General features: G+C 42.5%; 9 protein-coding genes across 15 annotated transcripts; 4 read left to right on the forward strand and 5 right to left on the reverse strand.

Moving 5' to 3' along the window:
- The first annotated feature begins 7,765 nt into the window (after positions 1-7,765).
- Positions 7,766-28,486, forward strand: PSMD12 (proteasome 26S subunit, non-ATPase 12). Its single transcript, XM_054573057.1, has 11 exons — positions 7,766-7,960; positions 14,940-14,999; positions 15,096-15,224; positions 18,249-18,356; positions 19,946-20,050; positions 21,471-21,620; positions 21,720-21,854; positions 22,451-22,563; positions 23,113-23,287; positions 25,008-25,085; positions 26,091-28,486. Exons 1-11 carry the CDS (start codon positions 7,853-7,855, stop codon positions 26,298-26,300), a joined length of 1,371 nt encoding a protein of 456 aa, XP_054429032.1. The 5' UTR covers positions 7,766-7,852; the 3' UTR covers positions 26,301-28,486.
- Positions 28,487-68,464: 39,978 nt separating this feature from the next.
- HELZ (helicase with zinc finger) lies at positions 68,465-206,108 on the forward strand. 7 transcript variants are annotated; one of them, XM_054573059.1, is made up of 36 exons: positions 68,465-68,530; positions 69,826-69,881; positions 70,835-70,913; positions 74,013-74,069; positions 74,249-74,319; positions 94,687-94,914; positions 97,201-97,237; positions 106,821-106,945; positions 109,167-109,223; positions 111,284-111,335; positions 112,741-112,816; positions 114,818-115,016; positions 115,472-115,579; positions 116,643-116,940; positions 122,888-123,155; positions 129,306-129,639; positions 130,463-130,593; positions 135,822-136,001; positions 136,538-136,642; positions 145,744-145,922; positions 148,988-149,106; positions 150,236-150,381; positions 151,662-151,809; positions 158,926-159,109; positions 160,722-160,950; positions 169,514-169,718; positions 175,041-175,092; positions 175,837-176,027; positions 177,739-177,946; positions 182,793-182,872; positions 186,792-187,362; positions 187,766-188,006; positions 188,815-189,331; positions 201,169-201,421; positions 203,365-203,460; positions 205,571-206,108. In XM_054573059.1, the coding sequence occupies exons 6-36, from the start codon at positions 94,705-94,707 to the stop codon at positions 205,906-205,908; spliced, it is 5,937 nt and encodes a 1,978-aa protein (XP_054429034.1). In that variant the 5' UTR covers positions 68,465-68,530; positions 69,826-69,881; positions 70,835-70,913; positions 74,013-74,069; positions 74,249-74,319; positions 94,687-94,704; the 3' UTR covers positions 205,909-206,108. The 7 variants fall into 7 exon arrangements, with proteins under 7 accessions (XP_054429034.1, XP_054429033.1, XP_054429037.1 ...); XM_054573058.1 differs by lacking the exon at positions 74,249-74,319; XM_054573062.1 differs by lacking the exon at positions 74,249-74,319 and having other exon boundaries at positions 136,541-136,642.
- Positions 206,109-208,802: 2,694 nt separating this feature from the next.
- Positions 208,803-755,565, reverse strand: PRKCA (protein kinase C alpha). Its single transcript, XM_054573066.1, has 18 exons — positions 755,157-755,565; positions 751,963-751,994; positions 608,260-608,342; positions 507,839-507,950; positions 504,576-504,704; positions 477,993-478,149; positions 476,792-476,926; positions 476,461-476,557; positions 447,827-447,958; positions 446,918-447,091; positions 444,728-444,819; positions 442,376-442,438; positions 441,482-441,620; positions 424,470-424,550; positions 416,154-416,261; positions 414,582-414,722; positions 397,136-403,497; positions 208,803-208,818 (listed from the first exon to the last, which is right to left on the reverse strand). Exons 1-17 carry the CDS (start codon positions 755,327-755,329, stop codon positions 403,333-403,335), a joined length of 2,013 nt encoding a protein of 670 aa, XP_054429041.1. The 5' UTR covers positions 755,330-755,565; the 3' UTR covers positions 208,803-208,818; positions 397,136-403,332.
- CACNG1 (calcium voltage-gated channel auxiliary subunit gamma 1) lies at positions 222,946-234,250 on the reverse strand. The gene is made up of 4 exons (XM_054573069.1): positions 233,834-234,250; positions 225,359-225,433; positions 224,191-224,328; positions 222,946-223,703 (listed from the first exon to the last, which is right to left on the reverse strand). The coding sequence occupies exons 1-4, from the start codon at positions 234,066-234,068 to the stop codon at positions 223,477-223,479; spliced, it is 675 nt and encodes a 224-aa protein (XP_054429044.1). The 5' UTR covers positions 234,069-234,250; the 3' UTR covers positions 222,946-223,476.
- Positions 235,999-236,304, reverse strand: LOC129070176 (cytochrome c oxidase subunit 6B1-like). The gene has a single exon (XM_054572990.1). The coding sequence runs from the start codon at positions 236,302-236,304 to the stop codon at positions 235,999-236,001; it is 306 nt and encodes a 101-aa protein (XP_054428965.1).
- Positions 244,659-297,023, reverse strand: CACNG4 (calcium voltage-gated channel auxiliary subunit gamma 4). The gene is made up of 4 exons (XM_054573067.1): positions 296,804-297,023; positions 253,095-253,178; positions 247,786-247,926; positions 244,659-245,368 (listed from the first exon to the last, which is right to left on the reverse strand). Exons 1-4 carry the CDS (start codon positions 297,021-297,023, stop codon positions 244,830-244,832), a joined length of 984 nt encoding a protein of 327 aa, XP_054429042.1. The 3' UTR covers positions 244,659-244,829.
- CACNG5 (calcium voltage-gated channel auxiliary subunit gamma 5) lies at positions 347,477-377,955 on the reverse strand. Its single transcript, XM_054573068.1, has 6 exons — positions 377,819-377,955; positions 353,410-353,664; positions 351,198-351,284; positions 350,109-350,249; positions 348,601-348,746; positions 347,477-348,385 (listed from the first exon to the last, which is right to left on the reverse strand). The coding sequence occupies exons 2-6, from the start codon at positions 353,603-353,605 to the stop codon at positions 348,128-348,130; spliced, it is 828 nt and encodes a 275-aa protein (XP_054429043.1). The 5' UTR covers positions 353,606-353,664; positions 377,819-377,955; the 3' UTR covers positions 347,477-348,127.
- A 28,840-nt stretch (positions 755,566-784,405) lies between the features above and the next one.
- Positions 784,406-796,276, forward strand: APOH (apolipoprotein H). The gene is made up of 8 exons (XM_054573070.1): positions 784,406-784,563; positions 784,941-785,117; positions 786,389-786,485; positions 788,013-788,089; positions 790,112-790,318; positions 792,682-792,861; positions 794,497-794,694; positions 796,125-796,276. Exons 1-8 carry the CDS (start codon positions 784,500-784,502, stop codon positions 796,178-796,180), a joined length of 1,056 nt encoding a protein of 351 aa, XP_054429045.1. The 5' UTR covers positions 784,406-784,499; the 3' UTR covers positions 796,181-796,276.
- An 11,574-nt stretch (positions 796,277-807,850) lies between these two features.
- CEP112 (centrosomal protein 112) lies at positions 807,851-1,118,977 on the forward strand. The gene is made up of 27 exons (XM_054573071.1): positions 807,851-807,966; positions 814,290-814,403; positions 817,154-817,344; positions 819,011-819,183; positions 835,999-836,092; positions 837,939-838,016; positions 848,659-848,706; positions 848,959-849,036; positions 864,199-864,285; positions 866,768-866,867; positions 869,698-869,816; positions 874,211-874,354; positions 883,986-884,140; positions 884,467-884,596; positions 885,427-885,519; positions 886,669-886,728; positions 893,671-893,750; positions 917,672-917,807; positions 931,410-931,517; positions 948,749-948,931; positions 985,720-985,950; positions 1,033,854-1,033,916; positions 1,039,998-1,040,147; positions 1,077,408-1,077,497; positions 1,114,261-1,114,362; positions 1,118,017-1,118,081; positions 1,118,908-1,118,977. Exons 2-27 carry the CDS (start codon positions 814,298-814,300, stop codon positions 1,118,909-1,118,911), a joined length of 2,868 nt encoding a protein of 955 aa, XP_054429046.1. The 5' UTR covers positions 807,851-807,966; positions 814,290-814,297; the 3' UTR covers positions 1,118,912-1,118,977.
- Positions 1,118,978-1,140,109: the final 21,132 nt, after the last annotated feature.

The following is a 1,140,109-nucleotide window of genomic DNA, read 5'->3' on the forward strand; positions in this document are numbered from 1 at the left end:
CATCTTTTCTCTGAAAAATATTCATGCTCGGAAGTCCTGCAGCTACTCATAGAGCTTGGATGGCAACACAGATGGCCTCAATAGTATAGTATTTTAAATTAGGATTAATAAATAATTATCCAGTATAACTATAGTGGGCGGTGGCAAAAATCATCCAGATGGCTGAAGAGAATTTATAACTGTGTGAACATGATACAAAGCTTGATAGAAAAATGACACCCTATATCTAGCTTACATTTTAGTGAAAACGCTTTTCTAGATAAATGTTTCCCAGACTTGGCTCCAAAATATTCATAGCAACTAATTAAAGCTAAACGAAATTCCTCGAGGTGGAAAATCTAAATCTGACACTGTAGTGTTGAATAATAACACATTGAAAGCCTGTGATACAGAAAACAGCTCAAGCTGTTTTTGCTTTTTCAACTTGTGACTTGAAAACAAGTGTAGAGGCTTCATTTCTGACACTCTTCCCAGAAGCAGCGAGGGAATGTACTGGCCAGCCCCATGGACACGTGCACGCAAGGCCTCAGACTATGTGGGTATATTCCTGACTTTCCCGTTGTTTCCTGACATTGATTCTGTAACTAAGTATTTTACTGATGAACATTATGGTTGAGGAACTACTTCTGTGATTGTTCCAAACCGCAAATCAGCATGGCTACACCTCTTCTCTTAGCCCTCGTACATGCTGACTTCTCCACTGAACTCCTTTCCACTCAGTCCATCTGCCTGCCTGGTCACATTAATCTTGTTCAAGCACAGCTTTAATCCTGCAGCCTTCAAAACCTCTTAGTGATTCTCCATGGCCTATTGAGCAAGTTCAAATTCCTTGGCAGGAGGATCAAGGCTCTGAATTTACCTTTCCCACAATAGCCAGTCACCCTTCCCCGACACAAATCTGTCAGCCACTGAGGCCTCCACTGCACTGTGCCTGGACTTTCCTGCTCCTGTGGTCGCCTTCACAGAGAACCCCCTCCTCGGGGCTCCCACCCTTGGTCCCCCAGGCACCACTTTCCACTTTTCAGCAGGGCACTGACAATCTGTTTTTGGAAACACAGATGGCAGCATGCTGGATGGGTTAGGACGGAGGGACACCAGAGGCAGGTTATCATAATATTATAGGAGATATATGGGAAGGACTTGAAATAGCGAATGAAAAGAGGATAGGGATGGATTTGTTTTTCACTACAACAGCGCTTGGCAGCTTACTCATTCATAACTTATCCACACAAAGGGAGGAGCCCGCCATCTACTGGTAAGACACATTTTAACATGTTTTAAATCACCTTAACAAATCTGCAAGAATTTTATCTTTCATTTCACGCAATGGAGTTTCCAGTGTCTATTTCCAAAGAGCTTTGTAGGTGTTGCTATCATTATTGTGGATGGTATGTTGTTCCATTAACAACAAACACACCATCTACAGCTACTGATCATCACATATTAAAAAATGGAGGTGGACACAAAGGACAAAAAAAGGACCAAAAATTAAATTTACCAGTGAGTAATGATGTGACCAAAAGGAAAAGAATATTAGCCTATGTATGTCTGTGACAGCATTTATTCTCAAATGAGTAACAACCTATGAAGGCAGGGGCCCTCAAAACTCGAGATGGAGGAGGTACACATCGAAGTCAATCATCCTAGGAGCTTTCAACCGTCTTCACCAGAATTCTGATGATGCACCACCTAGTGTTGAAATCTCTTCTCAATTTGTGTGAAAAAACTGTAAGAAGGTCCTACCCACCTCTTTAAGTAGCATCTGAAAGAAGAGTGTACTAAGTCTTTCTGACTATTCAAATTATGTTTTATTCCTAGAATACCCCTGTACTTCTAAAGTAAAATACACGGTTCTTCCCGTTTCCGCTTTCCCACTCACTATATGTAAGGCCTGTGGGTCCATCAAGGCCCATTGAAAATCCTCTCCCTCCCAATAAACTCATTTAAAAAAGAAAGTACTGTCTCCTACACAGAGCCATTTTAGATGATTCTTTATCTTTCTAGACAACCCAAATAACTTATCTGAACCATTCGTTTTGATTCTTGTGTATATGCAAGTGTGGCCTTTATATATAAAATGCCTTATACAGTACCGTGTTTCACCTGTTCTCCAATTCCCCAACATGATGGTAAGCTTCCAGAAGAGACAGAACGTGTCCTATCTATGTCATCTGGAACCTGGAGCCTGGTGTGAGGGATAGCGTAGGTACCCAATAAATGTCTATTAGATGTATGCATATATTAGTTTAGGGTTCTCAACCTTGGCACGATTGACATTTGGTGCCAAATAATTCTTTGTTGTGGAAGTCACTGTAGGATTTTTAACAGCATCCCTGGTCTATCCACTAAATATGCAGCAACTCCCCACCCCAACCCTCAGCATGCGCACACATACACACACACTACCAAATACAGTGCGGGGTATGGAGGGCGAACTCCTGCAATGGAGAACCACTGTATTAGTGTAACAGTCATTAATCTCATCTAAATGTTTAGCTACTCCAAGAAGTTTTTGGAGAGATTGACTTCCAGCTTGTCAAAATCACTGCTAAGGAGAAAAGGAATAAAACAGAACTATTACATCAGAGTGATGTAAAGATTCCCATGCTTTGCTTTATATTACCAAAATAGCCCTTGATAAAGGGCTTGTCCTTAACCTTGATCACTTGTTTAAGGTAATCTTTGTCAAGTTTTTCCATTATAAAGTTACTATTTTTCCTTTCCCATACTTTATTGTTTGGAAGTGAGTCATTAAGTGCAGCCCACACTCAAGGGAGCCCCACCTCCTTGAGGGAAGAGTATCTACATGCACGGTATGGAATTTGGCAAGATCTGTCCCTCTTCCCTCATGTAATTTTTCATTCAATTATTTGTTCATATCAGTGTACTGATGCATATTTATGTTATACTTGTTATAATTCTATATTACATTAATTTTGTTGCTCGTATGGTTCTGGCTTTGGACATTGGTTTGGACATACTCTTGCTGTTTGGCTCCTGTGCCCTTTTGACATGCCCCGCTTTTTAAAGGAGACTTTTGAAAATCAAATGTTATCCTCTGCAATTAATTTTTGTCATATTACGGACAACAGTGTGATGATTGCTGGGGGAAGGGAGATATAGGGGACTAAATGGTAATGGAAAAAATACAATAAAAATTAAATTTAAAAATTTTGTTTTATTAATTATTGTTTAATTCCAGCGAAGTATGTCTATGTATGCCTCTGTGTGTGTGTTTTAAACACTGTATGTATGGCCTTGTTAGGTGCTAGGCAAATGTTAAATTCATTTTTCTTTGAAATATTTTAATTTATTTTTGGAGAAGGGGAAGGGAGGGAGAAAGAAAGGTAGAGAAACATGGATTGGCTGCCTCTCACAGGCGCCCCAAACAAGGACCAGGCCCACAACCCAGGCACGTGCCTTGAATGGGAATTGAACCCAAAACCTTTTGCTTTGCAGGATGATGCCCAACGAACTGAGCCACACCAATCAGGGCTAAAGTAATTCTTAATGAAAGTACACAAAGCAAGTCCTAAGGCAATTCTTATGTGTAGATCCATGTATCAGGCCTCCATTAAAAACAGAGAATCTCTTTGATGTATAATTGCTTGTACTGTGCAATAAATGCTCATAAAATAAAAATTAATTGACAATAATGTGGGACAGAATGCTTCCCAGAAAAAAACCTGAATGATCTGTGGTCCAAGTTATAGTTTTGTCTTTCCTTAAATAAATAAGCTAATAATAAATTTATCAAAGTTTTACTTTTAATTGCATTACCTATTTACAGAAATTGGCAAAACACTGGAATGTTTTGAGATGAATTATGAGACTAACCTGTACTCACTCGAGAGAAATTTTAATGATGAAAGAAAATATTGCCCTTGATCCTGAGTGTCCTTTAAAAGAAGGCAACTGTGCAACCGTAATTTATTGAATCAATAGTTCTTTAATGCCAAAGCATATTTAACCTAGTATCATAAAATGATGTTGGCACATCTGGAAATACTATTTCTTACTTATGCAATGACTTTTTGAGAAACATTTTCAATGTTACTAGATAGAAAAATAGAGAACTAACTTTACTTATTAAGCACATATACTCATTTATATCAAAATCCCATTTTAAAAATTGCTCAGGTGATTGTAGTTAGACTGAACACTGGCCCCCAAAGAGATCAGGTCCTAAGTTCTGAAACCTGAAAATATCACTTTATTGGGAAAAGGGTCTTTGCAGATATGATTAAGTTAAGGATTTGAGATAAAGACGTTATCCTGTACTATCTGGGTGGGCCCTAAATACAATCACAGGTGTCTACATAGGAGAAAAGTAGAGGATGATCTGACACACACAGAAGAGAAGGCAGGTCTCAAGATTGGAGGCATGAGGGAGGCCACAAACTAGGAATGGCCACAGCCACCAGAGGTGGAAGAGGCAAGGATGGGTCCTTCTCTAGAGCCTCCAGAGGGAGTGTGGCCCTCCCACACCTTGATTTTGGCCCAGTGATACTGACTTCAGACTTCTGGGCTCCAGATTGCGATAGAATCAATTTCTGTTGTTTTTAAGCCACTAAGTTTGTTGTTATTTGCTACAGCAGCAAGAGTAAATGAATATAATGTTTTAGCAATGACTTCCTTTACCTGGCACTAGACATGAAGAAATGCTACACAGGACTTAGAGGTTTACTCAAAAGATAAAACACAGTATATCCTTATTTACAAAATGATTCACAATAGCCTTGAAAATACCAAATCCTCCCACTGCATTTAAAATAGGCAATTTACAAAAACAGGTATTTTACATATGTAAGAACGTTTCTGTAATGTAAGCCCATCAATACGCTAAGGACTGCTAACTTCAAATCTCTCGCCCAAATGACTCCCCTTAATCTGACAAGTGTATATCCACTGACCTTGTCAACATTGTCACTTGGATATCCAACAAGCACCTCGAACTTAACATATCCCAAACTGGGCTGCTGCCCTCTTCCCCGACTTGCTTGTGCTAATCTGCTCCATTTTGGTAAATGACAACTCTGTCTTTTCAGACAGCCAGGTCAAAAATCTTGATGGCATGTTTAACCCCTCTCCCCTCACGTCCCGCAGCAATCTTGGCTCTATCTTCAGATTATATTAAGGATCTAGCCACTTAATCACTCCTACGGCCTCCACCCTAGTCCAAGCCATCCTTGTTTTCCTCTTGGATTACTGAACTAAGCTTCCAGCTAGTCTCCAGCTTCTGCCTGGCTGAGTCACCACACAGCAGCCAGAGCAATTCTTTTACTAGGTGAGTCAGCTCATGCCATTCCTTTGCCCCAAACCTGCACTGGCTTCCCCTCTTACTCAGGTTAAAAAAAATATTCCTTATAATGGCCAAATTGCCCTGGACCCTATATCCTACAACTCGAACCTCCACTCATTCTAGTCTTTAAACAGGCCAGGCATGATCTGACGGCTCTTAACCCAGGGTTCTTGCTCCTGCCTCTCTCTGCCTGGAATCTTCATTCCCCCTCCCCCGCCCACTCTCTGCAAGACCCTCTTACTTACTTGAGGTGTTGGCTCAGTAGTGTTGCCTTCCTTGACCACCTCCCAAACACTATCACCCTCTGGGACACATTTACGTATGTATCTGTCTTCCCCCCTCATTAGAACGGTCACATCACAAGGGCAGGAGCTTTGAGTCAGCTATGTGCACCGCCTGTAAGCTGAACATGCCAGAAATGCCAAATCTGATAAAAAATATACCAAAAGTAGTGATAGGCACATTGTTTTCAATAATTAGTATATAATAATTAGTATACATTACCAATCTTCTTTCTGAATAAATTTTTCCAATCAGTATTTCATCCTACCTTTTACATTCTTTATTCTTCCACTGTCAATTTTTCTCTTCTAAAACCAAATTCTTTCTAACAAAGTCACAAATTTAATCTCAGACTCACCCAAATAAAGGATTTATAAAGAGTCTTTCTGTACTTTGATGCTCTTATATATTTTCTCTACCCATTGGTCCAACTTTTACTTAGTTCCTTCTTTATTTACTTCACTTTTAATTTTTTGTTTCCTTTGCAGGCTATCTCTTAGATTTCAATTTGTTTTCATTTTTTGTTACTTCCAAGCTTAGGGAGGAAGGGCTTCAGTTTGGTGTGGGAGGCAACTAAAGTTTTCTCTACCCATTTGCTTCTTTCTTAGACCCACTCACACTCTTGCTTTTGAGATCTGAACACCATAACTCTGTTTATTGAAACTTTGTTACCTTTTGTCTTTTCAAATTTTTCTCACAAAATGTACACCTCTTAATCCTTTTGTCTATTCTAATCAAACCAACTGCACACCAAACACAGAGCCAGAAAAGATCTTAGCCTACTGCATCTCAACCATACTGGCTCCTAGAGTGTGTTTTGAAAAATCTGCAAGGGAATTTTGGGTTGTCACAATCATTGAAGGAAGAGGGTTATAGAGGGATGTAATTGGGATGCTAGATATCTGCAACGCAACAAACCTACACAATAAAAATATTGTCCTACGTTTCATCAGAATTTTCAATGTCTTTCCAGACACCTACTTATGTGTCTAAAGCCTAGACTCTATCTCCATTTTACTTACGCCAAGCTATTTTTTTTTTTTGAAGTTTCTAGAGGGACTAAAATTTCTAAGAATTCTTCTGTGTGAAAAACAATGGAAGATTATACTTTGATATAGTCAGAACTTTACCAAGAAGTTCTACAGTATTTTGGAAAAATTATGCCACTGACAGAAAGCCCCAGTGATGCTTGAGGAACCAACAGAAAACACCAATTGCAACTGTAGCTTTTGTATTTATAGTTATTGTTTATGCACACAGGCAACTGACACTTTGTATTTTCTACTATACACGTTTCAGCTTTTATATTTTGAATTATATATTATTTGGCAAATTATATTTTATATATTCTTTTACATTAAAACTTGATTTTTTTTAATTGTGTGTAGATGGGTTACATTATCCATGGTTTTCATTACAAAACAATGATTTTAAAAGGCTATTCAGCATACATTAAAGGGAAGCTGGTGCTGATTACACTGACGTAACAGATAGACCACTCCAAGATTTCCCGTTTGCTTCCCAGTCTACTGGTGACACTTTGACCACACCATAAAGGCCCTCATTTTCATTTTCAAGGATCCTAAGCTTTTTCATAGGGACCCTAATGGTGCGGATGATAATAAATAAAACTTGTATGGTCCTTAAGAATTAAAATGAGTCTCGCATACGTGATATCGTTTGATATTCACAAGGGTCCTAGAGAGAAAGCAAAAACGGCTAACGATTTTGTAGTGTATTACAGTAAAAACGAAAACATACCAAAAATACTTTACTTTAGCCGCTGCCATATCTTCTTTTATGAGCTTTCAGAAATCCCACATATTAAGCCACCAAGATTCTCAACCAGATGAGACCTCAGAACTTTTTTCTTTAGGATTTATTTCAGCCTTTTCCTATAGAGATGAGAAAACCCAGAGTTGAGAAAAGTTAAGCGACTTGATCACGGCTCTGAAATATCATAACATTTCAAAACAGGGGTGTAAGAATACATGGGACTGCCCATTCTATCACACTGGGTTTTCTCACCGCAAATTTTCGATGAGGAAACTGTCACCCAAGGCAAAACCGGACGTGGGCTGCAGAGCGAGCTCCGCCCTCAGGACTGTCCGCGGCACTGCCTGATTGACGGCCGGCTCAGGGGGCCTCGCGGGGTCCTTTGCGCGGGCTGCCGACGCACTGCCTGAGCGGGTGGGCAAGCGGCTTCCGGTAAGGGTAACGAGAGGTGGCCGAGGCAGGGGGACATCAAGGGACGTTCAGGCAGGGACCATGGCGGACGGCGGCTCGGAGCGGGCTGATGGGCGCATCGTCAAGATGGAGGTGGACTACAGCGCCACGGTGGATCAGCGTCTGCCCGAGTGTGAGAAACTAGCCAAGGTGAGGGGAGGCTGGTTGTCTGTTGGCGGGCGCCACGGGCTGAGTCACGGCGCGGAGCCTGCTTAGGCCTCAGGGGGCCTGAGGACTGGACCGCGCATCCCCAGCCTCGGTTGGGCCTGCCTGAGTAGGACACCCCAGGTCGGCCTGATCAGGGAGGCGCCAGGCGGGGTACGATGATGCATACAGCTTTCCAGACCCTCCTCAAGACAGATGGTCACTTCCTCCCCATAGGAGTTGGGGCCGGATAGTATTTTTTTGCGTTTCCTTGGATACTGTTTAAAGTTTACTTTAGTAGTTTCCCAGGGGTTAAGGCCGCTTCAGCATCTAGGCTAGATCAGGGAGTTTCGTTCCACTGCTCTTGCTTAATCGGTTTATGTCAAGTTCGTGGATCGCGGCGATGTGCCTGGCCTTTGGCCAGGAAAGGGGGCAGGAAAGTGGTAGTACGGGGTGATTAACATAGGATTTCTGTCCGGAAGGAGTTCGTATACGTAACGAATTAGACAAGTCATGCATGGAGGTGGATGCCCTACAAGAATGAATAAAGTGTTATTGTAATACAGAGAAGGAAGCTCTTCATTCTTACTGGTGAGTTAAGGGAAGGATTTACAGGGAAGCGCATGTTCGTGTTGGGCCTTTAAGAATGAGTAAGAGTGAGTTGGGAAGGAGCCATTCCTTTAGCGGGAACTACATAAGTAAAGACAAACAAGCACTAAAGTGCAGAACAACCTAGTTAGAGGAGGACTTGAACAGTAGATTAGCTCCATTGCTTATCTCCTATAGGATAGAAATTTAACTTGATCCAAACATTGATCCAAAATTGCTACGTGTCAGGCAATTTTGTGTATCATTTTACATATAAAGAAACCAAGGCCCAGAGTTACCTCTCCAACGTTACAGTTATTAATAGGTAGAACCAGGGAATCAAAACTTGGTTTACCTGACTAGGGAGGGTATGGGTGGTTGTTGAATCAGCTTCATCGTAGGCTGTTGCTAAGGCCTCATTATGCTTAGGCCTCATAAATTCCTTGATCAGTCTCCAGCTACAGACATTTATTGCTGTTCACCTGGGATGCATACGCTAACAGGGTTGTTTCTGTCCCTAAAGAGCTACATAAGTACATTAAAGTGTAACAGATTCAGGGGCAGAAGGAGTAACAAGTAATACTTCACATGTAGTCTTAGATAGAAACCTTTTGAATGCCTCCCCCCTGCCAAAAAAAAAAAAAAAAAAAGAATTTAATGGGGCTTTACAAAAAACAAGGATAGGGAAAGATGATGGAGTTGACACCCTTGTATTTCTTATGCTCAGTACACTTGATGGAGGGGAGCCATAAACTCATCTCTGAGATTTCTAGCTGAGAGCGTAAAGAAACATCATCAGTTACTTAAGGGTTGGAAAATTCAAACACCTACAGTGCCAGAGAGATAACAACTGACATTGATTGAGTAGTTTCTGCAGGGCCAGGCACTCTTCTAAGTGCTTACGTGCATTAACTTATTTGCTCTTCACCTTAGCCCTGTGTGATAGGCATTACTATTCTTGTTTTACAGACAGCAGGCTAAGAGGAGTTAAGTCACGTGCTCCCTGGTCATACAGCTACTAAAGGGATGGGGCCAGGATGCAAACCCAGGCAGGCAGAATTTAGACCCTGTGCTCTCACCACGCTGTCTTGCCTAGTGAACCTCCTGGAATTTCTTAAACACCTGCCCAGGGAAAAGGGCAATAACTCTTCACCTCCAGTTACTCTTAGCCATTTGGGGATGAAGGCCAAGCCTTGCTAACTCTTCTATTTTGAGGGAGACAATCAGGAATATGGATTTTTATATGAAATGCATCAATATTTAGAAACTGGACACTAATCTGTTTTAAAACACTATCTGAGTTAATACCATGTAGATCAAATAAAACATACTTACAGGCCAGAGTCAGCCCCTGAACCACCACTTTGGAATTGATAGAGTTACATTGTCCGTAAGGAAGAAACCAGTTGCTTTAAAGAAGTACAGCTATCCTAGAACTGAGACCCGGGAGGGGGAAAAAAAACCTTCCCTTTACCCACTTATTTTGATAGTCTACTGTGTGCAAGACCTAGTCAGTGCTAGATATTGTGGGAGGTATAAAGATTATTAGTCAGAGCTCTTGCCCTCAAGTAGGTTATAGGCCAATAAGAAAAAAAAATATTTCACTGCTGATGTTCTAATGATTACATGAATAGATAGCATTTATTCAGGATGTTGTTATGTTTAAGACAGTTCAAAGATTTGCAGCTCAAATGCCAAGTGCCTTTTTAGTTGTCAAATGGAATGGAAATGTTTATGCAGAATGGCAGGGCCAGTTAAACTAAATAAAATGAAAGGCATTTGGATTCTGATTTGTTTTTTAAGCCAGCATACCAGTAGGGCAAAACAAGGTGTAGGTGTGAATTGCTTTTGTGGAGGTGGGGGGGTGGGCTTAGAGGTGGAAGGGTAGAAGTTTTTTATTTATACAGATCCACAGTTTTAAACCTCTGGATTAGATGGCTGTCTTATCGTCTCAGTTAACTTTTTAAAAATTATGTCTCTGACTTGCTATATATTCGTTTTATTTTATAACCATTCTGTGAAACATAAGAAAATATTTATGTAGCACTGCATGTCTACATTGGAATATATGGGATATGTTAGCATATATTGTTTTATTTTTTATTTTGAACCCAGCAATAAAACTGAAGAAAATTTTATGTTCATTTTACTTGTGAGAAAACTAAGGTTCAGGAAGCTTAAGTGGTTTACCCAGGGACTGCAGCAGAGCCAGGTCAAGCTCAGGTCTCCTGGGAGCATGTAGAGTGTCCTTTTTGCTATATACCATGACTTCTTTAAGGGACTATCACTTCTATGCTTACTTTCCTTAAACCTTTTATTTTTAATGTAAAAGACATTTGAAGATGAAAATTATGTGTATAGAGACTTTAATAAGGATATATCAGGTAAAAACACACAGACACACACACACACACACAGACACACACGCAGACCACAGACACACACACACACACACACACACACACACACACACCACCCCCACCCCCCACCCCCCCGCAAAAGCCTTCCAAAGGCAGACTGAGGTCTAGACCTGGGTGTTCAAATTCTCAAATCGAAGCAGTTCAGATCTCCTACGATCATAACCTAATACAATTCTGTTTCTGTGTCCTGACGCTCACCTAGCAAATAACAATAATAACTAATATGCATTGCTACGCAAGTTCTATATAATGTTAATTATTATGATGATGATCATGTTCATACTGTGTTCCAGGCATACCTTCACAGTATTTCTTTAATCCCTACACCAGTCCTATGGGCCAGGAACTATTACTGTGCCCATCTCACTAAGGAGAAAACTGAGCGTAAGACAGGGTGTCTTGGTCAGGGTAACACAGTGGTAGCGCGGGGATTTAGACCAAATCAGAGCCGGGTTTTTAACCAATACATGCTGCTTGTGTCTTTGATTGGTATTTGAGAACCCTGCATTAGGTTGGTGAGATAATGAAAGTGACACTAGTTTTTGCTAATGTTTATTGCTTCAACCTTGTTTCAGGGAGTTAAAAATTAATCTAAGGAGGGCCTTTTCTGAACTGTAAAGATAGAGCATTTAGCAGTTCTTAAAACACAGAGGATTCCCCCTCTCCTTTTTGATTATGATGTATTTGCTACATGGTAAGTATTGAGGAATATTTACATTATTAAATTAAGTTTATCCTTTGGTTCTCCTTTCTCTTGATGTCTTTTCATTTCGTTTGGTCACTTGCAGCCTCTTCTCAAGGTTAGTATTCAAAATAAAGAGGAAGTGAAATGTAAAAGAGTTTACTGATGATTAGCAGCTTGGACAAAGGCCCACTTAAGAAATAGTTCATTTAAAGTATTGGATTGGCATTAAACTTCAAATACTTGTGATACCTTCTTATTTGCTGTTTCTTACTTGTTTAGATTGTTTAGCAAATCATTAAAAGATTGGATCCATTTAGGAATTAAAGGATGGACACAGAACTTATTTAATATACAGAACTTAATAGATACTTAGCATGTACTGATGTTAAACAAACTCCGTAGTCATTTACCTCATTTGCAAAGATTGTTTTAATGAGAAAAGTGATTCACAAAAGTCACATGTTCCAACAAGTTGGTTTTGGTAGCTCTGGCCATCTTTCTCCTCTGAGTTGAAAGGCAGCATTGAGGAGGTGGAGTTTCAAGAACTGTCAGATTAGATAGGGAAAGAAGATGTTTAGCCATAGGATTGAACATGGAAGATGGGAGGTGGGGTTAGAGAACTAGGAGTCGTATTTAATGAAGTTGATGGTAGTGTCCCTCAAATAGCACTGAATTATTAGCCATATAACTTGTTACATCCTACTTACTGTGGCAGTAAGACTCAGGAATTTTAAGCCATTAAGATCAACTGATTAGTTCAGTTCAGTGTCAATATATTCTGTGTATACTATGTGTAATTGGTGCAAGGGAAACAACAATTAATTAAACAAAGTCCAGCCCCAAAAGAACTTACCACTTAGGAGGCAAAACATACACATTAATAACGCACAGGTCTGAAGGGATGCACCATAGTATCTACAGAAGCAACATTATGTGCTCATCCAGATGCAGAGCACCGAACTACAGTGATGAATAGTATAGACACTGCCCCTCCTCTTACAGAGTTTGCATTCTACAAAGACAGTAAACATTAAAATAGAACAAAGTTTGGGGTCATTGCAAAGCAGAAAGTTAGTGGGCTTGCGTGTTAGAGGAGGTGCTGAGTGACTTGATTTTAGAGAGCATTATTCGAGAACATCTTTCTGAGAAGGTGACATTTAATGTTTCATTGATACATGCAGCCCATTGCTCTAGAAAAGTGTGTGATTCCTTCACATGTAGGGTTCAGTTCTTTGAAAACCATAGTTCTGAATTTGGCCTTGGCTGGTGTGGCTCAGTGGATTGATACCTGGCCTGCAAACCAAAAGGTTGCTGGTTCGATTCCTGGAGAGGACACATACCTAGGTTGCAGACCAGGTCCCCAGCTGGGAGTGTGTGAGAGACAACTCAAATGCATCCTTGTTTTTCACCCTCTCTTTCTCTCTCCCTTCCTCTCTAAAAATAAATAAAAACCATAGTTCTGAATTTGATTGTTATATAAATTACACTGTGTTGATCAGTCATATGACTAAGTAATTGCAAACGTGACAAGAAGTGACCATGAATAAACAGCTCTTTTGCATTTAAACTATTTTGCACTACATTTTGTTGTCAGATGATAACCATTTTCCTCTGGAGATTACTTTGATCAAAGCAAAGGTGTGATTTAAACTAATAGTTTAGTGAGGGGAAGGGAAGTTTGGACTAGCAAGCAAGGGCCCTGAGCCCTGTTCTGCTGGTTGGTTTTGTGGCTGAGTTGTTTGGTCTTTGGTTCTTTTACTCGCTGAAGTAAGATGATTGAATTCAATAATAACTAGCGGTCTTTTCAATTCTAATTGTGTGTGTGTGTGTGTGTGTGTGTGTGTGTGTGTGTGTGTGTGTGTTATGGTTTATTAGCCTTTACTTTGAAGAATTTATAGATTTGGGTTTTTTTGTTCTTTTCCCCTGATGGATATTTAGCCAGCATTTATTGTACATATGAATGTATAGAGCTTTCAAAACTGGTTGCTCCCCTTTGCATAGGAAACGTTAAAATGTTAGTAATCATATATGTTTCAGATTCAATTAAAGTAAATTCAAACAGTGGCTTTTCAGAGTACATACTCTGCTGCATACAAAATTCATAGTTTAGCTCTGGCTGGTGTGGCTCGGTGGGTTGAGCACTAGCCTGAAAACTGTAAGGTTGCTCGGTCCATTCCCAGTCAGGGCACAAGACGGGATTGCCGGTCAGGTCTGGAGTTGGGGGCGTGAGAAAGGCAACCATTGATAGATGTATCTTTTGCACAGGTCGATGTCTCTTCCTCTCCCTCTCTTTCTCCCTTCCTTCCCCTCTCTTGAAAAGTAAAAAAAAATTAAAATATTTTAAAGGAAATTCACAGTTTAAAAGTTGTCTTGGCAAATACAGAAACAATATTTTTGAAAAGTCCAAACATTATTTGTGCCCTTAATTTAGAAGCTGTTTAATTAATTTCTTTCATCAGTAAAAGAGTGCTGTCCATGAATGCCATTAAAATAAAAAACTTTTTTTCATTTACAGTTAGAAAAAGAATTTCTAAATAAAACCCTCCTCATAGGTTCCAGTTCAGTCACTGTAATTAATATCAGTATTTGAAATGCAGTTTTTGTGCTCTGTGTTGGTTTTTTTTAAATGTGTTTCCTAATAAAATGGCTTATTGTAGTCCTGGTGTATTATCATTTAGGTTTACATTGTTTGAATTTTATTTTCATTTCTTAATATGTCCCAGGGAGAATGTTTTGTTTTTGCATATGAGGTAGAGTTTATTATTAATAGGCAAAAGGGTATATTTCATTTGGATCAGTATCTGCTTAAGAGCATGACTTTTGGTATAGCAAGTGGGGCTATTGCCAAGAGGCCTTCATTTCTTTTCAGCACAATTTTTTTTTTTAAGTCACTGATAATTTAACCAGGGTGTCCTTCCTTTTTACCACTAGCTATCCTTTTTATTTCTCCTCAAAATTTCATGTTTTAAACTATCTGTTATGGTAACTTACAAAGAAATCATTTCTTTTCCCATTTTTATTCTTTAAAGACTCCTGTGACTGCCAGTTAAGAATATCTGTTTTAGAACAAGATAAACATATTACTTCGCTGAGTTGATAAGTTAGAATCCAAAACAAACACTTGATGTTCTGCTGAGGTGTTAAATCATTGTTGTTCTGTATTTAGGTTCCCTTAGGTATTTTGAAATGTTAAAGATAGCTTATGGGCCCCAAGATGGAAAATTTTAGACTAGTTATTTGGTTTTGTGTTGGTGGTGATGTTTTCATTGTTCATTTTAATATTTTGTTTTAGGAAGGAAGACTTCAAGAAGTCATTGAAACCCTGCTCTCTTTGGAAAAACAGACCCGTACTGTGAGTAGATTATAGTGGAAACCTCAGTTACGATAGTTACCAATACTTTCATTTAATACGCTTCCCTTAACTTTCAATACATTTTCATTTTTACAGGCTTCTGATATGGTGTCTACATCTCGTATCTTAGTTGCAGTAGTGAAGATGTGCTATGAGGCTAAAGAATGGGATTTACTAAATGAAAATATTATGCTTTTGTCAAAAAGACGGAGTCAGTTAAAACAAGTAAGTTCATGATTGCTCAAAAACAAAAAGCATTCACATTTAAATAAGGACTTTTAGAAAAACCTGTGAACCTGTTTTAAGTCTGCTAAATCAACATAGCATTCTAGAGAGTTTTTAAATATTATATCCATATTCTTATAATTGTTTTTATTTTGTTTCTTCTTCTAGTCTGTATTTATTTGGATATTTTTATAAAATTGTAGTGAGGGTGTTCAATTTCCACATTGTTCCATAACTTCATCATGTTTATTATTTTAAGTGATATAATCCATCAAGTTGATAATCTATAATTTACTTAATCATGTGTCTTTTACTTTATTTTTTGTTTTTAATATGTTCTTTCAACTTCGTTGAGATCATCAGTATCCTGGACACATTTGCCATTCTTAAAAATCAATGTAATGTCATCCAAAGGTGACGTTCACTTTAATCCTGTTTGCCTTCACACTGTTGTCGCAAGCCTTCATTCCAGGCCACGCAGACAAAGAGGGCCCATGCCACGTGAGTGGCAACCACTGCAACAAAAGCAGCATAAACATAGCTGTCCCTGTTGGAAATCAAAGGCGCCTTCTAAAACATAAGATTTAGTGGTGAAATATAACCCAGTAGGTACAGTGATGATTAAAGTTGTGAAGAACAGGAGAGTCTTCAGGGCAGATGCTAACGAAATTTCATCTCTGACATTGGGTAGGGGTTCAGCGCCACTGTATCAAGGCACTGCGTGGCGCTGCCACCTGCAGCAGGGCCTTGCAGGGGGACTGGGCTCGGTGGTCACTTTCAGCTGGCTCAGTGAGTGACCAGAAGCTGTTCCTGAAGTGCCTGCAAGCCTCATGTGTCTTGCATTAAACACTTAATATTAAAATTACTTTTGAAGCCATTTCAGATACTCTTGTAACTAATTTTGTTTAAAGATTAAGTACATTTTCTTAAGGTATTTTTATGAAGCTAGGTTTTTCTTTATTGCTCCCTGTTCTTTTGCTTGAGATATATTTAACTGGTCCTTTGTAGAAGTAGATTCCACTTTTCATATTTCCCCCTCATTTTAAAATGTTGTTTGTTTCCTGAGTAGCTTCTGGGTTTTTAGTTTTTGCTTTCAAATGATAAAGGTAATGACACTGTAAAACAGGTTAGTAGAGTAACCAAAAACAGAAACATAGGGCTCTTGTCCAAATCTCTTATTTTTTCAGTCTGCTGCTAGAGTGAGCTTAGTGGATTAAACTAGTTACTGCAAAAAATAAAGTTAAAGTTACTAGAATTGTTTTTTGTTTTGTTTTTAGGTAAATTTACATGCATATAATATTCACTGTTAAAAATTTAATAAATTTTCCCTGGCTGGGTACCCAGTTGGTTACAGCATCATCTCAATATTTCAACGTTATGAGTTTGATCCCTGGTCAGAGCACACACAAGAATCAACCAGTGAATGCATAAATAAGTGAGACAGCAAATGATGTTTCTCTCCCTCTCAAACAATAAATACGATCTGACTGGTGTGGCTTAGTGGGTTGGGTGTCGTCCTACAGACCTAGAGGTTGCCAGTTCGATTCCCATTAGAGTCACATGCCTGGGTTTCACGCCAGGTCTCCAGATGGGGACGTGCAGGGGTGTGCAGGGGGCAATCAGTAGTTCTCTCTCACGTCGATGTTTCTGTCTTTTTCTCCCTCCTTTCCCCTCTCTTTAAAAATAAATAAAAATCTGCCCTGGCTGGTGTGGCTCAGTAGATTGAGTGCTGGCCTGAGAAGCAAAGGGTTGACTGTTCAATTCCTAGTCTAGGGCACATGCCTGGGTTGTGGGCCAGGTCCCCAGTATGGGGTGTACAAGAGGCGACCACACATTGATGTTTCTCTCCCTCTCTCCCTCCCTTCCCCTCTCTAGAAATAAATTAACAAAATCTTTAGAAAATAAAAATCTTTTTAAAAAATCAGTAAATAAAAATTTTTAAATCATTTAATAGATTTAATTGAGGCAATGTAGTACATGTCAATGTGAAATTCATTTAAATATGCTTTTGGTGCTCCATTCTGTGTTTTGAGAAACCATCACAGAGTGGTTGAGAGATCAACAGATATACCATCATCTTCCTGTGATTTTCTAAACTTCCTTTCTGTGGGACGATTTTGAAAGGGCTACTTAATTTCTAAGGCTACTTTTCCCTTAGTTTTGGGAAAACCTGGATTAAACAAAAATATGTGTTTTATATAGTATTAATACAGTTCAAAGCATGTGTCCTCAAATTCAAATTAATTTCATAGCATCATAAAATTTCAGGGCTAGTATAAGGGCAATTTAACTGTTACCTTTCTTATGGAGTAACTGAAATTTATATATATATACAGCTCTTGAAATATAAAGAAACATATAGTACAGAATATAAATCAGAAGTAATCATAGTACATCTTTAACAAGTGTCCTGAGATTGATTTTTTTTAAATTATACATGACAGTATATAGTAAGTGACCTAAGACTAGTGAAAGGTAAGCGATATGAAAGGAGGCAGAGAAAGTTTTCAATTAGGTTTATGAGGAGGTTTTCGGGAAAAAGAGGAATTTAAGACTCAGAGCTGGCAAGTGATGTAACCAGAACTGGAATCGGGGCTGCTCCTTTTTTTGTCCTTCCTTCCTTCCTTCCTTCCTTTTTATTTATTTATTTTACCTTTAGTCTGTTTTCATTTCTTCCATGAATTTCTGCTTGGCTTCAAAAAAGCTAGCAAGCAGGCCTCCTAATAGATGTTGCCAGACATGCCTCTTCCCCTTTCCTTTCGTCTAATTAGTTCACCAGTTGTCGTGGGAGAGGGGCAGTCTTACACCTGAGGGTTTCCTACCCTGTATTGATTTATTCCTGGTTATTCAGTACTTCTCAGCTATCAGGGATATAGGGCATTCTTTGATGTTCTTGTATAGACGTTTCAGTGTGTAGAGTTGCTTGGGACCACCAAATTTGACCACAGCGCTTCCATAAATAATATACTTTGTTTTCCTGTCTGAGGAATGAATTTTGCTTATGAGTGATTTTTATTATTTTAGGCTGTTGCAAAAATGGTTCAACAATGCTGTGCTTATGTTGAGGAAATCACAGACCTCCCAATCAAACTTCGATTAATTGACACTCTACGAATGGTTACAGAAGGAAAGGTGAGTTGTCTGTTGGCATAACTCATAGTGATAAATACTCTTATTTGTATTCAGAGATACTTATATATTTAGACATTTTATGTTAGTATATAAAAATAAGGTTAATTCTTAGATCTTCTTGAAAAGTCTGATTGGAATAAATAAGATTTCACTGTAATATTTAAATTATTAGAATACTCAAAATGTGAGGTTAATTTTCAAAATTTCCCTCTCTTGCCAGAGTCTGTCTGTGTTTATTTTGTATTTCTCCCCGCTGCCCCCGTCTCATGTTTCTCTAACAAGGGCAAGTACAAAATCATGATGGTGGTAGATGTTTTTTTCTGGATAGATGTTTGTGGTTTGAAGACAAAAACTCAGCTTGTATTTTTTGTCTCTTTAACTGTCAGTTCCGTTCAGTAAGTGTCACGGAGTACCTGTGTTGTGATAGATTCAAAATGTGCAAGACACTATTATTTTACCTCGCAATGATCGATCACAGAAGTAATTCCTGGGCCGTCATGACAGAGGCAGTGCGCCGCCGGCCCTTGCTGCCTGGGGGTGGGGCGGGGGGCGCCGAGGCGCCAGGGAAGCCTCGGAGAGCTGATGGTGGCCCGGCGGGCTTTTTAAGAAGGAATAGAAATTCTGCAGGGCCAGCAGGTATGGAAAAGTTATCAAAGTAAGAAACACCTAGTTTATTTACGAAACTGTAAGTAGTTTGTTAGTTTTGGAGATTAGATTTGGTGGGGTGGATGGGGAGCAGGGGTTGCTGCAGAGCAGAGGCTGAACGGGCCAGCCTGAGCGTGAAAATTAGCTTCCTGGGCCCTGTGAGCTATATAGTTAGGTTATTAATATTTAATTTGTTGAAAGTCACAAATCCACGGATACTATTTTAGGTACAAAAAGTGCTAGTAACTTTGACGCTTAGAAAGATCAGATATTTGTAAAGAAAGTAGCCTTGTATTTAAAGATAAACCAGAATTAAAGGATTGGTTGAATTGTAGCTACTGGACTGCATATGCTGTTTGCAAAAGGTGTTATTTTTCAACTACTCAGTACTTTTAAAAATATTTATTTACTTTTAGAGAGAGGGGAAGGGAGGGAGAAAGAGAGGGAGGGAAACATCAGTGTGCTGGAGACACATCTCTCCATTGCCTCTTGCACACCTCCAGCTGGGGATCCGCCCTATAACCCAGGCATGTGCCCTGCCTGGGAATTGAACCGGTGACCCTTTGGTTCGCTGGCTGGCACTCAATCCACTGGGTCACACCAGCAGCCAGGGTTCAATTTTTTTTAAGGTACTTTCCATTTTTTGTGTCAGTTATGCAGCAGGTGGTTCTGTTATTCATGAAGCACAGTGATTTCATATTTAGGTTCTCAAAGCAAAGCTGCAATATATGGGTAATGTTTTATAGGAGAATTTTCTTAAAATTTATGTGATTGTGGAATGTAAAATGTCACACAGCTCTGTTGCACATGGAGGATAAAGTATTACACAGTAACTCCGGAATAAATACTCTACACCTAGTTTGAGTAAGAGTTCAGTTCTATCTTTTAAATTTTAATACATTTCTCTAGGAATTTTGATAATAATAAATTTATCGTAATTGTAGATTTATGTTGAAATTGAGCGTGCTCGACTAACTAAGACGTTAGCAACTATCAAAGAGCAAAATGGTGACGTCAAAGAGGCAGCCTCCATTTTACAAGAGTTACAGGTAAGGTGTTACATTTTAGAGTATGTGAAACTTTGTATTTAGTCAATAATATTTTCTTGTGGAAATAGCTTATTTTGGCACCTTATTACTTTTTTCTTAACCAAGATTAAGAGTGAGTGCAGTAGAGTGTGAGGTTATTCAATTAGCTGGCAGTAGAGTAATTGTGGTCCCAAATAAATTAAACTGCTAAAGAAGTTTGGAAGAAAAATTAGGATCAATAAGTTAATCTTGATTTTGTGCTCTTATTTGAACATTTTAATTCTCCGCAGAATTTAAGTAAAATCAGTAATTCACATAGTATTTACTTATGCCTTAGGAATTTAAAATTAATTATTGGCTTTGTTCTTAATGAATGTTTTGATTGGTAGTCAATTTCTAGGCTAAATTGGTTTAACAAAAAATTGCCTCATAATTTTCCATGTTTCAGGACTTTTTGAGAGACTTTAAAATGAGACTTAGCAAAGAGCTAAAGAAGTGAATTTAAAGGAATGAATTATTGACGTACATAACATGAATGAGCCTTATTCTTCAAAGCTTTATGCTGAGTAAACAAAAATGGTCTCACAGTGTTGCATACTATACTTAACATTCCTGAAAAGACAAATCTGTAGCGATGGAAAACAGATCATTAGTTGTCAAGGGTTATGATGGGGGAAGCATGTGACTATAAAGGAGTAGCAATGAGAGAGTTTTGAGGGGATGATAGAATTTCTTTTTTTTTTTTCAAGATTTTATTTATTCATCTTTAGAGAGAGGGGAAGGGAGGGAGAAAGAGAAGGAGAAAAACATTGATGCACAAGAGATACAGTTACCTCTCACATGCCCCCAACTGGGGCCTGGTCCACAACCCAGACATGTGCCCTGAGTGGGAATCAAATTGGCCACCTTTTGGTTCTCAGGCTGGTGCTCAATCCACTAAGCCACACCAGCCAGGGCATGAATTGAATTGTTCTATATCTTGACTGTAATGGTGGTTACACAAATTTATAAATGTGTCAAAATTTATAGAAATTCACTCCAAAAAAACCCCAGACATTTATTTTATCAATACTATATAATTTCCTGGAGGAAACTAGCTTTTTAAAAAATTGATCACAGAGCCAGAGAGAAACGGATGAAGTAAGGGGCTGAGGGGGAGGAAGAGAGAGAGAAACACCGATTTGTTCTTGTTTGTACATTCATTAGTTGCTTCTTGTACATGCCCTGACCAGAGATCAACCCCACAACCTTTGGGTGTTGGGGATGATGCTCTAACCAACTAAGTAACCCAGCCAGGGCAAGGTAGCTTTTTATATCATCGTCAACACTCCCAGAATGCGTGAAAGTTGTCATTATTTATTAGGGGTACCTATTTAAATATGTATTTACTTTCATTGCAGTTTTAAGTATTATAAATTAATTTGGGGGCTTAATCTGCTAGGTGGAAACCTATGGGTCAATGGAAAAAAAAGAACGAGTGGAGTTTATTTTGGAGCAAATGAGACTCTGCCTAGCTGTGAAGGATTACATCCGTACACAGATCATCAGCAAGAAAATTAACACCAAATTTTTCCAAGAAGAAAACACAGAGGTACAGCACACACATCTCTTACTATAATTTTATTTAAAAGTGTTTGCGGGGAGAACCCATAAACCCCAATTTATTTTGTCAACTTCTTTTTTTCCCCAGAAATTAAAGTTGAAATACTATAACTTAATGATTCAGCTGGATCAACATGAAGGCTCCTATTTGTCTATTTGTAAGCACTACAGAGCAATATATGATACTCCTTGTATACAGGCAGAGAGTGAAAAGTGGCAACAGGTAAGAATACATTCTTTTACTTTACATTAATACTTATGGACAATTTGCAATTTTAAATTTATTTTTAAATAATTTTAACTTCAGTAATTATATGCAATTTTATAATGCTGCTTTGCATTCATCATGTTGATGATTCATTTTATCCTGACTGAGACAAATTGTGGTAATACTCTTACTATCAAAATGTCGGCTTACTATCAAAAATACGTATAGCTGGTCACCAACTAACAAAGATAAAGACTGACCATTCCTTTGGAAAATTATTTTTATAAAAACTTTTAAATAGCTTATATGTGTATTGCATATTTATGTTGCTAACTTGTTATAAGAACTATTTTTATACATTTGTGTAAAAAAAAAAGCCCAAATAGTAATTCAAATTAGCAAACATTTACTGTAATAATTTTATGAAAACTAAATATTACAGAAAGATACTAGGAAAAGAGCAGCGTGAGACATTTTTTCTCCTAAGGCTTTTGTATGCAGTATTAAAAATGAACTTAGATAACTACTCTGTGATTTTTCAGTTCCTGCCAAAGTTTCCATTTTTGTTTCTGATCTTGCATATAACCTATTGTATCATACAACTTTTTTAGGCTTTGAAAAGTGTTGTCCTGTATGTTATCTTGGCTCCTTTTGATAACGAACAGTCAGATTTGGTTCACCGAATAAGTGGTGACAAGAAATTAGAAGAAATTCCTAAATATAAGTAAGTACTTTTATAATTAATTTAGTAGACATCAATAGAAGCACTGTTTTCAAAGAAAATTGGTTAACCTAAGTGAACGCTTCTTAATTGGTTGCTGATAGATTGTATTAGAGAATAAAATAGCGGTAATAGTGAAATTTTATTTATAGTAGTACATTAGAAGCTAATGAGATTATTACACACTTCATTCTAAACCACTTATCAAGTACAAGTTTTATTTCAAGCTAATCTTAACTTTTGTTTAATGAACCATTTGGTGAAGTTTTTATCAGTAGTTAGGCGCCTTGTGATTTTTAAAACTTCATAGTCATTAGTTCATAGATTGGCAAATATAGGGAAGAGCAGAATGTTAAGTATGGGAATGCTGTATTCAGAATTACTGTGGGGAAAAATGGTAGTAAAATTGGTAATAGTAATAATAATCCACTTGACTCTCATTCTGCAAATAAAAATTTATTAAAAATGCAGTCTTCATTGATATTTAAAACCTTGCTATTAGATGAATGTTATTTTACAGATTTGGAATATTACGTTTTATACCGTTTATAGGGATCTTTTGAAACTTTTTACCACAATGGAGCTGATGCGTTGGTCTACACTTGTTGAAGACTATGGAATGGAATTAAGAAAAGGTTCTCTCGAGAGCCCTGCAACTGATGTTTTTGGTTATACAGAAGAAGGTGAAAAAAGGTGGAAAGACTTGAAGAACAGAGTTGTTGAACATGTAAGAATCTGTCATGGTAGAGGTGGTAATTTAGAAGTAAAGTTTGGCAAATTTGAGCATAAACTTTTATGTTTGATAATCAGTTATATTAACATGCTTCATTTTGAGACGACTTTGCAATAATACAAAATTTTATAACACATACACCAGAAGGAATTTTTTTTTAAGATTTTATTTATTTATTTTCAGAAAGAGTACGGGGGAGAGAGAAAGAGAAAGAGAGGAACATCAGTTTCTCATGCACACAACCAGGGGCCTGGTCCAGAACCCAGACATGTGCCCTGACTGGGAACTGAACCAGGACCCTTTTGTTTGCAGACTGGCGCTCAGTCCACTGAGCCACACAGCCAGGGCCAGAAGGAATTTTTTAATGGGAGGGATAACAGGAGTGGGGAGAGTGTTTTCTATCTGATACTCACATGGTAATTTTAGATTGGGTAACATATCTTAAACCTGACCTTTGACCTTCTTGGTATCACTACAAATTGAACTATGTCAACATTCATTCATATAGCAAACACTTTTTTTCTTTAAGCCTCACATGGGGATATGTTTATTGGTTTGAGAGAGAGAAAGAGAAACAGAAACATTGATAAGAAAGAGAAACATAGATGGTGTGCCTCCCACATGGGCACTCCAACCAGGGATTAAAGCTATAACCTAAGTATGTGCCCTGATTGGGAATCAAACCTACAACCTTTTGATATACCAAAAACTCTTCGACCAACTGAGCCACCTGGCCAGGGCACAGACACATTTACTGTGAGCCTTCCATGTGCCAGACAGACACTACAAAGTGCTGGGACACATGGGAGAATAAGACATGATCCCTACCTTCAATTGTCTTTATGTACCACGGTTGTGGGTTTGATCTTTGGTCAGGGCACATGCAAGAGTCAGCCACTGAATGCATGGATATGAGGGACAGTAAACTAATGTGTCTCTCCTGCTCTCTCGTTCTTTACCACCCCTCTTCCTCCCCGTCTTTCTCTCTAAAAATGAATTTAAAAAAATAGTAAAGGTGAGTCTCTCTAACTTTGATACCATTTCCAGTGAAAATTAGGGGATTTAATTTCTAGTTACATTTAAGTGGCTAAAATGATGATAAAGTCATGTTTTTAGATCTCAATTTTTTATATTTTTAACCTTTTAGCCTTGGCTGGTATGGCTTAATGGATTGTCAGCTTATGAACTAAAGGGTCACCAGTTCGATTCCCAGTCAGGGCACATGCCTGGGTTGTGGGCCAGGTTCCCAGCAGGGGTCTGTGAGAGGCAACCACACATTGATGTATCTCTCCCTCTCTTTAAAGAATAAATAGATCTTTAAAATAAAATAAAAATTTTAACCTTTTAAACATTTGTCATAATTAGAAAAGCTTAACTTTAGTTTCTTGTGTTTAGCAAAAATATTTTAGTTCAGTTACAATTTTTAATCACTTATTTAAGATAAGCCTATATTTTGACTATATATTTTAAATAAAGAGTCGTGGGGAGTACTCAGAATAATCTCCAAATAACTCTAGAAATCAAAATATCTAAATATTTAGTTTTGTTAGTGAAGTTTACAACAAGCATCGTTCCATTGGTGAGCTATGGAAAAAATAAAAGCTCTGAGTCTGACATTTCAATGAAACCCAAATATTTGGATATGAAAACAAATGGACTCCTAGCCTTGCTGACAGCTGTTATGTGTCCTTTTTGCCTGCTGTCCTCCCTCCAGAATATTAGAATAATGGCCAAGTATTATACAAGGATAACAATGAAGAGGATGGCACAACTTCTGGATCTGTCTGTTGATGTAAGTAGTAAACCTCCTTGTTAGAGTTATTTGTGGACATTTATTTTGATTATCATTCGACTTATAAAAATAGTGAGAAAATCAGTTTTGTTTTAATTTTAAGTTTAGGTAATAGTTTCCCCGAGCTACCTTATGTACCAAAAAAGCGTGTAAATATCAACTTACTTTAATATTCTTTATATTAGTTAAAATCTTCACTTAAATATGTTAGTTTTTCAATGAATAATTTGAAGCCCAAGGTATATATTTTATAATAAATGTTTATTATATTTTAAATATGTTCCCAAAAGTGAACTGTAGAGATAAAAGATACGAGGGAAACTTGACTGCAGTTCACCTAAGAGGGTTCCAGGATGTGTCAGAGAGGTTTTGTACTCAAATTTGAGTTTCATGGTGATAAAATGTACAGCACCAAAGAGATAGGAGATAATGAGATGTATAGCAATGATTTGAAAAGCCATTTCTGTTACCGCAGGCAGCCAGGACAATTTAGTTAAAAAAGAAGCAGCATGGAATGTTAGAATTCTTGATCCTTGGTTAGTTCTTTAGCTCCTCTCTTTTCTGGATGAGAGTACTAGAGTCCTTCGAAGCGGAGTGCCTTGTCAATGGCTACGTATTTGCCAAGTAGCGGGGCATATATTCTAAACCAGCATTTCTGGAAACAAGTTGATTTTATAATACTGCTTTTTAGGAGGAAGTATTGTAGAAGAAAGTAGATCAGGTTGCTGCTGGTAACAGGCCCTTTCCCAGGACCAGCAGTATTAAGATTGTAGGGAGGCAGATTTAAACTTGGCCCTAACTCTAAGTGGACTCAGATGCTACTCATTCCCTAGCCTCTCAGTAAAATAAGTATATTATTACAGGAAATCAGTAGTTGCTAACTACTAATAATTAATTTTAGCCCTGCATATTCTGGAATGAAGGGTTTAGAAAATGCCTGCCTTAAATTCTGTTTATGAGCTATAATTATTGGGCCTTAATCCAATTTGTCTTTCTCTGTTACAGGAGTCAGAGGCTTTTCTCTCAAATCTCGTAGTAAACAAGACCATCTTTGCTAAAGTAGACAGGTTGGCCGGAATTATCAACTTCCAGAGACCCAAGGATCCGAATAACTTATTAAATGACTGGTCTCAGAAACTGAACTCATTGATGTCTCTAGTTAACAAAACTACACACCTCATAGCCAAAGAGGAGATGATACATAATCTACAATAAGGGTCTCGATGCCCTTAATACTTTTAGAAAAGAGTTAAAATTGGAAATCATTAAAAAAAAAAAAAAAAAGACTGTTATGGTGTATATGTTGGGTTATTTTCTTTTGTATTCTCAGCTTCTTTGTCTAAAATTTAAAATATAGTGAATATGTATGAGGCCCCATGCGCCCTTCCAACTCCCCGATTTCATTGTTAACTTTTCATTTGCAGTTAGTACAAAAATACACATTTACACTGTCCAAGTGCTCAAAAAATTGTGTCATGACTTACCCAAATGTTTTTCTATCATTGGAAACCTTTTTAGTTATTATTTGTTTTCATTCAACTAACAACCATAATTATAATAAAAGCAGTATATGCATGTTTATTTTCTATGGTTACCTGTGTTTCTGAACATTTTACGGGGTAGTGATTTAAGTGCTTTTAAAAAAATTTTTTAAAGTGTTTTTTAAATAAATTTTGTTGTAAATCTATGAATTATTTAGTAGAATTTTAAAAGGAACATAGAGCATATAAGAACATTTGGGATAGAGTTGTGATTTTTGAAGAGTTTATATTTTAGTATGGTGGCAGAAAGTCTCTCGATTGAGTATGTATGGAGGAGCTATATGGTAGACTATAGACTTTTTTCCTCTTTTTTTCTATTTCTTTTTTTTTTTAATTTTTGAGTCAAACTGGTTTTAATCACTGTAGCTTATTTTTACCCCCTTCCCTTGGCTTGACCAGTTGCCGACAAAATCAAGTGATGTTGTGTTGGCACAATTTAACATCACACAGCCATTTTTATGAGACTGTGGCTTTAACTTACAGGTCTGGTTACATCATTAATGCTCCAAATTCATTAGATCCTTTTGAACACTGGATAACAACCTAAAATGCTTTAAAAATGACCCCCCAAAAGACTTCAGGCCACTCACTTAGCAAATGGTATAATAGTATTAACATTTTTTTTTTTTTCAGAATTAAACAAAAGTAGTTTTACCATCAAAAGGAACATCTGAGATTAATTAACGAGCAAATTTGGAAGTTTTTAAAATTTAATTTATTTCAGAGAAAATAGAAAAATGAAACAATGCTAGGTTATTCAAAATGATGTTTAAATGAATAAAGTATGAGGTCTACTTTTTCAAAAATACAAATGTAGAGAGAGGAAAAACATTTCTCATAATACATTTTCTGTGTAATGGTCACTAAATTGTCCTATTTCATGATCCCATGGCTGGGGATGATTCTGGGGCCTCTACTATTTATGCTGAGTCATTGTGAATAATAATATATTAATCTAATTTTATTCTTAGAAATTAATGTATTGGTCACATTAATAACATCAACATCTGCTATCACTTATCTTTCAAAACTAACCAAAAATACGGCAAGCTGAGAAACATTAGTTCACCCTAGCAGTAAGAATATGGTTTTAATTTTCTTTTCAATGAAAAGGATAGAAAATACAATTTTTTTTGCATTGTTAATTTGTAAATTGAGTTGGAGCTCATTTGAATTTTAACTTCTCATTAACTTCATCTTTCTGGGGACTCATTCCCTTGTATCTGCCAAACCTGGACTGTTTGGCCAAATGTGTTGCTGCAAAGACCTTAGATGCCCCTCATTGGTTTTTATTAACATGCTTACACTCAACTAAGCTTTTGGTGTGTTCCGATTTGCTCCATTTGTAACTGTCCCAGTGACCGAATCCCAAGCAAATTTAACAGTACTGCTAACTTCTTAGTGTTACACAAAAGAATCCATGAGCCTAAGACGGTAAAATATTTGAGATTTTTTTTTTAACCTAAAATCCCGTCTATCATTTCAGACCTAAAGCCAGCATTCAGGAAAAGGACAGAATCCCTTTACTGTAAATATGGAGACAATAATACTTGATTCATTATCATTTTCATTAGGTTACTAACCAGCAGGAGAGGTAATGAGCCTCTGATTTTTGTTTTTTTTTAAATGCCTTTTTCCTTCTATTTCTATATAACTTATGTTTTTGAGTTCAATAGCTATTTCTGAAATTATCCTCAATTTCCATGTGCTTATTACTGAATCATTGGAAAACTTTTAAGTTCATGTTGTTTCATTCTCTCTCCCAAGTATGAAATATATGATAAAAGTACCTGTATTGTTTGCAATTCCTGGACATAGCTGCAATAAAAGCACTGATTGTGGGTATTTAAAAAAAAACACTTGGAGAATAAACTCATACTTTAAAAGATTACTTCTCTTTTTAATTCTCTTACTGTTTAAAACACAAAAAGCCATAGATAATTTTAATTTTTCTTTCAAAATCATGCTCTCTCTCTAAACCTGTTTTGCACGTTAGTTTCAAACCTTAGCTGGTTGGCTTTCCCCCCTGAGTTCTTTCTAATTTAGGATTGGTGACAGGCCATGCGTGCGTGTGCTCTTGACCAGTGGTTTTCCAGATCATGGCACAGCAGGATCACCTGCAGGGCTTGTTGCAACTCAGGCTGACCCCACCCCAGAATTTCTCATCCAGTAGATCTGGGGTGGGGCCTAAGGATTTTTGTTTCTAACAAGCTCTCGGGTGTTGCAGATGCGGCTGGTTCCATGAACTACACTTTGAGAATCACTCCTCTTGACGTCGTAAATGCTAGAAAAGAACTATGCTGGCTTTGCAAAATATTTTTCTGAGAAAAAATAACCGAGTGAACATGAGCATTGTGGTGCAGTGTGATACTTATCCAGTGCCTTTGTTATATCTTCAGAGATGCAGAGAAATGCTCTTGCTTTTTCTGTGACTATAAAACAATGTCCTTTACTTGGAGCTAAATATTTACTATGTTGAAAGAATGGAATGACATCTCTTGAAGTTTACAGAAGTTTCATCATCATGCTGTTTTTTTTCTCTGTAAGATTAGGAGCCATGTTTACCTTTCCCAGCCCCAAATAACTTCATTCTGTCTCTAAATTTGCCTACTCTAGTTATTCACGACGGGAATCATACAGTATTTGTCCTTTTGTGTCTGGCTTATTTCACTTAGCATAACGTTTTCAAGGTTCATCCATGTTGTAGCATGTATCAGAACATTTCTTTGTATGGCTGAATAGCATTCCATTATCTGGATATACCACATTTTGTTTACCTGTTGATGGTTACTTGGGTTGTTTCCACCTTTTGGCCATGGTAACTAGTGCTGCTATGAACATGGGTGTACCAGGCGTGTTTTCAATTCTTTTAGTTATATCTTCGTATCAGGTTTAAAAGAATAGATTCAGCCCAGGCGGGTGTGGCTCAGTGGATTAAGCGCCAGCCTGTGAACCAAAGGGTCGCCAGTTTGATTCCCAGTCAGGGTACATGCTTGGGTTGTGGGCCAGGTCGCCAGTAGTGGGGTGTGTGAGAGGCAACCACACATTGGTGTTTCCCTTCCTCTCTAAAAATCAATAAAATATTTCAAAAATAAAAATATATATTCAGAAAAAATTAAAAAGATTGTGCAGAGATGGTCTTTGTACCTTTCACTCAGTTTACACATTGACCTTTAAAACTGAGAGGATGTTTTATGTACAAAGGAATGATGTGGTAGACCAGAGAGGGACCAATTCCTGGCAAAGCAGTTAATATTTTAAATCTGATCCCTGTGGCCATAATAAAAATTCCAGAAGAACTCCTGTTGTACCTACTGTAGTGAAGGGGACCCACAGTCAGTAGACTAGAATCCACTTGTGGCCAGTTATCAGACCAAGTTTCAGCCACACTGAGCGTGTTACCATGCGTGTCAATCCCAGTGGAGCGAGTGACAGTGAAGAAGGTGTTCTATCTTCATTGCAGGTAGTCTTGTATCTGAAACTCGTTAAGGGCTTTGTAAGGTTTTAGAGCCAAAAAATCTACAATTGGCTTTACTGGGACAAATGAAGATTATTAGTGTGAATCATCAAAGTAGCTGTATAGATACTATTTACACATCCACAAAAAGACATCTGGTCCAAGTTTTCAAAACTTTATTTTTAGGCTGTAGAAATAATGTTCTCCACAGGGGCAGCTTTATCTCTAAGGAAGAAGGTAGGTGTCACAAGTACACCTTTTAATTTTCCTGTATTGCTGTACATACAGCCTTATTATGTTACGAGTACCAACTATGCAGTAAACATCATCAAGTTTTAATATTCCTAAATGTAGTACCCTGTTTATATCTTAACTTGAAGTTTTGGCATTCTCCTTAAATTGTGAAAGAAAACTCTGGTTTCACAATGCCTTTTTAAAAAATGTTTAAATGTCACTTGAAAGTGTAGCAAGTAAAAAGCTTAAAGTAATATGATGCAAACTAATTTTACTTGACCAAGATTTTAGTATTATTTTCATTTAAAGTTTTTGAGTATTCAAAGAATTAGATAACTTTAAAAGAGCTAACTAACCTTCTGGAAAAAGCAAAGAAAATGTCAGGATGGAATAAGACGTTTCTTAAAATGCATATCATGTCTGCTACTGCTGAACACACAACATAATGCCTCACTACGGAATACTAAACAGCTGGTTTCCTGATGCCTTCACATTGATTTTTATTGTGCGAAGAATGCAGGGCAGATATTTTATTCAAAGTGTTTCTCCTTAATGGAAATGCTATAGAAGACCACATTTCCCTCACCTTTTAGAATGCAAATCTCGAAAGAAGGATAATGTGATTTTCTTCTGCTGTCAGTACTTAGGGATCACGGTCAGAGTTTGGAAATAAATTCTTCCTCTAAGACTGAGATAATATCAACATATTCTGGACCAGAGGGGATAAGCAAATATATAATGGCTCTGTGGCTGGCAAAACCTGACTCCAAGAAGGTAACTTTTGAGAGGACAACTTTTATAGCTTGTGGACAACTAAATGCCCAACATCTGGAATGGTGCCTGGAACATAGTTAACATGTACGGACTTTGAAGAATGATCAGATAACTTTAACTTGAGTATCTTTGAGATAAATGACTGAAGAAAGAATATGTCAGTCCAGGAATTAGCCTCGAAAAATGAACAAGTGAGAATAACGAAAGGATACATTGCTGGAGAGAGGTCCTTAGCGAACCAAATCCAAGTGTTTGGGACTTTTTGGTGAGGCCACCCTAGCCATGAACATGGATGCAGGAGTTATAGCCAAAACCCCCTGATCCCCTGGTTAGAAACACATTTCTTATGAAATTGAAGCAGCATATAAAAATAGCCTAAAATCATATAATGAGCTCACCTTGATTTGACCCCGTAGCTCAATAAGCAAACTTATGATGATTTCACTTACATTAAGTCCATTATAACTACCAAGTATCACTTGATGCTTACCAAGTATTATTTTCAAAACGGTAAAATTGAATATAAAATAGTTGAGTCATGTGGAAAAGTTTGGTGGATCCTCAAAAACAGATTGGTAGTTGCCAGGGACTAGGGAGAGGTGGGAATGCAAGTAGCTAATAGATAAAAGATTTTATTTTGGGGTGATAAAAGTGTTTTGGGACTAGAAAGATGTGGTGGTGCTACAATATTGTGAATGCGCCAAATTCCACTGAATTTTTCACTAAAATAGTTAATTTTTAAAAGATTTTATTTTATTTATTTTTTTGGTGAAAAGGAAAGGAACTATTTATTCAAAAGTTTTACAGGTTTGATTAATGGCTAAATGTCACCCTTAAACCTCAAAATCCCTTCAAAACAATCACCAGCACACACCCCCTCCTGCCTTCCCCTCTTTGCCCAGTTAGGCCAGTCAGGCCAGTCAGGGTATCGTCCTTCAGAAGAAAAAGAACAGAAGTCCGGGGCTCGGCTAGGCAGGCCTCTCGCGGGTCTCAGCACCATCCGCTGTGTCGCCGCGATCTCCAGCTCTTAATCCATAACCATGTGGCACCTTCTCATGGCCCACCAGCAAGAGTCCTTTCTCCCCTCTTTCTTCCCACGTGGTCTTCACACTGTTCCCCAGAGTCTGTGTCCCTTTGACTCTCCTGCAGGCCCCTATCTCTCCTCTCTTAAAAGATTTTATTTATTTTTGGAGTGAGGGGAAGGAGACAGAAAGGGAGAGAAACATCATTGTGTGAGAGAGAAACAGTTGCCTCTCATACTCCTCCAACTGGCAACCTGGCCCGAAACCCTTGTTTCTGCATGTGCCCCGACCAGGAATCGAATCAGCGACCTTTGGGTTTGCAGGCCAGTGCTCAATCCACTGAGCTACACTAGCCAGGGCTAAATGGTTAATTTTATGTTATGTGAATTTCACCTTTTTAAAAAAAATTCCTTATTTTTCAATGACAGTTGATTACCTTAAAAGAATAAAATTGCTAGTTAGATATAAAATCGATTAATGTCCAACAAGACCATGCACTGTAATGTCTTGAGGTCATCTGTTTTGCCAGACAGGCATTATTTGCATGTCTACTGAACAAAAATCTATAAATTAATCTTGGCTCCTACAGAATTCTAAAATAGCCCAAACAATGGAAAGTCAAGCTCAGTGCTGCACTAAAAGAAAACCCAATAATCTCATTTATCTATTTCCAAATTTTAAATACTTTTTCTGACATTGTACATGACTGTCAACTGGGAGAGGAAGGGTTGATTGTGTGGATTCTTAAATGACAGTTAAATTTCTCATTAGTGATGAGTAAATGCTCATTCTGGTTTTATATGTGGATAACATACGTCCATCTCTCTGAAAAACAGATCTGCTCTTTGAGCTGAAAACACTGGCTTTCTGTTCCTGTGGGGCCAGAGGTCAGACTTGGCCTGGAGAAAATTCACTGAGGTAACAAATGTGATCCAGTGAAGTCTTCCTTTTCTCTTTATTTATTTTTGTTAAAGTCTTTCTTTTTAAGGATTTTATTTATTTATTTTTAGAGAGGGGAAAGGAGGGAGAAAGAGGGAGAAAAGCATCGATGTGCAAGAGAAATATTGATCAGTTACCTCTCCCAAGCCCCCAGCCAGGGACCTGGCCTGCAACCCAGGAATGTGCCCTGACCAGGAATCAAACCAGTGACCTTTCAGTTTGCTGGACAATGGCCAACCCACTGAGCCACACCAGTCAGGGCTAAAGTCTTTCTTGACAGACCATATTTTGTCTTCTCCCCAAAGAGAAGCAAGTCCTTGACTTACGTTGAACTTCAACAATTTCATTTTTGGATTGAACCATTTTTCCCCCCAGATCTTGAAGTTAAATGTTTAATCATGTATATACTTCTCTGTTTTTTATTTTTAATTCATTTTTAATTAGTTTATTTTTCAACCACAGTTTATGTGTGCAACAATATACTTCTCTAGTTTTTGAAATGCAGTGTATTGTTGAAATAGATTTGTTAAACTCCAATTCCTTTGAATATTCACTGGTCTATTCAGACAAATCTTCACTACTTGAAGTTATTCTCAGTACTTATATACTCAACTGCCAGATAGGAGTTGGATGGGATACAAGTGAACACAGAACACTTGTGTCTGCAAGGAAGTTATGTTCCCTCCCGTGAGATAAGGGTCACTTGTTTCCTTCCTGGTTTTTAATTCCCATGCTATTTGTGAATGTTGATGGCAGGGTTATATGTTGAAAACATCTGCCAGTAGGTATTAATTACATTCAAGGCTGTTTCTGTATAAAATATTTTCAAACTCTTTATTAGTCATAGTCATTGCACTACAACTTGGTAGAGTTGCATTAGATGCTTTTTTTTTGTGATGGTAGCATGATAAAATGTGTATGTTTATGAATGACCTTCTTCTCCTATGGTAAACTGTCAAAATGGTTTCCTTGGGATCCTGGGGTAAAGTTAAACTGGGAGATAATGCTGAAAACGGCCTTTATTTCCTTCTTTCGAATGCACCCAGAAATACTTAGTCACCTGGTTATTTTCAAAATTTATGTCATATAATATTGCCCATCACTTTGGGCAAGAAAACGATCGCGGCCATACACACACAAACTGAACCAAGATAAAGTCACGGTGCACTGATCCCCCCAGGAAAGAACCCGCACAGACGACCAGGACTTGGGGACTCTCTCTGCCATTTACTGATGTGGACATGATCTACTGAGCTGTTTCGCTGCCAATGCTGTGGGAGACTCAAAAACAAACTAGAGGTACATTTTCCTCTTTCATTCCAAAAAGCGTCTGTTTCTGTGGCCTCTCCGCCCTCCCCTAAAAGGCTCCCTGGTGTGGGCGGAGAAGAGAGGTCACGAGGATGCTCTCTCCTCTGCCCCTGGGTTTGTCTAGGAATCAGCAGTTTATTCAGGAAGGCACTTGTGCTCTCACAGACTGTAAGAGATAAGAAAATTGTATTGGTTAAGCCAAACAGCATATCTGTTTTTTGTTGTTTTGCAGCCCCAAACACCCTCACATGCCCGCCTGTATAAATCCGTTCGCAAGCAAACACAGAAGAAACTAGACTAGGCACAACTGCTCTGCACTTTGCCTTTTTCAGATGGTGTGTCTTGGGGATGTTTCCATGTCTCCTTGTAGAAGAAGGTCTATGTTCTTTTTAATCGTCACATAGATTTTTCAGTGTATTCAATACCATAATTTATTAACCAGCCCCTCCCCCCACTGATTGAAAGGTTGTTTCCAGGTTTAAAATTTTTTTAATTTTTTATTATTATTATTATTGATTTTCTTCTCTCTCCAGCTCTGCTGAGATATAATTGGCAAGTAAAAACTGTGTACATTGAAAATGTACAACATGGGCCCTGGGTGGGTAGCTTAGTTGGTTAGAACATCGTCCCGATATGCCAAGGCTGCGGGTTTGATCCCTGGTCAGGGCACATAGAAGAAACCACCAGTGAATGCAGGGGTAAGTAGAGCAGCAGATCAATGTCTCTCTCTCTTTCTCTCTCTCTCTCTCAAAACATTTTAAAAATAAAAAATAAAATGTAAAACATGATGTTTTGATATATGTATACATTGTAAAATGATTACCACAAGCAAGCTAATTAACATATTTATCACCTTACTCATCAGGTGAGTCTCTGACCAATCTGAGAAGGGAATTGGGGAGTTGCTCCCTTCCAGTTTCTCCCCTCTGGACAGACTGTCCTAAGATGCAGGTTCTGTGGCTGCTCGGAGGTCAGCCTCCCGGGGTTGAGCAGTGGCAGGTGTAATGGGGTGTCTTCATTCTGGTAGCATGTGCCCCTCTTTCCTGGCCTCCTTCCCCTAGTCCCTCACTCCTGCTCCCTGAAATCACACTCCCTGACAAACGGGTCGCACATAAACATTTGCCTCAGGCTGTGCTTTCTGGGGAAGCCAGGTAAGACAGTTGGTATTTCCCACCTGTTTCTACTGACTTTGAATAAGGCCATCTGTAAATCTTCCTAGTGATCAAGGTTGTCACGAACACTGAGTTCTTGGGATTGTCAAGTAGAGTAGATAGCAAATTCTGACCTGTCCCCTGCTCTTGGATGAGCGGTGTAAGGTGTTAAGGAATGAGAAACGGGCAGAGGCTCTGACGCGAACATTCCCTGACCCTTTCTCACTGTGTCTGCTTTCTCCGCCTCCTTTATCTCCTCAGCACACTGCGATCTGTTCATCTCTCCCGTTCTTCCGAAATGGCCCTTCCAAGGACAGCAGTACCCTCTCATGTCATATCCAATTGCAACTTTACCTGGTCCCCGGGTGGCAGTTGGCTCAGTTAAGTGCTGTTTCTGAGACACGCTCTCCTCTAGGCTTCCATGCCACCGTTACCTCCACACCCTACCTCAGTGGCTGCTGGCTGTTCATGGGGGGTGTGTCAAGGGCTCCTCTCAGCTTTCTCTTTCCCATCCATGCTCCCTGGCCAGATAATCTCATCCAATCCCACGACTTCAGATATATCTTCAGGCAGATGACTTCCAAGTCACTATCCTTGACCCTTGCCTTTCTCTGGAACCTCAGGCTCCAACTATCAACTCTTTTTTACCTGGAGATCTAAAAGGAGACTCAAACTTAACATCAAGAGTTCTAACACAGAACTCCTGACTTCCCCATTAATTTGCTTGCCCTGGATCTTTTGCATCTCAGAAAATGATTCCACCCTTCTTGCTTGGACTACAGGACCTCTGAGCTGGCCTCTCTGAGACTCTTGAACCCTCCAAATGCAACCAGAGTGATTTTTGTAAAACTGAAGTATGATTATATCTCATTCCTGCGTTTTAAAAAAAGTCTTCCAACAACATCCCTTGCAAGGTCCTACCTGACCTGTCCCCTGTTGACCTCCCTGATCTCCTGTCTGGCTTCTCTCCCTCCTCTTTCTGGGACTTGAAAACAGGGAGTTTGTCTTGAGTCAGCATCTTCACATTCTTCACATGTGGATCTCTCTCTTCCCCAGATCTTGACATAGGTGGCTCTTCCTGGCCTCCTTGTTATCACTTGGGTCTCAACTCAAATATCATTTCTCCAAGGGAACATCCCTGACCTCTCTGAAAACGTGGTCCTGGCCATGAGACCTACTCTATCAGTTTTATTTCAGCCACCTCACCTATTACTGTCTGAAGTTATCACAGTTTACATTCCTTTTTCCTTATTCCCTCATCTAAGCACTGACTTTTTCTCCTAGATAGTCAAAGGTGGACCTTTGTCCTGCTCCTTGCAAGATCCCTGGAGTTTAGAATAGTGCCTGCGACACTATGGAAACTCCTGTTTGTGGATATAGAATACATATTTGTTGAATTAGTGAACAGTATGTGGTAGAATTCTGGGTTGGTTATTTCCCTTCAACAGGCTGTTTAAATGGCTTTGGACAAAGGAGACCAGAGGGTTGTTTGCAACCTTCAAAAATAACTGTCTTTTCTGCCTGTTAAGAGATAAATTTCCCTGGCCTTTCTTTCATTACACTTATAATTATTATTTTTGCCCGAAGAGTCAGGGTCACCAAAAGCTTATCAGACCATGAGAACCAAAAGTCACCCTGCGCCTCCCCTCTGTATCTCATGGGCTTGGAGAGTGTCACTTTGGAAGAGGGACCTAAGGCATAAAGGATAGAACGTGTGGTGAGTCAAGCAGGCAGGAGTATCCTGAGAACCCTTAACGTCAGTGCTGGCTGGCTTAGCACATGGAGCAACACGTGGTCCTTTCTCTGGAGCTTGGAAACAGATCCAGGCTCCGGACTTTCTGATTGAATAGCTCTGTGACCCCGAGGTAAAGTCACTCAACCTCCCTGTACTCCAGTTTCCCCAGGTGCATGGTGATGATGATGATGGTGATAAATGCCTTTGCCTAGGGTTTTTATAAGGAGTAAATAAATGTATCTAGCTTGCAAAATATTTGGCACAGTGCCAGGCTGGCTGGGTTTCTAGCTAGTTTGATAAAAGGGGCCAGCCTTGAGGTGGCAGAATAAATGATCTTACGGTTCTTTTAGGGGAATATTTAACTTTGCCTCCTGTCTATTAAATCGATCAAAAATTCCCCCAGGCCATCCTGAACCCCTCTCATCTTATTTCTATCTCTACTTTCCTGTGTCTTTTTCTCTTCCTCAGAAGTCTAGGAGAAAAGTGGAAGAAATGAGAAAATGAGCACTCCGTCAACATTTAATTAATTTAATTTCTATTAGAAGCCACTAGGGGGCAGCTCTGCTCCCAGGTCCCAGCCAGTTCTCTCATCACAGTTACAACGCTGCATGTAAAAAAGTCAGAGATCCTTTCCACTTCGCTCTTGTTCTCTTTCGAAGGATATCCTGGGCATGTGCTGGGCACGCTCTCAAATCTCTGAAATGGCAGCAGGAAACACCTGCTGTCTCCTTCTTGTGGTCGCCCAGAGCCTTGGTGTCCATCTCAGGAACTGCAGCCCCAGGAATGAATGGGGGCTGCCGGAAATGCAGGGCCTGAGCCCTCGGGCATTCTTGTTTGTGACATGGAGGGACAGGACTGGAGGAAACCAAGTGGAAGCACAGGAGAAAAGTAGGCAGAGGAGTGGACATCTCTCCCTCTTTCCCAGCACCCACAAAGTCAAGTTTATCTCCAAGGTGAGACCCAAGGACAGGGTTGGGGCGCTGTTCCCACTCTCCCTCCCAAGCAGGGAATCAGAGAAGGCAAGAAGTTCTCAACAGAACCCTGCCCACCCAGTGGAGGGGGAGGGGAACCCCACAAGGGGGGGCTGTCCCCTCTGCATGTGGTGTTGTCCCAAGATGGAGTCCAGAGGCCACAGGGTCTGCTAAGGACTGTGAGTAGCTTCTTGGGACTGCAGTAACATAATATCGCAGACTGGGTCGCTTAAACACCAGAAGTTTATTTTCTCACAGTTCTGGAGTCCAAGATCAAGGTGTGGGCAGGGTTGGTGTCCTCCGCGGCCTCTCTCCTTGGCTTGCAGAGGGCAGCCCTCCTGCGGCCTCTTCAGTCAGCAACACTGTGTGCACCCCTGGAGCCTCGGCCTCTTCTTTCAAGGACACCGGGCACAGGGGATTAGGGCCCCGCCCTAATCGCCTCACCTTAACCTCTTTAGACACCTTAACTCCAAGCACGGTTTGGAGGTGAGGCTTTCCTCATATGAGCTTTGGGGACACAATTCTGACTCAACTGGGCTAAGATTTCAGAGATTTCACATCCCCCTGCTGGGACGACAAAGGCAAGGAGTGGGGCTGGAGGTTGGCGCCCCGCATGAGGACAGCAGTAGGCTGTCTTTTGGTGGCCAGTGGCAAGGCCGGGGAGAACTTGGAAGGTGCTGATTGAGGGAGGCAGGGTGGTGTGAATCATGCCCAGCTTCATGTGGTCAGTGCCTTGCTGTTGGTGGCCGTGGCTGGTGGGGGCAGGGGTCTAGGGTGGGGGGAGGAGGGAGGGAAGCCCCAGCAGGGACACAGGGCATGACCTTGGCGGGGACTACGTGCAGCTGGTCTCCTGAGTGCAGAACACTGTTCCTTCTCAGTCTTACCCTCTAGCATGAGGCCCCTTTGTGTGTCTGGAGAAGGAGGAAGAGTGAAAACCAGATTCAGGCCAAGGGACGTTTGTACTGCCCAGGAAGGGCCCAGGTATGAGCGGAGAGTCCGGAGAACCAGGACACTCTCTGAGCTTTAAATCCTCCTATTGACCTCCTTCCTCCCTTCCCATCTCTGGAGCTTCACCTCAAGGCAGTCTCCAACAGGGTGGTCTGAAGACGCCACCCCTTCCCACCAGCTGTGACCTGTGTGTGCGCGCGCCACTTGGAGGCAGTAAGGGCTGCAGTGGGCAAGCTTTCCAGCTCCCCTCACCCCGCAATCCTCAAGCTGGGGCCGCCCTCTAGCACTCACCCCGCTCCAGGTGTACCTGTATCTCCTCACTGCGTTCTCCACTGTTCGACCATCCCCCAAAGCACTCGAACCATCCAGAGCTGCATTCTAAGGCTCCATCCAGCCCACCCAAGGACAAGATGAGAATTCTGGGAAAGCAACTTGAAATTCATTAGGGCAGAGGGCATGATTTGGCTATCCTGAGGTGGCTGTGATAGTGCCTGACCTTAGTGTTGATGTGAGGAAAATTTGTTCTTTGGGAAATAAAGGGATACAAGAAAAAAAACAACAAAAACCCCCCAAACCACCTAATAATAAAAGGGGAATAAAGGCCAAGAAATAGATTTCTGCAGGATCCAGAGATGACTACATTCTGTATCGTCACCAATTCTTTCCTTTTTCTTGGGATGAGCTCAGTTTTTCCTTTCCAGGGCCATGCCAAATGTTTCCAGAAGACAAACTATCTATGTCATTTTCCACAGCAGTGGCTGGTGTGAGCAACGTGGTCCCAGCACGGCTGAGGGGGCAGGAGGGATGGTTTAAATGGAAGCAGAAGCGGCCTGGGGCCGGAAACAGCAGCACCGCCCCCCTGCCCCGCCCCCAACACACACACTCTTCGGTGGAGATCTGAGGATCTCTGCAAGCGGGAAACCCTTTGTGGGAGTTTTTTCTGGAACGTCAGGTGAGGGGTGTGGGGCAGGGAGCACAGGCAACAGGTTAATTCTGCTCTGGAAGTTTGGGCTACATTTTCCTAAATAAAATAATATAAAATAAAAATCTGCTACTGTGTTTCTTTTTAAATAGGCCCACACTCAGGGAAACCAGAGTCGCTTTAAGAGAAACTATAAGGGAAAAAAGCAAGGGGAGTGTGTTGGGCCTGGCCTTCCAGACTGTTCCCCTCTGCAGCGAGTTTATTGCAACTGCCAAATATTTCCAAGAGCGCTCCCCACCCATTTTTCCGTAGCCCACACCTTCCCCCATGCCGAGGGGCTACTGGATTGGTGGAGCTCGAAATGTGTTTATGTCTATCAAATAACACATTCTAGTTATACGGGAAAATTTAAAACCACACAGAAACATAAATAAGAGATAAACAGTGACCTGTTATTCAATCACCCAGAGGACATCACTGATATTATAATTTCCTCCTGGTCTTGTTTTTCTTTAATTTTATTTATTTATTATTATTATTGAGAGAGAGAGGAAGTGAGGGAGAAGGAGAGGGAGAGAAACATCAATGTGTGAGAGAAACATTGATCAGATGCCTCTCACATGGCCCCAGCTGGGGACCTGGCCTGCAACCCAGGCCTGCACCTTGACCAGGAATTGAACCAATGACCTTTTGGTTCATAGGCCAGTGCTCAGTCCACTGACCCACAACAGCCAGGGCTGGTCTTGTTTTTTCAATGCATGCTTTAAAAAAAAATTCAAAACATAGATAACATATATTTATATTATATGCATATATTGTGTTTTATATGTGTGTGTCTATATAAATTCCTTTTATTCTGAACTTTCCATTTGACATTATATCATGAGATTTTTTTCCATGGCTGGCATTCTTCTGCAAGAATTCTTCAGACACAGAGAAACCCGCCAGGGAGAGCCTGTGGGGACAGGCCGCTCTGTGTCTCTCTCACTGAGAAAGCACAGGGGGTCGGCAATCAGGACCCAGCAGAGGCCTGGGCCTTCCCCCAACCTGCTGCTCCCTTCCAGGGTCGCTGGGCTGTTTGCCTGCCCATGCCAAGCTTCCTCCCATGGGACCTTCCGAAGCTTTCCCCAGCCTCAACATCAAGGACACTTCTGTCTGCTCCACTTAGGGGAGAGGGCCAGATAGTCTGTTTTTGTGTCCTTGATGGATGCAGCCCAAGTACGAAGGACCCATGTACTTGCTCAGTTTCTCTAGGTGGCTAGGCTCCAAGAACAGCTCAGAAGCCAAGGAAACCAAAATCCCTGCCTCTGCAGGCAAAATGGACAAGCTGTTTCCCGATTATGTGTGTGTGAGTGTGAGTGTGAGTGTGCGTGTGTGTGTGTGTGCGTGCGTGCGTGTGTGTGGTGAGTCCCAACCTGTGATTGCATTTCTGTGATAGTAGGCAGCAGTTCTGCATAGTACAGCACTGTTTTCTCCCTGGCTCCCTCCCCCCCACCATGCAAATAGATGATCCAGCCCTCCCTAGCTGACTCAGCTGTAAAAAAGAGTAAGTGTCTGTGAATGAAATTTTTGCAAATGAATCCAACCAACAGCTGGAGCAGAGCTTCATTAAGGATGAGAATAATCCATGTTTTAATAGATGTATAGCTTCCTCAGGTGCATTCCTCACAGGCGGCATGGGGCTGGAAAACAACCTGCCCCCTGCCGCCCTGGCCCAACCTGAGTCACACTCTCAGATGCACCAAAAGATGGAGATCTGAGGGTCTCTGCAAGTGGGGAACGCTTTGTGGGTGTGTTTTTTGAATGTCAGGTGAGGGGTGTGGGACAAGAAGAACACCCCCCTTTTCTTGTTCCTTGTAATGGTTAAGTACTAAGGTTTGCAACAAACTTTTTTTTTTTTTTTAGTTTATTGATTTTAGAGAGAGAGAGAGGAGGGGAGGGAGGGAAGGAAAAGGAGGGGAGAGAGAAAGAGAAACATGGATTTGTTATTCCACTTACTGATGCATTTATTGTTTGCTTCTTGTGAGTGCCCTGACCAGGAATTGAACCCGTAATATTGGTGTATCAGGGAATGATGCACCAACCAACTGATCTACCTGCCAGGACTTAACCATTTTTAAGTGTACTGTTCTGTGCCATTAAGTACATTCACATTGTTATTCACATTATTGTACAACCATCACCAGCCATCCATTTCTAGAACTTTTTCATTTCCCCCCAAATGGAAGTCTATGTCCATTAAACAATTAAACCCCCATTCCTCCTCCCCTGGCCTCTGCCAATCATTGTTCTACATCCTGGACAGGACTTACTTTTCATATAAGTTAAAGTGTATTCTAGGTTATCATTATCATTCATGTTCATTCATTCATTCTTTTAACAAGTATTTATTAAATGCTCATGTGTGGTGAATAAACAAAACACCTGCCCATGTGAACATAAATATTTAAATTGACATAAGACAGACTGACAGGAGAAAAACAAATGTTTAATTTCATACATGCAGGAACCACATAAAAATATGAAACCCAGGGGCAAGTCAGACAGTTGAGGCTTAAGTATCATCTGAGTTTAGGAATGGGATAGGGGCTTGGGGCTTCAAAGCGGGGGACGATAATTCACAGGAGAATAAGAGCAGATGTTTGGTAATTAGATGTTCTCCCTGCCATACAGACAGGTCATTCAGATTAGTCATCTCTCAAAGGGGTCCAGCATCTTCCTTTTCTTAGTCCAGAATGGCATGCAAGCCTCAACTGCCCAGTGCGTTTTTGGGTCTCAGATTCTTAGGGAACCCTGTATGTGCAAAAGTAATAAATTGGGTTATTGTCTCCTGTTAATCTGTCTCACGTTAATTTATTAGTGTAGCCAGAAGAACAGAGGAAGGTAGGAGGGAAAATTAATTTTTTTTTGCCTTTACACTAGTAATAGCTCTCTCTCTGAGCCAGTCCCTCTATCTAAATTCTTTTTAGTAGTTAAAGAAGAGGAAAAAGTGTTTCTGGAGTTTGCTGGGTCTGCCTTCAGCTCAAAATAATCCGCAGGCCAAAGTGGCACATTCTGGGGTGGCTCATCCTGCTCCCTGTTCAGAACGCTTCAGCCGTGACGTTGAGGACGGGGCGCTTTCCAATTTTCCAACATTCCATTTGGCCATGCTCAGCTTGTCAGCAGCATCCCTTCCTCATGGTCAAAAGACAGGCGGCTGAGCAGTTCCAGGCATTGCAGACATGCACACATCAAGCCAAGAAAGGCATTTCCTCCCATGAGTCTCTGCCTTTGGGGGAACTCTTTCCCAAAGCTTTCCTGCAGGTCTTGTTGGCCAGGATCAGGCTGTATGCCCACATCCAGCCTTAAGGAGGCTGACAGGCCGATCTTGGCATTTCAGTCTATGGAAGACGGGGTGGGGGGGAGAGGGTGAGGGTGTGGTTCTGCAGCAGAAAAGGCAGAGAGAGACCGAGCCATTGGGCTGGACCCCTGGGAGGGTTTGGCTATTGGAGAATCAGCGAGCAGGCTGGTGTGGGAGCGTGGGAATCCTGTCGGTTACGCGTGTGGAGAAAGCAGGGAGGAGGCTGAGGTCCGCTCCTTTAGCGTAGAGTTGTTTTCATACCTGGGTCCTAGGTTGACCTGGGCCCTATGCACGTTATGACAAAGTTCAGGCAAAGGCAAGAATGAGGTCCAGCTGTTTTGCTAGATGCAATCATCATACAAATTTGGAATCCAAGTTCCTTAAAATGTAAGCCATAAACTCAGCAAGTTAAATATTTGACTTTTTGTGATGTATTTGAATGTTCTCACCAGTCTTTTAAATAAAAGGTTATCTGATTGATGGAGGGGGGGCAGTAAAGGGCTTGGGGAAGTGTGGGTAACACATTCTGTAAGGAAGGTACCAGTAGCAGCGAGGCTTTCCATCTGGAGAGCAGGGGCTGGCAGGCAGTTTCTTACATCTCCAGCTCTGTACCTTCCCTGGCAAAAGGCAGAAGGGCAGGTGTCCCTCAAGATAGGCTTCCTATGTGCTGTCCAGACACTGTGATTGGGACTGGACTCCAAAAATCCCCAAAACACACCCAAGCCAGATGGACCACCATTTCACTCGCCCTTGGTATGGATGATGTCATTTCCCTCCAATGGTTGTTTTTTTTTAATAATCAATTAAATGCTTATTGATCATCACCTGAATCCAGGGATAGGGCTGGTGAATTGACACCTGGCACAAAAATAGAATAGATCAGATGTCTTAAGGTAAAAAAATGACCAAATAAAAAGTTTTCATGTCCTTAAAAACCTGGGTTTGCAGGTAGAGTTTCATTCTGTTCAGTCCTGATGGCCCAGTTGCCCTGTATCTAAATATTTCTGTTAGATGTATTTTGCTCAATTGTGCAAATATTCTCAAAAGGGCAGTCATGGGCTTTCAAGACAGGAGTTCTGACTTTGATTTAACAATGATGACCTGAAAATGGGAATAGTAAGGTGGGTGTGTAGTCCAGAAGCAATACAATAAAGTCTGTACAGTAACTTGGTTGTTTGGCCTAATCTAGATAATAAAATATAGCCTGGACATACAGATTTGTTGTCGTAGTTATTGACTTTTTTTTTTGTAATTGAAGTTCTATTTATTAGAGATTTACTAAGGTCAGACATTTGCTGACTCAATTTTTAAAGAATTTGCAAACATCGCTTCCTTGGGTTCTCCCAGCCAGGGGGAAGGGGGAGGGTACAGAGGCAGGAATAACAGCTGTGATTGTAATGAGGCTGGGAGAACTGAACTTTTATCTTGCCCCCATTCCCAAGGCGCCAGACCTTTGTTCGGAAGAGAGGAACTTCCTAGCAATTCGGGCCTGCCAGCAATCTTTGTCAGCCGAGGTAGGATGCTTTGTCATGCAACTGTGGGCAAGGAAAATGTGCATGCTCACGTAGCACGGGCTCAACAGATCACTTTAGGGAAACAGTAAAAGTGGCGTTAATAGAAGAAATAAATTTCTTATGTAGTCCAGACAGGAGAAGGTTTGGGAAGAAAATTAATCCCCATCAAGGCAAGATGTTTGATTTTACATACCCTAGGAGAAACCAGCTGCAGCTCCAAGAGGACCCCGCCCCCCCAAACCATCTTTGAAACCAGAGCTCAGTCTCCCTGGGAAAGCTTGGAAGTGCTGAGCTCCTGGAGCCTACCAGATGCTCTGCAGAAGCAGCAGTAACAGTAGAGGGGAAAAGCCATAAACATCCTTTTGACACCAGAGGCTTGTGAAATTTGCAAGACAGAGAGGGAGAAGGAGGCAGAAAGGCTCCATCATTTCTGTAAGAAGGGTGATGGATGGGGGAAGGGTCGGGGAAGGGAAGGGGGCTTAAGGACAAGGGAGTGATTTGCAAGGAAAGAATTTTCTTTCTACTATATCACAGAATACTCTGGATGCTGTTTCTAAATTATCAAAAGAAAAAGACTGAATTATATTCAGGATTTTAGTAAATTTGGTGTCTTACATGTAGCAAACAGCTAGGTGTTTGCAGTGAGGGCGTGAAGGTATAAGGAAGGACTGACAAATTGGTATAAATGTTAGTTATAACCTTCTAACCTCTAGCAAACATCAGAAATACCTGGTTCAGTACAAACCCCAGAAATTCCCTAAGAGAAATGGTGAGACTTTGCAGAATGAAGAGCTGAGTTAGCCTTTTCCAACAGGGCAGCTTCTGGGCCTAGCCCCTGAGCCCGGGCCACTCTGAATGTCCTTTTCAAAGGTGGAAAAGATGGAACACCAGCGGCGGGAGGGCCCATCCTCACCTCCAAGAGAAGAGCAATAGCAACTGCCACACGGATGAGATCAAGGGAGGTAGCAAGGGTTCTTGCAAAGGCACAGTTTGGGAAATTGTCTGACTTTCTCTCCATAGCAAATCAGGCCTTAGATTCAAGCCCAGGCCAGAAGTCTGGGAGTCAGGGCTGGGCTTGGGAAAGGATGTACTTGGCTGGTAGTCAATGGGGCAATGGGAGGAGAGAGAAATCAGGTCCTGAGCACGGGTGGGTCAGGCCTGTGTGCTGGGTCACGGTGCAGTGGGGAACTGGTGTTTGAGGCTTGGGACAGGGCAAACTAGGAAGCAAGCCTGGACTTAAAAACATCAAGTCCGAGGCCGGGATTTGAAGGGGCTGGTTGGCGGCCTTGAATTGGCTAGAAGATGTGGCTGGGCTGATGAGCTCAGGACTTTCTCAGCTGAAAATATACACAGGCAAGAACTTTTATGGATGGAATGGGTAGAATTGTTGAGAATCAGCATGGGGACGCGGCTCTTGGAAAACCAGAATGACAGCTGGAGAGAATGAGGGGATGCTCTGAGATGCTTCCCTGCGGCGAGCGGGAGGGCACAGTCTGTTTGCAGTCACAGGACCCCCGCCCCGCCATCAGGCCCGGTCCTGCTCAGTGCCATACGGCTCCTCCAGGTGTTCTTTGTGGAGCCAGTGACTGGGCAGGCCTACTTGGTTGTGCGCTCACCCTTGGGTGGGTGCTCTTTGCTGCTAATGATCCTTGAAGAGGGGGTTGCTGATGCCTGAAGGGGATCTTGGACAAAGGAGCCACCCTCTGCCAGCTCTAGATAACTCTGTGCTGGCCTTCCTCTAAACCAAATACATACTGAGCCCTAATTAGCATGTAAGCAGCTCTTTTGTGAAGGGTAAAGAACAGAGGCAAAGCTCAGTGGAATGGGGAAGAGTAGGGTATTTGGGAGCCATATCCTTGTCTGGCTCAGTTTTTTGCAAATGGATAAGACCCAAGGCTCTCCTTTTAACCAAATATTTTGTAATGTCCTCTCTATTCTCCTGAAGTAAATAAAATTCATCTATAAAATAACCTACCTACATACATTACTCCAAAAACAAAGCAAAACACCACAATACAAAGCCCTGATATAAAGGAGAAATAAATGGAAAGTGATTTATAATAAAATAATATAAATAAAATGTTTTAATATGTAAGTGCTTGGGCTTTACTACACTAGGATAGATACTTGTACCAAGATATTGAATCACCATGAGTGGGACACCGTAAAGGCATGCTGATGTATTCGGAGGTGTTACTGACTTAAAATATGACCAGCAGCAAGGCCATTAATGACATTCTTCACACAAGGGAAAACAACTTTTGGGAGAGTCCTTTGTGATAGTCTGAAAGTTACTGTTCTCCTCCCCTCCTACCACGTTCAGAATGTTGAAAATCTGATGCCCAAGGTGCTGGTATTAGAAGGTGGGACCTTTGGGAAGTTATGAAGGGGCCCTTATAAAAGAGACCCCAGAGAGCTAGCTTGCCCCTTCCTCTCTGGGAGGATAAAATGAGAAGTCGGCAATCTGCAACCCGAAGAGAGCCTTCAGCAGAACCTGACTGTGCAGGTATCTTGATCTTGGACCTCCAGCCTCATGAACTGTGAGAAATAAATCTCTGTTGTTTATAAACCACCCAGTTTATGGTGTTTTGTTATAGCAGCCTAAAAGGACATATACAAAACCAAGCACAATCATCCCTGAACTTATGTGACAATTGGATCCCCTAAACTTTAATTTTTATTAAAAATATGCTAAGATACTTTATGATTATATGTGAAGCAGAGTTAGGTTCTAGTCTGAGACAGAACCTGCATGATAATTAACACTTATGTAATAGTTTTTTGCCTCTGTGGATATCCAGTGGGACATTCAAAATTCCTGTGCTACCATGTGTTTTGTATGATTTCTAGCCCCCCGGTCTCCAAACATTAAATAGCATTCCCCATTGATTAAAAAATCAAAAACATCCCTATAGATTTCCAAAGTCTTGTAGGGATCAGTGCTATCTCTTAGAGAATCCATGGTCTACCTACAGATCTCCCCAACATGGGACAAGCCTGGCTGCTTGAGTCTTTGGGACCCTTTGGAAAGTGATGCATTAATACTTCCTTGTTCCTGCAATGGTTAATTTTATATGTCAACTTGAGTGGGCCACAGGGTACCTAGACATTTGGTCAAACATTATTCTGGGTATGTCTGTGAGCATGTTTGTGGTAATGGAGGTTAACATGTGGATTGGTAGACTGAGTAAAGCAGATTGCCCTCCCTAGTGTGAGTGGGCCCCATCTAAACAATAACAAACCTGAATAAAGCAAAAATGTTGAGTAAGAGGGAAGTCCACCTGCCTTAACTGCTTGTACTGGAACCTCAGTCTTCTCCTGCCTTCATACTGGAACGTGTACCATAGACTCTCCTGGTTTTCAGGCCTTCATACATAGACTGGAATGGTACCGTTGGCTCTCCTGGGTCTCTGGCTTGCTGATTGAAGATATTGAGACTTTTCAGTCTCCATAATTGTGTGAGCCAATTCTTTATAATAAATCTCTTTAATATATAAACATACATACACATGCACAGAAAATCGGATATATGAGGTCTGTCCACAAAGTACCCAGCCACGTACTATGAAAAATATAGACATTTATTGAAGAAGACACAAGATACAAGAAACACTTTACAAAAGACAATGATGCCTCAGCCCCCTTCAAAGTAGGCACCTTGGGACCTCACACAGTTCTCCCAATCACTACCAGTTGCCCTGTCATATTTTCTTGAATCTCATCAACGATCTGAAATCTCTTCCCTTTTAAAGGTGATTTTAGTTTTGTGAAAAGCCAGAAGTCACAGGGCACCAAACCAGGGCTGTTGTGGGGCTGAGTCACCTGGGCGATTTGATGTTTTGCCAAAAAACTCTGTACAAGATGTGATGCATGAGCAGGCACATTGTTGTGATAAAGCTGCCAATCATCAGTTGCTTGTAGCTGTGGCCTTCTAGATCATCCGAATAGTTTCTGTGGAGGAATGTTCTAGCTTAATGCAACATTTGATGCAGATTTGCTCTACTCGCTCAGTCATTTTGAATGCAACGGCCACACAGTACACATGCTCACTCAGTGGCATCTACTGCCCCCACTGACTGGTACAGTGAAGTCGTCATTGTTCACACATGTGCTTTCCAGTCTACTCTCCTTGGCTGCCATGTTACACCGATGTCACACAAACCATTTTGGTACTTTAACAACGGCTGAATTTTTTCTGGATAGACCTTGTATGTACACACACACACACACACACACACACGCACGCACTCACGCATGCACGCGCGCGTTCTGTTACATTCCATAATGCATGTCCCTAATACATTCCATAACTCCTCCCCTTCTCTCTCACTGCTTGCACTCCTCTTTAAGTCCTCCTCCAATGTCCCTTTCCTATCATTCTACCTACAGAAATAATCCAGTTTCAGCCCTTTTAATTCTCCCTGTCAATGTGCCTCTGAGTCTTCCATAATATAGAAGAAAAAGGCCCAGCTGTGAGTAAGAAACTTGAGTTGTAATCCTGTGCTACCATGTGTTTTGTATGATTTTTAGCACCCCTGGTCTCCAAACATTAAATAGCATTCCCCCATTGATTAAAAAATCAAAAACATCCCTATAGATTTCCATTATGAGCTGTTTTGACCCAGACATGTTGTCTCTGAACCAGGGCTGGTCATTGATTGCCACTGTGGTTAGGCTGAGCGGAGACTTCACAGTCCTAGGACCTGTGTCAACCCTGGAGACATTATGAGCCAGCTGCCTTTTCAGGTTCCTGAGAGCAGGGTTTGTCTTACTCTGACAGTAGTTTCTACCTCCAGGTATACATGTTGTCACTGAGGCTCATAGTAGGCACTCAGCACTCATGTTCCTTGTGTCAGGCATTGTCACAAGCACTGGCTTTAAGACCCGCTGTGCCAGCTGCAGAGAAGAGCACCTCTGAGCAGAATACTTGGAGTTTTTAAAAGGCTGGCTCATGGGAGGGTCACCCAGTTGGCCTGTAAATCTAACGACGTGATTAGTTAGGCTCCCAATCATGTTACCCTTGGATTCTGTCTCCAGTGTCTCATTTTTACTACACTCCTGATTTTAATGTCTCTATTGTATTCTGTCTTCTTGGATTCTGACATTTGGCTCCTGATATATCTCTCTGTTTCATTTCTGGGTTTCGTCCATTTATGCTCTTTGGCCTCAAGTTCCGGATCTAAATTCCCAGCCTTGGTGTCACCTGCTGATTTCCTCTCCTGTTGTTAGGCCCTTGCTAGGTCCTGACAAGCTGCATCACCAGGAAGAATGCATGGGGCCTCACTGTACATTGTGTACTCATTTTGGTGTCTCATACTTTACCAGTGAGTGACTACAGTTATGGTCTGTTTAAATGAATGTCCAAATCTCAGTTGCTCTGAGCTCTCGCCTTTTCAATCTTTTATAGTACCCTCTCTGTCTTTCACAAAATATCTTTAGGAACTATCAGAGTAGTTAGATATTCATAAACCAGTACTGGTCATTGGTTGCCATTGTGGTATCTGAACTTGGACCTAAAGGACCCAAGCCTTGACAGTTGTACACAGTACTGCTCTGTGGGTAATATTTAGATTCCATTGCTATGATCACCATCTAGGTGTTGATGGACTTGGAAACCCACCATGCGCAATGCCAATAAAACTGGATACCACTGGTAGTCTAAAAAACCAGAAATCCTTCTTGTCACCTCAGGAAGCAGAAGGCTGCCATTTTTTTTCACAAGATGGATAGGTTCAAGCCCTGGCTGGTGTGGCTCAGTGGATTGAATGCTGGTGTGTGAACCAAAAGGTCACTGGTTCGATTCCCTGTAAGGGCACATGCCTGGGTTGCAGGCCAGGTTCCCGGCTGGGGGCGTGTGAGAGGCAACCAATTTATGTATCTCTTGCACATCGATGTTTCTCTCTCTCTTTTTTCCTCTCCCTTTCCCTCTCTCTAAAAATACATAAATAAAATCTTAAAAAGAAAAAGACGAACAGGCCTCAGTAAGCCCCCTCAACCCCTGTACCTCTTGCTAATTGACTCCAGGCCTGGCACCAGCAGTAGTCAGCCTAGATTCACAGCTTAGCTTCACCTGGGAATCTCCAAGCCCAGCACAAGTAGCAGCCGTTTCAGATTTCTTTACAGCCCAGGCAAAACATAGGTGGTAGCTGACCTTGGCTTGCACCACCTGGGAAACCCCAGAGCCTGTGTATCCAGTGGACAGCTACAGGCCATGTTGGAGCACCACCACCCTGACCCTGCACAGCTGATCCTCCATGGAGGGTGGAGGTTGGTGGTCAGTGGTCACAGCCAGTCTTTGCAGCTGACTGGCCTGAGTAAATCCCTCCCATTGACCTACCAACAACAGTCAAGGCTCAACTACAAAAGGATTGTGTACTCAGACCACACAAAGGATGCACCTTGAGTACTCAGCTTGAGTAATAGGGGAGGCTGTGCCCCTGGACCCTACAGGGCATCTACTACATTAGGCCAAGCTGCCATGACAGGGAGACATAGCAGCTTTACCTAATACATAGAAACAAACGCAGGAAGGCTGCCAAAATGAGGAGATAAAGAAACATGGCCCAAATGAAAGAACATATCAAAATACCAGAAAAAGAGCCAAACGAAATGGAATGAAGCAATCAGAAGCAGAGTTCAAAACACTGGTTATAAGGATGCTCAAGGAACTCAGTAAGGACCTCAAGAGCATAAAAAAGATCCAGTCAGAAATGAAGGATACAGCAATTGAAATAAGGAACAGCTTACAGGGAATCAGCAGTCAAGTGGATGAAGCTGAGAATCAAATCAATGACTGGAAACATAAGGAAGCAAAAAACAACCTTGCAGAACAGCGAGAAGAAAAAAAGAGTCCAAAAAAACAAGGAGAGTGTAAGCACTCTCTTGGATAACTTCAAGAGTACCAACATTTGTATCATAGGGGTACCAGAAGGGGAAGAGAAAGAACAAGACATTGGAAATGTATTTGAAGAAAATAATGAAAGAAAACTTCCCTAATTTGGTGAAGGAAACAGACATGCAAGTCAGGAAGTACAGAGAGTCTCAAACAAGATGGATGCAAAGAAGCCCGCTCTAAGACACATCATAATTAAAAATGTAAAAGGTTAAAGATAAAGAGAGAATCTTAAAAACAGCAAGAGAAAAGCAGTTAGTTACCTACAGGGGAGTTCCTATAATACTGTCAGCTGATTTCTAAAAAAAATTTTGCAGGCTTGAAGGGTTGGCAAGACATATTCAAAGTCATGAAAAGCCGGAATCTACAGCCAAGGTTGCTCCACCCAGCAATGATAGCATTTATAATAAAAAGGCAGATAAAGAGCTTCCCAGGCAAGAAAAAACTAAAGGTGTTCATCACCAAACCATTATATGAAATGTTGAAGGGACTTATTTAAGAAAAAGATCAAAACTATGAACAATAAAAACCTATCTATCAACAATTGAATCTAAAAAAACTAACTAAGCAAACAGGAAGAACAGAGACAGAATCATGGATATGGAGAGCATTTTGATGGTTGCCAGATGGGAGGGGAGTGTGGAGGAGTGGGTGAAGAGGTGAGAGGATTAAAAAGTACAAATAGGTAGTTATAAAATAGCACGGGGATGTAAAGTACAATATAGGAAATGGAGCAGCCAAAGAAGTTATACTCAGGACCCATGGACAAGAACTTTGGGTGTGAGGACTGCCTGAGGGAGTGTTGGGTGGGGGGGAGGGGGAAATAGCAGCCTAACTGTAATAGCATAATCAACAAAATATAATTAAAAAAAGAAAACAGGAATAAATGTCTAAGACCTTGCTAGGTAATGGTTTTTTAGATACGACCCCAAAAGCACAAACATTAGAAGGAAGAATTTATAAATGGGACTTTATCAAAATTTAAAACCTTTATATTTCAAAGGACATCACAAAGAAAGTGAAAAGACAACCCACAGAATGAGAAAAAATATATTATATAACTGATAAGGGACTTGCATCCAGAATATATAAAGAAAGAACTCTATATATACTCCAACTAAAAATGGACAAAGAACTTGAATAAACATTTCTCAAAGAAGATATACAAATGCCAGTAAGCACATAAAAAGATGTTCACTTTTTGTGCCATCTTGGAGCCTGAGGAGGCTGTTGGAAACAGGACTTCTGCAACATTGAGTATGTCTCGAAGGCTGTGGTCCAAGGTCATTTTTGCTGACTATAAGCAGTTCTCTGGAACCAGAGGGGGCACATAGCTCTTCTTAAAATTGAAGGTGTTTATGCTTGAGGTGGAAGTGAATTCTGTGCCAGAATTATGTCTGGGCAAGAGATGTGCTTATGTGTGCAAAGCAGAGAACACAGTGATTCCTGGTGGTGAACCCAACAAAACCAGAGCATCCTGGGGAAAGGGAACTCGTGCTCGTGGAAACAGTGGATGGCCCGTGTTAAATTCCGAAGCAACCTTCCCGCTAAGGCCATTGGACACAGAATCTGTAGTGTTGGGATTTAAACTTATTGAAAAGCAAATAAACAGCCCTGACTGGTGTGCCTCAGTTTGTTGGGGCAGACGATCCTCTGGCAAAGGGAAGGGTTCCTGACTGGGGCACAAGGCTTGGGTTGCGGGTTTGGTCTCTGGTCAAGATGCAAAGAGGAGCCAATTGATGTTTCTTTCACATGTTGATGTTTCTCTTCCTCTTTCTCCCTCCTTTCCCTCTCTCTAAAATAAGTAAGTAAAATAAATCTTTTTTAAAAGGCAAAAAAAAAAAAAAAAAAGATGTTCAATATCATTAGTCATTAGGGAAAGGCAAATTAAAACCAAAATGAGTTACCACTTTATATCCCCAAAGATGGCTAATAAAAAGTGCCAGTAGAGATGTAGAGGAAATGGAGCTCTCATTCACTGTTGGTGGGAATGTAAAATGGTGCAATCACTGTGGAAAATAGTTTGGCAATTTCTCAAAATGTTCCCACATGACGCAGCAATTCCACCCCTAGAGAAATGAAAAAGTGCCCACACAAAGACTTGCACAAAACATTTATAGCAGCATTGCTCACAATAGCAAAAAAGTAGAAATAACTCAACTGCCCATCAGCCAGTGAATGGATAAATAAAATGTGTTATATCCATACAATGTAATATTAATCACTAATAAAAATGAATAAAGTAGTGCTACATGCTACAACATGGATGAACCTCAAAAACACCAGGCTAAGTCGAAAGAAGCCAGTCATGAAAGGAAGATCACATACTATGTGATTCCATTTATATGAAATATCTATAAAAGGCAAATCTATAGTGACAGAGAATAGTTTAGTGGTTGCCAGGGCTGGAGGAAGGATGGGGAGTGACTTTAATTGGGTATAAGGTTTCTTTTGGAAGTGATGAAATATTCTAAAATTAGATAGTGGTGATGGTTACACAACTCTGTAAATGTCCTAAAGACCATAAATGGGTGAATTTTATGGTATATAATTATATCTCATTAAACTTTTTTTTTAAAGAGGTAAGTTTGATTTGTTTATAGACATTCGTCTCTGAGATAAAGTAAATAAAACTTCTTTCTACTAAAAAAAATTTCATTAGGTACTTTAGGTACTGTTACTAGGATCTATGAGCTTTGCTGGAGCCGAAAAAAGATTTGAGATGTCCCCCAAAATGTATTGGCTTTAAACCATAGAAATGTATTCAAAATAATGCTGATAAAATGTCAACTAACCAATAAACACCAACTGATATAAATACACATAAATTGATGTAATACGGTATGTGGATGTATTTCATATTTGACACGTTGTTGGGTGACACCTCCAAAAGTAGGGTGCTGAGACTATGGAGGTCTTAGGACGGGCAGGCGGCCTCACTCAACTAATTCTTTCTTTCCTTAAAGTGAGACCTTTCTTAAGGCCTCTGTAGTCTTGCCTCTGTCTGGGCACCCAAGTTCCTCAGACAGGCCAATGACAGAAGACAGGGTCCAAGTTGTTGCCTCCTAGAAAGCTCCTTATCCTACGTAGAAATCAGTGGTGCAAAACAGTTTTGTGAGAGAGGAACGTGGGACTCCTCAGTGCACTCCACAGAGGATCCCTGTTCTTGCCAAACAAGGCACCTGGTTCTTTAAACAAAAAAAAAGAAAAGAAAAGAAAAGGAAAAGGAATGGTATACTTTCCAACACATATCAGTCTTTTTCATTTGAGGAATAAATTTTGTTGCTATATTTTCCCAGTTTTATCCCCTCCTTTTTTCAATTTATTTATTTATCTATTTATTTATCTGTCTATCTATTTATTTATTAAGTGGTATAGTGACGCAGTGCTGCCAGGTGTCCTAAGCCTTTTGTTTTATTCCCATCCCCTGACCCCACTTCCTTTGGCAACCATCAGGTCATTCTGTATCTGTGGCTCTGTTTCTGTTTTTATTCATTTGTCTTGTTTTTTTAAAGATTCTACATATAAGTGGAATCAAGGCACCTGTTCGTGAGCCACCCTGGAGTGGTTCTTACTGTGTTGTAGAGTAGGTATCTGTTGAGACTTGTGTGTGTATATTAGATCTGCCTCATTTGCTTTTTTTTTTTTTAAAGATGCTATTTTATTCATTTTTAGAGAGAGGGTAAGAGAGGTAGAAACAGAGGGAGAGAAACATCGATGTGAGAAACATTGATCTGTTGCTTCTTGTACATGCCCCGGCCGTGTACAAAACTGCAATCCAGGCATGTGCCCTGACCAGGAATTAAACCAGCGACCTTTTGGTCTGTGGGACGACACTCAAACAACAGCCACATCGGTCAGGGCTGTCTCATTTGCTTTTGAATCCCAGAGTCCAACGCAATGCCAGACATGCTCTGGGCTCAAAAAAGAGATTCCTTAATATGTAAATGATTTTTATTAATAGTGTTCATGGAGACAATCCCAACATGCCTGTGGTTTTGTTTTCATGTTCTAAATTTTGGTCCTATGTGTCAGTAAGGTGGTTTAACAAGTAAATAAATAAAAAACAACAACAACAACAACAACAAATTTCAGCCCTCCTTGGAAAAGCACACACAAGAGAATGTGTTACAATATCCCTATTGGTCAACCATCAAAGTAATAATTGAGCTATGCAAAAATCATCAATACATGATAAAATTGGTGGGTGAAAGTTGAAGGATTAAACTGGATAGTACACATCTCAAAATATCTCTCCACAAGATACTTAATAATTGTACAAAGAGCAAATAATAACTTTGAATGGAGAGACCTGACAGACACCATTCAGACCAATGATCAAAATTAATATCACCAGTAATGGGACAAATTGCCACGATATGCCTTCTGATACAATGTGCTGAGAATAACAAATGCACAAACTGAATCCCATCATGAGAAAAGCATCAGTCATACCCAAAACGAGGGACATTTTACAAAATAACCTACTCCTCAAAAATGTCAAGGCTATGAAAGGGCAAGAGAGAACATTTTTCCACATCGAAGAGGACTAGAAAGACACAATAAAAGAATGCAACTGACAAAACCTGAAACTACTCTATAGGTTAGCTAATGGTATTGTATGGAGGTTACATTTTCTTTTTATTTTATTTTATTTATTTATTTTTAGAGAGAGGGGAAAGGAGGGAGAAAGAGAGGGAGAAAAGCATTGATCGGTTGCCCCCCGTGTGCCCCCAGCTGGGGATCTGGCCACAACCCAGGCTTGTGCCCTGACTGGGAATGGAACCAGCAACCTTTCAGTCCACAGGCTGGTGCTCAGTCCGCTCAGTACCATATGACTTACTAATAGATAATCTCAATGTGGTTATGTTGTCACATGAACCCTTGTCTTTAGGACATACACCCTTAAAAGTGTATATGGGTAAAGGGGCAGTGTATCTGCAACTTATTCTCAAATATTTCAGAAAAGAAAATGATATACAGAGAATGATAAAGTGAATGTGGTAAAATGTTAACATTTGGGAAATGTAGGTGAAGGTTGTATGGGACCTCCTTGTATTATTCTTGTAATTTGCTGGCAAATCTGCAACTATGCCAAAAAATTTTACAAAATATTAAAATATCTTTTGCCTCTGGATATTCAAGATATTATTGGATGTCATTTGTGGCACTGAGGGGGTCCCATACACAGGTGAGAACTGGTCAAAAGGATTTTGAGTCATCAGAATTTCCTACCTTTATATTTGTTCCTCTACAAGGTGCATCCTTTTGCACAGGTCTAGGTGAATTTGATTTCTGTGCAACAGTATTATAAATTTTATATTTTAGAGTGTGCATTTCGTTATATATCTTTCAAAAATAATAGTCGCTTAAATGTGATAGAAGTTTAGTTTCTTCTCAAGTAACAGAACTGGGATGTAAATCCAGGGCTTACATGGAGAACCTAATCAACAGAGACCAAAAATGCCTCCAGTCTTACTGCTCTGATATGCTCAGTGTACATCCTCAGGATCCAGGCTGGCTGAGCAAGCACCAGATAGCACATCCATATCTTTCTAGCCAGTAAGAACTAGGAGGATCAAAGAAGGGTACCCTATGCCCTCTTTACGGACATTTCTGAACATTGCACACAACAGTTCTGATTCTATCTCTTTGCTCCAGGAAAACTTCCAGCTGTATGACCTACTGTAATTTGCAATCTGGGCAGCCTTATTCCATCCAAAAATCAAGAAGGAAGAGAATGGCTATTTGGGTGTGTTAGAAGCCCTTATTCCAAAGCTAGATAAAAATAATAAACAAGGAAAATCTTGCAGCTATTACTCAAGTGACAATATTGGGGCTGTTTGGTGGCATAAAGGATATTAAATTTAGGGGTGGGTGGCTTAGCTCATGGAAGTGGAGAAACAACCCTGAGAATGCTCTAGAAAGTAGGGTGAAATAACAGTTAAGACCTCTGCTTAAGGGCTGTGGTATAAGTGAGCAAGACCCCCACTGAAGGGGGAGAAAGAGAAGAGAAGGAAGACAGGAGGCAAGCAAGGGTGAGAGGGGCCAAGCAAGGGAGAGATCAGGAATAACAGGATGATCAAGTTCAGCAGCTCCAGCCTGCCTGAGGCGCCCAGGTCCCTGGGGCTGTGGTGTCTTGCTTATCTGTAAAGGGAGTTCTGGGAAGGACAGCTTTATCTGATGCAAGTGCTGGAGACTCTCCTGACCTCAAATAAAGCCTTTCTGTAACTAAATCAGGTGGACATGGTACAAGGGCCAGAAAAAAAGTTAGGCTACCCTGAAAAGAAATACAGCTGTGGGCAAGGAGGAATTTAATAACTCATGACCAACCAACTCATGGCTTTGCGGCTGTCTTGTGGGACATAGTGGCTGATTACTATTGGAGGGCCCATTGCTGTGGCTCTGAGGAGGTCTGCTGAACACTGTAAAGCTGGCCATAAGGCTTTTGAGTCAATAGATTTTTTTTTTTAGGCCCCTTATTAAAAAACAAACAAACTGCCTTACATCCAATAAACACTTGGTTCTTTTCTTGTGAGGAGAATCATGAAGGATATTTACCTTTCAGCCAAGCCTTTGGGGTAGAAAGATGTGTTTAGGTAAAATTATGCATTTGAAGTTTTGGAGGGGATGGGCAAGTTTGTTCACAGCACTTCATTTATAGTAGAATGTTTACATTACAGCATCCTAGAACTGGAAGAGACCTTTCTCTTTGGGTATAAATATTTCTACAGAAGGCTGCAGAGACTGGAGTTTGCTTTGTTTATAGAAATCTGCTCCACCCCACTCATGAGAATGTCACGATTGTAGACCCTGGCCTGTGCCAAATAATTTCAAAATCTAAAACTGGTGAATTTTTGTAAGTTTTGAAAAATATTTTGCAAATCTGGATGCAAATGCCTTTGACAAGGAAGGGCCTGTGGCTGACCTCAGGAAATCGTTACTTTGTACCCCCAAACTGTTCTTTGGAGAGACGAGGGAAACCAAGATGCTAACCATAGCAGTGACAAAGCAGTGGGAAAGTTCTGGTGTCTCTGAGTCTAGACCCAAGCACAGCGATCAAACAAACTGCTCGGCCTATTAAAAACATACTGAAGGCAACGCATTTTTGTGTCGTAACATGTGAGAGGGCAGGTTGCCAAGTACTTGGTTATGAATGTGGAATCCATGGAAAAAAAAAAGCCTTTGCACTTTGTCACTCTCTTCGTACTGGGTTAACCCTATAGCATCAGAAAGGGCAGGAGATTTACTCAAGTCATTTGAACAGGGAGTTTTCTTTCTTTGCAGAGCCTTCATTCTTTGCAGAGCCTTCAGGTAAAAATGGCAAATGGGCTTCAGGGAGTCTTATGTATGTAGCTGGTCTGTAGGTAGAAAGTGTAAAAAACCTTCCCCAACCTTTCTACTGAAGAGAAAGATTAAAGTTAAACTAAATAGAACAGAAAATGCCAGAGGGTTGTTTTTCCCCTTAAATTGAAATTTGACTTGTAATTAAAACATACTTTGTTTTTTAAAAAGAAGGACCTCAAGGGCCTATTTTTTTCCCCTAGCTAGTTCTTAGCCCAAACCCTCATGACTACTTTGTTGTTTTTATTTCTGTGATATTAGAAGAGCAAAATCCTTAATCACTGAATCGAAAGAACTTTAAAGACCATTTAGTCTAACGCCCCAATTTGATGGGCAGGAAGACCCAGGGAAATGAAGTAATTAGCCCAGAATCTCATGGCATACCAAGTTCATGTCATGTATCTTTGAGTCTGGGCTTTTGCAGTCCATCCTCACACTCCTAGAAAGTAGGCTTACCTTCTTTGTGAGGATTCATCACTGAACTATGTACTTCTTGCTGATACTGCTGAATGCAAGGCCCTACTCTGAACTTTCAACTACATGGAAATATGGGAGTTGGGCTTATGGTCCCTAAATGCCACTTCTAGTTGCAGTAGAATGTGGGATGAAAATATACCCAGACACATTATCCCATTTGAGTGCCTCTTTCCTGTGGAAGAACTCTTGGTCGAATTGCAAATGTCTCATATAGACCCCCAGGGTGTTTCTGGTTTGCTTTGTTTCTTTGTTTGATATGAGCTATTAACTGGATTATGGGAGATGAAAGGCAGGAAGAAAATAATGTTTTTTAATTCCTCATTTTAAAACCAAAACCTTTGAAAGTAGTAAGAGCTAATCTTGTGGCAGACTTACTTTATCCAAGCCATGGTTTGAGATGTCTCTAACAATGAGTGGGAAGGCTATTTTACCATTCCCATTTTAGAGATGGGGAAACTGGAGCAGAGGCAGGCAAGGAACTTGCCAGGGTCACTTGGTTATAGGAAATCGCACTGCTGGGGCCTTGCTGCACTTTGTGCTTTGCTGACAATGGGACCCCAGGCACATCATATGTTGTTCTTTTTCTAGATCTATCTTTAGAAGTATGGATTCTGCCTTCGAGTTGGCTTCTTCCTCTTCGACACTTCTGTGGCCTTTGTTTCCTTCCTTCTCTGCTGATTCAGAACCCCAGGAAGCCTACTTCCTGTCATGATCAGTTTGAGAACTGTCTGCAGAAATGCAGACTCAGCAAAGAGGCGCCTGCAAAAGGTCAGAGAACCGGAGGCAAAGGCAGCCCCACAGAGGTGCCTGTGCACACTCGTAGGCAGACACACACGGAAACTATCTGACTCGGGCAGAGATGGAAAGGGGGTGAATCTAAGAAAGGATGGAAAAGCAAAAACAATGTGGATGGGCCTGGAGGGCATTATCCTACGTGAAATAAGCCAGACCCAGGAAGACAAATACTGTATGGTCTCACTTATGTGTGGAATCTGAAAAGAAGCCAAACTCCTAGAACCAGAAAATAGAACTATGGCTGCCAGGGGCTGAGAGGTGGGGAGAGATGGGGAGAGGTTGTCAAGGGTACACCCTTCATTTATAAGGTGAGAAGTTCTGGGGAGCCAATGTATGATATGGTGACTATAATTAACAATACTGTATTGTATACTTGAAATTTGCTAAGAGAGGATATTAAGTGTTCTTACCCCGCCCCCGCAAAGAACAATTACATCAACTATGTAAGTTGATGGATGTATTAATTAACTTGATTGTGGTAATCATTTCACAATGTGTGTGTGTGTGTTGTGTCATCATGTTGTACACCTTGAGAAATCACTTTGTACAACCTAAAAAAACCAGCAAGGAACAACTACTTCCCGACTGACTTGAAAACTACCTTTTTTCCCTTATTTTTAGCTTAATGGCATCATTGTCTGAGAATGTACCTGTATGATTTAGATCACTTGAAGTTTGTTGAGACTTGTTACATTGTCTAGTATTGTCATAAACATTCCATGTACCCTTGAAAAGAATGTGTGATCTGCAGTTGTGGGTGCAGTGCTCTATTCAGTGGGGCAAAAGTAGGTTACAGTTGGGAGGAGGGGAAACATAGAGTTTATTCTGGTATTATAATTAATTATTGTATTACTTTTCATATGAACTGTAGACATATTTTTGCCCCACCCTGTATATTAGGTAAAGTTGGCTTATCCAGTTGTTCAAATCTATTTCTTACTAGTTTTTCATTTGCTTGTTTTAACAGTTATGGATAAAAAATATCCTCCACTATTGTTATAGATTTGTCTCTATCTCCTTGCAAGTCTACATTTTTTGCTTTTTATTTCTAGTAGGCTTTTTGTCATAAAGCTACTTCCTTTTAATTTTTAATTTGTCGTTTTCCTTTTTAAAAATTTTTATTTACTGATTTTAGAGGGAGAGGGAGAAACATGAATTTGTTGTTCCGCTTATTTATGCATTCATTGGTTGATTACTGTATGCACCCTGACTAGGGATCGAATCCACAACCTTGGTGCATCAGGATGATGCTCTACCTGGCCAGGGCATGGTTTGGCTTTTTAAATTTTTGTTTTTACTTTGAAAGTTTTGTTAAAAAACACATAACATACAATTCACCACCTTAATCATTGAATTTATTTTCACTTTTCTTTTTATTGTGGTAAAAAACATATAACATAGAATTTACCATTTTAATCATCTTTAAGTGTACAGTCGGTAGGATTAAAGTACTCATATTGTTTGCAATTGCTCTCCAGAGCTCCTTTGGTCTTGCAAAGTTTAAAACTCTATATCCATTTAACAATTTCCCATTCTTCCCTCCTTCCAGCCCCAGGCAACCACCCTTCTCTACTTGCTATGAATTCTACTTGCTATGAATTGACTACTCTAGGTACCTCATATAAATTGAATCATGGAGTATTGTTTTCTGTGACTGGCTTATTTCACTTAGTATAATGTCCTCAACTTCAGCCACATTGTAGCCAGGCAGCATTTCCTTCCTTTTTAAGGCTGAATAACATTCCACTGTGTGGATATACCATATTTTTTAATTCATTCATCTGTTGATGGACATTTGGGTTGCTTCTTCCTTTTTGCTGTTGTGAATAAGGCTGCAATGAACATGAGTACAATATCCGTTTGAGTCCTTGCTTTCAGTTCTTTTGGGTGTATATGCCGAAGTGGGATCACTGGGTCATATGCTAATTGTTTAATTTTTTGAAGAATAGCCATAGTGTTTTCCATAGCGGCTGCAACATCTTACACTTCCACTAGCAACGTGCACAGTTCTGACTTCTCCACACCCTTGCCACCCTTTTCTGCTTTCTGTTTTTTGGGTAATAGCTATCCTAAGGGGTGTGAGGTGACCCTTACTCTTGATTCAAGTTGTTGTCAAAAGCCCAGGGCCCTAGGGCACAAGAACCCCAAATTTCAGAATCACCTCTTTGTTTTGTCTACTCCCGGTAGTTTTTCACTTTTGTTAACCTTCCAGATGTGTTCAAGCAGATGTTTTGGAGATTGTATTGTTCATTTTGTTTTAGTTGTCTTCATGGGAGGATTAGTCTGAAGCACCTGGTCCACCATCACTTCTTTTCTATATCTGAATCAGAAATTAAGCTAAAAAAGTAGCTCCAGCTGGTGTGGCTCAGTAGATTGAGTAGATTGCTGGCTTGTGAACCAAAAGGTCTCTGGTTCAATTCCCAGTTAGCACATGCCTGGGTTGTGGGCCAGGTCCCCACTGAGGTGTGTGCAAGAGGCAACCATGTATCTCTCACACATTGATGTTTCTCTCCCTCTCTTTCTTCCTCCCTTCCCCTCTCTCTTAAAAAAAAATGCACCCCAATGTTCATCGCAGCACAATTTACAATAGCCAAGTGTTGGAAGCAACCTAAATGCCTATCAGTAGATGATTGGATCAAAAAATTATGGTACATATACACAATGGAATACTACGCAGCAGAAAGAAAAAAAGAACTACTAAACTTTGCGACAGCATGGATGGAACTGGAGAGCATTATGCTAAGTGAAATAAGCAGGGGGCGAAAGACAAATACCATATGATCTCACCTATAAGTGGAACCTAACCAACAATACAAAGATGCAAGGAAAATAAGACCAGCAACACTGAAAGGAAAATAAATCAACAGAGACAAGAGGGAAGGAGGGAGGGGGGGCGGGGACAAGGAAGGGAAGGGAAAAGTCAAGGAACATATAGCAAGGACTCATGGACAAAACCAAAGGGGAAGAGCTGAGGGAGGGAAGAAGGGAGGGGGCAAGGGAAAGTGGTGGGGGGTTGGCAGAGACAAATGTATTTGAAAAAATAAATTAAAATAAAATTAAAAAAAAATTCTCCAAAAAAAAAAAGTAAATACAAAAAATCTTAAAAAAAATAAGTTAAGCTAAAAAGTCGATGGGGAGTGTAAGATTCTAAGGATTTAATATATATTTTTTTAAACTCATGTTATTGCCCACTACTACATTTTAAGTGACTTAGAGTAGATTTCTTAGTTGAGCACTTACAGTGGCTTAAATTAATAGGCAGTGAATTCTCGTTAGATTAAGTGAGAAGAAAAGGAAACCCATGAAAGGAAAAAAGAGTAGGAAAAGGAAAAAGAGAGAGTGAAGGAGGATTTGAAGGGAATAAAGACTTGAGAAGAGGTTGAAGAAAACGAAAAGGAGAAAACAGAGAACAAAATTCAAAGGAACTTCCTTTAGTTTTACCAAAGTCTTGTTTCCAATGATTCTTTAAAAACCCACAGGTTCTACTTCTTAACCACAACAAAAACCCTTTCTTATTGTCCTTTCTTTGCCAATCATTCACTAATTTTCATGATTGGTAGTGGAAAAAGCAATTCATTCATTCACTCAACAAATATTTATTGAGAGAGAGAGAGAGAGAGTTTTGCCAAACTGTTCTGGACACTGAGGATAGACACAATAATGAACAAAACCTACATAAGTCCTTGCCTTCATTGAGCTTCCATTCTAGTGGGCTTGAGTAACCAAGATGTAGTAATTAAGGTGCTAAATGCAATAACAAACAGATCACAAGTTCTCAGTGGGTTAGCATACTAAATATCTATTGTCTAATCAACTTAGGGCCCAACACATGTATTTTTGGTCAGGCACATTTCCCCATGCCCACTCAGAGTTGCACTTTTGCTTTCACTCCATTTGCAAGAACTAGTCACGTGGTCCCAGCTAGATGCAAGGGCACAGCTGGAAAATGTAATTCTCAGCAACAAACACAAGCCTTTGGTGTTCCGCAAGCTGACACTTCACAGGGAGAGAGACAGACAAGAAACTGAGTAACTAAACAAATTGCTTATTATGTTAGGAGGCAATAAATGCTCTGGATAACAAAAAAGAAGGGGAAGAAATAGAGAATGTTTGTTAAGAATACTGAAATTTGAAATTGAATGATGAGAAAGGGACTCACTGAGGTGAGCAAAGCCGTCAAGGAGGTGAGGGTATGAGCCTTATGGATATATTACTGCAGGCAGGAATTATCAAAAAGGAGCCCTTTATGGCTGAAGCGAGCCAGGGGGAGAGAGGTGGGAGATAAAGTCAAAGAGATGAGAAGAGGCAGATTGTATGGGACTCAGGTTTCTCCTCTGAATGAGATGAGTGGAAATCAGAGAGTCATGTCCAGAGGAGGTATAAGATTTGATTTAATTTTATCAAAACTGCTGTTGACAGCTATGTGGAGACTGTGTTGAATGGGGGCAAACGAGAGGAGACTGTAGTGAATTGAACTGGAGTGGCCTCAATGGAGGTGATGGAAAATGGACAGATACTGGGTATTTTAAAGGCAAAGCAGGATTTGCAGATGGATTGGAGGTAGTTTGAAAGTCAGGAGGGAACGTGGCCTGGGCAATTTTAAAGATTTTACTTATTTTTAGAGAGGGGAAGGGAGGGAGAAAGAGTGGGAGAGAAACATCGATGCATGAGGGAAACATCAATAAATTGCCTCTCATATACTCTTCGACTGGGGACAGAACCTGCAACTCAGGCATATGCCCTGACCAGGAACTGAACCAGTGACTTTTCGCTTTGCAGAAAGATGCCCAACCAAGCCACACCAGTCAGGGCAGCCTGAACAATTTTATGGGTGGAGTTGCTAATAACAAGACTGAGAAAGACCATGGTGGAACATATCTGTGGGGAGACCAAGGATTCATTCCTGGACATGCTGAGTTTGGGATGTGTATGAGACAGCCTAGTGGAGATGCCAATAAATTGTTGGATAAGAGTCTGAAGCTCAGGAGAAAGCTATCAGCTAGAGCTATAGGTTTGGAGTCTCTCCTCACTCAGGGTCATGGGGAGGGAAAAACAAGTTAAGAGCAAGCAGAGTCATTGAGGAATTACTAATATTTGGGGCTGTGTGTTCATCAGATCAGAATCGGAATGAGGGCAGCATTCATGTTGGCCAAGTGGCTATTCCCCCACAGCTCCCTTCCTATCTGCCCACATCTAGCTGTGCCCAGTGGGAGTGATCTGATGAGTTGAAGGATAGGGCCCTTGCAGTTCATTCCAGGCTTCTTCAGCACCCTCTTTCATCACCACCCTGAGCTCTGATAAGTTTGGCCATTCATTCAACAAATATTTGTGGAGCATCTAATTATGTGCCAGGCCCTAAGTGAACAAGCGAGACAACCTCTGTGCCCTTATGGGGTTTATACTCCAATGGGGGTGGGGGTAATAAATAGTCAACAAACTGATAAGAGAATTTCTAACCCAGGGTTAAGAGAGTAGAGAGGTGACCTGCTTTGGTTAAGGGAATCACAAAAGTCTTCTTTGAGGAGGTGACATTTGAGATGAGACCTGAGTGCTGAAAAAATGATCATCGGAGCTGGGGAACGAGGTTCCTTCTGGAAGGAAGCTGGGGTGTTGCAGGGGAAGAGAAGGCTAGTGCTGGGATCATGATGAGGAAGGCGAGACAGAAGCCACCTCATAAGGGGCTTGTGGCCACAGTTAGGAATTTGTGTTTTATTCTAACTGTGATAGGGACACCTTTGGTGGGGTTAAGCAGAGGAGTCATGAAATCCATTAATATCACAAATGTTACTGGGCTGGTCAGATGGGGAACAGACTGTAGGGGTCATAGTGGAGGCAGGGAGAAGCATGAGGAGGCTTTCTAGCTCAGGCAACTCGTGGTACTGGGAGGAAAGGACCAGGATGCACCGTGGAGTGAGTGAATGGGTCAGGCCCGCAGAAAAATGAAGCGCTATTTCGGTTTAAGGCCTGCGGGCAAAGAAAGGGACCTACTTAAACACTTGGGAAGCACAGTCCTTGCCCTCAGTATATTTAGTGTTTAATTACAGGAAACTGACCACACACCTAGAAATATCTTGTAAACACAAAGCAACCATTAAATCAGTGCACATTTGTGGCTGAAGGGGAACTGGAGAAGGAGCAACCGGGGAACCCCGCAAAAAGGAGGCTTCAGAGCCTTCGTTAACTGGGCAGCGGACTCTGATCAAGAGTCCGCTGTATCCCGGATCTCTAGTCCACGGCCCCGCGTGGCTGCCTGCGCTGGAACCTGACTCCAGACTCCAGTTACCCAACTCACTCGTAGCTCCGAGAAAACGGGTGACTCAGGGGAGGTCCCTCCCCGGCACGCCGCGTTCTCGGCTGGGAGTGACTCACCACCTCGCTCCCTCCCTCACGGCTGACCCCGGGCCAATCCCTTAATGAGTCTACACCTCACTCTTCCCATCTGGCAGGGACAATTGCCTGGTGGAGTTTTTCGCTCCCCGGGGGCAGGGCTCGTGTCAGTGGCCGACCAGGTTCCTCGAGAGAGGCTTCTTCAAGGGTCTGGTGGAGCGTACAGCCCTTGGGTAGTCCCACGGCCCTAAGCCCTCCCAGTGCACCGAAGTTGGGGGTGGTTAATGCCCGAGCATTCCTCTAATTTCAGAGTCATTCAGCATTTTGTACCGAGTGCAGTTTCGCAATCACTGATGTCCTGGGGCATATTTCCTTTGGACACCTCTTTAAAAATTTGCTTGGAAAATTAAGAAAAGAGCAACCAGAGCAGGCCCCCAAAGCCTGCAAAATAGAGACCAGAGGCACCGGGAAGTGAGAGAGCGAGGGGACTGCCCAACGAGCGCCAGGGAGACTGCGCCAGGGCACCCAGCACAACCAAAAGCCTGCGGCGAGTGTCGGGGAGAAAGCTCGGCTCTCCCGCAAAAAGCCCGCTGGCTCAAGCAGAGGCCCGGGCGGCTGGCACGGGCTGGCGGGGTCGCTCGCCGGGATTCCCCGCCAGCGTCTGGGCGCCCCCTACTTCCAGCGCCCTCAGTTGCAGCCTGGAGACCGTGCGTTCCTCAACAACCCCTGGGCGGGAGTGGTTCCCGCAGTCTACCCTACGTCGCCTGGGCTTAACACCCTGCTGGGGCTCGGCAGGTGGCCCCCGGCGGGCACACCCTCCTTACCAGCCCCTTTCGGGGGCCTCCCGCGAGTGCTGGCGCGCCTGTGCGCGCGAGCCGGAGCTCGTGCCCCGAGTTACCTGCCCCGAGAAGTCACGATCCGCACGCACCCCGGGCGGTAAAAGTGTAGAATCGGTAGAGCCCACATTCCTAGGGGAGGGGTCCCTACCTAGATGGTCGTGGATCACATTACCGGCCGAGGGGTGGAGACGGAGGGAGAGTAAACGGGGTAAAAGTTACATTTTGCTTATTATTTCCCCCTATCCCCCCCAAATGCGCTTGTACTTTGGTTGACTCGGGGACACCGTGTCGCCAGATTCTGGAGCCCGACGGCTCCGGAACCTTTCGGCCCACGAATGCAGGAGTCATAGCGCCGGCTGGTCTGCAGGTTTGCCGGGCCCTGAAGCGACCCCCGGCTTCCCCGAGCGAGAAGTGGGTCGCAGGAGCCCGCCGCCGTGCACCGAAGATCTGGAGCAATAACAGACACATAATGCGCATAAATAAATCAATGAGCAACTCTTTGCTGCCAGCAGCAGGGAAACCTCGGGCTGATTAGATGCAGACGTGGGGTGTCTGCCAGGGCAGGAGGGCGGCGGGGCAAAGGGAACTGGCGAGCAGGCGAGGAGTGGGGGGAAGGGAGGCCAGGGGTTGGAGCAAAGAGAAAAACCCAAAGCTACATTTAAAAAATGGGGGTGACTTTTAAATGCATACGTCCCAGAGGAGGGAAGTGGGCCGGGCCGAGGGCACCCTGGCAAGCCTGCCACCGGGGGCAACTTTCCGGGCTGGAGGTGCGGCCCGAGGGGCGGCGCCGGCGGCGGAGGCGGGAGTCGGGGGCCGAGGGGTGGGGGGGAGTCACTTTAAAGGCTCTTTCTTACCCATAATGCTTTGTGGGGACGTTGACAAGTGGATCCAAGATGGCGTAGAAAGTAATGACAGGTAAGTCCTGACTTCCCCCTTCTCTGCTGCTGGGACCGCTCTGCGAGGTGCCGTAGCCCTCCGAGAAGGGGACCGGACTCCCCTCCGCTCCCCTGAGCCCCGGGAGGGGCGGCCCCGGGGCCGGCTGGGGGCCCCGGCGGCCCGCGGCGGGGCCTGAGAACCAGGGCTTTTCGAGGCGAGGCCCGGACGATGAGGCTGTTTACAGCTTCTTCCCCATCTCGGTCCCCTTCCCCTCCGCTGGGGGCCGCGGCGCCCTTGGCCCGGGCGGTGGAGGGGGCCGTGCAGACCCAGGCCGCGAGCCGGCGGGAGGTCTCTCCAGCCCCCGGCACTCCGCAAGGGGGAGTCGAGCCTCCTAGCATGCCTCCCTCCGGGTCGCGGCTGGGGGTGGGGAGCGTGCGGGCCTCCCACGCCCCGCTCGATCGCCCCCTCAGGGCTCGGACTTGCACCCGGGTGGGGCGGGGGCCGATGGGTGGGCGTCGGGAAAAGTGGGTCAGGGGTGCGCCCCCTCCTTCCTTCGCCGAGGGCTCTTGCCTGAGCTTCACTTTCTTCCCCCCTTTCTCCGCCCCCTCCTCGGAAATTCTCTTTGGGCCACAAGCACATCCACACAGATAAATACAGACTATCCTTTCCTGGAGGTTCCTATAAGGCTCCCCTTCTCTACGGCTCAGGGAGTGCAGTTTTATCTAGGGACTTGGATTCCTCTCCCCCTCAAATTATTTGACCCTTCTACACCCTCCCCTTTGCTGAGGGCCCTTCAGACAGGGCTGGAAGCCAGGGTCTAAGGATTCTTTTTGGATTAGGTTCCTTAGGTTTTGTTTGAAACTCCAAATGGTTATTCCTTCTCCTTCATAACTTACACTTTTCAGGCAAATCATTAATAGAATATGTATAACTCCAGACAGTGGATTCCTGGGCGGGGCGGGGGAGGGGGGCAGTTGTCCTGGCTAGTTTGTTCTTAATTTTACCCTCTCGGCTCATATTAATAAGGTTTATTCTCCTTCATTTCTTCTTTTCCTTTTTTTTTTTTTTTTAAGTAAGGTCAGTAAGTGCTGAAAGAGGTGACTTTTTTTAATGTTGTGGATTTTAAGAACATTTTGTAATCTCTTGTATCACACAGAAGGGAACTATTTTTGTTTTGAAGTAAGACTTATTTACAGAGCCTCATACTGTACCATTTTGGTAACTTTTTCCATTTGAAATATAGATGCCCTTTCACTTCAGGCTGCTAAAATGTTTGCTACTGATTATGACTATTACTGATGTATAGACACATTTTACTTTTCTATTTATCTCAGGAGTTGGATGAAGTAATTGATCACTAAAGAACGACAGTGCTGGTGAGATGTGTAAGGTGAGACTGCAGTTAAACATGATTTAACCTTTTTTCCCCTTCTTTATTTTAATCAATTCATAAGGGTGAGGCTGAGACTAGTAATTTCATGGGTCCATCTTTATTTCCCAAATAACTTACTTAATCAGATGGGGGTATAGCAGGGCTAGATTTAGAAAGGGAAAATATGTCAAATGTACCAAACTTTTCAGTGGCTCCAACATACTTAGCCATAGAGGATCTTACCCAGAGCCAAAAATTATTTGCAGCTATCCTTGATCAGTATCTTCACCAGGGGTAATTATAGTTTGCCTATTTAAATTTCCTTGTGTAACTTTAATCAGATGTCTTAATTTTGTCTGTGTGTTGGTGTCCGTCACTCACTCTGTCTACTGTCAGTGATTATGTGTGTGGACTTTGTGTGTCCCCTGTTTGTGGAGCTCTTGTAAAGTACACCCTTTCCATTGTAAAGAATTATTTTAGGCAAATCAGTCACTCCTGTTTTTATTTTCTGAAAAATGGAATGGTACTTGTCTCTTTCCTAGTTATTTTTGAAATAAAAAATGATAGTGTTGAATTTTCTTCAGCTTATTAGGGATAAGCCTGGTTATTATTTTCTGGTCACACATGGTGTGTGAATTAAAAGTGTTGCTTTATTTAATGTAACTTCTAATGCTTTGGATTTAAAGGACTTTATTGCTATTGTGTTGAACAGTATTTAGTACCGAGGAGAAGGAGAAAAGTTTGTTGATTTTACATTTTTCACAAGCAATTTTCTCAACTTGAAACATGTTCTACCATGGTTTATTGAGAAAATTAAGTTATGGTAGATTGGTTACTGCAGGGTTTTTTTTTTTTTTTTTTTTTAACACATCTGGGTAGCATTTGGATTTTGAAATCGTCTCACAAACTTTTTCATATCTATCACAACATCTGTTTAAGAAGAATAAGCTGTGCTTTTTATTTTTTTCCAGATTGAGGCATACAATTGACATTTTGCCTTTAAAAAAAAACACTTGGGAGAGGAAGGTGGACATAAACCAAGATCCTTTTGTAAGTGCACACACCACATTTGCTTGTGTTTGAAACTCAGCAGTGCTTGTGTGTATTGCATTTATTTTTATTCTTGGCAGAGCAAATATGGATTTTAAAATTTATTTATTTTCAGCTTACAGATGGAGTCATATTCATGCCTTAGACTTCCTAATCTGAACCTTTTATTTTTTATTTTTTACTTTTTAAGTTTATACATTACTTTGTGGAAAGGAACCAGTGATCTGCTTTTTGGCCTATGGAGAAGTTTGTTTGTAGTCTAAAATTTAGTATTTAGAAATAGGTAATCTTGTGTGGCTAGTGTTTGGCCTAAATTGTGTCAAGATATTTTCCACAATTTCACACGTGTTGACCATGTGAAGTGTTAGTATTCACTTCAAAGTGAAGTTAGTGGTTGGCCACCAAACAAGTTGTTACACAGAGTCTTCTAAAATAGGAAATACCATAGTATTGAAGGTTGTGGTGAAGTAGAAGTCTGTGTCTTTGAGCTCAATAAAGACATAGCTTTTTTAGCCTGTCCTTTTGGCTGGGAAGCTAGGACACTATTTTTAGGTAAGGCTGTAGTTTTTGGGAGCCAGTAAGTACCTCTCTATCAGCTGGTAAGCTTGACTTTTGCAATTATTAGCAAGAAGTTTAATTTTTCTGATACCATAAATATTTAATGTGCATTGTTTTAAAGTTCCTGTACATTTATGGAGTGCCCAGTGTTTTACTGAAGAGGGGAGTGATGCTAAACAACAGAAATCATTCCTACTTGCAAAGGACCTTGTGCAGTTTAAAAATATACAGCATGTTCATGAAAGGCTAAGAATATATCACAGAAGGACCTACAAATAAGTAGACCAGATCTTATACATGCATTTTTGTTTTCTCTGTACTGGGTAGGCTTGGTATTAATATTAAATGCAAATTAGCCTATAACTGTCTGTCAGATTATATTTAAGATCCAAATATAGGCTCAGTACAAGAAATAAGGTCCTTTGGCTATTGTTTCAAATGAATAGAAGATTTAGGGCTAAGTTTATCAACTCACAAGGGGGGGAGGGGCTACTTAAAAATTATAAGCAAATTGTTCTGGCTGTTTATTTACATAAACTTAGATAAGTGCACACATAGATATACTTTGATTTCTAAGGAATATTTTGGAATGTTTTCTAGGAGAGAACTATGAAATGTGTGGCATGTGGCCACATCAGCTTACCGTTTATTTAAATTGGTGGGAGTTGTCAGGATTATTTCCATTGCATTGGCTAGAAGGAGCATAAAACACAGTGATCTGTAACTTTAAGAGTGGCTGGGTAATACTTTTGAGTAATCCTGAATTTAATTGAGTTAATATTCCTTTTAAAAAATAATAATGTGCATGTAACATGAAGACTTTGAATTTACATATAAATTTTTTTTAAAGCTATCAGTTATTTGAAACAAACTGAAAGCTTTTCAACATATTACCAAAGAGTCATACCAACTTGTTTACTTGTGTAAATTTTACTGGATCAGTTTCTCCAAGAGCAGAAAGTTGTCCAGTAAAACCAGAGTTTGTGTATTCATCTTGCTTTTGAACAAAAACAAATAGAGAAGCAAAACTGATTGATTCATCATATTCCTAAGGAATGCATTGCATATTTAAAAAAATATTTTTATTCATTTATTTTTAGAGAGAGGGAAAATGAGGGAGGAAGAAAGGGAGAGAAACCATGTACAAGAGAAACATACATCTGTTGCCTCTCACACGCCCCCAGCTGGGGACCTGGCCCACAACCGAGGCATGTGCCCTGACCAGGAATGGAACCAGAGACCTTTCAGTCTACAGGCCAGTGCTCCATTCACAGAGCCACACCATCCAGGGCCCTAGCGTATTTTTTGACTGAACCGTTCCACAGCGTGAATGCTTGTGATTTTTGTTATTCCAGGGCCACATTTAAGGTGTTCTTGGCACAACTGAATTTGCCTTCTTGCTTTCTCCTGTGGAAATTCTTGTGAAAATAGTTCTGTAAGGCAACTTTCCTATCAATAAGCAATATGTGTAACTAATACTGTTTTTAAATTTTTACCTTTATTCATTTATTTTTATGCAAAACTGATGCATGCTATGGTAAGCAAATTTGAGCAGCACTTAAGTGTATGAAGTAAAAAAGAATAAGAAGAAAAACCTGTTCCCTTTCCTCCACCTTTAGTCATGTTCCCTGAGCTGACCATGGAAAACAGTGGATGGCATTGGGCTTTTGTGAGGTCTCTCTGTTGCTGAGCTATACTGGTAGCAGTGAAAGCAGGGGGAGAGGTGAGGAAGGTGTGGCCCCTAAATCAGTTTAGAGGTTATGCTATTAAGAGGTTATTAAGAGGGACTATTCCACTCTTATTTCCTGCGATGTAAAGTAATAGTGATAATTTTAAACTACCATCAGTTGAACATAACTTTATTTGAATTGTTAGTGAAACACTCAAACAATTCATTCCATTGTCAGATTAGTAAAGTTTTTGATTTATTGACATTTTAAGAATATAAATATTTGTGAATTGAAGGCATGTAAGTTTAGGGCTGGGGTAATGGTGATAATTACCATCTGTGGAATTATATGATATGCTGCACAGTATCCTTACCATTGGCTTTTTATAACTCGTCTCTCCTTTAATTCTCATAACAACTCCAAGGTAGTCTTTGTTATTTACATTTTGCAAAGGAGGAAATTAAGACTAAGTGTGAACTAACATAACGTCACCAGATTGGTGAGTGGTGGTGCTGGTGTTCTGTCTTGGAAAGCATGTGCTCTTTCCATTGTAATATGCTCTCCCACTTCTGTCTAGCCTGCCTTTATTTTCCAGACAAGGATTTTTAGGCTGGAGAAGCCAGGTGACTTGTCCAAGGTCACACAGCTAAGTAGTAGAAACATTAAACCAAACTTACTATATTTCTGGACTCTTATCTCAGGACTCTTGGTCCTGGCTAGTTATGCTACATTTTATTGAAATACTATGGACCAAAAGACCATATACTGGGTACATGTACATGTGAATACTGGGTACAAATATTTCAGAACTGATATATTAGCGATGGTATTTTCTACTATCTATTTAAATGCTCCCTTCTCTCTCTTTCAGAAATTATAAAGAGCTCTGATGGGCTATTTGGGTGATACCCAGTGCAGTGAACTGCAGGTGAGTAAAGTTTAGGGGAGCCTTATTTAGAAAACAAGAACTTGGTAAAACCTGAGAAAGAGACAAGAAAGATTTAATCTAGATTAGAGTTTCTGGCCAGAAAGTAGGAGGTGGGACAGGGTGGAAGAATGGTAACCTGAAGATACGGGTCTTGACTGAAATGGCTCCTTCTGGAACAGACTGGATGATGCCGACCAGACTCCGAAGAGACTGCCTGCCACTGTGTCAGTTTGTTTGAAGAGAAGTGAGGGTAGGTTAATCTTCCACTTCTGTTCTGAATGAGTAACTGCACGGGGGCTCAGCCTATCAGCATGACTGGAACTGGAGAGGTCCTTCAGTTTTTGTGTCAACATTCTTGAGTGGTAATCACCTTATGCTCTGATGAACTTGGTTAACTCTTGAATTGTTTGTTTTCCCTGTTATCTGCTATGTATATATTGTCATGAATAACTATATATCTGCATTTTTGAGGATCTAGAAACTGAGAACAGTATCTAGATTTTGTTTCTATCAACAGAAAAAGTTTATGCTTTTTTCCTAATGATTGTGATCCCTCCACACAATGGTTGTATTAGTCTTTCAAATTATTTATCTTTTGCTGAAGTGCTCTGCTAAGTAAAGAAATATCTATTGTTTCACAATAGTTTATCTTCTCAGTCCATGGTAGTGCTTTGGTCTTTCATTATTAAACTTAGAAAGTGGTAATACTACAGAAAGACAATTAGAAGACTTTTAATATTGTCCTTGTGGGGCATCAGTGCTAAAGGTATGTTTGTAATGTGTTTTCAATACTAGTCTTTTATTGGACATCACCAGCTGCAGAAAGCTTCATGTGTTAATAAAATACTTGCCATCCTGCCTTTTGGACTCTAGCTGGGTAAGATTTACAAGACATTGCCTGCTACTTTTTACCCATTTATTTTAAGATGGAATTTTTAGTTTTTTCTTTCTTGTAGTTAAAATAACACTTTTTCCCTTTTTAACTGTTTGGAGGTTTCCTGGCCACTAGATCTTCGATTTATCCATGAGTCCATGCTGCTTTTTAACTGTGACTCAGTCTACCACTGAGTCTGCAGGTTATTTTAGAATCCCAGTGACTTTAATGTGACAATACTCTATACTTTTAGGATTTATAGTTGAATATGGGCTTGACTACTTGCTGATTGCTGAAATAATAAGTTGGTTGCAGGGACTCTTTGTTTCGTGAGTATATGTTTGTTTTACATGATTCATCTGCAACAGGGCCATGGGGATGATCACAAGACGGACTGAGGTGGTTTGTTGTTTTGGAAAGCGAGGGTCTGGGGGTGTCATAGGTCATCATGACAAGGAGTGCCGGAGAGCGTTCAGTGAAGGCCAGATTGAACAGTACAGGGAGGGGGGGACCTCTTGAGACTGTATCAAGTTTGTGTCCTGGAACCCCTCTGTTTCCTCAGTATGGTGCAACTGTCTGTCTTAAATTATGATATTAAATAAATTGTTAAAATTGGGGTTATTCCACTAAAATAGTTGATTTTCTTTAAGCATTCCACTGAGATATATTTTTCTCATTTTAACTTACGATGCATATATTTTGAATTTTTTTCTATGTATTAAATCATGAAACATTTCCATGTTAAAGGTGTTGCTATTTAATTTATATGATAACATTTGAAAGGCTGCAAAATATTTCATCATCATTCTCTCATAATTTATTTAAATCTTTTTATGTTAGGTATTTATGTTATTGGCTGGTTTTCGGTTGATGCTTTAACCCATGTTATTGTAGATGTTAGTGTATTTTTTTCCTGAGTAATTACTATCTCTAGGATAAACTTTTTGAGTACATTATTGTTTACATGTTATGAAAGTTTTTATGGCTTGCCATAACGTTTTCCAAGAATTTTTTTATCAGCTTGTATTACTAACAGATACATGGATATTTCTGTTTTACCATAACTGGACAGAAATACATTTTTTTCCTTAAAAGTTTTTGCTCATTTAATAGTGTAAAGTGGCATTTGTGTTTCTTTTTTTTATAATGTTGAACTTTACTCTTTGAATCTCTTCATGTTGAATTGTTTGTTCATATTCTAGGTTATTTTATGCATTAAACTATTGATGTAGGCTTTGGATGGTAAGGCAAGTATAACCAGAAAATAAAGAGGTGATTATTAAAAAGATAACTAGAACATGTCCATGAAAATGTTCAAAGAGGGTCTGGTTTATATGTTAAATGATCTTGGGGATAGTGTTTGAAAGGGGAATAGGTACAATTTTGCAAATACTTATTGGGCATCGGCTATGTACCGTGTGCCGGTATGTCTTCTGAATGCTCCTGAAGTCATCATAATGGCATCTGTCTGGTTGAGAATGCTTGAGGCTTGAGCATTTGGGAACTCTGGCTGCTGAAGTCCCTTGGTGGCTGCTTGGAGGGCTGCAGAATCACTGTCTAGACGCAGGGGTGTCCCGTCTAGGCTGCAGGCTGCATGTGGTCCAGGATGGCTATGAATGAGGCCCAACCCAAAATCATAAATTTACTTAAAACCTTTTTTTTTGCTCATCAGTTTTCATTAGTGTTTGTGTCTTTAATGTGTGTCCCAAGACAACTCTTCTTCTTCCAGTGTGGCCCAGAGACGCCAAGAGGTTGGATGTCCCTGGTGGAGCACCTTTAATTCATTCATGGTATAGACCACTGTGCCGTGGCACTCTTCTTAAGCAGCTCTGTTCCGAGGGATACAAAGATGAATAAAACATCATTCCTGCAGACAAGGAAGGAATCCTCTAGTAGGGAGAATAGGAGCACCCAATGAAGTGAAAGAACTAATGGAAATTTGATAGGTGCTATAAAAGGGATTCAGACAAACTGCTTAGGCTGTAAGTGAAGGGAGTGATACTGCCCCCTTGGGGATGTGGAGGAACACTTCAACGGAAGAGGCGGCCTTTCAATTGTGCCGCTGCTGATTAGAAGCAATGGGAAGAAGAGGGCATTGGGAGGGTAGGATAGCTTGGCCAAAGGCTGGGGGGTGGTTTTGGAAATGAAGCAGGTGTCAGGAAACTGCGTATCCAAGTTACCTGGACCCTGGGATACATAAAGGAACATAGTGGAGGGTGAGGCTGCCAAGTGGTCAGGACTGGGTTTTGGAAAGATCTTAAATGTCAGACTGAAGATCGGTATGATGGATTGGTAGTGTGAAGAAACCTGAGACAGGGAATTTAGTTTGGTTCATGGTAATAATCCAAGTGAGGGATGATGAGGGCCTGAGTTGAATTGGTGGTCTTGGGAATGGAAAGCAGGTAATGGATTCAAGAGGTATTTTGACCCTGGCTCAGTTGGATGGAAAACTTCAAGGTTGCCAGTTTGATTCCTGGTCAGCGCACATGGCTGGGTTTGCAGGTTTGGTCCCCAGTCGGTTGGGGTGCATATGGAAGGCAACCAATTGATGTTTCTCTCTTTGTCTTTCTTCCTCCCTTTCCCTCTCTCATTTGAGAAAAAAAGATATTTTGGAGGCTGAACAGAAAGATTTGCTGACTGATTAGAAGGGTAAGGGAACAGTCAGGTCTATGTCTCAAGTCAGAGATGATGTTGAAGTTTTTATGGTTGGGTGGCTGGCAGAACAGGACATCAGGAATAGGGAAGTTGGGAGGAAGAACAGGTCTCAGAGGTTTCGAATAGAGAACGATGAATTGGGCTTTGTGTTGAGATTAAGGAGCTAGTAGAAAGTTGAAATCAGAATTTTAGTCCTTTAGGAAACTGATGAGGAAATTAGGACCCGGAGAAGTTAGATGGGGGGATGAGGTCTCTCAGCCAGTTAAAGCGGAGCTAAGACAAGCTTCCTGATTCCCAGCACTCTCTTCCCTGCCTCAGACTGAGAAGTGCTGCAGGTTCTCAGCTGTGGTGTTTCCCCCACACCTGGGTGTGCTCAATAGAAAGTTGGAAGTGAGAGACTTTATGTTGGGAAATAAGGTCTTTATTATTAATTAACTTATTAAAAGATTTTGTTTATTTATTTTTAGAGAGAGAGGGACAAAGAGAGGGAGAGAGGCATTAATGTGGAGTTGCCTCTTGTGCACCCCCTGCTGGGGACCTGGCCCGCAGCCCAGGCATGTGCCCTGACCGAGAATCGAACTGGTGATTTTTTGGTTTGGAGGCTGGCTCTCAATCCACTGAGCCGCACCTGCCAGGACTAAAATTTTTTTATTATAGAAAGTTTCAGACATACAAAAGTGGAAAGAAGGCTGTAATCAATCCCACTGACCCATTGTCCAACTGCAAAAGTTTTTTATTTTATTATTTTTATAATTCTCACCCGAGAACATGTTTTAATTGATTTTAGAGAGAGAGGAAGGGAGAGAGAGTGGGAGAGAGAGAGAGAGAGAGAGAGAGAGAAACATTGCTGTGAAGAGAAACATTGAGCAGTTGCCCTCCTGTACATGCCCTGACTGGGGATTGAACCTGCAACCTAGGTATGTGTCCTGACCAGGAATGGAACCCTCAATCTTTGGGTGAATGGGGCGTCACTCCAACTAACTGAGCCACCTGGCCAGGGCCAACTTCAGTGGTTTTTAATGTTATTTCATCTCTTTTCTTCCTTCTCATCAATTACATTGAAGCTAATGGGAGGTGTTTTGGTGACTTTAAACTTTGTGTATTGGCAGGGAAGGAAAGTTGAACAGTTTAGTAGGATACATTCCCAGCTTTTTGGGGTGGGGTCTGGAGTAAACAGAAGTACAATATACTTCAAGAATTCCTGGGCTGCCTCAGACCTTGTTTTGGGCAAATCACTTAAGTCTTTCTGAGTCTTAGTTTGTCTGTGCGATGGAGATACCGGCTTCAGTGGATCACTTTAGATAAGGTACATAAAAACCCTCTATGAACTCTAAACGTTGAGACTAAAGTAGTATGGAGATTTCAGTTGTCAGTAGTGCTGTTCATTCCTTTGGGTTTCTGTGGTGCAACGCATGAAGTTCATATTAGTCAACAGATTTTTAATATTCAGCAAATATGTGTTATGTCTGGCCCCTGAGGCTTCAGTAGTGAACAAAACAAAGTCCCAGCTCTCGTGGAGCTTATGTTCTAGATCCAGAGCATAATAGTTTTATAGTGATTAGTAGCTACAATAGCTAATACTTTTATAGTGATTAGTATAGACCAGGCACTGTCCTAAGTGATTCCATATTTTAACTTACTTAATTTCTTGCAACAGTCCTGTGTGGTATGTATTGTTATTATCTCCATTTCGCAGGTTTGGAAATGAGACAGATTTTTATGCAGATTGCCGCAGGTCCCAGTGCCAGTACTCAAATTCAGGCAGATCTGGCTTCAAGCTTACACTCTTAACCCCTGTGCCATAGAACATCTTCAACTCAGTCACAGCATACTAGTATTTGATACACATAAAAAAGTTAGGTCCGAATTGAAATTATTCCTAAATCAATAAGCATTCTCTTCTTGTAAAAGACAAAATAAAAACAAATGAAAAAAAAATGGCAGTAGTTCTCTGCGGATAAAAGCGTATTAATTCTTTCATAGAACAATATTTTCTCTTAACTTTTAGATAGGCTTCACCAGCTTTCTTGGTTTCTTTTTTAATTTTTTTTTTATGTATTGATTTTAGAGAGGGAGGAAGTGGAGAGAACGAGAGAGAGAGAGAGAGAGAAAGAGAGAGAAACCCATCAACTTGTTATTTTACTTATTTATGCATTCATTGGTTGACTATTGCATGTGCCCTGCCTAGGGACTGAACCCACAACCTTGGTGTATCTGGACAACACTCTAACCAACTGAATTACCAGCCAGGGCTTTCTTGGTTTCTTTAGATACAACTGGCCACCTCAGTGGAAGTCAGTTATTTTTCTGCTGGCCCTTGAGCAGACTCTCTTCTTGAGTAAACCCCCTTCTTGTTTATAATTCTCTTTTCCCTTTCTCCCTAGTCCCCTCTCTTTTCTTATCTTGGGGTAATTCCCTTTGCTGATCTCTTCTACTCTCTGTTCTTGCTTTTTCTCCTAGCTGTGCTGTGCCTTTCCAGTGTCAGCTTTTTGCCTTCTCCTCTCTGCCTGCCTCTGCCAGCCACTGAAAACCTTACACTGCGCTTTGGCTTTTCTCAGTTGATTTGGGGGGCTAATGTCGGGACCGGTTCCCCGCCTCTGGCTCTGCTTTGTCAGCCCAGTCCTCTTTCATGGGCAGGGCATATGGCGAAGTGGGCAGTGAGCATCTGCGTTTGCATCTGGATGAGAACATGGGCCTGGCTGCTTCAAGGAGGGTATTATGGCTTGTATACTTGAAATTTTTTTTTTAGAAAATCTACATAACATAAAATTTACCATTTAGACCACGTTAGCATATAATTTAGTGGCATTAAGTATATTCAAACTGTGGAACTATCACCGCCATCCATTTTTAGAACTTTTTCATCCTCCCAAACTGAAACTCTTTAAACAGTAACTCTCCATTCCACCCTCCCTCAAGCCCCTGGCAGCCGCCATTCTACTTTCTGTCTCTGAACTTGACCTCTCTAGGGACTTCATATAAGTTCAGCAATACAGTATTTGTCCTTTTGTATCTGGCTTATTTCACTTAGCATAAAATCTTCAAGGTCCATCTCTGTTGTAGCATGTGTCAGCATTTCCTTTTTAAGGCTGGATAATATGCCATTGTATGTAAATACCACATTTAAAAAAATCCATTCATCTGTTGATAGACAGTTGGATTGCTTTTACCTTTTGGCCCTTGTGAGTAGTGTTGCTATGAATTTGGGTGTACAGATATCTGTCTGAATGCTTGCTTTCCATTCTTTTGGGCAATATTCAGAAGTGGAATTGTTGGGTCGTATGTTAATTCTATAGGAGGAATCATCATATGGTCTTCCACAGCAGTAGCACCAGATTATGTCCCTCCAGCAATGCATAAAGGTTCCACTTTCTCTACACCCTTGCCAACACTTGTTATTTTCTGTTTGTTTTTTCCTATAGTAGCCATCCTAATAGGTGTGGAGTGATAACATATACCTGTTTTAAAGGTGTCTTATGTAGAACAATAGAATTTCAGGACTAGAAATAATAGTAAGGTTTCTAAATCTACTAGCAGTAGGCAGCAAAGAGTGTTCTCCTGTGCCAGCATTTCCACTCCTTTCTCACCTGGAGAAAGGCATTTTGGCCAGATATGTCTATACCGGATCCCAGGCTCAAGGTGAGCTTGTGTTAGGGTATATGCAATGCACTTTAGGAGAGATTTGCTTTTCTGTTTTCTCAGTGACTCTATTTCTTATACCTCTTTACAGTCTCCACCTGTGTCTTCTGGGTTACTTAGTCTTCTTTCCAGCTTCTTTAAGGAATAGGATAATTGTACTCAAATAAATATTTATTTTAAAAACACTAGATGTTAGAAATTAATGAGCCCAAGATCAGTATAAACAGCCTACCTCATTAAAAAGACTATATTCACTATCAATTTGAAGGGCACCTAAGTATTACTACTGAATGTTAGCTGTAATTTCTTATGTGAAATAAATCATCCCTTTCAATCTTTTTTTTTAACTTTGAAAAGATAAATTAAGCAGTACATAAAATTAGAATACATTTTATATTTGAGAGAAAATTATAACTTCTAGATTAATTTTGGTTTTGAATCGCTTTAACTTAATGAAGACTGTTTAATTTATATTATAAAAATTTTTAGGACTGTAGTAAGTTGAAAGCACAGTATAATCAGCAGCACCCAGTTGTTATTCAGCATTTTGCCATAACTTACCTTTCTCTTTCTCTGTCAGAAATAGATAGGTAGAGCTTTTTCCCGAGCCAACTGAAAGTAAGAAGTGGCGGACATCTTGGGTATTGGTACTTCATACATATTTCAATATGTATCTCCTAAGAATGAGGACATTTTTCTTCATAAATGTAATAGCATTGTCACACCTTAGAAAACAGTGCAGTAATGCTAATGGTAAATATCAAGTATGGTAAATATAAATCCCCACTTGTCCCCAAAGGTATTTTATTTCTCGAGTTTATTACGTCTCGTTAATTTTTTAAAATCTTGAATAATTATCCCTCCCCCCCTTTTAATCCTTACCCAAGGATATGCGTATTGACTTTAAAGGAGAGAGAGAGGAACGTGGATGTGAGAAACATTGATTGGTTACTTCCGGATTGGGAGTCAAACCCACAGCCTAGGTATGTGCCTGACCGGGAATTGAACCTGCAACCTTTTGGTATATGGGACAGTGCTCCAGCCAACTGTGCTACCCAGCCAGGGCCCCCTCCCCTTTTTGTTTTTCGTGACAGTAAAGTATGTTGTTTGTTGAAAAATTAGGAAATTCGGGTTAAAAAAAAATCTATAATCCACTACTCATAGATACCCACTTTTACTTTTTACATTTTTAATTTTGGAATAATTTTAGACTTTCAGAAAAGTTGTAAATGTATGTCAGAGTTCTCATATACTCTTCACCCAGTTTCCCCCATTGTTAACATCTTACATTTCTATGGTACACTTACCAAATCTAAGAAACCATCATTGGAACATTAATGTTAAGTAATTTTCAGATTTTGTTTGGATTTCCCCAGTTTTTTCATTAAAGCCCTTTTTCTGTTAAAGATCTATCCAGGAATCATGTTGAATGTACTGTTACGTATTCTGGGCTATGACAGATTTTTGGACTTTTCTTGTTTTTCTGACAATTTTGAAGAATTCTCGTCACTAATCATCAGAGAAATGCAAATTAAAGCCACAATGAGCTATCACCCCATACCTGTCAGAATGGCTAGCATCAATAAAATAACAAACAAGTGTTGGTGAGGATGTGGAGAAAAGGAAGCCCTCATGTACTGTTGGTGGGAATGCAGATTGGTGGAGCCACAATAGAAAACAGTATGGAGGTTTCTCAGAAAATTGAAAATGGAACTGCCTTATGACCCAGTGATTCCACTCCTGGGTGTGTATCTGAAGAAACCCAGAACACTTATTTTGAAAGAATATATACACCCCTATGTTCATTGCAGCATTATTTACAATCGCCATGCTATGGAAGTAACCCAAGTGCTCATCAATAGTGGATAAGAAGGCTGTGGTACAGCCCCGGTTGGTGTGGCTCAGTTAGTTGGAGCATCATCTTGTAACTGAAGGGTTGTGGGTTTGATTCCTGGTGAGGGCACCTACCTCGGGTGCGGTTTGATTCCTAGTTCAGGTGCATGCAGACACAGCCAGTTGATGCTTCTTCTCTCTTGCATTGATATTTCTCTCCCTTCTCTCTCTGGAAGCAGTGAAAGTGTCCTGGGGTGAGGATTAAAAAGAAAAAAAAAAAGCTGTGCATATATGTACAACTGCATATTACTTGGTTATAAAAGAAGGAAATTCTTTTTCCTTCCAAGCATTTGCAGCAGCATGGATGGACCTAGAGGCTGTTATGCCAAGTGAAATATGTCAGTCAGAGAAAGACAAATACCATGTGATTTCACTTATATGTGGAATCTGAAGAACAATATAAATGAACAAACAAAACAGAAACAGATTTATAAATACAGAGAAGGGACTGATGGTTGCCAGTGGGGAGAACGGTTGGGGGCCTGGGTGAAAAAGGTGAAGGAATCGAGAAGACCAGATTGATAGTTCAAAATAGTCATGGGGATGTCGCTGTATAGCAAAGGAAATTTAGTCAGTAATATTGTAGTACTTACGTATGGTGCCAGGTGGGTACTGAACGTATCAGGGGAAATTTGTGAAGTATTTGCTTGTCTAACCACTATGCTGTACACCTGAAACCAATATAGAATAGTATTGAATGTAAACTGTGATTGAAAAAAAAGGGAGTCCTCGTCAGGTATTTCATAGAATTTCCCTCGGTTTGGGTTTTTCTGATGTTTTTCTCATGATTAGACTGGAGTTACGGGTTTTGGGAAAGGAGATAATTAATTTTTAATATTTTGTTCCATATGTCTGAGTTTTTTGTGTAAAATATTCAGTGCGCACAGATACACATTTTATACAAATGGGATTATTGACTATATTATTTTGTAATCTATTAATTTACAAAATGGGATTATACTTATAAACATTATTTTGTAACTTGCTTTTGTTACATCTTTCCAATAACCTCTGTTTTTAACACAGTTTCTGTAGGAAGCTGTTCTGAGTTTCAAACATCTGATTTGAAAATACAGTTTTAGAACATAGGCTATTGGTAAATTGAAGACAGCCTTTAAGAGGGATCATGATGATGGTGGTACTGTTTTGTTTTAATTATGCAGTTGGCTTTTTTATATTGGTTTATGCTTTATTTAAAAAGGTCACCTGTTCTGTATGATGATGTGTTTACAAGTGTAAACAAATAACATGGAAGGAAAAATGAAATGCAAAAAATGGAAACTATTTTATAATAGTTTTTTTGACAAGCACTAACCTTTTCTAGAATTCGGTCTTTTAATATAATTTTCTTGCTTTGTAAATATGGGTTTTAGTTTTTTCATATTTTTTTTGATTAATAAGCATATGAAATGATTTGGGAGGTTTAAACTTGTCAAAAAATAATTTGGAATTATTGAAACTAAGCAGGCTATCTCCGGAATTGCTGGCAGTTCTAAAATGGATCAGGGACAATCAGAGTAATAAATGGGGAAAAAAATCTAAAATTTAGCTGTTGATACAACATTCTAAAAATATATTTCTTACTTTTATCATTTTAGTAACTGAAACAGATGATAGCAGATCCATTGGGATATTTCTTTTATGTATATTTTGCATTTTTATTTATTAATTTTAGAGAGAGGGGAAGGGGGGAGAGATAGACAGACATTGATTTGTTGTTCCACTTATTTATTCTTTCATCGGTTAGTTCTTTTATGTGTCCTGACCAGGGATCAAACCCACAACCTTGGTGTATCAGGATGATGCTTAAACCTGGATGATACTTAAACTGAACAACCAGGCCAGGGCTTCTATTATGTATTTAAAGCATTTACTTTGCTATATTGAATTTTATTTATTCTGGAATTTAGGAGAGTTTACCTCTTTATGAAGGAGATTATTCAAAATATAGTAAAATTGATGATCTTAGTTTCTAGTTTTCTTCTCAATAGGCTTAGCCTTTTTTCTAATACTTCTTGCATAATCAGTGATTTATGAGATTTTTAGGAAAATGCAAGTCTGGCTGCATATTAACATAGTACAAGAAATAAAACTTTATTACTTTGCAGAATATTTTGCTTGTGTATTCCATACAACCATCACAGATTCCAGTTTTGGACAAAAGCAGATTAAAGATAATACAACAGTGTTTTTTATGACTTGGCATTCTTATGAGAACTGAATTTGGTACAGGATAGTTCTTGGAATGGTTGGAATTTAGGTTATTTTAGGTCATCTCTTTGGGAAATTCAATTGAAGTATTTATTGAATGGTTCTAGTGAATTAAATGCTTGTCATGGGGATATAAATGATATAAATCATATTTATAAGATAGTTTGTGTTGGGCAGTTAAGGCATCTGACATGAAATATTTAATCCAAGATAGTAAGTGATTAAGAGGCCAGATCAGTCTGTAGGAAGCAATACTGGTTTTGGGAGGATAGCATTTTAGAGAAGCAGGCTTTGAAGTGTTCATTTAAAGCTGGGTAGGATTTAGGTCCAGAGAGAGGAGCGTAAGAACATTCAGGCAAGAGAAGGACATTGTCAGAGACTCAGCATCTGGACTGTGCTCAGGGTCTGCTGGGGGAATGTTGGGAAAGTTAGGTTGTAACCAGACTGTGGGTAGCCTGGATATCTAGTAATGAGCTTTGAAGTCATTTTATTGGCATTTGGAACTGCCATGCCATCTCCAGAGTTTTGGAGTAATGGTTCTTTTTCCTCTCTGAGGAGGAGGTATGATACACTTTGACTAGCAGCACTTTCTTACTAAGGCCATGCTGCCAGGGGGAGGGGCGGCGTGTTGGGGGGTGGTGGTTGTCGGGGGGCGTGGTGGTGCGGCGTCATGTTCTGCGACGCTTTCCTTACTCCACTGTGCTTGATCCTGTGGGTAATTTTCAGAATGTATCCATCTGGCTTTTTTTTCTTTTTGCCACAATACATTTACTACTTTCTATTATAGTCCTGTTTTCAGAATAATAATGGAGTTTCCACAGGGAAAGTAACATACGAGGCAGATTAAATGCAAATTACTGACATTTTAAACAATGTGAGAAAGGAGTGAATGAACTAAAAAGAGGCAGGTGAACTTGTTTGCAAATGGGTGAGTGTAAAAAAAAAAGTAAAATATAAAATTTTACAATGCCAAGTATCATAAATGATGCCTGGGAAATGGATCTTTGAAGCATTGCATATCATTCCATGAAAGCTTCATGCTATTGCAGAAAAATGACACAGAATGATGGGCATTTCTGGGGAGAGCGTTACAAATTAATCTGAGCATTACAAAAGCAAAACTTTTAATTTTAAAAGTCACACGATCCCAAATTTGAATTCACTGGATGTATTAACCACACCTGTAAAATTTCATTATTATTCCAGTGTTGAGTGTCTATGGGACAAGTATAATCTAGCTGGGAGTCTGGGGAAATAGAGGAAATAAAAGGAAGTGTGTTAACAAAAGTCAGAGATGAATAATTTTCAATCTCTGGCTTCAAAGAACTCAAAGTCTGTGACGGAGAAAAAATAAAAAAATAATAAAAAATGTAAATTTTTTTGTTCTTTTGTTAAAATTTTTTTTGTTATATAAAGAAACTTACTGTATGTGTCTTTTAAAGTTTTCCTATGGTTTTATTGTTTAAATAGTTTAATAATTAAAGATAACTTGGGGTCTAATCAAGAATACACTGTGGTTGTGACTTCTGTCAAAGTAGATAGTGGTAATGTTTAGCAAAACTCATGTTTTCTGAAATCTTTACAGATTCATTTCACCCAAGTTAATTACTATATATATATATTCCCCCCTCCAGTGGAGACAGATATATAAGACAGATACAGAAATCATTTTCATTTTAGATTGAAATTTTTGTTACTACTCTTGGCTTCTGCTATTTGATCGCAGTTTAATTTTGTTCTTTGAAGTCTGTCTTAATCAAGTAAGATTTAGATCCTTTGAAATAAAAGGACCATGACTACATTAACAAGAAAAGTTAGCTTACCAGTTGGTTGGAACCTTGTTCCGTCCACCAAAAGGTTGCTGGTTCCATCCCGTCAGGACACGTACCTAGGTTGTGGGTTTGATCCCTGGGCAGGGTGAGTACAGGAGGCAATCAGTAGATGTTTTTCTTTTTCTCTCTCTCTCATCCTCTTTCTCTAAAATCAATGAATGAACATTCTCTTGGGTGAGGATTTTTTTTTTAAAGTGCATTTTATGACTTGATTTTAAGGTGGTCTGGTGGTTATTCTCATACTTTTACAGAAAGAAGTCCACAGTGGAAGAAGAATGATGCTTTTTTCTTACCATCCGTTATTGAAACTTAGTCCAGGTCAACCAGCCAACCACTTGTTTGGTACTGTTGATTTCATTTTTCTTTCAGTATTTACTTTTGGTCCTGGACCAATTATCTAGCTACGATGGAATTCTTCAAAAGGATCCTGCATTTTGTGCCAGGTGAACTCCATGATTTCTGTTTGGAGGCATTCTTTCTGAAGTTCCATTCTTGCCTCTAAGACATACATGTGTGGGAAGGGAAATGTCTAAGTTTCCATTTATTAACAACAAACTTATCCTTCTGTATCTATTTCAGGTTTTAAAAACCATATCCAGCCTTGGCTGGTGTGGCTCAGTGGATTGAGTGCTGGCCTGCGAACTGGGGGGTCGCCAGTTCAATTCCTGGTCAGGGCACATGCTGGGGTAGCAGGCCATGTCCCTGGTTGGGGGCGTGGAGGGGGGCGGCACCGCGCACGAGTGGCAACCACACGTTGATGTTTCTCTTGTCTTTCTCCCTCCATTCCTCTCTGTCCAAAAATAAATACATAAAAAATCTTTAAAATATTAAAAAAAACCCCCACGTCCATTGTGACATTGAGATTCGTATATTTAAAATAATCTTAAAAATTATCATACAGTAAAACTAAATTTTGGTATACAGTTCTATTAATTTAACACATGTATATAGTTTGGGTACCCATCGCCACAATAAAGGTACAGCGTAGTGTCGTAATCCCCGAAAATTCCTTCATGCTGTCCTTTAATAGTCACCCATCTCCACCCCGTAACCCTTGCAACCACTGACCCTTTCTCTGCCCCCATGGTTTTTTTTGAGAATATCATATAAATGGAATCATAGAGTATGTAAGCATTTGAGACTGGGTTCTTTGTCTTTGAGATTCACCTATGTTATTGCATGTATTGAAAGTTTATTTTTATTGCTGAGTACTTTTCCACTGTCACTCATTACAGGACTTGGGGCTTGTTTCCAGTGTTTAGCAGTTATGAATAGAGCTGCTAAAAACATTTGTGTGGACCTAAGTTTTCATTTCTCTAGGATATCTGTGGGGAAAGGGGATTGCTGGGTCATATAGTGAGTATGTTTTTAACTTTATAAGAAACTGTCAACCTCTTTTCCAGTGGCTGTATAATCTGTATTTCCAATAGGAAAGTATGTGATTTCCAGTTATTCCATATCACTAGTATTATCAATATTTTAAATTTAACCATTCTGATAGGTATGTAGTACTATCTAATCATGGTTTCAATGTGGATTTCTCTGCTAACTAATGCCATCTTAACATTTTATCATGTTCTTATTTGCCTTCATTATATCCCCTTCGTGGAGTGTCTGTTGCCTGGCTTTTAATTGGTTTTCTTTTTGCGGGAGTGGGGGGGGTGGGGGGCAGGGGGGTTCTGAGAATTTGTTACATACTCAGATACAAATCTGTTTTCAGGTATGTGATTTGCAAATAGTTTCCTCTCGGTTTTTATGTTGTTTTTTTCATTCTTTTAACAGTGTCTTTGAAAGAGCAAAAATGTTTAAGTTTGATAGTGTCAGATTTATCAACTTTTGTTTTTGGATTGTATTAAGGTAGATTTTAAAACAGATTTCTAAATAGTGTGAGAGCTTAAACATCTAAATAAATAATGAAATGCGAAAACAACAACAAAAACACAGATTTCTATTTTATAAAACTGGTGAGAAGTAATTTAGTGACAGGAATGTTCTCATATAGTTGCTTTTTTGTGGAAGGTGCAAAACTTAACATTTTATGGAAAGGTGGTGCTCATTAATAGACTTTCTAGTCCTGGGGACACATAATGCTTTTGCTTAATCAAAAGAGGTGATTAGGTTTGTGAGATTTTTTGCAATTTAAAAATAATATTTATTTTCAGAGAGAGGGGAAGGGAGGGAGAAAGAAAGAGAGGCAGAGAAACATCGATGTGCGAGAGAAACATATCAGTTGCCTCTTCCACGCCCCTAACTAGGGACCTGGCCCACAACCCAGTCATGTGCCCTGGCTGGGAATTGAACCAGCAACCTTTCAGTTCACAGGCAGGTGCTCAATCCATTGAACCATACCAGCCAGGGCAGTTTTTTACAATTAAAAAAAAAAAAAGATTTTATTTATTTATTTTCAGAGAGAGGAGGAGGAAGGGAGAAAGAGAGGGAGAGAAACAGATCATCAATGTGTGAGAGAAATACTTATGTGTGAGAGAAACATCAATTAGTTGCCTCTTGTTCTCCCCAAATGGGGACCCGGCCCACAGCGTAGGCATGTACCCCAAAAGGGAATTGAGGCAGTGACCTTTCAGTTTGCAGGCTGGTGCTCAATCCAATAAGCCACACCAGCCAGGGCAGTTTTTTTACAATTTTTAAAAATGACAATCACTAGCATGGCTAACATGCATGCTTTTATAATACAGAACTATGTAGGTAATTAAGTATTTTTTAAAATTATATTTTATTAGTTATGTTATTATAGTTGTCCCAATTTTTCCCTTTTTGCCCCCCTCCACCCAGCACGCCCACTCCATCAGGCAGTCCCCACACCATTGTCCATGTCCATGGGTCATGTGTGTAAATTCTTCGGCTGCTCCATTTCCTATAGTGTATTTTACATCCCCATGGCTATTCTGTAACTACCTATTTATACTTTTTAATCCCCTTACCTCTTCACCCTCTCCCACACAACCCCCTTCTATCTGGCAACCATCAAAGCACTCTCTGTATCCATGATTTTGTCTTTGTTCTTGTTTGCTTAATTTGTTTTTTTAGATTCAATTGTTGATAGGTATGAATTTATTGCCATTTTATTGTTCATAGTTTTGATCTTCTTTTTCTTAAATAAGCCTGTTTAACATTTCATATACTAATGGTTTGGTGATGATGAACTCCTTTAGTTTTTTCTTGTCTGGGGAGCCTTCTATCTGTTCTTCGATTCTAAATGATAGCTTTGCTGGGTAGAGCAATCTTGGCTGTAGGTCCCTGCTTTTCATGACCTTGAATGTTTCTTGCCAATTCCTTCTAGCTTACAAAGTTTCTTTTGAGAAATTGTCTGACAGTCTTTAGGAAACTCCTCTATAGGTAACTAACTTCTTTTCTCTTGCCGCTTTTAAGATTTTCTCTTCATCTTTAACCTTGGTATTTTCATTATGATGTGTCTTGGAGTGGACCTCTTTGCATCCATCTTGCTTGGGCCTCTGCTTCCTAGACTTGCATGTCTATTTCCTTCACCAAATTAGGGAAGTTCTCTTTCATTATTTTTTCCAATAGATTTCCAATTTCTTCCTCTTTCTCTTCTCCTCCTGGCACCTCTATGATGCGAATGTTGGACCTCTTGGAGTTGTCCCAGAGGCTACTTATGCTACCCTTGTTTTTTGGATTCTTTTTTCTTGTTCGGATTGGTTGTTTTTTCTTGCTTGTGTTCCCAATCATTGATTTGATTTTCAGCTTCATCCACTCTGCTGTTGTTTCCCTGTAAATTGTCTTTATTTCAACTAGTGTATCCTTCGTTTCTGACTGGATCTTTTTCTTCATGCCTGGCAGAGCTGGTGACATCAAGTCAGCAAGAGGGATCCTCTGAAGCAGTATCGTGATTATCAGGTTAAAGGACTTTAGGTTTCCTCTGCCCAGAGTTTCTGCTCCCTGCTCTGAGGGTGATGATATCTCTGGGGAGAGGCTGCAGAAGAATTCTCAGTGTCTCGTCTTTGGACCGTTTTAGTTGTCTCATTAATGGTAATGCCTTCTTCTCATCTGTTCTTTGCAGGACTTATATATGATAGGTTCCTTTTTCATTTAAAGACTTTCCATCATGTCTGGCTATGGAATAAAACCCTCATTTCTTGTGGCCTTTGAGGCCGCACAGCTCGAGTTTAAGTCATGTACTTTCTCCTCTTGTCATTTCCCCTGAACTCTTCTCTTTGGAAAGCTTGCATATGCTCCCCCTATCATTTCTGCATGGGGAACTTCTGTTTGCTTTTGAGGCCAACTCATGCCACATGGTTTTTTGGCAGATGGAGTAAGTCTTCCTTGTAATTGTTGATTTGTGCTTTGCTTTTCTTGCTGGAATCTGAGTTTCTCTCTTTCCTTTTTTTTTTCCTTTTTTTACGTTGAATTTATTGCAGAGATATTGATTAATGAAATTATATAGGTTTCAGGTATACAGTTCTATAACACATCATCTGTATATCGTATTGCGTGTTCCCCACCCCAAGTCAAGCCTCCTTCCATCACCATTTATCCACCTTTACCCCTCTTCTACCTCCCTCAACCTTCTTTCCCTCTGGTAAGCACCATCCTGTTGTCTCTATCAGGGTTTTTTTTTCTTTCTTAATCCCTTCACCTTTTCACTCAGCTCTCCAACATCCCTATGCTCTGACAGCTGTCAGTCTGTTCTCTGTGTCTATGAGCCTGTTTCTATATTGTTAGCTTATTTTATTCATTAGATTCCACATATAAGTGAAATTATATGGTATTTGTCTTTCTCTGACTGGCTTATTTCACTTAGCATAGTACTCTCAGGTCCATCCGTGCTGTAGCAAAAGGTAAGATTTCCTCCTTTTTTATGGCCGAGTATTATTCTGTTGTGTAAATGTACCACCACTTTTTTATCCACTCATCTACTAGTGGGTGCTTGGGCTGCTTTCAAATCTTGGCTATTGTGTATAGTGCTGCAGTGAACATAAGGGTGCATATATTCTTTCAAATTAGTGTTTTGGGTTTCTTTGGATATATTCCCAGAAGTGGAATCACTGGGTCATAAGGCAGGTCCATTTTTAATTTTTTGAGGAGCCTCCATACTGTTTTCCACAGTGGCTGCCGCATTCTTCCTTACCACCAACAGTGCGGGAGGGTTCCCTTTTCTCTGCACCCTTGCCAGCATCTGTTGCTTATTGATGGTGGCCATTCTGACAGGGGGGAGGTGACATCTCATTGTGCTTCTAATTTGCACTTCTCTGATGATTAGTGACATTGAGCATCTTTTCACGTGTCTATTGGCCGTCTGTATGTCCTCTTTGGAGAAATGTCTGTTCACGTCCTTTGCCCATTTTTTTTAATTGGATTTTTTGTTATTTTGGTGTTAAATTTTGTAAGTCCTTTATAAGTTTTGGAAACCCCTTATCAGATGTATCATTGATGAATATGTACTCCCATTCAGTGGGTTGTCTTTTGTTTTTTCTTGTGAATTTGTTTTTATTAGGATATAAGGGATGGGTCACTGGGTGGTTTCACCCCGCCAGGGTACTGTCCATTGATATTCCTGGGATAGTTTTTGGAGCTTTTTCTTTTTCTTGGAGCTGCTGCTCTTGCTACCAGCAGCTTTATCAGGTCCACTGCTGAGTGGCTCCTCTTTGTAAGAAAATTTCCTCTTTTTGGGGGGATACTCCTGTTTCTTGCCTCTTCAATGTTGGTAACTGGTTCCTCTTTGTAGTAAGATTTCTTCTTCTTGGGGAGATTCTCACTGCCAGTTGTCTCCTCAAGATCACTAATAAACGCTCTGGCTGGATGGCTTAGCTGGTTAGAGCATCGTCCCTGGACATCAAGGTTGTGGGTTTGAACTTTGGTCAGGGCACGTGCAAAAATCAGCCAATGAATAAATAAACAAGTGGGACAACAAATCAGTGCTTCTCTCTCTCCCCTCACCTCCTTCTGCTCTTGGTTTAAAATCAATAAATTAAAAAAATAAAAAAAAAAGATCACTAATAACCAGCTCCTCCTCAGAAAAAAGATCTTTTTCTTGGATTTGGATAAATAAGACAGGTGGGTCTTCCCTTCCATTCTCCTGAGGAGCCTCCTGGAGCTTTTGCTTTTTCTTCTTTTTGGATTTTTCACTTGTCTTCTCACACTGCTGTAGTATACTGCTGCTGTTTTCTGAAGATGCGAGGGCCGCTTCCTCTGCCTAAACCATTGCCTTCTTTATGACCTCCAGATTATTCTGTGGAATCTCTTCAGTCTCATAGAAGGATAACTGCTTCTCCACTTGCTCTAGAAGCTTCTCCCCAAATATACTTGTGGGTATCTCAGAGAAGCAATCAGTTCATGAGGTAATACTGCATTTATTTGCCAGGAATTGGGAGATGCGGCCTTTGTTCTTGGCAGCTGTTTGGTCAGTGAAAGTGGAGTGGGAAATGAGTCCATATTTTGGGGTGTTACCTCGTGTCTTCAGGGCTCTGGAAACTTGGTCTCTTCGCTGGGAATCACTCAGGCACACGGACTGGCCATAGCGAGTTGTCTTATCATTTTTCGACGGTTTCCTTCACTGTGCAAAACCATTTTAGTTTGATGTAGTCCTTTTTGTTTATTTTTTCTTTTGTTTACCTTGCCTGAGAAGATATATTAGAAAAAATATTGCTACAAGAAATGTCAAGAAATATTTATGGCTATGTTTTTTTCTAGGACTCTCACGGTTTCAAGTCTACCATTTAAGTTTTTAGTCCATTTTCAGTTTATTCTTGTGTATGGTGTAAGAAGGTGGTTTAGTGTTGTTTTTTTTTTGCACATATCTGTCCAATTTTCCCAGCACCATTTATTGAATAGTCTGTCTTTACCCCATTGTATGTTGTTGCCTCCATTGTCAAATATTAATTGACCGTAAAGGTGGGGGTTTATTTCTGGGCTCTCTATTTTGTTCCATTGATCTGTATGTCTGTTTCGAATCTATCTTTCTCAAAAGCAGTGATGACATCCTCCGTCTTTGAATTCTGTGCTTCTAGTACAGAGCCAGGCCTGAGGAAATGTTTGCTGAAGTGAATTAATAGGCAGTTCAAACTTGTGTTTTAGCTAGTTTTTTATTAAAAAATGATGGGAAAAATCCTACACAGTATAGATTTTGATTCTCTGGAATCATAGTCACAGAATTAGAAGACTGAAATTGTGAGATTTGGATATGAAATGTTTCTATACCTTCTGGTTAAAAAAATAGAAGCCGTTATGCTGTATTGCACTTTGCAGTATTCAAAGTCATGTTTCATTTATAAATTTATCTCATTTATAAATTGGATGTATTGTTGGTATGATCCTGACTTATGGTTGACATTTTGCTTGGATCTTATTAAAGACTTCATAAAATATAAAAGAGAAGTGTGGGTTTGCAGCATCAATAGCTGCTCAGCTGTGACCTTGATCAAAAGGCTGGTTGAGAGTAACTATTCAGATAGATAATTAAGCCAGCTGAGCTGGGAATGGGGCTAGAATTCATAATTAATAAGTTTTAAAACCCTTCTCGTTCTTTCCTCATCTTTAGGATTTTTGTCCCTGAGTCATGGAAGACAGAAGAGCTGAGAAGTCATGTGAACAAGCATGCGACTCACTCAAGAGGCAGGACTATGAAATGGCCCTGAAGCACTGCACAGAGGCCCTCCTTTCTCTGGGTCAGGGCTCCATGGCTGACTTCACGGGGCCGTGTCCGCTGGAGATAGAAAGTATCAAAATTGAGAGTCTTCTTTACAGAATTGCCTCATTTTTGCAACTGGTAAGTAAACAGTGTCAACAAATCCATGCCTAGACATGTAAAATGGCCTTTTCCATTGAATGGACACTGTTGCTGATCACTCCTTCTCCAAATCAACTAACTGTGGGCTGAGGAGGTGAACGGAGTGGCTGGTGATTGCTGAATATCTTTTCTGGCAAGCAGTTGTATTTTTAAACCTTGGAAATTGTACTGTTACGTAGCACTTTGGATTATTCATTCACTTAACAAATATTTATTGAGTGCATACTATGTACTAGACACTGTTATAGGTGCTTGGTATACATTGGTGAAAAATAAAGAGAAATATCCCTTCATCATGGTGCTTTTTCTAGTAGGCAGACAGACAATAAACACTAGACATTATAAATAAGTAAACACTTTAGATTGTTAGAAGGTAACAGCCTGCATGAAAAAAAGTAGAACAAGGCAAGGGATATTGGGGTTACTAGGGTTAGGGATAGGGTTGCAGTTTTAAGTTGGGCGGTCAGGTAGTCCTCATTGATAAGGTGAAATGAAGGAGGTAAGGGAGTGAGCCATGTTGAAATCTGGAGGAAGAACATTACTGGCAGAGGGAACAGTCAGTGCAAGGACCCTGAGGCAGAAGCATACCTGCCGTATTCGAGGAACAGCCAGGGAGCCCGTGTGCTGGGGTATAGTGCATGGGGGCGGCGGGAGGAGAGAGGGTAACAGGGCTAGATCCTCTGGGACCCTCCAGACCCCTGGAAGGACTGGTTTTTATTCTGTTTGAGGTGGGAAACTATTGTGGAATTTTGAGCAGAGGAGTGGCATGATCTGATTTAACAGGAATTCTTTGGCTTTTGTTTTGAGAATAGACTATAAAGAGGCGACAGTAGATTCAGGGAGACTAGTTTGGAAGGTATTGGAATAATCCAGGCCACAGGTGACTGTGGCTCAGACCAAAATGGTAGCAGTGGAGATAGTGAGAAGTGGTTTGGTTCTGCTTATAATTTAAAGGTATAACCGATAAAATTTCCTAATGTATTGGATGTGGGGAGTTAGGTAGTCAGAACACTCACAGATTTCTTATGTTACTCTTTGTGTCTGAACATTTGCAAGGATGGTCTTTTCTTCAACTGAAATGAGAAGGCTATAGATGGGGAGCAGGTTCTGTGGGTGAAGAGTTCGTTTTGGACACTGAGTTTGGGACATCATTTAGAAATACAGGCTGGACATGTTGAGCAAGCAGTCAGATATACAGGTATGGAATTTGGGAGAGAAGTCTGGGCTAAAGATACAGTAATTGAAGAGTCTCGGACTATTGACACATAAAGTCTTGATCCTGGTCACATCACCAAGGGGATGAGTGTATTGGTAGAGAAGACGAGAGGACCAAGGACTTAGTCTTGTGGCTCCACAGTGTTGAGAGGTTGGGGAGAAGAAGAGGAGCTGGCAAAGCAGCCTGAAGGGCAACCTTGAAGTAAAGGAAAACTAAGAAAGTACAGTGTCCCGGTAACCAAGTGAAGAAACTGCATCCAAATGAGGGAATGTTCAGCAGTGTCCATTGCTGTTCCAGGAAGTGGTGGCTGACTGTCTGGGTAAAAGAGCACTTACGAGAGAATCAGGGAAGGAATTTAAATGCATGATTATAGGCAATTCTTGAGGAGTTTTGCCCAGAGAGGCACCAGGGAAAAAAAAAAAAAAATGGATGGAATGGTAGCTGGTGAGAGAAGTGAAGTCAAGAGAATTACTTTTTTTTTTTTTTGATGAAAGAAATAGTAGTATGTTTGTTTAAAGGACTGAACTGATAGAAAGCAAAAAATTAATGATGTAAGAGAAACAGAGGAGGCCTGCTGGAGTGAGTTTCTTCAGTGGACCAGAGAGCGGATCTCCATGGTGGGTAGGATGGACTTTGGACAGGATGTGGATGCTCTGTCTGGTCACAGGTGGAAAGCAGACCGTTCTGGCAAGCGGGCAGATGTGGTGACAGTCTACAGAAATTTTCTTCTTTGTACTTTTGGTTTTCTCAGTAAAGTCACTAGCTGAGAATGAGAATGGAGGCTCAGGAGGTTCTGGTGATTTGAAGTTAGAGAAGGTGAGAAGTTAGGGGTGTGAGTAAATGGACTTGGAAGTATATCGTGGTATTTACTTGTATAACGCTCAGAGAACACATGGATTAGCTTTGCTCTGTGAATATTAAATTTGCAACATTAATGCTTAAACTTTGAAACAAAGCCAAGCTTTTTTTTTTTTTTTTTTAATAAAACCTCTTTTTAAGCAGACCTTGAACTACTTAATAATATTTATCTTGTATCTTTTATTTTGCAGAAAAAGTATGGGCAAGCTGATGAAGATTGTAGGCATGGTATGTGTAAAAATGGGACTCTTTTCTGATTTGAAGACTTTGAATTATGTGATTGAGTAATGCTTAAGATTTAATTTTTTTCCATTTGCTAATTTCAAAAGTGATTATAATATTTAAAGAAACCCACCTTGCTGTGGTGACGAGTGACTAATGTGGTTGTTGACTTTCCTGCATTGATCGGTGTGTGCATGGACATTGTTGCTAGCCACTCACGAATGTTGACATTGTGGTCACTCCCTTGGGAACACTGATAGTGTCCTTCTAAAGTATGTGTGAGTATTTGAGTCAGTTAGAGCCAAACTTTAAGAACTGTAACACACATTGATTAAAATGTTAAGCTTGGATAATTTGAAAGGCTGGGGCTACCCCTCCCTCCTAAAATGTTTTTCTCCTTTAGAAGATGAAGAGACTGACTAGAATGCTCTATAGTGCTTTTTCCTATCTTTTGGGAGAGCAGGAAATTGAAAAAGATTCTTGATCTTTGGCTACTCATAGAATAAGAATCCTTTTCCATGTGATTGCTGCGAATTCACTAGGCCAAGCATAGGAGTAAGTGGGAGAAGGGTTCAGTGTTCATTCTCATAAACTCTTGGTGGGATTTTTTGTACTGCTCAGTGATTTGAATGATAGAATGTTTCATTAATCCCGAATTTGGGTGGGGAGTCAGGTGTTTGACAGAAGTTAATTTTTTCTATATGCACCTTTATGTCAAAACTATTAAAAGTACATATTAGTGATTTTTGTTGTAAACCTTACAAAACTATTCTACATACTTTTATGGCATATTGGACATAACCATTAAAGATTCAGCGACCTTTTTGTGAGCCTCGCTTCACAGAATTTTATGCTTTGAGAGTTAACTGGAATTTGAAAGCTATCTAGTACAATAATTCTTTAACAAAATTCTTACTATCTGTGAACATAAAACAATTACCAACAAGCCAAATAAGAAGTCAAATAACATCAAGGAACATGAAGAAGAGAATCATTTCTACTTCTTCCTCCTTCCGAAAAAATCATTGTGTTTAGTTTGCTGTATCTTCCTCGCTTTTCTCTGTATAGATAAACACAAATGCTTACAATACATAGATAGGGTTTTTTTCTTTAAGAATTAAAAGATTTAGCCCTGGCTGATGTTGCTCAGGGGACTGAGCGCTGGCCTGTGAACCGAAAGGTTACCAGTTTGGTTCCCAGTCAGGGCACATGCCTCGGTTGCAGGCCAGCTTCCCAGTTGGAGGTGTGCAAGAGGCAGCTGATTGATGTTTCTCTTACACAAAGATGTTTCTCTCCCTCTCCTTCTCCCTCACTTAATCTCTTTCTAACAATAAATAAAATCTTTAAAAAAAAGGAATTAAAAGATTTATGTGATCATGACAAAGCAACTTGTTTTCTTACATACCATAAATCATGGATTCTTTCTAAGGCAACATACCTGCTCTAATTCTTGCTTACTATTCCATAGTGTAGATATGTTATAATTTACTCAATAATTTCCATATCAATGGACATTGAGGTGGTTTGGTTTTCTAGTTTGTTATTATAATCCATCCTGTAATAAATACACATTCTTTCTTACTATTGTCTTCATTTCTATAGGGCAGTCTTAAAAGTTGCGTGTCTAGGTTAAGGAGTTTTAAAAGGTTGGATATCTGAGTTAAAATTATAAGTATTATATACTCATGAGATTAGTTTCAAATGTACACACTGCCAGTAATATGTGAGAATGCCTGTTCCCTGTAATCTTGCTAACACTGGAACCAATCAGTCTTGACATTTTGCCAATTTCATATGTGAGAAATGATCCCTCTTGCTTTAATTTTCACTTTCTTGAATTCTAGTGAGGTTCCTAACTCTTCTCATTTTGGAGACATGCAATATTCAAAAGGTTAAATGACTTGTGAGAAGTCACAGAAGAGTAATTGTTGGTGAAGGAGCATATGAAAAAAAAATTTCATTTTCTATTAATTGTTTTTCTTAGCATATTAAAGTTAGACACTGTTTTACAGTTACTGAATCACCAAAATAAATGTTTAACTAGGAAATAAGGTTATGGATATATTTATTTCCTGTATTGTGGTGATAGTACCATGAGTATATATATACACATATGGCCAAACTCACCAAATTGTATACAGTAAATCTATGTAGGGTTTTTGGGTTTGTTTTTTTTTTAGTATACCAATTACCCCTTTATAATGTTGGGAGGAAAGTTTAACCAATGTCTAATATAAAGTTGTAATGAAATGACTATGCTCTTGTGCTGTTGGTGGAGTATGAAGCAAAATGCAGCTTGTTAATATGTTCGTACCATTTGACCCAGTAATCTTATTTCTGGGGTACAATTCCAAGTAAATAATCCAAAAGAAGGAAAAAGTTGTATGCAGAGTGGTGTTCATGGCAGCATTGTTTGTAAAGGTGGAAAATTGGTTAGCTTCCAGTAAGGGAGGAGTTTATTAATTATATTCTATCCATACCTTGTTACCATTTAAGTGATAAATAAACATGAAAAATGCTTATATAAATGCAAAAGTAGTGTATATAAAGTTGTTCATTTGGAATAGACATTTGGGAATATTGGCTAGGTTTATATGTATATATTACTAATGGTAAAATTTTGCTTTTATATATATTTTTTTCTTTTAGCTTTTGGTAACCTTATTTTTTTGTACGATAAAGTACCAGGGTTAGAGGCAGTTAGTTAGTAATAAAAAGCAAGACGAAAATCTCAACCTCTGTTAATTATTATACTGCTATGTAATGCCAGATAGCCATGGAATAGCCCCTATCTTAATGTCCCCAGACTTTATGTTTGCATTTTATATACAGTATTGTCTCGACGTCTGTTCCCTGCCAGGCTATCAGTTTGCATTCCTTGCAACTCTCAACATGCCTCTTTGTAACTACCCTTCTCTTCTCCATTTGCTGCTTCAACCTGATTGCATTCTCTCAGGCAGGGCTAGGAAATCGGGTAATCCTTGTCGTGGAATTTAAAGAAAAAAATTTTTTCTTATGAAAAATTTAAAACACAGGAAAGTAGAGGAAATAGTATAATAAATATTCATATTGTCAAAACTTAAATATGGTAACATTTTACCATATTTACTTCACTTAGTTTTTCCAAAATATTTAAATCTAATTACAGGCATCATGATATTTATCCCTAGATACTTTAGTGTGTACCTTTAAAAAGTAAGGCCATAACTGTACAACCATATTATTATTAACCTGATAAAATGGATAGTAGTTGCCTAATATCTAAAACTCATTGCATAATCAGATTTACCTGGTTGTTCCTACAGTGTTTTTTATGGTTGATTTGTTAAACTAGGAACTGATCAGAGTCATAAATTTTAAAGTTGCAATTCTACTTCGATAAGAGTAAACAGGCTCTGAATTGAGGACTCGAGGGCATCTCAGAAATAAACTACATAGGCTGTAAGTTCATGGAATTTAGTTCTGTTTGTTGTGTTCTGGTTAGTCAAGGTTGCCAAACTGGTGACCGCTGGATAGATAGTGAGGTGCTCAAGTCTGTTTTCATTATCTGAACATAAGTTGTATTGGGCATAACAGGAAACCTTTCATGAAATAATGACTCTTCTTTGTCCTTTCATGTATTTCTTATATAGGAAACTGAGGTAAATGGAGAAAGTGAAGTCAAAAGAAAATCTTAGCAACTAAAAGAGTATTGTATTACATGCAGTATGTAGGACAAATTCAATCATAAATATCAATGAATATTTTTCATAAGGATGCAAGTTTTTTAAACCCTGAGAGCATTATTAATATAAGAAATCATTACAAATAAAGAAGTGTGGGGCATCTATTGACATTTATTATAATGATATTTGCCCTGTTGAATAGATGCTGAGTGTATTAAAAAAAAGGTGAACTGATATGTGATTGATTGAACTTTCTACTTTCCCCTTGGGGGAGAAAGTGGCATCTGTTACCCACCTTTCTTCTTGGAAGACTTTTGACTTTAGTGGTAATTGTTTTATTTAAAAAATAGATAGTTAGGAATGGTTAACACTATTTATTCAGAATTATCTCTGGGTCAGGCTCTCTGAAATACCATATTTTATTTAATCACACTGTAATATCATTCCAGTTTCACAGATGAGGAACATGCTTTGTGAGATTAAGTACTCTGCTTCAGAGTGCAGAGCCAGTCCAGTGTGGAAGAATGGCTTTGAAGTGAGGTCTTCCTGAAAGGCTGTGCTTCTTCTCTTTGTCCTAAACTCTTGCCTCTGTATTCTTTAGGGTTTTGCAGACTAAACTTGGAAACAAGGGCAAACGGGTATCTAGAAATGAAAACACTGAGTCTAAGGATCACTTAAATAATAATAACTAGTGGAGAGTGGACAGGAGTTTGGGTCTTTAAGTCCCTAGTTCATCCACTTCTCTTTCCTGTTCACCAGACTTTTCAACTAGGGATGCATTCTAATAACATGTTAAAATTGTTCTTTAGATCCAGTTTTGCATTAACTATTAAAAAAAATTTCATGTGTACAACTTTATTTTTCAAACAGGAATTTTTAAGAACTACTCATTTTGAAATAATTATAGATTCGCAGGAAGTTGCAAAGATAACAGAGAGAAGTCCCATGTACCTTTCCCCTACAGTTTACATCTTTCATAACTATAGTATAATATCAAAACCTGGAAATCTAATCATGTTTAGATTCATGTAAGCATCAACACAGTCAAGATACAGAAATGTTTCATTTCCACAAAGATCTCCCTTGTGCTATTGCTACTCTAGATATTCACTCACCACTTTCCCTCTTCCCCCATCCCCAGTCTCTGGCCATCATTAATCTGTTCTTCATCTTTATAATTTTGTCATTTTGAAAATATTATATAATGGAATTATACTGTATATAGCCTTTTAAGATGGCTTTTTCCCCTCACCATATTTGAGACCCATTCAAAGTTGTGTGTATCCATAATTCATTCCTTTTTATGACTGAATAGTATTTCATGGTATGGCAGTACCACATTTTGCTCTTTAATGGAAACAAGACTCTGTGGAATGGGAATTTTTTTTTTTTTAAAGATTTTATCTATTTTACGACAGAGGGAAAGGGAGGGAGAGAAACATCAGTGTGTGGTTGCCTCTCCCATGCCCCCTACTGGGCACCTGGCCTGCAGCCTAGGCATGCAGCCTGTGCCCTGACTGGGAATCAAACAAGCAAGGCTTTGGTTTGCAAGGCCAGTTGCTCAATCCACTGAGCCACACCAGCCAGGGCTTGGAATGGGATCTTGACTTTCACTCTTCATTCCCTCATAATTCCTATCGAGTGTTTTAAATATTTAAGTTGACAGTAATAAAAAGTTAAATTATAGATTACTAATTTTGGGACAATATAAATCAGGGGAGTGAGTGTTTATTTAATATTTAAGTTTAAGGACTGTTATTCTGTAAATATGCAAACCCTTTTTTGTGAGTTTTAAGTAAGCGGTAAAAATTACGTTGAACTCAATTGCAAGAGTCTCGTCATGGCTGTATGATTCTAGACATTTTCTGATTTATTCAGGGTGTCCGCTATAGTCATGAGTGCCATTTAAAAATGTACTTCATGTTGTTTTTAATTCACAGAGTAAATATTTGTTAGCATCAATTTTATATTAACTGAAACTATATTTATACAAAAGGAGAGGGTTTAATGTGAATGGTACCCAGTAAATAGGGTACCAAAGGTGAACTGAAATTAAGGTTATTGTGAACAGCTGAAATCACAGCTCAGGGTTTTTTGTTTTGTTTTGTTTTGTTTTTTAAAGATTTCACTTCTTTACTTTAGAGAGAGGGGAAGAGAAGGAGAGAGGGAGAGAAACATCAATGTGTGAGACACATGGTTGTCTCTGGTGCACCTCCACGGGGACCTGGCCCACAGCTCAGGCATGTGTCCTGACTGGGAATCAAACTAGCAACCTTTTGGTTGGCAAGCCCCTGCTCAGTCCCCTGATCCACACCAGCCAGAGTGTAGCTCAATCTTTTAAGGCAAAGTAGAGTCACAAGAATAACAAAATGTCAGAATTTTTCTCAGTTAGCAAATTAACCATGGAAACAATGAAGTACAGGAGTGCCTTAACAGCGGATTTGAAAAAAACCTTGATTGTGGAACATGGAAATGATGGTAGTGGAAGAGTTTTAAGATAAAAAAATGCAGTTAAATGGATTTTGTTTTAAATGAAAAACAAAATTAACTTCTTAATCCAGTTATTGAACAGTTAACGGAGGTTAACTTTACTGTAATTATATAGCAAATATGTCTCGGAAGTTAGGATTCTTTGTAAAGAGGAAGTTGGCTCTGCAAACAGCAAATTCTCTCTCGTGCATATGCAGTGTACAACAGGCTACTTTTGCAAATACCATTTTAACAATGTCTTAAGTAAAAAGTTTATTCAAGCGTGTAGGTGATAAAAACTTTTTATAATGGTCTGAGAATTGGGTTTCAGGTTCATTTTTATGTTTAGTTGTGTTGTCAGCTTTTTACTATGTATAATTATTTTATATTTGTATAGTAAGGAGGAAGTTGAGGGACATTGAATTAGTTCTAGAATTTAAACTGGAACACTGAAAATAAACCAGGAGAAATGACCTATGTTTCTGAAGTATGAAAATAATTGAGAAGGAAGGAGTACAAGCTTCTTTACAATGAACTGTAACTGAAGGGAAGAGTACTTCCAAAAATATGCAGTAAAAGCTTACTTTTAAAGCTCATTGCAAACCCAAGGAGATCATTTGTGACCCGATTTTTGTGACCTGATTAAGGACCAGATATTGAAAGGAGCAAGGTAGGGGGGATTAAAAGAAAGCAGCAGCAGCAGCAGCAGCAGCAGCAGCAGCAGCAGCAGCAGCAGCAGCAGCAGCAGCAGCGTATTCAAGTGTTTAAAGCTGAAATATTCAGAAGGGTCTAGGCCTGGATAACATTGAATAGTGTTGGGCTCTTCGTTTTCCAAAAGCATTTTATAAAGGAAACATTTTATCTATAAAAGACCTTGGTAGGAAGGGCATAATATGCCACAACAGCTGCAGCCCACATGTCCAAAAGTGTTTGTTTATTACAATTGGAAGAAAGGCGAAGGCAAGGGGGAAGTGTGGAGGCAGAGGAGAATAGTGTTGGGGAAAAACCCTAATCTGGCCAGATGGACACGGGTGGGAGATTTGCCACAGTGTTCTTATTCTGGTTTATGTTTTACTTCTTCACGCTTAGAAGAAATGAACATTTTAATCTCTGGTTAATACGTAGATTTAGGCCTTCCGCTGTTTGGGATCTGCTTATATACTACTTCTTCCACCCCAAAATACAGTTTTGGAAAATAAGTTTATTGCCAAAAATTAAATGGTTGATATTTAAGAAAGGAATTTATTTATAAATTATGAATTTATGTATTTATAAAAGTAATCTATTTTCATTTTTGATTCTCTTCCTGAAGTGTTGGTTCAGAGAATGTAATTGTATCAAAGTGGTGAATGATTTCACTTTATTGATGACTAAAGGATTTAGTTTTTATGGTCATTAAAATTTTTGTTTTGAAAATTTGGGGAAAAACACCTTGATTGGGCTAAGCTCTTCAAGAAAAGATTTTAGAAATAAATAAGGACTTGATAAAAGAAATAACCTAATATGGTCGTGTTACTAAAACAATATAGAATAATATTGAACATTTACTGCTTCAAGCTTGATTTAAATTACCTTTCTTATTGCAGGTAATGCTTCACAAGCAAGAGGAAATACATTTTAGTTGTTAATTTCCTTTTGGTAGCCAGAGACTATCAACCACTAACAGCCTGTTTTTGTTTGAACAAAACCACTTCTGGTCCACACCATTCCAAATAAGCATATTTCAAGTGTTAGAAAATATTACAGAAACTTCAGAATGATAAGAGGTAGAGACATGAATGCGGCCACACAGCTAAGCTGTTCAGATCCCCTCCTTTATAATCCCCAGTGGCTACGAAGGAGCACTTCAGTTTGGGGGCAGGTGTGTGCCCGCAGTAGGGTTTCACTGACAGCTGATGGGAAGAGAATTTATTTACAGGGAATTGTAGCTTGTTTATAATTGCTCAGGGTTAGATTATATTTTTAATGTCATCTCTTTTGGCAAGTTCAATTATTATAGCTGAGGCAAGTTTCATAATACACTAGGCCATACTTTGTTTTCTTCCAGCTTGTTCAAGAAATTAAAGATAATAAGGGGCAAGATTGGCAGCATTGTAATTGAATTTTGTCATATGATGCAGTAACAGGAAGGGTTTTTATTTATAACTTTTGACTGTTTCTTTGCCATCGTTCTTTATGTGGGATCCTCCAAGATATAAACTGAATTGTACTCAGTCTTTAAAGGCAACACTTGGAAGAAATTATGTCAGTACTGCTTCTTGTCTAACGAAGAGAAAAAAAGAGGGAAACATAATTTTGACAAGTACTGAGACATTCAAACATCAGTATAATGGGAGAACTTTTGCAAAATAAGGTTTAGCAAATTCCTTGTACAAAACCAAAGACCTATGAAAAGTGTTTGTAAAATATGATATAATACTTTTTAAACACTACATAATCACCTGACTTTGAAATATTCTTAGATTTTTTTTGTTTACTTGAAACATTATTTAGCTCTTAACAACTGTAGTGCCTTAATATCCCAATTATTGAAAAGGAACTACGATAAGGTAGTTGAATCATTACCAGTTGCTGTGAGAAACTATCTCAAATGACATGGTATATAAATGAGTATATTCTGTATTGTTAGAAATATGTACTCATTGTGATTGTAAAAAATTAAATCTGTCAACACTTGAAAAAGTTGGGTAGTATTTTCTTTTTTTTTAAGATTTTATTTATTTATTTTTAGAGGAATGGGAAGGGAAGGAGAAAGGGAGAGAAACATTGATGTGCGAGAGGAACATCAATCAAACATTGATCTGTTGCCTCTTGCATACTCCAATCTGGGGATCGGGCCACAGCCCAGGCACGTGCCCTGACTCAGAATTGAACCTGTGACCCTTTGTTCTCTAGATGACACCCACGCAACTGAGCCACACTGGCCAGGCCTGGATAGTATTTTCAATGGCCATTTGGCACTTAGGTTCTTAGTTAATCTTTTTGGTTCTGATAAAGGTTAATTCTTTATTGCCTAGGAATATTAAATGTTGAAGTTTGCAGTTTCTATTCTTATGCATTTTAATGACACTTGGTCCCTTGTGTTACTGTCAAAAATGTGAGAACTTTATTCATTGAATATACATCTGCAGTTTAAAAGCAATCTTTGTACCCAGAAATCGTAAGTTTGTGAGCTTTAAGATTAATTCTTCTTCCCCTAATTTTGGTGGGATCCTACTGGCTCTAGGCTGTAGTGGGTTAGATATGTAGATTGTCCTATGTTTGTTTGTTTTTCCTTGTCTTTATGCATGTCTTGGACAGAACTGAAACACATCTGCTTTCCTCTAGTGCTTGATTTTTTTTTCCTTTTAGCGTACGTATAAGAAGTCATGCTTGTGATAGTGTGCCAATATTAAAATCAAGAAAAATGAGTATTAAATGTCACATGATTAATGATGACTGTTCTTTTCTGACAGTGCTGGGAGAAGGCCTGGCCAAGGGAGGTGGTACCTTTCAGACAGTGCTTTGCTGCATGCAACTGAAAGGAAAGCTCCAGCTTGTTTCCAACATTCTTGCCAAGTCGCTGACAGGAGAGTCCCTGGTATGTTGATGAGCTCAATTTTTTTTCAGTGCTTTTTTTAAAAATTAAATTTATTGGAATGATAATGGTTAATAAAAGTATGTAGTCTTCATGTGTGTAATTCTATGGTACATCGTCTGTATATTGCATTGTGTATTTAGAACCTGAAGTCAAATCTCCTTCTGTTATCATATATTTGACCCCTTTTTTTCCTTTACTACCCTGTCCACCCTATCCCTCTGGTAACCAGAATGCTGTTTGTGTCTGTGAGTTTTTGTTTGATTGTCTTCTTTGTTCATTTATTGCTTTCAGGTTTTTTTTTTTAAAGATTTTATTTATTTACTTTTAGAGAGAGGAGAAGGGAGGGAGAAAGAGAGTGAGAGAAACATCAGTGTGTGAGAGATACATCGATCAGTTGCCTCTCATATCCCCCAACTGGGGACCTGGCCCGCAACCCAGACATGTGCCCTGACTGGGAATTGAACCAGCGACTTTTTTGTTCATAGGCCAGCATTCAATTCACTGAGTCACACCAGCCAGGGCTATTATTTTCAGCTTTATATTCCACATATGAGTGAAATCATGGGGTGTTAAACTCTAATTTTGAATGTCCAAAAACACATTCATTTATTTCACTCCTTAAGAATATTGTGGGGAAAAAACAATTAGTGTCCATTTTTCCTCTTATTTTCTTCTTCCAGAAATTAAAGTTCATCAGTACCTTGAGAAAAATCTCTTCTCTTCAACGAACTGATGTTTAATCAGTGGGTTCTTGTAGTTTGTGATAATATATATGTCTAAAAGAATTTAAGGGATGCCCTGGCTGGGAAGGTCAGTTGGTTGGAGTGCCATCCCATATATCAAAAGGCTGTGGGTTCGGTTCCTGGTCAGGGCCCATACCTAGGCTGCAAGGTTTGATTCCCCGTCAGAGTGTGTATAGGAGGCAATCAGTTGATGTCTCTCTTTCCCCCCACCACCCACTTCCATCCTGTCTCTAAAAGTAATAAAAAACATATTCTTGGGGTGAGGATTAAAAAAAAAAAAGATTTGCACGTACTTTTAAAAACTTTGAAAGTATAGGATAGCTAAATAATTTTCTTTTTTTAAAAGTAGTTTATTTTTTATTGTATTTTTACCATTACCATTTATCCCCCTTATACCCTCTTCCTCCACCACCCATCCTTGAATGATTTTCTTTAAAGATATAATTTAACAGAACCTGGAAATATTTTTGGTTTTGTTTATATTTTAAATATTTTTTAATCTATTTTATTTATTCAAGTGCCATGATTACACATGTCCCCTCATTTCCTCCCCTTTGGTCCCCCCTCCAGGCCTATGTTTTATATATTTTTTAAAATTCTCCTGTGGATATATGATTTTTTAGGTTCCTTAAATTCAGCCATTTGTTTCATAAAATGTTTCCACTTATCTAAAGTAAGTAATAATTACTTTTGTTTCTGAATATGGCATGTGTGTAAGTTGATATTCATGACCACTCTGATGGAGCTGTTGAATTCTACTCAGACTTTGGGATTAATTCTTTTATGTAGCATTTAATTTTCTAGAGCTTTTTGTTTGAGATAATTGAAAGACTGCTTTTTGGAACTTTAGAATTGGCAATCTATAGAAATTGGAAGACAAGAGATAATAAAACTCCTCTCAACAGTTGGTAACTATTATACAATTCTCCGGTGTTTTTTAGGAATCATAATGAAAACTAGTGAGAGCAAGAAAGTATATGTATGGTTTGCTATACAGCATGAACTCCCTATTTTATTTTATTCCTTTATTCTTTTGAATTGCTATAAATTGTGAACATTTGGTGCAAAGTTATGTTTTCAATGCAAATAAATATATTTGGTTAAAAAAAGGAATCAGGAAAGTACTTGGTATACTACTGCTAATTGTAATATAATGACCTATCTCAGAGGACAGATTAGTTATTTTCCAAGGACTTATTGGGTAGTGAATTGTGTAATTGGTTTAACAATTGTTTTTTATTTTATCATCTTATGGAAGATGATTACAGTGTTTAATGGCATACTGTATATTTTGTCCTGTTAAATTAACCTTTTTAACTTTCCTTATAGATGGTTGGCTTCAGGGTAGTGGGGGCGGGAGATGAGGGTAGCATTGTTTTCTTTACAGATAAACCTTAGAAACAGCTGAGGAATTAAAGTCCGCATAGTAAAAAACTAATATACTAATTGTTTTTTTCCTTTTTCATTTACCCTTTCAGAATGGGATGGTAACAAAAGATTTAACAAGACTAAAAACACTTCTCACAGAAACAGAGGTAAGACTATTTCAGTGGATCTCTTTGGAAAGAGTTTAACTCAGTCTTGCCTAGTAAGTGTTTTATATTAAAATTTGGCCAGTCATTGGGCATTGGCTAAGAGCAAAGCTCACTGTAAAGGCAGAGACTACCGCAGATGCTGATGCTGGAAGCACACCACATGTTTTCCCTTATAATAATTTTAAATGCTTTAACTTTCATTTTTATGATCATTTTATTCCCATCTTTTTGCATATTTGATAAATTCATTTTGATAAATTTTTTTAGAGGGGTTACTTTAAATTCGTACATGGAGTCAAGTTTTGGCTTTTATATTTATACATTCTGTGTAGATGGAATCATTTTTTAAGGGCTAGTGTGGGACCATGGCACTTAGAGCTTGCTTATACAATTTAAAGAGATCTTTTAATGTATCTTCTTTTGTAAGCATAGAATCCTTGCAATGTGAAAAATTAAACTGATTTGTTAACTTACATATTTTTATATACAGTCCTCATTATACAAAAGAATAGGTTGTCTTTAAAAACTTATTAGTAAGTAGTTTGAGAATAAGAAGACATTTTCCGGTAGAGTTATTATAGTGATTTAGTTCCAGCCCAACCTAAAAAGTCCAATTTAATCAACAGCATATGAATTATAGTGATATTATTGTGTTATATCCAATTTGAATTTATGATATTTATTCTGTGGTACAAGATGTTCCAAATTTCACCTTGGGATACCATTTCCTTCTTCTGATTCAGCTCAGCATTTACTGTGTGCTTGTGCTGTGCAAGGTTCTGTAGGCTTTGGAAAGCTGAGATATTCATGAAAAACAATCTGGTGGGCCAGTCCGAGATGCATATAACTAGTATACCCACAGGGCAGCCCGAGTTAGTAATTACTGTGATGGAAGTACAGTCAGGGAAAGGAGATGTTAACACTTTGCAGGGAAACCAGGGAGGCAGGAGTGTGAGGTTCAAGGGTGGGGTTGGCTAAGTGAAGACGGTCAGAGGTTGGTACAGCATGGCAGTCAGTTGGTACAAGGATAGATGATACAGGTAGTAATGGTCACCTAGGACGGCGGTGGTGGGAGCAGAGAGTAAGAGACATTCCACGCGTGATTGGGCGGAACTTGGAGAATACTCAGAGCAGGGGGAAGAGGAAGAGGTCAAGATGGTTTTTATAATTTCAGCCTTGCTCTCTTTGGGGAAGATGAATCTATTAACTTGATATAAGGAGTGGTGAAAGAGGATATTTGCAGTAAAGTTGATGAATTTTGTTTTGGACATACTATATTCAAAGTGTACCCAGCCATTCATCCTTCACTTACTGAGTACCCAGTTTGTGCCAGATCCCCTTGAGGGGCATTATGGAAAGGGGCAGTTGCGGGCTGTTGACAGTGGGTCTGTAACATGGCTGACAGTGATCCGGCGTGTAAAATGCTGCGGAGTAGTTCATAGACAGTGCTGTGGCTGGCACTCAGTTGAAATTGTGGGTGTGGAGCTTAGAGTAAAGTTAGGGCCAAAGGGACAGAGTGGGGATTTATCTGCACCAAGGGAGTCAAGAAAACCAGGAAGTCAGAGTGAGAGGGTCCCCACCCTGGTCTCCATTGTGGGAGAAGGGCTCATCCCGGAGCGAGAGGATGAGAGGACGAGGCAGAACGTGCTTCCAGGCCCCCAGGTGGTGGTGCTTCCCTGGATACAGGAGAAAAGGCACCTGGCTAGCTGGTGGTTCTCCGGGTGTTAGGATGAGGAGAGTGAAATGCGTAAGTGCGCGGAAGGTGCTACTCCACGGGGTTCAGGGCTGGGGACTTAGACATCTCTTCTTTTGCTAGCAGGTAATTTTTATGTAGGAGATCTCTTATCAGTTTCCTTAATGAGGGCCATACAAGGACTTCTTTTTTGTGTTTAAATATAGTTTACCATAGAGCAAAGAGCAAAAAATTGTTTGAAATATTAATGTTAAAATTTTATAAGTATTCAGACTCAGGCTTTAAAAAATACTGAAAATGTCCAAGTTTAATTCAACACGCAACTGGATATTTATTATAAAAATATCTTTCATTTGAAAAATTGCAGACAGCAACTAGTAACGTCCTCTCTGGATATCACATAGAAGACTTAGAAGAGGGTAAGTACCAAACTCTGTAACTTCTGGTAGCTGTGATTCTGGGCATTGCTTTTTTTATTGATTACTGGGAGGAAATTAACTGAGTTATAGCACATGTAAGTGGAGGTGTAGGAGACAATATAAAAATACAAAAATTTTACTTTAAAAAATAGGTGTGGATGAAAGCAAATTTTTCCCACTGGCCCCCTTTTTAGAATAGTGGAGTAAGGGTGGTGGGAGCCATCTCCAGAGGTCGTCTGTTCCATCCTTTTGCCCCCACGCAGTTCTAAATTTAAAATTCATTCTTAGCAATCCTTGGGGGTGGGGGGTGGACTTTCCTCACCTCTCTCTATCCCAGGCAAGTACCATGGCTACTTTTTGAAAGTTCTGATCTGTAAACTGAGTTGTTTCTGCTGCCCTTATAATTATCTCTTGCTAGAGAAAAGGGAAGAGAGACCAGCATTCACTGAATGCTCCCTAGGTACTGTGCGCTGCTGTGGTGACTTTCACAAACATGTGTGCTGACTTCTTACAGCCCTTCTCCATCCTTTTGAAACGTGGTAAAACTGTTATTTACTAAGGTTCAGGAATGTCCCCAGTCACATAGCAAGTAAGGGATGAAACACAGCTTTAAATTCAACCTGGCTGAATATCTTTATTTTTTGGTGTGGGCAGGGAGGCACAATAACTTGTTAGGGGACAGAAAATTGCTCTAAGGTCCTTGAAAACTTGCCACTGCTCAGCCTCTGTAACTCTGTCTAGTCTTTTCTCTTTTAAGCCTCATTTTCCCTGGCTTATTAGGAATCTTTTATCTAAATGAATCTCAAAACTCATTGTATTCAGAACTAAAGAAATGTTATTTTTCAGCTCCTACCTCAGAATTCAACTTTTTGACTTTTATTTCAATTATAAAAAAGGATTACTTTATATAATGATGTGTACGTGTCAGACAGATCCTAAGGAACCTGGATAGTAATGTGGGGCTGCTTCTCACTCAGTATGCAGCATTGGAATTTGTTCTACAAGATTTCCTTTCAAGATACATAATTTTCTCATTCCTGAGGTATTGCTAATAGAGACACGTCTCATACTTAAGAAATGACAAGCATGCCAACCCCCCTTCCCTACCCACCCCTATAGTTATTAGAAAAGAGACTGCACTGGAAATATGCCCACCCCTTGCTATGATAGAATCAGGGTCATAGATTTGATTTAGCTGCTTGGGAACTGCTTCTTCAGTGATTTTTAAGTTTCATATGATTAATTTAACTTGATTGGTCGATTACTTTTTTTGGTAGGGGCACATATTTTTTTTACATCATCTGGGATGATGTGTGTGGAGGGTTTATAGAATTTCTTACACATTAAAATATCAGAATTATTAGCAAGCCTCAAATGATAAGACTATATCCTGATTACTCTCTAGGATCTTGTAATGGTTGGCATTTCCGCCCACCACCTAGGGGAATCACAAGCAGCGAGGAATATACTTTGTGTAAAAGGTAATGTGAAATTTTTTTTAAACCCATGACATGTCTTTATTCAAAGGATAGTTAATTTTCCTTCACTTTTTAAAAGACGAGAATATGTGAAGGAAGAAGCATAATGATTGAGTAAAATGGTTTATTTTCAATTTGAAACAGAAGCCATAAAAAAATGGTCATTATCATTAAATAATAAAAGTAAAAGCCATATTGATGAGCCTTCTTTTAATTACAAAAACAATGATATAAATGGAGATTGTTAAGACTTTGTTTATAAGTCTCTTATAGTACCAGTTGGATTAATGTGATGAATTTAATTGCTAGACTCCTGCATATGTGAAATTTACCTAACTTATTGTAATTGAAATCATATAAACTGCAGTAGAAGATAAAATAGATGGAGAAATGTTAAATTATTGTAATAACTTTTCTAAAAAAATCTATTATTCATGTAATTCTTACTGAATAATTTATATTTGAAGGTCTAACCTTTCATAATTTAATAATTATGTATTAAGATGGAAATAATTATTAGTCAGATTTAGAAAGGTGAACTCTTCAGTTCTTTTATAAGAGCTAGTAACTAGTGGAATTTTAGATATAAAATTTTATTGCTGTAGATTGCTTTTGATAATGAGGGAAATTTGATATGTAGTTTTCATGATTGAATAGCTAAGACACCAGATTAGATTTTATAGTAGAAATAAACTAAGTAGTGAATTCTGAAAATCCTGGAAGCATCCTGTTGTAGGAGAGGTAGACTGTAATCTGGTTATGCAAAGGAAATAGAAGAAAATTTATAGTCCAAATGAGAATACCCAACCTTTAATTTTTAGGAGAATAATCTAAAAGAAAACAGAGAAAGACTAAGAAATATTTGGCTCATAAGACATACTTAAGAGAAACATAAATGATTTTAAGCATGTTTTGTGAAACATAAGAGAACTTAATAAATAGTATAATTTAAGCTCAAGTGCTTTGTGTATGTTCATCAAGAAGAACTTTATATACACTCACATTTTCAAATAGGGTGAGCCATTTGTTACTTTAAATTGTGCTGTGGTTCATTTTGTATTTCCTACTATCCATATTTTACCAGTTGAAAAACTACCTATGATCTAGTATCACTCTTATCTCCATTTTGCTAATTATAGTTTAATTTTGATTTTTAAATCATAAATTTTTTTTTTATTTTATGCTTCAGTTGTTTAAAAGTTGGCTGGACCCATAATTTTGCAGGATATTTAAAACTTAAACAAAGTAATGATCAGTCTTGCATTTTTATCTGTTTTTACTACTGAATTGTCAGTTGAATTTTCTGAGTCATAAACACTGAGAGACCATTAACTCTGTAACCTTTAAACTGAACAGTTTTGAATTTACCTATTGAAGAATTAAAGCTATTGTAATTCTAATACAAACCTTTTATTTTTATTTAAAAACTTCAAGCAAATTAAGACAGCTTAATATTTTCAATGAAATATAGGTAATAGTAATATAGAAAAGAGTAAAGGTGAAAAGTAGGAGCCTTAAAAGTGATAATTTAATAATATATTAAAGTTTTTTCAGAGTGAACTTCTTTGTGGAAAATTTCTTTTAGGTCGTATCATTTTGGGAAGTAGGGTATACCTGTGTTTGATGAACTGATCCACTTGATGTCAGTGTTGCTGTAAAAAAATTTTGCTCTAAGAGGAATCATCTGATAGAGTTGTTATGTCACGAAGGAATCTACCTTTTCAGTGGGGGTTTGTGAGTGTGGGGGTGGTTATTATGCTCTGCTTTAGCACCCCCTTATTCCAAAAAAGAAGGTCAGTGAATGTGGGGAGTTGCTGTTTTGACGAAATGTTGTAAATGTTCTTTAAACTTCTTCTTCCTCCTCTGTGCAAGACAGTATGATAAATATGGCCTTACAGGAGATTGAGTTTTGTTATTGAAGAGTTGGAGGGCAAATGCTGAAAGTTTATCTTTTAAATGGTCCAACAAAGTATATGATAAAACAGTCTTTCCTATTCTACTTAGATTTTTAGAGCAAGGAATCTGTAGGTATGGTGCCCAGTGTACTTCAGCACATTCCCAGGAAGAACTAGCAGAATGGCAGAAAAGATATGCTTCACGGTTGATAAAATTGAAACAGCAAAATGAGAATAAACAGTTCTCAGGCAGTTACATGGAAACCTTGATAGAAAAGTGGATGAATTCATTATCTCCTGAGAAAGTGGTGAGGAAAATAAACTGCATTTTTTGTTTGTTTGTTTTACATAATGACCTTGTTTGAGTCTTGACTTTATTTTGTGCTATATTTTGGTTTATTTCATTATCCTCTATATAAAGACCTTGATTCTTGATATAAAGTGTTTTTAGTAGCAAAAGTAGAGCAATTTGCTAAATAAAGAGTAAACTAAGCCATTTCTTTGGAGATTTGCAGGCACTATATTAATTTATTTTCATTCAGGGAGTGTTTACTGCCATTTTATTATTGAGTAGTTTCTTAATGTCTCTTATTTTACCGTTATTATGTTTTGTTATACAAATAACTGCAAATTAATGTATAAGATATCTTGCTTTGTAAACAGTTCCATCACATCTTACTGTTGAAATTTATTTACTATGCCAGAAGTTTTGTATGTGCTTTTAGGAATGAAAATGTAACATTGGTTGCTCTCTGATTTTCAGCTTAGTGAATGTATAGAAGGAGTAAAAGTAGAGCATAATCCTGATTTGACGGTTACTGTCAACACCAAAAAGTCTCACCAGACATGGACCTTTGCTCTTACCTGTAAGGTATGAATTTTGTGCTACTTAAAGAAAGTAAATTTTTTCCAGTTTTCTTAAAGCTTTTTTGGACCTTTAAATCTCTGTGTTAAAAGACCATTGAGGATGTTTTAATCTAAATACATTTTAATGTAGGTTTTCTATATTGGGCTAAAGTGTACTTCTGTATTTTGATCATTAAAGGTACAATTTTTTTTAAAGATTTTGAGATACAATTTTTGTAGATGTTTAGATGCTTGCTTGCTTATTTATTTATTTGGTAAAGAGGTCTTCAAGATGTTGTCTTCCAAATTTGAAACACAGGATGGGGTTCATGGCTTATAATTATTTAAAAGTGGAATTGTTTAATCTGTCAGTGCTAAGATTTTTAAACAGTGATGACTTGCTTTTATATTTGATGAAATCATAAATTCTGTAATAATGAGGTTTTAATATTAGACATTTGGCAGTACTTCCCATCTTGAGTTATAATATTCAAAGTTTAAGAATGAAGCAACGTAAAAATTTCTGTGAATATATACAGTGGAAAAGCTTTGTGTACTTTTTTGGTGGTGTTCCTTCCACTGTACCATCTGCATATTGGGATGAAAAATCTGGAAACTTTAGCTTCAGCCTTGAACCCAATCCAGTACTTTCAGGGGTAACTGCCTGTCTGTGAAAAGAATTCCTGCTTGAGGCTAGATAAAACGTTTTTAGGCCAAGGGTACGTATGGAAAGTTGGAGGTCGTGGTCATACAAGGTGATAGCCTTTGCCACAGTGAAAGGTGAATGAACATATCACAGAAAGAGCAGGGGAGCTAGTGACATAGCATAAATATATCACTTAAAAAAATTTCAGTTTTATTGAGGTATAATTGACATCATAAATATGTCATTTTAACAACAGATTTTTTTTAACCGTTCTGATTTTTTTTCTTAAATGGCTTATGAACACAATTTGTATTTTTAACATAGTATCTTAGAGGCATGGGAGAGTAAAAGTCCCTTATGGAAATATTTTCATTAAAGAGCCCAATTACAATTGGATTTTTCACCCCCTTGTACTCAATGAATTATTTTAACTTCCTTGTAGCCTGCAAGAATGCTGTATCGTGTAGCATTGCTTTATGATGCTCATCGTCCTCATTTTAGTATCATTGCAATATCTGCCGGAGATAGTACTACCCAGGTATCACAAGAAGTCCCAGAAAACTGTCAAGAATGGATAGGAGGAAAGATGGCCCAAAATGGATTAGATCATTACGTGTATAAAGTCGGGATAGCATTTAACACAGAAATATTTGGAACTTTTCGCCAAACCATAGTTTTCGACTTTGGATTGGAACCAGTACTCATGCAAAGAGTAATGATTGATGCAGCTTCTACAGAAGGTAATATTTAGACTTTTTTCCCCTGATACGGTGTATTAGAAGGCACTATCATAGCAAAATTGAAAGATCTGTATTGGCCCCTATATGTTCCATGGATAGGTAGGGCATAATAAAGAAAAAAAATCCCAAGTTAATCGACTCATTTACTGTATAATAGGATTAGAATGGTTCACTTTCTCTTCATACAGTCATCAGGCAAAGCGCATTTTGAGATTCCCCAGACTTGTATGAGTAGATGATCAGGTCTGTTTTGGTCTACCACCTAAGTTCATTTTTAAAGTAAGATGATTTTAGCACAGTAGAACCTTGTTAATATTAGTTTGGGTAGAATATCATTTTAATGGTAATTGTGAGTACACCTACAGTATCTACTTCCATGTCTGCCTGACTGTCCAAATAATGTCGATGGTATTAGTGCATTATCTCTGAGTGAAAAGTCCTAAATATAAGCTTTCGTAAGTTGGTTTTGTACATTCCCTGGTATAAAGGAGACCCAGGAGCTTTTAATAGAATCTTCTCTGTGTCCTTGGGAAGAAGTCCCTTGTTTCAGCATGTAAGCACCTGTAGAGGATGATGAGTTTCCTTGTATGTTGTTGTATTGCTGCATATCCCTAAATTTTATGCAAAGATCCAAAGGGACAAGGAAAGGCCATGTTAGCCTACATTTCTTTGGCTTTTGGTTGGATTTATAGGTACTTTATTTTACTTAATGAACACCACGTATTTAGCAAACATTTCATATGGTAGAGCTGTATGATACTTGCTTTTGGATTGACTATAAGTCACCACATTGGGGAGGATGTTTTTTCCTTTGTACCACACTGTCCCTTTTATAAGAACCAAAAGTTGTTTTTTTTCATGAGCAAGTGCTAGGATTTAATTTTTTGAACATAGTATACAGGTGGGACTGGTTCTTTCTCCTTTTTTACTTGAGCTGCTGGTTAGATTAAAGCAACATTTGTGTCCAAATTGAACAACTATGCATGACTTTCTTGTATGTATGCTAATATTATTCCCCAGACTTCATTTTACTCTCATTTCTCACTTTGACTTCTTTTACTTGTTTTTATTCCGTTGTATTGTTTTTGTCATCTTAGTACTCTTTGAAATCAAAATGTTATTTCTTATAACCAAATAGATATGAAAATGGACAAAATGATAATATTTGGTTTATATTTACCAATATAATTGTTTTTCTGTAAAGGGCCAGTTACTAAATACTTTATGTTGCAGGGCAGATGATTTCTGTCACAATTACTCAGCTTTGTATTGTAGTGACAAAGCAACCATAGACAATATGTAAGTGAATGGTCATGACTGTTCCAATAAAACCTTGTTTTCAAAAACAGCAGTAGACTGGATTTGTCTTGCATGCCATGGTTTGCCTATTCCTGTACTATTAAGTCACTTTTAGAAACTATGATTTAAGACAACTTGAAAGCAACCTTTTTTAGTCATAAGGAGATTTAAATCATAAAGAGAGACCAATATGCATCCCCTCCTCAAATAAAACTCTGAAAAGATGTTTTGGCTTACATGTGGGTTTTGTTTTAAAAGTTTGCTTTTAGATTGATGGATTATAACTCATGACTCATACCCCATAAAAATAACGTGTGCAGTCAAGAATCTGTACTAGTCAATAGAAGGCTATTTAATAATATAAAATGTTAAATGTGTGCAATAAAAAAGAGCAAATGATACTGTTAAAATAGATGATAGTAAGAGATAATAAGAGAAAATAGTAATGAAGAGGATTTTAGGGCACCCTCATTGACCTGAGAGATGTTATTTGGCTACTTTTCCTCAGATATGTTCTACTTTTCTAGTTGGGAAAAAAGAGTAGTGAACAGACTTCATAGTCAAGTAGAATTGGATTTGCAACCTGATTTTCTCTTTATTACTTTTGTGACCATGGGCAGAGTACTTAACATCTCTGAGCTTCATGTGGAAACATCTGTAAATGGGGCTAGTAATATCTACCTCAGAGAATTGTTGTGAGAACTAGAAATAAACCTTGCATAATATCTGGCACGTAGCAGGCATTTAGTAAATTGTAGCTATTATTTTTATCATTAGCCATGATTAGGATAATTTCTGGCTTACAAACAGAATGAAGAAAGGAGGGAGAGAGGAGGAGGAATTTTTTTTTTTTTTTTTTTAAATTAGGACTGAGTCTAGTGCTAGCAGAGGGGCTAAAAAGCAGAGATGAAGAACCAAGTCATTAAGGCCACAGTGCAATATAGGGAATGGAAGAGAAGTTGTCCAAAATGCCTGACAAGAGTCTCATTTCTGATGTTTCTAATAGACCAGTTTGAAAACATAATACATTTTATATTTCATTCAGATATGGTAGAGGGAATTAATGTAGACAAGGATAACCCCCCATTTGGAACCAATACTGTGCCCTGCTCCTTTTTTATAATACTCTATGTCTTATATTAAGTGACCTCTTTGCAGTTTAATATATTTGCTTATTTTTTTAAACAAGGTTTTACTTTTATGTAGTTACATTATAGAAAATAATTGAAAAAAGTTAAGCATTTTCTTGAACTAATTTGGATATGTTAAAACAGTTTTACATAGTGAAATTTGCTTTTCAAGGACAGAGGAAAAATAAATACTACAAGAGAACAATAGAAAATGTGCAAAATATATTTTATGATATGAGATTTTAACATTATAAAAGGAAAACTTAAATCTAGGTTTAGGCAAGCTAGATGACATTTGGTTGGTTACTTTCTCATTACTTAAATTACCTGACCTGTTGTGCTAATTTTTAATTCTATGTCAGATATTTCTATGCTCTAAAAATCGATGTCATTAAATATCTTGATGTTTTTGTTAAGTCCTTAAATTTTGTATTGTGCAACTATATTTGTTTCAGTGTGACCGTGTCCAGAGTCCCAACAGAATTTTGGAGGAATGAAAGTAGGATATAAACAATATTTGTTTCCTGTACTTATCTTAGTACTAGTTAGTGTTTTCTGACTGTTAGAGTGATCGTGAGCAAAAAAATTGAGGGCGAAAGATTGTTTATGTGAAAGCACAACTTTATAAAACATTCTGAAATAATGAAAATGTAAAATATGAGCTTCCCATTTTTGTATTTTCGTGGAATATTTGTGTGGATATCATTCAGAGACATGAGAGCAATGAGAACAAGAGAACTTCTTTGTTAAATTGGTGACAGTATAACCGACAATCTGGCTCATTCCACCTCCAGCCTCAGCCAGTTCATTATTTGATCTTTGTTGGCCTGGAATTAGGAGAAAAGTGTTATTCCATGTACAAGTTGGCCTAATGCACGTGGGAATAGGGGAATTAAGTTAGGTCTGGCGCGTTATCATGTTTCCATATAGTTTTGATAACATTATGAATTATTTCACATATAATTTGGTTTATACACAAACACACACAAAATGTGGTGATGGTGTGAAACTAGAATTTGAATAGGAAATATCTTTATCACTTCTTCTACTTGATTGTTTAAACTTTTATCCTTAAATTTCTGCTGGGAATATGTATTTCTCTTTGGACCATGGTGGATCATCTATTAGCTCAATGTTTCTACAACTGTGTTCCATAGAAATTAATAGGTGTTATACACATTAATAATAAAGTGTTACATGTTCAGACACATTTTGGAAATGGTGCATGCCTTATTTACCTCTTAGAGATTCACAGTGCAACTCAGTAATTAAAGGCTCAATGTCTGTCAGACTGATTTGATCATGGAACCTAGTTACATTAGTATATTATCCTTGAAATAAAATCAAGTTACATAGCAGACATTTGTAATTTATTATTCGTTATTGAACTAAAAAGCCTACTTACTTTAGGTAGTTCAGGTTTAAATTGGGAAAAAACACCACAGGTATTTTTATTTTTTATACAAAGCTTTCAGACCTTTTTGTTTTTGCAGGTCATGAATGAATTTGGCAATCCTGCAAACTGTTTGGGAAACATGTATAACTTTAACTTAGTTTTGTTCAATTTTTTCCCTTGTTGGTGCCATTCAGATTCTAAAAAATGTTTTTGGACTGAAGATGTGCCTCTCAAAATTAACTTACAAAAGGAGGAAGTTAATGACTTTTCCCCTTGCTTAGAAAACAAATTGCATTATAATACTTTATAACCACAACTTTGGTTGATGGAAAATTTTTGCTTGGCCAAATTGATTTGGAATTCTGCTTTGAATACCTGAAAGCTACATGTTGAAAATGAATTCTTATATTTAAGTTTGGAAATTTGATATTATACATTTCTCTACTTTGAGTCTAGCAGTGTATATTAACACTAACATTAAAATTTAGTATGTCTTATGACTTAAAAATTATCTCCAGCTGCCAAAGTAGTTGGTAAATTAAGGGCATGTTATTTATATATATATGAAATATATATTTTGTATATTATATACTGTATTCTTAAAGTAAGCTAGAGGAAAGAAAATGTTAGGAAAATCATGAAGAAGAGAAGATAAATTTATAGTATTTATTGAAAAAAAAATCTGTGTGTAAGTGGATCTATACCATTCAAACCTTTGTTCAGGGTCAGCTATACTTGCGAAGCTATTGCAAAAACAGACCATCATTGTCTCATCAAGAGTATTTTAAAAATGCAAAATTTTAATGAGCAGACCATCTTTAGAGCTTGATGATTGTAGTTATATTTATGTTGCCATTGAGAAATGATGAAATTGGCATGTAATAAAAATACCTTTTCAAGGAGCAAAGGTTAGAAACTAGGGCAACTACTTTTTTTTCTTGTTACTTCATTTTTACCTTTAAATTAAGGCCTTTACATCTTAATCTTTCTTAAGATATTAGGATAAGCTGTTTTCTAATATTGAGAAATTTCTTTTGGTGGATGGCTATATGTTTATAATTTATATTTAACATTTAATGTAGCAAAAACATAGAGCAAAACATGCCTATTGTGCATTTATGCTCTCATTTCAAAGATAGCACAGGATCACTTGTCTTTGTACTTTGGAAGCTAACTGATTTCTGTTTAAACTTTATTTTTTCTTTAAATTTTAACTTGAGATGTGAAATCATCTTTTCAATTACATTATGTGAAAACTGGATCTTGGCCTGATTAGACAGTGAAGCAACTTTTTTTCCTTTTGTTTAAGTTTCATATTCATAGATCTGTGTGTGTTCCACCAACAAAAATGTAGTACGCACTGCAGGCAGCGTGGGGCTGCCCAGTGCGCAGAATTTACGTTCCGACATCTTCCACCCTGGGCTGGTATTCTACATTTTTTCCCAGAGACGTCAGACTTGAACAGTCATTCATTTTGACAGTGTGTCCTACTTACAATATAATTCAATGGAGGCTAAACTGGCTTTTTTTTTTTTTTTAATGGCATTTGAATGGTACATCATATTGCATTTTGATGTGGAATTAGCAGTGTTTTCCATGAATATTTTCTAAAAAAGTTTTGCTTGTTTTAAGTTGACTTTCAGTTTCACTGTGCTTTGCCACACAAGAAAAGATCTAACCTTTCACAATTTTCTGCTCCTCTCTTTCTGTAATGGGACAGGTATTAGTAGGAGGAGGAGAAAAGTGACTGTCACCTGATAGATTTTTGTCTTATGAGGAATTAATTGTATCTTTTTTCTGCAGATCAGATTTCTCTTGATTGAGAATTAAGTTCTAAATGTTAAATCCATATTTTTGAACTGTTAATAATGATTTCTGGTATGTCCTAGCCTGATGTAAAAAAAGATGTTTTTTATATGGATTCCACTTTGTTACTTTGTTAAGCTACATAAAAAGTATTTCTGACATGGGGACAATACTCTGTCAAAGGGGTTTTTATATTGTTCTGTTTTTAAGAATTTTAGCTTTAGCATATAAAATGCTCTTACCAAAATGTACAATGCATTATTTGAGAATTTTAATGTTGTGTTCTTTTATAAATGTGTTTTCTGTTTCTACCTAGATCTTGAATACCTGTTGCATGCAAAACAACAGCTAATAACCACAGCTAAGCGCTGGGATTCTTCTTCTAAGACTATTATAGATTTTGAACCTAATGAAACTACTGATTTGGAGAAGAGCCTTCTTATCAGATACCAAATTCCTCTCTCTGCTGACCAGCTATTTACCCAGTCTGTTTTAGACAAATCACTGACCAAGACCAACTATCAGTCACGGTTGCATGACCTTCTTTATATTGAGGAGATAGCCCAGTATAAAGAAGTTAGCAAGTAAGTTACCTTAGAAACACTTTTTTCTTTTTTCTTTTTTCTTTTCTTTTCTTTTCTTTTCTTTTCTTTTCTTTTCTTTTCTTTTCTTTTCTTTTCTTTTCTTTTCTTTTTTCTTTTTTTTGGTTAGCCTCCCCTTTGGATGTTATCTTTCGGTTTGCAGGCCAGTGCTCAGTCCACTGAGCCACACCAGCCAGGGCTGGATGGTATCTTTCATTTTGAAAATGGAGGTGTTCCTCTGTGAAGACAGGTAGTAAAATGGTTGTTATTCAGTGACTGTTATTCAGTAGCTGTATGTGAGCTTCTTAAGGCAAGAACTGTGTCTTGCTCATCTTTGCAGCCCTAGTGTTTAGTACATAGCCATTTCTACAAGACTCTGCCAGGTGCTGGGAGTATAAACATGTGGCCCCTGCTCTTCAGGAGGTTTCTGTTCATGGTAGTCAGAGCAAGCACTCAGTGAACATTTGTTTAATAAATGTACAAAGACTGAAAGATACCACATATTTTGAAAAGTAATTTTAAGAATGAAACAATTTAAATCTTCAGGAAAACTATTTGATAATAATAAAATACATTTTAGCATTTTATAAATGCTTTAACACATTTTACATTTTATTCATATCCCACAGGTTAAGGCTAAGTGTTAAAATAAAAAATTTATTTGAATCATTACAGGAAAAGTAATCTGAGAAATGAAAGTTTGAGCAAAGGAGGATGTTAATGAGATAGTTGTTATACTTGGTAGTAGCATTCTGCTTTTTAATAAAATGGAACTAGCCTTAAAAATTGAACACATTTTTATAAGTAGTTTTCCCTTTAATTACAGCCTAACCAACATATTTTTCTTTCCTAAGGTGCCTTATTGGTACCTTTTCATTAGTATTATTAATAGATATTGAATACTCATTGAGGGATATATTCAGAAAAGGAAAAGTGAAAATTTACGAGTAATTTGTGTTACTCTATGTATAGAGTAAATATGATTTAGCTTTTGGAAAGTATTTTATTCAAATTAAATATATGTAAGATTTACAAAGTCAGATAGAATGTCATAGCTTTCATTACTCTAAGACTTTAAATTGTGGCCTATTGATGGTCTTTTAAAAGACTTACCGAGTGTGTCTACAGACAGTTCTAATGAAATGGTCAGTTATTAAATAACAAGGATGGTGGTTTGTATCATGTGCATTATTCATATTATTAATGTGCATGTATTTTATTTGTAGTGGTTTCTTTTTCCTTGTGAAAGAACGCTCTGTCATTAGTAACTGGGGTGAAACAGAGCTTAAAAGCTTAGAAGACTAAGGTCAATAAGCTTATGGATTTTGTTTTTAAAATAGTATTTTAAGTAGAAATTTGAGTGAAAAAAGAATAAACCCTATAAATTTGTGGAAGTCAGATTCTGATCAAGAAATTAAGTGGATGGAAATTCACTCCAAGAGCACCCTGGAAAGGCTTCTAAAGCCGTAAGAGGGGCTTAAAAATACCTGCAATATGAAATGAGCGCAGGTGGCCAACTAGGTTGGTGTACTTCTGGAGGGCTATTTGCCGTTTGTATTAAGGGTCTTTAGAAGGGTGAACCTTTTGGTATATTAATTCTACTTAGGAGGAGCCATCCTGAAGAAACGATCGGAAGTGAAGATAAGATGCCTGTACACAAGTGTCTTTCAAAGAGTAGTGAAGAATAAGTTAGGTAAATTATGATATAGCTACATTGAGATTGTGTTCTTGAAGTTTTTTTAAAACAGTGAAGATTGTCATGATAAAATATTAAGGGGAAAGTATGCTAGTTATGAAACCTTTTGTACTGCATATAAGATAGACACATATATATGAATGTATTTGTATGTAAAATATTGGAAAGAGTTAAAGTGATTTTTATGTTCTAATATGTAGTTTTCTCTGTTTTTCAAATGGTCTACAATGGCCATGTATTACTATTATAATAAGGAAAACACAAACAAAGAGAAAGGAAACTAACACATCATTGCATTACTTGATGAACATCGTGTATTATCCTTAGACATGAAAAAGAAAGATTGTGGTAAGACAGAATGTAGAAGGTGTGGTAAGATAGAGCCGTCTTTTTATAGGAGCATCTGAGCTTTTTCTCTCTATTTTTCATCTCTAAAATTAGATCATAGTTATTGACTCAAATAGAGATATTTACAAATTGAATATAAATTTGTAGGATAACTTTTGATGTGTTATATACAGTAGAACCTACTTTTGCCCCACCCTGTATGCTAACTACACAAGAGTTTTAAAGAATCTTAAAGATAGAAATGAGAATTTTTAGCTACATGTCTAAAGAGACAAGTAGATAGTTAACTGTGTCAGAGAATTCTGGAAAATTTCCAGTGATTCTCTCACCCAAAGGCAACCCTGGATGTGAAGGCTAGTAAATTATGCTTCTGAATTTGGCAGGCTTGTAAAATTGAGTGAAGTTCATACAGATTTGGTGCACATATAAAGAAGCAGATCCTATTAATTGTTAGATAGAGCTCCCTCTGAGAATAACTAGGTAAAGTTCTCAGAGGGGATCTGTAAGCAGGTAGACGACAAATACATAAATTGTAAGGATTTTCAAAAGTCTTTGATAAAGTTTCATGTATTGCTTAAAAAACAGATTATTTTTTGTTTTCTCCTTTACCCTTTAAAATTGATATTTGTATGCATTTTAATGTTGCCTTGAACTTACCTCACATTTGATTAATTCTTCAAGCACAAATACCATAACTGAGATATATCTTAAAAAACGGATTTTGGGAAGGTCCATATGCAGCTAGTAAACTAGTGCTCTAGTTTAGGGATCAGCAGACTTTTTCTGGAAAGGGCCAGTGAGTAAATATTTCAGGCTTTCTGGACTCCATACAGTCTTTGTCGCATATTTTGTGTGTTTTGTTTTTTTGTTTTCCTAAAAATCACTCTTAGTCAAGGGCTCTACAAAACAGGTTTGAAGGTTAGATTTGGCCCTTGGGCCATGCTCTTCTGAGTCTGATTAGGTGATGTTGCTTATCTCTTCAAGCAATAGCAGTCATCAAAGCAAAATCAAGCCACCTTTAGAATGATGAAGAATGTTTTGTTGTGGGTTGAGACCCATTTTAAAACCATAAGACAATGGTATGGGTGAGTGGACTTGTTCCTCGAAGTGAGTTGGATGTGTAGTGACAGTAGTAATGTGTTCTCTGTGCACTGAAATATGCCTCTTTGAGACTTTGTAGTCAGTCCTACCGCATGACTGATAGGATATTTCCCAAGGTCCGGAGAGCAGTTTGAGCAGAGTATTACGAATCATGGAAGGAGTACCAAGGGAGGTCTTACAGGCTTCTTACATTTTAATTATAAGGGTTGGGCTGTATTTTTACCTGGTCATCTTAGCATTCCTTTCTTAAAAATAGAATGAATGAAGCCCCTCAAGATTAGACAAAATATATTTTACCTTAAGGCTACAGTTAGTAACTAAGTTTATCTCTTTTTAAGAAAGAGGTGGTATTTCAAAGCAGTCTAGAAATTAAGGTTTCTTTTCAGTTAAGTTTTGCTGTGAGATGTGTGGAGGTGGTAAGGATAATATTGCATTAAGTTTTAGAAAATGCTTCTGAGGTCTTTCAGAGATTTTTTAAAACTGCAGTTGGCCTCAAATACATATTGACACGCATTCTATCTTGAAGTAAAATCTATTTCATTCTAAGATACACATTTCAAAAGAAATTGACTTGGGCTGAAGCTATTGTGCCCATTAAACCGTGTAGTGGCATGCTTAATCAGGTTGTTGTGGCCTCTCAGTGCTAACAGCTGGCAGGACAGGCTGTTAAGGATACACATTTCATTGTTAAGGTGGTGACGCCGCTATCGGTTATACCTTGGTTGTGTTTCGGTGCCTTAGTAAAACCAGGGTTTGGCTTATTACCTTGGTCGATTTTTGTTTTGTTGTTCATTTAATCAGAAATTATATGAAGTGAAATTCACTATGTAGCTTTGAAATTTTTTAAAAGTTATACTCAAGATCGATAGAGCCATATTTCTTTTAGCTTGAAGTGTGGTTTTAAATTGGTTGGAAATTTAGCTGGCTACCGGTCTACCATTTCCCAAAGGGTCAGGAATTCTATAGGCTTTAATGGTGATTTCAAATATGGCATGCAACAATGGAAAGATGGTTTTCATTCTTATTAAGAATTATCTTTGTTAATTGTAGGATGTATTTTCTATTTTTGGTATTTCTTTGTTACTAAATCTTAAAAATACATACTGTTTTAAGTACTTAAAGCTTACTAATGTAATTTAGTTTTAGCCTATTAATCTTTTAGAAAACATTTAGTAGCTGTTGCTTCTAGAAAGTCTATACTGTCTACATCTTGAATATATAATAAATCTTCTATGGGAAAACTATATTACTCAGTACTTTTATTTTCTAGTGACTCTACCCAAAGAGAGTTTTGTTGCAAGACACAAGTAAATGTCATAAGAGGATTCTCTTATTGCTTTAAAACTGTGACATTAATTTTGTATGCCTGCTAAATTGTGATCAGGTGTTTTGGGATGGCAAATTCTAAAATAAATATAACAGTAAAACTTTAATACAAATATATTGTCCAAGTTAGTTGAGAAAATATTACAGGATTTCACAAATTTGTTGAATAATATAAAGCAGTTGAAATGAGAATATGGTGCCTGTAAAAAATTCAGATTATTATAAATATGTAAAATTACTTAATGCACAAAATTTACTCAGTATTCAAAGTGTTAGGTTCTAGGCTAGTTACTGCTAAGCAAACATATTTTCTTGTTTCCGAAAGGTTTGTAATCCAGTAAGGGAGACAGATCTATTAAAGTTTTCTTTCTTAAGAATTTATGACATTCTTGACATCATGTATACAAAGATGATCTGAAAAGAAAACAATTCATTAGTACCATTAAAATGTATCCTTTTCCTGCTCTGGCCAGGACTCAGCTGGTTGGAGTGTTGTCCCATACACCCAAAGATTCAGGGCACATACTTAAGTTTCTGGTTTGATCCCTGGTTGGGGCACGTACGGGAGGTGTATCTGGTCTATGTTTCTCTCTCACATTGATGTCTCTCTCTCTCTCTCCTCCTCTCACCCCTTCCCCCTTCCTTCCTCTCTAAAATTAGTAAACTTATCCTTGGGTGAGGATTTTTTTTAAAAAGTAGCCTTTTCTACAAGTGGATATATAGATTTTAAAACAACTTAGTATTTTCATTCAAATATGTTTACTACCTCTGACCTGCCCTTAAATAGAAAGGTCATGAGTTCAATTCCCTGTCAGGGCACGTGCCCAAGTTGGGGGTTCATTCCCTGGTTGGGGTGCATAGGAGAGGGCAACCGGGTGGATATCTCTTTCTCTCTCTCTCTAAAAGCAATGGAAGAAATGTCCTAGAGCGAGGATAAAAAAAATGTTTAAAGCTTCCAAGAGAAAATACAAAGTGTTCTCATTCTTACCACGTTGTCTTCTGTCTTAGCACCATTTTACAGTGCCAAAGGAGAAGAGCTGTCAGTTTAGATTAGTTTCTTTGACTTCATATTATGTGAGTGTATGTAAATTAATCTTGATTCTCTGTGCTTCTTTCATGCACATATTCTCTTTACTTCTGCATGAGATCTGCCTTGATGTAGCCATAAATGGAACTTTATTTTGGATGCTATTCATTAACGATATTGAAAGAGAAATTTTATGGTTAGAATTTTTTTTTGTAAAATCTACTTGGAGAACATCAGTTTAATAAGAGTCCATTGTAGTTTTAATGCAGTGCATTTCCTTCTAGTTCTAGTTGATTGTAAAATCTTATTTTTCCCAATGGTGTGGCCAAACACTTTCATACTAATTATAGGCTATATTTCATTTTATTAAAAAAATCATACTTGGCATCATTTTAAATGCTCATACTTTTAAAAGTATGTGTATTTTTCAATACAGTTTAGTATGTGTCTTGTTACTGAATGGGAGTTTTGTTTTTGTCCAGCTTGGATTAAAGGCAGACAGATAGTACATAGTTTATAGCTCAGTGGAGTGGAATTGATAATGAAGTTTTTATTTTTTGTATGTTTATATTTGATTTATTATTTTGTTTTACTCTTCTAGTACTCAAGTTTTTTTATGTAAAATATTCAAGCTCACTTTCTACTTCTGATTTAGGTTCAACCTTAAGGTGCAGTTGCAGATTCTAGCAAGCTTCATGCTCACTGGAGTTTCTGGAGGTGCAAAGTATGCTCAGAATGGACAACTTTTTGGTCGCTTTAAGCTTACTGAAACACTTTCTGAAGATACTTTGGCTGGACGGCTGGTGATGACCAAAGTCAATGCTGTTTATTTATTACCAGTCCCTAAAGAGAAGTTAGTACAGACCCAGGGAACCAAAGAGAAGGTTTATGAAGCTACTATTGAAGAAAAAACAAAAGAATATATATTTTTAAGGATATCCAGGGAATGCTGTGAAGAACTCAGTCTTCGGCCTGATTATGACACACAGGTATGTTTTGAAAGTGTGGCAACCGTCTCCTTATCAGCTGACGCTCTTCTGGTTTGGTTTTCCTTCTTCTGACATACCCCCTAAGTGTTAAACTGATGGGTGGGGAATTGAACCTTAGGTAACTTTCAGAGAAAATAGATTCTCTTTAATGTAAGTAACAGCTGAAATGTTCCAGTTTTATACAAAGTCATAAAGAACAGCTTCTTCATGGCTATGGAAGCTATGGAAGAACAGATTAAAAGAAACTAAGTTACATCCTGGGACAGTTCTCATCTAAAGTTGTATCTGTTCCTGTTCTCTTTGTGGATTCTCAGGTGAACTGTGTATTCAGTCTGCCATACTTAACTGGGAAGCTAATAGTTTTTCTTTTTAACCATGAAATGGTGACTATTATTTATTCATAGTAAATCGATAGTATCTTAGGGTTGGTTTTTATCACTCGAGAGATATTTCACAGATGTTCTACTGCTTCTATGAAATGTATTCTTCATAAGAATGGTATAATCAGATAACTTTTATCTAGAGATTAATTTGCAAGTGCCTCAGTTTCTTTAGGTATAAAATCACGTTAATAATAGTATATACATCATTGGTGCTGTTAAATGAGATAATCTATGTAAAGTGTTCATTATAGTGCCTGATGCTAAATAAACTAAGCAGATATTAGCTATGATAATTATTATTAGAATATAATTGTACTGTAAAAGAATTTCTAAACTTGGTCTTCCTTAAAAGATTGTCTCCACAGAGTCTCCTAGTGAGCTGCAAGTGTTGATATTTACTTTAATGCTTTAAAAACATTTGTTTTTATCTTGTATTTCAGGTTGAACTTCAGTTTCAATTAAATCGATTACCCCTCTGTGAAATGCATTATGCGCTAGACAGGATCAAGGACAATGGGATTTTATTTCCAGACATCACTATGACTCCAACCATACCTTGGAGTCCCAACAGGTACAAAAAAGAGATACCTCATTAAAGGAAGATATGTTATATTAAATGAGTGTAGCACATAACTCAGGCATGCTTTTGTAAGAAAGTTGCTCTCTGTTCTTCAGGAGACATTTTATTAGTTGAGAAATGAGAGTAAGAACCCTTAGAATGAAATATTTGAGGTTCTTCATCTATTTACTTTTCTTTAGAGTCTAAATGAATTCTCTTGCTTTTCTCAACAGCCTTAAGTTGATAGGATGTCAAGCAATTTAGGAATATTTCAAAGTAGAAGTTGAATGGGGAAATTAGGGCCTTTCTACAGTGTTTCAAATAGTTAATTTCAAGTAACTTTTTTGGGTTTTTTTTAACCTTTTATAATTTCAATTAATCTTTGAATATAGAAGACTTTTTATAGGTTAGCAAAATGGAGAAAGTATCATAAAAGATATCACTTCAGAAACTATTCTTAAGTTAATGGTTGTGTAAATATTTTTCTGCTTAAATTCTGTTTGGCACATCTCTACATAGTATAATTAAATATGATACTTCTGTTTTGTTTCCAGAATAATAGCAGTGATGCCTGCATGGCTAAATCTTTTTTTTCATTCTTGTCACTGGGTTTTATCCTCTCGACCCCTCCCCCTGCTTAGCTCACTCCCATCTTTTTTCTTTTTATAACTCTCAGTTGCTTTATACAATATTAGCTTATTTATTTATCACTCGTGTCAATCAAATCATGGTAGGGTGGCTCTCTTCTGTCTGTGATGGGGGCTCTGGTATCGTCAGTAAGTGGTTTCCAAGGTCTCCCTGAGTGTTGGCATCCAGCTGGCAGAATGAGCCAGAGGATGAATGAGCACAGAGCACCGTGCAGGAAATGTTTATGGGCCAGACCCAGATTTGGCATATATCGCGTCCCCTCACGTATCATTTCTTCTGGTCCTAAAAACAGAACAAGACAAAATATGCCTTCCAGCACCAAATAATTTCTCCCTTGTTTTCACTTACCCTAACTATTCTATCCCCATTTTTCTTTTTCCTGCCAACATTCTTTAGCAGAAATAGTCTACATATTTCCAGTATTCTTTTTTATTCTTTCTGTAATCTGTTTTTCACTTCCTCACTCTCCTGAAAGTAAGCACTGATTTACTCATCGTAGAAATCCAGTAACATCTTCTCAGGTCTCATTTGATTCAGCTTTTCTGCATCTTTCCCTTCTCATTCTTACAGCCTGTGCTTAATTTAGAGCTGGACTATTTCAGTCCCTTCTAATTGGTCTTTTGGTCTTGCTGTCTGTGTCTCTTTTCTCTGGGCCAATTCTCATATTTCTTCCAGAGTGAGTTTGCTAACATAATCATTCATTTCCCTGCTTATACACCTCTGAAGGTTTCTTTTTGACATGTAGATAAAGTTAGAGCAGCCTGATACCAAACTTATTGACAGCAATTGCCAACAGTATCTTCTCAGTTTCTTTTGCTTTTATCCATTTGACACCCTCTTTGTCCTGCTAAATCCTCATGCTCTATTCATACTGAATTGCCCTGAACTTTGTTTAATTTGCCCTATACTTATTTGACACCTTGTCTTCTAAAAAATTACTTGTTTTTTTAAGTTCTGGTAAAACCTGCATAACATAAAACTTACATCTTAATCATTTTTAAGCGTACAGTCCAGCAGTGTTAAGCACACACACATTGTTGTGTGATCAGTCTGCAGAACTTTTTCATCTCGCAGAGCTGAAACTTTATACCCATTAGACTCCACATTTCCCCCTATTTTCTCTGTGAAATAATCTTTGCTCAATATTGATCTATTGAAGGTCTGTCTTTCAAGATTTAGTCCAGTCAAGTACTCTTCTTCAGGTAGATAAATCTTACCCTTTCATTTCACTATTTCAAGAAATATTTATTGAGTGCCTGCTATGTGCTAGGTTCAGTCAGTTTTGTTTTCGAGCATAATTTCTCTCAAATTAATTTCTGTCAACTGTGTACATTTCTACTGTTATCATTAGATTCTGAACTTCTAAAAATTTTTATTACTTTTAAATTTTTCAATTACAGTTGAAAGTCAGTATTACATTAGCTTCAGGTGTACAGCATAGTGGTTAGACATTTATATAACTTATGAAGTGATCTCCCAATAAGTCCAGTGCCCACTGCATGTAAAAATTTTTTTTTAAATCTTTATTGACTTTAGGAAAGGGAGAGATAAACATTTATTTGTTCCAGTTATTTATGCATTCATTGCTTGATTTTTGTATGTGCCCTGACTGGGGGTCGAACCCACAACCTTGGCATATTGGTACAACCCTCTAACCAACTGAACTACCCGGCCAGGGCCCCACTGAGTTTTTTAAAGGAAGAGACCACATCATATTTATCTTTGAGTTTCCAACAGGATTTTGCACATTATTAATATATGACATGTTTAAATATATAAGAATTTCAATTTAAAGAAAAAATTAGGGTTTCAAATGTGAGGCCATGCCAATATTAGGCATTTACTCGATATGCTTGCTTCTGAAAATTATATAGTATTTATCAGTGTATTCAAATACCCCTGACTGCAAGTGTTAATTATAAAGTTAACTAAGAAAACTCCAAGTAGCAGAAAACTTTTAAGAAGGAACAGGTTCCATACCACTCTACTTATAAATAGTAATTGAAATGTATCTGGGTCTGGGAACATACTGAGAAATCATTAGCCATTTAAAATATTTTCTAGAATAAGGTAGAATGTAGATAGATAAATGAAGTTGAGAAATTATTCTTGGGCATGTAGTATGTAAATTAATTGTAACAATGCATTAGAGCAGGAAAAAAAACTTTTTGAATTAATTTGGTTTAGGGAATAAAATATCACTTACTTAGAATAAACTTGAAGAGACTTTATACTGTTTTAAATTGTGAAAATCAGAGATGACTTATCAGCATGTATATTGTACACCTTCTTTCCCTTATTTAGTAGGTGGCACAATAAATAAAGACATTATGTTTTACTTTTTGGCTTTCTATGAATGTTCATCTATCATGACCAGAAACTGTAGAGTGGATCAGCATTATTAAAATTTCTGATCTACTCTGAGGCATTTATTTACATTGAAACAATTGAGAAGTAGAATTAGCTGTATAAATAAAGAAATATTGACATATTTTAGAATTATACTCATAAATCTGTCATCAGCCTCTTAGATTTATACTTATATATCTAGTCTGATGTCTCTTCATAATAAGTTCATTCAAGTCCTCAAATTTGAAAGATTACAGATTGTTTTTAAAACTTTTCTTTGTTTTTTGCAAGTTGTACTGGTCAGGTTGTATCTCATTTCTCTGAAATCCTCAGAAAAATACAATAAGCAGCAAACATTAATTGAGCACTGAACAGCTTGTCGGCATTATCTCATTTGATATTTACAATAATCATCTGATGCAAGTATCAACATTTCTATGTGCAGATAAAGGAACCATGAAGTCAGGTATCAGAATCATAGTAATCAGGTGTTGATACAGGTAACAGTTTACTGACCTAAGTGTGGCTTCAAACATGTAGAGATGGAGGCGCAGAGGCAGGCGGTCCAGGGCTGGTGCAGGGGCTCGGCAGTGCCAACAAGGACCGCCGGTTCCCCTCCTCCCTGCCACGCACAGCATGCTGGGTTCCGCTTGATTCCTGTCGCCTCATGAGTGTAAGATGGCTGCTGCAGTTTTATTTACCATGAGCTCATTTCAGCCAGATAAAGAAGAAGGCAAAGCAACAGAAAATGCTTTTTTCTAGTGAGGCTTTGTTTTTCTTTTATTGGGTATAGAAGCCCTTCTGATGAACTTCCTCCTACATCTTATTAACCAGGCTTGGGTCTCCTGTAGAGGAGGCTGGGAAATGGAGTGTTATAGCTCAATAGAGAAAAGGCAGAAAGGGTACTGTGGGTGATTTGGGGGTGACCATTCCACAGTGCCTGCCACCTGTATTAGACTTGTACTTAGCAGTCACCTAAAGCAACTTCCTTTTTTGTACAAGGTGAAACATTGCCAGGGACTGACAGGATCATGAGCAAATAAGCTGGTTAATGCTTAGCTCTTCAGAGTATAATGCTTGAGTTTTAGTGACCGACTTCCAGGATATCTAGTGCCACTCTTCAGAGTCCCTTTGTTTTTTTACTTAGAAAATTTTAAATTTCAGGAAAATAAGTAATGGCATGTTTATGTGACCGATGTTTGTTTTCTAAAGTTTTACATTTTTGTGGGGATTTTGTTTGAAATTATGATAATTTTTTAAAACCGAAAGTGTTAAGAAAATTTTCCATGACTAACTAGCTTCTGATTTAAGTAAAGTACAACCTCATAGAGAGGGAATTTTCACTATACCACGTCCTTCTATTTCAGGGTTATTTTGTAGGCACTTTGCAAATATTCTAAATCTCTTTACACACCCTTTCTATTTTGGTTCACATCTCTGTCATTTTTACCATAGTTGTTGCGATATTTAGTATTTTAATTGTAGTTGTGAGAAAGAATGCTGTTGATTCTCCACTTGGTTTGATCCCTTTCAGCATCTGCTGTCCATTTAAATCTTCAAAACTTAGCCAAGTCATAGAAGGGACACTAGGAGGCTGGGTCTCATTACAGCAGCCATTTGTGCTGCCATGACAGGTGTTCTGTGTCCGAAATATATAACATATGTATATTATTTGTGCGTGTGAAAATAATAGAAAACATTTCATGTTGTTTGTCCTTTAAAAAAACTGCTAGTTTCTGAATAAAAACTTTGTAAAGTTTGATTTCTCTTATCCAGGGGCATACAAGTTGTTTCTTTCTTCCTTATTTTCAACTTTACAAAGAGATCTTTTAATGGATTAGAATTTGGAAATCAGTTTCCCTTTTGAATTTTATTTGCTATGCAAAGAAACTAGCATTTCATTATTGCCAGAAAAAAAGTTAATTGATGCTTTTACGTTTCATTTTAGCAACTGCATTTTAGAGACATTGTCATTACTATATATAGAGTTGGCAGAAACTAGACTAATACTATGTGATGTCTTTAGGTTACTTATCAAAATTTTTTTGCACATAGTAAAAGTATCTTATACTGACTCTGCTGGGTAACTTTCTAAAAAGTAGTTTTAGAGTAAGCTTTTATTTTTATAGATGGTATTTCAGTATTTTTAATGGTTCAGTGAAGTTCCGGATACTTGTATGTTATGCTCTGTTTATTAATAAGATGCATTTGTTTAAAATAGCTTAAATTTTTACTTTCTATAGACAATGGGATGAACAGTTGGATCCTCGACTAAATGCAAAACAGAAAGAGGCTGTTCTGGCCATTACAACCCCACTTTCAATACAGCTGCCTCCTGTTCTCATCATTGGACCCTATGGGACAGGCAAAACATTCACGCTAGCTCAGGCTGTAAAGCACATACTCCAGCAGCAGGAGACAAGGTGAGATGGTGGTATGTGTACTCTGGTCTCATTGGTAGGGCACGACCTTTGTCCTTGTTGTGAACACAAAGGGATGGCTAGCAAGACAATTTTCATCCAGGTTGAAAAAATTTTTTAAAATAAGAAAAAAGAGAAAAAGACCCATACTCAAACCCCAAACCACTAAAATTTGAATTGCCTTAAAACATACTGTTTTTAAAAATTGACAACATAGAAAATAAAGGCTTTTAAATAGTCAGCAAAACTCCAAGTCTGCTAAGGAATTGGGATATATGTTAGAGCCAAAGAGCTGGGTTTTTTAAAAGTAGTTTTATTTATATGCTAGATTCAGTAATAATTTTAGGGATCTTATTTCCTTTATAGCATAAAGAGTAATATAATTTACTAAAAGCGTTATTTAATAATATAATAGAGGTTGCTGAGTAGGTTTAGGAAAATGTATGTTAAGATGGCCACTGCTTTTTTTTTTTTTGGTATTATACTGCTTGAATAGTTTTGTGTTTTATCATTCTTTTTATTTGCACCATTTATTTCAGCAGGATTCTCATTTGCACCCATTCTAATAGTGCTGCTGATCTCTACATAAAGGATTATTTACATCCATATGTAGAAGCAGGCAATCCCCAGGCAAGACCTCTCAGGTATTTTTTTAAGGCTTATTATGTATCTATATCATACTTTATTATTCTTAAGAAAAGGTGTCTGTAAAGTATTAGTAACTTTCAGAATACTAAAAGTCTTTAACTCTGCATTGGCATTTGGAGGTTATGCCTTTTGAAGAAACCATTTAAATTAAGGAAAAATTGAAAAATATTCAACCATTCACATCTTAAACATTAAGAGAAAGACATCCTTTTTTAAGTTTTGTATGTAAAAATGTTGTTATAGTCTGAGCTGATTTTGGTGTGTACCTCTAAAAGCTACTATGATGAAGTAATATAAATACAATTTACATAAAATTTAATTGAAATTCTAGCATATTTTGCATGGCAGGGTAGTCATGCAGTGATAGTTCTTTATGGAAATAAGATTTTGACTGTGATCATAAAGGTAATTTCATAAAAGCTGCACATTAGAGAAGCATGAAATATTGAAGTGATTTCTGCAACAAAATGTAGTTGACTGGTATTTACAACTTTTTGCTATCATTTAAGACATGAAGTGTCCGGGAAAATTTAAAGTTGGTATAGAAAGGTTCTTTAAGTGTATGTGGATATAAAATGTACTTAAATACAGGATTGTGGGGTAATAAAATCCTTTTCTTCAGAAAACAATAAAGAATCATTAAATGGTTGTTTATTATACCATTTGCTCTCATTGTTATATGAATTAATGTTTAGTTTTGCCATTTTACAAACTAATATATCATGCCCTGTGTTGTTTGAATACAGTTATTGTTTACAGATTAATTTCTAACCACACTTTTGAATCATAATTCACTAACTTTTTATTTCTTGAGCCTAGGCATGGCAAAATGAGATTTTGCTATTTAATTCTTTAATAATCATAAACAGAGCCATTTCAGTGATTTTACGGTTGCATTAAAAAGAACAAAAGAGGCCCTGGCTGAGTGGCTCAGTTGGTTGGAGTATTGTCCCATACACCAGCTGGTTGCAGGTTCAGTTCTCAGTCAGGGCACATACATAGGTTGTGGGTTTGGTCCCTCATCGGGGCATATATGGGAGGCACCCGATTGATATCTCTCTCTCTAAGATCAATAAAGCATATCCTCGGGTGAGGAATAAAAAAAAAGAACAAAAGAGAAAAAAGTACATGGCCTGTGAACACAGGTTATTATGTTATACTTTGTTTTCACTCTGGAAAATTAGAGCAGAAATAATTATTTTCAGTATAAGCCAATTGTGTTTAATAAGAAAACATCACATGTATACAATCAATATAAATGAAAATGTGGTATTCACCAGTGGATAAACTTATCAATAACTAGTTTGCTTCAGATTCTAATCTTTTTTTAGCTCACAAGTGAAAATTGGGTAACTGGTAGCATTTTTGCTTGGGTGTTCTTATTTTAATGGAAGTGTTCATTTGCTCTATTGGTGGAGTGTGTGCATGTGTGTTTATGTTTGTGTTACGTAGGAACCGTGGCAGCCTCAGTTATGGTGTACTTGGCTTGGAAACAGCAGAGTAAATGCTTCTCAAATCTTGGGCAACCCAGCATAGGTCATTTGACATGGGGCAGGAGAGCTGTTGTTGGTAAACATTAAAGTCCATCACTTGACTAGCATTATCCTTAGCTTTCCCTCATAAAATTATAATTCTTGGTGGTTATAATTCAACATGTAGTGCATCTAAAAATGTAGACTAAGTTATGTTCCAGTACAGTTATAGGTAGAGCTGTAATGGCCCAAATTCAGAAACTTGCCCTCTCGCAGAAAATCTCACCTCTTCCCAAATTCCAAGAGTGGTTCAGTCAAGATAGAAAAATATTTAAGTACAAATTTTATGTTATTTTATTTAGTAAATGGAATAAAATAAGAGAAGGCTTGACTTACCCAAATATTTTTTTATGTGGCCCTACATTTTCACAGTAGTTTTTCTCAACAGGAAAGGTGTTAACTTGTGAATATATTTCCTTCGTGGATTAATGTATTGAAATGTTAGGGTTTATTAGCACCATCTATTATTACATTAACTCAGTTCAATTTATAATTTTCCTAATGGACAATAAACTTGAGAGGTATGGGAGACAGAATAGAGAAAATTAAACTGGCTGAGCACTCTGGGGCGATCATCGTTACCTGAATTGTCCAAGGATGCAGGGGGAAAGGGCACAAGAAGGCACTAAGTGCCTGCGTATGACCTTGAAAATGTGGTGCCTGTATGGAGTAGGACTGATGAGGAGTTTGTCTTTTTCACAGTGTAGTTTAGAGCAAGCCCTGGTAAACATGATAAAGTATGAAAGTCATAAACATTAAATAGTTAATGTAGTAAATATACAGTCTTGTGGTTAAAATGCATAAAATTCTATTAGTTGCCAGTATTCAAGCTTAGAATATTTGGGGTGGAGGTTGAATAAACCATTTTATTTTTTCTGGCTTTTTTATTATTATTTTTTTAAATTTATAAATCATGTTTATTCTATTACAGTTGTCTCAATTTTTCCCCCTTTACCGTCCTCCACCCATCCCACCCCCACCCCCCGCTCCCACAGTCAATTCCCACTCTGTTGTCCACGTCCATGGGTCATTCATACATGTTCTTTGTTTAGTCCCTTCCTCTTCTTTCCACCATTGTCCTCTTTCCCCATCCCCTCTGGTCACTTTCAGTCTGCTCCATGTTTCCGTGCCTGTGGTTTATTTTGTTCGTTAGTTTATTTTGTTGAATAGAGTCTACTTATAGGTGAGATCATATGGTATTTGTCTTTCATCAGCTGGCTTATTTCACTTAGCTTAATATTCTCCACTTCCATCCATGTTGTCATAAAAGGTAGGAGTTCCATCTCCCTCCCCTCTTCTCCTCCCCCTCACCCCGCCCTTCCTCCCTTCCTCCTTCCTTCCTTCCTTCCTTAAATGCAGATTGATTTTATTTTTTTAAATGTCAAAGTTAATTATAAAATATTAAAAAATTTAAAACCATTGTAAATTCTCCGCAATTAAACCAACATGATACCAGCACAGAAATAATCAAGTAGATCAATGAAATATAATGAGCATTCTAGAGACAAACATATATATCTGTCTAACAATGTAATATATGATTAAGTTGATATTTCAAATCAATGGGTAAAATAGGACTTATTCAACAAATAAGGTGCATGGGCCACTATTGAAATAAAACAAATGTCGAGCCCTATTTTATACATTATACAAGAAATACTCAAGTGAGTTAAAAATCAATATTTAGAATCTAAGGAGTTTTAGGAGAAAATACAAACTAATATTTTTCTTACCCTGAAGTAAAATATTCAAACCCAGAAGCTATAAAGTAAAATATTGACAATATAACTATATTAAACATTTAAGACTGTACAGTAATATACATATAAAAAAAGTTAAAGGACAAGTAATAGAATAGGAAAGTATTTGCAACACATCTATAAAAGGGTTAATGGTTTGTTTTTGTTTTTGTTTTTTCCTAGGGAAAAAATTCTACAAACATTTAATCAAAAAATGGATAAAGAATACCAAAAAGCCATTTAAAGCTTTTTAAAAATAATAGAAATAGGCGAGAAATATACAAAAATACGTTTAGTTTCAACAAATAATAAAGGAACAATTAAAATAACATCATTGTCACAGCCAGATTATTATGTATTCAGAAATATTGGTAATATCAAGTATTGGCAACTGTGAAAGGAACTGGGTATTCATAGACTCTTTTTCTTCATCTTAAAACAGCCCCTTTAGCATATTTTGCAGTGCTGGTTTGGTAGAGGTATATCCTTTTAGCCTTCTTTTGTCTGGGAAACTCCTTATTTCACCTTCCATTTTAATTGAGAGCCTTGCTGGGTAGAGCAGTCTTGGTTTCAGGCCTTTGCTTTTCATAACTTGGAAATTTCTTGCCACTCCCTTCTGGCTTGCAGTGTTTCTGTTGAGAAGTCAGCTGCAAGCCATGTCAGGCCTCCCTTATATGTTACTACCTCTTTCTCCCTTGCTGCCTTTAGGATTCTGTTTATCTTTGATATTTGCCATTTTAATGATGATGTATCTTGGAGTGGGCCTCATTGGGTTCCTCTTGAGTGGGACCCTCTGTGCTTCCCAGACTTGTGTGACTTTTTCTCTCCTCCAATTAAGGAAGTTTTCCATCATGACTTTTTCAAACAGGTTCTCTATCCCTCGCTCTTCTTCTTCACCTTCTGGTATCCCTATTATATGGATATTATTACCTTTCAGGTTGTCCTGCATTTCCCTAAATGCCTCTTCATTCTTTTTGAGTCTTTTTTCTTTTTCTTGCTCTTTCTAGGAGCTTTTTTCTGCTTTATCCTCCAGTTCTCTAAGTTGATCCTTGGCTTCATCTAGCCTGCTTTTGATTCCCTCTGCTATGTTCTTCAATTCAGAAATTGTATTCTTCATTTTCTCTTGTCTCTTATGGATAGTTTCTATGTCCTTTTTCATGCTGATATAGTTTGCAGTAAGTTCTTCATGGTTTCCCTGTAGTTTTTTGTAATTCTCTCTGAGATCACTGAACTCATTGAGCTTCCTTAGAACTGTTGTTTGGAACTCAATATCTGATAGTTTACTTGCCTCTATTTCATTTAGTTCTCTTTCTGGAGGTTCCTCCTTTCCCTTTGAGTGGGGGGTATTTCTTTGTCTTCCCATTATTTGTGAGACTCTTCTTTTTTGCTTCTGCTTCTTAAGTTCATCTGCTTGATTTCCTGACTTTGTGGTGTGAACTTCTGTGGTAGGAGACTGCTTTTTTTAATTCCTAGAAATGCCTCTGATGATGTCAGATGTTGTCCCTGTCTGACCTTAGGCAATCTGTTCAAGACTTCTAGGAATCTACTGTCTGTGGCTGTCTCCCTCAGCTATTAACCTAGTCACTCTCCTCTCAGCCGGCAGCCTTAGACAGCTCAGGGTGGGGCAGAGTCCCTCCTGGCGGCGGAGTCCTCTCACACTGCTGCCGTATCGGGAAGGAGTCAGCACTGGGATCCCACCGGCTACTCTCTCCCCCCAAAGCCTCAGTCCCCAGTCCCTCCTCAAGTGTCTCCAGACCTCTCTGTGCCCCCTTTAGCCAGGGATCTACTATCTGTGGCTGCCACTCTGCACTCAGCAGGCAGCTTAGACAGCACAGGGCAGGGTGGAATCCCACCTGGGGGTGGGGCTTTTGGGTCCTCTAATTCTTCTGCTGCTCAAGGGGAGTGGTCTTTGCCTGAGCAAGATGGCTACTGCCGCATGGGGGATGAGTCAGCACTGGGATCCTGCCAGCTACTCTCTCAGTTCTCTCCCTAAAGTCTCCTTCCCCAGTCTCTCCTCAGGTGTCTCTAGCCCACTCTGCCCCCACCTTTGCTGGAGACCAAGGTAGGTGGCTATAAATAAAAATTAATGCGTTGGCCCTTTAAATGGTTCTTTGCGTCTCCAGACACCAGTCTCTGGCAAAGAGCAACCCTGCCGCTTTTCACAGCTGTCTGTTCTCTGTGTACTTTTTGGGCTCTGGCGCTATAGGCTGGAGATCCTCGCTTTTGGTTCAGACCTCGTTCTTCTCTGGGGGATCCCACTGGCTGCTTCAATATCCTTCTGGTGCTGCCGCCTGTGGGTGCCCTGCCTGCATTCTCAGATCTGTACTGCAGTCCTTACCAGTTAGATTGTGCTAAAGCCGATTCTTCTGTCTCCGAGGTTACAAGGCTCCTCTCTCACTATTGTTCAGTTGTTTGTTCCAGGTGATTTCTCCACAATTTAGTTGTAATTCCAGGTTGGTCCTGGGAGGAGTCAGTGTGACTTCCACTCAGTCCTCCGCCATCTTGAGTCCTCTCTCTATAAACCATTTTAGATTACATTTAGTTTCAGTTCTGACTTCTTACTTCCTTAGAATTAGAAGATTTTCAATTGGAATAGAGAGGAAAGCACAGTTGCATTCCATGTATGATTCTGAAGATCAGTGTATCTGGTTCTGGCAACGTTATCACTTAGTGGGTAGATATTAGGGAGAAAGTGTGCATTTACTGATTTTGTGCAAGTAGAAGGTATATTTTGTTTTATACAGATCTTTAAAGAAACAGATTTTCTTCTGGAATCAGGTCTTCCTGATTTTGTTGTATCTTAAGTAATAACTATATGAATAAAATTTCAGTGAATTAAAATTTTATAGTACTAGACAATCTCCTATATTAAGTATCATTATACTTCATGTGGGATATGTGGATGGTTTGTTTCTAGAACTAAGTAAGTTATTTGCCTGGTGTCTGTCACACTTTATACTCTGAGCCTGTAAGTGTCGCTTGTCACTATTCTCCAATTTTGGAAAATGTTCTTGGTTGTGTTTTAAATAATCTTATCGACAATGTCTACCTTAAGTGTTGCACAAAATAAAGTATTGAGAAAATATTTAAATCTTTTTGAAGTCAGCACAAGAATATTAGGAAATATAGACCTATTGATCAAACTTTGTATTCTTACTAGCTTCAACATGAGATAGCTTTCCAAGGCGACTAAGAGAGTCAGTAGTGAGACTTAGAACTTTAACTCTGTTTTTTCTTTGAGGAAGAAACAGTGCCTTGGAGTTTGATCTAATGAGTAATTTGAAAAATCACTTTTTCAATTTACACAAAATGTTTAAGAAAAGAGAAAAGAACAAAGAAAATAAAATTTATAATCTCATAAGCTGAAGATAAATCTACTAGCATTTTAGAGTTTAATTTCTAGTAATTTGTATGTTTAAGTAGACATATTTTAATTAACATAAATGGAATCATAACTTGTAAGTGATTTTTTTCAGGTAGTTGGTAAAATGAAATTTTTCATATATTTAAAAGTAAACTCTGCTGATGTGAGTAACATTTTAAAAATTAACACTTAAAGCATGTTGTTTAAAATTTATGCATATTTTAGAAGTGATATTGGTTATTTTCACCAAGTTCACAGTTCACAGTTCTTCCTATCATAGTAATGTTTTAAAATACATTACTTTACTTTCCTCTATTATAATTTATAGGTAGGGTTGATTATTAAATCTTCTTCTTCTTCTTTTTTTTTTTTTGCTTTGTTAAAAAGAAGACAGCCAGTTTCAGTTTTAAGTGCTTCATGGAGGGTTACAACACATGTTACAAGGTCATGAGATTAATTTTTGTGCATTTTACATTTGTGCTACTTGTGAGATAGAGGAGACAAGTATTAGGTAAAGGGTTAGATATGCATACAGGAGCTCAGAGGTGAGGTCTTGGCTGGAGAGAGAGAAAAATGTGAGTCATTAGGATATTGAAGCCAAGGGCCTGGGTGGGATTGTCAGGGAAGAGAACAGAACTTGAGGAGAGCGCCAAGGCGAAGACTTGAACCCTAACCTAGTGAGGAAGAAAGAAAGCAGGGAGCGTTGGGTAATAGAAGCTGAGGGAATAGAGTGTTTCAAGGAGGGAGCAACCACAGACCTGGATGTTACTGGTAAGGCAGGCAACTGGATGGGCCTGAAAAATGATTTAATGACATACAAGTTCATGTCCCTTGATTGGACCCCCACACTCTCTTGAGTTCTTTCCCATTTTTGACTGCTCCTTCCTGGTTTCCTTTATTGTATTGCTCTCCTTTTCCCAGTCTCTCTAAATGTGGGTGTGGCCATCAGTCATTCTTCAACTGGTGTGTTTTTAGTCTACACTTAATATTCAGGTAATCTCATCTAAGTCTCAAGGGTTAAATAGTATTCCAATTGTTTATTTCTCATCCCAGGTGTTCTCCTGATCTCTAAACTTAAATATACCCCTGCTTCCTGGACATCTCCGTTTGGATATATACTACTGAAGTATGTCCAAAACTGAATTCTCAGTTCTCACCCCAGATCTGTTCCTCCCCTTCACCACCTTTGTAAACACTCCTGGCATTCATCTAGTTTCACAGACTTGGAACAACCCTAGCTCTTAAATTTTAAATCTAGTTCATCAGCAAATTCTGTCAGTGCTACTCTCCAAATGTGTAGTGAATCTGACCATTTTCATGTCTCCATTGCTACCACCCATTCAAGCTACCGTCTTTGTTGTCCAGACCCATATAGCAACTTCCGAACTGGTCCCCCTGCTTACGTGCCCTGCGCCTGCCTTTGTTCCAGTCAGTGGTATGTCGCAGCCAGCTCTACTGGCCTGTGAGAGTCAATCGTGTGCATGTCTTCCCAAGTTCATATTCAGCGGCATCATTTTGGTAGCTTGAAATTGGCCATGGTGTAGTAGGTTTTATACCACAGAAATCAGCAAACTACAAATCAGTCCCACCCTAAACCCGGAGCTGGTTGTTCAGTGTTTATCAGCATACCACTGTCCAAATCCTCCTTCCCCCAAACTGTGTACTCTGTCCAGAGAAACAAAGTGGTCCTCTAACTGCATTAAGTCATGTCATATGACTGCCCTGTCAGAACTCTGCTGGCTTTCCATTTAAAATCTAAAGGCTCTGCGACAGCTTGCGGGCCTGTGATTTGCCTCTGTGCTGGAGCAGACACCCAATCGACCTTGTTACATGAGTGGGTGTGGGTGGGGTGGGTGGAGAGATGGAAAGGTTTATTTTGTACTATCTTAAGTAATCTGTGGCATGAGGCCTACTAATATTTTTCTTTTGCAATTAATAGAAGAGATCATATTTCCTAAGATTTTCTGATTGTCCAAAATTTATATTGATTTTATAATTTTTAGAACATTAGAGGTCTATTTAAATATAGGTATAAAAATATATTCTAAAGTGAAATGTGACAACTTTTTAATTTGTTTTAAGTATACAAGTCTGTTTTAAGTTATCATTGATAATTAAAATAGAATAAGTATATTTTTCTAAGAATTTTCTAAGAAAAAGTAATCCCAAATGGAAATGCTTTGAACTTAAAATATAATGCTTATGAAACTGCGTGTCATTCTATTGTAAGACCCATCTGAACACAAAAGTTGTTTGTTTATGGTAGTGCATATACTTTATGTTTGAGTCTTTTTTGAAAGGGAGAATCTGTTAAATTCTAATCCAGTAGAATGTTAATGGTTATCAGATTTATTTGCTAATTTCCAGATATTGTAGTCTTAAATAATAATGTCAATGTTTTGATAATCAGTACTGGTAAGATCTTAATAAATACAAATAGGAAATATTATCTTCTTTTATAGGGTATATTTCAGAAATCGCTGGGTAAAGACTGTTCACCCAGTTGTGCATCAGTACTGTTTGATCTCAAGCGCACATTCCACCTTTCAGATGCCACAGAAAGAAGATATTCTTAAACACCGAGTGGTGGTGGTTACGTTGAATACTTCCCAGTACCTCTGTCAGTTGGACCTTGAACCTGGTATGCTGACTCATGACACAGATAGGCGGTCTCTAAATTCTTAGGGCTTCTGCATTCAGTTTAGACCAGGGGTTGGCAAACTACAGCCTGTGGCCTGCTATCTGTTTTTATAAATAAAATTTTACTGGATGGAACACAACCAGGCTCATTTATTTACCTATTTATTACCTATGGATGCTTTTGTGCCACAACATCTTAGTTGAATAGCTGCAACAGGGATTGTATGGCCAGCAAAACCTAAAATACCTGTATATGTTGTTTGGCCCTTTAAAAAAAAACCCAAAAATTGTCAGCCCCTAGTTTAGACATTTTAGTAACTGCTATCCTATTTATTCTCTAATTGAGCAGATGGTATTTATTTAGTATTGATCATGTAAAAATTCAAATTTGGACAGTGTTGGTGTTTCTTACAGCTTTCTCAAGTTTTTGTTTTAAAATACTTTTGCGTTATATAGTGTAGAGACAAAAGTCACAATAGTTCCCCTCCCCATACTACTGTGATTGTTGTAAGACGGGAACTATGTAAAATTAAACTAATGTTATACAAAGTACAGATATAATGTGACAAGAAATTCTGATAAATATGGCAGAACTTAACCATCAAAAAGTGGTATCACTTTGTTAGTTGTTTTGGAAGAATAATCATTTATTACTGCCATATTATAATTGTTGACATTGTTCAACACTTTTTGCTCTCTCCTTTTCGAATTGCTTTCAGAGCCAGTGACAAATTCTTTTGAATATCCTGGAAGGTAGAGACTGTTCTGTTCACCTGGTGTTCCTGGCACCCAGCCCAGGGTACGGACACCTGGAGGCCCCTGATAAACCTCTCTTTATCTGAAATGAATGAATGGTGGCCGAACTTTCTTTTCTGAGGGTAGATTTAATTTTAGAAAACCTTCAAAATATTTCTGAGACATGTCTTTTTGAGACTCTTAAATAGGATAGGCAGGGGATTAAACCGAGCAATACCATTAGGGGTAAAAAGATAAAAAAAAAAAGAGAGATGTGCCTCTCAGTAATGAGACTTATTTTCTTGTGCATGCAGCTCATAGCTGGCTGGTGAGGGCAGTTACAAAAGCAGAGTTTCAAAAATGTTTTGAACAGTGACTGCATCATTGGAATGAGTTTTATTACCTCCCAGCTGACTTCTTTGAATGGAACAACACTTATTTGAAATGTAAATTTTGGTATGTTTATTTAACAATCAGTCTCATTACTTTATGATTATACCCTGCATATTTGCCATATAGATTAAATACCCAAACCTCCTAAACAGTATTTTGTGAGAAAGAGTAAAGAATGGCTTTGAAGAGCAAGGGCTGAGAAGAATACTTAATACAAATTGACAATGCTTTGTTCTGGGTGTTTATACTTTATTTCATTTCATTCTCATATCAGCTCTGTGGAGGGTTATTTTACAGATAAGAATACCAAGGCTCAGGCTAAATCAGTTTGATTAATTTAAGTTACCTTTACTAGCTTAAGCAATAGGTGTAATAATTTCATGCTTTATCCAGTTCCCAATTCAAGCCTACCTCTATTTAATTAAAATATTATCTAATGAAAAAGTAGACTTTTTCAGTAGTCTCAGTTTTTTTTTCCCAGTTTAATTCTGTGTTTTTATAATCATCTTTCTTTATTAGTCTTGTGGAACAAAAAGCACAAATTGTCTCAACAGAGGGAAAAATGAATGTGTCCATATCTGGCTTAGGCCACTGTGGGTAAATAGATGACAGTTATTAATACTTGTACTGTCAACTATAGCTATTTGCTTAAATGGATGATGTTGGGCATTATTACTGCCCTTCAGTAAGATTTAGAAAGTTTCCTACCTAAAAATAAGTTGCATTAGAAAACTGTATGAACAAATTGTTTGGAACTTGTTGATATTTATAGAAATAGGGATGGAAATAGAGGCTAGATTCTTGGGCCAACTCACAGTAGGCTGATTAATTCAGAGAGTTTTATAACTTGTCATTTTGTTGAGAAACTACTTTGTGTTCTTTGCTATGTTAGTAGAAAAAGAGCCCCCTTCCTGTCTTGGTGAGTTGGTAGTAGGGGAAAATTTTTTGGTCTACACATTGAGATAGCAAGGAGATTTTTGCCTCCCGCCCCCACTTTAAGGGACAAAGGGACTTTTCCTCTTTTCTGTACATTTCTGTACACAGAGTTCTGTACTCCAGTATGAGTGGCAGCAGCAACCAGAGTGTAGGATGCTTCCCACTGTAGGTGTTTGCATTTGGGGGACTTTTGAAAAGGTACATTTTTAGTATTTATTAGCTGTTCCTTTTTTTCCCCCAGACTGGTAGTCTTTTTCAGGGTGGGTCTTAGACTAAAAAAAATTACATACATTTTTATGTATATACAAGGTGGAGCAAAAGTAGGTTTGCAGTTGTTCGTATGGAAAATAATACAATAATTGATAAATAATAATATAAGGATAAACTGTGTTTCGTGTATTCACAGTTGTAACCTGCTTTTGTCCCTGTGTACACACACACACACACACACACACACACACACGTATACCTAGATAATTAAAGCAGTGAATATGCTGATAATAACCTTGGATTTCAAAGGTGGATTATAACTTTCTCCTTTATATTAGATTTTGGGTATTATTTTCGTTATTTTAATGTCTAATACGCATATTTAGGTTAAAGTTACTTACCAGCTACCATTGCTTTATTTGTGGTGTTTCACCAGATACATAGTGAAAGGACTTTGGTCCTATCAATATTTAGTTAACAGCCTTTCTTTTTTGGTGAAAAACCACTATCTGGTACTTTAAAAATATTTTTAAATATGACGATTCAAGTGTTAGTCTTGGGGGCTTTAAACCAGATGCCATTTATGTATCTGTTATTGGATAAAATAGTTACTCCTTTTAACCTCTAATTTTTAAGTAATAATTTAAATTAATGGTTGCCATTAAAAGTACTCACAACTCTTCAATTAGCACATTAAAGTCTTTCCTTAGCAGAAATGAAAAAATAACCCCACTACTTTGACCTTTATTGTTGCTCTAATATGCTTTACTGTGTTTACACTGTAATTTGTAGGGTTTTTTACGCACATTCTGTTAGATGAAGCTGCCCAGGCCATGGAGTGCGAAACCATTATGCCTCTAGCATTAGCAACTAAAAGCACTCGGATTGTCTTGGCTGGTGACCACATGCAGGTAAGTGCCCTCTGTGTCATCATAGAGAAAGGAACTTTGAATTATATTTTGATGTTTAATATTCTGTTTTCAAAAACATCCTTTGAAATTGGCCATACTTTAAATATTTCTCTGTTAATAGTAAAAAATGCTGGTATTTCTTAAGGAAAATTACTATCCCACTACTTTTTTTACTTCTTTGGATAGTGAGTGGAATTGAATGAGCTTAGCTTGTAAATATCTGATAGCATTTTCATGTTTGTTAATTTGAAGTTCAGTTCTCTATAGTATAAATATTTGATTCTTTATAAAGCAAATTTAAATTTAAATAATTTTTTTTTACAATTCCCCAAGTTGTGTTCTAATGTTTGTTTTTTGTTTTCCTTAAAGTTTATTTTTTTGCTATCATAAGAAAAATAAAAATAACTAAAAATAATGGTCAAAGTCTCAAAACATGTCTGATTTTATGTATTTGCATACCTGTGCATGAAAGAGAAATGTAACTTTTCTATTAAAATCTGTTTTACAAATCTCTTCTGTCATAGTTAAGGTTGAACCTATATAATATTGTAGCTGTCAAGACATCCAGGAAAGAGTTGACCGTGTAGAGGAATAAATTTTGTTTTCATTTCTTTGCAAAATAGTTTAATTTTGTTCTTTAACTGTCAAAGATGCAATCAAGAATGGTTCCTTGTACTTTATTATGAGAAAAAGAAGGTTATTCTGCTAATTATTAAAAAAAAATTTATTCATGGGCAAAATATCCTCCCAGCTTACCATTTTAAGTAGTTGATCAGTTTTAGTGAAATAACTGACTTACTGACTCCCCCAATGATGTAGTGGGTTGCATTCCTGAAATTACTGAATAGCAGCTATTTATTATGTTGAAGGAGCCCTTTATTAACCTGTGTCTAGAAACTCGAGGTCAGTGTTGGTAGAGTGAAATGAAAAGTTAGAAATTTTAGCCTAGTTCTTTATGGTAGTTAAATTGCGCATAGAAAGTATGTGTGATTCTGTTTATTCTGGCTTTCATCATGTTGAGGTTTTTACTACATCAGAAGTTTCAGCATAGTGGATTTTTTAATGAGTAGGTTAAAAAATATTATCTGTATATTTAATTTAATTTTCTCTATTTGTTTGTCTGTTACAGCTGAGTCCTTTTGTTTACAGCGAGTTTGCCAGGGAAAGAAACCTTCATGTTTCGTTACTGGATCGGCTCTATGAGCATTACCCTGCCGAGTTTCCGTGTAGGATCCTCCTCTGTGAGAACTACCGCTCCCATGAAGCGATCATCAAGTAGGTGTGAACTGCCCTCTGTCTCAGCTTCCTGTGGTCTGGTGGGAAGGGACTCCTAACGGCACTGTTACTAGGGTCACATTAGTCCCAGCGGAGTTATGAGGACTCTCTCGTGTTGCAAATTATGTTTACTTTTATGTTTGTAAAAGGAAACTTCCAAAGTCAGAGCTGTAATTTTTCACAGACTAGGACAATTCTGGAAACTAAAACTTTAGGCTCTACTAGCTATGATACATTTTTCTGTGACTAAATATATAGTATATATATGAAACTACTTGATGTAATAAACAATTACGTTGACAAACTAAATAATAGTTTGCTTATTGTGCCTGCGTTATACGAGGAATCTGTTAGAAAAGAAAGGACAAACTAAATAATGGTTTGCTTATTGTGTCTGTGTTATACAAGGAATCTGTTAGAAAAGAAAGGAAGGAAAACCATGAAACTTAGTAATAAAGTTTTTAAAGGGTTCTATTAAATATAGTATGCATCCATAAACATAAAAAATATCGTGTCATTTCAATGAATAGTTATAAACTGAACACACCTATGTAACTAGCCTCCAGATCATTAAACAGAACATTACCAGCACTCTAGAAAGTCCCTACTTCCACCAAAAGCTTATAATGTTTTAAAGTTCAATGTCATTTAATAATGTTGATTGTGTCAGTCATGTGAAAACCGTTTTTAGGTTTCTCTGAAAGTAATAGCATAGATATAAAAATTTAGATTTAGCTGTGGCTTTGTTAATGTCTCAACACGTGATTCCTCTTTTGTTGTTGCCAGTCATTTGCTGCAGTTAATGATGAATCAAGTGCTAGATACTATCTTCATCAGCAAAGAGTATTCATTTTATTAAGAATTGAATGTCCTTCATTTGTGTGTATTGTTGCAGTATCTGTATATCCTTGTTTGCATGTGTATGATGTACATGTATAATAAAATGTATTAACTAAGAAAACATACTAGCTGGCACATTTTCTCATAGAACAAGATTCCCATCTGGTATTGAACTGTCATAATTTCTTTCTCTTTCTGTATTCTGGCTTTGTACCTTACTTAAATCAATTTGTTTAGCAGTGGTATATGAGTAGCCTACTCTGATGTTACTGCTGTAATTTTGGAGAAAATCTTGGCCTCTTTGGTGTTAGATGTCAGATTAAATTAATCATGGACATAAAGCAACATGATTAGAATTGGCTGATTTTTTTCTCTTATGGATGAATTTAATTTTGATGAGAGATTACTCTTTATTTATTTATTTTGGTCTTTTTCTGCAGTTACACCTCTGAGCTCTTCTATGAGGGCAAACTGATGGCCAGTGGAAAACAACCAGCACACAAGGATTTCTACCCACTCACTTTCTTTACAGCACGAGGGGAAGATGTACAAGAGAAAAACAGCACAGCTTTTTATAATAACGCAGAGGTACCTTAGTTCTTTTGCAGTTGCTAATACTATGCAGTCACATAGCCTGGTCTTACTGAGCCTTATTTAAAATTTTGGGTTGATATCATGTATTGACTTCATTTACATGAAAATAGTACGCAAAGTTTATTCTTTCTTGTGTAACTGATTTGTTTACGTGAATCTCCTGTGGGAAATAAAAACTTTGATTAACATTTATGATAAAAAATATGTGATAAAATATAAAATACATGACTTCATTGAAAAGTAAAACTAGTATTATTTTATATAGATTATTGTTGTTAGCCATCTAAAATAGGCTATGATGTCATTTCATAGTGCATACTCAAATGAGGTATCATTTTAAATGGGTAAGACTTGAATTGCAGAATCCTCTGCTCTAGAGAGATCATACAGACCGAAATAATGATGTTGCTAAGCCATTATGTGCTGCAACTTGTATGGTTCTCTTGCAGTTTGACTTTTTAATTTTTGAGAGAATGTGAATAGTATGAAGGGCTAGATCAGCAGCAGACGCAACACCTGGTGAAGTCTTTAGGGGCCAGCAGGCCAGAGACCCTTTGGATAAGTTCTAGTCATCACAGAGAGTGGCGATTAGGACTTCAGGAAGCCTGGGGTTAGCGGTGTACGTGGTTGGTCACTGGGCGACTAGTTCTTGGTCTATCATATCTGCCTTCCTTTGTTCTTGGATTCCTGTGCTTCACTCATTTTATTTTCAAAGAGATGGCTTTTATTATGTAATAGTAATTCAATTTTCCTTTAAAAAATTGATCAGAGGCCTGCAGTTAGAAGTTAGTCCAAGAAAATCAATAGTACCCACTTGATAAAATCCTAGCCAAAAGCAAAGAAACTTGACATTTTAGTTAGTCTGTGTCATTTAAATTTAAGAAAGGTAAACTTTTCTTTAAATGTTTGAATATTGACAAATAACTCTAGGGCCTCCTTTATTACTTTACACTCAGGTTGGAAACCACTGGTCTGGAAACTATGAAACGGGCTGTCGTAGGGGGTAGTGCTGACAGGGAGAAGCAGGCCTGAAACCCAGAAGGTTTGGGGGCCCTGCTGCGACCCCAGGATTCAGAGCTGAGGTCGGCCATGACCCTGAGGGGCTTGGCGAGCCACGCCAGAGGCTCCGCTTCTCAGCCTGGGCTCTTGTTCCTTCATGGTGACATGGTGTGTTTCCCAGGAAACCTACAAACTGCGGGGCAAATAAGGAGCATCATTCTGAATTGTCAATTTTACTAAACATTTTTTGGGGGGAGGAAATATTTTTCATATTTAAAACACGGAGATAAGAGTTGTGTGAATTTTAAATACTAAACATGTAACTTTAGAGAAATTTGAAGCCACCTTAAACTTCACCACCAGAGTATGGTTGGTCATTCACTCTCCTCAGCCCTATGAATTACTCCAGTGAAAAACTGTGAGACATATAGCCCCAGGAGCTCTTTCTGCAAGGGTCAAAACCTGATCCTTGTTCACTGGGGCTGATAGAGGGGATGCAGGTATTGTTTGGGCGGGAGTAGATGCTCTTTGGTTTATAGGCAAGATTTTCCAAGTTTTGAATACCAGGGTAGACAGGTTTGGACAGTAAAATGTTTTTAGAAACTCTGGACTTATCTAGAGAGTAGAGCATTTACAGGTGAAACTCAGATCTATTTTGCGTAGTAGAGCAGTGATTTTCAACCTTTCTCATCTCATGGCACACATAAACTAATTATTAAAATTCTGCAGGACAGCCAAAAAAATATATTTTGTCAATCTAAAAAATAGTTATAATTTTGATTCACATTAGACAGTTGTGTTGGCTGTTGTTATTTTTTTATTTGACAGTTCAAGGGAAAAGAGATCAGTGCTTCTGACCAAATAGTTAGGTATTGCAGGTTTTAGAAATTATTGTAGCACACCTTTTGAAAATCACTGTTCTAGAGCTTTTTTTCTTTTATAAAAGTTCTGATTAAAATTTAGGAGGACATTATAAGATTTGAGAATGGTTTAGATTTCATTATTATGAAAATAATTTGGTCTCACACAGACTTACAGTCATAAGGAACTTAGAACAGAGACTGAAATGAAAAAGAAAAATGAAAGAACCTGGAGCTGAATACTCATAGCACTTTAGCTGTGTCTAATTGTCCTTTGTTTAGGGAACATGCATTTTGTTTTAGATCATGTGTTTGTCTATCACCTGAATTTGTGTCTTTGATTTGCTTAATATGGTAGAATGAAAGAGTGAGAAAGATCATTCTTTTTTTTCTTGATTCTGACTGAACTCATAGCCCACAATAATGAAATAGTCTCATCTATAATACCAAGTAGGAGAGGGGGCAGAATTTAAATACTAAGCACAAGACTCAGTTCTTAACCTTGAGAAATTCAGTATGAAGAGAGGAGGTATGGAAACAAGTAAGGATGGTAGAATAAGTGAGGAGTAGACAGAGTTGTATAGATACTAAAAAATGAGTCCATGAGGTATGATGGAACCTGTGGCAGAGAAGAGAACATGGTTTTTGCCTCACATGTGCCTCACTCTGTAGTTCGTTGTTTCATATATTTAGAGTCTTAATATCTTCCTAGTGTGTTGCCCTTTTTTCATTATAAAATGTCTCCCTTTGTTTCTGGTAACATTTTTTTTTGGTTTTAAAGTTAATTTGTCTAATATTAGTATAGCTACTCCAGCTAACTAATAGTTTCTCTTTGCATGGCATATTTTTTCCATCCTTTTACTTTCATCCTTTAATTTCTACCTTTGAATCCAAATAAAATCTCCTGTAGACCACATCATTGCATCGTGTTTTCATGTTTCTTATTTTAAACCCAGTCGAAAAATAACTGTCTTTTGATTGAATTGTCTTATTTACGTTTAATGATCATTTGTTTTCCATGTTTTGTGCTTTTTGACCCTTTGTTTCTCCTTTAATATCACTGTTTGCATTGAGTGCATTTTTTTAGTGTCAAGTTTTAATTCCTTTAATTATTATTAACTATTTTTTTAGTTGTTTTCTTAGTGGTTTCTCTAGGGCTTACAGTATCAATCTATTTTTTTTAAAGATTTTATTTATTTATTTTTAGAGAGGGGGAAGGGAGGGAGAAAGAGAGGGAGAGATACATCAGTGTGTGGTTGCCTGTCGCACACCCCAATCCTGGGAGCTGACCTGCAACCCAAGCGTGTGCCCTGACTGGGAATCGAACTGGTGACCTTTTGCATTGTGGGATGATGCCCAACCCACTGAGCCACCGTGGTCAGAGCTAAAGTAACTTATTTCCAATGAGATATGGAAACTGTACTTCTACATTTATCTATTCCTTCTCTTCCTTTTTGTGCTATTATTTTTTATAATACATATAACAACTCAACAATACATTGTTATAATTATATAATTTATGCCTTTTAAGGATTTTGAGAGAAGGAAGGGGGCAAGTAGATATTTATAGAGTTTGCTGTATTAACCTTCTTATTTACTCTTTTTGCTTCTTTCTGTAGATTTGGGTTATCATCTGGTGTCAGTTTTCACTCACCTTCTTTGTGCTTTTATTGCCAAATATATTATATTCCTATATGTTGTAGACCAATAGTACAATTATATACATGTTATTAGTATATTAGTATATTAGTATGTAGTGCTATTAAAACCAGTTAAGACCAATAAGGCAAAGAAATATACCATTATACTGTCCTTTATAATTAACCACATATTACTTTTACCAGTGTGCTTTGTTTGTGTGGATTTGAATTACTGTCTGATGTCACTTGCTTTCAGCCTGAAGAACTTCCTTTAGTATTTCTTTTAGAGCTGATCTGCTAGTAAGGAATTCTTTTAGTTTTTGTTTAACTGGGAACATCTTTATTTTATTTATTTTTAGATTTAATTTTTATTTATTTATCTATTTTTATTCCTCACCTGAGGATATGTGTATTGATTTTATAGAGAGAGGAAGGGAGAGAGACAGACAGAGACAGAGACATAAACACTGATGTGAGAAAGAAAGAGCAATCAGTTGCCTCCCATACATGCCCCGACTGGGGATTGAACCTGCAGCCTAGGTATGTGCCCTGACCAGGAATCAGATCCACTACCTTTTGGTGTACCGGATGATGCTCCAAATAACTGAGCTGCCCGGCTAGGGTGGGAACATCTTTATTTTGTTCTCACTATTTGAAAGGTAGGTTTGCTGCATATTAGGTTATTAGTTGAGTTATTTGTTTCAGCACATTGAAATATGCTTTCCTACTGCTTTATTGCCTTCAGTGGGGTTTTTTTGGTATATTTTATTGATTATGCTATTACAGTTGTTCCATTTTTTTCTCCCCTTTATTCCCCTCCGCCCTGTACCCCTCCCCCCATCAGAATCCCCTGCCCTTAGTTCATGTTCATGGGTCGTACATATAAGTTCTTTGGCTTCTCCATTTCCTATACTATTCTTAACCTCCCCCTGTCTATTTTGTGCCTACCAATTATGCTTCTTATTCCTGTACCTTTTCCCCCATTCTCCCCTCTCCCTGTCCCCACTGATAACCCTCAGTGTTTTTAATGAGAAGTTATCTGTTGATCTTATTGGAGTTTCTTTTATAAGTGATAGGTTGTTTTTATTTCGCTGTGTTCAGATTTTATTTTTGTCTTTGACTTCCAACACGTAGACTATAATAGGTCTAGGTGTGGATCTCCTTGCAGTTATTTTACTTGAAGGTCACTGAGTTTGATGTGTAGATTAATGTTTTCATTAGATTTGTAAAATTTTTAGCCATCATTTGTCTGAATATTTTTATGTTCCTTCTGTCTTTTCTTTGGGTTCTCCCATTATATATATGTTGATGAGCTTAATGGTGTTTTCCATTTCTCAGAGGCTCTTTTCATTTTTCTCCTTCAGCTTGCATAATCTCTATCTTGGCATTTGCTAATTTGTTCTTCTATCAGTTTTGGATCTACTGTTTAGGCCCTATAGTGAAATTTTTATTTCAATTACTTTAGAATCCATCTCCCTGGGGCATAAATTGCCCACAGTGTGATCCAATTGAAGTGGACTTCTTGGCAGAGTCAGTGTTGCAAGGTTGTGAGGCTTACTCTGACCCTCTTCGGGGGTGAAACTTACGGAGCAGTTGCTGTAGGAGGAAGGGAGCTGGCTGTTCACCAGCTGTCCCAGCCACACCAGCCCTGTGCACCAAGAGCTCTGCGTGTGTTACGCTGTGTGCACTCTGTGCCGCCGTCCAGGTGCTGCCGTCCCCCTGCTGCCACTGCCCAGTGTCGATCTTCTGCAACCTCGAGCTGGGGAGGTTGGGATCTGCTGATATTCACTGACTGCTGAATCTACCCAGAATAGGTCTTCTGTCCCAGGAAGCTGGGGGAAATGGCAACTGTCACTTGGCTGCAAAGCCCAGTGGATCAGCTCTCCTACAATGTATCCTATGTGGGGAAGGGAGACCGCTGTCTTTGCCCACTGTCCCACTCAGACCCTTCCTACATAACAGGAGATTAGGGTGAGGGAACAGGCACCACCCAGTTGCTGCTAGCTGTTCAGTATAGGCCTTCTGCAGCCAGAGCTGTGGAAAGTGGGAGCTGTGCTGTTAGCCAGCCGCCAAACCCACCTGGAATAGCTCTTTCACCCCAGGGAGCTGGGGGAGATGGGAAGTGCCCATCTGTAGAGAGAGTTGTGGGGGGTGGGTACGGTCCCTAGTTGTGTGCCCTGGCCTCTCACTCTTCTGAGATTCTGGAGGTTTTATTGGATAGAGTAAGTGCTTCCCAACTTCTTAAAAGCTCTTTGATTAATCTCCAGAGGCTTTCAGTGATTGCTTGCTAATTTTGACCACCTTTTTAGACGCCTGTCTGGAAGAGAGGTTTCCCCATTTCAGGATCGTGTATTTTGACTGCAGTTTTATACTGCCAGACTATAAGGGTGTGAGCAGAAGGATGAAGTAGAGAAATGGTTATGTGTTGCTTAGGGATAGAAACTCTGTCTATGGAGGGGTAGCAGAGGTGTCTCCCCTACTTTCATCTACCCCCATGTCTAACCAAGTGAATAAATACAGCTTTGCTTTGTTCCTCATTATGGTAGACTCAGACCCACCTTTCTTGTTCATTATAGTGAGAGCACCATGTCTTCAGTCCAGTTTGCTCTTGAGAATTCTCGGACAGTCTGTATATTTGATGCATTTGCTGTTATATCATCCTAACAATAGGTTGACTCTCATTCATTGAATTTGTATCTGGAAGTAGGGACTGCATCTTAGCCAATAGTCCTTAAGTTCTTGAAAGGAATAAAAACTGTCAAATGTTATTAAGCGTATGTGATACTGTAAATTTAAGTAGATATTATTAACAACTAGTAAATTAATAAGTGACATATTTAAAAGACATTAAAAATTTTTTTTCTTCCTTACTAATCATTGTATTTCCCACTGCACTAAGCATTGAAATTGTTTGATCAATTCATTGAATTAAAATAGATTGAACTACATGAAAAACCCAATAAGTGGCATCTGAAACATTCAGTTGGGTAAAATATGCTGTTACTTTATTGCAAGGTTAATGAAATGGTTTGGGCAAACTTGTACCACTAGATGACAGTGAATTCTGAAAGTCTGTTTCTCTGATCCAAATTTGTCTTAGTCCCAGCAGTGGTTTGGTGCCTGCTGTTGGCTGCTCTGCTTAGTTATATCTATGGGGGAGGGGCTGTGCTAGACCTTGTACTGCTTGCTGAGACTTAATGGTGGGCGCACTCTAGTAATCTTCTAGTTGATTGGTTAGTTTCATTGGCCTGATCTGGAGAGAGTGGAGTGAGAACCACTGGGAATGTTGAGACTCTGTTTCCCTTGATGGGATTGCCAGTGTTATGGCCATATCCCTGTCCTCCTTCCTACACAGGAACTTGTACCTCTCCCCACTTAAGAATGGAGGAGACTGGGTAAAGGGTGGGGGCCAACTGCCAATTACATTGTCTCTGATTTTCATGTTTTCACTGGGTGCATTACTGTAAAGTTTACTGTTTGAAATGTAAATAGAGTATTTTTATTCTTACTGTGTTCATAAAAACAAAGCATTCTTCTCATTTCCAGGTAATTTTAAAATGACATTTGCTGAAATGGAATCCTTCATTATGTACATGTGTGTTTGTTTAAAGGTATTTGAAGTGGTGGAACGCGTGGAAGAGTTAAGGAGGAAGTGGCCAGTAGCGTGGGGGAAGTTAGATGATGGCAGCATCGGTGTGGTGACGCCATATGCTGATCAAGTGTTCAGGATACGTGCTGAACTTCGAAAAAAGAGATTATCTGATGTTAATGTAGAAAGGGTGCTAAATGTTCAAGGTGAGTATTAACTGAAATGAACTCAGTTATTCAGATGTTTAAGTCTTAAAGTGTGTGTACATTGGAGTTCTAATTCTCAAGATCTCTTTCCTGGACAAGTAATTATGTCTTCATTTCCTATCAAGTTCCTTAATGCCAAATTTGTCAATTAAAGGTTGAGCTCATTTACATGTTCCTTAAATTTTTGTATCCAAATAAAAGAAGTATGAACACATTAACTTTTTCAACAACTATAATTGTATAAGTGCCACACATGATATTTATAGCATACAGTGCTTATTGTTGTTATACTGTATCTGAGGACTAGTTTGTTATAAAGATATTTACACACTTGTACCTGTCAGGCAAGTTTGGTTTAAATGCATTTTTAAAGGCACAGCTGGTTTTTCATCTATAGACTTTCCTAAGGGAATATAGTTACCAGCAACAAGTTGCTATAAAACTTGTGCTTTTAACTATAGGAAACAACACTATGATGTAAATGCTAAAAAAGCCCAGTACAATCTTAGGTTTCATGGTAATATGCAATAGTTAGAGTAATACAATTTCTAAATCATGGGGAGAAAAATAGCTTTACTATACCATGTATTGCCCAGATCACCCTGAATTTGAGTGTATTTTAGAAGGAATATTACTAGTAAACTAGGAAACACACAAAGGAGATGTAATTAATGGTCTAGAAACTTCCACATGGGTGTCAGGAATGGTTGAGAGAACTAGGATTTTTAGGCTTAGAAAAAAGAAGACTAAAGACTGACATGAAAACTATATTCAAATATTTGGAGATCTGTCATAGACTGAGGGAATAAATATATTATTTTAAGAAGGAGCATTAAAAAAATGTTGTACAAACTAGACTCTCTAAGCCTTCCTTATGGAATCAGCTGTGTCGGCCTTGGCCAGCGAGAGGCTAGATGACCCTACTTCAAAGAAAGTATTGAGTGGGACCTTGGAATAGATAATCACTAAGGTTGGTTTCAGCAATAATACCAAAATTTTTAAAAATAAATTTTCCCTTTTAACCGTTTTTATGTGTTCATTCCACCACACTTCTCCCAACCCCTGGCAACCACTATCGTACTTTTTGTCTATGAATTTGACTGCCCCACACACCTAATGTAAATGCAGTTATGCGTTATTTATCCTTTTGTGCCTGGCTTATTTCACTTAGCATAATGTCTTCAAGGTTCATACATGTTGTAGCATGTGTCTGAATTTCTTCCCTTTTTAAGGCTAAATAATATGTATATTATTATTATTCGTTTATCTGTTCATCTGCTGATGGACTCTTAGGTTGCTTTCACCTGGTAGCTATTGTGGACATGGGAGTACAGATATCTGAGTTCCTGCTTTCAGATCTTTTGGGTAGATTTCCAGAAGTGGAATTGCAGGATCATATGTTAATTCTATGTTCACTTTCTTGAGGAACTGCCATATTTTTCATAGTATTTTATATACCATTGTACATTCTCACCTGTACTGCATGAGGTCCAGTTTCCCCACATCCTTGCCCATAACTGTCATTTAGTAATAACATTTAAAAAAATGAAATGCTTTTATCAGTGGTTCAGAGTAACAAATCTTAAGTCTTCTTTTTAATTTTTTTTAATAGGAAAGCAATTTAGAGTTTTGTTTCTTAGCACAGTACGTACAAGGCATACGTGTAAACATAAACAGACACCAATTAAAAAGAAAGAGCAACTGCTGGAAGATTCCACAGAAGACTTAGATTATGGTTTTTTATCCAACTACAAACTCCTCAACACTGCCATCACCAGAGCACAATCCCTCGTCGCCGTGGTGGGTGATCCCATTGCCCTGTGCTCTATCGGAAGATGCAGGTAATTACCGATTGAGACTTTGAAGGGCCAAATGTAGAGCAATTTGCATACCTATGTGTACATTTATTTATATGACCTTTTGGCTAATTAAAATCCAGTTTAGTTTTAGCCGAGGGAACACAAAAACATACTGCTTCGAGTGTATTACAAGTGTGATTATGCATGCATTCATGCGGTTGTCACCCAACGGGTTCGTTCCAGGGTGCTTACTATGTTCGAGGCGCTCTTCTAGCTACTGAGGATAGATCAGTGAACAAAATAGACGAAAATCTTTGCCTTTGTGGGGCTTACATTTTATTGGGGAGGAGAAGATTGACTATGAGGGGGTCCCCCCCAAAAAATAAAGAATTATTTTCTGGAGGGTGGGCCCCTTATAGTACAGACTTCCCCTGCTATGTGAGTGTCCTAGGAACCCATCTGTATCAGTGCACCAGCTGGCATTGTGAGAGGCTGTGTTTGGCTTCCGCTTCAGTGAATTTTTTTGAAGATTCTTTCAGCGTGTTTGCCTATTTCCTGATGGGTGATTTGTGAGCACACCTGCCCACACTGTCTGAATGCTCAGCAGTTTTTGACCAAAAACGGTGTGACCCCATGCCCAGCCCTCCCTATTCACTCAGTCTTGCCCTGAGCGACCTTTTTTTTATTTCCTCGCATGAAAAAAGTCTTCAAAAGTAAATGTTTTGCCCACGTAGAGAAGTGAAACAAAAAATGGTAGAAGCACTAATAGACATCAAAATCAAAGAGTTCAAAAACTATTTTGAGCAGTGGAAAAAAGTCTTGAAAGGTATATTGAAATGGAGAGTACTTTGAAAGTGACTGAAGTTTAAACGTAAGAATAAATATACAATTTTTTACGAACATATTCCAATTTTTAGAGTCCCCCCCTCATAAAATAAGATACAATGTCACATTTTACATGGTAAGTTCAATGGAAAAGAAATATAACATTAAGGGAATTTGGAGCGATGGGTGAGGAGGGCTGGTTGGTTTGTGACTGTCACAGTGCAGTCAGAGTGGGCCTCACTGAGAAGCTGGCAGCGCAGGTGAGGGAGTGAGCTGCGCACATCCCTGGGGTAAAAGTGCCCCCGAGAGAGGAAAGAGCTAACGCCAGGGCCCCTGCGGGGTGTTGTATCTGTGTGTCTCTTTCATGGAAATGACATTTTATATTGATGCTGCATTTTTTCCCCTTCGTTATTGCTTTAGCCGGTTTTTGATGAATTTCCTTCTCCACTCATTTTCTCTCAAGGCTTCTCAATGTCAGTAATTCTTGTCTGGTTAATCCAGAGGCTTTGAAAATCAGGGGTTTTACAAGTTGTTGCTTCTTACCTTTGGATAGCATTGTTAGTATTGCTTAGATTGTAGTTGTAGGGACTATTTCTACTTAAAATACCAACGTAAACTAAGAATTTCTGTATAAACTTTTGATTTATACCAGTTAATAGAGATTTTACCATTACCAGCTTGAAGCCAGCCATATAAGACTTGGCCTTTGCAGTACTTAAAAACTATGTTAATATTAACGAAAAACCAGTAAAATAGAAATTTGTAATAGTCTTTTGTGAAAAAGAAAGAAATATGCTAGGATTACTTACAATTTTATAAGTACTGTAGTACCTGTCAAATGAGTTCAGAATAGTAGAAAGAGATGTTGACAGTTCCAAATATTCCTTTTTGATATGTTAGAATTAAAGTAAACAGAACTGTTAGGAAGCGGCCACTTTAAACCAGGTTTTCTGTTGCAATATAGATATGGCAGTGTTTTATTGTCTTTTTTTTTCCTGAAACAGGAAAAAAGTATTTTATGGAAAGGGAAACGATTTGGGATCTTTAACAGTAAGCTCCATGTATTAGAATTTAAGACTCTAAAAGAAGTTAATATTCTTTATAAGGGGAAGACCATTAAAAAGGAGTCAAGTGGAGCTTTAATTTATAGTTACATTATGAAAAACAATGTTTAAAAAAAAACTTGAATGGTTTATGACTCTATATAGCTAACAAATTCTGTTGTAAAATATTTTTAATTATTTAAAAACAGATTTCATTCATTTTTAACCATTAATGACAAAAAAATTGGGGAAGGGAATATATTAACTTCAAGTTACAAATGTATACAACTGAGCATATTAATTTGGCCTCCCTCCTGAGAATTCTACTTTAGTTACTTTATTGCTTATTTTATTTTTTATTTTTTAAATATATTGTAATGATTTTTCTATTACAGTTGTCCCAGTTTTCCCCCTTGCCCCACCCTCTGCCCAGTACTCCTCTTCCCTCTAGCAATCCCCCACCATTAATTCATGTCCGTGGGTCGTGCATGTAAGTTCTTTGGCTTCTCCATTTTCTATACTATTCTTAACCTCCCCCCGTCTATTTTACTAATTATGCTTCTTAATCCCTGCACCTTTTCCCCTATGTTCCCCCTTCCCCCTCCTAGCTGATAACCCTCCAAATGATCTCCATATCTATAATTGTATTCCTGTTCTGGTTGTTTGTTTTGTTTTTTTTAGATTCAGTTGTTGATAGTTGTGAATTTGTTGCCATTTTAATGTTCATAGTTTTGATCATCTTATTTTTCTTAGATAAGTCCCTTTAACATTTCATATAATAAGGGCTTAGTGATGATGTACTCCTTTAGCTTTACCTTATCTGGGAAGCACTTTGTATGCCCTTCTATTCTAAATAATAGGTTTTCTGGATAGAGCAATCTTGGTTGTAGGTCCTTGCTTTTCTTGACTTGACTTTAAATACTTCTTGCCTGCAGAGTTTCTTTTGAGAAATCAGCTGACAGTCGTGTGGGAATTCCTTTATAGGTAACTCTGCTTTTCTCTTGCTGCTTTTAAACTTCTCTCTTTATCTTTAACCTTTGTCATTTTAATTACAGTATGTCTTGGTACAGTCCTGTTTGGGTCCAACTTGTTTTGGACTCTCTTGTGTTTGTTGGACTTGTGTGTCAATTTCCTTCACCAAGTTAGGGAAGTTTTCTTTATTTTTCCAAATAAGTTTTCAATTTCTTGCTTTTCCCTTCTTCTTCTGGATTTCCATGATTCAGATGTTCATATGTTTGAAGGTGCCCCAGAGGGTCCTTATACTAGCCTCTTTTTTTTTTTTTAATTCTTTTTTTATTCTTGCTGTTCTTGTTGAATGCTTATTTCTTCCTTATGTTCCAAATCGTTGATTTGAATCCCGGCTTCCTCCCCTCCACTGAGGGTTCCCTGTAGATTTTTCTTTATTTTACTTAGTGTAACCTTCATTTCTTCATGTTGTTGCTAATACTCAGTGAGTGCTTTGAGCACCCTGATCACTATTGTTTTGAACCCCGAATCTGATAGGTTAGCTATCTCCATTTTATTTGTTCTTTTTCTGGGGGTTTTATTCTGTTCTTTTATTTGGGCCATATTTCTGTCTCCTCAGTTTGTCAGCCTCCTCAATTTGTTTCTGTGTATTAGTTAAAGCTGCTTTGATTCCCTGCCTTAGTAGAGTGGCCTATTGTAGAAAAGATACCTGTACATTTTGTGGGGCTGAGACTTAGGTGATCACTAGGGCAGGGCAGCCTGCTTCACTGCTTTGTGGCTGTCGGGGGGAGGGCGGGCGTGCTCAGAGAAGGGACAGTGCTGCCGCCTGGCTCTTCTGGAGGTTTGCCCAACACTCACTCCATTTCCGGTCGCTTCACCCACTTCCAGTATGCAACTGGTGCCCTTCCAGCTGCTACCTGGTGGTGAATCCCAGAGTGGGTGGGTTTGCATATCTTCTAAGTTCATGGGAGCCCTATAAGCTGAGTCTCCTGAAAATCTGTCAGTTTCTCCCACCGTCCCAACCCCCACTGATTTTTATAGCCAAAAGTGATGGGGATTTATCTTCCTGGCCCTGGAGCCCTGGGCTGTGCAGTCTGGTCTGTGACTGGGATCGCTTGCTCCTGACATACCCCTCTCGATTTTTATCCACCACACAGGAATGTGGCATATATGTCCCGCTGCTGCCTCTATATGCCTCGCTTCCTGTCTACACAACACTGCCCCTCCTACCTGTCTGGATGAGTGCAGCTTCTTTAAATCCTTGGTTGTTGGACTTCCATTCAGTTTGATTTTCTTACAGTTCTGGTGTTTTTGTTTTGAGATCTAGTTGTAATTCTTTCTGTGGTTGCACGAGGAGGTGAAGCGTGTCTACCTACGCCTCCATCTTGACTGGAAGTTGGTCACTTTACTGTTTATTGAAAGTATATTTGCATAGAATGTTGCTGTGATATTTTACCATTTTTGTTTCTGTTTATCATTTGATAAATGTGAGAACGCATACAGTTTGATTAGAATTTAATGGATAAAAACATATGTGTAAAATAGGACAACTTGTATTTAACTAGAAACCACTGGGGGAATGAATAGGTAAAATAATAGTTCAAGCCACACTAGTTTTGGACTCTCCTTATAAATAACTCCAAGCATTACCAACATGAATTTTTTTTTTAAACTTTATCCCTTTCTGTAGAGTACTGTGAATTGCATGAGATCAGCATTTTCGCCCCTCCTCTAACATAAGCCATTACTTTCTCAGAGCAAAACGGTGAATGGCTCTGAGACCATGTTGTCAGAATTACCCAGGGCTAATCTGTAACTTTAAGCCAGCTCCACTGGTTGCTAATTTCTTACTGCTGACCTGGGGTGTGCCAAGGACTGCAAATTAATTTGTAAGCTAAGCAAAATATTTTCAGAGAGGTAAATATATTGTATCATGTGACCCATAGCTAAATGGGAATGTTGATTATCTATGTTACTTGGACTGTTTGATCATGGCTCTAACCCAAGAGCTGGTAGTTGAGGCTTATGGATATTTATGCTTTCATCTTTCTAATGATTCTTATGTAAGAATCACATAGTGATTCTTAGGTATTATAAAAATGGAGGCATGCATTTTTTGTAGTTTGAGTTAATCAGAAACAGTCCCTCCCTTATGTCCATTCAGTATTTTCAAAAACTGATATTTCCAAACATTGATCACATTTTCAAAGAATAATTACTGTGTATCCACTACCAGTTTAGAAGGCAACTAGTTATATAATCTTTTTGTTGTAAAGTACTTTTAAATAGAATTTTTCTATTAACCTGAAATGAATATAGTGAACTTCCCCTCCCCCACTTGCCAAACCTACAACTATTAATATAATACCTGCTGTTTATTGATAGCTTTCTCTGTGCCAGGTGCTAGGTTAAGTGTTTTGCACACTTTGCCTTGTTCAGTCGTCCAAATAACCCTCCAGTGTGGGTATTTTATTTGCATTTTAAATGGGCAGCCTGATTCGGAGAGCTGAAATTACTGCCAGGATCACATAGCTATTAAGTGGTTCCTTCAAACGGATGTCAGATTAACTTCAAAACCCAAACTCTTCTCACTGGGTTACCCTGCGTTTCCCAGAATTGATAAATGTACGGACAGACCTGCACTGAATGGGGAGTCATACCTTTCCTCAAAGTGTCTGGGGAAGGTCTTCCTTTTAGCAGAATTTCTTTTTTTGCAAATTGCATTTACTCTGTGATATAAACATTTCACGTATGTGTAGAGATTGCGTATATGTGTCTGTACACATACACACACACACACTTTCTCCCTGTGACTTAAGGACATCTAGTGATTTTTCAGTGTTTTATCAATGATCCTACAAGCCTAAAAACAAAACCAAATTTTGTATTCATGTAGTGATTAAAAGTAAGGTTATGTCCTTTGAAATACTTATAATGTAGAGACATACACTTGGGTTCTCTAACCAACATTACTAGAAAAAACTGTTAATATAGTATGTTCACATTTTAGGGAGGGGGCTGAGAATTGTGAAGCCTTTAAATAAGAGTAGTGGTGAATTCTTTTTTGTTTATTGATTGATTGATTTGAGAGAGAGGAAAGGGGTGAGGGGGGGTAGTGAGAAAACACCAGTTTGTCGTTCCGCTTATTTATGCACTCATTGGCTGGTTCTTGTATGTGCCCTGACCTAGGGGGTTGCACCCGCAACTTAGCGAATCAGGATGATGCTCTAACTGACTGACCTACCCTGCCAGGACCAAGTTGGTGAATTCTTATTCTTATTTTGAGTATAGACAAAATTCTCAAGTGATCTTCCAATTACTGTTCAGAAATGCCTTATAATGCCATACATAATATTTCATTAAGTATTGGGGAGTTCAAGGTCAGTGTGAATAGTCTTTGAAAGAGCTTTCACAAAGCGAGAAAAAAGGCACATTTTTAGTTTTAAAACTAATAATTTTTTAAAGAAAAAGTAAGGTTCTCTGAAAAGTTTAAAAATGAAGTCTTTTCAATAATACATAATAACACTGTCAATAATAAAGAACTTATTTATTTCAATAATACAATACTTCAATAATAAAGTATGATGATAATACTGTTGGTGCCCTATTTCACACATGAGAAAACCGAGGTACAAAGAGAGGTTAAGTAATTTGCCTTAAGTTCCACAGCTACTGAGTGAATGACAGCCATACTGAAACCCAAGCAGTCTTCCTCTAGAATCCTTGCTCTTGGCCATTTTGCTGTATCAATGGGGCAATTAAAAGAGAAGGGAGATTTCAAATGGAAATTTTAGGTTACTTTCAGAACTAGTTTAGCTTGATTAACTTACAGTAAATGTTTAGAGTTAACTTCTGAAATGGCGACCTGTAGCTCAAAGGCTGCTTCTTTGAGATCCCTGGGGTCTTGTAGACAGAGGCTGTCCGGGGAGCTACTAGCTTCTTGTTCAGTGGAGGTTGTTTGAAGGTTGCTTCCACTGTTCAGTGCAGTTGAGGTCAGTGAGGGCAGTACAGGAACAAGGTGTGGAGTTTTCAAAGGGAGCTTGAAAATAGAGCAGGTTCTAGCATTTCTGTTACGTAAGCTGAACATGAAAATATGTTGTAAGAAATTGATATTAAAAACTGAGCTAGAGTAAAAGCCAATCCGCGCTCTTGTTGTTTTGCTGTGTCTTTAAGTTTAACACAAATATGCAATGCCACTCTATGAAACTGATACTTTGTCAGTTACACCAAAAAAAACTTCATTTTGAAAAGAACATGTAGTAGAATTGTGTTGGTAAATATTTGTACAGTTGAATAGCATGCCTTTTTAAATAAAAAGGGTGGGAAAGTATATGGATTTTATATCCTGACTGCTATATCAAAGATAGTCCTTCCTTAGCTATTAGACTATGAGAAAAAAACTTGATTCCTTCAGATGAGTCCGTTAGTGTGCATTTCTTAGCAACACACCCTTCCTATAACTGAATGACTATCTTGTTAGCCTTTTTGTCTTACTGTCAGGAATATGTAATGATACCTTGTAGCATTTTTACTTTTCCTATTGTTGGCATATAGGCCTGAAGTTTTTTCTGGTCCCCTTTTTTTAAAATTCATCTTTAAAAAATTAGGAAAGACGGTAGAAGGCATGTGTAAGAGACACATAGTTTGAAATTAAACTGCAAAGTTTTATGAATATATTAATAACCCAATTCCCATTCACATACTAACTTTTATAATATAAACCTTTTCATTTATGCTTCTTGAAGCCATCTTGATTACCTGCTGTCCACCTGGACACAAGGATGCCAACTTGGGAAGAATCCGTATCACATATCTTTTATAGCATAATAAAACATTATTTGAACCTCATATTAAAGATAGGTATGCATATTTATAACAGTCATTTAAAAATTTTAAACTTTTTATATGTTGTCTTTTTTGTAATATGTATTTAATATTCTATTTACATTGGAGATCAATTTCCAAACCTTTAGGAGCAACAATATACAACTGCAACAAGTTTTGAATGTATTTTTCTTCTTTAGTATTTATTTATTTGATTAGGAAATGAAAAATCAATATTAAAATTAACATTTTAATTTCCTGTATTTTCCATAATTAATTTAACTCAGTTGATGTTATAACTTGTGCTTGTGACAAACATCTGTTAAGTAAGAGAAAAATACAGGAGTAGCTAGTTATTTCTTAAGAATCCTTATGAGGGTGTTTATCTACTTTGTGGCTTAGATTTATGTCCTGAGTTGACCTTTCTTTGTCATCCAGCACCAGGTTACTTTGGCCCCATAATTCAAATTAGTTTAATCTTCATGTGCGTGTTTGCATGTGTATGTGTGTAATGTATATGTGTGTATACATATGATTTGTACATGTGTATATAATATATATGTATAGATAAGTATGCCTAGAAGTGCAAATCTTCTATAAAATAAGTCATTGTGAAATCTTTACTTATGTGTATAACAAAAACTGTTATTCTAGGTTAGTGTGGATAGTTGAACATTGACCATGTTGCTTATGATTGATCAACCAAAATAAATTGAGAGCATACTTTGTATGCTCCACAACACTAGACATGACTCTCATTTCAGAATCAACTTCTGAAGTTTTGTGATGTAGTGGGAAGATTATTTATTTCTGAATCATAGGTGAATATTGGACCTGAGGAGTTAGGGTTGGGGGAAGAAATTTGAAATAATCTTTAGTTGCTTATGTTCATTTCTGTGTTTTCACCCACTGAAATTATAAACTGATCTTCTAAATCTTTTCTGTAGGAAATTTTGGGAGCGGTTTATTGCCCTATGTCATGAAAATAATAGCCTACACGGAATCACTTTTGAACAGATCAAAGCTCAGCTAGAGGCTTTAGAACTGAAGAAGACATATGTGTTGAATCCACTGGCACCCGAATTTATCCCGCGGGCTCTAAGACTGCAGCATTCAGGAAGTGCCAACAAGCTGCAGCAGTCACCTCCCAAGGTAAAGCCTGCTAATGAAATTGGAGAGGTTAAAGGGAGAGAAGAGAGCAGAAATATCAAAGGTTTATTGGGCTGTTACTTATTTTAAGTATTGAAGGTTACATTTGGCAGCAAGCAGTTTCTGCAAGGAAGTTGTCTAATGTGGACCTGTAAGTGGAAGTACAGGGTGGTGTTTAGCCCTGCTTAATGTCATGATCATCCTCAAAAAGTTTTCAAGTGCCTGATTTCTTCTTGTGTCCTTTGAATAACATAACCTCCCAGTCCTTTCTACTGATAGACTTGTTTTAGCAAGATGTGAATAAGACAGAGAAGTTTAAAAGACTAGACTATCACTTATTAAAAGCGTATTATTTAAAAGGAATAACATGATAACAATATTTGTAGAAAGAAAATAGTTCTAATCCTTTGTCAGTCGCCAGTTCATTTCAAATGGTATTTGACACAGAAAATTGGCTGACTTCTTGAAGTTGATTTCAACCTCTGCTTGTTGTATAAGAAGTAATCCAGTCAGGGAGTGGAGATAGGAGAGTCAAAGCCATTGCTACTTTTGAACCATAGTTATTTTGGGCAGAGACAGCTGGTTTATTTACTAGAGTGCCTGAAAAAAAATGCTTGCACTTAACATCTAGAAGAAAAAGTTATGAGAATGACATGTTTAGTACTTGTTCTAGTGTTTTGGTGTGTTTATATTCATCACCATGGTATTAAACTTATTGACATAAGTTAATAGAGTGTGTCAGTTTTGGGCTTCATTTAAAAAAATGTAAGACCTAATGTGTAAGCAAGCATTAATGGTTTAATATCTTGAAAACTTTTTAGCTAAATAGGTATTAAACTGAGAATAGAAAACTACTTTCTATGTTAACATACTGTTGTATATTCTTAGTTTAATAAAAATGAACCTAATGTGCAATAATGCTTTAGTGACTTGGAGTTACTAGGGGATTAGCATTTTGTATAAATTAATCTTCCAGATTTCTAAAGCTTAAACTGTTAAAAACTGTTTTGATATTATTTAAGTTTCTCCTACATGCTGTGGTGGGTGCTAGAGAAGCAGAGGTATGCGAGTTAGCCCCCAGTTCTTGTGTTGGAGAGGGGATAGTCAGAGGCAGGATGTGGGTTTACGGCAGTTTCCACCACATAGATCTGTTTAGGAGTCCACAGTGGAAGATTGGGGAGACATGTCAAAAACCAGAATATAAGCTCCATTAGGGGAGAGATTTTTGCTTGTATTAATTGCTGCTCTAGCCTCTGTGCCTAGTACATCTGGCTCATCATAAGTGCCTTGAGGTATTTTTTAGGTGATGAGTGGAGCTTAAGAAAGAGCTTATGCAAGAGGCTTTATAGGCTCTGCAGGGAACAAGCAGCTTAGGGTATGTGAGTAGAGTAGAAACTTTTAAATGTTATTGTTACTTCAGATGTTGAAAAATCATTGTACCCTTTGCACATTCTTAAGTACAATAGAATAAGTACAATAAAGTCTTGTAAAAATTTTTTTTTAAATTTAGAGAGAGGGGGAGGGAGGGGGAAAGAGAGGGAGAGAAGCATCAATGTGTGATTGCCTCTCACATGCCTCCCCACTGGGGGCTTGGACTGCAACTCAGACATGTGCCCTGACTGGGAATTGAACCAGTAACCCATTTGGTTCACAGGCTGACACTCAAACCACTGAGCCACACCAGCCAGAGCTAAACTCTTCTTTATTTAATTGAACAATATGAGCATCAATTAATGTGCTGTAAATGCAGCTAGATTGGAGCCATGATACCAATTGTCTACTGATCCTAAGCAAGATCCTGCAATTTGCTTTTTTTGTTTTTGTTTTAAAGATGAAGAAAATAATGTTGAATCCACTTGCTTTTCCAAAACCCTAAACTCCCTGAAGACAAAAATACTGTTCTAGATTCTTTTTATGGCCCCTAGCGCCTAGCCCCACTCTTTGCACATGGTGGGTGCTCAGTAAGTATCTGATGAGTAAATAGTGGTTATGATTCATCCAGTAGTGTGGCTTTCTTTTTTCAATGAGAAGATCATGTAGTCAAAGGCAAAGCAAACATCTCTCGAATTTTTAAAAGCTTTTAGGAGAATTTTCTTCACGGAGCCAGTAGATATCATCTGTTATATTTATGTCAATAACACAGTGTTTCACCAAATTATCTATCCACCTGATTATTTTGAATTATTTTTTATATAATATATAGTAATCAATAATATTAAATAACTGAGATATTTTGAGCCAAAGGTTATTTCTGTCACCTTATCCCCTATGTCTTCCCAGTATTTTTCTTCATTTCCATGAAACTGTTTTGAGGTTTGAATTAGTACTGAAATCTTTTTTTTTTTTAATTTAATTTTCTATTGCAGAAAATGTCAAATATTTACTTAGGTAGAGAGAATAGTATAATGAATTCCCTATCATCCAGCTCCATTACTTACCAGCTTAATCAGATAAAGATCAACTTGTTTCATCTACATCCCACTTTCCCACTCACCACCATCAGATATACACACTGGAAAGCTTGGAAACCAATCCCAGATATTTTATTTTATATGATGGAGTCTGATAAAGGGGAATTTATTTCATTAATAGAAAAAGGTGATATTTTTGAAAATGTGATACTAAGACATAAGATTTTCCCCAGGTTTCCTTAATGTTTACCTTTCAACACAATTCTTGGCATAAGAAATATTAGAAATTAGAATTGTTAATGTTAGACTAAAGCCTAAAATCCCAATAAGATTCACGTAGATAAATTCATCAGAAGACTGGATTGTGGTTAAACATGCTCTAGGACCTACGGCCTCAGGGCTGTTTGTCAACAAAACATACCTCTCGCTATTTAGCAAATAACTTTATTCTCCTCATTAATACGTCAGTTCTGTGATAAGGTTTAGTGAAGGTACACAAGTTAGGGGATCCAGGAGCGGGCAGTCCTAGCCAACTCTCAGTGCCTCATTCTCTCCAGGTGGCATGTATAACAGTGCCTGTTTCATGGACGCCTGCAGAATTGGCACAGAGAAAAAACAGTACGCCTGTCTTCATTCTGCCTACTCCTGGGGCACTTGCTGGGAACAGTGTCTGGAAGCTGGGAAAAAGTGGAACAGAGTCATTTGCATACACTATAAAAACTATTTAGAGGATAGATGGTGAAAACTCACAAACTAAAATCTATAAAATGATGCTCTGGTCTTTTCAAATGATCCATTTCTGAATATTACCTAGTCTCCAGTTCTTGTGCATGACTCTTCCATCTCAGAGTCATCTGTGGCACATCGAATCCTTCTCTCCCTTGGAATCTCTCTGACTTGCCCTCCCACCACATCTCTTACTTCCTGTTTGGCTGCATCTCTGACTCCAGCTGGAGAAATTTCTCTGCCTTTAGGGCTCATGTGATTACATTGGGCACATCCAGATGATTCAGGATACTCTCTGTAAGTGCATAACTTTAATTGTATCTGCAGGGTCCGTTTTGCTACATAACACAACATACTCAGGGGTTCTAGGGGTTAGGGCGTGGACATCTTCAGGGCACCGTTCTGCCTCCCACACTGCCAAAATCACTGTTTTCTTCACATCTTACACAATTGTCCCTAGTTGATGGGTCCTCGGAGACTAGGAAATCTAAATGGTTTGCTACCCTCTTAGAACTACCTTCTCTTCTGACTCTCATCCACTCTCCGTTCCTCTGTCAGTGTATGTGCCCCTGGCTGCTCTTGTTGTCACTTCTAACTGCTCCTGCTTCTGATCTTCCCACCTACTTCTGCCAACTCTGCTGCCTGCCATTTTCTCCTTTTCACTTTTTCTTCTTTCTTTTGCCTGCTTTTCTTACCACTTCTCTCTCCTTGGAAGTTTGTTTTTCATACCTAGTGCCAGTCACTGTGAAGCTTCCCTTATGGCTAATAGACCAAATATGATGATATTTTGACTTTTTAAAAAAACTTTTTAAAGTTTGGCTTAGCTGCCCTTGTCCACCCATAACTAACCAACTGACCTTGATGTTTAGTGCTCATCTGAATATTTATGTTGCTGACACGGAGATAAATGAAGCATCACTGATGTACTTTTGCTCTGGACAAGAATGGAGTTTTCTTCTTTCTCCACTATATGCTATAGACATTCTCTCCCCCTTTAGTTTTCCAATGTAATGTAGAAATAGCAAATTTATACGTGTCTAGAGGTAAATTTTATAATGTGCTACCTGAGTTGTACAATGGCTTTATGTATTACATTTAGCCAATGGAAAGAGAAAGAAATTTTTTTTTTTAGTTTTGAAAAATACAGTTTATTCATGACTATAAACAAGATAATGTATATATTTGGTTACTTAATTATCATTTTAAGTATATCATACAGAGGCACATGATTAACATTTAGTGTTTTTCAGAGGGGATGATATAAAGTCTGCTTTTATTTTTGTCTTTATAGTAAAATTATTGACAAAATAATGAAACAGAGGTATGTTATTCTACACTTGGAGAAAGAAATTTTTTAAAGTCTGCAAATTAAGAACCATTATCTCTTCAAATACTGTTTCTGCCCAAAAGTCATCATTTTTAATGGTAGACCAGTATACCATTATGTGAATCTGCCATTGCTTACTTAGTAAATCCTCCACTGATGGACATTTAGGTTGTTAACATACCATCACATGTATAAACAACGCTCTGATGAACATCTGTGCCCAAATTCATTATTATACCATTGGATACATTCCTGAAAGTGCAATTACTGGGTTAGGGTGTATGTGCATTTTTGATGCTCTCAGTAGGTACTGCCCAATTGCTTTCTGGAAAATTTGTACATTCTCTTAAGCAAATTGTGACTGTATCTTTTTCTGTTCTTTCAGTAAATTTTATATTTCAAAATGCCATGGTTTCTCAAGTTATTCTAAATCCCAAACTGTATTTACATTCATGCTATTGTTTTAAAGGTTCTTATTCTCAATAATTGAAGACTACTATTTTTCTCTTGAAATACTTTTACGTTTTATTATTTAATTCATGGAAAATTTATAGAGAAACTGCAAAGGACAAGAATTTAGGTTTTTGTCACATTGATTCCATATTTCTTTTTTATAAGAATTACTAAAACAGTTTTAGATATCTTCAATTTGAGGCTGAGAGCACTTAAGGTCTAGCACCATGACTTAATATTTGAAAAGAAAGGTGGTTCAAAGCCATCTGATGGTTATTAATTACAGGCTTGTAGTCTTTAAGTTATAATTGTTGTTGTAAACATTTGATTTGCATAGAATTTGGAAAATGGTTACTGTTTTCTAAAGTTAAATATGTTTGTTATACATTGGATTTTTTTTCTGTAAAGGGGAAAAGCCTCCACCATACCCAGAATGATCATTTCCAGAATGATGGAATTGGTAAGTGGAAACCTTAGTCCTCTGAAAACTCACTTTTATGATATAGGTTTACCACAGACTTCATCATTTGAAGGAGGAGGGTGGGTAGAAGGACACACACACACCCAATCACTTTAGAACTCACTTAACTCTTCTATTCATGTGTCATTTCTTAAAAGGGGTGGTTTTGTAAGTACCAAGGTATATATCCAGAAACTTTGAGGCAAAACTTTTAAGCCTTCTATTCAGCATAAGTTTTTGAAACATACTTATATTCTACAAATGTTGGGTCAAACAAATTTCAAGATATGGTTTATTTCAGTTATTTAAAATGTTGCAGAATTATGCTTTTAAAATAATAATTGTTTATCCTTTACTTTGTATGTGGCTTTATTACAATTGCAACTCAAAACTTTATTCTGAATAATTGTATATATTTTCCTAGTCTTGGCAGAATGTTTACTGAACTTGTATATGGGTGTATGGTTTTCTCTCTTGAAGGACACATTTCCAGCCTCAGAAGATTTTTAAAAATATGTTAGTTTATAAAAGGAATACTTTGCGTATCTCAGGCTAGTTTTAGGGAACATTTTTAAACGGTTATGGTTTCTAAATGTACTTTACTCTTCCACACAATAATTCTTTGATTGTGAGATATCTTATAGCAAACGAGGGAAATATATATTGCTGTCGGGTGATGTGAATTATTTTTGTCTAGGTTAATATGTACAGCTATTGAATATATTCTTTCTCTTTATTTTTCAGTTCAGCCCAATCCTTCTGTACTTATTGGCAACCCCATTAGAGCATATACTCCTCCACCCCCTCTTGGACCTCACCCAAATTTGGGGAAATCTCCAAGCCCTGTTCAGAGAATAGATCCTCATACTGGGACAAGTATTCTTTATGTACCTGCTGTCTATGGAGGGAATGTAGTTATGTCGGTGCCTTTACCTGTAAGTGGATGTTTGAGATACTTTTTATTGAATAAAATAAAATAGGCTCCATTAAATTAGTGACTATCCCAAATGGTGTCATACCAACCTTTTTAAAAAAAAGTTTTCGATAACTGTTTATTTCTTTTAAAGCAGTTCTTACCTTTAATCTTCCAATTTTGAAGTGATCAAAGAAATGTGCATTGTTACTTATAATTTGTTACTAGGTTGTCAGTAGCTCTGAGGAAATCTGTAAATTGGATATTTTGATTGAGAAGGCTTCGTATTGTTTTAAAATATTTTTACTGGAGAAATTGGGCTGAAAGTTATCAGAGATAGTAAATTGGTCTCTTATTTTGTACGGTGGTGTTTTTCTTTTATCTTTTGCATTTTATTCTTGTATAATTCACTAACCCTTCCTAAGAAATACAGTTCTTTGGAGGAGGCAAAGAGGCTTGGATTAGTCTAACTCCCTTGGATCTAAATTTATCTGAGAAGTTCCACACCTTATGAAATCTTACTAGTATACTTCAAAATATTATTAAATCCTTTCTAAGACTATGATTTTTAGAGGGCTTCCATCTTGTATAAAACCCATTTTCTTTCCTTTAAAATATTTGAATATTTTGGTAATTTTGGTAATTTGCTGATATACGTTTTCCAAATTCAGGAATTTTAGCCTAGAAGGCCTTTCTTTCACTTACGGCAAGTACTGTAATTTCAGGCAGAGGTGATCATTGCCAAGGATCTTTGGTACCCCTGCCCACATCCCCCAAATTGAGAAATGCCGAGCTGCAAGCATGCTTCAGCCACACTGATCAGGATAGTGCACAAGCACAGCAGCCAGTGAGAATAACTGTCAGGGAGGAATATGTAACTCATGCCCACTCCCCACAGACTTTCAATTTTAGCTGAGTTATGTCTTCCCAGACAGCCTGGCAACATTATACATCATCTGCTTTAAATAGTAAGTCCCTTAGGATTTATATTTCATTTTACTAGGTCAAAGAGGCTTTTATTATATAAGATTTCTAAGAGTCTGCATTTAGCACTTATAATAGGGGCAGTAGCTGAAGTATCATTGTATTTATCTCTTTTTATGTTAATATGCATGGATTATATATATACACACAACAAAGAAATTTTCTGTTTCTGTAATTTAAGGGAAGAGATGAATTAATCAAAAGCATTAATTTAAACTAATGACTTTTATGAATTTTGCGTCTCATAAATGAAGGAACATGGTTTGGTTATTCATATAAAGTTGGAATACATATTTTTTGAGTTGAGGCTCCTTAGACTAAATTGTTTCTTAATTTTTCCCCTATTATTCTCTTATTCAGCCGATTAAACTCTCTATACACTTAGGACTTTAAAAAAGATAATTTTCATGGTAATTTATATACATTCATATTGAGGGGAAATGATTCAAGTCTATAAAATAATTTAATGCTTTAAGGAATAATTACCAATTTTAAGTCCTCAATTTCTTCCTAACCTGTAAAATGATCAGTTTTCCCTTATACACTAAAGCTTCAGGGAGCCATTTGAGGCCATTTGAGATGTATCAGTAATTCTATCAGTTGTTATCGTTAGCATTGACTTTGTAGTTACTCATTTCGATAAAATTAACATCTCCGTGTGTGTTTGCTTTTTCCTAATTACAGCACTGCAGCAGTTTGCCTTTCAAAATGTGCATAGTACAATTATTTTGTTTTTTGTAATAACTTAGGTACCATGGACAGGATACCAGGGTAGGTTTGCAGTTGATCCTCGAATCATTACGCACCAGGCAGCGATGGCCTACAACATGAACCTCTTACAGACACATGGACGGGGGTCTCCAATACCTTACGGCCTTGGGCATCATCCACCCGTCAGCATAGGGCAGCCACAAAACCAGCATCAGGAGAAGGATCAACATGAGCAAAATCGAAATGGTGAGTTGCTTTTCTGTTCTCATGTTTCTAAACTGATGATATGCCAAGTTGTATCAACATATATAAAGTTCCTGTAACAGTATGATTGTTAACTTGTTTATAGATCATAGACCTCTTTGAGAAAACAATCTGACATAAAAACTATGAATCTTCTCTCCAGAAGATAAGATACGTACACATATACAAAATTTGTATGTAACCTACCACTTAGGATTGGTTTTACCAATTTCCTGAAAAAATATTAAATTTTAATATTTAAAGTGTTTTACTTTTCTGAAGGAGAGAGAGAGAGATTACGAGACACATCGGTTTTTGTTGTTCCACTTATTTATGTATTCATTGGTTGATTCTTGCATGTGTCCTGACCAGAGATTGAATCTGCAGCCTTGGCGTATCGGATGCTCTAACCAGCTGAGCTACCTGCCAAGGCCTGTACTTAATGTTTTAAGTGGTAGTCATTTAAAATTGAAACAGAAACCTCTCTTTTGCCAAACATTTTTGTTGACCCAAAATATTTTTGTAGTATACAAAACATTAATGCTCTTGTGGCAATATTTGATGTAAAGTAGTTTCTTATGCAAGTCACAGTTTCTTGTCTTTTAGAATTGTAAATAAGAGAAAATTACCGACTACATTTTTTAAATTTGGACTTATTGAGGTATAATTTATATACTGTAATATTCACTCTTTTAAAATGTACAGTTGTTTTCGACAAATATACAGAGTTGTTAATCACCACCAAATTCAGGATACATATTTATATGACCTCAAAAATTCCTTCATACCCCTTTGTGGTCAGTCTCTTCCAGTCCCCAGCCGCCCTAGGCAGCCACTAATCTGACTTTTGTCTCCAGTATGTCATAAATGGAATCATAGAGGATGTAGCTTTTTTTGATTTGGCTTTGTTCACTTAGCTTAATACTGCTTTCGAGATTCATTCATGTTGCCTGTGTCAGTTGTTCTTTTTTACTGTTCATTAATATTCCATTACATGAGTACACTACCATGTTTTTATCTGTCCGTCAATTGATGGACACCCTAGTTTAATTTCTAATTTTTGGCTCCTAAGCTGCTATGGATATATGTTTGAACATATATTTTCATTTCTCTTGGGTAAATACCCAGAAATGAAATATTATAACTATAAGGAACTGCCTTACTGTTTTTTAAAGTGACTGGACCATTTTTCATTTCTATGTAATGTATGTGATTTCCAGTTGCTCCACATTCTTATTAGCACTTGGTATTGTCATTCTTTTTAATTTTACCCTTGCTAGTGGGTATCTGATAGTATCTGATCATGGTATTAATTTGTGTGTTCCTAATGACTAATCATGCTGAGTGTCTTTTCACTGGGCTTATTTGCCATCTGTGTATCTTTGATCAAGTGCCTATTCTGATTTGTCTTACTATAGCATAAGAATTATTTATACATTCTAAATATACATATTTAATTAAATGTATGTTTTGAAAATGTTTTTGCTGAGGATATGGCTCACCTTTTCTTTTTCTTAACAGTCTAAAAATTTTTGCCTAATTCAAGATCACAAAGATCATCTATTTTTTTTTTCCTAGAACTTTCATAGTTTTAGTTCTTACATTAGGTTCATTATGAGTTAATTTTTGTATATGGTATGGGGTAAGGATGAAAGGGTTTTAGTTGTTGTTTTGTTTTTGCATATGTATTTTCAGTTGTTTCAACACCATTTGTTGAAAACCCTGTCCTTCCTCCATTATACTAACTTGGTTTCTTTGCTGAAAATCAATTGACCACATATGTGAAGACTTTTGTTCTATTGATGCATATGTTTATATTTGTGCCAAATATGCTGCCTTGATTACTGTAGCTTTATAAATATCCTGAAATCTAGTAGTGTAAATCTTTCGACTTCATTCTTCTTCAAAATTGTCTATTTCAGGTCCTTTGCATTTCAATATACATTTTAGAATCAGCTGTGAGTTTCTGCAGAAAAAACCCTGCTGGGATTTTGATTGGGATGGTGTTGAATCTGTAACTCAGTTTGGGGAGAATTGTCATCTTAATAATATTGAGCGTTCTGATATATGAACAGGGCATGTCTCTCTTAAGGTCTTTAATTTCTTTTTTTTTAGCTGAAAGATTAATACACATATTTAGTGTTATAATTTTCCTCCTTAGTAGTATGCCACAAATTCCAATGTTGTTTTTTTTATACAATTATATACACTTTCTAATTTCTCTTGAAATTAGATCCATGAATTATTTAGGAAGGTGCGTTTTATTTTTCAATTATTGGGGATTTTCTAAGAAATTTTCTGTTACTGATTTCTGCTTTAATTACATTGTACTAAGAAAATATGTTTTGTGTGACCTGAATCCTTTTGAATTTACTGAGATTTGTTTTATGACCCAGGATATGGTCTCTCTCTGTAAATTTTCCATGTGTATTTGAGAAGAATGGAATGCTCTCTAAAAGTTAATTAGGTCAAATTGGCTGATAGGATTGCTTAAGTCTGCTATATCCTTGCTGATTTTTTGCCTACTTTTTAAAAAATAAATATTGAGAGAGGAATGTTGAAAGGAACATGTATAAAGAACCCATGGACAAAGCCAAAGTGGGAAAGGTTTGGGAGGGGGAGGGAGGCAGGAGAAAGTGGTGGCAGGAAAATGGAGACAAATGTATTTGAACAATAAAAAATAAAATAAAAAGAATGTTGAAATCCTCAAATATAATTGGAAATTTGTCTTTTTTTTTTTTTTACTTGATGCATTTTGAAATTAGGTACTTAAACATTTAAAATATTGTGCTCTTGATTAACTCATTTGTCATGATGGAATGAACAGTCTTCTTTATCTCTGGTAATATTCTTTGCTCTTGAGGTCTACTTTGCTTAGTATCAGTAAAGCCACTTAGCTTTGTTTTGACTGGTATTAGCATGGTATATCATTTATTGACCTTTTTCTTTTAATCTGTGTCTTTGTATTTAAAATGCATTTCCTTTAGGAAGCATATGGTTGGCTCTTGAATTTTTTTTTTTAAATCTATGATAATCTCTTTCTTTTAATTGGGTTATTTAGACCACTTATACTTAAGGTGATTCTTGATATATTTAGGCTTGATTTTATAATCTTGCTCTATCTGTTTTTTTAATTTGTCCAATCTGTTTTTTATTTCCTTTTTCCTTTTACTCTGCTGTCTTTTGGATTGAGTATTTTTTTATGATTCCATTTTTATCTCCTTTGTTGTCTTATTAGCTATAACTTTATTATTTTTGTATTTTCTTTAGGGGGTTTATAGTGCACATCGTAAACATATCACAGCCTATTTTGCATTTTATATTTACCACTTCATATACAATAAAAGAACCTTATAATATTTCATTTTTTTCTCTCCTGGCTTTTATGATATTGTCATAATGCATTTTACCTTTACATATGTTACAAGCTTCAAACATTGTTGTCATTTTTGTTTAAACATCCAAGTATCTTTTTAAAGAGTTCTAAATAATATTTTGTGTTACCCATGTAGTTAGCATTTCTGATAATCTTTATTTATTTCTATATATTCATTTGGTACAATTTTACTTTTGCCCAAAGGAGTTCTTTTAACATTCCATATAGTACAGGTCTGCTGGTGATGAATTTTTCAGAGAAATCTGATGTCAACCTTATCTTTGTTTTTCTGTATGAAATGTATCCTTTTTCTCTGTATGCTTTTAAAAGTTTCTTTTATACTGGTTTTAGTAATTTGATTATAACATTTCTTGGTGTATAGATAGTTTTCCTCAGGATTCTTGTCTTTGGGGTTTGTTGAGTGTCTTGGATCTGTGGGTTTACAGTTTTCATCAAATTTGGAAAATTTTGACCCTTTATTTTTTTAGAATTTTTTCCTGTCCTAAGCTCCTTCTCTCTTCTGCAGGCATTCCAACTACCTATATATTAGTCTGCTTAAAGTTTCTCCACATTTTAAGATGCTCTCTTCATTTAAAAAAATTATTTTTCTTTTTATATTTCATTTTACATTGTTTTTATTGTTCTGCCTTCTGCTTCACTGTGTGTTTCTTCTGCATTGTCTAACCTGCTGCTAATTCATCAGTGTACTTTTCATCTCAGTCATTGTAGTTTTTATTTCTTGTAGTAGTAAGGCTATTCTGGCATGATAATTGATTATACAGTTTTTGGTGGCATTTCTAAAGGAATGTTTTTGAACAAGAACCAAAATCAAGGATTCTTTCAAGGAATTTAAAATATCCAGGAGTTAATTGTTATATATTAAAAGCCTTTCCCATACATGAAGTAGCGTTGTCTAAGTACAATTGTGATAATTTTAATCTTAATTTTGCTTTTCTACTATTTATCTTTCACTTATATTTAGTTTGATATCTATTACTTTTAAACAGTATAACTACACTTCTTTCAGAGTATCTTTATTTGGTGTAGATTCCTTTACCAAATTAGATTGATACGTTATTTGGATTTTGCCTAATTGCATTTGTAAATGACCAAATTTCTGAGCCTTTATACATACGCAAGAATGTCAGGTTTTTTCTATGTCTAGTTTAAGAAATTAAGCCTGTGAATTCCTGGAGATTGGAAAATTATCTTTGGAATTATTTGATATTTTAAGATTATCCCTTTATTAAGCTTTTGCCTTGTCAGTGAGGTTTGCTATATTTATAAATTTTCTTTCTTGCAGAGAAACTGCCACTGAAAATTTAAGAACAAAACTCAAGCATTAATATAAATCAATAATAATGGGTGAAAAATATTTAAAATACTTTACTTCTTTTGTCTAATAATGGATAGTCATTGGACACATAATATCCACTGGAGACAATTTATAAGAATTTTAAAATATTTTCTTAGGTAAAAGTGATACAAATAATCCTGGACCTGAAATTAATAAGATTCGAACACCAGAGAAAAAGCCTCCAGAGTCAAAACAGGTACGCCGCTTACGCATAGTGAACGCATTGTTCTAATGGATTTGGAATCTTAATGTTTTAAAAAAAAGGCATTTACCTTTTTATTTATTTTTTTATGTTTATTGTTTCACAGTGGTCTGGTGGGTCATGTTACTCTCCTTCCCTCCATCTTTTCTTAGGCTACATTATTAACATCAGTTTACTCTTCTCAGATTGTGATATTCGGTGATAGACTTGAATTTAGAGACTTTCTATGCTACAGTAGTAAATGAAGACATAGCTAAAAGATGAGTTACTAAAAATTGTCTCATAATGAGAAGAGCTGTGTAGTGAGGAAGAAGGAAGAATTAACTTCCTCAGAGGAAGGAAGCCTTAACTTTCTGAAGTCCCTCACCCTGTTCTCTCCTCACCCACTGAGAAATCCTTTACTCTATCCATTTGTTCATCTACCTTCACTGCTTCTGTGCTTGTGAGCCAGTTAGGGAAAAATTCAAATTATTGGCTGAATTAGTACCACTGGAAATTTATGTTTCCTAATCTTAGGGAACCCAAGGGGCTCTCCCACATTTCTTTTACATGTATCTTGCTCCTGTTGCCCAATTTTCTCTGCAGCTTTTCTCATGCCTCATTATCTTCCCCCTTCTATTATCCTTATAATCAGGAGACAACCTGGCCTCAGACTTCTAGCATGAGGATTCACCCTGTTAACATAAAACCTTACACTTAACCACTTTGCTACATCCTTGAGCATCCTCACTTCCTTATCACCAGTCTCAGAGGAGGAGTTCCCACTAAAACTGTTTTCTCTCCCTCTGGTCACCTCACAGGCCTTGTCCCTTCTCATTTATCTTTAGATTCTTTCTAGCTACTGGTTCTTCCTCCTCAGCCCATAAGTAAATTGACTGATAGACTGTCTTTAAAAAAGACACTTTCTTTGACCTTCATCTTCTTACAGCTACTAACCTAGTTTCTTCTTCCCAGCTCACCTTTTATATGCCTCTTAACAAACACAGTCTAGTATCGGGCCTCAGCATTTCGCCTCCTCTGTTGCATTCTAAGGGGCCAAGTGTTGTGAACACGCCTTAGTTGTAGGCTTATTAGACTCACTTATCTTTGGTGTTCGGCACTATTTTCTACTTCTTTCCTCTTGACCATCTTATTTCTTCTTCATTTCTGTGACACACATTTCTACTTTTCACAACTCACTCTAACATGACCTTCTTTCCCTTTGATAAGTTCCTGTCTACCTCCTTCCCATCTGTTCCTAGTCCTTAAGCTGGCGTTTCTCAGGTTCCGTTGCTGCCCCACACCTCTCTGTGCATACTGCAGTTTCTCTTTACAAACTAGTCCGTTTCTGTGATTTCAAATACCCGCTCCTGAGAATGATTCCCAAATCTGTATCGGCACCCCCAGCTTTGCTGTAAGCAACTGCTCTCTAGATTCCGTTTATGTCCCATAAGCAGCTCTGACTCCGTTCCCACAGCCGGGAGGAGCCCGTGCCCGCGGGGGGCGGTGCACCGTGAAGGAGGCAGCCAGGGGCTTCCCAGTAGAGTAAGAGAGCAGCGGCAGTGAGGGTGGGGGTCCTGTGTCTTTGGGAGGGGAGCAGGGGGACAACACAGTGGGTTAGTCAGGGCTGCGCGGTGGCAGCGGCAGTCGGAGTTGGGGGCAGCTTAGGACGAAACCACCTCTCAGAGTCGTAGGTCCTCTCACAGCACCTGAAGCCAGGGTGCCTGAGTGCCTTTCATACCCTTGTTTTTAAATTTCCATTATGATCCTTCCCTGTTAGGAGACTCAGCAAACTGATCCTTTCAACCCTGATTCTTTGTCCTGTGGAAGAAAACTTCCCAGTTCTCCTTGAGTTGGGAACTCAGTATTAGGAGGAATGAGATAATTTAATTCTGGTAAAACTAGACTCAGATTCCTTCAGCTCTTTCAGCCTCCTATCCTGCCTAGCCTATCATAAAGTAGCATGTCTTGATCTAAATTTCTATGGTCCTGGCCTAGTTACCTGTCCATGTAAAAGCTGGAAATGAAGGTGGCAATTAAAACACTGGCTTATTCACAAACAACCTTGACGTCTAATCATGATCTCCTTCATGCAATCAGAGTATGCATATCAACAGTCCTTGGAAAGGTATATATCAGCTGAATGTAGCTTTAGTCTTTAAAAAAATGAAGATTTATGGGGCAAAATGTTTATTTATAAAGAACCTTAATTGGATTCCGAGACATTTGAAGAGCAGGCATTGCAGCAGCTTGGGCCAACTAGGACAGAGTTGTCATCCTTCTCATTTCTTTTTCTAGACAATTTGTATATACCTCGTAATTTGAAGGACTAGATGTATACAAATTGGCCCAACATAATGACAGTCCTTTTAAGTAAGTAGTAAGTAGAAATGAGAGTGCACTTGGGCTTGGTTGGCACATAGCTTGCTTGTCAGGGGTACCCCAGCTTCAGTGCAGTAGCTAGCTACTTGTTCTGTGTTCTTGGGAGTGGCCCATTCTATGTCTAACTTGAGAGCTGTTGGTGAAGCAAGTTCTCCTCGGTGACCATTTCAACATTGAAGTACCAAAACAGCTCATTGAGTGTTTTGACAAAGATGGAAAAGAAAAATTGCTTCTTTCTGCCTTATATTTCATTTTTCACGCTGTCACCATTTGTGATGAGACTCATATTTCAGAAGGATGACAGCATTCCCTAGCTTACAGACCTTTGAAACTTGCCACAGTTTGAAGGATTAAAAAATGTTTATACTCAATATTGAATCATTCAAGTCTGAGTGTGATTGGGCTCTTGTAGCTTCATTTGATGTCAAGAAGGGGAAAACTAACATAGAAACAAAACAAGTAAAGTTATGGCTCTATGTACACAAACCTTCTCATGCTCTTCGGATCTGCCATACTCTCTCCACTTTTGTATGAGCTATTATCTTTACCTAGAATGTCCTTCCCACCCTGAAATATTCCAGCTCTTTGAGCAAGATCCAACTCAAATGCTATAGTCTCTGTGAAGCCACTTGTAATTTTGCCAAGCGCTAGGATCTCATCATTTCCTCTTACAGCCCTTCTAATTTTATGTTTATATGTTGGCATCCTCTACTGGACTCTTAGCCAGGGCTTAGCAAACTTTTTCTGCAACAGACCAGAGAGCAAATCTTCACGCTCTGTGGGTCATATGGTTTCTGTCGCAACCACTCAACTCTGCCATTATAGTTAGAAGACAGCCATAGCCAATAAGTAAATGAATGAGCATGGCTGTGTTCCAGTGAAATTTACAGAAATCTGTTGAGCCGGAAATGGCCTGGGGGGCTTGCTTGGCCAACCCCTGCTGCTCTAAGCTCTTGAGGGTACAGACTGAATCTTCTCATTGCTTTTTAATCTCCAGCATCAGGCACAACGCCCTTGGTAAGCCCTCAAAAATGTTTATGGAAAGAATAAATGTCAATAACTAATGTCAAAAACTGACAACCAAATTGCTTAATATTAAGGTGATATATAAATTATTTGTTCAAGTTTTCTTAAATTAATATAGGTGTCTTTGGAGAAAGAGATATGTAAAAACAATAAAATCAGAAGGAAAGAACACATTTTAATGATTTATATCAGAAAGGAATAAATGGTTATCTTCCAAGGAAGAAAGTGTGAAATTAAAAATAATGTTTTTTAAAGGAATTCAAATGGATATGCTAATAAAATGGCAGTATCTCTTCTTATGACTCAGACTTAGTATGTGGTTTATCTGTTTCATCTTTCCTAATTTAAAAAAATAATTATTTCCTAATTTGAGTGTCAGAAAGTGATTGATTGGGTACCTTGCAGTCTTGCTATTACTGATAAGAATGTGTGATATCCTTAAGACATGCTAGGGGTGGGGAAAAGTGGAGAGCCACAGGGTTTGGATTTTTCTGCTGTTAAAAAGCCTTCTTATTTTTTTTCCTAGATTGATTTGGACTCAAATCCACAGAACAGAAGTCCTGAATCACGTCCTGGTGTTGTTTATCCCAATACCAAATTTCATCGCAAAGATAATCTCAACCCAAGACACATAAATCTTCCCCTTCCTGCTCCCCATGCACAGTACGCAATCCCCGGTCGTCACTTTCATCCCCTTCCCCAGCTACCAAGACCACCATTTCCAATTCCACAGCAGCATGCCTTGTTAAATCAGCAGCAGAATAATTTGCCTGAACAACCAAATCAAATGCCATCCCAACCAAATCAGGTAGTGCAGCAGCAGAATCCTTTGAATCAGCTGACTCAGCAGCCACCTCCTCAACTTTCTCCAGCCTATCAGTCAGGGCCCAACAGTGCTTTTTTTAATAATGCAGTTCCTCATCGACCACAGTCGCCTCCTGCAGAGGCTGTGGTTCCTGAGCAGCAGCCCCCTCCCATGCTGCAAGAAGGCCACAGTCCCCTGCGAGCCGTTGCGCAGCCTGGCCCCATTCTCCCTTCACATCTGAACAACTTCACTGATGAGAACCCCCCAGGATTGCCTATAGGGGAGGCTCTAGGTAAGTTCTCTTGTCACTGCTGAATGTGACAAATTCAGAGATTATGTATCTAAAATGACATGTATTATACAGTATTAATGTGGACCAGGGTTGATTCATTTCTTTAAATAATGCCAGCAAAACCTAAACACTTAGTGTAATACTCAGAATCTAGTTCCACATGCTATATAATATTAAGCATCCAGTCGATGCCAGCTTACATGATTATGTAGCTAAGGAAGAATCATCATCATCATTACCATGACTCCAGTTACTGGCAAATTTAGGAAACATTGGCTTTCTCCAAAACCCAAACTGTAGCCATTTCTTTGTGAAGGAAATCTGGTTGTAAAAACTCTTGAAAAAAGTTAACTGGAAACCCCACATGCATGAAGACTTAAACTTTTCACAAATGTTTTCGCAGATCGTATGCATGGGAGTGTGGCCCTGGAAACATTAAGGCAGCAGCAAGTGCGGTTACAGCAGTGGAACGAGCATCATGCCTATCTGAGTCAGGGCAGTATTCCATACTCACACCATCACCATCCTCACCCTCACCTCCAGCATCTTCCTCAGCCACCCACTGGGTTACATCAGCCACCAGTGAGGGCAGACTGGAAGCTCCCCAGTGGTGCCGAAGGTGAAGCAGAAACAACAGTTTCAAGGTATTTCAGCAACTAAAACCAGCCTCTGAAACGTGACCTACCCACTCTTTTTTTTCTTGAATGTTGCCCTATTAGGCTCACGTTGGAATATTGTCCCCAGAGAAATTGGATGCTGGCCTTCTGGGCACATGCTACACAATTCTGTTGATTGACCCTAAAATACAGAGAATTAGTTTAGAAGTAACTGTGCAAATCTAGGCATGGATAGTCTACTATGGACCGTAAATTAACGGAGCCCTTTGCTATGCAGACTCTCCTAAAAAAGAAACACCATCCTACTCAGTTGTGTTTTTTTTTCATACTCTGTAGCAATACTTAGGAAGAATGACTGAAGGCAGAAGTAAATCAGTGGTTAAAAGTTAAAAATGATAAATATATTACTAATTTTTTTCTGGTAGCACAGAATTCTGCCTTCTTTTAACTACAGATTCTTTTGAGTGTTCAGTTCTGACTCTAAACTTGTTTTTATGGCCAGTGTTATGTGAATGCTTTGAAGTATTTCTTAATCCCTTCTGAATAAGGTTCACCATTATGGTGACCTTTTATCACTGCCAGTTATCAAAGGTAGAGAGGAGGACAGTTTTTCATACAAAGAGAAAAGAAAGAAATCAGATGCTTGGGCATACTTAGTGTCTTCAGTTCAGCATCTGTTGAGTATTAATGCTTGTATTTGAGATTAATTAACATTAGTTCAAATTATGTACTATGATTTTGTTCATAGAAATTGCACGTGTCATTGACTGAGCCTTCCTGAATGTGCTGGAACCTTTCTTCTGTTTTCTCCTCCTATTTCATCATCTTTATGTAGGTTGCAAGGCTTACTCAGAGAACTGTCTAATCGTGATCAAAGTGAAGCACGGGAACTAGCTGAAATGCCACCACCTCAATCAAGACTTTTGCAATATAGACAAATTCAGACCAGGAGCCCACCAGCAGTCCCATCTCCCCCTTCCAGTACAGACCACAGTAGCCACTTTTCTAACTTTAATGACAACAGCAGAGACGTTGAAGTAGCCAATAACCCAGCATTTCCGCAGCGTCTACCAACCCAGATATTCAGCTCGCCTTTCTCGTTGCCATCCGAACACCTTGCCCCGCCTCCCTTGAAATACCTGGCACCTGATGGAGCATGGACTTTTGCTAACTTACAACAGAATCACCTAATGGGGCCGGGTTTTCCCTATGGCCTACCTCCGTTGCCTCACAGGCCGCCGCAAAACCCTTTTGTACAAATACAGAATCATCAACACACTGTTGGTCAAGAGCCATTTCACCCATTGTCATCTCGAACAGTATCTTCTTCTTCGCTTCCTAGCCTAGAAGAGGTAAATGCCTTTCTTTTCCTATTTTTTTTTGAGATTAGTTGATTGTAAAAAAATACCAGTATTTATTGATTTGATAATAATGGACAGATGTTATTGAATTTAATAGTCTATTAAAGCTAATCTTTTCTTGGAACTTACTTTAATCATCTTCCCCCTCCCTGTGATTCCACCCCTCTTAAGTGGTATATTTTACTTTTTAGAATGGTCGTTATTGTTGAACTATGAAGCCCCTTAGAGCCTTTACTGTTATTTTAGAACATTTCACCATCCTACTGACTTGAAGAGGGAGGCTAGCTTAGTCCTTTCTAACCTGGGGAAATAGCTTTTAGTGATTTATCTTTTTGCTTAAGTCACATATGTTAATTACAAATTTGTTCATTAGAACTTTCTGTAGAGGTTGGCTTTCTCAGCCAAGTGGCCAGTTCCAAGTTCCGTGCTCTTCATCCTGTGACTCATCATGGTGGTTTCTTAGAGGAGGCAGGTGATACCAAATGATACACTGATTCCCAAATGTCAGAATTTGCAATGTTTAACATAGAATTGACTCTGTTAAACTAAGCATTTTAAGGTAAATTGAAATTTTTTTATCTTAAACTACGTAGGAATTTCCAAAGAGCATCACTGATATAAAAATCTCAGTAATTCCAGATTACAAAGCTTCCAAAACAGTGTGCCATTTGGTATAGACTATAAAAACTTGCTGAACTCTTTATTAGCTCTAATGGGTTTTTTGTGGATACCTTGGGATTTTTTCATATAGAAGAGAATGCCATCTGCAAATATAGCTTTGTCCTTCCTTTCCAACCTGGAAGTCTTTTATTTCATTTTCTTGTCTAATTGTCCTGGCCAGAACCTCTAGCATAATGCTCAGGGTGCATATTTGGCAAAATTAGAGAAAAACAAATATATCTAGGGTCAGTTTTCAAAATTTATTTGTGTTACTGATTTCTAATTTTAATCCATTGTGGTTGGAGAACATACTGGTATAATTTTAATCTTTTAAAATTTATCACGACTTGTTTTGTAACCCAGCATAAGGTCCATCCTCGAGAATGTTTTAGGTGCCCTGGAGAAGAATATGTATTTTGTTCTTGTTGGGTGGCATGTTCTACAGATATGTTAGATCTGTTTGGTTTATATTGTTGTTCAAATTTTCAGTTCCTTCAGATCTTCTGTTAGGCTTTATGCCCATTACTGAAAGTAGTGTGTTGGAGTTTTCAGCTATTGTTGAATTTTCTGCTTCTCTCATTTCTGTCTGTTTATGCTTCATGTATTTTGGGACTCTGTCATTAGGTTTACATATATTTATAATTGTTATATATTCTTGGTGGATTGACTTTTTTTATCATTATAAAATGTCCTTTCTCTTGCATTACAGCTTTTGTCTTCAAGTATGTTTTTTCTGATACTTGTATAGTTACCCCAGCTCTCTGAGTCTTTCAGCACATGTGTGGTCTTCTAGATCCTAGGAATAGGTCAGAACTGTTCAATGCCCTTATTCCCTAAATGTATCTCACTGCCCATCCTTTCCTCCAAAGCTTTCAGTTAGTCTGCCATTCCGTCCAACTATTATCCATTGTCTCAGGCAGCAGCAACTAAAATATGCGCTGGCAAATGTTTCCGATACATCCCCTTTAGCACTGGTTGAATGCTGAGTTAGACAAAAATAGGACAAATGCTTTTTTTGTCTTGCTTTGTTTTTTAAAAGCCACCAGACAGGTCAAAACAAGTAATTTCAGTTTTTGAGAGTGAGATCCATTCTGCTCCTTCTGGTCTTAGTGGCTGAAATGCAAGGCCTTATTTCAGGCTACCATTGAGTCGGAGAGCTGGGGGGATGTTAAACACCACAAACCTTGCTGTTCCTACTGACATTTTCTGTTTTTTTTTGTGATTAAGTGCTCTCCTGGTTGCTGCAAGCTTTAGTTCCCAAGAAAGCTGATTGTGACAGTTTTGCCAGTTTTTCATTGCTTTTATGGAGGGATGCACTTTGGAGTTCCTTACTCCACCATTTTTACTGATATCACTTGTGATGTTTTGACTTAACCTGCCAGTGAGTTCATAACGTGTGGGAAACAACAGCCAAAGTTTTTATAAGGTCCCATCAAGTTTTGTACTTTAGGAATATTCTGAATACTGAATAATGTATTTTAATCATTGATATATTTAAATGTTCCTTAGTTTTGGAACTCAGTTTTTTGTACCCTTGAGCTCTTAACATTTGATATTACTGTTTAGCTGAAAGTGTATGAGTTAAGTACCTTTAATTGTTAGTGGGTTCTTAGAATGAAATTACTTTGCCAAAAACATTTGGTCAACTTTATTTTGAGGCATGAGATTCACAAATGATGACTAACTTGCAACACTGAAAACTTCCTTGACAAGGAAAATATTATCTTTTACCATGTTGCAGGTTTTGGTGTTTTCCATGCATTGGGATAACTTCTGTGTTGTTATATTGTACAAAATGATTTTGCATGAATCATCCCACAGAATGAATGGTTTTATGTGCTTGCTGTTTCTTTCCAGCCCTTTCAAATAATTTCTTTAACATTAGCAATACAGAAACATGTCTTATTTTCCTCCCTACTGTGAAATCTTTTATTGCTAGAAACCTTGGTAGCTTAATCTTACGTGGGCTGATAAAGTGTAGATGTTAGCTTGACACTTGAGTGGAGATGGTCTTTCATATTATGTGTTTTCTTTTTTGTATTTTAATTTTCTTTTGATAAGTGAAGTACATGGTCAGTATGAAAAATGTAAAAGTTAGAGAAATTACTTCTAATTTCACTATACAAAGTCTGCTACTATAACATTTAGCTTTTCAAAGCATTCATATATATGAATGTGCGATTGATTAATGGAGGGGGATTGTGTGCTGAGGAAACTGGAAACAATTTTTTTCTTAATTGTGGTACTCAGTTACATTACTCCGTGAAACCTTTTTTCCCTAGGTTGAGGCACCCTAAATGGGATCTTGATCCTATTACACAACATTTTTGCTACTTAAAATTTTTAGGGTATTCTCATTTAGATGCGAAAGGCTTAATCTGTGGATTTTCATTGCCTTCCTCAATGCAGCCAAAGCGCTGGGCGCTGTGGTCTGGGAGCGGTGCCTGCAGCCCCTCCTGCTTCTGCTTCATTCCCGGTGTGATGGGTAAGGGCAAAGGTGCCATGCCACCTGGCCTGGGATGCAGACCACTCCATTTGTCTTCAGTCTTTATTATATTACTGTAGTCTTACTAAATAAAACAGTAGCTTTCTTTGCAAATACTGAATTCTTTATAATAGCACTGTGTTATCCTTGTATTTCTACCAACAGCTCTGGAGGTAGAAGAGATGAAATGCAAAGAGAAATAATACAAGTTAGTTCTTGGCTTCTGAGCTTCCACTGGTTCATTTTCTACTAATTTTGGCATGACCCAGGACTTTCTTGGGTAATCTTTACACGTATGAGATTTTTTTACTGTTCGTGATAACTTGAACCTCTGAGTGAGATGCAGCCTCTCAGTATATGCTGAGATCCATTTCTGGACTTTATAGTTTTCATCTATCTGTATGTTACTATACCAGAATTACACTGTTTTTAACTTTGAGAGTTTGTAATATGATACAGTGTTAAGTCTCCTTTCTTAGTACTTTTTCTTCTAGTTTCTGTATGTGTGTTTGGGGTCAGGGGAAGGTTATTCTGTGGTTTTTCTACCAGAAGTTTAGAATACCTTTTTCAGCGCTTCCTCTTCCCCACCAAAAACCCCCACAAAATACCTTTCTTGGATTTTAATTTGAATTACATTAAATGTATAGCTTAAATTGGGGGGATTGTGTCCTTACAAATATTTTAGGAATTGGTACAGTCTTCAGTATTTTAATTTTATATTCTTTCTCTGTTCATCTTCCCCTACCCCCTCTTTTTTTGTTTGTTTTCTGAATATTCCTCTAATATTTTAGAATGCCTTTATTTCTGGTTAAATTTACTCTTAGGATGATTTTTCTTCGTTTTTGGTAATGAACGGGACTTTTTTCTTATTATACATTCTAGTCATTTTATCTTTAAGAGTCAAATCCTCATTTTTCTGAAATGGGCACAATTTTATCAAGTTAAAAACTTTAATTTAATATAGAAACAACAATGCTGATACTGGTGCAGAGCAGAGCTTTTGCCATTTGAGATATGCTTTGCCATGAAGTAAATTACAAGTGCTCATTAGTAATAAATGGAAAATTCTTTTTAAAAGCATCACTGTGAAAGACTGAGATTAGTTTATCAAGCTGCAGTGTTGCTATTCTTGGGATGCCTTGTAATGAAAATGGGATTCCTGTAAGTCACTCATTCTGATCCGTTTTGAATAAATCAGTATTTACTTACCTCATCTTAGAGATATATGTCATGTGTGATGTATCTGCTTGGAAATACTTCTTGTCTCTATGTTGGCTTATGAACAAAAGACAACTTTGGCCCATCTGTTCATTTTCATTTTTTCCTTCAAGCAACTCTAGTTTTGAAATTAGTTGATAGTTTTGATCTCAATACTGTTATCTAATTTTCCCTTGTCCCAAATACCTATTTATGGAGCAAAGTATTGTACACATGTAGCTTGAAGTTTATATGCCTAGCTGATTGACATGTTCTGCCTATTGTGACTTTAGAAGTAGATGGTAACAGCTCATGACTTGTGTAATCGGGTGGTAATATTGCTGTCTTCTCAGAACTGTCTTTTCAGAAACATTGTTAATGTATGGTGTCTAATAAACCATGTAATGCACATAACGGAGATGATGATCAACAAATTAATAAATTAGACCTCTATTCATGCTTAAATTATCAAAGCTAATCACTTAAATGAGATGTTCTGTTTTAATTAAAGTTTCTGGCACCATAGTTAATGAAACTTGGAATTTTCACTAGAACATTTAGTTCTTCCCCAAATTAGCTTTGATGGTATAATTATAAATAGAGCCCTAATTAATTAAGTTGCTAACCTTTCCCCCAGTTAGTTATTTATACGTACACATGTGAAATAACTTACCTCATACATTAGAGGAATACCTTATAAGACAGTGATAAGCAAATTAGGAATTTACACTTAAACTGATAACCATCTTTAACACTAGAAATTTATACATGAATTTAGTCATTTAGTTTTTCCTTCTTAAGTAGCTTTTGCAATCATAGTATTTTGATATTTAGAAAAAGATATCAATAGGATTAGAAAATAATGATCATATGTTTAGTAGTGTAACAATTTCATAGTGTAATGTGAAAAGTGTCTGTAAACACACACATAGGGAGTCGAACCTAGAAAAGGTTCTCTGATAGAGTAGGATGTGCTTTTAGTCAATCAATAATGAAATTACTTAAGACCCAAGGACTCTAAAATTAGACCTGAGTGTCAGGGTTGCCATCTTAAAGTGAAGAAACAGTCGGATGGGCAAGATATATTTGTAGAAAGAATAGTCTATGAGAAAACTGAGAACTAGGCAAAACAATAGGAAACAAAAAATGGTCAAGAAATAAGAAAAGAAGGGAAGAAAAGTATAGCTTATATATTCAAACAGCCTAGGAACCCACAAGACTGAAGTGTAGGTGGAAATAAAAGGGCATTCTCTGCCAGAAATATTTTTCTTTTTTAGGAAAGGGAATTTTTCTTAAGTTTTTGTTTTGGGTCCCTTGTCTTTCAATGTACTTCACAGAAATTTCCCTTTGTAGGGAAAAAAAAATCTGAAATCTTAAACTCATTGCCCAGAATACATTTATTATAGTTAATTTGCAGGCTCTGTAGTTTTTTTAAATTTAAATAACTTAAGTAGGCTTATATATGTCATAACACTTGAATTACTTTAACAAATACAGCAAATTGTTGATCATTGTTAAAGTTGGTAAGGGATTATGTTTGGATCTTTTAATAATAAAAGTTAAAATATATTCTCATTGACAAAGGCTTTGATTTATTAAAGACTTTAAAAGCTGGAACTCTGGAACTAGTTTGAAGCCTTGGAGATCATTTATTCTAAGTCCTCCTTTTAAAAGGAATCTGAGACACTAAGATGTTAAAGGGACTGGCCACTTAAGCAGGTACCCCCTAAAGTGGAGCTGAGACTCCTGACTTCCTCCTAGTCCTGTGCTGCTTCTGGAATGTCACACTGTTCTTCAGATCTTATGCCATGAGCGAAAGTCATTCCTGGAAAGTGAGAAATGACTGCGATTACATGAAGCACATGTAGGGGAAGAGCCAAATTATGTTCTTGGGACTAAAGAATTAATCTTCATTCAGTTGTATGAAGTTTTCCTTTTTGGTGGAGGGGGGGATGGTGGTGGAGAAGAGAGGGAGATGGTTAATTTTAGGATTCTTGAATCTTAAAAGCTAGCCAGTTCTGCCTTGGCCGTTGTGGCTTGGTTGGAATGTTGTTCCATAGCCCAGAGGTTGTGGGTTCAGTCCCTGGTCCCAGTGCTCACAGGAGGCAGTTGATTGCTGGGTTTCTCTCACATTGATGTTTCTCTCTCTCTCCTTTCCTCTCTCTCTAAAAGCAATGAAAAAATGTCTTTGAGTGAGGCTTACAAAAATACAAAATTCATTTAAAAAATTAGCCAATTGTAGCTGCTAAATTCTTGACTGCGTGGATGATTACTTTAGAGACCTTACATGCCAGAATATTAACATTAAAATATTATATTTCTAAATGTTCTTTAAAAATAATACAAAAATTCTTGGGCATTACCTGTTCTTTAAAGGTGGAAATTTTATTTAATTGTGATAATTACGATTCTCAAAGAGAGTACAAGTAGTTATGAGTTGAAGGAAAACATCTTTGAACTATTTTATTTTTCTACTCAAACTGGCTGGCATCTTCTCATTGTAAGAATAGTTGTGGTCTATAATTGATAACTTCACTGTTTCATATTCAGGAACAGTAAACAAGAGTCAGACAGATTCAGGGTAGCTCAAAATGTCACAGCAGTGAATCTGACATTTCTTTCGAAGATGTAATATTACATTCATTCTAGTATCTTCTTCAGTACCTAGTATTTGGATATAGAAAAATAATATTGCTTGGTCGGACAGTACTATTTACAAATTGTAAGCCCTCTTGCTTGCGAGATACAACTGGTATTTTTCTTTCTTTAGACCTAAATTGATTTTAATGCACTTTGCTACAGAGTCACATTCATTTCAGTCTACCTTTCTTTCAAGAAAAACAACAAAACCCAGAAACAAATGTACTATGATCTTGGAACTCAACATAAATTTTTGATTCTATTAATTATTATTGAATCTTATGAACCTAATGTGACATTAAAGTTTTTAAAATTCTGTTAAGGTAATGCATTTTATTTTTAAAATGATTATTTTAAAATAATATTTAAGCGGAGAGTGATTAGTTTTCTAGGCAAGAGATGATGGTGGCTTGCATTATGATACAGCAGTGGAAATGGCAAGAAGTAAATCAATATCTATTTGTAGGTAAAACCCACAGGAATTCCTGATGGATTAGGTGTGATTTGAAATGACATGCAATAAAATAAAATATTTCCACTAGCCACATTTCAGTTGCTCAATAGCTACTTGTGTCTGGAGAACACCTTATTAAACAGTGCAGTTACAGACCTTCTCCATCATCACAGCATTGTTCTAGGTAAAGATTCATACCCTTTGTTTAGCTCTTTGGAATTGTATGATACTATTTCTTTGATAATTTCTTAACTATCTCTTTTTTTCTCACTTTCTGAAAGTTCTGTTGATACGATATTAGACCCCCAGGATTCTTCAAATCTCTCTTTTTCTCCCCTCTCATAGTTTGGTCTTTGTATTTTTTCCTACTTTCTTTGTCTACCAACCCTTCTGTTGCATTTTATATTTGATCTCAAATATTTAATTTCCAAGAGTTTTTTATTCTCAGATTTTTCCTTTTTCCTAACAACGTATTTTTGCTTTTATAAATGCAGTACCTCTTCTGGGTAAACCAACTGAGGAGTTGTTGTTATGTGTTAGGTTTTTAGTAAGAACTTAAACAGTATTTTAAAAATATTTTTTAAAATGTTTTAAAATGATCGCTGCTACTTATTTTTCCTGGGCCTCTCTTCTTTCCTGCTTGTTTATCCTTTTATGCTGGAGATGTCCCCAAATGTCTGGTGACCATTGATTATCTGTATCACTAAAAAGCAACATCTAGGGGCTGGTCGCCTGGTAAGACTTTCCCTGGGGACATTTTCATACTTGAGTCCTTCTGGTTGTTGGGAGGAGTGTGGAGTGAGACCAGCTGTTCCCTGTACAAACTTCAGCTACTCCCACCAATTTTATTCCTTCATCTTCCTTCCCTTTCCATTTTAACTGGTGTTTCTGAGCCCTGAGCCCTTGTGGAGTTCTGCCAGGATTAATTCCCTTCTTGGCTGGTAGCCTATGGTTCCAAAGTCCAAATTACAAACAAGCAATATTCACAGAGGTTAAACTTCCATTTTTATTCTCTACCTCTAGCTCATCCCTTCCCCCATAGATAACCACTATTATTAATTTTTAGTTTATCTTCTTATTGTTTCTTTTTGAAAATACAGGGAAATATATATGTTTTCCTCCCTTTCTTAGATAAAAGATAGCATATTATACGTATTTTGTATTTTGATAGATTGTTGCTCATCGACAGCAGGGTATGGCAGTCTTCCTCATTCCTTTTATAGCTACATGGTGTTTTCATTATATAGCTGCTTCATAGCTTACTTAACTGGTCTCCTGTTGATGGACATTTGGGTTGTTTCTGGTCCTTTGCTATTAAAAATAGTGTTTCAGTAGCTAGCCTTATGCAAAAACCAAGCTTTGTTTATGTGACGTTTAAAAATCTATGAATAGTTTTTTATACAAGCTGTGGTGTTTAAAACCGAAAATTTAAAAATAAATTATTAATGTATTTAAAATTACAATAATAAACCCATTATTATAGTATTTTTATAAAAATAACTATTTTTCTAAACAAAAATATCTCATGAGAAGAGTGCCATTTTTCCATCTTTTGCAAATCTACTGCAGTACATCATTTTGGTTGAAGCATATAAAGAAAATTTTCATCATACAGAAAAGGGAATGTTAGTAGCTTTTACAGATGATTCTTTGATATTACACCAGAACTCAGAAGTTGGCAATTTCTTAAAGATTAGTTGCAATATGGAATAGAAAATTCCACTGTGGTGGCCTTGATCACAATAAAAATCCTGCAAGAGCCAAAACTCTCGGGAGGGGAACCATCTCTGTTTGGTGGAGCTATGCGGCCAAGAGGGTGGGGCCAGGCCTCCTAGCCTTTTTCTCTCTGTTCTCCTGCCACCAACTTCACAATCCCTCCTAGAGAATGGAAGAGAAGGGAACTTCTCAACTTACTGTGTATGGGCCAGCATTACTCTGATACCGCAATTAGGGGTAGTACAAAGAGAGAAGACTACAGACTGATATCTGCGAACATTGATGCGTGTCCTCAACAAAGCATTAGCAAGTTGAATTCAGCAATATATACAAATTAATGCACTGTGACCATGTCGAAACTTATTCCTAGAATGCAAGACTAGTTCAGTATTGGAAAATAAATCAGTATAATCCACCATACCAACAGTCTAAAGAAAAAAACTGCATGATCATAGCAAGAGATTACAACAACAAAACACTCACACATTTGACAAAACACAACATCCACTCATAAAACATTTTTGGAAAACTAGAAATAGAAGGGAAATGCTTAACTTGTTAAAGGTTACCTATAAAAATCTTACAGCAACCATCATACTTAATGATACAGACTGAATGCTTTCTCTCTAAAATTAGGAGCAAGGTTAAGATGTCCACTTTCAACACTCCTATTCAGCATCATAATGGAGTCTTAGCTAGTGCAGTGTGGGAAAAAAAATAGAGACAGATTGGAAAGGAAGAAATAAAACTGTCCCTGTTGACAGAGAACGTGATTGTCAATGTAGAAAAACTCAAGGAACCTACCCAGAAAACTGACCAACAAAAGTCCCATGACTAATGTAAATTTGGCAGCCTTTCAGAATATAAGGTCAGCATACAAATCAATCTCATTTCTATAATTAGCATTGTACAGTTGGAAATTCAAATGTAAAAGCCAATAATACCATTACACTAGCTCAATGAAAAATGAAAACCTTTATAGGATCTGTATGCTGAGAACTACAAAACTGCTAAAATGTAGTTTATTTGTTATATAAATCATTCTATTCAGTTGTCATTAAGATTTCCTTTGAGGACAGATTTCACAGTAGCAGTAGTGGTTCTGGGTCTGAAGATGGTACCCTCACAGCACCTGCCACCACAAGCTCCCCTCCCTAACCAGCCTGCCAGGACCTGCTCATGCTTAGATTCCCAAGGAGCGCCCTGCTACTGCTTCGCCGATTCACCTCTCTCCTTTGTAATCCAAACTCCAGTGCCTGATTTCCAATTATTGCTAACAACAGTGGTAAAAGCAAGGTTCCTCAGAATCATAGTGACCACAAACTGAACAGTGAACCTATTATTGTCGGAGGGAAGCAGGGGCAATAAAAGCCAATCCCAACCTGTCATTTAAAATCTAACATGGAATCTTATCTTTATGTGTTACATTCAAACAATTATATAACAACAAGCCCTTCGTATGTGCCAGGTCCAGTTCTAAATGCTATGCATGCTGAACTCATTTAATTTTCACAGCAGCCCTAAGAGGTGCTGTGGATAATGAAACCACGTTTACACATGCAGTTCCCAAGAGGTTTAGTCAGTTGCCCGGGGTGACATGGCTCATAAGACAGTGCGAAGCCTAACCCAGGTGGGAGCCTCTAGGAAGGTGTCCAACCTTTTGGCATCTCTGGGCCACACTGGAAGAAGAGTTGTCTTGGGCCACACATTAAATATATTGCGACACGTAATCACGAAAAAAATCTCATAATGTTTTAAGTAAATGGACGATTTCGTGTCAGGCTGCATTCACAGCCAGCCTGAGCCGCGTGCAGCCAGCGAGCCGCAGGTTGGCTACCCCACACCGAGGCTGCGTGCCTAACTGCTCCTCCACCTGCCTTGCCACTACAGCTGAGAATGAATATCGGTCACAACAGTTAGGCAAGAAAAAATTGGAGAGTACTTAGGTAATAATAAAAAAAGTCTTGAAATGGCTGGCAAATAGATCTTGTTGGGAGGGTTAGAGGAATTCAGGTTGTGCAGTTTAAGGAAGAAGAAAATATAACGAGTAAGTTAACTGGGTTTCAAACATATAAAGTATTTTTTTGAAGAAAATAATGAATGTTCTTTGTTAATTGAAGACCGTAAAAGAAGATGTGTAGTGAGAAGATGTGTAGGTATTTAATGTTGAGCAGGAGGAATCACGTCTTGCTGCCCGGTAGGTTTTAGGGATGGTAAATTGGGAGGTTCTGAGGGCTCAGGCCCAAGAGGTAAGTCTAGAATGGATGGCTCTGCTGAAGATGGCTGTGATTCAGTTGGTGATGACTGTAATTTCCCCCATTTAATTTTGAGCAGATGTGTTTCTTCATTCTTATTCTTAATCTAATGGTATTAAAACATCAATAGCATTTAGAACTGAAGACAGGAAGTTCAGCTCCATATTTTGCAGAAAAGAAAGCAGAATCAGAAATTAAATGTGTGTTGTCACTGGACTGCCTACTAAGGGCTAGAACTAAATTTTGAACCCAGGTCTCCTGGCACCATGTCCAGAGCTCAGGCTGCTTTTAGGGGGTATTTTTATAGTCACAGAAGAGAATATTTTTGAGAATTTCTACTTAATACAGTGAGATTGCTGTGTACCTAAGGAATAGGTTATAAGTGTCACTGATTTATGAAATGTCCTTTTTCTTTGTGTAGTATGAACCCAGAGGACCTGGTCGGCCCTTGTACCAAAGAAGAATCTCCTCTAGCTCAGTCCAGCCATGTTCTGAAGAAGTAAGCGCTCCTCAAGACAGTCTTGCTCAGTGTAAAGAGCTGCAGGACCATAATAACCAATCTTCTTTCAACTTTTTATCCCCGGAGTCCTGGGTAAACGCCACCTCATCAACCCCCTATCAGAACATTCCGTGCAATGGATCCAGCAGGGCAGCTCAGCCCAGAGAATTGATAGGTAAGACTAAGTGAGTGGGCTGCTAAAACTGTAGTTTTGAGCTACTCAGCTTCTGGGTATTTATGGAGTTTTCTTCTTCCATCTCCCCCATTTGCATTGCTATGTTTGAACATTACTTAATGGTCATAGCTCATAAGTAGCCTCAGGCATATTTATTAACTTAGGACCATATTGATTCCATATTTATGGTCTAGAAGGTAAGTAGATCTATCTGTATGGGGAACTGATCATTTTGACCTGTGAATGGATGAAAGAGGTAGTGGAACTTAAAATGTATTTCTAAATACGAGTTAGACTCACTTTTGCTTGGGAAAAGTTTGTTTTCTGGGTTTTTTGTTTGTTTTGTTTTGTTTCTTCAGAATGGAGTGGGTGGAGTTGGTTGGGTCAGTATCAGTTTTCAAGGATTTATTGTCAATGAAGTTGTTGACAGCTTGAGACACAGTACAGTTTGGTCATAAGAGAAATCAGTAAAGTCTAACATTTGAGATTAAGAAATCCTTTGTCTATTTCTTGTATTCTAATGAACTGAAAAATCTGAAGCTAAAGAATTTTTTTTTAAAAGGCATAGAAAGGCATTGGAATAGATAAGGCTTTAAACTTGTAATATATGGTTGGATGTCTAAAGTCTTCCTCTTAAGCCTTGAACATGAATGTACTTTTATCTTTAATTTGTTCCCTCTTCTTTTTTTTTTAATGTGTGTATTTTGAATGTAAAGAAATGAATGATACTGTTTGCATTCTCTAATCTATAGCCTTCTGTTTGTAGGCTGTAGGCAATGATCTTTGGGAGCAAGTCTGTGATCTTTGGTGAATTTCTGCCCTGGTAGCAACCTTTGTATTTGAAATTAATCTTGTTCATCTTTAGAATATGAATCCATTGTTTCTGTAACTGACCTTTTTTTTTTACTATATGCTATATACCATATTTTTAGAACATTACATGGTAGGCAAAAAGCAGTAAAAAAATTTTGATTTTGTTTGCCGGTAGGGCATTGTCATTTTAATCTTTAAACATTGATTAGTGCCTACGGTGTAAGCTGCTGTATTTTGCTTGGGGTTGATTTGCATTTTAAAGGCCTAACATAAATATACTCATATAAACATATTTGAATTTCATGAGAAACATCTAACTAAATTTCAAATCACTGATGGAAATTTGTTACTTTTTCCTTGTTTTGTTTATAATAATTTATTTCAAAGACAATGTCATTTCACTCATTTTTCCACCTAAATTTTAGGATAGCTGTTGGCCAAAATGAATAAAAATCTGACCTGAGCAGGTAGAAAGTTCTTGAACAAATGCCCAAAGTTTACATCATTTATGGTATCTTTTACACACATATAAAATTATTTTCTTCATTGCTAGGAGACAAAATGTAGTAATCTATAGTTGAAAGTAACAGTTACGTATTAAAAAATTAATTCAAAATCAATAATATCCTGAAGCACAAGTGCTTGTTTATCAGTATGTATGTATGTATATGTACATACGTATGTATTTATTTCTAGAGGAATGTAGCAATTGCAAGTGGTGACTCAACAGGAAAATATTTTCTCCATAATTGTCAGCCTGAGGGCAGAGACCACGTCTTTGACCTTTTTGAACTTTGGATTTCCCATTTTGGCCCTGATCACATTTTAGGCTGCTGATGCGGAGACAATGAAAACAAATCCTTTGCAGTGAGGGGCAGAGCCAGTCTCCCTGCAGGCCCTTTATGCTTGGTGGTTCCCCGAAGCAGGTGGGGTTGCCTCTCCAACACGGATATGCTTGGGCTCTATTTACCTATCTTACTTTACCATTTTCTTTTGATATGTCGATGAAAATTTAATATTTGATAGAGATACGCATTTTGAAAAATATCATTGCTTATGAAATCAGTAAAATTCATAGTTTTTTAAAAAATCTTCACCTGAAGATATGTTTTATTAATTTTTCTTTTTAGAGAGAGAGAAAGGGGGAGAGAAAAACATCAATGTGAGAAACATCGATCGGTTGTCTCCCATGTGTGCCTCAGTCGGGAATCAAACCTGTAACCTAGGTACGTGCCCTGACTGGGAATGAAACATGCAACGTTTTGATGTAGGGGACAATGCTCCAGCTGAGCCACCCAGCCAGGGCTAACCTCCATAGTTTTAAAGAATAGATTCTCTTAGCTGGTATATACAATAAATTAATAGAGGTCTTGCATTGGATAGGAGGGCAGACATTAAGTTAAACATTATTTTGTAAGTATTAATTATTTAAATGAAAAGATTTTATACTCTGATTAGATTGTCATGAAAATGAGAACATGGTTAAATAATAAATCTTATTAAAGTAAATAAAAATAATATGTGCTCGCCCTGGCTTGCACGGTTCAGTTGGTTGGAGCATCATCCCGTCACTGAAAGACCGCCCCTTCAGTCCCCGGTCAGGATATACGCCTCGGGTGTGGGTTCGGCTGCCAGATCCCTAGTGGGGGAGTGCATGCGGGAGGCAACTGATCAATGCTTCTCTCTCACATTGATCTTTCTCTCTCATTCTCCCTTCCTCTCTCTCTCAATTAGAATAAAATAAACCTTAAAAAAGAATAGTAAGTGCTTTAACAGCCAATAAAATGTTTACTTTATGTATTATGTTAGGCAGTACAGTACACTTTTATATTGAAAATGTTAAACTAATGCTCTTAAAAACAATCGTTTCACTTACCTAGATTGAAAACATAAATGTTCTAGGAAGATGATACGCAAATCAGAGCTACAGCAAGATTATTTATTTATAAAATAGATTAAGATTTAGAAAGTAATAACACCTCTCTTCCTGGTGTAGCTCAGCGGATTGAGTGCTGCCCTGAGAACCAGACAGCTGCTGGTTCGACTCGGGGTCAGGAGCACACGCTTGGATTGCGGGCCAGGTCCCCAGCTGGGGGCGTGCGAGAGGCAACCGGTTGTTTCTCTGACACATTGATGTTTCTCTCCCTCTCTTTGTCTCTCCCTTCCCCTTTCTCTAAAAATAAATAAAATCTTTTAAAAATAGCTTCATTATTAAAAAAAAGTAGTAACACCAATACTGTGATTGACTAGGAAGATGTGTAAACATTGTTGTTTGAGTGTAATTGGCAGCATCTTCCTACAGGAAAGTTTGGCCGCAGTTATCAAAGCCTTTCATTGTGTTTGTGCCATGTGACCCAGCAATTGTACTTCTGAGGGCTTACCCTGAGGAAATGGTCATGAATATTAAGAAATGTTTATCTCTAATAACACTTATAGCAGTATATAAAAATGAAATATTGGTTACAATCCAAATTCCTAAAAATGAGAGCTTACTTAAATAAGTTATAAAATATCTACATTATAATGATGCCCTCAGGAAAAAATACACCAACAAAATAAGGCTTGTCTCTGGTATTTGCAAATATGAATGACTTATTTTCTTCTTTGGCCTTTTGTATAACTTCCAAGTTATCCTCAGTGAATATTTTAGTGTGATTATAATGAAGTATAGCATTAGTTAAATCCTTAAAAGATTGAAAACAAAAGCAGTGTTTGGAAACGAGCTCTGAGTTAGCGGGCGGTACATTAGGAAGAGGAGAGTCAGATTCTAAGGACCTTGAAAGGCAGGCAGTTCACAGGAAACAGGATCTAAAGTTTCTAGGTGCTTTTCCTCCACCTTATTCCACATATACTTGTATATTCCAAAAAAGATAGCATTTTTAAGAAAAGGAATTCAGTGCTACTGTTACTTAGGTTAATAATAAAAGCTTTTTGATCAGAAGTCTGCCTATACAGCTTATTTTTATTTAAGAAAGAGCATGCTAGTTCCCATTTTCAAACCATGAGCAGTTAAAATAATAAATATCAAATGTACAACTGTACAAATTAGATTTTTGAATGCAAACCGTCAGACCTGACCTTTAGTTTTTCACCTTTATGTTAGCTGTTCCAGGTCATGTAGTGGATTCTTTTCTGAGTGTTAATAAGATAGAGAAGTTTGGTTAGTGTGTTGTGATTTAGACATTCTGTGGCAGAAGTCACCTGTCCTTGTGGCTGTCCTGTCCCTGTGTTCCTGGGGCTGAGAACCAGCTGTGACATGCATCGATGCGATGCGTGAGTATCACCGGTCTTGCCCTTAACTCGCCCTTAATCGGTGTCGCTGTTTTCTGCTTTTAGCTCCACCCAAGAACGTCAAAGCCCCCCCCGAGGATCAACCGAAGTCTGAAAACCTCGAGGTGTCCAGTTCCTTCAACTATAATGTGCTGCAGCATCTCGGCCAGTTCCCCCCCCTCATGCCCAACAAGCAGATTGCGGAGTCGGCCAACAGCAGCAGCCAGCAGAGCTCGGCGGGCAGCAAGCCCACCATGTCCTATGCCAGTGCTCTGCGGGCGCCCCCCAAGCCCAGGCCCCCGCCTGAGCAGGCCAAGAAGAGTAGCGACCCTCTGTCCCTGTTCCAGGAACTTAGCCTGGGGAGCTCGTCAGGCAGCAATGGCTTTTACTCCTATTTTAAATAATCACTTTTTTTTTCCTCAAGGGAGAATGTTTTAATTTCTGTTTGTGTCAGTAGAATTAAGAGTGCTGGACTTCATCTGTAGATGCACAGTTCCCTTTGTTTTAATATTAAATATGTTCTCACTTAATTGCTTTGCTGCTAGACTTGCAACTAATTTTTTAAAAGTATATTCCATTATTTTGCATTTTGATGTGTCGGAATTTTGACAGCTTTTATGTAGAATAAAAAATATTTTTAAATTTGTGTATTGTTACATATGTTTGCATTAAGCTAGCAGCTAAGAGGTTAATTGTGCAACTATAAAAAAAGAAAAAAGTTTGTCTAAAATGTATTTAAAAAGAAAAAAAAGTTGTAAGTAGCATTTACATTTATTCAATAATATTACCATATGCTGGGTTTCTGTACCAGAAATGACCAGTTGATGTACAAAATGTATGTTATTTTTGCTTAAATTCATTTAAAATTTTTTAAAATAAAGGGCAGCATCTTCTAAATACTTTTAAGTTTTATCAGCTTTTTTTTGGTGACAAGATGCTGCATTCTAAAACTTTTACAGTTTTAGACTCCATATGATGTGCTGATATAATCTCCATCCACTGTAGGATAGAGTTAGAGGCATTCTTTGCAGGTATGTTTTGTATGCCACTGTTTTTTGTAATGTGAAAAAACATGAGCATACTTAGTTATTTTTTTGGACAAGCTATACTTCAAGCTTGTTTTTAATGTTAATTTGATAGTGTGTTTTTTTTTTAAACAAATCATGAAGCTGAAAAATTTTTAGGATTGTTGGTGCTTAGTAGACTTGATAACTATTTTAAAAATGCGTGAATTTAGTAAAATCTTTTTTTCCTCACTATGCATGTGTAGATGTTTGTAATCTGGCTCCCCATCCCACTCCAGTGGTATAAAGACTTGTGCCGCTTTAAGGTTTTTTTCCCCCTCCAGCAAAAATTTTGGTACCTTATTTGATGTTTACATTACAATGTGACATTATAGATGGCAATTCAAATATTTTGCTAACTTTTGAGGAACATCGTTAAAAAAATGTATTTGTCAAAGATGCATCAAAATTCATCAAAATCTGGGGCAAAAAAACCACCCTTGTTTTTCATGTCTTTTGATTCTTCTAAAATAACCCCATTTAACTTGTACACAAATATAAACTTTAAATAGCTATCTTAAATATTCTACGGTCTAAAAATTGTTTTGAATGAACTTTGGTAAGATCCAAAGGAGAAAAATGTTTTACCCTCTTAAAACTTGTGGTCTTGTAACACATTTGAAGCAATGCATGTCCTTATTGTTTTCCTGAATTAGTATTACAATTTTTATACTTCAGAAGTATCTTGAAACTACAATATAACTTAAGAAAATAAGATGAGGTTGGGAAATACTGCAAGTGATCCAGCAGGTCCCGATGATCCATTCCAAAATGGTTTTTTGGAGGACTGCTTACGCTTCTAAAACAGGGTTGAAGAGTGGCGAGGGGGAAAGAGAGCTCCTTACAGCTCCGACAGGCCTGGAGTTGAGCTGGTGTCGGCCGGCCTCACCCCCGTAATCAATGCTCAGGCAGCGCAGGAGGAGACAGTGCCTGTGGTCAGAGGCTATCAAGAGGCAAGACACGTGGAGACCGCTGCCTCCCACTGAGTGCTCTCTGCCCAGAGCGCGGTTCCCTCGTACCTGGCTTCCTGGCCCGGTCGCAGGTCTCCTGTGTGGCGGCTGGCATGGACCTGGGACTGAGGCGTGTTATCGGTCAGCGTAGATCACAGCTGGGAGGCGGGGCCCGCCAGGTACAGCATCACGTTTCCTCTGTATGATGTCAGATGTTACCCAGCCCACTTTAGTCACCAGAGAAGAAGGGATACATTTTGCCATCTATGTATTTCCAACTCTGTGACAAAACCGAAGACATAGCCCAAATGAAAGCTAGGTCTCCCCAATGCGGGGATTTCTGGGAAAAATCCTCCTCTCGTCAATGGTGATTCTTCTCTCCCCAAACCTGCAGGCCTATCACACAGCCCGATGAATGTCCAAGAGCATGTGGGTAAATATGAAGACAGAACTGTCATGTCAGGGTGAACCCCTTGTCATGAACTACTTGCCTAATTTTCTGCTTTCCATACTTGAACCTTTAAAAAAAAGTATCAGTTTTTAAATTATTTATATTTATATTTACTTAAAGAGGTCATAGGCGCACCCCACCATCTATATAAATATATTGATAATGGCAGCTTGGATAAGGAAGCTGTTAAATTGTGACATCCCTCTTCTAAGCAGTTATTTCTTTAAAAACTAAAAATAATAGCCACTTACCAGTCCCCTGCTCTGCTGCACGTGTCTTGAGTGCTCATTTCCTCAACTGCATCCGGGCCAGCAGGAACGTGCGTGTTTCCTCCTGATCCTCTTTTAGGTTCTGTTTGATTGCTTGCGTAGCTCAACCTCTAGCAAGCTTACTCTCTCTCAGCAAGATTGTATCATGGTATCTGGAATGGTTTTGAGCAAGTCTTACTGCAGGAATCATTGCGCTTTTCCATTGAAATGACCCTTGGCTTCTAAGGAGCAGCAGCTGTGCTCTTTTGGTATTTTTGGGGTGGTATTAGCAAGTCCCTGCAAATCAGACTTATGAAACAGCTTATTTTATGGACTAGCCTCAACCCTAGAGTTCAGGGCTTTTTTTTTGTTTTGTTTTTTTAAGAAAACTTAATTTCAGCTCTTGGATAATACCAATTATTACCAACTTTCTTCTAGAACAGATTTCTTCTAAGTGACATTAGTTGGTCACATGGTATCTTCCTACTTCTATCCTTTGTATCATGCTGAAGTTCCCTTTCCCTTGCCAGAACTATTTTTTATTCATTTCACTTTTTAATTTCAGTGCTCCTGAGGGTTTTTTTATTTTTTTTTTTTTTACCTTAAATTCTTTTGGGTGATAGAATTTGTGATGTATTCATGCTAAAATTTTTTTCCTGATCTAAAAATTAGTACTATTTTGTTAAGATTTGAAGGGCCTCATTCAGTGTGCCATAGCTGTTTCCTGGTGGTGTGGTGGTCATTTGGGCATACGCCTTGCCCAGTTGGTATAGCAGAACTTTGCTTTTGGTTAATCAGTAGTTAATTATTGACCATTTAAACTAACATGACCTTAATTTTCCTTTCCTCAGACAGATAGGCTTTCTATCTAGGTCATTTTGTATGTATGAAATAACAAACTGCTTTGTGGGTTTTTTCATTAGAGAGTCTAGAGTAAGTTCAGGTTTGGTATAAACATCAATGGGTCTTTTCAGTTCAAAGAGTTGCAAAATAAGTAAAATAAGCAGAATTCCCACTGAATAAGCATTACCTAATTAAACATAGCGCTCTCTAAGACCGGTTTGTGAAATAGCTTCCTTCTTTATGGAGGCATTGACATTGCTGGGAAAGCTAAATGAATTTTTTAACTTTAAGATAATTAATATATACTGTTATCTTGCTCTAGTGTAGCTGATTTTTCATGTTTAATATTTTTCATGAATACATCTCAAGAGCAAAGCTCTACACATATAAAAATGTATCTCGAGATAACTTGGCTAGATAGAGTCACCTTGCCAAAGGGCCAGGGTGTGAAAAACAGTTTCAAGATAGTTTAGATATCCACTATTGTTATTAAGAAAATTAGATTTACAGAAAAAGCCATTTAAAAAGAGACACCTGGTATACTTAGCATTTTTTCCCCCCTATTGGAGTTGTTTTTAAAAAGGGAATCCCAGAAAATGTCAATAAAAATAGAGGATTAAAACATGTATTGAAAGATACAAATTGCTGCCTTAAAATGTTATTTAGATACTATTTGGTTTATTTTCTTCTAGCTCCAGAAAGATAGTAATTTGTCTTTTAGGATTTATGAGACATTATTTCTTGCTAACTGTCCCCTTAACATATGAAAACCCTTCATTTCTAACACCACTGTATGTGTCTTCCTAAATCTCAAGGAAATGTTTTACTGGATCTGATTTTTTTTTTCTTTCTCCTTTTTGCTACCTGATCTACAAACTACCTAGCAGTTGGAAATAATGGATAATGTCTTAACTATGATTTCTTGTTCAAAACATCACTTCCGTGAGGTCCACCACATACGAAGATACCAAGAGCGAGTGGCATGTTAGTCTCCACTGTGCTCATTCTCTTAGGCTTCTCATGTTTTCCATCTACTGGAGGCTGGAGATTTATTTGCTGAGATTTTACTGTAAAGCTGCTGTACTCAACTTACTACTTTCATACCTGTTTAATGAGCAGCTTTAAGACCATTGTTACAAGAAGTGAATTTTATTAATGTTTAGCATTCTTATAAAACACATGCAGAAGATGGCATTGTAATTACTTTAAACTAGAATATCAGATTAAACAGATTGAAAAATTTTTAATGTAACACTTAAAATTTTTGAAATGATTGAAAATGTCTACTTTGGACATTTGACTTGAAGGAAACAGTCACAGGAGTTTATAAATGTTTTCTGAAGGGAGGTACCAAACAGAAGAACCTGGTGAAATCCTAAATCCAGTTATACAGTAGTAGTCTAAAGTGTCTAGAACTGGAGTGTTAAGAAAACCCAGAGACATGCGTATACTTAGAGTTTCGGTAATCAGAGTATTAGACCAGACTTTATTTGCAATTTGTTCAACAGAGAGATTTTATTTTGATACACATATTAAGCATAAAGCATAGTAAGTTTTATATAATTCTATGAGTTCATTAAACGATATTACGGAATTTTCATTATGTCCTTGGGGAGTCTTTTTAGCTATTTCTACACCTCATTATATGAGGTCTTTTCTGTATTTTATTTTGCATTCTAGCATGTGACTGCCTGCCTTAGAACTATGTATAGGAGGAGAAATCAGTATTACTCTAAAAAAAATTTGATTCTTTTTGAAATTTTTTTTCATTACTTTTTTTTTTTTTTTTTTTTTGATGTTTGAGGGAGTAAGGGGAAGGGGTGGCAAATTACATAGGTCTCAACACAGAACAGAAGTCACACAAAGGTGTCTGTTCAGGAATCTGTCCTGTTTTAAGACTTTAGAATTTCAAGCATGATAGAGCAGTGGTCTCAAACTTGAGCCGTACCTGGAGGTCTTATTAAAATACAGATTGCCGGACTCTGTCCCCAGAGTTTCTGGTGTCAGGCTGGAGTCCGGTCGCTCCCAGCATGTTCCCAGGCCATGCTGACGCTGCTGGCCCAGGTACCACCCTTTGAGAACCACTGGTCTAGAGAAAGTCTGAAGGTCTTTTCAACCACGCATCCATTTACTCAGTATAAAAACAGAGCTCTTGAGACATTTTTATAACTCTGAAGCCATGAGTGAAGAAGGAACTCTGGAGTGACGAGCCCTTTGGATTGGCTGCCGCCCTGTCCCTTTGCCGCGCCCTCTAGGGGCTGGGCTCCTCTTCAGCGTGAAGGTGCAGAAGCTCTTTAATTTCTAGGGCGAGTTTGGATTTGTGTTTGCTGCAGCTTGGGCTTTGGTCTGGAAACTGCGTTGGTTTGATGTGCACAGAGTCGGTCTTGATATCCATACACATGGAGACGAGAATTGTCAAAGGAAGCCATCTGAATGTCATGAGGATGCACTTGGCACTAAGTACAGGAAGGCCCTGTCCTAAGGTGGCAGTGATATGGAAAACAATAGATGATCCCCGAATAAAGCATTTGTAGTTTTTATTGGGGGGCAAGGGGATTGAGCGCAAAGGATTTCTTTTCAAATTATGTATTTCTCAGGTTAATGAAATTATTTTGGATTCTCTGCTATGTAGCTGGTGTTAGAGAGGCTGAAGTGATGAACATGGCAGAAAATGGATAATCGTCTCTGATTACTTTGCTACCTTAAAAAAAATCTATATATGTTTGCGAAAACAGTCTAGGGGAGTCTGCCACCTACACAGCATGAGTTATTCATAAACCATAGGTGCACATGGACGAGCAAGTTATTTTTGAGAAGGAAACTGTCTGATACAATAAACCAAACAGGTCTTTGGATATTTTAAAGTTTGTGTTGTCATTGTTAATATTCCCCTCTGGACTGTATCTTGGGTATTGGGCTCTGTCTCTGGTTTTTAGTTTGGCTATGAATTTACTGAGATACTAGAAAGAAAAAAATATTTTTAAGAGAACAGATTGTAGAACGACTTAGACATAGAAGTCCAGACGATAAGCATCGTAGAACACAGCGCTTTGGAGTTCTTAACACAGTACTTCCTACTCGTAAGGCTTGAGGCCCATCCGTGGGGATTGTTCATTGTTCAGCACAGGTTACTTTATCCACTTCCAACTCACAGGGAGCTTTGTTTTATTTACATTCTGCTTTGCACGATGCCTTTTATGCAAAAACCTTTGTAAACCTCTGTCTTTCCATAAGTCAGAGGGCTCCTTTGTCCTCGTTGAAGTCCTAACGTGTCAGTCACAGCTGAGAATTCTCAGCTGCTCTCCTGCCCCATGCAGAGGAAGGGTCTTGGATTTTCATGCATCCAGACCGTGCCTGCTTCCTATAACTCCATGTATATGACATTGTACTGTATCCGTCTTCTGTGCCAGTCATCTGACCTGATTCTTTGAAACCCATGAAGGTACTGGTTATACGTAGTAGTTGTATTTTAGGTAAATACAGTGATTGAAATACCTCTCCTCTAAATTATAAAGGTAATGAATTTTGCTTTGCATTTTATTAAAGAGTCCTGTTATTAGTGGCATAGTTCTTTTTAATGCTTCAAAAATATAGTTCTTATCTAAACTTGTTCAACTAACTTCATATGATCAATTATTTAGCAAATTCATATTGGATCTTATTTTGGCAAGTTTTCCAAAGGGAGGCTGATGTAAGACTGAGAGGGTCAATATCCGTCTCTTATTTGTACAGCCATCTAATCATAATTTATGGGAAAATTATAACAACATTTTTTTTCTGAAGTTAATGATACCTCATGGGAGAGGTTCTAGTACCTGAAGAGTAAGATAACCCAAAGCCACTCTCTGGGGTTTTTATTTTCTCCCCCCCACCTTTTTTTTTTTGTCAGTTTCTTCTTTCTTTTTTTTAACTTAGTTTTGGAATTACTTTAGCCACTTTGGTTCCTTAGAACAAGTTTTCAATTTGGATATCTACAGTTCCTACATTGTGATCATTGTCTCGGTGAAATTCTTTTGTTTTAAAAGATTCGTGGTAACACAAAATGTATTTTACTGCTACAACTAAAATGTATTTATAATAAAATGCCTTTTTAATAATTTGGAGATTTGTTTATTATTGTGAACCAGCATTTCCTGCCTCCTTTTATTTTTAAGATCAAAGGGCCTGACAGAAGGTCAGCTCAGCACTTGGCTTTTATTCATAATACTAATCGGTACAGCTCGCTCAGGTAAAGGAACTGAGCGTCAATTTGAAAAATTGTAACTCCCATTTCCAGAAATTTGTGACGTGACTTAAATCTCCAAACATTAGCAGTAGCAAAGGCCTAAAGGATTAGAGTATTATCTGAAAGTTTAAAAATCATCAGTGGTCAGTGAGAAAATGAGCCCTTTTCAAATTGTCGTTCAACACAGATCTTAGGAATTTAACACAATTATCATGAATTACTCTCAGCAAGCCACTTGTTAATGCTGGGCTTTTGCAGCCCAAAATTTATTTCAGAACTCGTAAACGTAGATCCTATCACTGCATTACGAGGGTATAATAAATAATACACGTGACGGTGGTATGTGACAAGCATGACTTCAGCTACCTCGCCTCCCTTTATCTGCACCCCCAAAACGCTAGCTGTGCAGAAAATTGCCCTGAGTCAGGGTCTTGTTTTTGTTGGGGAAATCATTCTTTGCATCTGCTGTGATGCAATTTTGAGAAGCATTAGCAGGTCACAGAGTGCTTTGTGTGCCCTGGCTATTTTATTTTTAACATCCTATTAATGCGGCACCATAAATCTAACTTGTATATACTGTGCTCAAAGTTTGTAAATGTAAGTAGATAGGACAGTCGGCCTTTCATAAGGACAATTTGTAATTCTTACTCATCACAGTGAGTCAGTGTTTAAGCTAGGTATCTTACTTCCTTTGAGTTGATAGGATATGACATAAATCGTCTCTGGATTTGGGAAAGGAAGGCACTTCTCCGCATATAAATCAAATGGATTTGGAGGGCTCCTTGGGCTATGATCTGTTCCAAGTGAAGTAACCCAAGGCCCCATTATCAGTGGGAAAGTGCATAAAGACTCCCGTAGGTGTTAATTCTATGCCATATTGGTGCTCTTTGAAGGTATGGAGTGCAGGGCATGCGTGAAGATGGAAGTTGGCTTAGTGAGTGGAGAATTGTTTGCACTTAACCTTGATTGAACTAGAACATGTAAATATCGCTGTAGTTGATGTTATGCAACTGAAGAACCTGTGGTCTGAAATGGACTCTGCTGCTTGACTCACATTGTATTGTCCTAGCAAACCTATGCCCTAATGCTGCGATGTGCAACCTGTGTGCTGTAAGAATTTTTAAAACTTGGGCCACGAGGTGAGAAAGGTTGAGAATTGCTGCCCTACTGAATGGAAATCCTTTTCTTTGGATTTGAAAACCCCCATGTTGATGGCATTGCCTTGGGTCCCATTTTCCAGTTACATTTCTGACACAGGTCTGATCATGCCAGTCTTTCTTGAGAACCCTCAGTGGTTTCCCATCACACCCTAAAATTCTTAGCTGGACTTGGGAGGAACCCCCAAGTCGCGTTCCTGAGTACACTGCACACTACAGACCTCTCACCACCCTGTTTTGATTGCAGCTTGCCCTTCAGCACGCAGTCCTCCAGCCACGCCCCCTCGGCTAAAACACACACCTCGTCTGCTTCGGGGAGCTCTACTTGTTATTCAAGGCTGTAAATTCCACCTCCCTGACTCCCTTTTTCTTTGCCTGCATTAAACTCTGGATTATATTTGGGAGTTTGTGAGTCTGTGGAAGGCAGGGATTACGGCATAGGCCTGTAAATCTAGCGCTGGCCTTTGAACACCTGGCTGCCCTGGATCGCAGGGTTTGATTGAAAGAAGAATTTAAAGACACTCTCCACTCCCCGACGACATCCTTTGCCCAATGCTGAGCGGCTAGATGGCAGGGGTGATGGCCTGGGGTGAAGGAGGCGAAAACTATCCTGTGCAATGACATTCCCCCCACGCCACCTGGCTCTCCAAGCAGTGACAAAGCATTAACATTCACAAGTATTTTGTGTCTCACCAAGTATCACTGTCAGAACCCTCCGTTTGACAGCTTCACCATGGTTATATCGGGTTTTGATGGATGCTGCCGACTTTAGCATAGCCTGGTCTGTAGGCACATACCTACCATGCAGAGTTCTGGGAAAATGATGAAATCCCCCTTTGTCTGAAGCTCTGGTTGATGCTAAATCCGCAGAGGGAGGTAATTAAATTGAATAGAAGCTGCAGCTTGCAAAAATCTAGGGTATTATCCCACTCTTAGCTCATTAAAACTGATGCTCTGCAAATTGCTGTGAACCATTGTTTCAGGAAGCTATTGATAATCCCCGAGGAGGAAGTGGCCCTGGTTAGAGGAGGGGATGAGCCAGTAGAGGACTCTGGCAGGTGGGCGTGGCTGCTCGCCACTTGACTCAGGCTCTGGGCTCCCAGCAAAGGGGAGAACGTGGTTTGATTGTTGTTTTCTCACTAATTGAATAGACGTGTAATCTGATGACAGGCCCTCTAGATCTGCCTGAAAGTGTAGGAGAGCTTGCAAAGAAAACTCAGAAATGTTCTAATTAGTTCTCAGGGTTTTGTTTCCTTTGTGTACAAAAGACACGAAGGAGGGGCCTGAAGTCTCAGAAGTGGGTGGCTTGTGTTTGGGCCTGCTCTTTAAATCCATCTGCTGGTTAGGTTTTTCATCTGTTTGAAATTCAGACATGGGTGTGTTTTCACAAAAATGGGCAGAGGCTCTTCTAAAGAGAAAGGTTTGCGACTTCAATCCTCAGCTTCGTGACCAGGCTTAAAGTAAATTGTGTAACTGGGGACAATGTAACAGGAAGGTATTGGAAGGTAGGTAAGCCAACAGGCCTCCCCAGTGAATCAAATCCATCCCCTCTCCTCGGGGTGACCCTATAGGCTTTCTAGAGCTGAAATAATTCCTATTGGGCTGGTTCTGCTAATAGGATGGAAAAGAAACAGTTTCGAGGCAGGGGGATTGTGGTCTAGGGTAATTCAAAGTGGTTTTGAACCTCCCGGAAAAGCACTCCTGGAAATCTGTCTATTCTTAAAGGCAGATTGTGCTGTAGTTCAGGAAATCATCTCACCTGGGAGAAATGGTGCCGTGTTCTGTGCTGGAGTGAACACCGCTGGCCTGTCTCATTCATCCCACTTGGGCCAAGCACGGGGACAAGCCCGTTGGGCTGCACACACCTGCGGTCAGGGAACCAGGTGGAGCTTCAAGCTCCACTCCTGCTCCTCAAGGCCTTCGAGTGCACTTCTGATTGTCCTCTTTGTAGCGTCTTTGCAAGCGCTCTCCCCGCACCCCATCTCCTCCTCCACAGCAGTCTGGGTCATGCACTGGGTCAAGATGCCAGTGCATCCTGAGGACACTGTATACTGTATGCTGTACAGGGGATTTGGAAAAAAGGATGCGGGGGAGGTTCCAGCTGGTAGGATGATTCTGAAGAAAACACGGCCCTTCCCTTCAAAGAGCAGGGCATGCAGACACACTGAGCTGTGCACAATGGCTACGCACTGGGAGCACAGGTCGAAGGCATAAGAAGAAAGGAAGCGTGAATTTTGCACTGAGGGGTTGGAGACCATGTCACCTTGTGATGTCGGAGCTGGGCCCTGCAGAATAAGCAGGACTTCAGCAGACTCAGAAAAGGGACAGACCACATGCCCCTTTGTGTTTCCAAGGAACCTGTCCAAATCTCACAGCACTTGCATTTTATTTTTAAATTGTCCACTGTCGAACTCTAAGAACCTGAAGGACAGGACCATAATGTATTCCTCATTATGTGCTAATTTAGCACAGCGCCTGCCACGCAATGTTGATACTCAGTGGATAGATAGAATAATGATCCCCCAAGATATCCACACCTGGGTCCTCCAAACCTGTGAACACATGTCCGTATCCTAATCCCTGGGACCTGTGACTGTATATGGAAAAAGGCATTTTGCAGGTGTGGTTATGTTAGGATCTCTAGATGGGAGATGACCTGGGATTACCTGGATGGGTCCAGTGCCATCACAAATGCCCTTCGGGAGGGAGGCAGGAGGGTCAGTCAGAGAAGTGGGATGTGAGGACGAAAGCAGAGATTGGAGTGAGGCCGCCGGAGACTGAGGGAAGCAGGCGAAGGCGGGCGGTCCTGAGAGGCCGGAACGGCGAGGAAATAGATGCATTCGCACCTGAAGACTCCGGAAGGAACTCTCCCTGCTGACACCATGATTTTAGCATCATGAACCTCATTTCAGACTTCTGACCTCCAGCGCTGGAAGATAGTCAATCTGTGTTCTTTTTAGCCACTAAGTTTGTGAGGTTGGTTACAGCATCATTAGGAACTGAATATATTTAATAGCACATATTTGCATAAGAGAGGGCCCTCCCTTTGGGGAGAGAGGTGAACAGCGTTCGTGTGTTTGGAAAGCAACATTGTGGGGCGGCCTGGGCGCAGGCGGAGGGTAAGAGTGCCTGGTCTCCAGTGACAGCAGGGGGACAAGAGGACGGCACGTTTTTCTTTCGGGAGTCGTTTCCGAAGTAGAATTTGTGAGGTTTAATTAGCTCAGTCAGTGAACAGCTAGGAGTCAGAGAAACTGGTGATGTGTGACTTGGGTGAATGTGTAGATATAGTGCCACCAAAATGCGGGACCAACAAAGGAGAGTAGGTTTGGGCAAGAAGACTCTGAGGTTGGGATGTGGACTTACATGTCTAGGGGGTTCTGGAACATCTGGGGGGCAGGTCCCCCCAAAACCCAACAAAACACAGAGGAACTGACTCCTGCAAAAGGAGAAGGGCGGGAGACAGAGGCCAGGGCTGGAGGCACAGGGGCAGGGGAAATTCTTAGAAATTGTGGTGTGAGATGCGGAGGCCAAAGACGGAAAACTGTGGAGACGCGGAAGTTTAAGGGGCAGATGGTAAAAAATATGAACATTGTGAAAAAGGAACAGTACAGAGAGAAACATCAGGGAATGTTAAGAAGGGTTCAGAGGCCAAAAGTAGGAAATGCTACAGAAAGGTGTGGTAGGATGCGGCTGGCACCTGAGGGGTCATTGGTGACCTTCAGGAGAGCAGTTTCAATGGCAGGGTGACAGACTGCATGGCTGGAGGAGTAAATCAGTGGTGACAGGACAGATGGAAGATTATTTCAAAACACTTGTCAGTTGACAGATGAAGGGCAAGGCTGCAGGTCTTGCAAAAGGGACACTACTACCTGCCACTTTCTAGCTACTGTCTCCACCTATAATCTCTGCCATTCAGACACGGCTTGTCTGTACCTCTATTCGTTTATCTTTATTGTATGCCCTTCCTTCCTCAAAATCCTTCTTTGGCCACCCACAAGGTAAACAAGATAAAGTTATTTTAAAGAGCTCTTTCTTTCTTGAACTCTTACAGGTTTTGACCACAAGATCTACATCATGAAATGTAGCTAGAAGGAACCTTGTCGCTGGTTTCCAAAAATCTTAAGCAACAGAATCCTTTTTAAAAAAGAAAAAAAAAAGAAAGAAAACACCACAGTATTATGTTAGAACCTAAAAATGTAAGGCCTAAATATGTTATATATAAATATATGTTTTAATTTTATAACTTTAGTAAATACAGTTAAGACAGCTTCTTATAAAATCAATTCATTAGAGCAATTATGATATTCTGAAGCACACAAACATTTGAAAATGGAATTTACAAAAGGCAGATGCTGTCTGATATCTAAATCCAGTGCTGATTTATTTTCCTTATTTTGTTTTGGTTGGACATTATGAGCAAACTTGATGGTTCAGGAAGATAAACAGAAGTATACCTGCTGGTACCATTTTTTTCTGAGCAGATAGGCACACGACTGAATTTTACAAAGACTACTAAGGAGCAAAAATCACAATCCATGAAACACAGGCAAGAAATTGAAATGTACGCAGAAAAATGGCTGAAGAAACTTTAAGGCTTCCTTCAAAGAAAGTTCCAGCACAAGTTTGAACTCTTGGAGGTCTTTTAGGCACTGCCCTGATGCCTGGAACAGGTTAAGCACACGATGGTTTCTATCCCAGGTGGAATTAACTGAAGTCTATTACGTACACAGAGGCCAGGGCAGCTTCTCTGGCCAAGGACGCAGCTGGGTCTTAACCCACCACACACATTGCCCTTTCTGGGCTTGAGACAAACTATTTGGACATGGTTAGGAGGGGCTGAGGCTACCTTCGGCTGGGTGTCCCCTGTCCTCCCTTGTAAATTGCACTTCTGGAACCCCGCACAACTCTGGTCCTTTGGTCTGCCTCTTGTAGAATCCATCCCTCAGCCTCATCTCTTCTAACTACTGGCAGCCTCATTGCCTGGCCCACTCTCCCATTTGTCACAGGTTTGCTGGCTGCCTCTCTCTGGGCTGGGCTGGCCTGAGCTGTGGCATTTCCCTTTCCTCATTTTCTTCCTCATTAGGCAGATTATATGTTGTCACCTCCCTGCCACTTGGGTGCTTCCAAGTAAAACCGTATCCCTGGTTTTAGTCAGCTCATTAGTGCTTTAAAACATGCTCTTGGTCACCCTCAGACCCTGTTTGAAGTGAAGCACGAGTTGCACGAGCCTGGCGGGGTGGGGGTAGGGAGTGTGTTAGCCATAGAATCGGTGACTTGGAAATCGGTCTTTGAACTCCTGAAGCTCAGAGCCCAGCACTCTCAGGCTGTGATGGAGAGGAATCCCGCATCCTCATTTTCTCCGTGGGGTTACCGGGACCGCTTTGTGGGTGAAGAGAGAGGCAAGTCTAATCCCAAACCAGCAAGAATTTCCAGCAGGTTGCATCTTTCACATGAAGGCCAAAAATTCATGTCAGGAGCAAAGTCAAAAGAGGAGACAGTATGGCTCCTGGTAACAGCCTTGTATGGCATCCACTGTGGCCCCGGTGGCTGCACCTGAGGGAGCCGGTGAAATGCAGGCGTGACGAGGCCACAGGCAACAGACTCCCCGCCTGAACACCAGTCATGGGTTTAATAGGCATGTTCCACCTCACGAGCTCACAAATACCTTGTTTCCACTTCAGAGCTTTTCTGAAAGCAGGCAGACATGAATTAGACATGAATTTGTAAATAAAATATCTGATGGAAATGGATCAGGTCACACAGGCAAGGAAAATATTGTAATAGGATATGATTAAACCCCCTCTTTATGGGACAGCCAGGAAAAGTCAAGACACACAGAGCTCCTTGATATTTTCAGTCTCAAGGAGGGATGAATGAGAACTAAACTTGGGAAGACCCTACTGTGTGTTAGCCGAAGAGAGGGTGACATGTCTCTTGGTTCCCCCAGTTACCTGGGGCAGAGGCAAGTGAGGCCGGGGGACAGGCCCTGGGTCGGCAGGTGGGAAGCCTCAGGGCTTGCTCCTCTGCGGCCGCCCGTTCACCAGGACCCAGGAAGCAGGCGCTTCTCGGGCCTTCAGCTCTCTTCTGAGCACTGCGGATCTCTGCGGCACCTGCCACGGCCACGCGGGGCCGCAGGAGCGAGCGTGACACCAAGGGAAAAAGCAGTGGTACAGAGCCTGTCTCTATTTACTTATGACGTGGTGTTCATCATGGACATTTGGCAACAATTTTGATTTTAAAAAATATCACACAGTATATATCCAAAAGAATTGAAAGTGTGGTCCTGAAGACACATTTGTACAGCTGTGTTTATAGGAGCGTTATTCACAATAGCCAAGATGGGGAAGCAACCCAAGTGTCCATAGATGGGTGGATGGGTAACCAAAATGTGGTACATACCTCCAGTGAAATATTAGTCAGCCTTAAAGAGGAAGGACATTGTGACACAGCATACAACTTGGATGAAACTTTGGGACATTATGCTAAGAGAATAAGCCAAACACAAAGGAACAAATACTCTTATGATTCCACTCATATGAGGCACCTCGAGTCGCCAAATTCATAGAGACAGAAAGTAGGATGGTATCTGCCAGGCATGGGGGACGGAGGGGTTGGGAAGTTATTTAACGGGTTCAGAGTTTCTGGGAAGGTGAAAAGAGTTACGGAGATTGGTTGCACGATAATGTGAACGTGCTTCACATTACTGAGCTTTACACTTAGAAATGGTTAAGGTGGTAAGTGTTATGCCAGGTATATTTTACCACAGGTTTTAAACATATCCCACTCTCATATTATTTATCTAGATGGCTGAGGTGCTAGTCTTGGCTCTGCTACCTTCCTTACCTCATAGAATCTGGTGAATTTTTAAAAGCTGACAAAGCGAAAGCGTTATAGAACCTCAGGGTTTGATGACTGTTGAATTCATACCCGCTCAGTGAGGAATTAGAAGCTGTGGGTTTCTGACGCTAACTACACACTTCAGGGCAAACCTCACGGCTGTTTTACTTCGCCCCCTGAGCCCCGCCCCCCGGGCCTCAGAGCGCAGCCTGGCCGACCTCTGCAGTGAGGGCCCGTGGCTGCCTGGACTCCTGAGCCAGGCCCCGCCTGAGCAAGACTGCCAAGCTGCTGCTCCAGGCAAGCGTCATCGGTTGGTGGGCTGGGGAGAAAAAGATGTTTTGTCTTACTGGTTTGGTTGATTTGCGCCTTTACTTTTTTCCAGCATCGGGCTCTATTTTGCAATGTCGTGCCTGCCTTTTTCTCCATAGCAGTGGCAGGAGCAGAGGCCCTTCAATCTTTTTGTCTGTGCAGCAGTTCTGGGCACACCATTGTCTCTCAAAAGAGTCACAACTCTATAAAGCCAAATGTATTCTGTCCAGTGGATCGCCATTCAGAAGTTTTTCGGTGCTAAAAATGCAGGCGCCTGCCCTGACCGGTGTGGCTCAGTGAGGGCACGTTGTCCTGCAAAGCAACGGGTCACTGGTTTGATTCCTGACCGGGGCACGTGCCTGGGTTGCAGGTTTGGTCTCCTGTTGGTGTGCGTATGAGAGGCAACCGATCAATGTTTCTCTCCCAGTGATGTTTCTCTCCCTCTCTCTCTCCCTCCCTTCCTCTCTCTCTAAAAATAAATAAATAAAACCTTTAAAAAATAAAAACACAGGCACCCAGGTAGAAATAGAAAATGCACACTAGTTTAATTCTGCTAAAAGTAATAATAATAAACCAATAATGCTGACCTCCAAAATGGAGCTTGTAGAATAAGGAATGAGGTCAACCATCTTCCTTCTTACACATCATGAAATGTCATTTTCTTTTGACTTTTAAAAATCATTTAAAATGGATAAAAAAAGGAAAGAAAGAAAGAAAGAAAAGGCGTCCTTAACTTCTGAGCTGTACCATAGGCGGAGGGTCAGGCTTGGCCCACAGCCCGCAGCCGGCACGCCGCCCTGGAAGAATGAGCTCCCCGCGGGACCCCTGGTGCATGTTCCAGGCACAGAACACGCGGGCCCTCACTGCCAGCGCTGTCTGACTCGCTGCATCTCAGAGCTGGGTGAGTACAGGGGGAGGGGGGGCTTTGGAAGGCAGAAGGGTGTAAATGATGGCACCCCATGTGGCCCTACTTGTCGGGCTGCTAAGCCCTGCTTCCTGATGTGCTTTGCAACAAAAATCCAGCCTCAGAAGTCAGACACTTGTGGCCCTTCTGCTTGGGTGCTGTGTTAGCACTTGGATGCCTTGCGTGCCAGCGCTCTGGAAATAACCCCTCCTATTTTTAACACCCTTGGGTAGTCAGATGGTCTCTGGTTTCTCTCAAAGAAAATCCCGGGGCCCAGTACAAGCTTGAACCTCTCGGTAAACAGGACCGCTCTCTCCCTCCGTACCCCCCCCCCCGCCGAGTCCCCAGCATTCCCAGGGACATGCTTTCCTCTCTCCTTCGGGGTCAGCGCAGCCCCGGAGCCGCAGCCAGCATCCTGGTGGTTGCTAGTGCACAGTACAAGGACAAAGCAAGTTTTCAAAGATCTTTTATTTCAAACCACAGTCAGAAAATACCCAGTTAAAAATGCTTCTCAGGCCTCCTGGAAGCCAAGGACGGGATGTTCAGCTCACGGGAAAGGGGGTGTCTTGTCTCTGAGGACAGAGGGGCTGGCTATTGACACAGGAGAACATCTGCAGCTGGCAGTACGCACAGACCGTCTCTATAAGGCTAAGAGGACAACGGCAGCCAGCTTATCAAAGACAGCTGGCACCGTGGGGACCAACTTCGAGCTGCAGCGGAAGGTCAGGCCTTTGCAAACACCTGCGCACCTGCCAGACCTGCCTCTTTCCCACCGTGGGCAGGTCTGAATCACGTCCTCTTGCTGGGTTCGTGGAGGTGCCTGTCACAGCCCAGAGAAGAGCTCAGAGAGGGGAAACAGCGGCAGCTGTCGCAGGGCAGGTGGGAACAGGGGAGATGGAAAGCTCCCGCCTCTTTCTAGAGTGTCTGGGCTGGGCTCGGATTGCTGAGGGGAAAGCCCTGAGGATCGCTGGGGCCCCAGGAGGGCTAGTGCTCGGGCTCGGCGTCCATGCAGGACTCCCATGGGTTCCGGGGCATTCGAGGCAGGGAGAAGAGGAGCAGGGCGAGGCCGCCCAGGAAGAGGAGCACGAAGGCGGCGCACGCGCAGGCGAAGGACCAGGCGTAGTAGTACTCGATCCAGACGGTGTCCGTGCTGTAGATCATGCGTTTCACCGACTGCCGCATGACCTCCACCGAGACGAAGATGCAGAGGCCTGAGGGCAGAGCGGCTCGCTCAGGGCCCCGCCCGGGCCGGCACCCCCCACCCCCGCGTCTGCTCCAGGACTCGGTGAAGACCCAGCCCCGTGAGAAACTGTCCCAAGACGCTGGGCCGAAACGGGCCCCTGCAAAAGTGACCCAGCTGCCAGCCCACCGCGCAATTCCCCCAGTCTCAGGTTAGCTGCGTTTCTCCCCATCTTTGGTTAGTTTTTTTAAAATATTAAGTTAAAAAAATTGATGGTAACTGGCATCGCTCTCAGTGGCTTGCTGATTAAGCCTTTGTGAGAATCGGACAAACTGGCAGCACCTGCCCTGCTTCTAGACCCACCAAGAGGTGATGAGACCAAGTCTGCTGCTGCGTGGAGCCTGGGAATCTCTCCAGACTCATATCCCAAGGTCAGTGTGAGGCTGGGTGGCAGCATCCCTCCCTCCGGGACATCGTCCCCCCAGCCGGGGGCACACGGGCAGGAGCCCCCATGCTACCTGCGAAGGCGTAGAACATGGATGCCGGCCTCAGCAGGTAATCCCGCTTCTTGCTGAAGGACAGGAGCACGCAGATGGTTCCTATGATGACGAAGCTGAGGCTGAAGATGGCGATGGCGGCGGCCGAGATGCTGTACTCTGCAACACACACAGGGGCCCAGAGGACGCCTCAGCAGCCTCGTCCCAGGGCCTCGGGTCAAGGCTGGTTGTGCCACCAACCAGGTGAGTGACAATACCACATGCTATAATTCCTATTGCATATCTGGGAAGACTGAGGACCCGAGAGAGGAAATCACTCAAAGTGGCACACGGGTAATGGCCTCATTCCAACTCCCAGGTTGCACTAAACTGCAAGTCCAGCCCCCTGCTCACACCCGGGACAGAGGCCTCAGACTGTGTGGGAGGCATGTGGCTGGAAGCCTTTCTAGAGCAGAAAACGTCCTCTGAGTGACAGGGCAGAAGTGGGCAGGCAGTCGGGCAGAAAGGGGCTGACAAGCGGCCTCTGGGAGTGTGGCTCGCTGCAGAGCACAGCAACTGTGATGGCGTGCGCACACACGCGTGCCACAGGGGTGAGACTCGCCCGTGTCTGTGTTAGCGCTGTCCTGGCATATAAGGATCGTCAGAGTGAGTGTGTGTGCACGCCCACGCTGTGTGCCGCCGTCCGCAGGGGTGCAGATGGGGGCCTGTACTCACTACCACGGCGGGGTGTGTGCGAGCTCCGCGGTTCCCGAAGGCCCCAGGCCTCCCAACGCCTCCTGCTCTCCTGTTCTTGGGGAGTGATTGATCGGGAGGGAGGGAATCGGACAGTTGCCCGCAGATGCAGAGCCACCAGCCCTGCAAACCGTCGCGGGGACTGTGAGTACTTGTTCTATTTTCCTGGCTCCTGTCACAACAGCTTCCCTCCGGCTCTGTTGGAAAACGCATTCCTTCTGCAACTCAGGAGCCTACCGGGAACAGGCCCTTTTGCAGCCTCTCGCCAGCCCTGATGGACGGAGGCTCTGGACGCGCGGAGATGGAGCACTTCTGTCTCCAGAGCGCAGAGGGTGACAGGGCTGTTTTCATCAAACGCGGGGGAGTCAGGGCTTTTGTGCCAAATGATTTTCTGGCTCAGCAGCGTGTGATGGCAGTCACTCCTCCCTGCCCTCCCCACTTTCCACTGTGGCCTTACCTTTCTGAGTGGTGAATTCGAAGATCTCTGAGCTCTCGCCTGGGTTAAAATGCCTGAAGTAGGAACAGTTTTTCTCTGCAAAGGAGGGAGACAGCCTATGAGTTGAGAGGAAAGGGCCTGCAGCCGAGGCAGAGGATCAGCCCCAGACAGGGTGGGTGTGATCTCGTTGGGGTGGGCGTGAAGGGACCTACCAGATGGCTGGTCGTCTTGTCCCCAGACCCTCACTCAGGGCTGAGACAAGCATCTTTCTCTGACCATTAGACCAAAATTTCACTAGGTTAAAGGGGCTGCATAAGAGGCCGGGAGAGCTTCAGGGAGCCAAGGCTGACTGAGTCAAAGATGCAGGCAGCACTGTGGGTGCTGAGCCCATTAAGCAGATGAGGTAACCGAGGCCCAGGGCTCAAGCTATTTGTCAGGGAGTACAGGATACATGGTCAACAAAGGGCTTAACAGTGGTTCTCGGCTGGGTCTGATCCTGTACCGCAGGGGTCACTGGGCAATGTCTGGAGACATTTTTGGTGTCACAAGTGGGCAGGGCTGCTATTGGCATCTAGTGGGTAAAGGCCAGGATGCTAGTAAATATCCACTATGCACAAGACAGCCCCAGAGTGTCAGCAGTGCTGAGAGAAACCCTGGATCACACCAGAATCTAGAGCTGTGTTTCTTATCAGTGGTCAGGCCGACCTGATTCACTGGGTATGACTTGGGAAGCAAGCAGTGTTTTCCAAAAGCTTTCCAAGAGATTCTGATGATTGGGAAGCCCTACTCCAGGGCCCTTAAAAATGCCCCACAAAGTGATTTTATGAGTGGGCCACCTGGATGGACGGGGCGATGGCTAGAGAATCTATCCAAGGGCCGAATGTGACCAGCACATCCTTTTATCAGGCCCTCAGCACCTGGGGCTGTGGAGGCAGCCCAGCCCGGACCTCCCCCTTGGCTCACCTGATAAGTATCAGAAAAGCCAGAGAAGATCTGTGGACAGCAGGACCCAAAATCTGGATTTGGTTGGGAGGTAGAGGAAAGTCCCAGAACAAAGAAATTCCTGCTGATTTTAAATGTAATTTCAGGCATGATTTCTCGTCTATTTTTTTTTCCTTTCATCTCTCTCATAACTAGACATACTATGAATTCAAAGTATAGTTTTATTGCATATTGAATACAGTTAAATATTCTTTACTCCTGATTTAGGAAGTAGATGAATATGTTCTATTATTTCATTTCTTTAAGAAAGCGAAATTATGTTGCTTTTCATTTGTGTGAAGCCCATGTGGATCCATGATCTTCAATAGAAAACATCCCTGTTTAGATGCCATCTGGCCTGTGCATTCATTTCTTTACCTTCAGGCTGTTTTTACGTTTCAGCCAGGCCATTGATGCCTCTTTTCTTTTGAAGAGGCACCTGAGGCCCTGCCTCCGTCTGAATGCCGGCTTCCTTCTGTCGGGCCTAAGTCACCTGATTGCCACTGAAGCCGGCCCGCCCTCTCTCCCCTCCTCCCCCAGGTCAGAGTTGCTGCCACTGCCATGGTGGAGAAAGGAAATGACCCCTGGAGACCAAGCCTGGCTTAACAGCAGTAAATGTTCCAGAGGTAAACCACCTTCTCTTTGAGCTTCTATATTTAAATCACTTTCTTTTTGAACCAAGTTACCTGGGGTGTCTGACTACCAGTGGTGATGTCAGAACGAAGCTGCTCTTTTCCTCTCACAGCTTCCAGTGCTATTTTAAAGCATAACCCTCTTATATTTGTTAGATTATTAACTATAGATTCTCTTGAATCACTGCTTCAAAATGGCTTGTGCTATGTTGTACGTCACCACATACCTCCCTCTGGACAAAGGACCATTTCTGTTTCATTCTTTAAGGGCCAATTTTGGTTGTTATTGAAAACCCTCTGAAAAGAACGGACTGAGTTCAAGTGTATTTCACGGTCAGCCGCCTCTCTGACTACTCGCGGTCCTCAAGTCGGAGGCCTCCGGAGCAGAGGGCCTGAGGTGACGGCCCATCGAGAGCCTGGCCCAGGCCCAACTGCGTGGCGGTTCTGGGTTTCTGAGGCTACGCTCACACAGGTCGCGTTTGTGTTGTCAACCTCACCAGATAAATGCCAGGCTCTGTTCTGGACAAGCCGCTGCCGCCGCTGGGTGTTGGCACAAAAACATAGCTGGGATCACCGGGGGAAGCTGCATGTCTGGGAAGCAAGCTTGTGCATTCTGGTGTGTGGCAGGATTTTCCCCTCAGTGACCCAAGGACAGTGCTCCTGGCCTTCCCATCCACTGTTCAAAGTTCTTACACATGGGGGTGCAGGGTGGGGGCACCCAGTGGGCACCCAGCGGGCAGGGTTCCCACCGAGGACATGTGGAAGTCTCTACTTCCCTCTCATGTGGCTGAATTTATGGTCTGAGGACAGACAGGCCAACCTTTTCCCCTCTCTTGGACTTAGCACATGCGAAAGGCCAGTGTTTTTTGCCCTGAACCTGGGAGGGACACCCACTCAGGGCCCCATGGTTGCCCACTGGAGACTGCAGGCTCCTTCGTGGTCCCTGATGGACCCAGCAGGCGTCGGGGCATGTCAGACCCAGAGCTCAGCCTGGACACTCCCAGCACCAACATGACGCTCATTTAGGGCTAGTCAAGCCAGGCATCTGCCACTGTCACTCAAGAATTGCCCAGGGTCCTCTTGAGATGGGCAGACCTGTCCCTGACCCTTTGGGTGCCATGCGGGTAAAGCAAACATCGAGGGCACTTGAAAAGGAAGGACATTTGAGATGAGCCTTGCGTCGGCCATGTGGTCATAGGTAGGGGATTTGGAGGAGAGGGCCAGTGACGGTCCCATGTGGACCCTGTGCAGATCCTGAGCCTCCTTGCCTCTGCCACTCTGCTGTCCTCCGCAGCCCCCACCGGGCATCTGTGACACTTCCACAGAGCTCAGGGCATCCCACTTTGCCGCCACGGGCTCCTGGCCTTCACGGGCAGAAGCAAGGGCTTGGACTAAGTTGGCAGAGGAACCAACGTGAGGGGGATGACCTGGGATCTCGGCTAGGAACCCCGAGCTCCTCCAACCCCCTTTGTCTCTGCAAAGGGCTCGTGGTGATTTTTAGTATTTGTATTTCTATTTTTCTGTATTTCAGAAGTATCTGCCACAGACAATCAGAAGACTCAGTGTTCTAAAACTTTTGGTGGGTTATTTCTTTAAAAATATGGTGAACGCAGCTATTGGGCTTGACTGGGGCTGGAGTGTTCTGGCCAACCAAATACTGTGGTTAAGGGAGTGACTGTCTATACAGAACCACATCTAACTGTGCCAGTTTCAAAGAACTAGAACAGAAGGTACATTTAACTCCAAGCCAACCTTGAGTGAATACAGATCCGTCTTTGATAGTTGGAACGACTTGTACAATTAGGGGATGTTTCTGGGTTATCACTGTTAGTGTATCCGATGCTGGTTGCTACAGACTTAAATATGTAAAAAAATACTTCGTTGATTTGCACAAAACCGAGAGAACTAGTACTTTAGGGGTTGGAAGAAATATTTCACCCACTTCTTACTTGCATCAATGCCAGGGTTGTCTTCCCTCTTTTTGTAAAAGTGCTTCCTGCTTCCAACAATGTCTCTGTCCTCCATCTCCCTCTACTCCCTGGTTGAAGGCTTTTATAACATGGGTTGGAGAAAACCCCAAGAGCCTACCCCAGAGCTTCAGAGCACTGCTGTCCTATGAGAAAGAAGTCTAGTCGTGGCCTGGGTCTCCAGCATGGACTTACGTGGATGGTGTTTATGTTCTTGGGGGCAGTAGCATCATGTGTTGTCACATAGCCCCAGTCCCCGCACCAAGTACTGGAAGATAACATGGGCGACTAGGGAAGTGGGGGCCTGGGGCAGGCAGCTGCTGTGCCCTAAAGAGGCAGAGCCTGGAAGAGACAGCGTCCCGCCCGGACCAAGGGCTTGCGGGCAGCCAGCTTCTCTTTTCAACTGTGGGAGTCCTGCTCGCTTTCCGGAGGCGCTAGTCTTGACCTCAGATGTTGGTCTTGTGCATGACAGTCCTTTTAAAATTCTTCAGGTCAGTGGAAAATCAAATTAGATGATTTGTGTCCTCAGAGCCTCCAGCATTCTATGGCTTAATGGGACACAGGAAAGTCTCCTCTGTGGCACCAGCTCCTGGTCCATGTCATGTCAGAGGCTGGCCCTCTTATGTGTTTTCTTGGGTCAGCAGCTTTCGGGAGTTGTATTTGTACATATAGTGAGGGGTAAGGGAGGGGGCCCGAGAGCAAAGAGGCTCTGTATTTAAGACTTGGGTGTTGAGCCTTTACTTGTTAATAGGTTAGCCTTGGGACAGCCACTCTGAGCCTCAGTTTCCCCACATGTAGAATGACAATCACCTGTGGAACAAAAGCTTCCTCACTGGGTGGTTGTAATGTAGTATAATGTGGCCACTAAAAAGGTGAATTTTGAGAGTATGAAGCCTGGATACTCTGTCATGGTAATTGTGTGAATTCAGTCAAATTACTCAACTTCTCTATGCCTCATTTTCTTTATCTGTAAGATGGGATAATGACAATATAGACCTCATAGAAAATTTAGTGAGGATTATATGAGTTTATATATATATTTTCCCACTTCCTCCTGGCCTCCATTTTTGCGAAAAATTAGCTCTTTTTCTTACTAAGAATTTCTTGTGTGTTCTCCCAAGAGTCTGTCTTTCTCTTTCCACTTATCTATCTTTTGATTGCAATGTATCTAGATCTTGATTTATCCTACTTGGAGTTCATTAAGCTTCATGGGTTTCTAGATTAATGTTTTCCTTCAAATTTGGAAAAATTTTGGTCATTATTTTTCATATATGCTTTCTGCTCTCCTCTCTCTCTCCCCCCCCTCATCCTTCTCCCCTCTTCTCCTCCTCCTTCTGGGAGTACCATTATGCATATATTAGTCAGGCTTTGTTCATTTTTATTTATTTTTTCTGTTTCTCAGTCTAGTGAAACTCAATTGACTTATCTTTAAGTTCATGGATTTGTCCTTCTGCTTGCTCAGGTTTGCTATTGCACCCCTCTGGGGATTTTCTTTCTTTCTTTCTTTTTTCCATTTCAGTTATTGCATTTCTCAACTCCAGAATTTCTATTAGGTCCTTTTAAAATAACTTCTATCTCATTATTGATATTCTCTATTTCATGAGACATCATTCTTTAGTTCTTTAGACATGGTTTCTTTTAGTTCTTTGAACATATTTAAAATAGATGATTTAAAGTCTTGGTCTAGTAAGTCCAATATTTGGCCTTCCTTAAGGCTATATTATTGACTTCTTTCCTTCATCTTTTGTATGGGCCATGTATTTTTAATTCTTTGCAGGTTTTATAATTTTTAAAATTTAAATTAAAAACTGGGACATTTAAACAATATAATGTAGCAACTCCAGAAATTAGTTCCCACTCTTACCCAGGGTTTGTTCCTGTTGCTCTTTGTTACTATTGTTTATTTAGTGACTTTCTGAATTAATTTTGTAATGTCTATATTCTTTGTCACGTGGCCACTGAAATCTCTGCTCAGTTAATTTGGCGGTCAGCTCACAAATTTCCTAAAATTCTTGGAACGAATGCACCTGCCAGTCTTTACTGAGGGGCTCGGTGTTAAGCAGAGAGGAAAGCGCTCAGCTAAGCAGTATACATTTCTGCCTTAGCCTTCACTTTGTGCTTGCGCGCAGCCTCAAGATAAGCCAGAGGACAGAGCTCAGGGCTTCCTCAGGCCTCTCTGGTGCATGCATATCGCACTGGGCTCGCACGTGGTTTCCTAAGTCCCCAGGAGTGTGTTGGGACTTTTTCAGAGCCACCCGTGGACATCTCATTCTCCAGCTTTTTGGTTGGCCTATTGTTTGCCCTATTGTTTGCCCTATTATCTACTGCTTTGGGCAGTGATTGTATTAAACAATTGTTTCTAATTGTTTTTGACAAACGCCTCCTGGGAAAACTACAGTTTCCACTGGATATGCTCAGAGTCAGATCAAATAAAGACAGCCTTGCAAGTGGGGACATCCATGGAACCACTGGCAGGTCAAATAGTGACAGTTCTCTGGGAATGAGACTCTGAGAGAGATCCAGCCCATTCTGTCTCCTCGGGGGGCTGCCCGGCTGCTGGGGTTCACTGTGAGTGCCAGGTGTGGATGTTCGAGGCTGTGACAGAGTTGGGGAGAAATGACAATAGAGCAAGTCAAAGCACCACAAACCTCACTTTTCTTACTGAGATTCACCCATTTTTCTTGAATAAGCACTTGCTGGGTTGCTGTGAGACTGGTTAATTTCCAGAGTTCTGAAAAAGTTTATTCTGATCATTTTTGCCAATGTTTACATTGTTTTTATGAAGAAGAGGAATTTTGGAGGTTTGTACACGGTCATTTTTTTTTTCTGACATCATCCAAAGGTAATATATGTTAAGCACTTAAAACAATGTTTGGCAACCCTGACCTAGGAGGCTCAGTTGGTGGGCCTTGTCCTGTAAAGTGAAAGTTCATGGGTTTGATTCCTGGTCAGGGTACATGCCTGGGTTGCAGGTTCGGTCCCCTGTTGGGGTGCACATGAGAGGCAACCGAACGATGTTTCTCTCACAACGATGTTTCTCTCCCTCTCTTTCTCCCTCCCTTCTCCTCTCTCTAAAAAAAAAAAAATTCTTTTAAAAAAAAGTTTGGAAGATAGTGCTCTATTTGTGTTTGTAGTTCTTATTATTCTTGTTATTAATAATTAATAAGAGAACATGTATGAATTCTGTTCATCCCTCCAGAAAAAAGTGATCCTTTAAAGTACAGGTAGGAAAGCAAAAGGTGTTCACATGCAGAGAAAGGAGAGGAAAGAAGGCAGGAACACATGTCAGAAGCTTGTTTAGGGTAAGGCAGAGCTCACAACTTTGATTCACTCTCAGGTAGACTCTGGTCAAGTTCAAGGCCAGGCCATGCCTGCAGGCACCCAGAGGCTGGTTCAGTAACCTGCCGCCAGTATGTCTCTTCCTTCTATAGACTCAGCTCACCTCCCTGCTCATCTGTTCTGTGAACTCACCAAACTTTAAAAGGCAGATGCCTCCAAGGACAGGTGGACAGGACCGTAACAGGGCGTTCCTGGAGAATCTGCCTCGTCTTGCCCTGCCCTGCCCTGCGCTGCCCTGCCCAGGGGAGTTGGCTGGATGGTGAATCTGTTTACGGGTGTGCCTGGTAGTGGCTGAGGGGCATGGGCATCAGGCTATGCGATACCCTTCAAGCACATGTTCATGTCATTTAAAGCCCTCAGGCCCGAGACTCAGTGTTTCCAAGACAGCTGGGTATGTACAAGTCTCCAGCATATCCAGTGGGAATGAGCAAGGCAAGAGCCAGCAGGAGGGGAAGGAAGAGGAAGGAGGGAAGTGGGAGGAACAGGATCTGGGCTCCTTTGTCCCAACACACATGCTGCAGGATTTCGGAGGACTTGGCATTGACTTCCTTGAAGGGGAGGTTTCAGTGAACACCCAGCCAGAAAACGGAATAATTCTGAAAACCAGGTGGGTGCCACACTCACCCTAGTCCCCCGCTACCTTGGAGTGGCATTTGTGAGCACTGGAAGGGGCCCAGGCACGATAGGAGGAAGCATAGTCATTTAGGGCAGTGGTGGGCAATACATGGTTAGGGCCTCTGATTCTCCAAGCGGGACTCTCTCCTGAGCATGTGCTCTGTTTGCTGTAAGTGGAGAAGGCTGTGCATTTACAGAGGAGAGTAGTCACCCTACATAATACCAGGTATTCTTTACAAGGAGCTCGCCTTCAATGTGTGGTCGGGTCACATGGCAGGACATTAGGGGATGCGCTTAAATTACGGAAGGAAATGCTTCTCATCTCTGAAGGGGTCTGAGCTAAGGGGCACCGAGGACTGGTGATTCTCACATGGGGCAGGCGGCCCCTCGACAACCAGGTCCTGCTTCACAAACAGGCGCTCGGCCCTGGCCCCCTCAAGGCTCCGCACCCAGGAGGGAGCCACGCTTGCTTTTCTACTCTGCTGTTACCATCTTGAAGTTCTGAAACAATGGCAAGGAGCCCTGCGTTTTCATTTTGCACTTGGGCTTTTTAAGTTCTGTAGCTGATCCTGTCTATACCCTGGAGGCTGGGGAAGGAATCTGCCAGCTCCACGCATCCCTTCAGCCTGTGTCCTTGTAGGGAGAGATTACAGCTAGGCACACTCAGAAGAGTGGCCGGGGCCGGGGCCGGGGCCAGAAACCCCTGGTCTTGCAGGTCCACAGTGTCTTTCCTGAGCCTCTTGTCCCGCATGTCCAGCCCTCTGCTCTGGGTGAAAAGCCCCGAGCCTTCGAAGAGAGAAATAGAGATAAATGCCCTCGTTTTACAACCGGCCGTGGCCCCCAGCACTACCTCCTGCTATTCAGACCCTCTCCCCTGGGCCGAGAGGGCTGTTGTAAGCCACTTTTCCAGGGGGGTGAGGAAGGGCAGGAAGCAGGGACAGGGCAGAGGGTGGGTACATTACCCCCAGGCAGGGTGATGGATCCACAGCTCTTGTCCTCGCTGTTGCTCATGATGATACTCTTGGTGCAAATCCGCCAGAGACCAAAGTGGGCCGCCTTGCAGGTGGCACTGTGGTGCTCCATGTGGGGGCTCAGCACAGCCCAGTGGTCGGTCACCACGGCCACCGTGGCCAGCACGATGCCCACCAGGATGCAGAAGAGGGTCATGAGGACCTTCAGCGTTTTGGCCTGGGACATGGTCGTCGTGGAGGAGTAGGTGGTCTGGGAAGGGTCTGGTGGCAGTGGCTCCACAGGCAGGTGGCAGCCGGGCTGGGGTGGTGGCAGTGACTCTGGTGCGGGGGGTAGAAGCTAAGTTTAGTGTGTTTGGCCAAGCCAGAGTGGGCTGGCCTCAGGGCTGAGGGACACTGGATGGGGCTGAGCAGCTGCCCACACGTGACAGGGCCTGAGGGAGGCTTCTATTAATGCACATGTACAAGCACGTCGCCGTCACCGAGGATGACTTCTTCTCAGGTTTCAGGGCTGTCTTCCCCTCCTGGAGCCAGAAATACCCCAGGGTGGGGCAAGAGAGAAGGCTGAAAGATGGCGGCTGAAACCTGGACTGAGCAGCTGCTCAGGATACCTGGGTGGGGAGTGGATGGAGGACACTCTGTGTGTGGGCGGCAAGTCACCGCTGGTCCAGGGCAGGGGACCCTGGGGGACCCAGGTGGCTCAGCATTCTGTTCTCATGCTGGGCAGGTCAGTCACCAGAGTGGGGTGAGTGGGTCCTTGTCCTAGAAGTCTGGGGAGCCCAGGATCATGGGCCTGGGGACATCTTGGGGATTCCCTGCCCAGGGCCCCTGGAGCCCACTGCCCAGCTTTTGCCCCAAGCCTCACGACACCCCTAAACCACAAGGACGTTTCCAATGGTTCCTAGCTAGACCTGCCGTGACCTGACACTGCCCAGCATGAAAACGTTATTTTCTTTCTCTCGCTCTTTTTTAAAGATTTTATTTATTTATTTATAGAGAGGGGGAAGGAGGGAGAAAGAGAGGGAAACACTGATATGGGAGAGATATATTGATCTGTTGTCTCTCGCACTCCCCCAGCTGGGGACCTGGCCTGCATCCCAGGCATGTGCTCTGACAGGGAATCGAACCAGTGGCCTCTTGCTTGGCAGGCTGGCACTCAATCCACAGAGCCACGCCAGCCAGGGCGAAGCTATTTTAACTTTAGCACTGCAAGTAGATATGGTGCCATTTGGAGAAATAAAAAGTGTGTTGGATTTCCTGGGGTGGCGGCAGTGGGCATCCAAAGCTCTCCAGCAAGGGGCCTCCGCAGGTCTTGGAAAGCGCCGTGAGTCGGCCCCCTTAGCATCAGCTGCAACCACGCTGCCGGCCCATGGAGAGTCAGACCACGCCTTCCCTCAGTGCAGGGCAGGTTTGTGCCGTGTGCACGGGTCCTCAGTCCTCCAGCCCAGCCAGCAGAAGCATTAAAGATTGATGGCCTCTTCCTTTTGAAGTGGTCCATGTGTAAGCCTACCACGAGGCTGGCAGCACCGGGACTGCAGGCGAGTCTCCTGTCTCTTCCCTGTTTACTAAAAGGTCCTTCAAACACAATGTTTCTGCCCATGGAGGCCACTGCCAGGCTGCCTGCTCAGCGGCATGTCCTGGGAGCTGCGCAGCCCCCATCCCCCATCAGCATCCTCCACAAGGGTCCTGTGCTTCCCAGGAAGGACGGCCTCTTAGGGAGTGGGAACCAGCCCACCAGTGAGGGAGCCGGCAGGCCCAGGGTTGGATCCCTGCTTCGCTGAGGATCAAGTCATTAGCCTTTCTAAGCTGCCTTTCTCTCATCTATAAAGTGAGGGCAATGTGCTGACCCGGAGCTGCTGTAGAATTAGAGATAATGCATTTATCAGCGAAGCCTGCGGTAGCTGCCACCGACTGGATGGTGTGCCCCGCCCCTGCCCCCACCAGATTCACCTGTTGAAGCTCAAACCCCATTGTAATGGTATTTGGAGATGGGGCCTTGGGTGGGTAATTAGGGTTTGGGGTATTTTTTACACTTTTCCAACAAGTACTTATTATTAGTTAAGCCACTGTTCAGTATCCTCAGGTGAGATGTACCCAGGTCCTCCTTCACCTCCCTGGGAGAAGGATGGAAGACAGGGGACAGGTGGGGTGCAGCCAGTTCAGATCTTCCCGGGAAGTGTGCCTTCTGCCCCGCGGTCATCCCAGGCCACTTCCCAGGACATGGGGCAAAGGGACTTGTACACGTGTTGGTACCATTCACACACAGAGACGTCCCGGCCCTTAGCAGTCATTGCCTCCTCACAGTGGCGGAAGTCCAAGTCCTTCCGCCAGCAGTTCCTGGTCTGGTTCTGGTTGGGGAGGCGGCAGTCAAAAGGGATGGTCTTGAAGTTCTTGATTTTGGTCTTGATGTCCTCTGCCAAGTTGCTGACTCCTGAAGACGCCCCTGAAGCCTCACATAGCTCCATGTGACCCTGAGCAAAGATGCCTCTGGGTACTGAGGTTTAGATGAGGTCATGAGGATGGGGCCTCATGATAGGATTAGTGTCCTTCTCAGAAGAGGCCAGAGAGCTTGCTGTCTCTCTTTCTCTGCCATGTGAGGACTCAGTGAGAAGGCCAAAGCCAGGAAGAAGGCTGTCACCGCAACCTAGTCCTCCCGGTTCCCTGATCTAGGACTTCCAGGCTCCGGAGCTGTGCAAATATAAATTTCTGTTGTTAAGGTTGCCCAGGTTATGGTATTTTGTTATGGTAGCCTGACCTGACTCATACAGTAGGCAACAGATCTGGGATGGCTGCTGCTGCTGCTGCTGCTGTTATTATTATTGTTATTATTTATAGACTACAGATGGATCAGCTTTCTCTAATGGGCTATAGGCTTCTGGAGGGTAGGCACAGTGAGACTGTACTACCATATTCTTCCATGTATAATATGCACTTTCTTGCCCAAATTTTTGAGGGAAAAATAAGGATGAATATTATTCATGGGTCGTGCTAATTCCGTATCTATAGAAGTGTTTTTAATTCTTTTATTTCTGCTTATACATTAAAAATGTAACTCTAGAAAGCAGTAACAATATCTGAATGCAAAATAATACCTTAGAATATGACAATCGGTTTTGTTTCTAAATATAAATAAATAGAATTAAAAAATTAAAATGAAAGATTTTTTTTTGTAACTTTTGGCATTATACATGGCAAAATATGGTATGTACTCTTTCTGGGTCCCCTCATAGACCGCCCTGGATCTGGGCCCATTAATGACTGATGGATGGATGGATGGATGGACAGATTGACTGAAAGAAGAAGGAGACAGAAGCTCAAATAATTCACTCCACCAGATGATCCAAAGGACATTTCTATGTGGCTCAAAGCCACTGGGACATAAGACATGGCAGCTAGGGCAGCCCTGGGGCAGCTTGGACCAATGGCTAATTGGATTAACTTGCCTCCAGTCACTGAGCGACACCCCACGAGGGCACCACTGTCACCTCTGTGGTTGAGTTCAAAAGGAAGCAGCCTCTTGAGACAGGACATTTTCTACGGTCTTCAAAGTAGATATGCCATACTAAGCTGATCAGGAGATGTCTGTGTTTTTCTCATCCAGACGAACCAGTTTTCATTTGTCCCAAATGACTTCTCTTTTCCCAAGAAGGCCCAGGCATAACCAGGGGAGGGAAAACATCCCCTGGAGGTGGGCCTCATTCAGAGCTGGGACCAGGGCGCCCCTGGGTGAGGGCTCCCTTTGGCAACGTGCTCCTCTAGTTTTGAGCTCAGGCTTAATTAGCCTAAGAAATGGCCGTGGGTGTTCAATCTTAAGATACTGTAAAAAACCAAGGTGTCACCCAATTAGTCCCAACCTCTTTGTACCTCTTTGTCTGCCTCCTTGCACCGTTCAACTGGGACCCTCTGTTGCATTAGTCTCGCTGCCCCCAGTTCCACCCCAAGCTTCTGCCCAGGGGACTCAGAGCTCTTCCATCTTTAAAGCCAATGATCACATGACGCTGACCTCTGCTTCCATCATCACATCTTTGTCTCCAACTCTCCTGCCTTCCTCTTCCTGTTATACAAACACTTGTGGTTCCATTGATAATCCAGGAAAATCTCCCCATCTCAACATTCTTCATTGAATCACATCTGCAAGGTCCCTGTTGCCATGTAAGGCGACATAGGGACAGGCTCCAAGGATCGGGACTTGGACATTTATGGGGACATTATTCTGCCTATGACAGGCATCGATTTACCACTTGCTTGATCTTCTCTGGCCTCACCTGCGGCGCAGGGGCAGGCCTGGTGGAGACGGCAGGCGAGGTTGGAAGAGGACTGGGCGCTCCCGGGAGGGAAAAGCTAGAAGGAGAAGGGGCTGAGCGAACGGAGGGCGTCGGCGAGGGTGAGTTTAAGTGGTGACTGGCCGTGCTTGGGCTCTTTGGGATGCCCTGCAACCAGGAGGGGTCAGTATAGTGGGAGAAGACGGAGAGGGCGAGGCCGGAAGGGCTTTGTGGTGCAGAGAACAGAGGTGGTGCTGGTGAGGGGGTGAGGGGACTGGGAAGACTGGGAGCTGTGGTCAGAGAGGAGGACAATGGCTCTGAAGATCACAGCGGGGTACAGTCGGGGTGATGGCGAGATCCAGGTAGGAAAGGAAGGTCAGCGAAGGCGAGGAGGCCAGATGGCCAGTGGCAGTGAGCTCAGGTAGTCAATGGCGGTAAGAAGGTCGGATGGCCAACAGAGCCTAGAAGGCAGGAGAGCTGCGAGGCCAGGGAGCTGGAGTGGTTGGCCCCACAGACGTTGGTGTGGCTCAGCGTGATGGTGGCAGAACTTGGGATACAGAGGAAGGCTTTGAGCCAGCAGTGAAGTCTTTAGTGAATATGGAAGAGCGGCCAAGAAGGAGTTGGGGCGATGACAGTGGCTGAGAAAGGGTTCAGGATGGTCTCCCTAGGCCCTCATCGAAGGCTTTGCTGCAGGAGGGTGGAGGGGTAATGGTTTGGCAGTATCAGCGTTCCCTCCACTCCCCTGTCCTACAATTACAAGTCCAAGGACTTGAGTTCATAACCTCTTCTGATCACAGACTTCTGTTCCTGAGTTGCACCAGCAGTTTTGTTGGAAGCTGCAAGTTTAAAAATATCTATGTCAGGTGTACCTGCCCCCGTCTCCCTCTGGGTCCTAAGGTCCCTCAGGTCCTCGTTCTCCCTTTCCAGCTCCACACCTCCTAGGATCGAGTACGGGACTGGGCAGCCAGGAGTGTTATATCGGGGACCTGGGCAGGGAACTCCCACAGCAGAGTGGGTAGCTCTCACCAGGAGGACTGGGCAAAGGAGTGTCCCTGGGAGAGAGGATGGGCCGATCTATCTCGGCAGGCGGAAGGAGACCTCCAAAAGGAGGTGTCTGGATGCGGGGAGTTGCAGAGGACCCAGTGGAGGTGGTGGGTGGAGAAGAAGCCTAGAGCCAGGTGAGGGTCCTAGAGAGACTAGGAAGGCAGACTGCATCTTCCAAAAATAGCCACAGCAATATTTCTGCTCCTACATGTCCTTCTAGAACCTTGTCATGCCTCATCAACAGGTGGAGCCTATTTCTTCTCACCTTGAACTCAAGTAGGCTTTGAGAGTTCTAGCCCTTGAAGGATAGCAAGGGTGACTCCATGTGACTTCTGAGACTTCCACCTCTCTCTTGCTCTGGGACACTCGCCCTTGAACCCAGCCACCATGCCATGAGGAACCTCAGGCCACCCAGAGAGGCCACGTGTAGACATTCAGGCCAAGAGCTGCAGCGGAGGCCTTTGCCCAGAGCCAGCATCAGCCGCCAGAGCATGTGAGAGCTCAGGAGACTCCAGTCTGCAGCCATTGAGATTTCCAGCCGAGGCCCCAGACACTGTGGAGCACAGATAAGCCATCCTGACCCAGTCAAGTAGAGATAAGAATCCTGACCAAATTTAGTGACTGTTTCCTGCCACTGAGTTCTGGTGTATTTGTTACACAGCCCTACTAATGGATACAGTCAGTCATGAAAAGGAATTACATTTTGTGAGGCTGAGGAATGGCTAAATGGAAGGCCTGGTGCAATGAAGCAGCCCCAGTCTTCCAAGAGGAACTGGGCCGGGAGAGGGGGGAGGGGAGGCTGTTATCCCAGGGCCCAGACACCCAGGCATGTATAGAGACGAGGTCGTGACTGTGTTTGGAGGTTGACAAGGAGTCTGATCTCTGCATCAGTCTCTCGGGTAGCTGGCCAAGAGTTCGTAGTGAGATGTCAGATCGTAACTAAATGCATCCTGAGTATCTTTGTCCCAATTCAGGTGCCATTTACCGTCTAGGGAGCAGATAAGGCGCACCCAGCAACAGGACACCAGTTAGATAAGTGGTGATATCTCTGCAGCCTTTGAATATTATGTTTTTGAGGAATATTTAAGGATGTAGGGAGATTCTCATGAGGCAAAACTGAACCAATGCAGGGGATTAAGCCACACCGTGCACTGCAATGTGAGTGCACTGCAATGTGAGCCGTGTTTACGTCTTGGGTGGTAGGATTTCATGATACTGTTTTTTTCTTTCACTTTTATGTATTTTTCAGATATTTTTAAGGTAAAATGTAATACTTTTTTGGAATTAGAAAAACGTAAGTACTATTTGTTTTAAAAAGAACCTGGCTATTTACAATTTAATTTGTGGATCCTGGCAAATCCACAAAGGTTACTGCATCTCTGAGAACACTTATCAGGGGACAAAGGTCTGGGTGAAGGTCCCTCCAAGCTTCTTCTCCTGCAATTCTAAGCACAGAGATGCGGGTTCCTAACCCTTTGCAATCACAGATTTCTGTGCCTGAGGTTGCGCAGGCAGTTTTGTTGGAAGCTGCAAGTTTTAAAATATCTGTCTCAGGTGTGTCTGTCTCATCTCCCTCTCTGGGTTCTAGAGTCCCTGAGCACCTCTTTCTCCCCTCTGTCCCGCCCCTGCCCCTCATCTCTAGGGCTGGGCAGCCAGGGGTGCTATATTAGGAACCGATGCAGGAGCTGCAGTGCTGTGGCTGGTTCTGAGCGCTCTGCGGGAGGCCGCCCCTCCCCCCACCTTTATTCCTTCCCCTCAGGTCTCTTCTCTTTGCCAGCCCCACACTAGGGACCCATGAGGAGACAACTGCCCTGCGGCCCTGCTCCCAGGGCACCTGACAGGGGTCGGGACTAGGCCTTTGCAGCCTGCATTGCTGGTGTGGGACCAGGAACGCCCCCGTGGGGCTTGGGGGTCGCAGGGCCTGCAAAGAAGCCACGGCCACATGGCTGCCTTGACCCCTGAGCGCAGAAATGAAAGGGCATCAGCCAGGGAAGCAGCCAGAGGAGGACCCCTCTCCAGGGAGCGGGAGCACCATGCAGCACCTGGACCAGCTGGATGACAGGCTTTCCCCAGGCCAAAGTGCTGTGGGCACGACACCCCAGGGGGTTGTTCTAGAACAATCCATTTTAGCAAACTTCTTGGGTGTTATTAGTCAACAAACACTCCTGAAAGCTCACTCTAAAGCCAGTCTCCTGGCTGGGGTATTTCTGAATGTTTCTTTCCTGAAGTTGAAGTTGAATTCATCGCCCACCAACCCTGGGAGGGAAGTGTTACCTTCCTCATTGGACCAAAGGATCTGAGAGAGGTTGAGCGACTTGCCCTGTGCCTCCTACAGGTGACCGGAGGGTGTGATCCCATCTTTCTGGCTCGCGGCAACTTCGCTGCCCACTCATGGCAGCTGCCTAGGTGTGAGCGGTGGGGAGAAGGCCCCAGAGCAGGGAGGCCCTGTGTTAAGCTGGGCCAGGTTTCTGGACTTATTCTCCTGCCTCTACCCCACCCTGGGACAGGAGCCCGGTTTCCCATTTCCTTCTTCAACTCCCAGCTTCTGTTTCCAAAACTGTAGACTCAAGAGAGGCAGAAAGTAAAATGTATTGCAGGGAAAGGAAATACTGGGAATAAATAAATGAGGTTTCTTACCATGTCCACAGTTGAGAGGCAAATACCAAAAAGCCTCACTGCGGCCTTGCACAAGTGACCTCATCCTTTTGTGCCTCAGTTTCCCCCACTGTAAAATCAGGCTAGTGAGTGATCCGACATTTTTGACCAGATCATCCTTGGTGGGTGGGCGTAGGGGCTGTTCTGTGCACTGTAGGATCTTTAGCAGCACCCTTATCTTCCACTCTGTAGATGCCAGTAGCACCCACCTTCCAGGTTGTGACAACCAAAAATGTCTCCAGACATTGGCACCTATCCCCTGGGGAGCAAAATTGCTTCCACTTGAAAACCACTGGATCCGTGGTTCTGAGGCCTGGCTTGTTCAGCTGCCCAAACTTCGTCTGTCCATCCTCTGGCCCGTCTGTGAAAAGGCGCCTCGATGGCACCACCCAGAAGTCTGAACCCAGCAGGCAGCGCCGGGCAGGGGACCAGTGGCCCAGATGAAAGCCAGAGAAACTGGCCTCGATCAGCAGGGAGTCCACCCCTCCCTCTTCTCCAGGGGGGTCCACAGCATCCCCCAGACTCAGGGACACAGTTGACCCTAAGTACCCTCAAAGGCTTGAGGGGAGCTCTCCCCCTCCCCCCACATCAGGAAGAGAACATTTTAAAAATCTTTTTATTTAATTAAAAAAAAGACAGAACAACCCAAAACCAGTAGTAGGTACAGGATTCACAGGTGCTTAATTGGTGAAACACACAGGGGTGGTTGGAGAGGGTGGTGCGGAGATGGCACAGCCACCACGTCGCCCCTCGGTCGCAAGGTCTCGGCCTGACGGGGGCAGGGGCTGCCGCGTTCGCTCCTCCCCCGGCCAGCCCCGCTGAGACGCCGCGAGAAGTGAACGGGAACCAGAGCTGAGGGTCCCTCCCGGAGCCTGGGGTAGGGTGTGTGGAGAAAGGCTGTGAAGACCAGGGGTCCAAGGCTGTTCTGCTCCCTGCTCTTTGTCGCTTCTTTCTACTCTCTCGGTCTCTAGAGTGGGCTCCGTCTTCCCTGCCTGGGACTGGGCCAGAGGTAGGATTCGTTGGAACACAGCTTTCTCCATGAAATGACAGAAACTTCCGGGGGAGCAGGGATGGGAGGTGGAGCAGTGACTTATGTGGAGGAAACAGCAAAGCTGCCTTGCTTTTGGAAGTGACAGGAGAACCTTGGGGCCTTGCTGGGTGATGGGTCCCCAGATTTTGCCCCCTTCCTTCTAGCCAGAAGGATGGTGTCATGGGGTAGCAGGGTAAGGGTGGCCAGGGGTTGGGGCAGGGCAGCTGGGGTTGGCCCACAGCAGCAGTGGCGCCTCCAGTGTTCACTGCGGCACATGCGTGGACAGACCACCTCCCAGAGCCAACCTCAGAGGGACCGAGGGTTCCAAGCAAGCACGCAGGGGCCTGGCACGCGGCGCCTCGGCGCACCAGCACGCAGGGCTGGCCGGCGGGGGCCGGAGCTGGGACAGGTGGAGATTTCCTTTCTGGGGGCCAAAGGAGGATGGCAATGACCTTGACCTAGATCTGAACTCCCAGGGGCCCAGTTCACCCAGGGGGTCTGTGAGCAAGTGGCTGAGGTAAGAATTTGCTTGTCACTTCTAAGTATGACAGCTACTGGGGTCACAGATGACTGCTCCAGATCAGATTCCCAAGTCTCCAAAAGTAAGAAAGGATATGTTGTTAGAAAGCACATGTAGTTTTCATATAAAAGAGGGTAAGCTCCATGTTCCAGAAAGTGTTTCTTCTGAACCCGAACATGCTTCCATGTTCTCTGCTGACTTGGGGGTGGCTATTGGGGAGGGTGGGAAAATGGTTGGAAAAAACGTCAAACAGGGAACCGGTCTCCTCGGTTCCAGGCGCTGAGCTGTCCCTCGTGAGGAGGAAGAAAATCACAGCGTGGCCCTTCACCCACTTCTCGCTGAGCCCTTTCAGGGGTGGCAGAATAAATTACAACGAGTGGAGCCGGGGGAGGTGTTCTGCTACTTTTTAAGATGAGGAAATGAATGTAACTCGCTCTCCTGGTGTTTATTTGCAATAAATCATGACAACAACCACCTAGGAAATGGACGTTTGTTCTCTGATTTTTTGGTTACTGTTTGTCCTTGGGTCTGTCCAGAAGTTCAGGCTCCTGTCGCCAAACATCAGTGTGTGTGGCACATCTGTCCCACCCTCTCTCCCAGGAGGGACAAGCGAGCAGCTCCTCAGGCCAGAGGGGCAGGATGCAGCGAGAGACCACAGGGCTGCCTTCCTCTGACCCATGGAACCTTCGGACTCTCAAGCACAGTCAGTATGTTCTGCCCTTTCTGTGTGAGGCAGTAACTTCCAGGAGCAGATGGGAAAGCCAGCAGCAGACTCTGACTTCTACCTCACGCCCAGGCCAGCGAAGGCCTCCCGCTCTGTGGATTCCTCCACAGGCCTCTGTCTCCTCGGGTTGAGGGGAGCTGGCCCCAGGATAGCACAAAGCCCAAAGCACCAGCTGGCTTCAGGGCTTCCTCCTCAGGATCACGGTCACTTTGACAACAGGCCAATGCCAGAGAGAGAGAGACAGACAGACGGATAGGCAGGAAGGAAGGGGCAAGCTTCAGCTTCCACATTTCTGGCTCCCAGGCACGGAAACCTCAGGTTAGAAAGCAGCTGACCAGTGTCCTAAGGCCCCTATGTGCCCAGCCAGTGGCCTCTCAGTGGCCCAGTGCCCAGGCAGGGAGGGAAGGCCCTGAAAGCCGGTACTTCCGGAAATATTTGTTTCCAAGAGGAGAGAATGGCTCAATTTTGTTTTCTCGGGTTCATGAAGGCTGGGCAGCCTCAGGAGCGTGTTTGGGACTCCTGGGAGATTTCAGGACCCAGGGCATCAAAACACCCTTTTGGGGGGTAAAGTCAGCCTTCCGCTTCTGATTCCAGTCTCCTGACGCTTTGTGCCAAGCCAGCCCACAACACAGCTAGAGACCAGGGAGGGTTGGGTTTGGTTGCAGTCCATGGCCGGTCTATCTGAAGGGTTTGGTGCCCTCATGTGGGAACCAAACAGCCGTTTTGGGGAGAGGCTGGTGCTAAGAAAGGGGTGCTCACACGGGGGTGGTCCGCCGGTTCAACATGCTGACGTGCAAGCCTTCCTTCAGGTCCTGCTGGAAGAAGTCGTGCACCTGCAGGAAGCTGGCCTCCTGGCTTGGGCTGTAGCTGGCGGCGGTTGTCACCTTGAGGGGCTCCCGGGACAGCGTGTACATGGACAGCTCGCCCATGGGGATGGCCCCTGTGATCTTCAGGCCCACCGGTGACGCGTCCCTGGAGGGCGAGGCGTCGGTGGACCTGGAGCTGGACCGAGAGCGCCGTCGCCGGTACCTGTAGCTGGGCATCCTGGCGTAGGGGGACGAAGAGGGAGCCTTAAGGAACTCCCGTTTGGTCTTAAATCTCAACTCTTTATTTTTCTCAATGTAAATGTTCACGGCCAGGACACCCACCGTCTCGGCCACAATGAACGACAGGGCTCCAAAGTAGAAAGACCAGCCGTAGTTGTAATGGTTTTTTTTGTCTTCATCGCGCTTGTCGCTTGGGTCGCCCGTGTTGCTGGAAATGTAGACAATGATGCCTATGATGTTACTGAGGCCTGAAAGAGAAGGAGCAGAGGGGGCGGGAGGGGAGAGGCAGAAGTCAGACCCACAGGGCTCAGGGGACGGGGTGGGGGAGGGGCTGGTGGCCACTCCCTGCTGGGATGGGTATTGCTGGTGGCTAACTTGTCTTTTAAGTGCCTAATTTAAAAAAAAAGATTTTATTTATTCATTTTTAGAGAGAAGGGAAGGGAAAGTGACAGAAAGGGAGAGAAACATCGATAGGTCACCTTTCCCAACCCCCCAACTGGGGACGCAGGCAGCAACCCAGGCATGTGCCCTGACCAGGAATCAAACCAGTGACATATTGGTTCACAGGCTGGCACTCAATCCACTGAGCCACACAAGCCGGGGCTAATGTACCTAATTTTGAGTGGATAACAAAGTACAAAGTTCTGATGAGATATACAATAAAGCACAGGCTCTTAGCTACCCAGTTCCGCTCCTGAAGTTGGCTGCTGTTAATTGTATTTCTTTTTTTAAATTTTATTTATTTTTCTTTTAATCCTTACTCAAGGATATATTTATTGATTTTAGAGAGAGAGAAAGAGTGGGGTCAGGTGGGGGAAGGGGAGAGAGAAACACTGGTGTAAGAGCAACATCGATCAGTTGCCTCCACTATGCACCGACTGGGGATTTGAATGCACAACATTCGGTGTACAGGACCATGCTCCAGCCAACTGAGCCACCCATTTGGGACTGTCTTTCTTATATTGTTCTTACATCTAGTCTTATTTGTTCTCTCTCTCTCTCTGACACACAAAGGCAAACACACAAGTCTATTTTTTTTCTCCGCACAATACTCTGTGGCCCCTTGCCTTTCCATTCCAGTCCACCTGAGAGGCAGTTCATATCAGGACGTGAAGTGCTGTCTCTGTCTGTCTAACTGCTATAGCACCTGCTGCCTGGGCATCCAACCAGGCCTCTGCTGTGGGTGTTTAGGGACTTCCTGACCTGCTACATCCAAGGTGCCAGGGACATCTTTGTGTCCACACCATTCCATGTGCGCATGTGTACAACTGTGGGGCGAATTCCTTGCAGAGAGACTGCGCCTCATTGGGTATGTGCATTTGGACACTTAGAAAAAAACTTTTATTTTGGGATTCTTTGAGATTTATTGGAAAGTTGGGAAGATAGTACAGAGAACTCCTTCCTAACTCCCCACCCGGTTTCCCTATTAACGTATTACCACGTACATGTGTCACAACCAGAAAACCCAACTGGCACATTACTATTCACTACTTTCCAGACTTTACTCAGATTTCACAGGGTTTCTGCAAATATCCTTTTTTTTTTGGTTTCAGGATCATCCAGGACACTGTGGCATGTAATGTTTTGAATTCAGAGTCTCTGTCCCAGTGCCCTCCACAGGGACACCCAATGTCTCAACAATATTATCAAATGTCTGGATTTTTGCAATCAGGGAGGGGTGAACTATAGACATGATTGTTGTATTTATGTGATTCTCTCTTATTATAAGTAAGGTTGAGCAGAGCCAAGCTTCCTGGGTTTCAATCTTGGTTTTACCAACTATCAACTGTGAGACTTTGGGCAAATTACTCACCTCCCCATGCATCCATGTCCTTATGTACAAAATGGGAATGCCATGGTGTGCACTTTGCAGGGCAGACGTGAGCATTAAGTGAGCGAGTGCACACAGCGCTTACAGCAGCGCCCGGCCCACAGTGAGTATGCTCTGGGTTCTGTGAGAGTCTGTGGTGTTCTGTTGTCCACGCACCGCCACGTCCTTTATCCATTTTCCTGCAGCCCTGATCCCCATGTGGAGGGGTATGAATACTTCTTGCTAAGGGGACCAGGGACCCTGCCCCAGGCAAGCCAGTTGTAGGTTTTAACCCTAAACACAGGCTCTCTGTCCAACACACGCACAGGCCACAGTTCTCAGACACACATACACACACCCACCCCCCTCACAGTTCTCCCCGAGCCCCCTTGCTCACCCTGCCCCAGGCATGCTGGGCTTCTCTTCTCCTCCTGCACCCAGCGGGCCCTGTGCCCCTCACCCTGTCTCTACCTGGCCAGCTCTTTCAGTTCTTGGTGTCTGTGAGTCCCTTTGAGTTCCCCTCAGACCCCCCAACTTAGCCAGGTACCCCTGTTACAGGCTTGTGAGGCCAAGTACTGCCCCTGTGTGGCACTTTCCACACCTGGACTTAATTATTTTTTATTGAGGTTAAATTCACATAAAATTAACCCTTTAAAGGATGCAATTCAGTGGCATGTAGTCCATTCACAATGTTGTGCAACCACCACCTTTATCTAGTTCCAGAACATTTTGTCACCCTCAAAAGGTGACCCTGTTGAGCAGTTTGCTCCCCACATCTTGCCCCAGCCCCCAATGCACCTGGACTTTTGAAGTTAATCACACACAGAGACCAGGAGACCAGAGTGGGTGGCTCACCTGCAGCCACAAAGAGGATGCCGGCACTGAGGACGATGTTGTTCTTGCGGCTGTAGAACCTCCCGGCAGCGATGCAGAGCCCACCGAGCAGGAGCAGGATGGTGCTGAGGATGGGGAAGACGCTGGAGGCACGCACAATGCCTGAGCCAGTCGGGAAAGAGAGCAGAGAGGGCGGTGAGACCGGCCGCCAGCTCCCAGCCACGGCGTCGGCCAGGGGCCCTGGAGACCTCAAGGCCCAGCCCCCTGGACTTTGACTATTCCCATCGGGCCCTATGGACCGCGATGTGTTCAAAGCTGGGGCGGGATGCAGGCAGCTGGACTAGCTCGAAGTGACGGCCTGCCTTGCTGGTCACACCAAGTGGGCTGAAGTCATGTCTCACTCAGGCTCTCCCTAGGTGTGAGTCACCCTTCTGCCAGCCAGAAGGGAGGGGAGCCCCTCCATGGCACCAGGGAGGCCACAGTGACAGCTGTGAAAACTCTGGACTGCCTCCCATTCGGTCCCACAGCCCGCTGAGGGACACAGTGTCCATGGAGCCTCTGGAAGGCTGGGAAGACATCTCCTCACAGAGGCGCTCCGATGGGCAGCTGAGGACACAGGCTTTGGAACTCGGTGGGTCAGGGGACAGGCTGTGCTCTGTGACATGCTGGCTGCTGGCCGTGTGGCCTTGGTCAAGTCACTTCACCTCTAAAACTGAGTTTTCCCATTTGTGGAATGCAGTTCCTAAGAGTACCTACATCCTATGGTTGGTTTTATATGAATAGGGACTTAGCACAGGGCCTGGCCATAGCATGAACTTCCAAAGTGACAGCCTTTATCTCTGCTGTCATTATCATGGTCATCACCCCCAGTGACAGATGAGGACGTGAAAGCTCAGGACCTCCTGGGGGCACAGAGAAGGAGGCAGCCGGCCAGAGGGACACATGTGGACTGTGGCGTCCAGCAGAGATGGATTTGCACCCTTGCTCTGCCATTATGACCTGGGTTGAGTAGTAATACCTGCCTGTAAGGGGTTGAAATGTGGCCCCCAAAAGATATGTCCAGGTCCTAACCACCGGTACCTATGAATGGGAGCTTATTTGGAAAAAAGGTCTTTGCAGATATTATATTAAGGATCTTGAAATGACAGCATTCTAGATTAGGCTGGGCCTTAAATCCAATGCCGAGTGCTCTTACAGGAAGAGAGAAGACCTAACAGAAGAGGAGACACGCAGGGCAGAGGCTGTGGAAAGATGGAGGCCAAGAAAGGAGAGATGCAGCCCCAAGTTGCAGAGGGCTGGGAGCCACCAGAAGCTGGGAGCCACAAGGAAAGATTCTCCCCTTGAGCCTTGGAGGGAGTGTCCACTGACTGAAGATTCCTGGCCTTCACACTGTAAGAAGGTGAATTCCTGTTGTTTTGGTAATTTATTACGATAGCTCTAGAGAAAGGGTACCCTGCCTGTGAGGGTTGTTGCAAGAATCTGATGAAATGAGGTTCATAAAGGACTTAGTAGGGGCTTGGGAATGTGGGTCCCTCTTCCTTAGCATCTGGCCGGGAGGGCAGGAGGACGGGAGGGGGGGACGTGAAGAGGGGCCCCGAGCTCGGCCTCCTGATGTGTCTGCATGTCTCCAGCCCAGCAGAAATCTCCCGACGTGGACCCTTGGTGGCCCTGGCAGGGGACAGTGAGCCGGGAGCGCTGGCAGATGCCAACCTCCTGAGCCAGCTGAGCCAGTGTGTGGAGTTTCAGCCTCTGAAGACAGCGTTTGTCTCCTCTCCTGTAAGCCCACCAGTGTGTACCCCTGCTTCACAGAGAGTGGTTTGTTCGCGGCATTAAATGAAGCTCTTCTCTCCACAACCTCCTCTCACTCCCTGTTTTTTTTCTCACAGCCGCAGGCTCTGGGAGGAGTTTTCCTGTGGGCTTCTGAAACGTGCCTCTGCGCTGTGTGGGCCAGAAAAGCCAGCGTCAGGGCTCCCTGGATGCCTGCATCCTGCCGGCGGCTCAGGGGGGTGGACAGAAGGGAGCCCGGTGCCTTGGGTTGCTGAGGTCAGGCCTGGCTCAGGGCCATCTCGCCTGCCCAGGTAAGTCATGTGAGCATATGTCCTTTGCCCCGTGGCCTCACTCCAGAGATCTGGGTGTGCAGACACCAGCCGGGGTTGTTGTGGACAGTGGGGCAGGCTGGGATTGCACCGGGCTGGGGGACAAACAGGGCTGTTGTCCAGCCGATGTCCTGTGGCCAGGCACGCCCTGCGGCCCCGATACCAGCACTCTGAGGCTCAGCACTGACGTCATCTCCCTACCTGGAAATGTGGAACCCGGAAAAGGGGCGCCAGGCCCCGGGCAAGATGCTCAGGAGGCCCTGGGGCCAGTGGGGCAGGTAGAAAAGTGATCCCTGCCGCCCCACACCTGCCTGTGGATCTGCAAACGAGAGGGGGCATCGCCAGAGCCCAAAGGCTGGCGGGAAGCCCTGTGACAGTGACTAGCTCAACGAAGCCCGGTTCTCTGGAAGGGCTTCAGGACGCACGGCTCGGGGGTTGACTCGGTTCTTGAGCTGCTGAAGGTGGGCTGTGAGGAGCATGCCCTTGGCCCTGGCCCTGCTGGGGCTGGTGCCCCACGCCTGGACAGCCGAGCTGCAGCTCCAGCAGGCTCTCCCGCAGGCAGTCCGCTGTGGAACCTTCTGTGCCCTTCTTTGACACCCGTTCTCCATTGGGCTGTCAGCACCAGGAAGGCAGAGCTCTGTTCGCTGCTGTGTGCCACACGCGCACAACAGTGCCTGGCACGTGGCAGGCTCACAATAGCTTAAATAAGTGGAGAAATGAATTCCCATGAACGCGTGTCTCCCACAATCATCAGCCCCACCGTTCTCTCTCTCCTGTGCTTCTACATACTTTTGGGATCAATCGTCCAGACAAAGGCCACAGGAGTGCATACTGGGGCCCATGGTGTCCTAGGAAACACAGGGTAGGTGGCTGCGGCAACCGTGACCTTGGCCTGTCCTGCAACACTGCCCACTCCCTCTGGCTCCAGGCTCACAGGTACCTGCCCTCTGGCGCTCAGTGTCTGCAGCCCGAGTGGAAAAGACCCTCCTTGTTGGAGAATCGACTCTGCCCTCCACCCCGATTCTTTCAGCAGCTGGAGAGCACAGGCCCCAAATCCGTCACCCCTTCTCTTCCTGGGGAGCCTCCGGCCTTGTTGATGACCCTGGCTGGTCTCCCTGTAGAACATTTCCTTCCCCAAAGACCTTTAACTGCTGTTGTGCTGTCCCCTCCTTTTATTTGGGAAAGTCACTGCTGGGCCCGCTGGGCCCTGGGGCACCGCTGGTGGGGCGTGAGGACAGCAGGAGCCGGGGCTGGATGGCGACTGGATGGCGGCACACTCCTGGTTCCGCCCCTCGGGTCCTCCTGCCCCTACTCTGTCCTGCTCCAGGCAGGGGGGCTGAGCTGCAGATAAGTCATCGGGCTCCCTGGACTCCAGCTTCGGGAGCCCCGTGCAAGTGAGGCGGCTGTGCCTGAGGGGGCTGCACTCCTTCCTAAAGGCCACGGCTCCGCTCTTGCTCTGTTCTCACGGTTCTGCACCGGCCTCCCTCCTCTACCCAGGCCCAGGAACGTATGGGCTCCTTCTGTTGCCCATCCAGGTGCGCTCACCGTCCCTTGCAAGTTTCCCATGACCTTGTCCACACCCTTGTCAACAGTCCTGCACCAATACCCTTCATTCACTCCATCTGACCAGACCCAGACCCGCCGCTTCCTGCTGGGACCTCAGGAAACCACATGATCTGACCTCTGAGCTGATGTGTCATAAGGCCAATCCAGACAGAGATCCTAGAGCTCTGGGGACCAATGCGGGGACCGGGGGTGGGGGGGCAGGGGACAATGCCCATAATCTCAGGCAAGTTCAAATGGGAAGTGGAGAGGGTGTGGTTTGCTTCTCTACGGCCTCCTTTCTACGGCCTCCTTCCTGCAGCCCCAGGGTGGGGCCGTGGGGTAGACCTGCACCTCCGTAAGCACCGTCCCCTGCCTCCGCCGATTGCCCAGGTGGGGCAGAGAAGGGCAGGTTCTGAGCCAGGGTGGGGGGCTAGCTGGGGCTAGGCACCAGGGGCTGCCCTATGTGGCTGTGCAGGCCATGCCTTGTACTCTCGAAGGATGTCATTTATACCGCGGCCTCAGCAAGCACTGTGCCGTGGGCCACCTGTGCGGCCACGAGTGGCAGCCCTAGGGCATATCACTGGCTTGGTTCAGTGTTGGCCCCCAGAAAGCAGAAACAGAGGACAGGCGGGAGGAAGAGGAGAAGGGTGGGGGGGATGGGAGGGAGATCTGGCCACGTTATTTCAGGTTCTGGGCCTGGCTGGGGCAGCCTGACACCGCCCCAGGCTCCACTGGGACTGCATGCTGTTCTATTTCACCAGATGACTCAGAACCCCAATCCCTTCTCTTAGAGAAAAATAAAACCAAACCAAACTGATCCACTAGCAGGTGGGGAGTGAATTGTGCTCCCTCTGAGGACACGGATATCGATTCTCCATAAATGAGGCCAGGCCAGAGCCCTGAGGGATGAAAAGGGGAAAATGACTGCAACATGGTGCTGCTTTTTCCATTTCCAGGCTCCTTCCTCCTTCGGAGGCCCAGGGATGAGATCTGGCTGGGCTCAGGGCGTGGAGCTGGGTTAGTCCCTTGGGTTCTATACGTGCTGTGGCTTGCTCCATTCGGGGGCCAGCCCAGCCACAGGACATGGGCAGGGCAGGGGCAGGTAAGGCGGCTCTGCCCATCGGGGCTGAAAACACGAAGGCCCATGCATCAAGGCTGCCCGTGCTGCCTCCCTCGCCTTCTCCCACAGGCTGCCTGGCACCCCAATAGGCGTACAGTGCCACGTGATCTGATGTTTTGAGAGGCGAATGCTGGTGTGTGGGGGAGGGGTGGGCAGGCCCAGTGCGGGCAGGGGAATGTGCTCAGGTGGGTCGCGGTCCCCCAGGGATGCTGGGTCTGGACAAGCCCATGTCTGTAATCCCCGGAACCCAGGCCCAGCTGCAGCACCCACTCTCCTGATGCCAGCCACACCCAGCCGCTCTGGGGCGCGGGGACACACCCTTACCCACTCTCCCCAGGCCTCAGTCTCCCCTGGCACAGGCCTATCGATGGAGTAACTCCACTGAGACGCCCAGAATGTCATGGCAACGTTGAACGAAACTCCATCCTCTGAACCGGAAAGGGAGTGACGAGAGCATCCAGAGAAAGGCACCCCCTCCACCCCCTCAGAGCCCGTCTTTCTTCCAGCGCCCACCTGCCACCCGGCTTCCCCTCCGCACACAAAGGAAGCAAGGGGTTCTTGACACTCACGAAGGAGATACTCCGAGCTGTCATGGTCATAATCGTTGTCCTCTGGGAAGTGATTGATCCGGAAGCAGTGCCCTTTATAGATCCCTGCAGGAAACGAGAGGAGAGGGACGTTGTAACTGCTGCATGGGTTCGCTTGCCCCTTCATTCCGGACCCGGTTGCCGCGCGTGTTGCGTGTGGGCCCGGCTCTGCTAGGCCTTGGACATGGAGAGAGAAGAAAGGCTCAGGTGTCCTGGGTCTCATGGAGGGGCGGGGGCACAGGCACGCACACGGAGAAGCACCTCACGGTGGGAAAGTGCCCCAAAGGTGACCATGTCATTCAGGGTCATCTTTCGCCCACGAGGGTGAAAGGACACACTATCAGTAACTATTTGGGGGCAGACAAGAGACCTCAAGCAGGACTGTCCTGGGCAAGCAGGATGGGTACTCCCCCTTCCCAAGGGGACTGAGGAGCCGTGTCTTAAAAAATGACAGAATTTGCCACTGGGAACTGGGTGAAGGGGGCTTTCCAGGCAGAGAAGGAAGCCGTGCAAAGGCAGGGTTTGGGTCGGAGCCTGGTGAATTTTGGGGGAGGAAGGAAGTTCAGCGAGCCTTGAGCTTTGAAGGACATGTGTTTTGGGAGGGGGGCTGGGGCTGAAGAGGGGCCCTTATTGATGAGCGGCAGGGTCGTGAGTCAACTAAATCCGGATGAAAGCTTCTCCACAGCGTCTGTGTTTCCCTTTTTCTCAAACACAGTTATGGTGAGTCCCCCCCGAGGTACCCGCCAAAACCACACACAGTGGGCAACGTGACTCCAGTCCCCTCATTTGGTGTGAGGGGCAGGAAGAGAACATGGAGCGAGAAAAACTTCCGGAAAGGCCGTTATCTCCTGCCTGGTTTCCCCTCCCCATAGTGAGAAGCACCTTCACAGGGTGGGAGGCAGGACACCCTGGATAGTTTAGTAACTGCAGGAGGACAGGCCAGTTCTCCCTTCCAGAATCTTCCATCCAGCTCTCCCAGCCTCTGCCCCCTGCAGCCTGGAGACGTCCAGAACAGAAGGGACACTGGTGGCGAGGGGGGCACACAGGGTGCAGGCGCTGCCCAGCCTTCCAAGCCCTCACGCCGGGGTCGGCCTCCCTGCTCCCGCAAGGAGCTCATTTTGCCGGCCGCACAGCCAGGCTGGGACTGTTTCCAGCTGGGCCCAATTCTTGTTCTGCAGCTGCTGCCAAGCATCCTGCTGGCCCCTAGCAGCCTGGCCTGACCTCATACAATGTGGGCAGCAGGGCCTGCGTCAGACCAGCATCCACTGGTGAGCTCGGGGCACACGGCTCTTCCACCGTTTACCAATTAACTGGCTTCCCGCTGCTTTCTCGCTGTCTGCTGCCCCCAGAGAGCTAGGGTGCTGGGCCCCTGCTTCCTGGAGGCCTGTGGGGGCCACTGGTGGGTGGGCCAGGCTTGGTTAGGGATGGTGAGAGACAGAGGAGGGTCTCAGAGGTGACACCTTGCATGCTTCATGCCTTAGCTGTGTTCTCTGTGCCATGTCAAGCACGAACAACTTAGTCACCTGCTTCAGTCTCCTCATCTGTAGAACAGACATAACGACAGGCCTCATGTCCTAGGGGTTTTGCATGAGAGAACATGCAAAATGCACCCAGATGGTTCTTGGCCCACGGCAACGGCTCCATGCAGGTTTGCTGCTGTCGGACCCAGAAGTCACCCACCCTCTGCTCTGCAGGTCCTTACTCTTTCATGACTGATCGAGTTGGTAGAGAACCGCGAGTGTTTGAGATCAAGAGAAGAGAGCACTGGGACAGGCTGGGGTGGGGGCGCATGGGGGTCAGGATGGCCAGGGGTGGGGGTGCATAGAGGCCAGCGTGGGCCAGCCACACCCTCTCCTCCCTCCTGGCTCCCAAATGCCAGATTCAGCATAAGCATTTTCCAGGCCTGGCGGGCTTGGTGGAGCATTCTGCTGTTTGTTCCCCCACCCTAACCTTTTTGGGCTACTTTATGGGTCTAAACACAGTTACCAAGCCACGCATGCTTGTTGGAGCAAGTCAAACAGTAAAAGGTTGAAAAAGAAAAAAGTAATTTCTCTCCTCAAACTCGTTTTCCAGAGGTCAACAGCCGGCTATGCATTTGCTCTGTGAGCAGCCTACATACATACATGTGTGTGAGGTCGACACCTATGCTTTTAAACAATTAAACTTTTTACTTGGAGGTCTAGATTTACCCACAGTTGTAAGGAACCACACAGAGGGATCTCAGGTACCCTTTACCCAGTTTCAGCATCTTACAAAACTACAGAATCTCCACCGGATGCTGACAGGGCTACAGTGAAGACACAGAACGTCCCAGCCCCACCAGGATCCCTCACGTTGCCCTTTTATGCTCACATACCTCCTCCTGCCCCCGGCCCCTCCTCCACCCATGGCAACCACGAAGATAGTCTCCACTTGTAGAGTTCTGTCATTTCAGGAAGGATCTATAAAGGGAGTCACACAGCATTTGAGGATTGGCTCTTTTCTCTCAGCACTGCTTCACTTGAGATTCATCTAAGTCGTTTATGGATCAAAAATGTGCTCCTTTTAATGGCAGTGCACTATTCCCTGGCATGGCTGCACCGCAGTTTGACGTCTGCATTGTTTCTTGCTATCACACCTGTGGTTTCCAGCTCCGTGTTATAATGCTGCTGTGAACATGCACGTGTAGGCTTTGGGAGGAGCCTCAGTTTTCATTTCTCTGGGGTAAATGCCCAGGGGGGCAAATGCTGGCTCACAGGAGAGCTGCGTGGTTAGTTTTATGAGGGGCTGTCAAACGTGTTGAGAATGGCTATATGCTTATTTTAAAAATGGAATTATACTCTGTAGCCTGATCTTTTCATTTACTGATATATATAGACATCTCTCCAGGTCAATATCTATAGATCTTACTTCTAAGAAAACCTGTTTGTTTTAAATAAGAAACAATAAATTGATCCTAATCTGAACGTTGCTGAAAATCCTAGAAGGAAATGAATAGTGTAGGGACTAGGGGAATAAGTCTTGCTCCAACACTGAAGATGCTAAAAGAAAAATATGCTTTGACAGAAATGAGGAAACCTTGTATTTAAACTTTCATTCTGAAAATAAAATTTAGGTTTTGAGACATTAGCTTGTGTATAAACACGTTTGTTCCAAATGCTCCTCCAATATATTTTGCTAACCTCCACTCTACATTGAGGATACTATTTTATATTTGACAGAAATTGTAAGTAGAAATCACTGTCTAACATATTAACTCATCTTTAGCACTCTTTTCAGAGCTGCATAACCATCCATCATTATACTTTATCAATTCAACTGTACCTTCTCTTGGGGCTGGGCGTACACACCATGGATCCCACCACGTGGAATTATGCTCCAAAATACAGGAACTCATGCCCTTTCTCCTGTCCCTCCTCCTTCTGACCACTCTTCTGCACAGGCTAAAAGAATGGGCACTGTGGTGGGTTGAATTGTGCCCCCTCACCCCAAGGTACGTTGCAGTCCTTAACCCCTGGTACCTGTGAATGTGATCTTATTTGGAAACAGGGTCTGGAAGATGGAATCCAGTTAAGATGAAGTCACACAGGGGTGGGCTCTAAATCCAATGATTACTGCCCTGACTGCTGTGGCTCAGTGGGTTGGGCATTGTCCTGCAAACCGGAAGGTCTCAGGTTCAATTCCCAGTCAGGGCCTGGGTTGCGGGCCAGGCCGCTGGTTGGGGGTGTGCAAGAGGCAGTCGATTGGTGTTTCTTTTGCACATCAATGTTTTTCTCTCCTCTTTTCCCTCTCTCTAAAAATAATTAAAGAAAAATAAATCCAGTGAGTGGTGTCCTTACAGGAAGGAAATGTGGAGAAGGCATGTGAAGACCGAGACAGAGATTGGATTGATGTGTCTACCTGCCGAGGGATGCCCAGGAGCGCCAGCAAGCGCCAGAAGCTAGGAAGAGGCAAAGAAGACTTCTACCCAGAGCCTCAGAGAGAGGGCGGCCCTGCTGACACCTTGACTTTGGACTTCTGGCTTCCAGCATTGGGAGACAATCAATTTCTGTTGCTCCAAACCACCTGGTTTGTGACCATTTGTTATGGCTGTTCTAGGACACTAATACAGTGGTGCTGCCGTGTGAGAGGACATGCAACCTGCCTTGTTCGCTCAGCGTTGGTGTCCAGCCTTGGAGGAAGGCAAAAGTGCCCCCGCTCCCAGCCGGGTTAGGCTTTCCTGCTCCCCTGTCTGCTACAGGAGCCCACGGCTGCTAAGAAGCCATGCTTACTGCGTACCTGCAAAAGTGTCTTCTTGTTGAACATGCTGCAAGGAAACTCATGCAATGTCTCAGGGACAGGCTTCCAAAGCAACTTTGCCAGTCATCTGGTGCAGGCCTCCACCGGGGCTCCGAATCCTCTCCCCAGACCCTCCTATTAGGGGACGGCCAACACTGGGGACCTCACCACCTCCCCAAGCGTCCCATTTTCAAACAACTTTAAGTTCCTAGATCACCTGCGTCCACAAAACTTCATCCACAGGTGCTATTTATAATCCCTGGGACTAGGAGTTTCCCCTGATCACGTGTCAATGCTTCAAATCAGGGGAGAGAGGATCGTGTCTAATGGGATCAAAGCACAGCTACTTTTTCAGCTGTCCAGGGTTTGCAGGTGAGGCTCCAACGTGGGGACAACAGGCAGCCTACACACTGCCAACAGCTAGGACCACATGCCTCCCCAGCCAGACCTTGCTAATGGTCTGGAAGCCTGATCTCGATCCCATCCACCTCACCCCGCCCCCAGTATAAAGAAGTGGGAGCCGTGGGGGAGAGGGGCCATGAAGTGTCTTTGGCATGCGGAGAGAGGGGGAGATTGCTCCCTGTCCCTAGCGTCAAGAATTTGGGTATTTCTCTTAAATGACTGTCAAACATCTTCGGTTCCTCCAGTCATTTCTTTACTGATGGCTCCAAAGTCTTCTTCCCCAGCCTTGCTCCTTCCTCTGGGCCAGCTCCCGACACTTGGTGCCCAGAAGAACAAGCCACCCACCACCAAACCCAACGTGCCAGGCCAGGTCTGACCAGCCCAGAGCACAGCGGCCCCGTCCCCTCCTCCTCTCTGGACCCCGTGCTCCTGTTCAGGGCACGGGTGATCCTGTTGACTCAGTCTCCCAGGACTTTTTCACAAGAGCTGCCTCACCTCCCACAACCTGTTTTTGTTGAGTGCAGTGTTTAGTCCTAAGGACTTCACATTTATCGCTGTCAAATTGAATTTTGTTAGCATTAGCCTAAGGCATCACACAGGGAGAAAATTAATGGCTGATGTGAGAAGTAAGAGAAAGCCATTTCCAATCCACTTCACACGTGTTCTCTCTCGGAAGCAGGCCATGTGTGGCGTTATGTATTAAGTGATATTGAGAGCGGTTAATTCCGAGATCCAGGATTGGCCACGCTGCACGGATGCTGAGGCGCTCCTGGGGGTCACTGGCCTGTGTTCCCAGAGACAGGTGGCCCTCTCCCTCCCGAGGGTCAGGAAGGCACTGGCGTGAAGAGACTTCATTAGTCACGCAGCCCCAGGAGAGTTATTTCCTCATCTATCAAACTCAGGAATGGGGCCAGAGAGAGCCCCTGCTGCCCTGATTGCAGGACTATCTTGCAGAGAAAAAGTATAGGAGTGTGTGCCTACATCATGAACCCCCTCTGCTAAAGGTATTTCGATAGGCACAGGAAACATGCACGAAATAGGCATGGAAAGAAATACCTTAAAATGTGTGCAGTGTTTTATTTCTGGATGATAGAGTTATGAACGAATTAAAATTCTCTTCTTTACATTTGTTTTTGTGTTTTTCGAGTTTTCTACGATATATGAAAGTGAACTAATAAGGCTCATTAAAAGAACAGAAGCTGAATCTGTGATTCCACGTGAAAATGCGGCGGTGTGTGTGAAATAAGCAGCAACCCACCTGGATGTGGAGGCAGGTGAGGGAATGCGAACGGAGGCGCTGGGGAGATGTGTGGGCAGCACTGTGGCCTCTGGTGGGGCGAGTGCGCCTGCCCCCCTTCCGCTGGCTACGATGGTCGTGCCCTTAGCTACAGCTTGGATGACCGGCCCCCAGGCTCTGGGATAAGGACATAGGACTTTCAGTGCTAAACCCAGGAAAGTCCCAGTCAAACCGGGACAAGTTGGTCACCCCGTGTCATTTTAGGGTGCCTCCATAATGGGCCACCTTGGAAGTGTCATGAGGAAGGGAATCCTGGAGAAAAGAATGTTAGAGGGAGACTTAGCAGTACTGATTATTTCTGTTATTCCCTGACTACTTTTCATAAGCACTGGGTCATTTGGTCCTCACCGACACTAACAGCAGCTGCGGGCACCTACTCAGAGTGTATGACACCTGTTGCCCTGCCTTTTACCCCAGCCATTCATTGTTGCAGCGGGCAGCTCGTGCCCGTGGCACCTGTCAACACTTCGATTCAGCTCCACCGGCTATTCCTTGCTTTTTGCCCACGGCACTGGGTGGATTGCCCAGGGGAGCTGCCCTGCACCTGTGCTTGTGGAAGCTGGAAGCACCAGAACCCCTCCGCCCACCTGTCCGGGGGTAGGTAACCTTTGAGCAGGAGGATGGGAACTGGCGGATGAATGTTCCCACGCTCCACACTTAGATCTGCTCCTGGGTCGGGGGGCAGGTCCCAGCAGGACTGAGCCAAGGGGTGACCCGCCCAGGGTCGCCCCAGCAGTGGCTCTCCTGTCTCGGTCTCACCGCTCCCAGCCCTCCCCAACACCTGCTCCCAGCAGGGCTACTCAATACACCGCCTGCCTGAAAGCCCTGGCTGAACCCGAGATGAAAGATCATGTGCTGAGCACGTTCGATGTGCATCTTTGTAGGAAGGCTCCTTCAAGATGGAAGAAAGGCTGAGAGATGTTGAAGGACCTGCTTGTTCAAAATCCCCACGGCAGAAGCCAGCTCTGGATGATCAGGCATTTTAAAGAAAAGGTTCTGGAAATGCCTGGGGTGTACATGGCAGGGGGTGGCCCCTGGGATCCAGCTCCTTGAAGTCTCATCAAGTGTTCTTCCAGCCCCACCTGACACTGCCTTTCCAAGGATCCTCTTGGAACGCAGCAAAGGCTCCAAATGCTGTCTGGGCTGCTGGTCTTTCTCCCCAAGACAGATCAGGAAGTGGAACCACAGAGTAACCAAGGGTTCTGGGCTCGAGAAAACGGTTCCCAATGGCATCTCCAGGCCTCAGTGAGGGTGGCTGTGGATTGGTGGGGTTGAGGGGGGGCTGGGGGGTAGGAGACCCAGCGTGGCACGGCCCCTTTCAGCTCAAGGACTGGATGCCAGTGAATACACGGCCAAAGGGGCCAGTGGAAAAGGGTGTGGAGTGGGGCTTTTCCACACCATCCTTCCCTCAGCAGTATTTGTACTGAGCACACGCTGCTGCCTGGTGCTGGAGCCACAGGTCTGAGTTAGGTGTCGCCCTAAGCTCCCTCTCTGAGAGGCAGGGGGGCGGGTTAGATAAAACAGGAAGATAAAATAAATGACTGTCAGTCTCCTTTCGGGTGGTGACACAGGTAGGCAGGCAGGGAAAGGAACCTGGGACCTGAGGCCTTGTGGGTCGTGGGTTCCTGTCCTGAACGGTGGCTGAGGTCAGGGGCTAAGGTGTGGCGCCCACATCCGGAAACAGAGGCCTCTGCAGGGCTCCTCAGACCTGTGATTACACAACATCCCCATCACTCCCACCCTCCTGGTTAGCACGAGGAGTGGAAGAGGCCGGCGAGGCCCCGCGGCTGACGCAGGCCACCCAGACTGGAGGCGGAGGCGAGGGCGGGAACTACAGGTGGCCCGCATTCCCCCGGCCTCACTGGAATCATCATCTCTGTTGGAAAATAATCACTTATTCTTCTAAATGGCTATCAACTTGAACTTCATAATAATTTGAAGTGGTTGTCTCCTCCTGTGAACTGGGTCATTGTATGCCAGTCACGGCCCTGTTCCAAATGGATCAGATCCTTACCTCAGAGCGGGCCATGGGGGAGGGGGTCCCTGCCCTGGTGCCAATCACTTGTGAGGGCGGCTGCCCCTCCTGTGTTTTCCCAGAGCTGCCTGCCCGTGAGCCTTGCCCCTACCCTGATCTCCTGTGGGAACAGCCTAGCAGGGCCAGAGGCCTCTGTATTTCCAGAAAAGACCCAGGAATTCATGGAGGAGGTGGAGAACTGAGGCATGGCAGGGCTTTGGACTTTGGGGAGGTGTTATCCTCACAATAAGAACAACGGCAAGGATTTGCATAGCACTTATACGCCAGGCACTGTTTTAAGCCCTTGACGTTTATTAACTCCCTTTACCTTCATACTAACCCTGGGAGGTAGACTTGCTACTAGGTGCCCTAGCCAGGATTTGAACCTAGGCCGCCTGAATTCTGAGTGCGTGCCCTTACCTCCCATGCTCTGGAGGCAGAAGGACCCAGCGGGCTCTCTGAGTTACAAGTCATTCTGATCACCAGGGGCGTGATGGGGAAGTGCAGGTGCCCGACACACTTTATCAGTGGGAAAACTCCTGGGCTAAGGACACTGGCTGACATTTGGGGCTGAATTAACCTTCCACTGGAAGATGGGGACGCTCAGGCAGAGGGACGTCAGTCCAGGACCTCCCGCCCACCAGGACAGAGAGCAGTCAGGGAAGGGTGGGGTTGGGTGGGAGGGCAGAGCTCGCCTGTGGCAGAAGGTCAGGGGTTTTGAGAGGCGCTGGTGTGTATGGAGGGGGTCCCAGGTTGATCTGGGCGAGTGAAGGAGATGCGGGAGCTAAGGTATGCAGGCAGGCCAGCCTTGTGCTCCTGAACCTCAGATGGTCTGGCCCAGGGAGGGAGCAGCAATGGGGTGCAGTGGCCGGGCTGGGCTGGGGGTCTCGCGTGGTAGGCTCGGATGAGACTTTACGGTACAGCCTCCAAGGGGGTGACTGGAAGTTGCAAGTCCCTGGGTGGGCAGCAGCCACTCCCGAAGGGAGCGGCACGGGGTGAAAAGAAGAAGGCAGCCCAGGGCAGCACAAGCCCAGTGTGCTTGGTTTGGGGAGACCCGGGCTCTTGTCCTTCCATGTGTCTGCAGACGAGGAAACAGAGGCCAGGATGGAAGCAACTCGGCCAAGGTCATTCCAGTGCAAAGAGGGGAGCTGTATTCATCTCTAGAGCTGCCATAACCACTAACCAGGTGGCTTAACCAACGGAAATACACAGCCTCACAGTCCTGGAAGCCGGAAGTCCAAGATCAAGGTGTGGGCAGAGCTGGTTGCTCCTCAGGGCTCCGAGGGAGAACGCGTTCCAGGCCTCTCCCCAGCGTCCGGGGCTCTGCTGGCAATCCCTGGCGTGCCTCGGCTTGCAGAAGCATCACTTTGACTTTGGCCTTCATCTTCACATGGAGTTCTCCCCGGGTGTCCATCTCCCAAATTTCCTTTTCTCCTAGGGGCGCCAGTCATACTGGATTAGGGTCCACTCTAATGACCTCATTTCAGCTTGTTTATCTCTTTGAAGACCCATATTCCAAATAAGGCCGCCTTCTGAGGCATGGGGGTGAAGGGTTCAGTGCAAGAATCTGAAAGAGCACAATCCAGCCCATCATACAGGGGCGGGAACAGATGCTCAGCCAGGCGTCCAGGTTAGTGCTCCCAACTGTCATCTACACACCCAGGTGGGAGGCCCACCCTTCGAGCTCCTTGCTTTGCTCCCCGTAATTTCCCCTTGGAGCTCCCCCTCATAATTCCTTAATTTCCATGCCTATCACTAAAGAACGCTCCTAATAGCTGTGATTTACCAATTGGCACCCGCTGTGTCCTGCTAGGGCTGGCCTCTCTCCAGCTGCAGCGAGGCAGGCTGCTGGGTAAAGACACTCCAGGCCTGGAGAGGCAGTGTGGGCTGGGCTGGCCTTTCTGGAGAGCCCGAGCTCCCTGGCCTCTTGGTGACTCTCTGTGAGGCCCTGTTAAGCCACGATGGCCTTCAGTCCCCTTACCCATTCATTGAGCAGCAGTTCCGTGCGAGATTCTGGGGACTCGGGTGCAGCAGGGTGTCTGCTCACGAAAAACTCACGTCCTCTCTTACTGGACACATGACCAGGCTGTTTCTCGGCTTCCTTTGCAGTTTGGTGTGGCTATGTGACCGGCCAGTGGGTGGAGTGCGAACAGAAGGGATGCATGCCCTTTCTGGACAAGGCTCTGGAGAAGTCAATGCGCCCCACCAACTACTGTCTCCCTTCCCATCAGTCACGGGAAATGGCGGAGCCACAAAATGGAGAGGACTGGGTCCCTGAATCCCACTGTGGAGGGGAGAGGGCCACCCACTTTGAACTGTTACATGAACAATGGATCCACTTGTGCTGTGTAAGACATTATGCACTCTGGGGTGTTGCTGTTACAGCCATAATCAATAACATGAGAAAAGAATAAGACAGACATGGTTTCTGCCAGTCTGGAGCTTTCTGCAGGCGGAGTCGCTCAGCTCTGACTGAGGCAGGCAGTCTGAAGGGTGGCCCAGAGCTTCGGGGAGCGTATCCCAGCGCCACCCCGCCTCAGCTGCGGCGCGGTGGCCAGGAAAGCCTCTCCCCATCGGGAAAGTGGGGACATATGTTTCCCATCCTTCAGAGTCGAGGTGAGGCTCCAGGAGACCTTGTTGGTCTAAGCATTTTGAGAAGGATAAATCCTGACGATGTTGTCAGGGTGAGAAAATAGTTTTTAATGCCTTGTTTCTTGGCAGTGCCTTCAAACAGACTGACCTGTTTTCTGACCGGAGTCTGGGAAGGAGCTGTTCGTGTCCTCCCCACGGCCAAGTGCCTGGAATGCGGAGCCAGCAGTCTCTCTGGGCAATGCCCACACTGACCACCAGGGCCAAGCCAAGTTTCTCACATGCTCTTTTCCTGCTTAGAGTCACTGAGGCGCCTCATTGTCCTTACAGGGTCTGGTTGGGTTTTGATATAAACCTGGTCTGTCCTCTCAGCTCTTTGCTCTTTCTTTCTTTTAATTCAGCATTCACTTAATGATGCCGGCCTCTGGGGGTCGAAAGACATGGGTCCTGCCAGCAAGAACTTACAGCGCCCTGACCGGTGTGGCTCAGCTGGTTGGAGCATTGTCCTGTAAGCAGAAAAGTTGTGGGTCTGATTCCCGGTCAGGGCACAGGCCTGGGTTGCAAGCCCCATCCCCCGTCAGAGTGTGTACAAGAGGCGACCAATTGCTGTTTCTCTCTCACATGGATGTTTCTCTCCTTCCCTCCCTTCCCTTCCTTTTCTCTTTCTTCCCTGTTCTTGGATGATGGTTTAAAAAAAAAAAGGACTTACAGCCTCTTCGGGGAGGTGAGCGCACGTATCACCTTAGAACAAGAGAGCGGCACATCCTACGAGGGAGGTGGCAAGTTCAGTCTCAAAGAACTAGGTATAAGTACTGGATCGGTCATCTGGGACAGGTCTGGAAAGGGGCTGCACCCACAGAGCTGAGGGACACGTACTATTTGGTGTCCGGAGGTTCAAGCAGAGGAAAAGCCCAGGCGCATGTTGGGGAGTGAGCTTCTGGAAGGCAGCCGGCCTGGCCAGAGGGGGTGGGGACTGAGGCTGAAAAATATAGGTGGGGCTGTAGTCAGGGAGGTAGCCTGGACTGCCCTGTAGAGGGGCTGGATTTAAAGCCCCCGGCTCCGAGGAGCCACCGTCAGCTTTTCTTAAGCTGGAATGGTCTCCTCGTGGCTAATGCCAGGAGCTCTAGTCTGTCTCAGCTTTGCATGTCTGGGATTCTGTTCCCAGCCTGACGGGCATCACTTGACCTGTTATGTTTGAGGGCCCCACCCTGGGGCCCCTGGGGTGTCTTATTTTAGTCCCGGGGAGCCCGGCTGCCTGGAGCTTGCAGGCCGTGCTCCTCCAGGATTAACAAGCTCTCTCCTCATTCTCTCCCCTCCCACTGCGGCTCCTTGTGAGGAGGGACACATTTAAACTTTGGCTCAGTCGGCAGCTTCCTGCAGCTGTCAGGCGGGTCACGGCAGCCTCCGTACCCGCCACTGCTAGGAACGGGGGGCAGGGAGGCCGGCGGGACCTCGGACTCAGCCTGCCGCCCCTCTGGCTCCCTGTCACCCACAAGGAGAGAGCCCTTTGGAGGGTATGGATCCTCAACTGGCAATGTTTCAGGCCTGACAGCAAAAAATGAACTCTACAGCAACTTGGAGCCCAAGTCCCCTCCTTCAGCTCTAGTCTGTGACCGGGTGATGGGCCCACGGCTCCGGCTCCAAGCCACCTCCTATCTCTCACAGTCCAGGCGACGATGAGGCCCAGTAGGGTGTTTCCACCGAATGGGACAACCCAGAAGGAGGCCAGTGGAAGATCTGGGGGAGGAGCCACCTTGCCATCAGCAGAAGGTGGCGCCCATTTCAGTGGGGCTGGGCTCTGGCTCAGTGTCCACTAGGGGACTAGGTTCTGCCAGGAACCAGTTCTGGCTCCAGGTCCTTCCCCGGGCACTGGGATTCCCAGAGACACCTCCATTTCTGTCCCCAAACTCTGTCTCCATAAACCTGAAACCTGAGATGGTTAGTCTGGCACACTGAGGAGTCTCTCTAGGTCCTGGGCTCTAAGGATTTTATGCTTGGACAGCTTGGCAGCGACTCAGGGGCAGGGAATAGGGAGAGGAAGGACAGGCCACCTGCCTGGCGCTCTGACGTGCCGCTGAGGTGTACCTGTGGGAACAGGCACGGGTCCCTCACACAGAGTGTGGCCCTGCCACAGCCTGGGGCCCCACCACACATCTAGCCGGGCCTGCACCAACCAGGTGCTCTCTTGGGAGTTTGGATCGGAAGCAGAGGGGACCCGGGGACTAAGGGCGTTGGGGAGTTCACCGTGGGTATGCTCAGTGGTCCGTGATGCCAGCTACGAAGCTCCGGGCTCTCTCCTTCCTCAGTCTTAGCTGTTAAACTCCTTCAGTCCTTTGAGACCACACATCCAATAAAGTCCTCTTCGCGGGTCAAGTTAAAAGAAGTTGGTTTCTGTGCCCACCACCAAAAGAACCCTAACCCCCCAACCAGCCACACCTTCCTCAGGGGAAAGAGATTCCAAACCAGTTCTCATGGGCTCCCAAGCCCAGGCCATACCTCCTTCCTCAGGGCAGGTCTGCAACACTTTTACAAGGTACAGAAGTAGGCAGAGGCTCCCGAGAGACTATGGGGCGAACGGGAAAGAAAGGACGTTGTATTGGAGGATGGGAATCCTGAGTGCCAGTCCCCACGCACTATGTGGAAGCTGTGTGGTCTCTGAGTTTCAGCCTCTGGAGGTCTTAGTCACCTGGGGACAGAATCCCTGGGCTGATCGGCTAATCGTACAGCATCTATTTCCTGATGGACAAAGTGCGGCCACCAATGGACCTCACAGAGTTCCTAGGAGGAATAAGGAAATGAGACCATTTGTAGCCAGCATGGAGCCAGTGCCCATAAGTCATGACTTCTCCAATAAGAAAAAGTCTTACTTGCTGGTGGCCAATGAACCAAGTCTCCTCCCACATAAGAAATGCCTGCTGGGAAGACCTCAGAGATGGCTCTAAGGTCCCAGAGGCCCCCAGTCTCACCACCCAACTCCTGTCCACCCACCCTGGCCCTCGACAGGAGGCGGGACCCTGGCCTCGCTCTCGCCACGCGCCACCCCTCATGTCACTTGGCGAGTTCTGCAAGAACCCACAGCGCAGCCTTACGCCTCCTCCAACCCTTCGCTCCAGAGCTGCCGGGATTTTCCAGGCTTCCTGCCGAGATTCATAATTGAACGGAGCCGGGGAGATTTCCCCAACCAATACCTTGTTTTCTCTACTAACACAGGGAAATGCGCGTTCAGTTATTGTCTCTGATTTCTCTCCTCGGATCTGCTGGATATCTGCTGCTTGGATGAAATCGCAGTACCAAGATTTGGGTGTTTTTTTCCTTCTGTTTCTTTTTCTCCTTTAACGAGAAGCAAACACGAAGTTCCAAGGGGTGAAACAGCTTGCTGCCGATTTCAGGCTTTCCGCGGCTTTGCCGCTGCACATCTCTGGAAAGTTATGCTGCAATAACCTGAGAGCTTTAGTTGAAGGGCTTGGGTGAGGGAAGGAGAACCGCAGTGTGCAAGCATAGACTTCCAGAAGGTACTCTAGGGACCACTTACTTTACACACTAAGAACCTAATGCCTGCGGAGGACAAGAGCAATTTCCATGGTGACAGGGCCAAGCCTAGATCCTTGGTCTCTTGACTCCAAGTTCAGTGCTCTTTTGCCCAGCCCCCTGGCTGGTGGCTTTCCAGGAAGGACTTCACTATTTTTGGACCATGCTCCTTCCAATCTCTTTGCAGCCAGAGCGAGCACGTCCATCCCATCTCCCCGCCTCGGGCCCCTCAGGTGCTGGCACAGAGGCTGCGTACTCACAGCCATGCAGTCCCCTCTGCGTTCAAGTCAGCACCCACATCCCGAGGGCCTGCCATGCGCCGGGCACCGGGCTGTGCACTGGGCTCGGCAGGGGGCGAGCCAGAATCTCTCAACTTTGAGTTGGCACCAAGGGGGGCTGGGGTCAGGAAAAGCACACCAGGGGCTGACACCTGAGCTGAGCCCTGAAGGACACGCAAGGGGGAGAGGGGGCGGGCTTCCAGGTGGAGGGAATGACGCTGCTGAAGCCCAGAGGGAAGAAGCTGGGAGGCCAGGGGCACCTGAGGCAGCGAAAGGAGGCCCACGTGGCAGCTGGAGGCAGAGGGCGGGGGTGGGGAGGTGGCAGGTGGCAGGGGCTCAGCACTGACGGGACCGTGGACAAGAGTTAAACAAGTTATCAGACAGGACCAGGCTTGCTTTTTAAGAAAGACCTGCCCTTCTGCAGGTGAGGGACAGAGTGGAGGCAGGGAGGCCAGTCAGCTCTGGGACAAAAGCCGCATTCAAGGTCACTGGCTGATCTGGAGCAGAGAGCGAGGGTTCCCCAAAGCTGACTGGTGCCCCCATCCCCATCCCCCCTCAGACTGATCATCCCTGCCCCTGGCTCAGGGACACTAGAGCCATCTCAAAGTGGCCTTCCCAGAGCTGCTTCACTCATGTCCTCCTGGCTCTGTCCAGACTCAGGGCCTGGGGGCCGCGACCCCCGGCCTGCACTTACCCTCCCATGCCCTCCCCGGGCTGTTCCCGAGGCCATGGCCACTCCCCAGCCTCTGTTGAGGCCCAGAGTTCCAGGGCAGGTGGCCCGTGGTCCTCCCGACTCCGGGCCCTTCAGCGCCCAGGCCCAGCTCACTCAGCCTCAGCTCCCTCCAGGAGGTTTGGAGCCAAGGCCTGGGTCGCTGGTGTGAAAAAGAAAAAAGTAGACAAAATGCGAACACCAGTTTCCCTCCTTCCACGGGCACAGCAGGGCCCATGAGTGGGGCGTTGCGGGCTGGGAGGCGGCGGTGACAGGCTGGCTGTGAGCAAGATGACGACGGAGGAACCCTCGGGAACGGAGCGGAACAACTGTCATTGTGAGTCAAGCAGGCCATTTATGGGGAGGATAAAAGTTAATGGGAAGCCATACTCCAGCTCCTCGCCATTAAGCAAGAGAAATGCTGGCGAAAAGGCACGAAATAAAAAGACAGAGAGAGAGAGAAGAGGCCCGAAATGCAGCAGCATTCTGCTCGCTGGGAGCCGGGGAAAGGCCGCAAGGAAGCTGGCTGGGAACAGGTGCGGGGGGCAGGGACCCATATTCATTGCCCGATTAGGAAGAAATCAGTGTTTGGACATCACTAAATTAATCCCCTGTCAGGGGCTTCTTCATCAATTACCCACTTCTCCTTCCCAGGGCAGCTGAGGAGGCAGAGGGGGCCCTCTCCCTAATCCGTCTACATAAAGCCATGTCCTCAGCAGGTGGCCCAGTCCGATGGCCCAAACGTGGAACCTCCTCTGTCCTAAGAGCCTGCAGTTGTCCTGGTTTCTTCCCGGTCTCTGGAGGTGCGCAGGGGACGCAGGACCAGTGTCTGCGGAGAGGCTCCCCTGTGGGCTCGCGCGGCGGCCCCCATGCCAGCTGTCACTATTACTAGCATGGCAGCCGTCACTGCCACCGGCAGCTAACCCTGGGTGGAACCTCACTCATCTGACTGCTTTACGTGTTAACTCACTGAGTCCTCACGACCACCCTCTCACATGGGTGCTGCTGTTACCATCAACCTCATTTTACAGATGGGAACACGGAGGTCCTGAGAGGTTAAGTGACTCGCCCAGGGCTGCCCAGATCCTCAGCGCAGAGCTGGGACCAGCACCAGGACAGTCAGACTTCAGGGCCTCAGCGCCGAAGCCACTAGGCTCTACCACCATGACACACAGTGCTCGGTACATACAGGCGCCAGCTGGCCGGGCAAGGGCTGGGGGAGCCCAGCCCTCTGAGGGACCATCCCCGGAGCGCCTCCCTCTCACCAGCGTCTGTACCACACTAGGCGCCCACGTGGGCCAAGATGATGGGTGTGTCTCCTCAGAGATGTGTGTTCAGGTGGGAAGGCAGAGCCGGGCAGGGTGAGGGAGGAGGTGTGTCAACCCCTGCAAGTGATGCAGGGCCTGTGGCAGGGGGTGGCCAGGAGCATGCTGAGGCCCCAGGCCTGGCCCCGCGTGAGCTCAACCATGCACCGCTTTGGGAAATGGGTTTCCTGCCTGCCTGAGGTGGCAGGGAGGGACGCTTGGGGCAGTGGATGCATGAGCCCTGAAGGACAGGGACTTCAGGCCAGTGCTCTTGGTCAGAAGTTTTCAGATCTAGGCTCAGGAATGCACACACTGAATACACTCTCGAGATCTCCCTCTGGGGGGGCCCCCCAGCTCAGAGGCCCTCAAATTCTTGGGGTAGATGGATGCCTTCCCCCAGCGAAGCGACTACCAAGAACTGCCCTGAGGTGTCCTGGGCCCTGACATTTCGAGGGAAACAGCTCAGCATCCCGGACCTTTGCAGTTCTTCTCCAAGATTCCTGCCGAGATTCTGCTTCTGCTGCCTTTCTCTCCTAACTTCTCTGCAACGGCCCTTCCTCAGGGTGCTCAGAGCTTCTCCTCTGCCCTCACCCCGTCTTCACACTCCCCCGGGACCTCCGCACTCCCGGGGCGTTCAGCACCATGCAGGCTCTGATCCCCAGCCCACAGCTTCTGCGACTTCAGAGCCAGCATCCCACTGCCTGGTGGACACCTCCACCTGGATGTCCAGCAGGGGCCAGACCTGGCATGGCTCACACTAAATGATCAGCCTGCCTTGGCGGTCCTCCTCCATCTCCTCTCCTTGTCTCCTTGTCTCCTTGCTCCATGCTCTGGCGGGGATCCTCAATGGTAGGTGTCCTGTCTCCTCCGCCTTCTGCGCCCTGCCTAGATTTCATCCATTAGCCAATCTTGCGATTTTATTTCCTAAAGATGCCTTGTATTGCCTCCCTCAAAATCACCTGCCAGAATGGTCTGGTGACATGGGACTCTGACGACAGCACCTTCAGTGATGTTCGCCTGCCGCATGTCAGCGATCAAGGCCTGGTTCCTGTTGACCTGAGTCTTATGGCTGGTTCTGTCCTCCAACAACACAGACCTGTGCAGGGGTCCTTGTTCACGCCATGTGCTTTTGGACCATGTCCTGGTTCCAGCTCTTCCCCTTGTCTGGGGGCTTCCTGCTTCTTCATACCTGTGAGCTTCCAAAAGTCATCAGGGCAGGCACGACCCCTCCCAAGAAACTTCTGGACCTGCCTCCCCCTTTCCCTTGAATGCACATGATGCTCTGTACACACTCCCATCATTACAATTTCCTGCATTGTATTTAAATTGTGTCTCTGCTTGAGCCAGAGGGCGAGCTCTGAGACTTATTTATCTTTGAGTCTCAAGCTCCTATTCCAGTCTCTGCTCATCTCATGCCAGTTTAATTGTACTGAGCTTCTTTCTCCAACAGGGGTTTCTGTGGGGCTGGGGACACGGGGAATAGCACTCTCTCCTGGCCCTCCATTTTTATGTCCATGGTGGAAAGAACATCCACCCTTCACTCCCATCCCACCTGCAGGTGAAACACTCCAGAAATGCCACCAGGAGGCCCAGTACCAAAGCTTAAAGGCTCTGGTGGACCCTGCAATGCCTCCCTGTTCATGCAATACCAATGACACACACTGCTTGTCATCAGCCCTCCTAAGTCAACAAACCGCTGCCAGAAGCACGAGCCAACTGTAGCATGATAAATACGACTATTCTAGAGCTGAATCCATGGGCCACACTCTGAGACCCACAGCCAGGGACCCGGCAGTGTGATCTCCGTCAGGCAAGCTCCATTTAACCAACTTGAAAAGAAAACCCAAGCAAAAACCGCCACCGCGAAAATAGGCTGAACTGGTAGCAACAAGAAGAAAAGGACAAACCCAGAGGTCGGTCTAGATCCCGTTTCCAATTCCACATGCACTGCCTGTCCTTCGGTCTTGATGTTTCAGGAGGAAGCCTGGCCCCCACAGAGGAGGCGCTGTGAACTGAGGCGCGGACCCTGCGAGGCGTGAGTCCCCCTCACCCCCCGTCACATCCCTTTCTTAGCCAGGGCTGAAACACCTGCACGTCCCCGGGCCCCGTGAGCAGCCACCACCGAGCCATGGCAGAGCTTTCATTATTCCGCAAGTCATTTTTCCTCCTGGTTGAGACCTCGATCTGGACACGGAACAGCACACCCTTCTGTTCCCGGGCAGCACCTCTCCCTGTCTGCGGACAGAAGCCCCCGATGCCCATTTCCAGCCGTTCAAGTAACAGGCAGAAGGTGAAGCTTGTCCGGGTGCCATGGTCCATGTCCGTAACTCCAGACGTGGCCGGGAGCCAGCACCGTATCTGTGGAGGCCTGAATATTTTACACCTAATGCCTTTGAGTTATGGGATTTATACCTTTAGACACCAGAATTAACTTGATTTGAAATGGGCCCTGGGGGAAATCTGCTAAAGAGAAATAAAGAGGTTAGATGGAGTCTATCATACTTTGCAAGGTGGCTTTCTCCACCTTCATTTACAAGGCTGTCAGGGGGTGAACTGCTCCGGCCCTCCTCCTATCGATGCCTCGACTCCCTGATGCCCTGCTCCCCTCATCCTGGAACTGTCACTCACGCGCCCTCTGCCCGCCGTCAGCCTCCGAGAACGAAAGTGGTGGAACTGTGCGCTGACTTCGTGTGGGCCCCGCGCCATGCCGCCATCATGTTTATTGCCAAATCCTTCTGAAAACCCAGGAAGTAGGTACCGCTGTCCCCACTTTACAGAAGAGGAAACTGAGGTCCCAGAACGTGATATAAAGAGCAAGTGAAGAGAGCAGGGTGTGCACTCAATGATCTGGTCCCAAAGCACATGCTTTTTACTAACACGACACCCAGCTCAGTGGTAGCCAGGACCGGGTCACTTGGGGGCCAGCTGGGCAGCTGGCTGAGCCTGTTATAGGCTGTTGGTACTTGACAAGGTGCTCAACCCCTCCTGGGCCTTGTTTTCCTGTTCCAGACGCCAGGATAACCGCAGGGCCCGCCTCCATGGGTGAGGACTAGGTAAAGCAGGAGCGCGTCCTTGGCACAGGCCCTATGTGCCCTCTCCCTGCTTGCCTGCCCTTAGAGGAGAGGCACTCTGTAACTTTAGCTCCCTTCTTGACATGCTTTTGTCCCTGAATGACAGGGTGTGTGTGTGGCCAGGCATGTGGGTGAGCTGGTGCGCGGTGGCTCCAGCAGGGACAGCAACGGGAGAAAAGGTGGGTGTGCCGTCGTGCGCCCTGGTCACAGGCGCTGGCCCAGGGCCAGGGGGTAGGGGTGAGAAGCTGCCTTTTGCCCCCATTGCATGGGTCTCTCTTTGAGCAGACAAGAACTGCAGGGTGTGACCTGTGGTCAGGAGGAGCACCGAGCATGTTCCAGGCATAGATGACAGACACGTCCCTGGAAGCCAGCGGCCTTGCCTGCCCAGCCTCTCAGAGCCTGTGTCTCCAGCCGAGGCCTGATTCACAGGGCTGCTGCCAAAGCTCATTAATACATGATGGAAAAACCTTTTAGCAAACGTCGAGCGCCCATCGCGGGCCTCGGGCCCACACTACGAGCCAGGCAGCCTGGGGCTGTAAGGCCGGCGGGTGGCCCGCACAGTCCAGCACGTGCGGGTGTGAGCTCTCTCACAGCCGGTCCACGCCTGGCGGGCTGCTGACCCGTGGGGATGCCGGAGGCAGGGGTGGGCATTCCTCTGGGGTTTCCCTCGGGAAACTCAGGCAGTCAGGCTGGAGGGCTCTGTGTTTGCCGCCAGGGATCAGGGCTGCCGGCTGGCGTCTGACAGGCCAGTCTGGGGACTAGAGAATAGAGAAAGAAAAGGAAACACACTCTTAACCCTCCCGGGGGGCCCTGCTTGGCCTGGGGCGCAGTGAGGTAGCAGGACCAGTGAGCTGGCTTCAGCCGGGAGGCATCCCCAATTCCACCCCTAGACATCGGCCCTGTTTCAGCGGCAGAAGCCCCCTGTCCCTGTCCCCATATGGCTTGGTCTAGGGAGACCTGCTGGGGGAAAGCAGGTCATCCGCAGAGGTGTGTGCTGGTGTCCCGGGGCCTGTACCTTCTTTCGTAAGGGGCCTCTCATGCGCCCACACACAGGGACCCCATCTTCACACAGAAGTCCTGCCTGGGTGATATTTATACCTATGGCCCAACCAGGGACAGATCCAGGTTTCGTTGGGCCCTGGACTTTGTGCAATTAGACAAACTCTCTTCAAGAAAAAGAATACACAACTACAAATACAGTTAGATGCGGGGCCTAGGAGGGGCGCCCGCAAAGAAAAGGCTGCAGTTCTGGCTTCTTAAGCGTCCCGGTAAGTCCACCCCGGCCAGGCTCCCACGCCCCAGGGCTGATCTTGCCTGGAGAGGGCAATGCAAACACCACAGCCCCCTCCCACTAAGTCACCTTCTCAGGAAGCCCCGACAAGACTGGGGGTCTCAACGTCAGGCTTGGGGAGCTTTGGGATGCCTCACACGGCGGTTCCTGTCTGACCCCCTCCGCAGTCCCCGTGGCAGGGCGAGGTCCCTTCTGCGCAGTTGGGAGAACTTTCTTATTAGACAAATACCCCTTTGCCTGGGAGAATCAGTGCTCAGTGGAATGAACGAATGAATGAAAGTGCTAAAGGCTCCATGGGGAAGGATGGATAGAGTTGAGCAGGCAGGTGGCTCCCCCGGGGAAGGGTCCTACGACATTCTGTGGCAGGTAAGACTGGACGTGTAGAGCAGAGAGTGGAATTTCACCTGGGAACTCTCCTTTGAAGTGGCAAGGAAAGCTCAGCCTGCAGACCTGGGCCTCCACTCCTCGAGGTCTGTACGCTGCGACATCCAGGCCAGGGGGTGCCCTAAATGTGCTCAAGGCCCACGGTTGGCAAGAAGCCCTTCTGGTTGTTCACTTGCCCAAGAATCATCAAGGTCGGGGGCTGTCAGGTCACAGCCAGGGTTTGTATTTGGGGGCTGCATAGGGCGGTCCCTGCCCTGTCTGGTTGGGAAAATCGTAGTCTGTATGAGACTCCCCTCAGGGTCACGACAGAGGACATGCTCAGGTGCCAAATGGACCCACGGATGACCGCCTGAAGGAGGAAACACCTGCAACCTCTGCCGCCTGCCTCAGCACAGGAGGGGCGGGCGCCTCGCCTCCCGTGAGTCTGGCTTCTGGGAAGAGGAGAACCATGCCTCACACTGAAGAGGGAGGAAGGCTTTTCCAAAAAGGGTTTTTGTTGTTTGTTGGGGATCTCCTTTCGTCTTCACCTTTCACTGGGCAAAGCTGCAGTGACTCTTACCATCCGGGAGAAGGGGAAGGGGAGGCGGGCGCTGCTCAAGGTCAGGCTGGAGCCTGGCCAGGCACCTTCCACGTGCACCAGCCTTCCCGTGTTCTCCTTCGGGAAGGAGACGACGCTGGCAAAGGGGAGGCAGGGAGCTGCCACTGACTGAGCTCCTAGCAACTGGCAGCGGCTGCCGGTTCAACTGCTCTAATCCTCACGACAACCCGTGGGACTGGCATCATTGTCTCTCTCATAAATAAGGAGACTCAGATTTAAAGGGTGCGGGAGACACACTCTTCACGGCCACTCCCCAAGTCACGGACAGAGCCCAGACTCCAAGTCCAGTTCATCCTGGTCTCAAAGTCAAGTTCATCTGAACTTGGTAGGCAGAATCCTAATGTAGTTCCCCAAATTCCCACCCCCTGGCGTGCTCCCCTTGAGTGTGGGCGACACCTGTGAATATGATGATTAGTTTAGTTACGTAAGGCTCCAGCGGCAAGCTGGAGCGGGAGAAGTCGGAGAGACACGCCTGCTGGCCGGGAGGGAGGCACACTGCCACGCTGTGAACTGCCAGTGGGACAATGTGGCGAGGCGCTGCAGACCCCCTCGGAGCTGAGAGAGGCCCCGGCTGACGGTTAACAAGCATATAGGGCCTCAGTTGTACAGCCACAAGGACACAAATTCTGCCGCCAACCAGCAGGCTTGGAAGAGAGCACGAGGCTCCGGAAAGGAACAAAGCCCTCCTAACGCCTTGGCCTCAACCTTGGGGGGCCCGGACTAGGGTCCGGCTAACTGACCGAGACTCCTAATCCACGGAAACTGTGCGATGCTAAGTCTGTGTTGTTTTAAGCCACTAAGCTTGTGGTAATTTGTTAAGAAGCATAGGAAACTCATACATTTCACATCCAACAAGTCCATTTTGCCTTCAGTAGCTCAGTACAACCCTGAAAATACCGAGTGATTCAGAAAGAAAGGAAAATATTCACGTTCCCTGGGGGAAACGATTTCACCTCTCCGAGACTCAGTTTCCTCCACTATAAGTGGGGATCATACCAGTGCCTCCATCATAGGGTTGCTGGGAGGGTTGCATGAAAGAACACACGTTTGTTTTCAACCCACAAAGTGTGTTCTCAGCACACGTCCTAATGAAATCGCATTTCTCTTGTTTGAGGTTACTCACTCTTGGAAAGGGACATCAGAAACATTTTGGGAGGCTGGTCAATTTGGTAGTTATTTGCAAAGTTGAATTAATTTCCCTGTAAGAGTTTCCTAGGGACCCTATAAAAAAAACGCCACATACCAGGATGGCTTAAAACATCAGACATGTGTCCTCTCACAGCTCTGGAAGATGCAAGTCCAAGGTCTGGCTTCTGGCGACTGCGGCCGCCGCACTCCAAGGCCCCGCCTCCGTCCTCAGCTTAACTAGATTCCCCCTGAAAAGACCCTATTTCCAAATCAGCTCTCATTCACAGGTATCAGGGTTAGGACATCAACCTACCCTTTGGGGGACACAATTCAAGTCACATCACACCCCAACGCTAAAGATGGGACTGAGAAGCCCTCAGACCCCTCCTTTTATCATTTCAATCATTGGTCTTTTCAATGCCTTACACATGAGAGAACTGGAAATGGGAAGCCTCCACCAAGGAATGTCTGAACATTCCAGCTTGAGCACGGTGAAGGGCAATCGCCCCCCACCGTGTCCCGTACCCGTAGGGACCCTCTGAAGAGCAGCGAAGACCAGGAGCCGCTCACTGCTGTCTGAGAGGCGAGATACGCGAGGGCCAAATGGAATTCAGAGGTGGCGGGAGGCAGGCCCTGCGGGAGGCCGGGCTGACTGAGCAGTCAATAGGCAGATGCCGCAAAGTCCCTAATGATGGAGCTGGGTTTCTAAGAAAAACAGAAAAGCTGCTTCCTGCCTCCAAAGGAAAGCTGGTGCTGCAGATCCCAGGGGCCTTCTCCTTTCTCCTGGCTCCTCTGACCTGCCTTCTACTGGGCGCAGTTCACAGAAGGAAGATGCACCCATCCAATGGCCCCAGTGACTGGACTGGCTGAGTCACAGGGCCCCACGGAGAGAACTCTGAGCCCGGACATTCACGCCCAGCCTGGTCCTTCCTCCATGGCAACAGTGCAGGACGGGCCGCGGGCGGGTGCCGCTCCAGGTGCCCCGTGACGGCCTCACACGGCCAGGCTGTCTCTTGTCAAGTTGGTGGCTCTGCGGCCCCACTATGTGCAGTTGTACATATGTGCTACGACTCTGCCTCCCCCTTGCTGCAGACCTGTGGCGTGCATACCTCAGCACACCAGCATCGTACGCGAACCAGCACATACAGACGAAGAGAAGACACTGCTCATCACCCGCACGGGCAGCCCAGAGTACCCGTGTCCCAGCCAACTGCATTTCCTACGCTCCCTTGCTCTGGAATTCTGGGTAGCTTTGGCCAATAGGAGGCTCTGAAAGAAACTGAGAGGGTAGAAGGAAGGGAGAAGTTAGGGTATCCCTCCCCCTCGTCTTTGGACAGCGTTTGTGACAGCTGCTGCATCTCTCCTGGGAGTCTAGTTCCTTCTAGAAAGTCCCTCCCTCGGTGCTCCCAGCTTCCTCCATGATCCAAGAACCTGCTGAATGGCTGGGCCTCTGGGCTCTGGTAAAATCACCTCCTGTTGTTTTCTCTCCACTGTAGGTGCCTTACGGGCCCCCCATATGGCTTCTCAGCTCTTCCGCCTCCTGGGTCATCAACTCCCTCGGTTAAATGTCCTCTGTCTGAAAGACACAGAGCGGCTCCTGTTTTCCTGGATGGACCCTGACTGACAGAGTAATGAAAACGACCATTTATTAAGCACTTAGATTGTGTCGGAAGCTCCTACCTACGTTCTCGCCTTGAATTCTCACGTGGGTAGAGGATGAGGTTGACATGCTGACTCCATTTCATACATGAGAAAAATAAGGCTTGGAGAAATTAAATAACTTGTCCAAGGGGAAGGCTCCATTTGAACTCAGTTGTCTTTCCCAGGGAAAGAACACAAGCTATGGGACAAGTCTCATCTTAACCACTGAGCTGTTTGACCTCAGGCAAGTCACCTGATATTTCTAAGCTTGTTTCCTAATTCCCTGTGGAAACCCCGAACCCATTCAGACTTACTCCCATTTCCCTCTTCCCCCAGCCCCTAGCAATCACTAAACTACTTTCTGTTTCTACAAATATGTTGACTATTTCATACACATGGAATAATACAATATGTAGCTGTTAAGGTTGAATTGCTCCGCTAACCCCGAGAACCTCAGAATGTGACCTCATTTGGACACAGAGTCATGGCAGATACAGTTAAGAAGGACATTGGGATGGGCCCTAATCCACTGTGACTGATGTCTTTATCAAAAGGGGAAATGTGGACACAGACATGCACTCAGGGAGGAGGCCGGGGAAGACGAAGGCACAGCTCTACAAGCCAGGGACGCCGGACTGCCGGCACGCCGCCGGAAGCTGGGCAAGGGCGCAGAACAGGTTCCCGCTCGCCAACCCTGTGGACGCCTTGGTCCTGGACTCCTGGCCTCTAGAACCACGAGACGATGCATTCCTGTCATTCAGGCCGCCCAGCGGGCAGCACTTTGTTACGGCAGCCCTAACATTTGCACCTGGCTTCTTCCACTTGGCATGTCTTCGTGTCTCATCGCTGTGTTCTGGGTCACCCGGGGCTTAGTTCTAGGGTGCTGACAGCTAGGCACCTCTGACAGGACGTGGCAGCCCTGTGCTCTCCCAGCCAGCACTGCGGGGTGGAGATGTGCCCAGCTGGGAGGCACGGCCCTGCCAAGAGATGCAGCTGAGGAACTGTGTATCTTCCCTCACGGCCACACCTGTAGGGTCCTGGCATGCAGAGCTACCCCATGTCCTGCTGAGAAACAGGGACCAGCCTGCCTGGCTCCTCTCACTGCCCCTGAGAAGTCCCTAGCTCTCCTTCGCATCCAGGGCTCCCGCAGGGTTGCCTCGCAGCGTGGAGGTTAGGAATGTGGCATTCGGAGCCAAACTGCCTGGGTTCAAATCCCAGGGTCAGCTCTGCCACTCACTGTGCCTCAGTTTGCTCATCTGTGAAATGGGGATAGTTAAACAGTGAAGGAATTGGTTAAGGCACGAGAGCCTTGTACCATCTGGTTCAACCAGACCAGCTGCTGTCCAGGGCCCCGCTGTTCCCGGCACACCTTGCGCTTTCACCCCACAGCGGGACTCCTCTGCCTCACTCATAAAGTCCCCTGGCCCTCCCAGACGCTCTGTCTTGTTTGGCAACACAACACCCACCCTGTCACTCCATGATGGGGTTCTTCCTCCTCCTCCCCACATCCAGTCTGTCTCCAAGGTGGATCTCACGATCGCCCTCCCTCCTCCATCCCACCGCCCTGCTCTGGACTCTCCCAGTGTGTTCCTTTCCTGGCCTCCCTCCCTCTGGCCTTGCTCCCTCCATTCCACCCTCTGCATTCCTTTGGCCTCCCGGAACCTCCCCAGCAGTTCACTCAGGACCGGGGACACGGTAGGCACTCGATAAGGCGCAGGCTTTGCACCTCTGCCCACGCTGCTAATTCTGTCCGGATCCCTCTTCTCCTTGTTTCCCCACTGAACTCGCGTTCACCTTTCAAAACGGGCTCAGATGACTCCTGTGACCACCGTGAAGGCCGCCCAGGCCACCCTATCACTGCCACTTTCACCTTGATGCCCTGGGCTTTTTCCTCTATCTGCCTCCCCTGTGACAATACAATCATTCCATGTCCTGTTGTCTGTGTTATTCACTGCTGAAAGGACACTTTGCTCACTACCTAGCATGCTGCTTGGTGATTAGCAGCTACTTAACACATGTTTGCTGACTGAATGAATAAGCAAATCTCTGGGTGCCCAGGACTCAGTCTGGGATCTGGTTTTCAAATCCTTAATGAGTATTTGCTGGATCTGAATGGAGACTAAAAAAGTACTTGTCGGGTGTTGGGGGCAGATGGACGGGATGAGGGCTGGTGGCATGAGTCCCCCAGGGCAGGGCACCAAGCAATCTCTCAAAATCACAGTCGCTGGGCTGAGAGAACACGAGGGATTGTGAAGGTTCCGTGAGAGATGACAGATAACAAGGCATGAACAGGTGAGAGTTCTTGTCATTTGAAAGGGCTCTGAATCACGAACTCACTGATATAGAAACATCTTTTTCCTCCAGCAGGTCCAGCAGCATCCCCAGGAGGCTGGGCACAGAATACAACTGCTGAATGAATGAGTGAGTGACCCCTGAGTCTCCAGGACTTAGCGCAGGCTGGGTGCACCGTTCCCGGTGAGTGCCTGCTGGGTTGACTAGGGCAGAAGGACACATGGGCTCGCAGGTGGGGGTGGATGGGGCAGGGGAGGGCTGATGCAGGCCGCCTGAAGGGTCTTTGTTCCTCCAGGTGTGTGGATTAGGGAGGATAATATACAGACAGTAATCCTAAGAATGCAGCTTGATGAACACATGTGTACATCCGTGCAACTATCAGCCAGATCAAGGTATAGAACATGCTCGCAGCCCTGGAGGCGCCCTCCTGCCTCCTCCCGGTCAGTGCTCCACAAAGGAAACGGTGTTGCTGACTTCCTTCGTCGTAGGTTAGTTTTGCCTGCATTTGAACTTGATATGAATGGAGGCATACAGGATGATCAGACTCTGTTTTTCTGCTTTTTTGTGAGCTGGAAGTCACCACGTGAACGCCAACAATCGGAGTGCGGGTGTGAAAGCGTGCTGGCAGGTGGCATCTCCTGCAAAACGTGGGCTCCGGGGGTTTGAAGTGCAGTTAATGTCTCCTTAAAGGAGCTGTCTTGAGCAGAATGCTTTTCAACTTCTTTGCTGAGAGCCGCCCTCAGTCTGACAGCGAGCCTTTCTTTTCCAGGCTGCATGAGTCAGACCGGGGGCCCTGCATCGTGGGCTCTCCTGGTCACGACGCTGTGTCCACCTCCTCCGAGGAGCCTGCCGTGCCAGCTTGGCCCTCCTCCAGTGTCTGGCGGCCACTGGGCTGCACCTGTGGCTCTTGCTCTTTCTTCATCTATGACTTCCCTCCCCCAACCAGCATCAGCAGTCTGCGCCGTGTCCCCTGGATTCCTGGGGTCACCTGATATATTTACAGGACACTGAGCCACCCCACAGGCTCTCCTCAGGGAAACTGAGGCTGCTTCCCTTCCCTGATGGGGCTGGAGAAAGAGCTGGGAGTGGGCTTTGGAGCCAGAGACCTGGGTGCAAATGCTGGCTTGTGTCCCAGCCAAGTAAGCCTGTCTCAGTCTCCCCACCTCCCACAAGGTACCCAGCTGTGTTGTAAGAATGAAACAAACTATGCAAAGTGATTGCACTTAAGAGGTTTTCAGAAGTCACAGCAGCCACTGTTGCAGCTCAGCAGTACAGCTCGGTGCTGCGGAGGATGGAATCTGAAGCTAGACTGCCCAAGTGTGAATCTTGGCTTCACAACTTGTTAGCTCAAGCGCCTTGGGCAAGTTACTTAACCCCTCTGTGCCTCAGTTTTCTCACCTATACAATGGAAGTAATGATGGTAGCTACCGTACAGGGTGGCTGAGAATGAACTAAATCAATGTATAAAATGTGCTTGGGACAGTTACTGGCACAGAGTAAAAGCCAGGTAAGTGTTAGCTCCTTTTCTTTATATAATATGACCCACTTCTGACGAGTGGGAGGGTGCCCTTTGGGTCTCTGAACCCCAGCACCTCTCAGAGTGCGAGTGCTTTGCACTGGGAGACATGCCACATGCATCAAGGCTCATTGATTGAAAACTAGAAAGCAACCGGTTTAAAAGCAAACAAGCAAGCAAACAAACAAACAAACAAAAAAAGCAGGTAAATTTCCTCCCTGATCTCTGGAGATGTGGAAACTGAAGGAGGAAACAAACACCACTTCCGAGGAAGTGAAGGGCTTTCAAGGCCAGAAGACGAGGGCTTTGTTTTCAGCTGCAGGAAAGGCTGAATGAGAAGGTCCAGACATCACGATCAGAGACGCAGCTGTTGGGATGAGAAGCAGGGAACGGCTCCCCAGTCCCGGTGTGGGCATCTCAGCCGCTGGACTGCCGGGCTTGGAACGTCACTGCCTGCCTCTCTGCATGTTCATTTGCACTTTATCTCTTTTTATTTTTAAAGTATAGTTGACATACGCTATTACATTAGTTTCAGGTGTACAACACAGTGATTAGAGATTTATATAACGTTACAAAGTGATCATAAGATATTTGAAGCCCTGGCTGGTGTGGCTCAGTGGATTGAGAGGCGGCCTGCAAACCAAAGGGTTGCCTGTTTGATTCCCTGTCAGGGCACACGCCTGGGTTGCGGGCCACGTCCCCAGTAGGGGGTAAGCGAGAGGCAACCACACATTGATGTTTCTCTCCCTCTCTCTTCCTCCCTCCCCCTCTCTCTAAAAATAAATAAAATCTTAAATAAAAAGATATTTGCATATGATATATCGGATGATGGCTTGATATCCAAAAGTATAATATATGATTTGTGCTTTAATCTTAACTAAGATGGCCACTAATGACTAAAAGCAGCATTAATGAGCACCGCGCAACAAGGACCCCCCCAGACCCTAAGACCTCAGCAACGACTGGCATTTGTTTTTTTCTTTTTAAATTTTTGTTTATTGATTTTTAGAGAGAGAGGAAGGGAGAGAGAGAAAAATCAATTTGTTGTTCCACTGATTTATGTATTCATCGACTGATTCTTTATGTGCCCTGACAGGGGATTGAACTCGCAACCTTGGGGTATTGGGATGACACTCTCACCAACTGAGCTCCCAGGCCAGGGCCTCAACTGGCATTTGAAGAGTCAACTGACTCACTGACACAAAGAGCAAGGGATGCTCACAGTGGCAGCGCCAGTTCCAGTGGAAACTTCTTCCAGTATCACCATGCAAAGATATTTTTTTTCCTATGGAATTTACACAGATGGAATTGGCAATGCAAAATTTTTGAGAAGGAAGAACCCTTTATTTTGAAGTGTGTGAAGATTTTTGGGTGCAATGAAGCAAGCTTAAATGAGCCACAGGGAGATTTTTCAGGAAAAGTAAAAAACAAGCATCTTCCGTTCATACTTTGTCGGGTTCATATTTTAGGAAACCTTGGCCAGTCTGGCTCTGACAGAAAAATTCCCCCAAAGGAACATTTCATGACACAGCTTTTATGTTAAGTGCCTGGTTTTACATGTGTGATAAAAGTTGGTAAGACCATATATCTGGGCTTTCTTTTCTTTCCACTTACTTCGGGGGTCAGTTGGGCACTTGGATTGTGTGAAGTGGATTTCTAGGAATGGAAACCCAGTGTGGAAAGTGTGCTTACAGGATATAAAGGTTCAACTGTGGATGGATGGCTGGCAAAGGCGCGCGTCCAGCAATCAATCTGGTTATGAGTCAGGGTGGCTGGGAATAAAACACTGGCAAAAGGGGACGGACTGGGTGTGATGCCGGGGAGTGTGTTCCTGAGAATAAAGAGAGGCGCTGCGGTGCCGAATGAACGTAAACATCCATCATCTGTCCGAGGACTGGAGGCCGGCCTGGTGCTTGTTACATTTAAACCTCAGGTTTCTATATCCCCCCCGCCCTCCGCCGTAATAGAAAATTTGAAAGAGAGAGAAAAAAATAAATCGCTCTTAGTTCCCAGGACCACCTTTTCACATTTGGGTGAATTTCTGTCCAATACTTTTTTCCAGTGTCACAGAACAGCCACAGCGACAGTCCCATCTATTTTATACCAGGTGACCTTTTAGAGGTTCCACATCTGTGGGTTTTCAACTTGCTCAATTTGCTATTTAATAGAATTTTCCCCATGTTTAATAACCCTCCTAATAATCACAGAGTTAAAATAATATTTTTATCTAGTAAATGTTTCAAGCACTTTCAAAAGACTTCCTTGAACAGGAAGGAGAGGGCTTGCGTGACCGAAAAATGTGGCAGACTAGAAAGGAAAAGAGGAGAAATGAGTAGAAATACAAAAAAGAAGGAGGGAAGAGAGGGGAAGCGGGGATGGGGGATGGGCAAGAACAAACGATCTGGTTTCAGAGGAGGCCCCAGAGTGGGAAGAGCGCCTGGCCAGCGTGACGTTAGGGGACAGGCGAGGGGCCGGCAGGCAACTCCTGGAAAGACTGAGCCTCAAAGGCCATGGCCACGGACCATGGTGGTCACCACAGAGGAAGAAGGAAGGCCCTCAAACTGGTTAGGCAAATGGGGGACTCTCCGCCCACCAGGCATCTGGCCTTGACGCACATGCAGGAATCCGTGGGCAGAGCGACAACAAAAGCTATTTTTCATGCAAGAGGAGTTGGACATCAGGAAAAATCAGAGCCCCTTTGTATGACATGCCAAACTGCTGAAGCGAGAAAATGTCTCGGGCGAGGGCTCAGATGCGAGCTGGGAACAGCACGCTCGCCCTGGGGAAGTCGGGCCGTCAATGTGCGCTTGTTATCGGGCTTTTCAGAAGGAGGGCAGGAAGCGAGTGCGGGGCGTCCTCCCCCCAACCACATGGCGAAGACGAGCTGGTGACATGGCCTTGGCCGAACTGTCTGGCCCCTGGAAGGGAGCCTGGGTGTCCTGAAATGTCCTCAGGGAGCCTTCGGGGATCCGGCATCTTTGCTTTGCTTGTGGTTTTGTCGGGGGGCTGGGGGTTCTCCAAGGACTCCCCTCCTCTGAGATCCATCCTCACTCTGGGTCCCTTCCCATGGCTCCGCATGTAGGGCGTTCTTCGGGTTGGCAAGTGGGAGTAACGACCAGGCACTGAACGCTCGATTCCAGCCCCAAGCTAAGCATGGACATCTCTCGGCTCCTGCCAGCAAGGCAGCACAGGTATTGCTAACACCTCCATTTTGCAGAGAAAGCAACTGAGGCTCAAATGAGATGAAATGGCTGTCTGAAGGGCCACACCCAGTAGGAGGCGGAGCCTGGACTCCAACCCTGAATCACTGTGGCACTGGACCCTCCCCGACCATCTCCACCACCTTGTCCTCTCCTACGTGCCTCTCCTAGATGCCACTCACAGTAGCTGCTGTGTATTTCAAGTCCAAGGCGAGGCAGATGTACGCAGAGCCCTGCGTGGATCTTCCACTTGACCCTCGCGAAGCCCCTCAGACAGGTCTGGTTAGAGGTGCCCAGCGGAGGTCCTGCATCAGGTGTGATCTGATGCCTGGACACCCCCAGACCCAGAGAATAAGTTCCCCAAGGGCTCTCTATCCACAGTGCCCAGCACGAAGCCAGGCACTCAGCTGGCGCCCCATAAATGCTTAACAACGACAGAGTTTTAAGTAACACTGCTCTCCAGGCAGCCCCTGGCTCTGTGCAGCCTGCGGGGAGCCTTGGCAAAAACGAGAGGGTGGTGAAGTCTGCTCCCAGCGCCCACTTCTGCCCCCCACCCCGGCCGCCCATTTCTGTGCCACCTAAGGACCCTCCAGGCCGCCCCTTCCTGCAGTCCCAGCTTCCCTGTCCCATTCTTCTTCTAATCCAACTCCTCTCCCAGGACAGGGCAGGATACCCAGGAGCAGCCACATAATTTGTGGGGAGCAGTGCAAAATGAAAATGTGGGTCCCCTCATTCCAACATGATTAAGAATTTCAAGGTGTGGCAGGAGATCATTAAATGATACACAAGTCCAACTGCACAAGTCTTAGGCCCATGACGATGGCCTTGGTGACAATGGTCATTTCACATCCTTTAAATGTGACCTATTACTGGGGTCTGGAGATTTCTAGGGCAGTCCCAATTTTAGATTTTCTGGGTATCCCCCCTACTCTTCTACCTCCTCCAAAAAACTAGGAATGCCAACATTCCAGGGTCTCAATGACACCTCCCGTGTTGTCTCTTCTACCTACAACAGAAAACCTGTCACTTGCTCTTTTCTCTGGAGTTTTGGTTCAGAAAATACAAATGCCACAGTGCCATTTGTCCCACGGGGGAAGCCAAGGAACTGAGGTTCAACCTCCACAGCCTCACGTCTCCTCATGAGTGGGCGGCGCTCCCATCCAGCCAGTGCGCAACTCCCACATCTATCCCCAGGCCAGCCCTGCCTTGGCACTGTAGTGAGGGGTGGTCCCCCGCCCCATGCCCTGGGGAACGCATCCCTGGACGTGTCTGTCATTATATCTATTTCCATGCATTCTACAGATGAGAAGGCTGAGGCTCCGAGGAGCTAAGGAATTTGCCCAAGGTCACATACTCATGCAGGGCAGTACAGGATTCAAATGCTGATCTCTTGGTCCACCCCATCCTCCGGCATCTGTCCTCCAGGTTCAGATGTCACCTCCCCTGACTCTCTTCGGGACAGAGAAGCTCCTGGTGGGAGCCGTCAGGGGCATGTGCAGGGCTTCATAGCTCAGGCAATGAGCCTGACTTTATCGCAGGTGGGATGTGGCCCTACGGATGGGTGTTGCGCTGGGGGACAATGGGATCTGATTTATATTTTTATAAGATCCTTCTAGCTGTGACTGAAGGGGGTAGAGGACAGAAGAGAGGGCAGGGACGTCTGAGGCTCCCGCCAGCATGTGGGTCCTTGCTGTGGTGCCAGAGTAAAAAGAGGCCAAGCCAACAGTGTTTCCAAGAAAATGAGCCTCAAGTCCCCTCTGCAGTACGTCTGTGCTTTTCACAGCACCTCCCCAAGTATCATCTCATTGGGTTTTCACACAACGAGGAGGGAAGGGGGAGAGGACGCAGGGATAAAAGGAGGTCAGAGGGAGACGGGGGACGGAGGGAGGGGTGAGAGAAGGATGGGGGGAAGGACAGGTATCATTTGCCAACTTGACAGCCAAGCAAACCAAGGCTCTAGGAGGTTAAGGGATAAGCAGATGATTGTCCAGATGGTTGGTGGCAGAAGTAGGACCAGGCCACAGGTCACACTCCTGCCCCCTGACCCCCTTTATCATGGCTCGTATCCCTCGACACTGGACTTCACGGCGGTAGCCTTAGTGCCTGCCAGGGAAGGGGATGAGGGGACACATGGCCTGGGTGGCTGCCATCACCACCTCAGGCGCAGCCTTGGTACTAGACCCTATTTCAACGAGTTGACAGCCCTCGGGTTCCGGTTTTACGGTTCACAGAAGGCATTCGGAGCGGGTCGGCCTCAGAGATGAGGAGACAGCGCCGTGTCCTCCACTGGCCCAGACATCCCTGGGGAAGCTCAGCTTTTCCAGCCCCAGGCCCTGGAGGTCCACGAGCAGAGCTGGGGCCTCACTCAGCTCGGCTGCAAAGATCGGGCTACTTAGCTTGTCTGGGAAAACTTCCAAGTTTCAGGAAATGTGGAAATGGGGAGAAGGCAGTCACGTGCGTATCTACACGGTGCCAGGCACCATGAGGGGTATTCTGCATGTGTTTTCCTATAACCTTGACAATAGTCCCAGGGGTTGATTCAATGATGCTTCTATTTTACAGTGAGGGCAACGAGTTCAGAGAGGTTAGGTAGAACGTGTGAAGACACACAGCTGACAAGTGGCAGAGTCTGGACTCAAGCTGAGGTCTGTGTGACTTCAGTGCGGGCCGTCTGACGCTGCCGCTTCCATGTGGACTAAGAGGGGTTGGAAAGAGTGAGCTGGGACAGCATCCGGCCCCATCTGTCTCCCCAGGGAGCGTAGGGTGACAGAGAGGCTGATGGCAGGTTAGACAGGGAGTCCAGCCACTTTTAGATATTTGGTTTCTCTTAGGCTCTAGAACTGGGCTTGAGTCAAGAAACTCCCCTCGGCCTCTCCACACTCAGAGTCGGGGCAGTGGCGGGGAGGAGGGGCCCATTACAGCATCCGCTGAGCACCTCCGCCTCAGGCGGGCTTGGCACTGTAGGGGCACAGAAAGGTTAGGACGACAGGCACTTTTGCTTCAGGTGGGGGAGGGGAGGAGTGGCTGGGGAGGAGGAGAGCAGCCCCCATTAAACTCCAAAGCCCTTACAAGCCCGTGCTCAGCAAAGCCCCTTGTGGCTAAGGGACAAAAATGCTCTAGGAGGCCAAGGAAGGAGCTGGGTCTGGCTTTATGGAGGAGGTGGCTTGAAGGGTGGGCAGCAGTTTAGAGGGGTGGGTGGGGGTGAGGGATATGAAGCGGTTATGATGTTTGGAGGGAACATAACCCAATCAGAGGACTCTTCAGACTCAAGCACATCTCTAGTTCCAGGACCCCAACAAGGCAGCTCCCTGGCCCCCTCCTGGCTCCAGGGCAGAGGGAGTGGGGAGGGGACCGGATGCCGAGGCCAGGCAGGGCTCAGTGTGAGGTCACACCCTGCAGTCCTCCATCCTCCACCCAGTGGAGGGCCTGGCGTCTCTACAAAGACCCTGAACTTCACTGGCTGGGCAGGTCTGCTCGAGCCCAGTCCCGTCCTGACCCAGCAGTGACATCTGGGAGCCCTGGAATTACACAGGGCGAGAATGTCTAGCTCCTGCCCAGATGGCTGCCCAGTGACGGATGGCCTTCGGGCCCCCCTCACAGCCCTCATGCGCTGGAGGCTGGCAGCTAAGTTCCTCATCTGGCTCCTGGCCCGCACCCCGGAGCCTGGTGGAATACAGAGGCCGGAGTGTCCTGACGCCCCACAGTGTTCTCCAAGCAAACGCTCCCATTCTGCAGGTGTGTGCTGGGCACTTTCACATTTACTGCCTCACTATCCCAATTTTCAGGTATGTGAGCAACAACTCAGAGAGGTTAAGTAACGTGTTCCAAGCCACACAGCTACTTTGCAAAACTGGGTCTGAACTTAAGTCGTCTCTCCCCCAGACTTGGCCTCTTTCCTCTACCCCTTGTTGCCTTTTCCACAAAGTCAATTTTAAGGTGATAGGCTGTCTCATCTCTAAGGCGTCACGGATTCATTTCTTCCAGGCCTCCGTGTCAGAAGGAGCTAGGCTTCTCTTGAGCATCAGTTTCCTTTTAGGATGTGTACATTGTAACTATGATATGTGACCATGCTCTTCTCTCTGTCCCAGCCGCCAGGAAGCTCACAGGCAAACCTGTGGCCTGCCTCTGGCAACTCAGCCAGCCTTTTGTGCACCAGCCAGACTCAACCTTCATCTCCTCTGCCTAATTTTATTTTACTTTCTGGTCCCCCACCTATTTTGTTACTTATTTTGTCTCTTCCTTTCTTCTCTCCTTTTTCAGTTGAAGAAAAAAGAACAAACAGTAAGACCATGTGATGCAGTTTTCGCAGCTTCGAAAAGTTTTTTCACGTGAAGAAATTGGTATTTTAGGGAAAAAATGTCCTTGATCTGGTACCAGGTCCTGACCTGCAATTCAGAGAAGACGGTCTCGTATGGCACCTCCCAGAGCACCACCAGGGGGGCTCCGGGGTCGGTCTCGGTGGGTCCTGCCTGGCCCATCCCTGGGGGGTGGACCCACCCCAGTCCTCTTTGTGCAGCTGTTCCCAGGAGAGCCACCCGTGCACACGCTCACGGGAGACGGCCTTGCTGGAGGACAGGGCTGCTTCCCTGTGCGTGCGTTTGCAGGGTCACTGGGATGGAGGTGACGAGCGGCAGCAGAGAGAGGCCTGCAAAGCACGAGCTCCCTTGTCCTTCTGCACTTCCTGCTGCCCACCCTGTGCTACGGCGGCCGCCTCTCATCCCCCCTTCACCCAGATGCTGCCCCAGGAGAGGCTGTGCAGACAGAGCCCTAAGCGGGCAGCCCCCACGTCACTTCTGCTACTGGCTGTGTTACCGTGGAGCTGTGTGACCTTGGGTGAGTCACTCTGCCTCTCTGGACATTCGTTCCCAGTCTCAGAGTGTGAGAACTGGGTCACGTCAGCAGTTTGCATCCCCAGTGCGGACACGTGCTGGGCTGTCCTAGGCAGGGTGAGCTGGGTCACCTGCAATTCATACTCTTTTTAAAAAAACTTTAAAAAATTCATTTTTCCATTACAGTTGATATTTAATATTATTTAATATTACTTTCGGGTGAACAGCATAGTGGTTAGACAGTCATATTCTTTACAAAGTGCTCCCCCGGATATGCCCAGTCCCCACCGGGCACCACACACAGCTATCACAATATTACTGTGTTCCCTGTGCTGCACTTTACAGCCCCGGGACTATTTTGTAACTGCCAATTTGAACTTAATCTCATCACCGTTTTCATCCAGCCCCCCAACCGCCTCCCCTCTGGCCACCCTCAGCACAACTCATTATTCTTAAGACGGGGATGGAACAGGGCACCACCTCTGTCTCCAGTCACCTCAAGCAGCTGCCAGGTCAACCCATTAGCAGGGACGCTCCCCCCACTTGTATTCCACGTGTTTTCTAGAAGGAAGGAGAAACGAGAGGCATTCCTACCAGCTACCAGGAATGGGGGCTGCCCCTGCCCCCGCCCCCTCAGAGCAGGGGTTCTTCATGGGGGTACCTTGGCCCCCCCACCCCAGGGGACATTTAATAATGCCTGGAGATATTTTTGGTGGTCACAACTTGGTGGGCAGGAGGGCGTGCTTCTGGCTTCTCGGGCAGAGACGCCAGAGATGCCGCTACACTTCCCACAACACACAGGAAAGCCCCCCACAAAGAACGACCCAGGCCGAAGTGTCACCAGTACCGAGGCTGAGAAACCCTGTCCTGTTGTGAGGGACAGTTGACGCTGAACCTCCACGCCTGGGTCTACTATGAGTTATAACGATCCTCCTGAGCTATGCTGTGGGCGCTTTCCGGCACTCCTTGGCTGTGGGGGTGCTCGGTAGCAGTGCCACAACCTGGGGACCCTGGTGGGAACGCTCTTCATTTCCTTTCCCAAGCCTGTTCCTCCATCTTCCCAATCCTGTTCCCAGTACGGACACGGCACTGCTAGGCCGCCAGCCGCCACAGCCCCAGATCCAGGCAGTCATCCTTGCTTCGTCCCCCCTCTTCTTGCCCTTCCCTCCCTCCACCTTCCCATCTTTGCTGCTGCCTCCTGGCCCCAGGTCTCCAGCCCGGTCACCTGCAATAATGTCCAGACTGGTTTCCTTGGGGCCTCCTCTGTTTTCCAGAATCTTCTCTACACGCAGCCACATAATGTTCTAAAAACATAAGATCCCTTTACTCCCCAGGTCAAAACTCTCCAAAAGGTCCTCCCATGATCCCACATAAAATACAGCAGGTTCCGGGCCCCGACCTCAAAGCCGCTGCCAGGCCCCCGGGCGGCCGCGGCGCCTGCTCCTTGCTGACTCTCCTCCATCCTCACCAGGCTCTTCCCTGCTTAGGGCCTTGGCTTTCCTTTTCCTCTTCCTGGAAGGTCATCCTCCGGTCCTTCTCCCACAGCTCTTTCCTGGCCCCTGGACTGACAGCCTCCCCGGCTTCCTGACCTCTGTCAGTGCTGCCCCCTGCTGTTGTCATCAGAACACTCGTGGGTCCCTGGAAGTGTCAGCTACCCCGTCAGCATGTCAGCTCCAGGGGGGCAGGGACCTCTCTGCCCTGGCCACCCCCCCGACTCGGAGCCTCGCATCTGACACGGAGCGCCACGCCGAATGAAGGCGTGAATGAATAGAAGTGGGCCTGGCAGGCAGGCGACTTAAACCCCTAGGTGTGTGTCTTAGAAAACAAAGTTGAGAGCTGCTGAACTGAGTAATCTTGAGGGCTCTTCCAGCTGGAAAAACCGCCCCCGTTTCTACGAGCTCATGACAAGGCCACAGTGGACCTGGCTCACTGGAAGCTGGGGGTGGGAGCTCTCTGGGCTTGTGTGTCAGGAAGTCAGATGAGGAAACAGAGGCCCGCCGGCTCTCGTCCACAGCTGCGGTGTGGCTGCGCTGCTCTTGGCCCCCCACGCCTCTGATGAGCTGAGGTCCCTTCTACTCTGCATTTCCACAACTACCTGCTGGAATCTCCAGAATCTTGGCCTTCTGAGGAGACACCCACCAGAGGTTTTGTTTTAAGAGCTGCTGCTGGTTTCTGAAGCCTCCGACATGGGGAGCCTCCAAAGCCAGCTCTGCGGGGGGGTGCGGGGGGAGCCGTTAAGTCAGGTCGCAGGCTGGGGTCCGCCAAGGTCCCCAGCTTCTCCTCACTAAGCCATGGGGCTCCAGCTGAAAGGAGCTTGTTTTTTTTCTCACGAGAAGGGAGAAAGGAATGAAGAGCAGAGGAGGGTGAAGAGATCAAGCAGGGCATGGAGGGAAGGTAGACATGAGGAGGGACTGCCCAGGCCCTCCCCGAATGGTGGGAGAGTGGGCGTCAGTTGTAAAGCAGGAACAGGAGAAATGCTTGTGTCCCCCCACAAACCAGTAGGTTACGGCTCTAACCCAATAGTATGGGGAGGTGGGGCTTTTGGGAGGTGACTAAATGCAGATGAGGCCAGGAGGGCGGGGCCCTCATGATGGATTAGTGCTCTTATGAGAAAAGACCTTGTGAACTTAGATGATACGAGAGGGGCAATGTGAGAGGGTGGCCCTCTGCAAGCCAGGAATGAGCTCTCCTGGGGAACTGAATCAGGTGGCACCTTGATCTTGGACGTCCATCCTCCAGAACTGTGAGAAATAAATGTCTGCTGTTTAAGCCACTGAGTCTATTGTAATTTGCTATGGCAGCCCGAGCTGACTGACTAATACAACACCCTTCCCAAATCTGGGTGGTTTGAAAAAAAAAAAGAAAGAAAAAAAGACATCCCCTGGCTGGCGGTGGAAGCCTGGCTCGTCTGTCCATGCTCAGCGAGATCCGAACAGCGGGAGGCACCCCGATCCTCAGCAGTGGCGGCCATCCTAAGCCTCATTTTCTACACCTATAAAAGGCAGATAATTAATATTTACCTTGAAGCGTTGTTGACAATTACATGAACTAATGTGAGCCCTGCATGAAGGGCTTCAATGCGTGAAGGCTGTTATTATTAACACTAGAGGGCAAAGGAGGGCGGGGGAGGAGGCAGCCTGCGCTGGCTGCTGTCACCCACAGGGGCCTGACTGGACAGGCTGTCCGTGGGTTATTGCTAGAGAAAATGAAAGCAAACACAGGCAGGAAAGGTCCCCAGCCCAGGGGCTGTCTGGGGCACGTGGGGAAAGGACAGTATCCGGCTCGAACCCTCTCTGAATGGGCCTTTGTCAGAGCTGCCCAGCGGACCTGCTGTGAAAGGCTTCCAGGGCTGGAGGAGCGAGCCTGCGGACGAGGGGCCGGCGCCCTGGGGAGTCGCTGATGGCTGGCCTCGTCCTCCTCAGCCCCTGTTTCTCCGTGTGCCGTAGTGTGAGTGAAGTCTGGGCACACCGGTGTGAGAGATGCTGCCCAGGAGAGGCAGGTGAGCAGGACTGGGGGACAAAGGACCCCGACACAACGCAGGCACAGGGGCTACCACGTTAAGGCTCTGACAGAGCTGTGGGTGTGCTGGGGACGGCAATGTCTGTGGGTGTCATGGGGGATATGGGAGGGGCAGCTGCTGAGGCTGAATTTTGCCGGGACTGTGCAGTCAGGGGCCAGAGCTCTACTGATGGCAGCACAGTGACTGGGTGCCTCGTGGAGCCTGGCCACCAGCAGCCCCAGTGAACACTCGGGAGCTGACAGTGGGCATAGGGGTCTGACACGTTGACAGGAGCTGCTGTCATCGGGTCCCCAAGTCTCCTCTTTCTCTCCTTGTTTCCATAAGTCTTCTGTCCCTCGCAGAGAGCTGTTGCTCTGGAATGCTAGTTTACATTCTATAACTTCTCTAATTCTAAAATGCCTTAGACACTGATGCTGGTTGGCGATTCTCTTGATTGAAAAGTCTGCAAAGATTTATTACTCTTTTCCCATGTCTGCAGCCTTGGGCTGAGTGTTACCAAAGATACGAAAAAGAGTAAGTGGGGGTCTTGGGGAAGACGGGGAGCAGGTGGCTGAGTGTGATTGGGTCAGGCTAGTCCAGAACATGGTGGAAGAACAGAGGGATGGGGGGAGGGGGGAGAGAGGGAATGTGACAGAGAGAGAGAGAGAGAGAGAGAGAGAGAGAAACACAGAGTTAAAGACAGAAGTAGACAGAGAGAGCAAAGAAAAGAGGAGAGAAGAGAAGAGAAGAGAGAGAGCATGCATTATGCAATTATTTGTGTATCACTTATATCTTCTCACTTCTAAATGCCTTCATGCCTGGGTAGTCAAGTACTTGGTTCTATTTTTAATGGCAATCCAGAAGCAGTTTGGGAAAGGGCAGGATGATATGATGGGAAGAGCTCTGTAGTCAGACACAGGCTCAAATCTAGCCCTGCAGCCTCCTGCCTGGGGCGCCTCTGGGCAAGCGCCTTACCCTCTCTGAGCCTGTTTTCTGTCTGCAGATGGGGGAAGACAGCGCCCTCTCAGGGCCACTGCGATCGCGCCACATGGCAACATGCACAAGGCTCTGGGTATTTGTCCAACAGAAGCGCAGAAAGAAAGACCTGGTTTTGGGTGAGGGGAGGTGGTAGAAAGAGGCTGGGATGAAGTCAGACCTGGGGGGCTCAGGGCAGCACCCAGCTGCCCTTCTGCGTGCAGCCCTAGCAAAGTTTGTGGCCACTTTGCGTACACAGAGAGTGGGGCTCTCCTAGCCAGGTGACATCATTTACAGGAAACCACCAGGAAACTGAATCCGCTGTTTGTGAGTTGCCAGCAAACCCTTCAGAGTCCTGCCATCACAACCAGCACTTTGTTAGTGGCCCGCTGCAGTATTTCTTCAGTTCCTGACCAGAGGTTTGATCTTCTCTCTCTTTTTTTCCATGTGCTGCTTTGGGGCACTTTGTTAGAGAACAGGTAGAAATAATAATGCATGTTACACACCAAAGCCAATATCGAGGTGACGGGGCCTCTCTAGGCTCCCAGGGACTGGCCTGGGGTTAACGTGTTGCCTCCATCTCAGCCCAGACCCGTGCTGGCAGCTGGTGGCATCATAGATGTCAGATGGCTGTCAGACTCTGCGATGTGCTTTTATGAGACAAGCTGGCAGTTCCCACACAGGTTGAGGGCCTGCCATGATGGTTCCAGCCGTGACAAGGAGCCCTGAACCAGCTTTCCCAGCCCTGGGCTGGTCCAAGGATGCGCTGGCCCTGGCTTGGGCCTCAAACCCCTGACGTCTGGGGGGATGACAGAGGCATTGCTGCAGTTCCCCCAGATGGCAATTTCCCACCCTCCCTCTGCCAGGGAAGCCAGCTGCCCAGAGCTCGGGGCTTTCTCCATGAACACATCAATCCTAATTAAGAGGAGGAATTAATAAAGGAGGCATCTGAGCCACTCTGCAGAGGCCAGGCTTGCAGGCATGGGGGTGTTCCAACTTCCACTGGGAAACTGGAAGGCCTGGGGTCCACATGTGTATTTGGGCGGTGACAGTGGTGTGACTTACTGTGCCACACGGACAGTGCCCAGTGGAGCCCGTAAGGCGGGCACTGCAGCCCCTGCTCTGTGTCTACCTCAGGTGCCATGGCAGGTAGTGACGTGGGTACATTCTCCAAATGAGAGGAGTAGGTGTTCGTGATCTGAACAATTGCACACCAGAAATGATGTTTTTCAAGAGAAAAGAGGAGGGTGTGATCGTGGGCCCACCGATCCTTTGTGCAGCTGTTTCCCAAACTATTGAGTGCACATTGCTGCTGCTGGAAGGCTCCTCTCCCCACTGGCATTAAGCTTCAAAATGCAAGGGGTAAAAGCAGCCTGGTACGGGAGAGCATGTGGGGGTGGGGGGCAGAGGTGGGCAGGATTCCAGATGAGAACAGGCATGGTCTAGGAGGAGAGCAAGGAGACAAGGTGGACCTCACCAAGCCTACCTGCTTTACAAAGTCTCTTTATAGATGACTTCAAATGCGGCCAGAAAAGGGCCATGGTTTTAAGAGCTCCCTGCCAACCTCCACCAAGATCCTACCACGCTGAACTATTTGCAGGGGCTATAACTGCGGGTAAGGGAAGCTAGCTGTGTGGGAGAACTTCCCGAAAAACTGAGGGGTGGAGTTAACACACGGGAAAGGTTACAGAGAAACAAAGACCAAACTCTATCCCAGGATTTTTGAACTGAACGTTCTGCTAACTTCCCCCATCTCCATTTTAAAAACCAAGACCAAGTGGCAGACCTGTCCACAACTTGACTGGAACCAGATGGCCCCTCCACAGCCACCTGTTACTACGAGTTCCTCAGCTGGGCGGGCAGGAGCCCGGCAGGCGCTGAAGTCGGGTGTCTTTCGCCATTGGAGGCTTCCGGGCCCTTCCTCCGGAGGAAGTGGTCCCCACAGTCCCGGGGCACCCAATTCGGACCCCCAGAGGCATTCCAACCTTACAACACCCACCACTCGGCCTCTCAGTGCAACCGGGGTCGAGGTGCGCCGCCTCCCCTGACTTGACGGATGGCCACGCCCCTCCCAGGCCTTTCCTGGTTCGCGGGTCTCCCCTGCGCACCCCAGGTCTCAACCAAGCTCTCTCGCAGCCTCCGGCAGAGACAAATACGGAGAGCTCGCTGCCCCAGCCAGGGGAGACTGGGTGTCGCTCCCCTTCCCTTCGCACCGAGCAGATAGGAGAGGACGAGTAGCCCCGGGGAACAGTGGGGGATGGAGCAGGGTTTCGGCGGCGTCAGGTTCGGGCGACCCGGCTCCTCCAGACCCGCTGGGAGCCCAGCCCCCACTCACACCCCTCGGCCAGGGCCTGGAGCTAGAGCAGAGCGGTCCCAGCGCTCCCCGCCCCCGGCCGGCCCCGCCCCAGGATGGCCAGTTCCCATAGCAATCGCAGAGACACCGGTTGCCAAGCAACCCCCCCTTCTCCCTCCCCTCCTCTCCGGTCCCCTCCCCCCCAACCCCAGCCGCCTCCCGCCCCCTAGCTAGCCTGCACCTCCCCCGGGGGCGCCGGCGCGGTCCCTCGGGATCGCCGTGGTGTCCGGCTGCGCGCGCGCGCGTGAGTTTCGGTGTGTTTCATTGTGTCTGTGGGCGAGGGGGTGTGTGTGTGCTAGTGGAGAGTTTGTGGGGTAGGTCTGTTGGGGGGTCCGCAGCCGGGAGCGAGCCCGAGCTGGTACACAGCTGGCCGAGAGGGGACCCGCCCGCTCGCTCCGACTCCTTTGTGTCTCGCGCGGAGCCAGTGCCGCGCCCACCCTCTTCCCTGCCGGCGGCCCGGACAGGGGGTGGGGTAGGGTGGGGTGTCTGTGTGCGCGCCTGTGTGTTGGGGATGGGGGTGCCGGTGTCGGCCGTACCTTCGATGCAGCACACCCGCCACAGCCCCGAGTGGGTGAGGTCGCCACGGGCGCGGCGGGGCGGGGGCCCGTCGTCCATGGTCAGGTTGCTGCTGTTGCAGATGTGCGCGCTGGAGTAGAGCCAGTAGTCGGTGCCGATGGCGATGGCCATGAGCGAGAAGGCGGCGAAGGCTCCGGCCGTGGTCAGCAGCAACTGCAGCCCGCGGTCGCATCGCACCATGGTGGGCGCCTCATAGTCCGCCGCCCGCCGGCCCGGCCCGCCGTGCCCGCCCGCCCTCCTGCCTCTGCGCGCCGCTCCGGGGCGCCCGGGCTGGGGGCCGAGGGCCGGGGGGCGGCGCCGCGCCGCGCCGCGAGCTTCGACCCGGCGCCCCGGGAGTGCCTGCGCTCCGGCGGCTCCGGGGCTTAAACTCCGAGGCGCGGCGGCGAGTGAGAGCTGCGCGGGCCGCCGGACCCGCTGGCGGCGGCGGCCGGGGGCTCCTCCCTCTGGGCCCGCCCTCCCCGCGCGGCCCGCGCCTCCGCCCGGCGCCCGCCGCCCGCCGCCCGCCGCCCGCCGCCGCGCTCCGGGCCCGCGCCCCGCGCCTCGCGCCTCTCGGCGCCGCCCCTCGCGCCTCGGCCCCCTCCCGGGTGTGCGCTCCGCTCTCTTTCCCCAACCCCAGCCCGGACTGTCTCTCCCTCCCCATCGCTCCCTCCCCGCTCTCGCGCTCTCTCTCCGTCTCCCAGGGTTCATTCACATTATTAGAGCGAAGGAAGCCGCGGCACCGGTTCCCTAGGAGCACCGAAGGGAAACCGCTACCAGCTACCTCGCTTACTCTTACACCCAGGACACCCAGCCTTCCCTTAGACGGCCCTGAGGACTCTTTTTAATTTGTGGAGTGTGTGTGTGGTGTCCCTTCTTTTCCCATGTGCGAATCCATGCCTTTAGCTGGCGGTTAATGTATAAGAGTGAGTGTGGGAGCGTTCAGGTCAGATTTCTAGAAACCCCAGATGTGAGTCACAGCTGGAGACTTTGCAGGCCAAGCCAGGGCCCTGCCACTCTCCTCCCCCACCCAGGTGGCTCCTGGCTCCCGGCTCTTGCCTCCCGCGGCTGTCCCAGATCCGCTGTCTGATCCGCTTGCAGGCTAGGGGGTTGATGCAGAAGGGAGGTGTCAGCCAGGGGTCCTTCGGAAAGGACACAGGAATCCTGTTTTATAGGGAGTTGGTGAGGCTGTGATTGAAGCGGGGGCGCTACCCCATTATTACATTACATGGTATATTACTGTGAAACCAGGAACAGCCGGTTGTGCTACATTCAAACATCCCAGCGCCTGAGCTGTTTCCCTCTTGTTCCCAGCTCACTCTTCAATACCTTTCTTTTTGCCTCTCGCTCTACTCGAGCTTAACTGGCTTTCCCTCACCTCCTCCCCTTTATTGCCAGCCTCTGCCTCACTTAATTGCCTTTGCTGTTGGCATGGTCTCAACCTGGGCACGCCCCCTTCCCCCCAGAGCCAATTCAGCCTCCTCCTCCTTCAAAAGCCAACTCCGAACTTTTCCTTCTAGGAGGCTCTGAGACCAGCATGTGGTTGTCCAACATGCCTTTGCTTCCTACCTCCCCAAAGCTCACGTTGACGTCCCTGGTGGGCTTCCTGTGGGAAGCAGCACTGGGCCCCTACCCCACCCTGCCCCAGCAATTGACAGAGGAATGTGAAGAACTGCTATTCTTCTTGCAAGATACAGCTTAAATTTCACCTTCTTTGTGAGACCTTCCCTGGACCCCACTACCCAGGGAATATCAATGACCCCATGTTGGAATGACCAGCCTGTCACCCACAAGATTGTGAATCTTTCTCATACCTGACAAAATATGAGAAGGAGTATTGCTGAGACGTGAGTGAGACGTGTTTCTGTGTTTCTCGCTCCCTGGACAATTAGGGTCTGGTTTGGGGAAAGAGCATATAAATAAAAGGGTGAAATTCCAAAGGAATATAGTCCAAGGACCAGACTGGCCACACTAATTAGCACTTGTTGGCCCCCTTCTCCTGCCTTTGGGGTGTCTGATCTGCTTCCTCAAAGTCTCAAAGGACAAGAGCCCTCACTTCTGTGTTACTTTCACCCGCCTGCGACCTGGCCCCGGGGGTTCTGCACACAGCAGGTGCCAGGGGTGTGCCCAAAGGCATGCGGCAGGTGCCAGGGGGCTCAGATCCGGGCTGCCCCTCTGTCCCTAATACCCGCCAGGATACAGCCTGGGTTCCATTCTCAGAAGCTCCCAGAAGGGTGGATCTCAAGCTTTGCTTTCTTTTTCTGTTCTCTTTCTTTTTCTTTTCCTTTTGCCCCCTCTTCCTCTTCCTCCTCCTCCTCCTCCTCCCCCTTCTTTAAGGAACAAATCTTTTCTTCATATTAAATCTTAAACAGAAACTCAACATAAAAAAACTAGGTCTCCCACCAGTTAGCCTTGTAAGTTAGCCTTGTGGGATTGCTCTGGTTGAATGGGGGACCCAGAGTGCCTGTTCCTACCTACTCACACGACCCCTTGTAGCCCCCAAAGTACCTCCGTGGATCTAGAGTTCCATGAAACGTGGTGTGAAAACCCCGACATCTTGAGAGAGCTCCTGGGCCACTTGGACATGACACCTGGGTGGTGGGGTCCTCCTCTAAGTAACAGGTCCTCATGTTAATCCCACAGAGGCAGAATGAAGATCTTCAATCATCGGAGTCCTGTTGGACCAGCTCCACCCTCTCCACTCTCAAAGGGGCCTGTGGGAGAGTTGAGAGAACACTGGACTAGGAGGCAAGATGGTCGCCACGTCATGCTGGCTCCCCAACACACTACCAGGGCGATCTTGGAAAGCCAACACCACCTGGGAGAAAGCCACTTCTCCGGTCCCCTCTTCAGAGTTGTTCTGAGGGTCAAATAAAGTAGCCTTACGTGGTGCACACACTTAGTGACCATTGTGGAATGAGTAGTAGCTACTCCCTTTTCTACCTGCTCTTGGAGTCAGCAAGCCAGACACCAGCTAGGGGTTGGATTTTACATTTTCTGTTAATTCTCACCATGACCTCCCTGACCACACCTGGACAGTCCAAGGCAGAGAGAAGTTGAGTAACTTCTTCAAGCCCTCACGCCTGCAAGATCCCCCGGCTCAGACCCTGCTAACTTCAAGTGTTTCAGGGTGTTTCAGGGACACTAGGGAGCCTCATCGCCCTTGGCCTGGACCCCTTGCCTTGTGGTGTTATTATTATGCCTTCATTTGGGGGATGGGGACTCCAATGGGGGGGCTTAGCGGTTTGCCCTTCTTTCTGTGGACGCCCAACTGGAAACGGTGCTGAGCCCTCAGACTGTGAGGGTGTAGACTGTGGAGTCAAATAAGGACCTGACCGCCGGCGAAGGGAGCTGGCACAAAGTCAAGACTGTCTGAGACCATTCATCATGCCTGGGTGAGCGCAACTTCAATCTGGAAACTCGGCTCGGCCAGATTAGAGAACTCTAAATGGCATTATTGAACGGCTGCCTGAGGTCTCTGGAGTTTCTTCCATGTGGCATTTCCAGACTTGAGCAAGGGATGTGTCCTTTGCGTGCTCCGGGGAAGGCTCTGGATTGGTCTGGTCCTGGAGAGGCTGGACACTTGGCGTCGTCCCCCAGGGAGCCACTCAGTGTAAGTTTTACTGTTGGGGGAGGGGATGGCATCATGGATATTATTACCTCTCTGGACAACTGAGACGGTGGAAATACCGGGACCTGTCGTCCAAAGCTGTCTTTTTCAACACAAAGTGGTTTCTTTCTCCCTCATACCACAATTCTCCACTTTGCTTGGCTGTGAAGACGAAGCTTTCACGAGCTCAGAGCCCTCCGACCGTCCCACCCCCAGGGTGAAGCTGCCAGCCAGCTTTGGTGGGAGAGGCACGCAGGATCACGCTGCTCCTGCGGTGTGATGTTGTGCGTGTCAAAGCGGGGAGGAGGCTGCATTTGCGGCCGCAGGGAGAAGGAGGGGAGAGAGAGGCCCTTCGCCAGCCAGGGAATGCGGCCTCTTTCTGCTGTGGCTCCGAAAGCATTTATTAAAAGCTTTGTTTCCCTCCTTTGTCCTCCAGAAAGAATGACCTTTGTGTGGCAACTTTTTGTATAATGTCTCATTTTCATGCCCAAGCAGATGGTTCTGCTGATTTCTTAGGAGGTTTACTGGGGGGATTTTGGGAGCTTGGGAGAGATCTCATGTGAATAGACATAAAGAGTGATTTTGAGCTTTGATAGCTAAGGGTTGGGGATGAGACTTAGAAGGTTCCAGGGCTTGGCTCAGTGTGGAGCCTTATCTGCAACCCATCCAAGCTGCTTGGAATCCAAGAAGAAAGCCTCGGCCCGTGCTGGCAGCCTTCCCTCTGCCAGATTACGCACACCGCCCGGACGACTTTGTTCCTCCTTCAGAACTTCGGTAGGGAGCGTGCAGATCAGAAAATGCTACCTGGCTTTATGTGTTCAAGTTTATTCCATTTCGTTTGCTTATCACTTCTATCCCATTCAAGGTGACTGGAGCTAGACATGCAGGGTTCTTTTTCAGGTCTGCCATGAAAAAGCAGTGGCACACTCACCGTCCCCACACCAGACCAGCCCCTAGAAGTACAGAGGGAAATGAAGCGGCATTTAACAAGTGCCTTTGGCGTGCCGGTCCCTCTGTGTGCATGTCCCTTAATCATGGCAATGACTATACGAGATGGGCGCATTTACTCCCATTCTGTAGAAGATAAACCTGTAGCTAAACAGAATAAGCGACTGAGCTGGGATTTGAACCCAGCTCTGCCTGGAGCACAGCCAGGCTCCGTCGCCTACTACACTGCCCCTCACTCCCTGGGGGGTGCAGAGGCTCAAGGTCTTCCAAGTCTCTGCCTGCATCCGCTTCTTTTCCCCACTCCTCCTTCATGTACTTAACGGGATGAATGAGGTTCAAATGACTATCAAAGTCACACAGGGGTGGAGAGGTTAGGGAAAGGCTGCACCTGCCACCCAGGTCGGGGTGGGGGGGGCACAGGCTCCCGTTTCCCTGGATGATAGGGTGAGCCGGGCTGATAACAGGTGCCGGGAGCCATCAGCCTTAGGAGCCCACCGTCTGCTCCCTCCTGGCGCCAACCCCCGGCGCCTGTCCCAGGTCGCTGACTTCTTTGAGATGGCTCTGGCTTCCAGCTGCCTCCCTCTCCTGGGCATTTTTCGTTTTACTGTGATCAGAGGAAGACACAGGCCCCTGAACAGCGAATCACACATTGTCCTGTGAGTGGAGTCCATGGGGGCTTGTCCGAGACCTTTATGCTTCACAAATTGATCTCATTAGGGGCTGTGCTCAGTGCTGTGCTGGGCCATCTCCCCGCCGGAATTTGCTCCGGAACCAGGCCTGATGATGAGCATATTGATAATAAGGGCCTGGCTTGGCCAAAGCTTCCGGCCCAGCACGCTGGGTAGTTAGCTGGTTATTCTGAGAACATTCTTTTCAAAACACTCAACAGGACAAATAGGCCCAGAGTTCCTTTGTCCATAGCCAGCCTCTAAAACTGAGCTGACTCTCAGAGAGTTGAAAAAAACCAAGAAAGAAATCGGCAGGAACATTTGAAAATGGGGGTGGGGAAGATGGTCAACGATGGGGCATTCTGCAAGTAACGTGTACCAGCGGCGCTTTTTACCAAAGCTTTTGATTCCTAAAATATAACAGCCTTATGCTGGAGCTGGAAGAAAAGGCAGTGTTTCATGCAGAACTTTGCTGCAAAGTGCCTGGCTGCTGAATGAAAGGTTTGGTTCAGGGAAGGTCTGGCCGCTTCCCGCTTCTGAAGCATACTTTCTATTCATCTGCCTCCCATGGCCCTCCGGCGCCCGCTGGGGGATGGAGGCCGTGGCTACTCTCGGCCCTATAGGGGCTATGCTTGCCACTGGGTGGGAGGGCTGGCTTTACACCGCAGATGTGTTTTTGAGCCATGGATATTAATTGAACATTTGCATCTGCCTCCTCTGTTAGCTCACTCACTTTGTTATTAAAGGGCTTCTGGGTCTTTGCTGCTTTTCCCTCCAAGCCCTTTCCTTATGAACAGGAGAGGGAAGGTCATTGGATTCAGGTGGACCCAGGTTTCCAGTCCTCCTTTGCCATTTGTAGTTGTGTGACCGTGGACGTGTGGCTGTACCTCTCAGGGTCCTGGTACAGTGGGGAACCACGCACCTGCCTCGTGGGGCCCCAAACTGAGGAAGCCCAGGCAAGGCATGGGTACAGCGATGCTAATAGCTGACGTTTACTCAGCACTTCATAAACACAAGGTCCCATTATAAACGCTTTGCCATGTATTAACTCCTTTGACTTCCCCTCACACGCTTTGAAACAGGCAGTACTGTTGGTCTCATTTTACCAAAGAGGCAGGAAGGCAAGAGAAGGGAAATCACTTTCCAAGGGCTGTGGAGTAGGGCACCTGGTTTTGAATCTCAGGAGTCAGGCTCCAGAACCCATGTCATTTTGATTGAAACGTATACTCAGTAAAGAGCAGCTCTTATTGTCTTGCTCATTAATACTCCTTAACAATGAACTTCAAGTTATTCAGTATCCTCATCTACCAACAATCACTGGCTTCACCAGATTCAAGTTGCCTTTGTAATATGGACCATCATCCATCAACTTATCCAAACTAGAAATCCTGGATTTTCCTGGGTGGAGCCCTCTCTGTTGGTTCATTTTGTCCCCTGGGAACCTATGAATGTGGATCTTCTGGGTGACAAAAGTTTAATTAAAATCATTGCTGTCCATTGCCAAGACTCTCTGACATCTTTCCATGGAGAGAGGGCATGCGGCAACCAGTGGCGCAGGAGACTCCCGACTCGCCACGGCTGCCACATGGCCTTGTCGAGCTCACCTTCAGAGCCGCTGTAACATTTGAAAATGACGAGTGAGGTGTGTGGCCCGGCTGACCCAGGCAAGGTGGTCTGACATCAGCAGATGTCACTGTTAGATGCACATAATATGAAATAATAATATTTATCGTAGGGATGAGGGATGTACCCAGAATTTCAGGGTCCTCTCCAAGTGTTCTGCAGACTCACTGGGGTCCTCCGGCGCAGGGCCGCCCAGAAGCGCCCGCCCCCGGTCTGAGCACGGTGCACCTCACGACTGTTTCCATGTCCCCGCCCCCACCCCTTCCCAGACCAGGGCAGCACTGGGCAAAGCAAATTCTCAGACCCTCACATCTGGCTCCCCGCTCACATCTGGCTCCGGGCTCAGCTGGATCTGATAACAGACCATTTCCAGATAAACAGGGGATGGAAAATGAATTGCCTTCCTAGAGGAGATATTTTAAATGCATTAGATCTTTTAAAACTCCAGGGAAATGTGCTTTGACTGATCTGTGTCTGTGGAGAGTGTCCTCACCTGGAGGGTGGCACCTGCTGGTTGGCTGACGTGCGGGCTCTCAGACTCCGTGCCCAGAGGGGAGGCCTGAGGCCGCTAGCTCTGCAGGTCACATTTCTGTGTGTCCCCGAACGAGGTGCTGCTCCTCGTTCCTGGCTCCTTTGTGTGCCCGTCCTCAACACGCTCTTGTCCCAGAAAATGGGTTCATGGGGGAACATGGCTACAAGCAGCTCCAATTTATTGAACAGTTTCATGTGCCTGGCACTTTACAACAAGAAATGTGTTACTAATCCCATCTAATAGATGATGAAACAGGCTTTGAGAGGGCAAGTTTTTCAAGGTCACAGCTAATGAATAGAAGAACTAAGATTCCAGTCTAGGACTGTCTCCTGAGAACACCTTACCGTAGCTCCATAGTTTTAGACCCTGGATACCCTTGACAATGGCCTAGGGATATTTAATAAATACACACTTCCTTTCCAGAGACTCTGATCAGTCTGGAGTGAGGCCTGGGCACTGATATTTTTTAAAGCTCCCAGATGATTTCTAATTTGCAGTCTGGGAAAGCACCAGGGCACAAGGCCATGATGTCTTTGGATCCAAGTTCTCCTGGAAAGTGGTTTTCAATGGAATTCATCCCCGGCACATACCGCCTGGCTCAGTGTCTGTGGCAACTAACAGGGATGGGGGTCTGAGGGCTCCTGCCATCAGCTGGGCTGGCTTTGGCCGCCCCCTCCCCCACGGCATGGGGCAGAGAGGGCAGCTGTTAAGCTGGTGTGATCTGGGAGATGCTGGGAGGCTCTCATTGCCACCTGTCGGCCTGCCAGCCGGCTGACTCCCCAGACCCCCAGCGCTGTCTTGCCTTCCGCCTGCCTTCCCACCCAGCAGGCGGTGTGGCCCGTTAGGCTGGGCTCTGGTCCTGCCTCCAGCAGGCCTCCTGGGATGCGAGAGCTTGGGGATGCAGGGACTGAGCGAGTATCTCTTCTCCAGCAGCTGGCCCCATTGGTAATTGTAGTCTCCCCCGGGGAGCTGCCACCACCCAGGTGGTTCACCTGGGAGAGTCAGGGAGCTTTGGCGTCAGACCACGGGGCTGAATTGAAGACTGAGAGGCGGGTGCGGGACACTCACGTTAGTCCTCTGCCCTGGCTCACACGGGGCCTGTGGCTGTGGGATGTCAAGTGGTGGATGCACTCTGCCCTGGCCGCACCCCTGGGACTTCCCAGGGCCGAGCACCCAGGCTGGGGGCCGAGTGGCTGCCCGCCCACAGCTCCTCCCCCGTCTGCCTCCGCCGGTTCCCAGCAAGCCGCCCGGGGCACTTGCCAACGGAACCAGATGCTGCTTTGGGGAAAATACCTTCTGGAGTTTGTTGTCTGAGCACTCCCAGCTGACACCCACAGTGGAGAAGATGTGTCAGGATAAATGGAAAACCTCTTCATAAATATTTGAAAAGAGGCAAAAGGGAGAAGAGAAAAAGAACTAGCCCCAAACTCCCAGCGTTTGGGAGCATCTTCATGATTACTGCTAACAGATGGGGGATGTAGGTCCTTAACATTCATCAATTTGTAGCGTGATCCCAGCGTAGCAACCAGGGGCCGTGCTTCCTCCGGGGGCTGCCAGCACCGGGGGGCCCTTAGCTTGCCCTGCAGCTGGGGGAGAGGCCAGACCGGCCCGGCCGCTGGTGGAGGCCAGGGCGCATGCGCAGGTGCCGGGCTGCCCTTTATCCATAATGCATAATTGTGCCTTTAAACTCAACTGCCTTGGGACTTTATTACGAGTGGAGCACAGGCTAAAGTGGCTTTTAGGAGAGCTCCTGGGAGAAGAGTAAAGAGGCCCCAAGGGCTGAGGAGCTAACAGGGTAGGGCTGGTGCCCATACAAAGGGAAGACAGTGGCGCGCCCAGGGCCTGGAGGCCCAGGGGATGGGCACCTCCCACCCAGAGGGGTTGGCTATAGGGAGACAGGACTTTTTTCTTTCTTAAAAAAAAATATTTATTTATTTATTTTTAGAGAGAAGGGAAGGGAAGGAGAGGGACAGAAATATCAGCTACCTCTCACAGCCCTGAACTGGAGACTTGACCTGCAACCTAGGCATGTGCCCTACTGGGAATTAAACCGTTGACCTTTTGGTTCTCAGGCTGCCATTCACTGCACTGAACCACAGCAGCCAGGGCAGGATAGAGCATTTTAAGGCTAAGCAATGTGTCCGTAGTCTTGAGCATCCCCCATGAAAGGGGCCCTTACCAAAGAAGCACACCACCCACCAACAGCACCTTGGTCTCCCTGCCCACAGACCCAGCTTTGGCCATATTATCCCTGGGCATCCCTGGAAAGAGAGCTGCTGCCCCTGCTTCATGCATGCCTGGCCTTTGGGCTCAGCACTTTCTTGCCTACCCTTGGGCGAGGCCACTTGCCTGACTCTGGGCCTGGTCCCTGCCTGTCTTAGATCACCGTACATGACCTCTTCATCCTGGAGGGCAGGATGGGCAGCAGGCTGGGAGCTGGGCCGGGGCAGCGTCTCTGGAAGACAAAACCTTGGGAGGGCTTTCTTGGATAAGGAGAAGTTGGATTCCTAAATCTAGGGGTTGGTGCCCGTGGTGAACTTGAAAAGGCAGACATGTTCTGACCTCTGAAGGCCCTTTGTACCCTACCGAAGGTGCCCTTTGCTCTGGGACCTCTGTGCTGGAAAAGGGGGACACGCAGACCACCTTCCCACTCTAGTGTCCACAGTTGGTGCCATCACATGGAAGGGGGCATTTAGAGAAGGTTGGGGTGTGGAGAGGCGGCTCCGCATGGACTGTGGTATGTGTGATGAGATACCTGTCCCCAAGCATGGGATGGGAGGCCACAGGGACCTTGAGCTTGACCAAGACATTTGGAGCAACATTTGTTGTTGGCCTGCGTATTAGCAGTCTCCAGAGAAACAGAACCGATCAAGATATATCAGAGAAGATTTATGCTGAAAATTGGCTCACAAAGTCCTGGAAGATGAGGAGTCCCTCAGCCTGCTGTCTGCAAGCTGGAGACCCAGAGAAGCCGGGGGTATAATTCAGTCTGGTCCGAAGGCCTGAGAACCAGGAGCTCTGTTGTCTGGGGGCAGGAGGAGGTGGATGGCCCCCGCTCAAGAAGAGCGAGAAAGAACTTGCGCGTCCTCTGCCTTTTGGTTCTGGCTGGGCCCTCGCTGACACTGGTGAGGACCACCTTCTTTACTCAGTTCACTGGCTCCAATGCCTATCTCTTCCAGAAACACCCTCACAGACACCCCCAGAAACAACCTTTTTACCAGCATCTGGGCATCTCTTGGCCCCATCAAACTGGAACATGGAACTAGCCATCACTACCTGCCTCCTCCTCAAATGTGGGAAGCCTTAACTGCTTCTGAGAGGAGGCAGGGACCAGCAGGGCCTGGAGGCGGGGCTCAGAGACAGCATTCCCCGCCCCCCTCCACCGCGGCAGGAAGGAGGCCAGGTCGATGCTCACCTCTGCAAGGCGAAGTCTGCCTTAAACTAGGACTCAGGTTCCCTCCGGTATATTGACTTTGACTCAGTTCCACCAGAAGGGTTGTGTTCTGGACACATTTCTAAATAACCAGCTTAGAAAAATGCAGGGTCAATATAAACACTCTGAAAAGAAGGCCAATTGAAAAGCAAAGAGTTTGCACCCTGACAGAAGTTTGAGTTACGCTTGGTTCTGCCGTCAACCAGCGGTGTTCGTCAGGCTCGTACTCCTGTCTGGTCCCAGGCCAGTCACGTTTTCTTTAATGAGTGATTATGAGGAGTAAATACAATTCACTCATTCACTTACTGAGCTGACAGATACAGAGGTTTGAACAATGGTCCCCAGAAGATAGGTCTGTGTTCTAACCCTCGGAACCTGTGAAAGTGGCCTTATTTGGAAAAAGGGTCTTATGGATCTTGAGATGAGAGCACCCCAAATTAGAGTAGGCCCTAGGTCCAATTGCAAGTGTCTTTACAAGAGAATGGGGGGAGACACACAGAGGGGCGGGCCATGTGAAGACAGAGGCAGAGAGTGAAGCGATGCACGGACGGACCACTCAAGGAAGGCCAAAGATTTCCGGCCGCCACCGGAAGCCATGGGGGGGGGGGGGGGGGTATGGAACAACGGCTTCCTCAGAGCTTCCAGAAGAAACAAACCCTGTCAATACTTTAATTTCAGACTTCTAGCCCTCAGAGTGTGAAAAAATACATTGGTGATATTTTAGGCCACCCAGTTTGTGATGCTTGGTTGCAGCAGCCCTAAGAAATGAATGCAATGGGTATTTGAGGGCCCCGGTGCCAGGCACCGGTTTTATTACTCAGAACACAGCAGGGACCAGCGTAGGGGTGACTGCCCCCCGTGGAGCTTCCTCTCTAGAGAAAGAGACAGGTTGCAACCGGGAATTGTGTGACAAGGGTTCTAGGGAGAATGCAAGTGACATGGCACCTATTTTCTCCTTCTAAACCCGAGCCTTTGTCTTAATATGACATCACCCTTTGCCCCTTGCTCAGTCCACAAGCCTGCCAGCCACCTTCTGCCCCCACCCCACAGCCAGCCCCCCTCCGATTCTGTATGGTTCTCGGCTCCACGGCACATCTGAACCTGCCGACTTCCCCTAGTGTTAGGGCTTCCTCCTCGCTGAGTCACCATCTCTCCTCTGGACTCTCCTGGAACTAATTTATATCCCTTGAGGGCTCTTGCCACCTATGTCTGCTCCAATGCACTCTCCCCTTGGCAGCCGAGGGATCTGTACAAATACCAGTACTTCACGCCCCTGGAAACCACGTCTCGGCTTTTCAAGCACTGAGGATCAAATCGCAACCCCTGAACATGGCCGGCCTGCGGGATCCGGCCTCTCCCTCTGCACTCTGAGAAGCTGGTCACACTGGCCACCTTTCCTTCCTCAGACTCACCAAGGTCTTTTCCAACTCAGGACCACCACATGCATGGCTTGCTGTCTATCTAGAAAGTTCTTCCGTCTACTCATGGGTCTAACTCAGTCTCTTGGTTTCAACTTAAACTCACCTTCTCAGAGAGGCCTTTGCAGACCGCCCATGCAGCATTGAGTACCTCTGTCTTCTTCCTTTTTATGTACCTCTCTTCTTAGCGCGTATCCGCACCGTTACCTAGGGATAGGAGGGACATGTTTGAGGCCTGTCTCTTCTGCACACAGCAAACCCTAGCAGGGCAGCGGCCATCTCTGTTTTATTCCATTCTAATTCTCCACCACCTAGCATGGGGCCCAGGATACAGAAATGCTCAATATATATTTGTGGAATGAAAAGATAATGACTATGTTTCCTGAGCCCGATCGGGGAGGGGAGGAGGGAAGAGGCTCCGGTGTGGCAAACTTCTCCTGAGAGCCTACAACTTTATTATCACATGATGACAGCCTTGGAAATGCAATTACTTTTTCTCCTCGCTCCTCCAAAAGCCTCTTTTTTAAAGTGTATATGCGCAGTTAGCCCTTAGGGCAGCAGAAGGGGAAGGTTGACTTAGCTAAAGAGCGAGTCTGCAAAGGTCAGACCCCCCAGAAGGAAAAACTTCCTGTTAAACAAAACATCTGATGAAAGTTAAAATGCATTTGCAGAAATAAATTGGTTGCTGTAGCAACCGGCCCTGGTTCTCCCCCAGAAGAAAAATATAGAAAGGGAAGGAGAGAAAAATGTCAGCTAACCTCTGGTTAGAGGGAGCTGCCCAAACAGAATTATGGGACAATATTGTGAGAGGTCTCACATACCCAGCATAACATGACACTTTGCGGGCTTGCCTCCATTTGGGCAACGAGCTCCCTTCCCCACCTGATCCCGCATTTCCATTGCCTTCCTGGCTGGCTCCTGTGGGTGTCAAAATGTTTGACGCTCGCGAACAATGCCTCCCGTCCCTCTCAGTTGTCCACCAGCTCCTGTTTAAACATGCTCCTGGTAACTTGCTCTTTAAAGAGACCCTGGGCTGGGTCCTTCAGAAATGAGTCATCATCTTCTAAAAGTCTCTTATTAGAAATTCAGATTTTTTTTTTAAACACCTGGATTTTGAGAGTGGAATCCACCCACATGTGCCAAAGGAGTTCACAGAAGGTATCAGAGTAGGGCGTGGGCTCTTGGAGGTGATGCTCGACGGAGCCTTTGAGATTCACGGGGAATGACACCCACTTATAAGGGAGATGGTCAGCGCGGGGCGCCAGCTGCAGGCTGTGGGAGGGTGGGTGCAGGAGCTACCCCCGGCCCCGCCTTCGATGAAACCTGTTTGCCCCAGTGAGTGAACAACCCAGGTTCAGCTAGTTTTCTCTGAGCAGATTCTGTTGAGCGTGAGAGTCTGAGGATACGCTTTTAAGGGGTTCAGTAATGGCAAAAGTATGCACAAATGTCTGCTGAAGGTACTTGGGGCAGGGTATACCACCCATGAGGCTTGTAGATTCATTTCTCTTATTCGTTTTTGTTCAATGTGCACTTACTGAATCTCCTCTGTGGGAGGCAGAATAATGGCCCCCCAAAGAGGCCCAGCTCCTAATCCCTGGAACCTATGAGTATATGAATTACCTTATGTGATGAAGGGGAGTTAAAGTTGCAGGTGGAATTAAGGTTGCTGATCAGCTGACCTTAGGACAGGGAGATCATCTTGGATTATCTGGGGCCCAGTATAATCCCAAGGGTCCTTGAAAGTGGAAAAGGGGGGCTCAAGAGGAGGTCAGAGGGCCGAGGTAGAGAACAGCTTGACTTGCTGTTGCTGGCTTTGATGACAGAGAGGGGTTCCAGCCGTGGACTGCAGGCAGCTTCTAGAAGCTGGAAAGGACAAAGAAGCAGAGTCTCCTCTGGAGCCTCCTGCTGGCTCCTTGATTTTGGCTCAGTGACACCCATTTAAGACACCTGCTCTTCAGAAATGTAAGATAATAAATTTGTGTTGTGTAAGCCAACTGAGTTTATGGCCATTTGTTACAGCAGCTTTAGGACACTGATACCCACTCTGAGCCCCAGGCCCTGCACCAGGACTGGGGCAAAACAGAGTCATGGGAGGCAGGGTTCTTACCCTAACCTGCTTACCAGCCCTGAATTGGAGGCAGCCAGGAAAATCAGCAGTAGAGGCCAGGGATGTAGGTGGTGGGGTGCTCTGGGCACCACGGTGGGGGTGCTGGAGGGCTGTGCTCAGAGCAGGCTTCCCAGACCCGATGTTTGAGGGACGGACTGGAAGGGTAAGGTAGTGAAAAGAGGGCCTCGAGCAAGACTTCCAAGGCAGAGGAAGAGATGGAGTAGCGGGGTAGGGGTGGGGCAGCTGGGAGACCCGGCCTGGGAGCTTCAGGGGAGTGGCCAAAGGCTTGGGAGCAGGGGATTGACCTGTAGGACCAAGCTGACGGGAGAGCTCAGCCAGAAGCAGAGCGTGTTGGGTGGATCAAGTGAACGGGTATCAGGACACTGGGTCTGGAAGGGTGGCCCTCCCCGAAAGGGACCGAGGCCTCTCTCATGGGGCTCCACCCTTCCCTGCCCTTGCCCCGCCTTAGTCCCCATCCCAGCTGAGTCAGCAGCCTTTAGTATTGCTTGACCTGCTTCGGAGAAGTGGTCAGAACACCACAGACCCGCCTCACTCCCCCACTTCCCGGCACTTTCCTCTTTTCAGTTGGCCAGGCCCAGAGGAAAAAGGCAAATGCAAATGAAGCCATGGTCCCAGGCGGAGCACTGGGTCTGCCATCCCTTCAAAAATTAAATGTAAACTGTAAAAATCAATTTTTCAAGGCGTAATTTCTATTATTTTTCTAATTAAAAAAAAAAAGGGATGAATGCCGTGATGGATTATGAGCCAGAATGAAGAGAAGCATTTAATTAATTCCATGGGCCTGCCGAAAAGCAATCCCCGCAGAGTGGGGGGCCGCCTCGGGCCACGCCGGGCTGCGGCTGACTCGGCCACGCTGGCGCCCCCAGCCTGGGGTCTGCTCTGGAGCCCTTGCCTGATGCTGAGCCTTGTGCTGCCGGGGACACGGGCTGGGCGCGCGGGACGGCTGAGTCACTTGTGGACTTGCATAGCTGGTGGGGCACGTGGGAGGTCAGCGGGGGGCCACAGACTGGGCTCTGGAAGGCTGAGGTCGAGTCCAGACACTCAAGCCCTTGTCCTCTGCCCAAGCCCTGGGACCTGCCGGTGGGCTTTGAGGAGGAGCCCAAGTTCCTTCCTCTGGTGACTGAGCTCAGGGACCCCTACTTTTGTTCTTGTCCTTATTATGAACAAGACCCCTGTCTAGCCCTGTCAAGCAGACATTTACTCCCAAAATCATGAGAAGAGCAGAGCAGAGCAAAGCCTTCCAGGCCAGGTGCACAGCAGGGTGAGCAGGTCTGCCCCGGGGGTGGGGGTGGGGTGGGGGGGGGAGGGCGGGGCTTGGCAAGATCTGCAAACGCCTGCACTGCTGGCGGGAGGGGGGAGAGCTGAGAGGGATCGACAAAGGAGTTTGCATCTTGTCTTGAAAGCCATGAAATGTCATTGGAGAAATTTAGAAGCAAGAGACCGAGCGACACGGCAAACATTTCGAGGAGACGAAGCAAGGATTTGGGTGGCGGAAGGAGCTCCAGGGGGAGACCCTGAGCGAGGGCTGCAGGCCTCTGGGCCAGAGAAGGTGCGGGTGTGGGCTTGGCAGGGCCCGGGGTGGGGGTGGGGGGGGATGCAGGGATGGGGGAAGGTTTGGGCTTATTTGGAGGTGGTGCTGGGACTTCTCAGATGGAAGAGGCAAAACCACAGTTTAAATGCCAGACTCCTCCCTGATCCCGTTGGTCCCCAGGACACACTGCCACGTCAATTTTCATGCCCTGTCTTGCACTTTCAGGACACGCCACTGGGAACGGAGAGAGCGACGCCATCCTGACACTTGTGTGATTCATGGGCCCTGGGACCAGCACTCGGGGAGCTGGGTGGCCTCCGCCACGCTGGTGTCTAATTGATTTAATGCATCAACCAAGGAACTGTGGTTTCCTGAATGAAACCTAAAATTGCATTGACGACAGCACAGCCGAGGAGGACATAAGCCGGGGTGGCGTCAGGACTTGGGGACTGTTGCTGGAGTTAATAACTGCGCCTTAGATCTGTTGTCTCTCGTGTCTCCCCAAGGAGGTGCAAGGGCACAGGAGAAAGCAATGAGCAGCGTGGGAGGCTTTTTAGAGGGTGACAATGGCCACTTGTAAGAAAACAGGGTCCCCTGTACACGCACGCCCCTCACAGCGGGACTAAGATAATGAATGTTCTATGAGCAGCTCTCTTCTGAAGGGAACTAATTGATTCCAATTTTCCGTTTACTGGATCCCGTAATTCTTTATTATGCCTGCTTTTATGACTTGGGAGGCATCGGCGCTGAGTTGCTGTGCAATAGGAGGGCTGTGTAATCCACATGATAATCATTTATTCACCAGCAGGACAAATGGCACTTTGTGTCATTAAGAGGACACCCAGCTCTCAGCCTGTCACTCTTCCCACGCGAGACAGGTGTGCCGTCCTCAGAGCTGTGCAAGCCCTCTCCCCCTCAGAGGAGAAAGAAGGGAACGGGAAGCCTCAAAGGAAACCTCTGAGAAGAATCTGAAACTGCATCTGCCTTTCCCTTGGCATCCTAAGATAAATGGTAACATTTGGGGGGAAAGTCATGCTTCAGGGCGATTCCCCTGTGGCAGGTGACTTGAGACAAAATTTATTTAAGGAGAAAGGATCCGGCTATGTCTACATGTGGGCAGGTGTTCCCTTCCCCAAAGGCGCTGGGCACAGCTCCAGGAAGCCAGGTTTGAGGCAGGTTTTCAAAGACTGTTCTCTCCTCCTGCAATAATACAGAAAGTCAGCTCTTTCTGCAGCTGGCTTCACAGGTTCCTGAATGCACGGCCTCATTCATTCACTCACTCATTCACTCTCTTACTCCACACACATTTATCAAGTTCCCGCAGTGTGTCAGGCGCTGGGGATATAAAGATGAATCACACACGTGGCCCTGTTGTCAAGGAACTGACTTTCTGGCCAGGGAGGAAGGAAAAAGCAAGCCAATAAAAGAGCAATAGAGCGCGTACGGTTCACGAAAAGGCAGGAGCAGGTAGCGAGGAGGGCGTGATACGTCCTACCGAATCTGGGCCAGCCTCTGAGCTGGGTCAGGGGAACAGTTTGCAAAGACTTGTGGGGTGAAACCAGATGGCGACCTTAGAGAGTTATTAGCAGAGGTTCAAGGAGAGAAGTGGCTGAGGTTTGTTGAGCCAAATCACGAGGGCGATGCCTGCCTTGCTAAGCAGTTTAGGTTTTATTCGGAAGGCAATGGGGAGCCAGTAGAAATTTTTAAGCCAAAAAGAGACACTATCCAATATGCAATGTATGCATTTTAGAAAGATCCCTCTGGCTGCGGTGGAGAGAGGCTTTGGGGGGGAAGGGGGGAGCATGAAAACCTGACCAAAGATGTGGGCCATGAGCATGCGAGGGGCTGGGGAGGAGGTGAGACACCAAAGAGATAAAATCTCCAGGACTTGGTGACTTATGAGACATGAAAGGTGAGGGAGAAGGGGAAAGTGAATTTTACTGCTGGGACCCTGGCTTGGGGAGCGGGGTAGGAATGCTTTGGGCAGCAAGGGATAGAAGCCTAACAGGGACTTCCTCAGTAAAGGCATTTCTCTATCTCTCATATTGAGAAGTCTGGAGGTGAGCCATCTAGGACTTGTTTAACATCTCAATAGTGTCATTAAAGACCTCGCATTTTTCTTTCTGCTCATCCTCTTCAAAGTATTGGTTTTTTTGTTTTTTTTTTTTACCTCATGGTTGCAAAATGGCTGCTGCAGCTCCAGACATTTTCATGGCATTCAAAGCAAGAACAAGCGAAAAGAGGTGGCCATAGCCACGTCTGTTCCCTTTAAACAAGGGACAAATTCAGTCCCAGAAGCTTCTGCCTGTAAGTCAATGGTCATCCCTAGCTATAAGGAGGTTGGGAAAGAGAGTTTTTAACCTTCCCAGCACCAACAGTGGAGGCAAGTAAGGAAGAAAAGAATTGGGAATGGGCATTGGGTCAGCAATGTCACTAACCAAGATGTGAAAGTTAAGGGGAAAAGCAGTGAAGTCCCATGTCCTGGGGGAAGTGGGATGTGGGAGAAAAAGCAGCCTCTGCTTAAGAGGGTTATGGGGAGCTGGGGGCTGGATGGAGGAGGGCTGGACCACTGGTCCAGGATCTGTCTGTCTCACATCCACTCTTGGCCTTTCCCCTGCTCTGTATGGCTCCCAGCTCATTCCGCCAATGGGAGGTCCTGGAGGAGATTGGAGGGCAGGAGGAAGACGTCACCTCCCACCTCTCACCTCTGTCTCCAGGGGCTGCATCTCCTTGCAGGCCTGGCTGTGGCTCCTGCCTGCGGTGGTTTCAGGGTCGTCTGGTTGGCCCCTGGCCTTCCCCTCTTTGTCCCTCCTGCCGCCCAGTGAAGGTGGCTTCCTGCTGTTGCTAATCATCTGACGATTGCAGCTGGCTTCTCAGCTCTTCTTCCTCCAGTAAAACCAGTTTCCTGGATCAAAGTCTCTCTATTTGAAATACTCAGAATGGTTTATGTTTTCCTAGTTGGACGCTAGCGGAGCTGCCTATCTTTGAAGAGGCTGGGGCAGGGGTGTGTGTGGGAGAGTTTGTTTTCTGATAAGGGTCACAGAAGGTCCCATTAAACACAATGCAAGGAAGGGCAGCAGATGGGTGCTGGGCCAGAGGAGAGGGAAAGAGGGAAGATGCGCTGGGGCTGTCAGGGGTGACCCACCAGGATGGGAGGGGTCCTTGGCTGGGAACAGCAGTGGGCTGGGGGCGGGGCTCCGCCTGGCTGTGCTGGGGCCTGCCGCGATTTGACATCCTGGAACTGGCGGTGATGGGGCTACAGCCGCTGCTGACAGGCAGAGTGAACTGGAGATCGTGGCAGTTGGCCAGTGTGCCTCATCAACAGAGTGAGGAAGAAAGGCAGGGTTTCTCCATGTGCGCTGTCTGCTTGGTGACCATGTTTCTGCTTCCTGTGGATCTGCTAAGACACAGCTACAAAGATGGGACTGTGGGAAGCTCTGGCAAGGCTCGCATGGGGGAGGTCAGTTTAACCCACTCGGACATGGTCTGGAATGCTGCAATCACAAGCAACCTCCAAATCTCAGATGTTTAATGCCACAAAAGCCTATTTCTCACTCATGTTACATGCCCACTTGAAATGCTCTCGTGAAGGGCACTTGAAAAGTCCACATGGGGACTCTGCTCCCCTCAGTCACCCAGTGACCTATCTGGTCGCACGTGTACATAAGCACTGTGGCTGTGGGGAGGAAACATGGAAAGCGGTGCCTTAGCTCTTAAAGACTCCACCCAGGACAACTGCCACTTCTGCTAATGTTACAAAGCAAGTCAACTGTGCCCTGAAAGAGGAGAATTGAAATCTTTGTGAACAACCCTAATTAATGCATCCCAAAAGAAGTGGCCCGGTTCTGCCAACCACCGATGCTGCTGCTGTGTTGTCAAGGTGAATTAGAGCACCTACATTATGGGAGTAGGTCTGCATGTGTTCGCTAGAATGTAAACTCCATGAGAACAGCCCTCTCTGTCTATTTTGATCGCTGATGTATCTCAAACACCCAGAACAGTGACCAGCACATGGGAGGTGCTCAATAAATTTTTGTGGAAGGAACTGTTAACTCATCAAACATCACAACAGCCCCAATGAAGTGGGTACCGTAATTATCTCCATTTTACAGGTTGGAGAAGCTGAGGGCCAGTAAAGTTAGTAAATTGCCAGAGCTGAGCACCTGGACTCAGAAATCGGCACAGGAGACCTGGGAGCTCCTCTCCTCTCCCTTGTGCATGTTTCGCTCCCTCGTGGCAAGATGCTGCCGCCCCCCTTTATCAGTTTGGAAGTTTCTGCTGCAGGGGGATTCCTGAACCCGCCCTCCCCCCGCCCCCCCAACCCACTGCCCCTGCCTACTGCATGCAGCTGGCTTCCATCAAGGACTGGTTGTGCTGGGCACTGTCGGTGCTGCCCTTGGCCCTCGAGGAGCTCCCAGACAAGTGGGATCCTCCAAGACAAAGGTTTTGGAGATGAGGGAGAGCGACAATAGACAAAGAGCCTCTCAGAGCTCTCACAGCAGGAGGCCGACTGGCGGCCTGTCCCTCGCCTTCAGTTGAATCAGCAGTCAGTGCTTCCAGACCTCTGTCACATCACCCGGGGCGGTGGTGTCAGCTGGTTTTGCCCCTGGGGCATTGGTTCCTCTTTTTGTGGGTCACAGCACCCCACTCCTCTGGGGGCAGCCTGGGGGGCCTGCTGATCCAGACGCCCTGCCTGCCCTGTACTGGTCAAGGAGTGGAGGTGGGGGGTCTCCAGAGGCTGATGGGAAGACGTGGCCCCCTTCTGGTGCTGTCTTCCTGGGGAAGGTGTTCTGTGGCGTGGGCTGCCCTGCTCTCGGACCCGCCCCTGACTTTCGTCCCCCTGCTCGGTTCCGTGAGCGCCGCCCCACCCTCATCCCGTAAATCCCTTTCTGTGGAGCTCAGCCAAGTTGCAAGTCGCCTCTGTACAACCAAAATCACCTAACTGATCTCTGTGGGGTTACTAACTCCAGGGCTGGAGGGCAGCTCAGAGGCCATTGGATCTGGCCCTTTTATTCTGCGGCCGAATAAATGGAGGCCTAAGAGTAAATTGAAGTCTGGAGAGCGGACATAATGGCGGCAGCGTGAGCGCTTTCTGTGAGTCACCTGTTTCCCTACACGTCCCGATGACTCCACAGGCCAAGGCGAGAGTTGGCACCCCCATTTTAGGGATAGGATGTCAAGGCACAAAAGTGCTGAGCAACATTCCCCAAGTCACTCAGCTTCAAAGTGGCAGGGCCAGCGTCGGAATCCAGGCGATCTGGACCCAGAGCCCGAGCTGTCCCCCTTTTCCTCCCCGATACGCTCTCCTTCCTGCTGAGGCTTGTCGCGGGGCAAATGCGGGCACCGGAACCCCGGCTCCTGGGTCCTGCCCAGGGTCCAACCAGAGGTCTTGACTGAACCTGTACTCAACAGGCTGATACCAGGCTCACCGGTGTTTCTTCCTTCCCACCCTCCTTTCCTTCCTTTTTCCTCTGGGTCTGCCTGGGTCCCCACTTTTCTGTTTTGAAGGCTGGCTCGTGAGATCCCTTTGAGAGCCCTCAGGGGACGCAGGTGTCTCCTGTGTGCCACACGGGTCTCCCCTGCCCTCATGGTTGGCAATCTTGCCCCTCCCCAGAGGGCCCAGGCCTGGGAGCCTTGCAGAGCCCCCACAAGATGCCTGGGGAGCAGCCCTGACCTCAGCCTGAGGGCCGCCCTGCGTGCTGTGCCCCTCCCTGTGGGCTGTGCCATCGGCAGGTCCCGCAGAGCAGCTCCAGGAGGAGGCCCCGGCAAAGGCTTCCTGACCACTTGGCGCTAACCCAGTCCCTGTCCTACCCAAGGGGAAGGCCTCACCTACCCACCGAGGCCTTTGGAAGGCTCCTGCTCACTTGTCCCTCACTACCCTTTTCTCCCCAGTTAGCCCCTCCCCCAAGCTTCCCTACCTGGAGGAAGGAGCCCCCGCCCTCCTCACTCCCTTTCTGTCCTGCAAACTCCAGCTGTGGGGCCCTCACCCACATGCCTCCTCCTCCCCACTTCCAGAAGAGGGGGGACGAGCCTGGGCCTCATTCCTGCAAGAGCCCCCGCAGTCCGGCCGTGAGAGCTGAGTGCCCTCTCCTCTTCCTGGGAAACAGGTCCCCTCAGCAGGCAGCCTGTCTTTCTCGGGGCAGCCAGCGCCGATGCCCCTCTGTAGGAGGGCTTTGATCTTGGCCCTCGTGGAGAATGAACCCCAGGCTTCTGCACTGGAGACATGGCCTTGTTCTCCAAGGGTCAGTGTGTGTCTGGGCGTGGCTCGTGCGTTCAGTGCTTCCCAGGCAGAGGGGCAGAGGCCAGGGCTGACGCTCTATTCTCTGGAGGACGCGGGGCTTTCTGGTTATCTCCCCACACCGTCACCCCCTCCATAGGGGCCGTATGTAGGGGGGCATGACAGGCTGCGTGATCGTGCCAAGGCGGGTCTCACCTCGCTTGGCACCACGCAGGGCAGCCAGACATCGAACGAGCGATGACAGGCAGGGGCCGCGAGCGTACATGGGACCTCTCTGCACTATTTTTGCAACTTCTTGTGAGTCTATAATTATTTCAAAATAAAAAAGCTAAGAAAAAGGGGGAAAACAACAGCAGAAGGGTGAAGGATGAAATCTCCATCCGTCTCCCCATCCTCTCCACTAACTTGTTTCTGGCCCAAGAAACCACTGCGGTTTCTTCTCATCCTTCCAGAATTGATTTTTGCATGTACAAGCAAATGTCAATAGAAATCATGGTTGTACCCTAATTTTTTTAATAAAAATACTATATTAACACTATTTTGTGCCCTTCGGGTCACCGCCCTCCCCCACCCTTACTAAATCCTAGAAGTCCTTCCGTTTCAACACACAGAGAGCTCCGTGGCCATTTTCACATGTGTGTATGATCCCCCTGGGGGCGTGCCATAACGGATTCAACCAGTCCCCTTTGGATGGGCATCTAGAACGTTTTGCTCTTCCAAATAGCGCTGCAATGAACAACCTCGTGCGGATGCCATTCCTACGTCCCTGGAAGTGCAGTCACCGGGTCCTTTGCTTGCTTATCTCATGATTGAGGCGTAATGCTTGGGAAAGAGGCTACCTCCGGCTGCAAGAGGGTCAGACTGTCCTGGGTTTGAATCCTGACTGCTACTCACTAGCTGTGCGGCTTTGGGCAAGGTCTTTCACCTTTCTGGGCCTGGGTTTCCTTATCTTAGTATGAGAGTTGATGCTCAGCATGGTGCTGATACATGTTTATTGCTAGGAGGATGTCAGCCCCTTCCTGCCTCAGCTTCCACAGCCAGTGACAAATGTGCACATGCCGATTTTCGAAGGAGAGCCTGAAGAACCTGCTCCACCTGCTGGAATCCAGCCAGATAATAAAACCCCAGTGGGGGAAAGAAGAGGAACGGCTTTCTGGTGGGAGGCTCCCTGGGTGCCAGCTGGCCCCACTGTCCCTGCTGAGGTCACCCTACACCAAGGGTTTCCCAGGAGCCTCCTGATGTCAAAGGTCAGACCCCAGGCCCCAGCGCTGGTTGGAATATATGGCTTCTGCATCCAGAGCCCTCTCAGGGCCAGATGCCCAGGTCTGCTCCGGAGGGAAGGGCGTGGCTTCTCCTCCGACGTCTGCGGTCTCAGGGCCTGAGAGCCAGTGCTATGTTACAGGACACTCTGGTCTCTGCCAAGCAGGAGGATGGCACAACATGAGGTCGTGAAAACTGGACTAAGTGGACCTGGAGCCAGTGTGAGCCAGGACAGGTCACTTTACCTCTGTGAGCCTCAAGCTCCTTCCCTGGATGGTGGAGATCACATTACTTGGCCCCCAGGTGCCCTCCACGCGTCACCTCATCGAATCCTCACAACAGCTCTGGAGAGACTGGTGCCTTCAGCAACTCCCTTTTGCAGATGAGCAAACTGAGGCTAAGAAAGACTCATGGCTAGTGAACAGCAGCTGCAGAATTCCAAGCCAGCCCGTGTGACTCCAGAGCCGGGGCTCCGTCTCGTCACAGGATTGTTGTATCCGTTCCATCAACACAAGGATACATTCCCCCTGGGTCAGCGGGTGGCTGGTCAGCCCATGGGTGGAGAGAAGTCCCCACTGCCCCGGGCTCCATACTGTCTGCCACCTCTGCAGGCCCCGGCTGCAAACAGCCTAAGCCCCTCCCGACGCAAGGCTGGCCGGGAGCGGACTGGGGGGAGATACAGTTGGCAAAACACATTAGCATCTTCCTCTCTGCTAATTAGTTTTGTGAAAAATTATTTATCTATTTATTTTCACCAGAGAGCAATTGGGGCTGCAGAAATGAGGTGCCACATTTCACATGACAAGAAAAGAGAAAGAAATGCCACTCACTGCAGGGTTTAAGCCGCCTCCATGTGGGTAACGGGTGGGGGTCTGGGAGGCCTAAGCACAGCAACCCTCCCCAGGCAGGAGTAAGAGGGGTCTCTTGCACTCTGGGGGTCTGGAGAAACAGGCCCACAGCCCCGGCTGTGTCTACCAAGGGTCACGTGACTGGTGTGGCGTTCAAGGCTGTTCCCTGCCCCCATGCCCTTGTTGGCGCTGTTCCCACTGCCTGGACCGCTCTTCCTCACCTCCTCTGCCTAAAAACTCCTCTCCACCATTCAAGTGCCAACTCAAGAAGCACCTCCTCTGGGAAAAGTTTTCAGACCGTCAGGGTTAGGATGCAGCTCTCCCTCCACTGCCCTTTCTGGTCCCTTTCTGGGCCACCATAGCACCTGTAAACATGTTAAGGGTCTTGGTGGTTTTCACGTTCATCTATTGGCTAAGTACGTGGGGTGCTCTGCAAACTCTGGTTGGAGAAGGGATGGTCATGTGAGGTGAGGGCTGCAGGCTGGGCTGGTGAGGGGGGGGGGGCCTGCAGCTGGGACAGAGAGTCAAGTGGCAGAGAGGACGCCCCTGAGCCCCTTGCTCACTTACCTGGGGGTGTTCCCTCCCATAATTAACCTTCCTGAAGGCAGAAAGAACACATCTGACACTGCGTCCCAGTCTTAGCACTGGTGTTACTTGGGCAGCTGTGTTTTTGAGAGACCTCACTAGCGTTGGTGTTCACTTCATACTTGCTGAAAGAAGGAGTGAAGACGTTGTGCTGTAACCGGAAGTCAGCCAGGGTAAAGGTTCCAGTCATGATCATTCATTCTCTGTGTGAGCTGGGCCAACTGCTTCCCCTTTCTGGGTCTCAATTTTCTCATCTGTTGGCTCAGGCAAAGTGCAGATTCCTTGGTTTGTCATGTTGAAAACTGTCCCTTTCTGTGTTTGGAGAGATTTTCAAGTTATGAGTTCCTTCCCCCAACCCTCAGAGAGGAACCAGATGCACTTCTTCAGCCTCCCTTGCAGCTATGGTGCTGTCATGTGACCTGGACTCCATCCATCAGACCGCAGGAGGCTCCCATTGGCAGAGACTTTTTAGGCTGCAGAGCTCACTGATGAGGATTACCATTTAGTGCAGAGAGGTGAAGCTTTCAGGAGCAGCAGCAGTTTGTGTTCTGGTGGTGACGCCCATGCCGGGCACTTGTACAAGCTGAGGTGTCTGTATTGGTGGCAGGAGGAGTGACTCTACTGTGAGCCAGGGATGGACAGTGCAACCTCCTCCGAGCCTGATGGTTTGTTTGGCCTTTTCTCCCCAGAGGCTATATGTAGTCGTGAGCTCTGTCCTTGTCTACAGAGCAAAGCTTGTAACCATTGCATGCTTCCCCACCTCTGCTGACTCTATTTTCTCATGTCAATCCACTTGGAACTTGGCTGACTTTACAAGGGAGAGAGATTAAGAAACCCAGAGTACAAGCACTGGCTAGACTAGCAATGTGCTGGGCATTGTTCTTAGTGCTTCGACTGTATCATCTCATTTAAGCCTCTTAGCAACACTAGTAATTCTATTTTACAGACATGAAAATAGAGGAACAGAGAGATCAAATATCTTGCACAAGGACCCAGATTGGGAACATGCAGAAACCAGGATTCAACCTCAGAAGGCTGGCTCCGGAGCTGGTTTTCTTTTCTTTTATATGATTCATTTTCTCCAGAGCCAGCTAAATATCTTTGTCCTTTGTCCTCAGGAAGGAGAACGACTATTTAGCAGTGGCAAGTAAGGTTCATCTTGTATGCAAACTCTGATTGCTTAGTTGCAGCTGCCTGGAACATGGGTGGGGTGTGGGGGAGATCCAGGCTCAGTAGGAGGTGGTTGATTAATAATGTCTGCCATTCAGAACAAGGAAGTGGCAGCAGGTATGCCTGTCTCTGGACTCTTCCTTCGAAATGTTTGGGTCCTGGGTTATCCAATCAGCCCCACCTTTCCTGGCAGTCTGATCTCCCTCTCCCCTAGCATTAACTCTCAGCCCCCCTTTTGTTTTCTCCAGCACCCACACTCGTTGCCTTTGCCTCTGTGTGTTCCCTAAAACGCAGTCTCTCTTCTTGTAGCCCAACTGCCCCATTCCTACCTCCCATGTGAAATTGCCTACAGTCACTGAGATATCACTAATCTTAATTTTGTTGGAATCTCCCTGTGTTGTGATATGTGATCCAGCATTTGCACATGCAGACCACCACGAGACAGACCCCTTAACGTGGCAGCAGGTGGAGTTGCGTGGATCTTTTCTTGGCCTCTGTCTCCCCCGGAGTCTAGCACAGAGCCTTGTACAAAGTGCATACTCAGCAATGTTTAGGAAATAAACAGAAGAAAGAATGAATGGATGGTGCTCTTTACACATTTCATACTCGTGCATTTTACCAACTCTTTGTGAGCAGAGATGGTGTCATTTGATTCTCTTGGGTTCTGCCCAGCACCACGGTGGTGGACAATAATACTTTCTTAAAATCTGTGGGGACAGAAACTGAGCTAATAAAGCCTCTTTCACAGGTTGGTTATTGAGCAATCTGAATGTGATAGAGAATAATACATGCTTATAGCAAAAACTCAATAAATATTTGACTGTTACAAATAGTAACAATAACAATCATAATGCCACTTATTGATTTAGCTGTCTTGACTGTACAGAAGCTATTTATTTCATGCATTATTCAATACTTCTTTTTCACTTTCAGTATGAATATGTAATTTATATCAGTTAGCTTTGGCTGTGTAACAAACAACCCTAAAACTTAGTGGCTTGAAATGATAATGATTTACTCACTTCAAATGGATAAACTTTATAGTATGTAATTTATATCTCAATAAGGGTGTTTGTTAAAAAAAAAAATAAGGGATCGATAAGGGATCCCTCAATAAGGGATCTTGCTCTTTGCTTAACACATTAGCAACATTATTTTCTTCCTTTAAAGAAAATGTTTCACAAATCTCTAGGACTCAGCTCCCTGAGACTTTTTCAGGATACCTGGGAGATCAAAACTCTTTTCATAATAATATAAAGATATGATTTACCTATTTCAGTCTGGTTCTCTCACTAGTATCCAGTAGAGTTTTCCAGAGGCTCCATGATCTGGAACATTGCAACGTACTGATGCAGAAGCAGATAGGAGAACCCAGTGTCTCTTATTAAGTCAGCTATTAATGAAATTTGCAAAAATGTAAAAACAATGTTAGTTTTCCCACTAAGATTTTTGTTTTCTAAAGTAGTTATTTTTGATTATATATATTATTTATGTTAACATGCAATGAGTTCATGTTTGTTATTTTAAGTGAATTAATGTTTTAAAAGTCTCTATGCTTTAAATTCTAAAATGGTTAGTATTGACAAAAATCACGTCATATAAACAAAAGCTCTTTAGGATTCTTCACATTTTTTGAGTATAAAAAGTCCCTGAGACCAGGAAGTTTGAGAAATACTTTTGTAGAGCAATGTGACTCTGTGACCCAAAACCTTGAAAATAGGGCTTTTCTTTAATCTAGCACTTCCATTTTAAATAATTCATCCTAAGGAAATATCAGTGATACATCTCAAGATATTTCTGTAAGTTAATTCATCTTAATATTATTTGACAGCAAAATGTGCAAACAATGCAAATGTCCATCCATAGGGAATTGTTTCAATAAATTACAATATATAAAGTATACACAGTTAATAAAAAAATAATAGTACAAAATAGTATTTTATTTTAATAAAAATGTTCACAATTTATTAAGTTTAAAAATAGGATACGATTCAGTATGTAAAGTGTGATCCCATTTTTAAAAAGAAAGTAGTTTATCTGCATATCCATAAAACAGAAAACATAGAACATTAACAGCAGTAATATGCATTTTTAAAGTATTCTGTAAAAACACATATTGCTTTCTTAATTGAAAAGCTTCTGAAAATGTTATTAAAGATTAAAAAACAATAATGTTTGTTCTTTTAATCTTTAATAACATTTCCCTCAGCTTTTCAATAAGGGAAAAGGACTCATGGACGTGGACGACAGTGTGACGATTGCGGGGCGGGGGGAGGGGGGGAAGGGGGATACATGGTAATGGAAAAAATAATAATTAAAAAAACCAATAATGATTTCTTTAGGCCACAATTTCGTGAGCTGGCATTTTGGACTAGGCTTACCTGAAAGAACAGCTCTCAGATGAACTGGTCAGACCCAGCCGATCTCTGTGTGGTCCGCTCGAATCCGGCTGGGCTTCCACCGTGTCTGCGCGCAGCCGCCCGCTGGCAGGGTGCTGCTGCGGCCGGAAGCCAGGGGGCAGTTGGCTGGGTGACGGGAGGGACCGAGGTCTCTCACCCAGCAGGCTACTCTGGACTCCTTCACACGATGGCTCAGGCTTCCAAGAGCAGCGAGAGTGGAAGGAGTGGAAGGTGCCCAGCCTCTTGAAGTTCACTTTTGGAAATCACACATCACTTTCATTATATGCCATTGGTCCAAGCCAGACAAGTTTGGCCCAGGTTTAAGGGGTGGCAAAATTGACTCTACTTCTTACTAATGAAACTGCAGGGTATTGTGATGCTTTATGCATTTACTATATAGTTATACTGAGGATCCATTTATTTGATAAATATTTAGTGCCCTGTGCTGAACACTCTCTGTCTTTGGGCTCAGTGGGGCAGAGACACACACATCTCACCTGAATACCAAACACATAGTGAATGATCAGGGAATGTTTGTGGAAGGAGGGACTGAGCTCATACAGCCTCAACCCTGCCCACCGACTACACTAACAAGCTCCGCTGTTATTCCCCCGGCGCGATATGCCACATGGCATCAGCAAATCATGCAGGCGCAATTCCCATGAAAGCAAGGGTTTCTTCTAGACGAACAAACAATGTGCTGAGCTGTCATGGGGTGTAGCCTGATCCATTACAAGCCAACTGCTGGCTGCTCCACTTTTTAGGGGAGAGAAAAAAAGCAAAGATCCATTCATTTAGGACGAAATCATTATTCTGGTTTTAGACACAAGCAGGCAAGCATATTAAAAGAATACATTTCTTTGATGTTGCCACTGATAAGAGTCTAGATGCCGTAGAAGACAGCCTTGCAAAGTTGAGCCCCACAAACAAGCTGCGGAGAGAGGGGAGGCCATGAGGGTGGAGGCTGGGAGCATGTGTCTGTGTGCGTGCATGTGGGAGAGAGAGAGGGAGCTTGTGCGAGGTGAGCTTCAAATCTTTTCATCTCTAAGAACAGAACACGGAATGCCTCAAAGGATGTTACATTACTTTGGGTTTTGTATTTATTAAAAAAAAAATTGATGACTTCTCCAGGGAGAAGTTTGGAGCAGCTGCTCCTGCATCTGCTGTCTTGTCTACCTGTCTGCCCTGCGCCTTCTGAGGCAGCCACTCGTCGAGGCAGGACCACAAATGCGTGGCTGCAATCCGTGCCACCTGGAACCCAGACAGTTCTTCGCCCTGAACAGTTCACGGTACCTCGCAGAATACAGCGAGAGATGCCCAGGGATGAGCCAATTCTGCCTTGTCCTCTTGTGGCCAATGGATGCAGAACCCACCGGGTTCCTTGCAAGGCAAAGGCCAAGGCTGGTCGTGAGGAACGGCGGGGAGGCAGGCCCAGCAAGTGCTCTCCAGGCAGGACTGTGTGTAGGTTTAAGAGCATGAACTTTGGATCCCAGCAGCTCTGCCACTTACCTACTGGGCAAATTTTGGGTGCGTTATCAAGCCTTGCCAGCCTCTATTTTATCATCTGTAAAATGTGGATACTAATTGCATCTAATGAGCATATAATAATTGCTCAATAAACAGTAGTGTTATGTGCCCCCCACCTCCCAGATTCAGATGTTGAAGCCTTAATCCCCCAGGTGATGGTATTTGGAGGCGGGGCCCTTCGGATGAGGTCCTGGGGCTGGCACCTCTCTGATGGGACTGGCGTCCTTATAAGGAGATGAGGAGACCGGAACGTCCGCTCTCTCTCCATCAGGTGAGGAAACCAGGACCAGAGTTCTCGCCAGACACCGACCATGCTGGCAGCCTGATCGCAGACTTCCAGCCTCCAGAACTGTCAGAAATAAACCTTTGTTGTTGAAGTCAGCCCGTGTGTCATATTCTTGGTGTAGCAGCCAAGGAGCTAAGACAAGGAGCTACAGTGCCATAGAACATGGCATGTGCTAAGGTGCAGAGAGGGCCCACAATATTCAGGTCTCCGAGACCCAACTTAGCTTTGAGTTCTCGACCCCAGACACCCCACCCCCATTCCTGGGGCTGGAGGGTTCCCACTCCATGGGCAGAGTGAGATCGGGAAAGGGTGCATTGATGCTGCCTGTTAGCAAAGCTGAGTGCTCCAGGACAGAGAGTTACTCTCCTGCATGGTAGTGAGTGTCCTGTCCCTGGGGATATTCAAGCAGAGGTTGGTGACCTGTTGGCAAAGGTGTGTAGGGGGCATTCAACGGTGGGTGGGTAGATGCTGCCTTTCCTTCTTGGAGATTCTCTGGATCCACAACTAGGTAAGTAATGCTCAGTGTTAAGTCTCATAACTGGTTGACATATTTGACTTGTGCTTCCCTGTCCCCATCTGTGCTCCCCTTCCCAGAATTCCTCCCCACTCTGAGTTCCCTGCACCTGTTCCTCCCACAGGAGCCTGCAGGGAGGGCCCGGAGATGCCCACGTTTGTGACACCCGTGACGGGTTTCCTGTGTACTGAGGGTAGGGCGAGAGGAACGCACATCCCAGCACCGCAGGGGCGATCACTGGAAGTGACTGCTCCTTTAAACAGTCCCTCGGTCTTTTCTGCTGACTTGGGATCCACCATCCTGCCACCTCCGTGCGTGGCTTCCCCACAGTCCGCCCCTCCATGTACGCCCCCCGCCAGGCACCTGCTCGCCCTCACCTTTTGTCCTCTGGACCTAGCCCTCCCCTGGCGCTGCTCCTTCCACCCCAGTGGGGTTGATCCAGTGTATTGAAAGGCAGGCCCCCCTTCCCTGAGAGCAGCTCCGGGTCAGCCTGGGAGCAAAGTTTCTTCTCCCTCTGCTCTACCATCTTTGCTTGGAAAGAACAGGACAGAGCCATCAGACATGTACTGGTCCCACTCTGGCTTCTGGGACAGTATATAAAACTGGACCTCTGCCCCCGACGAAGTGGTCAAGCACCCCTTGGGATCACAGCCCTTGTTCCGTGCCAGCCATTACCCAGGCGGTGAAGGACACGCGATGGTCCACGGTGCCCCTTGCATCAGGCAAGCCAAGGGCCGACAGCCTGAACGAGGGATTAGAACAGAAAACCCCATTCCCTTGGGGCGGTGGCTGCAATTTTCTAACTAGTCATTTCAGACGCACAAATATCCAGTTAAGATGCCATAGTAAAGAATACAGGGACGGATGGGGTCATGTGATTTCCTTTCTTGGTAATCTAACAAGCTTTTAGTTTCATCCCATTAAGAAACCAAAAAACTTAATTTTTTAGAGCAGTTTTAGGTTCACAGCAGAGTTGAGAAGAAGGTGCTTTGATGGAGATAAAAAAAAAAATTTACTCCAGTGAACATAACTGAAGGAAACCTGTCGGAAGGATACACAGGGTATTTGGGGCGGGCTGGAGAACAGGTCTCGGCAGGCTTCTTCCAAGCCAGCGAGCCATCTTGGACATCCTTTCTCTGCCGCCTGGAAGTCTTGGCCTCCTTACCTGTCTGGCCAAATGGCTGCTCATTCATTTTCTACGGTCCAGCCCAACACCCCCTTCTCTGTGACCCATTCAAGTAGCTCAGACCACCCCTCCTGAGCCCCCATGGTACCCAGCAGTTGTGTTACGGACCTAACACCCAGAGCTACCCCCTCCCCAGTGGGACAATGAGCTCTCAGAGAGCAAGCCTGGCAGTGTCTTCCCTGCTCGCTCAGGGCCCAGCACAGCACCTGCCACACTGGAGGTGTCCACGCCCAAGCAGAAATAAAGCAGATTGATCCTGGAATGCCACCTCCTAACTGCTCCTGGAGTGTGCCCCCAAGATACCGGGAGTGTGTCTCCACTTCCAGTGCGGGGGCCCGGGGGCGGGCTGGCAGGATGCTAACTAACTGCCCCAGCTGGGCAGCGCAGGGCTCCAACCAGGCGTTTGCAGCGGGGAGGGGCAGCCTCCTGGGTTTCTGGGGTGAGGGAGTCTGCCCTGGAGGGCGTGTCTTCAAAAAGTCAGGGGAAATAAGGGTGACGACTCCTAGAAGAGATTTAGGGAGGGGTGGTGTGTATGGGGGGTGCTGATGGGAGTGGTATGTGGTGCACGGGCGTCTTTTTGGAGAGTGGAGAGGCTGAGGGGGCCTGTGGGCTGCAGGCACACACCTGCATGTGCTGGTGGGGAGGGTGAGTGTGTGAGACGCAGGGGTCTGCGCTCTCTGCATTTACTCCTGTGCTGGGGGACCCAGGTGTGTATGCCCTGTGCGCGCGCGCGCGCGCGCGTGCTTGTGTGCGTGTGCGAGAGCGCGCGCGCGCGCGCAGGCACGTGAGACTCAGAGCCGCTGAGATTCTGAGATGTGCTGTGACTAGGACCGTGTGGAATCTGTGCGACCTTCCTTACCGTGAGGAAAGACAGCTGGGCTTTGCGAGTGACACGTGGATGGGGGACGATGTGTCTCTTTATTTCAGAGGTGCAGTCACGACTGTTACCCTTGTCATACTGTTTGTGCACAAAGGGCACTTTCCCTGCTCTGCTTCCTGGCTGATGAGCCGCGCCTGGACACCTCGCAGGTGGGGGCACTGGCGGCTCCGAGCAGAGCGGGAAGGAGGGGTGGGGTGTCCTTCCAGGGCCGAATTCCCAGCGGCGCCCTGGCCACCGCCACCCGCTCCTCCCTCCGAGCTGACAGCAGGGCAGAGGCTCCCTCTCTTGGGCCCGCAAAGCCAGTGGGAGCAGAGCGGCTGCGCAGAGAGGTGGGACGTCTGCCAGAAGGGGACGGTCACCCAGTCCTGTGTTCTCCCTGCTCCCGAGTCTCTGCTAGCCGCTAGCGCTAGCGGGAGGTTGTAACGCTCTGGAGGCAGCCCTTCGACGCCGCCCCCACCCCCCGCGCCCCCGCCCCCACCCCCTGCGCCCCCGCCCCCGCCCCCGCCCCGCCAGGCCAGCCACAAAGGGTAGTGAAGTAGTGGACCAGCGACCTGTGCCGGCAACACCCGCGTCCCCAGCCTCCTGCACCAGAACCTCTGCGTGGGGTCCAGGGTCTGCTGAGCCAGCTTTTTGGGTGATTCTGAAGGCTGCTGCTGTTTACAAAGCACTGTTCTAGATGTCATACTGGAAGCACAGCGGGCTGAGGTCACTTGCTCGTGGTTTCACTCACTCATTCATTCATTAAAACTCTGAGTGCCCAGTACCCTCCAGGCACTGGGGATGTGTCAGTGAGCAAAACAGGCAAAAGCCCCAATCTCATGAGTTTATATTGTATTGGGGCGTAGGGGGTAGACACAATATGGAAAATCAGAAAGCAAAGTGGGCAGGTCTAGAATATGGAAGAAACTCAATCTAGGCTTATCAAGAGCCACTGGGTGGAGGCAGGTGTGAAATGAGACTGGGACGCAGGAGGCCACGTCAGCAGTTCAGGCAGGAGGTGGTGGTGGCTCAGACCAGGCCTGCTTCGGCATCCTGTGCACCGCTCCACACAGGGTGAGGGTGGAGAGTGTGCTGGGGATTTGAGGCCTGAGGAGACAAGCCTGCAACAGCCATCCGGGTGGGTGGGGACTGAGGGTCATTGGCGGTTCCTGGTTATGAATGTGAGGTGAGAGTTAACCAGGGCTAGAGTTCTGCCAGGTGGGGGTGGTGGAGAGAGAGGCGGTGGGGAAGCAAAGCACAGGCCCAAGGGAGGGAGTCCCGGCCTGGACCATGGAATGTAAACTGTGCAAAGCGGGGAAGGCCTGATGTCCGCCACAGAGCTGAGATGAGGAGCCAGGGCTCCTGGCTTCTTGGCAGGGGAGACCAGGTTAGGTTGCTTCACTGAGGTTTGGTCCAGTAAAACCCACCCTGAACCCACTGATGTCCGTGGAGGGATGTGAAGTCTCTCTGGTGCCCTCTGGCTTGTGCCAAGCCTGGGACCAGCATCTGACTCTCTGGGGCTTTGGCATTTAGCAAAGGGGTGCCATGGGCTGTCCCAGCTCCAACAGAGAGCCAGCAGCCGTGCACTAATGTCTTCAGTGTTTGTTGACTGAATAATGAATGGATTTCTGGCCTTCAAGTTTCACAGGTTACATTAGTGGTTTTCAACTTTTTGTATCTGTAGCAGTTTTCAATATAAAATTTTAAGTAGAATCCCCTACTTGAAGGGATTAAAAATTTGTCTAAATCATGCCAAATAGGTGAGCAATATTTACACTGTATTCCCCAGTGCCATACAGCTGTGTCTCACAGTTGCACTAAAAGTCCTTAAAATTATTGCGTCATTCCTTCTTGTCACCCTGAGTGCTATGGCAGAAGTTACCCGTTTCTGTCTCATGCTGCAAAGCTAACCTTGCCTTAGGGGTCAAGTTCTAAAGTTACCACCTAAGGAGAAAACACAGTTTAATAAAAAAAAATTACCTTTGGAAACAATGGAACATGCCCAAGAAGTGCAGAATTCTGTTTTATGCCCACGAACCTCTTCCCTGATATGCACGTCATATACAAATTAAATATTTTTTATGCAAAATAGCAATTACAGCATTTCTGATAGAATAAAAGAACAAGGAGTTAGAACTTACTTGAACACTCAAATCAGAATGTGTGCAAGGCAAAGTTTTCACCCATCCTGGCAAAGTCACCATTCTTGGCCAACCAAGAGCACGCTGTCTTTGGCATGAGGCACGTACTCCTGGCCCATAGCAGTGAGCAGGACTCACTTACCTCAGTTACCCACTCAGTCGGGGCAGAGGTGATGGAGGCATGAGGGACACCAGACCCAAGGCCACCAGAGGAGAGCTCTTCAGGTCCCATGAGTTCACAGCAATTGTTTGATCTAAAATCCTACAGCCACAAACCCTGAGCTTAAAAAGACTAACTACAAAATAAAGGTGGGGTGCAGAGCTCCTGTTCCCAGGCTCCCCCGCCCCCCCCTGCCCCGGAATGTAGGTGCTATTTTTACAAATGACCTAAAGCAGAGGTTCCCAACTGCTGGACCACTGACCCTGAAAGGACAGTGACTGATTGTCGGGCCCTCGAAGCCCCCATGGGAAGGCAGCCCTGCCCACAGGACCAAGACCGTGTCCCATGTGTATATGGGTTGCTGGTTTTCAAAATTGTGTAAATGCTATTATGATAAATCAAGTACAAATTTATCTCAAAGCACTGCGGAGTTCCTCGTGACTTTTGATGGGTCTTGTACACTCTCAGTCGGCAGATACGACCCCGCCACCGCTGGGGCGCAGGCTCTCTGAAAGCACCGCCTGCCCCTTCCACGTCTAGGAGCTGAGCCCTTCTGAGGCCTCTCCTGTTTTCCTCCCGCACCAAGACCTCAAGGCCACCGTCCTTTTAGATTCTGTTTCCAGAACAGAGTTGGGCAGGCAGGGGAGCAGATGGAGTCGGGCAGACGTGGAAATCTTGTTATCCAGCCTGCCAGCATGCTGAGTTCCACTGTCTCCCACGTAGGGGCCCTGGGGAGGTAGGAGAGAGCCCTTCCTGGTCCTGTGAGGACCCCATGCTCAGAAAAGGAACCCTGCGGCGGAAGCACAACCCGTCCATCTTCAGCCTTCCGCCCCTGTGGGCTGGACCTGCTCTTCACGTTCTTGTTTCCAATCAGGCTTTATAAGCAGGTGTTTTGCTCTTGGAAATGTGGCATCTGGGCCAGGAATGGGACCTGGCAAGTGATGGATTAGGAACACCTGACACGAGCAACGTGTGGGTAAATCCCAGCCACCTGCTATGACATCCCATCCTGCTCCAGGCCCGTCTGGGCTGCCTTGCCCAGCAATCCTATCCCAAGTCCCCAGGTGGGTCAGAAAAATGCCTATTTATACACACTGATCAGGAGTGAGGTCATGAAATAAAATTCGAAGGGCGATTGCACTTGAGGACTTTTCTGAAAATGTTACTTTGCAATTTATATTAGTTCGTAAACCCCAAACTGCTGAGTTCTCCCGGGGGCAGGCTCAGTTTGTGCAGTTGCTAGATCTGGCCACTAGATGGAGCTTCTCCCTTTGTGTCCGAACAGGCAGCCTTGACAGTAGCTCTGCTCCGCATTTCTCACTCAGAGACTTATGCCACCATTTTTTGAACTTAATCCAAATCTTTATTATTAATAGATTGCCAAATAGATTGCTCCTGACCATTCAGGTCTCAACAGAAATGTCACCTCATCAGAGAGGCTGCTCCCATTTCCTTCTCCCTGATCCTATTTTATCGTTGTCGTGGCACCGGAGCCTTTCTTAGATGTGTGCTACGCTGGGTTTTGGGTTCCATTCCCAGCCCCACCTACTGGAAGGTAAATCCCTCAAGGGCAGGACCTCTGGTTAGAACAGCCTTTGATATACAGTAATTACTCAGCAAATATTGTTCAATGGCTGAGTGATTATTCGGTAAAAATACTTAGTTGAAGGTGGCAGGCAGTCAAGGAAGGACGACAGGTTAATTGTCAGGCTCCACAGTCGGTTGGCCAGGCGGATTTGGGTAATTTGGACTCTCCAAGACCCTGCTTTCTCATGTAGGTCCTGGAGAGAATGGTCACTACTGGGTCAGGTCATTCTGAAGATAAGGTGGGAGATAACGTATGTCAAGTGACAGATCCAGTGCTTGGCAATGGTTGGCATCTAAGAAATGTGAGTGGTTACTCACCCTATCCCAGGGGAATAATTCAGAATAAATATAAAATTTACTCTAAAACCTTAACATTTTTCTCGCTGAGTTCTGCACGATGTGTTCCGAAATAATTAACTTAAAACACCTGGTGGGGAAGAACAGACGCAGGCCCTTGGGAACTGGTCTGTCTGGCTTGGGCAGAAGTTTTGACTTGACAATTTTTATGGAAAATGGTTCTATAAAGCACTTTTTCTCTTCTCTCCAAAAATAACAAGTAATGTGCATAATCATTACAATCTGGACTCTCAACCTTAACTTCAATGTTTCTCCTTCCTCCTGCTTGCTTGCCTGAGATCCTCTCAGGTTCTCAGACCCACCTCCAAGCCTTTGTACTTGCTGGTCTGATATGCGAAGAAGCCAAAACATGGCCTAAGGCCTTTTCCCAGGGAACTCATTAATCAGGGCTGGGCTTAAATGCCACCTCCTCCAGGAAGCCTTCCCTGATCACAGACTACTGGATCAGCTGTGTCCTTTAGGCTTTGCTGTTTAAACTTGTATTTACTTCCTCAATGTGTAGCTTTCCTATTATTTGTTGACTGAGAACTTGTTAGTGGACAATATATGAAAGTAAAAGTGGTTTAGTTTTTCACTATAGTCCGAGGGATCCATGGCACCAAGATGGCTGCACGAGAACAGCGGTATAGGTATGTTCTCTAGAACCTGCCAGAACCTACATCTGTGTGCCAGGCGTTTCCATGCCAACCAACTAGGGCCGGGTGAGGAGCACTTGCTTCCCTAAATAACCCCCCAAGTTAATTACCGATGTGCCTCTATTAAGGCAGGAAACTTATTTTAACGTTATAGTTTGCAAATTCACAGAGCTGGATCCTGGTTGTTGAGAAATTCATTCGCAAAGACAGAAAGACCACAGGAAGTGAGCGGTACATTCTGGGATCTGACACTGGGAACAAAAAATGGGAAACCTGCTACACTTACCCTCCTCTCAGCCTTCTGTCCTGCGGCCTCAGACACCAGGCTCATGCCGTGGGGTCCGGGCCCCCTCTCCCAGCCTTTCTGTCACGGCCCTTCCCGCCCTCTTCATCCCAGACCACCAGGGCTGGTGAAAGCTTTTGGAGGTAACCGCTGGATTTTCCACAGCGTTTTTCTTCTGGACTAGAGCTGGTGACATTTCAAAGCATTCAGCAATGTTCTGTGGCCGAAGAGATGTCTGCACCTGTTGCAGCTTAATTATATACTTCCTGACTGCAGCGTTGTCCTGTGGGACAACCCTGCGCTGCCTTCAGAAACTTGGCATTTGGGGCGGGGTGGGGGGCAGGGTGGGGTGTGTTGCAGCTTTTTTTTTTTTGCTGAACATTTTCTGTTTGAATAGTGGTAGGCTTTTGGTCTTTGTTTTTTAAAGAAACTCATTTTAATCACCTTTGGGCTGTTATCTCAGCTAGGCTTCCCGGTGGTGGCACCCCCCAGCCCCTGCCGAGCCTGAACCCCAGGCCACGAGTCCTTCCCATTACCTCCCGCGGTCCCTTGGAGACACCGGGAACCAATGGCAGGGGTCGTCTGTGCTCATAGCAAATGGAGGCACTTGACCTCTGGCCTAGGAGTTCCGTGTAAATATTACTGAGAGGCTAAGTGTTCCACTTACCAGGAAGTTTGGGAGCCTCTAATTTAGAAAAAGATTATTTGTTCTGGATTTGCAACTTTTATGTAAGTTTCACATTGTTTCAAAATCAAATATGAAGTCCTGAGGTGGACTCATAGTCCTCACAGAGGCTGTGAGGACAGAACTCTCTCCCCTGCAGCATGTAGGTGCTGGGCTGGGGGCTGACCAGCCAGGCTCTGAGGCTGCTGTCACCGGCCGCATTATAACTGGTTTTTCTGCATTTCCACGAGCAGGTGTGTGTAACTCAGAAGAAAATGCAAGCGAGACTATGTCCAAACCCCCAAAGGCATTGGCTTGTTTCAGTCTATCCCAAGGCAATGTATTAAAGAGGAAAACAAGAAACTGGCCATAAGAGGGCAGCATTGTTAGCTTTTTTTTCTTATATAATTGGAGAAGTGTTTGAAATTTGAAGGAAAGAGGCTTTTTTTGTGGGTGCACGTTCTACTGCATAATGTGATAAAGGGAGGAGGTAAATGCAAAGTACTGACTTTCAGTCCCCAAACCCTGTTTTCCAGGTCTGGGCTGGTAGAGAGCGGCGTAAGGCCCGCGGGCCTGGAGAGCACCGTAGGTAACAGGGTTACAGCCCCTTCTTACCGAACAAAACAGGCATACACACAATGCCTGCGTCAAGGAAAGGGCTGGTCTCCAGCATTTGGTGCTGGAGTTTTGAATCAATTCTGCAAATCACACTTAAAAAAGACATTTCAATCTAGAAGGTCTACAGAGGGCGCTGGCCCGGATGATGAAATGGCCACCCCTTCGCGAGCCTCTGGCCTCCCAGCCGTGATGGGGTGTCCTCACACCACTTGCTGGGAAGGCAGCCTCGGCTTGAGCCTCATCCTTCCCCCATCCCACCTGCTCTGTTCTCCTGTGAGAGGTCATGGCCTGCACCTGGCCCTGGGGCTGAACTGAAGCGGTGGACAGGCCGTGTGCAGGGAGACTCGGAGCTCCCATGGGACAGAGCTGACTCTAAAAGCCGCGGTGCCATGAGCATGTACTTTGACATGGGTTTTCTGTAGAGAGGTGGAGGAGGAGGTTGGGGAGATGTCGGTCAGAGGAACATTTGGGGCGGCAAGGCAAAGAGCAAAGGGCAAAGGGCATGGGTTTCGAAGTTGGTCAAACCCAAGCCTCCACATCTACAAGCCCAGTGACCATGAGGAAGCTACAGAACCTCTCTTGGACTCAGTTTGCTCATCTGTCCAATGGGAGTAATAGCACTCCCTTCATTACCTTTTTCTGCGGATTAAATGGAGTCCCACTTGTGAAAGGCCTGGAATGTAGGAGGTGTGGAAGAAATCTCAGTTCCCATCTTTGTCTCTGTCCCAATGAAACAAAATGGTTCTGGGAACTCTCCTGAGGCCTCTTTCCTCTGCGGCATCTTAGACAGAGGGAAGGAGGAACAACCACAGGAGCAGGAGCAGCGACAGCCCTGTGTTTAGGGCACAAAGACGTGCTGGAAGCTCAGATCGAGCTACTGTATAGGAATAATTATGGCTGCTATTTTTGCGCAGTGGTTTAATAACGTTAATTTGGCGACAGCCTGATATTATAACATCCTCTCCCACACAGAGGTGGCTTTAGTTCACCACTCACGAGAATCCATTTGAATTTTTTCCTGGAGGGTTTGGGCTGGGGAGCTGCTGACTCAGGGCTGGAGGGGCTCCCGGAAAGGCCCCTCCCTGTGTGGCGATGCGGGAGCCCCTGGCAATGCTGCCTCCTGACGTTGCTCCTGAAACTCGCTCGGCAGCTGGGGAAAGGCCCTCTGGCCTTGCTCTGGAACCCTCTGAAAGCTGGCAAAGAACTGGCCATTCCTGAGCCATTTAACCAGGGCGGACTTCTTAGAGGAGAAACCTGTGATGAGGTTGTTCAATGGCCTTGGAGCCGAGGGAGAGCACAAGGGGCAGGAGGGACAATCACAGCAACACTCGCGCTTCGGAGATGCGCTGGAAGTGAAGGCGGCGGCAGAGTGGTTTCTGAGCGAGGGCTGCAAAATAGTGCTGGGGCATGTTTTGCTGAATCAACTCAGAAGTTCGTCCATTGGAGGCTGGGCACATCCATGCTGTAGGGCGTGTGCAGCTGCAAATGAACCGATGACTGAGATGCAGAACCCAGAGACGTGGGCGAGGGCCAGTTTCTCTGAGCAGCAGCATTGAAGCTCCGCAAAGAGGGAGGAGCGACGTTAGAGCCCCAGCATTTTGCACACGTTGATGAAATAATGGACCTAGACCTTGACTGTTCATGGCTGCTAACCTCACAGTGGAAGGGCAGCCAGAGGCTGCATGCCTCCTAATCTCACATGATGAAATTAAGGAATTATTGTTAGTATTTTAAGTGCGTTATTGGCATTGTGATTTTTTTTTAAAGGAATCCTATTTTTTGCAGATGCACAGTAAAATAGAAATGATGTGATGTTTGGGATTTGCTTCTAAAATAATCAGGGATTAGCCCTGGCTGGTGTGGCTCAGTGGGTTGGGTGTTTTCCTGCACACCGAGGGGACGCCCGTTTGGTTCCCGGTCAGGGCATGCGTCTGGGTTGCGGACCACGTCCCCAGTTGGGGGCGTGTAAGAGGCAACCGATTGATGTTTCTCTTCAACGTGGATGTTTCTTTCCCTTTCTTCCTCTCTTCCCTTCTCTCTGAAAATAAATATTTAAAAAATCGTAAAATAATTGGGGATTGGACATGTGTTAATCATGGTTGAAAGCGAGTGATGGGTGCCGGGGAGACCAGTGTGCTGTCTCCTTGAGGGATTCTGGGCTGTTCTGGTGGGGTGAGGACACATCGTGTTCAGGCCTTGCCCGTGGGAGTCAGAACTGCGGCCTGCGTTCTGAAACGCAGCAGGGCAGCGTTTGAGCACATGAGGTGCACGCGCCCTGTGGTGCGTGCCTTTCACAGCGGGGAGGTCCCGCAGGAATGGTCACATGGGTCTGCAGGGAGAGATAGATGGCTATTTTAGCATCTGTCTGTGAGTGGAGCGGCCTGAGGGGCACCCTGACCCGAGACATGTGCTGGAGGAATTGCGGGCAGATCTGGGAGATGAGCTCATCACTCTGGCTTCTCCATGCCATTCTCTTGGCATCTGTCACTGGGATTTTCCCCGGGACTCAGGTAAAAGGCAGTCAACTGTGATGTCCTAGGCTATGATTAGAAGCCACGGGCTACTTGTTCACGGAGCAAAACAGATGCATTAGGAAAAGTGAGAAAGAGAACGACATACGTAACGTGGTACCATTTATTCAGATGAACATAGGCATGCAGAAATCAACAATTCACATTTCAAGGAGCACATACAACACAAAGAAGATACACTGTTAAATACAATTCATGGTTGCTCATGGGAGGGGAGGGGAAAGGAAAAGATGAATGAACGAGAAACCCAGAGCCAAGACGGGTGCGGGGTGACGAGGCCGTGCCCCCTGAAGTGGGGAGGATAATGATCTCTCTGGGGTTTAGAATAAATCAGTAAAATCACGAAGGATAAACTGCCTAGGATAGCAGCTGGCATACAGTACGTACTAAATAAATGCTAGCAACAACCCAATAATATATCAGCGCTTATTTAATTATTATTAATAGGCTAATAGGGTAAATTATTAAGAACACTTTGACCATTTCCCCCCATCTTTTTCTTTTTCCCCGATCCAGGAAAAGAGTCCACTTTCTGTTTCTAGGGACTCACTGAGGAGTGATATGGAGTGTCTTCCCAAAGGGACAGGAGGGAAGGACACCCGTGGCAGAGGACAGGGAAGCCAGTGCACCCTGGGGACAGTCCTCATGCATCCTGGGAAGGAAGTGAGCCAGGAAGTGCGATCGGTGGGTTCCGAGAGGGGCAGAGGCCAGAGTCCCTTGCAGGACACAAGAGGGGTGGTCGAGTGGGGTTTCTGAGGACAGTGGCCATCAGGAGTTGGGGTCCCGCCTCTGCAAGGACCCTAGCACCGACACTGTGCTGGCTGTGGCTTTCCAGCTACCCAGGAGCCTCTGCCACCCGGTCCTGGGCAGCCCTTGGGGACAGTGAATTTCCCACGAACCATTTGAGTGTGGCTCAACATTAGATTTACTCTGATTCAGAACAACAAGGGGACACTTGTCGCATTCACGGGTGGTGAAGTAAAAGTCACTCACACTCCCCTTTTGTTTCTTTGCACCTCCTGCAGCCGGCCGCCTGGGAGCTTGCACACACGGTGTTTCAGGAAGTGTTTTGTTGAACGCACAGAAAAGTTCCTTCCTCCTCTCTCGTGGATGGGCGTCAGGGCCGGGGTCTCGCCTCCCACCACAGGGCCGCTGGCTGTGCGCTGCAGGGCGCCCCGGCGTTCCGCCTGGGAAGTGGGACCCGGAAGCCAGGGTCCACCCGAGCTCACCCACAGGGTCTGAACCTGACCCCTCCGCCCTTCGCGGGGATCAGGTTGTTGGGGTGTGACAGATAACCCCCGGTCACACATTCAGTAGTCAGTGCCAGCGCGTGCTGTGGGTCTTCCTCCCGTGACTAGCAAGCAAGGACAACGCGATGAGGTTCCATCATGGACGGACCCCACGTAGGAGACCTGGAATTGTTAGGCCGCCATTCCCAACCCTCGTTGTGTGAGATAACAGACAACCCGGTCTTTGTCCCAGCTGCTGGCACAGATCCTAAAACCCTCGTAACACGTGCCTAGAGCGTTAGGAACATCTTTTGTTCTACTATTTGGCCTTTGGCCCAGGCTCCTGACACAGCGCTCCTAAGTCCTTTGGAATTTCCTGGGTGATAGGAGTGTCTTGTTGTAACTAGGCGACTCTGGGTGGGCTCCTGGGCAGTTCCGGGTGGGGGCTGGTTGCCCCAAAGAGCAAGCCACGAGTAGAATCCCATCCTCCAGGAAGGGGAGAGGGGCTGGAGGGGGATTTCGTGATCGACCATGCCTTCAGGATGGAGGCCCCATAAAAGTGCCCCGTGTGAGAGGTTTGGAGAGCAACCAGCTTTGTGCGCACCTGAACACCACAGGCCAGCAGCTCCCAGACCTCGCCCTATGTAGCTCTTGACCTGCCCGTTCGCCTGTATCCTCCGTTCTACCTTTCAGTATGTAATAAAGTGGTAAGTGTAAGCGTGTCCCTGAGTTCTGTGAGCTGTTCTAGGGAACGGTTGGATCCAAGGGGGCGGGTCGTGGGGACCTCCGATTTGTAGCCAACTTAGACAGAAGACAAGAGTAACCTGGGTCCTCCTTGCATCTGGCATCTGAAATGGCGGCTGTGTTGTGGGACTGAGCCGTTAAGCTGTGGCATCTGCACTAACTCTGGTCAGTATCAGAATTGCACTGAGTGGTAGGACACCCGGCTGGGTTCGCCGAGAACTGACCATTGTGAGGAGAGAGGTGACAAAAAGGACTAACAAGCAGGGAGCTTTCAAGAGAACGACACCGTGCCGCCCTTTCCCATTACTGACACGTTTCCTGCCCCCCCCCCCACCTTTGAATGGAAACCTAGACTATTTCTCCGGGTGTGGCAGTGGCACTCTGGCCATGCCGGGCACCAGAACGGAAGATGCCCACCGCCTGAGACAGGGCTGGCAGAGCGGTGCAGACATCACCACCTGTGTGGTCACAGAGCACGTCCCTAACCCTCTTTAGACCTCAGTGGTCTCTGTGTACAGGACCAGGAGGGCTAAATGGGAAGATGCTTGCAAAGACCCTACTAGGGACCGAACACTTTGATAGGGCTTGACAAGCATGTTGACGATGATGTCTGGTGATGTTCCTATGCTGGGGTTGAAGCTGAAGTCATAGTGTCTAAACTGACATTCACAAGCAACTGGTTCTTGATTTACGACAGCAAATCCATTTTCCAGAAACCTATGACTACCTTGTAGGACAGTCCATCCAGTCTCCCTCACTTAGGGCGCCAAGAATTGCTTTGGATTTAATACATGGAGCTCACCTGGGGCCTCACTCAGGGCTTGTTTAATTTAGTCTCTTTACCATTTTGTTCATAAAGGTAACTTAATCAGAAAAGGCCTTCATGCTTCATAGATACACTCCCCTCCTCCATAGATTCCATAGTGTTTCATGCAGACTTTATTGTATCTGAACTGGGATAGGAGGGGGATGTGTGAATGTGGGTGGATTTCATATTAGAATTGACCCAAAATCCATCTGCTGAGGAGACTGTAATACATGGTCTCTTTATTGCCTGATCAGAAACCTCCAAAGCCCTCAAGCCTTGTTCTTTTTATGATTGCTGAGTGTGAAATGAATTATTCAAAGAGCAGTGATGAAGATTGGTTTAAACTTTGCAGTCGGAGCCCTGGAACTGCAAGGTCATTTCTGAACATCCGTCAAGCCTGCTCTGGGCCAGAAGTTCATCCCTTAGCCCTGACAGCGGGGGCGGAGAGCACCCTGACTCCAGAATGCCGAGCGCCGTGGCCCTCTGTCTCGGGGCAGGCTCTTGCTGCAGCCCAATGAAGGCCAGCTCCTTGGGGAAAGGGCCAAGAGCAGGGAGGCTGGGCCTGAGCCCGCAAACTTGACAGCTTGCTCAAGACACAGCCTTTGTCTAAGGAGGCAGCGCCTGTGAGGGCTGGGAGGTAGCAAGGAGGGTGCCTGGCCTTAAGCATCCTCAACTGCCCGTCCAGCAGCACTATTTCCTCTTCTTTTCTTGAGTTTTGTTTGGGAAGCCACTAGACTTCCAACTAAATTCATGAGCAGGGGCTTTATCCCCAGTTCTAAGGGTAAGTCCTGGCAGGTCTAAGCCAGGGGTTCTCACCCTGGTATCCCATCGGGACCACACTGGGAGCTTTAAACAGTTCGTTTATCTGGAGCCCAGTCTCTAGAGCCTGGAGCCATCACCCGGGAGCTTGTTAGAGAAACGGACTCTTAGCCCCACCTGAGAACAAAGTCAGACTCTCAGCCAATCGTGCGGCAGGTGTATTTCCCAACAATGGCTGCCGCAGCAGATCCTGCTTCTCACACGTTCCTCACAACCGGACTCTGACACGCCTCTCACCCTGAACCAGAAGGATCTGTGTTCCCTCCCCTGAAATCTGGGTGTCCTGGCCATTCTGATGAAAATGACACCAGGTAACATCCGAGGCTCCTTCAAAGGGAGGCAGTAATGCCTGTCGCTTGGGACTTGCACTCTTAGAACCCAGCAGTCCTCTCCGAGGAAGAGCAGGCCTTATGGGGGGATGGCAAGGAGTTCCAGCTGACAGCCCTAGGAGAGGTCCCAGCAGGCATCGACTGCCAGGCAAGTAAGTGAGCAAGGAAGCTCTGAAGATGACAGTCACTGTCTGACTCCAGCTGTTGGGAAGATCCTGAAAGAGAGCCACCTTGCTGAGCCCAGTCAAGCCCTCAAACTGTATAATGATATGATTGGGATTGTCTTGTGCCACTGAGTTTTGGGGTACTTCATTATGCATCAGCAGGTAACTGGAGCCCATGGTCGCCCCTCCCTTGCCAGATGGTGGTTTAGGAATGGGCATGTGACCCAGTTTGGGCCAACAAGACGTGGTAGAGTCTTCTGGGAAAGCCGTCTTCTGGGAAGGTGTTCCTGAGAAGGCCAAGAAGAGACAGCCCTTCTCTTTCTTCTGATGCATTGCATCTTGATGTGACATTTGAAATGGCTGCTGCCCTCTTGCTACCAACCTGGGGACAAAGTCAACCCCAAGGACAGCATCACTGAGAGATGGACAGAACTCGGGTCCTTGAGGGCACTGCCGAGCTACTGCATTAACGAGTCCCTGGACCCACACCTTCTCCTGGCCGTCCCGATGTGGATGAAGGTCATACTTACCAACTAAAGCAGTTTGAGTCACATTGTTACTTGCTGGTGGAAGTGCCCTGTCTGTTGCAGTGTGTAAGCCAGAAGCCAACCTCCACCAGCTCTGAAAAGGGAGGATCTCAAGGCCAAGGTCAATGGCAATGGAGCGTCAGCTGTTCCTCCAAAACTGCTCCTCCTGCTGGTGAGGAGAGAACTGGTGGGAAGTCCCTCCTAAGCCAACAGCAGGTTGAGTGATTAGGGAGGACAGGGTTGATGCCAGGACAGGTGAGCTAAGCTTGGGCCGGGGAGGTGGGCCCTCTGAGCCAGCTCTCGGCCTCGAGGCGGTGTCTTCTTCACCAGGAGCCATCAGAACCCCATGTAAGTGCTCATGTAGGCTCATTCCTTCTCAGGAAGGGAAGCCTGAGGAGGCTGCCCTTTTTGTGGATGGAGAAACCGGGGTTGGAGTGTGCCATGGGCTTGCCCGGAGAGACTGGTGGCTCTGAAGTCCTTCCTCTTGCCTGAGGGAAGGCTGGGCTGGGACTCAGCAAAGGAAGCTGCAGATCATATCCTGGAACCCTCAGCCCACCTGGGTGACCGGCCAGGGCCTTACCTGGTGATCTGAGGACGAGGCTAAGCCTTTCACATGCATTCCAGGGTGAGCTTTTCCAGGGAAAACATCACTTCCCTCCTCTAAGTTGCCTCCCGTATGGAAACTTCCATCTCCCAACAGACACAGTCACATCTTGGGTACCTTTCAGCTGGGAAGCAATCTTTCTGCCCTACATTCACTGAGCATGAAAGTGATGCCTCTTGACCTTGAATCTGCTCATGAGCCTCTGGCATTGGCTGGATTAGGGCCTCACTCCTCATAATGAGGTCAGGGGAGCAGACACTGGCTGGAGAAGCCCCTTCCCCCTCCCCTCAGCTCAGAGGAAGGAACAGGACCCCTCCCACTGCTCTGGGGGCCTGCCCTTTGCAGTCTTGTTCTTTCTTGGAGTCCCCCAAGTATCTGGTCTTTTATTTAAATTCCAAATTCTTTGGGTTGTTGTTCAGTGCTCCAGGAAGGAGGCAGGGGATGGGGCGGGGGGGGGGGGGGTCAGTCTATCACTTGAGATTTGCCTGTAAAGCTAATAGCCTTTGGATTGGGAGACAGAGCCTGAGGACAGAGGCTGGAGATGATTTTATCCAACCTCTTCATTAAACCAATGAAAAAGTTAAGCCCCCAGTTCCCAGAGGGGCTACAACCTGGCAATGGGGCACCACCCTCTACCCAACAGGGAGCGTCAAGCCTGCGGTGGCGGCCGCTGAGTGTCACCGGCAAGGCAGAGCGCACGCTTGCGGCCCAGGCTGGGTCCCGGCCTGGCAGGGCCCGAGCACGCGTGGCTGTGCTGACTCCCCACACCCCCACACTCCACACTGGCCCTTCGTTCAGCAGAATCCACTTGTTTACTCACTTCCACCTGCTCAGGATGTGGAGTGTCTGTGTTCCAGAGGCTAATTAACTTCCTAAGGGTCGTATTAACCTATGAGAGTGTGTTCACTGAGCGTGGCATAAAAGTCAGGACTGGGAGAACTGCAAACAGGCTCTGTATCCTCACTGAGCAGATGGCCTCAACTAGGGGGGCAGCCTGGGAAGGCGCAGAGCCTGGGTGTGCTGACTCCCTACACCCCCAAACCTACACCATCCCTGCACTTCTTAAGGTGGAATGCCATTTCACTTGCTTCACTCTGCCCTTTTTCTACTTGTGATGGTTAATTATATGTGTCAATGTGGCTGGCCACGGTATTTGGTCAAATATTATTCTAGCTGTTTCTGTGCATTTTTAAAAAAATTTTTGGAAATTACCATTTAAATCAGTGGACTTTGAGAAAAGCAGATTGCTCTCCATATATGGGTGGGCCTCACCCAATCAGTTGAAGGTCTGACTAGAACAGACTGACCTCCCCTGAGCAAAAAGGAAATCTGCCAACAGATGGCCTTCAGACTTGAACTGGAGCTCTTCCCTGAGTCTCCAGTCTGCTGCTGTCCCCCATCAGGTTTTGAACTTGCCAACCCTGCATCACCAGGCAAGCCAATTCCTGAAAATAAACCTCTCTCTATACACACATCCTGTTGGTTAGCCCTAACACATGAGTTACCCAAACACTAAGGAGGGAGGCTCTCCCTACTGTTCCTCTGGATCATCACCAGGTGAGTTTGCCTGAGACTCCTCCCCTCAACTCTGCGCACAGCCCTGGTGGCAGCACCTCATGGTGCTGGGGGCTGAGGCATCTCTGACTCACCTGAGGCAGGAAGGAGGGCAGTAAGTCCCGGGTGGGAGGGGACCAATGTCCCATGGCTGGTAACCCCAAGTGGTTTTATTCCAAAATTCCTCAGATTTTGGTATATGAGTTTCTCTCTCCCAGTTTTTTTGGGGGGAGGGCACGGGGGGAAGCCTCATTAATGTATTTTTTTAAGTATTCAAGGAAACAAAAGATCAGAAAGTGCATTGGGGAAGGGGCAGTAATTCATGATTTCTGAGTTGACTTTATATACTTTAATGTTTGATTAAAATCTTTTGATTGTGGAGAGGTGGCAAACAGGGTCCAGTTCTGAAATTAATTTCCAGATGGAAAGGAAACTGTGATAGTTGCGCAGCTATTGATACGTTCACCCATGTCCCCTGGGGGAGGCCAATGACCAGCCCTGTTCCTATGGTAAGTGTGAATTGCACATTCCTGGGGAAGGGCTGCTTGATTCGGCAGCTCAGCACCCAGGTCAGTGAAGGTGCACCCTAATGATGTCACAGCCAACATTCTGCTGGTGTCAGGGAGTGGCTTCTACTTTTCCCACGGGCATGAAGGCAAGCCTGGCACAGTGACAGAGCAAGGGTGCTTTACGGAGAGAAAAGCGCATCCTATGAGCTAATTCCATTGACAAAAATTGTAGTAGAGCATATTTACACCCCTGTCCAGTCTGGAAAAGCTACCTAGTGGTCTCCAAGCACACTCACCGATTCCTTTGCTGCAGGGAGAGTGCAGTATCCAGATTATTCTGCAAACGGTAACCGAAGACTACGACAGTCATCGTAGGTGCCAATGGCGGGAGAGCTGGGGCTTTATGGTTGCGGCTGGTTTATAGGCAGTAGTTGAAAAGTCACAGATGAGGGCAATCTGGAGCTTTCTACATGAAGCCGAATCATTAGATTTGGGGCTGGTGTCCTTAGCGAGAGGGATTTGGATGCCAGGGACACGCATGCGCGCAGAGAAAAGACCATGTGAGGACATGGTCAAGAAGGCGGCCATCAGCAAGCCAAGGAGGGGCCTCTGAAGAAACTCAGTCTCCTGACACCTTGATCTTGGACTCTTGGCTGCCGCAGCTGCGAGAAATAAATGTCTGTTGTTGAAGCCACCCAGTCTGTGGCATTCTATTATGGAAGCCAAGCAAAAAAACAAAAACAAAACAAAACAAAAAACAAACCCACAAAACACTGTTCTTCGGAAGGCTGCGCACGCCACACGTGCCTTTTTCTGTACAACTTCCCAGAGCCCACAAGTGGCCCACTGTGGCTTTGTGCACCCAGAACCGAATGCTATCTTAAAGAGAAAGAGAGAAAAGCAGGCATAGCAAAAATACAGCAGAGAGCCTGTCATTGTTCTGCTAGTCAGAACCTCCAGTCCAAAGCCGCACGAGCTGAGACCCCTGGAGAACAGAGGGGGTCACATCCTGTAGAGGTCTTGTCAGTTTTCCACCCTGTGGACTTGACAGAAAGTGCATCACACATCCCAGTGCAGGTTTCCTACTAGGAAAATGGGCATCGGGCTGCCTCGCCTTCTGGGGACATCTACTTGCCTGCCTATGTGCCATACCCAGGAAGCAGATATAGCCCTACGCTGGGATTGCATTGGCAACCCCTCCCCCCGGGGTTCATGGGCACCCTCAGGAGAGCAGCCGGGTCGGTCCCAGTCTGGCTTGTGTAGGCTCCAAGGATATCAGATGTTGGCAAGTCCAGCTCCGAATCCCAGGCAGCCTCTTTGAAAGCTGCCTTCTGCTTACGTGGTATAGACATCTGTCTACATGTTTAGATTTCAGGGCCTTGGACCGGAAATTATGGCCCATATGAGCAGGGACAATATCACCAAAGCCTGAAATAGTGCCTGGGGCTATGAACTCAGACCAGCAAAATTCCAAAAGTCTCATTATCAGAGTCACTTCTCTGGGTTAAGGCATGAAAGACCCCGGTTAAATGTTACGGAGGGGCCATACGTATTAAGACATCATCAGCCATTAACACCGCTGTGCGACTTCATTAGAGTGTTCTCAGAGGCCCCCCTCAGTCCTTCAGGGGCCAAGGCCAGGCGGCTGAGTTCTGGTGAAGGAGAGAGACTCACAGTCTGAAGGGCTGAGGGGGAGGAGGAGAGCACGGGCAGGTGTGTGTTGCATGGAGGGATGTGGGTGTCAAAAAGAGTGAAAGATTTCACCAGGAAGAGTGCTGGACAACTCTGAACCAGCCAGACCTCTGTACCAGAGTCCCCTTTTAGTCTGCGGTCCAGATCAGGAAAGTCAAGGCCAGGCTGTCAAGGTTGGCAAGTACACAGGTCCCGCTGGGTATGTGTAAGGAGCTTGGCATCTCAGAGCTGGCCTTGGCGTGAGCCATGATGTTGGGTGTGCAGGGGCCAATACACAGCTGCGACGCCCCCCTGCTCCAGGAAAGTGGGGAGTGGCTGGAGTGACTGGCACTCAAAGCGGGGGGTGCTGCACCCATGCCCTCAGCCAATCTGCCGGCCCACTGGCTCCAGACTCCTGACACCACCGTGGGGCAGTTAGAGATACTGGGGGAGGGAAAGCGGGGAGCAGGGAAGCAACATGGGTCAAGTGACAACAGCTAAGCTTGGGGGAGGCCGGCCTGTCAACCACAGGCCTGGGGCTCACAGGCCAGCAGGGGAGCTTGGGAGAAGCTGGCTGGCTGTCCACAGTCCCAGGAGGCAGGCAGTGAGGCTCAGCAGGGGGAAGATGACATCTGGTCATAGTCAGGGCACTTTAGCAAGGCTGGGTAGTTGCTGTTCATCTGCAGGGAGGCATCGCTGGAGATGTCGGAGGGGCTGCGGCCCCGGACCCAGGCGTCTGGGTGGAGGAACTGGCCCGAGTAATCGGAGCAGTTGCTCAGACGCGGGCGGTAGAAGCCGGGGTGAGGCCTGTACATGTCCTCGGCGGTGTACCTCTTCATGAACAGGTACACGGACATCACCCCCGCACTCTGGAGAGGAGAAAGCAGAGGAGGGCTCAGTGCTGGGGCCTGGCCTTGTTCCCGGCAGGGTCTGTGTGGGACGCAGTGATGAGAGCTGCTGGGTGTGGGGGGATGTGTGGATGTGGGGCAGGAGCAGGGCCCTGGGGCATCCTGGATGGAGCAGACATGAGAAGGTGAACCTTGACGCATTCTGGGCCCCCCACCCAGCCTGTTGGAAGGGTTACCTCTGTTAAAAGGAAGGAGATGGCGGCGAAGGCAAACGACCACCCGTACTTGTAGCTGAAATAGGTCTCTGCGTCCTTGGTCCTGTTGAGCATCTCATCGTTGATGCTGGAGATGTAGAGCACCAGGCCCACCACGAGAGAGAGGCCTGGGGGAGGGCAGGGGGCTCAGAGAGGAGGCCCGGAGTTTGCTGATGGGGCACCCGCCTCCCCTTGGGGTGCAAGAAGAGGGCAGGGGACAATGCACTCGTTTTGGAATTCAAGGAGGGCAGGAGCCCGTCTCCTAAAGACGCAGTTTAGACTATTACCTTCTGGAAAGCAGACATGTGCAGGTAAGAAAACTCCCTGTCTCTATTTCATTTATTTATTTTGGGGTGGTGAACACACAATACTACATACAGATGATGTATTATAGAATTGTACCCCTGATACCTATACAATTTCATTAACCAATGTCACCCCAATAAAGTCAACTTAAAAAAAACCCTTCCTGTCCAGCCACCTCCTGAGCCATGGTAAGCCGATGGTTCTCCCCTCACCTGCTCTCTAGCGTCACCTGTCAGACGTAGATGCCTGACCCCAACCCCTGGACATTCTGAGTCACCTGTGTGCTGGGGCCCTGGTACTATGTCACCTTAATAGCTCCCGAGGTTACACTAATGTGAATGATGGGTGAGAACCACTGAGCTAGCAAGTGGATTTTGCTAAAATGAGGAATAAAACCCACTCCGCTGACGGAGGCAGCCAGGCCTCCGGTCCGCCTCCTGCCGTAGGTGGTACCATCACCATGGAGACCAAGTGGCTCCAGGTTCCTGCAGTCCCCTGAGCACTGGGTGTGGCCTGTTGAGATCATCAGGCAGAGAGGTAAGGGGAGTTTGTCCAGATTCTGGTAGCCATTCAATGCAGGGGAGGGGGGCACCCAGGGGGCCGTGGGGCCCAGACTCCTGCTGTCATTGTGCAAATAAATGACAGCCTCAGGCACCGGACCCGTCAATTAGTGACTGTAATTGAATCAGGACATAATTAATTACTCTGCTTTGAGCTGTTCAGATTTGATTCCATTCACGTGATTAAACTAGGGCATCTTGAAGGATGAACGTTCAAGGAAAATCAATGTGATTCAAGACTCCCCTGGCCCTTAACTCACGTTTGCATCATTGCTGGTCCAGTGGGCCCGTCTACTGTTCTCATTAAAACAACTTCATGTGACCCAGTTCAGTCTGAGATTTCTGATCCTGGACTGCTGAAAAATCTCAGCTGCTTCAAAGCTCCTGTACAGCCTTGACTACTGTCAGGTTCACAGAAGGGTAAGGAGCTCAACCCTGGGTCCCTACCTCTTGGACTGGGTGGAAATAGCACCATGCAGAGGGAGGGCTGAGGACATTGCTGGCGCTTGGGTCACTCACTCAGCTGTTCTGGTGCCAGCCAGACCCACAGCCACAGCCAGGACTTCCCAGAGCACAGCTGTTCAGGAGTCAAAAGTCCAGGGCACATGAAAACAACAAACTTACCTGAGAGGATGAAAAAGATGCCAGAGACAAAAGCCAGTATTGTCCTGTGGGGACGGATGTGTCCGATGTTGCTCAGGATAAACCCAATGAACATGAAGAAGAGACTGACCAGAGGAAACGGTGTGGCCGAGCGAATCATTTCTAATTGAGGGGACAGAAGGGCGCTGTCAGTCTCCACTGGCCTTACCCTCCTGAGTCCGGTGTTCCTGGTGGTATTGGCCAGCTGGTCTCCAAAGCCACACTGTGCATGGGCTCCCCAGGCTCTGTCCCCTCCTTAGGTGGCCTGGGACTTCCTAGTGCTGCCAGAGCCTCTGTCTCCTAGCCCTTAGCCTGTAGAGTCTATGCTAACTCAGGGTGATGAGTGTCAGAATTGCACTGAAAGTTCACTTTAGAGGTCAGAACCAGCTCTGGTGAACCCAAGGCCATGGTCAGTCTTGCTGGGGCCAGAGGGCTTGATTCAGTTCCCTGAGTACTGGGGTCTGAATGTTTGTGTCCTCCTGTCCCTTTCCCCACCCACGCCGAATCCATACGTTGACCCCTAACCCCCAGTGTGATAGTATCAGGAAGTGGGGCCTTTAGGAGGTACTTAGGTCACGAGGGTGGAGCCCTCCCACGTGGGATTAGTGCCCTTATAAATGAGACCCCATGGAGCTCCCTCACCCCTTCCACCTCATGGGATATAGCAAGAGGGCACCTGCTATGAATTGGAAGAGGGTCCTCCCCAGGAGGTGACCATGCTAGAGCCTTGATCTTGGACTCCTAGTCTCCAGAACTGAGAGAAATACATTTCTGCTGTTTATGAGCTACCTGGTCTGTGGTATTTTTTTAGAGCAGACCAAACAGAATAAGATGCTGGGTATGGACGCTCTCTCACTTGCCTGGGTCCCAAGCCTGGGACATTCCAGCAACCTATCACCACCACAGGATAAAAAATGGACAGAGAAAGTTCTGGGGAGCTCAGGCCAGCACAACCAGCTGAGTCTAAGGACATCAGCGCTTGAGAAACCAGCCGGCCACCCTGACTCTTCCCTCTGCCCTACTCTGCTCTGCTGAGCCAGCGGCCCCGGTTGGAAAGTCTGGGGAACCTACTTAGAACATTGACCGTGGACTCAGACGTCAGCTGGGTGTTCATAGGCATCACATATTCTATGGTGAAGCAGCGTCCACGCTCCTCACCTACAAAAACAAGAGTCATTTACCCTTCCGGGTCCTTCTGGAAGGTGGATTTGAAATTATTCAAATGATATTTCTAAATGCTTCTAGGATCTTTGACCTGTGGTGTATTTGCACAAAGACTAGCTCCAAATCCGAGGGGGTCCTGTCCCCAGCTGGTGGCCCACAGCAGGGTGGAGCACAGCCTGACAGCACATCCTTCCTGGACCCAAGCTCTGAGAGGCACATGAGAAGTGGTCAGACGGCAGACTCAGGCTGTGTAACGCGATGGTGCCTGACTTGCTGCTTTGGCACAGACTCAGCCCACAGTGGGCTTAAGAGTCCTCACTGTGGGTGTCATGGAACAGAACTCCCAAAGCCTTGTCGACCACTTTGGAAGCCAGGAAGTCACCAGGGTGATTTCCAGCTCTGCTCGATGATGCCACATAGTCCTGGGCAGTGAGAGGTGAGGTCAAGTCAATATCGGACGCCATTCCCAAAACAGATACAGTCACCAGCAGGCCAAGCCTTGAGGTGGCCGTCCTCCCTGCCAAACACTGGTGGGCACCAGGTGGGCTCCAGGTGGGCACCAGGTGGGCACTGGAAATATCAGGGGGATCACTTTGTAAAGTATATGATTGTTGAACCACTATGCCCTACACCTGAAACGAGTACAAAATAGTATTGAATGTAAACTATAATTGAAAAATAAAATTAAAAAGAAAAGAAAAAAGAAAAGGTAAAGGAGCTTTGGTGACCAAAGGCTGAAGTTGGGTTCCCTGGCCTGTCTGAAAACAAGCAGGGAGCGGGGGTGGGGTGGGGGAATGCCCCCCCACCCCCCGTGAGACCGCCCAGGCGGGAGCTGGAAGCAAGGCCCAGCTTGGAGGCGACCGCGGGAGGGGTGGGGAAGCCGAGGCAGAGACAGGATGACCCCTGGAGAGGAAAGGAGGAAACTGCCCGACAGCCTCATTGGGGGTGGGGGGGCTGCTGCCCGCAGGCCAGCCCCAGAGCGGCAGATGAAGCAGTGGCTTCCTGAATTAGAAAAATTGTTAGAAAGGAAACAATGTCGAACATGAAAGAAATTGTGTGCTGTTGCTAGTTTCCCTTGCGTTCCAACTTTTTCCTTGCTGTGATTCCTTAAGACAAAGTTAAATACATGTATTATAGTAATCAACTGTGTTACTCACTAGGGTGATAGACAAACAAGCAAACAAACATTGGTGGGCGCCGACCACCACACCGTCTCCCAAAGCCCTGCCGTGCAGCTGGGAGGACCCGGGGCCCCTCTGCCCAGTGCACCTGTAGGTTACAGGGCCCCCCGAGGAGTGCCCAGTGACCACCCTGTGACGATCCTGGCCAACCCAAGTTTGTGGCTGGTCTCGGGACATGGAGACACAGAGATGCTCTTCTTGTACATGCTGGTTTGGGCCATAATAAAGGGACAAAGGACAGTAGTGACTCCAAGGGTTCCAGAGAAGCAGTGACTTCTAGAAGAACTGGAACTGGCAGGAGGCCTGGACAGGTGGCACCCAAACCCGCCCCGCCTTGCAGAGTTGGAAAGGCCTGCACCTGCGTTCCTCTCCACCATTCCCCGCTCACAGGCACAGAGTGACTGCTAAGCCTCGCCCATCCTGTGAGCTGGTGGAAGCAAGTGGCGCCGAGTCAGGGAGACGTCCTTCCGGCTCCGAATCTCCACTTCCTCATTTGTAAGGTGGGCACACTAACAGCCCTGCCACAGCCCCTTGCAGGGCTATGGGAAGGCGTGGCGATCAATGAAGCAGGGCGCTCAGGCATGGGGGTGGGTGGGGGGCGCTTTGAGCCCTATGCAGTGTCAGCCTCCCTCAGCCTGGAGGTGGAGCGTGGGGAAGGCGTGGCTACACCGTCTCCCAGGTGGGACGACCCAGGTTCCAGGCCAGGAGAGCGCTTGCTCAAATGGACGTGACACATTAGGACTTGCGTTCGGGATGGGACCTGGTCACTTCAGGGGACACTGCCCAGGTTTTGTGAGGATTGTCCAGGTGAACTGTCTCCTTCCAGCAGGGGCATCTCCTCCCAAGGGTGGGGGAGGGGCGCTCCTGGGCAGCTTTTCCCAGGGGAGGGGCTGCTCTTTCTCTGGGGCAGGGCAGTCTACAGCCCTGCGTGCCCTTACCTGCCAGGAAGCAGACACGCCACAGGCCCGAGTGCAGGGACATCCTGATCTCCGTGCTCTGGTTCTGGGGCAGGACCACGCCCTCCTCCAGGTACAGCCAGTAGTCGGTGCTGACGGCGATGCCCAGGAGGCCCAGGCCGCAGACGGCGAAGACGCTGCTCAGTAGGGTCAGGGCCTTCCTCCCGCAGGTGCTCATCTTCCCGGTCGGCCAAGTGGGCTGCCCGCGGCCGTGACGCCGCCAGCGGGGAGTGGGCTCTGGGGGCAGGACCCAGGGTGAGCAGGTGGTAGCAGGTGCAGCTCGGAGGAGGTTAGGATGAAGGGCCTTGGGGAGGGAGCTCAGCGAACTCCACCTGGCTACCCTGATGAGTCCAGGCCAACACGCCGGCTCCCTGGACACCGGGCCACTGGGCCGAGGTGCACCCTCTTTTTCTCCCTGCCAGGAATTCACAGCCTCCTTGCCAGGCTACTGCAAGGGGCCATCTTGTCCTCTGTGGGAGCTCCCCTTGCTGGATAATGTTATTCATTCATTCACCCATCCATCCATCCATCCATTCACCTGCCCAGGAAGTCACTGTGCCCAAAGTGGGAGATAAAAAGATGACACTGAACATGACACTGTCCTTGCCCTTGAAGACTCCCCCCCTAGAAGAACAAAGGCGCCCACGAAGCAATTACAATGCAGCTTCAGGGGGGCTGCGCTAGAGACCTGCCCAAGAGCTCTGCGGCAGGGAAGAGGGCTGGAGGAGTGAGCTCCGCCAGGGGGAGAAGTGGCGGCAGCCTTGGGAACAGGCAGAGGGCAGAGAAGGCTTCTTGGGAACATGTCGTCCTCATGGGCTGCGTGCGATTGGATATAGTTCTACATCAACAGAAGTAAAGAAGCCACACCCACACAGTCCAAGTTCAACGGGCCTCCTAAACTCTCCTAATTAGAAACCGCCTGACTCTTCCCTGCTCAGCACACTATGGCATGGGAAGGAGCCAGTTCCGGAGCCGCCAGAGAGAGGCTGAGTCTATTCTAGCCTCCTGCTGATACCTGCCAGGGCGGGCTCTGGGGTCGGAGCTGGGGGAACCTGAGTAGGAAGGGAGGGGAATGCCGACCCCGACGGAGCCCAGAGCCCCGCTCAGGGCTCTGACCCCTGGCTGCCATCTGGGGTCACCCAGGGTTTGCCTGGTACTCCCCACTGCCTGGGTGCCACCCCGAGAGACCCTGGTGCAGCGGGGCTCAGGGGAGGGCAACGGTGTTTTTCAGGCGCTCCCAGTGATTCTAATGTGCGGCCCACGTTGAGAAGGACTGGTCTTTGCTACTCAAAGTGTGAACCACGGACCAGTCGCATGCCCTGCAAAGATGCTTCGGCTCTCCCAACTCTGTAACTCAGAGTCTGCATGGGAATAAGACCCCCGTTGAGTTGTATACCTGCTGAAGTCTGTGAAGAACTGTGTCAAGCAAACAGGTGACAGGGAAGCGAGGGTGTGATGAGAGCCCAGAGAGGGTCACCCCCGGGGCCTTGAGGGGTCAGGCAGAGCCATCTCCAGAAGAGAATGGGGCCTGGGCAACTCAGTGTGCCTCGCCTAAACCTGTCACGCTTGCAACATTGCCAAAGCATCAACTCTGTGCAATGATGCAAAGCCAGGAATTTTGAAACAGGATGTTAACATTCAGGCAAGTGTCAGGTGTCACAGCACCTGCGCTGGGGATATATAGCCACTCAGTGGTGACCCAGGGGCCCTACCCAGGGCATGGCATCATATCCTTGTTGAAATCACCTGCAGAATCTGAGCTGGCTGTAGGAGCGGGGAAAGGAGAAGGGGAGGCAAATGGGTGCTCTTTGCAGGAAGGGGGACGTCCTGGCACTGATTCCACAGCACCGGCCCTGCCCTATCAGCTGACCATGGGGAGGGCTGACTGACCTATAGAATGAGCCCCATCTGCCTCCTGGAGTTGCGTGTGAGCCCATGGAACCTGATATACCCTGTCCGCAAGGCCAAGAGCACCGGGGTTTAATCCAGGCCACTCCTTCCTGAACCAGCTTTGATGAAGAAGGGAAAATGAAATGCAAAACAGATAGCCCTCCGCACCAAGCCAAGTCACTTTCCACGCAGTGGGGTGGGAGGCCCAGCCGGCAGGCTCTGCTCCCTACTGGGAAACAGGTGTGTCTCAGAGCACCTGCTGTGCGGGGCCCTGCGCTCACTGCTGCGGAAGAGGCGAAGGCTCAGAGGCGCGGCTTGCAGAGTTCACGAGCTGGGAAAGGCTGAAACAACAGCATCAGGGCGTGGCTCTGGGGCGGGACCCACCTGGCCAGCGGAACACGGTGGGGGGAGGCGGGCAGAGCAGGCTGCCCAGAGGGGCCCTGGGAAACCACTGCATGGATTGGTGGGTTGGAGAGTGATGGGGGAGTGATAACTAAGGTTTTTCTCGTGGTTGGCTAAGTACGTTTACTTACAGTTGAAGCTCCCAGGGCCCCAGTGTCTTCCAGAGAGAATGGAATTAGAAACCAAGGACGGTTGCTGGAGGCAAGGGAAGGGGAGGAGAACCCAAGGGTGAGGTGCCTGGATGAGAACACAGCCCCGCTTGCGGCAAAGAGCCTTGCGAGGTAGGAAGCCTGGCCTGTGTCCCAGCTCGGCACTAAATCTGTGGAAGACTGGAAAATCTACCGCTCTGGGGCCCACTTTTCTCCCGGGTAACACAGAGGAGGAGAATGATAAAAGTAAAGTCTACTGAATATTTATTATCACCATTAGGCATCCTGCTAAGCACTATATTCTCCGTTTCAATTCCCACAACTCTACCACCACCTCCCTTGTACAGGTGAGCAAACTGAGGATCAGAGAAGCTAAGAAGCTTGCCCAAGATCATGCCACCAAGATCAGGTGGCGGAGCCTACATTTGGACTTCACCCCGCCTCAGTCTCAAGCCCCTTCTCGTGCCATCCCTATGAGGGTCTTCCAAAGTGGGTTCCACAGAGCAAAACTGCCCTGGGATATCCTAGCAAAAAGGACTCTGGCGAAAAATACCTTGGAAAGCGCTGCACCTAGGTCTTGAAGAGTCTCATTGCACATTCACATGTTAAAGCCTCGAAAACCCAAGCCCACCAGCCACTGAGTCTGTCCCGAAGCCTCACTCACGCCAGGATTTTCCAAACTTATCTGCCCACACAGTGGTGTCTTGTTCTGGAAACCCACTTTGGGAACGAGGCTACCCTGCATGAAGAATCACAAGGCCTGCCCTGCTCAGCTCCCCGAACTGCTGGGAGATTAAACATCACGGCAGCTATGACAGGGTTTTGAAAAACCTGTCATGCTGTCCTGGTGTAAGGAATTAGTCTTAAGCACAATGGGCGAATAAGCCCCTGTTCTTGTAAGGCCGATGGATCAGGGCTTCTGAAACATGGCAGCTGAGGCACGGCCGGAGCTGAGCAGCCCATTTTAATAATAGGCTTGGCAGCGAGACAAAAAAAGATTTGGGTCTTGGAGGCTTGGAAAGATGCAGGTGGGGAGGAGATTGGATGTGAATCTATAAACACAAGAAATAGAAGAGGCTGAAGTCGGCCTGACCTGCGAAACTCCGCAACAGCAGAGCCTGAAGCCAGGGGTGAGCTTGGGGAGGGGGGAGGACCCCTTCCAGAGTACGTGACAAATTTACAGAACTCCGCACAGAGTGAAAAGTGACAATCCTATTCATGACACAAGAGTAGTTACACTACCATTATGAAATTGTATTTATTGACAAATGCATGGTAGCTTCAGGACCTCACAACAATCCCGTAAGTAGGTAGCATTTGCCCCATTTTGTGGATTGGGAAACTGAGGCTCTGAGACGTTAGGTATGCCTGCAGGATGTCACAGGTAGGGGACAGACTGTAGATTTAAACCTGGGTCTAATCCCAAGGTCTATGCTCTGGCTATAGCATCTTCCTACTGAAGAAACAGTTCTGGAAGCATTGGGGTGGAGAGGCACATCTAAAGTGGGTCACTAGGGAATCTAGAAACTTATGTGACACAATACTTGAAAGATGGTCTTTGAAATGACCAAGTGTTACCTAAGGGCTGCTTCCTGGCCCTGCTGGGCTCACTCGCGGCAGTCCCCGTCCACCCTCGCCCCCGCCCCACCCGCCCACGCAGTCTCGGCAGGTGCTCTCTGACTCGGTGCTTCTGATCCTGCAAACCACCCTGTAAGGTGGAAAGACTGGTGTTTCTCTCCCACCGCATGTAAGAAAATCAGGGTCCAGAGGGGAGATATACCTGCGATCACCCAGCCAGGCCCCTGGAGGGACCAAAGTGTGGGCTGGTAATTTTTTGAATGCTGATTCAATGCTTTTTTCCTCCTGTGCTGCATGGAAAATTATAAGGCAGCAGATGGAAATTACCCGTACTGCCCCATTCTGAAAACACGATTATTCTTAGTTCATTGCCTTCCTGTCTTTCTTCCGATGGAACTGCATGTGTGTGCACCCGATGTCTTCTGTCGGTGGGGCAGAAATGGGGGGCCCCTTGAAGACATGGCCTGGGATGAAGTTCTAGTTCCCACATAATCACACTTTTGTGCAAGTCTTTGCTTTTACACGATTGCTTCTCCTTCCCACGAATCCCATCTTCATCTGCAAGGCCATTGGATTTTTCTGATGGAAAAGGCAGGTAGTTTTTATAAGTTGCTACCATCAAGAGAAGATGTTTATGCTATAATGTAAAAAGAATAAAGCTGGATGTGAAACCATGTCTAACAAGAATTCAACTGTGAAAAAAATTCATAGGCTGGGAAGAAGTAAGCCAAAATGTGGATGGTGGATGTTTCTAGGTAACAAGTTTATGTATATTTGATTTTCTTTATTACTTTCCTGTGCTCAACAAAGCTTCTAAAAAACATGGATTATTTTTATATCTAAAGTACAGAACTGAAGTAAAGACTAGAGCCATTAGTTCTCTGATCGCTGGACTCGCATGCAGGGTCCCAGCTAACTCCTGGGCTAGAGCTGCTGAAATGCAGTGTTACCCTTTGGGGCTTGGGGCCCAGACGCAGAAGCACGGCAGCTTTCAGATTTCTAAGATGATTACCCGGGTGCCATTACCTCTAAGTATTAGCTTGTTAATTATCAGGAATTAACAGTTGCTAATTATCATCCCATGACTAGCAATTAGGGAGAAATGTCTTGTGGAGAATTAAATCACTAATGGCACATTTCCCTGCCCACGCCAACAACAAAAGGACTTGCAGAACTGTGCTTCGGTGCTCAGAGACAGGTGAGGGCACAGGTGTGCGTGGGAGCCTAGGTGGAGGACTGGATGGTAGTTTAACTGGAGAGAAAGGGAGAGAAAGTGGAAAGATAGTCCAATGCAAAACCCTGATCTCAGTTCCTTACCAGCCAAGAGAAACCATAGCAATGCTTGAAGGGTTCAGGGAGCAGGGGTTCGTGACATTCACAGCAGCTGCTCCTATGAGCTGGTCTAGGGACTTGGCATCCACTTGGCCAGCTCCCAGCAGGGTGAGTGGGTGACCAGGGGTTCGATGGCCCTGTCTGCCTTCGACTGTGCTGAATGCCATTACATTCTATGATGGTTAGAAAGCGACCACGAATTTCCTGTCACTCCTCCTATTGGGGGGTGGGGTCGACACACGTCTCCTCCCCTCAAGTCTAGGCAGATGTGGGACTGCTTCGACTAATAGCGTACACCGAAATGATGCATTGTGACTTCGGAGGCTGGGTCATAAAAGGAGATGCAGTTTCCACCTGGTTCTCTTGGGAACTCCCTCAGGGGAAAGCCAGCACTCATGTAAGAAGTCCAGTCCCCTCTGAGAATGCCATGCCTTAGAGTACGGTTCTCAAACTGGGCCCTGCTGACATTTGGGGCTTGACAGTTCTTTGTTGTGTGGGCTGTCATGGGAAGCGTGGGATGCTTGGTAGCATCCCTGCCTCTATCCACCGGTTGTAATAAACAAAAACGTTCCCAGGTGGGGGCAAATCACCTCTGGCTGGGAACACTGCTTTGGAGGCTACTCACAGGTGCTCTGGTTGACAGCCCAGCTGAGCGGCCAGCCAACAGCCAGAACCAGCTGCCAGCCATGGAATCGAACCATCTGAGGAATGGCCTGGACATTCAGTCCAGTTGAGCCTTTGGATGATGGCAGCCCCAGCCAATGTCTGACTGCACCTGCATGAGAAACCCCAGCAGGAACTGCCCAGCTGAGCCCTGACCAGTGTGTTTCAGTGGGTTGGGCGTTGCCCCACGAAGCAAAACGTTGCCAGTTCAATTCTTGGTCAGGGCACATGGCTGGCTTGTGGCTTCTGTTCCCAGTCAGGGCATGTTCAAGAGGCAACTGATCAACATTTCTCTCCATCCCTTTCTCCCTCCCATCCCCTCTCTCTAGGGGAAGAAGAAGAAAAAAAAAAAAAAGAACTGCCCAGCTGAGCACTTCCCAAATTCCTGACCTACAAAATCATAAGCAAAATAAATTAGTTGTTGTTTTATACCATTACGTTATGAGGTAATTTGCTATATAGCAGAAGTTACCAAGGCAACTTTTTCACTCAGTTATAAGCATCTTCTTCTAACTGCCTAAGTACGTGATATATCCAGGTGCAATGGTTGAGAATGTAACTTAGTGATGGAGGGTCTGAGGGGTCATAGTTCAATCCCTGGAATTTACAGCTCTCTGGGGAAGCGAATGGCCTATGGGCTTTGGGATCAGGCAAATCTGAATTAGAAGGCCAGTTCTTTCATTTCAGACCCTGGGCAAATCACATGACCACTCTGAGCCTTGGTCTCTTCACCTGGAAAACAGGGATAGCTTCTTAGGGGTTATTGTGAGGATTTATGCAAATGTCATTGCATAAGGCCGGGCCACTGCATACCAGCTCAGTAAATGCTGCAATCAGAATATAACACGCTGACACCCAAAGAGAAGCGAACATCAGGGCAGATGTAACAGGGTAATTTTGTCCCTGAAAAGGAACAAAATGGCCCAGACTTCCTCCTCGCTATCCAGCTCTCCAGCCTCCCTTTCATCAGGACACTCGGTCCCGTCCAGGCAGAATTTTCATCCCTCCGCACCCTCCCCCCACACCAAGTATCAGCTTTCTTGTCTCCTCTCTCACCTCATATCAACAAAGGCTTCGGACTGGAGATCTTAGGTTTTTCTCATTTGAGGAGCTAAACTGCTCTGCATAATGATGCAAAGGGCACTCGCCCGCAGCTGACTTGGTGGCCCTGCAGGCCATGGAGACTGTGATTTTTATTTCACAGGCCACGTGATGAAAGCACATTGGGTGCAAGCGCACAACAAAGGCTCACAGGATGTTAGCGCGTGTCAGAATGGGGCACACAGTGACGACAATGATGGGGAAGACGGCGATTGTCGCCCCTTATTGGGCTTGTTTATCCACCGAGCATCCATATTTTCATGCTGATACCCATCTGGCCAAGTCACATTATGATTATTGTTTTTTACATAAAGGAACCTGAGAATGAAGACACGGTGGTCACCCAGTACATAGTGACATAGATTTAAACTTAGGCACCTCGGCCCCCGAGCCCAGGCTCTGTGCATTTCTCCCCCAACGCCGCTGCGGGCACCAGCCCTCTCTTCCATTTGATCCAGAAATATAAAACAGTCTGCACCCTCTCTTCAACAACACAGAGGTGGGTTTTTGATGTCGAAAATTATTCTTAACAAATGGGACATACGATATAAAATATAAATGAACAATAAGCCGTAAGACCATTCCATAAATCTACTGAGTTTGAGCAAACATGTCTGTACCTTGGGGCTTCTGTCCTTCTGACCTGTGACGTCCTTCATTCCCAGCCCCGCTATCAGCCATGAACGATAGAGGTTCACCCTCCCCTCTGCCCAGCTACGTCGCACCCCTGCTGTGGGCCACATCGGGGGCCCCGGCAGCAGAAGAGGTGCAATAGCAGAGGTCCTGGCCAACCCTAAACACCAGTCCCACAAAGAGAGCAGCTACCGCCTAAGTTCCATCCCAGCAGATATGGAGTTTTATGTTGTACCATTTGCAGAAACCAACATCCCCTTTAGAAAATGCAAAGCTGCCTACTTCCTTCTTCCTTTCCATCCCACGTAAAACAACTGCAACCAGGGCTGCACACTACCTCCTTCAGTGACACCAAGTCTTAATTGTTGGCACTTAGATGCCCACTTGGTGGCTGCCTCCTCCCACTCACACCTCCAGCAGCGCCTGCCTCACCCGTAACATCTCAACCCCCATGGCTACCGGGCACGAGAAGAGCCAGCGAGAAATGGAAAATGACTTCCTACCCTGAGCCTTAATATGTGTAGACAGGGAGAATGTTCAGATTTGATCTAATTTTGGTGACACTGGCTGTCCATCAGACCCAGGCTGCCAAAGCCTGTGGGGAAAGCAGAGCCCACGAGTTTCTCCTTTCCTTGGGATCCTGGTTTGGGGTCGGCTGCTCCTCTGTGTACTTCTGTCTCCCTGGCTCCTGCCGGCTGACGTCTGTCAGATCAGGACTCCGTGCCAGAAACTGCTGTAAGCAATTTACATGTATTAATTCACTTAATCCTCGAAACAGCCCTTTGTGATCAGCACTATTTTTAAAATGAGGATAATACTAGTAGTACCTTCATCAAAAGGGGATGAGGATTAAATGAACCAACACATGTGACCAGCTTAAAATAGGGGCTCTAGTCTAGTGCATAGTAAGTGCACAAAGTAATTTTTTAAAAGGATTTTATTCATTTATTGTTAGAGAGAGGGGAAGAGAGGGAGAAAGAGAGGGAGAGAAACATTGATGTGAGAGAGAAATATCAATCGGTTGCCTCTCAAAACATGCCTTGACTGGGGACTGAACCCACAACCCAGGCACATGCCCTGACTAGGAATTGAACCAGTGACCTTTTGCTTTGCAGGACGATGCCCAAATAACTGAGCCATACCAGACAGGGTGCACGTAGCAATCTTAGCTGTGGTCATTATCTGCACTTTATAGATGAGGGGGTTGGTGGTTCTGCCATCTGGCCAAGGTCACCAGATAGAAAGTAAGGGAGCTGGAATTTGAACCCAGCAATCTGGCCCCATTACCTGCTAAGCAAAACTGCTTCTCGTTCCCCTTATCCTGTGAAGCTGCAGAAGTCGTTTTGACAGATTGCTTAGCTCATCACTTTGGAAATTCTCACTTCTGAAAAGTCAAAGGGAAACTTGGACCTAATTTTGTTCAATATCATCAGCCTCTTGCTTAAGATAAGAGGGCTGAAGGTTTCATGTACTTTTCTGCTTGGCCTTTGGATCACTCAGGTGGATGGACAACCCAGGCCTTTTCCATATAAAATGGTGAGCGTGGAGTTGGAGTGGGAAGGAGAAGAAAGGAGCTGAGCGGTCCTGGCCAGACTCAGTTATTCTTGGTTCTGTCCAATCCCTCCTCTATGCTCAGAGTTAGTATTTATGTTTCAAGAGAGACATTTCTTTTCTTTTTTTTAAAAATGATTTTATTTATTTTTAGAGAAGGGAGGGAGAGAGAGGGAGAGAAACATCGATATGTGATAGATACATTGATAGGTTGCCCCTTTTATGCCCTTGAACTGGGGGCCTGGCCCGCAACTGGGAATCAAATCGGCGACCTTTCGGTTCGCAGGCCAGCATTCAATCCACTGGCCCACACCAGCCATGGCAAGAGACACGTTTCTCTTTCTGCTGATTCTTTCTTCTGGGAAAAGGGAGGAAGGTGGGATGGGGGAGCCGGGGGAACTGCCCTGCTGAAACACTGCTGCTGAAGGACCCTTGGGAGACAATCAGTGTGGCCTGGCCAGGTTACAAAGCAGCGGGTGTGTTTCTATAAATACCTCCTGCCAGTCCGTTTTCCTGCCTCTAGCACATTCTACCCTAACTCAGGATTCTAATGGCTCCCAGCACACAGGCCCAGGCTGCCCGCCGCCACCCTGCCTTGCCCCGAATCCCTGCCCCTTTGAACCCTGAGCCCTCGGTCCTACAGAGAGCTAGACAGGTGGCTGTGGGTCCAGAAGTGACACCCACAAACCCAGAGTTCCAGCCCTCCCAGCATTAGTGCATAAAGGAAGATGGAGTGCCAGCCACTTCAGGGACAGAGCCTTGAACGGGAGGTACAAGGAGAGAAAAGCATGAAAGGGCTGATGTGTTTCTCTGAGGAGTCAGTTCTCAACTCAATGTTTCCTGCTCCTCCATCTGCCCCCATGACATAAGATGAAATGATGCCTGGGCCACCCCGAGACCCCGGTGGCCTGGTCCTGCACGTGCCCCCACTCCTCGACGAGTGAGGAGGTACAGGGCCCCATGGGAGAGGAAAAGTCCAGCGACCCCTGGAGGGCTCCGCTGCTGACCCCAGAGTCCTTGCCCCCACAGATGCCTCATGGCTCTTGGCAGGTAAAGCCACGGTGCTTATGATTTTTTAAGAGACTTTAATATCTGCTGATTGGATGACAGAACTAAAAATCTGGGCAGGGAGCCAAGGACGAAGATGGAAGGGATTCGCTGTGCACCAGGCCCGTGGGGGATGGGTCGGGGCAAGGAGGAGGCAAGGGTGCCGCTCTCTCTGCTTCTTAGCCAGTGACACCACCTCGCAGGCCCAGAGCCGCTGGGCATGGGAAGGCACTGGTCTGGAAAAAGCAGCACAAGGCAGGACAAGCGCGAGCCTCAGCCCGGCTGTCACCGCCCCTGCTGCTCGCCGAGGCCTCCGGGACGGCCGGGGCGGGGGTGGGGAGTCTGACTTCCAGTCCTGACTCTGCTGGGGAGGATGCGGGGCCTCAGGCTGCTGGCTCGGCCTCTCAGAGTCTCATCCATCGCCCAGGAATGATCAGTTCTTTACAGGGGAGCTGTGAGGCTTCTGTGACATGCAGTAGGCCATGGGCTCTGGGCAAATGTTCATCTTCATTCCTGATCCAGGAAGGAAGCCGGACCGGCTACCAAGGAGGCTGACCCCAGAGTGGAAAATGCTTGGGGTCCCGAGACAGAGCAGGCGGGGTGGGAGCCACAGGGGAGGAAGCTTGTGTGCATCTCACTTTATACCAGCCTTGCTAACTGCCTCCCGGCTGGGCAGGCAGAGATCAGGATGGCACTTGGCAGGCCAGGGGTTGGGGCAGCGGGGCGGGGGGGGGGAGGCAGTACAGACGCCTTCAGAGCTGCTAAGGAGGAAAGTGCCTGCTCTCCAAGGGGGCAGGTTAGGAACTAAGAGGAGAAAAGGGACCTCTTCCAGAATCCTACAGCACGGCGGGATCGAACAGGGCGCAACCCCAGGCCTTTATACCAGTGGGCCTCAATCCCGCTGCCCGGGAGCATCACCTGGAAGAGTTGTAAAGAAATCCCAGAGATGGACTGCTCCCAAGACCAATTACATCTGACCTTCTGTGGGATGGGTGTAGGGGAGGGCGAGGCATCAGTATTATAAAAAATTCCAGGTGATTCCAATGTGCAGCTGAAGTTGAGAACCGCTACCCAACATGGAGTCCCTCACAGTTTGATTTTAGTTCAGTTTGGACCAGAGCTGAGCTATCCAATATGGCAGCCACTAGCCACATGGGACTCTGGAGACTTGGAATGTGGCCAAGATGTGCCATCAGTACAAAACACACACCAGATTTCCAAGGCTTTGTACAAAGAAAGAATGTAAAATACCTCATTGACAATGCGTTAAAACACTGACTATATGCTGAAATGGCATATCGGGCTAAGCAAAATATAGAGAAATGTAAATTACATCATGAAGCTCTCATTATACTCTACTGGACAGTGCTGGTCTAGAGACTAGGCAATTCAAGAATGTGTTTCCTGTAGTTCTCCTATTTGTAAGTTTGCTTCATCTGCTTTTGGACAGTAATTTTCCTTAAAAATATCACTTCATGATTCCATTTATATAACGTTCTTGAAATGACAAAAATAAAGAAATGAAGAATAGATTAGTGGTTGCTGGGACTAGGAATGAGAGGAGGTGGGAGGAGGACAGTGTGGCCACGTGGGGGAGCCTTGGGGTGTGGAAACGGTTTGCATCTTGACTGCAGCTGCCTCAGTACCGTGGGCGTGGCGCATTGTGCTGTAATTCTGCAAGATGCTACCATCGCGGGAAACTGCATAAAGGGTTCAAGGTATCTCTTTGTATGATTTCTCTCAACTGCATGCGAATCTACAATTATCTGAAAATAAGAAGTTACGTTAGAAAAACCAGTGTCACCTCTGAAACAGTCCCTTTTGTGCTCTGCTGGTCAGAGCATAAAGTGGCACAGCCCTGTCGGAAAGCAGTTTGGCAACATGCATTGAGCCTTAAGCATTTTCATGTCTCTCGGTCTCCCAAATTCTACTTCTGGGAATTGCTGCTAAGGAAATTGATGTAAGTACAAAAGTACACAAAAAGTCACTGTTGTTTGCAGTAGCACAACACTCAAAACCACTGAAATGTCTTCCCGAAAGGGCTATAGGAACTATGGTTTATCCACTCAATGGACTATTGTTTAGTCATTAATGGAAAATACTGATAAGATCATGTTAAATGAAAAATAAGGCAGAATACAAAATATTGATAATTTGCTAATTCGTAAAACAAAAATTCTGTTTAATAGTGGTGTTTTGATAGTAGGATTGAGGATGAATTTGTTTATTCTTCTTATTTTACTGTTTAATAAATATACACCACATTTTTCTTTAAATGACATACGATCCCTTCCCTTTTTAAAAGTAGCTGTCTTCCTGGAGCTAAGGGACAATGCCCTATCAGGAAAGAGGGTGGGTGGCTGGCTGGCCCCCTGCTGGCTGGCTGCGGTGTTGCAGCCTGGAGCCCCAAGGCACAGCTAGGAGGGAGCTCACAGGTTACAAGCGAAATACAGGCAGATTTAGAGACCTATCCCTGCCTCAATCCCACTCACACAACCATTGCCTGTGTAGAGGGTAGAAGGAAGAATGTGTAGCTTCAGAGCTTATGTGAACTCTGGCGAGACACTTAAGCTTTAAGCTTTCTCAGCCCCATTCAGTAAAGATATAAATGGTGGCGCTAATATAATGCTTGATTGCGGGGGTCATTGAGGAATGAAATGACATAGAGGAGCACAGTGACTTAGACACTGTGTTTTATTTTACTACAAATCGCCAATGCCAAATCACTTTCCATAGTAGCAGCCCCAAATTGCACTGCTGCTTGCAGTGTGTAAGAGTTCTTGTTGCTTCCTATGGTATTGTCAGGCTTTTTGTCAAACACAGTGGGGACAAAATGGTGTCTTGCTGTCATCTTAACATGCATTTCCATGATTACTAGTGACATGGAGCATCTTTTCATGTCTAGTCACATTCCTGTTCCCTTTTTTATGAAGCGTCTGTCTTTTCCCCATTTATTTTTCTATTGGGTTCATCTTTTTTTTTCTTATTAATTTTTAGGGATTCTTGAAATATTCTGGCTATTAAACCTTTGCCATATTTATGTGCTAAAACATTTTCTCACAGTCTGCTGCTTTTCTTTTCACTTAATGGTATATTTTGAGAAGTTCTTAAGTATATTTGAATGCACTGTACTATTATTGATTTTTGTATGTTGATCTTGTATGTAGCAACATTGCTGAACAGGAAGGAGTATCTTAGATTTTTCTATGTAGAAGATCTACAGTTTGTGAATGTTGACACTTTTGTAGTTTTTATTTTTTTTTCTTTCATAGTTTTTCATTCCAGTCCTTATACCTCCTATTTCTTTTTCTTATGTCAGTGCACTAGCAAGGCACTCCAGCACACAGAGGGGATCATAGACAAGGTTGGCCTGGTTTTCAAGAGAGTAATTGTAACACTTACCATTAAAGTGGGATATTTGTTGAAAATGTAGCTTATCAGGGAAAAGAAGTTGTCTTCTATTGATAGTTTGCAATAAGTTTTTCTTTTTTAGCCATACTGATTGTTATCATCCTGTCCACATTTTATGGAGATTTATATGTTTATTTTTCTCCTATAACTTGTTAATAAGGTAAATTACATTAATAGATTTTCTAATGTTAAACCATTCTTGCATTACTGGAATAAACTTTGCTTTTTTTGTGATATATAATATATATAAATTATAGGTCAATCTCATTCATGAATATAAACACAAATGTCAGTTTAATATTACATTTATGACATTTGTGTTTATGTTCATGAGCAAGATTGACCTATAATTTTTCCCATTGTCCTGTTTAGTGTCATCATCAAGGTTATATTAGAACCACAATGAGATACCATTACACACATACTAGAGTGGCTAAAATGAAAAAGATTGACAATAGTAAGTGTTGACAAAGATTTGGAGTAACTGGAGCTCTCATATGTTGCTGGTGGGAATGCAAAATGGTACAGACACTTTAGAGGACAGTTTGCAGTTTCTTATAAAGTCAAGTGTGCTCTTGCCACAAAATCCAGCAATCCCACTCCTGAGTGGGCAGGTTTCTAGCCTCCAGTTCGCAGAGGGGTCTCAGTGGCAACTTCTGGCCTTGCCAGGTCCCAAGGCCACATCTTCCTGTTTCTGGGTAGGCATTAAAATTTCAGACTTGAGTTACGATGGCCATATCTGGGCCCAGTACCTCCTGGCCCTCCTTGGTGTCAGTTCACATGCTGGAGGCTCTGGGTTTGAGTTCCTTGAGGACTTCAGTCTTTAATTAAGAGTCAGCTGTATATTTTAAAACCTTCTTATGTGCTGGTAGGCGGATGGGTATGCGTTAGCTGAGCTTACTCTGTTGCTGACACTGACGTGCACTGACGTGTATAATTTGTACCTACCTTTCAGCTTCCCCTCTTGCCTAGAGGTGGTACCAGAAATCTCTAACACCCCCACCCAGCATCCCAGAGTAGGGGTGGGAAGGGAAGACTGCCTCTTTCTACTTTTCTGCATTTCCCAATGTGCTATAACAAGCACAAATTATTTCTCCAGTCGGGGTGTATGTGCATATTCATGTGTGTGGGTCTACACAAATTTTAATTTAAAAATTAACAAAAGATGACTTATACGTAAAGAAAAACGAATACTCTTAAAGCAGCTTCATGACAGAGGGAGGCTGACAGTGAATTCCCGCCTCTCTCCTGGCATGGCCTTCTCTGCTTCTTCCTGGGGCAGAAGCCAGCCTGCCCCAGGCTTTTGCAATGTTCTATTTTTATTTTCATTATTTAACTGTGTCCAATATACATTGCTATGCGGAGTGCTCAGCTCCGTAGTTTAATGGGCGGCTGACCTCGGTTTGCAAAAGCGCAAGTCACACAGAGCTCCGCAGGCTGTTAGTGGGGTCCTCAGCACGCCCCGCACCATGAGTTTTGGTCCAAGGCAGAGGGAGCAGGGATGGGGCTGCCAAGAGGGGTGCACAGGAGTGAGTGAAGCAAGCCATGTCCACTTGCAGCCTGCTCCCAGGAGCTGAGGGGCTTGTGGGGCTGCAGGCAGGCTGACTATCCATTTGTTTTCTCACCTCTGCTGGCTGGTTCGCCATTCACTGAACTCAGCTCCCGGCCAGACTGGCTGCAAGTGGTACTGAAACCCACTTCCTGGAGGACTAATTTAATTCTCCAGTGGTACTGGGCTCACAAAGAAGAGGACCAGGCTGGGGGCTCAGCCCCTCTGAGCTGTGCCTCTGGGTCCCTGGCTCTGGGTGCAGTGGCAGGCACGTGGTGCTGTTGGACCCCACTTGGCCCTCGGCGCCCACATGCTGCCCCTCCCTGAAGCCTGCCTACAGGACGTTGCTCCGGATTTCAGGCACCCCTGTGCCCTTCCTCCATCCCACCCCACAGCCCACTTCCAGAACCTTGAGGCGGAACAGCTGCCGTGTGGTACTGAAACCCACTTCCTGGAAGATTAATTTAACTCTAGACCTTCACAATGATCTAAACTGTATTTCTGACCATCTTACCCACAAAGGTCGCACATCCAGGAGCCTGGAAAACAATGGGGTGAGTCACCAGGCAAACAGGCTCAGAAGGGTTTGTTAACAGACTGCATTGACCTTGACCCTTGGCATTCACGATGTTTCACCAAATGTTTACACTGGATGCTTACATCAAGCCTAGGAAGATGCTGTTACGGATGGCACGGTCTATTCTGCAAGCGAGGAAACTGAGGCGAGAGAGGCATCCTGCCTGGGGAGGCTGGGATGGGACCTGCCTGACCTTGTGTCTTCTGGGGCACAGACCTCACCCTGTGTTCCCCTCATTCTCCTTATAGAGAGTTAGGGTGCTTTCCCATGTAGACCCATGGCACAGAGCACTGGGGGCCACTCAGCCAGGAAGCGTAATCCCTAGGGCTCGGGGTCAGGGAGCACCCTGGGCCGATCCGTGCTGGCTCTGCCCCTCCCTGGGGTAGGAAGGCAGGACAGGAGGGCTGCTGCTTTCTCTCTGCCTCCCGCCGCCCCCCCACCCTCGCTGCTCCTTCGCCGGCTCCGCAGCCCCCCGCTCCCCAGTGCAGTGTCCGCAGGCCCATCAGATGATGAGTGTTCCTCATTCTTCCCACAACAACACATTCATCAGGAGGGAGACAGACGTCCCGATCCGGAGGGAAGGGAGAGGGAGCGGAGGAAATCAATAACGGAGAATGATGTCTCTATATTGTGCCTCCTGTGCGTTATTTCCCTCTGCACCCGCAGGACAGAAAAAAAACGTTGGCTGCCTTTCTGATTCTAATTGAGCTTGAAGCTGGGTGAGCCCAGCGGTGGCCCCGTAATGGCTGGCCACTGCCTGCTGGCTGTTGGGTTGACAATGGGTTCTCAATCAATGCATACTGGGCCACCATTTATCTGATTGGGATGTCCTGGCTCCTCTCTGCTCGCAGCGCTCGGGCCTGCGCAGCAGGGTCTGGACACAGGTCACCAACTTGAGGGGAGGTGATTGGGAGAAGGTCAAAGAAGGAAACCAGGGCCACACCACAGCCCCAAACTCATCTCTCCTGCACACACAGAAATTCCTCCTCAGCTTGGGCTCAAATGCCTTCAAGGCTGAGTGAAATCCCAGTGATACAAGCAGCACTATCAGCCAATAACACTTTAGTCTGAATTTATAGAGCCTAGTCCTCAATGGGGACAGTCACAGCACCTGTCCCAGGGACAAGGTGAGGGGTGCATGAGGTACATGAGCCACACGTGGTATGGGCATCAGCTGCTGTTAAAGCCAGGTCCTGGGACCGTATGTGGGGCTTGGCTCAGTTCCTGGCACACGGCAGCTGTTCCGCCTCAAGGTTCTGGAAGTGGGCTGTGGGGTGGGATGGAGGAAGGGCACAGGGGTGCCTGAAATCCGGAGCAACGTCCTGTAGGCAGGCTTCAGGGAGGGGCAGCATGTGGGCGCCGAGGGCCAAGTGGGGTCCAACAGCACCACGTGCCTGCCACTGCACTCAGAGCCAGGGACCCAGAGGCACAGCTCAGAGGGGCTGAGCCCCAAGCGTGGTCCTCTTCTTTGTGAGCCCAGAGGACAGCTGATGCCTTGTGCCCTAGCAGGGTGGGGCTGGCCTTGGTGCCATGTGCCCGTCAGCCCCGGAGTGCCTGGCATGCTCCTTCTGCAGAGTGGGGCTTGGCTGGCTGAGGGCCCTGGCGCCTCTGGGATGAAAAGGTGCAAGTGAAGGTCACCCACCAGGGAGTAGTCTCCTAGTCTGAGGCCAAGTGAGATTACACAAGAAGTCACCCGCCTCCTAGGGCAGTGGCTGGGGTGTCCGGGTATGCCACCCCATGGGAAGGTGCTGCTCTATGGTCAACAACACTTGCTGCCCACGAGAGCCAGGACAGTGCTGCCAAGCACCATCCTCAGTGGGGCCCCCGTTTGGAGGAAAAGCCGCAGTGGGCAGTGGAGAGCAGGGGCAGTCACGAGCCAGGGACAGAGTGACACCCAGGAGCTGTAAGCCCTTGACCCCGGCTTTATGTGAGTCCTGGAGGAGAAGAGGTCAGCAGTCAGGGGTGCAGAGCCCCCAAGTGCTCACAAAATATGGGCAACCATGGTTCTAAAGGTTTTGAGGACAAAGAGTAAGTTTTGGCGAGAATGCGGGGAAGGTGATGAGAGTGTGAAATAGAGCTGCGGAAGACAGTTCGGTGGCGCTTCAGCAAGTCCCACATACAATGACCCCACGGCCCAGCAATTGGACTCCCAGGGATATACCTAAAAAACCTGGGGACAGGCGTTATAACAAATACTTGCACCTGGATGTTCATAGCGGTATTATGTGTAACAGCCAAAAGGTAGAAATAACGCTCATGTCCATTGACTGATGAATGGATAAACACACGTAGCATATCCACACAATGGAATATTACCCAGCCATAAAAAAGGAATGAAGTGCCGATGCATGCTACGGCATGGATGAACCCGGAGAATATAATGCAAAGTGCAAAAAGCCCACATGTTGTGATTCCGTTTATACACAATGTCCACAACGGGTAAATGCATAGGTATAGAAAGTAGAGAGTGGGTTGCCAGGGATGGGGTGGGGGGAGGAAGGGAGGACTGCTTTCTTCTTAGGGTGAGGGCCGTGTGCTGGGACTTGATGGTGGTGACGGTTGCACAACATTCGACTGTACTAAATGCCACTGCACTGTATACGTTAGGATGGTTAAAATAGTAGAGTTTATGTTGTGTGTATTTTATCACAATAAAAACCCCTAAGGATTGTATTTATTTATAGCAAAGACTATGATTCACCACAATTTAAGGAAAATGTATGCACATAAGCAATTAGGGAAGAGCTGGGGAGGGTTGCAGGGGATCCGGGAAGGCTGGCTGCGAGGTGCCTGGGCACAGAGGACCTGCCCGGAGAACTGCAGCTTCCCTCGCCTTGACAGAAGGTACGTAGCTCCTCTACTTGCAGAGCGCAGCCTCTGCTGCCCCTGCGCCTTCACACGTCCCCTCATGCTGCACCCTGAGAGGACGGCGGGACAGGCTTGGAAGGTCCATCAGCTTCTACTGTGGATCAGACGATTCACTGTCTCCCTGAGCAGCCTGAGACCCCAGGGACAGAACTCCAGAGCTTGCCTTGAACACCTGGGACCTGACTTCTGTGGAATGCGTGATTAGCACTGGCGAACACAAGCTCCGTGGGTCTGGCAAGATCTCCAAAGGGCAAAGGAAGCACTGGGCGTTGATTTCAGTGACCAGTGGGGGCAAATGTCATTCAACAAGCAGGTTTTGAGCAACCCTTCGGCAAGACCTTGGCCTGGTAGGGTAGTGGGTGAGGGGCAGATGCTGGCAGTGCTGCAGGCAAGTTGGCTGATGGAGGTGATACTCCAAAAGAACAAACAAGGGACCCGAAGTGGGGAACCTCTGGGAGGGCTTCCTGGAGGAGGTGGCACCTGAGATGCTGCGTCCATTATATCACCTGGCATGTATCTGGAGAAGAGTTTTCATTTCAAATGAAGGGAAAGAGAAGGGCATTTTGTGAGAGACAGATGCCATGCCCAATGACTTAGTTACATTTTTCTTTTACAAATTCCAGTGGTCTCAGTAAGCACATTGAGCTCCTTGGGTTCAAATACTGGCTCTACTACTTATGAACTGGGTGGCTGTGGGCAAGTCATCTGGCCTTTCTGTGCCTCAGTTTCTTCACCTATAACATATGGTTAATGACAAGGACCTCAAAGAGTTGCTTGACAGTTAGATAATGTCAGTCGAACGCTCAGCACAGTAGATCTAAAGGAGGGGACATGTGTAGGAGCTATTGCCATTGTATCCACTCCCTTTACACTTGACCATGGCTTTGGGGCTGGTTAACTGACAAGGTGGCCTAGAAGGATCCATTGGCTTCATTCTTTCCAGCCACCAAGTTGAGCAGAGCCATCATGGAGGGAGTAAGACGGGCTCAGTGTCCACAGGGCCGGGAAGACAAAGCAAGTGCCACCATGTATGTAATACCTCCTGTCATTGCTTGATGTGTGATATCTGTTGTCTCCCTTTTAATTTTATCCTCACACCCACTTTATGTGGCAACTGCTCTCCCCTTCATTTAGAATTAAGGAAACTGGGGCTCAAAGAGGTAAAATAATTTGCCTGAGATCACACCAGGCGGCCCAGCTCCAGGCCCATGTCCCACCCATCCACGGCCTGGTTTTGGAGAGGGTGAGCCGGGGCCGCACCCCCAGGCCGACGCTGTCCAGCTGCGCCTCAGTCCTGGACTGTGAAAGGAGCCAGACACCACGGCGTGTCTCCTAAGGATCGGACGGCAGGGGGCTTTCACATGATAAGCCTCACGTGTGGTAGCACCTATTGAACGTTCACTTCTATTATTAGCACAGAACTGCCAGGTACAAACCAAATGCCACAGAAGGGATGAAGCTATCATCAGCTACCACCTTCTGGAAATGTCCCAACATCAGTCCCTTTATTTGCCTGACATGTGGGACACAAGACAGCACCTTAGAAAGCTACTCACTCTTGGGGCCTCTGTCCCACTCACCCGTGGTCTGTCGGCCCACCCACGGCCCCTGCCACTTCTCTCAGCTCTGCCTTAGGAGCGGTCCCATCGGTCTCACACAGCTGACCGGGCCGGGGGTGGACGCCTTCCCCCAGCTGCGCGCGTCTCCCTCCTCTCCTGGTCTCCCTCCCCTCCTTCTGGTCTGTGCTCAAATGTCACCTGCCGGTAGGGCCTTCCCTGAGGCCCCTTTGAAAATGGCAACTCCACCCCCACACTCTCTGAATCTCCACCCTGCCCTGTCTTTCTTTCCGGCATTTTCCCCACGCAGTCTGCTGTATATTTTCCTTCCTTAGCACGTCTATTGTCCGTCTCCCTCTACAGAATGCTTGTTCCTAAGGGAAGGGCATTGAATTCTGTCTGTTCTGTTCATAGCTGTATTCCCAATGGTTCTCAACAGTGGGTGACCGTACCCCCCAGGGGCCATTTAGAGACATTTTTGGTTGTCACACTGGGAGGAGGGGTGTTGCTGACATCCTACAGTGCACAGGACGGTCCTCTCCGAAGAATAATTGGGCCCTCAATGCCAACAGTGCCACAGTCGTGCGCCCTCCACTTACAACAGTAGCCGGCATGTATACAGCAGGTGCTCGTAAATTATTACGAGGGAAGAGTGAAGAACTACTGTCATGTCGTCATCATAGCTATTACTGAAGAATGGACATAGTTGAGAATAATATTAAAGAAGGGGCTACATGTGGGAGTTCACGGCCAACAGGTCATACTGCTGACCTGGGACTCTCCCGCTCTGGGCTGAGCGCTGCCCTCGGCCGCAGGCAGACGGGCTGCAAACCGCTCATTGCGGGGCTGTCGTGAGCCAGGACCAGCCCACGCTGCAGGTCCCCGTAGAGCCCAAGGGCTCTCCCCACGTAAGGCCAGCCTGTGGGCTCCTGGGCAGGGCCTGTCAGTTCTCGCTCCCAGAACCCCCAGCCCTTGCCCCACGCTGGAAAATTCCAGACTGTGTGCCTACCTGCATGGTCTTTTAGGGGGACCCCAGCTGCCTCTCCCAGCCAAGGGAACCCACAGGGCTCAGTGACCTCTGGTGTTTTGGAGACAGGGTGCCACGGGGGCTGTGGGGATGTTCAGGGAGGCACAGGTGTTGAAACCTCCCCACGCAGCTCAGCCCCAGCCTTTTGCTGACCTAACAAATTACCACGGACAGTTTTAAACAGCCAGCTGACTAGCCCAGGCTCTGGAAATGCAGAGCACACCACCTATGGAATACATTAACCACCACGTGGCCACGCTCCGGGGAGGGGAGAGGAGACCCCTATATCACCTCCAGAAACAGGCTGCCAAGGCCTCACCCAGCCATAGGACTGGAAGCCTCTGGAAGCTTCTATCCAACACCTGTGCGTTTAGCAGGCGATCCAGCCCACATTCCCACCAGGAATTCCCACTTCGAGTTCATAGCTCTCCAGGCCTGCTGCCTGCCCCGTCCCGCCCCTAAGCTTTCCCTCCCCCCGAGGGCCTCCTCGGGCTCACAGCTGGGCCCTTCTCTGCAAACCCTGAGGCTGGGAAAGTGTCCCCTCCTCTTTCCTCCTCTCCCCACCTTAACTTTCCTCCCCTCTCTCTTCTGCCTTCTTCCTCTCCCCTCACAGGTCCCGAAAGCTTTGAAACAAGTCACTAATGCTAAGATTTAGTAGCTGCCATCACTAGGCACAAGCCCAGGGACCAAAAGAATGAGTCTAATGGTGGATATCAGGCAGCAGACAGCTAGGTTTGGGGGCACAGCATGGCATTTGGTGGGCCGGGGTTTTCCTGGCGCCTCTGAAGTCACAGGTAGTAGCTTGGCCCCAATTCCGCCAGGGAGACAGGCTGACCCCAACCCTAGGATGAAATGAAAGAGCAGGCTGGTGCCCAGCGGCCTCCTGGGACCGGGCCGGGGGCTGTGTGGGTAGGCACAGGAGGACAGCGAGGGCCGGAAGCTCCAGGCAAAGCGCCAACTCCCCCCAAGGTAAGGCTTGGTGGAGACCGGGCTCCAAGTCTTCCATCCTTTTTCTGGGAATCCAAGCTCAGTCTGTGAGCCACCTTGACACAAAAGTCTCCGCGACTCCTCCAGCTCTGAGGGTGGTGTGAGGGGTCCTAGGCACAGGGTCGCCTCCCTCAGGTTCCATGTCTGAGAGTCAGGCTGGGGACTAGAGGAAGCAGAGGCAGCCAGCTCCGGACACCTCTGATGAGCTGACATGGGCATCGGTGTCCTTACTTTACACAAAACCCCGGCCCCACGCCACAGATGGGGAAACTGAGTCTCCCAGACAGGGACCCAGGTGGGGTTGGAGCCCACGTTTTCCACTCCGACAGAAGACCTGCCTCCTCCAGCCAAGAGTGAATAATTCAGGCAACCTCTTCCCTCTGCATTCCCCTCTCCCATCTCAGCCCCAAATCACGGAACCTGTACTCACAACCTGAGAACGGCTGACAGTCACAAGTCTGCTGCCTGCTGGCGGCGCCGTGGGTGCAGCCCACCAGGGTGCCAGGCTCCTGCAAACCGTACATGTGTGGATGGGGCAGCCTGGCTCCACCCTGCCCTTCGGGGCATCCACACCTCCCACATGTGAGAGGGGGGCCCCCTAGGGACCTGGGCCTGACACGGGATGCCCCCAGCTACCTGCAGCTGCCAAGTTAGCAGGAAAGTCAGGCACAGCGAGGGCTTCTCAGGCGGACTCCAACACGCAGGGCTGGCTGTGGTATCAGCAGAAAGGTGCAACCAACCTGTCACCAAGTTGCTTGTGGTCCTGAGAGGTCCTGGACCTGGGACAGCGAATCCAGGCCGGTCACCCCTCGCCCACTTCCAGAGCAATCTGGGATGTTAATCTATCAACCCTCCAGGGTTTGCAGGGATGAGGGAGTGAGCCCGAGGTGGCCGGGAGGGTGGTCCCCGGGATGGGGTGAAGCCAGCACTGTAACAGTCGGAGTGTGACGGCTGCCAAATCGAGACAGGCTCCAATTTGGGGATCCTGTCCTGAGACCTGCTCTTATCCGGTCACTGATAATCCAGTGCCAAGTGAGTGAATCCCTTTCCTTCTCTGAACAACAGCCTCTTCAACCATAAAAGGGGACACCGATGTGCCTGGCAGGTTCTAGGGGGCAGATGGGAGCATGTGGCTACACCCAGCACGGCGAGGGGCACCCTGCCCGCGCTGGCCAGGCTCAGAACACGTGCCTCTTTCCTCCCCAGCCAGGTTCCTGAATTCTCTGTTAAGTCTTTTGTAGTCCAGGAAGTGGCAATTTGATCATCAGTCCCAGAAGGCGATAATTTGACTTCACTTACAAGGTTTTACTAAACTGCATCTTCATCAATGGTCAAATTAGGATGAGAGCAGAGACAAATCAAGTGATTAAAATGAGGGGGATTTGGAGTGACCGGAGAAATTTGGGGGCGCATCTGCCGGTGGCCCCCGTTGCCATCACCTCCTTCTCCCCCGCGTGTCTGTCTCTGCTCAGTGGCGGCTGGCAGGGACACTTTCTCCTACCCGGCAAGACCCAGGCGCCCTCCCTGTCCCGTTAGCCCGGCGGGAAAGTCCTGGGGCAGGCGGACCGGCGGGGCGATCGCACCGCTGGGAAAGTGAGATCACCCGGCAGGCAGGCTGTGGTAAGTGAGACATCCGACGCGCGTGGACAGCCCAGCTCAACAGGTGGTGGTGGGCTCGCCCTCCGCATTATCCGGATAATTCGTACCAAGCATTCCAGTCCACTCCGGGAGTCTGCCTTCAGCTTCGGAACAGGCAGCAAGACCTGACCCGCAGCGCTGGCAAAGAGGAGGTATCACCCCTTCCCCGCACATCCCCGAGAGAGACACACACACACAGTCACACACTCACACGCTCACGCTCCCCACCACGCGGCCCCGGCCCTCGCCGCTCCCGCGGCCAGGAGGCACGCGCAGGGGGCGATATGGCCCCTGCCCTGGTTGCGCGGTAACGGGGCGGGGAGGCCGCGGTAGGGGGCGGCCCGGCGTCGTGGAAGCGGCTCCGGCGGGAGGCTGTCCTCCACCGCCCCCAGGCTGGGAGACCCGGTGTCTCCCGGTCTTCCCGGCTCTTACCTCGCTGGAGCGGCAGCGCCCCCGATGCTGGTGCAATGCTCCTCGCCGGCTCCGCGTGTCGGGCGGTAGGATGCGCGCGAGGTTCCCCGGGCGCCTGTCCCGTGTCGTCCAGCCGAACCGCGCTCCGCGCCCGTGACCGTGACCGTGGCCGCAGCCGCCGCGGCGCGAGCTGCGAACTCTGAGCGGGAGGGTGGGCAGGGGGCGGGCTCGGGGGCGGGACTGGGGGCGGGGCCTTCCAGCCTCCGCGTCGCGAGCTCCCGCGGGCTTTTCGGCCCTGCAGACGCTGGGTTCCTACCCGGGGCAGAACCCCGGTCGGGGAAGCACCTTCGTGGAGTATGCAGGTGGGGAGTTGGGGGCTGGGGTAGGAAGGAGAGACGTTCCGAGACCGTATAGGACTCGGCTGAGACCCCTGAGCCTTGGGTCAGACTTACCTTCAAATGCCAGGGGTTACGGCTACTGTTGCTTAATAATAACCACAACAATGACATCTAGTATTTATTGATCACTTACTGTGCACTAGGCACTGTTCAAAGCGCTTTGCGCGTATTAAGTCATTTGGCCCCCACAGCAGTCCCATTTTGCAGATGGGAGAACTGAGGCGCAGAGCAACGACTGGATGTGCCTCGGGACACACAGCTGGAAATTGCCAGAGCCAGGACTGCAGTTCAGGTCTCTGCGGCTCCGGGACCGTGCTTCAAAGCACGTATGCCTGTATGGTGCTAAGCAAATTGCTCCTTAAAGGCAGAAGGCCTGGCACATAGTAGGTGTTTAGTTATATTTGTTGAGTGAATGGCCAAAACTGTTAAGGGGAAACCACAACCAAAAACAATAAAAATAAAAAAAAGAAAAGAAAAAGAAAAAAAGAAAGAACACTGTTGAAGCTGGATAAGTGATATGAAAAGATGAAAAATGGGTAGAGCGGCCAGGAGATGTATCTTCCTCAAGGTCTGCATTTAATATTCCCAGCAAAGATCAGAGACACTGCCCTGGGATCCATGTCCTGCAGGATCATCTCTGTTGGGCGGCAGCCATGTCCTCAGGCAGCTGCAGAGTGTGTTCGGGGGACAGCAGTCTGCCTGGCGTGGGTTTGAGGGCAGGGGTGCCCGGGGCAGGGGGTGCCCGCTCTCACGGTCTGATTGAGGGATGTTAGAGCGCCCTGCGTGCTCCCCAGGCGCTCTTTGTCTGGGGCGATGCTGGTCATATTGCAGTGCCCACGGTGAAGCAACAGACCCATTACCTGCAGAAGGCACCCTTTGAAAGGAAAATAGTTTCTAGGGGTGCTCACAGCCTCCCCTCTCCCAATCATTCTGCGGGAAGCAAGTGGGGAGACCTCACGAAAAGGAATTGGGATTCAACATGATTCTGCTTCTAACTTACTGTGTGACTTTGGGCAAGTTACTTAACCCCTCTGAGCTTCAGTTTCTTCCTCTAAAACCAGGGCTGCCTTTGCGGGCATGGGACTTGCGCACATGACTCTGCTCTCAGAAAGGCCTTAGGCCTGCTTTAATGGGCTGCTTTTGCCACCTTAAAAATTGTAGTCATTTTTAAATAAGGCACAGCATTTTCAGTTCGCACCAGACCCCACACATTATGCAGCTGGTGTTGGTCATGAGACACACCTCAGTGGGTTATTGTGACACCTCACTGAGCTAATGTCTCCCACATGGGCTTCCCTTCCTCTGACCTGGTCTTAAACATGAGCAGAAGCTCACCGGGGAGACAAAGGAATGGGAAAGGCGAATCAGGCAGAGGGGCCAGCGTGGGCAAAGGTCTGAGAATATGGAATTACATTCGGGGAAAGACAAATGCTCTGGGGTAAGGCAGGGGTGGAGAATGGAGATGAAACCAAAGGGCAAGTTGGGGTCAGCGTGAAAGGGTTTCCAGTTCTTTCAAAGAGTTTGGACCACAGCTTGGGGGCCTGCGAGCAGAGAGCGCTAGGAAGCAGAGGCAGGTGGGCACTAAATACCAATATCCTTGGCCCCCGTTCTGCTTGGACTGGTTCAGGTAATGAGACAGGCAGTGGATGGCGTGGGCAGAGCCCAGCTCGGAGGCTGCCAGTGTGGAGCGTTTGAATGTTCGCTGTTGACGTAATGGGAAAATGCTGTAGGTGTCAAAGCCAGCAGCTGTGCTTAGGGACTTGGGGACTCTGGGCCTGATTAATAATGGAGCAGCCCTTCATGCCTGGGTCTCTTTCTATCCTTTCAATAATTCATGCATTCCACATGGATTGAGAAGTTTCATAAAACCTTAGCTTTTTTTCTGAATCCTGGGCCAATCTGAACAAATCTGATGGCTTCATTCATTAGGTCTTAATTAGAAACATACACACACATGAGCACATCCAGCTTAGCAAAATGTGCCTTGTGTTCAAGTCAAGGAAAATGCCCAATTGTGTCTCAGAGTGGGGCAGGTCCAGCCAGGCCCCGGCGGGGTGGAGGTGGGAGCTGGCTGCCCTGCGGGGAAGGGGATGGGGGGAGGGCCCATGGGGCACGCATCCCCAGAAGAGACTGGGTATTTTGTGCTCAGTTCCCTCCCTGTGGGAGGAGTTTCCTCCCTTGCCTACTTGAAGTCATGCTTGTCAAAAGGGGCCTGCTTTGGCCAATGCAACATGAGCAGAAGTGACATATGCCACTTCCAGGGACATTCAAGGAGCCACTGAGTCCTTTGTCATCCTATGTTCCCTGCCTTTGGGATTGTGGAGACATGAGGCAAGCAACCTTATGTGCTAGGACATTACTAGTTCCTATTTCTAGGTAAGGAAATAGAGGCTTAAAGATGTAATTTGACCTAGATATGGCCAGGTTACAGCACTCACAGGGGAATGGTACGTTCAGGCTCCATCTGCGTTGGCATCTCTCAGGCCGCGAGTGGGCACAGCAGCCGGAACCTTCAGGCCAGTTGTCAGGACCCAGGCACACAGGGGCTGGTCTTAGCAGGGGAACCAGGAGCTGTTTGGGGGCCACACTTTCTGGGTGACTGGGCAAACAGGAAGGCCGGGGTGACAGGGTCACTGGCCATGAGGTATCCAGGGCTCAAGGAATACTGGACTTTAAGAAGCAAGGATGAGTCTCTTTCTCCTGGAAGGAGCCTCAGGGTGACGTTTCCTGTCTAGCTGGCTGGCAGGGACCTAGAAGGCAGGCTGTGCTTCTGGGTGAGCTACATTTCCAGGTGAGATTACTTCCTCACCTGCCCTCCTTCACCCACGGATCCAGTCCTATAAGTTCCCCCTTCTCTCCTGGGACTTGACCTTGCTGGTGGGAGAGGTGTAGACAGGGACATAGGCTCTTCCACGCTGTTTGCCCAGCCTCCAGACGCTGGCACGGCTGTCCTTTCCCACCACCTCTCAGTTCCGTCTGCCTCCTCAGCCCCCTCAGCCCCCTAAGTGCCCTGTCAAGCCTCCAAATGAGGTCTGTGAATAACTGATTTCTTCTCTTCAGTTAGAGTGCGCCCCTCCCTCCTCTTGAGGCAGCGGAGTGTGAAACCTGGCGAGCTCACACAGCCGTCCCTGCCCCTGCTAGGTGACCAGGCGGCCGCTCGTATTCCCACTGGCCCTTCTCCAAGCGGCCCTCCTGGTGCTGCTAAGGCCAGCTGTTCAGCCTCTGCTCTCCTAATTTATTCCCCCGGCAACTAGATGATTGCTTATCCAACAGTTCAAGGGCAGGGGAGCCCATCAGCAGCAATGCAGACTCCTCTCCATTTTGACTGCCAAGAAGTGGCTGGGTGTTGAAGGAAGTGATACGGAAGTGAAGGCCAGAAGGGGCTGAAGACAGAGGGGGCGGGGAAGAAGGAGACCTTGGCAGGAAGGGTCTGAAGGTGGCCCAGGAAGATGGTGCTCATACAGGCCAGCACCTGGACAGCTCCCTGCAGGGCGCTGGAGGCAGGTGCCTGAGGGAGGATCTCTGCAAAAGGTGATTGCAGCCTCCTAAGCCTTAGGTTTTCCTTGTTCTCTGTTCAACCCCATAAAAGCTGTCTGGTGATTCATACCCTCAGGACTCAGGGAGACACCAGTCTCATTGGATAAGCGAATCCATGTGACCACAGCACCGATTCCCAGGAGCTGAGGTGTTCAACAGGTGAGGTGACACATCGCAGTTCCTTCGAGCATTTCCAGAGGTTCCAGCCACCAGAAGAGGACTGTGGGGGTCGTAAGCCCAGCGCACTCCTCGAAGGCTCCAAGCAGAGGGGGGCAGCTCAGCTCACCTCAGAGTCGTGAGGTGGCTGGCCACCTCGCCTCCCCCAGGGAAGCTGCAGCGTGGCCCTCAGCGGCTGGTGGGGCGACAGCTCCTAAAACAAAGGGCCTAGAGCCCTGGCAGGAGAAAGGGAGGCCAGGAAATGAGATGTGAGCTCCTATTTCAGAACTAAGAAAGCAGGGCTGGGCTCCAGCCACCTCCCCAATTACCTGGCTCCAGAAATGATAGAAAATCGCGTCATAAAGAGCCATTTCCTGGCTTTGGGGTTAATGAAAAAAAGCTTTGAAAAATAGGAGGGAGGGTGGCTTTCTAAGCAGGCAGCATGTGGGAGGGCAGCGATGCTCCACGGAGGAGGCAGGTGCGCCCCCTGCAGCCACGGCCGTCCTCCCGCCCTGGGCCAGCTTAAGAGACCCTTGGCCCCCAGAATGTACTGGGTCAGACCCCTTCCCCCGGACTGTGGCTAAAGCTTGAGAAAAGGGACACCTTTCTGTGGGGTAGCCTGGCAGTGGGGATCAAAAGCATTGCAGCTGTTAGGGCCCCTTGACCCAGGAACCTCTCTTCCACGACTCTATCAGGATCCATCGTAGCCTTATTTATGAGGGACAGAAGGAGGAAATGCCCTAAGTATTCATATCTACTGTTTGGGGATCACTTAGGATAAGCATGTTTTAGCCGTAGGATGGAATATCCTATAGTCATTAAAAATCAAGTTTTCAATTTAAGGATAATGGTACCTAAATATCACTTATATTTATTATATGTTTATATTTATATATTTATTCGATAGTTACATGAAAGGTTGGACACAAAAATATTTATATAATATGATCCACGTTGTGAAAAAATAAAATTATATACATAGACACATTGTGAAAAATAAAAAGAACTATGAGGAAATATATCGAAGTGTTCACCATTGTTAACCCTGGAAGAGAGATTATGAGTAATGATTATGTCTTTCTTCATATTTTTTTATGTTGTTCACAAGGTTTTTTTTTATTGTGAACACAATTTTATAATCAGAAAAATGACATTTATTATTATTTTAAATTATGGTACAACATATGTAACACAAGCTGTACATTTACATTGCCGTGCAACCATCACCATCACAAAAAATAACATTTTAAGTGTGCTTTGAAATTTGAGGTTTTCTGTACAGATGGAATTAGACAGCTGGAAGCCAGAATTTTCAAAGTGCAACATAAACACCTCTCAGCCATCCCCTGAAATTTACTCAGATGAAAACTACAGCCTGTTCCCCAGAAGCATTGAACCTGTCAGTCAGAACTGTTTTGGTGGCAAGTGAGAGAAAACCAGCAAAGGGAATTAAGTGATTCAGGTAACTGGCATCTGGACTGAGAGAGTACGGTGGGAACAGGTGCTCAGAGGACAGCTGGGAAGCTGATTCTGGAAGAAGGGACAGGTGTCGTTTCCCAAATCAACAGATGCTTGCTACGTAGAAGCTGAGGAGGGATACCCATGATGCACTAGCCTGGCCCCCTACCCAAAGCTGCTATAACTATGACACCATTTTTCTAAATGAAGAATTTTTTTTATTGAGGTGAAATTCACACAACATAAAATTACCCATTTTAAAAGCCATTTTTTTGTGGCATGTAGTATATCCACAATGCTATGCAAGCACATCTCTACCTAGTTCCAAACACTTCCATTGTTCTAAAGGAAAACACCATCGCATTAGGCGATTCATTCCTATTCTCTCTCTCCCCAACCCTGGGCTACTACCAATTCCCTTCTGTCTCTATGGCGTTACCTCTTCTGGATATTTCATATAAATGGAATCATATAATGGATATTTCATATACATGGAATCATATAATAAATAACCCTTTGTCTAGCTTCTTACCACTTAGCATGTTTTTCAAGGCTCATACACATTGTAGCACATACTACAATTTATTTATGCATTCATCTGCTGGTGGACATTAGAGCGGTTCCACCTTTTGGCTCCTGTGACTAGTGCTGTTATGAGCATGTGTGTACCTTATTTGTTTGAACACCTGTTTTCAATTCTGTTGGTTAGGTACCTGTGCCTCAGAGTGGAATTGCTAGATCCTATGGTAATTCTGTTTCACGTTTGGAGGAACTGAAGGAATGCTTTTCACAGTGGCTGAACAGTTCTACATTCCCTCCGCAATGCAGCAAAGCACGAAGGTTCTGAAGTCTCCGATTTCTCCACATCCTGGCCAACACTTGTTACTCCCTTTTTCTTACCACAGCCCTCCTGCTGGGCGTGAAGTGTATGACACGCCCTTTGAGGGGATGATTAGCCACAGTGAGGGTGGGAGAGCGGGCCAGCCCTGCTGCGTTCCTGCTTCTCGGGCTGCCCTTTCAGGCCAGCCAAAGGTCTGCACATTCACTGGGCTTGTTGGTACCAGGACGTGAAACTCCCTCTGGGCACAATAAATTGCCCTCTCCAAAAACAGACCTGCCTCGGGTTATCTAGAAGCCTCTAGCTTCTGGAAGCCTTGACTAAGAACCACAAATCCCTCAGCCATCACTTGAAAGATCCTCCATTCCGCTCGGTGGAGCCGAGCCCCCACGGTTCCCGCAGTCACTGCCCTGTACTGGGGAATGTCTAAAATGTCCTGGCAGACCTGTCCATCCCAGGAGGAAGTTTAGCTCAGCCTGTCTCTTCTGTCCTTTTTCAAGACAGTGATACTTACTGGTGGCCCGCGGGAGTGAAAGGACAGGGCTGCCGGCCGCTGGGGGCACTGGCTCAGGGGCTCCGGGAGGTGCTCCCACTGCGCACCAGGACCTCGTTTATCGCAGTGGATTAGGAGCATGCGCTCTGGAGTGAGCTGGCTCTGAGGCTGGAGAAATTACTTGATTCCTCTAAGTGTTGGTGTCCTCATTGAAAACAATGTCCATAACACACGCCCCCAGGGTTTGTTGAGAGACTAAAAGAGACAATATATTCAAAATATGGAGACAGGGTCTGGCAAAAAGTAACAAATGTAACTTATTTTTTAGGTTTTTAAAGCCTGATCGATTATAAATCCCTGTGGGGAGGATAGTGCTCCTAGATGGTCACAGTCGTCTACCACAGTGCCAGGCACTTTCCCAAGAGCTGGTGTCGTCCGCATGAAAGCACAAAAGAGAAGATGTCTTCTGGGCACCATGGCACATGTGGCAGTGAGTAACCAAGTGAGCCAGGACTGCCCCCCTCCCCGCGCCCAGGGCCCACCAGGAGGGTGGGTGCTGGGAAGGTGGGTGCTGGGAAGGTATGTGCTACCTGCCCAGAAGGGAGGACTGGGGATACTAGCTTAAGTTCCACCTGGTTGGGGGTCTCCCGTAGGTTTGTAGGCAGTGCCCACCTGTGGTCTGAAAGGTCCTCACTCCAGTGTAAGTGCTGACTCAGGGCCTAAAAGCAGTTTTCCAGCAGGTGGGCCAGGACAACGTCAGAGGATGGAGATGAAACCTCTAACTCATTCCTGCGTTCTTCTGGGGTGGGGAGAGGGAGGAGGCAGCCCCAATTTCCCTGCCATGTAGGGCAAGTTCTAGTGCCTGGGACTTATCCGGGTTTCTCAACCCAGCCCTGCCCATGTTTGGTTGGGGCAGGGGTGGGTAGGGTGGGGGCTGGGCTGTGCACTTTAGGAAGTTGAGCCGTGCCTCTGGCTTCTACCCCCTTCACGTCAGTATACCCTCATTCCCCTTTGGGACAACCAAAAATATCTCCAGTCTCTGCCAAATGTCCTCTGGGTGACAAAATCACCCCTGGTTGAAGACCACTGGGCTGGATGTTAACTGTGGCTTTTTTTTCTGCCCAGACTTCTGCTGGCCTCAAAGCAGAGGAGCAGGGAGGGCAGTGGCCTCAATGTGGGAAAGGCTACCCTGGCTCAGAATCCTGATACATTTTTGCACTAGTGTGAGAAACAACCTGCCCCCCCGCCCCCGCCCACTTCCCCACTGCCATTCTTTTAATTACTTAAAAGCAAACGTGAACGCCTTACCATAGCAAGTCTTAACTTTCTTCTCAGGACAAAATGGTCTGGTTGTGAAACCGGAGGTTGGAGCCTTGCCCCTCTTGTCCTCACTCTGACCCACTCCTTGTCTGATGACAGCTTGGTCACCATTGTCGCCCCAGGCCTTGCTTTTCTCATAAAGACCCCACAGCAGCCAATGGTGGCCATCCCCACCATTATTACTGAAATGAGCAAATTAAAGATCCGAGGGACTAAATGCACTCGCCCACGGTCGCTCCGTGAGTCTAAGTCTGAGCTGGTGTCCCTCATTCATTCGCCCACTCAGCGAGCCTGGAGGGATGGGGGCGGCCCAGCTGCAAGCTTCCCTCACGGGAGCAACATGTTTTTGCCGGATGGACTGGACCCCAACGGGGTCCCAACACCAGCTCCGAGGGCATGTCAGAGCAGAGTTTCCTGAGCAGCATGGGACAGGAAGGAGCTTATTTGTCCCTCCTCCCGGGGGTCCCCCAGTGCCCCACTATGCCCATCCCTATTAGCGACTGTCCTGTGACTCGCCCTCTTTAGGCCCTGAGACGACCAGTCTTGTGGACTCTCCAGGTGAGCTTTAACCCCTAAGCATGCCCTGGACCTGAGGGCCTTTCTCAAAAGAGTGAGGAGACGGGACTATATCAGTGGTTCTCAGCTGGGAGGTGATTTATCTTCCCAGGGGACATTTGAACAGGCGACATCTTGGTTGTCACACCTTGGGAAAGGGGTTGTTGTTGGCACCCAGTGGGAAGAGGCTAAGGATGCTGTTAAACATCTTACAATGCACAGGACAGTCCCCCACAACAAAGAATAATGGCCCCAAAATGTCATAACGCCAAGGTTGAGAGAGTGTGAAATGGATACAATGTCAGGCTCACGTGCAGCTCCCAAAGGGGAGGGGAAGTGGATGGGGCAAAGGCAACAGCGGAAGTGTACAGGTGGCGGGGTCGCCTTCCAGGCCTGTCTGCTTTGGATGGTCCTGGTTGATGTCCATGGCCCCGGCAGAAGGAACCGTCTCTGTTTTACTTTCCTAATGCCCTGGTTTGGACAACTGTTATATAGTCACCCTATAATGAGGCACGAACAACAACCACCCCCTATGGAGGCAGAAGCCCCTGGACACGGGGACAGGGTTATGCTCCTTTCAAATCACAGCAAAGCCTGGAGACAGGAGAGAGACGGGCGCCTGGGGAAGGGGACAGGACATTCACAGAGACACAGAAGTCCCTCAGGGCCTTTGTGACCAAATGATCCTCCTAACTCACTAAGTGATTACTCGGTGGTTTTTTTTTTTCTTTTTTTAAGTGTAATAAAATTTCCCAGCATCTCCTCACTAGCCTTTATTGTTTTCTGTTCTGTTTTGCTATAAATTGTTCCTGCTGCCGCAGTAGGTTTTATGCCAGGTTCCTGGGAAGGGCTTATGGAAAAACCATACCTACAGGGGCTCTTTGCTGTCGAGCTGTCTCCAGGTCCTGCCCCCTCCCCAGGCCATTCCCCCGGCCCTTTTGGGGGCTGTGTCAGTTCATAGAAGAGTCCTCACTCCGGTCTCATTGAGTCACATGTTCTTGCCTAAACCAGCTGTTGGGCAGGAGAGCAGGATTCCTGTGATTGGCTTACATCCATGAGCATCTGTCTGCTGGGGGCCTAGAGGACCCAGAGAGCATGTGGTTACCCCAAATTAGCTGTGCGCTGGGGCTCTGTTAACACAGCAGAACGCAGGAGAAGCCGGCATCTAGGCTTTCCCCCGTGAACGGTGAGGTAGACACACCAGCTAAAGGGTCTGCCCAGCCCCAGCCCCTCTTCGAAGGGGACCTGCCTTTGCCCATCTCTTTGATGATGGGCACAGGTGGCATGTCTTGTGTCAAATGGCTACTGGCCTTGACCACAGGTGACTGGATTGGAACTGGGAACGTGACCACTCCCCCCGCCCCCAACCAGCCAATCCATGAGCTCGCCAGGGACCAATGACATGGCCTGACCAGGAAGTGCACTAGGCGAGCAGAGTCCCTCTCTGGGGATGGACCCAGAGAGACCCACTGGGGCTGAGGGGTGCCAGGAGGGGTACGGCTGGTGGGAGTTTTGAGGAAACAGACAAGCGGAGGGATCAGAAGCACACTCAGAAAGTTACATCCTGTGCGCTTCCATTTACATCACACTCTTGAAGTGACAAAATTATAGGGGTGGAGAAAGATCAGTGGTTGCCAGGGGCTGTGGTGAGGGCTGCCAACGAGTGGCACAGTGAGTTCTTCCTGGATAGAACAGTCTCGATCCTGAGCACAATGGTGGTTACATGAGTCTATACGGACGATAGAATCTCACTGTTCCACACACACACACACACACACACACACACAGCGTGTAAAAGCTGGTGAGGTTTGACTAAGGTCTGTAGTTTATCTAACGGTATTTCACTTGGTCAGTGTCCTGATTTTCATAATGTACTATGGTTATGTAATATGTTACCATTGAGGAAAGCTGGGCGGGTGGGTACGTGGGCTCCCTCTGTACTATGTTTGCAAATTCTTTTGAGTCTTAAATTATGACAAAATGAGAAGTTTTAGAACGAAAAAGAGACACTGAGACGCTAAGGTGGACGACAGAAAAAGATCCAGCTCCCAGGGCTGCCTCCCATCCGGAAATTTCTGCGTTTGTTGCAAACCAAGGCGCCTGAGTGGAACCGACTCTCCGTACTTAGGTCTCTGTCCGAGTTCTCAGCTATTCCTCAGGAAAAATCCCCCAGAGCCGACTTGCTGTGCACACGCACATTTTAAAGACTTGTTACTTTGCGCCAAATTGCCCTTTAGAGAGGCGGTCCTCCTCCACACTCCTACCCTCAGGGCGGAGAGTGCCCGCGGCCCCAGTCTTGGCAAAATTGCATTTTAATCTTTAAGTAAAGCTTGATCTCTGCCCAGATGATAGATAAAACATGGCATCTCATTGTTTTTTTCCTCCAGGAATTCCAAATTATTTATTTGGACCAAGTTGGACCATGTAATTATCTGCCTGCCTGGAGACTTGGCTTTAGCCTGTCAGTTGGTCACCTTCATGAAGCTGCTTTTCACTCTGATGCCCCAACTCGGTCAAGATCACTCAAGAAAGGCCATGTGGAAATTGATCCTTTTAAAACACCCAAAACATTGTCGAAGACATCATTGTTCATATGACTCAGTCTCTCATCTATGTAATAACATCGTATCCAAGAAATTTCTTCTGAAACTTGGCGCTAAGAGAAGCCTGCTGTTCCCAGGGGCACCCGTCTGCTTCCCCTGTGACCTTAATGAGCGCCCTGGGACTGACTGTGGCTCCTTTCTCAGCTGCTAGGAAATGCGAAGCCCAGTTTGAGGATCAACAACGGCAATTATGTTAACTCTTACAGGAAACAGATTTACATTTTTACTGTCTTTAGTCCTGATCTTCTATTTTTATTTTATAATTTACATGGAGAATTTTACTTGCATGTCACTCCAAATCCTGTGGAAAAAGGCAACAGCTGAAGTTTCTCTTGATGTTAAGCTCTGGTAATCAACACGTCCCTAAAACATACACCAGACCTGGCACCAAATTTAGTCCTCACGTAAATATTTAATGAGTGAATACATGAATGAATGAATGCGCCGGACAATGACCAACTAAGAAAGGAGACGTGAGTTACTCCTTGAGCCAAGAGCAGGAAAATGTTACCATGAGCTTGCCAGGGACCAATGACATGGCCTGACCAGGAGCTTTCAGGAGCAAAACAAAAGGAAAAAGGAACAGAGTCTCAGAAATGTACAGCCTTTTTACTTCTAAAAAATGGTCCATAATGCCTTCAAAATTTCAAGAACAAAGATGTTCATTACCCAGTTGTTTAAAATAACATAAAAACTGGAAACAACCTACAAGTCCAATAATAGGGGAATTAGTAAGAAAATTATGGTGATCTGTTTAATGGAAAGTTGTAGCCATTTAAAATGTTCGGTACACAGAGTTTCTAAGGACTTGAAGAGAAATGTGTGCAATAAAATCCCTTGAAAAAGCAGGATAGTATTGGATAGTCATTACATTCCCCACAGGGTGAGACAATGAGCACAGAAGGAAGAAAATAAATTAGTGTTATCAGTGTTTGTCTCTAGATTGTGTGATGATGGGTGGATTTTATTATTTTATCTTGAATTTTCCAAATTGCCAAATTTTTGACACTCAGCATCTATTTTATAATAAGAGGAAAAGGTTTAATTAAAAATAGAAAAAGAAAAGATACAAAGCAATAGTAAGATTATTGAAATGCACTTTGGAACAAGGGTATTATTTCATCAAAAGTGCAATTGACATGTTTTTTTGCTTCTCTTCCTGACACCAGGGATGCCTTAAAAGGCTCACCTTCCTATGGTGTGGTGTTTTTTTTTGAAATCCAAGGTTGAGCTTAATTATTTTCCCCTTGATTATGGGCTGGACTGAGTGGCTTACTTCTAACAAATGGGATGCAGGGGTAGTGATGCGTGCCTTCCAAGAGCAAACTGTAAAAAGTCTTGCTTCTTCCTTCCTACCTCTTGAATCGTTTGCTTGGGGGAAGTGACGTGTTGTGAGCATATTCGAGCAGCCTGACGAGAGGCCCTCGCGGTGAGGAATGGAGGCTTCCTATCGGCAGTTGTGAGAGTGACCCTTCTCTGAGGCAGATGTTCCGGTCCTGGTCAAACCTTCAGATGACTGCAGTTCTGGGTGACACCTTGGCTACAACCCCATGACAGATCCTTAGCCAGTCCACCCAGCTAAGTTGCTGCCAACTTCCTGACCCATAGAAGCTGTGAAATAATAAATTTGGTTAAGTTGCTAAGCTCTGGAATAACTTGTTACATGGCAATAGATAACTGACATGCATGGTAAATATTAACTCTGCGTGCAGGTATGTAGGCTATATGGATGTGTGGGTGCAAAGCTTCAAAATAACTCAGTTGGGTAAAAATTAGAATTTGTATTTTCCTTTTTTTCTTACTGGCTTTTGACATTATGCATCAAAAGCCCTGAAAACGTTCATAGGCATTGACCAAGAACCCAACTTTTTGGAATTTATCCTAAGGACCCTCCCACATGGAAACCTCCCACATGGATACAGTCCACAAGAGCAGGGATTTTTGTTGGTTTGGCTTTTCGCTGTTTCTTCAACACCCAGAACGGTCCATGGTACCTAGAAGCGATACATAGTTTTTGAATGAATGAATAAATAAATGGAATAATTGGCTAAGTATGTGAAGATAAAAAGATTAGAATATTCATCACAATGTTGTTTATGATAGTAAAACATTGAGAATCACCTGAATGTTAGGACAAAAGTAAATGAAGGGTCAGCACGCATTAGAATGTATATGTACAAAATGGAATATTATGCAGCCCTTAAAAATAATTATATAGAATGATCTATATTTTGTAGTGGGATCTTTCTTAGAGGATGTCTACTAAATGACCTGGATGAACCAGCATTTTTTTTCTCTACCAAAAATGAAATAATTCCCATGACATGTTGAACATCTCATTTCCCTCAAATTCCTATTTTCTTGTGTCTCCATGCGATTTTGTTCCCACTGTGACTTACCATGAACCAGTCAACTTATTCCCAAGACTTCTGATGCCTGCTCTATTGTTTTGTATTTAAGTGGTAATTTAAGCAAATACCACATAAACTGATGAAATACAACTAAAAAGAATGGTGTTGTTTTGATGAACATAAAATAGAATGTTTATGAAAGATAATAAAGGTGAGTTTTTAAAATTCATAGAGCTAGTTGTGGGCAAAGCTAATATAAAAGGTGAGAAAATATTGCAGAAATCTAGAAAGGCTTTATTCAGGTTGCTTTGTGAATATTTTGCTTCTCTTCAAATAAACTCAAATTGGAAATTTTCAGTCAAGCACTGCGGGTGGAGCTTATGCAAGAATGTTTTCATCCTTTCTGAATGGTCATGCATTTTGGGGCGTTACGTAGCAATGAAATGTTTAAAGCATGTGCCTATCAAAGTTGTCTTCTCTGCCTCAGATGCTCAGCTTTGAGTCCCAGTGGAGTTTGGCAAGCGGGTTTCATGGTCCCATTGTGAAAAGGCACACAGAATACTTAATAAAATGAAGTGAAGTGAGCAAGTTATCAGCAGTTTAAGCATGGCAGCAGTTATCTGGGGATGGTGGGGTTTTCTTTTCCTTATCTGTGTTAGCTACAAGAATTAGGTGTCATTTTTGTAAATTTTCTAAAATTCCTAAAAGCATTTTCTAAAATAATCTAAAAGCGTTCCCATCGTATTCTGCCCTGATCCTGCCTCCCTGGGCTGCACGTTGCACAGAAACGGGCACTTTCATTTTGACGAGCCCCCGGCACTGCCCGATGGTTGCCTCACCGGGTCAGCCTTCCGCTCTGCCCGCTCCCCACGCTCCCTGGGGTTCACCTGCACACACATAGTTCCACTTGTTGTTGATATCCTGGGGGCCTAATGCCAGGGCTGTCCTATGATGAGAGGGTGGGTCACTGGCTGTCTGCCACTTGCTCCTTCCTCTCGGGGCCTCTCCAGGCAGGAGTCAGCCAGGTGGGGGTGGCTGCAAAGGGATGTGCCGGGTTCTGAGAATGCAAGCGCTATTTTTCTCTCTCCACCCACATCCAGATAACTAAAAAAAAAAAAAAAAAAAAAAAAAAAAAAAAAGGGAGGGTGGGAGAGAGGCTTCCAGAAATAGATACAGAAGGGCATTAATCTCGTGGGCGTCAGAGTCAGCCAGGAGATGGGGTTGGCTTTAAAGGAAGCCGTAGAGGGGACAAGGCCCCAGGATCGCCCTGCATCCCTCCTGCCTGGGCTGCCTCTTTGGTCTCCCGAGCGCGGCAAGGTCGGAAACATCAGGGACCTGGTGCCCAACCTCGCTGTGCTGCTCAGGAGCTATGTAAGTGAAAGTTAACTTGAGCTTCAGTTTCCCCACCTGTAAGATGTGCACAATGATTTCTATTCCACAGAAGTGCCACAAGAATCCAATGAGATGATTATGTTGAAATTATGCAATGGCTGCCGGATAAGTTAGTTTTTCCCCTGCACTTGTTTACTGACTTCTGCCTGTTCATGTCCTTCCCTTTCCATCTTTTCCTCCAGCGGATCGCAGCTTCCCTGCCTCCTCCTCCAGGAAGATCCCTGGTGTGGCTCACATCTCTGTTCTTCCATGTGGCTCAGTCTGGTTTTGCTCACCCAGGGAATTGTTATTTGATTTCTCTGGACTCACCTTTCCTACTCTGTAAAATGGGCACAGTAAGGAAGCCCCCACCATGAGTAGTTGCTGTGGGCTTTAAATAAATGGATGTAAAGTAACCAGAAAAGTGGCTGGTATGCTCACTCAGCATGTGTGTGTGTTTATAATTTGCCTTATTTTATATATATATATATATATATGTATGTGTATATATATACGTATATATATATACACATATATATATAGTTTTTTTTTGCTATTTTTGTCTGTGTCTGAGTCCTTGAGCTACCTCTAGCTCTTCTCTTTCTTTAGAACCACATTGTTCTTTTCCCTCTCATGCCTAGAATAGGCCTCTCTGCAATATTTTTATTGAATTAGCTTAAAAAAAAAGGATCTTGGGGAGACATCCAGTTCTGCTTTCTTGGAGCCAAAAGCCCTCCTCGCACACTCCCGCAGGCACGGTCCTGCCCCCAGCGATGTGGGCTCTCAGGATGGGGACGCAATGTGAAGACAGATAACCTTTGCCTGTGTGTGTGTGCTTTAGCATTTTAGCTGAGCTGTAATTTCACCGCCAGTGCACACAAAAGGCCAGAGAAAGAGCTCAGGGCTTTAAGCAATCTCTTAAGTGTAACAATAGGCAGCCACTGCCTCCAGGAGCTGGGCTGATGGGCAGAGATTGAGAACGCGGGATTCCTTGGCACGAGCTAGTGAAAAGTTTTTGAGAGCTGATCTTTAATTAATTCCTGTGCGTACATCTGGTCTCCTCGGTTGCTTGGTGAACACCTCGAGGGCATGGGCCACCACGCAGCGATGGTTTGGAGAACACCTTGCTGGCCTCCACGATTTTGAGATCCATGTGTTCATTCACTCAGTCCACAAACACCCTTCTGAGTCCCCGCCATGTGCCCCTTTCTCACAGAGCTTATATTCTGATGGGAAAAGGCACACGCACACATGACCGGATAAACAAGGTTGGCACATTTCCGAGCTCACCTCTGAACCCTGAACCAGCGTGCCACAAGTCAGAGCGCGAGGCCGGCAGGCTGTGTGAAAGTTTGGATTTTATTCTGAGCATCGTGGGGAGCCTTTGGAGGGCTTTAAGCAGGGAAGAGACCTGCTTGGACAAGGTCACCCTGGCTGCTGTGCAGAGAGGGCCATGGGGGATCCAGGGTCACCTTGAGGAGACAGGTGGAGAGAACCGTGGACATGGAGCAAGTGCAAGGACTTGGTGTATGTTTCAGCAGCAGCTCCCCTGGCACTTGGTCTGGATCATTCTCTGTTGTGGGGGGCTGTCCTGTGCATGGCAGGATGTTTAGCAACATCCCTGGTTGTTGGCCTTTACCTTCTAGCTGCCTGTAACACCTGCCTCCAGTGGTGACAACAGAAGTGTCTCTAGACATTGCCAGATGTCCCATGAGGGGCAAAATCGCCCCCAGCTGAGAAGCATGGCTTCAGAGCTGACGCAGAATGACTTGCTGGTGGACTGGATATAAGTGGGCAGGGATGGACATGGGACAGTGAGGCCGGGACAGGACTGAGGGCTGTTTCCTTTTAATCCTCACCTGTGGATATGTTTTTACAGAGAGGGAGAGGGAGAGGGAGAGGGAGAGGGAGAGAGAGAGAGAGAGAGAGAGAGAGAGAGAGAGAGAGAGAGAGAAGAAACATAGATCGGTTGCCTCCCCTATGTGCCCTGACTGGGAATCAAATCTGCAACTTTTTGGTGCATGAGACAATGCTCTAACCCACCGTGCCCCCCGGCAAGGGTGGCACTACCCATCAGTTCGGGGGCATGGGCAGCTGCATGGGGCGCCCGCCTCAGCCGCAATGACTCGGGCTGGAATTCCTCCGCGTGTCAGACCTTCACTCTCGTTCTCCGCAGCGGCCCCCCGCGCAGCTGCTCGCGGCGGCCTGGAGCTCCCGGCGGGGCTCCGCGGCGCGGGCTGTCTCCCGGAGCTCACGCAGAGCCAGCCGGGCGGCCCGCAGGGCACAGATGTGCTGTGGGTGCCGCCGAAGCTGGGCCTTGGCACGCTGCTCCCATACCCTTCCCACGCTGCCCAGCTGCTCCTTTCTGTGAAAACTGAATTCCTATTTCTAGAACATCCATCTTTAGCCTGCCCGGGGTCCCCGCACGCCTCCATTCAGCCCTGTTCCTAGACTCTGAGGTTGGCTCAATAATTATCTTCACACCAGGGATCCCCTAATTAGCTGGTACCCGCCTCCCACCCCCCTGCCCCCGGCCTTTCTCAAACAGGACTGAACAGAGAAAACTCCAGGGCCATTCTCTGGCTGTGACCCCTCCCCGCCTTGGTCTGAGCGGGGTTCCTGCCCTTGTAAAGAGCACTAACTCTTCCTTCAGGGGAGCGTCTGTTCTAACGCTCCAGGTTCACTCTTTAGTCCCCACCGCGACCCCAAAGTCACCCTTAACATCATCTCCTTTTACAGACGAGGACGAGGAAGCGGAGGCAGAGGCAGGCACGAAGAACTTGCCCCCGATCAATCACTAAGTGGGGTGCTTGGGCAGTGTGACTTCGTTTCGCTTTGGCCACCGAGGCCGCCTCTCCGGAGGGAGGCTGGGTGGGGTGGGGAGCCGCCCGCGGGCGCTGCACTTGCAGGAGCTGGGCGTGGAGGTGTGTGCCCGCAGGGGCCGCGCCCCGCTGAACGGCCTGGGGTGACTCAGCGGGGGGCTGCCAGCCCCGCCAGAGGCTTCTCTATGTCGCAGGTCTCAGCTGTGTGGGGCAGAGGAAGGGGCAGGCTTCCAGGGACAGCTGGGGAGCTGCAACCCTGAGACGGGGGCTTAGCAAGTCCTGAGGGGGCTGCCTGTCCGCCTCCTGGGGCTCGGGCCGCACCCCGGCCTCCGTGGGGCCAGGAGGGCCAGCCACATGTGAGCGCGAGCAGTTGGTACTTGGTGGGTGGAAAGCAGCACCGGGAGGAGAGAAATCGCAGGACGCGCAGATGTGGATGCACGTTGGGGGCGGGGGCGCAGGGTGGGGGCTAGGGGGGAGGGGCACGCGGGGAAGGAGGCCCCGGAAGGAGTCAAGGAGGCAGGCAGGGACGAACTCTGTCAAGGCTGACACTTGCTTTTAGGAGTGCGATTTTTGTCGTTTTAAATTCTTTTTTGAGGCTGATTCCCTCAAAAGTGTCGAGTTGTAAGATACTGGGTATGTTGGAAAGTTCCCCGTTTCATCCCCCGTTTTTTTGCACCCAGGAGTAAGGACAGGACGAGGGCTGCGGAAGCGAAAGAGGGTCACCGTCCTGAAGCTGGGTGCTTCGTGCAGCGAACAGGATGTGTGAGCAGCGCCTGTTTCTAGAGGCACTTCCCAAGATTGGAGCTGAATTCCTTCTGAAATCCTTCCAGTGAAGGGGCTAGCCCATCCTTGGACAATATCCTCTTCTGCGGGTGTGTGTCCCCTGCAGTTTGCGGGTGCAAGAGCCGTAAGCTCGACAGAGGCAGGGACCACGTGAGTCCTCCTCTCCCCTCACGACCCCAGTGCCTGGCGCGGCCCCTGCCCCAAGCAGCTGCCCCGGGAACAGCCGAGGAATGGATGAATGAATGGCCTACCACTACTCTATCCCAGTAACTGCTTGGATTTCAATTCAAAGTACAAAGTATTTTAAGAAAAAAATGGGGGGGGGGGGGAAGGTGGTGGTGAGAGGAAGTAGAAGAGTAAAGGGGGGATAAATGGCAATGTAAGGAGACTTTACTTGGGGTGGTGAACACAATACAATATACAGATGATGTGTTATAGAATTCTGTACCTGAAACTTACGTAATTTTATTAACCAATGTCACCCCAATCAATTCAACTTGAAAAATTAAAAAATCCAGCCAATCATATACATTGGGAAAAAAAAAAAAGTGAAGTAGAGTGTGTGTGCGGAAAGTGTCCAGAGTCAAGTTCTAGGAGATGAACTCCTGAAGAATAATTGGGACGCAACAAAGGATGCAAAGGAGACCGAGTACACTGAGGAATGATCGTTATATTTATTCGTACATAATTAATGTATCTAACAAAGCATGTCATGCAAACAAAGATAAGAGGTCATACGAATTGAGGAAAGCAATGCAGCAAGTTATACATTCATCTTGCCTGCTATAAACCCAATGTCTTTTGACAGCTGAGTGGCCTCTGCAATTGTCACTAGGTGCTTATTCAGAAGGAAAAACCTCCACCTCCATCTCTTCCTCTTCCTCCTTCATACACATTTGGGGTCTTATATTATGTTTTTCAATGAACAATTTAAACATGGCATGTCCTCCACACACACGCATGCGCGCACGTGAGCGCGCAACCACACACACACTATTATGTAGCAAAAGCAATGATTTCAAATGTTTCCGACCATCTATAAAAGTTATTCTGAAAGACCCTAACAGAAGGGATTTGAGGTGAATTTTTAGACCATTTAGACTTAAGAGAATAACTGCCTTCATTATGATTTTGAATAGTCCACTAATCCCCTCAAGAAAAGAGTCACATTCTTTCAGGAAGAGCATCGACAAAAATCTACAAACAATCACAGGAATAAATACTCCTAAAGTTCAGCAGAGGAGACAAAGACACAGTTGTTTGATCAGAAAATGCGAAGCCACCCTTTGTCTTATTTTAGAAAAAAAGATTCTTATAAAGTGGATTTGAGACTTATTTTTCTGAAAAAGTAGGGTTCCGTCTACTCACGTAAGAAGTAGCTCCGACATGGACACCGGTGGGCGAGCTTGCTGCCACCTCCTTTCTCAGGGATGTTGAAGTATATCTGAATTGCCCAGAAGGCAACACCCTTACAGAGCATCTCTGAGTTCTCACTGAGTGTGAGAGACCTGGGGACGCCCGGGGACCGAGACAGACCTGAGCAAGTGCCCCCTTCCCATGCCGAAAGGTGGCCGCAGGGCCATGCAGAGCAAGGAAAGGGCCCCAGGGGCCCCTGGGACAGCTGTCCTAGGGCCGCATACGGAAGAGGGACAATAAAGCTGTCTTTCTATGGTCTGAACGTTCCTAGACCTTAGACAGTCGTCCCCAGTGTCTGTTAGAAACACGGAGGGCATCAGTCTGCCAATGTACTCCACCCGAACTTCCAGTCACTTGGACGAGGACGCCACACCCCGCCGACATGGGCGACCCTGCAGAGCGAGTGCAGGCTGGGGGCTCCGGCGACCATCGCCGAGGCCTCCCACAGGGTCCATGTGATTGGAATCTTATCAAATTGTCAGTAGTTCTGTTTTAAAAGCTCATGTTTAAAGAATTGAGTTATTAAAGTTCTCTATAAAAAAGTACAAAGAGCCCAGCATACCCAGTTTTCTACTGGAATTAATTTCTTCCTTAAGGTTTAAAAAAAGTCTTTGGAACCTGTGGGCCTTAGTGTAGGGGCATTTTAAGGCTGTTTGATGACTGATCCGACTTAACGGTTGTCAACTGACACTTGATCACACAGCTCAGAGGCCCTCCAAAGAGCCCCTGACATTACAGGATTAACAGAACATGGTTGACGCCATTTCTAGGTGACAGCCTTCATCCATGTATACTTCAGGTAACCTTTCCCAATTTCCTGTGTTTCTAACAAAAGAAGCATACAGCACTCCCTGCATCAGTCCAAATGGGAAGTGGCCGAAATGTTGACAGTCTGCTCTGTCTCCTAAAACGTAACCCAAGCAACTCAAGGAAAACGTTTTTTAAATACTCCCCAACACTCCTTGTCAAACCAGCAGTCACGAATAACCTGAGCGTCCCTTTTCTTTACCAGATCTGTCACGCCTTCGCTGTTCCTGCAGCCCTGTGGGTCCCTGGCTCAGAGTCCAGCTCATGGTCGTGATTATTCGGTGTGCTGGGGGGTGGGGGTCTCCTGCCCTGGCTGGGTTTAAAGAAATAGGAAATGGTGTGAACTGCACACATAAGAAATAGGTGACTTCACAAGACCCAAGTGAGAAAATGCCTGTCAGATGGTGTTGCCTTCCCGAGGCTTTTAAAAACCTGAGACTCTCGCTCCCCTGACCTCCTTCAGTACAGAGAAAACAAATCCCAGCAAAACACCTCTAATTTCTCTTGCTAAGTGGACCCAGGTGGGAACTGCTTTGTTAGCTGTTTCTGTGACTTCCCCATCCGTCCCCGGCTGCCATGGCGCTTGCAACAAGCCCCGGAGGGAAACGCGTGGGGACCTGCTGCCTTCCAGGATGGGTGGATGGTTTGGCTTGGCCACTTTCACGAGGCAGGGGAAGGGGGCTTCCAGCAGGTGGTGAGGAGCTGGCATTTGGGAGGTGTTTTTTGAGGAGGACTAGACCGTGTCCCTGGCAACAAACTCACTCTCCAAGAACGGCAGGCGGTGACTTTTTTCTGCACCAATGACCCCCAGTGGAAAGCCCCTGGAAAAGGCAACAGCGTCCTTCCCAAGATGCCCTCTCCTTCTCCCCTGCCCTGCCTTCTCCTGCCATGAGCCTCCTGCCAGACGCACGCAAACCCTGCTCCTCTCTCAGCTCCTTCCCCACCTCCGCGGACCTCTCGCTTCTCAGAGCATCCACAGGAGCGGCCTGCACCCTCACTCACCAGCAAGTCAGCACTCTCTGCTGAGAACCGTAGCCCAGAGAGGTGCTCAGCGGTCACTTGTTGGCTTGCATTCATCTTGGTCCTTCATAATCTTTCAACAATCTCCAGTGATCTCCAGAGAGCTCTTAACTCTCTGACCTTCTATCAAAATTACTAATAAGAAAGCCTCATAAGAAAAGACAGGCAGGGATTCCGCATTGACTTGTACCAGGTCTATGGGCCACCACCACAGAATTTCACACGTGGTGACGAGCAATCATTTCAGTGCCCAGGGTCTTTTCAGTTCGTTCTTGCCTTGAGTGAACCTGCCATTAACTTCTGAGGGAGGCACTCCAGATCCTTCGATTCTAACCAAACACCTCCTGGCTTTAGATGAGATGCCGAGCAGATGGGCCGCGAGCCTGCCAACCTGCAGCTCAGAGGAAAGTCCCATGGCTGGGCAGCAGCCACCTTCCGGGGGGAAATAATGCAGGGAAATCGGGTGGCCTTTCAGAGTCACCGTGCGATGAGTCTGGTGGACTCGGGTTGTGCGAGATTCTGCCGGGGGCTTGGACTGCCGCAGGCCCTGGCGGCGTGGGCAGCGCCGAGGGCTGAAGCTTCCTAGAGTCCCCCAGTCACCTGACCCTGGGAGGCGTCCTCCTTATCCCAGCCTCCACCAGGGCCCTTCCCTGTGCTTTTATTCCCACGACGCCCAAGGCGTGGGCCAATGCCAGAGAGTTTCCCACGTGCTACGGCTAAGAGCTAGTGAAGGGTCATCCATAAGACTTAGTTTCCCAGCAATAATTCTAGTACACAGCTCTGTACCAAACAGGCTATGTTATGGTAACACTTCCCTGGGCCCAAGTTTTTACTGTTTGTCCTCAGGCCTGCTGTCCCTGGGGCAGAGTGTCGGGCCCACGGGCAGGGGATTTTCTTTGAAAACTTTGTCATACACTTGGAAAGAATACAAGCCAGCTGAGATGTTGAATATGTTTCCTAGAGAGATAGGAACAATTTGGAAATGTGTTGGCTGTTTCCCGGAAAGCCCGAGCCTGCTGCTGGCTTCAGCAGGCAGGCGGCGTGGGGCTCGGGACAGACGGTCCACAGCCCGTGTGCTTTTCTGGGACCCTCCTCCCCTTCGGAGGCTTGGCCGGGGACCTGTTCTGCTGTGGCCGTTCTGGGGCATGGTGACTGGCTCCTTTGTTTCTTAAGCTCTTTCTATAAACTGGTCCCTTTTCTATCAGATCCAATTGAGGCGCACCTAGTGAGGACATGTCCCCAAAACGTGCACTGACCAACGGGACTGCAGGTCTGAATGTGCTAGAGCCCCTCGGGGGTTCTGAAGTCCACAGCCCACCAGAGATGGCAAGGAGCTGCTCTTTTCAGGGCCACCTTGTTCCCTGCCCATCGCTTTCTCCCATCAGGGGCTCCCAGGACGGACAAGCCTCTTGTGTCCAAGCCCCCTCAGAGGTCCGTGAGTTTCAGGCAAACAGCCAGGAACAAATCATGGAGCACTTAGCTGGGAGATGCTTCTGGGGAACGAGGAGAAACAGAGCAGGCCTCTGGAAGGAGTGGAAGCAGCTTCCATCTGGAATGTTCTTTCCATTGTAGAAGACTGGCTTCTCCAAGGACCTGGCGTGGGTGGTGTCTGACCCCAGAGTAGTTCATCCAGCTCGTTCTGGTTGCAGGTGGAAGAAAGTGGGCAGCCTCTGCAAAGAGTCTGCTGAGAGCTCCAGGGACGGCTGTGCCCAGGGGCTGCTGGCGGTCTGTCTCATGCAGTCTGCGTGCGAGGGACAAACGTGCGGGGCCTTCCAGGGGACAGTGTGCGTCTGGCGTGTCCACCACACGCACTATCAGCAAGGGCCCCTCCCTGTCTGCCTCCCCTCTCACTCACAGAAACAAGGCTGAAAGGAAGAAAACCACTACATCCGCCCAGGGGCTGTGCTCCCACCACATCTGCCCAGATTCGTCACACTGGAGTCAAACCCATCCCGCTGTCCCCAAGGGGAAGAGTGGCAGAGGAGCCAGAAGAGAAGATGGCGTTAAGAAGCTGAGAAAGAGAGTCTCATCTTGAAAATAATCCCCTAAAATTTTTGTTTGCAGGTAGAATCAAATATTTATATATATAAAGCCTAATTAATCATGTAAAGTAGCCATTCGTTTTTGAAATTAGATCTACGTTAAAAAATTAATATGTCCAATATGGTGCCAATGCGCAGGGTACACATGGGACTGGGGTAGGGGAGGGAAAGCAGGGCAGTAAAGAATTCAACTAAAACTTAATCAAAGAAGCAGATTAGAAACAAGAGCCTTCACAAATATAGCACAGTTGTGTCTTATAAAATTATTATAATACTCTCCTTATACTTGATACGATTATATCAATAATATAGATTCACTTGCTATTAAGGTTTATTATAAACATGCAAAATTCATTGCATGATGCATTTGCAAAACATATTAAAATTCTTCTTGCAATAAACATCTTTGAGCTGATATGTATCCAAGTTTCCTGATTCTACAGCTCCAGGTGTATCATTCAACATGAACTAAAAGTGGGGACCAAAACCGCATTGTTTTTCATCCCTAAGGGGATGTTGAGGGCCAGAGACGGGAGAAAAATCCATCAGTTGGGACTGATTCTAGAATCAACACTGGAAGTTACTGTACATCGTACTCTCAAAAAACGACACTGCAGCCTATTAAATAAATACGTACAAAAGGGGATGGGCATAGACTTTAGCTTCATAGGAAGTAGGAAGTGGGGTGTGGGGGGGGTTGGCTTACAACACTGGTGAGTAGTGGCATTGCTGATGGCACCCTGGATCACAGAATAATCTCCCAGAGATTAAAACGGACGCGTGCACACACTGCTTTATCCTTGATCTGAAATGATTTCACATGCTCATTTAGCAAAGTCCTTGGAAGATTTGGCCTCTTACAAAGAAATGCAAATATCTAGATAGGTATCAACCAAGCAGGATACAAGAGGACAGATTCACTGAACACTCATCTGAGGTTTTCTTCTTCTCTTTTTTAAAACTGGTGACCACCAGGCCATGATTGGGTTATGACTGTCAATGTCTGGGAACAGTGAGCTTGGAAATGACATCCTGGCCTTTTGATTCTAGGGATGGTTTCCATGGAGGCAGAGACTGGGAGCGGCAGGGAGGCTGAAGCCTCCCCGCCCCCAGTGCTGCCGTGCCCCCCTCTGCTCTCTGGGCTTCCCGTTCCTTCATTCCAAAGGCGCCTGTGTGGAGGTGTGTCCAGCCCACATCTTTGGTGGGGGAGTAGGGTATCCTGATGGTGAAAATCGACAGAGGATATGGGGTATATATCAAATCGTACCAAAAAAGGGGCAAGAGTCTATTTGCTTTCTAGGAAGGGTTAACCTACAGCCAGAGGTGACTTCTACATAATTAAACTGGACACTGCACATTGTATCATCTTCCACTACGATAATGCTCTTGGTTGTTAGAGACCCCAAACAGTCGGTCGCATTTGGACTAACCACCCTACGATTTTCAGGCCTCCGTCTGGAACACGAAACAAGGCTGTGGCCTTAAAATTTGAGGGTTAAGGGTCATTTCCCATTGTTGGGGGGATGGGCAGGGGCGGGGGAGGCGTTTGTTCTTGGTGGTGGGCTTCATACTGCGCTCTGTAAGATGGGGTGCACAAACTGGGGGTTGACATACGAGAACCCTTCAAAATCAGACTGGTCTATGTTAGCAATGACCAGCTGATCAGGAGGTGTTAAGACAGGTTGCCCTCGTGTGAAGAACTTGTCAAAGTTTTCTGCTCCTTTGCCACACTGTGGAAAAAAAAAGAGAGAGAGAGAAAGAGAGGTCAGTAAGTAGCACAAAACACGGGCAGCTGCACTTGAAGAGCGCCCTGAGGGGAGGACCACAGCTCGGGTGTCCGGGTGGTTAGACAGGAAGAATTTAAGGGGTGCTTGCAGGCCTACTGGATTGAAAGCCAGGCACAGCAAACAATGGCGGAGGCTCACTCAGTTAATAGCCCTCAAACACCCGCCCGCCATGAAGGGACTCCTCGGTGGAAATGCACTATTGACAGTAAGGTGACAATGGAACAGCTTTTTGTATTTCCACCTCAGAGCAAGCAGGGCCTGAGTACAGATGCCACATACACGGGGCCATCAGTCACGCTTACTGCCCCACATTGGTCTCTTTGCAACCATATGGGTAATGAAGCAAAAGCTATGTTATGCGTGTCTTCCAACTGGGATGTTCTAAAAACCTCAACCCCTAAGTCCGTTTGTAACCCATGCTGGAGCAGATGGGATGGCAAGGTTGGGATACTCATCACGGGGCTCGGCTGGATGTCAGCTTATCTAGATAGGCCTGGTCAGCCAGTACATGGTCCCCGTGGGGTTCATTTGCAGGGTGGTCTCTGGCTGGAGGTTTGCCAGGGGGCCCGAGGGAGGCAGAGCCAGGCCTGCTGTCCGTCTCGGGTACACCTCTCTTCCGGGTCCACCGCGGCGCTTGGTGCAGATGGGGCTGCTGGCAGAGCTGCCCTGCGAGCAGCTCTGAGAAACACTGCCACTTAAGGCCCATGGCCGGCAGCCTGATCCCCAGGGGCGTCCTCACTTTCCCAGCAACGCAGAAGGGTTGTGGCACGTTGGAGTGCCCAGGATCCCAGGGCGATGCTGAGACAGGGAGTGTTGGAAGGTGCGTGGGTGATAGGAATCATGATACTCCACAGTGTGCGAGTGTTCATCCTTTGACCTGCTGGCACCATAGGGCAACGTGCATTCACTCCAAACCAGGAGCAGTTTCATGCGAACCAGGCACCCCTGGATCTCTAACAGAGGATGGCTCTAGGTAAACAGAAGCGGGGTCAATCCCATTCCCTCATCTGTAAAATGGGAGGAGAGTCAAACCTCCTCCCTGAACTGCTACAAAGGTTAAATGTATGGTGGTACGCACACAACCTAGCTTGTGGCAACAGCGTGGCACACAGGACTGTTATCTTTGTAAGGACATTTAGCCTCGTGGGCCATACGTTCTCACCTTTTCCACATCTCTTCCTCATCTTCTAGAAGGTTTCTCTGAGAATCTGGTTTTGTTTTGCTTTCCCCACCCTCTTATCATGAACAAAACCTGCTCCTGGATACCTGCTGTGGTGGAAGGCATGTCATAGATTCAAAGTCAGGCCTTCCTCATGGATAGCTTTCCTTCCTGGGGTTGTTTTCATTCTTCAGAAGTGACCACATGCTCTTAACAGGAGGAAGGTTCAGACCAGTGATTGGTGGGTGGAAATGAGGGGCGTGTGTGTTGGTAGGGAAGAGGGGGAGGTGAGGGGGGGACTGGGGGTGGGTGGAGGACTGGTCCAGGCCTCTTTGGCCCCTTGATGGGGGCCATGCTAACTGCCAGTCCTGCTCATCACGAGGGTCCTGCCTCCCACATGTGGGCTGGTAGAGGCGGCCCTCAACACTCCCCGTTTCCATGGTGCTTTTCCTCAGAAGAGCACAAAGCGCCTTGGAAACAAAGGTCAGCAGAAGCGGAGTCTGCAATCAGCACCCTCCCACCTGCACAGGTCATTCTGAGCTGTTCAAAGGTACTTAAAGAAGGAGGACACAATGTTTCTTCCAGGAACCGATCATTGATCTGCACTTGATTCGTCAGTTCAACGAACCAACGAACCAACAACCAACGACAGGACCTGCCTTCCACAGGGCACCGCCGTCAGGCACTGCTGTAGCGATGACAGCCAGAGGAGCAGCCCTCCTTTGGACATACCAGCGGTTCTCAACCAGGGGCGATTTTGCAGCCCACTCCCTTCCTTGGGGACATTGGGTGATGTCTGGATTTGTTTTTGGTTGTCATGACTTGGGCAGGGGTGTTACTGGCATCTAGTGGGTAGGGTCCAGGGATGTGGTTTAAACACCCTGCAGTGCACAGGACAGCACCCCGCCCCCCTCCCGCCCTCAACAAGGATTGTTGGTCTAGAATATCAACAGTGCTGTTATTGAGAAACCTGGGATATGCCAAGATGGTAATGCGAGGCTAAGTCAGTCCTGAGGCCAAGCAAGGAAATTAGGCAAGAATGGCCCTCTGGGAGACAGAGAATGGAGAAGCTGCAGAAGCCTAGGATGAAAGTATTGACCAGCAGAAAGCCTTCGAGCCTCGCTTCAAGGGAAACATCCTTTGGGCACGTGATTAATCAACACCCATTCAAGGGAATCTACTGTGGGTGCTCCCAGAGGCTGGGTTACATGCTCCCTCAAGAAGCAATCCTCTGCACTTCTTTTGCTGTTCACTGACCATGCAAAGATGAACAAGAAGGAGCTTCTGGAAAAAGTAGAAAAGAAGGTGAAGTCTCTAAAAGAAAGAGGAAGGCAAGCCAAGGTGAAATGTCCCTCTCCTGGCTGAAGCCACACTCGTCTGGCTCTTGACTTGTGTGAAGAGACCACACAGGCCTGGCCTCCCTTGGAGCATCATCTTGATGGTGTTCATTAATCCTCCTCCAAGGAGTTGTTCCAAAGCCAGGGTTTAACAGCCACGGAAAAGTAAACAAAACAAAACAAAACAAAACAAAAAAAACCAACTAAAAGAAGCGTTCCTAAAATCCCCAGAATGGACCACACAAACGTCTACACTGAGAAGCCTGGAGGCGGGCACAGATGGTTCAGGACATCAAATTCTAACACGGTTGTCCAGAGGGGGTCACTCCTGAGGGCGGCCACAGCCTGCAAAGCCCAGTGCATGAGCCCACCGGGAAAGCCTTCCGCGGGGCCTGCCGCAGGCCACAGGGACGGGGCGCTGAGGAGACCAGGTCAACCTCAGCTCTGCTCTGTGTCACACCCCATGGGGGTGGCACCGTGGGGCTCAAGACTGCTTGCCATGGCAAACCTTTTCCTCTTCTTCCTAGTTCTAAATCGTGTTGGAATTTCCCTGATCCCAAAGAGAGAGAAATCGGATGTTAGCAAATGAAAGCGTGTTGAAACCTGTTCAGTCGGGTGGGGAGACCTGAGGTGGGACGGGATGAGGGCAAAGACTAAGAACTGCGTCTGTGGCCATAACTCAGAGGCACTGGGAGGAAGCCACGAAGGAGAGGGAGGCGGAGCCTGAGGATGAGTGGAGATTCAGGACGCAGAAGGAATTGTTATGCTTGGGGAAATCACAACAGAAAGAAGTCGCTTTTCCCCCACAAGGGGCAGGGGTGGGGGAACAGCTATTTTTATCCGAGATTCAGTACTAGGAGCAGCAGTGCTAATTTTTCCACCATGGAGGGTCTCTTAGTGCCTGAAAGATGAGCCCTCCACAGCTCTTAGTGCAATTAGGCTTAGAAACAGATGCTTTCCTTTAAGTCAAATTGGAGAAGACCTTGAACTACTTGTTTTTCTAGACATGGGGAACTGCAACTTGTCTCGTATCCACCACTACCTACTGAAAAGGGTCATTTAAGTCAGTGTTCTTTGGATCCTTGGGGAAATGCCAAACAATGGCTTCACTAAGCTACTGCATTTTTAAGGTAGAAAGGATTCTTCCTACCACCTGTGAGCCAACTGTACTCATAACCATCAGCCTGTGGGCAAAGGGCCCAGGCGCCGTCTGGATCTGAGAGGGAGAAAGAGGAGGTACAGACACTGAAGGGTTCGGGGGCCTCTCGCTGTGCCTGGGACGTATGAATGAGCGTGTCAATGAGTGATGGCGTGCGTGAAAAATACAGCCGGCCAGGCTGCAGACATCCTCCCGACATTCCTCAGGGACCACGTCGGGGGGTTACTGCCACGGCCGCTGGCAGGGCGGCCTCCACCACAGTCCGTGACAACAACAGGCAGGGGTGGGTTGCCCTTGGTCTTGGAGCGCTAGGCTGCCTGACGACACACAGGAACTAAAGGCAACGTGTGCCACTTGCGAGCAAACCTCCGCGGCTGCTGCACTGTCTTCAGCAATAAAGACCACCTGTCCCTTTCACCACCTGAGGTTCTGACACCTGGGACGGGACGCATCACATAACTGATGTGGGACAAAGACAGGGCGAAGGGGGGGCAGGAAGTGGCCCAAACCTGCTCCACTGGTACCCCTGGAGATCAGACCACGTCTGCATTGGCGGGGCCACGCCTGACACCCAAGGGAGGACGGGACGTGCAGCTGGGTGAAGGGCCCGACCAGAGTTCAAAAGCCCAGGGTATAGCACTGGGCAACTCACAGGCAAGGTGTCTTTGAAAAGGTAAGATGAGGATGTGAATATCCACCTTCCGAGCCTGTTGTGAGGATCAAAGGAACCAACGTGTGTGCCACTCTCCCTAAATGATCAGGCGTGACACCGACCTATGGCAGGCGCCTGGCACGTAAAAGGTGTGTGATCACTACGTGAGGCGTGAATGAACACCATGAACATCTACCTCCTTTCCTTAGCTCTGGAGTCAGGACTTAACTCTTTTTTACCCATTTGGTAAAAATCATCAGTAAAGTGAACCCAGGAGATATCAGCCGTGGTAAAGATGTGACAAAGCGTAGAAGAATGCTGACTCTGGGTGGCATTTGGGGTTGCAGTGCTCCCCACCCGTGCGGCGCACGGTCCGCTCACGACACTTTGCATCCTGTGTGACAGGCCGTGGAGAGGAGGGGGGCCTGAGCCACAGAGGCCGCTCCCCAGCTCTGATTCTTACCTGCGGGGGGCCACCGAGCGTGACGCACACATGGGTCGGTCTCGGCCCTGCCCTGCACCCTGGCGCCTCAGCCGTGGAGAGTACAACCCCGCAGTGACTGGCCCGGGATTAGGGGAGTGCGAGTAGCACGAAGACACCGCCATTACAAAGCAAATCCACACAAACCTGGAAGAGCGGGAAGGGCGCGCAAAAAACCAAGAGAACAGGCGTGGAGCACTGGGAAGGAGAAAGGAAACTTATCGGGGTGGGCACGTCTCTGACCATGACTAGAGGCAGCAGGATGTGCTTTGTCACAGGGGCACCAGTAGCCATATTGCAAGTCCGGGTTCCGGGGGCTAACCGTGCCCTGTGCCATAGTCCTAGCGCCGTGTGTTAGTAAGAACACCGCCAACACTTGTGCACGGCTCCCTGACTCCCGGTTGTGTGCCGTCTTCATTTAATTAAATAGCCAGTGGCAGAGAGGAGCAGGTACGTGCTGCCTTGGGCTCCTGGGAGGTCATGCCCGCACTACAGAACAATCCAGGGAGGGTGCTGGGCCACTGGACCCCTGGCAGTAGCCCTGGGTCTGCCCTTTCTAAGAAGGTCAGCATGCTCGGGGAATGGTCTTCCGTGCATGGCCAACGCAAGCAGGCGCACACGCTAAGGGTTAAACAGTGAAGTTAGCTTGCTCATGTAGTCACCCAAGGTCCTGGAAGTGTGCTCACCGAAGGCCTGGATGCCCACTGAAGCCAGTGTGCTTTGGTACAGAAGGTCTGGAGAATAAGAATGGACAGGGAAGGGTATTTGGAAAACAGTCAGTGCATGGCTTCGGAACTCAAGAATCGGAATGGCCCGTGCAAAGGATGCGACAAACCCACATGAGCTGACATGGAAGCACCTCTGAGATACACTGTTGTCTGAAAGGTGCAAGGTGCACAGCAGGGTGTGTGGTACAACCTTGCTTGTGTATACGTTCACATGTGCATACAACTTTCCAGAAGGTTACAGGAAAGATAATGAACAATGAGACTAGTAGGGAGGGAGAGAGAGTGTCTACTTCTTAACTACTTTACCACATAGAGCTAGTATTTTAATAATAGCTGTGGTGAGGGACAGGACAGGCTTTGGATTCTCAGACAAATGAACCAGTATTCTCACCTGTCACCTTAGAGCCTACCTCAGAAAGGGCCAGTTCTGGTCCGGAGGGAGTGGTTTTCCTGAGGGGTTTGCTGATAGGCACAGGCTATAAGCCACTCATTAAATGAGTGGATTCTTGTGGGCACGAGAGCCGCGTGTGTGCAAAGGCAAAGATTCTGGCTTATCCTGGGCTGGTTCTGTGGAACGGCAACATGCCCTCCATTTAGTCTGTCTTTACACCAATGCCCAGCTTCAGGGGATTCAGGGACCACTGCCATCGGAGCCCACGGTTTCAGACGGTGGGAGCTTGTCAGTTCACAGGACTCACGGCCCATGGGGTCTGCATTTATCTCACCCATCCCCTCGGAAGCTCCTCGAGGCTTGCACAGAGCTGCTTATCTACACTGATGATTATTTTAACATCTCCTCTCTTCCCATTCCTCTTTCAAGCAGAAACACATCTGGGAGAGTAATTATCAGAGAAAAGGAAGACCTCTTTCCTTTAATTAAGTAAGTAGAAGATACTGTCTTAGGCTGGTTTAAAGGTTTAAACCAACCCTGAGTACAAAAGGATGAGGTAGAGACGCTGGTCTCCCAAGGCGGGTTAGTGTCCCGATGCTGCCGGTGCGGTAAAGCTCCCCGGGTCTCGTGAATCTCACTTTTAATTAGCATCCCTGCTTCCGCTCCCACAGAAAGGCCAGGAGAATGGACCTGCGGCTGCCAAGGGACCTGATCGGAGGCAGCCCAGTCTGCCTGCCTGCTGCGGGATCACTCAGGCAGCCCCGCCCACGGGGACAGCCGCTGCTCCGTACAAGCAACTCTTCAGAGTGACGATGGAAAGCACACAGCACCACAGAGTGCCCTTTGCTGTAGGAAACACACGTGGAATTATTTAGATGTAAGGAGACTTTAGACCTGCCACTTACTCTCAAACGAAAAATATACGTGTGTGTGTGTGTCTGTGCACACACGCCCTCGGGTGTAAAGAAAGGACTGATTCGGCAGATGTGGGAAAACGTTAACATTTAGGGCATCTGGGTGTAGGGACTATTGCAACTCTTCAAATTATTTTTGCAACTTTTCTGCAAGCCAGTAATTAGAAATCATTTCGAAATAAATAAAATAAAAAGGAGCGCTGCACCCACTTTGCTAATTAAACCATTATCCAACTCTCCAAACAAGCAGAAGACATGGTGCAATGAAGGACTTCAGGGCCACAGCGGCACCCACTCTTGCTCTCGACGTGCTTGGCTCTTTGGCTCTTGCTACAAGACTGACAATGTCCTGATGAAAGTTATTATTTTTTTCCTGTTTCTTTTTGACAAAATGACAGTAATTTCCCAAGACAGGCTACCAGTGTGTGACAGGCTTATTTCCAAAACGCTCTGCTCATCTATCAACTCTGGGATCTATTTCTTGGTGTTAACTTTACAGATTAATTTCTCTCTCTTCCACAACCATTTAAGTACAGTGAATGCTTCGGTTTTGCCTGTGCACTAGCTGTTCTGCTCCTTGGTGCCAAAGGACGGAATTCAAACATGAAAAATCAATTAACATTCCACTTCCAATATTTATGTAAACTGTTATTTATCATGGGTAGGATGAATGGGAATTTGAAGGCTGTTGTTGGGCATTAGTTTCCCATGAGTAATGAATCGGGATAAAAGCCGACAAAATTCGAAGCGACTCCGGCCTACCTCAGAGGGCCAGGGCCTCTTATCCCTCAGGCGAGGCAGAAGGAAGGCGCACCCTCTCCCTCCGCGAGCGCTCAGGGTGCTGCGCACTGGGCCTGGCTCAGTGCCTGGGTTACCTGAAACCCCGGAGGCAGCTGGGACCCTCCATTTCTTCTTCAGGAAGTAAACAGTCACCTCTTCACCGTGACCTCTTTTTTAAACTTAAAAATAAAAAAGGAAACTTCTTCCATAGGATCTTCTTAGTGGGCCTCCTTTTCATGACTCCGGTTTTTCGCTCAGAACACCAGCCAAATGCGCCAACGTCCTGGTGTCTGTGGAGCGAGGCTCCTCCACACTGTGTTTCTTGCAGGGAAACTGAAACCAGCTTGCCCTGTGCTTCTTTCCATAAAGGAGAGAGTTCCCTGGCTGCCTCAGCTCCCAGGGAGCAGAATACAGGTGCTTTTGTTTTACAAAATAAACCAGCCCACGGCCATCTCCCCCGTCTTCCAGAACATTGTCTTCATCCTCACAATTGCACGTGGAGGCCTTCTGGGGACACAGGGTCCTCCCCCATCACAGGCCACTGCAATGCACATTATTCCTCTGGCCTGTGCATGCTTCCCTCTCCACGTTCCCTTCTGTGCCTGGGGTGAGGGCCACAGTACCCACACCGGACGCCGGTCGCTCTCCTCTCTCTGCTCTACTTGATGTGTGACCTTAAACAGAATCCAGGCCATAGAAAGTCCTGGAATGAGCCTCCTGATGGACCCACCGCACTGTGAACCGGCCTTGGCGGTGGGGTTCACATTTCCCTGGCACTTGGGTCTAGTTTCTACACTGTAGCTTTGGTACAAAGGAAAAGAAAGATGGCGGAACACTGGGGGAACCCCAATCCCTCAGGATAAGCTCCATGATGGTCCAGCGACAGGATCCCTCTACTCTCTTAGGGAAGACAGTGACTTTAAAATAATCTCTCATTGGAGGCTCAAAAAAAAATTTAAAAAATAAAATGAGGATAAGACTCCTGAGCTTACATGCACAAAACTGACCTCCAGAAGCACCCTGCAGATGAACTGTGGGTGCCTCAGTTCTTACTACGGGCATTAAAAACAACCAAAGCCTTCATGTCAGGGAAACTGATTTACCAGCACTTGATAAAAAAGCATGAACAAACTCCAAGATGGACGAGTTCTGTCCACTAGGGCTATCAACACTGCTCAGAGGAGAGATGTTCTCTGAAATGTGTTCACTGCACACTTCGGTAAAATCTGGCAGCAATACGTTTGCCTGATTGTGTTTTTCAGCAGCGATAGCTAAGCTGGTACTGCTGCACCTTTGAAATAACAAAGCCGCCTGTCAGAGAAGACTCAGCTTTGTACGTTATCTGTAAACTCTTTTGACCTTTTAATGCGAACATCATGGAATCATTTTCTACCCGCCTTGGCTGCTATGCTGACCCGGCGCATGCCGCCGCCTCCACGACATTTGCACTTTGATGGCTTTCTTCTGCTGTTGGCGTGTGGGCTTTCTGCTCCAGGTTGGCACCACGAGGTCAGAGCGATGTCCTGGAAGCTGCCGAAATGCTCCTTTCACCCGCGGTTCAGGGCCAACTCTGCTGCTGCGCGGGTGGCCTGGCGCAGGGACGAGGGGAAACCGAGCCCTCTGGGGACCAGGATTGTCCTAATCGGTCTCTTTGCCCTCGACCCTCTTCTGTGTTGGGACAGAAAGCCTGCTGCTCAGTCCTGCAGCCACGTGCTTCTAACCTCCGCTCTTGTTTTCATCTCCCTTGCGGTACCACCTCCGTCCTCTGCACTCTCCTGGCTGCTCTGTCCTCTGTATCCAGGTTCCCCAGCAGACAGTGGCTTCTGCCTGAGAAGCCTCGCAGTGAACACGTGAGGTCTCTCCCTTCCTCCGAACAGTGCTCTCACCAGACAGGCCTTCCGCACGAAACTGTGCTTCCAGTGACTTCCATGGCCCACAGAGAAGAACTTACACCCTGGGCCACAGGCCAAGACATGCTCTGTCTTCCTTTGTATGTGAGTTTTAGGGCTATAGTGTCCACAAAAAGTAGGTAACTATGCAGATCAACAATTTCTTCTGAAAGCAAAGTGGGAATACATAGAGAAAGATGTGTTTCATGGTGACTTGGCTGCACCTCGTCTCTTTCTGGAAAGGGGCCTTTGCTGAAGATTTAGCGCAGGGTCAGCATGCGTCTCCATGTTGTCCCCGGAGACCCGAGCTGCGTGTGAGACCTAGCTACTGGGTCCCTTTCATAGTCAATTTCAGAAGGCTAACTAAACATGAAAGGGAAAAAGAAAATCCCTAATAGAATGTTCTGCTGAGACCGGCTGTAGCATCATTTATCACTCTGTCTTTATACCCCCAACTCCCCATCTTAAAACCAGATTTTGTAAACTGGAGGGTAGGGATCCTCTGAGAACCCCCAAATTCAATGCCTAGTACCGGCTAAAGAGAAGGTGGGGTGGCAGATAGGTAATGTTTCTATTGGAAGTGACGATTCAGGAGAAAGTTAGCCGACCTGATTAATTTTAGTTTTTCTTCAGTTTGTGCTAAAAATGCCTTGGAAAAATAAAATCATAAAATCAATGGACTGACCACCCGTGGCTTTATTCTGGGAGTGGAGCTGCTCTAAGAATAAAGCTGTGTGCCCCCTGCCTCCACCCCACCCCATCCCGCCCAGTCAGCAACTCAGCCACCTGGGAGGGTTCCTTTGCCTGCTCATGGGGTACCTGGCAGGAGACAGATTTGGGCTGGACCAGCACAGCAAGTGCTTCTGAAACGCTGCAATAAAGCTGCCCTGTTTGCAGTGTCAGGAGCAGAGGCCATGCGGTGATGACCCAAAGCTGGCAGAGACAGTGGCCACGGCCGAGCAGCATGGCCCTGATCTATCCGCCTTCGGACACGGGACGCAGGAAAGAGCAGCCTCCCTGGAGGCGCAGCGAAGTGGCAGGTGGCGCCAGTGACGGGGTTGATGTCTTAAGACTCCCAGTTTCTCTCCAGAGAGAGAAACACTCAGAAGGTGAGCATGGAACTGGTGCGTGGCAGGCACTGAGGGGGCGCAGGTGCGAGGGAAACCCAGGACGGCTGGAGACGGACGAGAAGCCCGGCTGAGGACTCAGCGCAAGGAATGTGAGCCCGTGAAATCCAAACCCAAAGCGGACCTGCCCTGGCTGGCTAATAGTTTTGGGGGTTGCTCATCAGTCGTCCTGCTGGAGTGCACGGTGGGCACAGGCTCCCCTTGCTGCCTGGTCTGTCCTTACACACAAAGTCAGCAGGGATCCCGGTTGCCCAGATCGCGGAATGGAGGGCGAGGCAGATGCCTGGCCATTTTTCCCACCTTGCTGAGGCCAGGGGTCCCTGGTTGCTTTTCTCCAGAGGAAAGGGTGGGTGGGACGCCTCCAGGATTTGGGGAAACAGGGCTCAGGAAATGGGCTCGCCCCGACTCACCACTTTGGGCTTGAAGGGCGGCTGGATCTCCCTGTTCTCCAGTTTCTCCCAGTCGATCCTCCGGAAGAAGGCGTGTTCTCGCACGTCCCGCTCTCCCTCGGGCCCGCAGCCCAGCCGCTTGCCTGGGTGTTTGGTCATCAGCTGGGGGGCAGGAGAAAGAGGAGCTAATGTATAACGAGGTGCCTACAGTTGATGGCAATGTATGACTGAAATTTGCCAAGACAGTGGACTTAAGAAAAAAGGTATGTGAGGTGATGAATGAACTAACTTGACCATGGGGTCCTTTCATAATGTACAGTTGTCCCTCGGTATCAGCGGGAGATTGGCTCCAGGACTCCCCTCCGCCCGCCGGGTACCAAAATCCACATTACTCAAGTCCCCTGAGTGTAAAATGGTGTGGTATTTGCATATAACCTACGCACATCCTCCTGTATACTTCTTACCAGCTCTAGATTATTTATTATACTAATACAATGTAAAGAGCTGTTGTTATACTGTATTGTTTAGGAAATAATGACAAGAAAAAAAGTCTCTACATATTCAGTACAGATATAACCATCAGAGGCCTAACTCCATAATGCATGTCAGCAACCATGTAACTTTTTTTGGAATATTTTTGATCTGTGGTTGGTTTAACACACAGATGAGAAATATGTGGACATGAAGGGCCAACTGTATACATATATCAAATCATCACATTGTACACTTTAAATATATTACAATTTTGTCACTTACACCTTAATAAAGCAGAAAAAATAAGCAGAAAATTTGTTCATAAGTTCCTCAAAAAACATAACCCGGAAGCTTCATGGTGGTGTATTTGTAACAGCCCCGAATCAAAAGGAAACAACCCAAGCGCCCACCAGCAGTAGAATGGGTGAACAGACTGGGCTCTGTTCACACGGTGGGACGGTGCTCAGCAGTGCGGAGGACGCGCTACAGCCACACGCAGCGATGAGGAGACACCTCGCCACCACACCACTGCGGGGAGAAAACCAGGCCCTGGGAGCACCCACTGCAAGATCCCACGTGCGCAAAGTGCAAAACAGGCACAACAAGCCCATGCAGTGACAAGGGGGACTGACAACAAGGTGGGAGAGGAAGGGGCTTCTAGGGTGCTGGGGACATGCAGTTACACGGGTGTGTTCATTTTATGACAGTTCACTGATCTGTCCGCTGATGGGTTGTGCCCTTTTCTGTAAGTATACCACCAGCGCCTCTCACAAGTGGAGAAATGAACAAAGGTATTACCAAGTGGGGCAATGGAAGAGAACCAACATTCTCAACAATGGTTTGTGACCACTTCCAGTAACCTGCACCACGATTTCGTGAGGTGGACGGGAAACTAACGCTGACCGGACTGGAGTTTCCAGAAGTTTTGGGGTGTCAGTCCATTTTCCGGGCCTTCATTTTCCCCACTATGCCCTGCATGTCATCAAGCTCTAGCTCTTAATGGCTGGCAGGCAGTGGCGTGGGTTTGTGGTCTCCCCGCCATTGTGTGAGAAGTGTGGGGAAAGGTTGCCCATCGACCCTTTTGGTCTGTGATCATAAAAGGAATCCATATCCACTTACTCCTTTGCAGATGGAAACAGCTTCCTTGGACAAGGATTTTGGGTAAGAAACGTTGTGCTCCATTATAGACTGAAACAGTTCGTCTTCATCTTCTCCATCAAACGGAGGCTATTCCGGGAAAGAGAAAGATGGCAAAATATTTAGGCAGGGTAATTTATTAACACGGCGCCTGAAGATCCAATTCAACACCGCAGGCTGCAGTCAGCTCAGTTAGCTGGCGGGTTTATTCGATTATCTTTAATTAGGTTGCAGGTTGTGTGTGTCTCAGTTTTCCTGTTCCTTTAATTATCTTACCCTGGGCAACTCAAAACAATCTTTTAGAAAAATGTTTTTGAGCAATGCTTTGAATGATTTGCAAATAAATTATAATTCATCCATTAATCTTGTAATTATGTGTTAAAAATCTAATTATGATTAAGTTAGGTCACAGATGGCTGTGTTCAGAAGGTGGGGGCGTGGAGAAGCTAATGCCTCTGGATTCCCCACAGGTGGTTAAGGGGATACCAGCGCGTGGGCAAAGACGACTTCCTTACGTCAGGAATCCACATCAGGGTCCTTCTGACCCCACACAGAGCTGCCACTGGACACCTCCCTGTCCTTTTCTACTGAGTTTGCGTCCCTGAATGGGGAGTGGGAGGCATGGAGGCACCATGGGAGGTCACGGTTTTGAAGTCAGGAAGATCTGGACCAGAATTCCAGGGCTGCCACCTCCTCGCTGGCTGTCCAGAGGCAACACTTTCCCAGTCTGTACAATGGGGCTCCCTGGTGAGTCTGTAAAGTGCCTGACATTTTGTCTTGTACCCAGTAAGGGCCCAATGTAGGGTGCTTAGTAGTACTAGTGTTGTTATTGAGGAGGACGGGTTGGCTTTGGGGGGGCCGCTGGGATCCTCAGGAGGAATAGGTAAGCTCAGCATGCCCTCCATCCTGAGATTAGCAAATTACCTGTCACTCTGGACAACCCATAGCATCAATGGGCTTAGGGAAAATTGCCTAACGTTCCCCTTTGACTTAGCTAACCTTGAACTTAGCACGCAAAAGGCAGAGCAGGGTTAGCCCTCACAGAGAGAATCCTATTTCATCTTTCATTTGCCTTCTCATTATATGGAGACCTTACAGTCACGTTGGCTGACGTGGTTAGGGCTCAGTCTGGCTTAAATTTAAACGGTCTCATAGACCAAAGACAACTGTGTAGTCATCAGTGGGAGAGCTGCCCCTTCTTGTCAAACAGCTCCCCCTGAGTGAGAGGGACCGACTGAACTAGGCAGAACACTCCCCTAACCACCACTCAAACCACCCCAACCTGCTCTTTGGCCCCCAAGCTTCCTCCTCCACCCCGACCGCAGCCCTGAATAGGCCTCAGGAGTGGGGTCAGCATGCGGGAGCCACACCCTCCAGAGAGAAAGATGCTGAGTCTATAAAGAACCCTACCTTGGGGCCAGGTGTGGGGTGACTGATGCCACTTGTGCTTTTTTTCCCTTGGTCTAAAAATATACATAAATAGGCCTGTTTTCCAGTTGTAAGTGCCTGGTGTTAAGAACGTCTAATTTGGTGGAAACACACAGGAGGGTGAGAGAACTAAAATCAGCCTGCCTGCGAATGACGCAGGGCAGGGCAGGCGCAGAGTTCCCATGGGCAGAAGTGACACGGCACCTGGCACCTGGGATGCCCACCGGGTGAGTCAGCTGGGGGCAGACACCTCACTGGGGAGCGCAGGCTGCAGGTGGTCGCCTTGGTCGGCAGGGGATGTGCTGCTTCTGCCTGCAGAGCCGAGCAGGGCAGGCTGGGGCTTGGGTGCGGCTGCGCCCGGCAAGGGCTCCAGCGGAGGCCAGTCCTACCGCCCATCCCACAGAATCTTCTCTCCTGCTGTCATGTAGCTTATTCTTCTGACCACCTGCTGTGTGACAGCCACAGCACATCTCACTTTTCCTAAAAAGCCTCCCTTGTATGTGGCCGAGTTTAGGCCAATGAGATTTTCGTAACTAAAACAAATGTGTGGCTTCTGCTCAGGGCTGTGACTCGTACACCTCCAGGGGGCCCCACTTGCTTGGCACTCACTATGGGTACATACTCTGCAATGCCACAGTGCCCCTGAGGTGAGCAGGGCACAGGCCCTGCTGCTGGGTAACCAACTGGTAACTCAGAGCGTGACCCCTTGGGGCCACTGCTCAGGACGAGCTACATAATTTGGGGTCTCAGAGCAGAATGAAAATGCGGGGGCCCTTATTGGACAGCCGAGCACTAAACCTGATGCGCAGGTATCTTCTAAGCTGGGTCCTGTATGACTACATCGGTCATACGCGCGTGAGGTTGGCTGAAGGAGGGTGACTGGTGTACTCTGCTGACAGTGACAGAGACACAAGGGAGACTTGCCCAGCCTCCCTGGTGATGCTCAGAATAGCAGCAGGAACACCACAGGCCAGGGGCTGAGGCGCAGGTAATCCAAGCTGCAGGCCTAAGAGAACCTTTCTCCAAAGAAAAACTCAAGCGAATGCTCCCCAGGAATCTTCTTCATGTGAGGCAGCGAGAAGATCCTTCTCACTGGAAGGCCATGAGGTCAATGCGGCCAGAGCCTTTCTTTCCCCTCTAACGTGAAAGGCAGGATTGCTGGGGGGCATTCGGTGTGGGGCTCTGGCCCCTGACACCTGCCTAGCTGTCCCATGGCGTGGGAGCCAGCTTTGCTCAGGTGAGTCTCCCTACTTCAGAAAAAGTGCTGACTTCTGAAACGGATACTGCTGGGTTAGGATCAGGCCTGGGCCACTGCAGGTCAAAGGAAGGTTTTTTTTTTTTTTTTTTTGTAACCACGATGCAACTTCTGTATCCCCATGAGGGCAGGATACGTGGCTCCTGACAGACCCAGAGAGCACTCCTCAGAACGTTAATCCTACAGGGTATTTCCGGGTTGAAGTTTGCACCTTGTGTCCCTTTCCAGAGGTTTGCACTAATACTTAACATTTTAAAGGCCCTGAGAAGTTCTGCAGTAAAGAGAGCTGTTTAACCCAGCGTGAATCATTAAAGGGTGGGGTTGGGAGGGTCTTTAGAAGCCCCTTAGGCTCACCTGTTGCAATAAGATTCTTGAGCTATAACAAAAGCCCCAAGACCGCGTGTCCCTGTGGCAGAGCCTCGGGGTGTCACCTTGGGTCCCATTCCTGTGTGGCCCCAAGGACTGGGGCTTCTTCTAGGGAGGACACAGGCCGCAGCTCCCGCAGTTCTGTTATCACCCCTGTGAGTCTACACTGCCCGACACGGAAGACTGGCCAGCGTTTGGGAGCCAGCAGCACGGATGGCGACAGCAGCAGCACATTCACTGCCCGGCGCTGCCTTCCGTGAGCCAGGCACGCGGCGGCGTGGCCCGTGGGCATCCCTCCCTGACTCCCCCGAACACCCCCACTTGGCACAGGTGCTGTTAATGCCATTGCACAGTGGGGGTCACTGAGGTTCTGTTGAGTGCTCTGGCCAGGGTGTTCAAGAGCCAGGGTGCAAGCCCAGGCACCCTGACTTCGGAGCTTGGGCTCTAGCCAGTCTGAGCAATGCCACCTCCCACGCGCGTCCCGCTGGTTAAACCGTGTTGATGCCCTCTGGCGCTGCAGCTGTAGGATTGAGGGGGAGGTGCTCAGCTGCTGGCACACCCGGCACAGAAAGAGGACTCAACTGCTGGGGGAGACTGTTCCGGTAAACTTTAAAAAGGCTGATTTACATTCTGCACAATGGGGAGTGGTGAGTTCTGAAAATAAAGGGTGGCAGTCGCTGTGGCCTGGAGTTTCAGGTCACTGTGAAGAGAGTGACTGCCTTTAGACTACAGAGACCTGGCATGACTCCCCAGCCTGAATTCAGACTGTTTATCTCCTGCTTAGGCCACACGTCCACTACACGGCGGCAGAGGTCGCCCAGTTTCCCACGCCAGTGGAGTGGCACCATCCTGGTCTCGCTGCTGCGGAGCTGGAACAGGTGCTCTGCGGTGTCTCGCTGGAGCACTCAAATACTCCACCCGGGAGCACATCCGCCCAGACCTCGTTGGTCTGCACTAGTCCCGTCCCCCAGCCCATCACGAGCAAGCCAGGGGGTACAATCCTCCATGTTCCAGAAGGGAGGAAGACCCCAATACCTGCGAAAGAGCAGCAGTGACTACCACAGTTGCAAAAACTCCCTGGAGCTCTGTTTTCAATGGAAATGATGTTTTCTCGCAGGGAGGGGAAGTCCATGAAAGTAGCATCCACATCCCTCTTACCTCAACATGGTCCTTATTTTTCTGTGGACCCCATGGCTTTGCATATTATTTTCAAATGGTGATGCATAATTTGGAGTCCTTTGTTTTTCACTCACTGTTGCGAACACATTTTCTCTGCAGCTACCAGTGTTCCCAGTCAGATTAGTGCCGCTGGGGAGGTACGTCATCCTAGACTGACTCATTTGTCCAAGGCGCATCTATAATTGCTTCCAGCACTAACAAATGCTACTATAAACATCTCTGTGTGTCATTTGTTTCTTCTCTGAATTACTTCCTAGAATAATTTCCCAGGTGTGAGATTAAGCAGACAAAGGACGTGAACATTTTTATGGCTCTCCTCCAGTCTCTCGTGGTCGCCCCTAGAACGTTCTTACAGGTAATTGTTTGCTCTCAGGCCTTGGTGTTGAAGGCAGGTCAATGCTGAAAAGTTATAATCACATTCATTTTTCTTCCCAGACATGCTAGCTACGGAGCTTGGGGACAACCGGGGGCAATGTCTTGGCAAGGTACTTAGGACATGACCGTTCTGGACTGCTTCGCTCCCCTCTTCCCCCCACTCCCATGATTATTTTTTAAATTTCTACAAATCTGGACTCAGTGTTTCAAGCTAAGCTAAAATCTTGGCTTGGGGGTGCCCTCCTTGGCAATACGTAACTTGTGAATTTTAAATAGACAAATGAGGGATGAATTTTAAACAGACAAATGAAGGATGCAGGAATCATTCCAAAATGATTCCAAAGTCACTTATTAGGAGGTGGTCGCCAGGCCCCTGCCATGATCATGTGATGATGGGGTGGGGGGCGTGGGAGAGAACTCAAGGACATTCAGGCTGATGTTCTGGGATAAAGGACCCATTACTGATTCACCAGGAATAAAGACAAAGCATTAATAATCCTGGCAGAAAGGGATACAAGAGGAGAGGGCTGGTCCCTTTATGGTGAATACCCCTGAACGCTTCGAGCAGCAATACGCCCGTTAGAGCGCTGGGTAAACACTGTTTATCCCTCCAAGTAATCGTATTTGTACTGCAATCCAGGAACTGAAGGCAGACCCAGGCTGTTTATACTTAGCTGCCCCTGCTGGCTGCTCACAATAAATAAAGCAAGCAAGAAGAAACTGGCAATAAACTTTTTCTGCTCATCTTCAGCTCCCTTGATTGAAGAGGACAAATTGAGAATACAACCCCACCAGTAACTGTATAATTAATTTTACTTTTCAATAACAGTATCTATTCCTCCACAGGGTCTCTGATGTTCCTGCAGCTTTGGGGGGTGGGGCGTGGTGTGGGCGATACATGTGGAGCCTTTAGTATCCTTTTTGGACTGAGTCATAGCCCAGGAATATGTTCAAATTTGCATCAAATCAGAGAGGAGAGCTAAGAAGAGGGTCTGACATGGAGACACCGAATGGTGGCAGGCACAGGGAAGACTGGGAGGAACAGTGGCTATGTCTGCTGTTGAATCCAGGCGTGGTATTTAGAGTCTCAGCATTTTCAACAGAGATGATGAACGCTTCCAGAAACCATATAAGGCAAGTTCATTAACCCAGAGAAATGGGATAAGAAATAATCAAAACGTGCCAGAATGTCTATGGAACCAGTGGGTGTGGGAGGGCCCGGGGCTCCCCTTGGGGGTGTGAGGAAGGGCCTGTCTGCAAATGAGGCAGGACTTCAAAATGCCCCCCGGAGGGGCCGCCCTGAGGGAGAGCGGCATTCCCTGAGCTCTCTGCTGCCTGCAGGGCGCAGATGCAGGGAGGCTTGGAGAAGAAGGAAGAACGGTGGAGGGGACTTCCCTGCAGGCCTGGGTTCTGAAGTTCTAGTCTCCTGCTGGCCAAGAAAGGGACAGCTCATTTTATCTCTTGTAAAGTGTCCTTGGAAACACATCCTATTTCCACCGAACCAATTTTGTTTGTTGGCCTATGCAAATGTGCCTCTTCATGAAAGCAGGGTTTGTTTTCTGGACTCAAGAGTCAGAGCATGTAAGTGGGATCACAGAGGGGAACTCAGCTTTCTGTGCTTTCAGGAACAGCATGGCTCCCGAGGGCCGGTAATTCAGTCAAATTTTATCGTCAAAAAGAGGGGAAATCAACTTAGGGAGCCAGCAACTTGTGTTTTGCCAGCTGTTGCTTCTCTGACAGTTGTTCTGTGCAACCTGCTTTTTCATGTTTACAAACAGAGGTATTTGGCCTACAATAAACATTGTATCAGGGACAAAAAAACTAAACAATACACATACCACTTTTTTAAATATCAATCCCATCTTAACATCACTGAGAAATAATGACCAAATGTAGTCTAGTACCTTATCTCTTTTAATATCTAAAAGACTACTTTAGTATCTAAACGATGTAAGATACAATGAAAGAGACACATCACCAATGGCTCCCAGCCTGGAGCAAAAGCCAATGGTCTTGCATCTGTCTCCACACACACGTGACCTGGTGCTCCCCCTGGTTTCTGACCTCAGGCCTCCGCCTCCAACTCCAGCCAACTGCTCCCTCTCTAGCCTCCCTGCTCTGCACCACTCACACTAGTGACATCCCTCCTGTTGCTTAAATGTGGCAGCATAGTCCCACCCCAGGGCATTTGCACCTGCTGTTCCCTTTGCCTGGAATGCTTTCCCCCCAGATATGCACACAGATGTTCACTCATTTCCTTCTCATCTTAACTTTACTTGTGCACAAGGCCCTCCTGGGCCATCCTAGCTAAAAGTTCAACCCTTCTCCAACACTATACCTTCTTTTTCTTCTTTGTTACTTTTCTTCTTAGCTTTTTAACTATTATACACTTCCTTAATTTGTCTACTGTCTTTTTTAGACCACAAGCTTTATGAAGGTACAGATGTTTGGTCATAGCTTTTACCATCGTGAGCATGCATTCAATAAGTACGTATTGAATGAATAAATGAGTGAGTCAATGGTTGTCATTTATCAGAAAGAGTAACTTTTTTCAGAGACAAAGGTTCAGAGATTTTTTAGGGGGGGATGTAGCTCTGATACTCAACACAAGCATTTCTTTCTAGTCTCCCCACTCAGGCTCTTAGCTATGGGGGTGCTGGCAACTATAAAAAGTGGCCACAGCAGAATCGTTTTGAGGTGTAATAGCAGAGACCAGGCAGATGCTCACCAAACCCCCTTCCCCTTGCCGAGCTCACGGGTATGCTGCCTCCAGCCCCCTTCCCCACTCCCGTGGGGCCACGTGGTCAGTGCAGTGCAGGCAGGCATCATACATGCCACCTCCAGACCAGGCCCTTAGGGCACACGTGTGGCTGTCCTCCTGCTCTCTCCTCATTGGCCAGTTGAGTAATGAGGAGTCAGTGGAGGAGTTCGAGGTCCTAAAAGGTGGAGCCAATGGATGGAAGAAGCCTGGGTCCTTGAATGACCATGTGGGGCCATGCTCTCCTCCCCCACCACGTAGGCCTGCACCAAGAATGTGAAATAAACCTGTGTACTGTGTTCAGCCACTGAGATTTTGAGGTGGCTTGTTAAAACAGCTAGTGTGACTTTCTCCAGTGGTCATTATATTAGCCGGGGCCATGTTAGCCAGTAACGCACTTGGTTATCGGATATATGACATTCCTGAGAGAAGCCAAATTTGCCTTTTTTTACCTGGAAGTTCAGCCTCATTGCACTTTAGTAAAAGCCATAATGAACAGCCAATCGTGAGAAAAGAAGAGATGGGAGAAGCTGTTAAAACACTTCTTCAACAATGGTGCTTATATACATGGGCAGCACCGGGCGACTTTCTGCAGACAAACTTGCAGGGAACTTAACCCCAGTTTTGAGACACTGAGGATCCCTGTTATCATCAACGTGCTGAGGGCTTCTGAGTATAATGTGAAAGCTGTACACTGTCTGTCCTCTAGGATGTACCTGTCAGTGTAGGTTTCTGTGACTGGAAGCTAAATCCCAGTCATACTGAAGAGAACCCATTCGCAGTCTAGGGGAGCTTCTCCTTCCTTCCCTTATGTCAAGGAAGCCAGACCAGTGCCAGCCACACTGCACAGCCTGGTCCTGCTGTTACGGCCCCATTAGAGCAGAAGCATTCATATTGGAAAGCAATAAACGAGCATGAAAACACAATGAAACATTACCTGTCCGGCCAGCATTTCATATAAAAGGACGCCATAGGCCCACCAGTCCACGGATTTCCCGTACGGCTGATAAGCAATGATCTGTGTGAAAACAAATACATCAACTACAGTTAGTGGCAAATCGAAAAGCCTGTGTTAGAACAGGTATATGTCAAGCATGTAGGCATTTACACAGTTTGCAAATTGGGGGGAGTGATAGTATCTCTCTTTGATTTTTATACCAAGGGTGGAGCACCCCTCAAATCAGGCACCCCAAGAACTGTTGGCCCATGATTCACTGCCCAAAACCTGTTTGAACTTGTTTTCTACATTCCCCAAGATACCACTGCGCTGTCTGAAGGTAGACTTAATGATCCTCATTGGAGAGAAATATTTGGACACTGAGGTGGACTTAATTTTTGGAAAACGCAGAGGTCGTTCAAAGCTAGGGTCTGATAAATAAGATAATCAAACTATGTAACAGAATTCCTCTAAAAGTGATAAAGAAGATGATGAAGATCACAATAATAATAACAAATAGAAGGAGGAGGAGGAATGACTAACGTAAAAATTCTAGTTCTCTTGTGTTGCACACAGAGGCACAACAGCTGTTGGAGGGCTAAAATTTCAAAATGCTTTAAACGAGACAAAGTATAATAATCAAGTGTAATATTCAGACTTGTCTGATCTTGAGTCTAACCAACTGTAAAAAAGAAATTGGGAAAATTTAAATATGGCCTTGATATCAGGTGATATTACGGAATTACTGTTGATATTATTAGGCAGGACAAATGGTGTCCTTTTCAGTCAGAGATGAGCGTATTTTTGAGTGAAATATGTAAGAGGTGAAATATTTATGGGTAAAATGAAATCTTAGATTTGTTTTAAATACTTCAGTAAAATAGAGAGGGGGAAGAAGAGATGAAAAGAGTTGGCAAAACACAGGCAACCTTTGAGGCCGGGTGCTGGGCTAATGGGGTCCTTCCCTTTCCTCTGCCCTCTGCCTTTGTGGCCACCACAACTCCTGGAATCATCCTGCAACCTCCCTCTGAGGAGGGCACAACGCTGACTTGAATGGCTAGGTGCGGCTGGCTTATTAAAACATTAGCTTCGTCGCTTCGCAGGCCGGCTGTGTACGTCAAACACGCACTTCCCTGGCCTGTGGATCACACCACAGGATTCGATGTGAAGACAGACTCACGGGGACTCAGCATGACCACTCTGCCATTCTGCATATGAATTTGACTTTGAAATGTAGGATATTTTTTTCCTAATTGGCCCACTATGTCTAATTAAATGTCCTGGGACATAATCAAACTTCCTGCTGGTCTGCCCAACTCTGTTCTTCTAATGAACCACTAGTATTTCTCCCTGTGGGATGGGAGGCGCAGGCTCACTTCAGTGTGGGCGACGACAAGGGTACAGATTTGGATTCGGTGGCTCTATGGCTCATTTCCTTGACAAGAAAAGGATAAACAAAGGAAGCCTTCGTTTCTTTTTAAAATTACATTTGTTCTTTTCTGGGAACTTGGAAAACACGCACGCAAACCACCAAAAAAAAAAAAAAACCCTATGAAAATGAGTCTCTGATCTATTACCTAATGACTCTAGTTCCCAGACAGGAAATCACTGGATCAAAGCCTGTCTTGGCCATGCAGAACCACCACAAAAACTGTCTTTGGGAAAATAAAAGTGCACCTGCTGAGCACTTACCACCCGTCCGATGCTCTCCACACTTTGTATAATCGAATGAGACAGAAATGATCACTGTTGCCATTTTACAGGAGAGAAAACTGGGGTGTAAGAAGTTTGGGAGCCTTGCCTGAAGCGCATCTGTTAATAGGTGGTGCCCTGAATATTGATGTATTTGTTTTAAAAATACGATTTATGGCTTTCAAATACATGTAATCACTCCTACTGGGGTTCATAAAATGTTAATCAAAGGGCTTTGAGGATTAAAGAGATTTGAAGGCATTGCTTCAGTTCAGTAACTCTATTTCAAAAGCACACAAATTAAACTTGTTCTTGTAACTGTATTAAAAGCATCCCTGCGATCTGCTTTCAACAATCAGTGTTTGAGTCAGTCGGTTTTTAATGCGCGCACGGCCGAGACGCCACACTGCTGGGTGAATCATGGCGCCGAGGACCGGTGGGGGCCCACCTTAGTTCACACCCAGTATTCCACCAATGCCCACGCGGTCCGGCCCACCAGCCCCCTCTGTGGGGTGGTGGGAAATGCCACCCGAGTTTGGAAAGCTGTAGGAGTCTAGGGTATAGAAACCCTGTTCCTGGCCAGGATGATTCACAGATCCTAAAAGCCAGGGCCATGTGCAGTGTTTTGTTTTGTTTTGTTTTCTGACTTGGTCAACTTTGGCCCAACTTGCTTTTCATTTTCAATTCCCACAGCATTAAACTCCACGACTCCTGCTGCTACCCCCCTCCCCCTCCCCCACGGCCTCCAAGAGCAGAATGCCAGGTGCCAAAGGCTCCTTCTTCTTGGCGACAGCACTTGTCAGCCTCGAGAGCCCGCCAGCTCAGCCGCTGGGCCGAGGACACAAAGTCACAGATCCCAGCAGCACCTGGTAACAACAGGGCGGGACTCTGGGTTTAGCGGGAGCATTTCCCCCGGGAGAAGTCCATTGTCTGTCACCATGGCTCGTGTGCTGGAGAAAGTGGGACAGTCTGAAGATCGAAGTCACACATCTGGAGGGGGCGCAAACTTACCAACGCAAACTCACTTTTAGAACAAAGCATACGTTCCCCTCAATGACCAGCTGCTATTAATAAATATCGCTCATTACCCAGCTCTCGCTGCAGCAGGGAAGCAGTGTTCAAGAGTCCCAGCTGAAGAGAAATACCGAGATACCCATGATTTAGGAAGTTGGTTACATTGTTCCTTGTAAGCTGTGGCTATTGAGCATTTTGTGGCTTGTGTGCACTGGGGTGTATACTAGGTACAGATCGCGCATCAGGTCCTAAAGACGTAGGTACCAAAAAAGGCAAAATACCTCATTAATAAGGTTTTATTCTGGATATGTTGGGTGAAAATATATTCAAATTCATTTCACCTGTTTCTCTTTTAACTTTTTAAAATACGGCTGCCAAGTGCAGTTGGCTTGCATTCATTTCTGTTGGACATGTGGGCCTAGGCCCTCTCGCTGGCTCCAGTTGGCCTGGGGGGCCAGCCCTGGGCTGGGGACCAGGCCCAGAGGCCACAGAATGGATGGTGAGGCCCCCTTTGGTGTGTCCCCATTGGAGCAGATGCCTCTGGCACTTGTGGGCCAATGGAGGCTTCTAGCCAAGCCCGGGGGTGGGGCAGGGGCACTGCCGGACATCCCGAGACCTCAGGCGAGGGGCTGCGATGGTTTCTCACAGCAGAGGACTCAGAAAAGGAGAGGCTGACTTGGCAAGAGGGGCTCGAGTTGGCAGACCTCCTGTAGCACATGGGAGGCTGAACTTCAGCTTCAAAGAGAGATGCCCAGCAGGGCCACCATCATTCAGTTTCACTGCTATTTGTCATTATTATTATACTTACATGAGCTCATTGCTTGGGGGGGTGTGTCAGGATGTTATAAATGGGTGCCTGTCTTATAAAAGTGAGCTACGAAAAAGAGCTTTCTGCAGCCTGGGCACAGAGCCAGGAATGAAGGGCCAGGGGCAGCCTCTCATCGCTTCCAGGCCAAACGCCCACCGCGGCTGGAAGGATGTCTCTCTGAGGCCACCCACCCTTCCATCCTCTGCTGTGGCTACACACTGGAAGGCCTCCCAAAGAGGATGGGGCGTCAGAAGCTTCTGGAAGAAGAGGGCAGTAGGGCCAGGTTTGAGATGCTATGGCAACGGCAGTAATGGCTGTAACCAATGGCCGTTGCCGATGTCACCATTACGACATTTACTGTTTGCCAGGCTTGCTAGCTCTGTTCGCTTATTCAGGCCTCACAAGACCCTGACGAGGTTCACAGCTAGGAAGTGGCAAAGCTGGGATTTGAACCCTGGTGGTCTGGCCTTGGCATCCACACTTTTGACCATTTGGTTTTCATCAGCTCTTGACCCAGTGCAGATCCCTAGGCAGCTGTGGTGGGAACTGGCCTGATTAAGGTGACTTTTGTGAAAAAGAGGGTTCCAGTGCTTAACAGGATCAAAACAGCCAAGATGCCCCCTCCACTCAGGGACTCTGGCTCTGAAGGCTTTGTCTTGAGGGACCCCCATGAGACCGTAACGTGTGTAGGCAGAGCCACACTCCCATTCTTGGGTGCACTTCCTCTGGACCCCGTTCTTCATTTTCATGTTGTATTTACTCACCAAACCTCCAGAGCCTGTTCTAAAATAAATGGGCTGACCACTAAAGCCTATTTCTAGGTGGCCATCACAAAATAATGCTGGCCTTTATGCATAAAACATGCTCACGTCTTTTTACAGTCTCAAGGAAACCAATAATATCTCTTCCTTTTATCAAAAATAACACTGACATATCAAAATAGTGCTGTTTGGAAAGAAAGAAGAGAGGCTTGTTTTATGAGTGTTCTGTCCTGATAGCTGGGACTGGCCCCTCCATTCCCTCCTCCGGGGCCCACATGGCCCCAGGGCCATGTGGCTCCTGGAGCCTTCGCCCTGTTGAATCAAGGCTGCTTCTCTGCCCCCACTCAAGCCCAGACCCTTCCCAGCAGGGGCTGGGCCACCCTCTGGCGCACATGGCATCAGGCCCACACCCAGCACTGCAGACACTCCATCAGGTTGCGTTGGAGAAACTGATGGGTCTGATCCAAGCCCGCTCTGCAGACACCGCCGACCTCCTCAGTGCGCAGCCCAAAGGGCCTGTAGCATGGCTGGCTTGCTAAGGCTGGGAGGCGCCTTAGACACGATGTAGGAAAGTATTTTCAGGGTTCTGAATAGGAGCCTGAGGCTCAGAGGAGCTACGTGGCTCGCTTGAAGGTCGCCGGGCTGGTTAGTGGCAAGGTCTCCTGACCGTGTCCTCTTCCTGCAGCCCCAGGTCTGAACTGGAGTGTGGCAAACCGTGGCGGGGGCTAAGGGTAGAGGGCCCCCAACTCTCAGCCAAGTTGCTCCAAATGCACTAAAATGTGGTATCTTATATCAAGGATCTTAGTATATTACAAGAGAAATATCAGCAATGTTTGGAATCCTTGGACAAAAAGCATTATATAAGTATATAGAAAATTTGCACAAGATGAGAACGCAAAGTTCTCATTTGGAGTCCAAACTATGTATTTTCTATTTAGACAAAAATTGTGGCTCTCTCCAGCACTGGGGAGAACAGAAAAGGACCTTCTCTGATTGTGATAAAATTGCTTGAAATCTATTCATAGCAACCACCTCCTCCCCTTCCCTGGCGGTTCACTTTATGCCACAAGTGGAAAGCCGATGGTGGGATGGCCCAAGTCCTGCTCCCCCAACAGGCACAAAAGTGGTTTGTGACGGTTGCCGCCGGCTTTAACTAACAAGCAATACAAAAGAAAACCAAAGGAGGAAAAGAGTGAAAGAAGGAGGGAGGAAGAGAAAAGCGAAGCTTGACGCCTGTGGATTACAGATCCTATTCCCAGCTCTATTCCAGACTCTTGGTTAGAGGGGAAAGGTCGCACAGGCTGTATTCTTTTTAACTAATATATATATATATTTTTAAAGAGAAGTTTCAGGTTCACAGCAGAACTGAGGGAGAAGTGCAGTGTTCCCCCCTGCCACCTTGTCCTCACACAGATACTCTCCCCTATGACTGATATCCCTCGCCAGAGCGATAGGATAGTTTTAATTGACGAATTTATATTGTCATATCATTATCACCCAACGCCCAGACTTTATATCAGGATTCACTCTTGGTGTTTTATATTTTATGGGTTTTGACAAATGCGTCATGACATGTATCCACCACTGTAGTGTCACACAGAATAGTTTCTCTGGCCATGAAATTCTCTGCCTAATCATCCCTCCCCCTCCCCCCAAAACCCATAGCAACCACTAATCTTTTTACTGTTTCCCTAGATTTGCTTTTTCCAGAATGTCATACGCATTCATTAGAAACGCACGGTATATAGCCTTTTCGGATTGGCTCCTTTCACTTGGTAATATGCACCTAGTTTCCTCCAGGAGTTTTCATGACTTGATAGTTCGTTTCTTTTTAATGCCGGGTAATATTCCATTATATAGATCTATCCCAGTTTATCCATTCACCCACTGAACGGCATCCCGGTTGCTTCCAAGTTTTGGTAACTGTGAACACAGCTGCTGTAAACACCCCCGTGCAGGTTTTTGTGTGGGCACGTTTTCAGTTCACTTGGGCGAACACTTAGCAGAACCACTGCTGGGCTGCACCTCAGAGACCGCGTTCAGCTTTGTCAGGAACTGCCACACTGTCCTCCAAATGACAGTGCCAGCTCTGAAGGAGACACAGGTGAGGCTCTGAATCAAGTGCCAGTCTCTTGCCCTGGCAGGAAGATGTCCCTGACTCTGGAATGTGAACCAGGGAGCTGTGGGACGTGCTTTTTCATGATGCTCCAATGAGGCATTAATGGTACGGAGTTCCATGCAGAGAAAGCATTCCCATTCCAAGTCTTTGTGTAATCTTCCATGTAGGATCTAATCTCTTGGACTAAGCTCTCTAGCTCCTCTGTAACACTTGAGAGTCAAGGAAGGAGTTGGGAAGGAAGGTGACAGTGAAATGACTGGGGCCGGGAAAACACCACCCTAACGGACCCGGGTTACCCAACCTCTTCCACTCAATACCCAACGACTTCTATGATTTCTGGTTACACCAGCGGAATCCAACACCTCTTTAGATTCTCTTTCTTCTCCCAACCTGATATTTTCAAGAACCTCTTTAATGGTGAGAAACACTAAGAATGTGATATTAATAATAACAGAGGCCAAATTTTTATCCATCTACTCCTGAGCACAATCCTCAAAACCCACTGTGGGGTGCCAGCAAGAGCTTCTCTGCTGAGGAGCTCCAATGGACCACTGGCGAAGTCGAGGCATGGCAAGCTCAAATGTGGTGACACCCTGGCTCTGGCCTTCTCTCTTGTGGTGCCCACTCTGTGTACGTAGGAGCTGGGAATGGGACAGGGACATGTAATGTATTACCTCTGAGCCCTCTATTTACTCTTTCTTCCTGTTCTGCTTGATAAGACAGATAATAATATTGACTATGAATATAAAAAAATACTTCTTGGTTTACAACATAATTTCCTTGGTCCAAAGCTGAGACGCCATACTGCCTTAGGACAGGTCACCTCTAATATCTGGGAGTGGGGAAGCCCCTGGTGCATGAGGCCTACACATCAAATGTCTAAATATATGTCACCATTGAGCTAACAGTTAAATAGAGCACGTTTTCTCCTTGACAAATGTACCTTTCCTGTACCAGTCAGCTCAGGCTGCCATAATAGAATACCATAGAATAGGGGGCTTAAACAACAGAAATTGATTTCCTCATAGCCCTTGAGGCTGGAAGTCCAAGATCAAGTGCCAGCAGGGCTGGTTTCTCGTGAGGCTGCTTGGCTGCAGACAGTGGCCTTCTCAGCAGGTCTTACCTGGCCTGTCCAGAGCGTGCATTCCTGGGTTCCCTTCGTCTTCACAAGGACACCAGTCCTACCAGGTTAGGATTCCACCTAATGGTCTCACTTATCTCACTTATCTCCTTAAAGGCTCTATCTCTACATACAATTGCACTGGGGATTAGGGTACAACACATGGATTTTGGGAACATTAATATCCCCCAATTAGCTGGAAGGCCAGGTTTGACTTTAGAATTTATGGGCTCCTTAGATTCCTCTGTGCTAAGTGGAGACCTGGTCCACTCCATTTCTCTTTCCAGTTCTTGCTCATCACATCCATGAAGAACGTTGTGCACCCCAGTCTGCATGTCCAAGCTCTGTCCCACTGACCCCTGTGCACAGCCACCCACTGACCCCTCCGTCAGACACAGAAGTACACACAGGAGTGTCCTAGGAAGGACAGATCTTGGGAGGAAGTCCACACAGGTCCTGGAAGGGAATTCTCGGGCCCTAGGTGGGCATGTCCCTTCGGCCCAAGAGACCCCTAACCTTATAAGGAAGAGCCATGGCCAAGGCGGGCCAGAGGACAGCCCTCTACATTTGGGGATGGCGAGCGACAGCTTGTAGGCCAAATACAGCCTGCCTTCTGCTTGTGTATAGCCTGTGAGCTAAACATGGTTCTCACATTTTTAAAAGTAAAACGAAAAATGTAAAAAAGACTATCATTCTTCTGGCATGAACAGTAATGTACATGAAGGCAAAGCCTAAAATGTTTACTCTGTAGCCCTTTGCAGAAAAAGTGTGCTGATCCCAGCTCTAAAGATAGGCTGGGGCCCTGCTGGCCTGAGTCCTCAGAGCCTTTGGGGACCTCCCCTTCCAGGGTGCTGTGTTGAGGATCCTTTCATTCATTGGTCAACACACAGCAAGTCTGGCTGCCCCCTCAAAGATGGACTGTCTTTGAAGATGGCCGCAGGGCCCCTTCCATCCTGTGTACCCTCTCACAGTGTGACAATGCCACTCGACCCACCAGGATGTGGCATTCACCTCACCTCCCCTGGGACCAGGCTGGCTCTGAGACTTGCTTCCACCTACAGAATGTGGTAGAAGTGATACAGTTAAGTGACGGGTGCAGCTTCATGAAGGGGCTTTGTGGCTTCTGTTTTTGCCCTCTTGGGAGCCAGCCACCATGTCCAGAAGCTCTGGACAACCCACTGAATGATGAGAAGGACAGACCACACAGAAAGACAGACGGTGAGGAGGAGAACCCACCTGCCTTGGCCAGCAGAACCCCGTTCAGATGCCAGCCCTGCTGAGTCCCGCCCCCACCATCCTGGTTCACAGAGTCAAGGTGTTAACAGGGTTGTTTTGAGCCATTCAGTTTTGAGGTAGCGACATAGCAATAGATAACTGAAACAACTGTCAAAGAGTGGATAAAAATTCATGGAGTGCTTCCTCTGAGACAGGCTAAGCTCAATTCCACTATGGCCTGAATCAATCCTCAAAGTTGTACTTTGAGAAAGGTACTATGGTTACCCCATTTTACAGATATCACCCTAAGCTCTTTCAAGAGCACAATAATAGCCTGAGTTCACTACGCAATGATGGAGACAAACAGGAATCAAACAGGGGGTTTCCCTTCAGCACGGACATTGTTTGCATGGGGCTAAAATACAGGTGACCTGAATCGGTCTGGAATCAGATGCATTGTCATCAGCCTTCTAGTGTCTTGTCAAGTGGTTCTCAAACTCAGTCACCACAGCGCCTGTCACTGGTTTCTCCTGGGGTGGCAGGTGACGGGGCTTGTGCAAGGGAAGAGCAAGGCATTGGCTGCCCCTTGGGAATTCTGTTTTCCTCGGGCCTCCTTCACTGAACAGAAAGCTGTTTGAAATGTTCACTTTGCATCCCAAAAGAATAAGTACTTGTCCAGTAAAAGAATGGCTGGGAGTTAGCAATATATTTTGTGCCTGTGAGAGTTTTATTAGCTGACATTAAAGATTTCCCATAACTGGAAGGTCTCACAGTCCAGTGGTTCTTTATAGATATTCTTGGTAATGGAGTGATTAGCGAGACGCTGAGCGGGAATCAGCCACTTTTGGCATTAAGGCGGCGACTTTTACCTGGTGTGTAGCAAGAACTGTTAGAGCATGCAACACTGGAGATGTGGTCAAGGGAATGACCTCTTTCCCCTTAGAGTGTCAAATAAAAAAATGGTAACAGTTAACAACAATAGCTGTCAGTGTGAATGAATCAAAATTATATCTATTTTTTGTTAGATTGGCAAAACATATATTTTTTTGGTGTGCTGTAGAATTTCAGTAATTAGTATGTGGGCGCCATGTGATGAAAAAGGTTGAAAATCGCTGCATCAGGGCAATAGGCCTGCACTACGGGCCGGGCAGCCCAGGATTCCGGCCCTGCCACTTGCTACCTATGAGCTGTAGACAGGTCACCTCTCGACTCTGGCCTCTTTTTCCTCGTCCATAGAACAGGAGTGATTCCACTTCCCCCAGACGACTACTGTCAGCCTTATACACGATAACAGATATCTGCACAGTATGTAGTAGGAAGCCAGTAAATATTGGTAATCTCCCCCTCCAGATACCCCTTTCCTCCTCCCCATCGCCCAGGCAATTTTGCAAAGTAAAACATGAAACAGAATCCAGACACCTCTGACCCATTTCTACAGGATTTACATGAATCCCCAAATGAAGCTCCGATGAATGGAGCCCCAGCGCACTGGGAGTGAAGCGTTACCAGGGCGCCGGCGGGGCTCTGGAGACAAGGAGTGGGCCTGAGAGAGCTGCTCGTTGCACTCCGGGAGGGAGGCATTCTCTGGGTAGCAGCTCCGTCTACGCCTGCAGTTCCCTCATCTCAGGACAAGAGCCACCACAGGGAGAAGCTGATCAGCCCTGGGTCTGAAGCCGAGGACCACTGTGAATTGGGGCCATGGGAAAAATAAGCAAGTCTCTTTGAACCTTGGGTTCATCATCTGGAAAACAGGGCCAATGACGCCACCTTCGCAGAGCTGTCTCAAGGAGTGAACAACATAAAATCAGTGAGGCGCTCTGCCCTGGGTCTAGGCATTTGCCTAGGACACCTAACCCACAAGGAGATGGCTACATCTGGAGGAAGAGCTGAAAGGAGGGGTCAGAAGGAAGCACCGGGTTGCAGTCGTTTCGTGAGCCAAAGTGCTGCAGAGAATGCTGAATGCTCCAGAAGAACAGGCCTGAACAGAGGCTGGGAGGATTGTGAGGCAGTGAAAGAGCTGCAAGCAGATGACAAAATATATGAGCTACTATAACCAAAGTAATTCCTTGAAAAGATCTGAGCAGAGTTACACAATTTAAGGAGGAACCCAAAGGAAAGACAGGCTTTTGCTAGAAAACATTTCTGGGAGGGACAGTGGCTGCTTCATGTTCTGCGATGCTGGAGTCACTGGCCCATGACCCTCGATAGAGGGAAGTTGGCCTCTGCTAGAAAGCAAGCTGCCCTTGGGTTTATCATCCTCCCTCTTTAATCAGTGCTTTCTTTGCTTGTGCCCACGCCGGCTTGTCGTGGGGCAGGCGGTTCAGAGGCGCTGACCCCGGACCAGCCGCACTGCAGCTGATTGGCCTCTCTCTCTATCTCATTTCCCTGTTCTCCGTTTGGCAAGTAATTTGCTGCCTGACCGCCTGGCTGAGTGCATCCTCTGAGTTGTTTTCCCATTTAACTTTCACATCCTCTTTTATTCTCTATCCCTCTCTACAACCCTTTCCCCAATGGCCAGGAAAAGGCTTGGGGATGTCAACACTGGGGGTGCCTTGGTTGTCTAGGGGACCCGGGCTGATGTCCCGGCACCCTTCAAACACTCAGGTTCCCCAGCAGTTGATGAGGTGAGGCATGCAGCCGTCCTTGGCACTCTGTCCCTTGTCATCGGCCTCACCCAGGTGGCAGCCTCGGGGTCACCCTTCCAACACCAGCTTCCAGAACGCCTGACCTCTCAGGTGCAGCCTTCGGTTCTGCTCTGCTGCTGCATCTCCTCTGCCACCGCCACATCTTGGAACTCAGGCTGCAGTCATTTGTCCCAAATACATCTGCCTGCCCAGGCACTGCTGCAGACCCAGGGCAGTGCTCATCAGTGAGCACAAGACAAGGATTCGGAGGTGTGGAGCTTGGATGGAGTGCTAGGGCAGGCTGGAGGTCTGCAGTTTTAAACAGGATTACCAGGAAAGGTGACCTCCCTGACGTGACTCCTGAGCTGAGGCTTGAAGGAGGTGAGGGAGGGAGCCATGTGGATACCTGGGGTAGAAACATCCCAGGTAGACTCCACAACTCCCTGCTCCTTCTGCCTCTGTGCACACCTCCTGGTCCTCTCTTTTCCTCCCATGCCTGAAATGTGGCTCTCCCCAGATGTGACCCTTGACCCCCTCCAGAAGAGAGGTCACAGCTGATGGCCCGTTGGCTGAATCTTACCTGGACACGTTTCTCTTAATGTATGTTAGAGTCAATTTGAACAATTAGGCCAATTTTACATAAAAATATATCTCCGGGCAATGCTGGGCGGGAAGAAGATGCCAAGAGGAGCCCCTGGGATAGGCCTTCAGCTCCCAGCACTTTCAGGAGTTGGCACATCTGCTTATGGCCAGCAGGCTGTGGGCTGGCAGGGGCCCAGATATCTGCCCTCGTGATTTTGGCCATGTTGGAGGTGCCATATGTTCTTGCCAAGGGGGACACTGTCTCATCGTGTCTCTACACATATGTCTCTCATGGGCTGCAGTGGCCTATTTCTAACTTCCTTGTCCCCGGCCTCCTCCTAAGTCCTTTCTGGGTTCCCCTTTCCTGCTGGGCATGCCCAGGCACTTAGTAGGTGCTTGCTGAATTCCTGATTAATTGATGCCACAGGAGGAGAGGGGCTTGAGTGTTGCTGGTTCACCCCTTCGCCTCTGAGGGATCTGCCTGGTATTAATAGCTGGAACACAATCCCAAGTCACTGGCGACATTATAGATGGAAAGGTCTGACCATGACTCAGGCCCCCGACTCCAGTTCAGGTGGATGAATGTCCACCTTGGCTTAAAGGATGTCAAAGAAAAGGCGGTCTATAACATCCTAGTGCTTGCGTTCGACTTCTCGGTCATGCGGGAAGTTCTCTCCTGTTTCTGGAGAGGGGCACGTGTCTGGGAAGACTACACAGGGTCTGGGGTCAGAATGTTTTGGGCCCTGATCCCACCTTTGCCTGTTATCAGCTGTGTGACCTTGGGCAAGTCACCTTAATGCCTGCACATGGAGAAGATGTGACACATGAGAGGATGAGCTCAGAGGGCACGGTACAGAGCACATGGTCACTGCGTCGTGGCCGCTAACATCCCCTAGGGAGCCAGGCTCTGAGGAAGGATTCCATGGGCACATTTTCAAAAAGCTTCCCTCCCATGGCAGCAGGAGGTCCATCAGCCAGAAGAAAACACTTTTCCTGCTGCTTCTCTTTCTTTCAGGAAACAACAGGCAACACTAGTAATCAGGGTCTGAGTCACGGCTGTGGGGAGGTGCCCGATTTGCAACTGGATCTTGTGTGTCCCAAGAACTTTCAGACGGGGGATTAGATCCAGATTAGGACTCTCACTGACCGTCAAGAATTCTTTCTGTGTCAAAGCAAAGAGCCCCCTGAGTGTCAGCTTCAGGAACGATTTCCTGATGAGCGCCCCTGACATGGCTGTCCCTCTCAACCCGAAAATCACACCTGCGGGCGACATTTTCCGCCTCCGCTCACCTTCCCGGTTAAGGAGATGCTATAGTATTAATCCATTTCAAGGTTTTTGAACAAGCAGTTATAAATATGTAAGCCTCCTCTGCTTTGCCTATTAAGGAAAATGCCATCTAAGGTAACTATTTTGCCTCCACCTGACAGGAAGATTTACACGGAGGGCAGGATAACATTAACCTTTGATCAAATTCAGAACCCTTGAACCGAGATGGTTTTTCTCCATACCGCAATTATTCTTACGGCCCGATCTGCCAGGCGCCTGGGCTCTTCCTAGAAGGATGTCAGCAAAAGGTGGGACAGCATCACGCTATTACTGACTGAGTTTCTGAAGCTGTGCAGCTTATTTTTCAAGGGGGGTCAACTGGCACAGATTTCAGATAGATTTTAGTTCCTGCTTTTTTGCATGGTATCACCTCTTTCAAACTGAGGCCGGGGCCCTTGTCTGATATATTTCTGCACCCCTGGTAACACCATGCTTGGTATAATCAAGCATGCACGATGTTCTCCGAACAGGTGAATCATTGAGAGTTTGAGCAGCATTTAGTGTGGTGGCCAGTGCAAAGGTCTGGAGGCAGCCTGAGCCTGGGGTTGATGGCTGATTCTAGCTTTTCCTAGAAATGTGGCCTTGCACTACTACTTTCCTTTCAGGCACCTCCTCTGAAAGAGGGGCCTGATGCTATGTCCCTTACGGGGCTGGTTATGAGCTCTGAGGGAAAGTATATGAGTTCCTGGCACATAATAGATACTCAATAAATGGTAGAGTGCCTCCTTTGCTATTGCTTGCACGGAGGATATAAGGAGAGGAAAGAAGGCTTGCGGAAGCTGAGGGTATTCAGCGCCAGACCATGTTGCCTTGCATCCCTCTCTCTGACGGCGTGTTCCTAGCATCCTCTCCGACAGGTGTTCTCAGGATCCCTCCTTCTGAAAGCTTGTTCCCAGGTTCCTAGCATGGCTTGGCCAATCCCATACTGGTGCCACATTCTCTGGTAACTTCTCAATGGCAATCAACTTCTCAGTTCAAAGGGTCTTCCCAGGCCAACCTAGCCTTTGCTGTCCCCCAAAATGACCATGAAGACAGCAAAGGCCAGGGTCCGTCGGAGGGCCTGTAGCAGACGGCAGCAAGAAGCTCACCATCCAGTGTGGCCAATGAGGCGAGTGAACAGTAATGATGGAAGGACCAATGGGCCTCGGACAGAAAAATACTCCAAGTGACAGACCCTTAGAGAGTAGACCTCATTATCCCCATTTTACAGGTAAGAAAACTGAGGCATGGAATGTTTAGGTAACTCGACCAACGGGTAGAAGCAGTACTCAAACATGATGACTGTAGTTCTAGAAAGCACTCAGATGAAAAAGCCAATCTCAGAAAGTTACTTACTGTACAGTTCCATCATAGAACGTCCTTGAAATCAATGTATAGAATGAAAAATAGATGAATGGTTGCCAGGGGTCAGGGACGGGGTCAGGGAGGGATGTCAGGAGGGAGGTGGGTGTGGTGGTGAAACTGAACTTATCTTCCCTGGGGTGTTGGAAGTGAGAACCTACACATGTGATCAAGTCGCAGAGAACAAAACAAACATACACACAACTGAGTACAAGTTAAAAAAAAAAAAAAAAGGCCCAGAGTTACCAAGATCTGAGATGTGTTAGAAGTCTGCTTAGGTACACTTTAGAAGGTGGTGGGAGGTTATCAAATATAGTCAGACAGATGCTGTCACGGGTACAGTACAAGGATCCTTGTCCCTTCAAGCTGTGACTATGTTCATTTTACTCCATGAAAGGGACGTTTGCAGCTGTGACTAAGTCAAGGATTTTGAGATGGGGAGGTGATCCCGGGTTGCCTGGGTGGGCCCCATGTAATCACCGGGTCCTTATGAGAGGGAGGCTGGAGGGCTGGAGTGAGAAAAGACAGAGGGAGATTATAATGTGCCACACTTCAGGCACAGAGGATGGAGGGAGGCACCTCGCGCGCAGGACTGCAGGCAGCCCCCAGAGGCGGGGCAAGTCCAGGCAGTGGGCTCTGCCCAGAGCTTCCTAAGGGAGTACAGCCCTGCCCACAATTTGACTTTAACCCTGTGAGGCTGATTTTGGACTTCTGACCTCCAGAACGTAAGAGAATACATTTGTATTGTTTTTATCCACTAAGTCTGTGCTTATTTGTTATAGCAGCAATAGGAAACTAATACAATGAGGAACATTTAAAAAAAGACAATAAACTTCAATTATTTGCAAGACTCCATCTATGTGGAACACTGTTATCCCCGGTGATACCAGGTGGCTGAGGTGTTTGTGAACACAGGAAGCTATTTGTTTGAGCAGCAGAGACCTGGTCTTAATGAAGTTCAAGCCACCGTTGGTCCTGAAAATGCTGCCATCCCCTGTCACCAAGCTTCTACACCATCCACTGGGTGTTCCCGGAGCTGGCACAGCTCCCAGTCATTGCCTGTTGAATCCCCATCAGCCTGTAGATGGCTTCATAAGAAACACGGCATTGGTAGGGGGCGGGCGGTGTTTCTACCGTAAGATCTCTCTATTCATGTTTGAAAATAGAACTATTTAAGCTCATACTACAGCTGGAGATACTAATGTGTGAGCTCTTTTGGGAGGAAAACCTCAACATATTACTTATCAAGATGACATAATACCTTTGGCTGTGTAATTCAGAATTTAAGTTTCTAAGTAAATAGCCTATTTCCACACGGTCTAGGAATATAACAAACAAAAAGCTCTTAACAAAGGAATATAAATTAGTTTCCCTTTTGGGACAATGGCTACTACTGAGGGTTTACTAGGTGCCAAGCATTGTATTAGGCACTTTAATCCACTCAGCAATTCCACATGGAGCTTATCATCATTCCCAACTCGCCACTGCAGAAACGGGTGCCGGGAGGTTAAGCATCTTGCCTGAGTTCCCACCCTGCAAATAACAGAGTCAGGACTGAAGTTCACATAGGTCTGTTTTCTAAGCTCGTATTTTCTGCTTCTGCTGAAACTGTACCAACTGCTTCTGAGTGGGGACAACATGCTGAATAAATACCATAAAAGCCATCCACAGCTAACATGAGAGCTCTGCCAGGGGCTGAAGCCTGGCCTGACTTTGAATCCATTACTCTGCAGCATGCTGGAGCCCAGCTGGCAAAGGCTGTTTAATCCACAGGGCTGTGTGTGGGGCGAAGGCTGGCTACACAGTGATCCCAGGGTACAGCCCATTCGATCACGGGCATTAGGAAGCTTCATCAAATAGGATGCAAATCACTCAATGTGCATTATAACAAAGACAAAGCAGTATGGCCTCTCTGTAAACATACAAATCTCAGAACCACCTTGCTTATAACCACACAGATACGTTCTTCCCAGAATAGATGCCACGGTCAAGTCCAGTGTGTCATTTAGAGCACTGATCACTCTGATTCCCCTAAAAAGCCATCACTGGAACCGCCTTCTGACCCAGTTTTTCCACGAAGAACATTTTCACAAGCAAGGTCCCTCCTTCTCTGCCCAGCAAGGGTGTTCCTTAGGTTGTTCTGACCATGACCATAGAGGAGACACATCATTCCAGGCAACCAGCTTACGTGTGCATGTAAGGAAAACAAACATTCCGATAATGAGACATACTGTGTGCCACAAGCAGTCATACTTTCTTTTTCTGTTCTGCTCTGTTTAGTCTAGTTTAGTCCCTTTTGCTGTTACGGCCCCACCCAGCGACTCGCGAATGACTCCTGACCCCACAAGGGAGCTGTGGTTGCAGCTTGAAGGCGCTGGTCTAGAAAACAAGGAGGATGGGGGTCCCTACCTCCGGGGCGATGTAATCTGGGGTCCCACAGAAGGTTCTGGTCGTGACTCCGTCCATCATGTGCTCCTTGCACATCCCGAAGTCAGCAATCTTGATGTGCCCTTCGGAGTCCAGCATGACGTTATCTAACTTCAGGTCCCTGCAAGGAAGTGGTACAGCGTCAGGACCCTTGGCACAGTGTGGCTTGCTCTGGAGCTGGTGAGACACAGGATCTTTGACTAGCTGCCATCTCCATGGCATCTGAACTGCAAGACCCAGGAGAGTCGGGACCAGGAGTTATTATTATTACTCTCTAGAGCCTAAGGTAGTGCCCAGGATACAGGAGGTACTTCATAGACACATGTTGAAGGAAAGACTCAGTGACTGAACTAGCAATGCCCAACCATGGCCCCACACGTGAATGACCAGAGATTCCAGTTTAGCAGGTCTGGGTCACACACATGTCCTTTTTGTCACTCTCCATTTAATACGGGAAGATGTTGCTCTTTCTTTGGCACCAGACTTGCACTAGAGCTGACAACCAGGAGAATTTAATCTAGTTTTCCCCTTGCCCCTCTTCCCCAGTTCCCCATGTGTTTATCCAGCTGAGCATCTCACAGAAATTCAGTTTCTGTCGCTGCCTGACCTCCCTTCCAAATAAAAGGCAGAGCTGGGAGGTGTCAGTGGAGAGAAAAGCATGTTTTCTTGTGGGAACCAGAAATGAGATGACTCTTTCGAGGCCCAGAGATCAGAAGGTGGTTCTGATATCCCAGAGGGTCCCAGCAGGTCGCTGCTGCCTTGGGGGTTATCAAGTCTGTGTCTGGCGTCCCCATCACAGAATTACACGCCCCAGAGACCCAGGGGCCCAGCCACACGCTCTGCTGCAACGGATGGTGGGGGAGCTTCGCTACGTACCTATAAATGATTCCTTTTTTATGAAGAAAGAACAATCCAATGGAAATCTCTGCTGCATAGAATCTGCAAGAGAAACGCTCATCAGGCTTCGCTGGACTTCTGGAGACTTCGTAACCCCATCCCCGCTCTCCCTGCAATTCAGGCGCCAAAGAGGTAACACAATGCAAGACCTGGGACTCGCGGGGGTTAGCACTGCCCCAACTTGTTCTTTCAACCCTTCACCCCGCCCTCTGCCTTTTTATTACTGCAACTTCTCCTACGAACGATACGGCAAATAAAATCAATGAGATGAGTTTATTTCCTGCCCAGAAACAAGCACTTCTTGTCTGGGGCAGGTGGACAGGTAACTTACTGCTTAAGGGAAATTCCTAATACAATCTTTTAAAAAGTGGCTGTTGGACGCCTCTCAGCGAGGACTAGGGCAGAGTACATTTCCATTTTCCTACTCCTGAGCAGAATACATTAGTGTCTGAACACACAATTATTCCCTGGAAGACAGAGTACAGTGTGCGGTGAACTCTTCAGCTGGATTCCTCATCCCCCACCTCGACCCCGAGCGCCAGGATAAACGGCACACTGTGATTTGTACTCGAGTTTACCCTTTTGAATAATTCATAATAAAAAGCAGTCACTGCCATTATTTCAAAATCATTTATAGGTTACTATCTGAAACTCAGTATAAATGTTGAAGGATGTTTCAAAATCTGTATTGTACTTAGGAGTCTTTGAAGTCTGAGAAGCCATAAAACTGCCCGGGTGAACGTCATACCCAGGAGGCTTAGAAGAAGCCCAGTGTCTGCATGAGCAAAGAAAAGCCCTTGATGACAAGGACCAAGCTCTTGTTGGAAGGGTGGGGAGGCACCACCTCTGAGGGCTGGAGGGACAGGGAAGGGATCACAGAGGAAAAAGAAGTGGGGTTCTAAGCAACTTTTACATTATTTTTCATGCTTTCCTATCCTTTAAAAAATAATGCCTTTCTGGCAAGACAAATACAATGAAAGGGGACTGAGCCTTTATGTTACTTTATACCACAAGGAGGCTAGTCTGTCACTTGGTCTTTAGCTCTGTGTCACCCAGCTTTATTTGACAATCTGTGCATGTTAATGCTTTCTGACCGACAACAGGAGAGAGGGGATAAGGGCAGGCATTTCTGGACACTGAAAAGGAAGAAAACAGAAAAAACCCTGCCTTCACATTTTTTCATCTCACTACCAAAGAACCCCTGTCAGCCCCTGGTCATCTTTCCCCAGGACAGGCCCTCTGCACAGATTTATCTTTCCCACTGACTGTGGGCCAGAACCCCAGCCTCTGCACACCTTACTCACCAGGGCGCATGCACTGAGCATCTCGAGGAGGGAAATGAAATCGCTATTTGCTTAGATTTGTTCCTGTTGAGTTTCCTGGGCCTTCCTGGCCCCTGAAAAATGGGATGATTTTTCAGGTACCCAAGTCCTCAGAGCCCCAGCTCTGTCTCCGATGTAACTGACTCACATCGCAGCATCCAAGATGCATCCCAAAGACATCTTCAAACAAAGCTCCCTCTTCTCCCTCCAAACCACCCCCTCCTTGGGGGCTGTCCTCCCAAACCTAACATGGGGCATCACCTGAAGAGGTTTCTCTCTTCTCGCCCCCTGGTCACAGGGTTCTGGTTCTCTTTCTTCACATGGGTCCTCAAAGACACTGACTCCCACAGCTCCACCCTTTCTCCTCTCTGTAGATTTTCACCAGCCACATATTCCCTCCCATCCATCCTTCTCCTCTCGGTCAGAGGGCTGTGTGAAAACTTAGTCTGGTGCTGATCAAGGCCCCTGCGGAGGCTGACACCCCACCCAGCCTTCCTGCTTCTCAGCCAGACACTGCGAGCCTGTCACCCGCAGCCCCTACTCCACTGCCCTCCACATCTCACTCCGTCTTCCTAACCTCTGGGAGGGGCATTCTCTGAGGACAGTCTTCCCTCACTCCCTGTTCTTTGGGGCTTTGAGTGGTGTCTTGTATCACCGCTAAAGTTACGGCAACGCATTTCTATTGTCTGGTGACCTCTCCCTCCAACCCCCCAGGTCACAAGATGAGCTCCGCGAGGGCAGGGGCCGCTCAGTCCTTCCACACACCATGAATGAGTGGCTGGCTCACTCCAGCTCCAGTTTACAGGATGTGGACTAAACCTCTCCTTAGGGAACACTGAGAGGGACCCCAGCAATAAATCTGCCCCCCACCGCAGGTTACCGCGCTCCCCCGGAAGTGGGCTTCCGCCGGAAGTGGAAGTGGGCCAAGCCCACCGCTCAGGTCACCCAGCAGGAGCTGCCCACTGGGACTGCTGCGGGTCTAAACTAAGGGATTTAAACAAACACTCACACTGCTTGTGGCTCCTTAAATTTTCCTACTTGCTGAATGTGGTACATGAGGTCCCCGCCGTTGACGTATTCCATGACGAAGTACAGCCGGTCCTGCGGGCCAAGGTGAGACAGGTGAGCTGAGCTCCTCTGTGGGCGGAGCAGCACCCCTCACTCTCCCAGACCTGAGTCTGCTTTCTTATTAGTAAAATGTGGGCCTCAAGGACCTGTATGCTCAGTGCAGCCCTTCTGTGTGTTTGTTCCCAGGTCGGCCCCCTTCTTCCTGTTACACGAAGGGCCTCAAACGGCCTTCTTGTTTCTCCTACATACATAACACATTTCTAAGCCAGGGACAATGTGAAGGATCCTTCACATGGACCAATTATTTATTTTTAACTGGTGTTTCTGATTTGCAACGTCTAGGAGGCATGCGAGAGTAATACAGTAATGTGTTTAACCGGATGCTTCTGAAAACAAACCTCAGGCTCAATGACATTTCCTGTGGGGGAGGGGACAGTCAATGGAGAGGCTAATCAAATGTTCTTTTGCATCCATAATATGCCCAAATATGGTTTTTGACATCCTCTGACACTGCTATGCTAAGTGTTGGCACCAAGAAGGTCATATAACACAGAACCAAATAAATGTGCATATTTATGAGGACATTATGCTGGGCCAGGTGGGAAGACAGAGGGGGTTCAACAGTGAAATAAGTAACAGCACAGCACACCAAGGCAACAGCTGACCTCTGCTCTCTTGTAGAAAACACCACCATTTCACAGAGGTTATTACACCTTCGAGTGCTGCTCAGGGAGGGGAACAACGATGAGCTGCAGCTAGCAGGCAGGAAATGGCTCTGGGAGCTTCAGTCTCTGGCTTCCCTGTTATGAACTTTAATTTCATCTTTATTTCTCTGCTTTGTAGCTTTCTGGAGCTTAATCAGTGTAACCAGGGTTACAGGATCTGGGCTGGGATTCAAGATGTGGTTCTCTCCCATTGTACTGCTCCTCTCTCCTGGGCGCTACTTAGATGCCGCTGGGAGCAGGGAGCAGCCGGGCCACCAGCGCTCGGCTGACACGCAGTGGCCTGGCCTGGCTCTGCAGCCCCCCCTCCGTCTGAGACTGTGTGGCTGCACTGCCATTTTGAGATTCTAAAATCCAAGAGCACTGAGGGCCATTTCCCAACAGATTTTAAAGGGAGACAGAAAGCAGAAAGTCAATTTCTGGCCAACGGGAAGATGAAGATAGTAATAACCACAATAGTAACAATTATAGCTGCTGATTATTGCCTCATATGTTAGAAGGACGGCAGCTGAGGAGTGGAAAGCCCATCTTCGGGAATGCCTCACCTTAGCGCCCTCTCGGCGCCTTCTTGCCTTTACATTCTTGCAGACCACATGCGAGCACCAAGCCAGGGCTCTGGCCCCACCACTAGCTGATTAGTGTGCTGGAGTTTTCTTCATCCTCTGCACAGTTCGACTATATGACAGGGCTAGGAAACTTTTTCCTTAAAGGGCCAGACAGTCAATATTTTAGGCTTTGCGTGTGTCTTGCAAGCACTCAACTCTGCCTTCGTAGCGCGAACGCAGCCATCGGTGACAGGTAAGTGAGCGTGGCTGTGTCCCAACCCAACTGCTTAGGACTCTGAGATTTGAATTTCATCTGATTTTCCTATGCCATGAAATATGATTTTTATTATTTTTTAAACCTTTCTTAGAGCTCATGGGCTGTACAAAACAGGCCAGATCGCCAACCCCTGCTGTGTGCACGGAAAAAGAACACACTCTTTCACAAAATTGAGTCTCCTCGTGTCCCAGTGCAACGCTTGGCAGCTGGCACGCTGGCCTGGGAACAACCGGCTCTGGGAGTTATTTTATTTTGTGTCTCTAAGCCTTAGCACATTGCCTGGCACGAGGAAAACCTTTGATATAAACGTTTGCTGAATTAAATGGAATTAATGCCAAGTCTCTAAGTAGGGCACATCACAGGGAGGGGACGCTCCACATTTACCAGTGGCACATGATGGAGAGGTTGTCCCTAGTCACCTCTGCATGGCAGAGAAGACTCCGGGGCTCAGCAGTCCCCAGGTGATGCCTTCCTCCAGCCTTCTCAGCAGGAATAAAGCTGACTCAGATGCTGAGAGCATCTGGGTTCAGGGTGTCCTGTGAGCACACTGTGTGCTGAGCCGCAGCTGTGCACCCCAGGGTCCTTACCACTGTCTGGAAGCAGGAGTGTAGCTGCGTCAGGAACGGAGGCTTGTCAAGCAAGGCCAGGACGCGTTTTTCCACCATGGTGCACTCCACGTCGTCATCTTGAATCACTACGTCCTTCTTCAGGATCTTGATGGCATAGAGTTCTTCTGTTCCCTTCCTGTCAGCCAGCATCACCTGAGGACAGAAGAAGGGGAACCTGAAATGGCTAGGCATTTTGTCTGGTGACAGTTCAGACAGTGTGTGCAAATGTGGAGATGTGTGATATAAAAATAGTCATACGTTCCACCTCCTGTGCAAACTGTGAAATACTGCAGGTCACTGCATGTTAAATTCCTCCTGTACTGTGGAGTTTCAAAGGCAGCAGGATCTGTACACTGTGCACACACGATGGCGCTGTTGTGGCCACTAATTGGAATATGCAATGTTATCGGCGTTAGGGTTGAATCGTGCATTTTTCATGGGCATCCTTAGGGCAAAAATGTGACTGACCTTTATAAGCATCTCACTAGTCAGGAACCACGACAAAGTAATGGGAAGGACAGAAATCAGTTCCTGGATTTATGGTGAGACTTGGGACCAGAAAAGCCAAATGCAGACGTACAGGCTGAAGAAACCCAGTTCGGTCTCTTGTAATTACTACATTCATGTACTACAAGTCAACATTTAATTTTCAGTTGTGAAAATTATGCATTTAATCAACACTGCGGAACGCCCATTCTGCTCTGAACACTGACATGGCTGCACAGTGACCCTTCTAACAGCTTTTTGGATACAGTTGTTTTTAATGAAATGAGAAACATGGGCAGAGAGCAGGGAAACCTAAAGGGCTGCTCTGGAAACTTAAGAACAGGACGACCCCAGCATGCTGTGCGAAAGCCTGGCCATGTCACAGGCCTCGGCCCTCCTTACCTTTCCAAAACTCCCCTTCCCCAGCACCATGAGGAAATTGAAGTCAGTGAGTTTCACTCTGTCAAGGTTGTTGGAAAATCTCCTGTCTTCTGAAGGACTGATTACTTTCTTGGTGGGGCCAAGCTTGGCTTTCTAGACAACAGACAGACAGGTGAAAATGATCAGTCATTTTTTTGCCCAGGGGAATGATTGATAGAAAACGTGGTAACGACGCTTGATGCCAGCTGGGAGGTGGGAGGTGGGAGGTGGCATGAGGTGAGAAAAGGAGCCGGAGGGTGACACAGCCATTCCTACTCAGCGGTCATACTCACCCTGAGGCAGCGTTTGCAAAGTGCCAGAACACTGCCCTTACCTATGAAGAGACAACTCTTTAAGTAGCTAATCAAGAATCAAGTCACGGGACTCTGCCAAGGGCAGGCTGATTCTCATTCTGGGATGTAAACGTTAACTTCCTGGGGAAACCAGGGCTTGGCAACAGTTAACGTAATAAAAGAGATAAACTACGCACTGATGTTTTTCTTCTTTGTAGATTTTCCAATTTAAGATTAATCTGCAGAAAGGAAACTTGTGCCCCTGCAAAGAGGGAGGACAGTGTCCTCGGGAGAGGACCTGCTTCAGTGGCGAGCTATGGGGATGATTTATCGCTACTTGAAAAGGCACTGTAAGAAGAACAGAGTGGTTTTTTTTGTTTTTTTTTTTAAGTTATGAAAAGAAATGGTGATATGCCGAGAATCTGGTTTCACAACCTGGAAACACACATCGCCCTTTGAGCCTGAAGAATACGTGGTCAGCGATGTGAATTACCAGGAGTTTTTATAAATTAGACTTGGGCCACACACTGGCCCCAGGGAGACCACACCCTCTTATGGGGGAGTCAGTCTCATGTTACAGGTGAAAAGCAAGAGGGCTCAGCAGGAAAGGAGAGGCAACTGGGATCACAGGGGAACATCTCCACTGTCAGCAAAGCAGCCCGTGGAGAAAGTGGGGGAGCCCTGAGTGGGTGGAAAAGCTCCTCCAGAGTGCGCATTTTGAAATTGGCCTGACAGTGAGGGAGCCAGTTGCTGGACATGTCAGCGGCTGAAAAGACCGAGGTCCAGGGCGCTGGCCAAACCCCTGCTGCCACAGCCCTGGGCCACAGGGCCAAGAGTCTAGCTCTGAATACATTCTCAATGAGAGGGTGCACCCCCCCCGCCCCAATGCAGCTGATGTGACCAAGTGCAGTTGAGCTTCAGGGCCGGGCCAGAGTGGCACTGAAATCAATGTGGTTACCAAGAACATGGCGTAGGAGGCACAGGAGGCATTCTCAGTGCTTTATTCGACAGTCAAAGCCCTGGCAATGCCGGGTCTTAGCCCTTGGGGAGAAATGGGCGCGCTGCTTTGTGCCAGGCTCTGTTGAAGGCGCCGGACCCCCACGGGCCATCTCTGGATTCCCAGCCCTAACACAGCGGTTGGCATGGTGTGCACGCAACAGTTTGGTTGACTGAATAAAGAAATGAAGCCACTTGTGTTCATCAGAGGCCGTGCTATGAGGCGATGCGTTCCCGTGATAAAAATAACTGGTCTGTATGGGGATCAAACCTCACGGCTTGAGTGCCTGCAGGGGTGAAGTGAGCACACCCAGCTGAGCGGAGGCATTAAAGCGCAGCGGAAAGACAGCCCGACTCCTCTGCCTCAAGGCCGAAAGTATTGAATACAGTTGTATTGTGCCCCTATTGGCAGTGCATGGAGGGAATCTTGGGGGCTGGGGGCCGCTGGGACATCTATGCTCTGTAAAGGCAAAGCCTGAACTTCAGTGACACGTAAACTAGCCTCCCCTTTGACAGAGGATGGGAGGCATTTTAAGACAGACTTGCGAGAAAGAGCCAGGACGTGGGTTTCTTCAGAGCCTTCCTCAACTTCAGGACCAGCCCCCAGTCCTCCAAACAGCTGCTTCAGAACAATGCCAAGTTGAGAAACTTTCCAGTTTGCATCTAACTCTAAATGAATAATCGGGAAGTTCAAGTGTGAGGTGAGAATACCGACTAAGCCACTCTATCCTGCTCTTGTGGCTTTTAAAGAGGAAAAGTAATCAGAGGGAGGCACAAAGAGGTTACTTTTATGTTGTCGGGAACTCCACAGTAACAACTGAAAAGACGCAAACACAAGGCACTTGTGGCTCTGGGCCGCTGGACGCAGCTGCAGCGCGCTCTCACCTGTGGAGCTGACTGTGGCTGGGACCGGACGACCTGACCCATTGGCAGTCTTGAAGTCACACTGCCCTCAGCACTCTTCAGTGCCGCAGGCCGTGTAGGAGGGACCGCGGGCTGGTATGCGTGGCGGCCTCCAGAACAGAGATGTGCTTTTTCACCCAAGCACCTTTTGCCAGCATGTGGGGCCATAACCCAATGAGGGCTCTGTGAGTTTTGTGCTATGACCTTAGTCTAGTTCTCTGGTACACGATATCCCCCACAATCAGGCTAAAGGGATATAAATGAAAAAAAAAAAGCACTTTTGCATTTTGGCACTTCTGAACTCAGCTGCAATGTGACCTTAAACTTTGCTGTGAATCAACCTGTGAGGCTGGGGAGGAGCAGCCACAGAGGAGACTCCTGCTCACAGGAAGCAAGGCCAGATGGACGGTCAGAGCAGCCCAGGGTCCCTTTGCAGCTACCCTGCCAACGGGAGGGGCAGTTCTTCCACGGTCCCTTACAGAATGTGCGTCCAGAACCACCTGCATGCTGTTGCCTGCTGGCCTTGCTACCCAAGGGCACAGAGCCACCTCCAATGCCAAGTTTTCAAAAGCAGCTCTTCCGAGGTAAAAAAATTCCAGGATATCAAATTCCCAGGGGTCTGGGCCTCCCTTGGGGCAAGTCCCTTTGTCAGCCTGGGTCTAGTAAGAGATGGGATTGGAGGGGGCAGCCAGGACCCTGTAGCAGCTGTGTCTCTGGGGGCCTGTGGGCAGGGAAGGCAGAGGACCCTCCAGGCAGTGGTCCCCACAGCCCAGGCCTCGGCCTCCTGTCCACTTTCAGTACCACCTTTTCTTGCCCATTCCTGATTCCTTGATCCTTCACTCCCCTCCCAGCCGCCAGAGTGCAATCCCCTACCCACCGCGGCCCATCCTGCCGGCAGTAGTCCCTTGACCTTGACCTCCTGGCCGACTTCCCTCCCTGCCCCAGGCTCCAGCTTACCTGTCATTTCTTCAGAGAACCCCTCCCCTAAACTTCCTGCTCTTCTCCCTCACCTGGCCTCTTCTTCACGGCTCATATGGCAATTTGTAAGTGTTTATTTATAGTGTGTTTATTTGTTTAATGCCTCTTTCATCCTCACTCTACAGCTAACCTAGTGGCAGGTAGGCCAAATCCACCTTCAGGTTATATCCAGAATCGGCCCTCTTCTCAGGGCCTCCTTCACTGCCTCTTGGGCCCCAGCTCTGGGCCCTCCTTCTCCTTCAGGCTGTTCCCACTTCCATGTTGCCCCCGCCCCGGGAGGATCCTGCTCTATGATCCTCTGGCTCCCCACCTGGAGGCGAGACAAGGCCGAGTCCTTGCAGTGGACAAGGAGGAGACAGATTCTTGGCTGGGCTTGGGCTCTGACCTTAGCCTCCCCTCCCCCACCCCCGGCCCTCTGTCCCAGCCACACCAGCCCCACTCCTGCTTCGGGGCTTTGGTCACGGGGGCCATGCCTCACGTCGGCCCACAAAGCCCAGCTAAGTCATCTCCTCTCAGTTTCCCTGATGCCTCCTGCATCCTGCAATTCCCAGCCTGTGGCAGACACTGTTTGTGCCCCGCCCGCACCCCCTGGCTTTCAGCTTTGCACACCTGTGCCCACCTGAGGCTGCCTGAGAGGCACTAGGGCCGCTCCTGCAGAGCCTGCCCCACAGCTATGGTGCAGGGCTTCCCGGTGTGCCCACCGTGGTGACCGGCTGGATAACTAGCGCACCCCGAGCTGGCTTCCTCCCTGCCTGGGTCATATCCCGGGCACCCCCTGGGGTCCCTTCCCACATGAACTCCTTGTTCTCAAACCCTTGTGGCAGAACATACCTTCCTCTTGGATTTACTGATCTGTCTTCCTTATAGACTGTGAGATCCTGGAAGGTAGGGGCCGCCTCACGCATCTTTGTATCTTTAGACCAAGCAGTTCACCGGGTACAGGATTACACACTCACTGAACATCTCATTCATTCGTTCATTCATTCGTTCTGAAACATTTGACTTCATTAAACACTAGGACTGACAGAATTTGAGGCCAAATCATGGAAAGTATAGTCAGCCCATAGCCAGCACTCGTCAGGCAGATGAGGTATTAGTACAAAAAAGCGCTTGTTACTAGGTGGGTGCTTTCAGAGCTCGGCCCCCAGGGCTCTGCATTTGGGCGTTCACATGTTAGCGTGTCTCCTTCCCACAGCAATCACTGGTCATGCCAGGACAGCCGTGGTGTGGGGCGGGGGGTGGCGGCGTAGGGTGGCTCTGCTTTCAGGGAGGCCGGCCACGCTGTACCGTCCCCAGGGGGCACACGGGCTGTTAGCTGGGCCAGTGAGCCGAAGCCATGCCCTTAGAAGGGTTTCTCTGAAGGGATCCTCCTCAGATGAGAGGTCCTGCCGCGACCCAGCTGCGGTCTCTGACTGAGGGGCGACAGTGAGCCTCTGACCTGACCATTTCTTTCTTTGATTGTTTTACTGAGCTGTTTGGCAAATGGTCTCCCTGTAGGGCAGAGACGCCTGCTCTTCCTGGCTTGCAAACTGTTGACCTAACTCAGGTTGTCATGACTGTAACCAGACTTCTGGAGTGCAAACAGAATCAGTGTATGTGGAGGGATGGAGCCGAAGCTGATGGCCTAACCAGAGGTTTGGGCAAACCCAGGCAGGCATCAGAATAAAAACAAGCCTGCTGGAGCCTTCATTAGAGCAATGCAAATACTGACCTACACAACCCGGGATTCGAACCACAGAGAAGGGAGGACAGGATGTCTCTGGAAGACTGATAGAACATCAGCTGGGGCTGGGGATCTAAAGCCCATAACTGTCCCCGGTAATGCTGTTGCTGATAAATCCCAAGTCTTGCGTTCCGCCTCACTCATCTTCAACAGTCAGGTAAGCAGAGCTGATGGAGCACCAGGCTCGGAGCAGCAGCCGATGGGATGGAGGTCCCGGCTTGCTGTACTGCCACCCCCCGCCCCCCATGAGGCCCTCCTCCATCCCCCATCCATGGGAGTGAGGCGGGGTGCCCGCTTAGCTCTGACGGTGCCTCTTTGGAGAGCAGTGGCCTGAGCTTGGGGTCTGAATCCTGACCTTATTGCACACGCCGGAGGGGAAGGGGAGGACAGGCTCTCAGCCCCAGCTGCTCACCCTGATTTCGGAGCCCCTTCTGGAGCCCCTAAAGGGCGGAGGCTGTGCAGGAGAAGACCCCGACTTACCAATAGGGCACAGAAAGTTTTAGAAGAGAAAATAAAAATGGTGTTGTAAAATAGAATAAAAATGACTTTAAATGCTGAAGATTTAACATGCTTTTTAAAAAATTAGACTAAAACGCAGCCTGGCTTATTGGCTATGATTAAACAGTTCAGATTTTTAGGTTCCTTGAAAGATGGCACGCTAGCGTAAGGTCAGGTCTGGCATCGCGATGCTGACTGGGTCACCGGGTTGTGAGAATGAGCTGTGTTCTCCCCCCCGTCAGAAAACTTACTAATAATAACCAATATGCGTCTCATTGTATACAAGACACATTCTTGAAAAGCCATGATAGTTTGCAATCATTGACTGTATTCTCTACTTAAAGGACTCCTACGGTGGCATTTCTGTAAAGCACATCACGCAGCGAGTCCAAGAAGTACGAGCCCAAATTCTCAGGGGCTGGGGTTGTGGCATGGACGTGGGTTTATCACCTGTGTCTGCGGAGCTGTCCGTGTGGACTGTGAGGGGCTCCCCACGTTTGGCTCCCTGCTAGGGGGCTTTTCAAATTAGAACTGAGCGGGACATGTATCAGACTATGACACTGCGCAGCTATGAGAATCGCACTGGGGGGATGTTCCTTCTTTATTAGGTTGGACCATTTGCAACAGCTGAGATGTGACAGTCTGACCTATACTAATGGCAATTCCAAAATGGCTTAACTTAATACTGTAGATACTCTGCAATGTTTAGATTTTGCATAATGATTATATATTAGCTCGGGATGTGGGAAGACAGAATAAAGACATGGGGAAAGTGCAGAGTCGTAAGTCGCCAGCCGCCTAATACAACAGCACCCTGCCTAGCAATTCTAAGAGGTGCTGACTTGTCTTCAGCAGGACCCGAAGCCCAAAGATTCACGTGCAGCAAGAACACAGAGGCTAATCATTGCAAGCCTCGCAGAGGGGCTATCCTGTAATCACAGAACCTTTGGGGAATCCCCCAAAGAATGCTTCACTGTTTAACTCCATTCCGCTCTGTGTCCATTTGTACCTATTTTGAGAAAGTGTCTTTGGCAATACTGTACCCCCTTTGATTTGGCTTTGAAGAATATATGTATCAAAGATGTTTGCAAATTGTAGAGAGATGAACCTGAAACAATAGAAGCTTCTTTCTGCTTCTAAGATTCTGAGGGCAGGTGGCCAACAGTGACTTAACTGCAGCAGCAGATGAATATTGTGGATTTCTCCTAAACTTTCTTTTTCCCTATAATAAAAATGCTCTGTGTTCAGGCCTTAGCTGAACGACCCTGGCAACATAACATAGAGGGTTTTTTGGTGCTGCTCCATGGGTAACAGAAATAGCTGTGCCATAAATAGCTAAGGACCTCAGCACAGCACCTTACCTCTAGGGTAGCTATGTATCCACCTGCACCCACTACAACATTAGTTAAGAGAAATCACATGGTTTCTGGAAACCACCACCACAAAGGAAACAAAAGGTATTTCAATGATTCCGTTAATGCAGGAAACCTGTGTATTTCTAACAAGCCATAAGTCACGACATTTATTTCCTCCCACTCTGTAACCAGGCAACGTGTTAAGATGATGCTACTAAATGGCCGTCACAGCCTCCTGGGGAGCATAGCTGGGGTACATAAAATGCCTGCTGTTTTCTGGCTAATTTTTCATCTTTTGAAATACGCCCAGCAGGCTTTGCCGGAGGGCCTTTGCACTCTGCTTCCTCTGACCCCCACGGGCACGGGGGCCATTCTCCCATCTCTGCTCCCCACCCGGCCCTGTCCAGCACGGTGCCCGGTCCTCTGTTCCTGTGGTGTGTCCTCCCTCACACCCTCCTCACTACCTGCTATATATTTCCCTTTCTCCCTCCACTGGACGGAGCACAGGAACCTCATCTCTTCTGGTCACTGATGTATCTCCAGCGCCCAGGAGCAAGCCTGGGGCATGGCAGCTCTGCAATACTTTTATTAATGGATGAATGTGTACATGGGGAAGTCAGTTTCTTTTAATATAAAATGTTTTAAAAGGCTGCATGATTGCCTTTATGTAATTTCTATCATAATGCTGCTGCTTGTTATATAAGTAATAATGTTCATTCTAGAAAATTTAACCGGCATGGACAAGTAACAACACCCATAATTTTATCACTCAGAGGTAACATTGTTAACATTTTGAATATTCCCTTTTTCCAAAGATTTTATTTATTTATTTTTAGAGAGAGGGGAAGGGAGGGAGAAAGAGAGAGAGAAATATCGGTGTGAGAGAGAAACACCGATCTGTTGCCTCTTCTCTGCTCCCTGACCGATGATTGAACCTGCAACCCAGGCGTGTACCCTGACCGGAAATTGAACTCACCATCCTTCGCTTTGCGGGAAGGTGCCCAACCAACTGACCTACACTGGTCAGGGCTGGTGGGTATTCTGGTTCTTTTTTTCATGTTTTCTTCTTTGACATATAGAGAATTACATTGTTTGCAGCCCGCTTTTCCCCTTTGGAGGATGTGAACTTTTCCTAAGTACCCTTGTACCACGTGACTTAAGTGGCTGCGTGATGCCCCGCTATGGGGCTCCCCGGCAGGTGGGTTAACCACTCCCCTCTGCTGGACATCGAGGTTGTTCCCAGTTTTCGCTGTATTTGATCAGGTGCAGGTGAACAACTTTGTCATCTAATCTCTGTGCACATCCCTGATCTCCCCAGGATAGATGTCCTGATGTGGAGTTTCCGGGGCAAGAGGGGTAGGTTTTGCGAAGATGATGGAGGAAGCCCGACAGTTTAATCTGACTGTGCAAAGTCAAAGAGAAAGGGGGGAAACCAAAGAGCCAGCCTAACTCCTGATGACAGGATCTTGGTTTCTTTTAGGTCTTGTATCTAATTTCACGATCAGAATTTCTAACAGTACTTCATTTTCAGACTTGGCCTGCAACTCTAATCTGGAGGCATGGGTCCAGGGGGCAACTGTGTCAACACCTGTGTTACCTCCTGGTGTGGGGTTCACAGGTGAGCAGCAAATCACAGGTGTGCATCACACATTCTCCTGCTGGCAACTGCAGGGGGTCCTCAGAGCCGGAGGCTGTCAGCCACTGAAGGGTCCTTGGGGAGGCCGGACCTGCCTTGGGTACAGGTGGGGACACCGAGGCCTAGAGAACTCCACTACCTGCCACTGCAGAGGGTCACGGCCGTGCCGGGGCGTGGGGGGCAGAAGGAAGACAAGACTGCTCCCTCCTCTATACTGGTCCTTGAAACAGGACTCTGGATCTGCCCGCAGAGGGTCACTCCCCTGTGCAAAAAGCTGTGCTACCTGGATGGGACCTCTCACCACCGGCACAAGGGGGAGGGAGCTGCTGGTGTTTGAAAGGAAGCTGGAGATGAGCTGATCGGGCCGCCTGTCTTACAGATGAGGAGGCTGAGGCCTGGGGCGGAGGCTAAGTGATGTGTCTAAGTCAATTTTCCTCCCTGGGGCTGAATCCAGAACTCTGTTCTTTGAATCCAGTGCTCATTCTCCTATTTAAAAGGTAGGCAAATGTAAAGGGTCAGATAATTAATATTTGGGGTTCTGCAAGCTGAGTACTGTCTCCGTTGTAACTACTTGGCTCTGCTGCTGCAGTGTGAGAGCAACGTGAGTGGGTAAGTGAATGAGTGTGGCTGTGTTCTAACACCGCCTGACATTACAAAAACAGGCAGCAGCCAGAATTTGGCCAGTGGGCTCCAGTCTGCCTAGATGATTCGGGTTCTCAAATTACTCATCCTCATTTGCAGTTAGATTTAAACAAAACATCTGTATTGCATTGCTGACTTATCAGAACAGCGAGAATTTTAAGAACCTCCAATGCACCTGGTGTAAATTACTATTCAGCCTGCTCCACCATGCCGGACAGGCTGACTAGTACCAGCAGCAGCTGCCTCATGGCCAGACAGCATGGTGAGTGAAGTGCTCCGTGGAGCAGAAATTTCAGGGAAACCACATTAAGTCATTTTCTTAATGAGAAATATTTTTATGGACACATTCACTTACACTGTTGCTACCATTGAAACAAATTCACAGGAAGCCAGCAGGCTTCTGTTGTCATGGCAACTGAGCCACACTCTAAGGACAAACGTGGCACCTGGGACATAGCACTTTGCCCAATGTGGAAAACAGAGTGCTTGGCTCTTCTTGAACCAAGGATTATACACCTCAACTATCCTGCTGTGTTCTCAACCGAGCTAGTTTTCCCCCCACCTTCCAGAGGTGTCCAGTGGCTGCTGACACAGGTCTTTCTTAGGCTGGTTGATTGTCATTACCGGAGCCAAGTAATATGACTTGTCTCAGCTGCTAAACAGGTCCTGGGAAGGCTGCTGCTCTTAGTTCTGCCCAGTTGCTAAGAGTCCAGACTTAACGTGAGGATACTGAGACCAAAAACACCCTTTCCAAGTTTTCCCATCTGCAAAAGACTCTCTCTCTCTTCAGAGAGCTGACCACATGCACTCGTCTACCTTAGAGAAAGGTCCAGGTGAGCAGACCTTGCTATGGCATATCACTGTCAGAGTATTTTGGCACTTAGTAATTTTTTGAATCCTACATCCTTTCCCTGCTAGGAATGCTCTCCTTTGGGATTTACAGCATACTGGCTTTGTGAGTTGACTGGAAGGGTCAGAAGTCACATGAACTCACAGATGCTATCAAAGTAAACGGTTTTCCTGACTGCCAACAACATTGCTCAGAAGTGGGGACTTCTCTGCACTAAGAAAGCACAGCAAGTATGAAATGCACGGGGCCCGTGCAAGCCAGGCTAGGCTGCAGGAGCCACGCAGACCTGGAGAGACCCTGACGTCCTGCCTTTTCAGCACCCTGATGAGTCCCTAACACCACAGAGCTATTGGGAGCACAGAGCATCCATCGAAAACTAAAAAGATGCAGGCACAAGTTCATTGCTATCCTGTGGGCAGTTTTCATGGACTCTTTCATTTGCAAATCTTTACTGCCCTCTTGTGGTACTTGTTTTCTAAACAGACTGCATTTTGAGCCGCATCTTTTAGTAGAAACATGCCTAAAGTTCACTGGCCTGGTCCACAGAGGCCAAGGTCCCCTACGTACTGCAAAGCGGCACAAACAAGGCAGAAATTCTATCTTCCCAGCTACACCTTCATAGAAGAGGGCGCAAATCTCTAACATGACAGCTGGGCCTTGGCATAATGCCACTGGAATGTGGACTGATACAGAGGTGTGTTTTAGGGTCTCTAGGTACTTTATTTCTAGAAATCAGCAACCCCCAGCCAGACACATCTCTGTGTCCCTGCACCTAACCTTCGACTGGACCCAGGCTTTGTGAGTTTACAAGCAGCGGGGAAAGTGCGGCACTGAGGGCTTCTGGGGGCCTGGAGTGGTCTGAGAGAAACACGGAGCAAGCCGAGAAGTAATAATGAGAAATGATGATAGTCACACAAGGGCAGAATTCAATAAAAGAGCTACCACTGGGGAAATTCAGTTGACGCTAAATTATCACAGAATGGCATCTCCTGAACTTAAAAAAAAGCCATATCTGGCAATAAAGCCCAGGTCCCTGGGGAAAGTTCTAGACACTTCTTTCCATCACTATGTGGCTGCCACAGGGAAGGTGGGCAGGACTGGGCACCTAGCAAAAGAAGCTCCCAACTTCATGCACATGGAGGTACACACACAAAAAAGATCCATTCCCCCAAATGCTGAAATACATTTGCTTAATTACTCAATTTAAGGTTTTTAGAAATGTCTCTAATTGACAGCAGCTAGCATTTTGAAAGCGGGGTGGATGGCAATTAAATTTAGCATAATCAAAATTTACATAATCGTTGATTTCATCCTATCTTCACTGAGCGTTTTAAAGCCACACCAGTTTTTAAAAACAAGGGACCTAATTATAGTTCAATGGGACACCTGCTTCCAAGGCTGGTGGCAGCTGCAGTGTTCTGGGCTGTTCCTGGGCCCCTGTGGCAGTAGGCTGGCAGGGAAGCTGGCAGCAGGGGGGTGGGGTGGTGGGAAAGCGGGCGAGGGGAAGCGGGTGGGGGGGCGGGGGAGGCAACTGCTGAAGAGCATAGGAGTTGAAGGCCCACAGACGTGGCTGGAGCACCAACTATGATACTGTTGACTCCGCTGAGGCCTCAGTTTCTTCACCTGTAAAATGGACTACAACTCCCCACCACCTCCTGTGCGGGGCTTTTCCTTCCTGCAGTGATGGGCATGATTGGAGCCCAGTAGCTGCTGCCAGGCTGGGGCCTCAGGAGAGAGACTCCTCCTCGAGGGAGCAAAGGACAGTAAGTAGGACCTGGCACACAGGAGACTGGAGGGGCTCCCTGCTGGCCAAGTGAGTCTGCAGTGTTTGCTGTGAGAGTAGGTCCCAGGGCAGGAGGGCACCTTGGGAGGGGAGGGGAGGGGGACACGTGGACGGGTGGGGATGGTGGGTGGGGGACAGGATGTTCCCTGCCTCGGAAGTGGACGGGGGAAGGTCAACAGGCCAAGGAAGAGCCAGTAAAATTAACTCAAGTACTGTGCCCTCACGGGTACCACAAGCTGCTGGGGCCTGGGGAAATGTGGGTCACAGAAGGAGCACCCCTAGTTAGAAATGAGACGGCGGCTGCCCCTCCCTCTAAAGCTGTCAGTTCTGTGCAAATCTGGCTGCCCACCCACAGCCACTGCCAAGGGTCAGGAAGACAGTCCTTCCGGCACGATCCTTTCCAGCCTGTCAACAGAGAGAGATGGCCCCTGGGGACCAGCGATGGACTGACTACTGACAACTCTATTTTCAGAAAAAGCCACAAGGTGAAGACTAGTCCATGAAGAAGGGAGCGATGCCACTTTGAGAAGAGGTGTGTATGTGAGGGATACACAAGTTGCACTCCGTTCTCACTGCGTGGGCCAGCGTGACTGTCCGGCACACAGGTGACATTTTCCCTCTCAGGTAGAACAGTCTGTGTTTCTCATCTTAAGACTCATAACCAAAAGCACGGGAAACAATCAAAAACGTGCACACACAGAGCCTGTCACACAGGAGGCTTTGCTGGTGCCAGACCTCTCGACCCTGTTCTGAAACGACCTGAGGACACCCTCATTTGGCTGCAGTGGGCAGGGGTGGTGGGTCACAAAGCAGGGCAAATGGTCCGCTTTAACTGGGTGGTGGCTTCTCAGACAACAGCAATGCCAGGGACACATCCATTTGGGAAGAAGACTGGGGGTGAGATGGAGGGGAAGTGCTGAGAATAACAGCAGCAGCAAATGCTTGTTTAGCAAGGCCTTGTTCTGAGCACCTTTTAAAATCACGGTTTAGTCCGCCCAGGACTCCCTAGGAGGTTGGTGCTTTGATTGTCCCCATTTCAGAGGTGGAGAAACTGAGGTACAGGAAATAAGCTAAGAGGCCTAAGGTTAAGAGGTGGTAGAGCTGGGATCTGAGTTTGACCTTAACTGTGGTGTTTCCTTGGAGTGACTAGGTGAGAGCCAGGCTGCCCAGCGGCGGGGGAGAGGACAGTCCTTCCGAAGAGGGGGACAGCCTCTCACCGATCGGGATGAGCGATGGTTTACCAGCCGGGGGCCCAGAGAGGTGAGGGCTTTGCCCTAATCCTCCTCCCTTTCCTCCCTCTCCATGTCCCATTCCAGCCACACCTGAGCTCTGCACCAGCGCCCTGACAGGGAGACGCAGCCCCGTAGTGTGTGCATTTTTCTCCCTGGAATAACAACGTTTCCAACCTAAGAACAAAGATGGAAACATGGTGCACAGGTGCGTTACCCCACACAGGGAAAAGACGTCTGGGCCACGGTTAGATCCGAGGACCCGAGGTGGGTTTGTTTCATCAAAGCAGAAGCGCCCTCTGAGCAACCGGGTATGAGGTGATAGGCGGCTTATCTGTGGTTAAGCGGGAACTATCTCCTCGTCCAGGAATGATCAGCCAGGAACCGCTCACTCTGAGGACGAGGGAAGTGATGGGAACAAGTGGCACCTACATGAACACGCTGCATCATCTGATGGGGTTTTAATAGCAAACAACTCGAGAGCAGTGACAATAGAAGTCAAGAAAGGCTAAGATTTTCACACAGGATGGTTACCACACTCCACAAGACCTGTGAGACCTGAGAGAATATTTTTCTCTTTCTCATTTCCAATAACTCTGGGTCACTAATCTCTGGTGGCCCCTTCAGGGGACCCATCTGTAGTGTCAGATTACAAGTTCTGGAGGTGAGAAACTTTCCAAACGTTATTTCCTAGATGTTGTCTTTATTACAATATTCTTTAAAGAGTGCTCTATGTTGATTCTAGCTTAGGGGAAGGGGTGGGATTTCCCCTTGCCAATCCTCCACCCAAGTATTTGAGTGTTTAAATTTTCCACTTGGTTCTAATATAAATATGCTGTAACAATCTAGAGCTGATTTTAATTACTAACAAAAGCAGTACGCTGAGGGCACAGCTGGCACGTGGCCCTCCCTAGCTCTCCAAAGGGGAGTAGTGTTGTCAGAAATGACAATAGACCCGAGTTTTAAAATAATTGACATGCAAGTTGCAGAGTTCCACTGGAGAGTTTGTGGAGAGAATGGCTGATTAGGTTACAACGGTTATGTGAAGTGGGGAGAAATTAAAAAGTGAGAAAAAAATGGAATACAGAGAGCAGTATTAAGCCAGGCATTAAGAAGGTCAGAACAGCTTGAGGGCTTGGACCTGCAGTGTCTCACACTGCACCTTCCGCATAAACGTGAACACGCAGGGGAAGTACCCTGCGTGGACTGCGTGCTGTTGGTGTATGCCTATGTAAAACTGAAAACGAGTGTCAATATGTGGTTAGACATGTACAGTAACAGAAAGAAAGGAAGATGTGTTGTCAATCTAAAGATGCACTCGTTCTGTTCATTTGATGCTTTCCAATTAGACCTGAACTTATCTTTAGTCACTCAGAGGAGATCCCAATGTTTCCTTGGTAAAACTGTAAACGAACCTAGTCTGAAGAGCGGGGAGGACTGGTGTATTCTCTGGGTGACTGACACACAGCCCTCGCTGGAGGGCTGTGGCCACCTGGACAGGGGCAGCAGACTAGGACACAAGTGGGCATGAGGTTAAAGCTCCCGGAACACACAGTGCACCTTTAAGTGAGGACAGCATGGTCGGGGTGGGGGCTGCAAAAACCAGGGTGGACGTTTTTGTGGAAGGAAAGGTGGCAGAGGACAGAGCGCTGGCACAACTACCTTTAAGAAGTGGACATGACACCCCAAAAAAAAATCAGAGGAGAGAAACTGCTAGGTTAGTAGGGGAAATGCTAGGTATACAGGAAAACAATTAGCATGATGAGAAAATAAAGATGGAGAACTACACGCCACGGATTGCATTTATGATGCAGACAGGAAGCCCTGGCCGGGTAGCTCAGTTGGTTAGAGCATCATCCCATATGACAAGGTTGTGGGTTTGATCCCCAGTCAGGCCATATACAGGAAGGAACCAATGAATGCATTAATAAGTGGAGCAACAAATAGATGTCTCTCTCTCTCAAAAAAAAAATCAATAAATACAATGCAGACAGAAGGCACAGGGGTGAGACAGCACAAGGATCAGGGTGAGAAGATGGTGGCCCGTTAGATGAGCACCAGTCCCTTGAGGGTAGGAACTAACTCTCTCCTGTATGAATGGTGAAGGGTGAGAGTCAAACCACGTGGAGCAAAGACCCTTCTCTCCTCTTCCTTGAGGCAATACATGGCAGCATGTCAACAGCTTCACCCATCCACACATGTTTCTTCTACTTTTGGTCAATCCATATAATGGCGTAATGGGGTATTGGGTGAATGAAGTGTCTGAGGTGGTACACAACTAATTACCTGATTATTTTATACATAGACTGCCATTATTACACAAATGAGAAAAAAACCGAATCCACTCACCATTAAAACTTTTTGTAGCCAAATTTATCTTCTCTGAATGATTCAGTATCTTGAAACCCAAGATTACTGGTGAAACATAAATTGGACAGGCAGCTGATTAACCAAGTCCTGACTGACCGAATGCCAGGTAACCAAGCTTTGCTTTTCAGACATACTTCTTTCCACTTTTCAATTTGTCTAAAATAACCCATCATAACTTGATAACTTCACTTTCTCAAGTGTTAATGTAGAAAAAGTTAAGTTGAAACCATCTTAACAGAGAATTCCATAAAAGCAGTCATAGGATTAATCCTACAAGGTCAGACAGCATGCGAGTCAGCTTCTGGGAGGAAATCTGAGAGAGGGGCTGACTTTCTGAACCCAAATTCTACAGCCTGAAAGCGTCACAGTGCCCCTGAACCTGAATAGACAGACGACCAGAGACAAACAAATTATGCTTTGTACTTGGAAGTCTTTATCTACCAGCATAGGACACTGGTCAGATCGTGAATTTTACATCGCTTTTGAACAGGTGCAGACAGATTATCTTCCATTACATCTTATAATTATGGTCCTTTAAATCTGTAATCACAAATTTATCATTGTTCTCAAAATAAGCCATTTTATTCCAATCCCAAAGCTCTATTTTAGGCTAGAGATCTTAATCCATGTCAAGATTAAAGGGAACTAAAAATAGCAACAAAAACATCCTTATAGGAATCTTGCTGTTGGAAAAAACCTTAAAGGAAATTTAATCTGGCATTTTTCCTGCACCTTCCAGATAGAATCTCCCAGCCTTTGCTTGAGTACCTCCAGGCAGGAACAAATTACCCAGAGTGGGGATAAAGTCAAAGGTCTCACATTCCCTATGCTGCTTGGCAACATTCTTAAGAACAAGGTTCATGTTTTAACTATTTGTCCCCAGGGATTCTGCTTGACAGAGTAGATGCCATGCTCACCATCTGAAAATTTCTAGAACTACCCATTTCTGTAATTGTTAAGGAGCTGGCCCCTCTGTGAGAGCGACCATATTCATCACGTAAGGCTTTGCCCGACTGCTAAAGAGATGCAGGCAGATGCAGAGAGGAAGCCTCTGGGCTGTACTACAGCGACGTCCTCCGCTGGGACCTCAAGCCTTTTGTCACTAACACAGTGAAAGGTGGATTCCTCTTGGGGCCTGGTGTTTAGATTTCAAAGCTTTCAGAGCAGGACTCAGGGTGCTCAGTCTGCAAACAGGAAAGTGACAAATCGTCTGGGTGTGTCCAGCAAGTGAGCAGTCTTTAGTTTGCACAATGAAATTTCAGACCAGTTGCAAAGCCTTGAGGGTTATGTAAAGGTGTGGCTGGGATTCAAGAGCTGGAGACCGAGAGAGGTGGCAGGGGAGGGAGGGTCTTTCCCAAGGGATGTAAGCAGGCGCTGAGATGTGTGAAACTCCGTGTCGAAGGGAGCAGGGAGGGACCGGAAATGAGAGAAGCACTGTCCCACACAGATCTGGTCCTGCTTGACTAAATCCCTTCTGTGCTCTTGTTTTCCCATCAACCAACACCCCTCCCGGTTCTGTACCCTACTATCCCACTATTCCAGGGGTCAGTAAAGGACCAGAAAGCACACATGATGTTTCCCGGGCCATCCCACTGCTACTGCACTGACACAACTCTGCCACTGTAGCAGGAAGGCAGCCAATCAGTGAATACACAAACGTGGCTGTGTTAACACAACTCTATTTGTGGACACTGAAATCTGAATTTCATCCAATTTTCAAGTGTCAGAAGTAGTATCCTTTTTGATTTTTTCAACCATTTAGAAATATTAAAACCATTCTTAGCTCACGGGCCATAAAGAAACAGGTGCTTGCTTGTGACCCCCGCCCCATTTAATATGGACCCCGGGGGTGACGGAGTCTGTCCTCACGACCTGCACATCCACCGGAGGATGGGAATGTGTTTTTTCCTTGGTCAGCAGGTCCCATCCTCTGCACCGGCACTTCTCACACTGAAATGGGCATAGGACTCACCTGGGGAATGTTAAAATGCAGATACTGACTCAGTGAAAGTCTAGGACGGGGCCTGGGATTCTGCACTTTTAATGAACTCCCAGAGGCTGCAGATGTTCCGCACGTGGAGTCGCAAGGATCCGGAGCCTCAGGGTGGTCACAGCTGCCTTCAGTGAGATACCCGTGGAGTTCAGAATCTTGAGACTGACCTCTCTAGAGACCCCCAGTCCTAATTCTTCAAAGGACAAACTCCTTGGGAGAAAAAGTGCCCTGTACTGCGTGTGGTGCCACCCTTATTTTAGGCTTTTCTCTTTTAGGGGCTTTAACTTCTTAAGAGCATAAGATAGAGCCATAAAGAGTTGGCCTGTCTGTGTTAGTGACAATGGACATTGGCTTCACCTTCCTTCCTTTTAACTCCTCCCCAGCAGAGGGAACCATCCTTGGTTGGCGCCTGCTAATCCCCTGTGGGCACCAGGGCCAGCTGCTTCGAACATTTACTATCAGGCTTGCCCAACACCCACCCCCATGGTCACCCCCGTAGCTATAAACACAAGGCTTTTTATGTCATTTCAGGAATTCATTAGGAAGAAACAGACAACTGGAATGTACAGCCTTTGTTTGTTTGTTTGTTTCTTAACAAAGTCACTTCCATAAGATAAGCTGAACAGAAAACACTGCCCTTGCTGTAATGGAGATGCACCCGCCCTCCCTTACAGATTAGTCAAAAACTGCAGTTGCTCTCAGGGACTTCGTTGGAGTTTGCTCAGCTGAGTGGCAGTATCGACCTCAGTTGACAAGGATGTAGTGAATGCATGAAAATGACTTCCAACACTTAACCTTGTCCTATATCAGTTTAAGATTTTGCTTCCAGCCTTGGCCAGTGTGGCTCAGCTGGTTAGGTGTCATCCCGCTCGGTGAGGGTTGCTGGTTTGGACCCTGGCGGGGATGCCTACGAGAGGAAACCAGTCGACGTTTCTCTCTCACATTGATGTTTCCCTCTCTTTCTTCCTCCCGTGCTCCTCCCCCTGCCCCCCCCAAAATAAAATCTTTAAAAAAAAAAAAATAAAAGATTACTGTGCTCAAAATCTTTAAAAAAAAAAAAAGGTTGTGCTTCCAAGACAGAACTGAAATACAAAATGTACATTTATAGGTTCCCCCACCCCACCATTACATAGTTCAGAAAGTGAGTGATTAAGAGAGAGAGAGAGAGAGACCATAGTGGGAACACACAGATTTTCTGTTTAGTGTCCAAAAGGTCATTGGAAAGCACTCAGTTTCCATAGTAACAGTAGCAGGCCTGATCAAATCAACAAATAGCTACAATTTATCTGAGGGTCTCCAGTGAACTACTTTTTCCCCCATCAGGAGAGGAACATTCTGAATTAAATAAAGTATTCAAAGACAATGGGAGCTTTTGGAAAATCCAATTTCAGTAATGAGAAACAGAAAAATGTTTGCTTGCTCTTTCCACATATAACCTAGCAACAGTGTCATCTATGTTAATTTAAATACCTTAACTATAATAGTGTAATTGGATCATACTAGTTTGTTAATCAGTAATAGGAATAATCTCAAAATGTTTCCCCAGAATAAATAAAAGGATATATGTGATCTTCAGGCAATCTGCAGTCTCCAGGGTGTTCCTTCCAGTAGATTCTGGACCCATATCACCAGTCCTACAAAGCAGTTCATGCTAATGGGACATCATCATCACTTTTATTTTGGCTTCTTTGGGTTTAGACCCTGATGTGGTTCTGAATGACCACAAATAAAAAAACTGCAAAGTCACAGGCATCACATTATTTTGACGGAAGTCATTGATAATCCCGCTTTAGATTCTGACCAACGAATGGATAGCCTGTAGAATCTATTCAAACAAGTCTTTCCAATAAAATGTTTCAGCCATAAAAGGTTAGTGTCACCTATTTCGAAATCATCTGTTACAATTAACATAGCTCATGGGTTCACAGCCCTTATGGGACACTGTAGAGTCCTAGAGGTCAGGCTGGAAGGCAGGGCAGATGAGCTCTCTGAGCCTCCACTGCCGGGACCCCTCTTTGCTCACAGCTCCCCACTCACCAGAAAGTCTCAGTGGATTTCGCTGTGAATTCTGGGACTGTGACAGACATGTGTACTGTTAAATTAATAGGCAACTTGAATACTATTCCAGCTTCATTACATCCTTGTCTCTAATGATTACTTGGCCATGCAAAAAATTCTGGCCCAGAAGCAGGTGGAGAATCTGGAGGGAATCTACTTTCTTAAGTCCAGGTTTCTTGTAAACAAATGATTTACAAGCCCAGGAAAAATATATTAGAGAGTCATGGGATTTGCATTTCAGTCCCCACCGTACAGCAAACTATTTTTCTTACTGGGAGGAATGGTCTACACTAGCCCTGCCTAGTAGAAATACGATATGAACTACATATGTAATTTTAAATTTTTTAATAACCTCATTAAATATATACCAAAGAGGTAAAGTTAATTTCAATAATTATGTTGTTTATTATGTTTAATATTATGTCTAGTACTAATATATTTAATGTTTATTAAATATTAATTCAATCCAATTTATTTAATATCAATATTTATATTATGTTCACTAGTCTATATTTATTAGATTTTAATAAATTAATGGTAGAGTTACTAATAGATTTGTTAATTATTTTATTATATATTCATTAATATTTAATATTTATTAAATATAAATAGATTGACTAGCATCTATTTAATAATATATTTACTACTACCAATAGTTATTAAATATGTTAAATATTGGATAAATATCAATACATTATATTAATAAGCAGATTTATTAAATATATTTTATTCTATATATAAAAAATTTTTCAGTATACAACCAATATAAAAATTATCATTAACAAGACATTTTACACTCTTTTTTTTACTGAGTCTTAGAAACCCAGTGTATATTTGATACTTACAGCATGTTTAAATTCAGAGTGGCCACATTTTAAGTGCTAATAGACATGTGTGGCCAGTGGCTTCTGAACTAGACAGTGCGGCCCCTAAGGATGTTCAAAGTATAAGAAGCTGCAGCCTATTCACTCTCTGGAATTCAGCACTACGTGATTATTTAGCTGAAACGCAGTCAAGCCACAAGAGATGGACAGGCTTGGCTGCTCCAGGCTGACCGAGCCAACGTGCAGGATTCCTGGCTTTCCTCGCCATCTGAGGAGAAAGCCTGGGCATGGAGTCCGTCGCAAAAGCTGGTGATGGTCAGTGGGTGGGAGAAGGAGACTTATCATGAGGGGGCCAACTTGAGGTTCTGGGGCACAGCACAGATGGCTCAAGGGCAGGCGTCAAGTTGAGGGTGGCGTTAACAATCAGGGCAGGCAGAGCAGGCGGGCCCCTCAGAAGGGCCAAAGCTGCCAATCAGGTAAGCATCCAGTTCTAACAACTGTGAAATGCCTCCTGTGTGCCACGGGTCACGGGAGACTGAGTCAAAGCAGAGGTGAATGGGAGAGCCTGTCTGCCGAAGACACCACCAAGACAGGTGAATCGGAGTTAAGCTTCAGGCTCCAGAAAGCTGTGAAAGTAGGGACAACCAACCCAGGGTCTGTTCTCAGGAATGATCCCTTGACAAAATTTTTAACACGCCAAATGGGGTTCTGAAATGCCTCTTGGTAGCATCTCTTTTGCGCTTATAAATATACTTCATCCAAGTTTTAAAAAAAGAACCTTACCCAAGCTCACCAGCTAGTAAGTGGTAGAACCTGGGTGTGAAACCGTGACTAATTATTCCAAATTGTACAGTCCTTCTAGAATACCAGAGTGAAACACTAAGTAACTGGCTCAAGTTCATGCAGCTGGAAGGTGGATAAGCCAGGACTCGAACCCCAGCAGCACTGGCTCCAGCGGCCCTTGCACAGGACGCAGTAGCACTTCTCCAGTGAAAGCGGTCTAAGTGCTCAGCACAGGAACTTCCGGGGGCTCAGCACTCCCCACTGCAGGCCCCCCATTACCACTGCTGCGTCCAGCACTGTCCCCGTCAACATTGCACACCCTGCTCCCCGGAAGGGATGGAAAGGGAGGCGGTGGTCAAGGTCACACTCCCGGAGCAGTTAACCATATTTCACACTGGATCATAAACTTCCCTTTTTATAGAACTTCGCAAGTACAGGCATACCTTGTTTGATTGCACTTCACAGATGCTGCATTCTTTACAAAGTGAAGGCAAGAAGACCATCAGCCAAAGGATTACAACTCGTTTTACTGTGGTGGTCTGGACTTGAACCCACAATGTCTCTGAGGTATGCCTGTATTTCCCTATAGGGAGCTCTCACACACATTTCAAGCGACACTGCAATTTAAATAAATTCATCTTGCTTTCTTGAATCCTGATACTTCAAAGAGTTACTTATGACAAATCATCTGTCACCTTTCTCATGGAACATTACTTTATTCCATTATTTTCTGACAACATGAATATTCCATTGCAGACACAGACTAAACCATGCTGCTTTTCAGCTAAAAATGTGTCTGTTTTGCTCTTTAATGTTTTTTTTCCTTTATCTTTAACGTTTTTTAATATTAGTTTTTAACTTATCCCGGAGTGAAGCCGCAGTAGCAGGCAAGAGTGACAGTTAATGGTAAAAACAGAAAAAGGCTCACATGCTTTTAGCTTATTTTGTTCTATTTTATTAATGATCTAAAACAAACAATGACAACAATGAAAAGCCTTGACAATCAGCAAAACAGAATGGCGTGGCCTCACTTAAGGGACTGCCTGACTCTTCTATAGCAGAATCTTCAACAGCTGTTAACAATGTGTTAACTCATTTCCACCTGTGGGGAGGGGACAAGCAACCCCACAGGTGGAAATGGGTTCATTTAGGAGTCGTCAAAATACAAATTAGAAGCAGTGAGTGTGACCTGGAGTAAAATGAGGATATTTGGGCTTTATTTTGTTGAACAGAGAAGTATGAAAAGTGGTGAAGGGAGAAGTGACCCCGGAGCCTATGCCTGGGCTGGTGGCCCAGGTCCAGGGCCACCAGCCCTTCTGGCTCGAATCCTACAGAGTCTATGGGAAGCAGGATCGGGGAGAAGACCTTGGTTAGAATAAGCTGCTGTAGGGACGAGGGGCCAAGCCTCGGGCAGAAGGCTCTGCATCAGACAGAGGGGATAGAGGCGGGAAGGGGACCTGGGAAGGGCGTGGTTGGGCTCCAAAGGAAGGGCCAAAGAAGCATCATCCTGTCCCTGGCCTCCCCCCCACCCCCCGCCTCCTCCCATCCTCTTCACCTAGGACAGCCCCAAGTCTGGAGGTAGACGTGGTCCGAATGGCTCAGGGGAAGCGTCACCTGACTGATACACACAACACGAATATGCTCAAGCTCACCAACAACCATGGAAATGGACAAATGACTGTAAGATCCTCTGGAAATGTTTGAAACAAAGAAAAGATGTGGCCAGAAGATCCCCTTTCTTCCGACTGGGAAGGTGAATGCCACACATAACCCCCTAGGCACAGCTCAAGATGGGAATGATTCAGATCCCAGATTTTGTGAAAGACCAAAACAGCACCATAGACACAGCAGAAGCCCTGAGCTTTCATGTGAACAGATCAGTACTAAATGGTGCCATTTTTGTTGTTAACCCATAGCTGCTACTGTCCTTACACTGTGTTCATTCTGTGTGGTTTACAGCAAACACCTTTCAGATGGGCTCGCCTTTGCGTCTTTAATGAGGACCCTAAACCACTGCATCGAGGGTCCTCCATGCAGATGACTGCTCAGCAGGGGACTAGCGACTCCTGACAGCCACAGAAAGCTGATTTTGTCCAGCGATTAGGCAATCCATTGCCAGATACACAAAGCTCCCAAACTACAAATACATATGTTCCAGAAATCCATCAAATGTACATGAAGCTATATCCCCCGCCCAAACAATGTAATAAATGGTGGTAATGTTCTCACTAATATGCCCCTATTTCATAATGTGGCTGGATTACAGGATGTAGAACATGGCCACGTCTTAGAGCATCTTTCAACATGGAAAAAAATTGTTTTTTAGGGAAGCTTCAGAAGTTAAAAACAAAAAACACGAAAAGAAGAAAATACCTTCTCTAATCCAGTTCCTGCAATAAAACATATTGATGATGATGAAGATGATGATTATGATAAAAGCCAACACTTGTATACAAGTTTGCTTTTAGGACTTTTCTATTGACTATGTAAATGAATCTTTAAAATACTACTGTTAATTAAATACTGCTAATTGTTTCCATTTACAGTGAGAAACATGCACAGGGAGGTCAGATGGTTAATAAATGGCAGAAACCAGGATCTGACTCTAGAGTCCATGGGCTGAGCCATGTATTGGTAAACTGTGGCTCCCAGGCCAATCTGGTTTGCTGACTGTTTTTGTAAATAAAGGTTTATTGGAACACAGCCTCATCCATTTGTTTACATATTGCCTGTGGTTGCTTTCATGCTATAAAGGCAGAGTTGAGTAGCTGCAACGAGATTCCTAATTCCTAATTACCTTAAACCTCAGGTCTGCAAAGCCTAAAATATTTATTATGTGAGCCTTTTACAGAAAGTTTGCTGAGCAAGGGCTAACCCGTCCCCTGGCCGTCCTTGGGGAAGCCAGAACCCTCTCTTACCCTGGCCGTGTGCCCTGTTGCCAGCAGCGGAAGGACAGCAGCCCCGATGCCCACACCCGCGATGGGAGGTCCGGGGACTGTGCTGCACAGGGGTGATCTCACATACGTCTCAGCAGCTTCCTGCGCCACTTCCCAAAAGACTTGAAGCAGGGCCCACAGCTACCCCCTACGCAGGAGGGACTGTTGACTTTATTTATTTATGGGACATTAGCGAACAAGTGAACAAATGTGTATTTTATGTTTGTGACTCAGGGACCACTTGTACTTTATTTAAAGACAAACATGGAACAGGTTAAAAGACCACAGACACACTGTCCATGGAGATGGCGGCCAAGGTTCTGGTTTGTTTTGTCTCTTAGGGAGGTGAACTGCTCTAGTGGGACAATGCATTACAGAGCAAGGTCGTTTCCAACCACCCAGGCCCTTTCTTGGCTCCGAAGAGCTTCACTCACTATGCATTCTGTTGGCCAAGATTTTCCAATCAACAATAAATTTGACATTTTTTCCACTTTATTGTCAGATGAATACTAACACAGTGGCAGAGTTATGAGTGCTCGGGTGTTTTATTTTTATGTTTTTCTTTCATCAGACTGAATGACTTTTGATTTCTGGGGAAAGGTTTGAAAACCACATTTAGTGAGCTCTTTCTAGAAAACAGAGCTGCATGTGGAAAGAATAACCCTAGAGACTAGTTATTGACCAAACTCGCCGAGTGAGCCCTGTTCCTAAAAGGACCAGCCAATGGGTTGTGTTTCATCCAATTGTGATTCACCACTGACCTTTAAATTTAAAAAAATTGTATTTAGCTGAATCAAATTGTTAGCAGAGGGTGGGAAAGTATCTGTAAAAGAGTGGGTGGGGGGAAAGGTCTAGTGTGATGGAAAGCAAGTCAGAGCGGAAATTCTCTGGAGAGAATGGTACACAGAGGGGAGGCCACAGATAGCACTGTGCCTGGGAACTGAGAGGGAGGGAACAAGGTGGGAGTAAAAGGAAGTCCCCCCACATTGCACCCTGATGCCTAATGGCACCCCATTTGGAAGGGTAGCTGTCACCCAGAACTGCTCAGATGCCCACATAACCTTCCTGTCTTGGCCCATGGCAGTGAGCTGCATCCTAACAGTTTAGCTCTGGGAAATATGCAACTGTGACATTTATAAACCTCAACAGGAAGCTGCTGTATGATTAACCCCCTGCCTAAAATCCAATCTCAATATTCCACCTAAAATGCAGTAAGACAGTTCTCATAAAACTTTGGGCATCTTTTTGACACCATCATCTACGGCTTCCTGCTTGGTCTCTTGCAGTGGGTTCTATGAATGCTCTTAAGTAAATGAGCTAATCAAATCCCAGTGACATCTAGGGAGTCCGAGCTGAAAGATGTGTAAAGAAAAAGCTGGACAGTAAGTTCACGTGAGTGCTCTGAGCACAGAAACCAGCGACAGGGCAGCAGACGCCTGCCCTCCCAGCACCCCCAGGGGACTCAGCGGACACAACCTGTCCCGACTGATGAGACTCACCCTTGGGCAACGTGCCCGGCGCTCCCAGGAGGGAGGACAGTAACCGGCAGGACACACACGGCCGCCAGCTGGCCTCTGGAGAGAAACGCTGCACTTCTGGCCTCAGGCCCTCTGGCCTGTTTCCTGTTTTATTTATTTATTTATGTTTGGAGTTGGGAACTCTGACCTTTATAAAAAGCTGGGCTCATTGCCCAGAAAAACAGGAAGGTTGCTCACCAGGGAGCCATGGAAATGCAACATTAAAGGTAGGCTGGTACTTCTCCATCAGCAAAGCGAAGTCTCCGATGATGCCCCAACACTGTCCCTACCTCAAATGTGTTATGTCCTGAGGTCCCTGACCCTGTGACTGCCAATGGCCATGCTGCGGCACGGCATTTGGCAAGGCTCTTTTTAGCTCCTCAGGCCTTTCCACTGACTGGGGCACCTGAGTGATGCTGGCACCCAGTGTCCCCAAACTCTCTGTGGAAGAGACAGAGAGTCTCTTTTAGGGGTGCCACTAGGGGTGGTGTGACATTGGGGGTGGGGCTCCTGTCCTCAGCTGTGGGGAGGAGGTGGCAGTAGGTAATCAAACAAGTAGAAGAAGAAAGCAAACAGGAAAGGGCTATGCCTGGCGTAGGTACCTGAAGCTGTCCCAAACCTGACTTTCATCCTCGTATGCCTCTAACTGTTATCAGGCTTCTTTGGGAAGAACATATTATATGTTTCTACTTCTTTTTCCCTCTATTTTTGAAAGATTTTGTTTATTTACTTTTAGAGAAAGGGGGAGGGAGGGAGGAAGAAAGGGAGAGAAACATCTGTGTGAGAGAGAAACATCAACTGATTGCCTCTTGCATGCACCCTGATGGGGACCAAACCCGCAACTTAGGCATGTGCCCTGACTGGGAATCGAACCAGCAACCTTTCGCCCAACCAACTGAGCTATATGGGCCAAGGCTTCTCCTATATATTTTAAGAGCAGAGACTGTAAGCTCGTTCCCACTGGCTGAATCCTACCTGTGCTTAAAGCAACAGCTGTGTGTTTGACCTACTCAGAGTTTAAGTTTTACTTAGCTGCTAATATTGAAAGAAATCAGAACACATCATATAAAAATGTGGGTTTTTTGGCTTCTCTTGCAGAACCAGAAGTTCTGGCGGCAGCGGGCCTTCATCTGTGCCCGGCAGTAATCCTTGGTGCCGAGTAGCGGTGGCTGCCACCTTCAGACAATGCCTAAATTCCCCAGCTCACCCCTGTCTCCCGCCGCTCCCTATTGTCTCATTAGTCCTGAGGCCGGCTATTAGCTGCCATTTATGTATATTATCTGTGGCTCATTTCACCCATTTATGCTCCTGAGGGCATCTAGGCTCACAGCCCCAGGCCTCAAGTATTTGCTGTCACTTTAACCAAGTATCACTATAACAAAACACTGAATATTTTTATGTTTTACCTCCTTTGGAATTCCTTCTGTCTGGATATGACCTCTATGTTTTTTGGGACAAAATTTTATTTGGGAGAAGGAAACAATAGAAGGAGGAAAACAAGACCAGCATCCCCTTTGGGTCGGTATTTCAATCCCCATTCAGTAGCCACCGGCTGGTGTACGTATTTCATTACAGTGGGGGATTTCAGGGACTCCTAAACAGCCTGAGGAAGAGAATGACTCAAAAAGGGATTGACAAAAAATGGGCAAAGGACCTGGGCAGACGTTTTTCCAAGGAAGAGATACAGAGGGCCCAGAGACATATGAAAGGATGCTCGGGATCACTAGCCATCAGAGAAATGCAGATCAAAACCACGATGAGATACCACCTCACACGGGTCAGAATGGCCATCATAAACAGATCAACAAACAACAGGTGCTGGCGAGGCTGTGGAGAAAAGGGAACCCTAGTACACTGTTGGTGGGAATGCAGACTGGTGCAGCCATTGTGGAAAGCATGTGGAATTTCCTCAAAAAGCTGAAAATGGAACTGCATTTTGATCCAGGGTTTCCCCTGCTGGGACTATACCCTAAGAATCCCAAAATGCCAATTCAAAAGAACCTATGCACCTCAATGTTCGTAGCAGCACAATTTACAATAGCCAAGTGTTGGAAGCAACCTAAATCCCCATCAGTAGATGAATGGATCAAAAAATTATGGTACATTTACACAATGGAATACTACGCAGCAGAAAGAAAAAAAAACCTACCAAACTTCGCAACAGCATGGATGGAACTGGAGAGCATCATGCTAAGCGAAATAAGCCAGGGGGCGAAAGACAAATACCATATGATCTCACCTATAAGCGGAACCTAATCAATAATACAAAGATGCAAGGAAAATAAGACCAGCAACACTGAAAGGAAAAGAAACCAACAGAGACAAGAGGGAAGGAAGGAGGGGTGGGAAGGGGAAAAGGAAGGGAAGGGGCAAGTCAAGGAACATATAGCAAGGACTCATGGACAAAACCAAAGGGGAAGAGCTGAGGGAGGGAGAGGGGGGAGGGGGCAAGGGAAAGTGGTGGGGGGAAGGCAGAGACAAATGCATTTGGAAAAATGAATTAACTAATTAAAAAAAAAGGGATTGAGCAGTTCCATAGACAGAACTGGCTGTTATGTGTTCCTGCAAAAAGCGAAAATGCAGGTGATTAGAGAAACAGAACAAAATGGAAAGTTGTGATCTGGAACTGAAGGCAGGTGCTCAGAGAAAAGAATGCCCATTAAAAGCTAAGAGGTTTGGTAAACAGAGAAGTAGGGGTAGAGGGGAGAAAAAAGAGAGAAATGAGGGGGAGAGAGGGAGAGCAGAAAAAGGGAGGGAATGAAGACGAATGAACCTGGGACAGAAGGCCAACTCCGATACCAGTGGGAAGAAAAGGAAGAGCTGGTCTTTTCGAAAGCTCTAGAGCAAAGATTAAGATGCTGGCACAGCAAATCAATTACACCCACACGGACTCCGACGTTAAGGCCAAAACGACCTCCTGACATTTGGAGGAGCAGAGCCCTTCCTTCCAATGAGAGGACTGCACTCAGAACCCTGCCCAGCTCCCCAAGATGTGCAAACCAATTTCTTATGCAGAAATCAACCATATCCTTTTCTGGGACGTTTCCATTCTCTAAATGAGAATAGAGACAGAATGTCAACAACTTGCAAAGGAAGGTAATTAGGTAACATTTTTGGTTTTCAACAAAGAAAAAGATCAATACTGAAATTACTTTTTTCCAATCAGCAGGGTGACCTCAAAAGTCTGGCTCTGCTGAGGTTAAGATTTCTCAAGGAAAGGGGCCCCAGTGATTTTGTGGATATCCTTACCTCGAATTTCTGCCTGAGCTCCATGTTTCCTTCTTCATCCCCTTCTGGAATGGGTACATTGTAGTACTCACCTTCTTCTTGGTTGAGCAGCTTGTACCTTTCAGAGACAGAGGAGAGGAGAGTCAAGGCCCTGGGCTCAGCCACCCTTTTCCTTCAGCCCCCAGACCCATTGTTTCTGAAATGTGTCCCATGGGGAGACGACAGCCAGATAACTACATATTCAATGGTCATTTTAGACTTAAACCAGTTTGTTTCCAAACCTCTCGGTGCTCTAATGTTCTGAGACTACTAGCCCTTGGTTGACAGACATCATAGTCTCGGGCTTCCTTACCATCCACAAGCTGGCATCTTCATCAGCTCTGAAACGCCAAAGGAAAGGGATCCCATGAAGTCGTTCCTTGTTGTCCGATCCCAGTCCCAGATTTCTATGGACAGTCGTCGGTCTTTATCTGAAGGTTTTAATTTGCTACAAACAAACACACACAGTTATCTTGATCATGGTTTCCTGGCAGATGCCCCTTGCTTATAATCTGAGCCTGACATTAAAAAATAAAAAGTATATTCTGTTCTCTTCCTGTGATTCCCCACTGCCAACAAAATACCAGCCTCCTGGCAACCAATGCTCTAGACTAGGGGTTAGCAAACCTTGACCCATGGCCCAAATCTGGCCCACTGCTTGTTTTTGTAAATAAAGTTTTCTGGGAACACAGCCATTGCTACTTGTTTACATATTGTCTATAGCTGCTTTGACTCCAGAATAGCAGAATTGTGTACCTGTAACAGAGACTGTATGCCTGTAAAGTCTGAAATATTTACTATCTGGCCCTTTACAGAGCAAGGCTTACTGGCCTCAATTCCACATGGTCAAGAGCTCCTTTCCTGGCCGCCCACAGGTAAACGGCTCCCTGCGCTCCAGGCTATGAAGACGACCACTTGGTCGTGCTCAGCTGCAGTCAGCACCTTCTCACCCCTGACTTACGTACGCCATTCCTTCCTCACAGTACCCTCTTCCTTCTTTCCCTGCTATCATCTCTCTCTCTGAAATCCTGTATCTCTCCAAGGCCCACTTTAAATGCTACCTCCTCCGAGAAGTCTTCCCTGCTTAAAGGTAAGGATGATCTTCACATGTCAGTGGCAACAGCAGTGTCTGGAATATGTTACTCACTTATTCCATGTTTTAAAAATTATTATTCAAACTCTTACCTTACATCATCCCCTAACCCTCAAAAGATCCTAAGTTCAGCAAGAGGTGTTTTTACATCATCTGTAATGTAAGAGAATTTTTTTGTGCAGAGTAGATGTTGATAATAATTTCGGGCCGGCATCATGTAATTCTTGGTAAACCAAGTTGCTGCCCATCAGTCAGGAGAGGCAGCAGCTGTCTCCCTAGTAGGAGGCTGAGAAAGTCTTAGGAATGAAGTGGTGTTTAGAGACGTTTATAACAAGCCCACCTCAATATCGCTAACAATGAGGCAGGCCGTTTTGTGGTGGGGAGGGAGGGCACTTAATCCAGAAGAGAAGACAAAACTTACAAGGTGAAGGACTCATTCCACTGGGGGTTTAGTGTGGAGCGGATGGTTTTAGTTTTTTGTTTGCTCTCATTCTTGGGGTCGGGAATAAGTTTCAGCTTCACATAAGGGTCTGAAAGTCCATTTGGATCCATGGGGATTAGATTTTTTGCATCTTGCACTGTGAAGAGAAGGAAGAAAGGTTAAATGTTACAAAAAAGAGAACTGACCCATGTTGCCCAGTGTCAGCACCAAGCTGAATGAAAAACACATCAACACGGTGTTTAAGGGGAGAGGACCGAAAGCCTCTGACCCCCAGCATCTAGAAAAATGAACAAGGGCCTGTTTCTAGTGGTATCGGGCTGCTGGGAGAATTGAGTGAAATCATGTACTCTGTGCTTGGAGACTGGAGGAAGGAAAAAGAGATTCCATGGTGTGAGTGCCCACTCTGCCCAGGGCACAGTGTTTGGGACTCTTCCCCACTACCCACAATTCCAAAATCTTCAATGAGGGAGGTGGTCTCTGGGGACCTGGCTGCCTGAGAATTCCCCTAAACTCAGGCAGAAGGTTTTTAATGCAATGCAGAAGGACTTGTCTCCTAAAACAGCCACCCAAGTACCACCATAGATTAAAAATGTGAGTATAAGAATAAAGCTCCCCACAAGGAAGGGAAATGAACCAAAGGCCTCTCTCCAGTTAAGCACTGGGATGAGAATCAGGTTCTTTCCAAAGGCAGAAAAAGCCCCAAATGTCTAACACCAAGGCTACATCCCAGATAAGTGCATGAGGATCATCAAGGCTGCCAGGAGCTCTGCTGGTTGCAGGAAATTGTGGGTGCAGCTTTATCGTCTTTGATTTATAGTGCTAACAGCCAGCACACACAAAATCACTGGAGGCAGATCCCTTCTGAATGACAATGAGTTCAATTCTCAACGGGATTTAAAGCTGTGGGCTTCCTACAGAGACATTATCGTTTAAGCTGAAAATTTAAAGAAGTTATCAATTCCAAATGTTATGAAAGTAAGCGGTGGGTCCAAATTTCAATTTCTTACATCATGGAGAGCAGCATGCCGGAAATCAGGATGAGGGGCAATACACTTGGGGTCCCATCTGCTCAGAATGTGGGCTCTGGGGCCAGGCTGCCTGCGTTTGGATTCTGGTTGTATAGGTCCATACATACAAAGTGCTTGGAACAGGGGGATAGGCACACATAAGAGCTGGTAATGATTATGATCATTGTTGTTGATACAAGTTCCTGGCAGAGAACACAACCCGAAGGGATGGGCAGAAACTGGACCGACAGCTTATGAACTGGCAAGCAAATGCCAGAGAGAACAATACAGTGTGGAACTTTTCTGATGTGGTTGCAACTGCACGGTGCCAGCAATGCCTTAGACTAAGCAACAGTGTCGGAGGGTGTCACTTGCAGGAGCAGGAGTGGGAAGCTGGGAGAGAGAAAGAAGAGCAAATGAGTGAGGAAGTGGATGAGAAAAAGGGCTAGAGGCAGGAGAGATAAAGAAGGGAAAATGCAGTGGCAATGTGGAGTCAGACGCTGCCTCCCATTGATGCTGCTGGGACTGGGTACCCTGGGGCAGTGCGTCCCCACCTCCGCCATGCACCAGAAACACCCAGATGTTTTAGTGAGTACTGACTGATGTGTGCTCCAGCCCTCAGCCCCCACCCCAAGAGTCTGATTCAGCTGGTCGGGGCCGAGGCCCGGCCATTAGCAGCTAGTAAGCCTCCCAGTTGAGTATAATGTGAAGCCATGCCAATGCATCGGGCAGTTGTTCTCAAAGTGCGGTCCCAGGACTGGCAGTGCTGGCATCATTTGAGGACTCAAACCAATCTACTGACTTTTTAACATGTGACATTTAAAAATCGATCAGTCAGAATTGATCACTATGGCAAATGGAAAACCAAGATTGTCTGCCATGAATAGAAAGTAACCATAAAAATAGATATAATGACAACCCAACAGTGTTCCTTACTTCCAGCTGATACAGTTGCCTGAGACTTGCTCTTAGTTACTACAAAGGGAAAATTAACAAGACCTAGAGTGTTAAGAATATTCTAGCTTCACAGAGTCTTTTTCTAGATTGAAAGAAAATCGAAAAGGGCATAACTTTCTTACCATGTAATTTAATACTTTTTAAAACCATCTCAAGTACGACCAACAGTCATAGCCCATCAGTGGCCCTGCCCCACGTGGGGGGAAGTATTGTTTTTGCGGGGGGCAAGGGATACCAATTCTGAGACAGTGAGGCTGTCGGATATTTTGGCCTAAGAGCACCAGCAGGTCCAAGGACAGACCCAGCACAGGTCCCATGGCTCATTTCTTGTCTCTCATTTTCTGTAAGAACCAAACTGCTTTGATCCATGGAATTAAGATAGGAAAAAAAAAAACCCCAAAAAACCAAAAACAACAAAAGCTGTGCTACTTTGATAAACAAACTATTGTGAATGAGACTTTTTGGGGAGGGGAGGGTAGAGCTCTATTGCGTCAACCCGAGGTCTGAAGGTGGATGGTCTCTAACTGCAGCAGCAGAGAGGAACACATCTGCCTTGCTCGCTCAGTTGTTGTGGCCCTGACTGTGCCCCCGGGGTCTGGACGTGGGGGCTGAGCCCCGCTGGGAAGCCAGGCAGACGGCTGGCGGCAGGCAGTGAGAACGCTTGTCCCTCGCCTCTCATCAGCAGTTCCGCAGCCTCCGGGGGGACACATCTGCTGAAGGAACAAACATGTCTGGGTCCTGGAATTTGCTGTTTCAGAATAAAAATCTGTTCTGTGACTCCAGAACTGTAACAGAAATACAGAACATGGGTGTTGGCTTGAGGGGTCTGTTTTGAAATGACAGCTATCAAGCCCAGCACCAAGAAAAAAACCAGCCCGGGTTGAAAGGTTATTTAACTTCCTGATAATGTAAGATACCATTTCTGGACAAAATCCATTCAAATGAGATCATGAAGACTGAGAAATGCCTCTGTGGTGCCACAGAGATGCCCGACCGAGGTGGCGAGGCCACCCAGAACGTGCAAGTTTTGAGAGTGTTGAGGCTCACCGGCTGTCTCATCACGAGCTCAGATAGCTGGGCAGCTTCGCCAGACTGGGGAACCTGCATTAAAGCTGCCTCCTGGTAAACAGACAGCTGACTCTTAGGAACGAAGCCAGGGATTTTTGCCAAGGGCATGCCTGATGCGGCAAAGTGGAGATGAGGATGCAGGCAGGAGGTGGGGGGGGGGCAGGAAGAAGTGGCTGCCATGCTTCCTTGGGGAGAGGCAGGCTAGACCCACAAAGACTTGCAGTCAAGTGACTGTCTTATGTGCATCTGAGGATACATCTGCTCGGACAGAGGCTGCAGATGGTGGCCGGCTTCTCAGGGGCAGCATGACGTGGTGACTAGAAGCTGGGTTCAAACCCCTGCTCTACCACTTATGAGCTGTATGACCTTGGACAAGTAACCCTACTTCTCGGTTTGTTTATCTGTAAGATGGGAACAATAGCAGCGCCCATCTCATAGGGCTGTCAGGAAGATGAAATGAGTTAATACACGTAAAGTATTTAGAAGGGGACCTGGAGCAAACGAAGTGTTGAGGAAGCATTTGCTATTATTACTACCAGTCATGTCAGTGCCAGTTTGTTATCTTTATTATCACTGTTATCACTCCCCCCTCCCCCATCATCTAGCCTCCTGTCTGGTCCAGGAGGCAGGCTCTTTCCTCAGGGTAAAGACACCTAGTATATTAAAGGACAGCTCCTATGGTACTGGAATTTTGAGACCTCAGGGTTAGGCTGGAGTCCAATAGGCAGTTCTTAGTTGTTCCAGAATAGCTTGGGATTAAAAAAAGAAAAAAAAAATCAATGCTATCCTTGATCCATTCAGGACGGTCCAGATGGTCTCACGATCCTGAGAGTATACATAGCATAAATGATAAACACCTGTGAGCTCACCATCTACCATAAAAGCTGGGTCAAGGCCAACACCGATGAACTCCCTGTGTCTCCCATCCCACTTTCCTGTCTCCCTGTGGACTTTGAACATCATTCCGAGGCTGCCTTAGGGCACTCGGACTGGGCACCGAGCACTTGGAGGCAGTGAAGGATTCATCCATCACACACAAACTAAACGCTTTGCTGAGGACACATCTGAATCCCCTTTGCCTGCAGACTGCATTTGTCTGCAGTGACCCACAGTAACCCTGCCCATCACAGAATGCGCCTGCATGGGGACATTGTTTGGTGATGCATAAAAATCAAGTGCCTCCGAATTCAAGGACAGCATGGCCCTTCAAATGATCTGTTTCGCTTTAGAAAAGAATTCTCTATTTTTGTGCCTTTTTCCTTCCTCTAAGAGCACCTTTGTTCATGGTTTCTGTTTAAAGCCAACAACAAGGACAAAGGCTCAAAACAGGGGCTTGCTGCAAAAGTCAGGATTCTTCAGTGTGTGCTGAGCCAGTGACCCCCTCCCACCTCCATCCTTGCTCAACGGCAAAAGCAAGAGTAAACAGATTCTAAAATGCTACCCCACCTCGGGCAAAAGCAAAAATTATGTTTCCTGACACTACAGAAAAACATACAAACTCTTCTCTGTTTGAAGTTACCAACAGCCAAAAAAAGAAAAAAAAGAAAAGAAAAGAAAAGCAAATGCAAAAATGTGGAGGAGTCAGCAAGTGCAGACCAGGAGCAGGGCTTTAGTGTCTGTGTGGGAAGGACGTGGAGTCGCTTAATGTCAGGGAACTGAGTAACGGAGGCTTCGCAATGCCATGAACCGTGTCTTTGAGCAAAGCCAGAGAATTAATTTTGGTAACTATTAGAGAGCCATAACACCTTCTCTCAAAAAACTTTAGACTCCTATGTTAGTTTCTTATAAAAATACAGCCACATTTGAATACAAATGCATTCAACTCGATGATTGTTTTCTAGGTTATTAGAAATTTGATGGTTTCTAATCGATGGTTATTTCTAGGAGGTGTGCCTTTGCCGAGAAGGCAGAGATGGGTGAGTGTGTGTGGTGTCTCACTCACTTGCTGAGCAAGGCCGACCTGAACCACATGGTGGTGGGACTGTGGCACGTTCCCTCACCCTCTAGGGAGCTAATGAAGATGATGGTGATGGTGGTGATGGCAGAGATGGGAAGGGACCACATTCCTCGAGAGACCACTAAGCGGCAGGTGCTGTTTTAAGTTCTTTACCATAAAGAGAGAGGTTCTATTCCTGAGTCCTCCGACAGACGGAGGTCTTCTGAGGCAGAGAGAGGTGTTCTGACCAGCTCACCACACAAAGGTAATAGGTGCCAAACTGTGGTTAGCATCTGATTGTACAAAACCCAACTTTTTGCTTGTTTTTGGATAAAAGTGACTTGAACAAGTATTGTTCTAAGCAGTAAAGTTGGCCTCGGCTAGGAGGGGATGAGGAAGTTTGCCCAAGAGAAGGGGGAGGAAGGGGAAAGAGCACTGGCACCCCCCCACTGGAGGGAGGGGAGATGGCAGAACACGCCCCCGTGAAGTGAATATGCCCCTGGGGTGAGCTGTGCCATGGTTGGGGGTGGGTGGGTGGCAAGGAAGGCGAAGTGTATACAGCCACATTTCTGCTTTGGTGCTATTAATGTAGTTAGGTAAGCTCCTGACTTAAAGACACGAGTGCAGATATTGCGGTGCAAATTCTAAAATCATTCCATATACTGGAGTGTTTCAGTCCCTAAGTGGTCCCTATAGATGGGCCTCTGGAACATGCTAACATCTGCCTGAGAACTGGTGGGTTAGTGCCTGACTCAGGTAAGGCCATGATGTCACTGAGACACAGAGCCCGAGCGCATCCAGTGGCCATAATATCAAAGAGGCCACAAGGGAAGGCTCTGTCCTTCACACTCAGGAATGGTGCTTGGAGCGCTCTCTCGGTCTATCTGTCCCAGTCTCTCTTCTCTTTGCTGAAAACACTAATTCTAGGAGGAATGGCACATGAAAAGCAGAGAGAGAGAAAAGGGGGCTGCAGTGGGTATAAAGTGAGCTGGGTAAATTTGCACTATAAGTAGAGATTCTTCAGATCACAAAACAAATATAGAAACCAGAGAAGATGACATTCCTCAAAGTTTTATGAATGTATCCCAAACAATTCCAAAGAGTGTTCATTTCCCCCACAGTGATGCTCAAAATATCAATCGTGTGCATGCTGTGAGAAGCCTGCTGGTTGGGGCTGTATATTGTTTTTTTGTCAAAAAAGCATTCTTCAGCTCCATGTGGGAGTGGAAAAGAATGGAGTGGGGGGAAAGGTTTGGGTTCAAAAAATGTTTGTCCTCTGCCAATTCAGTGCTGAGGCAGGCTTCCCCACCAAATGGGGCGCGTTAGAAAGAACACACCCCAGCTGATGCGGCCCCAGCTGAGACACTAGGACACACCTCCAATCTTTCAAACAAGGTCACATTTAAGATTCCAGGGATGAGATCTGTATTTTTGGGTGGTCATTATTCAGCCTACCCTTCAGGGGTCTCTTTGTGGGGTAATGAAAAATGAAAAAGATCTGGAATTAGTGGTGATGGTTGCAGTCTTGTGAATATACTGACAACTAGATTGTACACATTAAAAGGATGAACTTTATGGTAGGTGAATTGTATCGCAATAGGTATGTTTATTGACAGATGTTCATTTGCCTGATTATGCCTGCTAACTAACCCCTCCTAATTTTTCCTGTGGAATTCAGCCAGAGGCCCATTTTCTGGATGAGGGAACTGAGGCACAAAGATGTTAACTAGCTCAATGTCAGGCACTTAGGAAGTGATGGAGTTAAGGGTTCAACTGAGTCCTGACTCTGAGGCCTGACAGGTAACTTCTGATGCCTGAACACAAGGCAGCCTCTGTGTTCAGGTACAGCTGTTAGTACAGAACAGGGGTGGCAAGCTTGCTCTAGGAAAGACCAGACTGGACATATTTTAGGCTCTGCCACAAAGTTTCCACTTCAAGTTCTCAAGTCTGCTGTTAAGAGAGTTAAAGAAGGCAGAGATAATATGCCAAAAAAATGAACATGCTTTGTTCCAATAAAACTTTATTTAAAAATACACAAGCAGAGGGCCAGATCTGGCCCTCAGGCCATACTTGAGTAACCTCTGGCACAGGTCCACACTGACTAGTTTGAGGAGTAACTGACAGGGAGATGGGCCTCTACTTCCTCCTTACGACTCTGCTTCCTTCGGGTTCCTTCTTTGATCTGAGCCTCCAGAGCTCTGACCTCGTCCTACAACATTTGGGAGGAGTCCTGGCTGGTGTTGAGGAGAGAGGGTCTGTCTTCTAAGTGGAAGTGGAACCCACCCTTGTCCTTTGTTGTTCTCCTCTGTCTCAGCAGACCAATACCTCATGCGTGTACTTTCGCTTGTTTCTTTTCCCCACTAGGCTGCATTAGGCTTTTTGGTGCAGTAAAAGCCCTCCTAGACAAACCTGATTTGCAGCCTTCTCCCTGGAACATCGATCTGGCCACAACCTGCTGCAGTTTGCCAACCCCACCTCCTTCAGGCGGCCACAGCGTGGCCCCACCCAGAGGCCAAGTGCAAACAGGGAGCATGATAAGGCATCAATGGGGCCATTGTTTAATTACGCAATAGCTGCTCTGGAAATGGGAACTTAAAGGAGTGTGTACCAAGCAGCCCTGGGATGCAGAAAAGCTGGCCTGTCAGTGGAGAGCCGGCAGGGGAGCGCCGTCTGCTCCTGGTTAACCTAGCTGTCCTTTTCAGGGCCTGGGCTGGCCCTGCTGAGGAAGCTGCCCTCCAAATGGCCTAGGCAGCATTTGGAGTGGCCCATGGGCTGGATCAGATAGAAAAAGGGTAAAAACCTTTATCGACCCCCCCACCCCAAGCTTTTAATCATGTGGAAACACAGCCACACCACAAGGTTCTCGTGTTTCCTCTAGATTACACTTCTCCGGTCACGTTACTAGGAGGAACACTCTGTTCTCAAGGTCTGTTTTCGCCTCACTTTAGGCCCCTTCTGATGCTGCTGCGAGGGAGAAGCTGCGCTGAGAAGCTGCCAGTTCCCTCGCGTCACTACGAGTCAGCTCTGCACCAGGCACCGGCAGCCAGCCCCCGAATGTTGATGGGGAAACTAGTGGCCTGACAGATTGCTTCCGGAACAGGATTTACCGAACGCCCTTCATGCGAGATGTTTTGGGGGCAGTCAAGCTGTCTGGCAGTGTACGAGGTTCTGGGACTAGGGGCTGAGCTGGGGCCTCTCAAACCACTAGAGACAGAGGTGCCAGCAAAGGTGGGCTTGTCACAGGTGATGGCAGACAAGTTGGCATGAGACCCTGGGAAGGACCAGAACTGGTGAGGCCACAGGCCATCAGGCTGGCACCACAGAAGGACACTGAGCAGGTCCCAGATGGCCTGAGGGAGTGGACACAGAGAAGTACAGTTCCCAAGTCACATTCCTGATGCACACAGGTTTTAAATCTGGTGACAGGTCCAACCAAAAAAATTTCAGACCGGACTCTTTGTTCTCTGTAAGCCATCCAACCCCTCGAACACAACATTACAGTTTCTATGACAATGTGAGGGCATTTGTGGGCCCTGAGGGAGGACCTTTGCTCCATGCCATAAAAGCCCAGCTCTCCAAAGATTGAGGACACACTTTCAGAGCCTGCGTGCAGAGAGTTAGGCAGCAATCCTCTAGGCCACTCCTGCTGTGGCTGAGCACATGAAGGAGCTGGGAGAGGTCCTGGCAGTGGGGCGAGACTATTGGCTGTAAGTAAGGTGGTCCGTCCACGGCAGTGTGGCCCATTCTCCATTAGCCTGAACATGGGTATATATCATGGGTGCTCAGTAGCGGTAGAGCTCAGGCTGGCAAAACTAACACTGAAGTATTGTTGCTAGGCTAGGTGAGAGCTGCTCGTGAACTCATCGGGCTGATTCAATAGAATTGTTTAGCTAGGAGAAACAAAAAGTCAGGTTTTTCTCTCCCAAACAAATTAGAACGGAGAGATTTTCAATCGCAGCAGAGTGACTCGGTATTTTTTGAGGCTCCCAAATACAGACACAAGGCCAATAGCCTGTGTTCTCTATTATTTTCTTTAACTTTTCTATTTACATTTTAGGGACTCTCTGCCCTCTGGTCCACATTCATCTAGTAGATGATGACATGACTTAGGAGCGGGCATCAGTCCTGACTGGTTGATTGTTATGCTAAACATTTCATTGCACCCAATCTATCACATTTACTAGTTATATAACCCAAAGACCCATTCGACACCAATGAGGCCAGTCTCTCTGCTAGTACCTAGTTTGTGCCAAACTGCCTAGCCCGGCACCTTGGTATGCACTCAGTAATTGCCTGCTAAATACACGGATCTCCGGGCCGCCCTGTCCTGTGCTTCTGGGTTCATGCTGCCCATCCCTGGGCCAGCTAGAGCGCACACCTCCATGCGGCTCAGTACCACCAGCCCTTGCTCTGCCACAGGACCCATCTTCTGTGACCTTCTATCTACTGCCCGCCCCACCCACTGGACTTCCATCTCTACAGGCCGACGGCAACTGGAGAGCAGGGGCTGCATCGTAGCCTATACCTCCCACCTCATCTCTCACTGCCAGGGTCAGCACAGGGGAAGGCTAAACCTGTGAGCGTCCGGTGGGTTCTTGTTTGGCTGAAAAGCTAAAGCAGAGAGTTTGCAGGAAAGCTTGGAAACAGTTCATCTTCTGGTTGCAATACATAAAGTGTCCATTTGGAGGGACTCTTGGACAGGGAAAAACTCACAGACCATGCAATGGAGAATAAAGGCAGGTCCAAAAGGAGTTTACACGCTTTTTTAGACCCTGTTCAACACTTTGAAGAAATGATCACAGAGCCCACAAAGACTTAAGGGTGTATGATATAGCTCCAGCTTTCAGGAAAAACATCTCAGAGAGGGGAGTTTACTCTTGGGGGAAAAAAAAATTACCATGTATAAATTCTCAAGATTTCAAAAATAAAATGCAAAGATGTTTTCAACAAGGAGTAATTTCTGACTGGGTAACCACAGACTGAGATTCTATGAACAAATTGGGGTCTTGGAGCTGTTTGGTTTGATCCATTTGTTCTAATTCTGCTGTGTCGAGTCTGCTGAAACTGTCTGTGTTGATGAAAGCCAGCGAATGTTGGATTTGATCTCTTCCATGTTAATATGACCTGTAAATTTGTGATATTTGCTCCTTTATTGCCCAAGACAAAGGCAGGAGGAATGATAGCTACTAAAACTACACCTGCTTAGCTATTCCCATCCCAGTAGACATAATCCATAGGCCAATCGCGATTCAGGGACACAAGTAATCTCATCCTTTGAACCTATATAGAGAATGTTCTGTTTCACTGGTGAGACTCACTACTTGGTGATAAGAATGTAATTCCTGACCCAGTAAATTCAGTGGCCACTCACGTACCCAAATACATAAGTCAGCAACTTTTCAACCCAAGTACTGCTGGAATAAAACGTATGAAAAGAGAACTTAGAGGAGTATGGTATGAGGTAAGAAAAAGCAGTTTGTGGACTTTGGGAAAAGATCATAAACATTCCACTGCTTTTTCTTTTACAGTTAGTGGAAAGTAAAACTTCCATTAAAGTTCTATAACCCTGATTTTCTGAAAGGAAATTGAATCTGGTTGTGAGAGAAAGAATAGTTTCCAGGTGTTGAGAGACTGGTATAATTCTCTATAAACAACATAGAAAGACTTTATTTTAAGAAGTTTTTTCTTACTATAAGATTAATGGATATACTTATTATGCAAAATTCTAAATAATTCAAGTGTAAAGGAGAAAATTAAAATCACCTATACTTCTGTTGTAAGAGAGAACTACTCTTGGCATACTGGTGTATTCACCGCCAAGTCTCTTTGCTCTGAAAATATCTACCTTGAAATATTTATTTCTTTATAGAGTTTATATCTGTGAACACAGTTTCAGATTCTGTCTTTATAACATAACAAGGCATGCTATGAAAACATTTCAAATGCCTAGCATCCCATTATCCAGCTATGTGATAATTGATTTAATCAATTCCCTGTTGGGGGCCATCTACATAGTTTAAAATGCTTCACCTTCATAAATAACACAGCAACTGATTGTCTCCATGCATAAATAAATAGTCACCTGAATTTCTTTTTTCCCCTCAGGCACATTCTTCGAAGTGGATCAAAGGGTACAAAATCATTCGAGACTCTTGGCGCATATTGGCAAACTATTCCCTCAAACATTGTACCAAAGTCTTATCAAGGGTGTGGTGAGAAAAGTAAAAAATAACATGGTAATTTTGGCTTCTTTGATTATCTTTGAGGTTTAACTTTGTGTGTGTGTGTGGTTATTTGGTCACCTATCTTTCTTTGACTTAGTCCCTCTTCAAGTTTCCTGTAGGGTGTCTGGTAAAGAATTTTCTTACTGGCTCAGAAGTGCTCTCCAGGGGTAAATGAATGATAACAGCCCTCTGTCATATTTGCTGCAAAATGCATTAAGATTTTATTCACCATGCTTCCAGAAACACAGAAATTTAAGTGTTTATATGATTAAACTTGTCAAACATTTAAAAAATTTTCTCTATTTCTTTTACGTTTAGAAAAATCCATGCCCTTTCTGAGGTGGTTTTATTATTTTGTTTCTTTTTTTATATTTAACTATTAAATCCCATCAAAATTTATTTTGGTGTACAATGTAAGGCAAGGTCAAATTTAATTTTCTTCTTCCAAATGTTCAGACAACTTTCCCAACAACATTTGAGGAGTGAGCTCCACCTTTCCCATTGGGACACACACCTTCTGCTTGTTTGCATTAAGCCATCTATGGTGACAGAGTCAAATGTGAGCTGATTCCTACAACAAGCCTCTGCCCTAAGTTCTAGACTTTCAGCTGGTTTTGAAATGCAGCCTTTTCTATCCAGGTGCATAGTTTCCTGAATCAGGGAAATTTTACTCAGCTGCTTTTTTTTCTGTTCACCTAATAGTCTCGTGTGTGTGTGTGTGTGTGTGTGTGTGTGTGTGTGTGTGATGTATATATAGTATTCTGTTTGCCTTTCCTCTCAACTTGTTTGCTTAAATGTCTTCCTATTCTTATTTTATGGAGATAGTGTATTCCTGCATTCTACAGAAGTTCACATGGAGTTTTCTCAAACCTTCTGTAGTCTGTTTTCACTCAGGAATCCATTTTCAAACATGTTCTCCATGATGATATTCCCTCCCCTTTATTCTTCAATGTATATATATTTTAATGGGCCACAGGTTATGTGTATATTTTCTCTTTTTACTCATTTTCAAATGAGGAAAACTACATCCAGACATGGTGATCACCCACAGACACTCCATTGAGATTCTCATTGGCTCTGTCCGCTTGGCTACTGGTGAACTTCCTTCCCTCAGAACTAACTCAGACCGATGTGCCTGGCTCCTTGAACCAAGCTCGCTGTGTCTTTGCGAACCCATCTGGGAGCACACCCACTTCCTAGGGCACAGTCATCACACGCACTGAGTCAATGGCATCGTTTAGAGTCCCACCGACGCCAAGGTTCTTCCTACTTTCCTACCTGTCCATTGCACTCCATGCCTGGGCTTACAGCCCTCAGGACACATGGTGCCCAGGCCAGCCCAGTCCTATGGCCAATCATTCATTTTTCTTTTGGAAACGACCCTGTGTGGGACCATAAGGGAGAATAGCACTTTGGCTGCCCAACGTTGTGAGACTTTCTGAAGTAAAGGGAGACCTCCCAGGTTTTCTGGCTGGGAGAAAACCCCATGAAGACCCCATTTCTCCGAGTCTGGTGGAGCCCTCAAGGATCCTCCTGCTTTCTCTCAGGAGCACAGGGCTCTGCTGTTTCATGGACCAACTATGGCCAGACCACTGACAATTTTTTCCTTAATGAGACCTACATGGTCTAAAACTCAGAAACTTCTCTAAGATGGCAGTGAATGGTTTGTCTATCTCGACCATGGGCTTCTGTCTTTTCCTAGGTCTTCTTTACTTTCCAGAGGGACATGAGAGAGGCTGCAGTTCACAGGTTACCAGCTGGTTACCTTCACTCAATATAGAAATCTATTGATTTTCTTAAGAAGCTCTTGGAATACCACTGTTTCTAGAAAGCCTGGTTAGTTGGAAGACAGCCAGATTCCTCTTGACCACTCTCAGTCTGAATCTAAGCACTCCCTGTCATTTCTCATGGCAGAGTCTACCTGTGTTTTCTTACTGTCACCTTGTCGCTGGTTGGGTACCTTTTCAATGTACTTTCCCTGATGTGGTCTGTCCTTTAAAAGCCAAGGCTGTTTAACTCAATTCCATCTCAGAGGTCATTTCACCTCCAGCTATAATGTCGCTTCAGACATTCCAGAGGGGACCTGAGGGGCAGGAGAGGCCAGGGGGTGCCCTGGGCGAGGAGTGTGGATCCCCAGCCTGCTCAGCCCTCCACTCCCTTTCTGGGGCAATCTCTAGTCAACCATGTAATCTGTCTAGAAAGCAATGGGACTGCTTGGACTCGGAAATCTCTAAGCTTCCTTCTGCTTTGATCACAAGCTGCCTGCAAATTGATAGCAGGTGTCTATGCTTTTGTTTTCAGGGACACCTGTCTATGTCCAAAGTTGTATGTTCCTAGTCTGGATACTAGGCAGTTAAAGGTCCTTTGCATTGTGCTTTGTCCTGGAAATAATTGTTAACTTCAGGGGGTCGTGGGACGCCTTGGAGAAGAGGGCAGCTGTGGCTGTTCTCCCTCCCAGGATGTAGATACAAAATTCTGCGTATAATTTGGGAGGCCTCCCTGATCCCAGGCAGCGGGGGTGGGGATCTGTCCATAGATCTGCAGCTCAGAACCTGCTGTCAGATAAACATGGCTCCTCTACTACTTGGGGTTACATCACACAAACTCCAGGCTCCATCAATATTGGGTCAGGGCAGAGCTTTGCCAAGACCCCTGAAAAAGACAGGAGCTTCCCAGCCTTGTAGGAGCAGTCATGTCTAACATGAATATATTCAAATAAGAGAGAGAAAGGAGAGGTAGCTTGGCAAACACCAGGAATGTTTGCGAGACGGGCCCAAGGAGAAGCATCTGAACGTTTAACTTAAGTGCCTCTGGTCCCAGAAGCACGGCTGCCCCTATCTGGGGATCTTAGTCTGATGCCAGTGCACTTTTAGCTAATCTTGTTCCAGGCCGCAAGCCTTTTGGTTCTGAGTTTCACTGAGGGAGCTTTGCCTAATGTATTTGAGCTAGACGACCCCCTCAAACTGGGAGACGCTGGTATCCGGTGATCTCAGAGCAACAAGGCACCCCAGGGAAAAAGAGCCACAACCACAGAAGGACAAATGGAGTTTGCCAGAAGGAGAAAGGGAGGGGCAGGGGAAGGTGTCAGAGCTCAGTTTTCTCCTGGCACTGGCATAAACTGCTCCGTTTGTATTTCTGGCTGCATGATTATTATTGTCCCCTCCCCCACCACAGCTGATAGAACGTTTCCTTTCTTAGAAGAACAAGGTGACGCCAGAGATGAATCCACAGTGAGAATTGGAACTTGGTATGGATGACTTGTCTCCAGTGGTCACTGGCTTCATATCAAGAGGGGCTGAGCTTGAGTAGCTAGGAAGGGGAGGGGAACACCTCCTGCCCCCTCTCTCATCTGTCCCCTCCGTCTAATTGCTTCCCCTTGATCTGTGCTTAAAATAGATTGAGCCGAACTGAAAATAACCAGGGAGATTAAATTAAACTTAATCAGACCTGGCTCTGGGACCGCTGCTAATAGAATCATAACCATTCACATCAGCGTGGCAGACGAAGACAAAAATGTTTTATTGGTTCTTCTTCTTTTTAAATTGGTTCTTTCTTTCTTTTCCCCTGAAGTAACTGAATCCTTAAGAGACAAAGCCCAAGGAAACCAACTTGCTTCTGACGCCTTTGCACAAGGGATTAAGTTCAGGAACTTTCTAGGCTGGATACCCTGGAAACCCGTTTGTGCGAGCTCACCTGATGGAGCCCCACCTCCCGGCGGCCCTTGCTGGGCTGCTCTGCCAGGAAAGCCCTGGCTGAGCAACACACATGATGCTTGGTTAGCTGGCGACAGTCCACATGCGCCATCAGTTGGCAGAAACGGGATCAGCTGTCCCACCCCAGAGCTGTTCCCACCACCTGCAGGACCAACGATTCTCCCATTCTTTCTTGGTCACCAAAAAGGGGCTCAGAGCTGATTCTCTGAGGCACACGTATCAGTGGCTATTGGGGGTTCATGTACGTGAGAGACTATGAGTATTTGTCCTTGGAACACTCCAGGTCTTGGAGAGAGGAAATTATAATAATAAACCATTTGCAGCCTTTCTAGCTGTTGTACCTTCACAGTCTTTAATCTGAGAATATAAAGCTGAATATAAACATTAAGCTTATGATGTCAAGGCTAAGAGATTTTTACCTGACAAAGGCTCTTATCACCTCAAACACAGTCAAAATAAAAACAAATCTGGGCATTCTCATGAACTTCAGGTTCTTTTCTGCCTGGGTCCATCTGTCAACACAACACAGACCAGCAGAAGGCGATCATGGGCATCAAACCCAGTGCAGGGCTAAATTAATTCTGGAAAGACCAGACTGGGGACTGAGTATCTTGGATGTAAAACTTGTAACCCAGTGAAATAACCAAGAAGCTTGTATACCACCAGGCCATGGAGCTAAGGCAGTCACTGGGCCGGCAAAAGCATCGAGCAGAAAGAAGATTATGCAGGAAAACAGCCAGTGTTGCGGAACACACAAGTCCAGGCTATCCACCGGACGAGGACTCTAGTCCCCTGAGTCCTTAAGAGACCTCAGCCTCTGAGATCTAAGTGCTTGGGGAGGACAGAATGGAGATGGGACCGGCCACCTCTCCATACTTACCACAGTTTACAAACCAAGCAAGAGGCACATCATTTCCCTAACTGTGGGCGCCCACTGATGGTGATGATTCATAGATAAAATGCACCTTGCTGAATGAAAGCCAGGTAGCCTGGCTTTTCTTTCTTTTCTTTTTTGTGTTTGGAGGGAGGCTCAGAATCCAGGGGCACTGTTAGTGCGTTGCCAACTAGTTTATTCTCGCAACTGGAATTTCTCATGAAAGCCCATCTCCAGGGGCGAGAGGCCCAGGGCTGCCAGGACCCAGCAAGCAAACAGCCTGCAGACAAAGCTGCCCAGGGGGAGAGTCCTTTCAGGCCAAAGAGCTCAAAATGCAGGCCCTAATCACCCCACCACGCTGCCTTTCCTGGGTCACTCGCTCTGCACTCTGAGGCCCCATCCAAAGAGCTCTGCTCCCCGTGGGTTCCGCCATTACTAACCCTCCTCCACATCAACACCATTTACACTTAGAACCAGTATGTGCTGCTTTACAGCTTCCAGACAAGAAGAGGTAATTAATGGGCTGGGTGGCTGAATTGAACACATGTCGCTGAATCAAAATTGTTTCTTTATCCTTGGCTGTTTTTGGAAACTGGCCAGGCCAGGACTATGTTCCTTTGTTCAAAAGGGACTTATGAGTCATATCCAACTTTTGTATAGAAGCTCAGACACCGCTCTTTAGTCATTTCATGGATGTGCAACGTGGTGGAAGGAAAAAGGCACCAAAGCAAAAGGCAGGAGCCTGGCTCCAGTCCCTACTGGAAAACACCTTTCTCACAGCCCTGGCCAATGGCATATGGTTCCGGCATTACCTGTTGGTTTGCCTGCCTAGCGTCATCCCCTGTTCCTGTGACTGTCCTTCCTCCATCTTTACCTGTCCTTTCAGAAGACCTTGCCCTTCAGCCACAGTTGCTTAGTCCAGAGGTGGCATATGACCCAAAGTGAGCCAATGACTCCTTCTTTCGGACTCTGAATTTGCCCTTGACCCAGCAGGAGAGATGCTGTGGGACAAGCTGTAGAACCGGCCATGGCCATGCCTGCAATATGGGGAAGCCCCGATGTGCCACGAGATGAATGACAGCAGCGTGGAGAAAGGAGAGGTGAGGTACAAGAGCTAGTCCCTGCTTCTAGCGATTTCTATGGCTCCACAGCATCCGCCCTTGAGTTCCTTTACTTTAATTCTCACCCAAGGATATGTTTATTGATTTGAGAAAAAGACAGACAGACATCCTTGGGGTGGAAGAGGCATTGATGTAAAAGAGAAACATTGATCATTTGCTTCCTGTATGAACTCTGATCAGGAATCAAACCTGCAACCTTTCAGTGTACGGGACGACGCTCCAACCAAACGAGTGACCCAGCCAGGGCCCCAGATTTCTTTTGATAACTCTCCTAAGAGTGCATTGGAGTTTGGTTTTGTCACTTATAACCCAAAACACCCTACTTAGTAGTTACATTCGTTCTCTAAACCTTGGTTTTGACACAAGTAAAATGTGTGGGTTGGAATATAGCAGTGGTTTTCAAACTCTGGCCTACAGAGTCTTCTCATGGGTCACAGAGGAGGAGGAGGAAGGTGGGTAGCACATCCTCTCCCCTCTAATGGGATATCACTCCAAATAAAATGTCACTTGAAGACTGTTCAAACTTGTTTGAAAATCATTAGACCTTGCCCACTTGCAGAGGAGCTTCCGGGTCTACCGTGAGTCCAAGAGGCCCCTGCTGATTGGCACTGATTAGCTCTCTCTCTGAAATGACTCTCACAGCAACAAAATGCTAGAGCCAGAGGGGACCTTGAAATTCAAGTGCCTTGATTTGCAGATGAGGAAACAGAAACAGAGAGAGGTTAAGTGATGAGGCCAAGGTTGGTGGCAAGTTAGAATCTTTGAGGTTAATATCCTGAGCTTCATATGTAACTGTTCCACTCATACAAGGCACTTTCAATTCTGAAAGTGCTGATTCCACATGTTCCTGATAGTGCCTGGCGGGCAGCAAGGAAAAACAAATGAAATCGGCAACAGGCTTTCCCGAGCATGGCTGAGGTTCCACTGTGGTTATATGTCAGAACAAGTCAGGACAGAAAGAGTTAATGTGCCAATAAAGTGAGACACTTCGATTCACTGAACTCTACACTATTGACGTGACTGGGACACACGTGACTCTCATCACAGAGTAACAACCCCTAATGCTTACTGAGCATTGGTTAGCTGTAGAGCTGGGAGTCAAGTCCGGTCGATGCGACTCCACAGCCAGTGCCACAGTTTCCTCTAAAACCAGATCACTTCACTTTCTGATACACATAAGCCCCCTGCATCCTTTCTTCAAGGAGGGTTAGTCATTTAAGTGTGCTGAGGCTTTTTCTTCTAAAATATATGGGCATCCTTCAGAAGCCCCGAGTTCTGAGGATAACAGAGTCCCTGCTCTCCTGGGGGTGAGGAGGGTGGACTGAAATCAGCTCAGGGTCATCCAGGGCAGTTGGGAATTAGTAAGGAATAGTGAGGCTGGAGGGCACCGTTTATACCGTGCAGCACACACACACTTTCCTCTCCAGCCTTTGGGGCCGATGTGCACCCGCAGGAGACCTGTGGGCACAGAGCGAGGCGGCCTTGTCCAATCAGAGTGGCAGTGCAGCCAAAGCAACGTGCCCTCCTCCTGCCCTGCACCCGACTCCCAGCAGAGGCTGGCTATAGGCAGAGAGACTGAGCAAAGGGAAAGAGATGTCAGCACGGTGTTTTCCAGAACAAGAGCCCTCTTCTCTCTGCTTCCCCACTGGTGTTCAGTGAAGCAGGCCTTTCTCTTGATTGCATCCCCTGCCTCCCGCGGGTCTGAGCCGGGGAAGCGGCACTTCCCCTCCGGTACCTTCCCCAGATCCAGCACCCCCACCTCGAAACTTTGATAGGAAGTTTGCCTTGCATCTGTTCTCGCTTCTTTATTCTAGGGAACAAAATGCCTGCCTTGGTCTTAAAAGGAACCCTGACTGTCTTTAATTAACCATAAACCTTGCATTAATTACCAAATGGGTGGTAAAGTACAACCACCGTTCTTCTCAGTAAAGAATGTCCCCCGTGGGCAAGCTCTGGCACAGAGGCTGCGCAGGTGGCCACGCCTCACTCGATTCAAAAGAGGATATTTTAGAACCACCCCAGGAGCTAGCTTATCTCCCGCACTCTTTCCAAGTGGAAATGCCTAGGAGCTGAGGTGAATAGACTGATGTCTCTGCACCATTTCGATGCCCACAACCAGGTCATGTGTATACACATTAACAGGAGATTGCTTTACAAAACATTAGAAAAACAAATGTTGGGGGGCTATCACAACAGCTTAGCGTTGGAGGTAACCCTAAGACAGCACCTGCGTCTGCCAGCTCTTTGGTGGCCCACTCTCACCCATCCATGAAGATGAAATGAATCAGAGGGGAAACATGTCTGTTTTTGTTTGGGGACATTTTCTCTTGGTGAACCAAATGATTCAGAAACACTGAAGGTTTAAGTTTTCCAGCCTTTGGTGGGGAACTGAAGGGGCGCACTGACTTGCTCTTTGTTTCCACTTCCATCCTGATCCCTGTAACATCTCCTCACTCATCAAAGAGTTAAAGGAAGTTTCCAAGGAAGGGATTAAAAAACAAAACATCATTTGTAAGCTTCTAGGCGATTCCTCCCTAGGCTAATGCATTGACTTCCCAGAAAAAGATCAAGTTCTTTGCAATAATTTCATGGCAATTAATCTTGTGCTTAAATGATAATCCTATAATTAGAAGCAATTAAAATCCTGCACAAGAATGACCTGCTCAGTCAATGTCAGCATCCCTATATGCTCATAGGGCAATCCTGAAAGAGGCCCCAGAAACAATTTGTTTTTCCTCTTCCCAGGGGCGCAGGCATTCAAAGCCCATCCTCAGAATACTTCTTTATGGCAGAAGTCACTGAAGTCAAAGTGCATGGAAGACTGAGGCCCCTGTACGGAAGCCAGGGGCTTGAGATCCTCTTAAGCAGGTGAAAAAGAAGTCACATCACTTTCAACCTGAATACCTGGGCAATTTAAAACACAGGCAAACACTGCATTAAGGAAAGGTGCTGGCGACTCTACCCCTCACGCTAGTCTTGCTGCCTCCCACGAACATCCAGTGACTAAGCAGCCAGGGTGGAAATCTATGTTGGAATCACTGCACAGAGAAACACACAGGAATAACAACCCGTAGGAGGGCACATGGCTAGTTAGCACACATTTGACATTTAACTCTGCCAAAGATAGGTCAGGACGAGGCACCACAGTCAGGATGCAAGTAATGAAACGTCTCTTTGAGAAGATGCAACCTCTTTCTTGGCTGTGTTTCTCTAAAGGACCCCCGAAGTCATGTGGCTTCATGAATTAGGCTAAAACAGGATCGTTTAAACTTGAGGAAGATACAGGGTTAAAAAGGGAAGAGTTTCTTGGATTGGGGATACAGGAGCACAGTATAAAGCTGAGTAATTTTTTTTATGTTGAGCCTACTGGATACTTTTGTCATCGTCTTCACCTGTTCAACAAACATATGTTAGGTGTAGATTCAAGACACGGGTTGGGGACCAGGAGATAAGACATCATCTCTGACCTTAAAGGGGTAACAGTCTGGGAGTGGGAAATCAACATACAAATTAACACACCAGTGAAACTGCATTCTAAGTGTTATAAAGAGCGTGGGGAGAAAGCGGTCAACGTTAGGCCAGGCTGAAAACGTTAGGAGAGGCTTCGCAAAGGTAACTGGGACAAGAGGCTAAAAAGGTGCTCCGAGGGAGCAAGGGAACAGCATGTGGGGAGGTGGTGGGGAGGTGGTGGGGAGTAGCCCGCCCACCAGGAAACAGCCCTTGGCTTTTCTTTACAATTGGAACACAGAGTGTTAAGGGATTAAGGGACATGGGGGGTGGGCATAAGGGATAAAGACTAGGGAGGCAGGCAAGGCACTGGCTGCTGAGGGGGTCACACAGACATGTGACACCTGATATTTAGGAATGTCCAGTCAAGAAGACAGAGTAGATAAATCCATTAAAAACATTCCAGCCATCACCTAGAAGCACATGCATTTGAACGGGCAACCAGCAAGCCCTCCTCCAGTGCAAGCAAACTGCCATTTGCTCTTGGTTTAGAGGCAATTCCTGTTTTCTTTTGCAAAGGATGTGCCTGGATGTTAAGCACCGGGGACAACTGTTAGAGATGGATTCTTCCCAGACTGTGAGAATGAAAGAGGAGGGACAAGTCTGTGATGGGAAAGAACAAGGGCCGGTAAGAAAAAGCCAGCGGTGGAGGCTGAGAAAGGACATCATCAAGTCGCACATCTGGCCAACTCACGCACAATCAGAGCGCATCTTGAAGGGGTATGTTTCCATCCTTGCTCATTTTAATTCTCCACTTTAATACAGGGAAGAGCTCAGCCAGAGTTCCTGCCGTGACTTTTGTTTCCAGCCATTATCCCAGCCTTGGGGCACGGAGGCACAGGGGGAAATGAGGACAGACCCCCTGGCCGCAACGGTGCCGGCACCAGTGCAGCAACTGCAGGTGTCGAAGGGCCGTCACAGAGTAGCCTCAGCTATTAATCGCAGGATAGAAACGTGAGATTGCAAACACTTCAGCAACGGCGTGGGCCACGTCTCTACTAAAGGGAAAGGGCTGTGAACCAGCATGTCATCTTCCCTGGGCCAGAGCCAGGAGTCAGCTGTGGCAGGGAGCGGGAGGGGCGTGTCCGGGGGCCGGGCGGGGTATCCTTCACTTAGCAGCTGGGTGACCTTGGGCAGGCCAAGGGAGCTCTTCCACCCTGTTTCCTCAAGTCACAAAATGACAGTGATGACAGCATTTAGCCCTGGCCGGGTGGCTCAGTTGGTTGGAGTATTGTCCTGCACACCAAAAGTTTGTAGGTTTGATTCTTGGTCAGGGCACATACCTAGGTTGTGCATTTGACCCCTGGTCAGGGTCCATGCAGGAGGCAACTAATCCATGCTTCTCTCTGACATTGATGTTTGTTTGTCTGTCTGTCTCCTCCCTGGCTCCCCAAATCAATAAACATATCCTCAGGTGAGGATTTAAAAAAAAGAATGTACTTAAAAAAAAGTCTTCCCATTTGAAAGTGAAGTATTTAACTTGAAGCTTATACTGCATGACTCCTAAGAACTGTGCATTCTGTAAAGTGGGATGGTTGTGGCCCTACTCGCTTGAAAATGGAAAGAAATTTCCCCCCATCTCTCCCCACCTCACACTCAGGATTCCCCAATTCCTGGTCTGTGTCGAGCTTTCTGAACACCCCCTGCCCTTCCATGACTCAGAATCTTTTACTGAAAAGCCCCCTCCCCACCAGTCCCCCTATTCTGCTGGCACGTCCTCCAGGAAGCCATCTGCAGCTTCCTCAGGTGAGGCCCCACTCTCCCAAGCTTCCACCACACTGAAAGGCACCTTGAGCACTGTCCTGCCGCTCTCTTTCATGTCTTAATTCCCCCCTAAAGACCGCACATTCCATGATGAGAGCCATGTCTTAATTATTTCAGCATCCCAGTGCCTGGCAGAGAGCGGGACGCATGCTCAGTAAATGTGTAACAAGTGAAGGGCTAAAAGAGTACATGGTCACTACACGAAGCAGAGTCTCACTCCTTGGCTCTGCAGCAAGCATGCTATTTTATAAGGTGGAAAAGCACTGAAGGAATGTTGTTATTTTAATAACAACAACATCATGGTAAGTCTCAATAGCTAGTGTGCTGAGACATGGGCACCCAATTGCACAGTCCTGGGAGGTTAGACAGAAGATGGGACCCTTATGGTGCAAAAAAGCTCTGAGCCTGCAGGAAGGCCCCTCCTCCGTGGAACTCCTTTTAGAACTTCAATCTCCATGCCAAATTGACAACCCAAAGTAGGAGAGAAAATTAGACTCTTTTGCAGAATAATCTATTTGTGGGAGAGATGTGTTCCTGAAACAGTTGTAAAACATATGATATTTTTTCCATTTACTTACAACATTAAATTGAAAATTAGTTCCCATAAGGGATTTTACCACGCCCCCAAACCCAATAAAAAAGCACACAAGAATGTAGAAAACCTATTAAAATCACATATTGAAAGGAAAAAAAAAAGACACTGTTCAGATAACATCAGCACCACTGACCAAGGGCAAAAAAAAATATAGCAGGAAAGCAGGGGCCTTGCCTATAAATATACCGATCTAGACAGGAAACTCATCTCTGATCTCAAGAGGGTGATTTCCGTCCCAAAGCAGGAGTCTGCTGGGAGTTTCTATTTTTTTTTTTTGAAATTATTTTTGGTTTGAATGAGTCTGTGCAGGTAAAACGGAGAGGGAGCTGATCCACAATTAACACAGCTGCTCAGAGTTCAAGTGCATTTTCCAGGAAATCACTTGCATTTGAACCATCAGCTCTCCTCATCACGGTTCATTGTTTGTATCTGTGTCCTCATGAAAGCCAGGCTAATTCCCTCGTCCCATAAAGCCCTCTACAGGGCTCCCTTCCCTCTGCTTGTCCAATGTCGGCAGCCTCCTGGTCTCCTCCATGGTGTCCTCCCTCCCCACTAACCGCCGTGACTCTGAGCACCTCCCATGGGTGCACTATTTAGCACCCACATAACTGAGCATTAATTATACTGGGGCTCGGATTGTCCTTTCATTCTTTCATGTGTTCCTCTTTCTACCCTGGTTCTATGTCCCACATTGGACCGTCTGTAACCTCAAAGAACATGTGGAGTGCTGAATAGGGGTTCTGCAAATATTTATGGGTTGGGTATTTATTCGAAAGGAGACTCTTTAGTAAATAAGGCCTAGGGGGTTTATGGCTACAGGTGTGGGAGTCAGGTCTGGGTTCCCACTGCATTAATTTCTACCTTATAATGTGGAGCAATTTACTTCCCTTCACGCAGCTCATTGGCTCATCTCAAAAAGGAGGATAATAACAGCACTTTGTGGTACTGTGTGAGGGGGTCAATGAAACAATGAATAGAAAGCGCTCCACACAATACCAAGGTCCAGTTCTATGAACGGTCTAAGTGTTGTAAGTACTCAATAAATGGTAGCTATTGGTATTTAGACCATTTGTCCAGACAAACCTGAGCCTGAACTCTGGGTTGGGCGGAGGTGCAGGCAGGTGCTGCTCTAAAGGACCTTGGCTTTGTATTCCTTGTAGCCCTTCTATACTGGGATAAGTTTGATGTCTTTTTAAACACAATTTCTAGTGAGTAATACAGGTACCTATTATTCACAAATTTATCACATATCATTTAAAAATGTACTGCTTTGATAAACTATAGTTAAATAAAAATGTTAATGCTGGGGGTGCTAGGTGAAGGGTATACAGGAAATGTACTTTCACAACCCCTTTGTTTTTCATTTGGACCATAAGCTTTATTCTTTATGGTTTATTATTTATATTTGTGTGCCCATTAAAACCAGGTCAATTCTAATTCTGAAAAGCTAAAATTAACTCTACGTTAAAAGTTTTAGAGAAATCTAAATGCCTATTAGTTACTTCCTTGAGTTTGTTTTTTCTTTGTGTGATTTGGACAAGTTATTTAGTTTCTTTGTGCCTCAGTTTCTTCATCTATAAAGCAAGAATAATAGAGTAAACTTCCACATAGATTTAAATAAATTAACTGTGTAAAGTGCCCCTTTTGTGGAAAGGGCTCAATTAGTGTTAGTTGCTGTTGCTGTTATTATTAAACCATTTCTGAGTTCATATTCCTAGAGCAGAGCTGTATCTCTGCAAACATTTTTAGACTAACTCTCAAGAGACTTGACCTAGATTGTTTTCATAAGTTATACTGGTGGCTTTCATGAAAAGTCTATGTCTAACTCAGTGAAGGGCCCTGTCCCCTAAGATGATTCTACACTTGTGAACCCAGTTCAGCACTTACAAGTGGTGGAGCAATTAGGAGATAAGGCCAGGGAGAACACTCTTTGCAAGATGGGACCTGACCTTTCTCTTCTACTTGTGTGTCACGTGCCACCCCGGCCAGGGCATCTGTGCCCCTCTGTGAAGTTTGGCATCTGCAAGTCTCTTGAGGACCATAGAAGAGGCTGGAAAACTCAGGCAGCAGCACACAGTTGCTGCTTTTATTACAGGAGAGCACCCGGGCCAGGTCCCGCACGCACAGTGTGTGTTCAGTTGCCTTCAGAAGCACAATGAATGAGAGCTGAACATTTAAAAACTTTGTCCAGGTCTCCTGGCCTCACAGGGGCTGTGAACCTCACAGTTAAGCTCTGACAATTCAGCTTATCAAGCTAAGGAAGAACATTAAAATGTTTAGCCAATAGGCATTCACTTTATGCTTGTCAATCCCTGACCTCCTATTGAGACAATGTTTTAGGGTAATTTTCTCCTATACTGCATGCTCCCTGGCCCCAATACATGACTTTGACAAAGAGGAGTCTCGTCAGAAAGGAGAGAGAAACAGTGCGAGGCCGAGACGGTGCAGGCGCCCCGTGAGCCCTTGCGTGCCCAGGGCTGGATTCTGTGCACAATGCGATCTGGACCGGTAGCTCTACTTGCTGTGTGTTTCATGAGGTTATCAAGAGGCTGTGTGCTGGCCCTCTCCTGACAATACCTCAAAATCCTTTGAATTTCCCTGAATTCTTATCTGAGAGGACAGATGTGGGTAGAAAATTTGCTTATTTTTTAAAATTAAAAAAAAATGATATTTAAAAAAAAATGAGCTTTCTCTGGAAGTTCTTCTCTCCTTTTTTCCTCCTTAAACAGATCCTTTGGTCCTTTTCCCCCTATACTATCTTCTTTTATTTACAAGTAAATAACATTAAAATTAGCCTTTCCATTTTCTCCATAGTTTAAAATTCCTAAATACAAATGGGAACACAATACCTTTGCTGTTCAATTGAGAACAAGTGCCCTGTCAGAGGAGAGAAAGGGGATGTGAGGCACGCAGGGCTGACACCTGAGAGCTGAACCGCTTGTCAGCATGGACGGGGCGTGGCATGTCCCTCAAGTGTCTGTGAGCCCTGGGCCAGGGCGGGGCCAGCCGACTCCAGGATCACTCAAGAGTTTGTGTTGATTTACCCAATGTGGATGTGGTGGGCAAACGTAAGGAACAGCCGTGTTGCAGCAGAGCCCACCCAGACATAGCCCTGGGGTTGGGGGGGCAGTTTCCTGGCCCTTGAACAGCGGGGGATCCTGGGCCTGGGCTTGGGCTGTTTGCAGGAGGTGCACGTGGTGGGATAATTAGAAGCACAGGGTATAGAGTCAAGCTGGCTCTACTCTGTGACATTGCAAGTTACTGATCTCTTTGGGTCTCGGCTTCCTCTTCTGGAAAATGAGGCTCATCATTGGGTAGTCATGGGCACTAGATAAATTAACCTACATGGAGTTCTTAGCATGACGCCTAATGTGGAGGAAGCATAAACGCTCACTGGTTGCTTGTTGTTACTGTCCTTAAGGCGGACTTACCAGGTCAGCACAGCCTGACACCTTTAAACACCTGGGTCATCCATCGCCTCCCCTTGCCTTGCCCCAGTTCCATTCTCACCCACTGCATTTTTGCTTCATTGGCTTCCCTGACCCCTGGTCACCAGGGGATAATACACCTGCCATGCTGTCAGAGTTATGGCTCTGGATGACATTGAGCATTTGGGAATTCGCATTCAGAGCAATCTCCTAGGAGACATGCTAACGGGGATTGGGGGCTCTGAGTTGGACCAGCTCCAAGGCAACAACGAGCGCAGGTATCTGAGGCCTTTCTTGGTGTCACCGCGACCTTCATCTGAACGCCCGCAGGGAAGCTGCATCCTGACACCTCCATGAGCGTGCCTTACCTGTGACGTGGAGCTTTTCATCGGTGACCTCAGCCTTCAGGTAGATACGGCCCCTCTTCTCGGTGTGGTCCATCCCACAGAGGCTGGGGACATTTATGACACACTGCTTGTGCACATTCATATCGCAGGCTGCGGATCAAGAAAGCAAAGACTGAGGCTGGGCATACGGACCTGAACCACTGCTTCCTCAGTGTTTTGGTTGTGGGAGCACAAGTGAAAACGAGCTACTCTTGATCTTGATACTTTGCTATAATGTTGTTGGTGACATAAAGAGCTGTTAGCAGATGTCCCTTACAGCAGAGGCTTCGTGTGAATGACAATATCCTTAAAATATCCACACCATGTTTGTCCAGTCTCAGCTGAAGCAAATACCCCTGTTTGGTCTTCCATGACTGCTTCAAATATTTAACAGTAGACAAAATTCACATCGGTAAATGCATACAAAGCACAGGCTAATTCATATTTTTGTACACAGAGGCAAATAATATGCACATTTTAAACAGAGGCCCTTTTTTTTTTTTTTTTTTTGCAAAACAATTTCTTATGCCTTCCTAGCTCACCACTCAGAAGGGGTGAGAATCTGTGGGTTGAGTATAGGAAATTCATAAAATTTTCCTGAGCTAACTCTGTATTTTAAAAAAGGCTTAAATACATTGCTTTTGCCTTTTTTTTTTTTTTAGAAAAAAAAGAACTTGTATTTGATATTTTAAACCTGTCTTCAAATATTTGAATATTATCCCAAGTAAAACAAATACACGCCTGGCACGATACGCCATTCTTTATCAGCTGACATTACGTGGGTGAGACGGGGGAGGATTAAAAAAAAAGACTAGTCATTGCAATGAACCAAAGACACCGTGAAAAGAATCCTGTGTGCTGAATACAAACACAAGACTCTGCATAGGTGTTGCCGCTCCATGGTCCTTGTACCTCAGGCTTCCAGAGGACACCTGGCCACTGGAATCCTCACAAATCCTTGATGGGAGGCCACGAGGCTCTTCTGTAACCTTCAAGGTGTGGCCGTCGTGCCATTTCATTTTGAGGGTTTAATTTTAGCGTGGTGAAATAAATTGCAGAAAGCACAGTGGAGGATGTCTATTCGCTGTGATTGAACGCTGAAGGCAGGATACTGGACATGAGGAGGAGACAACAACTGGTTGATTCACACTCATGGATTCTGGTTAGGTCCCTCTTTCCAAAGCTAACTGTTCAAGGCCATGAACCTTGACTTAGCAAAGATATAGGCTCTTGAAATATCTTTAAGTGCCTAGGAAGAATTTGAAATTTAAAGGCAATAAAGGCCACGGCCTCTGAGAAGGATCCAGACAACAGGGAGGGCGTGGGAGGTGAAGGCACACAGGGCTGGGCTCTTGTCTTAGCTTCTACTATTAGTGGCTTTTATATCTTGGGAAGCTTATCTGCTCTCTCTGATTCCATTTCTTACTCTGCAAACTGAAGAGGCTGGCCCAGGCAAGTGGTTGATAAGTTTTTTTCCACCAAGTAGAATTGTGTACAGTGTTACGGCCCTACAATGTGTAGACTCAGGCAGAAGATTCTTCTCTGCAGAAGGTGGGGGAGGGGTTGGGGTCCTGACCCCACCCCCCCCAGGAAGGAGCACAGGCAGGTGCCCCAGACACCCTGGGGCTCCAAGGAAAGGAGGACAAAAAAAAAAGTACTGATTTTTAGAATTTTTTTCCTTTTAGTAATGGAACCCATTTTTCAAACAAAATCTTGAGCAGAATCCTAAAACTTAAACCAGATGAGTTTTAATATATTAGCATAAACTTGGTTAATAAATTCAAATTTATACCATTTATTTATTATAAAGACATTCATGGATAACCAATGAAGCTCTCTGATCCAACCAAAGTTCTATTCTGCCTCAGAACTCGTTTGTTTATGTATCTTGTTAAAGTTACACAGTGCCCCAAATCCCAGCTCCTTCAGAAGTGAAGTACAAATGGTCACATTGTTTACGTCCATGCTTCAACTGTCCCCATCGGCTCTTCAGTTCAGTGGATGTAGCAGGAGAAACTTGACTGCATGTTCTTCCCAATGAGTGACGCTGGGCAGCATCAGGGCTCCAACACCTTCAGCTTGTCAAGGTTGAATGTGTAACACATTCAAGTGTTCATTTTTGTTCCAAGTTTTCAAGCAGTTAAAAGTATATTTACAAATGCACTTAGAATCTGCACTTGCAGAACCCCTAAAAACCATGTCTTTGGAATCCGGGGATTTCTTGAAGTACAGCAGGCCACGGGTCTGGATCCTCACCAAGGTTTTGTTAGGCTATTAAATTCCACAGCTTTGGGAGGGGAGAGCCCTGTATTCTGAGAAACTACCCAAATGCTCTGTAAAGTTCATGTATCTTTATTTCTATGTACTGTGTCTACTCCATCTAAGAGATACATAGGATGCTACTGGCCATAATAGTAATCATTAATGAATGACAACATGCTGCTATTTCCATAACGCTTTCTTGTCTACTAGAAAAACAGACACAGTACTTTTGTATTCTAAAAGTATATCCTTTTATTTAAGCAAATCAATAGCCTGGGAAATGAATTTTGAAATATAAGAATTATCAAAGCAAAGTTTCCACAGTTGTTTTCCTTTCCTCCTGGGAGCTGATGGAGATACATACAGAATCAAATGGGAGGATGGAGGAGACTGAAGTCCTCCTCGTCCGTGGTCTTCAATGACTTTGTCTCCAACTGGACTCACAGGAATCCGAGCTGCCCATGGCCAAGCAGGGTGCGTGAGCTTAAGGAAGATACCACCCTGGGTTTTATTTTCATTGTGGTTTCAGTTTAAGGAGAACCTACTGGATTTTTCCACAGTCCACCCACTAATTAGAGACATAGAAAGATAATGACTATGGTGGTTTAGCTTATTTTGAAGCCTAACCAAATGTGGAATCTGGAGGTGTGGAGCCCTTTTTCAACACATGGCATTTGCTTTGGGGTTTGACCAGCCTGCATTTCATAGTGATTGAAGATTTCGACCATGAAAAACTGCGATAGCACCAGCCTCATGTATAAATGGGGTGCTTGTTTTGGTTCACAATTAGGCAATTAAGTGGTTTAATAAACCAGACCTTTAAGAGTGGAAAAATCATACACTTTATTGGTCTGCTATAAACCTGAATGATTCTCTCTTCATTGACGAGTTGGTGTTGAAATGCTACTGAGCCTGAAGTGCTCGGGGAACTCTGGGCACGTGCTTCAGAACCTCACCATCTACTGAAAAGAAAACTTACTTACTGTCACATTTCATCCCTTGATGGATAAGTCCATAGAGCAATGACCCACAGTGATCACAGAAGGTCGGGCTTCCGTAAGTGTGGATTTTAAACTTGTGCTTGCTCCTGGGGTCCTGTGGGGAAAAGAAGCACATTACTCATTCCGGCCATGAAAGGGTTAAGCCAATGCCAGTCCCCACCACACCCCATTCAAAGGTTACTCAGACATGTAGTAGGTGCCTAACGGGTGCTAGGTGCCCACCTGTGTAGGTGCTTAACAACATTTTTGAGACAGTCGCTACTTTGCTTTCTAAGTGTCTCTTGGGGTGTGAAAAATCAACACCCCAAGAGGTTAGTTTTCCTAGTAAGTAGTACCTGCAAATATGGACTGAAGAAGTATGGGCTTTAAAGCAGTCCATCCATTTCCCCCAATATCCTAGGACATTAAGAAGAAGGTCAGAGGAGGAAGCCAGTGACAGTTTTCATTAAAAGCTCCCACGAGGACAGCAAAGGCTGTGCCCTACCACAGGGAGGGCAAAGGGGGCGCTGGGGGAAGGACACAGCCAGTCTCCCCTACAGAAGCAAGGCGCTGACCATGGGTGCTGAACAAACGAACGCTGCAGTGACACACAGCCTCCCGGAGCCCAGGCGCACCAGGCAGCTCCAGGGCAGCTGTCCTGCTGGTTGGTTGTCACATTGATCCCTGTTGACCTGGCACACCGGTAACTGGTTGCATTTTTTTCAGGAAAATCTAAGTCTTACTCATGCAACCCTCATGTGGCGCCTTCAGGCTCTAACCATTTGGAGGTATAGGAAGAGAGGAAACCATTGCTTCACCTCCTGGGTAAGTCTGGAGAATGCCAAGATTTGGAGTCCTCATACTTCAAAGTCATGAGTGGCCAAGGATCGTGCTCACAATGACAAGGACAACAGCAACACCACCACCTGTTTTTTGCTCGTCACTCTTGTGTAGGTGCTTTACAATGACCAAAATCGCCCCTATAATAAGACTATCTACCAGGATGGTGGAGACTTGTGTTCTGACTCCAGCCTTGACACAAACTCAGTGAGTGACCCTGGAAAAGTCGTGTCCCTTATTTGTAAAGCAGAAGGAAAACCAGTCTGCCTCTGTGATAGCCTGGAGTGAGGCTTAACCTAGGGAACATATAAGGGCTTCACAACCTGAAAATCTCTAGACAAATACAAGAGAAGATTATTGCAGTTATATGATTCTTGGAAGTAAGCCAAGGTGCCCAACGTTTCCCTAACTTTAGTGACCTGGGCCTGAATGGGAAGGAAGAGGAAAGCGAACTGGCCTCAGTCTTGATCAGTGGTCAGGGCAGATGCCAAGGTGGCCAGAAGCCAGGGGACATCCTCTGAGGTTCCCAGTTCCTGCTATCTGCCAAAGCCTAGCCTTCCGAAGCAAACGCCCTATGCTGAGTGGTAAATTGTGAAACCGCCTGCCAACCAGCTGTGCCCTGGATCGACCACATGGAGGAGGATAACTCCCACACACCAGGAAGGGAATGCGGGAGCAGCAGACCTCCAGGTGAAATGATCTCACCTCATCTGAGAAAAGGAACCACAGTGTTAGCTAAAGAGCTGGGAGTTCATGGTGACTTGCAGAGAGCAACGGCACTGAAGAACTACCCAGGCTCCGTGTTTCTATCAATAGTCTCTAAGGAGTGGTGTATTTTACTTCTTTGGGCCCCGATTGCCTCATCTGGAGCCTGAAAGTGGCGGACCGGATGAGGCTCTTTGAAGTGGCATTTCACAGAGCCCTGCAGTGGTGAGCAGGTGCCTGGGTGCCACTGGGGCAGCGGGAGGGAGAGGGCGTGAGAGGGAGGCCGCTGCTAAATCATGTTTGAAAACTGGACTGGATGATCTCTTTGATTCTGTTGTGCTCTCAAAAAGAAAACAACAAACTTTTTATTTTTATTTTGGAATAATTTAAGACTTGTAAGAATGCACAAAAATAGTACAGACTGTTCCCATGGACCCTTCAGCCAGCCTTCCCCAGTGATACATCTTATGCAACCATAGCATATGTACAAAACCAGGGCATTGGTCGACACGGAGACCATCCACACCTTTACTCAAACGGCAGATTTTAGAGTTTCACCAGATCTTACACGCATAATGCCAATGTGTGTATTTTCACTAAGCAGCTTATGAATTAAATACACTGCTTACTGAGTGGGGACTGCAGTAATATTTGTTGGGTACGTATCATGGATTCAATCAGAACTCCACCAAAGACCATTTACAGCTTGTCCATCAAATACATAGCCCCCTGGATCTCAGGTGAAGGGATCATGGGGGGATGAGCCCGAAGATTTGTCTGAAAAGTAGAATCAGACTGCTTTTCTCTACATAAAGGAAACTCATACTCCCTCTAAAATTTTCTGATCAGTTTTTCAAAACAAAAACCGTTTTGAGGCACAGGCTGCCTGAGGCCTCACACAAAGTAGGTGCCAGCAGAGGTCAGGGGACAGTGAAAGGTACGTAAGTCATGGTGACACTTGTAACCTGATGGAAAGACAAGGACATCAGGGCACGAGCTGTCCCCCACTGGCTCCAGAGTAGGTTTTGTTGGAAGTGCTCCATGAATCACGTGAACAATCGCTGCTGCGGCGTCCTCAGGAGGCTGGGTGGCCAGGGAGGGGCGTGGAGAGGAGCTGAGTCTTAGGTGTCCTTAGCAGGACATGTCTTGCTTGTCCTTAGGTTGTGAGAAGCAGCTCTGATGCATGATGTGGCCTGCAGATTCTTTCCTACACCCGTAAACCCTGACGCCGAACCCTCCACTGGGGGGTCCCCAGGAAGTCCCTAGCTTCTCTCACCTTGCTTCGCTGTTCCCTCCACCTGCTCTTACCATCCCTTGCCAAGAATCCACCTGCTGAAACCCCTAACAAAGGCAATCACGAAGCCTGCTTCCTCCTCCCAGGACGACTCTCCAGTTCCTCTCTTTCCTCGGACTGTCCAGAGTACGGCGTTTCTGTCTTTTCCATACCCCTGACACATTCTGCCACTGAACGTAGTTATTACTCTATGTGCCTCCTCTTCCATTTTTCATCATTTAACATACACGCTCACCACTGGGGGCAGACACTGCAGTCTGACCAAGTTCCTGAAGCATAGGGCTGAATTTGCAAATGGACCAAAACTGAGGCTGACAATTCAGTTTTAAGTAGCAACTTGATCTCCAAGCTTCTTGGCAACTAAAGCAAAATATGAGAAAAAAATACATCAGGTTCCTTGGGGGCCACAAAGCCACCCAGGTGCAGAAGTATGACTTAACGTGCTCCCAAGTCATTCTGTCTCACACTCGGTGGACTTTCAGTCAACATAAGGAACTACCAAATCCTTAACAAAGAATACTTTTATTGCTGCTCCCTGGAAGGTTCTATATAAAGTCACCTCACATATAAGTTTGGCTACACCTAGAGCCACGATACACACCAAGTCTTGACAATTGCCATGTTAGCAATGTTCTTCCATTTAGTGCTGGGCACATATACCTTCCTTGTTACTTGTCCAGGCACTGGCAGCCTCTTATCAAGTGGAGTGTGAAACCTGCTGTCATATGTTACAAGCCTGACATTATATTATAATGAAAGTGAAAAGCATTCAGCTTAGATGCTTCTGCCATATGCATGGCTGGGGGAGAAAAAGAAACTTTGGACTAAACCAGTGTTCACAGGTATGAATGAAGTCTAACCCGCAAATCTACCGGGGCCATCAAGCCTGCGGCCCACGGGCCTTACGCAGTCCAGGATGGTTATGAATGCAGCCCAACACAAAATCATAACTTTACTTAAAACATTATGCTTTTTTTTATGATTATGTGCTGCAACGTACTTAATGTGTGGCCCAAGACAACCCTTCTTCTTTCTGGTGTGGCACGGAGACACCAAAAAGTTGGACACACCTGATTAGTCTAGGCTTTTAATTGAAAAAATAACAAACAAAAATTTCAAGCTCTAAATAAAGCACTATGAGTCTGTTTCTCATCCCTTAGCTTTATAATGGAGCAACATCATTAGCCTTCTTCAGGAATCTCTCTCAGCATTTCTATGAGGACTGTCAAAGTCTTTCATCAGCAGCAAACGACAGACTTGTAAGCCCAACTTGGGTCTAAATGACCACCTCCAACCCCATCACTTTATAATGTGTTAGAAATAAACCCACAGATCTGCACTGCACCACATTTTTATGCTGTTTGGCCCTTATGTCTCCTAGATGTCTTTTTTATTATCTATAATCATCTGGAAGGGATATTCTACGTATGTTGAACATTAGTCTTCGTGGATGGAGAAGAAGCCAATGAAGCGCAATGAGACGCCTCTAGAACACCAGGAGGCCAGCGATCAGGGACACTCTTTGATAAGGATGTGGATATTTGAATGGACACTGCTTCAAATGCCTTTTTCAATTAATGAGGAAAGTAACGGCTGGGTTTTTGCTAGAGGTCATCCTGGCTTGAGTTTTCCACTCACATCTGAATGTTTCTGAAACCCCCACAGGTTTCTCTTACAGGACCCAGTTGGCTGCCATCAAGGGCTGGAGTTCAGATTTCAAGAGTTTTTGGAAGTGATGGTTTTTAACTGAGGGAGGCCCTGCTGTGTCACTTCCTCAATTGCCCGGAGCAGCGTGGCTGCTCCAAGCTGCTCCCTCTGAGTATCAAGGAAAATTTCCCCCACTTTCACCATCTGATGTGTTCTCATGAATCACACTTGTAAGCCAAGCTTGGGTCTAAATGTCACCCACATGCTGACTACACAAGTGACACCAAAAAGACATTGCTCTGAAGGCAAATCTGGCAACATTTCTGTGATTTTAAATTTCTTGGAAAGCAAGTTTTGTTTTTTTTTTAACTCTATGATTTAAAAAATTCCTATTTAAAATTTTTTGTTAACATGAAACTATTATCCGGACCAGATCATACGACCATAGTGATTTTACATAACTTGAGTATCATCCTAATTATTACACTGCCTACCGTGTTCTGAGCAAGCACCCCAGGCCCTTCTCAGGCTGCTGAATCTGCCGGGTTGACTCTTCGCTGGGCTGAAGGAGAGCCCTCTGCCTTTGATTACACTGGTCTTGCTCAGTGTTGCCTGTTCTAAGAACGAACTGAGGGGCTTGCAGGTCTGGTGACAGTTAATTTTTTATCTTAATGTAACCTCTTTTTCTCTCATGAATAACATTCACCTTTACATTTGGACTAACTTGTCAAATCAGGCTTTGCTAATAGAAAGATTCTTATGGGTCCTTTGTCAGGCTATGCAAGACGTTTTAATTATTATACGGGAATTAACAAACTCTTTAAATAAATCTCTACCAGCAAGGCAATGGCTAAATAAACCATAATGTATTTATACTGAAAAATACTATGTAGCAAGCTAAACCAAATGAGCTAGATCTTCCTGTAACAACATAGATCTCCAAGACACAGTGTCTAATGAAAAGAGCAAGCCACAGAATGAAACATAAAACATAATGACATTTATGTAAAAACCGGGATTAAATATAACCTCCAGACACAGAACAATAACACGGCAGGATAAATATATAAGCAAAATGCCTCTGGGGAAGTGCCCGGACAGACTGGCTTCGGCGATGACAGTGAGAGGAGCCATTAAATATTATCTGAAAAGGTTCAAGTTTTTAAAAAATGAATTTATACATTATCTACATAATCTAAATGACCATGACTCCCACCTGAATATATCAGGTTATATTTTAACCGGTTTGGGAGATGCCATTAGAGGGCCAGCCTCTGTGTGTTAAAGAAACGGGGGTCCAATGACTGTATCTGGTGATAAATGGCTTTGTCTTGAGCTCCTCCAGCAATCTGCCGAGCAGAAGGTGTCTGGAGGAGATCACTATGCAGATATTTGGTACCACCAGTCATCAATAAAGGTGAAACCTTAATGAAAAGCTGTATCATATGGAAGCTACATCTCCCTACTTGTAATAAATTTTATATGTTGTCACCGTCTCCAGACGAAAACCTGACATATGTTGATGTCTTATTAATTACAAAGGAATCTTGGATGGTTTAGTCTGAAATTCTAACATTAAAATAAGATGTTTAAAATGTGCAGATATTCAAATCACAAAGCCTATTATTTCCTAGTTAGCTAGCAAATTTCTTCATTTCACTTTTAAAATTATTTATTGTACACCTGAGATTTTAAGTTTCTATTTTGTAATACTTTGAGACTCGCAAGTGATAAAAACAGTGCAGAGGGCTCCTGTGTAACCCCCCGCCCACCCCTCCTGTGATAACACCTCACCCAACCACGGCCCATGGCCCCAATCCACACACGGACACGGGGGATTTCCCCAGCTTCTGAGTGCAGTCGCTGTGTGTGCCTGTGTGTCTGGTTCTAGGAGACTCCCTCACATTCACAGTCAGGACACAGAAGAGCTCCGTCACCACAGCGACGCTCCCTCGTACTGCCTGATATCATCACACCCTCCCCCACCCCTACCCTCCGGCCATCACTGATTTATGCTCCTTTAGATAAACTTTTATAGCAATTCATTTTAGCACCAAATAAGGTTCGTGCTAATTAAAAATCTAATTAGTACCAATGCAATACTTTGAAAGGAACATAAAACAGGAATACAAGAAGCATCCCCTACCAACCCTGAACAAACTTAGTTGTTTCCTAAAAAAACTATCCACGGCCTAGTTTATGTGAATATCTAAGAACAAATCAGAAATAAATGGAGACATTTATTCAGGAGCATCCAAGGTCCTACCACCTTTGTTTAATTTAGTAAAGACAGAATTCGGTGGTTGCTCATGTGAGAAACCTTGTCTGACATTCGGAGATGGCATGGGACAAATTCTGAAGCCTAAAATTTGGTTGTAGGTAGATAATATGCCCCAGGTGCTGCACTTATTTTGCCACAGACTTGAAAAAGTATAACGTTATTTGCAAGCAGGCTGATTTTTATGCCTCCTTATAAGGTTGGAAGATTCTCCAGCAGCTGGTATTTGTTCAACTGATTAAACACCAACAGAGGAGGCAGAAGGTGTATCCCTGTCTCTTTCCTGACTGCAAAGTCCAAAGCAGGCAGGATTCGCTCTTTCTTCAGGTACCTTTGATTCTTTGTACAGATTGCTCATTATCCCCAATAAATATTTCCCAAATGACAACAGCCCCCTCCCCTGGCTACATTAAGAGATATTTACTCCCTGATGTCCAAGGATCTTTTCAGTTATAACCTCATGCTTTATTTTTAAAAATGTGCAGCCTATGATAAAATATTAATCGTTTTAGCCACTTATTTTTAATGGTTTATTCACATGCTCATTTATGTAGATAAAATCATATTTGTTATAAGAAAATATGGTTAGACAGGAAAATGATACAGATGTAAATATTTTGGTATGTTTCATTCAAGAAAGATATGAGTGAGTGAGTGAGTGTGTGTGTGTTTTTTCTTAGGAATCATCCTAAATAGACTGGGTCTCTATTTTTTCCTATAAAAAAGAAAACAACTAAGAGCTCATCCTAAACATCTTTCCATGTTGTTAAATATAAAGCAGTATCATATTATACTGTATATTTCATCATACAGATGCACCATAATTGACTTAACTGATCCCCTGTTCCTGGACATTTAGGCTAATCCCAATTTCACTATTATACCATAATAAACACTACTACCCCAAGTGTCTGTGAGCATGTACTGTGAAACAGTCTTATCAGCTCCTCAACATAAAGGCCAGAAGCGGAAATCCTGGGCGAAAAGGATGAACAGAAGATATTAAATTTATTCATCCATTATAAGCCAAAAGTCTGTTTTTGATCAAGGCACTCCGGCTTTCTGGATAAGCTTACAAGCAGCCAGCGTTACAGCTCAGCTAAACGGCGCCATGGAACTCTTGGTTGGGACTGGATTTTTGTGAGGTGCGGGCGCTTGTCCTTGAGTTTCGCTGCTCCTGTGTGCTCAATGCCTACCGAGAGCGTCCCCCAAAATAAGGGCTGATGCTGTCTTCCCTCCTTGTCCTCAAGGATTTACTATTCTTTCTACTGACACCTTTTCACTCCTTCTCCTCAAACTGGGAGCTGAGAAGCAGTGAAGGCTCATTTTTCTGGATAGTGACTCTCCAACCAATTGTCAGTTAAGGATGGCTGGGCTGAATCCCTAAGGCAGCAGACCATCTTATACATTTACAAAGTCTATTATTTTAGCCTGCTGCAGTCTCTGACGTCACTCCCACACTGCTGTCCTGGGTTTGGGTCTATGGATTTGACTGGGTAAAAGTCTTCCACCTTGGCCTTCTCTCATGCAAAGCACTGTCACAGGTGCAACAGAACAGTTCTTTAGCATTTGCCTATTGCGCAAAATCTGCATTTTGCCTCTGACTTTTGTCTAGCGCCTCTGCCTCGGGCTGCCCTGTGCTGGTGACTCTGCAGCACGCAAGCCCATGCCAAACCCATGTATTCTCTTCTCACTACCCTCCCCACCTTTTTTTTTTTTTTTTTTTTTAACAATAGGAGGTAACACCACTTTGCTTTCCTCCAACTGTGACTTTAAATGCATCCTAATAAATGCCTCCCAGAGGTGAGTGTAAAGAATGACAAAAATAGTACTTGTTCAGCTACCTCCCAGGACTGCACCAGACGCCTCCAATCCTTCATCTTAAACTGGCTCTGTGTGCTCAGCTCTTAGAACAACTGAAGTTTGCCTTTAGGGTAGCAGAAACCTACTATGTACATTTGAAATTTGTTCTGATGTTTCATTTTATTGTTTTAACTAAAACAAGCATCTTAACAAAAATATCACAAACATGCTAATATTTCTACTTGAAGCAGTTGTTGCAATTAAGCAGAAATTCAGTGCTGTCTGCCCCCACCCAAGGGTTTAGTCTCAGCGCTAATTTGTTCCCACCCTGCACAGGGAGGCTAAGACAGGGTGACTGGAACAAAGAGGCAGGGAAGGGCGTCCCATTAAAGTACATTTGCTCCCATTCCTCTTTTTATTTGAGGATACAGAAGTACTGTGATGGCTACTATTCTAAAAAAGTTTTTTTTCCCCCTTAACTGGTTTAACCTTAGAAAAAGTCAGCATTTAAAAGAAAAGGGAAGTATTGTATAGCAAAACCAAATGGCAGCCTGTGGGCCCCCGTAACCAATTCTAAGGCAGCCCATACCCCCGGGTTCCACCTGTGTGCAGAGGGTTAGGAAACAAACGCCCAGTTCCCTGCCCCTCCGTCCTTTCTAATAGGATGCTGCGGTATGGGAATAGGGGGCTAAGGCGGTCAGAAGAACTTACGGCGTCTGGCTTAGTTCTCAAAGGGCTTGCATGGTTGCTTTTCCCCTTGTGCCATGGCCGTGGAGGGTCCAAGGGGGACAGTCCCCAGTTGAAAGATGAAGACACCAAGGCCCAGGTAGGTAAATGATTTCAGCAAGATCCAAAGCTGCTAAGTGGTTAAACCAGGAGTTCAGCTTACATCTTTTAACTCAGCTGATGGGTCCAAACCTGTGCTAGACACTGAACCAAGACTGGGCAAACAGAGTAATATACTGGGCAAGCTGGCTCACTCTGGGATCAGTATAGACGCCCAAACTTTTTCTTCAAGGCATGCAAAGGGACATAGGGCATAGAAGGATAGGAAAAAAAAATATGAAGCAGCAGCCTATCATGAGATGGAAATAAATGGTAATGGCATTAGCCATCTTTAATATCTTTACATTTCCATTTTTACTATTTTCAGTAGGTCCAAGCTGCAGCAGAAAAACAGATACCCTTTGATTCCACTAGAGGGCAACAGAATGGGGTCAAGGGATGCAAGTCAAAGAGTTTTAAAAGCTGTCAGCGCTAGAGCGGAGAGGACTCTTGTCCTTGCTGTTCTGATGAATCTGGGTTTCAGAGCGTGTGGTCCTCTTCTTAAAACAGCCTGTTCCAGGGAAATTAAATCAGGCTGAAGTTCTACTCAGCCTCTAGGATACGTGCAATTTGAACATTCTGTTCTTCCTGGAAGTAATTTTTCTATTATCCTTTATCAAGTCCACAGCATTTGACAGCCAAACCAATGTAATTTCACAAAGAATCTAATTGGTATCTGTAAGTGAGTAGGATCTGTACAAACAGCAGTTGCAACAGGGAAGGTAGTGTGTGGTAGAAAGCACCGCGGAGACTTCCCCATGATCTACTGAAAGAAAAAAGGTTTGTTCATGAGAGCAGTTAATGATCCAGCTCAGCATGGTCCAGGAACCTTCTGCAATGACAGAAGTGTCTCATATCTGCACTGTCCAACAGAGTAACCACTAGCTACATGTTGAGCGCTTGAAATATGGTGATTTCTACTAAGGAAATGAATTTTTAAATTTTCATTTACCTTCAATTCACTTGAATTTAAATAGCCACAGATGGCTAGTGCTTACTGTGTTGGGCAATGCACAGTTAGACCACTCTTTCCAGAGAGACTTTGTTGGTCCTTTTTTCCTACTCCTCCTCAAAAGTACCAGGGTGGCAGAGACACACTGGGGGAGCTTTTGGGCTCTCTGCAGATGAGTGGACAAGCTGGGCTGTTCATCCATGGCTGGGCATCTTTCTTGAACAGGCCCTTTCATGCTAACCCCACTTTACCACCCTAAAGCCAGGCCTCACAGTCACGTGTCCAGACTCCTGGTGACTTCTCACTCCACTGCACAGTCCAGCCTGATCAGGCTACTTTTCATGGCCCCCTGCCGGCCCCGCGTCACTCCCTTGCTCAAACCCCCCGGGGGCTCCCCATTGCGTACGTGGGGCAGCCACAATCTAGCTGTCCAACGTCCTCCCTCACCGCACGACTTCGTCCACTACCCACGCATGAGCCTGCCTTGGTGTCCTTGTGCACAGGCCGCTGGCCCGAACCAGGAACAGTCCCCTCCCAACCCTGCCTCTTCTCAGTGTAGGTTCCAAACCTGCCTCACGGCCCCTCCTCAGGCCACCTCTTTGCCGAGATCCTCTCTGACTGCCTCCACGGACAGTTTCTCTCTTTTGCTTCATTGTCTGCGTTCAACTACCATTTTCTGAATGCCTATGAAGCATCTTTGTTATTTATCCATTCTCAGAATACACCTTTATTTGTTCCATGCTGGGGCCTTTGCACCTGCTGTTGCTCTGCCCAGAACCAGGCACCTTCAATGGATGCCTCTCTTGTCCCTCAGGGTGGGCTCAGCTCAGCCTGATGCCTGAGTGGTTTTCCTTGATTCCCATCTAAAGGAGCCCTCCAAATGCGGTGTGCCATTATCTGAATGTTTTTCTTATTTAGTTTTTACTTGTTTAAATTCTGTATTTTTGTTTTTAAAGTGTAAATTCCATGAGTAGAGGGGACCTTGTCTGCCTGGCGTCTGGAGCGGGACCTGGCATAAAGATGGCTCTTCATGAACGTCTGTCAGGTGGATGGAAAACATACAGAGGCCAGGCACCACGCACTCCACCTCCTGGGAACTCAGTGCAGGTTTGTGCAATATCACAACAACAGCGACTCTTAATCTGAGCCTTCGACCAACTATCTCACACGGGACCCACCACTAAATGAAGGTACTTTGCAAACGAACCTTCCAAGGTCTCTAAGTAAATATATTATCTTTGATATTGATGCCTGTCTTTTAGAAAGTCAAGTGTAGACCAAAAAAAAAAAAAAAAAAAAAAAAAATCTAGCTAAGGTCAATATTTAAGGATGGAATAATCAATAGTTACATTGTTACCTGCTGAGGAACATTCTAGAATTTTTAACTGGTTTTGGTTGTGAACTTGTACCGTTCTGAGCGATGCCATCGGTTTTCTGGTGGGAAGGAGGAGCACTTCAATTTCTCTTACCAAAGAAATGAGGCATGGTGAGGCTTCCCACCAGTGCAAGAGGGGAAAGGAGACCTCCTAACGTGTGTCCCTCAGGAAACGGGGAGAGAAGGATGAAATGCGACCCAGCTCATGGCTCTTGTCTTGACATTGAACTTGGTCACAAATCAGTGGTTTCCTGGGAGAGGTCAGTCCTCTCCATTTTATCGAGCTAATCACCTGACAAGTGTTCCTCTGACATTTCATTTTCTGGGGATGTCAGTTTCCCACATTAAAACAAAAACCGCAGACCGAAGGGAAGATATCCACTGCGAGTCCAGTCTGATTACAGTTTATTTACAATGATTTGGTTATACTGTCATTTTGTCCTTGAGCACTGATTAAAAGAAGTGAGCCATCTTGGGGTCAGGGCTCTGCTCTGCTGGGCTAAAATTTTGGTTGTAAACACATCTGTTTGTAATCAGCTTTTCTCTGTTACTGTTAATCTCATTTCTTAGATTACAGATGGAGATGGCCATTATCTGCGTGCAATTAACTGCGAACAGCTCACAGTTTCTGAGAAGTCTGCAGGTAGGTGGTTGTTAACGATTGTTATTCAACATTTTTTTAAAAGATCCTTTTCTTAATGGGCTTTCTGAGTTTAGTTACAAATCCCTGCTAAGGTTTACTACTACAAACATATCTGAGGGTCAGAAGTTATTTTGACACAGCCAAAGACATTGTTTCAAAAGTGGTTTTCCTGATCACATCTGGAAGTTATATGCAGCCAGAGTGGGTATAGGTTCTTATCCTGTCTATCCTCTGAGGTTTCTATGACATGTTCTAAGAAAACACATCCACACAAATACCACAGCAGCTATGGGTATTTGTCCTCAAAAGTGCACTGTATTCCTTCAATGAAGCATCTATTTTTAATGTTTTCTCTTAAACTTCTCTTTGGGAACCAAAGACTTTGTACAGAAATCTGGTTCTAATGAAGAAGGGAAAAAGTTTCTACAGATTTCCTAAATGGAGCAAATGATCCTCTGGGTTGAATGCTAAGTGATCAAAACAGGTGGTATAATTTCATTGATTATACCAGGTTTTACAATGGTAAGCTTAGAGCAAAGTAAGTCAGTAAACAAAGAAAAGAAGGAAAATGGGGATAGCGAGTCCTTGGTGGAGAAATAATTTTTAAATGCCTCAATGGTTAAAATCATGATTTTGATGAATTTCAAATAGAAATACTTATAGACAGATCTGAATTGCAAAATTGTTATCTAGAAAATGCCATTTCATGCAACTCAAATACGTGACCATTCTTTTGGACTGACCCTGGTAGGTCTCTGAAGCCCATACCCAAGATTTGACTGATGAGACAAATCAATTAATCCAAAATTTCAGGAACAGAAGGAAATCTCTTTTCCTCATGAACATCAAGATCAACCTGAGTCTTCTCTCTGTAGATAAGGTTATTAGGGGTTAATATTCCTTAGAAGATGCAAAAGCTAGCACTAAGTCACTGAAAGAGCCTAGCTTAACTTGTGCAGATGGATGGATAAAGACTTATTTTTACTCAGTTGCCAGAGGACAACTTTATCATGAAGCTTCAGAGCTGAGTTATTTTCAGATGCTCCATGACAAAATGTATACCAACCCTCAAGGCTATTTTGTTAGCTGCTAGATAGATCTATTCCCCTAACAAAACATGCAGAGTAAAATTAGAGGAGAGGTTTGGCAGAAACTGTGGTTCTCCAGGTAAACATCTGTATACTTCCAGTGGACAGCTGGCAGCGAGATAGCTGCACAGGACACTAGCCACTCACAGTGTCAAAGGGCTGTTGAAAACATGCTCACTTTGACTTCTCAGACTCACTCAGCTTCCATTCTCTGGGAACTGAGCTCCCTCCCAGCAGCAGACATTACTACGTCCCTGACCCAAATCCATTCCTCTTTTTTCCCTTACGAAGAGATGTCTAGTTTTTGTTGAAAAGACAACTTGTCTAGCTAACAAAATACACTTCCCGGCTACTCTTGCAGCTACAGGTGGCCATGTGACACAGGCCTGGCCAATCAGATGTAAAGAGTCTGTGTGTCACTTTGAAGAAAGTCCTAATTTCTTGTTATAGGTGCTTCTGCCCCTGCCCTCCTTCACCCCTTTGCTTCCCTTTTTCATCTTCCTACCTGGAGGTGGAAGAGCCGTTTGATGACCAGAGGCAAATCCTATTCCCTCTACAAACATGGAGACTTTTGGCAACTCTCTTAAAAAGGGAGCTGGATTTTTTTCATACTCTCAGGAAAATAGGCACCACCTAACAGGCTGTCCCGTGAGTCACTGAGCCGCTCTGTGGCTTTTATCCATCTCATCAAGTTTTCACTGAGTCAGAAAGAAGCAGAACTTGTTGCTTCTTTCTTTTGCTGTTCGCTGTTTACCTGACAGGGTGGCAGCTCATCAAGGGAAACCTGCTCTTTGAAAGCTGTGCGATCCCTTCTGTATTGGACATGTTTACAGACCTGTGTTCGCAATGACCCCATTGTGGCCACTTAAGGGAACATGTGACAGTGTGGCTGACCTGAAAAAACACTTTAATTACCTAAAAAAGCCTGTTTTCTTAGATGTTTTGGGCTGTTCCTAAGTAACAATTACCTACATCTCCATCTAGCCCCCTCCATTACTGTATAACCTCATAATGGGGTAGGAAAGCAAAGCCAAGGTTAAAAAAACCCCACAGTTTTCTGGACACTATTCAGGCAGCTTCACTCCCACTTTCCTTCTTTCCTTCCCTCCCTTTCCAGGGGGTTAAAAGGGTCTATAATAAACTTCTGAAAACATCTGCTTACTGAGGCTTTGCCTTGAGACACTGAATGCGGGGAGAGAAGGAACTGGTTTCAGCAGCAGTTGAGCTTTGCCAGACCCTCGGCTTTGGGAAACGGGCACAGCCTTGTCATCCTTCAGAGGCTTCATTTTGTAGATGAGGATAATGACATTCATTTGAGGGCCATATTATGCCCTTCTGTTGCATATACAAACCAGCCTTAATGGATATTTAAAAAAAATTCCCACGGGGAAAATAGGCCATGTGAAAATGCCAGGCTTTCAACTGTCACTTCCTCCCAGGGAAAAAAAGAAACAGAAAATCTAACAGCCCTACTTAGATGGAGGCGGAAATTGCGCTCCCTGTTCAAAGCTCTTGATGCTGCTGCCTCCACATTTGGCTGCAGGGCTTCCTCAAACCTGCAGCCACTTGGAGGGTGGACACCTGCCAGAGTCACACACCAATTTAGAACAGTTTACACAGATGACAGGAAAGAGTGTGATGGAAGAGAGACTCCAGTTTGTTTCTCTTTGTCACCAGCTCTGACTTCCATGATGCAACAGTTCATGGCAGAGACTCGGGTACAGCCCTCTCCAAGAAGAACCGCTATTTTGCCACTTTATGAAGTTATTTTCCTAACCCTTGGTCCTCCAACTGACTTTGAATACCAGAGAAAACTGCCAAGACTATATGATTTGTAAAAACCTATAAGCCATATGGTTCTTAACTTTTCTGTCTGACTTATTTTGCTTAGCATGATACTATCAAGATCCATCCATGTTGTTGCAAATGGCAGTATTTCATCTTTTCTTATGGCTGAGTTGTATTGATTTCACTCATATGTGGGATATAAAAATGAAAGCAACAAATGAACAAACAAGAAAAACAAAAAACTCAGACATAGACAATAGTATGGTGGTTACCAGAGGAAAGGCGGGGGTTGGAGGGTAGTAAAGGGGGTAAAATTTATGGTGACGGAAGATTTGACTTTGGGTGGTGGGCACACAATGAGATATGTAGATCACGTATCATAGAGTTGTGCACTTGAAACCTATATAATCTTATTAACCAATGTCACCCCGATAAGTTTAATTAAAACTGAAGTACATAGATATGAAAAAACCCAAACAAACCTATAAGCCTTTCTTTCTCAGTTACTGAAAGAAGGGTACATCATATTTGGGGCTAATTGTGCTCAATGGGATCAATTTGACTCCTATGAATTCTGTCCTCACCTATTTCCCAGCGAGAGTCTAAAGGCTGTAGGAGCTAATCAGAGAGAATGAAGATGACTGACAAAAGGATAAGTGAGTGGATGGATGGAGGAAGGAAGGGAAGGGAAGCAGGGACAATTTATGCATGAAGAAGTGGGACACAGTCACTCTAGCTGTAATTTTCCTCTTTGACATTCAGCAAAGGTCTGTGTGCCTAGCCTGGCCCGTGTCCCTGTAGAATGCAGACATGTAGTACAGAATGTCAGCATTTCCCACAATATGAAATCGCCTGAGTCACAGATTCCTTTATTAAAATTCATGAGTACCGTCTCAAATACCATAATCCTTGCTATTCGATGTCTGTTACTTATCTCCGGGAACCATGGAGCTGTTTGATGGCTAGGACTTTCTCCAAACTGTACCTGCAATTAATTTAGGGTTTTTTTTTTTTTTAAATCCTCACCTGAGCATATGTTTATTGATTTTAGAGAGAGAGGAATGGGGAGGGGGAGGGAGAGACAGACAGACAGACAGACAGACAGACAGACACTGATGTGAGAGAAAAACATGAACTGGTTGCCTCTTGCACGTGTCCCGACCAGGGATCAAATCTGCAACCCAGGCATGTGCCCTGACTGGGAATCTAACCCACGACCTTCTGGTGCAGGGGATGCCGCTCCAACCAACTGAGGCCCTTGGCCAGAGCTAATTTAGGAGTTTTCTAATCCTGATTTTTAAAAAAGTCATAACGATAGGTCCAAAAACAATCTGTTTTATAAATAGGTACTTGTAATATGTATATATAGACAGTCTAGGTAGAAAGCAAAGATTATACATAAACATTTAGGGAGCTAAAAAAAATCACATGAACATGCATGAATAAACAGTTATATGATTAAGTTTAATAACTCTGTTGAGGGCAAGACTCATTCAATAGTGTACTGAAAGAATAAAGTTACCCTTGACATAGAAATTAATGTAGCACTTCTGATCCTACATGAATAGATGGCCATGTTGGGCCAACTAACCTTTCATAACATAGTATGTTTCTGGCACCAAAAGGGCCTTCAAGAATTAGCCTGCTGCATCTTAGCCTGATAAAAATCTCAATATCGACTCAAAACAGTGTGTTTTTCTCCCACTGCGATATAGGAAGTGCCTACTAGACTAGATGGTCATAAAGTTGCTTTATTTCTAAAAGTCCTTTATGTTCTTTTACAAGAACTTGCCAAAGGAAGGACTAGCAGTCATCAGCTGGTTCTATAGAGTTCTGACCCAATTTCAATAGGTTTGTAAGAAGTGAGGGTGAACGACGTGCCCACCTGTGTTAACGATTGGGAAGTTGCCTGGTGGTTTCTACCTCCTCTGGATCTGGGTTTTGGTAGCTGGAGGCAGGTCTGCCTGTGCTGGCCTTCCCAGCCAGTTCATGCATAATGCATCTGAATGGATGCAACAGGCCCACTAGGGACAAACCTTGGCCTGTTTCCCCTGGTTCATCATCAAATTTGCTCTCTGTTTGATCTCAATGGCTCTGTAATGGTCCCCCTTTGATACCCACGAAGCTGGTGTAAGTCAGATAATGACAGCAGACATCTGCTGGTGGCAGATGGAGTAGGGTCCTTCTGAAGAACAAAGTTGGGCTTCAAACCCAGCCGATGGGCCAGAGGAGGAAAAAAGCCCCCAAACTAGATTACAAACATGAAGAAAAACAGCCCATACCTAGTAGGTCGCAAGACATGAAAAGGCCCAGATATTCCATATTTAAAGCCCGGTGCATCGTCCTGTCCCCATCAGCCCCGAGATGAAACAGCTCCCCAGCACCTGCGCCCTTTCATCTTGGCCTCCTCACATTTTCCATCAGGAAGAGGCTGAGAACTGACAGGCTGCACTGCATCTGTCTTGCTTTTCTAGAAGCTGTAGTTTATAAATGTTCTGTGTTAATCAGAATTACAAATGAGGGACTTTATTTTTTTATTTTTAATACTGTGAGTTGTTCAGGCCTGTGTCCTGAACTTCAGCCTCCCGAGCAGCCATGGGAGGGTTGCAGCTCCTGCTCCCCACGCTTGGGACCTGCGCCAGCTCCCCACGGCCCTGCGCGGCTGCTCCTGGGCCCAGTCCCTCTCCGGCCTGCTCACTGCCTAATCTTCCAGTCCCTCTGCTTTCGTTCTCCCAGTTGGATCCCTCTGGAATATAAGCTTATGGCACTTGCCACATTGTGACTAATTAATTAACTGTGTGAAGATGGCTTAGAGCAAATCTGTCTCGTTGCAGTGTAGACTCCACCCAGTGGCTTCTGCCATCCTTGGTGGCTGCGGACAGGTGTGCCTGTGCATGCAGCCCCGAGCCCAGTCTTTGCATAAGTCACCAAGGTGGATGGAACCAGCCATCGGGCCTCAATCACTTTTTCACCCCTAGTGCTCAGCACAGTGCCCGAGGCAGAGCGGATGCTCAAAAGACATCTGCGAAATGAACTGAAGAAATCCACGTGCCTCCTTTTACATTTGAAGACGGATTTGCTTAAAGGTATTCAGCTCTCTGGTGTTGAGGCAGGATTAAAATCCAAGTCTGATGGTTGAATGTACAATGTTTTTTCTATCACTGTGACTGGCGTGGAGGTGGGGGTGGGGCAAAGACCCATGCAGCCACTTAAAAGTGCTAAATTAATTTCACATACTAAGGGAATTTCTATATTCCACAGAACTAAAATTTATGGACAATTAGTAAGTGATTGCTAGGGGCCAGCCAGGCTTTCTGATAGGGACCTCAGGAAGGGCTATGAATTACAAAAAAAAAAAAATTCTATTTTTCTTGCCATCTGAAACCAGGATCCAGAGCAGTGATGGATGTCCTATCGCCTAAAACCTTGCTCAGCAAAATGTCTGAGCTAAGCCCTAAGCTGAGCAATTTTCCTTAGTTCTAGATCTATAAGTAGAACACTGAATATTCAAATCCAAGCACCTTACAGGGATCCTGGAGCTCTGCCCCCTGCCCCAATGTGCAGGGAAGGGACTTCACTTAAAACCTGGTGCTGTGCTCTTTTCCCTGCATTGTGATGCTCTGCTGTTAGGAGTTACAGTTTGTGGATTTGCTTTAAACTGTGGGAAGCCTAACAAAGTTCTGCCCCATTGTCCTAGAGCATATGCAGGCCCGGAAGGACCAACGGCTACTGTGGGAAATGATCAAAATGGCAATGCAAATTATTCATATTTTGGAGTGTGGAGTGTAGATAGTTCTCTACTTGTAAATGGGTTGTTGTAAAAAATCATCTGCAAGGCTGTTGTTCTAAGTCACGGTATTTTTACCCCAGGGTTACATATGTGTTTCACTTCCCAGATCAGGCCCTCAATCCCAAAGTGCTATATCTTCAGACCCCTACAGAATATAACCCATCACAGCAGAGAATGCTGGGTGCCTGCTCCAAAATCTACTTCCTCTTTCCTCCCTCGTAGAATGCCTGTTTTCACTGGGCACACTGAGATCTGTAGCATCTAAGTGTGGCCATGTGACAAGTGAGATAAAAGCGGAAGTGTCACATGGACTTTCTGAAAAGCTGCTTAAAGGCAGGTCACTCAGCTGGGACAGGTGCCCTTTTTGCCCATCTGCAGCATGCAGCACAAACACGAGGGCTGGAGCTTCAGCAGCCATTTTGGAGCAGAGGGGAGTGCGTGGAAGCCATGGGCTCAGGTGACATAGTAGAAATAGAGCTAGAGCTTTGTTTCTGATGACTGTGGAGCTGCTTCATAATCCCTGGCCTACTTCCTTCCATGTGGTGTCCACATGAGAGGGAAACAAATGCTCTGCTGTTATTTGGGAGTTTTCCATTTATACAGCTGCATGCAATTCTTAACTGATATGCCCATAAATAACAATGTGTCTATGGGAAATTGGGATGTCTACAGTATATCTATCCCTAAACCCTCTTTCACAGGACAACAAAAAGAACATGCATATGCCTCCAAAACAGCCAGAAAAAGCATAACAACAGGAATTGGCATTTGTGGAGCACTTTGTATTTGACAAGCCCAGTATTTGTGAGTCACTACAAATATATAAGGTAACTATGACTTATTGCCCTTCTTTTACAAATAAGGAAACTAAGGTTCAAGTGGCTTAAGCTGTCTGTCCTAAATCAGTTAAGTGGCTGAGGAAGAGTTACATACATGGCATGAGACAGCATACATACAGTAACAGGTAGAAAATGATAACATTTTTAAAGAACTTAGCAACAAACTTAGTAAACTGCAATCACATGGGGAAGCTAGAATAAAAAGGCAACTTGACAGAATTAAATGAGGTCATACACTTAAAAGTGTGTATCATGTGGTAAATCCTCCAAAAATATCAGTATCCATGTGGGTTTTTAAAAATTCCTTCCTGAAACATACACTGTTTCCCCCCACCTCCCAACTCTTGAGATGTATTTTGTTAGATGATTTTGTTTGGGAGGTAATATACACGAGAATCTACAATCAGTTAGAAAGTTGTGCCTGAAGCACAGTGTGGCTAGGTTTGTGTACTAGGTTGACTAGCACCCCTGCCTAAAATTCACGTCCATCTGGAACTTCAGAATAAGACCTTATTTGGAAATAGGATCTCTGTAGACATAATTAGTTAAATTAAGATGAGGTCATATTGGATTAGGGTGGGTCCTAAATCCAATGACTGGTGTCCTTAAAAGAAGGGGAAAGGACACACAGTGACACAGAGAAGAGAGCTCAGTGTAAAGACAGAAGCAGAGATCGGAGTGATGCAGCCCAAGCCAGAAAGGTCCGCTGCTGCCAAGGAGTCATCAGAAGGCAGGAACGGTCGTACCCTAGAGCCTTTGGAGGGAACAGGGCCCTGCCAACTCCATGCTTTCGGATTTCTGGCCTCCGGACCGTAAGAGAATACGTTTCTGTTGTTTTAAACTATCAGTTTATGGTAATTTGCCACAGTATCCCTAGGGAACTAATATCCTGGAAACAGATTTATAGTATAAAAGAGCGCTATCAGAAGTAATTATCATACCAAGATGCATTTCTGTGTATCTGAAAACTGTCTCTCTCATGTAGATTCCTATGCCTTTGACCTCTGGGTTCTGTTCCTCCAACCACTGCTCTGCTGGCCCTGAATCAACCCTTTGGAGCCTCCGCCAGACTCCAGATTCTGGCTGAGAACTCGAATCACAGGTCAATGCTCTTTATCTGTTGACGGCTGTGCTAGTTACTGAGGTGAGAAAAGTCAGCTGTTGTATGTCAAATACACCAATAAACATCTGCTAATTAGATTTTGGGATAAGATTTCTTTTTATCCTGGAAATACAAGCAATCTGTGCACACAATTACAACTTGCATATATGTACCTAATTTTAAATTTACTGTTCTATTCTTCTGAAATTAAAATAATCAAGTTTAGTGTACTTATGTTCAGAATATCAAATAAACAAACATGACTTTATACGTACTCCATAGTTTTACAAGCCTTTAATGGAGAAACCCAATTATGATCATTTAAAGACAGAAATGATAATTTCCTTGTACTGTCTGCAAGAAAAAAAGGTTTTCTTACCCTGGAAAAACTCACAATACCACAAATGAGATACTTATCTCTTCAGTTTCTATACGACTTAGCTAAAGACAAAAAACCTCCAACAGAATCCGTCAAATATTCTTCACTGCACATAGGATTTTCAAATTTGTGTGTGTGAGAATTTCACAGATATCAAAATTTTCTTGAAGTGAAACAGTTATCTCCAATAACCCAGTATTCCCCTCAGGATACAGAATTCTATGTGTGTGCTATATTTAATACATTTATATTATCAATGTCAGATTTCTCTAACTACCAGGATGGTTCCTAAAACTAGGTTACATGGAATTATAAGTCAATCAAAGTGTTCATCATGTGTCTTGGTATTTAAAATACTTGCTATTTCTCCTTCCAGTTACTACTCACATGGTGAGGCATGCTTAATACAAAAAAGTACTTTTTTGACTCCACGATGAAAAGATAAATAACCCAATTATAAAATTGGTCAAGGATTTGAATAGACATCTCTCCAAAAGAGATGTGCAATGGCCAATGAACGCATGAAAAGATGTTCAACATCATTAGTCACTGGGGACATCGAAATCAAAACTACAAAGAGATACCACTTCACACCTACTAGGATGATCAGAAACAAGAAGATCCCCAATTATGAGTATTGGCAAGGACATGGGAGAAATTGGAACCCTCTTCCATTGCTGATGGGACTATAAAGTGGACCTGCCACTTCAGAAAACTGTTTGGCAGTGACTCAAAACGCTGAACGTAAAGTTACCACATGACCCAACAATTCATTCCCAGGTCGATAACCAAGAAAAAACTGAAAACATGTGTCCACACCAAACCTGTACAGTAATGTTCATAGCAGCATTATTCACAAAAAGTGGACACAACCCTAATACCATCAACTGAAGCATGGATTTTTAAAATGTGATATACTGTACAATGGAATATTATTTGTCCATAAAATTGGAATGAAGTACTGATACCTGCTGCAACATAGATGGATCTTGAAAGTGTTATACTAAGTACAAGAAGCAATTCACAAAAGACCATTTATTCTATTATTCTATTTATATGAGTTGGCCAGAATAAGACAAATCCACAGAGACAGAAAGTAGTTAGTTGTTGCCAGGGGTTGGAAGAACAAAGAAATAGGGAGTGACTGCTAATGAGTATGGAGTTTCTTTTCAGGGTGATGAAATATTTTGGAATTAAATTATGGTTTTACTTGTACAACTCTGTGAATATACTGCTAAAAACCACTGAACAGTGTACATTAAGTGGCTGAAATTTGTTATATCAACTACATGTCAACAAATCCATAAAGATAATAAATATGGAAAACAGTACTTTTAAAAGAAATATTTACAACAAAAAATAAAGTAACACACAATACCCGTTTTCCACAATTAAAAAAGAAAATCTTTGTCAAAACAATAAAAACCAAGGTAGCTCCTATGACAATTCTCTTCAGTTTTGTTTATGTGGGGTTTCCCTTTCTCCCTCCCTCCTCCTCCTCCTCCTCTTGCTCTCCCCTTCATCTCTTGGGGCTTCTGGTCAAATCATTCAAACAATCTGACACATCTTTAACTGGACAAGACAGCTGCTTAGCTAACTCAGCAAGATGTATTTGTATGACAGGCAACACAGCTGTATATTTTGTTGACCAGCTTTGGAGGGTTGAGCCAGACTGGCGGAACTGACCAATAGGAAAAGCCCCAGGCCTGGCATCCTCATTCTCCAGTCCGCGGCTGGTCTCTCTCATATCTGCTTTGGATTTGGCTGCTCCGTTCACTGGACACTGTTAATTATATATGCAATGTGCTTTTCAGCACCTGTACCCAGCCAGCCATTCATTCTTTAACTCACTCATTGACCAGAGGACTGACGCGAACTTGTATCACATCTTTTACCATGGGACTTACTGGCAACGTGGAAGCACCACAGGCTACACTTGAAAAGCCAATGCTCATCTTGCAGTCCAACACAATGATTATAAATGCATCTTGAAGAGGCAAATTCAGGAAGGAAGGAACAAATATTGCAAAATTCCCAATATGCCCCTCTGGGGAGACCTGTCAGTTCTTGGTCCCACCAACGCATCTTCACCATCAGTTGCGTCACGTGGGAGGAGTGGCTGACACCAGGGTCACTTGGGAGGCTCAAAAAAATCTTTTCATTGTGGAAAATTTCCAACATGCAAAGAGTAGAGAGAACAATGAATCCTGAGTATGTACCCATTACCACCTCAAATAACGATCTTTTGGCCTATTCTGTTTCAGTGGGAATTCTCCTCCGCCTTCCAACCCAACTGGAGAGCTTTGCAAGGACACAGATTCCTGGGCCATAGATTAATCAGATCTATGATGGGACCAGAGGATTCTTGTTTCCTAGAGTCAATTTGCAAATTAGTGGCCTAGAGGACAACAAAGTTTCTTTTCAGCAACAAAATTCTATCAGTGCAGGATACACAAAACTACAAATGCCATAGGTCAAGTTTATGAAATGATAAAGATACATCTTCTGTGCACTAAGCCATTGCAGGAGAAGCTGGTTTTATTGGTTCACGTCTGGACCCAGACCCTCATGAAGAAAAGTCCTGCTTGGTGCAGGCTGTGGAGAAACCCCCAGTGCTCCGGAAGTAAGAGTTACAAAACACAGACCATTTTAGCAGCTCGCCCTGGACTGGAGTGAAGGCTACCGCCAACAAAGTGAAGATTGTTGCACAGCACCCAAGCCTCGCATTTAAACCAGCTCAGGTGCTTCAATACGTCCCGAGACCCGCTGACAGACACCAGTGCCAACCTGTGGACGCCACCATTGGCATTGCTCAGACACTAACGTATGTGGCCCACACCAAAAGTCCTGAGTGGGTAAACGTTTTCATCTTTGAGACGATTCCCTACAACCACTTTGGTTTTCAAATTAACCCAACTTTCTGATGGTGTCTTGTTCAGAAGAAACCATCTATATCTTTATAGGCAATTGCATTCAAAAGCTAATATTTCAGCTTCCCAACTACAACACAAAGAGCCTTCTTTTTGACTTGAGATCACAAAATACTGTAGCTACCCAAATTGATAATGAATCTTCATTTTTAAACATTGCTTCTAACTTCTTTTACGTGGAGTGCATGTGCAATCCAAATGACAGTGTCCACCAAATTCAATATGAATCCTGAAGGGAGGCTTGGTGGTCCTATGGGCATCCACACAAACCCTGTACTTTCCGATCGGGCTTCATGTTCTCAAGAGAAGCCGGGCTGCACCTGAGCAGCTTACAGCAGGTGGAACAGAGAAACAGCTGCTAACGCTTTGAGAACATTCACCCTGAGGTGGCGAAGGAACTGCATTCTGCTACAAAAAAGATAAAATAATAATATAATGTTTATAGTTTGATACATGCTCCTTGGGATAAATATTAACACATACAGGAGGAGAAAATGGCACGGTGTGTTTTCTAAACTGGACCTCAACAATAACTCTTCTCTAAAAATGAAGTGTGTTTACTATTAAATAAACAAGACTCAGATTTTTATTTTTATATTTTTAACAGAGGGGTTGGAATAGGCAGTCATGAGTCCTTCCCCAAAAGGGACCCACTTTCAAAGGGTAACTCATAGCTTGCTTTCAGTAAAGTCTGCACTTAACTGATCATACGCCTGAATTCTTCCCCCCACAAAACTAAGAAAATTGGAAGAGTGAGAGAATCATTTAACCCTAGAGTGGTTTTGCAAAAGTAGAATTAATCCATGGTGTCTTAAGCACACTTTTCTCATTAAGATAATACTGCCTAATTATTATTTTAATTTTAAAATCAGTCAAGTAAGCCTGCAACTTTTGGATTTTACTGAGTGAAATAATCTGCATAAAATAAGTAAATATTCTAGGGAACATAATCCTTAGAAAGTCTATTTATAAAAATATTTTAAATTTTAAAAGTAACTGTATTACAAAATAAAATGAAGAAATAATTTCCAGAGTCTCACTACCATTTCTCAATCAATGGAATATTCTAGTATATTTACTTTTGGTAATTTTAAACATGTTTCCTTTTGTAAAGTTATAGTAAGCATAAATATAACATCAAAATCTCACTTTTTCATTTAACGAGATGAATTTAGTCATGTTACCATGACTTTAGAGTAATTTTCAAGTGGAACATAAAGGGGTCATCATTTGCATCATTATTCCTTCATTATTGGGATGTAACATTGAAGTGGACACATTCAAGCATATAACTGTATTGTTGTGTTCTTAGAAGAGATTTCTAGAAGGAGAATGGCCACAAACATCTTACAGCTCTTGATAGATATTGCCACACACTTTCCAAGAGAAGCACCAAGTAATAATGTAACCTGAAATGTGGAGAAACACTGCTTTGATATACTCTATCAGTAACATTGTTTTTTAAAAAAAATTGCTGGTGATATTTTATTTTTCACTTTAATATCTTTGTCAGAGTACCAGAATATTTTCTATTTCTTTGTTAGTTATATTCCCTCTATTGTGAGCTCTCCTTTTGAAATCTTTTGCCAATTTATCTACTGGAGTCCTTATAAATTTGTATGAGCTTTCCACTAGGCTTCTTTAATTCTATGGTCTCCAGGCTTTTCTTTGGTTTAACTTTATTATATTTAACCCCTTACTCTCTCAAGTTTATTTTCATGCATGATATGAAATAAACATCAAATTAATTATTCTCCTCTATTACTGATGAATTTATTCCCAGTATCATTTATTGAATAATCTTTCACTTCCCATTGAAAGTAGTAGTTTAGATTTAAAGAACAACAGTTAAATTCAGCAGCATTTTTTTTTCCAACTAAGGTGAGGACCTGCTTGGAAAAATCTGGGTTGTGTAGAAAGAAGAGACCAGAACCTCATCACTGTTAATTTATTTTACAAACTGATGACTGTATTTATGTGTGTGTGTGTGTGTGTGCGCGCGCGCGTGTATGCAACCATGGACACATGAATAACATATATAAAAGGTATATATGTTGGTGGCTATGTGTATATGCATACACACATGTATATTTTAAAGAGAAGGAAATATTCTGAGAGCAAATAACTGGACAACAGTGCTTACAACTGGAACATTCATCTATGGTCTGGGTCTGATCAATAAAATTAAAACAAATTGGTGGTGAGATGGAGAAACACACAGCCATCTGATTTCAGTATCTGCATCATGTTAATTCACATTTGTTACTAATATCTGTCATAGATGTTTAGCGCAATACCTAAGTATTTGTTCTTTTGCCTTGATTTCTGTCTTTCACTACAGGGGAGAATATAACATTCAATCATTTGTTGACTCAACAAATAATTGTCAAGTGTCTACTATGTGTCAGGTGAGTTATAAATGTTGGGGGGTGAATGGAAAAAGCCATTCATTCATCGCTGTCATGCCAGTGGTGATCTCTCCACCCCCCACCTAGACGGGCTGTGACTTGCAGTGTGCAAAGCAAAGGAGGGTCAGAAGACCAAAAGCAGCCAACAAAGTGGTACTGGACACAGTGGAGGCAGCTCCCCTGACCTCCCATCGGCACTGCAAGCTCCGATCACATCTCCACGCAGCTATGCTTTTCTCTGGCTCCTGCATGTGTCCTCACACAGGCTCCACGACCCCAGCTTCTACCCAGGACCCAGCACAGTGCTGGGCACCTGCTAAGTCAGGGAATCTTTGCATGTTGCTGTGGGACCTGACTCCTAAAATGCAATCTAACTGCACTGCACACCATCTATGAAAAAACCATCTTTGCTCAAATGGCCTCTAGGGTCATGCTGCTCAGCTAATAACTATCTCAGAGAACTCTGTTGACAGAAATCTCAATGCACTTGGGGTTAACCAAGGGCTGGTGGCGAGGGGCTCTGATGTCTCATCAGTAGAGGGGGCTGTTCAACAAAGACTCCTGGTGAGGTAGTGAAAACCTGAAATGGCATGAATTTTTAAGAGTTTGTGGTTGGGGAAGGCATCGGAGGCAAGAGCCCCGTCCCGCCATTACGTCTGCTGAGAGTACCCGACCATGGCTTGCTGCAAACACTGCGTGCAAACAGGATCGTGGCCGGTACTGGCCTGCATGACCCATTGCTTAGACCTCTCACTGCCTGAGGCTTTAGAATCATGGGTCCAGGTCCAGTGGGTGGCTCCCACTTGCCGGAAAGGGTCTCTTTAAAAGGGCACAAAAACAGGCCGTGCGAGGGGAGCCTTCAGAGCCCTTGGGAAGGCGAAGGTGAAAGAAAAAGGAACACGTGACTCTGATAATCAGCATTGCTCCTGGGATGAATCCTTCCCCCAACTAAACACTAAGAGATGAACAAGTGCCGAAGCACACGACCTCAGCTGTGAAGGCACAGGTTAGGCCAGGCTTCTACAAGCTAATGTCAGCTCTGTACCACTGTGAGGGCTGCAGAGGCAGGCAAGGACGCTCACTGCCCTTTCTGAAAGTATGTACAGATGTGGAGCTACAACTCATACACCATGCACTGAATAGTACGGTCCTATGGTTTTTAGTACAGACTCCTGCAACCATCACCACAATCCATTTAAGAACGTTTTCATCACCTCAAAAAGAACCCAAACTCACTAGCAGTTACTCACCATTCTCATTCAAACTGCCCCTCACCCCCAGCCCTAGGCAGCCATAATGTGCTTTCTATCTCTCCCCATTTGCCTACTCTGGACATTTCACATAAATGGAGTCATAACACGTGATTTTTTGTGTCTGGCTTTGATTTATGGATGCCACCAAGGTGCATCCATGTTGGAACGTGTGTCAGTATTTCATTCCTTTCTGTTGGCCAATAATATTCCATTGTATGAATGTATCACATTTATTTATCCATTTGTCCGTTGATGGACATTTGGGTGGTTTCCACTATTTGGCTACAATTGACAATGCTGTGACCATTCTTGTACTAGTGTTTGTACAAACATGAGGATTTCAATTCTCTTGGAGACCTACCAAGGAATAGAACTGCTGGGTTATATGGAAGCTCTACATTTGACTTTCTGAGCAACTTCCAAAGTTTCCCAAAGCAGGTGCACCATTGTACATTCTCACCCGAAGTTAGAAGCTTCCAATTTCTCCCCATCCTCACTAGCATTTATTATCCATCTTTTGATCATAGCCATTCCAGTGGGTGTGATGTAATATCTCACTGTGGTTTTGAACTTTAATTCTTCCATGAAATATTTGGCGTCTTCCTGCCAACAGGGAAACCAAGTTCTGATGGGAAAGGCACTAGTTTTAGAGTCTGTATGGCCCCCTGCCACCATTTATGGATGGAGTGGCTGGGGGAAATGCTGAATTACTGGGCCACAGTTCCCCAGCTGTGCAATGGTGACAATAATGCCTTTCTCGCCGTGTTAAGCTCCTAGGACAATGCCTGCCCTGCAGTGGGCATCTAATAAGCGGGTGCCATCCTCACTGTCATACACTGGCCCTGTGCTTGGAATAAAACAGTGCAGAGTCTAGTTTGCAAACCCCGTGTGTGCACAATTCCAAGACCACGCAATAAGTGTGCTAATGAGGTATTCACAAGGAACCTCAGGAGCACGGGAGAAAGAGAGCTCACATGTAGCACAGGTGGCAGTGACAGCTTCGCAGAGTAGCTGACCCAGACAAAAAGTCACGCTTTACCATCCTATTTCAACAATCTCTGTGCTCCTGCTACAACGACCCAGCACCCTGCTACAGGCAACACACCCACAAAGTTAGTTTCCTGGTGATGAAAGGTTTACTAGATCCTAAAAGTGAAATAAGAATTATAAATACTTTACATTGTTTTTCAAAATGGTATGTTTTAAGCTGATCCCAGATAGCCATTCCCTCAGAGAATATAGAATATTAGTTGGGACTTTATTTTAAAGCAATAAATGTGCCTGTGGATTTGGCTAAATCAGGTCATACTCAAAATCCAGACTCTCTTTTGCCCCGCTGGTGTGCCTCAGTTTGTTGGGTGCCATCCCGCAAACCAAGGGGTCGCCAGTTTGATTCCTGGTCAAGGCACATGCCTGGGTTGCAGGTTTGGTCCCCAATCAGGACACATACAGAGGGCAGCCACTTGATGTTTCTCTCCCTTTCTTTCTTCCTCTCTTACCCTCTCTAAGATCGAAAGTAAAAAAAAAAACAAAAAAAATCAAGACTGTCTTTTGAGAAACAGATGCTAGTGGCATGCCTCAAGAAAACTCTAATTAAATAACATGGTAGTGAACTTGTACTTTGTCCTGCACATACGCTACTGAAATGAACTCAGCAGCTGGGCAGACACGATTTCATCCAGCACTTGGTTTCCCCCCAGCACAGGGACAGGAGACAACCTCAGCTCTGGCAAACACCCTCTGTCCCACTGTGGTGTTCTCACAAATCAAAGCAACACATGGCAAAACAAAATAATTGAGCACGGCCTTAAAAAATCAAATTTTCTTTTGGACAGTCATTCCTACAATGTCTACCATTCTGGGGTTTTCATATAAGAGTCGCCTCATCCTGCCAGGAAGCTTCACTGTTTCCTCGGTCACTTCTTTTATTTTTTCCTCACAAATGTCACCAAAGCGTCTGTGAAGCAGATTTTTATTTGGAACTAATATCTGTTCTATTTTTGTTTTAATGCCCTCTGGAAAATCTTGTTTCTAGAGGTGGTCTATACCAGCAAAATTCTGTTGTTATGGGTATTAGAAAAGCAGCAGGGAGCTAAAGCTGGGGGTGCAGGAAGAGGACAGCTTCAGCGGGCGGTCGGGGGGAGGTAGAAGCATCTTCTGGGCCCATCAGCGGATAAGCAGATAGAAGAAATGTGGCACACAGAACGGCTGCTCAGCCTGAAAAAGGAAATTCTTATATGTGCCAACGGATGAACCTTGGGGACATCATGGTCCGTGAAATAAGCCCGTCACAGAAGAGCAAATACTGTACGACCCCCCATATATGCAGCCCCTGGAGTCGCCAAATTCAGAGACACTCAGGAGAGCGGTGGTGGCCAGGGACTGTGAGGGAGGGAATGCAGAATTATTGTTTAGCAGGTGCAGAGCTTTAGTTTGGGAAAATTAAGAGAGTTCTGGAGAGGGAGGGTGGTAGTGGCCACACACCAATGTGAATGTCCTTACTCTTCTTGAACCACACATTTAAATGGTTAAAATGGCAAATTTCTTGTTATGGATATTTTACCACAATCTCCTAAAAAGAAGGGACAAAGAGCCTTAGCTGGTGTGGCTCAGTGGATTGAGCACCAGACTGCGCACCAAAGGGTCACTGGTTTGATTCCCAGTGTAGGGCACATGCCTGGGTTGCAGGCCAGGTCCCCAGCAGGGGACATGCGAAATGCAACCACATATTGATGTTTCTCTCCTTCTCTTTCTCCCTCCCTAAAAATAAATGAAATCTTTTTTTTTTTTAAAGGAGGACAGAGAGGCCTTCAGCTCCCCGTCACTGACCCCTGGCACCCACTGCGGGAGCGCCTGCAAGCCCTCCCTGTGCTGCTCACTTTAGGGAGATCTAGAGAGGGAGCAACTTAAACCAGTGCACATGCCTATGTATAAGGGACCCAAATGGTGCTCCCAGGAAAGGGCTAAAGGCCAGGATTCCAAGGAAGTGCAGTAGGCAGCGACCCCCAGGGAGAGAGCTGGCCCTGGCCTTCCATTTGTCCCATCACAGAAGACTCCTTCTGAGACAGCTTCCAGTGGCTCCTAAAGAATCCAGGGCAGGAAGGGGGACTCCAGATGGTACATTAGAGCAAGACTCTCTAAGGTCCACCCTAAAACTGAGCTGTCCCCACCCCCGCATCACGTTCAAATCTGATACTTTCTGCCATTCTGCAGCAGCTAACTACACCATCCTGCTAATTTGAAAAAAAAAAGGGGGTGGGGGGAACCGTTTTAAGTTCTTCAATTTCCCACAAAGGTCCTGAACCGCAGTGGAAATGAAAGCCTTCCCTTTTCCATTCTGTACCTAAGATGATACCGATTGCCCCAGAAAGGACAGGAATGTGTGGGGCTGGCCAGCTTACTGTCCCTGGGCTGGATGTGGCGTGGAGCCTGGCTTGGAGCATGAAGTGGTGAGGGCAGAAGGGGCAAAGAGAAAACACTTCCAAATGAACCTCACATGAGTAAATTACAGTTCTGACTTTTCCTGGCGTGTTCTTGCTTGCTTTTTTTATCTTGCTTTTATGGTTCAAAGGAACCATGATACACAGCAAAGGTACAAAGTGGGAAATATACCAGAAGGTACCCATCAAGGAGTAAAATAACACTTATCAAGCCCTGGGAGATGGATGATAGGCACTGCACCCACCAGCTAATTATAGAGCCTGAGAAAGCAAGAGCACGCAGAAGACGCATTGCCGCGAGCCCACTTGTTCACATGAAGCTGTGCAGCCGGGTTGCCAATGACCGTGAGCACGCCCCAAGATAACCCCCGACCCATCTCTACGGGACGAGCCCACTTACTTTCTGGCATTTCTGGCCTTGCAGCTGTGAAAAATGGGCCTCTGTATTGACAAGGCTCGGTGCTGTACATCTTTGCAGTCATCAAAACGGGGCTTGGTGGTAATGGATTTAACCTCTGTTAATACCTCTTTGCTAGGATGTGGTAGTGGGTTAAATTGCGTCCCCTGCCCCCACAAAAAAAAAAAAAAAAAAAAAAAAAAGGATATGCCCAAGTCCTAACCCCTTGTCCCTGTGAATGTGACCTTATTTGGAAATAGGGTCTTTGCAGAGGTAATTAAGTTGAGGATCTTGAGGTGAGATCATCTGCCATTTAGGGTGGGCCCTAAATCCAAATCCAATGACTGATCCCCTTATAAGGGAAAGGAGAGGGAGACCAGGGGCACAGAGGCAGGGAAGAAGGCCAAGGGAAGACAGAGGCAGGGGCTGGTGTGTGTGTCCACAAATCAAGGAGTGCCACGGACTGCTGGCCACCTCCAGAAGCAGAGAGAAACTGATACAACGGCAAGAACCGTCCCTGCCAACACCTGATTGTAAACTCAGGCTTCCAGAAGCGGCAGAAGTAAATTTCTATTGTTTACAGGCCCCAAATTCTGGTAGTTTATCATGGCAGTCCCAGGAAGCTAGCACAGATAGACATTAATTCCCTCAGTAGGCATATTTAAAAAGGTCCCTCTGGGTCTTTAATCTAGGAATGTGGATCAGTGAGCCACCTGCAATTCCATGGCCCCACCTGAACAATGCGGTCCTGCAGCAGAGTGTGACATGTCTGAGGCTCCCTGCAGGAGGGAGCAGCAAGGTTCCCTTTTCATTTATAAGTTAATTGTTTTCCCTTGAAACCGGGAGATGGTTCTCTCAGATCCAGGGAATTTAACTGGAAATGTGCCAAAGGAGAGACACACACACACACACACAATAAACAAACATACTCTTCCTATTAATTTCCCTGAACTTTTTGGCCAATAACATGTTAAGTAACATATCTTTCCTGGGCTGCCTGAGTTTGCCCTGTGTTAAAGTCACTGGGACCATGGTCATGAAAAAACAGATTCCAGAAATTTCTTGCTGAACTAAAAATAAGGACGCCATCTGGGAGAGTAATCCACAGCTTTGTTGGTTCTGTTGAACAGCATAACGCAGGGGCTGAGAGTTGGTAAATATAGGTTTCAAACCGGCAGTTGACAGACCATTCCACCTAGCCGAAACGTGCCAGGGCGAGTTGTCATTGCTAACGTTGGCGACATCATCAGGTGTGGGCTCTGGGCATGCAAGGTCTTCTTCAAATTGTGTCCTTGGATCTCCCGCGAAATACTCTTCACAAGAAAATTGTATTTGGGGAAAAGGACAAAGACTTACAATTTTCCATCACACCAGACCTTTGGGGATAATAACTGACATGGGACAGACTTGCTGTCACACCAGCCATGCCTTCCGGTGCATTTGCCTGCTAAACACAGGGAGTGTCTGGTAAGGTGGACTGAAAACTGGAACAGGTAAGAAACAGGAATTTCATTTTCCAATTTTGTTAGAGTGAAAAATTATGTGTATCAATAACACCTTCATGCCTGTGGCCCAGATTACTATGTGTTCCCCAGTAGCCATTCTCCTCTCCTTTTAGTGATAGACACCTCTCCCCTCTCCACGCCCAGATTTCAGCTGGCTGTCTGGCTGCTTGGCTGAGGACGGTACTTGCCTGCCTCTCTTGCAGTTGGACGTGGCCATGTTATTGGGATTGGGCCAGCAGGCTGCGTAGAGAAGTGCCATGTGACTCTTCTGGGTCTTGACCTCAAGACAGTGAGCTTTAGAGCCCCATCCTCCTTCCTTACTTCCACACAAACTGCATTTAACTATGCAAACAAGGAAAGCAGTTTGGAAAGTGGACAGAATATTAAGACGGGAGAAACTCAAGTCCCTGAAGGGCCACGTGGTGCAAACCTGCCCCACCAGCTTCAGGGCTGCTGTGTTAGAAGAAAAATAAACTCTTGACCTTAGCCACTGTGATTTGGTATCTCTTTACTGTAGCAGCTTAGACTTCACCCTAACTAATCTTTAGGATCAGGTATTTAAGTACTAATAAATGCATCTTTATTTAATGAATTAGTGTTCTTTGGTTACAAACAATTGTGAGAATAAATCACATAATTCAACTGCATCAACAGTTTGCCTCTATACAATAAAATAACGAGTCAGTTTAAATAGCTCAGTGATGAGCCACCTAGAAGGCTTGAAAGGAGCTTCAGGAGGACCGCACCCCAGTCCTGCCTGAGAACCATTTACTGTGGGATCCTGAACAAATCATTTTACCTCCTATTCTTTATGTGGATGAAACCTAGGATTCCTTGGATGCACAGGAAGGAAAATGATAGCAAAGGAACAAGTTTTTCATGAAATGAATCAATACAATCTTTGGAAACATACTGAACTTAAGTCCTTTCTCTCTCCCACCTCCCCTTTTTTTCCATTTGAGGGCAGGCGATATTAAAAGGGCTTTCTTTGATAAAATGGCGGTTTAGTTGATAGCAACTTTTAATAATGTCCTTACCTAGAAAAATTAAAAGTTGACTACGTTAATGCTCATCCCACCCATTAAAAAATTACTTGCTAGACCCTGAAACTCCCCAAATCTAGACCAGGTATCCTCAAGTCCTAATATTCTATGACCACTGGGTACACAAAGTTAAACTTAGAGAAAAGGCAACTGGTGTTTTAGTAACAATTGAAAAAAACACATTTGTCAGAGGTGACAGCTCTCTGCCAGTGCTCAGGCTTAAAATAAAAGGGCCCTGTCCCCCGGGGAGCCAGCCACAGCCAGCACCAAGCCAACGTGGAGGAGAGCCCTGGACACAGGCTTCCCAGGGCTCTCTGGACCACTGTCAATGGCGCTTCTACTCATTGTCCTGTAGCTGCAGGCCAGCTATTTCTTTAAACCTTATTCAGAAAAATCAAATCCTCAGGGCCTGGAACTAAACCCCCAAAGGAGGGTACTTTTACTAGGAAAGAACTGTTTAGGAAGTTCCAGAATGACGAATAAAAACTGCCTCACCAGGTCCTGGGTAAAGCACTGTACATGCCTGATTCCCTTTGATTCTCACAAGGACTGTATGAACATCCTGATTTTACAGGTGCAGAAACTCCAGCCCAGAGAGGGCTAAGTCACTTGTTCAATGACACAGAGCTGGTAAGCGGGACAGCTGGGATTTGAACCGGGGCTATATGAAAGCAGAGTTGTGTTCTCCCCACTGTGCTCTGTTGAGCACGACTCCAAGCCCTTAAACCCTGCAGTTGGTTCTTGTGGCTGCTCCCTCACCTGTTCAGCAGGGGAGGTCTCATTTCAACACCAACATCCTCTTTAATGTCTTCTGGACCTACTGCTTACCTGATGGCCTCGTATGCACCCGAGGACAACACTAACAATGTTGTTTACACAACATTTACATAGAACCTGACAGTTAGCAAACTGCTTTTCTATCCATTCTGTGACTTGAGTCTCACATTTGTGAGGCCGATAAGGCCGGTATCATCATTGCTGGTGGAAAGGGGTAGCAACTAAAGTACAAGAGGTTATGCGACTCATCTGAAATAGAGGTGGGGCTGTACTGTTAGTCAGGGTAAGCATTTTATGTCCTTTAGATAGAAAACAAATGTGTGATGGGGGAGCCACATGCATCATTCTAAGAGAATTTCTGATGGTTATTGCCCACCCCTTAACTGAAGGTTAACCCCCTTCCTCCTAGTGACAGCTCCCCATGTCCTGCGTCTGCTACCTCGCTGGCCCAAGGCCTCCGACAGCTCCCCAGATGATGAACCCTGAGGCCCAGGACTGGGAGCGTGTCAATTTCCTCCATGTTCCCAATTCACAGCAGGTGCCTGGCCCATGACAGGCACTCAATAAGCATCCTGGGAATCAGTGGACAACTCAGCTCCCCCATCACATTCAACAGTTTGAGGCTATCTACCAAAGCGTTAGCAATGAGCATGGCTTTGATTAAGTAATTCCAGGTCTTGGATTTTTATTTTTTCACAAGGAAGTGGTTAAAGGTATTCACAAATATCCATGCTCAGGCCAACGCTGCTTATTAAGGGCGGGGGGCAAGGAAAGTGCCAATGTATCTAATAAAAAATCATTTAAAATTTCCAAGATGCAAAGGATGCAGCCATTCAAGCTGACCCCGTAGAAATATATCCATTAACCTAGAAAGAGATTCCCAAAATAGCTATCAAATGAAAAATGTACAATCTAAAACAAGGTATACGTTATGATCACTTTTGTCATTATACTATACTCCCCCAGTCACAGATGGATGAGAAAAACAAGAACAGGATCTATGTCAGAGTAGTAACAGTGGTTGTCTCTCGGTGGGTAGAATTACACTCTTTAGTGGGATTTATGATGAACGTGGATTACTTCTGCATTAAAAAAAACATGTCTCCCCTTTGGGAGGATGACAGCTGATCTACCCTGTGCTGGTGGGTGCCAGCAGACACAGGTGGGTGTGTAGAGGTCACAGGCACTTACGACACAGTGAACTGTGAGTTGCCAGGCTTGCGTTTACCTGTGGCCTGGGTGATAGCATCAGCCACTCATTCCCAAAGTCCCAAGCAATGAAACACAAAGGACCAACAAGAACAAAGACATTTTCCTAAAGGCTATGCTTTAAAAGATAAGAAAACACAGACTCAAAAAAAAAGATCCCCTACCCCCCCAAAAAAACTCCCAAAATAAAAGCCCTGTCCTAAGAAGATCTCAATCAATGGGAACTGCGATGATCCCATTAGCTTAGCAACCAATGACCAGTCTTAGAAGCGGAATCGACAGACCCTTTCACAGATGTTTCTCTTGATGGTGGAACAGCTCTTCCCTGCATCTTGTTTTTCTTTCATTAAAACACTTTAGTGACAGTGTTACAGAATGAGAGAAGATACGTGCAACTCAAATCAACAAAAACAATTAGTAGCCAGGATATGTAAAGAATTTTTACAAATCAGTGAGAAACAAGCATCCCTCCCCTGCATTCCTAAAAGAGGGGGAAGCAAAAATACGCCAAGGATAGAAAACAATTCTTAGAAACAGCAGCCCTTGTGGCTACTAAACAAATGAAAAGGTGCTTAACTTTCCCAGCAATCATGGAGACGTGAGTGCCTACCATTTCACACCTGTCAGGTTGAAACATTTCAGTAAATCTGACCGCAGTATTGACTGGTAGGGACTTGTGGAAATAGAACCCTCCAGCCCTGCTGGTGGAATCCAAATGGTTCGGGCACTTTGGAAAGCAAGCTGCCAAACCTAGTAAAGTTAAAGACAGGACCAGCAGTCCACCGTCTAAGTGTGCCCTAAACTGGGGGACATTCTCACATGCGTGTGCACAGCAGCTGTTTAGCAAAGAGCATAATCCCAGAAGCGATCTAGCCACCCACCAGTAGGGGGACGAAGAAGTCACTGCCACCACGGAACAAGTGAGCTTAATGAACTAGATGTACGTGAACCAATATGGACAAATCTCAAATCTATAGTGTTGGAAGGAAAAGTTATAACAGAATTTGTAGAGTGCAATACATGTACATAACACTGAAAACACAAAATGATGCTAGACAATTATCTGTTTATAAATTAGATATTTATACGCATATTTAAAAAAGTATATGATAATGGTGCTCATCAACTTCAGGATTGTGGTTATTCTGGGAGGAAGGGGAGAGGAAAGAGGATAAGGAGCAAGGAAATAAAATAAAATTTGACACAAAATATTTTGGAAAAATACTTCTGCAGGACTGTGGGAATGACGGAAGGGACGAGGCTTCCATGATGTCAGGAAAGAAGTGGATTGTCATGCTCAAATGTCCAAGATTCCAGTCCTGGATTTTACTGATTTTCTATTCCAAGATGACAAGACTCGCTAGGTTTCTGAGTGGACACTATCTGCTGACTGGACCCACAGAGACCGCTTGTAACAGAAATATATGAGCACCATGGCAATAAAGTTAAAGGAAAAAAAAAGCCCTTCTCCATTATTTCCGCCCGTGTCTCGACACCCTCCCCTGCGACTCTGCATCAGTCTAGGCTTCCGATGGCTCTCAGGCCCACAGCTGCAGCTGGAAACAGCGTCTCCTTTCTGTGTCCTGAGCCTGCACGCTGTGGATCCTTGGTCAACGTTAACCAACTAACATCACTATAATGGATGATGACCATGAACTTCACTCGGGCACGTATCACTTCAGACAGCAGCGAAACACTACATCGCCTGGGGAGCGAGCTGCTGAAGGAGCTGAGCAGAAGTCCCCTTGACCTGACAGCAGTACTGGCATTCAGCAGTAATACAGTGACGATGTCCCCGTAAAGGTCCAACCTCAGGCGGCAAAGGCTTCTTTTAAACTATCTCCCAAAGGTACCGGTTACTGGTCTAAGGTCCAAAGGGTAGAGGTGCCTTTTTTTCCCTCCTCATAAAAGGATAGATGATTCTATGTGCTCTTTGTCTTCTGCTGAGACCTCTGATTAGTCTTGACTCTCATCACATCAGCTCAAGGTATGAAGAGGAAGACATGATGCTAATTCTGCTCTTTACCCAAAGACCTGGAATAATTTTGTCTAGGATTTTCTGAGAGTGAGCTAGGTGCTGAGTCCTGGGCTGAAGGAGGCCACAAGCTAGGTTAAGGCCAAGTGGGGAGCCGCTGTCACTGCATACCGTGGGGTGGGTTTAGGGTTGTCCCACTTGTGATCCCCACTGACCTCATGCCCCCACTGACCTCATGCCGACTGGTCTCTGCTGGCTCAGACCCACAAGGGGTATAGTGCCACAGCAACCCCGGCAACGACCACGAAAATCACGAAAACATGGCCAGGTACTGCCAAAACTCATCACTTAATCGACTGAGTCCTGCCAACAGCCTGTGTCATCTAGAAAGGTCAACACTCCCATTTGTCTGGATTTGCCCAACACATCTGTTAGCTGTCAAACATAATCCGCCCGAGGACAAGAAAGTTACTGTTGAGGTCAAGATGGGACTGATTTCAGATTCCACGATACTCACTGAGTCCCTGCTACAAGTTGTGCGCTGTGCCAGCTACTCCCACCGTCTCCCAGATGATGCTTGGGACCCAGAAAGGAACATATGATCACCTGCATTTTACAAAAGACAAGAGCCATGGCTGGGGGACACTTAACAACACCCTCGTGGCCACAGTCTAGTGAACGGGGAAGTTGGCTTTCAAACAGAAGTTGCCGGCTCATCGCTCTACCATTGATTTCCGTCCCAGACTGCCAGTGTTCTAGGGACAGGAAACTGTGTCATTGGGCGGAAAGCCCTCCCTGGTGGTCGGCTAAAACCTCTGTGAGGCCAACTGTGGTGGGTTCAGCAGTGGTCCCCCCAATAAAATGCATCCAAATCCTAACTCCAGTACCTGGGAATATGACCGTCTTTAGGAATAAGGCCTTTGCTGATGTAATTAAGAATCTCAAAATCTCTTTGGCTGGGCCCTAAATCCAGAGACTGGTATTCTTAGGAGGAGGAGGGAAGGTTGACCAGGACACAGGGGAGCAGCCCATGCGGTGACAGAGACAGAGGAGTGATGCTGCCACAAGCCAAGAATCACCGGAAACTGGGGGAGGAAAGCAAGGACCCTCCCCTGGAGCCCCTGGAGGGCGCGTGGTCCTGCTGACTCCTTGATTTTGGACTTCTGGCCTCCAGAACTGTAAGAGAATACATTTTTGTTGTTTTTTAGGGTACCCAGTTTGTAGTAATTTGTTACAGCAGCCCCGGGAAACTAATCACCGACGCTGACCTTACAGGTTTGCCTGAAACCAAGCCAGGGTGAGAGGGGTCAGGAAGAACGCAGGGGAGAGAAGGGGTGAGGGGCAGGGAAGTCATGTGCAAATGTGAGGTTTTTTCCTTTCTGCCCCCCCAACAGACTTCTGCTTTGAACTAAGACCAAAATCAACCAGACAAATGAATAGCCTGAAAAGTCAGCACTCTTAGAATATGTCTCATCAGCTTCTCAGAATACTCTCACCTATTTGAGGCTTTAGGCTGTGGGTCTTAATTTTATGACACACACCCCTGCAACCTTAGAGTTGCAGTGAAGATAACTGATTTTGGAGAGAGACTATAATAGCCTCAGGCTTTTTAAAAAGGCAAATCCACCTTTTAAAAAGGAAAAGTATGCATGACCCATAATTCTACCACCCTAACAGAATTATTTCTCATTTTCAAAAATCACCTCTCACGTAAAACAATTTTCCTTTACTCCTAACCGGGTAAAGTGGTACTTTGGGAGGGCGGGGAGATGCCCACTCAGCTAATCATGAACCCAGAAGTTGTTTGACTTTCGTCAAAGATATGAGAAATCAGCACTATAATTCTGTAAGAAAGTTTACCCAAAGGAAAGCAACCATTAACTGTGATTTCCTTCAGGCTGTCACTTTAAATCTCATTATGAACAAATTCCTTTTGTGCAGTACTGAAGCCTTTATCATCTGCTCCAAACCCTGCATTTTAATAAGAGTCGCCCAAACAGAAAAAGACCATTTCAGGATGTCCAGAGTTATTAAAAATGAGATATGATAGAAAATTGACAAATCATAAAGCAATATTCATGAGATTTATTTTTCCTTAAAAAAAAACACCTGTCATTTGGTATGTAACTTATTTAGTGGTCATACATCTGGGGATCTCAGCAATTGTTCCCAAAATATGAGGATCAAGCAATTGTGTGTTCACTAAGTGACAGCAAATAAAGAGAACGAACAGAGGTCTTACTTGGCCCCTGGACTGTTCAAAATGTTCTAACGTGTATCCATTCACTTAATCCTGAGAGCAACACTACGTGATAGATCTTCTTTTCCCCCATTTTACAGACAAGGAAACCGAGGGACAGAAAGGGGGAATGAGACACATGTCCTGAGTGGCAAGCTGGGATTCCACCAGACCGGCCCCAAAGTCTGTGCCCTTGACCTCTTTGCTACATAAAGGTCACAGTCTGAAGAGCCCAGCTGAGGGTCTAATGCAGGTTTTGAGCCTCTTGCTTTAGCTTTACTTAGGCTGCAGATGAGAAACAACAAGGTAGAGCTGACGGAGGAGGCTGACTTGAAGGCAGGCGAGGTGAAGTTACAGCTCAAACCCTGTGGCCATGAGGGGAAGAGAAAATGATAAAATTCAGATGCACTAACACGAAGGCCCTCCAGAGTGGTGGAGTTGGACATAGAAACCAAGTGTCCCTCCTAGTCAAGAATGTCTAGAGCCACTTCTGTGGGAGAAGGAGAAAGAGCAATGACTACGTTCTATGCCCATGCTGGGGTGGTGCCTGGAAGACCCCTGGAGAAAGGACATCGTCATCACAGGTGACGTCTAGAATACATGAAAAGAGGCATAGCCAGGGCACTGGGCCTGCTCTGCCGATCACACGGGGCTCTGTCCTGGGCGCTAGCACAGTCATACTGGTGCGACCAGCTGAACATCCTGCCCGCATCCCCATTTCACAGAAAACACAACAGACCCAGAGGGCCAAGCAACTCATCCAAAGAGACACAGCAAGAGGACAGGGCTGGGGCTTCTACAACATACTACCCAAATTTTCTGAGAAAACATTGTCAGCTCACTCCTAGAATATAAATAAGTGTTTAAAATTTTTGTAGAGATCCCCTTTCAAGTATGGTTGAACTAAAAAAAGAAAAACAAACCCGGAATAATATTTTGTGAAAAGTAAACATCATGTGAGCTTCCCATTTCAGTGTTCATAAATCGAGTTTTCTGGAGCACGGCCACACTCATTTGTGCCTGTATTGTCTGTGGCTGGTTTTGCATCCCATCAGCAGATCTGAGTGGCTGTGACGGAGTCCAAACGGCATCCAAAGCCGAAAATATTTACTATCTGGCCCTTTGCAGGAAAAAACTGCCGGCCGCTGGTCTAGAGAATTTATTTAGAAGAATTACTCTTTTTTTCTGATGATTAAAAAATAAACAAGACAGTAATATAATAAAACAATTTATAAATAACACAATAACTATAATTACTAAATTCTGTAAAGTCAAAGGGGAGTCTTTGTGCCAAGTGTGTTCAATCTTTGATGGATAACCTTCCTCTAATGAGACTGACTTTCTGCTTATCTTATTTCTAGGATACAGAAAAGATAAATTGAGGATTGGGGGGGTGACACATTTTGTCTTAGATGTACAACCCCCTACCCCCTCTATGATTCCATTGATATAATGTTCAAACTCAAGCAAAACTAATGCAGGCTGTCAGAAGCTAGGATAGCTGTGACCTATGTGGGGAGGGCAGGGAACAGAAGGGGTAAGAGGTGGACACAGGGTGTTTTCATGTTCTGATTTGGGATCTGGGTGCAGATCACGTGGGTGTATTCATTTGGCGAGTACAGGCTAATGATTTTTTATGAATGCAATTTTTATGAAATATATATGTTTGAATGTCTGTAAAGGCTTCTGTGTATATATTCCAGAAAGAGAGAAGAAAGGAGGGAGGGGGAGACAGATAAACAGAGACAGACATCAATGTGAGAGAAACATTGATTGGGTGCCTCCTGCACACGCCCCAACTGGGGACCGAACCTGCACCTTAGGCATATGTCACGACTGGGAATTGAATGGGATGATGCTCCAATCAACTGAGCCACACCGGCAGGGCCTGTAAAAGTTTATATATAAAATGGATGGCCTCTCTTATACTTGGCTGTGTGGCAGCTAAAGGGCTTGGTGTTAGTCCTTAGATCTGAGAGGCTGAGATGAATGGAACCCTGTAAGTCCAAGCCCAAACACTGCTCCACAGTCTCATGTTGGCCCGCGTGGGCGCTGAGTCGCAGGAGGAGAACTGGGAGGGTCAGCCTGTTCTCATCTCAGCCGCTCCCTGCCACCCCGCCAAATGCTGCTGACTTCCAGAGAACTGCGAAGTGCCGGGGTCTTGGAGCTCTGAGCAGGAATGCAGTAACAGCAGCAGGCCGTGCGTGGATTGGCCTGCCGTCAAAGAGCCTTTGGACTCCTGAAGAATGTGAAGCTGGAGGAGTGATCCTGTCCGTCGTGTACTAAGGAAATGGAAATTTCAGCTTTCGTTAACAGAGCATTGGTACTCCACAAGGGATTTATTTTATTTAGGGTTAAGGTTAAAGAAAAAATTATTTATGACACTTGTTAAAACAGTAAGGCAGACTTTATTCCGGGGGCCTAGTGCAGTAGGTACAGGGACCACAGCGATGGGGTTTGTCGCAGGGGAGAGACATGGGGCTCAGCTCCGAGGAGAACAAGGGAAAATGGGAACTTACAGGCAAGGAGCAGGGCGGAGGGCAGCGGGAGGGCAGCGGGAGGGCGATCGGTGAGACAGGAGCAGGGGAAAGCAGGGACCCTGCTGCAGGCCAGCCAGGGCACGAGCAACCGGGTTAGACAGAGGGGCATCGGGGGCTGAGGATGGGGGATTCCTGCTAAAACTAGACACTCAGAGACGGACACAGGAGCCCGCAAGTCGGGGGCCAGTTGGGAGGCGAGTTTGGAGGCGAACGACTAGAATTTGGCCAAGGGGGAAACCTTTGTCAAAGCCACTGGTAGCTACAGTGTGGAAGTCACATCAGAATTTTTAAGGTTAAGTTGAAAAATCAAATTACTCAGTACAAAGCTGACTTTATGGCTTTGTAAATTTATTTCCATCTTTTTAAAACCTATTGTGGGCCTCCTGTGCATGGGGAACCTGAGGGATGCTGGACCCACCCAGGCGACACCTCCCTGGTCTTGAGGAGCTCCGAGGTAGCGGCGGAAAGAGGATCACATACAGATAGTGACACCTGCACTGGGCCTTGAAGGACCTAAACTAGCAAGTGGCAGCATATAATTTCTCCTTGCTGCCAACTCATGCTTCCCCTTGCCCCCGCTGCCCTCCCAAGCAAGTAGGCTGATCACTTTAAAATGCAAATTGGATCATGTCATACCCTAAGCAGTTGACAGGGCTTCCTCTGCCATCCAGCCTCACCTTGTTGGTCTAAGCTGCCGCCACAAAGACCTCTTTCAAGGCCTTGACCAGGCCAAGCCAAGGATTATACAGTGATTGTGACAGGGCTTGGGATCCAGATGACTTTGGTTCAAATTCCCGCCACCCTACTAGCTTCTCTGTGCCTCAAAGGCACCTACCTTGTAGGACTTTACAAGGATTCAGGGTGCTTAGGCAAGTGCCTGGCACAGAGTAAACCCCAATAAGTGTGCACTTCAATGACCACTGCTGCTATTCCTCTTAGTCTCCTTCTGTCTCACAGTTTGGTGGCCCCGGAAAGCTCTTTCTTCAAGCTCACTCACTGACCTGAAGCTACTTCCTACGACTTTGATTTCAGCTTAGACATCACACACTTGACTCCTGGTCTGCCTCTCTCCTGTCCCTTTCACGCTTTTGTTGCCATGTTTAATGATGATATTATTGCCATGAGGGTTTGTTCGATGCCTGTTCCCTTCACAAGTCTGTGTGTCCATGAAAGGCAAAGCCACTTCTGTCTACTTGGTGCTGCACCCCAGCCCCGCCGCGGTGCTCACCATCGAATGTGTGCACAAACATATTCCAGGCAAAGCAGCGGGGCCCCCAAGAGGCGGTGGCCCACACAGGTGCAAGGAGCCCCCAGCAAGGGAGACAGAGGTGCATTTCCTGGACTGGCATCATTTTAAAGGTGGTGAATATAAACAGACATAGACTCCTCTGTGCTGAATTCCTCCTCCACGTTATCCTTTTCCAAGGATGTGAAACCCCATCGAACTGGAGGATTTCTGAGGTCAGGCCTTGGGGACATGACACGAGGGAGCTCGGTCCAGCCAGTGACCACTGTCCACTCTCACAAGCATGCTGACCTACGGGTTGCCCTGACTCTAGGACGAGATGAAAGGCAAATATCAAAGGCAGACAATGAAGGCTGGATTGTTTCTTTGCACTGTTTTCTACTTTAAAAAAAACTATCAGTTTCTTCCTCCCTCAAAGATGAAAAGAAGAACAGTTTCTGAGTCTGGCATTTGGAAGGTAGCTGTGGGGAGTGGATGGAGAAAGGTTAAAGAAAGAACGAACAGGGGTGGAGGAGGTGTCTGGCAGAAACCCTGCATCACGGCTGGTCTGGGCTGCGAGGCAGGTGTACAGGCTGAGCAGGCAGCTGGGAGGGGGAGGCAGGCGCTGAGAATCTGAAGTGAAGCGCACAGGATTGAAAACTGACTCAAGCGGCATCAGGGGATGGGAGAGGAGCACCCCTTCCCCTCCTGTCTCCCCCACTTTCACAGAGTGTCATTCTCTGCTGTAACGATAACGGTGGCAGGGGACTTCCAGTTAAGATGCCATTGTTAAGTGCATGCTTTGGACCTCTCCTTCAGCACTGAATACATGGACACACACACACACACACACACACACACACACACACACACACACAAATACTAAAAAACAGGAAATTAGAATAGCGTCTACTTCTATACAAAATAAGCATCTCCGTGAGCCAGAAGTTGAGTGAACCCCCAAGCTACAACTAGAGCAGAAGCGGCAGGCATGCTGAACTCCAGGTGTGAAGCAGGTGACCGGTGGACAGTTTCGGTTCCTGCAGAAAGGGGGGCTAAAAGTGGCCGAGCAAGGGAGGGGGGTGCTGAAGTCCAGTTGCAAAGAAGCTGTGGCTGATCCCCCGTCCCCCGCCCCCATCATCAGAGGACCCTCTTGTCCCGGTCATAGGACACCCTGGGAGGCCCTTGACTTCAGAGACAAGATCTGCTTTTCTCTAGCCTGGAAAGGGAACTTGTACTGCCCAGGCGAAAACCAGGAGTAGAACTCAGAAGCAGAGACAAAGGCCTTGACAGCCGGAGCAAGGAAGGCAGAATTCCCTGTCTCTAGCACTCCGATGGCAGACCCTGTGCCCTGCCGCAGGCCCCGAACTGAAGGGTCTGTTTGTTTCACCTGCTTTAACCCCTCCAACTAATGATGGTTGAGATCAAAAGAACATTACTATTTTCCACCAAGAAACAGCTTCAGGGTTTGAGAAATGAGAAATGAGAGACAGAGCACATGATGCCAACCACAAGCCCTTTGTGAAGGGGCAAGAACGCTGTGAGGGCTCCTTGCTTAGGGGAGAACACGGGTGCTCCCCTGCGTGTGTTCCCCACTGAAGTCCGAGTCTGCTAATAGACCACATAACTCGCTGAGCAATTACAGAACGTGGAATTTCAAGCCTGGTCAAGTTGTACGCAGATATCAAATTTCTCTTGTTTTGTGAACAGCAGAAATGAAATTTCAGCATGAAAAAAGTCCTACAGCCCTTTGTGAAACTCAATAGGAAGCAAATTACATGCCAAAGTAGAGAGCCACGGGCTTTGGCACTCACAAAGGTGTTTACTTCAAATTACGGACTGGCCCGGCATTGTTCAAGCTCCTCCTTCACCGTACGGCACGTCTAGGGCAGGGGCTTCAGTCTCGCCCAGGCTTTACATTAATTTCACGGGATCAGAATCCAAGCTTCCTTATGCCTGGTCATCACAGGGTGCTACCGCCGTGAAGTCTCTTTTAGTCTGTCTTCCTACGCACAATATAGATGCAACCACAGCGCACAGAAAATTTGGTGCCCTTATGCTCAACACTGCGTTGAAGTGAATTTCCGTGTTGTGACAGAGTTGCCTTAGCCACCACTTGAAACCACTATAATTAATTTTGCCTTTCTTCCAGTTATTGGATGATTAGGTGTTGCTAATTTTAGGTACTAATATTAACACTAGCACCAATTATCCAGCCATCGCCCTTAAGTGTTACTCATTTAATACATAAGGTGATAATAGGCAATTTTTAAAAATTATTGACAGTATTACAGATGTCTCCCATTCCGCCTCCTCTTGATCACCCTCCATCCAGCCCTCACCCCACTCCCAGCCTTTGTCTGTGTCCGTGGGCTATGCATATATGTTCTTTGTCTGATCTCTTCCAGTCCCCTAAACAGGCCACGTTTACTGTGTTTTCTATGTGGCAGACAAGGTTCTAAGTGTTTTGCCTATTCAAATTTTCTTAAAAAAACAAAACAAAACACTCAGCAGCAGAGATTATTGTCATCCCTGTTTGAGGAGATGGAGACTGAAGCTCCGAGGGGTGGGTAACTTGCCCAGGGCATAGAGCAGGCGCACAGCCATGTGAATTCAGGTGTAACTGAGGCGCGGCCTCCCGACTGGATAGTTAGTGCACCCTCACTCCACTGAGGTGAGCATTTCAACGTTTTCCTAGCAACCTAGCTTTGTAAGTGTGGATTCTTTCTTCACGTAAATGAACACAGAAGGAAAATTGCTAGGTCAAGGTTATAAATAGGAAAGCTTATTGATACATATTGCCAAATTCACTTCCAAAAAGGCCATATAAACTTGCAGGTCACAGACAAGATAGGATACTGCCATTTTCACTTTATCTCCCTTACTGACCCTGGGTGCTGTGATATCATTCACTTAAGTAGTAGGATCTTGCCCTGGCTGGTGTGGCTCAGTGGATTGAGCACCGGCTTGTGATATGAAAGGTCACTGGTTCAATTCCCAGTCAGGGCACATGCCTGGGTTGCAGGCCAGGTCCCCAGTTGGGGGTGTATGAGAGGAAACCAATAGATGGATCTCTCACACACTGACGTTTCTCTCTCTTTCTCCCTCCCTCCCCCCTCTCTCAAAGTAAATACACAAAATCTTTTTTAAAAAGTAGGATCTTGTTTCACATTGTTTTATTACCCTTGAGTCCATTTTTCTAGATTTTTTTTACAAATGACACCATCTTTTGAGATGGTGGAATATTTAATGAGCTGGTGGGTAGCTCATTATGATATGGCCCTTTGAAATGAAAAGATGACACTTAGGAGTTAATTAAACCATAGATTCCCCCCCCCCCCATATAGTATTTCTCTTGACCAATTTATGTGACTAAAAGTTCTAAATTAGCTTTTTCTCCCATCAAGAAGACCATTCCAAATATCAGTGACAAGAGTTAAAATGATTATGCAGTATGAAACTTATTACTAACTTGGCATATTATGATTTGTTAACAGGCAAGTAATTACACTTAAACATGTCTGTATATACTGACAAAAATTACTTTAGAAACACATGTAACAGACCTATAATTTCCAGAGCCAGCTCTTTTCCTATATATTCAGCCACCCCATGTGAGCTACTATTAGCAGGAAAATATAGAAATAAGTACATGATACGTAGCAATATGACAGGCATTAGGAGAAGAAAGTTCTGCACATTAAGATCACTCCAAAATTCCTCCATCATGCTCTTTAAAACTGTGCTTTGGTTTTTCACACCCCGCATAGCCACAGACATTTAATAGGAAATTTAATAACCATGTAAATGTGATTAGAACCTCACTGCAGTGTGGGGTTTATGCAAGCAGATTTATTCTCCAATTGTCACAATTTGGAAGTCATGCTCACAGACACTACCTCACTTTACCCTCCCAGCAATCTTAGAGATGGGTGGTATGCTTTTCACAGGCAGCTTTAATGTTATTATTTTAGGAGTGGAGGGAGCATCTAGAGAGAATGGCTAAATTATTTGTTTCAGGTCCAGGACTGGAAGCTGGAACTAGAACCCAGGGCTCTTGGCTTCCAGCCCAGAACACATCCCACTGGATTATGCTGTCAATCGGCTAGTGAAAACTTCGCTCCCACCATTCGGGTTGAAGACTTGATAGCTATTTAAATACTCAGCTCCAGGCAAGCAGTTATATGAAGATGTTACACATAATTTTAATAGGAAAACTGCCAAATCTAGTAAAGGATGCAGGGAAGCCCATAATAAGAGTGAAAGCAGAGTCTTTCACACCACGAGGTATGTAGCGATAGCACAAATTCCTCTGTGCACTTGGGCATCTTTCCTTGTTTCACGAACACGTAACATGCACCATGCAGACACCATTGCCGCGGTGCACAGTGGCCTGGGTGTTGTGTGAAGGTACTTCTAAGATACACTTTCTTAATCCGGTATTGCAGAATTTTCACGTGCACATATCATGATGCATTATCACATGACGCCCCCCCTCAACAAAGTATCCACAATCCAATCAATAGTCCAGGACCCCATCACCCACATGTGCCTCTTCTAGTCACTGCCCTCCCCAAGGAGACAGTGGTTACAGTGGTGCCTGGCACTACTGATGAGTTTTGCGCCTCTTTTTGAACTTTAAATGTATGGAATCATTAAAAAACCATACAATTGTGTGCCTGGATCCTGTAGATCAACATTATGTCTAAGAGAATCACATCTTGTTGCATGTCATAGGTTTTTCATTGTGTTATATGGTATTCCATTGTTGGGTTATCCACCCTCTGCCCCTGCCCCCTCACCCCCCCAATACATTCTACCTGTGAGGACCATTTGAGCTGTTTCCAAGTTAAGGCAATGTGCATTGTATCTTTTCCATTTACATTTCTTGACCTTTCCCTTCTCAACCAACAATCCCCCAGGAGGCCTGCTCTCTGAGGCACCCACTAGCATCTGCCTGAGGCTTAATCCCTGCTTCAGTGAAAAGCCTTAAAGCAAACTACGAATTGTAGTTCCAGAATTATACTGGGGGATTTCCTGTACAAAAATGAGGGTAAATGAAACTGCCCCAGCAGAACGCTGGAGCTACAGATCAGCAATGGTTTGGGGACTGGCAGCCTCAGGTTTGCGCCAAGAGGGTCCTTTTTCTGCCCTGGGTGGTACTTCTTCAGATGGTCTCTCAATATCTTGGCTTGTGGGACCTAGAAAAATGCTGAGTGATCCACTGATAAGGGAAGAAATGCACCCCTCAAGGACTTTCCTTTTGTCCTCACCATGCTCTGGGCTCCTTCCTGGGCTGCTCTAAACATATCTCAGCAGCTGCTACTCCCCACTCCCCCCAACTTTCCCACCCTCACTCCGATCTTTAAAAGAGGAGGAAGACTACAGTGGCTTCCATGCTGGCAAAAATATTGAAGAGTCGACTGTTCCCAGGGTAGAATGCTTCTGAATTTGGGTATAGAAGGCCTATGGATACACCTTTTATTGTTTTACTTACAATTTTTTTTTATTGTGGTAAAATGTACTTAACAAACTTTACTATTTCAACCATTTTTAAGTGTACAGTTTAGTGACATTAAGTACTTTCACACTGTTGTGCAACCATCTCCATCATCCGTGTCCCGAAATTTTGCATCTTCCCAAACTGAAATTCTGTATTAATTAAACATTAAGTCTTCACTCCCCTCTCCACCCCACTCCCACCCTGGCAACCACTGTTCTGTCTCTAAGAATTTGACTGCTCTAGGTATATCCTATAAATGGAATCATGTAGTATTTGTCCTTTTTGTGTCCTTTTTCTTTCATAGCATGATGTCTCCAAGATTCTTCCATGTCGTAGCACGTGTCAAAATGCTTTTTTCATATGCTGGATAATATTCTACTGCATGGAATATTGTTTATCCATTCATTCATTGGTGGATACTTCAGTTGCTTCTACCTTTTGCCTATTGTGACTAATGCTTTTATAAACATGGGTGTGCAAATATCTCAATACCCTGCTTTTATTTCTTTTGGGTGTATATACCCAAATGGAAGTGCTGGATCACGTATCTTATTTTTAAGAGCAGTATCATCCCTGGCTGTGGAAATGAAACCCAATGAATGACAATATAAAGTTCAGACTCTAGAGGCTCTGCTTTCTTCAGTTTAGAAGACTCACAGTCTCAGTGACAGGATTTAAGCTAACCCAGCTTTAGGGTAAAACTCAGCTCCCTCTGCCTGTTCATTTTTGATCTTCATAGTTCAAAGTAGCATTGAGCCATACTTCAGTTCAGTTTCACAAACAGATAAGGAAGTTGGATTTCTTCATTATAACAGGATAATGAATTCTTTACTCAAAATTTTAAACTCCAGCTTCATCAGTAAACACAAGATCTTTCATTAATCTTGGCTGAATTAAAAAGCATGTGAAAAATGAACATTTCTGCACTTCTAACCCGCTACCACTTTATCAGATTAATCTCATCAGTCTAATTTAACAGGCTTTAGAATCATTTAGAATGATATGTTTTTAGGAAAACAGTAGCTCTTGCTCTCCACAGGCCCACCTTCTCCTGCAGTTGTCTCACTGATACTTTAAGCCCCAGCGGGCTTTGGCTGAATCCCTATTTAAATAGGGAAACTTCCAGGGAAAACTTGAGAGGGACAGAAGCAAGCAGAGAGTAAGGAAACACTGCCTCAAGCAGATGGCCAACAGTCTCCCTGGACCTATGACTGACTCATAAGGATGGAGGCTGGGATGGGCCCTCATACTCCTTACAATGTCTCTGAGGTCCCAACCAGGTTCACCCAGAATTACCCCTAATGCTTTGAAAACCTCCAAGACCTGGTGCCAACCCAGATCAAATGAAAGAAAAATGCCAGAAATGGGGCTGGTACTACTTTTAAGTTCTCCAAGTACAGCCTGAATTTAAAAAAAAACAGCTGGAAGGAAATTCAGACTTTGTCTCAATGGTGTTACACTGCTTACAAATGGCTTCTTTGTGTGCTCGGCAATGCAGTATGGTCAGGCTGGCTCATGCTATGAGGCCTGTTTTACAGATGGGCAAGTGGAGATTCAGAGAGCTCGGGTGATGTGCCCAGCGTCCCATAGCTGACTCAGGGCTGCACATTCCCGCCCCCTATTCTTCCCTCTACATCACGCTGCTTCACAACTGGGAAAACTTCCAAGCAAAAATCAGAAATCCCCCTCTGAAGAACACACTGGTGATGGGCCTGAAATGCAGACAATCTTCTATATTTTCCTGAGCTTGCACAGTAATACTTACAGAATGTTCCTAATTTTTCATAGAAATGCCTTCCACTTCAGTTTGCATTTTACATTTTAGGTTGCATTCTTGTTTGCTCATGTTCCTGACTTCCTACAGGTTCAGCTGAGGCCCTCCCTGACAATTTCTTTAGGGTTCTGATGTAACCGTTACGCAACTCTCCTCAGCATTCAAAATCCAACAGTCCTCTGTGAGTCTTTGGAGGGAGGGTTGGCCTCTGCCAAGCACACCCTCGTTCTCAGCTCCCCAATTTATAAACGATTGCTCTGCCTTTACATGGGAGAGAACATCCTCACTGAAGAGGAGGAGCCAACATCCTAAATGAAACCTTCAACTCCAAACGTGCACCAGAAATCATTTAGCTGTGACGTCCCCGGCACGATGTTTTTGAGCATTCATCTATATGCTCCAAACCTCCATGGGCTGTCTTACAGCTCAGAGCTTATTAAAAGAAAAGGAGAACTGGACACTCAGAAACACTATAAATAGAGAATTCCAAAATCTATCAGCCCTAGTGGCCAAAACTCATTAGATCTGAAACCGTTTGACTTCTCATTGAGAGTCTGCAGCCCACTTACCGTGGTTCGCATACAAGGGAATGATCTTGAGAACATCAGGATTCCACCTTTAAGCTGTTTACTTGAAACAATCCCCCAAGTTTTTGGATGGGCTTACTCCTTAAATAAATTAATTCTGAAAAGATTTGTTAAAGTATACCCTAGAGGGCTTATAACGAAGATTTGCAAAAGTGTCACACAAAATTCTCAGTAAGAGAAAGGCTGCTTCGGCTGAGTTTTTCTCCTGCTCTGTCCCTGCCTGGCTGTGTGTCCTTGGGTGAACCCATAAGCTCTCTGAGCCTGTTTCCTAAACTTTAAGACAAGGCACTGCAGGGATTCTGTGCCTTGTCCCTGCTCAAACAGTCTGATTCAAGGACCTTTTTGCCCAACCCTTTATGATCTACTTACAAGAGCTGTAATGGGTTCGAATGTGTGGGTTCCTCAGCTGTTCCTCTTGAGCCCGGAGGGATACTAAATGTAAAGTTACAGCGAGGGAGAGACCCTCTAGCACTAAGTTCCTCTTGATACTCGCTCAGTTCTCGCGAGCATTGCTTCCACTTTGCACTGGACCCATCCATTTCCTCTAGTAAGACCACTTTAGACATTCATTGAAGAGCGTGCCCAGCCTGAGGTGTGCCAATCCAAGGTGCACGGCAGGATCGGTCACACCTGATCCTTAACTGAATCTTCTGGTTCCCTTCACTCCTCTCTACCTTCATGGCCACTACCCCAGGCACGGGCTTTATCAACGTTCACCTGAGCAATGGTGGATGTCCTGCTGCTGTTCTCGCGTTCTCTCTTGCCCATTCTCCTTTTCTTTCTTCTTCCAGGCTGCATCAGGGTAATCTTTTTGACAATCTCACTCCGGGCACTTCCTGTCTCTGCCCGCCTCGCTCGTCTGTGCCCACAATGCTCAGGCTCATGGCCGAGCTCCCTTCCACCTGGAGCGTGCTCTCCCCTGCTCTCACCTAGATGATTCTAGACATCCTATGAATCTCAGCATCAAGGTCCAATCCTAGCAAAGCCGTGCCCACCATGCAAAAACAGTAAGCCCTTCTCTCTCATTCTCTGTCAGTGCACCTCACTTTTTTTGACTTACGAGGCACCTAGCATGACTTTAATGTATTTGTTTGAATCTATGTTTGCTGTCAGTCTCTTTAACTAGACCATAAACCCCAGAAGTGGAAATGTCTGTTTCAGTGTCTACCAAATGCCTGGCATGTAGTTGCTGTTAACTACACATCTGGTCTGTGTATGAATCACCAAGCAAACCAAGAAGCAAACCAACAAGCAAACCTAGCAGTGAGGGACCTGTCCACGTGTCATAAGAATTTCTGGATGCACAGCTGTTTCCATGTTGGCTAGGGATATTACGTCTGAAATGTGTCAGAGCTTGGCAGCCATGGGCTTTACTCAGAAGCAATAGTTGCATCACAAGTCTCCCCAGATTTTGGCAATGAATGTGCTTGCTGGAAGGCACCTGGAATGCAGGAGGATGGTTCAATCGGTCGTTCACAACCTGGGTCTGCAGGATGGGATCCCACCTGGTACCTTGGGGCATCTATCAGCATACGAAAGCAAAGCACTGCTCTCCAGCAAAATTCCCCTCACAAGCCTGCAGAAAACCTACCAAAGTGGGGCATACCATTCATTAGGGAAAAAATACAGGAAAAGAATTTTCCAAATTTTGAAAATATGAGATGAAAAACCATTGTGTCTGCTGAAGAAATCTCTGTAGGTTCTACTTGTAGAACTAAAAGAGGTATTAACCTTTGCTAAAATTGTTCAAAAAAGCCCCTTCCCCAATATAAAACATAAACCATATTATGGTATCTACTCCGCAAAGAGAGTTGTTACACCAATGATTATACTGAATATATGCACTTAAAAATCCTAATGAGTAATCTGCCACCCCGCCCCAATTTTAAGACTTGCATAACCCATTAGACCGTACAGATCATTTTCTGCATCAGATTCTGCACCCATTCAGAGAGTAATTATGGGAGCATGACTGATATGTCTAAGAAATGTCAAGCAGGCAACTGCTATTAAGTGTAAGTAGAGCACATGAATATAATATATTACTAACAATTTCAGAATTGTAATTTGTATCAAGTTGTCTTTGTGTGACTTGCTTCACAGAGAAGTACCTCTGAATAATTCATTATGTATCTTCCTCAAGCCCCTTACTAAAAGAAGTCAGAGACACCACAGATAGTATTCTATCCCTTAAAGGAGTCCTACCCGTCCCACTTTCCTACCAGTTGAAGTAACGCCCCTGGAGGCACAGGGGGAAGGAAGTCACTCACTGGCCTCTGAATAGCTTTGAAGACCATGGGCTTCTAAGGCTGGAACCGCCTTGTCCAGTCCTTAAGCTGCTGGGCTTCCTCCTTGCCTCACCCAGCCCTATAGGGCCCCTTCTCTGGGGAGAGAGCACCCACTCTTCTATGACCAACTCACTGCCTGTCACATGTCTAAAGAGAGCTTTGAGCTCTTCAAGCTTCATCCTTCTTTGCTTAAACATTTCCATCTCTTTAGCTCCAGAAGTCCACTTTTCAATAATGTCTTTAAATAATAAGTCATGGACTAAAATGGAATTGGATAGCTTTTGTCAACTAATGCCCATGAAAACTACTGTCTTGGCTTTAAAAAAAAAAAAAAAAAAAGGAAGAACAAAGATCATTCTCGGAGCATAGGAGTTAACTCCTTGGTATATAGCTCCAGGTGCAGGTGCATATTTAATAGATGTGTTCTGGTGATAAAAACTAAATCTTAAATTTTTAAAGTGCCTTTCAGTGAAAGGCCCAAATGTGTTCAGAATGGAAAGCTTCCAGGCAGTAAACAGAAACCCGATGCCCGAAGGTGTCCTCCGAGCGTGGGCAGCTCAGTGGAAAGAACCCAGCCCTAGAGCGGTGGCTCCCTGGGTGGCTTGCCCCTGCTGAGCAGAGCTGGACAAATGCTTTCCTCTTCAGAGAACATTTTTCTTAAGAAAAAGTAGTAGCAATTGAAAATTCACTTGGCAAAACAAAGGAGAAGGCTCTATATTTAATGACAGGAACCAAAACACAATTAGCTGCATTCATCGCCAAGGTATGACAACTGAAATGCTCTATGAATTCTTGGATTCCACACATTTTTAATCTTAAAAAGCACCTGGAGAGGAAACCCTTCACCTAAGGACAGTCTAAAATTACTACCGAAACAGTGTGTCAATGATCGTTGTTCTTAATAGATGTGCCAGTAATAATCATAAAAATAAAGCCAAAGACTTCTCGTCCCCATAACTTAAATTAGAGTCTGGGTGGACTGGTTCTCTTGAAGTTCAAGTGGTTCTTCAAGAATACACTAGACTGTGAGTCACCACATTGCCTAGATATTTCTCAAATGAAGTTAGGAGATATACTCCAAAGGAGGAACATTTTCTAAGACGCTGGTAAAGAGTATCTACCACATTGGGTGAGGAGGCAGCAATTTTGCTTCTTTGTTCAAAGGTGCCCACGTGACATGGGGGAGTGAGCAACACAAAAGGAAGTCAAGGGAGAAAGCATTGCTCCACAGGATTCTTCAATATGGCAGAAAGGCATGCTCTTGGTGGTGAGGGATCCCTAGGAGATGATCTCCTTAAAGGAGGTCTCATGTGTGCTGTAGCGGAGAAGTAGGCTACGCACAAAAGGGCGACACACACTGTACATGGCTCTACCTTCACCTACAGTGTCTATGGATCCAGAAGGAAGAACAGCCCTTCCTGAGCACCTGTTACATTTAAAATACAGTGCAGGCTTCTCAGCAAAATATAATCCCTGCCTTCAAAGAGTTCACAGTCCACCTAAGGAGACAACTGTGTGATCATAAGCATTACGGGATGGTATCAACACAAGAGTGTTAAGTGTTCAGGGGCAACAGGTAATCCCAACTGTCTGGTGCCTTCCTGTAGCAAGAAGAAGCCTGCCTTTCAAAGGACTGCAGAGCTTGGGGGACTGAGAGGGAGGAAGAGGCTTCAAACAGGGCAGCAGATGTCACAACCAAATTACCTTCACGTCCATATATTTACGTTGTTGGTTATGGGCAAAATATTTGTTTTAATCCTCTAAAATAAAAGATCATCCTGCCTTTGGAGAATGAGTAGGATTTAAAAGGCAGAAATCGGCCCAGCAACATCTAGGAACAGGGAGGGCACGAGCACACTCACGGGAGTGTTGTCTTCCAGCCCAAAGCTTGAAACACAGGTCCTGACAGGAACCAGAAACATGTCCTAGCATGATTACAAATGGCAGCCGTAAGATCGTCCAAATCAAGAACGAGTTAGGCAGGCTTTCTGACACACAGTCTGGGTCCCCAAGGATCCAGGTTCACACTTGTTCTAAATTCAAATGAGTTCAGAGCTGCTTTTTTGAGAAGTCTTAACTCTGCCTTTGGGTCCTCTCCAAGAACAGTCAAGCACCTGTCCTTCTCCTTTCCATTCCATGTGGTGCACAGCACTCTACTTAGGAGCCTTGTGCTTCTTACCTCTCTAACTTTAGTGGCCTCGTGTCCCACCACAGCTTGTGGATCAATTCAGCTCTCCATCAGCCTCTCAAATTTCCATCTCAAGCTCAAAGCTTATTCCTGAACCTCCAAGGCGTCTTTCCAATCACTGTAGCCACACACGTCACCTTCCGAATGAACCATACAATGGCACGAGCTTTCCAATATTCAACCAGTTCTTAAGTACCTTGAGAAGAAGGGCTGTATCTAATATTTTTTGGTCTCTCCTGAGTCCCTAGCATAGAACCTAATAACTGTAAGGACTCACTTCCAAGATGCTTTCCTCCCAGGGCTGCTGGCAGGAGGACTTGGCTCTTCACCAGCCAGCCTTCGAAGGGCTACTTGAGTGTCCTCACAGCATGGCCCCTGGCTTCCTCGGAGTCAGCAATCCAAGAAAGAAAGAGGAGGAAGCTACAATGCCTTTCACATCTAGTGTTAGAAGTCGTCTGCTGCCACTGCTACCATCTGCTATTTATTAGAAGCACATTACTTAGTGGAGGCCTTGATTAAGGGTATGAGATTTAAGCTCTACCTCTTCAAGGGAGGAGTGTTGAAGAATTTGTGAAAATATTTCAGAATTGTAGTGGGGAAGCCCTGGAGACATGTGAAAGGAAGGGGCGTCAGGTAGGAACAGATGACCTAGCTAAAGTCTTATCTATCCAATGATTTCATTTATCTGCTAGGTTAAAAAAAAAAACAGCAAACCTCAAACAAACAAAAAAAGAATTCTTTGATCCAAGTACATTTGAGGATAGAGGATTCATAAGTTAAAAATCACTCAGATTTTATGGAGTTTAGTTTTCTCCTACAGCTACGTATGTTTAGGTGTTCCACTGAGAAGGTACATGTGCCTCGCAGCGCTGCTGGGTTCCCAGACAGTTACACATGGATATATTGTATACGGTGGTGGGCAGCTTCTGACATGGCTTCCAATGTGCTTCCACCTCCTGGTCTTCATGCCCTTGTGTGGACTCCTCCCCTCGAGTGGACCTGGTGACCTGCTTCATATTAGGAGAATATGGCAAAAGAGTTAGGCTGTCCTCTCTGTGACTCAGTGATAGAAGATTGTGACTGCAAGCTTGCTGGTCTTTTTCTCTTGATGTTGCTTGCTCTTAAAAAGCAAGAAGGGCGGTTTCTAGCCAACAGACAATGAGGAACTAAGGGTGTCGGTCCAATAGCCGTGTCGCATGAGTGAGCTTGGAGGCAGGTTCTTCCTTCACCGGCTGAGCCCTGAGGTGAGTAGACTCCAAGTGAACTCCTCAAGTGCAATCACTGAGAGACTCAAGAGTCCTAGGAACCCAGTTAGGGGAGGGCTGGGTTCCTGACCCACAGCAAGGGTGAGTTCATAAATGCTGTTGCTTTCAACCACTAAATGTCGGGGGAGAGGTAATTTGTTATGTAGCAATTGATAATACACACAGTGTTTTTAAAATAAACTTACAGTATTTAGGATTTAAAAAATCTCATGGTCTAGGCTATTGTACTAAGTGAAATAAGTCAGAGAGGGACAGATACCATATGATTTCACTTACATGCAAAATCTAAACAATAAACAGAACAGAAACAGACCCATAGATAGAGAACATACTGATAGTTGACAGAGGGGAGGAGAATGGGGGGATGGGTGAAAAAGGTGCAGGGGAATAAGAGGTGCAAGCTTCCAATTATAAGATAAATAAGTCGTTGGGATGTAACATACAGCCTAGGGAATATAGTCAATAGTATCCTAATAACTTTGTACGTGACAGACAGTTACTAGATTTATCACAGTGATCGCTTCGTACAGTATATAAATATTGAATAACTCATACTATTGTATGCCAACTATACTTTGATAAAAAATGATCTATTATAAAGTAAAAAAGTCCTATATATTTTTCAGAACTCATCATACTTTACACTTAAGAATTTTATATGTAAAATACACTTTAATAAGCAAAAAAAGAAAAAAATAATTCCCCTCTCATCTCATACATACATTGGGGTTTTCATTAAATGAGCCTGCATAATGTGAAACTTACTGTTCTGCTAGGAGAGGAAACTTCTGAGGCAGCCCCCCAATATGACTCCCACCACCTTGAATTCATCAAAAGCCTTATCTCATAGTAACATGTTTTGATATCTGACAGTTTCTCATTATATAAATAAGAAATCGAGTGGGGTTTTGGTGAGAAGATCCAGAAAGAGCCACATGGTGATTAAAGACTGCCCACAAGCCAAGAGACACAGGCATCCTTTTGAAAATTCAATTAGAGTACTTGAACTGCCGGAAGGAAACTCCCCTATTATATTTTATATATACTCTTCAGCTCCATTCACTACTCAGAAATCTGACATCATGGAAAAGAAACAAGCAGATGACCACTTATGAGGTAAAATTTATAAAACGTCAGGTGCTAAATCAAGCATATTGTGTTAAAAATTTTATGGACTATAAGCAAAAGTAGGAATTATGGAAGTGTGTAGCTTTGGTAATTATGTGAAAATAATAGCATAATTCAACTTTAATTGGGTGTCTACAGATGAAACAATAATTGACTTTTTAGCTGTAACTCCAAGTTATTTTATAACTATTACATTTTCCAAACACAGTCATTTGTTTGAAAGATCTCATTGACTCATCAAATGCTATCTTTAAAGTGCTACCCCCATTCTGAGAAAATGACATTCACACACCAGAATAAAACGACCTGCCAGATACAAATTTTAATTCAATAAAACAAAACACATGCATTCATCTGTGCTTTATCATTTAATAGCATGATCTTTTTCAAGGGAAACAAACACAATGCTTAATCCACAGAGGCACGAGAATGTGAAGTCTCTGCAATCTGTTCCCACTTGTCCTTCCGGCCTTACCTCCTCAGGCAGGCCTGTTCCGTGGAGTCCTGCCCAGCTAGTCACTTCTGAAGAGCCCTCACGCTCACTCCCACTGCGCCTCTGCCCAGGATGCCTTGCCTGCCCGCCTCACGCCACAGTGTCCCCCAACCCAAGTCTTATTGTAGCATCTTTCCAAGCCCTTCCGACCTGCTCTTTTCCAAGGGGCCTTCTTTGGGCAGAAGAAATACCTCCCTGCTCTCACTCCACAGTACTCAGCACTTCTCACACTTTGGCTTTATTACGGCATGCCCAGGGTTTACCGGTTGCTTCTTCCTACTTACACACAGGATCTCTTGAGGCCAAGTACCACCACTGAATGTCCACAGAAACTAACATGAAGCTTGTGCACATAATGATGGTGATAAATGTGACCTGAGTAAATTAACTGCATATTATGTCATGGAAATCTTAGACATAATAAAAAGAAAAAAAAGATTGCATTTTCAACACTGTCTACTACAGTTTCTTATAACCTCTCTGTAATAATTTTAAGGTTAGGGAAAATGTTTGGCTTAGCTCATTCCATACAAACTCTTTAAATGTTAACTAGTAAGTTTTAAAAGCATGGAATGTATTTTTCTCCCCTGTAGCTTTATATAGAACCATAACAATTGCGACATAAGCTTAAGGTGTTGTACGTTCCTGATACTGAACTCCCTCTATGGAATTCCACGTGGTGCCTTATTGTCAGCCTCACATAGAACAAATATATCCAAAGTATCTATAAAAGCCTGCTGTGAGGCCCAAAAATGTTTCAGGGGCTCATGCAAGCTTACACCTTTGATATTTAATTGATAACAAAGAAGCATACAATGATCGAAAATCTGAACTCAAGAGTTTTAATACACTTTACAGTGCACATGTTTTTCTGCAACCCCTGGGATATGTAAATATCATATAAAGTGGCAATATTTTTACTTAATTTTCAGCATAATGAGTTATCTCCCTGTGTGACTGTTGTATACAGCAGGCACAGAGTCACGCACACTTCCAAAGTGCTGTGAGCAGAGGATCAGAAGTCGGCTGTGCTTCGCACATGTAATTCCTCCTCTCAGAATTGTGGCTTCCATCTGCTGCCTCTGCATTTGCCTCTGTTTGTGGACAGTGGGAATTATTTCTTCTTTCACATCCAAGACCAGAAGGGCAAACTGGCTTTGAATCCCAGTCAACTGCTCTTTGCCTGTTGCAGAAATTAAGTTAAGCCGCAGAAGAAAAAAAATGAGGGAACTAAGCCTCCAAAATCATTTGGTTGCTCTTGGCTCTGCAGAGGTTTGTCAGCCCCCTGTAAGAACAGAAGAGACGAGCACATGGGGGAGAGAAGCACCTTCCACAAGACCTCACTGAATTGTCACCTTCAGCTAACTCTTGCTTGTCTCTGCAATGCAAAAACACCACACAACGGATTAAAATCTAAAAACCAACCAATCCTTACTTTCATTTCTTGGTTCATCAAACTCTCACTATAACTATTACAACACAGACTCTTTTGAGAGTTTCATCTAAACCTTTGCCTTCTCCTGTGGCTATCATTAGTCACTAACCAGCGTGTGATGACGAGAGAATAAATCATAAGGGAAAACTAGTAACAGCCACTTCCTGCCTCTGCAGAGTTTTACCAAACTCTTGCACATAGCTTGTCTTGTTGGGTTATTCACTGCAGGGTGGGATGGGATAGGGGCTGCCATTTTTTTTTTCCCCAGTTGAGAAAACAGAGGCTCAGATGGATTAGAGTGAAATGCACAGAGCAACACATCCAATGAATGTCAGACCTAGAGGTCAAACGATATACTAATAACCACCATTGACTATGCACTCGTCACATGCCATCATAGTCAATCTCCACAAGATTGACAAGGAGGTCTGTCACCCCTCTTTCATAGATAGGGGGACAGACAGAGATGCAGAAAGTGAAGGGGTTAGAGAAGTGAAGTCTGAATTAAAGATCTGATACAGGTCTAACAAGCTCCACAGCCCAAGTTCTAGAAACTGTCTGCATATGCTCCAGATGTTCCCGCTGGGCGTGCCTTCCACGACAGCACTGTGGCACTAGCAGCCTGCTGGAGCAGCCGGGGCTGCAAGGCACCCCCCAGCAACCCCGCTCCAGGCGAGCTTCCGCCTGCAGCCCCCACGCTGCAGCAGCTACCCAGCCGACTGCGCTGGGCTATTTATGAGACCGTCCTGCTCTCAGAAGACGTCCGTCTTTAGATTATTCACTCCCCCCCGCACCCCAACCAAAGCAGAACCAGCACAGGCTGTCCCTTCTGTGTGGAGCCCTGTTCCGGGCTCTGCAGTCAGCTGCCTCCCTCTCCGCCCCCACACTGACAGTCAGGGCTCCCGACTTGGGCTGAACCTGTTCGGTGCTGAATGTCACCCTTTGTCTCAGAAGCCCTGGGCTGGCGCTGATGGCTGGAAAGCCTGAACAACAATGATGAATCAGAGTATTTATTTTTGAGGTTTTTCTCCAAGCTGCCTCTTCATCAGCTCTTAAATAGCAGCATTCAAAGCTGCCACACACACTTCCAGAAGTTTGCTGGCCTGGGACTCGCACTGGGGAAAACTTTGCCTTCCTGGCAACAGAGGCAGCAGCTCCATGACACCCTGTCTGAAGGAGAGACACAGAGCGAATTTCTTTGAGAAAAGATAGGAGTCCTACATGTTTAAACTGATTTTTCAGATTACTTTTAAATCCCTCTGGTTGCATGAGCAATGCTGAATTCCTATTTCTAAGCGCGGTGACCTTTTTGAAAACTGTTTTATGCTTTTCACTCTTCTTTAATTGGCACGGCCCAAGACTACACGTTACATTTGTGTGGGATGTCGGAGTGAGCTGCGGAATCCAGGATAGGGAAACACAGGCCTTCACATCGGAATTAAAAGAATCGTCTAAGGTCACAATGTGGTTTTCATGTGTCACACTCTCAGGGGAAAATTAACCATTCTTGTTAAAATTGAAAGCTTAAATTCAATAATGAAGTTATCAGGCTTGAGAAGGGAAAATGCAAGAATAATCCACAAACTAGAAACCTGTTCTTTCTTGTTGTACCTTTTGATCATTAACACAGCAGGAAGACATTCTCTATGTAAAGCATTCTTTTATATACACCCTCCCCCGACACCCCCCCGCCCCCAATCTATCCAGCACTCATTGCGGGGAATGGCCCCAAGTGGTTCTCAGTCTAACAGATGCAGGAGGTGACTGGTGACTACACAACCATCTCCTCCATGTTAGATTCTTGTCAGTCATGCCTACTAATATCAATGACAGTGATAGTGAAAATCACCACCACAGTTTATTGGACACGTGATACAATGATGCTGACAACAGTGTATTATGCATTGTCGTCAGCATTATTAAATCCTCACCACACTCTTATGACAAAGCACTCTTGTCGTTACCCACGTTTTACAAAAAAGTAAGGCACAGAGTTAATTTCCCTAGGTCAAAGAGCTGGCAAGCGGCAGAACAGGGATTTGCATGCAGAGCCCAAATTTCAGTCATCATGCTACATGGCCTGGAGCATTGCACTTCTTCAAGGAGTGAATGTCGCATGAAGGGAGTCTCAGAAAGGCGACTTGGCCGTTCTATTCCATTTCAATTTTGAATTTCTGAGTGCCCTTTTCATTCTGGGTGCTCTTGGAGCTTTGGTTATTGCTTCCCTTTCTTCCTGTTACTCCTGAACATGTCACTGTCCGTTTTTTATTTTGTGACGACAGGGGGAGGGTGGACACTCTCGATCACCCGCCTACCTCTCAGGAGCTCTGTTCACAGGTACTGTTAGGTGGGAGGCTAGAACTGATGAATAAAACAAAGACCCACCACCATCCTAATTATCTATGGATGCAATGCCCTCTGGGAAAGCTTTTTCAGAGCAGCCGCTCTTTCAGATCCTGGGATTAATGGTTAGAAGAATGACGCAGGTCCACTTATGGAGAATGAGTTCTCCTGCTCACAATTGCAACATGAAAACATAAACCTTAAATCACAGAATCACAGAGAAAAAAAGGGATGGGGGAGGCTGAAGCTCTCCAATGTTCTCCAAGTAGGTGGTTGGCAGGCTATAAAATTCATGTCCAGAATCTTTCTCAATAGTCCAGGTCAGTGCTTAATAATGCTCTGAACAGGAATTAGGTCCACGTTTTACACACATTATTTCCCAGTGTGAACTGTAAGCAGAACGACATAGGGCCACCCAGGGCCAAGCTGTTGCTGTCTTTGAAACCCTTGGGAGTTTGGATCAGTAAAACCACAGTAAAGGAGGGACCTTGGGGCTACATAATTCACTTCATTCTGGTTTATTTTGTCTTGTTGTCCATTTAAATATCCAAATCAACAATGTGGCTTTTTAGTGTGTGTATGTGTGTGTGTGTGTGCGCGCGCGTGCGCGTGTGTATGTGTGTGTAGGCAGGCATATGTTCTTTTTATAGTAAGTAGATTTGTGTGGAAATTGCATAATGTTTTTTGGCAACTCTTCTTGGCCCTGAGATAAAATTCACATACCATACACAATCGCCCATCTGAGGTATACAATTCAAGGATTTTTACTACCTTCACAGGTTATGCAAACATCACCACAGTCTTGTCTTAGACCCTTTTTTCCCCAAATGAAACCCCATACCCATCAGCAGTCATGACCTCTTTCCCTTTCTGGACCCAAAACCTTAGGCAACTGTTTATCTGCTTTCTGTCTCTGGGCACGAATTTGCCAGCTCTAGGCATTTCCTATAAATGGGATCATATTACGTAGTTTCACGTGACTGGCTTCTTTCACTTATAACTTTTTCAAGGTTCATTCATGTTGTAGCATGTATCAGTACTTAATTCCTTTTTATGGCTGAGTGATATTCCATTGTAAGGATAGACTACATTATACCTATTCATTTATCAGTTGCTAGCCATTTGGGTTAGTTCCACTTTTTGACTATTTTGGATAATGCTGTTATGAACATTTGAGTACAAGTATTTGTGTGGACATGTGTTTTCATTTCTCTTGGGTATATACCCAGGAGTGAAATTGCTAGGTCATATGGTAATCTATGTTTAATCTTTGGTTAAATATGTAACATTTTAATTGAAAGCTTTAGGTGGCAAGTTCAGATTAAGAATTTAACTATCATCTGTCAAATATAAATTGACTTACCTCCAAAATAATCCACATTTCTAGATTATAAACTTCTCAAGAGAAATAGCTCATATCTTATTCAACCTGCCCCTGCATGTGCTCTATAAAAGTTGACCTGAACAGATTCTAATCTACCAGGAAATAAACAAACAAACAAGCACTGGCTTTTTAAAGAAGTGCCAAATTCTACAGATTCTGAAGCTCTCGCCCACTTCCCGCTTCCCAGTAGAAACACCGGCCTCCCGAGTCCTTCTTAACTCACTCCTGAGGTATTTAAAATTTCTTGACTGATTTCCGAATTGGTAAGGTAATGATGATAAAAAAGGTCAGTCTTGTCAAGGTCACAGAAAAACAAAGAAAGTGTAAATACGCATAGCAATAATGCCCACATTACTTGAACCTACAGACTGTCATCCACATTGTTCTCCCAGGGACCAACCACGAGGAGAGAGAAACATTGTGGCTGTAGGACATCCCTACTTCCAATAAAAACAATGCAAAGATGATGAAATACCAGCTTCCTTCTCTGCCTGGGAATGCATGTGGCTTATCTGCATACACATGAATTAACTGATGGAAAAGGTAAACCTCCTGAATGCCTGGAAGGAAGGTGTTCCTTTTCAGTAACATGCTAGAACATTTAAGGTGCATTGCTTTTGAGTTGCAAAACTCTAGTGAACCCCACCGAATGGAATTTTTTCTAAAAGGTACAGGACATCTCCCTGACTGTGCAAAGGCATACAGGGTGGGACAGGGAGAAAGGAGAGCTCAGTCCTGAGCCTGCTGTGAGCTGCGCTTTGTGCAGAGCACTCACATGTGTTTGCCCTTTGAAGCCCCACGATGAATCTTTGAAGGTACAGCGCTCGAATGTATTCTCAGCAATGCCTGAGGTGCTTGCAGTGATAGCTGCTACCGCTGCCCTGGCAGTGGTGGAATCAGCACCCCCATTCCACGGCTCAGAGCAGGTAAGCAAGAAGCCCAACATTGCAGAAGCTTGAAGTCGAGAAGCCACTTCAAGCCAGGTCCTTCTGACACTGAAGCTGACCATGTTAAATGCTGTTCTAATAACATCTTAGATATTTTAATTTGTATTATCTTTCTTTGCCCAGACAGCATAATCTAATAGATGTTGTAATCTCATAGAGCATTTCCCTGTGGATCTTATTTTCTAGTCTGTGTGTTTCTCTAGGGCTCTTCTGTGAATGAGCCTTCCTTGATCATGGAGGATCTATTCAAGTTTCAGACAACTGAATTCAGATGGAAGATTGTGGCCATGGGACTGGTAGCTCTGAAACCTTTTCCTATCCGGGCACTTCAATACCACAGCAGTGCTCTCATTCAGGGCTGTGATTAGCAGCAGGCTGAGGGGACTGCAAGAAATAAAGGCCAGGATTAGAAAAGTGAGACACATGCAAAAATGGTTTTTAAAGAGTAAAAGAAAAAAAAAGTCTCTAAAAAACAGTGACTCAGAATCCAGGTAGGAAACAGAAATCGTGAGTCCATAAAGACCGACCAGTGGGCAGAGCCAACAGCTATCCAAGGTCCAGGTGAGTCATCATCAACGACAGGGGTGAGGAGGGAAAGAAAATACAAGCCGACTGCCCAATATGTTCTCAGCATGTGCTATTTTTGGCCTAAGTGTTCGCTTTTCCTTAAATGTAGGCATTTTTTTTTTCAGCCCTTACCCATGGACATTTTTTTCATTGCTTTCTAGAGAGAGACAAAAGGAGAAAGAAACACTGATGTGAGAGAGAAGCATCAGTCAGTTGCCTCCTGTATGCACATGGACCAGGAATCGAACCTACAACTTAGGTATGTACCCTGACAGGGAATTGAATCCTCAGTCCTTTGGTTGTGGGACACTGCTCCAACCAACTGAGCCACGCTGGTCAGGGCTAAACGTAGGCATATTAATATAAAGGAGGGTGAGTCAGGAGACAGGACATCTGGCCTGGAAGACGCAAGTACCCAGCTGCATGGGCCCCTCTTTAAAACAAGGGGATGGACTAGAAGACTCTGGTCTCACAAGGCTCTGAGATCCGATCGCTCTCTTTCTCTTGTTGAGAGAACTGAGGATGATGGAGCAGTGGAGGGACTCACAGGAACTCAGAAGTGAGGGACAGAGCAAACAGGGGCCAGGCAGCAGCCACCAAGGAAAGGTCTCTGTGGCGCACACGGCTGGCAGCAACACCTGCAGAGCTGGGTTGTGCACCTCCTACCCCGCTGAGAGCACCGCCCTGGGAAGCTGGGCCAGCACAGAGTTGAGGGGGACACCTGCCAACAGGTGGGGGCCTATGGGCAGCAGCAGGGAGAAGTTATGAGTCCAAGATAAAGCAGGTTAAAGAAGCCACCCTGCCTGTTAATGTTTCATTAACTAACCTGCAAGACATCAACACATTTCTTTTTCTGCCATGTGTGGGCTGGAGGTAAAAGCCCCTGACCCGATGGACACCATCAATCAACAGATGGCCTATCTGTACTCAAGAATATTGTAAGCGGGCCTGGTCCTTGGTGAGTTTCCTCCATCTGGTAAAATACACGTGCCATGAAAGAGGCAGTATAGGTGGGCAGTGAAGAGTGGCTACAACTGGGAATTTGAAAATCAGACTGCAAGTATTGAAATCATGGTGGTCACTCAGCTAAGTGTGGGTTTGAGCTACTAAACCTTGCTAAGTCACAGTTTTAGCTGAAAAGCAAAGGTGACCAGAGGGCCATCTCAGAGTCTGGGGACAATTTGAAGAACCAATTCATGTCAAGGACCGAGGATGGTTCCTGGTACTTTACTACGTGCATGCTCAGTGCTGACTACTCTTACTTAGGATGGTGCTGGTGTAAGTAAATGATGATAGTGAAGCACCCTTTGCACTCAGATCTCACTGAAATTGAAATATATTCAAACTGTTACCCTTTCGATCAGTGAAATTTGCATACATCATAAGAAAGCCTAAGTTTGCCAGGCAAGCCTCCTTTATTTCATTGTCAGTAACAATATTCCAGGCATGGGTCAAATTATTCTGTCTTCAAGTTTATTCACCCATTGCCCTCATGACAGAAATTTATTATTCACATACATTTGACCCAAAGTTCAGAAAGATCAACCTGTGACTTTTAATATTCCAAATAGAAAACTCAAGAGGAAATCAGACATTTAGGAATAAAATGAAACCTCCATCAGATTTACCAAGAATCAACAGAAGACAGCAGACTATCATGCACCAGAGACCCAACTGTGTGCCCTTTAGAAAGAACAGTAATAACTGATCCCTGCACAGTTCCCATCCAAGGGAAATGTGCAAATGTGAAACCGCAGCTCTGACACAAAATCCTGGTCAGCTCCACTAAAGAAGAAACCGGCTAAGGTCATCAAAACCAATCATTTTCAAATTGGGGTGGTGGGGAGTGGGATCAGCAAAGCTCATGATCTTCGTGTTGACAATACAGAAAAACTTAGATTGGAACTTCAGGCTCTGCCTCCCACCTCTCCAGAAAGGAAGTGCTCAAAAAACACTTTTGTGTTAAAGAATGAAAGGGTCACTTCTGCCCCACGGAGTCCAACCATCTTCAGACAACTTGTTGAAATGCCTGAGAAGCTGGCTGTCTGGGCTGCCCTTTCCTACAGCCTCTTCAGGGGGACAGATTCCTCTGCTGTGGCAGAAATGAGCCTGAGCTGTCAAGGGCAGCATTCCTAAGTTGACAATGGCCTCTTTGAGTAGGAACCTTGTAAGAGGAAAAGATTCTGCCAGGCCAGAGTGGGAGGTGGCTTGAAGAATGTTGTCTGGATCTGTCTGGGCCGCTGATGACTGACCCACTGAGTATCCAATTAAATAAAGCCTTAGAGGGAAAACATGATGGGCAAGACTGGTCTGTAATTCCAGAGGAAGCAGGAGGCTGGTCCTTAAAACAATCCTCCTCTGTTGAGCCAAATTAAGAATTAATTATAAACCAAGTAGTTAGTATGCAGACTCCGAGCCATGGGTGTGATGTGTTTCAAAACGTACAGCCTAATCACTAGCGTAAAGCCAACTGCTAGGGCTCAGGACAGGCAAACACTGAGCCCCAGAAAGGACACAGGAAAACAAGGGGTGTGGCCAGGGCTCTGTTGCCTTCTAGGGGCTAGAGAGAGATATGTCCTGTCTTAAGTCACAGCAAACATGGGAGCAGAGGAAATGCAAACCAGTTAAGGTGGTTCAGAGAAGGTGTTAGGAAAGAAAAATGGCTAATGTCCTGAAATAAGAGCCTATCACTTCCCTGCACATTTTGGAGCAACCCTCTCCGTGTTGCTTAGTAAGGAGACAGGAAGTATGAGAATAAAATGGTTATTATCTAAGACACGTCATGAAAAGCTCTAATGTTTGAAGCCTCGTAGGCCTGAAAATTTATTTTCAAAGGACTGAAGTGTTGCTGACTGTGTAAAGTTGCAATTGCATCTAAGCATGGATGCAGGACACCGAACATGTCTGTTTTGTGCAGAGAAAGCACCGTTGTACCCCATAGTGGGCCATGTGTGCAGACTGATTCTAACCACAGCAGCAGCTGGGTTGCTGGGAATAATCTGAGCCTCAGTCCCCTCAAGGAGGAAGTTCTAGATGGCTGATCTTCAGGAAAGGCAGTTGGGGGTCTTGGCCACGGCCACAGCCACTGCCACCGATGGCGAAGCCGGATCACTGGTGGATGACAACACAAATGCAAGCTGATTTTTGGCATTTTATCCCATACCATGAGAGGGGCGGAGGAGGGTGGGAGAGAAGGATGGTGGGGTTTTAATTCAATTAAAAAGACAAATAGAGGCTTATGAAAGGAAAAAAGTGAATCAAGGGTACTTAAAAAAAAAAAAAAAAAAGAACTGGGTCTGGTTAAAAAAAAACCCAGCAAAAAGCTAACGAATTATCATGACTTCTTAAAAGCCCTCCACTGGCTCTTTAATTCCTTCTGCACAAAGGTGGTTGGAAGTGAGGCCCCGGGGACTCGAGCCGGAGCCGGGTCTTTACCAGAAGTGAGTCACTTGGTCGGGGAGGGAAGAACCCATCCCCAGAGGCAAAGCCATCTGCAGTTCTCCTTCTTGGAAATTCACCCTGCTCAGAAGTGGAACACGGCGCTCCAGGGGCGAAGGAGCTAAATTATGCAGAAGCAAGTGTGCAGAAGGGAGGCTCAGAGACGTCTGTGGGCGCTGGGTGGGGACACATGGCTGCTCCCTCCTGGGCCCAGGGGCCAGAACACACAGCTCATCTCGGGAGAAATCAAACTCCACCATTGCAAATGCAGGCCCCAGACTGAGTTCTGGGGAGGCTAAGCATCAATAAAATCATTTTAAGAAGAAATCCTACTTTTAAGAAGAAATCCTACTTTCTCTGTATCCTGGTTGCTAAGTAAGGGACTTGCGGACATCTGTGACAGGTGGTCTCTCTGTATTCCATTTGTTGCCCTAAAGGTCGGGACTGGCTGAGGAAGCGATGGTGTGAAAAGGAGTGGTGGAGAGAGAAGTATGAACCTGAACCTCAGGTTGCTGCTGCGCCTGCTGAGCACGAGGTCTAACCCCATATAGGGAGGTGGTGAAGACAGGAGGCCACCGTTAGGGTGGCTTGTGGAAACATGGGCCAGATCACCTCATCTGAAACAGTCACACAATAGCAGGATAGACTCAGGGAACCAACCACCCAGTGACAATTTCTACAGGCTGACATCAGTCACAAAAGGAGTCTACTCTCCCCTCAGAGATGAGCAAAGATAACTGGGTCTAGAGCCAGGCTTCTCAGCTCCAGCTTCACTTCAGGATCACCTGGGAGGCTCTGATGAAACACTGAAGCCTCAAATCACTGCCTCAGAGGTGTGGATTTAATTAATCCAGAGATGACCCAGGCCTAGGCTCTCCTTTTAAAAACTTCTCAGGTGATTTGAAGGTGCAGTCAGGGCGCAGAAGCACTGGTAAGCAGAGTCCTGGGGGACTCTGGCTCCTAGGCTGCAGATCCTGATGTTCCTGTAGACGCCCTGCCTCTCAGCCGGCCTGGCACAGCACAAAGGAACTGCAGGCTGGCTGTCCTGGCTTTCCGGGGTGTGCGTTCCCGGCCCATTTAATCGCAGGCTTTCCTGGAGCCCTGCCCTCAAGTGTTTGCTGAGTGAACAGGAGCCAGCAGAGTCCCGCTGGGACAGTGAATGTTACTGAAAAGCTCCTAATTGTCCACAAAAATCTATGTAATCAATTGAGCAACTGAGTGTTGTTAGAAGGATCTGGGAGGGACCGGAAGAGGGAGAGGAAGAGGTAGGGAGGTAGGCAGGCAGGCAGGCAGGCAGGCAGGCAGGCAAGGGGTTTGGCTGCGCTTTCCGCAGTCAAGGCAAGGTGGGAGCACGGGATGCTTTTTCTCTAGCTCTCCACCATTTGCCCCAACAGCACCACCTCAGAGAGTCAGGGGAGGAATATCAGCGCTTCCAGCACAGGCCCCACGGGCACAGCACAGAAAGTGGAGACAGGTGTCCTGGGTTTTCTCGCCTGGCTTGGAGGTGCCTGCGCGTGGGTCAGGGAGCCCTGTGCTTGAACTCCACGCAGTCCGACGCTCTAACAACAAACCCGAAAACAAAAAGCCAGAAGGTTTGGGACTCATCACTTCCCTCTCTTCTTGGGAACAGAGAACAAAATGTGTCAGGAAGACATCCATTTTCTCCCTCCTGGAAACTCAGTGTGTTCTCATGTGAGAACATACTGAGGGCTGTCAAACAGGCAACATTGCAAAGGTCCTGCTCTGCTTTCCCTAGCCAGCCACCTCTGTAGCTGGAAAACATTTTATCTGATATTTTCTTTCTGCCCAAGTAGTTTTCAGTTACCCTGTTTTGGGGAACTTCGGTGATAATACGCTGAATCGGGAAGTTCCTTCTGCCCCCCACATCTGCATAAGTCAGTAAGATTGGGTCATGGGTCTTCAGCTTAATTAAAATTTATTCCCTCTTTCCCTCTCTCAAGTCAAAAGATGATCTCATTTGGAATAAATGTACTCCGCGTACATTCCCCTACTTTGGAGTTCAAGATATTTTATGAAGTTCAAGACAGTAAGGATTGGAATAAACCGATTTTAGTCAGGATATCTTATGCAGCAGGAAATCAGAGGGAACTGAACTTGGGGCAGGAGCCAGATTAACATCATTTACTTTCCAAGAACTTTATCTTGCCAAATCAAAGCCAAGAGCATGGTTCCTAATTTGGTTCGCAGGGATTGAAAGGAGTTTGATCTCTCTGACTCAGTTTTCCTTACTGCATGTTGCAGATTTGAGAGGACAGAGAGGGAGCACAGGAACGTGTATGGAGTGAGTCAGCGGAAACATCAAGTCTATTCCATTCGCCTGCGCACCATCAGGCAAGATACTCAGCAGCTGATTCTGAGGCTTAAGAAGAGTGCTTGGCTCTGACTATCCAGCTAAGCTACAGACCACCCATAATATTGAGGATTTCACATGAGGACTCACACAAAGAGCCATATAGAAGACGTCCGTAAGGACGCTGTCAGTGATCTTCATGTAGTTACTTAAAATACGTAAAACTAGACATGGGACACATGAAAATTTCCAAAATCTCATTTTACCTGTGGCAAAAAATGCAAAGACCAACTATGGGATTCTCGAATTCCACCTGTGGGCTGCTCCCCCCAGTAATGAAGAGCCTCTGCAAGGACCCAGGCTCTGCAAGGTCACATGACTCTGGAACAGGCGTGGCAGAACTACGAAATGACTTATTGAATGCCAAAGCTGGGGGGTGAGAAACTCACAATAGCCTCTTATACCTTGGAAATAGTCGGACAAGGCAGGGATGGAGAGAAAATTGGTATATAACATACTAAGTCACAGAATGTTATGGTCACTGTATAGAATTGTATGGAAGTCTGTAAGTGTTTCAGCTTAATGCTTGCACTCAAACTTTTGCAAAGATCTTAATTACAAAAATATCAATAGTAATCAAAGATGACATGTTTGGCACAAAAAATCTATTTCAAACCAGAAAGAAGCTTAAAAAAAGAAAAGAAATCGGCTTTGCTATTAAGGCTGGAGTTATATTTGCCACCCTGACACAGCAAAACCGGAACTCGAGAACAATTTTGCTAGGTTTAGATATCATTTGCTTGATTTTGAACTTCAAGTCCTACCATTTTCCCCCTCCTCTAACATTTAAAGGTCACTTGCTGCCTCTTAGTCTTAACCACCCAACCAAAATAAACTCACAAACCACCCAATCAAAATATAGTAGCCAACTAAAATACACAGAATCACTTCCAACTATTATTTTGAAATATCTTCCCTTCCAGTTATGTGCACTATGTTAGTTTTCTACTGCTACTATAACAAAATACCACAGACTTAGTGGCTTAGAAAAACACAAATTTATTATTTTACAGTTCTCCAGGTCAGAGGTCCAAAACAAATCTGACAAGGCTGTAATGAAGTCGCTGGCAGGGCCGTGCTCCTTCTGGAGGCCTCTGTTTCCTGCCTTGTCCAGCCTCCAGGGGTCACTATATTCCCCGGCTCCTGGCCCCCTGGGCCACTCTCAGAGCGCAACCCTCCACCCTCTGCTTCCATATCCTTTTCTGACTTCTGCCCTCTAGCCTCCCTCTCACAGGGCCCACAGCGATAATTCAGGATCGTCTCTCCACCCCAACATCGTACCTTAGTCACCGCCACAAAGTACTTTTTTTTTACAGGAAAGGTAATATAGTCAACACTTCTGGGTATTAGGACATTAGTCTGTCTTTTGGGGGACATTAGTCTGTCTTCTACATGCATCCAAATATTTATTACATGGTTGCAACAGTGTGCTGGCTGCAATTGTGTGTTCTCTTTTCTACGGAACATTCAATACGTACTTCCCTTATTTCTACCAAGGTGGTTTTGAGACATATAAATTCCCACCTGATTGAGAAAAAACCATTATAAATACATGCTAAGGAGGTGATAGGTATAATACATAGTTTTCTTTCTTTTAAATCTTTTTTGTAGTATTTAACCAAAAAGAGTAATTTTATTAATTAAAAAAAGGGGGGGCAACAAATAGCTGCATGGCTCCACGCCGACCCAGGGGCTTGGGCCCCGCACCCAGCTGTCGGGAGGAGGGAGGTCCGAGCCGACTGGCCCGCAGCGTTCCGCCTGGGAGCAGAGGTGAGAGGTGTGCACTCCAGTCCATAGAAAGCACAGTCAAGCCTGTCTTCAGCAGAACAGGAAACACCACCCTATTGTTTTACATCACAAATGACCTGCAGAGCCACAAAGCATGAACAGTCGAGGCCAGGGTAGCAACTGGCTCTCTCATTTGTATGTTCCGTAGGCTGCAATTCCTCTGCTTCTACACATGGGTTTCAGGATTGTAGCTTGCGGAGGTAAATTGGACTGGCTGCCACAATCCAGGTGCCGGGATTACTTGATCTCCCTTCGTCTGTTACAAAGAGCCACAAGAATAAGAATGCAACACACTAGAAAAACCCTAAAAGGAACTGGAGGCTGCCGGAGGGAACAGAGGTGGAGACTGAAGCTGAATTTGCTTCGCATAAACTATTCAGTTTTCTTGTCTAAAACAGAGGTCGCAAACTTTCTGTGAAGGGCCAGGCAATAAATATTCTCAACTCCATGGGCCAGTCTCTGTCATAAGCACTCACACTCAACTCCTGCGATAGGGCCAAAGCTGCTACATACAACACATACATTAATGCATGGGTGGGCTCTGCTCCAGTGAAAAACTGTTTACAAAAACAAGCCATGACAAGATGAAGCCCAACCAGCTGAAATTTGCAACCCCTGCCTGCTAGAGCAGAAGGACAGGTGTCCAAGTTATAAAAAGACCAAAGTATCCCCAAATTCTTTCTTTACTGCTGCTGATCTAATTCATCTGTTGATACAGTTTTAGCAAGTCTGGGGATCATCTTAAGAGTCACACCGATAAGGCGGTATATTTCATTACTGGCCCCAACTATTCACCCCTATCTGTAGCCACGACGTTTTTCACATGACTGTGGAGCTCCTCCCATAAAGGTCAAGTATGTTTCTCTGTCCCTGATTTTGGGCTCAGCCATATAACTTGCTGTGGCCAATAGAATGAAGCAGAAATGCCAACACGCTGGTTCCACGCCTACAACAAAACAGACCTGATGTTTCCCCTTGCCCTCTTGGGCTTCCACCAGCTCTGGGAAGAACATGCCCAGGCTGGCCACCTGGTCAGAGGACGACGAGAGGCATGTGTAGCAGAGCTGACCCCCAGCCCCACGATAAGGAACCCAGGTGCCCAGCGGCGCTCAGGTGAAATCAGCCAAACCTCATATGACCTGCGGACTATGTGAGTGATAACGCCATTGTTGTTTTAAAACCATCGACTTCTGGGGTGGTCTGTTAGGTGATCAAAGTTGGTATCATATCAATCATAAGCAAACTATGTCTTTCTTCAAGCCTACCCAGTCATCTCCACAGAAATCATCTCTGTAGAAAACTTTATCTCCTTCTATGGAATGATTTCTAATTGAGATTATATATATATTTTACATATTTATTTTAAAACTTGCTTTACTAATTCTAACTTTATTAGTAATAAATTTTCTCAATATTTCCTCTTAATAGTGTGTAGATGCTTTTATCCACTGATCAGAACAGATATCTATATAGCAATATAGTTAACATATGCAATTTCCAAAATGTTTCCATCATGGCAGTTTGTCATTTTTAGACCACTTCATAAAAACATGGTTTACCATCATTATACAGCAATCTGGAACCATGCTGACTCTGATTGTTCATTTATAGGAAGTATTATTAGCAAGGGCATTAACAAAATGGTGTTATAAAGCAATTATGCAGAGAATATTCCCAGACCTCCATCTGAATTAGAAACAAAACAAAACCCCACAATTTTTGGAAAAGAAGAAAAAGTATGTGCAATGGCCCTGCCATGTTTCTGTTTAATGTATGGGGACAAATGTCCATTTTCCACTTTGTTGAGTCATGACTCTCATCAACACTTCTAGTAAGGAGATAAGACTCCATTCAATAAACGTACACTTGTCCAAATTCTGGTCCGGGTCAGCTTCAACCCACCCCTTCCCAAGTACATCCAACTATCCACATCCATGTGAGGCTGGTTCACGTACCCTCAGAAGTTCCTACCATTCAGTGACTGCAATATCATACTTGCTGATGTTAATCTCTCTCTCTCTCTCTCTCTCTCTCTCTCTCTCAACAAAACACACACAGCTAGTCACCACATTTTAGGTGGTTCTATTCCAAAAGTTTGTCTCTGAGTGGGCGATTTAAAAAAATGTGAAAGGCATTTCCAAAGCCAATGTTACAAACTCTCATTCATAACAAATGGGAATTATGTTAATATCTACATTAATAAAATCTTTACAACTTTTTATTATTAATAACAAAACCATGTGTGCGGATGCTGAGCGTCTTGAGATGCAAGCTGGTGCGACCCCCACAGATGCGTCCCTCTGTCAGTTGATGGGACTAGGTGGTCTGTGATGGGCTCGTCCATGGGTCTGAGGGACGGGGCTGGCTTGGCCTCGTGCTCCGCAGCCACAAAACTTATTTCTGCTCCATGCGGCCTCCCATGCTCAAGGAGGCGTATTCCTCAGTCAGCAGAAATTCCAAGAGAGTGAGCAAGAGTGGGCGCTGTGAAACCGCTCGGCTCGGAACTCCGCAGCATGATTCATGCTGCATTATACTGGCCAAAGGAGGGCACAAAACTAGTCTAGACTCTCTGGTGTGGAGAAACGACTCCACCTCCTGACCGAGGGTGTGGCAAAGTCATATTCAAGGGAGCTTGCCGCAAGGACAGGAGGATCGGGGGCATTTTATTTGGCAATTTACAACACGTACCTAACAATCACACATTCTACTGTTTATGTAAAAGTGCATTGTAGTTTTCACAACTTTCATCTCCCCACAGTCACATGCATGATCCCCAGAGGGCTAGGGCAAAGTGATCACAGATAAAGGAAGACAGTCCCAGACACCTGTCACAGGTTACTCCCCTTCCTAGTGCAATAGGGTAGGCACATTTCCAGGCTAATGGCCCTGAAACCCAAGCTCCATGAGCACAGGGATTATTGCCTGTTCAGCTCAACTGATGGATCCCCAGGGCACAGAACAGTGCCCGGCCCATAGCAGACAAGCAATGAAGATCTTAAAATCAAACAGTGAATGCCTCCTAGGGGTTCTGAATTGAAAATTACCCAGTAGTTCTTCAGTGGAAGATGAAGACTATCTGACATCAAAGACAATACTAATGTGTAGGTATGGGCCATCTGAAGCCTATCGTTTGTAAGTCAGGGACTACCAGTTCTAAAGTAGAACTAGAGCAGAGAAACAATGTGCTAAGACATTCCCATATTAATCTTTCAGAATGACATTAGCTTCTTGAGACCAGAAATCAGACAAAAGCATAATGAAGTAGACTTTCTGTATCATTCTAACAAAACAAGGATGCTTTTGTACGTGGAAATATCTGGTTCTGTTGACTTCATAAGAATATGAATTGTGAGCAAGAAATTAGTGAAACACACCATCTTTCACTGAACAATGGATCTTACATAGTATCAGGAACTGAAAATCAAGGGTGCACAAAATAACTGCTTTGGAAGTCCAATAAACATTTGTTGGATCTTGGATGGTTAGCGCTGGAGCCGGAAGACCCCTGGCAGTCGCCTGACCCCTGTTCCCACAATGAGGAAGCTGAGGCCTCAAAATGAAGTGGCTTGTCTAAGATCACGCAGTGAGTTAGGGCAGAGTTTGGACAAGAGTTCAGGAGGTGAGACTGAGCACTGAGCTTTTTCCACTATGCCCTGTTGACAATTTTCAGCAGTATAAACAAGCTTTTGAATATAAGCAACTATAAATAGCAGTTAGTCAGAGTCTGGTATTAGATATTCTGACATCATCAGAAGGCAGCTCTATTCCTTACAAGCCCCTCTGATGCTCTGAGACAGCTCTCGAGTCACTGCCTTCATTTCCACCACCACCACCCTGGGCCCTGCAGGTCCGGACAAGTCCTTCTAGCATCTTCCAGTAATCTCAACCTCATCACTATGTCCCTTCTTCTCCCAAAGCTCAGCAAATATTCCTGTGCACTTGCTTTTCTCAGTCCCCTATGTCATATATTTGTCAGGGTAGGGAGCATTATTTTTCTAATTCTTTTGTACATTCCCACAGTACTGAGCAGCCATCTGACACACACACATTTTGGTTAAGATAGTAATAGGTAATATTTATTGAATGATTACCATGGCACAGGCACTGAGCTAAGCATTTTACAAGCATTTCATTTCATTCACCCCCAAACTCTATAAATATGATTATTTGTCCTTTGCCCACAGATAAAGAAACTGGTTTGTAGAGGTTAGCTGACTTGCTCAAGGTCACCCAGCTAGTAAGGGTGTTTGGAGGTAAGATTCAATCCTAGGACTATTTGACTCTAAAGTTTATGCTAAATCCTGGTCCTTTCCAATTAAAACCTGCCTGAGTTTGGAGTGGGGCCCAGAAAATGCATTTGGGAAATGTGCCAGGTGATTCAAGTGTATACCAGGTTTGGAGGTTACTGCCCTACACTCTGCAACCCCACATTGATTGATCCTGCTTATGTTTTTCTGAAACTGGAATGAAGGTACAATGAGAATCTGAGCAGCTCTCCTCAGGTGACTCAGGTCATGCACCCTGCAGAGAGTGTTGTCTGCTCTCCTGCACTCACTCCTTCCACGAGAACCCTCCACGGCCAGGGAACCAGGCAGTTATTCCGAGAGCTGTACTGAGGATCTATCAAGAAGTCCTGATAGCACAGTTCAGGAAGACAGCAGAGTTCAAGGCTGCACAGGTTCACGTGGATCTCATGATAACGTTCTAGGCTCTCTTCTTTGGGGCCTTTTTTTTCTTTTTAAAGAGTCACCCACATATCATCCAATGACAGACCTGGCTATACAGTCTCACATCATTCCCCAAATTCAGAATAGACATTATGGTTTTCATTGCTACGCCCCAACACTGGGTATTATAAAATGTCCTCAAGCATCCTTTTAAAAAGTTTTCTTGGAGCATCTGGTCCATCCTTCCCCTACCAAGGGCTCCATGGAGTTCAGTGCAAGCCACCTGCAAGGGGATACCGTGGCCCATTTATATACAATAATATTATACCTAGCACAGGACTGAAGGTCTCCAGATCACAAGCATGAGCTTTCAAACAGTCCCCAAGTTTCTCCTTCATCAGGTGCTCTCTCTTGCTTCAATTACTGTTCTTCCCCCATGCTGCTCTCTCCTTTGGGCTCTGCTAAATACCCAGGAACTTCTTTCTGCCTAAAATAGCTGACTCATAAAGACATTACTAGATACTAAAAGGAAATACATATAAATTACAGGAAGCCAAATAGAAAGGGGAATGCTTTGAAAAGAATAGGTGTTCCATCTTGCCATAGATGGCTTCGTTGGCTTTGCCCCAGGTCACATGAAGTCTTGGGATTTCTATTAGCTCTTCTCCAGCCTCACAGGCCTGCTACCTGTGCTCCTGTCTCTAGGCTCTCAGTTCATGCCCACCTGGAGGATGCCCACCTAGAACCCCAGTAGCTCCCTGATGGACATCTTGAGGGATTTGTGGTCAAGGCCAAGAGAAAGACCCCTGTCCCTTTGATGAAGAATGGAAGCCAAAATATGGCCAGGAGGGGAATGAGAGACTGATTAGTAGCTAGAGGGGCCATGGTTTAAAGGAAGGCTTCTTCCAGAGCTAAATTTAAGTTAGTTCCTCACGTTTTTCTTCACTCAAGTATTTTGTTATTTCAAAGAACATTCAGTATTTTGGAGACTGATCTAAAAGTAGAAATCAGGTCTTTCTATTTCCTAAGCTTTTGTTCTTCTTTTTCAGACTAAATGGGTAAAACAATCCTTGACCCTATTTTTTCTTACACACATGGTAAAAATCTGTAAAACCAAGAGGATTTATTTAACTTTCTCTAAGAAATTGGAATTTGTCTTACATTGGTCCTCTTTTCAACATATATTCTTCTAACTTAGGTCTCCTTAAAGAATAGAAACTGAGCCAGACTAGACTCATCACTCCAAAATTGGACGTTTACTTTTAGCTGTCCTCATTAACCAAAAAGAAAAAAAAAAAAAATATATATATATATATATCACTCTTCTGGGGTCCTAGAGAGAGTAAGTGTGAAAAGCAACTCAGAATTAGAGAAAAAAATTCCCTGTGGTCATGCACTACTGTTATCTTCACAGATGAGTTTACCCCCTGGATGCTGAAAACATTTAAAAATTATAATTCTGACACTGGCAGTCACTATACTCTGTATACCTATCACTATAATATGCCATTAAGACTACATTTATACTCCTGCACTGTCTAAACACAAGTTAGAAATTGCCACATTCTTTCAATGTCTGTGAATACACTTGTTAGAGAAACTGCAGACTGCGGCAGAAATCCTGTAAATGTCAAACATTTTTAGTACTTTTCTTTAGGGGTGGTAATTTCCAAACCAAAATTAGTTGAAGCACAATTTGGTTTGTGTTGAGTGGGCAGGTTCCCACAGAGCCCTGATGATGCCACATGTGACACAGTATCTGAAGTGTCTCATAAATTTAGGCCCCTGGTCTTCCAACATACCATCAATGCCCTGGATTGAGATTTAAATCACTTCAGTGTTTGCTTTTTTAATATTCTATAGCAGGTTTAAAAAAAAAAAAAAGGTAAAATCAGGAATGGCAGACCCAGGAGAATGTCGCTGAGTCCAAGATAGCAGCTGCAGGTGGTATTGGAATCATTCTACTCTTCCTATTAAGTCTGGGGGCAAAGCTTCTCGGTTCCAGAAGCCTGGCCATCAGCCGTCACTTAGGAATAAGGAGGCAGGATCCTAGAGTTTGAAAAGAATGGTCAATTGTTTCTTTTAGTTCAAGCAGAAAATATAAATTAATTAATAGTAAATATGGACATCTGAAATTCAGGGGAAAAATGGTTCCTAACTATATTAACTTTGATAAGCTGAATTAAAAGTGCTTTTTGATTGCAAGATAGATATAAATAGACCTTTTCATTCAAAGACATCCAGTCTCTTCACAGTTCAGAAATGCAAAACCCGCCTTATTCAATGCTCTTGTTTTAACATTGGAGCGGGTGAGTTCTGTGAGTGATCAGGAATCTTACACAGCAAGAAGAACTGTACTCAACCACACCCAAGGCAAACCCATCCCCTGAAACATGTGCTAGGGAACCGGTTCTCAAACTGAATGAGCCCACCTGGAGGGCTCTAAACACAGATTGTGGGCCCCACACCCAGGGGGCTGATCCAGCACTTCCATGGCACCTGAGTATTTGTCTTTCCAGCAAGTTCCCAGGTAATAATGAGGTTGCAGGTGGGGGATCTGAGAACCACTGCCCTCGGGAAGAGAGGGGCGTGGGAGTAGGAGACTGAGTACTAACCCAGCACTGGGCATTGCAAGATTCTTTATCATCATTTCCCACTTTAACCCTCAGTGTAACTGCTGGGAGCACCACCAGTTGAAAGGTGGGTAAACTGACACCAAGAACGGTTATAGTATTTGGTGGGAGGTGAAAAGACAAGAGACAATCCTGGGGTGGTGAGGGGCCCACACCACCTTCCAGTTGCTTAACCCCTCCCTTTAGACCCCGATCAGTAAAATCATATACATGGTAAAATGCCCTGCATTAACATCTGATTGGGCTACCTTGCAACTTATAAACTTGCTAATAAGACATTCTAACTTAGATGCCTCACAGCATTCAAACAATTATGCACGGGCATTTTTCATCTAAAGAGCCAATTTCTACCTCTACATGGTTATTGAAAATTTCTGTTGGAAATGTGGGAATTTCCAACAATCACCTTTAACTTTGGGCTTGCTCCTTTTCTGTTCCACTCAACAATCTCCCCAAACTCTCACTTGCACATGGTAATGACCTGCCCCTGACCAAGGATGGCACTTACCACTTGTGTTACAAACAGCTAGTGCCCGTTGTTGGTACTTTTAAAGGCTCCTACAGCTGATGACCTGAATGTTTCTTTTGTGTTTGTGAGTGCCAAAGTTATGTCTTTAATGTAAGCTCCAAAAATACAAGAGTTCCATGCTTTGTACAATATGCCTCATTGAACGACACTTAATAAAGGTTCTGTGTTGCTAATGACCTGCAGTATCTCTCCATTATCAGGGAGTCCCTTCCACTGTATAACAAAGCAACTCCAAGATCTGTTTCCATGACAACGGCAGCATCACATGGGAAAGAGAAAGGAAGAGAGTACAGAAAGGCTCTTTAGAAATTGTTACCAAAATGCATGTCCAGTTTAGGAGGCTAAAAACAACGTTTGGGCATTAGATTTGAGGTTGAAATCTTTTTTTCCTGAATGTATCCTCCAATGAAGTGACTATTTTTAAACACCTAATAGGAATTGATTCAGAACACTATAAATACCATCCATTTGCCAAATTTCAAGTCTAAAATTAGATTACCAGGTTCATCAATTTCCCTTAGAAGATTCTAGCAGAAACAGACGAAGTCTCTCTGACAGCAATAGCAGCGAATGCTGATAGTTCCAATGCTATGGTAAATAAACAGCATCCATTTAACAACTACAAGCTTACAGAAAATTCCCCAAATCATTATTTTTCCTGAATAAAATTAAAATGGGAAATATCTTATGAGACAAGTTTTTTAGAAGGCCCTTCAAATCATTTACGAAGCCACATGCTGAAAATAACCATAGTGTTGTGTATTATAACTAAATCACATTACATAAACAGATACGAGAGGGGAAATTACATTTTCCCTTTCTACCGTGCTCATGACTAGCCTATGTTTGCTTTTCTCTCACAGATGAGGGGAAAATAAAATGAAACGCCAAACAACTTGAGTAACTTCCTCCTTGCCTAATACTTTTTTTCTACCATGATTTTTCATGCATCGATCATCCAAGAAGAAAGGGCTCTCTGACTAAAAATATATTGGAACAACAGGCAGAATTGGGACCTATTTTGTTCTCAGCCACTGGGAGGTAAGGTTCTTTCACCTACATGTGTACCAGGTTATTTTTGAAACCTGCCTTATTCTCTGTTTATTCTATTTCGAAAAACCAAAGGCAGGCTGGCAGCCTGCTGTCCCCACAGTCCCCCTTAACACCCTCCCTGCCCCATGGCCCACGTGCTCACCAACAGGCTTCACACAAACAGCTAGCTCGATGGCTACTTTTCAACCTTGTCGCAAGCATAAAAGTCAGACATCAAAATGAGATGGCACTTACACAAAGAACTGGGTGTTTTTCTTTATTCTCAGTAACTATCCATTATTCTGAGAGGCCACAGCTGGCTCAGATGAAACAGAAATTCTGTATAACATCTGGGTTAACTCAAGGAGAATCACCCCAATCCCTACTCATGCACTTGCTAACTCTGTAATGGTTAACTTACTGAGAGCCTGCCAAACACCAGACTGAGGGTGCATGTGGAGAACGGGGAGATGAAAACCAGGGTTTGCCCTCAAGGGGCTGCAGCGTGTGGTCGAGAGGGAGACAGTTACAGCACAGTGTCACAAATGTCTTCAGAGAGGCAGCACAGGGAGAATGAAAAGGTGGGGGCGACTGAACTAGGGGGGTGGCAAGGAGCCTTGGGGCACAGAGCGGGTGGTCAGAGAGAAGAGATGCCAAATGTGAGTCTTGAAAAGAAGACTGGGAACTGGTCAGGTGGCATGGGAGACAAGCACTGGAGACAAAAAACCCATGTCCTTGGAGCATCACCTCAACCTTCGGTGGAGCCACTGCTACTCTTCCGGGTAGAGCAGGGCTAGCATCCCCGTTCCACTGGTATACTTCTTGGGGCTCCTTGTTCTGGAGTCCCTCTTCTACTGTTAGAAACATCTACTCTTTGAAAGCCCTTCTTGGGGTTTATGCCAAATTCTGCCTCCTTATAATACCTATTAAGTCATTAGATCTGGGTCAGCCCCTGGGATTCCCAAGTCAAGTCCACCCTTCTTCCTAGGATGGAAGACAGCTCTTCTCAACTCCTACAGCTTATTCCTTTCTTCAAGATGAACATTTCTGACTCTTTTTCTGGGGCTCTGTACTATTGTTTCCTGATCACACCACTGTCTAAATACCGCCTTAAGATCTGCTGCCCATAAGGAACATTGGTCCCCATGGAGGAGCGCCACCTCCCTTGCCCTGTGGGTTCCCTGCTGCAGATGACCAAAGCTGCTCGAATCAACAGTGAGTTATTGAGATACCTGTTTTGCCTCAATCAACCCTTATTATTTACTATCAGGGACTACTATGTAGTAAGAATATTATGACTGAATGCACACAATTACTGAAACTAAAAATATCTCATTAATACAAAATGCTCCTAACAAAAGACAAAAACTTAGAATCACCAAAAACAACAAATTGTTTGGGTAGGGGGAGCTCATCATAAGACTTTCCTCATTCTTGTCTTTTTCTATCATCAACTGATCAAGAAACTCAGTTAATTCGACTGCATCTGAAAACCGCTCGTGACATCGGGTAACAGAATCCTCCCTATACTACTGAGATGAAGTCATAGCAATAGCAGTATAGGAAAGGACACATTCCCACAACACAGAGTGAGGGCAGTTATGTCTAGAAGGCAATCTGTCTTCAACAACTTGAACTTAATGGAAATAGAATTCAGTGTTAGTTGCCTATCCAATACTCTTTCTCCTCTTCTTCATTACTGGACTGCCTTGATTTTGTTTTGGGTAGGACTATACCCAGGTTAAAAATAAAACAAACCAAAACCTACGTATTCTTTTTTCCCAAGTAGGAGTGGCTAATAAGATGGGAATGGAAGTTGTTGGACTGGGTTTCTGGAGGATTTCTTTGGAAGGGAGCAGACTCAATAGGCATCTGTGTTTTTGACCTTCGCCCTTCTCTTTCCTGTTGCTTGGGACACGATGGGATGGAATTGGAGCAGCCAGCTGCAAGTAGGGCGACCACAGTAGGAATGAAAGCATGAGATGGCTGCACTGAAAGGCAGAAGGAGCTGGGTCTGCCACGGAATCACAGAGCCTCCATGTGAGCCCAGGGCTGCCCAGTTCCAGACATTTTGTTGCCCGAGGAAGACAAAAATCCTTATTTAGTTCAAGCCACTGTTTGTTCAGGTTTTCTATTGCTCATGTCTGAACCCAATCCCCACCTGAAATGCTCAGCATGCAGCCGTGTAGGCACCTGCAACAAACAGCTTTATCATCACACTGTTGGGCAAAGAGAAATTCTCAGACAGGCGGAGATGCTCCATTCAGATCGCGTTCCTGGAGAACATGGTACTTGGCTATATTTCAATCATATGGATGGGACTAGAGAGGGGTACAAATACTTCAATAAGAATTTGAGAACTTTTCAAAAATTGTACTATTCCAACCAGATTAAATCCAGAAAAATAATCTAAGTCTAATCATCTTAAAAATCAAATTATTATTACATGATTTCAATTTCCTAGGGTCCCTTCTTGTTCCTGCTTCCCAACACATAAATTCTACCATAGTGCTAATCATAGTAACAGCTTTTGCACCAAGCACCACATAAACATGATTTCATGTCTTTATAACCATCATTCTTAATGCCCACCTGCACGCTATCACACCGATGTATCACAATTGACTTAACAACTCCCTCCTTACCAACAAGAGAGTGAGTAGGAGAAAATGATGGCTGCGGAGGGGAACCTAAGAAAGAGAGCACTGTTCCTTGCCAATATCCAGCCATGCGGTAATTTTTGATGCTAAGATCCGATTAGATATGTTAGTCTCAAGGTTTTAAATTTGACACTTATCCCACTTATCCAGAATGGCTGATACACAGAATCTGGCAGTTAATTAGGCATTCTAGCTAAATAAAATTAATTACAGAGATATTATTTTTAAATGAATTTTATAGACCACATCTTCTTAGTATTATGAAGAACATTAAACTCTCCTTTACCAGAGTTGGTTTGTGGACACATTAACTCATTTCTTTTTAATATACAGAAAAGGGATGGTGCACTTCAGTTTGCTTACAAACTAGGAGATCACTTTGAATTCTGCATTTCTTAACTGCAAACATATAGAGCACTTATAACACATTATAAATAAATGGGTTTTCAAGCAGAGAGCTAGCCTCAATGATGATAATATACTATTTAAAAAGACCTAAGGCAATGCATTCCATTTCCAATGGGGGAAAAAAAAAGGAACAGTGCAAACAAACTTAAAACAACTTGTGCGTGCGTGCGTGTGTGTATGTGTGTGTGTGTGTGTGTACACGTGCCAATGTTACAAAATGAAGCTTTTAATAAAACCTTGACCCAAATTGCCAGCAACTTCAGAAAAGAATTTTGGTGGGGGGAAGAAGTTATTTCATTTAGGAAAAACCACCATCATCTTTTTCTTAATCTTCAACATGTACAATTTAAACATATACAGCTGGCTGTGGCACTTCACGCAATTCCTATGTACTAGAGCAGCAACAAGATCTAAATGCAATTACATATTTGAACACTAGGTCAAGGCTTCACATAATAATACCATCCTCATTCCCCACTAAGTTTCTAAAATATGACATACTTTCACTTGATATCTGTAGCCATTCAGGACTTTTTAGGAAACTTCTATATATGATCTTAATTCCTTATCCCTGGCTCTTTGGTCTCGGTGACAAAATACCCTCTCCTCTCTGTTTTATCTAATTTCTCTGTGTTATCTAATTATTTTGGTTAATATGGTGACAATTAAAAGTCAAGGCAAATTTTAAATATTAAGATTTCTGATTTCTTGAGCTTGAACTGTGCCGTGATGCTGATGAATGAAAAGGGCACCATGGTGAACTGAGAAAAGTTTCTTAGTTTTACCAATTTTGACTTATTCTTTCCTGTGACTTCCTTCCCTGTTGTCTCAAGCCATAGCAAAAGGATGCAGCATCTCTTCTTATTGTAGTGCTGAGGTTACAGGAGTTATACAAAATGCATCTCAGACTGTTTCTTGGTAAGTCCTGCTAGCTGAGTGACAAGTCTAGTAAGCAAGAATTAAGATAAATGATATATTTCATGTTTTGCACACAAATGTAGAATTTGTATAACCACATGACTTCATCTTTGTGATCTCAAAAAAGAAGGACTTTCTCTTGTATCTTTTTCTTTTTTTTGCAGTTAATGTAAGAACACTGAATCTCAAAGCGTGTGAAGTGTTAGAGGTAGAGATGGTCTAGTAAAGATGTAGTTGCAATGTTTTATCCATTTAGCACATTTTTATTTTTCCTTATGTACCCACAAAAAGGTGATTTACTTGGTCAGCTCAGTGATATTACAGCTAAAAATAATCATTCATTAGCAAAAGTAGGAGCAATCTCAACCTAACAAATCAGAAATGTTTATTATTTTATATTGAGTTGAATACATGACTCTTAACACTTTTCTACATACAAAACACAAGTATCTTGAAGGTTCTTCATGCCTGCATTATGGAGGAATGTAGTGTGTCCTGAGCACTTCTTAAAGATTTGATATTTGACTGTAGTGTCCATATGGTGGTTAATTTTTCTTATGAGCCCCATGATGAAAAGACTTAAAGACGAATTTGAGATAAAAATGGAAAATTAGGTTATCACGTTCTGTTAAATTGTTACATATATATTGCCCTTTTTTCCCATTAATTTATATCTACATGATTACATAAAACAAATTTGGAGGAAAAAAAAGATTATGAAGAACATGTTGTTGGGTTTTTTTTTTTTTTAAGATATATCCAATCACGTAGCAGGGCTTAGGTTTAACTAGTATGGACAGTTTATTAACCATATGGTATGATGTCATAATCATGGAAAAGGAAAAATATTTATCCTGAGGCATTTCTTTTAAGTCATATTATCAGAAAAAAATCAAACAGAAAAGACCCTGTAAGATTTTTCATGTCTCTCATAAGAGTAACATGCATTCATTCATCTACCTGATAAATATTAATTGAGCACTTATTATGTGCCAGTTCTAGGTTAAATAGAAGAGTAAGTAAAACAATGCCCCTGCTTTCATAGTGGTGGAAGAGACAGACAATAATCAAGTAACTAATAAATACTATGGATTTGGATAGTGATGGGGGCTATGAAGTACATGAAGGAGGAAAGGCTAATAGAACATAATGAGGGGAGGTCACCTGAGCAGGTGCTTGAGTGGTGTGAATGAGCTGCACGCAGAAGAATGCATCTGTGCAAAGGCCCTGAGATGCACATGAACTTGGCATGTTCTGGTCAGGGAGGTGGACAGCAGCCAGACTGCAGTCATGATGGGCCTTGGCGACCAAGAGAAGTTGTTCACATTTTATTCTAATGATCAGAGAAAGCCATTGGAGGGTTTAGGCAGAGCAATACAATGACATAATCTGCCTGCTACATGCAAAATCCCACTTTGGCTGCTGTGTAGAGAATAAATTGTAGGAGGCAAGAGCAGAAATGAACAGCAAGTTAGGAGGCTACAGGGCAAACTGTGTATTTTTTTCAGAGGCTATTTTGTTGCAGTCTCTCACCATCAGGCTCCTGAATGAGAAGTTTGCTATGTGAGAATATGATCAAATTTAAGCAAACAACTCCAAATCAAGAGTGGGCATGTGGACTCGCCAAGAAGGTTTTACTCATGCATGTGATTCCTTTTTAAATTCTCAGATTACCATTTTCTTACCCATTCTAGTTCTGTGCATTGTTATTCTAAATTACAGATTTGAAATGAAAAAAAGTGATTAAAATGAATTACTTTAATCTTGGTGCATACTTCAAAGTTAGCAAATGCTAAAGGGAACAACCTGCCTTTCTAATTTTAAGACCTGCTGTGTGAACTTCTCTTCTTTTTCAAGCATCCCTGGTCTTTTGTGATTAATTTTAGTAACAGGAGAATGACCTGTTTAAGACCAAATGAGTCATAATACAGCTGAATATCTAGAAACCCAACATCACTCTCCTCCATAAGAGTATCATTTCCAAATATGAAATTCTCGTGTTTTCAACATTTCTGCCCCATGTTAATGCTATAAAGCTTCCTGCCTTGAAAAAGAGATGGGGAAGGACAGGCTAGGGATGTGCCAAATGCAGAGAGCAAGCAACACATGAATTGCCTTCTGAAAGGTATTTGTCTTAGGCAGGTTCACAACAAGACAAAGAAAACACCTCACCTGTTTTAAAACAGTTCAGAATCTGTGCATTTTAAAATATATTCTTTTATCCAGTAATCTCATACTAAGATAAATTTCTCATGAGCATGAATAGCAAGCAACCTGTATGGGTTCTGCATAGATTATTGATCCTGGCACAGTTAGGAAAATAGACACGCACATAGAAGAGCAGCGGTCAAGCTGGAAAGAAAGCAAAGACTATAGACATGTAGGCAGTGTCCTTGGGGCTCTGTCATCTCTCGGCCTCTCAAATTGTGATTGGTTAAAATCTCTCCAGATTAACTGTATAATTAGCAACTACTTCAACGATAATAAATCTAAAATATGCAGCTGACCAAACAAGCATTTCCTTTTCATGGACTTTTTTTTCTTCCCATCAACATTTAATCAAAAACTGTTGACCAGGTTAAAAGTGGTCACACAGTTAGCAAGCTTGGTTCACTGGGCATCATGCATAACTTTATTAGGCTTAAATTTTTTTCAAGCACTGTAGAGTCCCTCCATAAGAAAAAATACTTTTAAAAAATAAGGAAATTCACTGTCTAAAGACTAACTTATAATTAGGAAATAGCTGGTATTGATCCTGAGAGAATCTCATGAAACATTTTACAGATATTTTACTCAAACCAAGGAAATGATTTGCATTCTATTTTGGGATATGAAAAGAGATTTCACTTTTTCATTCATTCACTCATTTAACAAATGTTAATGATTACTTCCTATGACTCAGAAATCATACAAAGCATTGGAGATCTAGAGATGAATAAGATTTAGGGGAAGGAAAATATTACAATATGACCACCCAAATAAGCCTTCCTATGGTAAATGGTGACATTAACGGCCTGAGGGGCTCACCCCTCCCAGGACCCACACTCCGCATATTCGCCCTCTGTGGTGGTGAATTCTCTATGTCCACCTGACTGGACCAGGGGACGCCCAGACAGACGTTTGGTCCCATTATTCTGGGTGTTTCCGTGAGGACGTCCATTTTTTGGGTAAGATTAGCATTTAAATCAGTAGGCTGAGTAAAGATGATTGCCTTCTCTAATAAAAGCCTACATAGAACAAAAAGGCTAACCCTCCCCTAAGCAAGAGCGAATTCTTCTTGCCTGATGACCTTGGAATTGGGACTTGGCCTTTCCCTGCCTTTGGACTCCAACTGAAACACTGGCTCTTCCTGTGTCTTGAGCCCCCTGGCCTTCACACTGGAACCGTGCTCCCAGCTGTCCCAAGTCTCCAGTTTGCCGACTTGCCCTGTAGATCCTGGGACCTTCTGGCCTCCATAGTTGCACAAGCCAATTCCTTATAATAAACCTCTTTGTGTGACAAATACACATACACAGTGTGCGGGTTCTGTTTGTCTGGAGAACCCCAACAAATCCACCTTCACGGGGATTCTGGGCTCAGCCATGTCATGCTTTGACCAAGGGGACATCAGGAAACGATTCCAGCAGAAGCTCATGACATGCATGTGCACTGTGGCTTGCCCTCTGGGAAAAGCGCAGCACCAACTCAGAAACCTGTGCTACCCTCTTGGAGAGGCCAGTGTGAAGAAGAACCAAGGCATCCTGGCCAACAGCCCTAGCCAGCAGCCAGGGAAGCCATCTTGTCAGACCTTGTAGAACCCCTTGAGAGACGTGAGAGAGGAGAACAGCGTGACCGTATATGTACAACAATCATATATTGATTGTGATTTGAGTCTATTGACTGGGTGGCCACATACAGGAGAAACAGTCTGGCTCAGTAAGACTAAATCAGGGCACATAATGAGGCACTCAGTGGGATGGGTGCTGTGATGACGGAGAGGAGAGAGGCAGAGTCCCCATAACTTGGGGACATCTTAGGTGTGGGAGACAAAGGAGATGGAGACAACCAAGTTGATCACAAGGCTTCTGGCTCAGGAGGCTGTGTAGAGCTGATGGTCTGGCGTGGTTCCAGTACAGATTAGTAAGCATTCGCTTGGAGAGTGGAGGAGATGCAAAGAGAATGGCCAGTGTGAAGAGAACAGTGTCACCCATCAAGCAAGACATCCTTGACATCAAGAACTTGGACATTTTTTCCACATCAAGGAGATCATCTGGTAAACCCTCAGTCAGGACTACTCAACGGCTAATGGCGATGTGACAGGTATCATGACAATGGCACTCTCCTTAGAAACTGGTTTTTCCTTTTGGCATGTCAGTCTTGAAGTACATGTTTGGGGAATATGTTGGATTCCAAAAATGGAAGTGTTGGATGAATAAACAAAATGATGACGACAACTGACCTTCCCACTGCCCATCTCTCTTGCTAGCCCTGGAGTCTGTGACTGAGAGCGTCTGCGCACAGCTCCGGGACAACATGTAACAGAGCAGCTGTCGGCGAGGGTGCTCGCCCACTTTGTCTCTCGTAGCCACTATCAAAGTCCAAAACAGCACTCCTGGTAAGCGGTTCATCTGATTGTTAGGATTGTTCTTTTTGTCTTTGGTCTTACTGTAAACAAATAAATGTCACAGTGATAGTGCTAGCTAGAAAATCCTCAATAAACCTTCCTCCCTCTCCTAGCCCCTAGCAATGTATTTCATTTTGTCCAAAGACACTGAGTCTCCTGCTGGAAATTCATTAAGTAGCAGAAAAAGAAAATAGAGCCAAGGTGAGGAAGGTGCCAGGTAATTGAATCGGACTTGGACATTAGCTTGTAGAAAAGTGACTCACTGAGGCCCAGGAACCAGCTGGCGGCATGAGCCAAGAAGCTATTCAGGCTGATCTTCAGCTTTGAGTGAAAGCACCTGAAATGAGTCTTTCTAGAAACCTAGTGTCCTGGGAAGTCCTTCCTTCTGGCTTCTTAAGAAAAACCCAAACAAAGTCTCCAAACTGCTCCAGGCTCTCTCACTTGGTCCCATCAGCCCAGCATGCTCTAAACTACGATGCATGGTTGTTCTTAATTATGAGTGCTTTTACTGTTAATATTTTAGGGTTTCATCATTTCAAGTCTCTCTTACTGTTTTAAGATTTCTCCTAGTCACATTGATGCCAGACTCTGTCCACAAAAATAGAGCCTTCACAGGCAGAAAAACGGCCCCTTAAGTTGCCTTTGCTGATCAACCACATGGCACTAAGGAAAGAGAACAGGCTTGCAAGTGGCGAGACCTGGTTCAAAGCTTAATGCACCAATTACTACTGGACCCCAGAGAGTCACTTAACCACCCCCGAGCTTTGATTTTCACATTTGTACAATGGGAACAATAATATATACCTTGTGCATTTAGTTATCCAATGACCTAATTATCTGAATGAAAATAATGTTTATTCATACATGTGACTTCCTACTAAGGATAAACTGCTTGAAGACAATGACCATTTTTTTTAACCTTTGCTTTCATAGCCCCAGGCACAGAATAAATGCCCAAGAAATGTTTAATAACATATAATGAATAAATGCAAGAGAAGCACCAGGCATAAAAAACGCTAAATACATGTTGGATAACATCATAAAGATGCAGTGACTCGTAGAGCAAACTTGTAGCCCTGGGTTCCCCATGATCTGGATCCCAGTGACTGGCTCCCCAGACCACATTTCCAGCAACAGTTCTCAGGGACAGGTTATTCTGATTGTTTGAACATCATCAACTGCCTGATATTTCTAAGTCACTTGTTTAGGTGAGGAAAAATAAATGAGGAAACCATCCTACCAATTTTAATCGCAACCAGTCCAAAGGCTATTGCCCAGGTCCACCATTTTTGAGACTAAAATCCAAAGAATCAAGACAACAATTTCAAATGGTGACTGTGAAAAGCAGTAAAGATTGTCCGCTGTGGCTCCCCCACCTCTACAAGGCGCAATAATGATGCTGATGAAACATCCACTCCCAGGTATTGGATCTGGTCAGCAACTGCTTCATGTGCAGCTAAAACTATTCAAGTAACCGGAGAGCAAGAAAAACAACCAGTTATCAAATTAGGTTAATGGACCTTCGTCCACTCATTCTCTTCGGTTCAACGATATTTTTTCTGTGCCAGGTTATGCACTGGGCTCTTCACTTTGAAAGGGAAAGGGAAAGACATAGGATCTGCGCACAAAGAATTCACCATATAGGCATAATCATTAAGCAAAGCAAAAATTAAAAAAACAAACAAACAACCACACAGGTATTAACTAGAAGTGCCCCTGAGAGGTTACATGGTGATTTGTATGTGCTCTCCACACTGCACACACACAAGTCTCTTTCAAACCTGATGTCAGAGACAGTGCATAACTTTAACAAGAAAAATCACTTTCTATCTAACCCTCACCTCCTTTTGGACCCATGATAGCATTGCCCACCTTAATCATGCCCCCTTTCCCATCTGGCTCCACCAGACTTTTGGCTGTGTCCCCAAACAACACTCTCAAAGGCTAACAACTTGCCGAGAGCAGAGATTTTGAAAAGAATCTGCTGCAGGCTTTCCATGCCGTTCTAAGAGCAGAGTTCCAAAGATGTTTGAGCAGTGACAACTTAAACAGTTGGATTAAACTGGAAAGCCCCCAGGATCCCTTCAAAACAGGCTGTTGGCTAAAATATGTGTCACCACAAATACAGCCCTTCCCACTGGCCAGATCTTGGGAGGTGGAGGGAATGGACATTCCACCACCCAGCTGCCTCTTGTAGTTCTCATTAGAACTGCAGACAACGGGGCAAGTCCCTAGGGCCCCTTTTAATTTCCAGCCAGATTAATTGGCGCAATAGTAGCCGAAGTCCCTTCCTTTGTAGGAAATGCTTCTGCTATTGCGAATCTGGTACAGAAAAGAATCCACCCACCAAGGATCAGAATTAGCACAGGAATTATTTGTTAGATTTATTTCCCGGAAATAGCTTGTTTTTAAGGTTTCCCATGGCATCACGGCATGTGAGGAATGCCACCTGTGGGTGAGTGCAGGGGGGTCCCAGGACCTGACAAGGCTTCCTCAGAGGTGCATGGGGTGTGCAGAACACTCCAGTTTCTCTTGCACATGTTCTTCTACCAGGCTTCTTGCAAATATACATGTCACCTAAGTTTGTGTGCCATTGGATAGCAGCATTTGGCAAGAGATGTAACTCCCTTAAGCCAGCAGGGAAGCATGAAACTACTGGTCTGTTTGTAAAAGAAAATTTTGAAAAGAACTGCAATCCATCTAAAAATGTTACCACCTTCAGGAAGCCTTCCCTCATTCTCCCATTAAATGCTGTCTCCCCCTCTGCTTAAACTTAACAGCACTTTATTTCTTCTCCTCCTATGCAGCTATATCATGTACAATCTTATAATGTAGTTATTTGCATGCTTGGCTCATCCATGTGATACAAGAGAATGTATCGGGAGGGCAGAAATGAAACTGTCTTCATCTTTGTATCTTCACAGCATAAAGCCTTTAATAAATATTTAGTGACAGAATAGAATTTAAGGCTGAAAACCCTAAAAACTTTAAAAACCCATTTTAAAGACCACTAAGTTTTTATTTATAAAATTCCATATTTATAAAAGAAAACCAAGGTCTAGGAAGGTTTGCAGTGAACTGGGAGGGCAGGTCACCAAGTTGCCACTCCAGGACCCCTTTGGGCTCCCTCTGCTTAAGTCCAAACACCACTTTACAGCACCGACACTTTTTATAAATCTAACTTTACTCTGTCAGTTTAAGCATATAAGAATCTTTCGGGTATAACTGGGTCTGCTCACAAAATTGTCTGATTTCCTTGGTAAATGTAAAAGCATACTTTGAGAAAATAGATGGGCTAATTAAATTTCTTTCTAGATTTGTTTTAAATGTTTTGAGTTTTGTTATAAATGAAGCTTTGAAATGTTGAATTTTAAACAATTGAGCAGCCTTTCTTTATTCAGTCAGTTTTTATGACACCAAAAAGAACTCGAGAGCAGAGAATTCTCAAGACCATCGTCAAGAACAGAAAGCAATTTTGCTTTCTGGACATGCAGCCCTCCCTGGAGTCCAGCTTCATACCAGATAGTACTTTTGCTTTGTAGCAATTTGCTCAATAGGTTCTATTTTTGGTTCTTTATATAGTCAATGCTCTCAGCTTCTTCAAATGGCTTAGTTTTATGGTCATAGGCTTGATGCTGTACCCAGATCAGGAGGAGGCGTCCCTGCCTTTTAACCCCTTAATTTCATTTGTGCCTTATTCTGGGAGGCACCAGCTAACGTGTGACACCACCTGTATGGATGTCGGCCATCTCCCAGGTGACATACACTGATGACCGAGGAAGTTATTTTTAAGTCACCTGAATTCTGTGCAATTGTAGGGCTCAGATGTAAGTAGTGCAAAGTCCTACATGACAAATTTCTCCCCAGATAAGCTAGAACACTAGTGAAAATGTACAGGGGGGAAAAAAAAGTACAGCTAAACAAAAATGCAAACAAAAATGCAAGGGAAGCTTGTTAACTCCAAGTGCTTCAAGACTTGTAACGGGTCACTACCTTCCTTCCCCTTTCACTTTCTCAAACATCCACATGTCTAAAGCACAGAGTAAATGTGCCCAAGATAATGTTTAAATACTTGTTCAGCGTCTGTGTCATTTTATACATATCACATAAGAACTTGTCTCTCCCTACAACTTTACACATCAAAAGGCTGGGGTTGTGTGTGACTATGTACACATTACAGCTTTAAGAGCAGGACTGAGATTGGTACAGTTCTCTGAAAGGGCCACTTTGCAGCTTTTCTTAAGACACAGGGAGGAAAAAGTATGGAAGAAAATGATTTAATGTACTAATAATATACACACACATACACATACACACATGCATATGCACTGGAAGGACCCAAATAACCTGTTTTCCCTCTAGCAAGGTGGGCTTCATGAACAGACATGATTTAGGCTGAATGGAATTATTCTAAGAACAGGGAGGAGTTCCAGACTGAACAACCAAGAGGCCAGCAAGCTTAAATTTGAGATAGTGAAGGGAAGCCTCAGACAGGGCCGGCCCCTCGAACCCCCACCAGCCTTGCCCAGTCTGTCTCCTCACCCACCGTGGCCAGAGCAAAGTCATCGCCCCCACCCTGCAAAGCCAAGCAAGGCGATATTCCCTATCTACCTGTGCACCATGTCCTAGTTCCTGTCTTAACTAAGGGGGAGGTGGGGAAGACGAACTATTTCTACACATGGTCTGGTTTCGTCTTACTTCTCTGTTGTCACATAAAATCTGGGATGTGGGATGGGATGCTGGGGCTGCGCACCTGCAGGCACAAATTCTGCCCCCACTCAAGTGCCTTTCCAACACCAAATAGGAAGAGCCCTGCTTGTACCGTGAGCCACGCCCATCCCCTCTTGCCAGCTGGTGATTGCTGGCCCGAAAGATACAGCGCACCAGTGAATGAGTTAACATTTAATGTTAGGTTCTTCAAAAGTCTCTAATTTTCCTTTGCTACTTGGTGTGCACGGGGTTGCACTTGAAAGTCTCAGAAGTCTTCCTTGGCTTTTATCTCTAGATGTGGCAGTAGAGAATGTCTGGCACCACAATGCTAACCTGGAGGGGTGTGGGTGGGCTCAGAGACTGGCCTGATTTTCAAGGGGTCCTGTCATTGAACCCAGAAGCCCCTTCTCAAGGTGCCCCGCCCTTCGTCATCCATTCACAGAACTGCTCTTTGAGTCTTGAAGGTAATCTCTGTTCAAAACAATGTTTAATTCTTTTCCTATCTGATTAGGGTAATCTGGGTTCTGCTCTTTTGTTTTTCAGTGTTTTTCCTTTCCTTTCATCTGGGAGATGGCAGAGTAGGTACAGTGCTTGTAGACTTTACAAGGTTGGTCCTTCCCACCCGCAAGCGCTCGGAGTCTGCTGAGTTCAGTGAAGGTGTTATGTGTTATTAAGCCTCACGTAAACTGTGCATCTTAAGCATTCACCATGGTGTGGAAAAGAAACTTAATTGATGAATTTTATATTTTCAGGGGGAAAATGCTTGAGGTAGTTCTTTTCTCTTACATGATACAGGGTGGGGCAAAAGTAGGTTTACAGCTGTTCATTGGGAAAATAATAATAAACAACAATATAAGAGTAAACCCTGTGTTTCATGTACTTACAACTGTAAACCAACTTTTGCCCTCTATTTCTTTTTTCTGATCCTTCTGCTCTTTTAACAGGTCTTTTTCATGTCCTTTCGCGTTTCTGAATATCTGAACAGAACTCTCAATGATTCCCCCAGGAGGGCAGATCCCAACATGCTCCACTGAAGTAAAACCAGGCCAGGGGCCTCTCCCTCTCCCTTAGCGCCCTCCCAGCTCTTTAGCTCTTCATTTTAAACTTGCTGTAAAAGGGGATGAAACAAGAAAGTTCCTACCATCTCAGCTAAGCTCTGTGTAATGAAGCCTGCATGCTTTTCCAACTACCCCACGGACAGTTCATCTTGCACATTAATAAAATAATAAAATCGCTCTGCATAAAAGACAGAAGACACTTCTTGTGCTATGGCTGCAGAAAATCTAATCATAGGCCCCTTAACCCCAAGGACCAAAATTTCCTCCTTGGAAGAGAACACATAATTCTTTCTGAATCAGACAGTCAAGACTCACTGATTCTTTTTAAACATCTCGTGTACTTCTTTTTCTCTCATATTAAAAAAAAAGTTCATCTCCTATCTTTACTTTCAAGGATTTTAAAATGTGAGGCTCAGTACCTACAACAAGTCAATGCAAAATGAATAGGAACAGCCCTCAGCTGGATGTCAGAGCACAGCGGCGCCTCCCATCATGCTTCGCTCCAAGCACACTTTCACTAAAGCTTCCTGCCTGGCTCCGGGCTGCAGGAGTAAGGGGACCACAGAGCAATCATCCAAACAGCATATTTCTGAGTGTGAAAGAGGTCGCTAAAGATAATTAACAGGCATGAATTGATCTCTGGCAGGCATACGCCAAGACCTTCCCTTGTCAACAAGACTGCCCGGTGCACACTGGGATGTGTGGTACCTATCCAGGTATAAAATCAAAAGCTTACAGCAAATTTGTAACAGAATCACAGATGTGATCAGAGAGCTGGCCTATGGCTGCTTCAGGAAGTCATTAAATCAGCATCACGTTCCTGGATTTATTTCCTCCTACTTCTCTGCCCTTCCTCTCCCATCCAGTCTTCCAGAGTTCCTCCGAGCCCTCTCCTGGGTGCTAATCTTTTTTTTTTTTTTTTTTTTTTATTCTATACCCTTTGTCTAGGCAAGATGATGCTTTAAAAAAATCTTCATCTTCAGGACATACCCCACTTCTCACCTCCACTCCTACATTCATACACAACTGTCTTCCTGATGCCCAACTTCTCAGATGGAACATGTCCACATCAAACCCTTGGTCTGATTTACCCCATAGCCTCAAAGATGCTCTCCCTTTGGGCCAGAGCCCCGGAAGTCTTTCTCAACATCTCCATCTCCCTGGTCCCACAATGGCCAAATAGTACCGATTTGGTACCTCAGTGTACCGCGAGTGGGTTCACTCTGCCTATCCCTGTTGCCTCCACCTACTCCAAGCTCCCATCTTCTTGCCCTGGAGAGCAGGGGCCTCTGTGCTGGTTCTCCATCTGCTGATGTTCCCTGTCTTCACCTGTACATCTAGCCCGCCTTCTACCAGGCAACCACAGCCACCTTAATAAGATGCAAACAGAGTCACATCATTCCTAGGTTTAAACATTTCCCTGGATCCCCACTGCTCCTGAGACTTTTCAAAATGCTCAGCCAGATGTCTAATGCCCAGTCTGCTTGGGTTCATTCGTACCTGAGACTCTTCCTCACATCAGGGAGTTCTTTCCTGATCTGCTCTTTGTCAGCAAGAGTGTTCTAAGGGTCCCTTAGGCCCCAGCATGCACACATACACACAAACTCCCTTCTGCTGCCCATCTCCTGCTTATTCCTGAAGCTTGGTTTAAATGGCATTTCCTTGGGGAAGCCTCCTGGCCACCTACCTGCAGTAGGGCCCTCAGGTAAACGCACTCAGAGCACCTGCATCCTCTTTTAATTAATGATATTTTAATGCCTATCTTCCCCCATATTAAGAACTCAATATTTAACGAAAAGAATAAAGAGGTAGGAGGAGGAAGGAGCAGGAGGAAGGGGTCAGGCAAAAGCTGTTTACAGCCCTGTAGCTTGCACCCCCCTCCCCAATTCTTGATGGGGCAGATATGAGAGGAGACAGAAGAGAAATGAGCAAACCTCAAATGGAAGATGGAGTTGAGAATAACAATAACGAGCAAGGAGGTGAAAGGACCACCCATGATGCTCTTCATTTGTACCCATCTTTATCTCTAAAATGCCCCAAACGGAGAAAAGGAAGGGAGGTATGGAAAAAGGGGAGTGGATGATACCACATAACTTTCTTGTATGTATGCAAGGCCTCAACATTCACGGACTGGTCCACAAGGATATAAAACAAAATCATCTCACAGGTTCCTCTGGCTCCGACGTTGTGAGAGTCTTTGCGGGACAGAGGTGGCTCAGCGCTGGGCACCCACTCTACGCTGCCCCCGCCAGCATCTGAACCGAGACGCAGCATGTTCCTGCACGCTGAGGGTTCCCCAGCACGTTCCTTCATTATAAGTGTTAAAAAACACAAAGCTGAATTGCTCGGAGCTCCCTGTGAATATGCCGTCTTCTGGTAAGAAGAGGATTCACCCCTGGCCTCCACTGCAAACACCTCTGTGAAATCAGTTTCCCGATCGGAATGAATGCCGAAGGCAGAAATTGCTTGAAGCATGTAATTTAAGTATCAGTGACTAAAGTGATCAGGCAAAAGCAATTCAGAATAGAAATGCCCACTCTTCAGGCCTCCCCCACAAGAAATTTTTTTCAGTTAAAATACTACTTTTCATGGAAACAAACCATGTTTCTTTCTGCTCAACAGACAGGATGGGGAAAGTAGATTTACAGTTTTGAGTACATGAAACACACAGTTTATTCTCGTATTAGTATTTATTAATTATTGTATTATTTTCCACACCAATGACTGTAAACCTGCTTTTGCCCCAACCCTGTACTTTTGATATCGGTATTTCCCATGTCTCCTAAATCCCACTCTGCTTAGCTGATCTTGTTTCTCAGTGCACCAGAGCTGCAATACAGATGCTCCATAGAGACAGGCAGAATTACACGCAAATACACAAAATTATGTGTTCACCCATGGGCAACTTTGGAAATCATCTGCTCAGTGAAACAGATGTTAACTTATTTAAAGCAACAGGAGCATTTATAATACAGAATGAAAAGGCAGCAAGGATCTCATGAAGCACACTAGAAGTAGTTTGTTACAGTGCTCAGAAACAATGGCAGACCTATTAGTTAATAAACTGAAGCATGATTTATGTTGATTGTAAAATTTGTCAGCATTTTCAGAAAAGAACAGCATTGTGTTTGGGAAAGTTATTCTTATGCATTTGGTGGATTTAGTCCACGTAGCTGCCCAGAGCAAAAGACTGACATGGACCAGCCGACAAGAAACTCTCCTCTGATCCCTAGGTGGTCCAGACAGGGCTCAGAAGGACTACACATCTGTTCATTGGAACAAGCCAAATAGTACCAGACCGACTGGTAAGTGTTCTCCTCAATAGTGTAGGCCCAAATAATAGTTGTACAGGCATTAAAGAAAAAGTTAAACTCAGAAATCCACATTGACATCAAAAAACAGTTTCCAAACTACTTACATCAGTGTCGGGTCCCTTATCCGCACCCGGACAAGAAAAAGTAACAAATTCATGGCACCTCTTGTGAACCACAAAACAGCAAACTGATGGAGAGAACAGAAAGTCAAAATTAGAATAAACTAGATTTAGTAATACAAGTTTTGTTTTCCAAAAGGGCTACGTACTCTTAGGAGTCAGTTTAATTTCATTACAGAAGGTATCTTAAACAGCAATCAGAAGGCATTTCGTTCAAGACTCAGCAACATTTGGTATTGATTAGACCCTCAGATAACAGAAGCATAAAATGCTGGCACTAACAGGGTCCAAGGAGACCCAAACTGTAATTCCTTTTCTTTACAGTTAAAGGCAACAGGGCCAGAGATTGTAAGAGTTTCTCAAGATATAAACCAAGAATCAAAATTAAAAGTACTTTGCACTGTTCTATACCAGCACAATTATGCTCATATAAATGTTTATAAATGTTACACCCTGCAGGTGACATAAACTATAAAGAGTTTATAACTATAAGTAATTTATGGGTATCCCTAATTGTGGGTTACAGGAGTTCCTTAAGCAAACTTCCGAACTTGAGAAACTCATTAAGACACAAACCAAGCCTACGGAGAACAGCCATTTGAAATAAGAAAAGGCTGGGGAACACACTCACACCTTCTTGTTTCTGCCTCCTTGCCGTAACTGTATAATATGAGAGAGGAAGAGAGAGAGGAAAGGAGAGGAGAGGAGATGAGGAGGGTAATTGGGGGCGGCGGGGGGGGCGGGGGGGGAGAAACGGATGGATGAAGTCCAGAGGATGGAGATGTGTATATGCCAAGTCAGGAAAGTAGGGTAAGGGTTGTTTTTTTCCTTTCTAAATAGTTATCTTTTAAGGTGGTCATAATACAATGTCACTGTACAAGCACATTTTTTAAAAAAGAAAATGTAGGTTTGGCGTCAAGCAGGCAGAGTTGGACCGAGAAGGAAGCCACCCCTAGGAACATGACAATCGAAGATCCCTTAAAAGAAAACCCCTTTAGGAGCAGAGATGAGGGGTTCTTGCTCACTGCCTGCCACGCCTGCCCACCATGCACAGTCAGGCGGGGGAGCTGGGTGCAAACCACAGAGGAGAGCTCTCCAGACCCTCAGATTAGGGCCTCTGCACTGCGTTCCTGCTAAAAGCGCAGGCACTGCCGCCCGCCAAGGGCAGACAACGCGGCAGCGTGGAGAGGGCACCAGTGACTCTCCTCTGCCCCCCTCCCCAAGCACAGGGTCGGCTTTCATTCCCTGGAATTAGGAGAAGAAATCACTAAAGGGAAAGGCTCACAGGAGCCTTGCTGCTCCACCGCCCTCGTGTATGATGGATACGGTGTTTTGAAGGGAAAATAAACATTCTGATTCCCTACTTAATCGTTCAAACATGCCAGGTCTTTCCTTTTTTAAAAAAAAAAAAATCCATCTCTGCATTTATTAAGAAAACCTGCACTTATCAATTCCCTTTGGAAGGACAGTTTGTTTTTAATATCTGTCCTTTTCTATCCCCCCTTACCCATCCATGCAATTATGTGTCTCCGTAGCATTTCTATTATATGTCTCAAAAAAAAAAATCTTATATCCAATTTTATCCAAACAAGAACCAGGCCCTCAATGCATAGTATAATTTACAAGTCAGCAAAAAGCCCCAAAATGCTTTTTCCCAGCCTGCCTTGGAGCCCCTGGCCTTACATGAAAGTCTCAGATCCAGCAGGACCTGAATATCCAACATGGCGTGATGAGAAGGGCCATGTTTTTCCAGAGAACCATTTAGACATGAGCTACCTAAAGGATAAAGACCCTGCAGGCCTATTCAAAGACTGAAGATTCAGAACTGGTGGTCTTCAAAGGAAGATACGGACCATGCATATGCCTGGCTGGCTAAGGAGAGAAAACTGGGTTAGCCCTCCCCTCACCCCAGCCTCCAGGGAGGGGAGCTCCCCAAAACTGGCTGACTCCAGCCCTGGCCAAGAAAAGGCTGTCCCAGAAAACCAAGAAAGGGCCAGAGAGTCTAAAATCACTGATGGCTGGCCTTGACCTTTGGTTTCAAGTTCCAAACTAAATTGGGTAATGTGTATTTTGTAAGACAATATGATGCAAAGGTTTGAGAAGTCTTGCTAGTGTCATTGGAGAATGAGGAAAAGACTTCATTTGCATTGGGCTGACCTGGAGATTGGACAGCACAGGCTTTCCTCAGGCTGAAAAGTAGGAGCTGTTGTTTTTATCCTTTTTATTTTGGAGTTCTAAAAGTCTTCATCTCACCATGTTGTGGGGAGCAAGGGGAGTTGGGGAGAAGGTGAGGGAATAAGGTGGTACCTGTCACAGAGTACGCTTTTGAGAAAGAGTTGCCTGGCCTTGGCTAGGACAATTAGCAACATTAAGGCAGCAGCCACTCAGCTGGAAGACGTGCAGACATAAGTCATGATGGATTCCTTCTTTTCTGTGTTTGGTCCTAAAGCTGGACCGTTGACCCTTAAGAAGTCTTTGCTTAAGCAAGCACAGGCTGGCCAACGTACTCTGAGATGAAGCCTTGTGTTCAAAGACCTTGGGGCCGCTCTGCTTCTATAACCAACTGAGGGGCTTTAAAATAGGAAGCTGTCCTGCAGCTTAAAGTCACAAAGTAAATCTTCATTCAATTATTTTCTAAACACAAAATCGCTGTCCTCTAATCTTCCATGTGATATGCTTATGCTGCCCAGTAGTGATGGCTGACACATGAAATGCGCAAATCACACTAGGCAAACGACATGGGAGGACAAAAATAATAAAAACCACAGCTTTGACCTAATCGCACTTCTTAACATTACATGGCTTTAAAACTGAGACGACTCAGTCTACTGATCTGTATCACACACTAATCTTACTTATGGAGGTAAACGAAATGGAAATTAAGGAGAATTTTGGCCATCTGTCAAAGGTATGATTCGGGGATAGAATAATAGTCACCTATGTGTGACTCAAGAATTCATAAAAATTTAAAAAAAAATAGCAGATGTGTTGTGAAGTTGCCATGTTGATATTAATGGTGGTCCTCAGCCATGCTCACTAGTTTAAAGAGAACAAAGCTCAGCAAAGGGCAGGCTGACGGCCAAACACCCAGTGTGAGAGAAACACCACTCTCTTCTGACACTATACCTCCCCTCCCCCACGAATTTGATAAGAGCTCATTCAACTATAGTGAGTTTGGGCCCATTAGACACACCTGGGCGACCTGAGCCTGCTTTGTTTGTGTCAAATGTCGTCATCACACAAATAGATGACTTGGGCCTCTTGCTATTGAACAATGTTTCCTGGAGTGATCTTGGGCAAATGGTAAGCCTGGGGACATTTTCCACACTCCATTCATGCACAGAGCTTTACTAGGGCAAACCAATGCTACATATTAAGGAATCGGCTACAGCTAAGAGATTCCTGCTCCTGGACTCAAATTCCTCCTTTGGACCGCCACCCACACTGGTCACACACCCATCAAGAAGCAGCTATGGTTGCAACATGAGACAGAACTCAAAGGTGATTGATCACCACTTTACACCCATCAGGCAGTCTGTTAAGAGAAAAGAAAAAACACCTGGCGATGGTAAGGGTGAGGAGAAATTGGAGCCCTTGAACATTACTGTTGAGAATGTAGAAAGGTACAGTTGCTGTGGGAAAGAGTATGGCTGTATCTCAAAAAATTAAACACAGAACTACCACGTTGGGACCTGACAATTTCCCTGAGACAACTGGTCACTTAATCTGTCTGTAAAATGGGTCAGCCTGATGTATACTTGACAATGGATGCCATGTTCATTGAGGGGAAGAACTGCATACTTATTATCATTTTCCACTTTCTTTAAAAAAATAATCTCCTTTCACTGTTAAGGCTCAAATCTGTATTATTTAAAACTCAGGTCATAATCATGTCCCCCACTCACGTGCCCTTGGTTTCAGTTACCTACAGGCAACCAAGTTCTGAAAATATTAAATGAAAAATTCCAAAAATGAACAATGTATAACTCTTCAATTGTGCTCTGTTCCGAGTTCGCATGATGAAATCTCGTGTTGTCCCGCGGAATCCTGCTCAGACGCGAGCCATCCCTTTGTCCAGCTGTAGAGGCTCCCTGCCCAGTGGTCACGTAGGGGCCATCTGGGTTATCAGATCAATTGTCAGGGTATTGCCGTGCTTGTGTTCAAGTCACCTTTATTCTACTTAATAATGGCCCAAAGTGCTGGCAATTCAGATGTGCCAAAGAGAAGCCACACAGTGCTTACTTTAAGTGAGAAGAGGAAAGTTCTTGACTTTATAAGGCATTATCATCTCATGCCACCATGAGAAGAAGGATGAGTACAGTACAATAAGATATTTTGAGAGAGGCCACATTCACATAACTTTTATTAGAATATATTGTTATCATTGGTCTTTATTAATTATAATATCTTCCTATGTCTAATGTACAAATGAAACTTTATCATAGGTATTTGTGCACAGGAAAAAAACAAATTGTATATATGTAGGGTTCAGTATTATCCAAGGTTTTAGGTATTCCCTGGGCATCTAGGAACACACCCCTTGTAAATATATGGAGACTACTATATGCATAAAAATTCCCTGTTATCCAAAATTAATGGGATCAAGGTCATTATGTGACAAATCCTAAATCCAAGAAAGAATCTACTAAATGTAATAGTTGATTTTTGTTTAGAAGAGAAGACTGGTAGTTGAGCTTCCAAGAGTTCCTTTTAAAATGCATAAGTGGTTGCCATCATGTGAGATGGTTTTAATTAAATTTTGCTTAGCTGGAAGGGATTAATGAAAGGTAACGTCACATCAGAATACAATGAGAATGAAAACCTCTAAGGCAATTGAACCGCTTACAGCTTTGTAGAGAAAGTAATGAAAAATGGAGCTTATGTTATATTTGCATGTTAAAATTATTGGTTTCAGATGTGTAACTGTGATTCTTCTTGTGGGATACACGTTACAGTTGTATAAAAACAAATCAAATCGATGCATTTTATCACCTAATATAAGGTGTGTTGTTCTTCAGACAGCACTCTGACTCTGCCTCTGGGCACTGGGGTACCTACTTCCATTAAATTCTTCCCTAAACCCCGGTGTTCCCACTCTGACCACACACCCCTTGCCTCCCCTTCCCTGGGAGAATCATCATTAATCTTTTCTCAACTTCCTTTCCTCTAATGTCACCATGTCTGACTGATGCCTCCTTTCTGAATTCCTCTCTGGATGGATGTGACATATGCTTTGAAGAAAGAGCTGAGGGATTAAGTATGAGGTATGAAGGGAAGGAGAGTCAAGGGTGGCCCCCAGGTTATTAGTCAGAGCAACTGCGTGGTGGTGTCACCATCATGGTAACAAGAGGGGAGCCTTAAGGTAAGGCTGATGGCACAGAAGACTAAGGGAGGGGGAGGGGGAAGAGGGGGGCAAAGTGAGGGGAGAGAGAGAAACCAGAACTCCGCACTGGCATGGCACTCAGCTCCAGACTTTTCAGTTATGTGAACTGTCGAATACCCTTTAAAAATGTCATTTTCTTTACATATACACACAACTTCATATGTGTGACATAAGTTAATAGCCCTGAACACACAAGATCATATCACACATGCATTTTATTGTATATGCAAGTTTGACCTGCCTTTTCTGTACTTGCAACAGAAAGAACCCTAAATGATAAAGGGAGAACAGCAGGGTGTGGGAAATGAAGGGAAGAGACCAGGAGGTAAGAAAGAATTAACTTGGTCTGGGGGCTCGCAGTCTGGGTAAACTGTCCACAGGAGTTAAACAGGCTGGAGGAGGAGAAACTGTTCTTTGCGTTGTGTGAACTGGGGTTTCAGTGTTAGACAAGTTGAGTATATGTGCTGGTGAATCTCCCAGATAACTGTGTCAGACAAGCAAGTAGGACATCAAGGGTCTAAAGACAGCTGGGGGCTGCAGACCAGGTTTTGCAGGCATCCACGTGATTGACAGCTGAAGGCAACATGGTGAATGAGGACTACAAGGAGCAGGTGGGGAGTCCCAGCGGCACCGACATTTGTGGCTGACAGTGGAAAGATGGAGGTGGCTTGGGAGGTGAGAGAGTCAGGAGAGAGCTGGGGCCTGGGGCTGAGGGAAGAAAGAGTTTTAAGATAAGCTTTGATGATCACCAGCACGTGATCGCCCCAAAGTCACACACCTGGAAGAATGGAGCCAACACCAACAGAAAATTGCTGAAAAGTCTCCTTTCTTTTACTCAGTTTAATTTATTCCCATACTCTTCAACCCAGAATGAAACGAAACAGACTTCTGATACCAACTGCCAATACACAGTAATAAAGAGTAATGCACAGTAACTATAGTATAAAGGCCTGTTTTATGGAAACAACAACAAAGAAGTCCCTTAACGTTTATAACAAATCACACCAACGTGTTTGAAGAAAAATCCTAAGGTCTGATTTTTAAGCTCAGATCCTGCAGTGTTTTTGTGCTGATTTCAAAGTCACCTGAAGAATCCACCTTTCTCTTTACATCCCTAAGGGCATAAAGCCATTGTGACTTGGCAATATGAGCTCCATGTGAGAACACCTAAACCCCATATGCACTTTGGGTTTGTGCAGTTTGACCCTAAAAAAATATATATTGCACACCTTCAACAGAAGACTTTGTCAAGCTCATAATACCAGACTTCCCTCTGCAATACATTTTTTTAAAGACTACTTTTTTTTTTTTTTTTTTTTTTTACAGCAGTTTGAGTCATAGCAAAATTTCGTGGAAGGCACAGAGACTTCCCGTGTATTCTCCCTGGCCCCACACGGGCACTGTCCCCCGCGGTCAGCGCCCTCCCACAGCGGTGCATTTGTTACCACCGATGAAGCTACCTGACACACGGTAATCACTCAAAGTCCACCATTTTCACCACTCTCACTGCATTATTCTTATGTCTTATTTTTCAGCCTGCAGTGACTGGAACTGGGGTTTGTGAAGGACTTACAAGGCATAGGAGGTTGAACTGGGCTCTAGAACTGCACTTTGCTTTCTTCCCCCTCAGCCCCTGGTCTAAACCACCCCACTCTAGTGGAACAGGGCTTGTTCTAGTGGAACTGATGGGCCCGCTCCCATCTAAGGACACCGGCCTGCCTACAGTATGAACACTGGTGACCGTTTGCTTCTCTTCCTGCAAACTACATGCCACTTGTTACAGGGAGCACCCCGAAGCTTTCAAGAATGGCAGGCAAAGAAACTGCAGCTCCAGGATTCTGGGAGGATGGAAGGTAGTAATAACACCATGGAAATGTGCTTCAGCATTCGCTCAGTGCAAACGAAGGTGAACCCTACGGTGCAGATGAGACCTCTGGCTTAGCACTTCTTTCCACCTAGCCCACAGCGAGGACGAGGCAGGATAAATCTATTTCTTACCAGGGCTGTAGAAATGACCCTACTGGAAGTAGGGTCCAGTCATGCTGTAGAAATGCCAGCTGGGACAGCGTGTCGCAGGAACTGTTCTGGAGGCTGCACGCAGCAACATAACTAACAGAGGACGTCTTTTCTTCTTTCTCCTGTCTCTGGAACTAAATGTGTGTGTGTGCTTTCCTGAGTGCACCTACGCACCTTTCTGGGGAAGGCTTCTGGAGAACGTCATTCCCTTTCTTATTCATTCAATTATTCAGCAAATATTTATTGAGCACCTATCATACACCTGTGCTCATACATGAGGGTACACGGGTGGCCCTGACCAGACACCATACCTGCCCTTAGGGAGCTCAGGGTCTGGTTAAGGAGAAAATCATATAAAGGACTAGGTGTCTCTCACATCTTCCCTCTCCCTACTCCTCTCCCCTCCAACCTCCCCACCTCCCACTATTTTTCTCCTTTAATTAGTTATGTAAAAACCAGGGTATATTTTATAATGTAATTGAATAGTTTTACCTTTCTTTTAATGTTAATAGCGACAAAGTATAGTATGCTATATTTATGGCTCTTAAAAATAAATTATATAAATGAAATTACACAATGTTTGCAATTTGCTTTGAGAGACTCAGCAAGAAAAAAGGCAGAAAGAGGATGGATGAAATAAGATTGGTAAGTCAACAGTTATTGAAGCTGCAAGATGGGTATATGGTCTTTATGATTAACTATAGTTATTACCTGTCCTCACTACTTCTGCAGATATTTGGGAATGTACACAATAAAAAGCTAAAAGATAAATAACTTCGATGGGTTTTGACAAATGCAGTCTAACTCCTTTTCTCCCTCTATTGTCAAAGGCCATTGAGAACTTATTTCAATATTGACAAAGAGTTGGTCAGAAAAACCAGAGCAGAGACTTGAAACTAAGTTTCTTTTATATCTAGAGAAATACCACGGTTCTTTCCTTTGGTAGAACTTCCAGTCATGCAACAGCTGTCTTTCTAACTAGCCTCTGAGGCCCACTCAGTGTAAGTTGCTATTATTTCCACCTATCTCTCCCATCCAGAACTGCCAAATGAAAATGTTGTCTGATCATTTCAGGTATTAGCCATACTGTTACAGGTTGAGTTGTGTCCCCCAAATCCATATGTTGAAGTCCTAACGCCAGTGCCTGAGAGTATGACATTATTTGGAAGTAGGGTCACTGCAGATGTAGTTAATCTGAGGTCATAGGATGGACCTCTAATCCAGGAATGACTGGTGTCCTTATAACAAGGGGGAATTTGGATGAAGTCACCCAAGAAAAATGTCCTGTGAAGGCGGAAATCATGGTGATGTTTCCACAAGCCAAGGGATGTCACTGATTGCCTGCAAACCCCCAGACTAGGGAACAGCCAGGGAACAGACCCTCTGTCACTGCAGTCACCTCGACCCCAGACATCCAACCGTCAGACCTGTGAGACAATAAACTTCTGTTGTTTAAGCCTTTCAAGGGGTGGTGCTGTGTTATGGCAGCCCTAGCAAATTTATATATATATATATATATATATATATCTCCAAGGCAGTTTCTAGAAATTAAATGATTCAATTAATGTAAATTTTAATTAGAGGTGTCTGTATTTACGTGTGGTGTCAAGAAAATAGCAACACTGCTTCACGAATGGAACCCAGGTTACTAAGAGAAGGTAAAAGTCTAAAATGTCCAGGTAAAGCTTTGTACATCAATCAGCTTCAGATTTCAACTAAGCCATATGAATCGGAGCAGGTAGTAAGAGCTTCAAGGCATCCTTCCCCAACAGCTCCATGGGACAGCACTCTGAGTCCATAAAACTGACCCGACTCACCAACGAAGACTGAGGGTGCCACTAAATCCAAAGCAGCAATGAGCAATAACAAGTTCATAAATTAAGGTTCTGTTCACCCTTCCAAAGGGGAAAATAAGGGGCCACAAAGATTATGGGTGACTAAGCAAAAAATTATTTAAACCTAAACTGAGGGTATGAGATGTAAATTGTGAAATTCAAATATATCTGGGGCATTTGTATAGATTCATTTGATTATTACTATAAATGAGTTTAATAAAGTCCAAACTCTTAAAAGGTTCAATATAGAAGTGTAATTAGAAGCCCCAAATTAAAATCATTGGCTTTTTTAAAAAAAATATAGCATGTTTAATACACTAGCTGGTATTTGCAATCAAACTCATAACAATGGCCATGTTTGTACAATGCTTGCTGCTTATATGAAGTACTGTCTCCGTCTTTAGTGGTGAGAAAACATAGATTCCCATACTAGTATAAAATCACCCAGAAAACAAACACTTGTAATCCTCAGGAGGACATCACCCCAGAGAAGTTACCTTTAGCATTCACCTTCATAAAGGATAGTACTAATTTAAAAGGCAGTACACATCACTGAAGGTCTGATGATAATAGAATCAGATGAGACTTCAGAAAGAACCTACTATAGTGGTTTTCAAACTGGAAGCCTTTTGGGGTCGGAGGGGGCAGGGAATGGTACGTGAGTAAGAAGGTCATGACTCTTCTCTGCCACTATTCTTTTCTTGTTTAATCCTAGGCTACAGTTTTATTCTTAAATCAAAGTTTTGATATCCTAGCAGCCTCACGAACAGTCAACATCCTTAGCACATATTCATTCAGTAAACAAACCATTTGGCTAAAAGCTGAAGGTCAAGGGCAAAGCAAAGAATTGTGTCACTCTTTACACAAATACCTATGAAGCTCCCAGTATAAAGCCAGGAAGGCTGGCAGACCTGTGAGGACTTTGGGTTTAATAAAGCACAATCCTTTTGAGGTACCTGCTTAGTAAAGATGGTGGAAGCCACCTAAGAGACGGTGGACATCCTGAATGCAGGGTCTAGGAAGACAGTGTGCTTGAGTGGTGAGATGAGAAATGAGCAAAAGAGGAGAGGCAAGCAGACAGCCAGAACCGGGAGCATTTCAAAAAGGAAGAAGTTTTCAATAATGTCACTCACAAGAAATCAGGAAGAAGGTGTTTGAGGCAAGTTAAGTCTGTCAGGACTGCAGGGTCATTGCCGTACACAGGCCATGGTTTTGGTAGGGGTAAAAACAGAGAAACAAAATGCAGGGATTAGCAAGAAATCAGGTAGTAAAGAAACAGAGGCAATGGATAGGAATCATTCAGTTCAGTTAAATTCTGGTCAACAAATATTTACAGAGCAACCGTCATATCCCAGATATGGCAGTAGGCCCCAGTGATGGTCAAGATCAAAAAGGTTCAGGTCCCTCCACAAGCTTCAGGTCTAGTTTGGAAAACTTCAAGATCATAAAGGAAGTAGAGTCAATTCTTCCTACAGACTGGGAGTGCCTAGGGACCAGCTCTTATCTCGGCCTCAAGTTCACCGAAGACTTGTTGGGAGAAATGATGATCTGGGCCAGGCTGGAAAAGGACAAAAAGTCAAGGGACTTTTCCCCACAAAGTTAGGGCAGTCATGTGACAGTCTGCAGTAACATCTATGTAAAATTATGAAAGTAGGCATGGCCCCCTCATGCAAACTATAAGAAAGGTGGTAGGTCAGAGGAAAATCAAGCACTGATGGAAAGAAATGCGATTCATATCAACCAAGAACATACTACTTTTGGTCAAGGTTCACAGAAGGAAATTATGAAGTTGCTCTAAATATTATAGTAAACACGCTCAATTTAGAATGTAGTGCTGTTTATTATTATTGTTGTTGTTGTTGTTGTTTTTGGTCACATAATTGCAAAGCTCCTGTGGATAAGTGAGGGGAAAAGCGTTTCACACATAATGTCCTGGTTTGGTTTGATTTCAGTGTCAGGACTGAAAGGAGGATGTTAACATTTAGTTACAAATGCAAGACATAATAAAAAGAAACAGGGTACAGTGTTATTTCTGAAATTAGGGAGCAACCACGAAGCAAGGGTAATTTTTAGTTCTTAGAGATAAATGCATGCAAAGTTTCCACAAATAAAATGCGTTCATTTTCTTGAGATTACATTGAACTTATGTGATAAAATCTGTCCACATTATTATGTAAATTTTTACCCATGTAGCATTTCCTTCTGTTTATCTTGTAGAACAATTCAAAAGAAGCCATAATACACTAATTACCTCCCTTTTATCAAATATGTTGGGAACTAATAAACCATCAGGGATGTGGAACACAACATAATGACAAAGCAATGAGGCCAAAAATTTCCAAAAAGGAAATCTGAAGTGTCCAAGGGATTCCAATGCCCACGGGTAACAGCGGTGAGCAACTAGGGAAAGACTTCACACAAAAGAACCCGGGAAGTTTTCATACAAATAAGGACATGAAGCACAGAGAGCAGCAGGGAAGCAATGAAAAAAAAATTAACCTTACAAAACAAATAATGTTACACTTCCAAAAAGCTTTCCAGAGCTATAAGGCAAAGTGAATTTTTTTAAAAATATGAATTGTTATTCAGAATTTTAAGACCAAATTGCTTTTTAATCTACACTTTCACACATGCTTCAAAAACCTTTCATTTGACAATCATCATGTAGAGCTATTTACTGATTTTAAAAGATGTATATGTGTTCTTTTTGTCTATCTGATTAGTTTTGTTTTTTTCCCATGGGGAAGAGTTTGCTAAGGATATAGACCATAGTGGTAAATGGATTGTGCCTAGCATGGTGTTTAAGATTTAATTTTATTTTTCTTTCCTTTTGTTCACATCTACTTTCTAATTTTTTCAACCACTAATGTATTCACTAAAAATATAACTTTAATGATGATGTTCATAGTAACAAGCTGTAAGATCCTGAAGTGATTTCTGAATCATCATCATAAAAAAAATAGTCTTCGAGCATATTTAAAACTAACTTTGTTTTGTTATACTATAAGTCCACCAGGTATTTAGTACAAGTCTATGACTCTTGCTGTTGGGTGCTCAGCCATGGGGTTTTATACGGAATCTAGAAAAAAGAATTCAGAAATGCTTGAGGACAGTAACTGAGAAAAGAACAGAGCAAAAAAAAAAAAAAAGGCAAAAAATGTAATGTATCTAATTGCTGTCTGCTTAAAAACCTGGTTTTGCATACTAGCAATTCCACACTTAACAATTAATTCAAAGAAAATGATCAGAGACATGCATAAAAATGTGGTACAAAGAATGTTTATAACAGCATTATATATAATGTCAAAAAACTGGAAGGAAACAGAGTCCAACAATGGAAACTAGGTTACCAGGTATCCATCTGATATAATACTATGCAAGCCATAAAAACTGTTGTAAAAGTATACTTACTGATGCAAGTAAATGTCTAAGATACATCACTGCATAGAAAGAAAGAAAGCTGGCTACAAAGGAGCATGGTGTACATTTTAAAATGCATGTGTAAGGCCATACGTCAAAATGGTAACTGTAACTAACTGCATTTTGTGGGCGGAGATTACTGTCACAGCTATTTTCAAAAATTCAAAACATGACCCTCAAAACGAATACAAAATAAAGATGTTGAAACTATTCAACTTATTAATGAGGAAACCATTAAGTTGTTAAAGCTGGTTGGTTCAGACAAGAACTAGAGTCCACCAAGAAGGGGACTGTGAAAAAGGTCTGCTGAGTCAGAACAGGGAGGGTCTGATAACAGCTTTTCCCGGGGGGATGAAAATGTTCTAAGGACTGTGTTGATAGGTGCACAACGCTGACTCACAATGCAATATACAGCTCACGGATCATAAAATTGTACACTAGAAACGTATATGACCCTATTAACCAATGTCACGCCAATCAATTTAATAAAAAAGTCAAAAACAAACACAAAGAGTACCACATCCTGAGTCATTACATAACCCTTCGATGGCCTTGTTAAGGCACGGCCGCGAATAACACGGACAGGTTATGCTGCTCACCGTTATGCTTTCTTCCTCAACTTAAAATCATTTTCCTCAACCTTGTAATGATATATTTTTATTCCTTTTGAGATGTCTTCCCTACGTTTCCTGGACGAAGCATGGATCCGTGAAGCGGTCCTGCCCGCGGCTGTCGGAGGCGCGCTCTCAGGTGGTTCCTGAGCAGCGACGGCGGAGGGGGGGCGGGGCGGGGGAGCAGAGCCCCGAGCCCTCATCACCCCCCCACCCCCGGCCCCGCCCATGATCCTGGGCACGCTCACTTCAGCACTTCAGCACCTCAGTGGTCTCTAACTCTGCAAGGGAAACTGACCCCACCGACCCCGCGGGGCTGTAACGGGCCGGGCAGGGCGGTAAGGTTACGTGTCAGCCCAGACCCGAGTCACCGCAGGCACTCCGCGAGTCGTTCTTTGTCCCTTCGTCCTCCCTGAAGTGAAAATTTATTTTAAAAAATACAGTTCGTTTTTGAGGGGTTTCAAAATAATTTGGAACTAGTGACTAGACTGAGGAAAGAGAAAAATGAGGTAATTTCAAATGAGGAAAATATAAGGAAAGACCGAAACGGGTGACAAGGAAATCGGTGAGTAGAACACAAAGTGAGCCAGGGCCTCAGGCAACGCCAGCCTCCACAGGCCAATGAGAAGGTAGTTCCTCCTATTCCTTCCTATGAGAGAGAGAGAGAGAGAGAAAACACAGCCGGGAACCCAAACAGCCACCTCTCTGACGGAGGTAACCCAAGGCCAGGTGTTGGCAGAGCCTCAGTCCAGGCCCTCCGGGCCCCCCAGCCCAGGCCTCCCCGACATCAGGCCTGTCAGGAAGCGGAGCCAGGACAAGGGGAGGAGGTGCCGCGGTGAGAGAGGCACAGGCCCCACAGTGATAGGCTAGCAAGGCTTGGGCCCGCCCCATCCTCAACCGGGACAGCCGAAGGCTCCAGAAGTGCGATCGTGTCAGCCTCAGGAGGTCGGCTGCCAAGCGAGTCAGAAGCAGCGGCCTCTTCCAGTCCAGGCGCGCTGGGGAACTGGGGGAGATTAAACAAGGACGCACCGCAGCAGCAGGGAGCGTTCCTCAATGCCATGCAGTCCTTCAAATCCTCATCGAGAACAGCCAAACTCCTTTATTCCACAACTCAAGTCCTCGGACATTAATATCTGCGACGTACAAATATCTGTCTCTGTGAAGGAAACGTCTGACAAGGAGACGAGAGAAATGCATTCATTTCAGACGTGCACATAGAGGGAGACTGCCTTATGAGAGGGGAAGGCTGTTAACAGGCTTTACCTCCTAGACTTGGGTAAACCCACAGAAGGCAAGTTTCCCAACTGAGCAAAAAATGGGAAACCGGGAAAATCAGTACATGTCCTAGCTGATCAAATTAGACACCCAAAGAAAATTCCAAAGCTAGACCAGGCTGATTCCACAAACCAGACACTATCAAGATGACACTGAATAATTCAAATTCCCACATCTGGCTTCCAAATCAAACACACACAGAATGAGAAAGAGATAGATCAACCTCCATACAGATGAAAAGACTGAGGCATTTTAATTGATACCATGAACCATGTGGTATGGCTGCCAAAACAACTTCCAGGAGAAGAGGCTGCACTAACAGATGTATATCATCTAGCCTTGAGGAAGGAGGTGAGAAATCCACATAACTCTTGGTTCTTCCTGAGACATGGTTCAGGGTGCCGAGGGCTTTCGTTACTGTGGTTGCAGTCTCTCTTTGGTTTAGGATGTCTAAATACAAGCAAGGTGGTGAGACTTGGAATCACCTCCTAAAACGAGGGGGAGGGGTCTGTCTGAAAGGGAAGACTCAGCCTGCAGCTGAGCTCTGTGCAAATACTTGAATGTCTGGTATTTGCAGGGAGGATTAAGTTTGCTCTGCTTGTCCCAAAAGGATGGAAACTCTATAGGACTAAAGGCAGTTACAGGGTATCAGATTTCAGCTAATATAAGAGGGGATGACGTAAGGGCTGTCTGAAAATGAAGGTGGCTTGCAGGAAGTCACCAGAGCATGGAAAACTGCTCTTTGTGAATACTGAGGAAAATGCTCAGTTACTCTATGTGACCCAGATTACACATGAAGTTTACAGTTTGTATATCCACCTGGAAACGCTAAAACAACCGAACTCAACGAGAGCAACTAACTGCAGCAATCCTATTTATAAAAGTTTTGCTTACTATTAATAGTGTCTTTAAGTTGAAAGAAATGAACTTCTGGTACAATAAAACCCATCTAAAGGAGACTTCAGGAAAAACAGCTTTACTTTCGGGGTTGGGACAAAGCCTTCAGCACGTTTTAAAGCTAAAGGTGGAAGGTGGATCTGGAAGCTGCAAGCCCGGTCCCTTTGCATCTGATTTACTACAGCCTTTAAATGCGCAGCATAGCCTGCCACCACACTGCCACCCTCAGCCATTTCTTGAGAGTGTGCTTCTCCAACGTGCATAGCAACAGCAGCCTTTCAACTAGACTGACTCCTCTGCTGGGCAAATGTATGCTGAGGCAACATTTGCTAGGCACCGTGCCAGCAGTCCAGGGTCCCCATCAATTTTTAAAGTGCTCATGAATGCGCATACATACACACAAGACAACAGACAACCTCATTGGAGATTTTTGCTAATGTCAATAGCACCACGGGTGTCGTGGTCTGGACGCATTGCTGCAGAAGGATCTCTAAATTATGGTGTACGATGTTCAGTCACTTGAACTGGGTTGCCCAGATGAGAAAATAAGGAACAGTAATAAAAGTGAGTCCTCATAATAGTTACTAAATACCTGCATTAAGGACGAGGAAAGAAGGTGGCAGAGAGAAGGAAACTGCGGAGTCACACAGTTAATTCGCGGGGAGGCTGAGTTCCAACCTGCCTGTCTGGTTTGAGGGCTCAAGTTTCTACCAGGACATAGTAGCAGCAACTGGGGTTCTTATTTTTGGTCATTATTGAGCTCTAAAGTTCCTCACTGTCACTTGGATTTGAACAACAGTAGGACAGTAACAGACTGGCTGGATGGAGGGGCTCCATGGTGACTGAGGGTCCGGACAGCAAGGTGTTCCCTTTCTGCAGGCTGGTGTTTCAGGGAACGTGCCAGGACCCAGGTGTGGAGGCAGAGTCCTGAATGGGCAGAGCGGCTCCAGCTAAGAGGAACAGATGGGCAGCAAACCGAGACAAACCCATGGAATCCCCATAGGTGTGACGGAGCAGGGCCAGGTGACAGGGAAACCTGAGGCTAGAGGACACTCAGGAGAGAATTCTGGCCTCGGGCAGACAGGCACAGGGACTAGAGCTATGCGGACCCAGTGCTTAAGCACTGGATTGCAGGGGGATGTGGCCTACCTATATAGTCAGGTAGAAATACCTGCCGCTGGAACAGGAGAGAATGGAGGATCGGGGACAGAGGCAAGCAGATGCCTCAGCTCTGGCCAATGACCTCCCCAGGGAGAAAGGGGACCTCAGTCTGATAAAACAAAGGTTGCCTCCTTCACCACACAGGGCAGGCAAGCCCAGGTTCAAGCACCTCAGATAGTGGCAGGAAAGGCGACTGCCTCTTAAAAAGACACCAGTTTCTCTGAAAATTGAAAAATGACCTATAGGTATTACACATATAACCTGATTCTCCCCCTGCTGTTCATTCGGGATCCATGCACTATTCCCAAAGAGAGCTGGACCTCTCTTCCAATGACCTCCTTGGCACGAAGATGCCTGGGTGGAGGAGGGCATTGCGGGCTGGAGGCACTGGTCAATCTTGAGTCTTGTTCATTTGAAGACATTCACTCCTAGCGACTGATCTAAACTGCTGACTCTTCACTTCTTTTTGGCAACTGAGCACTAAATCCAGGAAGAAAATATTAGGTCAATTCTGATAATGGCTATCTGTTCCCTTGACAAAGGAGAGATACTGGAGAAATGCTAATAGGATCCCTGGGCTGTACATAATGACCTGGGGCAGTTCTACCCTGCTACCCTGGATGAGCAAACACAGGGACATCTGCAGGCGCTGGCGGGGGCGGGGGCGGGGGCGGGGGCAGGGGGTGGGGTGGGGGGGCTGGGAGCAGGCAGGACTTCCTTCCCAGGAGACCACAGCCCCTGGAACTAGCTAGGCAAAGCTCAGGTCTTCTAGAACCTACCACCTCCACCTTGGGCTCCATGGAGGTGGTTTCATTGCCTGTAAACAAAGTTTCAGCTGTATTGATAAAATTGATTGAGATCCAACTCTGATTTTTCTGCATCCTTGTCTTTCTAAATCCTTTAGAGTAACTCTATAGGTGTTTGTCCCACCCACAGCACTGAGTGGTGCACAGTGACCCTAAAGGTAAGCCACTTTTTCCCTGGAGGTCAGGTTCAACTTTCCCACACCTTTTCGTGAAACCAAGCAGGGATGGGGAGCTCAGCACGTTCCCCTCTGCAGGTGTAAGAAATCATAAATTCTAGCTCTTCATTCCATTTTTAAAAAGTAACTTTCATGGTCCCATGTGCAGGAAACTTAGAAAACAGTTGGTTCAATTTGTCAAACTCGTTCAGACTCACCAGTCTCCCCTACCATCACAGAGGGCTGATAGTTTTGCTCTGTGATGACAATGTTTTCCTGCAACTTTCCTGTCTATACCCATTGTTGCCACTCAATTCCATTCAATACCTCTACTGGGTATCTCTTATGTGCCAGACACTGGCTGTGTCTGAGATGAATAACCCAAGGGCGCTCAGGAGCTAATTAGTAGCACACACAACACACCTTCATCAATGATAAACCTCTCCCAGAGGTACAAGTTGCAATTACCACCTATCACGCTGCCTGAGAGCAAGGCTCAAAATGTATTTGATACACCAGAGTATCCAATTTATCTTTGTGATGTATTACTTACTGATGTCACCCACATAAACAACAAAACCAAACAAAAAACATTGCTCTGGCAAATACTACTTAGGGGAATAAAAACATTAGGAAAATGAAATATATTAGGTCAGCAAATGCAAAGTGAATCTGAAGTTTCAGGTATTAGAGAATATGTTCAAAATAAGGTTGGAGTTTACTTACTCACTATTTCCTCAGGCTCTAGAACTCATAGAAAACCCTGTGCAAACATAACAAAATAAACTAAAAATACAGGTGCCAAGTACAGGCCAGACATGAGGTTTAGAAAAGGACGTGCTTCCTCTCTCCCTTGAAACACAACCTACAGCACTAATTAAATGCACTCTTAGGTGGAGGTGCTAGTTGCCTGGTCAGCCCAGGAGGGGGAAACTGAACCAGAGATTGCTTTTCAAGTTTTAACTCCCTGCAACTCTTCTACTCAAGTATTTGACATTTGTTTGGAGCTGCACGGAATTGCCTTTGCTGCTCCCTAATAATTAAACCCTAAAATATCAAGTCCTTGAATACCATTTCAAAAGGGCAATTGCTGGCATTGAAATGAAGGGCTCATGGTACCCCTGAAGGCCGACCTGTGTGGCAGCCAGGGAACGACCAGATCTGCACAGGTCAGGTCCGACACCCAGCTGGGGCCGGGAGCTCCACCTGGGGTCCTGTCTCTGTCCAGCCCAAATGCAAATCAGGTCAAGTCTGCTAAGCATCAGCTCTGAAATGTGTCAGGGGAATTTCTTCCTTGGCATGCGACACTAAGGTTTCATTTTGTGGCCTCTCCCTAGGACATGTAGCCAAACCTTGTGATTTGGTTCCCTAAAAATGAGTCCATTTCCAAAAAAAAAAAAAAAAAAAAAAAAAAAAAGACATATATACAGCATGATGCATCAATGGACACATTTATTCTGGGTCACTGCCTAATAAAGGAGATCTTTCCAAGTCATCTTTAAAATTCGTAATAAAAAGCTAAACCAACAGTTTCCCTCTAGGCTTCTTAAGTTTATGGACACACACACAGATGCTGAATCTTTGGTTTCTTTTAAGACTCTGGCCATTGGGCCTTGGTACTTATCACCCACCTCCAGTTTTTTTCTTTAAAACAAACAAACAAACAAACAAACAAACAAACAAACCCCCCCCCCCCCCAATGAATTCTTGTACTTAGGGGCTGGGAGATTTAACCCAGTGGATCATGCATGTCTGTCAGAAACAGTCGCGGCCACTCACCCCCAAGCATACGCAGGTGCAGGCTGTTGCTCCTCCTACTTCTAAATGCTTCATCAATAACCGAAGTGAAAGATGCAGCAGCTTGGTGAAAATATTAATATAAAATCTGCTTTAAAAGGTTTTTTAACCTAGTGACTCTCCAATATAGAAAGTCATACTATTCCCCTGAGCCCATAAGGATTACATAGAATAATAGATAAATTGTTCAACAGATAACTAGACAGGTGGATTTTTAAAATTAAGACCCCCTGTGCACCAACGTGTGCTACTGTGGTTACCACCTGGTAGAGGGATTGTGTTGTGTTTTCAACATTATTTATTTCTATCTTATTTTCTCCAATGAACGTGTGTTACTTAAAACTTCTTTTAAAAGTCCAGTGCCCATGATATTTACTCCTCGACTGAACAGATCATCATGCTGGCCACAGAGCACGAAGGGGCAGGCGTGTTCCGAGCAAGCCCCTGTGAAAAGAGGGCAGACCCCTTCTGTCTTCAGCAAGTCTGTGATCACGAGCGAGCACCTGGGAGCCCAGGGAGAAAGGAGCGCAGACCTCCCCGCTGCCGGCTATCACCGGGGGCACTCCTAGCAGTGTGGACCCCCAGATGCTGGAGGGACCCAGCCCAAAGAGGCTCTCTTGCGTTTGGAGGAGACAAAGGCACCTGCAAGGGACGCTGGACTAAGTGGGGCCCAATGGTGACTCTAGAATGCCATTGTCACATCCCTCTTGGTGCTGACTAGAGAGACAGTTTAGGTTGAAAGTCATGGTCTGAAAGAGAATGAAGCAGAGCTACTGCCCCCTCAATGTTTCTGCTGGGAAAAAAGAAACAAAGCAGGACTTTCAGGGAGAGAGTTGAACAGATAGGAGAGGTCATCTACGGAGGTAAGAGGGAGTGGTGAGTGGGAACCCAGCTTCTCTTTCCTGACAATACTTCTCTTGCGCCAATGATGCCCTAGTTGTTGGGTTTCGGAGCACGTCCTCCACTTGGGAGCTCAGAAGGACAGCCTTGATGTTTACTTTGGCTCCGCTTCCCACTGAAAGTGCACCAACATGTCAGAAAACAAGAAGCAAGGACAGCAGGAAGCATGTTTCTCAGCCAGATATGCTTTGTCATTTGCAAGAGTGTCGGACCTTGGGAAAAGCATGAATTATGATTTTCTCCCCAAAAATGCATCCTCAGGAATAAGTCAGCTAGCTGACTGCAAACTGCTGCACTGAGATAACAAATATGAGCTAATGACAGCCCAGAGACCCAACCAGCCACACCAATGGGGACATGGGGGACACATGGCTGTAAGAGTATTTGCTAATACTCAGAGAAAAAAGTAGTCTGTTTCCTTCTAGTTCACTCACACACACTCATACACACACACACATACATACATACACACACACACGCAAAAGAAAAAAAAAAGAGGGGGTAGAGGGTGGAGGGCTGATGCATATTACTTTTTCCAATAGGTAGCTAAACAGTATCGACCCAGTAAAGGAAAAAGTCATTCTACAGTTTTCATTTCTTTGAGCCAAAATGCACTAACTGGAAAATACGTTCTTATTTGAATAACTTAGTCATTTCAGAGACACAGCTTCACCTTGTGTTTTAGCTGATCAGAAGAAAGGAGTGTCGAAATCAGACCATAACAGCTCCTGAGGGCAGCTAATAAGGGTTGATAAAAGGAGAACCATTCCTGGGATCTGTGCTTTCAGGGAAATGGAGCCATCATCAAGGAGACCTGATTCTATGAGAATATATTAGTGTCGCATCAACACTCATCAGAGCCAAGTTTTAAAAGTAAAAGTGCAAATAAATTTCACGTTAGTGTTGAAATGCACTAGAGCGGACTACTACTCCTTATGGAGTTCTTTTTCCACAAAATAACATGTTTGCCTGGCTAAAGCTAACCATTCTTCAAGTGTTTTGCTGACAATGAAATCCAATATATCATTTATTCAAAAGCCATCATTTACAGGAGGAAAGTGAGGCGGCCAACCAGTAACGCCATAATGTGAGTGTTAATAACCCTAGATGAGTTACAAAAAATCTGGTTGTGGAACATGAAACCAGAGTACTGTTAACATCGCCCCATTCAACACAGCGGTGTCTGTAAGCCCGGTTCACTGTAACAGGACTGCGCCACACGACAGCCTGAATGCAAGTTGGTAGATCACTGTATGAAAAGATCTCCCCTTATCCCCATCTGTGAACCAGGGCAGGACGTGTAGTCATCACCCTTCTCTAAAATGCTGAAAGAAAAGGGGAAAATAAAGGGGACGAGGGGAAAGAAAAGGGGAGTTACTAAATGAAGAGCCATTTCTGTCATGCATGTTTTTGGGGCAAATGAAGCCATCAGCAAACAACAATAATCTACTTTTAGTAAGAATCTTTTTTTCCTGGAGGAGGAGACATTTTATTGCTCTGAGGTACAAAACAATATTTTTTCTAGAAAGCCAACACTGTAGGTGGTAGGTAGGGGTGGCGGTGGTTTTGTAAACTGCCTCTAAGGAAGCTGCCATCATTGGGGAAGACGTCCTATATCTTGGCTGAGAAAGAAGTAATCTAAAAATGACCTGAGAACTATTGGTGTGCTTTAGTAAATTAAAAGACAGTTGATATAAGTCTGTCTATTTTGAGAACGGAACAAATTGATGTAATGAAAATGTTTACAGATAATACAGGTAAGGTTATAAAATAACCTTGGTTTGCTGTATAACAAGATACTCAAGTATTAGAGAAATACAATTTCTGCACAGATACAAATATTGCATGGCTTTTTCAGGTCTCAGAATTAAGTCAATGGGTCCACTGGCTGCTTCGTGGCATGAAGAACCATGTGCTGCTCTCTAGCCTCCCATGTCTTCCTTTGTGTCCTTCTAGATAAATGCTGTTTCATGAGAAAACAATGAGAAAGAATGGTTGGCAAACTAGGCTCGGTCTTGAGTGCCCACCTCAGAAACCACAGAGCCCCATTCTGCCTCCACCCACTGGGGGAATTTGCCAGCGTATCCTGGGTCAGTGAATTTATTACACACCCTTGGCCCACAATGAAGGTTCCCTTTAAAAAGTGAAACAATTATAGATTTGAGAAAGAAGAAAAACTAAAAACTGTTTGTGGAAGACTGAAACACCTGACATCCCGCTCAACGTCCTCAGCAGTTAGGACCCCTGGTCCATCACACGCTCACCTTCTGCACTTGCCAATTATTGAACACCCCATTACCAATAAATTCATGAGCCACCATAAAGCCCACAAAGTATTTCCACATCAAGCAGGTACTCAGGTTAATGTTCTTTGTGACCTACTATCGTAATGTAAACCTAAGTGCTCAGTGAACACTTTTCTATTAAAATGTTACCTCATTTCTGTTTGCTGATCACTTTAGCTCTCTGAATCTCAATCACTGCATCACAAAATGGGCATAAAAAGCCATTAGGGCAATTATTATTGCACTGGAATTTGAGGTCATTGTCTCATCTTGAACATTAGAAAATGAAGGATGTCTGAAACTGTTCATCACAACTCATGCTACCCTGCTGTTCCACTGAGAACCTTTACTTAGAACATTTTACTAGATGATGACCTACTTATTTTTTAATGTGCAAGATAACACATTCAGGTTGAGTTGAGATTAACCATCAAGTCTGGTAGGAGTCTAATTGGAAGAATATTTTCACATGCAGATATATGAGCAGTTAAATTTTTAACATGGCACGTGACCTTCAAAAACATATCAAGACGTAGTCTCAGAGAAGACTCAATATATTTGTTAGATAAACCTCCTCCTGTAATAAACCCTGCAGAAGGAGCTAGGACAGGTGGAGCCTGTGGCCACCACTTTGCTGGTCTTCATTGAATCCCATGTGTCAAATCCTGGGACTGCTGTTCTGCTTCTGCAGTAGAGAACACCCTAGGACCTGGTGGTTTGCCCCCGTCAACTGGCAGGTGGGCACAAAACGCAGCAGTAACATTCAAAGGTGCAGCTCAGCTGGTTCTCTAAAGCCTCAGCAGAGGATTTACTTGGGAGGACAAGACAAGGTTGTATTCCACTGAACCCCAGTAAGTGCCAGAAGCCAGATAGTAATTTCTGCCCTCCTCCCCTTCTGCATTGCCAAGATTCAGAACCAGCAGATGCACGAAACACACATGCACACAGTCTGAGAGGGGAGTCAAGGGATGGGACAGGTAGGCTTGGGAGGGATGGCTTGCTTTAGCTTACCAACCCAGCGTGTTTAGTATGCTTATGTTCTCCTCTCACAAGACCTTTTTCACACACTTGAAGTGTCTGAATGAAATAAAATCTTAAAGGAGCTAATTTAAAAAGGAAAAATCCCTACATAGCAATAAGAACCATGTCGTCACAGTAAGAACCATGAGTTTTATACAAATCGTGTGTGTGTATACACACACACACACACACACACACACACACACACACATGCATACACACCAACCCACACATTGCATTCCATTCTGCAGGGTATTTCTAAGTCCACAATCAATAATCTTCCTAGATTCCATTTACAGAACTCATCGCATGGCATGATAATTGAAGCTAAGAATGCCCATTCCTTTGGACTTACTAGAAAAGAAAAAACGCTGTGGACTTCATATTTCAAAAACTGTATGAGAAAACAGGCAGAAAGGCAAAGGTAAACTGAGAAAAAATCAACTTTGCAAGAAAAGGCTGCGTCCAGTGAGCGGGATGGAAAATCTGCTGTCATGAATGATTCATCCTTAGAGAGTGCGGATGGATTACTCAAGGCCGGCCGGCGCGAGCCTTCCTGCACGCGCACCCAGCAGGTCACATGCACTCCCCCTTTGTAGCACTTAAAAAAAAATGCCAGGAAACAGGTGGAGAACAATATTTATACACTAAAAGAAAAAACAAAAAACAACAGCAATGTCCCAAATAATTATTTGCTTAAAGGCACTCCCAAGGGAATCCAATCATAACTACAGGAAAAATGAGCAGGAATACCTCCCCACCTATGATCATGTTCCTCTCCTTGCTTCTTAATTTCAACAAGAACTGGATGAGATGGCTTTATCTGCAAAATCTCATTTACCCTGCTCCACGCGAAGACTAGGTCTTCTACTGGAGGAATTTTCAGGAAATACAATAACTTGTCCTGCACCAACCAAAACTTTTAAAATAACTTGAACCCCTAATATTCCTCAAGAGTGTTGTAGTGTATACTTTCTTGCCTTCTCAAATAGGAGGTGCAGAACATTAATTTGATCCTTCACTGAGTACTGACTACGCTGGTCTTTGATTAGTGTTGCAATGAGCTCTTCAGTGCTTCTGCTGAAGTCAAGTTGCCTTTTGTCCTGTGCAGGTGGTCCATACGCAAGAGTGGGCAAGACAATCGAACTTGGGTTCAAATTCCAACTGCACCACTCCATAGCTGGGTCAACTGCAGCAGGTTACCTTAGCTCTCTGAGCCTCCACTTCCTCATCTGTAAAATGAGGATCGTAAACTTCATGTCAAATGTTCGGCACATAGTAGGCATTTAATAAATGTTACTTCCCTCCTTCTATCCTTTGCTTTTTCTAAATTCATATAAGCTAGGAAAGCCGGTAGCTAAACCTGTAAGGAATATTATGACAAAATAATATTTCAGAAGATACTAAAAGCGTCCTTACAGGGGACCCTAAGCAGCATAGAATGGGACATTCGGGGTTTACGTGAGCTGTTTCTAGTACTCAGTTTTTGTTTAATTCCAGAGTCTAGGTTCTGTTTCAGAAAGCTGTAGATTTCTTTGAGCCTTAAATCAATGTTTTAGCTGGAATTTCATTTCTCGGCCCTAAATAAAAAGCACATTAATTCACATATAGATCCTAACAAAAGATCCTCACTGTGTATCCTGCAAAGCAGTTATTTTTCATGATTCAATATCTCAATTTTTAAAAATTAAAATCTGTATACCCCGACCAACTAAGTATTTTGGAGATCTCATCTTAAGCTGCCTAGCTTTGGAAGTAACATTCTTCACCATAGGACTTTGTGAAGGTTATAATATTTACGTCAGGCTACTTGCTCCGAACAGACTTGATGGAGGAGAGATGACAGGTTTGTATATCGAACAGGAGCCCCTGAGGGCACCGGGCCTCATTCGTTCATCCTGTAAAGGTGAAGGCTGTGGTCAAGAAGCACTGAGCAGGTGACCCGGCAGCTAACAATGGCTGAGAACGCACAAAGAGCCAGGTGCTGTGCTGGCACTTGATACGCAGGGTGGGGCCAAAGTAGGTTTACAGGTGTGAGTACGCAAAACAGCTTATTCTTGTATTATTATCAATTAATTATTGCATGATTTTCCATACAAACAGCTGTAAACCCACTTTGGCCTTACCCTGTACATCTGACATTGTCACCAGCTCTGAGGGGCACCACTGTCATCATTTTTGACAAGGCTATTCCAACACTCGGTGAGTCAGAAGCAGAGCTCAGCCACCTAGGTCTCCCTGACTTCCGGGCAGATGATTATCACTACCCGCCCCACACACTAGGAAACCCCACGCATCTCTTTACCAAACACAGCCGGTCCGGCCATTGGCAGAGGCACGAACAGGTACTCTTCTCCTGGTCCACAGAGGCCCAAAACACAGGATGAAGAACTCACCTATTCTCCCAGGAAAACGCCTAAAATAGTGGTGATGCTCCAAGCCAAGGAAAGGATTCCAAGATGATGCTATCCCTTAAATTCTCACTGAAATATTAAATCGCTTTGCCATGATCGCTCCAGGCAAAAAAGTTTTGTATCCCAGCCATGTGCCCTCCCACTGCCACACTCCTGGGAGCCACGGGCAGTCCAGGCACACCTGGACTCCGAAGCTAGTCTCAGCCACGAAATGGGCTCCCTGTCTGCTATTACCCCCCACTCTGGGCTTTTGTTTTAGCACACACAGAAAGCTATTCCTGAAAAGGCTAGTATGTGCCCTTCAGCGATGGGAATCTGGTGTGGTCCAGTTCTGCCTGGGACCCACGCCATTCCATTCCCTAGTGTTGGAAGCCAGGATGGGAGGTGGAGAAGGGATTTTTTGGCTTTTGTCTCTTCCTGACACCTAAACATACCTCTCAATCAACCCCAAAATTGTCTCAAACAGCAGAGGAGAAAGCTGGTCGCAAGCACAGAAGCTGTGGCCAGAAGCTGGCCCCTTGGGTGACAATTTTATAGTTTAGATGAGAAAAGACCCTGTATCATACCCAGGCAGAGTCTCTATTAGAACTGGCTTCCTACAAAACCTTGGACAGGAAGGAAAACCAGTTTAGGCCCCTTACCTCTGGTTTATAAGAATTTCTCACTCCCTTTTCCCCTTTCCCGGGGAAACGCAGAGTGAGTAGCCATGTGCCCCCTGTATTCACGTGAGCAAAGACGATGCAGAAGTACAGGGGGAGGTGCATTCGATGGTAAGGACTATCATAACACGGTACCACAAATGGGGTGGCTTGGTGCAGCAGAAATGCAACGTCTCACTGTTCTGGAGCCTGGGAGTCTGAAGTCAGGGCATTGGCAGGGCTGGCTCCCCCAGGAGGCTCTGAGGGACAGTCTGTCCCGGGCCTCTCTCCTGACTTCTGGTGGCTCCCAGAGGCCCTAGGCGTCCCTTGGCTTGTCAACACACCGTTCCATTCCCTTCCTCAGTTGACACATGGCATTCTTCCCATGCGTATGTCTTCATGTGGCCTTCTTATAAGGACAACAGTTATTAGATTTAGGGCCCACCCTCATCTAGTATGACTTCACTTCATGAATTACATCTGCAAAGATCCGATTTCTAAACAAGGACACGCCGGGAGATTCCAAGTGGACATGAATTTAGAGGGGACACCCGTCAACCCAGCATAGGGAGAAATAAGGGGAGTAAGTAAGTGAGGAGAGCCAGGCCTGCAACACACAAGGTTTATGTGAGCTCCTCAAGCCCTTCCTCAGGCAAGAGCCAGGAGGAAAGCGTGGACTGTAGTCTCTGCCCAGCTCTGAGGTCCCAGATTCTAAGCAGAAGGAAAAACCACACACAGGTAAGATGTCAATAAATCAAAATGCCACAGCAGGGCTTTTCTCCACGTTCATTATGATGACGGGCTGGGGAGAGTGGCACAGACAATCTGCCATCACTTTTATAAGGTGATCGCTGTTTACAGAATCTAAGAGATTAAGATAATCTTTAGAAAGCTAGGAATGATAAATAAAGTCTATGTTCTGCCCAACACGTCAGTATTGAACGTTTTTTTCCTGGCAGCTCTAATTCTAAATGCTTTGGGGGACTGTCCTTTTTTTCCTCACAGTGTCAACAGAGACAATTGTCCTCATTATCCAAAAACTCAGCACCCCTGGCAATATTATGGGGTGTGTGTGTGGCCAGTGGCCAGAAGAGACACTTTATTTTTCCAAGCACATTTGTAAAATGTGTGGGGAGCCGACTAAAATTAATGAACTTTCCTCGCCAAAAAGAACTAGGCTCCATATTCGGTCATGTACTGCCAAATAGACAGTGTGAATAAAGTCAGTTTGTGAAGAAAAATGAGAACATCCAGAAGCAGCAGAAGCTGAATACAAGCAGTCCCCGACTTATTTATGCTGATCTAAAGATAGCCCTCATCTGAGAAAAAGAAGTTTGTACCTGCAGCCGAGTCCACCAGAGACACCCTGCCTCCAATGACATCTCAGCACTTCTCTGCCATCTGCCTCCCCAACTTCTGTCCTCTCTACAAAGCCCTCCACTGCCTGGGCCCACTGTCCCCAGCCCTTCCATCCTCTGGCCAGGCACCTGCCCCTGCCTGCCCCGCCCAGGGCCGACGGTGGGCCAGCTGACAGTGAGCGATGGAGGAGGGGGAGGCCCCTTCTCTGCCTCCCAAGGAACCCCTCTGCCCTAGGGCTGGCTCCCTTGCAACCCTGAAACCTGCCCTAAATACCTCAGTCTGGGTTTTCTTCTCAAGAAAAAGAAAAGAATGTGAGCTGGCACACTGACCAAGGAGTCACAGAGCCTTGGCGTCTGTCATGGCCACCACGTGCAAACCACCGCCCCACGGCAAGCACAAGCTGTAATTTGAAGCTGAATGCCATTAATTGTATAATTTTAGGTTATTTCATATTAATTTTGCTAAAATCACATCGTACAATTAGGGCATGATGAAGAATTGGTTTTGGAAAGAAACCAAAGTCTCTGTAAGTACTGGGTTCGTGTCCAACACTGACAGCTAAATACAAGTAGAGGTATCGATTTAAAAAATTTCTCATTTAGTTCCAATACATAAAGATCACATTCTGCAATTTTAAAAACGTGGATGCCTCTGGAATTGGTCTGGGAAGAAAGGCTAAGGTATTCTGACTTCCCTGTAAGATAAATGGTCATCTTGAAAACCTTGAAGATACATGTTCAGGGAGAAAGCTGGTGGAAAATAGTGAAGGCAATTTTAGTAGAAGAAACCCCAAAAATGTGGTAGGAAGCCCTCATCTGACCTACTTCCCAGTGATGTCCTGCTTTCAGCCCACTTCAACCCAAGACAGGTGATGGGAGTGGAAAGAGAAGCAAGCTGGTGGATTCTGGAGATAATGGGGAACAGAGAATAAGCTGATCAAGAAGAATCAGTGATGATAGATGTGAGCTGGTTCCAGTCTCTTCCTGGGGCCCCCTGAGGCCCCCAATCCTTGCCCACCCCAGAGCCTCTGCTGCAAGCCACAGCTCCGTCATCAATGGTTTCCACGTTGGGGTAATTCTACTTCCTCCATCACCTGGTCAAAGGGAAGTGAGGGGAAGGGGGACTTTCTGTTCTGTTTCCTAGGCTGCCACAGCGGGGGAAAATATCCTTGACCCTCTGGACCGCACCCTGAAGTGCATCTCTCCATACAAACATGGTTCGATGTGGTTCACGCAGAGCGGGGTGAAACAGGCCCTGTGTTTGAGAACCAAGCTGTTTCCAAGTCCCATCATTTTTGAAGGACAACTGTGCTTGTGGTTCAAACAGTGCAGAAATGAAGTCTGGAGCCCATTTGAGGGTTTCATTGTTTTAGCCAGGAGCGCACTGGCCCCGTTCCTGCAGACTTCAACGCAACAGGGACACGCAGGGTGAGTTCATAGTTAGTGATGACTAGGCTCCTTGCAGTTCCCAGGACAGGTCGTGTCACAAGAAGAAGTAAAATGCTCACGGCAGAAATACGGGCAGTCCCTCATTCTGCTATACCTGTTTCATTTTCCTGTGAAAGCTTATAAAAACCTATTACTCTTTTCCAGAAGCACCCAAATAAAAGGCTAACTTCTGGGAGCACCTGTGCTGCACCTGAACTCTGGGGCTCCCATTCCTGTCCTGTCTTGGCAAATGCTACACAGCCTGTGAGGAAGAGATAAAGGCTTCAGTGGTATAATTTGAGGCATCCAAATAAAGAGAAGGTGGCAAGAAATTGGAGACACTTCTCTAGACAAAATGAAAGTAGTGGTAGTATTTTCAGTAAATGGAATCATCCAGACCCCATGGATCAGAAGGTCACCCAATGCCTCCATCCCCTGGGTCAGTCTGGAAGTGTCCCTGCTACAAGGCAGGGCCATAAAATGACTTTATATAAATGAGAACGAGTCCTGTAAAATGAAATGGCTGCTGTATAGACTGCGACGTAGGAAGTCCTAATCAGATTTACTTCCCAGCAATGTCCTGCTTTCAATAAAATTTTCTGGACAGTTAGACTACGACTGAATCAAAAAGGTATTTGCCAAGAGGAATAGAAAATTATTTCTATCCCCTGGACTTGGTCTTTATTAGTGATCACCCTAGAGTCAGCTGGGCTGCACAGGAAACCCAAGGTTCATAACACGACTCGGCTTCGGAGCCTGTGATTCATGCACTGTGGCTGGCGGGCTGCACTGTGAAAGGCAGGCTGAACCCAGAACTCCTTCCTCGCCTCTGTCCAGCAGGGACTTCACTGGCTCCACTGTGGATGGAAAAGCACATGCTCATAGGATTAGAATACAGCTCCTCCTCCGAAATAACTGTGCAACTCTCTAATATTGTTAGAACATGACAATTAAAATCCTGTCGACATATGCTAATTAGAAAAGGGCATTATCCCATTCTATGAAATAACAATATTTAGATTGCACATGACCTGCACGTTATATTTAGATTGCACATGACCTGCACGTTATCAAAACAAACAAAAGAAAGCATCTTTCACCAAACTTGTCCCAGGTTTTTGTAAAAAAAAAAAAAAAAAAAAAAAAAAAGTATTTCTAATTCTGGACTTTAAAAAAATTTGAAATTAAGAGCGCTCCTTACTATTAACTTCTATTATTCTATCGTTAGACCCACCACTTAGAGACCAAACCTGGGGGGCAAAAAAGACAGTATTCCTAGCTTAAGCAGGATTTAATGTGCAGCTTCACCAGACTAGCATGTACACCACCCATTTCCTTCTAAAGATGAATACCCATGTCTGATTTTCTAAATTTCTTCATTTTTTAATCAATACACCGCTTGGTTAATGAATTGATGAATCAAAGAAAGAACAGCAGAGGTCCAGAGACTACATCCACTTTGTGGTTTCGCCTGAATCAATGGAAGCTCATTCACCTCTTCTTTTTCTTCCCATCACTAAACTTTTTTTTTTTTTTTTAAGGTAAAGTGACAGAAAGAGGCACAGAATGGGTTATTCTACTTTCAGCCCAGTTCTAAAAATTCACTCCTCAGGAAACCTCCACACAGTAGTTCCAAACAGTACCATTTTCTCCACAAGTTAAAACGGAAAAATCAAAATGTTTCAACAGTTTCATGAGTTAGTGGTTTTCATAAGTAACGCAGCACAATTTATTTGTGATAAGTACACAACAGTGTGGGAGCCCATTACTGGGTAATCAAAATATCAGGCTATTGTCCTTTAGTGTGAAAGCAGACACCTATGCTCCCCCAAAACCCCCAAGGCAAAGAGGGTGCCAGGGGTGTGGGTGCAAGTCACCTGGGGACTAGTGACCAGGAGCAAAACACCACCTGCCCTCAACCTCCATCCAGTTCCAAGCTCGCCATTCCCTCAGCGCCTCCTCTTTCCGGGATGTGTCTGTCCCCCTCCGTTCACCTCCGCATAGAAATCGTCCCCTAGACTGAGCCCCCTCCTGCCACACACCTGTCAGAAGTGGGCCTTTCCCAGGTCCAGTGGCATGAACCAGCAGACTGTGCAGCAGACATTTTACCTGCCGTGTTTTATTTAACACTCAGCAACAACCTCTAAGGTGCTGTTATACCTGCTCTACAGAGAGGAAATTGAGACCAAGAGAAATTCTCCCCGTTTTCAGAAAGCCGTTTCCAATCCTTGCAGGCTGGTAGGATGCCCTGCCTTACATCCTGTGGGCCTTCCTTGGCTGTCCCCTTGACTACGTCTCTCTCTGCAACATGAAGCCTGGTGCTGGGCATACAACGGGCACATGGCAGGCACTCCGCTCCATGACTACTGCACAAATTAACCACCTTGTCAAAGATCACCCAATTAATGAGGGACAAAGATGTAATTTCAAAGCCTCTACTCTTCCCCGCCTTCCAGTGACAGCCTGTCAAGGCTGTAAATGATGCTTTAAAGAAAGAAAGGGAAAAAACCCTCACTCCCCAAAGGATACCTCCTTGATGATGAAACAAACACAATGAGAAAATGCTTCTTAAAAGTAATCGATAACGTGAGTACACACATGCTGCATCCTAATTTAAGCTCCTAGCAACAGAAGGAGCACTTACTGCCCACACCCAAGGACAATCGGTGAGCAGGCGCACCGATGGCGGGAGGAGGTTGGACCCCTTCTGCCCTCTGCCAGCACCCTCAGGGTCTTCTCTTGCGCACAGCATGCTGGGAGAACAAGCCCAAGCCTAGAAGCAAGCCCCTGACGCTGGTCCATCTGCATGCTGCCCATCTCATTTGCCCCCTGATGTTCTGCTTTATCCACAGGTGCCTTTCCTCTGGACTGAGCTGCACCTGAATAATGGACAACAAACTCATTCTGCGTTTCACACAGTGCAAGGGACAAAGGAGGTCAATTCTATGGGGAGAGAGAGGTTGAGGATGGCAAAGATTAAAGATTACTGATTCACAGAAAGAGAACAAGACCAGTGTTGGTTTGTCTGCTAATTTATCCTTGTTTTTCAAAGGCGATATGGCTAAAGAGTTGAAAAGAAAAAAAAAAAAAAGGCCTCGGTTTCCCCACCCATTTATTTCTTTTAAGCTCATACAGAATGTGTTTTTTTTTATAATGTTAAGTTTGTTTCCCCCCTGACCCCCTGCAAAAGCTGAGATAACCCTCTTTAAAATACTATAAACAATGCAGGAAAAAAAAAGAACCTGAGCAAAATGACAGATTCAATAAATTTAAAATACTCCAAAAATATTTTTTTGGCCAGAATTTTTCTTTCACTTGTCCACAGAGCACTATACAATAACATAGATTCACCTCGCTTTGCAAAAGCATGTTTTGGGGGTAAAGTTGTCTGAATATTTTCATGGATCGCTGAAAAGGATGCGATGTTTGGAGGTTTGTTTACTTAGTTTAATTTTGCGCAAAGCAAAGAGCTCGGGAACCCCACAGTGGGTTCTTGTTAAAGTACAGACTTTTGTTATAATCCAAAATATCTACTCCTAATGTGGTTGATCACTAAATTTGGATTTTTGTGCAACTAATTTTCAAAATAAAGGGTCAGCACAGATAGAGAGTGTTTCTAAAGATTAAAGCCATTTACAAGGATCTGCATTCCTTCCCAATTTGCCACCCTCATTATATTTAGCGGTTTAATGGCACTGGGACGAGTAGCTCTCAAAGAGCACAATATGGCAGAGATGCTGCGCTAATCTCCATCAGGCAGCTGGATTTCCAAAACCAAATTCCAGCTTTCACTGAGCTCCAAAGCAGCAAAATCCACTGTTCCCTTCAACCAGACCTTGTTTTTGCAATGCCATATCTATTAGGACAAATTGCAATAATGACATAACTAATGGCCCACGTTACTTTACAGTTTAGAAATACTAAGTATGCACTCTGATACCAACAGAAGAAAAGTAACAGTGTAACATCAACTTGCTAGGAAAAAAAGGCACAAAACGAAACAGAACTCCCATCTTTCACCAAGATTTTACTGAGGAACCTAAACTGTATCATTTAATTCAAGGTTTTAATTCAATCCATTAACTTTTCATTGAGTGTCTTCTCCAGGTTATGTGTACATCTAAGCTACAGACCCAAAAGTGAGTAAGACAGCCTGACCTATGGATGCTTCCTTCCCGGCAGGGACAGAAAAATAACCAAATACCCACTCCACGTGACGGACGTATACATGATGCTTCGAAAGTCAGCACTGAAGTGAGATGTTCTGTCTAGGACTTCAGGAGATGTCTGCTACATCAGAGAGCGAGCGCCCTGAGCAAGGGGGTGGAAATCTTCAGTCTGCACCGCAGAACTCACCTGGCCACCCCCAGACAATCAGCCTCAGCAGGAGGCTGAGGGCAGAACACTGAGGGAAATGAACTGGGACTTGAAAGGGACGTATGTTAGTTGCTCCCTACTTTCAACATCCCTGCCCTCTCATTATCCCTGTCACCAGTTCATATACAAGAATATAACACTTTCCTCACTGTCCACACATTACTAACATTTTATGGTTCTAGCCAAGACATTCTCAGAGAGCTAACCCTCCAAATACAGGACTTACCCTCTTAATAATTTATTATCCTGTCTTTTGATAGCTTGATATGGAAGTTATTCTGAAACTTAGCACTACAGTGAGCTATTTTTTAGATTAAAAGGGAGTCATTTTGCTAAGTGAACTATATCAGAGAAAAACAAATATGGTATATGAGGAGTCCAATAAATTATACATATATAACAAAGCTCACAAAGACAGAACAGATTTGTGGTTGCCAGAGATGGATAGGGGGTGAGGAAAATGGGTAAAATTTCTTTTTTTAGTTTCAATAACTGGATTTAAAAAAAAGAGAATAGTCTCTTCGACAAGCGATACTGGGACAACTACACATGCAAAAGAATGATTTTTGGATCCCCTACCTCACAGCATGTAAAAATCAACTCCAAATGGATCATCTGCCTAAATTTCAGAGCAAAACCTATAAAACTCTTAGAAGAAAACAAAGAAATAAATCTTCATGGCGTTGGATTTAGGCAATGGTTTCTCAGCTATAACACCACAAGTATAAGGAGCAAAAGAAAAAAAATAAATTGGACATCACCAAAACTTAAAACTTTTGTTCTTTAAAGGACACCATCAAGAATGTGAGAAGACAACTCACAAAATGGGAGAAGATGTTTGCAAATACCATGTCAGATAAGGGGCTTATATTCAGAATATGTAAAGAACTGCAACAACTCAACAATAAAAAGACAAGCCAAATAAAAAGTGGGCAAAGGATCTGAAGAGTTATTTCTCCAGAGGAGATATATAAGTGGCCAATAAAGTTATAAAAAGATGGTCAATATAGTCCGTCATGAGGGAAAAGCAAATTAAAACCACAGTGCAATGCACTTCACACCCAGGAGAATTGGCTGTCAGGAAAAAGCTGATCACAGTGTCCCCAAAGACATGGAGCACCTGCAACCCCCCTGCGCTGCTGGCGGACATGCAGCGTGGTGTGGCTGCTTTGGAAAAGACCTTGGCAGTGCTTGGAGAAGTTAAACATGGAGTTACTTCATGGTTCAGCAATTCCACTCCTAGGTATATACTCAAGAGACCTGAAAACATGTCTACAAAGTGCTGTGGACAGCGGCCACTCCTCTGCTGCCACGGGGACAGGCTCACGGACTGCTTAATTGTTTCAGCCAGTGCCTGCTTGGCTCTGTCTGGAGAAGAGAGAACTCTGGGCTAGGAGCCAACTTAGTAAAAAAAAATTATTTTAATAATTTCATAAACATGGATCACATACACATATAGATGAAGTTTACTTTGCTACAAATAAATAAGTAAATATGACTAAATTTCTGACTGTTAAAGGGATTTTGCATTGTTCTCAAACAACTGCATGGTGAAAAGCAAAACAAACTAGAAGTTTTCATCCTGAGATCAGGGCAGGAAGACACTTCCTCCACACACACACAAACCCTGATCGAACCCTCTATTCATCTCAGCTGTCCATTTGTTTGCCGATCTGGAGGGTTATTAGGGACCTGAGATGCTCTTTCACTTCAGCCCCAGGGAGGAACCTCAGTTCTCAGGGCCCCCAGACCCTGGGCCTCCTGGGGATGCGTCACAGCAGGCGTTCAGGATCCACTCAGCCGCTGAGGGCAAACAGCAGTGAGTCACTGGCCTGTACAAACCCCAGTGCCCCGGGCAGGCAGTGTGCGGAGCCCTTTACCCAAATCTAGATGCGGGTACAACCTCAGTCACATTAAAATACAGTGGCTTATGAAAACCCAACCCCAGTCTGTATTTTTTGAACAGAATTAGACTGTGTCCCCATCAGGATCCAGTCAAGAGATGCCGGAAGTGCCGGGCCTCGCCTTCCTGGAACAAAGCTGCGAGGAAAGATGCAGGTCATTTCCTTCTTGGAGAAGGTGGGTCAGGGTGTTGTACAGTTTGTGGGTGCCCAGGCGGGCCACAGTGAGGATGACTGATTCTACCACAACCCCAACCCCAACCCCCAGTCTTCTAGAAGAGGGAAGACGGGTAGTGGAAAGAAAGTCTGCATCACTTAATAAAAATGAGAAAGCAGTCCTGGCCGGTGAGGCTCAGTGGGCTGAGCACTGGACTGTGAACCAAAGGGTCACCAGTTCGATTCCCAGTCAGGGCACATGCCTGGGTTGCAGGCCAGGTCCCCTGTTGGGGGCACATGAGAGGCAACCACACATCGATGTTTCTCTCCCTCTCTTCCTCCCTCCCTTCCCCTCTCTCTAGAAATAAACAAAATCTTGAAAAATATTAGAAAGCAGCACCCTTTTTAGGACCAAAGTTGGAGTCACAGAAATAAACAGGCTCAATGGTCCACCTTTGCTCCTGGTGTAAAGGTAGGTAAACCCAGCCCCAACAGAGATGTTAAAACCATCACCATCACCACCACAAACGAAAGGTCAGACCATGAAGCTTCCTCTGTGAAGGTCACGGAAACATGGGCACGACCGCCGTTTGCACTGTTCACCGCCCAGCACACTCTGCAGAGCGCCGAGCGCTGGGGTAGCAGATGTGGCTGAGCAAGGGCTCAGCTCCACAGCCATGTGCAAGGCCACCAAGTGAGTGTTTCTATACCGTTCAAGTCCTCGGAGGGGGTCGTCCTTAATTAGTTCTTCTCTTCCCAGGATGGTTTCAATTAGACCTGCACCCTAATAACTGGGGATTCCCCCTTATAATACCATCAGAAGACTTCCACTCAGAGGTGACTGTTCTGAATGACCTATAACCTCAAAACCTTGGACTCCCCAGTGTCAACAGCAGCCCTGATCCACTGCGCCCAGCCAGCCTGGCCCTGTCAACGTTGGAGGTCATTCTACATGGGGCAGAGCTCAGTTTTCACCCCCATTTTTCTTTCAGTCCTACCTGGGTTTCAGCCCGGAAGCAGCCCTAGACACCTGGACAAGTAGGAACTCAGACCCTGGGGAGAAGGGGACCAGAGAAAAAGGAACACTGGCTTTATTTGGAAGTCCCATCCTGGGACAATGTCACAAACATGACACCAAAAGACGAGTCCAGGGGGCAAATTCAGGAACAGGTATGTGTCACTATGAATCCCAGTGTTCTCTAAGGTCCCTTAGGCCAGTCGGTGTGCCTGTGTGTGGTGTGGTATGTTGTGTGCGTGGTGTGTATCCTGTGTTGCATGTGGTATGTGTCCTGGGCAGTGGGGAAAGGTGCTCAAGGGCTCCAAAAACTGAGTGGGATTTCCTAAAACAAGAGGAGGGGAAAGGGGAAAGTGGAGGGGAGGGGGGTGGAGAAGAGGAACAGGGGAGGTGGAAGAGGGGAGAGGGGGAGGGGAGGGGGGGGGGGGAGGGGGAGGGGGAGGGGAGGGAGGGGGGGGGGGGGAGGGGAGGAGGGAGGGGAGGGGAGGGGGAGGGGAAGGGGAAGAAAGGAAAAGAGAAAAAAAGAAAAAATAAGAGAAAAGAGAGAAGAAAAAGAAACACTAAGAAAATTATATTTTGCTCTGAAAAGCTTTATTCTCTCCAGCAGGTACAAGGGTTTCAGAGGTGGGAGTACCTTTTGACAAATAATTCACCATCCCAAGTGCTAAAATCAAACTCCTACACAGGGAGACAACAAGGGAATAATTTTCCCTGAAATTCATCGCCAACACACCTTTCCAGATGAACCCACTGGACCCCAGCCTTAAAGATAAACCTCTGCTCTCTGACACCCACCCCTTTACTGGTGATTTGTGGAAACTGCCAACTTAATAGGGAAATCCTTCACCTTCCAGGAAAAAAAAAGGTGTTTCCTGAAGGTCAGGAGGAGAAGGGCTTGGAGCCTGAAGGCCTCACCCATTGGGCAGCCAACTACTCTCCAGCGAATCACCTGTCGATAGGTCTCGGGAAACCCAAGGTGCCATCTGTGGTAAAATGTCCCTCTAAGAAGAAAAAAAGATGCTGCTGATTAAGCTATGACATGCCATCGACTGTAAGACACCTTGAGATTCCAGAACATTTAAATATGAAAACACACGTGTCTTAGACACAATGAGATGGGGCGGCAACAGACAGGCCCAGCCTGCACCAGGAGTCCCTGGGTCACAGAGCAGTGCTCCAGTGCTTCTAGGACCTGGCGCCTCCCTCCCTCCACTCACTTAATGAATATGCACCATGCTTGGTGCTGGGACCAGCACTAGGACGTTCACAGGCTTGTGGCATCTGAGTCTCACAATTACCCATGAGGTATCATGATTATCCTTCCCCTTTTATAGAACGAGAAACTGAAACTCAGGTGAAATCACTTCCTGAGGCCGGTAGGAGACAGAATGCAGCAAATTCCCACTCAGGTTGGTCTGGGTGCAAAGCTTGTGATTCCCAGCCCAGCTTATACTTTGGGTCTTTCTCCAGCTGAAGCAGGTATCCACCTGCATGCTTTCCCGTCTCCCTTGGTATCTCGCCAGCCCAATTCACGGCTTCTGGCAACAAAGAGATACTCCTTTTTCTTAGGTTGTGTGTGGTCAGGAATTTAATATTAGCTCAACCTCTCCTCCGTCCACAGTACAATTTATTCCTCTCATTCAGTAGGCCACACATATCACAACACCGAGCCTAGTTAGCAGTGAGTCAGTTACCCAGGCCAGGTTCTCCCCTTTCCCGGGGTTGGGGAGGCTCAGAGCAGGCCTTGTGGTGACTCAGTTTCACGGATCCCAACATGCCACAATTTGTCATTCATCATGATGAAGGCATCTACTTGCAGCTGAAGAAAAGTATGTAACCCGTTTAGTGAGTTATTTATTGAGTCAAGTTCTGCCTTCCACAAGCTCTCAGGGGAATTCTCTGCAGCCAGAGCAAACACACACAGCAACATCTAAGAGGTCCAACTGTGCTTTTCAGTCTCTGGTACCAAGGCTGGCTTTCTTCCTAAGAGGAACAGATGCCAACCCCATCAGAGTTGTCCCCCAAGTTACTTCTCATTCATTACTTTCAAGCCTCAAGTCAAGAGTACAGTTTGTGAGGGACCAGGCTGTTCATCGTTACAAAATGTAACTGACCAGCATGGAAACAATTCAGAAAGGGCAGCCCCGGCATCAGACCAGAGTCAGGAAATCTTGATTCGACACCTTCGTCCACCACTTGCAACAAAGGAAGAGGTACAGCTATTGGTCTAATAAAATAAGGTCCCTAGTAACCAATGGGAATTCCATGAGATCTAACTGCCCTGTGCAAGAAGCCCACCATCGTGAGATACGTGGTGCTTAGAGCTAATGGCAGAGCTGTCTACCTGTTCATGTCGACAACTGCAATGTTGTATGTTTCCCAAAATGTGAAAATAGTCACTCCCTCCTAGGCAAACGCAAATTCAGGAACTGCTCATAGCCACCCAGTTCCAGAAGAGCTATCCCCAAAGAGAGAAACCTGTGTGCAAGTGTATGTGTGAAAAAACACAAATATATATTAAAAGTAAATATTTGATACATATTTATTGAGCAGTTATATGTGCTAAGTGTTGGGGTTCAGTGTAAATAAATAGCAAGATGGCCTCTGGCCTCACTGAGCTTACAGTCTAATAGGAGAGATAAATATGAATGAAGTAACCATAAGACTAAATATATGACACCGAGCGTGAACACTAGGAAGAAAAATGTGGGGGATACAAAAGCAAATCAGGGAGGGGCCTGAGATGGCCTGGGATCTAAGGAAAAGTCTTCAGGGTAAAACAGCGTTTCAGCTGGGCCCTACAGGGGAGCAGCCGCCATGACCAGGTGATCAGTGGGGGAAGAGCGTTCAAGACTAATGGAACGGTCCAAGACCTGGGACAGAGCGAGGGAGAAGTGCCCCCTGATGGCACCTGGAGAATAAGGGAAGGGGCTCAGAAAAGAGCAGGGACAGCACATGACACAGTGCCTGGCAGGCCAGTAAGAGGATTTTGGACTTCATCCTACAAGCAATGGAAGCCTCTCAATGATCATAAGCAGGAAGCATGGGGTTGGGGTGGGGGTGGGGGTGGGGGTGGGGGGGTGTGGTTTAAAGATCAATCGATCTTTATGAGTGGAGAACAGACTGGGGGCAAAGGGGTCAGGGAGAGACACACAGAGCCCCAGTGAGAGGCTGAGGGGCCAGACCCCGAAGAGAGACTGATGCCATGAAGACATACGATGACTGCATAAAAATATCCCATGGTAGAGTTGGGGCCATAAAGCCACACTGGCTGGAACCTGGGTATGGTCCCTGATGACATTTCTGTCCATCCATCCATCCATCCACCCACCCACCATTTGCCAAAGGCCACTGCACTTCAGTGGCTGTGAGGCGGTGTAGGATAAGACCACAAGAAGCTTACAACCCATGTGGGTCTATTCGGAGGAAACTGTCATCCAAAGATGACCCGCTGGTGTTTATTATAATATAAACACACATATAACCTGAGCTATCAGGGCTAGGGTGCAGATCATTTCTGTGTGAATATTGTGTTCTCTCTCTTGGCCTGAATGAAACCCATTGTGTTGAGAAGGAAGACAAAATGAAAACAGGCTGCGTGTAAAGAGCAGCCCAGGAGCTCTGACTTTGCCCCCCTCTGGAAGAAGGCACTCCAGATCTCTTCCTTCCCCCACGAGGGGAGCATGACTGCAAAACCACCTGAGTGGGACCAGCAGCTTCTCTCCGAGAGAGGAGAGTCACATGAAGCTGTATAAAAATAACAAACATTTTCAAGGGTTTTCAAGAATATCAGCAGACAGATGGGACCCCACTTCATTTTTGGATACAGGAGCAGACTTTGAGGAGAAAGGGGAATGTGGGTTCCACCCTCCGGGAACAGCGTTCTGCTGCTGCCCAGGAAAGGAGCTAGCTGGGGCTGGGAACTCAGAACACCCAGATCGTGTCAGCGCCGGTGTCCTGGATTCCAAGAACAGTGTCACCTCGCTGGCTCCCGGCAGCCCACTCTCAGCCCCTGGCTGCGATGTCCTGGCCTCCCCAGTGCCCCCCACCCCCGACCACCAGCCGCAGACTAGGTCCCAACCCTGTCACGTGCACTCTAAGGGCTCTGCACTTCACCTTCATGTCTCTCGTCATTGGGGCTCTATAAATATTTGGGTTTATTGTGGCACATCCATCTCTGTGTGGAACTCAAAAATCTGTGAGGCCAGATTTTCCTGTCTTCAGAATATACCACGGGACTTGAGAGAACGGGGACTCGGTAAATATGTGTCCACTTCTTGAATAACCAAGTTAATCAAAAGGGACTAAGTTGAATAAAATCTAAAAAGAAGAATGAAAATGCTACATGTTACAGTTACCACCCTCGTCAACTACGGAGGACTACGAGTCTTCTCTATCCTGTAGCTTTGGGGGGGGCCTCTTAAAACTGTGGGGCCTGGACGATATCATTATATTATATCATATATTATATTTGTTACTTTGATTCACCTCATAAGAAACTTGAGCTTATCAATTCAATGCAGTCACATTCACTTAGAAGTCAAAGACTTAAAATATTTTAGGACCCAACGTTTCTGGTACTTCATAAGGAAAGAACATAAGACCATTTTGGGAGAGGAAAAAAATAAAAGCAAGCCCCTTATTTAGAAGGGGCCTACATATCACCCAAGTTCTTTCTGGGAGTGATTTAGAAAACCCATCAGCAGAAGGCTGTTGCATTAATTTTGGGATTTCCAAGGTGTGTGGGCGCACGGATAAAAAAATACAAAAAAACAAACAAAAAACAACAACAAAAAAAACCCACCTTATTTTACTTCCTGAAACGGCAATGCTGATTCCCTTTTTCTGCCTGTGCTCATTAGGCCCTTCAGGTCACGTGCCTGAAAGGTCTTCTGGCCCAGCGATGAAAATGGTGCTTCTGGCCAGAAAGGACATCCGCCAAAGAGGGCGTGCGCAGCCTTTGACAAAGACGGTGGTAAGCGGGAGCTCCCACGCCCTCTTTTCCAACAAACCTCAAGCATGAAGGATCCCAAACTTTCAAGCACAAACATAAAAGATCAATGAAAGGCCCTGTAAAAGCTACGGAGCTACCTAAGAGAACCCATTTGGGAACACCACAGCACGAGGCCCGCCACTGCCACGTCGAAAGGCTGGGGCAGCAAATTTTTCCACCTATAAAGTACGGGTATAGTAACGTCTAATTTATTATGGCTGTTGGGAGGGGTGAATGAAATTGAATGAGACACAAAGTCTAAGTGCTTACATGATGCTTTTTACACTGGGGTCCTCACTAAATGTCAGGTTTTGCTGACAATAATAATTATCCTGATCACTATTAAGAGGGGAGGCTTAGTTCTCTGGTTCCCCTCTTCATCATCTCTTCGTGGTCTGGTTTCAACAACGCAACTCATGTAGAACAATGACTAACCACAAATGATCAAAGTTGGGCCAACAAAGTTCTTAAGACAACTTGTTTCCTCTCTTAAGTGCTCCCTTTTTTGAGGTTTTTATGGCCAGGAAAGAGCCCAGTTGGATGTCTAGAGCCATGGGTTCATATTCCCACACCAATTGCTCATTTCACAAAGACACAAGTCCAGACAGTGTCCACTGCACATACTGAGGCTACCAGTGCTGGAGGCATTGAAAAGTTTGAGTTTGCCCTTTGCCTGCAGAGCTGCTTTGCGGATGGAGAAACTGAAAAAGTGAAATGCTTCCAGACCCTCACTGCTACTCTCATAATGTAAGGGCGGAGGGAAAGGGACCCCCAGTTGTGGCCCCCCGAGCCCTGTTCTTCCAGGCCACCATTCCCTGACATCTTTGCAGCTTTGGGAATCTGTTTTCTACTCCCCCAACCCTCAACAGCCCCTATAATCAGCACAGTAACACCTCGTGAAGATGCCCACCTACACAGTCGTCAAGTCCAATGGTTTATTTATTCATGGTGTCCAAATAGGAAGGGGACCTGTTAAAAGATATTTATACATGTGAGTCAGTTCTTAGAAAGAACCAACCAATAAAGGATTTTCAGAAAACTAAGCAGAAACAGAGAGGGAGGAAGGGTTCATCTATGTGGGTTTAGACTGTTTAAGGAATTATCCTATTCATTTGGCTAATCCATTTGAAGCCAAAAAAGGAAGTTAAAAGAACTGCCCACTTATTTCTGGAATCTGCAGCATCATGGTTCAAGCTATGCCAGGGTTCCCCATTCCTAAATGGTACTGGGGCTGCCCAGCAGGCAGGGCCTTTGGCTCCACTCTTCCAGTCAACACTCAGGAACTGTTTCCAAACTTTTGTTTCCTAGGAGAGGAAACCACTTCAAAATAAAAGCTTTTAAAACTCTGCAAAGCCTTTCTTTCCCAGTGCCTAGAAGCACTATGAGTATGAACATCATTTGCAGAGAGGAAAAAAAACAGAAGTTTCTTAAGGTTTGAGAAGCATGAACATACAAGGCAAACACATGGATATTTCTTCCCCCTGGAGAAGAAACCTGTTTGCGCCTTCCTCTGCACACCTGCATCTTCACCCTCATTTTGCAGGGGAAGGAAGCTCTTTCATCTGCTCACCTTTTCTTCCTTCTCTGTGGGCACCATGCCACCCATTCCCGACCTGGAGCCCACATGCATTCCTTCCTGTACCTGTGTTTCCAATTTCTGGTTTTCCACTGGGCTGCTTTTCACATATCTTTTAAAATGTGCAGCTCTCTCGGGGGGACATTGGAGTTTGCACTGTCTCTGCTGGTTCCTCTAAAACCATCTCATCACTTGCCTTTCATCCCTCATCTCGGTTCTCCTATCCCTTGAACTCGGCTTCTAAATTATCCCACAGCTGAACTGCTCCAGCATCTTTAACAATCTCCAGGCCTAATCAGTGGCACATTTTCCCCTTTCAATTTTCACTCAATTCTCAATGTATCTGACTTGGATGACACTTTTTAGAAAAAGAAAAAAACCAATGCTCTCCTTCCTTGGTTTCCATGACAACACAGTCTCTTGATTTGCCTCCTAATTCTCTAGTTATTGTCTGTGTCTTTCCTGGTTCTTTATTGTTCTCCCATTAATCCACAGGGGCATTTACCCAAGGCACCATTTGCATTGATCCCTCCATTTATCAACCTTTGCATTCACTCCGTCAGGAAGATCCATCATTCTCAGAGTTTTATCATCTGCACCTCCCAAATCCAGACTTCTCATCCTCACCCTTACATCTGATCCTATACCTACCAGTCTGAACTTCGGTATGGTGAATACTAATAGTAACACCGCACTAACACTTAGTGAGCTCTTACCACGTGCCAAGCATTGTTCCAAACATTTCACACGTGTTCTCATTTAATCCTCATACCTTATGAGATAGGTACTATCATCATCCCCATTTTATAAACGAGGAAACTAAGGCACACAGAGGTAAATTTGACTGAAGTTGCACAGTTAACAGCTGGTGGAACTAAAGTTTGAACCCAGGTGTTTAGAGGTCAAGGTCCAAGCTTCTAATCAAGGACAAACTTACTCTCCTCCTTTGAAAAGAGCCAGTGACTCCCCCTGCAAGGTGATTCATCCCCAGCTTGCACGGGATCTTCATTCAACTCCAACACCATACATCCCCCAGCTCCCAAGCTTTGGAGACTTAGATTTTTCTTCCCTCTTTTATTTTCTTTGCTGTTCAATTTTTAAACAAATCCTGCTGATGTTTCCCCCATAATAACTGAAAAGAGGCCCCATCTGTCCCTGGCCACCATCCCAGGGCAGCCTCAGCAGCCTTCTCTTGCCTTCTGACATGGCTTCTGGCTCACTCCCATCGGATGGAGAGTTTGCACGTGGCACCTCTATTCGCATCGCAGACACGTGGTTTCTCCTCACCCGTGATAACAAATCTACATTCCTCACCTTGTAACACAGCCTCTCCAACCCGAACCTCACTACTAGGTTCAACAGAGTACGGGTCCTTCAGGGTGGCCGTGTCAAACGCCCACCTTCAGTCTCGCTCTCTGCCTGCACTTACTTAACACATGCTAGTCTCTCCACTTGAAAAGCTCTCTTCCTTTTTCTTCTCCTCAGGATCCAGCTCAGAATCACCAACTCCTAAAAAGCCTTGCTTCCCTGCTCATGAGAACTATTCCATAAGCTTTGCGCTTACTAGGTATTGTTTTAAATACATTTATTCACGTTCCTTGTTTCTACTACCTGATATGCCCCCAGTTTAACACATCCCCCCTCATCCAAGTTGCAGACAGTTCCTCTTCTGTACTTGTCCACCTCTTGGCTCTGGGAACCTAGCTGGGAGCTAACATTTTGTTTGTGGAACGCAGTTGCCCCTGTGGTAGCCGCTGCAGCGCTCAGCGCACCCATCACAGCTGTGCATCAGAACACAGCACACGCTCACCATCGCACCAACAGGACGAACTGCCAGGTGTAAAGAGCACCAAGCCTTATTATCACAACATCTGGGGCTTTTTATTTGACAATATAAGCTGCGCTTTAAAAAGAGGCCAGAGTAAGAAAGAACAAATCTCAATCGATGCTAGGTGCGGCGAGGTGTGGTTCCAGGACCTCACGTGGGCCTGAATAAAGAAGGGGCCATTCTGGGGTGGTACAGAAACTCAGGCAACAGTCCCAGGGTGGGAGGGCTCAGGGCTCAGGCCGAAAACTCTGGACACAGTGCCGGCCGGTCTTGGCCCTCATGCTTAGAAAAACCTTCCTTCCCAGTCTGAATCCAAGCACACTGGACTCCACAGCAAGAGCCTGGCATTTCAATTTATTTATTTTTCTTTCATTCACACATGGTCACCCACAAGAATACAAATACCAAAGTGCAAATACATTTAAAAATCAGTGTTAGGAAAAATAAGGATTAAACCAAAATCCAGTTCGGGAGATGGAAATAATGAAGAAGGCGCTAAGCACTTGACATTGCTACTGTACTTTAGTCCTTGCAATCACCCCATGACGTAGATAGCATTCCTGTAACTGAGAACTTGTTGTGGCAGCTGGGTGCCATCATTTTAATCAAGGCACAGAGAAGTTTGGCAACCCGTCCAGGGCCACACAGCTAGCAAGCAAGCCATAGAGCCCATGTCAGAAGTGGACGACCCGACTCCCAAGCCACGGCGGGGGCCTGCGCTTCCTGATTACCGAAGCACAGGGGGAAATCATCGCAATGCCAGGGCGGAGCCTGGCTCCAACAGTGCCAGCAGCGGCGGCTGCAACGAAGCAACGGGCCTCCGGCTTCGGCACTCCCGCCATTCACCATGGGCAGGGCCGACAAGATCAGATCATTGCATTTACCTGCCTTTCGCCAATCATCATGCAAAGTCATAGATTTGCTTTTATTCAGGTTCCCCACAGCACTGTGAGGCCTGTGATGGCTTAACGAGGTCCACACAAACTGCATTCGATGGTGAAGTCCTTCCTGTACTTCAATCACACCCGCAGCCCCCCACCCCGCCCCCTCCACAACGGGCTAAACTGACAGTCTCATCAAGGGATAAGAGTCTGGGCACCACAGACTGTCCACTGGGGTAAAATAAAGCTGTTGTACAGATTAAGGATCAGCCTTCTGTCTTGTCTCCCATTCATGCTGCTCCAAACCTGAAGGCTCAAGCAGAAATAGGATCCATTGGCACCTTAGCTCTGCTGGCTCTTGACATGTCCAGGATGGCTACTAGAACCCCAAAATGACTTTGGATAAGAGAGTAAGAGCTGAAAGCAGACTCCATCCATCCCGGCCACACTGCTCCCGAGCCAGGAAATTCACCTCAGTGGGTCCCAGCTGCTCCATCTGCCAATCAGGGGGCTGGACTAGAACAGGGCCCATTAGTGAGGAGTACCAGGCTATCCACCAGGAAAGTTCTACAAAGTCAAGCCAGTGCCCAGGCCTCACCACAGGAGGTTTTGAGTCAGATGTTTTGAAAACACTCCCTAGGTTTCCTGGGGGAACCTCTGGGCTAGAGGAATTCAAGCCCCGTCCCTGTTCCTTCAGCTCCTCCGTGCTTACAACAAGCAAGCTCACTCTGTTTCACAGAACAGACCAGAAAAGGGAGAGGCTCATAATAACTCAGCAGGCAGAGAGGCTGCTCTAGACCATGTTTATAGGAAACTTCTGTGGAGGTAATTTCATTACAAGATGCCTCAAGGGCCTGGGGCAAGGGCCAGGGGAAGCTCCGGGATTTCCTCCAGGGCACAGACTGCTGTGCAGGAGAAACACAGGCTGATTCACACACAGCCTCCTGAAGGCATCCCAGTCATTGCAACACTTGATCTCTAGAGTTCTCCTTGCTTGAGAGAGAGAGAGAGAGAGAGAGAGAGAGAGAGAGAGAGAGAGAGATGATATATCCATGTTAAGAGTTCTCAATTCCAGCTGTCCACCTCCCAGTCTGGGGGCTTCCTCCTTCCCTGGACTAATCACAGACGTCAGTCTTGCTCTGGGCATTCCACCTTCAGTACCTTACACCTTACAACCTGCCTGGCTTGTCCGGCCGCCCTCTCACCTACTGAAAAGTAGATAATATGCAGATCGTAAAGGTGAGGGTATGGGGGTTTCATCAGTACTCAGTCATTTTAGGCTTTTAGAAATAAAATCTGGCAGCCTCGCTTTATTCAATCAACAGACATGAACTGCCAACCTACTGTGTGAGAAGCACTAAACAGATCCACATGAATAAGGCACAGTCCCTGACATCAAGATGCTTAAGATTCAGAGAATTTACAGTGACTATGTGCACCTGATGACCAACTGTGAGACCCTCGAAAAGCCACATTCTCTCTTTCAGCCTCAGTTTTCTGAATACTTAGTGCGATGAAAATCAGACCCCTGTAAATGAAATACTGTCGGGAAGGAGAGACAGAAAGACTCTCCGTGATGGTCTCCCGCAGCTTTGAGAAGGCACCAGAAAGGGAGAGGGGGGTGTGCCTGGTGGAAAAAACCTGATCTGTAGTCATGGTAACGAGAAACCACCAGTTTAAATGATCAATGACAGCTCAGCACCAGTACACAGGCTTGTGCCATCTCCAAGTTCTCGTCAGGAGGCCAATCAACAACAGGCTCACACGAAGGACCCTGACACAGCTAACGTCTGCTCAGACCCACCCTCCTGACGCCTGCCCAGCCCTGAGACTCATGTTTTCCCAAACCCTCTGCAGGATCAGTGCCCAGCTTGGCTCAGAGGAACTGTCCGCAAAGCAGACCTCTCCCTGCTACTTACATGAGTAATAAATTCACTTTATTGCCTCACCTATGGAGTGGAGGTCTCTTTCTTGAGCATGAATCATAAAAATGTTTTTGCCTGCCTCTCCGGGTACATTTCGGTCTATGGATGAAATGAGAAATGGACTTCAAAGTGATTTGGAAATGCTGAATCTCTACATAAATGACAAAAGGATGAGAATGTGGGGAAAAAAATTATTGGATTTTCCATAGGACAAGTCCTTAGGTTTACCCAGTGCCAATGTGGCCATGTTTTAGATATAATTTAATATGCTCAATTATTGGCTTTCAATACTCACTGAAGAGTAAAAGCTGCAAATGCAATAGGACAGTGGGAAGAAGCTGGCAACCAGGGGAGAAAATACATGAGGCCGCTAAAAACTGAACTGCATCCCCGTCCAGCTCAGCAGTCAACTCCATTCAGTCCTCCAGTCTCAGTTCCAAAAGGATTCAGTAATCCTTTCAGAGTCAGTAATCGTAATACAGTCAGGTTTGAGTCATTAATGAAAATGTGAAGGTGTTGGCACCTAGAGGGGGTAAAGCCCCACAGCTTTATTCAGAGCAGAGCTTTCTCTGCAGACCTCTGGAGAGCTGAGGCAAAACTTTTGCAAAATATTTCTGATGTAATCAATTTCTATTCATGAACCATATGAAGTAATGAAACTCAAACTGTTTCCCTGCAGGCAAAGGAAAAACATGAGGGCACCTTTCCTAAAGAATTGGTCTGTCCCATCAAGAAAAATATGAAAAGGCACTGGGTGAGTAGCTCAGTTGGTTCTAGTGTTGTCCCCATACGCCAAAGTTGCAGGTTCAATCCCCAGTCAGGGCACATACAAGAATCAACCAATGAATGCAAAAATAAGTGAAATAACAAAAACTGGCACTTTTCTCTCTAAAATCATAAATAAATTTTTAAAAAATATGGAAATATCTGGAATATCAAAGGGAAGGAAAGCAAACAAAGGCAACAAAATGAATTTATTTCCGGGACTAGTATCCAACACTGCTGCACTGAATTTATTTACATTTGCTATCAAACGACTCTAACCAATATGAATATTGCACCACATAAAGATCCGTGTTTGAAATATCTAAACCCGCTCACCCAAGAAGCAGTGGTGACCAGATACATTGTTCTTTTTCCCTCCCATCAGAAAGACAATGAATTAATGGGCATTTATGAGAAGAAACTCAGCACTCTAAAAGCTAGTTACTCATGGTATGCTACCAGAAATATATTTTCCAGCATGAATAATGGGGGCTGGCTGTGATTTCTTTATAAACCTGAGGCCCAGACCCTGCTCCACAAATCAGTCTCAACCTATGAAGCAAATTAAGATTCCATTTCGCCATGGGTCCTGAGATTTCCTGGGAAAGCCCTGTGCCAGTCAGCAAGCCGGACTTTTTTCCTCTCTGTGTGGAAGGTAAAGGATTCATGAAAAAGAATGAGAGCAATCTACAGCAGTCGAGCTATGCTGCTGGGAGCCCGAACCTAAAGGAGCCGTCTTCGACCCTACGCCCTGTCACTCGGCCATTTCCTGGTGCTTCCAGAAAGTCTCCAGAAACCCACCCCTACTTCTCAGCCATGTGGGCAATGCCAGCACAGTGCTGGCAGAGAGCTGTAAATTAACTCGGTCCCTGCGACCGCTCCCCCCATGCATGAAAATCAGGCTCTGCCCGAGGAAGACCGCGAACCCTTCTCGGGCTCAGTGCGCCACAGAGGCGGCTCCATTAAGCTCCTGCAGGCCCCTCTGCCCCAGATTCGAGCTCCACGTCTCAGAGCCGAAGCAGAGCTCCTGACCACACCTGGACGAAGCTGGCTCTTGTACAGGAACATGGGGCTCAAAGGATGTGTCATGGAGAAAGGCAGGAGATTCTCTCTCTCTGCATGAATTTCATCTAGCACCTGAAGAGGAATCATGGTAGCAAAAGGAGGATGGGGAATAACAAGGTCCCAGAAGGGCAGAGTTCATCAGGGGCTGTGAAGATAAAGAAAAGGGAACAACCCAAAGTACAGACATGTGAGTCTCTATTTTTATCTTTATATAAAATAGTGTGTAGCTCAGGGGTCGTCAAGGATGCAAAGACAGGCAGCATTCTATTGTACAGACAAAAGGGATGCTGGCCACACCTCAGGTGCGTAATTACATCCACAGTCCCCAAATCTGGTAAGTGAAAAAGTTGCACTTTAGAAAAAGATCTTAGAGCAAGCAGAAAACAAGCAGATACAGCCTAACCCCAACATGCCTACAGTCATTTTTTCTAAGATACATTAACACTACTAGCTGACGTATACCCTTATGGAGATGGACCCCGCTATATTTCTGCCTGCATTTTGCAGGGAGGTACAGGCTGGGAGTGGGGACAAGGGAAACAGGTACATGGTTTCAATGAGGAGAGAAGGGACCAATAGGTGGTAGCTTCCTTCCTTTATTTACTATAAAAATAATCAGCAGTTGGACCTTGGGTAAGGAAGTTAACATCGGTTTCCTCATCTGAAAAACAGACTGATGCAACCATCACCAGGATCTCTGCCCAGCCCGGACAATCTATACAATGTCCATGCAACCTTTCACTCACTATTAATTGGTTCAATAATAATCACAAATCAAACCAGAGTAAGTAATATATCAACATTGATCATGAAAACAAATGAAAAAGGCAGTGAAACCCAACATACGCATTCACACACATTTATTAGGTTCATGAAACCAAACAGTATCATAGCTGGATTGTAAATTTTGATTTTGGAGGATGTTGCCACTACATGGAGTTTCACCGATGGAGTCACCTTAAAATAGAACTCCCGGAAAAGGGGGAGTAAACACATTTATTCAATACCTATTTATGGAGCACCTACTGTCTATCAAAAACTATGCCAGATGTTTGCGGACCAAAATCAAACATCATCCCTACTCCCTAGAAGTTTTGGGAACTGGAAGAAAAGTAATCACAATAATAAATTTCCCAATAACATAAAGGTATTCCTTAAATTGCCAAAGGCCATCAAACTACATTTTAGAATGAGAGAACTTGTCTAAAACTTTCAGCTATTAATTCACTGTGCATCCGTGGTCCGTAAGGTCTTCAGGAGGTCCAAGCTTAAGCCAAAGTCTAATTTTACTGTCACTTCTTCAGGGACCCCCCTCCTCTCTATTTCACCAGGATTAAACACCTGTTACTAGGAGAGTAGCCTTCCTCTTCAAAGTTTCAACTTAATTTTTTTGGAATACCTTTCAAGTTTTTTTGAAATGTCTTGTGCAGTTTCCCCTGAATGCTGATACAATACCGACCGTTTCCCCCTCCCCGAAGTGATCAATCATCCTTGGTTCATGCTGTCTTCCTTTGACATCTCATCTTACCTATTCATTAATGTTTTGAAGACAGCTTGGTTTCTTTGCTAAAATCATTGCTTCATGCAAAGGCCTGCGGCTTCACCTTCTCTGATCACACAGTCCTGCCATCAAATCCACCGGTCAGCACCCCCATGCCGGGGCGCTCAGAGCATAGAAAGAGGCACATGTTGAAGCCAATGATGAACGCTGGTCTATTATTATGGAGAGAAGGTCTTATTTATTATAAGGAAGATCATAAAAGTTAAGGGTCATCAGTTCAATGGCCCTAAACTGAGGGTCACATGAATTCCTTAACTCTTGGGGCCAGTAACACAGGGTCAGAGGACAAGAGACTGTAAAAATAATTTACTTACTTTTTCCTTGTCTGGGGCAATCAGATTAAACATTAATTTTCATATCTAATACCATCAAGATATGTCTTACTTTCAGGGCTGAAATGTCTGGATCTCTTATCTTAATTTAAAACAAACTAATCTCCCCTTTGGCCTTCTCTTCCCACTCAGCTGCTCTGTTTAAGCACCTGCTATCTGGCCCCAGCTCTTCACCATCATATTGAAATTGAAACCAATCTGAACTTGACATTCTTGACTACTGGTTCTTGGAAACTCTGACTTGGTTTCTGAGACGTGCTACTAAATCCCAAATGTATTACGTTTTGTCTGACTACACGTGTGACTTACAAAACCCTTGCCTACACAACAACCTCCAGTTACTATGTACAAAACAAGGCCCCTATCTTTACAGGAGAAACTTCGGCTGTAAATTAGTAGAAAATCTAACTCAAAATGGCTTAAACAAGGGGTCAGCACATTTTTCTCTGAAAGGCCAGACAGTAAATATCATAGGCATTGTGAACCTTCTATTCTCTTTCCCAACCACTGAACTCTGATGTAACAATGCAAAGACAGCCACAGATGACATGTGAACAAATGGGCAATGCTGTGTTCTAATACAACTTAATTTACAAAAAACGGGTGGTAAGTGGCCCATGGGCGATAGGTTGCCAACTCCTAGCTTAAACAAAAAGGATGATTTATCTTACAAAACAAGGGAGGCCTGCAGCAGGAAAATCCCAGAGTGGTTTAATTCAGCCACTCAACCATAGCCTAAGGTCCTGTTCCTCTCCACCTTCTGCTTTGCCACATGACGAAGTTAGTTCACCTCATGTTCACAAGATGACTGCCACAACCCCAAGAAACATGCACACGTGTAACATCCAACAGAAGCAGAAATAGCTTCTTCCTTGTGCCCCTTTTAAGGGTAAGGAAATCTTTATCAGAAACCACCTGGTTGACAAGACTCACATGCCCATCCTGAAGGGGATTCCCATCACTGTCTTAGACCAATCAGGACTTACTACTGAAGTCACGTGGATGAGCCAATGGAGGCCAACCCCTCAGTCCACACTGGGGTCTGACCTCCTGCCCTCCCCAACCCTCCACCAACCCTCTGCTCCACCGGACCTCACTGCCCACTGTGCCCTGTACAGCCCAGCCCATGAGCCCCACCTCTATATCTTCACTCTTGAGGTTTTCTCAGCCTGAAACATCCTAACCTCTTCTCCAAATAACTACATCTTTTACATTTTCCAGTGCTGGGACGCACAGAAAAAGCAATCAAATGTAGACTTGGGAGATCAAGGTCTGCCTCCCACACAGCACAGGCACTTGCTGAGGCCTAGTGACTCAGCCACACATGTAGCCATCCTCCTCATTCAAAGTCGCGGCCATAATGAGTACCTCAGAGTTACCGTAAAGGTAAAACATGCGTAGGTGACACGAGGCCAAGCTTGCAATAATCCCCTTCTTCCTCCTGAATCACATCACATCTGGGAATCCTTTTAAGGCCATTCCTGCTCCTGCAAACTAACATTCAAGTTTAATTAGAGTTAACCTACTGTTGATACCTGAGAGCCTTCCAAAGCATAAGTTACATGTAAATAGCATGCTATTTTGAATCGCCTGGTTTGAAAATGATAGAAAGCCTTTTTTCCCCTGCACTCCACACAATCATTTTCTAAGCAGTCCAGCTTAGTTTCAGGATCAGATAAACAGGCCACAGAAACACCATGATTTCTCTCACCCTGGAAGCTATCATGAATAAACCTTCGACTGTGATTTTTCAGTAAAACAGCCACCGTACAATCACCGACACCTTTGACAATGAAAACAAAAAAGCCTCAAACAATAGGTGGATGTAGAGTTGACAAATTTTCTTCCTGCAATAAGCAGCAAACAGCAATACTCATGACAAAGCGCCATGGGAAGCCCTGGCTTGAGTGAGCAGGGCAGAGTGAACAAAACCACCCTCAGAAGGTGAGAGCAGCACACCTGAACGGTAGGCCGGCAGCAGGAGGAGGGCTGGGCGGTGTGGCTCTGATGAGACGCGCGGATGCTGACAGAGGACGGAGGAAGAAGTGCCTCACGGGGGTGGCACTTTTCGGGATTATTCAGGAAAGAGAAGAACCCAGCAGCATTTAATGGGAGCAGTCTTTGGCTACGTCGACTCAAAAACCGTGCACGTTACACAGTTCCTACAAGCAACAGGACCAGCAACCATGGCTTGGATGTTCACATGCGCATGGCATTTTACTAGACGCTCCCACATGGAAATGGCACAGGAACACATTGCAAAGGCCTGTGCACAGCATACGCGAACAATAAGACAAAGTCGGGTTACTTACGGATCTTCCATAAACCGATTTTCAGGTTTAGAAGACTTCTTTCCCCATCACTAACCTTTTTAAAAATTGATTTTAGAGAGAGGAGGAGGAAGGGAGGGAGAGGGAAGACTGGGTGAGGAAGAAAGAGAGAGAGGAGCATTAATTGGCTGTTCTGCTTATTTATGCATTCACTGGTTGCTTCTTGTATGTGCCCTAACTGGGGATTGAACCCACAGTTATAACCAACTGATGTGATAACCAACTGAGCTACCAGGCCAGGGCCCTATCACTGACTCTTATTCCAAGTAACATTACTTTAGAAATACGTGAAATTTCTAGAAGAATAGTTTATGTTACATAAGCACAAAATCACAGTTGATCTCTGAGTCCTTGCTGTTCCTCCTTTCAGGAAAGGCACTGAAAGGGTACAAACTAACTCATAGCCCCTGGCTAAGGAAAGAAAGGGGCAGATGAGCTGTTTCTCCCAGAGTCGCACCATAGGAAAGCGCTGCCCTCCTCTCTAGCCTCCCACAGGAGCTCCGAGCTCCCCAGCACTTCTGCGAAGGCAGCATTAGCATAATGCTACAAAATGCCAAAGAGAATTGTTTTAATACACGGGGTTTTTATGCTCCTGGAAAACTTGAACACAAGCACTTGATTCTATTAGCTAAAGTGCACAGCAGCTAGAGGAGGACTCACAGTGGAATGATAGCACGCTGCTTTTTGAAAACCTGACATCCCCAGCACTTAAAAGATTGAATTCTTAAACACATTCAACTCAGAGAAGTGCTTCCAGGCTAATTAGAGCTATCCATGTAACATTCTAGAAGTGGAAGTGGGCTTTAAATATTTTTTACTGCATAATATGATTGTGTTTCTCAACTGGGGGCAGGCCATTGAAGGAAATTGTAATAATTATTGCAGATTACCTGGGAAGAACACCAGGATGCATTAAAAGCCTCAGTAACAGCCGACTTTAAAGTACACACAGGCGACCAGAACTGGCAGGCGGGGTCTCTTAGGGGACTGTCTTGTGAGGCAGGCTAACAATTATTGGATGTAAATGATGCCTCTAAAGCTGTGTGGAATGAACCTGCCTTTCTTAGTAGTGTGATTCCATAATATTCATTTGATCAGTAAATGTCTTGTTTTTAAAGGTAAATTTCAATCTGATCTCTCTGAACTAGCAAAGTCTCAAACCTATACATTTCAAATAAAAGATTTCTAAGTATGGAATCATAAAAACCAGTAAGCACAGCTATTTTCCATGATGCATAAAAGATTGTGTGAAGCAGGAATCTGGGCAAAAATGTACTACCTTAATAACTACAGGGACAAAATATACTCTGCTCTCTGGGTAGAGAGCATTATCTCTGTATCATGAGTGTAATTCACCAATCTTTTTGCTAAGAGTCCAGCATCCCGAACAATATCTTTTTCCCCTGCGATGACACTTTAACCAAATGGGGTCAGAACACTATCTTACCTGTGGTGGTTCAAGAAATTTTAATATTGCTATCAATGATCCAATCACCATTTTTTAAATACAGTCTCATAGTAAAGAAAAAAAAATGACTTGACATGGAATCTCTTATGTCCTGTATTTCTTGACATTGTAAAGTTAAGGACAGCTAAGATTAGTCTGTCCTTCTATCTTCAGGGCAAGACTCTCTACTTTAGGATCATTGCATAGAGCCCTGAGGTTGATGAAAATCATCATTGCCTTTGAGACATTTTTTTTAAAAATTGGAAACTAACATGGCTTCTTGGCACTCCTTTAACTCTTATATGTTTGACATGCAGCCATCCAACAATATTTATATTTGTTGTGGATTTACTCCAGGCTCTCGGTGATAGGATCATCGTTACACGAATGAAGCAGAAAAAATCCCTGCTTCGTGGCGTTCATCTTCGAATTTGCAACACATCAAATAATTATAAACTGAGCTCTTATAAACACACAGAATCCAACTGTGAGAGGTCCAGAATGACAGATTTACAAAGCAAAAGTAAGAAGAGCAAAAACTGAAAGGCAGAGGAAAAAATATTTTAGAAATTCATCCCTATAAAGCTAAAAACCACTCCAAAGACTGACTTTTAAAAAACAAACGCCTTGGCTAAATTGTGACACGTTTATACAAACCGACAACAAAAGTGGTCAAAAGGAAAAGGGACTCCCCCTCCCTCCTAGGTGGACAAAACCTGAAATCAGCCCCCAACATCCACCCATTCCTTTCTGTCAGAAGAGCCTGGGAACATCTGTGACAAATTCCCCCAAATGCCAAAGATTCTTTTTAGTTTCCCCCTCCCTCAAAATTATTCAACCCAATTCTTTCGCTTTCACTTCTCTTCCTTTAGAGTAAAAGCAGAAGCTGGTTTGCATGTGGACCCAGAGCAGAAAAGTAGTAGAATGAACTCTTTTGGCTCCTGCAACAAAATTCATTGTCTTACAATATTTTGACCGTGATCATCAAATATTCATGTCCTCATTTAGAACCTAATAATATTTCATTTCAATATAATGCATTACCAATAAGCTATCAGAAATTCTGATCCTTTCATGTTTTGGGATTAATTTCTCCTTGTAAAGGGGACTTCCTTTTTTTTAACTTTATTTTTCAATTACAGTTTGCATTTCAACATTATTTTGTATTAGTTTCTGGTGTAAAGAGGATTTTGAAACACCAGAAAAGGGAGGAGAGTAGGGCACAATGACATCACTGAATTCCAGCACTGAAGGCCAAAAGGGACCAACCTGAGTATTTCTTGATCCTAAACTGGCCTCAAAGTATAAGACTTTGTCAAGACAGCCTATCAGAAGTCTTGCAAATGTCTTCTCATTCTCATATTATAACTAGTTTGTATTTTCACCCAAATTTAGACAAAGCCTCCAGTGCTTCGGTCTTTAGGAACAGAGTCCCCAGACAAAGGGGCGGTTTCTTTACTGATTCAACAAATACTGACCAAGGATGTCTTAGGATTACTGTGTCTCCATAGCGTGGTAAGTGCTGGGTGCAGGTGGCCACAAACGAAGAACAGAGTAAGCAGAGGAGACACATGCTTTGAAAACTTTCCCTATCACCTCCCATGATTTCTACTCCAGTCTCCAAGACTTTATTAAACTAGGTTTGTTTGCAAATAGGTTGTTTGCTCTCGGGGCTTTTAGAGCTTAATACACAGAAACTGCCAAGCCTTCAAACCATCCTCATCTTCCCCAACAAGTCATGCCTACCATCCTTCCTTCCTTCCCACCCTTCCTTCCAAATGGGAGGTGGGGTGTTGCTTCAGTGGAAGACAGATGAAGGTGACTGAAGTCCAGTGAAGGGTGTGCTACGCTGTGTGCACTGGCCACAAAGAGAACTTCACTCAAATGTGGTTAATTTAGGGAACAGAAAGCGTGTGTACTATGTCCAAGGTTGCTGCACGGGTCAGTGTGGTTTGCATTTCTAGCAAGGGAATTAGAATGGAAACAGAAGAGTTAAGTAGTTTTTAAAATAAAATCCCAGCTGCATGCATTTTAGAGACTGTGACACAAAGAACAGCCCAGGCTTCAACTACATTTTTTTTTCTGCCATGCAGAGCATTTTTTACATTTTTAAATTTTATTTTTCAATTACAGTTGGCATTCAGTATTATTTTGTATTAGTATCAAATGTACAGCATAGTGGTTAGACAATCATATACTTTACAAAGTATCCACCTAGCCCCATAGTTGTTACAATATTCTTAACTATATTTTCTATGCTGTACTTTACATCCCCGGGGCTATTGTGTAACTACCAGTTTGTACTTCTTAGTCCCTTCACCCCCCTTACCCAACCCCCCAACTTCCCTCCCATCTGGCAACCATCAGTCTCTTCTACGTTAATGAGCCTGTTTCTGTTTTGTTTGTTCATTTATTTTGTTCTCCAGATTCCACATGTAAGTAAAATCGTATGATGTTTGTCTGATTTTTTCACTTAGCACAACACCCTCTATTGTCCATCCATAGTCACAAATAATAAGATTTCATTCTTTGAAGATAAACCTTCTCTAACATCAATTTAAGGAAATCTTTGATCTTTATAAAAAGAAGAATATGTTAAAAATGCTCAGAAATATGACAGTTTGGTTTTAAACCCTCCGGCCTCTGACAAAGGTATTCCTAAATGAACAGCTTAGGACATTCAGGGCTATCTGTGGGCCAAAAGTTAACAACTGACAGCTGAGCAAGTGTAGGTAAACTGCCTCCTTACAGCAAGCTTCCAATCTCTTCTGGATCACTGTGAAAATTACAGAGAGCATTCTCTTAAGTGTAAGCTAACTGAGATGCAACCACATGCTAATCTGCTACCCTGTTCTTAGAAGAAGAAAGTCCACAGGAGGTGCTCTTCTACTTTACTATTTTCTAAATGAAAATCACACACCAAAACCTAAATTAAATGATTACATTTTTCATCTCAGTCATGGTTAAACATATAATATTGCTGAACTCAAGGTCAGCAAAGATTATATGGACTTCACCATGAAAATGCAGATTAGTTGGTCTAAAAAAAGCTTATTTAAATTACTGATTATAAAAGTAACTCGAGCTCACTTTAGAAAATTTGGAAAGTGTATAAGAATAAAAAGAAAAAAATTATACTATCACCCAAAGATAAACGTTAGCATGTTGGTGTGTTTCCGTCCAGTCTTTTTTCCTGAGTATATGTAAATATGTTTCCTTTATGGTCAATTTATAGATATTTGTACCCTGCCATTTAAAAAATAGTAACTCTACCGCTAACTAGTCTTTAAGAACAATTTTCAGTGGCTTCATACTATGTCACCACATATTAAAACAGCCCCTTATGTTTTTATTTCATTTAGAACAATGCCTGGTCTGGACCATGCCTGGTGTCGAACTGTAACACTGTCATCCATAAAGAGAAACCATGCAGAATTAGTAGCAAAGACTCTAGAAGACTACAGCCACTGTCAAGCCAGTCATCCTACTTAAGAAATGCAAACACATCTCTGGTTATGTACACATGGGGCAGGGGGAAGCGGTGTATTTTGATGAGATCATTAACAAAGATATAAAACACGTCAGTAAGGAGTGCTTGGCAAACTCATCCAGGAAGGACACCAGGAAAGAGACCAAACATGGCTCAGACAAGGATTTCACAGAGCCATTGGGTCCCGTGTGGAGACCTTGTTTTTCTGGGAGCTGCAGTTCTCACATTTCTGGGCTCAGGACAAACACCATGACCAGCTTTGCTGGAAGGGACAATCTAACTTCATTCATTTTAAAGAGAACATCTGACAAATGCCTAAGTTTGAATGACCATGATTTATCAGTCACTTTTAAGTAAAAATGATGATCCATGAGACAAGTGGCTAGTTCAGCTGATAATTCAATTTCACACATCTTTTTTTTTTTTTTCTTAAAGCAACCATCCAACAGCATCAGCAGAGGTGCTTTACATGTATTTCCTATTACAAAGGATGTAAAAAAAAAAATGTAACTTAAGAGGCAAGGTTTAATAAAATTAATCACTTTCACTGCTTTATCAAGGATATTAAGTGGAAATTTTTACAACTGCTAGTATAGTGCAGGCCCAGGAACCAGCAGTTTTGTCCACAACTTGCTCTTGCACCATCCCAGCAAATGTCAACACCACTAAAAGGCAAAAGCATCTGCGTGGAATCGAAAGAAGTTTGACCTTGTGGACCATCTGAAAGGACCCCCCCGCCCCGCCCCGTCCAGGGATCCACAGACCCCTGGCCCAGAGCACAGGAAATCTAAAGGAACTTCAGGATGGTTTTCTTTTTTTTTTTTTTTTTTCACAGTAAGTCCATAAATAACCTTTAAATGTTTAAGGGTGTCTAAAAAAAAACTTGTTCTTTTAAGGATTCTGAAACAAATAATCAACCACAGAAAATACTACTTCTATGCAAAGGTCGGCTCACTTTGGCTCAGTGAGTGATGGCTGCATCTCAGAGCCGAAGCAAAAGAAGGCCCTCAAGTCTTGCCAAGCACACATCTGAGGAAGTCATTTGCTGGTCAGGTTCAAAAGTTCAACTTCTTGAGAACCTCAATGAACTGGAACGAAATTTATACAATTGCTTTCAGAACCCACAAATAACAATATCTCACTTTTTTAAAAAGTCCAAGGGGCAGTTTTCTTATACTAAAGTATTTACTAATCAGTTTGAGCAACTGTAAACTTTCAAACCAGAAAAAATGAATAACTTAGTACAATTTTCAGTGATAAAATAATAGACAAGCCATTTCTGAGTCTCCACTTACAAAGTCCCTCTGGAGCTCTTAGGATATACTTGGGAGGTCTTTTTGCAGGGCTTACAACCTATATGAGTCACAAATGCTCCTCATATAAAGAAAAAGCATTCTCAAATAATGATGGTGATATACATATACAATTTTTGGTAATTTTTAAACTCCCTTTTAATAAGCCCTACAAAATTAAATAAATTGCTAAGGCAGAAATCCATAGTCACGTGTAGTATGAACTTTTGAAAAAAGGACTAGGGAGATGCTGACAGTCATCACTGTCACTCTAGCCAGATGTAGCACCTGGCACATTGGCAGGTATCCCGCTAGTAACCCATTGGTTGAACAAATGAATGAATGCAGTTAGTAGATGCTGGTAGACCAGCAGGACCTGCTAACAGTCTGATTTCTATTGGGAACTCTCAGCATAAAGAGGACTTCTGATTTCATCTATTTAAAAAGGACTGGAGGACACACATCTATCTAAATATTAAACTATTCTCAAATATTTACTTTTCTGAGATACAAGTAATTTCTAACAGTTCCAATACATCTGAGATAATGAGAAGATATATTGCATAATATATATTGGATATATTAATGTGTTTGTTTTCCTAAGTGTCTCTTCCCTAGAAAAATGAATAACCTTTAATATAAATTATGATTCATTAATAGAATGAACACTGCACACAGGATACCAAGATAAGGAGGGTGTCACCTGCCACAAATCCAATAGAGAAGGCACAAGAAACACAGGGAAACCCCCAAGATCTAGTGAAAAAAGCCAGTTTTCAACAAGTGAAGCAGCTGAAAAAGGGCATACAGACACTTCAGACTTTTTAACCCCCTTCTTCCGCACCCCACCCCTTATTTCACGAGAATTCCATAGTTCATGAGTGTACCTCAAAAATGCTTTCTAAACTTCTTCCAGCCATCACTTACAGTTATAGCCAAAAGCTTCCTAAAGTTTTCTGATAACTGCCAAAGTTTATCAAAAGCGCTACACTTCCCCTACATCAAAGCAACTTACAAGCAGCAAGTGCACTGAGTTGTAGTTGATGTTCCCTTTATCCGCCCCAATTGCTGGTGAAGGTAAAATAAAACGAATATTTTCATTGAAAGTGAGGGAGTAAGACTAAAACCAATTTTTTAAAAAAACCAGATAAACCAAAAAATGCAACATTAGGTAACAAATTATGGGTCTGGACGTTCCCTCTTGGATGGGCACACTCAAGCACGTATACTGTGCTTTAATACCCAACCTGGATTGTAAATCATTGATCCAAATGGTTAGTCTGTAGATTATATGTATTTTCTGTCTACAAACTAGTTTTTCAAACTCCGGTTATGAAATTAAAATGTTTGACAACCTCCAGACTGAAATGCTGCCCTAGAATACAGTGATTTGAATAAATCATGCCATTACAAAGGTACTAAGTAACCAACAATCGAAATATAGTCAACACATTCTCATAGCTAGAGGATCTTTTTAAACACTACATAATCTTATGGAAGTTCTCTTCCTTCTGAATAGTTTTCTTTTAGCATAATTTCAGTTTACCTGACAATAACATGTCATGGACCTACAGTTGCCTTTGAAAGTCTTTTTTGATTAGAGTGTTTCCCAGTAAATCTTTCTTATGCTGTATATCACCCAGCTATCCCAAAGAGGTACAGAAAGTGAATTAATGTCAGTGTCAATTTTTATAATATGTAATTGAGCGTAACCTTCTTGGAGTTATGGGTGGTTCTAACAACAAATTACATAAATGCTCAAATCCTACTTAACTCATTTCAAAACAATGAATTTAAGCTGTTCAAATAATGATTTACCTGCTTATCCATTACCTATTTCTAAAAAACAAACATAAAAGTGTATACCTATGTTAAAGACAGGATTCGAATGCTGCTTGCAATATTCAAGAATAAATGTCATAATCCTTGCATGTTAAGTGAGACACAGTAAAACGCTGATAATATACCATAAAATGCAACACTTTTGCTCATATGTTGATTTAACTGTAAAGGAAACCTTTTGTATTTATATTTTTTTAACAGGAACACAAAAAGTTTTTCCAACTAGCAGAATCAAACTTATATTGAGTTTCTCAGTCTAATAAATCCTGGGACATGTTTAGGTCCAAATAAATATTAGATGGATAGATAAAACAACTAAAAAGATGACTTAAAGATCACAATTCATGAATTTAACTCATATTTCAACACGATGCCCACTGGACAAGCACGTGATCAGTTTCATTGGATCTGCACAACGGGATAAAATATTAACACCCACGCTTGCATTTTTCTAAGCAAGGAAGACTGTTTAGAGGTCACATGGAAAAGGACTTTCAGAAATGCAATCATTTTCTTGCAATTAGATTTCCTGGGAATGAAGTGTCTTCTACAGATGAAGTCACGAAGAATTCCGAGCCAGAAGCAGGCGTGAGCGCTGGCTCCGGCAGTGATAAAGCCTTGCACACAGTTCCGGGGTCCTCTTCCACTCATGGGCAGTGCAGGGCGTTGGAAGTGACTGAAAGAGCGAGGTGGGTGGCCTTTATTTTGACCCCCTTGGTATCAGGTTCCAACCAACTACAACAATTGGTCAAAATGATAAAATGCATTTCTTAAATTTTAAGTTTTTATTTCCAGATTGACATCTAGCATCAGCACTACAGGTTCATGTCCACCACCATCTCTTCTATGGCACTGGAAGACCCAGAAAAGCCCTACACAGCTTTCTGAAGCTGTCTGGGCAGCGTTTTTGGCCCTGACAAACTCCTGGCAAGAGAAGCTGCTACTTTGCAGGCTGGATACAGAAAGTGAGAATTAGCCTCCTGGGAACAAATTTTATTTTGGAATCCAACCATACCCTTACATGACCCAGACAAGTCTTTTGCTCATGGAGTGTTGTCAGCATCTGTACAATGGAATTATTTCTTTTACAAAGTAAAATACCTGAGAGTACCCAAAGAAACCTTTTTATGGGAAGTCATCCTAGGAAAGAGACAAAACCAATAAGGAGGTTACATTTTTAATTCAAAGCAGCCTTCCCTTTCTTAATGGGAGACCTCTCAACAAAATGAGCAAGAAATCAAGGTACAGGCATACCTTGTTTTATTGTGCTTACTTTACTGCACTTCACAGGTGTTGCATTTTGTTTTATGTTTTCTTTTTTTAATTGGAGGCAAGACCCTCCACCAGCAAAAGATTGTGACTCGCTTTATTGTGGTACATCTAGAGTCAAACCAGCACTATCTTCAAAGTATGCCTGTACTGAAACCCTGACACAAATCTGTTACCCTGTTTTCTTAGACATCTGTAGAAAGAGGATTTGGGGTGTGTTTGGCAATCCCTCTAACAGGCTGTGGCCAGCTCTCATTGCTGAGCCCGCTAACTCAATGTATGACAGAACAAACTGGAACAGACATGCAAGCCTAGCAGCTGACTGGAAAGGGGGAAAAAAGCTACCATTTTCTTCTTCTTTAGTAAAGAGGTGAGAAGAATGTATTTGGTTCTTCCTCCATACCAACCATAACAATTGCCCACAGGAAGCTCCTGAAACCCACTGACAGGAACGCAGCCACAGAAAGCCTGACAGAGCCCCGTGGAGCATATTCTCCTACCCACATGCTTGACCGCCACAAGTCAAAAAAGAAAAATGGCTAATGAAGTGCCAAGATAGCCATCTGCCAAGAATTTTCAACTATCTCCCATTCAGGCATTAGCACCTATCGGGAAGGATTAATTTTACATGCAAAGGAACAGGGGTTGAATTATTGGATTACAAACCCTCAGAGAAATATGCTTCACCTACCAGAAACTTCTAAATTTACTTTTTAAAGCCAACTAAATCTTTAAATGTCTACTCTGTGAAATTCAAATAGCAATTACACAGAGGGCTGGGTTTTTTTTTCCTATTATTAATGAATATGTAGTAACAGAACACTGATGCTGGAAGATCTCATGGTGATGCTAAATATAGGTAGAAGTTTTCCATGTGAAATGACAGCTGGGCCTGATCCAAAAGCATCTCAGGAGAGAAATGGATGGTCCACAGGTAAATCCAAGGACAAGAGAATAACACAGCCCATTGTCACTGTGTCTATGGGCTACTTCAGGCAAATCAGGAGCGAGTGGCCAGACCCATGGGCAGGGTCTTAGGTAATGACATCTTAGGGACTGTGTGGTGGCCTTCTAGCTATGAGACCCTTCACAGCCTACATGCAGCTCACCGCAGCCTCATACAAATCCCTGGGTCATGTGCCTTGTATGTCCTCTCGGCAAAGTGAACAAAGACCATCCATAGGAGGATTGCTGCTCTCCACCTTCCTTCCCGATCAGAGAGAAATGGATGGACTGAAATCCCAGGAAGATGGGTTTCCTCAACATCAAGGAGGCCCTCCAAGCAATGCAGTGTTGGAGTAGTGATAACGAGATGAACTGATATCAGCAACTCTTGAACATCAGTACTGAGGACCAGCTTGTGGCTAACCTTCTATAGCCTGTAAATAGTGACTTGCCAAAAATAAGAGACCGACAAGAACTTAAACCACAAGCATTAAGACTATTACCCAGTCATGAGTGGTACATTCAGCTGGGCAATGCTGTCAAAGGCAGATTTAAAAATTTTTTTCCTGGAGGAATCAGGAATAGGACGTGCCTACTTGATTATTTGAAAAATGATGTTCTACAGGCAGGAGATTTTCTGCAGAGGCTTTTCGAGCAGGACAAAGTGAAAACTACCAACAAATATTTCCTGGAAGTCTCTTAGTGCAAGGTTTGAGGCTGGATACTGTAATTGAATAAATTAACATCCATTGCTCTTTCTTTTGGAGCACCCAGCATGTGAGCGCGTGGGTCAGAGACCAGGACTGAAGGGTGAGAGTTCAGAGTGAATAACATGTTTCGTGCTTGCCTGCAGCTTTGCTTCTTGAGCTAGAAGACAAACAGCCTATTGACTATTGAACTCCTCTGCTCCTCCAGCATCATGAAGTGCGCAGAGCACTGCAAAAGCCGGAGCTGGCCTTACCCCATAAAGCATAAGCCAAGGGCTCTTCTCTGGAATCCGCCTTGTTTTCTCTTTGAACAACCTAAATTCAACAGCCTGAATAAATAAAATAATGACAACAGAATCTGTGGGACCCACTGAAAAGTAATGCATATGTACTGAAATTTATAATGCCTCTTTTTTCCATGCATAATAGTTAAACCTCTGATTTTTTTAATAACATTATTGAAAACTAGCATTATGCCACAAAGCTCTATGACTTGGATTGTTCATAAATGGATTTATGGCCACTGCTGCCTCTCTCTAAAAGACTACATTGTATACATTCTCCCTCTCCCAGCAAGAGCATTCATAGTTATTCCTACATCTCCATTTGCCCTCTTGCAGAGAGCTGGGTATTTATACCTGGAAAATTTTCACTTAAATGGCTTTAACGGGTTCTAAGTAAAACACTACTCCCAGTGACTCATTCTTCCATTTCACTGGCCAAAGATTTGAATTATAGCTCACAGGATAAATTCATAATTAGATAGTGCCAGTATCTTACTTGGGGGCTATCATGCAGTGTGAGATGCACACCTGTACCTGCCCACTACTGAGTGAAGCACTACACTGCAGTTCTGCGGGGATCTGTGGAGGGGTACCTCATCCGCCATAGGCATCCCTTTATTTTCCCACCAACTCAGGGTCAGGAGTAACATCTCTTCTGTAGGCTAAATTGGAATGCAGGTATGTTTCAGAAGATACAAGAAGCCTGTTAGTATTTAAGACACATAACAATTAACCATATTACAATGATTTCAATATGCTCCCAGCATAAGATTTCTTGGCATAGGTCACCAACAAAAATGATGCATGCAATTGTTTAAGTCACTACGCTATTAAGGAAACCCCAGTAGGTTCTTCTTGGTACAACCCTGTTCAAATTACAGAGTGCCACATACCCACTGACAGCTCAATCTTGACACTAAAGAATCAATCAATCGATCCATAAACATGAACCAAAGGATCACTACACACAAGCAGAAATCAAAACCACTGCACCTACAGAGGGTATTAGCAGGATGGGCAGAAAATGGGCTTTGAATTGATGCAGGGACCAGCGACAATGCTGTTGATGAAAAAAACGGACTCAGGAGCTCACGCGCCACACACATTATCCTTCAAGCATCTTCTTTTAGTGCCAAGTTCATCTACACTCAGAAGTCTGTCTCTATCCAACGTTGTTCATTTTCCCTAAATGTCTCTCCAATCTCTTTTTTAGAAAAAATACTTATTTCACAAAGATTTCAGCCCATGCTCTCCAGCATCTTCTACAACCCATTTCTATTAGTCATTCCTTCTTTACCCTAAATCTTCAACTTCTTCCCCAAAACCAGAACCATTTTTAGTGCTATAGTTAAGTGAGACCTGCATGTTTTATGAACCAGGGCTCTCTTACTGTCTCTGACACCTTGAGCCACTTCATCTCTTTTGCCTAAATGTACTCATTTGTAAATTGGGAATAACAACACTCTACAGCTCTCAGAGTTAGGATTAAATGAGTTCATTCATGCACAGCTGTTGAATGTGGTGGACACAAAGCAAGCTCCTTGCAACGTGAGCTGTTTTAATTATTACTGACCTCTTCCCTCCACTGAAACATGCTCACATCTCTCCCATTCTTAAAAAAATAAAAATTCCCTGACCTCTTTTTCACCTTTCCCTCTTCTCTGTCTAGTTAAGCTTCTTGAAAAAGCACCTGACACAGTCTCTGCTTCCTCACAAAATATCTAACTGCAATTAGCTTCCCACAATCACCAAGCTGCTTGGGTCAAGATCCAGGTGACCTGGTGTTTGCACCTCTGACCTCTTTTGCTCCATCTGGAGTAGAGGTCACTCGTTCTGGAACCCGCCTACTTTCTTAGCCCCCATGGCACTGCTCCTTCTTGGTCAATCCCTAACTCTGATGACTCATTCTCCAGCTTCCTCAGCACAGCGCCTGGTCTGAGGCCTACCGCTGTTACCGCCCTATATCTATTTGGAGGCTACCTAATCCACTGTCACAGTTTTAGCCCCACTGTGTACAGCTAATGAGTCCCAAGAGTGCACCTTCCTCCCTGACCTCTCTGCCAAGTTTGACTTACAAACCCGAGATGACTTGGATGTAACCATTTACACCCTGGCTGGTGTGGCTCAGTGGATTGAGTGCTGGCCTGCGAAGCAAAGGGTCACTGGTTCGATTCCCACTCAAGGCACATGCCTGGGTTGCAGGCCAGGTCCCCAGTGGGGGGCATGCGAGAAGCAACCACACATTGATGTTTCTCTCCCTCTTTTCCCCTCTAAAAATAAACAAAATCTTTAAAAAAATAAAGTTAACCACTTACATGTCTCACAGGCCCATCACCCACACCTTGTCCAAAAAGAAATCGATCACATCTGCCCCAGCTCCCACTCTTACGTTCCTGACATCAGGTCATGGAACTGCTACCAGAAAGCAGGACACTGTCTTCATGTTTCCTCTCCTTGCCACCCACACAATTTACTCAGTCTGCTGATTTGTCTAAGTATTTTGTGAGCCCCTGACTTTTTCCTCATCCCTACTACCACTGCCTTCATTCAGTCCTTATCATCTCACCTGAAATTTCACAGAAACCAACGACCTAATGTCTCTGCCTCCACCTCCCTGTTGCCATCAGACTGATGTGCTCCCGTCACGAAACACTTCCCTGCTTTCCATCTGACAGGGTAAAACCCGAGCTCTTGGACATACATCAAGTTGACTCCTGGGGCCTCGCCTTCCGCCCATCACCTCCTTGAACACCGAGTTCGCATAGCTGCCTGCAGCCCACGCACGGTTCGCCTCTGCTCAAGTGGGTCTGGCGGCAGGGTCTCCACTCACAGGCCCACGAACCAGGTGAACTCCCGATGTTTTCCAAGGTTCAGCTCTGGCTCTACCTGCACTACCTCTACTTCACACACTGACCTGGTTAGTGTCTCCCTTCCCCTTTTCTCACCTGCAATCCGTGCCAAGCGTCCTCTGTCACCTCATTTACCTCTTCCTACAAATTGTCGTTCCTTCTCATCAGTCCCTTGAGGGCAAGAACTGTGTCATGTTCATCTTTGTATTCTCAACAGGGCTTAATATTTAAAGAATTAAATGTTTACACTAAATGAGCAAAAAAGCATTCCATATAGTTAAGTACTAAAGAAAAACGTCTGGAATATCCTTGTGTAATCAAGTACTTAAATACATATAGAAGTTCTAAACATCCTTCCCCATTGAGTACTATAGCAGGAAGTGGAGATAAATCTCAAGTGACATTTTAAGATTTGTTTGTAACTATGAGGAAAGGACTTATGTAATATATAAGTATAGATTGATATCACGCCCATTTGGATGGCTACTATCAAAAACACAAAATAACTAGTGTTATCAGGGATGTAGAGAAATGGCAGTCTTGTGCACTGTTGGTGGGACTGGAAAATGGATTACTCAAAAAGTTAAAGATGGCACTACCATATGATTCAATGCTCCCAATTCTGGGTATATACCCAAAAGACTGGAAAGCAATGTCTCAGAGAGAGATTTGCACATCTTTGTTCACAGCAGCACTATTAACAGTAGCCAATAGGTGGAATCCACCCCTTGTGCTCAGCAACAGATGAATGGATAAACAAAAGATGGTATATACGTGCCATAAAGTATTACTCAGCCTTAAAAAGGAAATTCTGTGACATAGCTTACTTAAAAATGGAAAGAAAAAAAAAAAAAGCAATGACAATCACCTGTGACGACATGGCTGAACCTTGAGGACATTACACTAAGTGACATAAGCCTATCACGAAAAGACAAACGCTGTACAACTCCACTTATATGAGTTACCTACAGTAGTCACTTTCATAGAAACAGAAAGTAGAATGGTGGTTGCCAGGGACATATGGGGAGAGAGAAGTGGGGAATTATTGTTTAATGGGTATAGTGTTTCAGTTTTGAAAGACAGAAAAGTTCTGGAGACTGGTTCACAACAATGTGAATATACTGAATACTAGTGACCTGTATACTCAAAAATGGTTAAGTCGGTAAATCTTATGTGTGGTCAACACACACGCACACACACACGCACACACACACACAAATCCTGCAGACTGAAAATTTGACAAACTCAAAGAAAACGTCCAAAAATTCCATTTACTGCTTTAAAGAAATTTTGATGTTTTTGCATGTGATAGTTATTTTCTTATAAAAATCATAAGAAAATTCCACATGACCATATGAAAATGTCCAACAAGTGGTCCCTCATTCCCACAGGATCGGTCCCTTGTGCCCTCCACAGCCAAGCTGCCTGAATATTTCATGTCTAAATTAGATCTGAAAATACATGAGAAAATGCAGAACCAGTAAACACAAAAATTGAACATTAAATGAAATCAAGTCTCTGGAAGGAGCACAAGATTGATTCTTAAAGTGAATGTAATAACCCTGTCTGCCTACTGCACTGAAATCTCTGGAAGCTTTAACGGGGCACGGCTCTGATTGTATAATGTTGTTTTAAAAGAGTACATGAGATTATGCTCTAATTTTGCTTATTAAAAGAACATATGAGTAGTATAATACCACCCACCTTCACATCATCCATCTGTCTTTTCCCATTCATCAATTACATATGCTTCTGACTCTGTCCTGGTTATCCTAAATACTAACAAACAGCCTCCAAACTGGGGAACCTTCTCTCTGTCTTGCTTCCTAATTGTCTGATTAAACCATGATATTCTAGTTCCCTACAATGCCCACAATACTCATGGAACTTTCCCACCCCTCCTTACTTCTCTCCACATCCAAATGCCTCCCTCACTCCAACCAGCTCTCTTACCCACTTATCTTTCCCACTTAGTCTTCCCAATTAGCCCAGCATCCACTGATGTTTCTCCAACAACATCTGAAAGCCAACCTACCCTGAGCCATTATCCACTTGAAAAAGGAGGTTGGGTTACAATGCTGCTGCACGGCCACCCACCTGTGCATGGGGATAAGCTGTGCCAGTGTGTGGCAGAGGGAATGGGCTGGTTTGTAGGGTTGCTCTGGTTTTCATCTCTGCCTCGTTTCCTTCAGGTTAGTGAGGACACTGGGCCCGGGCTCTTACGTGGGGTATGGAGTCAATATAATCCCCATGCCTGCCCATTCCCAGCTCTGTGACTCCTAGGAAGTTAGTTACCTCACCACTGAGCTTCAGCTGTATCAACCAGAAAGTGACAAAAATAACAGTCCTTGTCATGTATGCTGTTGTAAGGATTGATCGTGAAAATAAAGTGCTGAGGTTCATGGCCTGGTACAGAGTCACTGAGTAAAGGTCAGTGAGGGCAGACACCAGATCCCTGAGGCGTACACGAGATACAATCCTTTGGAGTTTAAACAATGTCACAGTCCTTTTCTGCTGAGCTCCTGCACTCTGCAGAGGCCATGGAACATGGTGCCAAACTCAGGAGTGAGAGTACAGTGGTACCTTCAGGATACAGCCATCGATGTTGCATCATGAACATGCTACTCTCAAGAATAACCCCACATGGGTAGGTCACTCTCCCTATGACATATCACTGATTATATGTGTTAGGGTTACCACAAAGCCCTACCAGTACCTTGATACATTAAAAAAAAAAAAAAAGGCAATAAAAACCACCAGTGACCCATACTCTCAGCATCCCTCAGATAAGGCTCAGAAAGACATTTGCTCCTTATCAGTCAAGGACAAGGGCTCAAAAAGATAGCCTTTTAAAAAGAATAGAAAAGGAGCCTTTAATGTATTAGCTTTTTTAATTTTAAAATCTTGCATGAAAATGACATGCCTGTCATCTACCAATTTATTAAGTTCCTTTACAACTCAAAATCCCAGCATGGGTTGGACTGTGGAAAGAAAGGCGCTGGCGGAAGTGTAGGTAAAAATGTAAACTTGTGCTATGGTTTTGGAAGATAAGTTGACAGCATGTGTCAAAAGCCCTAAAAAAATCTAAATTGTTTAACCCAATAATTTTGCTTCTAGCAATTTATACTGCAATAGTTCAATTTTCATATCAATATTTATGTGCAAGGATGTTTATCCCAGCCTTATTTATAATAAAAAGAATAATAAGAGGGTCAATTAAAAGTTAAATCAATGACATAAGATAGAATATTGTATAGCCATTATATTCTTTAAAAATATTTATGAATGAGAAAAATATTGATCATACACTAACTATAAACAAGCAAGATGAAAACCACACAAAATCACACTGTAAAACAGATGTCTAGAGGTACAGAAAAAAAGATAAGGGATTATGAGTAATGTATTCTTTTGTCTTTTTCAAATTGGCTCCAAAGAACATACCTTACTTTTACACATGAAGGTAGGGGAAGGTAATCTGTAAAAATCATTTGCCTTTTATTTGCAAGTATTTTCTACCACTCCCTTCATCCCACAACCCTAGTTAACACACACAACACTTTTCATCAATGTTTTTTTGCAAGTCTTAAATCAAGTCCCTGATTTGCAGCTGAACTGAAAAAATTCAGAAGGAAGTTTTAAATGCCATTTGACAAACAGTATTTCATCCATCCAAATGACTGAGTTGGTGGGAGGAAAACTATACTTAGTAACCTTATCCTTGCTTAAGTTTAAAATTAATAGCTACAATATTCAATAAAATAACAGTTTAAACCTGTGCTGAAAGAATGCTAAAAATAGTCACACTGCCTGTGCCAATGACTTTCCCCAGTGGGAGACTTTTCAGGTCAAACATGATGTTGGTGGAACTCCTTCCCATCATTAAGGAAAGGGGTGGAGAGCACAGGATCTATAACACCAACTTCCCTGCATGAAAAATGAGATCTCTGACCAAACATGGCCCCTGGAGGCCCCAAAGCTTTCTGTCACGTCCTATGCTATTGAGTGGCCTCCCACTGCCTGTCCTCAGGGTATCCCTTCCAACAGTGCCCAGAGCAAGACTGCTAAAAAAAGGAAAAGCCAGATGTTTTAATCAGCAGCAGTAAGATGAAAATAACAATCTACCATAATGTGTGAGCATATTGGCAACAAACACCACAAAGTAGATGAGTCGTAGGAACTGTACCTTGTCCTCGGTGTGACATTGCTTAAAAAACCACCCAAACTAAATTGGGCCTGCACCACCGCCCCCAGCACCCCCTGAGCCTTCACTGTCCAAAGCCACTGAGTACTTGAGATGTTGCCATGTCCCAAAGGAGATGTTCTAAGTGTAAAATACGCCTCAGATTTAGAAGGCTTGGTGCAAAAAATCTTGACCATTCTTACATTACGTGCGACAACAATCACATTATACATACTGGATTTAAAGATATGTTAAAATTACCTTCATTTGTTTCTTTTTACTTCTTTTAACATGGCTACTAGAAAATGTAAATTGCATGTGGCTTACACCACATGTCTTATTAGAGCTGCTTCCCGCCATCCGCCATCCAGTTGTTTACTTTAGAACAGGTGTCACTGAACTGACCCTGTTCATGAACAGAGACGACTCATTTTATTAAGGGCCCCCCCCTCAGAGAGCCAAAGCTCATCTTCTAACCTACTACTCTGGATGTGAGCTACCCCTTGAAAATTCATTCTCACTTCTTCCCTACCTGCCCCCGCCCCCGCCCACGCCCACACATCTGAGGACGGGCTAGTGCCGGGCATGAGATGCGCATCCAGTTCCAGGAATTCGGAGCTCAGCCATGTCCTGGCTTCCGTGCACCTCTGCTTTCAGGAAGCGGTAACAATAATTTCTGTTCATGTCAAAGGCTAAACCAAGATCCTCCATCCTCACCGACGGTCACTGTCTCCCCTGGTGCAAAAGACAATCCCTGTGGGGCCCGCATGCCCTCCACAGAGTGCCCTCTCTGCAGATGTCTGTCTGGCGCTGGGAAGTCTCCTGTTCTGACGGCCAGTGACGTGAGAAGCCCCTCTCTCAAGCCTGGACTAGACGCCCCCCGCCCGGAGGGGTCCCAGGGAGCATCCACGGCTCTGACACTTGACAACTACACGTCTGCCCAGGGCCCTGTGGAGGGCCGAGGTCCTGGCCCATGCACCACGCTGCATTCTGCACGAACTCAGGCTCTGGGCCTCTAGCTCGGGTCCGTGACAGGAAATGGTGGGCTGCTTCCTGTCCATCAGAGCTACTCCCTCATAAACAAGGTGGATTACTTTGTTGTTTTTTTTTGTTTTTTAGGTTTCTTTTTGTTTGTTTTTTGGTGGTGGATCTCACTCGTCCAGGGGGTGGGCTGTTGGTGTGTATCGTGCATGCCTCTAGAAATTGGAAAGTGGACACAGTCCCCCCAAAGCACTCTAGAGGTGACCTTTCAGCCTCAAGGACATGTTTTTAGATTTAGCAAAGCTCTCTAGTATGTGGTGGAAATAGCTGGAGTTCTGACTACTTGCAACGACCTACACTGCCTTTTATTTATGGATGTATAGAATTCTAAGCATAATCACAAAATTAAGCCACAGCTGTTATTAAAATGCGAAAGCTAGGTTTGCTCCAGGCTCTAAGTTCTCATAAGCATGTCACACAGCACGGAGAACTCAGCTGACTAAACACTTCGCTGGTCTACACAGCCCCTCTGCACATTAATAAACCTGCCAGTAAATGCAAGCAAAATTAAAGGCACTTCTTCAATGACAGCCCCCGAGAGGTGAGGGAAATAATAAGTGTGGTTATTACAAAACCACAGAGGAATCATAAAAATGAAAGTTCCAAATATGGTAAAGTCGAATGAGTTTTTAAGGGGATGGTAAGTTCTTTGAAAGACTGTACCTTTTCCCTGTTAAAATTTTAGACATGGATACTGTTAAGGGACATCTAAGCATGCAGCCCAGTTCAGATGTTAGAAATAGTTTCATGGAGAACTTAATTGTTCCTGTTTTTTAAAAGCAATTTTCCTCAGTTTGTAATCCCAAAGCATTGTGATCACTGGCACCGTACTTTCTAGTGGGGAATCGTATTCCTGCCAGAGGACTTAAATACTTAGGGGTAGGCAGAGCATCTCCGTGTCGGCAGCCTCCTTTCAGGTGACTTGGCGCACATGTGTGTTGCATGTATGTATGTGTGTGAATGCATGTGTGTGTACATGGTGACAGATGGATAGCGCACAAATGTCAAGTAATCAACAGTCAGTAGACACAGGTGATCACTGCACTGTTCCCTCAAATTTTCTGTCACTTTGAAACCTTCTGAAATAAAATGAAAAATTTAAAGTGAAATAATACAGAGTAGGAGTCCTGATTGTCAGAGTAAAGAAGGGTTGTACCTAGGTGACTAAATGCCCATTTAGTATTGTATGAAAAGGACTACGGGGACTTTTCATCCACTCAGCATGGAAGGTCCCACCACCAGGCACCAGGGGATACACAGAAGATGAAACCACAAACCAGTCTCTGTCCTGATCCCAGGGACCCCCAGTCCGCCGGGAGAAGCAGATGACTGATCAGTCACGCCCCAGGCCCTCTGACGGGGGCAAGTTGGAGGTGCTGTGCAAGGAGGGTGGATGGAGGCACCCATCTTCTCTTGCAGTAGGAAGGGGGAGCCAAGAGACACTCAGGGAACCCATCACAACCAATCAATGTTCGTGGAATACATGAATGACAAAGTACATGAAAACTGAACAGAGCTTTGAAGCATCCAGCAGAATACGTCCCTGGGGGAACAGAGTGGGGTGGCAGGCAGGGTGAGCACTCCTGAAGGGTGAAACACAACCAAAAACAGGAGGGACAGGCTGCTTTCCTCCTGCCCATGGCTCTGACACTCCACCCCAGGAGCCCACCCTTTGGGTGACCCATGCAGAGGAGTGAGCAGCCGAGGTGCGTGGCCAGTGGAGTGGAGAATGGAAAATGCCTGTAGGCTCATTAGTTCTTTTAATACCCTGCTGAAAGGCTGGCGAAGACAAGTCCACTTGATCTGTCAAATGGGAAATCTCTTTTCATTCCTAGATTCCACCAGAAGTCCTCAGGAGGCTCTGATTTCACCTCTGAAATGCTGGGCGGTTGCCGAGGTCCCTCGGACACGCAGATCTGGTCCCTCCACTTCATGTGCGAACAGCCCCCGGCAGTGGTCCTTGGCTCTGTCAGCTCCTTGAGACAGAGGTGGGACCAGCCTCCTTTTCAAAGCAGGGCTGGTAGAGCTGCCCGCACCCTTCCTCCTGCTTGGAGACTCACAGCTGCCCGTCCCCTTTGAGAATAAGCTCCTGATGGCTTGGCTAGTTGTGCCTAAAGTTTCAAACACTGGAAAAGCCTATGGAAAACCCTGCAAAACTCCTCTTGGGGACCCCAACCCAGGATATTCTAAAATCAAAGTTCACAGCATGTCCCTGCACCTTCCACAAAATCACTGCAGGTGCTGTTGACGCCACAGAGAGAGAAGCACATCTGTGGAAACGGTTTGGCTCCCCGCTCCCACCACCCCCGCCAAGATAAAAAGCAGTGTTCCTTAAACCAAAAGCTGAGTGGGAGTCGACCTTCTGTTTTCCCTTTCTCTCCTCCTATTTGGTGCCTTGTTGGTTCAGGGATGTCGCTTTTGAAAATGATTTCTTACGAACCACTTTTGGCTTTTGTAGCCAAAGGAAACCAGGAAAGCACAACTACTAACGTGAGCATCTGTATCACAGTCGTGGGCATCCCAGAAAACAGGATATACATAGAGATCCTGCGAAGTGGCCCGCCCTTCATGATTTCATGTCGTTCCAAGCTATTTATTTTCATTGGGATTATTCATAAATGGATAAGCCACTATTTAAGTGCACTTTACATGAGTAAGTTCCTTACACCTCTGACTTTCTACAAAAGAATATTAAGACTGTATATAAAAAATAAACTATAGGGTCAGCATTTTCATCCCGAGTCAAATAGACAACTACTTTCAAACCGATCAGCCTGATCACCAGAGGTGATCTTTAGCATCATGGCCCAGATATGGTAAGAAATGGTCACATGTTTCCAATGGGACCAGAGCATTGAAAAGCACACCCACTCACTGTCAACCAGCCTGGCTCAGAATGACAATGACATCAGTAATGATGACAATAAAAAATGATGTTGAAGATGGTGCTGGCCGCCACGTCCTAGGGATCTGGTAGGAACCAGATCCTACCTTGACGTTGTTTTTTCTTCCCCCTCAAACGCATTCTCTCCATCCCTCAACAATAACCCTCCTGAGGCGCCCTTCTGCAGAGACGGATACTGAGGCAGAAGTCACACAGGTCACAGAGCTGGAAGGCCCCCCTACCCAAGATTGTAACCAAAGTCGGCGATGTCCCATACATATGCCACGCTGTAGGATGGGATCACAGGCCTGTCTCTAAGAAGACACAGGCCCTGGGGAGCCATAAGCTTCTCCTCCTTCCTGTTCTGGCCAGTCTCCTTATGGAAGTGAAATTCAATCCCACAGACATTTACCTACTAAGCACCTTCCATGTGGGAGGCCTTTTGATGGATGTCCCAGAGAAGATGTGATGAAAAGAAAACTGGCCTTTATCTCAGGCCAACCAGCTGTAAGCTGAGTGGGAAGCTGCCACGTTATTTCAGACAGTTGAAATACATGATGCTGTTTCCTAAATAAAATCATGGTCGTCACTATCAATGGCTTAAATGAGCCTTTCACCACTTCCCACACCTTTTTCCCTTGCCTTCCACAACTCCGTGTGTGTCTTTCCTAGTAATGTCATTTACTTGACATTAAATAAAATATCCTTTGATGATGAGTCCCAGGTCTTAAAATTAAACAAAAAATGATGTCACCCTCCCCAGTGAGGCAAATGACAGAGTAGAAAAGTCAAGACAAGGCTCTGAAGACTGATGACTTCCAGCACGGTACCTCTTACTGAGACCCTGGGCAAGTCACTGATCTTCCGTCACCCTCAGTCCTTTCTGGGGACAGTGCAGGTACAGACAAACCGCAGGCGCCTGCGGGCCCCTTAACTTCCATGCACTTTCGTGTATGTATGTATAAATACACTGTACACCTTTTTCTCTAGGTAGAGGGTCACAGTTTTCTCCAATTTCTGCAAGAAAACTATGACCAGTAAGAAGTTAACATCACTGAATCCGATATCTCTAAGGTCTGATCTGTCAAATTTTTTGATTCTATGGAAAAGAAAAGGAGACATGTCTACCATCCCATGGAAAGCTAAAATGGCACCCCTACCCTCGTCCACCACACCCCACAGCCTCATGGGGTCATCACATTGACTTTGTCAAGGAAGCTCCAGCTGGGGGCCTTGGCCCAGACCCAGGAGCCGCAGGATAAGATGCACCCCTTTCTGCTCCATGGTCACCCCTTGTTTCGAGTTTCGAAAGGTTTTCTGCTTTACTACCTTCAAGTGGGGATTCCTATTTCAAGAGGAGTCTCTGGCTCCACACCAAGAAAGGAGACATCCAACGAGGGAACAAAGGTCCAGACATCTTGGGGGAGGAAGAGTTGGGAAGGGAGCCAGGGACAAGGCAATTAAGGCTGAGCGCTGTGGGAGGAATGTCCACCCCCACTCACACCCAAGGTGAAGTTAGTAGCCGTCTGGAAAATGGACAGAACAGGCTGGAAGGCCCTAAGCACTGGGTCACAGCTTTCTCTCACTTCCCGTGCGCCTCCGCCCTGCTCTTGGAGCACCTCCTCCACAAGGGAGCTGCTATAGAGGCTCAGGGCTCCCACAGGGTGAGCAGGCAGGAGTTTAGCCAGAAGCCCCACTGCTTGGAGGAACTAGGGGACAATGGGGGAGATGCTGGTGATGGTTAGAAAATAAGCAGCAGCAAGGCCAGTGTGAGAGAGAACCTCCTTTGTTCTTTGCTAAAAAAGCCACTGTCCCAGTGATCCTTCCCTCACAGGCCTGCAGGAAAGCCAAAGTGAAGAGCCCCTTTGACTGGGCCAGCAGGGGTCTCTACGCCAAGGAGAAGGGTATCACCAACTCCAGACCCGGGAGCTCTCCCAGGATGCCGGGTCCCCCGAGGCTTTGCCAAGAGTCCCTTGGCTTCCTCTCACTCAGTCCTCTCTCCCTCCCCTAGTTCTCCCTCACAGTGGGGACGGCCAGCTATCAGACACGCTCTGGCCTGGTGACAGATAACAAGGCCTACCACGCCATGTATGGCACACAGAAACCTCGATTCTTCCACCCACACGGCTGCCAAGCAGTTATTCATCAGCAGAGACGGTGCATCTCACCACAGCCTAGCATTTCACTTGTTTCTGCCCTCCAACCCTACCCAGCGAAGAGGAAAATGAATCTAAGAACATTTCCTTGTTTTACTGTGAGCTGATGTCAAACATCCTAATGGATCTCAACACTTCATCAGGCAGGAGGTACCTGCTCATATGCAAATGTCAAGCAACACTGAACATGCAGGAAGTAACCTTTCCTCTTAGTCAAGCACATTGTATTCAAACAATAAGGGAGAACATTTCAACCACAAGTCCAAGGACCATTGATTTTCTTCACATTTTTGTTCCTTCTTTCTTGGAGAGCCCCACAATGCTGGGATTATCACACCAGCATATCACAAGATGTGCCATTATGTACTCACAATGAGAGATAAGTAAAAGGAAGTATTTAAAGGAAGTTGCTTGCTTCTAAGTCTCCTTACATTAGGGGAAAAAAAACCCCAAAAAGCTATGCTCTTTACAGCTTAGAAGTACAATTACTAATGGAAGGGTAACTTGGTGCAACATTTGTGTAGTACACCCAGTAACACTCATCACAATTGCAATTGTACTACTTTTAGATAGAGGGAAGTGAAGGAGAAAGAGGGAGAGAAACATCAATGTGTGGTTGCCTCTCACACATCCCTTACTGGGGACCTGGCCCACAACCCAGGCATGTGCCCTGATTGGGAATTGAACCAGCGACCCTTTGCTTCGCAGGCAGGTGCTCAATCCACTGAGACACACTAGCCAGGCCTGGAATTGCACTTTTTTTTTTTTAACCAGCAGTCCAGCAAGTCTGCTTTTAGAAACTTATTCTATGAATACATTGTCAAGTGTGCACTCACGGATTCAGTCATAAATAGAGCTAATGACCAGTAAACACTCCCCACATCCTGGGTACTGTTCTAAGTGTATCAGCTATTTTATTCCTCATAACCATCCTATGAGGTAGCATTACTACCATCCCCATTTTACTGAGGAGAAACCCAAGGACAGAGATGGAAAGCTACTTGTTCAAAGTCAAGGAGCTGGCAGCTGGCAGAGCCAGAGTTCAAACCCAGGCAGTGTTTGTTTAAAAAGGCAATGCACAGCATGTAACTTCAATATTTATCAATAGGAAACTGCTAAGTAAATTACGGCACATCCACATAATGGAACACTATATAATTACTGCAAAAAGTTGTGTCTCTATGCCCTTGCGTGGGAAAAGGTCCAGGATTCATATTGTTGATGAAAAAAGTGCACTGCAGAACTGTAGAAATGAATGACAGCCTGTGGGCTAAAAATCAAAAGGGAGAGTAAGATAGAGAATGTCAGAAGCAAAGTTCTGAAGGATACGAGAGAACTCACTGGTGGCTACATTTGTGAAATGGGGTCTGTGACATAGGAAAGGAAACTAACCTTTTGTGCCCTTCCATCTGCTTCATCTTTTAATCAAGAGTATTTATGCATTTTAATTTTGAAAAGTGTTTTTACAAAAAAAGATTAGACATCTATCCATGATACCAGAGAGGGAGAAACAGAACTCTGGGTTTCATGCTACAAATATTTTGAGTGGAAAGAAGGGGGGCAGAGTCTTATAAAATAGCATCCAAGTCCCACATGTATGTGTGTCTGATGCAGAACTGGCCCTCCTGGGTTAAAGAGTAAGTCTTGTACCTGGTTCGCACAGCAATGGCAGAAAATATTGCCTTCAAATGTGTTCTACAGCAAATATAAAACAAACTAGAGCAATTTAAACACTTGATTCAGTGCTCTTTCCTATGTTGAAGTTCAAATTGATGAGCAAAGGACAGAAGGTAGCAGAAGGGTCACTGGACAACCTACAACAGGACGGGAAGAGATGGCCTACACAGGGCGTTCGCCCCAGACCATCCTGGTCCACGCTCACTGTCCCAATTGACGGTGTCACATGGCTATCCCACAGAGGTGAGCCCCCCTAAGCCCACATGAAGCAAAACTGCTGCACAAGTCAGGAAGATTCTGCACAAGGACTACGTTTTGAAAGTCGAGGAGGAGGCAGGCCTTTCTCAAAGTCCCAGTTCAGGTATTTATTTCCACACACGAGCACAAAGATGAAGACGTGAAAAACAGCCCTTTCCAAGCACAAACATTTAAAGAGCAGTATTTGTAAAATCTGGAATCATTTCAATGTTTTATTCCAAAAAGAACCAACTCTCCAAAAACCAGAGTGTTTTTACTGCTCCCCTCACATATTTGACACTTAGAAAACCTGTGAGAAGAGCCGTGCTTTTGATGAGTTTCTGAAGCCCTGTTCTAGGACCAATCACTTCTCCACGAAACAGGTTTACCACTGGGGGGAAAAAAAAATGGTGTCATTGGAATTTTATTTCTAATCACCACTTCAACATCAAGTAAATCATAGCCAAGACCAAGCGGCCATCAAACGTAACAGTCACTGTAACCCTCTACAATCGTTATACTAGAAAATTATACTCTAAGCCCTATAGTATTGGCATAAATTTGTTCACACATACTTAATGCCTTTTTATGGCCCATCCTGCAAGGCAAACACACACACTCTGTGTCGGAAATGCCAGAGAGTACTGAGTGCCCATAAAATGCATAAGTAACTAATCAAAAATAGAAAAGTGTAATGGAACCCAAACTTTTACCTAAACATATTTTAACTAACTTTAATCATTCCACCAAAATCAATTTTATTTTCTCAGAATGTGACAGGATTTTCCGTGCCTCAGATGATTCTGATTTCTTTTTAAAGGCCTCCAAGAAAGCTGAAATTGCTGCAATTGATTTTCTCAGGGCCCCCGCAGTCATTACAGGCCTCGTCCTCCAGACCCTGCTGAGCGGACACAGGTGGCTGTGTGATGAGGTCTGATGCTGGACAATTGAAGGTGGACTGTGTCTCTCAGAAAAGCACATCATAAAGACTACTAATCAAAGAAATACCACTTTTGCCTAGTAAATTCGCGAGAAAAAAAATTTTTCTCCTCATGACATGGATGTTTTATGCTGACAAAAACTCTGGCAAAAAAGAAGTTCATTCATTGCCGATGGCACTCTGAAATCAGGACACCACCTTTGGAAAGCAATTTGGAAATATATGCCAAGAACTATCAAAAAAAAAAAAATCCACCCCTTAGAAAAACATGAACACTTATAAATCCTACCCTTAGAAAATAATTGGAAATTCAGAAAAAGCCAAATGCACAAAGTTGTTCATTATAGGTCATTTATAAGAGCAGTAATTTAGAATATTTACAGTAAAGAAACATGGGATACAAAGTCCAGAAGGCTACATAGTAACTCTTTTAACTAGGATATAATGCTTAGTGAAAAGATCTAGGTATAAAAACTATATACACAATTATATATATGAATATACAATAACAAAAGAAAATAAACCAATATGGAACACAATCCGAGGTGGGATTACTGCATGTTTGAGTGGGGTTATTATAGGATTTCTTAACCTCAGCACTGCTGGCATTTGGGGCTGGGTAGTTCTCCATCGTGGGGGTTGTCCTGTGTATGGAAGATGTCAAGCAGCATTCCTGACCTCAACCCACCAGATGCCAGTAGCATCTTTACCACCAGCTGTGACAAAACCATCTCCAAACATTGTCAAATGTCCCTGGGGAGTAGAATCACCAAAGTGAGAACTGCTAAGTTTAAGCATTTTTTTCTTTCTCTACTTATTTTTCTATTTATTATATAAAATAATTGATTTTTTAAAAATAAAATTGGTAATAGTGGAAGTCAACCTTTAATGACTTACTCTACAGTCAACATGGGAAAGCCGTGGAGCCTCCAGTCCAGGACACTGGATGGGAGGGCTCTTTTCTCAGCCTCAGCCCAGGGCCTTCCCCTCTACTGTGGCCCATCCCTGTGGCCGCTCTGAAGGCCAAGGCTTGGAAGGACACCAGATCCTTCCAAAGAAGCTCTCCCAGTCCAGCCCTTCCTTGCTCCATGGGCTCCCCTCCTACAAAATTAATCCACATCTAAAAGTTTTTGTAATGGAAATTAATAGAGAGAGAGAGAGAGACATGAAACGTCACCATCTCTTTCATAGCATTTGGTATTTTGCTGCCAAGCTCTCTACTGAAAAACCACAAAATGCATGGTCATATCACTAGCGCGTATTTCAAAATGAGCTTCAAAAATCCCTTCCTAATTACTACTGAGCTCTACAAACAAGAATGAAAGAGTGTTCTGGCCACAGGCTGGTGCTTTTGAGTTAACAGGTCAGAGAGAAATCATAGAATTGCTTAAAAATGATGGCAAAACAAGTTGAATTATTTCTCAGAACCAGTGAGTGAAGCAGTACTTTATAAATTGTAAGACGAGGTCCGGGGCGGGGCGGGGTGGGGCGGGGGGTGGCGTGCAGATAGTCTTTATTACATTTTATTTTAATTTCATGTGTTGGCAAGTTCACATATATTTTGTTGCCAGGCACTAATTACATTTAATGGTAAATCTCTGTGATGGCTTGTACAGTAAAGTCTGAAGTGGCCTCAAATTCTTTTCCCATCTCCTCACTTGTAACGTCTTAGCCCTCCTTCTCATGCTGCTTCCTAGCAGTCGGGTCTACCTGGTGAGCAGATGCCCATGGACTCGTCACCCACCTGATGAAATAGTCACCCACCCAAACACACCCTTCCCGAGGCCCAAAACTGGGAACTCCCTGCGGACAGTGATGGCACCCTAAACTATAAATGCTCGCTTGTAATTGGCTTAAAGCCATCTCCAAAAAGCCCTATGAGCTCCTCTCGCAAATTCATAACCTATCTCATGTTTTGGGTGACAGAAAAAAGAACACCTTGGTGGAGAATTCTTTCCTGAAGATGGTTTGTAGGGAACAGCAAATGCTACAGCGGATGACATTTTTGCCTGTTTGGTTTTGCTTCTATCATCGGTGCCATTCAGGAAAGCCCTAAGCAGCATTGCACCCACTGAGCTGTTGTAAGGACGAGAACCTGACATCAATCCATTCTCCCATCTGGTTCTACAACTGCTCCTCTGAACCTAGATCACAATTAAGCAAAAAATGTTATAAATAGAAATGTTATTAGACTATCTCATTAAGTTATTCATAAAAACGTTTCCTGTGGGCAAAATTAATAATTAACATATAGTTATACAACAATTCAAAAACATTATACTAGTATTTAACATTCAAGTTAGAAGTACAAATCATGCTGGTGGCTTAATTGTACACTAGAAATATTTTTTAAATAAATGATATACTTACTAAGCAGCACTTGAGCATCTACTAAGCATTAGGCTCTAGTCTAAGCCGTTTAATATGTCAACTAATACAACCCTCACAACACCATAAAATATGTACTATTAATTCCCATTTTTAAAAAAGTGATTATAAGGAACCTGAGTAGATGTATCTGTTCTCTCCCTGATTAAAACTATGCAGTCTATTTACATATCTAAGGAGCATATAAGTATGGGCAGAAAACCAAGTCACATATTCTCAACTCTTTCCCATAAAGTCAAATACAATACTTTAAAAATTCCCTACTAAGCAACCCACATCGATGTTTACATTCTTATTTTATAACATGTGTTTCTTGAAATGCTCACTAGGGGAAATGTCAAAACACTTCCTAAATTGGATCTTGTGTCAGTAGCCAGCTCAATTTTAGAATAAAATTAATTTGAGACTAGGGCATTTATTTATTCCTTCAAAAAAAAATAAAACCTCTAATTTTGGTCTCCTGTAACTAGTAATTTCAACAACAGGACAGAGCAGAACATCAATCCCTTTTTGAAAAATCAAAGTGTTTTTTTTTTAAATCCATTATATACTTTCAATAACTCTAACCAAAGATTATTTTTAACAATGACAACAACAAAAATAAAAGTCTTAGAACTTGAAAGGGAACATAAGACCTAAGTATAATACTGTAAAATTCTTGGAAGAAAACAAAGGAATAAATCTTCCTGGTCTTATATTTGGCTGATACAGGCCATAACATGGATGAACCTTGAAATACACCAAGCACAAAAGGCCACATGGTATATAATTCCATTTATATGAAATGTCCAGTTTAGCATTTCCCTGGTAGATGACCAGAATGGTAAAACAAGCCCAGAAAAACACAAAACTGACTCCTAAAAATGGTCGAAAAGACACACACACAGCCTGAGAAGCTATAACAACACATGACCTGTTACAGAAACGTATGGCTCACACAGAAAATTTGGAGTATAGTAAGTGGGATGTTAAACTGGCTTCCCCAAGGGATCCAAAGCCAGCAGAACAAAACGCAGGCAGATGAGAAGCCTGCGAAGAGCATCACTGGCTTCATTTCTGAAAAAGCAGAGCTGGGGGACACAAACCATCCATCGCCGGGCGGCCCCTGACTAATGACCTGTCTTCAGCGAGCAAGTCAAATGGAAAAGCTGCCCGTGCAGAAAGCCAGGGCCCATCAAGTCTTCAGACTTGGGTGTTTCCAGGCAACAGGCAATAAATATTCATTAACTAGAACTAGGAATTTCCTTTTCCTCAAATGCTTTTACCTACAACTGGAACAATTTCTAATTCAGCTCTGCCCAATCTCTTTTCCTCCATTCCAAATCCTCCCAGAACTTCTGGTCCCCAGAAATCCTCTGCAGCATACACAGTAAGATGATAAACCCTTCCATGAGACGGCAAAGACCTCCATGAAACTATTCTCCCCTCGAGGCCACACACCACAGAGAGGGATAAAGATTCAACACAGAAAGAATGCACCTCGCAGGTGTGGGGCATGTAGCCAACAGTCAGTAAAACGGCAGATGTAATAACATCATTACTTTCCTCTCCCAAAGACCAGGACTTCAGACCCTGGAATCCAACTCCCCGTTTATAGTGCCAACCAGAACTTGTTTGCTTGCATAACTAATCCAGGGGCTGAGGTACAGAGGGGACCGGAGCACGAGGAAGGAAATTAGATCGTGGAAGCTCCTCTAGGCTGGATGGGTGCCATGGTAACAAATGTGCAAGGGGCCATGTGAACAGCAAAGGAGACCAAGATGACATCCGCATGACATTGACAGCACTAAGCCCAGAGGGGAGAAGCAGGCCTTCGATAGTCTCTTATGAGGACAAACACCTCAGCCTTCAAAGGGAAAAGGGAGGGACACGCTATAGCCACACAAAGCACTTGGCACTGCGTCAGGTGACAAGGCAAATCCTGGGGGCGAGGAAGCTGGGTCCAGTGGGGAGAGGTGGAAGTGATAAAGGAAAAGCCCCAGGAGAAAGCAAAACAGGCTGGGATGCAGACCCATTCAGGTGGCACAGGTGGGCAAAGCCCTGCCCTGCAGGGCCCCTCCTGCCCATCCCCTGCCCCCAGAGGCAGGAATGGCAACACCAGCAAGGGGAGCACTCTCGGGCAGAGGGAAGGCAGGAGCCCGGACCGCCCCACCTTGGGAAATGAGGCAGACAACCTTATTAAGTCTAAGGGCTGCTCACGGCCTGGGGTTCACTGATTAGGTGCTAAAACCCCGAAGACCATTCAATGTGGCTTCTCACCTACATCTGAGCCTTGACTATTTGATGCTGCAAACCAAGAGATAATCTGCCTCCTAGCACAGGATGGAAAGTGATAACGAAAACAGGAGGAGGGGTTTCAATGGCACCTTCCCCAGGTTAGTTGGTTTACCTTCTCGGTGATGGTCTCCATGTAAATCCCTGAATGACAAAAGCTGTGACCAATAACCAACTTCACACACTTAGAAAGCCATTAGGACAGTCTAGTGGTTTACCTAATAACTGGTGGTTCAGGAAAAACAGAAATTCAAAGTAGCAGCAAAAAATAAAATCACCATATTACTACCAAAGACTGTGGACATTTTGGTGTAAATCTTCACAGGCACTTAAAAACAAGAAAATGTGTACCTGTTGATGTAGGAGCAGCGTCATGTGACAGTTCAAGCATAGAGCTATGGTGGCCGCTTACAGCCTGTGTGACCTTGGGCAAATCACTTTCTCTGAGCCACCTGTCCATCAGAAAATAGGGGCAGCCCTTCAAAGTCATCAGTTTAGTTTAAGGATTAAAGGAGATGATACACTTCAAGTGTCTGCCACACAATAAGTACCCAGTAAATATTTAGCTCTACTGTTACATATGTACATGATGTTCCTTAACCTGCTTTTTCATTTGCCCGTATATCAAACACCTTTCCACAACAGCAAAGAGAGTTCTGCATTTTCATAGTAGCTATAAGTAGCTACTGTGCGTGTGGGCCATAAATTAATCTATCTCCCTCTGCTGCCCTTTTAACATTGTTGCTGACTCTCCCCTGTGAGAGATGCCAGTGATGAGCATCCCTGGCCGCCTATCTCAGCTCAGCCAGGCAGTTCACGTCTTAGGGAAGCTCCAGAGAGAACTGCTAAGAAAAAATACATACTTATGTAGTTACATGGCCTTTGGTTTTTTTTTTTTTTTTTTAAGGAGGCAAAATTTAAAGACTGCTGAAGGTGTTAATATAAAGAATACATCCAACACAAAGTAAAAGCAAAGTCACAAAGATTCAACTAAGAAGAGAAATTTCTTAAATTTTATGTAACTGCGGTCATCACCTTTCAGGGAAGTGTTTGTAGATGTATTGGGTTGGCGAAAAAGTTCAGTTAGTTTTTGCCATAAAATAAAAGACACATTTTTCATTTTCACCAAGAATTTATTGATTTGCATATTTGAGTATGTTGGCTATCTCCTGTGTGGCGTAATGTTGGTTGTTCTCAATTAATGTCTTGATTTGATAGCTATCAACTTCAACTGGTCTAACTGACCATGGAGCATGATCTTGCAAGAAATTTCCAGCATGAAACTTCATAAACCATTTTTGACATGTTTAATCAGTCATAGCACCTTCTCCATACACTGCACAAATCTTTTTTGTTTTGCATTTCAGTTGCATTTTTACCTTTCTTGAAATAATAAAGCATATACTGAATAATAAATGATATGTCAAAAAATGTTGTGTATCTTCTTCCATCTTCAATATTAAAATGGCTACACAAAAATTCACCAATTTTGATAAGTATTTTTTAAAAGCACACGGACATGACAGCTGTCACAGGACAATCTAACAAAATTGTTTCAAATGAAGTTAAAGACAACTGAGCACTACTAGAGCCATCTTAGGGAAAGAACCAAAAGAAATTTTTGGCCAACTCACTATCACTGCTTATCTTTGAAAGAGTCATTTGGGCCAAACATCCATGAATTTGGCTCAAAAATGTTTTCTTAATAAACAGACTCAGTAGATTTCTCCATTTGTATAACACACACACACACACACACACACTCTCTCTCTCTCTCTCTCTCTCTCTCTTTTTCAATTGCTGAGGAGCTATCGTTGCGTGTGCACCTAGATGCTGGACTTGAAACTGTTTTCTCCATGTCTGGTCCACACACTGCCATGTCAATGCAGATTCCTGAGTCCCACTCACACAAACCAAGTCAGAATCTCAGATGCTGGGGATGCATTTTTTTAAATGAGACCCCAGGTAGATTCTTAAACAGTAAGACACAGCAGGTGCTATCTTTCTGTGATACATAAGTAATCACTGATATTCCCCCCTCCTCTATTCACTTTTTAGATCATTCCAACTTCAGCCTCTGGATGGAAGCCTCTTACTCTTCTACACTTGTTTAAATACTAAGCACTTTTAAATTCTCATCTGAAATTAACAAAAAGTATTAGACACCCATTATGTGCAAGGCTCTGGGTAGGGAATTTCAAATCACTGCCTCGTGCCCAAAGAAACACTTTTAAGGAGAAAATCCACCACCTGGTGTTTAGGCAGTACGGCCAGATGTCACAAAGACTTTGGCCATTATATGGTACCTTTCTTGTTCTACTGTATCACCTAGTGTCCTTCAAAGGCAGCATGTAAATTATAGATAAAACAATTACAGAACTCCTCCATGCTAGGCCCTATTGTTCTAAGAACTTGACATATATTGATTTAATTCCTAGGACAATGCCAGCATAGCCAGTGGTATTACTAAACACGTCTTACAGGTGAAGAAACTGCAAGGAAGAGGGGGGTACAGCACCTGTCCAAGATTGCAGAGTTAGAAGTAGAAGAGACGTGACTTGAACCTGGGCAGTCTGGGTCCAGGGCCGGGCTCTTTGCCATCAGCCTAGACTGTCTCTCAGAGGTTCAGAGCTCACCCCCAGTTTCCACCGAGGGAGATCACTTTTAAAATGGTCGTCTCCTGAACTTCAGGGGAGTCATCAATCAATTCTCTTAGTTCTCAAACTCCACTCAACCTCATTAGTGACTGCAGGGGCAGGCAAGCGGTTTGAAATCAAGAGATGAGAATCCTGGCTTCACTGCTGATACTAAGTGATTAATTCTACTGAACTCTCCACAGGTTTAAAATGTGATATTTTTACCAAAGATGGAGAACTTGGGGAGCATAACTATAAAAATAAATGCATGATCATTTATTTGCTACCTGCATTCTGTAATTATATATAATCAGAAATTCATGCTCCTTTGTTGAAGAAGAGCAGAAAATGATTCATTTCTTTCTGAGATTCACTAAGAAGAAATGCTAAAGGTAACAATTTGCACTCTTACATACTATCATTTTCTCCCATATCTACGGTAACAGTGTAATACAGTGACTATTCGCTTAAACTCTGGGTTTCAACCCAGATCAGCTGTTTACTACTCACTTTCAGGCAAATAGTTTATTTCTCTATGCATCAATATCCTCTGCTATAAAATAGAGAATACAATAGTACCTAATCTATAGAGTTTTGAGGATTAAATTAATCTATATGAAGTGTCTACCTCATAGTTTGCACCTGGTAAGTGCTTGGTATGGATGAACTGTTCCAAAGCACTTTAACTGTTTTATCTACCATTCACATACTGCCTTCTAAAGGGCATTAGGTGATTCAGTAGAACAAGAAAGGTACCATCTAATGGCCTGAGTCTTTGTGACGTCTGGTAATACTGCCTGTTAATTGTTAACCACGCTGGTTACTTACCCTCCCTGTTCCTAAAGTTCCCCATATTCTTTTATTCATTTCATTTAATAAATTAATTACATCTGTGCCACTGTGGCGGTTGAGGTATACAAGGACTGTCCTTCCCATCAAGAAGGCTTCAATCAATACAAGTGACAGGCAGGAAACCGTCTGGCAGTGGTTGCCCAGACAGTCCCGGTTAACACCTGTTGTCTCAGCTTAAAATTCCCGGCACAGCCCGTTTCACTGTCAAAAGTGTCCTGGTTTGGATAATAAATTATATGTCCACCCTAGTGATAAGATATCTGAGCAAAACAAAAAAAACAAAACAAAACAAAGAAACCCACAAACCACTACTGCCTGGTAGTATTTAATAGGTCTCACAGCAGTGCCACAAACAGGCTGCTCAAGTTCTACAGGATGGAAAGCAGGAAAGACTCGTAGAAGAAGTGGTGATTCAGCCGGGCCTCAAAGGAGACTCAGCACTGGGGCACAGCCACCTCCCAGGGGTGATGAAGGTGACTGACACTCGCTGAGCTGTCACTCTACTTCTCCCTGTTTTCCCAGAAAGAGTGGACTGTACCACATTCAACAGTTTAAAAAAAAAAAAAAAAGCTAAATGATTCCAAAAATTTTACTGGACTATTTGTGGTAGGGATGGAAAATGCTGGGAGATTATTAAATGGGTATCTCAAGGCCCCCAAGTTAATTAATCATTCATCTGAGCATCAACTGCCTTAATCTGATCAACATCTAACTGAAGTAAGCCTCGGGGAATTAACATTAGTACGAATGGGAAGAGGAGAAATCAATTCTACTCTCACTGGTCTCTCCTCCCCACAAACACCTCTCCTGCTGTTTTCTGAGGGAACCTGGGAACCACAGAACTCTTCACAAAATCCTCCTATATAAATACAAAAATATCTTAGACCCCATTAGATGGGTACAGTTGCTGAGGCTCATTAAGGAGACACTAAATGTTAAAGAGGTGCTGCAATAGCAGGATTCTGGGATGAAGCCCCAGCACTTAATATGTTTCACTTGGCCTTCCCTTGGGTAGAGCTTCTGATTAATCATCAGAAGCTGAATTATAAACGATAATATCTAAATCACAGATAAGACACAGTTCTGACCTAATGTGGATCAGCCACCCTTTTAAAACCCTTGGGAAGAAGGTGTCAGCCAAGGATCGTTGGGATCTGGGATCGACTAGAATAGAATGTTTAAGAAAGGACTCAGGGATTCAGCCAGCCAAACTCCCTAACGTACAGACAAGCAAACCAAAACCTAGCGATGGTGACGCTTCCCCTGGGTTTGATGACTTGGGCCCAGGAGCAAGACCCAGGCCCCTACCTGCCCCCTTCACTCTAAAACCCACTAAACCAATCAGGAGACTCAATGTGAAATCACAACATTTTGCATTTGTATAGAACTTACTACTTTAAAAAATTATGCTCCCATGCACCTTCCCTATATAAAGAAGGTATTCTTATAGTATGAATGAGAAACATGAAATAAACATGCGAAGAAATTTGCTACAGCCCAAAAGTCACTGGAATACCAAATGACCGAGCCTTGATTTTCAAAATGCCCAACAGGCTGCAGCAATTTAAATCAAATGCACAGAACTCAACAATAAGGTAAGAAACACCAGTTATATGAGCTTCACTGTCTTAAACATGTTCGGACAGAAATGCCACTGGACAGACAGCTGGGGGGCTGTGGTTGGGGTGCGGAATCCACAAGACCCACCAACCTGGGCAGCCTGCCAGGCATCTCAGTGCAGTATCATAATTTCATGTCACTCATTCATGTTACACCCTCCGGAGGGTAACTGCGCCTGTAGGGCATTTCATTAATACAAGGAAATCATTGCCGAGTGATATTCTTAAGTACTTATTTAGGGTTAAGCATGCAGTCCAGTTCACCAAGCTCCCATTTTGCAGGAGGACCTTTGACATATATCATTTCAACGTTATCACTGCACGTAGCATTACAAATTGGTATTGTCCTCATTTAGGAAGGGAGGCGAAATGACAAAGTTGAATGAATACTGAACACTTGCCCAGGACCATAAAGCCAGCAAGGACATAGCTCAGACTCAAACCTGCTCTGAGGACACTAAGAACTAGTTGTTTCAAATATAACAGAACGGCTTTTATTTACCCCAACTGGTCATTTCACCAGGAGAGATAAATAGACCTTATAAGACCATTTGACCCTATTTACTAGCAAGATTGCCTGTTAGAATGACAGCAGCTTAACAGATTTTGAAGGACTGAGTAAAGAATTCAGAACAGTATTAAAATAGCAAAGCCTCAAATTTCTAAAACTTTGAATTTTAAAATGATTTTAGGTATGGCTGTGGCTTTGGCTGGGTATCTTTGTTACCTCTGGATTTCTACTTAACAGTCTCTGGCCTTCAGACCATAATTTTCCACGTGTTCTTCCAAGCTTTCATTATTAGTCTTTTATTCACCATTGTGACCAAGGGCTTTTTCTCGGCTAAGGTTCGAAGGCAGGGAATTCTTGGCCCACGGCCCAGCCACTTTGCAAAGGACTGGACAGCGACTTGCTTTCTTTCTACTTCCTAACATTGATTTCCACAAAGAGCACTCGGACCTTTATTGTTTCCTTTAGAGAAATCAAATTTTTCTAACTCCGTATGGTCCTGTTGTAATCTTCCAAGTCATTTGCAAATCGAGACTACTTATACATGCTTTATTTTTGGCACCATGAAAGCAATATTTTCAAAAGATTTCAGTTGCCCTGACAAAATACCTGAAAATGGAGGAGCAGGGAAGGGGGCAGCCTGCAAGATCACTTTGACATACAATTGTTCTGTAAAGGCCAACATGGAATAAAAATCCCAAAAGTGCTCAAATCATTAATAAATTTAGATAATGATTTAATTAAAATTTTTGCTCACTATGAAGTGCTTTTTGAGGCCAACTTTTGGATCATACATGTCTTTCGTTTTGATCTTCAAGCACACTGAGTCAACGGTAATTTCTTCAATGAGACATGTGCGAGGTTTACTGGAGTCAGCGTGTCCACATCCTCCCATCAAGGAAGCCAGCTGGAGGGGCCAGCCACTTCCAGGTCATTTCCTCCATAGAGCAGCCTGCCTGCAAGTCATTTATCATTCTTCACTTTCTCTTCTAGTCCTGCTATTTTATCCCTTCAAATTCATTGCAATTATTTCATTCTGACAAACTTTCTACAGTTCAGCTAGAGTCAATTAATGCCTCTTTTGGATTCACCACAGAAAGGAAAACTTCCCAATCAGCTTTGAACCTTAGTACCAGGCCCTGAAAATGAGAACACAAAGGCAATTTATTTTTAATAAGCTACTTAGGTGCATATCACTATGTAAAGCCTGGCTGGGAAAGTTACTCAGAAAACAGAGTAAGTTTTGCTTTAAGGTACATTTCCCATCAACAGAAATCTATGTTTTATTTATTGAAGATCTCATAAAACTTTTGGTTTCAGAAGGATATTGTTTCCTTAAAGTACTAGAGTTGTATCATGGATAGAATACAAAAAAAAAAAAGCCATCTGTGTTAACATCTAAAAGGTCAGCTATGTGATAGTGATCTTCAATGCTACAAATCAAAAAATGCAGGAACTGAGTTTTTTGGTCACTGGGAAGGCTATGGCAAGGTGGGGATGGCTTCAGCGGCACCTCTGTAGCTGCCACAACTGTAATTATACAGCCCACTTTAAAAGTACCAAAGTACCACAGTCCTGATACATACACATAGTAACATAAACATCTCCATTTACACCTTCTCTGACTACTTGGGAAAGATAACAGTTATCTATTTCAAATGCTTTCTGTATATAAACAAAAAGAACATGAATGATGCATTACTGTCAATACTCAATTCATATCAACAATGAAAAACCATGGCTCAGATAACATTAAATGGTGCATAATAAATTATTTATGTTAGGTTTTGGCATGGGTTCCATGCTTCTGCTTAACTAAGGAAGTCTATGATAATCAGGGAGGATGAAACATTCATAAGTCTGTTTTCTCAATGGATATACATGGAATAAAATCGGTTTTCTGTCAAGGAGAACTGTCTTCATTCTAAGAAATATTCATTGAGCACTGAGGATGACATGAGACTTATTCTAGGTACCACAGACTACAGAAAGAGTTCATTTATTGGGGAAAGTAAATATACCGGTAACTAAGAGAAGGAAAGAATAAAATCATCAGTAAAGAGCAGAGTTTAGTGGTTAAGAGCATAAACTCTTGGTCAAATATCTCTAAGACATGCAATTTCCTCTGATGAAATGGAATTAGATGAGATCATGCACGAGAAGCACTTAGTCCAGGGCCGAGTAATCTACTCACACCCCTGCATTTTCCGCTTCTCTTGCATTAGGCTGCAAGTAGCCAGCAAGACTGGAAAAGCTTTCTCCCCTTCCTCCTCTCCTCACCTCTCATGCAGGATGTACTTAGTGCCAACATTTATTAGCCCACTGTCTTACATAATACATATCACATTTCCAACAATAACCTACATTTGAGGGCTCTCCAACAAGTCTGCCCTCTGCATTCCAACTGGTCTTCCCCCAAAAGCCTCAAGAAACATGCACGATAAAGGCAAGAACCTATTCTAGGAACATCAAGACATGAAGATAAATACTGCTTTTAACATGAGTCCCCTTCTCTTTTCTCCTAATGTTTGGGATGTAATTGTTTCTCATAAGAGAGTCTTTCAGATAGACCTCTGGGGAGTCGGGAACACACGGAATGAAAACCATCACCTGATGAGATTAGATTTGACATTCTTCAGTTAGCATATAGTCTGCACGTGGCAAAATATTTTAAAAGGTTCACAGAGCCATGAACGTACAGGAAAAAATCATATTGGTCAGTCTAAAATTAGATGTTTGCAGAAGACTATGATGGGATGGAAAAATGGAAATGAGAGAAAACAAAAATCACGGGCTGAAGGAATACATTATGTGTGCACAAGGAGCAGCCGGCAGCCATGAAGAAGTGGAGATCCCCGAATCAGGGAACAGCTATCCCTTGTCCCATGTCGCAGTCAGCGGGTAGACATCAAACCCTCCCTTTTCCCACATATCCTACACTTCAACTACGCTGACTTCCACACTGACTATTCGTTCTTCTAGCACATTTGGTGCCTTCCAGCCCATGCCTCTGATCTTTGCTCACACTGTTCCCTCTGCCTCTCCAGGGCTAACTGCATGAAGTGCATCCATTCTTTGAGACCAAGTTCAAATGTTACCTCCTCGGTTTCCACTCTTTGGCTCCAAAACACTTGGTTTTATCTCTGTGGTAGCATTTATCGTGATCTCCCTTTTTGATTGTAGGCTGTCTCCTTGCCTGTTACTCCCATGAAATTATAATCATCTTTAAAAAAGCCCACCTCTGGCTTGTCCATCTTGGCCTTTTCCCCATGACTAGCGCAGTGCAGAGCACGGGGAAGATGCCCTTGTATTTTTTTTGTGAAATTAAATTGGATTTATTGTAACAATGTTTCTTCTTAGTGAATTTAGTTATAATAATCACTATAAAATCATGAATAGACAGCTTGCCTCATTAAAGCAGCATGACTTATTAGTTATGGAATGTTAGGAGATGTCTTTACATTTAAAGGGCTAGTTTTTAATTTTTTATATGTTTGTTTTACCAAGTATAAAGGACAAAAATTCAAAAAAAAAAGGCAATAGTTTCATTTTTCTGGTTTCACACTTTAACTTATTGTTTAAGATTCATTCCATTCTACTACAATGGGAAAAAATAGCCCTGTGTAAAGAAAATTGGTAAGGACAGCACAAGGGTTGACTGACAAAACAGCATACTCCAAGGTTTAGCACACACCTCGGCCAGCCCCTTCCAAACTCTGCAATGTCTTTTAACCTATCTGCTCTTATCTACAGAAGCAAAACAAGATGAGCTTTAGTGCCAATGAAAGAAAACATTGATTGCTGGCATTGCTGGGCACATTTAGACTGTTTCCAACGTATCAGATTTTGGAGACCTCAAGGTCTCTTGGATGCTGTCATTATAAAATAAGACATGTTGGAGGAACCTACAACCCTGCATGGCACCATGCTAGCTGACAGGGATAGAAAAATGCATTTCCCCATGAAGTAACTGTCAGCAGGCTTTACCTGTTGTTTCCTGTGAACCAGGCCCAAGAGACACAAAGGTAAAGACTTGACCTCTACCCTCAGGAGCTCAGGTTTAAGTGAGGGCAGCAGACACTAGGAGATCATAACACAGGTGCATAGTAGCAGACACTGGAGATTATGGGGCAACTAGGCAGAGGACAGAAAAGAACACCCAACTTGAAGAGCTAAGAGGTATTAGCCAGCAGGCTGGAAGGTAGGGGGCAGGGGGGTAGAAGGGTCCCCACTCAGAGGAAGCAGCCATAAAAGGCAAAGAGGTGAGAGAGTACTCACCTCCTTCCAGGATATACAGGTAGCTCAGGAGAGCAGAAGTGGAGACTGTCAGGAGGTGAAGCCTCTGCAGAGAGGCCATGGGTCAACAGAGGTCTCACATTGCTGTCTTCAGTGGACCACATCCCACGGGGTGGTTCTGAGGACCGAGTCCAAGGGTGCTCAGAACACTGCCCAATGCAGAGACCATGCTCAGGAAATACTAACTATGACCACTGTTACTACAGCAGGTCCTCAAACAGTTGTTCAATTCAGTGCCATTTCGTTTTAAGGATGATGCATGTGCAGGAACTTAACTCCTGTTTTCATTCATTAGCCTATGGTATAATCAGTTTCATTTATGTTGTTTGCTTCAAGCTGCAGAACCTCTAGATGATGTATCTTGATATTATGTTAGGACAGGTACCATCTGATTGACTTGCTGTCCTAATGGAAAGAAAAAGTAAATCTACACATCTGTAAACACTAAAGCAGCAGTGACCACCTTCAACAAAAGCTAACTACTTGAAAAGCAGAACAAAGAAGGCTGGGCAGATACCATGCTGTTAGCCAAAAATAAAAAAAAAAAAAATTTAAAGGATTCCAATGTGTGCATTTATGGAAAGAACCATAAAAAAAGGATAAAGAGAGTATCTGTTCTGGCCTCTGAAGTCTCAAGATCCAAAAAGGATGTTTTACGCTGAATGGCTTGTTGACATTTGGACTCTGGAATGTAATTACTGACATATACAAGAACAAGTTCACCAGCTCAGAGAGACTTGCTCCCCTTTGAGAACACTACCCAGGTCTAATGCTCTCGACCCAGCCAAGCAGCATCCAAGGCCTCTCAGCCTTGTAAATAACCTTTAATGAAAAGTACATGGTCACAGATCATTGAGTGCTTGCTGAAACCTAGCTTTGCCTCCTTCTAGACTTTGTTTTTAATCACCTACCCAAAACAAAAGGGAAAGCCAAGCATCACCATGCAAAGACTATACCCTAAATTCCTTCAACCAGAAAAATAGGAAACTACTCCCAACTCATTCGTTAAGCTCCCTCTGCACCTCAGGGACTTGTCCTCTGTGAGTGCCACTTTAGAGCCAACCACCAACAGCACAACTGTTTCTGAGGCATGGATTCCACCGAGGATCAGCAGAGCCAAGAATTGCATTAACCAGTTCAGATTGTCAGTGCAGCTTTAAGACTTTCCATAAAGCTGTGTATAGACAATATGCTGCAAATAAGCCTCTGATCCCTGAAATCTGACCTGCCTGATGCTCCTGAGCCACCTATATCAAAGCTGATCCTTCCTCATGATCACCCATGCTCCCTGCTGCCGCGAGCAATATTTAAGAGCTCCTTATCCACCTTAGAGCTTCTTATAAGCCATGGTCCCACTGCCCAACTTCTGAGAAGGGCTGAGGGAAAGGGCCAAGACCAGGGCCATCCTTTCTGAACACACATCAGGGAATACTGTGTGGGGGCCACAAGGATACAGGGGGCATTTTTCTAGTTAGCACTGAAGACTCACACAGAGCACTGATTCCCTCCCTGCCCCACCCCCACATACTGAAGGGGAGTTCCCATCAAGTAAAGGTGACTACGTTTGGATCAGTATTACTTCTAAGACCCACTCACCTTCAGCCAATGTGAAAGGGTCTCCTGGTTTGCTGAACTTGACAGCCGTGAAAGCCTTCCCCTCCAAATTCAAATATTACAAAGAAGGGTCTTGGTATACCAAGCCCAGCAATGTTTGAGCGGAAAAGTTAGATTTTTGAAATGCTGGTCCAATTTCAGAGTGATAGAAAATATTCCCAGTTCTCCATATAAATTGTCTTCTCACAATCTGTGTTTGGAGACATTCTGGCTGTCATGCTGTAATTCTGGTCTAGAGAACATTACATTCAAGGGGTGAAAAACAGGGCTAAATAACACACACTTAAGCAATGAGTATGGTTTAGTAGGAGTTAAATAGTCAGAGGCTACAAAGAATAATTACTTAGTTCAGTTTCCTAAAAGAACTGCAACTAGCTTGCTTAAAGTACTTGGAGTTTATGTGCAAGTTTATGCCTACTATAAATATTTCTATAATCCTTTTCTGTTCCCAACTCCTTGAGAGATGCCCAAAAGAACTCTGAAATATTTTTGGTGTTGGCCTAGAATGAATTGTTATTATTAGCATTTGGGACACAATTTATTGAGTTGTCCATCAACATCCTTCAACTTACCCCTTGCGTCACCTGAACACACCATAGATATTCTACTGAATGAAATCACCGAGTCTCCTTCTCTTTAGATGACAATGAGCCCTCCAGAATTTCAAGACCCCAGGCCAGGCAAGGATTCTTCTACAAATGAGACCTTAATCCTGTCAGTTTTACAGCTACTGGAACATTTGTGTCATCGCATGGTGTAATATCTCCCTAAGGAGACAGTGAAACCAGTTTTCGGTGTATTGAATACAGTTCTGAATATATTAAGAAACTGTGATAATTTTTTAAAGACACCTGCAGCAGATTCCAAATGTGTGATTTGTGATGAGGTTTGGTTTTCAAAGAATTAAAGTGGGGCATGTTCTGAGCTGTTAGTGAGGAAAGTTGGTGCCGCTGAAGAATTCTGAGAAGTTCTCTTTGTTGGAGACCATCTCAGTTTCTCTAACATACAAATTCACGTTTTTAATTTACTTGGCTCTTCCCAGATGTGTTTTGGGAATGGCAAATCTGTAGAAAAATAAGATTATCCAGTAAATTCCCAGAAAATTTTTAGTTTTAAAGCGAGCTCAGCTGAGATGAAAAGGCAAACAACCAATGAAAGGTGAGGATAACAAAGACTAGGTTGAAAGTCATAATTAACTTACAGCAAATTTCAGGCTCATTTCATTATTCACCGAGTTGAAACATTTCCTTAATAGAACTGTTTGTTTAGGTCCTCTCATCCTAACACCCGATTAAATTTCTTTTTAACTCCTCAGATTGACACCATCTATATAACCATGGAAATCAAGCAGAAGAACATGCTTGTTAGTGTGAAAATGAGACACTTTCCTTTGTGGGAGTAGGGCCATTTGGACTTAATCACAAAATGAATCAGCCATGTTGAGATCCTGAATTTATGTGAGCAGAGCAAATGTGCCAACAGTACTGAGTGGGGAAAAAAAAATTTAAAAGAACAAGCAAGGTGCTGGTACATGTTTTGTATGCCAATGAATGAATCAATTGGTGAATGAATTAAGAACAACAGTACTGCAGTCCCACAAATTATTAAGTTTGCTGGTGCACTGGAAGGAGCAAAGTAGTTGCTTGTGTTTCTTCTTTTTCTCAGTATTAGGTTAGCTTTAGGCTTGAACATGTAAGAAAGGAACTGGATGCACTGTAATAGCTTGCCATCTACTCATTACTGTGTACAAAGAATATTCTAGATACTGAAAGGGCAAAATGTGAATGAGCTGGTCTCCCACTTCAAAGAACTTACACATTTTGCAACCACCAACATAGAGCATCAGTTAAGTCTACCTGGTACCAAGAATGACCTGGATTAATCAATTACAGTTAAAAGTCCCATTGCCTTCCTGGGAATAATGTTTCAATTCAGTCCTCAAAAAAATATAAGAACTGTGCTTAAACATCAACACTTAAGCATATTTCACCAAATTTCTGCTTTTCAAAATGCTCAAGAGATCAAGTTATAAATTGTGAAATATGAAATAGAGAGCAAAACAAAAGACAAATAGATTATAATTATCATATCAATTCTAATTAATGCCATTACATGCTGTATAATCTGCTACCCCTTTCTCGGCTTCCAAGTTCACCAGACAGACTCTCTTGCGAAGGAACTCATCTGCCATCATTCTGCTGTCCCCTGCATTTCCAAGGAAACATTTAGAGTCTGGACCAGGTTTCTATTCTGAGCTACTGTAATACAGACCGTAGTCCCCATGACACAGCATTCTTTGGGTCTTTAAATAACACTTACTTTACTGTTAGTTCACAACCGTCATCTATCCAGTACACTGTGAATCAGACTCTGGTTGGAGCTTAAATGTACATTACCTCTTATTTAACAAACACAAAACCCTATGAGAAAGGTAGTAGTATCTTTCCATGTTATAGATAAAAAAGCTCTGACTTAGAAAAGTGAAGTGACTTGTCCAAAATTCAGAGCTAATAATTAGCAGGGCCAGTATCCAGCCCTATTCTAAGCCTGAAGTCCTGAGGAAACTCTACTGTCATTAAATAGAATTAGAAATATACACTTTCTATAGAGATCATAATATAATCTAAATCTGTTTTTATTTTATTATTTATTGAAATTTGTTTATACCTCTGCTATCAGGATAGACCTTACTATCCTTAGTTCAAGGCTCATTTTGTAATATAAACATAACGGCTATAAAAGCAGAAAACTCAATACAAGACAGCTGGACCAAGACACAAGCATGACTGCGACCGCAGCCACCCTTGGCGCCCTCCTCCTCCCTGCCGGGCACCCCTGCCACAGAGCCGGCCCCCGGGGCTCTGACACACAGCCAAGAGAGCCGTTAGATGGGAACTCTCACCTCTTAGAGACACTGTCCCCTTAAAACTCTTTACAAAAGAAGAAACCCCTACACTCAAAAGAATTCATTTTAAGGATTACTTTTATTACCAAAGCATCCATTTCTACCTGCTTTGTAAGTCTTGTTCACGTTCAAGTATTCATCTATGGCATTTCACGATACGAATAATGTAGTTCCCTTTTTTAAAAGAATTGGACAATACAGAAAATTATAGAAAAATGATGAAAAGAAAAAGTCGTCCATCATCTTATCAGTAACCACCATCACTGTTCAGCTTTTACCTACAGATTGTGTTTTTAATCACTGTAATCATACTGAGAGTATAAGTGGCAGAGTATTTTCATGAGGATTCTCCCATATTCACTCTAAGCAGTGATTTCAAAGACTTTCACAGTAGACTACATGAGTATACAGTACTAATCATCACTGAATCATTTTCCCCCAAACTGGACATAAAGATGTTTCCAATTTATTGCTGTGGTAAGTGCACCAGCAATGGACAAGTGGACTGTGCAAAAAGCTTCCATACTTCAGACTACTTTGTAAAGGCTGATTCCCAGAAGCTGGATCAGAGGAAAGAATGACTCTCAAATCAAAATGAAGATGGCCGTGATAATGTTAACGAGAAAATATTTCAGACACAAAAGTTCCAAGAATGCTGTAATAAACACTGAGGCACTCATCAGTGGACTGAAAGTGAAGGGTGGGAATTCAAGACCTAAGAGCAAAAGAAGACACACATCAGGAACCCCATCACCAGTAGCTAAGCAGTTGTGACACTTCACTCCGAAAACCCTAGAAATGCCCCCGCTAAATCGACAGGCAACAAGGAGTCTCACCACCTCCTTTTCATTAGCGCTTCTCCAGGTTTTCATTAGCACGTACAGCAGGGTTTTGAAGGATCTGTGTTGGCTGCTTGCTGAGGATTGAGTTAGAAGGATCTCAGTTTTAATGAAGCCCTTTCTACATATGTAAACGGGGAAAAAAATCCTGAGAATTTGACCTGTAGGAATTTGGAGAACGTTGTCATTAGCAAATACTATGAAATGTGCTTATTTCAAATTAATCCATCTTTCAGAAAATACCACAGGCCAAGCATCACTTCCATTTCCACTGTCTTCTCCCCTCTGGTAACTAGGGCTCCTAAGGGGCTGGTAAAATGTAAGTACATGAGAAAGAAAGCAGCCTGTGTGTCATGGTGCTGAAAATAAGAACATAGTCAGCACTGACAGTAATAAAAATTATGTTTCTCTGCTGACTACATTGGAAGATATAAAGAAATATCACAAAAAGGCAAAAGCATAAGTGAAAATTAAATTTCTGCTTAATCATCCTTTTCCAGAAAAAAAATAAGCACTTTATGTGCAAAGGCAACGTCATCTTTTAATAGCTGTGGGACACACTACTATTATCCTGCTGCTTCTTGGCTGAAGAAATAGGATTAGTGGCCTAAGAGGGAAGAGCTTAAACTGATTAGTCAAAGAGGCAGTCCTAGGGCAAATAAGCAGGAAAAAGGAACAGCCTGGGTCTTCTTTGAATAAACATTCTGCAGAATAAGACCAACCCAAGGTTGGTCCAGGACTTTAGACTGTGATTTACATGGACAGAGTTTTTAATCTTCCATTTTCAAAACAGACTCCAAATGACAGAGGTGAGACTTAGGTTGGCTCAAAACACAGCTCGTATCTTACAAAGCCGTCTCAGGAGGGCCACCATGCATCTATTCATTCATTCACTCAACCAGCAGTGCTTATTAGGTATTGTGTGGGCAGGGATGCAAGACTCAGAGCCCACATGCAGGGAGCAGAGCTAATATAACTGACTAATGCTTCTGCCTGATCAGAACTTTAATGACAAAGAATTGAGCATCTCAAACTTGAGTCCAGGTTGGAAGCTATCTTCCAGATCACTGTAGGCACCCTGCTACATTTTGCAAAAACAAACAAAAAACTCAAGTCCAGAAATGTGTGTGGACTGACTCAAGAACACAACTTAATAAGAGTGTATGCTCATGTCCACAATCTCAGCCAAGAGCACTTTCCACAAAACAGGCAACACAAATTTATTTTAAAGAACTCGGTGCCAAAAACATCAGAAAATTTCAAAATGAGATATTTTCAAGGGTAACACAAGCAAAGTAGTAATAAGCCTCTCTCTATTTGACGTTCTAACTCAGGACAATGGAAGGACAACTCTAATTAAAAAAACAAACAAAAAACAAACTTCCCACCAACTGAGGATGCTTAGAGGCCTGCAGTGAGGTCCTAGCATCTGTTCCCAGGTTCTGGAAGCAGTCCACCAGGGCTATGGAACGCTGAGCAGGCCACGGAAACCCGACACCACCGTGAGTCCTTCACTTCCAAATATTATCCACAGCCTTTCTGCTGGGGAATTCCTCCGTGCCTTCCTAACAGAAGTCAGGAAGGAAAGCAGGCTCCCTTTCTGATTCAAACAAGCCGATTATATCTGCTGTGAAAAGGAGGGAGTACCTGTCATACAATTCCGCAGGCAGCCCAGAGAGGAGGTTACCAGGAGCAATTATAAAAATTAAAATAAAGATTATGATCTAAGTGAGTCATCCAACATGGTTAAGCTTCATCGAAATGTGCAGAAAAATCTGCCTGTGTTGTACTTAATGGGAAGGATTTCTCATGTTAAACTTTAACCAGGGGACTTTATTAGTTTAATGCAATCATAGCTCCCCAGCTGTTTCATAGTTCTCTTTAGAGCCTGACATAACAGCAAAACTATCTTCACTGCAACCAGATAAAGTTAGTTGACAATGAACAATAATCTTTGACAGACTAAAATATCTAACATGATATTAAAAACATGACTGAAGGGTCATATGTAAGAAATGTTCTGAACCATGAAGTGGCTGCTAAAACTATTTAGCTTGAGAGAAAATTCAAGAACATCCCTCATATACCATTCCCTACCACTTCCCTTCTTTCCAAACCTCTAAAACAACAACTTGAAAAATAAATAAATAAATAAATAAATGAAACGCCCGAGATGTTCTTTTCCTTCCTGCCATTCTTTCCCTACCATGTGCTTTGAGGCTGTCCGTGGACATTCTACCACTCTGACAGAATGACTGTTTCAGCAACCGTATGGCAGAGACGCCTGGGCTGCCTGCATAACCCATGCCCAGCTCTGAAAATTCCATCTCACGCACAAGGGTGGGTCTCCAGGCAGGCACCGAGTTTCTCTAAAGAAACAGTGGGAAATCGTTGGGAGCAAAGGAATTCAGGTGGCGGCAGATCCCGAGGCTTGCTCGAGTGTTGCAGCCCTGTTGACTCTTTCCAGACCTTTGACAGACAGCTTCTGAATGCCTGGATCCTGTTCCAGCCCTCTCAGCTGCGTTTATTCCCCAGATTCCTTCCCCACGCATCTGCCTGGGCACCTGACGGACCTCTCTCCCCCAAGAATTTAAACTGACACTTGGATCTGTCTGCACTTGAACTTGGGGGTTGGTACACTCAGGACCTGACGTGGTCATTTAGATCCTGTAAGCAGGAAAGAGAAGAAAGCCCAGCTGTACCCTGGAGAAGAATGTAGCCCATCCAGGGAAGGAAGTGGGGGAAGCCACAGAGGGGCCTAGGATTGAAAGGTCCTTGGCTCCTGGTGCTGCCAGAGCCCGGTCCCAAGACCCCTGGTAGCCAGCAGTATTTCCTGTCCTTGCCCCATGAAGGGCCCCGTGCATTCTTATATAAATTCTTTTATGGCTTATGCTGGTTTGAGTAGGCATTTGTTTTGTAACAAATCAGATGTGCTAAAATGTTTAATCATTTAAAAGCTAATATCTAATGATTTCTAACCCCAGTGAAACAGCCTAGAAGACTATTTCTTTAGCAGCATATACTAAAATGTTTGTATCCAATTTAAAAATATTTTTTTCTAGTTTCTCCATAGCCCTTTCTAAAACACAACCACACGGATGGGAGGAAGTTTAAGTATTAGTATTCACTCTCCCTAAGGGATGAGTTGTTAAAATCTAAAGACCTTAGGAGGAAGGTTTTACTTTCAAGTCTTCAAATTCAGGAAGAGTCTCACAGACCAAAAGAATTGCTACAATGATGAAAAAGCTCATCCAAGGCTCAGAAGCGGAGGACGCCCAAACTGTTGTTAGGTAATATGCAGCCTCTAGCCATCCCAGCCCCTGTCCTGGTAGAGGGCATGCAGTCACAATCAGAGAGAAATAGAATCAGAACTGCGCTGACACTCCATGCCTGTCCTGGCCAGTAAATGCGGCTGTACTCATTCAAGCACCCGCCTGTTCAACAGACAGACAGTCACCGCATATCCACCCCCACCTCATACCAGGCTCGGGACCATGTGGTGGGGAGTACAGACTCTGTCCACTCAGTTTCTTCCATCAGACATTTACACTTTAGTAAGAGAGAGAAAATGAATACACAATTACAATGTGCTGTGGTCTATGACAAGGTGAGAAGAGAAGCACAGTATATTGTAGGACTGCAGAGAAAGCAAGTGGTATGTAGCGCCACACGCTGGGAGGGAGGGAATCAGAACAAACAGGCCTCAGGACTCTGAATTTGTGTAAGGATTCTCATTTATCTGTAATGACTCCCAACAAACTGGCCCCAACACAAATGCTCAGCCTTCTGGAAGTGGAAAACAACAAAACTTTAAATATTTTTACTTTACTTCATTTTTCTATTTTAGGAAGGAGGGGATAAAATTGTCACCCCTATAATCAACCTTTTCCTGTCCCTTAAAGGTCCACTAACACCCACCTAAGGGAGCCCAGCTCCCTGCGTGGGTGTGCCCTGGGCTGGACTGACCACTCCATCAACCACCCATGAGGCTCATTTGGCTGTGCCTCTCCTGAGTCCTCCCTTTCAGGTGAGAAATGCATGTCACTTACTGAGCATCTAAGGTTTTTTTCCTAGCACCACTTCAACACATGAAAAGCCAGTTACCAAAGAGAAATAAAAAGCACTGTTATCAGAAATTTGTCTCCTTATTTGTAACTGGGCTGAGCTGAAAGCAGACTCCTGCCAGTACCTGAAAGGCCATAGCTCTGAGGACATTTGCCGGAGCTTTAGTTACAATATCTTTTTTCAGTGCCCCTTAGGTGCTCACCCTCCCCCGCCTTCCCCTACACCCAGCTACCAGCTCCTGGGGTGGACTTTTTTTTAACCTCTGTAACCAAAGAACCTGATAGGGCCATGTGATAAGGGAACAGTGGCCTAAAAACCCTAAGTTTCCAATTCCAGCAGCTATGGCTCACTTTTCATGTTTCACACACAGAAGACATTAACGAAGGCCCTAAAAATAAGAGACACTGGAGGCAGCCAAGGAGATACCTAACACTCAATCAAAGCTGTGCAAGTGAGGAGAGCATTAGCAGTTTTTGGGAAGCAGGCCAAATGTTTTTCTGCTGGAGGAATGAATTTAAGGTTTGTGCGCAGTCAGCAGCCTGAGGAAGGTGCAAGAACACAGGAGCTGGACGACTGGAAGGCCCCGGAAAACCCTCTCTGCCCTGCCAAAGTCTGCCACGTGGGCGGGCCCTTCGCAGCCAAGCCGGTAGAAGAGGATGATTCATTTCTTCCATCCATCAGGCCTGGAGAAAAGTTAAACACAGGAGGAGAGAGGACACAGAGGATGTGACAACTTATTTGCAAACCTCTGCACAGCCCTGTAGTCACCAAGAGCAGTCTACGTGGCAGTTCAGTGCAAGCCACTGGTTTTCCAGCCTGCTCCTAAGGAGTGTGCACAGACCCAGCGCACAGGTGCCTTTAGAACCCTAGCACCTGCAGAAGTGTTAGCCTTCCTCCTTTTTAAAGTACAGATCTCAAGAGAAAAACCGTATTGTCAAATTTTTAATTAAAATTTAAATATTTGCTCTATACTTGCTGCTATAGCTATAAAGTAATTTTAATATGAAAATTGTCCACTAATAGTTAACAGGAACTCTCCAATTATGCACAGGAAGAGAGTCAAGTGTTCTCTACGTGAGGGAGATCCTGAGAGAGGCAACCTCAGCTTTTCACATTTGTTTGGCCTCTGGTGCAATTCGAATGTCGAATAAGAGAAATTACTTAAGCTCCCACTAAGAAAGTTACATTCCAAAAGAAAAAGTCTTTATGAAAATTCTTAACCCAACCCTAGATCCATTCTTAGTTAAATGCTATATTAAAAGTTTGTACAAACTATTTTGGAGACCTGTAATTTTTAACTATATATACTTTTATTGCTTTTCAACTAAGCTGCTGACTAAGGCTAAGAGTAATTTACAGCCCCATTATCCATATGCAGATGATTCATTTGCTGGATTATCTTAACTTCCGGCTACCCACCTGCTCTGTTGTCCCACCTTCTACTGGGTCACATGTCCATGACCTGCTGCTGTAGGCTAAGGGTATACAAACCAACTTCAGTGCACACAGAAACAAAATAGGTAGTGAGGTTGAATGCCTGGAACGCATTTCTCCAAGATAAATAGGAATTTTGAGTTCTGTATTGTTTTGGACAACTGGTACCACCATTTCCACGTGTTAAGTATGAATTTTAATGTGCTACATACTCTCAGAGTGTACTCCTCAGACCTCCCAGGCTCAGTGTGATCAAAACTATTTTCCTGACACTGCTAAGTCACTATTTGCCTTCCTCCCTGGGTTGACATCTGTCCTGAAGGTGGGAAAGCAATGTTGGTAGGACCACTGGTGACTTAGCAAGAAGCAAGGTGGCAGCACCTTACTGGGCGGCATGACATTCATCCCACCATGAGGTCCCAGGGTTTTGTTTTTGTCATGCCAGTTTCATGTTTAAGAATATCTTGATGGCATAGTAAAGTGTATTAATTTTATGTTACTATTCTGTGTGGCACATGAAGCACTAAGGCTGCTCTCTGAGTAGGACGGTTGTCGTGTCTACTCTTTCCGTGGAAAACCCCCATTATTTGAAGGAACTACAAACTATGCTTACCCAGACTAGGATATTTGGCAGATAACTTTCTTGCAAATGCATGACGTGAGGGCCTGTCACTTTGTGGAAAATAACTGACAGTATTTATGGCCAATGATACAATTCGAGCTTTCAAGAGAAAGAGAATTTTGGAAAACCTGAGCGTGACAGCTTCCCAGTAGTAAAAGGTTTTTTGGGGGTTTCTTTTCTTGTTGTTTTTTTTTTTTTGAGATTGATGATGATCTTAATTGATTTTTGATGTTGTATAATGAAATGTATCAACATTTAGGAGACCTGCAGAATCAAATGATACCATGTTTTATAATCAGAGAGGAGATCACACAGGCTTGTGAAAGAGGCCCTCTAGACAGGCCAATGGACACAGATGTGGTTCCATAGTCTAATTTGGCATTAAGATGCTCACTTGCCAGCTCTCACTACCAAAGAAGAATGTCTCCAATCATCTGAAAAGGCTATTAAAATACTGTTCCCTTTTCCAATTACACAGCTGTGTTAGACAGAAACTTCACCCAAAGCAACGTGCCACAACCAAACAAAAGCAAAGCAGCTGAGACCCACTGTGTTTTATTCACATCAGACATCAGGGAGATATCCAACATATAAAACACCACCATTCTAATTTGTTTTTGTTTTGAAAAATACCCTTTTTCATAAAATTATATAATTTATGTTAACATGTAAAGGGTTTATTATTTTTTACTTTGTTATAAAATATTTTTAAATTTCTTTTTAAGGTAAATATTGGCAGATAAAAATCTACATAAACAAAAGCTCTTTAAAGTCCTGAATAACTTTAGTACATAGGGGTCCTGAGGCCAAAAAGGTTAAGAACTACAGCCTTAATATAATTTATTTTAAAAATTCAACAAGTTTCTTAGCTATTTCCAAATTTTAAAAAATGGGTTTCTGATATCATAGGACATCAGTGATATTTCTAAAAAGCTTGACTTTTTACAACGTACTTTGTTATCTCAGGTTCTATAGCTTTTCTACTAACACAAATCTATCTTTCACTGGCATTCATTCAGTCACTATTCATCATGTACTTATGGAATACCCTCTCCATAATGCTAAAAACGCAGCAACCTCTGCCCTCACGGAGCTTATACTCCGGTGGCATTCATCCCCCGTCTACTTACACATTCATTCGGTACAATTCACTAAGCATCTGTTATACGCCAGGCACTAAACATAGCCATCCTCTCAGAATCGAAGTGCTGATGTACTTCACTGCGCCTTTCATCAGGACGATACATACTTTCCCAGTGTTCTCAATTTTTGCTCATTTCTAAATTTCATAGGAGTTAAGAAATATGTTCACCCTAAATCTAAATGCTATTGTTATATTCATCTTTCCTGTCCACAATTTAATAAAAACACAGTGTCATGAGTAGACGAAGAGATCTGTGGGCCATCAGAAAGGTGATGGCACCCTCGGCCGGGCCCGACACCCACTCACTCCTCCCTCCCCTGGTAAGGGGCTGGTCACTGGCCACGAGGCTTCGGGAGAGCCGGCCTCCAGTACTATGAGGGGGACCTAGAGACCACCTCTCAGGCTAAAAGAACCAGAGGCTGCCCCAAGACTGCACAGATTTCCTGATAAAACTAATCAGGAAAGCAACAGCATATATAAACACTACTCTGAACATCATTAAAGATTCCACAGAAAACTGAAAAGATAATTGTCCATTAGTTACACAGGCTAAACTTAAATGACTGTTTCAGAAATTCGACCTCCTAACAAGGTTTTTAATTCAATCACAACTTAAAAACCCAAAAGCACCACCACGTACAGAAAAACTGGCTAGAAACTGGTATGGAAGGCTAGTCATACCAAAATAAATCTTAAATCTGTGGCACGGGTATAATAATTCTGTGAATTTGAATAGTTTTGCTATTTCCAAAGCAAGATAGGGCATATAAATTGCTAAGAAAACCCAGCCATAGTGGATTAAAAAAGGGCATTTTGTTTATAAAAGATATAGGAAACAAATTAGAGAAATAAAAGGGACAATCCTGTCCTCCGGGCATTACATAAAAGAGGCCCAATCAGACTGCAGTATGCTTATTCATTCTTTCGGCAAAGATCTGACTACAAAGCACTAGTTAAGGTCTAAAGACCACTCATCACTTCTGCCAACCAACAGGTCTTGCCTACGTAGTGGAAAGCAGTGAAATTTAGGAGTCAGATTGGATTCAAACCCCACTTTTGCCACTTATTACCACCTACCATTTACTTACATTTTCTATGCCTCGGTTTCCTCACCTGTAAAATGGGAATGCCAATACTAATCTCACAGGGATATGCTAATCACTGCTAGCTGTTTCTATTCTAAAAGCTAAGGAACATACTCAAAAAAGTAAAAATAAAAATACAAATAAGGCAATAATAAGCATAACAACTGCTAAAGGAATTAAGAGGTAGAAGGATCACTGGTCTCAGGTGGTCATGGGAGAACAGTTCACGCTCCCTGTTACGAAGCTGAACAGGAAATTCCCATTCATCAGTACTGTTTCTCATGCTTCAAGAGCACATAACAAGTATCTATTCAATGGTAACTATGAGGAAACATACTTAGTGGTTCCTCACCTTTCTTGAATCATATGGCCCTCCCTGAGTCTAATAACAGATATGGAAGAAACCCATATCTGGGGAGTAGCATCTCTCCCCAGAAGATGCTATGACAATCACTTAAAATTTGGTTGGGATGGGCCCAAAAATACTCGTTCGTGGACCCTAGCTAAACACATACAATGTTAGGCCCTGGCCAGTTAGCTCAGTTGGTTAGAGCGTCATCTCGATATGCCAAGGTTGCGGGTTTGATCCCTGGTCAGGACACCTATAAGAATCAACCAATGAATGCACCAGTAAGTGGAACAACAAACTGATGTTTCTCTCTCTCTCTCTCCCTCCCTCTCCCTATCTAAAATAAATAAATGAATTAATTTAACTAAATAAAGACATACAGTGTTAGTCATGATGCTATTGATTCTTATCAATAATCAGCCAAGGTCACCTGGTTCAGCGTCATAAGTCAGGTGTACCAATATCACGGCTGTCTTGCGTCACCCCTTATTCTCAGTGCGCGGCACCACCATCCAAGCTATTGCGCAAGCTCAGAACCTAGGAGTCACTCTGGACTCTTTCCCTTCTAAAGCAAATCTAGCAGGTCTTGTCTACTTTTCAAACATGGCCTCTCATTTCCACCTCCTCTGTCCAAGTCACTCTCCCCCTTTGGCAAGATCGCTTCGGTAATATCCTAACTAGTCTCCTCACTTTCTCTCTGGCCTCCCTCCAGCCTGGTCTCTGCACAGCAGGCTGAGTGAAGTTCTAAAACTCATATCAAAACCACCTCACACCCACTTAAAACAAGGAAACATTTTCATTGAAAGGAAGTCACACCATTCAGGCTGGTACACACCCTGGAATGGGTGGGGAGGGAGGGAGAAAGTGATGCAGAAAAAAGTTAAACATGGCAGGGAAGCAATGAATTAAGTAGTAAAAATAACAGCCATTCTCAGTTACTCTGGAAACTTAGGTCTGTATGTGTTACATATAACCAATGTGCAGTGCGGTAAACAATATTCCCTCCTACTTCCCCTTTCTCTAATTTTAGAAATTAAAAAAATATTAAAAAATAGCTGTTCATATCCCTAACACCCAAAATTACCTACTTTTAAGATCTTGGCGTATTAGTATATTTTTATTTTTAACTATTTTTTAAATAATTTATGCAATGCAGAGTAGAAAGACAAATGCAAAAATGAATGAAATCAAACACCAACACACAGAAATAATATAATTTACATTAGACAAAAATTATTCTAGGCATCTTTCCACATACATGGATGGATGGATGGATGGATGGATGAGGCAATAGGTAGATATAATTTTATGAAAATGGGATTACGTTCCACATGCTATTTCATTTTTGATATATTAAATTTGCCTGCCTGTAACAAAATAAAATTTAAAATGAAATAATTTCAAAAACTAAGAAACTGGAGTCATTTTTTATTTTATTGTTGACGCTATTACAGTTGTCCCCCATTTCCCCTCCTTCACCCATACCCCCCACCCCCCACCCTCACTACATTGTTGCCTGTGTCCATGGGCTATCCTCTCTGCCTCCATACTTTTGTTCAGTTACAAAACTAGAGACTATTAAAAAAAAAAGTCATTTTCACATTCTGCCCTGTTCCCGTAATTCCCTTAATTGCCTGGCATTGGTTCCACCTACATTTAAATAGGTTCGGATGGTCAGCTTGCCTCCTACAGTATCTCCATCCCTGAATTCCTCACTTTGATGCACAGCTTGGAAGTGGATGGATTTCAACACCTTTTTAAATCTAGGGCCACAAGGCTCCTAGTGCCTGTGTACAGTGGGTGCTCCAGAAACATTAGCTGAATGGTAGAATTTATAACTGCAAGACAGTGTGAAACAGTTTATTCATTAAATGGAATATATTGTTTCTATGGCACATACAAAAGGTAATTCAAAATCCTGAACTCCCTGTAGAAGAGCTGTGAGAAAGTAATTCAATGCAGATATTTATCACAATTTTATAAGCTGCCTCCTGTTTGAGACTTTTCTTTAATAAATTGCAATACACTGAAAGTGGCTTTTTAAATATAAATGTTTTAAGTATAAATATAAACATGCAAAAAAGATGTTCCTTCACATAAAAGAAACCCTAACATTCAGAAGATAACCAGGTCAAGTTCAATTTCAAATTCCAAGTTGCTATCACACTGTGCTAGGATTATACTGGCACGGTCAAGTATCTAGTTAATTATTTGTGACTGATTACCATTTATAACTAACTCATGTCATCAAAACAATTCCTTAGTTATAACCACTCTTCAAAAACTCAAAGCCATAAGATTGTTAATAGTCTTTCTGACCCTTTCAAACGTCTTTCTGACCCTTTCAAACGTCTTTCAAGGAAAGATATTCAAAATTAACAAGCAGTCACAATGCAAGTCACCAGCACACACTTCTGAATAATACGCCTTGCTCATTTCTGCATCTCTAAAAGAAGAGTTCACACAGAAGATATTAATTTTTTAAATTACTTAATACCTATCAATTTGCACCTCAAAGATTAAATGCAGAAAAAGAAAAGTGGCCATGATCGAAACTGAATTTGAAGAGCTTGCTTAAATTTCCTGCCAGCAAACAGTGTCACAGTGAAGACACCGAGAGTCTTGCCATATATTCCTAAATGACTATATCACAAAGTAGGAACCTGGCAACCTTCTAGACACAGGGGCCTGGGACCAGCAAAAACAAAACAAAACAAAAAAACATTCAACAAGGTGCCATGAGGTTTTCTCCTTGTTTTTTTAAGTCTTCCCAAAAAAGAATTACAAAGATCCATGCAGGTGATTTTTCAGATGTGTAAGAATGTTCTCTCTCCCCCTCGCAGGCACGAAGGACATGAGGAGTCCCCTGCCTTCCTCTGATCCCCACATAACTAGCCCTGGGCTTCCCGGGCTCCTTCGGCCTTTTTACCGGGAACTCACTGTCAAGTTCCTCCGGGGCCCTTCAGGACTGCAACTGACTTCCCTATCATCTTAATTGCCACATAATTTCAGCAGAATTACTGTTTCTGGCCTACCAGTGCTCACAGTTGCTTTGTCAGTGATGAATAGGAATGACTTTTAGATAAAGGATTTCTGCGATATCCAAATTCAGATAGGTTTTGCCTGCTGAGACCAGACACTACCACCTGATTATGACATTTTTCTTGGCTCTCCCTTGAACATTTTAACTATCCTAATATTTCTGCTCTAATTTTTCTCCCCAAATGTTTATGTTCTCCCTTCCTTAAAGAAACTACGAAGCCATGGTTATACTTAGACCAAATTCATCTATTGGAACAACAGCGTTTTCATGTCAGAAGCACCAAGGCTCTGCTGGCCTGTCTGCTACGAGAGCTTCTGGAACATGCACAAACTAAAACAAACTGAGACCTCGTTCTGACAAACTACATCTGACACTGCTGATACCAGCCAGGATCCCCTGGTGCCTGCCCAGGGTCAATGCACCCAACCTGAAACGAGTTCCCTGAGGCCTTGGTAATTGTTTTCCATTACTGAGATTATCTTCAAGCAAAAGCCCATTGCTATTGTCTGAACAACTGTCTGAACAATTGTCTGATACAAACATTTTATAAAGTGTAGCTTGTCCTAAGGCTTAAATGTCCTTTTTATCCATTCCCCCAAAAAGTTTAATGCGATATGTAAAGAAGATAAAGGTATGTTTACGTAACACAGAACTAATCCACACCATTTTTAACCCCCCCAAAAAATGGTCCTCCTGTTAAGCCTGGAATTAATAAAGTACACATCAATGTTAAGGCTTACTTTAGCTCATGCTATCAAAGTTATAATTCAGATCTTTCACTTTCACCTCTATTATAAAAGCATCGGAAAATCTGATTAAGTGTGCATTCATAACATAATTGGCAGCTTTCAACATGGGCTCTTAATATGGGGTTATTTTGTTGCTTTGGGGGAACTTTCTAGTTTGAAAACCTAAGTTAACATCAGGCTATTTCCATAAAACATTTTTGTCCTTTTTGGTGGCCTTCAGAGGCAAGCTGCCTCTCTTTCCTCGGCAACTGGAAGAAATCAGATAGGGTTTGGGGTTAATGCAGCAAAAGGAAACAGCTTCTATTTAAAGGTCTTTGGGGGAGAGAAAGGGAGTCAAAGAAAAACAACAGATTCTGGAGTTTACAGTTCTTTAAAGCGCTCCAAGAACGGCTGTCATATTTCTTTATATCTAAATTCCGCTCCAGTAGTCATGACAAAACAATATTCGGTAGTTAAAATGAACAACAGAATAGAAACTAAATTTCCTTTACAGGAATGGTTTTTCAATAACTCTAGGAAAACTGTAGGAGTCATGTGAAAAAAAATTTAGCATAAGCTAAAATTAAAATTAAGTCAGCTTCAAAATGATTTGTAAAAAAAAAAAAAAGAAAAAGAAAAGAAAAAAATTTAAAGAAAAAGAAGAAAAAAACCTTGAGTCAATGAGAGGGATCTTAGTCCAAGTGTAAGATTAAGAGATTTGGATTTTATAAAAGAACCCACTTCCCTTTTAAGCCACTCGGTTTTTAGAAGGCCTAATTTTAAAAGAAAGGTGGATTAACGACTAGGACAAATAAACAGCAGGGCCACAACACTTGCTCACTGAGGCAGCGATGTAAGAAGTACATTCTTGTAACATTCTGGAAGATTACAACTTCAGATTTAAGTGTTGTAAGTCAGCTTCAAAATCCAGCTATCTCCTATTTTCCAGTTGATACTGTAACAGTAACCATTTAAGTTGTGCCCATTTCATTTTTTTTTTTTTTTTAGAATTATCACAAGCAAAATGATCATCTACCCCCCAACTCCACCTATCTACTCCCCTCCACACACACACTTTTCAATAAATATCTAAGGCATAATAGCCAGCAAGATAAATCAAAGCCTGGTTGAGCATTGCTGCAATTGACATTTAATAAAGAAAAAACTAAAAACACAACTAGACTTAAGTAAGCCCAGGATGATGGCCACAAGTATGCCCTTTTTCTTTCCTTCTGTTACGTTGAGGATCAGGACGCACGTTTCCAAATGGAATAGTAATATAGAGGCCTGGTGAATTTCATAGTTATCTACAACAACCACTTTAACCATAAATAGTTTGTCTCTGAGAAACAGCTGTATGAAACCTCTGCCAGGAAGAACCAATTAAAATTGCAAAAACATCTTATTTGTCCATTCCATAAAATATGCTCCCCCCGCTTCTTCCCTCTGTAACCTCCTCAGAACACTGTCAAAGCCCAGATGCAGCTGCAGAATCTTGGTTCACTTATATTTTAAAATTTTAGTCTATAAGACAGCTTTGAACAACAACCCCCAAGCCCCATATGTTTAAAATGCGTGGGGAGAAATGCAAGGTCCTTAGCATACCAAGTTTGCTTATTTAATGGTTGCATAATGAAAATACTCCTCGATGTGAGAAAACCCAATACAAGGAAAATCTACCGATTCAGCAGATGCTCCCAATGCCAGCCTTTGCACACCATCTCGTCTGGACAACAATTCAGTGAAGCACCATTAGGTGCCTACCTTAACGTGTAGAGCATGGTTCACAGCCAAAGTAGGGGGTGTGCAAAACAGCCAGTTCTGAAAAATTGAACTGAAGTCTTCAGTTAAGAGACAGGCAGAAAGGTAAAGCGATAAGCCTGTGAGTGACCAAAGAAACCCAATGTTGTCTGGTGACGGCAACAAAGAGACCCAGGGCCTCAGCCAGCACCCACTCCCACCGTTCCCCGCATGCGAGAAAGAGGGAGTGCGAGGCAAGGACCCTCCGGAAAGCCTTCCGAAGCCATTCAGGAGAACTGGACACCTTACTGGAGGAATCCACAGGGTTAGAACTCACTCGCCAAGAACAAGTCACCTGTCAAAAGTGGGAATTTCAGGGGGGCGGGGGGAAGTCCAGGTTAAAAAAATATCTATGCTGCTCTTACATTTTTGCAACAAGAGGAAAAAAACTGACTCCTAAATTCATGGGAAAGCTCAAAAATGATTAATCATCACAGGCTAAAGCTTCAGCATTTAGGATTTCTTCAAGAATTACATTGAATCAAGCTCTAAACACTCAAAGTCAAAGGTCAATGACAACTTTTCTGGGATTCTTTTAACAAAAAGCATTGAGGTCTATTAGAAAAAAGATGAAGTTTCTTTATCCATTTCAACCAGGTTTCAATCTTTGGTCCGCAAGAAACACTAGATCTTTCAGGGTAGGCAAGTTACCTACCTCATAGAGACTTAGTCTCCTAGTTTGTAAAGTGGGAGAAACTTAGACTCTTAAGGACTAAGAGAGCAGAAACGGTGCTTGGTCAATGGCTTGTCTTCGTGCTCCACTCCCTCACCTGCCATCCTTTCCCAGTCCTTGGGCAACCCAGGGTCCCTCGAGAGCCCCCCATCCCCTATCTCTTCCCTTCCCTCAGCATTTTTGACTTTTACTTTGTAGAAGTGAAAATAGTGATGTGCTCCAATTAAACCGATTCTTACAAACAAAAAAGGAGACATGTCTGACAGCAGTCACTCACTCCTGGGAAGAAGAAATAAATGTGGAACAGGCATGTACTAAGCGCAGGTCAGAGCCTGGGGAGCACGGGCGCAGGGAGAAACGGCCTTCACACCGCAGGGTTGTCGGGCGCACGGCGGAGAAGGTGCTGACCCAGCCCCCGTGCACAGATGCAGGCTCAAGACTCGGCCTGCCCTCACCACGGACTCCACCCCACAGTGCAGACCATTCCGGGGGTTGGGGGAAGGACACTGGGGCTGTCCCCTCCTCTCAACTCTCCTCTAGAGGCAAAGTCATCCTGCCACAGACTGCCATGAAATATCGCATGCAAAAGTTCAGGGGCTGTGGGGGCAGAAGGACAGACAGACTGAGGAAAGATACATTATTAAAATATATGAATCAGAAAACTATGCTGCATTTATACAATGGAATACTATGCAGCAGAAAGAAATAAGGAGCTAAGACCTTCTGGACAGCATGGATGGAACTGGAGAGCTTTATGCTAAGTGAAATAAGCCAGGCAGTGAAAGACAACTACCATATGATCTCACCTATGAGTGGAACCTAATCAAGCAAGCAAAATATAACCAGAGACATTAAAATAAAGAACAAGCTGACAGCAACCAGAGGGGAGCGGGGAGGGGAATAATGGGGGAAACAGGCAGAAGGGTCATCGAGGAACACGTAGGAAGGACCCATCAACAAAGCCAAAGCAAAGGATGGGACGAGGGGAAAGTGGTGGCGAAAAATGGAGACAACTGTACTTGAACAATTTTAAAAATGCAAAAAATAAAAAAAAACACGTTACACAAAAAAATAAAATACATGAATGGCAGAAGAGTAATAATTTACTACACAGGTACTTCAAAATTAACCAGGAAAAAGGTGGTAAGTCAATGGTTGGGGGTGGGGTGGGAAGCAAAGGATGAGTAGCCAAATCCACACATACACACACATACGCACACGGCTTTTTTTTTTTTGTTTTTTTGGGGGTTTTTTTTTTTGGAAACATGCTTTCTCCTTTGGGCTTCATTTCACCACCTGGATACTTCCTATTATCCTGAAGTTGCAGGTGCCTTCTCTGTCTTTTACAGACTGGGTTGAAAGCCAGTAATTGTTTCCATGGCAGGGTGACTCCTCATTTGACAGCACCTTTCAATTTTAACATCATTGTTTAATTGCCCCTTCCACTAGACTGTAAGCACAGTAAGAAAAGTATAACATGCATCAATATTGTTTGATATCATGCCCAGTACACCTAAAGAAGGACATGGCACCTAGTAGGTACTCAAATTCTTTCAACAAAGCACTCCCTGTATTTCAGGCACTATTAATCAAAGTGAGAAAACTATTTAAAGTCACCAATAATAAAATAGATACAAATTTTAAAAATGATGGCAAACCATTGTTTGGCTTAATAGGCAATTTGTTTTTAATGATAAAACAGTGTCTGAAAAAATAAGAAGAGTGCTTGGTTGAAATAGAATTTAATAACCCTTCTGAAGGTAATGTGATGATATGGATCAAGAGCCTTCAAAAGGTTCATACCATGTAGCCTATGATCTCAGTTCTCAGAATCTAACATAAGTAATTAGCTATAAAGAGAAAACTGATACACAAGGATATTCATCACTGTATTGCTCACGTTCGTGGAACAGTGTCAGTGTTTAACAATAAAGAAAATGGTAAGAAACATTCTGTATAATGCACTATCATACAAATCGTGTTTTCAAAGAATACTTAGTGTTGTGGGAAATGGCAATATATTTTTTTAAAGTGTGGTACCATACACATAACAATTTACATTTTAGCCCCTGAAGCTTGCAGTTCTGTGCCATCAAGCACATGCACACTGTTCTGCTACCATCACCACCCCTTCTCCAGAGCCCTTTCATCATCCCAAACTGAAACCACACATTAAACACTAACCTCCCCCTCCCCTCAGCCCCTGGAAGCCACCATTCTACTTCCTGCCTCTATGGATTTGACTCTATACTCTATTATCTCTTAAGTGAAATCCTACAGTATTTGTCCTTTTGTTACTGACTTATTTCACTTAGCATAACGTCTTCAAGATCCATCTATGTTATACGATGTCAGAATTTCCTTCCTTTCAAGGCTGAATAATATTCCACAGATGTGCACATCACATTTTATTTATCCATTCATCCATCAGTGGACACTTGGCTGCTTCAACAACCTTGTGGCTGCTTCACCAACCTTGTGGCTACACCGTGAATAACACGGCTATGAACATCAATGTGCAAATACCTGTTCATCTCTGCTTTTAGTTCTTTGGGGTATATATACCCAGAAGCAGAATTACAGTATCATATGGTGCTTCTGTTTTTTATTTTTTGAGGAACCGCCATATTATTTTCCACAGTGGCTGCGCCATTTTATATCCCCACCAGCAAGGCACAAAGGGTCTGACTCCTCCACACCCTCACCTATACTGGCTTTTGTTTGCTTAATAACAGCCATCCTAATGGATTTGAAATGGTATCTCCTTGTTCCTGTTTTATATTTTCCTGATGACTAGTGATGCTGAACATCTTTTCATGTGCTTATTGGCCATTGCACATCCTTGAAGACATGTGTATCCCAGGCCACTGACCATTTTTTAATTGGATTGTCACAATACATTAAGTGAGAAAAATAGGGTCTAAAAACAACTTAACATACAGAAGACTATGTATAAATACATTAAAAGAGAGGAAGGCAGCATAACAAGATTAATAGACTACTTCTGGAGAGGAAGATTATCCTTTACATTTTATTTGCAATATTTCTATAAAAGGAACATCTATGACTAGTACAATCAGGAAGGAAGGGAAGATTAAAAGTAACTTTTTAAAACTTGAACCCAACCACAAAGTCAAGTCAAGGTTTCAATGAAGAGCATCCTGTAAAGAGTTTCTGAAACTAGACTTCAGAAGGAGGAAAGTCTCAGCTTCCACTTGTCCTGTCAGGGTGGGAACCAGGCACTGGGGCACCCCAGGGCCTTGGGGGGATGCTGACCGAGCGCGGGCCTTGGCCGCACCCGTCCCGCCATCCCCTCCATTCATACAATCCAGGCTCGCGCCCTCAGCCCACAAACAAGCACATGGCACAGGGGGATAGGACATGTTGTCTCTCCTCACAGATCTTGAAAGCAAGATTGAACAAGATGAAACCGTCAGCTATTGACAAAGATGTTATACAAAACACAACTGAATGACCATACAAATAGGTGCCTCAACTCATTAAGGTAGAGCCCCCCCACACCCCCAAGCCAAATACAGACCCATGATTCAGACAAGACCACTTTAGCCTTGAACATGCACCAGAAAAACAGCTTGATAATTCAGGCTGTAACAAAAGACAGGTAAAAAGTGAGGGAGTTGAAGAGTACAAAACTTTCCAGCATTTAGGGGAATTCATTTATATTAACAATCACTCATCTTTGTTGTAGTTTCTTCAATTCTCTATTAATCAAATCTAGTCTATTTTAAAGTGATTTATAATGTAGGCCCCACTGATGCAGACGTCCCGCCTCTATGTTGGATGCACTGGGCGAGCTTTTCCCATGCATGGCGCGTGGGTCAGAGGAGCTGGTCCAGGGGGCTGACGGAAAACCTGATGGGTCATGTTACCTCAGCAAGGACTTCAGCCTCCTTAACAGCCCCAGACTCAAATCACAAACAGATGCCTTAAATGCCAGGAACCTAATTTAGACCTCAAAGAAAATGGAGGAATGGACCTACTTTGGATGACAGTCAACAGTCTTAGATGCTAATGTCCCTGTCCCTCCAACTTCCTCACATCCCCTTAACCCCAACAAACCTTACAGCAGAGGCTCTGAAACTCCTTGAACAAATCAGGTGCACTGGGTATGGCCATAACTCACATGTGCAATCCAAGAGGTAATACATTTATACATCTTGTCGTGAATGGGGCAAAACTTTCCTTTTGCTCTAGTATATTCTGAACCAAACATAATTGGTTTCCTACCATTGCATGCAAAAGAAAAATACTGATCAAGTATTTTTCAACATCCTTGAAATATGTATGTTGAAATACTGACCAACAATAACAGGAAAAATAACTACAAAAGTGCTTTGACAAGACAGAGTGTATGCGCTTTACATTGCCTTTAAGATCGTTTCCATCAAGGACAAGCTACAGCAGTGCATTTAGCAACCAAGAGATTACACAGTTGTCTGGAATTTTCCTCACAGAAATATATTACAGATGTGACAGAGGTGATAACACTCAAATATTCCCATTCTTCCCTGTATGTTCCATTTCTTCCCCTGCCCACACTGGAAGGTCATGTGACTTCCTCTGGCCAATGAGCTGTGAGCTCAAGTATCATTCCTGAATTAAAGCCATAAAGAGTCCCTGCATTGATACTCTACCCTCTTTCTTTTGGAGCCTCTGAAGGAGGCAGCCTGATGTTCTGATGCTAAAGTCCTACAGACCTGTGAAGAGTCCCCTCATGAACTTACAGTGGATGTGTACAGAAAGGGAGGAGCAAACTTCGGCTGTGTTAAGCCACTGAGATTCGTTGATTAAAGAGTTGCTAGAGATTGCCAATATCCACTAAGACAATGAACGGGTAACAATTATTAAACGCATGGCACAGTATCCACCACAACATGAGAGGGCATAACAAAAGCACATGAGCGTCTTTAGAGGTTAAAGAGAGGGGGGATATGCACAGGCGTCCTAGTTACATGTAAGCTCAAAAGAAAGAACCGAGGCGAGGGAAGGTCAGTGGGGACAGGAAGCACGGGACACACATGGTCTTCTAACCCAAACTACCGAGACCAGGTTGTCAGAATATACAACGAAAACAGTCGCACTCCCAGCCCCCCTTCCGTGATAACCTGAGTCCAAGAAGCAGGGAGCTTTGTTTCCAAGTTCTTCTTTCTGACATCCCATCTCTACACATCACCCCAAAAGCACTTAACAAAACTTATCTTCAGGGCTGCCTTTATCAACGGCATCTTAGACATGTGCCCTTGTTAATTCATGGAATGGCTTCAAGGATTCAAAATATGGATCCAGTTGGTTACCAGTACAGACAAAATTCTTAGGAACATAAAACTAAAACAGTTAAGAGAAGAAAGGAGAAGCAACCACGTCCTGCATTCCTCGCAGGATCCCCGCAAGGGCGGAGCCCGTGAACCCTGCTGCTGCCGCCAGTCACCTCCCCGCCGCCCCACAAGTCCAAAATCGTTTTCCCTGTTGCTGTTTTAAAGTCCATCGTAACTTATTTATAAAATTCTGTAATCTGGTTAATGCCAGAGCACATGACCCTCCAAATACCCCTTTTTCTGCAATCATCCTGAGACCCTTTTAACAAAATACTTGAAATTGAGGTTGAGTCTCTAATAGTATAGTCTAGCTTAATAGAGTCTCTTCCAAACACAAATATTTGCTTGCCTACTGATCCGTTTTATCTTTTCTGATAGGATGAGTAGGTATTGCAGCTGCCTAACTAAAAAAATAATTAAATAGTCCTTTTACTGATGTACACAAATGTCCTGGCTGAGTAAATACAGGCAAAGGGGCTATGGTTGGGGCTGATACCTCTGTGAGTCACATACAAATTAATTATCTGAGAACAGCGTATCTTCCCAGCTGTTGCCTTCTGTATTAATACCCAAGAGACAAACAAGAGGTCAAATGAGATCAGCTCAGCAAAAACTGGGTGTTGAATGCATAAAAATTTTTAAAAACTCAAGTTTATCTTTTTCTTTCTAAGGAATGAAAGCAGAGTAACAATTCTTACCCTGACTGGTTGATAGGAGACAGGCATTTCTAGGAAACCATAACCTTAACAGCAATGCACGGGAAGCTAGAACGACCCCAATAAACAACAAAGATGCATGTAATTGAACAATTCTCATACTGTCCAAGGCATTCTTGCTCAGATAGTCATTGTCCCCATTTCCTTTACTCTTTGCCCCATGACAAAGCTCCAAACCCCGTCGGCCCACGAACACAACACCTGTCTGGAAACATCACCCTCCCTACAGCAACAGGTCCTCCTCTTCCCTCCACTTTCCTATACCACAGCCCCTGGTTTTGCTCCTGCCTCGTTCCCTTCCACCCCCACCCCCATCTCTACCCTTCTCTCCTTTTAAGGCTCATTCTTGCCGGCACAGCCAACGAATGCCAGGATCGTACAACGCTGATGCTGACGGCATAAACCCTACGGTCTTTTTACCCTGTGCCCTCTTCCCCAGGCCCACTAACCCCACCTTCATTCAATTCCGCCTGTGAGCAGGTGACTGTCTGGCCACCCCTCTCCTCGCCAGTGCCCAAATCCAGCTGGCATTCCCCGCCCCTCACTTGGGAGACTTCAAAGGCATCTCTCATTCAACAGGTTCAAAGCCATGTGCTCCTCCCCAAAACCTAGTTTTCCTTCCTCTAGCTTGCTATGAAATAATGGTGTCACCCTCCTGCTCTTTGATCTGCCCCCTCCCTTCCACCTCCAGCTGATTTCACCTCAACAGCCCCTGGATTTGTAAACATCTCTCTACCGCCACCCCTCCAGTTTCGCCACCCCTCCGGTTTCAGGAACCAAATCTCTCACTGGAATGAGGACTGGCCAGCCAATAGCCTGCCCCATTCACACCTGCCCACTCTTGACTAGTTCTCCATATAACCGCAGGCACAATCCTTTACAAGGAAATTCTGGTCAGGCCACCTCCTCCTTCCTTAAAGCCCTTCCATGGATTCCCATGGATAAATGGCAAAATCTTTAATGTGGCCTAAGACCTGCAGGGTGGCCCTTGCTTTCCTCTCCAGCCCGTTCTCCCCCTGCTCAGCTCACTCTGGAATGGGGCTGTTTTGTTCCCTAGGGCGCACAGCACTCCCCACTTTCCTGGCCTTTGTATTTGTACAGGCTGGTTGCCTTGCCCAAGAGACTTTTCCTTTCTTCTTCACCTAGGTAGCTCCGTTTCATCCTTTAGAGCTCATTCAAATGTTGTTCCTTAGGAGAGCTCTTCCTGCCCTCCAGACTAAGTTAGGCCCCCTTGTTGCCCATGGCCAGAGGCCCGAGGCCCTTCCCCTTGCAGTCCTGTAAGCCGCCTGCGTATTTGTCCTCCTGATTACTGGATTAGTGGCTGGGTCCATAACTGGAGGGATTATAACATAAATAGTCTCCGTTTGGATTATTTCTATCTCCAGCACTAGACACTATGCCTGGCAGATAGAGCAATGTGAAAATATTTATTATATTTTGTTATATACTATATATATAATCATCCAAAATTTTAGACTTCATTTCTTCAAATTCTTCTCCAAGCCTGTCATACTAATATTCAAATAAAAGCTAAGTAAAAGATGACTTCCAGTTTCAAAATTATGAGAAATGAGAAATAAAAAGATATAAAGATAGTGCAGGAAGGATAAATCGAACGAAGGAATTAAGTCATATGGTTACAGTGCTGATTCTAAATATTTGGGGGTTATAGAAATAGAAGACGACAAAAATATAGGATTATTTTTAAATAAACTGATTATCAAATGTAAAATGAAGGGACCATTTGATATCACTTTCAGCACATCTCCCCTTTATAAGCTTTAAAACATCAAGATTTGACAAATGCTGACAAGTTGGGGGCCTGTCTAAATGGACGCCCCCCTAGAAGCCGGTGAGCACAGCAGCGGAAGTGTCCACGGCGCACCTCCTTTCTGACTCTGGGTAAGTTCAACGCAACTGATCTCAAAGGCGCAAAAGGACAGACAGAGCAGGCACGTAGCAAACAGACAACTACCAACTTGTTTCCCAACCTTGGCCAAGGACAGAAAAGCAAACACTCCTAGAAAATAAAATATTAGGAATGAATTAATCTTTCATTAAATTATAAACCCATTCCATGTGTCTTTGAAACCTCCCCAATTTAATGTACACTAGGCCTGACCGCACTTGTTTTATAATATCCCTGTAGACCACCAGGATATAAACCAGGAAATTAAAGAGCATGTTCTTACAGAATTTCTACATTTCATTATGTGTGATGGGTGGAGGGGGCTGCCAGGAAAAGAAGACATCTGGATCCAAGTTGTAAAAAGGGGGAAATTACTTTCAAAAATATACAAATCCATGAAAAATGTACCCTTCAAAAATGATACATTAGATGACATTTCACAATAATCAACAAAATGAATCAATAAAGATCTGTATTCCAAAACGAACATAACCCAGTCACTTAGTTGTATGATTCAGGCAACAACCTCTGACCTCATCCATAAAATAACTTATCTTATTTAATATTCACGGCCAAATGAGGACATCTATGTAAAGTGCTTAACACTGGACCATACACAAAGGACACATTCAAAAAGTGTTAGGTATTATTATTCCCAGCAACTAGCACAGTGCTTGGTAGATAATGTCCACTGAATATATAATTTTAAGTAGATGGTTGGTAGCCAGCCATACATACGTGGAGGTCTTAGGGCCTTAATATCAACCATAAAATTTAAAACTTCACACAAATGGCCAGCTTTTTTTTAAAAGGGAGAAAGGAGGAGAGGGATGGGAGACAGTAATGGAAATTACTTTAAAGGTCAAATTTGCACAAATAGGATTTGTACATGCAAAAGCATGCAGTCTTATAAACTCAAAGTAATCCTGGGGCTCTATCTAGCGCAAAGGATTGTAAGTAAGCTTTCCAAAAAAAAAAAAAATCACAGCTACCAACCCTTCGGGGCTTTTTCTCCTCTCCCTTAACTCTATTCTCAAACAGTTTTAGGAACATTGTATCCCGGCTTGCAGCTTCCAACATAATTTCCTCTCCCATGCATTTCTGAATAGAGCAATCTGTACTCTCGCTATCATCAGCCATCGCTGGGCTTAGGGTCCCATTATTTCAGCTTTCATTATGGGTCCTACAAGATCAAACACAAAGCTCTACTAGTATTTTATTTCCTCTCCAGATTTGGGCGGGGGGCGGGGGGTGGGGGAGAGGGGCTGCAGAGTGATTGCTTGGGTCACAGAGCTCTGTAAAATACAAAACCAAAACATGACTCAAATACCAGATTTTGACTACAAGACTGTCACATAAATTGGATAGTAAAAAACATTGGCTCAGACCCAGAAGTCAGAAATATTTAACATTTTACATGCTACTAAAAAGGAAAAACAACATAAAGGCATGAACACGGTTTGTTTTTCTCATCCTAAACCAACTCAATTCCTGGCTTACGGCCAATTCCCAGAAATGATAGTTTGTTTTACATAAACCGTTCAATATTTCATGATAATATTTTTAGGGAAAAAATTCCAGTACCATAGGTTATTTTTCCAAGATATTATGTTTCTTTGGAAGAATTAAAAGAAAGGGGGGAAATACGTAAAAACTGACTAACAAGGAGATTGAGCACTTCCAAGGATCTCCAACCCCCAGGAGATCAATAAGGAGAAGGGAACTTGGAAACCAGACAGCCTAGGACTGACAAATAGGTTTGGTCTTTCACGTCAATTCCCATCACATAGGTAACGGCTACTTGGAGTACTGAGTTGAGGAGGATTCTGAAACTGAAAAAGGACCATGGTTACCGTAATTAGTGTTATCTGCCATAGCGACTGGCAAGAATGTCACATTTACTACCATTAACGGAGCCCTCATTACACACTGGACAGAGGCCTAAACTAAATTCAAACCAAAATTGGCTAATTTCCACTCTAGTGCTTATGTGTTGCATAAAAAGTTTTCTTTTTTAAAACATTCTTATATATGTTGACTTTTTTTAATAGAAGAACTCTTTAATGTCTAAGTCATTCTTATTTATATTTTCAGCTCTTTGATAAGAGCGAGCAGGCCCTCTAATTGTTAAGAAACTGTTCCTCCCCCACATCAATAGCTGGAGTGCAGTTCTGCACACAGCAGGCCCAAGAGCTGCCTACCGTCTGCTTCTTCAAATAAGAACACACCAAATTCACCTCTCACATGCTTATTCTCTTTGCCCCTAGATATTCCAGTGTACAAAAATAACTCTAAAGCTCAATTTGGTCTCGTGTTGGAAATTAGAAGACCAAGAACAAAATAAAAGAGCATGTACAGCAATGTGGGTGAAGTTTAGACAAGTAAATGACTATATTACAATTCAATTACCAATTCTTTCCATCACCTCCAACAGGCAGACACACACCTACACACAAACATACACCTCTTGCTCCCAAGAGTACTTACTAAAAACTAAAATTTACAGAGGTATTATGAACACCACACATTTAGAAAGACCTCTGACAACCTCGTTTTCCACAGATAGCATGCAGCTATTTCCACAGTGCGTTGCAAAATTTAGCACAAACAAGTTAAACTAGGTTAACTGTTCTCAATTTCAGGTATTTTAATTGATGGGGAAAAAACCTCCACTGGTGTTCTTTCCGCCTTGATATACATGTAACAATCATGTGAAGTTATAAAGGCATCTTTATCTGACCTGACCCGGATGGAATTGGAGTCCAATCAATCAAACCTCTTGATCCAGCTGCCAACCAGCAAAATCTACAGAGGAATACAGGGCGCTGCACCATGAGCCTGCCATCAGCAAAATGGGAAACTCATAGGCCTGAGCCCCGCTACCCTGCCGGGCACCTACCAGGCAGATAAGGAAAAGAACGGATAGAAGATGAAGTTGCAGATTGCATGACTCAAGGACATTTCCAATTATTTTTAAATGTCCAAGATCACAGTGCAGTGTCTAAGCATAACCACTTGGGTGATAAAAGAAATGCACAGAATAGATGAATCTAAAAATCACAATAGTGGTTACTTTGGAGAAGAGACAAGGCAGATGGAGGACTTTGCCAAGTTCTACTACTCAACCTGGGTAGTGGTTACAGGGATATTAGCTTTATAATAATTCATTAAACCATACATTTTATGTGGTTTTATATATCTTTTTTTTTCCTACAAGGAAAAGTTTTAAAAGTATGACCCAATTTTACTTTCTAAGGATGCTCTAAAGTTGAACTCTTCCAATAGCCACTTGCCACGTGTGGCCACTAAACTTTAAACTTTAATTAAAAATAAGATAAAAATCCAGTGCCACATTTCAAGTGCTTAATAGACAGTGTTAGTGGCTACATACTAGATAGCGCAGATTAAAGAACATCCCATCACTACACAAAATTCTACTGGACAGCAATTGTCTTGAAAATTAGCTGCTTTCCAGGTCTCTAAAGCTCTGTGAATTCCTAACTCATTTCTCCAGGAAAGACCAAGCATGAGAGCTTTGACCTTCAGAATAGGATTCCATTCCTATCATCCTGCTTGTAAATAAGGCCCCAATGATGAGAAGCAATAGAAGCTCTAGTGACAGCCACCCAGCAACCACACTAATGACAAGGCTGACCTCACTTAGAATAGCATTATTCCAATGCAACTAACAGTAATTTTTTTTTTAAAGGAGTGGTCTGATTTAAGATCAAGGAAAACACCTGATTATCCAGATGCATGATCGGATATACTACGGCCAGACAACTGGCAAAAACCTGCTATCTCTGAGACAAAGGAAAAGTAACTAGACCCAAGGTGGGATCCTGGATAGAATCCTGAAACAGAAAATAGACATTAGTGGAAAAACTGTAGAAAATTCAAGTAAGGTTTGTAGTTTAGTTGATAATATTGTACCAATGTTAATTTCCTGTTCTTGATGATTATACTATTGTTTTTGATGATTCTACTATGTCGACATTGGGGGAAGTTTGGTGAGAGAGATATGGAAACTCCGTGTATCATTTAACTTTTTTGTGTCTAAAATAAGTTCAAAAAAGAGTTTGAAGGGAAAACAAATATTTCTTCCAAAGGTTTAAGAGTGAGCGTCAGGGAGGCAGAACTCTAGTGAGAGCCAAGGGTGGCTCAGCCATGTGAGATTTAGATGTGGTTGGCACAAGTGCCTGGCTCCCCACCCCAGAACCATCCGATTTTTCTGGAAAATGGAACTGAATTATTTGATAAGAAGGGCTATTATTCCAAGCAGGTGATACATTTCAGAGAGCGGGCACAACGGGAAAATAAAGGTGGCATGGGAAGTGACTAGCCTTAGCACTGAAGTCCTACCACAAAATTTTTAAAATTATTCAGACATGTCAAATCAGCAATGGTAATTTTTGAGCTAGAATTTCTCAATTTTGAGCATGGTTCAAAGACTTTTAGGGCAATAAATATGGCCAAGAGTATTGGAGGGAAATTTATCAAAGGGGGGAAAGAACGAACAATCTCTTTGGGGGCTCATTTTGAAGCAACATAGAAATTTGGAAGATGAAGGAAAATTTCCCAAGAAACATTTCTAAGATATCTATTGTACATGGGTTTAGAAAAAAATATTGAAAAAGGTATGCATAAATGTCCGTGTTTATCATTAGATCTGTAATTTTGTATATTTTGTATAAATGCTGTATCTGTATTTCCAAGAGCACAACCTCAAAACAACACTGAAATTGTGAAATAAAGGCTTGATATCTGTATTTGGCTGTACCACTGTCCAAAAATAATTTCAATTCTAAAAGTGAGGTTACTAAGAAGACAAAATTAGCAAAAAATAAACTCTTCAGTTACATTCAGTCACCATTTGAATGAATCTTGTTTAGGAGGTTACTAAATATGTACATTTGCAGATTAAACACTAACTTATACATATATTTTCAGGTAACATAGGACATGCAAAATCAGTTCTGATGTAATATCTCAGTGTCAGATAATTAGTAAAGACTAAAAAACAGAAATGAAATGTATTCCCAAAGCATCATGGTAAAAGAGTTAAAGTTAGGCAAAAGACAAAAAGTTTCTTCAAATACTCATTTTCCTTGCCTGTGAATTCTAATACAATGTTTTAAATGAAGTCTTTACATGTCATTTCTATACTGGTAATCTATAAATTATAAAAGAAAAACTTATAATGCAGACTCAGTACACTTAGAGCAAGATATCATATTTACCTCTAAAATGCACTGCCAGTTTTCAAAGAAAATAAGAGGAACCTTCTTTGTTTGCTGATTTCCTCATGCTTTTTTTTTTTTTTTTTTTTTAAATAGAGATCGGATGAGCACCTATTCTCATTGGCAATAGAACTTAAGATTCAAGACTATAAAGTGCAGGTAAGTACAAAGGTTTCTGAGCTTCCAAGAAGCAGGAAGGCATCCGTGGGCAGTGTCACCACGTGGATGCTGGGAACCAGAGATTTAGGTGGTCACACTCTTGTGGCTTAGTTTACAACAAGTCACTTAACTCCCCTGGGCCAACTCCACAGCTGTAAATTCAAGGCCTCAGCTACACAGTCCCCATATTCCTTTCTTGCTTTAAGTCCTAAGAGCACGGCTCTTCCCGACCGTATGACTACAGAATTCGGCAGAAAGGTCAAGAAAGGTCAGCGCTTAAATGTATACGAATTCAGATGTTAGCCTGCTTTTAAACACAAGCATGTTTTTCTCGCCTGCAAATATATAATTTAAGCAACTCTAAAGTGGATGTTTAACAAGAACTATCCTGGTTCTTTTCTATTGACCAAAAGGTTTGTGAATCTGACATGAATATGTTCTACCACTTCAAATAATTAACTTTTTAAAAATCCTAAGAAAAAGCTTCCTCAGTTTCAGACTAAGACAAAATATACAGAATACCAACTATACCTTGACATTAAAGGAACACATAGGAAACAAGTAAAAACAGGCCAAAAGTTAATGATGCTCTACGGAATTTTAAGACAAAACTTGGGCCTTCATTAATTCTCTACTGATGGGCAAGTCACCTAAAAGCACTTTGATCACAAATGGTTTTATCAAACTTAGTAGCATGAATGCATTATTTCTCCCAAGTTTAGTCTTTAAATTTAAAATAAATTGTGAAAAGCATCTTACACCTCTCATTATCATAGTAACTGAAGAATTTAATCAGCCCAGAGCCTCACCCATGAGTGATCCTATGCTCTCTAGCACTGTACCTTTTATCTTAATCATCCTTCAACAGCATTTCATTAGATTCCTCTCAGGCCACCACGGCAAGTCTTAAGCACACCAACTATTCCAGCTCCCGCCAATAATTCATCTTTAAAAAAATACAATCTTGCCAGTTAATTTGCACCACAAATTTGGCTCAATACCAGCAGGTGCTGTGATGCAATTAAGCAACAACAACAAAACTACAAGGGAAAAATAAAGACAATGCATCTCAGTCTTTACCCCCAATTTTGATTTTGGACCTAAAGAACGAAGGAATGAATGAACGAATGATAAAATTCAAAAAAAAATAAAATCAGTCCTGTGTGCTTCTGAACTGTTTAAAATGAATGATCACCCTGGCTGGTGTGGCTCAGGTGGTTGGAGCATCATCCCCACACCAAAAGGTTGTGGGTTTGATTCCCAGTCAGGGCACATACCCAGGTTATAGGTTCCGTCCCAGGTCGGGGCACAAGTGAGTAGGCAACCAATCAATGTTTCTCTCTCCCCTATCCTCTAAAAGTAATTTTAAAAAATGTCCTTGGGTGAGGATAAAAAAAATAGATAAATAAAAAATAAATTATCCTTTGATTTTTAAAGGCACATATGTGGTATAGAGAGAGAGAAAATGAAATCAAAACAGAAGAATGATGCAGCTTTCCATGTTAATGAGTCACTCAGATCAAAGTAACTAATGTGAAACTAAGGCGACAAAAATCACTTTAGTGATCAAACAAACTCAGCATGTGAAAGAATTAGATTTACTCAAAAGATTTCAAAGTTATTAGGAAAATGACTCACAACATGGTATTTTATAATCCACCTATTAAATGGTAAACATCCTTACACAACTTTTTATTACAACTGCATTTTAAAAGCATTTTTTGTTTAGAATCTAAGAAAATAAGTATGATTTAAATTACTTTCTACTTTGTAAATGGTTATCAAATTGCAATATCTAGTTTTTTTAAAAAAAATGAGTTATCTCCTGTTTTCATGTTTTAGGATAGTTACACAGTTAGATGCATAAATTCAACAGGAAAATAATGTAAACTCATTTACTGATACTTCAAGACACATCCAAATGGAAGCTAACAGAAGCCTTTACAAGCATGAGCCTAACTTTTTTGAATCAATGAGAGTTTTATCAATTACAACAAATGGCACCACATATCATACTTTATTAGAAAACCTGAGGGAAAGAAAAAAACCAAATGAAATTAACAGTAAAAGGGATTGGCTACTTATGTGTATAGCTTCAAATACTAAAAATCTACTGCCATTAAACACACTTACTAAACCTACCTGGTCTCAAAGCCACAAGATGACAGGCAAGCTACCCCTCTGGGTCCCAGCGTCTGCTCCCGCAGGGCAGGACAGTAATGCCAGCTCCCACAGAGTGGTGGCAGATCGTTAAGTACATAATACTGCTACTAAGCTGACATGCAAAGTTTTATTGTGCAAATCTGAAATCAGATAAGAATCCATCCCTTGCTCCAACCTGCACAGCACCCCTTTGCCATCCTTTACAAAGGTTCCTGATTAAGGTTGTAACACATTCTCCTGAGTTTGGCCCCGCAGAGAAGGAAGGAACAAGTACTGATAATGAACCAGAAATTCAGACAGAATATGTCAGTAGGCAGTTTTTCAAATAGAAAGTACTGGTTTTAAATACATAAATGGTTTCTTTCTTTATAATTTCCCTTATAAATGCATGTGAACCTATCTAGTATAACTCAGTGTATATATCACCTCCATTCATAATTTCCATGCAGTAAGACCCTGGACTTCCAACATGATGCTGTAACCAACAGCAACAGCTTGGCAATGGAGACCCTTGGCATAGTGTCAAAGCAGCACATTTTCTAAAACAAGAAATTTTCCAAGCTTTGATGCAATAGATCTTTCATAGAGATACAAGCTTTCATGTCCTATAATTGCAACATTTTTCTGAAAAGGAAGCATAACATACAAATAAAAAGACACCAAAGGGAATAATGCATTAGTGTAGAAGAACCAATATATGGGGAATCGCAGGAAGTACTCCACCTGCATTTCTCCAATCTATCCTTCTGCTTGGGGTTTGGCACTGACATCTCAAATAGTCTGGCCTTCCGCCCAGTTGATACGGCTCAGTGAATGTACGAGTCACTTTCATCTTTCTCTCCTTTTGCTGTTATTTTTTTTTCTCACATTAGAACATCTTCCCGCATTCCTCCACAGGAAATTCTATGCATTCTACAGAGCCCAAATCGAAGCCACCTCCTCATGAGCCGAGAAAGTATCTTCCTCCTTCTCACATGTTCAACACTATTTCATTCAGACATATTACAATGAGTGGTTTCATCTAAGTTGTTTCACTCTAAGCTCCCTGATACCACACTGTCCCATGCCCTGTAGTGTCTGGCACAATAGAGATACAATGGAGGTCCACATGTCTGGCCTCATGCCCAGAAGAGGTAGTAAGTACAGGAAACAATCTACATCAGACTGCACTGCTGTGCATGAGCTGCTACAGGCATCGCTGCAAGAGTCATGGAGTCACTGACAGCATAACTGACAGGGAGAGGAGTCCGAGTATCTCAGAATTTGCTCAGAATTCAGCCCTAAACTGGACCCTCCTCTTCTTATTCCACTTCTCATACAGGTTTGTCCAAGTTGAAGGTAAACTTTTAACACCTTCACATCCCATATTTCCACCTTCACTATTTACATCCTGTCTATTGGAGTGACCTAAAATAATATAGATGGGGCTTGTATTTCCCAAAACACCAAAAGCAGAGATATTGGAGGAACAAACACAGCAAGTAAGAGCAGTCAAGATGAACTGCCCTCATGCTAATCTTACTTCGTGAACTCATCTTTAATTCTTATCTTGTGCTGACAATCAAATAATTCCCCTCCATCCCATTTCTTGATAGAAATGTATTTCCAGAAACCATTTTCCACTTTGTATAATTTAATGGGGGGGACTTCTGGTCAAGGTGGCGGCACAGGCAGACACGGCTCTCGCCTCGTCACACAGCCCCATCAAAATTACAACGAAAATGTAGAACCATCACTCGGAACCATCAGAAACAGAATTGAATGGAAGTCTGACAACTACAGAATTAGAGAAACCACACCCATCTAGACTGGAAGGAGGGGCGCAGACACGGAATGGGTTGGTCTCTCACCCACTTGTGATGGATTAAAAATTTGGGAGGGATAAGTCAGGAGCGAGGAGTCCCAGCCCAATGTCAGGCCCCCCAGCCCAAGGTTCCAGTGCCAGGAAGACAAGTCCCCACAACTTCTGGCTGAAAAACAAGTGGGGATTGAGTTGGTGGAAGAAACTTCTGGAGCCCCAAGTAGTTCCTCTTCAAGAACCCACACATGGTCTCACCTACTCAGACTCACTCCCTCTGGGCTCCAACATTGGGGCAGCAGCTCGAAATGCACCAGTGGTAAACAGGGAAAAACTGAAGTGTCTGGCATCAAGGCGAGCAGAGGCCACTGTCCCTTTTCGAAACCCTCCCCACAAGGAGCCAGCAGGTTGATGCCACATCTGAGACTCCATCAGCCTGGCTAACACTGTTTGACCTGCCTTGGAGATCCCCAGAGACTCCGCCTCAAGCAACTGAGGGGTACACCCAAGATGCTTTTCCATATGAATGGCTGGTCTTGGCTCTTGCTGCACAACTTCCTAAATCTTATCAAACAAGCAACAGCTGGCCTCAGTGATCCCCAAGCCTGGCACTAGCAGCAGCCAGCCTAGCTTCACAGCTTAGCTTCACTTGGGAATCTCCAAGTCCAGCACAAGTAGCAGACACCTCAGAGTATAACTCAGGCAGGGTGGCCCTGGGCAAAACGCAAGTGGGGGCTGACCTTGGCCTGCACACCCAGCGGACAGCTACAGACCACACTGGAGCAGCACCACTGTCCCCCTGCACAGCTGACCCTCCGCAGAGGGTGAAGGTTGGTGGTCAAGGGGTCCCAGCCAGTCCTTGCAGCTGACTGGCCCAGGTAAATTCCTTCCATTGGTCTGCCAACAGGAACTAAGCCTTAACTACAGGAGGAGGGTGTACTCTGCCAATGAGAAGGGCACCCCTTGAGTACCCAGCTTGGGTGATAGGGGAGGCTGTGCCCCTAGACCCTGCAGGACACCTACTACATTTGGCCGCACTACCAAGACATGGAGTCAAAGCAGCTCTACCTAATATATAGAAACACACAGGGAGGCTGCCAAAACAAGGAGACAAAGAAACATGGTCCAAATGAAAGAGCAGATCAAACTCCAGAAAGAGAGATTGCTTATCTCTATTTCCTTTACCTATCAGATGCAGAGTTCAAAACACTGGTTATAAGGATGCCCAAGAAACTTAGGACCACAGAGCTGCATTGACTACCAGATTCATTTTTTAAACCAGAAAATGTTTTAAATTTATAATTCCATATTTATAATGTTGGTCACAACATTATGATTATTCCTTGTCTGTACTTTAGTATTTTTCACCATTTGTGAAGAAACATTAAAACAAGTTAAATGGTAGTGTGCTGAGTTTTTTGTTTGGTTTTTTTTTTTTCTCCTTTTAAAGGTGGTTGTTTAACTAAGACTAAACAATGGGAACCCCTTGTGAGCATGCTCAGTATCATTGTGGAGAACCAAGAGGGCTTCTAACTAACTGTAACAATGATCATGGTTGTGATGTGTTGTTTTTTTTTTTTTTTTACATAAAATTCCAAATGTTTATAAACAAACAAACAGAAAAAACTTAGGACCTCAACAGCATAGAGATCTGGTCAGAAACAAAGCATAGACTAATTGAAATAAAGAACAATTTACATGGCAGTAACAGTAGAATGGATTAAGCTGAGAATCAAGTCATATGGAACATAAGGAAGCAAAAAAACAACCAATCAGAACAAGTAAAAAGAATCCAAAAAAAAGAAAATAGTATAAGCAGCCTCTGGGACAACTTCAAAAGGTCAAATGTTCACATGATTAGGGTGCCAGAAGAAGAGGAGAAAGAGCAAGAAATTGGAAATCTATTCAGAAAAATAGTGAATGTAAAACTTCCCTAATTTGATGAAGGAAATAGACATGCAAGTCCAGGAAGCACAGAGTCTCCCAAACAAGATGGATGCAAAGAGGCCCACTCCAAGACACATAATTAAAAGGCCAAAGGTTAACTCTTAAAAGCAGCAAGAGACAAGAAGTTAGTTACCTCCAGGGGAGTTCCCATAAGACTGGCAGCTGATTTCTCAAAAGAAACTTTGCAGGAGGGAAGGGACTGGCAAGAAATATTGAAAGCCACGTAAAGTGGGGACCTATAGCCAAGATTGCTCTACCCAGCAAAGCTATCATTTAGAATCAAAGGGCAGATAAAGAGCTTCCCAGACAAGAAAACACTAAAGGAGTTCATTATCGACAAACCACTCTTATATGAAATGTTAAAGGACTTATTTAAGAAAAAGGAGATCAAAAATATGAATTGCAAAAAATACAAAATCAACAATCGAATCTAAAAAACAACTTAGTAAACAAAAACAGAGAATTATGGAAACAGAGGGTTTGGATGGTTGCCAGATGCGACGGGGGTGAGGGGGAGTGGGTGAAGAAGTACAAATAGGTAGTTCCAGCATAGCTATGGGGATGTAAAATACAGTATAGGAAATGGAGTAGCCGAAGAACTTACACACGTGACCCACACACATGAACAATGGTGAGGGGACTGCCTGAGGGAGTGGGAGGTGCTGGGTGGAGGGGGAAAAGGGGGAAAAAATCAGGACAAATGTAATAGCACAATCAATAAAATATTTTTAGAATCTAAAAAATAGTTAAGCTTTTTTTTTAACGTAGCCTTAGTAATTTCAATCAGTAATTTCAATTAATACTGTGCCAATACTGAGATGCTTATGTAACAAAGTCTAACATGAGGTTTCAAAGTTTGGTAGGAAACAAGACCTGAAATAAAGGGTTTGTCATGGAAATTCTGACAGACCCTGAGGACAGTGAAGCCTTAATTCTCTGTCACCAAGAAATGGTTTGTGTTTCCCTTAAGAGCATCATTCTTTCCTCCCCTAATATAAATCCAGGCTTTGTAAGTACCCAAAAAGTTTCCATTTGGCTCTGAAACATGTTTTCTGCAGAATATGAACCCATACCGTACACCACCCCACCAGCCTGGTAAGCTCCTCAGCACTCTGGTTTCTAAAAGAGGGATAATGTCCCAGACTTCATGGGCTGCTTTCAGGCCCAACATACTGCTCCATTTAGCTAATATTAGTTTGTCTTGCCTTTCAGTTGAAGAAAATCTTTAAAGTGATTGTAATTCAGGTACATCCCTTCTCCTTCAGTGTCCCTGCTGCCTCTCATCCATTCCTCTCACAGCAAGGCACAGAAACCTTTTGGGTACAAGAAGTTTTAAGAATACCAGAATCAATCAAGTGAGCTACTGCTCCCTCTGGAGCATGACAAATGGCCTCAGCTATTAGCAATCCGAAATAAAACAGAACATTTAAGCAGCTGTACCAAGCGCATGCACTAGAGCTCGTTTTAACCCCCTACCCCACACCCAGGGCATTTCCCTCTCCTGCTGCGGCCCAAAACATGCTTGTTTTGTTTGTGGCAATAAAATTTTATTTTTTTAATACTTTATCCTCATCCAAGGACATTTTTTTTTCATTGTTTTGAGATAAGAAGGGAGGAACAGAGACAGACAGACAGACAGACAGACAGACACATCAGTGTAACACAGAAACATCTGTTGGTTGCCTCCTATATGCATCCCAGTCGGGGATCAAACCCGCAACTATGTATATGTCCTGACTGGGGATTAAATCGGCACCTTTTGTTTTAAGGGACAATGCTCCAGCTCACTATATCACACCAGCCAGGGCCAATAGGATTCATTTCTGATGCTTGGGTTCCTTTCTAAAGACAGAAGGATGGCACATGGAGTGGTTTATTCCTATTGTACAAATTTTGTAGGTTTAGAATTACACATAACTTATTACAGATACAATTAAATTACATATAACAATACAGATACAATTAAAATGTTCTGCTCCATGTTTTAAATAAGTATGCTTAGCGTCACAAAGTACAATACTTTTTCTTAAGCCATGTAATGATCCATCCTAGTTGACATACCTTTGGATTATGAACTAGATTTAAAAAAATGGTAGGCAGGCAGCAGTCACTGTGATCCTTCTGGTTATGGACGTTCATATCATCTCTCTCCTAATATTTACATAGTGTCCTCCGAGTGCCAGGAACTGCACTAAACACTGGAGACAGAGAAATAAGCCTCAGTTCTTGGTGGCAAGGCTGGCAGAGGGACAAAAAAAAAGGTATGAGGAGAGGGTGCTATGACAGGGACAGCAGACAGAATGGCAGGAGGACAGAGGCGGCCTGGGCGAGGACTCACAGGTGGGACAGGCCTTCCCCGGGCCAAGAGTGGGCGGGGGAAGAGACGGAGAAAGAAAACAGTTCCTGGGAAGCTGCATCTTCCTCAGAACGACTGGGAGGATGGGAAGAAGGAAAGAACCCTGAGAGGAGTCTGAAAAAGCACGACAGAAGGATTTAAGAGACAGAATGTCCTGCTGAGGAGCTGGATGGCACCTGATAGGGAAGCTTTGCAATTAAGGCTATTCTGAAAGGAGGATATTCTGAAGGAAAAAGGAATGAGCAAGCTAAGGGTTAATGTGCCTAAAAAATTAAATTCAAATAACACCATCCAGGAGAGCGAAATACTCAGAGGGCAGCCAATCACTTCATCATAAAATTAAAGGAAACTTAAATGCCAGATCCATCCTCAAAAATAAATATTAGGTTTCTAATGCCTAGTAGGAAGAATGACCATTCATCGGCCACACCATCAGCTTCTGGTGTGGGGGGGTGTGTCTGATTTTCACTTAATGCGCTCAGTATGATTCTGAAAGCCATTAATCAGGAATCATTTCATGACAAGTATATAACACCAAACGGGAATACCCAACACTCATTTTATCCACGTGTCCTTATTTCTAACAAGTGTTAATGTATCTTTGTGGAGAAAAGAAAAACTAGTGAAAACAAAAGCCGCTTTAACTGCCCACCTGCACTGCACTTTTCCATACTTTAGGAATTATTGACAATTTCATCTTCAAAGCTGAAATAACTCTTTGATCTGATCTCAGTGCAAAAATGTCCCAGTTTCAAATTATACTCACTCTTCCATGGGCCTCTCTATTTGGAACTCTATAGATAACCCCAAGAGTTCATTTGCAGTTCACATAGCTTCTAATTTGAGGTGATTCATGAAAAGGGGGGCCAAGGGGTTGACCCCTGTTTTGAAATTGAAGGATGGAAAATCCTGGTATCTGGTGGGTACTAGACTTAGCAGGGTATCACTCTGTAAATTACCTAAGTGTCCAACCACTATGCTGTACACCTGAAACAAACATAAAATATTGAACGTTAACTGTAATTGGGGGGAAAAAAAAAAAAAAGTCCTGGCATCAACTTTTAAAATCAGTGGCCTCTCAAAGTTTAGGGGTGGCCAACCCCACCCCACACAAGAAGGACAAATACCTCACATTCTTCCCAACTCCATCCTCAGCCCCCTTCTATCTTCTGGCACTTGGTGTCCACACTTGGCTCCCAGGCCCTGCAGACCGATGAGAATAACTAGACATCCTTTTCTGAAAAGCTGCCAACTCAATCCCCATTCTGTTAAAGGTCATCCTCCCTCAAGTTGGCCTGGTTTTCTGGAATTCCTCGGCTTCTGCAGCCAAGGAAGACTCACTTTTTTCTTCTTCCCTGAAACATGAAATTTCATTCTTACAGAAGAATATAAAAACCATCCTGCTCAGCAGAGCTGATGTAAATATACCCCAAAGCAGGCCTTCGACATGGAATGTCATCAGCAAAAGGCAAAGGGAAGATGACTTTTAACCCTTAAATACTGAAAAATACAGGGCGTTAGTGAAAGACACAGGATAAGTACAGTATTTCATGTGCTCTTAGCAGGGAAAGGGCTCTAGATTCAAAAGTGCTTCCCAGTGACAGCAGAAAGTACACAAATGTAAATGAACCCCCTGCAGGCAGACCCTCTCAAATACCCTAGTGGTGTCTCTTCAGAGCCAGCGGTCCCCTGCTGTTCCAGGTCATTGGCAGGGATTAATCCTGATGTCCTCCTTTAGAGTATCCTAATCAAAGAGCCTCAGTTAGCGGTAATTTTCATTTGTGACATTAAACAAAGGAGAAAGAATAGAAAAGGCAGGAAAAACAAGCCGAGGTGAGCCAGAGGTAACAGACTGTGGTGCCAGCTTGGCACGTCGATAAGCAGGTCACACTTGGAGAGGCTGCTTCTATCACTGAAACTAGAGAAGCACGTGGGTCTTGCTAATGCTGAGGAGGAAAAAGTGAGCGGGTTCATCCCTTTTTCTAACAGTGAGAGGAGCAGATCAGACTGGGTCCGCTGCCCCCCAGAGGAAGAGAGCCTTGGAACAGCTCAGTGGGTCCCCCTGCCCTGTGACCTGGGACGACTGCCTTTGGAAGCAGTCAGTACAGGAAAGAAACCCCCGAATGGGGACAGATCTTCCTGGATTGAACCTCAAGTTCATCGATGACCAAGCAAGACAAGTTCACGTTGCTTTCTCTGAAAATTAGTGGGGGGGGGGGGGGGGGCAAGGACAGCTAGCCTCGTACAGATGAAATAAGCACAGGGCTGATCACGCCAAGCAACCACATTAGGCCAGAGAAAAATAAAACGGCAAATTCGAGTCATGCCATTTCAAGGCTTATTTCAAATCTACAAAGGGAAGGCTTGTCGTCATCGCTAAGAATGTTAAGAAAAATGTTTCATAGCTTCTAGATCTAGCCTGAACCCTTCTTTCTTCTCTCCCATGTTTGAGGCCCTTTGTTTCACTATGTCAGACAGCAAATTCTCACAATGGGATTCTCCTGGGTTCCCTGCCCTAGTATCATGTTTTCAACCCCATCAACCTCTCTTCAGTAAAGTCTCCAGCTTCCATTTATGTTGTATCTTGGAGAAGGGAAGACGTGGGAAATAAATTTACATGCTCTTTGTACATGTTTGTAAAACATAATGCTTTCTAAATGGCACAGATTACAAACCCAGTTTTAAGGACCAAAACTCACCTACCTCAGTTTTCCAGTCGTCACTAAACATTTACTAAGTGAAATGATGGCAAATATTTTGGATTGAAAGCTATCTCACTCCATGAATGTGTGACTCATTTGTAGCATGTGCACCTACAGATAGTGTATCTACTGAACAAAGTAACAACATACTAAGAGCCAGAAGATGCTGCCTTCATCAGATGAGAACACTCTGAGGGATAAAGACAACAAAAAAGCAGTCGCAAACTCCAGCAGCCCTGGTCAGAGGGTGTGTCACCAAAGGACGAAAATGAGTTTATCATTTCATGTGGCTATCAAACAGAACACCAAGAGGAAATGTTTAAAGTTAGAGAAGAACATTAAGAAAACATTCTAAAATGGTCAAATGTTATAAAAATTAATTTCAAGCAGAGCACCAAATTAGGAAACATTGGATAACTATTGTGCAATTAAAAAGCACTGTCCTAAGCTAACAGATTGTTAATTAAGTTACAACAAATAAGATACAATGGATTGATTAGCATGCCTACGGGAAGTTAAATACAAATGACAAGTACTGAAATTGTAACAAGCAGGTAGCATGTTACAAATAGACTTATACTTGAAATGGTTTCTGCAAATTAAAATTTGTAAATGCAGTAAGGGAATTGGTTAAAGAGCTGACTCTTAATTCTTCACCAAAGGAGAGAACAGTGCATAAAGTACATAGTCGCTGCTCTAATTTGTCTCATTTGTAAATCCTGAATTCAAATAACAGGTAAAGGCAATTCACAGAACAAATACAAACTGCTAAAACATGCCTGAAAACATGCTCAACCTCACCCAGGAATGGAATTGGGGGGTGGGGGTGGGGACATAGGGAAGGTGCCTTTTCATATTCCAGAGCAAAAATGAAAAAGACTGATACCAATACTGGTAAGAGTGAAGAGAAAAGGGTATTTCTCATAGATTAATACTGAAAATGTAAATTGGAAACTATTTGGAGAACAACTTAGCTGTACTCATTAAAATTTTAAATGTATACACACACTCTTCTAGGTATCTATTGTACAAGTGTCCAAGGATTTTATCAACAGTAGTATTTGTACTAGTAAGAACTTGGAAATTACTCAAATACCCATCAATAGAGAAATGGGTGAATACATTTGCTATAGCCACACATGCAACCACTAAATACAGTAAGGTAGAACTGATGTTTTGACATGAAAGGATATCCACCACATGCTGCTGAGTGAAAAAATTAAGCTGCAAAATGATTAAAAGTTTAATCTCTTTTAAAAACACTAAGTATGTGTGATTGAGTGAAGAAATGGATGCCTTAGGAATTATCATTGAGGGGGAAAGGGAGAAGAGTACACAATTTTATTTTGATGCACTGTTGACAATTTTTGTGACTATCATTTTTTGTAATTTAGGTAGAAGGAAGTTATGCTGAAACTGTTAACCTGCTAATTCACTGAAAGTTCAATAGGTGCTCTGTGAGGGAAACACCTCAGGCCCTCCTGAGCAGCCACTCTTTGATTTTACCAACAAAATAGCTCAGAAGAGCAGGTCTGAAAGGGACCAACTTGATCCTGAGGTTCTTTATATGCAGAAAATCATAGTTCTTAAGATACCCACTTTTGCACTCAATTATGATTTAGAAAATTTAGTAAATTTTTTTTTTTTTACAAGTTTTCATAGGCCTTCACCAAGCACGTTACCAACGGAACCACATGAGCACACAGTCCCAAGTTTACAGCTTTAAACAACCTCAAGCCACGGTCAAGCACAGGAGCGAACGCTGCCTGCGAGGTTCAGGGCCACAACTTTCAGAACTGGGAGGAGTTACGCCTTCATCTTTCATAAAGATACTGGTGTGATAGACCTTTCTCTTTATTCTTTTTTAAAGGAATATTCCTTGATCACCCCTTGTACCACATAACTCTCAGAATGACTTATTCAATAGGGGTTTTAAGTAGCATTGTAAAGGAAGGTAAAGTATTAATTATACCATAAAATAGCTGCATTCCAAATGTTTAGAAAATGTACAGGGAGAGGCAAAAAGTAAGCTTATAATTGTTCATATGGAAAATACAATTAATAAGAATAAACTGGCTCACACACTCACAACTGCAAACCTACTTTTGCCCCACTCTGTATATAAAAACCAAGTTCACATATTTGCAGAAAATTTTAAAGGTAATCAACGTACTAGCACAACTGTAAAGTTACGAAAAGCACACACAGTCTCTCTCTCTCTCTCCCTCTCTAATGCACTTAATATTAAACAGTGTTAGGATAATATTTTCCAGGCTAGGATGTACTTTCCACTTGCCCTATTAATAAACCTATGCCCAGATGGGAAATGTAACCAGAACTAAATAAACAATATAAACAGTGAACAGGAGAGCCAGAAGGTAGACTAATAAACCTGGGATGCCTTCACAAACTAGGAAATGTTTTTTAAAAAAGTTTAAACAAATAGAATGGAAGTATAAAATGTTATATATTTGACATATGAAATGGAGAGTATATAAATTTACATATTTGACATGTGTGAAATGCAACTACAAATCACAGGAAGAGACTAATTGATTTCTTTCCAGATAAATCGATAGCATCATGTCACATACTTAAGCTAATGAAAAAAATGTGCCTATTACTACAATAAACAGTCATCATCATCAAATAATCTACACAACTTTAAAACAAGTAACCTTTGTCCTGGATGACAATCACTAATCAAATAACAAATAACAGTAAAATGAATGTGTGGCCTAAAATTAGTTAGGAGTCCAATTCAATGCATGGGTAAGAGATGAACAAAAAACGGAGGAAGAACAAGAAAAGCCACACGACTGCAAAGTGATTCCTTTTTTTTCTTTCTAAACACCCACACAAAGACAGCAGTTTCTGACAAGAATGTTCTTGGCAAAAGATAAAATTACAGGAAGGTTTTTTTTTTTTTTTTTTTTCAATGAGAAAAAGGCAGCTCTATATGTAGATTACTAGGCAATACCGCATGATTTTTTTTAAGGCCCAAATTTAACTTACGTCCCTCATATTTTGAAAATATATAAATAACTTTTTTGGATGACAAAGAGGACTGGAAATACAGTTCCTGTGTGAAATGCTTATTTCATGTTATACTGAAAAGTAAAATTGAACATGGCAGCTTACCTTGGCACTGGAAGCCTTGTTTCCCAAACCCCCTGAAAAACAGAAACAAGAACAAAATATCTTAACATATTTTGTGTGGGATGCCATATTTTAAGCCAGTTATGTGACAAAGTATTTTACAGAGTTAAAGGTATGTACGTAAAACCCAATGATTTGATAGGGAAAACATGCTTAAATAGCTCAGGACAGTGTAAATTCAACTTTGACAAAATCTCCCTGTCCTCTAAAGGCTCACTGAGCTATTTTGGTGTGTCAAGGTTCTTTCCAAAGTTTTACACTATTATCAATGCTTAAATTTCAAGGCAAGAACATAATTGTACATTCAAAGTTGTTGACCTCAAATAACATAAAGGACCTTCTGGGGAAAAAAAATCTAAGTACTTAATTTGGTCCCTAAAGACCAACTGAAAATTATTTTTTCTCCCTAAAGACAGATAAAAAGTATCTTCCTCATTTGTAACGAATTTATTTAAAATATTGTCTACAAATTGTCAAACAGCACCACTCAATATTAAATTTTGGCTTAAAGGAGCCAAGTTTTACAAAGTATCCCTATTTTTGCATTGAGATTATGATCTAAGTTTTATTGAGAACCAATAGCATTTGAAACATACTGAGGCTATTTTGTTATTGCAGGTTACTTTAGCGAATTTACTCTTTAAGTGGAGACCCTTGACATGGGCATTAAATTGTAAACACAGTTCTTATTAGGATGAACTGCATTGACTTTTTCAGGTAATTAGTCATCATGTCTCGCTTTATGTAGCTTTTTATATATACAAAGCACTTCACATATTTTTATCATTAAGTCATTTCCACACCTACCCCCCCCCCAATAAAACACAAACACTTAAATTATCAGTATTTTAATATTTAGATAAAACTCAAATCAGGGACCCAGAAAAACAATAATGAAAGAACACTGAAGAATTAAAACCACTGCTAGACAAGGCTGGTGGTTATTTTCCTGGAACTTCCAAGTGGCTGCTTTACAATTAAGTGGAGAAATGCTGCAGGGGTTACTCAGGGAAGAGCAGATAGGGCGACCTTTATTTTCCACTTCACCTTATACCTGGTGACCAGATGCCCCACATCAGTTCACCAGGGGCTAATCCTCCAGGGCAACTGATAGTGGAAAGACATTTGCTACCCTGCGGATGCATGTTGCAGTCCCTTTTCTAACTTACCTTCTTCCTGCAGAAGTCACCAGCAGTCTAACTGTCCCTTTTCATGGGATTTCACAGTTGACAGGTGAGGCTGAAGACCTCCCCCTTAACTAAATGCAATTATCTTCTTTTCCCTGATGCTCCAAGAACTTATTTTAAATGGTCTTATCTAAAATTACCTACTCCTTCAAGCACAATTGCTTCATAGGCTGACTACACAATGGAAATCATTCATAGAGATAGCTGTGCTTTTTCGTAAGTGTACTTTTGAGCAGCTTTCTAAAAAGGAAAGGAAAAATGAAGCACCTTAGTACCACATTTGTGGGACTCTCCCTTAGAGATGATATTCCCCAGGTGTGATAGATGCAAATAAAGCCATTCATATAAAAACTAAGCACCGTATTAACACCACGTTTGTGGGGACTCTCCCTTAGAGATAATACTCCCCAGGTGTGATGGGTTCAATTAAACGCGGTTAGCACCACGTTTGTGGGATTCCCCCTTGGAGATATTTTTCCCAAGGAGGGATGGATTCACACAGGACCACCCATACTTCTCCCTAAGGCCCCAACAAGATAAATATGACACACAGCCAGCTGGTGGCAGGGTGCACTCTGTGGCACTGTCACGATGGTGCACTTCTCCATCCATCCCTGTGAGAAGTGGGAGCTAAGAAAACCTTAGCCATAGCTCTGACTTGGGGACCTTGGGAAGGTATCCAGGCACAAGAGGTAGAAAAGGCAGGGTATGGGGCAACCTATGGCTGGTGGGGAAACTACAGCTCCTCAAACTGCATCACCTGGAGTTCCAGCTTTCTAAACTTTTGGGCTTTGGGGGAGAAGGGGTGCCACCAATCTTTCGAGAATCAGCTAATAAAGCTATAATTATCTCGCCAATAAAAAGCACAAACGGGAGGGATGGAAGGAGGTATGGGGGACAAATGGTGATGGGGCGGTAAACACACAAGTATTAAGAACTGTACACCTGAAACCTATATAATTTTATTAACCCCCAATAAATTCAATAAAAAATTTAAAAGCACGTGCAATTTCACTTAGTTTTACAGGGTTCTGAGGCCCCTGAAGCCCATCCTTTATCAATTCCTCCCAGACCCCCCAAGGTCCCCGAATTAAGAATAGCTGAGTTCACTGGAAATTACCTGAACTCTGACACCTTTAGCCCGTACAGTATTTTTCCTTAAATAAGGCCTCTGTCCTCGTCGACAGGGTTACAGATCTAATCTCGTGTTGACAGGGTCTATTTTAAATGACTCCCGCTGTCCTTCTGCCATTTGCCTGCTGTTTTATTTCCCCCTCCCCCGCAGCAAGCTTTCAACAGTTTGTTGCCTCTCCTCTCTTTGGGCTCACCCAGAAAAGTCAAAGTCTTTCCGTGCCCAGTAGATACAAGCTACAGTAGGCAGGAACCCAAGGTTCCAGTGGAGTCCACGCCCGATGGGAAACATAAAATACACACCCCCCGAACGCGCCCAGCCTGGCTCGCCAACAACTTGGACCGTGCGGCGCAATCACCGGCTGCCGCGGTTACTCCCGGGCGTGTTCCCCGGGAAACTCTGCCCTCTGGATTCTCCTTTTCACTTTCCCCTTTGCTCACACCCGGCAAACGGCTGCTTCGCTGTTTGCACTAAAGGCCGGCGAGTCTGGGGAAACCGGGCTGCGAGACCCGTGGAGGGGATCAGTGTCACTACGGCGCGCGGCCAGCCTCTCCCACTGCGGCAGGGGGGGGTGTGACCGGGCGATGACTTCCCCAAGAGTCCTGCCCGCGTGTGTGGCAGTGGCCCGGGCGGCCAGGCGCGCGCGTGTCATTCCGAGCGAGAGTTTGGACTCCCGCCTGTTCTCCAAGTTCCCCGAGTCAGCCCTGGAGTGGACACTCCTGGAACCGGGGCTGGGGAGTGAGCGAGGGTCCCCGGGGAGAAAGGGCCCCGGACTAGGGAGGGACTGGCCCCACCCGGGGGTGCCGCGAGAGGGGTCCGGAGTGGCGGTCCATGCACAGCGCCCGGAGCGCACCTACCAGATGAAGTCGGTGCAGTGGCTGCAGAAGGTGGGCTGCTTGAAGAAGCGGGCGATGAATTTGTGGTCCTTCACCTCGTGCACATTCTTCTGTCTCAGCGCCCCTTTGCGGGCGAAGCGGTTGGCCACGTCCTGAGGCGCCGTGGAGTCGTTGGCCGGGAAAACGTCAGCCATGGTCCCCCCCAACCACCTCTTGCCTCCGCCGGGGAGCAGCAGCCGGGGAGGGCCGGGTGGGCGGGGGCGGATCAGAGGGGCCGCGGGCGACCCCGGGCGGGGGGCGCGGGCGGGCTGGTGGCGGAGGTCGCTGCGAAGAGGGGCGGCGGCAGCCGGGAGAGTTGGGCCGGAGCGGCGCGGAGCAAGAGCCGGAGCCACTCACTCGCTTGCTGGCACCACGCTCACTGACAGCCCGGCGACCCGCGCTCGCGCTTCCTACTCTCGGCGGCAGAGGCGGCCCGGAGCGGCACCGCCCACCGCGCATGCCCCGAGTGCTAGAGCCGCGCGCGAGTGTGGGGGCGCGCAGGCGGGAGCGCGCGAGGCTGAGCGGAGCGGCGGGGACGCGCCTGCTGGGGGAGTCGGAGCCTCTGTGCCTGTGGAGCAGCCCAGAAGCTGGAGGAGGCGGCGGCGGCGCCCTGGGGAGAACCAGGCCGAATTTGGGAGCGCAGGCGGACGCTGGGCTGGGCGGACCCGTTCTCCTCTGTCGCCTTTTTCTTTCTTTCCCTTTTCCTTCTCTTCCTCCTCCCGCCTCTCCTCCCTCCTCTGCTTCCGCTCCTTTCGCTTGCCCACTCTTCCCCCGTTTTCCTCCTCCCACTCCCGCTCGCTCCCACCAGCTCCTCTCCCTCCTCCCCGCTACTCTTTTTCTCCTCTCCGGTTCCGAAGTCTGCGCTGCCGGCGCAGGGCTGAGAGGAGCCCCGGGTCCCAGGATGGGGCTCCACGCTGCCTCCACCTCCTGCCGACTGGTCCGACCGACTCCGAGGAGCTCCCTCCTCACACGCACCGCTGCTGCCCCTTCCCTGTCTTCCAGGCTTTATCAGCTTGTATCAATTTGAAGTTTCACCTGGCTAAAACCACTCCAGCTGTGTATGCCCTAAAATGCCCAACCCTCCCATCCGTCACGCTGTTTATATATGGATGGTAGGAAAAAGGGAGCGATTTTAAATTTCACTCATGTGAGATATGAAACTGAACTTCATAGACACAGACAACAGTATGGTGGTTACCAGAGAGGAGGTTGGGTAGTGAAAGGTAAAAGGGGCCAAATGGATGGTGACGGAAGATGACCTGACTTTGGGTGGCGGGCACACAAAGCAATATATAGATCATGTATTATAGAATTGTGCACTTGAAACCCCATGTAATCTTATTAACCAATGTCACACCAATAAATTTAATTTAAAAAATAAAATAAAAAATAAATCATTGAATATTGACTCTTTAACCTGCCTCCAAGTGTCCTATATTTCAGCTGCGCCTAGTACAAAGACTTCTGATTTGCAGGTAGGTTAGTTAAAAAGGGCGTGTCTTTAGTTATTTATCCCCTGGTTTCCTGCCACGGTTAGGACATTGATCATCAGGCTTTCTTGATTTTACAAGTCCAGAACTTTAATTTAGAAATCGTTTGCATCCTAAGCTAATTACTTCAATATTGGCAGGTGCAGAGTGCAGCCAGGACATTTGTAAATTACCAAGTAAAACTGCTTGTGAAAGGATAACTAGCATGCATATGCAAAGGACGCGTTGGGGATGTGCCAACTAATCACTGGCTGAATATTTATTAGTTCTGGCTGGAGAATGCTAAAATACATAAGGGAAACAGCCATCTCCCAGCACTTCGTTAGTGTTTCATTTCATGGTCAGATTCACTAGGTTCACAAATCAATTTCATGAACTGAAGACATCATGAACCTGCCACCTCACACCTGACAGAATGGCTATCATCAAAAAATCAACAAGTAAGTATAGGCAAGGATGTGGAGAAACCCATTGGTGGGATTGAAAGTTGGTGCAAACACTATGGAGATCAGTATGGAGGTTCCTCAAAAAATTAAAAATAGAGCTGCCAATAGACACAGCAATTCCACTTCTGGATATTTATCCATAGAAAACAGAAACACTAATCCAAAAAGACGTATGCACCTCGCTATGTTCATTGCTGTGTTATTTACAATAGCAAGAATATGGAAGCAACCTGCGTCCATCAATAGATGAGTGGATAAAGGAGATGTGAGGTACACACACACACACACACACACACACTATGGAATATTACTCAGCATTTTAAAAAAACTTGCCATTTGTGACAACACGGATGGACCTAGAGGGTAAGTGAAATAAGTCACAAAGAGAAAGACAAATACTGTATGATTTCACTTATATGTGGAATTTTAAAGTAAAAATGAGAAAACAAGCTAGAAATAAACTCTTAGATACTGAGAACAAGCTAATGGTTGTCAAAGGGGAGGGAGGTGGAGGATGGGTAAAAAAATAAAATTAAATGCCATTGACATCCATAAATACTGAAAGAAATAAAGGAAAAGAACATATTATGTAACCCTTTAAGAAGTTAAAGAAAAAGAAAACTTTTCTAAGATATATACGATCTTAAGGCATTTCACATAGACCAAGTCAGGTTACTATTTTTTAAGATGGACTAATTAAACACTAAATGAAAGAAATGGCTTTTATGTTTCAACAAGTGTAAGTTACTGACTGGCCATTTGTGGGGCATGCAATTTTCTGGCCTGTGTCTAATCTCTTGAGCCAATGTGGTTGGTACTTAAAGAGACTGCATCTGCCTGAAATTCTATGTGGTCAGAAATTTCACCACTTATGGCTGCCCCTTCCAGTCCAAGGAGGTAAAAAAAAAAAAAAAAAAAAAAAAAAAAAAAAGGCAAGAAAAAGAATGGAAAGCAGAGCCTACTGGGAAAATAGATCAAATTCTCCACCAAACACCTTACTCATCTCAAGCCATAGCTGTTAATTAATTGCCTAATAATCATAAATCAAAGAGAGTACAGTAGAATGAAACACAGGATTTTTTTCCTCACAGCCATCTTTATCTAAGACAGAAGTTCTCACACAATTTATGAAGACAAGCTTCTTTCTATTCCCCAGAAGCCTTGATGTAATCGTGGAGGAAGAATATGGAAGAGTTGGAGAGTGGGGTTACTAATAGTGCAATCCCTGAGCAAAGTAACAGGGAAGATGAGCTAAGAACCAATGGACCTTGGCAGCAGCCTGCCTGAGATCCCCTGTGTACAGAGTGACTGTAGCAATGGCTGGGCCAGATGGAGACAATATATCTCTTTTCTTTCAGGTTGTGGCTTTGCTTTCTTGCTTCATTTATTACTGTTCCTTGTGGAGAGAACTAACTGGAAGTTTGCTGATTGATAGCTGGACTGAGCTTGAGTGCTCAATTCCCTATAGCTTAGCTCAGTTGTAGGGGTGTGGTGGGGATGCACCTGGAGCAGAAAATTATCAAGCAGCATAACACTGCCCCTAGCAAGGACTGATGGGATGTGAGCCACAGTTGGTCCGTGCCACCCACCTGAGAACCCCCCTTGGTAGCACTAAAATGGAGGGAATTACAGAAAGAACCACTGCGGAGGGAGTGGTGTAATGCAGATAAGTGAACTTCAAGTCTGTATTTCTCCATCTAAAAATGGAGAGATTCATAACTACCCTGGGGATTTCTTAAGAATTTAACCAGATGATGTGTAAAAGAGTGTTTAGTAAATCCTAAAATCTTGCACCCGTACAAGGTAGGTTTGGTCCTCTCCTTCACCAAGTCTGCCTTTGAGAGAAACTGAGTTGAGAGCTCCTCTCTTCTAAGACCATTCTTTCTCCAAAACAGTGACTAGGAATTAGGAAGCAAAAGATGACATATAGAGAGATCATACAAATTTTACCTGCGAGTCTACATTTCAAACGTACAACATCACCCACAACCCTCACTTTTTAATTGCTTTTTAGCAAAAGTCTAATGCCTGGATTCTTTGAAAATGCTAGTTGCACAAGGACCCAAGCAACTCCGTAGCCTTCCATTCACTCCAATGGGAGCAGGTACGTAAGAGTTGTCTCATGGTGTTTTCCCAAACCTGGCTGGGGAGAACAGTTACGAATTCCTGATGAATCCTGTTTCATCTTTCCCCTACCTTCTCTCTTTCTCTCTAGACAATAAACCTTGAAACAAAGCAAATCAACACTAGGAGGAAACTTTTGAAGTAATGTCTAGATTCATTATGTGTTTGATTCACAGGTATTCACATATTTAAACTCACTGAATTTTAGACTTCAAATATCTACAGTTCATTGTAAATCAATCACACCTGAACAAAACTGTAACTTTTTAAAGCCAAATAGCTAAATGCACTATTTACAGACAAGCTAGGCGACTGGTTGAAGAACCAGTTGGCCCTCCCAGGGAGCATTCAGCTGCCTTTCCCTCAGGGGACAAGCCCATTCTGCCCAGTACGTGTGAGACTCAAGTTTTGTTCCTTTCCAGAAACACTCGTGAGCTCCAGCTCCAGGGCATACACTCCACTAGCCCCAGAAATACAAAATGAAGACCAGCTTCCTGCCCTCCAAGAGCTCAGCCCCAAAGGAGAGATGTTCAGACTTGGAGTGGAGTCTCATTTATAAAAGCACAGTAAAAGAATGTTGTTCATTTCTCACGTCCTTTAGTAGGCCTCAAACAAAATGCTAGTGATAACCTGTGCTGAGAGTCTTCGATCCTCCTTCATTTTTTCTTTCTTCCCCTGCCCCTGCTGTGGACTCTGACCTCCCACGTTCTCAGGAGCATCTCAGAAACCACCTTACCCTCCAAAAAATGTCTTCTCCTCTACCCACAGATAGATCAGCTTTGACTCCTTCTCCTCCCACTTATTATTTCTTGTACTCTTGTTTTATCAATTTTGACAAGGCTTCTCCCTACTTCTCCCTTTAGAAAAAGCCCTTCTGTCCTCTTCCTATGATCTTGCATGACAAAAAGTCTAGGAACTGATTTAAACAGGATAAATTAGGGTGTAAGTGAGCATCAAGATAGCTGAGTAAAGGGAGAGTGCTGGCAATTACCAGATTCTCATCTATTGATTCAACGGTGAATACTAAGTCCTGGAATATTAATATGTTGTATGTTTACCATATGTTGATACAGTGGTGAGCCAAGCAGACATAATTCCTGCCTTTGTGTAATTTATATTCTCTTGGGTGATTTGAGTGGGAGAGGGAAATTTGTGCACACTACCACCTAGCAAGATTTAACACATCACTTATGCTCACTTCTACTTTTATGATACCCATCATTTAACACACATTCAAAATGCTGATCTTAGTTTGGATGTTTTATGCTGTACGCAGCAATGGAGTGAAAAAGAGCACACTTCCCCTACCCCCACACCCCGGCGGTATAGAGTGAAGACTCAGGCACAACTTGAAGAAGCAGCTTAGAGGGTAGGTCCAACAGGGTTTATATAGGCAGATCAATATGGACGTAGAATCCCAGTGTCCCCTTGGGTGGAGCTGTTTCACAAGCATCATGCGGTGATGCCAGCCTGTTTCTTTTGAATGCGCACTTACTGTTTTCTGGCAAACTGTACAATCTGCCATTGTATCTGTCTTTGGCTTGGCCTTAGAACTAAAGCGGTGACACCTCCCAGGGCCTTGGAATCCTTTCAAATATCATTCAGATGTCTGTATAAGGTACGGCTCTAACAAATAGGAAAAATAGAAAAAGTATTCAGAAACACATTTTATTAAATAAATATGAATTGTGTGTTTATTACATGCTCAGGCACTGCTACAGATACTGGAAACGAACAGTGAACAGAAGAGTTTCAGTGGAGACGTGCAGGGGTTTTTTTGGAGGGAGTTTAAGGAAAAAGGGAAGGAGAGAAACTAAAGTCAGAGATTACAGACGGCTATTGCAAATAAGAGTTTTTAAAAAGGGGAGGAGAGTGGTCAGTGAGATCTAAACACAGTTTTATGAGAAAAAATAGCATTATGTTTGTATGATAATGGGTATTTCCCTAGAGAGGGACTAGAAATAGGTATGCCAAATAGTTATGTTGACTGAGTCCAGTTGATAGATGACGGGGAAGAAAACCTTTTCCCTTACCCACTTAGGTTCAGTGATTGGCAGTGTGTGAATTAAACTGACAAAGACAGATTAACAGGAAAAAAAAGACCAATTTTTATTCATTCAAAGCACACAGAAAAATGTGACTCAAAGGATAGTTAGAATTTGGGGCTTCTATACCATCTTGCTAGGGGAAGAGGGAGAAAGAACACTTGTGTGAAAACAAATGACCTGTAGGAAAGATAGAGGAACCCTTAGGAGAATAAATAGGAGATAAGATCATTTTGGTGCCAATATCTGTTTATGTGATCTCAGGGACTTCCTCTCCAGTGCTGAAGTTGTGAAACTCATCTGGAGGGGATTTATGACAGTTGAATTCTTTTGGAAGGCCCTGCATTTAGGCAGGTGGAGGAATTCAGAGAAAAGTCCTCTTCCTGCAACTGCAGATTTTCAAACAATTTCAGCTCAAAGTCATTTTTATGCCACAGGGGCATAGTCTCTATTTTGGAGTCTATGGCAGAGAGGCTATTAAAGTAAAGCCCAACTCCACAGACAGTCACGAGAAAAATCACTCCCTAGGTCATAGATCCAGACTGCATTTCCTTTAGGAATGTCTGGCAACAGCCCTGGCCAGGTGAGACGGCCAGGTAAGATTGGCCCCTCAAGTTGCAGGTGTGGTGCAAATGTCTGCTCTTCAATGGTAAGTGTTTAATTTATCACCACAGTTCATTCTAGGTTTCCTGAGAATGAACTGTACAGATGATAAAATAAATCTATATCTTGATTTAATCTTTATTGTATTTTTGCCATTTAAATTTATTTTTGAGTTAAGTTTAGAAAGAAACTGTGTGCTGTGTTCACAAGAATTTGGCATATTAGGGGTTTTAACAGATTTACTTTGTGGTTCTAATTTACAATGCATAACTGAGTGATGGATTTAGACTATGATTTAAGTTGAAACCTCACTGACTTTGTAAGCAGTACTGAAACACAAGAGAATTTTAAGATTCACCAGTTTTGTAAGTTGAATTTTTTAGACTCATAAAACTTCAGTTTTAAGTCTTAACAAGGAAAACTTTGTCAGACAATTGACCATTTATTATTGTTTATTATTTTCCTTAAGCATTTCTGGAGTGATTTTTAAACAGAAGAATAAGATTTGTAAACTAAACGTAAAAGCTTATGGGATAAGTATATTTAAAAATTTGTAACTTTAGTAAATTAAACACGAATGTTAAAAATATGTTCTTCTGACTTTTTTTTTTTGACAAAACAAAAGAATGACAAAAATCACCCTCAGGGACATAAAAGCTCACATTGATAGTTTTGTGTAAAATTTCATCTTGTACCCATGCTTATTTATTTAAAATTTGCTGCCGTTTTAGCACGGGTCAGGGAACCAGTGCAAAGCCCAAGTTTCGCAGCTAGGGCACTGAGCACATGCATTTCTCACAGGGCTTGACTGGTTTTTCTAAAAATATCAAACACACATTCAGAGTGAATTGGACTGGAAGTTGTCAAATCTAGATTCATTACCTTTGGAACTGGCTGCTTCTCTACCAGTCTGGGTGTCAGTAATTGAAAAATGGCTTGAGCTCACAAGAAAAATGTAGAGAAATGAAGGTTTAATGTAGAAAAAGAAAATCTGGCCTACCAAATTGCTTCATTTTCTTTAAAAAAAGTGGAATTTCAAAGGAGCGAGTTCGCTGGACGCAGGAAGCATAGCGCTTTATGAGAGCCGCTCTCACGCACAAGCAGTGACCTCCAGGGAAGGTCTGCGGAGGCCAGTTCAGGCGATGGTATTGCCCTGCTTTTGGGACCAATGCAATGTCAGTGTTAGATTCACAAACATTGTCTCTAATAAATTCCTTGAACTGATACTAGATAATTTAGCTCTCTATAGCTGACCTAAACTGACAATAACTTATACTTTAACAAGAGAGGAATGACAATAAAAAAACATTGAGCATTTATAGTGGGCTAGACTATGTCCCAGGAATTGCTTTAAGCTCTTTACAGACGAGTGTTAACTCACATCATAAGAAGTGAATGTTAATGTTATCTCCATTAAACCTATGATGAACAAAGGGAAACTGAGACACACAAAGATGTGATGCTACATATCTGAGATCACACAACTAGTCACAGGAGAGGTGGGATTTGAACCCTGGGAGCCTGGCCTGTAGCCCATACCTTAAACTGTTCACTAAATGGCCTGCCATCCATGGCAGTGTCATTGGCATTTTTCATGTCAAGCCTATGCTTTGACAAGAGGAATTCTCCCAAGTTGGTCCTCTCAGGCATAGAGCGGGGTTTGTTTTTTTTTTTTCAGTTTAAGAGATTTTTGGTGCCAAACTAAAGCTGCTGCTGACAGAATGTAAATATTGAAAGAGCAAGAAACCAGTCTTCCATCTAGTGGTGTAAAAGTGACTTGTGGTGATTGAACATGGAGCTTCCTTGGGTAGCTCAAAGAAGGAACAAACAAGCAAAACCAATATTTCAATGCAGGTATCCCGGGCACCCCCTATTTGCTAGTTGCTTTTTTCTTTCCTTTGATAGAATATATAATGGACCTCAGAACACTTGGACTAGGCAAAGATGATGTAGTTGAACATAAACTCTAATGCTGGATACTTTGTTATTCTAAAACTATATCCATTGTAACCTTCAAGCCTAAGCAGCAAAGAATTGTCAAAGAATAGTGTCTTCATGCAAGAACTGTAACCAGGTATAAGCTTTTGTGATTATGCACCTGGGGGATTCTCCTCTTATTTGCAGTAATTTAATTTACGGATAGAATATGGTAGAGGTGTGGTGTTTTCGACACTGTCAAAGTTGAATAGCAACAAATGACATGCCAAGTCTAACCAGGGAATAGACTAAAGCAGGTACCACACAAGAAACGCTGCTGTATCTTGTACTTTCCTCTTCAACAAAGATGCTCCCTGCCCTCTGGTGCTACGTTGGAGGCAATGTGTCAAGGCTGAATATGTTTAGAACCAGGTTCAATCAATAAGATTGCTGAAAAGCAAATGGAAACTGCATTCTATCCAAGGAGAAGAGGAGCCAACCACCTCCCAGAAACGGGAAGTTCCTAGGGCTGAGAAAGAAGCCTCTGGCTTCATTTGCAGTAGGATGTGTAGCCAAAGAAGCACTCTAGCTTCAGTGCAATTAGGGAATTAGAGTTTTGCTGTGAGCAGCACTGCAGGAATGGCTGGACCAGATGACAGAGGACAGCCAAGGGAACCAGACAAACCTGGCTGCCAGTCTGAGCGTGTCCACTTCCCGGACAACCCTGGGCAAATCCCCAGCCCCTCTGACAGCGTCTACCTCTTGGACCTCTGTGGGAATTAAATAGAATAGTGCACCCACAGTCCTTTGTTGGGAAACGCCCTGACTGCTTTCAGGAACTATAACCCCGTTGACAGGCAAGAGGGCCCCAAGGTGGGAAATAATCAAGGAGGCCTTGGGAAAACAGGCCACTGAAGAGATGAAACCTGTTCCCCTGGCAGGGGCGCAGCCCCTATCTCCCTCACATCACCCTGCTTGGCCCTATGATGGTCGTTTGTCGATGTTGGGTAAGTTTTCTCATGAGGAGAGACAACCTAAGACAGACATCGGCTGGTATGGGCAGCAGGAAAAGGACTCGGGGGACATGGAGAAAAGGCAAAAAGGCCTGCACCCCCTGGCTCGGCTTGGACATGACCGGAGTCCTCATTCTATGTGAAAGAAGTCTCCTTGTCTCTTGGCGGCTCCCTTCTCCCACCTGCCTTAGGTTCAAAACAATACGGAGAAAGTCCTAAACTGGATCCAGTGGTTCCCAGGGGAAATCAGGCCCAAAAGTAAATTCTCAAAAGCATGCTTTGTTTCTCCCTCAAAAGCTATGATAGCCAGCTCATGCTGGGAAGGATATTTACATTATTCACAGACCCTAACCCTATGCCCTTTGGCGCTCTCAGGTTTACTAGTCTCCTCTCAGGCCCATGTAAACTGGTGTGTTCCTGCCATTTGTTTTCTTCAAAACATCATCTATTCTCTGTAAACATTAACATACCGATGTAATGAGATAACCTGTGCATTCCTGTTACCTAGCTCCACTGGTAACCCTCTCAATAAAAGCCTTTGGAAAAAGGGGCTCAGGGCCTTCTCCACTAGAGGGAAGAGTTATGTCCCCTCTGCTGGCAAACAGAGAAGTGTTTGTGACAACTCATGTTTACTCTCTGCATCCGTGACATCCCCAGGATGGACTCTGCAGGATTCAGAGCGCTGCTCTCTCCTCAGCTCGCCCTGGACAGTAACCCTCAGATCCAGGAGCGCCCACCCCCCGAGCGCCCCATGACACGCTCCATCCCTGTGGCAGTCCTTGACGTGCACCAGATATGCTAGCTCTGTTTCTCCACCCACTAGGATCACCTTGTAATGGACTTTTGTCTTTTCTTTGTGGTGGTGGTATTTTGGTTTTCCTACCCTTACACCAGAAGAGCCCTCTTACTCAGGGATGAGTCTTGGGGCAGGAGGCCCTGTCTCTCTTTACAGAAGGTGATTGGGTCACTTGCTCCTTTTCCCTGACACCTGGAGGACAGGTGTGTGAGCAGGTGTCAAATGTTTATAGCAGTGCTGTTCACAATACCGACAATGGAAACAACCCAAATGTTCATCCATTGATGAGTGAATCAATACAATATGGTAGATGCATGCAATGGAATATTATTCAACCACAAAAAGGAAAAAAGGAATGAAGCATACTATAACATGGATGAAAACTGAAAGCCTGCTAAGTGAAAGAAGCCAGACACAAAAGAGCACATGTTGTATGAATCACATTTCATATGATTCGATTTATATGAAATGTGCAGAAGAGGGAGTCAATAGAAATAAGTAGATTAGTGGTTGCCTAGGGAGGAGAGGATTGTGGGAATAGAGGTAATGGTTAATGTGTAGCGGGTTTCTTTTTGAGCTGATTAAAATTGACTGTAGGGATGGCTGCACTTATCTGTGGATATACTAAAAAAAGATCATTGAATTGTACACTTTCAGTGGATGAATTGTAGCATGATATGGAGACTATCTCAATAAAGCTGAACTGAAAAAACCACTGAACTCTAATACTTAAAAATATCCCAGATGGTAAAAATATTTAAAAAGGCAATGGCTTACTGTACAAATATAGAGGGAGGGGAGGGATTTATTCAAGGTGGTCATCTTTTGAGTCCTGTTATCTGCCTGCTAAGCATCGTGGCTGGGATTCCTGCTGCCTCACTTTTCCTGATTCTGCCTTTTCCAAGCCTCATTCTCCAGCCTTTCTAAAGAATCCATGAGCTCCCCGATGTCCCCCCAATACTTTGTTTTTGTGCTCACCGTTGCTGGAGTACTTCACTTGCTGTTACCTGCTGCCCAGAATCCTGACTCAGACCCCTCTAGAACAGAATTAGCAAAGGAGAAGTTTCTGAGCATCTTATACTACAGCCATTGATTAATACAAATCCTAGGGCCAGATTTAATATAATGGACATGACTGTTTTTAGGCAAGATTTGACCTTTCTAAAGTAGCAAGACTAAACAGGTCCAACTGGTGGTTCAGGAAAAGTATGCTTTGGTAAGTAAGTGCCTGTCCTGATGGGGGTGGGAGCAGCGGGGGGCCCCCGAGGCCGTGCAACCGCTATGACTGCAGGGCTGCCAGAGCCATCCCTGGCTGGCAAATGCGTCTGGTTCAAACCTGCTGAGGGGGATGAAAATAGAAGGGAGCCATCTCAGCCCCTTTAAACCAACTCTGTGCTTAACAGCAGGAACTGGAAGAATTACTTAGAGAAAAAGTAGGCCTTTAACTGGGCTTATTCCTCCATTCTCCACTCGCTCCCATTTCTGTGGAGAAAAAGCCAGCATGGCTTGTCCAAAGGCTCACTTCAGGGGGACCTGTGGAACTAATGTAATGGGAGGAGCTGGGATGTGGGAGGCAGAAATGGCCAAAGGGCAGTGGCTGCTGCCTCTGGCTATGCATGAATGTACTTCTTGCATGCAGGACCTTCAGGCCAGGGACAGGGACCTCTGTTGGGGGTGTTGCTGAGACCCTCCCACACCACCAGAGCAGCAGTGCCTGAGAGTCAGGAATGATGTTTTGGCAGGGACTGGGGCTTTTCTGCAAGATCCTGGAACCAAAAAAATACCTTGAAAGAAGGTGATGATCATGAACTAAGGCCTCATCCCTATCCTGGCTCCACTTTTCTAAGGTCACAGATGTAGGATTTTATCACCAGAATGAAAAGGGTGAAACCCTCCAAAATCTCTCAGGATTGAATTTTCTGCCAATCATTGGGCAGGAGCCCAAAGCAATTGAAATTTGTTTTTGAGATATAAAGTAATGGGATCTTTGGTGCCTCAGAATTTATACTCAGCACATAATGTCTTTATTTTTCAATTTCCTATCTTCACTGTAGTTGGTAATTGTACAGCCAAGTGCATAATTATTTTCACTGCAGAAGCAATCTCTGTGAGAAAACTCCATACAGCAAAGCTGTTATATGTTTATGATCAAATGCAGCCCAATCTAAGCTTGACACATGACTAAAGCTGTGGACTCTCACTTGGTTGTCATCCCTTTCTGGTTGCTTGGCACCACTTCTTTGAATCTTCAACCTACTTCCACTCTCGGGTTAGGGCTGTCCTCTCTTTCTTGGCTCCCTAGGGGCTTTCTGGGACCTCAGAACATGTCCCAACTCTCAGATCAAAACTTCTCCGCATACAGCTACTTGAACTACTTGGGCACCAGAGGCAGCTGGAGTTCCCAGCTCAGGAGTCCTCCAACCTAGTCATGCATCAGATTCACTGGAGCAACATAAAAAAAATCTATCCAGGTCCTGAACTGATGGTTTCGTGAATCAGAGGCCCCAGATATAGGGCCAACACAGTATTTATATTTAATAGTTGTCCCAGGCAATTCTAAAGTACAGTCAGGTCAGCGAATCACTGTCTGGCCCAGAGCTTCTCAAACTGCCCACTTTTGAGCCATAGAAGAGAGCCAACCAGGAGACCCTGGGAGGAGTCTGGGTCCATACATCAGCTTCCAATTAAAAGCTGAAATATCTTAAAGTTCAGTGTTTTGTCTTAAAACTCATTTATTCTGATTTCTTAAAATATCAATTCTGTCCTCTCTGTTCATTTTGATTTGAGCTCAGTGTATATTATTATTACCAGAACTTACAAACCCAAATCTTCCATAACTCATCATATATATATATATATATATATATATATATATATATATATATATAATTTCCCTTGTTTTCATGAAGAGGTAAATATGGTGCTGGGAACTTTATTTAACTAAAATTATCAGACCCTCACAACAACATGCAAAGTAGATATTATTATACCCATTTTATAGATGAGGAAACTGCGGCTCACAGAAATGACAAAGCTAGTAAAGGACAGAGCTGAATTTTTTTTATTTTTAATTTTTTATTGTGGTAAAATACATAAAACATAAATTTTACCATTATATCCATTTTAAATTGTAAATTTTTGTGGCATTAAGTACATTCACTATGTTGTATAACTGTTAACACTATCCATCTCCAAAACTTTCTTATCATCCCCACAGAAACTCTCAACCTGTTAGACAATAGCTCCCCGTCCTCTGCTCCCCCAGCCCCTGGTAACTAGTGTTCTGTTTTATGTTTCTATGAATTGGCCTATTCTAGGTACCTTATATAAGTGGGATCATGTAATATTTGTCCTTTTGTGCCTGGTTTATCTCATTTAGTGTAATGTTTTCAAGACTCATCCACATTGTAACATGTCAGACAGCTATAATTTATACCCAGTTCTCATGGATTCCTAAGTCCACGCTTTTTCCACTTCTCATTTTGCCTCCAAGTATTGGAAGGGCTGAGAGGTAGAAGAGGGATCAACCATATTTTGTTTGGTCAGAAATAACATCATCAGAGGAAGTTTCAGAGGGGTAAATTTCAACCTCAGAGGCTGAAAAAAAAACCTCTTGTCATTGGAGCTGACTCGAAATAACATGGGGCCATCTCACTAGGTAGTGAGTTACCTGTCATCAGAGGTGACCAAGCATAGGCTGGACAACCAAGTTCTAAAGAAGCTGATTGCTCCTGGTCCCCAGGATTTTGGTTGGGAGAGGGGAAGAGTTGGAATGGAAATAATTGTTTTCAACTGCTACGCCTGAGATGATACCAGAATCACCTGAACATTTTTTAAGAAATGATTCCCGTGTCTCCCTGCAGGTATTCTGATTGGTCAGATCTGGAGAGGATTCATGGGGTACATTTAGGAAGAGCCCTTGGAGGCCTGGGATGCACATCAGGGTAAGGAGCCACCAGACTGGATGATAGCTAACCACGCCCCAAAGCCAGGTTGCTTGGATTCAGCTCCAACTCATTTATCAAAGAAACAAGGTGTGCACTAAAATGGGCTCAGAAGGCAGTTAAAAGTTTCTGAGAAACAGGTTGGTGGTAGGCAGTTGTGTTTTGGTTCAAGCACTGAAGAGCAATATTAGGATGGTGAGTGCTCAAGCCCATTAACATTAAGAAACATTGCCAGGATCAGGGAAACAGTAATAAAAGTCACTTTTATATCTGCGGAAGAAACAAGACCCAGCTTATGGTATTCTGGCCTTGCCCTCTACCTGAATGTCTGGCCCGCCCCCATCCCTCTTCCCAGAACCCACTGGTTCTCATATGTCCCCAGAACATGCATATGGACTCAGAGCAGAAGGAGAGAAGAGACTCAACAGTAAGAAGCAGGCTAGAGCCAGCTGGTCCCACTCTGGAATCAATAAGCATGTGAATCACCCTGGGATCTTGTTAAAATGCAGATTCGCTCTCCATGCTGGGCATGACCAAGGGACTGAAGAGTGTGCATTTCTAACAAGCTCCCAGGTGAATTAGATACCTACAGCTGTTGGGACATCACCATTCAGAGGACCACACATTGAACAACAAGGGTCAGGGGGTTCAGAGGGCGGCTTCTGGAGTCAGAAGGCCAGAGTCCGAGTCCCAGCTGTAGGTCATCACAGCGGCATGACCTTGGATGAGATACTTAGCCTGAAAGTCTCCATTTCTGCATCCGAGAAAGGGGGAAATAATAGTATTTATGTCACAGCGTCGTGAGGATTACAGAAGATCAAGTGTGGAAGGCACTTCACACAGTGCCTGGTACGTAGTGAGAACTGTACACTGCTGTTGAACAGACTGACAAAAAAGGAGTTGCTCCTAGAGCCAGAGCTGGGAGGAGAGGCCGCGCCTTCTGGACCAGGAGCTGAGCTGGGCTCGGGGTGTGGCTGTCTCTTCTCCTGCCTTTTTACCCCACCACCCCATGTGTTAGCCCAGCCCTGGAAACTGCTGCTGCTTTCTCATCTGTACTTTCTATGAGGCTTGTTTGGAAGGTACTAGCCAAAACCTACACTGAGGGAACCCCTCAAGTTTCCCATGAATGTGATGCCATGCATCTGCTCAGTGATCGTGCCATGATACGCTTTAGATCAATCATCCCTAAATTGCTATCCTGTTGCTTTATTCCAGCTATAGAGAAGCCAGTAATGAGTCCAGCCTGGTGAGTGACTCAGGTAGGAACGTTCTCTTCTTTCTCCAGTAAGACCTCATTGCCTACCCAGGAAAGGCCCAGTGGGAGCCCTAAATTGCCACGATCTTATTAGCAGCTGTGGCTGCTAACCACAGGCTGCAGCATGTGGAAGGGATGCTCGTGCAGCGGGACCCTCCTGCAGGCCTGCTGGCCTGTTCATTTTTTTGCCAGTTTCCTGGATTTTCTGTATACGTCTTTGTCCTATTTCTTCTGGACATTCAAGACTCTGACATGTAGGCTGCTGGCTTCTCTTTTTATTTGCAACTATAAAAGCCTGGTATAACTCCATGAGGAAAAAAAAAATCCTGGTTATGAATGTTGCAAAAAAAAAAAAAAAAAAACAACAACAACTCTAATAAGTGACCAATCCCACAGTAGCAACAATGGCTGAGAAATCATTTGAAGTGTCTTCTAGAGGAGTCTCGTGGGCCTCTTTTACTGTATCAGGACAAAGGATAAGTCAGCTCCTCCAGGATTCTTAAATGATATTTCAGGAGCCTTAATAACTCACATCTGAGCTTCAGGCCTTTTCTTTGTAATTGTATCCAGGTCAGGACCTCAGTCTCTCCTAGTTGCTGTCTAGGCCTGGATTCAATAAGGCGTCCTTTAACAATGAAAATGAGACAACAGGAAATTCAGGTTCAGGAGTCCAAGGCCAACGTGGTTTGAGGCAATGGTGGCCCTGAGGAATGGAAAATTCTATATGAGAGAACTGCTCTGGTGAATTATACCTTGTGCCTCAAGAGCCAAAACACTTCTCACTTTAACTGCTTCTCATGCAGATCTTTCTGAAGTTCACTTTGCACATTGTTATAGGGAGAACTCAACCTATTTTCCATGGCTAACCCACCATTAGAATATCTGCTATTATGGTGACAAGTTCAAGAACTGTTGAAGTGTTGTCCCTTACACAAAATAGCCCCAGGTTTTCAACTTTTTAAAACTAACCTGTATTGCCTTTTCTGACTATAAAATGATGGTCTTAAGTTTTTTTTAAAGTTGTTCATTTTTGAACAGTTTTTACTCTCTCCTTCCAGATTATTTACCCGTCACTCCCCACTTCCTTTAATATGCTTCTAGCAAGTCCCCTCCCATTTGTTATATTTGATCTAGATGTAGGCTAGAAAACCACATAATCAAGCTTGTTGCAATTGTGTGTGAAGAGAACCCTCAGGAGAGACCAACACTCAGCTCATCAATATCACTATTAGGACAGAACTTTCTAGTGGATTATGGAAGAAGCTTAGTCTGTGGAATCAGACAGACCCAAGTATAAATTGTCTCTCTGACTCTTACCGGTATTGGGAGCTTCAACAAATAATCTTATCATCCTCAGCTTCAGTTTCCTCAAGGTAAATTCAAAATAATACCGCCTGCATGGCCATTGTGAAGATTAAAAGAAAAAAGATACGACACACCCATCGCAGGCTGGCTGACGATGGGGCCTGGATGAATACCAGCCCCCTCTCCTCACAAGGCTGTGGAAGGAGAAGGCCTCTTAGATGGTGGTTCAGAATTTGACTTTACATTGAAATCTCTTGGAGAGCTTGTAAAAATACAGATTACTGGGCTGCATCGCCAGAGTTTCTGATTCAGTAGTAATAGGCCGGGGCCCAGGAATTCATTTTGAAGACATTTCCAGGTGTGCTGGTGGTGCTGGTGGTGCTGATGTTGCTGGCATGGGGCCCACACACCGAGCACTTAGAATGAGTCTAGGAGATAGACTTTAGTCTAAACCCTGCCACTCAGTTGTGTTAATCCGGGCTTCACTGAACTTGTCTGAGCCGTGATTTCCTAGAACTTAATAGGTCTTCATAGACCTTATTTTTTTCCTCTTTGAGGCTGTGTCCCTTCCTGTTTAGCTCAAGGACTTTCGGTGTCCCAAGGAACTACAGCAACTAGATGATTTAGCCTTTAAAATTATGTACATTTCATTTGAGACACTTCACTGAGAAGACACCTGTCGTTTGATCAGGAGAGCCACAGTAGGCTCTATAATAGGTAGTAAATACTGGCCCTGTAGAGGTAGCTTAGGAGACCAATTTCATTAACTTCCTGTCTGTTTACCTTTTAGGGAAATGATGGATTGATTAAAAATTATTTCCCCCCCTCTGATGAGGAAGGCTTTTACAGGTGAATACATACAGATCAATGAGTGTTTTCTTTATTGGGTGTATGTGGGCTGTGAGCTGTGGTTCAGAGGCAGCTATATAAACTCACATCTAAAAATACTACCTATGAAGCCCTAGTCGACTAGTTCAGTTGGTTAGAGCGTTGTCTCGATACACCAAGGTTGTGGGTTTGACCCCAGGTCAGGGCACACACAAGAATCAACCAATGAATGCGTAAGTAAGTGGAACAACAAATCAATGTTTCTCTCTCTCTCTCTTTCCTCTTTCTCTCTAAAAACATCAATAAAAATTTAAAATTTTTAAAAGTATAGGTACAACTCTAATTGGATATATTCTGTTCAAATGACACACTCTCCAGGAAAAAAAAAAATCATGTTTTTCTGCTGTGAAATTGGTTTGCTGGAGTTCTGCCAAATGGAACCCTTATCCCAATAAATACTTCAACTTTAATTATTCATTTCTATTTGTTTGAAGAAATATTCTTATGTGACATACATATATTCATACATTTCCCTGTTGCAGTAACATGAACTAAATAAGTCACTTTCACACATAAATGCAACTCCAAGACTTATTGCTAACTTGTATTTTCTGTACCATTCACACTTTTTCTATTCAGCTGGAAGATATGTAGTGTTTTGGGTAATGGGGAAAAATTATGGAGTAAAAAATGAGGATCTTTTTAGTGTTCTTTCAAAAGGGAAAAACAAGCACAGGCTACCATCTGCTATTATTGATATATTGGAACACCTCTATCTATAGAAATTTGTCAAAGTACAACTGGTTAGCCAAATTCATCTACTGAATCTACAGTACCAAAACGAGGCTTCAAGTCTTCTCAGCTGTCTTCAAGTCACCGTGGCACACACACTGGGGTCCATTCTGCCATCTGGTGTTCATTCGAGGAAGCGTCCACTGGGACAAGAATTATATGGCCAGTGTTTACCTCATACATTATTGGTGGCTGTGCAATTGTTACAATCTCAGTGAAATGAAGTTCCATAATCTCTGCCAAATTCCAAAAGAAGGTAATTTGAGAATATCTTTTAAAATTTAAAATGCACATACTGTTGGTCTAGTGATTCCACTTTTATGACTGTGTATGGATATATTTATACATGTACACCAAGTAATGTGTCCAGAAGAATATTCCTAGTAGACTGCTCATAATAGTGGGTGGCCGGTAACAAGTTAAATATCTATCACTGGGGTGCTGGTTAAATAAATTATGATATACCCATACCATAGGTATACGATAAAGCTGTTTGAAAAAAAAGTCAAGTCCATACCTACAGATACAGGATGATTGCCAATCTGTATTGTTAAATAAAATAAACATGATCTAACAGTGCGCATAATGTGCTGGTATTGGTATAAATAGATAAATGTTGAATAAAAAAAATGTCATAGAATATCCCTAGAAGTATACCCAATAAAATGATAACAGTGTCTATGAAGAAAAGAGCCGTTGTGGCCAGAGATGCGAAGGTAACTTACCTCTTACAATAACATTTTGTAGCGTAGGAATAATCTTTAACATGTGTATGTAGATTGTAATAATTTGTACAACAGTCTTTCAACATTTACATGGAAAGAATGAACATCTGAACTTCTCATATTTGGGAATTCCACAAATATATCTTTCTACTATATGAAAATTCACATGTACAATGGAGAAGAGAGATGATGCATATCGAATCCCCTTTCCTTCCCTTTCTCTCTCTCTCTTCCTCTTTCTCTCTAAAAACATCAATAAAAATTTAAAATTTTTAAAAGTATAGGTACAACTCTAATTGGATATATTCTGTTCATATATCCAATTCTGTCCGCCTCCATCTAGGAGAGGGAATGGGGGTCGTTTGGAGTGACACCGGGCTGAACCAGAGGGGCCAGACTGAACCAGGAGCCGACTGTGCTGACATGAACGAAAACTTCAGGGGACTTTGAAGTCCTCCCATAGCAGTGTTCTCAAAGGCACTTGGTCAGGCTTGGGGAATTTGCCTTCTAGAACAGTCTCTGTAACAATGGAAGCAGAGAAGGTCTTATTTGAAAATAAAACAGCCCCAGGTGGTTTCCATGAAGGCAATCACACTGGTAGAATGAAAAGCACTGCAGTGAGGGGGTTCTGGACAGGCCAGTCCCAACTACCGGACCTTGACATGTTGAATATTTTAAGCTGAAGGAATCTGACAAATGGCTTGTGTGGGGGGACTCCCTGGCCTTCCCCTAGGGTAGGTCCTAAGACCCTCATGTGAGAAGCACCTTCCGTATACCCTGATGATAAGAGCATCCTTGCCTCCAAGAGAGAAAGGCCACTGAAGGAATCTGAAGAAGCAGCACCTGCTAAGTCTCCCCCAGTTGAATACACTGACCATATCCCTTCTGTCCTGTTACATTTTCCCACAACTGTCCGCTCTTCCTGAAACCTGGCTTTTCCAGGTGCTCCTTAAGAACTGTCAAACTTAGATCTGACCAGCATAGTACAAAGGAGCAACTGTGTCCAAGACTGGAGTTGTTCATGTCTTTGAACACAGCCCAATTCAATTACATTTCAGCCATGTTACTACTGGGTCAGACTATATTTGTGGTCAACAGAAACGTCTGGAACTTCTTACTAAACTTTGCGACAGCATGGATGGAACTGGAGAGCATAATGCTAAGCGAAATAAGCCAGGGGGCGAAAGACAAATACCATATGATCTCACCTATAAGCGGAACCTAACCAATAATGCAAAGAAGCAAGGAAAATATGACCAGCAACACTGAAAGGAAAAGAAATCAACAGAGACAAGAGGGAAGGGGGGGCAGGGAAAGGGAAGGGAAGGGGAAAGTCAAGGAACATATAGCAAGGACTCATGGACAAAACCAAAGGGGAAGAGCTGAGGGAGGGAAGGTGGGAGGGGGCAAGGGAAAGAGGTGGGGGGAAGGCAGAGACAAATGTATTTAAAAAGTAAATAAATTAATTAAAGTATCAAAAAAAATAAAGAAAAAAAAATAAACTAAATAAAAATATAAAAAAAAAAGAATTCTAAGTAAACAGGATAAACTTGCTAATAATAGTGCAATTCAGCAATTGCTACTCCAAATAAATATATTAGAAATGCCAAAAAAAAAGAAACGTCTGGAACTTCTTTAAGCTAAAAGTCCTTCATCCTCTACTTAATCAATGTATATTCTGAGGTTTACATTGATCTTGTAGCATTTATCCTGTGGTTTCTGGCTGATGTATTGAGATTTTATGTGATCAAGTCTCTCTGCATTTTCTCAGCTGGGTGACATCTGAACATTTGTAGAAGCTTTTTTTTTTCCTATTCTTTTTCTAATTTGCTGAAAATATTGAATAGAGTAGGACTGGGGACACAATTCTGTAGTTTTCTTCTTGAAAGTTTTTCTAAATTATCAGCTTATCAAATAATGGATGAGTGGATAGAGAAGTATATTGTCATATCTGTAGTGCAAGTATCTTGGTAGATAAGTACAAAAATTGGGGCAAATGAAGGGGACATGCTATATTGAAGAAAACTAATATAAGAACATGTAGAAACAAAAGAAAGTCATAAACAACCTTGATGGCTTAAATAATCAGTTGAATTTATTTTTCCCTAGGACATATGGGAAGTTGTCTGTAAAGGTCCTTGATCTATTTGTGTATGTTCATATAATGAGATGCTTTAACAAAGTTTCTTAAAATTCATGATCTTGAAGGGCCCATAGAACTCAACATTGTTGTGTGTTCATACTGGTTTTAAATTTAAATGTTTAAATTTTTAAAAAGCAATAGGTCATATTTATAGGAGACACGTATGCCTCTTATTCCCTTAAAAATAGTGATCCATTCTCCAAGTTGTCCTTTACTTTCCTATCAGAGCTAATGAAACCACAGGGGGCTTGGTTGTTTCACATTATAGCTACTGAGCAGAACTTTTCACAAACAGTTTATACAAGCAGCTGCTAAATCAAATTATGGTACTATAGTCCCATAATTCAGCATCCCACTCCCAAAGATACCATCCAAAGATGAGTCATCAAATGCTTTGTTAAAATGTAAACAAGTTATAATCAAAGCATTTTCTCTTATCTACTAATCTAATGACTATGTTAAAAACACAATCAGAGATAATTTATTGTAACCTGTTTGAAGAGAGCCCATGTTGATTTTTAGTGTTCATCTCATGTTCATCAAGAGCACATCAAACCATCTTTAACAATTGGTATCATTGGTCTGTGGATTTATATCAATCTCAACTGATGCTTGGTTTTCACAATCTATTGCTTTTTCTCCTGTCTTCAGATGGATCTCTTGTTTATCATTCAAAAAATTCCCTTTTCTCCCACTGGAAAGTGATACAAACACATTACGTGTAACTTGGAAACAGGGAAAATAAGAAAAAAATTTAACTGCAATACTCAATACTTCAGTACATTAACTTCCAGAATTTTTCTACATATATTCTTTATAATATTACAATGTAGTACATATGTTTCTAAATAAAGTGTTCATGTTATTAGATAGTCTTCCTTACTATCCTATATTGTAAAAATTAATGACAGTGATGATGAGGTCATAATTATAAGTTCTAGCAACTTGGGGTATATTTTCCTGGTTTTATAGCCCCAAAATGCATTTCAGAAAGTTTGTTGCTTATATTATTTTCTAAATTGGTTTCAATTCCATCTTCATGATCTGCATTTTACCTTTTTCAATGTGCATATAATTTTCTTTGCTAGATAAGCCAGAAGAAAACTAAAATATCAAATAATTGAGCTCTGCCTCTGTCTGTTGTTACCACTACCCTATGTTTAGAATCTTCAAACATTGTAAAGTGGGAACATAAATTGAGCTAATCTTCCTAGGTGGTAGCCAAACAATACGTATCAAGGTCTTTAAAAATGGTTTGCTCTTTGTGAAAGTAATTCCACATCCAGAAAGAAGATCCTAAGGAAACAATTTATTCAAAAATTCTGTAGAAAGTTCTTAACTGTGGGGTTATTCATAATGGTGAAAGACCCCTCCTAGATGTCTGAAAGTAAGGAGATGGTTAACATATAGATGGTGGAAGATTATACATTCATTTAAAAAAGCATGCCTTTAAAAATAAACAACAATCTGGGGAAGCGCTTATGATATGATAATAAAACACAAAATTGTGTATTGAATAAGACCCTGATTTTGATTTTGATACCAAAAAATGCTGAAAAAACATAACTATACATGCTAATAGCACAGGATTTTTTATTTGCTTCATAAATTTGTTTTCCAGATTGAGTCAAATGATGCAATGTTACTTTTATAATGAGTGAAATAAACATATAATTCCCATGTGTATGAACTATCTTCCTAAGGAAGTAAAATAGCTCTTCCTCCTCTTCCTATTCTGACCCTACCCTTTGTTGTCTTTGCTTTCTTCCAAATTTTTATGTCATCCTGGACCTAATTTAGTTAGCTGAGTTCCTGACACTTTGCAGACTTGATTTATGCTGTCTTTGAATCCAATACATGTAATATTCCCCTCCTTCCCTTCCTCCCCCTTGTACGCCCCTGCAACATTGTCTTCATATACCTGAGCTCACTAGAGAACTTGTTGGAAAGTCCTATTAGTTCCTCTGGCTGCCCGTCATTTTCTTCTAGATCAGATTACTGGTGACCACATTTTCAGCATTTTGTTCTCAGGCCCTCATCTGTTAAGCCTCACTCCTTTGAGAGTTTCTGGTGATGAGATCATACCATTTTTTTCTTTGGATGTCTTAACAATGTTTTTCTAAATAATGTATGACACCTCTGTGAATATCCCAGTGTTCTCTTCTTTGTGCTCCAAAGTGTCATGGCCTTTTGTCCCAAATTTGACCTAATTTGGGACTTCACATGAAGCAGGAGAAGAAAGGGAGTTGGGACCTGACACTAGACCCACACACCAGGATGGGACAGAAGACTGAGGAGATGGAGCCAGCTGACAGGCTGACTCTGGAGGAACTGCCTGAGGTTTCTCGTGATAGTAGATGTTACTTGGGTGACATGATGACTCTACTGAATCTTGGGGAGAATCTTGGGGAGAACATCTGTAGTATTACCTACACCAAGATGAATCCCTGGGACAGGGGAGTCCTGTGCCGGTGCTGCCCGTGAGGTCTAAGGCCAGGTAGGCGGCTCCCAGGAAGGTTCATTTAACGTATGTGAATTACATACCTACTTTTGTGTTTATAGATTTCCATACGGAAAAGCTTACTTTTTTCCCCAAATGTGGAAATATATCTTCTGTCTTAGTCATTGATAAGATTTTTGAAGTCAGCAAAAACAAAATAAAACAAAAATCTGATATACAAAAAAAAGGAAGAAGGCAAAATATCCGTATTCTACCACCTACAGACAACTACCACTGACATTTGTAGCAGTGTATGGAATGTGGCTCTTTCTTTTGTCTTTTGTTCCTTTGTGTTTTCTAGTAATGAGTACCAATTCACTGTATGTCATTGAACTCTGTTAGAGTATGTGGGTTTGTGTAGGAATGTCCAATGCTTTGCTGTAAGACATCTGAGTCACTGATGTTAACAATAAGAAGAATGTTAATAATAGCTAAATGTCATCAAGCACTCAGTATAAGCCAGGTACTTTGTAAGTACTCCGTATGCATTCTAATTTAATCCTAACCATAAGCATTTGAAGTAGGTTTTATTTTCACCTCCACTTTAGAGATGAAAACTTGACCAGAGAATGTTACCTGCCTGAGATACCACAGCTAGTAAGAGGTGGAGCCAGGACTCAAACTCAAGTGTGCAAGCATTAGAACTTCCCACTTTAATGACCCAGTACGCCACACTCCCTTTCCACTGGGAGTTTGTTGGTGCATATTGGTTAGACAGAATCCCAACCCAGAAAGATACAACATCGAAAGTGTTTTTCAAAAATTCTAAACTATTGCTAAATGTTTTATGGGATGGTCAAAGTCTCTGCTTGTAAAGTAAATAAGAAAGTTTTTGAACATGTGATGCAATGTGATTACAGGAATACAAAACCTTGGACTCTGAGTCTAGGTCTCTGTAGTTTAATTTACAAAGTAATGTAGGAAAGAATATGAAGTCCTTAGGAGTTTTGAGTACAAGGATCCTATGTTTCCTCTAAAACAATTTATGTATTCTTCAACCTAAGTGTCCATGTGTCTATATACTCTTGTTCATAGTTAATAAAAGATAATATACAAAGTTCAACACTGAATCCAAGAGTTAGCTAAACTTTAATGGTGAGTATAAACCTCAACAATACAAAACAGTGACTTGATTTGCCAAAATTTTTTCGATTTTTTTTTTCCCTTAATGGTTTTTCCATTTGCTGTGCCAAATTAAACTGCAATGGTAAGTTTAAATATGCCTTTAAAATGTCATTTAATGTCAATTATCAACCAGGTCTTTGGTTACTATCAAAAGTTAGTTACTGGAGTATGAACCGAACTATATGGAGGGGACGATAGACCGTCTACAGGTCAACCATGTGGTGTTAAAGTTACACAAAACAATAAATCACAGACGGGAAGATGAACAACGACGTCGCCTCTTATGGCTCATCACAAAGGCTTCTCAGACCCACATATATTTTGAGAAGAGTTCTAGGAACATCTTATAATTCTCAGACATGTTCAAGTGGCAAAGCACTCAGGACTAATAATAATTATAATTTATTAATTGTGCACATTACCATCTGTTATCTTTATATCCAAATATACAAACAAGGAAAATTATACTAATCTAAAACAAACAAACGAACATGTGACTTTCTTCAAAAAACCATCAAACTAAGTTTGATTTAGTTGTTTCTTTATTTTTCTGGTTGCTTTGTCTTTACATCATTTTTCAAAGTTCAATAGCTGTAAACAGGGTCTGGATGCCAATGACTATATATACACATGTATACACAGACTGAAAATTAATAATATTTTATTCATTACATTGACTTATAGGGGAAGATGCAGGGCACCACATCAAAGTTGAGGCTGCGTATGTTTCAATTAAAGAACAATCTCTCATTCAGAGTACTCTTAAGGAGGCCACAAAAGGGCACACATTTCTTTGTTAAGTTATATTTTCAAACAATTTCAAATATACAGAGAATTTTCAAGAATAGAACAACAGAAAAACCCTCCCATATACTTTTTTACCCAGATATTTCATTCTAGTTTTACCAAATATCCCCCACGCTCTTCTAGCAAGAGGATTACGTGGTATATCCACTTAGCCTGTTGCCCAAGGCTCCCTCAGCCTTATCTGTTGGAAGTTTATAGGGCAATCGTTTTGCATAATACCCTTCAACTTCGCTATGTGCAATACTTCTCACAACATAGCCTAAGTTATTATGTCTTCAGCAGGAAAATCTCAGAAGAGGTGCTGTGTTCTTCTCAAATGTCAGTTTGTCCCATTAATGGTGGTATTAATTTTGATTATTTGATTAAGATGGTGCCTGCCAGGTTCCTCTGCTATAAATTTTCCCTCCATTTATAATAACTGATTTTATGTGGAGACACTTTGGAGGCTATATGAGCATCTCATTTCTTATTCCACTAACACCTCCTAGTTTTAGCATCCATTCTGATATATTTTTGCCAGAATTAAATGTTTTTATGATTTTTTCCAAATAGCAATTTTCTGATTCCAGTATTCCTCCTGTATTAATCCTACTGTAAGGAATAACTTTCTTACCTTCCTGCATATTTGTCAATATGTTTATTACTCTCAGTGTGGACTCATTGATTCCTGCTTTTGTCAATGGATTGTAACTTGTTACTATCATTAATTATTTTGACACTCAGACTGTCCTGTATTTGATTAGTGAGAGCTCGTTCAAATGACTGCCAGATCCCTTTAATTTGATCCCTATCATTCTCTGAGCATTATCTGAGTTGTTCTTCCCAACGTGACGTTCCTGGCTTAGGTTGCCCTTCCTCTGCCCCAGTCCTGGAATCAGCCAATTTTCCAAGGATCCTTGGTGTCTTTCTGTGAAGGGTTGTATTTAGAAATCAAGACCTAAGCTCTAGGTATGCCTGCTGCTGCTGGGTGTATTGCCATTCCCAGACTATCTCAGTAAAGAGCTAGGAATTATATGTGTACACAGGCATACATACATACATGCACATGCACACAACTTTATATCTATAATTATTTCTATATCTGTCTATATAAGTATGTAAAATTTCTACTGATACTCCACTTCCAATCAACACCACAAGGTTCATTTACACTTTCCTACTTTCCATATTGCTACTTCTCTTCATCAGTTAGAATCCTGACACCCATTGTCTTTGACATATTTGCTTGTTTGCTCAATCAGTCCCTTGCAGGTAGCCAATCCTGTGACAACACTGTGCTGCCATCCTCACAAGGGCCACCACAACTTCTCCACTCAGGTCTGTCCCATGACCTTTGGACAGAATTAGGAGGGGAGGGAGGAAGGAAGGGTGGAAGGGAGGGAAAGAGAGAGGAAGGGAGGAAGAAAGGGCATTGCTTTTAAACTGATGTATAATTAACATACAAAATGTACTGATCTCAAACGTTTAGTTGGATGTGTTTTTTTTATTGCTGTTCAATTACAGTTGTTCCCATTTCCCCACCATTGTTCTCCCCCGCCCTACCCACCCCTTCCTCCCACATTCAATCCTCCCCCCACGCCCGCTGTCTTTGTCCATGCGTCCTTTATACATAGTTGGATCTGTTTTGACAATTACATGTACCTACCTAAGAAATAACCAACTAAAATAAAATATAGACTATTTCCAGCCCTCCAGAAAGTTCCCTCAGGTGAGGAAGTATATCCATCAGCAAGCATTGTTAAAAATCCCTCTCCCCATCCTGGATCTTCTCAATGTCTGTCACTCAGTTTGCAGCGGCTGCCAAAAATGTTCTCTTCTCAATTTCAAACCTCTCGACATTTCTTTCCCTGATGCCCAGCCTGTTTGGCTTCTCTCTCTTTACCCATCCACCACAAAGCTTTATTATATAACAACTTGGCTCCACTTCACTAGCTTTCTCTCTTTCTCACCCATAAAGGGAATTCTCCACAGTAATGGAATTCTCCACAAATATGGAATTCTTCCCATATTTAACTATGCAAAGAGAGAGAGAGAACGTTGTGATTTAATCACAAAAAGGGAAGGACAACCATTATTTTATATTAGTGACAGTACACTTTTCTACTTATCATGGAACACAATGTTCATTAGGAGCATCGTTTAAGAACCACTGCTTGACAAGAACATTTTATAAACTGATGTGTCTCAAGGAACTCCAGACCTGTGGATATGAACCATGACCACCCCAGTGAGAACATGGCAAGGCTATTTATTCAGAGTTTGCAATAGCCAGGGAGTCAGCCATCATCATTTGTGTCTGGCAGAGAATCAAAGTCAGGGAGAGAAATGGGAAAACCTTAGAGTGGACAAAAGGGAAGTTTTCAAGTATGCCCTGGTTCCAGCTTGTTGGTGCAGGGAAGAGGCAGATGGACTACCTAGAGTTCAGACAGCTTATGCAATTGGTTAGAAGAACATAGTTGACTTTTTCTGGTTGGGTCAGTAGCTACAGAGGTTGTGATTTGGCTTCCTGGATTGGTTGCTACAAAGTTGTGGGTCAGCATGCTATTTTTATATATTGCCTGGCCGTGGCTCATTTGCATATTCAGTTGCTTAGAGCAAATGAAGTATGAGAGAACGGTGCAATCAGGAATGGTCCCCTCTTAACCTTCCCAATCAATGTCATCACCTTTCTCTTCTCCTACTCAACTCCTTCTCTCCTTTGAGTCCTGGTCAACTTTCCAATCCCTAAAATAGATCTAGAAATCTGTCTAGATAGATCTAAGAAGTATTGAGAATGGATGAGCAAGACTTGGTGTTGATTTGATGTGAGTCCATTGAGAAGTCAAAGATAGCTCTGAGGTCAAAACTGGAGGCCCCAGGAGGATCTTGTTGCTAATTGCAGGCAAAAGAGGAATCTGGAAGAAATAATTATTGTGTGAGAGAATGACAAGCTCCATTTTTTTAAGACATACTAAGTATAGAGGCCTCTATGATGTTCTTAAGAATCATATATCTAGAAACTGAAATATTGTGTTAGAGGTGTGTAGACTGAAGTCCGGGAAAGTAAGTGATGATCCTAAGTTTATATGCCAAGGCTGTGGGTGGAGCAGTCACTTCAGTCTTCTGGTGACCCACCCACAATGAACATAGAACAAAGGACGGGGAATGAGGGGTCTGACCAAAGACCTGGCAACCTGGGAATCGTCAGGGTTCTATCAGTGGCAATGATGAACTGTTTTGTGCCTTTAACAAAATTGTTATGAAGATGGAAACCATCAGCCGATGGTTTCACAATGGGCCCACAGGAGTGGAAAGTAAATGATTAAAGGATGTAGGCCTCAGAGTTCCTTTCAAATCGTGATACGTTATCTTCTATTTACAGAGATAAAAGTACACAAAAATGGTTAATAGTTAAGCACTTTCCTATGTGCATCTCTCTTTTTGGTAGAGGAAAGCCACTTTGGTAGTTCCCGTGAGAATCATCCACAATGATTTCTCCGGTGCTCTTCTTGTTCTCGTGCTTTTTGTGCCATGTGGCTATTGCAGGACGGAGTAAGTACTCTTTACTTTTGCAAAAATAATTGATATATTCAACTCCCTGGTGTATGCCAGCGATCACTAATGATAACTTAAATTCTCTTTAGGCTGGATGCTGGAGAGACTGGATTGATACTTATTTTTGAATATTGCCCCTTTTAAAGGTTCTCCAGAAGATTCTTAGACAATATAAGCTTCAGTGTATTGACGTCTACAATGGGGATAACAATAGCACCCTTCAAAGGGTTGTTGAGGAGATTCGATGAGATATGGCATAGGATTTTGCAGAGTTATTATGTGCAGCAAATTAATGAGTTTTAATTTCTGTGCCAGCTGAACTTAAAAATGCTCATCTAGATTTCTTAACTAACTGCTTTGTGCTCTATTTTCAGCCTGTCCCAGGCCAGCAGATCTACCCTTTGCCACAGTCACTCCCTTACAAGCATTCTATGAACCAGGGGAGCAGATAGTATATTCCTGCCAGCCAGGCTATGCGTCCCGGGGAGGGATGAGACGGTTTACCTGCCCTCTCTCCGGAATTTGGCCCGTCAACACACTGAAATGTATACGTAAGTCAGCGTCTTCTTGAACACTCTCTCCTCTCACTTGGATTCTGGACATTTTGTGGGGATAACCTACCTTATCATGCTGCTCAAGGTACAGAAGGCCAGCAGAGCTGTGTGTGCGCGTGTTTTGGGGGGGTTGTTGTGAAGAAACAAGAGGGTCTGGGGACTTCTCCTAAGAGATGAGACCAAGGGCAGTAAGGTACTATTTAGAGAAGGGGTGACAAGCTTAGCCTGGAATGGGGGGGAGATGTAAAAAAGAGACCCGGTATGGTAAGAGGAGAGGGAAACGCTGCAGAAGTGAAAAAAGAAGCACAGATACTCTGAAATTTAAAGAGATGTCAAGGAGACATGTGAAAAAAAAGCACAAGCAATCATCGTATCTCTGGACTTTGCTTCAAAATAAAAGCAGATTTAAAAATTACTGAAATGACAATAAATTTCATTTGAATTATGTGTGTCTTACTTGTTATATTTATAATAAAGTATAAATATATCATACTAAATTAATAGTATAACATAAATTATATACATCTATATCTCATTATTCATTTATGGTAGATGGTTACTAGGATTCATCCTCAGAATATCACTCTGTGATATCAAGTTGGTATTATTTTTACAGTCAAATATTGAGCAATCAGCCAGACAGAATTTCTGGCAATTTTACATAGAGGTTAAGCACTAAAAAAACCTATATGGACCTATCTAGGCTTTGGTTATTTTGGTCATATGGACATGACATTAGTGAAGAGTATGCATGTTCATACAGGTGATTTTAACATACTCTTTGATTTAAGAAGACTAACCATAATTTTTAATGAAAAAACACTATAACATTATTAGGAATTTTTTTCTTTAAATCAGTTATAACTCTGGAACACTAAGAATTTCATTTTTAACTTATTTTCCACATGTATTTTTTTATGTACCATTTTGTATTTTTCTATTTTTATCAGTATATCAGCAACATTGTCTATGTCTCTATGGCTTTCATAATCAATCTTTTATTGACTGCATTACAGTTCAACTGTTGACTTACCATCATTAATTAAAACATTACCTTGAGAGTGAACATTTAGACTGTTCAGTTTTTGTTGTTAGAAGTAACACTGTAATGAACACATTAATGCATATATCATTGGGCTTATTTTAGTTATTTTCTTAGAATGGTACCAGTAGGGTTATTGGATCAAAGGATAAAATGAGTTTATATATTTTTGTTTTAATAAGAGACTCTATAAATAGATATTTAACTTTTTATCTTTAAATCACAGCCAGAGTGTGCCCTTTTGCTGGAATCTTACCAAATGGATCTGTACGCTATACAACTTTTGAATATCCCAACACGATCAGTTTTACTTGTAACTCTGGGTAAGGACTTCTGGGTGACTGAGTAGCTAACAGATGAAGCACGTTTCTATGCCCTTAAGCTAAACCTCAGGACTAGTCCATACTCTATTTCTAACCTGAGACTTATTAAATACAAATCATTGAATACAAATACACTGTGGTGTTGAGGGTGGGTAAGGGGTGGAGAAAATGATAATTAGCAAAATATATCTAATTTTTCTACATCTGATTAGTTACTTATCTGATGAAGTACATTAAAACTATTGACAGCTGTCAGGGGGTTTGGGGTGAGGCAATTGAGCAAAAAAAGGGAAAAAACATCTCATGGACATGGGTGACAGGGTGGTGATTGGTGGGAGAAGAGGGTGGGGAGTTGGCAGAGGGTACGCGGGTATAAATGGTGATGGACAGAGGCTTGACTGGGGATGGTGAACACACAATACAGTTTCAGGTCATGTGTTGTAGAATTGTGCACCTGAAACCTGTACAATTTTGTTAACCAGTATCACCCCTATAAATTCAATAAAAAGAAAAAGTAAAAATTAGAAAAAAAGAAACTACTGAAACTGGATGATAATTCCTCACAATTTCTGGGCCAAATCTCGGCGTGAGGATTAAAATAGTATAGGAATTGGATATGAGCTTTAGTTACGAGGCTAACTTGATTGGCTAAGCAGGCAGGCTCTGGAAGGGAATTCTATGGAGAAGACTGGGAATATGATCATGTAGAACATACTGCTCTTAATTCTCAGTGCAGTGCAACATCCCCAGGAAGAAAACCTGTCGTTGGCAATATGGCTCATTTGCCTTATGAGCAAAGACACCACTGGTGACATTGCCAATATAGCATGTTGACTGTACATACATTTGGGCAAAATTTACTGAGGATCCTTGTTTGGGACTGGAGATTAAGAAATACTATGTGTGAAAGAGAAATGCAGTCCTTTCATCTGAAACCCCAGTTACTGGTGGGTCTGATGACAATGCTGAAAAAATTGGCTTCAAGGACAGGATGTTACATTTTCAATGAAAGTGGCCTGCTTTGCTTTTATGTTTTTAAAATTTTAAAATTTTTAAATTATAGTTGGCATACAATATTATATTAGTTCCAGGTATACAACATAATGATTAGACATTTATGTAACATACGAAGCGATCACCCTGATAATAGACTGCATTGTTTTTACACATTTGTGTCACTGGGCTCTCAGAAAATGAGTAGTAGAGATTACTCAATTCGAGTCAATTTGATTTTTTGCTTCACATAACAATCAGCCGGTTTATCCAGCTGGTTGGAGATGAGGATTTGGAGATTTTCCTGCTACACCCGCCAGCTCTGCAATCCTCCCTTTCTTCAGTGATTCACCCGCAGCATCAGGCTGGGAGACTTGAGACTTCTATGCGCGTTAAGCTCCTCAGGAAAACAACATTGTAAAATGGCAACCAAGTCAATAGTATTAATCTGAAGCAATGTACAAGGGAGAAGACATTTGAGATGCTCTCGATGGATTCTTTTCCTGCTTGATTGATTACATTTTCCTTTTGCAGTTTTTATCTGAATGGAACTAAATTTGCTAAATGCACTGAGGAAGGAAAATGGAGTCCAGACCTTCCTGTCTGTGCCCGTAAGTCTGGGGGCCCCAGTTATGGGGGAGGTGACCAGCTGGTTTACCTGGGACTTTTCTGGTTTCAGCACTGCAAGTCTCATGCCCGGAAACCCTTTGTCTCAGCTCCATGAGATGGTTGGTGGCCCTTACGAGGGGTATTCATCCTGATGACATCTTCCTCTAGAGGAGGAAACAAGCACTTTGGGATGATGGAGGGGAAGCATTCTACTCAGGAACACACTTTGGATCCTCTACCTGATGGCTCCAGTGATCTCTGGGCTTATTAATTCCAACACTCCCATAGCGTTTGGGCAGAGGCTTGGATGTGTGTGGCACTGGTCTACCAGGGACTGCCACCATTTGACTAGAAGAACTTGTGCATCAAACACCTTCTTCCGTCTCTGGAACCTCATTCATTCATCCATTCGTTCACTCACTTATTCATGTATTCAATAGACATATATTGAGGACTTAATATGGGCTACATCCTGTTTTCAGCACTGAGACTAGAAAGCTAAGGGAGACTTAGCTCTGCCCTCAGACAGTTGGTCAGTCTAGTGATGAGGAAGACAAGGAAGTCACCTTCACAGCAAGTTTAGAGCCTATCGAAGAGCCCTGCATCCTAAAAGCTGATTGAGTTTCCTGCAAAAGGAATGGAGGATTAGGTTAGTTTAGGGGACACTCAGCCGAGTAGTCAGGGTCAGCTCTGGGCTTTGCTTTTATAGGGAGGGACATTCTTACATTCCCTTATTTGTGATTTATTCAAGTCCAGTCTCTGACCCAGAGGCCCAGGCACTGCAGTAATAGTTATGAATTTTTGGCATTTCAGTGAGGTGTGTCCTAGCAAAGGAAGTGGAAAAGTAAAGCAATTTCAAATGAACAATAGTTTAAGAAACACTGAATTACCAAAACATTTATTTTAAGCTAAATTAGGTACGGTTTTTTACTCAGTAATAGGAATCACCATGATTCTTAGAAATACTTTCCCTTTTTATTTACTTTTTTAAATCTTCACATGAGGATATGTAAAGTCATTTTTTTCTCTTTAGTTACAAGTAGGTTGACTACTTGAGCTTCAATCTAACCTAAACAAGTACTTCTCATACTTTGATATACACACATATCACCAGAGCATCTTAACAAAATGCAGTTTCTGATTCATGGGTCCTGAGTAGGACCTGAGCTTCTGCATTCCTAACAGGCTTCCAGGCAGTGCTCATGTTGCTGGTCCATAGATCATATGTTGAGACTCTAGATCAGGGGTTCCCAACCCCCAAGCCATGGGCGGGTACCGGTCTGTGGCCTGTTAAGAACCGGGCTGCATAACAGGAGATGAGTTTGAATGTAACACGTTTGAATCATCCTGAAACAATCCCCCCCACCCTGGTCCATGGAAAAATTGTTTTCCATGAAACTTGGTGTCAAAAAGGTTGGAGACTGCTGCTCTAGATTGTTCAAGTTAAATCACATTCAGGTCTGCACTAACTTCTATTGTGTTACTATAACTTTCCCTGGACATGCTTAAACTTCACTTTAGTCAGGTCAGGATGACAGCCTATACCATTTCTCTGTGTAAGGCTCCATGTATAAGCTCCAGAGTGTAAAAAAACAAACAAACAAACCAAAGAAAACCTCCCAAAATAACAAGAGGTATTCAACGGGAACAAACGAACCTTAACCAGCAGTGGAACTCAGGTGTGGAACACATGCAACTTCGCGCCAAGTTGCTGTCATCAGCGATCATTACAGGGGGTCCCTCAGCAAGGCTGTCCACCTGTTCTGACTTCCAGAAACACCTTCTGAGATAGCACTGGCATCAAAGACTCATGGAAACCGAAGCACTATGTTATTATAACAGGCATCTGCTTTTCAGACCAAATTTTCTTATTTGGCTTCTACAATTGACCATTTTTACCCTGGCATTTGATTAAATCTTGTATTTTCTCAAGTTAATTTTCAGATTGTTTTTGTTTTTCTGGAAAGAGTATACTTAAAAGTCTCAATGATTTTCATAAAAATAACTGTTCTTTCTTTTCCCAGCTGTAACCTGCCCTTCACCACCCATACCTAAATTTGCAGTACTTAGTATTTCTAAGTCATCGGCTGGAAACAGCTCATTCTCTGGAGACAATGCCCACTATGGGAACACGGCAGTCTTCAAGTGCTTGCCGCACTATGCCATGTTTGGAAATGATACCATTACCTGCACAGAACATGGCAACTGGACTAAATTACCAGAATGCAGGGGTAAGTGCAATGATAAGAGAAAATGATTATGATAGTGTAATTCCCACTTTTGAAAATGAGTGACCATTCTGCTATCTTTGCGAGTTTCAAATGACGGTGCTTAGCGTTGCTGATGAGCATAGCTGTCTCCCACATGACCTTGTTTGACATGTATTCACTGGCCTCTTCCATGTACGAGGCAATGTGCCAGGTGTTTGGGATACCAGATGAATGAGACCTGGCTTCTGACATCAGGGGAATTATATACAATGCAATGAACTGTCTGGAGCAGCCAGAGGAGGGGCTCGGAGGATGAGAGGCAATGAGGGGAAGACATGCCCTACAGGGTACAGGACGTGGGAAGTCTGGAAAGCACAGAACAGGGTGGGTGCGCAGACAGCTGACTTGACGCGGGCTGGTAAAGAGAAGCCTGGATATTCTGGGATGTCCTAGGAGATGAAGGCAAAACTGGGTTGCAGTCAGGTAGTTAGTTATAAGCTTTTGCTTAAATTTAAGAATCATAAAAATACCTGGTTTTTAAAAATTATGCCAATTCTTCCTCCTTGAATTTGACCTCTCATTACTATCTTCAAATTTGTCATTTGCATAACTAGTAGACAAATTATGTAAGTTAATGCCACCAGGAGTTTGATACTAAGGACTGTTAACTTCTCCTGTGGTAGGTATTTTAGATATCTATTGAATGATTCAAAACATAAGTGATTTTTAGCATGGGGAAACTACCAGTAATAATACCTAGACTGTTTTTGGGGGACTCAACTCCGGCCTAGGCACTGGTCTCCTGCTTTGTATGTGTCATCTCATTTAATTATCTCAGGTCCTAAATAGTAGGTACTTGAAAATTTTTTTCCAGCCCTTCACCTAGATGTTTCCACTATCAGCAGGTTGTGACATTTTCCATTGTTCACCCCCTACCCAGATACTTTTTTTCCTGAACCATCAAGTTGTGTCCATCATGACACTTACCCATAATACTTCAGCATGAATATCCTAAGCTCAAGGACAGTCTCTTATATTTTCACTGTTCCCAAGACATTTAACATGTTTTGAATGATTAACGACAATAAATTAAACAATTATAATAATATAAAAAATTAAGAACATTTCATCCATAAATTTTTCTAATTGATCCAGAAGTATCCTTTATATGTGTGTTTTATTTTATGTGCGATCTAATCCAGAAGCACACACTGTTTTGTTGTTATGTCTCTTAAGTCTCTTTTAATTAAGAATGATCCCCTGCCTTTTGAGTTGTCTATCATTGACATTTTTAGAGAGTACAGGCTAATTGTCTTGTAAAATGTTCCATAATAGAAATGTGGTTGTTTTTTTACTTGTGATTAGATTAAAGTTATATAATTTATTAAGAATTCATTTTATCATGTGTCAGCCCATCACTGGTCCTGTTTAGTTTAATACCTTAATCAGGGGGGTGTGGCAGACCTTTTCTTGATGAAGGATCTCTTTCTCTTTGGAATTAGTAAGTTACCTGTGGATGATACTAGGTGATTGTGTGGATGTGCACTCTCTGGACGTAATTTCTGCATCCACTGATGGTCCAGTTTTGAGATTGGTGGTTGCAAAATGGTGACTTTCTAATTCTATCTTCCCTTCTATATTGATGGGCTAGCATTCATCTGCAGAGGTGAGCTTTTCTTCCACAGACATTTTCTTTTAGTGTTATGATAGACTCATAGATTCTTTTTCATTTAATGTGTGGAAGAGCCAACACTGAACCAAGCAGTCCAACTCTGAAGTGTGTCCTCCTCAGCTCCCTCGTTAATCTACCTTCCAAGAGTTCTGTGCTCCTGGCTTCACCTCTGCTTTGTTGTACTGGGGTAAATGGGGACATGGATTTGGGAAGCCTTATGAAGGCTTGGAAGCAGCACCATCTTTCTCCCTCATATTTAGTGCTGGCTTCTTGTATAGTCTGAAGAATTAGATGTAATATTTGAAATACAAATAATGGTGTGCTAATGCGCATGGAGGGAGTCTTTGTGTTCTAATTTCATGGCTAGTTGATTAAAAGAGACAGACTTTTCATTTTTGCCTTCTTTCAAACTCACCATCTTAGGCTGCATGGAGATGAAATTCACAACAAATAATATTTTAGGATTACGTGAAAGCCCTAATATACTTTCAAAGCAGTGTTGTTTCCTTTTTTTTTTAAAATATCCATAGTCCCATGAGTATAAGGTCAGGAGGACAGAATTAAGCACCACGGTACCTAGATATTGCATTCTAGTCATTGGAACACCCAGTGATCAATGGTATAAGGGTGACTCGAATGTAACTCTGTGTCCCCTAACTACTGGACAACATCACTATTTATACTAATATGTCTTATTGAATAAACTTTTTAGAAGTAAAATGCCCATTCCCATCAAGACCAAACAATGGATTTGTGAACTATCCTGCAAAAGAAGCACTTTATTACAAGGATAAAGCCACATATGGTTGCCATGAGAAATATGTCTTGGATGGCCCACAAGAAGTAGAATGTAGCAAATTTGGAAACTGGTCTGCAGAGCCAAGTTGTAAAGGTATGAAATGTGGGTGAGGTCTTAAAACATCTCTGAACTTATCCAGTGGATCACTTTTACTTGCCATTTTCTTGTTCCAGTCCTTTTTGACTTGTTGCTCAGGCTTGCTTCACAGCTATTGGCATGTAAAAGACTTTAGGACTCGTGTGTGCAGCTTAGTGCTTAGAAACCTTGTTTGAAATTAAAATGGAGATGAACTTATCCTTTGTAAGCACTGATAATATGGTGGAAGATTGCGTGCACATTCTATAATGCATTTAAGTCTTTACCTTTGAGCATCCATTTCTGTTCAGTTTTGGTCAAGACTCTTCTCACTGTTGCAAAAACCAACCACATATTCAACCTAGTTCAAGGAAATGGGGGCTTATAAATGGGCAAAAGGCAACCTGATGGGCATTGAAGGACAGGAAATGAAGCACGACCCCTCCTCCCAAGAACTGCAGCTAAACATCAGGAGCAGTTGTTGCTTTTTTCATCTCTCAGTGGCCTCACAGTGTCTCCTATCCCCATATTTCTCTGCTTTCTCACCATGAACCCGGCTGGACTCTACCTCTGGACCTCTCAGCTAAACAAGTCATCATTAATGCATTTTTTCCTGAGACACTTGCCTATTTTCGGTTAGGTGTCTATCCTTGATAAAGTCGGTGTCATGCTTATGCAAAAACCCACAACCTAGCATTATGTACCTGCTAAGGTGGGCTGGACAGTGTAAGCTGAAAAGGGAGTTAGGCATAGCAGGCAAAAATGATGTATAGCTAGTGTCTCAGGTTGGAGTCCTAGAATCAGAGCTTGTGACAGGGATTCAACGCAGCTGATTTATTGGGTGTCTCAGGAGAGAGTGAGGCAGTAGGATGGAGTGGAAGACTGGTTCTCAAATGTCACTGGGCATTAGAATCCCACAGAGTTTCTGACTCTGTAGATCTGGGACAGGACATGAGAATTGCATTTCTACCAAGTTCCCAGGTGATGCTGATACTGCTGATCCAACTAAGTTTCAAACAAGGATGTGGTCTCAGCTAGAGTTTAGCATCAGTTTCATCCCCTAGGGGGCTCTGGACCTTGAATCCTGCCCCAGAGTTGATCCCACCAAGAAGCAAGGGGATCTGCTTTTTGTATCTCCTAGTCATTGGCTATGGGCTATTCCCTTCTTTGACCCTGGGGTTGGGAGCTGATTTGCATTACCTCCTGGGAGAGAGGGCTTCCTTATGGCTGAAGACAATTTTTCAGAGAAAGGAGCGGTTGTGAGCTTTTACCCGCCAACCCTCACAGGGGCTGGTGGGGTGGGTATACTAGGTCAATAAATGGGTTCTGAGGGGGCCAGTGTAGGCTTACGTGAAATGACAGTGTCTGGTAGAAGTTCTTCTTCACTGAAGCTCAGAGTCTGATGTTTCTGCTCTTGTTATGTAGCTGCTGTAGGGGAAGGAAAGACCATCTTGGAACCCATGACTAATGGTTCTGTTGGTAAAGAACTGTTACTAGCAATGATACTCATGTTATTCCCTAAGTACAGCCTTGGAATCTTCCTGTCTTGAGCAATTTGTTTCAGGTGTACTCATCTACAGGCTAAAATGCTACATTCTCCTTAAGAAAGACTAAGAACTCCTAAGTCTTGACTACAGATATTGTTTCTTTCAGCGTCTTGTAGTGTATCTGTTAAAAAAGCTACTGTGATATTTGAAGGGGAGAGAGTAAAGATCCAAGAAAAATTTAAGAATGGAATGCTGCATGGTCAAAAAGTTTCTTTCTTCTGCAAAAATAAGGAAAAGAAGTGCAGCTATACGGAGGATGCTCAGTGCATAGATGGTACCTTAGAAATCCCCAAATGCTTCAAGGGTAAGTCTAACACTGGAACTTCTAGCCAGGGTTTCCACTTGCCCCTCACCATAATAACTACTTTGTTACATAATGACCATTAGAAGCCATGTCAGTATGGTCATTGGACTTTTAAAAAGAGATGGGGACAGGAGCAATAGTGACATAAAGCAGTGAGCTGCCATTAATTTCTTTACTTGCACAAACATTTTTCTTTCTAATTCTTTTCCTTAATACTTGCGATTGTGTTTTAATTTGATGAATATTGAAGTGAATTTTGCCATCTTGTGGAATTTCAAATTAAGCTTGAATAGTAAGAATAATAATAATAATAATAATAATAGTAATAAAAAAATTGAATATCTGTCACCTGTTGGTCCCAAATTATAAAGAACTCATCCCAAATTACAAAGTAACTCATGGCAATGGTAATTGGTTTATACACCTAACATTTTTTTCCTTTCTTCAGCAATTCCTAGAGTTTGAAAAGTACCCACTAGAACTTAGTGTTCATCAGAGCAAAATATTTTAAGGAAGATAATCATGTCTGTGTGAGATTTTTAACGAAGTATATAATGGTCAGCATTTAAAGCTGCCAACCGTTCAAGGTTTCGGGTTCAGGCAATCTATGTTGTATGAAGGAAGAGCCAGCAGGGGCTGAAGCTGTTTGTTGGCTCTAAACTTAGAATGTTGACAGCCCTGCACCAGCTGGAAAGGACAGAGCTGGGAGTAGAGGTAGAGAAGGAGAGAGGCGTCCGAGAAGCAGCCGGCTCGAGGGACGGAGGGAATGATAAGTGGCAGATAATACTCACCTCATAGGTCTGATTATTAGAAATATTATGCCTGACATTGAGTAATTATAATAACTGACAATGACAGTTATTATAATTACAAAGGGTTAGAAATGCACTGAATAAATTCTTATTATTCACAATAGAGCAGAACCCTAGTGAGATGTTAAATATCAAAATTAACAAAGCACCGTAAGCTCAGTACAAATCAGTAAGGGAAAAAAAAGTAGAAGAGGATAATTTTTAAAAAGCAAGAAAACAAAGCCTTGTCGATGTGTTTCTTCAAGTCATTCTCCCTCCCAGTCTTCAGACAAACGCTGTGCTGAAGGTGCATTGGGGAAAAAATAAAGGGCTGATACACTCTGGCTTTTTAAAATCTTGACTCCCGGAGTTACACAGCAGCTTTTATTTTCTGCCCTGGAAACGAAGGTGCTATTATTTCCCTTATGCTTTGTCCTATCACATAAACCTCACACTATATAATTTATATATATAAATTTATAAATATATAAATATAAAACTATATTTATATATAGTTTTGTTCATATAATTCAATTTATTCTGCACATTTGTGAAATGTATTTGATTTGTCTTAGCCATTTAACAAATTTGAGAAATGGTTGTTTCTCATAGAATGTTCATCTTTTTCTCCCCAAACAGAACACAGTTCTTTGGCTTTCTGGAAAACCGACGCATCAGATGTGAAGCCATGCTGAACTGGTTTTCAAATTCAAAATTGAATGTCATATCTGTGTTTGTCCAAGAAACCTAATGAAAGTAGAAAAAAATAAATGACTGGATTTATGATCTGAGCCATTGTATCATTACTCTTCGTGGACTTAATTTTAGTCATGTTATCTGGTTAAGAACCCATGTATTTGGAACATTACCATTTCACTGCTATGAAATGAAAAGTGTAAACAATGATCTGGATAACCCAGTTCCCCTTTCCCAAATTCTATTCTCAAATGCTTTCACCTGAAACAACTACAATTCAGTATTTTTCATAGAGTGGCCCATAGACCACCCTCCCTTGTTGGTATCACCTGGTACTTACTACAAAGAAAAAGTGCTGTGTCCCCGAATTTGTGAGGATGGTTCAAGAATCTGCATCGATGGCATGGTCCCTGGGTGATTCTTTGCATTCTCCGGTTTGAAAAACATGCCCATGAAGGAATGGGCACGGACTGCTGGTCGTTATCTAGGGGGGCTGGATTTGAACCTTCGGTGCCTGGTTTATCGAATGCCTTAAAAAAAAACCTCTCCTTAGTCTCTAAAAGTCTGTGGTCTGTCATAACATTTCTCCTTTGTTTATAGTCAGTTCCCTCACCCCTTTTTCCTTCTGTAGTACATGGCGGCAAAACATACCCCAGGCCTTTGCTGCCTTCCCTCTGCCTGTACCACCAGAGCAGCTGACTGTCGCTGGGGAAAAAAAAGAGAAAAAGAAAAAGAAAGAAAACCAATCATGCTAACGGGCTCCACTTTCACTTTGGCAACACAAACATTACAGAAGCTCTCGGCTTTGCCCAGAAATCCTACCATGTTTCTTTCGGCTGTTTGGGCCCCTAACTCTGCAATGTGGCTCTTTCTCTCCTCATCCCTCCTCAAGCCACCTTCTCTCTCTTCAGTCTCAACTTAGGACCTTGCTCCTTGTTTCATCAAGAAAATAGAAAAGACTGGGATTTTTGTTGTTTGTTCGTGTTATCTTGACACCACCAAATCCATCATCTTCTCAGTGTCTGTACCAGGTAGTCTGCCCTCCATCTTGTTGTGATGGATGAACCCTGAGACCCCGTTTCTCCCACACCCCGATCCTCCCTCTGTTGGGCTGAGGGTTGGTTTTGAAGAAGGTGTGGTGCCTCCCTTTTTAAAACCTAACAGCCCTGTTTTGGGATTCTGCTGAACAAAAAAGCCATCCACCCTGGATTTTCTCTTTTAGCACAAAGTTTTCTTTAACTTGTCACATAGTAATTAAAGAACCACTGTTTTCTTTAATTCATCACATATTCATTTAAAAATGGACCTCCGTCCCATCCCACCTAACATCCCTAGGAATGCAAAGACAGCAGGAAAGATTTACAGCATTTCCCCTGCCTCTGACGTAACTGCTGGATTTGCTCCAGAAAAGGACAGAATGTATTTTTCTATTATCCTCCCTTTTGTTGCAAAGCCTCTCATGATTAATTTTATGGTGTCAAAATTTGTAAGTATATAGACTCTTTAAGTTGCTCACTGTCTCTCAGCACCCTGGGAAAGAACTGACAGGGCTGATCGCAGGGAGAGCAGCGGAGGCAAGTTGAAGATTTCTGTTGGTTTCCGGTGCGTGGTTACTGGGAGCTGACCTAGTACACACGGGAGCTCCAGGCCTTTTGCTCAGTCTCTAAGGGCTTCTCTACAAAAGTTCACACCCTGCTTCCTTCTTCTTTCACTATTACCATTACCTGCTAGGATCAACTAAGACATATTAATCCAGGATTTTTGAATCATCACACCTGATGAATAAACAGATTCAATGGAGGATTTTAACATTTAAGTGTTTATTATCTATGACCTTTTATAAGGGGTATAACCAGTAGGGCATGGGATTAGTCAGAATGGATTGCAATTCGGGCCAAGGGAGTTGGGGTGAGGGGTCAGGGCTAGAGGCCTCTCCCTACACCCCCGATCTACCAGGCATTAACTTTTAGTTGTTAGACTGTGAGAAAGCAGGAGAGGGAGTCTTATGGGAGGAGCTGGTAGCCTTGTTGCTGTTGGCAATCCAAGCTCCTGGGCAACAGTTATCTACCAACTGGTGTAAAAGCTTTTCAATGTTTTAACTCACCGAATGCCTTACCATGCCTGGTTTCAAGAAGGATTTGGGACAACATTGTTGAAAGAATATAAACAACATAAAAATAAACCACACACTAAAACCAAAACAAAACAGGCACACAGATTTTATCGTTTTATTGTTACACCATCTTTTTAAGACTTTATTTTTTTTAACCATTTTAGGTTTCCAAACTGACAAAGGTACAGAGATTTCACATATACCCACCACCCCAACACATGCATAGCCTCTCCCATTATCAACATCACTTATCAGAGTGAGATATATATATTTAAATATATATTTATTTTTTATTTTACCAAAGATGAACCTACCTTGACACATCATAATCACCCACAGTCCATAGTTTACCTTAGCATTCTCTGTTGGTGTCGTACATTCTGTGGATTTGGACAAATGTATAATGACATATATCCATCATTGTAATATTACACAGAGTATTTGCACTGCCCTAATTAATCCTAATTATCTAATTATCCTAATCCTCTATGATCTGCCTATTTATCCTTCCCTTACACTCGAAACCACTGGCCTTTTACCTGTCTCCCCAGTTTTGCCTTTTCCAGAATGTCCTATCACTGGAATCATGCAACACGCAGCCTTTTCCAACTTAGTAGTACGCATTTAAGTTTCCCCCACATCTTTTCATGGCTCAGGAGCTCATTTCTTAGTGCAGAATAATATTCCATTGTCTGGGTGTACCAGTTTATTTGTTATCTATTCACTTACTGAAGGACATTTTGGTGTCTTCCAAGTTTTTGCAATTATGAATAAAGCTACTATAAACATCCATGTTCAGGTTTTTGTGGATTATATGATCAGAGTGGGTTGGTTGGGTTGTTTATTATGATATAATTGACATACAGCATTGCATCAGTTTCAGATGTACAACATAATGATTTGAGATATGCATATATTGTGAACTGATCACTACAATTAAGTCTAATTAACATCCATCACCTCATATAGTTACACATTTTTTTCTTGTGATAAGAACTTTTAAGATCTACTCCCTTCCCAACGTTTAAATGTAGAACATGGTATTAACTGTAGTCACCGTGCTGCATGTTACATCCCCTGGATTTGTATATTTTATAACTGGAAGTTTGTATCTTTTGACCACTTTCATCCACTTCATCCAGAGTATGTTTAGTTTTGTAAGAAACTGCCAAGCGGCCTTCCAAATCAGCTGTACTATTTTGCATTCCCACCACATCCTCATCAGCATTTGGTGTTGTCAGTGTTCTGGACTTTGGCCATTCTGATGAGTGTGTCATGGTATCTTGTGTTAATTTGCACTTTCCTGATGACACATGATATGGAGCATCTTTGCGTTGCTTATTTGCCATCTGTACCTTCTTTGGTGAGGTGTCTATTAAGATCTTTGGCCCATTTTAAAAATCAGATTGCTTATTATTGTTAAATTTTAGGAGTTCTTCATATGTTTGAATAGCAGTCATTTATTAGGTATTGTCATTTGCAAATATTTTCTCCCAGTCTGTGGCTTGTCTTCTCATTCTCTTGGTGTTGTCTTTTGCAGAGCAGAAATTTTAAAATTTAATGAATTCTAGTTTATCAATGATTTCTTTCGTGGCTCTTGTCTTTAGCATTGTATGTGGAAAGTCACTGGAGAACATGATGCTAAGTGAAATAAGCCAGTCAGAGAAAAACAAATACCATATGATTCACTCATATGTGGAATCTAATGAACAAACTGAACTAACAAGCAAAATAGAGACAGGCTCATAGACAGAGAGTAGGACTACAGCTCTGGGGCGGGGGCGGGGGGCAGTTAAGAGGTGGAGGGATCCAGCAAAAAGGAAAAAAGACTCACGGACATGAACAACAGTGTGGTGATTGCAGTGAGAAGGAGGTGGGGGAGGTGGGAGAGGGTTTGAGGGGGATCTATGGTAATGGAAAAAATACAATAAAAATAAATTTTAAAAAGTCATCATCACACCCAAAGTCATCTAAGTCTTCTCCTATGTCATCTTGTAGGAGTGCAGTTCTATGTTTTACATTTAGGTTGATGGTCCATTTAAGTTAATTTTTGTGAAGGGTAATAGGTGTGTGTTTAGATTCTTTTTTTTTTTTTTTTTGGCATGTGGCTGTCCAGTTGTTCCAACACCGCTTATTGAGAAGACTATCTCTGTCCCATTGTACTGCTTTTATTCCTTTATCAGAGATTGGTTGACTATATTTATGGGAATCTATTTCTGGTTTCTCTATTCTGTTCCATTTATCTGTCTGTTTTTTGCCAACACCACACCATCTTGATTAGCATTATGCCTGTAGTTTGGAAATATCTGGTGCTCAGAATGCTAAAAGCTCCCAAGCCCAGCATTCTTATTTTAAACCTACATCACCTCTCCATCCCCTCTTCTCCCAGACTGTCCCACAGAGAAGCTCCTGGAATATGGCAAGTCTGTTGCAGATGGCTTTTTGTACCATTTTGTTCATTGTAAGGCATTTCAGGCTGCTGGATAGGCCTTGGATCCCTGAAAAAATAATCAGACTAGACTCTGGACAGTACTGATTCCTCTAATTTAATGATATTTTCACAGAAAGAAAAATCTGCTATTTTTGCAATCTGACAAGGCATTTGTATTAGAGGAGCCAGCCCATCAGTAGAAACTACCCATTTGCAATCCTTCTATTTAGTGATTGAGTGGTCCATTTAGTCCCATCAGTAGACTCTCTTTTCCAATGTTTTTTTCTTAAATGCTTAGATCACCAGATTGTCTGTTATCAAAATTCAGCTATACCCTCCCTAGCCACAGCCCACAGTGATCCCCACTGCTGGCTGATAGTCTATGAAGCATTGTTCTCTGCAGCCCCCAACATAGTCCACTGAGGGAAGAGCGAAACTATAACCATCACCTGCTGGTTGCCACCCTATATTTTAGCGTGGCTGAATTTTGTCTTCCCATGTACATAATGTTACTTAACTAGCAACTGCATACTCAGTGAACCCCGTAAGCTGTATATTGCCAATGAGGCCTTCTTACAAGACATGTGGGTTCCTGGATTCATCCCTAATGACCAGCTTTCTTCTCCTGGGTCATGGCAGGATGGGCTTTTCAGTGCAAAGGTGCCCATGCTTTAACTTGTCTGTCGTGCTGGAACATAGCTCTGCAAGAATTTTAGAGCACAGAAAATGAATTCCCTCATTTGTATGGCATTGCCCGATCTTGCAGGATATGGTGTCGCATTCCTGAGCACCCAAACTGACTAATAAGTTTTATCAGTGAAATTTCCCACCAACTAACCTGAAGATTATTTCCACTGTAATCCCTAAATAAAGGATTAAAAGATAGAAAGAAAGGAAAGGAAAGGAAACAGATTGGGTTGTGTGCATGTGTGTGTATGTTTCTAGGTGTAAGAGTGTGTGTGGTCAGTGTGCATATGTGTGAATGTTTATTCCTCGTGTGTGTGTGGTGTGTATGTTGTTTGGGTGTGTGTGCTCTTGTACATGCGAGAGTGTGTGCCTATGCACGTGTGTGAGTGTGTGTGTGTGTGTGTGTGTGTGTGTGTGTGTGTGTAGCATAACCAGTTCTCAGTGTGCTAATGCTGCCTCCTAGTGGCGTCTGTTACTTTTGAAATGCTCACAAAACAGTTGGGCATGAATTAATACTGAAGTTTCCTTGTGTCAAGCATTGGGTAAAATTTTCCACATGTCTCACTATTGTACCTCTCCAATCATGCCATAAGGAAGGTAAAGAAACCAAAGCTCAGGGAAATTAAGCAACTTGATTCACCTGGGTCACAAAGCTAGTCAGTGACAGAACCGGATGTCCAACCTTTAGAACTACATCTTTTCTACCATTCTTAGCTACCACTCATAGCTAGTTAAGTCGTGAATTTTCCCAGTGACTTCCTGGAAATAACTGGACTCTAAAGTTGGAGTTTTACAGCCTAGGAGGAGTGCTGAAAGAGGTTGGTAGAGAGATTTTTGTACAGAGGAGGCTATGAAGTTCTCTAGTAGTTGATTGCAAGTTTGTATGGACATTGGCTGGGGCGATATGTATATTATTGAAGGGAAGGGAGGAAAGATAGCCCTCTTTATCTCTGTTAAAAGCCTTAATCATGGATTGCCCAGGAAGACAGGATAGAAGAAGCAACAGAGGTAAAGATGGAATGGTGAATGTGACCTTGTTCTGGCAGAGGGAAGGAATCAGAACGATTGTGCTTAAGGTAGTGACTGTTTTTTTTTTAAATAGTGAAGAAAAGAATATATGCTTCATAATTCAGTTTCCACTTTTTTAATAATATACTTATTTGTGGTATAGGTTGTACTTTTGTGACCTGTAAATAGAAAGTTTGGAATCATTTCCAATCCAGTTTAAGGGATTTACTGGCTGCAGGATTATTCTGGCATCTATCGTTAATGTGTTTACATAATAATAGTCATTTTTGGTATTTATAAATTGCTTTCCATTTAGATTGTTATGAGTCATTCATGCATTTCATTCTTATAGTACAGAGTATCTTAATAATGCAAAATGGTGAATCACTGACTAAAATTTGATTATTTAGAATATCAGCTTATGCATTAGTATTGTGTACAGAACCATTGCTACTTTTGAAACAACAAATAAAAATGTGGAAGGTCTTCATGTCACATAAAATTCCAGAAAAATGGACAAAGGGCTAAAGAGAAACTTTGCAGGAGAATAAAAGAAACGGACTAATAGAGATATTAAATATTTCAACTTTTCTAAATAGTGGAAAATGAAAATTAAAGAGATACCTTATATATATATATATATACATAAAATTAGCACAGATTAGAAAAATTGTTAATGCAAGACAGCACCCTCAGGGACTGTTGAGTGAAACTGCAAATTTGCAAAACACTTCTGGAAAGCAATTTGACAGTACTGATCAAAAGCCTTAGGTTCCCCCCTCCCCCATAGGGACAGCTTTTATGGAGATAGCTGAAACTTCAACCAAGATGTATATTAAAAGATATTTATTCCAGTATTATATGTCAGAGCCAACAATTGCTAATAGCCAATCACAGGAGGATAATTAAGCAAATGATGTTGTATTCTGATGATGGGATAATAAGTAGACGTTAAAATGATTTCTATGTTATTTTCATTATTTTATGTGTATTATAGTTTTATTATATTTAAGTGTCTATATGGTTTGGGAAAATTATACAACTATTAATAGCAGTTATTTTTAATTGTAGGATTATACATAATTTTCATTTTCCTCTTTAAAACTTTCAATGGCTTTCAATTTCCATATAATAGAGTTAAAACTTTTATAATCTGAAAAAAAATGCAAGTAAAAAATCTCTATCTAGGAAAAAACTTTTCATTTCTTTTTACAGTTAACTTGATTATTTTTGCTAGCAAGTGAAATAGTTGCCTGATAATTGACCAGTGTGTGCCAAAGTCAGTAACATTTGTTCTTGTGTCTCATATTTACATTTTATGTGTTTATTATTAACAATCCTTCAAATTACTGGATAAAGCTGCATTGAAGTCTTTGAAACCTTAACTCCTCAATGTTTTATAGCAGAAAGATATAATGACTTTCCCAATTTTGTGCCTAAGGCAGTGTTTTCCAAAATAGTGCAATTTTTGGAGAGATTTGAGGATGTTTAAGAGGTAGAATTGGCAGGACTCAACCATCTTTAATTCTTTCACCAAGAGAATCACTGTCAATATTTGATTCATATTCTTTCAAGTTGTTTTCCTTTCTGTGTGTATGGCAAGTATGTGAAATAATAGTTTGGAAACTGTTTTTTAAGTCACTTTCTGTATTTATTAGTATAGACTTAGACTTTTGGTGTTGATCTTCAGGACAATTAAAGTATCCAAAGAATGCCTTTGGGAAATATGTACATTTTATATGTATAGAATTTAAAATTAAGAGAGATTAGTTACTGTATCAGCTGTACATTTGACTTTATGAAACAGAAAACACAAATAACAGTGGTTTAAACAAAATGGAGGTAACCTGTAGGTCTCCGCTATAGCTACTATAATTTTATATAACAGTAGTTCAAAATATAGATATCATCAGATTTAATACTTATAACAAAACACAGGCCTAATTCAAATTATGTATGAATAATTATTTTCTTTATAATTAGCAAAAGTTTACATTTTTTTAAGTTTTAGGTAGGGAATAATTGAATTTACATTGTTCAGTATTATCTAGACTAATTCTTCAGTTTAACTTTATCTTTTGAAAATAAACAGAACCTTTTTCACATGAGAAGTATAACACAATTAACTTCCCACACAGGAAAGAAAAATAATTTTATTTTTTAGGGTCATGTTTACACTATCATTATCAATTATGTTACCATTTGATTTGTAAAAATTGAAGTAAATTTGTTTTTGTAATGAACCTTCTATTTTCATTTAAGTCATATGTAGCTGATAGGAAATAATATTTTCAATGAACATTTTTCAATTTTAATACCTTGTTAAAATCAAAGATAAAACAACATTCAGTATATATTTCCTGTATATATTTTCATAACTGACTTTATAATTAACTTAGACCAATCAGATTCACTCTCCTGGAAAGAAATTTGGATTCATAAATGTTAGTCTTCTAGGCCTCTTAAATGGAAGCTGTAAACTAGGTAGCTATGGGGTAGACATGTTCTATCCCAGGTGCAGAGAAAAGCACAAAAAAACAATCTGCATTTATTCTTTAATTCAATAAACATTTACAGATTGTCTCTACAACATATAGGTACTCTGCAAGGTGCTCTGTCTGCAATGGTGAACCCAACAGATATTGTCCCTGTCCTTATAGGGCCTAAGAAAATGATTGTTGATATTAGTTAATATTTGATTACAAATTTTGATAAATACAAAGAAGAAAACAGGGGGCTTTGAGAAAGAATAAGGGTGGCCTGAGAATCAATGAAGACTTCTCAGAGGAAGTGACAATTCAATAAACACATAGTGAGCTGACAAATTATTATCTTTCTAGACAAAGAAGTCATAGTAATTGGTTTCCATAGATATTTAGTTATAAAACATTTATGTGGAACTGTAGTTTTCAGGCCACACATACTGCAACAGTTACAAAAGAGTATTTATGTGGCTTGAGGTCCCTGAATGGTCTCAGATTCCAGCAATTACCTCCCAAATATATCTGGAGGTCCCAGGGTGGGTCTCATGCATGCTCTTTATTTTACTAAACTATTATATGGTGAGCATCATTAATTTTCCACCAAGTGTTTGTAGCTGTGGAGATGTTACTATTAGTCTCATTTCTTGCTTCTGATACTTGGTAAAGTCATCCCAGTTGTGGCTGCTTTTTTACTAGCGCCTGCTCTGAGGTTGCTGGAGCCCAGTGGTAAGGCCAATGATGTCTGCACTGAGTTCTCTATCTTCAGAAATTACAGATACAAATGCAGTTTTCGGCTTCTGTTCTCAATCTTTAAATGGAAATACAATCCACAGAACAGGAGTTATTAACCTAGGCTCCATGGATGTACTTCAGACCTTTTGGGAGCCCTTTGATTTGTACACACATTTTGGGGCATATGGGCAGTTAGTGGTGGTGGAGGAAGGGAGGGGAGTTACAGCTTGTTAAGATTTCTAAGGAAGTTCCTCATCTCAAAGGATTAGGCATTGCTATTACTAGAGAAGGAGAGCTGGAAATCAAACCATGGCCATCACTGTGCTTTATGGAAAGTCACCTCACTTTCCTTCGGTGTTTCAGTACAGTCATTGAACCAGATCTGCTTACCATCTCCTAGGATGAGTTACTTCCTAGGAGGGTCCTTGGTTCTCATGTAAGGAGATTCTAAGTGGACACCAACCAGTCCCGTAAACATGATGTATAGGTTTGAATCTTAAGGTAAACACAGCTCAGGATCAAGCTATATATGTAGGACATAAATAATGATAACAACTCTCCATGCTTATTTTAGTATTTTGGTTTGCATAACTATATGTATGTATGTACATATAGATATATAGATTAGTGAAAAAGTAACAATCTGCTAGTTTTTGGAAATGGGGAGATTTTTCTCATCTTTTTACTTTCTCCTAATTAGAGAAAATATTTTAAGAAATTTACTTTCTTAATTTTTTTCTTTTTACTTTTCACTCATAGTTTTTTATGCTGCAATTATTTCCTCTTAGATGAACTTGACAACTTGACTTTATTGCATTTCCCCCCTTGATCCTCTTTTTTCATCTTTCATTTTTCTGCTCATGTTCACTTAGACATCATTTGTCAAACTCATTTCGTGCTCTTCCAGCAATGTGGTTCTATACTTTGAACCTCTTCACTGAGTGGTCAGATTCCTGCAACTGCATGTGTGGGTTTTACATCCCTGATTCTCAGTGCAAATGATCAGGACTACTGATTATTTGTTAGCTATAAACATGTTCAAATATCCTTTTGAAAGACTAAACATTCTTAAAAGCATTTCATACTTTTTCTTTCCCTAGTCTTCATGATTTGTCATTGAAACAATGAAGAATTGTTAGTTTTTACTTCCAGTGGGATGGGTTTGAAAAAGCACCTTCAAAAGAATATGACTTCCCTCTCAAAGTTTGAAAATAACTAGTTACAAATGAATAAATTTTCTCTTTTCTTTATGGAAAATTGAAAAGATGCTTCAAGCTGTGCTTATGTTAGATTTGGCCTCACACTAAGTGCACTGTATAGACACTGAAGAAGGAGTCCTGTTGTGAAATTAGATGAAAAACAGTGGTAAACCAAATTTCATTTAGGTGAGTGTTTTTACAATTTAAATGTAATTTCTGTATATTTAAAAAACATAGTTTAGAGTATTCCCAGAAATGTAACAGAAGACCAAAGAACACCACAACATAGCAATGCAGACACACAGACTGCCTTGAGGAGGTGGAGATCTTGAGGGCAGCAAAAACTCATTTTCCACTAGGTCTTGCTATTTTACACAGAATTGGTAAGCAGAAAGCCTTTTTATTTTATTTCAGCATCTTCAGAATTTGGTGTCAGTTTTTTCAAACCTCAGTGTCAAATTGCAAAGAAAAAAGAAAAAAAGGTTCGTGCTCATTTCCCCCTTAACACAACTCCATTCTCCTCTGGGTTGTGAGAAAGACACCAGGCAGTAAGTTCTCACATTTTTAGGCTTATTAAACTCCGCTGTCTGTTCAAACAACGGCCCCACTTTTCTCTGAAAATTCTCCAGTAATTCCATTTTCTTTCGCCTTTATATATTTTTCCTCCATAGCCCCCACAGTGTCCACAAGCTACACTTGTGATGTTCGAGGGCCGCAGTGCCCAGATATGGGTCTGGTTGAAAGCCCTGGTCTGGGACCAGCTTAGGAGCTGCCCGCCTGGAACGCGAGCCTAGAGCCAGCGTCTCTGGCCCACCCGTCGCCATGGCAACGATGCAACGCACTCGCGGGAGCCCCGGGGCTGAGGCAGGGAGGCGGGCGTAAGCAAGCGCGGAAGTCCGCTCCTCTGACCGGCTAGGGAGCAGCTACAGAGGCTCCAACCGTCGCCTTGGCAACAGCGAGGCGCGCAGGCCGCCGCGGGCGGAGTGGGGAAGGGGGCGGGGAATGCGAGCGCAGAAATCCCCGCCCCCGGCCTGCAGGGCGGTGGCGACGGTGGCGGCCCGCAAGGATTTGAAACCGTTTGGCGGCGGCGTCGGCGGCGGCCGATCAGAAAGCTTGCGTGTAGGGGTTCCAGGTTCTTGTCTTTCCGATTTTCCCTCCCCTGCCCCTATCCGCGGGATCTCGGGTGGAATTTTGCCCGGGGAGGCGGTCGCCCCGCCCGTGCAGGCTGGTGCGGGGAGGGGCGTCGCCCCGCAGGCCCCGCGCGGGTTCTTGAGGCCTGAGGAGCGCGCGTCGCGTTCGGGGGTCTCGACCCGGACCTCTGGGGTTTCACTTGCTGAGTAAATTGCAGCCCGGGCGCGCTTTGGGAAAGTCGAGTCAAGTTTGGTTAGCGGTCAACGTGAGGAGGTCCAGAAGTCGGACCAAATGGTTCGCGGCTTCCGAGAGGAAACCCGTGTGCCGGACAAGCTGGGGATAAGGCCTGGCCTCGCGGAGCTCGCGGGCTGCCCCCGACCCCGTGCCCGGCGACTTCTGCCCACAGTGGCCGTGGAAGTGACTTAGGTGCACGGCGCACTGGACTTGTCACATTCCTCCCTCGGTATTTAAGGCAGAACCGGTATGCTGGTTCCTTTGTAGGAACAGTCCTCATAACAGTCCCTTGGGCAGGCCCTGGCCCAGGATCAAGGTGCTGGGAGTTACAGAGTGTTTCTGGGTTTATTTATAGTTTGTATTTTTAAAGCGTTTAAGAGGACACTTTGGGTAAATACGGACAGCTCTTATTCTGATCACTCTGCAGCTGTTTTTTTATTCTTAATATTTAAAGACGAATGAAAATAAAATAGAACAGGCAAATGAAATGATACGTGCCTTTTCCTGGGGGGTGACTTGGAGTCTGGGCACAGTGTTCAGGCCCAGCTGCCACTTTCCGTGGGACCATCGGCCAGTTACTGAACCCGCTGAGCCTCAGCTTTCTCCGCTGTGAAATGGACACGAAAGTGAACCTGTCTCCTAGGGCGTTGACTGCGCTGCGCTTGCAAAGCGCACAACGTGCTCCTGGCACAACTGGGGAACTTCACACGCCCAGATGCGTAAGCCAGGTCAACACGCACCGGGAAGACTTTGATGTACTGACATACACATGTCAGATTTTCTTCAATGACTCACCATATATTTAAAATACATGGTTTGATTGAACAATATTGATGACACGCCACTTTCAGGAATATGTTCGTTGCGTTTGGCAAGGGGCATGATAAACCTGAGGTGGAGTCTTTGTTTAGCAGTTGTGGATGCTTTTTGCGCAAGGCTGTTCCGTGTTTGTGGCTCCCTCATGCTTTGCTGACTCCTGTGGCAGCTAAGCACCTTGAGAAGGTCTTAGCCCATTTTGTAGCTGTCCACGTAGAAACAGGTTTCAAAAAAGACATTGCCAGTGAATTAAAAATAAGAAATGATCCAAATATAGATTATAGATATAAGCAAGAGTCACTCAATTTACTTCTTTTTTTTTTTTTTGCCTTTTTTAAAAAAAGTATTTATTTATTTTTAGAGAGAGGGGAAGGGAAGGAGAAAGAGAGGGAGAGAAACATTGGTTGCTTCCCAGGAATTGAATAGGGGACCTTCCCTTTTGCAGGACAGTGCCCAATCCACTGAGCCACACCAGTATGGGCATGGTTTTGAACCATGTATGTAACTGGTGGGCACACTCTAGGCCTAAATCAAAGATATTTAGCTTCACTTATTTTTCCATTCTAATAATTTAAATCTGCAATTCTAATAAATAGTAATAAAACTGTTTAATTAGCTGGAACTAAGTAGATATAATTTATTTATAAGGTGTAATTTGTGTAGCAAGAATTCCTTGAAGGTTTGAAATGGTAAATTAATTTTTTTTGCTTTTTGCATTTCATTATTTTTTTGGAGAATAAAAAAGGGATGAGGAGAAGCAGATTTTTGGCTTTTACCAAGTATTACATTGACTCTTTATTTGTTTAAAAATATGCACCCTAGTATTTATGTTATAGCAATTCTGATTGCCTTTCTAATCTTCAAGATTTTTCATCATTAGTTGGATGTATTGCTGATTTACAAGTAAATGGCCAAGTCGTCAGATGTAATGGAGCTGAGCGCTAAAGATTTAAGAATTTTAATCTGAGCTTTGGGCTTAATTTTGTGAGTTTGGGTGAATCTTTTAATTTTGCATTTAGTTTCTTCTAACATTAAACACTATCATCTGCCTGTGTCAAAGGATTTATTGAGTGATTATTATTGATTGTTAGGAATCTTTTTGCTTTAGCCATAACTATGGATACTCTCAGGCAAATGTTTGAGTGCACAGGCAGAAAGGTTAAGCCTAGGAGTACACTTCTAGGCCAGAGCTGTGCGTAACATTCTGGGTTTATGAGTTTCCATTTGTTTGTTTAATCTACTTGAAAGTTGGTTTTCAGCTTATGATCTAACAACCAGCAGTTGTATTATATAGCCTTCTGTAACCAAGTACATAACTGATGTTATGGAGGAATGCAGTTAGCTATTGTAAGAATGGGAAACAAAACCAGCCACTCAAACAACCCATCCAACTAACCAATCAAAAAAATTTATCTTAACCAAGTCTTGAATTTGAAAATATGTTTCTTCTGTAATGCAGAATGTAGGGTGACCAGTTCTGGTAACTAGCATTAAGGACATACCATCTTTCTATTCTAGAAAACTAATTTGTTATTCAGAATGGGATCTCAAAAAAAAAACAACACCCAAACAAAAACAACCCCAAAACTTGTCATGTGAAAGTGGAACATTAATCCCTTACATTAACATTTATTTACCAATAAATTCTTCAGCTTCTAATACATGCCACTTAATGTGCTAGATATTAAGATGTCTAAGTCATGGTCCTTGCCTTCCAAGAGCATCTTTCAGATGGTGGAAGACATGCAAATAATACAGAGATGTGTAAAATAAAATTGTGAGATAAGTGCTGCCTCACAGATGTGAACACTGAGGATGGAGTGACAATGAATCTACAATAAGTGGGACAAGCTTTAATCAGAAGAGACAGTTGCACTGCTTTTACCTGACTCCAGGCAACAGGAACAGCCTGTGAAAAGAATGTAGAATCATACAAAGGCTTAAAGTGTTTGAAGAATGGCAAAGAGTTCATTGCTGGTGAAGTGCTCATCGGTGGGTTAGTGTAGTTAGGCAGTGGGTGGGTGGGTGGGTGGGTGGTGTGTGTGTGTGTGTGTGTGTGTGTGTGAGAGAGAGAGAGAGAGAGAGAGAGAGAGAGAGAGAGAGAGAGAGAAAGTAAGAGATGGGCTCAAAACGTACAGGCACTTGTAGGCCTAACTTTGAATTTAGAAAGCATCCTGCTGTGTATCAGGCAGCCAAGAGAAGTTTTAAAGTAGGGAGTGATATGCTTAGTTTAGTGCTTAGGAAACTTAATCTAGCATCAGTGAGGACTAAAGTAGGGAACAGTGAAGTAGGCTGTGCAGGTCAGTGGTCGAAAGTGCTTTCTCTGAGAGTGGCAGCAGGAATAGAAGGACGGGCAGGGTTTGAGATGTTCTGAGTACTTGTTGATACATTGGTTTATGGGGTTTAGAAAATAGGAATAGTCAGTGGGGCTGGACAGTTTGACACAGTGGGAGGTAGCTGATAGGAGATCAAGGTGTTGGCATTGGACAGAAGGAGAGTTCATGCTCTGATACAGAAGCAAAGGAAGTACGGATTTGTTCTCTAAGATACAACTTGAGAGGTGGAGGGAATAGCATTTTGGGGTGTTACCATCCGGCTATTATTTTTTTTCCATGAAGCAGCAGGTAAGGTTTTTAAAATAAGGAGTGAGGGAAGGCTGCAGCACTTTATTTAAGGGGATTTAAGATATCTGGTGAAAGTTTAAACGCTGCTTTGTGGGGCAGGAAATACTAAAAGACTCCTGCAGATTCAGATAACATTGGAAGCCATCTGACTACAAGGCAGTGCCATTTTTCTCCAGCAAACCCTTACGTAGGGAACATGGGAGGGTGTCAAGGGGTGGCAGTCTTGCTGGATGTAAAGAAAAGATTGAGTGGAGTAAGGGGAGAGTTTAAGAGGATATGAGGCTGTTGTGATCAGATAGAAGGGTTTTGGAGGTCACAGCGATGGGTATGGGGAGTAAAGGTAGAGTCAGAGAGTGGAAGCCTCATAAAAGGGGCCTTTTGGGGTTGAGGTTGAAGAGCAGCAGTTGGGAAGGCAGTATGCATCTCAGAAACTATTTTCCTTCCTGCGCAAGGCTGCTGGGAGAGAGTTTAAGGCTCCAAATAGTATGTGCACGTACTTGACAGAGGATGGAAACCTTGGTTCACTTCTAGGCTGTGAGGGATGTCAGGTCAGCCGGTGGAAGCCAGCGTTTCCTTACACAGACAGGCTAGAGAGAACTTTCTGTCAAGAGGCTGTTGATAGCAAGAGGGAGGATACTGTGCAAAACGTCAAAAGCTGCTTCAGGAGAGGGAAGGCTGTCTGGAAGAGGAATGCCAATAAGGCAGAACAGAGCTTTTTTCCAAATATGTAATTTGTAAATTGAATAAATGACAATTGGAGGCCTTATATAATGTAAAGGTAGTCCATGTCCCTACCAAGACAGTTCATAACTTAAAGGAATGTGTTGACTGTGGTTATATTTTTAACTCAAGGAATTTTGTTAAAACTTATGTTTCTGAATTTTGAGATTTACCCCTTTTTATTCCATGTTTTCTTGCTAATAAGGAAGAAATACAGGGACCAATATTTTAAGTTTTTTTGAGGGGAATTAAAAAACTTACAGAGTTAAAATCACTTTTTGGAGATAGAGTTCTATGAGATTTTCCCACATGCGTAAAGCAGGGTCTTACAGCCTCCTTCACAGACGGTACGCTGGACAATGCCGCCGCCTAAACAGTCTCCTCGTGCCACCTCTTTGTACGCACATCTTCCCCTGCTGCTCAGCCCCTGTGAACCCCCGATCTGCTTAATATGCTCATACTTTTTGGCTGCAAATGGATTCATACAGTAGGTAGCCTTTTAAGAATGGCTTCTTTCACTAAGCATAAAATGTTTAAAGTTTTTGTTGTTGTATCAGTAGTTCATTCATTTCTGTTGCTGAGTACTGTTCCATTCTGTATTTTTACCATACTTTGTTTATCCATTCTCCAGGTGAGGGGTATTTGGGTTGTTTCCAGTGTTTGGTGATTTCATAGAAAAATAAATGCTGTTATAAATATCACATTCAGGTTTCTATGTAAATACAGAGTTTGTTTCACTTGGGTAAATACCTAAGAGTGGAATTTCTGGGTCATGGTAAATGTATGTTTAACTGTGTAAGAAACTGCTCTCCTGTTTTCCAGAGTGGTTGCACCATTTTGCTTGTCTGCCAGCAGAGAATTCCTGTTGCTTCGCATCCTTACCACTGCTTGGTATTGTTTGCTTTTTTTTTTTTTTTTCAGCTGTGCTACTAGGTGTATAGTGATATCTCACTGTAGTTTTAAATTTCCATTTCTCTAGTGACTAAAAATGTTGAGCATCTTTTCATGTGCTTACTTGTCATCCACATATCTTCTTTGGTAAAGAGACTAATTTTTTTGCTGATTATTTTTTATTGGGTTGTTTGTTTTCTTATGGTTTCAAGAATTCTTTATATGTTCTTGATAGAAGTCCTTTATGAGATATATCATTCACAAATATTTTCTTTGAATCTGTGGCTTTTTTTTTTCAGTCCCTTAACGGAGTCTTTTGCAGAGCAGAAGTTTTTTATTTTGGTGAAATCCAGTATATCAGTTTTTTCTTATATGGATAGTGCTTTTTTGTTGTATCCAAGAAATCTTTGCCTTTTCCAGGGTCATGAAGATTATTTCTTATACTTCTAAGAGTTTTGTAGTTTTACATTAAACACTTAGGTCTCTGATTTATTTTGAGCTATTTTTTATATTCACTATGAGGTGTAAGATGAGCTTTGTGTAATTTTTTTTTTTGGGGGGGGGCGTATGGATGTCCAGTTGTTACAGCACTATTTGTTGCAAAAACTCTAATTTCTCCATTAATTGCACCTTTGTCAAAAGTCAGTTGTCCTTACTTGTACTGGTCAATTTCTGGACTCTGGTCGGGATTTTAGTCTGTTCCATTGGCCTTTATGTCTTGTCTTTTGACCAATAGCACATTGTCTTAACTACTGGAATCTTAAAATTGGGTAATGTGAATCCTTCAGTGTTGTTTTTCTTTTTCAGAATTGTTTTGGCAATTCTAGTTTCTTTAACTTCCTAAAATGTAAATTTTAGAACCAGCTTGTATATGTGCAAAAAATAAGGTTGAGATTTTGATTGGAATTGCATAAAATCTTTAGATCAATTTGGGGAGAATTGATATTTAATGCTAATGAGTTTTCTTTGATTTCTTTCATCCATTTTGTAGCTTTCAGCATACAGATCCTTAATACTTTAATTTTTAAATCTTTTACAGACTAAATTATGGAAACGGAAAGTGAAGAAGAGCAATGGGAGAAGCTGGATGCAGAGTTTGATCACTTCGTGGTAGATATGAAGCCCTTTGTTTTAAAATTACCCCACAGATCAGGTAAGATTATGTTAGAAAATTAGGTCCTTAAGATTAATTTTTTTCTTTATATTATTACATCAAACCAATGAACTATCAATATAGAAATAAAGCTGAATTCTGTTAATGCTGATTTTTGTCTTAAGCTGATGTAGTATTTACTTTGAGCTGTTCAAGGGTAAATAAAAATTTAGTCATTATGTTCCATTAAAGCATAGGAAGATTGTGATACCACTTCTTGTATGTCATGAGCTTAAAGCACGTGGAGCTCTAAAGTTAGCTACAACTGTTTCTTCCTGCATCTTTTTTTTCCCCACTGTGGGACTGTTTCCTCTTTCAGGAGCCTACTGTCCATCTGCTCTCTGACCCTTTTGTTTATAGGAGTGGAAAAATAATCTGTTGGCCTTGTATGCTTTGGGTTGAATAAAATCCAAGTGTGGCCATGGCCGGGTGGGTCAGTTAGTTGGAGCATTGTCCCATACATGCCAAGGTTGCAGGTTCGATCCCTGGTTAGGGCATATACCTAGGTTGCGGGTTCAATCCCCAGGGTATGTACAGGGGACAACCAACTGATGTTTCTCTGTCACATCAATGTCTCTGTCTCTGTCTGTGTTTCTCTTTCTCTCTCACTCTCTCTCCCAAGTCAATAAGTACATCTTTGGGTAAGGAGAAAAAACCAAGTGTGAATGAGTTTTTGTTGCAATCTTGTCTCCAATTTCTGGCCTGTTATCTCTAATTCTGGAATGGGAGTCTTTGTTTCAAGTCAGAGGACTTTCTAATCATTTAAGGTAATTAGAGTGATTGGAAAGAGTTTGGAGGGGCAGGAAGATTCTCTGAGTTATTCTGGGCATAAGACTGGCTGTAAAGGTAAGTCTGATTTGGCAGCTTTTGAGTAGAGGGTTTGGAGGGGGGCCAAGAAACTGGCTTTTACTCTGTCCAAATTTCCTGGTTTCCTGAGGTATCTGAGGGAACTCTAGGTTCAAAATGAGGACCTGAGTCAGTATTAGGTATGTATCTCAGGGAGCTGCGTTCGCTGTTGCCTCTGTTCTGGGCCCGCAGCATTCCCTCACCCATGGTGCCCGGGTGCCGTTTTCCCCTCGAGCTTCCTCTTTTGCCCTCTTGCCTGTCAGGCCGTAACCTCTATTTCCTTCCTCTGCTGTTTTTCCACAATGATTATTTCGTATCTCATAGCTCATTCAAGATTTTTTGAGTTAGTATTTAATGACATTACTACACTGTCAGCCATCTTTTGATATTTGCTACATTTTTTCTTTTTGTCTTATCTGCTGGTTAGGAAAAATTTTTATTAAAATCACCATTATAAATGTGTTTCAAATCAAACTATCATCATATTTAGCTTCTTTTAAAAATGGATTTTAGGTACAAGATTTGGATTGGTTCATGACTCATTGTCAGTTTTGGGATATCCTTGGCCTTCTCTTACTTAGTTAATTGTTAGTAGAAACTTAAGAAGTCACACCCCGAGCAAGAATCTGAACATTTGTTTGAACTTACATCTTCTTATAGCTAAATTCTACTTTTGAGAATGTTTTTTTCCCATTATTTTAAGTAGAGGTATGAATTCTTTTTATTAAATTGTACCAAATTCTAGCCATTCCCCAAATATGTAGATTTCAGTTTGCTGCTGGGCATATTTAAAACACATAGTTGGAGAAACTGATTACTTAAGTTAATCAGTTTCACTTTTGCATTTTCTTTTGCATACAGTATGGTCAATATTTCATGAAGTTTGCTTTGTGATTATATAATTTTAAAAGCTAAAAATACAAAAGTCCTTTAGGGGCTAGCTCTCATACCTGTTGTAATAAACCTGGTATGAGCAAAGTAGTAAATCCAGCCCCAGCGATTTTTGTAGGTAAAACAATAAATGAATATGACCTTTAGAAGCTAAGAGATTAAAGAAGGCTTATGATTTGTGTTAGATGTATAATCCTCAAATTGAGTTAGACTGCTAAAAGATTAGTGTCAAATCATTTTCATGAAACCTAAAAACAATTCTGTGTCATAGCAGGACAAGATAGTCAATAAGTCATTATATGTGGATTAAACTGTGTTATATGTTTTAGGTTGTTTTTAAAATGATAATTATTTTACAAAATTATATGTAAATAGCCTTCAATTATTTTTAGAGAGGTTAAAAGAAAGCCCTAAATAAATCAACTACAAATCCCTGAAAATTATCAGCTTTAATAAATAAAACATTTGAGATTTAATTTTAGATTAAGTTTAAAATGCTTAAATAAATAAGATTGCATTTCATCTCAGTTTGTATAATGACAATTATAGAAAGATTTTTCAACACAACTAAAATTATTTTAGAGATGTTTTTATAGCTGACTTAATCTCATCACTTGATATTTGACAGCAATCGAGAGATTTTATTTCTGAGAAAATATTTCTTTGCATAGGTCTTACCGATTACTAGTTAACTGACAAACTCTAGGCCAGGGGTTAGCAAATTGTAGCCTCTGGGCCAAATCCATCCTGCTGCCTTTTTGGTAAAGTTTTATTAGAAAACAGCCATGCCCATTTGTTTACATGTGGCATGCGGCTGATTTCTGCTCCAGTGGCAGAGTGGAGCTGCTATGCCAGAGATTATAGGCCTGCAGAGCCTAAAATGTTCAGTATGTGCTGCTTTACAGAATAAGTTTGCTTACCCCTGCTCTAGACAAAAGCAGATTTGTGTAGGTCTTTCATTTATGTTTATTTACTGAGAAATCAAGCCTCTAATAGTTCTTACATATTTCTAGAACGGCAGAGGTGTGCGCTTTGGATTAGAAAACTGTGTGAGCCTTCAGGAACAGGTGCAGGAATAATGGGCAGGAAGAATCGGAACCTGTATGCAAAACTGCTGCTGCATATGCTTAAGCGAGGAGTGATTGAAGGCCCTTTTATACACCGACCTGAACCAGGGACACTAAAAACCTTACCTTCATACATGGTAGGTGTCATTGACCAAAAGATATATCAGTTTCATTTCATTTCTTTAAAGCTGTCAATTTATCATCCCTTTGGGGAATAGTCATATTAGTAAGTTACAAATTCTAGAAAATATATTAGTGAAAACTAATGTTTCTTTTCTCTGATTCAGTTTTTTCTCCCTTGAATAGAAATTTGATACTGGCCTGTAAGAGGCCTCTACTTACTTATTTATTCATTCCACAATCTTCTACAATATTTCCAAAAATTTAAAGTGCATTTTAAAATTTAGGACTTGATTTTCCTCTGATTTTCACTGTTTATAGTAATATTTTATGCATGTCAGTAACTTTAAGTTATTAAACTCTTTCATATTTAAAAACTTATGAGAGGTTAGATTGATGACTTCTAAAGTTCTTTTCTACTCTAATAAAATAACAATAGTAAGTTTGAATTTAGAAGTGATTTCCTGTACTTCATTTAATTTCATGATCAAAACTAAGTTTGTTACAAAGGCAGTTTTAATTATACTTGGTTGATGAATTGTCACTATCTTGGTGCTTGTCACCATGAAATATGTCTTGGTCTGTATGGTGTTTGTATAATTGAGAAATCTGACTCAAGTTCTAGGTATAGGTAGTTGCTGTTAGGGTACCTTTAAAAAAAATAATGAATTTCAGAGTTCTTGTGTAATGTATTTTAAGATTTTTTTGTGTGTGTTTTTGTTTTATTACTTAAACCAAAAATTCATTCAAGAGGCATGCTGTACAACTAGACCATAATATCTGTTATCCATGGGAGAATGCCAAAAGTTTTAATGTTGTTCCCTATCATATGTTAAAGTAGAGCTATACATTTTGCTCACAATCAGTAGTCTTTGGAATAGTAGTTACTTGATTTAATATTTGGTTAAACATGGAGGATTTTCGTGTAGGACTGGGAGAATTGTTGCAGAAGTATCCAGTTAATGCAGAATTTTCTTCAGAAATGTGTCATGAAACCTGTATTACTTAAAGAGAAATAAATGGGCTCATGTCATTCTTCTTAATGACTAAATTTAGAAATAATATGAGTATATTATATATGTTTTCCCATTCACACTCAGTCTCGTAAAAACATAGGAAAGGGCTTTATTTTACAAATAACTGTGAGAAAGCCTAGAGACCCGCATTGGATTTCCCAGCTCATTTATGTCATGGCCAGAACTAAATCCTAGGTCTTCAACTCTGTTCTTCTCATCTTATGCGGGGATTCCTAATTTTTATTTATTGTGGTTTTTCTGCCCACTGATTTTTTTTGAGGGGAGGGTATTGTTGCTGCAGAGTAGCTAATGATCACTGAAAAAATAAGAGAGCACATGATTTGAAATGAACTTTCTAATTATGTTCACATAAAGCTAATATTCCTTTTGTAATACAAAGTTATTATCAGATTTATCTGTTATGCTGTTTTATCACTCATAAGATTTCTTATACAGCAGAGCAAACTAAAATGTATATGTTGTTCATTCTATGTATTTTAATATTTCATAATTCTTTGTATATTGAATGATATATTTTTATATATTTGTAGTTGAATTTGAGTATTTGAAAAGTTGTTACTGAACTTGAAACTTGACGGAAATCTTAACTAGTTATTTCATTACAGTACATTTTGAAAAAATAATTTTTCTAATTTTTAAAAATCAGTCCATCTATTTTGATGAGCCAAATCCAGCACGAGCAAAAGATTCAAGCCCAGAAGGACTACCAGACTGGGTGATGGGTGAGCTGGGGACAAGTGAACACAAATTAAATGAATCATGGAAGCTTTCTTCTGGAAACAATTGCTCTTTGGTACAGTCACCAACTGATATCCACAGGTATGTTATGAAAATGGGATTTCGAATACGTTTCATTATTTAGCCTGCCTTTGGAACTGGTTCATACATTTTATTTTCCCTTTTTTTTAATGGTAAGTAGTTGGTTTACTTTATATTTTTGTTAAAGTTGGAGTCTGTGAAGGGATATTGGGAAGGTAAAATGGCAGTGTTGATTTTTCATTTACTATATATTCAAATTTATGTTATATTTTTTAGCCACTTTTTGGATATCTGTTAAATATATAAGTATATATATACTTATATAAATATAGTTTACATTGCTTGGAAATTGGTCCCTGAGAATCTTTAACACAATTCTCATTTTCCTTTATGACAAGCATGAATTAAGAACATTATCAATGACTGCAACAAACATTAACTGTAACAAATTATAATATCTTGCATATCCATCTTCCAGCTTATGCTTGAATTTCTCTCCTTTTCTCCTCATTGAACAATATTTGTTTTGATTTAATAAAATAATCTAAACATAAACCTCATTAAACTGTGCTTTTTTTACTAAAGTACTATGCTTAAGTAGGATTTTTAGTGCAAACAAAAGTAACCTTCTAAGTTTTGAAATACACAAAAAGATGATTATTGTTGTAGTGTAACTTTTGGCCTTTAGGAGGAATAGTCTTAAATTGGACTCTAATCGAATTTTGAGTTTTACTTTTGACATGGTTCCCTCAAATGGTAAAATATTGGACAGCATCAATTGACTTGTACCATACTTCTTATTTCACTCCTCATCATTCTCTTGGTAATTTTAATTTTTGAAATTTGATTTGGTTAACAATATAATCTTTTCTACTACATATTTTTTGGTTTATTACTTAATCAAATATAGAAATGTTATTAGTAATTAGAAATGTTTTCATAGTTGATGTAGTCTGGTTATATGTTTGTCAGGTCTCAGGTATTATGAGGGAAAAAAACAGATGAACACAAAACAGGAGATCCAGTCCATATGAACTTTTTTGAGTAGAAAAGGGAAACATTAAAATAGAGAGGAAAAAAGAAAGGTATTATATAATTAAGGACATGTTCAGAAGAGTAAAAAGACATGACTAGTCTATAGGAGGTGGTGTAAAGCACTTATTTTTGCATTCATAGATTTAAGATTAGAAGAGGTGCAACTGTGGAATTTTTGTTAGCCTTGCGCAGGTATATGGAGATGTACAGAGACTGTGATGTGCATACAAAGAAAAATATGGTTCTTGGTTTGGCTATGAAATGCATCAGGTGTTTGCCAGAAGATTTGTTGAGTGTCTGACTAAATGCTGGGTTCCTTTCTGGTGTAATGAATGTTGAGTTTACAGTATAAAGGTGAACTAAAGGAGTTCCCTGTGTCTTAAGCTGACCAGAAGTTGAAAATTGGTGATCTTCCTGGAATGAATGAATCGTGTATAGATTTGTTTTGTTTGACTTACATAACGTCTTTAAAGATTTTTTAAGTTGTAAAAATTAACAATTAGAGAATTTTGTTTAAATACTTAAATTTCTGGCTTATTTGAAAAAGTGGAGACCTAGCAAGCTTTCTGGAAGACAGCCATAGATTGGAGCAAAGTAATAGCTGGTTACTGCAAATGTTCACTCTTTCTGGTAATTCCTGACAGTGAGCTTGAGGCCAGTTGCATCTATTGTTAAGCTTGAGCTTTTATAAAAAACAGTTTTAAGTAGGGTTAAGAGGAAGTAAAGTATTTGCTCTCCATTTTTATATGCTATCAAAAGTAGAAAGAAGAAAGGTAAAAAAGGGGGAATTACATGATTCAAGAAGAGAAGACTGTATCTTCATAGAAAGTGAAGAATCTCTGGTAGTATAATTACCCATTTGTTATGTTTAGTCTTATAGACATTTGAACTAGAATCATTGTTTTAGATGAATAGGGAAGAGAGATAAGTACTTGGATAATTTCAATGCAGTGTTTCTGTGTAGTTGTGGAAGTATTCATCAAGATTAAAGTATGTATAAGGGTAGGGCTCAGGGTAGGAAATAAGAGATCTTCAGTTTTTTTTGCTCATATTAGAGGATAAAGTATGAGAAAACATAGTGAGAATATTCTTTAAATATTTGGGATTTTTCTGGAAAATGACAGTAAAATCTCCATAAGTTTAACAGATAACTTCTTTTTGTTGCTCAGCTATAATAAAATGGCATTTTAATGCAGATTACTCATATGTAAGGCTTTATTTATCAGTTATATAATAAGTAATTGATGGGAAAAGCAGGGAATCTTTTGGTCCTAGTCATTCTGCAGGCCTCATAACGTCACAGAGGCTTTCCCTGACATCCCAGGTCTGTTGAGGCGACTCTTATATATGCCAAAGTACTCTGTATCCTTTGTTGCACTCACCACACATGCAGAGGTTCCATTTCTGTCCTTTTTGCTAGATTGTAAATTTCAGGAGGCAAGGACTGATTTTCCTGTTTACACTATATATCTAATGCCCAACACTGAGCAGGAAACTGTTAGGAACTCCATAAGCATTTATGGTTGTGGAGTGCACATTGGTGAATGTTGGATGGTGTTAGGCACTGCCACATTAATTTAATTTAATTTGTACAAAACCTCTTGGAGATGGGTATATTGTGTCAGAGAGAATGGCACAGAGATTAAAAACAACTTTGAAAAATTTGAGAGTAAGATCAAATTTAGAAGAAATTAAGAGAAATGTGGCTGTAGGATATAGAGATGCCCCTCATACACCATGAGGAATATAGAGACAATGGAGGAGGTGGAAAAGGCACACTTAAATGTCTTTCTGGTCAAGCACTAGAATGTAAGTAAGGCCAAAGGCCAATTAGGGCTGCAAAAACTAAACAGCCCAGTGTATCTTTTCTTATGGATTTCTCAATTAATTTAATTTGATTTATTAAAAATTTTTAATTTAATAGATATTTGAAATTTTATTTACGTGAAGGCATTTAGAAACTAAAACTAACATTTAGTTTAGCTATAGTTAATACAATTGATTTTAAGGCCGCATACATAATCAGATCAGAAGTGGTACTGAGGTCTAATGGTGGTCTGTCTTCATATATCTGTTCAAAAGTTGCCCCTTTCCCGAGTGGTCATACTGTGCTAATGAAAAAGTGTCTGCTGGTATTGACCTAATACATCTAATCAGTTCTGCAAGAAATTGTTTTAAAAAAGTTTAAGAGGCTTATAATATTTGACACATGTATATTTTTATAGTGAATAATTTATTGTTACTTAGAACTGAAGTTTAAGGCCGCCTCATAAATTTTACAACCACTTCAACTTGTCCTTTGAAAAACCTCTTTAATCTTAAAAGATTTTCCCCCTTAGTGTTTCTTTTTTGATCACTTTATAAAATCCTGCTTTACTTAGACCTTTTTGTATGTGAAGTATTTCTAATGGCATTTTAGATTATGCTGTTTGTGTCCTAGCCTTTTTATATTATTAAAGATGCAGAGTCCTTTTGAAGCCTCTTTGTTAGGACTCCCTATTCAGTAGAGATGGCACCTTTCCTTTACCTTTATTCTTCCTGTAGGATGTGGTATGTAGCCTGGTTCTAAACACCTTAGAAGTATTATGAGGTTATATCCTATCAGGCTTATTATTGTGCTTTTTTCTTTCCACCAAATGTGCATTATACGCTAGTAAACTTAACATTTCATATCACACAGCTTCAGCACTTGGCTAGGTTTGTCCTGGCTTTATTCTTTCCTTTCTTTCCTTTCTCATAGTTCTTGTTTTAAGGTTACATTATGAGCCATGTTTTCTCTTAGAAAAACCAGTTTCCAAATTGCATTGCTATTTTATGAGATCTCTTATTGGATTTTTATGTCAAAGATCTGCTTATTTTCTTCACAATGAAATAGGTTAGTTATATCTGAGTTTAGAGCATGGTTTTCCAAAATGTAAAATGTTACTATAAGACCATAGACTTAGATCTCGTCCTGTACAGGTTTCTTAATTTCATTTCGTTCTATAACCATGAGCTATATCCATATGCATTACTTCCTGGTCATCCTTCTGATGCCTACCTTTGAGATTCAGTAAGGACCTTAATTGTCTTTGTAGCAGGCAGACTTTCAGGTGGTCCCATGATCCCTCCTTTGGGTATTCACAATCTTGCCTAGTCCCTTTCCCTTGAGTGTGGGCAGGACCTGTGACTTGCGTCTAATAGAGTATGGCAATGGCGATGGGATATCACTTCCATGATTACATTCTAATGTGTAAGACTGTCCTGCCAGCAGACTGGCTGTTGAGTCTTGCTGTCTTTTCCTTGCTGGTTTGAAGAAGCGAGCTTCTGTGAATTCTGTAGCCGGAAGGGAAGGAAGGCTGCTGACAACCAGGGAGTGGGGATAGTGGGTCCTCCCCTAGCTGAGCCTGCAGACGAGAGCCCAGCTCTGGTCGGACCCTGATTGCAGAGGCCCCGGCCCAGCTGAGCCTGCACTTCGGACCCACAAAATCTCTGAGAAAATACATGTGCCGTTTAAAGCTGTTCAGTTTGTGCTAATTTGCTATGCAGCAAGAGATGACTAATAGAGTTTTTATCCTCATTTTAGAAAAGTATGTAATCTATATGCAATACATGCTTGTCATCAAAACCGTGTAGAAATATGTAGAGTAAAAAAATAGAAGTCCTCCCCCATATGTCCTCATTCTACCTTCCTCACTAGAAGTGATAGCCATTGACAATTGGGCATGTTTCACTCTACAATAGACACATGCCCACACTCCCACATATGTAATTACAAAATTGTACGTTGACCTATACTATATGTACTGTTCTGAGACTTGCTCTTTTGTCACTTCACTGTCTCTTAAACCTGTGTCATGTAGCCTGTTTCATCTATTTAACTGCAGATAATATCCCATAGTGTGGATTTACTGTAATTTTAACCTGTGTCTGTTGCCTTTAATTCTTTACTGTTATAAAGAATGCCTTCATAGAACATTAACATCCTATTACATATACGATTATGCCCCTGCATGTGTTTTGGGCCATTATTGAATCCCAGAAAAGGGATTACTCTTTCAATAGCTAGGCACATGGACAGATTTAATAGATGAACTGTTAGTGGGATTAATAGTAGGTTCAACGTCTTGTGCAATGGTAACAGAAATCTATGTATGGGCTAGTATGGAAGGATCTCTTAAGATATATAAAGTTCAAAAGAAGTACATAAAAGTATAGTAAGCTTACATTTGTTTGTATGTGTATTTCAAAGAGGATCTATGGATACATTTATGTACATGTACATGGAGTACTTCTGGGTGCCATATACAAAGGTTTTACCTTTAGGGAGTGGGATTGGCCTGGGAGGAAAGTTAAAAACTTTTTTTGTACACGTGTCTGTTATTTTTAATAACCACACACTTATTTTTTGATTGCTACAGATCAAAATACCATCTTATTTTTGGGCATATGCATCGTTAACATTAGTGATGCACATTAATAAATTTACTATATATAACAAATATACAGATTTATATATAAGAATGAAATTTTTTCCAATAAATCTAAATATTTATGTATTCCACTTGAATTTCTAATTTGTTAAAACAGAAACCAAGTGGCACAAGTTGTAGCATTGATGGAGCACCTATTGTACGCTAGATACTATTCCAGAAGTCTCTGTAAGTTATCTGACTACACCTTCTCTACAATTGTGTGAGGCTGACACGATTTCTTTTTGTATTTATAGATCAGGTTACAGGTTTAGTAAGGTCAAGCAACTTCCCAGTGATGGATCCAGATCTTTATGATTTCAGACCCCACGTGGGTCTGAGAACTTTATGCAAAATAGCAAATTTCACTTCAGTCTGTCTTTTCCCCCACGTGAGCTACATTAGCAATGGTGGGCGACTGTGCCTTTGTTCTTGGTTATTTCTAGGTTGAGCTGAAATGAGGCAGTTTGCCTTTGTTCAGATCGCACGTCTGACGCTTGGCAACCGTGTTGTCCTCAGGCAAGTTACTTAATTTCTCTAAACCCTAGTTTCATATTTTGTAAAATGGAGATATAGAGTCTTTGACATGTGAAAATGTTAGCTGTTACTACCACCATCTATCATCACTGGTATGGTGATTATTATTTTCATAGTTCATACAGGGGCTTACATGTCAGATTGTTTGACCATTGTTTTGCTTCTTTAATTATATAATCCCCCAAAAGGGCATTCCTTAAAATCCGTTGGTCATTATTTTGAGTTACTAAAAATTGTTTTGTATTCCTGAGAAAAATAAATAAGTTAGTGACTCTACAAAAAGGGTCTGACTATAAGCATGAATCCTGCACACCCTCAGAGTAAAGGGAGGTAATTGTGTTTTAAAAGATACTTTGAAAGAATCTTTATTCAGCTATCTCAGCAAGTCCCTTTTCTCAGGATAGATAAACAGAATACAGTATGGATGGACTATTTTTTTTTTTTGCATTTTGCTGCATTATGTATAGGAAGCTGCCTCAGTAATATTTAGACTTAAGTTTATGTCATCTCTATGATTTCTTTTTGAGAATTTTTTCAAAGATAGAACACAAGATAATAGGTTGTATTTTTCTTACAATTTTGTGAAAAAAATGTTTTGAAGCTTCTTTTTAATGGCATATAGTTATTTCTAAGACTTTTTAGTGAAGTATGATGTGCTCTGGTAGCAGCTTGTCACCACCATGCTGTTAGGTTCTGGGATAGGGAAAGATGAAAAAGAATGATTTAATACCACTTATTATTTTTACTTGAATCTTTGATTAAGACTTATGAGTTAGGAGAGGGTGAAGAAGAGTAAAGTTGAATCAACCCCAGCCTTTCAATACTACTTTGCAATGGAAGAAGTACATTAATTCAGCTTACTATAAAGAACTTTATTGATTTTAAAGAAAAGGTATTAGTTTGGATTTCTTTCAGTGCCACTTTATAAAGAACTACCATCCAGATTACTTAAAAATTCTAGGAGTGTGGAAACAGAATTATTATTTTTACCATGTTATATTTAGGTTAACTTTACATAAATTAAAGTTTTATATTTAAATTTATGTTGTGTTCTCTAAATAATACATATGTTCATACCTATAAGAAAGAATGTGGAGAATAATTATCCTATTTTAAATAGTTATAGAGAACTATACTTTTTTCATGTTGCTTTAATGAGATCTTTCCATGGGTTATGTGATGCCTCTTTATGATGTGGTTTTCCAGGAATGCATTGTGGCAAAAGCTGGGATTGTTTGTCCTTTAAAAATGTCTCCCAATATTCCTAGTATTTCATTATTTGTTCAGTTTAACAACATGACCAGCAGATGGTGCCCAAGTATAATGAAAATGTACCTGTGAGTCTATTGGTTTGTGTGAAAACATTTTTCACTTTAAAAATATTTAAATTTTTAGTGTGGTTACTCAGAAACCACAATAGGACCTTTTTACCTTGCTAGCCTTCATTTTTATATGTAAATGACACTAACGCTATAAATAGCTCCTGCCTGTAAGTTATTGGATGAATGCATGGGGAAGCTGATTGATACCTTTCCTTCCTAGGGATTTTTTTTATGCTCATTGGCATAAATAAATATGGTTAGAATTACACATAGTAAAACCTCCTTAAATGTTATTAATAAAAAGTACACTCATTTTATTTAAGAGTAGCCCTGTTTGAGAAAAGGTGTTACACAGCAATGGAACTTTCTGCAGTAGTGGAAATGTTCTATAGCTGTGCTGTCCAACCTGGTCACCATGATTCATATGTAACTCCTCAGCACTTGAAATCTGGCTAGTGTGAGTGTTGAACTTTATTATTATTTTTTATTTTATTAAATTTATTGGGGTAACAGTTATATAGGTTTGAAGTGTACAATTCTGTGATACATCATCTATATATTGCATTGTGTTCACCACCCAAAGTCAAGTCTCCCTCTGTCACCATATATATTTAACCCCCTTCTCCTCTTCTACCTCCTTAAATTTTAATTAATTTAAATAGCCATAGGTGATTAGTGGCTCCCTTACTGGACTTAGAGTTCTAAAACTGAGTCTTCTGTTGGATTGTTGCAAAACCTGACCTACTAGATGGAAAGTGGCTGGCTAGGTGGGGAAATGGAATGGGAATAGGGACTAGGAGTCAGGTGCATAAACGGCCTCTGCCCCAGGGGAGACCTCTGTTCTGTGTTTACATGCAGCTCATGGGCATCTCCCCTTTTGATCATGATCACCCACGGTCAACTTCTAGTTGCTCCTCTACTGGTCAGTCTCAGGTTTCAGAGAAGCTCTCCAGGTCTTTAAAAAAAAAAAATAAAGAAAGTTTAATCATTTATTTCATATGAAGAAAAATAATCATTTTCATCATTTTGTTTGGGTAGAACACTCAGTATGGAAATTGATATTTTTGGTGTAATGAACACCTGTTGGGTAGACACTTAACTTTGAGCTCTACAAATAAGACTACTACATAAATGAGGAATGGAAACTGTTTCCTAGGGTATCAGTGAAACATTACTTTCACATACTCATAAAACCATTTAGCTACTCATTAATTTTCAATATTAAATACTAATTAGATACCATTCTTATGTGTTTAGCAAGGTAAGGCCAAATGTTAACAAATTGTAACTGAAATGGAATAGCTTAGAAAATAATGGTCTTGCATTTCTTTTAGACTCTTTAATCCCCCAGTGAGTCAGATTTTTGAGAAACTTAGTCACTTTTTATTTTAAAAATGTTTTCTTAAAATAGATTTATTTATTTATTTATTTATTTTTTAGAGAGAGAGAGGAAGGGAGGGAGAAAGAGAGGGAGAGAAACCTCAATGTGAGGTTGCCTCTCACGTGCCCCCTACTGGGGACCTGGCCCGCAACCCAGGCATGTACCCGACTGGGAATTGAATCGGCAACCCTTTGGTTTGCAGGCTGGCACTCAGTCCACTGAGCCTCACCAGCCAGAGCTTAAAAGTATTTTTCATGATTGGGATTTTGTAATAGCATCTTTTTATTTCACAAGCAAGTTTTTTTTGAGATCATAATATAGAACAATTTTGATTGTCCTTTTAGTAAATGTTTAGTAAAAAGAGTGACAGCTCATAAGTGTATTGTAAAACTTAATTTTAAAGGGATAAAATACTTTTTCAGTGTTACACTGTTAAGCCAGAGGTATATTAATAAATATTGATTTAAACGTGTGGTTTTTAAAGGTGTTTTTTTATTTTTAATTTTTATAATCAAGTGTGTTATTTTAAAGGAGGAGATGGGGAAAATGCGAAGACTGTCATTATTTTTTGTCAAGCTTTTCATTTTTTAAAGTTTAGTTTTGTTTTTCTTTTTATTCCTAATAAAGTTCCCTTTGAAAAATTAAAATAAGCATGTTGTGGATCATTAAAAGTTACTTTCATTTTCTTATTTTCAGTGTTATTTGATACTTGCCTGCATTATTATTTGTTATTCATTTTTATTTTTCATTCATATTTAGCAATATTCTAAGAAGACTATTCTGCAGATGACATGTAACAGTATTACCTGCTACTCAGATGAATTCAAAGCCATGAAATCTAAAGTTAATTTTCTTTTTCATTTTCTGATCATTTCTAGTGCAGCAGTTGTATTACTCCAAAATGTTTTACACCTATGAAACATAGCTTATGTGTAAAATGTGTATGAAAATGCACACGTACAGTTTTGAGAACAATTACAAACATCCCTTTCCTTGTAGCCCAGCCAAAAAATAGCATATTACAATACTCCATGTGACTTTTGGTGTACTTTCCCCATTACCTCCACTTCCCTTCTCCTGAGAGGACCACTGTCCTGTATTTTGTGTTTATCATTTTGGGAAAAAAACCTTTATGTAAGTGGAATCATACCATATGTATTATTTGGATGCTTGCTTCTTTCTCTCATAGTTTTCAGATTTTCCCATGTTAATAAATGTAAGTGTAGTGCAGTCTTTGTTTTGTGATAAACTTTCAAACTCAGTGTATAATATATGTACATCAAGACACACAAATCTTAAGCATAAAGCCTGAAAATAGAGGGGAAATGCTTTATGATAATGCATTTGGCAATGATTTATTGCATATGACATCAAAAGCACAGGCAACAAAAGAAAAAAATAGATAAACTGGACTACATCAAAATTAAAAACTTTTGTTCATTGAAGGACGTCAGCAGAGTGAAAAGGCAACCCATGGAATGTGAGAAAATATTTGCAAATCATATATCTGAAAAAGGATTGATATCCAGAATATATAAAGAATCCCACAACACAACAACAAAAGAAACAAGCCAATTGAAAAATGGACAAAGGACTTTAATAGACATTTCTCCAAAGAAGATATATTGTACAAATGGCCTATAAGCACATGAAAAGATGCTAAATAAGCATCACTAATTATTCTGGAAATGCAAATCAAAACCATAATGAGATATCACTTATTATGATGGCAACTATTAAAAAAAACAAAACAAAATAAGTGTTGGCAAGGATGTGGAGAAATTGGAAACCTTGTGCACTGTTTGTGGGAATGTAAAATGGCATAGTTGCTGTGGAAAATAGCATGTCAGTTTCTCAAAAAATTTAGAATCACCATATGGTCCAGCAGTCCCACTTCTGGGTATGTGTCCAAAAGAACTGAGAACCGAGACTTGAACAGATATGTGTACACCCATGTGTATAACATCATTATTCACAATTGCCAAAAGATGGAATCATCCCAAATGTCCATCAATGGATGAATTGGTAAACAAAATGTGGTACATACATACAAGGGAATATTATTGAGCCTTAAAAAGGGAGCAAATTCTGACACATGTTACAACATGAATGAACCTTGAAGATGTTATTCTAAGGGAGATAAGCCAGTCACAAAAAGACACTGTATACTGCACGTATGTGAAGTACCTAGAGTACTCAAATTCATAGAATGGTGGTTGCCAGGGGCTGGGGGTGGGGAGTTAATTGTTGAAAGGGTACAGAGTTTCAGTTTGGGAAGATAGAAAAGCTCTAGAGATGGGTGGTGGTGATGGTTTTACAACAATATGAATGTACTTAACCACTAAACTGTATATTAAAAATGGTTAATATGGTAAAAGTTATGTTCGGTGTATTTTTCCAAAACTAAAAATAAGAGAAAGAAAATGCAAACAAGCAATATCAGGAATGAAAGAAAGAATAGGCTCCACACAAATCGTACAGGCATTAAGAATATAAGAAAATATTATAAATGACTTTATACCAGTGAAAACTTTGATAAAATAGACATATTTCTTGAAAGACACAAAAATCAATACTGACTCAAGAAAAAATGGGAAATCTAAAAGTGGCCCTGTCTCTACCAATGAAATTTAATTTGCAATTAATCACCTTCTCACAAATCTCTAAATTCAGATTGTTTTCTTGGTGAATTCTATCAGGCTTTTATGGAAGAAAATTATACCATCCTACATGATATTTTCCCAAGAAATAGAATAGGAGGGAATATCTCATGTACATAGATTTGTTATTAGCACATTTTATCCAGAAAAATATTTTTAAAAAATTAGATCATGGATGGATGGATTTATCCCAGGAATGAGAGGTTGGTTGGCACTGGAAAATTTATTTCATTATATAAATAAGAAAAGTCATGCAATCATCTCAATAGATGCTGAAAAACACTGAATAAAATGCAACATCCATCTATGATAAAACTTCTCAGCCAATTAGGAATACAAAGGAGCTTCCTCAGCCTGATTGAAGTTATCTGTGAAAAACCAAAACCATTTAAAAAAAGTAAAGAAAGAGTTCTTAACGTTCCTGACTTGTAGAATTAAAGCTACAGTAATAAAGAGAGCAGTGTTGGTGACAGGATGGATGGATCCATGAAATGGAATAGGAATTCTAGTAATAGGTCTCCACATATGTGTATGGTTGATGTTTCACAAAGAATTAAATGATGAAAGCAGGGTCTTTTCACTGAATTATGTTGGAACAACTTGATATCCACGTGGGAAAAAAAATCAAGTGGGTTACAGACCTAAATGAAAGTTGTAAGAACTATAGAACTTCTAGAAGAAAACAGAAAAACCTTTGTGACCTTGGTGTAGGCAAAGATTTCTAAAATAGGATATAACAAATGAAGAAAAAAATCTTTAAATGGGAGTATCAAAGTTAAATTTGTAAGACACAGCATTTGGAAAATTACCTGGCCAGGCACAGAATGGGAGAAAAGGACTTGGGTTAAGAATATGTAAAGAACTCTTACAACTTCAAGAAAAGGTAGATAACAATTCAATGTGTACAAGATTTTATGGACACTTCACAAAAGAAAATATATAAAAGGCTAATATACATATATGAAAAAATGGTTAACATCATCCATTATCAGGGAAATGCAAATTTTAAAGCATCATATGATAACCACTACCAAATGATAAAAGGCTGAGAAGACCGCTAGGGTTATGATATGATAAAATTGGAAGTCACCTGCAGTGTCGATGGAAATAGAAAATGGCATGACTCTTCTGGTAAACAGTTTGCCAATTTCTCATGAAGTTTAGATAACTTACCATATGACCCCACAATTCTATTGCTAGGTGGTCAGTCAAGAGAAATGAAAATGCATGTCCACATGTGAACATTCATAGAAACTTTATTCATAATAGCGCAAATGTGGAGGCAATATAAATGTCCATTAGCGCATGCATAAAAAGCAAGTTATGGTTCATTCACATAATAGTATACAACAAGCAATAAAATGAAGTGAACTTTTGATATGTGCAACAACATAGCTGAATCTCAAAAACATTTTCCTCAGACAAGCCATAGAAAAAGTACATACTCTTTGATTTCATGTATTTGAGATTCTACAAAATCAGGTTATCTGGGTTTGCAGAAGAGAGTAGAATGATTCCAAAGGAGCTCAAGAGAACTTTTTGGTTGTGGTAGAAAGAATCTGCCTCTTTATTGTGCTGGTTATGCTGATTTATACATTTGTCAAGTCTCATCAAACTCTACATTTTAAATGGATAGATTTTATTATAAGTAAGTTATATCTCAATAAACTCAATAAAAATCATATCCGGGGTAGCCGAGGCCTCTTTGGTGTGGCTTCTTCCAATCTAAACACCTGCGAACTAAAGGACTGAGTTATTCCCTCTCCCCACCGACCCCCCGATCCACCCACAGAGCCAGCACAGTGGTGGGAGAGGGGCAGGAGAATATCCATTTAAAAAAACTGAAAATGGGAGACACATAGCAATGACAACTCTAGAGCAATTCTGAAATGTAGTCAGGCATCCAATCTGGTACCTGTTTCTTGAGTAGGGCTCAGTGAGGCTTCCTGGGAGATTCTTCATGGCTCTGGGTTTTTCCCTCTGAATTACCTTACTTTTACTACTAAAAAATGATTTGTTTTAAGCCAAGTAGTGTTCTCAGCCTGCTTTCCACTTGTAGGGATTTGGGGGCTCATACCTCTTTTTGTTTTGAATTCTCTGCCCTGTTCACATGAGGCGGTGTTTGTGTTCTTTGCCTTTCTGTGTCATATTAGCTTCTCATAAGCCATAGCTTTCAGAAGTGATCACCACCTCTGGTTTTCAGCTTCCTCTCAAGAGCAGGGAGCTCCATTCCTGCCTCCAGTGAGTTTGACTTTATTCCGCTGCTTTGAGGAACTTTGATTCCCTCCTGCTTCTCTTCAGAGTTACACTTCCTGTCGTCTCTGGTTGTTTCTAGAACCTGAGCCTGGCAGACCTTCAGTGTCCATTCTTTTCATGGCATTGCACTTTGTTCTAGCTAAAAGTGGTCTCATAAGTTATTCTCTTAGGCTTTTCTCTGATGCAGTCTTGTGTTGTCACTACTATATCTTTAATTCTTATTTCCCAATTTTCTGTTTTATCTTCTGGAATTCATGTTATTTCAGTGTTGGAGATTTTAAATCTATCTTCCTTATCTCATGCATTTTCATTTACTATATTCATCCCTTTATTTTTTCCTTTGTGTTCTTAGAATATTTCTTGAAATAGTTTTCTAATTCACTGCTTTGATTTTGTGCTATATTTAATCAGCTCTTCTCTTTAATTCGGTTTTAAAATTTGGTAATCATGCTTTTCATTGATAAGCACATTTTTATGATCACAGATTGTTCATTTTCTTTTTACCTCTGAAATGGTCCCTTGAATCACATTAAGAGCACATGTTAAAAAATGTTTTAGAAGTTTCTCTTTAAAAAATTGTATGAAGTTTCTTTTGCAGAAGGACATTTGATTGGTGTTTCTTTAGGCTTTTTAATCTTACACGTCATTGTTTATTTCTTTGTAGGGATAAGTCAATGTTTCTATGGTATTTGGAATTAGCAGAGGTGCTGAGAGCATGTTTCTGGATTCCTGTTGAAATATTTTAGCATTAGGAAAAAAATGAATGGCAAAAAGGGATATTTCCTATAGTTTTACTCCTTAAGAGGACTAAAAAGGCATTTTCCTGCCAGGGTGTCCTATAATGTGATGAAGCTTTTCTTTCTGTGTTAGTTTTGGCACCCTGAGATTAATCAAACCACAGTCTATTTTCTAACTGGCATGTGTATCATGTAATCATGTCCCCTGTACTAATTGTAGGCTGTCTTTATGAGCCCCACGACTTGCTAGTCTGGGTGGCAGGCAGTGCCTGTGATCTTTCATAAGAAGGTTTATAGGGTTGAGCTTTGTCTTCTACCTTCTGTCTCACTGTTCACCTTGACCTCCAGCCCCGCCACTGTGATTTGGAGCTGTCTTTGCACCTACTTAGAGTTTCAATTAATTGTGTTATCCACGGGAGACAGTCTGAGTGTCAAGAAATGAAACCTCTATGCCTAATGTCCTTGCTCGTGCCAGCCAAATTTTAGCAATGATCTGACCTCCCTCTTTCGTTGGTTCAACTGCCTGCACCTGAGGCTGGCTCCAACAGTGCCTGTGCTTTACTTGGCCTGCATTGGAGCATGTTCTAGGGACAATATAATCAATTTATTTTTTGGACATGTTGAATTGGAGGTAGGACTATTTAACTTGCATTTGTAATGGGGATGGAGGTCAAGAGAGCAATTTGGGCTGGAGATGTGGATTTGGGCTGGAGATGAGAGCTGCTTCTTATTTGAAAAACTAATAGTATATTGAATTGTCCAGGGAAAACCTGTAAAAGGGAAAAAAATAAGATTAGACACAGAACCCTGGGGTTTTAGCATGTATGGATGCACAGAGAAAGAGAAGCTATTGAAGGTTACTGTGAAGGAGATTTCTCAAGGAGAGAAACAGAAAAGAATAGTTCTATAGAGCCAATGAATGTGGCATCTTTAAAACACTGTCCCTAACACTTTGGTGAGATCAGCGAGGGAATGTAAAGACAGGTTATGGCTCATTTGCTTGAGCAACTAGATCATTGATGACTTCACTTACAGCACTTTAAAAATGAGTGGAAATCTGATTGTAATTGATTGGAGAGTATATGGCAAGTTAGGGCATGAATCCAGTAACTTATTTTGAAAATTTATTGTGAAGGGAAAGAGGTACATTGGTGCAGAGAACAGCTACAAGTGAGTTAAAAGGGTGTGTTGTGTTATGTATGCACCCTGTGTAATAAACTGATAAATGTTTCAGTCTTCTTTTTTATTAATGTTTTCCATAAGAAGAATTACTTTTAATATTTAAGCATTTTTTTTGAATTTTTAAGCATAGCTCTTTTTTGTGATTGTTTAATCTATTCTTAAAGAAGGACAAGCCACTGCTTAGTATGATATATCAGGTTGCCTCTTCCCACATACTAAGTCTTAAATGCTTCTATCAGCTTTAGCACATTGGCTGATAAGATTATTCTCAACTTATTACTTTTTCTACTTTTCTAATTTGTTTTTAAGTATTTGGCTATCTGGATTATTGAGTAGGTGTATACAAAAAATCAATATCTCTTTTTAAAATAGCTTTTTCAGACATTCTAAATTATTTAATAACTAGTCTAAAGAATGTTATTCTATTTGAGTTACTTCCAGAAAACACATTCATTGTAATCTTGTCTTTCTCAATTACTATTTCATCTTTTGGGAATACTTGGTATAGCTCACTATTTGTGAAGGAAATCCTGATATGACTTGTGGTTGAAAGTTAGTGCCTTCAATTGATTACATAATGGTTAGTTTCCATGTCATGTATATTGAAGCAGCTGTTCAGGGAATAAATATTTGTATGGAACTTTCCTTGAAATAATGTGAATAAAATATATGAGAGACTCCAGGCTAAGGTAGAATACTGAGAATGGTATTTTATATTATATTTTATATTGGAGAAAAGTCTTTTTGTTCAAGTTCATTTGGAAGCTTAAACTATTTTTTTATGTTGTACTTACCACATTTTACCTGAATTAACATAATGCATTTTTAAATTGAAGACTTTGATTTATCTGTGGTTTCTGACAGGTTTCACATTAATTCGGACTTTCAACTACATGAAAGTTTTGTTATTTAATATATTTTAAGGCTTCATCTTAATATGAAACATGACTCCAACAAAACTTGCGAACTTTTTAAAATAATTATTTTCTCTGTGACTATAAGGTTTATTTTTTTTCTTCCTACACTCAGGATAAAGGGAAAGGAGGAGAAAAATTTAAATACATATAGTTTATTATAATCCCACTTAAAAATAACTTAAGTATGTGGCATTTAGGTGACATTTTATTTCTAGTTTAAGATAAAATGTGAGAAATACAAGTTGCTATTATTTAGGTTTTTTCTTTGCTATTAAAATACCATTTTTAATATAAACAATAATCTCACCTCCCCCCAAAATAATTGGTAATTCTAGATTTGAAAATTCATGTCCTCCAAATACTCCAAATTCTGATTGTTACCATTTTGGTCTGTTAGTAGGGAACAATACACTGCGAAGCTCCAAACGAGATCACTTTCCATGAGTCCAACCTACAGAGAAGATGGACAACATATTACCCCAAAGAGTTGTGTAAGATCAGATTCTACTTTTGTTTGTTCGTTGCTTTAAAATAACTCTACAAAATTTTAGTTTCATATTGTTGAAGTGCCGGTGATTACTTAAAAGGAGTGAATAGAGTGAAAGTTTTGGTGACCATCCTGATGTCAAAGAAATGGTGTGCTTGGTATATTCCACACTGTTCCATCTACTTTCTCAGTGATTCAGAAGCATCATGTTAATCAGTCTATTGCTTTTCTTGTTCATTAAAGTATAACTTTGGAAAACTTTCTGGGTATTTTTTTGTTATTTTTTTCCCTTTTCTCTTTTATTCAGTGTATGTTTAAAAATAATTAGACACCAAGTTGTCATAAACAAGAAATTGGGATTAACTTGTAGTGAAATAGGAGGCACTGCCTTTCTAATGAATTGAACTGTTTATATCTTGAACTATGAATAAGTCTCTTACATCTAAGTGCTTAACATAGATTTGGTTTGAACCAGATGCCAAGAGCATTCTAGATAGCTTTGTGGAGGAAAGGGCTTTGCCTACCTACTAAGGTCTTGCTTGTTTGACTCTGGCTTGTCTTGGGTTGAAAGACTTAGTTACAAGAAGATCATGAGTGATGCATGACTGTTTTAGCACATATTGCTCTAAGCATTACTCCCTGCATTTTCTTCAGTGATAGTTTGGATAGTTTGGATAGTTTGGATAGTTTCAAAAATATTTTAATGTAAAGGGAAACACATTTTAAAAATTTATGGATTATTATCAATCATTATATTTATTCAAAATTAGGTACATTTTCTTAAGATGTTCTTATTCACAAAAATAAAAATAAAAAGATTGACAGAAGCAATAATGAATTTTAATTTAACATATAACAAGCAACATTTTTTTTCAATAGAAATTTGGAGACTCAGTAAAATGTGAAGAACATTTTGGTATATTTTCATCACTTCTGATGATTTGAATGACCCTAGGTAAATGGATTTGTTTGTTAATAATGAGGTTTTCTAAAAGCGTGAAAATGCTATACCAACAAATTTAATTTCAAAATAAATTTTTTTGGCGGTACTATAGAATATGCATCATTATTTTACACAGATTTATTACCTTTTTAAGTTTTTAGAGCTTTCAGATCATTGTTCATTTCTGGCACAGATCTTAGGCTGTCCTCAGTTAATTAGAATTTCAATCTGGTTTGATAAATGTGTAATTTAATAAGTTGTATGGGAGGGGAAAAAAGCATGGAATTTTAATTTTTTTAAAGTAAAGAATCACCATAATTGTGTTTTTGTGATGTGAATTCAAAGCTTGTTTCTCTTTATATTCAGTGTATGAATGAGAATTAATTTAAGAACAAAGAGCTTCTTGGACATCAGCACAAACTTTCCTGTTAACTAATTTTAATGAGAGTAAATAATTCATCTTTTCAAGTGTTCCCTCACCCCCCCCTTTAAAGCTACTGTGGTATACCACAATTAAAACTTTTTATAAAAGAACTTAAAGAGAAGAGTCTGGATTAATTTTTAAAATATTCTTTTGATGGTTTTTTTTTTTTTGAAATCTAGTTACTGTGTGAATATATTGTGAAGGCATCTCATACCCCTAAGCAGCTATAATAAATAGTCATTACTTAGAATTAACTAGCTCAATTGTAACATAACCCTCTCCTCTGAGGGCAATATAGCATTACCAGAAAAACACGTAAAATTCTCATTACTCAGAATGACATATATTTTGTCTGTCTTTCCCTTTCTCTCCCTTCCTTTTTTCTTATCTCCCTCCCTTTTTCTCTCTTTCCTTTTCTCTTTTATTTCCTTCCTCCTTCCTTCTTTCCTTTATTCCTTCTTGCTTCTTCTTTTTGTATTTCAGGAAGTTCATCTGAAAAATTCTGCAGTTTCTTTGGATGACAGCGACATCGAAGCTCGCCTTAATAGTTGGAATCTTGGGGTAAAATAAGTATTTGTTTTTATGTATGTATATTAATGTGGCAGAATCACATTGTATTTGAAAGACACCTGAACTAATTTAGTTCTATTCAGTGGATGGTATTGGATGTTAGACATTTAATACTGTTAGCACTGAGAAAGACTTTCAGTAGAGGAAAGAGAAATAACAGTCCAAACAAGCACAAAATAGTCCCTGCCCTTGGCAAGCTGACTTTCTTCATGGTAAAATAAGAGATATACACAGAAACAGAAGAATAATAATTTATAATAGTGTATGGTAAAATATGAAAGTGAGTTACATAGGAAGAATACTGAGGTTTGGAGAAGCAAGGACATTTGGGTTGAGAAAAATCCCAGGTAGACTTCATGGGAGAACTGACATCATGGACAGCAGTTTTAAGATACACAGGCTGAGGGCACGAATGTACTTGGATAGGTAGAGAGGTGGGGAGCTAGGAATTTAAGGCAGAAAATAGGCATGAAGAAAGGCGTGTTGTGTCAGCAGACTATTAGGACTGGATCTTTGGGGTTTATGGAGGGTATTGGGGGCAACATTATTAGGCTGGATTGCATGGGAGCTTTAAATGCTAAATTGAGAGGTTTAGCTTTTTTTAAAGGAAGGTCTTTTTTTTTTTAAGAGAAGGGAAATGAGGGAGAAAGAGAGGGAGAGAAACATCAATATGTGGTTGCATCTCATGCGCCCCCTACTGGGGACCTGGCCTGCAACCTAGGCACATGCCCTACACTGGGAATCGAACGGGTGACTCTTTGGTTTGCAAGCCCGCCACTCAATCCACTGAGCCACACTAGCTAGGGTAAGAAGTTTAGCTTTTCAATTTTAGGCAATAATAAACCCAGGTTTATTTTTTTCCTTCTACATCACACTTTACATATACTGAAAATGAGAGGGATAAACTATGTCCTAAAATCATAACACTGAGAGATGTAACATTTTGTTATATATATATATTTTTTTCTGTGTATATTTATAAAATTAAAATTTAAACAACATTGCGGTCATATTTAAATACTGTTTTATGTGCTATTTTAAATTTGGTTTAAGTTTATAATAGTTCTGTAAACATGAATTTTAATGGTAGCACTAATTTTTATTTTGGATGGATATTCCATAACTTATTTAAGCATTCTGTTATTTTTGGATATTCAGGTTGCTCCCTGTTTGTTGTTAATATAAGTAATGTAGCACTAAGATTTCTTAGAAGAGTCATTTTATACATATTTGGTTACTTTCTTAGGTCCTCTTGGAAGGTGTATACCAATTCATTTTCCAACCAGCAATGTATGGGATTGTCTATTTCTCAGTTTTAGACTGACATTAGGGATTACTATTTTTTAAAAATGGAAACTTTTCCTAGTAATTATGGACTTCAGTGAAACAGCGCTTTAGGAAAATTGATTTGGTGGCATTATGAAAGTTATACTGGATGCAAGTAGAAATGGAGAAAGGGGACTAATCATCTTTGAGGTGCTTGCAGCGGCCTCTGCATTAGTGTGACTCCTGTGAAGATGGACAGGGCAGGAAGGAAACGCATTCCAAAGAGAATAAAGAATGCCTAGTGACTGATTGGTAGGCTGAACGGAAGGGCACGGAAGGGTCTGGTTTTAGGAAATGGGAATGTTGACTCTTTGTCAATTAATTGATTGTCCAGTGGGGTAAATCCACTTTAGGGGTTTAAAAGTTTTGTTTTAGACAGGTGGAGTTTGGATAGACAGTATGATTAATTGGGGAGTTCAAAGTTTCGAGCTTCATGAGACTCAAGGGTTAGAGGTGATAGTTGCACGCAGAGATTGGACAGCTCTAGTCTGTAGAGAGTTCAGAGTGAGGAGGGCTGGGCAGATAGCACAGAGTGAGGACGCTGGGCTGGTGCATGGCCTTGATTAGAAGGCAGGGGACTGGGTAAGTGTCGAAAGGAATATGGATCTCTTAGTGATTTTGGGAGTACATTAGTGAAAGAGAAGAGAGAAACAGAATTGATCACAAGAGTGGAATAGTAAGTAAAAAAAAAACCCTACCACATTTTCATGTTTGAAGATGTTGGGGAAGTTGTCTAAGTTAACCAATATGGGAGGAAAGCACAGGAAATCCCTCAGAAACACAAATTCTTTTTTCCAGAAAACAGCATCAAAGTGAAAAACAAAATTCTGGGCTGTCCTTTTAAACTTGCCTTTGCCCTTAGCTATTTGAAACTTCTGATGTACATTTTTAGCACATAGAACACTTTTCATGATTATTTAACTGTTCAGAGGATTACATTTTTCATTTGTATAATAAAATTAAAATAAAACCTCAAATATTTTGAGGTAATCCCTTAAAACTAGGCCTGCCTGGGGTTTTGTTTCACATTTTTATTGTTCAAAGAATGCACTAACAGTGTAAAACATAAAAGTCTTGCATTTTTATATATTTATAACATATATGCATTAATCAGGCTGAACTGTATCTTTTGATCACAGTAGAATAAGTATCCAGCGTATTAAAAGCTTAGGTTTTTGCTTTGATTTTAGTTTGTATGAGAATGTGCCATGGACTTTTTTTCTTTCTTCCTCTGAATGATCAGTTAATAGGTAGTTAGTTTTTCTACTCTATACTTAGGGTACATTTTTGGTATTGATAACGCAACTGCCAACACCTTCATTCTGATGCATTAGATGTTCTGGAATTTGAATTTTCTAGTTTATGTTAAAAAATACACTTTTCCCCACATATGTCTTTTTCTTTTTCCAGGAATGTGTTAATATTTTTTCTAGGAATACATATTTTAAGTAGAGATTTACTTACTAAACCTATCAATTAAATTTTCCTCCTGTATTATTTTTTTCTTACCCTTTAACCCTTTCAACCTTTAGTTTTTGAAAAGCTTTCTTGTTTTGTTAATATATTTTATATCTATTTCATGCTAACTCTCTTTATAGAAATCTTTTTTCTTTTTTCCTGAGGATGGGCTGAGCGGCCATGGCAGGGACTTTTTTGGGCTTTTCATCCTGGTCAACCCTCAGTTCCCACCCTGGGTCTATGTGCTGACTGCAGAGTCTCACATGGACTTGCAAACGAACAGTGGGGACTCTGAGTAAACCCCTTAGGTCCCTGGAAGCAGAGCCTGAGAGAACAGGATCCAGGGTAGGGGATTTGTGCAGGGAGAGCTCTCAGGACAGGAAGTGGGGAGAAGGAGCAGGGTGAGGTCAGCAGAAGGGAGTCTTCTGATCCCTCAGGGAGCTCTGGAGGGTGCATAGCACCCCAGAGTCAGGCGGCCCCACCTGGAGGTCAGGGCCCATTAGGAAAGGGCGAACTGCCCTGTTGAGGTCAAGGGAGCACCAGAAGCCATTAGCAGCTGGGGATGCTCCTTTCCTTTCCCTGTGAGGGATGCGGGATGCTTGGCTACTCTACTCACTGACTCTGATCAGTCACTGAGTGGAAGATGTCAGTCTGATGTAGCAGGTGCATGAGTAAGTCCACTGAGACAAGCTTTTACAGTGGATGGACTGCCCAAGTTGCCAACCCACAGAATTGGGAGCCAAATCCAGTGGTTTTAGTTTGAAGCCACGAAGGTTTGGGGTGATTTTTTATGCAGCAAAAAGCTAATTGATACAGTAGATACTGCCAAACAGTTTTCTAAAGTGATTGTGCCAGTTTGTAACCCCATCAGCAGTGTGTGCCAGTTCCTGTTCTGCTTTTTCTTCAGTACTGGTGTTGTCAGTTATTTTTAATTAAAAATATGTAGCCAATCTTGAGAGTGTTTAGTGACATTGTTCTGTGTGGTTTTTAACATGTATTTTCCTGATGACTAATAAAATTAGATTTTTTTAAATATATTTATTGACAGTTTGGATAGCTTCTCAAAGTAAAGTGCCTACTTAAATCTTTGCCAATTTTCCTGTTGGGTTGTCAGCCTTTTTCTTATTAATATGTAAGAACTTTGTATCTATGCTGGATTAGAGTCCTTTTGAAATGTATTATAACATTTTAAATATTTTCTTCCACTTTGTTGCTTTCCTTCATTCTCTTTCTGGTGTCTCTGGTGAACAGAAATTTAAAATTTTAATACAGTTCATGTTCTCATTTTATCACTTTATATTTAGTGCTAATTTGTGCTCTAAGACCTTTGACTATATTAAAGTCCTGAAGATGTTTTGTGTTTTCTTCTAGTAGCTCTATTATTTTACTTTTTCTGTTTAGATCTACATACCATCTGGAGGTGGTATTTTTATATATTGTAAGATATGCAGTTAAGATTTATTTTTGTAATTACACACACACACATACATACATACATACATACATACATATATATATATATATATATATATCTCCAGATGACCCTCCTGTTTACTGAAAAAACTGTTCTTTTCCATCTGCACTGCAGTGTTATTTGTCTCATAGATCAGGTGACAGTGCATGACTGTTTTCATTCTGTTTCTTTGGCTTATTTGTTTTTCCTTGCCCAGTGTCCTGTGTCTTTATAGTTGTATTTAATTTGTGCTCATTAAATGTTTGTTGAAATGTGAGTAAACCAATGAATGAACCTCCATTTGTAGTATTATTTCTGTGGAAAAATGTTTTTCAAGTTCTAAAATATTGACTTAAAAACATTATTTTGGCATATAACCAATTTAACAATGAGGACTGAGCTTATTTTATGCAGTAGAGTTTTGGCAGTTTCTCTGTCAGATGCTATGACTTAAAAACATTTATTTTAGGATGTTGCTAGTAATATATTCCTTAATAATGTCCCTTCCTCTGAGACACCTAAAATATCAGATAAATTGTCTTTCTATTTTTCTGGAACCACACACCATCTCTATTTGATCAACATTAGTCTTTAAGGGGGTATTTGGTGAGTTTGACCAAGTCCTGGATAATTTGAAGAAACAAATGGACAGAACCCTTTGTATCCAAACAAACAAATCTTCTAAAGAACTAAACAAAATAAAATATCAAAAGCCAATTTTCTTTAGAGAGCATTCAGATGTCTGTATTTATGTTGAGTTTAAATTATTATATATTTTATTATTTTGAATCTATTTGCTTCTTAAAACAAGAAATTTCAATCATATGAGTTATTCATGCTATTGGAACTTAATTATTTTTGGCTTTGCTTTCTGTATAATGTTTTGTTAGACTTTAATGTTTCACAGAAGTCCTTTTTATCTCCCATTTTGGACATTCTTTATTGTGGTATTCTTTCTTGAGATATTATGAGAGAACAAGAAGTTTTCTAAAAGAGCATGAAAAAAGTAAATGTTAAGAGTGTTTACAGATTGCTTCAAGTCCATGTTACTTGTGGATTACAAAGTGGGAACATTTAACTTCAAAGCACATCTGGCTGCTGTTATGAAATCAGAAAGTAGATTGCCATTTCCCCCAAATAGACTCAAGAACGTGGTTTGCTATGAATAATTCTTATTCATATTAAAAATGGCTGAGACAAACTCAATGTATTGTAAATGAATAACAACAACAGAAGACTTATACTGTACTTGTTTAGAGTGTTCATTGTTGCTTTTAAATATTAGGATATATTTTTTTCTTTTTCTTTTGGTTCATTTGAAAAAGGAAATTTATGATAACAGGAGGAGTCCTTAACTTCTGTATTTAATGGCTTTTAAATATGAATAGATTGAAATAGGAATTACTGCAGAGTTGAAAGACTACATTGTAGTTAGCTAAACCAGTATTTTGTACCCTGCTTATAAATGTAGAGCTGAGTAAAATTAAATCACAAATGGTTTTCTTGGCTTTTGATTTTAAATTTTAAGTTTAATTAGAGCTTGAGCATCAAGGAGAATTCCCGGTTTCTCTCTTCCTTTATTTCCCCCCTTAAATTTAATTCTCCTTCATGAATTAGGGTTCTATATATTTTCAGATTTGCATGTGTCTTTGAAGAACTTACTTTTTATGCTGGGTTTCTTCATTCCAAAAATAGAGAACAGTTAGTTAGTTTTAATATATATACCTTCAAACAATAAATATTTATTGAGTGCACTTTGCTGTGTGCTGGACATTTGCTGCCTCTATTTTTAAAACGGATATATATATATGCAGTGTTTTTTGCTAAAGAATATGCCTCTTTCTCTGGTATGATATGTAAGTGGATTTTATTGTCTTTACTTAATAAATATTTCCCAAAGTAAATATATTTAAACACCCGCCAGTAGTGCTCCATATCTGAAACACTTTTTTTTGGTCAAATTTTTAATGTTTGCCAGTCTAGTGGCTCTAAAATATCATAGTATTATGGTATTACTTTACATTTTTCTTTTTATAAACAGATTGAGCATATGCTTATTAGTCATTCACATTTCTTTATCAGTGAAATGTCTCAAGTTTTTCTAATTTTCTTTCTATTGTGTTGTCTTTATTTTATTTATTTAGAAAGATTTTATATATCCATTTTTAGAGGGAGAGGAAGGGAGGGAGAAAGAGAGAGAAGCATGAATGTGCGGCTGCCTACTGCACACCCCACACTGGGGACCTGGCCCGCAACCCAGGTGTGTGCTCTGACTAGGAATCAATCCAGTGACCCTTTGCTTCACAGTCTGGCGCTCAATCCACTGAGCCACACCATCCAGAGCTCTCTCTCTCTCTCTCTTTTTTTTTAAGAACCTTAACACATTCTAGAAACTAAGCATTTGTGCAAGCATTCACTCCTAATTAATTGCTTGTCTTTTCACTTTATTTATGATGCCTATTTTGGAGATAAGTTTTTTTAAGTGATCAAATTTATTAATTTTTTTGTTTGTGCATTTTTTTGTCTGTTTATGAAATTTTTTATACTCTGAAGCCATAAAGTCATTCTCCTAGATTTTCTTCTGAAAGTTTTTATAGTTCTGCTTTTAACTGTAAGTATTTAATCTGTTGGGAATTTATTATATATGGTGTGAGGAAGGGATCTGATCTTAATTTGTTCCACTTACTGAACACGTCCTTATTTTCTCAATAATTTTCAATGTTAGATCTTTCATGAATAATATGCTCATATATGAGGTCTGTCCAGAAGGTATGCAGCCATGTACTATGAAAAATAGAGACAATTATTGAAGAAAATACAAGATACAAGAAACATTGTGCATAGGACAATGACTCTTCACTCCCCTTAAAAGTAGGCCCCTTGGGACCTCTCACAGTTCTCCCAGTCACCTTCAGCTGCCCTGTCACATTTTCCTGAATCTTACCGATAGCTTGAAATCTCTTCCCTTTCAAAGGTGATTTTAGTTTTGGAAAAAGCTGGAAATCGCAGGTCACCAAATCTGGGCTGTGGGCTGTGGGGGGTAGGAGGTAGGGGGCAAGTAACCTGGGTGTTTTGGTGTTTAGCCAAAAAATTCTGCACAAGACATGATGTATGAGTGGGCATGATGTCTTGATGAAGCTGCCAATCACCAGTTGCCCATAGCTGCAGTCTTCAGAGTCGTCTGGATAGTTTTTGCGAGCAATGTTCAAACTTGACACAAAATTTGATACAGATTTGTTGCTCTACTTGCTCAGTCATTTTGAATGTGATGGCCACACAGTACACATACTCACTCAATGGCATCTACTGCCCCCAGTGACTAGAACAGTGAAGTTGTCATTGTTCATGCATGCATATTCCACTCCACTCTACTTGGCTGCCAGGTTACATTGGTGTTGTGCAAACTGTTCTTGTTATATTAACAATGGTTGGATTTTTTCTGGAAAGACCTCATATATTTGAGTTTCTGGTACTTTCTAGTTCCATTGACTTATCTTCATGCCTTCCTTGGAAATATTTGTTGGGCACCCACTATCTGCCAGGCCTTGTGCTGAATGCTAGGGGTAGGTGGCTTATAATACTGTCATAGTCTGTTTTTAGAGTCCACACTCTTTTGCAGAAGATAGATGTTAGATCATAAAAGGGAACAGAGTCCCTGGATATGACTGTGTAGTAGGAACTTTACTAAATTTCCTGGGGGAGATGATTCCTGAACTGAGTCTTGAATAAGTTAACCACATGGAGAAGTTGGGAGAATGATCTCACAGGTTACAAAGACTTATATGGGAGGACTTCTGGCCAAATGGAGGCATAGGTAGCTGTGCTTTGCCTACTCATGCAACCATAGAAAGAATTATAAGTAGATCTCAAAACTAATAACACCAAGAACTGTCAGGAAATTGAGCTATATGGAAGTTCCACAACCAAGGATTTAAAGAAGACATATTCATCCAGACAGTTGTGATGGGTGGAGTTGCAGAGATGGGCGGGGAGGTGATGTGGCATCAAAAAGTGGTGATGGCGGCAGCGGCGGCAGCAGCAGCAGCAGCAGCAGTAGTAGTGGAGAAGATAGGCAGGATATCTTGGAAGCTAGCAATCCCAGCCCCATGCCTGACCACACAGCCCAGGGTTCCAGCCTTAAGAAGACAGATCCCCATTACCTTTGGCTGTAAAATCAGTGGGGGTTGGGGCAGTGGAAGAAACTGCCAGATTTTTACTGCTTAAAGGGCTAGCATGGTCTTAAAAAGTACCCAGGCCCACCCACTCCAGGATTCACCACCGGGGCAGTAGCTGGAAGGGTGCTAGTTGCTCACAGGAATGGGATGAAGTGACTGGAAATGGGGTGAGCACCAGGCAAACCACTAGAAACCAGACAGCAGCATTGTCCCCTCTTGGAGCCCTCCCCCCACACAACAAAGCAGTGAAGTGGGTTGGCCCACCCTGGCAATTAAGGCTCTGCCCCACACAATTTACAGATGGCTTTCCTACAACGGGACACACTACAAAGATGGAGTAAAAGCAGCTCTACCTAACACACAGAAACAAACACAGGTAGGCCGCTATATTGAGGAGACAAAGAAAAATGGCACAAATGAAAGAAAAGAATAAAACCCCAGAAAAAGAACTAAGCAAAATGGAGATAACCAACCTATCAGATACAGACAAAACACTGATTATCAAGATGCTCAGAGAACTTGAGTATAGCAAATAAATAAATAAATAAAGGAGGAAATGAAGGTAACACTAAGTGAAATGAATAATCCACAGAAACTAACTTAGAAGGGAAGGAAGCTGTGATTCAGACTAACGATTTGGAACTTAAGGAAGAGATAAACATTTAGCCAGAACAAAAAAAAGAAACAAGATTCAAGAAAACGAGGATAGGCTGAGGAGCATCTGAGACAGTTCCAAACATGCCAACATCCGAACATGCCAACAGGGATACCAGAAGGAGAAGAAGAAGAGCAAGGAATTGAAAACTTATTTGAAGAAATAATGAAAGAACTTCCCTAATATGGCAAAGGAAATAGACATACAAGTCCAGGAAGCACAGAAAGTCCCAAACAAGTTGGACCCAAAGAGGACCACATGAAGACACAAAATAATTAAAATACCAAAGGTTAAAGAGAAAGAGAATCTTAAAAGCAACAAGAGAAAAGCGGAGAGTTACCTACAAAGGAGTTTCCATAAGACTGTCAGTGGATTTCTCAGAAGAAATTTTGCAGGCAAGAAGGGACTGGCAAGAAGTATTCAAAGTGATGTAAAGCAAGGACCTGCAACCTAGATTATTCTATCCAGCAAAGCTATCATTTAGAATAGAAGGGCAAAAAAAGTGCTTCCTAGACAAAGTAAAGCTAAAGGAGTTCATCACCACTGAGCCATTATCATAGGACATGTTAAAGGGACTTATTTAAGAAAAAGAAGATCAAAACCATGAACATTAAAAAGACAAATTAACAAATGAATCTAAAAACAAACAAACAAAAATCTAAGCAAAAAACCAGAGCAGGAACAGAATCATAGATACGGAGATCATCTGGAGGGTTATCAGCTGGTAGGGGGAATGGGGGGAATGGGGAGAATGGGGAAATGGTGTAGGGGTTAAGAAGCATAATTGGTAGGAACAAAATAGACAGGGGGAGGTTAAAAATAGCATAGAAAATAGAGAAGCCAAAGAACATACATGCTTGACCCATGGACATGAACTGAGGAGGGGATTGCTAGAAGGAAACGGTATCTGGTGGAGGGGGCTAAAGAGGGAAAACTAACAGGATAATCAGTGAAATACATTTTTTTAAAAGACCCATATATGGGAGATTGTAGTGCAACAAGTTGCTTGGTATCCTTGGAGTATGGTATCTATTGGGTGATAGATGAGCCTTAAAAGTAGATATGGAAGGAGTTCAAAGGGCATTTGATATTCTAGTTGCTATTATGGATGTAAATTTAAGGATTCATGCTCCAAATTTGCCTTGGATTGGAGTGATTAAATTGAGACTTGAAAGAGGAAAAGGTATGTGCTTATAGGGGTGGTGGGGGTAGACAAAGTAATACATAGAGGTAGAGTCATAAGAAGACCTATTATATTCTGGTTATAGAAGTCATTCAGGGTTCTGAGAGTATAAGTGTGAGGTGAGGAGTAATGGAGGAGAGGACGGGCAGTTAGGCTGTGAGAGGATCATGAAAGTGCAATTGTGTCTGCAAAGGTTATGTTTTATATTTCATTCGTTAGTGGGCCACTACAAGTGTATTATGCAATAGCCATTCTAAAAAGCAAACTAAATATTAAGACATAGGAAACACTTTCATAAAGTGGCTTAATTCTATATTTTGTCAAATAATAAGTAAGTAACACCCCCAAATGGCTAAGCCTTTATTTTATTTTTAAATTTTCAGATAGAAAATCCTCGGTACCTGAGACAGAAGCCTCTCCCAGTTTCACTGGTAGGTGAGAATTCCATTGGACTTTTCAAATGGACAGGTACTTTAAAATATTCAAGTTATGTACAGGAAATAATGCAGGTCCACATTATGAAGCATAATGTTGTATTAATTCTGTTACTTGGAAGTGAAGAAATCATTCTTTTCTCCAGTGTTGGCATTATTCTGGTGTGAAGTTCATATGACTTAGAAGTTTACTTTGGGGTTCAGGATTAACCAGGCCTGAGACAGTATTGACTAACTCTTGTTCAACAGATGCCTCCCAAATTCAGCCTGCGAAAATCCAGCAGTCTCCACGAAGATCCTTTACTCTCTCGAATGCATGAGAAAGAGGTAGGATTGAGATATTTTTGGTATGTCTAATTATTAACATTATTTTTATAATTTGTATAATATGAGTTTTCAGGTCCTAGTTAGAGCAATGATGCATGATAGGAAGAGGATGTCTTTGGTACAAATACAAAGTAATGATCAGGTAGGCAGGATTTGTCTTTCTGGTTTTTAATGCCCATCTTCCATTTTGTGGGTCCCAGCTCCATGCCTACTAAGCAGGGTGTGCTGCAGGGCCCCCTCCCAACTGTCATCCCTGAATATCGGGGGAGAGGGGGAACGGCAGTTTTTAGAAGCAGTATCTTGGACTTCAGTGAATTCTTCCACTTTCTCTTTGCCTCAAATTACTTGTATCCTTCTAGTTTCAAGGTTTTTAAAATATTTTTACTATTTAAATTGATTTGCTAAATTAGAGGTATGTTATAGCAGATATATGACATAATATACTATGTTTCTTTGGTCATTTGAGGGTAAAATTATTAAAGAGGTGATATTGTTTATTGGTTAAGAGCATAAGCTATGGAGTCAAGAATACATGGATTTAAATCCTACTTACTGTCCTGTGACCAGTGTGACTTAGTTGGTTGGGTGTCATCCAGCAAAGCAAAAGGTCGCTGGTTTGATTCCTGGTCCAGGCACATGTCTGCATTGTGGGCCCAGTCCCTGGTTGGGAGTGTGTGCAAGAGGCAACTGATCTATGTCTCTCTCACACATCGATGTTTCTGTTCCTCTCTTTCTTCCTCCCTTTCCCTCTCTCTAAAACTAAACAAAATCCTAAAAAAAAAAAATCCTACTTATTAGCTGTGTGAAAATGAGGAGATACTTAACCTCTCTGAGTGTCAGTTTTCTCATCTAACTTGAGACATACCTGCTTTACAGAACTAATATGAAGGTTTTGTAGTCTGTAAGTACCTATTTGCTTCATTTATATTAATCATTAAACAGATTAATTTGCTTTAATATTTCCTTTCTTAAAATTTTTATTCTGGGAAATTTAAAAATCAATATTATTTTTGCTTATGGCACCAAAGAAATGCTTTTGTCATCTGGGTGTATGACAGAGAACGCTATTAGACTAGGATCCTGAAAAATTGTCCGTAACCTGACTTTATCATTCTCTAGTCATATGACCCAGGGAAGTTAAGAATATTAGTTTAGTTTTTGTTTAAAGAGAGGATACTTATTGATTTCACAGGGTTGTTACAAAAATCAAATGAGAATAAAAGATATATAACTTGTAAATTGCAATGTACTATTTAAATGTGCAAAAATGAAAAATGTTATTGGAGTTAGACTAATGCCTCTGATAAATTTACTTAAATAATTTAATCTTTTATTTTAATGAGGAAGTTTCTAAGAATTTCTAAAATTTAATTTCAATTTGGTTATTTTCAACATGATCAAGTTTTCTTACTACCCTATATTTATAAAATATCACAAAGGCATTGATTTATTTTCTTAGGTATTCCAAACAATATCATGAGCATATAAATTTATTTTTGTTGATAAATGGAGAAAGGAGGGCTGTTTTTAAATTTCCATCTCGTTGAATTATTCAGTAATATTCTCCTTTTTAATTGAATTTATTGGGGTGACATTGGTTAATAATATTATATAGGTTTAATCTCAATAATATTCTGTCTGTTGCTTTGTAGCTCCAGCTTAAGACATGCAGGACTTTTCCTAGTGCAATCCTAGTGTGTTTTTTTTTTATTTTTAAACGATTGAAATAAAAAGATAATACATTTTACAAAAATTTTTTGAGGGTAATACTTCTTATATTCAGGTGCACCTTCTTTTGAGCTCTTATTATGAATTTATTTCTTTTCAAAAGGTGTCAGTTATTTTTGGAGGTCATTACAATTTATTTCTAACCATTTTTCTTTTTACTTTTATTTTGTACTATTTCTTACTGTTGAGGCTACTTACCATAGAATAATTAAAATAATTGAAAGGAAGTGGTGGCTTTTTGAAATTTTTTTGGTTTTTCATGAAATTATATCTTTATGATGACATTTTAGGTTAGGGCTAAACATACCATTGCTACCCAAATATGTGTTGAAAGAAAAAATATTTACAGCTCTCATGTATTGCATCAGAGATTCATTTTTAAATGTGTGTGTGGTTTTATTTTCTCCACACCATTATGTTTTTGTTTTTCTTTTTGGCATACTGTAAAAATATTTTGGCATCATTGAGAAGTTTGCATGTAAACATAAACTTACTCAGTGTACATTTTGGTTAAAATAGCCCTTGTGCAATTACATAGTCATTTCTGACTTGGTTGAAAAAATGTTTTTTTCAATCTAAAATATTTGAAAGTATATGCTGAGTTGCTCCAATGTGTGAACTATCTTAGTTTCTCTTTTTAAAGTAGTAGTTGTAATTTTAAAATTGTTTAAGTAGATTTTTATTGAAGAAATTTTGGAAAGTATAGACAGATGTAAAGAAGGAAATAAAATCATGCATGAAATTAACATTTAGAAATAAAAACAGTGGTACAGTGCTATTGTATCTTCTTTTTGTCTTTTCATTGTGTTCCAAAAACACACATTTTTCAATTAAGATATATGTATATTTATATATGAGCGCGCTTGTGTATATAGTTATGTGTGTGTGTATATATAGTTTTGTATATCTTGACTATTCTTCTATTAAATATTAATAGCACTATTAAATATTGCTCCTTAGGATCTATTTTTAATGGCTATATTATACTTCATATTATGGAGTTACGCCCACTTAATTTAACTTATTCCTATTGTTAGGTATTGAGATTGTTTATAATTTTCAGTAGCACAAACAGCTCTGGAAGGAATATTCTTATATCTCTATCTTTTTATGTATCTCTAAATATTTCTTTGGGATAACAAATTATACCTTATATGATAAAATTGAAAGGACGCGTTTTTACAACTTTAGTATTATAAAAAATTTAGCTTCTAGAATAAAAATTAATACTTAGAAATCTGTTGAAAATTGTGTGATACTAGAGGGTATATGTCAAGAACTTATCATGTACAAAAAAGAAAATGAAGATAAGAATGCAGAGGTAATCAGGAACCATTTAAAGGTAGAGGAAAGTTGCAGTTTAGAATGCCTTTGTAAATACAAAAATACTAATTAAAATTTTTATACAGAACAAATATTTTTCTTAAAAATTTCTTTGATTTCAGGACAAAATAGCAATACGTTTTTATTTTTGAAATAGAAAATACTAATTATATTGCTTTATTATTTTTGTTTCTTTTCCAGAGATATTTTTCTAACTTGGGTTTTTTCTCTAAATTTAAATGTGTAATTATTTTGTGACATGCATAGTTATTCTTTAGAAGGGTAATCTTAGGTCTACTTGCGTAAGTGACTTTTATTAAACATTTACTTTTGGGCATGAGGATGAATGCTTTTCTGTTTTGAAATTCAGGAGAATTTTTCATGTCTATATAAGACAACCCTGATGTGTCTTATACATGTTCCCTAAATGTTCTCTAAAAATGCTTTTGTTGTTGCTGGGTGGTGTTTTAAAAATAATAAAGAGCATTGTTTCAAGTGAATTAACTTTATTTTAAATTGAAGTATTGAATATTAAGTTAAATTTTTAAACTTCATTTTTTCAGCACCTAATCTTTATTCTTCAGAGGTCATCATTGCTAAAAATTTAATGTGTATTCTCTTTAAGTTTTTTTCAGGAATATCTCATTTTTTAAAATACAAATGAGATCATATACCATACTGCTGGGTTTTGCTTTTTTAACTTACATAAATATTCTGTTGATTTGTCTATGTCGGAAATATGGGTTCATTATTTTAAATAGTTTTGTATTTCATTTTATTGATGTACACATTTTATTAATATACTTTCCTATTGAAGGATACTGGTGATGTAGAGTACTTTGCTATAACAAAGTGTTTCAATAATATACTTGTGTATGTCTTTGCGTATTGTGTGTTTATTCTTACATGATAAATTCTGTGACATGGAATTACTCAGTCACAGGGTAGATTGCCCTTAAAACAGGGTTAAGTTTGCCAAGAATTGAAGACGTGGGAGAGAATGGGGAGTGATGGGTAAGGGGTATAAGAGTTCCTTTTTGGCGTGTGAAAATGTTCAAAGTTCAGATTGTGTGATGATTGCATAATCCTTTGATCTTTAAAAACCCATTGAATTGAATAAATGTGTGAATATTATGGTATGTGAATTATGTATATCTCAAAGCTACTAAACAAGGTTATATATTTGTATTTGCATCAGTAGTGTATGAGACTCTTTTCCCATTTCACCATCAACATTGAATTATGAAGATGTTTGATTATCTGAGAGAAAATAGTATTTTGTTTTGATATTTACATTTCTTTTATAATAAGTGAAAATGATGATATTGTAGTCTGTTTATAGTCCTTAATTTCACCTTGTGAGATGTCTTTTCTTATAATTTTCCATATTTTCATTGAATTATCTTCATTGTGATTTCTAAGGGGAATTTATATGTTAAGGAATTCTAGTTTTTGTCTTATATCTGGTAAATATTTTTCTCTATATGTCTTTTGATTTATTTCTGTTTTTTCCTATCCATAGAACTTTTCTTTTAAATAGTTTGATCTATTAATATTTTCTCTATGGCTTCTGGTTTTTTATATCACACTTATAAAAGCCTTTTTATTCTAAGATTATGAAAAAATGAACTCATTTTTCTCTTAAAATCTTATTTTTATATTTAAATTTCAGATTCATTTCAGAAGTTTTTGTTTTGAGTAGTGATGGTAATCTAAGTTGGTCAATTCTTAATATTATAAAAATATAAAATAAAAACTTTGAAGTTTGAAATGCTTAAGTTAAAGAATGCAATAATTGTGGAGAGCATTGAGTGAGAATGCAATTTTATACAGATTACAGAGTTTATCTGTGTCATGAAGAGTTAGTAAAGGATTTAATTATGTGGAAAATTTAGAGTCTCAAAATATTTAATTAACCTTTAGAAATCAAACTTTATAAAACACAACGTCCATTTAAAATTTATAATTGTATGGAAAATACATAGATGTTAGACGAGTAATATTTGCAATATTTTTTTTAAGTTAAAGAATTGTACTAGTTTTATTTTGGTGGCTAAAAGTACACCTAAAAATATTTTAAGACATTCTTTAAATTTTCAGTTTATTTTGGGCATTGTGAGAAAATGTGTTCAGTAACAGTGATCCTTTATTATAACTGTTGCCTATCATTCACAAACATACTTGGACTTGTTTGCCTTCATAATTGCTAACACATTTCCTGTGATATCCACATCACAGAATTGTGTGGCAGTGAGCATCATCAAGGAGTGGGTTGTTTTTTTGGTTGGGGTTTTTTTTGTATCCTTAAAAAGATTTCTGACATGTATTAAGACATTTGGAAAATTGTTGTCACTAAAAATGAAAGAAGAGAGAACACAACGAGGGAGATCAATTTTCAGAGCAATCATCAGTTTTTAGAGAGCAGATGGTAGAAATTGCTCTTCTGTTAAATAAAATAGAAAATTTCCTTTGAACCTCACCTCCACCCATATTGAATGTTCCCACCTATTGCCAAAAAAGGGATGTTGCTTCTCTTACATGTAATGCCAGTTAAGCATTTTTTTCCTTTATGAATCTGCTAGTTAAGTGTAGAATTTAAATAAATCCAAGATAATAAAATCATAGTCATTGATATAATAAATGAAAGAACTGATATTTTAAAACATCTCTTACAAATACAGCATTCAGATACACCCAGTCTCACAAAACATAATGCATAATTGTGCAGAGCAATGCCATTTTAAACAGCACCCCGGCCAGGATCGGACCACTGCCAGCATCTCAGGAGCTGCTGCCTGGCCCTCCCAATCCTCACCCTCTTTAACCTTCCCTAGAAGTGACTATGGTCCTGATGATTTCCCTCTTTTATTTTTGAAGTTGATTTTACCACCAATTCCTGCATCCTTAAAAATGAAAACATTTTTATTTTATTAGATTTTGAACTTCATATAGATAGAACTAAACTTTCTATTTTCTTTGTGTCTTGCTTCTAATAGTATGTTGGTGATATTCATCCTTGATATGCCAAATCATTATAGTAGGTTCATGTACCTTGCTTTGTATTAAATGAATCTGTTACAATTTCTTGACTTTTTTTGAGGAATATCTTCTAATTTTTGGCTTTTACAAACAATAATCCTATAACAATCTTATACATGTATCCTAACATACTTGTGGGAGAATTTTTAGGGCAGTGGCTCTCAAAGTACAGTCCATGAACGCTGCAGTCCTCAAGACTCTTTCATGAAGTCTGTGAGGTCATATTACTTTCATAATACTATTTAAATGTTATTTATTTTCTTTACTGTATTTACATTTGCATTTATGTGGCAAACACTATGCTGAATAAAACTATATCTTGACCGATATCAAGGCAGTGGCACTAAATTGTACTGATGGTCATCATATTCTCCATTACCATATGTTCATGGGGAAGAAGTGACCAATTTTACTTCAGAATGTCCTTGATGAAGTAAGCAGTAAAACTGTTAATTAAGTGTTGCACCTCAAATATGCATTTGTTTGATATCCAAGTGATGAACTGGAGCAATATGCATAAAGAACTTACGCTGCCTACCGAAGTACAATGGCTGCTGGTGCAAGAACATTTGTGTGATTCATTCCGGGATGAACTGCAATAGCTGTGGATACCATGTTTATTTGAAAGAATGACTGACTGACAGACTATGGTTATTCAGACTTGGATATTTGGCAGACATTTTCTTTAAAAATTAACAAAATGTAAAACAACTGATAATGTTTGTTGCTAATGATAAAATTTGACCTTTCAATTCAAATTAGAATTTTGGAAAACTTGTGTCAGTCACTGTGAGCTTGAGAACTTTCTAATACTAAGACTTTTCTTATGAGATTGGTGGTGATATTAACCAATGTGAAGTTTTGATGGTATGCAATGAAATTTTCAATGTTTGGAAATCCACATAACTCATTGAACTGATATTTTACTACGAAATGGTGTATCATGGTATAAAAACACACATAGGTAAAAGATCCATTCCAAGTTCAGGATAGGACAAAGCATGAAACGTTTCAGATTCCACAATAGAAGCAACTTTAAAAATCTAGCATTTGCAAGTGTTGGTTTATATAAGCAGAATATCTTCAATTATTCAAAAAGGGTGCTAAAATATTCCTTTCTTTACAACTGTGTATTTATGTAATGGAACATTTAAAGAGTAACTAATTCCAATATTACACAGATTCTTTGAGATAATAGAGAAGGGACTGCTCCTTGACTCACTTTATGAGGGAGACCCTGACACCAAAACCGAAAGGACATTACAAGAAATAAATCCAGGTAAAAATACAAATTTAATTACAAAGTTTATTATAAATACATTGAGAAAAGAGTTATTTAATAAATGATGCTGGCATAATCTTTCATTTATCTGGAGAAAATAAAACTGGGTCTTCATCCTATAAAAACGAAAATGAACCTGAATTCTGGATGTACTAAAAAAACCTACAAATGCCCAGTCAAAAAGTTTCAAAACAACACAACTGGAAAAGATATAACAAAAATTATATATTTTAAAAACATAAAAAGCAACTCAATAATCTTGCAAAAAAAAATCTAGTAATTCGAAGACCTTTCTAACCATCAAACCTTTCCTAAAGAAAATGATAGAAATATTTAACTGAGTGCAATAAAAGCTTTTGTATGGTAAAATATATAATAAGCAAAGTCAATAGAAAAATAATAGAGATTTTCAAGATGGTACAGTAAGTGGAAGTCACTCTGACTTCCTCCGAGGACCAACCTGAAATTACAACTAAATTGTGGAGAAATCACCTGGAACAAACAACTGAACAATAGCGAGAGAGGAGCCTTGTAACCTCAGAAACAGAAGAATCGGGTTTAGTGCAATCGAACTGGTAAGGAGTGCAGTAGAGACTCAAGAAAGCAGGCGGGGTGCCCACGGGTGGCAGCACCAGAAGGATATTGAAATGGCCAGTTGGATCCCCCTGAGAAGAGCGGGATCTAAACCAAAAGCAGCTATCTCTAGCCCACAACACCAGAGCCCAAAAAGTACACAGAGAACAGCCAGCTGTGAAAAGCGACAGGGTTGCTGTCTACCAGAGATAGGTAGATGGAGACGCAAAGGACCAACGCATACATTTTTATTTGCAGCCACTTACCATGGTCTCCGGCAAAAGTGGAGGCAGAGTGCGCTAGAGACCCTGAGGAGAGACTGGGGAAGGAGACTTTGGGGAAAGTGCTGAGGGAGTAGCCAGCAGGATCTCGGTGCTGACTCATCCCCCATGCAGCGGCAGCCATCTTACTCAGAGACCACTCCCCCTGAACGGCACCAGCATCAAAGGACCCAATAGCCCCGCCCCCAGGTGGGATTCCACCCCACCCTGTGCTGTCTAAGCTGCCTGCTGAGTGCAGAGTGGCAGCCACAGACGATAGATCCCTGGCTAAGGGAGCGCAGAGAGGTCTTGATACACTTGAGGAGAGACTGGGAACAGAGGCTTTGGGGAGATAATGGAGAGAGTAGATGGAAAACTTCCCTAATTGGAGGAGAGAAAAAGTCACACAAGTCCAGGAAGCACAGACCGTGCCATTCAAGAGGAACCCAATGAGGCCCCCTCCAAGATACATCATCATTAAAATGGCAAATATCAAAGACAAACAATCCTAAAGCAAGCAAGGGAGAAAGCGGTAGTAACATATAAAGGAGCCCCGATATGGCTAGCAGCTGACTTCTCAAAAGAAACACTACAAACCAGAAGGGAATGGCAAGAAATATTCCAAGTAATGAAAAGCAAAGGTCTGCAACCAAGACTGCTCTACCCAGCAAGGCCCTCAATTAAAATGGAAGGTGAAATAAGGAGTTTCCCAGACAAAAGAAGGCTAAAAGAGTACACCTCCACCAAACCAGCACTGCAAAATATACTAAAGGGACTATTTTAAGACGAAAAAGTTTCTATGAATACCTAGTTCCTTTCAGAGTTGCCAATACTTGATATTATGAATATTTTTACTACTCATTAATCTGATTGTGACAGTGATGTTATTTTAATTGTTCCTTTACTACTTGTTGAAACTAAACCTGTCTTTGTGTATTTCTTGCCTGTTTCTATTATTTTTAAAAAAAGCTTTAAATGACTTTTTGGTATTCTTTATCCATTTATCGATTAAAGGTTTGTAGAACTTTTTTCCCTAAAACAATTAAACAACAACAAAAAAACCCTGTTAACCCTTTTCAGATGTGTTATAAATACTTTTCTATTCTATTCTTTGTCCTTTAACTTTTTTTATATGTGTATTACTATATAGACTAAATGTTTAATATAGTCATATTGTCTGTATTTCCTTTATAGCTTCTGGGGTTGAATATTTTTACTTCAGGTCATGAAAAATATTAGTTCTATTTTCTTCTAAAACTCCTTAGATTCTACATATTGATTTTTAACTCACCTGAATATTTCTTGTATAATGTATGAAATAGGGCTCTATGTTTGTTTTATTTCAAGTAATACTGGTCCATGCACCTTATTTGTTGAGTAAGCCTTATTTCCCGCATTTATTTGAAATATCAACTTAATCATATATTACATTCTTAGACAGGTATATACATTTGTCTCTAGAATGCTCATTATATTTCATTGATCTACTTGATTATTTCTATGCTGGTGTCATGTTGGTTTAATTGCTGAGACTTTATAATGGTTTTAAATTTTTTTTAATATTTATAATTAACTTCGACATTTAAAAAATAAATAAAATCAATCTGCATTAAAGAAAGAAAGAAAGAAAGAAAGAGCGAGCGAGCTGGAACTCCTACCTTTTGCAGCAACATGGATGGAACTGGAGAATATTAAGTTAAGTGAAATAAGCCAGTTGATGAAAAGACATGATCTCACCTATAAGTGGACTCTATGCAACAAAATAAACTAATGAACAAAATAAACCACAGGCATGGAAACATGGAGCAGGCTGAAAGTGACCAGAGGGGATGGGGAAGGAGGACAATGGTGGAAAGAAGGGGAAGGGACTTGGCAAAGAACATGTATGAATGACCCATGGACATGGACAGCAGAGTGGGAATTGACTGTGGGAGTGGGGGGTGGGGGTGGAATGGATGGAGGGGGGTAAAGGGGGAAAAATAGAGACAGCTGTAATAGAATAAACATAAATTTTAAAAAAATAAATAAAAATGTAAAAAAATTACCAAAAAAGAAAAAGAATAGATCAAGGGGAAATATTTTGGACAGACTGTGTGTTAATGATTGATAAAGCATTGATCAAATTGTGAAAGGGCATTACACACACACACACACACACACACACACACCATAATCATATGGCCCAGAGACATCTGAAAAGGAGCTAAGACACAGTAGTGTTCAGGAAAATGAAAATTAGAGTAGTAATAAAATTTCTACTCTTCTGGTAGAAATATGAATCTACCCCTAATAGGTATATCTGCCATTGGCCCATCTGCACGTCTTATAGAGATCAAAGCCTAGTGTGTTGAATGTATGTATGACAATATTTTTGTGGCTTTATTTGTAGTAGTAAAGCACTGAAAATAAAATTAATATTCATTAAGAGGCATGGTTAAATTTTGTTTCTCATTAAGAAATAATTTAGAGCAATTAAAAAGAACAAATAACATTGTATCAGGTATTTTTTTGAGAGAGTTCCATGAGATAGTGTTTAGAGAGAAAAGCAAGATGCAGAAAACATTTTTTTGCATGTGAAACATTCATAATAAAAATTACTATAGCCCTGGCTGGTGTGGCTCAGTGGATTGAGCACCGGCCTGCAAACTGAAAGGCCACTGGTTCAATTCCCAGTCAGGGCACATGCCTGGGTTGCCAGCCAGGTCCTCAGTTGGGGGCGTGTGAAAGGCAACCAACTGATACTTCTTTTGCACATTGATGTTTCTCCCTCTCTCCCTCCCTTCCCCTCTCTCTGAAAGTAAAGAAATATCCTAAAAAAAAATTATGAATTGCTAAGGGTATAGTGGTTTGAAGAAGAGAATTTATTTAGCTCTTATATAACAATCCAGGGTATATAGGGAGTGCTCAGTGATTTCATTGGGGACTCAGGCTAGTGGGGAAGTTCTACCATCCTCAGCATATGACTTCAGTCTCTTGGTCTGATGTGTTGGTTGCTCCCCGGTACCTTAGGTTTAAGTACCACCCTTCAGAAAGAGAGAGAGCTTGGAAAGAAACACATTTTGTTTTTAAAGATGTGCAGTCAAAATTGCCTGAATTATTTCTGTGCTATTATCCCCTTGACCATATCTAGTCATGTGGTCATGCAGCCTCGAGTGATATAGCCATGTGCCCTGCACATATATCGTGGTGGTCATTGGGCCCCAAAGAAAGAAGAGGGAAGTAGGTATCTGGGGACACTAGCAGTGTGCCACAAAATCCCCCTGTACTGCTCTATGCATTCTTGCCCACAATGTGAGCATTCTTGCTCACATTGGTGTGTGATTCTGTGAGCACTGCAAATGATATACAAATATACTAGGTTGTCATTATGGAATATACCGTGTAGGTGTCGATGTGGCAAGAAATGGGGAAGAGAGGGAGAGATTTAAATGAAAAAGGGAATGAACACCAACAAGTTCAGAGAAGTTAAAGAGAAAAAGTAAATATTCTATATTATGTTTATGTTTCATATAAATTGTATATGGTATGACAAAATTTAAAAATTAGAAGAAAGATACCAGCATTGACTACATATGGTAACTATCACTTCTTCTCTTAATACGATGAATTCTAGGAGATTAGAAATTATTGTTTAGGAAAATTCCATGTATCTCTAAGCCCCAGGAAAAAGGTAATAGAGAGAGATGCCTTGTTTTTTGTGCTGTACTTAAAAATAAACACAGTAACAATTGACAGTATGAAATACTACAAATTAACTTTTTGAGAATAGGATGCATTGGAGATATTAATCAGGAAGAATCTTAGTTACTAACATATAATAATTTCCTCTGACTAGTAACTAACAGAATCCTCTAAAAGATGATTGTAACAATTAAGTATCTGAGTAAGTGAAGTGATTATTTATGAATCATTTCTTTTTCAGTTTGCCGTGTTGATATTTGTGATATAGAAAGAAAGTGTGACTAAGCAAATACACCTTTCAGTTGTGTTGGTGATAATGCTTTGGAAATCACTGGACAGTACAGATGGCTGGCAGCACGAATGTTTTTGACCTTGCAATTTATTTTTTTAATTCAGTTTTATTTTATTTTTAAAATTGAATTTTTATTGTATTTTTTTTACAGTACCTTTAAGACCCTTACACCCCACTTACCCCAGCAATTACCACACTGTTGTCCATGTCCATGAGTCCTTTTTCCTTTGGGCGGAGGGATTAACCTTACAATTTAATTGCTATGTGGTTACAGCAAACAAAAACATTCAGTAAAATTACAATGGCTACCTTTTATACCTTATCAAAAACTTAAGTTTGTAGTTATCCTATACATCAAAATAACTCACTCTTTTTTGGTACATTTTGTTTCTTTTGACATGATTGAGGTAGTTAATCAATATTAAAGCTTTGTAATAATAAGATTAAACGGAGTTTCTTGGTATTTTAAAATATGTAGGTGATGCCCATCTAAATAACTTTAATACATATTTCCCCTTACAAACTCAGTAATGGTTATGATGCTATGTTTTGTTTCCTGCTAAATTCAGTATCATATGTTAAACACATTTTACACATGCTTTCTCTTCGTGGCTGACCCTTGGCACGCGTGTCCCACCCGCGGCCTGTGGGCTGCACACAGCTCGGATTGGCTATGAATGCCGCCCAACACAAAATCATAAATTTACTTAAAAAATTACTTAGTTTTATACTAAGTTTTATTACTTAGATATGTACATTTTCTATATTAATGATCACAAACTTGGGACGTGCTCGACAATTTTAAAAGGTTATCAGAAAGGCCGCTGCATAATTAGGGTTATTATGTGAGGACTTTTTTGCTTCTCTGTAGTTATGGATATCACAAAAATTATGCATGGACCCTTTTTTTGCTCATCAGTTTTCATTAGTGTTTGTGTATTTAATGTGTGGCCCAAGACACTCTTCTTCCAGTGTGGCCCAGAGACACCAAAAGGTTGGACAGCCCTGCTTTAGAGCTTGGGTTTGTTCCCCAAAGTAGCTAACTTGCTGTCTTCATTCAGATTCTTGAGAGAGAGATCGCAAATGATTATTCTTTAGTTAATAATTACTTAGTATGTGTCAAGTGTTTATTCCTAATCTGGTCAACCAAGAGCGAGGTGGAGCAGGTGGGCGGAGGTGGGTTGGGTTATAACAGCACAGTTCTATGCTATTTAGGGCTGACCCTTAGAAGCTGAGGGTATGACAAATTCTTCTGAGGGTATTATGGAAAAATATGGTAATAAATTCTCCCATATCTTTCCAGTTTTGCCCTATTAGTTTTTACATTTGATTCCTTTTAACTACTCCCCCAAAATGCTCCTGTTACGGATCTTCACATGGACTTAGGTCACCCAGTCTGCTTTCCACTAAAATGGGGAGGAAGCATTCTGTGATTTAGAAGAGAGTGGAAACATTCCAAGTTTTTTCTTTTGAATATTAACTGGATGACTGCCTCCCTTTCCACCACTCATGACATTTAAAAGTCACGAGACTCCTAGATACAGAGCAGGATGGTAGCTCAGCGGGGTGGAGGGGAGCAAAAAGGACAAAGGGCTTATGGACGTGGACAACAGTGTGGTGTTTGTAGGGGGACGGCTGGGGCTAAATGGTGATGCAAATAAATGCAGTAAAATTAAACAATAATTGTAACAAAATTGAGAAATTCTCTAACCAGTGTTTTCCACAAATGGTATAGACTGATTTAAAAATTCATTTGTAAAATACTGGTACTGTAAAATGGACTGTAGTGAACAGTTACCACGGGCGGGGGGGACACCAAGAATCTGTGTTATGTTAATTTTTATGTGTAAAATTTTGAAATTTCATTTTGTATGTTGGTTTGATCAGACATGTTTACCTTGAGTTCAAATTCATTGTTTATTTGAAACAGTAATTAACAAATATGAAGTGTATTTTTAAAATGTTCAAGAAAATGTTTTGATAGTACATTTCTAATATTATAAAAATTTTCAGAAGGTTGTAGAGTAACATTTCTTGTATACATACTTTGTGCCAAAAGTACTGAGTAGAGTTACTTAGATGGTATCATTAAATATGTTTTACATTTCATAACGACAATTATCCTTAATTAGCAGAAGAGAGAATAGAATCTCAAAATAGTGACTTGCCCAAAATCACAGCAGTTAATACATAGTGGGATTAGAACTAGAGTTAGAAATGAGGTCTGTCAGATTCCAACATACATATTTGTTTAAGTAGTGAGGAATCAGGTGGTCAAATAATTTATATTTGAGATAACCAATTTTATGTCATTCTAGAAACCTGTCACAACTGTTCTTTTAGTTCTAAGTTACACTTATTATTATCAACAAGTATTGGCTATATTTTTGCTTACTTTTCTCCAAACATTGGTGGATTAGGTATTGGTTTAAGGAGGGTAGGAGTTAATGAGTGGTTGAAAGGAGATAAAGGCACTAACTGGAGAGAGTCAGGGTTTATGATTCCAGGAGAGAGATGTGTATTTATCAGTAATATGCCATATTTATGAACATTCATTCTCAAACTATCACACAGTAAAAAGTTTTTAAAGGAGCACATAGATCTAAGGAAAGCAAAAAGTAAAAAGGTTGAATAGGGACTTTTTCAAATAGAAAATAATAAATGCCAAAATAATGGATTTAGCAAAATAAAACTTTAAAGTGACTTTTTGGGGGGTGGGGTGAATAAAATTGATGAATCCATATTTAATAGTGTCAGTTTTACCTATCAAGTGAAATTTATTTTTAAGATTTTTAATTGTCTTAGAAGAAATCAAGGAATGAAAGGAATGTAACCAACATATTGGTATATGTATGTGATTTCTAGACCTTTGGTTATAGGATTAAAGTGGAAAATGATACTCTCTTTCATATAGGGAGTTATTTTAATTTGTGTATTTTTGCCAAAGAGAAAACATTAATACCTTTAAAATATTTTCCTTAAAGTTGGACATGAAAACCAAAATGATAGAAGCTAGATGTCATGAAGAGAAGCTTAAACTTCAACAGAAACATGATGCTGATGTTCAGAAGGTAGGGTATATACCATTTAATCTTTTATTAATATTGAGTGTTTGAAATATTGTAGGTCTTGTGATCATTTATCCATCTACCCACCTACCAATTCATCTTTCCACTTGTCGGTCTGTCACCAGTCCATCTGTCCCTCTGTCTGGCTGTCCAGCCATGGCTCCAGGCATCCATCCATTTGTTCATCCATTTATTTACATACTTATGATAGTTTGTTATAAATGTAATTTGCTAAATTAATATTCCAGCAAAACTTGGATCTTTAAACTTTATTTGCTAAACGTGCTTATGTAAATTCTTATAGCTTACATTACCTTTTAGTTCATTTGTAAATACTAAAGTGTGTTTTGGCCTAATATTTTTTCCTATTTTCTGGCAATTAAAATTCCCTTTTTAATTTGAAAAGAACTCTTAGACTTAGTTCTATTTGGTATATACTGCATACTAGCACTGACAATGTAGGCTCTTTTATTCATTATCTCATTGATACTTACACCTTCCGATGTTTCAGTCTGTATTTTTTAATAAAATTAGTTTTTCTTCTTACTGGGCATGACAAAAGTCATCAATTTATGGTTATCCTACATGGAGTTTGAATTGAAACTATGTTTTGGCAATGATTTAAAAAAATAGTGTTGTATATATCCAAATAGAAACTTGTCATTTTCTGTTTCAGAAAAGTAAGCTTATGATTTTGCTTCGCAAAACTAAGTGACAGAAATGGAGGCAGGGAGTGGAGGCCACAGCATCACATATCTAAGCTTTCTTAAAATCTAAAATATATGTTTATTAATATTTAGTCAGGTGAATATATGGCTCATCTTTCAAAGCAACAAGAAGGAAACCACTGACTGAAAATTAGAAAAAAATATTTAATCCTTTTTCTTCTCCTTTCCTCTTTCCCATTCAAATTTTAAAGACAAACATTACTTTCTAGTCTTACTAGAATTTTTACCTTAGTTTAAATTGGTTAGATAAAACAGTTCTCTATCATAAATATATTAGAGATTCAGTAATGTAATTACTGTTCAAATGAAATAGAATCTATTGATGTATAAATTAAAGGAATATGAAATATATTTGGAAAAATCATGGTACTAGAGTTTGAAATAGACTTTTTGGTATGTCTATTACAAAGATCTTTCCTAAGAGAAAGTTTTAATAATAAAATCCTTTCCTGACATTTATCTTTTTAAATAAATTTTGTGTGAAAAAGGAAAGCAATGCAATTAGTTTGGAATGCCAGGTAAAGTACAAATAAAGTCCTTGGCCTTATACCATATTTGTAAAGTATATTAATCATTTTGTTGCTTGTATGGCATTTCCTAAGTGTCAGGAATTGGGGATGAACAAAATTCAGTGTTTTATCTACTTGCCTTCATTCTTTTCCTTTTATGCTTCTTTATGGGATGCTAGGATCAACTAGCTCCTTATTTACCAACAATTCTTACAGGTGGGACTAACACAATGAAAGGTAAAGTAAAATGCTGGTAATAAAAGCACTAAGGAAAAATTGGTCAGACATTGGTGAATACACTTTTTTTACTTAGCTGACTTTGGGTATATAGGAAATATACCCCAAACATAAGTAAAGTGGATGTTTATATTCCTGCCTCAATTTTTTTTCGCACTTGGTTAGCACACTTTTTTTTTTTTCCTGATGACTAACTTTCCTGCATTTTGGTTATTTCTCTGTTTTTTGTTGGTTTTTATTATTTTTTTGAGTGTAAATGTTTTTAGAAGCACAGGGCTTGGCAAAAGTAGGTTTACAGTTGTTCATATGGAAGAAGACAAGTTATGATTATTGCAATAGATATAGTAAATCAAAAGAATGTCACTTACAACTGTAAACCTACTTTTGCCCACTTCTGTATATAACAATCATGATTAAATTTTTATTAAATGATTAATTTTAAAACTTCTGACACAATCTGAATTCATGATATAAAATATTCATGCAATTTTGACATATTTTGAGATGATTTTTCTCATTCACAGTAGCAGACCTAGATATAAAAGAAGCTTATTACCTCTCATCTTCCCATGTATCTGAGAATCCTTGTTATTGTGCACGAAAATGATCGGACACTAGTGGGAAGATTCAGAGATACGCGCATCTGAAGGTGTCCTATTCCAATGTGGTGGGGAGGTGAATTGTGCTCTCCCAATGTGTCAAGTTCTGATGGCTTCTCCCTGCTACTTTATGACAGTTTTATCTCAGAGTTACATGTTAGAGGATCACCTAATTTATTATTTATATTCTCCTGAAAGATTGATACATGAAAATTCAAAGCAGATAGCATAGCATATCTCAGTAATCACTTATTTTAACATATTTACTATTTTCTCAATGCACTATAATTTTTACATCTTTTATGGGATTAGCTGAGATAGACTTGCAAAAATTACTGAGCTCATTTTAAAAATTATGTGTTCTGTATATCAAACGGCATAGTATACTAAAACATTTTAAATTCATTTTCAGATTTTAGAAAGAAAGAATAGTGAAATAGAAGATTTGAAAACTTTATACAAAAAGAAACAAAATGAAATGGAGGAGACTATTACAAAACTTGAAAAGAAAGGTGATGTTGCATTGTTACCTAAATCTTATAATAATATTGTCATTTTATTTTAGTGGTTATGTAAAGTGAAATTTTATTTCTGACCTTTTTATAGTGTGAGATGGCAGTGTTTATATCGGTTTCCATCAGTGAGTGTGTTTATGTGAACTTTCATAGGCACAGAGAAGCACTGTGTGTGTGCGTGCGTGCGTGCGTGTGTGTGTGTGTGTTGGCACTGGTGGTTGGTTTGGTTAAGGAACTGGAAGAGCCTGCCACTGTTAGTTCCTCTTCTTAACTCTCTGCCTCCTTATTGGGCTGCCATAGGTCAGTCATAGAATTAGAATTTACTGACTTTCACAAGGAAGCCTAGGGAAATTATTCCTCTTGGCCTAATAAAGTTTATTACATTAAGAATCTCCTGTATGCCTGATAGTATATGCTAATATTTTGACTGACAGAACAAACATTTTAAAAGTATTCCCTATTTATGCTTTCACTATGAAAGAAAAGCGCATGTTCAAGTGTTAAATTAACTGTGATGATAGGTCAAAACATCTAAATGCAACAGGCAGCCATAAGAGTGTTGCAAACATTTTTGGAGAAAAGAACTTTAAAAATTTCAGAAACTGCAGTGGGAGTGCTGATATTGGTAAGTTTTGGGAAGGATGCTGCAAAACCATTAGCTGGAGTGCATGTCCTGTACATGAAGAGACAGATCGAAAAAGGTAAGACAGGTGATTTGGCATGACTTACGCATGACCTTGAATTTCAGATTTAGAAGTTCTAAGTTTACCCTGTAGATGCTGGGGAGACAGAAGATTTTTGAGAGGTGAGTTTTAGGACCTCAGGTTTCAGCAGGAGCAGCCCCGCGGCAGCGGGTGTGCCGCCGCGGTGAGGCTGACCCCGGTCTGCTCCAGCAGTGCGAGGCGGAACGGAGAGAGAGAGCGGGGGCGTCCCATTTGTCAGAAAACGGGCTGCAGTGCCAGGCCTGCTCTTCAGTGTCTGCCCTGTGACATCAGGAAGTCTCGGGGCCTAGGCTTACCCGTTATCAGTGGTGAGGGTGGAGTAAAGAATGCATGAAGTTCCTTCCAGCTCTGAGGCTTTATGACCCCTTGCCCCTGTAATTTTGCTTTTAAGGTGATAAGGGCCCAGAAAATCTGAATGGTGGAAGTGGGAGTAATGAAAATGAAACTGAAGAGGAGATTTTGAAGGATTTGGTGAATTATAAGCATATAGGCGATGAGTAAGAGGAAAGGAGAGACAAGGTTTCATATAGGGGTTTCCATATGGAACTTGCTGGTTCTGTCACCAGTCACCAAACCTGAGTGTATTTGAGAGAATGGTAAACACCCTTGAAATTTAGGATGGCAATTACATGTAGTTACCTAATGAAATAGGTATTTTTAAGTTTATTCCCAGCCTTAAATATTGGTTAGAAATTTGTTCAGGTTCTTTCTCCAAATATCAATGGCTTCAAAAATATTCTAAATTTATTCCTAGGGTTTTCTTTTTTACCCTTATTTAAACCAGGCAATTTAAATATGCCAAAGGTTTAAATTGTGAAGTAAAACACTATATGTATATGCTGAGGGCTAATATTAGGTTAACTTGGACTCTTCTTTCTCCCCTTATTTGTTACAAAGTTGAGATGTAAGTGTGAAAGAAATTTCTATGTAAATGTTTATACAAATTTTGCTATTTTTGAGGAATAATTGACATATATTGGTTTCAGATGTACAGCACAGTCACTTGATATTTGTATATATTGTGAAATGATGACCACAATAAATCCAATTAACATGTGTCACCATACATAGTTACAGAATTAAATTTTAGTATCTTGAAGTAAGTGAATAAGAACATATTCAATAAGCTAAGAAAATACTACATTTAAGCAAACATACGGCTGAACTTATTTTACCATCCAGATGACATGAATATATTAAAGAAATTTTTGCTTAAATCACTGACAGTTTAAATCATTTTAAAAGATTTTATTTAAAAGAAATTTTAAGGAATGATTTATAAGGAAAATATTTTATATAATTTAATGCATCTTTTGCTTTAGTAACATAAACCTTGGCAATGATTTTAGAGTGGCTAGGAACAGCCATACAGTGAAAAGAGGGGCTCCTTTACTCAGCACGCCCCTTTGTGAGCACTTGCCTGTGTGGCGCTGTTAGGCTCTATAGATGAAATGTTGAAATATCTTTCTCCTCAGGAAATGGGCAAGTAAACCATTATAACACACAATGTAATAAGTGGTTTAGTGGGGAAATGTATGAGGCTTCTTGGGCATGCAGAGGAGTTTCTTTCTGCCCGCTTTGTGCCCCCACAAGACGAGGGCTGTGTCGGTGAAGGGTTCACAAAAAAGGTGATACTTGAACTGAGACTAAGAATGAGTAGGAATTTTTCAGCAAGGGAGGGGGAAGGTCATTCATTCCAGGTAGATAAATGATCATATTTAGGCAGTAATGAATGAGGTTTTTGGCTTTGATCTTTTAGGTGATAGGAGTTGTAAAATTTGTTGTTAAGTCCAGAAGTAACATTACTGGATTTGCACTTGTAGAAAGGCCTTTTTAAAAGAAGAAGAGGGTCCCCTTGGGGAGGATGATACTGAGGCCAGCACATTGTTTCATTGTCTAGGGACGGAGTAATGGCAGATTCAACCAAGGCTGTGGTGGTAGAAATGGAGAAAAAGAGAGGAAGGAATAAGATATTTTGTAAGACAGAATTGAGAAGACTTTATAAAAAAATAGAATTATCTTAGTGGTGCACTATGTGTTTTATCATCAAGCTCTTCATGCGGTAGCTACAATTGGTTTAACTATGTTTTTATCATTTTTGACAGTTCAGACCCTTATACGTGATTGTCAAGTTATCAGGGAGACTAAAGAAAACCAGATTTCAGAGCTAAAAAAGATATGTGAACAAAGTACAGAATTTCTGAATAATGATTGGGAAAAAAAGGTAAGCTACATAAAAAAAGTTATTGAAAATATAAAGGTTTATGCTTCAAAGTAACATTTAATTATAAAAATAATCATAGAATATACAGAAAGGTATGAGCAAAGAAAATAAAGAAACAAAGTTTTAGACTATCTAGAAACAGCTACTATTTATGTTTTGGTATATTTTACTCTAGAAGTCTAATGGTTTATAAAATAGTTTTCATTTGGAAAACTTATTTTTTACTAATTCTTGAATTTAATTAATTTTCTGAATATTTTTGTCATAGCCAGTAGGTTTTAAGCAAAATTAGTAGGGAAAGAGCAGTAGGATAATCTTTGGAAATTGAACTTTTTAAAAATTTTGGATTTATGCCATTGAATCGTTTCTTTCCTGAAATTTCAGATAACTTAATAGTTATAGTATAAACTTGTTTTTGGTGTAAACAAAATCAATAATGGTTGGGTTGTTCTTGAAAGAGCATTTAATTTAATTAAGAAAAATATTTTCATATAATTTAGCAGGGCCAAGAGTAATGTAATAAAAATAGTTATTATGAACATGTCTTATCTAGTCATATAATACTTTCACTTAAGAGCCCTTTGCCAGTAGTTCAAATTACAACATATATTTAAAAGAAATTAAATATGTTTTTTCTTTTGAGGTATTCTATTATAAAGATCTTCGATTAACTCATACCAATATTCTATCAAGTAGTCTGGGTTCAAAATATTTCACTGAAAGAAACAAGTGCTTTCCCACACAGACATGTCCTGGTGATGGATGGCAGCTTCAGGACCAGTCTGGGAAGTGCACTGCAGATGTTAAGATGGGTATAGTTAGCTCTTCTCTAGCTTTAGTTTGTTAATTTCTCATATCTTGTTGTTTTCTATGAATTTGGCATATGTTTGTGCTTGCTACAGGTATTTTGTGTACCCAGCAGGCCCCATTCCCTGGTGCCTCATTTCCCAGTTTAAGTTGTCAGGGATTTGAAAAGTCTTCTGCCTTCTACTATATACAAGGGTACATTTTATTCTTTCAGCTAGATTAGTAAATCTTTCTTACAGTTACACAAAAATTAGTACATGTGAGAACATTGCAAATGTGGTTGAAGTTCTTTTTTGTGAAGTGAAATTGCATGTCAGTCTGGGCAGAGATGAAAACCTGGGGCAAGCAGGATTGGTACCAAAAACTAATAAGCAGATGATAGATTTATGCAATCATTCATTCAAAAATTATTAAGTATCTACGTAGACAAGGTGATACGATATATGTGTGTATATATTCTCTAACAGAAATTCCCATCTTTTATCTCTCAAATCCCAGTTATCCAACTACCTACTTAAGATCTCTCCTTGATCTAAATTCCAGCATTCTCCCCAAACTCCATCTTCTTCCTTTGTTACTAAAATCTCCTCCTCCTAGGGTTTTCCTTATTTCCCTCTTTCCTACGGTATTGCTACCTACCTGGCTGCTCACTCCTCTTTTTGCCTTACCTCTCACATCTAATCATTTGCTAAGTTCTGTTCCTTCTGCTTGTTTTGAATTTTATTCACCATTGTCCCTTCCCTAATTTCCCTTCCATCGCCAGTTGTCTAGATTTGCTCTAACTGGACTCTGCACCCACCTCTTCAGTCTGCGCCCCACGATACCACCGTATTGATGATCTTTCTAAAATACAAGTCTGGCTTGCCTGACCACTGTGCTTCTATCACAGCAGTGCTTCCCTGCTGCCCTTAGGGTTTCTCGGGCTCTGCATGGTTGAGACTGGTGATCTTCATGCCTCACCTTTTGTCACAATCCTGCCCCGTTCCTGGATGTTTGTACCAGCTGGGTAAAACTCTCCCCAGTTATCTCGTGGTACTATGCTCTTCCTAATCTGTGGGTGTTTTTGAAGAATTGAGTTATGATTCAGGCCCCATACAACTCACCTTCTTAAAATGTACAGTTGGGTGATTTTCAGTATATTCACAAAGCTGTGCCACCGTCACCGCTGCACGGCCCCCATCCCGAAGCTCTCCCGGAGCTCACCGACAGGCACCTCCTTAGAACAAGAGCACTCCTATCACCCAGGAAATTCCAAGGGACTATAGGGCTGTGTCAGGAACCAGGGTCAAAGACCAAATACTAGAACAAACGATGCTCCTAATGCCCTTTTCACTTAGGGAATTCCAAGGGTTTGGGGAGCATTGTACCAGGAACCTGGGGCAGAGACTAATATCTGTACCTGTACTGTTATTTCACAAATATATACCCAGTGGAATTTCTGGGTTATGTGGTTAATTCTAAATTTAACATTTCAAGGGACTGCCAGACTGTTTTCCAAAGTGGCTGCACCATTAACCTGTGAGCTTTTATAATACTTTTCCTTGTTTATGAGCAGATTCCTCATTCCTCTTGGGCTCCTTGGGCATGAGGCAACTACGCGGTCAAATATCCAGGGCAAAGACCAATGTGTAGGGTCCAGGGAAGGCCTTCAGTGCCCCTGTACCCCGTGCCAAACCCTACCTAAAGTATTTCCTAGGGAATTTACAGATCCCCTTCCTATGAGGGCCATGATGGCACCCTTGTGGTTTAATAAACCCTGGCAAGATTTGTACTTTGGTTTGCTGCTGTAACAGTGTATTGCTCAGGGGAATGTTTGCCCTTCAAAACCTCCAGACCATGTGACCTGGACTCCAGTCCACTGCTGGGTTTGGGAAAGCTCTCAGTGATGCAATGTGCTTGGTACATGGTAGAGATTAATACAGTTTGTTGCATGAATAAGTATTGTCATCTCCAAGTCAGAGTATTGGACCAGATACACCTGTTGGATTCTCAAATGGATCAGCCAAGTTACAGCATGCTTGTTTTAGACAGTGTTATTTTTACCCTGCTAGTCTCAACTGTGAACACCCTGGATTAGTTTTAAAGCCCTAGAGACACCCCTCCAACTTCTACAGGCACGTTCGCTTTATGAAGCAATTGTGGGATACATCTGAGAAACCACTATGTATTAATGGGCTACTAAGTAAAGTAAATTATTGGCAGTCAGTACACATATGTCCTAGGGCCTCTGAGAGACCCTAAGCATGAAGAAACCACTGCAACATAAATGTAATCACAGAATTCTATTGTGACTTATGTAGAGCCCTTTATCAGAGTCACCCCGCCTATTGGTCAACAGCTGTGAAGCAGCCCTGAAATGGAGGTGCTGAGGGCTCGCCTACCTTCATGTGTCAATTAAGTGACTGACTTGAATACGAGATATAACACCAGTTTAAAACCTATGCTTTGGCAAGATACAAATACGGCATAGTAGGAATCTGGGGGACCACTTATAAATAGTCAAAACTGCATACATTACATGTGAGAAACCGAAGGGTCTTTTGTATGGCTGTTCCTGAGCCATCCTCATTCTTCTTGTTCAGCTAGAAACTAGAAGAAAAGTTCTTGGGACCCTTACCAATAATTAGCATAATTATTGCCTGCGTTCTGCCTCCAGCTTCACCGTCTCTCAGGTTTTCCCTGTTCATTCAGCATCTTCCTAGTCAAATAGGAATCTATGTACACGTGTTGTATCCTTGTTCTCTCTCTCTTATTCATGAATGGGAAATCAGATATACCTTTTAAACTATTGGACTCCCGCCCTGCCCACCTATTGAGTGAGCCTGGGGCTGGATGCAGGAGATTGGAGTTAGGCTCAGAGTTCCACTCCCGTTCAGGTAAGTGAAGGAATGCCCACAAGGCTTCGAGCACAATCTTCAATTCCCTTTGGAAGCTGTCCATTGAACCTTGTTTTCTTTTCCTTAGTTACATGTTATTTAGATGTTTAGAGTGTAACCTTTAGAAAGACCTGTGTACCTGAGGACACATAGCATACAGCTCTGAAAGACTTCTTTCTCTATTTGATTTATAATGCCACCTTTGTGTCCACTTTTGTATAGATTATGGAGTGGATAAAAATAGTTTCTTGTTGAAGGAAGAGTGAACAAGAAAGGATTTTTAACATTACTCTTGTGCAAAATTTCATGCAAGTAATATGAAAATATAGATAGTGAGATAATATTCCTAATCAATAACAATATTACAAAGATTTCTATGTGATTTCAGGCTAATGCTAGTATTGTTTAGCTGAGACATTGTATTATCTGTCTGATTTATTTACTATTGCTACCAGATATGGATAATTCCCTTTAACATTTGTTGATCCATTAAAATTTCCAATTCAGGAAAATAAAGAAAAAGATAATTTCTTAATCATGCTCTTTATATGACATCTTCACTTTGAATGTTTACTTATGAGTTTTATATCTTTTATTGTTTGCAACATCATGTGAATAAATAGAAAGTTACAGGAAAACATTTTTCTGAATTGCAAAATAACCTATTTTATAATAGCGATGAAAGAGTCCATTTTTTATTTCACTGTGTAGCTCCACAATGCTGTAGCAGAAATGGAAAAGGAAAAGTTTGATCTTCAAAAGCGACACACTGAAAATATTCAAGAATTGCTGGAGGACACAAATGCACGTCTGAATAAAATGGAGGGAGAATACATGGCACAAACCCAGTCCACAGTACGTCTTTTTTCTCCTTTCTTGCCTATTTTAGAAACTACTCTCTTATTCACCACACCCCCGTGCTTTTCTGATGTATGCAGTGAATGAGTCAGTGTGATACAGGATTAGAAGAAATCACTTTACCTCCTCACTTGCTATAGGCTTATGTGTGACAGTGGACAGTCTCTTGAAGTAGCTGTGGGATTTCACTCTGGATTGCTTGATCCTCCCATTTTTTAAACCCCAAAAGCCTTTACAAATCTTTCTTCTTGTCTTCTCACTGACTTTCAGCCTAGAGATAATTTTCTTCTTTCTTTCTGTTTGTTTGTTTCATTCTCTTTAACTGAAGAGTTGATTGTTTTTCTGAAAGTATTTAATGCTAATGTGAAGGAAATCCAATGGGAAGATAGGAGTAGTGTGACCACTTTGAGACAGATTTTTCTGAGTAGGTTCATCTTCACTGAGGGAGCAGACACAGTTATCACATGGGTAAACCTCAAAAGTTCCCTTCCTGTGAGGATGTAGAAGCAGGTTCCCACAGCACAGGGCAGAGACCCGGAGAAATGGAGCCTCCCTGAGGAGCCGCCTCACAGAGCACCTGGTGGCAGTGGGTAGGTTGGAAGGAGGGAATGTCGTCAGCTTTTTGGAAGCCCATCTGACGTCCTAAAGCACGGAAGCGTGGACAGGTGGGCTGATGGCACGTGGGCCAGGGCTCCTCGTGTCCAAGGCAGTGCCCTTCATCAAGCTGGTTCCTAATGGTGATAGGACCTCGTGGAGTGGTAGAGCCTTGTATCCTGGGCATGAGTCCAGTCCTCGCTTACCACACAGCCCAACCTCACCTGGTGGGTCCAAGTATGTCCTCGAGTTTTAACCTGTGAAATCCAAACAAGAGTCGGTTACCCAGGCATATCTCAGAAGGAGTGAAAAAGTGGGGACCAGGATCCCCAGTGATGTGTATCTCGGGCTCTACGTGGAGAACAAACTGTGGGGGCCAGGAGAGGGAGCGAGGAGACCAATGAGGAGGCTGCTGTAGCGGCCCTGGTAGGAGAGGTGGCAGTTTGGACGTGGGTGTCAGTCTAGAGACGTGAACTGGCAAGCGATAACACAGATCAGCAAGACAGAGAAGGCTGAAGGTAGAGCAGGGTTAGTGGCGGTCAAATATCAAGAATTTATTTTCTGGATAATCAGCATAATGATGATATTCAAAGTCATGAACAAAAAACAAATTTATATCTGAAATACAATTTTGTCATCTCAATATCCACATTTAATTCACATTTGAATTAAACATAATAAGTAATTTTAAAGTTGAAATTTGTGGAAAATATTGATTGTCTAAAATGTTTACTCCATTGTTATATACTGTTAATTAAAAAATTTTAAGAGAGCATTGTCTTTCACAGCAGAGTTTTTAATTTTTATGAATTTGGGTTGTAAAGAAAAGTGATACTTAGGAGCCAAGAGGTCACTGTCAGAAAAACTTCATTCTATTTTTAATGAAAGTTGAATTTCAAAATTAGTATGCAGACCTTGTCATTAGATAATAGTAAATATAGAGAAAAAGGGACAGAGTCTGTCAGCAGGACTGAATTTAAGAATCATCAAAACTAGACAGATCTTGCTGAGCAGCTCCTGATTTAATAATTAAACAAGGGAGAGTTCAAGGCATGGCTGAAGATGAAAGACGAGACTGTCACTGAGAATTAGTCTCCTGGTTTTGTTGTTCTCCCAGGCTTTTTTTTTTTCCTTCTTCTGTTGAGTCTTGTTTCAGGGCATTTGTTGTAAGCAGACACTGGTATAGATTGTTAGATTTATGCCTTTTGGTATTGGCAGGGATTCTCTTGTGTGAAACTCTTAGTTAAACATGTAAACACTGGATTTTAAAAATATTAGAACTTACAGATATGAAAATTAAAGCAAAATTATTAGATGCTTGGGGAGGTGAAGACTGTAAAATATAGGGTTTAGAAGCACTGAAAGTCTGTGGTGGCTTTATTGAGATACTTGGCTTTATTAGTACAATTCTTTATCTTTTTCAGTATCATGAGTCCCGCTGGTAATTCTGTGAAGTCTATTCAGTCCTTGTCAGAATTATTTATGTATGTATGTGTATATGTATTTACAAGAGAGATTTGGGTTGGGGGAGAGAGAGGCATGGATTTGTTGTTCTACTTACTCATGCATTCATAGGTTGCTTCTTGTATGTGCCCTGACCAGGGGTTGAACCTGCAACCTTGGTGAATGGGGATGACACTCTAACCAACTGAGCTCCCTGGCCAGAGCCTACTGGATTTCGTCTCATGTTTTTCTCATGATTTGACTGGGGTTATGGGTTGAGGCTGTAAAATCACAGTGGTAAAGCGCTAATCTCACCACATCATATCAGGAGTACATATATACTATAATGACTTACCACTGTTGATGTTAACATTGATCACCTGGCTGAAGTAGTATGTGTTATATTTTCCACTATAAAGTTACTTTCTACTTTTCCATATTGTCCTCTCCGGAAGGAAGTTACTCTGTGCAGTCCACGCTTAAGAAGTGGGGAGTCCTGCTTTCCATACTTAGGGTATGAAATTTCTGCATAAGCTATTTGGAGTTTTTCTACTTGGGAGACTTATCTCTTCTCCCCTATTTATTAATTTATTCAATCATTTATTGATATCAGTATGGACTCATCGATAAATTTTATTTAGTACTCTGGGTTATATAATCCAATGCTAACTTTATTTTGCGACTCAAATTGTTCAGCTTTGAGCATTAAGAACTCTTTCACTGGGCTCTTGTAGCCCTTCGACATAATGCCCATCAATGTGGGTTATGTGGAGAATGGTATTAGAGACTGAGATCTGTGTGATAGGTGTGCTCATTACACTGGGGTGACATTTTTTTATGCCCTTTCACCTAACAAAGCAAGGGAGTATATGTGTATTATTAACCTGTCTATCTATGCGCATATATATAAACATTTTTATATGTCACCATCTATATCCACATTAAACTAAATATAATTTCTTACCAATGTCTATAACTCTAATCCATCGCCATATGGATTATTCTAGCCTTCTCCCTTCATATATGTAAACTCTCAATCCAGCATTGGAAACTTGGCTTCAACCGCCATCCATCAATTTATTTAATTGTTCAATTCCATTATACGTGTACACCAGGATCAGAGTTATGAACCCATACTCCCATGGGAACCAGCTTCGCCAACTAGAGGACAGTGTTTATGGTCTTAGAGACTCCACTCATTTCAAAATTGCTTAGGCCATCAGTTCCCCCCAGTCCTTTCAATGAGTTTTTTTCATGTATGTTTAATATATCCGGATTCTCTTGTTACAGTCTACATGTTTTTCCTGGGACCCCAAATTCCTAAGTGGTGTTTTAAAAATTGCAGGAAATCAGGTTAATTTTTTTTATGCTTTAAAATTACATGGAGTGTTTTTTGTTTTGTTTTTTTTTTTAATTTTATTTTAATTTATTTTTTCAAATACATGGGTTTTGACCAATACATCTTTTTTTAAAATTTTTTTTCTTTCTTTATTTATTTATCTTGTCATAAACCCATGATTATAGCATGATACATAATATTTGCACTGTCCTAAAAATCACCAGTGCTGCGCCCTGTTTATCCCTTGCCCCTCCCTAGAATCCCTGGCAGCCACTGATCTTTTGTATTGTATATAGTTTTGTGTTTTAAAAAATGTCATGTAGTTAGAATCATATAATAAATCACCTTTTCACACTGGCTTCTTTCATTAAACAATTTATACGTTTAAGATTTCGCCATATCTTTTGTGGCTTGGTAGCTCATTTCTTTTTATTGCCAAATATTCAGTTACATGGAGTTTATCCATTTACCTATTGAAGAAGTACATCTTTGGTTGCAGTTATGGATAAAGTTGTTCTAAATATTCACTTGCAAGTTTTTGCATGGACATAGTTTTCAAATAAATTGTGACTCAGAAATTTCAATACAGGAAGTACAAGCAAAGAAATAAGTGCATGTATGTACCATAAAACATGTATAAAAGTGTTCAGAGCAACATTATTTTTAACAGCCAAGCACTAAAACAATCCATTAATAAAATGGATATTATTTTACCTTTTTTACACAATGGAATATTGTATATAGCCTTGAGAAAGTTTAAACTGCTACATGCCATGACATGGACAAATTTCACAGACATGCAGTATGCATGAGGAAGCCTGATCCCAAAGATGCGCACTCTATGATTTCATTTATAGAAAGTTCAACAAAAGGCAAAGTTAATTTTTTGTGATGGAAATCAGAATAGTGGTTACCTTTGTGTAGAAGATGACCAATAAGGCTTCCGGGCGGCTGGTAATGTTTACATCTTATAAATGACTCATGGGTCTTTTCAATCTGTAAAAAATTATCAAAATATACTGTGAAGATTCATGCATCTCTTTATGTGTAGGTCATATTTCAAGAAAAAGTTTATGAAATCAGATAAATTGTTTTGTTCTTTTTGCCATAGGATTGGAACTTTGGATTCTAAATGGTTGCTGAATACTAACTAACCCTTTCTAATTTTTGACTCCCAGGATTTCCAAGTTTGTATATAAAACTCATACATTTCTTATTCTGTATTATTGGTTGTATAACTGAAGCCCCATCAGCTATTTTACAATTCCCTAGTATGTGCTGAAAATCATACTTCCTACCAAAATAATACCCTTTTCTAAACTTTCTCTTAATTCTCAATGTGCCAATTCTTTTGGCATATAGGTTTTGAACATAGAAGATTTATAATTTTTGCCACTTCTCATCTCCTTCATTTAGTATTTTACTTAATCATATTATTACTTCTCTGACAATTTTTCTTAGATCCGTCTCTTTCCCTTCTGTTTCCACAGCTACCGCTTGAGCGCAGGCCATTGTTGCCTCATTCCGGCACTCTTCGGCAACCTGCCAGCAGCTCTCCTTGTCTCCTCTTGTTCCATATCTCATATTTGCTATTTGCCCCATTTTCCCAGGACCAAGAACTTGAATTACTAATCCAATGCCTATTATAACTACTGCTTACAAGCCATGTCCATTCAAGAACTCCAATCTAGTCTTCCGAGTACTACCTTTGAGTTCACAATGTGGGAACATAGTCTCTGTACCCAAGGTAACCTGTTTGTCATTAACTGTACAGCTACTGTTCCTTCTCTGATCCTGTTGTTACAAACCCCTGAACCCCCCTTCCACGCTGTCTGCTGCAGCCTGAAAATATGGTTCTCCATCAGGATCCTTGTTTTCTGAATAACTTTATATCCCATTTTGAGGCCTCCACTATTTTATGTCTCCTCAGTTCTTTGTATTAAGCTTAGAAAAGATTATTTTGGCCACACGTTGTTGTCCTTAAGATATTTCACATATGTCTATAACCTTTCCCTTGACATTGTGTTTTAAATTCTTTCAAATTTCCTTTGTGCCTACTTTATCTTGTGTAAGACACAATGAGGGTTAAGAAAATGCTTTAAAAATAAATAATACAAATAAAATAATAAAAACAAATAAGTAATAATATGAATAATTATCATCATTTATTTGCTTCTTAAATCAGAAAGTTGTATGTATTTGTAAAAGTATTTGTTCAGTAAGTATAGATCTTGGTGCTGAGGCCTACTGATGTGATGGATTATATTAATTGAATTTCAGTTGTCGAGCCAGCTTGCATACCTGGGGGAGCTGTTCTTTTTATTTCTATTATTGATGATTTAATTGGGAGTACAATCTTCATACTTGTATGGTGCTAGAGTAAGAATTGTCATTGTAAACAGACAAGCATAATCTTTCTGAATTAAAAATATCATCCCATGATAACATTCAGGATAGACAGTTTAATTTATTCAAATGAGAGAAAGTTGAATGAGATTATTAATTGTTAGTCACTATTATAGTGCTGATATGGCCATAAAAAAACAAAATGGGGTAAAGGTTAGAGTTATTCCATACAGTTTGAAATGCAAGAGGCAGAGGTGAGCATATAATACCCCAGTCGCATTGCCACTACCAGAGAGACAGACAGACAGAGGTCGAGACTTTATTTTTAGAGCATTCAAGTTTTTGATTTTAAAACTGATTTCTTAAAGATTTTTTTGTCACATTTTAAAACTGATGATTTTTTAATCTAATTTAAGCTAATTATGGTATATATTTAAGACATCATTGAGTAATGAGCCATCTCTATTTTAATAGGGTATTTAGGGAACATTTTGTGGTAATAGGTTATTTCTATAGCTGTAGTCCTTTATAATACATTTGGTATTGATTTTAATCTGTCACATGTAAATGATTTTTTAAGAAATGAAAATTTTCTTCATTTGCTTTTTGTTTTTTCTGCCTTTCCTCTAATTTCCTTACGATAGATAAGGTAGGGCAAAAACAGGTTTACAGTTGATAAACTCTGTTTTGTGTACTCACAAATATAAACCTACTTTTGCCTCTGACTGTGTTTGCATAATTTCTATGCTGAATCATTTTTTAAAACTGGTGCTCATCTTTCAATACATATATTTTTTTCCTTGGCCAGTTATTTAAAGACGGTTTCTAGCCAATGTTCCATAGTTGCATGGATTTCTTACTATGCAGTCGTGTATGTGAATAAATTATTTTAGCATTTTATTACTCTGTAGCAACTGTTAGGCTTCTCATAATGTGATTTTTTTTCCCTGATAGATTTCAGCCATAGATTGTTTCCTGCAAATATGGTTTGTATGATTTTTAAAAACATTTATCCCAGTCTTTCCTGATTCTTTTTCACGCTCGATTGGGTTCAGAGATACTATAGTCACAATATATTATTAGAACCAAGCAAGAAATTATTTGCATGCAACTTAGTTTGGATAACTTTGTTCTGATGCTGTTGTCTAAGATCTCCAGCCCTGGGCCATCCTGTCTCAGAGTGTCCCTCCATTTCAGTTTGACCATATCATTTAACTTTGCACGCCTTCCTCATATACTTTGAGCCAGGATAACAAATTCCTCATAAGTTTTATAATTTCAATATCTGGGCCATCGGCATATCTATTTTTAATTTTCACTTTTCTCTCCCTTTTGATTCTGTTTCTCGGTATACCTGGTATTTTCTGATTGAATGTCAGACATTGTGTATAAACGCACTAGATGTTGTTATCTTCCTCCAGAGAGACTCTGCTAACTTCTGAGAGGCAGCTAGTGTGGAGACAGCTCACCTTGATTCATTCCAGGGACTGAGCTGACCCTAGGCCGGGTGCAGGGTTTGGTCTTCCTCTGATTCACTCCCACGAGTGGCCCTCAGCACATGGCCCCGCTGAAAGCCTGTGGTGTTGCAAAGGGGCCTTCCTCCTCTATACCATAAGCTTTACTCCTAGGTACAGTGGTAACCGCTGGGAACCCTGGTCTGCTTCTCAGAGTATTTTCCCTTGGTTTCTTAGTCTCCTGTCCTGTGAATATTAAGAATTTGGCAAATCCCTTGAGGAGAAAAGGGCTTGTGTGAAGCTTACTTCTTTATGCATCTCTTCCCTCAGCCATCCTGGTCCTCAAGTCCTAGCTGCCTGGCCACCCTCTGCTCTAATTTTCTTGCCCTATCCTCCTCCATCTAGATTGGGAAAATGCCAAAAAGGTTAAAATGCGGCTTACAGAAAGGTGACTTATCTCTGAGGTTGCTTTTTCTGGCTCCCTTAAGTCCTACCTGTCTTGAAAGTTTGCCAGTATCTTCAAGTTGATTTCTTTTGTATCTTTTTGGTTTTTCTGTTCTCTCTAGGAGTGTGGTATATTGCAAGGTACTCCTCCTAGTGAGAAATAGAGGAGTTTCTCTTCTAGAGTTTATAAAGATGGAGTTCCATTTCTCTTTTTAGTTTCTAAGAGAAGAAGAAATCATCTTTAGTTCACCACTTAAAGCTGGAAGGCAAAGGATGTAGTCTTTTTCTTTGTTTCTTGTAGTCAGTTAATATTTAGGAAACATGGAGAGTTTAGAATATGTATTGGAAAATTGAAACTATCTTTTGAAAGGAGCCCCTAAAGCAGAAGGATCATTAGTACAGAAGCAGAGTGAATAGGAAATATGGACAGGAAACCTGAGCATCAGACATGTGTCAGGCTTTGAGCTGGGATTGTACGTATTTTAAAAAGTTAATCTATATATAATTTTTGTTAGATATAATTATTTCTGGTATTTGGAAGCTATTGCACCAACATTTAAATTGAAGAAAGGATGATATGAGGTTGGGGTCGTACGATTATGCAATGCTTAACTTTATTTTAAATGTTTATCTTATGAAAATATACTAATTGGAACATCATACTAAACTCCTCTAATTACTCACACTTACTGAAAGTGTAATTGTTAAAATAAAAATTAGGTGATAATTTTGTAATGTATGTAAATATCAAATCGATATGATGTATACCTGAAATAAATAGGATAGTGTATATCAATTATACTTCAATAAAAAAAATCAGTTGTCCTTTTAGCTAATGCTTGCTTACCCTAATTTTAGATGGAGTACATTGTCATAAATACCTTTATTTAATTCTGTAAAGGTGAAAAATTCAAAATAACAAATATCAAATAATAAGGTAATGACTTAATTATGTGATAATTTTGAAGACTGGAAAAATGAAGTGCTTTTGATAAAATGGTAAGTAAAAAAATAAAACAAATGGACATTTTGTTCACTGCCCTGACTGGTGTGGCTCAGTGGGTTGGGCACCATCCTGCAACCTGAAAGGTTGCCAGTTTGATTCCCAGTCAGGCACAGGCCTGCACTATGGACCAAGTCCCGGGTTGGCATTCGATCGAGCTGTCTCTCACACATTGACGTTTCTCTCCCTCTCTCTCCCCCTCTCCATTCCTCTCTCTCTAAAAATAAGTAAATATTTTAAAAAATGAAAATTTTGTTCACTAACACTGCAACTAATAAAATATTCCTATACACTTATGTGATAATACATGTATCATATGTGTCATAACCCCTGTATTAAAATATTTGGGTTATGAATTTCCTTTTTAAGATATTAGTATATTGCTTTATAATTTTAAAAAAGTTTCTAAGATGTCAAATGAAGAGCCAAAACACTGCTAAGTACTCACCTAACAATATAAATTTCTTAAGTGGCATAAAGAAAATGTAACCTTCCTGAGGATAGGGACATCACTAAATATTCATTAAATAAAGGAATCAATGAGTGAATGGCTAAAAGCATATAAACATGATGATTTTTTTTCAATATTTTATTTATTTTTAGAGAGAGAGGGGAATGAATGAGAAAGAGAAGGAGGTAAACATTGATGTGTGAGAGATACATGGATCAATTGCCTCTTGCACACCCCCAACTGGGAACTTGGCCTGCAACCCAGGCATGTGCTCTGACTGGGAATCAAACTGGCAACCTTTTGGTTTGCAGGCCAGCACTCAATCCACTGAGCAAGACAAGCCAGGGCGACAATCTTTCTTTTATGTTAGAAAGCATTTTTTAAAGACTTGGTTAATTTAGAGGTTGGTTTAATATTTATTAATATGGCTTGTGATACATTTGTTTTCTATATTCTTATCTCTAATAGAGTATATATTTTCTTCAAGCTACTTAATGATACTGCAGTGTACAAAGTCAGTCAGAGGCTTTTTTAACAATGACCTATTCTTTTAGAACCAGGTGGTCAAAGAACTGGAGTCCCGTGTCCAGCAGCTGACTGGAGAAGCAGAGAACAGTAATTTACAGAAGCAGAAATTAATTCAAGAAAAAATGGAACTTGAGAGATGTTACCAGATAACATGTAGTGAGTTACAAGAAGTAAAGGCAAGGTATTGTCTGAAGTCAGATTATCTCTCAGGTGTGGCTGTAAAGCCCTGATAGTAACCCTGTAAAGTGTCTGCCAATTCAATCACACCTTGTACATTAATCTTGGGCAGTTTCCAACCTAAATACTGCTATTTGTTTTTGTTTTTTTTCTTTTAAGTACCATTTACCTTAAGAAGCGTACTGCTTTTTAAAGAAGTTGGTAAAAATGTAGAAAATTATTTGATATATTGGAAGGTGGTGCATTTGGATTTGGCTGACTAAAGAATTCCATTCTAGGAATTGATTTTAAATATATTGGGAGTGTATTTTATTTTTTTATTGCTTTTAGGCGCAATGCACTGCATAAAGAGAAAGATCATCTTATAAATGATTATGAACAAAACATGAAACTATTGCAAACCAAATACGATGCTGATATAAACCTCCTGAAAAAGGAACATGCACTTTCAGCTTCTAAGGTATTATATATATGCTGGTGTATATGCATATAAAGTAATTTCCTTTACATATATATACCTATTTACTCAGAGTATAGCCATAGGTAGCCATGTAGAAGCTATTTGGCCTTGGAAATTAGTTTCTCCTTGGTTTTGTTCTTGAAATAAGTGAAATGATTTTTATTGGCATTTAAAATACTTAAAATATTGAGTGTCTAATCCATAGCATGACAAAAGTATTTAATAAACTGAATTCTGCATAAGAAGTTAACCTTTGTACCAAAGTTTTTAAAAAAGGAAACTTAAAGATTGAGAAGAAGTGCTCAGTTATGCTAATTGTACATTTTTAAAGGTTTCTATATACATTATTTTTATTATTATTATTATTTTGAAATCTTGGTTATGCTTTAGTGTTTCTGTCATCATATGTACATATGTGAGTCCACAGACACCCCACTGGTCCTCATACACTTTGTCTGATAATTGATATTTTCTGCAAAGAGAATTCATAGCTGTAAGTCTAAGGTAGTCAATTGTGTGGTATTTCAAGAATTAAGTGTTCCAGAGGATTTGGTTTTAAAGTTAAAATTTGACAAGTTTTCTGTAAAACAATTATTTCTGCATTACTATTATATTTACATAATTGTAGGTACTAAACAGAATTTAATATGTATTTTTACTTTAAAAGATGAATTATTTTTAATAAACATTTTTAATTCAGATAAACAGATCAGTTTAATATTCAGTGAATCTTCAGAGGAGAAGAGATACATTTATCCAACCAGAAATTGTAAAATGGTACAAAAATCAATATTTTGGTTTTTTATTATTATTCTTAAAAATCCTTCTAGGCATCTGGTATGATTAAAGAATTAGAACAGAACATCTGTCAATTAAAACAGCAGTTACAGGAATCAGAACTTCAAAGAAAGCAACAACTAAAGGTGAGTCTTGTATTTTTTTCACAGGATAATAATGGCTAAAACTCACCTTTCCTTTTTTTGATTTATATGTACAAATAAGAGTCAAAAACCTCCTTTAAAATGTAAGTAGCCATTTCTGATTCTTTTATTGCATTGTATCATTTTTTCATTTCATTTATTTATTTATTTAACAAAAGTAGATGCTAATAGCATATGGAAAATAATGATTTTAATTTAAATAATCATTCTTTTGAAGTTAATTTTAAAAATAAATTTTATTTAGATATATTATTTCATTGGTATTTATTTATTTTCAACATATAATTGACATACAATATCATATTAGTTCTAGGTGTACATCATAGTGACTTGACATTTATATATATTAGGAAGTGATCCCTACGATAAGTCTAGTTACCATCTGTCACCATACACTATTATTGACTATATTCCCTATGCTGTACATGACGTCCCCATTACTTAATTATTTCATAACTGGACGTTTGTTGTACCTCTTAATCCCCTTCCCTTCATCTTTTTCGCCCACTGCCCAATCCTGTACCCTTTTGGTAACCACTGGTTTGTTTCCTGTATCTATGAGTCTGTTTCTGTTTTGTTTCATTCATTTGTTTTGTTATTTGGATTCTGAATGTAATTGAAATCATGGTATTTGTCTTCTCTGACTTATTTCACTTAGCATAATACCCGCCAGGTTCTAAGAATAATTTTTTCCCTTTGAATTATTATCTGCCAATTTTCATAATTTCTCTCTCTCTTTCATTCTTTCACATCTTTTAGATCTTTCCTTTTCGCTTATTGTCAAAAAATACCAGGGACTGGTATATGGTATAAATTCCAATTTATTATTCCGTATCAACTCAGTTGGTCATTTTAAGTAATCCTCTAATCCTAAGGGTCTGAACGCTTCTCTTTCCCTGTAAAGTATGTACTTTAAGAGGAATATCTTCAGATAACTAAGGTTTTATGACCTCTAACATAAAGCTAATCATGCTTCTATTTGTACTTTAGAAAATTGGACAGGTAGGTACTCTTAATAATATGCAAAACTCAATGTTTGTCATTGAGTAGATTTATTTCATTAGAATACTAATTTTATTAACTCTAGTAGCAATTTTAAGTATAATAAAAATAAGTATTTGTCATTTACAGGATCAAGAAAATAAGTTCCAAATGGAGAAGAGTCATTTAAAACGCACATATGATAAAAAGGTAATATATTTTGTGGAAAGCTGCATTTGAAATAGCAAATGAAGCAATTAAGAATGAGGGTTGATTTTTTTAATAAAGACATGCATTCTAGCCCTTAAAGAATAATTTTTAAGTTTATTTCAGCTTGCTAGCCATTAATCAAATCATGCTTTTTCTTCTTTTTTATGTTTATAAACAGCTTCAGTTCTAGTATTAGTTATATCAATATTAAAACACCACTTGTATGTTATATTTAATGAACAAAGAACATATATGTTGACCTCTCATAATAATACTATAAAGTTATATTTTCTTTCTATTATTTTAAAAATATACAATTGATCAGAGTTATTTTGTATTCTGTTATATCATATGCATGCTAACAACTCTAAATATTTAACCAAAGAATATAAAACAGTGAAAGATTTGTCTACTAAAAAATTGATTAATAATTGTTTCTTGTCATTTAGAATAATGAATGTTTCTACTGAAATAAGCTGGTATTCCTGTTATCAGTGATAACTGGTAGTTCACTGACATACTATTAACACCAATAAAGTGCAGAATTTTATAGTTTGTGACTTTTAAACTTCAGTTTTGAATTTCTTGTTTGCTGTATAACATAGAAAGTCAAAGGGTAGTTGAATGGTGAAGGTTTTTGTTGGGGCTTTTGTAATTATTTACTATTCTTACATTTACCAAATTAATCCATTTGTAAAATACACACATAATAGACAATGCAAAAAGGATTAATCCTTCAACTAATTAAAAATACATACAAATTAAACTTAAACAGCTTTTATAGCATAAAATTCTTAAAAAGCTGTAATGTCACATCTATCCATGTAGTCACTCAGCAGATTCATTATATGCTTTCACTGGGCAAATATCATACTAGGTCCTGGGTTTGGGCAGAGGGGTAGAGGATGAATTAGACACAGATTCTGTTCTCCAGGAACTTAATGTCCAGGAAGAAGAATGTTTCTGTCATTTGAAAAAGTGGGCATTTCGATGGACATGTATTGATCTGAATATGTGCTCTTCAAAATTATAATGAATTTTCTTATTGCTGAAGAGTTTCTTTTTACCACAGTTTGAATACAGCTCCATGCAAGATCTTAAATATACTTATGTCTATAAAATGGTGTCTGAACAGGAGAGGAAAATGCTACTTTCACTGAAATATAGAATTTTTACAGTTTCTACTATTGAGCTCTGCAGCTTCATAAATATTTTAGTTAAACAAAAGAAGATCATATATTATGATAAGCCTCACTCCCCACTGTATAAGGCTGCCACATCCTCTGGGTGTACTTTTTAGTCCATTGTTCATTCTTTGGGCAAATATCTGGCTTCCCGTCCATTAAGGAACACCTTCCAGGCCTCCTGTTCCTGGCCTTAAACTCTGAGGTCGGCCTTCTTCCTGAGAGATACAGTATCTGTGTACCTGTGAGACAGAGAGAGGGCTGGGAGCCAGGAGAATGGCACACAGTAATTTTAAAAGAATGTATTCCTATCCCAAATTTCTCTAAGTCCTACTGAGGACTCTTAGACATAGAGATAGAGCTGGGAAGAGTCTTTCTCCTACCACTACCTTTGCACGCGATTTCTCTTACCCACTAGGTGACCAAAGGCTACTGGACCAGCCCCTCTGCCTGATGGACACAAACCAGAAGTGGAACGTTAGTGCCCAAGTCATCCTTATCCAGGAACCTTGCAGCCACTCCTGTGCCATTTCACTGCAGGGAGCAGGCCTCACTCCCTTTGTTAGGCCTCATGACTGCAGCCTTCCCCTCTCCGTGAGGTGTCGATCGGCCTAGCTTTTTAATAATGGAACTAGCTAAAGTGTGTTAATTGTTTTCAGTGTAAATAAGGACATGTTTAAAATAATAGCAATCTTTACAAGAAAAATAAGCTTATTTGTTCATATTGCATATGCTCCCACATTACTTACATTGGAAGAGAAAATGTTGCTCAGCGTGTCACTTTTTGTTCTACAATTAATTCCGTAATCTCCCCCTTTTAAATTGACATCTGTTCTTCTTTCTTTATTAAACCTGCTGCGATCTGAGTCCTTGAAGATTTGATGTCTTGTACCCCCCTCAGGGAATATCCCTTCTGACCGCTCAGAGAGCCGACATAAACCTTCCGCAGTCCTGGACTGTGTAACTGGATAGTGAGGTGGGATGTGTAGGGCTTTTGTTTGTGAGACAGCATTCCAGGTGTGACAGGTGTGCACAGTCAATAACTTTGGGTATAAAACTGAGTTCTGAATGTCTGCTCAGGAGGAGGAAATGCCATTTGAATGACACGATTTCCTTGTGCCAGTAAGAAAGCAGCGTGAGTGAGTCTCACTTGTCTTTGAGGTAAGAGAAACAGCCTCAGATGCTGTCCCTAATTTAAGCACACACACATTATCTAATGGTCTTTATTGATCTCTAGTGGCTATTGCCTGCTCTTAAGATCTTTGAACATCAAACAAATAATAGGTAGTAAAACTAAATGTCATTGTTTGATGAAGTGTCCTAATCTGCTGAATCAGGAAATGGTTAGGCTAAATGATTTTACTAGCAAGGAAACACCTGCCTCCTACAAATAACCCATTGCTTGTTGTCCACACAGGCACTAGAGAGTAAAAAATGGTAGTGTTTACCTACAGAAGTTCATGAGACAGATGTTAAGCATGTAGATTCAAGAATGCGCTAGATCGAATATCTACTTAGAATAATTTTGATGTAACTCTGTAAAAAGTGAGATATAAAGTCTGATGGAGTTCAGAACCACTAAAAATAGTTATGCCAATTTTTAGCATTCATGTATAATTCCTTTAATTAGGTTAAAATCATTTTAAATTTCCACAGCCTTACGTATGATGCAGAATTGGGCAAAAGTAGGCTTACAGCTATAAGGACGCAAGACATAGTTTATCCCTGTATTATTATTTATTACTTATTGTATTATGTTCCCTATGAAAAACTGTAAACCTGCTTTTGCCTACCGCTATATTTTGTGAAGTGTTTTCCAACTACTACTGGTGTGATTTTCTTTGAGTGCCTGAGTGGAGTCTTTAAAAATGAATTTGTGCAGCGAAATGATTTATAGAAGTCCTGCAGCCCTCTGCCATATTTTTCACGTGGGGAAGTGGGGGTTGGAGCAGTTACAAGGCACAGTGGAGTTGTCCAGCTAGTTGATGAGTGCTGAGCAGCCATTCAGTGCTCTTCGCTACCCCAGAATGCCTGCCGTAGTCTATTTCCTCATATGTAGCAGGATCCATTTCTTCTTTACATAAGTACACGTTTCTTGCTTATTTAACATTTTAGGATGAAAGGGAGTAAGATATACGTTTAATAAATGTTCAATAAATGTGTGTATGGCTACTTAAGTCTTAAATTATTTAAAAGTTAAATTACAATAATCCCATGTTTGAAAATATACACTGTATCTTTGACTTTCTATTTTTTTCATTATTTAAATTATTAAAATTCATTTTTGGTATTAACAATATATAGTGGGGAAAGGGTTGCAAGCAACTTAATTCAAGCTTTATTCCCCACTGCCATTAGTACATTAAAAAGGAAAGCACAATGATCAGAAACATAGGTAAAAACTAGAAATATCCAAAAAGGCCCTAAGTATGCAATACAAATGTCTTTAATTAAGAACAAACAAACAAACAAACAAACAAACCCAGAAGAGCATTTATTGACTGTTCTAGTGTAAGCCAAGTATATTGATTGTGCTGAGTGCCGGACATAAAAAAGTAAATGAGAAACAGCTTCTAGCTTTAAGGAACCCCCAGCTCAAAAATCTGTGCTTTGACACATGCATGTTTAACTCAGAGGGAAGTCTCTCATTCTCCCATTCAGACAGTTCCATTCCTGCGATAGAAATAGTTCTAACAGTTTCAGAAGCATAAATTAGATCACGGTGCTTGAGTTAGCACACTGACCAAGCATCAGGAAGTGGCCGCTGAAACCTGGACAGAGGTTAAGAATGAATTGTGAATGATAAAAAGCACTCGCAAGGACTCAAATTTCTTAGCAATCCAGGGGCCATTTTCTAAAAGGGCAAACAGGCCATCTAAGGGAATTACTGTGTTGTGGCATACTGTGATTTTGGGTGTTCGTAGCAACCTTAAGTTTTCAAAAAAAAGTGTGTAGAATATTTAATCTGAGAAGGTAAGGAAAATAATTTTTAAGTTTTTGGTCACTTACTGTGCTCCCAGTGTTGCTCTAAGAGCTCTACACGGAATAACTCACTGTTGTCCCCATTTCCCGGATGAGGCCCCGGAGGTGCAGTGTGTTAAGTAACTTGTGAGGAGTGGGGACAAACACGTGTACTCACTAACTGCAGAGCTCGCACTCATAATCATCGTGTAATTTTAGATAAATTTTTCTCAAAAATAGTTAATTTTTTTGAAGTTTTTACTTAAAGGAGTAAATCTCAATGATGCTTTTATGCAGAGTTCTGAGTCCCAGAAGAACTTGAGCTGCAAATACAGGGGAAACCCCTGACAGCAAAGCACATTGGAGGCACAGTCCCAACATGTAAACCACGATGACTCAGCAGCAACTCTGGTAGCGGCTCCTCGTCAGTTTTCCATATATGAAGCGCATTGTTTCAGAGGACTGGGGAAGTAGGCTCTGGGGTGTGGATGAAAACTCCTCCTCCATAGAAATCCCCAAACCCTCCTGGGGATTTCCTGAACACTGGATTTCAGCCGCAGCTCTGAGGAGGAGACCACACTGGGAAGCATATAGTAGGAATAAGGTTATGTCCCTTGTACTTTTTGACAAGCACCAAATCTTAACAGATAATACTCTTCAAGAAAGACAAGGTTTAATTTTCAAAATAAATAAAGATTTAGCACCAGGAAGACAAACAATCCAATTAAAAAATGGCCAAAGTTCCAGAATAGATGCTTCTCCAAGGAGGACATACATATGGCCCATACATACATGAAGAAATGCTCAACATCACTAATCAGAGAGATAAAAATTAAAACCACAGTGAGCTATCACCTCACACCTGCCACAATGGCTATCATGAATAAATCAACAAACAAGGATGTGGAGAATGGGAACCCTACTGCACTGTTGGTGGGAATGCAGACTGGAGCAACCACTCTGGAAAACAGTCTGGAGTATCCTCATGAAATTAAAAATGGAACTGCCTTTTGACCCAGTGATTCCACTTCTGGGAATAAATCCCAAGAACCATGCAACACCAATTCAAAAGAATAAATGCACCCTTATGTTCATAGCAGTGTTATTAACAATAGCCAAGATTGGAAATAGCCTGAGTGCCCATCAGTAGATGAGTGGATTAAAAAACTTTAGTATATTTATACAATGGAACGCTTGCAGCATTAAAAAATAAGAAATTCTCACCTTTTACCTCAGCATGAATAGAACTGGAGAGTATTAGGCTAAGTGAAATAAGCCAGGCAATGAAAGGCAAATACTGTATGATCTCACTCATAATGGAATCTAAGGAACAAAATAAACTAATGAGCAAAATCAGAAGCACAGCAACAAGGAACAGACTGACACCTGTAAGAGGGGAGGGGATGAGGGGACTGGTTGAAAGAAGGTGAAGGGATTAGACAAAGAACCTATATGCATGACCTGTGGACATGGACAACTGTGTTGGGGATTGCCTGAGGGAGTCGGCGGGGGCTGGGTGAAGGGAAGCAAGAAGGGAAAATTGGAACAACTGTAATAGCATAAACAATAAAAAAATTAAAAAATAAATAAATTTAAAGAACAAACCTTGAAAGACTGTGTAGGAGAAAAAAGTCAAAATGTGGCCTGTGGAAAAATATCGTAGAGCCAAGGATTGAGAGCATTATACTGAAGACTTAGAGAAAGGAATTTCTTCTAAAAATGTATCATTCCAAAAGAAAATGTCAAGAAATTTATCAGTAGAACACCAGAAAATATGATGTCTATGGCAGAAGAATAGATTTTATAAGGAAAGAAAAGAATGAAGTGAAGATGGAGATAATTGTCATAGGAAGGGCTGTGAAGAACCTGAAACACGATTTTCTAAGTTCCACAGAGGAACTGGTTAGGGGTAGAACAGGTGTAAAGAATTAAGTCATCAATATTAAGGACAAACTTAATTTTTTGAACTGCAAAGGAAAAGGGTAAAGAATAAAAATGTTTGAAAAAGGAGACAGATACTAGGTAAGAAAAATAGAAAACCAGTGTACAACAACTGATGTTCCTGAAGGGGGAACGTCACTGACTTGAGTTCTCTTTCCTGTCATCTGGCTCTGTGCTCTCAGTGGCCATGTATGTGGAACTGTGGCAACTGTTTTACTCCCTCCTGTCCCTCCAGCTGAACCAGTTTCTTTTCCTATTTCTAGATCCCTTTATGTCCACATTGGATATGCTTACCTGCATTTGTGTATGAATTTTCTGTGAAGAAACATTTTCATTTGTTACTATGATTCATGCTGCCAACTCACCTACTTAAAGGATGTCACATTGGAGAAACAGCTACCCACTGCGGGGGGGACTTACTCCTTAACTCAGTCAATAGTTATTCATTCATTCCCAGCAGTAGAAGAAAAGACTGTTTCATCATAAGCCATATGTGCCTGGGAATAATAGACATATTTTTTACTGTATTCTCCTGAATTGCTTGAGACTCCTTGCCTTTGGCCAGTATTTTAAAAAATTCATGTGATTGTTCCCTTTTTGAGTTTTTTGCATACCGGTTTACTTTACAGGGAATCCACATGCAGGGAGATTCAGTTATTAACTTTGACCAGAAAATTGGTATTGGAAGAAGAGTATTGAAATAATTATACGGTAAATGATTGTGGTTAACCAAGTCTCTATCTTGAAACATCTAAATCTAATTTTATGTTAAAAATGGGTTTAAGATTGTCTGTCTTTTTCCTTTGGGTGAACTTTATTTGTCTTCTAGTAAATATGACATGTCTTGTCATGGCAGGTTCATGATGTACAGAGTGAACTTGATAAAGAAAAAGAAGACACTCAAAAGAAAATCCATAAATTGGAGGAAGCTTTGAAGTGAGTAAAGTTGTAATATATTTAATTAAAAAATACTTATTCTAAATTTTGAGCCAAATTAAGTAGCTAGAACCTAAATGTCATGTTTTTATAATAGCCTTGCTATGATTTTGTTTGAGTCAGTTTTCCATCATGGACCTCTATTTTCAGAACTTCATTGCTAGCCAGTAATTTTTTTTTTTAAGGAAAAAAATCAGTTCAGCTGTTTTTAAGTGATAGGAATGTAAGAAAATAGAATGTAATAGTTTCATGTACTTTTTTGTTCTTAAATGAAAACAGATTTAAAAATACAGTAAGATTAGTTCTCAGAACATTTAGAAATTCTACTGCAGTATTTTTGGAGAAATGTGGGTAATGAAATCTTCCAGTTATATTTGAAAATGAACTACTATCCAGGCATTGTTTAGGAAAGGTTTTTGTCTCACAATATAAAATTTAAACATACATGTTAAAATATTAGATTTTATTTGTCTTCTCAATTCTTTCACTAAGGTGATTAGGCCTTGCCTGTTACTAGGTTTTATCTCACAGTTTTTAGGTGCAAAACATCAATTTATTCAGTAAATACTGAGTTCCCACCATGTCTCAGTCAATGTATAGTCCCTTCCAAGAGGACCTTATAGTCCGGTTGGAAGGATATTCAAGAACTTTAGCATTTATACTATAAAGTGGTAACAACTTTAATGGGAGAAAGGTTCAAAGAGTATCTGACTGAAGAAAGTGATTTAAGAAAGGAAGCTTACCTGAGCTCAGTATATCTAGCTAACTCCCAGAGAATCACTGAATGGCATTTTTCTTGCTTCCCCAAGTCTACAAACAGGAATCACTTACAGAAAGGCCAAAACAACACCCAGGATCAAACAAACTTAGTATCAAATTCTGTCTGGGAAGATTGCATAACTATTCTCTCTCCCTCACTTTTTCCTAAAATGTGTTGACTGAGTCGCTGAATAGAAAACCTTAAAATAATTTATGCTTGTTAGTTCAGTTTGTCTAACTGGCTTATTTCACTTAGCATAATGTTTTCCAGGTCTATCCATAGTGTCACAAAGGGTAAAATTTTCTTCTTTTTTTACTGCCAAGTAGTATTTCATTGTGTAAATGTACCCTAATTGTTTTATCCACTCATCTGCTGATGGGCACTTGGGCTGCTTCCAAATCTTGGCTATTATAAATAATGCTGCAAGAACATAGGAGTGCTTCTATTCTTTCAAATTAGTGTTTCAGGTTTCTTCAGATGAATTCCCAAAAGTGGGATAGCTGAGTCATAAGGCAGTTCCATTTTTAATTTTTTGCAGTATCTTCATACTGTTTCCCCATTGGTTGCACCAATCTGCATTCCCACCAATAGTGTACTAGGGTTCCCCTTTCTCCACATCCTCACCAGCACTTGTTTGTTGATTTATTGATGATAGCCATTCTGCCAGGTGTGAGGTGATATCTCACTGTGGTTTTATCTAATAATTTGCATTTCTCTGATGATTAGTGACATTGAGCATCTTTTCATATGTCTATTGGCCATCTGTATGTCCTCTTTGGAGAAGTGTCTTTTCAGGTCCTCTGCCCATTTTTTAATTGGATTCTTTGTGTTTTTGGTGCTGAGTTTGGTAAGTTCTTTATACATTTTGGATATTAACCTGTTATCAGATGTACTGGCAAGTATGTTCTCCCATTCAGTCGGTTTCTTTTTATTTTGTTGATGGTTTCCTTTGCTGTGCAAAAAGTTTTTAGTTTGATGTAGTCCCGTTTATTTATTTTTTCTTTAGTTTCCCTTGCCTAAGGACATATATCAGAAAAAAATATTGCCAGAAATCCTTATATCTGACACAACAGACTTTAAAACCAAGGCTACAGAAAGAGACAAAGGACGACACTACATAATGATAAAGACAACAATCCAACAAGAGGGTGTAACTCTAGTAAACATTTATGCACCCAACATAGGAGCACCTAAATATGTAAAGTGAATCTTGATGGACATAAAGGGAGAGATTGACAGAAATACAGTCATAGTATGGGATTGTAACACCCCATTGACTTCAATGGGTAGATCTTCCAGACAGAAAATCAACAAGGAGACAGTGAGCTTAAATGACACACTAGATCAAATGGATTTCATTAATATCCTCAAAGCATTTCATCCCAAAGCAGCAGAATATACATACTTTTCAAGTGCACATGGAACATTTTCTAGGATAAACCACATGTTAGGAGACAAAACAAGTCTGAATAAATTGAGAAGATGGAAATCATATCAAGCATCTTCTCAGACCATAATGCTATGAAACTAGAAATCAATCACAAGAAGAAAACTGAAAAATACCCAAAGACATGGAAGCTAAATAATATGTTATTAAACAATGAATTGGTCAACAGTGAGATCGAGGAAGAAATAAAAGGTACCTTGAAACAAATGAAAGGAGAACACAACAACCCAAAATCTGTGGGACACCGGGAAAGCTGTCCTAAGAGGGAACTTCATAGCATTACAAGAAACAAAAAGCTCAAATAAACAATTTACCTTTACACTAAAAGGAACCTGTAAAAGAACAACAAACAAAGCCAAAAGTGAGTAGAAGGAAGGAAATAACAAAGATCAGAGCAGAAATAAATGAAATAGAGTCTAAAAATTATATATAAAAAATCAGTGAATCCAAGAGTTAGTTCTTTGAAAAGATGAACAAGATTGACAAACCTTTAACCAGACTCATCAAGAAAAAAAGAGAGAGGGCCCAAATAAACAAAATTAGAAATTTAAGAGGAGAAATAACAACTGACACCAAAGAAATACAAAGGATTGTAAGAAAATATTATGAATAACTGTATGCCAACAGATCAGCCTGGATGAAATGGATAAATTCCTAGAAACACAATCATCCAAAACCAAACCAGGAAGAATCAGAGAATCTGAATAACAGATTGCACCTAGTGAAACTGAAACAGTAATCAAAAAACTCCCAACAAACAAAAACCCTGGACTGGATGGCTTCATGGGTGAATTTTACCAAACATTCCGAAAACTAACCCCTCTCCTCAAACTATTCCAAAAAATTCAAGAGGAGGGAAGACTCCCAAGCTCATTTTATGAGGCTAGCATTATCCTAATTCCAAAACCAGATAAAGACACTACAAAAAAAGAAAATTATTGGCCAATATCCTTGATGAACATAGATGCTAAAACCCTCAACAAATATTAGCAAACGGAATGCAGCAGTATATCTAAAAGATCATACACTGTGATCAAGTGGGATTTATTTGGGGATGCAAGATTGGTAAAACATTCAGAAATTAATAAATGTGGTAAACCACATAAACAAAATGAAGGATAAAAACCAGATGATCCTATCAGTAGATGCAGTGAAAGCATTTGATAAAATCCAGCACCCATTTATGATAAAAACTCTCAGCAAAGTGGGAATAGGGAGAACATATCTCAACATAATAAAGGCCACATATGACAAACCCATTGCCAGCATCATACTTAAAATTTCTTAAGGGCTTGTTTTTAACATTTTTTTATATTGCTCCCTCCAGTAAAGATTTCTGTTATTGGTAGCTCTTTTTTATTGTTTGAAAATATGTAATCGTATTTTCATATACCATTGCCTTTAAGAACAATTTCACTTGCATAGAAATTTTAAAGACAAATTCTTAATGTTTTCTAGGTATTTCAGAATGTGCTTGAATTACACGTTTATTCGACCTGTTTTGAAGCCAGTTTTCAAGCCATTTTCAATGTTAGTGATACTCAGCAGATGTTTAGCATTTAGTTTATTGAAAGTCATTGGATAAAATTATTTATTTACGCAAAAATTAACAGTACCTCTTCTTTTGCCTTCTTTATCTATGGTTTTGTTTAAAATGAGGAAGTTTATAAAATAGTTTTGGGGTGTTATTTTTCCAACAAACTGTCATAAGCTTTTGAAAAAGTTTTTTTCTTGCTCAGTAAACATAGTATTTATAATCTCCCATTGCAGTGGAAAGCAGATTATTTACCCCTAAAGTTATATTTTTAAAGAAGTTATATTTTTAAACATGAGTGAAAAAGCTTTCCTATAAGGTTCTTTTAAATCTCCTTCATTTATCTTTAGTTGCTTCTTTGCTGTTGTAAGTCAACATTTATATTAGTAGGAACAGGGATTAATCTTCAAATAGGAATGCCTTAGAGTAAAGATAATAAAACTGCAAAGTTATAATGGCAATGTTTTTGTACTTTTATTTGCTAGAAACTAATCTTAAAAGAAGACTTAAATGGAATACTAAACAATCTTGTGATAATTCAAAGGAGTGGGCTACATTTTGATTAGGTTTGTTTTTTAATAGAACATTGCTTACTGCGAAAATTTGGATGAAGTTGCATTAAATGTAGATAACCTTCCTGTTTACCCAGGAGCTTGAATTTTGAATTTTGGTGGAAAGGGAAAGCTAGGTTAAATCAATCTTGTGTAGGAATTTTAAAGTATAGCTGAACAATGCAATTCTAAATGTAGTTTTATATATAGCTAAAGTGAGGAACTGTGCTTGATCATTTTCTTTGTAAGGTTGTTGAAACTATTTCAAGGAATTAATAATGACATATACTTTAAAATGGAAAAAATATGAATTAAGGAGCTGTCTAGAAAGAAGCTAAAAGGATGTGTGCAAACTTGAATAGTTAATGTAAAGACTTCTATCCTTAATAAGTAAATGAAAATACCCTTACACAGTACCCTGGAAAATACCCTTGATAGGAAATTTTGTTCTGTTTAGAAAACAGATTTATACTTTTAAAAAGTTTTCTTATAAGAAGAATTGTAAAATCTGTTCCACTACAATATAAAAGCCTGTAAGTTATATACTTATTAAAGAATATGTAGTGTTAGTTTTAATTGAGAATATATGAATTTAAAGACTAGTTGCATTTGTAAATTGTTAGTATATTTTTTCTATTACTATTACTAATACTAAGCAAGAAGAAATTTGACATGTATGAAATCATTTGAGATTTTACATAACTATAATTAGATTAAATATATCAAAGTAGGATTAAATGCAAACAAATAAAGTATATTACAGTTGAGTTATTTTAAAACCTTATTATTTGTCACTGCCCTTTAAGCTCTAGGCTAACCCAAAAGAGGAGTGATTTTTTTTTTCTGCCATTATAGTAGAGGGTTTTTGTTAAAATGAACCTAACCAGGGTTCTTGGAGCATGAACTCTGGACACTGACATTGTCCAGCGAGAAAACTTTTCAAAGTATCTATTCTTTAGCTTCATTTTCATCCCCAAACTAGCACATATTTGCTGTAAAAGACTGGAAAATTACAGAAGAGCACAAATATGAAAATCAAAATAGCTTTTGATCACATTTAAATAGAGCTATTTACTCTTAATGCCATTTTAGTTATTTGGAATACATATTAGATCTTGACATGTCATGGAGTGAGAACACCCCCTCCCACATTCTGCTCCCTCCACACTCTGTTCTCCTCCTCCCCACACACACTCTGTTTTACCGCCAGAATTTTCTTCGCTATTCTTAGTCACTTGCTCTCCTATTTCAATTTTAAAATAAGCTATTACTAAAATTCTACTGAGATTATATTATTTGCATTATTTTATAGATTAATTTAGGTAGAATTAGAATTTTTACTATATCATTTTGTCTCTTCCACAAATAACATATTTCTCCATTAATTTGTCTATTTTAATGTCTGATAATGTTTATACTTTTCTCTGTATATATTTTACATATTTTTGTTAGGTTATTCTTAAGTATCCTTTGGTTCATGCTACCATTTTGTATTTTATCTTTTTAAAATACGTTTTCCATTTGATGGTTCCAGCTGATATTGAACTCTGGTATTGAGCAATTTTGCTGAATTTACCTTCAGAGTTTGTCTGTTAACTATCTTAGATCTGCTGTGTGGGTAATGACAATAAATAGTCAGGAAATAATTTAGTTTCCTTTTCAACTTTTTGTTTTCTCTGTCACCATCCTCACTTTTCTGCATGGGCAGGATTTTCAATAACGTGCTGAATATCATGGTGAATGCGGTCATTCTTATACATACAGAACACTTTAACCATGATGTATAATTTTCGGTTGAAGGTTTTTGATAGGCACCTTATACCCTTTGGCTTATACACAGAGCCCAGTGATGTGCAGGAGTTAATCAGCTAGTTTCCAATCACTGCATACGTAGCTGTGTATTCACTGTGTCTGTGGAAGAAGGGGCCTCCTGTGTCGCCACCTTGGACATCCCCCTCTAATTTGGAGAGTTTTTTTCTTCCTGAAACTTTCCTTTCTATGCTTCCACGGAACTAAAGCATCTGATGGTTTTCTGCCTAAGTGATGCTGTGCTTCTTTGCAATTCCCTCTGAACCGAGTCCTCCTTTTCTGTCAGGATTCTATATTTCAGAGTTCCTGGGTTCAATCCTTGACCATTTTTTCTTCTGTGTTTATATTTGTTAAGTGATCTCAACAAGTTCCCTACCTTCAAGTACCATATATATATTTAGTAAATCTCCCATGCTTGTCTCTGGCCCAGATCTGCCTGTTACTCTCCAAAATCATTTATTCAACATTGTTATTAAATTGTTCATTTTCTAATTTTTAGCATCCCCTTTTCATATTCATTCTTATATCTTTTACCATTCTCTTGTATTCTTCATTCTAACCTGTTCGTTTTTGTCTTCTGAGTGTATGTTTGGGTTGGTCTGTAACATTACTGATCTGATTTTCTGCACCTGCGTTTATGCTCATTTCCACTTCCCTTATGAATATTTATTCTGCTCTAAATTTTCCCTCTTTTTATCCCGTATTAATGTTAACCATTTCCCATTTTTAATCTTATTGCGTTCTCTTTGTTTTAGATAACTCTTAAGACTTCATCCTCTATTTCATAGAGACTATATGCCATCATTCAGATACCTGACAGTTTTTTTTTGATATTTATTTCTGGATATTATATTAGACCATTTGACAGTAGGTTTTTCTTCTGTGTATCTGGAATGTTTTTTCCCCTAGTTTCTATTCCCAGATTTTAAAATAGCTTTTAGATTTTAATTGGTATATTTCTACCTTGTTACTTAAGCTTATATAAGGTAAATTTTATCCAGTTTTTTTTTTTTTAATTTAGCAAACACTTATTGAATTTCTACTGTGTGTGAACTTTTGTGGATACCATCTGGCATTAGTGTTCTCTGTATTGAATATTTGCTTATGCATTTTTCTGTCTCTGTGCCATATTAACTTGTATAATGTTTAGTCTCTGGAAGATCTGCAGCTGGACAGAAATGTTATTTGTCAGCTGCCAGTGAAGTTCCAAGTGTGTAGGAAAATACCTTTAGAAGCGCTACTGTTGGGATACTTTTTTATAACCTATGTGGTGAGGCTCTTTTTTTCTGAATGAATGTGAATCCTATACTTCTCAGTATATTCGTATTTTGAACTCAGGTTTCTTCTTGTTTGATATCCATCTACATTACTTTAGCTGTGGAAATGCAGCTCCCTGTACACAGTACACCATGATTCATCCTTTACTCTCTCTCAATCCATGTGTGTTCTGGGACTTAGAGGTTCTGAATGGATATATATAAAACATCAATATGTTTTACTCTGATGTTTTCTGTTACGGGGAAGAATCCCAGCTATCAATTAAAAAAAATTTTTTAGACACAGAATCTTTGACCTGAGGAAGAAAAGGGTTGTCTTTCTAGATCATTTTTCTCAGATTTTAATTCCTGACACTAAGTTACATTTGCTCTCAGGTAGACCTATGTAGATGCTTTTTTAATCAACCCACTTCTGTTTGCTTTCTATTTTGGGTGATTCTTCCCAGGTTTTCTCATTGTGTTGTGTTATTTGTTTATTTTAGTTCTTGTTATCATTAGGATCCTGCCCACCTTATTTCCTCTTTCTCTTTCTAATTGTGGTAAACACTGAGAAAAACTATTCAGGAAATGCTAGCCACGTGTCATTCTGTATATGCGAACTACAACTATTGTTAATTTAGTTTTTGATAGAATTTTTGAAATGTATTATATACACTCCCATTCTTTTTATCATTACATAATAAAAAACAGTTTATGCTAAGTCTACATCATTAGTTTTAGCATCGATTACTGTGATTTGCTATAGATTCAATTATAGATTAGTATGTGTGACTAAATCTTCCTCTAACTGTGAAACTTGATTTTTTAAAAAAAACATGTCCTTTATCTCAGCTTGCTTTGTGGTCTTTTGAGTCTTTTTCAAGAGAATAGTGAGCCTTGTAGAGCTGTATGACCTCCTGAGCTGTGTGATGCTGTTAGCTTTCTACAAAACCAGTAAGTGAGCCCTGAGTGGTGTGGCTCAGTGGGTTGGGCAACATCCTGCAGGCTGAAAGGTTGCCAGTTCAATTCCTGGTCAGGACACATGCCTGGACTGCAGGTCAGGTACCTGGTTTCTCTCCCTCTCTCCCTCCCTTCCCCTCTCTCTAAAAATAAATAAAGAACATCTTTAAAAAATAGTTTTAAAGAATTATTAAGGGAATCAAAGACTGACTCTGCTCTTCCAAATGTTTATTTTTTAACTGCAGAAAATCATGTTCTCTGTTGCCATGAGTGTTCTTTGATTTTTCACGCCATTGATATATGCTTTATTAATATAATACACCAGAGCCAACTCCTTCTGGGTTTTTATTCTCCTCTTCCCCCTTAAAAAATTCCTGATGCTGTTCACAGAGCATCTAGGGAAGCTTTTGTCATCGCTTTGTCATCACCACCTCCTACTCACCAGTAACCTATCACTAATTGCATGTAATATTAGTGCTATTTCTAGTCTTGCAACTCCAAACCAAAACACTGTTTCTAATTACAATAATGTCCTTGTTTTAAACCCTTACTTTTTTGAGTTCTGTTAACTTCTAAGGTGTGTCCTTCATACCAGTCCTTCCAGGGATTCGTTGCCTCATCTCACAATTCCTGCATGTTTCTTCATGTGCAGTCTAATGTAGACCCCTTGTTGTCTAACTGCATTGGTCATTTTAACATGTAGAGAAGAGTAGGTATTCATCTTAGAAACCCCTTACTCAACCTCCCCTTCCTTCTTCTGTGATCCTTTTCTCTCTTTACCTTTATTCTCGGATTTCTTTAGGGTTATTTTACTCGTTGCCTCCATGTCCTCATCTAGCACTTCCATTCTTCAGTCCAATCCAGGCTTCTTTTCTTTATCACCAAAACTTAGGGTGACCTTCAGTCTGGATTTTGTTCATTCTCCCTCCCTGAAAACTTTTTCTTCTTCAGTTTTTGTGGCACACAATATTCTCATTTCCTTCCTTCCATTCCGTCTTTTTTGCATATTCATCTATACTCTAGTCTCTCCTTAGACAATCCAATGCAAGGCTATCGTTGTAGAAACCAGTCTATTACACCATCCTTATGACAATAACTTACAAATGTATATCCTAGTCTCAGACCATTTACTTCCTTAATTTTCTCTATAGGATTTATTACTATATGACATTTTAGTATTTTTATCTATTTTTCATTTTTTTAATTTCACGTTTAAATTCATTTTCTGTAGTTCTAGGATGTTTTATAAGTCATTCCTTTCCCTTTGTTTTTTCTCCTACCTGCTGCTTTGTATCTTTGCTGCCTCTGTGCTTCTTCCTTGCCAATTTTGATGTTCCCCTTTACAACCTCGTGCTTTCCAGTAGTTACAAATTCCTGGGCTGCAGGTTGAGTCATTCTGCATGTGTATTCAATTAGTCCTGCGAAACATTTCAAAAAATTTTAATTATTCTTCAACATGATAAAATCAGGAGATTTCATATGAAAGTTGGATTTCTGCTTTCTCTTTATACATGCAAGATCTCGCAGCACCAAGTCATCTGTTCTCTCGGTAGCTGGAACTGATTGGACAGTGCTTGGATTAAGTTATAGGAAGTTACAAGTTTTCAAAAAATCATTGTTATCAGTGATTTGTTCTTGGTGCAATTATAAAAAAGTAGTTGGTTTTCTTTTAAAACCTTCATGTGTGGAAACTTAAAGTTATACTTTTAAATAACAAATACTAAAAACTGAAAGATAATGAAGGTATATTCATTAGATGTTACACAATATCTCTAATCTGGTATCTCAGCTGAAGTGAACTAAGCCTCCACCTCAAGAAGCTAGATAAAAACAACAAAGCAAACATGAAGAAAATATAAGGAATAAAGAGCAGAAATCAGTGAAATTTGAAACACAATGCAGAGCACCACGAAAATCACTTTGAAAAGTAGTTAATAAATTATATGGATCTCTATCACACTGGTCAAGAAAAGAAAAGACTAAAAGGGGAAAAAAAGCAACCTTAAGAAAGCACTTAAACCAGGAGCATAACTACTGTATTTTGCCATGTATAATGCACACTTTTTGCCCAAAATTTTGAGGGAAAGATAAAGATGTGCATTATACATGAGCATAATGATTGCATACCATAGGTATAATAATCCTTTGTATAATGCGCACAAAAATGTGGGTACGCATTATACGCAGCAAAGTGTGATACATGGAGAGCATGATGTTTCAGCTCACGCTTCTCATTTTGTTTCCTGGCCTCTGCTCCACAGTTTCATATATATGGAGGTAAAATTCACATAACATAAAATTAACCATTTTAAAGTGCCATTTAGTGCAGTCACAGTGTTGTGCAACCACCACCCATATTTAGTTCCAAAACATTTTCATCATCCCCAAATAAAACTGTACTCATTAAACGTTAGTCCCTATTCCCCACCTGCTGCCAGATCCTCACAACCATCAGTCTGCTTTCTGCCTCTGTGGATTTACCTATTCTGGATATTTCATTTAATTGGAATCCCACAAATCGTGACCTTTTTTTGTGCTGGCTTCCTTCACAAGCATGTTTTCCAGGTTTATCATGTTGTAGCATGTATCATTCCTTCATTCCTTTTTTATGGCTGAATACTATTTCAGTGTATGTATATATCGTAATTTTTTTATCTGCTCAACTGTTGATGGACATTTGGGTTTCCATCTCTAGGCTATCGTGAGTAGTGCAGCTATGAGCACACATGCACAAGTATTGGAGTGCTGTTTTCAGTTCTTTCGGTATATACCTATGAGCAGAATTGCTGGGAAAACTCTATGTTCTTGTACGTAGCTTCTGTTATTGGTCTTCAAAATGATACTCTGGGAAGTAGCAGACATAGTTCCCTTTTACACAACTTGGAGCTGCTGCCATAGCCCCTAAAAGGAGAGCAGTTATTGAGAATTATGTAAAGGGCTTCTAGGCATTTGGTAAGGATATTCTCTTCTAGTGGACTAGTCTATTCCATAATTCAAGCTTTTGATTAACCTATGTTTCATAAATATAGAATTATAACTAAGAGAGCTGGATGTCCTTATGTGGTATTCCTAACAAATTAAGGTAAGCAGTTAAAATAGATAAGTTGCTCTTCCCTACTTTGGAATATTTTGCCTGTATCTCCTTTTCTAGGTTTCATAAATAAAATTTTTCTCTGTTAATCAGTGCTAAAAGTACTCTGACAGATATTTACTGTCCATATCCTTTCATGGATAATTATTATAATAAAAAGTAAATTAAAGACATCACCACCTTATGCCCAGAGGGTTACAATAGAATTGTTAGGCTATTACACCTTCTGGCCCTTGGACAGTGTAAGAGCGTTGTATCCTTTTGCTAGAGCAGCTCATCTAACACAGTAATTTTAACATTTTATTGTATTTTTGCAAGTCAGGAAAACAATGCCAATGCTAGTGATAAGAAATCAGATCTTACAAACAAAACATAATTGAGAGGAGATAGAAATCATTGGCCACGTGGAAAGCAATACTTTAATCTCAACTTCACATTGGCCTTAAGCCTCTGTATTAAAGTATAAAGGAAAAAAGAAAAATTAAATAATGATACAGCTGAAATGCTAGAAAATCATCATCAGTGATGCTTACTTCTCACAGTTATATTGGCTGTTAGCCATCAGGTGCTTAGGTTTCTTCATAGGACTCAGAAAATAAGTTTCATCAGTAATAAATTTGTATAGTCTCTCAATTTGGTATTAATTTGAATAGCAGTTCTGTTTCTCATGGTGTCCCCAAGGTATAATCTGAACACAATGGCTTATATACCTGATGTATGTATTCCTATATATAGTAAAAGTCACGTAGGAACTTGGAAGAGGAAGAACATTAGATGTAGAGGTGGAGAGTGCAGCGTGTATGTGAAGAGACTCGTGACGATGAGCATGGCTGAAACAGAAGGAGTGGTCCAGGTTGCGGAGGGTCCCGAATTCCCGCAAAGGTGGGGCAGAAGATGTATTTTTCCCCGTAGGGAGCAGGGTGTGGATGATGGATTGGTAGCAGTGTGGTATATGATGAAAGTGACCTTGGCGGAAGACTTACTTTCCTGAATATTTCTCCGCAATGAACTAGGTTTTGAAGGAAGGACAGAAAATGAGCTGGTGGAGAAGAGAGAATTTCCCTGCCTGGAGGACTAAGATGTTTCAAGGACATGGATCTGGTAACATGTTAATGTCCAAGCACGAGGTTAGGAGTAAAGCTAATGCATCTGATTTTCTGGAAGGGAGATTTTATCAGAGTATAATGAACAATAGATAAGCAAATGTCAAACGTTTCCATCCTTAAGAAAACATGATTTTATTTCCTTACTGAATTTCCATTATACCTTACCAAATCATAGTTCCTGAAATTTGATGTCATGAAAATTAATAAAGAAATTTAAAAGTTGGTGGCTTAATAAAAACTCAAGTCCTCTAATTTTTTATTATTGATATAAAATTTATTCATTTTAGGTGTGGAATACAGAAATGTCAAGGAATTTTTGAAGAAACTTTCAGTAATTTGAACCATATATATCTATTCTTAGTGAAAAATGAAAACACCCCAAAGGAGGTTTTATGTGGAGCAAACCAGGTCTGGAAATGGTCTATATTGAAAGACCTAATGGCCTTTTGATGTCTGACTTTCTTTGATTTGGCTTTTGCTTTTTAAAGGGGTGCTATGTGATTATAATTAGAAACATTTCAAGTTCTTTACTTGGAAAGTTAATTGTTCCTTAGCTTGTTCCATTGTGACTGTTCATGTAGTTTTGAATGGTAATAGTGTTTGAAATTATTACTAAGGACATTCACCTTGTTTAGCAGAGAAAGTCCCAATTCCTCATGAAAGCTTTATCAAACTCCTAACATGTAGTCATTCATTTTGCAGGTTGTGGCTATGATGTGAACATATACTTATTACATATTTAAGATGTTTCATTTTAATAATTTCCTAAGTAATTAGTGGGAATATAATAGTTTGCTTTTCTTGCAACTGGTACCATTATGTTTGAGGTTGGAAATTATTGATAAATTACTAGAAGGCACTGCCAAAAATTGTATTTTTTGTTTAAAAAGGTTTTTTTTAAGTTTTGTTAAAAATTATTCAATTTATACAAACATTTGTGTGATGTTGAGAAAAGTTATCCCTATACTTTGGAAAGTGCCTAAAAACTCTGAATATAATGTTCTTCTTAAAAATAGCTTTCTGAAGTCTCAATGGTGGTGGTGGGGGCCCATCTGTTCTCTCTTCCGCAGTCTGCTTGAGCATCTGAAACCATTTTAGATGGAGGGCGGTCAAAGTTTCCAGTTTACTGTAAGCATTCCTTAGCCTCAGCGAGCGCGCTGATATGACCCTCCCTCTCAGAAGCACGATGGAGAGCTGGAAGAGAGGACAGGGCTGTGTGGTGACCTTGTTTCAAGTTGAAAGGAATGTTCTGTTCTATTAAGTGTTCCTTTGTAGATGGGTCTTTGTAGAGCTCTGCATTTCCTCCCACCAGAATCCCCTGCTTTAGAGGAGCGTCAGTGTAGCATGATGGTCCAGAGACCTCTCCTGACAGGGACATTGGTGACGCTATTCACACAATAGGTTTAATTTGTAACATGAAATTTGTGTAGGTTCACTGGAAGCTTCCTTTAGAAATTCATTTTGCAAATCCCATTTTTAAAAAGTAGTTTATATATTCAGCTCCTTGAGTTACACTACAATCAAAATATACTTTAGCAATGAAATGTGATGAAATAAATATTATCCTGGTGGGCAGTTGATAAACTAAGAAAATATAGCACTACTTTACTTAATGTTTTATAGTTAACAAAATAACTTTAATATATATTCTCTTATTTTATCTTCCAAAGAATCTTAACATGGTTGGTTGTTATAATCTGCATTTTAAAGGGAAAAACATGTTCAAAGAGATTAAGCCATGTAACCGGTATGGAGCCGGCCCTTCCACCTGGGCCGTCTGATCCCTCTTTTAGGTCTCCTTCCCTGAGAGAATGCTGGCTTTTACCTTTTGTGTCACCTGGTAGATTTCCTTTTCTGCTTCTTTACGTGACTTGATCAGAATGATTCATAGATGGCAACGTGTACTGCCTATGTCATTGTTTATTCTCAATTCCCAAATGGGGGAACATGCCTGTTGGCAGCTTCTGACAACCGCCTACCATGTTCTCCACATAGGACCCTCTCCCCATCTCTGCCATGCTCTTTGGGTCTAGAGTGGACACCTGATCTACAGGGAGCACATTCATTTTACTATTAGGTACAGAATTTAAGGTCACACAGCGAATAGGTGGAGGTGCCAGGATTTGAAATTGTGTGTTTGGCTCTAGAGTCCCTATTCTTAACCATTGTTCTGTACTGCACCGCCCTCCTCCCTGAGCTCAGGAATTAGGAACCGGAAAACCCAGAAGCTAATAACTACATCAATGCAGGAGCTAAAAACATGAAAAATTACTATGACGAAGAGTGGCTGGGCAGCCACTCTCAGCCATATGCAAGCTGAAGTTCTGAGCAGTTCTGTTGACACCAAGAGGAAAACAGAGCAGGTACACAGAGAGAAGCAGAGAAGCTATACGACATTCAGCCGTTGGTTAGAAAAGCTTTGTCCATGGCTGTGGCATCTCCAGAGAAACACTTCTCTGAGATCTCACATCTTTATGGCATCCGGCCATTTTATTTAGGTAATGTGAGTTGGGAGGTATTTTAAAATTCTATTTAAATGGTTATGTTTATTTATAAAAATAGGTTGAATGCAACCTATCCAATGCCATTACAAAATTTTTATTTAAAAACACACTTATCTTAGATCAAATCAAGGTGAACTTAAAAGTTTCCTCTGTCAAAATTATCACCAATTCTTACTAACAAAGTCTGAATTAGTATGAGAATGGCATACTTCTATGGATTCCTTAAGAATTTTAAGGAAGGTTATTCATGAAAAATAAAACTAATTTTATTAGGAACACCTGGGGTTTATTCAGTAGGAATAATTTTTTATGCAAACTTGTATAAAATCTGAACATTTTTTAACATTTTTTTCAGAGGAATTAGTGGTCAATAAATAACACCCTTTTCCCCTCTCACACTTAGAACTAATTTGAAAAAATAAAAGACAGATAGATGGAGTTGTGTTTTAGGTGTGTGACCAACATGAGGCTTGGGAACCCTCCTGCATTTGATGAGATGTGCTCACCTGGTGACAGCCAGAGCCGCCAGCCAGGGCCTGTGCAAAGCAGGGGGCCCTGTTGCTGGGGAGAGGAAAGGGGCTAAACAGGCAATTACCTTTGCATTTCCAAAGCCAGCGATTGTTCGTGTGGCTCGACCAAACAGGGCAGAAGTTCTCTTCTCTTTGAGAGAATCGAATGCTTACTTTATGGGCACAATTAATTCCTCTGGTCCTTGTTTGCTCCTAGTGTTGTGTTCATATCATTGTATAGCTCTTATTACACTGACAATAGTATAGAGTCTGTTTTCTTTCCCATATTGGAAGCAGGGACAATGCCTTGATTAGTTTTGTATTTCTAGCTTCAAACACAGATCCGGGCATACAAAAGGTATCAAGTAAATGTTTGATGAATGTTTAAATTTTCAAATGTTCTAAAAGTAATTTGGTATGCAATTATTAATGTTATGTAAGGATGAATTATAGTAATAACCTAGTTGTAAGTTCAGTTAACATCAAACAGTGATTTAGTAAAAATTTACATATATGTGTACTGGTGTAAACATATAAGGAAGTCACATGGACTACCTTAATTTCTCTTTCTGCCATTAACTATGTAAACTTAAATCACTTGACTCTTCTAAACTTTATTCTTTTTATTTATGGAAAAAAGTAAATAACTTTTTATAGTTATAAAAATACAATGAAGTAATATATGAACTGCTTAAATTGTGATGAGCATGTTAAGCACTCAATAAATGTTCATGCTAGTTCGTTTGCAAGGACATTTAAAAATTATGGCTACATTATAAATGTTACAGTTTGCAGCAGCATCAGTCACTAAAAGTATTGGAAAATATCTATTGTGAATTTAAAATATGTTTCACATAACTTAGAAATCATAATAAGCAGAAAAACTTCTCTTATTGATATTACATTTATAGTTGGTAAATGAAATTTTTCCACTTAAAATTTGACCTGTGCATAGCAGTGAATGTCAGTGAGAATATTTTTCAGCTACTTTGAAATATTGAACTGCCCAGGGACAAGGCATAGATGATATTTTGAAGGAAATAAATATTTCAGTTTCACATTTCAGCTTTTTTTTTTCTTTATTCCTTTGATCTGGCTTTGGTTTACTTATCATTCTGCTTGAATGACTTCACGCTGCCTTTTCTTCTCCCTAGTAACAAGAAGTGGTCCTGCTCCTATTTCAAAATATTTAGGCTTTGTCATTTTATGGGATGAACATGTATTTCCTATTATTTAGTGATATATTATTGCCTGTAAAGTAAGATGTGTTGGTGGGTAGGTAGGTAGCTTTGCATGTATGATATGTAATTTATATATGGAACTTTTAATCAGTACTTTCTTAAATATAAGAAACATAAAAGGAAATAACATAGATTTGGGATTTGTTTTGAAGTTTAAAGATTTTAAAGGAAATTTTCTTCACTATATACTGTAACTGTTTTATCTTTAAGGATCACTTTCTTATTTTATCATAAAACGATGTTGGTTGCTTTCCTCCTGGCTGAGGTAGGGTTCTTTTAATTTATTTATAAACCCATACTACAGGCAGAAGTTAGTTTAGCACAAAATTACTATGGAAAACTTTAAATTGTTTAAATGTTTCATTATATTTACCTATATTGCTTTATTTTATACTTCACACACAAGTCCCCTGATCTCCTGAGATGGGTTTTCTCGTATGGACTCTCACTGCCTCTTTCCATTTATGTATTCCTAAAGCACTTAGAATTTGTCACAAAACATAAAATTACACTACCATTTGACTTTTTTCTTGCATTTTTCTCTTTCGCCTCAGGTTGTAGTTTCTCCAAGATAAGAACCATTTCTTAATACTTCTCAATTTTCTGCAGTGTTTGACCATGTGAATCTCAGGCTTTGCTGCAGGGCCCTTGCCTCAGCCATTAGAACATGCTAAGTTACTAGGAGGTTGATGCCAGGATCTTTTGAGTCACGATTCAAATCCAGTTGACTTCAAAGGATTTATAGACCTCCTAGCAACTACCAATCTGTTTTCTGTTTCTGAGTTTGGTTTTTTAGTTTCCATAAATAAGTGAGGTCATACAGTATTTGTCTTTCTCTGTCAGATTTTGCTTAGCATAAGTAAATCTTGCAAATGGCAGGATTTCCTTCTTTATTCCTGAATACTATTCCATTGCGTGTGTGCGTGCGTGCGTGTTTGTGTGTGTGTGTGTGTGCACGTTTTCTCTATCCATTCATCTCTTGGTGAACACTTCTTTTTTTTATGTTTAGGCTATCATAAATAATGCTGCAATGAACATGAGGGGAGTGCAGATATCTTTTCGAAATAGTGATTTCATTATCTTTGGATTATATTCAGAAGAATTGCTGGAACACATGATAGTTTCATTTTTAATTCTTTGAGGAACCTTCACTATATTCCACAGTGGCTGTATCAGTTTACATTCCCACCAGCAGGGAACAGGGGTTTTCTTTTCTTCATGTCCTTACCACTTGTCATCTTGTCTTTTTAATGACTGCCATTCTAATAGGCTTGAGGTGATATCTCATTGTGGTTTTGATTTACATTACCCTGGTGAAAACAAAGCAACCAACACTGGGTATTATCTGTTTTTTGATTATAGCCGTACTAGGTTGTGTAATAGTATGTCATTGTAGTTTTGATTTGTGTTTTCTTGATCCTTAATGATACCGACTGTCCTTTCATGTGCTTATTGGCCAATTGTGTATCTTCTGTGGAGAAATGTCTATTCAGATTCTTCACCTATTTTTAAATTGTGTTCTTTATCTTTTTATTGTTGGTTTGTAAGAGTGCTTTATATATTCTTCTTACAAATCTCTTCAAATAAATGATTTGCAAATATTTTCTCACATTCTATGGATTTTCTTTTCACTTTTTGATAATATCCAGAGCAGGACAAGAAGGTTTTTGTTTTGTTTTTTGTTTTTAATTTGCTGAAGTCTATTTATCTATATTTCATTTTCTTTTTTTCTGTTTTTGGTGTTATATCTAATAAGGCTTAGCTTAGCTCAAGGTCTCAAAGATTTACTCCTATGTTTTCTTCTAAGAGCTTTCTATTTTTAGCTTTACAGGTCTGTAGCCCATCTTGAGTTAATTTTTATATATTGTGTAAGGAAGGAATCCAACTTTATTCTTTTGTATGTGGATATCTAGTTGTGACAGCGCCATTTGTTCTAAAGACTGTTCTTTCACCATTGAATTGTCTTGGCATCCTTGCTGAAAATCCACTGGTGATCAATGATGAGGTTTATTTCTGGAATCTTAATCCTATTCTATTAGCTTTTATGTCTATCCTTATCCAGTAGCACACTGTTTTTTCGTTTTTTTGTTTGTTTGTTTGTTTGTTTGTTTGTTTGTTTGTTTTAGTCTAGCTTTGTAATAACTTCTTTTTCAAGAATGGTTCACCCAGTCTGGGTCCCCTTGCATTTCCATATGAATTTTAGGGTCAGCTTGTCAGTTTCTTCAAAATGCCACCTGGGATTTTGACACAGATTGTGTTGAATCTAGAGGTCAATTTGAGGAGTGTTGTCATTTTTCCATTAAGACCAATACAAATTTCTGTTTTACTAGGTATTATTCCTTTCTGACTCTTTAAAGTTTAAAATGTTTAGAGGTACATAGTGTTTACAACTTTTTAACAAAAATTCAGCCAAGACCACTTGTCTTAGCAGACATGTGAAGAAGAGGTCATTTATCATGCTTAGTGAAAGGTATTATTTTTAGTGCCTTTTAAGTCATAGTTGTATCTTAATGTTTTTGACTCACTTTAATCAGTTTGAGGACAAAGAGCAGCCATAAACATAGATGATAGAGCTGCTCAAAAGTCTTGTTTTCCAGCTCAGCTGGAAAGGGAATGGAGACTCTTGTAGCTGCTTTTCAGACTTGTTTGAAGTTTTTTATTTTGTTTTGTTTTTCTTGGAGTTTCCAGTGGAGATGCCAAGCTGGCAGCAAATGAAGTATACTGTAATGTGAAGCCTTATAAATATATGTTGGATCTCTGCCATCATTATCAAAAGTGCTGGGACAGAAATGTGCAAAGGGAAGATTTTCAAATTAAGGTTGGCCGGTACATATAAATGTTAGCTTGTAAAGCTCAAGAAATACTAAATTGTACTCCATTAGTTCCCTACATTTTATTGCCTTTTTGGAATAATCATGTGCTTCAGAGCATCCTTTAATCTGAGCTGGCTTGTGGTTATATAAGAATGCAACTTCTTTTTCCTTGTGCTTTATATACTCAGATGAGGAAAATTTACTGCATTTTATAAATAAATCAGAGCTAAAAAGCAAATCTTCTTCCCACCTTTTTATCTTCATGGAGGCCCAGCTTTAAGGCATTTGACTGATGCATTTATACTCGGCTCCACACTAGTTCCACGGAAAAAAATAATCTTCAAAGTCACTTTTTTTTTTTTTTTTTGCTTCTTACAGGACACACTATTTGGAATTATAAAAAGGAAAAAGGAATACTGTGCTTGTGTTAGGAAGGAGCAGATTTTTCTCTTTTCAAATGCTGACAGTCTTTACTTTTACTTCATTACTTGATAGAAGTGAAAGTGGATCCCCCATTAAAATGAATATCATCTCTTTATTTAAATTAAGACGTATTTTATTTATGTTAAGACAGAAGATGCCTCAATATTAGTAGAGCTTAATATGTTTGCCATGGGTTAACTGGACAAGAACACTGATTTACACTGAATGAAGCCCTCTTTGATATTTAGGTTTACTACCACATGAGTTCAGCAAATATAGTGGAACTGAAATTGGTTGGGAGATTTCACACATTTCCCTGTGCTTGCTATTTAATATAAAGCAATATTTTATATTTGTAAATCAAGACAGATGTTATCAATTAAAAGCAACATGCCTTATTGCACAAGGTTTTAACAATATTTTTAAAATAATGTATTTTAATATAGTCTATAATATGTACCTGATCATGATTAAAGTTTATGACTTTGACGTATATGGTTGTAAGTTAATTATAAAGTAAATGAACTAAACTTGGTAGGTAAGAATGGGATGATACAGAGAAAATATTGGTCCCATTAAATTGACAATGTATTCCTAAATGGCTCTGGTGAATTCCTGGACAAAGAAGTATATAAAACAACAGATTTTCAGTATTCATAGAATAAATTGATATTTGAGCCGTAAGTCATGCATTTTTATAAAATATGTTAGTAAAATTTTCTTTTGGCTATGTGATGGTACATACTTTAAAATAATATGGTACATATATTTTTAAAGATTTCAAATATTGTTCATTATACCTCCTTTTCTATTTATAGAAAGACTGAACAGGCAAGAATAGACTTTGAAAAGTTATAATCCCAATCATGAAATAGTCTTCCCAAGTGCTTTTTAGGAGGGCCTCCAAAATGTAAGAGTAACACAGGAGGACTAGCCTCTATAGTATGGTAGAGCAGTAGCTCTTGCTCTGCCTGATGCCAGCCCCCTGGGAATATTACTTATTCACTGTCTGCAGTAGCCTTTTCCTTTAAGCATGGTCTCAGAATCCTTCTGATAGAACATTCTGGGCAGGCCCTTCCAGTGTTTTAGATTAGTTACACCAGAGCACATGTCCACCAAACATTTGTAACAACTGTCTATCACTTTTGCCAACCTAGGCCTAGGCTATGGTACCCGATATGATTTATATGACTTTTTATTTTTTTCATATGCTGTTTTCATATTCAGATATTTGAGTCTTCAAACAAAATAATCAATGTGTCTCAAGGAGACCATACATACAATTTAAGGCTTCCTGCTTCTTGAGTGGAATAATGTAAGAAGGGTAAAAACGCAGACCAAATTAAAATTCCCGATAGCCATCAAAGTACTCAGTCTTGTGTAGTGACATCCCTTGAATCACTCTTCACTATGACATCTATTTATTAATCCCCACTGTCTATGAGCTAATGTTAACATTAAGTGGCAAAAAAGCATTGCTAATATTAAGGCCTTGGAATTTGGCAACCAGTTAACATTAAAGACATTTTATTTTAAGAACACGTAAGAAAAACAGAGGACAGACAACAAGATATCAAGTTCCTGTTTAATAGTGAACCAGAGTGGACAACTTAAAGAAAAGTTTTCAAAATGTTCCATCCAGATTGTGCCACATGGTTGCAGAACACAGTAACTACGAGCTCCATCTGGTGTGCAGGGTGACCTGAGACAGCTTCACGCTCATGGGCCCCATATGGCTTGGGGCCAAGCATTCAACCCTGTAGGTCATTGAAATGGTGGCTATGACTGTGACAGAGAGATAGAGAAAAGGGATTTCGGTGGAAAAACTGCTTAATTTATCAGATACATTGATTATTCTCACCTTTAGGTAGAAGGATGTGTAGGTGGTCCTAAAGGAATAAGTGGTATGTACAATGAAGAATAAAGGAAAGATAGACACAGAGTATGTTCTTTCCGCCCACAGACAGAGAGCTGCCTATCTGCAGATACTCCAAGTCCTGACATGGGTGGGTCTACATATGCATTGCTGCATGTTGTTACAAAGGGACCAGAGAGCCTGCTGCATTGGGAAGTGGCACTTTTTCCTATCTGAATTTTTTCCACTTATGCTTTGAGAAAAGTTTGGTATTTTGATCATTTATATTACATATATATGCTGTTAGAAAGCTTTGAAATTAAATGTCTTAGAGGGGATTTTAAACTCAGATCTGAATAACTTCAAAAAGCTCAAATTACTTTTCGTCCACATTTTAAAAGACAGTGGCATCAATGCTTGGAAAATTTCTTTCCCCCCATTATGATTTTTCTCTAAAATTTGATTTGTGTGAGTTAAATTACGATATTGGTCAGCATTCTTCAGTACTATAGTTGATAATAAGATAATGCTTTACACATGTATAAATTGCCCCATTTGGGAATATGAGCCATGCTTATGATGGTCCAGGCTATTTGGGCTGCTATATCAAATGCCACAGATTGGGTAGGTTATAAACAACAGAAATTTCTTTCTCGCCATTCTGGAGGCTGGGAAGTTCAAGATCAAGGCACTGGCGTGGTCTTGTGCTGATCAGGACCCCTTTTCTGGTTCACAGCTAGCGCCTTCTCACTGTGTCCTCACGTTGTGGAGGTGGCAAAGGATCTCTCTGGAGCCTCTTTTATAAGGACACTAATGTCATTTTGGGGGGACACACTCAGACCATAGAATATGCCACCTGGGAAATGGGGAAAGCAGCATAGCAGAGTCACCAACAGCATGAGCTCCAGGAGCAGACTGCCGGGACCAGAGTCCTCGCCTGACCCATTACTACATGTGTAGGCTTGGACATATTCTCTAAGCCCTGGTGTCTTGTTCTGCAAAAGTAGGGATATAATAACACTCATATACAGGTTTATTGTGAGAATAAATGAAAGAAGACAACTAAAAATATCTTTCACAGTGTCCAGTACCTAGTCAGAACTCACCATTAGCCATTACTATCGTGCAATTATAACCTAAAGCCTTTATTTTTTTGTTTTTATTACATCAACATGCAAAGATGTCTTTTGTTTTATTGGACCCTTTTCACTATGTAATTTTAGTTCAAGGTACGAAGAGATGAGGTGGTTGTCAGTTGTTTTAGGTAAGTCTGCTGGAGGGCAGTAGGGCAATTCCAGGCCATCGCGTTGCTCGCTGGCACCTTTCACCCTGCAGCGCAACTTCTGCTGGCCGTGCATGTTAGAGGCATTTCTAGCGGTACGTTTTAAAACTGAGATACAATTCACATACTATAAAATTCATCCTTGTAAAGTGTACAATTTAGTATATCCTCAAGAATGTCCAACTATCACTACTATCTAATTCCAGAACATTTTCATCACCCCCAAACCCTCAAATACTCCATATGCATTAGCTACTACTCCCCATTCCCGCCACTTCTTCCCCTCAGCCCCTGGCAACCACCAATCTACTTTATGTCTCTATGGATTCACCTGTTCTGGATAGTTCACATTAATAGAATCATACCATATGTGACCCTTGTGACTGGCTTCTTTCACTTGATATGTTTTTGAGGTTCTTCCCTGTTGTGGTACATATCAGAAATTCATTCCTTTTGAAGGCCGAATGATTTTCCATGTGTGGGCTTACTACGTTTTGCTTGTCCATTCATCAGTTGATGGAGATAATGTTTCTAAACAATTTTTGTTTTTTAGGAAAATCTTTGAAAGTAGTTGTGCTTTCATCAGAACACATATTATGAGTCTATACCTTTTTCTCCTGAAGACAAGTTATACTACTGTCAACTTTTTAAAGAGAAGATTTATAGAATTGGGATCAAAAAATTGAAATCTGAGTTTTATTTTAAGAGAAGGTTAAATATTGTTCTTCCAAGCCAAGCTCTTTTATATTTTAACTCTGAGGCTTTTCTGAACTGTTCCAGGGAGAAAGAGGAGCAGCTAACTCGTGTGACTGAAGTTCAGAGGTTGCAGGCCCAGCAGGCAGATGCTGCCCTGGAGGAGTTTAAGCGGCAGGTAGAACTGAACTCAGAGAAAGTCTATGCCGAAATGAAAGAGCAGGTGAGGAGGCCACCAGACCGTCTTTTCTGAAAGTCACTCTCAGTGCAAGGCACATTCCGATCTTAAATAGGACAGAAGCATATTCACTTAAAAAAATGTATATGTCTAGTGACCTGGGTTGGCTTCACTCTCATGGGCCTCACATGCCTTAGGGGTCAAGGTAAAAGAAGTTTGGTAAAAACATTTTTTTTTTTTATTAAAAGTAACCATTCAATTGAGTCAGGAATTCAGAATGAGAAAGGGATTATTAGTTTTGGCGGAAGATACCCACCTTTTCTAGAGCCACAAAGAAAGAGGTGGCCCCTAGTGGCCAAGAACAAAAGCCCTGGTGGAAAGGGGTCAGTCCCAGGACCGCCCCGCCCCTGGCAGAGCACGTGAGGGGACAAGAGCTTGTATTTGGATGGCTCTGGAGCGCTTGCTCCTTGCTCCTCCTGGGCCACTGGGTGTGCAGCTAATTGGCAGCTCTCTGGTGGCAGTGAGTGGAGGGAGACGGTAGAGAGCCATCTGGAGCTGTGCAGGCAAGGAGATGGGGGTCTCTTATCCCCTTCAAGTTTCCTTGATTTATCCTTAAAAATGCCAGAAAAAGCATTTTAATATTACATCTACAAATGTAGCAATGGCAAGAATGGATCTCACTTTGGGGGCACGAATCAGTCTACAGGTAAAATCCCACAATCAGTTGGGTTTTGTAGACAAGTTAACCACGTCTGTGTTTGTTCATGTTCCATAAATAGTGCTTTATAGATCAGTTACAGCAAATTATTTTCCACTGGCAGTTCAGGAAGACAGAGGCTGTCTTCAGTTCTTGTACAAGTTAAGGGGCATGTTTTTCAGTTTTAAGAGAAAATTTAAAAATTGAAAAAGAATAAAGGAAACAAACACCAAGGAGCCATCATGAAGAATCAACTGTTAACACTGTTTATTTAAACTAAATATTACAGGTGACCTTTTAGTTTGTTTTGTTATTCATGTCTAATCACATTACTCTCTCCACCTCTGAAAAAACACTACTATAAGTTAGTGTGTACTATTTCATTCTATTATTCTATATGCATATATCATGTATGTTATATGCATTTTTGTGCTTCTATTTTTAAAAAGTTAGATAAGTACTACAGATTTTATATATTAGTCTTGTTTGCTCTTTTATATTTAATTTTCTATATCTGTGCCCTGTCTATGTTGACTTAGTGTAATCAATTCTTTTACCACCGAATGCATTTTATCATATGAATAGACTATTTTATCAAATCCCCAATTCAAGGGTATTTAGTTTATTTTCAGACTTCCTTGATTATAAAGAATCTTGCAGTACTTGTTTGTGGTTTCATTTCTAGCTGGAGTTACCTACTCCAAGCACACAATGACTGGGTCATAGAAACATACCTATACAAGGTTTATGACTGCTCCTGGTAGAGTTTACTAGCTGGAAACTGTGTTTTCTTGATTCACATTTCCATTCATACTGAATTGTGTGAATTTGGGTCCTGAAAGTAGGGTCTGAGATCTCATTCTCTGTTTCTCCACTCACTGCCTTGGGCAAAAGCTAGATTCCTGCTGAGAGATTGTGTTGAAGGGTGACTTTCATTCCCAGCCACATGGATATGCATCTCTTCCCAGCTCCCTGCTGTGATCAGAGCCCTAACCCTAGAAAGTGTGTCTGGTCCAAATATGCAGTGGAGCTGGATGGGAAGCTCTCTGATTGGCTTAACATTTAAAGAATTACAGAAAATATTGAAGGATGGGCCCTGTCAAGTTTTAAGTATACAGTTAAGAAGGCTAAAAATGAGGTGTTGGAAACTGCTGAGGCTGACAGTACAACTCTCTGAGAAAAACTGAGACTGTGACAGGCACCTTTGTCAGTGAATGCACCACTCGGGGCTGAGGACGCCATATTAACGGATCACAGAATTCATGGTAAGTAAGGAGAAAAAACAAGCAAAGAGCAGTGGGGCTTGTGAAAACATTCTGTAGGACAATAAAAAGACATTTGTATCCAGTTGTCATAGAAGAAAAGTGTAGTCCTGAAAATGATTTACTTATAATTCAGAAAAAAATCTTAGAAAAATATTACCTTTATATGATGACAAGATTTATATGGAAAGAGGCCATAGATCAAGTAAAATTAATTCAAGGAAACCTGGATACAATCTGGAAAAATAATTGAGCTTCAAATAGAAGTAAGAATAAAATGAAAATCCTGCAAATTTCTAAGTAGGATGAAACTGACAAAAAAATTAGCAAAATAATGCAGTAATGCTTCAGAGTATTGAAGGAGAAAGGTATGACATAATTTTATACATAACTGAGGAGTTTTGCGCTTCAAAATCAACAGAAAAATATTTTCTTAGTAAGTGCTCACATAATGTATACCACTTATTTCTTTTCTGGAAAAAAATTATATGAGCACATCAATCAATCCAGAGATGAAGCAAAAGATACCACACACATGGGGGATCTGTCATATTAAAGGATGAGTTGAGAACAATGGAATCCAACAAATCAGAAACAAATTTAACTGTTACAAATCTACTTCAATACTAATGTTTATTGATTCTCAGAAAGGAAGGTATATAAAGTAGAAAACACAAATTTAATAATGACTTAAATCTAAATCCCTAGACTATATGAACAAAGATCAAAAAGTAGGTGGGTAGTGAGAGGAGCATAGTATGCTCAAATACTTTGCCATGAAAGAGTTAAAACTCAGAAGATTCTTAAAATTAGGGAAACGCAGGTTAAAATAAACGTAGGCATTAATAAAATTAACAAGATGTTATGTTCTCATAAAAATATTGAGAAGATAAAAGCAAAACTTGAGAGGAGATATTGCCAAAGGAACAGAGGCACAAGCAGAATAAAATGTCCAAAATAAAACAAAGTATATAATTGTAATAATAAATATTAATAGGTTAAATTTTGCTAGTGAAAAAGCAATGGGCTAGCTGACTTAAATCCATATATATGCTATTTATATTATAAAAGACACAACTAAAAGTTTCACAAAAATTATGTTAAAAAGATGATGAAACTACATCACTTGAATTCAAATAAAAAGAAAGAAAGAATGTAATGCTATTGCACAAATTAACATTAATGTAAATCAGTAAACTGGACAAAGGATATATTTTTGCATGCTAAACGCAAGGATGCATAATCTAATATGAAAAGGCATTAGGAATATATGGAGGAATTGACATAAATAATCATGGATGTTTTAATATACATATTTTCTCTGTCTTCGACAGATGGGGAAAAAACAAACAAGAGGTCTAAATAACAGTTAAAAATGGCTATATTTCTACTTTCTTCCTTTTAAATACAGTACATTAAATTTCTACTCCCATGGAATAATTATAAAACTCAGTAGACCATAAGGAAACACCCAATATATTTCTAAAACTTGACATGACAGAGAGCACATACTTTTACTGCCACAAGGCAGTAAAACAAGAAATTAAATTTCAATTAAAGTTGCTACATTAACCTTCACCAAAATTAAAAACTTTTGCTCTTTCAAATATACCATTAAAAAGCAACAAAAGGAAGTCAGACAAGCCAAAGAGTGGGAGGAAGAAAATCACAAAATTTCCTAAGCACTTGTATTTAAAATATAAAAGATATTGCCCTGGCCTGTGTGGGTCAGTTGGCTGGGTGTCATTCTGCAAAATGAAAGATTATTGGTTCAATTCCCTGTCAGGGCACATGCCTGGGATATAGGTTCAGTTCCTGGTTGGGGCTGGTAAGAAAAGCAACCAATCCATGTTTCTCTCCCCTCTTCCTCTCTCTTTAAAAATAAACAAAATCTTTGAAAAAAATATGTTACTTAAAAAAAAAGAAAAACATTTGGAAAAGTTCATTATTCATGATTTTTAAAAAAGTCTTGACAAATTAGGACTAGAAGTGAACTCACTCAACATTACCTAATAAAGACATCTATGGAAACCCTATAGCTAATATACTTAATGTTGAAACACTTAATGCTTTTCCTCCTAGGTACAAAGAAGAGATGTTTGCTTTTGCCACCTCCATTCAACACTGTAATGGGAGATGTTAGTCAGCGCACTAAGACAAAAATAAATAAATAGGCAAACAAATAAAACAAGAAACCAAATTGGAAAGGAAGAAGTACAAATGTCTTCAGATGTCATGATCCTATATGGTCAAAATCCATAAGAGTTATCCTAGAATTAATTAATGATTTATACAAGTTTGAAGGATACAAGATCAATAAACAGAATTGAATCACCCTTCGATATAATTGCAATGAAATATCTGAAAATGAAATTAAGAAAACATTTTAATTCACAATAGCAGCAAAAAGAATCAAATATTTACAAATAAACCAGTGAAACAATTTGGAGACTTTTGCATTGAAAACTATAAAATATAGCTAAGAGAAACTTTGAAAGATCTAAATAAGTGAAAACTATTCTATGTTCATGATTGGAAAACTCAGTATTGTCAAGATGTCAGTTTTCGACAAATTGATGTATAAATTCAGTGGAATCACTGTCAAAATCTCAATACACTTTCTGTAGAAATTGACAATAAGAAATGTCTGTTTTCACTAGTAAATTTTTAAAAAAGTAAATTAAAGTAGCAATAAGGTATTTTTCAGCTAACACATAAAAATCCATATATTTCTGGAGGGAGTATAAAGTTATATAACCTTTCTGAAGGGTTGGTTCAACATGTGGGTTATCGTTTGCCTGTTCTACATCTAAGACTTTTATTTTTCAGGACTACAAACTGTGTTCAAGATGTTTATTCTGGTGTTACTTGTTAATAGTGAAAAATTAGAGAAAATATTTCAAAAAAGTTTGGGAAAATACAAATTGATGCAAAAAACTTTAAGATAAAAAGAAGTCCGAGAGTTGTGTGGCAAAACTGAAAGCCCTGGAGATAATGTCCTCTCGGCAACCATTAAATTAAGAGCCTTCCCCAGCCACAAAATGAGACTGTCGTAAAATAGGAAAGCCAAGGCTGAAAGATAATGTTTGTGGAACTGATTCTGGAATCACCCTCTCATTGGTCCACTTTCTACCTCTTCTGTTTTGTGCCTGGTTCATGATCTGTCTTCCTGTGTTCCTTCACCCACATTGCCAGATCCATTAGACCCTCTCACTTCTTGATGTTCAGAGCTCATGCATTTTAGGCATTCTAGGATTCTGACATGTCAGTGGACTGGCTGAATGATCTGCTGAAAAACCCTACTTGGTGCATGCCTCTGGGATCCCCCTCCTGCCCCGCAAACCCTATGGCATGTCCTGTCTTTGTGAGCAGTCCTCGCCAGGCCTGATCTGTCCAGGGAGGCTGGACTCAGACTTCTTGAAAAAAATAGTGATGGCAGCTTATAAGCAGGAAATTCTTTCAACTGTCTTCTGTTGAGTAAATGTTCTTCAGTGGTTTTAGTTGTAAATTGTTTTGCCAAGTGAGATTGAGTTTCTGAAATAGAGAAAGCACCTTTGGTGTGAGTTTCATAATAAGGAACCCCATTTATAATGGAATTCTTACAGTTAGGCTCGTTCACAAATCAAATAAATCTTCCAGGCATATTTTAACTAACGTTGAATAAAATATATATGTCAAAACATGGTAAATTAGAGGTCCTCTATTCCAGATTATCAGTTGATTAAAAAGTGTGGGTGTGGTATAACAAATTCTAAAAGAAAATCAATCAGCAGACTCATTATTTAGAGAGTCATAATGCTTTTAGATTTTTCCATAGTCTATATTATTAACAGTCTCTCTTTTCTGTTGTTGTTTGGAACTGCTGTTTTCTCTTCTTACTAAAATCTTTTGTGTAAAAGCCAGGAGAGCTTAGGGCATCTTTTCCATTTGGAAACTGCTGCAGACAGCAGACAATGGGATTTGAATTTAAAAAAATAAAAGCTTTGTGTTTGTTTTTGAAAGTGAATTGCTGTTTCAAAAATGAGGCCCATGAGAGAAAATGGAACAGGCTTAAACTTAAAAAAATAGCTTCACACTGTTTCTTTCACTTTGAAGAACTTTTTTTTAAGATTGCTTAAATAACTTAATTTTTACTCCAAAGGTGAAGTCCACTGTAAGTGTTAGCTGTCAGCAATTAGATGTGTCAAATATACATATATTAAACATGAAAATTTAATACTCTAATAGTTATTTCTATATACATATAATCACATTTTTTAAGGAATTGTATTCTACATTTACCTATTCTCTGTGAAACAAATAAATGACTGAAAAAGACAGCTATGTTTTTTGAAGTATTGACAGCAATTCTAAAGTGAAACTCTTTAATCTCATAAACCAACTGAACGGGTGTCTGCTAACCAGTTTCTCCTGGGGCTTCCACCAGCCAGCTCCCTTATGTAGGTAATTTTTCTCCTCTTGAAAATACACCCTCATTAAATGGTATTTGCTGCTAAATACCTGGCTTTAAATTTTATTCCTTTTTCTTTATAATCGTGAGGTATATGATATTAGCTTTATACTTGAAAACCCCACTGGTTTGCCATGAAAACAAAATTGTAAAACGCTGCTGTTGACTAATGAGGTTTCTTCTGGCTCCTGGTACAATTGAAACTGGTTAGCAGTTGTTCACATTCTTAGGATTATATGTTTAGTTCATCATCCTGTTATTGCTGTTGAATTAATGAAAAAACATTCTCAAATTACCAGGAAAGAAGAATGCCATCTGGATATACTTGTGCCCTTAAGTGTAGATGGATAACAAACAGACTCAAAGAAGGAAAGAATCAGCACGCAAGCCATCCGCTGTGGCTAGGCCTGCGGCCTCTTGTCCTTTAAGGGTCATGCTGTCTCATGTCATTTTAAGTAAGATTTTTTAGACCAGTTTTAAGATGATAGATTCAATATAAATTGAAGTATTTTCTCTCAGTTATTTTTTGATGGCAATGAAAAATCTACCCCTTTATCATTTGGAATTTTGTCTCTATATGAGACTAGATAGCAAAGGTAGAATTCCAGAATTATATTTAAATGCTTCAGTATTGTGATAATTTATCAATTCAATGCAGTAAATGACAGCATCCAAAGAATACGTACAAGTATTTAGCTTTGAAAAATAATATTAAACAAACAACTCCCCCCCCAAAAAAACCAACTATTTAAAGCAATCTTCACTTTTTTCCTTAAATGCTTAATAGAGTATAAGTGAAACTTTTTCCTACTACTCTCTTTTGAGGAAGAAAAATAAACCAAAAAAAATCTATGTGAACATTGGACCAGAAAATGTCATTCTTTCTGTATTTTGCTGATTTTAACGGTTATCAATTGTGAAAATAGTAACATTATTATTTTTTAATACCTCACTTGTTTTAATGACTTACTGGCCAAGGATTCAACAGACTTGATTTCTTCTTCCTCTCATTTATTAAAAATTTATGAATACTTGCTCTATATTTGCTATTGTTGTAAATTCCAGGATTTTAGAGATTAAGACATATTTGTCGCTTGTGTAATAGACCAATACATAAAAGTATATGATTGTAATAGGTGGTATAACTAGTGGAATAAATAGATCATTAAGAGAACACATAGGAGGCACATCTAATGTAGCCCAGAGAGTTGTACACTTATTTGCAATTATGGCTTCTTTTTGTAACTATGAATTTCTCAAATGTGTACTTGTTAAAATGTTATTGGTAATTAACAAGGTCATTAACCTCTAGGTCAGATATACAATTCATTCTTATTTCTATAACCAACAAATAGGAAATAAACTTTGAAAAAGACATCATAGTATCAGGAAGCTTCACTTACCTAAGAATAACAAAAGATGTGTAAGCCCTCTGTTTTGGAAACTAGAATATATTATTAAAAGAAACCAAGGAAGACCTAAATAAGTAGAGAGACATATCATGTTATGGGTTTGAAGACTCAGTGTTATAAAAATGTCACCCCCTAAGTTAATCTACAGAACCCACACAATTCTAAAAATTAGAATGTTAGCAGTGCTTTTTGGGAGGGTGTAAGGGAAACTGACAAGCTGATTCTAAAATGTATATGAAAATGCAAAGGGCTGAGAACAGCTATGGCAATCAGGGAGAAGGATGCGACTGGAGAGCTTACGCTGCCAGACACTGAGACTGATACTAAGCTATAGGAATCAATACAGTGTGGTTTTGGCACAGGGTGACCAATGTTACAGAAGAAAGAAACCAAAAATGGACTCACGCAGATATGATTAATCTGATTCCTGTCAAAGGAAGTATTTTAGTGCAACAGGGAAAGAGCAATCATTTAATAAATACTGTCAACTGGATGGCCTTATGGAAAAACAAGAATCTTCCCCTTACGCCATTTGCAAAATGAATTCTAGGATTGTGGGTATACAGGGATAGGTAAAACAATAAAGCTTTCAGAAGAAAATATAGGAATATTTTTGATAATTGGAAATCCTAGACAAGGATTTTCTAAATAGAAACAAAAAGTCATAAAAAAGAATATTGTGAAATTTAATTACCTTCATTGAATTTTTTTTTTTTTAAAGAAAACTTCTGTTCATTGAGAGACCAGTAGAGCCCTGGTGTGGCTCAGTGGATTGAGCACTGGCCTGCAAACCAAAGGGTTACTGGTTTGATTCCCAGTCAGGGCATATGACTGGGTTGCGGGCCAGGTCCCAGGTTGGGGGTGCTCGAGAGGCAATCACACATTGTTGTTTCTCTCCCTCCCTTTTTCCCTCCCTTCCCCTCTCTTTTATTATTGGTATTCCCCTCTCTCTAAAAATAAATAAGTAAAATCTTTTAAAAAAGAGAGACCAGTAGAAAATGAAAAGGCATCCTCAGAGTGGGAAAAGATATATGCAATTCAGATACTGAACAAAAAGTTTTCATCTAGAATAGTTAAAAAAGACTGCTACAAATCAACAACAAAAGGACAGACATCAGACATATTGTGTTTTATAGCAATTAATTATGATCTCACAAAAAGAACTAGATAGAATCTAGTAGTGTTTATGGATTTTCACTGATACTAGTTCTTAGACTTAAAAGCACAGAAATAATTATCTATCTCCCTCTCCCTACCTAGCTGTCTACTCATGTAGCTACCTATCAATCTCTGTATACATCTGAAAATATTTGAAGGACAGTGTCTTATAATTTATCTAAATATGCATTAAATGCACTGAAATATATTTTGAATTGTATAGTTCTGTACAATTGTATACTTGTATGATATGAATTGTATGTGACAATTACTCAGAATATAATAAAACAGATACTCAACTAGAGGAAGAGCATTACCTTACGACCATATTTGACAGAGACTGCCAAATGTCCAGTGTTCATTCATACTTTCTTTTTTGTTGTTTTATCTTTTTTATTTTTAAAGTTTTTATTATAAAATTTGTTTTTATTTTTTTATTTTTAAATCATGTTTATTCTATTACAGGTGTCTCAGTTTTCCCCCCTTTGCTTTTCTCCGCCCATCCCACCCAGCCCCCCTCCCCCACAGTCACTTCCCACTCTGTTGTCCATGCCTGTGGGTCATTCGTACATGTTCTTTGTTTAGTCCCTTCCCCCTCTTTCCATTGTCCTCCTTCCCCATCCCCTCTGGTCACTTTCAGTCTGCTCCATGTTTCCATGCCTGTGGTTTATTTTGTTTGTTAGTTTATTTTGTTGAATAGATTCCACTTATAGGTGAGATCATATGGTATTTGTCTTTCACCAACTGGTTTATTTCACTTAGCATAATATTCTCCAGTTCCGTCCATGTTATTCTTGTTTATTCTATTACAGTTTTCCCAATGTTTTCTCCCTTTGCCGTCCTCCGCCCAGCCCACCACCCCCTCCCACAGTCAGTACTTTCCTACTATTGTAATAGAGCCCTGATTTTACTTAGGGCAACATTAGGCACAGCTTTAAAACTGCAGTCTCTTACCTTGTAGGTGGAGCTTGCCTTTTATTAATGTCATTCCAGTGAATGAGATGCAAACAGCATAATTAATTTGCTAAGGACAGGAATCTGCAGGAAAGCCCCTTAAAAAGGATTTTTGACTTGGCTAATATGGACCCTTAGCCCTTAGCCCTTCCCCTTCACCCTTTGCCCCTTTCTTTCCCAGATGTTCAGAGCCGCAGAAGCCATTTCACACCATTATGGGAAGGTTGAATTGCAGAGACCTTAACCCTGATGTCTTTGAACTGCCAAATATAGCAGCCTATTTCTGAACTTTGGTTACATCAAGAAAACACAGGCCTATGTTATTTAAGCTGTGGATACGTGGGTTTTCTTTAACGTGTAGCTAAAGTATTGCCTTAGGCACCGTATTAGGAAAATTCAACACCTCTTTTTACCTCTTTCTTACTGCTTTAAACACTAACCTTTCACAGAAATACACCCAAGCCCTTATCTGCTCCTAATCTGACCAGCAAGTTTTACTCTGAGGTTTCTGGACACCAGAGTTACTCAGTAAAGGAATGTGTTGTTGTTGTTTTTCAATGCTTGAATTTGAATGGAATATGGAATAATGTAGTATGAAGCAGAATCTTTTGTATCTATGGCAACTGAGAACTCAATGTGTCTATACAAACAAAGTATTTTACAAGAATTGTTTCTTGTTTTTGTTAAATTGTGGAATAAGAATGGAGTGGGGTTTTGCATTCTCGGTCAGTATTTACAAGATAACATGTATTTCTTTATTTTATAATATGTTATTATTTATTTAGAATTTTTCTTAATGTTTGGGCATAAAAGTTCTTTTCACATGCTTTAAATTGTCTGCTATTTTATTATAGAAGAGAATTCTGGTTTTTTGATAGAAAATATTATATTTTACAAGTTTTGAGTATATAAAGTTCTTGATTTTATTTTAACTATTTAATATTTGAAATATTTATTATTTATTTTAATATTTAATCTGTGTGTAGAAAAATAAAAACCAAAAATTAACTAAAGATCTCTCTAAAAAATGTTAAATAAATCATGTCTTTCCACCTTGATTTATCTTCTCTTTTTTTATTCCCCTTTTGCTTTTGCCTGTCCTTTCATTCATCCTTAAGAGCTGAATACATATTTATTCTGCATGCCAAGGCAATTAGTTAATAATTAAGATACAAAAGAAAGAATTATGTCATAGTTCCTTTCATTGGGGAACTCAGAATCTAAATGAATAAATAGAGTTCAAGCATTTGAAGCACTTCAGTACTATAGAGAAAAACACAATGTCCTAGAAGAATAAAAAAATTTAGTCCTAGAGCATGAGAAAAGGAAGACATTTCTGTCAGTTGGTGGGATTAAAGAACACCTGAGAGAGGAGAGGAGACTTTAGCCAACCTTGAAGATTCATGACTGTTTGGATGAAAAACGTGAAGGGGCCTTCCTGATAGTGGGTGTAGCCGTGGCTTGTTTGGGAAATGCCAAGGATATTGGAGTACAGGGAGTGTAGGTTGCTGAGGACAAATTAAGGAGCCACCTGCTTGAGGTTTAATGTGAAAAGCATTGAAGGAGACCCTTGAAACCCACTTTTTGGGTTAGAGACAAAGGAAAACAAAGTGCGCTTGACTGTGTGCTTACTTTAGTAATTTCCCAGTAAATTTGTTTTTGACCATAATACTGATTACCTATGGATCAATAATCTTAGAACTTTGTTGAACTTGCAAGCTAATAATTTAGTAGTCTCAGTGTTGCTCTGTTTGGTATTTACAAGGAAATACTTCGATGCTAAATATAATGTCATAATCTAGACACTCCAAGGTTCTTAAGGCGTTGTTAGATAGCAGTAGTGTGGGGGCGGGTAATATATATTTTGTTCTCAACCTGATACTGGCTACTTCTCCCTGAACATCTTCACTCCTAGAACCTTAAAGTCTGATTGTGCTGAATAAATGCATTTGAATGTGTGTGTGTGTGTGTGTGTGTGTGTGTGTGTGTGTGTGGTTTTTTTTTCAAATGTAACATGAAAAACTGTGAAGGAAGCATTTTCATGGTTCATTTCCCCTAATATTCAACTTTTATCTAATCTTTGAGAAGTTACGTGAACATCTGTTGGGGGAGGTGAAGCGTAGACCCCAAGGTGAGAGTATTTCTGGCATGCTGGTGGCCTAGCAAGGAGGGAGGTGTGCAGGAGAGGTGGCGATGTGGCAGTAGAGAGGGGCAGAGAGGCGCTGAGAGAGAGAACTAGGATTGGATTATGTGAGGCCTCTTAGAATCTGGTAGTCTTTCACTTTTACTTTTTAAAACAGCGTTATTGAGATGTATCACATACCCACAGTGCACTCATTGTAAGTGTACAATTCAATGGCTTTTAATATATTCACAGAGCTGTGCTACCATCACCATAATTATAGATTTTATCATCTCCCAAAGAAAAGTCATACCCTTAAGCTGTTACCCCCACCCCCAACCTCCTTTGACCCTAGACAACTACTAATCTACTCTGTTTCTATGGATTTGCCTATTCTGGAAATTTAATATAAATGGAATTATACAATGCATGATCTTTTTTGACTGCCTTGTTTCATTTAGCATAATGTTTTCATCTAAGAAGCGTGTATTAATACCTCATTTCTTTTTATGACTGAATAATTATATAGCTATACCACAGTCTGTCTATCCTTTCATAACGGATAGATATTTGGGTTGTTTCTTCTTCTTTACAGTTATGAATAGTGCTGCTCTGAACATGTGGTATAAGTTTTTGTGTGGATGTATGTTTTTATTTTTCCACCTGGGAGTAGAATTCCTGGTTCATATGGTAGCTCTCTGTTTAACCTTTGAGGAACTGCCATACTCTCTCCCAAAGTGGCTACATCATTTTACATTCCCCCCAGCAGTATGAGCTTATTTCTCCACATCCTCATCAACACTTGTTATTATCAGTCTTTTTTACTATAGCCATTCTTGTGGGTGCAAAGTGGTCTGTCATTGTTTTATTTTGAAATTGCTTAGTAACAGTGATAATGAGCATGTTTTCATATACTTACTTACTTTTTGGCCATTTGTATATGTAGAATGTGTTTTCAGTTCCTTTCTTCATTTAAAATTGGGATTAATTGCGCATTTATTATGAGTTTTAATAGTACTTCATGTATATTAGATACAAGTACCTTATCAGATGTATCATTTGCACACATTTTCTCCCATTGAGCACATATTGAGACCTTAATAAAATTATGTTCAATAAGTATTTGAATGTTCAAAATTATATTTCTATTGCAATATTTTTATAATATTAGAGCTTAGTCATTTATATATTTTTAATTTTCATTACTTAAACTATTAAAATATACCAAAATAACTGATATGTTTTTTATTACTTTATCATCTTTAAATTCATTATTGTGATTGGTGAGGTGGTTAGGGTTTTAGTGAACAGACAAATAAAAATATGGAATATAGCCCTGGCTTGTGTGGCTCAGTGGATTGAGCACCAGCCTGCAAACCAAAGGGTCGCTGGTTCGATTCACCATCGGGGCACATGCCTGGGTTGCAAGCCAGGTCCCTGGTGGGGGGCACATGAGAGGCAACCACACATTGATGTTTCCCTCTTTCTTCCCTCCCTTCCCCTTCTAAAAATAAATAAATAAAATATTTGAAAAAAACATGGAATATAATTTTTTGTTTAAAAACTTGGTATTTCATTTTTTAATTTTATAGATGGAAAAAGTAGAAGCAGATCTAACTAGATCCAAGTCTCTTCGTGAGAAACAATCAAAGGAGTTTTTGTGGCAGATGGAGGATGTCAAGCAACGATACGAACAGCAGGTAGGTCTTTCATTTTGGTGATGCCATACAATCTCTATATCACAAAATCTCTGCCCAATGAAAATGTTACTAGAACATTATTACCAATATATTTGTAATATTTAAAATATTTGTTTCAATAAAATCCAGAAACAGAGAATTTTAACTCTTCACTGACATGTATTCTGACAGTTTTTAAATCTAAATATTTAATTGGCATATTTTTTGTGATTCTTGAGTTCTATTCCTTTCAGAGCACCGGTTTGACTTATTCATTTATTTAAGAAATAGTTTTGAGTACCTTCTATGTACCAGATACTGCTACCAAAACTGGGAAGAGCAGTATGCAGGATTAATAAGTTTCCTTTACTCAGAAAGTTACATTTTGGTGGGTAGCTAGCCCTTAAATAAAAAAGGAAATAATTTCAAAGAGTGATGTGCAAAGAAAAAAGGGTGTATCCATAGACCTTGCCAGGTGAAGCGTGGGGAGGAGGTTGTAGCATTGGTAGGTGGTCAGGGAAGCCCTGGCAGCTGGGACCTTTGCGCTAAGAATCCCCAAGGTCTGGGAGGAGCCAGCCAGGAGGTCTCTGGAGGAATAATATTCCAGACTGGAAGAAGAGCAAATTCCAAGTTCCTGAGATGAAAGTAAGCTGGGAGTGTTTAAGGAACAGAAGTGACAATGAAGTCAGGTTGAGCAGAAGTGTGGAGAAGAAGGATCCAGCTTCAGAGATGGGGCAGAGTTAGGAGAGGACTAGGACGTAGCGGGCAGCATAATGAGTTTAGATTTTGTTCTCATTGCAACTTATTAATAAAAAAGTTTTTAAATTTGTCTTTTAAGAAATGTATTCCTGCTAATTCTTGGCATATTTAAGGTGGCTATTAATTTTTACTTGTTTGTCTAATTTGCTTGCTTGTTTCCTTAACATCTGAAAAAATGTTAATTAGCTTAGTCACTTAGTTAAGATAATTTTTTCTAAAGACAATATTTGAATCTTTCTAGGTTGGAAAGCTGAATAATTTTTCATTATTATATTTTAATCCCTTATTAAGTGGGTTTTACATCAAAAACTAATAAACCTATTATGATTACTGAATCTTACTTCCTCTCCTAAGTGACAGCAAGTTGGGGATCTCTTGAGTTCCATGAAGAGGAAGTCTGATCTGACATGTGACCTTACGGTTGTCATGCTGTTTTAATCTTAAAATGTTAGCAAAAATACCTGAGTTATTTTCACAGGAAAAATAGTTATAAAGACAAAAGCTTGCATATTGGCTCTTCTTTGTTATTTTCATTATTGGTATTATCTTGCAAACGATAAAAACATATAAGAAATGAACTGAGTAAATGATCATGTAGAAACATCTTCAGCCTTGGTGTTAATAAAAATTCAAATTCAAATTGACCATGATGTACCATCTAAAGTTGGCAGAAGTTTAGGAAAATTGGTCTTTTTATATATTGCTAGTGACATAAGAAACTAATGCAGCCTTTTTGGAAGGATTTTGGTAGTATCTAACAAGAGTCATAAAAAATGTTTACACCCTCTGGCTCAATTATCCTTAAGCTTGAAAATCAGACAGAAATATTTAAACAATGATGTTAATTATTTGTCAGATGATGGAATCATGGTTGATTTTTTTTTTATACACACCCTCCACTTTCCATATTGCGACAGTGGTACTCTCCTTTTTAATGTAACAGTCATTTTGTTAGTGTAAAAATACATGCATATAAATTCATTTGGAAGATTGTTACACTTCAAAGGCTTTTCTCAGAAGGGGAGATCTAAAAATCTACTGAACTTTTTTGTCTTTTATAGTCTTGGTCAAAAAATACTTAATAAGGAAAATTGATTAATTCTTCAAATAATTGATAATGCTAATAAAAACTATACCCTATTTCCTCAATTCTTCTGTACTTCATTTCATGAAAAAAGGATAAGTGATACAAATGTTACACAAACCTGAACCAGGAATTTTATAAAACCTACCCAAGGATCTCTCAGGCTGGTGCAGGGTTCACCCACATTTACCCTCCCTGTGTCCATGGCTCTGCTCATTAGAATTGATGCTGAGAATGCAGACACCAGGCAGTAACATATGAAAAAAAGGTAAAGGCAGGAATATGAGCTAGTCAATTTTAGAATATTTCTCTATATAATAATAATGCATAAATTTAAAAAATCTTCTTTTCAGCAGAAAATTCTATTAACTGGAATAGTAGTCCCCCAATGTTAAAGGAGTTTTTTTTTGTTTTTTGGGCTTTTTTGTGGAAGTTTATCAGGAGAAAGTATTGGTGTATGGTAGTGGTCCCTACAAGCCAGCACGTGTTCATTAAAAAATGAATCTGATCCAACTAAGCTCATTTCCTTCTTTGAACAGAGTGGCCAGGCTGGTGGGTAAAGAAAGAGGAGTAGAGGTAACATATCTGGACGTCACTGAGCCACCTGACATGGTCCTTCGTAAAGGAAATATAGAAAAATATGATTTAGATATTGGTACATTTATGTGGTTATGTGATAGTATAAAGGGCCATCTCTGAATGACTAGTGTCAACCCGAAGTGTGATTTCTACATCTGTCACTGGATGATGATACAAAAATAACGTTTCCTTCTTGTTTAGAGTTCAAAGGAGTAGTTATTATGTAAAAGATGAAGATTCCTTTTCTGAAGCTTTAAACAGCTGATTAAGAAGATTAAATTTATTGGGGTTGAATATAAAATTCCATGCTTCGGTTTAGAAAATTATCAGCATAAAGTATGTGGCAATGCAGGTGTAAGGGATGTGAGGGGTGTAAGGCGTGGTGACAAGGAGGACGTAAGTGCCTGGGACAATGGGATAAAAGAGGTTAAGACATGGTGTCCAGGTTATTGTTTATATATCGGGTCATATAAGGAGGAAGTCAATTCTGGTTACTCACTTTAAGTAGGACATCGACAGACTCAAACATGTTCAAAGGAGCGATTCCGCAGAATAGAAGGGTTTGGAGCTATGTCAGAGAGAATAGTTAAAGGAATAAGAATATTTTGCCAAGAGAAGGTAGGACTAAGGAGAATTGCATACCTGTTTATAAATTCAAGGTTTATAATTCAGGAGATGTTACGATCGGTCTGTGTGATAATAATCATAACAACTAACAGTTAGTGGGACCTTCCTTACCTGGGCCAGGTACCATTTCTACATGCTGTCCATGACTTCAGCCACTTCCCAGCTTCACAGTATTCTGTGAAGCGATCACCCTTATCTGTTATCCCCATACTCTAGTCACAGAAACTGAAGCACATCCAGTTAGTAACTGGCCTACGGTCCCACACAGTAAATAGGGGGTAGAATCAGAGCCTGAACCTGAGCTGTGCTCTTCATCTGCACTCTAACCCCTCATGGAGTTCCAGGGAGCAGAAACTGAACCCGTGTGGAGGTGGTCCTGTGAGGAATGTCTTGACTCACTTCAAAGTAATTCTTCCTAAAGAATTACTCAAATGTGCAGCTGTTTGTCTCATGAGAAAGTACGCTTCCCCACCTGCGTGTGTTGAAATAGCAATCGGGATTGTTGAGAGATGTGCACACATGAGGGGCTGTCCTCTGCAAAGACCTCTTCCAGATCCAGGGTTCGCTTTCTGTGCATTTGCATGACCAGACCCTCCCCCCTCCCCGGGTGTCTCTTGACGGATGTAGACATCTCTGATTCCACCACGGACTCTCTCACTCACCTGCCTCCTCGCGGGATTTTCTCACCCCAGGCCTTACCCCTTGCACTGCTCTTCAAGTGCAAGTGTGACAACTTTTCTAGTCTCTTGTCTTACTTTTCTCTAAAGTATAAAAATCTGAAATAGTAAAATCTTAAATGGCTATAGCCTTTCACAGTGGCAAATATTAAGATGCTGATCACCCTGGTTTCTCAAACTGGGGCGGTGGTCCTTGGGGTAGTGAGCCCGGGCCTGCCTCGTGTGTGTGAAGCTGCATCCATGTTTCCTCAAAGGTTGGATTCACATGATTATTTGTGGGAGAGCAAATAGTTTTACTTTTGAGGTAACATTTATTTTAAAACAAACATAGACTTTCCTGTTTCGTAAAATGCAAAGTTCTCATGAATTTTTAAGATAAAATAGGGCATTTCAAAGAAACTTCCAGCTTGTCCTCAGATCCCCTGGGGGGAACTATTCATTTTCACTGCTGCTAGGGGTACTTTGGTGGAAAATTTTTAGAAGCACTTATCTGGTTTAATCCTTACATTTTATAATGAGGAAATTGACATCCAAAGGAATGAATGACTTGTGCCTTCTGGGCCTAAGTTTCCTTATTCAGTTTTAATTTTTGAGCCCCTTCCATATAGAGAGCATCATGCCAGGAACTGTAATGAAGAGAAAAAAGCAAAGTGGTATTTTAAAGTATTTTAGCCAAAATTCAGGCATAAAATGTGCAGATGTGGAGACAAAAACATCAAACACACAGGATAAACACTCACACAAATATCCTGTAAAGCCCAAGCTTTCATCAAGATTTCCTGTTTCTTTCCTATATAACACATTGGAACAAAAAGACAATTCTAATTGTCTTTCACAAACCTCATTCAAGTTGGAAACAAACAACAAAGCAGGCATGCTAGGATTTCCTGAACCATGGAGGGGTTTTTTGTTTTTTGTTTTGGCAATTCCATCATAATTTTAGATATCATATCTTCTCTTTTCACTACAAAGCCCTTAAAGGGAAATGTATTTCAACAGACAAAAAAGTGGCGAAATTCTCCAGAATGGATAAATATTTATTGTTGATTATAAAAACCCCTGAAGGGCCAGCCCCTTATATGTTACCATTATTTGAAACTTAAAATATTTTGGTGGCAAAGACAGTAGTAAACATAAGACAGAAATTATAGATGTTAGGCAACTGGGTAATTTGAACATCAGTTGAGATATTTAAAAAGCAGGCAGCATGCATTTCCCAATTTTTCTCCTGCAAATATTTTAGTTTTTAGTTACCTAGACTTTTAAGGTAAAATAGCCTAACAGCACAGGCTTCTTTTAAATTAGACTATTTAGTCTACACTGGAAAAGGATATAGTAGAAAGCAAGAGACAGAGGAAACAGAGGGATGCTCTTCACTGGTCCAGATTCCCAGGAAGGTGGAGGTGCTGGCCTTGGAGGGGCAGGGCAGGCCTGTGCCGTAACCAGTGAGGAAAGGAAGGGAAAACAGATGTGCAGAAGTTTGCGGGTCTGTAGTAGCAAAACCGGGACATTTTCATATCTGGAGGATCCGCTTTGTGAGATAGGAGGCAAGGTCATTTGCTGAGACTGGAGGAATTACATGGACAGGAGAGTTGATGGAACGGGGGGAGGATTTTTGCAGTCATTTTGGTGATGGCATGACCAATCTGACTAGAAAAACTTGGTAAAAAATTTTTTTGGTATTGAAGTCATAGATTAGGTCAATGACCATGAATTTGTGGATCTTCCTAAAAGCTCTTTGAAATGGATTTTCACATGGCTCATTGATTTCTATGTCTGGTATGCTCCTGTTATTCTCTTTGTCTAGCTCTTCTTACTCTCCTTACTATACCCTTTTTTAAGTCTTTTGGCTTGGCTTTCTTTTTCCAGCTTGTAAGAAACAATTTGGGAGCTTCAACTGCATATTAGCCCTTTGTTCCTCAGTGGTGATCTAGACAAATGCAATTTCTGATCTATCGATGCTCCAGGTCTTTCAAATTATTCTTTCTCTAACCAGCCAACCCAGGAATGTAGTCATGCTACAATGTACAGATTGGTCCTGCAGGCAACTGGCACAGGCCAGATTCCTGGCCTATTTGGCCACCAGAATGAGCCAGGCTATGGAGTTACAGAGCCTGGGCTCATAGGTCCAGGCCAAGTGCTGGGAGCCTGGATTCCTAGAGTGGACATTGAAAATTAGTGAAAGGTACATTTAGACAGGATCACGTCTTCTTTTTTTTTTTTTTTTTTTTTGCTTGCAACTTTTCTCATGTACTTAAAACAAATGGCGTCTTTATCTGCAATGGGAATTAAGAGAGCAAAACTGCACTCACTTCTTGTCAATAACTATAGTATGAATTGTATACTATACGTTTCTTTTAGGGATACTTCATTCTACGAATGTTTCCTAAGTAGTGATATGACTAAATGATGATTCCCATTCTCTGGATGCCTCAAAAATCTAAAACTGAAATCAAGTCTTTCCAGTCATTTGTTATTTAGCACATGTTGTTGAGCAACTGCTTTGTGCTAAACACTGTTTCAGGTATGTAAGATATGGCCGTGAACAAAGTAGAGTCACTGTGCTTACGGAATAGGAGACCCCACCCCACACACACTTGCTCTCACTCTCTCAAAAGATAATGTAGGCAAGGTGATGACAGTTCTTATGATCTAAAGCAAGGTAAGATTTTTGTAAGTTAGGCAGCTATTTTATATCAAGTTGTTATTTTATATAAGGTGTTACTTTAGATATGGTTGTTAATGAAGGACTCTAAAGAAGTGATTCGATATTAAAAGTGATATATTAAAGTGATATTAAAACCTGAATGAAGTAAAGGAAGAAACCATACAAAAGCCTGATATAAGAAAAGAACATTTCAGATAAAGGAAATAGGTTGCTATGTGTCTGGAATAGAGTGAGCGAGAGAAAGAGTGGTAGGAGCTGCGATTCAGCAACTTCTGTAGACAGCGGTGGGGAGTTTGGGTTTAATTCTGAGTGGTATGGGAAGCTATTGAGCATTTGAGCAAGATTTGGTTTACACTTTAAAAAGATCTGTGTAGCTGCTGTGGGAAGCGTTGGCTGTAGTGGAGGCAGGGAGGCTGGTTAGGAGACGGTTGCAGCGGTCCGGTGAGAGATGGCTGTGGTTTTGACTAGGCCAGGAGGGGTGGGCTGATGGCAGGTGGTTGGACTTGGGACATATTTAGCAGGCAGAACTTGTTTTGTTTTGTTTTGTTTTGTTTTGTTTTAGGGCACAGCTGTCATTTAATAATTGGTGAGTGTTGTTAATACTGGTATTGTCGATCTTCATCATCATCACATCATCATTTTTAACTTGTAAATTACATAAACAAAATATTAACTGTGCCAAGGATATAATCTGTGAATTTATTATAAATCAGAATTGTATATGGGTTTATTTATATAATGGATGTGAAATAGAGTGTGATGGAAAGAAGGAACTCACATGACTCACAGGTTTTCCAACCAGGTGAACAGTGGTGACAGACACTGACATGTGAGTTGAAAAAAGCAGGGAAGTCCCAGGACTGAGCCCAGGGGCATGCTAACAATAGAGACAGGGAAAGGTGGAGGAAGTAGCCAGAGAGACTGAGAAGGAGCAGCTGGCAAGGTCGAAGGAAAAACGAAGAAGGTGTTATTTCCTGCAAGCCACGTGCAGCAAGCATTTCAGGAAGGAGGAAATACGTACCAGTTTCAGGTTTTCCCGAGAGGGGAAGTTAGATGGAGGCTAAGAAATGACCGTTGGATTTGGCAAGAAGGTCTTTAGCTAGCTCCGCAAGACCAGTTCCAGGAGAATGTGAGAACCAAAGCCTGAGTGATGTGGGTGAGGAGAGAATGGGACATGAGCAACAATTTTGAGGAATTTTGAAAGAAAGGGGAGCAGAAAAATGGGATGGTTGGTAGAGGGGTAAGTATCAAGGGAAAGTTTTAAAAAATGAGATACAGTAAAAACGTGTTCGTTGATGAAAATGATCCACTGGAGAAGAAAGTGTTGATGGTACGGAGAGTGATGAGGTAATTAGGGGACCGTCATGCCTAATTTGGCAAGAGGAGATGGAATCCAGTGCAGATGGAAGGACGCGCCTTAGGTCGCAGCAAGACCAGCCAGCCATTGGAGTCCTCGGAAGGGCAGAGCCTGTGCAGGTGGACACGCTAGCTTGGTGGTGAGGAAGATGGAGTCATTCCCTGCTGACCACTTCAGATTCTATTTATTGATTGCACTGGAATGCCACCTGTTCCATTCAAAATTATGGATAATCGTTAAGCATTGCAGTAGGTCACGTCAGGAAGGGAAAAAGGAAGTAAAGACTTCCTTTTACTTCCTTTTGGAAGTAAAGACTCCAAAATAATCCATATTTTGGAGGCATTTTAATGGGTTGATCTATTTGTCCTTCCAAATCCCATACCGCCTGGGAAACTTGGATGAATTTTATATCTCATATTCATTCAGAAGAGTGATGTACTAGATTAAGACATACTGAATGTGTTTTAGAGAAACAAACCTAAAATAAAATAAGTTACAATTAAAATATGCAGTAAGACACATTTTTACCAAAAATGTTGAACTCTGTGTAAGAGGGTGTATTTTAATTAATGAATTTTCTCAGTTTGAGTGTCATGAGTGAACCATCATTAAACCATGAAGAAAAAACTTCTGATAGCATTTGGCTGTGTGAATCCTTCCTGAGCATTTTAATTGAGATGAGCAGATAAAAAACCAGAAAATAGAGAAAACTTTTCAAAACGTTTTAAAAGCTCACAGTAATTATTGTCACTCATCACCTACAGGTGCTGGAGGTTTTGAAGTGCTAAATGGGAAAGGAAACCACAGAGAATGGTACTTGCTTTCAGCACAGCCAGCATCTCTCAGCTTTCCTTAAGAATCCCTGTTGCGCTTCCAGCCTTCAGCCCTCAGTGCACCCTGAGCTTTGGGGCTTCAGCAGGTGTGTGTTCCTAGCTGTTGACGGTTGACTAGAGAGGAAAAGGAGTGAAGAAGTGGTATATGCTGGCAGGACCACGTTCCATCTCTAATAGCAGTTAGCACAGTAATATTAAACTTTTAAATAAAGAGAACTTGCATGACTAAAGCAAACTGTTAATTGACAGATTTCATGGATGGCTTTGTGTTGCAGCAAATGTTTAATCCTGGAGCCACGTGGCCATCCACAGGTGACAAATTCTCTTTCTGCTCTTGACACTTTTCTGCCAACTTTTCACTTTTTTTCTTTTGGTGCCTTTTTTTTATTAAGAAGTTGTTCAAAACATCAGACTGTGCTGTGGTATTTTTTGCACTAAGATGTATTTTCCCTCTGACTCCAAAGTCTCAAAGCAGATTGTGTATGTCCCTAAGTTTATCTTTAAGGGAGTTTCTATCTGTCATGAAATGTGATGTCTGTCCAATAGCACATTTTACTTCAAATAACTAAAATTTTTTAAAAATTCCAACACCTTTCAGTAAGGCCACAAAATCAGTCTAGTGAAATGATGCTAACTTTGCAATTGACTCTGTCCCACTGGAGCTGAATTTCTGGAGCTCTAGGGAATTTGTTAACATTTCAAATGTGCTATTTTGCAAATGCAAGTGGGAAACTGCTCAGAGACAAGACCTGATGATCTAAGTCTGTATCTCTTAGGTAGAAAAACCAGTGCACGATGCACTTCTGTTAGTATGGATCTGAATGCCATGAGTCATATGAATGACACAAAAGTAGCACTGAATTTTACAAGAAGCAAAATTTGTTTACAGGGAACCTTTGAATGGGATGTTGGATAATGTGAAAATGTTATCCAGCAAGCCCTATAGAAAAGTTCTTGTCTTTCAATGCCTAACACTTTAAAGCAAAGTGCCCTTGAACTTTTATTCGTCCAATATATCTAATTGTTCACAGTATTGAACTGATCTTCATCTCTCTTTAAAAAACATAGCATGTTTACAATAGTTTGTGATTGGACTAGGTAGTGATCTAGTCTAGTCATATTGATCCAAGGTAGAGATGTCAGAGCTGCCTTGGCATAGTATTGAGGTCAAAATTCTCAGGAAAAAAAAGAGGATATTAGAATGATTGTGTTACTTTGGACCAGGGGTCCTAGATGATACTGCCTTCACTAACATGCTGAGGAACACACTGATGGTGGGGACACCATTATCGTTGAATAGGTGTATGGCAGCTTCCTCTACACGCTGGGGCCATACTGGAAGAGGCGCTGCTATGGAACCGGGCTGTCTACTTTTGGGGTTGGTAGAGCTCCAAAACAGCAGATGGAAAGCGTCTTCTTCCTCAAGGATCTGTAGTGATAATGAATATAGCATGGTGTTCTGACAGATAAGACAGACAGAGACCAATGAGAGTATAACTGTTCAACATCAAGAGCACAGTCAAGAGCTGATAAGTGAGCTTCCAGCAATTCTCCACTTCATTGGAAAACCATGGCCCTTCAAGTTTCCAGATCTAAGTTCACAGTTCATAGACCCAAAACCCGTGTGTTTGAAGGGAGACCTTGTCCCTTGGTAAAGATACTCCCCCAAAGGGAGCTATGCCATTTGATATGGTAAACTCACACAATGAAGCAAGCACAAATTCTACCAAAATCTTACCTTTTAGAAAGCACTATTGTAATGGTATAGAGCATCATTTTGGAAATTTCTATGCTATAGATAAATAAATAAAAGGGTAATTTTTAGAAACAGGATCATGCTATACTGTATAGAGATTATTTCTTAGAATAGTAAGAAATAAAGATTAAAAATACATCGAGGTTAGAGCCATTTTCAGATTTTATGGTTCAGTTTTGAGAGCAATAGTTCACTCCACACTAAAAAAATAAATAAAATCAACATGCTTACACTTCCCTCCATCCACCCCTACCATTCTGTTTTGTCAATTATAGTATTAGTTATACATTGTAGACATTTGTAGCATTTATATTTTGTTCTATAACCATAATTCTCACAGTTATATAGAGTTAGTTTTTTTACTTAAATCACTTATACGCCCACCACAAGACTTTTAGCACATCTTTTCCATATCCGAGTTCCTTATTTTGATTCATCTGTTGACTAGTAATACATCATCATTAAATAGTATTTTTTTTTCAAGGAGGGCATATATGGTTGTATTCACTGCACTTTTGCATGCTTGAGAATCAGTGTATTTTTGAAGGATAGCTTGGCTGGGAATAAAATTTTCTGGTCATCTTTTTTTTCCCTCAAGCTTTGCTCACATTGTGCCACTGTCTTAAGTGAACTAATTGTTGGTCTTAATAGATTCTTTAGTTATCTCCTGATTGCCCAAGTCTCCTCCAGTGTTTTTTCTTTTAAAGAGTAGTTAGGACCCTGGCTGGTGTGGCTCAGTGGATTGAGCGCCAACCTGTGAACTAAAGGATCGCCAGTTTGATTCCCAGTCAGGGTACATGCCGGGGTTGCAGGCCAGGTCCCCAGTAGGGGGTGCTTGAGAGTCAACTACACATTGATGCTTCTTTCTCTTTCTCCCTCCCTTCCCCTCTCTAAAAATAAATAAAATCTTTTTTTAAAAAAAGTAGTTTGGATTTTATAGTCTTTGAGTTTTCCCATGTTTGAGTTTAGTTATAGTATTCTTGAGCCATTCTTTTCCTCAATCTGAATCAGTTTTTTTCAGTATACAGTATAGTTCTTTGATACACACATTCATTCATTTCAGAGAAATGTCTTGATATATCTATGTATACATGGATTTTCTTTTCCTATTTTCTCTCTATGTTATCTTCTCTTTGTCTTCGTGGGCCTTAACTGTGATTATCCCAAGTCTTTTGTGTATGTCAGTGATGAGATTTGCAGCATGTTTATTCAGCTTATTCTTGTTTCTGCTTTAGGATTAATTTTGTGATGGAGTTATTTTAATCCTTGGTTTGTTGTTTTATCTTTTTGTCTTGGAGGTCTCTTTCATTGCACTCATGTTCTTAATAAGTTATTATTTCATTATAATTGTTTCTGATTTTTAAGGTATGTTTTACTCCTCTCCAAAATGATGGGTCAGCCTTCCTTCTTTCCTCCCCCTTTTGTGTTCAGTTCATTTTTTTCCTGATATAATAAATTTACAGTTGTCCAGATACTTTTTTCCTTCATCTTGCCTGGGCTTAATATGGGCAGCTCTGTCCAAATCTGCTACTTTTTTTGGTATAATATGCATGAATTCTCTTTGATTCCTTTTCTTTCTTTATTTTCAACCTATTTTCCTCTGAGTTTCAGTTTGAGTGCATGGATATTTTATTGCATTTACTTTTTTTTTTTACTTATCAAATCTTTATTGTATTTTTTCCCATGCATTTACTTTTCTATAGCTTGAGATTATGATAAGGGTGGAGGAGGAGAACTTAATTGGAGCTCTGAGCAAGTTTTGTTAGAGAAACTGATATCTTGTCTTTTACCATTTTATCAATGTCCTACACCAAGATTTGTGCTCTGTACTGGAGGTTTTTTGGTTTTTTTTCTTTTTTATGGAAGCTTTGAAGCCCATGATTCTATCAGGAAGAATAAGCCACAGTTTTTCACTTTCCCAGTTTTATTCATCTCTTTCCAGCAGCCATTTCTCTCCCATGCAGTTACCCTCCCACTTCCGACTCAGGCACAACAGGAAAAAAGGGAATGATTGGTCTTCAGTCTCTTTCTCTCCAAAACTGGGGTATTAGAGAATATTCCCCAGCATTATTTTATCTTAGCAGGTCTATCTCAAGGGCATGGGGACAGAGGAGTAGGTCTCACTGAGCCATGTGAGAATCTTCTCTTTCTTTTCTCAACTACCGCCTTTTACAATTTATGGCTAAGGTGATATTCCTCTTTCCTTGTTAGGTTGCTGCCAGTGCATGTTCTCTTTTTTTTGTTTTTAACTTTTTTTTTTTCTACAAATTTTAGCTTCCCCTGCTATCTTTACCTGGGGGGTTCCAGCGCCAGCTGCGTTCTGTATGAGGCACAGGTTGCCTCAGACTGTGGTTAGTGCTTTATTTCTAAAACCAGTCCAGCAACAGGGTAGTGACTGATTATCAGGTTGTTACAGGGAAGATTCCTGATGAAGATTAATGTTGTAGTAGGTAGCCTCTAAGTTACTCCAAACTCTTCAGCTTTTATATTTCTATTCACTAGGTCTTTAACCCAATATACCAAGGTTGTACAATATACATTTTATAATTTGGTTACACTTGAGGTTATTTTAGTATTTTGTACCATAATTTCTCCTTTTTAATGTGTTAGGTATATTCTACCACTTCTGTAATTTATGTTTCTGGTTTTAGAATTTCTGACATATTATTGGTTATATGTTGGTCTTTTATGTGTTGTGTATTGAGAAGCAATGACTTACTTCATTCCCTTTGTCTTTTCCTGTGTAAAATTATTGAGAGGTGTTCAGGCTGCATTTGCTAGCACAAATTTTACTGTAAGACAGTTGCCAGGACTCAAACTATATATTCCAAAACCCCCAGAGACCTGGGTTTCTAGCAGTTCCTCCTTGGTTTCTCTCAGGGCTTGGAATATGATCTTGCCCTTGGACACTTCAGTGAAGCGTCAGTTGGAATGACGCATAATCATCATTAGACTGCAAAATGATTGAGTCTGGGATAGAGAGCTGTACCTGCAGGGCTTTCAGAACTCCAAAACTACTCTTGAACTTCATTTTTAGAGTGTGGGATAGGCAGCATAATAGATGAAGCAGGACACTTACCCATCTTCTGTTTTGACCTACAAAAAGGGCAGTTGTGTGTGTGAGTCAACCTGCTAGTTTCTAGGCAATAAAGCCATGTTCTCAAACTGCAGCCACTGAGCCATCAAGCTCAGTATCTCAAGGGGCTGCTGTGTGCTACCAGATGCTTGCAAGTGAGGACTAATCATTTTCCTTGTTCCTGGAAGGCATGCCAGTCTGCTTTAGTACCTGGAGAGTGAGCACTACAAATATAGTTAGCTGGCCCACAGCTCAATGCTTTTGGATTAGGGAACTTGAAGCTTTCCTTCTATATTACAAGGCTGTCTTTAGCCAGCCTTAAGTAAGCAGATTTCTTGGTGGTGATGCATCCTGTTTTTTCCATAGCATATACAAAATCTGTCCAGAAAGTATCCAGCCATATACTATGAAAAATAGAGACATTTATTGCAGAAGATACAAGGTACAAGAAACATTGTACATAGGACAATGACACCTCAGTCCCCTTCAAAGCAGGCCCCTTGGGACCTCACACAGTTTTCCCAATCACCATCAGTTCCCCCATCATATTTTCCTGAATCTCATTGACAGTCTGAAATCTCTCCCCTTTCAAAGGTGATTTTAGTTTTGGGAAAAGCCAGAAGTCACAGGGAACCAAATCTGGGCTGCAGCGGGGCCGAGTCACCTTGTTGACTTGATGTTTCACCAAAAACTCTGTAAAAGGTGTGATGCATGAGCAGGCATGTTGTCATGGTGAAGCTGCCACTCACCGCAGTTGGCCATAGCTGCAGCCTTCTGAGTCATCCAAATAGTTTCCACAAAGAAATGTTCAAGCTTAACGCAAAATTTGATGCAGATTGCTGCTTTACTCACTCAGTCATTTTGAATGTGACAGCCACACACTACACATGCTCACTCATGGCATCTATCACCCCCACTTACTAGTACAGTGAAGTGGTCATTGTTCACGCATGTGCATTCCAGTCTACTCTCCTTGGCTGTCAGGTTACATCAATGTCATGCAAACCATCCTCATTATATTAACAATGATAGGACTTTTTCCAGACAGACCTTGTATTATAGGTTCTGGACCACCTTGACTGAGAGGCCACATTTCTCACTCTACATTCATCCTTGTGGATGCTGTCTACTTTAATGTCCTCTAAATTTTCCATGATTTACCACCTCCTTGTCACCATTAACTCCATTACAAAGTATTATCCGTCAACCAAAAGTGTCTAATAGTCCAATATAAGGAGGATATGCTACTTTCTGTTTACCTTTGAGGTGTGACCGTAAATAAAGGACCAAACTGGAAAATCCAAGAATTCTTTTAACATTTACTTATATGAAAGGGGCTAGGAACAATTAAAACCTTGAATTTAATCATAGATCAACCTTCATGATGGCCTTTGTGGTTATGAATCCATTATCAAGATGTTTTCAGAACATTTGAGTTTTTCTCCTGGACTCTACTATTTATCAGGAGAATACAGACCTAGGAAAAGACTCGAAAGGGCTTATAACATCTAGAAGTTGGCCAAGCAGTGTTGGATCAAGCAGACAAGCCTAAGCCCCTTCACTTTAAAAGGTTCCAGCAAGCTTGCATTTTTTTTAGTTAATTAGCATCACTGAGTAACAGGCCTTATCAACAAACTAATGATAGTTTATGAACATCTATGTGTAGGCTTGATATGTCTTCATCTATTTCAGTTGTTCCTGATTTGTTAGAATGAATAAACTCAGACTTGAAGATGGGCAGGATCGTTGGTCAGCCGATCAGAAAGAACTCTTCTAGTGACTCAGAGAAAGTTACTTAGATCATACATTACTCCCAGATGCACTTGCCTAGAGCGAGTAATTACGCCATTACTAACAACCTCACAGCGACTTCTGGCCACCGGTCTTTTCTAGGGGGAAACAAATATGTAATTCTTCTGCCTTAATTATAGGTCAGCTGGTTACTTTTCCCTGGAGTATTGTAAAATATTTTGCTTTCTATCAATTTTAAACCACACTCATTCTCCCAGTTTTTCTGAGGCTTTTTGAGATTTCAGTGGAACTTTCCACCTTCTATTTCCTTCCAGTGTGTTGTAAACTTGAGTGATTTTCAGTAAAGTTTTAAACTTTCTTATAGTGATGCTTGATAGCATAACATTGAGTAGAAATGATAATGTATCCAAGAACTAAAGATATTCTAACTCAATAATTTATACAGTTATTGGCTGCCTGAAAAAAAAGCAATATTATCAATAAATTTTTGAATTTTCTCTTTTGTTGGGATTAACATTGTAGTTGTATGAACCACAGAATGAAACATATACATTTATTTTAAATAATCAAAGAAAACTTTTATTTACTACTTTATATAGTGTTTAAAGAGAAAATTGTTATTTTTTCCTAAATATTGCCAACAGTAGAATAATATGGAAGAAATTCCCACATTTTAAATAAACATGAATTCACTAGAATGCATATTTATCCTCAGATGCAAAATAAATTTTTTCATATTATTTTATAGATTATTTTGTTTTGGTAAACATATATATGCAAGAGTTAGTATACTTCTCTTTCTTCTAAATAGTCTAATAAATTTGTGTGTGGTCAGAAATTTATTGTTGATTTCCCAGTTCTCTAAGAAAAATCTCAAATCACAATAAAAAAAATTGAAACCTGTGTCTAAATGAAAAGCAAATTTAATTTGTGTTTTGATTCTTAATTGGTTAGTAGAGCATGAGAATTTTAAATCTCAAAAGAAGATAACTTCTGAAATTTAATACTGCATGCATGCCTGGAGAAATGAATGCTATAGCTTTAAGATAAGGTAGTCTGGTGATTCATTGCACGAAACAAGATCGATTTGGAGCAGGCTCCTACTGTTAGCTTTTTTGAAGATGGATTCTCACGCCGAAAATAACACAACGTATTCTAGATAACAGCAGTTTTTTCCCCTGAAATCCACCAAAACTGAAGAAAAATCCAAGTGACTGTTCTTAGCAGCTGTGTGGCCTGGAGTTCACTGGGGAAGCTGGCTTCCTGCGGTCCCCTATTCATCACCTGCTTCAAAGACAGCCTGGCTGGCTATAGTTTGCAGGCCAGGTAGGGTGCCATTGTGCACAGTCTGGGAGGATTAGTATCAAAGCTGCGGCAACCAGGCCCTTGGTCTCCGGCTGCCATTCAGTCTTGCAGGGAGAGGCTAAGACTGGCCAAGGTCACAGTCTCCAGTGTGGAGTGGACTGGGAAAGGATCCTGAGAATAGAATGCTTTTTATGAAATCATGGCGCAAGCTTGCAGCACAGCAGGTGCCCTTCTGGAACACATAACATCTGTTTATGTTGGTATACCGTAGCTGACAACGAGATAATAGAGCTTTGAAATTTATCATTTTATTTTTGAAAAGACAACTGTATATACAATAATCCAGATGCATATTTAGCTCCGATCTTTCATTTGAAAATCATAAAGAAAACTGACCGATTTAATTGCTGCTTGTACGTGTATATATTTAAGCTAAAAGCAAAACGTACTGACTATTAACCATTTATAACCATTGTTGATCGGTAATACCCTAATTCTTGGGGAGGAAATACCTAACATTCAACATATTTTTTTCAATGTTCAGGCATTTGTGTCAACAGATTGCAGAAGGATTTATTGAATTTTCCCAACTGTCTTGAATATTGGGAGATTTATGTACCCCCCTCCCCGCAAAATGAGAGTATTCAAGGGTGAGGTAATAATGACGCAAAAATAAAATTTTCAACTTGGATAAATTATAGAAAAATTAAGCTGTCCATGAGTTGTCATGACGACAAGGATGTTCTGTTGATGAACTGTCCTCCTCATTGTCCAATCAGATAGTAGAGCTGAAGCTGGAGCATGAACAGGAGAAGACGCACCTATTACAGCAGCATAACGCAGAGAAGGATAGCCTAGTCCGAGACCATGAACGGGAAATTGAAAACCTGGAAAAACAGCTTCGCGCTGCCAATATGGAGCACGAAAATCAAATTCAAGAGTTCAAGAAACGAGATTCACAGGTAATTATCAATAATATTTGATAAAACGGGTGTCTTTTTAAAAAGTCATCAGCGTTTAATGTTTTCTTATTATTCTTGTTGATGCACGCTGTTTGATCATTTGCAAAACTGACATATAAATGTGATTTTTCTGTTTTCTTCCCTCCACCCCCCCTCGTTTTAGGAATGAATAAGGCTTTAACTACAGAAACCACAGGTAGCCAGATTAAAAATCCCATGGTGTGCTATAACTTGGCCCCTTTTTTATAATCTTGTCTCAGTTCCTTTCATGATGGATTTTTTTAAAGGTATCTGCCCCTTACCCCTCCCCTCAGCCTTAGCAAATCCCTATGAAATATATCAGCCTCACTCCTTGCTTTTTGTTTTCATCTCTGTAGGTAATCAAGCAGCTGTTTTAATATTTGCTTTTGCTTCCTAGTGTTGCTTTTTTCATTAGACTCTATATTTGATTAGATCACTCAGATGGTAATTGATAAAAATGACTCCAGCGAAGGGCTATTTCCCATCAGGTCTGTTGCTTTTTCACACACACACACACACACACACACACACACACACACACGCCTCCTAGCCTCCATCTCTGTAGTCCCTGTTGGAAGCCATTTGGCAGAATAACCCCCAGCTGTGGTAGCATTTGACTCTTCAAACTTATGGATGAAATGTGCACTGTCAGCATGGAAAATTATCTTTATAAATTTCAGATGAAAAAAATCTTATTGAGCGTATATCTTTGTAGCACAATACATTCATTAGGGTACACAGGGTGGGGCAAAAGTAGGTCTACAGTTGTTTGGAAAATAATACAATAATTAATAAATAATAATATAGAAATAAACTGTTTCGCATACTCGCAACTGTGAATCTACTTTTGCCAACCTTATATATAATCAAAGGCCTTTAATGTATTCTTTTTGAAGAGATTTCTGTGAAATGTTATTAAAGAAAAATTGAGGAGTAATTGATAAAAATAAAAAGATCATTTTCTTTCCTAATAAATCCATATAATATACTATGTTTAAATAACTCTCTTTACCATTGAAATCTACCTTATTATCCACATCACAGATAAGCTTTTTCCTATTCTCCCTCCCCAAATAATACAACTTTAAACAATGAAGTAAATCTTCTGTTTTAATATGTGTTTAAACAATTTTGTAATTAAATATGAAAATACTACTGATTAAATAGATGTTAATTTCTTGAGTGAAGGGTGGGAGGCGGTAAAGCAAAGAATGGGAGTTACTGGTTATTTTTTATTTGACCTTGAGTCTTTTACTTTTGGATAATGACTGGGCAATACAGATATACTCAGCACAGGTTTTTTGGTCAATAATATATATTTATAGGAAAATTATTTTCATTTTTTATGGGGTTTGCTGACTAAGAATATAGTCTCATTATAGTAGCCATAGTACCAGAATAGTCAGTGGTTCCTATTAAATCAACGTGTATTATATTTTTGCCACCAGCCTCATTAGAGCTCTTATAAAATCTATGCTAATCTTTTGATTGTTAGCCATACAATTTATTAAGAATAATTTCAAACTTAATTTCTCCTTCAAAGATGATGCTAAGTCAACCCATTGTCTTTTATGATATGATGTTTGAGTTGTGAGTTGGTGTAGTGTCTGTTTGCCTAGTAGAATTGAATAATTGATAAAATAAAATCCATTAATTTACATAACTAGTATTTTAGTGCTGTGGTGGAAAGCCAACACAAGTGGAGGCCAAAATTAGAGGACATCTTTGTGATTTGGGCATATGTCGTATCTGCCATATGTAGGGTGCGGTTCACCCAATGATAACAAAGGGGAAATTTTAGGATTGTTACATATAATTAAGCCACAGGGACAGTATAATAAGGTTATTAATTAAATTTCTTTTAATTGAAATATTAAGTATGAAGATCGTATGATTTCTTCAAATGCTGTAACATACGATTATATTTCTCATATCTTTAGTCTTTTTTGAGACAATTGGAATTGCTGACATGGGAATGATAGTAAGCAGTGGAAACAGGCTAAAAGCATTCTTGATCAAAAGGGAAATACACTGCCACCATGGAAAATTATCAAACAAATACATTTAGTTAATTTTAGAGAGTATATTTTAAAAAAATTATCAAGTTATATTTTTAAAATCTTATGTATACCAAAATAGTAATATTTTGTATTTACTTTTGGTTATTCACTGAGGCTATTGTTTAAAAGTTTCATTCAGGTAAGTCCTAAATTTTCCAAATATACCTTTTCATGATTTTGCTCTAAATAATCTAATGCATAATGTATAATGCCTTTTAAGTCCTGAATTCCATTCACAGGTTTCAAAAAAACAAAGTGAGCATATACTTTTTAAAATCATTTTTTAAAATCACTGTTTTGTGATTTAATACAGAACAAACACAAATATCTTAAATATTGGATTGTATAATTTTTAATTTGGGTTCTGGAAAGATTTGCTTTTCAGCTCGTTTGTCTGCTTCCGTTTAGCAGGGGAGGCCATTTTGTGGGAAGGGCTAGTTGAAATGCTTAACCAAAGAGGACCAGTGAAATAGCTATTTTGGGTACTATGGCTTTGTTTGTTGCTTGTCTTCCATCAGATTCTTAAATGCATACAATGTACTAAAAATTGTATGCTAAGTATACCATATACTTTTGGCCTTTCTAAATGTGGAACATATTGCATATTGATAATAAAATCATTATTATAAAGCATAGTTACCTACCATAAGGGGAATCATATAATAACTAGGAAATCCTTTTTACTGAATATGCTAATTATTGTAGCTTAGTTGTTATTCATGCAACTTCTGTTTTATAAAGAAATGGTAAGATATAATAATACAACTAGGACAATTAACCATTTCCCTCATTTTATTTGGTGCATTTAGCTAATTATTCTATGCATATATTATATTTCTGTCATAATACCTTGATTTTCAAGGATATTTTATCGTGTAATTTGCTAAAATATACATTTAATTTGCCGCCCTCATACAATGCGTTTAGTCTGGTATCTTCTTAAGGTCATAATGTTTAAGAAAAAACATGCAGATCAGTAGATATAAAGACATATAGAAATTCACCACCTTGTTATCATATATTTCTCATTTGCCAGATTCCTCTTAATGAAATTATTTTAAAGAAGGATTTGACTGATTCAATCTTGTTATTTTAATACAAAGAGAATTTATATTTTCATTATGATTATTCTAGTAAAGCTTCTTCTAATGTGATAGTTCTGCATGTAATTCTTGTTTTGCTGTTGAACTGCAATGTAGTAAAAGAATTTCTACAATCTACCCCTTTGAATTAGGAGAAGAATGGGACATGGGGCCCTTGATCTCTTAGTTTTTTGGGGGGGACCCTGAACTGCTTAAAGATTGCTTGATCTCTTAGTTTGTTGCCACAGTGAGTGGTGTTACAGAGACTGTTACAGAGACTGTTACAGAGAACCTTTCTGATCCTCCCCAGAGATGGTGTGACCATCATAGGACAGCTGTCTAGGTGACTTGTTGAGGTACAGACAAATTGGGGAGTGAGGTAACCAAAGCAGCCACTATGAACCACCATCAGATTAATGCAAATTAGATACAACAGGCTTGAAGGCTATCATCAGAAAATACATGAAACTTAGAATTTGTATATAGTAAAACAGGTCTTGCCTAACAATGCCTTCATTGATTTCCTAAACTGAAAATTGGGATTCTAATATAAAAATCTTTGCATAATAAATAGACAGATCATCTTGGTTTTGCCATATTGATTCACAGTAAGAGGGTGCACCTATCACTGATTGTAAAAATGTGGGATTTTCAGAAATCCTCTGCTTCCTCTCTTGTATTACCAGAAGGTTTTCAAAAAAAGATATATGTGGTGAAACAGTTTTAATTTTTAAAATGATATCTCAATAACAATATTTCCCATAAATTTGGGGATCTGGGCACAAGATAAAAATCTCCACTAATAAACTGAGTGTGGGTGTATGCAGTGGATTAGGCCTGGCTATCATTCTTCAAAGATTGCCTAAGGACGAATTTAACAAGATGTATGTTCTGAACATTGTCATTAAACTTACATGGTCTTTGGACTTTTTTGGGGGAAACATTTTTTATTGAAAACACATGATTTTAACTTCTTTATATGCTAACTACTTTCAAAAAGGATTTGAGAGGCAGCATTTTATAATAAATACATGCTTAACCAGGTAAAATATAACTGAAGATAATAAGTAATGAATGACATTTGCCACATCAGAAAATCCATGCTTTAAAAGATGTTTTGGTTAAGTACAAGGTTTAGTTCTGAGCTTACCTGGAGGCCATAGCAAAGAGGGATACATGGTAAGTTGTGTGATTATAATTACCTAATGAAAAAAATCATATCAGTTCATGTTGTCTTTATTGTTGTTGTTTTTTTGTGGCTCTCAATTTTAAGAGTAATTTTTGATATGGGATTTAATATGAAGGACACTGAAATAACTAATAACTAATATGTTCTCTGTATGTTAAAACATTTGGAAATAAAATATGGTGGGAAAATCCTAGGTTCTTTAATTATGTTTTGAAACATAATTAGCAGTTTTTATTTTCATGAACCAAAATTTTATTTTAATTTATTGGGAATTTAATTACTCTCAACATCAAAAAACCTCACAACTACCTTGAAAGATCCAATTTTGTAGATACTATAAATGAGCCTAGCAAATTTTGGTTCTATCATTACATGACTGTTCCAGAAACCCTTACAGAATGTCTTTAGGAAGTAAAAATTAAGAACATGGCTGAGACTGGAAATAGTTTTAAAGATAATGCCCTAGTATTAATTTCCAATGTGTTTACACTCTCTCTCTCTCTCTATCTGATTCTCTTGTTTTCTGAATGTATAGTATGGAAAACTGCAGGCAATATAAAATCAAGGGGTAATTTGGTCCAGGAGTATAGGATATTTGTACCTGTACTAAAATGGTTCACATCCTACTTATAACCAAAATAGTATTTCATCATCAATACTTATTCACTAATATCATTGGCTTGGGTTTGAGGTAGTAAGTATTTTTACTTTTTTGGATCAGACTAGACTGATGGCTTGGATAAAGCAAACAATCAACTATGTTTTTCCCCCAACGTAATGAGGCTGTTGCTGTTAATGTAACCCTGCTTTGTGCTCCCTCCTTCTCCCTGGTAACACGGACAGTCACATCAGAGTGGTTGCCTGGCCTTCCAGCTGTGTACACACCGCACTTTGATACTCATCCCCTGATACCCTGTGGTATTTGTGTTAGAGGGAAGAGGAGTGGAATCAAGTGGGCTTTAAGTATTAAGTGGATTTTGCTGCAATGTGTATGTTTTTTATTTTATTTTTTTATTGAATTTATTGGGTTGACATTGGTGAATAAAACCGTACAGGTTTCAGGTGTACAACTCTGTAACGCGTCACCTGCACACTGCATCAGTGCTCACCACCCCAAGTCAGTCTCCTTCTGTCACCATCTACCCCCGCTTTACCCTCTCCTACCTTTCCCCACCTGTCCCCACGCCCTTTCCCTCTGGTAACCACCATACTGTTGTCTGTGTTTATGAGGGTTTGTTTTTTTTTTTTGCTTAATCCCTTCACCTTTCTCATACATGTTTAATATCAGACATTTCATGAGTTTGTGGGAAAATGTTTTGAACAATTAACTTTATTATTTCACAAATAATGGGCTTGTGGTTAAAACCACACATTACAATTTTAAATTTACTTTCTTTAGATGAAGTTCCAATAGCTTTATCTGAGTGCATATTTTTAAGGTAGCCCAAGAACTTTCTGTGTACATTTAAAATATAGAGAATTTCCTAACTAAGCCACTTTTAAAAGCCTATGGAGGAAATACTGTTTTTCTGACATAAAACCATAGATTGTACAAAATTTCCCAAATAGGACCAAAGTCCTTCTCCTATTTTGATGTAGATGCATTGATGGAAAGATCTCATTTTATTAATATTCGATAGTGGTATGTCTAATATTATTACATGAATTTAATATATAGTATACTTATGTATCATTATGTATTACTATGTTTAAGAATACTATTTCTTAAGTTTGTAATTAGGAAAAAATATAGGAAGATGCCCTTTCAAGTAAAGTTTACATTTTTTGTAGGTCACCAGTTTTCTTTTTCCAGTGTAATTCTAAAATTCTGTAATTATTTTCATCTTAAAAGCACAAGGGTAGCATATATACCTATAATTAAACTATTATAAATAATTCAACTTGGTCCTCATTGTGGAGAAAATTGTATTAAGTTTTAAAAAATAAAAACCAGCGGAACCAAAGAAATTGATTTTTCTAAGAGTGATCCATCTGTAGAAACATTATACAGTATATCTTTTAGTCCTATGCATATTTTTTAACTGTGGCAGTTACCATAGAAACCACATTCTATGGCATGTGGTCCACTCTCAGATAAAGAATATTCTTTTTAAAGACAAGCCTTCCAAATAATATATAAAGTATTCCCTTTGAATTAGCAACCTTATGTCAATTAATAATGATTACTTTAAAAATCTGTCTTTTGTTCTCATTATACTTAATACATTCTTTAGAAATATTAATATTGTTCTTGAAGTAGAAATAATTCAATGCTGGGGATATTTAAAACAGGGGATATAATGTGCTAACTCTGCCGTGGTGAAAAGTGGGGGGATGGCAAGGGAACACAAATCTGTGTACAGTATGTTCCGCCAGACAAGAAGCTTTTTAGTCATATCAAGTGTCTAAGCATCCAGCAATAGTATGGTCAGATTAAGTAATCTAAAGAGAGGAGCACATCCAATTATTTTTAATTTACAGATAAAGAAACCTGTGGTTCAAGGGCATTATCTTGCCCAAGGTCACAGAACTAGCAAGCCAGGGCTTCTTACTCTTAATTCAGTACTCTTTATCTCGCAGCCCCTCCCAAGAAAAATTTTAGATTTTTTGAGAGACTTAGACATGGCAGAAAAGGGACAGGGTTATATGTAAACCTTTGCCTAGCATGGGAGACTGACACTAGTACTCTTTGTTCCCCGCGCAGAGATTGTCTTCCCAATTTGCATTCCTTTCAGTGATTTGCCACACTTGATGTTGCTGCAAAGTCATAATTGAATCATGCTGCTTGAGTTCCAGTTTTAGTAAGCAGTACCTCCTCAAACCACACTGAATTTTTATGCTTGTATGTTTAACAGCAGTAGCAGCAACAAATATTTATTGTTATGCTTCCCATGTGCCAAGCTCTCTGCTACGTCTTTTACATTGCATTATCCCATTCAGTCCTTCTAATACCATACAATGGTTGTATTTCCTATTTGGAAACTCTGTTTTGAACTTCTTATGTGGGTCAGAACACGACCATGTGTATTTCCAATGTACTGATGAAAAAACATTCAGAAAACATAAGTGGATTGCCCCAGGTTACATAGCTAGGAGTCACTGCAGCTGAGACTGAGGGCAATGGCCTGTTCCCCACACACCTGCTGGTGTATGAGCGAGTGGTCTCTGAATTTTATTTATTCTGCATAAATTCCATTATATTTGCAATTTGGGGTTACTAATACATTGCTAGATTTAAAATACTGACACCCATAACTCAGACTATGTAAATCCAAATCAAGTTTTCACCAATAGTATGGCTCATTCTCCAAAGCCACAAGCCATGGCCACGTCCCTATTCTGAGACAAAGTAAACTCTGAAGAGATATGTACTTCTTAATATTTTCTTTGAAAATGAATTCTTTCCCACACATTTCAGAATTTGTAGACTGGAAAAATAAATATATTTTTGAAATGAGTTCAGTTTTGGTTTTCACATTATTACTGAAATAAGATAAGTCCAGAGTAAGACTCTAATAAGCTTTTAGGTCAATGGGGCCTACCAGTCTCTGTAAGACTTGCTTGGAGTTTGAATTTAGTACTGGTGAGTGTGGTGTGTTGTGAATGGCTCATGATAGGTGAATGTCTGTCGTAGCCACATATTAATTTGGAATACTATATTGGATCCGTTCATTTTATGGTATGAACCCTTAAATCTCAAAGACTTCAATGTTAGTATTTTTTTCCATAAAGGAACCTATGTCTTTTGTCCCATTACATGACAACAGCTAATCAGAACCTTTTAGAAGTGAGGTCGAGTAAGTTCAAACTTGGGGACTTAATAGAAATCCAGGGAATAATTAAAAATGTATTTCTTTTAGAATCCTCAAAAACAATTTATGTTGATATAATTTGGGCTTAATTCTAGAGTTATTTCAGTCAAAATGAAAAGTTTTCAGGTGAATTAACTTTTTATATAAAAAAACCCAGAGATAAATCATTATTCCACATGCCGAATGTTGGTCCCATTGACATAAGGAAGAATATGTTCAGTTATTTTTAGCATATTGCTCTTGCTTCTCCTCTTCACCCTGACCTCAGGGTAATTACTGAGAGTGTTGACAGAAATTATCTTTCAGGAAATATTGGGTGAGTAACGCTTCTTCCTTGATGTCTTCGAAAAGTCATTTTTGAATTTCTGACTCAGTCAGTTTTCGAAGAGACGTCCCTGATGTCTTTATTTGTATATTTTAGGTAATTTTTTGTGACAGAGAGGTTGAAGTCAAAGTGCAAGAAATGATTGGCAAAATGATGATATCATTCTGTGTTCAAAGGGCTGGCAAATTGAAGCTTATTAAACTGTCATTTTGTCTTCCATTCAGCACTAATTGGAATCATGCATAGTTGCATGATACGATAGATATTTAACACCTGAGCATTTTTCATTAGAAAAATGACAGAAATTGATGTCAGGGTGACCTTAAACTACTCTTTGAGGAAGAGAGCAAGGCATTACATGAATATAATAGTCTATATTACATGAAAATAATAGTCTGTTTTCAAGTTACTTAATATTTATGTACAGAAAATGTTTGAAAACTATTGGCATTGGGAGGAAACACTTCAGTAATAAAAATTGGCCTAATTGACACCAAAAGCATTGAAATTTGTAGATTAATGTGAAACTTGAGACAGTTGAAACAAATATTAAAATTTAGTAAAAATTATTTTTCTTGTGTTAACAATTATTTTGTATTGTTACCTGGCCTCTCAAGTGCTTTTGGATATTTGTCTACTGGGAAGTTGGGAAAAGATCACAAGAAATCAGAAAGAAACAATGCACAATTAGACTGGCAGGGTTTGAAAACCTGTGTTATTATTCTCGTGCATTTTGATTTGTTTTGTTTAGGTATGAAGCCAAGGCCCGAACTTACTAGTTATATTTGAAATTGAGCTAATGAATGAATTCCTCAGAGAATGAAGTTTGCTGAAGCATGTGTTCTGGCCCTGGGGTCTGTTTCCTTGACAGTGGGGCCTTTGCAACCCAGTGTTGGCCTCAAGGGGTGTGTGTGCATGTGCGCGTACATGTGTGTCCCCCACTGATACTGTCGTTTGGAGGGACAGAGGAGTTTTCAGTGCACATGCAACCAGCAGCCCAGCCAGACCTAGCATCTCAAAACAAGGGAATTTTCCAGTAGAAGTACTTGAAAGTTGCAGGTCATTAAAAAGGTTAAAATTAAATTGGTGATTCATTCATCTTAAGTTTGCTCTTTAAGTCAGTATTTATTAATGAAACAAACCCCAGATCCCTAGGGTCAAGTGGAACCTTATTTATTTTGTTATTTGCAGAGATGTCATTTAATGTACAAAATGCATGTGTTCACCAAATGTTTCCTGAAAACATTTTTTGTAATGTAAATGTTATCCTCGCTTGTTGGGCAAATTTTATAATGGCTCCAGATAAAGTGATGTTGGCATGTGCAACCAGAGAAGTGAAGTGTGAGGGTTGAAAACCTTTTGTTCTTCAATTATTCAAAAATTACTGCCAAAGCTGTCTCAGACAAAAGCCATGAGTTCAAGAGGTACAGTGTGTTCCCGCTCACTGTTAAAGTCAATCCTGATGTGCAGATGCTGGTTCAGACTTTGGGAAACATGGGAAAATGCACTCTTGTATTCCGCTTCTCCAGCCATTTCTAGTGACATGCAGTTAACTTCACAGTCTAGTGCCGTAAAGTGGATATTTCATAAAAAATAATCATCTAGTTCAGAAATAAGGATTTCATGATATTCTCATGAAAATCATAATTATTGTTAACTGTTCTGATTGCTCTTTGAAATCTCATTGCTCCATGTTGATATTGACAAAATGGAACTCTCTAACTTGAAAATTTTTGTAACTGTGACTCTTCAAATAATATGTAAATCAAATTTATTTCTACGTAAGTTTTCCCATCTGTAAAATAGGCAGACTTAAGTGTGTGGAATTTCTTATGATACAGACTTTATTGAATTTGATTTATTTACTCAAGTAAGACTTTTCAAGTGTCATTTGGTACCAGGCCCTGGGCTGGACAGCATACCTTAGGAGGTGCTGTTTGGATCCTGATGCGGCCCCAGAGCTGTGTAGGGCATGGCCTCTGAGGCCTTAAGGGGGTTCCTGCTGTGGGTGCCTCAAAGAACAAGACAGGTCAGTACTCTGCTCTGAAGGAACTTGCACTTGAATCGGGGGAAGACAGATACAAAAAACAATCGAATGGGAGAGCATCACATAGCAATGACTGGTAGGTGAAGAATTAAAGCAGAGAGATATGATACAGCGACCGAACGGTTGTGCTCGCTGGCCATCAGGGAAGGCCCGCCAAAGCTAAGATGCGATGGGTGGGAAGCCAGCCGGACGGAGGGGGCGACGGGTGCAGAGGCCCTGCTGCGGGGTAACCCTGCGTGTGAGGAATGAAAAGGGAGGCCTGTGGGGCGTGAGCATGGCGGGCGCAGGGCAGGGAGGGCCTTTGAATTTGATTTTAAATGTGATCAAAAGGCAGAGGATTTTAAACAGTGAGGTGACATGATCTGACTCATGTTTAAAGGCCACGGTGGCTGTCATGTATCGTCCTGGATGTCTGTCTGACTTACGTATTTGAGCCATTGGGACTTTCTGTTGCGCTAGATATGAGGAGTGAGGAAAAGAAGACTCCTTTAGAGTCTGGGTTTGAGCGGCTAGATAGATGGTGGTGTTAAAGATGAAGATGGTTTGGAGGGAACGCAGGCCAGGGCAACTGTTTCTGCAAAGATAAGTTTGAGCTACATCTTAAATCTCCAAATGGAGATGTGTCAGACAGGGAGTTGGATATGCAGGTCGAGATTCCAGAAATATGTATTGGGACATCATTGGCATATGGATCATAGCTGCAGTGTGGACCTGGCTGCAATTACCAGTTCCTCGTCTGGTGTGAAGACAGAGATGCTGGTTCGTGGCCATTCTCTACCACTTGCTGGCTCTGTCAACCTGAGCTACCCACTTTAGATCTCTGATCATCATTTTCCACATCTGTAATATTCATACATTCATGTAATGTCATCTGTTGGGCTCCTAGCATGTGCCAGACACTATGCTCTACCTCGGAGTGTTAAAAAAGAAACCATCGCTGCCCTCCAGCTTATAGGCTATGGGAAAACAAGCATTGTGCATCTGTCATAAAAGGAGGCTAATATGATTCACATCAACAGATAGCAGGAAAAATCCCTTCCTTTAACATAGGCAAAGGGAACATCTTACCACACAGTGAAGGCCGCACAGAATAGGAGACGCGGTAACACCCATGGTAGAAGGATTAGCTCTCCTGGCCCTCAAGTCCCCATGAAGGCGCCTTTCCGTCGATTATACCACTTGAGCAGTGTGATGATCTAATCAGGCATTTTAAGATACTTCCTTCGCTATTCTGTGGGGTTGAGGGTGATTAATACCCTCCCTTCCCTTTTTTGGAAACTTTGCCTACATGCCTGCTTCAACCACCAGACAGATGCATAAGGAACTGGTGAAAATACCCGCGTGAAAATGGACAGTTAACATCCAGGCCTCCTCTGGAAGGCCCAGCTTTCACACCTTCTGGAATTACAGACACATATATATGTAGCAAGGTGCAATAAAGTGATAAAGGTGCTTTGATTCCAAGCAAGTGAGGATATGGCAGTCAGGTGGTGTGGGACATAGGGTCTGGGGGAGTGATCAGAGAGAAGGTTGCATTGAAAGAGCTATCATATGCATTGAGTTGTGAAAATGAGTATACATTTGCTATGCAAATTAGAATAGGAAAAACATTCTAAACAGAAGGAGTAACACAGTCGCTGGAGAGCACTTTATACCATGTTGAGAAGTCTCGGCTGGATCCCCTTGAACACTGGTTCTCGTGTGGGGTTTATACTGTCCACCTATGCTGCCATTTCTGTCTCTTCCATTTCTCCACCTCGGTGTCCAACTGATGATACTATTGTCCCTTCTTGTCATTATTTGAAACAATGTTCTCCCAAGTAGGGTCCATTAGAATATTGGAGGAAAAAAGAACTTCTATTTATGTGTATTTATATTTAAATTTTTAAGAATACCTATTTTGTGCAAATCTTATCACATAATGCATTAAAACAGTAGTGTTACAGATTTATACATATACACACTGAGTTTGCATGCCCCAATTTTCTGTGATAGGAGTGTCTAATAAAAGCATTTAGAGATCATAACTGTAAACAGTCAGAAGTCACTGAAGAATTTTAAGCAGAGGATTAAGAATTGGAAGGCAGTGAGGTGGGAGGCTGGGTGATACTTAGGAGTCATTCAGCGACAGATAATGAGAGACTTAGCTGAGGCACTGGCCAGGAAGGAAGTTGATGTGACGGGGAGGAGAGAGGAGACCCAGAGTCGTAGTTTGATGGGCCCCAGAACATTTGGTGCTGATGTCACGTAGGCTGGTGACAATATAAGACTAGGGTTCAAAAGAGGGATCTCCTTTGGAAATGAAGATTTAAGAGCCATCTAGATGGACGGTAATGGATACCAATGGGGAGGATGAGATCTCCTAAGAGGGGGGATAGAATCAGAACAGATGACACCCAGTGCCCAAGGGAAGATGGAGGAAGTAGAGCAAGACAAGAAGACTGAGAAAGCGGGTCAAGAATGACAGGAAGGGAACCAAGAGAAAGTGATTTTCAGGAGCCAGAAGGAAAAAGCAAGAATAATACCTAACTCCTAGATCACTGTGAGAAATTGAAATGAGCAAATATTTTTTAATAACCCTACAAATGTTAGTTTATTTATAAGTGAATTGTGGCCGTGAAGCATAAACAGACAACACCAGCCCACAGCTGGATGTGGACTTTGTCAGGGAGCCCATTTCAGAGATGGAAAACCTAAGGCCCAGGTAAATGAAGCCACTCGGGCACTTAATGGCAGAGTCCGGCGTGATTTGCAGGCAACACTAAACCAGGCTCCCTTAGTGATGTGGGCAGGGTCCCCTACACACCCAGCGCAGGGCCTTGGGTCCCACTCCTGCCCCTGGGGGCAGTGAGGGTTCAGGTTCCCCGAGAGCCTCGCCAGGGCTACCCGCAAAGTGTTCATAGCTCACCTAGAGATGTAGTGATCCTTTGTCTGGATCGCCCAAGGAAGCAAAAAGGACCAGGTTTCACCTGGGCCGAGGTAAAAGCACAGAGTGGACGAGTCTGAGGTCAGAGGCAGAGCCTTTCTAGCTCCGCATCAGCCAACCGGGAATAAGGAGGTTGGTCACAGGCTGCTCTTAAGCTCCCCGCAGGTGCCCTGATTCTCACACTGAGTCACTTGGCTGCGAGGAAGCTCCTGGTCGAGAGCGGTCCACCCCCGTGCCTGGGCTCTGTCGGGCGCATTGCTTGAACTAACTCTCAGCAGAATTGCTCTTGGGCGGACAGTCCCTCGCTCGCTTGCCCTTTTCATTATTGAATGCATTTGCCTTGACTAGGTAACTCATGCCTGCATTTAAAAATTCAGAATAAATATATACAATAAAATGAACTCTGGAATAGGAAACTCATGAACTCTTTTAAAATTTAAATGAATAAAGATATATGGTAAAAGAAACAGTGATTTCTTTGAAGATGAAACTGTATCTCCAAGGATTCCTTCATTCATCTCTTGTTCATTCTTCTATTGTATACCTTCCTGTAGCAGTCACTGTGCTAAGAGGAGGTATAAAAAAAACACCGGATAAAACCCTTCCCTAGAAGAGTTCACTGTCTTGCCAGCCATTTAGCAAGTTCACAGAGCATTGCAAATGGCATCATGCGGCCATTTAGTCTGGTCATCCGCCCTGCATCCTCCTTCTTAGGGCTGCATGAGTCTGCAGGGACCAGGGAAGTCTTTCTAGGAGGCAGCATCTGAACGATGTTGAGGTAGAGAAGCAAACTGCCCTAGCCGCCATATTGTTCGATCGATTCTAATTAAATTGCTGTCATCAAGCTAAACTCCACTAAAGAAATGAGAGTTCTGATGGATGGAGGGAGTGTACAGGAGAGGGAGAGGAATACTGCGGGAAGGCAACTTCCTGGCAGGATGCCAGGTGGGAGTCGCAGTCAGAGGACTTAGACATCTGGAGGTGGAGAGAGGGGACAAGAAAAAGATTCAGGAAGTGGAGATAAGGAAGGAGGGAACGCTTAAGGCAACCTCCACCTTTGAAATTGTGCCTATGGTTAATAATGCTCAAACTGTAGTCACCTAGATACAAAAGAGGAAACAGCCCCTCCCTAAGGGAAATAAACCCCAAGGTGCCCCTGTCCTCAGAGAAAACACGGGGGACAGGTGAGAGGATTGTAGTTCAACTTCTTGAGGGGAAGCCTATAGGCCACCTGCCTGTGAGGTTTTCTCTCTCTGGGCTGGGGGGTGCTGCTCGCTCCTCCGCTCTGCTTTCCACGTCTGTTGCCTGATCCTGCTGAAGAATGTTATTCCCTCTCCTGTGCCTCAGTCCCTGCCCTCCAGCGGTGTTCTTAGAGGGCTGGGCTAAGCATTAGCTGTCAGAAGCAGACAGGTAAATGCTTCAGGGTTTGACCAGTCAGGGCCATGTAAGATTACTTACGAGCTATTGGACTTGGCACAGTGGGGCATTTCAATATCCACTTTTATAAGAATGGTCATTTTCTTTAAAATGTGATTGTGTGCCCTGGCTGGTGTGGCTCAGTGGATTGAGTGCTGGCCTGTGATCTAAAGGGTCACTGGTTACATTCCCAGTCAGGGCACAGGCCTGGGTTGCGGGCCAGGTCCCCAGTTGAGGGCATGCAAAAGGCAACCACACATTGATGTTCCTCTCCCTCCCTTTCTTCCACCCTTGCCCCACTCTCTAAAAATAAATAAATAAAATCCTTGAAAAAAATAAAATGTGATTTTGTTGTTTATAGAAATATAAATATTTTCAACTAGAAAGGACCTGTTTTATTGTGTGTGTGTGTTTATTTTGAGAAAGGGAACTGGGCACAGTGTCATGCAGTAGGCACTCTTTCCGATGCTTTCTGGGAAGAGGTAGGTATTATCTCAGTTTTCACAGAAGGGAGACAGATCCAAGCTGTGCAGCTCTAGATTTGAATTCAAGGCTGTCTGACTTCAAAGCCTGTGACCTCTCTCTCCCCCGACACACCTCGTCATGACATAAATTACAGGCATACCCAGTGGTGGGGGAAGCGTTTCTTTTTTTTTAATTTTTTTTTTGGCTACTACTCACTAGTGACTTGTGGTTAACATTCATGAATATCGTAAGGGTAGTTTCACAGAACAAATCAAATTGACATGTCAGAACTATTTAGAAGGGCAAATAGTTTGGGAATCCTCTGAGTCCCTCCCCCAAATCCTAGCGAAGTGTCCCCCGGCATTTGATACATGGCATTACAGCTCTCCTTTCTGAGTAGGCATTCATGTCAAACTGCAGTTATGGCTGCAATTTTTCCCCTATGCAACTCTTTCTGTTCTGAACCCCCATGGCAGCCCATGGTTGTTTAGATTGAGCTCAGGAATGTTTTTAAACATTAATTTGGTTTGACATGAGTTGGTGCACAAATTAATTATTCAGGCACACATTGTTCTGTGCACATGAGAAGAATGAAACTAGTGAATCACATTCTAACTACTACATGTGAATTGCAATGTTACTAGCAATCAGACTATTAAAGAACAAAAGCTGGCAACATATAGTAACTCTGAATTTGGCCAGTCCCACAAAATTAGCATAAATATGTGAAGCAATCAGAACAGTTTTGGACTTCCTGTGAAAGTGTCCCTATGCTTATCTAGTTCTAAAAGAATGTGGGATAAACTATTCATTTAACCAAGTATAAAAATATGTCTGCTATGCTGTTATAATCATGTGTCATTAATCAGAAAATACTGCAGAAACTCCGACAAATTAAAAACACAAGGATGTGTCTGCAAGGGTTTCTTAGCCATTAAAAAGCTGCTTCACCTCTCAGGCAAAGCTCTTTTATGGCAGCTTCTTGCTCAGTGTACTGACATCTTCAAAGGCTCTGACATCTGTTGGCCTTTGAACTACCATTAAAAAATATTATCCCATTTCCATTCTTTTATGCCCATTTTTTTAATTATAGCCCTTCTTTCAAGTTGGGAACATGGTTGGTTTAAATGATGCTGTCCTTTCGTTTTCAGCCACCCAGCTGCGGTTTGAATAAATTGATGTAGAATCAAAGGCGGGACTTTAAAGGGAAAAGGTTTGATGGACTTGGACTCCGAACCAGATGAGGTTTTATGATGAAAAGGGTTTAATCCCAGCACAGGCATTGCTTCTATCAGTTGAGCAGTACAAAGCAATTCATATATATAGGTTCACGCGAAATGATCTATTTTTTTTAACAGCACAGATCTCTTCAGGACTTGCAAATGTGGCATTAGCTAATATTCAGAGAGCTGATTTCCTTTCATCCACCAGAAGCTTATGATTATAGTACAGTTCTCGAATTGGAAATGAGAGCTGCAACACAGATTTAAAGCTGTGCTGTCTGATTTGTATTCAATATACATGTCACTGCGGGACAGGCTAGTCTGGGCCAAGCTGGTTCAATACAAGGAAAAACAGTTTCATCATCTGAGATTCTTAGTCAAAATATCACCAGCTAATTAAGACAGCAGTCTCATGACTATTAGCGAGGTGTTTGGTTGATTGGTATCTCTTAAAACTTGACAAGAAGGATTTGAAAATGCATCCTCTCTTTTATTACATATTCTTCTTGCAGTGTTAATGTGTTCAGATGCATTGCAGGGTAATGAAGTGTAATCAGATAGCTGAAACCACTTTTTTTTTTAAAGGGAAAACAACAATTTTAAAACAATTACTAATGTTGCATTAAAATGCTTTCCCTCATTGATCTGAAAAAGAAATCATTTATGAAAGCAGATTTGAACACTGTCATTGCTCAGTATACTATTGAATTATAAATATTGTCTTGAGCCAAATAGTTAAGTAATTAGATAAGTAGCTGAGAATATTTACAAGCCTAGAACATATAACTAAGTCTATTATAAAGTGAAAAGAGATTATTTTATAATTTTATAATAGTAATCAGAAAAAGTAACACTTTCAATCCATTAGAAATTTTTCTCAAGATAATGTTCACTTGCTTTACATTAGACATTTTGTGTTTCTCAGAATTAAAAAAAAAGATAGTTCTTCCATTTCCTGGAAGCTTTGGTACCATTTAATTGTAAAGATTTGATCATTCTACACCACCTTTATTAGATCCTTTTAAAGTAGAATTTCTATTTTAAACTACCAATTCATATCCAAACCATAGTTTGATGAAATTCAGAATATGTATAAATTTGCCAAATAGAGGTCAGCAAGAGGAGCAACATTTTAATTCTTCCTTTACTACAGTTTATGTCTACTTCATATTCTAGAATGTTTCATTTTCTTTCTTCTCCTTAAAAGAAAACATGGAATAAAGCACTTTCATACAGGATTTACCAGGAAATACATTTTGCCTAATCCTAATATATTTTCTGTAAATGCGTAAGAGTTCACTGAGTTACTTGGAAGAAGTTGGATTTCTCTCAGTGTGATCATCATTGTTTTTCACTCTGGAATCTGGTCTAGCTCCCCCCACCTTTTTTATTTTATTATTCCGAAGCCAGCCAGTCTTCCAGTGCTTTTTGACCTGTGTGGTTAGGTTTTCTTCACTCATCCATCCCTTTCACTTGGTCCTATTGAATTATGTCTGCATCTTCCTGGGAGCCCTACTTTTCCTCCTGCTTCCCCCACTTCACCCTAGTTTCTTTTTGTTCTACTCACTCCTCTACCTTTATGCTAAATATTGAAACCTGGCCTCTCCCTTTTTTTATTCTTTTCAGTCTTCTGTTAAGTGATCATCTACATTTCAGTGGTCTTAACAACTATATGCTAATAACCTCAAAGTTCCCATCCCTCATCTGAGAGCTGAACTCAAATGTCCAGCTACCTCCTGGGATCTTCTCTTAGCTAGCTCGCAAACACCTCCAACGCCACTTGTCCAGAATGAACCTCCACGCTCCAACCGCTCTTCACCTGTAAGTGGCATTACTGTGCACTCAGTGCTCAAGCCAGAACTTGGAAGTCGTTCTTGAAGGGCGCTCCTTTCCTCTTAACCCATCATTGAAATCCATTCCCTCTAACCCACTGCCCTAGTGCAGGCCACCACCATCTTGCTCAGTCCTCCCCGGTAGTCTCCTCTCTCCAAGTCTTGCTGTCATTCTTCTTGGGGTTTTTTTTTTTCCTGTACGCATAGTGATCTTTTTCTAAATGTATATTAAATTCCAAAACTCCCCAGCTTAAAATCCTTCAATAGTTTGTACTTAGAATAAAATCCCAGCTTGTTCGCGTGGCCTGCATTACCCAGCATGATCTTTCCCTGTTGTCACTTTCCCAACATCTTCTCCAGCTCTTCTCCCCTTGCTGCCAATACCTGAACTACTCTGGCCTCTCTGTTGTAGCTAAAATATGCCATACTCTCCTGCCTTCACACTTTGGCCCATGCTGTTCATTGGAACTGGAAGGCTTTCGCCCTACTCCTGTGTATATCTGGCTTCTTCTCATTCTATAAGTCTTAGCCTAATTGTTAACTCCTCAGATAGGACTTCCCTAATGACACTCTCTAAAAAGGGCTTCCCCTCAGAGCACCTTGTTTGCGAAGAGGTAAGAATGAATAAGACTCACTTCATCATCAGGGTAAAAGGCAAGCAGAAGTCAAACAGTGTGCTAAGCGCAGTGTTAGAGACCTGGTGAGGCATTGGGAGACCTCAGCAGTGTGCGGCGGGCCCACCTCTCGCCTGCCCCTTGGGCGCCGCTACTGTGGGTCTTCTCCCACCTGGAGAGTGTATAATTGTTTTTTAAGTAAATAAAATTTCACGTCTATATAGTTTCTCCCTGCAGAGGCTGCCATGTTCAAAGGAAACAGGAACATAATCAACAAATGTTTCTTTTTTAGTTCTTTGCTGAAAGCCCCATAATCAGCCAGAGAGTGAATTTTGCTACTGATTTTGTGGTATTAGAACCACGTTCCTTCAGAATTTAATGTTCTCCATAATTTACATTAAAATCTTCAAAAGAGGGGTCTGTATAGAGAGTGTCTCCAACTGTGTTGTCCTCTGCTGATGATCATTGAGATTGGTATGGTTTTATCTCGAGATTTTCAGTGTGTAGAAATCCTGTTTTCATGCCATTGAAGTGTTGCCACTAAGAGGACAACTGTGGTGACTGTCACGATGTACCCAGAGCCATTGCTCATTCTTTTTATCCGTGTCCAATGGGTATGATGTTATAATTAAGGGTAGTTGGCAAAGAGAACGTAGCCTGAGATCATCTTCAAAAACTTCTTGAGTTCTTTTCCAGGCAATAAATTAACTTTTAAGGGATAAAATAATAAGATGATTGTTTGAGGCTATGTCTGATGGCCAACGGGAAAACATACATACATGCACATGTGTGCCTGCGTGCATAAGCACACACACACACAGCCTTTTTTCCTGCTTTGCCTCTGTAGTTAATGTGTGAACTCGCTGCATCTGTTCTCGTAAAAATAACGCAAAGGGAAAAATACGTCAGTTACAATAAAGGAGCATTGTTGTACGCTAGAGAGGGCCTTGGGCTGCCTATTCCTATTTTTTGTTTTCACCCTAATCATAAACCTCATCTGAGATCGAGAGTGTGGAATTAATAAATACCATTTCTTTATTGTCAAAGACTCTGGGGAGAACAACCAGGAGACTTTTCCCCTTGAGGAAGAAAGGTTAAGTTGTGTAGCCGGAGTTGACAGTGGCCACACGGCTCGCGCTGTGGTCAGAGGAAGGAGACAGCCCTGCCCTCAACACCCTTCGCGCCTGAAAACCACGGGGTCTGCCTCCGGGAGGCTGGTTCTACCTCTGAATCAAAGGCCTCGGGAAGCCTGCATGACATATTTTTTCCTCAAATTTTTCTTCATTTTTGTCCTTTTACTCAGTGTTTCTGCAGATTTCCTTCCCATGATGCTCAAGAATCATATTTTAAATGCTGGAATCTTTTTGTACTCTTTCTATTTATTTTTCAGAGCATCTTGTTTTCATTTTATAGATGTAATAATTTTTCCTCTCTTCAAGTTTATGTATTAGAATGTGTTTTGGTACCATTCTCTGAACTATCTCTTTCTTGCAGTTAGTTTTTCTGTTTCTCTTTATGTTTGTCTTTTATATTTATTCTTCTGGCTATTCTTATATGCTTGATGATTCTTGCTTTCTAGTCATATTTACAAAAGGTGAATGGTATATTAGTTTCCTATTGCTATTATATCAAGTTACCACAAATTGTGGCTTAATACAATAGAAATCTTACAGTATTACCTTACAGTTCTAAAGGTGAAATAACTGAAATTACTCTTCTAAAACTAAAATCAAATGTCAGCAGGGATAGTTCTTTCTGAAGGTTCCAGAGAAGACTACATTTCCTTGTCTTTTCCAGATGCTGCCTGCGATCCCGTTCACGGCCTGCACCCCATCCCCTTTCCTCTCGGCGCCTCCATTATTATGGGCTGCCTTCACTTGGACTCTGACCTTCTCCTTTCCTTTTAAAAAGGCAGGTTCTAAGGATTAGGATGTGGACAGTTTTTGGCCAGAGGGGGCCATTATTCAACCTACCACAGACAGGGCTGCAAAATTTTTTCCCACCCACCTCCCCCTCATATGTCTCCCCCTAAGTGGGAAGTCAGAGTGAGTTCTGGGGTGAGGGATCACAATTAGACAGAAAGATGTGATAGAATCTAGGCCCCTTAAAAGCTGGATGAGGAGGGCTTTATTATGGGGTTGTGCACTTTGTACTAGAAGCCGTAGGTTTCTCTGGATTGTTCATTTTTTTTTTTAAGGGAAAAGTCCGGTTTTTACCTGAATTGCCTACAATCTGCAGGCTGGGGTGGGATCCACGTCCCCTGTACACAGACCTTCAGGGGCTTGTTTTTCATTCCGCCTCCCATGGTGTCTTTTCCATCTTTGTGGTACATGAGCCCTGAACCTCTGGACAGCGTTGTGCTGGATGTGTTCTCAGCTCTGCCAACCCCCACGTTGGCTCCGACTTTTGTAGCCTGGTCCTGCCTCACATCTCAGTACTATTCTGTCTACTTTCTGTACTCCAGAAATTTACTGCAAACTCTCCTCAACTGGTGAATATCTTCCCAACATGCCTGTTCCCACTTCCTATGTTTCTAAGAATGGCTTCATTTTGTGTATCTATAATTTTATTTTACTCAAGGTCACTTCTTAGCAGTTTACTAAATTGGCTAAAGGTCACTAAAAGCAGAATTCTTAATACATCATAATATTCACTTAAAGGTGTAAAAATATTTGTGCATATAATGACTAAAATACTGCATTTAGGAATGAATATTGGTTAAAATTCTTTGTTAATTTACATTTCATATCGCATCAAATAATTGGATCCATTTTAATTTTTAAACTAAGGGCCATTGAAATGGACTTGAATGAAGGATAACCAGAAATGTTAATGGAAATGAGCCTGCCACTTCCTCTGCAATTTTACATTACCAAGCACATCATTACAGGCTTAATTGTGCATGGTATTGTCGTGGTTTGGGTTATTATGAAAACAGAGCCTGGTGCAAGAATTAGTAGTTCATTGGGGAGGGGATTCCAGGAACCTGAAGGGAGGGAATGGAGAGAATGGCACAGGGGAAGGAAAAGCCTATAAAGGGCCCTATAGTCACCAAGTCACTACTGAGAGCAAGGGGACTCCATTCCACCGAGGACCCTGGATGATCTTTGAGAACACACCATGGAAGTGTCCCACCAAAGAGTGGGAGTCTGAAGCAGTTATCCATGGAATTCTGGCTCCTCCTGATTGATGGTGCCCCTGAAGGGCATCTGCCCCTTCATTTTCCACTACACTTGCTCTTCCTGGCTGTACCTTCACCCCTTGCCCACGCCTGCATTTACCGGCACCCTCCCTTGGGCTGAGTGACCTCCTGTGACATTGGAATAAGCTCAAAGTGGAAGAACTAAGTCACACTGCAGCCAACTGAAGTAGAATAGAGTGAGTTGCATGCCTCAGCTAGGCTGCAAGCATATAGGTCAAACAGATGTGGCCCAGCATACCCGAAGCATCTAGAATTGAATGGAAACGGTGAAAGGGGAACAAGAATAAAAATGGATATTTCTTTACACAATAGTCTTCCCTACTGTTTATTAACTGTATTACAACAACTTTCAGAGAGTTGAATAATGTTTATTTGAAACATATCCATAGAATCCCGAAATAATTGGAATAACCAGACCACATGAGTGTGTTTCCTGTCCCTTTCAAGACCCTCTTAAGATGATAACCAAAGTGAAACCACCACAACAAAGAGAACACAAGGGTGGCCATCAGCAGCCAGGAGACGTGGACACATTTCTGGAAGCGGTGCTGAGATAGCCAGCGTCTAACCACATGTGAGGGAGACGACAGCCTAGGAAATAGTGTCTCCTTCGTGAAACCCAACAGAGGCCCAGGACGCAGTGATGCTAGGAAGGAACGGTAGCAGAAGGACGATGTGGGTTGAAAGCAGGATTCATTGAAAGTGAACATACAGAATAGGCAATTCATCTCTACCAATGAGCCTAAAATGGCCAGCAGTTAGACATTTGTTCCTCAGACTAAGAGAAGTGAATGAACTGTTTCGGAAGAGATTAAGGAAGCTAGTGTGGAAAACAGTGTCTTAGAGAAGAGCCTTCCGCTTTATAGCATTTTTAGGGATCTGCACCATAACATCTTCATCTCCTCTTGCTCTTCTCAAGCACAGGGACCCCCTTACCATACAATCTCCAGCCCTACACACAAACAGAGCACTTTACCTCCTGTATCATGGGTGTGAACAGACAGCCCTGGGTCACCAGACATTTGAGGTGTACTTCAGAGGCAGGAAAGAGAAAGACTAAACAATCAGGTGGATCAACAGTTAACAAGGAATCTCAGGGAACAAAGTGTAAATTTAAGGAAGGCAAAACTGAAACACCAAATATAGTATTACATTAATAACACAGAAGGCTGCTATGAAAATCTAACAATCAGAGGAATGAGGAAGAGCTTTCAAATGTTTGTCAACTAGTGTCAAGAATATCTGCCACAGTAGAGAACAGAAAACAGAGACAAAAACATGACTATAAAGTATATTTTTAAAAGGTGAGAAAATGATGATTAAGCCAAGATGCTCAATAGTTAACTGATGTTCAAACACAGAAAATAGAGTAGAAGAAGTATTACCAATGTAATAATAGTAATGTAGTTCACAGGGCTGAAGATGTGAGTCTTCACATCAAAAAGGCTAATAAATACCAGCATAAAGACTGAGAAAGACCTATGTCTATCTACATTATTGTTAAATCTCAGAACAGAAGCAATAGAAGAGAGATCCTAAAACCTTCCAAAGAAAAATCAGTTCCCCTACCAGGAACAAGATAGAGATCAGCATCATATTGCCAGTAATCAATGGTAAAAAAAAAATAATAATGCCTTCATTAGAACTATGGAAGGGAAATTGTTTCAAACCAGATTTCTCTACATAAGCCAATGTTCAATCACTCATAAGGTTGGAGAAAGACATTGGACACATGCAAGACTTTGGGAAGATTATCTCCAGCATTTCTTTGTAAGTTGATTGTAGTTGCTCTTCAATTAACTATAGGAGTAAATGTAAAAGAGAAATACATAGGAGTCAAGGAACAATTGATCCAGACAGGAGAGGAGAAAAGGGGAATTCCAGAGAATGGATGCACAATGAGTCTAGAAAGGATCCAGTCCCTATCAGAACAGATGTGGGGTGAGGGGAGGGAGGATCTAGATACTAAGTGAAATAAGTCAGGCACAGAAAGATAAAAACAGACCATATGATCTCACTTACATGTAGAATTTTGAAAAACCAAATTCACAGAAGAAGCAGATCGATGGCTGCCACAGGTAGAGGGTAGAGGGTGGGGGAATTGGGTCAAAGATGGTCAAATGGTACAAATTCCTGGTTATAAATAAGTTCTAGAAACATAATAAACAGAATGATGACTAATTATCAATAGTATATTGTATGTTTGAAAGTTGCTAAGAACATAAATCTTAAAAGTTCTCATCACGAGAAAAATAACTATGTGAGGAAATGGATGTTAACTAAACTTACTGTGGTAACCATTTTGCTATATATACACATATCAAGTTATTATGTTGTACACCTTAAACTTTTATAATGTTGTATTTCAATTATATCTCAATAAAACTGAAAAAAAGTTTTAAAGGTTACCAATAAAGGAACTAAAAATTATAAAGCAGCTATATTTCAAAGATGGTAGATAGTGTAAGGGGCTAAATCTTTATCTTTCATAGCAGGAAATACGTGTGTGGTGAATAAATTAATAACTTATGAAATATATAATGGCATGAGGTCATTACCAGCAGAGTTAAAAATACAACTGAAAGAGTTAAATGAGTCAACCTTGGTCAGGGGGTGGATTCCAGATGGGAAGATAAACAGTAAAGTACTATTCCATTAAGAACACTTTTTAAATTGTTTATTGGGGAGGCCTTGGTTAACAGTATTAAATAAGTTTCAAGTGTACAATCCTATAACACAACATCTGTATATTGTATTATGTGCTCAACACTCAAGCACATGGAGGAAGGGAGGTCTAGTCTCCCTCCATCACTGTAAAGTTGACTCCCCTTACCCTCTTCCTCCTTCCTCCACCTCCTTCCTCTTCAGTAACCCCCTTCTGTTGTCTGTGTGTATGAGTCTGTTTGTTTTGTTTTTCCATTTGTTACTTTCCGTTTTGTATCCCACATATGAGTGAAATCATATGGTTTTTGTCTTTTTCTGTCTGACTTATTTAGCTTAGCTTGAGACTCTCAAGATCCATCTATGTTGTCACAAATCACAGTATTTCATTCTTTCTTATGGCTGAGTAGTTTTCCATTGTATACATTCAGAACACTTTTATACCGTCTGGTTTGTTTGACTATGTATATTTTAAATTCTAAAGAAACACGAGAAAATGTCATACAGAAAACTTTTGTCAATACAATGGCCTAATGTTTTTTTCTATTTACATCTATTCTACTGTTTGTTTTCTGAGATGCTTCACAGAATCAGTTTACAAATGTTTTGGACAAATTCCTGACTAGTAAATTCATATGGCACTTTTTCTGAGAAATTTGGAGCCATTCAGAAAACTTGTATCTGTTATTTTAGAATTCAGTTATCCGGTGTCCTGTGAAACATCTTATGGTTGTCATTTACTGTGTTCTTGGAAGAATGGTCAGTAAGGGATTTCTGTCATTGGTGCAACTAAGGGATATACGTTTTAGGGTTAGGAAGATGAGGATAATGATTAATCAATTACTGCGATGAATAACTTAAAACAGCATAGGGAAACCTTACCTGTGCTCCACAGGGCAGTCGTCATATGTGCTTTAATAAGAGTGACACATTTCCTTTCTGTTGCCAAAGTGACTAACACAACACAGGCACAGTTGCATCAATCTGGAAAGTACATTAGACTGCCCCTAGGGTACAGTGGTGTCCTAGTGAGTTGAAGGTATAAAGTCTAAGTGGAAGGAGAACTTAGAAGAATACTCTGAGAAATAGAAACTGCATGAAAAACTGAAATATTATTAGAAATAAATACAAGTCTGATTGAGGCAAAACTTTCTGCATAAATCTCGAACATCTTGTTGAAATGTAATTTCATGATGCAATAAATTTGAGTGAGAAACAAAATATCAGTCTATATTAAAATGCTATTATTTCCGATAGGGAATTCACCAATGCATGGAAAATCACTCCATGTGGAAATATCTAACATGGGCTTTTCCCCACTAATGTTATATTAGATTTCTTTAGCATTGACATGTTAATTGAATAGTTTTTATTTATCCAGCCAGCAGCTCTTTGTAAAATAAAATAGAAGGAATAACGATCGCCGAAGTTTTATTTAAAAACTTAAGATAGTGCCCCAGTCACTTGAGTCTAAACCTCTGTGCAAAATGTCTATGAGTTCTAGAGCAAGAAGCTTTGATAAAAGCAAGTGCCGTCTAACAGAGCAGGTGAGGGAAGTGAGAGGGCCTGAGAGCTGATTCTGATTACTACTTGCAAAGTTTGTGAACTAAAACTATACCTTAATCCAGAGATTTTCAACTGGTGCACTGAAGGAATTGTAAAACATGCAGTACCCGACTAGGCAGGGGCGCTGACCTCTTTTCCCTTAGATAGTCAAATAAAAAATGACAACAGCCAGCACAACAATAGTCATCCCATGCGAATGAATCAGAATTAATACCTATTTTTTTGTCAGATAAGCAAAAAATATATTTCTTGGTATGCTGCAGAATTTTAGTAATTAGTTTATGTGTGCCAAGAGATGAAGAGGGTTGAAAAATCGCTACCTTAATTCAATCGTTTAGAGTTCCATTTTATTATTTTTGATGAGTGATAATACCAACGTTTTTATTATAAGGATTTCAAATAAGTGTGTGAAGTTGCTTGTAAAATTTGGAAGCATATAGAGCACACACATGTGCACAATAGTTTTCTAAATTGTGTACTTGAAACTCAGAGGATTATTTAAGTGATGTGGCTTGTATTAGGCATAACATTTCATTAACAGCATCCATTTTATTATATACATTCAATTATGATCATACAGAACTGGGAAAAGAATCTTTCCTTATGACCTTTGAAATTATTATATGGTATATACCCACATTCAAGGCATCTTGTACTGAACAAAGAATAAAAACAAATAAAAAACCTTTTACATAGTTTTCTTCTAATAATAGTAACATGTACTTTCCGATCTCTGATGACATTGTTAATTAAGTTTCTGCCTCCTTATTGGCTGCTTTACTTTGGAACTGCCTAGAATAAAACTAAGGTCAGAGGGTTCTGTATCCATAGCAACGTGTCTCCCTGTTTCAGTACTTTTCAGGTACTTATTTCCACTCAAATAAATATTTTCGTAGGGTTTGCTGGTTTCTTTGTGGGGCTAGATGGCTCAAAAAATAGCCTGAGAATAAGCCTAGTAAAATCAGTACCCTAGGCCATGGCAGAGCGAGGAGACTGGATACCTAGGTAGCTAGGCATTAAAATCGACCTTTAAAATTATTAGGAGAGCCAGAAATTCAAGTTGGTCCATTTTAGGATAAAGAAATCAGCTCAAGAGGTCAGGAAATGGACAGGATGAGTCCCGGTAGTTAAAACAAGAGATAAGAAGGGTGTGATTACACATAAAATCAAGAACCTAATTACCCCTGCAGATTCGGGGTACCGGTAGCAACCTTAATTTTGGAACATGTGTAGAGTCAGGAATCCAAACCCCAGATTGTGAAGCAAGCATCCGAGATTAAGGGTAACAGAAAGATTTAGGCAGGCAGGTAACCACAGTTCATGGCTGTGAGCCTGTGTTGGAGGCGAGGTCTCGTTTGGCTGGAGCCCTGTTGGACGTGCCCTTCTTGGCGGGGAATGATCAGAGAGTGGCTGGGCAAGTGTGAGCTCGTGCTTGAGGTTAAATGGAAGAGAGAGGATGAAAGGAGTTTCTGAACCTTTTAGTTAATAAAAAGGGAAATGATCTTGTAAATCATCTTTCTCATGTATTGTCAGGTGACTGTTCAGCACACTGAGTAAGTACAGCAGACAACTAGTAGCTACCAGTAGTCTAATGGGCATTGGCAACTTGGTGAAAACTGACTGGTGGAAATTAAAGGGAGTTATACGGACAGAGCTTTTAACTACAGAACAAAACCCTCAACCTTAAAATATGTTTGATGTTTATTAGTATTTAATGGGAAGAAATCGATTCACCTATTTATCAAAATGTTAAGCTAATTGAAACATTTAATTTTTTTTGTTTATCTCTAAATTTATTTATTGCACTTTTCTATGGGTTTTGAAAAATCTGTAAGTATCTGTGATCTTGATCTAGGCAACATCTGTTCCTTAGTTTGTTTTAAAAGTTTTGTAACTAGGATGAGCATCTGTAGCTGAGCGTTTGATTATCTAAGATGCATAACTACTTAGATTTCATAACTGTCTAGTTTAACCAGCTATAATGTTGGAAAGACTTTAACATTCTATTTAGTAAGATGAATCCTTAAATTGATAGTCTAAATTTATCTATGAATTAATTTTAAACCTTTGTTTTTATATATCATTGTTATGAATCATGTTTCTAATGTCTCTATGCCAGTAATTATAGAACTATCTATACCTTTTAAATATATACTTGAATATATTTAAGAATATCCTGTTTTACACTCTTATACACCCTCAGCTAACACAAAATGTTTAATATAATTGAGAGTAGTTTTAATGTGGAAAAGCCAAATGATTGAGAAATTAACAAGTATATATTTTACATTTATAAGCAGGGGTAAATAATATCACCATGGATTCAGTTAGTGCAATTTTTTTCTGGTTATCTGCTCTGGTTTTGCCCACAAAATATCTTTTTATATTAGGGGAATTCACTTTATGAATAGAGAAGTAAAAGCCACAAGTAACAGATCATGTGCAAAAATACAGATTATTGCAATAAACTGTTGCACAGACTCATGGGGTTGCTGTGTTGATGCCAAAATCCTCCAGGATGCTTTCATGAGTGGGGGGGATGAAGAGTGATGTAACCTCTCTCTTGACTGACTTTATACCCTAAATATAATACAAGGTGTTCTGGCACCCTAAGGCACCTTGGGGAGACCCGCCTGGACAGTAAAGCTGTCCTTAGAGGTGAGTCGGCTGGGAAGGGCACGGTGCTACCAAGATGGAGTTATTCACCATCATTGCCTTACTGGCTTTATAATGTATGTCCATTAGACTGGATACTTGAGCTTCTTGCCCAATTCCTAGTGAGTCCATCAAGAATTACACTATTTTATGCACTTCGTGAAAGGAGTATTAAACTAGATACCCTCACTTGTAACCTGGTGCTTGGGGAATTAAAAAGATTGAAATAATAGTAACATTTCGGGTTTATTTCCTTAGATAAGACTAGCTTATAGTAGTATGTTTTTAATGCACACTTAAATTACAAATGCGATTCTGGTATTTACATGGTACTGATTTAAAACATAACATGTGATCCTTTTGTATTAGTTTCTGCATATTTTTAAAGAATTAGTTGCATGGAATGCACAGAATGCATGAAAATGTATGCATAATTGGAAGGAAATGCTGTTAGAAGTACTCATCAGGGAGGACACACCTTGTCCCTTCTGACGGAGGCAGTCACTGAGCCAGCGGCCCAGGGCTCTTCCTCCGTTCATTGGCCTGCTGTGGGAAGGTCAGCCATGTGTGCTTCAGAGTGTTCTAGGCCTTCCTATGTTTAACTGAGCAGCCAGAACTTCTGAATACTTTGCTTCAGTAATGTCGTATGGTTGTTAGCACAGTAATTAGCGTTTTCCGATTGGCACTAGTATAACATGTGGGCCATTATGATCTTAGCGTGGACAGAATATTTGCATAGAGTGGCTAATAAGAACTGGTAGAAAACCTAGGTCAAAATTTTGCTTTTTTTGGAAATGAGAAGTACAGTAAGTGGAGAGAGCGTTGAAAATCCGCTTTCCAGTTGCTTGATTGTCATTCTTTATAGAAAGTTTCTAGTGAAGAAGAATTCAGCTTGAATTTTATTCTTCTTCCAAGGCCAAATAGGTTACCTGTCACTCCTGGAAACACTCTGTCAAGAAATTTTTCTAGATGCTGCAAATAACATCTTCCCAACATCTAGTCCTCCAGGTCATTAGCCCTGGTGTGCGCCTCAGCGAGCTGTGGGTGATGTGTCTGCGTTGGCTTTTCAATACTTAGACGTTATATTCTCAAGATGAGAATACAACATGCTATTTGAAGCTAGTTTTTTACTGTCATTATTCTCAAGTGGAATATTTCTACTTTCATGATTCCATTTGAATCTAGAAAATTTATACATATTTATTTTTGTGCTTCTGTTAAATAATTTCATTTCTAAAATAAATGCTAATATATAGTTATTTCAAGTGTAGTAAACATTCATTTGCAAATTTCCAAAATAGGTCAATGTGCTATGAATCTTTTATTCCTTGTAATTGTAACTTAATCTAAAAGCAAGTTGCTATAGGTCTTGACTCACTTCCCTCAACAATAATTTTGAATTAGATGATATGGGTAGTTCTAGAATAAACTAGAAATTTCAACATCAGCTATGAATTTTTAGTAGTATTGTCATTACTCACAAAAAACAAATACTGCCATAATGTTTGCCAGTTCATGTGACTCATTATGTATTTCACTTTTTTTTTTCCCATATAGGCATTTAAATTAATGAGTGCTTTTCTTTTATACTTTTACCCTATTCCTGTTTTTTTAATACTCTGGCTGGAATAATCTCTTCTTTTGCAGGTAAAAACATTTTTTCTTTCTTGACGTAAGTCCCTTGTAGTATGTTCAAAATGAATATTGTTCTAAAATTTTTAACCAAATTAAAGTTTTTCTTGTCTTTCCTATATGTTAAACTGTCTTCTTTTTCATAGTGCAATTTAGCGGTGTCATTGTGATCAGCAATACCGCATTCTAATCTTTTGTATAGAATCCCCTCCAGAGCTGAGCGATTCTTTTGGAATTTGGGAGAATTTAAGTCCTTTTTTCACCTGGTCACCATAGGTTAACCCCAATCACTTAAACCTCATACATTTATATAACTTCACAATGATAACTGGTGTTTATAATAATGACCTCGAATTATTTTATGGTCCTGGAATATTTTCAAAATCTTCAAAGAAAGATTAAAGCAGTATAAATGTATATGCAGCAACTTGCCCTTCTCAGTACAATACTTTCGTTTCCTGCTGTGTATGATACTTACAATGAATTCATCTCCCTTATATGCAAACCATGCAGACAAACTGCCTTACTTCTCCCTGTATGAGACAAAATGAAAGGACCACGTGAATAAAAGGTGAAAAAAATACCTAGGAGGCCCCTTACCTGAAGGGGTATGTACAGAAGTACTCTGACCTTTTCTACCTGATGTAACCGGCCAAGAAATTAGATGATCATTTCTTCAAACCTTTACCCATTTGTGAGGTTTTCATCCCTGTGGCATTTAGCTGTAACTTCCTTGGAATGATAAAGATGAAGACAGTGTTTTACTGCCCTTCCCTATACCTGACAGAGATTAGCAGGCATACCTCGGCCCTTGCTCTCTGCACTCACCCATAATTCATTGTTAAGAAACAAAGGTGTGTTTTAATTCAGTGATATCTTACCCTTCAAGTATGTATGAAGCAGTGATAATGTGTGACCAAAGGTTATCCACTTCCATGTTCTTCTTCCTAATTCTAACCTATGTGACCAACCAAAGAACGTCTGAGGAAGACGGGAGAAGGGTCCCTGTGCTTAGGTTCCTTGCCCTTTCACTGCAGAAGGAAATTGCCAGTGAGGAGGAGGTCAGGAGCTTGGACTTCTTCTCTTGAAATGTAGCCCCAGTTTCCTCTGAGGATTCTTTCTCCTTGATAAACCACATGGGTAAATGAGACCACAACTCTTTGGAAATGGGCAATTAAGCTTCATTAATGATATGGACCGTTCACCTTCTTAAAATGTGATTTGGTGAGGAAGCAATTGGTGTATAGGTGGATGGATACATAGATGGACAGAAAAACCAATGGCTGACAGCTGACTAGAGAGCTAGGAACTAAGACTGGAAAGTCTGGAAAGACCCAAGAACTATGTCAGAGCAAGAGTTGACTTGGAGGTACTCACCATTCTCTGAACTCCTCTGCTTCAAACAAGTCTGAATTTACACCTTCTGATCCTGCCTTTTATCATTTTGTTTCTTTTTAATTCTCCTTATTCATATTGTCTGACCCCACTACTGTCTGAACCACGGTGTTCAATACACAGCAGTTGTCCTGCTTCAGAACAGAACTGACTTGTGTTTAAGTATTATATTTAATTCACCGGTAACATGTTAATCATCTATCATTATTTCTCGTGTTTTTCCTTGTGAGACAATGTTTTGTTACAAGGTGAAGCTCTCTTTCCTGCTAGAATTCCTATGGGAGTTTTTACAACAGAAGTGAAAATTCTCTTGCATATGATATTTATAAAATAGTGCTAAAAGGTGAAAAGACCATGAAGTTAAAATAATGTGTTTTCTTTGAATCTTTAAGCATAAATCCAAATACATACTTATGTCCAGCATAATGAAAATAGAGAAATTCTTTTGATTAGTTTTATATAATTTAAAATAATAAGTTTATTTTAATGTTAACCATACATTATTCAAATGTATTCTAAAACTATTAATGTTGTTCTAAAGAAAATGCGTTATTTTGAATTAACTGTTTTACAATTGAGGGTTGAAATGTTCATGACAAAAGGGAAAATTGTTATTAGAGGTTTGCATTTTTATAAAAAAATAGAAAAACTATTAAAATAATTATTATATTACAGTTTGAGTAATTATTCCTGACGCCTGGGCATAAAACCTTTGCACCATCCTTTAAATTTTTTTATGCTGTGTCTGATTGTCAAATAGTATTTAAGCACTCAGGCATACAAACAAAATGAACATCATGAAGTGACCACCCAAGTGAAGAATTAGAACATTATTAAAACCGTTGCCTCTGCCTATAGGTCCTTCCTTTCCCGTATTCCTGCCATCCCTGTCCCAGAACCAACCATTGTATTTAACTCAGTGGTAGTACTGGCTCACTGTCCCCACATACAGGGAGGTAAGTTTTATTAGTCTTGAGTATGTACCTAGGAACGGAGAGAGTTGACTTTCGTCTATTGTGTAAGGACGGCATCTGATTTAATTCGTTCTCCCTCTGAATAACTTACTGTCTTAGCACAATTTTTAGACTGGTCCATCATTTGCCCACTAAGCTGTGACGCTAGCTCTCTCCCATGTGAGCCAGTTTCTAGGCTCCCCATTATGTTCCATTAGTCAAGTTCTTCTATTTTCTATGACAGCGATTTTCAACGATGTGCCGCAAGAATTTTTAAAACATGCAATATCTAACTATTTAGTAAGGGGCCCTGACCTCTTTTCCCTTTGGTTGTCAGATAAAAAATGGCAACAGCCAACACTACAATAGCCATCCGGTGTGAATGCCCTGTCTTGAACTATAAATATATAGACCATTTAATAGAGCTGTATCTTATTGGTCACATCATATAATAAGGTTGCATTTGATTTGTTAATTCTTGGTATCAGAAATCTTTATATACAAGTTTAGGCACCTGAGTTTTTAAAAAGTCACTTTGGAGCAAAAAGGGTAATTACTTTTTTGTGTAAATCAGTCAAAATGATATCTTTTTTGTCAGATTGGCAAAAAAGTAAATTTTTTGGTATGGTGCAGGATTTAGTAATTACAGTTAATGTGTGCCATGAAATTGAAAAGGTTGAAAATTGCCGCTCTATGATCCTATCACACTCTGCGTGAATTTTAGACATTATATCAGGTCGTAACGTGGTATGGGATGTCATACCACTTGTCTCTCTTTCAGGAGTATCAGGGCACCGTGTTCATCCCTGTACCTTTTGGGCTCACCTTGTCAAGTTTTTTGAAAGTTTTTATTGAGATTTTAACTGAACTTTCATGGATTGGTGCTGTCAGTCAGTTTGGGGAAAACTGATGGAGAGGCTTTCTATTGCCACAGTATGTCTCAGTTATTTAGATCTTCTTTAATGTCTTTCACAAAGGCTTGCAGAGTTTTGCACATCTTTTGGTAGACGTTCCTGAAAATCCTATATTTGTTATAGTTGTAAATGATATTTTATTATTTTTTGCTGGTGTATGAAAATTACAAATGATTTTTTAACATTAATCTTTTATTCAGACACTTTTTGAAACTCTCTAATTCCTAATAATTTGTACATTCATTTTGCATTTTCTCTATAGAAAATCCTAATACCCATGATTAAAGATAGGTTTTTTTAATCATGAATTTATGTATACAAGTAATGGTAGTAGGTATTCTTTTCTTCTTCCTGATTTTAAAAGGGCTATTTTAAAATTTCACAATAAAAAACAAATAAAAATGCAGAGTTTTTGGTAACTACCTTTTTTCTGGTTAAGAATGGTCTTTTCTGTTCTCTATTTCCCTATGCTGTCATGGAATTGTATCAAATGTTTTTCTGTGTATTGAGATAATCGTAAGGCTTTTTTCTTTTAATACTTTACTGGAGTAAATCATATTTTAGGTTATTTTCTAACATTATACCAATATTGTCCTTTTCAATTCTTTCATGATATATTATTACTAAAATCAATTTGTTAATAATTGTTGAGGTTGACCTGAGATTCTTCTTTTTTGAAAATGTTTTTTAATTGATGTATGTCAGCCTCATAAATTAAGTTGTTGAATAACCCTTTTTCTACTCTCTGAAAGAATTAATATCAGAATGAGTTATTTGTTTCTTAAATACTTGGTGGAACTGGCCAATAAAGCCATCTGGGCTTGATATTTCATTTCTGGAAAGGTTTTTGACTACTATTTACATTTTTCTAATGGTTATAGAATGACTCATATTTTCCATTTTTTCTTGTCAGTTTTGGTAAATTTTATAGCTTAGAGATTTTAATTTTTATTTAAATTTGATATTTATTGGCATTTATAGATTTTTATAAATGTTAAACTGCCCTTGTATTTTTTGCAACTTAGTGATTACATATTTTTACACTTTATTGCACTTGGTTTGCTAATAATTCATTTAGGATTTTTATGTCTGTGTTCATGAGTGAGTCTGCCTATAATTTTTATTTCTCTTCCATCTCAGATGTGCCCTGTTTTATTCAGTTTTACAGAATCCTTCCCAGCTCAAAGTAACTGCTTCCTCTTCTGAACTCTTACGGCACTTTATCTTCTCTTACGGCTCTATGGCTCGCGCGTGTGTTATGTATGTGTGTAGCTTATGTTTTATAGTCTAAACTCTCTTAGGGAAAATATTTTTCTGCAAGCCACTCATCATGGTGGCTTCCACATCATAGAGTCTAATAAGAAGTGAGTTATACATAGTTATAAATTAAAGAGTGGAAGTGTGGAGAGGGGAGTCTGGCAAAGTGAGCGCTCAAGAAACTCTGATCATCTGCATTTGTTTTTTCAACTCCTCACCCCAGCAAGGTGCTGCTTGCCTTGGCGCAGCCCAGATCACAGCAGCCCCTTGTTGGTTTCTTGCTTCTAACGTGGCGATGGGACAGATAGGGTTGTCCTCTGGTAACAAAAGAGAGAGGCAAGAGCAGCAAGTAAAGCGTTCTTCCACCGCCCCCACCCCCACCCCCACCCCCACCCCTTCTTACATCAGTTTCCTGGTTTTCTCCCCAGGCTGCGCCTCCTTCCCTTGAACACAAGCGTAGTCTTCAGGTCAGGCCAGCCTGGGAGGGTGACCTTGTTTGGAAGAAGGGTCTTTGCAGTGCAGTGAAACTGAAATAAGGCCATGCTGGATTAGGGTGGGTCCGAAATCAAAGATGACCAATGTCCTTGTAAGAAGAGGGAAATTTGGACCCAGACAGACATGCAGACACACAAAGAAAGCCACGTGAAGATGGAGGCAGACATCGGAGTGATGTATCTACAAACCAAGGAATGCCAGGGATTGCCAGCAAACCCTGGAGGCTAAGAGAGAGGCATGGAACAGATTCTCCCTCAGAACCTCTGGCCGGCCCAGCCCTGCCAGCACCTTGGTTTTCAACTGGTAGCCTGTGGAGCGTCAGAGAATGAATGTCTGTTGTCCTAAGCCACCCAGTTCATGGTACTTTGTTATGACATCCCTAGAAAACTAATAATCCCACGTGTTTGAGAATTTAAAAACATACTTCTAAAAGATTTGTAAGTCAAAAAAAATAGTAGTGGAAGTTTAAAAATGTTTTGAACTGAATGTCAATGAAAATACCATATATCTAAACCTAAGTGATTAAATGTAAGCAATAATTAGAGGAGTATTTGGAGTCTTAAGTTTATCAATCAAAAAAGAAGAAAGGATAAAAATAAATGAATTATATATCCAAAATAAGAAATTAGAAGAAGGGATATGAAATAAACCCAAGGATGTAGAACAAAGGACGTAAAAATAAGAGCAGAAATCACTGAAATAAAAACAAAAATACAATATCAAGTACTAGATGAATCTCAATGTTGAATATTTGAAAAAGTTAGTACCAGAATAATGCATGTCATATTCCATTTACATAGATATTTTAAACAAGTAAAACTAAACATGGTATCTATGGTAAGACGTCCTAGGCAGTATTTACACCTGACTTAGGAAGGAATGGCCTGTGATTGGAGAATGAGAGAAAGAAGGCAGGGAGGGAAGGAGGAGGAAAAGTAGACGGAAGGAAGGAAATGGACATTTTTGTACTTTTGTTAGTCTTTTGCAATTCTTTGATGATTTTCCTGTTGTTAGCATCTGCCCATTTTTTCGTTTTTCAAAACAAGGTTATTGCTGACATGGAGGCCCAAGTTCACAAGCTGAGGGAGGAGCTGATTAATGTGAACTCACAGCGGAAGCAGCAGCTGGTAGAGCTCGGTCTGCTCCGTGAAGAGGAGAAGCAGAGGGCCGCGAGGGACCACGAGGCTGCGGTCAGCAAGCTGAAGGCCGAGTCAGAAAAGATGAAAATAGAGCTGAAAAAGACTCATGCAGCTGAGACAGAGATGACATTGGAAAAGGTAAGGCACCCACCTTAAATTTTTAGAGGCAATTGAAACCCCTGTTTGAAATCCATGGCTGCCACCCTTATATTTAATCTCTAAAAGGTGGTATACATAGAATACTCTTGAGATCTATGAACTTTTCCAGTGAGTAATTAAAGTATCTTGCTGTTGTCCAAGCACCACTAAAATTATATAAGGAGTTTCCTAACTTTTTTGTTGACTTTAGTTGAAGGAATTGTATGGAATATTCCATTAATTAAATGTTTGTTAATGCACATTGTGATAAAAACAATGTTATAATATTGTCAAATATTATACTGGTTAGAAATACTGGGGCTGTGGCCCTAGATTTTGTTTGATTAAGACTAAGTTTCAGACATTTTCTAGATTGTCTAATAATTATTTCTATATCTTACAGTTTTTCTAAGTGTAACACATACAATGACATGTTTTCCAAGATTGATATTTCAGACTAAGAAAAGCTTCTTAAAAATTATATAGTTTTGAAATAGATGTCAATGTACTGTTTAAACATTTGGGGTTGATTTATATTCCAGGAAAAGAATCAAATATTCTTTCTTTTGATGTTTTGCAAGAGAATTAAATATTTTAATTGGGTAGTAAAGGCGAATTGTTTTTAAGCATAACAAATGTAAATCGTCCCATGAGTTTCTTAAGACCAATCTACATCTTGGAACAAAGAAACTTGAAAAGTGTACCTGAGGAGTCTTCTAATTCTGTTTAATTTCTTCCTCTCTCCTTCATCTTTCAAGAATTTGAACGCTTCATAGTGTATACAACACCATTCTAGGCACTACTCCATTGATTTTACATGGGTTGGGACCCTCAGGCGCTTACCTTACAGTACCTAAATTTATCTAAGAATCAGATTCAGCCAACTTTGCCCTTGGCGGCATGGCTCTGAACCCAGAAATATACAGGAAAATGGCTCTACAGAGGCAAGAGGGAGCCTGGCTTCTTGGAGAAACAGCAAGGAGGCCAGCGTGGCTGAAATGATGGCAGGAGGAGGAGGAGGGGATAAGCCAGGGAGGAAAGCGCCGAGGGGGACCGGGTCCTGTAGGTGCGTCCAGGCCTTTGAGAGGGCTTTGCTTTGCTGCTCCGGGAGCGGAGGAGGCTTGACAGGTTTGAGCAGAGGAGTGGCATGGCCTGACTCACATTTGAATAGGATCTCTCTGCCTGCTAGTGCTGAGAATGGACTGAATTGAGGGACCACTGCAAAAGTAGGGAGGCTACTTTAAAGGCTTTAGACAAGAGATGAGAGAGGCTTGGGCTCCAGGCAGTCGGAGTGAAGGTGGAAAACAATCAGATTTGGATAATCTTCTGAAGATGGAGCTGACTGGACTTCCTGCTGGTTCAGAAATAGAGGGGAGCGGCGGGGGGGCGGGGGGGGAGACGTGGGGCAGAGGAGCGGGATAGGGAGCACTCAGGAGGATTGCCAAGGTGACTTGCTGGAGCCAGTGGACAAGTGGAATTACCCTTTGCTGACAGGGAGGAGACTGAAAGGACAACAGGTTGGCCAGTAGACTGTGTCCCAGTGGAGATGCCTTTTATACCTCCAAATGGGCTGCCGGTGACAGTTCCATCAAAGCAGTACAAAGTGGTCATATTTTGATGCTAAAACCAAGTCTCAGGGAGTAGAGAAATTTCCTTATATGGGATAGTTTTAGTCCTCTGACAAAGGCAAGTGAAAGACACCAAGGGAGAGTGCAGGCGGCATTGCACTTACCTTTCTGGTGACTCACACACACTCCCCTTGACTTCAGTTGTCTCTGCTGCCAGTCCCAAGGATTTCTAAGTAAATGTCCTTAAATGGCACAGATACCAGTGGAGCTCGATTTAAGAAAATTGGACGTACCAAAGCCAGACTCATAAAACATACAAGGTAGGCCTTGACTTTCTTGCATAATACAGGGTCCAGCAGAAGTAAGGTTTGCTTGAGTATGGTTGGTAGGGTACATGAATGTCTCGCACGAGATGGACAGCAATTTGAACATTTCACCTAAAGTGTCACATGGTGTGCTTGAGTGTGATATTGGTATGTCACAGAATTACATGCTTATGATTTTGTAATAAAAAGGGCTGTTATTTGTGTGAGATCCTGTATATTCACATTTTAAATGTTTCTTTGTAATGGATACAATTTTTCAAGTACAGGTTTATATGTGTTATTAACTAATTGACAGTTTACAGATCATTGAAAATAGTATTAGGAATCCTGGGTAATTCATTTGGCAAACATTTCTGGAAGATTTTCCATATCCCACAAAGGTGTTATCCCAGACACTGTGGAGGCACACAGAACAAAGAAAAAAGAGGTGCCGTCTTCAAGGACATTCTGAAAAAGAGTGAGGAGGCACACAAGCACACACATATACACAGGAGGGTGATGCAAGGCCGAGTATGAATTGGGGGAGAACTGCTTTCTGTTAAGGTAATCAGGGAAGGTTAACTAGAAAATATGCCACTTGAACTACATGTAAGTAATGTGCAGGATTTGGACCAGCAGATAGATGGCATTCCAAGCAGAAGGAATAACAGCAGCACGAGCCAACAGAACTGTGTACAGGGCATAGAGGTTGACCAAGGAGAGTGTTTAGTGGTCAGGCTAAAAGACAACTAGGGATCACTGAATGAGAGTCTTCAAAGCTGTGGTAAGTATTTTAGCTTCACTGGGTAAACAGTGAGAAGCTACTGAAGATGTTTAGGTAATGAGGTGTCAATAGCCAAGTGATTGTTAGGAAAATCGGTCAGTGTTGGCCAGATGCCCTAACAGCAGGAGCAGTTGGTGGGGGCTGGACAGAGCCAAGCAAGGGGCCCCTGAGGGCACAGTAGAGGTGTTGGAAGGCAGTGAGAATACAGCTGTGAAGATGGGCCCGGGGACACGTGCTGGACAACCGTCTCAGTCTCAGTGATGGCATCGATTGGAATGGCTATACATTGACCGTTAATAAATTGGGAATGTAGGAGAACTTTGTGATTTGGGGAGGGAAAAGATGAACTCAGTTTTGAACATGTTGAATTTGAAGTGCCAGAGCTACACCCAGCCGTGACCTTCATTTGCTGTTGAAGGAACATTTGTAGGTAATCACAAGGCAGGACTGGGAAAAACAGCTGTAGGAATCACCCACAGAGAGGGCCTGTTCAAGAGGGAAACAGAAAGAAAACAAATATTGGTGAAGGAAGAGGCTGAGAGGAAACAGTCAAGGAAGGGCCATCAAGGTCAGAGGAATATGAGAAGAATGTGTTTTCATGGAGATAAAGGGAGAGAATATTTAGAAAGGAGGATTGTCAAGAATGTGACAGAAAATCAGGAGGGATAAAGGTGGAGGAAAGGTCACAGGATTTGAAACTGAGAAGTCATTGATGATCTTGGACAGAGCACTGAAAATGATAGTGTGGACAGAAACGCGGTTGCAAAAGATAAGTGAGAGAGCAGGGAGCAAGTGGGGATTGGTGAATACGCTATTGTTTTTGGAAAATCTGATATTAAAAGGAAGGTGTAGCCCCGAAGAGCAGCAGGAATTAAGGAGAATATATTTTTAGGCTGAAAATGTCTTGAAATACATGAGAAGAAACAGATGGAGAGGAAGAGCTTAACGATGCAAAGAGCCATAGATGCTTGCTGGCTTGTGATCTGAGGGACGAGGGTGTGAGCGCGGTTGCCAGCACAGGCCCGCCCTCTCCCCTTGGTTACAAGGATCTGGCCACAAAGGACTGTGGTCTGCCCCGAAATGTGCCTCGCCCTCTCCTGCCTCCGGGTCTTCGCACCTGTCACTCCTCTGCCTGGAATGTTCTCTGTGATTTTCTTATGGCCACCATCCTCCTCCCCATCACTCCGCACTTCTCAGTGTGTCCTTCCCTGACCTTTCTATCTACCTTTACCTTTACCATCTTATCTTTTCCCTTGGTCTTCAAAGTTCGTCTCACTATCTCAAATCATCTTTTAAGCTTTTTGCTTGTTTATTTTCTATTTACCCCTATTCGGATGGAAGCTCCATCAGCGGGACCTTGTCTGTCTAGTTCATTTCTGTACTGCTAGTGTCTGGAAACTGTGGCCCATGGTAGCGTGGCAGCCTGAGCCTGGAGGGATGGAAAGTTCCTGAACTGAACTGAGAGCACAAGTAATACAGGAAGTTAGAAATGGGGTTTGAGCATAGTAATTTTAACTGACAAGAATAAATGTTAATCAGAACATGGGGACTTGGCTGAGGCAGTCTAGGGAGTGGGTCGCGAGCCCTATGTGGCCTGGTGGTTACTGCCATGAGTTTGGCCTTGCCGAGAGGGTGGAATGAGCCAACCCCAAAGTCCGTGTGTAAAATGAGAAGGGCTGGGCTCTTGATATGAAGATTAATTTTATTTCTGATTGTTAAGTGTTTTTATTTAACTAGTAAAAGGAGGTTAGCCATTGCCAAAAGCAGTGAAGACCTGGACTGTGGATTCCCTGAAAATAGTCCTTGCTAAATATTTGTTTTTAAACTCTAGGATCATATGGGAGGCCTGGTTCAAAGTAGGCATTCATAGATGCTAAGTCAGTGGGTAAAAGAATGACGATGAACTGAGAAATGGAGTGTAGCTGCTGTGGATGGTCATACAAATAAGTAAAACATTGTTACTGATTTATCTAAATTTGATTTTCACCCATTATAAGTACTTTAGATAGGATAAAATATATCTTTACAGTCAAATATTTATATGACTAAATCATATCATTCTCAGATATGGTTTGAATTTTCAGTACACAAACTAGACATTTAAGCTGTTATTATAAAAGTCTGAATTAACACTGATAAGGTGCTAGGTAGTTCTGTTGCTAGATGTTTTGTCATTCTGCATGTTACTTAAATTCCTCTTGTTGGATCTTATAAAAGGCTTAATGTTTTATGATGTTTAAACAAATCTGAAAGTTAAAGTATTTGCTAGCTGTTCAAAATCCAGTCAGAATCAAGGTGTTTAGAAATTAATTTTCTATTATTAAATATAAAATTGAGATTCCAACAGAAGAGGAAAATAACACCAGAAAAATAAATAATCTAAGTGTAACACTCCTGTGGTTCTAGGCTGTGCCGGTAGCACTTACAGTGTTAAGGTTGTAAAAGAATTTCTAAGTGCAGATCCCGTGTAGCTTCTGTCAGTGACAATTTATACCTACTTGATATCTTCAGTGGATTTGACTTAAGAGAAACATGAAATACCTCCACAAGGTCAAAATTCTTGAAATAGAGAATCTAAGAGAATAAATGATTGGCACTTGCAACGTGAAAGCTGCTTTTCTAGTCTTTTAAAATCTTTTCCAACCAAATTGAAACAAAGTCCATAAAATATGAACCTTTGAAAAATTAAAGAACACTACTAAGTGATGGTACTGGGTAGTTTCAGAAGACTGGTGAAAACTTTGGTATGTAAAATTTGCCATTGTACAAGAAATCTACTCAGCTATTTTTAAAATAACTCTTCTCGATCTAGAAGATATTTTAGAAAACATGGAAAATAGAGAAGAGTGTAAAATTCCCTGTTACTACCATCTCTTAGAGAAAACCAGTAGCAATAATGTGATGTATGTGTAAAATAGCCATGTTAACTGAGACCATACTAATTAAACTGTTGAGTCTTCTGCTTTTTAAAAAGGTATGCTAGGAATATTCCAATATCATTTAAAGTTCTTTAAAACTATAGTTTCATTGTTTTGTGATATTCCATTTTACTAATGTAGCATAATTTACAGAGGTATTCCTTTATTTTTAAGTACTTTTAAGAATGAAATTGAACATTTATAATAGGTTTGTTACTCACATTTCATTTTCTGCAATTGCCAGTTTACATTCTTGGTCAGTTTCTCTTCTATTAGTGTCCTAATGGTTTTCTCATCACCTTTATACAAACTTATTTTATATTTAGAATGATAAAACACTTATCTTTGTGGTGAATATATTCAGTATTCACCTTTTAATTTTATCATTTTATTTTATGATACACACAAAAAACTCTTTGTACTTAGTGTAATCTGTCCATCATTTCCTTTGTGAGTTCTTTATTATAAGTAGTAGTTTTCAGCTTTACAATTTGATATTTAAAAACAGATGAATACATCAAACATTTTCTACACCATACACTACTAAGTAAAAAGCGCTTATGAAATTGACATAGCATTTACCAGCTTGGGTTCCTGGTCTATAATTTTAATGGTATCTGAAGGATTATCCTGGAATTCTGCCAGCCTGAAATCATTAAAAGGCTTTGAGCAACAATTCAGCATCTTTTTCAAATTTAAGAAAAGCCCCATATGGCATAATTATTCAAGGCCAAGGTCATAGAAACTACTTAAACCTTTGAAATTTATAATTAAAGGATTAATATTAACTTATGAAGACATTGTCATTTTGGCTTAAAATGGATTTTTAATCTCAATTATGTTCTTTTTTTACTTTGATCTTTTTTCTTTGCTAAAAATATAAAATTTTAAATTAAATGTTATCCTCAAACAGTTTAGATTTATAAAAAGTGATTGACAAACAAGATTTAGTATGGTTTGTACAGTACTCCACAAATGTGGATGAACTTCAAATGGTCATTTTCCTCTGGGTATATAAGCCACAGCTTGATATAATGAACTACAATGATACTTCTAAACATGAAAATAAATTAATTTACAGTAGGAAAAACACGCACAAATGACAACTTGAAAAACTTTAGGTATGCACAAAGTTTTGCATAAAGGAGTGCTATGATCTGACTTAGGCTTGAAAAGATCATTTTAGTTGCATGAAAACGAAGGCAAGAAACTCAAAAAGGGCAGTGTAATGATCCAAGGGAGAGATGGTGCAGCCTTGGACTAGGACAGTAGTCAGATTCTGGGTATATTTTAAAGTTGGGACCAGCACGGCTTTCTGATGGATTTGACTTGGCACGTGAGACCAAGAAAAAGTAAGCCACAGATGAGCTTACACACAGGGGAAATAAGAAAATACACTAGTCAATTTCTCTATGGGATGGGATTATATGTAATTTTAAAATTGTATTGTTCAGTCCTTCCTTAATCTTCTATATTTTAACCATTCTGTGAGCTGAACAGTAATGTACAGAAGTCACCATCTAGCTATATTGCTGTCCCACCCCTAAGCCCTAGGGCGTCTTCAGCCTGCCTCCCCTTTTCTGTTCCTGAAAGACCAGAGTCACAAAGAGAAGATACGCTGGCCCTTAAGCACTTTGAGCACTGGCTTTGCGTTAGCTGACATCAGAAACTGAGCAGTATGATTGTGATGTCGCTTGCCCCTGCTCACCCCTACCTGAGAGGTTGCGGGGAGGGGGGCGGGGGGAGGCGGGGGCGCGGGGGGGGCTCATTCTCAAATACCCAGTCTCCTAGCCCAAGTCACCTTTCTGTCAGGGCAGGAAGGCTGTGCCCTAATTAGCATCACAGAGAAGCGGAAGCTCGGCCTGGCTGCAGCCAGCGCCTGGGGCTCTCACCTTTGCTTCAGTGACCTCAGTGGGGGCCAGAGGAAATGTGGACCCCTCTGACTTTAGACTACTCATCCCTCAAGGAAAGCCAAGCCTCGGGCCGGATAGAAATGAAAGGAGAAAATAACAATGACCCTGAGTCACAGCAGCCTGGTAGTCTGAGGCCCCTGAGGGACACAGGACCATCTGGCCTCAAAGAGAAGAAGGTAAGACTGGGACACCCTTTGTGTTCCTGAGACAGGGATCTTTCTAAAAATCAAAGCTCATTGCCAGGCTGGATTAGGCACTGGCAATGTAAAAACAGCCTGCACCCTCAATGAGATTTATTTTAATGGGTCAGGGATAATGGAACAAATGAAACTGTGATTACACTGAGCTGAAATTAGAGTCATTTTCTAGATCTGTTGGACAGCATGCTCTGCGGAACACCCAGGGAGGTGTCTGGAAGTACGTGGGGAGGGGTAGAATCAGGCAGAACCTTCTGGATGAGATAGCTTGTAAGCTAATAGCTTTCCCCTTCCTTGCTTAAAAACTTACAAAGTGCCATTGCCCACAACAAAGTGAAGTTGCCACAGCTCCTTAGTTTTCTGGGCAAGGATTTGCATAATCCCACTTTTCCTCTTCTACTTGTCCTCTGTTTCTTCTTATTTATTTTAATTAATATTTTAGGCTACAGTTTAGGCATTGAGTACATTTAAATTGTGCAACCATCACCGCCATTCATCTCCAGAACTTCATGCATCATGCAAAACTTAAACTGTACCCAGTAAACACTAGCTCCCTGTCTCCTCCTCCTCCTCCCAGCCCCTGGCAGCCACCATTCTACTAGTCGCTGTATATTTGACTACTCTAGGGACCTCATGTGAGTGGAATCAAACAATATTTCACTCAGCCTAATGTCTTCAAGGTTTATCTATGTCTTCAAGGTTTATCTATGTCATAGCATGTGGCAGAATTTCCTTTTTTAAAAAAGGCTGAATAATATTTCATTGTATGTATAGAAGACATTCTGTTTATTCCTGCATCCTCGTCAAGGGACATTTGGGTTGCCTCCACCTTTTGGCTCTTGTAAATAATGCAGATATGAATATGGGTATGTGAGTATCTGAGTGCCTGCTTTATACCCAGAAGTAGAATTGCTGAATCATATGGTAATTCTTTTTTGAAAATTTTTTTATTGTATTTTTTTATACTACCTTTTAGTCCCTTATACCCCTCTCTCCCCAGCAATTATCACACTGTTGTCCATGTCCATGAGTCTTTTTCCTTTTTGCTCAATCTCTCCGCTCCCTAACCACCCCCGCAATGGGTGTCATCCTGCTTTTTAGAGGAACGCCCCCTGCCGGTTTCCGTGCTGCAGCACCATTCGTAGTCCCACCTTCAGTGCGCCAAGGTTCCAGCTTCTCTACACCATTGCCAACAATTGTTGTTTTCAGTTTGTTTTTATAAGAATGATCGTGATGAGTATGAAGTGGTATCTTCTACCTTTCTTTTTTTTTAATAGTTTATATATTTTTTTACAGCAGTTTTTGGTTCACAACAAAATTGAGAGGAATCTGCTACCTTTCTTAACCGTCTCCCCCAGCACAGATACAGTCTGTGCTCTGCCCAATTCAAGTGACTCCCTTTTCCACGTACTGGCTGTAAACATTCCCCCTTCATGGCTTCCCGTGTTTTTCTCTCTGCCTGGAATACATGGTGAGCTCATCGTCCTCACTCAAAAACATTACCTGTCCCCATCTTTCCCTTCCTACACCAACTCAGAAAAAATCACGCTTGTTCCTGTACTGCTGTAACTCTTCAGTCATTCCTCTCTTTATGTAACATTTTTATTCAGATATAATTTACCTATAGAGTATGTATAATTCTTTAAATTTTGACAAACTGTCTCCACAGTCAAGATCAAGAAGTGTTCCATTCCCCGCAAATGTGTCTCCAGACCCTTCATTGTCAACCCCATTTTCTTCCCCTTGGCCCCACACCTGGTAACAACGTATCCGTTTTCTGCAACTATAGATTTGCCTTTTCTGGAACATACACCAAGTGAATCATTATAGCCTTTTGCGTCTGGCTTCTTTCCCCTAGCATAATGCATTTGAAATTCATCTGTTCTTGCGTGCATCAGTAGTCTGTTCTTTTTTATTGCTAATAATATTTCATTGCATGGATGTACCAAAGTTTATCCATTCTTCAGTTGGAAATATTTGAGTTGTTAAACATTCATATAAAGGTTTTGTGTGTACATAAATTTTTTATTTCACTTGGGCAAATAGCGAGGAGAGGGATTGCTGAGTTGTATGTTAAATATATTTTTAAGTTTATTAGAGATTTCCAAACTGTTTGTCCAAAGTGGCTGTATCTTTTTGCATTGCCATCAGCAATGCATGAGTCCCAGTTGCTCTACATCCTCATTAGCACTTGATATTGTTGAGTTTATATTGTTATTTTAGCCATCCTAATAGGTGCATTTAACTGCATGGCTATTTCCCTAATAACTAATAATGTGGAACATCTTTTTATATGTCTCTTTGTCATCTGAATATCTTCCTTTGCAAAGTGCCTATTTAAATGCTTTTCCATTTTATATTTAGTTATTTATTTTATAATTATAGAATATGGAGAGTTCTTTATATACTCTGGATACAAGTCCTTTATAAGATATCTGATTTGCAAACACTTTTCACAGTCAGCAGTTTAACTTCATTCTTTTAGTGGTATCTTTTAGAAAGCAGAGGTTCTTAATTTTTATGAATCCCTTTTATCAGTTTTATTTTATAGATCATGCTTTTGGTGTCTTATCTAAGAAATCTTATCATACATAACCTAAGGTCACAAGGATTCTTTTATAGTTTTAAGTTTTATATTTAATCTGTGGGCCATTGTGAGCCCGTTTTTGTGAATGGTGCAAGGTATAGATTAAGATTCAATTGTTTTAGCACTGTTTGTTGAAAAGATTATCCTTTCTCCAATGAATTGCCTTTGCAGCTTTGCTGCCAATTCGTTGACCATATGTGTGTGATATACCACTGAACCCTTATCATTTTGTTGCATTGACCTATATGCCTGTCCTTTCCCAATACTACATTGCCTTTTTTCTTTTTTTATTGTATTTTTTCCGTTACCATTTATCCCTCTTACACCCTCTCCCCCCAGCAATCCCCACACTGTTGTCCGTGTCCGAGTCCTTTTCCCTTTTTGCTCCTCCCTTTGCCCCTTAACCACCGCCCCCATAGCTGTCCGCCTGCTTCTATCTATGAGTCACGCTGTCTTGATTATAGTCAGCCTTGAAAACAGGTAGTTTGTGCAACTTTATTTTTCCTTTTTAAAAATGTTTTGCCTTTTGTACTTCCTTTGGTTTCCTTAGAATTAACATAAAAAAGTCTACACAAAATTCTGGTAGGAGTTTTTAAAATTGTGTTGAATCTCGTTCTCAGTTTGTAGAGAATTGAAATTCTAATGATATTGAGTCTTTCAATTCATGAACATAGAATATGTTGCCATTTATTTAGGTTTTCTTCAATTTCTTTCATCAGTGTTTGTAATTCTCAGCATATGGATGTTGCGTTTATTTTGTTAGATTTATACCTAATCATTTCATGTTTCTAACTTCAATTCCTAATTGTTCTTTGCTAATATATAGAAACGCAGTAGATTTTTTGATATTGGTCTTGTATCCTGTGACCTTTCTAAACTCATTTATTAGTCCTAGGCATTTTTTAAATAGATTTCTTCAGATTTGTACATAATCAGATAAGTGCCTATCATTTATTTTAATAAAACAGTATGTATCAACATATTTTTAAAATATTTTATTTATTTATATTTAGAGAGAGAGAAGGGAGGGAGAAAGAGAGGGAGAGAAACATTGATGTGCGAGAGAAACATCCATTGGCTACCTCTCGCACACCCCCAACCGAGGACCTGGCCTGCAACCCAGGCATGTGCCTGGATAGGGAATCGAACTGGCGACCTTTCAGTTCTCAGGCAGGCACTCAGTCCACCGAGCCACACAAGCCAGGATTATATCAACATTTCTTATTTCTTACATATTTTATTTCTTTGAGCATATTTTGTTACCAGACTGGTGAATTTTGGAAAACGACTTCTGAAAACAAACCTAACATACGAAGAATCAAATGAGATCATACCAATCAGAGAAAATGCATATGGGATATGGAAGCAGGAGCATTTGTAATTTCTCAGTTTATTTTGTTGTATCTCATGACAAACATTTGATTTTAAAAAGCAATAATATACACAAGCATATGATAAAGTGATAGATATTTTTACATGCCTCTTTTTAAGATACACTATTCTTATTCTTGACTCTCTATATTGTTCTTTTTAAAAAGCAAAGTGATTTTTAAATGTTTTAAAATAATACAGTTTATGTATATATTGAGAGATTCTACTACTTAAATATTACAAAATTTTTGCAAATACAACAATATTAAGATCAGGCCAAAAATATACTGGGTGGGGCAAAAGTAGGTTTACAGTTGTTTGTATGAAAAAGAATACAATAATTAATAAATAATAATATAGGAATAAACTCTGTTTTGCATACTCCCAACTATAAGCCTACTTTTGCTCCATGCTGTATTTCTCATAGACACAATTTAAAAACTTGGTGAAGAGCTATTATTTGTGATACGTCATTCTAGTGAGTGAATCACCTTTTTATAAAAAACAATATTATTTGGTAGTTGAGAAGTTTTTTAAAAAAATACTGGAATCTTTAAATTCTATAGAAAACAATCACTTTAACTCTCATGTTTTAAATTATATTCTCCTGAAAGTATATTATTTCTTTTTAATTTTTTTTAATCCTCACTTGAGGACCTGCTCATTGACTTTAGAGGGAGGGAGAGGGAGGGAGAGAGGGAGAGAAACATCAATCAGTTGCCTTTCACACATACCCTGACCAGGGTCCAAGCCTGCAACCCAGGCATGTGCCCCAATAAAGAATCGAACCCCCGACCCTTTGTGTTGCAGGATGACACCCAATCAACTAAGCCACACCAGCTACGGCAAATATTTTATTTCCTTGTGCCATTACATCTTTAGAGTACATCTAGAGTATAGATCAGAGTATATTCTAATCTATAACCATTTCTTTCTTTCTCTCTCTCTCTCTTCTCTGTGTATTTAATGCCTGAGATATATACCCCAAAATGTTACTAATATGCATACATATATATCCACAATTTAGAGTATGGTAATCAATTTTAATAATAGTATAGGCTCTGTCATTGCACTTATGGCTAAAACACTATTTAAGCAGCCAGGTGTAGAGTACTGTATGATATTTTTTATAATTTTCAGAATGTATTACAAATTATTATGGAAAAAAGAAAAGCCACATTTTTAAGTGTGTGCAGATGTGAATTTTGGCTAACAGAACTGTTTTTAATATTCATCTATGGTATTTTCTTGGCAAAGAAAATGAACATTTGTTCCCATTGCATGAGTCTATTAGATCAGTAGATGTCCTAGAGCACTCTAAGGAGGCAACCCTGGGTCATGGAAAATATCTCATAAAACATCACTATCTTTAAATCTTATTTCTGACAGTGGCTTTGTTATACATTTCATGTTATTGTCTAATGAGAAATTTTAACAGATTTTAAATGAACTTTTAAAGATTTATAATTTAGGCCTATAGTTCTACTATTACAATTCTAATATGGGTTATGGTGTTTATTCAACCCAGACTACTTTACTAAATTTAAGGATGTATCATATATTTTAGAGACTTCCTAAGAATAAGATATTAGTTATTAGAATTGCCATACCTACATCATAACTAATGGTTCATTTAGCTCCGTATTTGGTGTCTAATAGCGCAAAGAAGAAATAAATGGGTGAAGTGAACTTTCAGATCTGGTTTCCTTAATCATCTGTGGGTGAATGAGTCAATGTAGCTGTAATAAGCATTTACTATATACTTAGCTCAGTGCTGGTCACAAAATGGAATGTGACTTTGTCCCTGCTTTTTGAAAGCTTTTATTATTGTGGTGATCATGAGAAATACAAACATAAACTCACTTTTAAAACTGCGCAACTATGCATAATAAAATTCTAGATTAGGGTTCAATGGTGGGAAATCTGGGGAGGTCTATAGTAATGAGAGGCTGTTTTATGGAGGAGGTGGTCCTTCAAGTGCAATATTTGAATTGGCACTAGATATGAAGAATTTTCTGAAGCAGTCCAGGGGTATAAAATGGGAAACTAAGAGCTTATGATGAATTGGGGGAATGTCAAACAGTAATTATGAAAACCCTACTTACCAAAAATACAGAAGATGACTTTTTAAAACATTTTAAACTTTTTATTTACACTTACTGAAAAGTTTCAAAAATAATGCAAAGAATTTCCATGCATCTTCCCCCAGCTTTCCCCCATGTCAGCATCTTATTTATCTTACAGTCACTGAAACCGGGAAGTTGATATTGGTAAGATGCTCTGCCTTTACATTGGTAAATAACTACAGACCTTATTTAAATTTCACTAGTTTTTCCACTCATCTTTTTTTGTTCTAGTGTCCAATCCAGAATCTTATGTTGCATTTAAGTGTCATATGTTTTTAGTCTCCTTCAATCTGTAACAGTTCCTCAGTCTTATCTTTCATGACCTTGACGCTTGTGTTTTTATGCAAGGTTTATTGTTTATGCTGTTAGAGCTGTCCCGATTTTTCCTCCTTTGTCCCCCCCTCCGAGCACCCCTGCACTCCCCCAGGCAGTCCCCACACCCTTACAAGACCTTGACACTTTTGAATAGTACTAGTTGTTTTTAGACTGTTTCTCGCTTGGTGTTTGTCTAATGTTTTTTCATGATTAGATGGAGGTTATGCATTTTTGGCACTAATACTACAGAAGTGGTATCGTGCCTTTCTCAAGTGCATTATATCAAGGGATATGTGACTTTGAAATATCTTATTCCTGGTGACCTTAACACTGATCACTTGGTTAAGGTGATACCTGCTGGGTTTCTCTGCTGTACTGTTATTTTTTTTCTCTTTAAAATATGTAACCTATCTTGAGGAAATACTTTGAGACTATGCAAATATCCTGTTTCTCCTCAGACTTTCAGCCACTAATTTTACCATCCATTAGTGAATCTTTCCTACAAAATTATTACCACTACTAGTTACAGTTCCTTTGACATTTTGGCATTTTCTGTCTTTAAGTTATGCAGTAGGTATTATTTTCATGTTTATTTTTTAATATCTTTAGGGGAGAATAGATTGGAAGTTAAAAGTGACTTTTTAAATGCAAGTTTTTTTAGACTAAGGAATGAAATCTAGGAGGGAATAAAGGAAAACAATAAACTGAAACCAGAGTAAGGTTTATGGAAAAAAAACAGAGCATGTTCTGCTGGTTTGTCTGTTGTAGAAAGGGACCTCTACTTGACTCTGTTTTCCAGGAGTAAATGTAAAGAGAGCATCGCAGACCATGATTCAACACAATAAAGTTTTAGAAGTCATTAGTTCAAATTCCCAGAGTTGGGATTTTCAGAGAAAAATTTACAAGGGCCTCTCACAAAGAAGACAGAATATAATGTGGTGAACCGTCAATGACATTGTTATAGAACATACCATTTTTATAGGGTACTTTCTTAGAATCAAGATGTAATAGGTATTATTTTGACTTTAACTTTCTAAAAGTAGAATGACTATTAAATTGAGATGTAATATATTAGAAGTCAGCCTGAGCTCTAGAATTCCCTTAGAACTCACAATTTGTTATAAGGTTTGTGAAATTATTTTGAAATCAAACAAATTAGTGATCAGATAGTATTTACTTTAACAAAAGTTGAATCTGTGCTATTTGGATGTTACTGTGCTGAATAACCAAAACCTTATTATAATAGTATTTTCTCTAGAGTAGAAATCATTTGACCTCAACCACTTGAAGAGGATTAGGTAGGAATATCCCAAAATAACCTTGTTATAAGATAGTCTCACAATATTAACCTTGAGAAGAAAGTTAACAAAGTTGAAATTCACCAAGCATTTGTTTCATTTGTTGTAATTCTTGAGAGATTTTCTCCTTCAAGTTATGCTCCTGATGATAATTTTATTCACTGGAACTGAATACTGACTAAAAAAAGAGAGAGAAGTAGTTAGGAAAGAGAAAAGATACTTGTATACTGCTTCAGTTATCTCTGGATATTTTCTGTTTCTAAAGAGCTAAAAATATTTAGGATTTTAATGTTATCTTAAAATATATAGCTTTTGTTTTACAGTGAAGGCTTTGCTGTTTTTTAAAAAAAAGCTTAAAAACCCTTTCACAATATTTCAATGAATGGCTGTCTACCTGAGAGGTATGCAAAATAAGTGTATTTATACATTTAGACAACTTTTTAGTCAAGGAAAACTAAATGTGTAATTACTTCTTTCATTGGATATCCGTCCAATGAAAGTCTCTCCGTCTCTGGATTTCTTTGCAAATTGCTACATTACCAGTTTAATTCCATTCAACTACATATTCAAGTAAAGTCTTTATTGAATACCTACAATGTAAGCTAGGGAACGTATTAATTATGGAAGATACAAAGAAGAGAAGTTACCTTTATTTTTCAGAATATAAAGAATCATGATACATTTAATATAGATTTTTAAAAATACAAATTAGTTTATGTTTCATAAATATAGCTGAGAATAAAATAACGCCAACACAGTATCAGTTTGAATTAGATAAAGAGCTCATCCATGATAAGTGGACCGCATTTTCCTGGGTGTGTAGAATTTGCATATTTGCATTTATTAGGTTATCAACTGAAAATAAAATGCTGCCTAAGTTTCCAATCAGAGTGATGTTTTGGCATGACTTTTACCATCTTTTTAAAATGTACCATCTTTTGAAAATATGCCTGTACCATCTTTTAAAAATATGCCTTCTGTGGCCAATCAATTAGACAACATTTGAATTTAAAAAAAACACACATATGAAGAGATTTGTTTGTTTTTAAAATACTTTGAGACCTCAGGATAAAACCAAGTCAGAAATGTCCAATGTTATAAACTCAGTTTTTACTATTCAGAAGCTAGACATAGCAAAGTGTCTAATAGACAATGCTTGGAAAAATCTAAGATTTTTAAAAATCATATAAGCAGGGACTTACATAAATATGAAAGAGGTCTGATTTTTTGCTTTAATCACATCTTTAAAGAAAGAGAGGAGAAGATAGTTATTTCAGCCTCACATATCTTCACATCAAGTAGAATATTGCAACCACTGTTTGTGACATTTTTAATTAGACAGTATTTTGGTTTTGTTCTCATAACTTAGGTGGTTTTAACCACCTAATTAAATGAAGAGCATCTGTTAATGTCAATATTCACATTTAAATTAACTCTTAATATGAAATAATACACTTTATAATGTTTGTATAACAGCCCTTACTTTATATATTTTTTAGTATATTTTATTGATTATACTGTTACAGTTGTCCCAATTTTTCCTCCTCTTTTCTCCAGCAATCAGCCCACCCCTCTTAGTTCATGTCCTTGGGTCCTGCATATAAGTTCTTCAGCTTCTCCATTCCCTATACTTTTCTTGACATCACTCTGTCTATTTTGTACCTACCAATTATGCTTCTTAACTCCTGCACCTTTTCCCCCATTCTCCCTCTTCCCCCTCCCAGCTCATAACCCTCCAAATGACCTCCGTATCTATGATTCTTTTCCTGTTCTAGTTGTTTTTTTAGTTTTTTTTAAGATTCAGTTGTTGGTAGTTGTGAACTTGTTGCCATTTTAATATCCATAGTTTTGATCTTCTTTTTCTTAAATAAGTCCCTTTAACATTTTATGTAAAAATGACCTGATGATGATGAACTCCTTTAGCTTTACCTTGTCTGGGAAGCACTTTGCCCTTCCATTCAAAGGGATAGCTTTGCTGAATAAAGTAATCTAGGTTGCAGATCCTTGTCTTTCATGACTTTGAATATTTCTTTCCAGTCCCTTCTTGCTTGCAAAGTTTCTTTTGAGAAATCAGCTGACAGTATTATGGGAACTTCTTTGTACGTAACTGTCTGCTTTTAAGATTTTTCTCTTTATCTTTAACCTTTGGCATTTTAATTCAGATGTGCCTTGGTGTGGTCCTCTTTGGGTCCAGCTTGTTTGGGACTTTCTGTGCTTTGTGAACTTATATGTCTGTTTCATTCAGCAAGTTAGGGAAGTTTTCTTTAATTATTTTTTCAGTAAGCTTTCAATTTCTTGCTCTTCCACTTATCCTTCTGGCATCCTTATGATTTGGATGCTGGTATGTTTGGAGATGTCCCAGAGGCTTCTTATACTATACTAAGTTTTTAAAAAATTATTGTTTCTTCTTGCTATTCTGGTTGAATGCATATTTTTTCCTTACATTCCAAATCATTTATTTGAATCCCGGTTTTCACCCCTTCACTGTTAGTTCCCTGTAGATCTTTCTTTTTTTCACTTAGTGTAAACTTCATGTCTTCCTTTATGTTGTTACCATATGCAATGAGTTCTTTGAGCGTCCTGATAACCAGTGTTTTGAAGTCTGTATCTGATAGGTTAGTTATCTCTGTTTCATCTAGTTCTTTTTCTGGGGTTTTGTTCTTTTGTTTCATTTGGGCCATATTTCTTTGCCTCCTCAATTTGGCAGCTTCCCTGTTTTGTTTTGTTTTTTCTGTTTATTAGGTAGAGATGCTTTGATTCCCTGTCTTAGTAAAAAGGCCTATTGTAGAATAGGTACCTGTAAATTGTGTAGGGCGGAGCCTTAGGTAATCACCAGGGCGGGGCAACCTGACTGCTTTGTGGTTCTATGTGGGGGGAGGGCTCAGAGAGAGAACAGTGCTGCTTCCTGGTTTCTGGAGATTTTCCCAGCACTTGCCCCATTTTCATTCACTTCACCCATTCCTTGTATGTGACTGGTGCCCTTCCAGCTGTTGTCCTGGTGCTGAATCCCAGAGTGGGTGGGTTTACATACATTCTAAGACCATGCCAAACCTTTAAGCAGAATCTCCTGAAAATCCAACAGTTTCTTCCACCACCCCAACCCCAACTAGTTTTTATAGCCAAAAGTTATGGGGATTTATCTTCCTGGTGCTGGAACCCTGGGCTGTGTGGTCAGGTCTGAGGGTGGGATCGCTACCTCCCAAAGCATCCCTCCCAGTTTTTTCCATGACACGTGAATGTGGTACTGTCTATTCTGCCATCACCTGTCTCCACCAACCATGTCTCCTAGCCTCTCTGCCTGTCTCCATGTCCCCACTTCCCTGCCCTTCCTACCCTTCTGGATAAATGTGGCTTCTTTAAATTCTTGGTTGTCAGACTTACATACAATTTGATTTTCTGACAGTTCTGGGTGTTATCTTTTTGAGGTTTAGTTGTGATTCTCCCTGTGCTTGCATGAGGAGGCAAAGTGTGTCTACCTACACCTCCATCTTGACAGATAGCTCCTATATTATATACAAAATTATATTGTTTATACATAAATAAATTACCACTCATATTTTCTGTTCACACAAAAAATATTTTTAAGTAAAAAAACAACCATAAGCTATGTAACCTTTAATTTTTTGCTTTCACAAATTCTTTTTTGACAGTCTCTGTATGCAAGTAACTATTCTAGCATTCTCTGAAAGGAAGAATTATAAACAACTCCTTTTACAATTTTTTAGGGATTATCATAGGAATATTGAATGGATGGATAAACAAGTACATTTTAAGCAAGATGACTACGCTAGTAAAGTCTCTCATACATTTAGGGAAGAAATTATACCAATTCAGTACAAACTTTTTCAGAAAATAGAAGAGGAAAAACACTTCCCAGCTTATATTATGAACTTAGCATTACCCTGATGCAAAAACTAGACAAAGGCATAGAAAGAAAACTATAGATTACAGACATAAACCAACCACAACAAAATATTAACCAATCAAGTCCAAGAATATTTTATATAAACAAGATAGTAAATCATGGTCAAGTGGGCTTTACTCCAGGAATGCAAAGTTGGTTCAACATTCAAAAATCAACAGATATAATTCACTACATTAAAAGACTAAAAAAGAAAACAAATCATGATATCACAGTAGATGCAGAAAAAGCATTTTACAAAGTTTAACACTGATCCATGATAATAAAGAGCAGAAATCAGGAAAAGAAAAATCTATAGATAAAAGTATACTCAATGGTGACAGACTATATGATTTTTCCTTAAGATTGGGAACAAGTTAGGAATGCCCACTCACCACTTTTATTCCATTTTATACTGGTGGTTCTAGTCACTGAAAAAAAGGCAAAAAAAACCCCAGACAAATCAAAAAGGAAGAAGTAAAACTGTCTTTACTTGCAGATAACAGGTTATCTGTATAAAATAATCAAAAGGAATCTACAAAAAAAAAACCAATTCTATTAGAGCTAATAAGTAAAGTTATCAAGGTCACAATGTACCAGATAAATGTGCAAAGTCAATTGTGTTTCTTTGTACTAGCACTGAATGATTGAAAATTGAAATTTTAAAATCAATACTATTTGCAATAGTAGCATGAATATGAAATATTTAAAAGTTTAACAAAATATGTACAAGATCTGTGCACTGAAAACTACAAAACATTGGTAATATAAGTTGAAGAAGACCTGAGCAATTGGAGATAAATACCAAATTCATGGGTGAGAAGGTCAACATTGTTAGAATGTAATTTCTCTCAAATTGGTCCTTAGATTAGTAAAATCCAAATAAAAATCTGAGTATTTTTGCACTGAAATCGATAAACTGACTCTAAATTTTATTTAATAATTAAAGCAAGTAAGTTTTTAAAAGGAACAAAGTTAGATGATGTGCATTTTCTGATTTAGTGACTGACTAAACTATAATAATCAAGAGAATGTGGTGTTGGTGTAAGGATAAACACGTCAATCAATGGAACTTGCAGAGTTCTGAAATAGACCTGCACATTTATAATTGATTTTTCACACACACAATAATGCTAAGATAAAAAATGGGGAAAGGATACTCCTTTCACAAATATTTCTAGAACAATTGGATATTCATAAGGAAAAGAAAGGAACCTCGACCCAAACATAAAGGCTTAAGAGAATTAAAACCCTAGGAAAAAACCCTTAGGTTCAGACAAAATTTCCTTTGATTGGATTCAAAAAGCATGAACCAAGAAATTATAAGTTGGACTTAAAAATCAAAACCTTTGCTCTTCCAAAAACAATCTTAAGAAAATAAAAAATTAGGCCAAAGACTAGGTGAAAATATTTGCACAGTATGTGCTTTATATAAAGGATTTTCATCTAGCACATATAAAGAATTCTTATAACTTAATAAGACAATATACTTTAAAAAATCAAAAAATCATTAAACTCTACCACAGGAGATACACTGTAGTAACAGAAATTTTAACTGTGGTTTTGGGGCACTGGGTTTATCTAATTAAACCATGAAAATTGAAATCCATGCAAAGAACTGTGCATGAATAGCTACATGTAAGAACTGTAATCACACCTACATTTAAAGTGAATTAATTTTATGTGTTTTCAATTGCACTGTGTCCAACAAGGGAGACATGTTATTTTGGGGGAAACACCATGTCATGAATGTGTTAGACATCTGGTATTAAGCGCTCCTTGCTCTAGTTACCGTTCCTAACTATATAGTAATAAAAATGGCCAGCACTTATTGCACCAAACGTCAAGCCATGTAAAAACTTATCTCATTGTGCCCTCTGAACAGCAAAGTAAGTGCTGTTATTCTCTTTACGTAGGCTTAGTTAAATTCAGTATTTTGGAGGGACAAGATTCTAACTTAGTTTGACTCCAAAACGTGTATTTTTAACTACTGTGTTTTACACATAGTAACAGTATGTATCACAACTGCTCTGAGAAGAGAAATACAGGGAGCTGTGAGACTATGGCAGAGTCGACATACTGGTTTTAGGACTAAGAAGGCCTTCCCTGATGAACTAATGCGTCCATTAGAATGAACATTAGACACACATGCAGGCAAAGGCATGGATTCTGACCAGACCTGTCAGTAGTTAGCCAAGCAGCCCTTAACCAGTGGCTCCTCTGAATGTGATTCTTTCCTTTACTTACATGGCTATGTCTTTTCAACCCTCAACTTTTCATCCTTTCTCTTTTCTATAATAAGAACTAGGCACCTTTAATGTGGATAAAGATATTCATTATCTGAGTGTTTATTTGCAAATAATTACTTTGATTACTATCCGCCTTCCCTTCTCATTTCTACCCCAACAATTTGATCAGTAAATACAAGATTTTTTAATGGAATTGTTCTTATTAAAAGTTGACATTATCAATGCCATGAAACATATTAGCTATCTTCTCTGTCTTTTTATGTCAGAAAACACAGACCTTCTGTTGTAAGATTTGCTTGTGTCCAAATAAATTCAGTTAAAACAACTGATAAGCTTATACAGTATGTACGTAATGGAAGAAGACATGTGTCATGTGCCCACCATGTGCCAGGCACTTTCACATATGTTATCTCACAACACTTTAAAGTTATTATTCCCTTAGAATAGCTGGAGATACTGAGACTCAGAGGAATTAGGCAGCTTGTTCAGAGCTACACAGCTACAAGTTGCAGAACCAGGATTCTAATTCCACTGTATCTTTCTCCAAACTAGCAATTGTTAGCAATTGTTTGTTTCCCATGCCATTAGCCGACTAATCTAGCCATCTGTTGGCTTAGTAAGTCACCATGAGCAAAAGATAGAAGCTCCTGCTTCACAAGATAATTGGCTTCATGAACCAATTCATGCAGATTGCCACATTCCTGATTCCCAGCTAGACTCTCGTTTGGGTTCCTAGCTCCTCGTTACCCACAACTTTTGTTCACAAGTCTCCTTTCCTGGGTTTCTTATTTCTGCCTTGCTCGGCATCTTTGAATATTTGGCGTTTCAGCTCTTATTTGATCACTTTGGATTTGATCTCAGATCCTTTGGACTTAATGGAATCCTCTTAATATTCTGCCTTTTCTAGCAGAATTGTTGATCAGTTCCCTGGACAAACAGCAGGCCCTTTCCTGGTGTTTCTGCGTAGGATGACCAGAAGAGTAATCCTCCTCTGTGTCCTGCTAGTCACATGGGTTCTGTGGCATCAGGTGAAATGTTCTCCTATGCGTCATCGTACTGTTTGAAATTCATGTTCTGCATTTTTACTTTGTGCTTTAATTTGTACTATATATTTTTAATTATATGAATAATTTTTTGCTAATAATAGCTTTAGAAAAGCAATGTCTTTGTTTTTTCATCTTAAAAATATTAAAAACAAGCTTTTATCCTGTATATATTCTGAAGTTTTATACATTTATTTTTTTAAAAGTGTTCGTTCTCTTTTTAAAGTTTGCATTGGCATTTGTAGAAATTTCTGACTAAACAGCAGTGCTTGAAAGTCACTTTGACTTTTGATAAGCTGCCTTATCATTGTCTTTGAGAGATTAGGGATGCTTGTGTGGAAGGTTGCCTTTTTTCCTACCAAACTAAAGTTCTGTTATTCCATTGTAATATTTCATTTTAATCTGATTGGTTTCTTGTGGAGATAATATATAACAGGAACCAAAAATAGTTCAAGAAAAAGCCTTCAGTTATAAATGGGTTGACTGGTGTTTGATGGCTTCTACTGTCCTTGTCGGCTCCATTAGACTGCTGCCTCTGACAGATGTGAAAGAGTTTCCTCTGGGCTATTAGGGTCTGTGTTGGAACAACAGAGTATTAAACAATTCTATTCCTTTAACTGTGAATCATCTACACGGTGAAAAAGCCATTTTTCCATATAAATATCCTGTAAAACAAGATCTTTTTCAATAAGAAAAAGATGGTTTTAATACAAAGAATTATGATTGGATAAAAGCAATGACAAAATGCATTTATGGAAAGAAAATAAAAATAGTGTTTACATATATTTTAGTAGCAAGTACACTTCATTTTACAGTTTTAGACCAAAAATGTATGGCTCTTCATTTAGCTTTTAGTAAATAGGACATTGTGAAAGTTAGGAAGTTAAAAAATGTAAAATTTAATCAAATAATGTTTCTCCTGTGAGATTTAGATATTACTTGAAACACTCTCATTCATTTAGCTTGGCTTCATGGCTGTAACTTGTACATGGTTCAAACAAAGCATGTCCTAACCCAAATCATAATTGTTCATAACAAAGATGACATTAAGTGGATTGACCCATTGATGGGAATCATGACAAGCCACTAGCCTCTTGGTTATTTTAAGAGCTCATCACTCTTCTCAGCCACCTTTTCATGGTTATGACCTAGAGTTCTTGCCTATCCAGTCACTGTGCCCCTTCAAAATCTTGGCTTCAGGCTGTCCATTCTCTCTGCTTCTCCCCAGCCCCCACCTTTCCAGCTCACTTAGTTTGGCACCCTCACTCCAAGACATCCCTCCCCAGGGGGGATTCCAGTCCATGAACCTTACCATTTTTCACTTTCCATCAACTGATGTCTTTATTTCCCAGCTTAGATATCATGATCTATCAGTGTAATCACTCCCTTGAACTACCCTCAACTTCCTTGCCTTTCTTCTCTTCTACCTTTCTCACTGGCAAAACTCAATCCTCCTTAAACCAAATACTCATGTACCCTACTCTTGTATCTTAACAATTGAACATAGTTCTAAAGAGACAGTTATGCCCACTATTCTCACTTAAATTTAAGGCCAGAAAGCTTAAGTGGGCCCCCACCACTACAATAGTTAATTCATTTTCCCACTAAGAAAATCTCATACTTCTTTTTCTTCTCAAACCTCCAACGCTGCCTTTTCATTCCTCACTCTTAGATGATGGCTTCTATTCCACTGGAAAAGTGAAAAACAGAAGAGAACTATCTCATCAACCCATCCATGTTCACCCTCCGTCTGCACCTGCCCATATATTCTGCCTTCCCTCCTTTAGAGAGCATGCATACCTTGCCTGAGGCAATAGCTGCCTCTGTCTCAGGCCTTTGTTGTGAACTGCACTCCTCCCCACTACTGAAGGATTTTTTATCCTTTCTATTATATCAACACTTTTCTGTCTACTTTATTTCCAAAATCAAAACATGCTATAATATGGGGTTGGCCAAAAAGTTCATTTGTTTTTTTCTGTAAGATGGCTCAAGAAGTGCTTAGTTGTCTATAACTTCATTTGAAACAATTTTGTTAGATTGTATTGTGACAGCTGTCATATCAGCGTGCATTTTAAAAAAATCAAAATTGGCAAATTTTTGCATACTATTTTATATACATAAAATTTTTGCATTTTAATACTGAATGTGGAAGAAAATACACATTTTCAGTATATTAGGCTTTGTTATTTCAAGAAAGGTAAAAATGCAACTGAAACATAAAAAAAGATTTGTGCTGTGACTCGAGTGTGTCAAAAGTGGTTTGCGAAGTTTCATGCTGGCTATTTCTTTCTGGACAATGCTCCATGGTCGGATAGACCAGTTGAAGTTGATAGTGATCAAATTGAGAACAATTGGCGTTCTACCCTGTGGGAGAGAGCCAACATACTCAAAATATCCAAATCAATAAAGCTATTGGTAAAAATAAAAAAAATTGTCTTTAGTTTTATAGAAAAAACTAACCAGATTTTTTTTTGTCAACCCAATATTTAGAGAATTCTTTGACCACCTATGCCAAATTATGTTGTATTATACTGTGATTACAAATTGACCTCAAAATCTTAGTGGCTTGACAAAGGTTTACCATTAAGTTAAACCATATGTAAGTGCTATGTTTTTAGGTCTAAACTGGCTAATTATCAATAATTCCATGTGATTACATAATACTTTCCCTCACTCTAAGTCCAATATTGTTCAGCAGGAAGACTCCATGATCTTCATCTTGACCTCTCAATGGTTTTGACACCACTGATCACTCCCTTTTTGAGAGACTTGGGTCACATTATCAGTTAGGAGGAACATCACACCATCCAGGGGTTTCTCCTGATTGACTAGCTGTTCCTACTCCACTGGCCCCACCTATCTTCACACCTATTAATTGTGCCTTCACTCGATCTCTAACTGATCTTGTCCAGGCCCACAGCTTTAAATGCCATCTGTATGCTGATGACTTCCAGTCTGTATCTCTTGTCCTAATCTCTCTGCAGAGCTCAGACTTCTGTGTACACTGCTTCCTAGACATCTACCCTGACATTGTAACAGGAACCTCCCACTTAACATTTCTGGAACAGAGCTCTTGATTCCTCCCATCTTCTGCAAGTCAGTCAATAAGATTCAGAGTCATCCTAGACTCATTTCCCTCTTTCAGCCTCATTTTTCCTATCAGAAAGTCCTGCTGACTCCACCTTCAAAACATATCCCGCATCAGACCACTTGTCATCGCTCCTGCCATCAGCACCCTCGTCTAAAGCACCATCAGCTCCTGACTGGACTGCTGCAGTAGCTCCCATTTGGTGCCTGTATCCACACTTGCTCTCTCTAAGTCTTTTCTCCACACATACTCGCCTGCTCAAAACCTTCCAACAGCTCCTCGTTGCTTTAGAACAAATGGGAACACCTTAACTGTGCTCTGTGATCTGTCCCCTGATCACCTCTCCAGCCTATCTCCCCCTCAGCTACACGGATCTGGCATGTGGCTTTCTTACCACTTATAAATGTGCCAAACTTGTTCCTACCTGGGGCCTTTAAATTTACTTGTCCCCTTTGTCTGGATTTCCTCCTCAGATTTTGTATCTCCCAGTGATCAACCGGCTGGTCCCTGCCTAATTATCAGAGTCCCCTATCACTTCTATCACTGCAGCCTACCTTTTTTCTCCACACTATTTCTAATTTATGATTTATTATTATTAATCAGTATCATTTCTCCTGTGCCTAGAACAGTGCCTGGCACATAGTAGGCATCCAGTAAAAAGATGTTGAATCGATAGATGAATGGATTGATCTTTATTGTTTTTTCAACTATAATGCCCCATTTAGAATGAAGAGTTCATAAAGAATAATTCGTGGACCTTGATTTCACCAATCAGTACAACGAACATAGACACTTCTAGCTCTCTGCAAACAGAATAAAACACTTTTTTCTACTTTTGTATCAAATATGATCTGAATATCTCCATAATGCAGCTAAAAATTATGAAAATAGCCACTGTAATTTAGAAAATATACAGTTAGAACTGGTAAATATGTGAAATAGGATAACCAAAGTGATAAAGGAAATGAAGCACCTTCCATATAAAGATTTTTAAAGGTTTTCATTTTAGGCAGAAGATTGAGAAATTCTCTGATCAGATGCTCTAGCACCATAAATGGGTTAATTCAGATTATTTTTTCAAAAAAGTACTGTTTAGAAGAATTTCAGAGAGATAATTTCAAGACAAATAAAAGGAAGTACAGGAATACCTCATTTATCAGATACTGTCCAGGAATAAAATGTTCCACATGTCAGTTTCCAAATAACTATGTATGTAATCCCTATGTATGTGCCAAAACTTAAATTTTGAAGATTGTTTCTCTAACATACTCCCCTACTCTTTTAAACAAAAAATGCTGAAGATGTCAACAACCCTTCCTGTCAGCGCAGTCGTCAGCTGTGAACACTTTTGGTGCCACACAAAAAATCTCCCTGCAATAAATGTGCCTCACTCTGTCATTCTGCTTCTCTCTCCTCTTCCTAGTTCTTCTCACTCTTCCTTCTCAGTTCAATTATCACTCCGTTCTCATGGGAGGGGCCTCAGGGCAGCTCCTGAATAATTCACAGGTTGTTGCTGAAACTCTGACCTCTGGGCAAGTGTGGTGTTATGATGGTGGTACAAATAGCAAAATGACATAAAATACATTAAAATGATGGTGATGATGATAACTTTTTCTGACTCTTTCTACCACCATAAAGATTACTTTTATGGTATCTGTCCTTGGCTAGATGGACCTAGTATAGTGGCATTTAATGTGATTCTGTTAATTGCATATTAAAGATGTAATTCATATTTAGAATGACCAAATGTACCAGTGGCAATGCATGATTTCTCAGTATAATTGCTAACACTCCACTCTCTAAAGTTATCCAATGTTGACAAGTTATACAGTTAGCCTTATACATAATAAATTTTAAATAATTCACCAAGTGCTATTAATTTTTTTTCATTTGATCCAGAATATAGCTGCCTGAAATTGGGAAATAAAACTCAGATAAGGAACTTTTCATGATGGCATCAGAAATATACTGAATGAGAAATTATACCCAATGTATTAAGCAAAAAGAAATGAAATGTGAATTGAGAAAAGTTTTCTTGATATTTAAGTGTAAACTATATGTATCACTTGTAGGGGAAATTCTTGCGGTTTATGTAGGACTCCCAAAACATGTGTTGAATGAATAATTAGATTTATTCACCTACAACTGAAGTGGAAAATATCTAAAATGTGTTTTTTTTAAATGCTTTATAAGTTTAGAATACAAAACAATGTCATGAGCATATATGTACATCTAATTTTAATAACACAAAATTTCTTTTACTATTTGTGAATCAAAATATGCAGCTTTTCTTATTTACTTAAGTGAGCATTTCTTTTGGCTTAGGTAAACCAGAGAAAAACACATTTTTAGAAATTATAGGTAATTAATCCCAACTCTTTTAAAACATGTTTAGAGGTTATTGAATGCTTTGGGATGCGGTTCCATATAATGTTTAATTTCTTTTATCTGTGTTAAGTAAGCACCAGTTCTAAAAAAAATAAAATCTCAAGATTTAACAGCCAATAGCTTGTGCTTAAATATATGTAAAATAAATCAAGTCATCATTTCTGTCATTGTGGGTTTGTCTATATCTAGAATATATTAAATAATCTATATCTAACGTATGCCAGCTTGCCAGATTCAGCAGGTAGGGGTGGGAGAAATTAGTGAACTGTTTTTGTTTGTTTGTTTAAATAAATTGAAAACAACTTGAACAAAAAATCCATAAATATAGACTATTTTTAAGTTTACTAAATATCACTAGATGTGAAAGCAGTTCTCTTTGACCATGGCCACAGCCATCTGCTCTGCTCTTCCGGTTCATTCTCCATGGTCCCTGGGGAGTCGCCTTCCCAATGAAAGCTCCGCTCATTTCACTCATGAGCACCGCATCTAGAATAAAATACAAGTTCATTGGCCTGAGACTCCTCAGTCTGGACGAGATTCTGAATTTTTGGCTCTGAAATCAGACATGAGTGGGAGACAAACAAGAGAGTAGATATAACCAATAATGAGGTATGTCTGGGTGAGGTGGAGAAATCAGTGTAATGGGGGAGTTGTACTGGGAGTGTTGGAAGCCTTTTGTGTAAGCTGTCAAGGACAAAGTGTTTCCTATTGGTGGGCATTCCTAAGGATCACTGCTGGCAGATTTTATTTCAAATGTGGAGGGGAAACAAACTTTTTTTAAAAGGAAATTGTACACAGAAAATACTTGCTCTTTATTTCACCTCAAAGTAAAAAAGAAGAAACACTGTAGAATCAAATACTATATTTGTATATTTAAACTTTGTAAACCAAGTGGAGGGGAGCAGCTTTTGAGTTTACTCTGTTATTTTGTATTAAAAAATTGCACTATACCTTTGATCAGTAAAGGAAATTCAAAACTTTAGCTTTTGCCTGTTTGGCTAGTACATTTTTTAGTTCACTTTTTTTTTGTATTAGATGTTCTAAAGGCTTGTGGCCATTTTAAAAGATTGAGTTCACTGAAGCACTCCAGAACAAAGTCTGGTTCATGATATATTTACATATTGTTTTATTTGGTCTTTATTTTGGGATGAATTGAAAGCCGTAGTCATGTAGTTCACAGAAAAGCATTTCAAGGATTTTAGTAGCTTTAGAATCTAAAGCAATTAACTATATAGCCTTTCCAAACAAGAGACAGTAAAAATTCCTGGAATTTTTTCCAGTTTCTATTCTGAGATTACACTAGAGATGAGTGCTTGTGACAAATGACAGGTATTAAGCATGCCAAAAGGCTGGTTTAGAATGTGAGCAAAGTTATGTGCAAATCTAAGTGAAATTTAATAATTGATAGAACACAGGATAACAGAAAACACACGTCAGAACCTAGGTCCACTATGGATTTAGCCTGTGTGAGTCAAATACCCACACAGGGGCACCGGGAACATAGAGTTTCCGAACCTGCATAGCTAGGGATCAGATTGTGTTCCATGGTGGGATCAACAAGTTAGATGCATCTCATGGGTGGCATCGCAGGAAGGGCTTGAGTAGTCTTGGAAGTCAGCCGGCCAGCCAAACAGTGCACTAATCTAGATGAGAATCTTTCATTCAAATGCCTATAAGAAGACATGAAGGTTCAAGTTTTTGAATTGAAGTTATACATTTATGGTTTGTCTTCTATAACCAAATATGTTAGACAGGCAATAAGGAGGTGACTTTCAATTGAGTGGGATCATAGGCTGAAAACTACCTAAAAATCCAAGGGGTAGGAGTCTGGGGACATTTTGTTGAGAGTCCCGGTAAGATTCCTGAAGGACCCTGGAGCTCTGCAAACCCAGCCCACTGTCGTCCACACCAAACATTCTAGAGCATTTAAAAGAACACTGCAAAATGGCAACAGGAGTTAAAGGATTTTTAGAGGAAGGATCCCAAATCCTGAGTGAGCATCAGAATCACTTGAGGAGACTGTTACAAAGAGAAAAATAAGGTACCTGCCCCAGACCTGATACAGGAATGTCTGGACATGGGGGAGTTTGAGACACAGATTAATTTGAAGTTACTGATCTAAAGTAGGGACCCAATAAATGCACTTTTATTACTTTGCAATACTTAAAGCTTAGAAATCAGCTTTCCAAGGAGTGAAAATGGATCCCTTTGGGCTCCATAGCAAGGCAGGTGGAGTTCTCTAAGCGCCTGCACTTTCATCCAGAGGCCCTGGATATACAGATGGGCTGTGGGGTGGGCCCTGTCTACTGAGAATCCATTCGGTTCTGGCTTCTAACATAAAAGCAGGTCGGTGGTGCTGGTGCTGGGTGCTGGTGGTGCTGGTGGTGATGGGTGTCTTATCTAGAATTAGATTAAATTTAGGAACTTTGTTCTATTGACTTTGTGTATTTTACATCAGTCAGACATTAAGTCACACATATGAAGAACATTATTAAGTTCCCAATGGATTCTCAAGGACCTTGGAAATTTCAGGTTGAAAGGGACTTGACAAATGAACAAAAAAGCAAAACAAAACAAGGACTCATAGACACAGACCGCAGCACGGTGGTTACGGGCGGGAAGGAGGTGGGGGAGTAGAGCGTATAGCGGGTCAAACATACGGTGACGGAAGATGATGTGACTTTGGGTGGCGGGCACACAATGCAATATGCAGATCATGTATCTTAGATTTGTACACTTGAAACCTATGAAATCTTATTAGCCAATGTCACACCAATATATTTAATTTAAAAAGAAAGTGACCTAAAGGACATCTAGTTTGGCCTTTCCTGCAGACTGATATTCAGGAAGAGGGAGTTTCAGAGAAATTCAGTCCTAGCAACTCTAATGAGAGATCTGGGTCTGCTTTTAATAAGTATGTATGTAGTGCATTATTACCTAAATTATGTTCTTTTTATATCATAACCAAATATAAATTTACTTTTTTAGAGTCTCCTAGATTTTCATGTTTGTGTTTCTTCACTTTTTTCAAGTTAAACAGAGAAATTTAGTCCTTTTCTTTGAGAAAGGAACATTAGTATGTGACTAGTCCCACATTGTTTTAATGAGAACAAAAGCAAAATGTTCCAAAATTATTTGCTTCCAGCTACAAAGCACACGTTTAAGGAATAAAAATGCATTAGGGAGAAAAAAGAATTGTTTTGAAGTTCTTATGATCAGCTTATATGGGCTTCATTGTAAACTGATACTAAAGAGCCCCCATTATGGTCTGTATATTTTGGTGCCAGAAGGTTTTTTTCTTATGCTAAATTATTAAATTCTGTCAGCTGCTGGGCTGTCATATAGAGATATAGTAAATCACATTATATTTTGTCATGGATTACACAGAGCAATAAATTTGGGAATAAAGATCAAAGTAGTTCCACAGTCACATCTGAGTGTAGGAGGGATGTTTAACTTGTAGCAAACTGATTTAGGTGAAGCTGCTGCAGTTCTTGTGTGAATTCGAAGTGAATTTGGATATTTGGTTGAAAATGATTGAGGATGAAATCCCAAAATGATGTTCCATTTTTGTATTTAGTTCAGAGAAGTTAATTCTAACACCTAGCTGCATGACTCGAATTAGATAAATAATTACATGCTGAGAGTAATGGACTCAGTGAAAATTGTATTTATGTATTTTAATTACTTTCATGATTAAACAATCTATTCCATTGTATATTTGTTTGGGGTTTTCAGGGACCTCATAATTAGTTAAATACTCTTGTAGTAATACTCTCTGACTCCTTGGAGCTGACTGTTTGCTTTTCACTGCATTTAAAACCATTAAATGTAAGCCAGCTTAAGATCACTAAGCAGCCTTGGTTATTTAGATCTTGATTGTTATTATCTTCACTCTGTGTTACCATAGAAACCTTCCAGGGTTTTTTAAGTTGATGATATTTATTTATTTAAAACATCCAATTTCAACTTGTTGGGCTCTTTTCACAGAAAAAATTCACAGTAGAAATGAGATAATATAGCAGAAGCAGAAATTATGTGCTTTATAAATTATTGTTCTAATACTCTTAGTTTGGAAAGTGCCCTCAGTCATATCCTCAGTTTGCTAGAGCAGTGGTTCCCAAATTGGGCTGATTATCAGAAGCAATGGGAGAGCTTCTAATGCAAATTCTGGGCCACAGATCCTGGCAATTCTGATTCAGTAGCTTTAGAATCTCAAGTAATATTTTCAGCCTTTTATTCTGTTGCCATTTTTCCTACTCTCTATTTTTGTGGTAATCCTGTTTGGGGAAATATTTTTCAATGTTATAGCTTATTAACAGATGCTTTGCAAAATTATTTCTCAAGATTTTGGTTCCGTTTTATTTTTAGTCTATTATCACGCTTTTGATTTTTTTCCTCTAGTGAAATCTAGAAGATTGACATTAATGCCATAGTAAAGCAATCTTCTGCCGTCAGACATAAATCATCCCCAAAAAGCATGTGAAGATTAAGACCTCCCCATTCTATGGATCAGAATAATGTGTGGTTGGGATATAGGCTTGATGATCTGGGTACTGATTTTGGTCTGAAAAGAAACAAAAGGCCAGGTGGGAAGAGTGTTAGACTGAGAGGGAGTGTTTAGCAGTGAGGCTGCAAAAGCCTAATTGGAAGGCACTGAGTAGTCTAAGAGCTCCGCATCTGTAATGGGGGCTGGGTGGACACCCTTAAGCAGAAGATGAAGGAGATTCTATTGGCCGGACCCAGGCTTTCCCAACAGACTTTTTCTTGTGTCCTCTGGTGATGTTGTGATGCCTCCTATGTCCAAGCCTCCCAGATGGAGGCTCCACTGTTTGCAAGCATCACCATGAAAAACCACAAGCAAGCAGCGCCTCAGTGATCTGAGCCTATGTGTTTACTATGCTTCTGTTCAAAGGAACAAAGGAGCCCAGGACTGGAGAGGTGCTACAGTTTGCATTTAATCAGAAGTGTAAAAATTCTAACAAAAATCTAGAAACAGGATCCAGCAGTATATAAAAAATGATTGTGACAAAGCTGGATCTAGTGCAGGAATTCAAGGGTGATTTAATGTTAAGGAACCTATTAATGTAATCTACTGCATTGCAGGATGAAGAAGAGATGTTCATATCATTAGTCATTAAAGAAAAACAAACCAAAACAGCAATGAGATACCACTTCATAACCACTAGGATGGCTACAATCAAAAAGATGGAAAATCACAAGTTTTAGCAAGGATGTGGAGAAATTAGAACCCTCATACTTTAATGATGGGGGTGGAAAATGGTGCAGTCACTTTGGAAAATAATTTGGTAGTTCCTCAAAAAGTTTAACATGCAGTTACTGTATGACCTAGCAATTTCACTCCTAGGTATACACCCATGAAAAGAAACTTGCACAAGAATGTTTACAGCAGCATTATTTATAGTAGCCCAAAGGTGGAAACAACCCAAACGTTCACACAACTGAGGAATGAATCAACAAAATGTGGTATATTTATACATTGAACTATTATTTGACAATGAAGAGGAATGAAGTACTGATACATACCACAGATTAGATGATACAGAAAATGTGCTAAGTGAAAGAAGCCAGCCACAAAAAGCCACATGTTATATGACACCATTTATATGAAATGTCCAGAATAGGAAAATCTATACAGACAAAGTAGATTAGTGTTGCCAGTGACCTGGGGGAGGAGAAAATGGGAAGTGGCTACTCACAAGTGTGGGGTTTCTTTCTGAGATGATGAAAATATTCCGGGACTTGATAGTGTCGATAGTTACACGAGGTCTGTCCAGAAGGTATCCAGCCATATGAAAACTAGAGATACTTATTGAAGAAGATACAAGAAACATTATACATAGGACAATGATGCCTCAGTCCCCTTCAAAGGAGGCACCTTGGGACCTCACACAGTTCTCCCAATCGCCATCAGCTGTCCCATCATGTTTTCCTGAATCTCACCGGCAGTCTGAAACCTCTTCCCTTTCAAAGGTGATTTTAGTGTTGGGAAAAGCCAGGAGTCACAGGGCACCAAATCTGGGCTGTAGTGGGGCTGAGTCACCTGGCTGATTTCATGTTTTGCCAAAATACTCTGCTCAAGTCATGATGTGTGAGTGGGCATGTTGTCATGAAGAAGCTGCCAATCACCAGTTGCCCTTAGCTTCAGCCTTCTGAATTATCCAAATAGTTGCTACAGAGGAATGTTCAAGCTTAACACAAAATTCAATGCAGATTTATTGCTCTACTCAGTCATTTTGAATGTGATAGCCACACAGATTACGTATTCACTCAACAGCATCTACCGTTCTCATTATATTAACCATGGATGGATTCTTTTCTGTACAGACCTTGTAAAGCTCTATGTACTAAAAACCTCTGAATTGTAAAGAAAAATGGAAAAAATTAAGTATAAGGTTTTTATATGTGAATTATATTACTAAAGTTCTTATTAAAAATAGGAAGTCTAACAATGCTAAGTATCATTGAAAATGTAGAACAAAAGGAACTCTTACGTACTGTGATGAGAACATAAAATGTTAGTGGCATTTACATATCCTGTAAAGTTGAACATTTGATTTATGAACCATCAATTCAACTCCTTAGCATATGCCCTAGAAACTCACAAATACGCACCAGAAGACATAAACAAGAGTGTTCACAGCAACATAGCTCATGGAGGAAAAATCTTGAAAAGTTCAAATGACCATTAACAGCAGAATGAATGATTTTGATATATTCACACAATTGAATATTCTAAAGCAGTGAAAATGAAGGTAATAAAGCTTCAAATGAAGCATGTAAGATTTTTAGAAGCAGCACATTACGGGAAATTACATAGAGCATGATTATGTTTATAGAAAGCTAAAGAATAATAAAACTAAATAATATGTTAGCGGTACTTACGCATATACTTTTTAAGCAAGGCAATAAATAAAATTCAAGGTAGTGGTTAATTATTAGAAAGAGTCAGAATGGAATGGGATGGGAGGAAGCACGGGCATTTGCAACAATGCTAGATATTAAGTTGCATAGTCATATTAGGAGGGTTCTTTATCATGTTTTATAAATGCACCAAAATATGTTCTTTCATATGTGCCAGTTATTGTATAATTTAAGCATTGACAAATAAAAATTATTCACAGCGTTGAAAGCAGCAGTGTACCCAGTCTTGGAGACATCTCAGGAAGAAATTTGCTTCCCCAATAAAGGATCTGAGGTTATTTTCATGGGGTGAAAGTGGAAGAACAGGCAAGGAAGAGTAACTAGAATTGACTGCAAAAGATAGATTTTGATAGCTAACTTTTCTGATAACCCATCACAGTTTTGTAAGCTCAGCTGTAAGTAAAGTAACTTCTATCTTGTCTCCACTTTATCCATCAAAAAACATGCAGCCATTCCTTAAACCTTAACATCACTCAGCTAGTTCACCTGCAAGATCTCAGTGCATCAAATTCTCAAATTAATCATTCTCGTGTTACCTTTTATTTTTCCCATTCCCTCGTGCAAAAAGAACATGGTCTTTGTCCTCCTTACTGTTCTTACTCACCACTCTCTGATCCCTTGCCATCTTGAGCTTCCACCAATGCTATGTTGCTAAAACTCAGTCCCATTTAATCTTTATTGCCTACTTTATCCGCACATTATAAAATAACGCTCAGGAAAGTTAAATAATTTGTCTGTGGTCACACCACCCTGGTTTGTTCAACTTCAAAGCTCGCACCCTTAACCACCATGCTCTACCATTTGGCAAGTCAGGTGTTGCACTAGTCACTTAGAGCAACTTGAGTTAATTAAAAAGACAGAGTAGGTGTGAGGGTCTGAGCGATGGGAAATTCACCTGCACAGCAGCAAAACTAACTGAAGACCTTATGTTTGCAGGCTGAACAGGGGGTAGGTCATGTTCTATATAGGCATCATACCCATTGTTGTCAACATTTCAAGTATTGTTTTTCAGTGGGTTGGTCTGGTAGTTCCATCTCATTATGAAGGATCCTGGAAAGCCACATGAGCTCTAGAACATTTTTAATCAGGGAGATCTAATGACTAAATCTCAAGAATGTCCTCTCAGCACCTATCTCAAACTTCCAGACTATCCAGTAGGAGAACTAGAACTGCTTTTTATTGAACTGCCTACAAACCTGGTAAAGCAATACTACATTATTTCATTACATTTTTTCCTATATAAATGAGCCAAAAAGTAGAAAATTTTAAAAGGTTATAAGTAAAATATTAATGCAATTTATGAGTATGCTGAATGAGGGCATCTAACTATTGAATTCAAAGCTTATTTGAAATAATTTATTATTTCACCAATAATTCAGTTAACATCATTTGATCATTGGACAATGTCAATTTTCTAATGTCTGAAGTTTGAAGTGGATCTTCTCTCTGCTTCTTAAAAGTACTTTACCAACAAAGGTTCCACTTATATGTAAATATATTAAGTATATGTAAAATGTAGGTCATGAATGTTAAAGTTTGTTAAACACAGTAGTCATTTCATTAACATTTGTCGAATCATGCAACATTAGATTTTGGTACAAAGCATAACAGTAGCAAAGACATAAAAATAATCCAAAAGGTAGAGATTCTTAAAAAAGTTAATTGACCCCATTTACATTTGGTCTTTGATGATAAATTCTTTTTTACACATCAGAGAATAGTTGCTTCTACCCTAGAGCAAAGTAAAGTTTTTTTTCCCTCCCTCATTCTCTTAAAGTTTGTATTTCTGCCCAAGTAATAAATGAGTTTCAGTTTCTGTGGCCTCTGCTTCAGAGAGCTTCTCTGAGGGCAAGCTTTTGAAATATGATTAGATCTTAATTCTTTAACTAGTTCCATAAGCTTGTTTCACAGTTTGCTTTCTTATTCAGTGAATGGGGTGGAAATTCATGTAAATCTTGTGTGATCATTTATGGGTGTACGCCATGTAAATATATGTGTTGCAATGGAGGAAAATTAGTCCTTGTGAATTAAGGTAAGAGCAGAAAATCAACTGTTCCATGTTATTTTTAGGTTATCTGCCATTAAATGCACATTATTTTAGTCCTCAGCATTGACCACAGTTATTAACTCTGTGTTAACAGAGAATGTATCCAATACACTGATTCAGTATATTGAGAAATAGGCCAAATTCATGATATGGTCATTTTTCCTGAGAATGGATCTACCAATATTTACTGAGTAGCTACTCAATAAATAGTAGTATTAATAATGATACTACAGCCCTTCTAAACTCCAGTTCCTTTCTTCTTTAACAGAGCATGTGGCTTCTCCATTAGATTCTTACAAAATAAATAGACAGTGACAAAAAACCAAACACTTATAGTTCCTAATTCTTAGATCCTGGTTCTGAGCAAAGGAACTGTATGAAATGACTCAATCAATTTTACACATAAAAATCACTAAAATGTCAACATTGTTGTTGTCTCCTATGATAGACTATAAGAAATATTATATATAATATATATCTATGTTTCTATACTAAGCTGTTTTTAAAAACAGCTGATGATGTATAATTAAGATATTGTAAAATTATTGTGTAAGAGTACAGTTTAATGAGTTTTTAATAAATTTAAAGAATTTGTACAACCATCACCACACTTTGTATTTACTTTTACAATAAAAAAAATTGAGTGTTATAAAAATGGCCTCTCATTACAGCCATGAGAAGGTCACTGTTGACTTAAACGGAGGGATCTGGGTAAAATTCAGGCCATAGGTAAAGAATGTGTAGTCACCAAACTGCTCAATAAGTAGTTCTTGAGCCCTATAGTGAGCAAATGAAAGTGGAGACAGTGAATAGGGATGACCTTTTCAAGAAATGTGGCTGTGCCCTGGCTGGTGTGGCTTAGAAGACTGAGTGCTGGCCTGCAAACCGAAAGGTCGCTGGTTCAATTCCCCTCGTCAGGGCACATGCCTTGGTTGCAGCCAGGTCCCCAGTAGGGAGTATGTGAGAGGTAACCACACATTGATGTTTCTCTCCCTCTCTTTCTCCCTCCCTTGCCCTCTCTCTAAAAGTAAATAAATAAAATCTTTTTTTTGTTGTTTAAAAAAAGAAAAAAAGAAATGTGGCTGTGAAGGAAGAAAAGAAAGCGTGATGCCTCAAATATATCACGTTTCTTCAAGCTTTTGTACATGACACTCCTTTCACCTGGAATTTTCTTTTTTAAATTAGTTGATTCCTATTCATGAGCAAGTTTTTTGAACTTTTCTCTGAGTTTCACTACTTATAAATGAGGATAATAATTGTGCCTATCTCACAGAGTTTTTTAGGAGGGTTGGATCTGTTAATATGTGTGAAGCACTTAAAGAATGTGTCAAACAGCAAAATAAATATTGGTTGTTTTGTTGCTATTGTCTTGATCGCCATCATCATCATTATCATCATCATTATCCTTTAATATTCATCTCCTTACAGAAGCCTCTGATGTGATGTATCTCATAGTGTTCCTCTAATAACACCCTGTGCATGCCTCTTTCGTGACGTCGTATTTTATTTATTCATGTATCTGTCTCCTCCCCAACTGCATTAGATCTTTACCTCTGCAAACATAAAGTGCCCAACACAGAGGAGGTACTCAAAGTAAATGCTTGTGAAACTATCACAGGGCTGTATCAGCATTTTAGGGAGGGGTGGATGTGTATGTGTGAAACTAGCCTTTTTGTAATTACGTGGAAAGGAGTCAGTGGAGAAGAAAATATTGGTGATGTGAAAGGAAGGGAGACTGGGAAGATCTAAAGGTGTAAGGCTTTTGATGGTGGAGGAATGTTGCTCCTTTAACCAGTCATCATGGTGTATTTTCTGGAAGACTCTATGTGAAGTTGATATTACTTCTCTCATGGATATTCGATAAAATTCACTTGGGTCTGAATATAGGAGGGAGAGAGGGAGAGAGAGAAAGAGACAGAGAGAAATAGATTGATAGATATAGGACTCTGAGTTTTCTGTTTCTTCTTGAGTTACTTTTGGTAATTTGTATCATTTAAAAGAGATATGCATTTTGTCTAAATTAGCCAAAAAAAAATGGGCCATTTTGCTGTTCCTAATGTTTCCTCATTGCCCTGTTAATGTCCGTAGGGTCTGATAGTCATGTCCTCTCGCTCTCATTCCTGCTATTGGTCATTTATATCTTCTCTCTGTTGTTGTTTTTTTTTTAATCAGAGGTTTATCAATTTTATTGATCTTAACCAGCTTTTGGTTTCATTAATTTTTCTCTATTATTTTTCTGTTTTCTGTTTCATTGATTTCTACTGTTATATTTATTATTTTCTTCTGCTTACTTTTAAAAAACTTGTTATTCTTTTTCAAGCTTCTTCAGGGGAAACATATCACATTCTAGATCTTCCTTCTTTGTTAATAAAATAATTTCAAAGCTAACAGTCTTTAGGCATAAAGGGAAATTTTCATTTTATAAATACTATACTTCAATTTTCATTAATTTAAATATATTTTCTAATCATCCTTGTGATTTCTTCTTTGACTCATAGAAATTAGGTATATATTTTTTTCCAAATATTTTGGGATTATCAACTATATTACTATTATGAGTTTCTAATTTAATTTTATTGTGCTGAGAGAATATATTCTCTATGATATCAGTTCTTTTACGTTTTACTGAAATTTGTTTTATGGCCCAGAATATGATCTTTTGATTAATGGTCAAGCTGATTGGCAACATTTTTCAAATCATCTATATTCTCACTAATTCTATATGTACTTTTTCTACCAATTCCTGAGAGAGAAGGGTTGAACTCTCCTCTGTTATAATTTGTGCATTTGTCCATTTCTCCTTACCATGCTATCACTTTTTGCCACAGGTACTTTGAAGCTCTTGAAATTAGATACATATATATTAGGATTGTTTTTTCATTTTTATTAATTAAATTTTTATCATTATGAAACATCCTTCTTATTTCCTGCTAAGGTTCTTTGCTCTTAAATCTACTTTGATATGAACATATCTATTTCACTTTTCTTATGATTACCATTTGCATGGTACATCTTTCTTCACCCTTATAATTTTGTTTTCTTTAATTCTTAATGTGTTCATCTTGAAAATACAAAGTAATTATAGCTTTAAAAAAAAAAACCAAACTGACAATCTTTGTCATTGAGATAGAATTTAAAAACCATTTATATTTAATATAATTATTGATATTGTTGGTCTTAATCTATAGTCTTGCTATTTGTTTTCTGTTTGTCCCATATTTTCTTTGTTCCTTTTTCCCTCTTTTTATACCTTCCATTGGATTTATGGAGTATTTCTTAACATTCCAGTTTTTTTTTACTATTGGCTTATTAGACATTTCTCTTTTTTTTTATGTTATGAGTCTTTACTACAGTTTGCCTTCATGTACTTATTATACCAGTTTACATAAAATGTAAGGTATACTTTAATATCAGTATACCTCTATTTCCCTATTCCTCTCCTGTTCTATATATATTGTACACTCCACAATATACTTTTACTATTTTTGTTCCTAACAGCAAATTCTTTAAAAGAAATTTTAAAATGAGAAAAAATCTCATTTATATTTACACACATATTTTCTGTGGTCCAGTGTTCTTCATTTCTTTGAGTAGGTCTAGGCTTCCATTTGATATCATTTTTCATCTGCCTGAACAACCTCCTTTAACTTTTTATGTAGTGCATGCCCGCTAGTGAAACATTCCCTTGGATTTTTGTTTGAAGATATCTGTATTTCATCTTCAGTTTTGAAGGATATTTTCACTAAATACAATTCTAGATTGACAGCTGCTGTTTTTTCTTTCAGCAGTTTATAGGTTCATTATGTTATCTCCGGGCTAGCACAGTTTCAGTTGAAAAATCCTCAGACATTCTTTTTAACGTACCTGTTATTTACTGGCTGGTTTTAAGATTTTTATCTGTATTTTTGTTCTTGCAGTTTGAGTGTGAATTATCTTGATGTGGTTCTCATTGTGTTTGCATTATTTGTTCATTGATCTTCTTTGCTTGAAGGTCTATCGTTTTCTTCATACTGGAAATTTTTTGACCATTGTATCTTAACATATTTTTCCAAACCTTTCTTCTTTTGGTATGCAATTACACATATGTTAGATAATGTGATATAGTCTTATAGATTACTAAGACTATTTATTATATTCTTTCAGTCTTTTGTCTCTGTGGCAATCCTTTGGATATTTAAAATGCTTTTTTTTTCCATATTCACTTATCTTTCCTTCTGTAGGGATGGATCCGTTGTTAACCCCACCCAATGAAATTTTCCTTTCAGATAATATATTACTATACTCTAGACTATTTAGGGTTTTTTAAAAAATATCTCCTGTTTCTCTCCTCATTGTGTTCATGTTTTTATTTAAATATTTGGGTGGGTTTTTTAATTGACTGATTTTTAGAGAGAGAAAGGGGAAGAGCAGATTTGAAGTTGTCTTTACTCTAAGGCTAGTTTAACCCTGTAACTAAAGTGTCGCCTTCCTGGATGTTGTGTGAGGACGCTTCGTTCTGACTGGTCACAACTCAAATCTCTCTGAGCTTTGTGTGAGCTTCGGGAATTGTTTATCTTTAAGCTCACTAGTCACTTTCTACTTGGTCTTACAGAATTTACCGCTACACGTGCACAGCTAAGTACCAGCAACAGACTCACAGGAACCATGTAGATGTCTGGCCTCCACGTGCTCTTCCTCCTACCTAGTGGTCTGCCCCGATAAATCCCAGCTGCCTCGACCTTCCCAAACTCCAGGCTTCGTCTCCTCAGTTCACAGTGCAGCTGTGCTGTGCATTCCATATGTTTAGGCCCAGAATGGGCCTCTAGGAAGGAAGGGGTGATTGTCGGGCTTCCCTCCTTTGTTTCCCTTCTCTTCACAGGGTTGCAATCCTGTGCGTCTTGTTTCCCAATCCCCTAAGAAATGTTCTCTGTATTTTGTCCAGTTTTCTAGCTGTTCACTGTAGCAGATAAACTATGTCCCAATTACTCCACCATGGCCCAAGCAAAAATCATGAATTTTACTTATTATGTTTCACAAATGTGTGCCTTTATTTTGAAGCATATGTAGAGATTTTCAGGCTTGAAAGTTCTGTACATATTCTAAATTGAAAAAAATTAAAATAAATGAAATATAAGTCTTCATTATGAATTCCCTGAATCTTTATGTTGATAGGGTGCTACGCAGTTACATAGTGACACCTGGCACTGTGAGTGTGTTTGTGGTCTTTGGAGACGCTTCACATGGATGCCTACAGAGCTTCTGAGTAGAAAATACTGCATAATAATCTGAGCTTTGTGCTATGTTTAAAGAATTTGAGAAGCATCCTTTTTCTAACCCTCTTTATTCAGAAACTTATGCTATTATATTTTAAGGAAAATTGATAAGATCTGGGCTTGCCTTAAATAGAAATATTCTAATAGAGCCTCCTAAATTTCTTCCCTGTAAATCACCATCCTGGAAACGATGAACATCTGAAGTTTCATCACTAGTGATAGGAAATAAAAAATAAAGGAATGTAGGACTTTTTTGAATTATGACATAATGCAAAGCACCCTGCAACAAAAGGGTAGCACATTAAGATGATTAATAGCCATCAACACCTTTCTGAAAATTGGTTGGTTGGTTCCTTTCCAATATCGTTTCAAACCCAAGGTTTTGATGGGGATTGCATAGAGAAAGTGGACCAACACAGCAGGCTCTTTAACAAGGAGGAATGGCCTGCGGAGACGTGGAGGGTGGAGAGCATAGGGCATGGCCAAGCACATGTGGGAGCAGTGAGATCGAAACAACAGCAACAGCAAAAGAAGTTTTGCTCACTTCAAAATTATGAGTTTTTTCTCATCTGTTATTCTACACCTGACCAGGCCATGCTGTAGATGCTTACTGAAAACTGTATTTTTCTATAGTACTGATAGCTAAAAAATAAGACTTGGATTCAAATAGCTAACCCTAACTTAATTTATGTATGGAAAGGAAATGTAAGTCAATACCATCCTGAGAATAAAATTATTCAAAAATGGTTTGGGAACAGTTTGCATGATACATTAGCTATAAATTATCAACCATTCTCAACTAGAGCTTTTTAGATTTACTTCATAAGTTCAGGAATTCAGGCAGCTGTGACTTAGGTTCAAATATAGAAGAAAAGCCTTGGAAGTTGATAAATTATTCAATTATTCAAGAAATTATGCAATTTCTCATTATTCTTCAGAGTATTGGCTCTGCACTATTTAGCTATTACAAGTTCTAGGATTTTTATGTCCCTGCCTGGTCTCACTTTAAATTCATTGTTGCTAATTTCAAGTGGACAATAATGCTTCCTGGAGTCTTGGGACTCATACTAAATTCCTCAGTCCCTTTCCACTTTCCCAGATGACTAGCCATATTCTTCCCTCACACCTCAGACCTCCCAACAACCTCGTCTACCATCCTCATGCTAACCTGATGAATCTTTCCTTCTACTTCATTGAAAAGATGGAATTAATCAGAAGTCCCGCCTCTGCTGCTGGGCTGACCTGCACTTCCCAGCAAAGGCTATCTCCTCCCCTGCGCTCTAGCTCCCACGCTCTCCCCTTTATTCAAGGCCATGTCTCCAGGAAATCTCTGGCATCACCTGTTTTTGCCTCTGTACTGGCAGGCCTTCCCCGTGAGCCTACACACATGCTGTTAGTTCTGTCATCTCACAAAAAACAGGACAAATAATCAGCCCTTTCTTTACTCCCTTCCCCTGTAGCTTCCAGTCCATTTCTCTTCTTCCCTTCATAATAAAACTCTGAACAAATTGTTTGTACCTGCTCTTATCCCTCTTCTCTCTCTTGAGCTCCCTCTAATCTAGCTTCCGTCCTTGCCCCTACACCAAAATTGCTTTTATTCAAATCACCAATGTCCTCCACATGCTTAAGCCATGTGGTCATTTCTCAGTTCCTCACTGTACATGACCTCTGTGTAGCATTTGACACAGTTGAATAGTCCTTGAAACACTTTCTCTACTTGTCCATATTATCCTGATTTCTTTCTCTCTCTGGCCATTGCTTGCTTTCCTTCTCCTCTCCAGCCTCCTCACATTTGCAGGCCCAGGTACTTGGTCTTCTGTTTTTATGTACTCGATGCTTTGAAATCTCATCCAGTAGCATAGTTCTCTATGCCATTTATACACTGGTGATGTGTGAATGTACTCGTACTTATAACCTGGACCTCTCCCCTGAACTCTAGACTCAGATAGCCAAATATTCACTTTAACACCACATGTCCAATAGGCATCTCCAAGCTTAATGTGCCAAAACTAATCTTGATCTTCCCCTCAAAACCTGTCCCCCACCCAGATTTTGATGTAAGGTAATGATGACAACAATATTCTTCCAGCTGCTTGGGACAAAAAAATCTTGCTATCGTCCCTGATTCATCTGTTTTTATCATACAGCATATCCAATTGGTTCTACTTTCAAATCTTCCTCAGAATCTGACTGCTTCTCACCACTTCCTCTGTTAAACCCTGGACGGTTTGTGATAGACTGTCAACAGACTTTTGTGCAGGATTCTTGCCCCAAACAAGAGCTAGAATGATCTTACACATACGTACATTAAATCTTGTCACTTCTGTACTAAACACTCTTCAGTGACTCTTCATTTCACTCCTATTAAAAACCACATTCCTCACAACAACATGCAGGATCTGTCCTCTCGCGCTCTCTCAGACCGCGTCTTGTCCGGCGCAGACGTTGCTCACAGATCCAGCCACACTGGCCCTTCTCTCTGCCTTGGGCACACTGTGTGTGCCTCTGCCTCAGGGCCTTCGTACTGGCTCCCTCTGCCTGGGCTACTCTTTCCCTAGAGTTCACTGTGGCTCCCTCCTCTTCGGGTCTTTGCTCACATATCACCTTTTCAGTGAGACCTTCCCTAAGTTCCATATTTTAAAAATTGTAAACTACCCCCTACCTTTCATCACTTCTCATCTCTCCTTCCTGCTTTACCTTCTCCACGTCGCTTGTACCATTTAACATATTAATACTTTTGTAAGTTATTTCGTTTGCCCCCTAGGGTAGAAGTTCCATAAAGGTAGGGAGAGATTTTTGTCTGCTTTGGTCAGTGCTCTCGTCGCCGTTGCCTGGAATGGATGAATGCATTGGCTGGTTAGCTGTACGGGAGCTTCTCTGAGCCTGTGGGGTTCCGGGCTGGCCAGCGCCAGACACAGGAAGAGGGACGGCCGCTGAGGACAGCCTCTTCTCAGTGGCCGTCCTGCACTAACCGGCAGCTCTCACTCCAGCTGTTTTGGGGGGGAAAGTAGCTTAATCTTTATGACACTATAATTTTTTTATTTCCTAGTGAGTAAATATTTTTAAAGAGCTTAGAACAGTGCCTGGCACATGGTAAGAGCTCTGTGTTTTTAAAATAAGCAACAAATACTTTATCAAGCATTTTGTGATTTAAAAAATATTGGCAGAATGTGAACCAAGACAAATAAACCTCAAGAGGTTCAGAGTGGCCTTAATTCTATTAATTATAGAGCTAGAATAGAGTATGATGGCTTAGTAGAAAAAATAGCAAGTGTTACATGCCCTCTCTGTTTTAAGAAAAACAAAACTAGCCAGTGTACTCAGTGGGATTATGGATACAATGAGGTTTATGAAATAAACTCTAAAGAATTGCTTTTGAACTTAAGTCCATAAAACACATGACTGTTGTCTTAGTCAGCTTGGGTTCTGTAGTGAAGCTCCATAAACTGGGTGGCTTATCAAGAACAACAATTTATTTCTGACAGTCCTAGAGGCTGGAAATCTGAGATCAGGGTGCCAGCAAGGTCAAGGTCTGGTGAGACCCCCCTTCTGGGTTGCACGCTGCCACCTTATATCTGCACAGGGCAGAAGGATTGCTAGTTCTCTGGCCCCTTATAAGGGCACTAATGCCGTTCTTGAGGGCTCCACCCCATGACCTCCAAAAGCCTCACCTCCAAATACCATACATTGGGGTTAGAGTTTCAACCTACAGGGGTGGGCAAAAGTAGGTTTATAGTTGTAATACAAATAAATAATACAATAATTAATAAATAAGAATATAAGAATAAGTTCTGTGTTTCATGTACACACAACTGTATTAATTTATTCCCTGGCTGCCCCGATCTCTACCCCTGATTTGCTCTCTGGAGAGATGAACTGAGAGAGGGATCCAGGTGCAGCTGAGGGCAAAAATGAAAACGGAGCAGTGCAAGAGCCAGCATCGCGACCACGGAGGTGCTATTCCGAAAGCACAGGCAGCCAGAACTCTGCTGCCGGGCAGCTCTGGGCAATGCGGTCCAGAGCAGCGTCCTGTCAAATACTGGCCTGGGAGAGGCCGGTCCCCTGTGTCACACACCCTATGATGATGTGCACCTGTTCCCAAGCCTGCTCATTTTAACAGGCCTCACTTTAAATTAGAAAGAACATCAAAGATCACCAGGCAGTTGAGGAATAGATCTAAAGTGAAAAATGGAGACCAAACAGGCTGGCAAAGAAAATACATAAAAGGAACTCAGGAAAAACACAGGTATTCTAGAAAGCAGAAAAAAACTGTGTGTGTGTGTGTGTGTGTGTGTGTGTGTGTGTGTGTGTGTGTGTGTAGAGACAGACATATAAGTGTGTTGGGTACACATGATATTAATAATAACCTGAGGAGAAATAGGGTCTATACTGAGAGGCAGTATGCAGCTTCCTCTAGCTGATAAAGCACCCTCGCCCTACTGAGTGGGATCAAGTCCTGGCTCTGTTACCTCTTAGCTGTGTGATGCTGGACAAGTTACTTAAGCTCTCTGAGCCTCAGTTTCCTCATCTCTAAAAAGGGGAGTGATGAAGCTGTTCAGAAAACAAAACTACTCTTGGAAATTACAAGTATTATGGCAGAAATGTTTTTTTAATCCAATAGAAAATTTAAAATTAAAAGTTGAGAAAACTACAGAAGATCAAAAAGACAAAGAAATGGAAAGGAGAAGCAATGCTAAACCTGAGAGGTCCAACAATCAGAGCTGCAGAGACAGACAGACAGACAGACAGAAATAAGAGAGAGACAGACCGGGGGAAAAGAAAGGAAATGATGAGAGTGGTGACCCAGACCTCCTTCAGAGATGAAGGACAAGCTCAGGTGGAAAGGGTCTCCATAGAGCCTGCATAACAGAAAGGGAAAGGCCCCATCTAGAGCATGTCACTGTGCCTCTTCCAAATGCTCGGGGTGAAGGGAGGATCCCAAAGGCTTCCAAAGGGCAGGAAAACAGGTCACATAACAAAAGATCGCAACTCGAGTGGCAAAGGATATGTAATCGAGTTCTACGTGGACTTATTCTGGCAAGGCCACCTGACTTCCAGGACATAAAAAATTGATTTAGATATATTTGTCACTTCAAAAAATAGTTCTTGTGTGTTAGGCAGAACAGTGAATCCAAAAATCTCCTATCTGCCGCTGTCGGGGAACACCTATTTCTTTTCTCTTTAAACTAAGGGAAAGAGTGTTACATTTCCTCCTGCTCCAGTCCTCTCTCCCCTTCTTCCTTCTCCTGGTCCCTCTCCTTTGTTTCCTCTCCCCTTCCCCACTTTACCTTCTGAGCCTTCACACTTGTGCTGTGTCTATTTCTGTCTCTTCTCCCTTTCTCTTTCTCTCCACAGAAGTCTGTGTTTGTCTAATAATTGGCAGGAGAGATCTTTTTTCTTTTTTTTTTTTTTTTTGCTTTTGCCTTTTGCTTTTTGCTTTTTAAGTGATGAATAGTTGGCGTTAGATCAAAGACAAGGCCTGTGGTTTTCTGCTGCTCCAAGAGGGCGGGGCAGCGGGCAGCCGTCCCAGCTGCTGGTGACAGGCATGGGGAAGAGATACCACGCTCACAGGTCGCTGTGTGTGTGTTCACATGTGTATGTTTTTCAGGCCAACAGCAGACTGAAGCAGATCGAGAAGGAATATATTCAGAAGCTTGCCAAATCTTCTCAGGTAAGAGTGTGCAAAGAAAAAAGCAAAACCAAAACAAACAAGAAACCTGTACATAAAAGCATTTGTATTTTAGAGTTAAACTTAATTCTCTGCAGTTTCTCATGGGTCACTACCTTAGTTTTGATGGATAAATAACATTTTATTAAAATTTTTTAATTGAACCATTTGAACACACACTCACATGTTGTAAAACCAGCCTGTGCACTTGAACAAGCCCAGGCTGAAACATATTTCACAAGGGCGGGAGATACTCACCTACATTTGCGATGTGAGCAGCTTGATAACATCTGTGCTTTGTTGCAGTATTCCATTTGGCTGCACCTAAAGACTGCTTAACCGCAACATTCAAAATGACAAATATCTGCACTGAATTAGCAGATCAACTATTGACTTTTTGGGGGAAAAAGAGGAATTATATATAAGTCCCTACGCTCATATCTTGCTGTATGTTGTTCCTATTGTAGTTTGAGTATAAAAAGGCCAATAATTGTCTCTATTTGACATGATGCTCAGAGTACTTTTTCTGCATAAGTTGTTATAATGATATCCTATAGTATCATCTAAGGAATCCCAAGCATTCCTTAGTTGTATGAATAATTCTAAATAAATAAATGCTAATTTTCATTTTACAGATAGGTAGATTAACCCATTTAATTTTATGAGCATCATAACTAATGACTTTTTAAATCAACTTTTCTTAATATTTTGGCATGTATACAGTGATATGTGGTAGTGAACTGAAATATATGTACCATTTTATGAATTACCACACAGTAACCCAACAACAAAACAATAATAAAATAGAGAATTTCATGGGGTACTAACCCTATTGACTTACTCCACCTTCATTTGTGATAGTCCTGAGGTTAGGAACTGTCATTGGCCCCATTCTCCCAGCTGAGAAAACTAAGGCTCAGAAAAGAGAGGCCACATAGTTCGCAAGTGGCTAAGCCAGGGCCCAACCTGGATCTGACTTTGGAATGGAAGCTCTCAACCTTGACTCCCGCAGCCTGGCCCAACCCTTCACGTTTGTGATATTATCAAACTTTGGTGATAATGATCATGAAATTTCTTAGATTCTATGATTATTTTTAAAAAATGTGCATATTTTATATAATTTATATCCCATTAGGAAATCAAAAAGTCTTCAAGCCAAGAGTCATATGTGTTTATTTAAAAAGATGGTAGTTGTCTCGATGGCCACTATTCCAGACCTTCCTTGAGGGAGGAACATGGGGAATATCTTTTTTAATCCACTGAGAAAAGTTCTTATAAGCAAAAGAAATCTTATTACTCCAAAAGTTAAAGCTTAAACTGAAACATGAAAAATGCCCAGCTGGCATGCCCTTACAGCCTGCTTATTTCGCTTTATGTTGGTTGAATGGGGGAGGCAGACCGAAAGTGAGATATAAGATAGCTCACAAAAATGCTTAAATAATGAGAGTGTAAATAGGAGTGTTTAAGTTTATCTAAAGGAAAGTATGAAGAAGCCTGATTAGTTCATATTAAAGCAAATTAAGTGTAAGTTAGTGTGGAAGAAAGCCTAAGCTATAGAGTCCAGCAGACCTGAATTTGAATACCAGCCCTACCACTGCCATGACTTTGAGCGAGTGACCTGCCCCCTCTGGAATTCAGTTTCCTCATTTATAAAATGGGGGAGTAATACTTACCTCATAGAATAGTTTGAAGTATTAAGTAACACAATGCCAATAAAGTGCTTAGTACAGAGTCTAGTTTCTAGTAAAGCATTTAATAACTATTAGCTCTTGCAATAGTAGTTTTAAATTGCAACAGAGAAAGGAAAGAAGGGAGCAAAGAATGAAAAAAGTATGGAAAAAGCAAAAATTTATTTATTTTTAATTAATTTATTTTGGGGTGTTTAAAAATTGATTTTAAAAAATCTCCTTCCAAAATTTGGAGATGTAAAGGGTTGCTAAATATATTCTCAAGTAAAGACATGAAGGAGGAGAAGGAAGAGGAAAAAAAGTCAACTAGTAACAACTATCATGTCTTTTAACCATCATTTCATAAATGAAAGGACAGTGCAACACCAAAAAAGAAAAAAGTTTTAGAAAAGGTCTAATAATGTAAAAAAAGATAGTCCACCCTTCTCATCAAAGGTAGGATGACAATCTTACATTGACAATATTTTGTTTGCCCACATCTAAATGCAAGAAATATTAGTTGACAATCCAGTCAGTTCTGAGAAACAGATGATTTAAAAATAAACATTATAAAACAGAACCATGGATTGACTTTTTCTGTTTTCTAGTTTTAGTTGACTGGATTCTCTAATTCAGTATCGAAGCTGAGGAGATTGCCAGGAGCAAAGTTGCTTAATATTTATTAAGTTTTTAAAAATCTCTCCAGAAAAAGAGTAATAAGATGAATGCATTAGTAATGAATGCATTGGTACCCAGGAGATCATTGGTTAAATTTGGAAAATATTTTAAATATTTTCCTCCCTTAAAGGAAGTTTCTTAATCTTTAAGATTTTATCAAGCTGTTAGGACCTAATAGACCATGTACACCAAACCCTTGGCATGCCCAGGACTGTGCCCCTCTGGGATTCTCAACGTTCGCCAGGACGGCAACATTGCCATCCTCTCTGGGCACACTCCCAAATATCATTCCATCCTAGTCACATATTTATTCTTTTGATCTTAATATTACATATTAACCTTGCCTTTTCAAGTTTAATGCAGTTTTCCCCACTCAACTGACTGACTTGGTGGCCATCTGTCAAAGAAAGATATTGCCGTCTGCAGGGGTGCAGGTGGTTGTAGAGAAGACCAAAGCTGGAATGTCCGCAGCCCACCCCCTGCGGGGGACCAGCCTCCCCACCGCCCCATGCTTGTTCCCACACACCTGGTGCAGGTTAGCGCCTAGGCACGTTCCACGTGTCCCACACACCCCAGCCTCCAGGTCCCTCCCCAGGGTGACAACCTAGAATGCAAAAGGTGTCATGAGGCCACTCTTCCACCTATTTTATGAGGATATACCATGTTCACTGAACCTTCCCAAGCATGCCTTGTCTTGTCTATTGTATTTTAAAGAAGAGCTTTATAAAAATCTCAAACTGTACTATTCTCTGAAAAACAGTAAAGTGAGTTAAAGATAAAAACCTTAACCTCTATTTAGAATCCTGTTATTTTTCAGACCTCATAAGACCACTAACATTTATGCTAAGTATAATTGCTTAACAATTATAATTAACTATCACAACTTTCACGGGATAAGTTGCTTACAGTATCAATCCCAAATAGCTATTCATTTGCTTTCCAAAATATTAATTTTTAATACTCATCTGGAAATCTTCTAATCCACTTCTTTCTCTGAAGCTAATACAGGGTAAACATTTAGTTGAATGGTGGCATTTTGTTCTAAGTTTTTTTAATAAACTATGACTCACCAAAACTGGTGGGATTTGATTATGATTGTATAGATTAGTTTTGATTTTTCCTCAGAAACTTTTTACATTATTAGTCTATGAAAGGCTAGATTACCTCAATATACTGTTTCAGGTCATTTTTTTTAATTTACTGTGATTTATAATTCCATTACTTACATATTTATTGAGTGCCAGTTATGTGCACTGGGCTAAGGTAAATATAGTCTATTCTCTTATAATTCCATGTCTACAACCAAGCAAGTTTTATTCCTTACTTAAAGCATATTAATCTACTTAGAATGATTATTTCTCAATCTTAAAGTAAATCTCAAATCAGTTTTTAAAAATTACCAATATTTTAGTCAGATCTCTATATCCATCTTATCAGTCTGTCTCAACCAAGTTATCTGTTTATCCAAGGGGTTTCACCTGAAGTGCTTTACATTCTCCCTGTATTATCCTCACAAGCTTTTACATTAACTTTCCAAAGGTAATCTTGTTTTTTCCTTCAGAGAATATCATCATTTCCTCAAAGAATGCAAGTTTTCCTTTTCCACTCAAAAGCAAGCATGCTTTTCTCAGGACATCCTGGACTTTGCTAGTATTCCTCCTAAAACCTGTGTTTATTGCTTTTTCATGTACGCTTGTCATAAATCTTCTCCAAGTGAGAGATCCCTCCCTCTTTCATGCCCTTGTGGGCATTTGAAGAACCCCCAAACATTTTTATCTTCAGTCAGTTATAAAACCAATCTAAATCTTAGTATTTTTTAAAGAAATGAAATTACTTTGTACTTTACATTGCATGATTGTGGTGATAGATATGTGAATCTATACATGTGACAAAATTGCATAGAACTAACACATAACACACACATATGCACACATCAAAAACAATGAACACATTACAGAACTAAATTTACCACTTCTACAAAGTTGTAGTTTACTCAGCTTGAAACACTGCAACAATCATTGAAAGAGTAAGTTATTTTTGCTATTTGGCTGCATGTTCATATAAAATACCAATCCTAAGTTTCATGTTGGACGCAAGGAAGTCTGGCTCTTTCTTATCTCTGGCTCCGCTTGCTCTGTGACTGGGAGTGAGTTGATTATGCTGTGCCTTGGTTTTTGACATTTACTATAAAAATTTAACCTTCTCTGTTTCATAGATGTGTTATGAGAATTAATGAAATTGATGCCAGCATGGAAACATTTCATCTAAATTCAAAACACAGATGAAAACATCTTCATTCTCAGTAAATGAATTCCTCCACTCACAGCAGCAGTTTCAAGTTTGCATTTAAAGATATGACTGTACTGCTATTACATATTTTGTCATTTATTTCACAATTGTCTTAACATTTGATTAATTCAAAGTCTAATTGTTAAACTTTGTTTACAGTGAGTTAGCTCCCTTCTGAAATCATAAATACTCCTAATTTATTGTAAATGTGCTGTTATTTCTGTCAGTAGTAACAACTAACATTTCTATAGGACTTGGCTTCCAGAAGACTCCAGACATTTTTTCTATCTATTGCCTTATAATGCTGAAATTTAGCTTTTTCATCAAATAGTAGTTGGAAAAACAGAGTTTCAAAGAAGAAAACTAATTTATCCAACGTTTCTCATCAACCAATCCTCTCCCCATAGAACCAACAGGATTATACTCTAACCCAGGACTATGGATCTTTCCTTTATTAGAAGAAACCACCATTTCCTGCTTTTAAAAAGTCATCACTGTTGAATTGGAAAGGAAGTAGAGGCATCTAAACCAAAGGAAGAGCAGCGCTTGTCAGTCAGCCCATTACATTCTAAGGTCCCTCGACCACCCGATTACTTTAAGGGCTGGGAGGGAACCCAGTCACAGAACCAGTTCTCAAGAGTAGAGAATGCTCCAGCAGACTCTGAAATGACACTGTTTGAGCCAAAATAAACTTTCATGGATATATCAGCACTTAGGAAGAAAGCAGCCTGTTTGGAGCTGTGTCATCAGAAACTTCTCTTCAATACTGAAACCTTGATCAAAGCAGGCTAGTGTGAGGGACAGGTTAGTGCAGCAGTTGATCTGACTTTGTGGTTCAAATCCTGCCTGTCCCCTTGGTTGGATGTCCTCTTCAACAATGTAAAATATGTGACCTCTTTTTGTGCCTCTGTTTCTCCATTAATAAAAGATAGGTGGCAAGAATGCTAGCTTGCCCCCATAGGAACTTAAAGTGCTTCGCACAGTGCATAAGCATTAGGGAATACTCAAACATCACTATGTAGAATTAAGTAACTATGAAGAATGAATTCTGTTCATTATTTTCTTGGCTATTACAGTTCAAAGTATTAGGAAAGGCAAAATATTTTTTTTATTCTAGTAAGTATATTTCTCAGTAAAATAAAATCTGACGCATTTCATATTTTTGAGATCACAGATGTTCTTTCTGTTGATGAGTAAATATTGTGGAATGTTATCATGTAAATGTCTTCCAAATATATTTGGTTCAGCAGTTGTTCACCATTCACAGTTTTATGACAGTCTTTTATGGGGTGGAATGTCATGCATTAGAGTGCGTGATATGTTAATTGAAAATATTTAGTTTGTGGAATAAAGTTTTGCCAAACCCATTCTTCTGGTAAGCATAAATACATATGAAATGGATGCCTCTTGCTGAAGACTGTGAAGTTACAGCATGCTGTTTTCATTTTAGACCATAGCTGAGCTCCAGACAGCCATTTCCTCTCTGAGAGAAGAGAACAGCCGGCAGCAGCTAGCGGCTGAGAGGCGGCTGCAGGATGTTGCACAGAAGTTTGAAGATGAGAAGAAGCAGCTGATTAGAGATAATGACCGAGCAATCAAGGTAATCGGAAGACTTCAGTAACCGGTGGTACCAGCTGCCTCGGCGTAATTAAAAGGAGGGCTGGGATCCCGGCAGTGGGCAGAGGAGCGCAGGTATCTGGCTTGTTCACAGAGCCTGCAGTAATTCCATTCACTGGCCTCCACCTTTGATGTATCCAGTGACTCAGGCCCACTTCCCTCTCAGAGATCACATGCCAGCATAAAGAGTCACTTTTGGCAAGCCCAGTCCATTCACAGTGAACAAATATTTGAAAAATACCCGGTCCTCTTTCTTGAAAACCACTTTGGAACTGTCTCTTGAAATTAGAATGACTCTTTCAGCCCAGGACTGCTAGCTAATAAATTCAGAAGTCAGCTTCCAATTTACATTCTATTCTTTGCCCAAATCCTTTCATTATGTATTCTTATAATGAGAAATAACCTGTTTGAGGTTTGGAATGCCAGCCATTTGCTGTGCTTTGACATAGTCCAGGGTAGATGTGCTGCTGCTGGGAACCGAGGTTGTTTCCAAATGGCTTCAGAGAATCACACTTTTAATAGCAACAGAAAATTCCCTGGACCCTGATTCTTGAGGTGATAGGCGGTTAGATCTCAAAGCGGTTTTTTTTGGCTTCGTAGTGAATATTACTGTAAGTGTCTACCTCCTGCGGTGTTTAATCTGTGAGGATAAGCATCTGGAAACCTTTATAAATAAGATTTAAAAGAGAACAAAAAAAATTTTCAAAGAATTCCTAGCAAAAGATTATTTTTCAGTGATTTTACTTTGTTATAACAATGCTTAAAGCATGTAGAGTAATCATAAAAAGCAAAGAAAAATAAAGGAAACATTTGGGTTTTATCACTGCCCTTTTCTGCCTTACCCCCATGTAGCTTTCTGTAGTCTATTGTAGGCAATCTGAATAATTCAGGGAAAAGTTAGTGTTCATGTAAGTTGCATATATATATATATATATATATATATATATATACACACTTAAAGAGTGTGTGTGTATATATAGATACCCTTTAAGCCTGGGCAACACTGAATAGAATAAAAAATCTTAAGACATGGACAAAACCTTAGAGGCCATTGCATCCAGCCTCCTCACTTCAAAGGAAAGGACTTATTTTGTTATTAATGAGATTTTCCCTATATATTTCCATCTGTGAGTTTTTTCTTTTCCCCTACATGTGATATGAGACAAAAAGATGTTTCCTTTTTATATTCTGGTAACTTAAAGAAATCTTTGAAGCCCTTTTCATTTATAAATGCACAGGAAGTACTCAGTTGATCTGTATAACTATTTTGCTTCACATGAACTGAGTTAAATACTTTGTTTAAATTCTCTTAGTTATGTAAAACTTTTATTTTCAGTGAGTTTCTTTTTCAGTGGTCCAAATGCCAAGTGGTAGGTAATTTACACATTTTATTTTTTTATTTTTTAAATAATTTTGATTGATTATGCTATTACAGTTGTCCCAATTTTTCCCCCTTTGCCCCACTCCCTCAGGCAGTCCCCACACCTGTTCATGTCTGTGGGTCATGCCTATAAGTTCTTTGGCGACTCCATTTTCTATACTGTGCTTTACATCCCCCTGGCTATTCTGTAACTACCTACCTACTTGTACTTCTTAATCCCCTCACCTCTTCACCCACTCCGTGACACCCTCCTCCCATCTGGAAACCATCAAAACGCTCTCCGTATTCATGATTCTGTCTCTGTTCCTCTTGTTTGCTTACTTTTTTTTTATTCAATTGTTGATAGATTTGTATTTTTTTGTCATTTTATTGTGCATAGTTTTAATCTCCCTTTTCTTAAATAAACCCCTGTAACATTTCATATATAATGGTTTGGTGATGATGAACTCCTTTAGTTTTTTCTTGTCTGGGAAGCCCTTTATCTGCTCTTTGATCCTAAATGACATCTTTGCTAGGTAGAACAGTGTTGGCTGTAGGTCCCTCTTTTTCATGACTTTGAATATTTCTTGCTTATCCCTTCTAGCCTGCAAAGTTTCTTTTGAGAAATCAGCTGACAGTCTTATGGGGACACCCAGGAGGTAACTAACTTCTTTTCTTTTGCTGCATTTAAGATTCTCTCTTTATCTTTAACTTTCAGCCTTTTAATTATGATGTGTCTTGACATAGGCCTCTTTGCATCCATCTTACTTGGGACTCCCTGTGTTTCCTGGACTTACATGTCTATTTTCCTTCACTAAATTGGGGGTGTTTTCTTTCATTATTTTTCCAAATAGATTTCCAGTTTCTTGCTCCTTTCTCTTCTCCTTTTGGCACCCCTATGATGCAGATATTGGAATGCTTGAAGTTAACCCAGAAGCTGCTTACACTGATCTGTTTTTTGGATTCTTTTTTCTTCTTGTTCTGACTGGTTGTTTTTGGCTTCCTTATGTTCCAAAGCATTGATTTGATTCTCGGCTTCATCCACTCCACTGTTGTTTCCCTGTAAATTGTCCTTTATTTTAATTAGTGTATCCTTTGTTTCTGACTGGATTGTTTTTATGCTGTTGAGGTCCTCACTAAGATCCTTGAGCATCTTTATAACCAGTGTTTTGAACTCCACATCTGATAGATTGCTTATCTCCATTTTGTTTAGTTCTTTTTGATCTGTTCTTTCATTTGGGCCATGTTTCTTTGTCTCCTCATTTTGCCAGCCTCCCTTTATTTGTTTCTAAATTATGTAGAGTTGCTTTGACTCCCTGTCTTGGGAGTGTGGCCTAATGTAGTACGTGTCCTGCAGGGTCCAGTGGCCCAAGCCTCCCCTATCGTCCAACTTGGGTATTCAAGGTTCACCCTTCATGTGGGCAAAGTATACCCTCCTCTTATAGTTGAGCCTTGATTGCTGTTGACAGGTCAATGGGAGGGATTTACCCAAGCCAGTCGGCTGCAAAGACTGGCTATGACCACTGACCACCAACCTTCACCCCCGATAGAGGATCAGTTATGCAGGAGTAGGGTGGTACTCCAATGTGTCTCTAGTTGTCCACTGTGTGTGTAGGCATTGAGTTTTCCTGGGTGGTGCAGACCAAGGTCAGCTTCGACCTATGTTCTGCCCAGGGCTATGCTGCGTGAGTTATAAAACAGTCTGAGATGTCTTCTACTTATGCTGGGCTTGGAGATTCTCAGGTGAAACCAAAGTGAATCTTGATTGGCTGCTGCTGCTGCTCGGCCTGGGACCACTGAGCAAGAGGTACGAGGGCTGGGGGCTCACTGAGGCTGGCTGTTGCTTGTTTGATAGGATTTAGGAAACTGTGAAGCATGAGCTAAGACCAGCCATTCATATGGAAAAGTCACAGTTAACAGTTTGGATGGCCTGTAAGTTGGGTGGGATGGAGTCTCAGGGGATCTCCAGGTGAGGGCAAACCGTGTTAGCCAGGTTGATGGAGTCTCAGATATGACACCTGCCTGCCAGCTCTGTGGCTCTGTGGGAGGAGGACTCAGAAAGGGACAATGGCCTCTGCCCACTTTTCTATCTGAAAGAAAACTGTTCTCAACTTCTCCCCTTGATGCCAGACACTTCAGTTCCTCCCCATATGCCACTGGTGTCCCGTATGCTACCCCACTGCTCCGTATGCTACCCCAGTGCTGGAGCTCAGAGAGAGTAAATCTGATTAAGTCTGTGTGTGGGTTTTCTAAGGGCAACTACTTGGGACTCCAAGAGTTTCTTCCACCAACTCAATCTCTGCTGATTTTTGCAGCCAGAAGTTATTGGAACTCATCTTCTTGGCACTGGAACCCTGGGTTGGGGGTGTGTGGTGTGGGGCTGGGACTCCTTGCTCCCAAGATATTCCTCCCAAATTTTTACCCACCACCATATGTGGATGTGGGATGAGCCCATTCTGCATCTTTGCTCCTCCTACCAGTCTGAATGGATGTGGTTTCTTTAATTCTATAGTTGTCAGACTTCCATTCAACTAGATATATCTGATGGTTCTGACTGATGTTTGTTCTGTATTTTAGCTGTAATTTCAATGTAGTTGTGCAAAGAGGCGAGCCGTATTTACCTGTGCCGCCATCTTGACCAGAAGTCCCAAATTTTAAATAAATAATTGAATCCCAATATAAGCAGAAAAGGAAAACATAAATTTACTTCATAACAACATAGTTCTTAGTATTATTTCTTAAAGATTAAAAAAACATTGAAAGAAATATAACTGTTTTTAATTATTTGTTTTTATAGTTTTAATTCATTTACCTCTTGAAAGGGGAAAACATTCAGATCCTAATTACCAATAAAGTGTCAAATCATACTGAATTTAAAATATATATTAATAACCTCCAAAACATTGGTACCATAGGTCCCTGAAAATAATTAAAATTATAATGTAGACAAGATAGTGTTCAATTTTGTTTAACTCACTTAGAGTATGTATAAAGTGAATGACATTTTTGTTTTTTACTAACCTACATAAGATAATTAATTCATTAGCATTCTGGCATTCTTTTTTTTTCAGGCTATGTCCCATAAAAACCATAGGAGTACTAGCTGATATTTAGTCAATATGTACTATGTACTAGGCTCTCTGCCAAATATTTTGATTCATCTCCTGTTTCATTATCTCGTTTAAACCTTTACAGTAATCTTTACAAAAAGGGTATTTCTATCATCCCCATCTTACAAATGGGAAAACTGAGGCTCTGAGGTGTAAAAAACCAGCCCAAGTCCATACTACTAACAACTGACAGAGTCAGGTTCAAGTCAAAGTCTTTGTGCCTTGAAAGCCTCAGCTATTAACTATCGTTACATCCTACCTCGGTCTCCACAGTCAGTCTGTGAAAGTGAATCATTGACCAAGTGCATGAGTGAACCTAGGTATCTTCACTCATATTTTATGTTGGCCTGAATGATTAATAGCACTTTTGCAAAGGTTGTTTGATATGGACATTCTAATTATATTTGAGTGTCTTATACATACAAATACATGGATAGATACTCAGAGGCACAATCACCATGAGGCTTGTATTTGGTTTTCCATTTGTCTGCATGTATATTAAAATGAGCTCATATGTGCCCAACATTTTGTAACATCAAATATTACTGTATTTAAATATTAATATTAAATAGTTCTGTAAAAACAATGTGTATGCTCATTGTGAAAGGTATTTCACGCCACTTTCTAAGCTAATGAGGAGCTGTGGTGATTGAGAACAGAGGTAATCTGCCAGAGGTCACAATAATGTTCCTGCAGATAAATAGACCTTTTGTTAAAGTAATTCGTTAGAGCAGTGATTTTTCAACCAGTGTGCCGTGGCTTACTGGGGTGCCAAAAAAATTTGTAAAACATGCAATACCTGACTATTTAGTCAGGGGCACTGGCCTCTTTTCCCTTAGATCGTCAAATAAAAAAAAAAATGACAACAGCCAACACAGTAATAGCTGTCCGGCATGAATCAATACATGTATTTTTTGTCAGATTGGCAAAAAATATATATTTTTCATGTACCACAGGATCGTAAATAGTTTATGTGTGCCATGAGATGAAAAAGGTTGAAAATCGCTGCTCTAGAGGAAGATTGAGGCATAAAGTAGTCTACTAAAATCCACTCAAAGGACTACCAGCCTGGTGTAGTATAACTTGATAAAACACTTATGGGGGATAATTTGGCTATGCCTCTCATTCCTAAATTACCTAAGCCCAATGCCTAGCCTTTGACCCATTCCTAGAATTTTCCCTAAGGTGGCAATTAAAGAGTTGTACTGAGCTTTAACCAGTCTTTTTAACCAGTCAAAAAGACTGGTTAAAGCTCAGTGACTATTTATTGAGCTCTTATTATGTAATTGGCAACTGCAATACCATCCTTCTCTATCTCCTTTCTATACTTCATCTTTCACCATAGCTCATAAACTAAAAACTATGCAGAATTTGACATGATGTTGTAGAAGGATATATAAGGGTATTGAAAATGTTCACAAGATAGTTTTCAATAATAATGCAGTTTACAAAACAGCATAATATGAGGTCATTTTTGCACATCAAAGTACATATAAAGAGCAAAAGGCTGAAACCATATGTCAAAATTTTAGTGGTAGATATGTCTAAGTGGTAGAATTTGTGGTAATTACCTTTTATCTTAACTCTATATGTTAAATTATAATATCACTTTTAAAATAAGAAACAATAAAAATTGTTTCATAAAAAAGGAAGAGCCACCAGCCCAAAGGAATCCAGTGGACATTAAGAGAAACATGAGAGCTGAAGCTAACAGCAGGCAGGAGCCTTGCTGTCTAAGAAAGAGCAGACGAAGCGAGGTCGTTCACAGAACAGAGTTCCTGGAGTGTAAAAGAGTTATAGCAACAAATGCATTCTCACAAGTAATCTTTTATGTTGTAGTGTAACCAGCTTAAAAAATCGAGAGAAAAAAAAATCACTTATTTACTCTTTAGCTCATTTATCTTCAAAGTCAAGCTTCTAAAAATATCTGCTGCATAACAAACCACCCCAAAACTTGGTGGTTTAAAGCAGCAGCTGTCTTATAGGCACATAATTCTTTGGATTAGAACTTCAGGCAGGGATAGGCTGGACGGTTCTTCTGCTCAGTGTGTAGCACTGGCTGGGACCCCTTGTGGGGTTACATGCAGCAGGACACTTGGCTGAGACTGCAACATCCAAGGTTGTTTCCAGTCCTCTCCCTATGGCCTCGCTCTCTGGGTAGTCAGATTTTCTACATGGAAGCTGGTTTCTAAGGGGCCTATATATTCTGTTGGTCAAGACAGGTCCAGGGCCAGCCCAGAATCTAGGGGAGAGAAATGGCCATCATCTTTCATGGGAGGCGTGGCAAAGGTTGTGAGGTCACTTTAAATCTACCACAGTCATCTGTGCTGAACGTCCAGTCTCCATCTGCTATTCATTCCTCACCTGTGCAAAACTGTACAAAGAAAAAAAATACCTGCGTATATCTACAGTGCTGCCACTCAGGATCAACCTTGTTAATTAACATTGTGGCATATTTGCAAACATCTTTTTTTAAGAAAATCTCAACTGTTTTTGTAAAAATGGATAATGACATATGCTCATAAAGAATTTAAAATGCAGGGGGAAAAAGATAAAAATATTTAAAGTTATCCCAAATCCCAGCACCTAGAAATCGTAGCATTAAGAGGAAAGAAGACGACGAAAGCCAGGTGCTTTTTCTGAGCTCTCAGTTCCAACTGCTGCTGCACATTTTCACTTGTATAGTCCAGAGGCTGCTCACGCTAGACATACCTGAATTTATTTTCCTCTCACCATTCCCTTACTGCAACCTACTCTTCTTCTTGTATTGATTTTCTGAATTAAAGTCATCCACCCAGTCACTCAAGTCAGATTCTGGAAGTCCCCTTGAATGAATTCTTCCCCTCCCTCAAATGACTTAGGTCAATTCCTAGAATTAATGCCTATATATCTCCAAACTCACACCCTAGGCCATCATCTTTGCTCTTGCCCATTGCTATCCCTGCTATGTAGAATCACTCAGTTGCTCAGCCCTCTTAAATCTGTCACACTATTGATAAAGCAGCCTTTCTAACACAAATATGAGCATATGATTTACTTAAAATCCATCACTGGTTTTCCATTGTTCACAGGATAAGTTAGACTTGTCAGCATGGCATACGAAGCACTTCGCGATCTACACCAGTGGTTATCAGGGTGTTTTCCTCAGACTCCTGTGGGTCTCTGACACCTTTTAGGTGTCAAATTATGTTCATAATGACACCAGGATGTCACTTGCCTTTTGCACTCTTTTCGCGTTTGCACTGACAGGTGGGTACGGCTGTGGTGTCTCAGCACACAGCAAGGCATGGACACTAAACTCTGCCGGCCATTGTTTTCCTCATCAGCACGTGGTCCTGCTTTTTAAAAAAGGAAGTGACAAAGTGTACTGATTTTATTAAATTTCAACCCTTAAGAACGTAGCTTTCTCGTATATTAATAGAAAGTACACACAGAGCCCCTGTGCCGCAGCTGCAGTAGGCCGGTGCCTCACGGAAACGCAGCTCTGCGTTGTTTGTGAGCTGCTCTCTAGTCACTGGGAAAGAACAACTGGCAGGCAAACTATGCTGAGTAAGGTTCGGGAGTCTGGCGTAACTTCTCCTGAAAGTGAAGAAAGTGAGCCTGGCATTTCAAGGACAATGACTGACTGTATTGTTGCTAATGATAAAACTTGAGCTTTCACGCAAAAATTAGAAATTTGGAAAACTTGGGCCATCACTGATGAGATTAGTGGTATCACTAAGGATGTGAATGGGAAGAAGCAAAGAAGGATGAAGTGTATCAACATTTGGAAGATTCGTATAACTCAATGAACCAGTATTTTCCAGATGACCAATACCTAATGTTACCAAATCATACATGGGCAGATCCATTCAAACGACTCAAGAGACCAATGGATTGTAATGTAACAGTATGCAGACTTCACTGATAGAGTTTCAGATTCCACATTGCAGCTAACTTTTAAGAAACTACCTGGTTTGATGTAGTCAAAAGGAATATTCACAATTATCTGTAAAGGCTACTAAAACACTCCTCCCTTTTCCGATTACTGATCTACGTGAGAGTAGATTGTCCCCTTTACCTTCAGCCAACACAATGTATTGTAAAGAGATGGACTACCGAAGCAGATCTGGCAATTCAGCTGCCTTCTATTAAGCCAGGCACGAAAAAGACTGGCAAAAATGTAAAACGTAGCTACTCTTCTCACCAATTTTTCTTCTTTGGAAAACAGTTGTTTTTGTTTTAAAAAACATATCTATATTCATACATAATGGGTTTACTGCTGTAAATGCCGTCTTCTCTTTGACAGGTCAGAGTGAGAGTCTCTGACCAGCTCTGTTCATTCCTCTAGTAAAGTTTTCACCTCACATAATGCATCTCTGCAGTCCCTCATTCAAAAGCTTGGGGTTGCGTATGTTGTGTGAATCAGAATCTGCAGGGTCTAGGAAGATGATACAGTGTTCATACTTTGTCCACAGTGGGATCTGGGACAACTCCCAGCACCCAAACACACAAACACAGACAAACGCATGACTATCCCCAATCAATGGGACAAATGGAGACTATAAACACTCTCTCAACATCAGTCAGGTTTCATTTCCTCACAAGTTAAAAGCAACCTTTCAAAACTTATTTGTAGCTTTCAGAGGATTTTTGGATCGCAGGATTGCAGATAGGGGGCCGTGAACTCCATTTTGGTTAATTCTCTTTCTCACCAACTAGACTTGGAGCTTCTTGAGAGCATGCATTTAGCATAATCTGTGGCTCAGTGGAAGTGCTGTAAATATGCTACATAAATGAATGATGTTTCCTCATAAATCAATGCTCTGAAAACTAATAATGCCTCTTTATTATCATGTCATTTGATTGATGGCAACAAGCTTGTATATATTTTGTGGTGGTATAGCAGATATGCAAAAAATAACTCAGATCTTAGATAACAGGGATATATTTCGCCTGATTATGCAGCTTCTAATAGAATACCCCCCACCTTGTATATGTTATCTTAGAGCATAATTTGTGTGCTTCAGGGGAGGGCGCCAAGTCTGTACACTGAAGCCTAGTTATCTATGTGTTCGTTAGCACTATCCTCTCAATTCATAGAAGTTCACGGGGGAAACTGTTAGAACTAGTTCTATGGAAAGACAGTGGAACATTCTTCAGGCACCACTGCACCGCCAGGGCTAAGCCCTTTCTTTGAAGCTAGTGTATTGAAAGTTCCTCACTGTGAAGCCAGATGTCCAGGCAGAGATTTCATATCAAGGAGAAGTGTTGTAAAATTTTTGCTTGCAGGCATAGAAAGGAGGTTTTAAAGCATTGATGCTTCTCTCCCTCGGCCACTGACTGGAGTTCACAAGAAAAGGTCGGCTGCCAGTAGGACATCTAGAAATCTGGTCTGTGTTACCAGAAGGGCTTCAGGGGGGGAAAAAGAACATTTCATAACATTGGGCAATTCTCACTGTGCTAAAAGCTTACAGGAATCCATTTCCCAAAGAATAAAATTACGAACCTCATTGTGGGGGTTTAGGAGCATTGAGAAACAGAAAGAAGTCTCAGTGCCTGGCATCAAACGGCTTTGTTTGGGACCTGTTCATTATTTAATTCTGCCTCCCCTGCATGCACCTCCTAAGGGCGCAGAGGGAAGTGGCATTTTCTTTGTGCCCTCCTGAATTAGAATGAATAATGCTAAGAATAGAAATGTATTTTCCATCCCACCCAGGAAGGCTTGCCTGTTCCCTCAGAAAGGAAGACAGAGCCATTCAGTCATAACAGCATAAAGCATAAGTGCCATTTTCCAAGAAGAGTGCTCTGGGAGATAAGTTTGGGGACAGTGTGGCAGTGAATTATGACCTTGCTTCCTAGAGCAAGGAGAAGCAAAAACAATAAGCAGAGAAGAAATGAAATTATTTCTATTTTCCTCAAGTTCTACTGTCTGGGAAATTTTTATTTTATTTAAAGACTAGTTGAAGATTATTTGTTCAGTGGACAAAATCCCTCAGGCACTATTAAAAATATTTTCAGCCTCTGGAACACTGCCTTGTATATACCAAGGCATCACTGGCATTTGATGAGTGAATGCGTGAATGACCGAGACAATGAAAGAACCAGGTGAAAACATCCACCTTCACCAATGACTAGGTGAATTTGCTCTTTAGAAGTCATGAAGTGACTGTATGTGGTTAATACTTTTATTGCAGGGTTCAAAATATGCAATGCCAAATTTGGTTCATCAAATATGGGAATACATAGGCATCAAGTGGTTTTTTAGTATTTATAAAATTAGCAAATAACTATTTGGAAATATTTTAATGTTTCATAATTGTGAACTATATAAGAAACCAGCTCAAAGTCAATATGATGAACATAATGAACACTGATACATATAATTGAAAGCCTCAACCAAAAATTACTGAATGATTACTATGCATATACATATGTATACTTACATATAATTATATGTATTTATATACACATGTGTATTCCCAATTATTAAAAGATTTGATAATAATTTAATATATTAAATAATTTTCTTTTTAAAAGATATTTATCTAAGAGAGAGGGGAAGGGAGGGAGAAAGAAAGGGAGAGAAACATCAATTAGTAACCTCTCACATGTGCACCTGTGAGGTACTGAACCTGCAACCCAGGCATGTCCCCTGACCGGGAATCAAACCAGCAATCTTTTGGTTCACCACCCAGCAGTTGAGCCGCTGAGCCACACCAACCAGGGCTATATTAAATAATTTTCTGATGTCTTGATTTAATTGGCTGCTTTCCCATTCTCTCTGGCAGAAGCTGGGTTTTTACTCAGTCTCTGGGGACTCTTGACCAGCCTGTCTTTCACCATTCATCAATGTTGAAGTTCATCCCTCTTCCATTTAACTATCATGACATTATCTCTTGCTTCTTGGGACTTTTTCTAAAGAATTCATTACTTTGCTCTTGTCTTCTTATACTCCACCCCCAACGTCAGCACTGGTGACCGGAACGCCCAGCAGAGTGCTGGCCCCAGTCCGTGATGGCTTGAGTGAGCCTCCTGTCACATTGGCAGAGGCTGCCAGCTGGAGTATGCAACATGGAAATCAGTGTACGCTGTGACAGGTGTTTTTTGAGAGCCAGTTATTAAACATTTACCAGCATGCCACTGCTACAACAGCTCCCTTTCCTCTACCTTCTTGATGAAACTGACTTTCAGTTCTAATGCCCAGGGTTATGGTGATGCTCACCCTTCTCCACACAAAGGGTGTGTTGGTGGACAGGTGGGTAGATGGTATTCCGTTATTCCTCTTGCTGCTCTTTCTAGCTACTGACCAATTGCTTGCTCTGATTTTTCTGATGTGTCTATGTTTCAGCTTTTCCAAATATTCCCTTTTCTAATCCGCATATAATACAGAAAGTTTGCAAAGTATTACCCTTTCTTTAAATTCAGTGGTGCTACCCTACTTCTAATCCTTCTCTAACTCCATAAAGCATTTGACTGTATTGACCAACAATTTTCCTTCTGGCATGGGGTTTAGCAAACTTTTTCTGGTAAAGAGCTGAATGGTTAATATTTTAGGCTCTGTGGGCCATACAGTCTCTGTAGCAATGACTGAGGTCTTGAAAACTGCCTTAGACTCTATGTCCACAAGTGTGTTTCAATAAAACTTTATTTACAAAACCAGCTGGGTTCCAAATTTGGCCTGTTGGCCATATTTGCTAACTCCTGCTCTAGAAACTAACTCTTCTCTTGGTTTATATGATACATCTACTTGTCTCCTCTGCTGGTCTCCCTTCCTCCTTGTGGGTGTTCCTCAAGTCTGTGTCCTGGGCCTTGCTTCTCCTTTCCCCTTCCACGGTGAGCTCATCTCCTCGGTAACTTCAGCTGTCACTTCTATAGAGATGATTCCCAGAAGCCTCAGCCTAATTCCTGGTTGGGTCCTATATCTCACACTGCCTGTAAATCATCTTCTTTAGGAGGATTCATTGCTGTTTCAGACTCAGTGACTACAACGTTGAATTATCATCTTCCCTTCCAAATTGGCTCTTCTTTGCAGTCTATCAGGGTTACCCCCCATCTATCTGTTTCCTGTTAGAAACTTTGGACTCATCTTTGTCCTTTCTTTCCTTCATCCCAGCCTATCTCAAGTCCACCAGAATCCTAGAATGTATTTCTTATTCCTCTGATATGACCCTATACAGAGCCCTTCTCAACTTGCCGTTGATTGAAAACAGCCTCCTCTCAGTGGATGGCTCTGCCAAAAGTGTCTCAGCTCCAGTCCAATGTGAAGAGCTCTGTTGGAGAAATCTTAACTCACTGATTTGCCTGCTTTAGAAAGGGTGCTTAGAAATCAATAGAAAAAGACTAATAAGCCAGTGGACAAAAGGAGCAAAGCATATGCACACAGGAGTCACAGACAAAACGTAATACCCAGCACACATGTAAAAAGTATGCTTATTCTCATTCATAATTAAAGAAATGTAGATCAACTCTCCAACATTTAGAAGGGCCTGGCTGCCACATGATGGACATAAATTTTGAATTTGAAAAATTACCCAATGATGCACCATGGCCAGGAGTTTAAAGCAGTGCAGCCTCTTTGGGGGGCATCTGCTACCAGGTCAAATGCTCAGAACCTTCGGCCCAGCAGTCCCACTAAGAGAAACTGATATACTTGCAAGGATGTACAATATCTTTTTAAGCAAAAAGCCAGGCAAGAAAAATACATTATGGCACATTCATACAGTAGAATATTATATGGGCACTTCCATAGAATGAAGTAGATCTCTGTGAAAATGAGACAAGATTGCCAGCACCACAGTAAGTGAAAGAAGGCCAAAAGCCATACAGTTTAAATTGCCTGATGGGGTCTCAAAAAATGGGTAGCTGGTTATTTGTGGGAACAAGGACTTTGATACTCTTCATTTTGTATCTTTTGATCATATTTTAATTTCTTACCACATCATATTCCTAAATTGAATTTAGAAGATGGCTTATAACATAGAGATGGAGCTCTCCTGCCGGGCTTTTCGAGGCCCATCCAGATTTCTCTGCATTCAGTCTAAGCCCGCTGGCCTTTCTCTCTGGCCTGCCGGTCCCACCCGCCCTCATGCGTGCGCCTCCCTCCTCCCAGCCACTTCTGCCCATTCCTCAGGTTGTCGAGGACCCGCAAGCCCACCTCAAGGCTCTCCTTACCTCCTCCTGAAGAGCTCTGGCTGCCCCAGTCCCTGGGCACCTCTTTCCTTTATGAGGTTCTATTATTAATGCTTAGTGATTCTCTGCATGTTTTTTAGCTCATACTTCTGGTTTCTGCATAGCACCCAGAGTACTGGGCACCCAAAAACAAGGACATATTTGTTGTTAAAAACCTCTACTCATTAAGTGCAAAATTGTATGTCTATTACTGGTTTTTGTTAAGGCAGCTTTAAAGCACATCAGCACCGATCTTTCAGTTAAAAGAAGTAGGGATTCCCATACACACACAATCTACAGTTAAATATCTAAGGCTTTGGATTAGCAAACTCCTCTTTTAAGATGCAGGCATGCTTGACATGTTACCATATTCTAGTACTTGGAGTAATTCACACTCTCCTGAGGTTTTCTTCCTAACAACTAGATGAGCTCACCTCGCTGGAAGGGCTAGGAAGTGGTATCTGAGGGGGAGGAGGGGAGGAAAGGAGAGCTCCAAGGCCATTTAGGAACTGAGGAACGGAGCTCAAAGGTCTCTAGGGCTGGGGGGCAGCCGGGGGGCGGTGGGTGGAGGGGAGGGCCTGCGGGCCTGGGACGGGAGGAGGAGCGCTGCAGCAGGGTGGCCTACGGGTGGGCTTGGCCTCGGCTCCTCTCCGTTGCTACCTAGGCTTCACACCTGACTTTACAAGTATTTCTAACTGTGTCTTATATGATTATGTGATCCTGTGTTTACATGTATAAGTTGAGATTATATCTTTAAATAAGGAAATGGGATGTATGTATATATGTATGTGTGTGCATGTATATATACTTTTCCAAAAAAGATAGAGTGTATGTACATACGTACATACATACACGTACATTTTCCAGCAGTTATCTTACATTGTTAGCGAGAGAAAAAGTGAAGCTATGAATGAACAGGTGTGTTATCATAACTGATTCTTCATAAATGTGCCTTATAAATCATGGAAAAGTTTTAATCTGGGCCTAGCTCATTGTGCTTTACATTTATATAGTGTTATTTTTAGGGGATTTGTTGCATAAGGAATATATAATGAGAGAGTTAATCTATACAGCCTTACACAATTTCTAAGGAACTTAATCAAAATCAGTAAATTAATAAAGAGAAACCTGGTTGTATCCATGTATTGTGTTTTCCAAATGTGTATAATTGGAACAAAATACTGTGATGCTGTCTGCCATGCCATCAGAAAAAACCAAAATGCTATATCCAGGGTTGTCAGTAGGAGGCTATTGCTATCACAGCAGCAGTAGTAGCAGCTGAAACTAAAAATTTGGAGCAAAAGAGATCTGGGGTGGTTGGTGGGTTACAGGAATGCTTTAATGTTGGAAGCACAGAGGGAAAAGTGGAATTAAAAACAAAGAGCCAGCCCCCATTTCTTTCAAGAGAGATAGAACCATTTGCTTTTATGTCTCTGTCACTTGCTCCAGGATTCCTCATAAAGCCCTCTAACCACCTAAATAAATATTCATATGGCTGCTCAACATCTCATTAATAAAACAAGATTTGGTGGTAAAATATTTCAGAGTAACATATGATTTGCATCTCACCCTTGTTTAACTTTAAATCTCAAGCAATTAATAAATTAGACTCAAGAGCTTTTTAAGAGGTAACAGCTTACATGCACCACAAATTGCATTATTTTTATGTGTAAATAATGATGAAAGGAGAGATTGTTCCTTTGATGTCTATAAACTACACGGTAAAATATGCAGAAAACATTCTTGAGTTCAGTTGGAGCCAAAACAAATAGACTAGTTCATAAAACAAAGCAGCAGCATTCTTAGAAACAAGCATTATTTTTTTCTTTTCTTCCCGATTGCTCTTTTTCATCTTATATTCTTGCCATTCCTAGTGTCAGAGTCATTCCAGATTCAAAAGTGGCACTATCTTGCATTTTCTCATCCAGAGAACTGAGTTCTTCTCAGGTTCCTCCCAATGAACTCGTCTCCCGGCACAGACCAGGCCCCAGCGGGACTGCGGTTTTTGCGCAGTGAATCATTTTTGTCCCTAGTATTTCATTATTGCTTAAAAAACTAATTATTTCATATTTTGGCAAATATTAGTGTTCCTCAGAGAGATATATTTACTGTCTTCTCTATTTTCCAAGCTGGCTAATCTAATTTTATTTTCTTTTTAAATCATAGCTGCAAATCCTTATTTACAAAGTCTCCGAGTTTGGCCTAATTTTTCCTTTGGTGCAGGTGACAAAGAGCTCCTCCTTGTAAGTTCCTGTGCACCACAGAAAGGATACAGAAATAGTGTGGGCTCCTGTTAGAATATAAAACAAGTTCATTGTTAACATCGCAAGGTGGTTTGTGTTCTCCATTTGGCTGCGTGTGCATCCTTTGAACACTCTGTATTGTATTAGATTAACTACTAGGTAGATCTGCTCATTTGAAGAGGACAAAGATGGATGCTTGATCTAAAATCCCTCCCAGCCTGGACAATATGCTTCCGTGCGATCGCCTTTCCTGTGGCCTGTTTCAGCCTTGCTAACAAGCCTACCATTTTACTTGGCCTAATGCTTCTTCATTAAAACTGATCCTGAGCTCTGAGCACTTCAAATAACCATCTTATCTATGAGCTCCTGGGCCACACTTCCTCTAGCTGGGTTTTTATTCTGATTTCTCTCCTTTATGGCACTTTTCCACTCGAGGTCACCGTCTCTGTGTTCTCAAACATCATGTTCTCATCCATCCTTCCTTTATTCTTAACAAAGTTTATTGAGTAGAATATTAAATACAGTGCATTCATGTGAATCTGTTTCATTTTAAACAGGCTAAAATCATAGTCTCATGTTATTTCATTGATCAACAGGATCTTAAACCTGAAAAGGGTCTTAGAGAATTAGGTCCACTGACCTCTCATTCCCCCCATCCTTGCCCTCCTTTCACAGACACAACTCCGAAGCCACCAGAGGTGAAGCAACTGGTCCTTTTCATGTGGCTATTGGCAACACCAAGCCTTGAACCCAGGACCTCCAAGTCAGGTCTTGTGCTCACATTCCATGTATTCAAATACATGTGAAAATGAAAATACTGTTTTTACCCTAAACTACATGTGAGCTCCCACAATCTTTTATGGCTCCTTGTGACTCAAACCAAACTTCCCTAGGCTTTTAAAGAGGAACTCCACAAAGCCATGTTCCATTTGGACTTTTAAGAAATGTCTCCTTTAGTAGTTGGCTTTGTTGCTTGCTCTGTTTTTATCATTATTGTTATTATCATCACTGTCACTAGTTGTCCTTGGAAACAAAATGTTCAAGGCCAATTCTGAAAAGAGGTCATGATTTGAAAAGCAACTTTCTAAATACTTTACCTAATTTACGGAGCGTTCCAAAGAAAGAAAATGTTATTGATAAATAACAATCTCTTGCAGCCTCAGATGTGGAGGTTCAGCAGACACACTTGTGCCAAGATTGATTTGTGAGAAGACTGAGGAATTTGTTTTGCAAGAGGAAACCAATTATTTTGAGACTACATTTAGTTCAGATGCCTTTATTTCTATGAAAACACCCAGGGGGTCAGTACAGCAGCATTCTTTATTTTGGGAAGGACACCAGCACAGTGGAATGAAGATGGCAGGCTCTGAGTTATTTTGAGTAATTTTTCAACCATTGCCAAACTACGAAGCGTTATGTGAAACCCAATTTTTTTAATGTTGCCACTGTTTCATTTTGCCAAGGCTCAAAATATCCTTTCACATTATCTTCCATGTGTTGCATTGAAGAGACGTAGAGCACTTCATAAGTTGGATTCTGAAGCCAGACTGCCTGGGTTCAAGTCCTGGCTCCACCATTTAGAAACCATGGGGCCTCAAACAAGTTACTCAACCCCTCTGTGCCGTGGTTCCTTCATTTCAAAAACTGGAAGTGATAACGAACAAATGGATATTGCCATGAGATTTAATGAATTAGTGCTTGAAAACCATTTAGAATATTATCTTCTACTTAAATCCTTCATATACATAATTGTTAATGTACCCTATCCAATAAAAACTTGATGTTCAAATGTAGCTCACATTAAACAAACCTCTCTTAGTCTCTTCTGGTTATTGTCTGCACTCCATTCCTGCTCATTTCTTGTTACTTTACAGTCTCGTTCGCCCTTTCAGAAACTGCACAGAAGGTGCTCTCTGGACTGACCATGGCATCATGTTGCTGAATCCACTGGAAACTCCATCTTTATCTGCTTGACTCCCATGCAGCATCTGACTCAGTGGAAGGCAGGTCCCTCCTAGTCACGTCTAGGGGCCCCTCTTTGTCTGTCTTGCGCTCAAGCCCTGTTGTTCCTCCGGAGGACTGCTGGCTTTCTTTTCTCTTAAGATTGGGTGGTCTCATGTGGGCAATCTCATCCACCTACGTTTTGACAACTGACAACATTCTATCTCTAGCCTAGATCTCCCAGCTCTTACTGCATACCAGAACTTTCTGGAAGCTTCTCGAATTTCTACACAGATCTCAACATGCCTTCCAGAAACCAGGAAGTCATCATGTCCAAAGCTAAAATTATATGAAATCTTACACCTGCTCCTGCTGCTGTGTTCCCGAATGCAGCCAATGGCACTCTTCACCCATTTGACCAGCCAGAACCCTGAGCTTATGCTTGTTGTTCTGCGTTTCGTCATTTCCCGCGGGGAGCCAGGCGCCTGGTTCTGAGCCTCACTCTGGCCCACCCACTCCCTGCACCCACACGGCCCTTTCCCTGCTGCAGGGCTGTACCTGCTCTCCCCAATTCGGAACGGGTTCCTGCCCCCAGGGCTGCCCCGCTCAACCCTTCTCTGGAACCCCAACCCCAGAGTGACCGTTACTTCATGGGGTCCCCTTGGGCTTGAGGGCACAGCCCAGATGCACTTAGCAAGGCCTCTGAGTCTCCATGACCGCCCTGCCAGTCTCAGCCATCCCGCATCCCTTCCCACCTTGCCGTCCACACTCCCTGTCACTCATCTTTACTCGTCACCTATGACAGGCTTGCTGTCATCTCCAGCTCTTGTGCCTTCCCCTGCCTGGCTCCTACTGAGCCTTCAGGCCTCACCTTAGATGTCTCTGTTCCTAGGAAGACCTTCTTGGCCACTCCAGCCCCTCAAGACCGGCTGACGTTCCATCCTTTCCGCTCCTCTTGTGTCCTCTGATTCTCCCACTGGAACGTGGACACACGGGGCGTAGTGATTGCCATTACCATCTGTGCCTCCTCCTGGCCGCTCAGCTCTGTGAGGACAGGGTCATCCCTGCGAGCCCCAGAGCCAAGCCCCTGTCTGAGACATCATGGTCACTCATTTTATTTGTGGGCTCGCCAGGTGTTCTCACCAAGTAAACTCAGACTTTTATGTGGACTGTATAAAACCATAACAATGTAGTTCCTTTTAGAAAGCACTTTCTTTTTTTAAATGATATGGCAACACATATCCAGAGAACACAAACAATTTAAGTTCTTAAGCATCCAAAACGCCTTTCCTCTCTATCCTTACCTTCCTACTCCCCTTTCTTTCCTTTTCTCTCTACATGTCTCTAGGGCAAATCATTAATAGCATTTCTCTGAATTTTTCATGTGGAAACACTTGATGGAATTTTGAAAGCTAAAAGAACAGTCATACTTAGAACATTTCTGGTTTGTCCTCTTTGAATTGTCAGTCCCTAAAGTATCCAGAAGTTCTGAAAAGTTGGACTTCCCTTTCCATTCTCATGAGGTTTATCCAAGGGTTTGCTTCATCATGCTGAGGCTTGATTATTCATGACACAAAAATTCCTTTCATGTTATCAATAAACATAAATATGTCCAAAAAAGTTAAACTAAATCCACCCCCCAAAAAATCAATAGAAAATAATACAAGTACATGTTTAACTACTAGTGAAATAGAAAAATAAGGGGCCCATGAAGAGACTGTCTTCCTAGTGAGATCAGTTGAAGGACGAGGCACTTAGTGACAATTTAATCATTGCTCATAATCTATGGAAAAATAGTAAATAGTGGATTGAAATTAAAATGTATATGCAACCTCCAGTTAAAATACAGCAAAAATGTCACCTTTATACCCAGCACGTGCATATAGAGAGTTTAAGAAATGAATTGAATTTTATATGAATAGAGAAGAGTTGTCAGAAAAAAAAATATTTACAGACAAAAGAAAAAATTGTTGGCACCATTTGGGTTTTAGAGGGAGATGGCCAGAAATGCCACCAAAAATGACTGTCCGTGGGTAAGACGGAGCCCGTGGTTTCTAGGCTTCTGTTTCTCTTATTTCTTCCTGACCAGGAAGTCAGGGACCCCCTTTGAAACATTTTCACCTTCAGCCACTCATGGCCAACCATGCCTTCACTAGGGCGCAAATTCTTTAACTGCTGGTTTTCCAAGAAATGATGTACAGGAAAATTTAAACTGGAAAGTCAGAGTCTGTAAAAAAAAAAAATGATTTGAGAAAAAAATTTCAAAGCAGTGCTTTCTATTTATTATAGCATGTCTATAAAGTATACCTACTCCACTAGGGACACTGAATAAGAATATGTCCTTTCAAATACCTGCCTTTAGGTTAAGCCCTGCAGTCAGGAGGAAGAGCTGAGATTCAAAAGCCAGAGAGGAAAAACTGCTAATCAAAAGAAAAGATAAAAATTAAGGACAGTGCTCAAAATATGGCATTTCTGAAAATCATCCAAGAAGTTTCAAACCTTATTTTTGTTCCATTCCCAGTGTCTTTTTGGAGTTCTTCTCTCTCTTCTGGGACTAACCTGGTCTTCTATCTGTGAGATCATTACAGCCTTAAGAGTGGAGAGTGAGCTGCATGCTGCCCGTCCGGCCACTAGCCTGAGGCTCGTGACATCCTTTCAAAGGCCGTTTCCAGGGACAAGGCAGCTTCTAAATTCATAGTAAAGACTTTTAAGTGTGCCGTAGTCAGAAGTTCTGAAATATACATATTTATTTTGCTCAGGAAATTATATTTCCCAATGAGAGCTGAGTCATAAAGGTTAGTAGTGTTTTTCTGGGAATTAAATGAAATGGAACATGTAAATACGCATTTCATTGCAGCTGAATATGTCCTCCAGCTTGAATTATACGCACCATTGTTTAGAGACTCCTGGCTTCTGTAGGTATAGAGTGCAGTTGTTGTTTTTATTTAAGGGTTATAGCAATAGTAAATAATTTCTAGAAACCAGACCCGTGATCATAGCATGACTCCCACCCAGCCTTCCATTTCCTGTAACTTTCTGGCCGCATCTCGTTTCCAGCCCTCAGAGTCGCCTGGTCCCTGAAATGTCCCTTTACGGCACCTGGTCCTCTAGTTGTTTCTCTTCTCCCAGTGCTTCCTAATCCCTTCTTCTCATTCCTACCATTACCCCCACGTTTTGAATCAGTTACACTGCAAGACTATTTTCAGGACAAATGTGGTCCTTACATCCCAAATGGAGACTCTGAACACGTTTTCCAACAGGAGCATTGTTGTAAATGGTGGGTGGGACTCACTAGCAAAATAGAGTATTTCAGACACATGAAGGTCAATCTTTTTCAGATTCAGGTCTTCCCCTAGAAACAAACTTTGATTGACTCAGACTAGTCTCCTCCACTAGTCTACTTTCTCATCAGCCTTTTACAACAGCGGCCCCCAACCTTTTTGGCACCAGGGCCTGGTTTTGTGGAAGACAGTTTTTCTACAGACCAGGGTGGGAGTGAGGGGAGACAGGAGGCAGTAATGTGATGGGGTCCATGGACGGGGGGAGGGAGGTTAGGGACCCCTGTCCTACAACCACTAAATTCTTACAGGAGTAGAGCTATGCCTATTCCCTCTGCTCTCTCACCATGGATTTATTTCTTCTTTGCTTTACACCTGGTACCCAGTTCAGTTTTTGGCAAATAGTAAGCACTCAATAAATTCGTGTTGAATGAAGAAATGAATTGGGCCTTTACATCTATCAACCAGTAAAACTCATTCTTAGAAACGATTGTCATCCTGCTTCTTTTTAGTGTTACCAATAGTAGCAGTTGTAATATTAGCAGTTGTTGTGATGGTGATTATGTTGATGGTGACGGTGACAAGGATGATGTCAATCAGGAATCTCCTCCAGCTGCCTGGGACAATATTCAGCTCTGCTGACCACCTCCTTGAAGTGCTCTCCTTCCGTGAGTCCTGGATTCGACACTTAGAATGCCTTCCGTGGTTCACGGGCTCATCTCTTCTCTTCAGGAGCCCTAAATACAAATCCTGTACCAAGACTTTATGATGTTTTTCTCTCCCTCCACAAACTCATTTGCTCTTACAATTTCATCTCTGTTCTTTTACCCCTTTGAAACCCTAACCCAAGCTTCCCCTCAAGTTCCAGAAGAATCAATACCTCTGTGGATGATCCCTTGGCATCTAGACCTTACGTATTTCCTCCCCACTTTTACTGCTCATGACTTCAATTTCAGTGAGCCCTCAGCTGGCTCTTTCTCATCTTTGCTTCCTTCCTACATAGTCCATCTTTTCTGTGGCTTAAATGGACCCTTTCCTTTCTATTATTTCAGTCCAATTTATGCTGATTAGTTCGCTCGTGGACTCTCCCCGAGTCTCCTTGCTCCCTCTCATCCAGGTCCTTCGTGTATTACCAGAGTGGACAAATCATCTATGTGTCTCGACAAACCTGACCCTATTGCTCCCCGACGCGAAAGCTTTCAGTCAGTCTCCACTGCCCAGTGAGACACAAAACAAGCAGCTTATCTAGCCTCCTCCCCTCAGTTTCCACCCCTCCCGACTACATCAACCAGAGTGCACTGTTTTATTGCGTTAATAGATCCATCGTTTCCTTGTATATAAATCTGTGATGACAGCATTCCTTTTACCAGGCCAGAATGCGGGATTGCTTAATATTAAAATATAAGATTTCAGACATGCACTGATTCTAAATACTAAGAGAATACATGTGATATAGCAGCAGAATGGGTTTTCAGATGGAAGTGAAATTAAAGCTGTCAGAGGAGAGGAAATGAAGGAACTAAGAGAGTGACCGGGGACACAAGTGGCTGACTCATGATGACACTGAGGTCGTACAATTGTACAAGTTGAGAAAGGGGGAAGCTAGGACTGGGTCACATTTTGAATCCACAGTTAAAGGGATAAGAGTAAACCGACAGGTATATGTACTATTAGCCTGTGCTCATCTGCATATAAATAACCAATAATTATCAAGTCCATGGTAAAAATTTGACATTATATTGACAAAAAAAAGATTATCATAAAATATCTGGTTTTCTGAAAGTAAATTAGTTATAACAATCAGAACTACCTAAAAATGTTACATATTTACATTGTGGGCAGGAATATATATATACACATATTTACAGAGAGAGAGAGATTATGTTCGGAGTTCAGAAGGACATATTCTCTTGGGAAACATCAAATTCCTTCTGAAGAGGAGACGGTAGAGGATGCCTGCATAATTTAGGCTAGGAAGGTAGTGAAGGTTTAGAGAACCGACAGTCCTAAGACTCCTTTGAAAGGGTAGCCAAGGAGCTGGTATATACACAAATGATCAGTGGCCAGAATTAGAGAGAAGAGGTAGTTGAAGTGTCCTTCAGCTCCTTGGAGAGGAACTTTTGGAAAAAGGAAAGAAAATTGACTTAATGTGGAAAGAAATAATAGTTATTAAAGAATTTGAGGGATAGAAATAGACTATATTCCTGAATTTTGCCATCATCTGAATGTGTTTTGTAGGAAGCAATGTGTAGCACAACAATTTGGTATTGCTCTTAAAATAAGTTCTAAATTGTTCTTTAGACAGTATAGGTTTCCCTTAAATGGCTGTATTTAGATTTTCTTACGTTTCTGTTTCTAAAGTTAATATAATTTGTATCCTTTGCCAATTTGGTCTTGTAGTTCCCCAAAATGAAAACAGCAATTTCAGAAGTCTATGTAATAATTTTCATTATATCAGCAGGTTCTAATTGTCTGCATACCTGGTAACACCCCAGACCACTAGCTAGAAAGCCATACTCTACTCACATATTATGCATTTCCGTAAAGCTCATATGGAAGGGGATACTCAGCTGCCCCATACCGTGTACCTGCTTCCCTGCGAAGCTCAGAAACCAGAGAAGCACACAGAGAAAGTGAGGGTGGTTGACGTATGGAGATCCTAGTCTGGTTTGGGTCGTCAGAGTATCTATACTTTGAACACTTTAGTTGTGTTTCCCATTTATTTTGTGCCTTGAACCCACCTTTCAGGGTTTTTGTGTCCAGGGCTCACCTCCTTCCTGACCCAGCATCGGCTGATTCAGGGTGGCGTAGGCGGCTTTGGGCACGAACACAAGCCCCATTATAGTTCCGTGCTGCCCATAGCACAGCTCTGAGCCCCATCCAGCCCTTGCTTTTGAATGTCACCCACGACACCCGCCTCCACAGAGGACAGGCGTGCTCACCTCTCACCAACAGGGAACGCTAGAGCGGGCCCAGACAGCTGTAACCCAGCTTACTTTCTTGTACTATTTTGGGCACTATTTACATTTGCTGGTGAGGAAGCAGGAGGCTTTTTTTGTTGCTCAGGCCCTTTTGAAGGGTTACATGGCATAGCAGAAATTACATGTTTGCCAGGGCTTTGCCAGTCAGATGGAAGGCGGCAGCCGCCGCACAGTGAAGATGGTGATGCGGGTGACCCGGTCCTGCTTGTGCTGTTTTTGCATGCATTCTTACCACGCCGTCGTTCAGAAGGCTTTGGGACTTCTCCTGCCGGAGGTAGAAGCGATCTTAGACATCATTTTCTCCAGGCTCCTTCCCACCTGACATATAAATACAGACTATTTCAGTCTCCATAGAGATTTAAAAGAGATGAACAGAGAGGTGTTTATTTTTTGTCCTAATATCCATCTTCTGTATGTCTTATCCATGAATTTTCGGGGGAAATGTCATAATTGGCCTCTGAGGGCAGGAAACATTCATTTCATGCCCTGATTCCTCTCACAGTGTCTCAGGCGTTGCTCCATTGAGCACAACGTGCCTTTGGTACCGACCAATGAAATGAGCCCAGGGTGGGACTCCGGATCCAGGACGGAAGCAGAACTGATAACATGTCTAATTTTGTGCCTGCTGAGCCTGGGACATATGTTAATGACATCTAGGAAGTAATAATGGATATGTTTCTTGTGATTAGGCCCTGCACAGACGTCGTTCTCTTCACCAAATCCACCGTGGCATTCAAGGCCTTGGTGCTCTGACCCCGCCTCCCATTTCAGGGCCACCTTCCGTTCCCACATTCTAGGAGCTGCCCCTGTGGGCTCCATGTCCTTTGCTAAGTACACCCCCGTGTCCCTCTTATTTACCTTTGCGTGCTATTTCTTTGGCAGACAGTTCTTCCCCCTTCCCCACCTTCTGCCTGTCAAAATTGTAGCCCTGATTCAGGGTTTTCCCCAAATGCCCCCTTCTACCTGAAGACTTTGCTGATCTCCTTGTGCCCTCCCCATATAATTTTATTGTGTATGGGTTTTTTTTCAGTCTTATTATGGAAATTTTCAAACATACCCAAAAATAGAGAGTCTAGTACTATGACTTCCCATGTACTCATCGCCCAGCTTCAGCAATTATCCAGATTCAGTCCCAGTTATGCTACCTTTTCTCCCTTTTTTCTGTGCTGCAGTATTTTAAAGCAAATTCCAGACATCATGTCATGGTACCCTATGCATTCCAGAACGCCTCTCAGAAAATGCGGACATCAGCTCACTTAGCCACAGTGCTGATGTCTCGCCTGAGAAAATTCACAGTTATCTTTTAGTATCACCTAATATCGGCTTCATAATTAGATATTCCCGATTGATTTTAAAATGCCATTTTACACGTGATTTGTCTGAATTAGGATGCAAACCGGATCCAAGCTTTAATTTGGTTTTTATCTACAGGGTCCAGCAGGCGTTAAGGCCTGATTGAGTGTGGTTGGTAGGGTAATAATGTGGGTGTAATAATTTATGGTTCTAATTTGAACATTTTGCCTAAAATGTCATATGGTGTGCTTGAGGGTGATATTGTTATGTTACAGAATTACATGCTTATGATTGTGTAATTAAAAAGGGGCGTTATTTGTGGTGGATCCTGTATACTGTCTTTTTCGGTCTCAAGCAGACCCTGCCTTACTTTTTAATACATGCTGTTGACTTCTTGCAGAACCCCAGCCAGTGGTTCTATAGAATGTCCCACATTCTGCATTTATCTGCTTACTGCTTTGTGGTATCATTGAACTTCTTCCTCTGTCCTTCCCTTTCCCTTTTGTTCTCTCAATTGGATGCTTAAGACTCTCGCTATGCTCTTCTGCTTTTTGTCCCCATCACATAACTTTGCTGATACTATAAGCGCCTCAAAAGGCCAGACCACGTCTTGCCCAACCTTTTGATTTCTATATGATGTCTATCATATTGCATGCACTTAAGAATTATATTATCCAGTTGAATTCTTTATAAAGAGTTATGATTCCTCTTGCAAAAATGTGAAGAAATGTATATTAGGAATTAAGTTGCTAGAGAAATCTCAATAATATAGGTCACTATTTCCTGTTTTTCACTCAAAGAATTACAGCTTGGCTTAAAGTGGCACATTCTTATATTTGAAGAGTCTTATAATTTGGAGCGTTATAAAACACATAAATGAAATTTCCAAGCCCTCCACATTGTTTCTGGGTCCATATAGAAGTGATTTCAGAAATCAGCTGTATTGTGCATTCTGCACGAAAACTGGGTCACTAATCATTGTTTTGATCAGGAGAATTTAATTTTGCTTAGTAGTTCAAAAATCAAACTGAAAGTCTGACTGCAAACACACTGTCACATGTCCACTTTATTGTTGATAACTAACTGCAATCTGAGCTTTAATAACTAAAATGGAGTGGAAGAAACTTCAAAAGGTTGTATGATAAATGTTTTTGACAATGTGTCAGCTGAACATTAAACAGGATCTTTGTAAATCCTCTCATTCTAAGTGGTTTAAAGGGAAAATTTTAAACTTCCTGCATAAGCATTGGCTTTGGATATCACAGTATCCTCAGGTTAAAAAAAGAAAGAAAGAAAAACACTTTATGTGGCATAAATAATTCCCATTGCTATCTGAACGTGGAGGTGCCAGAGACAGGCTCACCTCTGGCCTCTACGTCCCCCCCTCAGGCACTTTCTTTCTTCACTAGGAACGTGCCAACTCTCTGCTGGAATGACTCCCTTTATAACCTGATATGACCACATACACAAATTATAAAAATACAGAATAAAAGGAGTAGGAGCAATACTCCCCAATGCCATTTTCCGATTGTCTCATAATGAGAATACTGTCAGTCCTTACATGGATAAAATGAGCTCTAAAACTGGATAGTACAAGATAAATATACATATGTGTGTGTGTGTGTGTGTGTGTGTGTGTGTGTTGCACAGGAAAAAATAATGTGTAAATCAAGGGAGGTTTATTTCTGTGTGTTCATTTCCTAAGGTGGCCATAACAAAGGACCAAAAATTGGGGGGCTTAAAACAACAAAGTTGTTGTCGTGTAGTGCTGGAGGCTAGAAGTCCGAAATCAGGTTGTCAGCAGGCCAGGCCTCCTCTGAAGACTCTAGGTAACAGCCGTCCCTTGACTCTCCTGTGTCCTGTGTCCCCAGCGGCCCTTCCCGCCCCTCGGCCTGCAGCTGCATCACTCTCCTCCTCTGCCCCTGTCGTCATGCGGTCAGCCTCTTCCTCTGTGTCTCTTCTCTTCCTACAACATTCCCTTCTGTCATATCAGCTTATCAGTCCCCTCAGCTGCGGGATGGCCTCATGGTAACTAATTACATCTGCAATGTCCCTATTTCCAAAAAGTCTCTTTCTGACATACTAGAGGTTAGGGCTTCAGCAGACCTTTTGGAGGATGTAATTCCACCGACAGCGCTGAGCCATGCCCTTTTTGACCCCGTGCTCGAATAGGCAAGCCACTAGCATCGTTTTTTTGACCCAAAGACACTTATTTCTTCCTCTTGCTTTTCATACATTTAAATTCATGAGGTTAAAGACTACATATATTCAAGCCAAACCAAAATCATTCAGGGTCACTGAAGGCTCTTGAAGGGAGGTAGCATCAGCATAGGTAGAAGAATGCATTCTAGGTAAGACAAAGAAAGGAACAAAGGCCCACAGCGCAATGCAGGGCTGGGCCTCCCAGAGGCTGAGAGGCAGCATTGGCAGGTGGTCGGGCAACCTCCAGGACCTTAGCTGCTCCCTGTAATGTCTCTACCTCAGAGGGCTGTTGTGAAAGGAAATGCAGTATTTAAAGCCCCATCACAGTGCTTGACACAGAGGAACTAACATGTAAGATTCAAGTTAGTGTGTTGAGCACAGCAAGGAAGGTTAGGAGAGATTCTGAGCAAGGCGGAGGAATTTTAACCTTCACGAGGTAAGAGATGATCAGGCACGTATATATCATTGGAGATGGAGAATGAGATAAAAAATAGTCTTTGAGAAAAATTTGTCTTCAGTGGTGTGTAGGATGGCAAAGATGAAAAAGAATGGGCTCCTGGTGTGCAAAAATGAAGCCCTAGGTAGGAGTCATATCAAATAGAGTGGAAGGAATTCGAGAAACTACCCGGGAGTGAGGACCGACAGAGGGCGGACTGGCAGGTATGACCGTGAGGGTAAACCCAGGTGGCTGAGAGAATGGTCATGTCACTGATCAGCAGGACCCCCGGGCAGGAGGCTAGTTGGCGGGGGCATCATGAGTTTGGTCTTGGACTTGATAAATTTGAGAGGACAGTGAGGCAGCTCATGCACACATAAGAGAGGCAGTGGGAGAAGCCACACTAAAGGACTTGGACGATAACGTGTGACTGAACTGTAGGAATCGTCCCTAAGCAAGCCCTAATAGAACTAGTGTTTCATGCCCCTTGGGCAGGGAAGCCTGGTGTCATGATATAGTCAAAGTCAACGGCCTTAAAACCAGACTCCTGATCTTACTGCCCCCAAACTGTTTCTTCTTCCACTGTTTCTTTTTTGGCTCCATACTCTAATGTCAGGCCCTTGGTGTTATTGAATCTGTGTCACACAGAAACTTAATTTTCTTTTCCTTTCCATGTGTTTTAATTCCATTGTGTCCCCTGCCTTCGTTAATGAAAGCACCCAGCCACCTATGCTGGGAGCCTCAAAGTCATTCTGTGACACTCTCATGCCAACACATCCTTCCTGTTACCCAGCCCCATCTTCTGTCTTCTGTCTGGCTCTGCGACCGTCCCCACAGGTAACCCCCCAGGCCCATCACTTCTCACCCTTCTCAAGTGCACCAGGCTCCTGTCCCCTCTGATAGTGCAGTGGCCTCCTAATTGTCTCCCTGCTATGACAGTAAACGCCTAAGGCAAACTCTCCTACACAATTTATGCCACACAGGCTATAAAATTGTGAATTTTTTTTTTACTTTTATTTCTTAGAGTTTCCGAACCAACTTTCGCTTACTTGAAATTTAATGTGTTTTTGCCTCATTTTGTGTTCCCAAGCTTTGGCAAAATGCCTGTGCCTGGCCTTTTCACAAATGGTCATGAGGTGTACGGGCGCATTTTTCTGGGCCTGCTTTTCTAGCATACGTTAAGAGAGAACAGAACCTTTCCCCCTTTCCATCCCATAGATAGCCCTGCTTGTCTTGCCAAGACTCTTCAGTAGCCTTCAGTGGGCCACCACTGTCTGCGTTGCTACTTGGATGTCCTTCCTGCATTGTCAATGTGATCCCCTTAGGCCTTTCTGTGGTTCCCCATTGCTGCCGGATATAACCTATAGTCCTCCTGGCCCCCAAAGCCCACCGTCTGCTTGCCGTGCCTTCTGTGCAGCCAACGCCCCGTGCTGGTTCATGTGGTCATGCCTTTCCTTCTGGGTGGTCTCTGCGGGGACCCTCCCGCCCCCCAACAAACATTCTCCACTCACACATCGCCTCCTTGCCGATGTCTTCTCTCTCCAGCCCTTTCCTATGCTTTCCTCCTGTGTTCACACCCATCACTTGTTAAGACTCCTCTTCAGCACTGTTTACGTGGTATTACAACTATTCCTTTATAAGTTTTTCTACACTTTAGATTCGATGCTTTTGGAGGGTAGTGTTTGGTACAGTGCCTGGCACATGGTCTATGCTCAGATTACAGAAATACTTGTATTAATTTATGGAATTGATTTAATATATATACAAAGGAGATAGTGTTTAAAGAGAAGAGTGGAGGGATAGGAACCTATTTGGGAAAGATCCACAATTAGAAATGAAGAAGAGGAGGAGCAGGAAGCCTGTGGAAGAGAGAAAAGGACAGCAAGATTCTGTGGAGTCAAAGGACAACATTTCTGGAAGGAAAGGGTTCTAAAAGCGCTCAGTGTGACCGAGAGGTCAAGGAGAATGTGGATGTGGGAAAGGCCAGCAGATTGTCAATAAAGGCTCATGGCTAACCTCACAGAGAGCTAGTTGAGTAAGGCATAGGAGACCACACTCAGGCCCCAGATGAGAAAGTAGTTAGAACAGGGGAGAAATCTGGGTAATGGAAGAAAATGCTGAGGAACGTGGCCGTCATCAAAGAAAAGTATGTCAGTGTGAAAGGGGCCATAGCGTGTCTTCCCATTTCCCATGTTCTCCCGTGTGATGTAGGAAAAGCAGGGAGACCGGTTCCTACAGGGGAAGGATGAGCGTGCTGGTTTAGAGGGGCTCAGCAGGGAGGGGAAGGCCAATAGTCGGGACCAGCCCCTTAGAATTCGAGGAACACCGATAGTGGCATTATCTTGAGAAAACAAGAAGGGACCTCCCTTCTGGCATTTGAAGGAGCAGACTGGGTAAAACTCAGATATTTTTATCTAGGGGCAGAGTAAAAAGAAATGGAGTTATGTAGCTTGAGGGGGAAAAAAGAAATCTGGATAAATTTTAGTGGGAATACCCCAACTGTTTTATATAAAAGGCAATTTGATCTTTATATAATTGATTAATACTATCAGTTAATACTGTTGTCATAATGCCAACGCTTTACTAAGCATTTTGGATATCACTTTAAAAATATTGGTTTTGGAGGAGGTGGTGTTTTCCTTTTGAAGCTCATAGTCTGAAATGAGAAAAAAGTTCAGATAAATTCATAATACAAAGATAGGTAGAGATGTTATTAGGTTGGGGGCTAATGACTTGCTGAGAAATGTGAGTTTTCTGCTATCTAGATTTGAAGTGTTTCATGGAAGAAATGAATCTTGAGTTTAGTTTTAGTAGAGGAGAAGCTCACCGTTAGTCAGAGGGAAGTTGGAATGATGCTGCAGGCTCACAGCATCACATGTGTGAATGATTAACCAGGTAAGAAAATCAAAATGTAGACGAACGACTTACAGGGGGCCCCCTCCTCCCTGGGCTTGCGCGAGAGAGGTGCGGTCTGTGGGGCTCCCACAGTTCGCGCTCTGTTCCACGGAGACTGAGCTCAAGGATAAGCAGTTAGCACACTGGCCAAGTGAGGAAATTCCTCTGTGATCCCCAAAATCCTAGCTGTGGTTCTTGAACTTGATCCTAGATTTCTACCTCCCGAGATAAGAACTTGTTCACGAGTAAAGCTGTCTGGATGACCGAGGCGGAAGATGTGCTTTGAACTTGCCAAGTAGCAGTGGCTTGGCCACTTTAAGAGGAGATGTGGGAAATGTCAGGATGGGCCTCTGTGTGACAGGAAAGCATTAACGAGGTGTGTCAGGAGATTCCAGCTTCCTTAGATCATCAAAGTCTTGGAATAACATGACTTCTTTTCCTGGAACCTCTGTGAAGACCAGGAAACACTAACTTTTTAAAAAGTGCATTTTTAGGACTCTTGAAGGAAGTTATATAGGAATTTTAAAGGACTGAAAATAGGTGAGAGAGAACAAGTGAAAACTTTCCTATCCTTTGTTCAAAACACAACTCTTGTTGTTTTGGGGGTTTTTTATATTGGCCACAGTATTTTTGCCTTTTCTGTGCAATCAGTAGTCTAATCAGAACTACCGCATTAGCTCCTATCGAAGTTCACATTCTCATACATGTCGTTTGTTGCAACAACTAAAAAGTTTCCACCTGAAAGGAATTGGGCTTTATGTGAAGAGTAAGTAACGTATGTATTGGGTTAAAACCGCCAGGGAGCTCCTTTCCTTCATGCCACTTATCACAAGGCGCTGAATTATGAGGCTGAAAAAAAGGTGCTTGCTTAGAATAGGGAAAAAATTAAAAACCTTAATGTGAGCCATAAAGAAGAAAGCTCTCCTGTGGTGTTTTGAATACGTGAGTGGCCTCTGCAGTAACCATGGTCCTGGTTTTTTTTCAATCTGTAGTACGACCCTGCTCTCCATTCCTGTAGAATCACTAATAAAACTGTTTTGTGGTTTGTTATTCATCCTGGGAAGGTCTGAATGAAGAAACCCCTTTAAAAGAAACCTTGACTGGCATTTCAGTTGAAGAAGACTTGTTACTTTTGTTAGTAGATTTAGCCTATTTAAAAAAATAAAATAACACAGGGGCTGGAGTGGCCTCTGTAAATAGCCGGGGAGGCCACCCAGTAAAAACGTTGCTCTGTGCCATTGTGTCATCCTCCTCAACCTCAGACTCAGAGCTCCTCCTCTGGGGACCGGGCTTGGTCTTCTCTCTGTACCCCAGTTGTTTAAGGTGGAGAAAGAAAAATAAGTCTCCAGAGCTGACATAAAAGTAGAGGGTTTATTGCTTTTATTTCATTTTCCCTTAACTTTCAGTTAGCAGTAATAGGGGAAAAACGCTGTTTGCATGTCATTTTTACATGTCAAAGAAAACCTACTTATCAGAAAATTTTGTCAGCGTTATTTTCCACCGGCTTGAAATAATGCTATGTAAGTGTGGAAACTATTAAGGCAATTAAGGTTTAAAGGATGAGTGTCATCCTTATTTCCCCATGATAATTAGTGTCTCTTCCCTGTTGGCACAGATCAGATGCCATTTCTCCTGAATGGGTAAACCAATGAGCAGAAGATGGTTTTATCAAAATTTTATAAACTTAACAGATATTTTTGACACAAATTTTTAAGTCATATCCCATGTTTTAAATGGGAAACAACCCATCACTATTAAAAAAGTAAAGCTGGAACTTTATGTAAATTATATCTCAGTAAAGGTATAAATAAGCCTTCCCTTTCCAGTGATCTTCTCCTAGGGTCAGACTATGAACATTCCACTCCTTGCTTCCTCCACTTTATGTCCAAAACATACACAGGGAAACCCTTCCTCAACCCTCCTACCTACTGAGTGATGAATGAATCATCTGTTTTCTCTGAAGTAAGATAGTAAATTCAAACTTCATGAAAGGAAGGAGTTGGTGTTCTCATGTTTTGTTTTGTTTTTTAAGGAAGAAAAGCTTTACCATTTTTTTACTTTCTATTATGGAAACCTTCAAACATACACAAAAGTAGGGAGGATAGTTGCAGAATGCCCACCTATCCATCACCCAGCTTCTCCAATTTTCACCAGTTTGCCAGGCTGGCTTCTTTTTGTCAGCATCTTTGGTGCAAAGACCTCTTGTTTTTTCTTGTAAAAGCCCTCAGCTGTGCAGGCCGTGCTGCTCACAGGGCCCCCTGCGTCAGGCCCCTGGGCACCGGGCCCCTCTGCATTTCATTCAGCCAAAGCTCACCTGCTGCCCTGTTTCCTGCCCCTGGGGTGGCTGCGGGGATCCCAGCTTTATGCTTACATAGGGCGAAACTGAACGCACGGCCATTTTGGTCACAGGCGCTTTAACCTCGTCCCTTTAAATAAAAGAACACCATACTATTCAAGGTTCCCACTTCTCAGAGAACATGTGGAGCATGTCCCATGTGACCAAACCAAGGAAAGAGCCCATTTATCCTTTGCCCCTTGATGTACAGCAGGCCCAGAAAAATGTGCCTGTAGGCTTTGTGCAAGGCCAGACACGAGCATTGGCCAAGACTCGGCACCACAAAATGAGGCAGAATGTAAGTGTAAAGATTAGATTTCATGTCAATGAGAATTGGTTGGAACGCTCTTGTGGGCGGTCACGTAACAGGAAGTACAGAAGTGAACGCGACTTGAAGTTCACCCTGCTGACGTTTCCAAACAAGGGATTCAGAAGAAGGGGGATTTTCATACTCTTGATCCTGTGCTGATTTTTCCAAATTTCTCATGGTCAAGATTTGCTAAAGGTGGGAAAGTTGAGTGTTTGAAATTGTATCCCTAGTAAGAAGCTGTAGTATAGATATTCTGGGGTATGAGCTGAAGACAAATTTGTGTGCTCAGACAGCCTATGGGAAAGGGTAACAAGGTCCTAGGGACCACGTGCCAGAATAAATGCCCACTCCCCACCTTCTCCCCTCAATCCATGGCACTGGCTGAGAGCTTGGCCAAAAGCAAGGTCAGAACGACTCTCCTTGTACTAAAACCCAAAGTCCAAAAACATCTCTGTCATATGCTTGGTACTGGGAACATTTTGATTACGTCTTTTTTTTTTTTTATCATATGACAGTATTTTCCCCCTTCCAATGATGTTTCCCTTCATTAAATAACTTTTTAACCACTTTATAATTGAAACAAACTTTTGTTTCATTTAGTCATTATTAAAAGGCCTGTATCTGCCCTCATTTCATGTTTGTTTAATGGATTAAGAACTACGAAAGAAACCGGTTTTTAATAAGACTACATAATTGCCTAGTGCATGGTTTTACAGGTTGAGTGGCTTGTCTGAATCATGTTTATACATTCTATGAGAATAGCATTGACTATAATACACATATTTTTCCTCAAATCAACAGAAAAGCTCTAGTACTGTCACAGGTGCTGTTCGTGGGTCCCTTAGCTACAGAGGCTTCTCCTCACTTTAATTTTCTCTAAGAAAATAATTTTCATATTCTAAACAAACTAATTATCCTTATCGCTTTTCAAGAGCATGGTATACCCTCATTGTTCTCCCAAAGCTTTCTGAGTCATTTACATTTTTCTCCTGGAAAGGGGCACTGTTCCCGACCAGCACGGGGCACCGGGCACGGCGCAGCGTCCCGCAGCGAGCTGACGTCCGCTGCACTCACAGGCAGGGTCGACTGGCAGAAGAGAGCGGCCTCTTCGGCAATGATGCGCGTCAGCACAGCAGAGCTAAGAGACGAGGAATAATATAATTTTGCAGAATAAACGGTTTAACTGTTGCAGTTTTTTCCCCCCAATGTCGGGTATTCTGTTCTTTAATTATCTTGGGTTTTTCTAAGGAATAAACTGAAAGTTGTGATTTGTGTGCGTGTGTGAAATTTGAAGGTTTTTGAACAAAGAGGCCACAACTTAAAAGAAAGTTCCTGCTTATACTTATTGAGTAATTGTGGTCATTTTCACATAGTCCTTCTGTGGAATTCTGAGGTTGGAGCTCAAATGGCCTAATAATTTTTTAGAACATGAGACCAGGAACAGCTGCCTATATAAACTTCATTTTCTTTTCATCTAGTACATTTTCACTTTTTAAAAAGTAGAATATTATTTGCTTTCTCTTCAATTTTTTAAAACTGATTTTTAAATAGATAATAGAAGTAATTTCTAGACATACTGCTTTCTCTGATTAACCTTAGAAACATCACATTTTACATCTTTAAACTGAGCAAATTTGAAAAGTAGTACCTTTTTTAAAAGCAAATGTAATTTCACTTCTATTTTGATAATACTGATTTAAAAACATGCTAGGTTTAGTAGTGTGGAGAAAGGACCAGCTCAAATTTTGCTGGCTGTCCTCTTGTTAACTCTTAGCTAGACTCCTGTGACCCTCGCTTCCCCTTGGCCACTTCCTGCCCCTCTGAGTGCTCACATCCCCTTGGCTTCTTCCCCCTGCCTGCTCTGAAGTGTGGATATCACCCAAGAGGCAAGTGTTAGATCCTCTTCTCTTGTTACCTCCTTCCCCAAGGAAGTGTCCCCATCTGCATCGCTGTCCTCTTGGAAATCCCAGGTGCTCAAATGGGTCTAGAACCCCAGAAAAGGCTAAGAACCACTGTCTGTATCTATATGTAGAAGAGACTATCATTGCATTGAAAGAATTTTTAGTGGACACTGACTTGGACATTCCGTCTGAGCTCCAGACTCTTACACTTTGCTACCCAACACTCCCACGGAGATGTCATAGGCATTCCAAACCTTAAGCAGCCCAGGCTAAGCTCCACATCTTCTCCCCAGGCGCTGCCCCTCCCTTAACCTTCCCCAACTGCGTGCCCCTGCCTGCGCGAGCCTACATCATGGTGGTCTTTTCTTTATGCTGTGCATCCACACCTCTCCCCTGCCTCCCTGCTTCTGCCCTTATTCCTCTTCAGTATGTTCTCCACAGCCACCAAAGCAGCACCTTCCACCACTGCCCCCTAGCTTCCCATCTACCGCTGAATAAAGTCAAAAGTTCTTATCTGCCCCCTGAAGCTTCATGTGACCTGATGTGACTTGACCCTTGTCCTGTCCCTGACATTGTTTCTCCCCTGTGCTTGCTCTCCATAACGGGCTTTGCAGTTTCATCCCACATGCTACCACAGGGTCTTGCACACATATTGTCCCTGCGTGGAAGGTTCTTCCTGCAGACATCTGTGTGACTTGTCCTCACCTTCTTCAGGTCTTTGCTCAGTTAGGCCTTCCTGGGCCCTAAGTTTAAAATTGCAACACCTCTCCCCCATCTCACTCCAAAATATCCTCCTTTCTGGCTTTTTTAAAAAAAATTTATTTATTTATTTTTAGAGAGCGGGGGAGGGAGAAAGAGAGGGAGAGAAACATCAATGTGTCGTTGCCTCTCGTGCACCCCCAGCTGGGGACCTGGCTACAACCCAGGCATGTGCCCTGACTGGGAATCGAACCAGCAACCCTTTGGTTCTCAGGCTGGCACTTAATCCACTGAACCACACCAACCAGGGCAAAACTCAATAGTCTTGACTGAATGAGTTTTATTTTAAGAATTTGGCATCTTTGCAGTTATCATCCCATGTGTTCAGTTCCCTGTAAACTTCTTTGTATTATATCTATTGTATAATTACATCAGATTGTTTGAATGGATTCTGTTTCTTTTCTAGTTCACCTCTTTACTTAAAATAGTAACTGATGCAATGATAATTATTGATCTTTGTGGTTTGTAACTTCCGCATATTAACCTGAATTCTATTTCCTGCAGCTAGTTGGCAGCTGAAAGAGTTCATCTCTGCCACTTCTTAGAGGTTCCGCAATTTCTACACCACTCTAAATGACTTAGTGGAGAAATTCCTTTAAAGTTACTATAAGTTACTCAAATTACCCTAGTATAATTTTGAAAAATGTCATGATGGTCCAATATTACAATTCATAGCTGTCAAAACACTTTCCAGAGTGTAAGTGTACCTTGCAGGTATACTGATAGAGCTATTTTAATTAGCAACAGCTTTAGGCTTTATGGCATGCTTGTGGTTCTATGCTGGGAATATAAGAGGTGTTTTTATAAAATAAATTGATACCTGTTAATGTGTTTGTTTTATAAGTTTGGAATTATTTATACCAGTTATTCTTAAAGTAGAAAACACCTGGGCCTGACTTTTAAAATCCGATTTTCTTTGCCTGAACTCTTTGGAACAACAGTAATAAGCTAGGGATCTGAGGCCCTTTTAATGCCAGTTCAGGTGATAAAACATTTTTTCCAAGGGTGCTCATTTTTAACATTGATGTGTTTATCATATGCTGTTTCAGGCTCTTCAAGATGAACTAGAAAACCGCTCTAACCAAGTGCGATGTGCAGAGAAAAAACTGCAGCACAAGGAACTGGAGGCACAGGAACAGGTACCACGCCCTGTCCAGCTCGGCGGGTTGGTTTGGTACTTCCTCCCTGCCAGGGAGCTTGTGTGTTTCCTGTTTGTGCTGGGACGCTGTGGCTGCACATAACAGAATGCCCCATCCCTAGCTGGCATAAACAACAAAGAGATTTATTACTTTCCAAAACCTGAAGTCTGTAGGTAGGACAGTCTCTGAGCAGAGAGCCTGGAGGCCCTGGTTGTCTTCTTGGACATTCTTGTGGCTCTTCCCTATGTTGACTTCATCCTAAAGGCGATTCCAAAGCATCTCATGCAGACCTAGCAATATTCAGAGTCAGGAAAGGACTGCCTGCTTCTAGGGACCCCTTCTGAAGAGTAAGGAGATCTTTCCCAACACTCCTGGCAACACACACACACACACACACACACACACACCCCTCTCCCTTCACATCTCATTGACCAGAACATGTCACATGCTTAGCCTGGCATGTCCGATCCCTGGCAAGAAGACTGAGGGTACGAAAACCCAGCCCAGACCAATCAGGATCTGCCTGCTGGTAATGGAGGTAGGAGAGGAAGGGTAACGTGGACAAGGATGAGGGGAAATGAGTGTTGGCTGTGCAGCCAACAGTGTCATGTCATCATGTTAAAATACGTGGGCATCATAGTACTTAGACACAGAAATCGCATTCTTTTCAATTCTAATTTTCTCCTCTTTTTCTCCATTATATTAATAAAATAAATAATACAACTAGAATAATCTGGCTATAACAATGGCTAATGACCTATTTCATTTTCAAAGGACAGACTTGTTTTTATTGAATTCTTCTGGTTATAGTGAATTATTCTTTGTGGTAATTTTGACAACTTAAACTAGAAAGTCAACAACCTATCAAAAAAAGATCACAAGTCTCAGTGAAACCTTTTATAAATGCATTGTCCTCAGCTATTAGGCATAGCATTGTTAACATTCTTCTAAGTGCCACCAATCCTTTTGATAGGAACCTGCCACAGGTATTGAGAAACGTTTTTACTTTGTCTCATAGTAAATTTAGTACAGAAATGTTAGGTTAGGTTATTTTGACCTTTGGGAAGAGTCAACACGGAAGTAAGGCCCATAGGGAAACTCCATCGCTGGAGATGTTTACAAACAGGATCTCGTGGTAGGGGATTGCACAAAAGGGTAGACGTAAGCACCTAAGAGATGCTGAGCATCAATGCTTACTGACTTGATTACCTCTTGTAATTCTTTACTACTCTGTGATATATACCCAGCATAATTATTCATTTCATGAGTATATCATGTATATATGATATGCATAAATATGCATATACATGTAATATATAGGGCCTGTGTCATACAGTCAATAATAGGGTCACAAAATATAATACTACAATGAAAAAATTAATAACTACACTTTATCAAAGGGCCTACGAGACAACAGGTACAAGAACCATTATACACATTAGTTCATTTATTCCGGTAACAGCCATCTAAGGCCAGCGTTATCGTCCCCATGCCACAAAGAGGGTGAGTAACTCACCCAAGGTCGCAGAACTAGTAAATAGTACAGGTGGAGACAAACCCAGGTATATCTGGATTCCAAACCTTTGTTCCTTTTATGACACTTTAAATTACATTTCTAGTTCATAAAAGAAGCGGCATAGCAGTCACGGGGAAGTACATTTATTAAGGAAGGCAGGAAAACAAACAAACTGTTCCAGACACCTGGAATGCACGGTAGCATTAACCCTCTGAGGGCAGAGAACAGCAAGGAGCAAAGGAAATAAAAGCAGAGCAGACATGGCCACAGGCGAAAACACCTCCTTAGGGGCAGTGTGCTGTTGAGTGGGGTGGTGTAGGTTTCATTGTCACTGAAGATCAGCCAGTCTCCACCTTCTGTCCAAGACGCTTGTGACTAAAGAAGACAAGCTTCTTAAAGGCAGGAAACAGTGCTCCCCGGAGGACTGGGCTTCTCCAGTGTGTGATAAAATATGACTTAAGGTAAAACTTTGTTGACATCACTCTAATTCATGGCAAAACTTCACACAGAAAATTCCATGATATGTTGAGAGTAGGGAAATTAAGAAATCCCAAATGAACAATGGGGAAGGATTCAAGAGTCACTTCCGTCTTTTTTTTATTGACTTCTTTTTGATCATCAAAGTTGCTTTCATCTTTGTGGTGACAATAGCTTTTTAGACTATTTCTTACACTAATTCCTGATATCTCCTATTAGGCTACAAGTTTAGCGAAGAAATGTCGGGAAATACCCATGGGTAAAGCTGAATATTTCATAATCTTTGCAAGTATGAAATCTTGGGTTCTTTCCACAAGATCCTAGGGTGTAGTTAGAAAAGAAAATGCCACTGTTTCAACAAAACTGAAGAGCAAATAACAGGCACTTGATAAATATTACTCATCTATATTGAACTTAATTTAACTTTTATTTTTAATCTAAGTTTGACCTATGCCACCCTTCCTATGTGTGATGCTAATAGAAGTAACCAAAAATAATTAGAAGTATTGTCCTGTGCATTTTTAGGGTTGGCTTATATATGAGCTTACTTAGGATATTTAAAATCTTGAAATTGTTGTATGTGATTTTCCTTTTTGCATCTGTCAAAGCAACTGCCGTAACAGTCAGTGCCTGACATCAACCAATCAAATAACTGAAATGTGTGCAGAGCAGCTTCCTGAAACTTTCTTCTCTTTCTTTTCAACCAAATATCATTATCCCGATACTAGTCACATAAAGAGTCAAAATTGAAACTGGCAGAATTACAAAGGAAATTTCCTGGGCTTCTTTTTTTAACTTGCTTTAAAAAAAAAAAAAAGAAAAGCTTAAACTGTTTCTGTTTTTCATTTAAGAAAAATTCCTATGTTTTGATTCTATAAAAACAAAAAATGAATGAGGCATTTTAAAAGTTGTGTTTTTAATTAAAAACAAAAAGCTGCTTCTCATCAGGTCTTGATGGGTGGTATCCTCTCTGCCCACCCCTTGCCTCAGTGCCATCAACTCTCCTCCCTCCTCACCCTTGGCGGGTCCGTCAGCACCACACCCAGGGGATGCTTGTCCGTCATAGTTACGAAGGGTTACTTTGCTCTTTATGCAGCTTCAAGATAACCGAAATAAAATTAGAAGACACTAATTTTCTGTCTAAGTCAGCCTTATGCAAACATGATCTTTCCTGTAGTAAAGTAATTAAAAATCGTTGTTAATTTTACCCATAACAGGGGTTAATAATATCTACTTCCAGATAAGATCTGAGCAAGAATCCCGTAATTGCAGCAAACAAGAAGAGATCCAAGCTCTGGCCCAACTTCCTCATTGTGCAAGGAAACTGAGTCATCAGGAAAGGATGTAGCTTTCCTCACACAGTAGTAACAGATCCAGGGTAGACTGGTCCTACCCATGCGGTATGTGGGCTACTCGCTCCCTGGATGTTGTGTTTTCCATTGTAGTGAACAATACGTAAAATGGATATATGTTGTGTATCCTTTGGTTTCAGGGATGGGTAAAACTAAATCTCATTTTTGGAGCAGACAATGTTTCATTATTCACAAAGAGGCTAAATAATTTACTAACCCTAGCCAAGATAATTTGGTCTGCTACATTATAGAAAAGACTGAGAAGAAAAGAAATAGTCTAAAAAATACATTTGGTACTCTTAACACTGTACAAAGTATATATTTGTCACAAAGGCATTAAACAATGTCATATTTTAACCTAATAAAATGTGTATAATAGTATACACGTAACAGAACCCCTGGTTAGAACTAGGTACCTTAAGTTTTGAAAGTATTAATAGCTTTGATTATATTGGTTGCCCAGTTTCCCAGAAGATTACTTTAAATAAATTAGTGAGAAAAAAACATTAGTGAGGAGATCAGAGATCTCCTAAGAAGTGAAATGCAATGCTGTGCATTTCTCAGCAGGGTCACACTGTTGGTTCAACGTTTGACAGGCATGTTGTGCGGGACAAGGATAGGTGCTGAGAAGAAACAAAGATGAGTCGGGTAGAGAGGTGTTACAGTCTGCCAGAGCAGAGGAGATAAGTATAAAAGGTAGATTCCACGCATGGAATTTGAGGGAGGTTCTTGTTCTTCTAAATGGCTTAGCAGCTCAGAATCCCAAGATGTGGAAAGAACACAGCATTGGTGCTGCCCTCCATCCTCTCTGACCCCCATGAGGAAGGAAGTAGAGCATCTTTAGCTGATCAAGGCAGCGCTTGGAGCTTGCTGACATACGGCTGTTTCAAAAGCCTGCGACCCTTGAGGGAACTGGTCCTTCTGGGTGGTCAGAGGAGGGGTACCGCCTCTGCCAGCCTTCTCAGGGACAACCGGGGCTCCCACCTCCTCTTGTTGCCCAGGGCCATTCCTGGAGGGTCTCTCTGGCCTGGCCAGTTTTTTCTAGCAGACTGCTGCTCTGATTGCACATCTTACCTGGTGTGTCCAGGTGTTAAGGGTCTGGACTGCGCAGGCACAAGTAACTGATAAGTTGTTTGAAAGTATATAGCAAAAAGGACTCCTGGTCAAGGTGGAGGCATAGGTAAACACGCTTCACCTCCTTGCACAACTACAGGAAAAAATACAACTAGGGTACAAAACAAATATCACCCAGAACTGCCAGAAAATGAAGCTGTATTGAAGTCCAGCAACCAAGGATTTAAAGAAGCCACATTCATGCAGACGGGTAGGAGGGGCAGAAACATGGAGAAGGAATGGCGAGGAGAGGCAGCAGAATGGGCGGTCCCATGTTCATGTGTGGTAGATAAAAATCAGGAGAGATACCTTGGGAGCAAGGGATCCCAGCCCCAAACCAGACCACCTAGCAGCCCAGGGTTCCAGCGCCAGGAAGATAAGTCCCTATAACTTCTGGCTGCACAATCTAGTGGGGGTCAGGGAGGCTAAAGAAACTGCCAGATTCTCAGGAGACTCCTCTTAAATGGCCCACATAGACTTAGAACTTACGCAGCAGACCCACCACCTCTGGTATTTAGCACCAGGGCAACAGCTGGGAGGGCACAAGTAGCCTGTAGGGAGAAAGTGAAGTGACTGGAAAAAGGGTGAGTGCCAGGAGACAGCTTCCCCCTGTGCAAACCTCCAGAAGCCAGGCAATGGCATTTTCTCCTCTCTGAGCCCTCCCCGACAAAGAGCCACAAAATGGTGAAATGGGTTGCCCTGACCTGGTGATCACCTACGGCTCTGCCCCACACAATTTACAGGCCTGCTCTTCTACAATAGGCCATGCTACTAAGACAGGGAGTTAAAGCAGCTCTACCTAATACACAGATACAAACACAGGGAGGCTGCCAAACTGAGGAGACAAAGGAATATGGTTTAAGTTAAAGAACAGAACAAAACTCCAGAAAAAGAATTAAACAAAACTGAGATAACCAACCTATCAGATGCAGAGTTCAAAACACTGGCTATCAGGATGCTCAGAGATAGCAACAGCATAAAAAAGATGCAGGCAGAAATGAAGGTTATATTAAGTGAAACAAAGAAAAATCTACAGGGAACCAACAGTGGAGGGGATGAAGCCAAGAGCCAGATCAACGATTTGGAACATAAGGAAGAAAAAAGCATTTAATCAAAACAGCAAGAATAAAAAGAATTCAAAAAAACTGAAATAGACTAAGGAACCTCTGGGACATGTCCAAACCCACCAGCATCCAAATCATAGGGATGCCAGAAGGAGAAGAGAAAGAGCAAGAAATTGAAAACTTATTTGAAAAAATAATGAAAGAAAACCTCCCTAATTTGCTGGAGGAAATAGACATACAAGTCCAGGAAGCACAGAGAATCCCAAATAAATTGGACCCAAGACCGCATGAAGACACATCATAATTAAAATGCCAAAGGTTAATGATGAACCTTAAAAGCTGCAAGAGAAAAGCAGAGAGTTACCTACAAAGGATTTCCTATAAGACTGTCAGTTGATTTCTCAAAAGAAACTTTACAGACTAGAAAGAACTGGGAAGAAGTATTCAAAGTGATGGAAAGCAAGGACCTCCAACCTAGATTACTCTATCCACTAAAGCTTTCATTTAGAATGGAAGGACAGATAAAATGCTTCCCAGACAATGTAAAGCTAAAGAAGTTTACCTGATTGCATTTATGTTTTAGAAAGATTGATATGGCAATAACAGATATCAATGACGAAAAGAGATAAATTCAGGGGGTGCAGCACTGAAAATCACATCACTAGTCACAGAGAAATCAGGAAGGCTTGAACCGGGTACAGGCAGACAGACCTTCTTTTATTGCTTTGTTGTATTGCACTTCACAGATGTGTATTTTTACAAACTGAAGGCATGACTCTCCACCAGCAAGATTACTACTCATTTTATGGTGATAGACACTGGCTTTACTGCAGGGGATCTGGAACCAAACCCGAAATATCTCTAAGGTCTTCCTTTATCGTCAAAGGGAGTAGAAAGAAAGGAGTGGATATGAAGACTCGAAATTTGCACAGATTTAGAGGGCAAATGAAAGAAATATGTCAAAAATAACACCAAGTTTTTGAAATTGATAAGTCGACGCATAGTGGACAATGACAGTATTAGCCTTTAGATGCCGAATCTGAGATGCTAGCAGCAGGACATTTATTTGGAGACATGTAGTTGAAAATCTGACTCTGGAACTCAAGAAAGAGCCCTAGATGTGTGATCGTGTCTGAATCATCTTGCGGGGGACACAGCCAAAGCCCATGGGTGTCGATGACATTGACAAGGAAGAGCAGCAGAGAGATAAGAGGGCCATGGGCAGACCCAGAGACAGGACCACATTCAAGGAACCAGAAGAAGTAGGAGAGGATACAAAGAGAACCTAAAAGGAATGAATGGTCAGGGAGACAGGAGCAGAGCCAGAGAATTTGTCTTGAAAACCAAAGACCTAGAGTTTCCTAATCAACTTTAGGCTCTTGAGGGGAAGGGCCCTATCTGTCATCCTATGGCACTTACGAGCTCTTACTGAGTTGAACTGCTCTGTGAAGCCTTTGCTGCCCTGAGTCTCATCCTCAAATAACCTTGCCCACGCCGTGTCCCTCTATCATCTGTGCTTTTGTAGCACCTTCTGTGACCTCTAAAGGTTTTCCCATGAGACCCCCGCAAGAGATCTGTGCTCTCGGAGTGTGGGCTCCTGAGCTGGCACTGTCAGAGTGATCCTCATATCTCAGCGTTTAGCCTGGTGCCTGGCCCCGGTGGTACTCAGTGACTACAAGGAGGGAGGGAGGAAGGGAGGCCTGGCTGCATCACATGCCCCAGGGGGTTTAAGGATGAGGAGTTCCAAAGGCTGCCGAACTTGGGTGATTACAGATCCTTTGTATTATGCCTCCTGAATATATTCTAAATAAACTTTTTCTAAAGATATTCTTGATTAGGCTTTTGTTAAAATAAATATTGTAGATAGTCTTTTATAATTTTCATCTGGGGTGGGAAGGATCCTTGAGCCTTCTCGTGGCTCATCTGTGGTCCTCAGCTGCTCCCCAGATGTCATAGCACCAAAGGGGTTGTACCCCAGGGCACCCAGGCCCCTCCCTTGCAGCCCACCTTTCCTCTTTCTTCCTTTAGTAATTTTTTCCAGCTTTATTGAGGTATAACTGACAAATAAAATGGTAATTATTTAAAATGGACAACATGATGACTTGATAATACATTGTGAAGCGATTGCCACGATTAAATTAATTAACACACGCATCAGCTCACATAATTACTTTTTTGTATGTGGTGGAAACACTTAAAATCCACTCTCTTAGCAAATTTCAAGTATACAATACCATATTATTAATAATAGTCCTCATGTGTACATTAGATCCCAGAACTGTCTTTATAACTGAAAGTTTGCACCCTTGACCACTGTCTCCCCATTTCCCCCACCCTCTACCCCTTATCCCCTCGCTAACCCCTTGTACTCTGTTTCTATGAGTTCCACTTTTTTTTTAATCCTACGGATGAGTGAGATCCTCTTTTTTCTGTGAGGTTTATTTCTCTTCACATAATGTCCTCTGGGTTCATCCATGTTGTCGCAAATGCCTCATGGCCCACCTTTCTGCTCTGCTCTAAAACCACAGATTTTCCTTCCACATTTCTTCCACAACATGCCCCCAGAAGGCCAGAGCAGGAAGGACACCAACAAAGCCCTTTATTTTCTCTACAAATAGACTTAGCATTCTGCTGCTTCTTTCCCAGGTTCCTGGGTTTAACAATAAAATTTGGTCCCTTTAGTATCAGTAGCTGATAGGGTAACGTTAGACATCTCTCTGGTAGTGCCTTCTGCCCCTCTGCCTGTTATACCGCACTGTCATCATTTGTATTCCCGAAGAATTTCTTTGCCTCTCACAATACCCAGTGATCTACTGGGGAGTCGCATGGATTGTAGGGGAACCAACATCAATATACATAAAGCGTTTATTGGATAGTACTGCTTATCTTTAAACCACCTCAGCCATTATCAAGAGTAACCAAGATGCTATGTAGACAGAAAATCAATTAAGCAATAATTGTGACAATTGTTGAAAGAAAGAATGGTCTTTTACAGATTTCCAAGCCTTTAATTTCCATTTTCCCATAATGGATTTTAAAACTTCACAGTCTTAGCTGCTATTGGCTAATGCATCTGCAGAGAAATCTACTTAAATGTACTAACAGCTCAAAACTGTGTTTCATCCCAAAGCACATTATGAAAACAGGAATAATAATTGCAACAGAAATATAATTCAAAGACTTTTATTGACTTTTCATGTTTAATGGTTATTATTCTGGCTTGTTTCAAGTAATTTTAATAACCACATTTATTTACAAAATTCAGACTAATTCTTTTGTTCCCATGCCAACAAAATACATTTGTTCCCAGACAGCTGGTATGATGCATCATTCTAAAATTTGAGTTGTTATGAGGGATACAACCACATTTAACTTTGGCCACATCTTATTGTCTATGAGAGCTGAAACACTCGCCTGTTTTCTGAAAAACACTTGAAGCACAGTGTCAGGGACATGAGTGTTTTCATTAAAATATACATCTCATCAAAGTGTTCCTTATAAATCAGTTATTCTAGTAGATATTAGTGACAAAGCAAGTTAAATGTTTGTATCCTAAACCACCCCTAAAAAACGTACAGGATTATCGCCAGGCCATTTGTAAAGGATAACTGAAAGCAGCTCTTCTGGGGTGAATGTGCTGCGAGCTTCTTCATTGCTTTCTTGAGATTCTCTTTGTTTTGAACTTCCCTGGGCTTGTGGTGCTGGGGGAGGAGAGAGGAGGCAGGTCCCAGAAGTGCCTGCTGCGTGTTTTTAATCCTGCACTTTGCTGACATATCAAATCCAAGTGTCAGCAAAGCACCCACTGCGTCATTGCAGCTGTTTTTCCATAAAGCATTTTCTACATTGTTGAAGTGGCTCTTCCTCCAGGCAGTGAGCACTGGGGGGCGGCGAAGACGTGGTGGGGCGGGGGCCACGGCACTGCACCGAGCTGCTGGGTTCTCCGCCCGCCAGTGCCTGCCTGGGGCTGGATCTCATCTTTCACTCCTGTAATGAAGTAATGCGATAAGACAGTCTCACTTCTTCTAGTCTGACTTTTTTCCGATAGTTTTGGCTTTAATTTTAGTCTTTTTAAAAATTATTTTTGTAATCCAAAAGTGAGTTCATACAAATGACTTACTCCAAATCAATATGTTATGGAGGCACTTTAAAAAGCCGGAAAAATAACTTAAAACCAAGTTGTGTTCCTTACCACCTTTTACAGGACAAGCAGAATTATCAAGCACCAACCTGGGTAACCGAATATAGCCTCCCAGGAAGATAAAAAGCAGACTATATCCCTGAGCAGTGTCCTATTAAGGATTACTTTTCTGGCAGCTACTAAGCACTGAATCCGAGGGATTGAGTGAACAGCTGGAAAGAGGAAGTAAAAGAAGAGATAAACAGAGACGGTAAAGAGGGTGGGGGTGAGTCAGCGTGGTTACAAGGGAGACATGTTTGATGACTATTTATTGTGCTTGTCACGTTCAGAGACGAGTATCAAATATTCTAAGATGCACTTCCTTGCAATTCCTTTTCTACTATTATCCAGCCAGAAAAGATGTCCTTGTCCTATTTGAGAAAGGACTATTTTAAGGTAGAAGCAATTGAAATTGTTTATTGTCAAACAAATGACAGAGCAGAGGTATTTTAGAGGCACCAGATGTGTATCAGTTTAAATTAGTAATAAGGAAAGAAAAGTGATTTTTTAATACAAAGGAAAATTCAGAAGTTTAAAAGGCCATTTGAATATACTTTTCATGAGATAACCTTTTGGATTTCTATACAGAATTAGAAGGCATAGTTCCAGTTGGAAAAAAATATTATTATAAAATGTTCAAGTACAAAGAATGACTTAGGGAACTAGGGAAGAATGTAACATTATTGGCATTATTAAAATTTTGTGAAATACAACACTTGAATCAGACAACCTAATACCTACTCAGCTTTCAGTATAGACACGACATGGAAAACTCCTCTGAGAACTCCTGTTATTATAATACAGGAGAACAGATCATTTTAAAAGATCCATTTTTGGTTTCGCATGCGAGATTTATGCTCAGGTTTATTCAGAAGGGGTGAGGAGAAGCAGAAGAGCACTCTGTCAGAAGATTTTTCTCATCTGTGGTTATTAATAAGTGGGGGGCATTTGTATCCTGTTGGGCTGGTCTCAGCAAACTTAAGTGGGTGCTCTTTGCCGCTCAGGCAGGGAGCAAGGCTTCTGGACAGGAGAGAGCCCGGCCGGCTGTGTCGGCCTGCTGGTTCTTGCAGCAGCAGCTGCAGCAGGAGCAGGAAGGAGCCGGGGGTCTGACAGGTGGCGGTGCTTCAGGCCTGGCTCCTCCCGTGGAAGCAGAGCAGCGATTTACCCTGTTTTTCTCCCTTTCAGCTTTAAGATTTTACTTGAATGAATGCCCTGGCAGAAAAAAATGGGGAAAATTGGAAAACTGGACTGAATGATTCCAAGTGCTTTATTTTAGCACAGAAGATTTGGAGGTTTTTGCTTGACCCAGTAAACAGAGGAACGTAAATAAGATGGTAAAACTGAACGTGTCATGGTAACTAAATGACAGCTCAGAGTGAACTCTTTTCCAAACTCTTAAATGATACTTTCAGCATTTCAATTCAATTCACCAAATGTTTACTGAGTGCCTCCTATCTATCAGGTCCTTCATTGGCTCTGATATACGTCAATGAACAGACCAGAAAAAATCCTATTCTTGTAAAGGTTACCTTTACAATAGGTTTTTCATAACCTTTTGCATTTCTATGTAAATTTTATACTTGTCAATTTGTAATAAGCCTTCCAGTCCATGAACATAGTATATCCTTCCACTTTATTGAAAGCATTCTTTAATTCTTCTGCTATATTTTTATCATTTTATGTGAAGATATCTTACACATCTAATGTAAGATTTATCCCTATATTATGATGATTTTTTTGGCTTTATTTTAAGAATTTTATTTTCTCACAGTTTGTTGCTGACATATAGAAATACAATTGACTTTTGTACAGATTCCCTTTATCATATTAAGGAAGTTTCTATTCTTACCAGCAATCTTTTTCTCTTTTTTAATTTATAAATGGATGTTCAGTTTTATTAAATATCTTTTTTCCCATCTTTTGAGATAATTATTTGACTGTCCTTTTTCTGCTAATGCTGTGACCTTCATTGATTGATTTTCTAACACTAAATCAACTTGCATTTCTAAATTAAGCACCATGTGATCATGATGACTTATCCCTTTTCACCTTTTGCTGAATTTTAGTTTGCTAATATTTTGTGTAGGATTTTTACATCAGTGTTTATGACTGAGATTGGCCTATAATTTTATTTTAATGTTCTCACTGAATTTGTTATCAAAGTTTGCAGACCTCATAAACTGGAGCGGTCCCTCTTTATCTGTTTTCTGGAATAGTTTGTGTAATATTGATGATATTTTGTCCTTAAAATGTTTGGTAGATGAAGCCACTTGGGGCTAGAGTTTTCTTTGTTAGAAGAGTTTCAATGAATTAGAATAAGCTTTCTTTAGTGATGAGAGTATTCAGATTTTCTATTTTCTGCCTAATTCTCTCTCTATTCTCTTTTTGGGGCTATAATTATATGTCTATTAGACCTCTTAACTCTGTTCCCTATGTTCTGTATGTGTTCTGGGGAGATATATATATCTAGTTTCTAGTTCACTATTCTCTCCTTAGTTGTGTCTAATCTACTATTAAACCCATTCTTATTTTTGGTTATTATAGTTTCCTGAGCTGGATTTTCTACTACATTTTAGTTTCCTAGTGTGTGCCAAAGTTCATAACATTTTTCTTATTTTGTTGAACGTACTTATCTTGGTATTTTCAAAATCTGGGTCTGATAACCATTATTTAGAGTTCACATGCATCTTATTTCCTTGTCTTTTGTTTCTCTTGGCTTTTGGTCATGTTGTCTTGCTTTCTTGTGAATCTGGCTCTTCTTGATTGAGTGCCAGATATTTTATATGGAGCTTTATAGAAATAATTTGAGAACTAGGATAATGTTAATTTTTTCCAGGGAGGATTTACATTTGCTTCTTGGGAGGCAGGTACTAGTGGCACTTGCCAACTTGAATGACCTTAATCCATTTTCAGGGATTGCGATGATTTGAAGCTAGACTTTAATCCTAGAGAGGGCTGGTCTGTTTCCAATTCACTCCTACTCTTAGGGTGTAGCCCTTTGGGATCATCCCAAAGCCTGGGATTTCACCAGACACACCCCTTTAGTGAGCCCTGGACTGCAATTTGTGTCTCCATGGCTGTTTGTGTGTGAGGCTGTTAAGAGATCTGTTCAACTTCTCAGCCTCTCACCAGCCACTCTAGAATTGGCAAAAGCCACTGTGTAAAAATGTCTATAAGTGCCAGACTTACAAGCTGTCTTGATTTCTATCATTTCTAACATCTTAGCCCCATAATTCTTCCCTGCCTTGTTAGTTTCATACTTTGAAGCAGACTTGGGAGAGAATTATCTAAGCTTCTATTACTAGAAGTGGAAATTCAATGTTTGCATTTCTGAGAATTGCTTGATCACATTCACTGCTAATTTTTTTCTATTGATTGTTTCTAATTTAATCTGTAGAAATTTATTTTATTTTACATTCTGTTTATTAATGGTTTATTAACTTAAAAAGTTGCAAATACTTTCTCCCAGTTACTTATCTTTTAATTCCTGTATTCAATATTTTTTGAGAATTATTTTCCATTTTTTTCTTTATGGTTTCTCCACTTGCTTATGAAGGTCCTCCCTACCCAAAGATTATGGTAATATATTCTCTTTTACTTTCTTCTAGTACTTTTAAGAGTTTTGTCTTACACATTTAACTCTTTAATCCACCTCAGATTGGCTGTCATATGCTATGTAGGATAAGGATTATGATAGACAGAATGTCCCCCAAGGACATCCGTTCTCTAATCCCTGGAATCTGTGAATATGTACATTACCTGGCGAAAAGAGACTTTGCAGATATAATTAAAGTTATTAATCGGTGACCACAAAATAAGGAGGTTATCTCAGATTATTGGAGTAGTGAGCCCCATTTAAACAGGTGGCTGCTTACGGCAGAGACTGTCTCTGGCTGGAGACAATAGATGTGGCAGAAGGGGAGGTCAGAGAGATTCCAAGTGTGAGAAGGATTCCATGTACCTTTGCCATTTCAGAGTTAGAGGGGACAGTCTGAGGAGGATTGCAGGAGGCCTTCCAGGGCTGAGAGAGGCCCCCAGATGACAGCCAGCAAGGCAGTGGGGACATCCGTCCTACAGCTGTGAGGAACCGAATTCTGCCCACAACCTGAATGAAGTCAAAAGCAAATTCTCCCCCAGAGCGTCCAGATAAGCCTAGGCCGGCCAGCACCTTGACTTTGGTCTTGTGATGCCGGAGCAGAGGGGCTAGCTGAGCCCTCTCAGACTTCTTTCTGACCTGTAAAACTAGGAGATAATAAATTGTTGTTTCAAGCGGCTAAATTTATGGTAATTTGCTACAGCAATAACAGAACACTGATAACAGGGATCTTAGTTCTACTTCCAAAGAAATAGCCAATTATTGATTCTATTTATTGACTGAGATATTCTTCCTCATTTATTTGAAATGCTACCCTTCTCAAAAGCCAAAGTTTCTATATATACATGAATATATTTGGGACTTTGTATTCTTTCCTATTCATTCATTTCCTGTGCCAAAACGAGTCACATAATATGGTGCTTAAGAGCATGAACTCTGGGGAGGGGGTGTAAGGGGACTAAAAGATAATGTAAAAAATATATATACACACAATAAAGGTTACTTTTAAAAAAAAAAAAAAAGAGCATGAACTCTGGAGCCACGGTGCCTGGGTTCAGATCCCAGCTCTGCCATTTTCACTTACTTGCTATAGTGCTTTGAGGAAGTAACTTTACTTTTTGCCTCAGTTTCCCTATCTTGAAAATGGGCCAGGAGTAGTACCCACCTCATAAAATTGTTGTGAAGATTGTCAAGCTAATACCTGTAGACAAGTCCTAGCACATAGTAATATTACCTGCAGGGGAAAGCACCCCCCTCCCGTCTTGTTTTAGAATTGCCTTACTCTTGAGCATTTTTGCTTGCATAGAAATCTTAAAATAATCTTGCCGGCTTCCATTTTTAAAAAAATTCTCATTGATCGTGTGGTTGGAATTGCACTGAATTTCTGAATTTATCGGGAAAGACATAACATCTTTGCAGTATTGAGTCTTCCCATTCAGGAACTTCACATCTCTTTGCATTTTATTAGGTCTTCTTTTGTGTCTTTCAGTACAATTGAAATTTATTGTCTTATAGATGTGGTACGTTTCCTACTAAATTCATCTCCAGGTATATGATAACACTTTTTTCCTTTTGTGGATTTCCTCTGTAAATTCTCCCAACAGTTATTGCTGATATTTAGAAAAGTGCTCATATCTTTTGTTTATATAGATATTCAGTCAACCAGAATTATTGATATTGCTTTTAATGATTTTTCCGTTCATTTCCTACATTTTCTAAGTAAATTTTCAGTTAATTTCTTAAATTTTTCTAAATAGACTATTATATCATTCCTAAATAAGGGTAGTTTTTGTGTCTTCCTTTCCCTTTTTCATCCCTACTTGTTGGTACTGTTGCACAGACTAGCCTGGAGCTCAATGCTGAGGAGCAGCAGTGGTCGACTGTGTCTCTGTCTGTTACTCGTGGCGGCCTCTTATGTTTCACTCAAGCATTTAGGTTTCTGACAGCTACTGTTTGTTAGATTTAGACACATGGCCTTTGTTGTTACTAGTTGTGTAACTGTTTTATCATAACCGCTAAACCAAGACTCCTTTGAGGGCAAAGGATATATTATAGTAGGAACACACACACACACACACACACACACACACACACACACACACACACACACGTTGTGTGTATAATATATATACCAGCCCCATAACAAGCCTTCACCGCAGAGCAGAGAGAGTCTATCTGTTTTGCTACAGGGAATTTCTAACTATTAGAGACACACAGAAGGCCTTAGAGCCCTCTTGCACCTATTAGAAGATGAATCACTCCTTTCCAGTTCATCCTCTCATCAGTCACAAAACGGCCTCCTGGGTCACTGATACCACACAGTCATGGGATCTCTTAGACACTGCAGGACGCTCATCTCTGAGGTGGAGATTCCCCGCTGTTGATGGGGGGAGAGGGTACTTCTTCCCCTCCTGCATATTCATCCTCCCTCCTAATTCCCCCTCTGGAGCTCTTAAATATGGTCGGGGGTCTCTTTCTACGATACCACCCTGTGGTCTGACCTTCAGATTCCTGGCCCTCTGACTATTGTTTTCCCTTTTGCCACCTGTTTAGCGTATTTCCCTGTTGACCAGCTGCATGCTATTTGTTTTACCACCCCTGCACAGCCACACAACCTCAAGAGCCATCTGAGAAATGCATTTCCCTTTGGAAGGAGTAGCAGACATTCCTTTATCTATATCTTACTAGACTATATCTATTATACTCATATTCTTCATTTCTTATAATAGCAAGTTATTCTTTCAAGGACAGTAATGTGAGTTGACTCCCTGACTGTTTACATTGAGCTTAATCTCGGTACCTGCCCTGACCACAGCAGCCACACAGTGCTTGGCCCAGATCAGGCGTTCAACTGCTTGATCAGTGAGCATATGGACAACCCGTTCCATAAGTTTTTGGACTCCAAATTGGCTGACAATCAGATTTATAATTCTGAAGTAGTGTCTACTTAGTTGTCATTAATCTTTAGGAATGCTCTATTTTTGCTTATGCATATACTGGCCATGTTAGTGAAGTGTGCCAAAAATGTACTATAGCACATGTGAAAATTATGTTGGTTAACTCTTTCTGGCCCTATGTCTTTGTTAGCTGTGGCATGTAGGGACATGTAAGTCTGCAGAAGACAAGGTTCACTTGAGGCTTGGGAGATGCATGATGTCTTTTAAAGTTGGCAATTTTTGGTATTTTGTTTTTAAACAAGTGACAAATAATAATAAAAGTGTTCGTGGTTGTGTATACAAAGATGCTGCCAGCAAACAGAAAACTTCCTTAGAATTTAAATTGAGTTTTTAAAAATTTCGGCTGAGTTATAACAGAAAGTACAGGGCCCACATAGTGAGTTGAAATCCTGCCATTTAAGAAATCCTACCTGTGCCCTGGCTGGTGTGGCTCAGTGGATTGAGCACTGGCCTGCAAACCAAAGGATCACTGGTTCAATTCCCAGTCGGGGCACATGCGTGGATTACAGGCCAGATCCCCAGTAGGGGGCACATGAGAGGCAACTGCACATTAATGTTTCTCTCTCTCTTCCCTCCTCTGTCTAAAAATAAATTAATAAAATCTTTAAGAAAGAAAAGAAATCCTAGCTATGATATCTATACAACCATATTAGAGCTTAATTAGAGCATATTTTGAAAATGGCAGAACACAAAAGTTTTGACCCTCTTAAACATCAACAAACTCAACGAAGATATGCCTCACAGAAGGGAGAAACAAGTTATTTTGAACAGGAGAAGGCTCTTACTCATTCAGCAACCATGAATTGTACGTACTGTGTGCCAGGTGCCATCTGCCCTTGAGTGTCAGATAAGCGAGGTGACCTTTCCCTGAAGGAGCTCCTCGTCTAGTAGAAGAGATTGTTGAAGTTAACTTCATTGGTTTACTGACCCAGAATAATCCTCCTTCTCTTTGGATGCACCTTCACAATCTCTTTTGACTTATGGTCTTTGGCATTTCCCATCATCATAAGTAACCTCCTCTGTTTTCTGGTCTTTCTCTCCCACTTCTTCCAGCTATGTATTCTCTCTCTCTTCCTCAGTGATAACACCCGCTTCCACTGGCATCAGCGCCCATTCATTGCAGGGACCCCCAAATGTCTATCCAAGGACATAACTGTCAAATCCCAGCTCTGCGTTTGTACCTGTGTGGTGACACACACATCGCAACCGGGCATACCAGACTCTAGAGTCTAAAACCCGAGTCTTTAGGGAAAAATTCTTGCTGCTAACTCTAAATTTATAGTTGAGGTTCAATGTCATAACATCTTTGAAAGGGAAGAGAAATTAGTCATTAATAACAGGCGATAGTAACTGTCTCTCTTGATACCAGGCAAAGTCCAACTGGAAAGTGATTTCAGCGAAGACAGAGGGTCAGCTGCCTCCCCCGCCCAAGAGGTGATGCTTCCCCTCCCTACTTGCTAAGAACTGAAATTGGCAGGGGTAAGGGAATGACATGTAAGATATCAGGGACCAGAACTTTTATTTTTCAACTAGAGACTTATTAGTGCAAGTTATCCCTCAAAATGTTCACTTATCAGGGTCTTCACCAAAAAAAGTCCTGCTCGGTGAAAGTGTGGGAAATGTGACAACATTCAGCACCAGAACAGGATGAGGAGGGAAAGGTTCTGGAGGGTGGGGGTGGGGGGGTGCAAGACGGAGAGAGGAAAGACCAGGAGAAAAGTGTCACTGGACAGTTTGCATGCTGCTGGCCTGGTGGTCAAAACTAGCCTGTCCAAACTGTCTTTGGCTAAAAGTAGTATTAGCTCCCACCGTAAATCAGTAGTGCTGAATTGAGAGAAGAGAAATTATTCAATATGACCAAAACTGGAGGGAAAGAAACCTTTCTTCTTCCACCCCAGTAAAGCAGAGAAACAAGGTCTTACTTTGTGTTGTTGCAGAGAGCGCTCTGATTCGTTTTCAGCTTGTGTGATCCCAGGAATATAGCTCACCAAAAGCCACATGTAGTCAGGTGGTTTCAGAGTTAGCTCTGCCCTAGTGGTTATGAATTATATGGACTTGGAGTGCTTAACTACAAACAGAGGATTTTCCAGGTGGGGGAGCAGAGTTATGAAAAGAAAAATGCTGAAATACAAGTCACTGGGGTAATACGTTCTCTTGGATGTGGGCAGAAAGTTCCTGACTTAGAGCCAAGGGTTTACCATGTCTATTGAACAGCTCAGCATACCTAAAGGGCCCTGGGGAAGGGTCCAGGAGCAAGCCATAGATGTTTTGACATATGAAATGTTTACAAGCTGAAAACAAAATAAAAAAATAAAACCTGGCCCTGCCACCAACTTTTAATTAATTGAAATAGAGTGGCTCCTATAAGAATAGTGTCCCAGGCACAAGCCCCATGCAGGGTGGTAGCTGCATCCCAGGAGGTGTGAGGTCCAGGTGGGGTCTGTAACGGCTTCACAACTGAGTATTTTGTTCTTCCTGGTCCTTCAAGTTAAGTTTATCGTCGGTATACCAGTATTACAAACCGATCTTAATCCTGTCTCCATTTTTGCCTAAATAAATGTATGAAATTTAAAATACACCTGTACCTAAAATTAACTACATCCCCCCAACTACTACTGCCAATTTGAGGCTCCTCTCAACAGACTTTTTTTTGCATGAGAGTAGGAATGGTTTTAAAATGCATATCCTTAATATAATAAGTTATAGAGATATAAGAGAAAGGAATATAGGATTTTGGAATTGCGGGGGAGGTTAATTGAGTTTTTCTGTTGTTTTGCTTGGGGTTTTCTGTTGTTTTGCTTGGGGTTTTCTGTTTGTCTTTTGTTTGGGGGGACTGCTTTCTAGTACCTGAGGATGGGACCACAGTCTTACTCAAGCCTGTAACATAAACTGACTCAGAAAATAACATTTTCTTCTCCCACCCACTGCCCTGAAGTTGTGATTACTCTCTGTAATTCATTGGGTTTCTACATTTTGTTCCCTGGACATTTTCCCAAGCTTGTTCAACCATTAGCCTTCTGGACTTCTGGGTTTAAGTACTGTCAGATCAGATTTAAATCATGTGTTAAGGCTTGGTGGGTCCATCATTGTCCTCAATTTAAGAAGCATTATAGAGGTCACGACATTGCTACAAAGAAGGTGGCACTAATCCCTCACTTTCTAAAAGGGAACGCTGTGGTATGCATTACACCGAAGGCACCGGCCCCGCCAGCCGGAGCCCTGAGAGCCAGCCGAGCGCTCGTTCCCCAGCTCGCTCGTGCTGTGTGCTTCCAGGGATGGGGAGTACAAAACCAGATGTAAGCTATTTTTCAAGTACTCCTCTGACTTAGCATTAAATTTCCCTTAGACCAGATGCCAGTGTTTAAATAATATCCTGAAGGATCCAAAGAGAAGGAATTACTCATCGTGTTTCATTCATATAAAATCTGAAATAAAGGGGAGAAAAGTACAAAGAAAGCAAACTACCTTGAATATGCCTGGCCGGGCTACAATAATTGGAAAAGAATATTGCCTCACTTACAAAAGCTCAGAAGTGAAGGGCTCTTTTTCTTTAATTATCAATTGAACATCCCATTATTTATCAATGCTTTTCAGTAAAAACAAAGGCACACCATTCTAACTTCTCTGGCAAAGCAGTTCAGTATGTTTTCAGGAGATTGGGCAACACTTGCTTTAAAGTGCCTCTGTCCTTTAATCACTTCCATTACTTGCTTTATGGATTTATACCTTACTCTCTGCAACTAGTGCTTTGGTGGCCTGCGTCAGTTAAGACACACAGCAAATCACTAAATTCCCGGTCTCTGAATCAGCTTATTTTCAGTGGCACTCCCAAGGTTTACCGGAGCTTCAACAAATACCATGCCATTGGGTCTTGAAACACACAGGGCCAGTCATCAGCAGACCCTCAGCAATATCGGCTGCTAGGTCCCTAGGTCTCTTGTAAGAGAGAAGTTGTGTGGAAAGGGCCCACACACAATGTAAAACAGAGGACAGTACAAGGTTAAAGAGCATGAATTTGTAGTTGATTCGATCAGGATGGTGTGTGTGCTGTTGTGGTTGACTCTCTGCAGCAGCAGAATACAGGAGGTGGGGGGAGCACCTGGGGCTGGGGTCAGCCCGGGGGGGCCCAGCAGTGTAAGGTGATGGCGTGTAAAGTATAGGTTAAGTCAGCAAGGGAGTTGGTGAGGGAACTAACCCATGAATTTGGAACTAGGGAGACTGAGCGACCAGGATTGTAGTGCAGATAACAGTGAAGGGGTGGCAAGGGAGTTGGGGAGGCACGAGTTGGCTTGGGGGTTGGGGCAGATGTCAGGGCTAAATGATCCAGTCCAGTCAGTAGGGTGTGGCAGTTTAAATAGTGGCCATTACTACATTGCTGGCCAATTAGTTGGGCCAACTCAACGGGTGCAAAGTCAAGGCCCTTGGCAGAGAATCTCAGCCCTGGCCAAATAACCCATTAGAAATAACTGGTTGAAACTCACACTGGTTTAAACAAGAAGAATTTTCTGGTTCATGTAACTGAGAACTAATACTGGCTTCAAGGGAAGCTTAATCCAATTTCTCAAATTATGTGACCAAATGCCAGTTGTCCCATCTCCATGTTTTCGCTGTTCCCTTATTGTTGGCGCCATTCCTGCAAGTTACGCCCTTGTGGCTACAAGATGACTGCTAGCAGTTCCGGGGCCTGTGTTTCAGGCTCAGGTCATTGGACGAAAGAAAGCTTCTCTCCACTGCAGCTCCTGCAGAAGTCCTAGGCTCCTGTTTCATTGGCCCTGAACTCTGATTCCAGCAGGGACCGTGAGCAGTAGGCAGCGGGGAGGCAGTCCATGCACAGGAACTGGGTTAGTGAGGCAGTTAGTGAGACCACTAGGCCCCAGTCGGCAATAGTAAAAAGAGTCTGTCTGTCTCTAGCTGCTGGGCCTGGCCTGCCAATGTACCTCCAGTCCTTACCTCCTGTCTCAGCAGCTTGTTAGGGCTAGGCTTGCAAATATAAAGAAGATCGAGTGACACAAGCAGAGCGGGGGTGAAGAAGTTCATGGTGAGGAATGGAAGTCATTAAGATTGAAATGGTATGATGGGCTCAATGTTCATGCGCCCCCAAATTCATATGCTGAAGCCCTAAGCCCTAAGCCCAGTGTGATGCTATTCGGAGATGGGACCTTTGGAGGTAATTAGGCCACGGGGTGGAGCCCTCCTGATGGAATTAGTGCCCTCCTAGGAAGAGATCCTGTGTCTCTCTATCATGTGAGGACACAGCAAGGAGGGGGCTGTGTCCATGTCAGGAAGCGAGCTTTCACCAGAACCTGCCCCAGCGGCAGCCACCCTGATCTTGGACTTCCGGCCTCAGACTGTGAGAAATACATGCCTGTTGCCTAAGCCACCCAGCCAGTGTATTTTGCTGTAGCAGCTTGAGCTGACTAAGACAGGTGGGAACCAAGAAGCCAAAGGTGTCAAGATATGTATCCATGAGGACAGTGAGCCCTGACAGTGTTGGCAGGATTGAGAGGAAGACTATGCTGGAAACCTTGACATTATCTTGGACTCTTCCCTCTCCATCATTCACACTGTGTAACCGTTTCATCACCAGCTCGTGTTATTTCTACCTCTAAAGTGTCACTGCAGTTCTGTTCATCTCCGTCCTCCCCACTCTCATCTTTGTTTGAACCCTAATTACCTTGTGCTTAGATGAAATGGTCTCTTTCTAGTCAGTCGACCTGGCTCTCATCTCTGAGTGATCTTCCTTAAACACCACTGACAACACGGTTTCCTCTGCGGAACAAAATGACTGACTCCCTCCCCGCCACGGCCAAACTCCTGCCGCCCCCCATAGCCTGGGCTGGCTGTCCGGAGTTATCTCTAAGCACCCCAGCCTCCCCCGTCAGGCCGTGAGCCACACTCGTTGATGCCTTGGCTCATGCTTTTTTCCCCAAACCTGGAATTTCCTTTCACCAAATTTCTGTTCATCCAACTGCCGTTCACCTTTGGGGGCACAACTCAACATCTCCCTGAGACATTCCCACACAATTCCATGCCAGAAAAGTCTTTTTCTTTCCCCGAATTTCTATTATACTCAGTTTCCCCATAGTTGGATGTATGATGTTTGTGGGCTAATTTTGTTTACAAACAAAATTGTGAACTCCTTGATGACCGGGTGTAATGTGTCCTTTGTGTTCCCCACAGAGCACAGACTATGATGGTAGCTGTGTTAGGGGCTCAGCATTGGTCAGGAGAGGTGAAGGAGGGCACATTGATGCAAAATGCATGCGCCCAGCTCTGTGCAGGCTGTGGACTGGGCGTCCTTGAGGCTGCTCCACCAACCCTAGCCAGTTCCCACCTAACCACCCACCCGGCTCTATCATCCTAGTGGCTTAGAAAAATTTAAATTAAGAAGTAAAGGTTGCTCTAGAAATTTTGAGATGATAGTTAAAAGGTCTGCATGCCTGAGACTAGCCACCTGGTACCTCACCTTTAGATGGTCACACTTCTCTACTTCTTCTTCCATTTACCATGTGTGATTGAGAAGCACCGCTGAGCTGCACCATGGGTAGATTAAATTGAAAAATCTCAGACAAATCTTCTCAAAGTTCCCATTCTGTCAAGCAATTAGTTTGCCTTATGGGACGTTTAAAGTATATGGATTAACCTAACCTCACAACACAACAACCCTTACATTTCCAAGACCGCTGGACATGACAAAGGCCACTTCGCCACTTTTCGCACAGGGAGTTGGGCTCTCCTGCATATTTAAAATCTTCCTAAGGCCAGAAGGAAGCAAGATTAATTTTCTCAAAGTTGGAAGAAAATGTTAGCATAAGGCAAGATAAAATAGTATTCTTATCCCCCCAAAATCTTAGACTTTCTGCTGCCAACATCAATTTTAAATACATGCACATGATAAAAAGAAGGAATGAAATTGCTGCAGAGTCCTAAGTGACCCACTGGAGCTGCACAGAGGGGTCATCCAGACAGCAGCCTCCCATGGTTGGAAATCAGCAATAACAAACCCTCTACAATTCTATACGAACAAGACAAGACAGCCCTTCTGTTTGTTTTCACTTATAAATGAGGCAGTTGCCATTTTTACCATAATATGTTTTACCTTACTGACCAAGAAAGAATGACATTAGTCTTAATATGAGCACAGAGTGTTCTAATTTTAAGTAGTGAATTTTCTCTATCACTGAAGTAAAGAAAAAAGCTGTCCCGATGAGGGAGGATCCCACAGCCTCCGCCACCTTTTTTCTCTCTCTTTTTACTCTCTATCAGGAATTCCTTGCAGACATCGTCAGAATATGTTTCTAGATTTCAGTACATTTTTAGTGTTAAAGAAATGTCTTCAACTGAAAGAACAAAATCTTTCTGCTCTTTATTTGACCTTTGTTGGTTTGATGTATTTTAAGAAAGTTCTGGGCAACTATTTTATAAAGAATGCACCAAAACATTCCTGGCAGAGCGCGCAGTGAAAATAATAATGAAAAAAGACTAGAAGAGGAAGCCCTTTGCTCCATCTGACATATCCATTGCCGTCCCCACACAGTTCATTAAGAGTGTGTCGATTTTGTCTATGTTAAGAACAATATACTGAAGTTCTTCAAAGCTATTTTAACCATTTCTAACAGAAGTTTTACTGTCACATATGTCCACACAGACCAAGCCAAGTTAATATTTATTAGCCCTTCATCTGATCTTTAGATGCAGGAGCCCCATCTCTCTTAAAAGACTGGAAGCGCCGCCCCCAGGCCCCGTAGCTCCAGCTGACCTAGAGCAGGCCGGGCTCTGGTTCAGTGAGCCCACAGTGGTGTGTTCAGGCGTGTTCTGCTTCATCCAACTTCAGCCTGCACACAAAAATGGAAAATATGCCTTTATGTCAGCAAAAACAGTCCATGTGATGTTTTCAAGCTTCAAATAAATAATGATGTAATATTACTTTTTAAATACCATTGCTCTCTAGTAAAACGTAGAACCTACCTTCTGGAGACCAATAGGCCCATAGGAGACAGCAGAATGTAAACCAGTAATTATAATATTGCATGATAAGGAAGTGGAAGCAGAGGCTTAGGGGTAAGGAAGACCTAGATGTGGGTCCTAGCTCAGCTACCAATTATCTGCGTGACTGTGAGTATGATAGGTACCTCACTGTGCCGATGTTTTCATACACAAATCGCCATAAAAGCATCACAGAATTGGTGGGAACAGTCAATGACATACAGTACATAGAAGGGTGCCTAATACATAGAAAAACCCTAGGAAATGTCAGTTGTTGACAGTTACGATCATCATCCTAACAATTCTCACTGTTAGGTACACAAGGTCCCGAGGCATCTTAGAGGAGCACATGGTTCTTGTGGCTGGAAGGCTGAGGAAGGGGGTCCCAGAGAAGGTGCTCCGTGGGACACTGAGCCTCACTGCAGCTCCCCAGGAGGAGGGAAGGCATAGGAGGGGCGCAGAGTAGTGCGTGCAAAGTCACGAGACACAAAATGACATGGGATTTGGGGGTAAATGCAACTCACTATGGGAGCACAGGGTGTCCTAGAAAGTCAGGCTAAGATCAGACAAGAAGGTTCTTAGATGATCTGTGCTTAAGAGATTGTCTTTAATCCACTGGTTAAAAACAAAATCACTGAAGTGTTTTTATAATGCTGGGGGTGGGGCTGCAAGATGATCAGGTCTGCGTTTTAGAGAAATGGGCAGCAGTGGAGAGAATCGAGGGAAGCAGGCAAACAAGAAGCAGGACAGCTCCGCCAGGCTTCTGTCCTGCAGTAGAAGTCAGATGCCATAGTCTCCAGTCAGAAACCTTGAGTTTCCCCCTTTTCTTCCAAATAATGCATGACCTTGAAAGTCCTACCACACAATGCCCACCTGTGTCACGCACCCCTCCCTACCACCCGGCCCCCGTCCACACCGACCCCTTGATGGTCCCTTAGCACTTCACACGCGGTCACCTACGTGTTTCCAGCTCTCCCTGCTGCCGCCAATTTCTCCTCTTATCTATCTAGAAAGTTCTTACTCATTCTGCAACTACCAAACAGAATTTCATCATCTCTATAAAGACTTCCATCATCCCACTGAGAAGTTATCCATCTCTCCTATTTCCTTCCTTGGCCCATTATACTGCAATTATGTGTTTAGGTAGCTCCTTTCTATATGTCTTATGCAAAAAGTTTGAGCTTCTCAAGGACAAAAACCATTTCACACTCACTTTGCTGGTCTACGCAGAGCTCTGCAGGGTAGCCACCCCCAGTGTTGAGTGGATGCAGAGCCCTGCCGTCTTTGTTCAGAAAGCCTAAACGAGGTCTTCTGGTACCTTCATGTTCCCTTACTTTTAAGTGAATGAACATTCCTTCTATCTCTGCTGTGTAAAGGTGAACAACTCACAGATTTAGTCCATGACTGTTTACAATGGTGTTTTGAAATTTTCTGTTCTGAGGCTGTGGGGTCTCTGCTCCGAGTAGTTGGGAGCTAAGGGGATTCGGGCACAAGATCCTCATCAGTGTTAATTGGAACCGTCTCAGGAAATCCCGGGTGCCCCAGTAAGACAATGACTGCCTTTGTATTCCTGTTTTGTGCTGCATATAGAACGCCATATCTGGCAAGAAATGCTCCTCAAACATAAGGAGGTAATTGGTACTTTGGGAGAGAGATTTAACTTATTTATAATTGTCGAGCTTAAATATGCAGAAAAGAAAGAGCAGTCGTAGCTTGCTGCTTTTGAAAGATGCTCTCAAACCAGGTCAAAAATCTCTGACTTAATCATGTATTTTGAACGAAATTTAACTGAAGTTTAGACATAGATACAACATATGACAAATCCCACCTTAAACTCTCTTTATTTGTAGCATTGCTGCTTACCAAGCTCTCATGACTAATAGATTATGCGAGGGGCTCCCTGTCACACGTGGTAATGACGGAGGGGGCCTTGTCCTCATGGGCCGCTCTGCCACATCTGACACCTGAATGCTCCCCTTCCCTGTGAAACCCAGGGCCACCCTCCCCACCCCCCTGACTTTCATCCCACCTCTTAGCTCCCCCTGATCTCTCCCTGGTTCTGCCGCTTCTCCTGTGGCCTAAATGCCGGAGCCCCTTGTGGGCCTTTGCTCCTGGGAAATTCCTGTTCTCCCCTTCCCCCTTCAGAGAGCTCTTCATTCCCAGGGCTTCAACTTCCTGTTCAGGCTCCAGGCCTGGCTTTCCTCATGCGTGTCTCCCTGGCACCTCAAACTAAGTAATTGCACACCAAAACCGTGTCTTTTCCCCCCACCCACACACAGACCAACTCCCTTTACCCACTGCCCTGTCTCTACAGTAACATCGCTTTTCTTCTGGTACATGGCTGAGAGCATACATTCTCATTTAACTCAGCACTTGCTTTTATTTTCTACAAGCCAGTTGTCAGCTCTTACTAATGACCTTCCATAGCTGTCACCTCGGAACAAGAGCTCCTCACTCTGCCAGATCACTCCAGCCACTTCTGCTGCCCTGAGTCTCCTCTCCTAAGATTTCTTTATAACATTTCCAGATTCATGCTGCCCCCTCCTCCACCTCCCAGTAACACGTGGGCGCAGCGCAGGTTTAGATGTCAGGTTTCAGCCCTGGTTCCAGCAGTTACTCACCGTGAGCTGTTCCCTCACCTATGAAACGAGCCTGATACTATCTAGCTCCCAAATATTATCTAAGGATTAAACAGGATCTTAATAGGACGTGGAAGACTCTGTGTGAATCCCTCCCTGCAGTGCCTGGCATCAATCAGGTGTTCCTACGTGTTGGTTTCTCTTTACTGTCTCTGTTTTCTGCTACATCATATTGAAACTTATTGGCATGACTTTTACTCCCCTCCATGACTTCAAGGTCCCACTTACCTGTCCGGGCGTGGATTTATTCTGTCATTAACTCATTAAGACAATATTTACTGAGCATTTACTATGTGCCAAGTGTTCCAACCTTGCTTCAGTGTACAAAGGGGAAATATGAAATGGACCCCAAACCCCCTACTAGCCTTTCTGAATATCAGTCTCACTCCATAAGTCTTCTTGGTCTCTCTTAACAAAGTCTGTTCAAAGTCTCAGGAGCCTTTTATTTCCCCTTGGCTGGCGCTTTGGTCCTCTGTTGACAGACACTGCCTTTCAGGAAGTCTAAAAAAGGGCTGACCCTCACTCATTCTGAAGGGAAGGTCAGACACTATAAACAAAGATGCAAATCACCTTGTCCCCCGCTCCCCTCGGTGTCTCCTCCAAACCCTGTTGGAGATGTACCTTACAAAGTAAGAAAGACAAGTTGCTTGCCTCTGACTTATATAAACTTGGCCCTCCTAGTGTCCGTGTTCTTGAGCACGTGCCTTCCGGATGCCCCATCCAGCCTCCTCATCCCCTGCCCCTTGACTCGCTGCCCGGATCTTAACCCTTTAAGACTCACACCGGCCTTTCTTTGATGGAAGGGAGTGTTCATAGTAAATATCAACCTAAGTGAAGAAAAATATTAGGAATGATACTATTAGGGAGAAAAACAGTAGAAATAGTAACCGAAAGTATATGTTCTAGTGAGAAAGGAGCTAGTATTTAATTTCAGGAAAAAAAGAGAAGCATGAGTCATTTAATAACACAACCCTATAAATACAGTCAGCCAGTGAGTAAAGGGGAAGAAATGGAGAGGAGGGAACAGAGCAGGGATGAAACGAACTCCCCTCCTTCGGGGTAAATCTCTAAGATCACTTTTGATCTCAGCAGCCCTGTAGGCCCTGCTGTTTGCCTCTGATTTTCTCAGCTTTGAAGCTGGCCTACTTATTAATAGCCACCATAATGACAGAATCTGCTCTTTGTATTTAGGGAAAGGTTTTGCGATGGCTTTACTCTAGACATTCTGAAGATCCTGTCACCTTAAGACAAAGACTGAGTTAACACCAACACTCGTGTGCTCTGAGGTTTTGATTAATTCATTCACTCAGCAAATATTTATTGAGTTGTGACCATATGCCAGGCAGCGTGCCAAAAGCTGGGCGCCACAGCCAACGTAGCAGATGCTGTCCCTACCCTGTGGCCCTCACAGTCCAGTGCAGGGCTCAGCCAACGTCTTGTACAGGGCGAGACGGCAAACATTTTAGGCTTTGCAGGCCATAGGGCCTCTGTCAAGACCCCTTAGCCCTGCCATTGTCATGCCAAGTAGCCATAGATAAAACATAAACAAGTAAGCATGTCTGTGTTCCAATAAAACTTTATTTACAAAAACAGGCAATGGGCCAGATTTGATCCACAGGCCAAAATTCACTGAGCACTGGTCTAATGGATGCAAGTCATAAATGCCAGTTAGGTTTTACATAGTCTGTGATTTTCAGTTAGGACCATTTCAGCTGTAAGTGACAGAAAACCCAGTCCAAACTGAAAAATCTGAGGACAGGGATAACTTCGGGTGCAGCTTGATAAAGGGCCCAGCGTCCTCTCTCTCACCCTCAGCGCTTTTCCTCTGGATTGGCTCCCCTGTCCGTCCCGCTCGCACTCTGTGGTAGCAGGAGGGCTGTCACAGCCCCAGAATGGCACCCCCGGGTGAAGCGCAGTGGGTGAGAGTTCCTGTCCCAGCACCATCCGTGACTCTGGTTCCCTAGGCTCGGACCCCATACCCAGGCCCCAAACGGCCCCGCAAGGGGACTGTGACATGATGGTTGGCTTGGCCCCTTGGGCTTTGGGTGGGACAGAGGGTGGGGGAGGGGTGGGTTCCAGTTCGTAGAAGGCTCCTGAATGAATGCTGGCAGACAAAACTGCCAATTGTCCACTACATAGATCTCGTGAATCCTGAGTGCCTCCCCCCGAAGGCCACATCTGTTCCTAGGTGCTCTGTGGCGGGCTTCAGCTCCCGCATCCCCGTCAGGAGGTGCAGTGCGCAGCTTACACGCCAAATGCTGTCCAGAACCTCAATATTTATTCACACCTGTTTATTTCACGTCACAACCCTAATCCTCTTATTAGATAGTAAGTCTTTGATCCATGAACAGATTTGCACAGTTTATTGGTAATTTTCTGGCCTGTGACTATCTTATCCATTTCCCTCCTTTTCTGTGTGTGTGAGCTCCTATGAGTAGACAGGCTGGTGTCAGGAGTCTTCTGAACTACCCAAGTCTGGATCGAGAGCCTCTGAACCAAATTCAGGTGCTGGGTTTGGATCATCCTCATCATGCTCAGGCCACCATTTTCTTCACTGCACTGTTCCTCCTTCCTCACTCTTCCCAGGAATCGGTTCCTGCCCCCCTCCCACTACTGAGACTGGCAGCCGCTTCCTTCCTCAGTAGCCCCTCCTCCCGGGAGGCCCAGGCCCATCACTCCGTTGGGATGGAAACTGGTCCTAAGAGCTGCAGCCTCTGTTTCGAGGAGACACTAGTTGGAATAGAGAGCCGTGAGATAAAAACCATATTGGAGAAAGAGGGGAAATGAGTATGACAAAGGTTGTTAAGAAATCTGTGGTTACTTTTCTCATTTTCTCTTTATAGTTTAGAGTCAGAGCACACAAGCTAGGCTGCTGAACACCTTGCTTACAATGGATCTCAGCAGTTGCTGTGGCAACACATAAACCTTAGCCCCGCTAAAAATTTCTCAGGAGGCAGTGCATTCTTTCTCAGCTGCACTAGAGCATTTTTCGCATCACCTTCTACTACTATTTTTTTCATTCTTATTCTTTGACCACATTGGAATTCAGTATAAACGTATAAATTCTGTGTACTCACTCCCCTAAAATGCCCATGCAAAACCTCTTTGTTGCAACATGGCCCGTTGCTCAGAAATATCTTTCACATTTCTGTTGGTATTACATCTGATCCCTCCCAGCAACCTCGCTTGCTATGCCCTACCCCTGCCTTCCTCTAACCCACCTCTCACTACGCTTAGGAAGCCCAATGTCTTTTTGAAGCCCTCTACTTACCCCAAACCCCCTACTTCAGTACCCACTCATATGCATCCTCTTTCAGAGTATATCCTATGTTCCAAGGTTACTTGTTCTTTCCCCCCATCTCCTGCCCCCAACAATCTACCTGCCAATCAAACTCAGCTAATGGCCTTCAGCTAAGCCAGGTGTTAGAGGGACAGGGTGAATAAACTAATCCACAAGGAGCGAAAGCATCTGATACTCTCTCTTCACCCTCCCATATATTTCTAATTGGTAGAAATCCAGGCTGGAAAATCTGCACACACCAGCCATTGTCTGCAGCCTGGATACATAATATGGCTCAAAAACAGGTACTATTATTTCTCAAATGCATGTCAGTTGTTTTAATTATAAAATACAAATCCATTTAAAATTGATTCTGAATTCATAGAAGCTTTATCATTATGTACTGTCTTAATCAGTGGATACTAAAAACTACAAAAAGAGGTTTAAATGGATTAATCAGATTAATCATGGACATATGCAAATAATTTGCAATAAGGATTTATTATAGCATTGCAAATAATTAGCAAAAAGTCTAATGATAAGGGATTGGCTAAATTAAATATATAGTTCATAATATAATATGTAATGAAAAATATATAATCTACACTGCATGATGTAATAACTAATATTTACTGTACATTTACTAAGTGCTACTCTTGTAAAAATTACACATAAATTAAATCAACAACAGCCTCGAGAAGTTATGATTCCCATTTTCCTGAGAAGGAAGCTGAAGCACAGCGAAGCTGGCTTTCCCAAGGCCCAAGTTCAGGGGCACAACCCAAATTCAGCTCCTGGTATTCCCGCTCCAGAGCCTGGGCTCTTTACCCTCCACTTCACTATTGTAAGTGAGCACACTCTCCTTTTATACAAGGTGACTCTCTGAGGTCATGTCATAAGGCACCCCTCTGCTCTAAACACTCAGCAATGATTGGTAAAATATAAAGAGAGTAAAGTCAAAGGAAGTATTTGGCATCAAAAGCAAGACCACCTGCGTGGCCTAGAAACAGCGGAGCCGCTGAGTGGTGGGTAAGGCTAAAACTGCCAGTACCTGAGTCAGCAGCAGGCAGAGGCAGCTGAGAGGAGAGAGCCAGGGGAAATGGGGACTAAAATGCGGCTGGGGCTCTGTGCCAGGTAAATGACAAGAGACTGGGTCACAGCTTGAAACAGAGGCTGGTATGGGCCCCAGCTCTTGAGAGAAAATCGATAGAAGTGGTCGCCTTCCGCAGCTAGAGGCTGAGGGCTACAGCCTATCTGACGTTAGGGGGCAGGTGCCCCAGACGCAGCCCCATCACCAGGCCACTGCAACGTCCCTGACACCCCACGGAGCAAGACCCCCCCATATCCAAAGATGCCAATGGGGGCAGGGCAGGACCCTGTGGGACAAGAAGGAATAATCAAAGGAAAGTGAGAAAGGCACAGGCATTTTGTGAATGAACTGGAAGCAAGCTAACATGTCTGCTGCTCTGCAAGTGAGGGGACTCTCCTGGATGGCGGGGAAGGAGCAGGTGGATCAGGGCCAGACTCTGCAGGGCCTTGTTGGCCACGCAAAGGATTTTTATTTTAATTTTAAAGGTTAAGCAGATTCAATTCAAAAAACAAAACCAACATACCAATATTGCCATAGTCCAGGTGCAAGACAAAGGTATTCTAGACGGGGATGGCCCAGTGACAATGCAGAAAAGTGGGAGGGATTTAGGAGATGACAGCAATAGATTTCTTACTTCATTCCCACTTTCCTCTGCTTTCATTGACCCCCACAACACTTGGTTGGATGTTGTAAGGTAATATAAGGCACAATCACTCTCCTGAACTGCTTCACTCTTACCTTAACATACAATAATAAATGATTATGCATTTTTTTAATGTGAAAAACAACCACAGTACTTACCAGTGACAACTCAGTAAGTGGCCTGCCCTCCTGTCCTCTTCGAAAGTGAATTCAGTATTGTGTGCTTTGAGGTTTGCAGTAGAATCACGTGTGCTTGAGGCTCCATCCTGAAATTATTTATGCGGAGCTGCCCACTTCCATCTTACCTGCTGGCTGGCATAGTTTTGACATATTAACATGACTAATTGATATAGTGTTTTTCAAATAAAAACACCACAAAATATGTTTTGTTCTCCCTTCATATTTTAATGGAATTATAGATGTCCAAGGGTCACTTTTTTCAATGTCACCTTTTTATCTCCAAAGACCCTCTTGATTCAAGTCTCCTAAATATTCTATACACTTTGCAGACTCTCATTATGCAAACAAGTGTTTGTCTGATCAGCCAAGATACAAGTTTTAGTCAATTGTAATGCTCAGCTCCAGTTGTGGGTGTTCTTAGTCTTCATACCCCATTTTTAAATTAAAGGAAATGTTGCCAGCACTCTGCCTTCGAGGGAAAAATGGGCAGTCCGCTGCCATGGTGCAGAGAACAGCTCTGGGCTCAGGGGCACCATGGGATGCATGCACCATTGCCACTCGGCTGGCAGGGGTCTTATGACAGTACAGCAGTGTCATTGTTTGTCATGGTGTCCTGGTTTTCCTCATTTTTCTTGCTAAAGATAAGAAGATGAAGGAGAGTGGGGAGAGAAGTAACCATTGTGGACACAGGAAGGCTCGTGTCTTTTTGGTGTGATGTGGCTGAGAGCTGGGGAAGGACAGACGATCACAAGGTGCCTTGTGAGGGCAGCGGGGTGGAAATGAGCCACCTCGGTGCTGGAAGTTCCTTTTGAGAAGTACTCAAGTGAGAACAGACTTTGAATTCTTCTGCATTTAATAAACACCATTCATTAGTAGAATCACACACTATATACTAATGAAAGTTAGTATTCAAATCTAGTAATAAAGTTTATGTGTAAAAAGTTTGATATTCCTTAGTAAAAGGAATTTTATGTCCATCAAACTCTTTGTTTAGATCAATTCAAAGAGGGAAGGGAGGAAGAAGAGGGAGTGGCATAGTCAGCATCTAATAGTTTGTGCTTAGTCTGTAAATAAGTGTCACCTCCCCTCATTATTGCCCTTCAAATATATCGTAAATCAGAGCTGGGGATAGAAAAATGCTAGCAGGAGTCAAAAGTGATATAAAGGAATATAAGTTAATTCTTTTCTTTCTCTTATTTTGTCATGTGACAAACTTAGAAAATATCCTTCACTGGCTGAAGTTTAAAGTGTGTGCTTATGTGGGGGATTTGTGGGATTTTTATTTTAGGTCAATATGTGCATTGTATTGGTATAGATTTTTTTAAATTAGTCTTCTACATAAATCTTTAATAAATTAAAATTTTAAACTGATGGGAAAGTATGGGGAATCAAACCATATTGGAAACAATTTTTGTAGTTGTTGTCGTTTAAAAAATAGAGCAAACACTAGATCGAAGTGGCAGCACATTCCATCCCCACCCCCCTGCCCAGCCCACGGTGGATAAAACTGCTCTAACTGGTTGCATCTGTGTGCTCCTTTTCCTCTTGGGGTGGAAGAAACATTTCAGCATTTGGAAAGATTATTTAAGAAACTGTGGAGCATGGTGGCTAAGAACATGTGTGCTTCAGAGGCAGACTACTTGAGTTCGAATCATGGCCCACCATTCTGTGCTACTCACTGGGATGTCAGAAGGATGAAACATTTATTAAAACACTTAGAACTGTGTCTTGCGCGTATAAATGGTTGCTAGTAGTAATATTTTACAAATAGAGTAAACCAGATCGGTTAAAGTTTTCTATGACTTTATTAAAGTAACAGGATTATGCTTGGTATAGTGATTTTTAAATTCCAGATTTGGGTTTAAGGATTCAGTATAGTAATATTTTTCTGATTGATAGTCTCACCTGTAGGTGAGGTAATTTTAGATTTTCCAAGGGATCGTTTTAAGTTCATTCAGGTTCACTGATATCATAAATACAAAGAAGAAAGGAGTAAACAGGAAGTAGAAATGCTTAGATCCTCAGTAAAAGTTGGAAAATATAGCACACCTAATTTACAGCGACGGATGGGATAGTGGTAATCAAAGAGCAACCTTGCTCAAATAATTTTCTGTTATCTGTGGCCTAGCCTCCAATAGAGGGAGACCATCAAATGTGAAAAGTGAAGTGGGGACAAGAGTCAAGAAAACTGTGAACATTAACCAAAGGGCTTAAGTGCTTGGGCTTGACCTCCAAAGTACTCAAAACTCTGGGAAGATGCGCCCCAGAAGCTTACTCTCCATACTTCAATATTCAGCAAATGGTTGGTTCCATTCAAAAATGAGGTTTAGTTTTTTAAAGAAAAAGGAACTAGCATAAAGTCCTTGTTAGATTGAAAGAGAAAGAAGGAATGTAAGAAGAAAGCAAATTTAAAACATAGGTCAAATGGGAAGTTACCCAAGAAACAGGGAAGGTTCAGACAAATTATAGTTCTTTATAACAAAGTTCTTCATAATGTCAAAGCATTTACAAAACACATTCATATATTTCTCTGTCAAGGAAAAAGCTGGGGGCAGATAGAGAAAAAGAAAAAATAAGAGATTTTTTTTTTAAATGATACAAGTCAACAGATGAAAAGTGATCTCTCAGATCTTAGGAAAAATAGTAGACAAAAATCAAAAGATAAAGAGATTGAAACCATATTAGAATAAGCAAAAATAGAAAAATCATAACTGAAAACACCAAGGAAATACAGTAATCAGACTAAAGGAAATAATATAAAATAAATATAAAATTATAAGAAAGTAAAACAATAAAGAAAATGATAAGTATGGAAGATTATCAAAGAAGAGCCTATACATGCAAAATTTATTTTCCAGGAGAAGAAGTAGAAAAAGATTCATATACTGTGAACACAGAACAATAATATCAGTAGAATACAACTGATTCCTCTAACAGAAGAGACTTCTTCAGAGAATTGAATTTAAAAATAGGGCACACAACAGTGTCTCAGGAAAATTAATATAGAATAATACCAAAACATATCTCAGTAAAGCTACTGAATCAAGGAAAAAGAAAGTCATGTTGGCATGCAAGCAGAGAAAGAAAGTCACATTCAACATGGAAAAAAATTTAACCTGGCTTCAGAATTTACTATAGCTATATGTAATGCCAGAAGACATTGAAAAAACATCTCTGAGGAGTGAAAGAAGAAAGTGGGATTGAATCATTTTTATACCCAGCCAAGTTGTCTTTCAAATGTACAGACAAGTGGACATTCTTAACAAACAAGGTTACAAGAAATGAGCAGACATTTATCTGTTTTAAAGCAGACATGTGTCTATTTGAAAAGATTAGTAGCTCAAAATTTCAGAATCAGTGTTGAGTGATAGAAAAATATAGTCAACATAGTAACCTGTGAACCCTCAATAAATGTTGCCCTTAAGATCTGATTTATAAAGCATGTGTTTTTCTTTGCTTTTGCCTTTCATTTGCATCAGCTGACAGATACAACTTGCAGACCTAAGTCCAAGAAGGAAAAGTAGGGAAAAAAAATAATGCATCGATGGGAGAGATCATTTTTCATTATTTGTTTTTCTTTTAGGTATAAGTCACAAGATTATAACATATCTAAAAAAAAAAAAAATTTGCCAGAAAGTGAAAAAATTATACCATGGGCTTTTAGTAGATAATGAAATGAACTATTAGAACACATTTCTTTCTCAATTCAGTTTAGTAAAAGAAAAGTTGGGAATTAAAGGCTAAAAATTTTAAATTATCTTCAGTAAATCCATAGGCTTGTCTCACTGAATTTAGTTATGCACATTTTCATAGTATATTCCCTTATTTCTAGATATGTCTGCTGAGTCATTTATGGAATACACTGCAATTCAGCTTTAATATTCAGTTAAGTCATACATGGCACCATGCAACGGATTTTTAAATTCTATTACATCTCAGATTAAGAGGAAGAGAAATAAAGAAAGATAGCTGGAGAAAGACACCAAGACAAACATGCTGACACGCATGCTCCCACTCGTGCACCTCTTCATCCTGCTCAGGCATATTCTTCCAAAGACTTTTCTTCCACCTTCCTCACTTATCTCTAGCTTTAGCTTTTGGAGACATGAATGGAGTGAGCCACCAACCTTTCCCTTTACCAGCCTGTGGCCATCAGTTGTTGAGCACAGGCCTGATTTTATCTGGAGGGAGAAGGAAACCCATGAAACACAGATGCTCACGGTGACCAGGGCACTCTATGGTGTAGATTCTCCTTCGTTCATATCTTCATAATTGTAGGGATTCCATTCAGCCCCAAGTACCTAAGACATGCCACGAATTGTCCTCCAATCAGTCATAATCCACATCCTGATCAAGAAGAGGACACAGGGTTAGCACAGTGTGTACATCATAAGCGGGGAGGAGAGAACAGGCACTTTACTTCTCCGATGCTGAAAATTGTGTTACCAAGAATTTTAAGGAAATAAGGTGTTGTTACAGGAACTGTCTCTCTGAGACTCACGAGGACAGGTTGGGTACCTTTTCCAGTTTGTAACTGTGTTTCTCTTATTTTATTATCTGTTTTCAACCACATGTACAAAACTTATCTTTGTGATCAATATATATTATCCTGGGATTTGTTAAATTCAAAACAATCTTTTATTTGAGGGGGGAAAAAGAAAGAAAGATAAACTGTGATTTTTTTTTTCATTTTAGATAACTTACATACGACAGGAGTATGAAACAAAATTCAAAGGGCTGATGCCAGCATCTCTAAGACAAGAACTTGAAGACACCATTTCCTCCCTAAAATCACAGGTAATTACTAGAATCAAGGCATTTCCCAAGGGTTTTGGCGATGTGTATATCCTGAAAAGAGGCTTGCAAATAAGTTTGATTCTGAACTGATAACAGAAATCAGTGTGACGTCATAGCATAACCGGTACCCCAGGATGACTGGGTTTGGTTTGGTGTTTTTCAGAATTTTTTTCTTACTAGTCTAAGAACTCATTGTCTCAATAAGATTTTCTTAAAAGCACCCTTGAAAGTGAAAAGTTCAGTTACGGTTGCTTTTATTCATTTACAGTCTGCTTTCCTACGCAGCCCCACCCTTTTATTCTTGGTACCGGGCCCCAATGCCCTTGCCCAGCACATCGCCAAATGCTCGGTGTGCACAAGTGGAGAGAAACTGAAAGCGCAGTTTCGTTAGAAGTGTCTTTATTCTGGTGTATTTTATGTGGTGGTTAGACATAATAAGGTACATTTTAAATTCAAGGCAGAATAATGACAAGATAGTCAAACAATTAGGTTAAATGTTTCTTGCTAAAATGTGTAGCTCTTGGTTGTTTATAAAATAGAATATGAGAGAGAAAATTGATTTAAATTTATATACTTATTTAAAAACTTCCAACATAAGTTTCCTCTATATATTGTACTTTGATAAAGTTCTATAAACATATATACTGCTATACGGTTTATATATTGCTAGTCTAATGAATTTTTTTAACTGTAACATGAGAAAGAGTTTACATAGTCCCATTTCTAACACACTTAGAAATTTAAAGCATACATTTTTTTCCCTAGAACAATTATGTTGTTTCTATATTTCTAAGTATCCTTGCATGGCTGAGATTGTTTAAAAACAATAGATGGGACCCAGAATAACCAAAAACATTTTGAAAAAGAAAAATAAATTTGGAAGATTCACATTTTCCAATTCCACAACTTGCTACAAAGCTATAATAATCAAGACAGTGTGCCATTGGTTAAAGAAGAAACATACAGATCAATGGAATAGAATTGAGAGTCCAGAAAAAAAAATTGCTTACCTTACTGGTTAACTAATTTTCAACAAGAATTCCAAGACAATTCAATGAGGAAAAGATAGGAGGACTGTTGTTGTGGTACTGGATAGTCCACATGCAAGAGAATGCGGTCGGAGCCCTTACTCACAGGTTATACACAAGTTAACTCAAAATGGATCATAGACCTAAATATAGGAGTCCAAACTGTAAAACTATCAAAAGAAAACGCTAAGGAAAAATCATAGCTGAAGAGGTAAATCTCTGTAGCTTGGATGAGGTCAAAGTGGTTTTCAACCATGAGACCAAAACACAGCAGCAGAAGGAATGCATACATAGATGAATTTCACTTCATCAAAATGTAAAACTTTGTGCTTCAAAAGACACCATTTGGAACTGAAAGGACAAACCATGGGCTAGGAGAAAATAGTTGCAAGTTATTTATCTAAGGAACTTAACAAAAAACACATTTTTGTGTGTGCAAAAGCTCCATGAAGGAAAGCTGTCTCTGCTCTCTGTGCGTGCACAGTGCCTGACGCGTACTAGATGCTCAGTGTGTTTACCACTATAACAGAGGATACTGTTTGATGACACTCACATTAGCTATTTATAATGGGTAAGACGAAATCAGCAACAGACGTTAGCCATTCCTTTTATGATTTTCTCAGTAGAAAGCCTCTTATCTGAAAATGAAGTGTTCATTATAGCAATCTGTCTGCTTCTATAGCCTGTTGCTTCTGTGGGTTAAGAAGTTTTGCTGTGCTCGCCCCTACATAAAGATCAGTCCTGCAGGAGAGTGTTAACTAAGACAGGGTTAAGTCATCTCTGTTTACACGAAAAGATCTCCTAGAGGTGTGGTTTACCCATTAACTTTGTAGGAGAGCTTCCATAGGGTCAGCTCTGTAGGACCTGGCACCTTCTGAAGAGTTTTTTTAAGAAAAAAAGAAAGGAAGGAAGGAAGAAATCTGATACCCACCTGCAGGGCTTCTGTTATCATTCATATCATTTCACTGTAATAAAAGCCACCCCAGCCTCCTGAAGCTGGATGTTGACCCAGAAAGAGCGCCGCCAGCTGCAGTCAGTGGGGCCCAGGCATGGCAGCTGCGTGGTGGGGTCCCAGGCCATATAGTGAGCAAATTTAGTTTGAAAGCACAGGTGCCCATGTTTTTTTGAAAATTGTTGGAATTCTGATCACAAAGCACAGTGAGGGAAGGGAAGTCGAATCAGCGTAATCCTTGCATCTGTCAAAATTATCAATTGTCCTAGGGGTCATTTGAGCAATTGGATAAAATTAAGACTTTGGTGATAATACAAATAAGCAACCCAAACGGGACCACTTAGATATGTACCCGTTGAGAAAGACGGTGCTTTCCTCTCCTGCAAACACATTTCCTGTTCTGCCAGTTGTACTCTCTTGCATAACTGTGTTTCAGAATCAAGCGTTGCCATGGTTTCAGTTCAGACCAAAAAGGCAAGAGTAAACAATTCCAAAATTATCAAATACCACTGACTCCTGATTGTATCAAGCCATAGCATACGTTATTCCCAAACCATTTCTATCTTGTTTTATAATGTACTTTTGAATTTATACCTGATATATAGGTATCTTTAATAGTAATAGAAATTTATGCTTTGGAATAATCAAACCACATTGTAAAGATATGACAAGAGGCTACGCTAAGCCACCTAGTCTCCTCCATCACTCTGCCCCGCCAAAAGTGAGGACACAGGGGGGGTGGTACCAGCTATGAGCTCTGTCCTAGGTAGGCAGTTCTATTAGTCACTTCATGTCATCCTCATAAACTTGGGAAGTAGCTGTTATTAACCCCATTTTGCAAATGAGGCAACAAGAGTTTTAGTAACTTTCCTAGAGCCATAAAGGCCAAACCAGGCATTGAACCCAAGTTGGCCTGACTCCAGACAAAGCTCAGGCTCTTTCCACTACAAAATCTTGTCTCCTCAACCTCAAGGAATCCCCAGGATGGATTGAGGTTTCTAGAAGGCAGTAATTTTCTTTCCACTCACTCATTCATTCATTAACCAGCTAGTGAATGCCAGCTCCAAGCCCAGCCCTATAAAAGGAGCTGGGGACTCAGATATGAGTAAAGCCCAGAGAGCTTTAGTTTGGGGGAGGGATTCGAAAACAAATAGTCACAAGGCTGTGCAAGAAGTGCTAATGAATAGAGTGCTGGAATACAGAGGAGGGGCACTGCCTGTCCCAAGGTCAGGGGCAATGAGCAGTTCGGAGGGGTCGAAGAATTCATAGACGAAGTATCATTTGAACCAAATAGTGGAGGATGAGGAGGAGGTAGTTCACCAACCATTCCAACAAGAGAAACAGCTGGTGCCCGCGGGCAACAGAGTGTGAAAACCATGGTATATAAGGTGGGGTGGTGGGAAGGGTGTGAGGAAAGATGAAGCTGCAAAGAGAGGCTGGGGCCAGATCAAAACTGCTCTGCAGTAAGGAGCTTGAACTTGATTCTGTAGTCTCTGAGGGGTTTTCAGCAGGGACGCGATGTGATCAGATGTAAGAAACACAACATTTACATTCAGCAAATCCTGAGTTTTATCTAGGGGTTTGTCGCATTTAAATTAAGTCCTACGGTGCTGTTTGCACATTATTGCCATTTAAGCCGCATTCACCTCTTCTCACCCAAGGTGTCTTTTCTAGGTTAACTTTCTGCAAAAGAGAGCGACCATCCTTCAAGAAGAACTGACCACATACCAAGGTGGAAGGTACAGCCCTTGACTAGAATGCCTTCTGGTTGTTTGTATTGTTTTGCCCCTGTGAGTCTCCTGGTTTGACATTAAAGTCTTTATTAAAATTCTTAAACGTAATATCAATTTTGGAGGGGAAGAAAGGCTTATTTTTTAGTAAATAGCCTGTCTTTGAGGAGTCACCACCTCTTGTAATCACCCTGCTTAGTCAGGACAATCTGAATGAGATGAGAGAGTTCGCAGGTGACTGACAAGTCCAGGCCTCACCTGCGTTGTCACGACAAGACCCCATCCTGGAGCCCAGCTACAGGATTAAGGAGGCAGCGTCACCCTTTTAGGGTAGTGAGACGATGCAGTTCTTAACCTGGTAAGCCTCCCCTTCAAAGTCCTGCATCCCCTGGAGGTTTGGCGCCGGTACAGATGCTCTCCACACCAAAGGAGACCCACAGCTCGGGGCTGTCACCGCCCTCAGCGCGCCTTCCCAGCTCTGCTTCCCGGGGGCGCACGGAGCCTCTCTGTCAAAGGCGCCCGGAGACATCACGGACACCGATTATGTTTACCTGCTCTAATTTAGTCTGACCGCCTCCCTTTTAGTGCAGTGAAAGACTGAACCACTTCTTTGGCATTAAATTGACAGTAAAGACCCTGTGAATCATTTACTTTTCAAAAGATTCTGTTGCTTGGTGAAGACAGGAGGAAACCCCTTATAGGCATGAAGGATGAAATTTTTATATCAAATATTCTTTTTAACCTCCTTCCAGCTTCTCTTGAAACAGAACGTATTTTACCATTGGCATGCCCATTACAGCTAGAGAGAGTCCTAACGGAGATTTTTGATTTTCAGGTAACAGTGAGAGGACTTACCTGGGTAACACAAGTGTGTGAGATGGAAGCCAAGTGCTGTGGACTTCTCCTAGCAGGTTTGAAGATGTGGATTGTGTAAAGCAAACTGTGAGAACAGTGCCTTTTTTTAATACTTAAATGTAATTAAGATCATAAAAACGTGCATCACTCATATACAAATGAGGTGGTTTTATTTGTGTCTGCCTAAGTTATTTTTTTAACATTCCTTTATTTTTGATCTCCATATTTGTGTGCATTTGAATGTGTGCTGAGAATTGCTTATATTGGGAAATGATTTCCTGTAACTTGCCTGGTTTTGCTTTTGCACAGAACTTTACCAGTTGCATATGATCAAAAATCACGTTTGTATTGTCATATCAAAAATTTTAACATGTTTATGTTTTTGTGTTCATATTCATATTTTATTAAAGTATTGTTTTTGTTTTATACCTGTCAATTTTATTTCTGCTTTTTGAATCACCTCATTTGCTAAAGCAAATATGACATCTGCATGATATTTTTCCCTAGAAAGTACTGACGATCTCAAATTATACTCTGGGGAAAAATACCTAATGTCATGTCAAAGATCAAATCCATACATAGTTCATTTATTCAGAATAAAAGTCACTGGGTCATCTGATGTCAGTCCAAGAACTTGCCATGTTGGTATCTAATCTGATCCTGGACTCCAGGGGCAGAAATTAGAAGAATTTTAGGTAGCAGCTATGGTTTTATTACTATTTTCCTGTCTCTCTTTTTGTGATTGTTGTTTTAATTATGATATCAATTGACACTCTTTTAAATAGCCTAAAAATGTAAGAGTGCGTTGAGAAGGATACTCAACACACTGGCAAGTGATAGCACCATGAGCTTGGATGGGTCGGTCCCCTTTTCGTTGCTGGGAAAATATGGTGTTGTTCCCATGCATGGATGTTTCAGTGACTACCCAGTGCCAATAAGCTATTAAATGCTGATTGGTTAACCCTGATTTGCCAAGGAAATTTTGAATTGCAGAGGATGGATGCTCAATATTCTTTCCACTGCATTGCGCTGCGTGCCAGGGGCCCCTTGAGACACTCCAACACTCTGGGCCACGCACAGGGCTGTAATCATCTGGGTTACTGTAGAAGGTCAGGGCCAGACGTTTATTTACACTTCCTCAAAATTCTTCTCTCTTTCCCACGCCCAACTCTGTTGTTTGCTGCCCAAGGATTAATTACCCTTTTTTGCACTGTAACTGAGACATGCAGATGATAAGGAAGTAACAGGTTTTACAGCCACTTCCAAAGCCAGGGCCAGGACCAGCCCGAGCACTGCCTTGCGGCTGGCCATCAGCAGGCAGCCTCGCGTTCTTGCACTAAATCATCTCTGCCCCGTCGCCACCCAGCCTGGTAATGTTCACCCCGACACCTCCTCCAGAAATATGTCTCCGTCCTTTGAAAGATTAGGTTTTTCTTGCATTTACAATAAATTATAGCCCTGGCTTAAAGAATATGCAGGGAAAAGCAAGATTGTAGCAGATGCTATTAAAACCGCCTAACAGATGAGGACAGTTGGTACTCAGACTATGATTTAGTGCTCGGAAGGGAAAGATTAAGTCTACATGATTAATTTTAAGTACTTTTCTACAGACCGTGAAAAACAGGTTGAAGCTCAGCAGATTTCATTAGTAATGTTATTCGCTGCTTGAAGTGAAAATACTTTGTGAATTGTATTGTCTGCTGGACTTGGAACTCCCACTCAGGAATATTTGTTTTCCATGAGTAAATATCAGTAGGTGTTTTGGAAAGTTGCCTGCTATTCTTTCTTTTCCTTATTTCAAGGGTTATGAAATTACAAACACTGGTGAACCTTTGACATTACCCAGATCCTGTTTCCTTTCTTAAGCGTGTCATATACGTCTGGGAGTAAGCGGGCTGAAACTTTAGGTCACGTTGATTGTATGTGATAAGTGTACATGGCTGACACTAATGTTTTTTGTGAACTTTCTCAGGTAAAGGAAGAGAAAGAAAAATTACTCTTGGCATGTTTAAAATTCCTTACTGAATGATCACTGAGTACACAAATAGCTACTGAAAGAAAAAGCAAGTGCTCAGGAAATAAATTATAAACATTGTGCTTTATTATAAAATCATCTAAGATTTCTTCCTTTCATCTGGTGGAAGATCAATTGTTTATCACAAACCTATTTCAGTTACATTTCCACTTATTGTTATTGGCTGCTGCACCTGAGTCATCCACCTGTGCTTTTTCCATCTCCACATGCGATTGTCAGCAGGTAGTGGTTAGGAGCAGGCTGAGTGGAAGGACAGCTGCGGGGTCACAGTGGTCTTAGTGTGTGTTAGTCTCCAGTTACGAGGTCGGGCGTGAGAAGGGTTAACGTGAAAGTGAGCTGTCCATCGTCTCCCTGTGTCACGGTTCTGGGGAGCCCACCAACTCTGCATCCTTGAGCGGTGAGTCACTGCAGAGGCCCCACCCCTGATTTTGCAGCCTCCCCCCTCAACAATCACATCCTCAGAGGATGGCCATCCAGGGCACAGTAGGGAAAAAAGGAGGATGGACGGACTGGCTTCATAGTTTGTGCAAAAGAATTGACTTGTGACGCAAAGGAAATAGCTCAGATTCAAACATCACCCTGTAATGTTACCTATTAACAGTGATTTTTTTCAGAAACAGCCATGTGCTCATAGTGGTGAGCAACCTCATTAAGGGACTCTGCAGAGAAAGTGCAGAAGAAACTGTGAGCTTGAATTAACAATTAACAGCTCTCTTATTGAAGTGCATCACCATCCTCCGAAGGCAGTGGTGTCTGCATTTTTCTTCCTAAGAGTAAAAAGGAAAGGTAAAACATCAAAAATGGTGGGAGAAAAGTTTCAGAACACAAGGTCATTTTAATTCATGGTTTCCTTTAAAGAACTATCTCTTCCCAGCTTTCATATTTTGTTCAGAAAGGTCGTCTCTTTTAAGCCTTGTCATTAAAGACAGTTTGTTCTTTAAAGTGAATTATCAAAGGGTGTAGAAATTGCAAGTTACTGAAACTAAAATGCATGATCAATTTTAAGTCTGCTAACTAAAGCTTACTTAAAATTGGATGTGCTTTTGTCCTGGTAGCCCCTTTGATAAAACCAGAAAAAGATACATGGTTGGTCAATTCAAAGTAGGAAAAGAAGATAATTAGATAAAACTTTTTTTTCAACGATTGAAGTGGTTCTTGCATGTTGGAGTCTTGATTAGGAAGCTGTGGGGTAGGCTGTAATGGTATTTGAAAAGTAAAAATCTTGATCCCAGATTTTGACCTGTGTTAACATTCTTCATTCCATTGTTTTAAGAACAGAATCAAACTTCAGATCATATTATTTACCTTTCACGTGGAGGAAGAGAAATGGCATTTGCAACATAAGACTAGAGGGATTGTAAAATCTGGATCCCTTACCAATATCTAGATCAATTGAAAATTCAATCTTCTAGACATTTCAGTTTTAAGCAAGGATATTCATCAGGCAAATGCTTTAAAACCAAAGGCCCAAGATGTTGCTGTAGATTCTGCTGTTTTTAGAACTGAGCTTAGTCTAGACGTCAGGCTAATAAATACTCTTATATCCTCTTTGGGAGTCTCCCATTTAAGAGAGGTCTCATGGAAAACAGCTACTTGGACGCAAAGACTTGACAGAGCAGAAAGAGGGAGCTACCTGGTGAGAAGCTTGACATATTTAATTAGCTAAAGTTCAGACATGAGTGAAACCATTTTGTCCATACTCCTTTTTACTTAAGCTGGAAAGGGAGAGTAGTTCATACTGATGTGTTTTCTTTCCTTAGGAAATTCTCTTCACTTATCTGGGCCTCACCTTCCTAACCTATAACATAAAGGAGTACAACTAGACCAATATTCGCCAAACTCTTTGACATTTTATTCCTCCAATTCAGTGTGTCTCAAACTAGTGTTCCTTCAGCTCTGTTCTGTACAATTTGTCTCGAAGTATTCAAGTGTCACATTTAGGAAAAATGGCATGCTAGATGCCCTCTTGAAGAATCAGATTCACACCACTCACTCAGTCATTCATTCATTTAATAAACAGTATTGTTGCCTGCTATGTGCTAGACAGCACATTTACCACCTCCGGTTTAGTGGCTTACCACAATCGTTCATCACCGCTCTCGGTACTGAGAGTCTACCAGGCTCAGCGAGGCCGTTCTCAGTTGGGTTTCAAGCAGCTGCAGTCAGAGGCTGGCTGGGGCCATAGTCACTGGAAGCGCAGTGGGCTCGAGGCCACAATGGCTCACTCACAGGGACGCTGTCGGGAGCCCTCCAGAGAAAACCCAGCAAGACACACCCGACCTAGAAGTCGCTAGCCTCATAAGACTGGGCCCCACAAAGGCCCAGCCTCACATCTACTATATTCTGCCAGAGACAGAGCCCACCAGAGTCAGGGGTAGAGGACGTAAGCCCAGCAATGTCACAGAATCTGTGGCCATCTCTAATCTGTCATGCCCTGTAGTGAAGAAACCTATCTGACTTTCTTGCTCCTGGAATGGCTCCTAAAACAATTCAGTCCATGGAATAGTCTTCCTGTGGTCCACATATTGTATTGTACAGATTTCTGTGAAATATTGAGAAACCAAAATCTGGGTGATGGCTAAAAAGTTTCTTCCTCGCAAAATCCTGTTAATCTATGTTGTATTTCTACAATCACGGGTTAAATGACAGATTTGGAAACTGCTTGGCAAGCCCAGGGTTAAGAATGTTAATAAGGCCATGTCTTCCTCTGTGATTCCTTCAAAAGATGGTAGCAACCACAGTTGTATGTTTCTTTCAACTCTTCTCTGTGTGGGGCTTGGTATGCATTGTTTATCATAATTTTCTTAGCAAGAGTATTATTACAAAGGCCCACCGAAACCCAGACCCTGTGCTTAGCATGGCTTCTTTTTCTCTCGTGGAAATATCGGGCACATGGAAGGATGTGAACTTGCTGAGCCTCTGAGGGAAAATTTCCTGAACCACAGAACACTTAAAAACGACCCAGCTAGGTAGAGCATAATCATCCAGATAAACAAATGAATCAGCCTCCTAATTGCCCCGTTAGCTTTCTCACTGCTGCTGAGTTATCTCTACTGATGCCACTTAGCCCAGCTCCTGGACCTCTCTGTTCTCAATTTGAACCTGGGTGGGGGGTGTAGATATGTGGAGGAAGCCTTGGCCGCCATTTTGCTCTCTAACACCATCTCCATTTCTCACTGAAGGCTGCCGATTGCAGGACGGTCCACCCAACCTGGTAACAGTGCGTGTTTCGAAAGCATCATTAGGGTCAGTTGGACGGCAGTACAGCTCTCTTGGGCAAGCAGAGCCTGGCCGTCGAGGGTGCAAGGAAAACAGGAAAGATACCGTTTCCTTAGGAAGAGGAAATATTTTCTGGACGGTGTGGGAGAGAGTCCTGAGCATGTGGTACTTTTGACAGAAGTATCTTGACATCGCCTGAGGTTTCCCAAAAGCGAGTTTGCATCACCCAGTGTCGCTTCATGCCAGCTGCCCGAGCTGGCACTTACCTGGCATCCTCCCCCCACTCCCCCACCCCCCGAGTTGCTCTCCAAGTTCAGTATAAACTTAGTTCCAGTCCGGTTTCCCTTGAACACTCAACGTTTTTACCCAGCGACTGCAGTGTCCCAATCCTGTGTGAAATCCTTTTCTGAACTGATCATTTGGCCCGTGACATATCATTGTGTTTGTAATAAAAATATTTACCCAAGCTGGGCGCAGTGGTTGCTGCGAGAAGCCTGGGCGTGATTGCCTCACAGCTGCTCCTTCACAGAGTTAGCATCTGCCGCCGGGGCTCTGCCTAGAGCGAGGCTTCTCACAATGTTAGGGAACCTTTCTCTGCCTGGGTTCCCACTTGTGTTATCTGATTTTCTTCTAAAGCATTTTTATTTATGCATTTAGGCATCTGAATAGGGAAGTTGCTAGAATACAAATTGGATGGGTTAAAGGAGTATTTTTTCTTTTAAATCCTTTCTACAATCTTTTTTGGAGGGTGTGTACGTTTGTGTGCACATGTGCGTATGTGTGTGTAATTGTTTTAATAGGCTAATTAAGATAGCTAACCTAAATAGACCTCCCACTGCTGGCCCCGGCTATCAGGTACTTTGCCTAAAACCATGTAATGCTCACTCTCTCTGCCTTTTTATTGGTAGAGGAGAAAGATTAATTGGCCCCATGTCCATCTCACATTGTAATTATTGTTCTCTCTCTGATATAACCTCTAACATATGAGGAGCATTTTCACTTCAAGCAAACTGTAAATTGAACTGGGCTCTTCAAAACTTGAATAAATCTGCTCCAAAATTAAATGTCCTGCAGACCTTTGCTGAGTGCCTCGTGCGAGCCTGGGACCGTGAGATGTACAAAGACTCACTCCTTGCCTATAAAGAGCTCGTGATCTGTGGGGGAAAATAAAATGTACAGAAAAAAAAAAAACAACAATACAAAAGAGAACATGATCTGTATAGGAGAAATGCCCAAGATTATGGGCATTCCAAGGAAGCAGTAACGTTTTGAAATCAGTTCTCATAGGAGGAGGGGACATTCAAGCTGGACTAGAGTAGGGTTTCAGTAGGTGGAAGCGTGGAGAGAGCGTTCCCGATGGAGTCCGAGCCAGTGAAGTCCAGATCATCGTCCAGATCATCCGGACCACAGCCTGCTGGGAGGGAAGTCGTGGGAGGGAAGAGGTAAGAGGTGTGTTGGAGTCAGATTAGGGAAGTCGAGGGGAACCATATTTACCGACCACCTTCAGCACTGGGCTGGGCCTACACACGTGGTTAAGGGCTTTGGACTCAGAGGCTCTGGACTTGGGCCAGCTGCTTAGCTTCTCTGAGTCTTAGTTTCCTTATCTTAGAAAATGGAGGAAAGAGTAGAACAGGGTTGTGAAAATTAAACGAGATAATGTGTTCAACGAGTCTAACAAGCAATAAACATTCAGTACGTGAAAGCTATTTTTATCTTCTGACAATCCTTAATAATTTCATGAGATAAGTGTTATTTATACTTGAGGAAACTGAAGCAAAGAGAAGTTTGGACATTTTCCCAAAGCCATAATTCTACTATATGATGAAAGTAGAAATTGGAACTGATGTCTCTAATTCACTCACTTTTGCCCCTTTTACTATGTTGCATTGCCTCCATGGGTGGATGAGGAGAGGTTTGGACTTTATTTTATAAGCATCAGGGAGCAATTTAAGAGTTTTGAGCAGTGGCGTGACACTATCGGAACTTCCTATAGAGCATTTGCCTAGCAACTCCATGAGGCAGGCTAGTGTAGAGGAAACAAAGGCTGGAGGCAGAGAACAAGTTAGGAAAGGTGTGCGGGAGTCTAAGATGGACCACGTCCCCTGGGAGAGAAGCATCTCTCTGTGAATGGAAAGTAGGTCAAAGATTCAGTAGCTACCGTGGCACCTGAATGAATGAGATGATTGTGGGAGAGAAAGAAACAAATGTGGGGCCAAGGTTTCTAGCCTAAAAAGATGCAGGGTAGAGATTTGAGTCGGGGAAAGAATGATGAGTTTGGGTTTGGACCTATACTGAGCTGCATCAGATAAGTGGAAACCTGGTCAGGGCCCAGGGATCTGTCAGTCAGGACCACTGGGTGAGGGCTGATGCTGAGACCGCTGACGGTTTCACCAAGAAGGGGAAAGGCGCAAAGGAAACTGAAAATGAGAGGAGGAGGAGGGATAGGAGGTGACCAGGAGCGCACCATCTGGGAAGCTAAAGAAAAGAATTTATTAAAGAGTTTATAAAGGAGAAGTAAGGGTACGAGAGGGCTGGTTGAAGGGTAAGACACAAGGTGCTTCTAGGATGACTAAGAAAACCTGTTGAGCCCTGGCTGGTGGGGCTCAGTGGGTTGAGTGCTGGCCTGAGAACCAGGGGGTCACTGGTTGATTCCTGGTCAGGACATGTGCCTGGGTTGCAGGCCAGGTGGCCGGGGGTGGGGGGCGGGGGGATCGTGATAGGCAACCACACATTGGTGTTTCTCTCCCTCTCTTTTCCCCTCCCTCCCTCCCTCTCTCTATAAATAAATAAATAAATAAAGTCAGGAAAGAAAGAAAGAGAGAGAAAGAAAACCTGTTCAATTTGCCCTTGAGGAAGAAGTCAGAGGGCACAATGAATTAGAGGCAAGGATCCAAATTCCTTGAGGATCCTAACTGGAGGGCGCGGTGCCTCCCGGACTCTACAGTCCTGGGATAAGTGGTGGCAAGCAGGTGTCCTCTCCTGATTCTCCATATCAGTTTGCACTTGGCAATGGTTCCACCAGACAGTAGCCCCACCAAAGCACCGGAGCTTGTGCAGGCCGGCCATGTGAAAGAGTATCCTGCATTATTTATGAAAGTCTAGGGAAATGTTTTTGGAAGTTCACCTCTGCTCTCACCTACAGTTAGCCCCAATGTGTAAATTTTGCCCAGTTGCTAAATGAAGTTAGCCAGTTTGTGGATCAGGCCTCTGGATAAATCATGAAAATAAAACTGATTGTTCTTGAGGAACATTCCTATACATTAAAATAATTTTGTTTATGATACTTAGTGATATGGAATTATCACTAGTTTTCGGACATTTTTATTTTTACAACAAGAAGTCAACTTGAACTTGATATTTAGGCAGAACTTAAACCTGGAATTAGTAGTATACATACTTGGTCACAAAATTACATTTTTTAATGTCCCGCTCACCCCTCTATAAAGACATTAGTTAAGAAAACCTGGCACATGATTGTGAATACATTTGAGGCGTAAAGAAAAGTGCATTAAAAACAGCAATGCAAGGACAGTATAAGGGCTTTGGAATTAAATACAAGGGAATGAAACAACCCTTTTAAAAGGGAATTAGTTTATGAAAATTCTGGAAATATAAGTAAGACTTTCTTACTACATAAAAGCATTTTATACCCTAAATTTTTAAACAAATTTTGTAAATGTTTACCACAATGTCTAGAAGCCATAGTGTCTTCCTTTTATTATTTTTTCAAAGCTTGGCATCCAAATTTCTTTCACGCCAGCACTGCAAGTTTAATAATAGGAAATTAGAAAGGAAATCAGGCAAGACATTACAATTCTGTCAAAATAGTTTGGATTGTGAGCTAATTTTGGAAGGAGGAAGAAAAAAAAATGGCTTTCTTCTACTAAGAAAAAATGGAGACCAGGGCCTTTGGTCACTTTAAAATCTCCAGCAGGGGGGTGGAAGAGCATAAATGCTTTAAATTCTCCGCCCGTCCTCCAGAGAAGTGACAAAAGGAACTCAATTTAGCCCAGCACCCTTGCGTTTTTAAGAGAATTCAGTCAACTCCAGCTGGCCAGACTATGGCTGCCCTACAGTCCCCCACTGGGAATGTCTAGAGATGACTACGGTGACTAAGTGTGCTGCCACTAACCTAGCTCTGGAGTTCTTTTTTGTAATAGAATATTGCCCTTCCAGCTACAAAAAAATAAGTAGAGACCCAGTCCAACTTTAAAGCATGTCCGTGTGCAGCTTGTGTGTTGCAGAGGTCCTCAGTGTGGACGGTGAGGGGGAGGTGTGTAGACATTGACGCAGGGCTTGGCGGCTGCTGGTATCCCAGCAGAGGGGCCCTCTTCTGCCAATGGCACCAGCGAGAGGCAGGCGGCGGCGGGGGGGCGGGGGGGTGTGCCGGGTGATTATGAGCTGGATTTTGGAATACTTGCCACTCTACTGCTGGGTGGGATGTGCCTTCTCAAACCCCAGGCACTTCAGGAACACATGGAGAGGATTCCAACAATATTGTCAAGAAGTCATGAGTTTTGTTCCTAGAAATGTGTGTAAAATGGGGAGTAGCATTTACCTTTATCTGAAAAGAGTCTTTGGGCCACAAATAAGCAGTCTTATTTCAGATTAGCTTCACAGAAATACCATTTAAATAATTCCATTTTATGTACTTAGGTTTTATGCTGTAATTCCTACTTGGCCATAATGGTTTTTATCTGTGATTATGTTCCTAAGGGTGGTTGAATGTTACATTATGCCTTCTGACCAAAGAGAAGAGAAAGTATAATTCCACTGTGTCTTCAGGCAAGTCATTAAATATTTTATTGTGCAGGTACAGTTCACAATACTCTGAGGCAAGAGCTTGTATTGCTAGGCAAATTCAATTTCTAACACTGGCTAAATCAGCCTTTGGGTCAGCCACTTAAATTCTGTGCGCCTTAGGTTCACCGTCCAGACAGAGAAGAAATAACGACGATCAGATTATCACCTGAACGGTGAGTTAAGCTGCAGAAGTCACAGCGGAGCGGTCACTCAGACCACCTTGCAAGGAGGCGCCATCTGCCGCTGCTGTGGGCAGCCCTTTGGATTCAGCAGCCCGTCTCGGTACCCAGCCCTGCTCTAAGGTCTTCCCTTAACCTGTCCAGACCACGACGCACCTTCAAAACAGGTGTTTGCTGTGGACAAAATCCTTTGAAATGCAGCCTCCCATTCAAGGTCAAAGTTGGTAGAGATTCATCTGACTCCATCTGCTACTTAAAAAAATAGAACTGTTTTGTAACATGGTTTTTAAAAAAGTCATCAAGACTTAAAATATGTTCATGCTTCAGCATATCTGAGAAAAGCAATTGTGATGTGTGGATTTTTGAATCAACACAAGGATAAAGAAAGGCCTGAGTTTTGGAAATAAAGCATTTAATCAAAAGGAAGGTATTTTATTGGACTGTGAGCACAATTTTGAAGGACAGGAAAAATACTTGAAGCATGTATAGAGCCAGTTCTTGGTATAAGAGAATGTGATAGTCTCATTTCTGAAGTAGAAAAACATTTTTGATGGCATTGTAGAAACCCCAGCAGATGCGATGAATCCTTATGACTCAGAATCTAGCAGAAGTTTAGTCAAAAGAAACACTTCTCTCCTAAACACAGAGAGCAGGAAGACATTTTCAGCACCACCAAAGTAGTATTTCATCACTTCTGGCAATGAACTTGTTGGTTTGATGTCAGAGTACAGGAGAAAGCTCTAAAAACTTATTCAAAAGCATCAAAGAATTCTGCAGAAAAGTTAATGACAAGGAGCAATGGAATCGTGTCTCCCCAGCAGTCTACCCCTCGGTGGATTTCTAGAGTATGCATGCACACTGTATCCTCAGTAACTATTTTCTAAAGGTGACCTTAAGTTTGAACACAGTCCCAAGGCCCTTGGAGCAATGAGCAAAGTTGTCATCTTCTGTTTAATGCCATTGGACTCATATTTTAAGAAAACTCATCCAACCCAGCCCGTGGAGAAAAGCTTTCAAAAAGGAACATTTATGATCTCCTGTTTAATTTGACTCATTTTTCTGAGATCGAAGTTCAGATACCAAGTGGCCAAATTAGGTCTAGAACCCAAATTTTTGGCTTCAAAGCCCATATTCTTTCCCCTATTGCTTATTCTCTCCCGTCCCTTCATAATGCATTAGGCATAGTAATTTAATTATGTGGTGCTACGAGCCAAACTTTTTGTCACCATGGTCCCACTTGGGCCAATGTCCATTTACTTGCTTCTTCCATATTTCATGTGTCTTATGATCTAGAAAGGCCACAAGGTCTCGCCCTTAGTGGCCCTGGGAACAGTGTCTGTTTGGAAACATGGTATAAGGCACCAAAGCTTCATCTCATAAACCGCCCGAGAGGACATTTTGTAGGAGAACCACACTTGCCAGAGTCCCAAAGAGCGTCATGTGCAAGACTCTGCTCTTGGGCAAGAGCGTGAGAATGGAGTGGCAATTGCGAGAGAGGTGTCATGGCATGGCTTCCAAGTGCTGTCTGGTCCCCGTCCAGGCCTGGGCCCTTGGTTGTCTCTCTTTCATTCTCTTCTGGGCAGTGGGAAAGGGTCTGGGAAGAAGCTGCTGCCTTCCAACCTCAGAAACTGCTAGAGCTGAACAAGGAAATTCTTCCTTTTGGGGATTCCATTTCCTTCCCATGGTTTGCAAGATTAGAGTGGCCATCGAGAGAGGTCTTCCCCACCCTTGAGGCTACCGGGTCGTCATTCCTACGTGACCCCCGGCAGTGGCGTCTGGGAAGCAGAGAACGCACTGGTTGTGCAAGCCCTTGATCAGCATCTCGCAGGTCCTTTGTAAGTCCAGGAATCCTCTGACAAAATCCCAGGTTGCAGATAAGCACAATAGCTATACTTGGGCAACGGGAGGGAAAAGTGTGAAGCAACCAGACAGACCATTGATGTCCAGCCAGATAACCTCACATGGCACATGATTAAATCTGGATGCCTTCAGAACGACTCAGATCACATAAGGATTTGGCTGTCTCGTTGCTGACGCCTCTGGTTTTTCTATTGAAGATGATGAAAGCGCGGCTGAGGGATGTGAAAGGAATGTCGCTGGTTCTGAGATGTCACTCGAGAAGGACAGAAGCAGTGCCTCCTGGTTTCTAAGCTGGAGTCACTACAGATTCAAAATGTTATATCCCAATTTTTGCTTGAAATAAAATGCACCAAAACCGCGTCACGTGCAAATCATACCTTGGGGCCGGCACCTCTAGACCCTTCACAAGTCATGAGGAAGTGCGTTACCTCCTAATAAGCCTGGAGCCGCTGTCTCTTCTGTAGTTTGCACATAGGTTACAAACGGGGTGCAGACAATTCCTTGAGAGAGCGTGACCTTAGTCATTGGCTGCATTTACTCCTGAACAATAGGAAACACGCCAACTTTGAACCAAAAGCCTTCCTGTATGGAAATGATCTGGTTTCTGAGGGCAGACCACTTGCACAGTCGTTTCTCCCTGAATCCTCACAATCATACTGTGAGGTAGTTGGAGCTCATCAGCTCTTCCTTACAGATGAAAAATGAGGCTGAGAGGTTATATCTCAAGGAGGGACAGTCCTGGTGGTGGACCAAGAACTCAAACCCAGGTGGGTCTGATAAAGACCTTCCACTAACCCCGTGAGTATGGACAGTGGTCCTTACCCTGGCTGCACATTAAGTCATCTGAGAAGCTGCCCACCCGACACCAATTAAATAAAAGACCCAGGGCTGGGGCCTACAAATGCGTTCAGAGCCCCAAGAGTATTTGAACACACATCTGGGGCAAGAACCACTGCTAGAGGACCTTCCAACCCGACCTGAGATTGACAAGAACCCCGACGTAAAGAATGAAGAACCCCCCAGGGCGGAGGGATCCCACATTGCATGTGCCCGCCCTGGCCACCAGATGAAGGCCGCCTCCCCCTTGGTGGCAACCTCTCTCCTGAGTGACTTAAGAGTTGTGGTGACTCCTCAGTAATAAAGTGATCCTTGTCCTTACGGAGTTGGCCAGTGCTAGCAGAAGAGAGGAGAGGCTAAGAGTCAGCTACCCTCCAGCCCACCCACTAGGAGATTGAATCCCCACTGTCTTGTTCCTACAGAAAAGAGGAGACACCACCCACCAACGCCGCTGAAGACCGGGTTTGAGGAGTTTCGCCCCAAGAGACCACACAATGACAACATCCCAAGCTGTGTTTCTGTGGAAGGTAGAGGAGGGAGGTTTGCAGAGAGAAGAAAAGCAAAGCTGGAGGCGTCTTGGGATGGATGGGTGAGGGCAGCCACGCTGAACTTCATGAAGGAGAATTTGCCCAAGTTCACAAAACGAGAAAATTGCAGAGCTGGGCCTGGTCTGACCTGAAGCCATGATCTTGAGGCTTCATCTGGTCAATTGAATTAGTGCACAACTGAAATGCCTTTTCCTTTCATTTGTTAAAAACAAAATGAAATTAACACACCACTGTTCTTATGAGCAGGCTGACAGACACTGGAAGTACAGAGCCGGCACGGGCTCTGGAGGGCAGCTCAGGGGGGATAGGATTCTCTGATGGAGCGGACGTGGGAGGGGACGTGGGTGTGAGGGAGAAAATGCAGGATGGCTCCACCGTGCCTGGCTTGAGCAACCCAAAGCATGTTGTTGCCCTTCAATGAGACAGGAAGGCTGCTGGTGGTGCCAGCAGAAGGAGACAGTCAGGACCTCAGTTTCGATCATGCTCATTCTGAGATGCCTGGTCAGCTTTTCCTCACACCCACCACGTGTGTGACATGCCCAGCACAGCACAGGAAGAATTCAGTAAGTAATTGGTACTGTTTGATTATCCTCAGCACTACCTGCTACTTCACCTTGAATCCTGCGGAGATTAGGACTTTAGAAAAGGTCATATTCCACTGACTCCCTCATCATTCTCGCCTCAGTGGTTGGCTATTTCTCCTCCTGAATGTGCATCAGAGAAGGTTGCGGGCTCCCTTCCCAGGCGATCTCAGGCCCAGGAGAAGCAGCACCGGATCACCTGGAAATGTTTGTACGTCAGGGCCCTGTGTGAGAGGGAAGCTGACTCAGGCTAAGGTCACGCTGCAGCTTTGAGCTTCCGTCCAGGGCCCCAGGCAGAAATGTAAGCAAGGGCCCCTTTGTTCTCTCTGAACCAAAACACATTCACGTTCTTCACAGAGCTGGAGCTCCTGACCACAGAAAGGGATCTGGGTCCTGTGGCCGGGCCCTCATCCTTTTGAAGAGGAAGAAGCTGGGACCAAATTATGGGAGAAGATTTAAGTAATATGACATAGGCAGTTGGCAGTGGACCTAGGATTAGATGTAAAGTTTTTAATGCCCACAATTTTTCTTATTCTTTCTTGGCAAAGGAGGATGTTTATTGTATTAAAGATTAGGGGTAAAGACCATCAAGATTATGTTGAGTTCCGATTCTAGTAATGACAGAGCAGCTTGTACTGAATCAACCCTCTGGAAAATGTTAAACACTTGACAAAATAATTCAGAATATATATATTTGGAGGCACTGGAGAGTGGCCAGAAGCAGGCACAAACCCTCCAGGGCACCCCACCTTCCATAGCGGGGAACTATACCGGGAGCCAGCCGCACTTCTGCCTCATTTCCCCCGAGGGCAATCTCCAGTCCTGTGACCTGGGAGGCTGGAGCTCAAGCAGAAGCCACAGCCTGACTGCTCTGAGGATCAGAAGACTGACTTGGGGCTGCCAGAGTGGCTAAAAGCTGAGGGTGAAACCTAGGAAAAGAGATCGCTGCAGTTGGAGAGCCTCAAAATCTGCATGTAAACTGCTCTCAAGTTCTTGGCTGACCCCTGAACCCTCAATGTGGGGGGGGGGGGGAAACACTGAGGAGCTGCAGAAAGCAAGAGAGGGAAAGTTGAAAGAGCACAGCAAACATGTCAGTGCTACGACCACAGAGAAATCGAGTTTGGAGTTTGAGCCCTGTCTGCTTGTGGGGCGAAAACACTATAATCTTCAAAGGAAGATAAAATCCATTCATTATGGCATTTGAAACACAATGATTAGTATATAATAAAAAAAGAAAGAAAATGAATACTGAATATGAAAGGAAACAAAATCTTATCTCAGTCAAAGGAGAAAACAATCAAAAGAAGCCGACCTCAGTATGACTCAGATGTTGGAATAAGCAGACAAGGACCTTAAGGCAACTTTATAAATACATTCAAGGACTTCAAGGAAAACATGGTCATAATAAATATTAAAATGGGGAATTTGAGATGAGAAATAGAATGTTAAAAAACAGAATCAAATTCTAGAACTGAAAAGTATATCTGAAATGAAAATTTTACTAGATGGGCGTGCCAGCAGATTGGAGATAGTGAAGAAAGGTCAGTAAACTTAAAAAATAGATCAACAGAAAGCATCCAATTTGAAGAAAAGCGAAACTATATTGCAAAAAATGAACAAAGCCTCTGTGATTTCTGGAGCAAAATATGTGGTCTAACATATGTGTAATTAGGATCTCAGAAGCACAGGAAAGAGAATAAGGAAGAAAAAATATTTGAAAAAATAAAGGCTGAAAATTCAGTAAATTTGGTGAAAACCATCAACTTACAGATCAAAGAAGTTCAGCAAATCCCAAGCAGAACAAATGTTATAAAGAAGACTGTACTTAGGTACATCCTAGACTGCTGAAAACCAGATGTACCGAGAAAATCATGAAAGCCACAAGAGAAAAAAAGACAGCGTGACCAGAGAACGACATTAAGAATGAATGCAAACTTCTCATCAGAAACACTGGGGGTCAGAAGACAATGGATCATCTATAAACTGCTGAAAAGATGTCAGCATCCTTTCAGATTGTTTCAGAACAGCCTTTTAACCCCTACTCCCCTCTCTGCCTCACTACTTCTGCAGCTTGGCTTGGAGAACGCTGGTTGGGGGGCGGGGCAGGGGTGCAGTTTTATGCAATTTTATCACACATGTGTCTGTTTTGTTTCATTTCAGTTTTTTCCTAATAGATATTTATTAGCATAAGACATGGTTGGTGCTGAAGAATTTATAGTCTGGTTAAAGAGACCAAGGAAATGTATAAGAAGAGTTAAAATATGCTTTAGGAAATGTTTTGTTTTATTTTATTTAGCTTTTTTATTGAGTACAATTTCATGCAGTAAAGAACACAAATTTTAAGTGTACGGCATGATTAATTTTACACATGTGTACACTTATGTAATCATCACCCAAACTAGGTTATAAAACATTTCCATCACCCCAGAAGATTCTCCTGTGCCCCCTCTCTGTTAGTGCCCATGACCAGAGCGGACCACTCATCTGACTTCTAGCACCAAAGTTAACTTTTTGCTGCTCGTTCCGCTTCACATAAATAGAATCATAGAGTATGCTTTCCTGTGCTTCATTCAGAGATGTTTTTTATTCAAGAAAACATCTGTGAGTTTCAGCTATGTTAGCATTTGTATTTGTAGCTAGTTTCCTTTTATTGCTGTGTAATATTCCATGATATAATTACCCCACAATTTATTTAGCCATTCACCTATTGATGAATATTTGAGTTGTTTCCAGTTTGGAGCTATCATGAATATGAATATGTCTGTGAATATGATTGTACATGTTTTTGGTGGACACGTGTGACATTTCCTCTCTATCTACTTCTGTATCAGAAGTAGAATTAGTGGGACATAGGACAGACATTTTAATAGATATTGATAAAGAATTTGACAAAGTGGTTGAACCAATTTACACTGCTATCAACATGTGTGAGAGTTCCCATTGCATGACATGCTTGCCGACACATGGTATTGTCAGTCTTTTTAATTTAAGTCATTCTGGTGCACGTGCAGCATTAGCTCTTGGTGGTTTCACTTTGTTTTTCCTGATGAGTGATGATGTCGCCCATGCTGTGTCCTCCCGGCCTCCAGCACGGCCTGGGGCAGAGGGCAGGCGCTCCGTGTCAGGTGGATTGAGTCAGCTCACTCCCTGTGCAGCTCTTCCTCACCCTCTGCCCTGGCTCAGCGTTGCAGGGAGGCAGGGGTCAGACTTTCTGAGGAATCAGAATGGGAAATCAAAGGGAAACACAACTATCCCCTACCTGAAGGCTCTGCCTTTGAACCAGGGACAGTATCTCTACATCTTTCTTCCAAAGGACCTACAACTGGGCATTCTCCTGAAATTCTTCACAATGTCCCTGTACAGTGAGCTCACTCAGGACTGTCCCTCTAAACTGACCACGAGAAGGAGAGTGGCTGTCCACGTTTATTATATCATCAATATGGTAGCACCCCAAGGTGAGAAGTCAGGCCACACGGCTAGTCCTCCTAAGTTTTGTGGTCCAAGTCAAGCGGCACCTGCTGCCTCCAAGAGACCAGCCCTCTGGTATTGTGGTGTTTAGGACGGTAACCTGTTGCCAGGTGGCAGATACGTGGAAAGCAGCTGCCTCTGCCTTGGGCCCTCGGTCGAAACAGCTGCTTTTCATCCCCACCTAGACGTGAATCACTTTGCAAGCTGCCAGCCTGCGCACCAGCTACATTCCTTGAAGGCCTGTGTTTTAACGGAGCCCGAGCACTGCTGGCTGGGGAACACTGTGTGTGGACTCAGCACACAGGGTGACAGAGGGGGCTTTTTTTTTTTTTTTTTTTTTTGCTGTGCTGGGCCTGGGAGTCTGTGTGCATTTCTGCTTCCACACAGCTTCTCCAAGGAGGCTTTGACTCTCTAAGAAGGATGCTACCCACTGAGCTATTCAGAGTAAGTAAATGAGAAAATGGGTTAATAAAGTGCATGCTAGAGAAAAAGAAAATAAGATTAGGAGGCTGGTGTTTGGGCTGAGAGTGCTTTTCTGGGCTCCAGGAAAAATAGAACAAGATGATTTTTTTTTTTTTTTTTTTTGGCCCAAAGAACATCATGCCCAGAATACCACCGCTAATCCAATTTTCCTATTTTAACAAGTATTTTATCAACACCCTTTCAAAAGTTCAGTTCTCATACTGATTAGTTACTAGTTACACTTTATAGATACATTTTCAATGTCTTGGACAGAACTTGACTATATAATGCCTATTTGCCCTGACACAAAAGTAGTGGGATATGTTTGATATCATTTTTCTACCATAACCACAATTTGGGGGGGTCACTTTTAATGGCCCAAGAACCTGTGAGTTCATGAAGAGTTGTTTAGGGGGTGTGGACGTGCAAAGTCAGCAGCCAGCACTGGGGGCCCGGCCCACCCCGCCGGATCAGAGGCAGCCTTGCTGGTGAGCAGGCAGTGGCAACTTTTCTCCTGAACCAGGCAAGGGGGAGGGAAGCTAAGAACTGAGGTTTTTGTTGGTTAAGACTCCCAAACTTTCAACCTGAAAAGGTTTTTGAAGAGTTTCAAGCATGTTTTTGCAAGACGTCAGAAAAGAAGAAAGGTTAAATATAAAAATGGAAGTTTGGCAGGCAGTATTCCCTGAACTCGACGCATTGCTTGTGGTATTTTGAAAAAAAGAAAAGAATTTTGCTTTGAAAATGTCATACTCCAAAGAGGTTTTTTGTAAGTTATTTCTAGGGGAGTTGACTCCTATTTAGTTGAATAGATGATCTGACTGTTCCTTTAAAGAGATTTCAAACTGTTCCAAACAGTCTCTTTTTTGTTTTTTGAACAACAGAAGACCTACCCTACAGAACATTCCAGTAAAACAGGGTAAGAGGGAAGACATTTCCATTTCAGTGGAGAAATAATAATTACAAAAACGTTAAGATCGTGGCCCATGCCTGATAATCTCAAAAGATACGGAAACATACACCTTTCATTTGGTCCCAGAAACCCCTCCCAGATGTGAGCCAACCAATCGGTGACCACTGGGGCTTCGGGGAAGAGTTGCCTCTGTGCCCTCAACACACTGTTCCAGAAAAAGACTGCCTGTCTTTCTTGGTCCACCTCAGAGGGCCCAATTTCCTCCTTTCCTTGGGGAGGGGCTCAGAGAAGAGCGGGCGGGCTGTCAGGGAGCACTGGCCGTGGGCCTCAGGGCTCAGCAGGTCTAACCGGGAGCCTGCAGGCAGGTAAAGGGAGGGGGCAGGCTTTGATAGGGAAGGCCACCCTGTGTGTGAAGGGCCACAGGACAGATGAGGACAGACAGTGAGAAAAACGTGTCACCACTCTCGAGCAGCCCTGCCTTGACACAGAGTGATAGCAGTTCCCTTCTTTCTCACACGGATCATGATGCTCAGAATATTTTTGCTGAGACTTCGGAGATGATTTAGCCTGACCTCCTCACTTTATTGAAGAAGAAGCTAAGAGACAGAGAATGTAAATGGCTTGGCCAAGGTCACAGGGGTAGCCAGAGACAAGAATGACTGAGCTGGTCAAACGGCCCTGACACAAGGTGGGCACTGGAACGGGTGTGTCTCCGGGAGTGCCTCCCCCCTACTCTACAGTAGGAGGGCTTCAGCCTTAGCATAGTGCCCAGCACGCAGTAGGTGCTCACTGAGTGTTGGCGGAAACAGGTGGGCATCCTCAGCGTCCATCCACTCCTCCCAAAGCCAAGGTGAAGGCGAGTGAAATGAATAGGTTCCAGCAAAGATCACTGACAAGGGAATCCCGTTTTCCCATTGGTTTCTATTGCAAGACCAGAGCTGCTTTCTCCCGGTGGTCAGGGGAAGCTCTCTGGTTAGCTCACTTTATTAGAGCCTATATCAAGGCCAGCGTTTTGAACCCCTCTTGGCCCACCCCATTTTCCCTGTGCCAGCATCAAAGATTCTGGCCTAGTCGGTCATTTTATACGTCCGTGATAGGTCATGGAGCCCAGGCAAGATACCCGGGCAGATGGAGGCAGATTTGTCACGACGGCCGCTGGGCGGGCAGAGCGGCAGCACAGGCTCAGGCTCCACCGCGAAGGAGTGTCTGTGGTACCTCTGGGTGTGGCATGGCCAGCAGTTTGAGAACTTGGTAGCAGGTGGCTCTTCCTAAGTTAAGAACATCACCTTCATCTCCTCTTGCTGATTCTAGGGTCAAGGGTCCCCCAACTCTGAGCTTCCGTCTCCTCTTCGTAGCCCCTTGGGCTAGTTGCGGGCACTAACAGAATCGGGTCGCATTTCCATGCTTTACCAGTAGGTGCCCCTGTTTAACTCATGACGGACTTCAACTTGTACCTGTCATTTGTCACTTCCTCTCGATAGAACTAACTAATGTTACATTTAGACAATGCATTAGATTATCCTTTTTTAAAAATAAAGGCCACTGCAGTTCTCATTCGCGCAGCAGCGAGTCTGCAGCGGTCAGTGACAGCAGCCACACCCACGTGGTGGTGCCCGCCACGTTCCTGGCAGCACGCTGGGACCTGAGGACCCACAGGGAAACGCAGCTCCTACTCAGAAGGAGCCTACGGCCTTGCGGCTCGATGGAATGCATTCACTCCTACCTGTTTTTCTGCACACAGAACAATTATTGGAAAATTAATAATGAGTGTACAGAGCTCCTGCTACAATGTCCTAGAGACACTCTACCAGCTCTCATAACCATGACAGGTCTCAGAGCCGGGATTCCTCCCCCATCTTACAGGTTAGGAAACTGAGGCATAGAGAGGTTGGATAACTTGTCCTGGAAATCTTGTCCTCAGCCAACATGTGGAAAAGTGAGGTGCAGACTCCAGCTAAATAATAGACACAACAGTGCAAAGCCAGCACGTGAGGTGGTGGGTATGACTCACCATAGGATCGGTGGGGCTTGAGTTCATTCTTTACTCCCACAAAAGTAAAAAGCCCCCTGGAACGCCCCCTCCTCCCTCCCTGTTGCATGCGGCTCAGGCACCCTGCCTGCCCTCCAGTGGGTGACAGGGGCCTGCGGGAGGGAACTGACCTGGGCTACTTCTGCGCTGAGGTCAGCACCCGGTGGGAGCTTATTAAAAAGCATGTCCCTGGCTCTGGGCCCTCTCCTGCTCCAACAAAGCCACCTTTAATAGAGCCTGTTCCTGACACC

The sequence above is a fragment of the Pteronotus mesoamericanus genome, unplaced genomic scaffold (genome assembly GCF_021234165.1).
Source record: "Pteronotus mesoamericanus isolate MK-2021 breed Mesoamerican mustached bat unplaced genomic scaffold, CSHL_Meso_final contig_246, whole genome shotgun sequence".
Classification (NCBI taxonomy): domain Eukaryota; kingdom Metazoa; phylum Chordata; class Mammalia; order Chiroptera; family Mormoopidae; genus Pteronotus; species Pteronotus mesoamericanus.

Coding starts and splice junctions, on each gene's coding strand:
- PSMD12 (XM_054573057.1), top strand. CDS start 7,853: ATGGCGGACGGCGGCTCGGAGCGGGCTGATGGGCGCATCGTCAAGATG. Junction 7,961..14,939: donor AGTGTGAGAAACTAGCCAAG/GTGAGGGGAGGC, acceptor ATTTTGTTTTAG/GAAGGAAGACTTCAAGAAGT. Junction 21,621..21,719: donor TCCAAGAAGAAAACACAGAG/GTACAGCACACA, acceptor TTTTTTCCCCAG/AAATTAAAGTTGAAATACTA.
- HELZ (XM_054573059.1), top strand. CDS start 94,705: ATGGAAGACAGAAGAGCTGAGAAGTCATGTGAACAAGCATGCGACTCA. Junction 106,946..109,166: donor CGCTGACAGGAGAGTCCCTG/GTATGTTGATGA, acceptor TTACCCTTTCAG/AATGGGATGGTAACAAAAGA. Junction 151,810..158,925: donor CTTTTTATAATAACGCAGAG/GTACCTTAGTTC, acceptor GTTTGTTTAAAG/GTATTTGAAGTGGTGGAACG.
- CACNG1 (XM_054573069.1), bottom strand. CDS start 234,068: ATGTCCCAGGCCAAAACGCTGAAGGTCCTCATGACCCTCTTCTGCATC. Junction 225,434..233,833: donor ATCCATCACCCTGCCTGGGG/GTAATGTACCCA, acceptor CCTCCTTTGCAG/AGAAAAACTGTTCCTACTTC. Junction 224,329..225,358: donor CGAATTCACCACTCAGAAAG/GTAAGGCCACAG, acceptor TGTGTGTTGCAG/AGTACAGCATCTCGGCCGCC.
- LOC129070176 (XM_054572990.1), bottom strand. CDS start 236,304: ATGGAGCTATGTGAGGCTTCAGGGGCGTCTTCAGGAGTCAGCAACTTG.
- CACNG4 (XM_054573067.1), bottom strand. CDS start 297,023: ATGGTGCGATGCGACCGCGGGCTGCAGTTGCTGCTGACCACGGCCGGA. Junction 247,927..253,094: donor CAGCTCGGAGTATCTCCTTC/GTGAGTGTCAAG, acceptor CGACTGGCTCAG/GCATTGTGCGTGCCTCCAGC. Junction 245,369..247,785: donor CATCCTCTTTGTGGCTGCAG/GTGAGCCACCCA, acceptor CTTCTCTTTCAG/GCCTCAGTAACATCATAGGC.
- CACNG5 (XM_054573068.1), bottom strand. CDS start 353,605: ATGAGCACCTGCGGGAGGAAGGCCCTGACCCTACTGAGCAGCGTCTTC. Junction 348,747..350,108: donor CATCTTTTTCATCCTCTCAG/GTAAGTTTGTTG, acceptor GCCCTCCCCCAG/GCCTCTCTCTCGTGGTGGGC. Junction 348,386..348,600: donor TCTCCTTCCTTTTAACAGAG/GTAACCCTTCCA, acceptor TCTCCTCTCCAG/AGTGCGGGGGTGATGTCCGT.
- PRKCA (XM_054573066.1), bottom strand. CDS start 755,329: ATGGCTGACGTTTTCCCGGCCAACGACTCCACGGCGCCTCAGGACGTG. Junction 416,262..424,469: donor ATGAAATGCTGGCCGGACAG/GTAATGTTTCAT, acceptor TTCCCGGAATAG/CCTCCGTTTGATGGAGAAGA. Junction 414,723..416,153: donor CTGTTTCCATCTGCAAAGGA/GTAAGTGGATAT, acceptor CCTGCCCCCCAG/CTGATGACCAAACACCCAGG.
- APOH (XM_054573070.1), top strand. CDS start 784,500: ATGATTTCTCCGGTGCTCTTCTTGTTCTCGTGCTTTTTGTGCCATGTG. Junction 786,486..788,012: donor AGTTTTACTTGTAACTCTGG/GTAAGGACTTCT, acceptor TTCCTTTTGCAG/TTTTTATCTGAATGGAACTA. Junction 788,090..790,111: donor AGACCTTCCTGTCTGTGCCC/GTAAGTCTGGGG, acceptor TTCTTTTCCCAG/CTGTAACCTGCCCTTCACCA.
- CEP112 (XM_054573071.1), top strand. CDS start 814,298: ATGGAAACGGAAAGTGAAGAAGAGCAATGGGAGAAGCTGGATGCAGAG. Junction 886,729..893,670: donor AACGCACATATGATAAAAAG/GTAATATATTTT, acceptor TTGTCATGGCAG/GTTCATGATGTACAGAGTGA. Junction 893,751..917,671: donor AAATTGGAGGAAGCTTTGAA/GTGAGTAAAGTT, acceptor GAACTGTTCCAG/GGAGAAAGAGGAGCAGCTAA.